We start from the raw sequence: 1,153,433 nt of genomic DNA, 5'->3' as shown, positions 1-1,153,433 counted from the left end.
ATTTAAAAGGAGGGCAGAGGGAGAGGGAGAGAGAAAAATCTAAAGTAGGCTCCACAGTGTGGAGCCTGATAAGAAGCTCAATCTCAAAACCCTGAGATTGTGACCTCAGCTGAAATCAAGAGTCAGATACTTAACGGACTGAGCCATCAGGCACCCCATTCAATTATTACTTTATGTTCTTTAAGAGAGTTTTAAGATTCACTCCTTAAATGTCTTATGATTTTAGTATGTTTCTAAGTATTCAGCATAAAGTTTCTATAAGTTTCTGGGATACATTATTCTTTATACTAAGGATGTTCTCTTTTTTCAGTTTTCTAAGTTTTAACTGATAGATTATATTTGCAAATAATTTTTCATCATCTATTGAGATAGCTATGTCATTATTTTCCTTTGTCCATTAATGTAATGAATTACACTGTTAGCTTACTGATGTTAAATTGCCCTTAACTTTGGAAATAAATACTTTCTAGTCAGAATAAATACCGTTAACATACTCATAGACTTGTTTAGCTAATAGTATTTAGAATTTATTTATGTATGTTCAAAATGTAAATGTAATTTCCATTTCTTGTACTGTTTTAAGTTTTTATTTAAATTCCAGTTAGTTGACATACAGTGTTATATTAGTTTCAGATGTGGAATATAGTGATCGAGCACCTCTATACATCACCCAGTGCTCATTATGACAAGTGCCCTCTTTAATCCCCACCACCTATTTAATGTTTTTATTTGATTCTTTGAATGTGAATAAACCAAGTTATTATATTTTTTTTCTATTTTGTAAAATACTTGTAAAATCTAAGAATTATCATCCCTTGAATTTTTATTAGGATTCATCTGCGAAATCACCTGGACCTTGGTTCATTTCTTATTTTGTTTTATTTGTTGATTTTTTTAGGGAAGAATATCTTGATCACCATGTTATTTAATTATTTACCTATTTAAGTTTTCTATTTTTTTCTTGACCTGATTTGGAAATTTTCTACTTTTCTGTTATTGTACTTTTTGTGTAGATTTGGAAATTTATTATTATGTAGTGGCCCCATAGACATTTTATTATTTTCCTCATTCTTGTGTGTCTGTTTCTCAGTTTCCATAAGTGACATTCACTCCCTTCCTCTCCCACACTCTCTTTCTCCCACCCTGATCCTCCCTTTCCCTCTCACCTGTGCCTGTCGGCTTCTCCCTTGCTCTCCCGGAGCTTTATCATTGCTAGTGTTTGTGCTCAAGTGCTCTCTCTCTCTTTCTCTGTCGCCTATTTGCGAAGTTTCTCTATTTTGTTAATTTCCTCAGAAAACCAACTTTTTGTTTTTATTATATCTCTTTTCACTTCAGTACTTTTTGATCTTATCATTATTTGTTCATTTTTATGTTTTTGGATTTACTAAATTCTTGAGTTTAAATGTTTAGCTTGTTTTTCAATTTGTTTTTGTTTTCAGATAAAAGCACTTAAAGCTACAAATTCCTTTCTATGTTACAAGTTAAGTTTAAATCATGTTTTTAACATATTCCATATCTTTCCCTTTTTTGGGGTGGGGGGTCTATCTATTCTGAGAAGTGTGTTTAAATCTCTAAATACAGAGTGCATTTATGTCATTCTCCTCTTAGTTCTGTTAGCTGTCGTTTTATGTATTTGGGGACTATGTGCTTAGATACATTTAGGTTATGTTTATGCTTGTTTTATCTCTAGTATGTTTTATATAATAATTATTTTTGTTTGTAACTATATCTTTGATAGGCTCATATGTTCATTGTCATAGAATCCTTGGATCTCCAGAGTCAGGAGCCTTCATTATCCTTTTGTCTCTTCTCAGCCCTACTGCGATCACAGCTTCAAAACCAGATATTAACTAAGCCAACCAGAAAAGCACCTTTATGAATAACTCTTCCTAAGTTTTCTTCCCCTATTGTCCAGTGTTCATGTGTTTCCTAAGTCAGGGAATAAATCACATATATGTGTATGAAGAAATGAATATTGAATTGCCCCTGCTAATAAGCATCTCACTCCTCAGTTCTGAGTGGAAAAGAGATTTTTCTCCCTCAATGGTAAATGGCAAAAGATGCTAACACCTGAAATGTCTCATTGTTTGCAGGGGAATGTAGGGCTGGGATGAAGAATATGAAGGATAACTCAGACATAAGGCACATTACCTCATTTTTTCTATACCTTTTCCAAAGGAGGTGGTCTTTTTCTCCATTTCACCAATAAAGAAAAAGGTTCCATGAGGAAACTTTATTTACCCAAAGCCACAGATCCAGTAAGTGATGGAAGTAAAAGAGGAGCATAAGTCATTTTGAGTCTGAATTTCACATTTCTTTGAACAAGGCCAAACTTCCATTTTCTCTTCTATATCAAGGGAATCTGAGGTAGGGGCATCCCTTTGATCTCTGGATTTTTGAGAGTTTGGAAGTCAGGGTGGAAAGACTGTTTTTACCCTTTGGTTTGTAAGTGGCTAGGGTAACTCTTAACAAAGAAATACAGAGGAGATAGGATTGTCTAAAAGCCAGAATTGATGACCAGCCTAGGACCGCGTTACTGAATGCCTTTCAAGGTTTTTCTTTAAAGAAATGCAACAGAGAAATTCAAATTGTTAAAGTTAATTGCAGGATTAAATTGCCATTTGTCAATAGCAATGTAATTTGTATTATAAATTATAGGACTGTAGCTTTCAGGCATATTTTATCAATATGTTTCCAATGATTTAATAACAATATTTCTCAAAAATAAGCCAAGCCACTTTTTTCCTCTTTTTAAATGAACATGTTCAGAGGGTTTTCATCAGTGTGCTAGCCAGCTCTGCAAAATTTCTAGTAAATAAATTATCACCAGGAGGCTCAAAATCCATTACCATAAAAAAAGCCATTTTTCCCTCCCTAATCGATTGCCCACTGTGCGACTGCTAATGGGACCATACACACATGTTGTGCAGAGGGAATTCATTTTCAGGTTCTCTCTCTCTTTCTTAGAATTTATTTTACAAAGAATTTCTCACTAAACTCATAAATTAGTCAATGCATAAAATGAACACTTCAGCTTCCAGCAGGAGAAACGTTAAGGTTGCGCACCTAGAGAAATTTCCAAGCTGGTTCCCAAGAAAACTGAGGTTACACTAGGTGCTTTGCAAACACTGTGGCACCTGCCTGGGAGAGCCAGCCCTTTTCCTGTTCCCAGAACTAGAGTTTACCTGCTTACATGTCCCTGCAGGCACACACATTTCTTATACGTGCTGATAATATTCTTTTTTTTTTTTTTTTTTTTTTTTCGTGCTGATAATATTCTGTCTGACAAGGGCACTGAACAATGCTGACCTTTGAACTTGGAAGTTTTAAAGTGATCTTGGGACAGATCTGTTTTATCAAGTTGTCTCTGTTGATTTCCACAATCTCATCTTTTCCCTCCAATCGCACTCTTGTCTCTTTCATACATGGTACTGTAGTTGAATAAATCCCATTTATAGTTCTCTATAAATAGAGCCTTGGCTACCAAATCTGCCTTGCCCATGCACAGAATAGCCGATCTTAGAGTGAATATATGGTGAATAGCATGGAAAGGGTCGATCTCCTAAATGTATTCCAACCAAGAGCTATTGAATCAGATATTTTATTTAGAAGTTATGTCCTTTGGCCACTCCACTTGCTTTCCCTTAACAACTTCGAATACTGAAGCTAGAAGCAGACATAAGTTCATTTACTTAATCATCTTTAGTTCATAGATGGTTTGTCTCTGCTCTGATAAAGGTGATAAAGCTGATGCTCTAATAAGAGGTAGAGTCTGGAATTTAGTCTAAATTTATGAATTCTTTATTTTTGAATGAAATTGCTCATTTTTTCTGAGGAGCATTGAAGTATTAGTAGAGTTAAGCCAGGCTAAAAAGGGGATGCCTACAAAAATGGGTGTGAGGTGAATATAAATAAGAGAAAGCAGGTCAGGGACAGGAGGACAAAAAGCATGTACAGGGATTTAGAGGATGGAAAATTATAGTGGGACACATAGTAGACTTGGGCAATTTCTTTGTGTGTGGAGACTTGGCTCTGCCCATCAATGTGTGCCTTGCTTCTCTTAAGATGTTTTAACAGTTTGCTTACAATAATCTATTTTTTTTTCTCATTTTCTCCTTAGGTAAGTTGCTGTTTCTGCTTTTAAAAACAGTATTGTCCCAGAAAAAGTCACATCTATGAACCAGGTAACTGCTATGTCATGCCTTCTCTACTCTTCATCTTTGGGTAACTGCTTTTTTGTGTCTTTTTTTTTTTTTTCCTTAGCTTGAGACTTAATTGCACAGAGTTCAGAGTTTTGTTTACTTAAGCATTGTAAAGGTCTGATGGTATAATCCTTATATGAGCCAAATGGTCATTTGTAGACTATTATACAAGGACTACAATGTTTGTTCACGTGTTTATGTTTACTATCCAGTTTCTTGTGAGTTTCTCACTGGGTATTGTCTGACAGATCTCGATGAGGTCTCAAAAACCAAAGGACGCTCCTTCCAACACTTAGCCATATAAAATGGTGGTATTCAGATTTCACAGTGGAGTAAGCAGTTTATTTATCTGTGCAAAAGTTACACAGCTAATGTCTTAGATGTATGCTGAATAATCAGGAATTCTTTGTATGGTTATGGTCTGGCATGTATATTTGAGAAATTCTTTTGCCTTTTCTTTGCAATTCTTTAGTTATGTTATCCTTTCTGATAGCTTCCTGTTTTATTTTACTGTTTTCATAGATTTAAGATTCAATGATAGATAGATAGACAGACAGACAAAGGAAGAATACCTGTGTACTTGAATGACTACTAAGGAACAAAAAGTGACTATTATTGAAATATCACAAAAAAATCATAAACAGTAAGGATAGAGATTATAAATGGTACGGATTTTTTTTTAAAGCAATGGAGATATTTAAAATGTCCTGTGATTCTGTTCTGATGTGTCATACCCCAAACAAACTAAAACATTCACTGCAACTTTTCTAAGCACAATCCCCTCCAAACACATTTTGTTACCAGTGTGTGTGGATGTGAGTGTCTGAGGGTGTGTATGTGTGTTTTGAGACTGGATCCAATCAAATCAGAATTTTAAATGGTGTTAACTGAACAGTTGCCAAAATGGTTGCCCTAAAACAGGAAATACAAATGTAAATCACTGAGTCCTGAAAATAGCCACAGATCCTTAATAGTCTGAAAATAAATAGCTGTAGTGGGATTTATGGTATTAAAACTTTGGTCTAATTATAAACATTAATTTTCTTTAGTAGCATTGCTATAGCAACTATATAGCTAGAGGGTCTCTGGCAAGACCCAAATTATATATCTTAGAAATTCTTTCCTCAGTTATTAACACCTTGCATTATTGAAACTTTAAGGTATTTTACATTCAAATGGGCTTTCATCAACTACATAATTTGTTTTCTCTTTTAAAAAGTTTTTAACCGTTTAGATAGAAAATATTTCCATGTTTAGGTTTTTCACTTTATTCCCTATTTCTCAAATACTACGTCAAGTTTCCTTTGTGTTTAGGCTTTTAACGCCACAGGAGAACAGATTTTAAAATATGTAGTTCATTGATATTTTCAGAAAAAAGAATCATGGTTGCTTTGGGAACTTTAACAGAGAGTTTTCTGACTCCTGTGTAATTATAATCTCAGTCTTAATGATACATTAGCATATTTTTGCATCTAATTCTATAAACAAATGCAAAACTCTATAATAACACAGTCTTGAGTGGCAAATCTAAAAGCATGGAAGTTAGGTAACCCCTAAACATGAGAAATAAGAGTGAAATATATTTCTTTCTATATAGAACATATATACATGCATATGAGGAAGAATATGAGGAAGAATAACTGAAATTGTAAATGACTAACATTATTTTAAGTTGTTAAATAAACAAATATAATTACTATTCCTCTTTACATAATACTGGTGAAATTGCACACTAAAAATAAACTTCACTGTAGACTATCTTTTTATCAGGGATGTCCAATTCAACAATTATTTAAAAAGCATCTCTTTATTACTAAAAGCTATGCTAAGTACTCAAGAATAGATAGATGTAAAAAATAAAGATGTTGTTCCTAAGTTAACTCTTAACAGAGTGGTAGGAAAAAGCAAGGTCTATACATAAAAATAATGTAATGTGGTTTATGCATATATTATATACTGATTACATATTGTATGTATGTAATATAGCATCTATTACATACAGTATATATTATATATATTATATAATATAGTATGTGTATGTGTGTGTGTATATATATATATACACACACACAATGAATAAGCAAAGTGGTATAGGTACAAAGAGAGAAGTAATATTTTGGATTGGAAAATTGGAGAAAACTTATGAAATGATTTCTTGTGAGCCAGGATTGGAAGATGGATAGAAATTTAAGGTAGTTTAGAATCATACTAGATCAAAAACCCCATGAGCAAAACCCAGAAGAGGAAAGGGCATTTTGGGAAAACCAGAGGAGTTCTAAAAAGAGATTGTTAGGAGATGTAATTGTCCATAAAAAAGAGAGAGAGAGAGAAAGATTAGATGATATAATTCTTAAATTCTTAAATTCCCAGTATTAATTAGGTATTTTTGATGTATATGCCTTTAAGATTATAAGAAACTTCATTTCATGACATTCTCCTCTTCTTGATTTAATACTTTAACCTTCATAGAAATCAATACACATTTGATAGTGAGTTAATTATTCCCACTAGAATTTAACTACCTCCACTGGTTTATAAATTCATTGATAAAGAGATTGTACAGTTGAGGAAAACGCCATTCATCTTCATATATCTGTTTTTAGCTAAATTCTTTTTATGTAGTTTACCTTAAGTAACATTGTTTCATTGCCTTACAAAGACTCTTCATTGTCATGACTTCCTATTCTACCAAACCACACATTATGCTTTCCTCCCTGGGTACCCAAACTATTTGACCATGTGCCCTAGACCAGAACATGGAACCTTGCAAATTCTTGCCCCACAGCAATGGTGCAAAGAACAAAAACTCTGAAATTGGCCTATCATTGAAACACTTCACCACTACCCCACAAGTATGACTCTGAACAAGTTTTGGAATATCTCTGTGCTTCTGTTTCCTTGTATATAAAAAAACAGGGATGAAAAATTTTGAAGTTTTGAAAATAGATATTATATTAATAGAAATTAATATTTTCTATTAATAATAGAAAATAGAAATTAGTAGATTGAAATACTTCTGGCTCATAATAGCTGTATAAGCTATTTTCCTTGCTATTTTCCTCTTTGAATGCTAACATATTCAAAACACAGCTTTTGTTCAAATATAGCAGAGGGTCTTTTTAAACATTAAATATAATTAAATACATATTATAATAATTCCTTGGAATTAGTTAATAAATGAAATTTATAATACATACCATATTCCTGTCTTAACAATCACTGAGCCTATGTATATATAGAAACATTTCATTTTTTTTAAGAAACATTTCATTTTAAGTAGAATTGTGTCTGAAGTTGTTTTCAAAGAATAGAGCTAAGCCAGAGAAATTTTAGATGCTATACCTTATGCAGCATGTCTTTGCCTACAGCTCAGTGTTTTTTTCTTAGCTAATGTGCTGTATATTTGTTCTTCTGACCAGAAATTTTACTAAGGAGGTCAGACTTATCTTTAATTCTCTTCTGGTGCCCCTCATTTATACTTTTATTGCCATTCCTAACAAACAATCCTGTGTCACTCAGGTTTTTTAGTATTTCATTCTGAACTGATAACTGAAAAGTATATTTGGTAATAACAGATATTGCTGTTTTCATTTGTCTCAAGTGCTATTTCTATTGTCATCTATTGCAGTTTAATGACCCAAACCTTGATAGTACTGTAGGATGAGCTGTGTGGTAGGCAACACTTGAGTGAAAAAGAGAGACTGATCAGCAGGCAGTGGCTCAGGGAGAGAACACGGAGGTGGGAGTTCCTTTAGAGCAAGCTTTTCCAGAAGACACAAGGACTCTAATGGGGATGTTTTCAAATTGTTTTCCCTGTTCCACTACAAATAGCAGGGAAATATTGAATAATACAGTTCACGAAAGGTTCACATATTTTATAAGCAATTTTATCAGAAGTGATGTTATTTTTCTAAATAGCATCCTTATTAGTCTTTGGATTGTGCCAGAAAACTGTGAATATGTCAAAAATCACACAATAGCTTACACTTATAGTGCAGGGTGCACCAAATCAAATATCGAACCAGAGGTAAAGTACACAGAGTGATTGCATTTGATGAAATTCACCAAAGTTTCCCTTTGCTTTGGAAAGTGAGAGAAGAATATTCTTCAAGCAGCATTTGCTTGAAACAGTAAAATAGCAGAATATAATTTAGAACCAGGAATAAGGGTTACTATAGAAAAGTTTTTGGTGTCAATATGGATGAGATGACCACTGGAAAAGCAGTGTAGCAAATAATAAGCATAGAATTCAGTATCTTTGCCCCCCTGCCCCCAAGTTCCTAATTGAATAAGGTGCAGAGGTAGAGTTTCATTGTGATACTTTAAACTTGGGATTGATTCCCTCAAGGAAAATAGATATAAAAATCCTTATAGGTTATAAAGAATTTTGTATACACACATAAAAATATGTTTAGAATTTGTTATTTGAATTTAATTTAATAGTGACATTCATCATTTTTTTTTTCAATTCAGGATATTACAGTCCTTTTAAGACTATACCCTGACTGTATTTCAAAGTGCATAGTGTGTATTTATGTATGTATGCATGCATTTAATTACAGTGGATAGATAGATAGATGATATATAAGTCAATTCATCCTTTTGTCTCAATGCATTCCCTACATTTACCCCTGCTCTGCTCTACTAGCAACACTTTCCACTTGGTTTCTGTTATGGTTAACCAATGGAAGGCACTGGTGGAAGGATGGCAATGAGAACAAATGAGCCAGGCTATTTCTGTCTATCTTGGTGGCTCTGCATCTCTTCCACAGTTCCAGCTTTCATAGGACAGCCTCTGCTTTGATTGTGGTTTTCATTGGGTAGCCTGACTCTCAGGCCATGGTAACAACTGCTCCTCCCTTGGATTCTGGGGATGGCAATATCTTTCCACCCTTGCTCATCTCTCATTTATTTTATCATCTTCTGTTTCATTTTTAGCCCTTCCATCATCACCGTACCTTCTTCCCTGGATTAAATTTCCTCTAGTGAACTATCTGCCATGAATTCCATTTTCTTGATTACGCTTGTATTGATTCTGTATGTTGTTCTTAGACTTCGGAGGATCAACCCATAGCCATTTCACATTTTAAATGGATATTCAGACATCATATAGGCGCCAACAAGTCCACCTCACTCTCCTTAGATTTTTCTATTATAAGGCACAACTTCACCAATGATACCTTCACATTAGCCTTGCACCTTTTCAAGAATACCCAGTAATGCTCTTGCTTTATTATGTCTCACTGCAGAAGCCAATCTGATTGGAGAATCAATTTGCTAATGTGCTTAAGCAATTAAAGAAAAAAAAATGTTCCAAAAGAATGTTACACTGAGAAACCAGTGGAAGTTTAAAGAGGAAAAAAAGATTTGGGGAAAAAAAAAAAAAGAGGATTTGGCATTATAATAATAATTATTATTCTTAGACAAGAGTAAGCTTCAGTTACACCTGAAAGGTTTATAGAGCATGGATGTGCCAATGGGAAATGGCCTTCTTGATAGAAAAAGAGCATGAGAAAATGAGTATGTAATAAACATAGGGAGCCATAAAGTACTGAGAGTGAGTAACACAGATGTGGGGGAGCTTAAGGAAATAATGGTGGCTAACCAGAAGGAAGCACTGTGAAATGTATATAAAAGAGCTCAAAGTGGCTGGTCCCCAACTTCCACTGAAAAAGTAGACCAGTCCCGATGGACTGAAATAGCTGTAATGCAGAGTGACGGGAAATTCACAGAATGAGGAGTAAGTTTCTAGTTATTGTTGAGGGGTTGGTTGATCGTTAGGTGAGGAACCACACAATTGACATCAGAAAGGTAAAGTGAAGATGGCCAGAAGTAACGTCTGTTGGGCCAGGTAGAATGCATTTTTGTCTAAAAACTCACCCTGAAGTATTGTACACTATCTTAAGCTCTTATGAACACCATAAGATCTAATATAGGTTTTGGAAAATAGACTCAATGGCATGTGTTAGTTTATTGAAAGGTGAACTAATGACATTTTTTTTTCAGATTAACATAACATATCCAATACATATTTTTAATTTTAGATGAAAGACAATTTACCAATACAAAAACATCTATTTAGATACTGTGCAGTCAGTGGTAAGGATTATGTTCTTCTTAAATAACAACCATTTGCAGTCTGATTTACCTTAAAAAATATTTGTTTCTCATTAACTCTCCAACTCCTCAAGGTTTCTGATTATAAAGTCACACTTGGTAGAAGTATCCTGAAAGCATTAAGTCAAGATCAGAAAGATTTGCATGAACCTGACACTTCTGATCACTTGTGGATAATATATGAGGTAAATTCAAATTTAAAATGAGCAATAAACCCAATGCATTTTCTTTTCAAGTTGCATTATAGTAAAACTAAAATTTAGAAAAGCTTATAAACTAATGTTAGTACTAATGTATTTTTTACTCTTTTATATTATTTTGTTTTATTTTTGTTTTCATCATGATAAGTGCACTCTTTAATCCCCGTCCCCTCTTTCCCCCATCCCCTCACTCATCTCTTCTTTTGTAAACCTCAGTTTGTTCTCTGTAGTTGAGTGTTTCTTAGTTTGTTTCTCTCTTTTTTTCCTTTGCTCATTTGTTAAGTTTCTTAAATTCCACATGTGAGTGAGATCATTTGGTATTTGTTTTTCTCTGACTGTTAGCATTATACTCTATCGCTCTATCCGTGCTGTGCAAATGGCAAGATCTCATTCCATTTTATGGCTGAAAAATATTCCATATTATTTCATATATATGCCACATCTTCTTCAACCATTCTTTTATCAAGGGACAGTTGAGCTTCTTCCATAATTTGGCTACTATAAATAATGTTGTAATAAATGTAGGGATGAATATATCCCTTTGAATTGGTATGTTTGTATTTTGGGGGTAAACACCCAGTAATGCATTTCCTATATCATAGGGTAGTTCTATTTTTAACTTTTTGAGGAATCTCCATACTCTTCCATGGTGACTATACCAGTTTGCATTCTCACCAACAGTACCAGAGAGTTCCTTTTTCTCCACTTTCTCACTAACACTTGATGTTTCTTGTGTTGTTGATTTTAGCCATTCTGATAGGTCTGAGGTGGTATCTCATTGTGGATTTGATTTGGATTTCCCCGATGCTGAGTAGTATTGAGCATTTTTTCATGTATCTTTTGGTTGTCTATATGTCTTCTTTGGAAAATATCTATACATGTCTTCTGCCCATTTTTTAATTGGATTGTTTTATTTTGGGATATTGAGTTATGTCAGTTCTTTAACTATTTTGATACTAATCCTTCATCAGATTATTCCTCTTAGAAATTCATAATGAATCTTAGAGGCCAACTAAAGGGCTATTTTCTTCACTATATAAATTATTTGATTTTAGATGCCACTTTTTTGCTGAAGTCTGTTAAGCCATTATGTTTATGAATTTGATGGTCTCCACTACTTCCTTTGGCTTCTTTAGCTTGGCCTCCAAGCTATTAGTTTTAAGACTAGAATGATTCTTTCATCCTTCTGTCTTTCTTCCTTCATACAACAGAAAATTGCTTTTGAATAGTAATAGGAAAATGTTAACCCTAACAATGTGTCTTGTTTTATCCATCCATCCAATAAAAATAAAAACTCAGATCTCAGCAATTCCATTTATTAGCTGTGTGACTCTAAGCAGATCATGACTTGAGAAACAAAGTCTCCTCAAATGTAAAATATGCAAAGTATTGTCTATTTTTAGAGTTGCAAGAGGGTTAAATGAATATTGCAGATGACAATGCTTTATGTATTTTAGAGGAATACATCAATATTAAGGTTTATTTTTTAAAAATTCATTTCTTCTATGTGAAAAGTATGGGTTAGGTTCTGTTAGGGAAGGTAGAAAATAGGACATGGCTTCTCATTTCAAAAAATTGGTTATACAGTTAAACAGTTGAGCTAGTCAATTTGCTTTATATGGTTTATAAAGCCAAATGAATCCCTGGGAAGTAATGTTTTCTGAGGCTAACACTTGTCTTAAAACTAGGGTTGCTCTTTGATTGTTCAGCTAGGAAACAGCTTGAAATCACATTTTGAAATTTGTGGAAGTCACATAATATCAGGATTAAAACAAATTCTAGCAAGCTTTAGTCCAACATCTTCCTTATACCAAATGATAAAACTATAACCTAAATAAATAAAGATATGTGTTCACAGTCACTCCTCAAAGTAGTGGATGAGTCAGGAATAGGATCCAGTTATCTTAATTTTAAGCACAGAAAAATAGGATTAATCATTTTACTTTTACTCATCCCAAATTCTATTGATCTGTACTTTTTATATGCTCTTACGTGGAAACTTTGATGATAATGTATCAAAAGAAAAATGTATAGAAGAAAAGAAGACCGGTAAGCCTAATGGTCCTTTGTTGTGGGACTTTACTGAGAAACATGTATCTTTTTCAGAATTGACGATTAGAAAAAATAGGTCAAGCATACTAAATTGAGAAGTATTCAGTTTTTAGGAAAGCTCAGTGTAAGTAAATAATTGGTATTATATGACTATTGTGTATAGACTATAGGCCTTGAGTAAATTTAAGGATAGGCAAAATATGTGACTTTGAATTATAAATAGTCATTCCATTGGCTTGAAAATCCTAGGAATTATATACTAGTGAATACCATACTAGTAGAGAAATTAGGATAATAATAAATAAAAGGATATATCCCAAGTATCTCACCCTAATTTCCAAATGACCCCTACTTCTATATCTCCAGTTATGTATCAGAGATTACCAAGTTATATAAAAATTTCCATTACAATGAATTAATAAATGTTAAATATTATCATATTTACTTCTAGTTCTTTTATAAATAAAACATTACAAATTGTGTAACGCTTTTTCTGATTCCCTTTAATAATTTATTTGTAACCCCATTTGCGTTTTTATAAACCTAAATGTTGATAGTTTCTACCATTTGCTGGACATATAAGAGATGCTTAACAAGCTTCTTGATTCTAATTCAAGAGAACATATTACTTTTCTGATGCCTTTTCAAAAAATTCTATTTCTGATTTTTGTGTGATTTTTATATTTCATCTAATTTTTAATATCCAGGATTCTAAATAATATTGAGAAAGAAAAATAAAATTAGAGAAACTGGACGACAAGGTATTTTTCCCATTTTGCACATTCTTACTAAAATAGCTTCATTTCCCTTCGTCTCATACCTTATTATAACTATTCTTTATTGAACCCTACTTGAAGATGATGGTGATGATGATGATGATGATGATGATTATAGTTGTCATGCCTAGAATACTTCTGGGATTTTGAGGAGAAACCAGAAGAGGAGAATCAGGCCTGAACTGCTTTGGTGGTATCTTATCCACATAGGCACCTCTTAAGTTTTGAGTTTTTCTGAGGCAAGGAAGATGTGTCCTTGTAATGAATTTCCTAAACTCAATTTTAGGGATAATTGAACAGAAGAATATCAGGAATCACAGTGAACTACATATGAGAGAAACCCCCTTAACATATTTTTTGGTCATTATTGAAATAGTCAGACAAGAGTTCTGATTTTTAAGGTTACAGCAGGCAGAAAGAAAATGATACAATGACTTCTTTCTACCTTGATGTTGAAAGCTGGAAAACAGTCTAGTCTCAGTTTGACATGAAATGTAGGCCAAGTTCTTGAATACAGATTGTGCCCTAGTTAAATATACTTTTTTTTTTTTTTTTTGGTCTAATGGCTACATGACTATAATGGGCTGGCCTCATGACACCTTCAAAGGCCAGTAAGAAGCTGGAGAGCCAGAGCAGGATAGTAACACCTGGACTAGTCTGGAATAAAAGGTCAAGTAGCACATGCATTTACATGTATTTCTTTACCAACTCCCAAGTTAACATACAACACAAGGTGTTGACAGGTCTGAAAAGGCATCTAAAGTGTGTGCATCAACAGAACCTGAGAAGAACACAAATCAAACAGAACATCCTGAAGTTCTATTACTTTAGTTTTCCTTAAATCTATGGTAACTAATTGCCTTGATTTTGTTCCTGCAGGTACTCTGTTCTGTTAACCTAATACAATGATATTATAAAAATTAAACTTAAAACCAGGCTATAGTGTTACTTTTGAGCTATCCGCCCACCCACTCACATAATGGAACTTCTTGATTTTGTCAGAACATGCTTTTATTAAGGAATCACAATGTTCTTTATAGATATTAACTCATTATTTTGTTTAGGTATCCGTCTGTGGCTCCTACAAAGTATTATTTTTCTCAGTTTTTAAGGGGAGAAAGAGAAACATGGGCATATTTTCCTAAGTTTACACCAAAGAGATGAAGGCAGGGAGAAGAAAAGAATAATTATACACTCTTCTGAGATCCCCCAGAGATAACTCATTATTTCTTCCTTTGAGCTTGTCACAATCTAAAAAGATTATCCCAATCCTCTCTTAGAGCTCACCAATGTGTGATCTTAGGTGAATGATTTCATTCTCTAGACCTCAGTTTCCTTATATGTAAAATAGTAGAAATGATATATTCAATTAACCCTTTTGAGAGGACTGCATTAGATCCTGTTTGTAACCTGCTTCATAGCGTCCCTTCTTGGTATATAGTAAGTATAATAAAATGAAAGTATTTCTTAATGAATTGAATTGCATTGAATGTCTTCCCAATATTCATAAGGTGTCTAATAATGAAAGTGCTATTTCATAAGGTGATGGATCACGTGTCACTGGAAGGGCCTAGAGAGACTGAGATCCATTGCTCATCCATGTTGGAGGAGAGACCACCCATTGGTGTGTATTGCTAGGTGGTTTCTGAGGTCCCTCCAACCCTACAGTCCACAAAGTAGTAGGTGATAAGTCATTGTATTGAGGGATGATGAAAATTCTGGATGCTTGCTCAGCTCTTTATAGTTTGAATGTACTATTATTACATATAATTCCATTTAATTCTCATAATAACCCTATGAGGAAGACAGGAGAGGTGGTGTCATTTTCTTCACTTTATATATGGGAAAGTTTCAACCATCAGAGAAGTTATATGACTTTCTCAAGGACATATATTTAGAAAGATGGAAAGCTAGAACTTACCCTGTTTTTCTGACTCTGTGACCTTGCACCTTGCATCATGTAGAGTCATTTATGTTTCTGTTCTTGGATGAGAACCTTTGAAATACACTTGTAAAGACTCCTCCCCTTCCTTTTCAGCATCTGTCCTTTGTGCTCTCTATATCGACTGAATTCCTCCTGCATCCACTAAGCACAATGTTGCAATGCCCACATGTACTGGTTGTTGACCAAGAGTGAGACTGAAAATTGGAAAGAACATTGCCACTCCACCCCCCAGCCTCACCTTCCTCCAAATTTTGCCCTAACATCCAAAGTAAGATGAATGCCAAGGGAAGGTAGCATCCTGTTATTCTCTGTGTAGCAATGGCATTCTGAAAGGTCATGGAGTAAGAGGAGGAGCATTTCTTGCTATGAATTATTCTTGAGATGAAAACTGCTTTTTAATAGAAATCTGTGGTTGTGTAGCCATTCTGTTGGTGACGATTTGAGGTGGCTTTGACTGGGATGGTAGCAGGAAGCCAATTCTGTGAGTCTGAAAATGGGCTCCCACCCTGTTGTAATTTACTGCCATAATGCAAGGAGGGAGGAAAAATACCACAAGTGTTTAATAGCTAAGCAAAGTGTTTTCAGATCTGGTTTTGTTTTGTTTTGTTTTTCCCCTCAAATATGAGACATACACATGCTAGGAAATAAAATATTTGCTATTCAGTTTAGATAACTTCAGCCATTTTTTTCATTTTTTGAGCTTAATTCATGCTGTATTTTTCCCATTTACCTTGACAGATACTTTATCTGCTTTCTTAAAAATAAGGTAAACACCCTTAGCTGGTGGAGGCATTGAATGTTCTTCATTACATCTCCTAAGACAGAAGACAAAACAATAACAATAACAACAACAACCAAAACCAAAACCAAAACCAAAACCAAAACAGCAACAACAAAAAAGACTTTAAGTAGATGTGAGTGCTCTTACAAGGCTGACAGATGTTCAGATTTTCTTCCCATTTGCCCCGCTGGGAAGTAAGAAGATTAAAGTCAATACATCTGAGGGGGTCCTCCTCGGTCCTCTGTTTTGGCCATTCACTGTGTCCTATTGTCTTTTTCTCACTTTATGCAGTAAGGCAGGCAGACCTGTTGTTGCAGGAACACATTAGTTCAGTGTGTATGTGTTTGGGCAGGTTGTAGATATATCCTAAATCAGAATGACTTGTGGAAAAGGCAACACCTAGTGAGTGGAATCATCAGCAAATTTCAAAAGGAGACAGTTATTCCTTGTTCCATTCCATCTTTCATTTTCTTACTCAATAAATACTGGAGACCATACAGTGAATATAAAGAAAAATTATAAAACTTTGAACCCTTCTAGTAACTCTCAGCCTTTCTTGGGGAACATATAAGAAATAAAACAATGAGCTCTGTGTGGTGTTTGATGGAAATTCACATGTTTTAAAGGCAAGAGGAAGTGACCCTGACTATGTCTGAGGAGAGCTGAAGGATTTCCTCAGAGGTAGAAACACTTGTAGAAAGTCTTAAAGAATGAACTCATGAGGTAGATTAAGAAAAAGGAGTCTTTCTAGACAGCAAGATATACAAGTTCATAGATGTGTAAGGGCCTGTGTTTCAGGCAAGTAGTTTGTGTGAGTGTGACTAAAGCAATATATACACCTGAGAGAGTGGCAAAAAGTGTAGTTTGTGAGCTATGGAGAAGTAACCTTTAAAAGTCCTCAGATGTCTTGTGAGGGAGTTTGGATTTCAGTTGAGAAGAGAGGTGATCTGGAGAAGTTTTTAGGCTGAGACAATTTCTAAAGCTGTAACATTTGCTGAATGTGAGCAGCAGCTGGTAAATATTGCTTTCTTCAACTTCTGGGTAAGCTGAGGTTGTGACACCCTGTTTCCAGAACCTGGTTGGGATGGATATAATTCATCTTCATCACTGTCCTGAAAGAATAGACTCAACCAAATGGCAAAATGTGAAAAACACAAACAAGAATTAAAAAAAAAAAAAAGCACTTTATAACATTTAAGGAAATCTTATGAGCTAGACTAAGGTTATCACAGTGGGGCTAGAGAAGGGAGAAACTGGAGGGGAATGGTTTGGGGAAAGAAGTGGTAGTACTTTAACTATGACTCAGTGGACCATGCAGAATCAATGGAGATGAGTAGATGATTCTTATGAGAACTGTAAGTTGGGATACAGAAGAGAGCATTTCCCACTCTGGAAAGACTTGCAGGAAAACTGCAGTCAGAGAGAAACAACTTAGAATCCTCCATTCAACTGAAGTTGAAGCTCACACATAGTTCAGAGTACCTAATTGTCCTTGATGTTTCTATAGCAGCCTTCATGATAAGTTTTAAATAACTTTACTTCAGTAATAATGTTAAATGGGCCTTAGGTAACCCTTTCAGTTTCTTAGAATTATGTGTAAGACAGCACTATGGGAAAAAAAGAGCATGGGGGCCTCTAAGTTTATGCTAAGAATAAACATAATTTATAAATAAGTATTAACAATATAAGTAATGTAATGAAATATAATAAGTTTGTGTTAACCATATTACATATTACATATATTGTCTCATTTAATCCTCTCAATAGTAGGAGGGAGGTAGTCTCATAATGACCATTTTATGGGAAAAAAATCTAAGAACCAGTAAAGTGGAATGATTGCCCAGGATTCAAACTATCAAGTGGAATAAACAGGATTTAGACCAAGGCTTGTTTTTAAAAAAAAAAAAAAATGAAGTGGAAGTGTGCGAGGCTAAATCGTGTATCAGTAATAACCCACAGAGCATCAGGCAGCCTATCAGCATGAAACTCCCAAGTAAAAAGGCTTTCTTTTTTCCCCAAATTGTTTCTTTAAAAAGTCTAAATGTATTAGTCCAGAGACAGAGAGAGACAGAAAAATCAAGACGGAAGCAATGCAAGGGATTTGTTTAGTCTATAAAGACTTCAAAAACTACCATCTGATTAGAGTGTATCCCATCATTTTATCACAGGTTATAAGGAGAGTATTAATCAGTAGTTTGGAAAAGAGAGCCACCCTTGAAGCAACCCATAAGAAAATAGCTCTGATGACTGTGCCAGAGCTTCTACTAATGAACTGCCTTTGCTCACTGGAGATGTCCCTAAAAGTGGCCTCCAGGCAATTCCCATAAACATTGCCACTGACATGCTGGTGCCAGACAGAAAAGCTAAAAGTAACCTGCTGCATGAACTCTCCTAACTAAGGAGAGCTGGAGGATGGTTCCTGCTGTCTCTCTGTCCATCTATCCAGACACATAATTTTTGGCATCTTGATTTCACTAATAGCAGAAAGTGAATTTTTTTATGGTAAACTTGCCAATGAGCTTTCAGGTATGATATCAAAATCTACCCTGTCTTCTTCTTCCCAGTGTTTCTTTTTCAAAGACTTATGGTGAGAAAAGATAGGTGTTCTAGTATCTTGGCTTAAATCCAAGCCAGGAAATTCTGTTAGGCTTCAAAAATTAGTTTCTCCAGCAGCTTCAATTAGGTAAGAAATTTTTCTTCCTTCCCTTCTTTAGGAAAGTGTAAGTACCTGTCCTACTATCTTCCTTTGGATTCAGAGACAAAAAAAAAAAAAAAAAGCACTTGTTAAAAAAAGAAATGCATTTGATAGAAAGGGGATTGAAAGATTCTGCAGAGATGTGAGGTTACTGCCGTAATTCTGTGAAAATCTATAGCCCAATCCCTGGCCTTTTAGGGAAAAAATAACGTGCTCTTTCTACAATCAAAATATCCAGTGGTGCCATTACTCCCAACACAAGGAAGTAAACACATAAATAAAATATTAGTGGTGATTATAACAGCATGTTCTATTTATTTTAAGTCTGTTATCACTTTCAGTAGCTTGAACAAGGCATCCTGAAATTCACCCAAGGCATTTGTGCATACCTTTTTCTGAAGGAAATTTGTAGTCATTGTCCTTAGTTAAGACTTAAAGCTGTTGAACTCTACTCAGCTATCATTATGGAATATCTGCCTTATGTTTCCTGTAAGAAATTTATTTTTCTGACTTTCCTACCCCTGTCTTCCTTTTTTCTCACACTTAAACAAGGATATTTGTGAAAAGAGATCTGTTTTGAGAGAAATTAGATGCAATAATGGAAAGAAGGGATGCCCGGTACCTGAGCAGGAAAGATATGCAGGAGGCAAGTAGTAATGAAGGAGGATTATGAGAAAATTAAACAGATAAATTTACAGAAACACCAAATAATCCTTTCCATGAATTTCTGTCTCTCTTCCCATTATTCTCTTTGAAGATCATGAGCCCTGTAATTCCTCTCTTTGTCTTTCTTGTCCTCTACTGAATCTCCACGACTTCTAAAACAAATCAAATCAAGAATTAACCTTTTAAGCATGAAATATATCTCTTTGTTATGCCAGACATGTCCTCTGTAGATCATTCTGTGGAACAAGTCTGGGAGATCTGCAAGACTCCAATCCTCATGTACTGACTCGACTCAGGAAGAGCTAGCGGTGGTTCTCCTCATTTAACGTGATGCCTTTCTCTGGCTGAAATACTGTTTTCCTATAGCCTTAGTTAGGAATGGTGCTTCATATAACTTCCTCAAGCACTGTACAGCAACACCACAATTATAAACCTAGTACAGTGGTAAGGTTATAGGCCCAGAGGAAAGACAGGTAAAACACAATTATTTGTGATTAACAAACTAATTCCATGGCCTAAAGCTGCTGAATTATGCTAAAACTAGAAATCACAAAAGAAAATATCAAGGAGGCAAGGCAATCCTGGGTTCTTACAATATTTCCCATCTAGCTTTGCCCAAGGCTGCTCACCCTACAGAACTCAGACCTGCTGGTTCCTTGCCATCTCATCACCCCTGGCCACAACAGTCATGAAAATAACAATGGCAACCATGTACTGCATGCCTAATCTATGCTAGGCAAGGGATACTGTTCCCACTAATCCTTCCCTTAACCCTGCAAGCTTCTCTGCAAAGTTACCATTGATAGCTGGTATCACTGGACAAAGGCTTTAAATAGCATCTCCAAGGTCACAGTGGGAGGGGTTGGAAGACTTAGGAATCAAACTTGGCAGCCTGACTCAACCTCTGGTCTTGCCTTAACTCAAAAGGAGAGTGCAGCCAACCCACAGGTCTTTGATATCTTCCCATTCTCTGTAAGTAGCTCTGCTCTAAATACATGTGCTTCTAGAAAAGGGGAACCTAAGGTGGGGAGGGGGGAGGGGAGGGTGCGAGTAGGATTTTCCTCTACACTGATATAGTGTGTGTATGTATGTGTATATACATAAAGTGACCCATTAGAAGACTGCAAATCATTGTACTAGCTAAGACTGTTTGTACCCTCTTGGGGTTGATAATGCCCCTTGAGAATGTAAGTGCTAATGTGACAGTGGTCGAAGCTCTCCTCTTATTCGAGCACCCAGTAGTGACCACAAAGGTCCTCTTCCTCTTGCTCACCTGGTGGGTGAAATGAATTATGAGAAAATCTCATTGCTGAGCGCCCACCGTAGATGGACTTAATAAAGAAATGTAACACTTCAGAGAATACTTGCAGAGTCCTCGGTTGGAAAAATCTAATCTCACAGAAAGCAGAGCAAGTCACAATACAGTTGTATGATCAAACTGATTGCCAGACATTAATTGTTTTTGTTTTGCGGGTTTTTTTGTAATTGTCAATTAATCTATAACTTGATAGTGGAATCCGGGATTTTATAATAAACCTTGGACTGAACGATCCAATTAAGAATATAGAGGCTCAAAGGAATGCAAACACATGACTGGATTTACTGAGAGACCAAGATGATTTTTAGCAGAGGGGCCAATTAAAATCTCCTGGAAAGTGGAAAGAGATTTAGATTTAGATTGCATTAGCCTGTATTAAGCACCCACTATACACCAGATATTGGTCTGGATATTTTTACATTCTCATATACCTAAGTTTCACAATAGCTTTGTGAGGCAGATGGACTCTCTCACCTTTTACACCTCAGGAACCTGAAACTCACCACAGATACTCAAGGACTACTTGTAGAAGATCATGCGACTGCCAAGCAGAGGATGAAAAGCCAGGGTCAAACATGCTTCAATAAAATCCAAAGTCTTACTTTGTTTTTGTTACGGTTATTCTCCACTTTATACAAATCTGATCTATGAAAATGTGCTTTTATACAAACAAGACATTGCATAAAACATCAAGTCACAAAATATTGGTATAAATGTATATTCAAGAATTCTATCACACTTATTTAGAAAATCTGACATTAACTTGTACTGTTGATATTTCTTAAATGGAGAACTTTAGAAAACCATACATTTTAAAGGTATCTGTGAACTGCTGACTGGCAAGGAGAGATGATTTTTTTTTTATTCTCTTGCCAGGCCTCTTCTATTCTCTTAATTTCTTCTTTCTTTATCTAAAACTGTCACAGATCAAAACTCAGAACAAAGGAGCAGAATATAAATTACTGTGCTTGGGTGTGGGATCTAAGCTAATAAGAATCTGTCTTAAATTGACTATAACGTGCAAAATTTGGGAAGAATAATCCTAAGCGTCTCTGCTCATTGCTCATTCCATGGAGAGCAGTGCACTATGCTTGGTTTTTCTTAACTCTTCCTAACCCGACTAAACATCACAAAGAAGAGCTGATTAGAAAAGCAGAGTTGATTCATTCGGCAAATAATTAAGAAGTAACTGAGATGCACCAGGCTTGTGGTAGACTCTGGCTAGGCATAAATATGTTTATTAAACAAGAATCACTACCCTCAAGGAGCTATAGTGTCAGTCAAATTAAACAAGAGGTCCAAATTAAACAACCAAACAAAAAAGCAAGTCCATGAATATCTACATTCATCGTGAGTTCTGTGGAGATGAGCCCTGAGTGTGGGTGGGAACTTGGCCATGAGAAAAGGAGGAAGATGCACCAAAACCTAAAGAAACAAGTAGGCTCTGGGGAAGAATGAGTTTGACATATTTGAGGAAAAGAAAGGAGGCCAAAGTGTCTGGAGTATTGTGGACAAAGGGAAAGCAGTCTGAGACGCTAGAGAATCCAGGAGGGCTGACTCAGGCTGACCACCGTGGGCGACCATAGAGATGGGATCCTATTTTAAGAACTATGGGGAAGCTTTAAAGAAATTTAAGACAGAGGATAGCAGGGCCTGCTTTATATATTTAGAAGCTCACTTCGGCTGAGTAAAACTGGAGAATAAGACAATATGGAAATCCGTAAATGGTCTATCATATTGTAGCATCCAGACACAATGGCTTGGTTGGCCATACCAGTAGCCAAGGCAAATGAAAACAACTCAAGGCCCGATTTTCACTAGTGTGAGGGGGCAATTCCCGACAGCTCTAGCTGGTGAGGGAGAAGATATCTAGGATCACTATAATCACTGTAATGCCCTCCTATAATTGAGCAGACCCCACATTTACCAGGACAAAATTAACATGTGACTGCCCATCTCTTAGTTCTTTCTGATTGCGTGTATTCTTTGTGATTTTCTTTCCCTTAAAAGTAGCCGTAAGTGTTTCTTTGTTTGTTTGTTTTTGTTTCTTTCAGGGAAAAAAAAAATCCTGTATGTAAGTATCTAGGATAGAGTTGGAGGAGAGTTGTATAGATGTCGATTTGCCCTGTGGCTATTTTTTTTTATCAACACTATTCCTAAGTTATATGACAAGATGATTTTTAAATACAAAACAAAATAATGTACTTGATTTCTCTGACCACAGAATCTTAACCTAAAGAATAAAAAATGCTGCCCTACTAAACTAGGAAAAATAATAGGAAAGTTGAATGTTACAGCTTCTCCAACTGAAATATAAACACTGGTATGCTACATGTGTTTTTGCTTATTGGTGCACATAATGTGTTTGTTAATTGTTGCGTTCTGCAGAACTTTACTACAAAAGCAAAGGGATACAGCAGATGACGACTCTTGGGACAGAGTATTTCCTGCTTCTGCTGGGATCTCAAACTGATGTACTTTCTGGGCAACAGCTGTGGGTGCACCCTTCACCCTGACCCATCTCGAACATGATAGCTTCTTCTGCGTTCCACTCTCGCTAGGCTGTGGTCAAAATGGAAAACGATCTGATATGCTCCTATTTCACAGCACCAAGGGGCATTTCTACCCTACAGTGTGACTCCTGCAGGGATTCTGCACTACGGCAGAAGACTCCTAGAGCCCAGATCCTTACCCAAGAAACAGAAACTTCTACTGTTGAAGCATGTGAGGGAGAGGCTGGTGAGAATATTTTCTGAGGGCAGCTGTCTTGTGAGATGCTGTCTTCTGATCAGATTGCAGAATCAAGTGGTTGTTCTATATGCCTGGGAGGTCAATCCTGCTGCTTAGGGTTCTAGGTGGTTTGTTTTCTGCTCTTGCTTGTGTGCTCAGAGATGACAGCATCCCTTCAGCACTGGAAACGGGCCAAAAGTCAGTCAACCAGCAAGTATTTATTAAACACTCTAGGGTGCATTGCCCTCTTGAGGCCTGGTCTGGTTGCAGCTTCTGTACTTTTCTGTGAGCCATACTTTTCCTGACAAGACTTAGCTTAGGGAATTTTTCCATTTTGAATGCAAATGTTTATGGGTTAAAAGCTTATTTAAGTGTCCCCCGGGTAGGTTGGGTGGAGACCAGCATTGCCTTCTTGTCACACATATTCTATCGAGAGCCAGTTAAAGACCGGAAAAATTGCTTGAGGAAGCATATGGAAATTTAAGAGGTAGAAAGCAATCAAGGAAACATTTTCTGAGAATAGTGTTAAAATCATGATTGGGAATAGAAATAAATATGAATCAGTCTCTTTTCCCTTATAAAATCATCAATATAATTTTGTGACTCTCTGGGATGGTTTGGGGGATGGGTGGGATAAATTACCATGTTAAGAGTCACACGTTTTATATTTTTTTCAAATGTCATGGAATTGTTCTTCTCACAGTGAGTGGAGCTAGCTGATGCCTGACATCTGAAGTATACTAGGAATGGAAAAGACTGGAAAAAACAAAACAAACAAACAAAAAAAAACCCTGCTTAAAAGTCCACAGTGATATTGGCAGGACACGCCTTCCTGAACCACTAATCTTGTGGATTTAGGGCTGATGGCTGAATGTCACAGTGCATTGCCCCTTGGAGGCAGAGAGCTCCCTGGCACTGCTGATATGAGTAGAGAGGAGATGACATTTCTTGGCAAAGATACTGATCTGAGGTGCCATAACACTAGGGTCTTCCTAGCTCAAAGGAGAGAGTGCATTCCATGATTGATTGGGTAAGCACATGTGTGTGTGCACGCGCACACATGTGTATACATGGGGGGGTGTGTTTCATGGTAGCTGAAAAGAGTCTGAGTAGACGTCTAACTAAAAATCCTGCATAGGCAAAGAAATGCTGGCAAAGATGTTCCTCCATTGACTTGATTCAGTTTTATTCAACGGTCCCCATGTTTTTCCTTAATGTTAAAGTTGCCTGCAAAATATTTATAGGATACGTACATGTCTCTCCTATTTACTTTCTCTTCCATTTATTGAGGTCCACAGACTTAAGAATTTTTACCTCAACATCTTCCAATCTGTTGTTGTCTCTCAGTGCCCGATGCTTTAGCTCAGCTCTTGTAGTTTCTTATCTAGACAATTTTAATAGCCTTCCAACCAATTTCCTTACCACCTGTGTCGCCTCTCTGCACCTTATCCTTCTACTACTGCCCAAGTGATTATTCTAAGTCCCAGATCTTGTTGAATTACTTTCTGCTTAAAATCACTAAATGGCTCCTAATAGCTTTAGCTATTATCTAATAGCTAACAATAATATCCTTTGTCAAGCCTGACCCATGTAGTAAGATGTTATGCTAGACATTTTCACAGGAATTCATGTGTTGAAACCCACCATTTCCTTGTTTTAGATGCTAGAACTAATTCGCAAACTTCAAAATAAGGAGTGAGTGGCAAGATTCAGAATACCAGGAGACAAAAAACAATCGAATGGTGGTTTTAGCACCTTTCCTTTCAATGCAAAACAATATTAAATAATATCAATATATTACCCATGTCATTTACCTATGTCATTTACCACATATCTGAGTCTATGTATGGGATGAATTCCTAAGAGGAATTTGCTCAATAAAAGGGTTTGTGTGATTTTACAGATCAAAACCATATGCCCAGATTACCTTCCCGAGAGGTGTCCAGTTTATCCTCACACCAGCCATGTGCTACCACATTTCACTCCTCTCCTGGTGTACAGAAGCTACTTGATTTTTACCTCTCTGAGAAATGAAAAATAGCATCACCTTATAGTTTTAACTTGTGTTTCTCATTACCTGAAGGAGGTTGTAGAAAGAGGGAATTGGGCCAATGATCTCCCTGCACAATTGTGAGAGAGGTGCTGCTATTTTTAAACTTTTTGTACGGAGTTAACGGAGTCAAGACACTCTGTAGCTTAATTCTTTAATCTGTTTCCTGAATTTATGAAGAACTTCTAATGCTTCTCTGTTGTATTCAGAATTGTATTCAATACTAACCCATGTGGGCTTCAGTATTCCCCACCTCTAGATCATGACACTTGCTGCCCTATCTGAAATGGCCCCCATTTCCCAATCCGTTAATTCCTTCTTATCCTTCAAATCCTTGTGTGAGCATCATTTTCCCCAGGAAGACTTCCCTGAGTTGCATCCTTCTCTTCCATGCCTTGCACAAAACCCTTTTCTGGCTTTGAGTCCACCCCTTAGTACCCTGCCTTATAGTCTTGTTTTACTGTAAGATCCTTGGAGACAAGACTCCCTACTATATGGCTCTGTTTCCCAGATACTTGGCCCAAGGTCTGGCACATAATGAATGTTAATTATGTGTTTGTGGAATCAACTAAAAGAATGGATGAGAAACTAATTGAAAGTTCAAAGAATGAAAAATAAAACATAAATTTTGAGTATTATTTTTTTCCACTCAAGATGATGCAGCACTACTTAATTGTGAGCACAATTTTATTTTCTCAGAGACTTGAGACTTTTTAGAACCTGCCACTTAAGGTAGTCTGGCTTATTCTTTATTTGAAGAGAAGACAGAGAAAAGGTCTTATATCTCAAGAGTTTTCAGTTGTCTTAGGGACTTGAGGAGCCCTCTGAAGGGATATGAAAGAGAGTGGATTTGGTGGACGCTACTTCTCCTCCACACCCCCCATCCCCTCATACTCACCTCATCTCTTTAAACGAAGTGTCATCTGTTTTTCATCTTGTATTCTTATGTAAGCTGTTTTTAATAGAAAGAGTTATGTGTTTCTAAGATGTTTAATAGTCTTTAGAAGTGAAGAAAGCCCCGGTCTTTAAAATAGATGAAATTTAGGGGTGCCTAGGTATCTCAGTGGGTTAAAACCTCCACCTTCAGCTCAGGTCATGATCTCAGGGTCCTAAGATTGAGCCCCACATCGGGCTCTCTGCTTAGCGGGGAGCCTGCTTCTCTCTCTCTCTCTCTCTCTCTGCCTGCCTTTCTGCCTACTTGTGATCTCTGTCTGTCAAATAAATAAATAAAATCTTAAAAATAAATAAATAAATAAACAAACAAACAAACAAATAAATAAAAATAGAAAATTTGCATTGCGGTTCTGCCTCAGTCTTTGGTTAGCTTTGTGTTTACACCAGCCATTCATCTGAGGCTTAGTATCCTAATCTGTGAGCTGAATCCTTTGGGCTAGATGAGGCCAAAGTCCTTTGTAGCTCTGAGCTGAATCCTTTGGGCTAGATGAGGCCAAAGTCCTTTGTAGCTCTAGAACAATGTGCCTGGTTATAACCTGTAGTATACTTAAAGATCTTAACCTTCTCTTGTTTTGAATGCTGTAGCGAAAACTTTCATTTTTTATTTACCACTTTGATTGTGAAACCCTAAAATGTCTCCGTCTTTTAAAACACCATTAGTTTCCAGTGCTTCGTATAGTAAGAACTGTTTTTTTGTGTGTGTTTCTGTTTTGTCTTTTGTCCTCACCTTCAAAACCCGTAACAGGGGAACAGAGGATCCTTATATCCGTGGTCCTCTTGTTTGCCTGTTCATCACGCTGGTATTCAGTCACTCATACTTCCTTTTTTTTTTTTCTTTTACTTGTTCACTAGACCTGGAAATTCTTTGCTTTTACTTCATTTATTTGTTTTTATTTTAAAACACACAATTATTTAGACATGGTCCATGAAATCAGCTCTATCTGACTAGTTAAAGGACAATGTGTATCACTTCATTTTTGTTTTACTCATAGGTTAAAACCCCTATGATGATAGACCTCCTTAATATATAAATATAAAAAAAATCTACTGTTAGTGTTTACTTTTTATGGAAAAGTCTCTTTATTGCTTAGGTCATGATCATAGATCAGAAGCTCCTTGAGGACTAAATTTATGTCTGTTATAACTACCTCATAAAGCACACATAAAACACTCATGTGAATGTGTGCATTTATAGATTTCTGTGTCTATAAGGGCTCAGATGTAAACTACAAGGGGTAGAAGATTCCTTGTTTGGAATCAGGGATACTTTGAAAGTAAAATTCAATTTAGAAATTATCCTCAAATATAGGTTTCTTAGTTCTTCTCTATTGTATCTCTCCCCCTGTAAAGGAAGACCATCCATAATTTTGTGCATATCAGTAATGTATTTTCAAAAGAAGTTCCCTCTACACCGTGATAATATCCTGGAAAGGAGAAGTAGTTTGTGGACTAGAAGGAAAACCCACTTCTGCCATTTCCTTTGTTCATCTGTCATTGTTTAAAAAAAAAAAAATCTGTCTCAAGGACACTTTTTGCTACTCCTTCTTCAAATTTTAATCTTTTAGCTATATTTGAAAAACACTGACCAAGTTCTGGAACAGTCCTAGATGGCCAAGTCTCTGATGTGGCATGTCCCTATTAATAAGTCAGGGTGGTCCCAAGAGACTTCCTCTCTGGGGGCTCAGGTACTTCTACAGTGGTTCAAGTAGCTCTTCATCTGTCCCCCACCTCCATCTAATGAGCTGGCTCCTCTCTTTATCTGGGACACCTCAAAGGCTTCACTTCCCCTGGGCCACTGTGGGGAATGGCTTTTTTTGCTATCCTTTTTTCCAATGAGGGTGACACCTTTACCTCCTGTGGGGCAAATAACTCTCTGAACTGCAGTGTCTGTCAGTTTCTATGGCTCCCTTTCTCCATCTCCGAGATCAGTCGCTTTTCCTTAGTCACTGGGATCCATACTGTGTGTCACCACCTCTTATAAAGCCAAGAATCCCTCCTCTTGTCTTACTACTCACCAGCAGGTCAAATTTCTATCCTGGAAAATTTCAGTAGCACATCAGCTGTGAATAGGCTAGACAACATAGTCTAGCAATGTAGTGAAAAGAAACTTTTTCAGTAGGAAAATTGCCCCCTTTAGTCATTTAGTCCTAAGAGGTTAGCCCAACACAAAATGACCTAGCAGAATAAATAAACACCCAGAGCACTGTGTACTCACCCACGGCATTCTTCTACCCTGCTGGCACTGTATCACCAATAGATGGAATGAGTCCTAAGGTCCTGGGCTCAACACACTGAGTGCTGCATGGAGCAACAGGAGGCAGAACATCAGTAACCCTGCCTCCCACTCACACCATCCTTTCACTGTTCTCATGTGAAGGAGCCCTCTGATTTTATGGCTTAATTTATTCTACAAGTTTCTTTTCATTGATAAATCAGAAAAGGCAATACTATTCTACATACATTTCCTAAGTAACAGTATTAACTGAGCCAGACTCTTAATGCCATTATGTGGGTCTGCAGAGTTCTGATTGCAAAGTTAGTGTGAAGTGTGGAGGAGAGGTGTGCAGAAAAGAGGGAGGGGGAAGAGAATGTAGAGAGACAGACAAGAGATGCATGCCCATACCATACACACATACAGACCTGTGTCACTAGAGACCTTTAGAAAGCCCAGGGAGTAGGGAGACAGAGATATCACTAGGAAATGATTTGGATTATAATACTGCCATTTGTTTGACATGTGTTTGCATAGAGACACGACATGAAACAGGAAGAAAAATAAAATTACTTATTATACTTTCTTACCTGTTATGGATGGGAGATTGACCTATCTCACAGACACAGGTTTTAATCTTAATTTGTTCTGTGTGTTTTCCTTTTCTTTATAGTGTTCAATCTACTTACTTTGGTCTGCTTCAAGAAGTCCTCATATTAGAGGTAGTTCCTCTGCTGTGGGATTGAGCCCTACTCCCTTCTTCCTGGGTGCCATGTTTTATTTTGCCCAAATTGTGATCAAGACAAAACTCGGGAAGACTTCCTCTGTTTGATGCATAATCAAACTGAATTTGTCTCTGGCTATTGCACTTACTCACATACATCTCTCCACATTTCTTATGTACCAAAAACAACCTATGAGATGTTGTTTGATACATGCAAGCCAACATTTAAAAGTGATTTTCCAATATTCACTGTGACCCTGAGGGTCCCAACCGGCTTGTGTATGGTAAATTCTTAAGATTCTGAGGTTCATATTACCTGTAGGCAGTGAAGTATCAAAGTTTTTTCCTTTTCAAATAAGAAGCTCCTCATTACTAATATTTAGTTGAGGTTTTAAGATGTTAATTACAAATAAAAGCATATTTAAATCAAAATTTGGGTCTCTATATAACTCTAATCATAATAGTACAATTTTAATTCTTAATACTCAAAGCACTTAGATGGGAGTTAGCAAGTCACTCTACAAATTATTTTCTATCCTAATCACCCCCTCACCTTCTGCAAAGAATTGTGAACCTTAACAGCAAACATATATTGAAGGCAAATAAAATTGGGGAACTTATCACTTGAGCTAATACTTAAAATTACATGCAAAAGACAGTTGGTTCTCATTATTTGCATTTCTTATATTCTATAAAATTGCCATGAACAACGAATTAGCAAATACTGAACTATCGCTCATGGGGTAAATATAAGATTAGGTTCCTACAAGCCTTACGTCACAAGAGTTACATCAAATGCTGAATACATAAATTCATTTTATGTATGTTTCTGTTTAAAGAACTTTTGTTAAATATATGCTGTTGATTCACTAACGCTAAACTTACACCAGCAGCACTGTAACTCATGCATGAATGAAGTTTATCTGACTCATATTCTGACGGCAGGTCACACTTACATGCACTTAAAAACAATAGCTGGCCCTTCAGCACTACACTTGGGGCCATTGTAAACAGCAAAATCACCAAAAAAACAAAACAAAACAAAACAAAAAAAAAACACAAAAAAAGTGAAAGATGCAGCACTAACCAGACTACAAAAAAGACTTTTGTTTATAGGATGAGTGCTGAATCAAAAAAGGCAACTCAGCTGGGAACATGCATGTGTGTTGGTCATCTCAAATTTTTCACTGTTCTGCACATGTCTACAAATGATCATAAAAGCAGTGTGTGTTGAGTTGGGGATAACAAATAAATTCCAATGAGTAGGCCAATTCACAAATAATGGACTCCCCAAATAATGAGGATCAACTGTAACCTACAATTGAGACTGGAGACAGTGCAGACTCCTAGCGAATAGACAGTACCCACCCAAAGACCTCCATGATCTGGTCAATCTCCTTCATCTTCCAGAAAACCCTTTCCGGGAACAGGGGCTTCTCCTGATAGCTCTGGGCTAATAAATAAAATTCTTCAAGTACTACTGGTAGCATCATTCTGTAGATGCTTTTGATTCAACCCAGTTCTTATAACATTCATCTTTTAGCTTTTTCAGATTCTCTTTTTTTTTTACTTAACTCTCTAAAATTTTGCTTATCATTGCATTTCAGACATTGCTTATTTCTGTCTTACACCTGCTTTTCCTTCCTATCTGAAATAATCAATAATCACCTTATCCTTTACAGCTCTCTAGAAGGGTGCCCTTCCCAGCCACCTGAGCCAAATACAGAGCTTCACTTCTTCTCAAGGTATTTTAAAATAAAAAATATATTACAGGTACACACACAGACACAAATTCACACCTTACAAGCATTTATGCACCTATCTACATATGTACATAATGAAGAAGGGAGTTATATTTATAATAAATAGCTTTGAGATTTGAATTCCCTAAAATAATTTCATTTTAAAATAAGAAAACATAGAATCTAGGCTGTGTAATGTAAGTTCTTTTTCCTCATGTTAGTAGCTGAAATTGATGTTTAAAAATCAAGAACACTAGAAAAGATGATAGACTAGAGTTCTATCCAATAGTTCTTGGATAAAGTGCAGAGTTTTTCCTGACTCTGCTGAATAGGACTCCAGAGAAGTCAGAGAGAACAGAGAGGAAAAATTAGTTAGGTATCTCGCTGATAATTCTTTAAGAAGAGTGACTTATTTTTTTTTTTTCAAAAGATGGAATTGTTTCATCAAACTTGTCTATGTTTTCCAGTAGCTGTATGGCTTAAGGGGACTTTTATAAAGATCTCAGATATCCTGACACAATTCTTTTCATACTTTTAACCTCTCCTGATATTTCTTCTGAGTGACCTGAACAAAATAAATGTCACTTTCTTGATGTCACTGGCCTTATTAAACTCTGCCTCTCATACATCTGCTGCTTGGAATTCTAGGTCTTATGCCACCTGGTCAGGGTTATTTCCTCTAACAGAGCAGTTCTCAAACCTGAGCAAGCATCAAGATCACGTGAGAAGTTTGTTAAAATGCAGAATCCCAGGCCCCAACCCCCGAATTTCTGATAAGTCTTCTGGAGTGGGACTTGGGAATTTGCATTTGTGATGATTTCTAGGTTCTGCCGATGTTGCTGGCCCAGAAACACCACACTTAAAGAACCACTGACCCTAATACACCCTGTTCCCACAGATGTTTTAGTGCCTACCAGATTGTAAATATTCAATAAATGCTTGCTGTATATTAGTTCAGGTTTCCTACTATCCAATAAATATGCTATTTTCAATCCTGTCTTTGTTTAGTTGCCCACACATTATAAATAGCCTATTTTCACCAAATATTTGACTGCTGGGTGGCATCCATCAGGATCCATCACAATCAATTTTCTTAAAAACTTTGAAGTCATCACTAACTCTTTCTTCCCTGAGTACACATTGATTCGTACTGCTTGTTCAGCCTTTTAATTATATATTGGCATAAATGTGTCCTAGTTTGTGTACTTGGTAAAATATTTGTTTTCATCTCAGTGAGGAGGTTGAGGTCCCATCTGGCACCTGTTCTATCCTGTCACAGGGTCCAAAAGAATATTGAATGGGCAGCATGGATTCTTTGCTCTTAGGGGTGGCAATATGCATTTACAACCATTTATGGTTGTAAAGAAACTGGTGAAAGTATGTATCTGTCTAATGAGAAAATAGAGGGTGAGAGTGAGAAAACAGTCAATGGCTCTTAAAGTACCCAAGGAAGACTAAAACAAACAAACCACTTCAAAAATCAAATCTCCTGTCAAATTAAAATCTGCTTCTTTACTTTTTCCTTATTGCAAAGTTTGAATGTTTTGAATCTCAAATCCTACTGCATAACTGAACCTCTTGTCTTCATTGTAAATATTAAGCATACATATATACTGCATGTGATGTAGCACTAGTGATACACATGTATATATGACTTCAGTGTTTTAGAGGCTCTGTTTGCTTCTCTTGAGTTCTATATCTAGGTCTCACTATCAAAAGCAAGCAAAGGGTGTGGAGAAAGGCAATTTCAAGGAGGCCACTATTACTGCTTCCATGACTAAGGACTGAAGTATGTACTGATAGGATTCGTGGACACCAAGCAGTATTTTATAAAGTTCTCCACATTTTTTTTTTTTCAAGAATACTGGGGGAGTTCCTAGTGAAGAGACTTCTCAAGCTTTTTCTCCTGTTTTGAACCCTCTCCTTTCAAAGGAGCCACATTGGTGTGGCTGTTAAGCATCATTCAGTCTGTTAAGCATCTGGCTTCTGCTCAGGTCATAATCCTGGAGTCTGAGTCCCGCATCAGGCTTTCCGCTGAGCAGGGAGTATGCTTCTCCTTCTGATCCTCCCCCACGCTCTCTCTCTCTCATATACACACTCTGTTTCAAATAATTAAATAAAATCTTAGAAAACAAAAACAAAAGAGCCACATAATTACCCTTTGAATTAAGCAATTGCTCTTCAGCAAAGTGCTAACTCCTATGCATTTTTTAATTTTTTATGGTGTTATGTCATTCACCATACAATATATCATTAATTTTTGATGTAGTGTTCCAAGAATCATTGTTTACATATAACACCCAGTGCTCCATGCAATATGTGCCCTCCTTAAGACCCACCACCAGTCTCACCCATTCCCCTAACCCCTACCCTCTAAAACTTTCAGATTTGTTTCTTAGAGTCCACAGTCTCTCATGGTTTGTCTCCCCTTCCGATTTCCCCGACCTTTCACTTTTCCTTTCCTTCTCCCAAAGTCCTCCATGTTATTCCTTATGTTCCACAAGTAAGTGAAACCATATGATAATTGACTACTTGACTTATTTCGCTCAGCATAATCTCCTCCAGTCCCTTCTATGTTGATGCAAAAGTTGGGTATTCATCCTTTCTAATGGCTGAGTAATATTCCGTTGTATATATGGACCACATCTTCTTTATCTATTTGTCTGTTGAAGGACATTTTGGCTCTTTCCTATGCATCTAGATGGCTCACTGGTAGTAAATTTGGCATAGAAAGGAATTACTTAAACAGCATTAAGCTTAACAGGTATCTCTCTAGAAAGTAATTTTGGTTTAGCAGAAACTGTAAATTAATTCATTTATTAACTCATTCAGTAAACATTTACTGAGTGCCTATTGGTGCTGGACGTTGTAATAAATGTTTTGGAGGATAAAAAGATAGATCATATATGGATTCTACTTTCAGTCACCTTAGAGTTGGTAGAAAATATAGGTTCATAAAGGCCTTCATTTTAAGTAGAAAGACTGAAGCATCATAAGAGGGCTAGATGTGATTCATGCTGAAAAAGAGTTCAGGGTCTCTAGAGGACTTCAGGGAAACTATATTTAGGTTCGGTCAGCAAGGAGACCCATAGATGTGTGGAGGTAGGGAGATGAACTACCTTTACTAAACCTGGTCACTCTCTATCCCAGTGGAATTCTAGAGAGATGGATCTGCCCAGGGGTCAAATGAAAGGATATGAATGTGGAAACCCCCTGATTCAGATTTCCTGGAGTTTAAGGGGCAGCAGGAAGAAGATAGGAAGAGCTGGCTGGTGCAGTTCAAGGAGGGCTGTCAACATTAGGTCAGGGACAATGGCGATATGCGATGTATGATGGGAGGGGTAAGTGAAATGTATCTATTTGTGCTTTAACGAGATTCCTCTGGCAATAGAGTATAAATGGAATTGTCTATAATATCACTTCTGGTTTCACACCCATGATTTTGATTAATCAGTCTCTTTATGGACCTTTTCCCCTTCTGGATCTTGAGATTTATAGGGATTTCTTGGAGAGTATTGCTTCCCTCAGTAAGAGAGGATCCAAGAATCCATGACCACCTTACCAAATGGATTTTTCTAGATGATTATGAAGTAGATTGAATAGACAAAACTCCTGAAAGAAATAGATGAACCTCCTGTGACTCAGTTGTATGTATACTTTATGACTCAAGGGGTATACTATGGACTTTCAAAAAGCACTGAAAGAGAAAAATCAAACACATTGTTTCCAGTAGCAGAGGTGATTTTTATCAAGCCCAAGTTGCTCCAGATTGTAGTCTGGAAGTGAACTTGAGAATCAAGGAGGAAGACAGATATACGCTAGGTAAATACTGACATCCTACAAGTGACCTTTAACTCTCCTGTAGGGATAATCCAGCAAATACATTTTTTAGGTGTTTTACATTATAAAGGTATTAGTGAGATCTAACAGTTGCTGTTTTCACTTTATATTATTGAATTATGCATGGCCAGGGTATTCATTCAAAGTGAGAAAACTTATGTCCTCCTAGAAAACACTATGATTTTCCTTTCAATGTTATTTTTGTACCTAAAGTAAGATGAGAAATTAATCACGATACTAATACAGTTGCTATCAATGTATTACTGGACTGAGGAACTCAAAATCAGCATTCTAGTTTTGCTTTTTTTTTTTTTTTTAATTGATGCAGAGTTGTGGAAGTTAGGTAGGTATTAAAAATTATGGAAAATAAGTGTGCATTAAACCTGCCCACACACATTAAGAAAATGGAAAGTTATCCTGTTTGTTCTATAAACCTAATACACTTCAGAGAACAAAAGTTCTTGAGTCTTATTCATGAAATACCATTTTTTCCCTGTTTCTCAAAACTCTTTGGGACTGCTCTGTGTTGCAGCATTTAGATGTTCTTGCCCACTCTCCCCAGCCTCCAGACCAGCTTTTTATACCTGTGCCCCCTCCCTGCAGATGGCTTAGTGGACTCCTTTTTTCTGAAGGCTTTAGGAGGGCTGTATCTGCAAAAGCAGGTCAATCGCGCCCTCAGCTGGCCAGAGAAGTGGTTACAGTTTGAGAATCCCTGAGCTTGAGCATAGCAGGCAGGGAGGCCACAAGTGAGAATCCGTTTTGAGATATGAAGACGTGCCTTCTTGTGAATTCTAAATTTTAGCAGCTTCCCAAGGCACACTCCTTATTGTAGATATTATTACCCCTTCCATGGTATTTCTGAAATTATCAAGGAAGAAATGACGAGTACACGCTGAGCTCCCCAAGGAGTACAATTTATCACGGGCATTTTCCAGACTGCCAGCTAAATGGAGTCAACAGAGGTTTAAGTTCTTAATAGGCATGTTGCAGGCCCATGATAAAAATCTCTGGGAAGGATAAGTGAGTGACTCAACTATTTCTCATTTGTCTCTCTAATTCACCTGTCTGCTTTTGGGGCGGGGGCAGCATTAACCTGATTTAGTACTTTCTAAATCTGAAGACAGAATTAAGCATTTGATGCTTGCTGCTATCCACCGGCTGGATGGAAAGAAAGGAAATAATCTCCCACTACCCAAGAGGGATGCTTAGGTGTGCTGACCATGGATAGGAAGGGTGGGGATTCTCCTTGCAGCCTAAGATACCCCAAGCAAGCAATCCCTCCCCTTCTACCGAGGAGAGCAGCCTTATTCCCGAGAGGACTAGAATGTGCAGTGACAGTGGAAGCAACCAGATCTCTGCCCGTGGCCTCAGGCTGCTTTGGAAAGGGAATCATGGACACGTTCTTGATGGGCCCACGGGGTGTAACTGGGCTGTCATTAAGAGCAGCCAGATATTCATAGTCTCAATTACTCACATCATGTAGTCTGTCATTTGCTATTTTTGTTTTCCGAAAGCCATTCACAATTTTTGCTTTCAAATGTTGCACTTTATACCTTAATTCAAACTGCTAAATTTTGATGCCTACAATGTCTTCAACTAATTTAGGCAAAAATCTAGTGACTGAAGGGGAAATGTGGTGGTAGAGAGAGACAGGTCCCCCATTAGAGATGTTTCCCTAGCAAGACAATACTTATATTGGCATTCTGTAATTGGTCCTGAGGCTTTGATAACAAGTACATTGTCAGAAATCTCTGAAGAGTTAGTACCACCAACCCTGACCTCAGCTCAGACTCACCACTGCCACCTGGTCTTTTTTTTTTTTTTTTTTCCTTTTAATTGACCCTCTGTTACCTGAAATTCAACACTTTAAAAATGAAAATAAACATTTAAAAAAGGAACAACATAGCCTTGCCCCTTATCCCTCCTCATCTTCCTAGCAAATTAACTTTGCCTGCTGACTTACCTTTTCCCTCTGTGATGGCATCATTTTCTCCCATTCATCTTTTATTACTCCCTTCTTGCGTCCTTTTCCACATACTATATCAGTATGCTACCTTGACTTTTCTCAAATTGTATTGCTGTCATCGTTCTTCCATTCATATCCCACATTCCTCCCCACCCCCTGAAATCCCATCCAGATTCAACTAGGTATGCAAAAGCAATGCAGCTCAGTTTCCAGCTCGGGTCCCTGTATCCTAACTGGATGCTCACTCCTTACTGAAAGAGCCAGTACTCTTAAGGCGGCTTCCAGTGAGTCCCAGATTTGTAACTCTGGTCTTTGCCGCGAAAGCTCCTACTCCATGATCTCACCTCTGTGTGAGCCTGTCTCTCATGTAGGTTCTGTGTTTCCTGGTTTCTAGAATTTTGCCATGCATTTCTCTCTACCACAAATGCCCCCCCAACTTCCTTTCATTTACTGAAACTGTATCCCTCTTTCAAGAATGAGCTCACATCCTACCTCTTTTCTGACATCTTCCCTGAATGCCATACCATGTCAAGAAAGAGATCTCATGCTCATCTCATCTAGCCTTCCAGACAAAGAAAAAAAAAAGAAATAAAAAAAAACACACCACACATATGGTACATGTTATCCCTTGAGCTTAACTCTCATTTATTTTCCTAGGTTTTATGCTATTTGAGGTCAGAAGAAATGACTCATTCATTTTTATATTCCATCAACATCTAAACATTGAACGTTCTGTAAATCTGAAATAACTATTTCTGTTAGTAATTTGAACATTTTTTTTAGGAGAAAAATGCACTTAGAAAGAAAATGCTAGGGGTGCCTGGGTGGCTCAGTCCGTTAAGCATCTGCCTTCGGCTCAGGTCATGATCCCGGCGTCCTGGAATTGAGCTGTGCAGCAGGCTTCCTGCTCAGCAGGGAATCTGCTTCCCCCTCACCCTGCTCTTATGCTCTCACTCTCTCTCTCTCCTACCTTCTCCCTCTTAAATAAATAAAATGTTTTTTTTAAAAATGAAAAGAAGAAAGAAAATGCTATACACTGATATTTCCTTTCTGTAAATCAAGAGTTTTAAGTAAATACTTTGCTAAAAGAAAACCATACTACCATGTTATACAGAAACATGTTTTTTTTTTTTAAGATTTTATTTATTTATTTGACAGAGAGAGATCACAAGTAGGCAGAGAGGCAGGCAGAGAGAGAGGAAGGGAAGCAGGCTCCCCAGCTGAGCAGAGAACCCGATGCGGAACTCGATCCCAGGACCCTGAGATCATGACCTGAGCCGAAGGCAACGGCTTAACCCACTGAGCCACCCAGGCGCCCCCAGAAACAGGTTTTAAAGAGTGTTTTAACACAGTTCTTTAGGGTGATTGCTTCAGTGAACAGGTTAAAATCAAATAGTTTGATTAATAAATATTGATCACTTATATGTAAACAGGTACTTTTTTAAAATAATAGTTGGAATTTTCTTTCCTTGATTGTTTTTCAACTTGCATTCTAAAACTCAGTAAGAGTAACCAGGTTAGGGGCACCTGGGTGGCTCAGTGGGTTAAGCCTCTGCCTTCCGCTCAGGTCATGATCTCAGGTTTTGGGATGGAGCCCCGCATGGGGCTCTCTGCTTTCAGTGGGGAGCCTGCTCCCCCCTCTCTCTGTGGGCCTCTCTGCCTACTCTGATCTCTCTTTCTCTGTGTCAAATAAATAAATAAATAAAAGTAACTAGGTAAGGTTAGCAATCCCTTTCTTTATAAATACTCTACCTACCCCATATCCAAACACATATTTTGAAACATTGTGTAACAAAATAATGAAATTCTACTGTATTACTTATCCCACCTAAGCTTGGGTCTCCTTGTACATCTGAATAGAATTCTGGTGAGATACTTGTCATTCACTAAATATTTACTGAGCAACCACACATGTCTGGCGCTAGTTAGCAAAATAGACAAGGTCCTTATCCTCATTTTAAGCTTTATGATAGGAATATGCTTATTTCATTTTCTGTCAGAAATATCATTTTAAGAATCTAAATAATTAGGTAAGAAAAGAATTGAGGAATATGAGCTAATTAGCAACATTTACCTCCTCTACCTACTTCCTTCTAACTTAAAAAATGACCAAGAACATATAATGAAAATTGAGTTTTATTTTTGCTTCAAAGTAAGAAAAAATAACTGGGGGGTAGAGGGATGGGAGCTTATTATCAATGTTACCAGAGGACATTGCTGGGTGTCTTCTGGTTGAGTACATGTAATTCAATTTTTCTTCTTCTTCCTTCTCTCTTCGAATCATATAACACACTAATAATGCATACCCTAGCTAGTGGAGAAACGAAGCAGAAAGCTTTATAAAAATTGAAATTTAGAGTTGAGAGGGGCCTTTGAGAGCCTTTAGTCCAACGATGTCATTTTTCCATAAAGGAAAAGAAAACTTAAAAAAAAAAAAAAAGACTTCCTGAAGAGTTTGCAGTGAATTAATAGCAGATTCCAGACCACAAAAAGTCTTCAAATAACTAGTTCCGGTCCTTTTTCTATGAACTACATTGTTCCTGACAGCTATTTTTTTTTTCATTCCACACGAGGATTTTTTTTCTACTATGTCTAGAATACCTTTGAAGTCACTGTAGATTAAGTAACAAAAACCCAATATATGCAACAGAACCTCGCAATCTGCAAAGGGAGAGTGGTGCAGTAGGGCGGTTTGATAAATGTTGTAATGGAAGATTGCATCCGTTTATTTGGGAACCAAGTAGAAGAGCATTTGACACACTGTGGGGAGCAGCTAGAGAGGGCTCAGTGAAAGAGCTGAAACCCATGCTGAGTCTTAGAAAGGTGGATAAATAATAGTTATTTACCTGAGAATGAATTCAGAGGACGATATTCCAGGCAGAGGTAACAAATATACAAAGGCTTAGAGTATGAGCTTGCATGACAAAGTGCAGAGGATATAGGGTCCAATGGGCAGAGGGAAAGAGAAAACACAAAAGGTCGATGGGGCTATATCACCAAAGGTCTTACATGCTTTGACCAAGTTTTATTTTATTTTTTTTTTAATGGTGATGAAGTTTTTAAATTTTTTTCGGTAGGGGATGGTGGGTATTAAATGATTAAATCTTTGTTTTCAAGAATCATTACTGAGGCAGTGCGGGGGACAGAGGTTGGTAGGACTGCAGAGAGCTCAGACAGGAGATTGCTTTGTTCATTCAAACAAATGATGAAAAACACTCAGTCTAAATCTCACATTTATTACTCATGTTGGCTCAAAGAAGATGTGGTCATCAGGCGTGCGATCCGCCACCGTATAAACCTACAGATCCTTTAGCTATGAATGAACTTCAGAAATATGTAAGTCCCTGAAGGTCCAGACAAATTTGGTGTATATGGATATGTACATTTCACCAAAAAGATAGAGGATATTCTTAGATTACATGAGACCCCCAATTTTTTTTTAATTATTATTTATTTATTTATTTTCAGAAAAACAGTATTCATTATTTTTTCACCACACCCAGTGCTCCATGCAAGCCATGCCCTCTATAATACCCACCACCTGGTACCCCAACCTCCCACCCCCCCGCCACTTCAAACCCCTCAGATTGTTTTTCAGAGTCCATAGTCTCTCATGGTTCACCTCCCCTTCCAATTTACCCAAATTCCCTACTCCTCTCTAACACCCCTTGTCCTCCATGCTATTTGTTATGCTCCACAAATAAGTGAAACCATATGATAATTGACTCTCTCTGCTTGACTTATTTCACTCAGCATAATCTCTTCCAGTCCCGTCCATATTGCTACAAAAGTTGGATATTCATCCTTTCTGATGGAGGCATAATACTCCATAGTGTATATGGACCACATCTTCCTTATCCATTCATCCGTTGAAGGGCATCTTGGTTCTTTCCATAGTTTGGCGACTGTGGCCATTGCTGCTATAAACATTGGGGTACAGATGGCCCTTCTTTTCACGACATCTGTGTCTTTGGGGTAAATACCCAGGAGTGCAATTGCAGGAGACCCCCAAATTTTTAACAGCTACAACACTAGGGGCCTGAAAGAGTTGAGGTAGTTTCTTTCATGCCTAACACCCCACTTAGGGAACTCTTATCATCCTGGATAATTAGGTCAGGGTGTTGCATAGAAGAGAAATGGTTTTTGGAGACACGTATCTTTTGGCTGAAATCGATGTAGTAGATTTGTAACTGCAGAAGCAATAGTAATTATCTTGACTCTCCCAGCGGAATTTGAGCATCAATGTATAAAATTTTAGAGAGAGAGAGTTTTTGGTGGTAGATGTGAGGAAGCATTGAAAAATGCACATTTGGTTAGCATCCCTTGATATAATCAGGAGTAGCTGGAATTTCTGAGACAGAAATAGTAGCAGAGTCCAGTTTGTCTTAACTCAATTTAGATTACTGGGATATATTCTACACTTCCATACACACACACACACACACACACACACACACACATATATGTATATAAATAATTGTGAGGAATCAGAATGTTTTGTGTTTTAGAAAACAGTAAGGAAAGTCAGCAGTCTCAAAACAGTATGATAGCTTAACCTGGATTATATAATATTGCTGCATAAATGCTTTGTAATATAAACTGATAGGAATATTTTATGTCAACATCTAGATTGCCTGATCCTTAATCAGGGAAAAAACACTGAAGTGAGTATTTCTTTGGTATTGTACTAAGTGTTGCATATTGGATACTCTAGACATTTATGGAAAGGTATCAACTGAATGATCCCAAACACAGATTGGGGCATAAATGCTGTCTTCCAGATGCAATGTGCTCATTGATTGATTATTGCCTATACAATAAATCCTCAGTTATTGAGAATTATGACTATGGAGCTTTAAACATACCTCATTTTCATATTTTGGAGAAATAACACATTTTAATGCTGAAATTTTTATTTTGTTTTATTTTTGTTTAAAGAATATTTTATGGTTATATACACATATATATACATATATATGTTGTGCATGTGGTATGTGTATATAAATATGTATCTATCCATAAAATATTATTTTATATACCATATAGAGATAATGACAAAGTAAAAATTAATAATGAATAATTGAACTTAAGAACTGGAATATTGTCCGAATTTGCATCTACCAATATGTTTCTTTCCTATTTCATCCCCTTTTCTCTCCCCAGAGGTAGGTAAACATTATTCCTAAATTTTGTATTTACTTTTTGATTAAATTGTTACATATATAAGATATATATATATATATATAGCAATATATACACCAATATATCATATAATGTGTGTATACATATATATGCTGAAATAATAAACTACTTTGTTCTACTTGTTCTTAAGCTTTATAAAATAATGTTAAATATACATTGTTTCAGAGGACTTTCTCTTTTCACTCAGATTATATGTTGATTCCATATCAGTGTATAATACCCTATTGAACAAAGTTTTGACAACCTGTGTATCCCCTTTTGTGGTCACTGGACATTAAAATTGCAATGTTTTTAATATAGAAAATGTTACAAAAGACATGTTACAGAAAGACATGTTACAAAAATGTCTTAATCCTATTTTTGCAGACAATTTATTATTATAATTTTCTCCATCTAAAATGGCAGTGTCTAGAGTGTGAGTCTACTCTCTCTGGTCTGGACATTGACACTGTTTAGTCTTAGGACTAATTCTAAGTTTTGTTTTGTTTAAAGATTTTATTGATTTATTTGAGAGATAGAGAGAGAGCACCAGTAGTGGGGTCAGGGTGGGTAAAGGGAGAGAGAGAAGCAGGCTCCTTGCTGAGCAAGAAGCCTAATGTGGGGCTCAATTCCAGGGCCTAGAGATCATGACCTGACCTGAAGGCACACACTAAATGGACTGAGCCCCCCAAGCATCCCCGACTCTAGGTTTTGACCTATTGTTTTCCTTCCTGGAAGTATTTCTGTTGTCAGCTGACTTTTCTGTCATTCACTTATTTCTTCTATTTGTGCGATAAAGAAAGATCAGCTATAGTACACCTTTGATGGTGCATAGGGCAGCCTTTCTATAGAACGATGTATTAAAACAAAGGCTGAAGCATCTTTCTTTCAAAAGATATTTTTGTGATCTAGAAAAAGTACCCTTTACCAATTGGGCAGCAATAGTTCTTTGTCAACTGTATGGAAATATTTTACCATCTATAAATCTATGGAGCAGAGGAAGGGATTCCCCTCCTTCTTCTGTCTCATTTGCTTGGAGATTATAGATTGGATGTGAAAAAAAAGTGCCCATCAGTACATTGGTCATTTTTATGAATGTTTGGAAAAAGTGTTTCTTCTGAGCTTTTATCATATTTGTAATCATCACTAACAATTAATCTTCAGCATCATCACTATTATTGCCCTCATCAAAATTATCTGTCAACATGAGACCTAGATAGTTTTTCTATTCCAAACTGATTTCAAATTTAAATAGAATTCTAGACATTAACACTCAAAGGTGAATCTTCAATGACATCACAACTCTTGCATTGTCAAATTGTATTTGTAAAACTATCAGATAGTTGGAACAATACCTTGATCCTTTGTTTAATTTAAGGAGATGATATTGTCAAACTTGAACAATGACCAGCTCTGCTGCCACACTGTTATAAGCAAAAGCATGACTTTGTTCTTTTTGAGTAAATTGATGACAGTCACAAGTTGAGAAAAATTGAACAAACCTGGGGAAAGAATGTCTTTGTTCATTCACAAATACACTCTATAAGCAGAAATTATTACATTATGATTACATTTTCTAGATACTGAAATTTTGTTTTCTCAACTATCAGCACATGATATATATATATATATATATATATATATATATATATATATATACCTCCCAGGCAGCTGGGAAACTGCGTAGGGGATAGACTGAACTTGGATAAACATTCTTTTTTTTTTTTTTAATTTTTATTTTTTCATTTCTTTTCAGCATAACAGTATTCATTGTTTTGGCACCACACCCAGTGCTCCATGCAATCCGTGCCTTCCCTAATACCACCACCTGGTTCCCCCAACCTCCCACCCCCCGCCCCTTCAAAACCCTCAGGTTTTTTTTCAGAGTCCATAGTCTCTCATGGTTCACCTCCCCTTCCAATTGGATAAACATTCTGAAAAGCTCAGAAAACTTTTTTTGCATCGTAGGTGCTTAATTTTTCATAACATTTATTATATATTTTTTCTTTTTAGTGTTCTTTCTTTTGTTAATATGCTAAAACCCAAGTTCTGAAATGACATGCATCCTAGACATTTAATATTTTCAGTGTGTTTATTTTGCTTATTCGCATGGCATTGAGTCTATATATTGGAGATATTGGCATGTGTTTTCATGGGAAAATACGGTGCTATTCCAAGCAGCGTTCTCCATAAGTGCAAACCCAATACAAGTGAGCTCGCTCCTTCCTGAGTTCCAGGTAGAGCTGTCAAAGAAAGGGAACTTTATTTGCGGCAAATAAGGAGACCATGGAGAATATGAGTCCATTTCTTTTATTTAGGGTTAGGATGAATATTCAGAAAGGGGAGTTCTGTCATGGCATGTAGAGATAGGTACCTATGGAATGAGTCTATGCGTGCATGGCATGATATGTTGAAGAAGCTTGTGCTCCTCTTGAGGCAGAGATTTTCACGTTCTAATGAGGTGTCCAGGGAACCGTGGGATACTTTGTGGTCCATCTGCATAGGTGCGAGTCCGTGGTAGAGCTCAAACTGGTCTAGGTCCCCAGGAGCTCTTCATATTTTTTGCTTCTAAAAGATAGGCTTAGGGATGCCTGGGTGGCTCAGATAATTAAGCATCTGCCTTTGGCTCAGGTCATGATCCCAGAATCCTGAAATCGAGATCCGCATGGGGCTCTCTGCTCAGCAAAGAGCCTGCTTCTCCTCCCTCTGCCTACCTGCCACTCCTCTTGCTTGTGCTCTGTCTGTCAAATAAATAAATAAAATCTTAAAAAAAAAAAAAAAAGATAAGCTTAATGTTCTGGTGAAGGAGAAGGAAGGGGTTAGTGGAGATCTTGCTGGTGACAGTTTTATTCTCATTAACCCTAGGAGGCAGAGTTTCAATCCTGCAAAAACAACTCAAGAATGTGTGTTAGGTCAATCTTTATTTTTGAAACAGCGCTGGGAGTTTTACCATTGATTTATTGTCTCTGATATGATTAGGCTATTTCCTGGTCTGGTAGAGACTGTTAGTTTTTACATTCCCTTTGTTCCCTTAAAGTCCTTAACTACTGAGGTTTTTGCACGCCTTTGTTCTAACTCCTGCCAGGAAGTTCTGCAAGAAGTGTGCTCTGGCAAATCAGGCACAGATTGGAGAAAATGGCTGGAGACCTAAAATGACTTCTCTTGTGTCAGGAAAGCTGTCTCACCTTTTTTCTTTCCTGGGGACTTTTCTCTCTTTCTGTCAACATAAGGAAAACACAAGCTAGGGAATGGGACAGCTCTCCTTGCCTGCCTTCCCATGATCTTATCTGCAAATGTGCCTTCACTTGCAATTAGATTATTTCTCTCCTCCCTGGTTACTACTGAGGAAGAACCTTTGTCCTACCAAAAAGGTATTTGTCCAAACTTCTGGAATGTTTATCCACTTCTCTGTCTGTGAGACAAAATTCTATCCGTTATTACACAAACATACATGCAGGTGCACACTTACATACTATCTCCTAAGTCTCTTTTTTCCTACATATTACAGTTATTCTCTTTTTACTATATTATTTCATTAGCAATTATGTAATCTCTAACAAGGTAAATAAACAGAAAGCCTTGAATGCAAAGCTATGCCCTCAGTCCTACCTCTTCATTGCTCTTCACAGACGCCCATGCTGTCCCCATCTCTCACTTCTATTCTCTATTGTCCATGTGTTTTTTATAGTATTTTAAATTTAAATAATGAATGATATTCTCTGTTCTCTCATATGTCCCTCTCCACCTTGGCTTCTACCTACCACCATCCCACTGATGTGTTTCTTGCTAAATTCACCAACGACCAGCATATGGCCAAATTCAACAATTTTCAAACCTCATTTTGTTTGACTTCCAAGCAGTTTTCAGCCCAGTTACTTCTGCCTTTCTTCTTATGACATTGTCTTCCATGGATTGTATTCCATTTGATTCCATGACACTGGGCTCTCATGATTTTATTCCCACATTTCTGTCTGCATCTCAGTTTCCTTTGCTGGCTCCTCTGTCTCCTAACTTCTACATGTTGGAGTCCCTCAGACCTCAATTTAGGATCCTCTTTCCTTTTCACACTACCTTGTGTTATCAAAGCCATCTCACATACTTGCCTGGTTTTACAGACCATGTGTAAGCCAAGATATTACATTTTCTCCTTCAACTCCCTTCTGACCTCAAAATTTGTACTCCCAGTTTTTAAGTGATATGTCTGCTTGGACACAGAGGCTCAGCTGTACTTCAGAGGTAAAATCCCTTTAATATCTACCTCTATCACAAATGACATGAGTTTCAGTGCTCAGAACTGTTGTGTGATGAAAGAATCCTACTGTAGGTAGATGGCTAGAAGCTCTGTGTAATTCTGAGAGTAAATAACAGTGACTTTGAGAGGAAATAAATAGAGAATGTTTTCTCATTGGTGCAACTCTGCCATTTTCCTCTTCTTTTATACAGTACTTAACAATGTTGATGGAATTCTCATAGTTCATGAAGAACCAATAATGGTGTCTCTCTTGTATGCTCATACCCTTTCTTTTTCAATTAACAGAGGTTGTTGTCTAAGAGTTCTGATTTTTTATTCATGGCTGTTCACACAGATTCATGAGAGAGAGACAGACAGACAGACAGCCATAAAATAAAGAAAATAATGAGAAGTTGGGAGGGCAGAACCTTGAGAAGGAAAGTAGCATAACAGTGAAAAGACCTGTAGAATATCAGTGTGAGTCAAACAAGTATGTGAGATGCCATCTTTTTTATTCTGTTCCCTGTGCCCCAGTTTATAACCAGTTTTTCCTTCCTTCCTTCCTTCCCTTCTTCCTTCCTTCCTTCCTTCTAGATTTTGTTTGTTTTAAACTTAAAACCCCAATATCAAGAGTTGCATGCTCCACTGACTGAGCCAGCCAGATACCCCAGACTCAGTCTTTTCAAATCCATTATAATGTGGTGTTCATTGCAGCCTGCCTTGTCAGTACTAACCCTGGGCCTTGGCGTGGCTCTTACACTGGCTTTAGGTTCTCAGCTTTCTATAGCAGCCCTGGCCTTCATCCTGCCCAATCTTTGAAGTATTCACAATTTCTTATGGCAGATATTCTTGTGGGATGGCTGGTCCCTTCCTCAATTCTCTGGGTCCCAAATCTTATCCTTGTTAGGATGAAAAGGAAGTGAGGAAGATACTTTGTGACTTCTGTGCAGTGATAAAATGCCAGAAAATATAATAGTTTCCAGCCAAGCAAGGTTACTAGGTAGATACATCAGAAGAGACACATAGTCAATCTACGGAAGTACAGCGAGGTGAAGACTTAGATGGATATTAATAGTGACTGTCAGATTGAATCCTTTTCCTCTTTATTGGGATCCATATATAAAGCATGTCTGTGCTGAAATTCTAAATGTGGCAGAAGATGTCTGACTCAATTGTTCTCTTTTAGTTATTACATGTGACCAAGAAAAACAAATATAAAAACTCAAGGAGCTGTAAGGAAAAAGATATTAGGGAGTGAATGGCAGAAAATCATTACAGTAGTCAATTCTTTCCCCCACCCCCACCTCCAGTGCCACCATTTTTAAACCAAACCTTCGTAACTTATATACATTCAAATTATCTTGACACCCTAGGGCCTCTGCTGGTTTGTTTCAGGATCTTGCTTTTAACACAATCATGTACTTGTACCTGGGTTAAAAAAAATATTTTATGGAAAGATGCTCTGTTGAGTTCAATTAAATTCAACAAATATAGATTGTATGCCTGCTGTATATTAGGCATTGTAATAAGTACCAGGGATGCCTTAGAGATCAAAATTAATACCATCCCTTCCTTTATGAAGCTTGTGGTCCAATCTACAAGATAGCATTTAACATGTAATATTTAGAGATTTATGTTAGCAAGCAGAAAATCCAACTCAAGTGAGATGAACTGTAAAATAAAAATGGCTCTGGGATTTATTAAATTAATAACTATTACATAATTTGACCTCTCCTGGAGAGACATAATTCATATTATCATGTTTGAAGCTCCAAAGAAAGAAACCGTCTTAGTCCATGCAGACTGCTATAGCAAAACTGTTACACACTGGATGGCTTAAACAGCAAACATTTTTTTCTCATAGTTCTGGAAACTGGAAAGTCCAGGGTCAAGGTCCTGGCCAAGTTAGTGTCTGGTGAGAACTCATTTCTGGCTCACAGGGCTATCTTCTTGCTGTATTCTTACCTATTAAAAGGGGCGAGGGAGCTCTCTGAGGTCTCTTTTCTAAGGGCACTGATTCCATCCATGAGAGCTCCACTCTCCTGACTTAATCACCTCCGAAAGACCTCACCACCTACTACCACCACACTGGGGGTTAGGAAGTCCATATATGAATCTGGGAGGACATAAACATTCAATCCATAGCAAAAACCCATTTGCTGTATTAAAGGCTCTTGTGGATAAAGAGTTATTCAGCGTCTGCATCTTGAGTTTTATTTAGTTTTCGTTATTACTTTGTTTTATTTTTGCAGTATATTGATAGGTGCATTTCTAAGGTATCATTTATGTTATTTCTTTTTTTTTTTAAGATTTTATTTATTTATTTGACAGAGAGAGATCACAGTAGACAGAGAGGCAGGCAGAGAGAGAGAGAGGAAGGGAAGCAGGCCCCCTGCTGAGCAGAGAGCCCGATGCGGGACTCGATCCCAGGACCCTGAGATCATGACCTGAGCCGAAGGCAGCGACTTAACCCACTGAGCCACCCAGGCGCCCCTATGTTATTTCTTAAAGAAAATTACTAGGAATGAAATTTGTATCATAGTTACATGCCATGCTTTTGATTACTCCAAACATTATAAACCTCCAAGCCCCAGTGACAACACACTAATCCAGAGATTTCTTGTTTCTCTCTCATGGATATAGTTGTATTTGGTGCTATTTGTTCAAGGCAGGTTAAGAGAATGAACTGTGTTCTCTAGGTTCAAGTGAGTCTTCATCTCACATACTTACTTCTCTATGTGGGTACATAATAGTCTTTGTTGTGGAATAAGATACTCCAAAAGGGAGGAACATGAACAATAAGGTATATGGATTAACAATAGAGTGTACGTTGAACTCTCAGCTTGAAAGGTAAAAAATGAAAAAGCAGCACCATTATAGAATATTAAAAGGTTGAGAGAAAGGAGTGGGGAAAAAAAAGATGTGGCATAGAAAAATAAGCATGTGTTCAATGGCAGACTTTCCTGGGTGGGAAGTACATGTATTTTATACTTCACAAAAGGGAAGGTGGAGACCAAGGTAGATGGCTAAAGATTATTTCAATAAACATCTATTGAGCGATAACAATGAGCATTACTAGGGATGCCTCCAAACAGGAGCAGAGGCAGTGGCAGGAGAAAGACCTTTTCTCCTCCGTGTGTTCCTGGCAGGAAAGAAACCCACAGCGTTACCTTATTCATTTTTACAGCCTGTGTTTCTAGCACAGTGACTTCTCAGAAAAGATACCAAACTGGTATTTGTTCATTTGGATAGACATTATCAGTATTAAGACAAATTCAACTCTGTTTTAGTTACTCTGAGTCACAGGTTTCTAGTTAAATCCATTGACGTCGCCACGAGAGGAAGTAAGAGAATGAACTTGAAATTAGCCTTTATTAACTACTTAGAGAATCATGTTCTGACATGCCAAAAAATGTATATATTGAGATATATTTCTTTGAGATCTTATTTATTTATTTGACAGAGTACAAGCAGGAGGAGCTGCAGAAGGAGAGGGAGAAGCAGGCTCCCCTCTGAGCAGGGTGCCCAATGTGGGGCTCGATCCCAGGATTCTGGGATCACGACCTGAACCGAAGGCAGATGCTTAACAACTGAGCCAACCAGGCGCCTGACATGTTTCTTTTTAATTGTCATAAGCCTAGGAAAGCCCATTATTTTCTTTATTTTGTAACATCAAGAAACCAAGGCTCTAAGAAGTTAATTAATTTACCAAAGGTAATACAGATAGTAAGTGTACAAACCATGATTTAACTCTAGTAAGTGGAAAATTATAATTTGAACCTGGGTCTGCATAACATAATAACTCAATCCTTGAACTTTACAATCTAGTTAGAGAAATAAGGAAAAACAAAAACAAAAACAAAAAAAAAACACAAAATAACCTAGACATTTACAGTGAGCAATACAGATAGAGAATAAATACTATTCATAATATATTGTTGCATTCTAGACTTTCAGAAGAGAGTTATCTGTGTGCATATTAATTAGACGTTATCCTTGGTGCTCACTTCATTAGCCAGAATCATAACACTAGTCACAAGGAATTAGCTACTCAAAGCAGGTTAGAACTCACATCTGCAACTAACCACAGGTCCAGTAGAGGGAGCCTCCATCTCACAATTCAGTGTTCAACCACAGAAGGTGCAAAATCCTCTTTTCTAAGGGAACCCAGTGAGATCCAGGAAAACAAATTATCTTTAACTGTATTTGTGGGAAGAATTGCTCCAATTTTAAAGCAGTTCTCTGACTAGATGCAAAGAGGAATACATAACAGTATTTGCTCATTACTTAAATTAAAGTTACTGAAATCCAGTGGGGAGTTAGATGTTGCCTCTGATTCATTGTATTTTTCAAAGGCTAGAAATAGCCACTGTGGTCCTGGCCATTATTGAGGATTTTTATTTCCTGAGGCAGAGCTGTGGCATCTCCTGGCCTCATTAATATAGGGACTAATGGGACCAGCTAACCTTCAATGGGTCTTCTCCTCCCATAATCTAATTTCATTGGATTCCTGAAGGAGAGAGTTAAATCAAGAGAAAGGATAGAATGAGAAATAAATATGCAGGTTTATGTGGATACATCCGTATTGCATGGAAGTTTGGAAATAAAGAAATATCTTAAGTTCAAGTAGAAAAAGCAAACCTTGGTTTATTTTTTTAATTGCATATTATCTAACAAATTCTCTTCTAAGTGAAAGGAGGGAATAGAAAAATGGGGGGGGCAACATATGTTCTTTTTATCCTGTATTTTAAGAGATTGCTATTATTACTCTTGTCATTATTATTTAGCTGTTTTCAAATAATTTATTTCTTTGTGATATGCTCCCATTTTTCCTCTGATTCTTTGTTTTCTCTCTGTTGCTTTATCCCATTTTCTCCTCTCCATCATCTTTTCTTTTCTGAGACATCTATTATTTCTTATTTTCTTTTTCTAACTGCTTCATGTTCTTGAAGGCATTCTGCCACTTCCCATGCAAATTAACTTAGCTTTTTTTAAACCAGCTGTCCGTTTTCTGGAAGTATCCCCATTGTACTGCATCAGTTCCTTATGATTTGAAATAGTGTGGGGAAGAACACGCCCAAATCCCACTTCTCATTCCCAAGGAAAAGGTGATCTCTAAGGGGGTATAGTAGCTGCTGAGCGCAGGTAGGAGACCAAATGCTGGCTGTGTCATTTGTCTTGTCTCTCTGATTAGGTAAAGTAGGGAGTAGGCACAATGGTGCTGGGATTTCATGTACATGAAACGTCACTTCCAGGATAGGAAGAAAGGCTCAACAATTAAGGGGAAGAGATGAAAAGCATATAGGTACATGGTATTTAGTGAAAAAAAAATTCTGGTAATAGGTTAAAGCTAGTATTAAAATACTAACTCTCTGACTAGCTGTGCTATTTGATTAGGTCTCTTAGATTCACTAAGCCTCAGTTTCCTTATTTAAATAATGGGAATAAACATCTTCACCCACCCCATCCCCACCCCCATCCCCACCACAAGTTTGCCATAAGGATAAAATGAGCAGTGCATATAAAAATGCTCATTAAGCAACTTGGATACAACCAAGCGTATGGTTTTGTAAAACAATGTGATTATGCGGCAAGTACACAGGCCTTGAAATCTGAGGTTCTGGTCCCTTCTGAGGCAGCGCTTTGCAGACCCATAACCTCCGGCAGAATTTCGAGGCAGATGCAGAGGTTTCAAACTCAAGTTCTGCTTCTGACCTGCTATGTGATCTTGGATAAGCCACATAAACTTTTGAGTTTCTATTTCTGCAGCTGGAAGATGAGCAGAAATAGTGCCTCTTCTAAAACTGACAAGATGGAATGTGATGATCCACGTGGAAAAGTGCTGCAGTCAGAAAGGCAGGCTCCTTGTCACCCCTTTTATTCTCCAGCACGGCAAAGCCTTTTCACCCGCCCTGTGGCGATCTCAGTCCCTTGACCTTGGCGTACAGCTTGCTCTCTGTTGTCCTAAGGGCTTTTCAGAAGCTCTTGTCTAGGCTTGCCACTGTTCAGTTGAACGTTCCTTCATTGATCTTCTGCTGTACACAGTGTACCAACGCCCAAGCTCGGAACACAATCACCTGTCACAAATGGCTCTCCTGGTTCTAAATCACAGTGCCTCCTGGAAGAAGATGCAAACACTATTATCCTCCTGGCTCACCACAGAATCATTCTGGCCCCATGGCCGCTGAGGCCCTCTTACTTCATCTCTAATAGATGTTCTAGGACACTGACTGCAAAGACTATTGCAGGACTTCCTTGTCAGGGTTCCAGTAAATAACACTTTGAACTGATTTAGCTTCCTGCCTCACTGAAATGATTGGGGTGGGGGGGTGGAGGGGGGGCAATCCGGTGCAACTATCCCTGCTTTCTAAAAATCCTCTACCTTTCTTTCACATGTGTATGCTTTTCTGTTCACAACCCAATCTTTCACCATTTCTTGTTTGTCTCCTTAATTCTGTCTCTTTTATTTTCCCATTGCTGAAATGTGAACATTCCTAAAGACTTATTCCTAAGTGCTTCTATTATTCTAGCCTTACTCAAATGTTCTATTAAGTGCATCTATTTTTATACAGTCGACAATTGCTTTTGTCTAGATGACTTAAAGTCAGGATTTCCACCTTTGTTCTGTCTTATGGGATGCAATTTTTTTTTTTTTTTTTTTTAACATCCAGCTGCCCTCTGGACATTTCAAGAGTACTCGATATCAGTAACAATGTGGTTTAGGAAAGCAAGAAATGCATTCTTCTGTTCTTAGAGAGTACATTATTTTTCCATTGCTGCTGTAACACACTTAGCAGCTTAAAATTACACAAATTTATTATCTCGCGGTTCTATAGGTAAGAGATTCAGCACAGAATGGCTGAGAGTATATTGCTCAGAGTAACATCATACTGGAATCAAGGTATCTGCTGGGCTGTGGTTCTCATCTGGGGCTCCGGGACTTCTTTCAAGTTCACTTACCGTGGAAAATTCATTTCCTTCTGTGCTTTCCATGTGGCCCTCTTCATCTTCCAAGTAGCAATGATAGGTAGAGTCCTTTCCAGCCTTCTCATCTCTGACTTCTTCTTCACGATTGAAGGTTTGTGTGAATACATTGGCCCTAACTGGATAATCCGGGACAATGTCCTTGATTTAAGGTCTATTTTCTAGTAACATTAACTACATTTTCAAAGTTCTTTTTTGCCATGCAACATAACCCCAGCGATTAGAGTATGGTTGTTTTGAGGCCATAATTTTTCCTGTAGAAAACATCACTGAAGGCACATCCCTTAACCTTTTACATAGAAGATTGGAGTTGAAAAGAATTCTGGAGATCACCAAGTTGATAAATAGACCTGCCAAGGTTGCACAGCATTCAGTGACAACACCAGTGCTGTTCCCACTCCTTTCCTAGTGCAGCCTTGCCATCCACTAACTTAATCTCTTAGAAGCCTCACCAATTTTTATCCTTTTAAAATTATATTCAAACATGAGTTTTTTTTTTTTAAAGATTTATTTTATTTATTTATTTGACAGAGATCAGAAGTTGGCGAGAGGCAGGCAGAGAGAGAGGAGGAAGCAGGCTTCCCACAGAGCAGAGAGCCCGATGCGGGGCTTGATCCCAGGACCCTGGGATCATGACCCAAGCTGAAGGCAGCGGGTTAATCCACTGAGCCACCCAGGCGCCCCTCAAACATGAGTTTTCATCTATTATGATAGCTACCCATCTCAACTTTGTGTTTTTATTGAGTGAAACGTCTAATAAGAATACTAACAAAATAGTTTTTTTGAAAGATTCACAAAGACCTGAATGAAACAGCTAGAGGGAAATGGTTATACAACCTGTAAATAACGGAATCCTTACACACACAGGGGACCCAGAGCACAGGAGTGTTAAGCTGACACATAAGGAGTCAGGAAAGTCTTCCTGCAGATGGGTTTTGAAGCCAGATAGAAACATATTGTCAGAAAGTGAAGAAGGTACTGTTATGAAGGAAGAAGGCACAGATGTGGGAGTTAACAAGTTAAGAGCATCAAGCAGATTGGATTTCATTTCCTGGAATGGAAAGACTCTTTTGAGGAATAAGACAGGGGTGATTCTGGATAGATACAAAGGAGACATTTGCTAGAAGGCTTCAGATCTAGATCCATAAGAAGGTATGCAGAGTGGTTTTTGGAAAAGCAAATTGAACAATGTGTTCTAGCTGGCCATCTGTCATCTATGGGTAGGATGGGGAGATCCCAGGGAAAGCAAGCCAGGAAATGGTTGCAGGAATCCAGACGTGAATTAAGAAATGTGGAAGTTCTGTGGAAATGAAAAGAATGGACAAATCAGGGGAGCATGCAGGAAAGCGTGGAAGGGTCTGTGTAGTGATTCAATGTAGTGCACAAAGAAAGAAAATATTTCAAGTACAGGAATTTGAATTCTGCAGGGTTCTGGAGGATGCATATACAATCATCAGAGATGGAGGAATTTGAAAGATGGCTTATCTTCCTTTAATGTATGTGTATGACCTCATCCCAAAGCTACCATAGGTGAACTTGAAAGACATTACCCAAGGTATCATTTTCATTCTCTTTTCTACTTCGTTTCCCACAATAAGAACAACAATTATATAACTTAATAAATAAATAATAAAAAGAAATTAAAATTAAAGCATGAAAGGATTATTTGGACCCTGTATAGGTAAAGAAATTTCTAACATATATGAAATTGGTATTCGAAAAAATTTTACAGAAAAATGGTAAAATAGGGATACCTGGGTAGCTCAGTTGGTTAAGTGTCTGCCTTCATCTCAAGTCATAATCTCAGGGGCCTGGGACCAAGTCCCACATCTGGCTCCTTGCTCAGCAGGGAGCCTGCTTCTCCTTCTACCTGCCATTTCCCTTCCTGTGTGCACTCTCTCCTCTCTGACAAATAAATAAATAAATAAATAAAATCTTAAAAAAAAATAAAAGAAAAATGTAAAATACTTCTCATTTTCACTTTTTAAAAGATTTATTTATTGAGGGCACCTGTATGCCTTATTCTGTTAAGCGGCTGCCTTCAGCTCAGGTCATGATCTCGGGGTCCTGGGATCGAGCCCCGCATCAGGCTCCCTGCTTGCCGGAGAACCTGCTTCTCCCTCTCCCTCTGCCTGCCGCTCTGCCTACTTGTGCTCTCTTTCTCTGTCAAATAAATAAATAAAATATTTTCTAAAGATAAATAAATATTTATTTATTAGAGAGAAAGGGTGCAAGTGAGAGTGTAAGGGGAGGAGGGGTACAGGGAGAGGGAGAGAGAATCTCAAGTAGACTCCCCACTGAATGTGGAGCCCCCACATGGAGAGCATGACCTGAACCAAAATCAAGAATCAGATGCTTGGGGCGCCTGGGTGGCTCAGTGGGTTAAAGCCTCTGCCTTCGGCTCAGGTCATGATCTCAGGGTCCTGGGATCGAGTCCCACATCGGGCTCTCTGCTCAGCAGGGGGCCTGCTTCCCTTCCTCTCTCTGCCTGCTTGTGATCTCTGTCTGTCAAATAAATAAATAAAATCTTAAAAAAAAAAAAAAAATCAGATGCTTAACGACTGAGCCACCCAGGTGCCCCAGAAGATATTTTTTAAAAGGCAGAGACTGAAGTTGGACCTTCCAGATATATCAGAGTTCTAATTTGTAGAAATTTCTTTTAATTTTTTTCCTAATTGCTGATCATCCACTTTCACATTTACACTGCAACTAATGCCTATCCCTTCCTTCCTCATCCGTATCACAATTGCATTTCAATATGATTAGCTGGTGTATCTTGGGCCAGAGTTCTCCAGAGAAATAGAAACAATATTTTTGCATTCATACTTTTTTTAATCTATTTATTTATATTTATTATGAGGCATTGGCTCATACAACTATGGAGGCTCACAATCTGCTGCCTGCAAGTTGGAGACCCAGAAAAGCCAGTCCTAAGGCCTAAGAACTAGAGGACCCAACTAGATGGGGTTGGAATCCCCATTTAAGGACAAAAGAAGAAAAAATGAGATATATCTGGCCAAAAAAAAAGGTAGGGGAGGGACAAATTCCTCCTTCCTCTACCTCTGCCTCTAATTACATTTATGCCCTCAATGAATTGGATGGTGCCATCCTAAGTTGTGTAGAATCATCTACCCTACAGACTCCATTGATTCAAATGTTAGCTTCAACTGGAATTGTTTTTATAGACACACTCAATATAATGTCTAATCTGGGCACTTCATGGCCAGTCCAGTTGATACAAAATTAACCATCACAGCCTATGAATTGGGATAAACTGACTTCCTCTATTATTTTTAATAATGTGACAAAAGCTGCAAAAGTGTGAATGACTGGAGACAAAAATACGGTAGGAAAAAGGTTAGAAAATGCCCATTTATATTTATGTTCATTGGTTTATTATAATATACTCATCTCCTCCCCTCTGGTTTCTGCCTCCTCCTTCCTTTCAAATGAATTTTCCTAAGATCTCACTTCAATAATATCACTTTGTTAAAAGTCAAACAAGCAATTTTTAAATTGCTTCTCATTATCTAAAATACCTAACTCCAATTCTTGATGTGGCCAACTTTCTGAGATATTATTTTTGGGTTTTTTTGTTTGTTTGTTTTGTTTGTTTGTTTGTTTTTCTCTCCCAGAGGGTTCTTACCATTCCATTTCTTCTTTAAAGCAAGTAGTCAGGCTCTGTCCTCTCATGTCTCCAAGGAGGTCTGTGGCAGTGAGAGCAGAAGTTGTCCTCAAAGTATGTGTTCCCCTGGCTTTTGTTTTCGGAAAGTCAGAGATATTTAAGATAAACATTGGCAGGATGGAAAGAAAAAGCTTAAGTGTCAGGCCTGAATAACACTTAGGGATTTTGACTGATGTTGAAATCCGTGGGAAGTTGGGTATAGTGTGGAATGCATCCATTCTTGGGTAGCGGGGCACCTGGGTGGCTCAGTCATTAAATCTCTGCTTTCTGCTCAGGTCATGATCCCAGGGTCCTGGGATCCAGCCCCCAATCAGGCTCCACGCTCAGCGGGAAGCCTGTTTCTCCCTCTCCCACTCCGCCTGCTTGTATTCCCTCTCACTGTGTCTCTCTGTGTCAAATAAATAAATAAAATAAAATAAAAACTCACTTCTGCCCAGATGACTATAAGTCACTATCTTCAGTTTTGCTTTCTTTTACAATCTCCTATTCTTCATATCCAGCTGCCTGCTGGACATTTTGGGGGGTGGGGGGAGAGGGCTAGATATCCTTGAACAAGTTTAGACAATTTCCCTCTCTTACTAACTAGCTCAAAATTTTTGTTATGAGACATTTAATTTTATCATAATGCTTTTTCTGTGTTTATTGAGATAATTACATATTTGTTGTCCCTTTATCTATGAATGGAGTAAATTAAATTAATAGATTTTCTTATAATGTATTACCCTTTGACACCTAAGACAAAATCAACTAGGTTATGGTCATTATCTTTATCACATATTTCTGAAAAAAATTGTTTTAATTAGTATTTGGTTTAGAGGTTAACTCTAAGTTTTTTGAGATTGGTTTATATTTGTCCCTTCTAATATGATCATTACTTCTTTTTGGTATCAATATTATTCTATGTTAATGAAATCAGACAGATTTCTTATTTTTCTATTCTCCAAAAAAAAAAAAAAATGAGGTTAGAATGACCTTCTTCTTGGAAGTTTGATAGAACCCTCTGTGAAACTATATTAGCTGTATTTTTTTTATAGGAAAATTTTTTTTAACTGCTCACTCTGTATTTTAATTATCAGATATAGGATTCTTCAGACTTTCTAGTTCTTCTTGAATCAGTTCTGCTATGTTATATTTATACCAAATGTGTCTGATTTTCTTAAATTTTCAAATTTATTGGCATAAAAGTGCTTACATAATTTTATTACTATAATTTTAATCCCTAAATGCCTATTTTCTCCCTTTTTCCTTGATTAGTTTTGACAAAGTTTTATCTAGTTTTTTAGTCTTTTTCTAGAAATATATTTTACAGGGGTTGAATGTCTTTATTTTAGCATTATTTATTTTTATTAATTTATTCTACTATATTTTGCATCTTTTTTTCTATTTGGGGGGTTATTCTGATGCTATTTTTAATACTTTAAACTGGGTATTTAGCTCACATTTTAGAAAGTACCCTTGTAGTTTATCTGGAATATAGTTCTATTATTATAGGTGGGTCTTTCAAAGTATCTTTTCTGCCATACTGCCCCAAATGGAGGTCCTGGAAATAAAATTTCTTGAGCAACTGAAGAAAGGGAAGAGACTGAAGCTTCTCTGGCCACACCTGAAGTATTACATTTATTTTTCTTTACATAAAATTAAATGAGACAGTAACAAATGTAGGGTGCACAATGACAAAAGTAAGTAAGGTGATGGGATGTCTAAAATTCATGACATGAGGAGATACTAAAATAACTCTTGATTATTTAACCTCAGTTAAAATGGAGGAGGTGATGAGGAAGTCTTCAAAATCTTGAAGTGCTGCAGCATGAAAGGGAGACTGAATGCATTTTTTTAAAAAAATAACTAAATAAATAAAAATAAATTTAAAAATTCCAAATGATGAAAATTAGTTTACCAGATAAAATTCAGAAGCTAAATTTTGGATCAAGAAATATCAATAATCTACCTGGTTGCCAAAAATCCATTATCATGGGAATTGTTCAGAGGCTAGTCTACCACATAACTGACTATCATGGTAGAATATCATGCATGATTTAGGGACTAGCATTTGATTATCTCTAAAGTTTCTTTCCAAACTTGGGATTTTATGATTTTAAGTTCAGTGATCATCAAAAAGAGATCCTATATCGCCTTTTGTTTCTACTACAGTTTCTAAAACTCCCTAAATGAGCTCTTATGGATACTGAAAATGAATGTATAAATAAATGAATTATTGAATGAGTTAATCAGTCATAAAAGCAACAAATATATTAGTGGTCTCTCGCCTTTCCCACCTTGTCTATAGTTCCTGTGGCCATACACTTAAAGAAGCTTGTGTGTCTGTGTTGTCTGTGTGTGTCTGTGTCTGTGTTAGACAAGCAGGAGAAGATCATCTCTTAAAATTGAGGCACTGGAAGTGATTTCTTATTCAGAGTGAGTAAAACCCTCCGATGCTTCAATTCAGTGACACCCTGAGAATGTTTTATGAATCAGGTTTCATCACCTGTTAGCAGAGGGACTGAAATGCTCAGCTACTTTTGATGGATGACCCTTCAGAGTCTGTCTTTAAGACAGTACCCTTGGCTCGCCCCTTCTTAACTACTCCCTTTGTGCAGTGTTCTGATAATCTCGCTTTTGCTGGCTCCTGAGTCATTGTAGGACATCTGCTTTCTCTAGTACACTTCTGTCTGCCTCCTTACCTTCACTGTAAACTAATAGGACCGCTCATTCTTCCCATTCTCAGCTTGGGGAATTTTCTCATTAGTACTTTACCCTTTCTTGTCAAATAGTCTCCTTGCTTCCAGTTCACTCCTCTCGCCTCCAATCAAATTCCCAGTCAGCATTCAAGTGATCTTTCAACAACAAAAATGATAGTGATGCAACTTGTTTTCCTTTGTGAAGTGGTCCTATGTTACCTGATAAAGTCCTATATCCTTGCCTACAAGAAGCAACAGAATCTAGAACCTCCCTACCACGCCTATGTCTTTGCTCACCAAACCCTATCTGCACCGGCTCTAAAACCTGTGCTTCTTTTGATACCAACCATTCTCTCTGCCTTTTATCTACGTCTTCACATAAGTCATTGCCTATGCCTGGAATCCTCCCTGATACTGCCAAATGAGTTTGATTTGGCAAAAAGAATTTGAAATACTGGGGAAACGTATGGCAAGGGTAAATTTTAGTCAACAAAGCATACAAAAGTTACAAAACATGATTCCTGGGCGCCTGGGTGGCTCAGTGGGTTAAGCCGCTGCCTTCGGCTCAGGTCATGATCTCAGGGTCCTGGGATCGAGTCTCGCATTGGGCTCTCTGCTCAGCAGGGAGCCTGCTTCCTCCTCTCTCTCTCTCTCTCTCTCTCTGCCTGCCTCTCTGCCTACTTGTGATCTCTCTCTGTCAAATAAATAAATAAAATCTTAAAAAAAAAAAAAAAAGCATGATTCCTTTTTTTTTTTTTTTCATTAAATGAACTTAATCTCCACTCCAGGCTGTAGTCTTACCACCTTCATCAGAATTCTTCCAGCACCTCAGTCATCCTGCTAGCTGGCTTCTCTATTCCATTATACTGTAAAATACATTCTCTGTATTTCTCCAAGAACATTTTTTTTCTGGGTTTCAAATTTAATTAAGATATTTCCATGTTTAGATCATTTGATAGCTTTCTGTAGTCAATAGGATAAAATATGCTGTAGACTGCCTATTGTGCTCTCAAGATCCATCTCTCCCTTGTTCCTGCAACACTGACTACTTAACAACAGTACTTTTCCCAGCATCCCCTGAAGCTTCAACAAGCCCTTTGATTATGCTTTAGGCAGTGGGATAATGAATGGAAGTGAAGTCTACAAGTCAAAGTCATCTCCAAGTACAGAAATTTTACTTGGGGAATCTGGCCTGCTTACCTGTCTATTCTCAAATTTTGTACTTTCTAAAACTTTATTGTGATTCCCAGTTTTGTTGTGTTATTGCATGTCTATAAACTTACTCTTCTCCCTAATATGAAATACTCTTGTCCCTTTCATCATCTTCAACATTTAGAGCTTTATCTTCTCCAAGAAGTCTTCTTTATGTTCCTCTACTATTTGTTTTCTGGTCTGGGTTAGATGCCACCCTTGTGAGCTTCCGCCATACTATGTATACTAACATTTCTTATTTCTATATGTAGGATTTTAATTGAGCTAAAAGTTCCTTGAGAAAGCTGCTGTGTTGTATCCATGCCTATAGCCTTAATGCTTAACAAGTGGAGTGATACTCAGTAAATGCGTAACTGAACTGCTTCTCTTTTTGACCTTGATATTGCAAGTATTCTGGTGACGAAAGTCACAAAATCATCATGATTGGTTGAAAGTAAGTGATGAGGAGCTGGGAAAAAGTAAGATCCTTCAAGAGACATCAATGTCTGCTCAACTTGGAGATCTGGAAGAAGTCATTTTCCATTTCAAGAGAAAATAATCTTTGATTATGTATCTCCATTTCTTTCTGCATTGGACTTCCCCAGTTGCATTCTGTCCTTCACATTCCTTGCCTCCATTTTGCTCTTTGCCCACATTATCTTCATTCAGGCTTTTTCATAGCATGCTGCCATCACACTTCAAATTTTGGCGACCCCATTTCACAAAGTGCCACAATCCCAGTGGGCCAGAGAAAGCAATATAGTTCTAATTTTTCATTCCCCTCAATTCCAGAAGAGTGACTTGTGTGGTGAGATGTTACTGAGAACAGCAGGGAAAGAAATGTTTGGAGGAAAGATTCCTTTTATGGCACATTACCATAATGTCATATGTCACAGTGGTCACATGAAAATTCATACAATTCATTTGCTCTTATATCAGATATTTCGGAATCAAAATTTCTGACTAAGTGACTCAGATTGTAATCCATCAGTCCTCCTGACCACTGAGTTAAGATGAGCACTTGGTGTTATACGTAACTAAGGAACACTACATCAAAAACTAATGACGTACTATATGGTGGCTAATTGAACATAATTTAAAAAAATAAATTCTAAAATGTGTTCTCTGTGTTGCCTTCCAGAGACAAGGGGAATTTTTAATCCTTAGTTTTTCATCTTCTCAAATATGGAGACTGATTTTAGTGATTGTTAGCATTCTTCCAATAGTTTTGGAATCTAAGGCCCTTCTGCTTCTTCACACCATAGAGATTGCAGAAATATAACATTCCTACATGCAAATTTTGGCACGAAAGCTAGTCAATCATGCAAAAACAGTTGACCCTTGAATAACAAATGATCAAACTGTAGGAGTTCACTTATATGAGGATTTCTTTTTCTAAATACAGTGCAGTACTATAAATGTATTTTCTTTTCCTTCTGATTTTCTTTTCTTTAGCTTGCTTTATTTTAAGACTATAGTAGATAATAGTTGAAATATTAATCAGCTGTCTATGTTATCAGTAAGGCTTCTGGTTAACAGTAGGCTGTTAGCAGTTAAGTTTTTGAGGAGTCAAAAGTTGTATGGAGATTTTCAGATGTGTGTGGCCAGCAAGCCACATCACCACCTTGTTCAAGTGTCAACTCTATCTGTATTGAGCACCTTCTAAATTTGTGCCTTGATCAATGTCTTAAATTCTTATTTTTTCCTCTCCCCAATTTCCCTATTGTTTTGGCAATCTTGTCTGGAAGTTTTTAGCCCTCCCCAGAGTTCCTCCTCAACTCTCTAGAGCCCTCCTTCCTTTTCCTCATCAGGCGTCTCTTGGTGTTTTACTTCCACATGCGGTTCTAACTTGCTGTGAAGATACTCCCCAGCCAGGATTCGGGGGCATACCCTTTGTCTTAGTGGAGACTAGAGAGGTTTATTCCTTCCATTCAAGATTCGATTTCACTCTCAGGGTCTGAGGTCTGCTTTTCAAAGACTCTGGGCCTAACAGGGCCTCCAATGCCGACCAAGCTCTGAGCCTATGGAGAACATTTCCTTCTTTCTGCCTGCCTTGAGATAAAACTCCCTTCTGTCCTTTTATTCCATTGCCTTCCCTCTTGTGTGGATCTGTAATAATTGCTGGAGTGCTGGGAATTCATGCTAATAATGAGTTCTCAAGAGCGACTTTCCTTTTTTTTTTTTTTTTTTTTTTCCTTCTCTCTCTTTTTTTCTCAAGTGGTTAGGTCTGAAAAGAATAATTTATCAAATCATTTTTATTCAACTTTGGAAGAAGAAGAAAGAGGAAAAGAGGTGGGGGGAGAAGCCCTTTTGCGGTTTTAATTGCTTTGCAGTGTCTGCAGGAGGCTCTGCTCAGCTTATCAAAGCCCACACAGCCGAGGCCCCACGCTTCTGGCTCAGCACTGCCTCGCTGGAGCAGCCGGGCTCCGCTGATGGACCAGATAGTGCCTTGGCTATCTGATGGCTTCAGTGCTTAGGAGGTTAATTCAAGTGATGAATTGAAAAATTTGGGAGGGTACAAGAAAGGGGATAGGGGCTGTTTTTCAGAATTTTAAAAATTAGGATTAAAAAAATGAAGTCTTATTTCTCCCTGCTTCTGAGCATTTGATGAATTTGTGTATTTAAGGGAGAAAATGACTTCTTTCGCACTAAGATCATAATATGAATTTGAGTATATTGTTTGATTTACCATCATCTTCTTCTAATATTCAGGAATATCTCTGCAACATATGCCTCATGGAGGAAGCAGGAAATCCATGGGGGCATTTAAACTTGCAGAAGAGAAGGGTGAGACACAAGGAAATAGTTCAATTAAGACATGTAATGGGTTGTTTTAATGCTATGTTGACAGGATGGTCAAAATCTCTAGGAAAGCAGAATCAAAAAACACAGAGTCACGTTCACTGTGAGAAAAATAGACAAGCTGTTAGACGGACTTATAAAAACAAGTGTTTTATGAAAATGACTTGGGAACAGCTTATGGAATCACTATCAGCAGAAATAATCAAAATTTGATATTTTAAACACTGATCTTTACAGGTAGGAATGGGAGTCAAAATTAGCTCGTGATTTTTTTTTTTTTTCCTTTCAAGATCTTATGTTATCTTGAGGTGGTACCAAAATGCTTTGTGGGGAGGCATATTGCTGATTAAGCACCAACAGAGAAGACATACACTTGTCTGCTCACTGTGCTTCACAACACTCGTCTTCTTCCCTAGTGGTTGAGAACACCCACTTTGTTTTTTTTTAAAGATTTCATTTATTTATTTGACAGAGAGAGAGAGAGAGAGAGATCCCAAGTAGGCAGAGAGGCTGGCAGAGAGAGAGGGGGAAGCAGGCTCCCTGCTGAACAGAGAGCCCGATGGGGGCTTGATCCTAAGACCTTGAGATCATGACCCAAGCTGAAGACAGAGGCTTAACCCACTGAGCCACCCACGTGCCCCAGAACACGCACTTTGAAGCCAACAGCCTGCTTCACAATCTAATTCTACCATTTCATAGCTGTGGGATCTTAACTATGTTATATAACCTCTCTGTGCTTCAGAGTTCTAATCTGTAAACTTGGGATAATTATGATCACTGCATCATAGTGTCATAGAGTGCTTAGAATGGCACCTGGCACATAGTAAGCCCACTGCGAATCAAGCTATACCCTTGCCATGACAATCCATTGTCACAGCACAAAACAGACTGCTTCCTCCTCATTTAATTCTGCTACGATATAGGTATTAGGCCCCCAATTTCTTACCTTCTTGCGTACTGATGTCACAATAGATCATTGTTACCAGTGTTAGTAAGGTTTTGTATATGATGATGATGATCAATGTCATTATTACTACCATCTGCCTTCGTGGGTATAGATTCTTGAGTCAGATCAAGTTCAGGGAGGCAGGCCAGGTGGTATAGGGTGTAATAGAAAGTGTATGGATTTTAGGATCTCTTGGACCTGACTATGTTCAATCTCAGCTTTTTTTCTCTGACTGTGAGTGATTTATTTAACCTTTGTAAGTCCCAGTTCCCTCAATGTAGGAAAACTATTTTGAGGATAAAGAGGAAGATGGAGACGATTCAAAATGCAATCACAGCCATATCAGACTCCCTTTCAGAGGAAAATCAGACGATGCTACTTATTACTGCAGAGTCTGGTATTATGGGCAGCCATTAAGGGAAAGGATTTGTATGAAAAACATTTTTAAATAATATATTTAAATATCTTTTGAATAAGATCATTTATAGGTTCTATGTCTGTCAACCCAGTTAATATATATTTCACATTTTAAAAATTAAGAACCCTTTAACTACTGTTTCGATTAAATTGTTTAATTGGAGGCAGGATGGAGGCTTATTGCTTGTCACTTACATCTGATAAAGAACCTGTGTTTTCTGGTTAATTCAATTTAAAATAAATCCCATCACTTTAAATATATTAGGAGAAAGGGGAAAAAAGCCTTTCTCTCTTGAAAGCAACAATGGAGCAATCTCTTATTAAATGTCGGAAACGATGCTAATGCAACTTGATGGCTGAGATTTTTACAACACAAAAATCAGGAAATTCAGAGTTCTGTTTCCCACAGCAACCATAACTTTTCTCCCCTTGAGTATATGTAACATTTCATATTACCAAATATGCACTTAACTCTAAATTATTATATATGCACAATGGGGCCAAATTATAGTCACCATGGGCAACAGAAATGTGAAATTCCTGGTATTTGTGTACTTATGAATTTAAGTTTCAGTGGTGCTTTTCTTTCCTTCTTCTTTTTATTTTATATTAGTTTTTTGTTTCGTTTTGTTTTTTAACAATCCTCTTTTGAAGTGTTGAAAATGTTGTCACTGCCGTGAGCCTTGAGCTCCTTGTATGATTCAATAGCTATGTCAGAAAGACTACAGTAATTAATTCTTTCTGTGCATGAATTGGGTACGTACTGTATGCAAAACCCAATTCTGTGCTCTGCAGTTGAAGATTTATGCTCATTGCTCAAGTCCTGCAGTTTGTAACTTCCTTCTTGGACCTTAAAAACCATCAATCAACATTGATTAAGTTCAATGCCACAGTCAACAGTTTTTCTGTTTTAAAGTGGTATTTGGAGGAACTCACCCTGAAGTTTCTATTATTAATATTCATTCACCATCCATGTCCTGTCCTAGTGTACTTATTTGATTAAGAAAGACACAACTAGCCTTTTTGCATTAAATTAGTTCAAGATATACATTTCAACCCCTCTAATGTCTCTTCATTCCATGTAATCAATATCCAAAACAAAACAAAAACAAAAAAAGAACCATAATAAATGGTATTAGTCACTATAAAAAACAGTTTTTTAATGGTGTTATTTCAGATGAGTTCTTTGATGCTAGGAAATAATACACAGGGACATCTGGCCATAGTCTTTTGCCACCAATGATCCAGACAGAAAGGAAGTTACTAAAATAGTCAGGCACTTAGATTCTAAAAATCTTATGGATCATTGGATTAGAAATCGTGCTTCATGGAATTTGTCCAAAGCATCTAATCAGACAAGGGCACCAAGATATATTGTGCACAAGCAAGCATCACAGCACAGACTGTAATGTAAAAAAAAAGGTGGGGGAATGAACAAAATATCTATAATAAAATAATGCAGACTGGTTAATTAAATATTGACACAGCACTGTAATAACCGGTATTTAACAATGATAATACATATATATATATGTGCATACATGTATATAACAAGGATAATAAATACTTATGTGTATATATATATATTTATATGTATATGTGTATATATATATGTATACTTATAAAATTTGTCATGAGAACAGTTCCATAATACATTGTTAAATACAAAATACAAATTTTGAAGCCTAAATGCATTATATAATCTAATTTGGAAATATGGGTATGTATATAATCATAGGTATATGCTCACATTTGTATAGAACTTGAAAAAATGTCTGGAAAAATGTCTATAAAATGTTGACAGTGATTATCTCTGGATGGTGAAATTTTGGATATTTATTTTTCTCATTATACTTTATCTGTATAAATGAAATTTTTCTAATAACCATATATTGATTTCATTATCAAAAAAATAAACAATGAGTTCTTGAATACTGAAAAGAAATTTAAAAAATAATAATTAAAAAAATAAATCTGTGTGTATATGTAATACATAAATATGTATACATAGATATGTATGCCTAATTTTATGTCTTTCACTATACTAGAGCAAAGACACAGAAACCACAGACTATGACATGGTCAGAGCTCATATAATTCAACACTTGAGCCTTTGCTTTCTGACCAGATTGTGACAGTTAATTGGCCTCAAGTAAAAATAGAATCCTACCTAAAGTCACTTGGGTAGATATCCAGGGATCACATACCGAGGGTCCACATTTTCAAGATGTTACACTTTTAGAAGAGGCTGCGTAGAAAGGGTCCTAGAAGAGCCTGAGCATATATTCAAAGCTTGAGTAAAAGGGCACTGGGAGCATGTCGGGTGGGAGGAAGTGGTAATGGGTGCTGATAACAAAGCAGGTGTAAGTGGATGAGACAGATATGAGTTAAGGGAAGCATTTTAGAGGGACTTGCATATGGTGGAAGATGAGCATAGATTTTAAAGATAGGATTCAGATTGATTAGCAGGAGGAGTGGCTGTCAAAAGCCTAGACTTATAGTTCAGTCAGAATTTATTGAATGCTTATTTACCAAAAAGCCAGCCAAGCACTGAAGCAGAAATTTAGCAATCAGGAGTGAGAAAAGGAAGACATTCTGATGAAATGAAGAGATAGAGTATAATGAATGAGCATTGAGCCCATGCCTAGAACACCAAGAGGCAAGACTGAGCTACCTCAGCAGAAAATCTTTCACTGAAATTTTGTGTGCTGCCTTTCTTTCTCTCACACTGCCATTACCCTAATCTGAGCTGTTATTTTTCTTCTTAACTCACTCATGCAAAAGTTTTGTGTATCTACCATTTATCAGACATTGTGGCAAATATTTATTTGCATTATGGAGACAAATAATACACAGCCCTGACCTTGGAAGTTTACAATCTGATGGGAGAGTTAGAGAAGTGAACAGGTGCTCTTCAAGCATTTTAGCTATAATGATGTGGAGAGATGCCGTGGTAGCAATTAATTCAAACTGGCGGATTGGAGTAGTTTTATTTTGTTTTGTTTTCCTCTGTGTTATTTCTAGATTTCTTCAGTGGCTTCCTTATTGTAGGACCGTGTCTTTATTCCATTTGAAGCATCTTAATGCTGATAATAGATTCGGATGTTCTAAAAAAAGAAATTTAAGTCTGTCACTTTCTTACTCATGAAGTTATAATATCTATATTCCCATGTATATTTTAAATTGAATTCTTCACTCATTCATTTGTTTAGCTATGGTAATTGTACCCACCCCCTGCACTATAAGCAGCACAGAGTTTGCAAAGATGACTAAGATATGGTCCCTGTTATCTAAGAACTTATAGTTATATAGTTATATATAGATATTATAGTAATATATATACTATATAGTATATAGTATATATTACAAATAGTATATTATATATAGTATATAGTATATGTAATATATATTGTATAGTAATATAATAATAAAAATACATAAAAATGAGTACAATAAATGTATGATGCTATGGTAGAGCATATATGAGACACATTATAAAGGAAGGAAATTCAAATTTCTCTGAGAATAAAACTAACAGAAAAGTTAGAGTTTAAGCTAAATCTTAAATTCAAGTTGGAGCTTACAAATTAAAGAACAGCTTTCTTTGCTAAAGGATGAACACGAGTAAGAGTTTGGATAAATGAATCAACCTGTAATTTGAAAGAGAGGTTGACATTGAGACTGAGCGTAAGATACACAGAAAACTTAGGCACTGGAGATGAGTAGAGGCTAAATTATGACAGTTTTCTTTATGATACTAAGCTGTTTGTAGTCACTGAACTCCACTAAATGTTTCTAAGAGAGTGACATGACCAGATTTGGGTATTTTGAGCAGTATGGAACAGAGATCACTGGGAGGTGAGACCAGAAATAAGAAGACCAATTAAGAGCCTACTGTATTAATTTGGACAAGGGTACCACAGCAAAGGTGCTAAGACAAGTTAGTAAAGGGAGGACATAGAAGCAAGAACAGTTAAGGATCTAGCAATAAGAATCTGTGTGGGATAATTTCGGTATTTTTCATTTGGTATCTGGATAGATGGTTGATAATCACCATAGAAGAGATTATATAAGATTGTAAGAGGCAGAGGGGATGATGAGGAGATATGGGGAGGCAAGATAATGAATTCAGTCTAAGGTATGCTGAGTCTGAGATGTTTTGGGGTGATTCAAACAGACAGTTGAATATATAAATTTTAAACTTAGGAAAGAGTACTAGGCTAAAGGAACAAATTGGAAACCATATAAAAATTGCAATTGAAATCATGGAAGTTGATCCATTTACTCAAGAAATATTTAGTGGAAGTCAATTATAGGCCATAGAGTCTTCTAGGTGCTGAGGGTTTAGAACTGACCAAAATACCAAACAATTTCAATTTCTTATAGAACTAGCATTTTTGCAGGAGAAGCCAAATGGTAATAAATAGGTAAAATGTATATCATTGAGTGACAAATTGGACATGGGTGAGGGAATAGAGAGTGCAGAGGTGGTAATCACGTACAGGTGTGCAATTTCTGAAAAGTCAGTCAAGGAGGACCTCACTAAGAAGATGGCGTTTAAGCAAAAAGAAAAAGAGAGGCAGTAGCTCCCTAGTCATGGATAGAAAGGGTACGGAAAGTTTTCAGATCTCTTTCAAACTTAAATTTTTGAGGATCTTTTTATATAGTTGCAACCTATGTCTGGTGATGTTTTAACATGGAAGTATCATCAGAAAAATATCCATGCCTTGGGCCGCTGGGTGGCTCAGTGGGTTAAAGCCTCTGCCTTCAGCTCAGGTCATGATCCCAGAGTACTGGGATCGAGCCCCGCATCCGGCTCTCTGGTCGGCAGGGAGTCTGCCTCCACCCTCTCTCTGCCTGCCTCTCTGCTTACTTGTGATTTCTGTCTGTCAAATAAATAAATAAAATCTTTAAAAAAAAAAAAGAAAAATATTTATGCCTTAAGTGGAAATAATAGATTAGTTGATGGAATAGAGGAAATTATCATAAATTTGAGATGTTCACTTAAACAGTGAGAAAGGATATTTGACAGTGAGGTGGTTTAGAAAACCATTCTTGAATGTGGTTTCTATCCATATATCTTTTTTTTTTTAAAGATTTTATTTATTTATTTGACAGAGAGAGATTACATGTAGGCAGAGAGGCAAGCAGAGAGAGAGAGGAGGAAGCAGGCTCCCGGCTGAGCAGAGAACCCAATGTGGGACTCGATCCCAGGACCCTGGGATCATGACCTGAGTTGAAGGCAGCGGCTTAACCCACTGAGCCACACATCTTTCTATCTGTATATGTCTTCAAGTAACTGGATCATGTCTTGAGTTCATACGTTTGGGCCTTAAACAATTCTGCAATGGCCCTTCACCATGGTTAGGCTGTAAATTAGGGAACCTTATATTCTACAAGGGTTGACATTGAAAGATCATAGAAGAGAAGCTCAGAAATTTCTAAAACGCACTTCCTCAATGCCTTAATGGTGTGTGTGTGTGTGTGTGTGTGTGTGTGTATGTGTGTGCATGTGTGTTTTATCACAAACCTTGATTTTAGATATTTAAATTTGCTAAAAAATTGTACAGATGTAATTTAATATTTTCTTCCCTGTAACAAGAAAAACAAAATTTGTGGTCCTTTGTGGTTAATTTCCAAAGAACTGGAGGAAAGTGTTAATCTTTTCTATTCATTTACATGATTATTTTACATTTTTCTAAAGAAAACAGTAAGATTGAGTGCCCAGCTTAGAATTATTTCAATACATCCATATACTATATCTCCTGCCCTAACTGGACAAGTTAATTTCTAGGTGTAAGAGAAGTTTTTCCAGATATTTTTGTCATTCTTGCCTGAAAACATTAATTATATGTTGTTTAATTTTGTTGACTAAATTTTTCTTTTACTAATATCTAGATTTTTACCATTTAACTTGAAAGTCACAATTTCCTTAAAATATTCAATGCATAATCTTTAAATAGGAGCACAATTATAAATCTCATACATTCTCATATATGGAAAAGATTAGCTGCTCATTATCTTTACGACTCCCAGAGAGAATGCCAAATATCCCCAAGTTGCTCCAGGCCAAGTGTGTTCCCCTGGAGCCCACCTTACCCAGCCCACTTACAGTCTTTCTGTATAGGTCATTATGATGGTAATCCAGAAATCTCAAAATTTCCATTAACATCTGATATAAATCTTTTGCTTAGCTATTTACTTCCATCTATTAACCAGATTATCTGTGTGTTGATCTGTTACCATCATTCCTTATTAAGGAAATAATTCTCAAATACTCATCTAAAGCTCTCCTTATGTTTAAATTTCCTTTTGCTTTTTCTCTCTCTTTCTCCTTTTCACATAGCATTTTTTTCTCTCTCTCTCTACTTAGTGGACAATTGGACACATTACATAGCAACCAGTTTCACAGGCATGAATACATCTATTCATTATACTTATGGGGTATAGGGAGAATTTTGATTTTTTTAAAAAAACTTTTCCATTCTTGACTGTCAGCTTTTCCCTTCAGCTCAACTCTGCATTATTATCCATGTGGGGGGGTACATATGTATTTTCCACATTTCCAGTGTACAGTGGGCATACTGTTTTGTTGTTGTTGTTGTTGTTTGTTTGTTTGTTTGTTTTTGTTGTTGTCGTCTTGTTTTATTTTTTACTACAAAGCCATATTAGATGGACACTCCTGGAGTCCACAAAATGAGTTCTATGTGGGCCATGACTTGAGTTAAGCTGCACAGAGTTTTTGAGCTACACTATTAGCCACACCAATGCTACCCTCCAATGGTGTGGAAAAATCAAATGTTAACTGTATTTGCTTTTTGAATATTGTTATCATAAATCTCTCCATGTTCCTGGACTTCTCACATAGGGTCAGGTGCTTTATCTGGCAAAGTAACTGTGGCTTTACTCTTTGTTAAAGCCTTCTTGATTTTAGGCATGAGGGAACCAAAGATAGTAGGTAGCCTGCAGGCTCAGGATAAGCTACACCAGAAATGCACAGCAAATATCTCACAAAGATACAGTAATTACCCAACAAATACCTCTTTGCTAAGCAATGAATTATAGAGCCCAATATCCTGTAATTACAAACCATTTATATATCTGTTTAAATTACTGTGGATGCCACTTAGCGTAATCACTTTGGTGATTAATCAAACATTATGTGCAGTATGGAATACTTCAGAGTTCACAGGTGTGCTTGTTTTTCAAACGCTTGCCCTAAAGTATCAAACCATAAAGCTGCTAGCATTTTCTTTTCCCCATATTTTGCAAAAATTTCTCTAATCCCACATTTTGCTTAAACCATAGCTGTATGTTGGCTTTGGAGACATTTAGGAATATACCACCTAGGTTTCAGTGGTTAAAAAGCTTTGTTTTAATAATGACAGTTTTCAGAGCCCTAACATGCACCCACTTTGGGAGGTTAAACCAGAGATAAACTCCTCTTGCCAAGTGTTTGTTTTGAAGTGAATCGTTAGTGGCATATTCAGCTTCTGTTCTCTTAAGTGAGACCTTTAACAGCATTGTCATGGTGCATTCAAGAAATTGGGCCAACTGCCTACCAAGGTGTTCTTTGGGAAGGGTACAGATCTGCCCAAGGGCCGTGAATGACAGGGATTAGTCCAGGACTACTGGTCTGAGCTCTTGCATTTTTGGCTGCCAAAGACTTTAGTTTAATCTTCCTGGCAACGGTAAGTGCGGGTCAAATCGGATTATTCTAAACCAATATGAGAATAATTTGAGAACAATAGCTGGCTAGGGAGAGAATGTCATGCAACTGAATTACAGCAAATTATACAGAGTCTTGCCTTGGAAAGAATAGTTTGATCACAAGACCTGCAATTGACAATTACTGATTGCGGCAGGCCCCTCAGCAAGTTCATATGTAAGTCTCCTTAGGCAATAGGCTATCTGATCCCCTTCGTTTGCACATGATTCAAGTACTTGGATCTGCCAATGTTTACATTATATATGAACAATAGCTAGCAATTGCTATGTGCCAGGCTTTATCATAAGTGTTTTACTTATATTAACTGCATTGATCTTCACAATAGCTTCATAACACACACTTTCATTGCCCCATTTCACAGATGTGGTAACTGAGTGTGGATCTTTTTAAATAACTGGCTCATGTCGAATGAGTGGCAGAACTGGCTTTTCAACTGAGGCAGCCTGACTTCTAACTCTGTGCTTCTAAGCACTATGCTATAGAAGTCTCTCCTTAAAGTCTAAAACGAGCCCTGCTTGAAGTTATACTATCGATCGTAACGGTATGTTGCATCTCAACTGTATTCAATCTCAGAAGTCACATTCTTCCTGCCAGAGCTTTTGCACAGCTCTCATTTGTGCAACTGTGCAGGAGTGTCTTAGAGCCCCTGTATTTTATTACCTAGTGGTTTGGACCCAACTAACACCACTGTGTGCTATGACAGAATAGATCAGGGACCCAACTAACACCACTGTGTGCTATGACTGGCAGCACAACTCATTGGTAATTTACTGTCCTGGCTATCAGATAATTTACTGGCTACATGACTGTGTGCTGAATCTATCAATTTCTCTCTGTGTTCTTCTCCTTCTTCCTCTTCCTCTTCTTCCTCCTCTTCCTCCTCTTTCACGCCTCCTCCTCCTCCGCCTCCTCCTCCTTCTTCTTCCTCTTCTTCTTCAGAAAAAAAGCACCACCCTTAGACTGTAAACACTACCAAGTTGAACTTCAGACATTAGGCGTTTCCTTCCCCAGGCTTAAATAGGCAGGAATCCAAAAGTGAACAGCAACAAATTTGATCGGGGAATGTCTAAGAAATCCTGGAACGTAAAAATAACTGGTGGTAACAAGGAAGGTAAACTGTAGGGATGGAGGCACCAGAAATAAAAGTTAAAAACAAAAATACCTTTATCAGCTCCAGGAAAAGAAAAGTATCTGTTGTTCAAATGAATTTGCTCTTACACATCTGCTTTTGGCAAGTGTAATAATAAACACATTTGACTTGAGAAATATAAACATATGTGCTGGGCCATTGTGGACTGGCTTTTCATCCAAGGCTGAGGTAACAAGTACAGAGGTGTGGTCAGGGAGCAAAAGTAGAACTAATTATTAGAAAAACAGAAAGTTAGAAAGCATGGGAAATTTGCAGAGGGACAATGGAATCATTTTATTATTTTTGAGAAAGGAAAGGAAGAAATTAACTGGTAAATTGATATGTCTTGAAAGTGGAGAGAAACCTCTTAAAGGGACTTTTTTTTTTCAGGTCAGACAGGTCCTAGAATATAGACTGAATAAATTGATTAAAGGTTTGCTAGAAACTCTTGACACCAATTTGAAGCTTGAGGTGTATGGATAAAGCAATCCAACTCATTGCTGCATTCACTGAAACATGTTTATTGAGAATTAATACCACATAAGATACTGTGTTAAGCATTGCCCCTACTCTCCACACATCAGAATTTAGTGAAACAAAAGAAATATCTTCAAATACTGGTGTTTTAAAATTGCCGTTTGAACATGCACAGACACACACACACACACTGCCAAGAGAATATTGATATTGCAAGGAAGAGATAAAAGATGGTTGGGAAAGATTTAATGACAGAGGTAACATTATACTGGCCTGGTAGGAATACTTTCACAGGGGAAAGGGAAGAGTCCAGTGAAACCTGCTGAGAACCAGGTGTGACCCTTTGGACATGTCCAGGATCAACAGTGCTTAGCACTGCTTCCCTTCTGTCAATAAACATGGAGTCATTTAAGATGTTTTTTGATAATTGCTAATGAATTAGGCCTTATGCAAGCTATGCAGGATACCAAGAAGATGTTGTCCCTGTGTTAAAGGGTTATGAGCATAGTTGGAGTAAGATAATAGACCAGTAAACAGATAAATTATGATACCACCAGAGATGAGTGATAAATGCAGTCAGAGCATTAGGGAGTAAAACTCTGCCTAAAGATGACATTTGAACAAGCCTTAAATTGATGATGGAAGTGTTTGGCAAGTCAAGGAAAATATTCTAGGAGGAGAGAATAGTATGTGGAAAGGCCTGGCATTTTGCTTTGAAAACCACATTAACATGTAGATCCCACATCCAACTGCCATTGTTTGTTTTCCTTGCATGGGCTTGATTCCAACATTGAGGGTCTCTGAGGAGAAATTATGCCTATTTGTCCTATCTTATGTTGATTCCTTTTCCTCTAAATTAGAAAGTGGTATTCCATGTAGTGTACCTGTAATCAGAATCTTCATTTTTTTGCAGAATTATATTCTACTGCACCCCTCATTAAACTATAATTTTACATCATGTAGACAATAATTTCGAAGTCATCACAGGGTGTCCTAGGTCATATACTCTATTCTCTTAGCTCTATCTTGAAATTTGTTGCCTCTTTGAGCTGTCAGCCTGCATCTTATTGCATGGTTGTGTGTGTGCATGTGCGTGTGTGTGTGTGTGTGTGAGAGAGAAAGAGGGAGAGATTCTGCATTATATATTTTTAACCTCAAATAATCATTTATTATAGAAAATTGCAAACATATTAAAAAGTATAAAAAAACTACACTGTTATCAACAAATTTCAATAATTACCTATTCATGAATAATTTTGTTTCATCTATATTCCCACCCCATTGTCCTCCTAATAATTTTGAAGTAAATCTTCATCATATCATTTCATCTGGAGATAGTACATATCTCTAAAAGGAAGTTATTTATTTATTTATTTATTTATTTATTTATATTTTCTTAGAGTGGGGAGGGGCAGAAGTCGAGGGAGAAAAAGGGAACCTTTAGCAGGCTCCATGCTCAGTGTGGAGCCCATCACAGGGCTGGATCTCACACTCCTGAGATCATGACCTGAGCTGAAATCAAGAGTTGGACACTTAACCAACTGAGCTATCCAGGTACCCCTAAAAGATAGCAATGTTTTAAAACATAACCATAATACTACTGTCAATATGTAAATTAGCAATAATTCCTTCATATTAAATATTCAGTAGTATTCACAATCTTCTAATTTATACATAAGTAGGTAGATAGATAATCAGAATTGGTTTTTCTGAATCAAGTTCCAGATCATTGCAGTTTCTCTGTGCTTAGTTAATAACATTTCTTCATCTCTTTTAATCATCATCAGGGTCAGTAAATGATAGCCTGTAAACCAAATACAGCTTACAATCTGCTTTTATAAATAAAGGTTTATTGACACACAACTATGCTCATTAGTTTACATGTTTTCCATGACTTATTTCATGATAAGATTTGCTGAGTAGTTATGACCAAGGTTGTATTGCCCACAATGTTCGAAATACTATCTGTCCCTGGACAGAAAGTTTGCTGACTCCTAATCTGTGGGTCCCCCAAATTCATTTTCATCTCACTTGAAATGAAAAATTATTCTGGATAAATATCATATATACTTTGAGTATCAAGCCTGGCTGTAGAAGTAATGTGCTCCACCCATTAAAAAACAAAAATAGCATCCTACAAACCTCATATTCTTTTGAAGGGATATAGAAGAGATGCAGAAAGAAGGAGGTGATAGCTTGGTTCAGGTCTTCACAAAGTGGAAGTAACTTGCAAAGTTTACTCTCTCAGATCCACAACATTATTTGTACTTGGCTTTATCAATCTACTCAAGGGTGATGAAGTCTTAAGGACTAATCCCCATGTCTCTAACTCAGCTTCTTATCAGTATAATAATTTATAACAACAGTGATAAGATTTAACATTTAATTTGGAATTCAAGTGTATTACTAGCACTGTTCTAAATATTTTACATGCATTAATTAATTTAATTCACTCACAAACTGTTATTAACTCCACTTTATAGAAGTGGAAATTAAAGCATAAAGAAGTTAATGGAAATGCCAAGCTGACCAAAAATTCATGTCAGCCTGTATTTCTTCTTGTGTTGGAAAATCTACATGGGAAACCGGGTATTATCATCAGAAGGTTGCTTTTTGAGCATGGATCAAGAGCAAAGTAATGTAGGTAGATTTTCTTAGTAGTAAAATACATCAAGGTATACTGATATAATCTACTCCATTCCAACAGTGGACATAAATGTGCCAATAAGAGATCCATATTCACTCATCAAGGGACTCTCAGGCCTGGATAATGCTGAAGATACACTGACATCATTTCCTTGACCTTTGGCTTCCTTTATGAACCTATGCAAACCATTCTTTTCTGTTCTTCGATTGGTTAAAGAATGTGAGTTTCACCTTTCATTTTCCAGTCCTGCTTCTATAAATTTTGCCCAAGTTGTCTTACTTAAACTTGGGCATTTCCAAATCTGCTTAGCTTCACATTTTATAAACTCTCTCTGGCACTTCTACAGATGACTAATCTCTTACACTCTGCATTGCTTCTTGCTAATTTCACTCTCAGTGGGTAAACCGATTTCCATATTCTTGGAAGCACTTTACATTACCTCTATCTCCTTACTAAACTCTTGAGAGGATCAACTCTGTCAGAGGGATATTTAAAGATAGTTTATTTAGTTTCTGAGTCCATAATAGTGTACATGAGCATAGTCAGAATTGGCCTTTTATTATCTACTCCAGGAAAAAGGGCAAGAGTTATTTTAAAAGTTTGTAGATACTCTTAAGTCTGAGTGCCACATTTCTAAGACAGGACAGATCAAGGATGCAGAAAAACAATTTGCACTTCCAGTGTTGGTATGAGGCCTTACATGGACAATTTCTGCCTCCATGCCTGTCACGTCTCCCTATCTTCACCAGATGCAGCTTAAGTGTAAACTACAGGATCATCCTGGCACCACATGGCCACCCAGACAGTATTAGCAACTTTGTAGCAACTTTGTAGTCTTTGTTACTTTCCTATTTTACTTCTCTGTGAACATGAAATGGGAATATATGAGGGAAATTTGAAAAGGTAGGTTTAGGAACTCAGCTGTATGGTAAGGTCAAATAAGTTTAGGAACTCAGCTATATGGTAAGATCAAATGAATTTAGAATGGAAACAAACCACTGAGAAATTCAATATAGTGGTTATTACCTAAGAAACATTTTAGAAAGAATTCAGTTATATTCTGTAATGTGTAGCAAAGTGACATCTTCTCCCACCTCAATTGCTACTGCTTGGTCTAGTGTCTTAATATCCTATGAAAGTGAAGTCTTGGGTGTCATTCAAAAGTGTCTGCTCTGTGGTTAAGTCCATGTGTGGTGAGAGATAAGAGTCAAAGGAAGCAAGACAGGTAAGAGACTGAGAGAGAAGGACATAGGGGTAGAGGGTTATGATCATTAGAATAGAAGATCCATGAATTCACAGGAATGCTGGAGAGCATCAGTGAAACTTTGCAGACATGATAGGATAGGTTCTGAGCCAATGTTATTTGGATTGAAAATTAAATACTGGATTATATGAACACTAAAGTATGAAAATCAGGCAGTGGGTTTATGAAAGTTGGAGGGAGGACTGTTCATGAACACATCCGAAAGAAGAGTCTATTCTGGCCCAACGTAGAATCTTTTGATACCCTCCTATATGTCCCAGATTGTCCTGTCCTTACATACTGGGATGTACTCATTCTACTTATAGAGCTACTTTTATTGATTTGAAGAAAATTCTTAACCATTATGTCTTCAGATGCTGAAAGTTCAAGTGGAATTGTTTTCTCTTGATTCTTATGGATGTTCACACCATACAATATTCTGCAAAATGCTGATTTTCTGCATTATTTAACATCTTAGGAATAACTTGTTTTTGCTTACTTCTCCCTAAAGATACCCAGCAACCTTTATCATTTCTTCTTATCCATATTTCTACTTTGCTACAAAAAACACTTACTTTCTAAATTGGAATGCAAAATAAATATAAATCCTTCCCTAATCTCCTCTAGTCCATTCCCACAGAGTAGAAATATGGATGCCATGGTACTTCCTGTGTTAAATCTTAAAATGTCATTCTTCCATCAAGGGTGAGAGATTTATAATTTCATACTCAATTTTGAGTTTTTATTTTCATTTTGACTGCTGGGTATTTGGTGCTTTTGAGAACTGCTTTGTATAGGGAAAACGATGATCACAGCTTTTACTTATTTCTAAAATGTTCTTGCCCATTTATTGTATAGCTGTCAGATACTTCAATAAGACATCTATTTTTGCAGTTGCAACAGAAATGACCACTTCCTTTTAATGAGGTTTTTTAAACCACATCAAGGGGTGGGATATGTGTCTTATTATGGGTAGGTTTGATAACACAGTTACTCTGAAGGCACAGCTACATGAGCAAAATGCATGGATTTTTTGTATATCAGGATAGGGACCAGGCTATAATGGCAGGACAGGGCAGGAAGCTCCATGGAGGTTTCTATATTGTGCTTTCTTTAAGTGAAGAGCTGGAGAAAAATAAACTGTTGCCTGTTGCCTTAACGACCAGCATTGCTTGTGACCTTCATTGAATGTCTCTGCATTTTTTAGCAACATTGCTGAGTAGGAGGAAGGCATGGATTGGAGAAGCATATTCTTGGAGACTATTGTGCACAGCCTAAATAACCATCATAATGCATAAGTGTAAAAAAACACAAAGCTGCCTAATTGTAAGACTTGAGATGAAAGAGAAATCTGGTGGTATCAACTGGGGCCTTTGGCTCTGGGGTTGTTGAAAAGGTTTTGTGTAGGAAGCACTGATTGGCATGATTATGGGTCCAGGAACCAAGCTGTCAGCTGTGGCTATGGATGTAAAAATGCTTCCGCCATCTTACCTGGGCTCTCAGAGTGGGGATCAAATCGATGGTAGGGACTGGGAAATGAATTTAGTTTTATAGACCTTGAAGCAGGATAGGAAAATATCTAGATCAAAAATTAAAACAAAACGGTGGCTGAAACACATGCCTAATTATAGCTTCCTAGAGTCCTTCTTGTTTCACCTCTCCAAGTCACATAGCACTGAAATGCTTGAGGGACAGGTGAGGTGTCTCTGTATACAAATGGACTTAGGCTGACCCTGGCCAGTGGCATGTAGCAAGATACTTATCCTTTCATTCTTTATTCTCCCTCTCTTCCATTTGGCAGTGCTTTAGCCTGTGTCTGAATGAAATAAAAGAATGATTTCTAAGTTAAACCAGAGAATCTTGTGACTAGAAATAATGGAAATGAACATACTAGGACGTATTCTCATACGGTTTTCCTCACCCAAGCAGATAACACTTGGTCTATTGCTTGGCAAATTGTGGCAAAATTATTACAAAAGATAAACCTACCTATATTACGTATGCTAAGCTCAGGGGCTTGACTGTTTTAAGATATCTTTTAAAAAAAATAATTCCAATGTGCCCAAAACTATTGCCTTACTTTCTGCTTTGAAGGAGAGCTCATACTTATAAAACATTATGGCTTGCAGACAGAAATATTCAGATATATAAGCACATAAGTGTATTCAGTTGCAAACGAAATCTGAAACTGGTAGAAGTAAGTGTGAAGTAGGAACAGGACACAGGAACCAAGCTTCACATGAGCAGACCAATTAAGTCACAAGCTTCCTTATGATCTAACTGAATCTGTATTTCCTCTGAGCCCACCATGGGCCTGGAACTCTTGGTGAGCTATAGATCTTGGAGGGCAAAAACTTTGTTAGGAAACTAATTTTACTATTTTGATTCCCTTCAATAATCACTAACTTGGTAGTCCTTGGATCCCGGTGAAGAAGCTAGGAGTCAACATTTTTTAATTTGGAATCCTTCTTGAATTCATTCATTTAACAAATAACTGTTTGTGATAGAAAATTAAAAAATGGTTTAAGAGCAGTGTGGAGATTCCTCAAGAAATTAAAAATAGAGCTACCTTATGACCTGCAATTGCACTACTGGGTATTTACCCCAAAGATACAGATGTAGTGAAAAGAAGGGCCATCTGTACCCCAATGTTTATAGCAGCAATGGCCACAGTCGCCAAACTGTGGGAAGAACCAAGATGCCCTTCAATGGACAAATGGATAAGGAAGATGTGGTCCATATACACCATGGAGTATTATGCCTCCATTAGAAAAAATGAATACCCAACTTTTGTAGCAACATGGACAGGACTGGAAGAGATTATGCTGAGTGAAATAAGTCAAGCAGAGAGAGTCAATTATCATATGGTTTCACTTATTTGTGGAGCATAACAAATAGCATGGAGGACAAGGGGTGATGGAGAGGAGAAGGGAGTTGAGGGAAATTGGAAGGGGAGGTGAACCATGAGAGACTATGGACTCTGAAAAACAATGTGAGGGTTTTGAAGGGGCGGGGGGTAGGAGGTTGGGGGAAACCAGGTGGTGGATATTAGGAGGGCACGGATTGCATGGAGCACTGGGTGTGGTGCAAAAACAAAGAATACTCTAACACTGAAAAGAAATAAAAAATTTAAAAAAAAAAAAAAAAGCAGACATGATTCCTGCCCTCTTGGAGTTTAGAGTCTAGTCAAAGGGATAGACATTAAACAAAGCAGCACATAGAATAAGTACATAATTATCAATTATATTAATTATACAAAATATACACTTGTATCAATTGCATAATAATATGGTTTTTATAAGATACCACAGGACAAATCCAACCATTTTTTTTAAAAGATTTTATTTATTTATTTGACACACAGAGAGATCACAAGTAGGCAGAGAGACAGGCAGAGAGAGTGGGGGAAGGAGGCTCCCTGTTGAGCAGAGAGCCCCATGCAGGGCTCAATCCCAGGACCCTGAGATCATGACCTGAGCTAAAGGCAGAGACTTAACCCACTGAGCCACCCAGGAGCCATCCAACCATTCTTCAAAGCAAAAAAATAGTTATGTATAGCAGTAACTTCTAGAAGTATTTTTGCTATCTAGTGTTCCCTTTTTTTACAGTAATAGGGCTTTTCACTAGGTAAGTGGCCACCCAGATATAGAATATATTTCCAAGCCTTCCTTTCAGAAAAGTATGGCCCAGTGACTTAGTTCTGGCTAGTAGAATGTGAGTAGGAATATTGTATTCAAGTTTTGGGCTGTTTCCTTAAGAAGAGGCAAACAATGCCCTTCCCTTCTCCTTTCTCCTGACTGAAATGTGTTTATAATGATGGGACATAAAAAATATCTTGGGCCATGAGATGGAAGGCACATTTTGAGAATTGCAGACTGACAAGACCCAACACCATCAATCACAATACCATACCCAAATCATCTACCTGAACTTTTATGTGAGAAAGAAACAAATGCAGTTTTATTTATCAATGTATGATCTGCATCCTAACTAATATAATAATCCTCTTCTCCTAAAACACTGATATCAGTTTTCATTTGACAAAAATCTTCATTGCAAGAAAACAAGACGGCCATTTTGGGGACATTTTTCCTCGTGAAATTGTCTAAGATATTCTTACATTTCTAAATTTATATTTCTCACCAAAACTGCAACACTCAATAATGTGAATAAAACCCATATGATTTCATTTGCATAAAATTCAAAAACAGGCAAAACAAATCTATGGTGTTAGGTTTCATAATAAAGGAAGTTAACCATTCAAAGACAGCTCCATCTTCTAAAGATCTTAGAGAGCAGGGAGTCCTATGGCTTTGGGAAAAGAGTTGAGAAATCAAGAGATGGAGTGTAAGATGCTAGAGAGTTGAGCTTACCTATCCCATAATCAGGTTGCTTGGGTTTGTGAGACGGTGAAAGAACTTTAAGTCCTGGCACCCAAGAAGAAATCTCAGAAGCCACTACATTATATAAAACATTTTATCTCTTTTATGCCATTCCAGAGAGAATTAACTCACTGGATATACTTAGAAACATTAACTTAACTTAATCTTCATAAAATTACATTATCAAACAAATTCTAAGAATTTTCAAATTTTCATTTGAAAGGTATTTCATATGTTCCAAATCAACTGCATAAATGCTTAATTGTATTTTCACATTGATTATTTAAAAGGAAATGATATGAGCATAGAATGAGAATTTCTTGATGCATTTAGCAAACCAGTTTGAATGATATTCCAGAGGACAAACAATGGATTAACTGTCACACATGCTATGTATATCTTTTCCATCTATAATTCCCAAGAGTTTGACTACTAATATCATGAGAGAGATTGTGTCCACTAAGGAAAATAAACTCAGAATACAAGCTACCACATTTATCTACCATGTATTTATTGTTAAAAATATTTTATAATGTTCAGTAAGAAAATAGTTTAATGACACAAATTTCATTGCTGAAGTCTAAGTACCTTAGTCACACAACCATTAAAAAGTCCTGTAACTAATCAGAGGAGATAGTAAACTTGAAGTACCATTTGCATACTTTAAGTGAATTTAATGTACTTTTGTCTCATAGCCTTGCCATCTTTAATCAAGGGTGGTCAAGTCCTTAGGTCATCTGCTCTCTCCCATATTTCTACTCTTGTTCTGACCATCTAATTCCTGTCTTTTCCTGTCTATTCTGAATTCATCTTTCTATTCTAAATTCATCATTCTATTCTTGTCAACATTTTTCTCTTTGTATTCTGGAATGTTTAACCAATGATAGTTTAATTTTCAAACATCCTCAACTCCTTCCCTTCACTACTTGCTCTAATTAAAGCCTGATTTACTCCCAAGGATTTTGCTTCTCCAGGAAACCCTGGGTACAGAGTGATCATTTTGCCAGTAGATTCAGATTTCCCTTGATCATTGTTGTTTATTCGCAACCATTATCGTCTGATCTCAAAACAAAACAGATCTTCCTTCAGTTCTCATGCCGTCCATCTATTGCACCATACTAGGTCTCTATCCTTCCAGCTAGTTGATTTCTCACTGCTCCTCCTAAATCCTATCATCATCCTATATATATTTTTTAAGGTTCCATGTGGCTGGTCAGGGCAACATTCTAATTTCCCAATTCTTTGGCTTTTTTTGACTCTTATAAGTTTCAGCTCAACCTCACTGCAATTCTTAGTACTCAAATAAATAATGGATTCAAATTCATCATCTCTTAAAATGTTCATTTCTAACAGATTAAATTTCAAAATTTCACTTCCTAACCAAATCCACAACCCTCCACTTTCTTATTCCCATATTTCAACTATATTATCTTTGATCTCATTTAACCCTCTGGTCCCTTAACTTATCCACTTCTCTCTATAGATTTCCTATTTTAGAGATGGAATGAAGAATTAAGAATCCCAATGTAAGCATATTAAGACTGAGGATTCCTGGTAAAAATCCAAGTATAGATATACATAGACAGTTCAGAGCTCACAGGATAAATCTGCATCGGAGTTATAATTTGGGAATATTCAGCATAGAGATGACATTTAAAGATATAAGTCTGGATGAGATCAGCAGGGAGAAGTGCTGATAGAAAAAAATGGGCTTGGAAGGAATACCTAAATACTTCATATTTTTAAGTTTGATGGAGGAGAAGCCAGCCAAGATGTCTGAGAATAAAAGAACAATGAGCTGGAAAGACACCAGGGGGGGTTTGTACCATCATGGAAGTCTGGAGAAGAGAGTGTTTGAAGAGGACAGTGTCATCTATTATGTGGAATGCTGAATATGATAGGAAAGGAACCTATTCTTGAAATATGAAACATGGAATTTATTAGAAAGAAAAAAAGTTTGTTGGAATATGAAGTTGGAAAGCAGATTAGAGTGAGCAAAAAGATGAGGGGTGCCTGGGTGGTTCAGGCAGTTAAGCGTACACCTTCAGCTAAGGTCATGATCTCAGGGTCCTGGGATTGAGTCTGCATAGCATCACACTCCCTGCTCAGCTCTCCCTCTCCTTCTGTCCCTCCTGCTCCCCCTGACTGTGCTGATCTTCCCTCTCTGTCAAATGACTAAGTAAACACTTTAAAAAATGAACAGAAGATGAGGAAGCTGGGGTATGAAAGAGAACAGAAAAATAGTAAGGGAGCCCAGGCTGATAAGTTAGAGGAACAAACTTCCTTCCTTCCATCTCTCCACCCTCCATTCCCTCTTTCATTTTCTTTTTTCTCCATTTCTCCCTTCCTTCCCTTCCCTCTTTTCTTCCTCCCTTCCTTCCTCCCTCCCTTCCTTCCTCCTTTCCTTCCCTCCTTCTTTTCTTCCTTCCTCCCTCTCTCCCTTCCCCCCTTCCTCCCTCCCTTCCTTCCTCCTTTCCTTCCCTCCTTACTTCCTTCCTCTCTCCCTCCCTCCCTTCTCCTTATATATGAGAGATACTGACAAAGTTTGAATATGAGTATGTTTGAATTTTATATGGGAATGATTTACTGAAAGGAAGAGTTTCCCAAGCAGTTAAGAAAAAATGAAGGAGAAGGTCCTTGAGAAATTATTTGAAGATAGAACTTGATCTGAAAGTGGAGAGATTTTCCCTTTTCTGGGAGAAAGAATGTTTTTTATAATGAATTCGGAAGGCTAAAGATGCAAGTTGGTTTTTCTAATTTGTTACTGAGAGTGTAAAAAAAAAAATTTCCTCCAATAGTTCATTTTATTAATGAAGTATAAGAGGGGTCATCAACTTAGAGTAAGGAGGGGAATGGGACTGGGAGGTTTGAGCAAAGTTAAGAGTTATAAAATAATATATTCAGAGAAGGGGGAAGCATATTTCTTGAAGGAAGTAATGGGATTTGGGCTGTGGTCAGGGTCCAAATGAGTTTATGGTTATGAATTAAAATGAAACCGGTCATGCTGGTTGTATATTTACCTCCCGCGGCACCATTTAGCTGCTCCTATACAGGCTAGGAAAAGGAGAGGATGGTTTCAGCAAGGTGGGGTATGGTGGGGAGGTAAATCAAGGGACATGAAGAAGAAGAGAGATGGGGAGTTAAGGCCGATCGTAATGACCATAATGACAACCAATGGAATTCAAGACAGATTACTAGCTGGGACAAACATAAAATTCCTATCCCCAATCTAAGTTTTATTTGCTTCTTTAGTCTAGCACTGTTTTTTGTTTTGTTTTGTTTTGTTACTGTTTCCAGAACTTTTTCATGATTTTCAGACTTATTTCTTTAACACAGTAGTCTTCCTTGGGGAAATAGACCACATCCTCTTTTACTTTTGTTTCATCATAAGAATAGGTATACTGCAGGTGCTCAATAAAGTATACTGAATCAGTGAACAGACCATGGGGGTCCAACTCATCAAAAGTTGTATGTTAAAGTTATTATCCCATCGCCAGAAACTTATCACAAGAAATATTTGTTTAGTGTGAGTATTTACAGATACAGTACAGTAATTTTAGTGGGATTTTAATTTAGGTTTCATGTAGTATTCCCAATCCATCTGTTAATTGCACTGATTACATCCTCTGGCTGATTACACTGAAAATTGCTATCCATGCCTCAGGTCAGGCAATGAGAAAGTTGTGGGTTGAGTTGTGAGGGAGGATAAATCCGTGTGAATTGAAGTAACAAGCAACTGAAAATAAAGGCAGGGGATGTTTGGAGAGAGTGTGCTGATTAGTAACCATGCTAAGCATTTCGCCTTCAACAAAATCTAACTCTGTGGGCTGATTGAAAGCCTAAATTGCTGACTTACTGCAATAACACGTTGTTCCTTAGAGTAAACTTACCAACTCTCTAATTTCTTTTTATTTTATTCGAGTAGAGGGAATACACCCTTAAGTCCATCCATGAGGATTTTTACTGCCATAGCTGGTGACCAATTGTTTGAATTCCCCAAAGCAGTGTCACTTTGCTCTCTAATTTGACCTCCTTGGATGTCCAGTGAACTTTTCTGCATTCTCCAAAGCAATATAGCATCGTCCAAGACCTATGAGATTAAGCACAAGTCTTAGTTAGGCTTGAGTATTATCTTACTTGAGTATTTTCTTGAGTATTAATCTTATCTTTAGGGGAGGAGGAAACTGAAAGGAAGGGTGAGAAACTAATAACCTAAGTGAAGATTCTTTCAGGTCTGGTGTGTTCTCTCAAATACAAGAGCCTCACTTAAGGCCAGTAAATGAAACAGTTAAAAGAGAGAGAGAGACGGAGAGAGAGGGAGGGAGAGAGGAATGTTTAAACTAATCTGTATTTGGCTGATGAAATATGCTGGAAGTCTCTATCAACCTGCGTTTATACCTGCTTTGGGCCTTTCCATATTTGATATTTTTAGCGGTGACTTGGATAACAAAATAGAGGGCCTGCTTATTAAATTTTCAAAAGTCTAATTTGCGAGGGATCTCTCATATTCTGAATAACAAAATAAAACTTCAAGACTGTCAGCTTCAACAGTGAGCTAAAGCTAACAAGCTGAAAATCAGCAGGAATAAATGTGAAGTCCCACACTTAGATTACAACTTCCATTGAACAAGACAGGCTGGGGGAAATGTAACTTAATATCAGTTTATATAAAAACAGACACTGACTTTTGACACAATTTATGATAAAGAGTAGAGTGATCTTACACTGAGTTCAGAGATGTAGAACATCCAGATTTGGGGAGGTAAAAATCAAAACACACTCTGCAGGACTACCTTGATGACATCTGAAGCCTTACATTTAGCCTATCAATATAGTTTAAAGGACCCACTGAAAACTGGATAGTTTGGATGGTTAGAAAATAAATAAATCCGTGTCCCGCTAGGTGAGTGGCCTAGAGTAAGAGCAGGATATTTCATGGGGGCATGAGAGCCATCCTTTTATTTCAAGAGGTCTTGAGTGGAAGTGAGATTAAACTTGTTCTCCAAAGGCCAAACCCTTCTTCATAAATTAGACTTAATTCTTGGCTGCAATTTAAGGAAGTTTCTTTGTTTGTTTGTTTTTGGTGTTTCCCCCAGTACTTAAAGTGTGTTCGAGAAGTAAAGTTTTGTGAAACAGGGATCGACTGCTAGGAAGCCTGGAAGGCTGGTGGGATGAATAGGAAGGGCACACTGGCCTTGGGGAGTGGAGGGCGGGGAAGGGTCCGAGGCTAGAACAGGGGTGATCTTTAACCTCCCTGTGATTCTGGGAGAGGATATTGGATTTAGAAAGTTCAGTCTTGATAGTGAAAGTGTGCTACTTGGAATTAGCCATCCTGACTGCTGGTGGTGTGCACAGGCGCTGTTTGCTGTTCTATTAGCTCATCCTTGTCTGACGGACAGGTGTTGTTCCCAGGGAAGCTGGCTCAGCTCTCTTTGTTTTGGTTACTTTGAAGCAGAGGGACTAATCCCCTCTGGAGATATTTGCTTGTTTTTGCTGTCAAAGCAATCACACTTTTCCCTTTGTATCTCTTGGCTTGTTTTTTTGAAGTTTAGCTTCACAGAAAAATAGGCCTCGTGTTTCCTTGGTGATTCACTGGGTCTGGAGGGCCCCTCCTCCACCCCTCAGAACTGCGGCTGATGGGTTCTTCATCTGGGTTTGCATCTTAGCCTCCAGGAAGAAGAACGAAAGACCATATTTTGGGCCAAAACTTAAAAATTCCTTACAAAAATATCTCTCAGATGTCAAGGCAGGCTGGAACCACTTTTTTTTTCCTTCCTTCCTCCCTCCCTCCCTTCCTTCCTCTTTCTTTCTTTCGTTCCCTTTTTCTTTCTTGTTTTTTCTTTTTTTTTACCTTTTTTTAAAATTTATTTTTTATTTGTTTTCAGCATAACAGTATTCATTATTTTTGCACCACACACAGTGCTCCATGCAATCCGTGCCCTCTCTAATACCCACCACCTGGTACCCCAACCTACCCCCCCTGCCCCTTCAAAACCCTCAGATTGTTTCAGAGTCCATAGTCTCTCATGGTTCACCTCCTCTACCTTTTTTAAAGGTGTCTTTTATATGAAAAAAAGGAGGAAATATTCAATGTCACTTTATATTACAGGAGTTAATGCTTTTATCAGAAAAAATATAGCAACTCCCTATTAGTCCTATTTGGTAAAAGCATCAGTTGTCTACATGTGAGGCATTTGCCATTATGGTTATGGCATACCGACTCTTCTGGCTGTTCTTCTAAAGGGCGCTTTTCCAAAATAGGATTATTATCAGGGTGTGGGCTTAGAAACTTATTAATAAAAATTGAGCTTGACTTAAAAGAAGAACAATGTCATAAAATCTTAATGTAAATAAACTACAAATAAATATGTCTACTTTTTTTTTTTTTTTTTTTTTTTTTTTTTTGAGAGAGAGAGAGCAAGAACATGTGTATGTGCAGGAAGGTGGGGTGTTTTATTACCTGAATGTATTCTGTTAATACCATATGAAATTAAGAATTTCATTTCAAATATAAATTTTCTCTGAAATGTATGTGGCTAGTCTGTAGCCATCTTTTTTTTAACTGCTATGTCATATAGCTAGAATGAAAATGCCCTATAGAATCTTGCTATTCTAAATGTACTACAAGGACTAATAGCAATGGTGTAATCTGGGAACTTATTAGAAATTCAACATCTCAGGCTGTAGTCCAGACTTATTATATCAAAACCTGCATGTTAACAAGATTCCTAAGTGATTCATATATACATTGAAGGTTGAGACATACTGCTCTAGAAAATACACACTCAAAAACTTGCAGGCATCTAATATCTAACAGGTAGAGCTGACTTTAAAGTATATGTCACTATTTTAATGATAGCATCTCAGAAGTATTGTTCATGTCAAAACCATCCCTTGCTAAACTCTTCTTTGTATTTAGGCTAATTCCTGTGGTTTTTAAAGTGAAGGCCAATGTTTCCCCACCCCCAACCTCCTTATACTCCCCTAGAGGTTTTTATATGTTCTAGATCAAGGGCGCACATTTGTGCAGACATCCACAAATTTCAGGATGAAGAGAAAACTTTCTAAGAGTTCTTAGTTCTACAAGGAAGATTCTTCTGATTTGGGGAAGATCTTTTTGTTCTCACCGGATTACTTACTTTGGGATTGATTCTTTTACTTCTTCCCCAATAGATGTTATGGTATAGGTACTTTGGGGTTTCCTAATGGGTAAGAAATGTGTCCTTCTTTCCAGCAGAACTTAGAAAAAACAATAGGAAATCATTATGTGGACCAGGGAAAGGAAGCATGACACAGAGACCATAGTTCAGACTCTTATCTATGCAGAAGTTTCTTCACGACTCATACATATTCCAGACCAGTTCATCAATGGGGATTTGGGCTCAAAGCTCTAGTTAGAAACAATAATGTTCATAACTGGATTATTCTCTTAGTAGATCTCTATTGGAAATCTCACATGCAGTAGGTGTCTGAAAGGATTCAAAACCTGGAACCAATCAATAAAACACAAACAATATCTCTTAGTACATTTGAACTGCATTTCTTTAAAAAATTTGATTCACATTATACAACTAAGATTCTTGGAAGGTGTGGAGTATCATATTAAGTGGATCTCAAGAGTTTGCATCAATGAATGCTCTGAGGGCTGCAGCTGACAGAATGAGGGAGTCAAGGCATGATGGAACCCATCACCCAAGGGAAGAAAGTAACCAAATGGGAATCATTTTCACCAGGTCATCTATACCATTAAAAGATTTTCCTCAGGTAATACTTCATAACCAATCTATTGCAGCAAAAAACAGTAAGAAAACAGGTAGGATGAGGACTGTTGTTTTCAACATATCTCTAAATGCTTTTTCTAGATTGTGAGTGTAGTCTACATTGTATTGGAAATCTGGAAGATAGAACATTGGGAGAGCAAACAGATTATCAACTCAGAGTTATGCATGTTTTGCATGCAATTTCCTGTTTGCCTTGGTACCTGTGAAGAAGGAAACTTCAGCTTTTTCTTATTTAAGATTAATTGGCAAAGGCATGAGGTCATTCTGTTAATTTAGTGAGATGATGCATGTGGAAGCACTTGGTAAACTGAACAAGATAGCACAGATATTATATGTGTACACGCAAACAGATTGCCATTTTCTCCATGTGGGTCAACCATGATTGCAACCTAAAAGTATGAGATGCAACTTGTTCTCTTTAGACCTCACTTTGTTATTTATCAGAGTCTGCAACTGATGGCAAACACCCCCTCTTAGGAAATCTCTCCCGTTTCTTCAATTCTGTTCTTTTGCTCTGCTTATTCTGTAGACCATCCTAAAAAGTTCCCTCTCCTCTCTTGGTGTTTACATTTCTTCAAACACTTGTAGACAGTTATTATACGGCACCTCAGTTGTTGCTTTGCCAAGCTATACAGATTTCGTCCTTTCATCTTTCCTCATAAGTCAGTGCCTCCATCTCTTTAATCATTTTTCTTGCTGTTCTCTGAATTCCATCCAATTTGTTGATATCTTTCGGGCATGGAGGTGCCAAGAATGGAGTGTATGGTGTGATTAAGGAGCCGTGTCCATCACTTCTCAGCCAGATGGGCGGTTGTTACTTCAGAGGACATGTTGAATGTATATTGGGGCTTGAGATAAAGGGAAAGGAAACAGTAAATCTTGAAAAAGTAATTCTACAATCCATTGTCCCTAGGGAAAATATAATAAGCATTTAATTAAAAGATGCGTTTCTAGTTTTGTGACTAGCAGATGCTGTTTGGGTGAGAAAGGGAGAAAATGGCATCATTTAATAAGATAAGGAAATACTGTAGCATAATGTCATAAATTAGACCCTTTCTCACATTTGGGGTAAACAATGGTAAACAATGAACAATATTATCTTGAGAAATGCTTTCGCTATTTTACTCAATATGAAAGCAGAAGGGAAATTTGAATTGAGTCATTTAAAATATTTAACACACTTCTAATACCATGCTAAAGCAGATAATATCAGATTCATAAGATGTGCCCCACAAAAAAGATGAATTCTATGAATTTATAAGAGTTCCCATTAAAGGTTTTAGGTATGTTTTAAGATTTAGGTTTAGGTTTACGTGGAGGATGAGTGAGAGATAAAAGTTTGAATATCTGTTCTCTGGAAGGCCCATCGTTAATACTCAACAGCCAGTATTTTCTAGTGTATTAGACTGAAGCCGAATATAGATATTTCAGCCAGATGCTTTATTGAAGCTGAGTTTCACTGCATCCCTAATTTATCTTTAGCGTTTTGCTTGATGCTTATGTTTAAAGTTTTTACTGTACTCATTGAACTGTGCTTGATCATTAATAATGGCAGCTATCTTTAATGAGATGCGTGTCACCCTATAGCAGGTGGTATGGTCTAATAATCTGAGCATTGAATTATGAGTCAGAAAGGAAATACTTCTTATATAGGACAATATTGTAGAATGAGAAAAATACAAGTGTCTTAAAAATGGAATAACATTTGAAATGGCAGCATGAAAAAAACAAGCAAGTTTTCCCAAATGATAATTATGCCCCCTTCGTTCCCGAAAAGAGAAATCATAATTCACATATTGCTGTTATGAAATCCAGTAGAAGCTTGGTCAATAAAGTGCTGACATTTTTAGTTGAGATAGCCCATCTGTTACTCTGTGCTGTAAGGAAGAGGGAAAGAGAGAGATGGTTACTTCATAGCACATGCATTGTCTAGCATGAGAGCTGCCAGAGTAAGTTTGCATGTCCTTCCTTCTTAGAACTCTGAGAATATTTCTGAGGTCGTCTTGTCCTACATACTATATACATTTCACCAATGGTGATTCTTAGATATAGGCCTTGTTAAAGTGATTATTCTTAATTATTAATTCATATTTTCCCTTTGATACCTTTATCCTAAAATAAGGGTTTAAGAGACGGGAACATAATATCAAGATTTCTGGGCAAATTAACAAAGCTCCATTATTGGATTCAAAGGAAACTCAAGGCCTGGGTTCAGTTCACCCAGCAATGGAAATTTAGAGAAATGCCTTTTTGTCTTTAGATGGAGTAATATCCATGTTTTCTTTAACTCTCAGGATAGATAGGAATATGGGAATACCAAGGGGAGTATAGTGTGGTGTGTTAGTAAGGAAACTGCTATACAGAAAAGCACTATAAGTACTATTGTTTTTCACTGTGTGCTAAAGATAATCACATCTCCTTACATTTCTTTCATCTTCAAGGTTCATTCTTAAAATATGTTACTTTAGAAAAAGGATTCAATTCTGCAAGCATGTCAGTGTTGCTAGTAAGATTCAAAGGAGATAACAGGAAAATTGCTTGTATTGAATGAAAAGTAATACTTACATTTAGAATCTTCTTTCATAATAGATATAATATTTGGCTAATGATTGTGAAAATTTATTCATGTGTCTGTTAGCTATTTGTATGTCTTCTTTGGAGAAGTGCCTGTTCATGCCTTTGCACATTTTTTAACGTGATTATCTGTTTTGTGTGTGTTGAGTTTGAGGAGTTCTTTATAGATCTTGGATATCAGCCCTTTCTGTAGTGTCATTTGTGAATATCTTCTCCCATTCTGTGAGTTGCCTCTTTGTTTTGTTGACTATTTCCTTTGCTGTGCAGAAGCTTTTGATCTTGATGAAGTCCCAAAGGTTCATTTTCACTTTTGTTTCCTTTGCCTTTGGAGACATATCTTGAAAGAAGTTGCTGTGGCTGATGTCGAAGAGGTTATTGACCAATTAGAATGGCCAAAATCAATAAGACAGTAAACAAAAAGTGTTGCAGAGGATGTGGAGAAAGGGAAACCCTCTTACACTTTTGGTGGGAATGCAAGTTGGTGCAGCCACTTTGGAAAACAGTGTGGAGATTCCTTAAGAAATCAAAAATAGAGCTACCCTATGACCCTGCAATTGCCTTGCTGGGTATTTACCCCAAAGATACAGATGTAGTGAAAAGAAGGGTCACCTGTACCCTAATGTTCATAGCAGCAATGGCCACAGTCGCCAAACTGTGGAAAGAACAAAGATGTCCTTCAATGGACAAATGAATAAAGAAGATATGGTCCATATATACAATGGAGTATTATGCCTCCATCAGAAAGGATGAATATCCAACTTTTGCATCAACGTGGATGGGCCTGGAAGAGATTATGCTGAGTGAAATAAGTCAAGCAGAGAGTCAATTATTATATGGTTTCACTTACTTGTGGAGCATAAGGAATAACACTGAAGACATTGGGAGATGGAGAAGAGAAGTGAGTTGGGGGAAATCAAAAGGGGAGACAAACCATGAGAGACTGTGGACTATGAGAAACAAAGTGAGGGTTTTGGCGGGGATGGAGAGTGAGCCTGATGGTGGGTATTATGGAGGGCATATATTGCATGGAGTACTGGGTGTGGTGCATAAACAATGAATTTTGGAACACTGAAAAAAATAGATTTAATTTTAAAAATATATAATATTTAGAATTTTTAAAATTTAATAGATAAATGAGGGACAGAAAATTAATCTAACTCCAGCTGGGTCTCTGTTATCTCATTGTATGACAATAACCTAACTATATGGTTACCATCACTTTTCTGATCACTTTTTTTTTTTCCTGATTACTTCTTAGTGTATCTGAGATAGGAGGGATTTGTGCAACCTGCTCTCCTGCTTCTTCAGTTCAACCATCTCTTCTACTTAGTATTTCCTCTCTTCTGTCATATTTTGCTGTGCCATGGCTCACTGCACCCTTGTTGCTGGTGGGTCAGAGAGGCCCTGGGTGGCAGACACTTTTGTTTAAGCTGAGGCCCAGTCTCCCACAGAGAGGGAGGAGAAGGGTAGGTTTTCTTTTGTTCTCTTGTCAGTTACTCTCCCTGACAATAGTACTTGAAGAAACTAGATGTGCATATATATCATACCACTAAAACATTGGGAAACTATTTTTAAAATTATAAACATGTAGAAAAATTTAACTTGTACACTAGAGCATTCACTGTTTAAGAGAAATGTGCTCAAGAAGTTAGCATTGGCTTGGGGATATATCTGTGTTTACAGTCTGGTTTATAACACTACTGTCTTAGTCCTTGATCTTTCTACTTTTAAGAGGGGCTTTTCTTGTTTAAACCATTGGCACACATCTCCACCACATTTCAGGACACTTCGTCCTCTATCCACAGGAACTAATCCTAGCCATCTTCCTACCCTTAGCAGATCATTTCTCTGTCTTTAATATGGAATTTATTTCTAGAGAAACATTCCCAGAATAGACTTGGGTAGCTTTTGTCTAACAGAACAATCTAATGTATCATGGGAACTCCACTTTGTTTCCCATGAGATCATAGATTATTTCATCAATATATCCTCTCCCCCATGCTCCTTTTTTTAGTGTCTAGAAGTTACTTGCTAAATCATATATGCACAAATATATACACACAGATATATATTCTGCTGCTCAAGAAGGAAACATTAATTCTCAGAAACAGATCTTTCTAAATTTGAGTACTCAAACTAGCATTTCCCTATCCAAATTCATTCCACAACTATATATTTTATTTGGCCTATACAGTTTTTGTTTACTTTTAGAAATGGAGCTAATATTAAAAACTGGCAACTTTCATAGTAAGTTCAGGATTTATGGCTTTTCTTAAAAAATCATAATAAGATTTAGATACACTAGACCAACAGGTATGCATGACAAAATTTGGCTAAACTCAGTAAGCTTTAGACAGGAAGGAATTGTGGTGTTCATTCAACCACATTCTCTATTGAGTTCCTGTTACCACTCCCAACATGGAGGGCATGCTACTTGTTCTTCTTCACTTTGTTGTTGTTGTTGTTGTTTTTCCTAAGCCACTTCACTTAATTGACATTTGTTGCCTCTCCAGTATAGGTCATGGTCAAAACCCATAATCCTGAGTCATGGAAAATTAATCAATTTTCTAATTTCTGGCTAAACCTGTTCAGTGGCAGTAACTACAGTTCAAATTTGTCATGTTTTCATCTATAATAAACCAACACCTATAGCAAACATGTTACATTTTTTTTTAACCTTACAGTGTAAATGAGTGAAACTAAAAAAATCTACCTGATCAAAATAATAACTTTAAAAGTAAAGAAGGGGTAAAGACATAGAAAAATTTATCTAGGAGGACCCGGGGGGTTCAGTTGTTCAAGGATCTGTCTTTGGCTTAGGTCCTGATCCCACCATCCTGGGATCCAGCCCTGTGTGGGGCTCCCTGTTCAGTGGTGAGTCTACTTCTCCCACTTCCTCTGCCTCTCCCCCTGTTTGTGCTCTCTCTCTCTCTCTCTCTCATTCTCTCTCTCTCTTTCAAATAAATAAATAAAATATTTTAAAAATCATCTGATGAACAGGGAATCACCATTGAAAACAATCTTAAGTGTTCATGTGACTAGGCAAGGATAAACATACTCCGTTCTTTCCCCAATTCATAATGTCCCTGAGTAGGCTCCACAGAAAAATACGTAACAATTATAAAAATGCATTAGATTCCTTGAGGAGAGAGAAAGCAAAGTAAAATTCACATTTTCTTGATTCTCAAAATGTGAACTGCCTGATTGTGGTTGAGGGAAAAGAAATCATAGAATATTAGCTCTGGAATGGCTCTTACTAATATTTATCTTCTTCCACACCTCAGAAACTACAGGTAAAGGAAGCGAGAATCAGAAATGTTGAATGACTGGTCCATGGTCACACTACTCACCTTTTGGAAGGTCTGGAGAATAAGATTTTTTTTTTTTTTTTAAAGATTTTATTTATTTATTTGCCAGAGACAGAGAGAGAGAGCGTGTGTGAGCACAGGCAGACAGAGAGGCAGGCAGAGGCAGAGGGAGAAGCAGGATCCCTGCCGAGCAAGGAGCCCGATGTGGGACTCGATCCCAGGACCCTGGGATCATGACCTGAGCTGCAGACAGCCGCTTAACCAACTGAGCCACCCAGGCATCCTTGGAGAATAAGATCTTTGGCCAAGACATGGTGCTGCCCTTGATCATTAGAAATTATCTCAGCACATGCAATTGGCTGAGATCTTTTATGATCTTTTAAATCTGCAGGCTGCAAGGTGTACTTTATTTTTTCCAATAAGACTTAAGTTGGTAAAAGGGCAGGGAAGATGGTCGTCACATCAGACTGGGGACAATCAAATCAACATATTTTTGGTTAGTATAGAATGCTTCACCTCTGAACCTGTTAAACCATGAGGCTAATGAACTGAGTATAATCCATTGCTCCTTTTACCAATGTAACATGGTAGACAGAATGGAGACTTGGTAATAGCTCAGATTTAAGTTCAAGCTCTACCTAGTATTTAACCTTAAAACCAGGATGTCCAGGAAATTTAATCTTTCTGAATTTTGGCCACTTTAACAGTACAATGAAGAGAATGGTACCCAGCTTAGTGAAATGTTCATTTTCTCATTGAACAAGTATGTATTAAACCCCTACTCTTCTTAGTGCTAACAGTGAGCCAGAAAACAAATGCTCTACCTTACCTTACCTTCCAAAAGGCAAGATAGGTGTATGAATTAAATAAATGCCAACAATGGTTCGTGGCACAAAGGGCATGCTCAATCATACATTTTTCATTGTCTGCCCTATTTTCTCCAAAACCAATGCCTAAAATCAGGAGAATCTTTGCTCCTGAGCTTCAGTATAAATTGGGAAAGAAAAGCATATACATTGCCAGGGACAGAACTTTGTGAAAGCCAGCCAGACTCTAAATAACTATTTTCCTACATGCCCAGCTAGAACAAGGTAGGTGCTATAACACAATAAGGGTTAAGTGTATCAGTACCTCTGACTACATACTTCCCCATGAGCTCTGTTTCATTTCATTCCAAAATATACTTTCTTTGGTGCTATGTAGAGCTGTTTGATATGGTGAGTAGTGTTGAGAACATTGGGTGAATGTCATCAGACATCTATTTCAGGTGTGCTGCTAACTGCTACATGGTGTGGCTTAAGCAAGCCACTTGATCTCACTGTGCCATGATTTCCCCACCTATGAAATGAGGTGAGATTAGAATAGATGACTTGTAACAGCCTTGCAACTCAACAAAGCCAGATCCTCAAGGAGGTTTTGTATGTGCGTTTAAATTAGTTTTAGTGAAGACATCCGACTGCCCCCACTCTTTCAGAATCCTGGAAATATTCTGAATTATCACAAAAGCAGGGTTCCAGTCTTTCCTCAGAGGTATATATTTATTATTAATTCTAAAGTTCTTCTTGTACGTACCTGGGCACCAGCTCCAGATAAAATGAAGGACCAGGAAATGGGTACCTATAGTTATGCATCTCCTATTTCAGAACTCCAGATCCTCAATTACAAGAATGCTGTCTATTCCCAATATCTCCCTTGTTCTCATCTCCGTTTTATCACTAACCTTACCTTCTCTCAGCTATCTGATGGCTAACCCAGGCTAAATTATTTCTGAAAAATGTGCCATTATACTTTACATTCCTATATTGTACCAGGAGAAATCAAGGACTAACTTTCAATTGCAATTTCAAACTGTAAAGAAAGTGAGGGCTGTGGTGGGGATGGGGAAGAAAAGTTCAGTGAATTTGAGCTTTCTGAGCAGCCTCTACAGATTTAATTAATCAAGAGAACACCGGACACATAGTAGGAGTTCAACAAATGGTAGCTTTTCTTATTCTTGCTCTCAAGTCAGCTCCACATATTATATAATCTAGTCAGATTCCTAGTAGGTTTGCCCTCTTTTAAAATCCCCTTGATGCCTTTGAAACCTGGGACTATGTTTTAGAATTTAATGTATCAATTCTACAAATGAACCACTTTTCTCTTGCGCTTTCTTTTATCTTCCTCTGGCTCTTGTTAATCTTTTATTTTATTCTTCGTTCCCATGTTTTCTCTCATTTCTTCTTTTGAATTTGTACCTTTTACATCTCCAGAATTGCTATCCCCTCATATTCTTATTATGAGCCCACCTTGCTTGTGGTCATGGGGCAAAGTACATTCTCTTGCTCGGGAGAAAGTCTGGTAATATACAAAAGCACCATACCTGAGGTTAGGGGAGAGTTTAATACATATTCTAATCTCTTCTATGCCCCGCCTCTGTCTTCCCTTGTATTGAAGTATTGAGAGTTAGGCTTTTTTGTTTGGTTGGTTTTGGTTTTTTTCTTTATTTTTTTTTTCTGTTTTCTTTTCTCCTGCCCTGCTTTATTTTGTTTTGCTTTCTGTCGGCTTGTGGAAGACAGAGAATCAGGGATGTCTGATGCGTGAACCTAATATGTGAGCAGGAAAACAGCCGAGGGGGCGGGCAAGTACGGAGGAGCCTGCTGCCATATGCACGCAGACCACAGGCAGTCACCCACTGAAATGAAATGTATCCACTTCTTTAAAAGGGCAGTCAGCTGCCTGGTGTTTGATTCCCCTCCTCCCTAGGTCTTTGGCTTTCTCATGCCCAATGTTGCTTCTTCCACTCTGCTTTTCCGAGGTAATTGTCCTCCCTCTAGATTGGCAGCCGTTGTAATGATGGTGGTGACATTAAGTACTTCCCTTGTTATTCACAAACTCCATCATCGTGATTCCTGCGTGAGAGCTAGGCTTGCTTTTCCTGTGAGGACCCCCATTTGACAGATGCTGATGGGCAAGCAGACAGTGGCAAACCCCTTCTGCCTGCACTGCCCTTGTCAAAGTGATGGAGACTGAGGCCCTTGGGAAGGCATGACACACTCCCTTTTGCAAGTGTGGACCCCTCGTGTGAGCCACAGCAATGTATACCTAGGAATAAATGTCAAATGTTAAGAAAAGCACTCTACAGATCTGGGTAAGCTGACTGCCATTGTGTTACACTACTCTTGCCTTCTGAGTAATATGATAGTTATTTAATTCCTTTACTGGTTTTTTTTTTTGGATTTTTTTTTTAAACCCTTTCTTTCTTTCTTTCTTTCTTTCTTTCTTTCTTTCTTTCTTTCTTTCTTTCTTCTTTTTTTTCCTGGCAGAAATGGAATAAGGGGAAGGTAAAGAGCTGGCTGGGATGTTTTCCTTCTAGTAGAAGGAGTATCTCTTAAGAGAGGAAACAGGTGGTGAAGTGCCTCTTCCCTTCCTCACCCTTACCCTTACCCTACTCCTTATTTTTCCTCCTGTCTTCCTAGTTGGCACAAGAGTCTGGCTTTTATGCATCAGATTTACAGGAAATGTTTCTTCCTCAGCTGAAGAAATATTTAGACAGCAGCAGAGACAGACTTGAATCCCCCACAAGAGGCAGACCTTCTGGTATGATCCAGTCTTTCTCATGGGAGAACTGAAGCATGAAGGATGTTTCTTAGACATTTTAAAATTGCTTTTAATCATCACAGTACTCTCCTCCGTGGAGGCTGGCAGCGTTTTGGTTTGTTTTTGTGTTTGTTTGATTCATTTTTTTGGAGGTTTTTTTCTTCCTCTTCACTGGCTTAATTTTTGCAGGATTCTGTCCTTTACTCTCCTTTTTCTCTTTTTCGAGGGTAGGTAGGAAGTCCTAGTCTAGGTTATCAGGTGACTGGCAAAAGGTGCAATACCTGCTTCATAGTCTAATTGGGAAACTGTGTTAAAGGAAGGGATGGTTTCAGGACATTGCGTTTATTTTTTGTCCAAAAACCAGGCCAGTAGACACACACATAATAAAGGACCAAAAACAAACAAACAAACAAACAAACAACCCCCCCCACACACAAACACAAACAAATGAAATGATATTACAGAGAAACAAAATTCTTTCTCACAAAAGGGAACATGAAGGAAAAATTAGAGGCTGGTATACAGTGCAGGTATACCGTGGTGGTTTGGCCGTCCTCAAATGCCAGAAAAGTGGTCCTCTTGGTACTCAGAGTGCATTCCTGGGATAAGCGGCACATCCCCATAGCTTGTTAGAATAACCTGTTCTCAGATCTTCTGAATCAGCATTTGCATTTGACAAAAAAGTCGGATAACTTTGGGTCATAGCTAAAAGCAATTGGTACTTGCTCTTCCTGTTTCTGCCTTTTTGTGCCTGGCCTTTTTTGCCTGTACCTGTCCCTTTATTTCAGCACGTCCTTACTGAGGATTTTCATCTGACTTCTTAGCTGCTGGATCAAACAATCTGTTTGAAATAAATTGCATAATACCAAGAGGGAATCAGTATTTAGCTGGCAGAACACAATTCTGATGTCAGGCTAAGTGTCTCTGGGGGTGCTGGTTGTGTATGCTGCTGGGTGCTCTGTGGTTAATGTATACTTTCATTCTGGAAAGGCAGAAATTAGATCAATGTTTCTTCATTTCCTTGGATTTAAGAGTAACACACACCAGGATTAATAGGTCTCATTTTTTTTCAAAGCATTAAAATTTGTTCTATGTTGTCAGAACAATAAATCATTTACTCTCTGAGTTCTTCATGCTCAAGGAATAGTGAAACAATTACTAACTCGGGAAATAAGATTAAATCTTGAAAACAGTATTTGCCAATATATTCTGCACCAGGAGGTATCACCATTTTCTTTGCTGGTTACTATAGGTTAATAATAAACTTCTACAACTTGACCTGTACTTTGTTATTGCTTGATGCCAAGAAAGCACAATGAAAGCATCCAGAAAATTCTCACCAGCTGTTTTCCTCAAATACCATGACACCATGTTCGTTCTGCATATTACCATATAATTAGGACTCTAACCTGCTTCGGCCCCTGAGTGTGTTGCTGTGGTGTTGAGGTCTTTCTAGCATATTATTTTCAGTATAATAACTCAGACCATAACAGTACTCAGTCCTCTGTGCTCTTTGTTGAAGGTCTTACTCCCATTTGATATTAGAATAAGAAAAATTTAGGATGCTCTCTCCTCCAAAATTGAATACAGAGCCGAAATAAACTGGTATATTAACTGATGAATGGGGAGAGTATATGATTCAAATCAGAATAAAAATCCATTTGGCTAAGTAGGTTCAACTTTGCGAGAATTAAAATTTCTTCCATTCTGTCATGTCTACCACTGTGACTGGATTAGCTGTGGCGTTTGTAGTTCAGTATTTTAAACTCGTAGTCATTAATTGTACAGCAGAGAATTTGATCAACCTAGCAGAAATTTGATTTGATTTTTAATAGAGTAAAAAAAAAAAAAAAACCTCTTTTTCTATGTCAGAGGAACTCCATGAACACAGTAGGTGCTCAAAAACCCTTGTTTTATTTCCAAGATTCACAATAAAGATACTGAAATTCCACCCTATTCAGGAGTTATGCCCAAAATCAAAGTAACAGAATACAAGAGGAATTGTTCCTTTTCCTTAATACTAAAGAAAATACATCATGCTAGAAGAAAAATCCTAACATCAATAGTTCATTAATCTATTTCTAAGAGATATGCCTTTGCCTGGAGCTATGTTGATTGACCTTCAGGGTAATTTTAAACCCCGAGCACCACATCTGAATTGGATTCAAAACACACATCTTTCTTGCTGAGCACAATATTCTTTTCAGATCAACAAGAATTTATCATGTGTCCAGCATTATGGTAAGCAAGGGAAATGCTAAAGATAGAAAATATGTTCCCTCCTCTCAAGACAGCATATATGGTATTTCATAAAGGAATTAGAGAGAATCTAGAAGAATACATAAAACTGAGAATTATAGGTAGAGATTAAGTCATTATCTGTGTCCATTGAGCTGGCTCTCCTTCTACATGTTCACTTTTGCAAAGCATTACCCAAGACACCTGAGCCACAAATTCAGATTTCACCTGAATGCCACCATTTCTCTTCTTGTTTTATCCAATCAGTCATAAGTCCAGCTGAATCTACCTTCTTACTACCTCTTTATTCAATATCGTTCTCCCCATCTCTTAATGCTGGTACCTTAGATTGGTCTGCATTAACTTTGGCTTAGACCATTACCATAGCCTTTTAACTTTGTAACTAGTCTCTCTCACTCTGGCTTACTGCCCAAGGAGTTTCCTAAAAAATAGATCGAAAGCTGATGCTATTGTTATTAATATTACCTATTACTCACAAGGTAAAACTCTGACCTTATGTTTTCAACTTAGACCTTCCATTTTGTCTCTATCAACATGGATACCAACACCCTTACATTTCCAGCAAAACATATGTACCTGTTTCAGCATCTGAAGTTTTTCTCATTCTACTCCTCCTGCCTGTAGTGATGTTTTTTCTCATCTTTTATTTCCACTTGACAACTAACAAAACACCTTTCAAATTTCCATTTGAGAAAGTATCTGCAATCATTTTCCTAAGCAGAAATGACCTTCTTTCTTTTGGGCCCTACCAATAGGCTTGGCATACTTCTATCCTCATCCCTACTATGTCTTCCCATTCAGTTTTAAGACAGGATCCAGATCCTAGAAGAAGAAGAATATAACAGCTGTCAACACAAGGCAAATGAGAAGGTGAATGACAAATGAATGCCAAGAAAATGAATGGTCAAAATATGATATTTCTGTGAAAGAATATCTGAGAAGAGTCTCACCTGAGGTATTAGTTTCCAATTGCTGCTGTAATAAATTACCACAAATTTTGTGGCTTAAATAACGTGAATATATTACCTTATGTTTCTGAAGGTGAGATGTCTTAAATGGTTCAACAGGGCTGCATCTCTCCTGGAGACTCCAGAAGAGAAGCTTTCCTTGCCTTTTGCAACTTCCAGAGGCTATGTGTTTTCACTGACCTTCAGCACCACATTATGCTGACCTCTACTTAAATGTTGTTACATCTCCTTCTCTAAATGGTATACTACCCTCTTCCACCTTTGGTGGAATTTGTGATTATATTGGGCTCACCAGTGTAATTTATGATAATCTCCTTATCTCAAGGTCTTTAATTAATCATACCTACAAAATTACCATGTAAAGTAACATATTCATATTCCTTGGATTAGTATGTTTATATTTGGGAGGTAGGTGGCATTCTGCCCACTACACCCAGGATTAAGCCATTTCTTGGAAGTTGCAAATACTTTCTAGGTCCATTACAGGGAATGGAAGATGGAAAGTAACCTTGTGGTAAGAGATGGCTGGTGTAAAAGAAATCATAAATAAAACAAAAAATAAAGATCACCTGGGGTTCACAGGACATTTATAGACTGATACACATGCCTGATACCCAGCGAGCATGGATATACACCTGCAGATACTCATATACAATTATTCCTGATCCATCTCCAAGTCAAAGGCTTTCACTATACTCCCTGGACTCCATTTTGTCCTTGCACTATTTCCCAAACGTTTTCTGAAGATGAGCCTTAGTTTTATCTCATGTGTTATGGTGTCCAGTGGAAGTGATTTTCCCCACTTGCCTTCACCTAAAAAAGTTTTCAGGCTGGTAAAATGTTCTATTTCTGCAAGCTCACTTCGGTCTTCTCAACACAGCAAGGGACACTCAGCTCCGTCCTATTCAAAAGTACCTTCAGAAATCGGTTGGAACACTTGAGGGAAGAATATGAATCTTTTTAGTTTGAGGTGGTTATGATTTTCCAAAGAGTTGCTTGCTTTGTTAATCCTTTGAAAAGCCTCAGGAAAATGGTCAAATTGAATCCAAACATCCTCATGGTCTGAAATTCAGTTTGCTCATCTCATTGATATATGTCCACCTTTAAGATTCTCCATCTCTCTTCTAAGATCACAAGTTGTTTGGCCTAACTTTAAATACAGTTTTCTTGGTGCATGGTTGAAAGCTCCTTTGTATCCCTTCCTCCTTGGCTGTATCCCTTCCTCCTTGGCTGATAGATAATTGTGAATCAGTCAGACAATTGTTTAATTTCTCTGCTTCTATTCCCTTGAGGCCTGATGGCCCTTCCTGTCCCTATTCATTAGCCCTCTCTATACAGTGACTCTGAATTCTCTAAATATGTGTTTTTGCACTTGTGTGTGTGTGTGTTAGTATGCTGAGAGCCAAATGTCTTTTCTTTATCCACTTAATAAGTGGATTCATAATATAATAAGACTATGTTCTGAAATATCAACACTAATCCTCTTGCCCTGAAGGAAATGGTGTTTAGAATCTTGAAAGTCCTTTATCAGACTAAACTCTATTTCTCTATAACTGGAAATCTCCTTATATCATAAATACTTGTCATGCACACATCTTCAACTGACAAGACAATGCTTATCAATCATAAAATTTCAAGTTATGCAGATGTCTCCTTCTATCCTGTTTGTAGTCATGTGGATAGCACACAAAAGGTTGGAAGCATAGAAGTGAGAAACCTGATGGGGTCACTCCCCCTATATGCTTGAAAAAACAAAGACATGTTTCTCACTGTTTTTAAGTAACAGACTATTACTCATGCAAAATCAGTTAACTGTAATTAGACACTCATTTTATGATGGGACATTGGGTGAGCAGAAAAGGTGGCATGAGGTAACTTCCTAGCAAACTCAAGTTCTGAAGTGTTGACTGAATTTGATTTTTGTAGAATGGCTAACAACCCCAGGGCATTATCCAGAGCTGCCAGTTACATATCAAGAAGCTCTCTGAATTTGGCTAAGCTTATTAGGGATAGCATTATCATTTATAAGAAAATTCTGTGAGGTTTTTAAAGTACATGGAGTCCTCAAGCAATATGAAAAACACACACAGCGAACTAAAAGATAGGCAGAGCTTGGTCTCTGGAGAATGACAGGTTGTCTTGACCCAGGCTGGATTTGAAGCTGAGGTTCGAGATATTGCAAAGCTGAGTTTTAGATCACTAAGTAATCCCCTCTGGCTCATCTTTTTGTTTAGTCTGTGTCAATTTTTTTTAAAGTACCTGAATTACATTTTTATGTTGCTCTATAAATAAAGTGATTGTGACATTTTTAATACATTTACAGTTCCTGTAAGTCATTGCTCCTTTCACTTAATTGAAAGGCGGGTTGGATCGTCTGAATTTGGTAATATGTATCAAATGGTGTTCAAATCCAACTCAGAAATAAACAACCTCCTTCAAATTTAAGTACAAATGAAACATTAGGGCTGTTCAAGTCATAATTCAAAAGCATCTTTATTCAAGGAACTTACATCATTATATAAACTATCAGAGAAATCCACAACCAAATATAATAAACTGTTAGCTCTTTGAAAGTAGTCAGCCCATTTTATATTTCTTTGTTATTCAGGAGCCCTGTAGATTGTCTGGCATGCATTTAATTATGCATTCAGCAAACATTAATTTATGCCTATTACATGCCAGGACTATTCCAGGGCTTGGAGATAAATGAATATCATAGTTCCCTTTTTATGATGAGCTATGTGGAAAAAGCTGTGGGACAATGTTGGATAGTCCCTTTGCCCAGCCTTTGGAATGACAAAAGATTTCCTAGAGGAGACTATTCCTGAGCTTAGCCTTGCAAGGGAAGAGAAGGCAGCCAAGCCAAGGACTGGACATTAGAAGGTGGCCATTCTGAGAAGTGGGGAATAGTAACAGGAATGGAGTTTTCAGTGTGTGGAATAGGAATGGCAAGAGATGGTTGTTAAGAGGTAGCAACAGGACTGCCCTGAAGAGCCTGGGATAGCACACTAGTAGTTTGGGTCCTAACCAGAAATTCACAGGTAGGTGTTAGAAAGATTAAAGAAGTAACAAAATGGGATGTGATTTGGGTATCAAGAAGATGACTTTGACAACATTATGGAAAATAGATTGATGTTGGAAGATAGTACAAAACTGGAAGCAGGGAGATTAGTAAAATTTGTTTCAGAATCAAGAAGGTGGCTGTCTAATCTAGAAAAGGAAAGGTAGGAATGTGTGGTGGGAAAGGAAAGGGAAAAGTCAAGGATAACTTTTATTTTTTTATTTTATATTGTTTTACTTTATTTCATTTATTTTTTGCCTGAGCAGTTGAGTGGATGGCAATGGTATTAGGCAAGAGAGGGAAGAATAGAAAAGCAGTAGCTCTTAGAGAAAGAAAAGAGGTAAGAGAAGAGGAATGCCTTGGAGGTTAGGATGATGTCACATAATAACATTGTCATCATCATCATCATCATCATCATCATAAAATATTCTCAATAATATATTGATAATAATAATGATGATGATAAATAAAATATTCTCAAACAGCAGTGCTTTGCCTTTTTCTTTCAGCAGCTCATACCTTTCAACTCCTAAATGAAATATGCTTTAGCCATACCATGTTAACATGATGAACTCCTGTACCTCTTTTGGTTATGTCCCTCTTAGCACATTTTTTCTCTTTCTTGTAATATGCACATTTTTACTTTCCTTTCTTATGTAACTGACATGCCACTTACCTCTCACATCTTAGTATCCCTGTTTATGTTACAAGGCTAAATATTAGCATAGAGATTCCCTGCAGTCTCTTTCCACCTCAATCTCTTATTCTATGATTCTTGGGTGCAGCTTATCCATACAGATCTTCCTTTTGCAAATAATTTGATAGGCTTCGGTCAGTATCAAGTTTATTACAGGAAGGGTCTATCAGGGATGGGGAGCAGCTAAGACTCAACAAGTTACCCAAAGCTAATAACTACCCCCCCCCAGTTCTACTTCTGTATTTCCTTTATAAAGTTTAAGAGAAGAAAACTTGGTGAACCTTGGCGCAAAAAGACCAGGGAATACGCAGACTCTTCAACCTATTTCTGGACCATGAGCCATGTGAGTACCTTGAATTGTGCTGAAAATCATGGTTTTCTGAAAATTATTCAACAGAAGTCTTGATCATTACACAGTGGAATCAATCCCATAACAGGTCTACCTAAATATTTTACTCATTTAAAAAAAAAAAAGAGAGAGAGAGAGAGAGAGAGAGAGAGAAATAGAGGTATGGTGAGGAAAAAATGAATTGTCCAGAAAGAAGAGGAGAGTTACAAGTTTGAGAAGAGAAGGTAAATTTCCAAAATACAACTTTTGCTCCTCACTCAAAACTCTCTTCCATAAGTAACATAGCATGCACAATGATGTGCTTTTTAAGTGCACAAATGAAATCAAAGATGAGATATGGTATCTGAGTCCCTTCTGTAAATGTCCTTGTGACTACCTCCCTTACCTCCATGCAGTCTTTACTTAGATAATATCTTTTTTTGTGAGGGTTTTCATGGCCCTTTATGCAAAATAGGTAAACTAATGCATTCAACCTCCCCATTTACTTTCCTTGCTTCATTTGGTTCCATAGCACATCTGTTTAACAAATGACATACTTAACTTTTAATTTTGTTATATGCCCACATCCCCCTGCCCAACTAGAATATAAGTGCCTTGAGCATGTATATGTGTCTCTCTTGTTCACTGCTAGATACGCAGCCTCATAGAACAACACATGACATTTAGTAGACACTCAATAAATATTTGCTTAATGAGTGGTCAATTATTTTTGAGTTATTTGTATCTCTTAATATTCTTTTGTAAGAAATTTGTGATCATTTTTTTCTTACATTTTAAAAAATGAACTAAAATTCAAATATAACCAGGGTGCCTCAGTGGCACAGTTGGTTAAGTGTAGGACTCTTGATTTCTGCTCAGGTTATGAGATCTTGGGGAAGTGAGATCAAGGCCCTGTCTGGCTCTGTGCTCAGCGAGGCGTCTGCTAGAGATTCTCTCTTTCCTTCTCCCTCTGCCCCTCCTCCCGCTCATGATCACTCATTTGCCCTCTCTTTCATAAATAAACCTTTAAAGAAGATTTTATTTATTTGAGTGAAAGAGAGAATGAGTGGTTGGGGGAGAAGAGAGGGAGAGGGAGAAGCAGACTCCACACCCAGCAGGGAGTCTGATGTGGGGGCTTGATCCCAGAACCCAGAGATCATGACCCAAGACAAAGGCAGATGCTTAACCCACTGAGCCACCCAGGTGCCCCCCCCATAAATAAATCTTTAAAAATAAAATAAAATAGGGACGCCTGGGTGGCTCGGTTGGTTGGACGACTGCCTTCGGCTCAGGGCGTGATCCTCGAGTCCCGGGATCGAGTCCTGCATCGGGCTCCCAGCTCCATGGGGAGTCTGCTTCTCTCTAACCTTCTCCTCGATCATGTTCTCTCTCACTGTGTCGCTCTCAAATAAATAAATAAAATCTTAAAAAAAAAAATTTTAAAAAATAAAAAAAATAAATAAATAAAATAAAATAAAATAAAATTTGTATATAACCATAAAATTGGGAATAAAAGGACAATTGTAATAAGAAAGATGAGAAATACCTTAAGTAATTGATCTTAGAGGATCTCCATCCATTTGTTTTGAAGGGAGAAATCTGTTTCAAATAGGTTAACTTTAACTCTCGTGATTCTTGACATTAGAAAAATGGATTTTTAAATGATTTTCAAAAAAATTCTTTAAATTTCTTATGAAGTGTGTTCTGCAAATAATGCATATAATGGTTTAGTTCAGTGGAGAGGAAGTGTGGATCTTGTGAATATTTTGCTTCTGTTTTTGGAAGCTTTTTATTCTCATTTAAGTCGTTTGGATAATAGTCTCACAGTTGTTCCCCACTGTCTGTTAGATTTAGAGCTTTTGGAGGAAGCCCAGAAAGAAATGAATGAATAGGCAGAGTACTAATTGATTATACATATAAGCAGAATATTGTTAATTTATTAATTTCTGGTTCATGCCAGCTTTTCAAGGGGTGGGAGTAAAGGCATGCTGTGACCCAGCGGGGCTGGTTAGGTAGGCAGAAGAGGCCCTATGCCTTCTCCTACTGTGTCTTGCTCAACCTGAGATTCATAAAAACTCGACCATTAACTTCAAAACCATAAGGCTGAATCAGAGAAGGAGGGCAAATAAAGATAGAAGGAGTTAGTCTTTAGATACCTCTTAGACATGTTTTCAATTTTGATATGTTCATGTGTTCATTCATTTACTCAACGAACATTTCTGGATTGCTTACTTTGTATCAGGCACTATATTCTGCCTAGGTAGTAGAGGAATTCATTCATTATTGGAAAAATTTGTTGTGAGCCCTTATTAATGCCAGGCTCTGTTCCAAGCACTAATGATAGAGAAGTGAATACATCAAAGTCTCCACTTCTGCTGAACTCACGTAATATGAACAGAGAATGACAATAAGCAGGCAAACTAAAATAAAAACACACAAATACCATCAGATGCTGGTAAGTACTATGGTGGAAAATAAAGCCAGGAAAGTAGAATTGAGTGACATTATGGAGATAAATCTGAGAGGAAACAAATGGTGATATCATTTTTAGGGGCTGTATTATACTGGAGAAAGACAGCTCTATTAAATGTGAGGGCCAGTTTGGATAGTGGTGAGTTGGGGGTTGGGGATTAGGTATCATTGTAATTGCACTAGGCTGAGATGGCAGCGACTGGGTTGGGGGTGACTGTGAGATACAGAACAGTCTAGATCAATATATAGATCTATATATGTGTGTGGATATATATGTATGTATGTATATTTACCTATATATTATATACATGTATATATATAGATAGATCAATATTGAAGATAGATGATTGATAGGTAGATAAAAGATAGCTGTAGAGAGAATAAGTATATAGAAAGGATATAAGTTTTAAAAGTAATCTAGTTAGGCCTCAGTCATTCTTTAAATCTTTATTGAGCAACTGCTTGATTTGGCCCATGTGCTAGACACCCAGATGTGAGGTACATGTATGTAAATACACAGGGTTTTATGTAGGAAGGTCTGTTGTGTGTGGAACAATGTGGACTGTGTCTGCCACAGAGAATACTTGGCAAATTCATGAATTGGGTCTGTCATGTTTTCAAAAAGATAATTGCTTTTTAGAGTGTGTTAATAAAGGAAAATGTATTTTCATTTTAGAGTCATGTTTGTATTACATAAACAAGTTTTCTTTTCCTGGCAGGACACAAAACCTGGTCAGCCCTACTTTTACTCATAAAGCCATCAGACTTTCAGTAAAGAAATTGCCTTGAGGATGAAAAGTGCTAGCTTATATATAGCTCAAAAATTTACTGATTGCTTCCCATCCACACTACCCTGTCAACAATTTAGCCACCAAATTCATAAACACACACACACACAATAATTTTTTTAAAAGGATTCTTTAGTAGTGATGAGTTTCACTTCAAAATGCTTTCTCTTCCCATTAGATTGGATTACTGAGCCGAAGAGTAGAGAGTTTGTCCCTTTCTGACCAGAACATTGATGAGCCTCATAAATTAAAATTTATGTCTTCCCTTGTTACTGATGTGCCACCTGGCTCTTTTGAGTTATCACAGCCACCGAATGAATTTTATAGTCCATTGGGGGCTGTCCATGCTTGTTAAGGTGATATTTCCATCTCTGGCGTAGCATGGAATCTCATCTCCTTCTTGGTGAATAATCACAGTGCCCCATCAGCTATCTTTCGCTTCTTGCAGTGGTCTCTAAATTTTCTGTCCTCTACTTCTTAGAGGGCCAGTCAAAAGATGGAATTACAATCTAACCCTAACAGCCCAGTTGAGTATCTCTATTGTGTATCATCTTCAGACAACATGAGCCTCTGGTTTAGTGACATATATTCCCCAGATGAGTTCTATTTCCAATTGGCTTTTCCCTATTTCTATTCTTTTTTTTTTTTAAACTAGTTTCTATTACTTCCTATTTCTCTTTCATCTCTTATTCTTTTAAAGTCACTTAGGTTCACTCTTCTGGGAGATTTACCTACATCAACACATTTAATTCTTTCAAGATAGGTAGTTCTATTCCTAGATTATAGATGTAAGAAGGTCGCTCAAGGTCGTGCAGTTAATAAGAGGAAAGACCAGAATTCAACTTGTATTATAGGATTCCCAAGGCCATGCTTTTCCATATCTGATACTGGTTCTTAGAAAAGCCCTCAGTTCCCTCTCATTCTTCTAAACCTCCCTGTAGCAGCTTAGCAGCTCACAGCAAACTCTCCTGGGAGAAGAGAACACACCACAATATTCACTTCAGTGTCTTTCCAGCAATTTCCTTCTAAGTCATGAAAGCAATATGAGAAGATAAAGAACTAAAATTTTGGCTTAGGAACTCTGGTTTTGAGCATAAAGTTTTGAGTATATTTGAGTGTAGTTCTGGCACTAACTAGGTGAGGCAAATTGCTCTCAAGAAAAATGACATAATACTTAAAGTGCCTTGGAGTTGTGAATGGACTGAAATGAGACTACTTAGAGATGTCCATGACAGTCTGACTGACTAATCCAAAGGCATAAAATGGCTAAAGATGAATAGTTTGAAATCCCCTGGAAGTTTCTGCAAATCATATCCTGGGAAATACCAGAGACCCTGTCTTTCCTAAGCCATGTTTATATAAACCACTCAATATATTGTTCTAAAGTCGGCTTTCCCCCTAATGTAGACCAAAGTCAAGTTTTACTGTCTACAACCCAGGTAATCTTACTAATACAATATCCAACTTGCAATTCCCCATAAGTCTGATTCCCATGGTATCTCAATGAGACAAGATTTAAGGTAGCTACTATTCTGAAGCCGAAATGGCTAAAGATCATAGGCAAGGTGTTGCTTGTGAAACTATATGGTGGTCTCATCTAGTTGGGTTCTGGAGATATCATATTCTGTCCTTCCTTTGTGACCTGACATTACCAGATTGGTCATAAAGCTGGCATAAAGCTCAGTAGACGGAACCCTGGGGCCAGGATTAAATCAGACCAGGAGTAGATTCTGAGGGACAGCTCTATGTGATAAGCATCCCTTGAGCTTTCCTAGCTCCGTGGGAATAAGCATCCCTTGAGCTTTCCTAGCTCCGTGGGATGCCCACACTCAAGGAACTGAGAACAACAGTAAGTTCTAAGGTCGGTTGCTAACGAAAGCCACTTTGATCCTCAGCAATGCTGCCTTTGTTAAAAAGGAGAGACAGAGGTACATGTTCTAACTACTAGGTATCAGGCAAGTCTGGGTAGGCAGAAGTAAAGCATACCTCATTTTAATGCAACAGTTACTGCAGATTTGTAACTAAAGCCTGTAAATCTCGACCCTTAAAGAGCTTCAAGCTCTAGCAACTGAGTAAAACAGGGAGGAAGAAGGTAAACATTCTCCAAGACATTTACCTTTTCTCTCCAGCACAATTTGCCTCATGAGGAATTTTTAAAAATACTTACTATAAATATTTTCTTAAGGAAAGCCTCAAATTTTGGATTGGTTTGGGTTTGTTGGTTTTCTTGTTTTGTTTTGGTAGGTTTTTTTTTTTTTTTTTTTTTTTTTTTTTTAAGGACGGGATGTGTGTGTGTGTGTGTGTGTATGTGTGTGATGGCTTTATTTCTGGTTTGTAATTAAAGTAAAATTGAAATTCTGAATTTGGTTGGGAAATGACTGAAGACTATCTGATTTCCCAGCAATTGGGTCACTATTAAACTGCTTTCTGAATGGATCTCTCTTTTATTATTTTATGCAGCATAAGCAGTATACTTGAGGCTATACCATATGTGAAGAAATGAATATTCCTTTCATTTACAGAGATATTTAGTCTTTTAAGAGTGCAATGATTTTTGGATAATACATAAAGTCAAGATCCAGATGGCTTGCCAATATTAAAGATCTATTTTAGGCATATAATTTTCAGGTCTTAACTCATGGCCCCTTCGCCAAATCCAAATGCAAGTTAATTATTGTATTTTTCTCTAAATTCCCTCAAATAATTTCACTTGGGCACAGCACTCTTTCCTGTTGCTGGGTTGTAGTTCTGTTACTGCTATTAAACATTTCTTAGGGCCTATCTGAAGGGTGAGTTAAGGGATTCCTACCATTACTCACTTACCTCATCAGTTATGTGAAGCTTGAATACTTCATACTTTGAAAAAAATAAATGGAAATTGTTTATGTCAATTAAAAGATGGCATAAAAGTCTAGCATTTCATAGTTCGCTAGAAGAAAAAAAAATACAGATAAAAGAAAGAAGTTAAATGGAGAAAGGAGAAAATGAGTATTCCATTCAGGTCCATAGACTATGTGGCTCTCATTTGTGACTGCACAGTAGAGTGTCCTTTAATACTTTTAAAAAGACCAATACCCTGGTCACCATATAGACCATTTAAATGAGAATCTCTACAGGGGGAGCCTGAGTATTGATATTTAAAACAGCTTCTTAGGTAACTCTAGTCCATGATCAGAACTAAGTACATTCACAGAATTCCCATCTCAAGTGACTCAATCATTGGTATCACATCTGCCCCCCATTTTACATCATTAGCTGTAGAGAAAATAATGCCTAAATTACACATGCAAACTGTGCAAGTAAGACTAACCTAAAAATTCATCACCATGTGATAATATTAAGTTTCCTCCAAAATATTCTTTTTTTTTTTAAAGATTTTATTTATTTATTTGACAGAGAGAAATCACAAGTAGATGGAGAGGCAGGCAGAGAGAGAGAGAGAGAAGCAGGCTCCCTGCTGAGCAGAGAGCCCGATGCGGGACTTGATCCCAGGACCCTGAGATCATGACCTGAACCGAAGGCAGCGGCTTAACCCACTGAGCCACCCAGGCGCCCTCCTCCAAAATATTCTTACCTTACCTTCTTTTTGTACATAAAATAATCAGGACTCTTAGGTTATTTCTATGCTGCATTTCCTTTCTTTCCTAAGAACGAATATAATTTCAGCTATTTTAAATCTTGTCATAACAGTTAATCCTACTTTTAGTTCTTTTGGATGACTGCACAGCCACCTGGAAAGAAAACAACATACTAATTGATGAGACAAATCAGAGTTCAAAATGTCTCTTGAGTCAGGAGCTTCTGAGGATTTTATATATATATATATATATATATAAAGATTTTATTTAGTTGCTTGATAGAGATCACAAGTAGGCAGAGAGGCAGTCAGGGGGATGGGGGTGAAACAAGCTCTCTGCCAAACAGAGAGCCTGAGGCAGGGCTCGATCCCAGGGCCTGAGCCAAAGGCAGAGGCTTTAACTCACTGAGCCACCCAGGCATACGCTTCTGAGGATTTTGAGAGAGGTCAAATGCATGTGAATTTGTCCAGTGAAATTAGAATCAGGGACACAGCCGATCAGTTCGCCTTGTCTTGGTGGCAGCAATTTTTGTTTAATACTCTGTATCTTACCAATCAAGCTCTTACTTATTATAACTCTCTGAAGTAGGACAGAAAGGGATCATTGTACCCATTTTATTGATAAGGAAACTGAACCTTAAAGGTGGTTAGTAGCTTTTCAAGTATAATTCTACTGCATTTTTATCTGCAACACAATGTTGCTATATATGGGATGCTTTCTTCATATTTATACTGGCATTTGTTTATATGTAGAAAAGCTATTGGTTTTTATACATTAACTTTTTTAAAAGATTTTATTTATTTATTTGACAGACAGAGATCACAAATAGGCGAAGAGGCAGGTGGCGGGGGAGGGGAGCAAGCTCCCTGTTAAACAGAGAGCCTGCTGTGGGGCTCCATCCCAGGACCCTGAGACCATGACCTGAGCTGAAGGCAGAGGCTTTAACCCACTGAGCCACCCAGGCTCCCCCTTATACTTTAATTTGCATAGATTCCTGTCAAACTTCTCTTACTGATTTAATGCTTTCTCAGTTTTTCTCTGGTTTATAGATACATAAATATGTTCTATCTAAATAATGACAGTGTTGCTTCTGCTTTACTATTGATACATACGTTACTTCTTTATCTTGTCTATTTATAGTGATCTCTAATTATAACAGTGTTAAATACTTGTGATACTAAATATTCTTTTCTTGGTACTAACCTTAATAGGAATGTAATGCAATGTTTTACATCTAAATATGAAACTGGCTTTTGAGAGGAAGAAATTGTATGTGTTTATTATATATGAGCTTGTAAGATATATACATGTATAAAATGCAATATTAGCAAGAATCCAACTCTTATAACTCAACAACTAAAACACAAACTACCCATTTAAAAAAATGGGTGAAGGACTTGAATAGACATTTTGCCAAAGATACACAAATGGCTAATAAGCAAATGAAAATATTCTCAATGTTATTAGGAAAATTCTTGAGGGAAATGGAAATCAAAACCACAATGACATACTGCTCCATATCTATTGGAGTAACCATTTATTTTTAATGGAAAATAAGAAGTGTTGGTGAGGATATAGAGAAATTGGAGCTCTTATATGTTGCTGGTGGAAATGTAAGGTGGTGCAGCACCGGGAAAACACTTTGGTAGCTCCTAAAAAAGTTAAATATAAAATTACTATAATCCCCAGCAAATTCTATTCTTAGGTATATACCTCAACCTGAAGTTGTTTTTAAGGACTGTACTGCCCACCTCCCTCCACTCTTATGGATTCATATATGGAAGCTCTAACTCCTAACATAACTACATTGTAACTACATTGGGAGATAGGGACTTTAAAGAGGTAATTCAAGTTAACTGAGGCCATAAGGGTATAGCCCTAATCCAAAATGACTGGTGTCCTTATAAGAAGAAAAAGATTACAAGATTGTATGCTCACAGAGAAAAGGCCATGTGAGGACACAGTGAGAAGGCAGGCATTTGCAAATCAAAGAGAAAAACCTAAGGAGAAAACAGCCCTGCTGCAACCTTGATCCTGGTCTTCCAGCTTCCAGAACCGTAAGGAAAAAAAGTCCTGTCGTTCTTGCCACCCAACCGATGGTATTTTTGTTATGGCAGTCTTAACAGATTAATACAGATATTCAAACAAAGACTTGTACATGATATTTACAGCAGCAGTACTCAGAATAGCCAAAATGTAGAAACAGTGCAAATGTCCAACAACTAATAAATGGATAAAAAAATGTTGTGTTTCCATACAATATAATATTATTCAGCCATTAAAGGGACAAAATACTACATACTACAACATGGAAAAACCATGAAAACATTACACTAAGTGAAAGAAGTCAGAGAGAAAGGGTCACTTCCTGCATGATTCCATTTATATACACAATCCACAATAGGCAAATCCATGAAAATAGCAGATAAACAAAAGCAAAAAGATCATGTATTTTATTCAGATTTATTCACCTAACGAGAAAGGTGTGTGTTTTCTGAATATATGTTTAACATTTTCAACAAATTTTTATATGTGATCTCTTTAAAAGAAAAGGATTTATGGGGCATCAGGGTGGCTCAAGTCAGTTAACTTCTGCCTTTGGCTCAGGTCATGATCCTGGGGTCCTGGGATGGAGCCCCACTTCTGGCTCCCTATTCAGTAGGGAGCCTGCTTCTCCATCTGCCCCTCCCCCTGCTTTTACTCTCTCTCAAAAATAAATAAATAAAATCTTTTTAGAAAGTTTTATTTATTTCTTTGAGAGAGAGTGCATGAGCAGGAGGAAGAGGCAGAGGGAGAGGGAGTTGCAGACTCACTGCTGAGCATGGATCATGATGTGGGGCTCAATCCCAGGACCCAGAGATCATGACCTGAGCACAAGGCAGATGCTTAACCAACAAGCTACCCAGGTGCCCCTATACTTGATCTCTTAATATAGTGAACTGTATTAATAGATTTACTCATTGGGACCTCTCTTGCAGCCCTGCTATGGACCCCAGTTCATGTTCTGCTGTATGCTGTTGATAATATTTTATTTAATATTTTGCATCTGTATCTATAAAATATATACACGATTTCTCTCTTTTGGTTTGGGACTGGTTTGACTTTTCTTAATATCAATGTTTTGCTAGCTTTGTAAACAGAACTTGAAAATGCCCACCTCATTTATGCTCAAAAGCAATTAAATAGTACCAGAAAGATTTTTCCCTAAGTGGCAAAGACTATAAGTGGGTTTTTCGTTTGTTTGTTTGTTTTTGTTTTGTTTTGTTTTGGTAGTGGTGGGGATGGTTCATGAGAAGAAGAGGGCAGTTTTTTGTTTTTTTTAACAACTTCTCCAATTTTTTTTTTTTTTTAAATTTTAGAGGGAGAGAGAGAGAGAGTACATGAGCAGAGGGAGGAACAGAGGGAGAGGGAGAAAAAGAATATCAAGCAGACTCCCTGCTGAGTAGAGAGACCCATAGGGATCACTCTTAAGACCCTGAGATCATGGCCAAAATTAAGAGTCCAGTGCTCAACCTCCTGAGCCAGCTAGGAATCTCCTTTTTTTTTCCTTAATAGTACACATCTTGCTACGTTCTCCAGCTCTTCTAGGACCCATTTAAAAAACAACAAAAAAAAACCTTAAGGGACCATTCAAAGAATTACCACTGAACATAACTTTGTAACCAGAATACAGATATTGAACAGAATTTTACCAACATCCAGAAGCCCTTTGATACCCACTGCAGTTGCTACCCCACCCCAGGGGTAACTTCTTTTCCCACTTCTGCCATCATACATTAGTTCTCCCTATTTTTGTTCTTTATATAGATGGAATTATACACTAAATACTTTTGCGTGAATTCTTTCTCTTGACATTACAGTTGCAAGATTAATTCATATTACTGCATTGTTTATTTATTCTTGTTACTGTATAGTATTCCATTATGTGAATTGTGACCATAACCACAATATACTTTCATTCTTACATTGATAAACATTTTGGATGGTTTTCAGTTAGATGCCTTATGAATATTTCTGTTCTTCACATTCTAGCATATGTCTTCCTTTAAATTATGAGTGTATAACTATAAAATATATACCTAGAAATAGACTTGCTGAGTGGTGGAAAATGTGTCCTCAGGTGTAGTGGACACGGCAAAATAGTCTTCCAAATAACTATACAAATTTATATTTCTGCCAGCAGTGTATGGGGATCCTAATTGCTCCAATTCCCTACTAACCCTTGGTAATTTCTATCTTTTTAATTTTAATCATTCTGTTATGTGGATATTGCTGTGTATTGTGGTTTTAATTTTCATTTTTGTTAAGACTAATGAAATCAAACACCCTTGATATCATTATTGGCCATTTGGATAGACTTTTCTGTCAAATTTTATTAAATCATTTGGTCAAATCTATCAGATTGTCTTTTTCTTATTGATTTTTTTGAGTTATTTGTGTATTATGATTATGATCTATGAACACTTTGTTTTAAATATACTACAAGTGCCTTCTCCCAGTCTCTATCCCCTTTTTGATAGCACTGTATATATTTTTTTCTTTATGTTACCACTTTCTGGCTCAATTTTGCTTTACACCCAAGTTTTGCAAATATCAGTATACATTTAAGAAGAAAATCTCTTATGAGGCTTCTTGTGCATTATTTCACAAATAGTTCCCTATTCTTATTTCCAATTTTGAGTTTCTGTGGGTTTTCTCTCTTATTTTATTGACTAGATTCACTAGTATTGTATTAGGCTTTTTTTTTTTTTTCCTTCTCAAACAAGTACATTTGGATATATTTACTGGTTTTGTAGTTTTTAATTTGTAGTGTGTGTCCGTATTGTGGAGGATGGGGTGATATCAGACTACATCTGAAATAAACTGAAAAGCTATTAAAAGACTCACAAAGAAGGATGGCATGTGAAATTGTGTTTTTTTTTTTTTGTTAAATTAAATAACGTATTATTTGCCCCAGGGGTACAGTTCTATGAATCATCAGGCTTACACATTTCACAGCACTCCCCATAGCATAGCTCTTACACATTTCATAGCACTCACCCTCCCCAATATCCATAACCAGCCTCCCCCCACCACTCCCCAGCAACCCTCAGTTTGTTTCCTGAGATTAAGAGTCCATTATGGTTTGTGTCCCTGCCTGGTGCCATCTTGTTTCATTTTTTCCCCTCCCTACCCCCAACAAAATCCTACCCTCCCTTTCAATTCGTCATATCAGAGAGATCATATGATTATTGTCTTTCTCTGATTCACTTATTTTGCTTAGCATAATACCCTCTAGTTCCATCCATGTCATTGGAAATAGCAAGATTTTGAGGTTTTTGATGGCTGCATAGTATTCCTATACATATAGGAATAATATATATATATCACACCTTCTTTATATTTATATATATATGTAAATCCTTCTTTATATATATACATATACATCCTTTTACATATACATATATACACATCCTTCTTTATATATATATTTATATATAAAGTCATATATATATCATATATAAAGTCATATATCTTATATATAAAGTCATATTATATACTATATACATAAACTCATATTATATATATAAAGTCAGATATATATTACATATATATATAAAGTCATATATATATATATCACATCTTCTTTATCCATTCATCTGTTGATGGATATCTAGGTTCTTTCCATAGTTTGGCTATTGTGGAATTGCTGCTATAAACATTTGGGTGCATGTGCCCCTTGGGATCACTACATTTGTATCTTTAGGGTAAATACCCAGTAGTGTGATTGCTGAGTCATAGAGTATCTCTATTTTCAACTTTTTGAGGAACCTCCATGCTGTTTTCCAGAGTGGCTGCACCAGCTTGCATTCCCACCAACAGTGTAGGAGGGTTCCCCTTTCTCTGCATCCTCACCAACATCTGTCATTTCATGACTTGTTACTTTTAGCCATTCTGACTGGCATGAGGTAGCATCTCACTGTGGTTTTGATTTGTATTTCCCTGATGTCCAGTGATGTTGAGGACATTTTCATGTGTCTTTTGGACATTTGGATGTCTTCTTTGCAGAGATGTCTGTTCATGTCTTCTGCCTATTTCTTGATTGGATTATTTGTTCTTTGGGTGTAGAGCTTGCTAAGTTCTTATAGATTTTGGATACTAGCCCTTTATCTGATATGTCATTTGCAAATATCTTTAACATTCTGTCGGTTGTCTTTTGGTTTTGCTGACTGTTTCCCTTGCTGTGCAAGAGCTTTTGATCTTGATGAGGTCCCAATAGTTCATTTTTGCCCTTGCTTCCCTTGCCTTTGGCAATGTTTCTAGGAAGAAGTTGCTATGGCTGAGGTCGAAGAGGTTGCTGCCTGTGTTCACCTCAAGGACTTTGATGGATTTCTGTCTCACACTGCGGTCTTTCATTCATTTTGAGTCTATTATTGTGTGTAGTGTAAAGAAATGGTTCAGACTCATTCTTCAGTATGTGGCTATCCAATTTTTCCAACACTATTTGTTGAAGAGACTGTCTTTTTTCCATTGAACATTCTTTCCTCCATTGTCAAGGATTTATTGACCATAGAGTTGTGGATCTATTTCTGGGCTCTCTATTCTGTCCCATTGATCTCTGTGTCTGTTTTTATGCCAGTACCATACTGTGTTGATGATTACAGCTTTGCGATAGAGCTTGAAGTCTGGAATTGTGATGCCACCAACTTTGGTTTTCTTTTTCAACATTCCTCTGGCTATTTGGGGTCTTTTCTGTTTCCATATAAATTTTAGGATTTAAAATTAACTAAATTAGGATTTAAATTTTTAATTTAAAATCCTAATTTTTAAATTAGGATTTAAAATTAACTAAAAAAGGTTGATGGTATTTTGATAGGAATTGCATTAAATGTGTCGATTTCTTTAGGTAGCATAGACATTTTCACAATATTTGTTCTTCCAATCTATGAGCATGGAACATTTTTCCATTTCTTTGTGTCTTCCTCAATTTCTTTCATGAGTTCTTTATAGTTTTCTGAGTACAAATTCTTTGCTTCATCAGTTAGGTTTATTCCTAGGTATCTTATGGTTTTGGGTGCAATTGTAAATGGGATCGACTCCCTAATTTCTCTTTCTTCTGTCTTGCTGTTGGTGTATAGAAATGCAACTGTTTTCTGTGCATTGGTTTTATATCCTGACACTTTACTGAATTCCTGTATGAGTTCTAGCAGTTTTGGAGTGGAGTCTTTTGGGTTTTTCACCAAAAGTATCATATCATCTGCAAAGAGTGAGAGTTTGACTTTTTCTTCACCAATTTCGATGCCTTTAATTTCTTTTTGTTGTCTGATTGCTGAGGCTAGGACTTCTCTTACTATGTTGATAGCAGTGGTGATAGTGGACACCTGCCATGTTCCTGACCTTAGGCGAAAAGCTCTCAGCTCTTCCATATTGAGAATGATACTTGCTGTGTTTTTTTCATAGATGGCTTTGATGATATTGAGGTATGTACCCTCTATCCCTACATTGTGAAGAGTTTTGACCAAGAAAAGATGCTGTACTTTGTCAAATGCTTTTTCAGCATTTCTTGAGAGTATCATATGGTTCTTGTTATTTCTTTTATTAATATATTGTATCACATTGATTGATTTGCGAATGTTGAACAAACCTTGCAGCCTAGGAATAAATCCCACCTGGTCATGGTGAATAGTCCTTTTTAAAGTACTGGAGCACCTGGGTGGCTTAGTGGTTTAAGCCTCTGCCTTCAGCTCAGGTCATCATCTCAGGGTCCTGGGATCAAACCCCACATTGGGCTCTCTGTTCAGCGGGGAGCATGTCCTCCCCTCCACCCTCCTGCCTCTCTGCCTACTTGTGATCTCTCTCTGTTAAATAAATAAATTAAACAAATCTTTAAAAAAATAAAGTACTGCTGGATTCTATTGGCTAGTATTTTGGTGAGAATTTTTGCATTTGTGTTCATCAAGGATATTCGTCTGTCATTCTCCTTTTTGATGGGGTCTTCATCTGGTTTTGGGATCAAGGTAATATTGACCTCATAAAATGAGTTTGGCAGTTTTTCTTCCATTTCTATCTTTTGGAACAGTTTTAGGAGAATAGCTATTAATTATTCTTTAAATGTTTGGTAAATTCCCCTGGGAAGCCATCTGGCCCTGGTCTCTTGTTTGTTGGGAGATTTTTTATTCAATTTCCTTCCTCATTATGGATCTGTTCAGCTTTTTTATTTCTCCCTGGTTCAGTTTTGGTAGTTTATTCATCTCTAGGAATGCATTCATTTCCTCCAAATTATCTAATTTGCTGGCATATAGTTGCTCATAATATGTTCTTATAATTGTTTGTATTTCTTTGGTGTTAGCTGTGATATCTCCTCTTTCATTCATGATTTTATTAATTTGATTCCTTTCTTTTTTTTCTTTTTTGATAAGCCTGGCCAGGCGTTTATCAATCTTATTAATTCTTTCAAAGAACCAGCTCCTAGTTACATTGATCTGTTCTACTGTTCATTTGGTTTCTATTTCATTGATTTCTGCTCTGATCTTTATTATTTCTCTTCTCCTGCAGGGTTTCAGCTTTCTTTGCTGTTCCTTTTCCAACTCCTTTAGGTGTAGGGTTATGTTGTGTATTTGAGAACTTTCTTGTTTCTTGAGAAAGGCTTGTATTGCTATATGCTTTTCTCTCAGGACCACCTTTTCTGTGTTCCAAAGATTTTGAACAGTTGTGTTTTCATTTTCATTTGTTTCTATGAATTTTTAAAATTCTTCTTTAATTTCCTGGTTGACCTATTCACTCTTTAGTAGGATGTTCTTTAGCCTCCATGTATTTGAGTTCTTTCCAACTTTCCTCTTGTGGTTGATTTCTAGTTTCAATTCATTGTGGTCTGAAAATATTCAGGGAATTATCTCAGTCTTTTGGTACCAGTTGAGACCTGATCTGTGGCCTGAATGTGATCGATTCTGAAGAATGTTCCAAGTGCACTAGAGATGAATGTGTATTTTGTTGCTTTGGGATGGAATGTTCTGAATATTTCTGTGATGTCTATCTGGTCCAGTGTGTCATTTAAAGCCTTTATTTCTTTGTTGATCCTTTGCTTGGATGATCTGTCCATTTCAGTGAGTGGGGTGTTAAAGTCCTATACCATTATTGTATTATTGTCGATGTATTTCTTTGATTTTGTTATTAATGGTTTATATGGTTGGCTGCTCCTATGTTAGGGGCATAGATATTTAAAATTGTTAGATCTTCTTGTTGGACAAACCCATTAAGTATGATATAGTGTCCTTCCTCATCTCTTATTATAGTCTTTGGATTAAAATCTTATTTATTTGCTATAAGGATGGCCACCCCAGTTTTTTTTTTTTTTTGCTGTTCATTAGCATGGTAAATTGTTTTCCAACCTTCTTTAAATCTGGAGTGTCTTTGGGTCTAAAATGAGTTTCTTGCAGACAGCATATCAATGGGTCTTGTTTTTTATCCATTCTGATACCCTGTGTCTTTTGATTGGGGCATGTAGGCCATTTACATTCAGGGTAACTATTGAAAAATATAAATTCGGTGCCATTGTATTGCCTGTAATGTAACTCTTATAGTCTTTGTGTCTGTTCCTTTCCAGTCTACAACTTTTAGGCTGTCTTTGCTGAGAGGACCTCTTTCAATATTTCCTGTAAGGCTGGTTTGGTGTTTGCAAATTCTTTTAGTTTTTATGTGTCTTGGAAGCTTTTTATCTATCCTTCGAATTTTCAATGGTAGCCTAGCTGGATATAGTATTCTTGGGTGCATATTTTTCTCATTTAGTGCTCTGAATATATCATGCCAGTCCTTTCTGTTCTGGCAGATCTCTGTGGATAGGTCTGCTGCCAATCTAATATTTCTACTGTATATGTAATAGACTTATTGTCCTGAGCTGCTTTCAGGGTTTTCTCTTTGTCACTGAGACTTGTAAGTTTTACTATTAGATGATGGAGTGTGGACCTATTTTTAATTGATTTTTGAGGGGGGTTCTTTGTGCCTCCTGATTTTGATGCTTATTTCTCTTCCCAAATTAAGGAAGTTCTCTACTATAATTTTCTCCAATATACCTTCTGAACCCCTCTCTCTTTCTTCTTCTGGGATCTCATTATTCTAATATTATTTTCCCTTAAGATATCACTTATCTTATGACTTCTTCCCTAATGGTCCAATAGTTTTTTATCTCTCTTTTTCTCAGCTTCTTTATTCTCCATTATTTGGTCTTCTATATCACTAATTCTCTCTTCTGCTTCATTTATCCTAGCAGTAAGAGCCTCCATTTTTATTACACCTCATTAATAGATTTTTTTTAATTTCAACTTGATTAGCTTTTATTTCTCCAGAAAGGGATTTTATTTCTGCAGAAAGGGATTCTCTAGTATCTTCCATGGTTTTTTTTTTGAGGCCAGCTAGCATCTTGATAGTCATTATTCTGAACTCTAGGTCTATTCAATGATAGCCTAGTTGGATATAGTATTCCTGTCAATATGAACATCCTACTAATGTTCCCTTTGATTATATCCATAGCCATTGGTACTCTTGTTTTTTGTCTTTTGTTTTTGAGGTGAGTTTCTCTGCCTTGCATTTTATCTAGATAAGAATAGATGAACGAGAGAATAAAATTGTAAAAGGGTGGCAAAGACCCCAGTAAAATATACAGTAACCAAATATGAAGAGACCTGAAACCAGGTAGAGAAGAAAGGAGGGAAAAAAATAAAATTATATATTTATATAGTCAAATATATATATATATATTTGACTGGTATGACTGGTGACTAGAACAGAACCCTACACTTGCTTTTGGGTGTATTTTGTTCTGTTGGAAGAAACTGCCTCCCAAAATTAAAAAAAAAAAAGTATATATGTATGTGTGTGTGTGTGCATGTATATATACACACACACACACACACACACTATATATATATATACACAAAAAAAATAAGGGTATACAATGAAGGGATGGAATATGACTGTAAAGATGAAAATTAAAAATGATTCTAAAAAAGGAATTGATAAGATAAGAAGTTGGTTGGAAAAAGAAAATGAAAGAAGAAACAATTTAATCAGGCTGGAGACTAGACCAAAGCCATGCACTAGATTTAGAATACATTTTGATCTGTTAGAAGAAACTGTGTCCCAAAATCTTAAAGAAAGAAAAACCTATATGTAAACAAAAATTAAAGTTAAATACAATGAAGTGATATAATATGACTATAACAATGAAAATTTAAAAAGACTTTTAAAAAGGTATTGATAACATAAAATAGTTTAAAAACGCTAAAATAGGAAATAGGAAAAATTTTAAAAATTTAACTCTGAAAGACTAAAGAATCATGGGGAAAAAGCCATGAATTCCATGTGCTCTATTCTCAAAATTCTGAAGTTCTGAAGTTCTCATTAATCGGTGAATTTGATCTTGGCTGGAGGTTCTTGCTGATCTTCTTGGGGAGGGGCCTGTTCCTGTGATTCTTACATGTCTTTGCCTGAGTCAGAATTGTACTGTCCTTGCCAGGGGCCAGGCTAAGCAATCTCTCAGGTTTGCTTTTGGGAGATTGTTTCCTGAATGGTTTCCATAGATCTTTGGAGGATGAAAAGCAGTAAATCCCTCCTATCTCCCTGGTCTCCGGCCATGCTCCATGCCCATCCAACCTGTGACTGAGCATTTCTGTCTCTGATGCATGACTCCTTTTGAAGTCCCCAAACCCAGCAGATTCCTGCAGCTGTGCTCCCATGCCACCCCTCCCAGAGGAGGTAGGAGTCTGTCTCCCTGGATCTGCCACTTGTGGATTCCCTGCTTGAAGAGCAATGGCCCAACTGGGCTCTGGATCACGGTTTAAGGTAACCCCAAGCTGAGAGCTCCCTCCTTGGCTCTGTCTCTGCAGCCAGCCTCCTCACTCCAATTCATGGGAGTTCTGCCGTGCTGAGAAACCTCTGCTCATTTTGTGACCCTGCAGGTCCTGAGACCACACTGTCCCCAAGAGGGCTCTACCTCCTGATTAGCTTCTGGTCAAGGTCCCTCAGTGGAGCAGACTTCTAAAAGTTGTGATTTTATGCTCTGCTGCTCTACTACTTGCCGGGAGCCGGCCCCTCCCCCACAGTCTATCTTCCTGTCACTTCAGATTCACTTCTCCACACATCCTACCTTCCAGAAAGTCTTTGCTTTTCTCTTCCTAGAATTGCTGCTCTTTTTCTCTTCAATCTCCTGTTGGGTTTTGTAGGTGTTCAGAATGGTTTAATAACTATCTAGCTGAACTCCTGGAACCTGATGATATTTAGGTCTCCTACTCCTCTGCCATCTTGCTCCTCCCCTAAAATTGTGTATTTTTTAAATAGTGCTCTGACTGCAAAGTAGAAAATGTTTTTGAGGGGAATAAAACCAGTGATAAAGAGACCAATCAGGAGAGTATATTAATGCTCTGAGAGAAATATGATATTGTCTTGAATGACAGTGGTAACAGTGGCAATGGAGAGAAATGGAGAGATTTGTGAATTAGATTCCACGGGATTCAGTTATTTATTGGATTGAGGGGGTGCCAGAGTGAATGGAGTCAAGAATAACAACTAAATATCAGACTTGAGCAACTGCTGGAATATGATAAGTAGAAGTAAATTTGTTGGTGGATAGAATTTACACTTTGACATGCTGATTTTCAGAAGTCTCTGTGTATAAGCACTTAATTATATAGTTGGATATTCATGTAGAGAGCTCAGGAGACATCTGGCATCTGTGTGTGTGTGTTTTCTGTATATATTTGGCAATTTGTGCCATGAGATTAGAAATAACTATCCTCTGAAGTTTCTAAGAGTGAGAAAAACAGAAGAACCAGAACCACACTTTGAGAAATACTAGTATTTATATGGTAAGTACAGGAAGCAGAGCATGCACAGGAGACTGACAAAGAGCATCCATAAAGGGTGATGCCATGGGAAACCAGGGCATAGGAGTACTTCAATCTAAGACATAGAACCAAATAAGAATGCAGAATGGCATTGGGTTTCGTAGAGAGACTCAAGGATGTGGAAAAATCTTCTCTTCCTGTTTTTTTAATTTTTTCCCCCCATTGATACAAAGGGCATCTACAGAGTCTTCTTGGATCTCCCTTTCATTTTATACTTTTTCATGTTTTTCTTTGTCATTTGATTTTGTCCCCAATTCTGCCAGTGGGTACTGGCCTCATCCAACAAAACATACCCCATGGTTTTTGTGGTCATAAGATTGTCCTGGAAAGGGGTATCCGGTGTTTATTTTCTATCTTCAGTAGCTATTGCTGAAAGATCTAATCCCCAGAGTGGTGATCTATGGCCAAAAGCATCTTTCTCTTGATGATATTGGTCAACTCACATAGCTTTCATGAGTTATTATGAAAGTAGTGTCTCGTTTCTATTCTTACTAAAGACACCTGTTCCTCAAGGAGTAAAGAGGAAGGACACAAGGAAATAAAGAGAAAAGAAAATTCTATATTGTCACTCTGAACATATATGGAGAGACTATAGAGGAAATGGACCTTGTGGTTAGATGTGGTTATTCATAGGGTTAGATCTGATTATTCATAGGGTGAGAGAGCTCACAGATATTAACATACTCTCATCTAGCCCCATTATATTTTCAGGCATCTGCTTCAAATTGCAATTAAAAAAAATCACCTGTTATATATTAAGCTAAAGGAAGATATTTTTATTATTGTTATTGGTGGTAGTAGTAGCCGTAATAGTGGCAGTTGTAGTGATAATAATAGTTGTTGTCACCTTGGAAGTTTTTTCTCCCAAAAGGTAGATTGAAGCCAGTTCTATGTAATTTTCTAACTTCTAGCTTAATTCTATAGACATTCAGGTTTAACTGTTCTCTCTCCTAATCTCTGTCCCACCCCACTTATTTTTTTTTTTATTCCTCTTGCCTATCATCCTTAGCTTTTCTGATACTTTGCATATATGAAGAAGGAGAAGGGGTGGATAGAATTGCTACTTTTCCTTTTCTGGGTCCTGATTATTTCTCATTTTATTTTTTCACTTTATTACCATGTTTTTCCTCCTCCTACTCCATCTCACAAAAGGGAGAAGGAGAGAGAGAGCAAGAGCTTTTTAATATGTTAAAAAAGGAAAAAAACCTTTGAAATGATACGGTCTCTGTCACTTTACTCTCATTTTTTAAATTATAAACCAAAATAAAATTTGGCATATTGATAAAAGCTTTCAAGGCTGCTGCCAGCTGTTTCCTGGTGATTAGGTATGAGAAGGTTGCCTTTCTCAGTTTAGATAAAAAATATGCAAATGATGATATTTAAACCAAAATGACAGTGTAGTTGAGGAGGGAGGGGCACATTTTCTCCCCCTTTCTTCCTCACTCTTTCTCTTTTGTATGGCTATCTAAGGAAGAGTTTGTAACTTCTTGGATGAGGGGTTGACAATTAAGGAAAGGTTCATACACAACTGCACAGCAGTTCTTCACCTTGGAAAGAAAACTGACCTTGACTCATCTGTTCTAAAATGTTCCTTTTTTATTCAGATGATGCCTTAGGCCTTTGACTTTTCTGAATGGACAGGAATCTAACATGTTTTTAGCACCTGTTATAGGTGACCATTTATGTTGAGTACTTAAATATAGCGCTTCAGTCATCCCATACAATAATCCTCTAAAATAGACATCCTTATCCTCATTTTCACACACGAAGAGACTAAAACATACTGATATGATATATCCAACATTAACATATGGAAGAATACTGACTAGTAAGTCAGAGATGAAGGATTGGGTCTGTTTGGCTTTAAGTTAAGTACTATTGTCTTTTTTTTCCCCCTTTTTAAGATTTATTTGCTTATTTATGAAAGAAAGAAAGAGAGAATACAAGCAGGGGGAGGAACAGAAAAAGAGAGGGAGGGAATCTCAAACAGACTCCCTGTTGAGCATGGAGCCTGATGCAGGATTCAGTCTCAGAACCCTGAGATCCTGACCTGAGATGAAAACAAGAGTTGGAAACTTAACTGACTGAGCCACTTAGGTGCCCCTGTAGTATTTTCATTGTACAAGAAAAGAGATATGCTCAAGGTGGAAACTGAAGAATGGTCAATGTCTCTAACTTGTGTTAAAGTTAATGGGCATTAACTTGTGTCTGAGCAAAGCTGAAGACTAAAAACAGATGTCACATCTATTTTAATGACTTCCAATCATCAACATGGATGCTATCCAGAGAAGATGCAAACATCTTGTACAGAGACTGGAGGGGATATATAGAAAACTTCTAACTAGCCTATTTGGAGACCCTGAGGCCACTCTCTAGAATCTGAATCTGAGCTTTGAATTTCTATCATGTACTCTTGACATATTTATAGTCGCAGGCAATTTAATTTCTCACCCAATAAACTGATGCAGTCCTAAGTCCTAATATGTATACAGGCCAGGGATTGGGGTTTTCTGGTGTAAACAAGAATCTAGGAACTGTGACTTCACAAATATTGTAAATGTTTTGAAACTTAGTGGGTAATGGAGTGGAGTGTGAATGTAGTTTACTACACCTTGGCTGGATGTGAATTTGCCTGCACATAACTAGAAGTGTAGTACTCTGCACAAAAAAGGCTTGAAGAAGAACTGGAAAACTGGAATGGGTAAATTTCTCAAACAATAGCTGTGCTTGATGAGTGAAGGCTCTCAGACTGCTCAAATTCTAAATTTCCATTTTTAGGATGCTTTTAGTCTTAAAGTGACACTAACTGAGATTGCAAGGATAATTCAGCCCTTTGGATACAAACAATTTTACTGAGAAATGCTGAAGTCACATGCAATCCCTGCTGGATCCAGAAGCAGGCAAGGAAACTCATTTTCTCACTGAAAAAAGCTAATACTAACCGACCAGGGATTAAATTTTCACATATTCCTGGTACCACTTAAATATATAATTTAATTAAAACTTTAGAGGAAGAGGGAGAAAGAAAGAACAAGGTATAGCCAAAGGATCTGGTGTCTGCACCTTTGGGCAAATGGCTGAATGACTATAGTACTGATACTTATGATGTTTAAAGGGACACATATCCTGTTCATATCTAATGGCCTCATTATTCAGCAGCTTCTAACAAAACTGTCTTTTCTGTTACTTCTTTTCTCACAAAAGTTCAGTCCTTCAAATGGAGGGAGGCAGCGGTCCATCTCTGTAGTTTAAAAGAAAATATTTGAGTAGAATTGGACATCTGTGTCTTTCATTTTATTATGTGGAAGAGACAAAACAAGGAGGAGACAGGAGGTATGGTTAGCTGGCACTTTGCCTGTTGTGAAGACCATGGGAACCCCAGCCGCTTCCTCTAGAGACAATGCATCACTTTATTCTTTTATCAAAGAGAATTCATCATGTTGAAAGTCTAAACTCCTTTATGACAGAGAGAGACCTGATGGTGCTTTTGGTCTCTCATTGCTCACTACTGTTTGATGTATGAGCCTTTTGAGAAGTAGGTAGCACAAGACCAGGAATCTAATACCATGACAATCCCTGTCCTCACCCGTTTCCCTGCCTCCACTCACATGCTATGGGCAAAATGAGAATAAAATCTTGTGAATTTGGAATATGAGTCAGCAGGTTTTATATGAGAGAGAAAATGGGAGTGGTCACCAGATATCAAGTATAGTTTCATGTTATAGGCATTAGATTCTCTGTGAGATACAAATGAGATTCTTTATTAGACAAAATTGACCCAGAATCTGCTCAACATATTTCTAATGCTTCTACTTACACATGTAATCATTTGGGATTTGGAGAAACCAAAGAGCAACAAGATTATAAAGGTGCCATAGTACTCTTTTCCCTTACAATTCATTTACGGTCAGAAAAACCACCAGATTCATCGGCAGTCATGTCTTTAACCCAAATTCGTGAGGATTTACCAGTCTTATGTCAATCAACATAAGTGTCCCTTCAACGTATGTGCTGAAATTTACGTGAAAAAGTGGTTCCCAGTTCCTTTTAGCATTAGTTATTTCTGCTCTCACACAAGCAAATGATTTTATTCTGACATTGACGGGTATACTGCAATTCTGGCACCAAAGAGTCAGAGTTAGTGTGAAACTCCACAGGTTTAAGGGTATGGTTTCCACCAGGACTTGCCCTTGCTTCAGATGCCAGCTGCATGTTTGGAATCTCCAGGCCACTGGCACTTCCAACTGAGTGTTTTCAAATTCAGGGGCTCTTATGACCCCCTTTAGTTCAATAATTTACTATATAATCACATAGAACTCAGGAGAGTGCTATACTTACAATTAGAATTTTGTTGTAAAGGATAAAAATGAGGACCAGCCAAATGAAGATATACATAGGGCATATCTCAGAGCTTTCATGCCTCATTCTCATGAAATTAGGGCAGGTCATCCTCCTGTTGCATCAGTGCATCACTAACCAGGAAGCTCCATCAAGCCTGTGTCCAAGGGCTCACTCTCTAGGACTTTCATTACATAGGCATAACCGATTGAATCATCAGGCACATGTTCAACTCAGTTTCTAGCTTCATTTCCCCTCTCTGGAATTCAGGGTGGCTCAAAGTCCCAACTCTGATCAAGGGGTTGGTCTGTCTGGTGACCACCAGCCAGGACCCTGACTGTAACTGTCTGGGGGCCCACCATAAGACTCATTAGTATAGTGTCATTTGTGAGCCAAGGGGTTCATGAATAACAAACACTCTAGTATGGAAATTCAAGGGTTTCAAAGGTCTGTGCTGGGAACCTGGGACAAAGACCAAACAATTTTTTTTCTTATTACACAACAATGTTAGATCTAGATAAATCTTAAATGTTGTGCAATTATTGTTGACCCTTGATTACAAAACCACTGTGGCAGAAACAGAATGGGCCCTAGAACTGGGTTCTGTGGCTTCCTGCCATGTCTTGCGCTCTCCATGTCTCTCATTCATTGGGTTATAGTAAAGTGTCCTCCTAGAACTGTCTCTATCACATGCTTATTGAAATGGCTGATTTAAAATTAAGCAAATATTCAACATGTGGTAGGGTTTTCTCCCTTCCTCTCTCCCTTCTTATGCTACAGCCAGAAGCCCCTTAATTTCATCAAAATGGAGAGATCATATCTTAAAGATAAACATTTTGAGTGGAAAAAAGTTATTGAAATATATGTAACACTTTTTTTTTTTTGAAAAGGTAGTCCAATTCTCTAAGAAAGGTAGCCAGCTTTTCCGACAAGTTTTTGAAAGACCCTTGACAGTTTCTTCATTTTCCATTTTGTGATGTTCTTACTCAAACCAGTAATCCCTACATAAAATCCTACATATGATTTGATTTTCAAGAGGATATAGAGAAAATGCCTTGTCCTTGACAACACACTATTTAGATCCATTTTATCTTACCCATCATTCTTTGAGGGAGAAAGACCAACACTTTCCATTTTCTAAAAATCCATCAATCTCATCCAAATGCCTAGATGAAAATGGTACTTGTTCTTTATGAACTTCTGTCTTCTCTTAAGTGAGAAAAAAAAAATTCTTGTTCTCTGTTTGCTGATCTAACCACAGAAGACACTTATGATCCAGCCTTGGTGTTTGTTTTCAAACACATGTGGACATATTTACACATTAGCAAGATTATGAGCTTCCTACTGATTATTTGGGCTTGAAGAAAATTGTTGTTTTATTCAAGGTCTATTTCTCTTTTGGCTTGCCTTTGATTGTTTCTATTTGCCTGCCCTCATTGAGATGCTAAGCTGCCTTTTTATTTCTTTTCATCATCCATTCATCTTTCCTTCTTCCACCTTCCATCATCCCAAGTATTTAAAGTATAGTGAGAGACAATAGCATTCAATATTACTAAAACAACAAAACCTTCACTCTTATTCTACATAAAACTACTGCTTACTTTTCTTTTATTAAAATATAATTAGCATACAACATTACATTAGTTTTAGGTATACAACTATAGTGATTGGACCTTTGTATTGGACCTTTGTATACAATACAAAATGGACACTACAGTAACTCTAGTTCTAATCCATCACCATACAAAATTAAGACAATATTATTGATTATATTCCCCATGCTGTATATTACATCTAATGCCTTACTTACTTTATAATTAGAAGTTTGTACTTCTTAATTCTCTTTGCCGATTTTGTGCCACCCCTCTGCTGTGCAACTGCCAAGATTTTTCTGTATCTATGAGTCTGGGTTTTGTTTTATATTGTTTTTTAGATTCCATTTTTTCAATTTACAGTTCCACCAACAATGCACAAGGGTTCCTTTTTCTCTGCATTTTTACCAACACTTGTAATTTCTTGTCTTTCTGATGATAGCCATTCAGTTTAGGGCAGTATCCATTGTGGTTTTGATGTGCATTTCCGTGATGATTAGTGATGTTCAGCACCTTTTAATAGTGCCTGTTGGCTATCTGTACATTGTTATTTTTTTTTAGATTTTTAAATTATTATTTATTCATTTGACAGACAGATCATAAGTAGGCAAAGAGGCAGGCAGAGAGAGAGGAGGAGGAGGAAGCAGGCTCCCTGCTGAGAAGAGAGCCCAGTGTGGGCTTGATCCCCAAACCCTGGGATCATGACCTGAGCTGAAGGCAGAGGCTTTAACCCACTGAGCCACCCAGATGCCCCTGTACATCTTAATTCTGAGCTCTTTGTTCTACCTGTATGCCAATACCATAATCTTTTGATTACTATAGCTTTGTAGATTTTTGGTCTGTGTAGTTGTTTGTTTGTTTTGTTTTTGTTTTTATAGATTTGTAGTACAGTTTAAAATCCAAGAATCTCCAACATTTTTATTCATTCTCAAGTTTGCTTTGGGTCTTTGGGGTCTTTTGTGATTCCAAACAAATTTTAGAATTATTCATTTAGTTGTTTGAAAAATGACATTGGAATTTTTATTAAAAATTACATTAAATTCGTAGATTGCTTTGGGTAGTATGAACATTTTAACAATATTAATTGTGCTAATCCATAAACACAAAATATCTTCCCATTTATTTGTATCCTCTTCAATTTCTTTCATTGATGTTTCATAGTTTTTCAGTGTAGAAGTCTTTCATTTCTTTGGTTAAATTTATTCCTAAATATTTTATTATATTTGATGTAATTGTAAATGAGATGTTATCTCAATTTCACTTTTTTATTGTTCATTACTGTATAGAAACACAACAGACAGTTTGTGTATTAATTTTGAATCATGCAACTTTCCTTAATTCATTTATTCTACAGTTTTATGGTGAGGCTTTTAGGTTTTACTTATATATAGTATTATGCCACCTGCAGATAGGAACAGTTTTACTTCATCCTTCCCAATTTGTATGCCTTTTATTTTTCTTGCCTAATTGCTATGGCTAGGACTAAAATACAGTGCTGTATAAAAATGAAGAAAGTGGACATCCTTGTCTCATTTCTGATCTTAGAGGAAAAGCTTTCAGCTTTTCGCCACTGAGCATAATATGACTGTGGATTTGTCATAGATAGTCTTTGTTATATTGAGGTGCATTCCCTCTATATCCACTTTGTTGACAGTTTTGTCCCATATTGATGTGAAATTTTGTCAAAGGCATTTTCTGAATGCATTGAGATGATCATTGATTTTTATCGTTAGTACTATTAATATGGTATATCATGTGGTTGATTTGCAGATGTTGGACCATCCTTACTATCCCTATGGATAAATGCCACTTGATCATGGTTGGTGTATGATCCCTTTAATGTATCATTGAGTTTGCTTTGCTCCTAACTTATTGAGGATTTTTGCATCTATGTTCATCAGGAATAGTGACCTATAATTTTTTTTAATTTTTATTTTTTAGTGGTGTCTCGACTCACAAAATGAATATGGAAGTGTTCCCCTTTTTTCAGTTTTTTAGAAGGATTTGAAAAGAATAAATATTAAACCTTTTTTTGAATGTTTGGTAGAATTCACCAGTAAAGCCATTTGGTCCTGGAGTTTTATTTGTTGGAAGGATTTTATTTCTGATTCACTCTTCTTAGTTGTAATTGTTCTTCAGATTTTCTATTTCTTCTTGATCCTCATGGAGAACTTATGTTTCCATAATTTATTCATTTCTTCTAGTATGTCCAATCTGTTGTCTAGTTTGTTGGTGTATATTCATAGTAGTCTCATAAAACTTTGTATTTCTGTGGTATCAGCTGCAACTTTTCTTTAATTTCTGGTTTTATTTATTTGACTCCTCTTTTTATTTTTTTTCTTGTCATCTCTAGCTAAAGGTTTGGCAATTGTGTTTATCTTTTTGAAGAACCAACTCTTACTTTCATTGATCTTTTCTATTGTTTTTGTTATTTGTCTCCATTTCATTTACTTCCACACTGATCTTTACTATTTCCTTCCTTCTGCCAATGTTGGGCTTCATTTGTTCCTTTTCTAGTAACTTAGGTGTAATGTTAAATTGCTTGTTTGAGATTTTTCTTGTTTCTTGAGGCAAGGCTATATTGCTAGGAACTTCTTTTAAGAAAAACTTTTGCTGCATCTCCTAAGTTTTGGTGTGCTATATTTCTGCTTTTATTTGTCTCTAGGTTTTTTGTTGTTGTTGTTGTTGTTGTTTATTTGTTTGTTTGTTTTAATTTATCCTTTGATTTCTTTGATGACCCAGTGGTTGTTCAGTAGCATGTTGTTTAATATTCATACATTTATGTTTTTCTAGTTGATTTTCAGTTTTCTTTTTTAGTTAATTTTTAGTTTTATACCATTGTAGTCAGAACAGATGCTTGAAAAGATTGCTTTTTAAATTTATTCAGACCTGTTTTGTGGCTTGACATATGATCTGTCTTAGGGAATGTCCTATGTGCACCTGAGAAGAATGTGTATTCTGTTGCCTTTTATTTGTTTGTTTGTTTCAGAGAGAGAGAGGGAAAGCATGTCCATACACAAGTGGGGAAGGGGCAGAGGGGGAGAGAGAGAGAGAGAGAATCTTAAGCAGGCCCCATACTCAGTACTGAACCCAATGTGGGGCTCAATCTCATGACCCTGAGATTATGATCTGAGCCAAAATCAAGAGTCAGACACTTAACCAAGTCAACCAGGTACACCTATTCTGTTGCTGTTGAATGGAATGTTCTATATATATCTATTACGTATTCCTAATTTAATATATTGTTTAAGGCCAGTGTTTTCTAATTGATTTTTCTATCTGGATGATTCATCCACAGATGCTAGTGAGGTGTTGAAGTCCTCTACTATTATTGTTATTGCTTTTGATTTCACACTTTATGTCTGTTAATATTTGCTTTATTTATTTTGGTGCTCCTATGTTGGGAGCATATATACTTAAAAGTGTGATGTTTTCTTGCTGGACTGACCCCTTTAGTATTATGTAATGCTCTTCTTTGTCTTTCATTACAATCTGTTTTAAAATCTATTTCATCTGATAGAAATATAGCTACACCGGCATTCTCTTTTTTCCATTTGGATGTAATATCTTTTTCCATCCCTTTACTTTCAGTATGTATGTGTCCTTACTTCTGAAGTGAGTGTCTTATAGACAATCTATAGATTATTTTTATTTATTTATCTGTTCTACCACTCTGTGTCTTTTAGTAGGATTATTTAATCCATTTATATTTAAAGTCATTATTGATAGGAATGTACTTACTGTCATTTTGCTAATTGTTTTCTAGCTGTTTTTGCAGTCCCTTCCCTTTTCTTTGTGTTATAATGTCCTCTTTTAGTGTTATCTTTATTTTTCTTTCTCATTTTCCTCTGTGTACTTACTATATGTTTTGGCTGTGTGGTCACCATGAAGTTGACATATACCATCCTATTTGTATATTTTAGGATGAAAGCAACTTCCAAACTCTATATATTTTTTTAATCCCCCACCCATGTTTTATGTTTTAGATGTCACATTTTACCAGTTTTTTTTTAAATTTTAAGAACCCCTTAACTATTGTCGTAGTAACTTTCATACTAGCTTTCTAAGTTATTTATCCACTACCCTTACTATATATTTGCCTTTTCCAGTGAGATTTTTATTTTCATATATTTTTTGTTGTTGTTGTTAATTAGTGCTATTTCTTTTCAGCTTAAAAAAGTCCCTTTAGGGGTGCCTGGGCGGCTCAGTGGGTTGAAAATGTCCCTTAACATTTCTTTTAGGACCATTTTAGTGGTGATAGACTCCTTTAGCTTTTGGTTATCTGAAAAACTTTTCATCTCTCCCTCAATTTTGAATGATAACCTTATCAAGAATTCTTGGTTGGAAGTTCTTATTGTTGTTTTCCTTTCAGCACTTTGAATATGTTATGTACTCTTTTCTGGCTTGCAAGGTTTCTGCTGAAAAATCTGCTTACAGCCTTATGGGGTTTCCCTGGTACATAACAAGTTGATTTTTTTCTTGCTGCTTTTAAGATACTCTTTTTAGCTTTAACTTCTGGCATTGTAATTTATTAAGTGTCTTGGTTTGGATCTCTCTCTGTGTTCATCAATTTTGGAACTCTCTAGGATTCCTGGACTTGGATGTCTGCTTCCTCCTCTTGGTTAGAGGAGTTTTCAACCATTATTTTTTCAAATAAGTTTTCTGCCCCTTTATGTCTCTCTTTTCCTTCTAGGACAATTTAAATGTTGTCATACTGGTCTCTTAAGTTATCTTCACTTTTTCAAAATTCTTTGTTTCATTTTTGCTGCTCTGTCTGGTGAGTTCCAGTGCTTTGTCTTCCAGCTCCTTGATCTGTTCTGCTGTTTCATCCAGTCTGTTGTTGGACCCCTGTAGTGCATTTTTCAGTTCAGTTATTGTATTCCTAAGCTCTTTGACTTCTATTTGATACTTTATTAAAGTTCCCAGGATTTTTTTTGGGGGGGGTTGTTTATTTGTTTTTTGAAGTCCTCACTGACTCACTGTATTTATCCTTTTTTTTTTTTCCTGAGTTCAGTGAGCATCTTTATGATGACTACATTGAATTCTTTATCAAACAGATTAGTAATCTCCATATCATTAAGTTTTTATTATTTTTCCCCCTGAGGTTTGGTTTTTTTCCTTCATTTGGATAATGTTTCTGTTTCTTCATTTTGCTCGACTCTCTCTATTTGTTTGCATTTATTAGGTGAAATAGCTACCTTTTCCAGTCTAGAAGGAGTGGTCTTGTGTAGGTGATACGTCTTCTCATTCACTTTTGTCCTAGTTCTTGTTTGTCTGTTGAACATTTATGATTCTCTAAACAGCCTGATTTATATTTGATATGTCCCCATTGTTGAGGGTGTGCCAAGACCTATCACTGTTCTGAAGGGAGGAATTTCATTTAACACATGGTTTCAAGCTGATTGGAAGCCAGACCCTCAGGCATCAGCTTTTAAAATATGCAAATATATACAGTCCTATGGGGCAACAACCAAACCGTGCTGGCCTCTGGCTTAGGAAATCTGGTAGTATCTTTTGGAGAACAGTTGCAAAGATTGGGGCTCCAGATGAATCTATGTGCTCCTTTCCAAGAGGCCTTCTTGAGTTGTAGTAAAGACAAGGGGGTGTGGAAGGATGGCGTATCCCTAATTACATTCTCTAAGAGTGCCTCCATGGTCCCTACATGTGTGAAAACCTGAAGCCTGTCCTTCAGGATGAAACTCTATGATAGGTAAGTAGGCCTTTTTCACAGGAAGACTGGGAGTATGTCTGTCTGCTGTCTGCAATACCCTAGAGGAGTCGGCCTGCAAAGAACTATCATTCTGTTTGTTATAGTTACTTGGAGCTCAGTAACACCAGCTGCTTTGGCCACCATAGGCAGGCAAATAAGGTATGTCTCCAAGTGGTTTTCATACATTCACTGTCTTTAACAGAGCCACTCTAGAGTGTAGGAGACAGGAATCACTCATTGGCTAGTGAAAGGCAGACAGAAAATGTCTTGTCTGGGTGTACCCATGATCTTCAGTGATGCTGCAGGAAGAGTGTCATGCCTGTGCATGCCCCCAAAGACTTAGGATCGGGCAGGAAGATGCCGTGACCACCTATACTTGCTAGCTCCAGGCAGGGTGCTGGGGAGTTTGAAACTGCTCTTGCTGACTTAAGCAAGGGATTGAAAATTGCCATGAACATTCACACTCTCCTGCCACAGCCAGGGAGCAGGAGATCACTACAACTGCATGCATTTTCTAGCCTCAGCAAGGCAGTGAGAGAGTGCCATGCTGAAGCCTGGCTGCCTGTACTAAGAAGGTAGGTGGAGAGCACACAAATGACATCCTCCAGCATCACACCTCCAGAGAGCCCCACCTGTCACCTGTCCCTCCAGCAAATGTCCCTAAAATAGCAAATGAATCTCTTTCACATACATTCCAGATGCTTTTCCAATTGGTGCTTTTGTGCTACATCCAGAGCAAGTGGGACATCATGCAAACCCTTTAAAAAGAGAATCTCGGGTTTTTATAGAACTTTAGCCATCAGTTCTGTTGGTTTTTTAAACCAGGAAGCTTATCTCTCTAGTCTAGACCCCAGGGGTTGGGGTGCTGATGTGGGGTACACCACCTTGCTCCTCCAGGAGAATCTCCAGAGTGGTGAGATCTCTCCCTATTGTTTGTCACTGTACCAGGGATGGGGATTTTGATGAGTCTGTGTCTCCACCTCTTCTACCCCTCTTGATGAGGTCTTTCTACCCCTCTTGAGGTCCTGTGTGATGGAGAACCTATTCATCTAGTTTTCAGTTCTATTTCAGAAGGAAATGATCCATTTGTAGCTATAGATTCAGTGTGTCCATGGAAGTTCAGAATTCTTCCTGCATTCCCATCTTGGATCCCTCTTCTTTCCACTTACTTTTATTTTCTCCCCAAAAACATCACCAATCATGTCACTGCTTGTCAAAAATCTTTTATGTTCTCTTCCATTAACTTTAAAATGAAGTACAGATTTAGCCTGGAATTCAAGGTCTTTCATAACAAGATTTGTCTCTAATCTTATAGTATCATATATATAATCTACCTCTAAACTGGTCTATAAAATGTTTCCTGGATCCCAGTCAACATTTTGCCAATTGCTTTTATTTTCACTGTCTAAAATAACATCTCCTCAACTGATAAAATTCAGCCCATTTCAAGATCCAGCATGAATATCTCTGCCAGAAAATCATTTTTTTCTGTCCATCTGAACTTCTTTTCTTCTTTTCATGGACAATAGACTTTTATTGATGACCCATCACGTGTTAGGAGAAAAATATTAGTTACTAGAATACCATTGTGAATAATTTAGCAGTAGGATTTTTTTCTTCTTTTTGCCTTCAGTATTTTTAAGCTCAAGGAGAAGCAAAAGAAAAGCATGTGGTATGCAAAGAATGCTATGATGGAAGATCCACAAGGTTCTGTGGGGATACATAACAGAGAACTTGACCCAGTCTTGAGCCATGAAAGAAGGATTCTGTGAACCAGTGACATCTATGCCAAGGTTGGAATCAGAATTTACCACATGTAGGGATGATGAATAAGGATGAGGGAAGAAGGTTCCATGCAAATGAAAAAACGTGTGTTAAGGTCCAAATATTAAAAAAAAAAAAATCACAGAATATTTGAGGAATGGAAAGAATTTTTAAGCAATCTGAGCATAAAACAAATTTAAAAAGTGATGAAAAAGCTGACTCTGGGAGGAAATAAAGGTTATAACAGTTCTTATCAAACTACAATAGGAAAGTGTATCCAGTGAGAAAGTGGTGTACAGAATAGGAAAGGAGAGAGCTATATTGAAAAAATTTAGGTCTGAGAATCTTCAGTATATTGATGGTCACTAACTCAACAGCAGAGTATGATATGACTCAAGATTAGTATGCAGGAGTGTGAACCTAAAACATGAAGTGGAAGAATACCAATATTTAAGGAATGGTCGAGGAATTTAAGCAGAAATGGCCAGAAAAGCAGGAGGAGAAACAAAGTGTGTGATGACACATCAGGAAGAAATAAGGCTAATCAATAGAGTTAAATGCTCCTAAAGACTTGTGTAAGATAAAGAATGGGAAGTGCCTGTTAAATTTACCCAAAAAGGAATTGATAGGATCTCTGGAAAAAACAACTTCAGTGGAACTATGGGGGCAGAGCAAGACTGCCCTGGGTTGAGATGTGAGTGGGAGTATGATTGTGGCATTGCAGTTGAGAGCTGTTATAGGCAGACTGGCTGGGAAGAAGTGGAAAGAAGGAGATGGACAACTAAAGGTAAATATGGCTTGAAAAGAGGTTATTTTAAGTTATGAAAAAGACAAGTTTACAAAATACAGAGAAGGTCCAGTAGAAAGTCAAAATACAGAAGAGAGGGAAAATTCTTCTAAATTTTCTGAATAAGAAGAAAATTAAGAAGAATTTCTGAGTAAGAAGAAAATTCTTACTCAGAATTTTCTTTTCTCAGAAAAGAAGGTAAAGCAAGCAAAATATTAGTCTTAAACAGGAAGCTAATTGATTATTTGTAACAACAGCAAAGACAGAAAGTTAAGTGTGAATTCCCAGTAATGTGTAGGTTTGGGGGGCAAGGAGTAGGGAAAGTCTCTTTCTGATGACTTATACTTTCTCCAGATTTCCATTATATTTCACTTATGGCCCCTTCTTGCATTTGATACCTGTCCCATAAGGTTTAGACTTATTTGTTCTATAGTCAACCAGATTATGGATCAGTGCTGCCCAAAACATACAGCCACTAATGTGAGCATATATGTAATTTTAAATTTTCTCGTAGCCAGTTTAAGAAATGCTAAAAACATTTTTTTTAAATGCAGTTTTATTTTTAAAGCAGTTTTGGATTGACAGAAAAATTGAGCAGAATGTGCAGAGATTTCCCATGCCCCCAAACATGCATAGCCTCCCCATTATCAACATCTCCTGTTGGAATAATGAAACTACATTGATATATCAGTATCACCCAAAGTCCACAGCATTTACATTAGGGTTTAAGGAGGTAATTAATTTTAATATGTTTTATTTAACCCAATGTATACAAAATATTATCATTCAACATATAATCTACATAAAAATTAATGACATATTTTACATTCTGGGGTTTTTTTTGTACCACATATTTGAAACTTGATGTGTATTTAACATTAGATTAAGTCTCAGTGTAGACCAGCCAGCTTTCAAGTGCTCAGTAGGCAGGTGTAGCTACTGACTACAGTATAGGACAGTACAGATAAAGATGGTAAATATCATGAAAGCAGATATTGTTACTTTCCTCTACATTTAATCTCTTTTGTTCACTCAATGGTTGTTGAATTGAAATTTCATAAAATGAGAACATCTATCAAAGTTGTGATAGGATATTCAAGAATTTCTTTTTTTTTTTTTTTAAGATTTTATTATTTATTTGACACAGAGAGAGAAACCATATGCAGGGGAGCAACAGGCAGATGGAGAGGGAGAAGCAGGCTCCAAGCTGAGCAGAGAGGCTGATGTGGGGCTCAATCCCAGGATCCTGGGATCATAACCTGAGCCGAAGTCAGATGCTTAACAGACTGAGCCACCCAGGTACCCCTCATTCAAGAATTTCTTAAAGAATACTTAATTGACCCGGTAAATAAAAATCAGCAATGCCTATGTAGTGTTTGTCAGCTTTGCTGCCAGAAAAGTTTGGGATTTTTTTTTTTCTTCTTCAAAGACGTTTGGAAAACTGAGTTCATCTTGATGAAGGGAAATGATGCTATGTGCCTTGTGAAGTATAGATGGGATTAGGAAGCCTTGTGACTAAGTCATGTTCAGTTGCTCTACCCCCGCTTTCCAACTTCTGCCCTTCCAGAAGCAATTCCAATCCAATAAGTATACATCAATATAGAATCTGTCTGATTTGATATTAGAGCAGTTGTTCTTTTTAGCAAACTACCATCTCCCTCGCAGGTAGTTGGTTTGGATTAGCGGAGGATGGGGGGATTGCAGGCTCTTTGCTACTGGCTAACCACACTCAGGAAGCAAATAAGCATCAGTTTCCTCTTCTCCAAATAGTCCTTGTGCAGATGGAAGAGCACTTTTTCTTAGAGATACAACCTCTGGTACTGCCAGTGTGCTACGTGAATGAATGAGTGATAGGAACACAAAATGTTGGGAGTTAGAAATGACCTTAAAGATCACCTTACTGACACTTCTACACCCTCTTCTCCCAAGTTCTTGCTTTATAAATGAGGAAGTAGACATACTACTGAATTTCTTCTGATTCTAAAAACAGAAGAGAGGACTTGCATTGAGACTTTCCCTAAAAACACATTTTGTTTTAAAGTGTGGTCAGAGCAGACTGAATGCATACTGTACCCTACAGAATAATTCTGGGACATTTGGCTTATATATTTGCATCTGATTAAAAAAAATTCACTCAGACAGATTTTCTTCCTCTAAATAGTTAAGCTTTGTGTATTTTTGAGGCATCGAATGTGTCCCTTTAAATGGATTCTCCCATTTATTTTAAATTTCCTAAAATAAAAAAAGATCCCCACTATGTATGGACTTCTTTGTCAGTTCCTGCCACTGTACTCCCAGCTGTGGCTACTGAAGAGCTCCCAACAGATTGCTCAGCTTTGCCTAATTCCTGAATCATTAAGATTCAGGCCTGGTGGTATATTAGAAACTAATTCTCTACCAGCAGGAATAAGAAAATTAGTCTGTAGCCCTATGCCAGGTGTCCCTTTTCTCCCAAGGACTGCATCAGCACCAAGCTGAGCTTTCTTTCTCTAATCACTGCCCCTCCCCTTCCCTGTGCATTTCCATTCCATTCTCCTGAGCTGCCTGCCCTTCTGTGCCTCTTGCAACAAACCCCAAGTCCAAGCCCAGTTGTGTAGGCCTCTAGCCCCCTTCTCACTCCCGCAGATGTCTCCCTTCAGGGTCTACATCCTATTCTTAGCATCCTCGGTCACTGTTGCGGTCCTGCTTAAACCCTGGTGGCAATCCCTGACAGTGGGGCTCAGTACGCTCACCAGCTGCTGGTTATCAAGCCAATCCCTTCTTGGCCTCTCTTAATTCTCTTTCTTTAAATCAGACCTTTTGGAAAACCCAGCCTAAACCCAGAGGATTCACTTTGTTATTTTGGATTTAGCAATTTGGCCTCAGACTCTCTTTCCTTGGAATTCTCACCTCTCCCCTAGGATAACTCCTCAGAGCCAAGATTTCCTTGTTACCGGATAGCTTTCTCCTCCCAACTCCTCTGCGACATGGTACAGCATGGCCCAGGCTGAAGTTATGCAGAGTCTCAAACCCTGGCCAATTCTTAGAAAAAAATAATAAACACTTGTTTGTGTCCTAGTGTCTCATTTCAGTGGTCTCTAGGAGTCTTCCTGCAGGCTTATGCTTTCAGTGTCTTTGATGGCTGTCTTACCAAGAAAAATCAACCATCTATCTAATTTTAAACATCTAGTTTAAAAGGTACTATTAAAGGTTTGGCTTTGGTATAGGGTCCCATAAAGATGAGAAAAGAGATTTTATTTTATTTTTCTTAACGTTTTATTTATTTATTTGAGAGAGAGACAGCAAGAGAGAGCATGAGTGAGGAGAAGGTCAGAGGGAGAAACAGACCCTCATGGAGCTGGGAGCCCAATGCGGGACTCGATCCCAGGACTCCAGGATCATGACCTGAGCTGGAGGCAGTTGCTTAACCAACTGAGCCACCCAAGTGCCCCGAGAAAAACGATTTTAATACTTGAGTTCTGTTTATATAGAATATTTGATAGTAGGATTGGTTGAATAAGAATGGAAACACATGTGTTCACCTTTTTTTTTTTTCTTTTGAGATGGTAAGAAGAAACCCATTGTACAAAGTCAGAATAGATTTTTTAGGTATAGAGATCTCAATTATCAGGACTATGCATACTAGAACACACCCTGCCTCCATATATTAGCCAGCAGAGACTTCATCATATATTAGGCTGCAGCAAAGAATGTGTTTATATAGCCATCTTGAAAATTGTCAGACAATATATCACTTGAAGGCTGTCATATAAAGTAAAACATTAAGAAGAATATTTATGGGGTTTTTGTGCTGTCCTAGCATTACAACTCCAATAAATCATTCGGCAGTATGTACCCCTCTTTCCTTTCTGCCTTTGTAAAAGTTGTGCAGCCGAACAGTTGGTTGGAACTTGGAAAGTCACAAGCCTCATAGAAACCTGAATTAGAGAGGGGTGATTAAAATGCCATCCTGTGGGATGTTATTCCCTAGCCCATGAGCACCAAACTGCACATTTCCCCTGTGTACACTTTGCATGCTCCTTGCATGAAATTAAAACTAGTTTGTTAAGGGGAGATGGCTGCATAATATAAAAAGCATTCCAGTTCCCAAATCGCCCTAGAAAACTGCAAATTAAAAAGATATCAAGTGGCCCCAGTCATTTTGACAATGTACTGACACTGAACAGTGAGAGACATCACTCTAGTAGTTTGGATTTAAGAAGTGCTGTTAATAAAGAGTTTATCTTAGAGCAGCTGTGAAGCACTCTTGCCCTTTGTTTGTTTTCTAGGTCTGGGTTGATTCCTGTGTCAGGCTCCATGCTGCCCTTGCTGAGTGGTAGGAGTTCCAAGCAAAAGTCAGCAGCTTTCATTCTGACAGACACCACCTTTTCCGAAAAAATAAAATAGCAATAGTATTTCTAGTGCAATTTCTGACATTCCATCCATGTGAGCAGCATAGTTGACTTGGCATTCAAAAGTAACTCTTTTATGTTTTATGTTTTACCTTAGATACATCGTGAGGTTGCTGGGGTGGGGGGTGGGGTACTCATTCAGCCAGAGATGCTAATGTATTCACAACTTAGAAGGAATAGAGGAGGAAATAGAGTTGGGTTTTGAGCACCATTAATATTCAGTCCAGAGAGTTCACAATAGAGACCCCTGGCCAACATGACAGGCAGGTGTGTGGGGCAGCCACAAAGTCCAGAGGGAGGGGTGCACTCAGGTCCCTATCTTCATCTGCATTTTGTCTCTGTACAATAAGACTTGCAAAAGAGAAGCCCATAAGTACCTCTAGGCTTTCCTTTTCTTTCTCTTCCATCTGTAATTGTTCATTTTTACAGGGATGGGAACTGATGTCCTTCTCTCATTTGAAAAATCTCTTTTCATCATTGCTAGGCTAGCAAGTACAAAATGCAAAATGCTGCCACAGGACTAAAAGAAAGAAATTAGCACCATGTGTAAAAGCTAGCTAAATATGACACAAATTTTCATATCTTGTATTTTACTCTATTGTTTAAGAAGCCATACATAAATAAATAGAATTTTTCTGGAATGTCATGAATGAACATTGTGAAATTCAAGCTACAGGCTTGCACTGAAGACCTAGTATGACTAATCCATAATTCAGTAGTGAGCGTGATCCACATTTCTATGATCCTACATGAAAATTGTGTGTGTGTGTGTGTGTAAATTGTTGTTTAATATGCTTACTTCCTTTTTTCCCCCAAGTAATTAAAACATATTTCTTAGATTTCCAAATCTTCCCTAACTAAAGGTTGTTCCCTTAAAAAAAAAAAAAAAAATTACCTTGTGTTTCAAGCCAACTTCCTTAGATCAACTTGTAAATTTAGGTAAGTGAGTCCTATTGATAACAATGGTCAACATTAACCTTGAAAACCAAATCAGTACAACACAATTTGCCTATATAATATAAAACTGTTCATAAAATTGGAGTTTACATGCTTTTAGTAATTTGTATATTACTCACAGATGGCATAGAAATGGAGAAAATGTGTATGTTACCTAGGAATAAAGATGAGGAGAAAGGTCTTATTTAGAGCCTCCCAACCCACAGGTCAAATTTGTGATCTTAGAGGAGTATTTTTCATTTTTGCTTACTGAGTTTGTGTTTGTAAAATAAATATCCGCTAACAACACAAGTATTGTTACTCCCATATTATTATAGAAATTTGTGTAAAGAAGCTGGCTAAATCACTGTGTCATCTTATCCTCAGTCTCCTACTAGCCTGTGAGATTCTTTCTCTTTCTTTCTTTTTATTTATTTTTTTTTTTTTTTGAAGATTGTATTGATTTATTTGACAGAGTGAGAGACAGGAGAGAAGGAACATAAGCAGGGGAAGTGGGAGAGGGAAAAGCAGGCTCCCCCCTGAGGAGGGAGCCCCTTGTGTGGCTCCATCCCAGGACCCTGGAATCATGACCTGAGCCACCCAGGTGTCCCTAGCCTGTAAGATTCTTGAAGACAAAGACCCTGGCTTTATATTCTCTGCTCCTAATGTAGTGATTGGCATATAGTAGACACTCGGCAAGGTTTTTTCAATTAAGAATGCAAGGTCCTTGGCTTTGGAGTGATACAGATTTAAGATCATATGATTCAGGTGACCTTAAGCAAGTCACCTGTATGTATTGGTTTTAGCATCTGAAAAAAAATAAGAGAGAGAGAAAAAAAGAGCTACTTCTTAAGGTAATTTTAAACTCTAAGTAAAAATAATTTACATTAAAAGACCTGGCACATTTTCAGGGCTCAAAACATATAACTTCTTTCTCTTCTCCCAACCCTCTGCTTTGGTATGGTAGGAATCTGAATTCAGGTCTAAAACAAGAGAAACTTGCTAATGCAATTGACCCTTGAACAACATAACTTTGAACTGTGTGGGCCCCCTTATATGTGGATATAGTTTGATAAATTATTGGAAATTTGGGGGGATTTGTAACAGTTTGAACAAACTCGTAGACAAACTGTGTACCCTGAAATATCCAACAAAAAGAAAAAAACAGGTATTGTAGGAATATAATATATAGTGCATGTATGAAATATGTGTTAATCAACTCTTTATGCTATCAGTAAGGCATCAAGTCAACAGTAGGCTATTAGTAGTTAAGATTTTGAGGAGTCAAAAGTTAAATGCAGATTTTTCACTGTGGTTGTTGGCATCCCTCATCCCTGCATTTTCAAGGGTCAACTGCACAACTCTCTAATCTTACCAGCAAAAGGTCTTTCTTTATATATATATATATGGAATAAAGAGAATGTGTCTGCAGTCAGGAAAAGTAAGTAGGCAGAGGAGAGGAAAGAAAGAAGGAAAAAATGTTGATTTGGCCTTTGGAAATTTGATGGGTTGTTGGAGATGCTTACTTTAAAATGTCATGATAAGTGATAAGTACCATGGATATCAGGCACAGCTGTCAAGCAAGTTGGTATGTGTCCCTGTACTACTCATTACTTTGCCTCTTCATAATTGAATCTTGATAGTGGTGGGTGGATGCTATTCTAGCTATTTGGGCCTTTGAGGAGCTAAAAACTCTAAAAACAGTATTCTTTCTCATTTAAAACAAAAATAGCAGAATACCTGGCTGGCTCAGTTGGAAGAGCATGTGACTCTTTATCTCAGGGTTGTGAAATAAAGACCCATATTTGGTGTAGAGATTACTAAAAAATAAAATAAACTTGAAAAAGTAAAATGTAAATGCATAATCCAGGAGGAAAGGTAGATATGTTTTTTAAAAATAAGTAAATAAATAAAATGAAAATAGCTATTTACCTTTTCTCATCATTAAGGCAATCCACACATGTATTATACAAGTATGGATTAAATACAGGGGGGGGAAAGATAAAATCATCTCTTATAAGACTCCTCTTCTGAGACAACCACTTTAACACTTTAGTTTATGTAATGTTTCAACATTTTTCTTTGCTAATATCGAAGAAAACTGAACTATATGCTCTAACACATTTACTCTCTCCTTTTTCAATAAATATATTATGGGAGATTTTTATGTCAGTAAGAATAGATCTACATAATTATTTTAAATGGCTACATAGAATTCTATTGTATATTAGAATCATTATTTGTTTAATCACTTTATTATTAATGACCATTTTGGTTATTTCAAGTTTTATATTCTTGTAAACAACACTTGTAAATCTTAAAAAATACAATTTTGATATTTATCTGACTGTATTTTGTATAATTTTGGATTATATTCTCATCTTAATTGTTGGGTATAAGCAAGTACAAATTTGGGGGCTGCCTGGGTGGCTCAGGTGTTTAAGCATCTGACTCTTGATTTCAGCTCAGGTCATGATCTTAGGGTTATGAGATTAAGCCCCATGTCCCATTCCACTCTGGGCATAGAGCCTACTTAAGATTCTCCCTCTTTCTCTGCCCTTCCCCCACTTGTTCTTGCTCTCTCTCTCAAAAAAAAAACAAAAAAAAAAAAACAAAAATGAGTATAAATTTAAATTATGATTCATTTTGCCAGACTGCCCAATGTTTGAGTCATTTTTCCTTTCCACTAGGGGAATGCTGACATATATACATGGCAATGATGAAATACTCTTTGGTGTTTGTGAAATTTTTTCATAGTCATACAATCATTTAGCCCTTGTAACTATCCTGTGAGGTAGGCAGAGCAGCTATAATATACACTTGAGTAAATGGAGGCAAGCTAGCTCATGTTCTTCCTTGATGATCTGACAAATGCTGCTTGAAGTGTGTCTTTCATTATCATCGCTTCGTAGAAGTAGAATGATAGTTTGGCATATTTATAGGTCAGATCTATTATTTAAAAATCTGTGCTCTCTGCTAAAGGAAAATAATGGGTGCCACTTGGCCTTTCATTTGCATGTGTTTTGCATCTAGTGCATTAGGTATCATTTTTACAGATACCTTCTTAGTCCTTATTAGAAAAAAAAACACAACACTTTTTTGGGTAAAAGTAACACTCAGACTTAAGGCTCATGCTGTTGAGGTACTTAATTGCTGAGAAAGAGGGTCTGAACTTTTGTGGTGAAGTTTATACCTAGCTATGTTATTCTTACTGGTGTAATTGTGAATGGGATTGCTTTCTTAATTTCTTTCTGCTACTTTGTTATTAGTGTATAGAAATGCAACAGATTTTTGTATATTAACTTTTTCTCCTGCAACTTTACTGAATTCATTTATTAGTTCTAAAATAAGTTGGAAATGAAAAGGACAGCATAGGGAATATAGTCAATAAAATTATAATAATGTTGTATGGTGGGGCACCTGGGTGGCTCAGTGGGTTAAAGCCTCTGCCTTCTGCTCAGGTCATGATCTCAGGGTCCGGGATCGAGCCCCGCATTGGGCTCTCTGCTTGGGAGGGAGCCTGCTTCCCACCCCCTCTCTCTCTGCCTACTTGTGATCTGTCTCTGCCAAAGAAGTAAATAAAATCTTTTAAAAAAAAATGTTGTATGGTGAGAAATGGCAACTATACTTATCCTGGTGAACATTGTGTATTATATAGAATTGTCAAATCACTGTGTTGTGCAACTGAAACTATTATAACATTGTCTATCAACTATACTTGAATAATAGGAAAGAAAAGAGAAGTTGGACCATGCAATGCCATTTTGCCTCCGTAGGCCACCTTCCCCATGGATTTTCTTACGAATAAATGTCACCATTTCAAAAATGCTTATAAGGTTTGATTTCCCTGTTAATTCCCTGTCCTTAGCCTGGATAAATAACCCTTCACTGGATACCCATTTCATAGCTGAGACAAGTCTGAAATATTCAAGTAACATATTAGTAAGGGAAACTCAACAGAGGATGCTTTGTCATTGTGCTATTGCAGACATTTGAGAATATAATGTAAATCACGTGTTCTCTTACTGATTACACATAAACACTCATGCAGGAAGTCTGTATATCAATTAACAAAATTAATGGATTCTTTAGTGTCCATATGTGGGCCATATATAATAATCTCTCTGTTGAGATAATCTCATTTGAAAAACCGTATCTTACTTTCTTGGATTACTGCTGATTTCTTCATAAAAATTTGTCCTTTCCTGAGTGTTTCCTAGTAGCCAGCACCAACATTATATGCCTATATATCTAGACTCTCCAAAGTACAGATCAAGAGAGGCCAACACGTATTACTAACAAAATTCAGGCCTCCTCTCCAACAGTTGACACTTTCTTCCCTGACCTCACCTATCAATCAATGTCCTGGTTCTACACAGACATCAAAAAACAAACAAACAAAAAAAACAAAACAAAACAAAACAAAAACCATGCTTCTATATAATACAGTCATCACAACACATACAACAAAAAGAGATAAATCCATACAGAGCTTGGGGGGAAAAGACCTTCCATTCCTACTCTGGTTTTCAGTTTCCCTCAACCTCTTTCTAATGTTTGATGTTTCATTTTTATTTGCTGAGAGAATTTGAAGTTCTATTTTATTGTGTTCTAAGGGATTCTAGGACTTGAAAAACCCTTCCTCTCTGAACTTAAACAGTTGCTAGGAGACAGCCGCTAAACAACCTATAAATCAATAAACCTGTGTTCTTCTGTTTCGTGGAAGTAGAGGGATAGTATGTCCCCATGCAGGAGAGAATATACTAGAGATTGCTAAGCAAACTACTCAGAGACAAGATCTCCTAGTTCTTAGCAGAGGCTGAGAGAACAGAATGACAAAGATGATTTCCTGAAAAAGGAACTTCTGAGATGAGATAGAAAACTGGGATTTGAGGCAGAACGTAAGATGAGAGTTGGTATTAAAAGAAATTGCTTTCTGCAAAGCCATGTAAAATTTCACAAGGGGATGAGAGAGGTTTGAATTTTAGAGCATCTTACCAAGCTGCTTTGCAGTCCAAATTGTGGCACCCAAGAAAGAAAGGAGTGCCTCTGTCTCATTTGGCAGTTTAGCAGAACAGCTTTCCCCATTTTTTCTGTTTAAGTTCAGTGAAAGTTTGTTCATCTTCTACCCCTCAAAAAATAAATCATGTTCACTGAGGCTTGTAGCGTGGGTTCCTTTTTTAGTGCTTCATAGTTCTAGAACAAAGCTATAGTAGGGTTTTGCTTTATTGTGTGATTTGAATAGCAATAAAAAGATTTCCCCTCACTTTTTTGTGTTCACTCATCTGTCTATGCCTCATTTTTCTCAATTATAGATTTATTTCCTTGACTATTAAAAGACTGTGGCATATTAAGCACACACTTTTTAGAAGGAAGGAAGGAAGGAAGGAAGGGTCCACTAAAAGATATTACTTCAGTTTTAAATCAAATCCCTTAGAGTAATTAGTTGCTATAGTGAACCAGAGCCTCAGCAAGATGAATGTTTGGAAGAGGGTTGAGACTCTGAGAGGGGAAATAGGTTACTGACTTCAGCAGTTTTGCCAAAGGTCAATCAGGCCACACCTCTAAGGATCATACAAATTCAGAGAGGCCAGAAAGGAAATTAAAATATCCGACTTGGGAGGCCAATTTGGGCTGTTCACTTACTCCAGCCAGAATTAGTACTCTGTAGCTCTGGTGTCCACAGGCACATTCCACCTCAGTGACCCCCTAGTTACTAACGTTCTTAAAACTCTATGCTTTTTCACTAATTTAGGATCTTGAATAGCATCTTTTCCAAAACCACACTGTTTTAAGCCCGAATGCCATTCAAACAGTGATGACCAATGCATTTTTTTTTTTCACAGTCATCTTGATGCAAAAGATGACTCATTTGTCTTTCATAAAATTTTAGTTCGGTTCATAAAAGGCTGTCTGGTCTTGCTGGTTCCCATTGACCTCAGCTCCAGGACTTCCTTAGCCCTCGGCCCCAGGAAATCTCCATATTGCTCTCCAGAGTTAGGTATCAGACAATGGTGTTAAATGTTGCAGCCTTAGGGGAGAGCTGGATTCCAGCTGTGATGATGAACTGTCTAACATTTTAGCTTTGGCAGGTAACTTCCCTGGTCTGGGACTACATTTCTCATTTGTACAAGGAGGATTCATTCATTCTTATTAAGCAGTTGCTTCCTAAGTCACTTACTAAGAACCTACTGTGTGTTGGCCAGAGTCTTGATCCCTGAATGACCATCCTTCCAGTAATCTATCCAGCCTTAACTTTCATTCTACAGACTGACTCTGCCTGGGGCATAGTTGGTGCTGGCTTTCCCTCAATAGAATGATTCTGCCACATTCTAATCCCACTTCTGACAGCATTCTGATTAAATATACCAACCAAAAAAATGGAAAATGCTTATGGCAAATCTTCAGGCAAATATAGCATACTTGGGCTGGTTTATTCTTGCTGTTTATCCAAATAGAAATGCCAAACGACAAGCACTCCCCATTCTAGCTGGTAACAAACCAAAAGGGAAGTGCCACATCTGATGTCTCATAGTCCCCTTTTCTCTGTGTGTGTTTTTGTTTTTGTTTTTGTTTTGATTCTGTGTCAAATATCTGTCTGTGCACAGTCTTTTTGCCTCCTAAATACTGACTCTCTTTGCAGCTGTGGTTTTAGAAACATGCACACATATATATGCAATTAAATGCAGGCTTTGACTTTTCGCCTGGGAAACTGGAAGGATAAGGTGAGCTAAGCTTTTAATTACAAGTACCCATTCTGGGAGGCAGGGAGTTTGAGCATCCGGCAGCTACTGCTGCTTAGCCTAATCCCATCTTTCAGGGAAGAAAAAGAAAAAGCCCACATGTATCTATCTACAAAAATGTTGATTTAATATATTCAACACTTTTTTTTTTAATGTTTGCTAAAATAAACTCTGCTTGAAAACCAGAGGAAAAAATACTACTGTTGGTGTTAAGGTGAAGGCTTAATGTACCTATGATTCTTTGATTCACCTTAGATTATTGCATTGTTCTATTTCTGTTTTGTTAAAGATTGTCTCATGATATACAGACATGCTAGTATTCTGCACTTTTATAACTGCTTTCATCCAGAATCCCAAATCTCTTTACAAATACTAATTACTGTGATCTAATGTCACTGGAAATTGTTAAATATGCTCCAAAGAGGTTAAACACTTTAAATCCCGATTTACAAATTAAAAACTAGAATGTGGAAAAGCTAAGCTGCATTTGGGGATTTAAATAGAGTTTTGGTTGAAACAACTGGAAATGACAGCTGTCAACCCAGTCCTCTAGTCCTTGAACTCATTTGATATCCTACACTTCTCGAATTATTATACATGTAGGAAGACAGGTTGCCATTGTGAATTCAGACACTGAAGATCTTTTCTTTTTTTTTTTTCTGCTCCAAATAATATATAATACCTAAAAATATCATTGTGGAGTTGTGCCATCTTTCCAGGTCAAACTTTAAGATTATTCTTTTTTATAGAAGTCATGTTTTTTAAACCATGGATTTTAATCAGTGAAATTATTCCTTACTTCTTTAGAAATTTCTAGACATCTACCAACTGAATTCAGTTTTGTAAGTTTAAAAAAGTAGAGATACATACACACACATAGAAGTATATGTGTATATATATGGGTATGTATATGCACATGCATATATCATAAATATTCATATATATCATATAAATATATACACAGAGAGAACATAAGACACACAAAATATTCCCACTGAAGATCTTGATTTAAAGGACAAGTAGATGAGAATTTCTTCTGTGTTATACAATCATGTGTCTTATTTCTAAAGACTTCTCTGTATTTAGAGTTTTGGTAAAGCAGGGAGACATGACATCCATACACACGAGCTTGTAGTCTAATTTCATCTCAGTATTATCTTATATTTTTCTCTTAGCAAGAGGTGCTTCAGAGGCCAAACTGTAAGTAGATAAACATAGACTAGAAAGTGTGCCTAAAGAATGAGACTGATCTGAGAATAGGTAAGAGGTGGCAAGAATTTTTTAAAGACTTTCTTAGGCTTAAAGTAAATAAATAGGCCATTAGGCAATGTCTGAGTAGATATTTAGAGAATGAGAGTAAGAACATGAGATATGTTTGATGGTTATGGATAGAGAAATTGAAAGACTGCCATTGGCACAAATATTGTGTGAGATTGCAAAGAAACCTTGCCAATGCAATATGCAAATGGTGCCTCATTTTCTCCTGAGCCATAGCCTAGAGCATTGGATCTTTTGTGTCTGAATCCACTGGACGTGTTTTCTTACCTGGATGTAAATCACACAGTATTTTTTGATGTAAGTGGGTGACATTATGTAGAAGACATATTGGTTGGTCATTGGTTAAGAGGCCAATAAAACAATTTATTTAGCTGCCAGAATGTTCTTTATGCTTGTCAGATAATTGGAACAATTTATTTCCTATTCATGAATATCCTTTTATTAGAATTTCTTTTATTTAATTTTTAAGTCTTCCCAAATATCCTTCCAGCATAAAGTGATGACTATAACCTAATATCTCTCTACCAACAGTTATTTCCCTCAGGATTTCCTTTGGGTTAAAAGATGATCTCAAATTTCATAATCTCAAATTCCACATGTAGAATACTATTCTGTAAACTGAGCTGATTCCTGACCTAGTCTAATCTGAGGAAAATCCTAAAAGGTAATTCTATGCTAGGTCACACAATTACAAGCATAAATACCCCCAAAACTAGAGTGTGCAGACTCCGGTGTTCAGGTTTTCTGGATTGTGTCTGATAATTGGATGATTTGGACATAGATTATATGTGAGAATTAACATGAGTTTGAATTATGGATGGCTTATATCTATAGTTATACACACACACACACACACACACATATACATACATACATACATACATACATCTCTCTGTTTTTACCTTTATTATAGGAATTAAGTAAAGTACATGAGAGTCCCTGGCCCATTGTAACTCTTTAGTAACTGTCACTGTCACTACTGTCGTTGTTACTGTTGTTTCATTTGTCATTTTGTTGTAGTCGTTATGTGACATAAAAACCTTCACAGGGAGATATGAACCGTAATTGGAGAATACTGGCATGATTAGCAACCTTTAGATTGACGTATCACACACCAACAGACATCCTAACTAACTCCTTCCTGGACAACAGGGCTTCGTCTCACTTCAGACACTGGCATCTTCCCTCTAGAAGATCCCTTCATGGTTGACAGCTCTAGTTCTCAGTCTGTCTCCTAGGAAGGAGCTAGAGGCCACTCAGAATGTAAGCCAATATGTATGACCCTCTAGTGATCTTTGAATAACCAGTCTCTGTCGTAGGTGCATTTTTCGTCTGGCCAGTTATTAGCAGGATTCTGAGAGTCCAGGCTACCAATGACTCTTACCGGGAGCTTTTCTTTGGCTTGATGAAGCCCAAAGGACTCCCACAAGCTGGCCCTGGAGATTCTGGTACTGTCTCATAGCTGCAGATCCCATGTCTCACGTTACCCACTTTCTGATTGATGCCTAGAGAAAGTGAAAGTATACCTGGTGTAGAACTAAGCTTTGTACCAGAATGAATTCTGAGTCACATTCCGTTAAGCCCAGGGTTATTGTGTAGTATCACATATGGGAGTAACATGCATCTTGTCACTGTCTATGCAGCACCTTCTCTAATTTTTCTCATGACTGCAGTTCATCTCTCCAGTATCCAAACTACCTGAAGACCTGCGACCATCATCATCTATCCTAAGAGCATCTGTTGTTAACAGTTAGAGGACATCTGCCAGATTCCCTAGCTTTCCACCAACTGATAGTGTTTCGTGGCTATTTAGACCATGGATTTTAGAATCAATCCAACTTGCTTCATATCTCTTCTCTAATTTGCTGGTTGGTTGATACTGAGCAGATTATTTAACCTCTCCTTTAGTCTTCCTTTTATTGCTTTGTAAAATGGTGATATTAAAACCCACAATTTAAAGAGTTTCCGTGAGGACCGAAAACAATGGTACATGTAAAGTGCTTGGCACTAGCTAGCAATTGTTTGATTATATGAGATGAATATGCAGAACACTTAATGCAATATTTTGTCATGGATGGGCACTCAATATCTCTGAGCTATCATTAAATATGTGCTTTTTAGGCCTTTTTCCCTTAACCCCTTCCTCAACCCTTCTCTCCCTCTTCTAGGCTCTCTGGGATAGAATAACCGAATAAGGGATCATCTCTGTCTCCCAGCTGTTGGTGGGCAGGAGAGTGTCAGGGGTAGAAAAAAGAGAAAAATAAACAAATTATCATAAGAATTCTGAGAAGGGCGAAATGGATTCTGACTAGGGAGAAAGGTGTCAAAGAAGCTTTACACTGTAGGTAACATTTGAGCTGACTCTTGAATGACTAAATGTGATTGCTTAATGATATAGAAAAAAGGAAAGAGAGGATGACAGGATATGTGATCACAGTCAAATACATTTGACGTGCTATAACTTGTCAGGTAGTAAGAGTGAGGTCAGCAAACCAGTGACTATGTGCTGAGACTGTGGATATAAGGAAAGCATTTTTTCGGAAGGATTTGGTTGAATATTCATTTGCTGTTTCTCTTTTGACTCTGGAAAAGACCTCAGTCAGCAAGCAGAAGGCTAGCAGTTAAATTCTTATTTTTGTTGTTGTTTTTAGGCACTTATAAAATCTGAAATAAAATGGATTTTTCTCTCAAGAAGTACATTTTTCTAAGCCAGAGATAAGATGGTTTGCAGTCTTATTTTCAAGGCACCCCACCCCAGTCCCTCACAACACAAACAGATCTATCCCCATTCAGTGTATTTGTATTTGTTGAATCATAAATAGAATAACAATGAAGGCATAAACATTCCTCTTTCCAAATATTAATCATGACTAACCAAAAGTTGTTTGGGTTTTTTAAAGACATAGCTAAAAAAAAAAAAAAAAATCCTTCTTTACAATACAGTTGCTTGTGATTGCACAAATACCATTTCAAACAGCATTATAAGAACCACAGCAGCTGGTGTGAGAAAGGAGAGATTAGCAGGACTCCATTCCAGGAAAATCGTTATGGTGATCACTTATCACTTGTCATTACACATAAATCCTATTGGTCTTTTTGCCTCAGTTTCAGCTTGGACTTAACTTACACTTGAGAAATCATTCTTTATCTTCCCCTCTTCTAGAATTTACTTCATTTATCTGACTGGCTGCCAATTTACCCGGACTATCCTATCACCACCTTCGGCCTCTCTCCCATTCTCTTCCCTAAAGCCAAAAGAAATAATGTTTTTGCACTTCCATGTTCAACAGCACATATACTGTTATGTTGAACAGGATACCTTACATGATGCAAGGCATAAATAAGGTACTCGGGATAGCATGCAGTAAATAAAATGTCATTGAATCCCTCCTAAAAATGTTGTATTGATAGAATATTTAGGAATTCTATAATTAATCATGGCAAAATCCATCCTCCCCAAAATTTGTACTTGGACTTTGGAATAAAACTCTAATCTGGATATTAGCTTAAGAAACAGATGTTGTCCCTTCCCTTTTTAATTATTTCCTTGCTTCCATATGGATCTTTTAAAACAAATGTATATTAATATGGACAACTATTAGAGATAGAGATATAGAGAGATACAGATATTCTTGTGATACTCTAAAAATTGATTCCTTTTTTAGCTTTCAGGTACAGGTTTTTCTCCCTGTATTTGACTGTTCCACCCTGTGCATACATCTATTTCTTAATGGAACTTTGGCCTGTAAAATAGCTCTAGGAGAAAAATCTCCATATTCAACATCAAAACAGCATTGGACATATAATGAGATCTCATTGTTGACTAAATGAATAAATGAATGAATGAAAATTAATAGCCAGGGATGCTAGGACCTATGAAAAGTGGAATTACAATAGAGTCTCTATTCTTCTTATATCCTTTATAGGTACTATATAGCAATAATCTTTTTTTAGCAGTGTCTTGAAGATGCTACTAAGTTGTTTTCATTAATGCATTAGTAAGTTTGCCATACAGATATAGGAAGAAACCCACAATTTCCGGACAAAAATGAATAAACTGCTAAAGACCATTGAATTTACTTTCAAAATGGTTAGAGAATACAGGTTTATATTTGAAACACAACTACTACTGCTTCATTAAAACATATATATGTTTATATATAACATATTTATATATATAACATGTATATATTTTAATATGTTATATGTATGTATATTTTATATAAATCATATGTATGAATATGTGTGTGTGTGTGTGTGTGTGTCTATGTATCCATTTGAGATGCACCCCTAGCTCTCTAGGTACCCTTGAAAAAGACTGTATTCTTTCATAAAGTTCTGCAACAGAAAGTTTCCTGTGCTAGTTTGCCAAGAGAGTTGTAATTCCTCCTTTCAATTAAGGAATTATCCCCTGATCAAAATATTAGGACGAGCGGCAGTAGCTCCTCTGATCAGGTCTTAACAGCTTAGCCTGGATCTATTTAGAATAACCTGGGATTTCCTTCCAACCAGGGCAGACAGGAGTCAAACTTTAGTGGGCAGATATATGAAAAGATAGGAGTTCTGTATTTACATACAAATGGACCAGAGTATCAAACTTGAAGGCAGGCCTGGATGTGGAAATGCACACTCGGAATTGGTTAGAATAGTGGATGGTGGGTTTGGTGATCCAAAGAATGAAGAAGGCATGGAATAAAGGGAGTTATGAAGATACCCATGTTGTCTAAGGCTGAACATAAACACTTCAGTCGGGTGAATTACACTTTGTACCCTACATATTAATAAGATAAATATGTTCTCACCGCAAATGATAACTTGTTGAAAATGAATAATATCTTCTTCTAGGCAGTAATTTCTACTGATTTACTATTAAGACAGCATTTCTGAGTAAGCATAATTTGTATCCTACATGACAGATAATCTTCCTTTTCTGCCTCTTCTGAGAATATACATAGGACTCTTTACAAAAATACAGTCAAATAGAGCAGGACTTCTGAAATCTTTGAGATCTCTGTTAATATTTAATGCTTCCTTATTGAAATAAACTTAGTAGTCTTTTTCAATTCTGGTGATTTTTCTTAATATTTTCTACCAACTTAAAATAAAGAAACCTTTTAAACCATGTTAGGAAGAATAATTTTACTTTATTATGAAACTTTTGTCATAACCTAGACATCAAATGACAGGTATTTATTGAGCATCTAGTATATACCTGGGCATTGGCTAAATCAAACACTCTGTAATTTACCAGCTGTAAGTAGGCAAAAAATAAAGACCAGAGAATAGTCTTTTTAATAATAAAGATAGAATAACTATAGACAAGAAGCACTCTATTAAACAATTCATAATTAGAACACCAATGATAGCCCTTTGTAGTGGGATAATGATTATTATGCATAGGTCACTTCTGCTTTTTGGTGGTCCTGCAGTCACATTTCACTTTTGCACTGAGTTTCCTTCTCTTTCTTCAGTATCCTGAATGTACACATTGCTTTCAACACAATCAGACCATTACTGCTCAGACTTTCCCTGATCCATCCTCTCTCCTTAACCCACCCTCCACCTTCCACCTTCCACTCAATATGATTTTATTTCCTGCATGCCCAAACACATACGTTTTCTCCTTGTACTCATTTAGCGTTTTCCTGGCTCATATCCCCCAGGAACCCCAGGGTTCTATCATTTCTCTCTCTTTTTTGTTTTAAGATTTTATTTATTTTTTGAGAGAGAGAGAACATGAGCAGAGGAGGGGGGAGAGCCAAAGGGAGAAGCAGACCCCCTTCTTGCTCAGCTCTGCCCCTGCAGAGCTCCTGTGGGGCTCGATTCCAGGACACTGGGATCATGACCTGAGCCTAGGGTAGATGCTTAACCAACTGAGCCACCCCGATGCTCTTATCATTTCATTAATGACATCAAAATGCAAGATTAAGAAATCCATGAGGTTAGAAGTTCCTCTTTTAAATCTTTTACCATCCCTTTGTCTTCAGATTGGGCTGTGCTTTTCTTTTTCTCCATTTATTCTAAGTTAAACTCTTTAGGCATGGATTTTATAAGAACTCCTCTGCTTCCTAAATCCCTAAATCTCTACTCTCTTTCCCAAATCTATAAGCCAAATGTTACTTGTCAGTTCATTGATTCTGGGTTGAGAGTGGAGAAAGAAAAGCCACCCACCTGGTAACTTTCTGTTCTACTTTCTCAATTCATGAAAAAAGACATATCATATGTAGATTTTTTTTTTTTTTTAAGAGTAGAACTGTTCCTAACAATAAAGACTTGGAAAGAATGCGAACTTCTTAGAAGAATTATGTCACATGAGAGGATGCCACCAAGTGCATTTTTGAGGTGCTTATAATGTATGTGCTTGAACTTTTCAACACAGTTCACAATGAAAATAATTTGGCATTAGAAATCAAATCTATGACTCTAGCTAAAGTAGATTTATTATTAAAATATAAAAAGCTGGTGTTCCTGGGTGTCTCATTCAGTTAAGTGTCTACCTTGGGCTCAGGTCATGATCCTGGGGTCCTGGGATCAAGCCCTGAGCTGGGCTCCCTGCTCAGTGGGGGGCCTGCTTCTTCTTCTCCCTCTATAGCTCCCCCTGTTTGTGTACTCACTCATGCTCTCATGCTGTTTCTGTCAAATAAATTTTAAAAAATAAAAAACACTTAATATATGTTATATATTTGATATATAGTATAATATGTGTGTGTGTGTGTGTGTGTGTGTGTGTGTGTGTGTATCCACTTAAGGAAATAAGACCATACGTATAAGAAGTTTTGTGGCCAGGATCCCAGGGGTAGAGTTAGGTTTATCATTACATTTATCAAATGAAATAATGCAAGTACAGCTCAGGTCAGTGCTGGGCACATAGAAAACACTCAGTAAATGTTAGTTTTCCTTCTCGTTTTTATATATGTGGATTTTCCACACCTTCAGTGTTATCTGTGTGTATGTGTGTATTTAAAATATACCTAAGTATTTGTTTGTGAGGTATCCTAATATTTTTTCTTGAGATTAGAGGATATTTAATAATAGCATATGGCACATGATAATGACTTTATGAATTTCTTCAAACTTAGAGTTGAAGATCAGCACATTCTGACCTAGACTGAAATATGTGATGGATAGCAATAAGGCCCATACATTCAGTTCCTGTAGTGCACAATAATTTCCAGTAGCAATTCTGACTTAGAAGCTAGTAGATACAGAACTTTCTTCTATGTGTTTTTTTGACTTTAGAATTAAGGACAGACACAGACAGAACTTTTATTAGCGTAATTCTTGGCAAATCAATCAGCCCAGCCCTCTTTTCGGTGAGCTTACTTCTAATTTTAAACTATTCAAAATTGTATGTTTCAATGACTACTTCTTGCCTCCTACTATATTTACAGAGCTTCTAATTCAATCCTTATAACTTCTAGGCTAGCATTTATTTTTGGTTGTTGAATAAACGAGAAGGCTATGAAATAATTGCTTTTGTAGATGCTCTCACAGCATTTCTATAAAATGTTTTCATAATACCCTCTACCTTCTTTCTCAAATCCCAGTTTCCTGTCTTTAGCTTTGATATCCATCATCTTCATAAGAGCCCTTTCCTTTATTTTCATCTGTATTTTTGTTTTGCCCATTTATTTTGCTCATTATGAAGTAGAACTAAGATTACAATAGCACACTTCTTGCTAAGTTCTCAAAGAAAAAAGATGGATTAGCTACACTCCAACAGTCAGAATTTAATTTAGAGAATTAAAATAATACATAATTATTTATAAAAGAAAGCTCCAAATAGACTTCAATGTACTTTCTATTAAGATCCAAAATGTTTTATTTCACTAAAATTAGCATTATTATATTGTTCTTTTACGAACATAAATACAACTTGGATGAATTAAAAAAAAAAAAAACACCTTTCCCAGTAGCTCCACATGCTTCACAACTTCCTAATTCATTAGAACACAATTAAAAGGTCTCTTACAACACTGAATACCAACACATGCCAGGCTATGATGAAACGATGTGTCTCTAACTAGAATACTTGCAACTGTGCATGAGTTTAGCTTATTCAAACTTGTAGACTTTGACTATTACCTAACTCAAACTTTTGCAAAACTCTAGATGTCCCATTATTAATTCCACACTTACATACTTATATTTTCATTTATCCATACTGTTCCTTGGCCATGCATTCTATTTTTTTCAGATTTCATGATTTATTTATGGTTTAAATTATGTTGACATAGTATTTACTGAACAAATATATTTCAAAATTTTATTACATACAGCACTGCTCTAGATATTGGGAATGAAGAAGTATAAGTAGAAATGCCCTGCTCTCACTAATAAGCACTTACTCTGCTTAGGGGAGATAACTGGGTAAAAACTAAATGGGTAAATTTTATAAGTAGGATGGTGTTAACTGCTGCAGAGAAAAATAGAGCAATTAAGAGGCATGAGGATTCCAATGGTGGTGATGATATATAGATGTATATGTGTGTAGTGTATGTGTGTGAAGTTATTTTTACTAGGGTTAGCAGGAAAGGTTTTATGATAAGAGGACATTTGGGTAGACACTAAATGAAGCAGTGGAAGAAACTGTGAAGCTCTGGAGAAGGGTTTTCTACAAGAAGAGAACAGCAGGTATGGGAGTGAGTCTGGTGGGTATGTTCAAGGAGAGTAAGGAGGCCAGAGTGTCTGAAACAGAGTGAAGGAAGGGAGTGTGGTAAGAGATGAGCTCTGAAAGTAACAAGGGTGGGTCTGAGGGAAGGAAGATTATATTCAGACCGCTAAGGCTTTTGTATAAATGCTGACTTTCTCATGGGACTATGAGAACAACTCCTTTGTTGTTTTTTGAATTATTATTATTTTCTTTATTTTCACTTAATGAAACAAATTTCCCACAATAAAGTGCTCTAGTCTTAAATTTTCAGCACTAGGAGGCTTGACAATTATATATTTGTATATATCCCTGTAACCATTGCCCCTAATAAAATAGAGAACATTCATATCATACCTGAAAGTTCCCTCATGCCCTTTCCATTCAGTTCTTCCCATTTTTTGTTCTTGAACTTACATAAATGGAACCATATAGACCATCTAATATGTACTCTTTTGTGTTTGGAATCTCTTGCTCAATGAAATGTCTATGAGAGTCATCCTTGTTGTTATAGAAATTAATAGTCCATTTTTTTATTGCTGTATAACATTACAGTGTTTATTTGTTCATATTTTTTATGTATCCCTCCTCCTGTTGATGTAATTTGGGCTGTTTCTAGTTTGTGCTCATTATGAGTAAGGTTGTTATGTCTTTTTGAGGATGTATATTTTTATTTATTAGGAGTATATACCTAGCTGGACCATAGGGTAGATCTATGTTCAACTTCATAACAAACTTCCAAACAGTCCTTCAAACTGTTTATCATTTTATACTCCCACTAGTATAAGAGTTGTGGGTGTGGGGCGCCTGGGTGGCTCAGTGGGATAAAGTCTCTGCCTTCGGCTCAGGTCATGATCCCAGGGTCCTGGAATCAAGGCCCGCATTAGGCTCTCTGCTCAGCAGGGAGTCTTCTTCCTCCTCTCTCTCTGCCTGTCTCTCTGCCTACTTATAATCTCTGCCTGTCAAATAAATAAATAAATAAATCTAAAAAAAAAAAGAAAGAAAGAGCTGTGGGTGTTCTCCACTGCTATTGCTAGTATTTTTTTTTTAAATTTTATTCATGCAAGTGGGCATGGAATAGCCTTTGTTGTTTTAATTTGCATTTCTCTTTTGGCTAATGGTGATGAACAGCATTCCTGCACTTAGGGTTATTCCTATATCTTCCTTGTATATTTTCATGTGGCATGCATTCTAGTACCTTAAGATCTCTATGATTAAAGTTAGACTTAAAAAAAAAAAAAACACAAAAGTAAAGTTAGACTTAACAACTAACCCCACCCTTGCTCTCTACAATTTTTTGGCTGGCTGGATGACGTTTGAGTCAAACAAAAACTGGGATGATTCCAGATGCTTTTCTTCCCTCTCCCACATAATTATAATTAAGTCTTATAATTTACCAAACCCTAGAAGAAATAGAAAAAATAAACACATATGAGGAAAAAATAACCTTCCTTTATATTCCTTTATAGTTCTTGTCAAAGAATTTTTGAGACCACATTTATAAAAATTCCCATTAACTTCTACCCCCTTGGTTTTGCTCACTAAGAAAGTCTGGCTCTGCTGAAGAGTAGTAAATGCAGCACATATTTGGATGGCCTGAGTTAGAATCAAGCCTTTGTTAGAATTATTGTTCTACTTCTTCCTAGCTGTAGGACCCTGAGATAAATTAGGAACTGTCTTTGTAAAATGAAAATAACATTGGCAATGACCTCAGATTAAGTTAGAAGCTGTGCTTCCCAATCTGGGGCAATATTCCTCCCAGGAGTATTAGGCAATGTTGAAGCCATATTTAATTGTACAGCTGTAGAAATGAGAAGAGGCGAGGACTACTGGCATCTAGTGGAGGTAGAGACCAGGGCTACTGCTGAATATCTTATAATATACAAAGAATTACTCAGCTCAGGATGCCGATAGTTTCAAAGTTGTCAAACCCTGGTATAGATATAGAATTATATTTGGTAAGACATATTTACTTATTTTATGTATATCTCTTCCCCTCTAGACTATATACCCACCATAAGGAAAGATTGGGTTGATTTTGTTCACCAGTATATTCCTACTGCCTCGACTAGTGCTTGTACACAGTAGATGCTCAGTAGAAAAGTTGATTGATTTCCATGTATTTTATTCATGTGTCTGTTTCTCCACTGGATTGCATTCTCACTGTGGGCAGACCAACTGCCTTCCCATCAGTGGGCAGCAGCATAAAACAGAGCCTGACATATAGCAGATGGACCATAGGTTTTTTTTTTTTTAGATAATATAAAAATATGCAGATTCTCTATAAAGAGGATGAAATGTGAAGTTAGCAAATACTCTATTTTTAATTCCAAAATCTTCTAACCCAACTTTTTTCTACATTCTTAGACCAAACAAACAGTCCATAGGAGTACTTTGTGTTTAGTATAATTAGTCCAAGTAAAAGAATTTGTTTTAGGGCAAAAAAGAAAAATAATTTTATTTCTCCATAAAATAATACCTTTCAGTCTAATTGTCACATCTAAACAGTAGAAGGAGGTGGTATTTTAAGTTTCAGAGAAGGCGCTATCTTTCTCAGTGATCTTTTGCATGCTAAGAATTCATGATTAAACAATGAAGATAAACATACAAATAATCATAATACAATGAGAAAGAAAAGAGACCATGACATTGATTTCTCAATGCCTAAAATATTGCCTGATTTAGAGTAGATACTGCTGGGTGAAGTTAAAAGGACCAGGTATAAGCCTGACAATAATAAAGTTCAATAAATGGCCACTTTCACTTTTCTCCTAATCGGTAAGAGTTCAATGTGTGTAAGCTCTTGTGTATATATCCTTAGCATTTCTACCAGATCTTTCATAAAGGGCCTGGCTATGTTTACTGGGGGATTAAGGGATCACCATGTTTTGAAGCTTTGCAGAGGCTCAGTATGAATTCTAGGGAGGAAAGACAATGAAAGGAAATACACTATCTTTCATTGGTTTTTGTCTTCATATTCTCATAGATATACACTACCCTTGTCCAAACTGGACCAACTTTAATTGCCAGACCCTGTCCCTTGGGGCTTCAGTTCATCTATTCGCTCCTCATGAAATTACTTTCCTCTCTCCTCACCTATCAAAATCCCACTTGCCTCTTAATATCCATCTCAGAAGTTACCTTTGCCATGAAGCCCAGTAGATCTCTCCCTCTTTGAACATCAATAGCACTCCATACTTCACTATTTTTGAACGAAGTCACAATGTACAGTCCACACTTAAAAAGTGGGGAGTTGTACTAAACCTCCTAGGGGTAGAGTATCTAAATATTATTTGGAATTGTTCTACATGGTAGATTTCAGGGCTCTCCCAGAGAAGTAGAACAAGTAGGAGATAGATAGATAGATGATGGTTAGATAGGTAGATAGATAGATAGATAGATAGACAGATATGACTTACATGCTTCTGGAGACTGGCAAATCTGAAATCTGTGTAGAGTAGGTTAACACAGGAGAAATTCTAGAGCTGATGCTCCAGTCCAGAGAATCCAGAGATGGAACAACTTCTTCTTCCAAGAAATGTTAGTTTTGCAATCAAGATACTTTAACTGATGGGATTATTATCATCCAATCCATTCTTGTCATTGGATCATATTATCAATAATAATCCCTTTTGCTTAAAGTCAACTGATATGGATGTTAACCATATCGATAAAATATCTGCATAGAGCACCTAGATTAGTGTTTAATTGAATAACTGGACACTATGGCTTGGCCAAGTTAACATAGAAAATTAACCATCAAAATCTTGTCTCCCTTATTTATTTATTGATTGATTTATTTATTTATATCAGCATAGATTCATGAATATTTCTTTTATATATCTGGTTATAACCCAACACTATTTTGTTTATAATGTTGCTCAAATTGTTCCACCTTTGGCCATCAGTAGATTTTTCAGTTTGCTACTGTGTGCCTTTGACATAATCTCACCAGTTTGCATTATGTATGTGTGTATGTTCATATTTGTAAGTATTTAACACCTTTTTACTTTCAGGCACTACAAGATGCTTATCTTACATATTCCCTGCCCCAGTCCTAGGATTAGGCATTTATCCAAGGAGCCCTGGTTCCTTTTATTGGAGAGTGATATTAAAAATCAGATTTAGATGTTAGACGTGCTTATTGGGATGTATTGTTTATAACCCTCCCAACTGACAGAGCAAGGAAATATATGTGTACCTACTAACCCATGTGTGTATGCACACATACTTATATGTATTTCTATATGCTTCCAACTTAATCCATTACTCTATGGATCATCCTAGCTTCTGACACTAGCTTATCTGGAGACCCCTCCCCACTACTCCCAACAGTAAGAAAGCTGGCTTCTACAATCTATCATCCACTTTCTAATTTCAGTTCCATTATATGTATATAGTGGTTTGAGAATTGTTAACCTGTACCCCCACGGGAAGCAACTTTATCAACTTCCAAAGTAAGGTCATCACCTTTTCCCCAACCCTCTTCCTGTGAGGTTGTTTCATACATTTTTAATATAGTTAGATATTTTTTCTACATTCTTTATTCCATCTGGGATCCTTAACCTTATAAATGACTTTTTAAGAATTTACATACATTAAGGTTCACTGTTTGTGCTACAAAGTTTTGTGAATTTTAGTAAATTCATAGTGCCATGTATCCGTTATTACAGTATCATACAAAATAGTTTCATCATCCTAAAAAAACAAAACAAATAAAAAACATGCTTTACATATTCTCCTCCCTGTTCGAACCTCGAATCCCTGGGAATTACTGTCCTTTTTATTGTTTCTATAGTTTTGCCTTTTCCAGAATGTTACATAACTGGAATTATACATTATGTAACCTTTCATTTAAGCTTCTTTAATTTAGCATTATGCATTTAACATTCGTAAATTTCTTTTTGTGACTTTATAATACATTCCTTTTTATTGCTAAATAATATTCCCTTGTGTGACCATAGCATAATTTTGTCTGTTTGTCTGTTTTTAACCTATTCACTTATTGAAGCAATGTATGTTGCTTCTAATTTTGGGCATAGTAGTATTTGATCAACAAAAGAATGGAGTAGGGGATTGAGTGAGCAAAGCAGTGCCTTTTAGAATTGAAGATTTAGAAAAGGGGAAGAACCTAACTCTTTTTATTTATTTCAACCTCAACTTCCTTCATGCTGATTCCTTCCTTTCCATTACCAAGCCTACTTAACTAAGAATTTATTTCTAACTTCTTCTCAGTGAGTAGTGTAGCTTTTGAAGTCAAAGGAAAATTTTGTAGAACTGTTATACATAGCCTGAAATTCAAGAACAAAGAAGAATACATTGTCATACCCTTTCCACTGAGAATGTATGGACAAAGCTCATTGACACAGAAGGGAAAAATGAGCCAAACATATAACCATCATGAATAATTGCAAGATTACAATTATTATAATTTAAGATGTTGTAATTAAAGTTCCCCATTTCTATACTCTCATGGACCAGAACTAAAATATGAAAATTGAAATAGATGGACCTAAACATGATAATTATATATAAGCTTTTATCTTTAACAGGAAATTGATGAAAATTGCATATACTGTGGGGTTTTTTGGTTTTTTTAATTTTGTACTCAAGAGCCTTAAAATCTTTTCTGGTTGGAAGGCAATACCCCTCATGTATTGGAAATAGAATTTGTATTGGGGCACCATCTCTGAAGCAGGAAAGAAAACACACCATCCTCACTGAAGCATGCCAGTTCCAAGGCTGATTCACATTCCAAATTGAGTTGTTTTGCCTTTCTTAGCTTTCCTTTGAATCTGTTTCCAAGCTATAATCTGTAGACAACTGTTCGCCCACATACCTGTGGTTAGGCATTGTGAGACAGCTTTAACTTTATTCCATATTAAATGTAAAAATTACTTTAATGCAGCAATGAAGTAAAAAATGCTGTAGGCACTCCAGAAAATAAAAGCCAGAAATTTCTAACTTAATGGTCCTACAGAACAAAAATCTCAGCTTCATTGTGTATCCTATGCATGTCAAAATGTACATTTGACACAAAGCTGAAAGATAAATAAGATAAACTACTTTCATCTTATTACTTATTATGAAGGATTTGAAAAAACATATCAAGGGCAAGCTGGGGTCTTACTCTTTTCCATGGTTTTGTTCGTGTGTATCTCTCTGGCCAGGGAGTTCTTTAATCAGATTTCCAAAATAAGCATGGGAGGAGGGCAGAGAAGAGAACTTTGCTCAAAATGTACACTCTGGTTGAATGTTGTATAAATTATCAATAAACTTTTATAGTAATGTGGTTTAATAGTTCTTTAAAAAATTGTGGAAAGTACTTTCATTGGTAAATGATTATTTATTGAAAGCCTACTTCAGTGGTGTCTGCCTGGCTCAGTAGGTAGAGCATCCAATTCCTGACCTTGGGATTCTGAGTTCAAGCCCCACAATGGGAGTAGAGATTACTTAAGAAAGGAAATCTTAAAAAAGAAAAGAAGAGAAAATGAAAAGAAAGCCTACTTTGGCCATGGGATGCTAATAAATCCTGAACAGACACCAAAATTCTAGGTAGATAGGCCAGATGTAATATCTACTTGGAGAAAATAGACTTAAAAGATGTTAACAATAAGATAAGATATGAGTAAGTGTCTGATAAGTAGTATAGACCAGTTGTTCCCATGAAAAAGACAGTGGTAACATTGCAGAAGAAAATAACAGGATCTCCTGGAACTATTGGTACAGTCAGAATATCATCAAGAACTCGGAAGAGAAAAAACAAACAAACAAATAAACAGAAAACAACCTCAGAAAAGAGAAAGAGAGAGAGCATCATGGACCAGAGTATTTAAGAAGGCATCAAAAAGAAGGCAACTAAACCAAGATATTGATTAGATTATGATTCATAACAAAGCTCACCAAAACTTAATGGTTTATTTCTTTTTAATTTTTCTCTTCTTTATTTTTTTATTGTGTTATGCTAGTCACCGTACAATACCTCATTAGTTTTTGATGTAGTATTCCATGAAAAAACTTAGTGGTTTAAAACAACTAATGTATTTAGTTCATGATTTTGTGAATGGCAGGTGATTGTTCTAGTCTAGGCTGGTTTTGCTGATTTCTAAAGGTTTTTCTTTCTTTCTTTTTTATTTTATTATGTTATGTTAGTCACCATACAGTACATCATTAGTTTTTGATGTAGTGTTCCATGGTTCATTGCTTGCATATAACACCCAGTGCTCCATGCGATACATGCCCTCCTTAATACCCACCACTGGGCTATCTCATCCCCCCACTCTCCTCTCCTCTGAAACCCCCAGTTTGTTTCCCATAGTCCGTAGTCTTTCATGGTTTGTCTCCCCATCTTGATTCCTCCCCTTCATTTTTCCCTTCCTCTTCCTAATGTCCTCCATGCTGTTCCTTATGTTCCTCATTTAAGTGAAACCATATGATAATTATCTTTCTCTGCTTGACTTATTTCACTTAGCATATTTGCTTCCAGTTCCATTCATGTCAATGCAAATGGTGGGTATTCATCCTTTCTGATGGCTGAGTAATATTCCATTGTATATATGGACCACATCTTCTTTACCCATTCATTTATTGAAGGGCATCTTGTTTCTTTCCACACTTTGGCTATTGTGGGTAGGTTCCTCCAAAAGTTAAAAATAGAGCTACCCTATGACACAGCAATTGCACTGCCGGGTATTTACCCCAAAGATACAGATATAGTGAAAAGAAGGGCCACATGCATTCCAATGTTCATAGCAGCAATGTCTACAGAGTTTTTCATGCATATGTGGGCAGCCGGTGCATAGGCTGATGGCTGGTAATTCAGGATGACCTCATTTCCATGTCCATTGATTTTATACTGTTAGCCAAAATATTCCTCCATCATGCTAGCTTAGGCTTATTAATATTGTGAGCTCAAGATTCCCAATGCAAGAAGAGGGGGCAAGCCCTAATGCAAAACCACTTTTCAAGTCTCTGCTCAAGTCATGTTTGCTATTGTCCCATTGACCAAAGCTAGTCACAAGACAAACTGGAGAAATAAATGACACATTTTGTCTGAAAGAACTACCATTTCAATTTGCAAAGTGGTATTCAGGTGAGAATGGGTAAAACCATTTTTTCAATATAACAGTATATAAAGCAATGATCAAAGATGTAGATCCAGTAGAGTACAGAGAGTAATGTTGAAAAGAAGTGAAGAAACCTAGTATTTTTGCCGTTCAATGAGCCACTGTAGGGTTTTTCTAGGGGAAAGAAGAGATAACTAAATTAACATTTTATGAATATTAATCTAAAAGTTGAACTGATTATAGTCTGTAGGAGAGAGAATTTAGAGAAACATCCAGTGCTTGTGAAAGAAGCTAGCAGTATCTGGCACCTATCAGTTGCTTACTAAATGATCCCTATATCTTAATCTGAATCCAGATGTGAAGTAATTAGGACATGCTCTCTGGTAATGGTATGAATGTGATGCAAGTGCCAGATGTGAGAAGCAATTCTGAATGAATTATTGGCATGCCTTGATTACTGATGGATCTGGAGGTTAGGGGAGAGAAGTAGAAGAAAATAAAAAAGAATAAGATAGATTCAAGGTTTCAATCCTTGATGACAGAGGAATATTTGTAATATAGTAACAGATACAGAGAAGGAAGAAAGAATTCAATGGAATACATTTTTGTTTAGACACATTGAATTTTAGTGGATGGCAACATATCCCATTGATCATGTTCAATGGGGCATTGGAAATATGAGTGCAAAGCTTGAGAAAGAGTCAGGATACATGAATAAATAAATATTATTGTCCATCTTCTACAGAAGGATGATTAGAAAATGTAATAGTTGGGTGAGTTGTCCGAGATAGAATACAGAGAGAAAAACAGAGCATGGAGACAATCATTGGAGGAAAAAAAGAGAAAAGAAATCAGAAAAGGATTATTCAAAAAAAAACCAGAGGGAGAAATGGTCAAAGGATTAGGGGTGAGTGAGGGGTGGGGAACCAGGTTATATAGTGTCAGAGAGGCCAAAATAGGAAAGAGTTCAAAACAATTTCCTGACCTTTTATCATGAGTATTAGAAAATAGAAATTAAATTGTGTTGTTTCAATAGGAACAATAGTAACGGGCAAAAGAGGTTGGCATGAAGTTGTCAGCAAAGCAAAAGAGCAGCCTAGAAGAATAACGGAGGCCAAACTCCCAACTGCAAGGTATCTCTCCTGGATCAAGGAGAAGATCTAATCACTAAACTGTGTTTCGGTTCATGAACTCTGCTTACAATGCACCATTTGAAAAACAGCAATTTGACATGATGATAAAAAAACTTTTCTGACCCAAATACATAGGCAGAGTCAATATTTTCTTCCTTCATGTTGTTCTCATTTTCTACCTTTTAAAATGATACCAAAGTTTGTTATTTCCTAATGTTACATGGAAGTCCCATATCTGCTCAGCCACTTGCTGATTATGAATTACAAATTCATTTAGTGAAAGCAGACAGACAATTAGGGCTCACTGTTTACATTGTGGTCATCGTGGATAAGGTCTCTTAGAGTTGCACAACACAAAATATGTGTGACCACTTATGACAGCTTAGAATGGAAGGAAATCATCTCTGAATGATTTACACTCTTGTGAAGGAAAGACAGGCAGAAAGAAAAACACAAATACACACAGCCATTGGAAAATCTCAAAATATTGATTTCGTAGATAGATCAGGCAAAGGAATCAGCAAAAGAGAGTTGTAAAAAGATTCTGGGGTGGTTTTGTTTGGAGGAGATGAAGTAGAGAAGATACACTGAAAGAAAGCTCATGTTAGAAAGAAGTAGATGACAAGGTCAGAAAACCGAAGATGTGGGTCTCCCAATACCAGATTCCATAGTTTGGATATTATTCTTAGGCTATATAGAAACTTGAGGGATAGGAACATTTTCAAAAGAATTCACAGTGAAGGGAAGCAATTAGGGAATGCTTTCAGGCAGAGTCATTATCTTTTTTTTTTTAATCTTAAGAGTTTTATACATATATACATTTATAGAGAGTTTATACATATATACATACAGAGAAATTTTTATACATATATACAGCATAAACTCATCTGCTTAGCCTGGGTAAGAATGCTAAGATGAAGCAGAACTTCTAAGTGATATGCCCTTCACATTTACTTTACAATTTATTTCTGGATTCTTAGGGACATCCTGTAAATTGAATATTTTTCACACGAATCCTGGCTTTTCATCTTTATAATATAAGAAAGCTTAAGTACATACATTGTAAAAAAACAAAACAAAACAAAAAAAACTCAACAGCCATTAAAAATGAATTGATAATGATCAGTGCCCAACATACTGGCCTAACATACTCTAATTCTTCTACTTCAGATTAAATGATGTAAGTTAAGACTGTCATAATCTTGTTGACTTGCTTAATTTGAAAAGCAGAATTGTCATTGAATTGATAGGAATAAAGCAATGGCTAATCAGTTTAAATAGCAATCATTACTAAACATTTATGGGAACTTAATTACTGTACAGTAGTGCCATGTCAAGTGTGAAAAAGCATTAAAATATACTAGAATGTGTCAACAGGCAATGTCAGAAAGTGCAATGGACTATGAACCCATTAAACTTTTATATTTTTATGCACTTTACTTGGACAAATTATCAGATCTCAGTGATAACTTGCAAAATATGCAAATGAGTAATATTGCACTTCAAGCAAGCCATGACACATTCTTGGCCTATCTGTACATTCACTGTATTTAACACAACTTACCATCCAGGGTTGCTGTTGTTGAGTACGGATTCCAGAGTGTTTCATTGAAAAGTCTGGTGACGATCTTGGCAGGTGGTGAAAACTATACCTATTTAAACAGTCCCATCTACATCAATCTTATTTCCTTGCAATATTTTGTACTTCATAATCTAGTTAATTTTATTGGACAAGCTTGCCTTATAAAATAGAAACAACACACATGAGACAATGGAAAGGCAAATGTTCATGCAAAGGTTGGGAACACTGTAGGGTGTTAGCATGGCTTGGGTCTGAGTTAGAAGCTGAGATGGGGGTTCTGTGAGCAATGAGAGTAAGAAGAAAGTGCCTGTAGTAAAGTTTATAATGTAAAGATAAATATCCCTACTTCAGAGTTCTAAAATAATTTTAGAATTAGAAATCACAAGCATAGTCATGGTAGAAAGGCAATACTTACAGAAAGTTGTTTGTTTTTTTTTTTTTAAGATCTTATTTATTTATTTGACAGAGAGAGAGAGATCACAAGTTGGCAGAGAGGCAGGCAGAGAGAGGGGGAAGCAGGACCCCTGCTGAGCAGAGAGCCCAATGCGGGGCTCGATCCCAGGACCCTGAGATCATGATCTGAGCCAAAGGCAGAGGCTCAACCCACTGAGCCACCCAGGCGCCCCCTGAGAGATGTTTTTACAGCTCTTGGTTTTATCCATCTTTCTCCTTTGCAAACAGACTCACATACCCCAAACAATGGGAGCACACACACACTCCCAGACACACTCACATACAGAAAAGTACACATCCTCTTTCCTTTATAATTAGAGACAAAAACCCCTTATTGCTACTCTTATCTTTTCACTACGCCTCTCCCCAGAGTCTTCTGTTGACCTTTCATTAAAAACTCCATTCCAAAAGCCAGATCCTCAGTTAGAAAGGAAAATATTCTTCTTCTATTAAATGAAAACTTTGTCTCTTATTTTGAATCAAAGGTGAAATAAAAGCAATCTGTTTCTTCAAATCATATTTTTATCTTATAGTCTTGAAAGCTTATTGACAAGAACACTATCATTTTGAGGGCTTTTATTTTGCATCCATTCTCTCCACAGTTTCTAGAAAAGGTACAATGTTTCTATATATTTCCACCCAAATTAAAGCAGTGTTTAGAAAATGGGAGGAGTATGGAAAAGGTAAGGAAAATTCAGTTTAATCAGAAAATAAAATTTTTTTAAAGATTTTATTTATTTATTTGACAGAGAGTGATCACAAGTAGGCAGAGAGGCAGGGAGAGAGAGAGGAGGAAGCAGGCTCCCCGCTGAGCAGAGAGCCCGATGCAGGACTCGATCCCAGGACCCCGAGATCATGACCTGAGCCAAAGGCAGAGGCTTAACCCACTGAGCCACCCAGGCTCCCCAGAAAATAAATTTTTAAAAGGGAAACAAATTGACTTGGCAAGAGAGGCAAAAATCAGAACACATGGTGATTGGGAAAGCCAGAAGGAAATCAAACAAGGTATGTAAGATTTGGCCAAAAGCTACAGGACAACTCTGACTGAGGCAGGTTTTCTCTGTTCATGTCTCAGCTGCTCCTATGTTCACTCAGAGATTTCATATTTTTTTTATTCCTCTTAAAAAAAGAAAAAAAATGAAGAACCTCTTGATGGATTGATTGGTGGGACAATTGCACATGTAATACAAAATGCTTCTCTCCCAAGTTTGACATCCTAGGGCCATGGAGACAAATGGTTGGAGATTTCTGGCTCATAGTCAAAGTTAAATTCCCCCAGCCTCCGGAAAAATGGAAATTTACACTGATCTGTATACTCAGTTTATGAGAAATGATATACATTTCTGTACTTTTGTGCTCACATGATCCATAACCCAAGAGTTTACCTTATCATGTATTCCCCCCTTGACTCAGAAATTTCCAGTATCCAGGCTTATAGTAATACTGTAGGGATAAGGCTGTGTTTGTCAGTTTTACTAATATACTTACACACACACACACACACACACACACACACGGGAAGGAATGGTGAAAAAGTGCAATCACACCAAGATGGCAGTGCTCAGAGTCTTGACTTGAAGAGTTACTGGACAAACACCAAAGTTTTTTTAAAGTTTTCTTCCATCAAAAATATATATAATGATATCCATATAAATATTAGTGTTGAAGGATGTGATCAGGTAAATAAGGATAAAAGAAAAGCATTCTGTTAAGTTCAAAGAAAATGTGTTCCAGAGACTGGAGGATATTATAAGTAACATTTCTTTTTAATATCTTGCCCTGACAAAGTGAAGAGAAGAGCTGAAGTATCTGGATATCGAAAGTTGTTGATGAAAAAGTTCTGAATTGTCCAAGCTAATTCTCTAATGAATCAAATTCCCTGGAAAATCGTTTTCTTTCTTCCACTTTACCCTAAAGATCTGATTCTTGTGTTTTGTCCATTTAATAAGATAAGCATCTCATTCAAAGGGAAAGAAGCTGACCTTAAAAATTTGTTGGAATCAATCTCCACTGAAAGGAGATACTGTGTCTCTGAGATCAAAAGTAGAACATGAAATCCATACAGGCTCATTAAAATCCTAGACTTCTTCAGGCCCATCTGTAATGATGACAAGTAGTAATCAATGTGATTGCAATGTGTACTTAATGTTTTCCTATATCAACACATGCATACATGTAGCATGGTTTAGAAGGTTTGGAAGTATTTCAAGACTGCTTTGCTCTCAAAATTTCAGACTGTATCATGGTTTCTATTACACGACATAATTGAAACGGGTGATGATCTAGATAGGAGAGGAGAAGCTGCTATTGTGACTTTTTCCCCACTGTGGGCTTTTTGGGTTTCAGCAGCCCAACACTCTAAGGCCCCAGTGTGATACCCCAAGATACTAAACATAAGCCAAACCACTATCTCGTGTTAACACCCAGAGATGATACACCAGCAAATGTTTCCTCTGGGAAGCCTCTGAGGATCCCAATTACTCTGAATCAAGAGAGAAGTCAGTCAGGCTTGAAGTGAGGGGCTTGCATTTAAAATCAGCAGAGAGGGAAAAGTGTGATGAACGGATGAAGTTTCTTGGCTTGTCAGAGATGCTGAAAACTATTACTGTCAAACTTACCACCTCCTTTCTACCCCTCCTTCTGTACAGTATTGATAAGAAATGCAATCAGATCTATTCTTCTTCATCTTTCTGCAGGAGCATGCGGTTGTTATTGACAGTCTCTAACTTTCAATCCAAGATGTTATTTTTCAGGACAGAATTCTGGAGAAGTCCCCTGATGTCCCTCCTTATTCAGAATTTAAACCCAGAATATATTTCCCAGGGAAAAAGGAAAAAAAAAAAAAAAGAATGTCTCCAGCCCTGTTTGCTGCCAAGGGACTTAATGAAAGATTGCAGGCACCACATCCTCTTTAATTGAATTTCAGCTTGTTTCACACATGGGAGTCCAGTTGTCACCAGGGAATTCTAAACGAACACATTGTCCTTCATGGCTATGGAGGCCAGTGTAGTGGAGGATGAGAAGAGCATTATTCATGGAAATTGTCCATGCCTCCTTAGAAGGGGTCAGATGACTGGAGTCCTTGAGCTGGGAGACACTGGAGCTGCGCTTCCAGGACACATTTGAGAGCCTAGCCAGCCAAATGTTACTCATTGTTTAAACATAGCGCTCCTAGTGGTTGTAGTAAGAAAGTGTATGCGCTAAGAAGGACACGTGATGTGAGGAGCGCCTGGTGTTATAGCAACTGATAATTCATTGAACACTACATCTGAAACTAATGATGTACTCTAAGTTGGCTAATTGAATTTAAATTTAAAAAAAGAAAGTGTATGGACATTCTAAGTAAATAATTTCTTCCCTGGCTTCTAAAACCAGCTGTACATTAGTATCTTTATCATATTTAGATATCTTTGGTCAAATAACTTTATTATAGATTATATTAGTTTTTAATAATGGGAAAAATATTAGCTATGATATAAAACATAACACAGAATTTACCATTTTTACCATTTTTAAAGGTACAGTTCAGTAGTGTTAAATGTGTTCACACTGCTTTATAACAGATCTCTAGAACTTATTTCGTTTTCCAAAATCGAAAATCTGTACCCACTGAACAACAACTTCCCACATCCCTCTACTCCAGTCTCTGCCAACTACTACTCTGTTTTGTTTCCATGAGTTTGTCCATATTCTGTGCTTTTATCCAAGTAGTTGGTGAATAGTTAACACTGTCTTAGCATTAATTCCACAAAAATTGAATTATACTATTGTAGCACCTATAGTAAATCCTAAGAAATAAGTTCTAGCCCTCATGAAACTCACACTATAGTAGAGAAAACTAATATTTGAATAGTTCCTACAGCGCAGTGCAATGTATACCATAAAGGCAATATATACATAGAGAAATAACACTTCAATTAACGATCTTAAATGTTTTTCCCAGGTTACTTTCTACATGATTTGATCACGATTCCAGATCAGAACATTTCTCTTGCATTTTCCTATTTTCACCATAGGTCTTATTCCCTGAAAACTAAGATTATATTTATATCTTTCTATTAAAAGTCTGAGACAGCTTTTAATTTCCTTTATATATTGATCGATGGTCATAAGTATTGTTTGTCACTTTTTATTGCTGGAGAATCTCAGTGAAAAACACCCCTCCCATTCCATCTTTTCTGTCAGCTCCATAGCTCTGTGTTCTAGCTGATGTTATGTAAGCATTTTTCTTCATTCTCTTAAGATTTCATGTCTTCTGCCAGGCATTCTTCCCCAGTCTTTGAGAAGTACTATATAGTTTCTAGAAATCCCTCTTTTTGGTATTAAATGTTGCTTCTTGACATTTTTTTCCCTTTGAAACAACCATAGATTAATTTTCACTTTGAATAGCTCAGTTCAAAAATCTCTTCCAGAATACTAACTTTTAAATGTAGATGGAGGTCCATTTGCACTTGTAATTACTACTCAGATTTTTTAATCATAGAGCTGAAGATCTTGAAGGGACACTCACTATCATTGGGATCAATGCTCTTATTTTGAAAATGAGGAAAATGAAGCCTAGAAATACGAAATGACTTGTCCAAGGTCAAAGTGTCTAAAGACACATTCCAGGTTTCTTTTGGCTCAACTGTTTGTTCCCACTTGAATTAACAGAGTGGGTAGCAAATGATAGGTTTGATGAATCTTGGGAGGCACAGCATCACCCCTTGTCTAAGTGCTCTGGGGAAATAATAAACCTCTCAATCAGCCTTGGCAAGGTACATAAAGATGGTTCTATAAGTGATTGTGCTCGTATCTTCCTCCTAAGGTCTGTGATAAGATGCCTTGAATTTATTAGTGCCAATAAATCCTCTTTAATATAATGTGGCTCATGGGAAGTAGCTGCTTCTTCAGTTGCTATGAGAAGAGACACATAATAGCTTTATTTTAGATAATACAGATTTTTTTTCCTATTGTCTGTGTCATGTCCTTCCTCTAAAACACTCTGAATCTCCTTTACCCATTCATTCATCATTCCACAAGAGATCATTGAGCTCCTAATGCATTTCTGCCATTTCACTTGGCATTGGGCATAAAATAGTGCATAAGATAGACTTTGTCTCTGCCTTTATGTCTCTGCTTTCAGAACTGCCTAGCAAGATTATTTGTGTTTTCTACCTGTATTGTTTCTTCTAGGAAGCCTTAGGGATTCCTTGTTGTCATCACTTTTTTTTTTAAACAAATATAAGGGTAGAGGAATATTCCCCAAGCTTTTTTTACTGTGACCATGCACAATTAGGACATCACATGTAAGAAAACCAATGTGACAGAGGCCTTCTAAGATGCTGAAATGATAACTTTCTTGTCCATTTCCTGAGACTATATATTAAATAAAAGTTCTCTGCCCTAGAAATTACCAGTGTGAATTGTAAGGGTCAATTGTTTGTTTTTTCCTCCTAGACCTGTTCACTTGTGGGATGTGCATACATCCAGTAATCCATAAGCTAGTTACGTGGGCTGTCAGTAGTAACATCTAGTTAAACACTGCTTATCCATAGTACCTAAAACGATATATAGTAAATATTATATATTTACTGGAATATATAATAATATATAATTATTATTATATATAATATAAAATATTTTATAATATTTATATTATTTATAATATTATTTTATAATATTTAATGGAATATAAAATAATATATAATTTACTGGAATATAGTAAATATTCAACAAATTTTACAGAATAAGTGAAATGAGTTTCAGAAAAGTGCTGAATGTATGCTGGCTGGTCATTTTCCTTTCTCATTCCTAGAACTGCCATTAACCTGGAAAAGGGTTAGTAATTTGTAATAATTTACATGAACCTTGCTATAGTTATAGCCTTGTTAAGGGATAATGGTTTTGGGGAGTTTTTTCCTATAATATTCAATAATGTTTCTTCCATATCCTGCTGCTTCCTTTCCTCAACCTCTCTTCCCAAAGGTGGTTGCCATCCTAGAAGCCTGGACACGAGTCCCAGTTGAGTGAGACCACCTCAGGGCATCTCAGCAAGGCTTGCTTTGGGGCAGGGGTTGGAATTAGCAAGGAGGGCTGGGACTTCCATAGTATAGCAAAGACCCACGATCTAGTACATATTCCCTTTTTGTGTTTTATTTATTTGCCTGGCTGATGGACTAGTTCAGAAAAGGTATGAGGCAGTGAATTTAAAAAAATGCATTGAATTAATTTTTTTTTTTCATTTAGTAATTACTGCACTGCAGCAAACAGAGCTGGGTCTGAGTGAACACTGACATCTAATTTTCAGGTTTTGGATTGCTTGGAGAAAAGCAGGTCTCTGTTTTCATCTACTAGCTTTTCACTGTGAGATAATTATGCGGAACAGAGTATGGTCCTGGGCAATGTTTAACACAGGCAGGTCATGGCTAGACAGAAAATGGACACTTGCTTTTAAGATAGGAATAATTAAAGGCTCATAATTTTGGAAGAGCAGTGATGATGCCATTTAATAGACACACACTTGCAAGGAATTGCATGCTTGAAAGGCATGTGTTTTTTTTACTTTAGATCACTCGTTAAACTGTCAGCCCAATTTGGAAGCAAACCTTATCTTCTCTCTTTGTCCTATTGTTGGGGGAACATGACTATCTCCAAGAAAGAGATTGTGCTTTACACAATTCTATTGATCTTGTTGATTTGTAAATGTATAGAGATATATATTCCAATAGATTATTTTCCTTAGGTTCCAAATTTGGAAAATGAAAATATAAGTGGAAAATAACATGGAATCATGGATTTGGAATTTTAGGGGTATAAAGAAGTTTAAAGATCATATTTTAATTTCTTTTTTTATATAAACTATACATTGCAAGAGTTAGGCACACTTCACAGTGTGAGGGAACAGTTTCCATGACACTACCATCACTGAAGACACCAGCCATAGTTCAAGGGTCCCCAAGGTTACTCTGATTTCAGATCATATGGCTACAAGTTTAGGGGTTCCTACGAGCAACCTTAAGTTTGTTAACTTGCTAGAATAACTCACAGAATTCAAGGAGGTGTTATACTTGTGATTTCAGTTGTATTATAATGTGAGAATGTAAGTTAGAACTACCCAAAGGAAAAAAAGCATAGGTAGTAATGTGGGAGGTTTCAAAACCTGAGTTTTCATCATCCTCAGGGACACCTTACCCTCCCAGCATCAACATGTAGCAATACATGAAGTACTTCCCACCAAGGATGTTCACCTGAGCTCTAATGTCCAGAGTTTTTATTAAGGTTTTATTGCATAGGTATGATTAATTGAATTATGGCATTCTCCATGTAGCCTCCCACCCCCACCTTCTGAGAACCAGTCATTTAATCACATGGTTGGCCTTGCTGGAGTGGCAGCCCTCATCCTGAATCATCTTCTTAGCTATAAACTACCCAGGAACCTGCTGTGAGTTGCCTCATTAGCATAAACTATCAGGTGTGGTTGAGGGGCTCACCGTTAATAGCAAACAAAACACACCTATCACTCAGAAAATTCCATATGTTTAGAGGTTGCCTTCCAGAGACTATGACAATGGCTAAAGCTCTCTTTGGGTGAAGACAAAAACTTTACCACACAAATGTACACATCCCAGCTTGCTGATTTGGTTTAAGGAAGTTCAAATACATTAGAGGAAAGAGCTAGGTATCAAGGAGAGATCTCCTGGCTCCTTGTCCAGAATTTTCTGCCCTACGCCCTCAAATGTTTACTAGAATATAAAATCTACTCTATAGCAGCTTTTACAGGATAATATCTTGAAAAATGCTAATTATATAAGGCAATGGAGGGGTGATTATTGATTTTAGATTTGAAGGTTTAATTTGCATACTATGACCTCCAAGTGAGAGTGGGAGCCTAATAAATCAAGGCAAATCTGTTAGGAAGGAGAAAGAGGTTAAAAAAAAAAAATGGAGAGAAGGTTCTATAGACTATAGCTGGCTTTCTGCTTTGGGACTCAAGAGGAACAAACCAGGATAGCACTGTTTGGGTAAAAGTTAAGAAAAGGGTGGTGGTGGAAATTAGGGAAGACCATCACTTTAATGAAACTAGAGATTTTGAGCAAGTGTAGTTAAAGATGAAACTAAAAAGTAACATACAGTCTGTTTATCTAATTACTAAGAAAAGAATCTGCAAATATACTAGAGTTGAGTAACTGGATAGACCTCAGAATTAAAGAATAGGTCCATAAGAACCCTCTTTATCTTGTGGTTGTATCCATTTAGTACAGACACTAGATACAGTGTAAAAATACTTGCATGATCTTAGGATCTCTTCTTTCTCACTCATGAGTTGGTTACTGTAAAAGCATATATATCACATGCTAATTTTGTGTAAGAAAAGGGAAATAATAAAATATGTATGTACTTGCTTACTTTTATAAGGGAAGTATAGTAGATCAAATAATTAAAGGAATTATTTATAATTATAAGGCATTGGCAGGGGAAACAAAGTAGAAGGGGTAGGGGAGAATGTGAAACTTTTCTAATTTTTTTGTACAGTTTGGACTTTTGAAAGTTTTTTTGTATTCTTTATATTTAAAATATTAGACTAGAAAAAAAGAAAAGTAGCAACTGGCTAGAGCCAGAAATAAATAATCTCAGTCATCGTTTAAATGAAGAGCATAGCCACAAATAAAGGAAAAACAAAGAACTAATCCAAATATTTTCATATAATTATATATTTATTAAGATATGACTTACGTTTCATAAAGTTCACCAGTTTTAAGTGTCCACAAGTATCTTTTGAATATAGTACCTTGACTGAATACCCTTACTCTAGAGGGAAAAACTACAAACAAATCTTAAACTCTGATTTATCCTTTTATTTTATTTTTTTTTAATTGTGATGTGCGTATAACAGTTTTGAAAGTAATTTGTGTGCATTGTAGGACTGGACAAAGGAGTTAATGTGGTGATGTTGGGGAAGTCAGAAAATATGGAATAGGGAGTGAGGGAAGGTGAAGAAGAACCTGACAGGGTTAGATTGGAATGGGAGACATCGATTTCCTGTGTTCATTAAAAGTGCAAGAAGCAATGATGCTTCAGGAATAATGAGCATACTTAAAGCCTAGATGTTGGTTTCTAAATGTAATTGTCCACTAAAAGGAACCAGGGCTATTGAGAGATATGGCTGAGTCCAGGATCGGGGCAGGGAAGGTAGAAGATGAACCCGTATCACTTGATTGTTTAGGAGGTGCTAATAAAAAATTTTTTCAAAAAGCAAACATGTTAAAAGGACAGAGGAGCCAGCTTGAAGGGACTTCTGTAGTATGTATCTGGGGTGCTTTCAATATTAGGAAGCATAATGGATCATGAATAACATAGGAATCTATGAATACATAATGATCAATAATAGTAAACAAATAATGAGGAGTAAAGGAAAGCTCTTCCTAACTGATGCCAACGGATCAATGTGGAGAAAATAGTAAATTTGGGAAAACACCATTTTCAACCATCACAGAAAAAGTTATTTTAGGCAGAAATTATCAATGGATACAAAATTTAGGGAGAAAAGTTTGGTGAGAAACATAATATTTGCATAATCCCAAACTGTTTCCCCACAGATTGCTTATTAGTTGCAAGGGGGAAAATAGTTATTGTACAGTGGAGAAATTGGACAACACTCTGACGTGGTGCTCAAAATTAACATTACCAATAAGTGGCAGATGGATAAGGTGCCTTCAGATAGGATAACCAAGAAGGACACATCCCTTATATAATACTCCAACTGGGCATATATTACTTGAAATGAAATTAAGAGGAAATATCAGTTGTGACAACTAAATGCTATAAATAAACCATGAACTGCTGGATCTTTACTGAAGGAGAAAAATGCAAAAAAAGGCATAACTGAGCCATTTAATAAAATTGGAACATAGGCTGTAGTTAGATGTTATTGTATTATTGTTAAATTTTGTGAATTTAAATGTACATATCTATTTATATACATATATATTACACATGCATATATAGTGTGTATCAACATTAAACCATTTAATGAGAAGGAGAACACAAGTGCCAAAATGGTAAAACTGGGAAAGGTTATTCAGATGTTCTCTATGTTAATTTTGCAAACTTTTGTAAGGTTGAAATTATTTTAAAATAAAATTTTATTTTTAAAGATTTTATCTGTTTATTTGAAAGAGAGAGGGAGAGCAAGCATGAGAGAGAGAGAGAGAACACCAGTGAGGAGAGAGGCAGAGGGAGAGTGAGAAACAGACTCCCCGCTGAGTAGGGAGCTCAATGCCAGACTCAATCCCAGAATCCTGGGATCATGACCAGAGCCAAAGGCGGACACTTAACTGACTGAGCCACCCAGGTGCCCCTAAAATAACACTTTAAAAAGGAATACAAGGACTAAATTTCCAGGGAATGAACCCCTAAGTTCTTGGCTATCACAAAGTTAAGAAGGAAGTTTCTTATATCACTAACTTAAGATCCCTTTTTAATAAACCCCTTTAATAATCTTTCCTTTTCAGATCAGACCAGCTACCTCTCATGAATCTCAGCCCCTAATTTCTTCTTTCCTTCTATGATGGTGTTCCCATGGTAATGCGTGCGCTTCTTCTTTTGCTTCCCTCGCATTGTTGTAATCGAGAAGAGGCTCCGTCAAGAGCACAAGTGGGCATGTGTACAAACGCCTCGAGAGACTTGGGCAGATTCCCAGGTCATTCCTTCCACCAGGAACCCTTTTCTCTTTCAGCTACAAATCCAACTTCTCACTCAATTTAAGCAACCAGATGGCTCATTGCTTCCAACCGGCCCAATGTAATAGGTACTCACTTTACATCTTGTATAGCTGTTGAGAATTAACAGTCCTGCCTGGCCAAATTACATATTGCCTCACATTTGTGATGCCACCAGCAGCTAAGAGAACTTTAGGGACATCATTTCACTTACTCTCCTATGGTCTTTGAGCAGTAGATAAAGAGCAAGTACCACGTGCCCCATTCTTCAGAAGAAAGAAACCGATGCCCAGATTTATTATGTACACAATTCATAGACCCAGCAAAGCCTTCTTTTCAGTTAAGAAATATTTTGCCTATTTGACAACAATGTTTTGCTTTGAAATATCCTTTTGAAGTTGTAAGAAGAAATAAGAATTAAAAGGAAATGAACATATTATTATAACAAATCCAATTCAGGTCACCATGGATGGAATACCCTCATAGCATATATCAGAGTCTTCCTGTGTACATATGTGTACATATGACCTCCAAGGAGTGATGCCGTGTGTGTACATTTCAGTCGTCCTGCTAGAATATGTGTATTTGATTTAGCAGTGTTTCAAATTCCTCTCAGTTCCACATTTCCTTCTAGCAGGATCCATTTTACATGAATATTATATTCTTCCCTATTATATCAGAGATCGAAAGGACAGTGGGAACGCAATGTAGAAAGGGGGCTCACCATCACGATCAGTATATTTAGTAATAAGAAATTATGTTTTCCTATATACATCACTGGAGGTCTCCAGCATTGTTAACTCAAAATTTTTTATTCTTCTTTTTGTTCATGACTTATTAATAGTGTTGATTTTCTGCCTGCCCTCTTGACTTCACTTCCTTCTTTCACACTTTATTCTGCTTGATCCAGTTGCCACACAGTTTTCTTCTAAAACCCTTTGAGCATTGTTTGAGCCTCTGTATCTTCCTGAATTTTCCTCTGTATCTGGTTTTCCTTCTTTAGACTTAAGAGCGAATCTTTGAATCTGACCCTAAGGTCTAGTCTTTCTTCTTCAGCTAACAGTTACTAGATATAACAAGGATGCTGTGATTTCAGAGTGACTTCAGGGTTATTTCCAAGTTGTTTAGAACAGTTATTTTAACAGGGCTTTAACACAGTGGTCCTTAAACAGTTTTCCCCTGTAGGGAAATATTGTGAATTCATTTCTTATTTTGTGGCCCACAATTTTTGCATTAAGATTTACTAAAGGAGTGTTTATGAGATATTTGTTAATGGTGCTCAAAAGCTAATTTTCCTTTCGTGCAGCACACAACCACGAGGTGGATGCATAAGCTTGAGCTCTGGGTTTGGGTAGGCAAAAATAACTGAATCAGGTTTTGGTACAGTTTCCCCCTTAACTTTACTCCACATAATGTAGTGTTGCATATGGCCAACCTCACACAGCAGTGATTCTGGGAAATTATTGATCTTTCGGTGCTAGACATTGGACTAATTTTGTCAACCAGTTTGTTACTCTATTTGACAAATACGTATTGAGCACTAAAATTAGGAGGCATTGTTTTAGCTAGAAACTAGATGTGGGAGATATGGTGGTAAATGAAACACTGCTCTCAAGAAGAGTGGGCCTCAAGGGAAAAGACAACACACTGAACAGACAACGAATAGGGCAGCTTTACGTAGTAATAAATTCTATGAAGAGAAACAACAAAGACAGGGTATTTTGTGTGATCAAGTGAGGGATTAGGGGACTATAAGAGAAGTATTAGATTGGATATTCAAGGAAGGTTTCTCAGAAAAGGCATCCTCTGCATTGAGACCTGGATTATAAGGGGACTGCCATCGTGACTATAGATACAAAAAAGTCCTAAGACTGGGAAGACGTTGGTGCATTTGAAGAACAGAAATTGGGCCAGGGTACCAAAGGCAGCAGTGAGAGAGAAGTGCAAGATGATGTCAGAAAGGTTGGTAGTGCCCGTATGTGTTAGACATGGTAGACTAACCTGAAGATTCCTGCCATTTCCAATTTCATGCTTATTTTGCATCTATGACAAGCAGATACATTGGAACAAAGTAATTGTACAGAGGGGATGAGGCAAGGTAAGTTAGTGATGTAAGAACATAGATGTGCCATTTAGTCTTGGGGCAACGTGAATTTTTAACGCAGGCCTTTTAGCTAAAACATCTAGAGCCACTAAAGGAGGAATTGTGGGATCATTTCAGGGAGAGTTGGGCGGTTTGAAGATATTGTGTCACCATTTCCAGCTCATGATCGTCTTTCAACAGGCTAAGTTCCAACAGGCTACCATACCCTTACCCCCAAGGAGTACCTGCTGGTAGTGGGAAGACTCCAATTTTACACAAAAACCAGAAAGTGGATCTACTCTCCATGTCTTTTTTTTTTTAAGATTTTATTTATTTACTTGACAGAGAGATCACAGGTAGGCAGAGAGGCAGGCAGAGAGAGAGTGGGAAGCAGGCTCCCTGCTGAGCAGAGAGCCCGATGCGGGACTCGATCCCAGGACCCTGAGATCATGACCTGAGCCGAAGGTAGATGCTTAACCCCTGAGCCACCCAGGTGCTCATACTCTCCATTTCTTAATTAGCACAGAATGAGTTTTCCTGAAGCTTCCTCAGAGTAGAAGCAGTTTACTTATATAAAAGTCCATTTACCATTCTTTTGGAGAGGAACAGTGATAGTATGTTAGGAAGCAAAAATTATTCCTCTACCCTTCCAGCTCCTCCAGCTAGACTTAGAATTAAATTTATATGAGACAGAGTAACAGGAGAAGAAAAACAAACAAACAAACAAAAAACCTGTTTTACTACATGCTCACAGAGTCTCAATACTGAAGTTGAGACCCAACCAAATGACCAAGGCAGGCAGTTTTTATACATTTGACACAAAGAGACAATAAATTTTTAAGGAATTGACAGAAATAGAATGATAGATGATAGATAGGTAGATAGCAAGGGTGCCTGGGTGGCTCAGTCAGTTAATAAGCTTACTAAGTATCTGACTCTTGATTTCAGCTCATGTCAGGGTATCAGGGAGCTGAGATCATTGTCCACTGATAATGGAGCCTGATTAAGATTCTCTCTCCCTCCCCCACTGCCTCTTCCCCCAATACCTTCTCTCTCTCTCTCTCAAAACAAACAAACAAAAACAAAATGAAACCCCAAACAAACAAACAAACAAAATAAGCAGATGTTTGGGAGCTTCAATTAGTAAGGAACTATAAGCAAAATTTGGGCTGAGGTAGTAAATTAGTGCAAAACTAACAAGGTTTGTTTCTACAGCATTCTTGGATTTAAAACCCCTGTCTCTGGTGATACGCATGTCTTTTTCTTTTTCTTTCTTTTTTTCACTTCTTAGTACAGGGAGGGTACTTTCTCATATAAGAGATTTGTTTCCCGGTTTCAGGGGGCCAGAGGACAGTCTGAATGTCCTTGAACCAGCTGTTTCTTTTCTTTTTTTTAAGATTTTTAAAAAAATTTATTTGACAGACAGAGATCACGAGTAGGTGGAGAGGCAGGCAGAGAGAGAGGAAGGAAAGCAGGCTCCCCGCTGAGCAGAGAGCCCAATTTGGGGCTTGATTCCAGGACCCTGGGATCATGACCTGAGCTGAAGGCAGAGGCTTTAACCCACTGAGTCACCCAGGCACCCCAAACCAGCTGTTTCTTAAGTAACTTTTATTTAAAATAATTAGTATACCAGAATAAATTAATAAAATAAAATAATCAGTATGCCAAAGTGGCACATTTTGGGATAATGACCTTTGGCCCCTACAATAGTGGTAATCCCAAAAGACAACTAATGAACAATTTTATTTATATTTGGTTCTTAACTTTATTATACTGGTTTGGCATTGAGTTTTACGTCTTCCTCATCAAGTAACTGTATCACTACTAGCCGAGTCACTTAACCTCCCCATTTTCCTCTTCTGTATAACAAGAGTGATAATCGTACTTCCCTGACAGGATTGTTGTGAGAATTACATTAAGTGAGATAATATATGAAGAGCCCTCAGCACAGTGCCTTTACCTAATGACTATGCCACACAGTTAAAGAAGCTAACAATAATAATAACCATTCACATTTACATAATGCTTAAACTTTACATCTTCATATACATGGTGATGCCATTGGATGCTCACAATAAGCTGTGAGTTTACAGTTCTTACTCAAGTTCATGCAGCTGTAAGCGGTTCAGAGCTGGTTTTATCCATCTATCTATCTATCTATCTATCTCCATAGCACATACCCTCCCCAATGCCCAATACCTAGCTACCCCATCAGTTCCATCCCCTCCCCTCCCCTCCAGCAACCCTCAGTTTGTTTCCTGAGATTAAGAGTCTCTTATGGTTTGTCTCCCTCTCTGGTTTCAAAGCTGATTTTAAAATAAATCCTTATTCCTGAAGAGTAAGCATTTAGAAAGAGGAAGGGGACAAGGGAAGGCAGAAATATGTAATGACCTAGAGCCCAGCTAAATAGTAAAAGACTTCAGCGTAGGTTTAACATTTTTTTTATAGATAATGTACACAATAATGTTTTATGTATTGGTAATAAAATGATCAATCTATTTTGTGTGTTAATTAAATGTCATTAATGCAGTACCTTTCATTCTGTTGGAAAAATCATGTTAAAGATTCATAGCCAAATTGTGTTCCAAATTAGATTCACACACCATTCATTAAGTGATGCAGATGATCTGGTATATTTCTATTTCAGACTTATTTTTCTGACACCCAGCCAGTTCTAGGAAACAACACGGCCCCCTTCAACAGATATATACAGCTACTTAAACGCTTCACATAGGAATGGAAGAAGGATCTAATGCCCACTTCAAATGGCACAGAGATTTGGAATGACATCACCAGCAGAAATGTATAATTAATGTGCTTCTGTGTAGTGCTTGGAGTACTCTTAATAAACCCTGTGAGTTGTTAAGCATTCAGACTGGGATTTGGCTAATGCTCTGGAACATTCCTCCTCCAGCACAACTGCTTTCTCTCTTAGGATGGGAATAGAGCCAAGTGGACCAGAAGTGGTGCTAACTAGATTGATAGAGAAATGTCTGTGCTGGAGATATTCTCCTGTGCTACAGTTATGTTGTCTTCATTCTCGTCACCTTACCTTCAGGCATTTTCTCTCTTCCAGACAAGGAACGGGAGAGACACCATCCTTAACTGCCTTGTTATGCCTTCAGGTCAATGCCAGGTATTCAAAGGTCACTGACTTACAAAGGGAAGAGCCCTATCTTGTGCTGCCTCAGGCAAAATACAGGACTGGAAAGGTTCAGTGAGCTACCTTTGTGTTTTTTTCTTAGCCCAAGTTAACCTTAGGCAAAACTGTACAATAGTTGAAGTTTGAAGTTGATTTTTGGTTTCTACCTTTCTATACCCCATTCCTCTTGTTTAGGGTTTCTCCTATTAGGTAGGGCCTATACTGCAAGACACTGTGGGGAAGGTTATAAAAGATAAAGAAAGTTGTAAAGCACAGTCCTGCTCCAAAGAAACTTTTGTGAATGAAATAACTAATGACACTATTGAAATAGGCTCACTGGGTCCAAGAACCCAGAGGGGGTCTTACAGGATCAGCCAAGAGGATCCTTGGGTTTATGTAGCATAGAAATCAAACAGAAGCCCAGAGAAAGTGGGAGCAGAGTTTAGGAAAGCTCTAAAGAGATTGAAGATAGGGACAGAGTGTCCAAGAGCCTCAGAAAGTAAAGGGGAATGAGTTTTGTCTTTGCTTGGATCCTGGGGTTTTTATTGAGGATGGTGGTCTAGTAATCCAGTAACAAGGACAAGTGTTTAGGAATTCTCCATAAGTCACTTATGCCCTGAAGCCATGGGTCTTGATGAGTCAGTGATCTTGGGGTTCATGACCACCCCACCCAGTCACTCCTTAGATGTTATCTATTGTTCCAGAGTAAGGGGGGAGTGGTGTAGGTCCTAGCAAGAACAGAAGCAGGAAAAGGAGAGGGGAAAAAAAACAAAACAACAACAACAAAAAACAGTTTTTCTTGGGGTCCCTTTAGTTTCCCTGTCTTACTATCATTTCTGGCTTGGAGAAGGAGGGTCTCTTTATAATAGGAGAGAATTTTCCAAATTATATGCAGCTGAGGACCACTATGCCTACCTATGAGTGAGAGAGGGAAATGACCATAAATGACATGGCCTAGGGTGATTTGTCTTTGGAAGAGGCACTGGGTTGACACATCATACTGACTGTCCTTAGACGATTACTTACTTGTCTCTGGGGTAAAGTACACATATTATAAATCAAGAATCATGACTTAAAAACCCTCTGGGCATGACAGAATTACCTAGCTTATAGCACCTGACTGCTGCTCAAAATAAATACTCTCTAATATGTGTTTATTATTTTAGTCACAAATACTAGAAAATTCTAACATAATTTGCTGTACCTCAGTTTAATTTATTTATACATTTATGTAAACTGGCTCTCTGAGCCAGAATTCAATAATGTAGTTAACCTCCCCAATAGCAAATAATGGCCAAAAAGAAAGGAAACTGAGAAATATGGAGCATATTTTTCAGCTCAAGTTATAAATGAGATGTAGAGTCAATAGAGTTTTCAGTAATGCTCCAGTGAATAGCGGGTTCACACTTGGAAGAAATCACACTGCTGAAAAGTAAGAGCATAAAACCACTAGGACTCATAGACAATGACATCCCAGAGGTCAAACTTAAGATCAACTCATACACACACACACACATACACTTATACCCCTTACCTAGATCCTAGCCCTCTTGTATCAGTCTTACATGCAGTTTGCATTACCTACAGGTTTGGAGTAGGCAAAATTTTCCACTACCAATATTGACGTCTGGACTACATTCTTATTTCCATTACTCTTTGACTCAAGTGTAGTGCCTTCTAGAGAAAAACCAGTCCTGGAATCAGAAAACTTGAGTTTCAGTCCTGACTTAGCCATTTATTAGCTGTGTGTCCTTTGAAACATTACTTGTCATCTCTGACTCTTGGTTTCTTTTACTCAGAAAAAGGTTACTTATAGCTTGCAAATATTATTAAATCAATAATCTGCAGGTATATAATGCACATCAGAAAACTCCCTGTAAACTACAAGTCCGATGTTTACGTAATTGTAATGAGTTCAAGTTGAATGGAATTCAGAGGCTGTTTTTGTAACTCTCTTGGCTGGTGGTAAACCTTTTCACCAGGTTGAATGGTACAAGAGAAAATGAAGTCCATGTGTCAGTTCAGTGTGTTCGGTTGCAAGTAACAAAACAGAACAAATTTTGCAGTGATTTTAAGAATTTTTTTTTTTATTTATTTGAGAGACAGAGATTACAAGTAGACAGAGAGGCAGGCAGAGAGAGAGAGAGGGAAGCAGGCTCCCTGCTGAGCAGAGAGCCCGACCCGGGACTCGATCCCAGGACCCTGGGATCATGACCTGAGCCGAAAGCAGCGGCTTAACCCACTGAGCCACCCAGGCGCCCAAATTTTGCAGTGATTTTAAAATAAGGATTTCTTTCTCTCATAAGAAGGCCAGATGAAGGGGGCTACAGCTTTTATTTAGTTCAATATCTTGTTGCAACAGCTTATAGTATCAGCAGTATTCTTGGGCTTTCCTTTATGAATGTAACTTGATGACCTCAGGTCCAGATGCTGGGTTCTAATTAAGGCAGAAAGAAGAGTGGAGGTATGCGAGCCACAAATATACTCCCTTTCATCAGTAAAACAAGGCTTTCCCGGGAACCTCCAACAGATAGCTACTTCTGTCTCACTGACAAGGAAGAAGGTACTAAGACTACCTCTTTGTGCAAAGGGGACTGAAAGGAGTGGGTTTTCGCCTATGCACAGTGCTGCTCAGAACCTAAGGTGGGCTTCCTTGCAAGGAAAGGATAGAAAAAACAAATGTTGACTCATGGTATCTGTCACAAACTAAAACCTCAATGAAATGTTTTAAAACCAAATTATTGTCCCCGAACAGGCACCAATATCATCTTTACCTTGAGACATCAATCACCAACATCCATGATCCAAATATGCCAGCTCTCAAACAGGATGACTCCATTTGGTGTTAAACTTGCTTTTCTAATTGCTGACTCTAATTGAGGAACATGTAGCTTCTTGGAACAGAAACCATCCAAACTATGTTGTTTTCTGATATGTCTATAACTACAGAAATCAGCAAATGGGAGGAATCAGATTAGCAAGACATTGACTTGTGCACACATCTAAGTCTACCAACAGTAGCTAATTACTAGTTGTATCTTGATAAATGATAAATGGCGAAAACATGGCAAATTAGCAACTGTGACTCCCATGCAGGCAGCTGATTTTCGTTGCATCTGTAAATATGGCAAGAACCAGTAATGTGCTTCTTACAAGTTTGGAGAGAAAAATGCATGCTAATGTGTGCATAAAAACTTTTTGGACATTTGATCCAGAAGGTCATAGAGATATGACCTTTATATCATATATGAGTTTGACAGTGCCTTCTGTATCCATAGAGATAAATGCAAGAGCATCTATAGGGTCAGTTTATAATACTTGTGCGCTAAGGATTCTGTTCTAGTTATATACCTTAAAAGGTGATTTCAAGGAGGAACTGTATTCAAAGGAGAGGGCAGTCTGGGGGAAAGAGAAAGTGTGGAACAGGAAAAATCATCTATATTATTCAAAGGTCTAGGATGCATTTCTTTAGTTCCCTTCATCAGTCTTCTACATAGGTACAGAAATATGAGTGATACTGAATGTAACTTGAGCTTTGGAACTACAAAGAAATTAGACTATGATATGCACATTTTTTAGAGTTCTTAGCGAGTATAGACATGCATGGTGCTACTTGTCTCAAAATATTTAGATAATTATTCCTATGAAAATTAAACTATCTCCTAGCAATTGATTTATAAATATGAAGCACATCAAGATTTTCTCAAAGCTGAAGACACGTAGTATTGAAAAACTTCAGCTTTTCATTTTCATCCCTAACATGAAAGCAGCATCCGTCTGGCTTAATCTAGAGCATTGTTTTAATTGAAAGCATGCACTGCATTGGCTATTGTAAGAAATCCTTGTTAGCATCCTTATAGACTCTTGTAGGATATCATCGGTCAGAAAAACATGGAATAACAGAATGGTTTTGGCTACAGTTTACTCTGTGATTTCATTCCTAAATTCTAAACACAGGAAAAAAGGACTAATCCACTTTGCCAACCAATTCACCTTAAAAACAACAACCAAAAAAAAAAAAAAAAAAAGAAAGGAAGGAAGGAAGAAAAAAAAGAAAAAAACAAAAAACAGAGACTTTTAAAAGATCTGGAAAACTGTAACTCCCCTACAATCTTAGTTGTCTCAAATAACTTGCCAAGGCTACTTGATAGGTTTTTGTGTAACCCAGACTGCCTTGACCCCCTAATTAGTAAACTGGAAAACAGACATAATAAACCCATTAGTATGCTAAGTACTTACACCACTGTACTGTGAGCCATAAGAAGCTTTGAGGACAACACCATAACACATCCCCTGTACAACTGGAAAACTTTTTCACTCAGGAAGATTAAGAAAAGCATTATAAACCTTGGAGGCATTTCCCCCCAGGGATTCTGTAGATTAAAACAAAAAACACAAAAAAAAAACAACAAAAAAAAATACAAAACTTCTTTAGTAGTGTCCATGCACTATAGCATGAAAATAAGCCAACTGCTTCAATGCTTCACTGAAAAAAATGGAGGTTGTACACCAACCTGCAAGGGAGAAAAAAAATACAAAGCAAAGTTTCCATCCAAAGCACAAAACCAACCTGAGTGCTAGACAGTGACGCATTGATTGACTGTGACCCATAAAGTAAAATATAATTAATTTTTTTGCCTGTCCACCATCCCTTTATTTGAGTAATCATCATGTCCTCTTCTCTCATAACTCTGCTTGCCTATATAGGCCCAGGAAAAGGTATCTGCCTCAGAACTGGCCAAGTAGAACCCCCTCACCCAACCCTGACAATGGAGATTGCTTCAAGGGTGGTCATGTGACCAGGACTGATGCCTTGGTGTCCTCACCAGGCCATTTATGAAAGCTACAGGGCTGAAACGCTTCTTAGAGCTGCGTGTAACAAACTTCCCCTCTATATGGAAAGAAAATACGCCTGAGAGTGAAACCAGCAGAGAGAGAACAAAGCTGAGAGATGAAGGGAAGGAGAGAGAGAGAAACAGAGACAGGAAGAGAGACTGATTATAACCCAGCTGTAGTAGAAACTAAATTTATTTTTGGACTTTTACGGCCAAGATTTTTTTGTTCCTCAAGCTAGTTTGAATTAAGTTTCTCTCACCTGAAATTTTGAGTAAATACTGTCAATACACAAAATTGAAATTACAATGAGTTCCAGAAAGCAGCTTGTAGATTTAAGAGGTTTTTAGAAAACTAAAATGTTATCACATAGCAAGCCAAACCAGAGTCTGGCTTAGCAGTGGCCTGGCTAAGTGGGATATGAACTCTGGACCTGATGATCTATCCTGCCTGGCTCTTTCAGTGGTTTCATCACTATTATTCCAAGTCAGACCTGCAGCAGTCTCTGCCCTCATTGGCACCAGGCTTTAAGATAACTGGCAGAATACTTGTTATGATGATTTGAACTCAGAGCCCACAGCAGTAGTAACATATGAATACTCAGTAGGAATGAGCAGGACTATGTCTGTAGCTAGATGGTGAAATTGCTTTCACTAAAAAAAGTGAGGATTGACGTTACTGTTATTAAAAAAATAATAATAAAAATCAGTGAGGAGTGCCTGGGGGGCTCAGTGGGTTAAGCCTCTGCCTTCAGCTGAGGTCATGATCCCAGGGTCCTGGGATTGAGCCCCACATCGGACTCTCTGCTCAGCAGGGAGCCTCCTTCCCTTCCTCTCTCTCTGCCTGCCTCTCTGCCTCCTTGCAAGCTCTCTCTCCGTGTGTCAAATAAGTAAATAAAATCCTTAAAAAAAAAATTCAGTGAACATGAGTTAATTGCTGTCAATTTATGTACTATACTAAAATTTTGCAGTATCTTTTGATCTAAGGCAGAAAATGGTCCTATGTTTATCCTGAGGACTACAGATTGTGGGGAACAGGTCTTTTGCAGTTGTGCTTAGGGCCCTAAAATTTAGGGGTCCGTTGCTTCTCTACTCACCATTTAACCATAAGCAATACTGGGTATAAGGGCTTCTATATAAATAGCATGAGATAAATGGGAATCCTGAATTGTGAATATAAAACAAAACCTAAGGAAAACCAAAACTATCTACTTAGTTGAAAAAAAAGAAAAAAAGATGACTTGCAATGCTTATCTGTCAAAGCTTTTAACTAAAAAGCCACAGGACACAAAGAAAAGGAACTCTGCAGACCAGAGGTTAAAACCCTTTCCAGATCAGTTTCCCTTTGTACCTAGCCACTTGATATGCATTAGTCCAGTGGTTTTTCTACTTAATAAGCATGTTGTGGGGCTCATCTGGAAACCAGAGTCTTGTACACATTGGCTTTTTAACAGCTCCATAAGGGAATTGATCACAGATACTCTCTGGTTTTAACCTCAGAGCATGGGGTGGGCTTAGTTAAGTGCTCTCACTGTCAATATTTCTCCCCCATACATAATGCAGAGCACACGCTCCAAGTGCTAACCGGGTAATTCGGAGTTCAATACTTAGGAGAGTGAGAGAAGGAGAATCTCACGTTATGCTTTATAACCGTTGCTGTTTAACACTTAGATCAAAACCTTTAAGGCAATCACACCTTTGGTGCATTTTCCTTTTGCAAGAGTTGCTAGGAGTGTTTTATTTTTATTGTAACTTACTCCCTATGGAAAAAATAGTAAATGTCATTGGTGGGTACATTAGGAAGTGTACTGTACATGATGGTCGCGGAGCTAGGGGTGGTGGGGACAGAGGGTGCCTGTTGGTCTGTGGCATTCTTAGTCACAGACTGCTATAGCATCTATACGTTCTGATTTGGCATCCACAAATAATTTTGTCCCTGTTCTTCTTCTTTTAACCGTAATACGTATACGCATATATTCTCCGGATACCTAGCAGACGGGACTTGGACTATTTAGCAAGCTATATCAGTAAGTGTGCTGTGTGCTGTGTTCAACACTGCACAACTACTTGAGGGGTCAATTAGGAGACTGCAAATCAAGCAGTCCATTACCTGAAGTGAATCTCATGTTTTAGGGTATCACCAGATTGTCTCCCAGAGTCAAAGCTTTACATTATTTTGGAGAAGGGGGTTCTCTCCAAAGGTAAGCAGATGGTGCTACAGGTGAAGCAATGCTATGCTTAGGATAGCCCCAGTTGTGACCCCAGGGGGGTGGTCTCTTGTCTCCAGGGCAGGAAACAGAAAAGCCAGGGATTCAGAAATCAACAAAGGGTATCTCAGCACAGATCCTAGCCCTAGAGGTAAGAGGAGGGCTTATTCTCTGCTTAGAATATATTCCCTTTGACCTCTTCAGGATCTCTGAGCACTTCACGGAGTCTAGCCATGCTCAAGGATTAGTTTGAATTTTTGCATTTGAACAATTGCAAAGTCCCACAGATCTGGGACTTATGCCAACTCTCTGAGTCAGAATTATTTGGACATATTTCAGACAATCTACTGGTCCAGTTTCACAGAGGCGTTCATCACAATAAGCTGGGTGTAAACTGTAAATGTACTTTTTAAAGCAACTGTGAAGTAAGTGAGGTCTTTGCTTCTTGATCTCCACTTCGTCCTTTTAAAGAGAGAGAGTATGGAAAAGAGAGTTGGGGTATGGGCTTAGGAGCCAGGGTCACTGCATTCAGTCCCTGTGAACTTCAATCCCTGCATGTAACACACAACCCAGTTATTAATATTTTGAGTCTTGATTTCCCCTCAAATGGAAAAAAAAAGAAAAGTTTACATTTGCTCTCTGGCTAGGTGTCAGACACTGTGACGACTAAAGCTTCAGTGAACCTCCCGAAGGTAGGCACGGTCATTGTTCCTGCCACACAGATGAGGGCACTGGCACACGGAAGTTAAATTATTGGTCTGAATTCACAAAGCTAGAAAGTGATGAAACAGGGATTTCAACCCAGGAAAGCCTGACTGTCAAGACGTTTTTTCTTTTTTCTTTTCTAATTCTTTTTTTTTTTTAATTTTATTTATTATTTGACAGGTCACAAGTAGGCAGAGAGGAAGGCAGAGAGAGGAGGAAGCAGGCTCATTGCTGAGCAGAGAGACCGATGCGGGACTCGATCCCCCGACCCTGAGATCATGACCTGAGCCAAAGGCAGAGGCTTAACCCACTGAGCCACCCAGGCGCCCCTTCTTTTCTAATTCTTATACTCTACTTTGAATACTACTAATTTCTTTATGAGGATGGTCCTAAGTATAAAATTAAAAGCATTCATGAGAATATTTTGTTAACCAGAAGGATATAGCCAACATATTATTTTTAATCAAATCTAGAAGTCTCGCCCCCTCCTCCTCTGTGATCTGCTTGTTCTCTAGCTGCTGGAGCTGCTATTACAATAGCTCGTTCCAGATGCTTCCACTGCCCATTAGTTCTTCCTCCTTTCCAGTCTCTCAGAACTCTGCTCCTGTTTGAAGTCTAACTAAGTGTTGTCTCTGCTCAGTATACTGACAGTCCCTGATGTATTCCATATATTTATTTTTCAGGTTCATTTTAATCATATTTTAATAGTGCCCCCCAATACCTCAGTTAAAATGATTTTCTATTCAATACCATGATAAACCTAAGTAAGGGGGAAGATACCTTTAAGTCAATGGGGTTCTTCCATAGACTTCCTATAGAGAAGTCAACTTTGTAAGCTAGAATTTCCCAGGATCTAGCTTATAGACCACTTATCTCTAAATCATCCAGCATATATAATCAAAATTCAGACTCCCAGGCCCACTTAGGGATTCTGATTCAGCTGCTCTGGCAATATTCTCAGTTGACTCTTAAGCGTACTGTGGTTTGATGCTCATTTCTGTATAGTTAATTATAGGTCCCATTCTATACTATCGTACAAATGGTTTTGTATACTAGTAGGTATCTCCCTTGAGGGGCATCAGGGACAGTTAGCCTAGAAGAGTGTTGACTCTCAAGGATCAACATAATCCTCTTGAAAAAGTCTGTGCACAGCTTACATGAAGGAGTAAGTGAGCTGTAAAACACAGAGTGGTTTATTCATTAAGAGGGGTCTTTCCTAGTCAAGGGGCAAACAACATTGTCTTGTCTTGGTTTGCATAACACCTCTCCTGGAATCAACCAGTAATGCAGACAAAGCCAGACGCTTTACTTAGCTTCGTTTGTGGTGGTGGTGGTGGTGTTGTTGTTGTTGGGTAGTTGATTCACTTGCAGCTTTCTTTCAAATTATTTTCATTTTCCCTGAAAAAAAAATTAAGAAATATGCAGAGATATTTATTTTATTTTTTGAAGTTTTATTTATTTCTTTGAGGCGGGGGAAGCCCAGAGGAAAAGGGAGAGAGAGTCTTAAGCAGATTCTGTGCTGAGCACGGAGCCTGACGCCAGGCTCAATCTCATGATCTGGAAATCGCAACCTGAGCTGAAACCAAGAGTCGGTTGCTTAACTGCGCCACCTACACGCCCCCCAGAGATATTTATTTTAAAAAGTAGATTTTTCCATTGTTCCTCCTGTATACCATATGAAAGACAAGAGAAATGAAAGAAAACTTCCTCTAGGTCTGAGGAGATTCCAAACAGCCAATGAGCAGGAGGGAAGGGGTCATTGAAGCAGTACGTCTCTGATGCGGCACTAATTTGTAACTCAGGAACTTTTCCTGTGACTGAAAGGGAGGAAAAAGAAAATTAACCATCCTAGGAACATTGTGGTCTACCAAACCATGTACTCTAAGCAGCTAGAAAAATCTGAAGTCTCCCACTTCAAAGGTGTTGAAAGTTTTTCAAACGCAAATGCCAGAGAGCCAGGACCCAGAGCTGAAAGAGAAGAGCATGGTTTTTGTTTTTGTTTTTGTTTTCAAAGGAGAATAGTGTCTTCTGGATCCACCGTGAATACATTATTTTAAGTGGAGGGAGTTTCTATTTAAGGATCTCTGAAGCCAAGACGAAATATATAAGGTTGATTGTGACACTCGAAAGCACTCTCGTTCCCGAGGGTCTGCCAGTCATCAGATGCCATGCCCATTCTTTCCCAGCTGTAAAAATTGGCCCCAGGGTGCAGTATTTGACACAGAAAGCTTCAGTCTCAGAATATATCTCTCAACCCAATTTTCCTTAAAATTGGTCTGGCCATTAAGGTAGAAGACAGAAAATATAACCTTAGTGAGGGAGATACATTCACAGGGACATCTGCCACTCAAATCCACAGTGTTTCCACAGGCAAGTCTGTTGTCCATAAAGCACTGAAAGGCTCATGTCCACAGAAGAACATATGAAACATCAAATTTTGGCAACTGTTAGGAGATGAGTTCATGGAATTTGCTATAGATTTCTTTGTTTGAACAAATTGGGAGCTGTTCCCTTGAGACCCCACTCAGCATTTTAAAGTTTTCACTGAGTTACAGAAACAAAGGGAATGATCTTGTGGTTCAGAGGCTACACTATTAAATCATTTATTAACAGAGGCTTACTGCAAAAAACCCTTAAGAACCCATAAAATATAAATAACAAAATATTTCACACCTTTTGGAAATCCGTACATACACTAGATTCTCTGTTAATGGATGCACTTGGGCAGCTTTGAGGTTTTTAGCAGCTCCTCCTCCCTCTTGGTAGATGTTTACACACCAGAGGAACTATTCTGTATCATAACTGGTGTTCTGAGTAAAGACAGGAAATCCTCAGGAGCATATTGAAAATGGAAATCTGTTATGAAATGAAATTGTTTTTCAAATTTCTGAATGAACGACTTTGGGAAGCGTTCTAGAAAAACAGTTTTTATGATCTGACGGAGCCCATTGTTTAGCCCAAGTTCATCAACCAACTGTGTTTTTATGACGTTTGATGCATACTTCTCCCCCATTTGAGTTGTAGAAGTGTTTAAAGATTTTATTATTATAAGGTATGTATATGATTTTTCACTGGGTAGTTATTTGTTTCCAGATTCTGTGCATATGGCTTCAACAAAAACTACATTCCTCTGTTATTATTTATAGGAATCTGGCATATTTCTCTTAGTTACCCCTTAATGCTAGGGGTATGGTGGTAATGTGGAGGGTGCCAGGGTTCATATCTGAATAAAGTATCAGAGAGAACCTTTCATTTAACAAGGATTTTATGAGTGTCTAATAGGTGCGAAGCACAGTTCTGGATGGGGGGGTACAATTGTGACCTAAAGCAGCAAAGTTCCTCCTATAAGGGGACTTACATTCTAGTTGAAGTGGGAAGACAATGAGCAGTTAAACTACTAAATATATAGTATACCACAAGGTGATATGGAGGAAAAACAAATTGGACATAAAAAGTGATGATATGAAAGAGAACAGGTAGAGTTATATTACTGCATTTTGTCAAACAAAGACATGAGCAATTGCAAATATGCACCTAAATTTATATGCCAATAAATAGGAAAGAAAGCTTCCAGTTATAATTGTAAGATGCCATGAGTTGTAAGATGCATACGGTTCTCAGAGATATTCAACTTAAAAACAGAAAAGGTTATCCAAAAGAAATAATGTGTAAAAGAAAGAAAAAGAAAGAAAGAAAGAAAGAAAGAAAGAAAGAAAGAAAGAAAGAAAGAGTATAGTGGGTTGGCCGGAAAGGCTCTACTGATAAAGTGATATTTAAGCAGAGACCCAAAGGAATGGAGGCTGAATGATGTATGGCTATTAGAGGAAGAGCATTAAACAGAGAGACCAGCAGGTGCAAAGTCTCTGAGGTGGGGATGTGCTGTGAATGCTCATGTTTAAGGTATAACAGCAGGCTGCTGTTACTGGCTGCAGGGAAGAAGGCAAGGAATGGAGCCTGTAGGGCCTTCTAGGCCCTAGTAAGAAATTTAGATCTTACTCTGAGTGAGAAGGAAAGCCAGAGGAGATTTTGAGCAGATGAAGATGCAATCTGGTTTAGGATTTCAAAGCTTTACTCTAGCTGCTCCCCACTCTCTGGAGAATGGGTAACAGGGAAGAAACAGTGAAAGCAGAACAATATGGTGGGGAGCTCATGAAATCATCCATACACAAGATGACGGTGGCTTTGACTGATGGATAGGGTGTGCCGTCAGATTCTTCATGTATTTCAGAGTTACACTCCTTAAGAGTAGGAAGCTATGCATGACCCAATTTTTAAAAGGTGATATTATTCTCTAGGGTTGCCAATCATGCTTGTTATACAGTTGAACTGAAATCTAAGGGCACTTTTGAGAACAATAAAATTGATGGAATTCTATGAAGTAGTAGAATCCAGAAATAGAAGACAATGTCTATGACATCTGGTGGAGTTCTGGGCTTAGATGCTAGTTTAGGACTAGGGATTAGGAAGCAGAGTTTCTCTGGAGGGTGAGAACAGTCTGTGTGCCTAAGTAATGAATGCACCGTGGAAAAACCGCACCAGCTGAGAGTAGATGAGGAAAAGTCCTGAGATTCTGTAAACTGGTATTTTTATCCAGCCTCATTCGTGATCCCAGTCTATATTGTTCTATGAACTCTATGCCAGGCAAATCAATCTATTATCTATTTTTATGTTTGCTTTAGAGAGTACACTGCTTAGTAAAATCCCGCCTTTTTATTACTGAAAATTAAGGGGTCATAGCAGATGAGTGAAGCAAATTGAATATTGAGGTCCACACACCTGGGCCTGAAAGTCAGTCTGCAACCTCTTGTGTACCTCGGCTTGGGAAATTTAGTTAATCTCTCTGTACCCTCAATGCCAACCTCTGAGAAGTGCTGCTAACAATAATACTTTCCTCATGAGATCGTTGTGAGGATAAGAGATTACATAGTTTTGGCACCTAGCATGGTTAATGGAACATAGTAAATTTTCAGGAAGTAGCTGTCATCATCATTTGTGCCATAAATGCATAAGAATATAAAGAACAATATAATGCCCAGGAGACCAACATGGTGGCAGTAGTCATCTTCCCAGTACAGAACCAAGAAGAAATCTGCTGGTCTCTTACAACATCTAACTGCAAAGGGGAGAGACTAGGATGAGTTCAAATTGTGGCTCTTCTCCTGCCTGGATTTTCTTAACCTCACACAACACTGATTTACATGGCAAACCTGGTTCTCAGTCTAGTGTCTCCTTGAGTTCTGTATCTCCTGGAATCTCAGTGTTGTTAGCTGCTGAGAGTTTCTGAGGTAGTTATGGAAGCAGGTGGGAAACCTAGAGAAATCATAGAAGATTGGCTATTACGGGGCCCTTAGAGGATCTCTTCAGTGGTCACCAGGGGATCATCCTTTGTTGTAACTGTGCACAGTTGGTGGCATCTCAGAGAATCCCTGCTGAACTGGCTGTCTTGAATTTGTTGAATTAAACTCTTTGAATTCCATGTGGTGTTTCTCCTGTTCTGCCTTTGACTCTTGCTTTCTTCCTTCTGTTGCCTGCCTGAAGCATCATCTGGTTCCTCTCTTCCTCTCTCCCTTTCACTTTCCATCTGTTTGTCTCTCACTTTTCCCCATATCGTTTGTCTCTACACATTCCTACGGCACCTTTCACCAAAGATCTGCAGAGCTCAGCATAGTTGTTCCTTGGTAGGTTTTGTAGAGCATTCGTCATTGTTTCCATCATAGGTCCAATTAACTCTCCACTGACCTTCACCAACCTGTAGCAAGGGGCCATGCTGTTCCTGGTTAGTTTAAGGCAGCAGGGAGCTAATTGTTCCCTTAGTCAGTGTGGTGGTAAACTCTTTTTATGATGTTCACAGGTTCACACCCTGCTCTTAAAAGAAGCTATTTTTACTAACTTCTTGGCTGATTACCACCCTGCCTATAATCCACTCTTATGGCAGGAAAGGTACTGTCAAGGCAGCTCTAGGCAAATTGGGATAATACAGTGTTTTTTGACACCTTTCAGTGTGAGCACGGGTTCCCTTAAGTAACAGAGACAGACTGCACCATTATTTTTTTTTTAATGTAAATTAATTTATTTATTTTCAGAAAAACAGTATTCATTATTTTTTCACCACACCCAGTGTTCCATGCACTCTGTGCCCTCTATAATACCCACCACCTGGTACCCCAACCTCCCACCCCCCCCCCGCCACTTCAAACCCCTCAGATTGCTTTTCAGAGTCCATAGTCTCTCGTGATTCACCTCCCCTTCATCATTATTTTTAAGGAGAAAGATGTCACTGTGTGTGAGTTTGTGTTCACTAATGTGCAGATTTGGGAGGCCATCATTTTCTATTTTCCTTGGATGCATTGTCAAGAGATGGATAGAGTAGAGTGGGCCCTGCCTCACATTTTAATGCTACAGGGCCTTGAAAAATGTAGGCATTCCACAAAGGCTAGAATTTACAAACAGTGTGTTCATACCCATCTGCGCATTTGTTAGTCTGTAGTTAACACCTGTATGCACTGTGAATGAGTATTAGAAATATTCACGAGAAATGCTAAGTATAGGCAAGGCAATATTTCCCAAAAACCTCCGCAATACCTGTGGGAAAAAATCTGCATGCTCTTGATATTATGGAAGCAAATTTGCACAGTAAAAATGTTATCTTCTCCATAAAGCCCAATTATTGATTAGCACCTGCTTGTTCTACCTGCCCAACATACACCCTAAGATACTGCCAACAATGAGAAAGACAGATTTGCCTACTAGGACCCAATATCCTGTGGATGTACAATACACATTAAGCCAGTACTGCTGCAGTAATTGAAATATAAATGAATTTGTAGTAGAATTGATTTACTGACACTATTTATGAGTTTGTTGATTGTTTTAGGTGGATTACCACACACACACAAACACACCCACACACACACACAGAGGCACAAACTCTTTGCTTTTCTACCTAACTCTCCTCTTCCACCTCCTAACCCTCTCCTGCCTCCTTCTAACCTACGTTACCTCCATTTCTAACAGTTGTATTTTCCCTTGGCCTCTTAATGATTCTTCTGCATTAAGTTATTTCAAACAGCAAATTTGAGACGGTCTTCATAACTTCCAATCAGTCCACTGCTTCAGTTCTCTCTCCATCTCTCTCAAATTCATCACCATCTCTAATCCCACAGCCTCTACCTTAGGGCTCCTTTGGCACTGAGTTGCCAACATCAGTCTCTCCTACAAACCGTTCATCCTTCATAACCTTCTCGACAATCTTTTCTTTGTCACTGCACCCCACGCCACTAGTGTGGTCCTTGAAGACCTGAGTCACATTTAGCATCAAGCTCAGGACTCAAGACCCTCTGTCACCTTCCCACAGCATTCTGTCCCAGGGACATCACTTGTTACCCTTGCTTTGGGTCTGCTTCTGTTCCAGCTATGCCCCGTTGCCTCACACCCCCATCACGCGGACATGTATCTCCTCCATGTCATCGTGAAGTCCTTGTACAGATCGTCCTGCCAGCACCCTGACAATGCATGGGCTTCATTTCCTTAGGAGGGACTTCAAGCTCTTACCTTCCTGGAAGTGTTTCTGGAGATTGTCATATATCTTTATGTATGTTCTTCTGCTTTGCATCATTGTACTTTAGGTATTAACATGGCCAGCAGCCAGCTTTCATTTGTTGTATTGTTACCTAGCAGCCTTTCTCAGGGAATTCGAAATGTGCATTTTCTTTTTTTCATACATATATGTGTGTGTGTATATATATACACACACATGTGTGTGTGTGTGTGTGTGTGTGTGTATTATTTAACAGATAGAGACACAGTGAGAGAGGGAACATAAGAAGGGGGAGTGAGAGAGGGAGAAGTGGGCTCCCACTGAGCAGGAACCCTGATGAAGGGCTCGATCCCAGGACTCTGGGATCATGACCTGAGCCGAAGGCAGATGTTTAACGACTGAACCACCCAGGCGCCCCTCTTGTGAAATTATAAATCATACTTATCACTGATCTTGTTAATGAAACGTTTTGCATTTTGCTATGACTGGTATCATATTGTATACATAATAAGAACTAATTGAATGTTTAACTAATTCTTCTCTTACTTCCTTAATGATATATTCTTTGTGCTGCTGTTTTTTTTTAATGTAGGTGTAATAAAAAAACTCCCTAGCTAGATTACAAACCCCTGAAATTGTACATTCCTAACTCTTTTATAGAGCTCTGCACTCAGTGAGTAATCAAAATTGTCTTGACATAATAATGAAATTAATGACTTCTTCCAGTAGTTATGAAAAGGTTTATCCTTTTTTTTTTCCTTTTTGCTACTACTTCTGTAATGCAAATTCCTGTTCCTTCCAAGGATTTTGGCTGCTAATATTATCTTTCAAAGAAATTTTTGGTCCTTGAGGGCAGGATTGACTTCTGTACCTGTGTCTTCCTGGTGCACAACAATGAAAAAGCTGAGCTGAAAAAGCAGTAGGTACTAAGAAATAACTTGCTGATTGGACTTTAAAAGAGGGAAAATTCTTGATCTATTCAGTAAACAGCCTAACCTAGTCAGCAGTTAGGAACATGGACTTTGGAGCCAAACTGCTTGAATCTGAATCTGAATTCTACCCCAGAAGCTGTGTCAGTTGGCCGAGTTACTAAACTTCTCCAGCATCAGTTCACGCATTTGTAAATGGAAATGACAATACATGCCACTTCACAGGGATGTTGTGAAGATTATATTGAGTTAATGCGTATAAAACACTCACTAGAAAAAAAGCTTCATGTGTAAAAATTACAAAAAGGTGTTTGCTATTCTAGCTTGCCCTCACACACCGTAGTCCAATGGATAGTTTTCAACTTAAGTTTAAGCTTTGTTGACCAGGATGATCAGACTCTGCTGTGGAGCTTTTCTTATGAATAAATATTGTAAAGAAATAATAGTACTAACAAGTGTCCCGTGATTGTTTTTCTGTACAATGGTATTATTGATTGATCCTATTACTATAAGCATCTCTAGGAATGCTAGTCTATAAAATAAAAAAATAAATAAATAAAAATTTAAAAAAAAAGAACACATCATACAAGATCTTCAGAGAACATACAGAAAATATACCTTCAAAGTGCAATTGAAACTAGAGTTTATATTGCCTCAGAATTCAGAGCTCTTGACGAGAAGGATATAAATAAGCAGGCATGGGCTAATGATGATGAACATTTTTTCATGTGTCTGATAGCCAGTATGTCTTGATTGGAGAAGTGTCTGTTCATATCTTCTGCCCATTTTTTGATATGTTTGCCTGTTTCGTGTGTGTTGAGTTTGAGGAGTTCATTATAGATCCTGGATATCAACCTTTTGTCTGTACTGTCATTTGCAAATATCTTCTCCCATTCCGTGGGTGCCTCTTTGTTTTTTTGACTGTTTCCTTTGCTGTGCAGAAGCTTTTGATTTTGATGAAGTCCCAAAAGTTTATTTTCGCTTTTGTTTCCTTTGCCTTTGGAGACATATCTTGAAAGAAGTTGCTGTGGCTGATATCAAAGAGATTACTGCCTATGTTCTCCTCTAGGATTCTGATGGATTCCTGTCTCACGTTGAGGTCTTTTATCCATTTTGAGTTTATCTTTGTGTACAGTGTAAGAGAATGGTCGAGTTTCATTCTTCTACATATAGTTGTCCAGTATTCCCAGCACCATTTTTTGAAGAAATTGTCTTTTTTCCACTGTATATTTTTTCCTGTTTTGTCGAAGATTAATTGACCATAGAGTTGAGGGTCCATATCTGGGCTCTCTACTCTTCCACTGGTCTATGTGTCTGTTTTTATGCCAGTATCATGCTTTCTTGGTGATCACAGCTTTGTAATAAAGCTTGAAATCAGGTAACGTGATGCCGCCAGCTTTATTTTTGTCTTTCAACATTTCCTTAGCGATTCGGGGTCTCTTCTGATTCCATACTAATTTTAGGATTATTTGCTCCAGCTCTTTGAAGAATGCCAGTGGAATTTTGATCGGAATGGCATTAAAAGTATAGATTGCTCTAGGCAGTATAGACATTTTAACAATGTTTATTCTTCCGATCCAAGAGCATGGAATGGTCTTCCATCTATTTGTGTCTTCTTCAATTTCTTTCATGAGTGTTCTGTAGTTCCTCGAGTACAGATCCTTTACCTCTTTGGTTAGGTCATTAGCCCTCAGGGAGAGTCAAATTAAAACCACATTGAAATATCACCTTACAACAGTTAGAATGGCCAAAATTAACAAAACAGGAAACAACATGTGTTGGAGAGGATGTGGAGAAAGGGGAACCCTCTTACACTGTTGGTGGGAATAAGTTGGTGCAGTCTTTTGGAGAACAGTGTGGAGATTCCTCAAGAAATTAAAAATAGAGCTTCCCTATGACCCTGCAATTGCACTCCTAGGTATTTACCCCAAAGATACAGATGTCGTGAAAAGAAGGGCCATCTGTACCCCAATGTTTATAGCAGCATGGCCCCGGTTGCCAAACTATGGAAAGAACCAAGATGCCCTTCAACGGATGAATGGATAAGGAAGATGTGGTCCATATACACTATGGAGTATTATGCCTCCATCAGAAAAGATGAATACCCAACTTTTGTAGCAACATGGACGGGACTGGAAGAGATTATGCTGAGTGAAATAAGTCAAGCAGAGAGAGTCAATTATCATATGGTTTCACTTATTTGTGGAGCATAACAAATAGCATGGAGGACAAGGGGTGTTAGAGAGGAGTAGGGAATTTGGGTAAATTGGAAGGGGAGGTGAACCACGAGAGACTATGGACTCTGAAAAACTATCTGAGGGGTTGGAAGTTGTGGGGGGGTGGGAGGTTGGGGTACCAGGTGGTGGGTATTATAGAGGGCACGGCTTGCATGGAGCACTGGGTGTGGTGAAAAAATAATGAATAATGTTTTTCTGAAAATAAATAAATTGAAAAAAAAATAAGCAGGCATGGGTATTTGGGGGATGGTGGATCTGGATAAAGGTGCTTTTCTAGAGTTGTCCTTGGGAAGTTGTAATTTAAACGTATGTGCCCAGTGTGGCTGGGTTACTCAAGACAATCTACCCTCAAACCAGAATTCCCTTTCTCCTCCTACAACCATGTTGGGCCTCCACCCACCAGGCAAACTCTTATTCATATTTCAGAACTTAACTTATGGATCATTTTCTGTTTGTCTCTCTACCTCCATAAAATCAGTTCTTAAAGCTGCTTCCACCACTTACTCATGTTCCTATCATGATATTTATTAGCTGTATTTTAATGTATTTGTTTACATGGGTGTCTTCTTTTAGCTTAGTTACTTTATGAATGGGGCTTTAGAAAGTCCTCTATCCCAAGTTGCCAGCCTAGTTTCTAGTACACGTTAACTGTCCAAAGTTTTTGTTTGCTTATTGGTTTTATGACATTTTAAAACACTATATAAAAATGTTGTGGCGTTGTTGAATGGGGAATTGAAACAAAGAACCAAGAGCATAAATCCAGTATTAGTAAGAAAAAAACTCTAACAGCAAATTAGAAAAGAAAAAAGCAAACATGAAGCAAAGATCCTTCAGTGAAGAACGTCCCTGAAAGAGACATACAAAACTCTCTAGGAGAGATCTATTCTCTATAAAAAGAGTCAGAATGACACAAAGCAAAAAAATCTTAAACTGTGTTTGCTCACAGAAAGCTAGAGACTTTTAAGTCTTTTAGCAGAAGTCACAAAGCATTAAATTCGAAGAGTGTCTAGGGCAGGGGGCAGTATAGGAACGAGCGTTAGCAACTCATCATGTGACTTTAGGAAACTGATTCTAAATCCTAAATTAATCCTAAACCTCTTAGTCTTTGTTTCCATCCATGGAAAATGAAACTTACCTCTGAGGGCTGCTGTGAGGCTTAAGAATCCCAATGTCAAATGCTTGACTTCTGTAACTGCCAAATAAATGTTAACTATTATCATCATTAGTATTGATAAGATCTAAGTTTATCAGTGGAAGAAATGTAACATGACTATTATCTTAGTTCAATTTAGCAAAATTCTTGAGTAATACATTCATAGAACTTTGTTAAAAAAGAATCACATAGAGGTGCTTCTACAAATGTTAGTACCTGATGTTCATATATACTTGGTGTTTATACATGTATATGTTCATTTTCAGGCCAATTTATTATTACATACATCTGTGTTTCTGTTTTTTTTTTTTAAAGTAGCATTTTAGTACAGAAAAAAATAAGTCAGTGACTTAATGATACAGTAAATGATGACCTGTCTTTTTGATGAAATTAGATATAAGAAGGTGAGAGTTTTAAGTTTTTAAAGGTATTATTTACTTATTTGAGAGAGAGAGTGAGCACAGTTGGGGGTAGGTGCAGAGGGAGAGGGACAAGCTGACTCCCCACTGAGCAGGGACCTCTAATGGGGTGTGGAGCTCCATCCCAGGACCTGGAGATCATGACCCAAGCTGAAGAGATGCTTAATCATCTGAGCCACCCAGGTGCCCCACAATGGTTTTTGTTGTTGTTGTTGTTGTTTTTTGTTTTTTTTTTTTAAAGATTTTCCTATTTGAGAGAGAGCATGGGTATGGGAGGGGTTGGAGTGCAGAGGGAGAGGGAGAAGCAGACTTCCCACTAAGCAGAAAGTCCGAATCAGGGCTCGATCCCAGAATCCTGGGATCATGAGCTGAGCCAAAGGCAGATGCTTAACTGGCTGAGCTATCCAGTTGCCCCATAACATGGTTATTTTTAAGGGAAGAAAATTTAGTTTGTAGCATGGTTTCATTAGCAATCTTATAATAAGTTAAAGGGACTGGCAACCTAGAAAAAACAGAATAAAGTGCTTCCCTCTTCATTATTATAAATGTCCACTAGACCAAGAAGGTTGGGTCAGTCCAAGCCTGATGTATTGTGGAGATCTGATTGAAACAGTCTTTATCTGTTGTGGAGATCTTCCTCCACACAATCTAAGAACAAAACGTCACAGAGTCCCCACTTTAGTATGACTGCATATTTTTTTTTTAATTTATTTGACAGAGAGAGATCACAAGTAGGCAGAGAGGCAGGCAGAGAGAGAGAGAGAGAAGGAAGCAGGTTCCCCACTGAGCAGAGAGCCCGATGCGGGACTCGATCCCAGGACCCTGAGATCATGACCTGAGCCAAAGGCAGCGGCTCAACCCACTGAGCCACCCAGGTGCCCCTGACTGCATATTATTTTTACTTTATATTATTGTTATGTGTTTCTTCAGAGCACCCCTTCGGAGATAGGTTTCACTTAACATTTTCAGAAAAATCAGAATGTAGCAAGCTTAATAACTTTCCCAAAGTCACAAGAGAGCCAAGTAGAGAAAAATTCAATGGACAAGGGTCAGAATGTAACTTGACACATTGTAAATTTTCTAGTAATTAGTTGAGAGGTAATCCTTAAAAGATAAAAGAAATGTGTGCCTACATATATAAGGATTAGGAGATATTTGGAAGCTTGAAGCCTCCTTAATAATGTATTTCTTTGTGGACACATTTATTTGTACATTATATCTCCTTCTTCGTCCTCCCCCACTCTTTATTACATACACAGGGCTCCAAACAAAGTATCCTCATAAAGACGTGGCCTGTGCCCCTCAAACTATTCTCCTGCTTATACACTCACTGCCTGAGTTTGACTGCTAAATCAATTAATCATTACCAGGCTCCTCCTGGCGCTGACACAGAGGCCCTTTCAGTTGGCAGAAGACCAAAAAAAAAAAAAAGACAAGAAAGATTGAAAAAAAAAATTATAAATCGTTTTAGTAGATTAATACTTCATTTGCATTTACTTCTCCTTTCACAACTTTTGAATAGGATAAACCCAAGTTTCCAACTAAATAAAATTTCCCAAATTTTCCACTGGCATAAAAAATAATAAGAATTTCTTAAAATGCTATAGTACAGTAATGCCTTTTATTTCTATCTAATACGTGTCTGTGTTGAAATCATCTAAAGCAGTTTAATGATTTAAAGAATAAATACTATTTCTCATCTGTCCTTTTCTATATAACCTTCATTATATAAGATAATCACTACTGGTGTTCTGAAATAGAACTAGTTCTTACGTTTCCTATTATGGTTTACTTAAGATTGATGCTCCCTCCCTTTAAATCTCACCAGAGACAATTTCCCCCTTTGGGGAGCAAAAAATAAATTCTCCCAGGAGAACTTATGAAAGACATCTGCAATGGTTCCAACTTTCTCCAGTATCTATGGGCATCTCAAAAGCCTCAGACAGTCATAGGCCCTGGATATCTTGGAGCTGGATGTAATCTGCCAGAGGTGTCCCAAACTAAAGAGAGTTAAAAAAAGACTGCCTTTATGATAGGTAGACTTGTGGACAGAGAGGTTCTTCCAGCATGGGATTCGGATGGGCCATTGGATTTAACATGAACTACACTCTCAGATCCAGAAAGAAGTAAATAGTATTATTAATAACTCCTCTAAATTCATAATGTATGCCTCTATATCCTTGGTGGACCAAAATAGATATCAGAGTTCTTATAATAGCTTGGTTCATTTTGAGGTTGTGTTCATATAGTCTTGACTTCTGAGTAGCAGAGATTTCAAGGATGAGAAGAAAACTGGGGCACTGCTCACTTCATTTTGTCATTATGCCAAATCCTCACCAGTATGGAAGTCCTTCTGAGATCCTCACTGTTCAGAATACCTAGGTATAAGAGCTTTGTATCTCTCTTCTCAGTCCTGAAGCAAAAATAGTCATATACCACACACAAAAGGTTGGCAATTGCATATTTTGTAATAGAGTGTGATTTTTTTTTTCCTGTTTAGTTTAGTGATGCCTAACAGAATGGGAAAGAAAAGTAGATAAAAATGCAATAGAAGTTGATTTAGATGGTTAACTTGACATGCACTTAAAGCACATGCTCAGTTGGATACACTAGTGTTAGTTTCTGTAGTTATAAAAGTATTCTTAAAGTGGAAAAGGTAGCAAGTAGTGCAATTACCTAAATCCCTAAACATCAAAATATAACTATCAGAAAATCAGATAAGATTACTCACTGAGGTGTGCAGATTTTACTTTATCAGTTTGAATTCAGAACAAAGAAAAAAGAAAACTTGATATTTTATAATTGCACTCACAATGTTAAATAACACTTGGATTATGAAACTAAATTCAAGGCATTCAAGTGATCACAGCTACTATACCAATGGTAGGGATTCTGCCGTAGAAACGTTTAATGTATCAATTGAAATCAGTTCTATCCTTTATGGGAACAGAAAATAGAATAGTCTCCCAGGGCACTGATAAAGAGAAACGTGCCTCCTTCCACCCCCTGTCAGATCTAGTGATGAAGCTGAGATTGTACCTGCTTAGTCTTTAATTGAACTAGAACACTGGCTAAAATTGTAATTCCCACGGTAAGGCTTTCCAAGACATCTCTTCCCTTCTTTTCCATCATCTCCTTCTCTTCCCCTGAAACACACCTACTGCCCTTTCTCTTGACTTTTCAAAGAATGAATGTACGCAAATACACAGGAAGTACCTATAAGAACAGGGAGGTAGTAAATGCCCCTCTGGGAATTTTCTCAATTAAAAAAAAAAAAAAGATACTTATTCCTTTTTAACCACAGCCCTTTCGTTAGCTTTCATTAGCTTCAAAGCTAAAGTAGATTTGAGCACCAGGATTCTCTACATCACTGAAGCTCATTGCCAATGCTGTAAAGGAAGAATGGTCTCAAACTCTCTCTGGCCATAATGAAAACCTTCCTGAGAGCAGGAATATCATAGTATTTTCTGAAGAATTCCCCAAAAGATTTGAAAGGAAAAAAAATGCATTGCCAAAGAACTGCTGGGGGATATTGACATTATTTTAAATAGATTGATACAGAAGTATTAATATTATGTAACTTGTTTTGAGAATTTCAAGACATTGAAATCATTACTTGCCTCGTGTCTCAGAGAAATGTACATGTGCTTTAAATATTCAGGATTTAAAGAGAAACCCATCCTTTCCTGCAACAAAATTCAGTCTGGGTGGTTTGTATTCTGACCTTCCTCCTTTGGGTTTTTGTGCTTATACATTTCAAACATAAACAGCAATTAATTTTTTTTTAGATTTTATTCATTTATTTAACAGAGAGACATCACAAGTAGGCAGAGAGGCAGGCAGAGAGAGGGGGGGAAGCAGGCTTCCTGCTGAGCAGAGAGCCCAATGCGGGGCTTGATCCCAGGACCCTGGGATCATGACCTAAGCCGAAGGCAGAGGCTTTAACCCACTGAGCCACCCAGGCACCCCACCAATTAATTTCTTTAAAATGAATTTTTTATGCTGTTAGTTCACAAAACACATTTTCAGTGATGTTATTTCTTTGATGATTTGTGATTAATTTCATTCTACTGTATCACAATTTCAAAATAACTATAATACTTCTCTTATTAATCATTATTCCACTTTGAATTATTTTGGCTTCTTTTTCAACCCGCGATGTCTAAATCTATCGACCAACTGCTGCCGTCTCTTGCTCCCTCAATTTTTTCTGTTCCTCTCTCTGTAGAGGACACCCTCTCCAGAGGTCTGAATTATCACAAGGGCCACCAACCCCTCTCTTTCCCTTTTCCATGTGGTTTTCAATCTGCCCTGCTCTCCACAGTTAAATGGCACTTTAAAAAGACATTTTGATGATAATTCACCATCTTTTAAAGCTTTTCAGGAGATTCTTTCTTTGGGTGGGATGTTTTAACCTGACAGTTAAAGCCAAAATTTATTGACCATAGTCGGTTTTCCCAACCTCTCATCCTGTTAATTTTCCATGAGTCCTTCTGTCTAGATAGAGCATGGTGTGAACTGTGTACAGAACACACTCACCCCGTCTTTTGGATTCTGCTCATACTGTGCTCAAAGTCTAAATTCCCTGCCTCTTCCCCTTTGCTTATAAACATTGAACATAAGCCCATCTTCCTCTTCCATGAAGCCACCCTTCCAGAACTTCTCAGGGTTAACTCCATAACTCATGCCTTTATCATTCCCTCTGTTGGTTAATTTTCTCTCATATTATTATGTAAGTATTTCCCCTGTATACCATCTAAACTAACAACTCTGAGCATTTCTCTTTCCTTTGAATTCCCAAATCACTTAGCAAAATTCTAAGGGGTAATGGAGTGAATGCACAAATGAAACATATTATTAAAAAATATTTCATAATGAAATACCCTGATTTTCATTAAAACTATACTTTAGTCCCAATAAACTATCTTCATTGTTAAGATGTTAAACACTCAAAGCAATGCATTACAATCAGCGGTAGGCATCTGGTCATTTGTAGTTTTAAGGTAACAAAAAGTGATATTTGTTCAAATCTGTGCATTTCTCTTCTTAAATGTATCATTTAACAAATTATAACACTGTGTTTAAATGCCCATTGTCATACCCCTATAATCACTGTTTTCTATCATTTTTTTCCATTTCTACTGTTTTGGGGGCATTTTAAGGCATGGTGATAGTAAATTACTTTGGGCTGATCACTCTGTATTCCCCATCCGTAACTATTCTAGTCCTATTTTCCAGTCTATTATTTCCATTCTATTATATAATCTGCAAGAGCTAGACCCTTCCTTGGTCCTAAAACATGTAACTTAACCTTTCTTGGTAAAAATAAACATTTTCCTTGTCAGGGATGACAATATAATCCATGTAAACCTCTTGATTACTACTGTCTATATTGGAAAAGTGAAAAGCCAGTTATTTTAAAACTACCTGTATTGATATGAATAAAAATGAGTATTCCAGTTTTAAAATGGAATGTATATTCTGGTTGGCATGTACGATGGTACAGCCACTGTGGAAAACAGTTTAATAATTCCTCAAAAAGTTAAACACAGAATTGTTTATGACCTAATAATTTAACTCCTAGGTATATACCCAAAAGAACTGAAAACAAGTATGCAAATAAAAGCTTGTATGTGAATGTTCATACCACAATATTTAATATACAAAAGATGGAAGCAACCCAAATATTATCAATGGATGAATAGCTAAACAGATGTCATTTATCCATACAAAGAATGTGATTGGTCCGTATGAAGGAATGAAGTACTGGTTGATATATGCTGCAATATAGATGAACTTGGTGAACATGTTAATTGAAAAAAGCCAGTCACAATATTACACATATTATGCGATTCCATTTATATGGGATATCCACAGTAGATAATACTATAAAGACAGAAAGTTGATTAGTGATGGCTTAATGCTTGGGGTAGGAAATTGGAGAGAGAGGCATGATAGCTAAAGGTTGCAGTGTTTTTCTTTGCGGTGATTAAAGTTCTAAAATTGTGGTGATGGCTATACACATCTATGCATATACTAAAACTTACTCAATTTTCTATTTTAAATGAGTGGATTGTATGGTATATATTGTATGCTATATAAAAAACAGCTTAAGATGGAGCTTGGAACAAGTGATTTTCTGCAGATAAATAGCTATTTCCATTGAGGCATTTACTCACAAATAATGGAGGAGTTAAACACAATCAAGTTTCTTTTTTTTTTTTTTCTTTTAAGATTTTATTTATTTGAGAGAGAGATAGAGAGCCCAACTAGGCAAAGAGGCAGGCAGAGAGAGGAGGAAGCAGGCTTCCCGCTGAGCAGAGAGCCTGATGTGGGACTCGATCCAGGATACTGGGATCATGACCTGAGTCGAAGGCAGCTGATCAACTGACTAAGCCACTCAGGTGCCCCCACAAGAATATTTCAGTGTTGCCTCCTGATATCCTAAGCCCAATGGAAAGAAAGTAGAAGAATCCTGCCTTAATTCACATTAATTTTACAGTTTCCTTCCAGTCTAGGGAAGCATGTGCTAATGTTAAGGAAGCTGAGGGTCCTCAGAGAGTTATATCCCTTGATCACATGTCAGAGTAAAGACAGGAAGTGTATAAGGTCCCAGGCAGACAGAGGAGCAGTAGTGTAGTCCAAGTGTGCATCTATTTACTGCAGGTTGTATTGGACAGAATCCATCAAGTCTCCCCTTTTTTATAATGTTAGCCGGGGATAGTCTGGTATTTACTGCCATAGGACAGCACTTGAATGCCAGACAACCTAGGCACTCCTAACGACCAGCTGTTAGAGATGCTGGATGCTCAGAATTCTGAAGATGATTAAGTAAAACAAAACAAAACAAACAAACAAAAAACCTCACTAGTCTTTTCAGAATACATGTTAGGGCCTGAATTCAAGTTATTGCATTCCAAAATAATTATTTCCTCCTCCATATTTTATACCCCTGGCCAGATATATTTCTAGGATTTATAGCCTTTATTTCACAGAATGACCTATGATCAACAAAGAGAGTCACAGTACACATGGCATTTACTGAAGAGGAAGAAGCCCTAGAGTGGGTCAGTTCCAGGGACCGTTGACCAAAGCACTGCCCTCCTGCCCCACTCTTCTAGATTCTGCTCCTAAATGATCTCATTTCACCAGGGGGTACGATGATTTTTTCTGCAATTCATTTCCCATGTGCAGGGAAAATGCCATAAATGATATCGTGGGCTGCAACTGTTCCTCATCCTTCTTCCCTTTGGTTCCATTCCCAAACATGAAAAATAAGGAAATTATAAATGTAAACACCACCTGTCATCAGTTGCAAATCGTTTCCTCGCACAAGAGACTTTTTTCTGAAAATACAAATTCTCTATATTACATTTTTTAGTTAAAAGAAATAGTTAAGGGTGATATTAAAGAACTCTAGCTTCTGATTTACTTTATTGACTTCCCACTATTGTTCACTAAGTAAGATTATTAATATAAAGGCCGATGAAGCTTTCTGATGACTTTCATGGTATGTAGCCCACAAGTAGCATGACTTCCCTTTCCTTGCACCCACCAAAATCAGGGTAAAATATTAGCACAACAAAGATTCTCTCAGTAAATATAAAAAGTGTCATCTACCCTTTCCGATGTTAAAAACTAAATAATTTAATAGTGTAACCGAAATATATCATGTGAGTCATATACTAGTGTTATTACTAAGTGCACTGATAGCATCCATATAGGTCTGTATGTTCTAAATGAAAAATAGGGGCAAATAAATACATGGGGCAGTTGGTGCAAAACACTGCCCTGCTCAGAAAAAAAATTTTGTCGTAAAATTTTATTTTTTTAAGATTTTATTTATTTATTTAACAGGCCGAGATCACAAGTAGGCAGAGAGCCAGGCAGAGAGAGAGAAAGAGAGAGGGAAGCAGGCTCCCCGCTGAGCAGAGAGTCCGATGCAGGACTCGATCCCAGGGCCCCGGAATCATGACCTGAGCCGAAGGCAGAGGCTTCAACCCCCTGAGCCACCCAGGCACCCCATGTAGTAAACTTTTAAAACCATATAGACATATATACACACATGCATAGTACAAATTTTCAAATCTCTCTGTCTCCCTCTCTCTCAGTCTCATCTCTAAGTTTCCACCACCCTTTCCAGTCATGGTATAATTAATGTAAAGTTGATGTTCTAGTGTAAATATAAGTGTTCTGCTGGCAAATGCTTGTGATAAGTCACAGTTGTTCGATCATACTCCTCTTGATATTACTAGGCAGTCCACTATGAAATGTGTGTGTGTGTGTGTGTGTGTGTGTGTGTGCGCGTGTTTCTTGGCAGTCATAGCATATGATTGCAGAATTGCTGGTCTGACAAATGACTCTATATTTCTCTTGGGCAAAATTTAAAAAAAAAAAAAAAAGCAGCAACACAGATACGTGCTCACATTCATGCTGCTTCCATCTTCTGTCTCCTTCTCCACACACCCTGCACTATTGAATGGTGTCTTTGGTTAGAATTCCTGACCCAGAAAAGAAGAATGGGCTCTTGCTGAAGAGAAGAAAATCTCCCTGATAACTCTTGGACTGTTTGCTCACTTACCTGGAAATGGCTCAAAATACCTCAATATTAAAAGAAATGTGGAATTTTTCTTCTGTGCTTCGCAAAGTAGGAGTTAGGGAATACCAGGTTTCTAGAATCCTGATACGTAAAACCATTCGAGTTTGCCCACACTGAAATTAATCCAAGAGTAAAAATGGGTTCCAGACCTGAGAAATACGCCAACAAGCTGAGAATTACTTGGTTTCCCCTTTATACTGAATCTTTTCTCATTTTACCTTTTTTCATTGTGGGCTTTTGGAAGTTTTTAAGTTTGCTAGTCCACTAGTTTAGTTTGTTTGTTTGTTTCCAGAAGTAAACTGTTACTATTCCCTTATAATGAAAGAAATTCATATTGTCATTTTATTTCACCAAATCTTCCAACCCCACAAAATCCCAAAGACTGAGAGAATCCACCCCTCTTTCCTGTTGAAGAAAAGACAGTCTAATTCTCCACTGTTTTTTTTTTAATTTTTTAATTTAATTTAATTTAATTTTTTATTTTCAGCATAACAGTATTCCTTGTTTTTGCACCACACCCAGTGCTCCATGCAATCCCGTGCCCTCTCTAATACCCACCACCTGGTTCCCCCAGCCTCCCAACCCCCGCCCCTTCAAAACCCTCAGATTGTTTTTCAGAGTCCATAGTCTCTCATGGTTCACCTCCCCTTCCAATTTCCCCCAACTCCCTTTCGTTCCACTGTTTTTTAGGGTTTTTTTGTTGTTGTTTTTTTTTTTTTTTAATAAAAGAACAAAATCTTTCTCTTTGGTGGAAATCATTAGAGCACTGTGCATCATTTTGTCCTACAAAGAGGGGTGTCCTAGGATCAGGAAAGGCTCAGAGAGGCATGAATGACACTATCCTATTGGGCATACAAATTGGGTCTTTATTATAGATTCAGAGGGTACCTTCCTAGCGGGGTTATATAAGCGCTTGAACATATTTTATTCAATTGACTGGACTTGGAGGATTGAGTTAAATGTAGGAAATGTTGATATAGGTCCGACTTGATACTCACCAAAAAAGCATCCCAAGCTTTCATATTGTGGAATGTTGTCCAACACTTCTCTCATCCCTATCAAGAGTAACAGCTAGAGTAGAATACTTGGATATGAGTGTGAATTCCTGGGTTGCAGACATTTATATGGTGTTATTAATTCTGGTTGGAGCTAAGTCCCTCCCTGAGTAGACCAGATCAGGGCTATGGATTCCCACTACACATAACTCCTAGAGAGCAGAGAACGATCTTTTCCTTCTCATCATGCAGAACACAAACTCATTTTTTAAATTTAAACTGATTTGCTAGAATTTAAGGGAATTTAAAAGGTTTTTCATTTCCCTTCCTTACCCTTTTCCTCCCACCTCTGGGGTGAAATTGTATTGCCGTTTTTTGTGATGGAAATGTGATTGGATGTTATGTAAACTTTAATGCGTCCCTTATCTGGGAAGACTAGGTTAGTGTCAGCCATAAACACATTAGTTCACAATAGTGTATTAGATTTCTGATAAAAAGAAAATCCCCAAAGAGTGGAGAAAAAAGATAATGATCTTGGACTACTGCAATGGTGGCTGAAGCAGCTGGCAGACAAAGGGATTGGGGAAAGAAAAGGAAAATAAGAAGGCCTTGGATGCCCATTGGGTACAAAGCCTGGCTGCAAAGGGAGCAGGGAAAACAGATGTGACCTACTTTTTAATTATACCTCAGGCAGACATCCTTGGGACTTAGTTCTGAGAAATTTGGAAACTTGAAACTTTTTTTTTAAAGATTTTATTTATTCATTTCAGAGAGACAGAGAGACAGAGAAAGAGTGGAGAGTGTAGTGGGGGTAAGGGTGAGGGAGACGGGAGAGCAGAGAGAGAGAGAGAGAGAGAGAGAGACAAGCAGTTTCTTTGCTGTGTATGGAGCCCATGAAGGATTCCATCCCATGACCTTGAGGTCATGACCTGAACCAAAAGCAAGAGTCAGATGCTTAACTGTTAGAGCCACCCAGGAACCCCCAAACTTGAAACTTTTATTATGAAGTTTTTTATAGCATGGGGCACCTGGGTAGCTCAGTCATTAAGCGTCTGACCTCAGCTCAGTTCATGATCCCAGGGCCCTGCGATCAAGGGCCACATCAGGCTCCCTGTTTGCCGGCAAGCCTGCTTTCCCTTTCCCAGTCCCCTTGCTTGTGTTCCTGCTCTGTCTCTCTCTGTCAAATAAATAAATAAAATCTTTTAAAAGGAAGTTTTTTATAGTAAATATTGGGGAGAAAACATGAGTCAAAGAAAGATTTTATAAACATATATATATGTTACATATATGTATATACACATATATGCATACATGCAAAGGTGTTGGGTGGTTCAAAACTATTTTTCTTTGTATAGGTCAGGTTTTAACTAAAAACATATAATAAAATGAAGAGAAACAATTCTTGATTAAACAAAAATTTTCTATATAGAAGCAGAGTCACAGTCAAAATCACCCATTTCAGGCCAGCTACTACATAAACATAGATAAACAAGTGAATCAATTAACCAAACAAATATCTTTCATCCTTGCAGTTTGGAGTTCTTAAAAGACCTTGTGATTTTCACAGGGGAAAAAAAGTTATTTTTGAGTTCTGATGCCAGTTACTTGGCATTCTATTCTCAGAATAAGAGTCCAAGCCTATTTTTATATTGTTCATTAGAAACTATGTATGGTGATATACTTGTTCCAAAAGCATTTATTGCGAGCCTTCTGCGGGCAAGGCAATGAATGCTACCAATGCACACATGAATTGCACAAATTTCCTGCCTCCCAAACCTTATTGTATTAGAAGGCAGATGTGTAAACATATATATAAAATAAATAATAGCTGTAAGCATCTATGCCTTGCTTGCTGTGTGCCTGATCCTGTTTTATGCACTGTATCTCTCCCTCCCCACTTCTGTATATGTATGTACTTAAATCCTCAGAGCAACTTTGTGAGGAAGGCAATATGATTATCCCATTTCACAGTTAAGAAATTTAGGCATAGAGAGATTAAGTTAACTTGTCCAAGGTCACACAGCTATTAAAAATGGTAGAGTCAGGATCTGTACCTAGGCAGTATAGCTCCTGAGTTTACATGTGTAACCACAGTGCTATGATGGAAAAAACACAAGGGATGTAAATGTGGAAAGTTGTTGATGGGAAAGAAAAGGTGTCCTAGAGAGAGAGAAACATAAACCGATTCTTCACAAAAATGCGTAAGAATGAGCGTGAGGAAGTGAGGGAAAAGTCAGGGATTTATGCTCCTGGTACAGTTGTTCTTATTAACAAGGTCTCATTTTGCTAAACAAATCTTCCTTTTTTTTTTTTTTATTGTTAAGATTTTTATTTATTTATTTGACAGATCACAAGTAGGCAGAGAGGCAGGCAGAGAGACTAAACAAATCTTCTAAACATTACTAAACAAGGCTACTTCCATTCAGTCAACTGCACTTCAATTAAGAATGAGGGGGAGGGACGCCTGGGTGGCTCAGTGGGTTAAGCCTCTGCCTTCCGCTCAGGTCATGATCTCATGACCTGGGATTGAGCCCCACACGGGGCTCTCTACTCAGCAGGGAAGCCCGCTTCCCCTCCTCTCTCTCTGTGTACTTGTGATCTCTGTCAAATAAATAAATAAAATCTTAAAAAAAAAAAGAATAAAGGGGAAAATTGGTTTTCCTGATGTCCTATGTGTTAATAATTCAGTAGTATGATGGAGGGGAAAAAAAAATAGATACCCTGGTTGATCAGTTACATGAGGTGGAGTGAGGGAGGGCATCATTTGATTTGATGTAACATAGAAGTGTTAAGAAAACATCTACCTGAGCTAAAATATTTCCTCTACTTATGCTTTGGTGGTACAGCATGCAAGGCAACAGATGCTATCTGGAAGGGATAAGCCCTTTGGTGGTCATTAACACATTAGCTAACATTATGTTTATCAGCTCCCTAGCAGAGAGCAGAAAGCTGGAATGTTAGACAAGTGAGGCAGAGGACAAATTGGATATGCTTGGGGGGATTCAAGAATTTGAAGAGGAGAAGAAAACCGAAAGAATGGTGTAGGCCTTAGGGGCTATAGCAGGCCCAGATAGACAGTGATGACCAGGGCAGGGGACCACGGGCAAGGGCAACTTACGTAGCCAGAAGTTGCATTCACATGCCGAGTAGTGTTTATCTGGGAAACATAGTTTAAGGAGGAAATGGGTAGTTTTTTTTGTTGTTGTTGTTGTTGTTGTTTTTCCTTTTCCTATGTATGGGGCGCTGCAATATTCATCTGAAGGAATGGAATATGAGAAAACAAACTGGTCTCTGGATACAATTTTCTTCCTTGACTGGATTATACGTATAGTAAAGAGGTTAAGACAATAGCGCAAAAAGAACATCCAGTTCTCTTTGAGGTTTGAAATCCAGGATTATTCTTGTCAGTTCAGTCATCTCCCAATTCATGATGTAACTGTCACACTTTTGCTGCTTTTGATGCCAGACATTATCTTGAGAACTCTGATAATTTTCCCAGGAGTACATTGCACCTTGCAGGAACATGCTGACACTAAGTGGGACAGGTACCTCAATACTCCCTCTTCAATTTCCTGAAGAACGCATTTCGCTTTCATTGCTTTGTGCCCTCTCAAAGATAGACAGATGGATCCAGAGAATATATATGACAAATGTTGTCAGGCTTAGCAAACCAAAATAGAGAACATCCAGTTAAATTTGAATGTTAGATAATAATACATTTTTGGTGTAAGTATATCCCATGCAATTCTTGGGATGTACTTAAGCTAAGAATATTTAGCATTTGAAAAATCAAGCTTGGTGGGATGACCTGTATTTTATCTGGCCACCCTATTTATAGTAGATTACATATAGCTTAGGCCTTTGGTCTCTAACAGAAAAGGAAATCAAATCCCAATGCTGCTAACTAGCAGATATATGCTTTTGGTGAATTAACCTACTCTCTCTGAACCTGTTGTTTCCTTTGAGCAATAGAAATAATACTAAATCTATCAAAGGGTTGGAGACAAAATTAAATAAGCTAATACATGAACTCTAGTAGAAGCCTACAAATTGAAGTCTTTATAAATGATGGCTCAACCTGAGGCATAACACCATTCAGAGAGTACTATAAAAACTAGTAATAGTTATTAATGATGGAGTTTTATTTTTTCACCTTCTGAAAGGGTTTTCATTATCTAGATGCATAATCAATATGCAATTTCCATGTAAATTTTAATTTTTTTAATTTCTGAGGGATTTCAGGGAACTATTTTTATGTAAAATATATCAAATTCTAACTGAAAGCAATTAGTGCTAACTTTTCTTTGCAAATTCATCACCCTCTAAAAATTTGCTTGTTGCAGGCCTGTTTGAGCCCTAAAGTTGTACAGACACTCTAACAATTACCATTCTTCATTTATATCTTATTAGTGCATGTGAATTCTGCAGTACTGCAACTTCTGCCTCATTATCTCTCTCTGTGTCTCTCTGTCTCTCTGTCAGTGTCTCTGTTTATCTCTTTCTTTCGTACACACACACACACACACACACACACATCTGCCCTTGCTTGGGGAGAAAAGATCCAATTTGTCTGTCTCAAAGAGAACAGGGTAGGTGTTCTAGAGATTTTTTTTTCTTTTAAATGCATTTTCTATTTAAAGAGGAGAGAGAAAGAAGGAAGAAGAGAGATAACCCCCAAGAAAGTCAAACTATCTATTTATTTAGTTATGTGTTTTGGGTTGCATTTTGCATTAATCGTCACCACACACAGGAGCCCTGCAATTTATTATTGGTGATAAGTGTGGACAGTAGCTATTATTTTCTCTCCCTGTTCTAAAATGTGGCATAGTGGGACACTTAGATTTATGGAACATGCATTATTCAAAACTCTAGTTCTGGGATGGCTCAGCGGGAAGACTCCCAGTTATTTCCATATCCTTTCTTCAAAATTCTTCTTTACTTGCTTTCTTTCTTTCCATATCAGGGTGTTAGAAATCACTCAAAACTCAGAAGTGGAAGAATTCATCATGGAAATCTATCACTACAGTATCTTTCACAAATGGGAATAACTATGAACCCCTATTCTACAAAATCCACAGAAAAGCCCTAGGAGGAAGGAAGTGGATTTTCATTGCAAGTAATGAGATAAGATCACCTAATTCACTAGCAAATCCCTTAAGTGTTAAAGACCCAAATAATAGAGTATCATTTTTATTTTGTACCCCCCCGACCCATGCAACTTGAGTGTTCTAGTAGCCAGGAAGTATTCATTATCAATAATTTAAGGCATTTTTTTTTTTTTACTCAATATCCTAGTTTTTCACACATATACAAGACACTTGAAAAGAAGAAAAGCAAATCAGGAATCTAAGAAGAATATAAAATATTAAAAAAATAAAGAAATGGAAAATATCTAGGAAATTAAGTATACATATATAATATGCTGTATATATTAACACTGATATATGTAATGAATGAACTTACAAATGAATTTATAAATATAAACCATTGAGAATTTTCAGAGTTCAATATTTCTAATTGCTACTAGTAGTAATTATCATTGTATTATATAATTTTACAAAGGGTTCTATATGAGTGAGAATAAAGCACAATTAAAAGATATTCAGTTTTTGCGCATAAGAAATCCATTTAAAATGACTCTGGACTAGTATGAGAGGTGGGAGCTCTCGCAAGGTTGAGTTGGAACACCCACCATTGGGAGAAGTCTGAAAATGTCATTTGGATGCCATGGTAACTTGTGAAGAATCAATAGGATAATGTAATTCTTGGCTATAAACAATCCAGAAGAGAGATAATGTAGAGGTGTGGTTAGTAACCTGAGCTCAAGATTGCTGCTGTATAGTTCTGATTCTATTTGACAATTATTTCTCTAGCTTTTAAAAGCTTACTTCTCTGCCAGACTTTATTCAGGTTTCTGAAACTTTGAATTTCTTAAGGGCAGAAGCCACACTTCTCATTCTGTGGCTCTGAAATGCTCAACTCTGTGCCATCATCCATCCTCATTTGTGTTTGTGTATGCCAAATAACCATTTACGGATAATTTATTATATGTCAGCCTCCGTGCTTTATCTATCCGTCCATCAATTGGTCTATCTGCAAGATCTTAGTGAATTCTCACGTCACCTTGAAATTTTGTTTCATTACTATTAATATCCCCATTTTTATAGATGTTGTAAAGGTGGGGAAAAGTTTGGTTGCTGAATTCTTAAGGAATTTCTCAATATTGAAATAAGGGAATGAGGCTTTGGTTCTCTGAAACCAGCAATTACCTGAAAGCGTTGCTTGCATTACTACAGTTCTCTTGACTAGAGGCTTCTGGGAATAACCCAGCAATGAAAGTACTATCTCATAGGTTCGCTGGATCCAAGTTCTGCCATGTGAGCTGGACCCGCTTCAGTAGAGCCTAAGTGGTTAAAGACTGGGACCAGACTCTTTGGGGTTAAATTCCAGTTATGCCATTTATTAAAATATAGCCTTTGGAAAGTTCCTCAGGTAGGAAGAAAAGACAGTAGCCATGTCATGGATTTGTTGAGAGGATTAAATGAGTGAATATGTGGCATTTAAAGCAGTGCCTTGCACATAGTGAATGCTATTTAAGTGTTAGTTATTTTCACTATCTATACTCTTGTTGTATCCTGAGTGAACTGAGACTTCAGGATTTTCTCCATTGGGAATAAGCAGGCACCTTTAGACAGTGCAAGGGAGGATCCTGGACTCTGTTAAATAGGAATGGAGAAGTAAGACACAATCTTGCCTCTCCATTCCTGTCTTCTCAGGGCAGTTCACAATTTTCTAGGGAAAACAGGGATGACAATTCAGACTATTTGAATATCTGTGATTCTAATTGGAGAGAATGAGAACATGCTACCAGTCAGATATAAAACAGAATCCAAGGTGACCTTTTAAGTGGCAATCTTCTAAGAGTTGCAGTTTTGTCCTTCTGTGGCTTAATCACATTATGGCATATTTTGCTCATCAAGGTAAGAAACAGCTTTAAAACAGAACCTATTCCTTTATGTCCTCCTTGATTGGTGTGTATGGATGGGTGGTTTGGGGAAAGTAAGGACTGACAGAGAAAGAAAGAAAACGGAACAATTAAAAGCATTCTGAAAAAGTTACCTCAATTGTTCCATGTTTGTGTTAGAATTCCAGGTGAGACTAAGACTTCTGAGGTCAGTATTGTGTTAAGGAAAGTGGCAAATTAGTCGCTTGAAGCAACTGTTTACAACAAAACTCAAGAAAAGTTATTGTTTGACCTGTGAGCTACTTAAGAATCAGCTTAAATTAACATTAAAGCATAAATGAGTTTTTAGTTAGTGGAAAAAAAGAATTGATGGGCTAGTTAGAAGCAGTATTTTTAAAAATACAACTTGTATTTTATCTGTTTACACTCGTAATTCATGTTCATTGAGGCATATGTAAAATATGCATCTAATCTCAAGAACCAGATATAACCAATCTTTTTTTTTTTAAATATTTTTATTTATTTATTTGACAGACAGAGATCACAAGTAGGCAGAGAGGCAGGCAGAGAGAGAGAGGAGGAAGCAGGTTCCCCGCAGAGCAGAGAGCCAGATGCAGGGCTCGATCCCTTGACCCTGGGATCATGACCTGAGCTGAAGGCACAGGCTTCAACCCACTGAGCCACCCAGGTGTCCCAGATATAACCAATCTTAACATTATGGTGCATAGTTTGTAACCTTTTTTCCTTGAATATATGCATCAATCATATTAATACTATTTAACAATCACTGTGGCAATAAAAATTAATATATAAATCAATACATAAATCCCAAATTTTAAATTCCACTCTGTTTTCTACACATTTTCAGTTGCGGGTATTACAGATGTGTTTACCAAGTGATACGAGTGGTGGTGTAATTTTTTCATTAACTCATTCTAATAATTTCCGAATCAGTTGCCTTTTAGAGATAACTAGTGCCCTCTGCTCTCCCAGGTGTGACCTTTTATTTGCTACCCCTGCCAATAAGGAAGTGGTGCTCCACTGTGCATCATGACTTGACATAGAAAACCCTATCAAACTCACCCACTGATGTTTTCCTTGAAGTGATAATCGTTGGGTGATTGGGGTTCCAATAACTGGAGAATCAATCATATTGTCAATGGCACTTAATCCACTTGCAGTCTCCGCCAACTAACAGAAATCACAATAAAAAAAAAGTCAAGCCTTTAACATATTACTTGCTAAGTCAAAAATATAGCAAATAGCTTTATCATCGACTCAATCATAAAAATCATTTATTGGAAAGTTATATTTGAATAGATGGAACCTGCTCTTTCAGGCCAGATAAGCCATGCAGTGAGGCAATAAGAACCAAGATCTATTGCTAGGTTTCTTGAGCTAAAATTCTTGCTCTACAACTTACGTTTTAAAAAATTCTCTTTCTCTCAGTTTCCTTATCTATAAATTAATATTCTATTCAACAGGGATGATAAAAAGGACGCTCCCACATGAGGTCTCCACTGGATCCCAGTGAAGTAGACTCGCACTCATCCCATCTATCCCTTACGCTTCCGTTTTGTCTTTGGAGTGTTGCCCACCAGTGCTTAAGACCCCAAGTCAGTGCCTAGAACAGCTCCATTTGTTTTTGTTCTTTGTGGGTTTTTTTTTTTTTTATGAGTTTGGTTGGGTTTTTGTGTTTGCATTTTGTTTTGTTTTACCTCCTCTTCCTTATTTCTTGGCTTTTCCAGAGCCCAAATCCTCCAGAGATGAACAGATGAACATCAAACCCTTGCCCACCAGGACCCTAGTCACCCACAGGAGTGCTATTGCTCCTATCAGCAACTGGCTGGCAGGAGGGATTAATAAGCAACATTGTGGCTAGACATAGAACTCCTGGCTGGGATATTGCATTTAAGAACCTTAGGACAGTGGTTACTTACCCTCTCTATAGAAGAATCATGATATTTTAACAACTGCTGGGACTGTATTAGTGTGCTTGTTGAATATCAGCCCTGTATACATGTATATATGCTCACATACATCTATTACTATGTAACACTATATGGTAAACCTCTTGTATAAAGCCATCTTACTTTGAAAGATAAAATGCCCTGAATAAAATTTGGGCCTCCTTTAATTTTCTCAGTCTCTTCAATCCTCTTCACAGATGTGGATTTGGTCTTTTAAATTCTGGTGTCAGAGAAATAAGTCATCAAAAAACATCTTGGGGGAAAATAAACTATTAAGTTTATCAGGCACATTTTTTTTTATTTTTTTGAGACATGAAGCCTTATGAGAAGTCAGTATGTAGTTAGAGGGAAGTATGAACAACTGACATTGCAGAAAACATCATAATGACCAAAAAAGGAGAGCAAACACAGAAGAATAGATGCTGTGAGTGTTGGGCTTTTCATAGTTCCCTTGGATTATAATTGTGTTTTAAATAGAAAGATATTGTCATTGCCCCGACTTATGGTATGCAAATGTTATACTATATCATTCATTTGGCTTCTACTTATTGGTCATGAATATGGATGCCATTTACCCTGTAATTAAAATATAGTCTAGTAATTTACACCTGAATTCAATTACAGCCTTAAAATAGATTTTCCACTGAGATCTTACAAAGCAACTTAGAGTTATATTGCTCTTTTTTTTTTCATGCTGAGTAATAATATTGGCAAAGTCTTGTCCTACCAGCCATCCAATTCTCTTGCTATTGCACGCAGGCATTCCTAGAGGCGTCTCCCTTTCCATATTTCAGCCTCATTAACCCTAGTTTCATTACACATTATGCTTGGAGAACATCTATTCTACTTCCTAAGTCATTTTTTAAAAAAAAGACAAATATATATACATACATATCTGTGTATATATTTGTTTAGTTTTTGTTTAATTATTTTTATGAACATATAATGTATCATTTGCCCTAGGGTACAGGTCTGTGAATCATTAGTCTTACGCATGTCATAGCACTCACCATAGCACATACCCTCCCCAATGTCCATCACCCAACCACCCTCTTCCTACCCCACCACCCACCAGCAACCCTCAGTTTGTTTTGTGAGATTAGGAGTTTCTTATAGTTTGTCTCCCACCCGATCCCATTTTTCATTTTTTCCTTCCCTAACCCCCTAATGCCCCGCCCTGCCGCTCAAATTCATCATAGCAGAGAGATCATATGATAATTGTCTTTCTCTGATTGACTTGTTTTGCTCAGCATAATACCTCTAGTTCCATCCATGTCATTGCAAATGGCAAGATTTCATTTCTTTTGATGGCTGCATGGTATCCATTGTGTGTGTGTGTGTGTGTGTGTGTGTGTGTGTATACCACATCTTCTTTATCCTTTCATCTGTTGATGGATATCTAGGTTTTTCCCCATAGTTTGGCTATTGTGGACATTGATGCTATAAACACTTGGGTGCACGTGCCCCTTTGGATCACTACATTTGTATCTTTAGGGTAAATACCCAGTACTGGGATTGCTGGGTCATATGGTACCTCTATTTTCAACTTTTTGAGGAACCTCTCCATGCTGTTTTCCAGAGTGGCTACACCAGCCTGCATTCTTACCAACAGTGTAAGAGGATTCCCCTTTCTCTTCATCCTCGCCAACATCTGTCATTTTGTGACTTGTTAATTTTAGCCATTTTGACTGATGTCACTGTGGTTTTGATGTATATTTCCCTGATGCCAAGTGATGTGGAGCACTTTTTCATGTGTCTGTTGGCCATCTGGATGTCTTCTTTGCAGAAATATCTGTCCGTGTCCTCTGCCCACTTCTTGATTGGATTCTTTGTTTTTTGGGGTGTTGAGTTTGAGTTATCAAACTCATATCAGCCCTTTACCTGATATGTCGTTTGCTAATATTGTCTCCCATTCTGTCAGTTGTCTTTTAGTTTTGTTGACTGTTTCCTTTGCTGTGCAAAAGCTTTTGATCTTGATGAGGTCCCAATAGTTCATTTTTTTTCCTTGCTTTCCTTGCCTTTGGCGATGTTTCTAGGAAGAAATTGCTGCAGCTGAGGTCAAAGAGATTGCTGCCTGTGTTCTCCTCAAAGATTTTGTTGGACTGCTGTCTCACATTGAGGTTGTTCATCCATTTTGAGTTTATTATAGTGTGTGATGTAAAGAAATGGTCAATTCTTCTACATGTGGCTGTCTAATTTTCCCAACACCATTTGTTGAAGAGACTGTCTTTTTTCCATTGGACGTTCTTTCCTGCTTTGTTGAAAATTAGTTGACCATAGAGTTGAGAGTCTATTTCTGGGCTCTCTATTCTGTTCTGCTGATCTATGGTTCTGTTTTTGTGCCAGTACCATACTGTCCTGATGATTACAGCTTTGTAATAGAGCTTGAACTCTGGAATTGTATGCCACCATTCCTCTGGCTATTTGAGGTCTTTTCTGGTTCCATATAAATTTTAAGATTATTTGTTCCATTTCTTTGAAAAAAAATGGTGGTATTTTGATAGGGATTGCATTAAATGTGTAGACTGCTTTAGGTAGCATAGATATTTTCACAATATTTATTCTTCCAATCCATGAGCATGGAACATTTTTCCATTTCTTTGTGTCTTAGTTTCTTTCATGAGTATTCTATAGTTTTCTGAGTACAGATTCTTTGCCTCTTTGGTTAGGCTTATTCCTAGGTATCTTATGGTTTTGGGTGCAATTACAAATGGGATCAACTCCTTAATTTCTCTTTCTTCTGTCTTGCTATTGGTGTATAGAAATGCAACTGGTTTCAGTGCATTGATTTTATATCCTGATACTTTACTGAATTCTTGTATGTGTTCTAGCAGTTTTGGAATGGAGTGTTTTGGGTTTTTCAAATATATCATATCATCTGCAAAAAGTGAGAATTTGACTTCTTCTTTGCTTATTTGGACGCCTTTAATTTCTTTTTGATGTCTGATTTCTGAGGCTAGGACTTCTAGTACTATGTTGAATAGCAGTGGTGATAGTAGACACCTGCCATGTTCCTGACCTTAGGGGAAAAGCTCTCAGTTCTTCCGTATTGAGAATGATATTTGCTGTGGGCTTTTCATAGAGGACTTTCATGATATTGAGGTATATACCTTCTATCCCTACACTGTGAAGAGTTTTGATCAAGAAAGGATGCTGTACTTTGTCAAATGCTTTTTCAGCATATCTTGAGAGCACCATATGGTTCTTGTTCTTTCTTGTATTAGTGTATTGTATCACATTGATTGATTTGCAGTTGTTGAACCATTGCAGCCCGGGACTGAATCCCACTTGGACGTAGTGAATAATCCTTTTTAAAGCACTGCTGGATCATATTGACTAGTATTTTGGTGAGAATTTTTGAATCCATGTCCATCAAGGATATTGGTCTGTCATTCTCCTTTTTGGTGGGGTCTTTGTCTGGTTTGGGGATCAAGAGAATGCTGGCCTCATAAAATGAGTTTGGCAGTTTTCCTTCCATTTCTATCTTTTAGACCAGTTTTAGGAGAATAGGTATTAATTCTTTAAATGTTTGGTAGAATTCCCCTGGGAAGCTGTCTGGCCCTGAACTCTTGTTTGTTGGGAGATTTTGATGACTGCTTCAATCTCCTTGCTGGTTATGGGTCTGTTCAGGTTTTCTATTTCTTCCTGGTTCAGTTTTGGTAGTTTATATGTCTCTAGGAGTACATCCATTTCTTCCAGATTGGTAAATTTGTTAGCGTATAGTTGCTCATAATGTGTTCTTATAATTGTTTGTATTTTCTTGGTGTTAGTTATGATCTTTCCTCTTTCATTAATGATTTTATTAAGTTGGGTCCTTTCTCTTTTCTTTTTGATAAGTCTGGCCAGGGGGTTATCAATATTATTAATTCTTTCAAAGAACCAGCTCCTAGTTTCATTGATTTGTTCTACTGTTCTTTTGGTTTCTATTTCATTCATTTCTGCTCTGATCTTTATGATTTCTCTTCTCCTGCTGGCTTTAGACTTTCTTTGCTGTTCTTTCTCAGCTCCTTTAGGTGTAGGGTTAGGTTGTGTACTTGGGACCTTTCTTGTTTCTTGAGAAAGGTTTGTATCACTATATACTTTCCCCTCAGGACTGCCTTTGCTGTGTCCCAAAGATTTTGAACGATTGTGTTTTCATTTTCATTTCTTTCCATGAATTTTTTCCATTCTTCTTTAATTTCCTGGTTGACCCATTCATTCTTTAGAAGGATGCTCTTAAGCCTCCATGTATTTGAGTTCTTTCCAACTTTCCTCTCGTGACTGAGTTCTAGCTTCAGAGCATTGTGGTCTGAAAATATGAAATGATCTCAGTCTTTTGGTACCAGTTGAGACCCGATTTGTGACACAGGATCTAATCTATTCTGGAGAATGTTCCATGTGTACTAGAGAAGAATGTGTATTCTGGTACTTTGGGATGGAATGTTCTGAATATATCTGTGATGTTTATCTGGTCCAGTGTGTCATTTAAAGCCTTTATTTCCTTGTTGATCTTTTGCTTGATGATCTGTCCGTTTCAATGAGGGGGGTGTTAAAGTTCCCTACCATTATTGTATTATTGTCAATATATTTCTTTGATTTTGTTATTAATTGGTTTATATAGTTGGCTGCTCCAATGTTAGGGACATAGATATTTAAAATTGTTAGATCTTCTTGTTGGACAGACTCTTTAGGTATGATACAGTGTCCTTCCTAATCTCTTATTATAATCTTTGTTTAAAATCTAATTTATTTGATATGAGGATTGCCACCCCAGCTATCTTTTGCTGTCCTTAGCATGATAACACCCTCCCTTTAAATCTGGAGGTGTCTTTGGGTTTAAAATGAGTTTCTTGCAGACAACATATCGATGGGTCTTGTTTTTTTATCCATTCTGATACTAATCTGTGTCTTTTGATTGGGGAATGGAGCCCATTTACATTCAGGGTAACTATTGAAATATATTAATTTGGTGCCATTGCATTGCCTATAAGGTGACTGTTACTGTCTTTGTGTCTGTTCCTTTCTGGTCTACTCCTTTTAGGTTCTCTTTGCTTAGAGGACCCCTTTCAATATTTCCTATAGGGCTGGTTTTGTGTTTGCAAATCCTTTAATTTTTGTTTGTCCTGGAAGCTTTTTTATCTCTCCTTCTATTTTCAATGACATCCTAGTTAAATATGGTATTCTTGGCTGCATATTTTTCTCATTTAGTGCCTAGATATATCATTCCGTTTTCTCTGGCCTACCAGGTCTCTGTGCATAAGTCTGCTGCCAATCTAATATTTCTACCATTTATGTTACAAACTTCTTTCCCGAGCTGCTTTCAGGATTTTCTCTTTGTCACTAAGACTTGTAAGTTTTACTATTAGATGATGGGGTGTGGACCTACTTTTATTGATTTTGAGGGGGGATTCTCTGTGCCTCCTGGATTTTGATGCTTGTTCCCTTTGCCGTATTAGGGAAATTCCCTATCTCTCTCTCTCTCTCTCTCTTTTTCTTCTTCTGGAATCCCAATTATTCTAATATTGTTTTGTCTTATGGTATCATTTATCTCTCAAATACTCCCCTCCTTGTCCAGTAGTTGTTTTTGTCTCTTTTGTTCAACTTCTTTATTCTCTGTTATTTGGTCTTCTATATTACTAATTCTCTCTTCTGCCTCATTTATCCTAGCAGTAAGAGCTTCCATTTTTTATTGCACCTCATTAATAGCTTTTTTGATTTCAGCTTCACTTGATTTTAGTTCTTCTATTTCTCCAGAAAGGGATTTTATTTATCCAGAAAGGGATTCTCTAATATCTTCCATGCCTTTTCTGAGCCCAGCTAGCACCTTGAGAATTGTCATTCTGAATTCTAGTTCTGATATATTACCAATGTCCATATTGATTAAGTCCCTAGCCATCAGTTCTGCCTCTAGTTCTGTGTGTGTGTGTGTGTGTGTGTGTGATGCTGAGTTTTTTCACCTTGTCATTTTATCCAGATAAAAACATATGAATGAGAGAATAAAATACTAAAATGGTCGCAAAGACCCCAGAAAATTATCATTAACCAATCAGAAGATACCTGAAACTGGGGAAAGTAGAAGGGGGAAAATAAAAATAAAAAAATTAAAAATTAGACTGGTGAATATAGTAGAGCCACTCACTTGATTTTATGTGTATTCTGCTCTCTTAGAAGAAAGTACCTCCCAAAATTTTAGAGAAACGAAAACTTATATATATCCAAAAATAAGGGTAAACACAATAAAGAGATGAAATATGACTGTAAAGATAAAAGTTTTAAAAAAGATTCTAAAAAAGGAATTGATAAGATAAGTTGGTTGGAAAAAGAAATTAAAAAAAAAAAAAAGAGGAGAGAATGTAATCAGGCTGGAGACTAGAACGAAGCCATGTGCTAGATTTAGGGTATATTTTGATCTACTAGAAGAAATTATATCCCAAAAATTTAAAGAAAAAAAGCTATATGTATACAAAAAATAAGGTTAAATACAGTGAAGTTTTAAAATATAACTATAACAATGAAATTTTAAAAGATTTTTTTAAAAAAGGTATTGTTAAGATAAAATAGTTTAAAAACATTAAAAGAGGAAAGAGGAAAAGTTAAAAAAATAGAAGAAGAAAAAAAATAGAATTAAAAAAAAATAACTTTGCCAGACTAAAGGATCATGAGGGAATGCCATGAATTCTCTGCATTGCTTTCCCTAGCTCTGGAGTTCTGCAGTTCTCATTGATTGGTGAACTTGGTCTTGGCTGGATGTTCTTGCTGATCTTCTGTGGGAGGGGCCTGTTGCCATGATTCTCAAATGTCTTTGCCTGAGGTGAAATTGCACTGACCTTGCTAGGGGCCAGGCTAAGTAACCTGTTCACATTCGCACTCGGGACCTTTTGTTCCCTGAACACTTGCCATAGAGCTTTGGAGAAGGAGAACGAAGATGGCGGCCTCCCAGTATCTGGCCCAGAGGAGCCGAGAGGTCAGGGCCCCACTCCTCAGTGCACCCCCAGAGAAAAGAAAAGCTGATTCCTCCCATCTCCCTGGTCTCCAGCCACACTCCTTGCTCACCCAACCTGTGACTGATTGTTTCTGTCTCTGGTGCACAGCCCCATTTGAAGTCTCCAAACCCTGTAGATTCCTGCTGCACACTCCTACACCACTCCTCCGGGAGGAGGAAGGGGGGGTCTCCGGATCTGCCACTTGTGGGGTCCCTGCTCAAAGAGCAGGGGCCCAAGTGTGCCTTGGATCATGGCTCAAGGTAACCCCAAGCCAAGAGCTCACTCCTCAGCTCCAGCTCTGTCACTGTAACTGGCTTCCCCACTCTGATGCCTGGCAACTCTGCCACCCTCAGACATCCTGGTCTTTCTATGACCCCGTGGGTCCTGAGACCACACTGTCCCTGTGAGGGCTCCCCCCCCCCCACTTAGCCTCAGGAGCGACATCCCTCAGTGGAGCAGACTTCTAAAAGTTCTGTTTTTGTGCTCTGCTGCTCCACCGCTTGCTGGGAGCCAGCACCCCCACCCCTCATGGTCTATCTTCCTGTCACTTCCGATTCATTTCTTCTTAAGTCCTACCTTCTGAAAAGTGGTCGATTTTCTGTTCCTACAATTGCTGCTCTTCTTCTCTTGTATCTCCTGTTGAGTTTGTAAGTGTTCAGAATGATTTGATAACTAGCTGAACTCCTGGGACCTAAAGCTATTTCAGTCTGCTACTCCTTTGCCATCTTGCTTCCTCACTCTCTTTATATATTTTTATATTTCTGTACTACATTTGCCATACTTCTGTTGATACTTATCAATTTTCAACTTTTTTTTACTGTGTCTCTCCTCCAGTAATACATAGGACTCTAGCGAACAGATATTTGTCCAATTCATGTTGGCCTCACTGTGGTAAGCTTGGTAGCTTATATATAGTAAGTATTTAAAAAATGGACTAATGTATGAATGGAGTGAACAAGCAAGGCATGCAATATAACAAATTCCATAGTAGATAAAATTATCGTCTCAGTGCTTATTTTGAATGGTTGTTTTAGGAAAGATAGGAGGTATGTACTGAGGAAGAAGTATATAATTATTGTCTTGTCTTTGCTTCAAAGTGTGAAAGATATATTCTAAATGCCTGTAACTCCCTCTTAGAAACACTTTATGAATCTGTCATTCATTAGTTATCCAAACTTTTTTTCTCCATCCTATATCTTGTAGGAAAATATGTTGGGATGTTTACCATTACCTTTGTAAAATAACGCTTCCTTTGATTAGTTCAAAGACAAATTACTTCCAGCCTTAAAGTGGATGTTCTGTTTTATTATTCTAGAATTTTGTGGATAAGGTCACTTTCATCTCATTAGTAACTTTCATTGGTTTAGGGCTCATATTCCTCAGCAACCTCATCATGGCAGTAGGAAGCATTTTTAGAGTATGTGTCTACCATCACAACACATGCACATCACCACTTTCTTCCATTCCCTTGCTAATTTTAATCACCGAGGTATATGTTTTATTTTTTGAAAAAAGATAACAAAAATTATGAATGCCATTTTAAGTGGGAAGAAGTATTATTATAAGTACAATTATAATTTGGATTTTATTTCTAATCCCCTTCCTAACAAAAAACAGTCTCCTACTGCTTATCTTTTTATCCTACAGGAACACTAGCCCAAATTTTTCAAGGATTAATCAAGACAGTTTCTAATATCCCTTTCCAGGTTATATCTATTAGGCCTGCACTTATTGAAAGGGCCATAATGTCCTTCTGAACAGTTTTTTTTTAAATATTTTATTTATTTGACAGAGAGAGAGAGATCACAAGTAGTCAGAGAGGCAGGCAGAGAGTGGGGGGAAGCAGGCTCCCTGCTGAGCAGACAGCCCAATGTGGGGCTTGATCCCAGGACCCTGAGATCATGACCTGAGCTGAAGGCAGAGGCTTAACTCACTGAGCCACCCAGGTGCCCCCCTGAACATTTTTTTAAAGTTATTTGAACATGGGCAAGTAGAAGTTATTTATTAACCACTGTGTGTGTGTGTGTGTGTGTGTGTGTGTGTGTATGAAATCAACAGAGCCTTTAAGGTATTTTTGCATTTTAATGTATACTGAAGAACTTAGAGTAACTAAAAATCTAAAATTTTCCCCAATTCCAGAATTTTTAAAAAAAACAGTAGTTAAAAGCAAGAAAGAGCAAAGATACCTGGGTATGTCCTCTATACTTTTTCACCCAAATGTATACTGATTGGTTTGTTTGCTATTATTTTTATCTATACTTGCCTCCTTTCATCATTATTCCATTTTTTGTTGTTGTTGGTTAACAATTTTTAATTAAATAACAGTTGTTGTAAGAGGCTTTAAGAAAATTTATAAAAATAATTGTTACCAATTTTTCTTTAATCATATAATATTTACCTTCTTTTAGAAACCCTAGCTAATTAATGAGCATGTGTCTACCCTTCACTAGATACTATATTCAGGATATGTCTTTAGTTTTCTCTGTCTCTTTTTAATTAGAACTAGAAGGAATATTTTAGAATGAAGAATAGTAATATGACCCCTAAGAAAGAGAATAATTTAAAAAGAATAACAGCTAGCATCTATTGTGAGTTTCCTATGTATTATTTTAAGTGTTTTCTAAGCACTTTAAATGTTTTAAACCATATAATCCTCTTAACAAATTTCAGTGAAGCCCAGAAATATTGAATAACTTTCCCAGGGTCTCAGAGCTAGTTAATGGTAGAGCCAAGATTCAAACCCAGAGAGTCTGGATTTAGAGCCTGAGGGGATTTGTTTGTTTGTTTGTTTGTTTGTTTGTTTTGAGAGAGATAGAGAGATAGCTGGAGGAGGTAGAGAAAGAGAATCTTAAGCTGGCTCCACACCCAGTACAGACCTGATGATGCAGGCTGACACAGGGTCCACCTGGGGCCCTACAGAGCTCAGTCTCATGACCCTGAGATCATGACCTGAGCAGAAATAAGAGTCAAGAGTTGGATGTTTAACTGACTGAGCCACCCAAGTTCCCCTAGAGCCTGGACTTTTAACCATTCGATGACGCGAGGTCTCAACTCCTTTTCTTGTGATGAAGTTGAGACTATACCCTTCATACATACATCTTTGAATGATATAAGAAGAATCCATTTTTTTTTCCAAACTAGGGAAGAAGTGAATCCCTTATCACTGTTTCTAACTTAGTTGCTAGACTGTTGAGTCCCAGAGAAATGTTTCTATGTGATAAATTTCCAAGGGTTCTATTTATAAGGTAACTATTATCAAGTAATAGTTATAATATTTGCCATAACGTGTATTTTTTCAATGAATAACACATAAAAAACCAAATTACCTTAACATGAAGAATATTTTGATTGTGCTTTCTCTTGGGTCTTCATAATTGTTACTCTTGGATTTTTTCCTGACTCTAATTCAGAGATGCCTCTCAGGGTCTTTTGTATACAGTGGTATTCAAGAGTATTGTCAGAAATGAATGAATTGCATAAGTGACAGATGAATTCTTGTATTTTCTCAGTGAAATTCAGTTTTAGAAACCTATCTCCTTTGCCCCTTCAGGTAATATAACTGTTGTTGCACTGCTGTTATAACTGTTATTAATTTTATCCAGTGTGTACATTTAGCTCAGCACAATTTTAAAAAAACAACCCTTGTAGTCAGATAAATGTAGATTCAAAGCTCCAGCTGACATAGTAGTTTCTTCAGATGGTCATAGTAGTTACTTCAAAGAGTTGAGAATTAAATGAGATAATCTACATGAGGTACTCAATACACTACCCACACATAGTAGGCATGACATTAATAGTAACTAACTACTCTTTAACAGTAGTAACATTAATAGTAAATAACTATTCTTTAACAATAGTAAAATGAACTACTTTCAGATACTGTTGCTTAATTTTCCCCCTCACAGTTAGTATGATCTTAAAATCTATTTCTATTAATTAAATTTCCATAATGTTAACTGTAAATATTTTCTTTGGTATAGCCTTTTGTTATGCATCAGCTCATTGAGCAGAAGCACCTTGCAGAGAATACAGTTCTGAGTACAATTAGGTTTATGATGTATATGTTTATATTTTTTTATGACTAAGAATAGAAAATGGAGAATACATACGCTGTGTGGGGAAAAAAAATGTTTTCCTTGGCCGTTTATTTTCCCATGAAGGATCTGTTGCCTTAGAGAATCTATCTGTCCCCATTCAGTCCCACATTGCCTTTGTAAAACCCACCAATTCTTCCTTGCTCCTCTGAGATTGAAGGGCTGTCGTCATCATTCTTATACTTGCATAATTACACATAATACACATCCAATCTGCCATTCTAAATGTGGAGAGCTGACATTCTGGCATGTTCATGCGTGTATTCCAGGCAGTGCTCTAAACCCTGTGGGCACCTCTTAGCACAGCTATTGAGGAATCCATAAAGAGCCATGAGTCAAAATTAGGTGAGCAAAAGAACTAGGGGTATGGGACAAAGGAATACTTACACTGGGGTCTTAACTCAAATGCTTAGGCTTTATGTTTCAGGAAATTACAAGAAATGCTTGGATAAAGATTATGCTTTTTCTATTCCCAAACACATTACTTATTAGGGGGTCAAAAAAAAAAAGGTTGAGGTCATATTTGCCACAAAACACTGTAAGAATGGAGTGGAAGCAAGAGTCAAGCATTTGTTAAACTCCTGTGACAATCCAGATAATTAGCAAAGAATTTCTAAACACATTATTACATTTAAATCTCACACAGTTCTACAAGGCAAAGCTCATTTAATCCATTCTGGAGATGAGAATTCTGGCCCGAGATGTTAAGGAGTTGTTCATATAGCTGAAATCTTAAAAAAAAAAAAAAAAAAAAAAAAAAAAAAAAGAATATTTCTGATTCTAAAGCCCACAAGTGCTTCTAGTATATAATACTGCTTCTACAGGAACTATATGCATAAGGACATATGCCAAGAGTTAAGGGCATAATTAAAGTCGTCAGGGAAGACACAGTGAGAAATTATAAATTTCTATTATTTAGATTGTTCTAGGATCTCAGCAGCATGAGCTTCCTCTTCCCACCGCAGTCTTCAAGAAAGAGGGTTTGATTGTGAGTCATGATGAAAGGGAAAGGAAATGGTTGAGCAGTGGATAGGAAAGAAATTTGGTCCACTTGACCTTGTATTGAAAGTTCTTACCTTGAAGTTGTCCCAAGTCTGCCTGAATAATGAGGGCTGTCATGAAGGAGACTGATAAAGACTGAATGTCTGACACTGACAACAATAACATTTCATCATTGGTAAAAATGTTCCACAAGGGGCTGATAATATACCTAGGGATCATGCATGACTTACTCACATAATGGCAGTGGATCCCATTCAGAATAGCCTCTGAAGACAATGGGACATGGGCTGACAACATTTCTGCTCCATCAACAAAGACATCTTTGTCCAGCAGAGAAGCGGATGAAATAACATCACTTGAATCCTCTTTGTGTATGTCAGAAGGTGGGAGGATAAAAGTTTAAGGCAAGATTTAATCGTCCTGTGTACTATTTATTAGTATATGAAGTAGACTTTAAGAACCAAGAAGAAGATAAAGGTCCTTTGGTATTCTAGAACTGATCATACTGAGGGAATCCATTTACATCTCGGGCCATGTGTGATATCCTTTGAAAATAAGCATAACCACCTGTGGATTTTGTAGAGTTCAAGCAATGCAATAGACATTTTTATCTGAAGATTTGGCTTTACTTTAAACTTTGTACAAAAGACAAAGGGGGGTGCCTGGGTGGCTCAGTGGGTTAAGCCGCTGCCTTCGGCTCAGGTCATGATCTCAGGGTCCTGGGATCAAGTCCCACATCAGGCTCTCTGTTCAGCAGGGAGCCTGCTTCCTCCTCTCTCTCTCTGCCTGCCTCTTTGCCTACTTGTGATCTCTCTCTGTCAAATAAATAAATAAAATCTTTAAAAAAAAAATAAAGGAATATAGTCATCTAGATTTATTTGATTGTCCAGTGTATTCCTAAACATGCAGTGAGATGGAGAAATGGGCATTTCTTTTATATGGGTAAAAATGTAAATTGATACAAACGTTTTTGAAAGCAGGTTAAATATACTTCTTAAAATTTAATTTTATTTGTGGTGCCTGGTTGGCTCAGAAGGTTAAAGCCTCTGCCTTTGGCTCAAGTCATGATCCCGGGGTCCTGGAATCAAGCCCCGCATCAGGCTCTCTCCTCAGCAGGGAACCTGCTTCCTCTTCTCTCTCTGCCTGCTTGTGATCTTTGTCTGTCAAATAAATAAATAAAATCTTTTTTAAAAATTTTAATTTTATTCATTGATTCAGTAATCCCTATCATACAACATCCACACAGAAATAGTTATATAAGTACACAAAGATACACATACACATAACCATTCCAGTGTTCCTCATGATGGCAAAAAAAAATTATAAATGATCTCAATAAGGGATTAATTAGATAAATTTTTGAAGATAGATATACTGGACTACTAAACAGTTGATAAAAAGAATAAGATTAGATTTATGTCTAGACATAAATATCCATGATATATTGTCAAGTGAAAAAAAGCAAACTAAGAATAGTATATCTTATCTCATCTTATAAAATTAAAAAAGATAAAGTGTATATACATTTCTTACAAAAGCAGAAAATAGAGGTTAAAAGAAAATATTAAGAGGTATATACCAAATAATTATTTGTAAATGGTAATTATTATGGAGATTTAAATTTGCCCCATTATACATTTCTGTATCATCTTATTTCTCATAATAAATAAGTGCATATATAGAAAACATTTCATATACAACTTTTATATTAATAAAAATAGATATGTATTTGTAAACAAACACTACAAAATAAAGGAAGAAGAGCAGAAACCCAGGCCTATGGAAGCTTTTAAAGCTACTGGCTATGGCAGAAGTACATGGGTAATACTGCTAGAGTCTCCAGTGTGTACTAAGGATAAGACCATAAAACCTCAAAAGCACAAGTCAAAAATACCTAAGATTTACAGTTCTTTGACATTTCCCAGTTCTTCCTAAATAATTTTCTGAGTATCTTCATATTTCTCTGTCCTTTATGTTTCTTGCTGACTGGTGTTCCTACCTGGCTTTTAATGGACCAGAGAATAAGCAGAAAAATCTCCTATAAGAAGAAAATAAATTCAATAGTTAGCAAAGAAGCATTTGAGGTTTTGATGTCTGAAGCCTTGAAATTGAGGAAGGTAGGGCTTGATGTCATTGTACATTGCTAGATAAATTTTATGAAGTATAGTATTCTCAGCAATGTTTGTTTTTGAGCTGATGTATGGCCAATGCTATGAGAAATTTTTAAGTATTCGTATAAAAGAGGGAAGCCTGGGTGGCTCAAGTCAGGTTAAGTGCCCAGCTCCTTGTTTTGGCTCAGGTTATGATCTCAAGGTCATGAGTCTGAGCCCCACATCAGACTCCATGCTGGCTGGGAAACCTGTTTAAGATTCTCTCCCTGCCCCTCCTCCCTGTGCTTGTGTACATGCTCTCTCTTTCTCTCTCTCTTAAAAAAAAAAAAAAAAAAAAAGAATTTGTAAAAAGAAATATACATTTGCATTATTATTCTTTTTGAAAGGCTAGTTATAAAGAATTAGTTTCTTGGAACCTTACATTTGGCTTTCATTTATTTATATTTGATTTCTACAAAAAAGAAATGATGCCACACATTTGAGTGAACTTCTATAGAAATTATTTATTGAGAACCTAGAAATACACTCTGACCATTTCTGGAGAACCTAGAACTTCATACAGTATTTGTCTTTTTCTGAATTATCTTACATAGCATTGTATTTTCAAGATCCATCCATATAGTCATAAAAGGGAAGATAGCTTCCTTTCTCATAGCAGAATAATATTTCATTGTATATACATATAACATCTTTTTTATCCATTCATCCATCAATAGGCGTTTGGGTTGTTCTGTATCTTTACTATTGCAAATAATGCTGTAATAAACACAGGAGTGCATATAATCTCAAAGAAATCTTGTTTCCATTTCCTTTGTTTATACAGCCAGAAGTGGAATTTATATTTTAAATTAAATTAGTGGGATTTAATTTTTTCAGAACATCCATTTCTATCAACAATATATAAAGTTTCCCTTTCACCAGATCCTCACCAATACCTGTTTTCTCTTGATTTCTTGGTGATAGCCATTTCAAGGGTTGTTAGATATTGTTAAACATCTGTGATTTTGATTTGCATTTCCCTGATGATTAGTGATGTTGAGCATCTTTTCATTGGCCATTTTAATGTGTTTTTTGGAGAAATCTTTAGTTTTTCTGCCATTTTTTTTCATTGGATTATTTCTTATTATTGAGTCGACTGGGTTATTTATATATTTTAGATATTAACCCCTTATCTGATATATGGTTTTGCATATTTTTTCCCATTCTGTAGTTTGTCTTTTCAGTGTGCTAATTGTTTCTTTTGCTGTGTAGGAATTTTTTTTTTAAATTTAAATTCAGTTAGCCACATACAATACATCATTAGTTTTTGATAAAATGTTCAATGATTCTCTAGTCAAGTATAACACCCAGACGCATCACATCACTTGTGTAGAAGCTTTTGAATTAGATGTGGTCCCATTTATTTTTGTTGTTTGTGGTTGCGACTCCATGCCCCCAAGATTATCACCAAGAACAATATTGATGAGCTTCTTCTTCTAGAAGTCTCATAGCATTAGGTCTTATGTTTAAATCTTTGATTCATTTTTAGTTAATTTTTGTGAATGGTGTGAGAGGTCCAATTCCATTTTACAACATGTGTTTCTACAGTTTCCCCAGAACCATTCGTTAAAAAGATTATCCTTTCATCAGTGTATACTGTTGGCTCCCTTGTCAAGTATTAGTTGACAGTACATGCTGGGGTTTAAATCTGGGATCTCTATTCTGTTCCATTGGTTGATGTATCCATTTTTTGTGCAAGTACCATACTGTTTTTATTACTGTGGCTTTTTAGTATAGTTTGAAATCTGTGTTATCTCCAGCTTTGTTCTTTTTTCTCAGGATTGCTTTGGCTTTAGGACCTTTTGTGGTTCTGCAGAATTTTTAGGATTATTTCTTCTATTTCTCTGAATAACTTAAGCATTTTGATGGGGACTGTATTGAATCTGTAGGTGGCTTTGGGAGTATGGCCACTTTAACAATATTAATTTTTCCAACTCATGGACATTTGTTGTCTTTCCATTAGTTTGTGTCATTTCCAGTTTCTTTCAGGAAAGTTTCATAGTTTTCATTGTATAAATATTTCACTTCCTTGGCTAAATGTTTATGTATTTTATTATTTTTGCTGCTATTATGAATGGGATGATTTTCTTTCTTTTTTAGATGCTTCATCGTTAGTGTCAAGGAATGCAATTGATTGCTGTCTGTTAATATTCCATATTCTATATGTTTTGTATCCTGCCACTTAACTGAAATTTCTATTAATTCCAGCAGATTTTTTTAAACTAATTCTTTGGGATTTTCTATGTATAGAATCATATCAAATAACAATTTTACTTCTTCCTTTCTGATTCGAATGCTCTTTATTTCTTTGTCTTGCTTAATTGTTCTAGCTAGACCTTCCAGTAATATGGAGTGGCGAAGATGGGTATCCTTGCCTTGTTCCTGTTCTTAGAGAAACATTTTCCTCCCCATTGAGTATAATGCTAGCTATAGATCTGTCATATATGGTCTTTATTATGTTGAGGTATGTTCCTTCTATATTCACTTTTTTAAGGGTTTTCATCATGAAAGAATGTTGCCAAATGCCTTTTCTGCATCTTTTAGGATATGATTTTTATCTTTAGCTTTATTGATGGGATGCATTGCATTTATTAATTTGCATATTTTGAGTCAGCCTTGCATCCCAGAGATAAATCCAACTTGGTCATCATGTATAATCTCATTTGTTCTTGAATTTGGTTTGATAATGCCTTGTTGAGAATTTTTGCATCTACATTCATCAGGGGTATTGGTCTATAGCTTTCTTCTGCTATCCTTTTCTGGTTTTGGTATCAAATGAATGTTCCCTCCTCCCTGATATTTTGGAAGAGTCTGAAGAGAATTGATACTACTTCTTTAAAATGTTTGGTAAAATTCTCCAGTGAAGCTGGCCCTGGAGTTTTCTGTGTTGATAGTTTTCTGTGTTATTATTGTTGTTGTTGTATTACTAATTCAAGATCTTTACTTGTTATTGATCTATTTAGATTTTTTATTTCTTCTTGACTCAGTCTTGGTAGGTTTTGTGTTTCTAGAAATGTATCTGTTTCTTCCAGGTTTTGCAATTCCTTGGCCTATAATTGTTCATTCCTTGGTCTATAATTGATTTTATGTATTTCTACAACATCCTTTATAATGTCTCCTTTTTCATTTCTAATTTTGTCTTTTTCTTAGTCTAGCTAAAGGTTTCTCAATTCTATCTTTTTCAAAATGAGTTTCATTGATCCTTTCTATTATTTTTTGGTCACTATTTCATTTATTTCTGGAAAAGATCCTTATTTGCTTCCTCTTGCTAAATTTGGGTTTATTTTTCTAGACCTTTAGGGTGTTAAATTAGGTGGTTTGAGATATAATTTCTTAATATAAGGGTTTGTTGCTATAAACTTTCCTCTCAGTATTGTTTTTGCTGCATCATACACTATTCAGTAAGTTTTGTTTTTATTTTCATTTGTTTTGAGATCACTTTTTAAAATTTCCCTTTTGATTTTTTCTTTGACTCAATGGTTGTTTAGGACTGTGCAGTTCAGTTTCAATATATTGGTAGATCATCTCACTTATTATTGATTTCTAGTTTCATACCATTTTGGTCAAAAAAGATAGTTGGTGTGATTTCAATTTTTTTTTTTTTTTTAAGCAAGAGAGAGAGAGACAGAGACAGAGACAGAGACAGAGAAAGAGAGTGCAAATGGGGGTAAGGAGAGGGGTAGAGGAAGAAGGAAAGAGAATTCCACGCAGGCTTCACACCCAGAGAGAAGCTTGGTTTGAGCCAAAATCAAGAGTCAGACACTCAACTGACTGAGCCATCCAAGAACCCCTAATATGATATCAGTTTTAAATTTGCTACAGTTTGTTTTTGCCCTATCATATTATCTATCCTGAAGAATAATCTTTATGCACTTGAGAAAAAAGTGTATTTGGCTGCTCTTGGATGGAATGTTTTGTATATATCTATTAAGTTCATTTGTTCTAAAGTGTGGTTCAGTTCTGACATTCCTTTGTTGATTTTCTCTGGATAATCTATCCATTGCTTATAATGGAATACTGATAACCCTTACAATTCTTGTATTGTTATTTCTCCCTTAAGATCTATTATTAATTGCTTAATATTCTTCAGTGCTAAGTTGGGCATATGTATATTTATAAGTTTTACATATTCTTTGTGCATTTACCTAAGGCTGGGACCCTGTGCTTTAAGTCTGTTTTGTGTGATATAAGTATGTCTGTACCCACATCCTTTTGGTTTCTTTTTGCTTTGAATAACATCTGGCATCCAGTCATTTTGAGCGTATATGTGTCTTTTAAGTGGCATATAATTGATTCTTTTTTTTTTTTTTAATCTATCCAGTCACTCTATGACTCTTGATTTGTGAGTTCAAATCATTTATATTTTGGGTGATTACCGATCTGTTAGGATTTACTACTACCATTTTATCTTTTGCCTGTCTGGTTATTTTGTCTCTTCATCGTTTCTTTGTCTTTCTGTTTCTGTCTACCTTTCTAAGCTGGTTATTTTCCATGGTGATTTGCTCAGTCTTCTGTTTTTTGTTGTTGTTGTTCTTGTGTTTTGTGTTTTTATTGTAGATTTTTGCTTTATAGTTATCTTAATGTTTACTTACATCAAACATCTCATAGATATAATTTTTTTTCTTCTGATATCAGTTTATCTTCATTTTCCTGTAAAGTTTCCATTCATTTATTCTTCCCCTTTCATATTTTTTTATGTCACAAATTACCTCTTTTTTTAAAAATATTTTTTATTTATTTGACAGACAGAGATCACAAGTAGGCAGAGAGGAAGGCAGAGAGAGATGGGAAAGCAGGCTCCCTGCTGAGCAGAGAGCCCAGTGTGGGGCTTGATCTCAGGACACCGGGATCATGACCTGAGCCGAAGGCAGAGGCTTTAACCCACTGAGCCACCCAGGCGCCCCACAAATCACCTCTTTTTATGCTGATTTTTTTTTACTAAGATTAGAAGCTATAACGTTTATGCTATAGTTTAGAGTTTAATATAGTATTCTAAAAAAAAAAAGTTACAGTCTTCTATCATCTAATCAGAGTTTTCTGTACTCTCATCTTTTTATTTCAGTTTGAAGGCTCCTTTCAGTCTTTTCATAAGGCAGGTTTAGTGATGATGAACTCCCTCAAATTTTGTTTGGGAAAGCCTTTATTTCCCCCTCATATCTGAAAGATAACTGCTGGATTGAGTATTCTTGGCTAGCAGTTTCTATCTTTCAATATTTGAATATGTCATTCTACTCTCTCCTAGCCTGTAGACTTTCTGCTAAGAAATCTGAAGAGCCTAATGGGTATAATTTTGTAGATTATTTTGTCCACCACCAGCTGCTTTTAAAATTCCTTATCATTGACTTTTGACAGCTTAGAGATAATGTCCCTTGGGGAAGGTGATTCAGCATTGAGATAGTAAGGTTTCTGCTACCTTTGTGGACCTGTGGACTTGAATATCCAGTTTGTTCCCCGGGTTTTGGAAGTTCTTAGCTTTTTTTTTAAATTTATTTATTTGACAGAGAGGTCACAAGTAGGCAGAGAGGCAGGCAGAGAGAGAGGGAGAAGCGGGCTCCCTGCTGAGCAGAGAGCTTAAGGTGAGGCTTGATACCAGGGCCCTGAGACCATGACCTGAACTTAAGGCAGAAGCTTAACCCACTGAGTCACCCAGGCGCCCCAGCTTTTATTTTTTAGAATGTGTTTTCTACTCTCTTCTCCCTCTCTTCTCCTTTTGGGACATCCATTATCCTTATGTTAGTCTTCAGTTCTTTCTCTTTTTTTCTTCTTTTTCTCTTTTTCCCCCTTAATCATTTCCATAATTCTATCCTTGAGCTGCTAATTCTCTCTTCCATGTGATTGCTCTATTCCCAGTGCATTCTAAGACATTCTTTATTTCATTTATTGAGATCTTCAGCTTCAGAATTTGCTCGGTTCTTTTTTAGAATTTTAATCTCTTTGGTAACGTACTCCTTCTGTTCATTAATTTTATTCCTCAGTTTATTGTATCACCTTAGGGGTATTTTTTGTTTTGGGTTTTGTTTTTTTTCTTTTGTTTCGTAGCTCATTGGTTTTCTTCATAATGCCTATTTTAAACTTTTTATCAGTTAGATGCCATTCTCCCACATCTTTAGATTCAGTTGCTGGAAAATTGTCAGTTCCTTTTTGTGATATTATATTACCATGATTTTTCATGGTGTTTGATGAGAAGTGCCTCTGCATTTGAAGTAGCAAAGACCTTTCTTGTTGAGGCAATGCTTTTACTTTGATTCTAGCAGTTCAACAGGTTGGTAGTAGGAACCTTCCTTTTGTCTTCCAGAAGGTGGTGCTACAGTACCAGTTTTTGGTTTCCCTTAACAAAGCTGACCTAACCCTAAGGCCTGGACCCTATGCATATATGTTTAAAAACAAAACAAGACTTGGTGGCAGTGTGTACTGAGCACTTGGGGCTCTGGGTATGCCCACAGCCTGGTGGGGGAAATCCTCAGGTGAGTGGAGGAACCCCAGAGATCCATGGTCAGTACCCAGTACTTCCCAGGGAGACAATTTCTTACAGTTTTCTTTGCCTATTTCCCTTTCCTTTCCCTTCCCCCCAGGCTCTGGGGTCCCTCTTCAGAGGGAGCAACTAGTCCCTCCAGTTATAGCACACTTGGCTGGGCATGTCTCCACTCACCACCTTCACCTCTCACCTCTGCCAGGAAGGTCATGATGGCTTGCTGATGAGCCTGCCACTGCCTTCTCTGTGGTCACCAGCTCCATTGCTACAAGCTCTACTGCCCCTTCCCTTGTGCTCTGCCACTTCTGTAGTCCAGTCCAACTCCTTTCAGGTGCACAGATGGATGGATATCTAAGGTATCCTTGTATGCTGTACTACACAGGCTTTTAAATTTTTTTTTAATTGTTTTTGGCTTTGGAAGTCCAATTAGCTATAAATCAAGGGGAGAGAAAAAGGGAACAACTGATGCTGCCAGACATCACTCTGAGCTACTTCTCCTTATTACTCCAAGTCCTCTGTTTGAAAACTAGTATTTACATATTTGTTTTGAGACCTTAAAGGGAGGTAACTATTTCCACTTCAATCCAGATAAAAACTAGGAACTATTAAATTTTATCCAGGACTCCAGAAGTAAACAAAATGTGACAAACCCAGGGCTGATGTTCTGCCCACTGTGAATATCCAATAATTAGCCAGATAATTCCTGAAAATAGGTCTAAAAACTGACCCCATATCTATTTTGAAATTAAATGGTTTTAGAATATGTATTTAACTTCTGAAACACAGAAAACCCTATTTTTGAGGGGAGGGCGTGATCCTTTCCTAGATACCCAGAAAGGACATTGGGGGAACAGCGCTTCTTTGAATCAAAATGTTGTGCTATGGTTTGAGTTCCTGGCACTATCAGTCTTGGGCCCAAGGTAGGACTCCCTAAATGAGGATTATAATGTAGTTTTGACTGAATGTGTAATAGACAGCTTTACCCAATCTTTCTACATCTACGTGCCATGTCAGAAACTTGTTAGGGAGAATGATTTGTTGTAAGGCTGCAGGGCTTGTGGTAGTTTTGAATTCATTTTTGTGCAAACAGGGTGGGACAAGTTGTTATATCTGTACTAGCCAGATAGGTGTTGAAAAGAACTTATCAATTACTATACTGACAGGACCATATCATTTTGAGCACAGCCATAGCATAGCTAGCCCAGCTCCTCTACAGTTAAGGTAGTAAATATTTCTGCTTTTTAAAATATTGCATCCCCAAATTTTGTGCTGACAGAAATAATACTTGATGCTATATAAATAACAATGTAGGTCATGCACCATTTTACTACATATCCTCACTCTGGCCCTACTCTTGTTATTCTTGTCTCTTTTCTTGTCATTCTCCCAGGTAGTCTGTAAGCTTCTTGAAGGTAGAGATCAGATAGTGTATCCTCAGAGTGTAACTTAATGCCTGGCAGAAACTAGGTTCTCATATTTTTTGAAGAATTTAAAAAACTATTAAAAGGCTACAACTAAAGACACAATTAGCCGGTACTTCCTTGAGTAAGTATGAATGGACTGTGTATAGACTATTTATTCTTCATGTTTAAAATCTCTACATAGTTTTATATGCTAACTGGTTAGAACTGCCAAGAAGGAAATGAAAGCTTAGTATTCTTTCTTAGAAGATACTGGGAAGATTATGTAGATCTTTTACAGATTGAATTTTATTGAATTATGTCACCTCTTCTAGTCTCTTTGGGGGGAAACTCCAAATAAATTATAACCTCAGTAAATGTAGGTTTCATATGTATTTTGCCAACCACTTTATCTGCAGTGACAACAGTGGTGCCTGGCATATAATAGATATTTAACATATAATTGTTGAATTATCACTGAGCATTTTTGTTGATTTACACCAAGCATCATTCTAAAAATGATAAGGGAAACCTTACATAAATAAATACAAGTAGAAAATAAATGTATAAAAATTAGAGCAAGGGGAAGTTATGTACAAGGAATAAGTTGAAGGGGTAAAACAAATATATGAAAATACGTGAAATAATAGTGTTGTACAGTTGTTAAATATAATTTTTTACTGTATGTCAAAACAAAAACAAAATACCCAAGACAGTAGCGCTGTGGCATATGCTCTCAGTGCTCTGCTCATGTTGCCTAAGACTGTCAGTGTGTTCCAACCAGCATTCAGGTGACCATTCCTGCATCTGTGCCTAGGACTCCTTACCCCCAAACTTTAGGAAGCATATGAAAGTGCTGAGAGCTTAACACCACCGAGGAGCCTCAGCTGAAGACTAGCAAGAGTTGGTATTTAAATATCCCTATTCCCCTATCACTTTGGTGTGACCCTTCTAAGGCACATATTTTTTGGTTGTTGTTGCTTTAAACCATTTCCCATAGTCTCTGTGGAATTAAGCTTCAGTAGCTGATGCTTGTAGCTTTTTCATTTTCCTTCTATCTTCTGCAATACCTAACTACTTCTTTGTAGTGTTTCCTGCTCTTTCCAAATAAACTACTTTTAATCTAATCTTTGTCTTAGTGTACATTTCTTGTTAAAACCAAAATAAGACATAAAAATAAAAATTATATCCCAAAAGTGACAAAGACAAAATAAGCTATATGGCAGGAAGGAAACTTTTCTGGAAAAAAAACAAAAAAACTACTCCATGGACACTCCTAGAGTGGGCAGTGGCTAATGTATAAAAAACAGTATCTTTGATGATATTGATCAGGCAATGTCTCTGTCTCCTATGATCATGATGATTTCTCACTGTGAGAAGAATTTGAGGAAGGTAAAACAACATTTAGTCCAGCTGTAGAAAGCAGAAATCTTTGTTGTGGATTCTGTATAAATTAGTATTAGGATTATTCTATCTTTGCTCACTTGACTACCATTCCATTTTCAGCCTATTCCTCATCTACTTTGTCACTTTGGTTTCATTTGAAGGCTGCTGTTCATTAGCTACTTGTTACAGTTTTGGCTGACATACTGCTCACTTTCTAAATCTCTCCACACATCTGGTGTCACATGTTTTCCTTGCAAATTTACCTTGCAGAGTAAAAGTTGTCATGCATGATCCCTATGGAGATGAGCAGCCTTTCCTTTGTTTTCTCCTGGGGAAAGAAAAAGGAAAAGATAATGTGCTGACACATAGAATATTTAAGCCAAACACTTCATTAATGTACCTATAAATTTTTTATTAGGAGTCTGAGGGGCAGTGGTAGTCCATTGCATGCTTGCTGGTCTTAGACACAAATAATTGTCATGTACCCTAAGTATCTGCCGTACAATTCTAGAAGTGACTCAGCTTGACTTTTTAATACCCCTGTTTCTTTTGTCACCCCCTAATTTAACAAAAGGCAGAAAACAAGGTTCCAGGAAAGCAAGAGTTAATAAAGAATTGATTGAAGTGAGAGATTCAGGCCATGCTTAGATAACTGAAAATAAGCAGATTGTGCCATAGTTGGTCTAGTTATTTAAGCTTCTTTGACAGCTTGTTCAGAGTAATGTAGTCTAGCTGTGATTAATTGTTTGGCTATCACTCGTTAATATGGCAGGGGAAAAATAAAAAGGAAAAAGAAAAAAACAACTATGTTACTGAAGATTAGGCATGTCCTACAGACATAGGGAAAAAACTTCAAAATGAATTATATTACTGAATAATTAAGTGGTAACTAATCAGTACAAACCACAAGTATGGAAAATTCAGCATTTCTCCATGCCTGCCACCCTCCCTACTCTCCCTTCCCCAGCTCTCCCTTCTCTCTTCTCCATTTCACACATCTGAATATGTGCTCTCTTTGGTAGGTACCAAAGCTGTCAGTTTGTTTATATATGGTAAACACTATAGCTAAATGTTAATGGAGAAACAACACTTGCCTCTGTCTAATTTAGGAAAGGCAATATCACTCTGGATCTTAGAAAACAGATTAAAAGAATATAGGTCCCTGGGGGTCGAGGTCAGCACAGATTTGGAGAGTAGGAGAACTATTATAGGGGATTTTATTAATAATAAACATTTACTGAAAACTCATTCAGTGCTAAACTCACAACTAAACCCTCTTTATGCTATTCCATGTTTAATCCTGACAATAATGTTGAGTTAAGAACTACAATAGTCCTTCCTTAACAAATGAGGGAATTGAGCCAGAGAAATATGTTGCCTGAGAGTAATGGGTAGAGTTAGAATTTTTACTCAGACCGATCCCAGAATCAACAGTTTCAAAGGAACCCCAATATCCAGGGAGCCAGGTAAATGTAGCTGAAGGATAGCTTATTGCAAAACTAAAGAAAAAATAAATGAGAGAAGAGCATGAAGAATCTGGAAATCTTCAGTAGCTGGGTATGAGAAGAGGAAGATGTTAGGTTCCAGCACTTCCAGAAATTCCAACAATACAAGGAAGAGATTTCCCAGGAACACGAGGACACTGAATATTGGATCAGAATTGGCTTGGGTCTATGCATCTAAGTTGAGTATTCAAGAAAACATTATTATCAACCAAGTAAAAAATAATGTCTGTACAAAAAAAAAAAAAAGTCACTTGAATACATTTCCTGCATGTCATTAGCAACTTAAGAATAGCTCTTCATTGAGACCAAGTGTGTTGCCTTCCTCAACACTTGTTTCTTAGTTGTAGACTCACTTTAGGAGGGTAAGAAAACTGAGGAGCTGGGCTAGCCATCCAAACCATGCTTATACAACATGCATATACAATTGACTATGGGGCATCATAGTCAATTGCTTTTTACCAGGTTTTATATCAAATTTACTTCAAAGATTGTTTCAGAACTCAACTTTAATCTGCCTATGTTGGTAAATAGAGAACAATAACAATAACAAAATTTTATTTTGCTACATAATCCAAGTACTGTAAAGGAAGTGAGAAAGAATAGGAATAATTTTTTTGAATGGAGTAATACTGAATAATGAGCAGAAACATTTATTATAAGTTAATGAACAAGGCTAAAATAGGTTAATTTATGTATTGTAACTTTTACAGATGCTTTATATGAAAGAGAAAGGTTCAATGTTATATGTGCTTTTCTTCTCTTAGTTATTTTCATTGCATATTTACATATAAAAGTCCTGAAAAATCCTTCTATAAAGAAATCTTACTAATTTTGTTTAACTTTGTTTCCCAAATATAATTTATCCATAGAATCTATTTTCCAGAGAATGCCTTTTAATATCTAACTGATAAATCTTAGACCCAATTTTGGAAAAAAAATTATGTGGTTAAATAAGTTCATTTTAGATAAAAAGAGATTAAGAGTTAATTCATAGAGGTATAGATATAAACATTTATTGAGTCCTCATGGCAAGAAATTATTCTAGGTTATTGATAATGACAAAAGTCCGTGCCCTTATAAAGTGTGATGTTGCCTGTGACAAGTTGTCTTTTCTAGAACAGAACAGTGTCATTGATAAGAGACTTCAGCTGGTGATTTTCAGAGCCTTCCCAAGAATCAAACTGATATTTCAAAGAGATTAAAAACTGAAGGGAACATATGATATCCATTCAAATCTGAGACTTCAGATTTAATGAAGACTGTATCAGGATGAGATATTATTCAGATATTGAGCTCATTTATGTAATCCATATAGACTTATAAATCAGTCACATTAAATAAATATTTATTTTGTTTTAATTGTCACTTTGTTTCAGGGGTCTCAATTCTAGTTTCTTTCAATATTTAATAGATATGATTTTCATTTCTAAAGTAATCTGTACATTTTTGTTTTATTTTTTATAATTCAAATTTAGTCTGGCTACTTCTGCAGGATTTAAAGATTATGTTTTGGTACCCAATTTTGAAATATTAATTCCTACATTTTCACAATTAAATCATTACAAAGTGACATAATTCTCTCCACCTACCCCCCAAGCCTAGATACCCAGATACATGTAGAAACCAGCTTAAACAATCTCCACTTAACTTGCTAAGACTGTAAACCCTGCCTCTGTATTCTCCTACAGATCTGTCCCTTCAAACCTGCTTACTCAGCAGTTCTTCCACAGTGTCTCCTGACAAATTTCATTCTACAAGCAGCCCAGAGAGTGACCTGTGCCAATTCCTGTCCTGGAGAAAGGGGAAGATAACCACATACAGCCCCAAAAGTAGGCTGAGGACAGACACTTGCTCTAATTGCTAGCCCATCCACCAACAAAAATCTCAGAGAACAGCACAAGTAGAGAGCCCTGTACCTTGTGGTCACTCCAGCCCCAACAGATGGACTAAGGGTAGACATCTGGTCTGACTGCAGGTCCTGTCCACCAAAAAAGCCTCCCAAGGGACAATGCAGGGAGCATGCCCGGCAGTTTGCTGTGACTGCAGCTCCAGCAAATTGATGGAGGGCAGGCCTGGTGTGATATAACTAAAAATACAAGGCAGCCCTAAAATGACACATTCATGGCTCAGGAACTAAGTCCTGCCCATATCAGGCAAATCCGGCCATTGCAGTTTATTGGACTAACAGCAAACGCAGCTCAGCCACAATAGGAGAGCACATACAACACACATAGGAGACACCCCCAGAAGTTCCTGGTTCTGGTGAATAGAGGGCATTGCACTACAGGGCACCATAGGACCTCTTATTCATAAGACTACTACCTTCAAGATCAGGAGACACAGCTGTCTTCCCTAATACATAGAAATAAACACAGAGGTTACAGAGAATGAGAGACAGAGGATATGTCACAAATGAAATAACAAATTGAAATCACAGCAAAAGAATTAAGTGAAATGGAGATAAGCAAAATGTCTGGTAGAGAATTCAAAGTAATGGTTATAAAGATACTTACTGGACCTGGAAAAGAGTAGAGAATCTGAGACCTTCAAGAGAGAGAGAAACTGTTTTTAAAAAATCAGAGATGAAGAACTTAATGACTAAAATTAAAAGTACACTAGAAGGAATCAGTAGTATATTAGAGGAAGTAGAAGAACAGATAGCCAAGCTGGAAGACAGAGTAATGGAAAGCAATCAAACTGAATAGAATGATTTTAAAAATGAGTATAGGTTAAGGAAACTCAGCAACACCACCAAGTGTAGTAGCATTTGCTTTATAGGGATCTCAGAGGGAGAAGAAACAGAAAAGGGGGCAGAAACTTTAGTTGAGTAATAGCTGAAAACTTCTCATATATAGTGAAAGAAACAAACATCCAGATCCAAGACATACAGCGATCCCCCAGAATAATCAACCCAAGGAGGTCCATACCAAGATACACAATAATTAATATGGCAAAAAGTAATGATAAAGAGAGGATTTTGAAAACAGTAGGAAAAAACAGTTACATACAAGGGAAACCCCATAAAGCTATCAGCTGGGTTTTTTAGCAAAAAGGGAAGGCCAGGAGGGAGTGGCATAATGTATTTAAGGTACTGAAAATAAAATAAAACAAAAACCTGTACCAAGAATACTATATCCATCAAAGTTGACTTTCATAAAGAAGGAGAGATAAAGAGTTACCCAGACAAAAACAAACAACAATAACAACAAAAAATTAAAAGTTCATCCATCACCATTAAGGCATCCTTACAAGAAACATTATAGAGAATTCTTTCAGTAGAATGTAAAAGTCATAATCAGAGTAGGAAAATTAGGAAAGGAAAAAAAATTCACAAATAAATACAACATAATAAGAGTAGATTAATGACTTAGAAAACCAGTACAATAGGTTGAAGCACAAAAACAGTAAAAAATCAATTATATCTAAAACAATCAGTACAGGGACTCACAAAATAAAAGAATGTGAAGTATGATGTCATGCACATAAAATATGGGAGGAGGGGTAAAAATCAAGCACTTTTAGAATGGGTTCAAATTTAAGCAACCATCTACTTAATATAGACTATTATATGTATAGGTGTTATTTATCAACCTAAAGGTAACCATAGATCAAAAAACCTATAACAGATATACAAAGAACAAAGAGAAAGGAATCCAAGTATATCACTAAAGAAAGACATCAAACCACAAGGAAAGACAGTAAAAGAACTACAAAAACAACTTTAAAACAAGTAACAAAATGGCAATATGTGCATACCTATCAATAATTACTTTGAATATACATGGACTAAATGCTACAATCGAAAGACATAGGGTAATGGGATGGACAAAAATGAGGCCCATGTAGAAGAAAGTTACCTGAGGCCTAAAGACACTTGCAGAATGAAAGTGAAAGTTGGAAAAACATTTATCACTCAAACAGAAGAAGAAATCTGGGATAGTATTGCTTATATTGGACAAAATAAAGTTGAAAACAAAGATTGTTACAAGAGACAAAGAAGGACACTGCATAATCAGAAAGAGAACAATCTGTTAAGGAGATATAATAATTGTAAATATTTATGCTCCCAATCATGGGAGCACTCAAATACATAAAGCAGCTGTTAAGAACTCGATAGTAATGAAATAGTATTAGGAAACTTTAACACCCCATTTGTATCAATGGATACATAATCCAGACAAAAAATCAACAAGGAAAGAGTGGCTTTGAATGACACATTGGACCATATAGATCTAACAGATATATTCAGAAATTTCCATTTAAAACAGTGGAACACATTCTTTTCTGGTGTACATGGAACATTCTCTAGACTAGAGCACATGCCAGGCCACAAAACAGGCCTCAATGAATTAAGAAAGATTAAGTCATACCATGCATCTTTTCTGACCACAATGTTATGAAACTAGAAATCACAAGAAAAAAATCTGGAAAACAAATACACAGAGACTAAATGACATGCTATGAAACAATAAGTGGGGGTACCTGGGTGGCTCAGTCCGTTGAACATCTGCCTTCACCTCAGGTCATCATTTCAGGATCCTGGAATGGAGTCCCACATAGGGCTCCCTGCCTAGCAGAGTGTCTGCTTGTCTCACTCCCTCTGCTCCTCCACTGCAACTCCTACTTTCTACTCAAATAAGTACATAAAATCTTAAAAGCAAAACAAAACAAAAATAAAAACAATGAATGGGTCAATCAAGAAATCAGAAGAAATTAAAAAAAAAATACACAGAGTCAAATGACAGTGAAAACATGATTGTCCAAAATCTTTGTGATGCAGCAAAAGCTATTCTAAGAGGAACAATTATAACAATACAGGCCTACCTTAAGAAGCAAGAAAACACTGCAAACAAACAACCTAACCCTAAAGCAGAAATAAATGAAAAGAGACTGAGAAAACAAAAGAATTGATCAATTGAATATAGGAACTGGTTCTTCAAAAAGATAAAGTTGATAAAACTTTAGCCAAACTCATCAAAAAACAAAACAAATACAGAAGACTCAAATAAAATAAGAAATGGAGAAGAAATAACAACCAACAATACAGAAACACAAAGGATTATAAGAGAATATTATGAAAAATCATGTCAATAAATTGAACACCTAGAAGAAATGGATAGATTCCTAGAAATACGCAACATTCCAAAACTGAGTTAGGAAAAAAAAGAAATAGAAAATTTGAACAGACTGCTTACCAGCAATGAAATTGAATAGGTAATCAAAAAACGTCCAACAAACAAAAGTCCAGGATCAGATGACTTCACATGTGATTTCTACCAAACATTTAAAGAAGAGTTAATACCAATTCTTCTTGAATGATTCCAAAAGATAGAAGAGGAAGGAGAGCTTCCTACAATTGATTCTATAAGGTGAGCATTACCTTGATATCAAGATCAGATAAAGACACTATGAAAGAAAGAAAGAAGAAAGAAAGAAAGAAAGAGAGAGAGAGAGAGAAAGGAAGAATGAATGAAAGAAAGAGAGAAAGAAAAGAACTATAGGCAATATTTTTGATGAACATAAATGCAAGATCTTCAACAAAATATTAGCAAACCAAATCCAATAAAACATTAAAAAAAATCATTCACCATGATAAGGTGGAATTTATTCCAGGATACAGGGGTGGCTCAATGTTCACAAATCAATCAACATGATATATCACATTAACAAAACAAAAGATAAAAACCATATGATCATCTCAATAGATACAGAAAAAGCATTCAACAAAGTACAACATCCATTCATGATAAAAACTCTCAACAAAGCAGGTTTAGAAGGAACATAATGCAATATCATAAAGGCTATGTAGGAAAAACTCACAGTTAACATCATCTCAATGGTGAAAAACAGAACTTTTCCTCTAAGATCAGGAATAAGACAAAGATGTTCACTCTCACCACTTTTATTCAACATAGTACTGTAAATCCTGGCCACAGCAATCCAGGAAGAAATAAACAGCATCCAAATTAGAAAAGAAGAAGTAAACCTATTTGCAGGAGACATGATACTATTATAGAGAACCCAAAAAACTGCTAAAACTGATAAATTAATTTGATAAAGGTACAGGATACAAAATTAATGTACAGATACAGAAACATGTCATAGTTCTGTACACTTATAATGAACTAGCAGGAAGAAAAATTAAGAAAACAATCCCATTTACTATTATAAATAATAATTTACAGTTCCAGAAATTGTAGGAATAAAATTAGCCAAGGAGGTGAAAGACTTGTTAAAATGTCCATACTACCCATTAGCAACTACAGTCTTAAAGCAATCCCTATCAAAATACCAACTACATTTTTATAGACCTAGAACAAATAACCCTAAAATTTGTATGGAACCACAAAAGACCCTAAATAGCCAAAATAATCTTGAAAAAATGTAAAGCAAAATTAGAGGTTATCAAAATCCAAGATTACAAAGCTTTATTAATTAAAACAATATGGTTTTAATTTGAATCTCCCTGAGGGCTAATGATGATGAGCATTTTTTCATGTGTCTGATAGCCATTTGTATGTCTTGATTGGAGAAGTGTCTGTTCATATCTTCTGCCCATTTTTTGATGTGTTTGTCTGTTTCGTGTGGGTTGAGTTTGAGGAGTTCATTATAGATCCTGGATACCAACCTTTTGTCTGTACTGTCATTTGCAAATATCTTCTCCCATTCTGTGGGTTGCCTCTTTGTTTTTTTGACTGTTTCCTTTGCTGTGCAGAAGCTTTTGATTTTGATGAAGTCCCAGAAGTTTATTTTCGCTTTTGTTTCCTTTGCCTTTGGAGACGTATCTTGAAAGAAGTTGCTGTGGCTGATATCAAAGAGATTACTGCCTATGTTCTCCTCTAAGATTCTGATGGATTCCTGTCTCACGTTGAGGTCTTTTATCCATTTTGAGTTGATCTTTGTGTACGGTGTAAGAGAATGGTCGAGTTTCATTCTTCTACATATAGTTGTCCAGTTTTCCCAGCACCATTTATTGAAGAGACTGTCTTTTTTCCACTGTATATTTTTTCCTGTTTTGTCAAAGATTAGTTGACCATAGAGTTGAGGGTCCATATCAGGGCTCTCTATTCTGTTCCACTGGTCTATGTGTCTGTTTTTATGCCAGTACCATGCTGTCTTGGTGATCACAGCTTTGTAATATCACCTTACACCAGTTAGAATGGCCAAAATTAACAAAACAGGAAACAACATGTGTTGGAGAGGATGCGGAGAAAGGGGAACCCTCTTACACTGTTGGTGGGAATGCAAGTTGGTGCAGCCTCTTTAGAGAACTGTGTGGAGATTCCTCAAGAAACTAAAAATAGAGCTTCCCTATGACCCTGCAATTGCACTCCTAGGTATTTACCCCAAAGATACAGATGTCGTGAAAAGAAGGGCCATCTGTACCCCAATGTTTATAGCAGCAATGGCCACAGTCGCCAAACTATGGAAAGAACCAAGATGCCCTTCAACGGATGAATGGATAAGGAAGATGTGGTCCATATACACTATGGAGTATTATGCCTCCATCAGAAAGGATGAATACCCAACTTTTGTAGCAACATGGACGGGACTGGAAGAGATGATGCTGAGTGAAATAAGTCAAGCAGAGAGAGTCAATTATCATATGGTTTCACTTATTTGTGGAGCATAACAAATAGCATGGAGGACAAGGGGCATTAGAGAGGAGTAGGGAATTTGGGTAAATTGGAAGGGGAGGTGAACCATGAGAAACTATGGACTCTGAAAAACAGTCTAAGGGGTTTGAAGTGGCAGGGGGGTGGGAGGTTGGGGTACCAGGTGGTGGGTATTATAGAGGTCACGGCTTGCATGGAGCACTGGTTGTGGTGAAAAAATAATGAATACTGTTTTTCTGAAAATAAATAAATTGGAAAAAAAAAAATATGGTACTGGAATAAAAATTGACAAAAAGATTAATGGAATGTAATAGAGTCCAGAAATAAACTCACACATTTATGGTCAGTTAATCCCCCCAAAAGGAGGCAAGAATATGCAATAGGAAAAAGACAGTCTCTTCAACAAATGGTGTTGGGAGAACTGGACAGCTACATGCACAAGAATGAAACTGGACCCCTTTCCTACACCATATACAAAAATAAGCTCAAAATTAAGTAAAGACCTAAATATGAGCTCTAAAACCATGAAAATCCTAAAAGAAAACATAGGCAGTAGTTTCTTGGACATTTGCTGTAGAAACATTTTTCTAGATATGTTTTGTCTGGCAAGGGAAACACTAAAACAAAATTAAACTGCTGGGACTACATCAAAATAAAAAGCTTTTGCACAGCAAAGGAAACAATCAACAAAACAAAAAGGCAACCTACAGAGTTGGAGAAGATATTTGCAAATGATACATCTAATAAGGGGTTAAAATCCAAAATATTATAAAGAACTTATAAAATACAACATCCCCAATAAAATAATTAATTAAAAATGGGCAGAGGTTATGAACATTTTTGCAAGGAAAATATACAGATGGCCAACAGACACATGAAAAGATACTCACTATCACTAATCATCAGGAAAATGCAAATCAAAACAATGAAATATCACCTCACATCTGTCAGAATGGCTAAAGTAGAAAAGAAAAACACAGAAATTATAAGTGTTGACAAGGATATGGATATAAAGGAACATTCAGGTACTGTTGGTGGAATGCAAACTGGTACAACCACTGTGGAAAACAGTATGGAGATTCCTCAAAAAATTAAAAATGGAACTACCCTACAATCCAGTAATTGCACAACTGGGTATTTACCCAAAGAATATGAAAACACCAGTTCTAAAAGATACATGCACCCTTGGGTTTATCACAACATTATTTACAAGAGTCATGATATGGAACCAATTCAAGTATTCATCCATTGATGAATGGATAAAGCAGATGTGGCATATACACACAAGGTTACTACTCAGCCTTAAAAAAGGATGAAATCTTGCCATCTGCAACATGAGTGTATCTATAGGGTATAATGCTAAATGAATAAGTCAGTCAAAGAAAGATAAATGTCATGTATCTCACTTATGGAATTTAAGAATCAAAACAAATTGAACAGCAACAACAATAACAAGAGACCAAAAAATAGACTCTTAAATGTAGAAAACAAACTGGTGGTTGCCTAGAGGAGGTGTATATGGGGGGATGGGTGAAATAGATAAAGGGGATTAAGAGTACATTTATCAAGTTGAGCACTGATTAATGTATAGAATTGTTAAATTGTTAAAGTGAAATAATATAACACTGAATATTAATTATACTTGAATAAAAAATTTTCAAAGGTGAAATGATCTTGCAGGAGTTATACCTTCCAATATTTAAAAAAAAGTATGTAACATAATCATAATCATTTAGAAAGAAGTGTAAATAACAGAAACATTTGCTATTATATTTTTATACAATTCTCAGGTTTTAATTAGTAAATGAAAATACTAATTTTGAAGAGGATCATCATTCTAGGAGTCTAGGTAAAAAGAGCGTTTTAAAGTTTAGATTCTGGAGTGCTTTTGAATTCCATTGTTGTTGAGAATTTTATTATTTTGTAATGAAATAGTTTGGGTTTTCATTATTTCTGGATTACTGGATATGTTATGAATATTAGAAAATGAGTAGTCACTGTGAAGTGAAACCAGATTGTTCAGAATCATAACCTTTGTGTGAGATGAATAAGCTCTCTGAGGACAAATTCTGAATCAACTTTACATTCTTCCAGAGCCAGGCAATTTGTAAGAAGGGATTTAATAAATATTTGTCAAATGAGTGAATGAATAAATGAATTATTTAACCAATGAATGCAATAGCAAATTCTGGCCACCTTGAATAATACTTCCCCAAAGTGCCAGAATTAGAAGTTTACAAAGTTCAGAATGAAGGATATGAGATTAATTCCGTACTTGAATTGCCTGGTGCAAAGAAGAGTAGCTAATGATGCGGAGGAACATTTTGTTATAACTATAGCCCAGAAAATAGCTATTTCCATTGCAAAGACAATGTCTGAGATCTTATAAATACCATTTCATTCATTCAGGCATTGTTCTAGGTATTGTGGATGCAGTAAACAAAATTCCTTCCTTAATGATTTTGTGGAGTTAAATAAAATGTCATGTAGTAAAAAATGTTATGAATTTTAAAAAAGTGGAATAAGGGAGGCAGTGAAACATATTTAAAATATGCTTTTAAGTTATTACATTTAATTGATATTTATATTTAAAATATATTCAGGGAGTTTTATAGATTATATGAATTGAGATCTGAAGAAAGTAAAGAAATAACCCATTCAAGATCATTCAAGATCCCTAGGAATCATTTTCTAGGGAGAGAAAACAGGTAGTAAGTAGAATTGCCTTGAGGCAGAAGGTAAAGACTAGCATAGAGGCAGTGAGTCTAGAAGATAGTAAATGAAAAAGCAATAATAGGAAATGAGGTCAGAGAAAGGTAGAAGGTGATGGATAATGTGGGGTTTTAATATGGGAAACCACTTTTAACAAGTGGGTAGTTTTAAACAGTGATGAGACCTGACATATTTTGAAAGGATTACTCTGGTTATTGAACGGAGAACAGTGTCTATGCTAGAGAATATTATGTGGAAGGAAAAATGCCAGTTGAAGTTACTGCAGTAATCCAGATAATAATCTGAATAAGATAAGGTCTGGGACCAGCTATGGTGGTTATAAGGTCAGTTTGGGGATATCTTTTGAGAGAATAGACAAGATCTGTGCCTGGATTCTATGTAGGTATAAAAGAAAGATATGACTCTAGAATCATTCCATGATTTTTGACATAAACAATTAAAAGAATGGGAATGTTGAAACTGTGATGGGAAAAAACTAGGTAAAAATTAGGTTGAGTGTGGAGGAGTTGATACGAAGAGTTCTGTCTGGAACGTGTTACTTTTGAAATGCCTCTGGACAAAAATCATAGAGATGCCAGTTAGGCAGCCATAGGGTTCTGAATAAAGGAAGAGGTGTGTGGATATTTATCTGGGGTCCATTAGGCAGCATTTTAAGCCTAAAGACTACATGAAATTATGTGAGGATTAAGAACAGATGAAAAAGGGTAATGTAACACAAGGTCCTAGGTCATGTCAAATGATGAAGCAATTAAAATGAACAATTAGATACGTGAAACAATTCAAACTATAACAAAACAGTTAACACTAGAGAAACAAAATTTAAAGTTTATATTTTAGAACCAAGACACAATGCACCCAGTGATACAATTTTTCCCCCAAAGGAAGGTATTGGGATTACCTTTCAAGGTCTGACCCAGCCATTTAGGCTGTAACTCTATTTCCTTGAAATTTCTACCTATAAGTGTCCTTTTAATATTTCCCTTGCATTTGAGTCCTAAGAATTATTAAAAACTAAAATACCAGCTCCTCTTGAGATATTGAAGTTATATAGAACACTGGATCCAAAATCAGATATGAGGTAGTCCCTAATGCAGCCTGTTGATTTTGTGAAGTTTGAGGATCACAGTTCTTGGTGGTTTAGCCTCCTAAGGAACTAAGAGTCTTGATTGCTGGCAGAGTCAAGGAACCCCAGGTTCTACCACATCTTCTTCATAAGGCAGTATATGCCTTCCTTCATTTACTCAAAAGTAAGAAACAAGTCTCTCTGACTTTGCTTCTCTCATCCTACAGGATGGGAGACACTGAAAATCACACCTAGCCCAAAATATTAATTCTAACCAGTTGCTGGTTTTACTAAGAAAGAACATGAAGGGCACCTGGGTGGCTCAGTGAGTTTAGGCCTCTGCCTTCGGCTCAAGTCATGATCCCAGGTTCCTGGGATAGAGCCCCAAATTGGGCTTTCTGCTCAGCGGAGAGCCTGCATACCCCTCTGTCTCTGCCTGCCTCTCTGCTTACGTGTGATCTCTGTCAAATAAATAAAATCTTAAGGAAAAAAAAAAAGAGCATGAAAAAACAAAACAAACAAACAAACAAAAACCAACCAGGCTTTCAGAATTGAGTTGAACATAAGGAAGAATGTTCAACAACAAGGGTTGTTACCTTGCTGAAATACATTATCATTTCTTAAAAATGTTAAATATTTGAAGAGGTTGTAGGCCTCCATTTTTTTTTTTCCTACAAGACTTTCAAAATCTCAAAGTATTTCTTATCTAGAAATGTTTTAGGTGTAATTTGGAATGAAGGGCAGTGGCCATTCTAAATTAATATCTTCCAAGTTCTCATCTAGTACATGATTTTATTATTTTGTTTCCTTGGGCAGTTTAACCTCATTTACCTTTGATGTGGCAGAAGCTTTTTTTTCCCCTTTCATCGTATTTTCCAGATGACTGTGCAACCATTAGAGAGATGCATGGTATAAAGAATAAGAAGGGGGGAAAAAAAAAAACCCACAGCAAAGAAAGTCCACAAGGGAATAAAGCAAGCTAAACAAATAGATTTTGTTTCATGTTATGAAAATCAAACTACTACCTCTTTACCATAATAGGTGAGGAGGCTAGGGATTTCTGTGGAAAATTACCTGTCCCCTAAACTTCTAAATCTAGATACAATTAGTTATAGTTTTTTTTGTTTTGTTTTGCTTTGTTTTGTTTTTGCTTTGTTGCAATATAAAAGGAAAATAAAATTACAAATGCTAAGGTACTTAGAGCCCAAAGTATGCAAATATTATAGATTAAAACCTTGGAAATAGACTCAGAATGTAGAATAACTCACAATACATCACTGATAAGATAACAGTGCTGCTCTATGTGATTATGAATCATAAAAGCATGTCTAGTTAAAGAAAGTTCTGTATTATGGAGAAAGTATTTCATTCCTTGAGACAAATGGAAATGGCTAAATAAGGATTGTCTTCCAGGATTTCAAATACTCTGAACCCAACTAAATTTGTGAAGTTTAGTTTTAAAGAAACATTTACTAAGTTTGAAGATTGCAACTGTTGCTCACCCTTGTTGAATGTGACCTTGTTAAAAATAAGAGCTATTGTAACCCTGTGGTTTTCTCCTTTTCTTTTAAAGATTCTTTTTTTGCCAGAGTCTCTAAAGGTTTTTTTCCTGCCTCATTACTTACTGCATCCAAGTTTCCCTAAGAACTTACAAGTAACAAATATTTACTATGTTTGATACACCTCATTCCAATTTTAGTTTTCATTCATTCCCTTTTCTTGGTGTATCATCCTGCTCGTCAGTTGTTGAGGCCAACATCTCAGAATGTGCAAAATTTGCCAAAGGATTCTGTGCTTGTCCCACAATTAATCATTGACAGTAACTGACACAAAGGAATAGGCATTGTCTTCTCTATGTACACACAGCATAGCCAGAGAGTATTCTAGGCACACAGTGGAGCTGTTTAAAGTATAAGTTGTAGAATAGCTTTCTAGATCCATCCATGGATCTGTTGCATGGATAGATGGATCCACTCTTTCCACTCTATCGATTCTTTTTAGATACAGCTATCCACTCTTGGGTAAGTCCTAAACTACTAAACTTGAAGCTGCAGAGTCTCTTGGAAACACAGAAGAGTCATCACAGAGAAGCTGCCATTTATGCAACATCATGGGTAGTAGAGATCTAATATCCCAAAATTTTTATAGTCTCTCTTACCTTCCCTATTTTCCATCTATCTCCTTCCTTTATTTCCTTTCTATGATATGTTTATATATCTAGGTATAATCTATCTATCCTGTGTAGAGTGCATTAGGTAAGTCTGGGAACCCAACACATTTGGCATTATCTTTGGTACAAGATCTATAGAGGTGAGGCAGTTGAATCCCTGGAGGTTCTCCCATAGAGCCCTGGATATTTGAGTGTGTGTGAGACAGAGACAGAGAGAGACAGAAAGCAAGAGGAGAGAGAGCAAGAGCTGAGAGATTACTTCAGCTTTTCTTCAGCATTTTTCCTTCATGTGAGGCCTCAGAGATTTCCATATGAAAGATATTTTATATAACTCTGAGGTGTAGGCCTCCCTAGAAGTCATCAAGAGGCTTCATTTTACAGACAAAGAATTCAGGGCCTGGACAGTTCAGGTGACACTACCCATTAATAGCCGAGCTTGCATCTTATACGCACACGACCTGATCTTTCAATCAATCACAATCCTTTCCCTCCACCCCAGCTTAAATCCAAAAAGTTCTTCCTCTATTAAGAGAAACATAAATCAAATATGAATGACTATAAAGTGCAGAAATATTAAAAGGGAGAAAAGATGAAGGGCAAGTACAAGTACAACTTAAAAGTTACTAAGTTTTCCTTATTTTTTCACATCTTTAACATTTCTAACTCTTTTGAATTAAGATAAAAAAGCACATTTGGTATGGTTAATGAGTTGAACCTATTTATCAACAGTTATAGAATATACTGCCTATCACAGTAGAATATTTTCAAAACATGTTGAAAGTTCTTTAAAAACTAGTTGAGAAAGTCATCTAATACACTAAGATTAATGCAGCAATATCTGTAATTTCATGACTACTGTAAGTGTATAGGCCTTAGAATAACCACAGGAGGATGTGAGGGCTTTTCCTCAGTACTGAATAAATTATGTGTACATTAACTTGTACCAAACAAAGTTTTGATCTTGAAGAAACAACTGTCACCATTTTTTCATCCACATGTGTCATATTTATAGCCAAGGTTAAAAATGCCTTCTGAGACACCCAACAGAGTGTCTGACATTTAGCCAATCTTAGGGTCATGACTGTGGAATTGCTATTTTTTTTCCCTAAAATAATGAGAAGCTTCCTCCTTAGTTCCCAAAGTATATTAGCATGGGATCCTCTAAGAGGCCATGTCCAAGTATGCCCATGATTCCTTATGGGCCTGTGGAGCAAGTTCTTTCACATAAAATCAAGCAGACACACAGTCTCAATACTCCCAGGTTACTGGGAGTTCTCGAGGCTTGAGGCACGCACGGACCTACCCTCCTGCACATGAAAGAAAATAAACTTGGATAAAGGTAGTTGTAGAAAGAAGACCTCTAGACAAGCTGCCTTAGTTTCCTATACTAAGGACACTTACAGCCTTTCCTTCCACCAAATTTGAAGTTTTAAATTTAAAACTTCCCTTTTTTTCACAAACTAGTTAACACAAAATCTGTCCTTATCTATAATCTCTCAGTCATGGCCTTGTACAATATTTGATGGATCGAAAAGTCTATTATGTCAGAAATGAATGCATTGAGTTTATAATTTTGTTGAGTCCTATAAACTAATTTTTTTAAATTTTAATTTGAGCATAGTTAACATATAATGTTAAATTAGTTTCAGGTGTATAATGTAGTGATCCAATAATTCTATACATTACTCAGTACTCATCGTGGTAAGTGTACTCTTAATCTCCTTCACCTATTTCACCCATTCCCCAGCCATCTTTCTCTATATTTAAGAGTCTGTTATGTGATCTTCCCCCGCCCCCTTTGTTCATTTATTTTCTTTCTTAAGTTCTTATGGTATTTATCTTTCTCTATATGACTTATTTCACTTAGCATCATATTCTAGACCTATCCGTGCCGCTGCAAATGGCAAGATTTCACTTTCTATGTCTCAATGATATTCCAGTGTGTGTATATGTTTGTGTGTGTGTGTGTGTGTGCGCCTGTGTGTACCATGTCTTATTTATCCATTCATCTATTGATGGACACTTGGTTGCTTCCATAATTTTGCTGTGGTAAATAATGCTGCAATAACCATAGGGGTGCCTTATAACCTTTCAAGTTAGTGTTTTCATGTTCTTTGGGAAAATACCCAGTAGTGTAATTACTGAATCACATGGTAATTTTATTTTTAATTTTCTAAGGAAACTCCATACTGTTTTCCACAGTGACTGTACCAGTTTTCATTCCCACCAACAGGGCATGAAATTTCCTTTCTCTCCACATCCTTGGCAACACTTGTTGTTTACTATAAATTAATTTTATCATTAATTCCCAAAGAGTTAAACTCAGCAAAAAGTTCCGTTATCTTTGGGAAATAGTATTCATGATGGCTTTCCTTGCCAAGTTTTTTAAAGTGAGTAAACAATTTGATGACCATAGGTCACTTAAAGTGCTTTCTTTCAGAGGAGCTGTAAAACTGAATACTATCATAACACATTTCTTTATATAAAATAGGTGTGTCTGAACTAAATTATTTATTTATTGTGCTAAAAAGTAAGGGATTCATTTTCTTCATTCATTTTTTAAGCAAAAATTAGATAATGTGTGACATTGTTATTAAAACCTCATTCACTACTATTAGCTTTAGACAGGGAAAGGAAAACCACAACCCATGGGCCAGATCCAGCCCACCACCTATTTTTGTAAATAAAGTTTAATTGGAACACAGCTCTGCTTATCCATTTACGTGTTGTACTTGGCTAATTGTGCACTGCCACAGTTGGGATGGCAATCTTGTGTCCTGCAAAGTCAAAAATATTTACTTTCTGAATTTTTATTAAAAAAAAAAAATCCTGGCATAGCCTCAAGCTGTGATTTGATGGGAAGACAGCTCCTATAAATCCCCTAGTAGTTTCTGGTAACATATCCTGGTCAAAAAATGTGATTCTTGATATTTCAAAAACTGAGGGATCTGAAGTCTTAACCAAATTTTGAAAGGCCATGATATATGTGGAGAAGTATTCTCTCTTGAATCCAACGTTATTATGCAGAGCCAGTGTGCCCATCTTTTTTTTTTTCTTTTTAAGATTCTATTTATTTATTTGACAGACAGCAGAGATCACAAGTAGGCAAAGAGGCAGGCAAAGAGAGAGGAGGAAGCAGGCTCTCTTGCTGAGCAGAGAGCTCCATGCAGGGCTCGAACCCAGGACGCTGGGATCATGACCTGAGCCAAAGGCAGAGGCTTTAACCCACTGAGCCACCCAGATGCCCCCACTGTGCCCATCTTTAAAAAAAGATTTAATGTGAATTTTATTTTCATTTCCAGGAGGATATGTCATTTATTTGTAGTTGTTTTTTCCACCACCCTTTCTGTTCCTGCCATAATACCTATACAAGTTATCTACGGTCTGTGTGAGAGATAGAATGTGTCCAGAAGCTGGAAAACATGTTTTCCTTGATTAATTTTTAATGCATTGGTTTATTTGCTTACCCTAAAAACTATCCCTACTTTTAATCCATAGAAAGACTTTCATAGGACATCATTCAAGATTTCATTGTTATTACTATGTGTTATCTTCTACTTTACTCTTCAATTCACACTTTCTTTTTCCATGTCACACATGGTCTTTCCCAATCCAATGATCTAATCCTTTGAATAGTTAATGCTATTTGAGTAGAAGAGATAAAACATAGCCGTCCTGGTCAGTGAGCAAACGGTTTTGTAGTTCTCCTGGACTTCAGGAAAAAAAAAATTATCTTAGTTGCTCTCTAGAACTTTGACTTTTATTAACTATTTTAAACAAACCTTTTCTACTGAAGAGACCAGAAACAAAGTACAATATTGGTCATTTCAATAATATTTATCATTATAAATATCAAGCCAATTCCAACTGGACCTGTCACTGGATAATCAGACACTAACGATAAACTAAGGGATGATGTAGGTAAATACGGAACAACCACTTATGTTAAAGAAATCTTGCTCAATCTGATATGTAGTAAAAGAGGTATCAAAATTTATAGAAGCCATTAGGGAGACATACTTACAAATGTCCCAAATAGAGGATTATAAGCTTCTTGAGGAAATGAAGCTAATATATCAGTCCCTTCTGATTCTCTTAGTAGTATACTAAGTTCACTTACTAAAAATATACAGTAAATGCTAAGAGTTGGCTGATGAAAATCCTGTAGGACATTAAGTCTTTCTCAGTAGCTAAACAACAAAAATTAAAAGTCTTATTTCAAGTCTTTTGGAGTATTGTTGAACATCACTCATTCCTTTTTCCAGCTCTGAGAGTACCTTGCCTGTTTAATTTTTTAAAAAGTAAATGGTCATTTATTTTCCTAATCTCTAATGATGTAAACTTAGAGAAACAATCTTAAATTCACCTTTTTATAGAAAAGCATACCATTTTAGACAAAAGTCATTATGGAGCAAGAAACATAAAAAGGATGAAAATATCAGGCACCTGGGTGGCTCAGTTGGTTGAGTGACTGCCTTCAGCTCAGGTTATGATCCCGAAGTCCTGGGACTGAGTCCCACACTGGGCTCCCAGCTCCATGGAGAGTTTGTTTCTCCCTCTGACCTTTTCCTCTCTCATGCTCTCTGTCACTCTTTCTCTCTCAAATAAATAAATAAAATATTTTTTTAAAAAAACTAATGATTTACTATATGTTGGCTAACTGAACTTAATTTTTAAGAAAGGATGGTAATATCAAGTATATTTAAAATCACAATAAATGTCTACTAAAGTGTAGAAAGATAAAGTTCCATATCCATCCAGCAGTCTAACCTATTACATTTCATTGTCACCTGAATCATATAGTATACATTTCATAGACATTCCAAGTTAGGTCATTAGAGCAACATGAGAAATAGATGGCATGTTTGTCTACAATAGTTTTAGTCACCGTATAGAAAGATTCATTTTATCCTCTGCCCACATAGTTCTTAATACAATAGAGAAGTGAACACAGATTTTCATTTTCTGGAGAAATTCAATTCCAACTTTTAATCAATTTCTTAGTAAGTATCAGGTATCAAACACCATATCTTAGGCACAATTGGAAATTACAAAAATCCATTAATTTATTCAATAAATGACTTTAAGTATCTCTCATGCGTAATTTGCCATGTTCAAACATGAGAAATGAAAGTCACAACTCTTCAGTGAAGAAATAAAACAAATTCACTAAAAATTGTGATACAAGGCAATATGTGACAAGCATTATTCAGATACTATAATCATAAAAATTAAAAAAAAAGAAAGAAGACATTTCTAGCTGTAGGGACAAGAGACAGTCCTGAGGGAGATGGCATTAAACTGTGTTTTAAACAAAGTATAAAAATTTAACAGATATAGATGTGAGTAATGGGAATTGGCGTTCCAGGCAAAGGGAGTAGCATAAGCAAGGACATGAGCTTGGGAAATATGAGTGTGTATTAATGGAATCTAGTGTATTAATGGAATCTAGTGTATTAAGAGAATGTGACAAGGGTTAAAGTGTATTAATAAATCAATCTGTATGTTGGGATAGGGTACAGGTGAGGTAAGAAACAAAAGAGAAAAGTATAAGGTAAGAACAGATTACAGAGGACCTGCAATGGCAGGCTTAGGTGTTTGGTCTTCCAGAGGCAATGGAAGGATTTTAAGTAAGAGATTTAACTTCATACATTAATTTGGCAACACTTTTTGGGAGAGAAAGTAAGGGGGAAAGAGATGCCATCCAGTGGCTGGCTGCTATGTTAACAGACTAGTGAAGAACAGAGCTTATAATATCAAGCCAACACAGTGGATAGACTGTAAGAGAAAGATACTCAGAAAAGAAGTTGGTTCAAGTAAGTGAATCTAAAAGCCCTCATTTTAAACCATTTTATATTCATTTAAATGTGTTGACAAGTGTGAGGAGAGGTAGAGAAAATGTGTTAAGAGAGCTCATGAGATAAGAAAGAATTTATCCAAGGATGACAGGGAATTTTTGTTTGGCTATAAAATGTTTTGCCAAGAAGAAATCATCATTCTTCTAAATTTTAAAGTGGGTTTTGATATAATATTTGTTGAAGTCAATATTATATATTTATATGCACATATGCATTATCATATACCCATATACATATATATATATATTTACTTATACAATACACAAATCATTTGGGACTCTAATAAGTTTGCCTGTACTACTAAAATTTTTATATTAATTAGTGTCTTTTTATAGACACTGTCTTTTTATGGTGCTATAACAAAATATGAGAGAATGATTGGCTTATAAACAACAGCAACTTATTTCTTACAGTTCTGGGTGGTGAAAATTCTAAATCAGGTTGCCAATATGGTCGGAGTCCAGTGAGAGCCCATTTTTGAGCTGCAGACTGCTGACTTCTTCATTTATCCTCACATGGAAGAAAGAGGGCCAGAGAGCTCATGACCTAATTACTTCCCAAAGCCCCCACCTCTTAATGCCATCGTACTGGGTGTTAAGATCTTCAACATATGAATTTGAGGGGGGACATGAATAGTTGGTCCATAAGAGTGTTAAAAAAAAATGAAGTACATGTTTTCTGTAACCCACTGTTTTTTGTTAATACTTATTATCTATTGCCTATTATGGTGACCTGATTATTAATTTAAATAAGAGATGATTGAATGCGTATATATCTGTGGTGGTTATAGGTGTTTAGACTTCACTGAGTAGCTTCTAAATCAGCCTTAATTGTTTGCCACACATTAGTTCTTCAATAAAATGGTATGGTTCTAACTATAGTTTGTGATTCACCAACTTTGGTCTTATTCAATCTCTCCTCCTTAGAGAATTGTCTCTCTTTACCCCATCTTCTTAAACACCATCAATTCATTTGCAGCACATTCTAATGTATTATATAAACAGAAAGTGTCAGTCTACAGTGCCCAGGTTTTAACTACAGAAAAATGAGGATTGTTTCTTTTTCCTGGGCCTTGTTCTCAGCAATGTCTTACTTCTGCCCCCATACTCTATATCCCAGTGACTTTTCACCCTTCTTTTGGGTGACTTCTATATGTCTTCAGTGAGTTTTGGAAATAATCAGAAAGACCTCCCTTCCTTGGTTCTTTGGGTACTCTCTGCCCAGATCAAATTTCCCTTCCATCCTGTAGATTCTATCATATCTGACTTTTGGGTGCACAGTGATCCCCTTACGCATCACAAATAGTGTGTGGAAAAATAAAATTTTCTCAGCATTTAAATAAATTTGATTAGGCTTTACTTGAATGGAAAAATATGTTTACATAAAAAATATAAGGGCAATGGATGGATTTGAAGAACAAATATTTCCGATCTGAATGATTACCTAAAAATAGACTTGGCTTGGCTTTAGGAAGCTGTTGATTTCCCTCATCCCAAATATCAAAGACTTTAATGTAGAAGAATACACAGTTGACCAGAACACTCAAATAGCAACTCCAAGGCTTGTTTGGTTTAACAATAAGGACTTTTGGTCTTCAGGCTCTCTCATAATCTATGTTAGGTGTTTATCTACAGGCTAAGATCCTAGCATTGTTCCTTTCATTCCAGATAGGTAGAAGTTTGTACTCTGAATGCCCTTGACCTTATTGATCTTTATCTCTAAAACCAAGCTATCTGCTCTTCTATGTTTCTCTATACTTGGAGCCCTAACTCATTGTTCTTTTTCCTATTTGATTTACCTAACCACCAGTGGGACTGGTGGCTCTTCAACAGAGTAGCCAGGGACAATTTCCTCTACTTTGCCTATAAGAGTCTTGTGGCCTGCACGATGGATCAGCTTCCTTTCTTGAGAGTAAGTCCACCTCACATCATCTTCTTATATCCCCACCCTTCCTTCTGTTACTCACTGACCAAACTCTAACGTGCTTCTATTTTAAAGTAAATGTTAGCCACCTTTACACAGGGAGAAGAAAAACATCATGATATGAAACTGAACCAATAGTAAAAAGGCATTGTTATTCCTGATCATTTTAAAATATTTTCCCCTTTCTGCAACAGTCAAAACTTTCATTTATTGCCCATTAATGTGCTCCTAAAGATATGAAGTTTAATGTCATTTCTAGCCCAGGGGTTGATTATCCTTTGTCCTATCCTTTCAAGGACTGCTTTTATTTTCTGTTTTAATCTCAATATTATATTTCCATTCCAAACATATTCTGAGAGGTCATAAGACACCAACACCATTTATGCAAATCAAATAAAAATGTACAGGATGTTTGGTTTTTATTTTCAAAAGTGGTTTGTCATGTGCTCCTTGCTACAGTCTGCACATGCAGATGCTTAAAGACTCCAGTTCTTTGGCCTTGGCATCCTAACTCCAGTGGGCATCTTTTTTTTTTTTTTTTCTTGAGAAGGCAGAGGTCACATTATCTGTCTTTACTATGTTTAACAATAGGCAACCACAGGGTGGTATTTTCTCAGAATCCAGTACTGTTCCTATATTTTGGCACCTGCATTTTGAAGATTTGGTATGTATTTGGTTATATTAAGGAAGCAATGCAAAGGTTTTTCTTCATTGTCCCTTTGGACATCTTACTGAATTTCACGGAAGTTCTTATAGAGAGATACTTAAGCACCACACTTTGTTACCAATAGGATTCATTCATAAGATTCAAGATTCTGTAGCCAAGTCCCCCATCGGCTTTACTACCTAGAATTAATGTTTCTCTATGCTCAAACTATTTGAAAGACTTATTTTTAGCCCCAACACCTAGAAAATAACTCCTAGGTAGTTCACCCATAGAATATGCAATAAAACATGGTCAAGAGCACGGTTTGGGGAGACAGATAGACTGGATTGAAAACCACTGTACTCTACAAAACATATGACTTTGGGCAAGCCACTTGACTTCTCCAGTTTCTTCCTTGATAGCACCATCTCACATGTTTATTAATTATACTAACTAAGATGATGATTATAAAAACACCTAGACAGGTCTTGGTACTTGTTAGGTGCTTGGTACGTAATAACTATACTTACTACTAATCATAGCTGGAATCATAGTCTCAAAACATGCTCCCCACAGCTCTCCTTACTATCCAAAATAGCTCCTATAAAATAACTCCTAGTATTAAGACACTGTCTTGAGAAAGGCACTGAATAGTAATATCACATCACCCAACTTATTTGGTTTAATTTATAATAGCTGATTTTATCTCACTTTCAAACATGGCCACAGAATAATGACAAAAGGCACAGAAACATTTTGATAAAAAGATGAATTTGAAGGATATAAAAATCTAAAACATGGAGTGAGGATGGAAGAGACCTGGACTTGGAGGCAATGTGCCAATTAAATTCTGGAAACCCAGAAACACCAGGGTAACCGCAATGCAGATTCACTTTTCTTCCTATTTCTACTTCATCTACTTCTCCTAAAATTCAAATAGTATTGCCTAATCCAAAATACTCTCATATGAAACACAGGAGACAGATGTATCTAAATTACTATAAAATTTAATCTGTATATGAAAGGCAACAATTGCTTTAAATTTAAAGAATAAATGTAAATATGCATACATTATTCTTAATATTAATAGATATTATTTTCATTTTTTACATAAGTAAAGCTCAATGGATTACCTACCAAGTTCCCTTACACAGTAAAATTTGGATAACATAAACCCCAAAATGAAAAATAGAGGAAAACTTAACGCTAATTCTGGAATTAGTGCTATAAAACCCTGCAATAAAACCCAAAGATGGTGAGACAGCCTCAGTAGTTTTTCATTGTAAAAAGTCAGTAACATTGTAAAAAAATCCTTTGCAGGGTTTTATGAAATCACGCATATGAAAGTACAAGATGGTATGTGGAAATATGTAACATAGTATACGACATATTGTGCTTGTTTACCAAGTGCTGGTTTTCATCTAACACTAAATTCCATACCCTTCTTGCTATCCCATGGAAGGACACACCATTACTGCATCATTTGTACTTCTAAGTTGAAATAAGGTGGGGTGCCTGAGTGGCTCAGTGGGTTAAGCGTCTGCCTTTGGCTTGAGTCATGATCTCAGCGTCCTGGGATTGAGCCCCGCGTCAGGCTCTCTGCTCAGCGGGGAGCATGCTTCCCTCTCTCTCTCTGCCTGCCTCTCTGCCTACTTGTGATCTCTCTGTCAAATAAATAAATAAAATCTTAAAAAAAAAAAAAAAAGGAAAAAGAGCTGGGCCTCTTGCTTTCTCCCCTTAATCTGGGGCTTTCTCCCTTTCTCTGTTTATCTATCTACCCATCCATCTATGCTACACATTCTTCATCCACTTATTAATTTCCTGTTTACAACCCTGTAATACATTCTTCTTTCTTCAGCTTTTTTCTTTCCAGTCAAAATACGTAGCAGTTAAAAAAAAAGTGGTTATGAAAAAATAATTTAAAAATAATTAAAAAGTGGTTAGGAGCATAAAGATTGATTTTCAGAGTCTTGGACTTCTAATTACTACCAGAATGCTTGGTTGCTACTACACACTCCCTATAGAAAGCTGGCCTTTCATGAAAATGTAAGAAGAAACAGTCAACCACCAATGGATTCTTAAATGCTTTCTATATTTAAGAAATATAATCCAGCTAAAGTAGTATGTGTAATAGGGAAGACATCTTAGACTGTAAGAGAAGATACCTAAATTTCAATACCTTAACACAATAGATATGCTTGGATAGGTATTCAGGAGAGCAGAAAAATTCTCCTAGTGATCATTAAGGGATCAAGTTCCATCTTGTTGTTCCACCATCCCACAGAGCCACGTCATAATAAATAGCCAGCCGGAGAAATAGTGGAGGAGAGCAATCATGGAGGAGACACACAGCATTTCATCACAGCCTTGGTCTATCAGTGAGCATTGTCACATTTGCTCATACTTATTGGCAAGACATTGTCATATAGACATACCTCGCTACAAGGGAGGTGCCTAGTTATAATCCTACCCCTAGAGGAGAAAGCATAACAGAACTCACTGAACAGTGAGAGATCACTGCCGCCATAGCATATCAAAGAGAAGCTATATTTCAACTGTGTTTTTGTTTACTCTAAAACAACAACTTGCTAGTCTACTGGTACTTATCCCATTTTGCTGAAGGATCCCTCAAGGAATATTAATTTATTCTGCCTTGTTCCCCAGTGGATAACTTGTTATTTGGGAGTGTGGGTGGCATTAGTTGTAGAAGGGGGGATGATCTTTCTTAATGTAATTTTAAATAACAGACCGAATTTAGTGCAGCACCAGCAAAGTATTCAATTAAAAACACATTATTAAAATAAAAATTAATGTTCTGTTGTTGAACTGCTTGGCTGAATGCACCAATTAAAAGTTTTCTTATCTTCCCGACCTCCTCTCCAATCTCTTTGAAGAAGAGAAAAGACATACACACAAACACACACAACTTTCTGACCAAATAAATTGAGGTTAATGATGAACTTTGTCCCTCAAATACTGTAATCTTAAAATTACCTACAACATTTGACACGTGTTGTATGGAAAATAACTGTTAAAAACAAACAAACAAACAACATAATGCAAATCCCCAGAAGAAATCCTCGTGCGGGTAAGCCTTATTTTGGCTCAAGTGCTCTGTGGGTTGAGGCTTGTCCTCACCTAGACCTACAGGTCATGTGAATCTTTCACAGTGCCTGCTCCCCAAAGGCCTTGTCATTCCATTTCTGGCTCTTCCTCACCTGCCCACGTGCTCAAGAGGGATGGTTAGAAGCTGATCCTTAGGCAGTCTTCTGCTGGTCCCAATGTTAAACATCCTTTCTAGGGCTGCAGACCTTAATCCACAGAAAACTATCTTAGAGCCAGCTGATTGGCTTGTCCATATACAACTTGAAGATGAGCTTCATAATCAGGTTCAGGTCCAGCTACTTGACCATCTTTTCAGTGAAGCCCAGCTAGGAGAACTCCAGGATCATTCAGTCCTCCAAGGGCTACTTGAGTGCAGAGTTCTTCATGGAGCTCAGCTGGGCTTGGCAGAGATGTCATCCTTCAACTGCATATGATAAATGCCTCTGGACTGTGCAGACATCATGGGGAAGCAGTAATTAAGGTTCTGTTGCATTTTCTCCTATTTAAGCATTTTCTTTTCCACTTTTTGTTTGCAGGGTATTTCATACCTAGGGCCCCCTGATATCACCTGCATATAAATTTGCTCTACGAATTTCCTTTCACCTCTTGGGAATCCTACTACAGAGGGTGTATTTTAGTGTTCATCTACCTTCAGACAGTTTCTTTCTCCTCAACATCCATTTGTGGATATAAGAAATGTGGGATTCTGTGCAATAACTAGTTTTCCAGACAGATCCAGCTGCTGTTTCCCTTCTTCCTTCAATCTTTTATCTTTCAGTGAGTTAGCCTTTCTATTCTAATGGAAAATTCTGTCAAGCTTATCTGTAAAGGTTTATATTCAGATGAACAGTGATTATACCCCCACTACTGCAGAGCTGTGAGAACATATAGATGATCATAGCAATTGCTGTGGAGTTGCAAACCAGCTTCCTCATTTGTGTGTATTTACATGTGCTGATTGACACATGTTTTGTGAATTCCATGAAGTCAAGGTTCCATTGTTTTAAAAGAACTCTAGGTCCTCCAAAAAACCAAATGACCAGAATGGTACCTATTTGAACTGGTTTTAAGATGTGGGAAGTGGAGTCATAACCTCAATTTCTAAATTAATCCTATTTGATGCTCTTTGTGATGGGGTAGCAGGAGGTGAGAAAATAGTTATTAACATTTTTAAAAATGACCGATACAGACAGCTATCAGGGATGGTCTCTTGTCACCTTACAGTTTAGTAAAGAAAAGCCATAGGTTCATAGGGAATTTTGCCTGGGAAGAGTCAATGATATTATGCATGAACACAGGTGCATATGCAAACACACACACCATATATACAAACTCAACATATACACACCTGGATAGAAAGACCCCTGCATTCTAAGACACAGTGCACATCTATATACTACAGTTAGAAAGAAATTGGAAAGAAAACCAGAGGAAGAGGTTTTCATGGGTAATCTTGAGGCTATGTTCTGAAGCTGTCTCATTTTTCCAGACTTTTAAAATTGGGCAGATGTCTCCTGGACAGTAATTTTCATTGAGGACAGAGCCTAGAGAACATAGTCTTTCATTCTAGGAAGCCTGTACATTTGGTGCAGAAGTAACATTCTGTTACCAGAAGCTGCTATGCCACCAGAGGCCAGGAACACTACCTGGTCATTCTTCCTGGCACCACAGGACACCTCTCAGTCACTAAACCAACATCCCCATCCCGGACCAATGGTTTCAACAGCATTCAATTTTTTATTTGGCCATTTTTAAAGAGTTAAATTATGCCTTTCTCAGGAGCTGACTCAATTATTTAACTCAATTTCAAAATTGAATTACCTTAAGTGAGTGCACTTTACTCCTAATACTTAAAATTTAAAAAAGAAAATCTCCATATAAAGGATTTATTTATGAAGATTTTATTTTTGAATATGGTTTCTATTATACTGTGGATAAATAATAAATCTTAAAAAAAGAAAAAAAAAAGCTGTATGAACAGATTGCTCTCCCAGTGGGAATGAACTCCAAATATCAGGGAGAGAGATGACCTAGAATCTTGAAAAGCTGAAACATTCCCAGGAGGAGGCAGCCTCTCAGGTATTTTTCTTCTAGTCTTTGCATAGCTTCTCATCCCTGAGAAGTGCACAGTAATGAAATAGGTCAGCATGTGGAGAGATATTAAAGAGGTGTTATCTGCCCTGTGAATCATGTCATTCACTGCTTTATGTTCCCCTAGAAATGGAGGAGAAGCAAGAACTCATTAGAGCAAATCAGGCCCAAATTTACAAGCATGTTTTGACTCTCCTGTGATGGATTCAGCTCTACTTCAGGTTGGCAGGATGATAGAGGTCAGGGCTGGGGAACGGCAAAGGGGAATCAGCATGCACCTGCTCTTTTTCTAATATTGTTTATAATTCACCCATGCTTCAGATGTCTGTCTTTTCATTATACATAATACTGGGTAAGTGTTGTCTAGGAGAAAATCAAGGCTGAGTTGCAGGTACTGCTTTCCAGGAGCTGGCAGTCAGGAAGGGACAAGGAGAAATGTTAATGTCCACATTTAATTTGAAGGCATTACGTGAGTTATAGTTGTGTATATATCTGACTCAGCCTCTGACATTTATCCAAAGGCTTACTAGATGAGGCACTGGGTATGGATTATCTCATTTCATTCTCACAAAAATCCAATGAAATGATTATATACTTGGTTCCATTTTGCAGATAAGGAAGCTGAAGTAATGAGCTCAAGGTCACATAGTTAAGTGCTGCATGTAATCTCTTCAAACTTTTATGTGTTTTGCACACAATTGCCAGAGAAATCTTCCTAATACAGCCTTCATCTGTATTTAACTCCTTATTGACCCCCGCCAGTGATCCCTACTGCCTACGTAATAAAGCTGTGGTGGATTTTAGACCTCAGTGTCAGTGTCCTACTTTGTTGCTTTAGTGGCCTCTGCTCTCTCACAGGACCAACTGTTTTTGCCTTCTTCTCTTGCTATTTCTCCACATAACTTACACTTTCTGGTGAATGAGCTTGTGCTCCCACCCTGTGAATTCCTTGATTTCTGGAAACTTGGGATCTAATCTGCCTGTCACAGGGAAGAAAGGTCCGTCAGCATGGCTGTGTCTCTGCCATGGCACTGGCTGTTTGTTTAGCTTTTATCCTGGGCTGTCCTTTTCTGACATCATACCTGCACTGGTTGTCCACAAGCCATTTTCCCAAGTTGGCTGCCTATGTTAGTTTTCGAGGGCAACATAACAAAGTACCACAAACTGAGTGGCTTCTATATGTTGTCTTACAGATTTGAAGGCTAGAAGTAGGATATCAAAGTGTCAGCAGGGTTGGTTCCTTCTAATGGCTGTGAGGGAGAAGCTGCCCTTCTTCTCCTCTAGCTTCTAGGGGTTTGCTGGAAGTCTTTGGCATTCCTTGGCTTGGAGATGCAGCACCTCAATCACTGCCTTCATCTTCACATGATGATACCTTTGTGTGTGTGAGTGTAAATAAAATTCACCCCCCCCCCCTTTTCTAAGGCGACCTATGTAGGAGTGCTGAAAACCATGACTCCATCTTTGGCCCTCCATCTTGTTCATGCCTGAGAAATGACCTATTTCGTAGGTACATGTTCCAGGCTCACAGGAGGTTAATGTATGTCCTGACCTGGATGTAGGATGGCTTGTTCTGATCCTCCCTAAAATGGCACACAGAAGGCTCCACTTTCGATAAGCAGTAGAGATGACTGGTGCACAGAAGTCCCCACTTTAGATCCTAGTAGAGATCCTCTGGCTCACAGATGATGCCAATTTAGATAACTACCCTCTGACCTCACCATCTTGCCTCTCATTCTATAAATGCTGGGGATTAAGGCCAGGATTGGGCAGAGAGTGGGGGCAGAAAGGAGTTATGCTGCTGCCATGAATAGTCCTTTGCCAAGTCTCCTTGTCAGTAAGTTACCCTGACTAAAGATCTCTAAATAGTATACAGTGGCTTGTGTCATTTTTCAATCTCAAATTGTCTTCTCAGTCTGGAGTATACTTCACTGTCCTTCCTCTACCTTCTAACAACCTGTCATGTTGGATTAGGGTTCACCCTGATGACCTATCTAATTAATTACATCTGCAAAGAACCTATTCACAAATAAGGTTACATCTAAAGTACTGGGGATTAGACCTTCAACATACAAATTTAGAGGGACACATTTCCACTCATAACACTTGCCCATTATTTATGCAGTGGTCTGTTATGGCAACCACTGAGCCCTACATTTTTATACCTTTATTACTATATGCAACATCTGGTAACCTCTGGATCACAGTAGGCACTTAGATGAAAGCAGTTAGGAAAGATCCTACTGTGAGTCAAGTCTGATAGTTCCCCTTCCAGGAACTGCTTCACAACTCAGAGCTCGGTAGAGAACAGAGAGCATTTCAAGTCATAATTATTGGGAAAGGAGAACTTTGCAAAATTATTTGTTGGTTGTTGTTGGAGGTTTTGATATTTTTTTTCCATCTTAATTTTCCATCTTAATTATGAATTTGATGCATTGGGCCCTATAACTGTCTGCAGAATTACAGCTTAATCATATACAATGAAGTATGGCTGAGCTGGAACCAAGGAAAATGTCATTAAATCCTTCCAAATGTCATCAAGACAGTTTTTTGGATCAAATTAGATGGATTAAATGTTTCCTTCCTGCATCTGGAACAAAAGTGCAAAATATAGCTTATCAGTGTCTCTTTGAATTACCATGTAATTCTACAAACACATCACTTTACCCATGTAACCCATCATAGGGCATTCACAATAACATTAGGACATCGTAGGGACTACAAATGTGGCCTGTTAAACCAATGAGATATTTTTAGCTTTTGGCGGATGTCACTGGGGCTGTGTTTAAGAATTGCTTTGTCCTTTTACATTTCAAACCATTTTTTAAAGGTTAAATAGAGAAAAACCTATTTTTGAGCCAAAGTTCAGAAAACATTTTAAAAGATTGTTTTGAGGTTTTGTAACTAAGTTGTACAAATCTGCTCTGATCCCTATTCCAAAAGGAAATTCATACAGTATTTACTAGCAATTAAAAAGAGAATATGTTTAAATCCCAAAGGAATAAAAAACAGAGAGAGAATGAGAGTTTGTCTTTAGAGTAAGTATATTAAAATTAGAAAGTAAAAGTCAAAAGTTTGTTGGTAATTGGTAGAGAATAAGGGCTAAGTAGGCTTTTAACTACTTTTTAAATTCTAACCTTTTCTATTTTATTTCCCTGATCTGTTATTTGCTATGGTACTATGGAAAATACTTGAACTTTTAGGAGAGCCTACTCAAGCCAATCCCTCATTTGTCTGTAGAAAACCACTAAATCCTTGGTCAAAATACTAAGAGGGGCTAACTTGTTTTGAACATAAAATACGAAGTGAAGCCTATATTTTTGAAATAGTCAATATCTTGGGTTTGGACCCCATTAATACCATTTTTTCCAATGAGTATCCATTGTTTTAACCAGCGCTGACCAGAACTTTCTTAAATGTAGCTGACGTTGGTCTACAGTGAAGTTTGGGAGATTTTGACATTTGTTGTCAGAGATTTAAGGTGTCACTATGACAGGGACATGAAAAGTTGGCAACACAGACAGAAATAGGCAGCGGCTTTTAAGCTTTTGTGTCAAAAGAAACCAAGCCAATAATATTGGAAAATAATGGGTATGAGAAGAGGATTAAGAGAAGGGAGCTCATAGCATAAGTACATAAGGGCCCCATGAAAAAATGACAAAGAGCACAGTGAATCTCCACAGAACAAGACAGGACAGAAATCTTAGAGAAATGCAAAATGAGATAGCACAAGGCTTTATGAAAAAATGACTGAGATTGTTATAATTTTAAAACTTTTCACACATTTAATTAATAATGAAAAGATAAGAGGACTGTTTACAATTGTAGAAAAGTAAATAAGTAGTCCTTTTTTTTTTGTATCCACATGAGTATAACATGCTATATTTCTCCCAAGAGGCAAAGGGTCTCTTTAGAATATAAAGAAATGGGCTGCTCAGTAGTCATTTAAAGCTTCCCAGTTGCAGAAAAGAAGAGAGAAAACAAGGAGAAATTCAGGATTGGTAAATACCAAGAGGAAGATGAAGACAGGAAATAAAAATTTCCCAAAGGCAGGTTTTAGTCAGGGAAAAAAGTGATGTCCTTTAAACAACTTTTCATAACTTTTTACTACAGTTCATGATTTTAAAATTATTGTTAATTGTTAAAGGTTCTTTTGGGCATGTTTTGGGTCTTTCCTATCAAATTTTATTCCCTTGAATTTTGTACTAAATATTTAACAAGTCAAGTTCTTTAACGATGATTTTGCTTAGATTTCCCTCCTATAAATGTAGATAATGTTAGTTACTTGATCTTAGTGTTGATGGAATGGTGCTAGCTTCGGCAGCACATATACTTAGTGTTGATGGAATGGCTTGTTAAACAAGCTTCAACACAATGAATACTCAGCGAGGAATAGGAATAGCTGTTACCATCCAGTAATGATGAGATCATTTTTATGTGAATTAAATAAACAAAAAATATTGCCTCCATCTTCCAAATTGAATGTGGGGTGTGTGTGTGTGTGTGTGTGTGTGTGTGTGTGTGTGTTGGCATCATTTGTATTTTGCATTGTTGGAGAATACAATGAAGACATTTTAAATCTGTCCTTTAAAAATTGCATGCACTATCTTATCTAAAAATTATTTTCTGCCATCTTTTGTCTATTTTAAAGGCTATTTTAGAATGCACTTTATATCAAAGGTAAGTTTGAAAAAGCCTCTGTAGGAATATGATACTAAGCGAAATATAAGGCAATATACACACACACGCACACACGTAGACACACACATGTGCACTCACACACCCTAGATAATATTTAGTAAAATATCCCACCATTAGAAATGTCTTTTTACCTTTAAATATTTTTTAAATGTAATTTTAAAACATCATGTTTGAACAGTGGGAAAATCCACTTTCTCGATTGGCAAAGGCTGTCATGTTTATTGTGTCAAAACAGTTTGAAATGGAATTTTTGATTCTGAGCTCCTTTAAGACAAGGATTAAGTGTTACTTATATAGTATGCTCCCTGGCTCATTGTAGGCATTAAATACATATTTATAAATAAATGAATAAACCAACCAATACATGCATGGAAGAATCAAAAGCAAAAAGTTAGAAGCAGAGAACCACAAAAGGAGCAGAACAGTGACCATATATATCCTAAGTTTCCCCAGTTGTTTTTCTGTTTACTACTTTGACTGGGAGATCCTGGGCACATATTTTTAGGATGCTGAGGAACTGTTTCTTAAGCAAGAAGCATGTCACTCTGAAGACTGTAGTAGTAGTGGGCAGCTTCAAAGCTTCATATGCTTTGATAACTTGAATCAAGGGGCACTGAAAAGCAAATCTAAGCCCACACTCACAGACCAAATCAAAAGGTTGTAAGAGGATTTAATAAAGAAAAAGAGTACACATTTAATTCTTTTTAATATTGCACTATATATTTTAAAATATAGACTACATATGTAAATCTTAGACTATAAACCCCCGGGTGGCAAAAACCTTCTTCACCCTTCTCTTCTTGGCACCAGCATAACATTGTGCATGTTTTTGTTTTTATTTCAGTAAGTTTTTGTGGAATGGATTAATGAGTTAATTAATGATACTACAAAATGTTAAAATGTTAAGGAGTCATAAATATTGGCTGATAGGAAAAAGGACTGGCATAAGTAAATTTAAGACAGTGCACAAAAAAAAAAAAAAAAAAGAAAGGCATTGGACAAACATGAAGGAAGTGTGAAAAGAAGAGGTTACAGATTCCAAGAGAAAGTGAGCAGCATGGCCTAAGGAAAGAGGTCTTGGAGTAAAGGTTTGGCCATATTGAGGCTTATTTTCTCTAACCAAAAAGTATTTAAGCAATTTGGGAGAAAGGCAAAATTTAAAAATCACAATGTAAGCAAGTTATGTATTATGTTCCTCTGTTCATAAAAGAGCAATTTAGCTTGCATGTTCTCTAAATGTTTGTAAGAGAATGTATTATGAGCATACAGATTTTAGATTCTGTCCCATCTCTGACTCTTAACTAATTCACTTAAAAAGCAAGATAGCTTTGTGTACCTGGCAAACTAAAAAGGCTTTTCTGCAACGGGGGTCTTTGATTTGGAGATTTGCGCTCTGGGTTGGTCACTCTCAAAATAACCATAACTGAAAAAGCCATTTTTAATAAAAGCAATTAGAATTCAAATAAAGGCCAGACTAGTCAGATCTCAGTTTCTTTAAACTCTCAGCTTAACTCACTAGAAAGGGCTCAGTGGCAAGTGATGACAGTTACCACTTTAGGGTCAAGAAATTGGGGCTGTCTCTTTCCATGATGCACAGATTGCCCCCTCAGGTTTACAGCTTCACAGTAAACAGATATTATCGTCATTAGTGTATGTAATAAGAATAAAAACCAATAAGATGAGGGCTTAAAAGGATATTGGATGGACACCTTTGTTTTGCAGGTAAGTATTATAAGGATAAATGTCTTACTCAAGGTCACAAAGCTAGTTGAGGATGGAAATGTGAGTAACACAACTCCTGATTTCTGTATCACACTTTCACTATATTTTGTACAAAAAAATAGTTAATTATGTCGACCACAAAGAGAAGGATGTAGTTGAGGTAAGTCCTAGAATAGCCTAAAAAATTCCGTTTATTGGATTTTTTAACTTTATGAGAACTGTCTTGTTCATTACTATATCTCCAGTGAGTTGCACAGAATATGGCACAATATATATACATATATTGTATATACATACAATATATACATGTATATATTGAGATGTAATTTACATAGAATAATTTGTACAGATCTTAAACATTCAGTTTAATGAATTTTAGTCATTTTATTTAACCATGTACAGAATATAACTACGTACAAATATAAATATTCTGTATATGAGTCCTTTGTCGGATATCTGTATTATGAAAACTTTTTCTCAGTCTGTGTCTTGCCCATTCTTTTTCTTATTAACATCATCTACACTACCCCAGAAAATTCCCTCTTGTCATTTTATGGTCAATCTCTGCTTCATTCTCTCCCCCCACAGAGGTGACCACTTTCTGATTTCTATCTCCCTCTATTAGTTTTATCTATTCTCGGAAGTAATATAAATAAAGTAATTGAGTCATGTTTTTGTGGCTGGTTTCTCACTCCTCATAATGTTTTTTTGAAATTTATATAGCTTTTGCCTGTATCAATAGTTTCTCCTTTTATGTAGTAGCATTTTATTGCATGACTATAACACTTTTTGCTTATTCATTCTGCTGGCAGATATTTGTGTAATTATGAATATGTTAGTTGCTGTGAACATTCTTTTACAGGCTTTTTTAGACTTTTTTGGACATTTTGAACACAATTGCCAACACTTCTTGGCAATTTGTATTTCTTTGTGAAGTATGTATTCAACTCATTAACCATTTTGTAATTTGGTATGTCTTTTTATAATTTGTCCTTTTCTTAATGTATTATAGGGTTTCTTTAATATTCTGGATACAAGTTCTTTGTTAAATAGATGTATTATGAAAACCTTCTCACAGTCTGTTTTTTGCCTATTAATTTTCTTAATGTTTCTTTTAATGAGATGTAAATTTTAATTTTGATGAAGTTCAATTTGTCTATTTTTTTCTTTTAGAGTTACTGATTCTGTGGCCTGTTGAAATCATCTTTGTCTGCTCCCGAGGTTATAAAGATATTATCTTTTTTCTGTGCTTCATACATTTAAGATTGATCTCAAATTAATATTTTATTTATGGAGTATAAGGGTTGAGTTGCTCTAATATCATTTGTTAAGAAGATTTTTCTTTCTTCCATTGAATGAACTTGGTGCCTTATCTGAAGATCTATTGACTTCATATGTGTGGGTCTGTTTCTGAACTTTCTTATTTTCCATTGATGTGTATTTTAATTCTTTAAGTCAATTTTTCCATTCTGTTGCTTATTATAGCTTTGTAATAAGACTTGAAGTAGATAGTGTTAAGTCCTTTAACTTTTTTTTAAAAGATTGTTTGGGCTATTCTAAATCCTTCTTATTTCTATCTGAATTTTCAGATCAGTTTGTTGATATCTTCAAAGTAGCCTGTTAGAAATTTGATGGGTATTATATTAAGTCTATAGATTAAGAGAGAAAAACACATCCTTAAAATACTAAATTTTGTCAGTAAACATAGTCATAACTCTTTATTTATCTAAATTTCTCAACAATGTTTTACAGTTTCAAAGTCTTGCATCTTTTTCAGTAGATGGTTTATATATTCAGTATTTTTAATGATATTATATATAATTTTACTTGTTTTCCTAATTTTTGTTTACTTGTATATAGAAACACTTGATTTGTTGTGAATATGAATTCTACAGTTTCACTGAATTTAGTCCTTGTTCTTTCGTAGATTCTCTGAAGGTTTTCTACATTTACAATTATTTTGCCTGCAAATAGCTCAACTTTAATTATTCTTTTAGATGGTTAGGCTTTTATTTATTTTCCCTGCCCCATTGTACAGAAGGGAAACTCCTGGAAAATATAAAATACAAATGATTAGAGAGGGCATTCATCTTCGGGAGAATAGTAGGAAAGCCTTATTTCTACATCAGTCGAAATGATTATGTGGAGCGTTTTTGATGTTGTTGTTTTCTGTTTATTCTGCTAGTATGGTGAATTATATATATTTCTGAAATGTTGAACCACTTTTGCATACCTGGGATGAAAATCCATCTGTTCATGAGGCATCACTCTGTGTGAGTCTGCTTGCTGTACTCAGGTTGTTTCTATGTTTTTCAGATTTTGCATCTGTGATCATAATAGGTATTACTCTATAATTTTTTTTCTTATATTTGCCAAGTTTTGGTATCAGACCATATTATTTGAATAGTGTTTCTTCCTCCTTCAGTTTTTGAAAGAATTTGTGTAGAATTGGCATTATACATTACTTAAATACTTGATAAAATTTTAGTGAAGCCATTTGAGCCTGAAATAACTTTGGGGGAAAGTTTTTGATTGTGAACTCGATTTATTTTATAATCAGAGGGCTATTTCTTATGTTATTACATCAGTTTAAATAAGTGTTCAAGGAATATTTCATCTAATTCATAGAATTTATTGGCATAAATTCCTTTTTTATCCTTCTATTTTTTTGCACTCTATTACTGTCACTTTTCATTCTTGATGTAATTGTATTTCTCTTTTTTTCTTGGTAAATCTTACTAGAAATATGTCAAGTTTATTAATCTTTTTAATGATTCTACTTTCAATATTTTGATTACCCGTTGTTTGCCTTATATTCTGTTGATTTATATTTTTGTCTCCATAATTTCTTCTATTTACTTTGGGCTAAATTTACTCTGTTTTGTCTAGCTTCTGAAATAGAAGTTTTAGTTATTTATTTTTGAATTATTCCTCTTTTCTACTATAAACATTCAAGCTCTAAGTGTTCTTCTAATGGAGCTTTAGCTGAATCATGCAGATATTTATATATATATGCTTTTATTATCATTCATTTTGTAGGCTTTTTTAATTTTCCTTTTGATTTCTTCTTGACCTATAGGTTGTTTAGATACTGGTTGTGAAATCCCAAATACTTTAGGATTTTTTATATAGCTTTTAAAAATTAATTTCTAATTTGATATCATTATATCCAGAGCCTATATTCTAAATGATTGTAATTTTTAAATATTTTTGAGACTTTATAGCCCAGTTTATAGTCTGTTTTGTTGGATAACCCATGTGCACATGCAAAGACTGTGTAGGGTAGTTGGGGTAGAATTATACATATACAGTTACTGGGGGATGGTTATATAAAATTTCTGACCACAAACATGGACTTGTCTACTTCTCCATTTACTCTCTCAAGTTTTGCTTAATGCATTTTGAAATCTTGTTATTGGGTACATACACTTTTAGAATTGTTATAATTTCTTGATGAATCAATCCCTTTATAATTATGAAATGTTTCTTTATTTCTCCAGTAATATTCCTTCCCTTGAAATAACCTTAGTCAGATATTAAGATGGGCAAACAATTTCTCAATCTTTGTGTTTCAATAGTATCTTTAACACAACAAATCTTTCTTATATAATTAAATTTCTTAATCTTAGTGTTTCAGTGGTACTTTTTCTTACACATTTACTTTCAATTGCTCTGCCTTTACACACAAAATCTATAGGTTATGTCTTTTTATATAATCTTATTATCTCTGACTTTTACATAGAATGTTTTGTTTATTAACACTTAATGTAATTATGGATATAGTTCTAATTTAATATCCTTTCTTCATAGTCGGTTTTTATTTATCTCATTTATTAAACATTTCTGATTTTTTTCCTGCCTTCTTTGATGTAAATCACATTTTTTATATCTTATTTCTACTTCTTTTAGTATTTAGATTTATATCTTTGAGTTGTATTTTTATGCTTTATCTACAGCAGTGATGTCTGAAATAACTGGAAATCTTCTATATCTGTTCAATCCAATATGATGGCCACTAGAGATATGTAGTTACATAGCACTTGAGATGAGGCTAGTGTAACTTAGGAACTGAATTTTTAATTTTATTTAATTTTTACTAACTTTTGCCTAAATTTAAATAGCAACACGTAGCTACTGATTACCCTATTGGACGGTATAGCTTCAAAGTTTAAAATATAAATCTTAGATTCATTATAGCCTACCTTCAAATAACATTATGCTATATTGCATTTTGTTGGGGGTGTTGCCATCTTTTTATCCTTTATGCACTTCATTTCTTTTATTTTAGTTCTATATATGCTAAAAATCCCTAAATAATTTTGACATATTATTATTTTTTTTTAAATGCTCTGCAGTCTTTTAAAAATATACATAGATATAAATACAGATATAGATTGAAAGGTCTTTTATATTTTCCCAAGTATTTACTTTATTTTATGCCTTTCACTCATTTCCTGCAGATCTGGGGTTTCATTTGGCATCCTTTCTCTTCATTTCTGAAGAACTTCATTTCTGAAGAACTACTTTCAGCATGTCTTACATGTAGGGCAGCTAGAGGCAAATTCCCTGAAGTTTTGTACTCTGAAATGACTTCATTTGCCCTCTTTTATAAAGGAGAGATAGATCTATATATAATATTCTTAGGTTGAGTTTTGTTTTTAGGACTTTATGTTATTGTTTTGTCCAATAATATATTCTCCAATTATTTTTAGTGATAAATGAACCATTATGCAAATTATACCATTGACAATAATGTCTATTTTTTGCTGACTGCTTTTAAATTATTAAATTTTGTTTTTAGCAATTTAGCTATGACGAATTTAGGCATGCTTTGTTTTGTAGTACTCTGCATGGGGTCCACGGAGTATCAGGTATGGCTTAACATCTTTCAATAATTTGGAATCAGTCTCTGCTATATTTTCTTTACATTTTTTTTTACCCTATTCTCTATCTTCTTTTTCTACACTCATGGTGGGCTTGATATTGTCCTACAGATCTCAAACACTTCTCTTTTTTCTTTTACATTTTTTTTTTTTTTTGCTTTAGTTTGGAGGCCTTCTATTGCCCTGTTTTGTTTTATTCATTTTAAACAAGAATTTTATTTAAACAAGATGCTTGACTTGAATTGAAAAAATATCTAGGAATCTCCTTTTAGATTAATTTATTCCTACTTAAGACAGATCATGCCACGTGTCACAAATGTATACAAAAAAGTTATAAAATTGTCCTTGGTTTTATAGTGATAAATGAAAAGTATTGAAATTCTCCAACCAAACAAAGTATGCAAGGATTTTTATGTTGTTCTTTTTTGTTTTGCTTTGAGAGCAAAATAACTTACTGAGATATAAAGACAGGAGTTGAATGCAACAAATGGAGACAGTGGTATTTTCATAAAATCAATATTTTTCCCTATCTCATAGCCATTTGGTGCTGATCAAAACATATCATTGGCCATTTAGTTAAAAAAAAAAAAGTGCAATATGTTTGGGGCGCCTGGGTGGCTCAGTGGGTTAAAGCCTCTGCCTTCGGCTCGGGTTGGGATCCCAGGGTCCTGGGATTGAGCCCCGCATCAGGCTCTCTGCTCAGCGGGGAGCCTACTTCCCTTCCTCTCTCTCTTCGCCTACGTGTGATCTCTGTCTGTCAAATAAATAAATAAAATCTAAAAAAAAAAAGTGCAATAAGTTTGTGTATATACACCAGTTGCTTTACGTGCAATAAAAGGAATGGGAAAAGGGAAAATGAAAGAATTGAGAGAACTCTACTGTAGTAGTCAGGATGTAGTAGAAGCAAATTGCAGTTTTCCTATTTAGGTTGTCCTTTTGGTCTGGAGAACCAGAGTTCTGGAGTAAAGTAGCAGATTCCCTTTTTAGTAAACACTTCCTGTTTGCTGCTGCAACACATCAATTGTATCTTCATCCTCCATCTCCAAGTACGCAGGAATGTCTGTTTCATTGATTGGCTGTTCATCCCATTGGCATCTGATTTGCCTCATTGACGAACCTCATTGATAAGCCTATTGTTCATAATAAGCTTTCATTAGTTCACTAAGTGCTGTGTGCCTCTTAATCTTAAATGGCACCACAGAACCATCCAGACACAACACCTTCAAATTAACATGATCCTTGCTCCCAAACTTGACTCCTTCCTTGGGCTTGTCATCTGCCGGGGTATGTGCCACATTATGCTTGGCTGCCACTTCATAAACAGGTCAGGCTCTCACCTGAACCAGCACACACAAGCAGCACCAGGAGCTCTATTGATCTGTCTTCCAAGATACTTCCTCTTTTCAGATTCCAGTCTGCTGTTAAATTCACTGAATGAGTCCTTCATTTATGACATTGTATCTTTTCTGGAATTTTCAATAGATTTGTTTAATATGTTTCTGCTAAAATCCCTCATCTCTTTACTCACATTGCCTACTTTTTCTGCTTCCTTCCTTACATTCCATGTAAAAAATTCCATACATTTTATTTAAAATATCTGATAATTCCAACATGTGGGCCATCTCTGGTTCTGCTTCTCTCCATATATTCTCTTTTGGACATGATTTACATATCTTATTTTTCAGGCAAATTTTATGGCACTAAGGGTATTTTGTGTAAGTAAACAATACAAACAATGGATGTAAATCATATTTATTTCTAGAAAAGATCTAGAACAGAGAGCTAAATAAGTCTGGTCTCTAGTTGAGATGTGTTTGGGATTTGTTGCAGCTTCAGTTTGACCACAGGCTTTAAATGTTTTGTAAGTGGAATTAAAATGAAACCCTGCAGACTCGGGGTCTGAGCCCTAGTGAGATCCATATATTTCTCTGCTTCTTTGCCCAGTGCTAGCTCTTTAAAACATGAAGATTTCTGCTTTTGTAGCACTTGCAGCTCTCCGGATTTCTAGGAAGTTTTCTTTGCTCTCTTCCAGCCCTACTAAGACTTTGTAAGCCCAGGAAGATCTTTCTCTTCCCAGAATGCCTCAAAGCGGTCCCTCTCAGAACGCTGTCTCCAGCTTTTAGAAGCTGAAATCTTGAGGTGAAATCAATCCCTCTCAATTCTCCTCCCCTGCCTTCTAGCCTGTGGAGAACTGCTCCTGAACAGTCAGTAAAGACCCAGGCAGTAGAATTGGTGAGTGAGTGCAGATTTATTCTGTGACTTCACTAGGAGTATCAGAATTCCAGTCTTTCTTGGCAGCCCACATACAGGCCTTAAAATAATGTTAAAGATTCTGCTGCCTTTTGGTCTATGGAGAAAGTTTTCCTTTCCTGCTACTCAGCCAAGGAAAGTAGCTTTGTGTGTCTTTTCTCCTATGAAGTAATCACTGGAATTTGGCATATTTAAAGAGTCTTTCAGTGTCGCTTTTCTCAGGGACTCAGGAAAATTAATTTAGTACCTCACATAATTTGTTTTGCTTGTTATGGTGAGAGTTACATTCTCTTTTAACTTCCTGCTTCATCGGAATAAAGAGATGCAGAAGAGCAGGCTGTCCTGAGTGAAGTTTTCAAATTCTAGGTCTGTTCTTTTTTTTTTTTTTTTTTAAGATTTTATTTATTTATTTGACAGACAGAGATTACAAGCAGGCAGAGAGGCAGGCAGAGAGAGAGGAAGGGAAGCAGGCTCCCCGCTGAGCAGAGAGCCCGACATGGGACTCTATCCCAGGAACCTGGGATCATGACCTGAGCCGAAGGCAGAGGCCTTAACCCACTGAGCCACCCAGGCGCCCCGTCTAGGTCTGTTCCTAATTTGTTCCTTTCTATATTCTTAAGCAAGTTGTTTTTTAATCTCATTTTTAAAATATTTTATTTATTTATTTGAGAGAGACAGAGTGAGAGAGAGAGACAGCATGAGGTAGGAGGGAGAAGGAGACTCCCCACTGAGCAGGGAGCCTGATGAGGGACTTGATGCCGGGACTCGAGGACCATGACCTGAGGCGAAGGCAGTTGCTTAATCAACTGAGCGACCCAGGGGCCAAGTTCTTTCTAACCTTCTGTTTCCTCACATGTAAAAAAAGGGTTAGTAATGATACCCAACTTGTAAATTTTTTGAGGATTACATGAGTTATATAAAGCACTTAGAGTGAAGCCTAAAACATAGTAAAAAGTTATATGAAATCTGTTTAATTTTTTAAAAATTTATAATAAAGTTTTCTTCAGAAAGTGTAGAATGTGTTCAAAAATCTCAGCAAGAGGGACGCCTGGGTGGCGCAGTTGGTTGGACGACTGCCTTTGGCTCAGGGCGTGATCCTGGAGTCCCGGGATCGAGTCCCACATCAGGCTCCCAGCTCCATGGGGAGTCTGCTTCGCTCTCTGACCTTCTCCTCGCTCATGCTCTCTCTCACTGTCTCTCTCAAATAAATAAATAAAATCTTTAAAAAAAAAAAAATCTCAGCAAGAGAGAGAATCAAAATAATTATCCCCCCACCACACATACACACACTTTGTAGATGGTGGAATTAAAAACCACTACCAATTATTAAAACAAAAGGTATTTCTATAAATAGAGTAGTGTTTAATCAACCCAAATAACACTTTCAAAGTTACTGGTGAGGTAGGTGCTTCATTGGTGGAATTAGGCACTTAGTTGAGTGGGGGAGAAAATATGCTGTTACGTAAATTAAAACAATTGAAGGGGTAATCAGCCCCTCTGGCACTGAGATATACACTCTCATTTCTGGTCTGTATACCCCCTGGAGTTGACGAAATATCCTACAGGGCAATGCACAGTTGATTCTCTTACCTTTCTTTATGTCATTCCTCAAGCAGCACTGGCCAACTGTGCCTTATTCTCAGCTCCTAAGATTGTCTAAAAATGAAAGAAGCTGCAGAAACCAGATGGAACATCTTTTTTAGTCTCCAGTTTTTCTCTCTTCTTAATCTCTCTCTTTAAAGTTTTTCCCTCTTCAGAATCTCTCTTACATTTTATTACCATTGTGGTATCTTCCAGTAATTGTCCTGTTTTCCCTTCTCCCTTCTTCTCACATACTTCAGGTCAAAATAACAATAAGTAATAATAATAATAGTAGTAGTAAGTTATATAGATTAAGAAGATGAATGAGTGCATGGTATGCTTCAATAAGTGTATTTTTTTTAAGATTTTATTTGTTTATTTGATAGAGAGAGATCACAAGTAGGCAGAGAAGCAGGCAGAGAAAGAGGAGGAAGTAGGCTCCCTGCTGAGCAGAGAGCCCTATGCAGGGCTGGATCCCAGGACCCTGGAATCATGACCTGAGCTAAAGGCAGAGGCTTTAACCCACTGAGCCACCCAGGTGCACCCAGTAAGTGTATCTTTTATATTAACAATTATTCAAAAACTCCAAAATTGTGGGAAAAAATTAGAAGTGGGAAAGGGTCTTTAAAAATTAAAAAAAAAGAACAAACAAACAAACAAAAACAAGCAAACAAACAAAAAACAGAATCATCTAAGTCAGGTCTAGCCTGTCAAAATTGCAGTCTGGAAGAACTGTGACTCTAATCCACAACTATATTTTCTTGGGTTTTCTCAGGCTATCCGGGGTCTCTCCAATTACTAAGAATGTGGTCAGCAGCAAGGTTAACGTGTTTCCTACCATTAGGAGTACTGAAATACTCCATTTCTCTCAGCTTCATTCTCCTCTAACACCCCCAAATGATATACAACTCTGTCTAGCACTCTCCATCTCTCTCTCTCTTTCTCTCTTTCTCTCTCTCTCTCACACACACACATTCGCACACCCCACTGAAAATAATACATCTATTCTGATGCACTTTCAGATTCTGTGACTGCTGGTTCAGGGAAGTATTTTTACATAAGGGGCTCTTCCAGTATAAACAACAACTTATGCAGAAGTCTGGCTCCATTCCTAATGAATTTGCTGAGAAACAACAGTTTTCAGGATATAGTAGGCACATTTTCTGAAGAAAGAACTGAAAGTGGGCAACCTGTACTCCCTCCCATCTTCTCCTGTGCACTCTGCTAGGCAAGCAACCAATATCGGTCGCAAGGTCTGCTCCACCTACCCCGCTGATGGATTGTTTTCTCTTTGCCTTGTTTTCAAGGTTGATACTCTCTGAGCCAAACAGATAGTCAGCTGCGGAGGACAGGGGCACAACTCTTAAATCCTGTAGATAATTGCCAAAGGCAGCTGAGTTCAGGAGCCCCACCTGTTAATGAGCAGCCAATTATTTCTATGCTTATAAATCACCTTTTAAACAAACACTAATAAACTTTGGCTACTGGTTACCATGGTAACTGACTATTCACAAAGGAGAAGGAGACTGCTGACATATGAACAATGGGTCATTGGTCCAGTATGTCCTGGGACTGCCATTTGTATTCCTTCACATGAAACTGTTACATCTTAGAGCAACTTAAAATCACATGATTAAGGAGGCATAGGACATGATGAAATGCCTGTTTTTCCTGTATAGCCCAGAGAGTGTAGAATGTGTCCAACTTCCCACAAGCTATGGGGACAAGCTGCCCTAACTTGTTAAGTGGCAGTTCCTATGTATAGCCATACAGCTGGTCTACTTAGGCCACCTGCTGTCAGATATTTTATTCCCCAAAGCTTCCTAGGCTGCTGGGTTCTACTAGTCTGAAGAGGTTTTCCTAATATATTCAGTTTACTGTTGCAGATGGGTAAGACTATAGGCTACTTGTGAGATGCTCAGTAATATTTAGTGAGATGCAAGGAGTGGTTTCAGATGAAAAAGAACATATTTTTGCTCCCAGCAAATGGATGGCACTTTCTCTCTTCTTTTAAAAGCACAGTGAGAAGGCAACCACCCGTGACCCAAAACTCTTTTTATAGTAGAGAAAGAAAACCACCTTCTGCCTTGAACTGGCTTTCTAAACTAGATATAGGGAAGCTCACCACAAGTGGTATGGGGTATGAAATGACAGCTCAAAGAACCTGATGGTTTCAGGGCATTAGTGAATAGTGACCTAATCAAGCAATAGAGCAACGTGATTATAATCATTTTGCCATGACTGACCCAGAAATGGCTTTTTACCCTGATTTCTGAAAGAAAACGAGTTTTCAATAAAAAATTGAATTGCTCATACTATAGAGAAGTTCCTTACCCTTCAGCAGGTGTTCAAATTGATACCTCTAACCTCCCAGCTGCCTGCTCTAGGGCAAAGAGCATGAGCTTTAGATTAGAATTTATTAGTATCACTACCATTTATGTGCCTCCCTCAGCTGGAGGATCTAGGAAATGGATGTAGCTCTCCACAAATATATTATTCCTTCTAATTTGGGTTCTCTGCATCCTATATGCTATGGAGGGTAGGGGGTTCAGAAGCTGCATGAGATTTATTTTATATATCTGTAAATTTTATATATATGTAACTAAATGTATGTATGTGTTATGTTGGAGTTATGCATTTGCCACTATTAGGAAATTCGCCTTCTCCTGCCATTGTTACTGTCTGTGAAGGATCATCTGCTTCATGTTTGGCTACTAGTTGTTCTTCCAATCTCTTATGCTTGCTGGACCGAATATTCTGATGAAAATTTAGAGTCTCTACAAAAGGGTGAAGATAAAATCAAGTCCTGGATAGTATATTACAGAGGGTTGTTCACCAAATGAAATATGCTGGTATGAGTAGGGTGACTAATTGAATAAAAATCTAGTGGAAGAAAAAATGTAGGGCTGATGAGAGGTCAAAAAAGAATCAGTTATGTTGAAAACATTGTCAAAATTTAAACAGTGCTTAGATGAGAAAGCAATCAACCATGTAGATTGTAGGGAAAAGTTTATGAAGGAACTTATGGCCATTTGGTCTTGCTCTAGCAGATTGGTGGCAAGGTTGGCAAGGTGAAGGAGTAATTTGTAAGTGTATGCATGAATGATTTAGTAAGAACCAAGTCATTTGAAATGTCAAGGAAAAGCAGGCTAATAGTCCATGCAGATAGGAATGTAACACAACCCAACGCCCCCACCCCAATCCTTCTCTTCATTTGGAATACTCAAGTGGAAAGAGTGGAAATGAAAAAAGGATTCCAACCCTACTTGTTCTTCTGAATAGCTGTGAGCCAATGGGCAAGTTGTTTTGGGGTCTTAGTTTTCATACCCTTTTCTGTATACTTTGTAAGAGTATATGAGTTCATACTAATATAATTAATGTGTAAATCTATGAAAGGTGAACATTTCTCAATAAAATATCCATTTGAAAGACAATAATATTGCTAATGATAACAATGACCCCTCCAGTCATTTGGCAATGGGCTAATATCCTCAGAATTGTTGAGAAAAGAAGATATTCTGTGAACTACATAGAGAAACTAAAATGAGATGCTCTAGATAAAACTATAAAGTGCAAAAGGAAGGAAGAGTGGGAAATTTTTAAAAAGAGATAAATAGATGTTAACAGGATAGAAAGAAGAATTAGAAGAGTCAGATGTACAGTGGCGGAATTACTTCTGGGTAGAGATTCTAGAAACCTGGTTCTAAGCCTGGTTCTGTCGTTAGCTCAGTGATCTCAATCAAGTTGCTGAATCTCTCAGACCAGAATTTCTCATCCACTAACAAAAATATCTTTTATCAAATAAAATTGAAAGTGGTACTTCAGTGTCTAAAAGCAGTGTGAAGTATTGTTTCTTTTGTTGAAAACTTTCTTGGCATTCTTTTGCCCCCATTCCTCACTGTGGCCTTGGATCATCTGTTTAAAAATCAAAAATTTTGAGGATCATACTCTGAAAACCAGGAAAGTGGATGACATCTGATGGGTTACTTTTGAGATTAAAACAATCCTAGAAATGTTTGAAATCCTGAGAAGGGAATCGATATAGATGTTAAAAGATCAACTGGAAAACGTAGCTGGTTGTTGACCAAGTTTATTGTTGACTGACGGGTGTGCCAACAAACACCTAGAAACAGTATTCACCATAAAAGAAAGATGAGTTCATGAGGAAGGAATTTTCTCCAAAGCAATATTTAAGTAAGAAACATATAAGTGTACAGTTGACTCTTGAACAATATGGGCTTGAACTGTACAGATACACTTATGCACAATTTTTTTTATAAATACAGTATAGTGCTGTAAATGTATTTTTTTCTTGTGATTTTAATAACATTTTTTCTTTAGCTTACTGTAAGAATACAGTATATAATATACATAACATAAAAATATGTCTTAATTGACTGTTTATGTTATTGGTAAGGATTTTGTTCAACAGTAGTCTATTAGTTAAGTTTTGGGGGAGTCAAAATTATAGACAGATGTTCAACTGTCTGGGGGATGCCCCTAACACCAGTGTTGTTCAAGGATCAACTATAGTAGGAAGAGGAGCCATGAAAATACTCCTGAAAATAACTTGGATCAGCAGACTGAACTCTGCATATTCATTATCAACACAGTCTGATAAAATTTGTGACTCAGAAGGGTGAAATGACCCAACGCGTCCCAACAAAATGTTGGTAGGGATACTATCTCTGCCAGTTCATGCTCACTCAAGCTTCTTTGTCCCATTCTTTCCCTCCTTTGCCTAATAATTTATTGAACTTCTCAAAGGGAAATATTGAATGCGGTGGTCCATTCCTAGCAAGAGGAAGTTGGACAGACATCTAACCAGGTCATTCAGACTTTTGCATCCATGAGTAAAGGAGGATTTGGAGGATGTGTGGGGAAGGAGCTACCTGTCTTTTCAATAAAGTCATCATTTTTTTCCAAAAGAATTTTGCAAAATGCTAATCAACAGTGCTTTATACAAAAAGTTCACCCAACTCTTGTCTGAATTTCCGAATAGGATCATTACCATTTGGGGCTTTTAAAGCTAGTGGGAAATTCTGAACATTTTCACCTTTTTTATTCAAGGCCGAGATTTCAATTTCCAATTTTGAATTCACCCAGTGGTCTATACACTTCCAGATGGGCTACAGAGTTGAGAGAAGAAATGAAGAAATAGTGCTTTGGATGGGAAAAACACATTCATATGATAGTCCTCTGACAGCTCTCATCTATATATTGTTGATGCAGTAACAAGTCCATGAAACTAGATGTTAAAATATATGTATTTTTAATCTTGAGAAGTATTTTAAACATTCTGAATTTTAAAAGTCTGCTCAAATATTTCAAGTTTCTGTAACACCCAGTTTTGTTGGTTTTCAGATCAGATGCTTTCACTAAGGATTAAAAATCAGATATTTGGCTGAAATCTCACTTGTTAGGCCTCGTGATCTTAGAAAGTCAGGTTATTTTATGGCTAACAGGGGCAAATGATGAGTAAAAGGAACTGCCATTCTCTCTCTTTATTGAGGTATAATTGACATACAATATTACACAAGTTTCAGGTATACAACATAGTGATCCTACATTTGTATACATTGTGAGATCATCACCACAGTAAGTCTAGTTACCATCTGTTACCATACAAAGTTAATACAATATTTATTGGCTATATTCCTCATGCTGTTCATAGCATTTCCATGACTTACTGATTTTATAATTGGCAGTTTGTACTTCACCCATTTCACCTTCCTCCATCCCTTCCTTCTGGCAACCACCAATCTGTTCTCTGTATTTATGAATCTGGGTTTTATTTTGTTTGTTTTGTTTTTTTGCACTCCACATACAAGTGAAATCATGCAGTCTTTTGTCTTTCTCTCTTTGAATTATTTTACTTAGTGTAGTACCCTCTAGGTCCATCTCTAGGTCATAAGTGTCAAGATTTCACTTTTTTTTTTTTATGACTGAGTAGGATAGATAGATAGACAGACAGATAGATCTCACCAGCATTTTCTCTATCCATTTATTCACTGGTAGACACTTAGGTTATTTCCTTATCTTAGCTATGGCAAATAATGTTGCAGTTAACATAGGGGCACATATACCTTTTCAAATTAGTGTTTTCATTTTCTTCACATAGATACCCAGGAGTGGAATTGTTGGATCATATAGTAGTTCTATTTTCATTTTTTTTTAGGAAATTCCATATTGTTTTCCATAGTGGCTCTACTAGTTTAGAATCCTACCAATAGTGCATAAAGTTTCCCTTTTTTCCCACATCCTCAAAAACACTTATTTCTTCTCCTTTTTTTTTTTGATAATAGCCATTCTGATAGGTTTAAAGTGATATTTAATTGTAGTTTAGATTTACTCTTTTGACTAGTGATTTGTAATGACCAGTGACGTTGAGCATCTTTTCATTTGCCTGTCATAGTATGTTTTCTTTGGAAAGAAATGTCTATTTATATCCTCTGGCCATTTTTAATTGAAAAAAATTTTTTACTGTTATTGAGTTGTATTAGTTTTCTTACATATTTTGGATATTAACTCCTTACTGGAATATGATTTGCAGATATCTTCTTTAATCCAGAAGGTTGCCATTTCATTTTGTTGATGGATTCCTTCACTGTGCCAAAGCTTTTTACTTTGATGTAGTCTCATTTTTTTTTTTTTTTTAATTTTGCTTTTGTGGCCCTAGCCTTTGGAGTCAGATGCAAAAACAAGACAAACAAACAAAAAAACAAAACTAAACAAAAAAAATCATTAACACTGATGTTAAGGAGCTTAGCATCTACTTTTTTTTTTTTTGAGGAGCTTTATGGTTTCAGATTTTACATTCAAGTCTTTGATCCATTCTGAATTAATCAATCAATTAATTAATTAATTTGGCACAGACTCACTCTTCCACATGTGGCTGTTCAGGTTTTCCAACACCATTTATTGAAGAGACTGTCCTTTCCCTATTGTATGTTCTTACTTCCTCTGTCATAAATTAATTGACCATATATGCATGAGCTTATTTCTGGGCCTCCTATTTTGTTTCTTGACGTCTGTTTTTATGCCAATACCATACTGTTTTGATTACTATAGCTTTGTAGTATAGTTTGAAATCAGGTAATACACTATCTCTGGCTTTGTTCTTCTTTCTCAGAATTGTTTTGGCTATTTGAGGTCTTTTGTGATTCCATATAAATATTACAATTACTTGTTCTAATTCTCTGAAAAATATCATTGGGATTTTGATAAAAATTTCATTGAATCTATGGATTGCTTTGGGTGCTGTGGACATTTTAACAATATTCTTTGAATCCATGAACACAGAAAATCTTTACATTTATTTGTGTGTCTTCTTCAATTTCTTTAATCAATATCATAATTTTCAGTGTACAAGTCTTTCACCCCCTTAGCTAAATTTATCCTAGGTATTCTTTCTGATGCAACTGTAAATGGGATTGGTTTATCTCTATTTCTGATAGTTTGTTATTAGTGTATAGAAATAACAACCAATTTTTATATATCAGTTTGGTATCCTGCCACTTCATGAGTTAATTTATTAGTTCTGACAGTTTTTTGGTGGAGTGTTTATGGTTTTCTTTATAGCATCATGTAATCTATAAATAGTGACAGATTTACTTCTTTCTTTCTAATTTTTATCCTTTTTTTTTCTTTTTCTTGCCTAATTGTTGTGGCTAGGACTTCCAATACTATGTAGAGTAAAAGTGACAAGAGTGGGTATCACTGTCTTCTTCCTGATCTTATAGAAAAAGATTTATCTTTCTACCATTAACTGATTACTCCATTGACCCAACTGTTGGTCAGTAATATATTCTTTAATCTCCACATATTTGTAGTTTTTCCAGTTTCCTTCTTGTAATTGTTTCCTTATTTTAAATCAGTGTGTTTGGAAAAGGTGCTTGATATTATTTCAAACTTCTTGAATTTCTTGAGATTTATTTTATGACCTAACTGGTGATCTATCTTGGAGAATGTTGTATGTGCATCTAAGACTGTGTGTTCTGCTTTTGGATGGAATGTCTAATATACATCTTATTTAATTTATTGGGTCTAATGTGTTGCTTAAAGCCAATGTTTTCTTCTTGATTTTCTGTTTGGATGATCTGTCCATTGATATAAGTGGGGTGTTTAAGTCCCCTACTGTTATATTGCTGTCAACAACTTTTTTTTTTTTTTAAAGATTTTATTTACTTATTTGACAGAGAGAGATCACAAGTAGGCAGAGAGGCAGGCAGAGAGAAAGGAAGGGAAGCAGGCTCACTGCTGAACAGAGAGCCCGATGCGGGACTCGATCCCAGGACCCTGAGATCATGACCTGAGCCGAAGGCAGCGGCCCAACCCACTATATATTTTTAAATATTTTGGTGCTCTTATATTGGGTGCATATATATTTATATATGTTATATATTCTTGCTGAATTGACTCCTTTATCACTATGTAGTGCTGCTCTTTGTCTTTTATTATGGTCTTTGTTTTAAAATCTGTTTTATTGGTTGTGAGTATAGCTCTACAAACTTTTATTTATTTATTTTTCCCATTTGTATGACTGTCTTTTTTCATCCCTTCACTTTCAGTATGTGTGTGTCCTTACTTTCAAAGTGAGTCTCTTATCGTAGACAGTATATAGATGTATTTTTTTTGTTTTGTTTTTAATCCATTTAGCCACTCTTTTGACTGTGAAACTTAGTCCATTTGTATATAAACTAATTATTGATAGGTATGTGTTTATTGCCATTTTGTTAATTGTTTGATGGCTGTTTTTATAGTTCTTATAGTTCCTCTTTGTTCCTTTGTTATTAGATAAACTTCCCATTTTCCCTTTGTGTATTTGCTCTAAGTGTTTACTTTGGGTTACCATGAGGTTTATATAGATCATCCTATTATAAAATAATCTATTTTCAGTTGATAGCAACTTAAATTGGAACACATTACAAAACTACATTTTTAGTCCCCATTTTATATTTTGATATCATATTTTGCATCTTTTTTATTTTATGTATCCCTTAACTGTTTTATTTTTAGTTAATTGTGCTACTTCTCTATTTTAATCTTTATTGTAGCTTTATAATTAATTAATCCACCACTTTTACTACATATTTACCTTTTCTAGTGAGATGTTTACTTTTGGATGTTTTTCTTCTTATTAACTAGTGACCTTTTATTTCAGTTTAAAAAAATACCTTTCTTTCTTTCTTTCTTTCTTTATTTATTTATTTATTTTAAGGCCAGTTTAGTAGGGATGAACTCCTTTGGATTTTGCTTGTCTGAAAAACTGTTTATCTCTCCTTCAATTCTGAATGATAACCTTGCTGAATAAATAGTCTTCACTGGAAATTGTTTTGTTTGCTTGTTCTGTGTTTTTCTTTCAGCATTTCAAATATGTCATGGTACTCTAGTATGGCCTGCAGAATTTCTGCTGATAAATGTGCTCATAGCCCTGTAGGGTTTTCCTCATATGTATCAATCTGTCTTTCTCTTATACTTTTTATAATTCTGTTTTTATCCTTAACTTTTGATGTCTTAATTATTGTGTCTTGATGTGGATCTCTTTGGGTGATCTTATTTGGAGCTCTCTGGGCTTCATGGACCTGGATATTTGTTTCCTTCCTTAGGTTTGGGAAGTTTTTAGTCATGATTTTATCAAATAGTTTTCTGCCCCTTTCTCTATCTCTTCTCCTTCTGAGACCCTTATGTTGAGAATGTTTTTCCACTTGATGTTGTCCCATAGATCCCTTGTGTAAACTTCTTTTAAAAAGATTCTTCTTTCTTTTTGCTGCTCTTTTTGGGGGAATTTTATTGCTTTGTCTTCCAGCCTGCTGATCTATTCTTCCACTTCACCCTGTCTGGTTTTGAATACCTCAAGTGTATTTTTTAGTTCAGTCATTTTATTCTTTGGCTCTGTACTTATATTTGGTGCTTTATAGTTTCTATCTCTTTGTTGAAGTTGTCACTGTGTATTCTTCTCCTGAGTTTGGTGAGCATCCTTATGACCATCACTCTGAATTTTTATCAGATAAGATTACCTTTCTCCAAATCATTAAGGTATTTTTCTGAGGTTTTTCCTTTTTTTTTTTTCATTTGAAACATATTTCTTCATTTTCTAATTTTGCTTGGCTCTCTGTGGTTGTTTCTATATATTACAATGGCTAGCTACATCTCTCAGTCTTGGAGAAGGGGCTTTGTGAAGGTGATGAAATATTCAATCTTGCCCTAGCTCTTTGTTTTCTCTCAAAACTGATTATCCCATTCCGTGAATTGCCTCTTTGTTTTTTTAACTGTTTCCTTTGCTGTGCAGAAGCTTTTGATTTTGATGAAGTCCCAGAAGTTTATTTTCGCTTTTGTTTCCTTTGCCTTTGGAGACGTATCTTGAAAGAAGTTGCTGTGGCTGATATCAAAGAGATTACTGCCTATGTTCTCCTCTAAGATTCTGATGGATTCCTGTCTCACGTTGAGGTCTTTTATCCATTTTGAGTTGATCTTTGTGTACGGTGTAAGAGAATGGTCGAGTTTCATTCTTCTACATATAGCTGTCCAGTTTTCCCAGCACCATTTATTGAAGAGACTGTCTTTTTTCCACTGTATATTTTTTCCTGTTTTGTCAAAGATTAATTGACCATAGAGTTGAGGGTCCATATCAGGGCTCTCTACTCTGTTCCACTGGTCCATGTGTCTGTTTTTATGCCAGTACCATGCTGTCTTGGTGATCACAGCTTTGTAATAAAGCTTGAAATCAGGTAAGGTGATGCCGCCAGCTTTATTTTTGTTTTTCAACATTTCCTTAGCGATTCGGGGTCAGTACAGACAAAAGGTTGATATCCAGGATCTATAATGAACTCCTCAAACTCAACCCACACGAAACAGACAAACACATCAAAAAATGGGCAGAAGATATGAACAGACACTTCTCCAAACAAGACATACAAATGGCTATCAGACACATGAAGAAATGCTCATCATCATTAGCCCTCAGGGAGATTCAAATTAAAACCACATTGAGATATCACCTTACACCAGTTAGAATGGCCAAAATTAACAAAACAGGAAACAACATGTGTTGGAGAGGATGTGGAGAAAGGGGAACCCTCTTACACTGTTGGTGGGAATGCAAGTTGGTGCAGCCTCTTTAGAGAACAGTGTGGAGATTCCTCAAGAAATTAAAAATAGAGCTTCCCTACGACCCTGCAATTGCACTCCTAGGTATTTACCCCAAAGATACAGATGTCGTGAAAAGAAGGGCCATCTGTACCCCAATGTTTATAGCAGCAATGGCCACAGTCGCCAAACTATGGAAAGAACCAAGATGCCCTTCAACGGATGAATGGATAAGGAAGATGTGGTCCATATACACTATGGAGTATTATGCCTCCATCAGAAAGGATGAATACCCAACTTTTGTAGCAACATGGATGGGACTGGAAGAGATTATGCTGAGTGAAATAGTCAAGCAGAGAGAGTCAATTATCATATGGTTTCACTTATTTGTGGAGCATAACCAATAGCATGGAGGAAAAGGGGCATTAGAGAGGAGTAGGGAATTTGGGTAAATTGGAAGGGGAGGTGAACCATGAGAGACTATGGACTCTGAAAAACAGTCTGAGGGGTTTGAAGTGGCGAGGGGGTGGGAGGTTGGGGTACCAGGTGGTGGGTATTATAGAGGGCACGGCTTGCATGGAACACTGGGTGTGGTGAAAAAATAATGAATACTGTTTTTCTGAAAATAAATAAATTGGAAAAAAAAAAAAAAACTGTGATTATCCAAACAGACTGCTTTATTCTTGATATATTACCATTGTTGAGAGTGTGCCAACACCTATCAGTATTCCAAAGGCGGTGGAATACTGCCTAGTTTTGGCTAGCACCTAGTTTTGGCTAATTAGAAGCTTGCCCCTGAAGCAGCAGTTTTAAAAATATGGAAATATATACCATCTTGTGGACTGCAATCATAATCCCTGCTGGTTCCCAGACCAGAAGATCTATAGGTGCTCTTTGGACAAAAGTTGCAAAAATCAAGACTCCAAATGAGTATATAAGCTACTTTCTGAGAGGTTTTCTGGAGCAATAGCAAGATCACAGTTGTGTGCAAGGATGGTGTCTCCTGCTTACATTCCCTAGAAGCTTCTCCTTAGCCTCTGGATGTGTGGGGACTCTGAAATCTGTCCCCTAGCTTGAAGCTCCAGGATAACTAAGTAGGTTTGTTTGTGTCCCCACCCCCCCACAGGAAGACTGGTTTTTGTTTCAGTCTGTTTTCTTTGTAGTCCCCTGGGGGTAGTAGCCTGCTAAGAACTATTTTCTTGATTGTTACATTTCCATGGAGCTCAGGAATCTCAGCCCCCTTGACCACTAAGGTGAAGTGATCAAAGACTGTCCCCTGTGTGAATTGCATGCGTCCATTGGCTTTGTCAGGTAGAAGCAGAATTTGTTGTGGGGGGAGAGGACTTGCTTGCTGGCTTCAGAAAGGCAATTGGGGGGAAAAATGTCTTGACTGGGGGTACCCACAGGTGTGAGGAGTACAGTACGTTTGCCATCTTTAGAACAAGAGCGGGAAAATGCCATGACTGCTCATGTTCTCCAGCCCCAACCAGGGAGTTGAGGGAATACTGCAACCACCATATACCTGTTTAAGCAAGGCTGCAGCAGAGAGCCAGAACTACTTCCTTCCTTCTGTCTTTGCTAGGGGGCAGGAGGGTACTCATCAGAGCTCTTGTGTGCTAGTTGGGTGGGTGGAGAGTTTAAACATGGTCTCCACCAGTGCCTTCATCTCTAGGGAATTTCAACTATCCCCTGCTTCTCTAGCATATGCTTTTAGATTAGCAAATGAACTTCCTTCATATATAGTCCAGGTACTCTTAAAACTGCTGCCCTCCCACCCCCCCACACACACCCAGCTGCTCTGGGCCCTGAGACAAGTGGGAGCATATACCAGCTATTGAAAAGGGGAATGACAGCTTTCTATAGTACTTTGGGTCCCTTTGGCATCAGCCCCATTGGTTTTTTAAGCCAGACATAGAGGAGTTTTTCTCCATAGTGCAGATACTACAGGTTGGGTAATTGATGTGAGATACACACCCCTTGCTCCTCCAGGAAAAGTGTCAGACTGGTAGGATATCTTCCCATTACACATCACTATGCCAGGTAAGGGGTTTTTAGCAAGACTGTGTCTCTGCCTCTCCTACCCATCTTTTATTGTTTTTGTTTGTTTGTTTGTTTGTTAATTTATTGTTGGGAAGAAGCTGTTCATTTGTTTTCAGAGGGAAATGATACATATGCAACTGTAGACTTGGTAGTCCATGGGAGGAGGTGAGTTTAGGATCTTCCTACACTCCTGTCTTGGGGGTCTCTAAAACTGTCATTCTACTATGTTTTAGCTCTTGTCTAAGCAGTTGAAGACCTCACTTCTAGTCCTTCCTCTTTTTCTCCTGTCTTCCCCTGCCCCCCTTTTTTGGTCTGTCTCTAACTTTCCTAATTCTCTCTATAAATGTGTTTATGTGAGTATGCATATGTCTCTGTGTGCATGTGAATGGTATGAAGAGGAATGGGGGAAGAAAAAAAAATATGTATTAGGTTTAGCAATTTGGGGAGAAAATAGAAGGAAATATTTAAGTAATTTTTTTCATTATTTCAAGTCCTTTTTATGGAGAGAACTGAGCCAGACTCTAAAATGAATACTTAATTTGGACAAACAAGTTATATTGTACTTCACTGATGTAGAAAGAAAATGAAGTATTTAGTATAAGTAGAGTGTGGGCAAAAAATCTATGTGAAGCGGGCACCTGGGTGGCTCAGTGGGTTAAGCCGCTGCCTTCGGCTCAGGTCATGATCTCAGGGTCCTGGGATCGAGTCCCGCATCGGGCTCTCTGCTCAGCGGGGAGCCTGCTTCCCTCTCTCTCTCTCTCTGCCTGCCTCTCCATCTACTTGTGATTTCTCTCTGTCAAATAAATAAATAAAATCTTAAAAAAAAAAATCTATGTGAAGCTACAGAGGAAGTGTGGCTCTATGATTGTATATGTTGTCCTCTAACATCTTCACTCTTCCTATTTGGTTGCTAGCAGGTGTCAGTGCAAGTCCTCTGTTACTTGACTCCTGTGACACTCTCTAGAGCTCCTACTAATCGTTTTCTTCTAGACATACTAAACAGCTTGCAGTATCAACCGAGTGGTCTAATATGTGGCTCTCTTCCCACTCTTTCCTATTCTCAATTAAAAGAAATGTATTTAACTTTGGCATCCTTTTAACCATAGAATTTTCCTTGAAATTATTGACCTTATTCCAGAATCTTGAGAACACTTTTGTGTCTGCAGTCTTCCTCCTGCAAATGTCTATCCTAATATCTTGAATTTCTGGGATGCTAATGTGCTAGTTTGCATGATATTCCCTGTTCTACTGAACCATGGAGGTACAGTATCTGTAATTCTTCCTTGTATTCCCAGTATCGGACAAATTACCTGGTACCTAGAAGTTACTTATATACATATATTATATAATATTATAGTAACATCACTTAATATATCATCTATATTGTATATAATATTATTGTAATACCTATTAATTAATATATATTATATTATAACTAGGATATAATTATATAATAATTAAAACACAATATATGTTATATAATATATATAGTAAATTATAGCAATATACCTATGTATACTACACATACATACAAAATATCATGAGAAATCTCATTCTTGCAAGAGGCTCAGAGCTTCTAGTTACTTGCCAATTATTTGCATTCTAGTTTGATATGCTGGATTTTACGATTGGTTTGCTATGAATGCTACTTCTGGAAGAACAAAGCTGGGAGTGTAGAGAACATTATAGGAGATCAGAACCTGTGGCTGGGTTACTGAGTCTAGAGGGTGAAGGAATGGCAGTAAAGACCATTGATCACATCCTGCCTTTGCTGAGTTGGTGTCAAAGAATGAAGCAAGCCTGGAGTTCTGCAAGGGGGCTGACAGCGGGTTGAAAAGCCTGGGGCTGATTAAAGCAGTGTCAAGAAAATGAAGTTGTGGTGACATTCATGGTTTGAAAACATTAACATTAACTTTACAGAACTGTTTTCCTAAGGCCTTGGGCACATTCTAATTTGAACCAGCAACAATATCTGCTTGGCTCCAAACTGTTGGGCATCTGCTAATGTTTCTAACCACTTTAATCATTTTGGGGGCTCTGCTTTAGAACCTCTCCAAATCTCCTCCTTCTCACTAAAGTCTCAAGTCTTCAAAGTCTATGCCAATTTTAATAAAGGTCTAAAAGGATTACCTTATGTTCCCAATTTAGTATTTCTGTTTAATATTCCATTCTTTGTCTCACTTAATATATCAAAATGCGGAGTTGGAATCCTTGATTTCTGTGAGCCAATGACTTACAGAACAAAAATTTGAAATTCAATCTCAGGTCACACATAAGCAGAAAGTAATTTGTGTGTCTGCCTTACCAACTACAGTATGATGTTCTTGAGGACAAGGACTTCATCTTTTCTAAAAAATTTCCCTGGTACTTTGTATAGTACCTATCTCCTTTTTTTGTTTCCTTGTCAAACATGAATATTTAGAGTGAGTTTAGTATTTTCATTTTCAAACAGTCCTAATTAAGAGTGCTTGGTAACTGAAAACCAAGTAAGAAATTAAAAAGAGAAATACAAAATGTTTTAAGCATCTATAGTGGATCATTTTTAAAGCTATGACTCCCTTTTTTATGGCCCAGTGTGAGACATGGGGTAAATGGTGAGGTTAAAAGAGAGAGAGAGAGAGTCCTAAAAAAAGATAAAGGAATGCAAAGAAGGGAAATTTGGGGAATAGGGACTAAACTGAATATGGATCAGAAGAGTAGGGAAGCTGAAAAAGTGAAAACAAAAGCAGAGGGCAAAGACAAAGATGTTACATGCTAAAACAGAACAAACACTGTGTGTGTGTGTGACCCTCTCCCCCAAATTCCCCAGTGATCAAGCTCTGTCGTATTTCAGCCTGGCAAGGTCTGCACATATAGCGGAGTTTAAATGATCTTGCAAAATCTGCCATTTCAGACATAGCTGAACTAGATGGCTGGCCCTTCTATGTCTTGTCCTCAAAGGTCTCATTCATACATTCTAAAATTGTAGCCTTCTCTAAATAATCTATTTTTAGTCTTACAGGAATAGATGTGATAGTTCAGATATTCCCCAAAAGCAAATCTTCAGGCTAGTGAACAGATCATTAACTGAAGCATCACCCACTTAAGATGAGGCCTGAAATTTTAGGTTGTCTCTGATGACTTTAACCAAATAGCTATAAATGGCTGAGAAATATCACACAGGGAGATAGCAGAAGATTTCAATAGATCTTGAGAAGTTATAGGTAATATTTCTTTAGAATAAGACTTAGCAAGAAATGTAGGTACCAGTGGATGTGGTCTATTTCATGTAGGTTATCAAATTTGTGGGCATAGACCAGCATTGCTTCTGGGAAGGAAAAAAAAAAAAAAAAACCTGGTCTCCAGCCTCTGCATCCCCAAAAGTACTCATTAAAGTTAGGTCCTTATTATACTTTCTAAGTATTTAAGAGGAATTAAAATAAAATGCAATGTGATCCCTACATAGTACAGGTATAATTCTTACACTAATTACTCTGAAGGGTAACATTTTTGCTCAGTTGGTCTAAATGAAATTAAGCTATTTCTACAAGTTTTTTGGAGCACTCACCATTACCAAGCACCATACACATCATACATTGAAAGGCATTCAAACTCCTATCCTTAAGGAGTTTATGATGCAGTGATACTAATTTATAATCTATTCCAATGAAATAGGCAGAAATGTTTGCAAAGAAATCTGATGTGTTTGACAACTGTACTACCGAGTCATTTCAAGTGCTTTCTAGGAGGTTAAAGTAGTGGACAGGAATAGATGGTATTTGAACTGGGTTTTGATTAAAGAGTAAGAATTCGTTGCTTAAAGAAAAGTTGGAGTGACAAAAGTTGGGGGAGGGGGGAGGGATAGTCTACTTAAGAAAACACATCAAGCAAAAGAACACACACTTATATATAAACAAATACACACTTGTGCACACACTTATGTGTCTTGGAAGTCAGCATATTTCAATCAGGTTCTGAACTGAGTATTATGAAGAAATGCTTTCTGGTACTAGCCTTGCTAGGATCCATTGTATGACCTTGAGCCAGACTTTTAAAGTCTCTGGATCTTAGTTATTCCATTTGTAAAATGCAAAGGCTAGATTCTATGATGGCTGGAGCTCCATCCAGTGAAAAAAACTAGGAAATAGAGTTAAAACCTGTTTGATCTGAAACTCACAATTTAGGAGACACAAGCATGGTTTATGAAAAGTGACCCAAGCCAGCTGATTTCTAAATTTCATATAAGGGAAAACATTTTTGACTCTCATTAGTAGGAAAGATAATTGCAAATTTAATATTTCTCCATTCCATATTTCTTTATTATTCGGTAGCACATATATCTTGGGATATAAATGTAACATTTTTCCTTAAAAATTAAGGACACTCCCCCCCAGTCCTCTCCCCACCACCAAACTTCAGATAAGAAAAGGCACTGCTAAGACCTAGGACACTGACATATAGTACATTATAACACTCTGTCTGGCTCTGCCTAGGCAAGTGGAGATGATAAAGAATCAGTGCTGTGCACAGCTTCGAGTTCCAGGTGACAGCGAGAATTGAATGGCTGGAAATACAGTGGGGATGTACCAAATCTTCTGCTCATATCTAAATATCTGTAGGATTTGCATTTGTCAAATATGAAAACTTGAGCTCAGAAACTACATATAATACCAAAGATAGCACTAGACATATTATCCTTCCTCTGCAAACATCTCCAAGATTTGGAGCTCAAGGTTTCATCTTCAGTTCTCTGGTACTTCATTTGCCCCATCTGGAAGCAACGTGAGCACTGCTAAGAAACAAACTTGAAATTTAAACTATGCTAATTACATTGTTAGGTTTTAGATGAATTAATAATGAGTTAATGAATAAAAATTAACTTGTTAGTAAGTCACCAACTGTCCAGTTTTTTTTTTCATATATTTGTGGTGAACGTATTTTTGCACATGTGCCTCTGTGTATGTGGAGGGGGGTGTGTATAATATTCCATATCTTTTCAAATGAGATTTAAAGTACTTCTTCGAGAAAAAAATAAGAATTTATAGTGCTGCTTACCTAAGGTAATTCTATTCATTTGTAAAATGCTTGGATACAATCAGAACCTCAAACTGTATTTACAAACTGGAATAGCTTATAAAATGGTAGTTTAGGGACTGGATTCCATTTCAGTTGTTTACTAGAAAAACACATTAAACAGGTGTTTAAGCTGCTCTCTTCTTAAAGGGCCATCATCTGCTAATGATTAAGTTATGGCCTATGATGTTAAAATTTCTCTTGGAAACATGGAAGTCCTGTTATACACATAGTAATCATCTCTCTATTCATCTGTTGATGAATCTCTCTACTCATCTGTTGAATTCGTGACAGTCCCAGTGGAACTTTAGATAAGACAGAAAAGCACGGTTGGAAAAGAGACCACCCCTCTCCTTCAATGAGTTTATCATTCTATCGCAATACATAGGAATGTCCTAAGTTTTCTCTGCCCTGGGTTCTCATTGTCCTTTGATATTGATCCAGACCACTTAGTGATGAATACAGGCAGCGCTCTCTTTCTATTTAAAGACCTTGGGTATCTATTATTGTTTCTATGTTTATTATCTAAATACCTGACATTTATGACATCTTTCTTCCAAAGAGCTCTCTGGAGTGCAATAGGTGCCAAGTAAAGACAAATGAACCCTGAAGCACTTTGTGCTCTACAGATGAAGGGGGATTCACTCTGGATCTGCTGCTTTCCAGGAATAGCTTCTCTTGCTTCTTGTTTTCTTACTCCAGCATGGCAAGCCCTACCCATGGTGCAATTCTCAGACTCTGCTCTTCTTTATCTTCATTAACTCTTTCAAACACACCCACACCCATCCACCCCTCCCCTCCCACACACTTCAACTCTCATCTTTATCCTGATGTCTCCCCAATCTGTATTTCACTACTGGATCCTTTCTTAAAACCCTGCTTCATATTTATAACTATCTTTTGTAAATTTCTTCTTTAATATTTAAACAAATCTAACACACCCAGCATAGAACTCATTATTTATTTATCATTAGAAAAACTATCCTATAACTTTATTTGATATTCCAAATGCATCTTGAAATGTACAAAATTTTAAAAAATGGCCTGACCCCAGTTAGAAATAGACCAATCTATTTGTTGTTCTTTCTGTAATAAAGAAATGTAGAAGAAGCTCAAGGGTAGAGGATTATGATGAACAAACAAGTGTAGTGAGCATACCTTGGGATATTTTGAACTCTAAGAGTTTGAATATGAGATCTAGTGAGAACTCATTAAAAAAAAACTAGGGTTACATTAGATGGAAATTTAGGATAATCAACCTTTAGTAAGGAATGTTCACTTTAGCCCAGGTGTTACCTATATTTTGGATTTTTTTTATGTGTATCACAATTTTAGAGAGTGGATATTAGAGAATAACTAATGCTATTTTATTTATGAATAATTATAATATAAGCATGAATACTGAAAGGATCATATGGGGTTTTTTTGGAATTTTTTTCTTTCTTAATTATGCACATCTGGGAAATTCATACCAATCGAGCTAATGCAGCCAAATCCATTAACAAGTATAGTCCCTCCAGTAAGTGCTACTAACTGAATGGCAGTGCTTCTGCTTAGAGGCAATTAGTTCCTCACCCTCCCCCATACCCAGTATACTACACTCTGCTTTTTTCACCTCCCTGAACTTTAGCAATGATAACCCCATTCTCCAGACACCCAGAGGGGATTCACAGGACTCATTGTGGATACCTTCCTCTTACCCATTTCATGTGCTCAGTTAGTCAGTGATTCCTTTTGACTCTTCCTTTATATCCCTGACATTTATCCTTCTCTCCTCTCACTGTAAGGTCAGTACCTTTCAAGCCTGAGTCACAGACATAGTATCCTAATTGGGTCCTCTGCTTTACACAACTATTATACTGATGGCCACTTTCAAAACCTTGCCCAAGAAAATAAGACACGCCTTGTGTGCTGATGTATTAAGTTTAGATTTCTCCCATCCTGTCTTTTAAGACTTTATAATTCATCTCCTTTCTCCTCATCCAAATGACTTTCATACTACTCTCCAGCAGGGGTCCTTTCTGGTCAGGGACAATTTCTTCCTTGCTATATTTCTTTGCTCCAGGATGCTGGCTCCTAACTCAACATTTATCCCTCTGGGTTGCCCTTGTGAACTTTATTCCGCACTCATTTCCAACTGTTAACATCCCAAACAACCTTATGGACCCAGTCCTCATGTATTACCTCCTCAGGTGAATTCTTTTTTAGGATACAACTCTGTTGCCACCTCAGAAAACCTTCCCTCCAGTGTGGATTAGGTGGCCTGCTTTATGGGAAACAGTACCATGTAAGCATTTGTCCAGTTCATACTTATTGTCATTGTCTAACTATTGGTAATCTCTTTTCAGAGCTAAGAGCCAGGGTTTTCCCCTGTGCTTCTTTGTGATCTCAGTGCCTAGTATCTTGACTGACATGTAAAAAGTTGAAGTGAACGCCATGTTTGAATTTCTTTGCATTTAAAGCAGTTTTTCTCAAAATTTCAAACTTGATTGCTTGCTGTTTTTGAATCTTTCACCAATCTATTTGTTGATCTTCTTTTCCTAACAAGGTTGAATTTTTTTTTTTTTTTATTACTGAGCAACCTTATAAAAGAGCCCATAGTGAATGGTTCCCATAGATCTTTCAGGATACCTTTCAGAAGTAAGTATTTCAGAATACTTACACAGAACTGATCATTAAATTCTTGTTATCTAATTAAGTAATCAAACTATTAATAATATCATAAACCAAAAATATCATAAGTCAAATTAGTAGGAATGGAAAGAAGTTGCAGACCATCATTTAGTATTGTTTCTTAACAACAAGGTGGTCATATTTGTCCCAAGAAAAATAATTTTACTCTTTTACTACATACATCAAAATAGGTACCAAAATTAGACTGTCTCACATTAGCTGATTAATAAAAATTATCTATTTTAAGAAATAATAGATCATATTACAAGTTTCTTTTCACTTATTATCTTCCTCTCCATCACCCCTGTTGTCTTGTACTCCCTCTTGTTCACTTAGTGCTTTCAGATCTACATCTTCACACCTGCTTATCATTTTCTCTATCTTCCTACTTCCCCAAACTGTCTAGTCCTTATATCCAAGCTAGATATTTTCTACATCAAAGCTCTAACTATAACCTATTTTTCCTGAAACAGCGAGTATTTCTCGTATCAGCTCATTCTCATTGCTTCCAAATATCACAAAAGGCTTCTAAAGCCACTTACCAACGGGATTCTAGCCTAAGATCAATACTCTGGCATGCTTTCTTACAAGAGAAAAAGAGAACACCACTAAAGAAAAGGACTCACTCTAATTTTGATTTTGCTACTGGAAAAAAAGTCTGTTTAAGAAGTTTGACTGATAAATTGTTGTTGGATATGGGTATTGGAAATATTTACCAAGTATACTGGATGTAGTCAATGTTTTCAAATTGTCTATATTTGTTTCTATTTGTGTGTGTGTGTGTGTGTGTGTAATTTTACTGGCATTTCTTTATTTCTGACCAATATCTATCATCTGTATAAGAACTTTTTTTAACAGGTACAATATATTGAGTTGATAGTCTAAGCTAAGTTTTCTTCTTGTGTGAGGGGATATTATGATTTAATGGGTTAAGATGATGTAAATTCTCTTTTTACTTTAAATTTTAGGTCTTTTAAGTTACTTTCATAGTTGTTGATTCAAAGGCTCATATCTTTGTCAGTAAAAAACAAGAATTACTAAAGGACTCTCCCATTTGAAAACAAACAAAAATCCTTCTCTATTGCTACTTATTTCTACTGAATAGAAATTTACTGGAGGTTTAGGACACCTCCTTGTATAACATTCACATCCCTTCAAAAGTTAGAATTTACCACTCACACACAAGAATAAATAATTTTAATTGGCTTTTTTATCTGCCAAGAGAAAATGAGAATATCCATTAAGAATGGAGATGGCTTTGGGGACACCTGGATGGCTGAGTCAGTTAAGCATCTGCTTTCAGCTCAGGTCACAGTAAATAAATAAGTAAGTAAGTAAGTACATAGATAAGTCTTAATAGAAATAAATAAATAAAATCTTAAAAAAAAATAAAAGCTTGGAGATGACTTTGGAGAATAGGATATTGGGTGAGTAGCCAGAGAGCTGTGATACACTATCTGAAGGAAGAAGAAAGTGCTCCAGGTGGTTGGAGGGTGAGCAATTCCTCCAGGTCTTCTGCTGACACAAGAGACACTCTGGCATCTCTGAAAATCATCTCAAACCTTGCTATGGTTCTAGACCCCCAAGGTGGAACAGACCGAAAATCTATTCAAACACGTAATTGGGGATTGGTCTTTGCCTTATTATCTATTTGTTCAATTGACCTACCTACTTCTTGTTTTTGTTTGTTTGTTTGTTTGTTTGTTTCTTACTTGCCTGTTTCTTACTTGTTTAACGTAGCTATGGACTGTTCTGTTGCTGTATAGATATAGCCTTAGAAAAATGGGCATGTCTAAACTACAGTCCAGCCAAACGTGTAAATGTTTCATCTGTGGCATAAAGGATTAATATCCTGATAGTATTAGGCAGACAGCATGGTACAATAGAAAGAGGACTGTTTTGAGAGTTGTACTCTCTGTATACTGTCGGTGATCTGAAATAACTATAAGCTCTAGGCTTCCATGTTTCAGCTGTAAAATGGAGGGACTGAACAAGAAGATCTTCGTGGTCTTTGCCAGCTTTAGTAGTATGCAATTCTTTTAACTACATATGTTTCCTGATTTTCCTCTGATTTCTTTAATTAATTAATGAGAGCTTAATGGGTTGGAATCAAAGTGTTTTTCTGACAAGTGGGGTGATAACACTTGCATTGTTTATCTCAAAGTGTTACAGTGAAGATAAAATATAAAGTTATGCGTGTCACTAAGCATTATGAACTGCAAAATCCCATACTTGTGCATAACCAATTATTATTGTATATTTCTATTTCTATTTCTATTATAAAAGACCTATGATACTTCAGTGTGCAACCAGCAGAGGGAGACAAGTTCAGATTATATTTCTTCTTCGAACATAGAAGCAGTTAATTGCTGTATGCACATGTGTTTTTAAAAATTAAAATGAGGTTCATATTATTAGCAAATATATCACTAACTCAATGCTCTATTTGTATATTAAAGTTACAGAAACAAATGAGAGAAAGAAAACATGAGAAAAAATTGGTGGTGGGGGAGAAACGTTTGATTTCTGGGCTTACTTTATTACAGGATTCAGAGATAGCTCTCCTACGAAGCATGTCGTATTCTTCTGACAACTTCCTAAGCATGTCCATCTGGAGGTACAGACTATTTGAGTTCCAATTTAGGAACCAGTTCAGAATTCTAAAAGTAGAATTTCCAAATTTCCTCTGAAACTAGTTTCTTAACTCAACTTTCTCATTTTACCAGCCTGGACTTGAAGGAGGAAAAATACACACACACACACACACACACACACACACACACACACACACACACGGGTGGGTGTGGGGGAGAGAATGAAATCTTCTGTATCCAATTAGTTGACAAGTCCTATCAGTGCCTCTCTGAAATGCCTCCAGAAGTCTTCACTCCTTTTTTCCTTACACTGTGCTTGTCCTGTGACCTGCTTTTATTATCTCTTGCCTTTTTTATTTCAGAAAGGTTATAACTGGTCTTCCCTGAGTTTGACTTGCCCGAGTCCATCTCCCACTCCATTGCCAGTTAGTTATCTTCTTAAAACACAAGTCTGATGATGTCTCTTGCTTGAAGCCTTTCTTTAATGGCTTCCTTTTGCATATAGAATAAAGACAAACTCATTAACCTGCCTGCAAAGACCCTCACTGACCCCAACTTACAAAAATCAGTCATTTTCCATTCTAACTTTTTCCATCTCTACCTCCATATCCTTTCCTACAACTTACCTTCTCCACTAACATAAAGTCGCTGAAGGAAGGTCTTCATCGTTACGAGAAAGCAATAATGTATATAATGAATGATGCTCATTCCCTTTTTCTTCTGTCTCCCAACAGCTTTATTAGCCTTCTAACTAGTTTCTCCACTTCATCTTCCTTCTAACCTCTAATTTCTCAGTGCCAGAATTATCTCCCTAAGATGCCCATATCTCATCTCACTCCTTCACAATTTAAAGTAGCCTTCCAAATAGGAGATGAAGGGTGTCGTGTGATTCTTCATTCAGGGATTCAGGATTCTCCATTACGTAGGTTTTCTCTTCAGCCTTTACTCTCTCCTTCTTGCTGCTAGGCAGACAAGTCTTCCTCCAGGTCCATTCTTTGTTTCAGGATGGTTCTCTTGGCCATCTTTTGCATCCCTTGCATAAGGTGATGCCTTCGTCCAGTCTCCTCTTATACATCTTCTAAGGGTTACCTAAAATACCATTTTCTCCAAGAAGCCTCCTTCTCGATTACCTTTTCCGAACCACCATGGTGTTTTGATTCTGCTCCCTTCTAATTTAGTACTCAATTGTTCACTGGCTATCTTAGTCTCTGTTTCAGAAGTCTTCACCTAACTTCTCCATCAGGGTTGTGGGTCCCTGAATTTTATTATTTTGCAGTACTGCTCAGTACCAGAGAGGACTAAGCTTATTGACTAATTTTGGTCCTGTTCTGTGATGGAAGAGGCTTACCTTATAACTGCACAAAGATGATGTTTGGCCCCTCTCTAGGAGGGGCCTTGGATGGCATTCCCCTTATTAAACCCCATGAGGACAGGGTGTCAGTTGTGTACATGATTGTTTCTGCAGAGTTTAGTACACTAGTTACATGGTAGGTCATCAAAAAATTGCTTATTTTAGTGAATTGTTTTTTACCTAGCAACACCACTGATGAGACCCATTTTACTCACACAGTCTGTGCTCCTACATTCATTGCTAACAGGAGAGAGGGCTGAGAATGTGATTTGCAGATAGAAAAGGAAGACACTTTTAAGCAGGCAAACTTCTGGGACCTTTTGAATAAAATAATGACCTAATGCTACACTTGCCCGGCAGCTCAATATTGTCAGTAAACTCTTGAGAAAACATATTAGTGTTATTTACATGATTTATAGCCTCAAGATATTTAACTAGGCATTCCATTTAGATTTAGCAGGATAACTATTGCTTGCTAAATAAATACAGATATATAAGAAAATATTTAGTAAAGTTTAGCAATTAAGTGGCATCTGCTCATCTTGTTAGGTACTTCTTAATCTGTAGCAAAGCACTTGCTTACACTGACATTTAGTTAATGTATAATAACCGTATTAAGGGTAAGTGAAGTTTATACCCAAAGAAAACACCAACTGAGACACAGTTTTGTTTTTGTTTTTGTTTTCTTGACTAACTGGTATAAATTACGGTCTACTTGGCATTCTGTCAGTTCTTATTTGATGAGTGGTGTCTTTCTGCAAGGAATACCAGGATTGGTGTTTGCTACACCAATACACCAGTACAGTAGAATTGAACTAGTACAGTAGTATGTGGGAAATACTGATCACTTGTGATAGAACATGGCTTTTTGGGGGAGGGTCTTCCCATCATAAGCAGGTCTAGTTAACTCAACTTTTCCTTCATTTCCGTTGCTATTCCTCAGTCCAAGCCAGTTGACAAGGACTTACTTTCATTTTCTCCTTGCTTCCACTACTGCTCTTCTACAATACATTCTCCATAAGATATTTGGAGCAATCTTCCTCTCAGTCCCTTGCTTAAAATCTTTTACTGATCCTTCAAGTCACTAAAATCTAAATTCTTGCCTTGGGATATCTTCATTATTACCCCTCCTTAATTTCTAATCTCACCTGCTTTTTCTAGCTACCTCCCACAGCATATACATAAACCAAATTCCTGGGTCACTGTTCTTGTTTTGTTTTCTTGCGTATTGTGTATTGGTCCCTGCCTCAGAACCTCTGCACACGTCATTTCCTTTACCTGGAAAAGTTTTCTTGCAGGTATTTGCATGTCTGCTTCCTTTAGATTTCAGCATATACATTCATTCCCCTCACCTTACCTCTAGGCCTTTTCACTATATCACCTATATTTTTCTCCATAGCATTCACTCTCCAACATAATCTTACTATGTATTTACTTGTTTAGTGTCTATTTCTCCATCAGGATGTAAGTTCTGTGAGAACAGAGTCTTAGACTGTCTTGTGTAACTATCATATCAATAAACACTGAACGAGCAAATGACTCATAAACCGACTGGGCATGTCAGAGTACAGAACGGCACACCTGCCTCCACTGTTTCTCATTTCTCCTTGGCCTACTTCCTGTGTATAGGTATCCAAGTCACCACGGTAACCAGAAATAGGGGATATAATTGTCTGATTACCTGCTTGTACTACCATCTTGCTATATTGAAGATGCCGTTACCCCCATCTTTCCAGCTGTTGCAGTGTTCTTCCTGTATGGGAGGGATGGATAAAAGAACAGCAGCAGTGCAGATGCAGCATTACTTGGCAATTGCCACCTCCTAGTCCAGGGTGACAGACTGGACAACTCAGAAAAACAGAAGGTCTAAGGGATAGTACGTACGTGTCTGTGAAATATAAAGACACAAAGAAGAGTAAGTTTGCTGGTGTGGGAGGACCCAAGCAGCAGCTCAAGAACCTCAAAGACTTTATGAAAACTTGGACAGATCCAAGTACTGATACTTACCAAAACAGAATGAATGAGCGAAGAAGCAGAAGACAAGTGTGGTAACAATATACCACAAAGGCATGAACGAAAAGTAAACCATGAAAGAGCACTTTTAATTGTGCAGACTACAGACTGAGTGAGAGTGCTGTAGTAAGGATTTAAACAATATTTAACTGACTTGAAGCTGATTGATTCTGTTAGGCAGGGAGGCGCTGGATGAAACCACCGTACCCAAAGGAGCCAGATTCTGAAGGAGATTCACACGCGATAGTGCCATGCTTATGAACATAAACTGAGATACTTGAATATTGCTGAATTATGATGAAATCATTGAAAATGTCATAGCAGGAATCCTAAGGAGAAGTATTAACAGTTCTGCATTTCTAGTTCGTATGGAAATGCTAATTCCACTTACGAAAGTAAAGTACAGGCATGGCGTTATTATGATTAAGACCTTACAACTGTAGAAACGTAGAGTGGTACATTAATAATATTATAGACATGTTTAGCATAAAATGCAAGCAATGTAACTAAATTAGTTGTACATTCCAGGCTGCATCTGGATTTCCTGTGAGCCTGTTCCATTACAAAGCTAAACAGAAGAATAAACCTTTCATGCTTCTTAGGGTGCTCAGACGTTAGCCAGTTTTTGTTTTTCCTGCAGCATTTGTCCCTGGAGAGTGCCAGAATCTTCTAAAGCCTCTTTTAGAAGGCAGTATGTTATTTTAAAGTAGTAGTTAAGATCATCTTACTTGGGTGATGATGGCTGTTTCACATGGCTAACAGCCATACTTGCCTCACAAATAACCCGAAAGTATGTTCATTTTTGCCAGCCCTCTTGGAAGAATGCATATAGTGGTGTACAGAAAAATAGCTTGCATAAATTTCGGTTACTTGTCTATTTGTTTCCTTCTTTACATTTCTTAGGAAAGCAAGCAGAGGAGTTCATATTGAAATACATTTGGGGAAGTGACCATTAGGATGAGATAAGTTAATATGTATATATTTTATATATATATATGTATATATGTAGTATATAGATATATATCCTATATATATCTATATGCATACAGATACAGATATATATGTATATATAGACTATTGGATTTATTATATATGTATATATGTATATATAGACTATTGGATTTATTAGAATTTATTAGATCTCACTGAGAGATCCTGGAGGCAAGAAAAGGAGTCCACAAGGGAACAAAAAGAGGAAAAACTCCAAGAGAACATAAAGTTGAAATCCAAGTCAATGGTACACTCACAAATAGATTTATTACCTTATAAATGATGGGACAAGCCACGTGAGTGGGCTTAGGCTTTCAGTCATTCCTTTATTCTCACAATCATCAATTGTAGAGTGTTGCCCTTGTGCCAAGATTTGGGTTAAGAATTTGTCTTTGAAGTGCCTCCTGGACATACATTATAAATATTAAAGAATTAACTTACATATTAAACTTCATTTAATGGAAATTCTTCAGAAATCCAGTATAAATTATCAGCCTAAATTAGAGAATTTTTAAAAAGTAATCTTCTTGAAAAAGTTAAAATAAAATGTAGTTGTCCTTTTGTGTTTTACTTCCAAGAAACATAGTAAGTCAATTTAGTTTAGCAAAAGTGACCAATAAATGGACTTTAATGAAAAAAAATTTTTTTAAACCCTTTTAATTACATTACATCATTTCTTTCTATATACATATGGCACTTTCAATGTTTCTTCTTGGGTTAGGCACATCTATTCCATTTCTGATTACAATCCTGATTAACTTAATATATTCTTTCCTCAGAACGATTATATTGACAAACTCCAGAGTTGATTGATTTGTTATGAATCCCACATTCCTGTTACTTTGGTGTGAATTATTTTCAACCCCAGTATGTTAATCTTTATGGTTAATGTTAATCCTACCGGTAATTTGAGATTACTTGTATAAACATTAGTCAGCAACCCTTATACAGCATCTCAAGCAAATCATATGCTACCATCCCACCATGCTTCCTTCCTGCCCTGGAAAAAACCTCTTCATTTCTTCATTCAAAGTGTAGCCCAATGATACAAGAGGATACTGATGTTCTAGTTCCCATGCGGAGAGAGGGGTGTCTGGCCTCATCAATAGAAATAGATTTTCTAGTGGCCCCAGTCCTTCAGGTCTTTATTTTCTTCCTCCTGACACTGGAGAAATACTGCTCACGCAAAGAAGAGGTTCTATCTAAGACTATCCTTCATCTCTAAAAGATCAGAAGAAGTCCACTGGGGATTGTTAAGCCCATTGGCAGGTATTGGTGAGGGTGGGTGGTCTTTTCTCTGCAATCTCTGCATAGAGTTATGTAATCCAAGCTTCTCCATTTGGCCCTTGAAGCTCATTCTTCCATTGGTCCTGGGAACCACAAGATTATGGGTTTTGACTTAATCATTTTTGTGACAAAAAAATCCAAATTTTAAACAGCTGAGTTACAGATTAGGGGTGGAACATCCCTGGTTTATTATCTGGGCACTGCTTATCAGCACCCACACAATGCAAAACACTTGAAAAACACAAATTTTTCCTTACTTTCCTCACATAATCTGTAAGAGTGCACCTACCTTTTACACTGAAAAAGTTCAGCGGATAAATTCTCTGAATTCTGGCAGGACAAGATAGGTGTCAAAACAGTAAATGCCTCTTTAGGGCTTGTACTCTGATGGGACTTGTTAAGAATTCCTTAAACAGGGGTGCCTGGGTGGCTCAGTGGGTTAAAGCCTCTGTCTTCAGCTCAGGTCATGATCCCAGGGAACCTGCTTCCTTCTCTCTCTCTGCCTACTTGTGATCTTCGTCTGTCAAATAAATAAATAAAATCTTAAAAAAAAAAAAAAAAGGAATTCCTAAACATACTCTCTCTCCCACCCCGTGCCCTTGGCTAATCATTTGTGTAACTAAGAGGGGTGGACATAGTATGTGTGCATGTTTACTTATATATACTTGAAGATTTAGGGGAAGTTGTATAAGACCTGGAAATACTTGTTGCCTCCAAACAGGAAAAAATGTTGCCCAAAGACAGGAGTAGGAAAGGTATCTACAATTTGCTCTGCACCATTCTGTACCACTTGATTTTTGCATCATGTCCATGCCTTAACTATGCAAATAAACAAATTTTAAAAAGAAAAAAAAAAAGTCCTTGACTGGTCTACCCCTATCTTTTATCCTCAGCATCAGTAGTGAGGGAGATGTCTAACAGTGTGGGGCTGTCACATAAGTGACTAACAGTGTTAGCTTCTTTGGTTCTTATCACTTGGCTTGACTCCTGGAGTAGAATGACAAATGATGGTAACCCGCCTGCCATCGCACGCAGGAGTGCTGTATGTAGCCTAAATGTGGTCCTATAAGTGACAAGCATTCTGATAGACCAATCTGTTCCTTACATATGAATATTTTTTGAGAAAAACGTGCCAGTGGCAACTTAGGTAGGAACAGCAACATGACATTTAGACAGTAATCCTTAGTACCATTCCTCACATGTGGGACTGAGTGAGGGGTTCCTGGAGAGTGAGGTTGATTTAGGGATTGGGGATCAGCTGCTGAGACGGGCACTTAGAAAAGACAAACCAAGCATTCACACTCCAGACCACTCAATACCAGCATTGTCTCCAATCCATCTTTCATAAGGGGGCTCCAAGAGGGGGAGGGGTTAAAGGAACGAGAGAAAAGAAACCTTTTTAATCTTGTAAAAGAAAGTGCAGGAGAGAGGAAAGAATGAACAGGAGGTGAGTGTGAAAAGCCCGTGGCCAGGACTATTTAGTTTCTAAATCAACTTTGCCTTTTAATCTGAGCCTTCCCTGTCAAGTTTCTGCTCCGTTTTACATGCCCTATCCCATCTTTGGGCACTGGTGCTCCTCCACTCCCTATGCTTTCTTATCCTTCTGTGGTTCATTCCCTTCATCTCTCCCAGTTCGCCTTCTCCATGCCTTCTCTCCTTCCCGGCTCCTTTTCCTTTTTTCTCTCCCTTTCCCCCCTTTCATCCTTTCCCACACTCTTTCTCCCGTGCTTTTACAGCCTGAGTCCTTCTCCTTCTCCCCTTTCTCTTGCACAGTACATCCAAGCTCCATTCCCTCTTCTTAAGGAAATCAGCCAGGCCTCAGATGGAGCTGTTGTCCTGACAACCTAAAGGCGCATCGGGCTTTCACTGAGGCTGGCTGCTGCTGAAGGGGGCAGTTGTGCAAAGCGAGGGGCCAGGCCGGAGGGAGGGCGGAGGGGATGACGTGGAGGGGCTGTTGAAATCCGCGGGGGGGCGGGGGAGGTGCGAGCGGAGGGGAGGGGCTGGAGGGAGAAACAGGAAAGGGGGGGGGGTAGAGACTCTGGGCTGCTGCCGCTGCTGTGTGGGTTTCTTTACACTCCCTGGCAGGCTGGGTGCCGGCTCCCTCGCCCGCCTGCCCGCCCGCCTGGGAAAGTGGGTTAGGGAGGGAAGGAGCTCAGCTCAGACACTGGCAAAGGAGCATCCAGCCACAGACCGGAGAAGAACACCTTCCTCTTGCAGCTTTCTCTTCATCTTTTCTAGAGGGTTTTCTATGTGTCCTCTCGCCTTTCAAATTGTGTTCCTTTGACTTTCCCCCCCACCTCTGCTTGGGGTTTTATGCGGGCTTTGTTAAGTCTTAGAGGGAAGAGAGACTGAGCCAGGGAAAGAGAGGCAAAGTGGAAGGGAGCACAAACTGGCCAAGCCCGTTCCGCCTTGGCTGTTGATGAAAGCCCTGGGTTTGTAAAGCCCTCTCGGCGTGAGCGGCACGCACACACCCTCCAGAGTCCACCGCGGACCCGCACCTCGGCGTGGCCACCATGGTCGGCAGAGTTCAGCCGGATCGGAAACAGTTGCCGCTAGTCCTACTGAGATTGCTCTGCCTTCTTCCCACAGGACTGCCTGTTCGCAGCGTGGATTTTAACCGAGGCACGGACAACATCACCGTGAGGCAGGGGGACACAGCCATCCTCAGGTAGGGCTTTGGGGCAACTTTTCTTCTGTGCGCCGGTGTGTGTGTGTGTGATCTTCAACTCCAGATTCTGATGCTGCAGGCGTGTATGTGTGTGTGTGTGTGTGTGTGTGTGTGTGTGTTGTGCATGCACACGCGCCTTTTACTGAGTGGCCCAGGTGTCTGCCAACACATCTGAAGGGAATTCTGTTTCCCGTCAAGGACCAGCAACGTTGGTTAAATGTTATTTGGTTTCTTAGGACCTTGTTTCTCTCACCAAGAAAGCGTAACTTCACCTATGGTGTTAGTGACATTTGGGCAGTATTCTTGCTTTGGTAATTTTCGATGCTTTGCACTCAAGAGTTTTGTTGGGGTTCTTTAATAGGGAAAGAAGAGTTGTTGAATTATGGCTCTCAGAGAGTGGTACACAGTACTGCATTCTCTATGCTGTGTGTGTGTGTGAAAGAGAGAGAGAAAGAGAGAGAGGGGGAATATATGCACATCAAGGCTCTCGCCCTGCCCCCGCAGTAGTTCGGACTAGAGACTTTCTGTAAGGATCATCTAATTGACATCGAGGGCAATAAACCAATCTTAGAACTTTGGTTGGTTACTGAGCCTTTTCTGGAATGTGGATAGACATCAACACATGAAAGTATGGAAGAAAAAGAAAAGGAACTTGCCAAATTGCTGATATTTAAGAATAGGAGTATTAAGCGCAAAGATTAGGCAAAAATTAATCTGGTGTAAAATGGGTATTTCAAATTGATTATTCACCTTAAGTCCCATCTCTGTGTGGCTCTGCCAAACTCTGAAATAAAATTTGGGATTGAAATCTGGACAGGGAGAGTCCCAGTCCTTGGGAGTTTGACCCTCTAAGGGACAGTAAACTGCAGAAACTCAGATGGAACCTAGCTGTAATTCCATTTCTAAAAAAAAGCTTCAAGCTTCTTTTCCTGTGTTTCTCTTTTCTCTTCCCCTCCTCCACCCACTGTACATAACCCTAGTCTTTTTTTTTTTCCAGTTTTCTTAAATTTCTATCAGATACAAAAAATAAAAAAGAATGAATAAAAAAATTTTCCTTGGAGATCCTTTAAAATCTCATTTTGTCCAAATAAAATGACCCAGTGTCAGTCTGTCCATACAGTTAATATTGCTTGTTGCGGCAATAAAAAACTGTAGACTACAGAAAGTAAACCTCTAATCTGTGTGTGAGGAGCTGATAGTGCATAAACCCTGGGGCATCAGGGAGCAGTTCTCTAGCAGAGCTGCCTACAGCAGCAAAGTTTTCTTTCCTTTCCTCAGAAATAAATTTGGTTGGCTGTCACAGTGTCCTGCTTTGGGATCTCGAGCCTTGTTAGAGAGGAATGTGTACGTGTTGTGTGTTGTGTTGTGTGTGTGTTGCTGCAGATTGTAAAAACTCAGAAAATCCTAATGTGTAAATGCTCTTTTCTTCGTTTCCTGAGCATTGAGTGATTATGAATCCCAAAGATCCTACTATCCAAAGCAGATTTTCCCTACCAGCTTTCCAGCCCTGTAAACCTGCATGTGTGATTTATCCACATGGAGTAATAAGATTTATAGAGTAATTTATCTGTTTGCAAAGGGATTTGGATATGATGCAGAAAATGTTTTTTGCAAACACGTAAGCATGCCATCTCAACTGCTAACATTCAGACTCCCTAACATCATTAACCCTTACTAGTGAGGCACTCTATATAAATTTATGCTATCCCCAGGAAGACTTGTTTTTGCAGATTATGAGACTGAATATAGGGAAAGCAAATACCTGGATGTGTAAGTTTTTATTTAAATGCCCATGAACTTTGTAAGTCAGTATCACCTGTATCTTAAGTTGTAGCTGTCAAAGGGTTAGATAAACATCTAAATGTTTATTCAGAGGAAAAAGAATATTCTTATACTTTCATATTGCATATGCATATAAGTCTATGTCTATGAGAGGTGTCTTACTCCATAAATATCTACATATGATATAGATGTGCTTTCAAGTGTCTCTGACTTAAAAGAAATGGAGTTTTTAAGCATTACACTTTAGTAGACATTACGGTGTGGAAATGGAGGGAGTGAGAAGTGAGAATAAATATAGAAGCAGTTATTCACTGGGAAAGAGAAGCTAGACAAACAGAGCATGCAGAGAAGTCACCTGTGAGAGTCCGTTGCTTTTCCAGACCTCACCTAATGTGCCCTCTTTTAAATTTCCTCTGCCTCGAACAAGGCTTTTATTTCTGGGTTGGTGGAGCTCTATCAGAAGTAACTATGGAGAGAGTTCCTTTTGTTTTCTTCCCTGACCTTCTTCTCAATCTCTTTAACTGAGCCCAGTAAGCTTTGTGGGTCAGTTTCCCGGTGAAGAATGGTTTTCTTGCTTTCTGTTTACAAGTCTAGCCTGGGAAATACTTGCTTCTACTTTATTTGTGACATTTTACTGAGAGCATGAGCTTCCAGGGGAGGAGAGGAAGGAGAACTTGATTCATTGGAAGTCACAGTAGATGTTTGGCACTGAGAAAGTGAAATGGCAAGGAGAGAAAAAAAAAAAAAAATCTCTCAGTGAATCTGTGGCCCTGAATAATCTGAAATGTTAAAAGGAAACAAGGAAGGTTTGTAATTCTGGTGGTCCAGTGACAGGAGTTTGGTTGACCATCCCCAAAACATTTACCTTTACTGCCTTACTCCCATGAAAAGAAAAGTATATATTTTTTTGGAACTGATGCTCAATTTTGTATAATTATGATAGGAGATGAATTCTAGTCTTGGGTCTTACTTTGTAATTTCTATCTTTTTGGGGAAAACAACAACAACAACAAAAGACTATAGAGTGAAGGTAGCAGAACTAGATGGAAAGAAAAATACTCTCATGTATCCCAACCTCACCCTGTTGTTTCCCAGACAAGAATCTAGATATCCAGAGGTTTCTTTTTTTTTTTTTTTTAGATCCTTTAAGAGCTAAAGGAAACCACACACCATATTCTATCTCAGGGCACAGAATCAAAGTACCATTCGTAGACCAGTGGGAACAGCGGCACATGGGTTTCTTCCTAGATACTGAACCAGAATATTTGCATGCAAAGTAAAGTACAAGACATACCCACAGGACTTGTCTTATGGGAGTGTCTCAGGTGTTTTTCTGAACAGAACACACCTGCCACACTGCCACCCCAACAAGTGTAGGAATTCATCAATTACTGGACACATTTCTAGCACTGATTTTTCTAACTTTCTACCCTTGCACACAGGCTCACAAAGAGGTTCACCTCCTGGTTATTCTTGGCAGGTTGAAATCATGTGGCTCCCTTGATAAGTCAAAGGAAAAATGGAAATAATGTTCTTATCTAGCCTTTAAAATTTCATTTTTAACAGTCCCACTGACTATATTTTTATTATCAGTAGCATATGTCTAGAAAGATAATTATAAAATAATTGATCCTAACGTATCTGCTCAAAAGGTAACTTTGTAAAAATGACATATTTATGCATATTTGTACATGCTGTGTAAGTGCATATATGATAAAATGCAGAGGTTTCATACTATCGTGGGTTTAAATATTTTAAATTTGAGGTGTTGGAATTTTATTTATTTCACAGTTCTGACCCTATTTCATGTTTGTAAGATACTATAATACTTTTTATGGTGGTAACGTTTTTCCCATTTAAATGTAAATGTACTTAATAGGAGTTAGGTATAAGAAATTGAGTATCTAAGTTCAACATAGCTAAGTTTTTAATTTTTCAAAATTCTGGGTCTTTATTCTCTTGTTTTAACACTAGGGGAAAAAGAGGAAGCAACACAAAAGATATGATTATTTGACAGTGCAGTCTGAGAATTTTGTGCAAATTTCAAGGGAAAAATGGTTTCTCTTCTATAAGGCATCTGGAACGCCTACATTTACAAAGAAAGTGTCAACACTCAAACATACTTCTGACACAATATGTGATTTTTCTACCACTTGTAATTCACTATTTGAAAACAAACTTTGTGGGCATCGGTCTTTGGGGGAAGTTTGTGACAATTATGAAGGTTTCTTTTTCTTGTGGCTAAATCTCTAATCAACGTTTAGTGGTTATTACTGATATTTTAAGGACACTTCATTTCACATTAAATCCTTTATCAAATATATTTGATAAATGCTAGAGTATACCACACTATTCTCTTGTCTAGGAATGTGGCATATTAATTACACTTTATAACATTGATGTACCTGTGAATTGTATCATTTGTTGTTACTTATGGACAGAGGAACACAGCAGCCAGGTCTCATGTGACAAATGTAGTTTGTGATTATTTGTGTTTTTATAAATATGAAACACATAAGTATGTATACACACACCCCACATATTAAGGTGATTTTTCTGTTCTATGTCATCTGACTTTGAATGAATTATTTGTAGAACTGTGGAGTGAACAGCCAAAGGTGACTGACTTATCCACTAAATTAGTTTTTGAGGGTTAAACATTTGTGTTTCTTGAAGTTGCTTCTATAAAATAGCACACTCAGGCAAAAAAAAAAAAAAAAAAAAAAAAAGGATTAGTGCATATTTTTCTGTGGTCCTTGAGAGCTCCAGGTACAAATGTCTGTAACTCATGTGATAGGAAGTTACCTAACTGTGTGCTGGTACCCCTTGCTGTTATCACTTAGACCTTAGAGAGTCCTTCTCTTCAGGCCATTAGTAAATGGCTTACAGCCATTTGCCCTGCTTTCAGATGTCCTGCTTGTTAGTTTGTATGACTCAGAAGACCTAGACTCTAATTTTGGATCCATCCTTGTATGCTACATGACTTTGAACAAATCCCTTAAATATTTGAGCTTCAGTTTCATTTATAAAATGCTGAAACTGCCTATTTTAGTGACTCTAGTTACTGTACAGAGTTGTTTTAAGAAGCTCAGAAGAGATAAAGGAGGGAAGTTTGTTCAGTTGTAAACTGCTACACAAGCATAAAACTATTAGTCATTTTCCAACCACATTCAACCAATTGTTTAGACTTTAAGGAGCTCTTTTGCTTAGACCAGTGTTTCTCAAACTTGAAGGTGTATCAGAAGGTGTACCAGGGAAGCCTGTTATAACACAGATCGCTTGGCTTCTACCTGCAGAGTTTTTGATTCTGTAGGTCTCTGGTAGGGTCTGAGGTTTGCATTTCTAACAAGTTCTTGACGATGCTAATACTGCAGGACTGGGCCACACTTTGAGAACCACTGACTCTTGCTGCTCCAATCGTGTTCTGCAGATGCGTATTTTAGGTATCACAGATGCGTATTTAGGTATCCCAAATCTTGGGGTCTATCCCAGACCTTACAAGTCAAAATCTGCATTTTTAACAAGATCCTCAAATAATTCACAAACATCTTAAAGTCGGAGAAGTGCTGCTTGAGGTGGTTTACAACTCTGGCTGCAATTAGGTTACAATTGGTTACAATTGTAACCAATTAGGTTACAATTAGGTGGAGACCTTTCAAGAAATACTGAAGCCGCATATTCTCTACTTTCAGAAATTCTTATTGAATTAGTTTGGGGTAGGGCCTGGCATAAGTATTAAAAAAAATGATTCTGATATGTATATAGAGTTGAGAACCACTGCTTTACCAGTTGAGGAATCTCTTTTACAAAACATCTTTGGGGCAGTGCTTAATGGATACGTAGTAAAAAATTAAAGTCATGTTGTATGGCTTGGGAAGTATGGCAGCAGCAAAGATGTACAAATTGAATTGGGAGAAAAGAATGAGACTCTCATAGATCCATTTCTTTACCACACGATTCTATAACTACAATGTCATGGAAAATGGAGTGACTTCATTTTAATATGGATCCAATTTACATAGTATCTATTGAAATAGCATTAAAACTTGGTTTTTAAAAGATTATTGCTTTGTGTTCTCACTTCCTTTTATATTAGGCAAGACATGGAAACACTTCTACTATTTTTTTTTTTTCAGGTCTATCTCTAGGAAAGAAAATAGATAATTCTTAGGCAAGGAAAAGATCTTCAGTGATAACTTATTCAACAAGCTTGTCACTTATGTTGCCATATATGTAAATATATGATTCACAGTATGATAGCTACGTGTTTGTGGACTTCATCTCAGTCTTACATGGTGATCAGTCTTTAGCTGAAACTGAGGATCCAGTTTTTGTGTCATAGGTAAATACCGTCAAGGATCTAGTAAGTTCAGAATGCTTAACAAGTACTCAGAAGACCTAGATCTAAATACCTGGAAATAATTTGATCTATTAAATAAGAATAACTGACAATTACTTGGCTTATTAGATAAGCTATTTTTATGATGATCAAATGACCTACTATGTATTACTGTTTTATAAAGTATAAAATGGCATAAAATAGAAGCTCTTATTAATAATCATAGTTATTATATTCATAGTAGGAAATAACCTTTAGAACATTAGGAAATTTGATAAAATGAGCTTTTCATTTTTATTTCTATGGTCGAGGTTGGCCATTTGTCCTATGTTTGTATCATTTCCACCCCCTTTAAAGTCATTTAAAGTTACATGTATCTTAGAATATTAGTTGAGTTTCTTATCAGGAGTACAAGGTGAATAAACAATTTTTTGGTAGTCACTTGAATCAACACATAATCTTAAGTTAATGAGTGATTAACCTTCACAAAAGAAAACACTTTCCTTCAGATTTTGTTAATTACTATAGGATAAACTTGTGGAAATCTAGAGAAGGAAAGGCCTTGGAGATTAGGCAATCCACCATCTCATTTTATTTATTTATGTATGTATGTATGTATTTATTTATTTATTTATTTATTCATTTATTCACCTACTTATTTGAGAGAGAGAGAGAAAGTGTGTAAGCTGGGGCAGGGAGGGAGACGGTGGAGGGGGCTGAAGGAAAAGGGAAATAGAAGCAGGCTCCCTGGCTGAGATCATGACCTGAGATGAGTACCACCTAAGCTCCCCCCACCATCTCATTTTAAAGTGATGTACCTGAGGGAGTACCTGGGTGGCTCAGTTGGTAAAGTGTCTGCCTTCCCCTCAAGTACTGATCCTGTCTGGGTCTTCCTGCTCGATGGTGAGCCTGCTTCTCCCTCTCCCTCTGCCCCTCTCCCCAGCTTGTTGTCTCTCTCTCTCTCTCTCTCTCTCTCTCTCACATGCAGGCTTGTGTGCTCTCAAATAAAAAAAATAATAAATTGATATAACCGAGAAGAGAAAAATTTAGTTGGTTTTCTAAAGATTTGAGTAATTCGAACTAGAATTCATGCCTCCTTGTTCTTGTTCAGTGATTTTTATTCCACAGTAGCCCTGAAGTTATCTTCCTGGTTTTCATGCTATCTCATGATGTGCTATTTAAAATTATGCCAAAAGGGTCTTTCCCCTTATTCTTTTCTCTCTCCCCTCCTCCCTCTATCTTTCCCTTCTCCTCCACTTGCTTCCTCTGCTGTCTCTTCCTTTTTCTACCCTTCTCTCCCCTTCTTTCTCTCTCATCTCTCCTCCTCTCTTCCTTTCCTCTCTTCTCTCTCTCATCCCTGAAAATCAAAGCTGAGCCTTCCTTTGAATGATCCTCCTGTTAGTGCTGGTCAAGGAGGAAGTTTTCAGTAAATACTTTACCGTTTACATGCCGAGTATCATCTGTCTTAAAAACATAGGCTTACTTTCTTCACTTGGAGCTTCCATCTTACGATATTTGCAAAGCCAGTCTTATATTTGGCAGAACCTATGTAACATTTTCTTACATTTGTTTTGTTTTGTTTTCCTTTTTGTTTCTGGTACTCTGCCTCTTACTCAGCTTTCTTATCTGAGTTCTTAACTCTTTCCCTCAGTATTTGACTTGGGTTCCTCAAACCTACTACCTCCTTATTGTTACTTACCACTTTCTACGTGGTTAAGGCTCCTATTACTTGTCCCTATTGGAGACACTGATCAGGATGATTGCATAGTGAGATCATGGTTCAGGGCTTGGGTTTCAGCCTGTAGCCCATCATTTACATAACCTCCAGGGGTGCTCTACACATTGTAGTCATTGTAGATTATACTTAAAATCCTTTGAGGAAGGTAGAACTTATTTTCTATTTGTACACAATTTATTTCTGGCTAACAATGAGCTGATTGTGGTCAGTGGGAGGAACTGGACATTGAGATAGACCAGTCTCTTGGGATGGTGGAGGCACTGGATGCTAAGTTCCACTATAAATGCCTAGGGGGTTTCTTGTGTGTCATGTAGAATGAGGTTTCATAACGCTTTCTTAACAGGTGAGCCAAGGGAGGTCCAACATGTTCCGTGAAAAGAACTCACAGTCAGCCCTATAGATAGGCAGGCAGGTATCACAGGGAAGTGTGTTAGCTTGTATAGAGATGTAGCCACAAGGCAGAGGCTCAGAACACAAGGGAGTCTATGGGATAAGGGCTGGCTTACATATGTCCGCGTAATAAGGGACTTAGACCCCAGACATCCTACCAAGATAGCTACCTTGGTCAAGGGTACAAACGAAGCTCTGTATCAAAGCTGTTGTAACCAAGGGGTAACATGAAGATAACTCTCAGAGCACCAAACTCCCATCTTTTTAAAACTTGTTTGGGGGGCACCTGGGTGGCTCAGTGGGTTAAGCCGCTGCCTTCAGCTCAGGTCATGATCTTAGAGTCCTGGGATCGAGTCCCGCATCGGGCTCTCTGCTCAGCAGTGAGCCTGCTTCCCTCTCTCTCTCTCTGCCTGCCTCTCTGTCTACTTGTGATTTCTCTCTGTCAAGTAAATAAATAAAATCTTTAAAAAAAAAAAAAAAAAACTTGTTTGGGATCATAAAACCCGATCTAGTGAGGTGGGGAAAAGATAGAGGTGTGGTGAGGTGAGGGAAAAGATAGAGCTAGAGGTCTGAAATGAGGTACGAATTAACATTACTTGTTTTTCCTTGACTTAGGAAACTTCGCTAGATTACATCTTTATTCTACTTAATCCTTTCAGACCCCAGGTAGTTGGCAGAATCATGGACCTGAACTCATCTGACTATCACGGGCCAGTTGTTTTCCAGAATCAATCTGGATATATCCCCAGAACCTTTAAAATCTTTTCATTATCTACAACATAATGTCAAAGGTCCTCAGCTTGGATAATACTCCATGCCCTACTGCCTCATTGCATCTACTAATTCAGAACCACTTTCATTCTCTGTTCATGAGCACGTGAAAGTGTGTACACACACACTTCTCTTACATATGTTCATGAAGCTCTCTCTACCCAGAACCTTCTCTTCCTCCCACCTCTCCACTCTTCCCAACCATGCCTCTTTGCTTGGTTACCTTGTTGCTCCTTCCAGGCTAAGGCTGGTTTTGGTGATATCTCATTCAGAAATCTTCTCTTATTCTCCCAGATTCAGCTAAATACTCTATTTTTATTGGTAATATCCTCTCTGTATATGTTTTTTTTTCTCTCCTAGTTTTATTGAGGTGTAATTGATAAAATTTTATGTATTTAAGCTGTACAGTGTGATAATTATGTGTATATATACACACACATTATAAATTATTACTAATATCAAGTTAATTAACACATCCATCACTTCACTTAGCTACCTTTCTTTGTGTGTGATAAGAACACCCAGGATCCACTCGCCATGCAAATTTCACATTACAACCCAGCATTATGAACTATCATCACCATGATGTACATTAGATCTCTAGAATCTATTCATCTTATAACTGAAAGTCTACCCTTGGACCAGTATCTCTCCATTTTCCCACCTTCCAATTCCAGGCAACTACCGTTCTATTCTCTGTTTTCATGACTTAGCCCTTTTTTAGATTCCATTTATAATTGAGACTGTACAGTATTTGCCTTTATCTACCTTTTTTTTTTTCCACTTAGCAAAATACGCCCCAGGTTTATCCATGCTGTTGCAAAAAGATCTTAACAATTTTTATAGCTAAGTAATACTCCATTGTGTCTCTGTGTGTGTGTGTGCATAGAGAGATAGATATAGATGATATAGTTATAGATACATCTCGTGTTTTCTTTTTCCGTTTATTCATCCGTGTATGTTTGGGTTATTTCCATATCTTGGCTGTTGTGAATAAGGCTGCAATGAACATGGGAGTACAGATACTACTTTAGGACACTGATTTCCTTCAGATATATGCCCAGAAGTGGGATTGTTGGCTCTATGCATACCTCAACTTAGCATTAACTACACTTTAAGGGCACTCTTGTCTTGCCTCAAATGTGTTATCAGTCCTTCAAAGACAAGTGTCTCATCTACCTTAATTTTCTACTCATGAATTTAGCTTAGTACCTCTAGGTGGTCAGATAAATATTTATTCACTGAATTAAACAAAGAGGGTGTAGTCATACTGTAAATCAAGCAGATCAGAAATTGGTTTATGAAAGAGGAGATAAGTTTGAAGGACACAGAGATGAAGCAAGTTATGTTAGTGAAAAAGCCAACCACTACTAGGGAAATTATAAATATGTGGTCAAAGAAGGTTAAATAGTAAAATCAGAGATGGATTATTTTCTTATCATTGGTTGAGGGTATAAGGTGTTTGTCTAGAAACACTCCCAGCATTTTCCATTGCAGCTCCTTTTTTTAAGCACAGCTTTTTAGAGCATGAGAAAGGCATACAAGGGCATTTTGGGGGAGCCTAAAAGTTTAGTCACCAGTGCCTAAAGTATGCTCCATTCACTGATGGATGAGTTTCTGACAAAACTAGGAATCACTCAGTGCTCCTGAAGTGAGTCATGTCCAGTGTCTGTAAAGAGCTCAGAATCCCAGGTAGTTTAAGAAAAGGAATATACCTCCTGGGAGCTGCTGAAGCTTTCTCCCTGTAGAGGTGCCTATAACCTTTCAGAGACTGAACTGAGCATTTGAGAGTTACTTATGGTTGGCAAGATTGTTGTGCAACAGGTATATTCACCTCATCTGTCCTGCTTTCTTGTGAAATGAGACAAAGTACAGACCACTTGCACTCATTTGACTCAAAGTAATTATTCATACTGAACAATGATGCCAAGTTGGGTTTTGCATTGTTGACCTCTTTACTCACTCCTGGTGAAATTCAAACTCGAATGTACCATGGACTTTTTAATAATCCCAAATTCTCTCTGTATGTTTTGCCGTAATGCACAAGAGCATTATTTATGTGAGGTCAGAGGAAAAGTCTATAACTCTGAGGACAATGAAACCCAGCTTCTCATACAATAATGCCTTACTGTTTATTCCATTATAATTTTTTTGGTGATGCATTTCTATATTGAGTTTCTATATTTTGAAGTTATCAAAAGTTAATAATATCTTTTCTAAAATAGTGCTTTAGTCATGCTACTATTTGCCACACTTCTCTGCTAGGAACAATGTAGACAAAAATGAAAGTCATGCAGTTCAACACTAAGTCATGCATAGCCAAATGTATACATATGAAAATATTGATTTGGAAAATTACTCAGTTTCCTAATTTCTAATTCTTGTGCTTCTTCAGTCATATTTCACTCTAGGACACTTACATCAGACCTGTTTATTTTATGGGGTTTGAGTCATATATGGTTGCCAGTTTGCGACTGATTTTTGTCTTGAGATGACTAAGATTGTTGTCATCTTATGCATGTTCATGATGTAAATACACGAGCAAATCTTAAGATCAGCATTTTATATTGCAGAATCATTAAGTTAGCAGATGAAATTTTCTTTGACTTTCTGACCTTTATTCTTCTGTCTTTTTTTTAAGCATTTTAAAAATATTTATTTATTTATTTATTTATTTATTTATTTTAGAGAGAGAGGGAGAGAGAGAATGTGTGTGAGCAGGGGAGGGGCAAAGGGAGAGGGAGAGAGAGAATCTCAAGCAGACTCCCCACTAAGCACAGAGCCCAACTTGTGGCTTAATCTAATGACCCAGAGTTCCTGACCTGAGCTGAAGCCAAGAGTTGGATGTTCAACCCACTGAGCCACCCAAGGGTCCTTTTTTTAATCTTTTGTTACTCTAATATAATGAACAAATACTATCTAATATCACCAGCACCTCAAGGAACTCTCTAATGTCTAGAGAATACCACTAGATCAGGTAAACTAGATTGAACACCAGCGGATTTAGGCTTTATTTCCATAAAACCTTAACTGTAGAAAGTTGGGAATTAGCTTTTATTGTTTTAACTCCAAAATGGGAATAATTCCTACTTACCTCTTAAGCAAAGATTTTGGTCTGGTCTGACATTAAGTTTTTCAATATAATTGAGTTCATTAGAAGAAATGTGTGATGTAGTAAGTGGGATCGTGATATACTCAAATAAAAAAAAATAAACTGCATTATCTTACAATATCATGGCATAGGAAACTTAAAGATATTTTTTCATTAATGCCTTAATATTTGTATAGAATAAGACAACTTAAAATCTAGTTCTTCTAAAAATAAAAGCATGTATTTATACAGAATGTATTATAATGTGTAAACAAATTGTCATACTTAATTACATCATGTGGATTTTTTTGAACACATGATTTTTTTTAAAAATTAGTTTCTTTTGCATATATTAATAATATATAAAACAAAAGCATATATGTATTTTTATATGTACAATAAATTTACATATTTACAGTATGAATCTGAATATTATTGTAAACTTGGGTCATAGTATTCTTTAATAGGAATCCAATTTAATTTAATATACCAATGTGGAGAAGTTTACTGTAGAAAACTAAATTTTCCAGGTTATCAAGGATATTAACAGGTACAATATATAAGAAGCACCATAGTATGTCTTTTTAATTTGTCTTGATTAATGTTTTATTTTTAATTGTTATGCAAGTGCGAAAATTCCTTTGTAAGAGAAGTCAGACTTAATGTTTTTTTTTCCCCCCCAGACTTAATGTTTCTTGTTTCTGCTATATCTTGGTTAGCATACATAGTAGTCCCTAAGGAGTAACATTTCTTCTATTTGGATTATAGGATAGACACTAATGGTGTATTAGCTAAGTGAGAAATAATTTTCAAAAATGTAAAGTCAATTCCTCAGATTTTTGATCTTCATTCTAGACTAAATTTACATTTTCTTTCATTCTAAGTCACCAAATGATGTCATGATCTGTTAATAAGCATGCTTGTTGAAAATGAGAGACTGGGGGCGCCTGGGTGGCTCAGTGGGTTAAACCTCGGCCTTCAGCTCAGGTCATGATCTCAGAGTCCTGGGATTAAGCCCCGCATTGGGCTCTCTCCTCAGCAGGGAGCCTGCTTCCCCTTCTCTCTCTCTGCCTGCCTCTGCCTGCTTGTGATCTCTGTCTGTCAAATAAATAAATAAAATCTTAAAAAAAAAAAAGAGAGACTGGCCACTGAAGGAAAAGAATAAGAATTCAAATTAAATTTCAATTTGTTTATCAAGTAAAATTACCATAATTATGCTTTTATGTCCTTTTCAATATTAAAGATTCAAGGCAAGTGAAGAAATGATTAGAATAATATAAATAAATTCAGGTGTAAGACTCAGATGCATTATATCCAGAGCAATAAAGCAGCTTGGTAGTATGACCAGTCTTTGGCAAATGTGATGGTCTTTGGCCATGTTCAATATTTGGATAAAAACACAGGAAGCGAACTTGCTAACATGTGTATAACACAAAAATAAGAGGATAGCTTTGTGTCATACTATGTGTATGGCACAAAAATAAGAAGATTGTGGTTTTTGGCAGAATTATAAGGTAAAAATGGATGCTAGCTTATAGAAGAATGTTATTCATATGTGTGTTTGTTATATCACACTTCATCTCCCCCCCATGAAAAAAAAGAAAGAAAGAAAGAAGAAAAGGAAAAGAATTTAGGATAGTTTATAATTAAAATAGAATATAATTTAAATAAGTAAATCAGGTTGAACTCTTTTATAAATGATCTTTCAAATAGTTTTATAGCATGATGGAAATAACATATCTTCTACGCCAGGAGACCTAGCTCCAAGTATTCCTCTACCAATCCCCAATTTTGTAAGCAAGGGCAAATAAGGGAAAATTATCCCTGCTGGGCCTCAAGTCCTCTATTAATAAAAATGAAAATGATAATACTTACCCTCTTATCTCAGAAAGCTAGTATAAGAATGGAATAAGAAGGACCTGTAAAATAAGGATCTGTATGTGTGTGTGTGTGTGTGTGTGTGTGTATATATATAAAATTATATATATATATATATATATATATATATATATATATCTGGGTGCAGGTATATTTATTTATATTATATATATAAATATATAATATTTATATATATTAATCAATATATTAATATAATATATTTATATATATATTAATTAATATATATATTAAAAATATATATATATATTTATTTTATAAATGTTCCTTGCTCTTCTGCCAAGTGGAATAGATTTCCTTATAAAGAAGTAAATTTTAAGTCATCTTCATATTTAAACAGAGGCCAGATAACCACAATTAAGAAATGTTATTTAAAAAGGTCTAAAACAGGGATACCGGGTGGCTCAGATGGTTAAGCGTCTGCTTTCAGCTCAGGTCATGATCCCAGTGTCCTGGGATCCAGCCCCACATCAGGCTCCCTCCTCAATGGTGTGCCTGCTCTTCCTCTTCCTGCCACTCCCCCTGCTTGTGCCTGTGCTTTCTCTCTCTCTGACAAATAAATAAATGATTGTTTAAAAAAAAAAAAGAAAAAGAAAAAGGAACCAAAACCCCAAAATCTTTATGTAGTAGAAGGTTGAAATGGATGATTTCTCATATATTACCATTAATATTCCCTCATTCTCTCACATTCTGTATTTCTACTCCTTATTTTGTATGTGTTTATTTATTTATTTATTTATTTTGCTGGCATGCATTGTAACTTTGCTTATGAAGACTTTCATTCAGAAATACATCCTCTAATTGTTTTTCAGTGGGTTTTAATATTCATACCTCTACTACTTTCTTCCCACTGGAGAATTTACAAACATGTTAAGAGAGAGGAACTGTGTTTCATTAAAATAGAAGATCTTTTAGGCCTTTCATCTTTCTATATAGATCAATATTAAGACAAATCTAGTCTTAGAAAGATACTTTCATATTCATGCCGCTTCACAGAGATAGGTAAGATTGATCGGTCAAATAGGGACCTCATTTCTTACATTGTTCAATATGGCTCGAATTGTTACTTTGTTTACTCCCCCCAATGAGTAAAGCATGATACTACCTCCCAATTCATGCTTCCTGCTGGTTCTCTTTCTACTCTGAGGACTGACGTATTCTAGGCTTTGAACCCTCCAGTCCTGGCTCCCTGTGAGCACTGACAGGACTAAGCATCCCCAGCTATTTGATACAAGAACTTTCTCGCTGCTGACTCCTTTAGTATCATCAGAGGTCATCTCCAGTAAGATGGGAGTGGAGCAGCAGTGTCCATGGGCTTTACCTGTGGGTAAATCTGCTATTCCTAAGTTGCTTTATTTGCATCACTCCCTTACTTTTGGTATTACCTACCTTTCCCAGAAATAATGAAGCAAAAGAACTTGAATGTGTGATTTGCTTTGCTTACAATTCAGATAACCTCTGCTGCCACTAAATAGGAGGTCAAATAATGGCATGCATCAATAAGTCTAGGCAAATCATATTTCCCAATCTTGCTGAACCTAGTCTCTTTCATCAACGTCAGCATTTTTGCTCAATTTTTATATGCATGTTACCTTATTTTATTTCTTTTTGTAAAATGACTTTAATTTATCTGAAAGTTCAAACTGTTAAAATCTGTAAACAGCGATTATCAGAGTATTTAACCAGTCTCCTTTCTGTTGAGTTGACAGGTTCTTAGCCAATTACCTCATCAGTGCTTTAGCTGTATTCATACAGAGAGAATCGCTGATGCACAGCTTTGTCTGTAGAACTGGGGTGGGATTTTGGGTAATAGTTTTGAAAGAGCTCAGAAAGTTCGAGCAAACCAAACTGAGGATTTGAAGGGAGAAATGAAAAGACAGAGACAGGTTAGGGCGAAGCCGATTAGGAAAGGACCAGATGTCAGGATGTCAGTAAAACATACATAGCCCCATTCCAAAGTGAGTTATCTGTGTGTAAAGCTGAAAATATTCCCATGAATGTCTGTTTCCAAATGGAAAATTGGTGGATGCTAAAATAAAAATAGAACTTGTTAAAACATAATGACAAGGAATCCTAAGAATTATCTAACAAAGTCCTAAATATGTCAGAGTTAATTCCTTGTGGATAATGTCTCAGTTTCATTCAATATTAGTCCCAACTGAAAAGGGTGAGGCAATCAGTTCCCAAGCCCTAGTCTCTTTGGCAACTACAGAATTCATGAAGAGTTTCCAATCTTCCATATGAAACTTAAGCATTATCTGTAGACATTATATATCTCACAGGTAAATAAATTATTGTTTTTCAAACCTGGAGGAGGTAAGGATAGCTTCAACTAAAATATTGGTTGGAAATGGAAATGAGAAGCCTGATAGAATGATAGAGACAGAGGGAGAGTCCTAAGTAAATAAGGTATAGTATTACTGGAAATACAGATACGGAAAGGCCAGGAATAAATATGAAAGGATATGCGGAATTAAACAGATTTTCAAATTAAGATTGATTTTGTTGGTTAAATTGAGTGTGAGGGGCTGTTAGATATTCAGGTAAAGTTGCCCATTGACAAGTGAATCTGAGAACTCTGGTGTTCAGAAAAAGAACTGCATGACTTAGGATCATGGAATATTTCCCTATTAGGGGATAGTTTTATCTATAGTTTAGATGAAATTGCTAAGGAAAGAATGTAACAGGGGTAGTTAGTGTGCACAGCCCTGTGCTGGACATTCCACGGGGATTAAATAAATGTCCAACAGAAGTAGATTTAAAATGGAGTTTAAGCTTTGGGGCTCTTCACTTGCATGGACCAGCTATTCTGAAGTTTTGTCTCTAATTTGTCATTTTGCATTTTTTAGAAGAAAGGCTCCACACTGTATAAATTTCAGGATCCACAGAAATCTGGATCCATACTTGTTCTAGTTCCTCAGGAACTTCTACAAATGAAAAATTAAGTGACAGTGAAAGCGCTATATTCCTAACGATGGTTCAGATGGTTTTTCAAAAACTGCTGTGGGCTGATGTGTTCCTGTGGACATTTTTAATGAAAGAGCTGAGTCTTAAGCATTGTGGTGAAACTTGAACGGGGAGAGGACGAGTAAAAGCCAGGCATTTCAGTAAAGAAGTGAGGATTTAATACATAGAGTGACCCAATCTCAGGTTGTGTATTACGAGAAAAATACCAGGAGCTCTTTGTCTCAAACTTCTTGGCACACCTCTTCACCTTGGGCAAATTAGTAATTATAATTATATCCCACCATATTGTAGACTACTTTGGCTCATCGTTCTTTACCGTGAAATACAACCTCACTCTGCTGTTGACAGCTCTGTGTTGCTTCAAAGTTAGGAAATATGGCGATAACGGCTCCAGGGTTCAGGACAACGAGAGAGACACAGGGCAGTCACAGAAGATATATAGTCCCATTTCAGATTTGATTTCCCAGTTGTGCCACAGTGCTATTATAATTTTTATTATTGATATTATTATTTTTAAAATTTTTCTTCATACTTGATAATTTTAATGAGCCATCATGGAGTAATAGAACTCCTTTATTCCCACTGCTACCGCTCTATTCCAAACCCTTATCAGTGCATGGCTGACCTCAGTCTTTCCATATATTGAATATTTGCTTTATGCTAGGCACTGGGCTGAGTACTGGCAACGAGCAGTGAGTGATACGGAGATTATAGTCTAAACTTCTAGATTTTCACCACTGTTTAGATTCTTCTGCAAACACAGCTTTTCATCAGTTCCTTTCCTTGCTTAATAAACTATAATTGACCTCCAGTCTGTGTCCCATCAGCCTCAATTTCTAAGATCTGGTCTTAGTATGTCTCTCTATAATATCCATCCTCCCTTTTTGTTAGGAATGTTTCCTGATACCCTCTGCCCACATGTCCTTTTTAAAAATATTAATGTTTTAAAAATATATTATATGTTTTTTAAAAAAAATTAATGTTTTAGCTTCCTTCAGAATTTTTATGTTTTATTTTTCCTCCTCCACTTACCTGCATTCTATTCACCTTAATTCCTTCCTCCTGTAAGAAACCATTGATTATTCCAACCTCAATTTATTTTTTGTAAGATTTTATTTATTTATTTGAGAGAGAGAGAGAGAGAGAGCATGAGTGGTGTGGGGGAGGGGCAGAGGGAGAAGGAGAAGCAGATTACTCCCCCCCAGCCCCCCCAGCAGGGAGCCCAATGCAATACAGGGCTCCATCCCAGGATCCTGGGATCATGGCCTGAGCTGAAGGCAGCTGCTTAACCAACTGAGCCACCTAGATGCCCCAATTATATCATTCTCAATTTATTATTTTTCCTAATTTGTTTGCTTATTTATTTATTTATTTTTTTCTTTTTGGACTTGTAAGCAATGCCAAACAATTTAGTGCCTAAATGTTTGCTAATGGTTTCATACATTTTAGGTTTGTGTCCTCAACTAGGATGCAAACTCCTGAAATTATAGAACCAAGGGAAGTTGGAGACCACAAAGTACCTTGGTCTGAGTAACCTCTCCAGCAATACTTGTATTGTTATACTACTCAAGTGTATTATATTATCTGCATTTTAAAGAGGAAGAAAAAAAACTCTAGGGAAAATAGTTATTAGCAGATCCTAGTCTTCATCACTACCGTTTCCATGAAACCTTCTTTTCTCTTCCCTATGTATTCCCTAGAACAAAGCTGTACAAATGACAGGTACTCAGTAATTTCTTTTAATGACAGACATAGAGTGATGTGTGTTGGTTGCTATATTCTATTCTATGGATCATATACAGCCAGAGGTATGGAGTGAAAATAGGATGTTTGTTTTCCCTTTGTCAGAATTAAATATGGGGTGATGAAATCTTTAGGGGTAGTGAAAATACCAAAGGTGAACAGTTCTTTTGAAATTATTTTCATGATGATTTTGTGTGATAATCAACATTCCCAGAGTGGATGACTTGGCAAAAGTTTTATGACTTAGACATCTAGTATTGCCACCATGTCTAAATGCCCAGCCCCCTCACAGAAGGCAATGCATTTGGCTTGGCAAACTCCCCTCTTTTTTTTTTTTTCATTAGTGAAGTTGGCCTCCTGTGGATGGCATTTTTAAGAGTAATGCAAATACTTCCTTTCCTATCAATAAAGCTGTGATTTACAGTATTTAATCTAGTTGAAGGGCAAAAAAAAAAAAAAGGAATTTTGCATACAGGAGAAATGAAATTATAATAAAATGGCACACTCCCCAAAGTTTTCTTAATATGTAGAGTATTAACCTGGCACCCAGCCTTATTTGCTGCATATAGAGCTCCATCAATCAGAAAAAATGGAAAGCCTGGTTTTCCAAGACTCTTAATAAAACATTTGACTTACTAGTTTCTGTAGATTTTATTGAGTAAATAACATGTTATTTAATCCACAATATCTCCTCTATCATCTTTTGTAAGACTGAGTCTTGGTGTAAAAACCTCGAGATACTCCTTATAAGTTCTGCCCTGTGTTATCTGAGTTCTACCTTTTATCCGCATATACCGCTACACTCTGTATCATCCTATGACCCTCACTTGATTATAAAACATTTAGCTTTCATTAGTAAGAGCTTTCTCTGATTTCCACACCACCTCGCCCAACAATTGCCCCTTGGAGAAGGCAAGACTGTGGAAAATTAGAAGTTTTTGTCACTAGCTTAGAAATGCTGGAAAGAAATTTAAATCTTTCCCCAATGAACTATAAACTGCTCTCTCTTGCTCAGCCTCAAAACTTGAGTGTGATTTAATGTTTATTCAGCACCAACAATATACAGGCACTTCAAAAAAGCATTCTGTTTATCTAGCACTCTAAAGTTCTAAAGACATGTCACATACTTTGCCTAATTAGTACTCACCAGGCCCTAGTGAAGAAGGAAAGGAAGATACGCACATTATCCTACCACATACACTGGAAATAAAGCTCAGATTTTTTAGCAAGATAATTGAAGTCAGTAGCCATAGGACGTGAATGGAACACAGCTCCCTGGATCATTTTGAACTAACCAATAAATTACATTACTTATTTTCTCCACTTTCCCTTTTTAAATCCCCTAGTTCCACCACCTGTTTTAGAATGAAGTTCATTCTTGTCTTAAATTGGTAAGAAAACAGATGTTTTTTTTTTTTTTTTTTTTGCTATATCCTTCTCCCCTTTGTGCAGTATTATCAGTCCATTCCCTTTTCCCTTTCTTCTTTCACTTATGATTGCATTTAGACTCATTCTTGTAAGAGACATCACCAGAGGGATAGATGGTGAAGACATTAAGATGTTCTCTCTTTCTCTCTCCCTCTCTCTCTTCTTGTTCCTGGTGCTGTGTTCAGTGCAGGCTCTCTGTTCTCATTGAGGCTGCAGTTTCTTTGCTGAATCACTGCTTTGTATTCAGCCAGGGACCATGGAGTATTCCCAGTGTATTTATTTTCTGTTCCTGAGCTGAATGCTGGGTGCTTCTTTGTCCTGATGCCTTCTGCAAAGGAGTTTAGGAGGTGGGGGATGGAGGGGAAGAAAGGAGGAGGAGGGGTAAGAATGCCAATAAAGCTTTCTCTATCCCCCAGAGGAATGTGTGCAAACGTCTTTAACATTGCTTCACTCAATGTTCTCCTCTCTGCTGCCCTTGCTCTTAATTGGATCTAGACCCTAGAGAAAATCACTTTGTTAATGGGATGGTTAAAGAAAAAGAGAGGTGGAAGTTGGCTGTGCTCAGTTCTGGCAACTTGTCCTCTCTGGGAATAAAAGTCTCAGATGCCTAATCTGGGGAAAGGGTGCTGTTTTCTTGATCATGAGGAAGTACCATTTCCCTTCTGTTGCATTTTTTTCCCCTCTCAAAATGGATTATTTTCTGTGTCTCCTAAAAATTCATAAAACTAATTTGCTTAGAAAATGTGAGTCATCCATTCCTGCAGCCATTTTGTATTTATCCATTTATTTATTTATTCATATATTTGACAAATGGCTGCTAAACATGTTTTTGTGCCAGCTGCTGTTCTGAGAATAAAATGGTAAATGAGAGAAATAAAGTACCTGCCCTCGTGGGGCTTATATTCCAATTGAGGAAGAAAATAAACAAGTATTCCAATGCATATATAATAATTATAGCTTGTGATAGTGATACACTTGGAAATCAAAATAATCTACTAATAGAAATTATGAAGGAGATAATTTATTTTTTATTTTTTAAATTTTTTTATTAACATATAATGTATTATTTGCTTCAGGGATACAGGTCAGTGAATCATCAGTCTTATTCATTTCACAGCACTCACCATATAACACATACCTTCCCCAAGTTCCATAACCCAGCCACCCTCTCTCTCCCCTCCCACCCCCAAGCAACCTTCAGTTTGTTTCCTGAGATTTAGAGTCTTTCTTTTGTTTTGTCTCCCTCCCTGGTCCCATCTTGTTTCATTTTTTTCCCCTTCTTACCCCTCGCGACCCCCTGCTCTACCTCTCAAATTCCTCATATCAGAGAGATCATATGATAATTGTCTTTAAGGGGGTACTTTTGATAGAGGTTTCAGAAATACCCCTCTGAAGAGGTGATACTGAAGCTGAGATGTAACAGCCTTTACAGAAGCTTATCAGCACCATTTATTTGTTTTTCGCAGTCTTAACGAGGTGTAACTTAACATATCGTAAACTTTACCAATGTAAAATGTTCAATTCAATGATTATTAGTAAATATATAGAGAAGAGCAACTATGACTCTAACCCAGTTTTAGAAGATTTTCACAATCCCCAAATGATTCCTTAAGGCTATTTTAGTCAACCCCATTCTCGCCTCAGACACTGGTCACTCACCAGTCTCTGTATATCTGTGTATTTGCTTCTCCTGAACATTTTGTATAAATGTAATTATACATATGCGTGGTCTTTTACATCTGTGTTCTTTCACTTAGCATAATGTTTTTGAAGGTTCACCCATACTGTAGCATGCAGCATAGTTTGTTTGTTTTTGTTTTTGTTTTCTTTTTTCTTTTTGAGAAAGAGAGATTGAGGACAGAGAGACAGAAAGGGGTGGAGGAGGGGCAGAGGAAGAGGGAATCTTAAGCAGGCTCCACATGGGGCTTAACACATAATATGGGTCTCTGTCCCGCAGCCCTGAGATCAAGACCTAAGTCAAAATCAAGGGGTGCCTGGGTGGCTCAGTGGGTTAAATCCTCTGCCTTCAGCTCAGGTCATGATCTCGGGGTCCTGGGATCAAGCCCCACATTGGGCTCTCTGCTCGGCAGGGAGCCTGTATCCCCTTCTCTGTCTCAGCCTGCCTCTCTGACTACTTGTGATCTCTGTCAAATAAATAAATAAAATTTAAAAAACAAACAAACAAACAAACAAACCTAAGTCAAAATCCAGAGTCAGATGCTTAACCAACTGAGCCACCCCGAAGCCCCAGGTTTGTTTGGTTTTTTTCTTTTTTTAATGACAGAATAGTATTCCATTATATGGATATGCCATATTATATTTATTCATTCACCAGTTGATGGACACTTTGGTGCTATTATGGACAATGTCACTATGAACACCTGTCATAGCATATATTTTCATTTCTTTTCTGTGGATACCTAAGATTGCAATTGCTAGATTGTATGGCAAATTTATATTTAACTTTTAAGAAGTCACCACATTGTTTTTCAGTGTACCTATATCATTTTACATTCTCATCAGCAATGTATGACAATTTTGCTTCTTCACATCCTTGCCAACTTTAAGTAGTATTTTTCTTTTTGTATAGCAGTTGGAGTGAATGTGCGTATTGATATTTTACTGTGTTTTTAATTTGCACTTACCTAATATGTAATGCTGAATATCTTTTCCAGTGCCTGTTAGTCACTTGCATACCTTTTTTGATCATATGTTATTCATACATTTTGCCTATTTTTAGTAGGTGTGTTCATCTTATTGAATTGCAAGATTTTTAAATTTATTCTGCATCTAATTCCTTTATCAGATATATAAATTTATAAATATTTTCTTAGAGTCAGTGGCTCATCTTTTCATTTTATTTTGAAGTACAAAAGTTTTTAATTTTGATGAAGCCAATCTATCAAGTTTTTCTCTCATGATTTGTGCTTTTTCTATCAGAACTAAGAACTTAATTGCTTAGCCCAAAGTTACAAAGATTGATCTAAATATATTTTCTAAATTTTTTATAGCTTTAACTTTTATGCTTGGGTCTCTGATTCATTTTCATTCCTTTCTGTGTATGGTGTGAGGTAGATTCTAAATTCACTTTTTTCAATCTGCATATCCAATTGGTTCAGAATCGTTTGCTGAAAAGACTATCCTATCCTTATAGATTTGATTTGGCAACTTTGCCAATATATTTATTTTTAAATTACTCTATTTCAGAAGAGAATAGTGGCCCATGAAGCGGATTTTGTTCATAGATCATTCGTTGCCATAGGATGTTTGAACAGTTATAGTATTCCCTCTCTGTTACTGCCTAGTTTTCTAAAAAATATACAAGAAGTAGTCCTTACAGTACCCCTCTTTTTTTTTCTTTCAAAAGTTTTTGATGTCTTTTAAATATTATAAAGAGCAAAATGAAGCAGTTGGAATTTTTAAGTCAAAAGAAGCTGACTATGAAAGTCGTTTTAATGAAAGACACTATGATAAATATATGACGGGTTGTTTAGTTGTGTAACCAGAATGTTGGCTATAAGTTCCTAAGTGGCCAGTACACATAGAAAAATACCAAGTATTATATCCATCGCTATGTTAAACAATAATCAAATTACCCTACCTTTCCTGGTCCACAGTGTCTATTTTTGGCTTTATGTTGTTTGTTTACACCCTGTTAATTTACACACTTTTGTTTCTACCAATCTGCCTTGCTTCTGTTGATGCCTGTTTTGCATTGTTTAAAGATAACTCTTTTTATCCTGAAATAATTGTCTTTGAAATCTTGCTTGTCCTCACACTCTAAATTTTGCCCCATCTTGCCCCACTTTACTCCTCTTCTGTTTTTTTTCTAGGGCCATTGTCTTGACTTAAACTCCAGCAAACCAATTTTCTAGAAAACAAATTGAAATTATTCTAAAACCAGTATTACTTAAAATCTTGTTAACCTCCTTGCCAAACTTTCCAGAAACAAAGGAAATGATCTAATTACTATAAATCCCAAATACAAGCACTAAATGATTTGTTGAATAAGAATTCAGGGAATTTAAAAAGAGAGAAATCACTCAAAGTGGGCATGGTCAAGGAAAGCTTTGAAGATATATGGCAAATGAAGATCCTTAAAGGATGTTAAGATTAAGTTCGAACTGATGTGGGAAGAATAGAAAAATAGGTAACTCCAGACAGTATAGTTTGATTTGTTTATTCATACATCCATCCATTCATTATCAGGTATGATCCTAGAGAAAAAGAAAGCATTGGATGCTTTTGGAGAATATGTATGAGTCATCTACACAGAGTGGGAGAGAAAGAAAAACACATCTAGAAAGATGACGTCAATATTGAATATTTAACATTCAAGTAAGAATTAATCCGTAATGGTTAGATGGAAGAAGAACACATGTTTCCAGATGAGAAAATAACATGTGCAGAAGTAGAGACACTTAAAGGTGTATGGAGAATTTAGAGACACGAGAGTGGGTTGGTATGTTTGAAGCATAGTATGCACGTGAGCATGGGCAATTGAGGTACAACTGGGGAAGCTCAAGGTTATTTTAGGAAAATAGTGAATCTTTATTGGGCAAATATGAAGATTGCAAAGAGAATCAAAGTAGATATATCTGGAAATGTAGAATGGGTCAGTTATAAGTAACCTTAAAAACCAGGTTTAGGAGAGTGAGCTTATTTTTGTTTTTTGTTTTTTTTTTAATTTATGTATTATTTTTCAGGCAAGGAGACATGATTTGGTAACTCACATTGGTATAGTCTGGCCTATGAGATAGCCTGACGGTGAGGAAAGGCTAGAAACAGGAGCATCATGTAGAAGCTTACTGCAATAGCATGTGTTTGATGTTGAAGAGATAAGCTACAGTGTTGAGAAGGAATTGAAAAAAATAATAGATATGAAGAAATATCTTGAAAAAATGACAACAAGCATTTGTGGACTTGTATGTCAAGGATGGGTGAGGAGTCAAAGATGTCACTGAAGTTCTAAGCTTGCAAATAATAAAAAATTAAGGAAAGGGAGAATTTTTGGTGAGGAAAAATGATGAATTGAGTTTTTAGATCTGCTGATTTTTGAGATGGCATTAAAATATCTGAAACTTTTCTCTAGCCAATTACGACAAATGACTAAATCTCATGAGTAACATCAGTGCTGAAGATTGGATTGTGAAGTTTTACAGAATAGTGGAAAAAAAAAAGAGTAGTAGTTTAAAATAAACATAAATGGCATAAAAATTCATCTACTGTGGTTGTCACATGGAAAACAACCATGTAAAAGTCCAGGTACCAGTGAAAAGGGATGAAAAAGAATAAATGCATATTAATGAAACAAATGCCCTAAAGCTGATACAACTTTTAAAGATTGCATCAGTGATATATCAAGGGAGTTTAGATTATTAAAGTAACTGTGATTAGACTCAACTCTGTCACTTCTGTCTTTCTAGGGGACAATTATTTCCCTCTGCAATGTACAGAAGTGCCATGGACCCTTGCTGTGACCTCTCCAATAGGAAATCCATGAGGTCCACAGGACTTGGGTCCTGGTACTTAGAGACAACAAGCAAAACTTTTTTTCCCCCTTTTTCTTTCCTTCCTTCCTTCCCCCTTTCATTTTTTTTTTCTTTTTAACTAATGGAATCTCAAAGAAATACAAAAGAGTTGTGTTGACCTCTTGTTATCATTTATCATAATCAGGACTGACGAGTGAAACAGCGTCTCATTCCCTTAAAGCAACAGGGAACTAAGCCAGTTGATTAAACAACATACACACCCCTTACAAAAAAACAAAACCAGAAAGACCAGGACATAAGCCAAACTCTCTTTCCCTTGCTTTCTCATCCCCTTGTCCTATTTCTGATTTGTTTTCCTGTCAGCATTTTCTCCACAGATCGATTCCCCTTCAGCTAGTCCCAGTGATTTTTAAGCAAAGAGAGAAGCTTACTCTTTGCAGGTGAGAGATAATCAAATTGAATATTACACAGCCCCTGAAGTGCAGGCAGCTGATAACAAGAGCCAAACTCAATATCCTGACAGATGTTGTCTTGGATTGATTAATCTCTGCTCTCACTCCAGTATAGCCATCCTCCAGCATGGACAGCACAGCCCCTTGGCCCCATCCCAAATGGGTTTTCACGTGGCTGGGGCTGGCTCAGAGAAACAGCCTTGTTAAGAGTGCAACAGAATCCCTTCCTTTTGAGGAGGAGGAAATTAAACCCTAGCATGCCTACCTATTTTGAAATCCATTGTAGTGGAAGGCCAAATTCTGGGCTTACTTAATGGTGCTCACAATAAAGGAATAAAGATCTCTCCTTTGAGTTTTCACTTGAGGGGAAAAAAAAAAAAAGAAGTTTTTGTTGCCTCTTGAACTTTAAGAATTGAGAGATGCATATTTTTGTGGTGGGAAAAAAGTAGGAGATTAGAACAAATAAGAGTAAAATAAGAGTAAAAGTGAAAATAGAAAAGAAAATAATTATGAGCCTACTTCCAAATGTGAGAGAGGAAAAAAGAGAGATTTATTTATTCTTTCATTTCTGTTCTTGCCTTATCCTTCCCTTCCTTTGCCTTTTCCCTCCCCGCCATTGCCTTTCTTTTCTGCCTGTCTCTTCTTCCTTTTTTCTAATCTCCTTCTTTGATTCTATTCAACAATATGTTATTATTACGATACTCTCTAAATGCTGAGAATACAAAGAGGACAAAGAAAAAAAGAGAGAGAGAGAGAGAAAGAGAGAATTCTGTGTCATCATGGACATGCTGTCAACTTAGCAGAGGAGCCAGGAAGCAGATAAGTCATAAAACAGCAATGTAAGAAGCCCATAATGGAGCACCATGTGCTGTAGGAACAAGAGAAAAAGTGAGGGAGTCTTCATGTAAGAGAGCAGATTTGTCCTGGGTCTTAAAAGGTGGCTAGGTATTCATCAAAAGGGTAAGGAGAAGTAAGCATGTGCAGAAAGAACATGGTGTATTTTAGGTAGTGTGTCAGCTGCATACAAGCCCCCTAAATTATAGCAGTCTTAAAGTAAGCATGTATTCCACCTTGAAAACTGCAGCAGATTTACCAGCACCTACCTTGATTCAATCACTTAACTTCATTGTTTTCTTATCCCCATTTTGCCTCATTCTTATTCCTAATGGAGGATCTCAAACTTGTAAACTAGTGTTTAGTTCCTCCAGCTCTAATTGTGGTGCTCCCTTAAAACCCCCTATTTAGCAGTTGCATGTCAATACAACTATAAGTTTAAAACGATGCCTCTTTTCCAGACCTGGTACAAAACACGTGTTGGCACCTACCAGGGAGGGGTTCTGCATGGTTTGGAGAGTGAGGAGTTAGGTGGCTTGAAAATGGAGAAAGTCATGAGACTAGCCCAGGATGGATCTTGAGAAGGAGATGAGCTAAGAATATGTTTGGGCTTGGAGTAGAAAATGCTAGAAGTAGACACAATAAATAGAACAAGTGAGAGTACGAATTCCTTGAGACTTGTCCTGTCCAGCTTTGTTGTCCCAGCACTGGCACAGTTCCTGTCTTGTAGAAGTGCTCAATTAGTGAATCATTCATTTCAATAATGCTGACTGAAGGCAAATGACCCAGAACCATTTCCCACTCTATCTTGGTTTTATAGAATAAAGTAAAGTTTTAATCTGTGGAAATAAAACCCATGTGAATGATAACTTCCACTTCTTTGAATTTATGTATGATTTCTATGCTTAGAATTATAAGAATATACAGTGAAGGCTTTGTGAATGTCATCGCTTTGAGGAAAGTGTTTGAATTGGAACAAACATTTTACTTTAAAATTTATAAAATTTACGGAATGCATTTGCCCCAGCCCTGTTCCTTTCATTCCCATCCCCCATTAGACCACCTGTCTCTCCTGTTCTGGCTGCTTCTGGCTCCATCCTTTGCCCAAAGCCCTGTTGACACATTACAGAGCTTTCATTTGCATTCTCTGCAAGGGCCTATGTTAATTTGACATCAGCGGCATTACAATGCACATGAAGGGTAAAGCATTATTATTATTTATTATGATGCTTTGAGTTTACACTTTACCTGTGGGAAGTTTCAAATGCCTGCATCATTCTAGTCTGCAGTAATCATCTATACATATAATTTGAGAGCATGTCAGCTCTCTCTCCAAGAAAAGATGAAGACAATCTGGGTAACTCATCCTGCCACAGTTCCAGAAAATAATCCCCTACCCTAATCATTCTGTTGTGCATATTGAAAAGTACCAAGGAACCTGTTTCTTGGTCTGAAGCTCATTGACCTATCTATATTTATTGTAGCAGATTTAACTTGGTCCTCTGACCTTTGTCAGGTTGGACTTTTGTACCTATAGCCCATCTTCAGCAATATTGTGAAGTAGGAAACATTTCTCTTTATTTTGTCAAGTAACAATTTTTAGACACATCTCTCTGTAAACCCTTACTCCTATAATTTATTACCTCAGTATAATATATATTATTATATATATTAATAATAACAACTGCCAAATCAATATAAATCTGGCCTTAGATAGGAGAAACTTTAATTACAAAGCAAAATGATCACAATAGGCAGAGCACCGTGATGGCAGAATTCTTCAAGTTTCTCAAAAATCAAACAGAAAAAAAAAAAAAGTGTTATTTGATAGGGTAAAGGAGAGGTAAGCAGAGATAAGCAGAATTTTTGGAGGGGAAGCTAGACAAACAACGGGAAATGACCATTGAGGTATGGTAGGGAAGTATTTCTCTGTGGTCAGTTGATTCTGAGAAGAAACTAATAAGGGGGCACAATTCACTTTCTAGTGAATTCTCTCAAGCTTGGTGGTAAGCAGAGTTCAGGGGACTGTAAAAAAGACAGAAGCTTGACTAAAGTTTGGTCAGAAAAAGACAGAGCAAAGGTTAAAAATTGTTCATTATGAACTGTGGAAACTTGATCTCTGCTAGATTTTTGTGGAAATTAAATGACAGTGTGTATGCAAAGAGTTGAGCATGATGATTGCAGCAGACCACAGAGTAGAACTCAAGGAACTCATTGAAGTTCTGTGAGCCAGTAAAGATAGGATCCAACGAAAGTAGTGTGATTTCTCCCAGACTCCTCAAGGCACACAAAGAGTCTAGTTAGGCTTTCTTATGAATTAGGTGTTTTTCCTCTGATATCTAATTCCCACTGAGATGAGAAGGACCCAAGGTTGGATGATTGCTCTGTTTGCTCTAAACTGTTGTGATGGAAGTTTGTGTAGGTCAGGCATACGTGTCGGATGAATGAATGAGTAAATGAATGAATTAACTATCTTGAAGGCACAAGGCAGTCAGCATTGTGATATGCTGAAGAAATTGTGCAGTAAACCACAGAGGATGAATGTTATTATTGAAATCCACTATATTGCAGGATAGAGCATTTTGAGTACCTGCTACTAAAGGAATGGGGGATATTTTAGGGAAAAATAAAGATTCTAGTGCCTTTTTTTCTGTAGTGAATACTTTTGTCATTTCTGCTTCCACAGTGCCCATTGAACAGTGATAATAGTCTCTACATCACCTCTAAAATTTACCCTCCCAAAATATAAATTTCCCCAAATGAAAATTAGTATGATCTGATAGCATGCAAGCCCACTTTAAAATGAAGCGGGGGAGTAATGTCACCAAGACAGGCATATAGGTTGTTAGTGACTTTACTTCTAGTCTTAAGAGGAATTAACAACTGTTTAAGGAACATAATACCTTGAGAGAATCCTAGAACAAGTGTGAGGCTGAAGAGTGAGGCTGAAGTACCCTTCTTCCCACCAGCACCACAGAGACCAAGACAATGCATTAGAAGAATAAGAGAAGAGGCTACATGTTGTCTGCATTGCCCTTTCCCCAACCAGCATAGCACCATGCAGAAAGGTCTTCTCTGAGCCTCTGGTTCTTCCATTGGGAAAAGAGAATCCAGAAGGCACAGCCAGCAACCCCCCACCCCCAGTATTGTGGATCATTTTGTAGGAGCCACTAATATGACCTCATACCATAGGGATTGCAATGGAATCTGAGGGTCTCAACCACTGGGAATCTGACTGGGATGAAGAAGGGGGAGGACTTGCAACAACTAGCACAAAGATCTTGGCAAAGCAGCTTTGTTCATCTATGGAACCAAGAACAGGTCTTATTTTGACCAGAGAATTCAATGGGGTGCAGCTCTGCCTGATTTTATGGGCCCTAGAACCTTTTTGCCCTTGCCCTAGCAAGGAACCGAATCACAACCTCACCCATAGTTGAGAGTGTCTTCTGGCCCCATTGGACCTGCAGGGCTAGGGAAAATTTCTTGAAGCAATGTGGCCCAGTGGCACTTGAACCAAGAGGTGGACATACAGAGATTATCACAAACATAGTGTTTCAGGATTTCTTTTCCTTTAGTACCCACAGTTCTTAGTCACACAGCTTCAAACAATGAAGAGTTAGAACTGAAGAAAAGTGGTGGGCAGCAAAGCCAAGTTTATTGAATAATAGTACAAAGCTCTTGCAAAGGGAGGCCCCAAGAGGGTTGCCATTAGAATTTCAAAGTCTAGGGGTTTTTATGAGAATGCTAGTGGGTTGTTATAGTCTGATTGCCCCTCCACCTGTCACCCAATCAGATTTTTGTCCATGTGCTTATCTGCCTATCAGGTAGTTGTTCATCTGGCAAAGGGTGAAGGCCTCCTTCTAGGATGGTGTAAAATAACAGCATAGGGTCTTTTTCCTTTTAAGAATAGTTTCCTCTTTGGTTGGGGGCACCTTGCCCCAGCCTGCCTTTCTTCCAGCTATCCTCCATTAATAGCAAAGCCAGTACAGGGTATGGAGATTTCCTGTGTTAAACACAGGCAGGGAGGATTAAATCATAGCCAGGATTGAGAATCCTGGCCCATCAGCCAGAGAGTCGATTCAGGGAACTGGGATTAGCCTGAAGTGGGCCCTCTCACTTCTTTCCAGGCAAGGGGGCTGAGAAAACCCTGCCTACTGTGTAGAGTATTTCCTGGCCCCACCTGGCCAGAAGGGCTAGAGAGAACTTTTAGAAGCTGTGTGGTTCACCAACTCTTAAGCTGAGAGATAGGCAGGCAGAGCCGATAGTTTATAGAACAATCCCAATGGTCCTGTTCAATCAGGGCACTTTGGTTGGGGGTCAGCTTGAGTTAGCACAACAAACAAAGAGCTTTACTGACTTTAAAGCTGCTTCTCTCACTGCATCTGAGTAGGGAATCCGATTGATAGCACCACTAATTGTTGAATATAACTTTCAGCCTGTTGGACTAGGGAACCTAACCAGAGCACATGCAAAGCTGCCTCACCTATTCAACAGCCCTGAGTACAGTGGCACTTGGACAGAGAACATAACCTGTGGCTTCTGCAATCTGGAGAACAAAACCAATGGCCTCACCTGACCAGGGAATTCAGTATACACTCTCGTCTGACTTGGGTTTCCAAACAATGAAATGTATGGGCTCTGGGTCCCATCATGATGCCCTGCCAGCCTCCTACTACTGAATATAGTACCCAGTCCCCACCATTTAGTAAGTCTGACTAGAGAATCCAGGTAATGGTGGAGCCAATACTATAGCCTCACTTGGGTAGAGAAGTAAACCAGCACCCTCTTCAACTGCTCTCAGCCAGTGGCACATCCACCCATTTCTTTCTTCAGAGCTTGAACAATTGCCTCACCCAAAATAGATCATGCCTACCCAAGGACATGGCCAGCAAACACACCCAGAAACCCAAACTAAGATGTTTGGTGTAGAATTGTCTCTGCTAAAACAAACCTGTCAAGTCTGGAAGAAGAGCCCAATTACTCAATGCAGAAGAAAGATTCAGTGACCTGGAGGATAGGACTCTAGGAATTACCTAGTCAGAGGAGCAAAAAGAAAAAAAAGAATGAAGAAAGCCTATGGGAATTATAGGACATAATGAAAAGAAACTATATTCATGGGGCGCTTGGGTGGCTCAGTGGGTTAAAGTCTCTGCTTTCGGCTCAGGTCATGGTCTCAGGGTCCTGGGATCGAGCCCCACATAGGGCTCTGCTCAGCAGGGAGCCTGCTTTCCTTCCTCTCTTTCTCTCTGCCTGCCTCTCTGCCTGCTTGTGATCTCTGTCTGTTAAATAAATAAATATAATCTTTAAAAAAAAAAACTGTATTCGCATTATGAGAATTTCAGATGGAAAAGAGAAGTAGAAAGGGACAGAGTATGTAAAGCAATAATGGAAGATAACATTCTGAACCTGGAAGAGATGAATATCCAGATCCATAAACCCAAAGAAACCCAGATAGGTTAACCCAAATAGGTTAAACCAAAATAGGGCCACAGAGAGATACATTATAATTAAATTATGAAAATTCAATATCAAAGAAAAATCAAAAGACAAAGACAAAGAATTTTAAGAGCAGCAAAAGAAAACAAAGAAGTTACACACAAGGGGACCTCCATAAACTCTGGGCAGATTTTTCAACACAGACTTTTTAGGCCAGGAGAGAATGAAGTGACATATTAAAAATATGGAAAGAAAATACATGTCAACCAGTAACATACCCAATGAAGCTCTCCTTCAGAAACAGTGAAGGTATAAAGACTTTCCTGCACAAATAAAAACTGAGGGAGTTCATTACCATCAGACCTGCCTTACAAGAAATGATAGAGGGAGTTTTTGTTTTGTTTTGTTTTGAGTAGGAGTAAAAGAATGCTAATTAAATCATAAAAAATAAAAAGATAGTATAAATGCCATTGACATTGGTAAATATATGGTCATCGTTTTGCAATGGTGGTACATAACTCATTTACAACTCTAATTTGAAAGTTAAAAAAAATGAATGTAGCAAAAATAATCATAACTGTAATGATCTATTATTAATATAAAATGTACATTGTAATGGAAATAAATGAGGAGAAGTAAAACTATAAAATTTATAAATTCTATTGAAATTACCTGATCAGCTTACAAATTTAAAATAACTTATGTTAGCTTCGTAGTAACCACAAAGGAAAATCTTATAATAATTACACAAAAGAATATGATAAAGAAGTCAAAGATACCAATACCAAAAGACATCAAATCACAGCAAAAAATAATAGGATAAGAAACTCCAGACAGAAGAGCTATAGTATAAAAAGAAAATAACAAAATGTCAATAATAAGCCCTTATCAATAATTATTTTAAAAGTAAACAGATTGAATTCTATAATTAAAAGACAAAGAATGGCTGAATGGATTAAAACAAACAAACAAACAAACAAACCTAAATCCAACAATATGCTGCCCACAATAGACTCACTTTAGCTTTAAAGACACACACAGACTGAGAGTGAGGAGATGGAAAAAGACATCTCAAGCAAGCAGTAACCAAATAAATGCAGGGGTAGTTATATCAGGCAAAATAAACTTTAAAAATGGTTAATAAAAAAAAAAAGACAGAGAAGTTCATCATATAATGATAAAGGGGTCAATAAGTCAAAACGATGGAATAATTTTAAATGTGCATTCAACATTGAAGTACCTAAATATATAAAACAAAAATTAATAGAGTTAAAAAGAGAAGCAAACAATAATACAATAATAATTAGGTTTTAAAGTACCTCAACAATAGATAGATCATCTAGACCCAGAATAAATAAGGAAATAGGCCATTTGAACTACATTGTAGACCTATGGACCAAACAGACGTAAACAGAAGATACTCTCCAACAGCAGAATATAGATTCTTCTCAAGTGCAATGGGAATTTTTTTTAGGAAAAATCATATGTTAGGTCACAGAAAAGTCTTAGTTAAGTCAAGGACATCAAAATTACATACATTGTCTTCTCTGACCACTTCAGCATGAAAGTGGAAATTAATAACTGGAGGAAAGTTGGAAAATTGATGAACACATGGAAATTAAAAACACTTTCTTGAACAATCAGTGAATCAAAGAAGAAATGAAAGGAGAAATAAAAAATGTTTCTTTAGACAAATGATAATGGAGAACAACATATCAGAACTTATGAGATGCAGCAAAAGTAGTTCTAAGTGGGAAGTTCATAGCAATAAACACCTACATTAAGAAGCAAGAAAGATTCCCAAATAAACAACTTAAACCTATGCCTTAAGAAACTAGAAAAAGAACAAACTGAGCCCAGAGTTAGCAGAAGAAAGAAAAAAATAGAGATTAGAGTGGAAGTAAATGACAAGAAGAACAGAAAAGCAATAGAAGAGATTAAACAAACTGAGAAGTGATTCTATGGAAAGGTGAACAAAATTGACAAACCCTTAGCTATACTAATCAAGGATAAAAAGAAAGTACCCAAATCAACAAAATTATAAATGGGAAAAGAAACACTCCAATGGATATCACAGAAATTCAAAAGATCATTCGAGGCTACCATGAACAACTGTATGCCAACAAACTGGACAACCTGAAAAAAACAGCAAAAGTTCTTACAAATATATGGCTTACCAAGACTGAATCAGGAAGAAATAGAAAATCTGAAAAGATCAGTTACTAGTAAGGAGATTGAGTCAGTAATAAAAAATCTGCCATGGAAGTAATGCCCAGGAACAGATGGCTACACTGGTGAATTTTACCAAACATATAAAGAATTAACACCAATCCTTAAATTCTTCCAAAAGATTTAACAAAAGGGAACACTCCCAAATTCAATTGACAGCGCCAGCAGTATTCTGATACCACAACCAGAAAAGGAAACTACTAGAAGAGAAAACTGTAGGTCAAGATCCCTGATGACTATAGATGCAAAAATTTACAATAAAGAACTAGCAGACCAAATTCAGTAATGCAATAAAAGATCATAATCCCACCATGATCAAGTGGGATTTACCCCTTGATATACCCCTTATACCATACAAGATGGTTCAACAAATATGCAAATCATTTAGTGTGATACATCACATTAAAAGAATGAAAGAAAAGAATTATATGATCATTTCAATGGGCACACAGAAAGCATTCAACAAAATTCAAAATGCATTCATGATAAAAATTTTAACAAATTATGAATGAAAGGAACATATCTCAACATAATAAAGCCCACATATTTTAAGTTAACAGCTAACATCATACTCAATGTTGAAAGACTGAAAGCCTTCGTTAATATCAGGAACAAGACAAGAAAGAGTGCCTGTTCCACTCCTATTCAAAATAGTACTAGAAGTCCCAGCTAGAGCAATCAAGTAAGGAAAAGATATAAAAGGTATCAGGAACTCTAAAGAAAGAAGTAAAATTGTTTATCTTTACAGATATCATTATTTCATATGTAGAAAACCCTAGAGACTCAAGTAAAAAACTAAGATCTAATTACTGAATTTAGTAAATTTATAGGGTACAAAATTAACATACAAATCAGTAGTGTTTCTATTTTTTGAAACAAATTTTTTTTGTTTTGTTTTGTTTTTATATAGTTTAATTTTTCTTTTTTTTCCAATTTATTTATTTTCAGAAAAACAGTATTCATTATTTTTTCACCACACCCAGTGCTCCATGCAATCCGTGCCCTCCATAATACCCACCACCTGGTACCCCGACCTCCCAACCCCCGCCACTTCAAACCCCTCAGATTGTTTTTCAGAGTCCATAGTCTGTCATGGTTCACCTCCCCTTCCAATTTACCCAAAAGCACAACCAAATTTTTTGAAAAAGAAAGAAATCTTTCCCATGCACAATAGCATGAAAACAAGCAAACAAACAAAAAAAACAAGTTACCTTAGGAATAAAGGTAACTAAGGAAGTGAAAGATTTCTACTCTGGAAACTACATGATATTAATGAAATTTATTGAAGAAGACTTAAATAAATGGAAAGATATTCTGTGTTCATGGATTAGAAGAATTAATATTGTTCAAAGGTCAGTACTAACAAAAAAAACTAGATTCAATGCAATGCCAATCAAAATCACAATGGCATTGTTTATTTATTTATTTATTTATTTTGCAGAAGTAGAAAAAACATTTCTAAGTTTTATATGGAACTACAAAAGACAAAAAAAATCCTGAGAAAGGAGAAATAGCAGGGGGGCCTCAGTTTTCTGATTTCAAGCTAGGTTATAAAGCTACAGTCATCAGGACAGTATAATGCTGACATAAAAACAAACAGATCAACAGAACAGAATCAGGAGGCCAGAAATAAACCTAAGCACATATAATCAACTAACATGTGTCAGGGGAACAAAAAATATTCAATGGAGAAAAGGCAGTCTTTTCAATAAATGATGCTAGGATAATTGAATATTTGCATGTAAAAGAATGAAACTCCACCCATATGGTACATCACCCAAAAAAAATAACTTGAGATGAATTAAAGACTTACATGTAAGATCTGCAATTATGAAACATCTAAAAGAAAACATAGGAATAAAGCTCCTTGTTACAGGCCTTGGTAATCATTTTTTGTATAAGACACCTAAAGAACAAGTAATAAAATAAAAAGTGAATAAATGGGACTATATCCAACTGAAAAGTTTCTGCACAGCAGAAAAAAACATCAATGAGGTGAAAAGACAACTTACAGAATGGGAAAACATTTGCAAACCATATATCGAATAAGGGGTTAATATCCAAAATATATAAAGAAATCATATAACTCAACAGCAAACAAACAAACAAAAACAAAACAAATAACCCAATTGAAGAATGGACAGAAGACCTGAATAGAAATTTTCCAAGGAAGATATATGAAAGACCAGCAGGCACATGAAAAGATGCTCAACTACACTAGTCATTAAGGAAATGTAAATTAAAACCACAATGAGGTAACACTTCATATCTGTTAGAAAATGGTCATCATCAAAAAGACAGATTTTGTCAACCCTGTGGAGACAGGGAACCTTGTGCACTGTGGAATTTTTAAATAATTTATTGGCACAACCACTCTGGAAAACAGTATGGAGGGCCTTCAAAAATTAATTCTATCTCTGGGAATATATCCAAAGGAAATGAAAAGATAATTCAAAAGATATGTGCAGCTCAAGAAGATATCTGTACCTCCATCTTCATATCAGCATCTATTTACAATAGTCAAGACATGGAAATGACCTAAGTGTCCATCAGTGGATGCATGGATAAAGAAATTGTGGTATATCATTCAGTCTTAAAAAAAAAAAAGAGAGAGAGAGAAAGAGGAGATCCTGCTATTTGTGACATGGATACATCTTAAAGCATTGTGTGAAGTGAAAAGAGTCAGAGAAAGATACATACTACATGATCTCAGTTACATGTAGAATCTCAAAAACAAAAAGGCAAAAATAAACTCAGAGAAAAATCAAGCTGGGGTAGTAAGAGGTGAAGTGTTAGGAGAGGGGATATTAGAGGTAGGTGGTCAACAGGTATAATCTTCCAGTTATAAGATAAATAAGTACTAGGAATGTAATATACAACATAGTGACTCTAGCTAACACTCCAGTGTGATATATAGGAAAATCGTTAAGAGAGGAAATCTTAGGAGTTTTCATCAAAAGATTTTTTTTTTCTTTTTACTGTATCTACGGATGAATGTTGGCTGAACCTATTGTAATCATTTCACAACATATGTAACTCAAACAAAGGGAATACTTTTTTTTTCAGATGATTATGTTAAAAAATAAAGAAATTTATTTTAAAAAAGAATAATGTGCATTCTTTTTTGGATCTTTTTTTTTTACCCCACCCCCCCTTCCCTAACTGCTTTCTTTTTCACCTCTTTTAGAATTGTGTAAATATTACTGACAAGCATGTTGTATAAAGGGACAAAAAGACTATTTTCCAAAATCTGTTTCTTATGTCTTTTTCATTTCTCTTTTTCATTTTTTTTCCCCTTGCAATTAAGCAAGTTACTGTTTTCATCAATCAGCCTGTGCAGACTGAAGCCACAAGTTTGCTGTGGAGGCCTTTGCCTCTTTCACTGGGCATCCTCTTGAATTTTTTAGTGCTTACTTACCAAGGATACCCTCAAACCGCAATTGATGTTGAAACTTTTTCTGAGGATCATTTGTACTGAGTCTTCATTGCAGAGTAGCCTCTCTCTTACTTGTCAAATGGATATGGGAAGCAGAGGAGGAGAAAATGCAGGATATCACTGATTATCCAGTTTAGAGTCTAGTAACCTTGTTAATGGTGACTGAATTATTTGGTTCAATGAATATCTAATCTAGGAACAATTAGATTAAACCTCTCCATCTTTCAAGCAAGTAAGAGGGCACGTAAACACATGCATTTGATGTATTTGTAGAGCATTTGAATATCTTGTATAAATATTTTAATGATTACTTGGAATATCTGTAAAGACTAGGATAGTACTCAACATAAAGTAGGTGTTCAGTAAGTAAGGAGATGTTTCTTTTTTTTTTTAATGATCTTTTATTAAACATTAAAATAATTTTTAGGACTTCTAAGTAAGTTGTTAAATTTTTTAGAAGAACTGATTGATTGTAAATAAATGTAGAAATATGATTATATTTATCTCTCATATTGCATGATGTGTTATGACATATATATGTTATAACACACACACACACACACACACACATACACATGCCACCAAAAGAATGCTTTTTCTCCAAAAAGCATGATTAATTTGAAACCATTTGTAGTTTTCTTACTAAATAGCTGTTATAATGGGATAATGTTAGGGTCACTGAAACCTACTGTAGACCAGTACTCTTAAACTTTAGCCTGCATCATAATCATCTGAGGATGTATTAAAACATAGGTTAGTGGGTCACACCACCCGTGTTTCTTTTCTTCTTCTTTTTTTTTTTTTAGATTTTATTTATTTATTTGTCAGAGAGCATAAGCAGGGAGAGTAGCAGGCAGAGGAGGAGGGAGAATCAAGCTCCCCACTGAGTAGGGAGCCAGACGCAGGTCTTGATCTCAGGACCTTAGGATTATGACCTGAGCCAAAAGCAGATATTTAACTGACTGAACCACCCAGGTGCCCCAGCATCGTGTTTCTGATTCAGTAACTCTGGGTGGAACCCAATAATTTGGTTTTCTCATAACTTCCTCAGTAAAGCTAAAGAGGCTGATCAAGCAACCACATTTTGAGAGTCATTGCTACAGTCCAGTGTTGGAACAGCTGCTGAGGAATCAGCTACTTTCACTTTTCCTACCTGGTTCATTACAAAAATATTAGTGTTAACGTTAAGAAATGGCTTTCTTCTTCTTCACCAACACTTTATTAGTGCTTGCACTTCAGATTTATTCCCAGGTTTGTGTCTTTATGTTGAGAATAATAAAAGACTCTTTCATTTCTCCCTGATTCTTAGGTTTATTTCATTTTCTGTAATGTTTAGAAAGTTACCAACTCATAACAATGTTAAATACTAATGCTGTAAATTAACAAAACAGGAAACAGCATGTGTTGGAGAGGATGTGGAGAAAGGGGAACCCTCTTACACTGTTGGTGGGAATGCAAGTTGGTGCAGCCTCTTTGGAGAACTGTGTGGAGATTCCTCAAGAAATTAAAAATAGAGCTTCCCTATGACCCTGCAATTGCACTCCTGGGTATTTACCCCAAAGATACAGATGTCGTGAAAAGAAGGGTCATCTGTACCCCAATGTTTATAGCAGCAATGGCCACGGTTGCCAAACTATGGAAAGAACCAAGATGCCCTTCAATGGACGAATGGATAAGGAAGATGTGGTCCATATACACTATAGAGTATTATGCCTCCATCAGAAAGGATGAATACCCAACTTTTGTAGCAACATGGATGGGACTGGAAGAGATTATGCTGAGTGAAATAAGTCAAGCAGAGAGAGTCAATTATCATATGGTTTCACTTATTTGTGGAGCATAACAAATAGCATGGAGGACAAGGGGTGTTAGAGAGGAGAAGGGAGTTGGGGTAAATTGGATGGGGAGGTGAACCACGAGAGACTATGGACTCTGAAAAACAATCTGAGGGGTTTGAAGTGTCGGGGGGGGGTGGGAGATTGGGGTACCAGGTAGTGGGTATTATAGAGGGCACGGGTTGCATGGAGCACTGGGTGTTGTGAAAAAATAATGAATACTGTTTTTCTAAAAATAAATAAATTTAAAAAAATTGGAAAAAAATACTAATGCTCTATGTTATATCTCAATAAAACCGGACAATAATAAAGTTAGATGATAAAATTCTCTATTTTAAAAATATGGACATTAGTTATTCCTTAGATGCTTAATGATATGACTGCCTCTTTCGGTCCAAGCCAAAATTGCGTAATTCGTGATTTTCTAAAGATGCTGCTAAACTGGGAACTGTCAGTGCTTGTTTAAGTCTTGCTTGGTAGTAGGTTAGGTTCTCATTGAAAACCTTTTTCTTGGGGCATCGGGGCGGCTCAGTTAAGTGTCCACATTTTGGTTTCAGTTCAGGTCGTGATCTGATGGGTAGTGAGATTGAGCCCATGTCAAGCTCTGTGCTGAGGGAGAAACCTGCTTCAAAATTCTTTCCCTCTGCCCCACTCTCCCCCACTGGAGTGCTCTCTCTTTCTCTTTCTCTCTCTCTCTCAAATAAATAAATAAATATTTAAAAATTTGTTAAGAATCTTGTTTCTTATTGAAACAGGTCCTTGGTTTCTCAAAACATTCCCTATAAAGGAGGATAAGTGTTCAAGTGATTTGCCAGAGATGTGGAAAAAGACATTAGTAAAGCAAGTATTTGCAATGCCCTTAATGTTGGAAACTGCAATATTAGGACCGTATATCCCAAGGGAGTTCTAGGCAGGCAGAGTCAAGGGAATCCTCTGGAACTTTTCGTAGAGAGTAGATCTTTTTAACTTATTATATCGTACCATGTTGTTTCCTTCTTCGTTTCATGATTTCATCTCCATTCTGGTTGTTGGGCAGTATAATCATACATGAACAATTGGCACTTCTCGCTGTGTCCAGCCAAGTCCCTCTGAAGGAATAGTTCCAGGGTAGCAGATTTCATGATAATAACAGTTTCAGTAAAACCTATCGCCTAGCAGGATAAAGCTGCTATAGGGGAGGGAGAACCACTGCTAGAAGGAAGGTAATAAATTGAGAAAGTCATTATAAAACATTTGCTGCTCACACTTTAGAAGTATGGGTTAGACTAGGGAAGAAAAACCTTAAGAAAACTCCATCTCCCCCAACAGGGTGACCAACCTTGGAGGACAGAATGTAAAGAGAGGGAGCACTTAGGTGGCTCAGTTGGTTAAGCGTCTGCCTTCAGCTCAGGTCATGATCCCCGGGTCCTGGGATAGAGCCCCACATCAGGCCCCCTGCTCAGCCAGGAATCTGCTGGTCTCCGTCTGGCTCTGCAACTTGTGCATCCTTGTGCTCATGCATGCAGACTCGTTCTCTCTCTCTAATAAATAAATAAATAAAATCTTAAAAAAAAAAAAAAAAGGAAAGAAAGTAAAGAGAAGAGAGCTGATGTGAACAGAGAAATGGGCACAGAATTCCACAAATGGGCCAAACGACAACTTGTGTTGTGCACTTGTCTGATCCCATTTTATTTCTCTGTAATATAAATTTTACTCTAAATTTTGGTATGAAAAACAGTTAAAGAGAATGTTTTAAAAACAGAAGCTAGAAATAGAAGAAAGCAAAGGAAGTTTGTGCCAATATCAGAGAGACTAATTTGGTAATCTTGCAAAGATTTTACACACCAGCAGTTTCAGAGGTGAATTCCAGCAGGTGATGGAAGGAGGTTCTAGGAGCTTCCTTTAACACTAATTCTCCAGCTCTGCAGTGTCCTTCAGCTTTGCCAGATTCCACTGGAATAACAAGACACTGGAAGTCTTTGTGTGAAACTCCTTCATAAAATCTCCTCTTGGTAATTCAGTATTTAAGTTAGCCTCTGTTGGTGGGGCCCAAGAAGCAAGGGTCTTATTTAGAAGAAAAGATCTGTTCTTCCTGTTCAATATCACAGTCTATGAAGAGGGCTAAGAATCCTATTACTTAGAGTTATGATTTTGGTGTTATAGGGAGATTTAGAAGAAGAAGAAGAAGAAGAAGGAGAAGGAGAAGGAGAAGAAGAAGAAGAAGAAGTTGTCTCAGTGTGATGAAAATTGTATCCTAATAATGAAAACTCAGGAAAGATTGGAAATTGAGATTCACCTGAGGTCCGCTCAGAGACTATTCTTGAAAGACACCATTTAAAAAATCCATGAGTCCTCTTCCCATGGCTCCGCCTCCATGACAAATGCCCTGGCAGAGAAGGCAGAGAGAGCTGGGGATCCGAACAGCAGATCAGGAGAGTTAGCTTTAAACACACCAATAACTCTCTCTTTTAATTCAGAATAGGTCTGTAAATAAGTGTGTTTCTTTTCCATTCAGCTCCTCCAAAGTGTTTACAGCTCCTTAATTAGACATATGTCTGCCATTTATTACCATTTAAAAGGCCAAGATGTTAATGTCCCATTGTGAAAATTCCAAGTAATTAATAATTAACTAAATAAGCTCAGCTTTTTCTCTACCTACCTCATCTTTGGTTGTCTCCTTGTATTTATATATTAATATGGAGTAATTAAATGATGGCAGGGAAAGTGTTTCAGAGCTGGCATCAGCATAACAATGGATCTACTGCTCACCCTTCCAGTCTTGATTAGTGCTGTGTCTAAAGGGTAGAATGGAGAGGGCTGATTCTACTTCTTGTTGCCTTTACTTTTCCAGGTTACCAGGGCAGTTTCCCATTGGTATAAATTGGAGCAGATGTCTTTAGCTTTTATCTTTAAAAGGGAGGACAAGGGGCGTTAGAGAGGAGTAGGGAATTTGGGTAAATTGGAAGGGGAGGTGAACCATGAGAGACTATGGACTCTGAAAAACAGTCTGAGGGGTTTGAAGTGGCGGGGGGTGGGGTGGGAGGTTGGGGTACCAGGTGGTGGGTATTATAGAGGGCACGGCTTGCATGGAGCACTGGGTGTGGTGAAAAAACAATGAATACTGTTTTTCTGAAAATAAATAAATTGGAAAAAAAATAAAAAAAAAAATAAAAGGAGGCATGATGAATGAAAGCTACAGACCTCAGCTTGCAAAGCAGCTTCCTGGTGCTGATTTAAACCAATAAACAAACAATCAAACAAACAAAAAGACTACATAATGAGTTGTTTCATTTCCCTGAGATATTGCTCATCAGTTAAGGGGAAGATGACCCAGGTCACTGTAAAGGGCCTTTACACCAAATTTGGCCTGAAAACTATGCTTTGTGCATACCTGATTTCATTTTGCCTGAAGGATCCAGAGGGAAAATGCTTAAACAAACAGCTGGTGGTTAAGCTTTTACTGTGTCTCGTAACAATGTCAATGATAACTTAAAGCTTTGTACTTAAAAGCATCTCTCATCCAAGAGACCAGAAGTGCTTTACACATGATAACTCATTAGAGCTCCCAACACATCTCCAAGGGAACTAGGAGCCACATATGATCTCTGGTGTGCAGATGGAGAAACCAATGTAGAAGAATAGCAAAATACTTTTATTTTTCCCATTTCTGCAATGGGAATTGACTCAGTTCCAGTCCAGGGACTAGAATATATGTCTCCTGACTGTGCTCTATCTGGGTAGTCACTGGGCCACACACTTAAGGAGGAATTTTCTGTGAAAAAGACTCTATTTACAACTAAAGCAAAAAAGGCTTTATGCTTCTATAGGTATTACATATCTGAGAATCAGTAAGCTAACTTATTTTCAAACTGCCCGTTGTTATACTTTTACACAGTTATGCTCCTGGTGTGATGGATGTTGACTTTGAGGTCAGATTGACTCAGCCACTTAACTAGCTGTGAGATGTTGTACAATCTAACTTCTCTGAGACAAATAAACTAGGGGGAAATAATAGATATCATGCACGATGGCTGTGAGGATTACATACCTATTTTTGCTATGCCTATTTTTTACAATGCCCATAGTCAAGATAGGAAGCTTCTCAGTATGTTGAACATTCATGTAAAGCCTGTATTAGTCATTCAAGTGTGGTTGAATTCATAGGGAGAACAACTCAATGCCACTGCTTTTTTTCAATATAAAATATTAAAAAAAAAAGATGCTAAATATCCTTCCCTATTCAGATTGCATTTTTAGAAGTTACACACTGCAGGGTTGCCTATGTTAAATAAACTTATAGTTTAGTGAATTTCTCCAAAGGAAAAAAATCATTCTGCATTTATAGAACAAACACATAGTATTGATGTCCCATTCATCCATTAATTGACTTGCATTATCGTTTAGCATTTTACAAGTGTAACTTTTTATATAAATAAAGAGTTTTCAGTGATAAACAGTATACACTCATTATGTAAAATTTAAATGACACAGATATGTGTAAAGAAGGAGAACATGAATATTACTTGGTGTTTTTCTTTATAATTTCTCCCAAGAATATGTTTCTCACAGTGCACATTTTATCTCTAATTAGTTTATGACAAGAAGTTTGTGTAATAGTTACCTCCAAGATTACTCCTTGATAAATGTATATCAGTCTCTGATATTTATCTTCTTATCTACCATGGCTCATATAACAGTATGTTTTAATACTACATAAATGTTTAAAATGTTTAAAACATTTCCTCTTAAAAAAAGACTCATTTACAGTCTAATTGTGTTCCGAGAAGTTTATGGTTTAGGAGAGTGTCACTCAAATGGGTTTCCCTGTTGAATAATAGTTGTATCTGGAGTTAAGAATGAATACCATCCGTGGCCACCAGGAAAGCTGGGCTTAGTAGGAACTGGCCTCTGGATTGCTTCTGTCATACTCAATTTATAGATCCTAGCATGCAAATTCATCAAATTACATGACAGGGCAAATCAAGCATGCAAATCATGTACCCGGTAGTAAGAGCACTACATGAACAATAAATAACAATAGCCTAAGACTGAACAACCCAGACTTGCCTTCACAAGTCACCATTTGCTTTCCTCAAATCCTTAGGCTATAGTTACACCTTTGTCATAACGTAAGCATCTGTTGCAAATGCCTGAATATAGAGAATATAAACTTGTCATATCCCTCCTGGGATAACAAAACAAAACCTGTAAGAAGCATAGGGATTCCTCAAGGCTTGCTACCATTGACAATGATTATTATTTAAGATTTACAGTATTCAATATTGAGATTCAACTAAGGGTCATCAATTGTTGTAGACTAAGGTCTTTTAAATTGACTTTAATTTTAATTACGTTCATATTTCTGCATCAAATTGCAAAGCTATTTCTGCTTCATTCAAAATAGTCTCCCCTCTGTATCTGCTTCACATAGGTGTTTGATGGATGCATGGTTGGAAAGACACATACATAAATAATGCACCGGTGTAGACAAGTTAGATGGAAGATGAATAGGGAGAGGGATACATGAATGGGTGATGAACTGATGGAAGGTACTGTGTGTTCCCTTTGCAGACAGATATGCTTGGCTATTTTTTTTATCTTTCTTTTTAAAGAACTTGAAATTTAAATAAAAAAATCAATTAGTTAAGGAAGAAAGTTATTTTTTTTTTTCGTACTCTTACAGCAGATGCTTTGAGAATCAAAGACAGGTGGCTTAAGAATTACTAAAAAGAGCCATCACTTGTCTTTTTCTTTCTGTATATCCTTGTTTTCCCAATAATTTCTTATAACTGTCTTTCCCTTTTTTAACTCTTTATTACCTTCATCTTGCTTTTCTTTACGCTTATATATTCTACTGCACTATTTGTTAATCGTTAGTCTCTATCTCCCTGTTTTACTTTTTTTTTTTCACCTAATGTCTGTCTCCCATCAAAGTAATGATCATTTATTTTAGTTTTTATTCTTTATTGTAGGGGTGCAGAGTAGAAGGAAACAAGAGGAGATAGGACTTTAGAGAAGAAAAATTAATGCTTTTTAAGTTTCCTATTTTTCATCTCTTTTGCAATAGTGGGCATTTTCTACCCAACTCCTAATCAAAGACTGGGAAGAAGATGCAGAGAAATGAAAAGATAAAGTGGAATAATTTGATTTAAATATCAATAAAAATAGGAAAGGTAGGATGTAAATGTATGCCAGCACAGTAATGGGGGGGGGTTAGTGAGGCATAATCAAGAAGGAAATAACAAAAAAGGATTCATAATGATATCATTTGTCCTGAAAGAAAGCCATGCCTCCAAGAATTTAATCCTAATAAGACTTCGATGCCCCTTATTCATTCTAGGCTGTACTTTATATGACTTACTTTAACCTGGGTGTATAGTGTGAGTTCCAAGGCACAGAAAAAGTTGAATGTTTGCATACATCTCTTTGTATGTTAATTTATCCATTATTAATATTCGTAGCCTCTATACCTTCATTCATATGGTACATCTCCAGAATCCCCTAAACTTGAAGTAAATTATTATTCTAAGAAGGAAAGAATTTTGGATACCACGTCCCTTGTTGACCTTTTATTTTTTGGTAGCTGTGTATTTCTGGATTTTAGCCAGAACTAAAAGAAATTATAAAAAGAGATAAAAATTTAACTGCTCTGGGATAATCGTATTTGGACTTACAGCAAAGTGAATGTAGGAAAAATCTAGAAGTCTCACAAAGTTTTTGCCCAAGGGTCCAGATAATTTTCTAGACTAGGACACCAATAATAAATTTTAATTTGCGTTATTTCTAGTTTATCCAACTTTATGTCGTTTTTCTGGTCTCCACACTTTGGTTCACATACATTCCTCTTGACAGACCAGAAGGATGGATTCTACCCCTTCTCAGTTATTAACTGACTTCATGATCTTATATAGGTTTCAATATCTGTGGATTTAGAATCTTCACCTGAGGGGGTTAGAAACGATTAATCAATGCTACTTCTTATGTGCCTTATATCTCTAAACATTTGAGACTCATTAAAAATTTTCCTCTTATACTTTGCACTATTGTTGATCACAAAAAAAATGCTCATTTAGTAGACTTGTTTTACATGTTCTTTACTTGTTCATTTAAAGTCAAGATGTAACACCTCCTTTCATACTGCTGATGTGTTTGTTACTATCAGTGTGTCAGTCAGATAAGACATCTCAAAGAGTGGCACTTTTGCAATCTAGACAGAGAAGTCCCGACCACTGTCTGTCTCCCAGACAGTCCCTACCTATCATCTTCCCATGTCAGGACGATAAGTAAATGGCTCATCTTCCCCATACAAATAATTTAATAGCTTGTCTGTCTAGAAGGTAATGGCATAGCATCTGCAATTCCTGCAATTTTGATAATGTAATATAATAGGATATAAGACACCCCCAAACTGCAACCCAGGCAGTCCTGTTGTTAAGAGTGGGACCTTACTCTGGCCTCCCATTCACAGAAATTTTTTCATCAGCACCACTTGCCTAGGCTTGTTCTTTGAGTCTTTTTGAGCTACCTACCTCTAGGAAGTAAATCCATTTTTTTCCTACTAACTCTCTCATTGATAGTACAATTTAAATAAAAACTCCTAGCTCTGAATAAAATTATCTGGATCTGTTTTAATTGCTATTTCACAATAATAAGTCTTTGTTATTGTGCAATGTTATATCCAAAGTCCCAAGTTGCATTATTACACCAACCTTGGATACTAAAGGATGAGACTTTTAAAGGGAGAGAAATAGATTTGCCATATGTTTGAATACTGTACACAAGTCAAGAAGAAGAAAATTTCTAGGAAAAAGAATGACCAATATTCCTCCTTTTACTTTAAGCATGGCTTTTGATATTTAATCCAACAAAGACAAGTTTGTTTCATACTTGGAATCTTGTCATCTGTCTAAGGTCAGCTGATGAGAGGGGAAAAAAGTGTATTTTATTCAATTAAATTGGAGTAGTTCTTTTATGATCTATAGAGATACAGTGTGGCTGTCATCATAGTCATTATCATCATTATCTTTATAATAATACTAATGAAAGCATGTCTTCCTTCACCTGTATAACTTATTTGTATTTACCTACCCCTTATTCATCCATCCATACATTCATCCGTCAATCAGTATCACATGTTTTCTATGCATACATTTTGTAACTCACAACACAAGTTGCCAGGAACTGTCCTCAAGGAGTTTAAAATGACCATCTATTCAAGCCAATTATGTCTACTAATAAGTGGACATATTCTTACTTTATTAGAAGCCAGAGGGCAGGAAGAAATTACTATTGTCTGAAACATTAAAAATAGAATTTCATCTTTAACTGTTACATCATAAGAAAGAGATACTTAAATTTGATTTTGTTGGAGTGGACTCTAAGACTTATCAATATGATCATCAGCTCATAGAATATTCATATCCATTCTTGCTATTAAAGATCTGTAGCAACATTTCAAATAGTGAACTCTTTACCATTTGTTTGTTTGTTTTTTGAACTGTGAATTAAAACATTGGGGGAAAACACTTTTTTCATAAATCTCTTATTTTTAACATGTAAATGATTCTAAGCCAAACTTAAATTTTGACACTTTTCATGTTGTTAACATTTATGTTTGGGAAACATTCACCATGTCAAACTTTAGAAAATATGTAAAATAATAAGCCTATATGTATTCAACTTGTGCATTTTTGAGAGCACACCGAATTATTTCAATTAGACTTTTATTAATGTGGACTTGGTTAATGCATGTTCTCCAGGTTGTAAGTCGATTTGATTAGCACCAACGAATATTTTTTAAAGATTTACTTATTTATTTGAGAGAGAGAGAGAGACCACAGGAGCAGGAGGGGTAGATTGACAGGAAGAGAAAATCTCAAGCAGACTCCACACTGAGCAAAGAGCCCCATGTGGGTTTTGATCTCACAACCCTAAGATCATGACCTGAGTCCAAACCAGGAGCCACTCACTTAACCACATGTGCCCCCCGGGCACCCTCCAAGGAATTTTTTTAAATAGCCTTTGAAAATAAACAATATTTCCCAGATGATTAATCAAGTCTTGTTGGTAGATATTTATTAAGTAAACATGTATTATGGAAGGAAATTCTAGGGTGCATAACTAGGTATCTCAATGTACTTTAAGTGATTTTTTTTTCTCCCAATTTATTTATTTTCAGAAAAACAGTATTCATTATTTTTTCACCACACCCAGTGCTCCATGCAAGCTGTGCCCTCTATAATACCCACCACCTGGTACCCCAACCTCCCACCCCCCCGCCACTTCAAACCTCTCAGACTGTTTTTCAGAGTCCATAGTCTCTCATGGTTCACCTCCCCTTCCAATTTACCCAAATTCCCTACTACTCTCTAACGCCCCTTGTCCTCCATGCTATTGGTTATGCTCCACAAATGAGTGAAGATGTGGTCCATATACACTATGGAGTATTATGCCTCCATCAGAAAGGACGAATATCCAACTTTTGTAGCAACATGGACGGGACTGGAAGAGATTATGCTGAGTGAAATCAGTCAAGCAGAGAGAGTCAATTATCATAAGTGATTTTTTTATGGAAATAAAAATCCATTATTCCTTGTTTCCAACTATTTATAATTTTTTTTATGACAATCCTTCATCTCAACGCCACTGTCCTATGTGGCTCCTAAGTGGCTGTCCTGACTGTTTTAGGTATAGACTCCCTTTTAACCCGCTGAGCCACCGAGGCGCCCTAGACTCCCTTTTAAAAAAGAATTTGCTCCCCATATGGAACCCATCTGGCTTCCCCTGCTATTGCCATTCATTCAAGGATAGTTCTCCAGTCCTTATTTCTACTTTTTCTGACAGCAGTTATTAAGCTGGAAATGGTATGTCATCATGAAGATTTCCTCCTATTAGGTGTTTTGCGTCTCTGAAACCTTCCTAAAATGCTATTCCTTAGATGAAATGTCTTTCACCTTTCAAATGAGCATTATTATCTCTAGGTGACTGGTTGTTCCTATTATAATTTTTTAAAAGATTTTATTTATTTATTTATTTATTTGAGAGAGAAAGAGAGAAGGAGGGAGAGAGCAGAGGGAGAAGCAGACTCCTCACTGAGCGGAGAGCCCAATGCAATGCTCGACCCCAAGACCCTGAGATCATGACATGAGCTGAAGGCAGAAGCTTAACCAACTGAGCCACACAGGCACCCCTGTTCTTGTTATAATTTTACAATAATTCACATATGCATATAACTAATGCTTGTACAAGTGTGTGTATTAGGGGACATTAAAATTTTGTAACAAAAATTTACCCATTGCTATACAGGTTTAGAAATTATGTGTTTCTTTTCCATTTTTAACATTACAAAGGAAATGCACTAGAGACAGGCCATGAACTGCTGAGTACATTTATTTAATCTGTTGCTAAGTTTAGAAGAATTTATTAAATTTTCATTGGATGAAGGATATAGGAAGTGTATCAAGTTTTCTTTAAAGGAAATATACATTTCTCTTAGGATGAGTATATGTACAATTTGGAAGAATAAAATAATAATTTAGAATAATTTAGAAGGGATGTTACATCTATAAAAAAGAATTGGAAGGAAAGACAATTTCCTGAGTTATATGCCAACTTGTAAATATTTTGGACCCTTGGATTTAACCTGTGTGGGCCTCAGTCTCCTCACCTATAAAATAAGGGACTTGAGCTAGATGTCCTACAATTCATCATTCATTCAGAGATATGCAGGTAAGAAAATCTAACTCTTCCTAGCTTGAGAAAAAATAATTGTCTGTACAGATACAAATGAAAATGGCCTTAGGGTGCAGTTGAATCTAATTTTCTAATTTGTGTACACTCATTTTTTTTTTCTATCCATCCCTCTTTATACCTTTTCTCATTTCGGGCTTCTTTCTTCTGTGCTGCTCATTGGCTTTTCTCACATATTAGAGGACTACAGTGTTGCTGGAAGTGCTGGGCTTACACCTATAATTATAGAGTTACAACCATAAAGGAAAGGAAATTTTCCATGCCATTACCATCTAGAAAATCTCTAGGAAGGTTATCATTAGTCTTTGTTTATTATCCAGAAAACTGTAAGCCTCTTGTCTCAGTGTAACTATTAATAACACTCTTTCACACTCAGAAGTCTAGTTTGGGCAATAAATTATTTAATCACCGTACCTTGGAGAAGACTGATTAACTTAGTTTAGGTTTTATGCCATCTCTGGAGCAATCATTGTGATCAGAGGAACGGGATACTGTGGTTGTCCATATCTGGATCATATGCTAACAGTAAGGCAAGAGACTTGGGGTAATGGAATTGGCAGCTTCCCTTCAAAACAGGTGAATGAGGGGTGCCTGGGTGGCACAGTCAATTGAGCATCTAACTCTTGGTTTTGGTTCAGATTGTGATCCCAGTGTCATGAGATTAAGCCCTGTGTCAGGCTCTGTGCTCAGTGTGAAGTCTGCTTAAGACTCACTCTCTCCCTTTGCCCCTCTGCCCGCACCTGACATTGTCTCTCTCTTTCTCTCTCTCTCTAAAATAAAATAAATAAATTTCAAAAACAAAAACAAAAAATGGAGGTAAATGATAAGGTGGTAGTCCCAGCAAGTGAGAGTGGTTTCAACCAGGTGAATAAAAAGCATGAATATGTACTTACTGCGTAGGAGAAGCACACATATGTCTACTGGGTCATGACAGAGTGAAACATATGTACAGGGAATGCTGAATAGAGGCACAGTCAGTGTTAGAGGGGGTTTTATAGTCTTACACATAGTGGATTTATTTTTTTTAAATTGGAGGTAATTATAGTGCACGGTGTATATAAATTATCTCAGTTTTATGCATGTATGTGTCTAATGATGTGTATATATGTATACATACATACATGTACAAATAAGCACACATGAATACATATCCGTATATATTCACATGTATATACATATATATTCATATTTATTTATTTATTTATTTTCAGCTTTAATTTGGTTTAATGTACATAAATAATAATTTAATTATTAGAAAACTAATTTAGTATTATGATTATTTTGATATTTCTATAAATAATTAAAATGACTTTTTGTTTAAACAAAGATCTTAGAGTATTTGTGTGTTAAATTTCTTTACTTCTGATCATTGAGATATTGAGATAAGCTGATTTTAAATTAAAGTTGTAAAGTAATGTGCAGACATTTCACTTTTCCTAGTCCATCTTAACCTCAGTCAACAGTTTCATAGGATGACAGTTTTCAGGGAAAGTCAAGCTCTTTCTTAAATGAAAAGTAATTATTCCTCATAATAGAATGGCAAGCAGTACCTTAATAAGTGGATGTGCTAATGTCTATTTGTTCTTTAGACATATTAGCCTAAATTTGTTTTTAGCCCTAACATGTGAAATCACAAATAAAATACCTAATTATCTCTTTAAAATAGCAACATATCAGCTGTTTTTACAGTATATTTAGGCTCTGAGTCACCAAATGTTTTCCACAAATAAGAGACAGAAGTGTATTATTGAAAAATGACACTGGTTGAATTTTCTATTTTGGTTTTTCTATATTGGGCAATGGAAGCATGAAATAAGATTTTTCATGGAGTAGCAAGTGGTTTAGTTCTTTTCATAGAAAATTAAATACCTACTCTACATCAGATATAGTATTAGGTAGTGAGGATGCAAAATAACAAGACTAAGCCTCTGATCTCAAGATTACAATCTATAGAGTGAACAGACTTGAACAACTTAAATAAATGTGTGTATACATACACACACACACACACATACACACATATGTATGGTTTTATATGGCTGAACATATGTAGCCTTTACTTGGTCTATTTTTCATGAATGGTGAATTAATTAGTATGAACTGCTGTGCTCTGAGCTATTCAGAGAAAGAAAAACCCAGTTCTGCATAAAGGAAGAGTCAGAGGCCTGGTTAGGTATGCTTTGCTAGAAAAGATCACAAATGAATCTTGAAGGATTAGAAGGAATGATCAAGTCAACAAGAGAGGGTGTCGGGTGATATAAAGGATTCATTCTCGATATGTTGAGCACAGCCCAACAAGCTTTTACCTATCCAGTCTTTCCTGCATGTTATATGGAAGCTCTGAGATATTCAGTATGCGGCAAAGTGCAGAGAAATAGTAAGTAACCAATAATTTCTTAGAAGTCATTACCATTTTCATGTCTCAGATGTCTTGACAGCCAGGGTTGGCCCAAGAAAATGCAAGGCTAGAGCAGAACTATAGCATTACCATCAGTGGGCCTTCTCTTGGTGGATCTGTACTTGTGTTATTCCTTCCTAAAGGTGAGGGTGTAGAGATGGGACACTATTGGCTTGTAGGTCCATGGGATGGACCTACCCATTTAGTGCATTTGTACAGGTGACTAAACAGTAGGACCAAACGATTATGGAGACCTAAGGATAAGTTAATAAAACTACTAAAGAAGGAGTCAAACTGGAGTGTGAAAAAATAAAAATGCATGCAGGGGATAAAAAAATGTCCTACCTAGAAGGAACAAGGTCAGAAGTGGCTGGGAGCGGTACTGATGTTGGCAAGCCAGGGGGGAAGAGCACTCGACTTTTGGGAAGCTTAGTGACAATGCCACCACATTGTTGATGACTCTGGATTTTTTCTTCCCCCTTCGTAATGACAGAGCCTCTCTTTCTTCACCCATCCTCAACGGGAGTTTTGCTGCATTGCCAGTTTCTAGTTCTACGACTCTCTGATTCTAACCCATTGACTTCATTTTGTTTCTTCTCTTTTCCAGAGTTTTCTGCAGTGAGTTCCTGCCGATTTAATTTCTTCAACATTTTTAACTTTATTCCTTTATTTTTCTTCCCTGTCATCACTACCCGTACTCAGGCCTATGTTATTTCTTGCTTGAGTCATTGAAAGAATCTCCCACTAGCTTCAGTGCTCAGTGTTATACTCCCAACTGTACAGTCACCAGACTGTAGGCAGAGCTTTCTAAATGTGATTCTACTTTAATTATGTCATTGCTTTGTTATAATACTTCTGTTGCTCTCTATTTTTTTAGAATAAAATTGAAATTTCTTCCAAAAGTAAACAAGCTCTTTGTAATCATGCCCTTACTTATCACCTTCCCAGTCTCATTTAAAATTATTTTCTGCTTACCTTCTCTTCCTCTTTCTGCCTTTCTCTGGCTTTCAGTCCATTTGAAATTGAACTACACTGATCTTCTTCTGCATCTTCCAATGTGCCATTTTCTCTTTCACCGTTCTTTGTAAAGCATCTAATTCCAACTCTTCCTTCAGTCTTCATCTCAATTTTCACTCCTGGGAAGTCTTCCCTGAACACCAGTGGTCATGGTTAGGTAACCCTTACATGTCTAACATTGTTGGGTTCATTTATTTCATTATGTTTCCCCACTCCAGAGATTGCCAACTCCTTGAGAACAGTGATGTTTTATTTATTTCTAGCATCTAATATACAGGTCGTTACATACAGGTACTTAAAACTTGAATTGTCCCTTTTATACTAAGATAATATTCAAGATGCTTTCCATATAAATTAAAACACTTGTCTAAGACTCTAGCAATTAACAAATATTCTTCACCCTCCTTAAATATATGTTTCTAAAATTTCTCCAAACACATTCAATATTTGGGTAATTTTCTCATGTACTCTAAGGATTACATGGTTCAAGGACTATCTCTTTCTTTATTCATTAAAACAAACAAAAAATCTTAAAACTGTATCTCTCTTGGAGTTTTGTGAGATAATGAGTCAAATTAATAAGACAATCTTCTTAATCATACATGGTCATCTTGTAACATCTTCCTTCTCCTCATTTCTTCCCTCCTCAATGAGCACTCACTCTCAACAGTAAGATATATATGTATATATATATATAAATATGTGTGTGTGTATATATATATATATATGTGTGTGTGTATATATATACACACATACTATCTTTTTGCTCAGTGAACATTTATTGAGCAAATACTAGGCAGTGTTACTATATTGGCGATATAATTGTCAAGCTCAAGATTATAATGCAGTATTATTTTATATTTTAAATTTGTGGTTCATAGTTTTGTACTTGTTTTTCCACACCAGAATGTAAACTTTGGGTTGATAAATCCTATTTCATTTACCAATTCTGTATCATAAGTCTGCTATTGTATATAGAATGCTATGTAAAAGAGATATTTAACTCTATTTTAGAAGTTAAATATTCAGAGAAGAAAGCATGAGGAAAATTTATAAAACAATATACAAAACACTCATATAAAAGGCATCATAACAAATTTGCTCTCCAAGGCAAGGAGAATAAATGTCCTTTCCTGTATGTAGGTAACCAGTGGTTGAGTTTGGCCTGGAGTCTACCACTTCTAGCCATGGGGAAAACATACAACTATCCACGGCAGAGGAGAAATGTGCTTTCTTTGTGTAGTGCCTGTCTATGAGATTTTGTTCAGAGCAATTCCCATTTATGTTATACTCTACTTATTTAGTAAGAGCTCAGGCATTTAGCAGACTATAGTGCCTATTTATTCATTCATTTATATATCATCAAAATAATTATTGAGCATCTACTTCTTGCCTAGTGATATTCTAGCACTGGGCAATAGAGCAGTGAACAAAATATACAAAAATACCTCCCCACCAGATGTTAATATTGAGTGGAGAGAGACAGATAATAATAGAAATAAATAAGTAGGCATTTTAGTATGTTTAGTATGTTTAGATAGTGATAAGTGCATGGAGAACAAAACTTAGTTGGAAAAGGGTATCCAAAGGTGTATTGCCAAAGGTGTATGTAGGTGCAGATAAAACAGAGAAAAACAATCTAAACTGAAGGAACAGCAAGTGAAAAGGCCCGTAGTCAGGAGCTTACATGGGCTAGTTGAGTAATAGGTAGGAGGCTTGTGTGCAGGTATGAAGTGAATGGTAGAAAGAGAAGACAAGGTCAAAGAAATGGTGGAATGTCACTAGGGTTTTGTAGATCACTGTTAAGATGTTAACACTGCCCTATTAAGACTTTTTTAAAAAAAGATTTATCTATTTATCTATCTATCTATCTATCTATCTATTTATTTGACTGAGAGAGAAAGAGACCAAGCACAACCAGGGGGAGCAACAGAGGGAGAGAGAGAAGCAAGCTCCCCACTGAACAGGGAGCTCAACATTGAGCTAGATCCCAGGACTCTGGAATCATGACTTGAGCCTAACACAGATGTTTAACAGACTGAGCCACCCAAGCGCCCCTACCCTATAAAGACTTTAACGCTAACTATGAAATGTGAAAGCCATTGGAGGGATTTGGGAAGATAAGTGACATGATCTGACTTGTGTTTTCAAAGGACCTCTTAGCTCCTATATTGAAAATGGATTGCAGGGTGCAGGATGGAGACTAATTAGCATATTTAATATGTAATAGTATTATAATAGGAGAGAGATGATGTTGGCTTGGCAAAAGTGATAGCAATAGAAGTAGAAGATGTGATCATGTTTTGGATTTGATCTGATGATAGAAATGAGATAATTTCAAGATAAATGAGACATTAAGTATGGCAGAAAGATGAATCTTTCAAAATTTCATGAATTTTGGCATGAACAACTAGAAGGATGGGACTTCCAAAAATTGAAATAGTGAAAACAATGTGTGTGGCAGACTGTAGAGGGAAAAGATCAAGAGTTCTGTTTTGAAGGTAGGAAGTTTAATTGCATATTAGACTTCCAAGGGGTGATGTTGAGTAGATAGATGGATAAAGAAGTCAAAAGTCCAAGGGAAATGTCCAGGATGGAGATACGTTGGATATAATGATAAATCCTACAGGAGATAGATGGTAACTCTAAAATACCATTTGTGCTTTTTAGAAATGTATAATCTGCTGGCTCGACCTGATACACCCATAAAAGTAATAACCAATGCAAAGCAGGAGATGTAGTACCAAAATGAATGCTGGAGGTCACAAGTGCAGTGATACCTCAGAGAAGGGAGATGTACACTGAGGAAAGGGCCCAAAGAGAAACCATGATTTAATAGCCTAGCAGCAAGTGTTGAATTTCAGTAGTTGCAAAAGGAAGAGGTATCCTGGGCCTAGGAGGCAGGGAATGGGAACACAAAACTCTTGAAACACTGATGAGATCTTCCCATCTATCCAGGAATATATGGATGGAAGTCCCCAGTTAGATTATAAAAGCTAGAATTGCTTAAGAAATGATGTGAACTTGATCTGGTCAAAAAGTAGACTTACAGCTTTTTGACTTTGTGAATAACATATGTAATGCATTGTTTTCCATAAAGGAATCCAATGACCACATTGGATATTACTCAGTTGGGCAAATCCAGCTTTAGTACTGCCTCCAAAATATTGTCCATCAGAGCACTGAAGTCTAGTTAATAAAGGGACAAGAACGTCTAATTCCATAGCTTTGAAATACTTTCACTATTTTAAAATATAAACAGATGTAAGAAAGTTATATAAATACTGTTCATATAAAATTATTATCGTGTTCTCAAGTTCATACTTGTAACCATTAGGCAGAAATCATATTAATATCGTAAATTTGTATATTTTAGGGCAATATATATTCTTTTGCTCTAGGCTAACTAACTTTTTTTGGCAATTTTCCAGTGACCAGTAAAAACCATCCTGCAAAAGAGGAAAATAACAGTAGGAACTAAAGAGGTTGAAATACTTTAAACATCGAAATATGTTTGCTTGCTATGAAGTGGCTTTACTTGCCCTGTTTCTAGTCACACCTTAAGTTTTCCAAGCAGACTGTATAATCTGAGTCTTTCTCTGGAGATAATACAGGGTGCAAGCCCCTTCAAAGAAGGGATTTGTGCTTGCTTGCAGCTCCCAGAGCTCTGGTCTGTCTAGTAGTTAAGATCTCCGGAGTGGCTTATGGGCTTTGTGTAATTTCTATCTGCACCCAGACAGCCAGACTTCATTTCATTTTATTTGCATTTAATAATAAGCTGCCTTTCCTTAGCTGTTAAATTGTGAATTATCAAACACTATCAAATCCTCCTTCCCATATTCTGAATACACTTACTTTGAAACAGACCCATTGGTAACATGCTGGTTCCAGGGAAAAGCTGGGCTTTGTGCCATGTATTTCTGGGTGGGAACTACTCTGATATATTTCTTTTGGGGCTTAAAAAAAAAATGCCATTTTTGATCTAATGTGAACACTGGGAACGGCAGAGCAAGCTTTGTGGTGGATTCATCTTTAATTATTAAAACAGGAGAGATCATTCATGCCTCTTTGAAGTTCTTATTTTATTTTCAGGAAAGGAAATGAATGTACTAGTCACTACATGTGAAGCAGGGTAGATAGTGATGGTAAAAAGGGGGAATAAGAAGAGAATAACAGAAGGAATAGAAAATAACGGGGAATAGTGATTACAAAGAGGAAAGGAACTGTAGAAATGAGAACAAAGGACAGAGTTGTCCTGGTTGGTAGGAAGCTAGTGCAGGGCTCTCAATAACATTTGGAAATAAGTAGATTTGAGATCATTTTGCTGAGTCTTTGTCAGTCAACGTAAATACAACTGTGTTTTGGCAGCCACTGGGCTTATAAGAGCTAGTGATGAAGGAAAGGATGTGGTTTGAGGGGGAGATATTTTACATATTAAAACTTCTTGGGGAATTATGTCCTCTTGCTATGGATTTGGGAAGAAAACCACATATTAGTTCAAAAACCTTGGGGAAGATAGAACAGAGAGAGGAACTGTAAGCAAGAAGGAGTCACAACCACAATAAAAAGTCACTCGACACTGATCACCAGAGATCTCAGTGTGTGGTTTTTCTATCTGTCTAAAATTGTCTAGTCCTACTAAATTAGAAATTGAGCATGAGGGGGCTGGTCTGAGTCATGCTTCAATGAATCAAAATTATAGCAGGCTGGCATCCATTACATGAAAGCACTTGTATGTGTGGTGGGGATTGGGAGAACAAGGTGTCATTTTTTTAGGAGAGAAGATTACTAAAACTCCACGTATGTTGAAAGAACTGGTCTTGGGCCTAGGCTGGGAGTAGCAGTGGGACATGGGATCCGAGTGCATTCATGGACTCTACAATTGTCATTCTCAATGTTGCTATAATCATGGATAATGTTGAATGCGGATATCAAAAACTAATGATCATTTGGTTGATTCTCCTGCTTGAGGAATTTGAGCCTTTTCTGGCTTACAATGAAATAACCATAAGATAAAGAATGGGTTGGGACTAGAACAATGTTGCTGATGTACACAGAACCTGGATGTTTGCCACTCTAATAAGGTCCCCCCTTATTTGATTGTCCTCTAACCTGACATATGGGGAATTGAAATGAATTTTCTCTAATCAAGAGAGGAATATGGCTTTCCTTCTCTGAAATGCCCTTAACTAGTCTCTTCCCTTTGATTGGCTGATGTACTCTGGCCCCATCCTTGATGTCCTACTCAAGCTTTACCTTCTACATGAAAATTTCTTTAACTGAGCCTGGAACAACTCACATTCATTCCCTCATAAAACTATTGCACCTTTAGTCATTAACATAGGACATAACACACTGCATTGTAATTTTTCATTTCGATGACTACTTACTTTTTCTATGTTTTTATTTATCTTTGAAAACTTAGAACCCTTGATCTATGTCTGGCATATAGTTAGTATCAGTGAATCTGTTGAATGTAATTTACTGTATGAAAAAGAATTTGAATGTAGGAGACATTGAGGTTTTTACTTGGAGGATCCTTTTGAGTTAATGAAGTCTAAGCTCCCACCCACTGTAGAAATCTCTGTCCATTTCGACCACAACCAGTGGGATATTTGGTCTGTTATTTTAAATAATTTTTTTTAAAGATTTTATTTATTTATTTGTCAGAGACAGAGGGAGAGAGAGCGAGCAAGCACAGGCAGACAGAGTCAGGCAGAGGCAGAGGGAGAAGCAGGCTCCCCGCCGAGCAAGGAGCCCGATGTGGGACTCGATCCCAGGACCCCAGGATCCCAGGATCATGACCTGAGCCGAAGGCAGCCACTTAACCAACTGAACCACCCAGGCGTCCCTTTAAATAATTTTCTGACCCAAAATGTCACCTTTTGTTTAACTACGTGTCCTATAGCAGTAACAATTGTGGGAGTGTTTGCTCCTTGGATCTCCATACTCCTCTCTTTAGTAATTAGAATTTATATTGTGCTCATAATTCCTTTTTAGTATTTTAAATAAAATTTTCACAGAAATAATAATCGTGTATTCACAGTCAACACTTTTTAAGTTGAGAAGTCAGTAGAGAATATCAACATGGATTATATATTAATATCATGCTCAAAACTGACACTGTTCCATCCCTGGATATTTCTTGGACATTCAGTTTTGTTTGTGTGTTTTCCCCTGATCATGTCAAGGGAAAGATCTTCTCTTGCTGAGTCTTTTTCTATGACCCTTTGTAATTCGTATGACCAAACTTTTGCAATGCAGTTTATGACTTTCAAGTTGTTTAATGTGAAGAGGAAATGAAATCTAAATAACAACTGAACAGTGTTTTGTCATTATCAGAGAGACAAAGAATGTAGAATTTAGACAAGACACAGGCCTGTTGGGGCACCTGGGTGGTTCAGTGAGTTAAGCATCTGTCTTCAGCTCAGGCTGTAATCCTAGAGTCCTAGGATCAAACCCCAGATTGGGCTACCCGCTCAGCGGGACATCTGCTTCTCCCTTGCCCTCTGCCTCTTCTCCCTGCTTGTGCTCTTTCTCTCTCAAATAAATAAATAAATAAATAAATAAATAAAATCTTAAAACAAAACAAAACAAAACAAAACCATACAGGCCTGTTTTAGGGGCAGAAATCATGGGTGATCCAGGAGAGTTTTGATGTATAACTGATATAAAATTGTTTTCAATGTGAATTTATCCGCATCACGGTAACCAAAGAAATCCCTCCCCGCCTGTTATTGTTCACAGTTAGAAAGTATCTTTTCTGCTCTTTAAACAACTCTCCTGTACCCACTAGGACCTTTTTCATCCCTTGCCTATCCTACCACAGCTGGAAGTTGGCTAGCTTTCGGAATCGACACTAGAGAGCCTGTGTTTGCATTTTTTCCTCCACACCATCTGTTCACAGAATGGATTACAGTTGCCTCCAGTTAAAAAGCAGATTGTCTTGGCCCAAGGTCAGGAGAGAAGTCTCCGCATCATGTTTGATTGTTGAAAACCTCTTCCCCATCCCTGCAAGACAGGAATGTAACATCTGTAGTTAGAACTTGGGTCCCTTGACTGGTTCCTCTGGCTATTGCTTAGCAACTCTCAATTGGAATTTCACAAAAGCACCTCTTCCTTCTCTGGCCTGCTCCCTTATTTCTTCATTTCAATGGGTTTTCTATTAGGCTCTTTTTTAAAATTTTAAGATGCCTGCTGTCAGCCTTGATTTACCTTCAAATGTGCTTGTGCTCAGAATTCTCAGGGCTGTGGTGCCAATATACATTAGGACTGGTGAAAGACCTGTAGTTGTCTTTTGCCAAGTCACTTTGGCATCATATTCAAAAGAAAATTTTGTATGTTTCTGTCTCTTTACTTTGTTTATTAGAGATCAGGATAAGAGGAAGAGATGATAGTGTATCTGAACATTAAAATCTTCCACAGATTGCTAGACCACCACTTTGGAAGAGAGGTAAAAAGACATGTCGTGTATATATTTATTTTCAATCTGCCTCCTTCTCCAGAGCTTTCTGTTGGCATGTAGTAAAAGAATTTTCCATATCTCAGAGCCCTTATTTTCATTTTATTTTATTTTTAAAGATTATTTATTTATTTGTTTATTTATTTATTTGAGAGAGAGAGAGAGAGGGATTGAGAGTACATGTGGTTTGGGGGAGGAGAAAAGGGGTGGGACAGAGGAAAGGGAGAGCGACAAGAAGACTCCCAAGCTGAGCATGGAGCCTGAGGTGTGGCTTGATCCCACAACCCAGAGATCATGACCCAGGCCGAAATCAAGAGTCAAAAGCCCACCTGACTAAGCCACCCAGGCACCGCAACCCCTCTCCTCCCATTTTCAAAATTAAAGGAAGTAGAAAAGTTCCTTTGTTAGATCCAGCCAATTGCAAAGTTATATGCCTTTTGGGGGATAGAAAATGCTGTTGGTATAAATTGTCCAGAGCTGTAAAATGGCAAGAGTAATTGAGAATGAAAAAATACTGAACATCTGTCCCTTCACCTTAACCTTCAGGTGTACTGACGAAAGAGAAGGTGTACTGACGAAAGAGTTATTTGAAATCCAAAAGTGTAGGGTCAGTGTATGATTCTTCCTAAGGATTTCCTAATTTCTTAGTCAAGTGTCCTGACTTGTTTCTTCAGTGCATCTGCAACATTCACTCTGCTACAGTGTCTCTTTTTCATTCCCATTCTTCTCAGATGTTAACCTCCCTTCCTCCAAAGTTCCAACTTCTACCTGTCAAAATTCAATGAATCCTAGAATATCCAGTAAAAATGATATTATTTTTTTTCCCATCAAGACTTCCCTAAATGCATTAGCTTGAGTTTCCAGGATGAAAGAGGGCTTTTTAGATAAATGGAAAAGACTATGAGTCATAGATTGTACTAGGAATAATACTATGGAGGGTTTTTAATCATTTGGAGGGGCAACGTAGATTATAACCAGGTGGCAGATCACTTGAACATCTACTCAAGATAGTTAAATATAAGAGGTAAAAGTTGTAAAATCATGAAGGTTTTTATTTATCAGAACAGAACATCAAGAAGGTTAGCTCTATGGCTGAATAGAAAATTTATTGGAGAAAACCCCTCTCAGATACTCTGTTTACTGCAAGCTCTATCTTTTTTTTTTTCTTTTTCCAAATTATTTATTTTCAGAAAAACAGTATTCATTATTTTTTCACCACACCCAGTGCTCCATGCAAGCCGTGCCCTCTATAATACCTACCACCTGGTACCCCAACCTCCCACCCCTCCGCCACTTCAAACCCCTCAGATTGTTTTTCAGAATCCATAGTCTCTCATGGTTCACCACCCCTTCCAATTTACCCAAAAGCACATACCCTCCCCAATGTCCATAACCCTACCCCCCTTCTCCCAACTCCCCTCCCCCCAGCAACCCACAGTTTGTTTCGTGAGATTAAGAGTCACTTATGGTTTGTCTCCCTCCCTATCCCATCTTGTTTCATGGATTCTTCTCCTACCCACTTAAGCCCCCATGTTGCATCACCACTTCCTCATATCAGGGAGAGCATATGATAGTTGTCTTTCTCCGCTTGACTTATTTTGCTAAGCATGATACGCTCTAGTTCCATCCATGTTGTCGCAAATGGCAAGATTTCGTTTCTTTTGATGGCTGCATAGTATTCCATTGTGTATATATACCACATATTCTTTATCCATTCATCTGTTGATGGACATCTAGGTTCTTTCCATAGTTTGGCTATTGTGGACATTGCTGCTATAAACATTCGGGTGCACGTGTCCCTTTGGATTACTACGTTTGTATCTTTAGGGTAAATTCCCAGTAGTGCAATTGCTGGGTCATAGGGCAGTTCTATTTTCAACATTTTGAGGAACCTCCATGCTGTTTTCCAGAGTGGTTGCACCAGCTTACTGCAAGCTCTTTCATTGTGCCAACTAGCCACTGTGTTATTGGTGCTTCCTATATGCTGGGGACTTTAGACTATTCAAAGAGATGTGGATTGTAAAACGGCCACTACTGCTTCACTCTCTGTGTAACCCTGGGCCAATCTAAGAGTTAATTTCCTCATCTATAAAGTGAGGAAAATAGTATTTAAAATTTCACCAAGTTCTTTTGAGTATTAAAGGAAATAATGTATATAAAGCAATTAGTATAGTTTCTAGACTATAGTAAGTATTCAATAATTGGTATATATTATAGTATTATTACTATTAATATCAATAATAATAACTACTCTTTGCTTGATTTCTTCGACTCATATTTCAATAAGATTGTTGTACACATAGCTACTAAAATCACCCATGGCTAAGGTTCGCTTCACGTATAGAAAATGCTCCTTGTTCTGGGCTAAATTGTGCCCAAATACCCCCACTCCTCCAGAACAAAAGCAAAACCAAAAAACTCTGTGAAGTCCTAACCCTCAGAATTTTAGGATGTGACTTTCTCTAGTTACAAGGTTTTTACAGAGAAAATTAAGTTAAAATGTGGTTATTAAGGTGAATCCTAATCCAGCATGAAAGGTATCCTTATAAGAAAAGGAAATTTGGGTACAGGTATGTACAGAGGGAAGGTGATATGAAGACACAAGGAGATGATGGCCATTCACAAATCAAAGAGAGAGATCTAGAACAGATCTTTTCCTCCCATAGGCTCAGAGCAACCAGCCCTGATGGCACCTTGATCTCGGACTTTGAGTCTCAAGAAATGAGAAAGAAAATTTCTGTTGTTTAAGTCAAATGGTTTGTGGTACTTTGTTACAGCAGCCTTGGCAAACTAACTTACACCCCTAAAAATTTCCCAAGGCATTCGTTATCTTTTAAATTACTTGCTTCATTCAGGGCCCCAGATGATAACTAGAGAGGGTAGATAGTTTAAAATAGACAGGCAACCATATTAAGTAAAGGCATTCCTATAAAATGTAGAGAGGCTTATGAGAGTCTCTTAACAATCATGGGAGACAGAGCCTGAGATCCTTGTGAATTCTTAATTTGTAAAGATGACTAAAGAATGGAAATGCCCCATTAATGCTCTTCTTATGGATAGGTTTATAGTTTGCCTCCAGTGCAGCCTCTTCGGACTTAAGATTCAACTTGGCCCCAGCCAAGATGCATTTTATTGTATTCCTTGCAATTTGGGGAGTACTCTCAAGTAACGGAAACTATAAAAATAAACATTTGAATGCCAAAGATCTACCTAACACTGCTGAAGTCTGCTTATGTGTACCCTACTATTTGGGACTCTAGGAAGTTGTCTCATAGAATCACAATATTTTACTGCTTGCTGAGAATTAAGAGGATTTTAGTCAACTTTCTCATATAACGGGTATAAAAACTGAATCCAGAAGATGGGAAATATCTTGGTCAGGGTTTTGCAGCTATTTTCAGTTTTCCCTAATGTCAATCTTCTTTTTTTAAACTCTTGGAGAGACAGAGTCAGATAAACACAGTATTTCCCCATCACCTTTTTCTTTTTGGCATTGTCTTTTATTTCCTCCTTCTCAAGGTTCCTATGGAAATAGAAGAAGCTAGATTCTGACCCTGTGACTGAGTGGAGCTCAATAACTTACATGCACCCCTGCTTGTCCTATAATCCAGCCAGCCTGGGGGAACTGCTTAGCTTCTAGCATCTCAATAATTCATTTCACACATTCTAGTCAATGTTGTTTTGACATACAGCATTTGAAAGTGAAGGGAAGGAGAAGTGAAGGGAATTTCGTCCTGGGTATCCATTGCTGGACTTCTTCAAATTAGGAGAACATAATCACACAAAAAATAGTGTGAGAGAATTGTACCTTCTAAAATATATTCCTTAAAATTAAATGTGTTTCCTTTGTAGGAGACAGGTAGTGATATGCAAGAAAAGGGGGAAAAAAAATCACAAAACACGCCCTCAAAATTACCTTTTCTCTAACTAGGATTTTTATATTGTTTGCATGTACCCATTACAGTGCACCCTCTGTCATCAATATTGGGAATAATCCAACTGAATTGTTAACTTTATCACTTTATATATCCCACATTACCCAATATACCACATTAATGGGCCTTAACATATATTGGAAGATGCAATAACTCCCAACCCCCACTGTACATCAGACTCACCTTATTAGTTTAACAGAAATAAATTAACATAGATGCCCATGTCCCACTTTCAGAAATTCTCAGTCATTTGGGCTGGAATGTGGATCGTATGGCAGTTATTTCTTTAAAATCTTTCCAGGTGATTCTAATGTACAGACTGTTGAGGACAAGGCAATTGATATGTGAAGTGGATGATATACAAGAATATTCCTCAGAATAAACAAAATAAAGTGAGAGGTTCCCTCTTACCTAGTTGAGATCTGAGATGGCAGAAGCCTGAGAAGTAACCAGAAAAAGTCTGGAGGATGCTTCTGTAATCTTTTGTTCTTCCCCCAAACACATGGCATGTCATTTTAATCAGAGGAAGATGGTAGATTGCCGTGCATTGCCTGGCAGAGATGAGCCAAATAATTCTCTGGCTTCATGAATGAATTTCCTCCTAAATAAGTGAAATGGATTTGTACTTATTTAATTTAACAAAGTCCTTTTATATGGCTTGGTCTGAGGTTAGTACATGGAGTTAGTGGATGAAGGAGGAAGGTGCTAGTTAGAGAGCAGCTATTAGACCCCAATATACTAATGAGCGAACTATGGCATGTCATCAATGTGTGGAAAATGCGTAATTGTCACTAATGCCCTGCTAATGTGTTCATAATGATCTGTCAAAGTACTAGAGCTAATTATTGTCATGGCAATTTGGCCCAACTTTGCTGGGATAATACTGGGCATTGGTGAACAAGAACATGCATTGCCAGTTTGTTACCCACTTTGAGTCTTTTTTCCTCCTTGTATAGAGATTCTTTCTGTCATTTTCTATATACTATAAGTATTTAAATACATCATTTTTGCTTTATTTCCTTGTTTTCCAAGCTCTGTGTTTCATCTTTTTTACCCCTATTTCTTTTTATTTTTATCACAGACTCAAGTAGCCATACAATCTCATCTTGGTTCTACTATAAGGGCAAGTCACTTCATCTCCCTGAACCTTTTTTCCTTAAGTATAGGAATAACATAACTAGATAAGCAGTAATGAATGTCTTTCTTACTTTGAAATAGTAGACTTCTAGAATGCAACACTTCTTGCATGTCTGCCCTGTGTCTGTATCCATAGAATCATTTTTATTCAGTTTATTTATCACCATGATGACTCATTTTTCGAACCATAGGTTGTACAGCAAGCCAGGTGCCTGCTGTTAGTAGTCAGTGGCATAGGAAATGAAGTTCACTTGCTATGGAAATGTAGAGGAGCGAGAAGAAAATAACCTTTAAATATGAAAACATACTTGCAAGTACATTGCAAGGTGACGACATTGCCACCTCTAAATTTTCTCCTAGAATAGTTATTTTTATGGAATAATGTTTAATTAATAATCTCTTAGAAAATAAATTATTGTAGCAATGCCGAGGGTCTGTATAGCATCTAATGAAGAGATCATACCTCTTCTCATTTCAGTTTATAACATCCCAGAGAGACAGTTGGACAGATAAAAATTATCCCTTCTTTTTTGGTAGGAAGCAAGATTTGGCCTTTGAGCCATAGTTTGCCAACTCTTGCCTTAGAGTCATGCCCATATTGTATGATTCTGAGACACTTAGACCAATAGGTACACTGCTGTTCACATTCCACTGTTCATAAGGAGGGATATTAATATATCAAGATGAATTAAATTAACATTTAAGAGATGACCTCTGTGCTGTTCAACTTGACGACCACTGAAAGCAAGACTCATTTCTTGGAATGCACAAATTTTCCAATAAGCAACATGGTCTTTAATACCAGATTTCCCAATTCGGTCCAAAGGTCATTGGGCTCCAAGTATAGGTGGTTGTCCAGGCTGTCTCTGGCTTATACAGCTACTGTGTTTCTGAAAAACAATACTAAAGTTGAAAATCTGTGAGATGATTTTTTCCCCCCATATAACTTCATCTATGACTTCTCCTGGGGAGGAATAATATTATGAAACATAATAAAGAGTGTGTCTTTTTTAATACTAATATTCCCTTCATTTTTGGTAATGAACAATTTGTATTCACTTCATTCTCCTCTACAGTCCTCATTGAGAAAATTAGTCAAGAGATAACCAATATACATGATCTTTCATACACATATAATGCACATATGCTTATGCCTACATGCCCACACAGTGCTAGATACGTCAATTAGTAATACCTGTTTCATTGGGCACTCTGAATTGACACTTAGAACTTAGTATAACTGCAATAGAGAGTCCTTAGTTGAGAAAAACAAGATAAATGCTTTCTAGGAAAGAATCCACCAATCTATTAATATGCTTCACTTGTTTGGATCTGATGCAACAAAAGGGAATAACAAACAAGGAGTAAATAGCTCTTTTTAAAAAAGCAAGCATCTTCCTATATGAGTGCCAGTGAAGACTGATAAGTGCATTTCATCAAGATTCGTTAAATATGCATAGTTTTGCTCTATACAATAAAGGATATAAGGTAAGAAGCAGACTTTGATTTAGCAATCTTAGTTGAATTAACCCTATTAATAATAAGATTATAAGTCCACACTGTTTTTGCTGTAGCAATAGTTGTAATACACAAAAACAACAACAAAAAAACAAAAACTATAATCAATCCAAATATTCATCAATAAGAATGCTTGAAGATATCATGTATATTCATATTATGAAATTGTTTGCCATCATTGATAAGAATGAGGTAGATCTGAATCTGTTGATGTGGAAGAATGTCCATGATCCATTAAATCATGGAGTCATTTATATCATGTGGCCCCCACTTTGTAAAAACAACCCCCATGATATGTGTATAGGTTTAGATGGGCATGGAGAAATATGAAAACAAATATATCCAGGTTGTTAGCAGGCAAAGATGCATGGAGATTGTGAAATTTTACTTACACAAGTTAGCAAAGAAAAATAGGGGAAAGCATGCAGATAAAGGAAATATAGGATATAATTACATAAATGTATCCTTAATCCTAAACAGATAATACCAGTTAATGAGGTGAAGTATACATCAATTATATGCCAACCAAAATATAAGAAAACATTAATTAATTTTAATAATCATAGATTATATAACTTTAATTTGACATATAATGTAATAATAATGGCTAGGGGTGCCTGGGGGCTCAGCTGGTTCAGCTTCTAACTTTTGATTTTGGCTCAGGTCATGATCTTAGGGTTGTGAGATTGTGCCCCATGTAGGGCTCTGCGCTCAGTATGGAGTCTGATTGAAATTCTCTCTCCTCTCTGCCTCTACCCCTCACCCCACTTGGGTGTGTCCTCTCTCTCAAAAATAAATAAAATTAAAATCTTTAAAAATAATAATAATAGTAGCTAAAACTGTAATTCTAAATGTATGATCCAAGTACTGTGCTTAGCACTTTATAGGAGTTTTTCCACTCACAGCTGCAACTGGTAACTCCATTCTACAAATGAGACAACCATGATTGAATCAGTTGTTCATGCTCTTATGGTCTGAAAGAGGTTGCATTGAATTTTAAATCCCAATCTGCCTAAATCTAAAGCTGTTGTTCTCAGCCACATGTTGCAGTCATACAAAAGTATGGTAGTGTCGTAGAAAGGCTCCAGGTATACAGAGTTTTACACATGGGAAAACCAGTGATTATAGAATGCTGAATCAGAAATTCTGGATACAGAAAGGAATCTGGGTGGGACCCACAGTTTATGACAATGATTGAGTTTCCATCCTTTAATTCTATATTTGTCTGCAAGTAGGTGTTTTCCTTTATGACATTATCCATGGTTATCACGTTAAACTAATTTCCTTTCTTGTCAAAATATTTCTTCTAATCCTCCTTCTTCTGTTTATCACAAATCTTTCTGACTGTGCTTGTTCATAAGGCTTCTTTCTCCAGTCAGACAATTTTTTTCCCTTCCTAAACCCTCTAATTTCTATAAATAATTCTTCAATTTCATTTCCAGTTAGACCAACTTTTACCTCCATTCTGCATGCCCACTTGATCCCAAGAGATTTTGATTTGGATAGTTTTCTAAAAATGTAACTTATATCATGTCACTTATATACTCAGGATTCTTTAACATTTTTCCAGAGCTTTACAAATAAAATCCTAATTCCTACCCCATCCTACAAAGGCCACACATTGTCTGACCTTTTTCTAATTTCCAATAACATGTACTCTACTCTCCATGACTCAGACTAGCTATACTCTCTTATTGAAATGCCCAACCCTGGATCTCTGAGTCTGGGTCCTTGTCTCTTTCACTTCAGAGAAGTTTATCTGGCTACCCCAAAACTTTCTATATCAGCAGACTGTTTTAATTCTCAGCATAACTCTGAGTTATTCTCAGCATAGCTCTGAAAACATGTAGGATACATTCTTTGTTATATCCGTGAATAATCATCTTTATTTATTTGTAATTACTATAACAATAAAATTTATAGTCAATAATACAATTAAATTCTTCACTGATACTTTTATGTCTTTAAAATCTACCTGAAGTAAAAACAACATTCAGAATGCCTACAAACATACAAATGCTTTTAATAAGAATGAACTTGTTTATAGCATGGTAGGACTCACTATTTTTTTCTCTAAGCAATTACAGATAGTAAAAGAACAAACCAAGTGTAAGTTCTAATACAAGTGTTACTTCTGCCAAATAGGACTATCTGAACTTGGCCAAGGTTAATTTGACTTTGTCAAGTTCCAGTCAATCAGTTGTAAACTTAAATTGATACTATCTGAAACACAAACTAGGTGAAATGGTTTTATAGTTGAGGGGTAAGGGGCTGGGGTTCTTATGTCAACCTTACTGCAGTATTTACAGTTGTAGCTGACATTTATTTGTATAATTAGCTTATTTGTTGTCTGCACCACTGGACTGTATATCTCATGATGTCAGGGATAGTATCTATCTTGTAAGTCTGTGAATCTTCAGCATCTAATTCAGTGCCAAAACATAGAAGACCCTCAATAAATATTTATGGAACTAATTAGTTTTTATGAGGATCAAATAAGATGATATGTGTGGTATCTTTTTATGAATTCTAAAATACACTATAAATGCATAGTAGTAAATTATTCTCTTTACTACCCTAACTTCTTATATTTCATACCGCAGAAGGAAGGCCACCCCTAGGGTGAGTGGGTTTCTGGAAAATATTTTTGTAGAGGCTTTTATCTATGTAAATTTTAAAAGTTCCCCAAATTAATTTGTCTGCATTATTTTGGTAGCCAAGTGTCATGTGATCCCTTGAAAGAAATTCACATCAGCCACCAGGAGCAATCTATTAACCCAGCCACCCACAAGGAACTGGGCCTGGCCATGGGACCTCAGGTTGACTCCACAGTCATGAGTCTTGACAATGTCTTGGGGACATTTGTTTGACTTCACACAGAGAGGAGTTTTAGAGTGCACTGTGAAGAGGAGAGACAGTTGTGCCTGGCTTTTGGCCCTAGAAGGTTACGAAAATTTTGAGAAAGTCAATCCAAGGTTTAGACCCCCTTGAGGCAGAGGGATAAGGTCATGGCTTTTCTTTCTTGGGTCTGGGGTGGAAGAGGAGTGCTGATACCTGGGGCATGGTACATTCAGAGAGATGTGCTAAACTAATCTGCTGGCTCTAATTCTGGCTCCCAGTTAACTGGTTATTTTCAAGCCATCTGCATTCTCTATTTCCTTATTGGTTAAAGGGGACCTCTGTTGTTTTTCTGTTCTTTCTCAATAGTCTGTGTGTGTATTTTTGTGTGTCATAGACACACATACTCTTGATGAAAAAAAGAAACTGTTCTAAGGAATTTAAATATTAACAGTCATGAAAATAAAAGGTGAATTTGCTCTGACTTTGAAGAAGTGTAGGATATTGGTCAATAAATTAAATAGTGAAGTTTTGTGTGATAAGGGAAACAGTATTTGAACTGCTAGGTGAAGAAAAGAGGGAATCCAAAGTAAAAGGCTTGAAATTGTCTTGGAAATACATAGATACAGATAAGACAAATTCTGTTCATAGCTATCTTAAAATATGGAGCCAAAGAGTTGGATTTTATTTATCTGTAGAGAGGTTATTGAACATGGAACTGACTGACAAAAAAAGTTTTGGAAGTATTGATTTGGCATTAAGTAATGGATTATATAAATATTTATAAGTGTTAATTGACCCCACAGGGGCATCTTTGAAATGTGTTCTCCTCTAGCTTCCTTTAAATTTTGTTTTGGCATGAGTAAAAATACCTAGTCTGTGAATATCCAATATGTAAATCAAAACAGTGCTGTTACTAGTTAGATGTAAAAACTGCTCTAAGGAAAAATGCTTAAAGACAGATTGGCAAATAGTACAGAAATGTACTTTCTTTTGCTGAATCTAAAGAACCGTTAACAACAAAAATTAAACCATGGCTTTCATGATGTGTTTGTATACTTTCAAGGGTAAAACTCCAATCTCACTGTAATTGCCTGATACAAAAGGTGTTGTTATTGTTTTGTCTTTTGTTTTGGAAACATTAGGTCAAGCTGTAGTTAGGCTTGTGAAAATAAAACATTTTGTTACTGTAATAAGAAGGAATTGTTTTTCATCACACATTTTAACCTATAATGGGAGAGACCAGGTTTTTCTATTTGAGAAATAAATGATTAGATGCAAGAATACCTCATCATCAGTATTTAAAATTAATTCACCCACTGGGTGTTTTACCTTATTATGATTGTATTTATCAGAATTCAGAGTCTTCCTTGTAAGGAACTGATAAGACATGCAACATTAATTGCTGTACCTTTCGAACTCAGATTGTTCCAAAAGTTTCTTGGCAAGCCTTATTCTAATTATTTTAAAGTTCTGAAAAGTCAATCCTGCTATATTAATAGCAATACTCACTGAATATTAATGAATTTAGTATATTGTTAGAGTCAAAAATTGTGAAAAGTAAATTATATACATGGTACAAATATGCACAATAATTATTATCCTGCAAAGAAAGTAGTCATAAATGATAAGCAGTTCATATAAATGTTTATATTTTGAAGTATTTTTATATAAAATGAAACTTCAGTATATAGTAAAGTGTGTTGGGACTTTAATCATGAAAATACTATCAGATTCAATGACAAAAATAGTAATCTAGAATGCTCTTGAAGTGAATGTGTTAATTACACCCAGTTTCTTTATAATAAATTTCAGGATGATCACGAGTCTCAACTATAAAAGTTAAGACAATCCCTTATAGATATTATAAATGAAGTCTACCATTAAGTTATTATTATAAGTAACTAAAAATTCTTTTGTTATTATTATAAATAACAAAAATACTTTTGTTGATAAATGAAGAGAAGGAAGGAAAGATGCAGCATTTTATGGATACCATGATAAGCATAATATAAAGCAAAAATCAAACTAAGACATAAAAATTCTTACAGGAAAAATATTAAGTGTTAGTAGTATTTATCATTAGATGGAAGGACTAAGGGAGTTTATTATTTTTATTTTTAGGTGTATGATGAATTTCCTAATTTGATAAATGCATTTTCTTTAAAAAACATTTTAAAATTTATTTTTAATGATGGAAGTATTTATTTATTTATTCATTCATTGATTCATTCAAATACTATCCCAGCAGCTTGGAACTATCCCAGCAGCTTGGAATTTAGCATGGAATGCAGCTTAGAGTTCTTTTCCTCACCAGTGGTTAAAATAGCCTCTCTTTCTTCTCTCAGTAATAATATAATTATGATCATAATAGTGATGATAGACAAGGAAGACAAAGCATGTATTTGAAAATCATTACATGCATTTCAAAGCAATCTTCACATAGCTTTACTCATTTGGTCCTCATGATATCAACTCTGTGGTGTACGTAAATAACTTATTTACCAAAAGAAATCAGTCCTTTTTTTGGCCGGGTCCAAGGCAGAAGGATTAAAGGAGCTATACAATTGTCAGGAAGGTATCTTGCGTCTTGGCTGAGCCATTATTTATTTACCCAGGAGTATATTCCTCACACTTCCTTGTTCTCAAAACCTCCATTGGTAGTAATTCATACTTTGGGATCCTAGAAGAACTTGTGACCTCCAGTTCCCAAGTCTAGATTCAGTTTCATAAGTTGTTAGAAAACCTTGTAGGCTGATTGTAGTTTGGGTGATACCAAAAAATACATCAGCAAAGAAGTGTTGATAGTTATAGTGGCTTCGAAAGGAAGCAGTGATTGTCAACAACAGGGATTTTTCTGTTCACCCTATGTTGCACTTTGCTGTTCTTATTGAAATTTGATGCATTTGAGGAATAATAGAGCAAACCAAAAATAGCTAAGGTGTAGATGACAAGATGTCTAGTTTTTATTGTTACAGTTGACTTGTTTAATGATATGGGGTCAGACATTTCATCCCTCATTTCATTTCTAGTAAAATATATGTAATATTGTAATAATACTTGTTAAGCTTATTGAAACTTTTAGAAGGTAGGTACTGTCAGGTGGTAGTATAGCCGTAAAATGACCAACACTTCTTAGTTTCCTCAAAGCTTTTCACAAAAATAGAACGTCTCCATGCAAAAAAAATAAGTATCTTCTTGAATACGTTACAAACCAGCTTCTTATCTTATTACAACTTTATGCAGTTTTATTGAAAATGCCAAGAGAACCATTGCTCTCCTCAGCAGAATAGAGAATTTTCCATTTTCCTGCAAAGTAGTAATGACTTTTTTTCCATACAAGATCTAATCTCTTGACTACTGATCTGTCTCATATAAGTTGAGTACTATGTAGACGACACTCTCTTTCATGTATGGTATTAATGACGGAACATTGCATTATATATTAAATGGAGGAAATTGAAGAGGTTACTATAATACAATGTAAAAATTCTCGTATGTTTTGTGTCACCAGACTAGGATTTTTAAAAAATTTTTTAGGTAATTGTCTTTGATCACATTGATCTACTCAACCTAGAATGTTCCTCTTCACCTTTGGTGTGTGCAAAATCAGTTGTTGGTTTGCAAGCTTCCCAGATATAACCTGAAACCAATCCCTGTATGTGGAGAGACTGAAGAAAGAGGCAGACCATTCCACAGTGGTAGGTGGCAGTTTTGATGAGCAAGGGAATTAACATAGAAGAGTTGCTGTGGGCAGCTGCTAGAGAAGTAGGTCTCTGCACCTTCCCACCAAATCTTACAAGTTTAGAAGAAGGCTTTAACTGAGTTCAGTCATGTATACTGACAGAGGATCTCAGCATCACATCACTGTCTCAAGGTTGTGTCTTCACCTTGGGGGTGAGGAAGGCAAGAAGAATGTCCCTTCCAAGGATGGGGAAGGAGGTAAGGAACTCTGATTGCTGGGGTTGAACTGATGGGTTAATTGGCTGTCATATCTTTTTGATGACCTCCACCAACACCAATCCAAAGTCAACTACCCCATGAGATATAGATATTGATTACAGAATCTCATTTTATAGTATGTGATAATGTAGATGCTATTTACCCAGATTATTGGAATCCCCTTTTCTTCAATATGTTAAATGGTTCAACACAAATTTCATTTAATGAAAGAAATTCAGAAGTCTTCCTCACATTTCTGAAAATATCTAAGTTGTTATTGGGGGAGTTATGGTGGGGGGAAGTTGGAGAGATTATGTGAATGTCTGAATATCTGGTAACTTATGTCACAATTTTGTATTGTGGTAAAATACACACCACATAAAATTTAATGTCTTAACCATTTTTTTTTTTTGGATAATCAAGATTCTGTTTTATTGCTGAGCACCTCTGGATTTTTCTCGGGGCTTTCTTTGAAACAATTAACCTCATTAATATAGCTACACTAAAATATTAAATAAGCATGAAAGCAAATGGTATTTTAGGAGAAGCTGTCAGCAAACAAACATTAAGATGTATAGAATCCTAGTAAGATCATTTTTTTCCTTTTTTTTAGACTTTTTTTTTTAAATTTCTTTTCAGTGTAACAGAATTCATTGTTTTTGCACCACACCCAATGCTCCATGCAATACATGCCCTTCTTAATACCCACCAGCTGGCTCCCCCAACCTCCCAACCCCCACCCCTTCAAAATCCTGAGTTGTTTTTCAGAGTCCATAGTCTCTCATGGTTCACCTCCCCTTCCAACTTCCCTCAACTCCCTTTTCCTCTCCACCTCCCTATGTTCTCCATGTTATTTGTTATGCTCCACAAATAAGTGAAACCATATGATAATTGGCTCTCTCTGCTTGACTTATTTCACTCAGCATAATCTCTTCCAGTCCTACCCGTGTTGCTACAGAAGTTGGGTATTCATCCTTTCTGATGGAGGCATAATACTCCATAGTGTATATGACCACATCTTCATTCTCCATTCATCCATTGAAGGTTCTTGGTTCTTTCCACAGTTTGGCGGCCGTCGCCATTGATGCTATAAATATTGGGGTACAGATGGCCCTTCTTTTCATGACATCTGTATCTTTGGGGTAAATACCCCGTAGTGCAATTGCAGGGTCATAGGGAAGCTCTATTTTTAATTTCTTAAGGAATCTCCACACTGTTCTCCTTCTCAAACTCAACACACACAAAATAGATAAAATCATATCAAAAAATGGGCAGAAGATATGAACAGACACTTCTCCAATGAAGACATACAAATGGCTATTAGACACATGAAAAAATGTTCATCATCACTAGCCATCAGGGAGATCCAAATTAAAACCACATTGAGATACCACCTTACATCAGTTAGAATGACCAAAATTAGCAAGACAGGAAACAAAGTGTGTTGGAGAGGATGTAGAGAAAGGGAAGCCTCTTACACTGTTGGTGGGAATGCAAGTTGGTGCAGCCACTTTGGAGAACAGTGTGGAGATTTCTCAAGAAATTAAAAATAGAGCTTCCCTATGACCCTGTAATTGCACTACTGGGTATTTACCCCAAAGATACAGATGTAGTGTCTTAACCATTTTAAAATGTACAGTTGAGTGATATTAAGTACATTCATATTGTTGTACAGCCATTACCATCATCAATCTCCAGAACTCTTATTTTGTAAAACTGAAACTCTACATTAAGCAAGAATTCCTCATTCCTTTTCTCTCAGCTCCTGACAACAACCATTCTATGTCCTGTCTCTATGATTTTGACTATTTGCAGTACCTCATGTAAGTGAAATCATACAGTATTTATCTTTTTGTGACTGGCTTATTTCACTTAGCATAATGTCTTCAAGGCTTATCTGTGTTTTAGGATATGCCAGAACTTACTTATATTTTAAGGTGGAATAATATGCAATTGTATGTGTATATTACATTTTGCTTATCCATTCTTCTGTCAAGAGACTCTTGGGTTTCTTCCACATTTTATCTATTGTGAGTAATTCTGCCAGGAACATGAGTATGCAAATATCTATTCAAGACCCTGATTCTATTGTATATATACTCAGAAGTGAAATTGTTGGATGATATAGTAATTCTATTTTTAATGTTTTGATGAACCACCATACTATTTTCCAAAGTGGCTGTACCATTTTACATTTCCACCAACAGTGTGCAAGGGGTTCAGTTTCTCCATATCCTCACCAACAGTTGGGATTTTCTGTTCTTTTGATAAAAGCCATTCTAGTGGGCATGAAGTGGTGTTTCATTGTAGTTTTGATTGTATTCCTGTAATGATTAGTGATCTTAAGCATCTTTTCCTATGCTTATTGGTCATTTGTTTATCTGTAGAAATGTCTATTTAAATCCTTTGCCTATTTTTTAATTGGGTTGTTTATTTTTTGTTCCAAAGTTTTATGAGTTTGCTACATATTCTGGATATTTATCACTTGCCAAATACATGGATTAGAAACATTTTATCCCATTCTGTGGATTACTTTTTTACTCTGTTTTTGGTATTTTTTGGTGTGTGAATCTTTAACATTTTCACGAAGTTCATTTTGTCTATTTTTTTTTTTTTAACCTATGCCTTTGTTGTTAAATCCAAGCAATCTACCAAATCCAATGTGGTAAAGCTTTTGCCCTATGTTTCCTTTGAGGAGTTTTAAAATTTTTTATCTCACATTTAGGTCATGGATCTCATTTTTTTTCTTTTATCTTTTCTTTTAAATTTTAGTTCATTACCCAACATATAGTATATACTTCATTTCAGATATAGAGTTCAGTAATTCATCAGTTGCAAATAATACCCAGTGCTCATCACATCACATGCCCTCTTTAAAGCCATCAACCAGTCACCCCATCTGTCCACCCAGCCCCGCTCCAGCAACCCTCAGTTTGTTTCCCAGTTAAGAGTTTCTCATGTTTTATCTCCTTCTCTGATTTCTTCCCATTCAGTTTTCCCTCCCTTTCCCTATGAACCTCTGCAGTGTTTCTTATATTAGATGTGAGTGAAACCATATGATAATTGTCTTTCTCTGACTGAGTTATTTCACTCAGCATACTACCTTCCAGTTCCATCCATATCAATGTAAATGGTAAGATTTCATCATTCTGATAGCTGAATAATATTCTATTAAATATATATATTTTTAAATTTTAATATATATTCTATTAAATTATATATATATTATATATGTATTTTATATATATTCCAATGATCTGGGTAAATATAGAATATCTACATTATCACATACTATAAAATGAGATTTTGTAATCAATATATATGTGTCAGGGCATAGTTGACTTTGGATTGGTGTTGATGGAGGTCATCCAAATGACATGATAGCCAGTCATGTCATTGATATATATATATATATCCATTCCTCTGTCAATGGACATCTGGGCTGTTTCCATAGTTGGCTATTGTGGACATTACTGCTATAAACACTGGGGTGCAGATGCCCCTTTGGTTTACTACATTTGTATCTATGGGGTAAATCCCTAGTAATGTAATTGCTAGGTTGTAGGGTAACTCTATTTTTGACTTCTTGAGAAACCTCCATATGTTTTCCAGAGGAGCTGTATGAACTTGCATTCCTACCAACAGTGTAAGAGGGTTCCCCTTTCTCTACAGGTCATGGATCTATTTTAGGTTAGTTTTTTAGGTGGTGTTAGGTAAAGATCCAACTTAATTTTTTTGCATGTGAATATACAGTTTTTCCAGCACCTTTCTTTTTCTTTTTTTTTTTTTTTTTGTTTTTCTTTTTTTTTTTTTAAAGAGAGAGAAAGCACACACAAATGAGTTGGGGACAGAGAGAGGGAGGGGCCCAACTTGGGGTTTGATCCCAGGACCATGACATCATGACCTGAGCCAAAGCCAAGAGTTGGCTTAACCAACTGAGTCATCCAGGTCCCTGCCCCAACCCCAGCATCCTTTTTTTTTAAAAAAAAAAAAAAAAAAAAAGATTGTCATTTCCCCCATTTAATGGTCTTGGCTCCCTTGTCAAAAATCGTTTGGTCATGTATTTAAGGATTAATATCTGGACTTTGTAGTCTGTTACGTTGTAAGTCTGATTTTACTCTGGTACCTTACTGTTTTGATTATCTTTGTAGCAAGTCTTAAAATCAGGACATTTGAATTCTCCAGCTTTATTCTTCCTTTTCAGAATTTTTTTTTCTATTCATGGTCTTTTGAGATGCTGTCTGCATTTTAGGATGGGTTTTTCTGTATCTTTAAAAACTGTATTTGGTGGATAGTAGATCATTAAAAAAAAACTGTATTTGCGATTTTGATAGGGATTGCATAAATGTGTAAATTGTTTTTGGTAGTATTGATATCTTAACAATATCAAATCTTCTAATCCCTGAACAGAAATGTCTTCCCATTTATTTTTGTTCTTTTAAATTTCTTACACTTTTTAAAAAGTGTACAAATTTGTCTTTTTAAATTTAAATTTCATTTAAATGTTTTGGGGTGCCTGAGTGGCTCATTCAGTTAAAGCAGTTGTGTTTGGCTCAGGTCATGATCCCAGTGTCCTGGGATTGAGCCCCAACATGGGGCTCCCTGCTCAATGGAGAGCCTGCTTCTCCCTCTTCCCCCACCTTCTGCTCTGCCTACTTGTGCTCTCTCTCTCTGTCAAATAAATAAATAAAATCCTTAAAAAGAAAAGAAAAAAAATGTTTTGTGGTTTTCATTACCCAAGTTTTTTACCTCCTTGGCCTATTCCTAAGCATTTTCCTTTTTTTCAGTGCAATTGCAAATGGACTTTTTTTTTTAAATTTCTTTTTTGGATTGTTCATTGTTAGTGCATAGAAATGAAACTGATTTTTGTTGACTTTGTGTCCTCCTACATTGCTGAGTTACTGTATTAGTTCTAATCTTTTTTTTTTTTTTTTGGTGGAATCTTTAGAATTTTATATATATAAGATCATCTCATCTGCAAATAGAGGTAATTACACCTCTTTTGTTTTGGATGTCATTCGCTTATTTTTTTCTTGATAATGTCTCTGGCTACAACTTCCAGTACTAAGTTGAATTGAAGGGATGAAAGAGGGTGTCTTTGCTATCTTTCTGATTTTAGAGGAAACACTTTCAGTTTTTCACTTTTGAGTATGATGTTTGCAGTAGGCTTTTTGTATATGGCTTTATTATGTTTAGGCAGTTTCCTTTTATTCCTAGTTTGTTGAGTGTTTTTTACCATTAAAGTGTTATATTTTGTCAACTTTTTCTCCTGAATCAATTGCGATTTCATGTTATTCTTTTTTCTTTTTTTTTCCTTCTTTCTGTTAAGGTAGTTTCTATGGTGATTAAGTTTTATATGTAGAACCACCCTTGGATTTCAGTGGTAAATCTTACATGTGCCATAGCGTGTAATCTTTTTAATGTGATACTGAATTTGATGATGCTTTGTTGAGGATTTTTGCTTCAGTGTTTTCTTGTAGTGTCTTTGTCTGACATTGATATCAGGGTAATACTGCCTTCATACAAAAGTGCACCTTTCTCTGTATAATTTGGGAAAAATTTAATAAAGGTCGGTGTCAGTTCTTCCTTAAATGTTTAGTAGAATTTACTGGTGAAGCTGTCAGGTCCAGGGCTTTTCTTTGCTGGGAGATTCTGGTTACTGATTCTATCTTCTTACTAGTTACAGGTCTCTTCACATTTTCTGTTTTTCATTGTTTGGTCTTGGTAGGTTTTTTGTTTCTAGGAATATGTTCATTTCATCTAGGTTATCCATTTTGTCACTGTACAATTGCTCATAAGGCTCTCTTATAATATATTTTTTTTCTATAGAATTGGTCATACTATCCCCACTTCCATTTCTAGGTTTAGTAATTTGAGTCTCCTCTCTTTTTTTCTTAGTCCATTTAGCTAAAGATGTGTCAATTTTGTTTATCTTTTTGATAACCAACTTCTTTTTTAAAAATTTCTTTATCATTTTTCTAGTCTTTGTACCACGTATCTCTATACTAATCTTTATTATTTCCTTCCTTTTGATAGCTTTGGCTTCTTCTTTTTCTATTTCCATAAGTGCTAAAATTAGATTGTTGGTTTGAGATTTCTTTTTATTTTTAATGTAACTTTTTTTTTCAATTTATTTATTTTTAGAAAAACAGTATTCATTATTTTTTCACCACACCCAGTGCTCCATGCAAGCTGTGCCCTCTATAATACCCACCACCTGGTACCCCAACCTCCCACCCCCCCGCCACTTCAAACCCCTCAGATTGTTTTTCAGAGTTCATAGTCTCTCATGGTTCACCTCCCCTTCCAATTTACCCCAACTCCCTTCTCCTCTCTAACACCCTTTGTCCTCCATGCTATTTGTTATGCTCCACAAATAAGTGAGACCATATGATAATTGGCTCTCTCTGCTTGACTTATTTCACTCAGCATAATCTCTTCCAGTCTCATCCATGTTGCTACAAAAGTTGGGTATTCATCCTTTCTGATGGAGGCATAATACTCCATAGTGTATATGGACCACATCTTAACTTTTTTTTTAGCTTTAATTTTCTCCCTTAGTATCGCTTTCATTGTAATTTATAAGTACCAATATGTTGTGTTTTCATTTTCATTCATTTCTACATATACTCTAATGTCCCTTGTGATTTCTTTGATCCATTGATTAAGAATGTGTTCTTTTTAAAAAATTTATTTATCTATCTATTTATTTATTTTTAATAAACATATAAAGTATTTTTATCCCCAGGGGTACAGGTCTGTGAATCACCATGTTTTACACACTTCACAGCACTCACCATAGCACATAGCTTCCCCAATGTGCATAACCCCACCTCCCCCTCCAGACCCCCCTCCCCCCCAGCAACCCTCAGTTTGTTTTGTAAGATTAAGAGTCACTTATCGTTTGTCTCCCTCCCTCCCAATCCCATCTTGTTTCATTTATTCTCCTACCCCCTTAACCCCCTCCCATGTTGCATCTCCACTTCCTCATATCAGGGAGATCATATGAGAGGGTATCATGTTAGTGAAATAAGTCAAACGGAGAATGTGTTCTTTTTAATTTCCACAAATTTGTGATTTTTTTTAGTTTTACTTCTGTTATTGATTTCTAACTTCATCCTGTTATCATAATTTGTAGATATCTAACCATTGAGACTTAATTTGTGACCAAATATACCATCTTTCCTGGAAAATGTCCCATGTGCACTTGAAAAACATGTTTTCTGTTGTTGGTGGGTAAAGCGTTCTCTATATGCCTGTTAGAGATCTAGTTGTTTTGTTATGTTGTTCATATCCTCTACTTCATTACTTATCTTCTATACAGTTTTCTATACATTATTAAGAGCAGGATATTGAAGTCTCCAACTTTTGTTGTAGAAATGGCTTCCCCCCTCCAGTTCTTTCAATTTTTTCTTCATATTTTGATGGTCTATTATTAGGTGCATAAGTGCTTATAATTGTTAATCTTCTTGGCATATTGAATGTTTTATTAATATGTCCTTTTTTTGCTTACAGAATTTTTTTTAAAGATTTTATTTATTTATTTGACAGACAGAGATCACAAGTAGACAGAGAGGCAGGCAGAGAGAGAGGAAGAAGTAGGCTCCTTGGTGAGCAGAGATCCCGATGCAGGACTAGATCCCAGGCCCCTGGGATCATGACCTGAGCTGAAGGTAGAGGCTTTAACCCACTGAGCCACCCAGGTGCTCCTGTCTTACAGAATTTTTTAGTTGAATTCTATTTTGTCTGATGTTAGCATAGCTTCCTCTGCTCTCCTTTGGTCACTATTTGCATAGAATATTGCTTTCCATCCCTTTAATTTATTTATGTCTTTTAATCTCAGGTGAGTCTCTTATAGACAGCTTATAGGTGGATCATGGTTTGTTTGGTTGGTTGGTTTTTTTCCCATTCTACTAATCTTTGTCTTTGATTAGACAGTTTTTATGATTACTATAGACCACCTCTGTGCCAAAGTATAATCCTGAGGAAAAATTACACAATTCTTAGGTCCTTTGTGTACATGTATCTTCCTTTGGGCTTGTTCAGTGATTCTCTCATTTCCTTGGGATATGTGGTCGCGCTTAACTATCTTAGTCTTCAATATCTGGCTCCCAAAAGAGGAATAAAAATGAGGAGAAAGAAGTTGCCAACCCTCTAATCCTCTGGAATTTACTTTAGCCAAAGGCAGGAGTTTGCAATAATGAGAGGAGAGGTGCAAGAACAATGGCCTCCTCCTCTTTCTCTTCACATCTCTGATTGCTGTCAGCAATCAAAGCGCAGATCTCCGATAGATATTTGGAGGACAAGGTCCTCTTTGCCCACCTTGGTTTGCATAGACTGTGTGAAAGCTGCTCCATGAACATGTATATCATTGTCTGCCATGTGGCTGAGGTGGAGAGTGGGGGGATGGGTAACTGCTGCTGTGTTAAACCAAAATTTATCATCCAAGCCTTCCTCTGGAAAGTTTTCAATAGACTGAAGAGTTTCAAAATAGTACATCAGCTAGATTCTCAGGGCAATTGTTGTCTAGGTCAGGAAGACAGATTTCTGATGTTTCCTACTCCACCATCTTCCCAGAATCCTCCTAGTTCTCTTATAACTTTTATGCTAAATTCCTGCTCTTGTTGAATTCTTAATTGTGTATTTATAGAGTCCCTTATTTTAGCTGATGTCTCGTCTCTGCCTTGAATTCCCTCCTACACCACTTCTCTTCTATTCTTCAAAACACTACAACCACAAAATTGTTATGTGAATAGAATTTTTTGAAGGCTTGATTATAAGAAAGGGACATAGAATATAGCACATAATAATTTAAAATTATAGTTTTTCTATTATAATATTCTTCTTTCTTCCTGACTTCATAGTGCTTTGTATTAGTTTGCTAGAGCTACCATAACAAAATGCCATAGACTTAGATATCTTAAATAATTGATAATATCTAACAATTCTAGAAGTCCAAGCCCAAGGTTCTAGCCCTTCCCTTATATAAGGACACTAGTCACATTAGTTTAGGAACCTGCTCTAAATGTCTCATTTTGAAATGTTCATCTGTTTAAAGGTTTTATCTCCAAAAATGATTACATTCTGATGTCCTAGATTAACCTATGGATTTTGGATGGACAAAATTTAACCCATAACAATCTATTTCCCCTAAGATCCCAGACTACCTTTATGTTCCTCGGGTAACCCTTCCACTTTCCTATGCCAATCCACTAAAAAATTTGTCATTCTTGAGCTGCAAGAGGGCAACCCCACTTTCCTGTACTTTATTATTTCTTGGTCTCTTTTCTTTTGACAGACCTACCAGAGTGGGGAGAGGGACCATAACCAAAGAGTACAAAAAACATGTTTTCTAGAAGATAAGAGTAATTTTCTTCTTGGAATGAATGCTCCCATCATTGTGGCTCAGATTACAGCTGGTGTTGTAAATAACATTTTTCTTCTCACTACTCTATGTGCATCACATTCAGTCTTTTATTAAAACCATTTGCTACATCAATCTGCCTCACCCTGTAAGGTGTTTGTATGCAGACGCTATGTCTTATTTATTATTGTATTGCTTACAACCTCTGTCTGAAGACCTTTATATCATAGGGTTTTCTTTTTTTCTAGCTTTCTTCTTTATGCTCATGGAAAAGCTGTGAATTCCTTTCAATGTTATGCACTTAATAAAATTGTTTCTTCTTTAGAATTTCAGGGTAAACTTTCACAAGTTCAGTCTCAAGCTTTGTTTTTGAATCTGTCCTTACAACTTAACTTACATTCTTCCATTAGTACAAGTTACCTTATCCAGCTCCAGAATGTTTACTTATTAATTTCATAGCTATCTTGATTTATTAAAAATAAGTATTCTTTTCTGATAAGGTAAAATTCTAGTTTATTGGCCATAAATTTATATTCTATCTTTTAAAATACTGCCTGTTTTTGAAATTTTATATAAGGCAGTATTATAACCACCTTTGGATTTTTCTTCAGTTCAATGTATTCACACACATATATACATATATATACCTGTGTACACATGTATGAATATATATGTGTATATGTTTGCATATATATATGCATACATATAATTATACATGCATATTATGTAGGCCTTGAAAATACAAATATTTTTCCTAGGAATAATTGCAATTCTTCTATTCTGACTTATGTCTGTGATTATAGAGGCATTTCTCATTGCTCTAAGAAATAACTCCACAATTAATAGAAGTACTGACTTCTATTATAGCCTGTCTCTCTTTTTTTTTCTTTAAGATTTTTATTTATTTATTTGACCGAGAAAGAGAGAAAGAAAACACAAGCAGGGGGAGTGCAAGAGGGAGAAACAGGCTCCCCCACTGAACAGGGAGCCTGATGCCCGTCTCCATCCCAGGACTGAGCTGAAGAAAGTGTCTAAAGCAACTGAGCTACCCAGTGCCCCTATTATAGCTTGTCTTGATGAAACATTCAGTTACTAGTTCTAACTTTACCATGTCATATTCATAGTAAATCCTAGCAAAAGTGTTCAGTGTAATTGTTGACATTACTTTTCCTTTGAGTTTGAGAGCTAAGAATTCTATTTGGCTAGAGTCAGCTTCTTCAAGCTAGCCATCTTTTAGGAGGCTTATAAAGTAGATTCAAAGCCAGGCTTCTCCAAATAATACTCACTTAACCTTGAGAATATTTTGTTGAACAAAGCTAAATTCTTTTTCTTTCAGTTGATCCCTTATTTTGTTTAGAATCTATAATCACTGTCAGTTATGGAGATTTGTTAGAACTTTTCACTTGATGTTTTTCTATATTGAGAAAGATGTATGTTTTCCAACATACAAGTGGACTACCTAGGTATTAACAAAAGTATTTTGGAGCACTGCCAGAAGAGTTAACATGACTCCTGCCCTACTCTTGGAGTTCTAAGTGCAAGGTTGTTTCAGTCCCGTTTCACTGTATATTAGCATGGTTTTAACCTGTCAGGGGATGTTCTCCACCTCCTCTATGCACAGCTGCTGAAGAACACTGTGGGCATCCTTCTGAGACTTTACCAGTGCTCTTCTCACACTGTTAATTAAAGGAGAAATATTATTACAGCATTTAAAAGAACCTATCAGGCAGCTAACATTTTCCACCCACCTGCATTTACCAGGAGCAATCTTGCTCCCACTCACTCACCTGCCACTCATGTCCTTAGGTTAACAGAATATTTGTTTGTGCTCACAGACCCACATATTCCGAGATGGCATATAGTCACAGTCATTATGCCTGGAAGAAATGTGTGGGGAAACAAAGATAAGAGAGCCAGTGAGTAATTATTCTTGCTTGTAAGCAGTGAGTTTTATATGAAATAAAAAGAAAGGTTAAAAAAAGGAATAATTGTAAGAAGAAGAAAAAAATACCTGTTCAGAGATGAAGAAACTTAGGTCAGAAAGAAGTACATTTAGTAGGAAATGAGGAAATAAAAGAGATACAAATCATAAGATATATTTGCATCCTAATATCTTTATAATGGATGGTTGCCTGATCCTTCTTTTTATGTTTTATGAAATGTTTAGCACACACAAACTCCACGCCCAGCTTAAGAAATGGATCAATGACTCTATCTTGAAGATGGCAGTTGGTTGTGATTTCTTTAGCTTAAGGCGTTGGATATACATATTCAAAAAATATAGGCTAGGGGCGCCTGGGTGGCTCAGTGGGTTAAAACCTCTGCCTTCAGCTCAGGTCATGATCCCAGCCAGGGTCCTGGGTTCAAGCCCCGCATCGGGGCTCAACATGGAGCCTGCTTCTTCCTCTCTCTCTGCCTGCCTCTCTGCCTACTTGTGATCTCTGTCTGTCAAATAAATAAATAAAATCTTAAAAAAAATATATAGGCTATATCTGTGCCTTTGTCTTCTAATGCAAGGATCCAATTAATTTACTATTAATCTAATCAATTGTTGTACAGGTTATTAATATCTAATGTGCCAATTGGAATTATTTAGCAAGGTGTGGCAGTAATTGTTTCAGGTGCAAAATATGTCAGCTGCCTTTTTCCCAAAGACTGACAAATCAAATCAATCCACACCTCCCCCACCATTCATATTTTGTGAAGAGCTAAGCAATGCAGATAGCAGGAAAGGGACTCCGAAAGATAGAAAGACTCTGTGTGTGTGTGTGTGTGTGTGTCTGTGTGTGTGTCTGTGTTTGATAAGAAAATTCAAAAAAGATTACAATAAATGGGTCTTTGGTTCTGGTACCTAGAACATTCCTTCATCCCTTTTTAAGTTAATGTAGGGAGGATAACTCTGAGGAGCACAAAACTGATCTACCATGTCTGAATTCCAGCCCTTAACACCAAATAGTTATTCAGTAAAATGATTTTCTAAAACAATAAATGAACAAATGTGCATTATTTCTCAGGCACTTCCTCAATGCCTCCTTGGGGACTATGTTACTAAACTTCTTTGATCCTTTGAAACTTTTCACCATGTTCCTTGAATCTTTATTTACTTACATAAAAATATGTGTGGAGAGCATCTTGAAAGACAGTTTTTTTTTGGAATAGTCATGTAAAGACACAAACAGTGATAAAAAGTCCGAGTAGTTAATGTCAAAAACTATTGCCGTGGGTGTAAAAACACACTGATTCTCATTGCTTATCAATCCTGGTCTTCACTTTTATGAAAAGTTGATGAGTCTTGGAAGGAGATGCTTTTGATAGAAGTAAGATATTGGCCTCAAGGAAATCGAGTCTCTCCTAGCTCATTTCACTAGAAAGAGATAAAGTTTACTTGGAGTAAACTGCAGTTTATTGTCAAGGATATTGTTTCCAGATTCATCATCCTAAGGATTAAACCTAAGGACATTCTTGTTGAGTTCCTTCCTTCAGGCTCTTTTTCCTGGTGTTTTATTTTCCCAAGGGCTGTGTTGTAAAATCCCCTCACTGTAAAATCCCCTCAAAAAAAGCTGCTGAAGGGCATAGGATATGCAAAATTTACACAATATAGATACCTAGAGCTGGGCTGACCTTTGATACCTTTTCTGTGTTACCAGGATGATAGGATTGTTTAATACAGTGTGAGACCTCAGTGCTGTGTTGAAGACAGGCCAAGTCTATTTCTTTATTATTTTGCCATTTTAAAACCTTGAGTATCTTGATCCTATTTATTTGACCAAAAACATTTTATTCTTTCTGCAACTACTAATTCAAGGGGAAATGATCTTTTTTTAAGAAAAAAATTATTTATTTATGTATTTGAGCAGGAGAAAGAGAAAAAATATGGGGGAGAGGAGGGGCAGAGGGAGAGGTAAATACAGACCCCTAACTGAGCAGGGAGCTTGACTGGGGGGTGTGGACCTGGATTCCAGGACCCCAGGATCATGACCTGAACCAAAGGTAGACATTTAACTGAGTCCCTCAGGTGCCCCAAGGGGAAATATGATCTTTACACATTGATAGATGGATTAATTAATGAATTTAAAATATGCACATAGTATAGATGTACCTCAGCTTAGAATAGAGCTGAATTCAAAGTAATATATATTACAGCCTATGTTCTCAATAAGTTTACAAGATAATCTGAAATATATTCAATAGTAATCAAAATTCAGAGGTTCAAATAAACCAAAATTTCTTTCATGAGAGCTACATTTTCCTTCCATTACTTTAGTTTGGCAAAAAACAATTTTATACAAAGTAAAGATATCAAACAGATAGGCAGATATGTAAATGCAGTCCAGAGTTTATAACAGGACTATTTACTTATTACATCCTACATAACTCCAAAAATGCTCTTTGGTGGAGAAGAATAATTACCAAATACATTATTCAAATCTGTATTTGTTCTGTTAATAATTCTTAGCTTTTTATTTGTATATATTACTATTTTTTTTAAATCATTAAAATCAGTTAGCACCTTTCATTAAAGAATAATGTTTGAACATCTCACATTGTTATTTCATAGTAGGGACTTTGATTTGGTCAACATTTTTATATAGAAACAGGTGTGCATAAAGACAGAATGTCTTTCATCTAATAGATCACTCATATCAAAGTATTAAAAATGCATTCCAACTGATGAATTTATTATTGTGTTCCAGTAATGAGCAAATATATCTAATGGCCTTTTTTTTTTTTTAATTCTTCTATCAGATGTAACTTGGCATAACAAAGCTTTTCTTCCTCCCAAATGTGAGCAGGCTATGGGCTTTTGTGACAGTCCTTCTTATGTGCCCTTGCAATGGAGGTTAATGCCTTCTTCTCAAGGAATCTATCTAGACTGTTACCATCAAGCAGCTTCCCTAAATTCATATATCCACACACATTAACTCACTACTGAAGTCTGATGAATGCCTGCGTTGAATGGAAACATTTGGCCTGCCAGATACCTTTTCCTTTATTTCTGAAAAAGCAACTACCTCTCCCTTTGGGGACCTGCCACTCTTGCATTCCACCTGGTGCTATTTGGGGTGTCAACTATGAAGCCTTCTTTACCTTATTAGGGTGACTAGACTGAAAAGCTCTTCTTGGTAGTTTAATATGGATTATGCACATGTGAAGATGGAAAGCAATTGGAACTCATCCTGAAGAGGAAACTTAAGGAGACTCTTAGTGAGTCTTGCCACCATGCTCTCTGAAGTTTCCCTGGTCTTCTATTTCCTTAGTTCCTGTCTATTCAACTCTCTTTTTAATTCAGTCTTTCCTTGTGAAACCAGTCAATTCAATTTTTTTTTTTATCCTTATATTGGTCTCAGTGGAAATTTTCTGATGCTTTCAGTGAAGAACAAGAACTGATATAAATTTTTCTTAGACACTATTTTCAGAGTTTATTTATTATTTATTATCATTAACTTTGGAACAAGATAATTGGGCCCAATGGTTGTAACCGTGTAGGATATACATAAAATTGGCCTAAAACAAACCATTCAGTTCACATGCTTGACCATTTCTTTAAGGAATGTACACTGTATATAAACATTTCTTTTTATTGTCTTATAATGTACTGGTTGAATTATGGTTTCAAATGTCCTAGACCCAGGCTTCTGGGAATGATTCAGTTACCACTGTGCATGATTTTGAATTACCTACTTTTACCTTTAACCACATAGATGTTATCTATTGTCAATATTTGATACATATCATCTATTGATACATGTTATCTATTGTCAATAATAGATACATATCATCAAGCACCATAGTATCCTAGCAGGATACTCATTGCCTTTTTTAAACTTGAAGAGACTTTGTTCCCATAAAGTCTCTAGTAATTTCACAAAAGATTCATATTTGTCAAAGAAAATTCTGATAATTTACTTCTCAGGGCAAATGTTGAAAATGATTACTTTTAAATGAATATAGCTTTTTTTGCATTTAATTACATAGAGATTAATTAAATGAGTGAAATCTGCTTTTATCTTATAAAATCATAGTTTTCAGTATTGACTTTAAAAAGTAATATTGGGGTAGTTAGACCTAGTGATCTTGTTTGACAATTTGCTGATCGTTCTGTAAGGTTAAATAAAGGCCTAACTTTGATTAGGTCTATAATTATAAGAAACTGACTTCTTATAGGAAAAAATTAAAAAAGATATTTTCATATAGTAACATTTACTTCTCAGGGCAAATGTTGAAAACGATTACTTTTAAATGAATATAGCTTTTTTGCATTTAATTACATAGAGATTAATTAAATGAGTGAAATCTGCTTTTATCTTATTATAAAATTATAGTTTTCAGTATTGACTTTAAAAGGTAATATTGGGGTAGTTAGACCTAGTGATCTTGTTTGACAATTTGCTGATCGTTCTGTAAGGTTAAATAAAGGCCTAACTTTGATTAGGTCTATAATTATAAGAAACTGACTTCTTATAGGAAAAAATTAAAAAAGATATTTTCAGATAGTAATTTCTAATCATCATGAATGCTCATCTTTAAAAAAAGAATTATTTTAAAAGAAAATTCACAGCAGACTATGTGAATTTGCTTGTTTTTTCCTTATTGCAGTTTTTACTCAAATCTTAAAATTCAGAATATGTATGTACTTATAAATGTGGAAAACAAATATATGTTCTGAACCAAAGTTACCTTTATGTAGTGGAATTCATTTTATAGAATCAATAGCTTAATAGAGTCAGCTACTTATTTGAACTAATATAAAAGCCAATTCTATATTATCACATAAGAAAAAAGCAACATCTATAGTGAAATGCTGGAGAATTAGTCATGCCATTTAGATGCAAGTTCGTATGCAAGTGTCTTAAATCTTCTCTTCCTCAAGGTAATAAAACACACACACACATACACACACACACACATACACACACATACCTTTTTCCTGCAGTCTTAGAAGTCTGATGGCTTTCTCCATCTTCCTGTATGGAACTACAAAACACTGGTGATACCCCCAGTGTCTATCCTGATCTCTGTTTCCTTTGAGAATACATAGGTAGTGGATATATGTTGATCTTTGCTGTGACAGACCTAAGGTAACTTATCATAAAACGTTGCATTTGCATGTGATGTCCAATTCAGCTTTAAATCTGAAGGATCTCTTCAGTCCCTCTGAGCCCTAAAATTTTCATGATTCTGTGATTCTGGGTTCAAGAAAATATTGGTGCTTCCTCATTGCCAAGGAAAAACCACCAAAACTGTGATTCTACAAATTCGGCAAAGACAAAGCAAGATTTTTGGTAATTATCAAAGCCATGGCTCAGACCATAATGCAAACAGTCAAGCCTAGAATGGCTGTCTTGGTGGGCAAGGTATTTCTAAGAAGGTGGTTTAAATAAGGTACAGGCAGAGAAGTAAGGAGCATCAGCAAGGTCTGTGGTTTGCATTGAAGTATCTGATCTTGAAAATGCCTGCATTGGATTTTGATTCAGGGATGGTCTTAGAAAGGATCAGGGATAAATGGCTACAAGGGATAGGATGAATTCATAGGATAGGATGTCTGAAATTCAAGCAAAACTAACTAACTAACTAATTAACTAACTAACTAACTAACTAACTATATATATATTCCCTTCTCAGGGAATAGAGTCAGCTCTAGCTTCAAGAGTTGAAAGAAAAAGATGAGAAGAGTTCTAGCAGATCCTGACAGTATCAGCCAAACTCTGTTAGTGATACTCTAGCTGTTAAGTACCAAAAACAAACAAACAAAAACAAAAACACGCATTAGAAGGCATTGAATGGATACGCAGTTATCTTAGAAACTCTTCTACAATGATTTTCATGAACTTTCTCTTTTTTTAAATTTTTTAAAAAAATTTTTAATAAACATATAATGTATTTTAGCCCCTGTGAATCTCCAGGTTTATACACTTCACAGCACTCATCATAGCACATACCCTCCTCAGTGTCCATAATCCCACCATTCTCTCCTGACCCCCCTCCATGAACTTTCTCTTGATTGACTCATTTAGATAGATTCAAGTGATTGTTTCCTGAAGTAGGTCTCATAATGTATAATCAAGTGGTGTATGAATATGCTTATACCTATATACTTTAACTGGCAGAAATAAGGCATTCCACTGTATTGAAATATGGGATGGAGAATAAATTATATGACTTTTATTACACAATTTCCCAATACTCATATCTATACACACTTTTCTCTTATCCCGTTTTTGTTTGTCACTGAGTCAGATAGGAGCAGAAAGAAATTTATACTATCCTAATTTCAGCTTAATTTGTAAAGATTCTTACCTAACGGTGCAATTCAGTACAGAATTATGGAGCATTCTCTATGTGCACTGGTTTATCTGGGGAGCTGTGGAGAAATCAAATTAGGTAGAAAGACTTGATCCCTGCCTTCAAGGCGTGTACAGTCCTGTTAAGGAAATAAAACTTGTGAACATGAAGCAATTAAATAACAATACCAAGACAGTTTATAATAAAGTGTTAAATTACATATCATCAAGCACCATAATTATATGGTTCAAACTGTAATTCTTATAGGCAGAACTCTCCAGAGTTAATTGATCATTTTGAATAATTCAGCAAGAGTAGAGAGCTATAATTTATCTTTGTCTTAATTTTTCCAGTTAGGTCACCCAACCCTTTTTATAACTTAGTCACATTCTTAAGCATGTGGCATTATTAACCGTTGTTTCCTCTTGATTTGCCCACAGCTGTATCTCTATCTCATGATCCTTATGTTTTTGTTTAAGTATGATACCCAGATTAACTAGAGATTAGACTGGAGCTAATCACTACCAGCCAGAATGTATTCTGAACATAAGAACAAGTAGAGATGACTCTGAGGTTACAAATTCCAAATGAGTGAGTTTTAGAAGAGGGTGAACTATACTTGTGTTCTTAACCAGGTTGGATATGAAATTCAAATCCTGTATAAAGAAGAAAGCATTTCTGCATACAGGCATCTCATGACAAAGAGGAAAAACTAAACAGCTATGACCTTGGACAGGATCTGAGGCATCCAGATTGGGGCAAACAACCTAAGTACATACACTATGAGATCCAAAAAAACTCTTTTACTGCCTTACACAAGGCAGTAAAATAATTGATGCTTGTTGGAATGGAATACACATGAGTTAAGTAAAATAAATGATTGATATATTTTATAATTAGTTACAAGAAGAACTTTTAAAATGAAAGCATGTTTCAAAGATTAAAGAGATAACTTTCAGTTATTTTAATGTTTTACTTTGAGGCATACCACATTTTTTGGAGAGAAGGATGTAAAGGAAGTATTACTGCATCTTTTTCAGAATATTTCCATATTAGAGCTCAAAACTTGAAAGCAGATTTATTTAATGGCCCATCATTAGTCTTAGAGCTTGTCTCCAGCTGACACTGTAAAGTAAACAAGACTGCTTTGCCTTTTCTCATTCCTATCTCCACCTGTAACTTCTCTTGCTCCTCTTCTGATTGTCTTTGTACTGCTCTCCACGTGAGGTCCCTAGCTCCCTACTAAAATGCTCCCATTCCAGTTGACCTCCAGGGCCAAGTTCCATGCTTTGGATCTATCTCCTCTTTTTCTTTGCCATCCCAGCTCTCTTCTCACATACATTTCCAAGCCCTGTCTCTCCTAGATACCTTGATAACCAATGTCCCGTTAATTAAATGGGTGTTAAGGAGTGATGTGTGGCTTTTAAAGGGTCCTTTCTGTTGACAGCTTACCTTAGTGGTGGCAATGTCAGAGAACTCAGGAAGTATTTGTAAGACAAGTGGACCTTTCTGCTTAAATACCTAGAGTAGATGTCTGCTCCCTCTGTTTTTACATATGGTGAAACCTGATTAACCTTTTAACCAAATTACAGAGCTGACAAATAATCATGTCACAACAATTGAAGGGTTAGCCAAAATGACCTCTGGCATCATTGCTGACATTTTCAGACTCTGTTACCTGAAAAATAACCTGAAAGAAGAGAATACTCACATGTTGCTGATACCGGTTTATTTAAATAAGGAGCTAGTTGGTGTTTCTCTCTGAGAAGAAATGTTACCACACCTTTGTTTGGCTTCTAGTTAATACCGTTCTTGAACATTTCAAGCCCTTCGAATGCATTTACCCAAAGCATGTGTGAGCCAGAGCAGTCAGTTTGAAGGGAATGATACTGGAGAGCAATAACATCGTTCCCATTTTCAGCAGCAACCCAGATAAACAGACAATGGCTTTTGGGCCCATGTTTTTATTTATTTAATTAGTTCATTTGTTTATTTATTTATTAGTTTAATTAATAAATTAGTTCATCATTGTCTTTTATTATGTAGTTAGAATGTCCTTCTAGTCATTAGAAAGAGGTTTTAGACCAGGCTAACAAATTCTGATTTTATTCAGTGAAGAAAGAGCATAATCACATAATGTGAGAGCTAAGGTGGATGGCTACATATGTGAATATGCTGCTGACTCTGGAAAATTCTTCAGAAACCTTTCCTAACATAGCCAAGGCCAACCCTGTCTGCAATTACCCTGTCAGGTGCTGAAGCCACCTTTCCATTATTCAGGGATTGATGCTGCTGAGGTGTTCTCATTCTGTTTCTTCTCCCTTCAGATGTTTAGCTTTTGATCTTTTGTTTTGTTTTGTTTTTGTTTTTAACAGTCCCTCCAATGAAAAGTAGGGTGTAGAGAAGAGACAAAGGCAAAATTCAAACAAATCAGTTGCATTGTGTGTGGGATACAGCAGGTGTGCTGCCTTCACTCTCAACAATGTAGTCCTTATAGTCTCCTCCCCCAGACCCCAACCCCCAAATCCCGCCTTCCTTTATGCAAACTGTTTCAACAGACTGGATGGCAGCATTCAGGGTTATAAGAGGAAACTTCTTTACAAAAGATACTGAGGTAAATCTATACATAAATCCCCTGAGATAAGTCAGTGTACTATACATAACGTCATCAATTAAAACTTTTGTGTCTTTAATCAACATTTAACCTCTGTAGATGAGCCTCAGTTGCCTTACCTACCAAATTCTGGAGAGTTCTTGAGTGATACAAAGACATATTTATATTTCAGGTCCACTGGCATTTATTGAGCACCTACCATGTGCCATGATAGGAAATTTATTAATCTGATGTTTGGTCATTTTTTTAATCTCTTATTTCTTTTTATTAAACACTTATTTGCTCCAATTTTTTTAATCAATTAGTGTCAAAAATAACATTTGCACCAATAAAAAATGTGTAAAGAGACAGTAATAGCCTTCCTCAATCTTGTTTCCTTTCAATCTCTATCTTCCCTGAAGTATTCAACTTTAGTACCTTGGTATATTCTCTTCTTTACATTACCTCATGTTCATAAAAAACATACAAATACATGCACATAATCAGAAAATATAGAACTGTACTTCACCTTTTACCTCTTTTAGGATACTGTTTTATTAGGACTAGTCTCCCCCTGCCAGCCCAATATCTGTCCTAACCATCCCAATTTAAAGTTAGGATCCCACCAACCACCACTGCCTCCTCAGATACTCTCTATGTGCAGCTACACTACTTCATTTTTTCCCCCACTATAGCACTTATCACTATTGGATATACTGTGTATTTTACTTAACTGTTTGTTTTGGGGGTGGTCCTTGCCCCCTAGAACTTAAGCTCCTTGAGGGTCAAATTTTGTGTCTGTTTTTCTTATTGCTGTAATACATTTGACAGTCAGTGCTCAACAATTATTCATAGGATGAATATAAATATAAAGAGCTCGTTTCTTTGGCAATGATAATTTTGCTTTTTAAAAAGTGGGATTATTGAGGCGCCTGGGTGGCTCAGTAGGTTAAAGCCTCTGCCTCCAGCTCAGGTCATGATCCCAGGGTCCTGGGATCCAGCCCCGCATCAGGCTCTCTGCTCAGCAGGGAGTCTGCTTCTTCCTCTCTCTCTGCCTTCCTCTGCCTACTTGTGATCTCTGTCTGTCAAATAAATAAATGAAATCTTAAATAAAATAAAAAGTGGGATTATACTGAGCAAATAGGATCTGTGGTTTGCTTTTTTGTACTGAGCAATCCAACAAAGACAATAGATACACGACTAACCCATTTAAACATTTTTAATGTATATAATATCCCATAGTATGGATTGCACATTATATGTAATCATTGTTATATTGATGGACATACAGTTTTTACATTGAGAAATAACAACGTATTTTCAATGTTATCCAGTATTATCCTTATGAAAGCTGGTGCTTTCATTTCTAATATGTAATAATAACAGCTAAGTTATCGATTGTGTTTAGGCCTGGACTTTCCTAAACATGTTACCTGCATTAACTCATTTAATTTTTCCCATAGTCCTATACAGCAGGTTTAGTTTTTATTTCCATACAGTGGGATACAGTGGAGGGAACTGAGATAGAGAGGGTTTAAAATACTCGCCCAGACCCGCACTTCTAAAAAACTGAGCTAGGATTCAGACCCTGGCAATCTGCATCCAGACCCTGTTCTCTTAACCAAGATGCTGATTTTATCAAAGATAATCATGTTTGGCTTTTTTTTTTTTAAAGATTTTATTTATTTATTTGACAGAGAGAGATCACAAGTAGGCAGAGAGGCAGGCAGAGAGAGAGAGGAGGAAGCAGGCTCCCTGTTGAGCAGAGAGTCCGATGCGGGACTCGATCCCAGGACCCTGAGATCATGACCTGAGCTGAAGGCAGCGGCTTAACCCACTGAGCCACCCAGGCGCCCCAAAGATAATCATGTTTTAAATGTAATAGTTGATTCCAAGTCTCAATTACCAAACAAGTAGTAGAATTCATACTGTCACCAGCAATAAATGAGTATCTGTTTCTCTTTATTCTTATCAATAAATTTTTGATGTTTTATGTCATTTTATTGATTTTTAAAATTTTACAGAAGTAATGGATTAAAAAAACCCTGTTTTTGCAAACAGCTTCTAGCGAGGATTAATCCTGTGGTTAGGACTGAAAACTGGCGTGGTTATGTTGTTTTACCAGTGAAAATGCCTGCAGTAAATGCCTTTAGTGAAATGGGAGTGAAGTCTAATTGCTCCTGGTTAAATAGTCATGCACCTTTAATTTACTACTATGGATACAGGGATCTGGGAATGCCCATTCCTAGCAATAGAGGTATTTCTAATCGTCAATGCCCTTTTCTTTATGTAGAATAGAATGAACCAAACCTCGGATGTCAGGTGCTTTGTTAACGAGACAGGAAGTTGAAAGCATGATAGTTGAGTCATGATGCTAAGTACGCTTGGGTTGTTGGTGTGTTGGTACTGGGCTAGGGATTCACTTGGCTCATCATTAAGAGTTTTCCAATAATGCATTTTTGCTGAGTTTATCTTAACTAGGATCAAATCCATTGTATTCAGGCATGAAGAGAATATGATCTTTTAGTGAATGAGTCTCTATTATGAACAATGGGCTGTGAATGAGAAATGAAATAAAATGTATTTACTTGTTATATTGCCAACCTATTTTGAGTAATTTCTATCTTTTGGGTAACCATATAATTTGTTTGAATTGTGAAACTTTTGAGAATGGAAAGACTGCAGCCACTAGTTACGCTAGGTAACAGGTGTACACCAAGATTTTTCCATGCAAGCCAAGACATATCCCAGACATTTATTTTTTACTTTTTCCACATATATGCTTCAAAGTCTACTTGTGAAAAAAATATGGGAAAAGTGATGGGAGTATTGTTTTCCAATTCATTTACTTCATGTCTCCCATTTTCTGTCCCTCTTTCCTTCTCTAATTTGTTATTTTTCCATCTTTCCACGTTGCCATATTCCTCAATCCTCAACATACATATTCTTCTTCTAATTGTTAAGATTATAGATAGGAGAAAAAGAACTGAAGCCTGTCATGAGTTTCTTGGGTTGTAGTATGGATGGACTATGGAGTAATATCCTGTCTTCTTGGTTTGGACTCTGCTTGCCCTTTTTATAAAGTCTGACTACTGCCGCTTGCATTTTAAAAATCTGTTGTATCAGTTATTTCTAGAATACAACGTCTTCAATCAATGAAGATAAACCTATCCAAATATTTTAAGGGCAAAGAGAAAAAGAGAAATAGGGAGAGACAGAGATAGGCAGAGAAGAGAGAGAGAGAGGAAGAAAAAGAAAGAGACTGAAATAATAGTGAAAAGGAGAAATGGTGAAACAGACTGACACTATAGTTAGTGTCAGTCTTCTACACACATGCTGTAACTGCTTGACCATGTTAAACCAGACCTAAATGAATCTACCTGTAAGTATAAAGAGAGCCAATATTTGTTTTCTGAAGTGATTATTTGGCTGACCTACCAACTGTGAAAATGTTTCTTCAAGTTAAGGGAAAGCTTAGGGAAAGAGAGTCAAGTTCTATATACAACATGTGAGGATTGACCTTCATCATCAAAGCTCATTTCATGAAGGGCAAATAGAAGGAAATACTGTTATTATGACTTTGTGCTATCTTGTATGCATAAAATTATCAGCACTTCGGTGCTCAGTGCATGGCTCTAAGCATTGTCCTGTATTCTTCTAGCAGTACTCTGGATTACCCAAGCCTTTGTGAAAAGTTGATTTTCTGTGTTATTGTTTCAACATAAAGTAAGAGCATCACTTGGCTATTTTTCAGAACCATCCCATAAATAAATCATTTTTATTTATTTATTTATCAAGTTCAGGAACAAGAGGGACTTGTTGTGTAACAGTCTACTCTGGGGAGTAGAATGAATTTACGGATTTAAAATATTGGGAAAGGGAAGGAGACACTTGAGCATATGTCAGGAGACTGCTGTTATGTGATATGTGTTCAACAAAACCAACACATATTAGGGACTTAATGAATGTTTGCTAGATGAATAAATTCCCAGACATGCCTGAAATACCTGTGTGACATGTATACACATATGACCTCTCTGGTTCTCACTATTGTCCTCTGCAAAATGAAGGTGTTAGAACATAATCTGTAAGGATCATTTCATCTCTAAAATTGTTTGATTCATGATGTTATTAGTAACAATCAAAATAATAGTGTAAACTGTCTTCACTACTGATGCTCATGGAAACTACAGACCATTATTAGAGCTCTAATAAGATATAACTAGCCCTTGGGAAATAAATAATCTGGTTTTAGTGGGGGCAGGGGAGTAACTCATTGGGCATATATGTGCACATCAAATTTAAACATCTCATTGATAGGAACATCTAACAATGCAAAGGCAAGCAGTAGAAATGTTTGTCTATGGAGATATGGTTATTTCTAATTAAAAAGTAATTTTTCTTTTTCCAAATTTTTGACCAAGGTTACAGAGTATAACCCTTCTAGGATATGTGTTATTTTTAATAATTTACTCTCAGACATTTTCATTCATAGACTACTTCTGGTTTCTCCCTTCATTTTACTTCAAAATTCATTCTTCCTTTAGATTATGTACATGCATATCATATTTATTTATTCACCAAGCATGGCATTCATAATAAAGGAACACTCCTGTAGGAAGCAATCAGTAGTTATTACTATCCCCAATTTTGTTTTTCCTTTTCTATTTTATTTCGCATTTTTTTTTCATCACATGATTATACCAGCTCCTTCAGGCTTGGTAGTGGACCAGCAACTGACAACTACTATGCCAAAGTTTAGGGAACACTTACTGGTCTTCCTGGGCTAGGTACCTGTGTATTAACAAAACATCGTTTCTTCTCCCTTAGATCAATCAAAAGAGAAAACAAAACAAAAAGAAATAAAAAGACCCCCAGAAGTTCTAAAAAATGATGACATTGGAAAGTGGGTGGATTAAAGTTCTAAAAACCAAAATTATAGAAATTAATGAAATTATAAGCACAGTTTTGTTATTCATTATAACTGAATATCTATCCCAGTTAGCCTATTCCTGGATGTCACTGGAAATATCCCATTTCAATGATTGTCATTCTCATATGGTAGTTATTTCTCTTTTCATTTACAGAAAAGAGAAGATTGGCATACCCTGAGACTTGAACCTTGGGGCACGTGTTTAGTTATTCTCATTTCTCCAGGTGACCCTGCTCTGAGGGTTGACAATGCTGCAGAATTCTAATTTCTTCAATTTTACAGTAATAAAAATTACTTCATAACTATAATAATGATGATGATGATAGTATTTTAAGGATGATCTCTCACATATGGTTGATTCCCTTAAGTAGCTACATGTTCCTCTTTATAAACCCTTCTCCACACTTCTCCACACTTCAGTGCATTGTTTTATTTTTGTTTGTTTGTTCGTTTGACTTTGACTGCTATTTGGTTTTAAATAATCTTGCCTCATCAAACAGAGAAGATAGATGGTGATCTCTGTGAGAGGAAAAACCATGCCTGTGGTACAGTACGTGGCACAGTGCCTACCACAGAATTATAGATACAGTAGATATCTGTTGAACAAATAAAATATTTAAGTGCATATGTGGGCGCATACACACTCAGATACAGGTATCACAATCTATTTCCTTATAACCTAAAAGAAAATTAAAGTAAGTTTTAAGAAACGCCTATAGTGAATGATATAGAAATCAGAGAGTGAGGCCTAAATGATTTTAAGGAAATCTATTTATCTCTTGTCATTGTTTCTCTGATGGAAACTTTAGAGTTAACTATACTTGGCTTTGAACTTTGAGTGCTAAACTGACAATATAAATATTTTTTTTTCCTTCCAGTTTCTTCCTCTTTAACATCAGAATAATAACACTTATCTCTTAGAGTTGTGTATGGATTAAATATATTTATGAAGCCCTTGACACATTTTGTATCTAGATAGATAGTTATTATTCAGTTGCATGGAATTTAGATTTGGGATCATTCGGGGTAGGTTTTCTAGAAGTTAACATTGGATAAGTTTCAGATGTGACAAGGAGGTGGATGGAAGAGGTTGGAGGTAGAGATTTCTTTAGTAAATATGGTATGGTTAATTTAGGTTTATAGGCATAATAAAATTCTCTCTGTTAAAAGGGTTCTCGAATCTCTCTACATGCCTAAATTGACTTTCACCATGTTTCCCCCTCTATTCCACTTTGTCTATCAATCAGTTAGTATACTTTACATTTGGACTTATATTGTCCCACAAGCCACAGGTGACTAGGGATATTGTGGGTTATTTACTTTTCCTTTTACAATTTACAATTATAATCGTTTCTCACTCAAATCTTTTGCATGTCTCTTGTTTGTATCTGAAATCACAGCTGACTTGGACTAAAAACAAAAGTTCAGTGCACTTAATACTTGTAGCCAATCCATGTGGCAAAAGTACTTGACATTGAATGGGGGATGAATGAGTATCATTACTCAAATGTGGTCACAGGATCCTCCTAATTTTTTGTTTTTGGTTTTTTTTTTTTTTTTTTTTTTTTTGCTTATTTTTGGTACCTACAGGATGAGCTCATCATTCTACAGTTCAAATCCTTATATTTCTTGAAATGTTGCTTTTTTACAATAACTATTACCTTAAAATTGTGGCAAAGAGATTTTCACATATTTTAGATTCTTTTTTTACTCATGAATAATAAACATATTCTCACAGTGCCTATACAGTGATTGTAATTGAAAACTACCCAGGTTTATGTGGAGAACTCAGGTGGCTGAAGAATCCCTACCTATAGATGGTTGAAACCAAAACAGACTACAGGCTGGCTAATTTTGCCTATCTGTATTTCAGAGTAACTTGCATTCTGTCTTTGCCTTCTGTGGTGTTGACCCAGGCTTTGCCTCTTGGGAGCTAAGCTAATTTATAAGACGTGGCTAAAATAGTTTTTATGTTTGACTACTAATAATCAACACAGAAAGCCATGCTATCAGTAAACCCTGAGTGAACTGCGTCCATCATAAAAACTGCCTTTGGCCAACATTACAGGCCATTTTATACACAGCACAATACATTTTACTGACCATGTTTGGCTAAACTGGCTGCCTTAGGTGACTATCTTTGTTTCCATTAAAGTACTTGTATTAGGAAATTACCTGCACCCTAAGAAGCCATTTTCTTTACTATTAGAATATAAATAACAAGTGGACCCTGGTGATTATTATGTTGCTTTCACATTCTCCATCAATCCCTTCAGGCCAGTCGGTGGCAGATCTGGAGTGGGTTTTTTCTCTGCCTGCATTGCCTACTTTCAGGGTCACAAACCTGTCCTCTCTGTAACTTAGGGGCTCTTTAGTGACCCATGTGTCACTGTGTTTGCTCTACAGCAGATGTCTGACTCTTTAAAGTTTCCCCTGAGCAAGATATCCTGTCTTTCCAAATACATCACAAGTAGGTGCAGGAATTTCACATTTTCCTTCTTTCCACTCCAGGGTTCAGTGATGAATGGTCACTGCAGTCTTTTTTTTTTTTTTTTTTTTTCTTCAATTTGCCCCCTTGTGTTTGCTCACCTATATACTTATCATTCATTTTGTTTCCAAATTGTATCTTCCTGGTATTCTAAACACTTAACATATAATGGAACAACTTTTCATCTCTTTCACCTTCTTTCTCCCATTTTCATTTTGGAAAGAATTCATTAATATTGACTCTTGAATCATGAAAATGATCCTCAGTCGTTGAATTATAGAGTCATAGAATGTTGGAACTAGAAGGGAGCTAAGTTATATTTCTCTTACATCTATGCTTCCAATAGAGCATGTCCTGGCTTGTTGTAGCTGCATGAAAATTTCCCCCACATAGCTTCATATGTCATAAAACATGTCATATGCGCTTGATGTTTGGGGTTTTAATGCAAAACCCCAAACATCTATTAAATTGAGCCCATTCAGCCTCTAAGACGGCACTGCAGCTGTTTTAGCAGCTTGAAATGGTGCAGGGGGCACTTCCAAATACAAGCATTTGCCACTTGAAAGCTTAGAGAATGTGATTTGAAGGGCACAGGGATGGTTGATATCAAAACATATTCCTCATCTATTGGACAGAGACCTTTTGTATATTGTTATGCATGTATTAGAGAAATATATTAAGCTGTTTTCTCACAGACTAGCATCTTAGTATAAATTGGTTCAGAGCCTCCTTCTTTACTGTTTGAATTAGGAGAGAGTTCCTGGAGAATGGATAAGCAAAAGCAATATTTGATGTGGGTTCTGGAAACAAGGCTGAGCAGATTAAATTTTGACTAAAGAGTAAGTAATGGAGGCTAGCATTAAAAAAAGCACAAAAACCATGTACACAAAATTTAATTGCTCCCAGTAACAACTCCGAGCAGTTCAAGGTTCTCTACCACGAGATTGAGAAGAGGGGACCTGTCCAGTGTTTTACAATAGCATGACAACTGAAAGGACTATTGTCAGTTTAGCTGATGTCAGGAAGTGATCTCAAACATTAGCCATGTACGCAGGCTATTCCATCCCCTCTTAGATGCTTTCCCAAGGCATCTTTTTTTTTTTTTTTCCAATTTATTTATTTTCAGAAAAACAGTATTCATTATTTTTTCACCACACCCAGTGCTCCATGCAAGCCGTGCCCTCTATAATACCCACCACCTGGTACCCCAACCTCCCACCCCCCCCCCCCGCCACTTCAAACCCCTCAGATTGTTTTTCAGAGTCCATAGTCTCTCATGGTTCACCTCCCCTTCCAATTTACCCAAAAGCACATACCCTCCCCAATGTCCATAACCCTACCCCCCTTCTCCCAAACCCCCCTCCCAAGGCATCTTAATACTGTTCCTATTATTTCACATTTATATAGCCCTTTCTCCTGAGGAAAACGACAACTTTCAAATGCTGACTTAGTGCCACCCTAGGCCCGTTTGTTGTCGCACATTGAGGCAATACCTATTTAGCTCCTTTAATCTTTTCCCATAAAATACATCATTCCATTGCTTTAATCATTTCAGTGCTATCCTCTGCACTCATTTCTGTTTCTCCAAACATTTCAGGTATTGGGAAGCCTGACAGTAGTTTAGCCTAAACAGAGTCAAGGAAGGTGGGAGTCAGTTCTCTCTATTTTTGCTCTGTCCCCAACATAATGGATCATTGTAGTCAGTTCAAAACAGCATCAGCCCCTTTGGCAGCCATATTACATTGCAAACTGAGATCTAGTTTGTCCTCCATTATCAGCTCCATGTCTCTGTCACAGTTACTACTCTCTAGGTTTCTCCTGCCCCCTGAATTATTTTGATGAAGATGTATTGGTTTTCATTTTTCCAAGCTGAATCTCATTTTGTTATTTTTGACTCAGATCACTACCCTCTCTGGGTCCATTTATATAACATCTTAGGAGCTTCACGGGTGCCTGCCATACATCTTCACTTATCACCTGGAAATCCCATTAATGAGCTATTTTCACTCTTTCCTTACCTAAGGGATCATTAACATAATGAAAATAACCCTTCTTCCACGTCATATTTAGAGAGATTTATTAGGTAGGACCTGAGCTAAGAATATCCCCAAAAGAAAAATATTGTGTAGCATTATTTTCATACATAACAAGAATATTATTTTGACACCTTTTCCATTTTGAATTAGGTGAATCTGTGGGAATTATTTTGTTAATAGAGATTTTGAGAGTTTTCTAATACTTACGTATTGTCATAGAGACTACATCTTACCTATGCATGATTTGGATTTGTTAAAACAAAAATCACTGTTGAAAGTGCTTAAATGTCATGATCTCAGTTACTTGGAGGCCATTTGGATCCCTAAAAGGATCGTTTAGCTTCTCTTTCCTCCATATGCCAGACAAATAATCATACCAGCTTCCTTATAGGTACACTGATGGTGATGTGTACAGAGCTTATCAGAAATATTTCCCTTCTATTAAGAGCAAAAAAGCAAAACATGTTTCTAATTGGGTGTAGTTACACAGTATCATTCTTGGAGATAAGTGGCAAAGTGTCACTTTTGGAGGTAAGTGCCAAAGAGATACTAATTTGTGATAAGAATTCCAAGGTTGTGAGGTATCCTGAGCAATGAAGACATTTGTTCTAATAGAGCTTTGGATCTGTGTTTGGAGAGTGTTGTCTGTAGGCTGTGTGACAGGTAAACACAGCTATTTTTAATATGTATATAGATGTTATGGGTTAGTAACCAAACATGTCCTTTTTTTTCTAAAGTAAATACTATCATATGAGTGTTCGGTGTTTTTGTTTGCTTTCTTAACATTAAAAAAATACTTATGTTGGAAAATGTTTCATTCACAGTTCTGAAAAAAATATTTCAACATAGTGTCTCATCTGTATAAGGGGTATATTGAGAAGAGCAAATTCTGAAATCCTCTTTTCACTGTAAAATTTATTTTCCATGACTTGGACGTGTTCTCTTTCTTTCCCTCAATCCTAAGGGGTAATGGCTTTGATCGTAACTGAGATACCTAGGGATCTTTGATAATTATTTACAACAATGTCAACAATAATAATAACAAAGATAACAGTGATAATCATTAAATTCCCACTAAATTATAGGCACTGTGTTAGGCACATTCTTACACATTGCCTCTTTTAATCTATACTATAATCCTGAGATATGCTTTTTTTCTCCAGCTTATATATTAGGAATCTGATCTTCTGAGAACATGAGTAAATTACCCAAAGTCACACAGCTTTTAATTGAGTGACAAGGATAATTGAATGACAAAGCTAGGGGTTGCTCTGCCCACAGTGCCTAGAATGATTTCTGGCCCTGATGTATGTTCTGCCCTACAACTTGTCACTATAAAACAACCATTATGCCCAACACTCTATGGATCTGGAATTTGAGAAGGGCCTTAAAAAGATAGCTTGTTTTTTTGGTTTTTTGTTAGTTTGCTTTCTTTTGTTTTTATTGTTGTTGTTTTTAAAGAAGGGAGGGGGTGGGGAGATAGGGTAACCAGGTGATGGGTATTAAGGAAGGCACATGTGATGAGCACAGGATGCTATATGCAATTAATGAGTTGTTGGACACTACATCAAACACTTATGATGTATATAATATGCTGCCTAACTGAACATAACAACAGCAATAATAATAATAATAATTTTAAAAGTTAGCTCGTTTTTGCTTCATAATATCTGGGACTTCAACTGCAAAGACCCAAACCTGTCAGTGACTTGAAGGCTTGGAGTAACTGGACATACAGAGCTAGTAATATCTGGGGGCATCTTTGCTTAGATATATAGCCATTGGTGCTAGCTGTTGGCTGGTTCCTCAGCTGGGGTAGTTAGCCAAAATACCTATAGTTAGTTATGCCTTTATGAGGAGCATGGTAACCTAAGACTTCTCACCTGGTGGAACAAGGCTCTGAAGACAAATATCTTAAGAGAATCAGGCAGAAGCTGTACCATCTTATATGACCTACACTTGGAAATCATTTAGTGTCACTTCCTCTGTACTCTGGTCAGCTGTTCCCTAAATTTAGCCCAGGTTCAAGGGGGAGGGGATATAGACCCCACTTCCTTATGGTAAAATGTCAATTTTCAGACATGTTTAAACCTCTATAATTCAAGTATTGATGTGGATGCTTGAACTGTCTTATGGTTTTGATTTATTTACTATGGTTCTCAATTATCACTGCAATTCATCACCTTGGGGAGCATGATAAACCTATCAAGTTCCAGACTCTACTCCAAATATTCTGAAAAAAATTTCTAGGAAGGGAGCTTGGGAATTTGTAGTCTTATCAAGCTCCTGATGATTCTTAGACAGCCAGTCTAACCTAAGCACCAAGTTTTACTTCTACTGCTTCCAAGGCAGAGATGTTCTTAAAAGCCTGTAGCCAGGTCCAGTCTTGGTAGGATTACCCCAATATGGTAAACTCCTTGGTGTCTGATATTAGGGCTGCTTATCAGTCATCTCTGCCTCTTCTCTCTGCCTTGGAGAGGCACTGGACGCTTTACAAAGCACCACCTTTATATCTGCAAGAGGAATCCTGGGAGCTCCCTTTCCCATCTCATCATGGATGGATGACAGGACTTTAAGCAAAATATCTGCTGAAGCTATCACAGCAGGGGGATACCAGCTTAAAGCTGTCAGGTGATAATCACTCTACTGTGAATGGTTGGGCTAGTGGCACCTAGTGATTCAATTTGCATATTTATAACTTAATGCATGCACGGAAGTGCCACTTTGGGGTGCCACTGCAGCAGCTCCACTCCAATGAAAACATCTTCAAAGAGACTTGTCAGCTTCCTTCAGCATTTTTTCTGAGGTTTAGAACCAGAGGAGGGTGGCAGTCCACACCTCAGGAGGAATGGCTGATAAAATCTATTAACTCTTTTCTCCTCTTAGACATCATCTCTCACATCTGCATCAGCAACCAGTCCCCTCAATGGGAACTGGAGCGATACTTAAACTAAACATAAAAGAGAAAGGATGCTTCTGTTTCACCTGCCTGGGATCCAGTCTTCAGATTATGAGGAGTTTCACAAGTTCTAATATCCATGCATGGAGTGGGAGAGAAGAGACTTAAAAGATCATCTGGGGAGGATGAAGAGGTTGGAGGAAAATGCTTACAGTGGGAAGAACTTTATGTAGCTTTGAGGCTGGTGACCAAGGGACAAGTAGCTAAGGAGATTGTCCTGTAGTTCAATAAGAGGGGCTATAAAAAGAACCCTACTGCACTCATCCACTGGGCAGGAAGGTCAAACTCTACTTGCTAAATTTACTGGATTATAGTCCTCCCAAATCTCAGCCACTGTTGCATCACACTATCCATCAGAGACTAAAGAGAAGAGAATCAGTAAGAATCATGTTCCCCAAATCTTCCACAGAGGTAAGAGTCTTTGCGAAAAGTAGATGAAAACAAACAGAACCCAGTGAAAACCATGCCATATTCTTTGTAGGACTTGAAGTAAGGTTGTATACATCAAGAAAGCAAGAAGGAAACATTTTCTCTTCCTTTCTCTCCTCTTTGGTGATTTCACACAGGGTCCAGCTAAGTATATCTTCAAAAGTGTATTGCTTGAACAGTCCACCTCAGAATCTCCTAGGAATTTTATGAAAAATGAAGATGTCTAGAAACCACCTTAGATCTACTTAATCAGCAACTCCAGAGATGGGGCCATAGAATCAAAATTAATGAGGAGTTGCCCAGTGACTCGGAAACACACTATAATTGAGGAAGCATTAACCTAGATCCCGTCATTGCCAGTGTTAGGGGTGCTAGGAATAGTGTTGCTAAAGGTTTCTATTAACATGCACACACTCTTCCTCTGTCCTTGTCCCTCAGGGGGAGCCATGGGCACGAAGAGGGTCTTTTGAAGTTTGATGGTGTTAAGTGGTTGACCTTTTATGAAGTAGTTAGAGTCTTCTTTGATATTAATTAGTCATTAGGTCAGCAAACATTCTAAAGGACAGGGCTACCTACAGTGAAGAATACAGTAAAAATGACTCTCTGGTTTTTGAATAAAATGTAGAGATTATTTTCTATATTTGAACCCAGCAAAATTGCTTGTCCCTATGACTTAGTACTAATTTTCCCCAGCCCTGGAAGAGCCAGTAGAAGCTGCGTAACATTCAAATCAAAGTCCCAACAGATATCAAATTAACAATATCAATATACTTTAATAAATGGACACTATACAAAGATCATGTGAGTTAATTACCCTATTTGACTATATTTCTTAGAGGAGTGATGTAGAAAAAAGAAATGGAAAGTAATCATTATTTAGTAACTTATATATGCCAGACTCTGTTATCTTTGATATCCAAAATTTCATTGAAATCAGTGCAAGGGTGCTTTGTATTTAGATTCCAAAAGGTATCATTTTAAATAAGTTAAAATTCTTTCTTTTTTAATAAAATTCTTATTGTTTATTTATTATTATTATTTGTGGCACTTATTGCCCCCCCTTGCCTCCCATGGATCATAAATCACTAAAAATAAAATGGATTGGAAATACAATAAACTGATTGGAAAAACAAAATTTAGGTGCAATGCCATCTAATATTTGAAGTGAAGTTAAATGGTACATTTGTTCCAGTCCAGTCTTTACCATTATATAATAAAGCCCTCCTCCATAAAATTCGGAAAATACATGAACACCTGGTGTTGGCAGAATTACCGTTGAATTTTGAAAATTTGGACATCCTCCCTTTGTGACTTCTTTGGTAGCTAAAGGTTTGCATATGTAGCCTCAAAGAACTTTAGATCTGGTTAAAACATTTACTCTTTAGAAGAAGAAGCCAATGTACAAAAATCATATTTATTTTTTTTTTCTCGCTAACACTTTTCAGTCTTATTCTTAATAGGGGAACCTACTTTATTTTCAAAGAATTTCATAAAATCAGAAACAAACAAATAAAATTCTCTCGGTTAAACAATTTTAATAGAAAATAATTTAATTCAATGTTAAAAGATATTGTGTGTGGATTTCTCCACTTACAACTGATGTGCTCTGGATGACTGGGCTTTAGTTTCTTTAACTCTAAAATGGGGATAAAAGATGGATCGAGTTCATTGGGCTATTGTAAGAACTAAATTAGGAAATGTACTTGCAACGCTTAGCATAGAGCTTATTAAAGTTCGATACATGTTTCCAGTTATTATTTAAAAAGGTAAATTTATAACATGTATTAAATTCTACCTATATGCAGTAGACTTATTCTTATTAGAAACTGCCCTATAATTCGTACATTGTAGTAAGCCAAAAGTGCTTTAGCCTACATGACTCTGAATTGGGTGACATTTTACCTTGTTCATAATTATGAAACATTTGTGATGGTAATGAAATTCTGAATTATAAAGATCTGGAATTTCAAATTCATTTGTTTTTATTTCTACATACATCAAGCTATAATCTTAAATTGTAGAGTCATGGAGGTTTATTTCAATGTTAAATAGTAAAAACCATTTACCCTTAATTTTCTACAAAAAGCATATAGAGAAATACACATGTTTTTAAATAACTTAATCAGATAAAAATGGGCCATCTTTGAAGAGAGATAATTACCTTATTTTCATTGGCCATGTATAACAGCACCATCCTTTTCCCATTGTGCACTGGTAAATGTCAGTGTACAGAAGGGCCTTCTTTGTTGACAAGGTAGTAACTATCACCCTTCAGCTGTTCTCATTAGCGCCTAACCACCTTCATTTATTACTACTGATTCCCTCATGTTCAGTATATTAAATGTTAACAAATGGTTCTCATTTTACATGACAATTCTAATAATTAATGATTATAGAAGCATATTAGACACATAATGCCAAAATATATTACCTGTAATGTTAATCTCGAATTTGAGTTCCTTTCATATGTTGAAAATAGAATATGCTTTTTAGAGGTCAAAGCAGGAACACAAATGTACCTCTACACCTCTTCTCAATCTTAGGCCTATTAATTTAAGTCAGTGAAGAATTCGAAATCTAATTTTCCATTAGCAGTGTCAGGCTTGCAGGAAAGATCTCTGAGACCCAGAGAAGAATAGCTGAAATTCATAATGGAAAAAGATTGAATGTGATGAAGGAAAATATTCTTGGCCTGACATCTCTTTAGTGCCCAAGTGACTACGGGAGACCATTTCCTTTGCATGATGGATTACTGCTCTTCCTCCTCTCCAGCGTTGAAAAAGGAGGATGAAAGCAAAGAAGCAAACCTAGACCCTTGGGTACTCAGCTAATGAGCACCAAGAGGGCCATAGACAAAACATTGGAAAGGAAAATACAAGAGAAAGGGAGGTGAGGGAATCAGTGCCTCAGAAGTAGGAAACAGAACAGAGTTAACTGATGGAGGGTGGTTGCACAACAATACCTCAAGTGTCTTGACCTTTGTAATGTCTCAGCACAAATTAGGATGGGTGTGAGAGAGACTCACTGATGTCCTCAAGGCACATGTCACACAGACTCCAACCTAATTCACTCTGCCTGTTATAATTTTTTAAAGATTTATTTTCTGGCTATTTTTATTTTTATTTCTTTATTTTTTAAACATCTATCACAGTCACATTCTTTGCCAAGTGTGTTATTTCATAGCAAGAAGCATAATAAGCTATTAGTAAGGACTGACATTCTACCTGACTCTGGACTGCCTGATCAGCTAGGTGTGAGTGCAGAATTCAGCATGCTCTTTATATACTACTTAGTTGAGCACATATTTACGAAGTGCTCTATTATGCCACAAAGAGTGTCAGAAGCTGGGAAAATACAAAATTAGGTGGCTTTTTTGTCCTTGATAACTTCAGGGTCTTATGAGAAGTAATAGCCACATAAATTAAAACTTGATACAAATGTGTCATAGAAAGGATAATAGTGCAACAACGAAGATTGGAGGTTTCCAGGATAAAATCCTGGAGAAAATAATCTTTTGGCAGAGTTCCAAAGAGTTGTGAAAAATAATATTCTAAACATAGAAATTAAGAAGAACTAAAGTATAGAGGGAGAAAACCACTAGAGTGTTCCTGGAAACAGCAGTTTAGTCTTACTAGAAGAGAAGATACAGGAACGCTGGTAGACTATTTGGTAGGAGAGGAAGGCAACAAATCATAGAGGGTCACGTAGAACCTTGTTACTCAAAGTGTTATCCACAGCCCTCAGCGTTGTCCTTGGCTGGAACTTATTGGAAGTGCAACTCCTTTGGCCAGATATTCTACATCAGAATTTGGATTTTAACAAGATCCCCAGGTGATTTGTTTGCACAATAAAGCAGGAATAGCACTGGCATAGTATTGTTGGATAGATCTGAGGAAGAATTAATTGGAAGCTGAGGGACAAGAAGTTTTCCTCAACCAGTCTCTATCTTTCTCTTTTCCTTCCTTACCAAGAATGGACTCCTCAGAGTAGCTTCAAGTTTAATTTGGGCCTTGAACTCCTGCTTTCTGCTGCTCGATTTCAGTGATACCCACCTCCGACCCCCAATCCATATCATTGCAAACCTGGCATGGAAAGCCTTGGGTATATGAGGATAAAAGGAAGGTAGCAGGGACACTTTGAAAAATCTTGAAGGCTAATGTTAACAACTTAATATTCTTCTACTGTATAATGGTTGTTAGTTTTTCACATATATTTTCCTCACTTCAGCCCTGTGAGATTATGATCAATCTCCTCATTGTGCTGATGAAATAATTAAGACAAGTGATATCAAGTACTAAAAGTCACATGACTGGGGGAAAAGTAAAAAAAAAAAGAGAGAGAGAGAGAGGAAAGAAAAGAAAAAAAAAATGAAATTAGATTTTCCAATATGAAATTCAGTACTGTTTCCTCTTCTCCAAATTGTCCTCCTAACTTACGGGCTCATGGATCCCTGACCTGGATAGACTCTGTTGCTATATTGTATTATAATATCATTTTTCTTAATATTTTATTTTTTAAAGTAATCTCTATACTCAATGTGGGACTCAAACCCACAAACCCAAGGTCAAGAATGACCTGCACCACTTACTGAGCCACCCAAGCCCCCCCTACCATTATTTTGGAATGGAGGATTTGAGGACAAGGTAGTTGGGAGACTTTCAGAGCAGAGGTCCACAAGGGGATGGTTGGGTTTACCCATTCAGGGAGTTAGGGTTCAGTGAAATGTTAAACCAATATAATTATTTTTACTCTTTAAGCAGTTACAAAGGGAGACAGAACAAAGCCAGGACAAAAATGTAAGTTAATTTAGATGAACTCTAAATAAGGATAGGGATCAAATCCTGATGCAAGTCACCTTGCTTTTCTTTTTCACTGCTCAAAAGTATAAAAGACCATGACTGCAGATCACAGCATCATGGCCAGTTTAAGGTTTAGAACACATCCTAATGATTAAATTAAAATGTCTGCACAGATAATCTAATTGATTAAATTGAAACTGGTCATCACTTACATAGTTAAGTTGGAAATAAAGATTCCATTGAGAAATGTCCAACTTGGAACTATGAGTAGAGTAAAACTTCCCACTCCTTAATTATAGGCTCTTTGATAATTAGTTGAAAATTGTGATAAGGGACCTGTGGAAAAATCGTGAATATCTTTAGATATGTTTGTGCTCTCTTCACTCTATTTTCTTTGAACGTTTGGGATCCTAATCCTTTCTTTGGCTGGTGGAGAGAAAGTAGAACTTTTTTCATCATCAAAATAGGAGGGCTTCTCTGCTCTGGTGGTTACCAAATAATACTTTGGTCATTGAAGGGCTCAAAATAGCTCTATATTCAGTTCTTTGGCAACTTTAGCTCAGAGACAAATAATGTTGCTTAAATCCTACACCCTGAAACTCTGCATACTGTTAAAAATTCAGAGAACAGAAATCACAGAGAGAAAGGATAATATTTAAGAGTCATGAGGTTAAGAAAGTAGAAGTATGATGCATAGATCTTCTCTCCTATTAGAAATAAAAATATTGATTTATATCATGATTTGAGGGACCTCTATGCCTTTACTGAAATCAAGGATGTTAGCTTTTAACAGCAATATGTGGCTTTCCCTTGTCATTCACTTCATAAGAATAAGAACACCAGAAAGGTAGGGGAAAGAGTATGTGAGTAGAAGGAGAAGAGAGAAGTACTGACTTCTTGTCAAATTAATTAATTAATTAAAGAATATATAAAGTTTTATAAAATATATGAAACATATATAATTTCATTTTAAAATATATTTTAATATATATTTAAAACAAGTGGATAATGAGATAACAGATCTGTGGTCAGATCTTCTACAGACAGCCAAAAACATTTAAAAAAAGTTACCATCTTGGATTATGGCATGTGAGAAGGTTATGAGAGTCTAAGGAGCCCAATCTAACCCTGAAAGGGCAAAAAATGAAATCACAGTCCATGTAGCCTGTCAAAAAGAGAGGCAGTTAAGATGGAATCTAAATGACTATAAAGTCTTAAGTATTACAGATAATGCCAAGGCACACTGAATGTTTTGGGCCAGCCTGGAGAAGATAAACAGCAGAAAAGAAAAAAATAATTTCTCTCACTCAAGTGGAAATGCTTTTCACACAGGAACTATGGGGACCAAACATGACTTGCAAAAAGATGAATTTAAGGAAATCAAGAGCAGAATATCCAGGGGGAAAAGAAAGCCTTATTTATTGTGGCTCAGGTGTCTAAGAGCTCAGAATGAATAGACTGTGACACTAGTATTATTAATGAAAAGAAAAGTTTTATTGACTACATAGTGTGTAGATGTCTATATAGGTCTGGCTAGGTAATCTAAAATAAGCAAACTTCTGGGGTCGAAGTCTAAAGTAAAAACAAAGGTGGATAATTTGTGTCATATCTCTGCCTGCTTGACTCCAAAGGCAAAACTCAAGGTTTAGAAAGAACTTTTATAGCCTGAATATCCCAGAGACAGAATTAAAAAGAAAATGCTCAGATCTATGAGTGTCTGGTGAGATGCCCCCCAACCCAGCTTTGCAGATAAATAGAATAAATCAGTTGAATCCTATACTTAGATTTGACTCGTGGATAATGATTACAGACAAAGGGAAAGCTCTGCAGTATGGACTGTGGCATCAGTTTGTTGATCACTGCCTTTATTCATTTGTTCATTCTTTGACTTATTCATTCATTTGTTCACTCACTCTTTAAATAATACCTGAATGCCTGGGAAAGGATCAGAGAATATTCTGAGTGCTCGAGCAATAGTCATTACCAAGAGACCTCCATCTTCATTCTCACAGAGCTTATAAACCAGCAGAGAAAGACAGATTAAAAAAAAAAAAAAATGCCAAACAAGATGACTTCAAATGACAACATTACTATGAAGGAAGAGAATAAGATGACATTATGGAGACCCACTGCTTAAATAAAATAAAGAGAATAGAGTATATATATACATATATCGCTCTACATACATGCATATGTAGAGTAGTCTGGGACGTCCTCTTTCACGTGTCAATTTAAATTGAGACCCATGGTGAGAAGAAGCCAGGCTACATCAGTAATATGCATATATTTAGCAGACTACAAAGGATTTCTAATTTGTTTCAGAATATGCATATCAGAGATTAAAGAATAATTTGCTAAGATGTAAAACCCTTAATTTTTTTTTTAAGGGGAAGATTCTCTCTCCCTCTTTCTCTAATTATTTCTCTTTGTGTCTTTATCTCTCTCAAAAGTGGAAACTAGCAATTCTTTATATGGCCGTGAAGTTCATGTGTCTCTGTCTTCTTAAGCACAGCAAAAGCACATCTAGACTTTTATAGTTCTTAAAGAGAAACTGGTTTCAGTCCATCAGAGTTCAACAAATTATCTTTAATACAGTATTTTGTGCATGGTTGTTGCTCAATAAAGACTAATTTAGAGAATGGAATTTTGTTTAAAGATGCTAGATGCTAAATACATACTTTTGGTTAAAGAATGAAATTAAATTTAATGGGATTGCATTCTGTTTTAATGATTCTTTTCTAAACACTCTAAAACGCTTTATTATTCATCCCACAAGTAACTGCCATTGTCTTGACTAAATCAGGTACAACTATGAACCCTGAGAATAGTAACCCTGAGTAGTGATTCTTAATGTTGGTTCAAAGATGAGATTCGATTGAAAGCAAGTTTTCTGTCCCTGTCACTAAAATGTTATTTAGATAAATGCTAATACAAGGGGAAACACGCAATGAGCTATCACCTTACATCTGTCAGAATGGATGAAATTTTTTAAAAGACAAGAAATAGGGATGCCTGGATGGCTCAGTCTGTTAAGTGTCTGTCTTTGGCTCGGGTCATGATTCTGGAGTCCTGGGAGCAAGTCTTGCATAGGGCTCCTTGTTCAGTGGTGAGCCTGCTTCTCCCTCTCCTTATTTTTCCCTCTGCTTATAAGTTCCCACACTCTCTCTCTTTCTGATAAAAAAATAAATAAAATCTCAAAAAAAAAAAAAGAGGAAATAAAAACTGTTGGTAAGGATGTGGAGAAAAAGGAACGTTCATTCAATTAATGTTGGGAATGTAAATTGCTGCAGCCACTACAGGAAACAGTATGGAGTTTCCTCCGAAGATTAAAAGTAGAAATACCATATGATCCAATAATTTCACTAGGGGGTATTTACCCAAAAACAAAAACAAAATCACTAATTTGAAAAGATGTCTGCACGCCAGTTTATTGCAGCATTATGTACAATAGCCAAGATATGGAAGTAACCTAAGTGTCCATCAATAGAAGAATGGATAAGGAAGATGTCACACACACACACACACACACACACACACACACACACACTGGCTTTTTAATGCAACCATGAAAAGGATGTGATCTTGCCATTTGTGACAACATGGATGAACCTGGAAGGCATTATGCTAAGTGAAATAAGTGAGAACGGGAAAGACAAATACCACTTGATTTCACTCAAATGTGAAATCTAAAAAACAAAACAAATGAATAAAGAAATTTTAAAAAAGCAGAATCAGATGTATAAATACAGAGAATAAGCTGACGGTTGTCAGAGGAAGGTGTTAAAGGGATAGAAAAAATGGAGGAAAGTGAATGGGAGATACAGGTCTCCAGTTATGGCATGAATAGGTCATGGGAATAAAAGGCACAGCATAGGGAATCAATGATATTATAATAAGGGTGTATTGTGAGTAGACTTGTGAATGGTAGATATGCTTGAGGTGAGCATAGCATAACATATGGAGAAGTTGAATCACTATGTTGTGCACCTAAAAACTAATGTAATATTGTGTGTCAACTATACTCAAATAAAAATAAATAAAATAAAATAAAATAAAATAAATGATGGACTTTGGAGACTTTGAGCTAAAAAAAAGAGAAAACATTTTTAATATATGTTTTTTGTTTTCTGACTAGATTATAAAATATATGATTTAGGAGACAATGATTTATGCCTCTTTGGAACTCTAATTTCTAGCATATACAAATGATGGATGTTAACTAATCTTTAAGGCTGTGTGGTGAACTGCAAAAACTGTGTTTAGAGCCAGACAAACTGTTTCAAATCCTGGTCTGCAATTTGCCAGCTCTTTGAGATTGAGCAAATTGATATATCAACTGAGCCTCATTTTTTCATCTATAGAATAGAGATCCCATTGCCTTTCAAGGTGGCTTTAAGGATTAGTGATATTTAGGCAAAATAACTATAGGATAGCTATTAATATTTAAAAACAAGAAGAGAAACAGACACACTGTTCTATTAAGTTCTGTAAGGGCAGGAATGGGAAGTGTAACTTTCTGTATCCACAACTCTTGGTTCTTAGTAGATACTCAACAGGTATTTGCTGAATGAATGAATAAAATGAATATTATGTTTGATGATTTGAGGTGGATAGGAAGGTAAGAATTACAGAGAATTGAAGAATTTAAAGACTGCATTAGATATCATGGCACCTGCAAATTTCTTATTGCCTCTAGGAGGAATACTATTACATTATCTCTAGAAAGAAAACCATCCCTTTTATTCATAAAGTACTTCAAAAGAAGCATTTAAAATTATTCTTACTTTCCTAAAGCAATTCCCTGCAAGTCAAATGAACAAAACATTTAATCAAATAAACAATACCAAACCATTTCCTCAAATGTTACTTGCAGGAGTTACCATGCAATGGTTCTTTTAACAATTGCAGTTTGGCCCAGGGAGGAAGAGTGAAGATTGCTTGGGGTCCTTTAGTTCTTAAATCTTCATGGGGAATAAGTGAAGAAGTTTGACAAAACTGAGAGATTGTTCTAAATGATGCAGTTGAGTGGTCCCTGTGCTTAGAAAGCAGGACAGTATGTTTTAAGAATTTCTGAGGGCCATGATCAAAATCTACAAATTAGTCGACATACCTGCTGGAAGTGTTAGTATGCACATAAGGAGATGGAAGATTCTGATTTTCCAAGGACCTGAGAATCTGAGATGAAGGGCTGTTTTATACTGATGGTAGAAATTAGAAGAGTTACCAAGGAGGAAGGGAATTTATCTCGGTACAGAAATATCTGGTTCTGATTATATGAAGAATAGGGTAGTGTAAAGAATACTAGGGGTGCCCAGATGGCTCAGTTGGTCAAGCCTCTACCTTTGGCTCCTGTCATGATTTCAGGTCCCTGGGATAGAGCCCTGGTCTTGCTCTCTGCTCAGCAGGAAATCTGTTTCTGCCTCTCCCTCTGCCCCTCCCCTCCACACCCACTCATGCTCTCTCTCTCAAATAAATTTCTTTTAAAAAAGAATACTGCTTATAATAACTCAAATAGACATTTTCATTATGGCACCTGCAATGAACACAGCCCTCTTGAAAGGAAATTGTCTCACACTACACCTGTAGCCTCTGGTGGGAAACTGTGTTATCATGTTTTTGCCATCCTGCCTTCTTCTGCCCAAGCTATTCTTGGGCAATTCAACCCAACCACAATTCACTAGAGTCGATCTGCTAATTGGGGATTGAATCTATAAACTGGCCAATGCAAGATAAAATGGGCTAAAGAAATTTGTTCTGGACTTTGGAGTGGAGGTATCCCTACAATATGGCTTACATAGCAATGGAAATTGAAGCTGAATCATGCAGCGAACCCATGACTTAATGATCTTAAGAAGCTTGAGTTGTGAAAAAACAAGCTGTAACTAACCAGAAGTTATGAAGTTGAAAAAAGGTATGAAAAGGGGCACCTGGGTGGCTCAATGGGTTAAAGCCTCTGCCTTCAGCTCAGGTCATGATCCCAGGGTCCTGGGATTGAGCCCCGCATCGGGCTCTCTGATCCACAGGGAGTCTGCTTCTCTCTCTTTCTGCCTGCCTCTCTGCCTACTTGTGATTTCTCTCTGTCAAATAAATAAATAAAATCTTAAAAAAAAAAAAAAAAGAAAAAGGTATGCAGAGGTAAGAGGAGGAAGGTATTCCCAGTGCAGGCGGGCACTAGGAAGAAAAGTGCATATCCAGAGATGGAGATTGGTGGAGAGCAACTGAGTGATATTTATGATCGACAGATATTAGCAATCTCTTGTTCTTCCTGCAGCCTTGCTCTTACATAATTCCTGCTCTTCCTGAGTTTTGAGTTTGCAGGTTTTTTTGTTTTTGTTTTTTTTTCTGGCTCACTTGACAGCATATGTTCACAGTTAGACCCTATTCTTTGTGGTAAACCTACTTTATAGCAAAGCTATCCAGATTAAAACTTTATGATGACCAAGCAGCCAGTTTTCCTTGGTGTATTCTCAGTTTTATATATTTTGTCCCAGCGTTCACACACAACTAGCAAAGTTGGTTCTGTTAATGGTTTGGAAAAATAGGATTGCTCTATTCTTAGTTGGCCTAATCTAGTTTGCAGAGAAGGGAGAGAGAAGAAAGGAGGAAAGAAGGTTGGGAAGCAGAGGAGGAGAGTGGAAGGGATAGAAAAAAATAATGGGAAAAAAGAAGGCTAAAAGAAATAAGGAATGAAAAGATTGAAAGATTTGGACAGGAAGAATATGATCCAATAAGTGTTAGTAAATCCCCTTAGGTGAGTTTGGAGTTTAAGGAGATTCGTTTCCCATGGTGCCTGGGTGGCTCAGTCAGTTGAGCATCTGACTCTTGGTTTCAGCTCAGGTCATGATCTCAGGGTCCTGGGATCGAGCCCTGCAACAGACTCCACGCTCAGCGGGCTTCTGTTTGAGGTTTCTCTCTCTCTGTCTAAAACAAATGATTTTTTTAAAGAGGATTTGTTCGCCTATAATAAGTCTTTTAAAGTTACCATCTGTCAAAAAGAATAAGACAGTCAGTTTTGAAAATTTTGCATGTCCAAATACATAAGTCCTAAATCTGGGTAAACAATATGCCTCCAAGTATAATGTAAAATAAGCAGACTCAAATACTGATAAGAGAGAGGTGGTGTTTGCATGTGACTTGTGTACCAAGAATCCATGTACTACTAATATTGTCTTTTAAAAAAATGTATTAAGCCTCCTTACAGAACACAAAAATATTAAAGAAGAATGTCTGGTTGTCCCTGGTTGAGTTCACATAAAGGAGGTAGGAACATTTCCATATAACAACTCAGTGGAGTAGTTATAGCCATTTCAATAATATAATACAATAAAATTTATTTTTATGTTGGGCCATAAAATTACTATACCAGAAGTGGTCAACAGTTTATCAGTTCTCAAAATGGGTAGTGTAGGATGTGACTGGGAAAGGTGTAAAATCCCTCAAATGTGTCTAATTATCCCAAACTCTACGCCCAAGGGAAATATTTTCCTAACCCTTTCTGTTGATCAGTTTATGTTATAAAACATATGGGTTGATGACCCTTACAACATAGTTTTGCTTCAGTGGATAATGTAACTACAGATCTCTTTTATTGTGCTATAAATACTCTGTCTTCCCTAGAAATAGTACTGCATTCATCGTGTGTCTTTCACAAATTGTTTTCTCGTGTCATTATTTCACATTAATATGAACATCACTGAACATCACTAAGCCCTGTATAGAATGAATGAATTTTGGAAAAGAACTATTGAAAATGACGTAGGCTTTAGAGCATGGAAGTTTGTTGAAAATAACTGGGACCAAATTTAAATTCCAAACCCTGTCTCACCAGTAGTCCCAGATATGACACAAATTAGTTGGTTTTGGAGGAAAAGGAGCGGTTTAGATGTCATTTACTCCTTTCTTTTCAGGCTCTAAGAATGAGTGAGAGAGAGAGAGAGAGAGAGTGTGTGTGTGTGTGTGTGTGTGTGTATGTTTAAGAAAGCAACTCTGAACATTGAGATGAAACAATGAAAGTCAAGGTACTTAAATTTGAACCCAGTTTCCATCACTTACCAGCTACTACATGATATTAGCTAATTAATCCTTCAACTCTCTTTTCTCAGCTATAAGTATCGATAATATAGCACCTTCCTCATAGAGTTTTCCTGAAGACCGGTGAGAAAGAGACTGAAATGCCCCTCACGTGGTTCTTAGCATCTAGTAAGCAGCTAGTAGAGGCAAACTGCATAACTATTCTTGATATAACCTGTCTCTGTGTGTAGAGAGAGGGATTTCCTTTTTCAGTGTCTCTCCTGGAAAGGTATCCTCACAAAAAAATCACCGAGAGAGGTAAGGGGCAGCTTTGGCTCAGAAAGCTTTTACGTAAAAGAAAGTTGGAAGAAAAATACATAGCCCAGTTGCCCTCACAATGATCCTAAAGTCTAGAGGAGAAAATTCTGAAGGCAGATGAAGGAACAAACGTGGAATGAGTGTATCCAAGTGTGGTATTCCATTCACTGCTTGTTCGTGATATCCCTGCTTGTGATAATTCCTGTGCTACTGCTGCCACTGTAATGAAGGCTGGGTTTGGGGTAGTAAATGGTGAGAGGGAGAGAAAAACCATGCTCCCTTCCACGCCCCCTCCCAGTGAGATGTAATTGACATATAATATTGTCTTAGTTTAAGGTATAGCACATAATGATTTGATACATGTATATGTTACAAAATGGTTACCACAATGAACTTAGATAACATTCAGTATCAAGAGGACAGTCAACAAAAGAAGCAGAAAACAGGGTGGAGAGAAGCAGGTGAGAGTGAGGATAATTGACATTTAAGCTTTGTCTCAATATTTGATTCCTGACCCATTCTGACCATGATTTCTGAGCAACACAATCAGCTGGATGCCACCGCACCCTCAGAGAATCGAGTACTTCTGGCTTGTGCCAACGGTCATGCATGCTGACACAGCTGTACAAAGGGAGAAATGGAGGAAAGTTTAACTGGTGTACAGAATGATGCCTCGCCAATGCTATTAATTGCTGCCATTGTTCCAGGACTGCCGCAATGGAAACACAATAGCAGTTTTCTCACACATTTACCTGAAAGGCTAGTGTCTGACATCATTTCAGAGGAGTAGAGGTTGGGGGTTATAAACATAACGTATTGTTTTGCTGACATATGCAAATGTTTGGAAAGTCTTCCAATTTTAAAGGAGAAAAAAAATACAACATAAATTGTAGTCACAGAAAAAACAACAACAACAAAAACCCCACATTGTTTGGTTTTCCATCTTCCCTGGGGAGCAGCTGCTGATTTCACTCTAATTTTAACTGCTATTGCTTTGAGCTAAACTTTCCATTTTTATTAAAAAAAAAAAAAAAAAAAACTTTGAGTCTAGAGGATTACAAGCTCCTGTGCTTTTGATTTTTAATAAAAAGCAAGCATTTACCTCTGAACAGTAGCAGCAAGAAAGGGAATTAAACCTGAGGCTAGTGAGCTGACCTTTAGAGGGGTGCCGATCCAGAGGGAGATGAGAAATTTAACACACATTCCTTTTCTTTCTCATGTACATACTCTCCAGCTAATATTCTTCTTTTTATATTTATTTAAATGGGAGAAACCATATGATTTTTTTAAAAAAGTCTTTGTTCACTAACGTTTGTGTTTCGTGAATTGGCTATATGGATGCAGGTCTTTCCAAGGGCTATGCCTACTGGTATGGTCGGATTTTCATATAGAATATGAAATGAATGGTGATGGTGCTGATAAAATGTAGAATAGAAAGAGAAATCACATATCCATCTCTATACAAGACTCTACTGAGTGGGGAACCTGGGGTGATGCGTGACAGAGTAAAACTAATCGCTCCAACACGGCTGACAAACTATACTTGCAACTGGGAGTATGTATACCCAAATTGCAGGAAAAGTTCATTCTTTAATCTGTTCACTTTTTTACAGAGGAAAGGAAGCACAGAAAATTTGGTCTAATTTGCATATGACTTTTCTAAAAAACAAGTGTATTCCTGTGACATTAAATGAATACCACTGTTTAAAGAAAAATGGGCTATGATCCATGAACTCGGTTTACAGGTAACTGTTTTCATTCTTCCCCAATCCTCCCCCACCACCAATTCTATGCAATAGTATTTTGTCTCTGCAAAGGAGCTCACCTATAACCGGCTTAGAATACAAAATGTTGAGCCTCAAACTCAGCCTTCTACTTCTTTTGCTTTCCTTGTTCTGCATTTCTCCTACCTCTTATGGAGAGAGTCTCAGCCCCCTAGAGTAAAGCTTGGGAGTTTGCGTTTCTATTTGAAATCATTCATAACTTTAATTCTCTTTGTCGAATGGATCACTACTCTTACAGAATTTAGTTCTCTTTATCATCCCCAAATACTTCACTTTCAGAGAAAATATTTAAAGATGTAGTTGTTAGAGTATCCAAACATAGTATATTGTGCTGAGTTTTGTTTCATGAGTTTTGCCTTCATGTGGGTATTGGCGTTAATTAGATGTGTACATTGAATGCTCTCTGCATTATGTTTAATTACTTTTGATATTTAACTTTCCTTATAATTTTAACCCAGCTGAAATATATCATGGGATAATAGAAACCTCTCATGGAGCTAATTAGACTAGGAAGGATCTTTTATAAAGGTCAGGCTGGCAGTTGTCTTGGGTGAAAAAGGAAGTTCACTGGGTACGGACTGGCAGTGAGGAGACAGTCTGCTGTACAGAGTTAGAGAAGCTCAGACTGGAAGAGCTTCAGAGACGGTCATGCTGAAACCCTTCTCCTGGGATAAAGACTAAGTGGAAACAAGGTTCTATATCTGCCTATGACTTGCTATGATTTCTTTAGATGAATAATTTAATTTTTCAATGTCTGGTTCATACAATCTATTATTAAAACCCCAGCTTTTGATTAGTGCCAGGTAGGTTGTCCAAGGGACGCAAAAAATTTGCTGCAGCTCTGCTGCCACTTTGCTGCCATAAGTGGTAAGTGTGAATGTTGTTGTCGTTTAAGATTCCTTTATTTATTTGAGAGAGAAAGAGAGTGTGAGTAAGTGCATGGGTGGAGGAAGGGCAGAGGAAGAGGGAGAGAGAGAATCCCAAGCAGAATCCCCACTGAGCACAGAGCCCAACATGGGGCTTGATCTCAGGACCCTGAGAGGATGACCCCAGCAGAAATCAAGAGCCAGACTCCAAGTCGAACGAGCCACCCAGACACTCCATGAGTGTTTTATTACTGAATTTATGGAAGACACTTGGATTCGCAGTTTAAATGAAGAGACTTCTGACTTTTAAATGGATTCTTGATTGAGTTGCTTACTTACAAACCTCTTTTCCTGCTACTAATTAAAAGCAAAAATTATGGACTGTATCTGTAGCCTTCATTTTCTCTTTTAACATCATGCAGACTAGGTTGGCTCTTTTCATCATAAGAGCAGTATTCATGAAAATCGCTTAAACAACCCTCCAGCCAAATCGAGTATTCCTCTTTACTACTTTCATTCTTCTTCACTTCATTTTGAATGAACTCAAAACTTACCACCTCATTTTGGAAGCACGCCTATTTTACTTGCCTTCCCATACTGCCCTATCCTATTTTCTCCCAGATACCTTCTCCGACATTCATTTATGACCACCTACAGTTTGCCTCGGATTTTGCTGTGCATGGAGGGTACATAATGAATAATAAATGATTCTTAAAACAACCTAAAAAATATAACAAGGAGAGAATTTTGTGGAGAATGGAGGATTGTGTGATACAGTATGAAATCCTCACAAGTAAATCCCAGTGATCAGTAGTTTCGGCCCAGCATCTTACTGCTTCACTATGACCAGTGATGATTCCATATTACTTGAATGATCATATCTCAACTTTTTAAACTATGGTCAAGGTCCTGTATCAAGTACTCTAGGGACAAATAAGGACCAAGAGGTGAAAAAAACGACACTTGATACAGGGCAGTACTTTAAACTGTGAATCCATGTGTCTTCCATAGAGATAATAATAGTTCCTACCTCCTGGAGTTCTGGACAGGATCAAAGGAGGAAATAGGTAGGCAGATAGATGACAAAAACATAGAGATATCCCTTCATCACTTAGAACAGTTATTGGAACAATAAACATTCAACAAAATGTCAGGTGCTATCATTATATTTATATTTGTAAATAACTATTCTCTGAGTATATATCTTATATCTTCAAGCATAAAATTTTAAAGGTAGTGTCCCTATATTTTATTTCTTCTGTAGCCAGTGGAGAGCTGTCTATGGTGGTTGTCATATAACAGACACTAAAATTGACTGATTGTGGTGTTTAACAGCTCTTTTTTTCCCCCCTTTGGCTCTGTCTCTGTCCCCAATATAGATTCATAGATTTCTGTCCTCTACTTTTTAAAAACATATGCTATCCGCTATGGGCCTCAGCTTAAGAGGCCATCTAAGACTAGTATAGTACAAAAAAAGAAAGCATAGATGAGACTGGGCATCAGCAGAAATTTTTGATTCCTTAAGGTGGCTTTAGGAAGGAATAAGCTTCTGAGTGAATCTTAGAGGCTTCAGTACATAGAATTTAAGACATAAATGTTAGGATATGGGTCAAATTAACCCAGATGGAGGGACTGGAATGAGCAAAGTCCGGAAGACCAGAAAGCATGGAGACAGGTTAGGAAAATTACAAATCATTCAGTTTAGTGGGTAAAGCACAATAATGGAGGGAAAAAAATGAGAAAATTGGGTTCAAGCACTGAATTTTAGGGCCAGTTTTTAAGCTTGAATGATATTTTTATCTGATTTACATTTTTTAAAAAAATATCATCATTTTGGGGCACCTAGGTGGCTCAGTGGGTTAAGCCTCTGCCTTCGGCTCAGGTCGTGATCTCAGGGTCCTGGGATCGAGGTCCGCATCGGGCTCTCTGCTCAGCGGGGAGCCTGGTTCCCCCTGCCCCCCGCCTGCCTCTCTGCCTGCTTATGATCTCTCTCTGTCAACTAAATAAATAAAATCTTAAAAAAATAAATAAAATATCATCATTTAGTAGATTAAACAAAAACGTAGAAATTGATTTTGTCTTCCGTTTTCTGAGAATTGTGAGACTTTTTTTTTTAAGGGAAAATGACTCATTCTTAGGTCTTATATATGGCATGCTTGAATAAGAGGAGTTCAGCTTTATATAAATGTTGACAGCTCTAAAAACAGCAGTACTAATGGTCAAGCTAAGCTCTCCATACAGCAACACCAGAGGGCTTCCAGAAGCAGGCAGGGGGGTTCTGAGTTAAAAATGGCCCCTGGAACTACCTTATCTATCTTTACCAGTTAAACCCATAACTATTTTCTGGCACAGCCAGTTTTCATAGATACCATTGTGAATTTTGTTTTCCTTTTATCAAAGTAGACTTATTTCACATTTTACAGGATGGAAGAGCTAGGTAGGGATTCTCCTCTGAGCTTCCACTACATTTCCTTTTTAACTTTATTTTAGTATTTGGTATGTTGTGGTATAATTTATATTTTATGTGTCTCTCTACCCCACAAGCCTGTGAGCTCTGTCAGGAATTTCTTGAAATCTTTGCCATGTTTCAGGCATTGTGCTAAGGGTTTTACATGATTAATTTATTCACCTTCCTAACAATTCTGTGAGGTGGATACTATTGTTCATCTCATTTTATACATAGAGAACTGATGTATATAGAGGGTAAGAAAATTACCCAGTTTGTATAATTAATAGATGTTAGAGCTAGGATTTGAACTCAGTGTAATTCCTGAGCCTGGTTCTTAAATATCACCCATGCAGAAATGAATATCAGTTGAATGTATGAATAAATGGAAGAAATGTAATATGCACATTTGGTAGAAAGAACACGGGTAGGGAACTAGAAAACTAGATCTCTAGTCCTAAGTCTGCTTCAAACTAGCTGCATGACCTTGGGCAATTATCTTAACTTCTTTGAGCCTCATTTCTTTACTTGATTGTTGTGAGAATTAAGTTATATGACATGTGTGACAGTGTTTAGCAAAAGGCCTAGTACATTTTAAGTTTTTATAAATATTAGCTTTTCTTTCTTTCTCACCCTTCTTTGCCCTGAGAGGCCTGTAAACCAACCTTGACTTTTCTAAAGCACATGACATCCTGTCTCAGTCAATGCCCAACCCTCATGGGCCAGAAGGTCCTTATCCTTACTTGAAGGAGGGAGAACATGGGCTGCACCGGATGACTATGGAGAGAGCAGAACTCACGGAGGTTATTGCAACTGCCAATTCAATGACCAGTGATGGCAAGGGGCTACCACATCAGTGCAGGGCCCCATGTGTCCATGCTGGGTTCACCCGCCTCTAGTCACTCTGGATCTCTCATGTGAGTTACACATGTAATTATCCAGGCAGCAGGCTAAAATATCTCCACAGATAGCAAAGTTTCATCAGCAGAAGGGCACATTTTGTTTTGTGCCAAGTGTTATAAAGCTGTGGTGATTAATTGAAGGACAAGTTAGAAAGTCATGGAATAATATGTCATCCTATGCCCAGGCCTCCAAGGGTTAAGCAAAGCAAGAGGTTAAGGAATACACCTGAGCTTGTCAGAAAAAAAGATACCCCTAAAATTATTTTTAGCTATGCTGCCTTCACTAGAATATGCTTTTCTTCCAAAAAGCTCAGAATCTGTATTTTTGTTACCAAGTCCTTAATATTAGCTAAAACTATTACCGCAAAATAAGGTGAGAGATCACATTTTATTGTTTCTTTATTTTATTTTTTTAATATTTATTTATTTATTAGAGAGAGAGAACACATGTTCATGGTGGGGAGGCAGAGGCAAAGGGAGAGATGAGCATGTAGCTCAACACTGGCCAATCCCACAACCCTGAGATCATAACCTATGCCAAAACCAGGAGTTGGATGCCCAACCAACTGTGCCAACCTAGAAATCATATTGTGGATGAAATTTTGTCAGAGAGCAATGGCATAAGTAAAATAAACATATTCTGTTAGTTGTGTGCCAACAGAGCAAAAGAAACACACACATATACATGTTTGCAAAGACACACTTGAAAAAAAAATCATGTGAACAAAAACCTTATTATTCTCTTATTGTGGTATTGTTCTTACTTCTATTATCTTTCCAGTTGACCTCAAGTTCCTGACAGGAATCCTCTGTTGTGTGTGTGTGACGCTAGAGACTATACTTCTTGTAAGGAGTAAAGATAGCTGCTAAGCCCTGTGTTATCTTGTGCACCTAAGACTTTGTGAGAACTGTGGATAGGTTAAAAGGCATAGAAAATGGAAGAAAAAAAAAAAACAAGGAAAATGGAAATAAAATAGATCATGAAAAAAATGCAAGGAAGGAAGCCTGCAAATAACTCAGAATGGAAAAGAGGGGAAGAGAAGAAAGAGGTGAGCATAGTCAGGAGGGATATATGCCACCAGGGTCATCTGTGGTGTTACATGGTAACTGACTATCAAGGATTCCTAGACTGACTCTTCGGATATTAAGGCTTCTATTATGCTTAGGATATTTATGTCATATTCTCTAGACAGGTCAAAGAAAAGTCCAAAGACCAACAGGGTTGCTGAGCCAATATTTTTTTTAAAAGATTTATTTATTGATTTATTAGAGACAGAAAAAGCAAACAAATTGGGGGAGGGGCAAAAGGAGAGGGAGAGAGAATTTCAAGCAGATTTGCTGCTTAAGCAGGGAATCTGACTTGGGGCTGGCCCCCATGACCCCAAGATCATGACCTGAACTGAAACCAAGCATTGGACGCTCAACCAATTAAGGTACTCAAGCACCCTACTGAGCCAACATTTTTATGGAGAACTTTCTGCCTGACCTACTCTCTTTACTGCTATCTGTACCAAGTACCCACATAAATACCTTGTTTATGACCTGGCATTATGTTTTGATTTTTGTTTTGATTTTTGCCTTTTTTATTAGAGCTGTTAAGGAGAGAGAAATGGGAATGTACAGGGACATTTTAGTGATGTAGCAAAAGGGTTGAGATGACCGGGTCTAGACCACCTTTTACCTGCTTATTGACAAGAATGTAACTGAATCAGTTATTATTTGTTAACAGATTGCATCTACTTTTTCCCTTTCCTGCATGGCCACTCTATCTGAGATGAAGATTAAATAAATAACTTGGTATCATGTACTCCTCATATAGGTATTAGTTGTTGCTCAGAGCTTTGTCTACAAAAACTAGATTGTTTTAGTTTGTTCCTTAGTTTAGTCAAAAGGTATTTACTGAACAAGTACTGCTATTAAACCACTGTCTTTACCACTATAGCCACAAGTTAGCATTTATTAAAAACCCATATTAATATGGTTTACCTGCTTGATACATCATCTTACTCATATTTTAGACAAACTTTTTTTTTTTTAAAGATTTTATTTATTTATTTGAGAGAGAGACAGTGAGAGAGAGCATGAGCGAAGAGAAGGTCAGAGAGCGAAGCAGACTCCCCATGGAGCCGGGAGCCCGATGTGGGACTCAATCCCGGGACTCTGGCATCATGACCCGAGCCGAAGGCAGTCGTCCAACCAACAGAGCCACCCAGGCATCCCGACAAACTTTTAATGTATATAAAATTATACAAGCAACCAGGGCTCACCTAAGTTTTTTTTTTTTTTTTTAAAGATTTTATTTATTTATTTGACAGACAGAGATCACAAGTAGGCAGAGAAGCAGGCAGAGAGGGTAGGAAGAGAAGCAGACAGAGAGAGAGGCCGAGCAGAGAGCCCGATTCAGGGCTCAATCCCAGAACCCTGGGATCATGACTCGAGCCGAAGGCAGAGGCTTTAACCCACTGAGCCACCCAGGCGCCCCTCACCTAAGTTTTGTAACTTGCTAATGTCATGGAATTAGTGATGGCAGGGGCTAGAATTCAAGCTGAGATATGTCTGGCTCTAAACTACTGTCTAGATCACTGTGCAAGAAATAGGGTTAGGTCCATACCAAATAAATAAGTAAATACATGTATAAGTACTATCCTCTAACTTAAAATTTATTGGATGAAAAGACAGATACATAAATAAATCTAATTCACTGTAAATAGCGTTGAATGTTCTGAGCAGTGATTTTCAAATGATTCATCAGAATCACTTGGGGACTGTATTAAAAATGTAGATTCTAGAATGCCACCAAAAAACTCTGGGTTGGGACCCAGGAATCCATAATTTAAAAAGAAAAATGTGTGAAAATCTCTGCTGATTCCAAAGCCAAGCTAACTTTGAGAACTTCAGTTAATCCTTAATAGTCAAGGCAATATATTATCCCTTCTAATAAGAAGGGATATAGGGTAGGGACGTTTGGGTGGCTCAGTCAGTTAAGTGTCTGCCTTCAGCTCAGGTAATGATCCTAGGGTCCTGGAATTGAGCCCTGAGTTGGGCTCCCTGCTCAGTGAGGAGCCTGCTTCTTTCTCTCTCACTTCCTCTGTTTCCTGCTCTCTCTCTCTCTCTCAATACAATAAATAAATAAAATCTTAAAAAAAAAAAAAAGAAGGGGTAAAGGGTAAAATAGATCCAACAAGAAGAAGTAGAGTGTGTGGAAGGCTGTTTGAGGATGTTTCGTTGACTTAATAATTTCCAGGGTTATCTATGTCACAGAAATCACATGATTTTTGGAAGAGTTGTTGGTAGCTTTAGACTAGTCTCTACGAATTCTGTAAATGACTATCCTTAACCCTTGCTGGTTTGAATAGATCTTATGTTTTAAAGTGCACTTAAATTGTACTTTGCTACCATAATTTGATGTTCTAACTTTCAGTTTACTTAGTCAAGTAATCTAGTTACCATACATAAAACCAGAAGTTTATCATCTTCATCATCTTCATCATCAGCAGAAGCAAGTTATGACTGTCAACATTTTTGCTTAGACATGATTTGTACATGATCAAGGTAATTCATGTCTCTGGGCCTAGACTTCCCATCTGCGTAATGAGGAAGTTGGATTAAATAAAGTTGTGACACCCCATGGAATTAAGATTGTGGGCCCTCTTCCCTCAGTACACTATTGTCTTGAGATGTTTTTCTTTCCAATTGAGAAACTTTTTCACAATTCAGTAAATATAGAATGACTATTTCAAAGGCCAGCTCCGGAATAAGTAGGAATCATTCTGGGCAGACTTGAGGCTTGTGTCTGAGAAGCTATATATACAGAAAGCCTGGAGGATCGAAATAGTCCAGAACATTTCAGGACTGGACAGCTGATGTGTGGGTAAAGGTTGCCTGTGCCTCACTCTGTCAGCTTGTCATTTTAATGAATATCAGAATCACCCACACACCAAATTGAGAAGCCCAGGACCTCATCTTAGCTGAGAATGAGCCCCTCCCAGAACCTGGTTTAGTTGTATGAAATAGTTTCAGCAGCTAAAAGTTCCATTCCTGCCAGCCACTGCAAAGACTCGGATTGCAGGAATTCTGTGACCTCGCTTGTCCTTGATTATAATATAGGCGAAAAACTGCCTTGAAAAGATAAAGATATTTTACATGATTTACAGTCTGACCTTAAGATGCTCTTGACAGTATGTCTGAAGAGAAAGAAGGAATGGCTGTTCCCAGACAGGTTGAGTTCTTTCCTTATCAGAAGGGTTAAAATAAATATTCTTTCTCTTCTGTGCCTTCCCAGTATTTCTCTGGCTGATAAAAGGGGAGATCTGTGTGTTGGACTGAGAGTTATGGGGAAGCAAATCTGAAGAGATGGGACAAACTTTTTTTTCTGTGTCTGTGCACATTAAGTGTGAGTTTGCAGAAAAAGAGAAAGAAGGACTTTGTCAATCAGAAAGGGGGTCAGCCAGCAAAAGGAGAGTCACGAAAGCAAGGGCAGTAGTACCCACCAAAGCAATAACCAAGGAAAGTCTTGGCTGGCAGACTGAGTGTTCTAGCAATAAGACCAGTTTGTTATGTTGGCCAGATTATGGTAACCAGATGCCAGGAAATGTTTGATTCATCCAGTCATTCTCCTTGTTCTGATTCTGGGCCCTTTAAACCAAGCTCAGATCATAATGTTATTCCAATGAGGAAAAGACACCATGCTGAAAGTCTAAGTGGAGATTTTCTTTCCCATTATAAAATAATAAACTGCCATTCTTTTTTGAGTGTTTAAGTGTTCATTTGGCTAATGAGCAAATGCTCATGCTGAATACAGTGACTAGTTGAAACTGTACTATTTAACACAGTAAGTAGCCACTAGCCAAATATAGCTATTTAAATTTAAATTCATTAAAATTGAATTTAAAATAAAACTCTTTAGTCATACAAACCACATTTCAAGTGCTGAAAGCCACATATGACTAGTAGCTACTACGCTGAATAGAGCAGATTATCAAACATTTCCATTATCAGAGAAAGTTCTACCAGGCAGCCCTGGATTAGCAAGGAATTCTCAGTTTCTTTGTCAGATCATTCTTGGTACTATGCAATAACACATGTAGATTTAGCTGTGCCTCAGTTTGCTTTTGAAATAGGAGAAGGATGCTATCCACCAAACAGGAATTATGTGGGCATTTTTAATGTAATTGCTAATTGATGCTTTATAAATAGAACAAAATAGAGTGTTTGTATATTTAAATATTAATGTGAGTAACACTCCTCATTTTCACTGTGTTCCATAAGAACTCTATTTAGCAGTTTTAAACGTCTCCATCTTTCCAATAGCTTCTTTGTAAAATGAGGTATAGGGAAATACGGAAAGGTTGTCCTTACTCTTGTCAAATAATTATAGGCAACTGTAAATTTGTAAAGCAGTCTAATATTTAATGGGAACTTCTGAATGAGGAAAGCTTTACCAGCAAAATAATTAAAGATGTTGCTTTATATTTGTATGCTGCCTTTCCAAAATGATACTTTAATTGATACTTAAAATAACCTTGTAAAGTAGATTGGGGAGGCAAGGTGTGTATTTTCATCCCTATTTTACATGTTCAAAGAAGTTAAGTTACTTGCTCAAGGTCATGTGGTTGGAGCATCAGCAATAGAGCTTTTGACTTCTGAGTTCATTTTTGATTCTGTTTTACCACCTTGTTCAGTTATCAGGACAAGTATTTTATTTTAGAGAAGACAACAATAGAAAGGGAATAGAAATGTTGAGAATTTGTAGTCATGGAATACGGACTGAAAATATTCCCCATTCTTCCTCCGGGCCAAAAAAGTACACCTGAGCCTTTCGAAGGCACAGAAGAAACTGCTTTTCTTCTTTCCTTTCTGCCTGCTTCACTCATAAAACCTCGCTTGCATTCATTTCATTCATTAATCCAATGGAATGACCACTTTTCCTATGCCAAGCACTCGCTAAGCTGTGGGAGATACAAAGAGGAGCAAGACATGCCACTGATATTGAGGGGCCTACATTCTGATGGGGAAAGAGATATACATTAATTACCATCCTGTAGCATAGATACTAGGATATGTTTACCACAAAATGCTTTGACAGTGCAAAGGAAAGGGTGACTAATCCTTTCATTTTAAAAGTTCTTTTTTTTCTTTATTTAAGAGAGAGCAGAGCTATCGAGAAAGAAAAAATGAATGTGGGGTTGTGGGAGAGGCAGAGGGAGAGGGAGAGAGAGAAGCAGACCCCCTGCTGAGCAGGGAGCCCATGTGAGGCTGGATCGCAAGACCCTGGGATCATGATGGGATCTGAAGACAAATGCTTAACTGACTGAACCACCCAGGCCCCCCCAGAGTGATGAATTATGTCTAGATATGGATGGTCATGAGAAAAATAAAAAATAAAAAAAAAACACAAAAAACTCCATTTTCTTTTTAGGTAACATGTGAACTTGACCTCAGAGGACAAGTAGGAGCTAATAGGTAAAATTCAAAAGAAGTGGAATAAGTACCATGAGCAATATTATTTGATTTAGAATAAATAAAAACAGTATTCTGTATTGTACTTACTCTATTCCTTGCATTTCGTAAACACATTAAACAACTCTTCATCTTTATAGCAACACTATGAGATAGATACTGCTATTACCTGCATTTTACAAATAAAGAAACTGAGGCTCAGAAAGGTGAACTTATTTAGTCTAGGTCAAATAGCTCACAACTGATATAATCAGGAATCACAAGTACTTAGCTAGATTCTAGCAATTGTGCTCTTAACCATGGAGTGGTGATAATAATGTATAGTCCATTTTATAACCTGATTTTTCTTCCCTTTTATGGTATATCATAAGCTCTTTCTCAAGACATTAGAATTCTTTATAAATGCTATTTTAATAGCATAAGAACTAATCTTACTGATATATTATAATTTAGCTAGTCCTTTATTGTTGGACATTAAGTTGTCTGCAGTTTTTTACTATTTTGAATAACAGTGCATGATTATTTTTGTGATTCAGGATTTTCTTCACAGACTCAACCTTCGTATATCCTCACAGAAAGCCCCAGAGATGTCCTTGGTATTAGCACCATAGTGAATGTGCTCTATCTTGGATTATTCTTTTAGGGAATTATCTTCAGTATATTAAACAACACTAAGTTGCTACTTCGAAAGACCTGGATATTTCCAGGTTTCTGCTATCTAGTTAGACTATCCTGAATGATTACAAATTAGTTTTAATATTAACCTAAGAAAAATATAATTAAGAAAGCAAATCAGTTGAAAATGTTATTTCAAACCCAAATAGAGGTGATTTTTGGATTATCTGCTCTTCTGAATTACTTATTACATTGCTCTGTCCATTTAACTGAGTGCTGGCAGTTTTTGATTGCTTTGCCCTAAGTCAAATTTGGCAGAGAGAAATGTGAAGGTTTAGGGTAAGATGTGAGATTTTTTTTCCCTCTAAATGAATGCAATTAAAATTACTAAACTTCGCTTGACCCATACTGATTGTATATCTCTTTTCTTGCTTGGTGATGGAATCCATTTTAAGGGAGAAACCTAAAAATGTTCTGTGAAGAACACATACTCTTCATTTCCAAAAGGTTCATTTTCCACTCCTGCTTTAGATTGACAATGAGCTGTAGTTCAAAGGCTGCCCTGCAGGGAAGCTCATATACCCTATAATTTAGAGGGCCTGAGACGCCTCATGGGAAACTTGGTAAAACATTCTATTTAGAGACATGCCTGCTGATATGACATATATTTTTATAGTTATACCTCTTTATTGCTGGGACATAAAACCTGTTTTCACTCAAAATGTGCCTGCTTTTTCAAAAAACAGAAAAAGAGACATGCAGAAAACAATGATTCTATTATCATGTACTGTAACTTTTGTTTTATAGTTCTCTTCTGCAACTCATCTCTTTGCCCTGAAGCTATGGAGTCTGGACTAAGCCCAGGGATGAATCCCAGGTTGTAGACTAGTAATACCTGCTTTGAAGGTCACTTCTGTAGCCCTCATTAACTTTTGACTAGTCAGGCCTTCTCAGTACAAATATAAAAGGGTCATTCATTCAATTTTTCATTCCTTCATTCCCTTTAAAAAGCCATCTATACAAACATCATTTCAGAAGTACAGTTATGTGCTAAGAATTGTTCCACTTGTTGCCAAGAATATGCACATGAGTAGAAGATTCTGACCCTCTCCATCTATCTCAGCAATTGATCATCCCTTGTAGATTTTTGCATATGGAACATTCTCCAGTTCCTAACTAAACCTGACTATAACTTCCTAACTAATCTGACTATAACTTCACCCATCTCTTCAGCCGCCCACCTCCTGTTACCACCTCCTGGGGTACAGTTCTATCTAAGAATAATCCCTCCATTTCACCCCCCACCATCTCCCCTCCATTTCAGGTTAGGAATGGCACCTGCATTTATGTACCACTGGGTTTTCAAGGTCAGGCACAATTCTGGGTACATGATAATCCTCAATAAATATTCATATAGGGGCACTTGGGTGGCTCAATAGGTAAAGCAGCTGACTTTGGCTCAGGTCATGATCTCAGGGTCCTGGAATAGAGCTCTACATTGGGCTTCCTGCTCAGCAAGGAGTCTGCTTCTCCCTCTCCCTCTGCCTGCTGCTCCCCCTTCTTGGGCTCTCTGTCTCTGTCAAATAAATAAATAAATAAATAAAATCTTTAAAAATTTTTGTTGAATAAATAAATAAGTGAATTTTACTTTAAAAGACTGATAGCCTAATGTGGAAAATTAGATGCATGCTGGGCACAGAATAAAACCTCAAAATATTAACTGAAGAAAAATAAATATAGGATTAGAAACACTGAAGAAATAATTTCAATATCAGAGACAGAGGAAAATATTCTTTAGAAGTTCAGAATCTCTGAAGCTTGGAGACAAGAGCATTTTTTTACATTTGTGATCGTACCTCCAGGAAAGCTGTTTTCTTCTATTATATTCACTAGGTTAGATAATTTCATTTTTCAGTATTCTATTACAAAATGAGTCTTAGGAGGATACTCAGGATACACACACAAACTTGTGTGAATATAAATAATATGATTATTTCTGTGAAATTAAGAAGGATTTTTTCACTGTTTTTTATGTATTTTTAAAAGTTTATTTATCTGAGAGAGAGAGAGAGAATGATTGTGGGGGAGGGACAAAGGGAGAGAGAGAGAGAGAGAGAACAGGCTACCTACTGAGAAGGGAGCCTGATTCGGGGCTCAGTGCCAAGAGCCTGGGATTATGCCTGAGCCAAAGGCAGATGCTTAACCGACTGAGTCACCCAGGCATCCCCACTGGGTTCTGATGTTTTTACTTTTATAACAGTGGCATATATTTCTTTACAGTTTTTAATTTTAATTTCAGTATGTTAACATACAGCGTTATATTAGTTTCAGGTGTGCAAGGCAGCGATTCGAAAATTCTGTACATTACTCAGTGCCCATCATGATTAGTGGACTCTTAAATCCCCTTCTCCTACTTCACCCATCTTCCCACCCACGGCTCCACAGTAACCATCAGTTTGTTCTCTATAGTTAGGAGTCTGTTTCTTGGTTTCTCTCTCTCACCTCCCCATTCTTCTTCTTTTTTTTTTTTTCTTTTCTCATTTGTTTCTTAAATTCCACATATGTGTGAGATTATATTGTATTTGTCTTTGACAGGCTTACTTCACTTAGTATTATACTCTCTAGATCCATCCATGCTGTTAAAAATGGCAAGCTTTTTAATGGCTGAGTAATATTACACATGCACACATATACCTATACACATACATACACCACATCTTTATCCATTCATCTGTCAATATACAGTTGGACTGCTTCCAAAGTTTGGCTATTATAAATAGTAAACATAGTGATGCATGTATCCCTTTGAATTAGTGCCTTGTTTGTTTGTTTAATTTTGAGGGTAAATAGCCAGGTAGCACAATTACTGGATTGTAGGGTAGTTCTATTTTCAGTTTTTGAGGAACCTCCATGCTGTTTTTCAGAGTGGCTGCATCAGTTTTCATTCCCACCAATAGTCCACAAGAGTTCCCTTTCCTCCACATACCTACCAATACCTGTTGTTCCTTATGTTGTTGATGTTAGGCATTCTGACAAGTGTGAAGTGATATCTTATGAAAATTTTGATTTGTATTTCCCTGATGATGAGTGATGTTGAGCATCATTTTATGTGTCTGTTGGCCATTTGCATGTCTTCTTTGGAAGACATTGTTCCACTTGTTCTGTGTTCCACTTCTGCCCATTTTTTAAGTGAATTATTTAGTTTTTGGGTGTTGAGTTGTATCAGTTCTTTATATATTTTGGACACTAACACTTTATCAGATATGTCATTTGCAATTATCTTCTCTGATTCAGTAGGTTGCTTTTATTAGTTTTATTGATTGTTTCCTTTGCTGTGCAGAAGCATTTTATTTTGATGAGGCCCCCTATAGTTTATTTTTGCTTTTATTTCCCTTGCTATGGTTGATGTCAGAAGAAGTAGTGTCATGCTCTCTTCTAGATTTCTTTTATGGTTTTAAGTCTCACATTTAGGTCTTTAACCCATTTTGAGTTTATTTTTGTGTATGGTGTAAGAAAGTGGTCCAATTTCATTCTTTTGCGTATAGCTGTCTAATTTTCCCAACACCATTTTGTTGAAGAGACTTATCCCCATTATGTGTTCTTCCTTTGTAGAAGATTAATTGACCATATAACTGTGGGTTTATTTCTGGTATTTCTATTCTTTTTTTTTTTTAAAGATTTTATTTATTTATTTGACAGAGAGAGAGATCACAAGCAGGCGGAGAGTCAGGCAGAGAGAGAAAAAGAGAAGCAGGCTCCCGCCAAGCAAAGAGCCCAACGCGGGGCTCGATCCCAGGACTTTGTAATGTAATTGAAGTCTGGAATTGTGATACCTATAATTTTGTTTTTCTTTTTGCAAGATTGCTTTGGCTATTTGGAGTTTTTTATGGATCCTTAGAAAGTTTAGGATTGTTTCCTCTAGTTCTGTGAAAAATGCTATTGGTATTTTGATAGGCATAGCCCTAAATCTATAGATTGTTTTGGGTAGTAAAGAGATTTTAACAATAGTCCTTCTTCTAATCCATGAGCATGTATCACCTTCAATTTATTTATCAGTATTTGATAGTTTTCAGAGTCCAGGTCTTTCACCTTCTTTGTTAAATCAGATTACTATAATTGGGATATATGATTTTTATATGATTTTGAGGGAACTATAATATAATTATGTATAGGCTGTATTACCACTGTAATTCATTGGCCTTTTGATTGAAATAGGGAAGGACATTGGAACTATGTGCCTAAGCAAAAGTGCTGCTGTGTCCTTGATCTTCATTTAAAAGACAAACTTGTTATACAAAATCAGGTCTAGCTATCTGGTACCATCTTGAAATCTTAACAACATCTGAAGTCAAGTACTTTTACTTCTTTCTCTAATCTTCATCTTGGATTCTGTAGCTCAGCTTGTGACTCTCTTCCTCTTCTCCATAAGGAAATCATTCTGGAGCATAAATAGAACATTCTTGCATAAATTTTTGTTCATTCTACTTCCACATGCACATTCCCTGTAGGTACCATCATCACCATTGCCTTACTGTAAGTCCTTATCAGCAATCACCAGGACTATCCATAATATATTTCATACCTGAGACTTGCACCAAAATTCATTTTTCCCCTAAGTGCTTCTAGAGAACTCTCCCTAAAATCTACATCTGACTTTCTCATTCACCTGCTGACAATACTTTGTTTTGTCTTTATTTTAGATGATTACAAGCATGTCATACAGACCCATGCCTTCCTGCTCAGTTTCTTCTCCCTCTCACTCTCTCACTCCACACTCATCCTTCATGCTTTGAACTTTAATAAATGTGTCTCATTTGTTTCCTAATGGACTCGGTGTGATTTCACTGCATTGGTCCCATAGTTTTGTTTTTTTGTTTTGTTGTCTGTAACAACTTCTTTATGTCTGAATGTCCAATTGTCTTTCACCTACTAAGGGAAGTCTCCCTGATTATGAATATTCCTTTCAATCCCAGGTCCCACGTTATCATTTACTCCTTCCTCTGTCTATTACTTTATCTTACCTGGTTTTCTATGATTATAAGCATATTGGGATGAACTGTTTGCATGTCTCCTTCCTTCCTAATAACTCTTGACTCTCTGAGACAGAGGTTGTCTCTTACTGGTTCTCAGGTCCTCAGGATGTATCACATAGCAGTGTAGCTTAATATATTTGAAGAAATGCATAGAACATTCTACCAGATATTCAGACAGAGCTGAGTTAGCACAGCCAACAAGAGAACATATTAATAACTATGCTCCATTTAGTAAGGTAAAATTTATTTATGACCTGTTCCTGATTATTCTTGAAAGGTTTTATAATGCTTTGCCCCTAATCTCACTCCTCCATGGGTATTACTCCAGCCCTGTCATTACATCCTTTTACTTACCTTTAAGTGATGGTGTCCCTTAAATTTGTTTGGCTGCTCTAATACTTTCATCAGTTCACACTTAACTTTTCACAATGATATAAGAGATAGCAACCCAAATATCACACACCATATAAAAGATTGCTCTGTGCATCCACTTGTTAAATCTGTTGTGCTCTGGGTATGCTCATGCCAGTCTGTACATACAGATTATTCGCTTGCAGGGTTAGTGACTGTAACATTTTTGATTAACCTCTCTGTACACTTCACAGGCACTTACTCTGGGCCATGTTCAGATCATGAAGATACCCTGAATCACTGAGATGTTGCTGGATATCTGTTGACATAGTTTTACCAGTGTGGAATAATTCAGGGTTCCTTTAATTTAAAGGAAAGTCAAAATAGCATAGTTTTCTGCTTTTGTTCATTTTCATCTCAGACATAATGGACAATGAATTACGAACGAAGAAGGAGAAGAAGAAGAAAAGAAAGAGAAAAAAAAATCCATTGCAGATTACTTACATCATGCCTACATACCAAAATTTGTCTATTCCTTCAATGTTTTTACCTTAAATAAGTAGAATGATGCATATCTTTCATATATTTTTAAGCTTTATTGACATATGGCAATTTTCTCAAAATCTTTATTTCTTCCAAATATCTTCTACAGGACATAAGACTTCTGTAGTTTGCTTAATTCAACTCAGAGACAACTTGACATTTCAGTTACTATTTACCCTCCTTCAAGATGAAGTTAGGCATTTGCAAGAGATTGAGAAGCCCTCCCTAGTTGTTTCATTTTCCAATGTTCATGGGCACACATTAATTTCAGAGGTCATGAAAAAAATAAAAACAAAAACAAAATCAGTGTATATCTAATTAAGAACTATGGGCCACTTATAGCCAAATGACAAAATAGTTTAGAATTCTATATTCTCTAATTTAGAAGAATTGTATATTTGTTTAGTAAAATGACAAATGTATATATAACTAACGTATAAGACTAGTTTTTGCATCCAGTGTGTCCTAATGGAAAAAGTTATCTTGGGGCTTAGAAAGATGAAGACTGAGGACTAGATAAAGGAAGAAGGAGCTAGTACAATGAGCAAACTTAAAAAGGGATAGGGAATTATGGGGGAGAAATTTACTTATATACAATTTTGCATAGGGCTATCCTAGATATGACTATCTAGAAAGGAATATTTTCTGAAAATGTGCTATGGTAAGCAAAATGAGCACACCATGTAGAATGCCACTGGGAATTACATAACCTGTGGACCCTTTCTGTTTTATTCTTGGGTCACAATTATTATTGTTTTCATTTTGAAACACATTCTTCCTTCTTGACAGAATGCCATGATCTCTAAAATGAGTATGGTTTAATATCTGGAGTCATTGAACAGTTGTATCTGTAACAAAAAAGAGACCTGAGCTGGAGAACCTGCTTTTCTTTATCAAGCAGAGTTGCTCTGGATGGTGGAAATGTGGGTGAATTTTGACTATGTTCACACAGCTGCAATTGACCATTTTTCTATAGGAGGTCTTTTCACTGGGGTGGAGGGAAGAACCACTAATTAGGATCAAATTGCCAGTTCTGTCTTGATGGTTTTGAGCCAAGGAAATATTTTGCTTGCTATCTGTCTTTATAATATCTAAAATCACAATTTTATACTTTCATTAATTTTTTTCACTTAACTTATAAAGCCTTAATTTCATGGTTTGGTAGGAATACTTTTTACTATGAATATATGTATGAAAAATGAGGTTCAGCCATATCTCCAATGACTCATCCAATGAAATGCATAAATCTCAGGCCATTATTGGAAATACCTCTCAGTCCCTTCAGGGTGGACAGCTTTCTCAAGAAACCATTTTGCGGAAGAGATATAGTCTTAGAAATCAGCAATTTATCTCTTTCTAGGACAAAAGAATATTGAAAAATGTTGTTGACGTAATCTTCTATTATCTTCCTTCACCTGCATCACTGGATTATATTTGTTATGGTCTCCCTCTTTGGTCTTATTTTATTTCTTTTTGTTTGTTTGTTTTGACCTCAGGTACAGGAGGTTGAGTTAATCTTCTCCCGAGTTCCATGTCAATTGTCATCAAAATCAATTTGGTTGTCAGAGGGTCATATTTTCAGCTGTATCCTACAAGTAATTTGATAGTCTGTCTTTGCCCTTGGTTAAATACTTTAAGTCTCAAGCATAGAAGTGTGGCTTTTTAATTGCATATTTCCATTCCTGGATTTTCATTTTAATAGACATATTTAAACTGGTATGATCCTGGTTATGGGTGATTTCAAATTTTTTTCTTTCCTTTTCCAAATATTAAAGATAATTGTTTTAATTCCCCAAATATGTGAGAAATGTACTCAGTATATTAACTTTTTATTATTTTTAAATAAATAATATTCTGAGGCATTAGGTGAGTAACCACATATTAAAAGGTTATTTATTGTTTTGGGTTTTTTGTTTTGTTTTGTTTTTGTGAAGACAGACACAAATGACCTGGAAGAGTTAAGTCATTTCTCCAAAATGAGCACCCTGTTTCCAGAAGTTAGACTGGTCTTATCTTATGAATATCACCTGCAATGTTATGTGATGAAATAGAGTTAGACAAGACAGAGCATTGCTCTAAATTTAAGTGACTCTATTTATGATACTAATCAAGTCTATGGGAGAGCAGAGAATAAATTCCAAGACTCCCAAGTACTTACCGCCATGTGATTACATGTTCTCAGGTCCTATGTACTCAGGGTTCAAACCCTTGGTAACTGAGGTCAAGCTCTTTTCATTGCTTTCTAAGGTGGCTTTGCCTGAGCAAGAGGATGGATGACTGAGTACTGCTGCGCAGCCAGCCTGCTTTCCACCTCTCTGTGAAATGGATGTGATCAAAATGGGCCTTAGACACAGAAGCCTAAATAATGGGGTTGCGTTTCCTTGTGGAGCTCAGTAATATTTACTGAGCCCAACAGCTTCATTTTCTTTGGTTTCTGCTGCGTTAATGGCTGGCTTCAGGGAGGGAGGTGAGAAGGGAGGGAGTGAAGAATTGCTGAGAGGGACTCAGGCGACTCGGTTAACAGATGGCCTTATTAGAGACACTTTCCCTAGGCCTAAGTGAAGCCTTTTTGTCTGAGTCGGCAAGAAGTGGGTCATTTTCCTGAGCTGTCAGGCTCAGTGCTTACTTGACTTGTGGCTGTAACTGCAGCCAGCTGTGGGTTTCCCCACTGGCTTTTTGTTTCCTGAGAGGTGCTATGAAGGCCCTGTCTCTCTGGGTCTTCCTAGAGCAGGGCAAGACTTCTACACAGGCCATTTGTTTGTTTTCTAGACCGTAGGCTGCCTCATAACTGTGTGCCTCCCACACAGCCAGCCACGGGCAGGGATCTCTGACTCTCTAACCCTAAGGCTGGGCCCTGTTCTGAGCTGGTGCAATGGTCCAGATACCTGGAGAGAAGGGAAATACTGTGGAGTCTCATAATCGTATACACACCAAGAAACATCTGTATGTGGGACAAAGAACAATCCGAACTCATTGCTGTTATTTCCCAATGTAAAAACATGTTATGGCGAGTAATATTCAAATTCATTTTAAATATTTCTGAATTTATTGCAACTTCCCATCACTATGCAATTTTCAATCCAATGGATATTGAAGGAATGAGCAGGGTTCCATGTGGTTCTATACCGTTCTTTTACAATGTTTTCATAATATTTGCTAAGAATCTGCTCTCCATCAATACTATTTCCAGTATGTGACATGTTGTCTCCTGTAGGCTCTACCTGTCACAGATTATACATCAGTGACCTTTTAGCAAGTCAATAGTAATCCTTCCCCACCCACAGCTGCTGTTTTGGTAGAAATTCAGTCATTGTGTTTCTACTTCTCCCACTCCATCAGTTTAGGACCTTATGGGTGGTCATTCCCTAGGGATATTGAAAGGGCAGAATACTTAGACAATCAAAACAAAAGGCAATCTACAGTCTGTTACTTAGTAAGACTCTGTACTCTGTGTCATTTGCATTAGTCTACATTCCCGTCAGTCCTGCTGCTTTTTGACTTTTGGGTTTTGGGTTTTGCAGGGTTTTAAAATTTTTGGTTTCATTGTCTCCCCACTTCTTACACACCTTTCTTCCAAAGTCCTTGGCATACATACATATATACTATATATCAGGGTAGACACTGGTTAATTTAAAAAACCTGTACAAAGGCAGGTTGTACCTGTTTGTGACTCTTGCACCAAGAAAGTGGCACAGGAAGAGAAACTATAATGTACCAGAAAATAAACCAGTCTCATTATACACTCTCTTGCATATTTAAAAGTCATTGGTGCTTGGTTAAACCTGACTTGAAAATCATTTCCATCTCCAGCATGAAGAAGAATAGAAAATAAAGTGTAACTGTGCCTTGAAATTCGTTCTCAAAACATATATAACATACTTAAATTGATAGATAAGGATATAATTTTATGGAGATATTTTTTCTCCAAAGCCACAGATTAATGACTGGATCTTGACACATTAAGAAGAGAGCACTTAGATACATTTTCTATTCAACAATACTGCCCAGGTTTATTTGTGCCTTGCTGTTCTCCCCTTACTCTCTCTTTTCTCTAGCAAACTCCAGAAATCAGAGAAAATCTTCCTAACTCCCAGTGTTTTTTTCACTTCTGAACACATACATCTTTCAAACACATTTAAACATGTTGGAGCCAGAAGATATAAAGCTGCTGGTTTTAAGTCCATGATTTATTTGCTAAAACTGGGCATGATTTTGGGCAGAAAATTAGAAAGGGGAACAGAAGGAGGGTTTCTCCCTTCTGTCCATGGCTCTGCAGGGATTTCTGCTGGAACCAGAAGAGAAGAATCAGACAGAAGTTTTCTTTAACTTCCAAGAGAGAGTAAGTCAATTGTTGCATTATATTTTAGGTGTCTGTGTCTGCAACAAAAGCACAATGGATAGCTAGATGGATTTATAGATAGATACCTAGATGGATGATAAAGAGAAATAGAACATGTGTTGAAGAATTGTGTCACAGAATGCCTTTTTGGACGATTATTTGGCTGTCAGAGTTGCCACACATAAAGAAGATAAAGGAGAGCCAATAAGCAGGAAATCTATTATGACTACAGTGTTGGTGGATTCTGGAAGAAGAGAAGGGGTGGTTGTGCGAGTATCATAGAAGAAGAATAATGAAGATAAAATTAGAAAACATGAACAAAACCAAAATACTATGCTTTTTTCCTCCTCCTGTGAGCTCCAAGGATAAATAATTACTTTCTCTAAAAAAGATAATTTTCAGTTAATTTATTTGTATCATATATGAAGAAGCCAATGTACAGATAAGTTCACTGACTTTATCAGTTTGCTTTAGTGTGTCTTAAAATAATCTTGAGATTTCTACTCTCGGGCTATCCAGAAAGACATTTATGAAGACAAAGGTATTGAAATAGAGCATGCTCTATGATCATTGTCAAACTTAACATTTAGATAGTAGGTAAATCAATAGATACTATGATATTCTATATCATTACCTATGCAAGAAACATTCTTATTTTTGTCCCCACAGAGAATAACATGAAGGTTTCATTTGTCAGATATTATATATATATATATATATTATAATTTTTACTATCAACCAGTATTTTCTTTAGCACACAGACTATTATATCATGACTGTGCTTTCAGTTAGGGGTCTCATTGCCCTTTGTTATATAGACCAAATTTCTTGGACTACAGCAGTGATGTCAGATCCTGGGGAAGTTTGGTGGTCTCCCCAAGATTTTAGTGATTCTGGTTAGAAGAGTATTAACAAGCACTGTGAACTTACAGCTTTCTTTGCCTCTATATGTTCTACCTGTGTGTCCCATCTCTCTTTCACCCATTTTTAATTTAGATACAGAATTCAGTCTCTTCACCAGGATCCTCCCCCCAAAAAAATCCAGTCACATTTCCTGACTACATTTTACTGCAGAAAATTGGAAAGAACATACTACATGGTGCTTAGAATCTTTCCTGTACTTTTTACCTCCACCAACAGAGATGATAGATACTAGAAAAAGAATTATTTGAGGGCATTCAGGATATGTGGTGTTCCGTGCAAATCTGCCCTTACTGACTATGTGATTGGGGGCTTGTCATTTAAGTTCTCTGGACCCTTGTCATTTGGGTTTCTTATCTATAAAATGAGAAACTTGAACTATTTTTCCAGGTGTTTTCATGGTTGTACATTCCAAGGACCTTCACGCATAGGGCTATGCCTTCAACTTCTTTGAATCCCCCACAATAATTGGTCCATGGGAATGGATTCTCAGTGGATATTTAGAATTTCTTAGGAAAGAAAGAAAAAGTCCTTGTTCTGGGATAAGCCTAACACCTGAAAAACTCACAGGGACATGAAACTACCTCACTTGGACAAAGCAAACAGTGCTTTAGTAAACAGTAAAATATGAAGCTATTCTCACAAAATCTCTTTTAGTGCAAGTTATTTTTAAGAGATCTCTTAAAGTACACAAAGCTGTTATTATGATTTAAATAATCCACAAATTTTATCAGTTTTGTCTTTTTCAATACTTAAGAAAAGAGTTTTAATTCGAAGTTTCCCAGGGAATTAACAAAGGGAATAGATCAGCAGCTGCGATATATGTTCATCTCATGCTCCTTAGCAGTTGATGCAGTTTGTCTGTGTATGATTTGTCTGTAGGACCATACTGATACTGACACCCGTGCTAATATTTATTGCATTATGTGGCCAAAGTGGTTCAGTGCACCCAGCACACACAAATATGGATCTTGTATACTCAGTGGAAATGGGTGATTTATTCTAAATTCTAGCTTACTGTCTCTTTCAAGTTTATGTAAGCAAGTATGTAGGTTTTCTAATGTGCTCTTCTAAAGACATGAAAAATACTTCATCCCCCTTGTGAATCTGAGGTTTGAAACTTTAGGAGTGTAATTCCTCACATAGTGTCTCATCAATGCAACTATTTTCATAGCAAAATACTCATAGAGTCTTCCTTTTAGGGGCTTAAGGGAGGAATCAATATATGAAACCCATTTGTTGCCCTTCTGAGTTCTGATCCAGTTAAGAAATAAGACACAGAGGCCAGTATCTCTTCTGATAGGAGGAGATGGTGATTTCTTTATTACTGATGATGCTAACTGGAGCTAAACCTATAGAACTGTGACTAAAATGATGGCTAACACTCTCTATCCCCTCTGTCTCCCTCCAATTTCCTTTGCCTCCTATGTCTAGACCTTGGGACTGACCACAAAGTTGGTTTAACTCTACAGAATAGGCACACTTAGCATTATAGTTTTATGTTTTTCAAGGTGGAGAAAGAATGAGCAAATTCCTGGAGCATGCAACTATTAAATGGAGGTCAGCCCCATCTAGTCAAGAAATGTGGATCCATGGACGTCACCAGATACCTAAATAACTCAATCTTAGAGAATCAGAAGGTCATTACTGAACTGAAAGTCCTTCAAGGTGGAAAATAAAAATCAGGAAAAGGATGTTTCCCCTCAGCCTCAATTTTATTCAGAATTCTAAACTTCTTTAGCATTGACCAGATGTGTATGACTCCCCAGGAACAGGACAGTTGTGTGATGTCAATTGCGGACATTTTTTCTTTTTCCCTCAACTATGAAGATGTGGTTTTCATATCATCTTTTATCAGTCTCCTCCCAGTAGTAGTCCCTCAGTCTTGGGTGTCCCATACAGGACCATTCTTATACCCCTAAGGCCAGGAGATAAAACTTGCCATATTAGTTTCCTATTTCCTACTCCCTTGACAATGAGTTTTAATTGAGCTTCAGGAAAAGATTGCAGGAAGAACTTTGCAACTTACAGCTCCTTCGATCTGGCCTGTAGTCAGCATAAATGCTGCAAGTTCTATTGGCAACAAATTGAATTTCTTCACCCTCTCTCACCCTCCCTCACTACCCCCTATGTCCACTCACCATGGGCTTAAAACTTAAGTGCAGGTTACTTTTGTTATTTGATGTTAATGGTGAAATGGCTGACCCTATAATATTCCACATCAGGTATTATCCATACAACATATAAATTAACCTTAGGTTCATAACATTTCTTAATATTTAAATTTAAATAGCAACTTAAGCTTGTAACATTGTATGTTGCTTTTAATACCGTGAAACACAATAGGAAATGCTGATTACTATAATACTGAATCTGTATGAGTAGTATTTAAAAATCACTGCCGCTATGGTAACCAAAGGAAAAAGATCCCTACTCTTTATTATAGTCTGTTAAATGTTTTCTTTTTACTTCAGATTGATTTTCACATGCTTTTATTCATTTCATGTAAAATGACTTTTCTGAAATAGAAGTGATTATTTGTTTTGATTCTTATTTCTGAATCTTAGAATATTTAAACATCTTAGTACACTATAGTAAGATTCAGCAATCAACCTTTGAAATAATTACAGTAAAATCAGGACTCAAAATCACATAGAAATATTGTTCCCAAAACATTGTTCTCCAAGCCTATTTTATGAAATTCAACCATAGTTGAATAGTTGATAATCTTCACTGAAGAAGCTGCTATATGGACTGATTATCACCAATGTCCAATGTCAAATGGTTTTTCTTCAGCTACCTACAATAGGTTTGGCTTCTTATGCTCTAGTGTTAGTAAGTACATGTGCAAGAGGTATAGATCCAAGATGATGGCAATGAAGATAGTTATTCCTTCTTTCATGTATTCAGTTATGCATTCATTCAACAGCTCAGCTTCACAACTAAACAACCAAAGAAGTAATCAGCTAGTATCTACTGAGGACATGGTGTATAGCACTATTTTTGTGTTGTAGATACCTGGAAAGATTAAAAAGTATGTTTTCTAGGGTTTGTAAAATAATACATGAGCATGACTAAAAACATTAAAGTATAGGGTGCCTGGGTGCTCAGTGGGTTAAAACCTCTGCCTTCAGCTCAGGTCATGATCTCAGGTCCTGGGATCGAGCTCTCTGCTCAAAAGGGAGCCTGCTTCCCCCCTCTCTCTGCCTGCCTCTGTGCCTACTTGTGATCTCCGTCTGTCAAATAAATAAAATCTTTAAATAAATAAATAAAAGCATTAAAGTATAGAACAGTCTCCTACCTTACCTGCCCCCAAATCCTACTTCCCAATTTATTGTTTGTTTTGTTATTTTGAGTAGCTCCATAGATTTCACTATAACACTTATAATGATTCTACTAGATTTATCAGTATTAGGTATTATCTGTTGACTTTCTGTTATGATAACAATTTGGTCCATTCAAACCATCCACTCATTTTTTCAACCCTACATGACTATAAATATAATCTTAATTTTCTTACTAGTTACTTCCATTTTTTATTCCATGAACCATAGATAATATTTCTTATCTGTATCTTTTAAGTTAAGAACATTTAAATTTCTGCCTCTTCCTCTAGCTTGTTTCTCACCTTTCAAAGGAATCTTTTAATGGAAGTAGGAAATAAAATGTTATTCTAAATTTCTGTATGCTTCCTAGTTTATAGAATTTTCAGGTTTAGGGAGTTACCTTCAGGGTTACTGATAGACTCTATTAGAATTTAAAATGAAGGGGTATCCATATGTGGATATTAGCCATATCCCTCATAAGTTTCCCTGATACAATTACAATCTAGATATGGTACTGTGTATTGAGTCCTATGAAAGAGAAATCATCTCGGTGGCAACACCAGTAACATGGGACATCCAGAAGAAGTATTGCGGCCTCACAGGATAAAGCAAAAAGATGTAAGATGAACAGTCTTTGAAGAAAATGGTGGCGGGTATAAGAAAATGAAGGTGGTACAAGTGAAGGCCTTTGAATTGGTATTCATTCACAACAAAGATAGAAAATAAATGGAGAAAGAAATGGTTTTTGCTTTCTTCTGTTAAGGTTGACACAGGAATGTTCAAGAGGTAATTCTCCATAGGATTTGGACTTAAAAAGGTTAATGTGATAGCCTTTGGGTTATTGCACACTGATATTATTCTGAGCTTTACCCTTACTTGCTCTTAGGTTCACTATCTTGTAAATGAACACTTTCAGGAAAACAGAGACACTATGTGAGCAAACCATTTAACCTTGGGAGCTTCAGTTATCTTCCCTGGAAAATGAAGGTGGGGAACAAGATCATTTATGAAGTCATTTTTTGGTGTTAAATTTTATACTATGGATCAGAAGTCAGAAGGCTAGACCAAGATAAGCTGAGGTTGAGTAAAAAAATCTATGAACAATTTCTTACATTTGTAAAGCACATACAAATTATAAACTCAAATGTTCACCTTGCCCTATTGATTTCTCTGGACAACTCTGGGATATGCATTTGCGGTATTTGCCTAAGATCTTATAGTTAAATGATGGCTAAGTTGAGATTACAAACCTGATTTCCTTCTACTTAGTAGAATTTTTTCTTATCTTGTGACATAGACAACACATAAGCACACAATATATTTTATCAATATTCATAATTTATGTCCATCACATAAACACAATTGGTCCTATATAATAACCATTTGAGAAACTGTGGTTGACCTCAACATTTTATTCTTGTATGCTGCTTTTGCATAGTAAGACCCAGGATTAAAGGTGAGTTTGACTTGATGCACTGAATATTACTATCTTGGGGGAGACAGGAGCCTTGTCAGAGTGTGATATCCTTTACTACTTGCATTTAATTATAAAATGTATATTCAATTCAAACTGCAGAAATGAAATAAACAGCAGAAGTATAAGATATTCTAAAAGATAAATTTTAAATTAACTCACTCTACATCAGGAGAGAAAATACCTTCTTCTGTACATCTTTTGTGAGGGGTGTCATTTTACATGGATGGTGTTCCCAGAAATAGTATGTTTCAAAGATCTATAAGTCTTTCTAAGATTTGTTTGTTTGTTTGTTTGTTTGTTTTTTGTTTTGTTTTTAGGTTTTTGGGGGGCCAGAATTGTTGTTATATAATTTACTTTGAAAATGATTGCTGAGTGGTGACCTTAGAGCTGGGGAAATTTGTAGGAATATGGAAGAGAGTATGACGAGAGTTAAAGAGAAAAAATTCAAGGAGTTGTTGCCTGGCAGATTGTTCCATAACAATGGGAGCTCTGCCAGGCACTTTTATGCTTGAGTCAAGGACTGTTTTTCCCAAGAAAACTGTAGATTAAATGCAACTTCTGAAGTCTGGTCTGTAAGCGGATGTGTCTATTTCATAACTGGGTTATTCTGCCAAAGTTTCAAGCACCAATTTATCTGAAGCCCTGGTGAGCACAGGAAGTTGCAGTGGAGCATAAGAAATACCTGGTCTTTGGAGGAGGAAGGGAAGAAACCACCAGAGCTTGATTTGTATATCTGAAATGAGCCTTGCATAAATCCTATACCCCAATTCTAACAAGGTCATTTCCCAACCTAATATTAGTTGTGGGAAACCACTGAAGCCAACTTCTATTAGAATGAAAACATTCATCATGGCATCTTAGAATGTGAGGAATTAAAAACACTCCAGGTATCATCTAGGTCAAAGCACTCATTTTGCAGATGAACAAACTGAAATCCAAGGAGGTTAAGTGTTTTGCCCAAGGTTAAGTAATTGTTAGTACTATATTTGAGATTAGAGCCCAGATCTCATGACTCAGGCCAGTGCTTTTGGTTAGATTCAATATAATTATCCATAAGGCCAAGTCTCCCAAGTCCCTATGACAGAGTCCTCAAAGATCTAGTTCTGCCACAGAAAATCCAAGCTGGTCATTGTTTTTTTAAAATTCTGTTTCCAATTCACCTACCCATATGTGTCAACCCTAATTAGTAAGGCACAGGCTTGTAATTTAGAGCATGTATGTGCAGACAAGTAGACAGACTAGATAAGGATAAGGAAGCAAAGATCAATGTGTCCAGCAGAGCAAATAACCTGAGAATAGACATAAATATGAGAATTTGGCTGGTATCCTTAGCAACTAGTGCAAAGACTAACAGTTTTCTGTTGGACAAAAGGAGTACATAAATTTAAAGATATATATAGTTCAGGGTCAAGATATCTAGAGTCTTCAGTGAAATTTCAGAGTTTGGATGGGATCTTGGGTACAAGGAAGGGTACTGAAGATTTTTTGAAACTGTGGCTTGTCCTAACTGTTCTCAATTAGACTAATGCAATAGCAAAAATTAGAATTGATTATATCAAGGAGATTTTAGAGGCACAAAGACCAAGTAGGAAAGTATTTTTATGTCTAGTTTATGTTTACATGTTTCCTGGGGAAGATGGGACAAAATTCTTCAGTGTACAGATTCCAGTTTTTAATGTCCACTTATTCTTCAATACGGTACAGCACAGACAGTGTAATTTACATCAGTGTAGCAGAGGTCATTGTACAGGGACACGCCATGTAAGGATACTGCCACATACGTCTCTTATGAACTGAAATGCAACTATTCCATTACCTTCTCATGGCAGTCATTATAGGCTGCTCAAACGAAAGCCTTTATGAATGTAAGAGGGAGCTGTACATCAAACACTAACATGCCATTCTAGAGTCTAAGAGATCAATTGATACAAAGAGCTCCGCACATTAGGGTAATTAATGATTTGCTAATCCAGCGGAGTAGCTGCCTCTGGTATTTGTCCTAGGAAATATGAGAGGATGGACCAGCAGGTAGTGAAAAGAGAAGACTAAAAAAGTCCAAAGAGAGGGAGAAATGAGGAAAGTCACTAGTTGATACAGTTGCCTTGTGCTATGATAGACTTATAGTTCAGGTTTAGCTTTAGACTATACGTCTTCACTATAAATCCTGTTTTCTTAAGGTGGCCTGAGTCTCTGTTTTTTGCAGCAAATTGATAAATATTTTAAGGTAATTTTGGGGGGCTAATTTTCGATACTGTCAATTGATAATTTAAAAACTTAGTAAGTGAGGTTCGTGTTAGAGACAGCAGACGAAGATTTCCATTAGATGGGTGCCACCAAGTGCCTACCAGATGGCGTATTTGACTTCAAAGGATATTGCCATTGAGCTACTTTGAATTAAAAAAAAAAGTCGAATAGAAGATTTTTTCTGAACCTACTGTTGGGATATTACATGCATAAAAGAAACAGAGTAGAAAGATAGGAGAAATTGATTACAATGTCAATGGATCTTCAGTAGCCTTTCTTGCATCATTTGGCTATTGACGTAACCAACCGCTTCCCCAAATGAGTTGTAACAAACTAGGGAATCCTGCAACTGTTAGTGGGCATTCCATTTTTCTGGGGGAAAAAAGTCTGTTCTAGTTAAATATATGCAGGGATTGCTGTTTAAACAGGTTAACCAAATTAAACAGGCTTGGGGAAATGGACTTTTCAGAGCCTTTTATATGTTTTGGTGCATTGTGAATAACTCAATAGTAGTACAATATGCAGTTGTTTTCAAATGTTTGGCCAAAAAAGTCTCTACCATCAGTTTTTGAGAACTGGTTATTCATATCACAGGAGAATACCAGTCTTGATTTGCCCCTCTCTCTTATAAATTGGTGTGTTCTCTCTTGTGTTAGGCTTTCTCTGATTGCTGTCGATGCTACTGATTGTTTCTTTCATGGAATTTTATAAAGCATATCAACAGAAACTCTAGGTTCTTTCTGTGAGTTTAGTTTCCATCTCCAAGAATGCACTGTATTTTAGAGTAAATCATCTCAAGCCAACCTAATAAACCCATGGGATTTAAGACTGAAAAAGCACGGATCTGTTTTTACTGTGTGTGAAATGGCTTAAACATTTATAGAGATTTGAACTTCACTTCACTTCATTTATTCTCAAATGAATTGGCCTACTATTTGCTTGTTTGTCTCTTCTTGGTCTTGACATATCTTAAATAGTAGGGCAGTTAATGCAGGAGCCTAGCTCTTGTTGGAGGTCTCCTTATGAAAAATATTCTATTGGGTGATTTGGGAGCAAAAGAAATTGATAGTGCTATTCATAGGAAAATGAATAGTGCTGTGTTGAAGACCCAAGAGATCAGAGTGGGTTGAAAAAAATTCAGCAAGTGCATGTTATGAGGAAGTCAGCAAATTGAAACTCTCCATACTTTTAGGGGCTTATCAGAGAAAACCTTCAGACTTCGTGAGAGAGAGCACAACAAATTGGAATGAAGTTTTCAATTGGCTTTTTAAAGTTTAAAGAGTTAGAAATTTCACAAACCTTCACTCTACATGTCCCCAGTGAGAATCAACAATGTGAGAATAATCTCATATGTACCAATGTGTGTGTGTGTATGTGTGTATACATATTATATACATGTATATGTATATACACATATATGTACGTGTATATAATTCATATATATGTGTGTATACATATTATATATATACACACGTACATATACGTATATATATATACATATATATAATATGTATACACACACACATATATATAATTCACTGCTTGTATGTGTGTGTGTGTGTGTATCTATACACACACACATACACACACACACACATATATATAATTCACTGCTTGTAATGGTGAATGGTAGGGAGGAGGGCACTGGCTAATGGCAGTTCTGCCTTGGTTTGCATTTTTTTTTCTTGCTCCTTCCCTCATTCCCTCCACCTCATTTAGACAACAGCATGAATGACACCAGGGTGGTCATCTCTGCCTTCTTCCCCCTAAAATAAAGAAATGAAACATACCCTGTCCTCTTTTACATGGTCATAGTATCCTACAAATTTTTTTTTTTTTTCTGCCTCTCTTCTGGGGAGGTAGCACTGTCTGTTCTCTTTCAAGGTCAAAGTTATTAGAAATGAGGAGGAAGTATCATGCTTCCTGAGTCTAAGCCAGCTGGTTTGGAATTACATAAAGTCTGAGGCTTGTGCAGTGTTCTTAGCCAGGGTGGCTGCTTGTGGTTGAGGGCAAACTAAGAGCTCCCTTGAATAAGAGCAGGCAGAGAAATCTGCATCGTAGGGTTAAGGATTGGAGCATGAGATGATCAGAATGGAGGTGGGGCTTTGGGACATGCTGGTGATGAGAATAGGAAAGTTAGATAAATGGTCATTACTTTTGGTTTCCATCTTTTTCATCTGATAAGAAAGAAACATTCTTTTTAAAATTTATTTCCTTTCCAACATTCTTTTTTTTTTTTCCTAGACTTATTTTTCTAGTGCCTTTTGCTTTCAGAGTCCTTAATATTTTACATCTTTACTTTTAGTCTTTGGAAAATGCTAACTCTACCAAGCTGCAGTAAGTGATGAAGCCAGATAAAATACGCACAAAGAAATAAACATTTCACAGGCAGCCTCTCTCCACCCGTGTGCACAAGCACACAGGTACTGTACCAGAGCCTGATGATTATGCCCTCAACCCACTTTGACAGAGGGATTTGTGTGGATTACAAATTAAGGCTTCGTGCTTGGGAGTGCATCTTCTCATATTACAGGGTCACGTTGTGAGAGCTCTAGGTGAGAAAATCACAGAGGAGCGCTCAACAGTTCTGACCTCACCTCCACAAAGCAAACAACACCACACCAGTATCTTATCTGCAAAGGGGAATTTATGGCTCTCTGCATGTGATACCATCTCCATTTTCCCTCTGAGGGCTTGTACACACACACATGCACAAACACACTCCCATCAATCCATAAGCAGTTGACTTTTTACAAACGAGTTACACATGAACATCTAAGAAAACGTTACAAACTTGAGCCCATTCTGGTTATATCTGCAAGTGTCTATTATGGGGCAAACACTGGAGACTGGAGGGGAATATGCTGTCTTTATCTAGATGGACATAGATAGAAGGAATAAGGTAGTCATAGCTAGTGATGACATTGTCTTTTTATACACCTATTAGGTCCTAGTTTTTTAACTCACAGACATGGTATTGAAGTAGTAAATGCATAACCAGGACCTGGGAACTGGGAACGGCCAATCTCTGGCATTAATATTTAGCATTGGTCCTTGTACTGATAAAAAACTAGCTATATGCACACTTTCTTTCACCCCTGACCCTGTTTTTGCATGATACAGATGATCTATGTTACTTTTGGTCTAAACAGTTTAAAAATCACTAGTCCTCATTGAAAAATGTGATAGCAGTTCCTCTGCTAATCAAGGTAAATGAACCATAGTCAGATAGATGGAAAGATAAACCAAAAAATGAAAGGTGGGGGGGGGAAGGGAGCTGAAAGGGGTGAATTAGAGGAAGAGAAGTGATTAAAACCACAGAAGCCTCATCTGAGGACATGAGCCTGAAAGAGAACAGCATCGCTCTGAGCCTGAGTTACTGTAAGAGCTGTGCCTTTCTGTCATTTTTAATGGAATGTTATTAAAGACAAATCTGGAGTAGTGAACCCTTCAGTGCTTTCTTTTAATTTATTTATTTCTGCAGAAGGAAACCCTGTTAACCCCAGCAGATAATGTATTCAACAGCTTGTATCCATGGCAAGGTTGTTTCCTAAAAATTTTATGGGATAAATTTAGTTCAACATTTGCACATATTTACACATGAGGTCTCCATTTCAAGGTCTTTGGCTTAAGAAAGAAAGTCATCCCAAGGCAGAATGTCTGCCAGGGCTGCAGAGTATATTCCATATGCATCATAAAGCTCCCCCATTTCCTAGGACATGAAGAGGACATTGCCTCTAGTGACCTCCTCTCCTCTTGGAATTGCAACGTGTAGGCTAGGACTGCTGCAAACCCCACAGGACACTTGCTATGGCAAAGCCCTCTGGGTCATGTCTCAGGCCTAGGCTGGCTCCCCCACAGTCTTTGGCCTCCTTTTTGTAAGCCCTACAGATGAAGCCTGCTTTCCTTTCTCTTTAAAAGAGCTCTATCCCCACTGTATGTTAACTAAACTGACATTTTACAACTTTTAAGAGCTCTTCCCTGGCTAGCTCTTTTCCCTAAAGGAACTACTCTGGAGTGGCACACCACATAACCATCCTGTCTCTCAGATTGCCATTGAGTCTACAAGAACCTTTTCTCTTTTCTCTTGCAAGGGTTTTATAGCTAATATTAGTGTAGGGAGGGGAGTGGTAGCAAGAGAGAACGCATTCATTTTTACCTCCTATTGACATCTAATGAGCACCACAGTTGACCCTAAAAGAAAAGTCACTATTTTCATGACTCCTACATTCTAGTAAGAGAAAACAATAAATACTGTGGCCTGATTTTTATATACACTCTAAGGGGAAAAAACCTGAAGCAGGGTAGGGCTTTGGGGGAATGGAGAATGGGGATGGGGAATGTTTCAGGGATGGGGAATATTTTGGAAAGTATAGTCTGCTTTTTAAAAACATACATTTCTCAGGAGCAGTTACATTAAAGCAGAGTCCTAAAAGAAGAGGAAATGAGCTGTACAAAAGTATGGAAGCAAAGCATTCCAGGGAGAAGAAATGGCAATATCACCAGTAAGTTTGGACTGCTTGAGGATTGACAGGGTTGCTAAAGTATCCAGAGGAGCAAGAGCAGAGCAGGGCTTGGTGGTAGATGAGGACCACCCCCTGTACAGTCATCAGTAAGATGTTGGGATTTTAGCCCGTGTGATGGGAAGACGCATCAGGAAACTGGCACAAGATGATTTATATTTTAGAAGGTCACGTGGTACAACTAAGGATCAGGGAATTGAAGGGAGTACCCCAAACACTCAGTCGATTTGGGGCTGAGCCAACCCTGAAGTTCAAGTTTCAATTAAGACTGACTCAGGGATTGGGGATTTTAGTCTCAGCTTTATAATCAAGACCTTTAGGTTCTTTGTTCCTTTGAGTATTTATCCTTGAAAGTAACAAGGTCATTCCACTATTTGCTAAGCAAAGATGCTTTACTACAGTGTGAGGAACTCTTGGAATATACTTGTCCCGGTTTATTTTTGTTTTCATAAGTGTATCATATTTTATGTTTCTTCAAATAGCATTGAGGAGCAGATGATTTAGAATTATGGATGAAGTTGATCATTTCAGAAATCAAGTATTTTAATTTCATATGCAATTGATCATTTAAGGAGGATTCTGAAGTTTGGAAACTGTCTTATGAGTTCTTTGGGTTGGGGCTCCGTGAGAAAGAAGTGACATTGCTGATGGGCTGTCCTACATACAGAGGGTGACAGCCATGGAGGAGTTAACCTCAGTAGTAATCCTTTCTTCAGTACAATGTACAAGTGCCCTATACTGGAGTCTAGAACGAAACGGCTCACTGGGTGGCAGGAAGGAAGATAGGCTGAATATCTCCGAAATGCTCCACAGCCTCTGTTATGTATTAGGCTTAGAGAAGATAAAATTTAATATTAAATTTGAACAGAACCATGCAAATACATCATTAGCAAATTGCATGCTTTCCACGTCATTTTGAGTGCTAAAGAACCTATATGTTTTCTCCTAGGGAAAAAAAAAAATTTAAAAAAAACTTAAAACTATATACTGATAGTTCTGTGAGATCAATACATAACAAATGATCATTTGGGGGGGCACAGAATTCTAAATTAAAAAATCCAGGTAGTGGATTACTCCACAAGAGAAAACAACACAACAATGGAGAAGCAATTTCAGGCATGAAACAAGATGATCTTTACAGTGAATTTCCATCTTTATTTTTAGAAACCACAAGTAATGAAAGTGTTTTCCGTATACTTGTCCCATTATTCTAACTGTTCCTGAACACATATAAAATCATAAACCTCTATATAAATAAATGCCTGGAGTAAGTTGGGACCATCCTAATGGGAAGTGAAATAAGAACTATAAGATGGAGAAGAGGGAACTGTGATTTTTTCCATTGGTTACACTCCTCAGACCACAATACCCTCTCTCTGGACTTTGAAAAAGCAAGTCTTAAGGGTTTCATTTTAAATCATCTTTATTTTTTATACTCAGTATCTCTTTAAAATTTGTTAGGGATATTTTTCCCCTTTCTTTGACCAGAACTTTGCTGATCACTTAGATAGTACAAAATCCTAAGCTTTAAGTGCAAAGCATAAATTTGATTTTAAAGTAAACTGTTAAGCTCTGTTAGTCAACAGTTTTGTCTTTATTCCAAGGTTCCTACCACATCTCAGGATAAGATCTACTTCAGAAAGAGAAAAGAGGATACCAGCCTCTTTTCTCTTTCCTTCCTCTTAGTAACTGTTCTTTTTTTCTTTTTCTTTCCTTTTTTTTTTTTTTTTTTTTTTTTATTTGTATAGAGGGGGGCTCTGGGGAGAGAGAAAGCCTAAGGAGAACAGGAACTAAAATTTTACATTCTCCAGTCCTGGAAGAAAGCTGACTCTTTCTCTAGTGGAAACCTCCTTCAAGGATTCTTAGGAGGGCCCATTCATCTCTGGAAAGCACTCACCTGTAGCTCTTTTGATCACACTGACTGCATCCCTCTCCCAGTGATGACTGGTTTCTTCTAAAGCCCTGTAGGAATCAAGTTATAGAACTTCAGTTGATCTTTGCTTAACCCTGTTTTTTTTCTATAGTTTGCCCTTTTGAAAAGGACCTAAGAGGACTTCATCCTGGCTCTCTGCCACATAGAGCATATCTCTCATGTACAGGAAATGCCCAAAGATTCTTGAAGATACTGGGGTGTGAAGACCATATTGTTTAATCACTTCATCATAGCTCCACTCTTAACCCATCTCTCACCCTTCTGAATGCTCAGATGGAAGTCAGATAGAAGTCCACTATAACCACTCACTGCCTATAAAGCTCTCAGAAAGTCTTGCTGAAACCTCTCTTGAGGTGACTGGGGAGCTGACAATCAATTGGGAAAAGGGCTCTAGCACAGCTTATTCCAAAGACTTTCTCTTTCTTTATATCCTTTAGCTTCCAAACCTTTTATGTTTTGTTGTTTTTTTTTTTTTTTAAATGTTGGTGTGGAGTTTAAAAGTCTTCTAACTTACCACTGTTTTTTTTTTTCTAAAATGAATCTCACAACTCCCTTTGATATTTGATATTTTTCTCCACCAAGGCTTACATTATAACATTCTCAATACCTCATTTAACTTGGGATAGGCTCTGTGTTCATTAAAATCACCTCAATAATTGTCCCTCTTATTGCTTCATTTATTGAGGAACCTTTCAAGTGTTCTAATTTAGGCTTAGGTTTTACCAAAGTGTATACTTGGAATATATTTCACCCAGGCTATTGGATGGGTAACCTGCATGTGCATGGCTTTGATAGGCAGCTTGTCTCTATGGCATAATTTAATGGTTCAGAAGACCTTTATGCCTTTTAATAACTGTCTTCCTCTATTTCCATCTCCATCAATAACTTGTAGGGTTTTTTGAAATTCCAAAGGAAGAAAGCATTTGCTTTGAGTTCAAGTCAGAAAACCTGAGTTTAAACCATTCCCACTTCCCTACTCAACACCTGTAGGATTTTTATTGATAGTAGTACAAGATATAACTCTCTGAATTTTAATATGCTCATTTGTGAAATGTGGTCAGAAATACCCTCTCACCCAGTCCTGTCATAATGATTAAACAAAATGATGATATTTGAGGACAGCACAGGATTAAAGTATTCACCAAATGTAATTTGCCATGATTACTGCTGTGCTTACTATTGTTACTACTAGCATAGCTACTACTGCACTCCACTCATGAGAGGGAGAGCAGAGAGTTGCCTAGGGTCCACTGTTACAGACCATTGGTGGTGCCAAGATGGTCAAAAGCAGGATGAGGGTAATAAACAGCTCGTTAGAAGGGATGTAGAAGAGAGTAGAGGCATTGAAAAGGAAACTGGCAAGGGGTCCAAACAAAACATTTCCATGAGTTTGCCTCAGGTTTGTCTTGGTTAGAAGAGAGACATTGGATTGGCTTCAGTTTAGATCTCCATGTCAGCTGTGAAGTGGACTGATGTCAGCTGTGAAGTGGACCATGTATAGATACTCCTCATTTTTCCTTCATAAGAATATCAGTGTAATTCCTGAGTTAGTGGAAGGTCTTCTGTTTGGCAAAAAGTTATATCGCAATGTCCTTGGCTTAGTTACATTCCAGAACATTTTTGTTGTTGTTCTGTATGGTCTGCTTAGGGGATAGTTAAAATTCATATACCAGAAGGTGTAATTTTCAGAGACCTGAGGCCTACATATGTACAGATTAAGGAGTGTGGGCACAGAGTTCACAGCGTAGCTTTGAACGTCCACCATATCCATATGATATATGTATGACATGTATAAGATGTAACTTGCATCCCTGCTACACTGAAGCCATTTAAGGAAGTTATATTGTAATTTCCTATCGCATGAAGAAGTACCCATAAGGAAAGGACATATTAAGAGAAAAAAAAAAGTGTTACAGTGACCTACAGATAACAATTAAGTTAGTTTTAAGAAGAGTTTAGCTACCACTGGCTACAGAGATTGTGTTTGTATGCCTATGTCTGTGTGCACACACACACATCCCCAAACTATAGGTTGTTTCCAGGGGTTGACTCTCCAGGAAATATTTTGTAATTACATGGTGTTCTTGCTCTTGTAAATCAGGGATGGGAGAAACCAGAGGCAACTTGCTCTGACCTTTACCTCTAACCCCTCTCCCTATATCTTATCCTCTCTTCCTACTTACATCAAACCAAACTGTCATTATTTCAGTTATGTCCTGCCCAGATGAGCCTAGTCCATGTTCTAAGCATGGAAATTTATCAAAATTATCCTCTTTTTTAGTAAAGAGTGAAGATGTTTTTAAAGAGCATCTTGATTTTCTTGTAGAAAATAAACAAAGCAGCAGCACATGCATAATCACTTAAATAACATGCCTTTCCATAAAAGGAATTACATAGCGTCCCTTTCCATATTGGCAGTGTCAGAAGGTTAATTAAGGAGGCTGTTAATGTGGAGAAGGATGTTTTCGTTTCAGATCAACACCTCTCAAGATATAAGCATAACTTACATTTATTGATTAGTACTAAAAGATGACATAGACAATGTGAGGAAACACCCAATAGCTATAGAAGACTCAAAGTCAAATCCTGGGTGGAAATATGTTCCAGACCCTTGTGGTACTCTAAATAAAATAATCTCCTTCTCCAAAGACGTAACTAATATCTTTAGATTTAAAAGTGTACCTAGCTAACATAAAGAGATAGATGCTTGGATTTGCATCCATGCTAAAAGTAATGTAGTAATAGCATTTTATTATTTGTGTAGTGTTTCATGTTTTACAAAATGGTTTCATGTTCAAATTTAGTCCTCACAAGAGTCCTATAAGGTAGTGTTATTGGGCCTGTTTTTCAGATGGCAGTTTAATGTAGGCTCTAACTGTCATGTATGAATCTGGCCACTGTAGAGATAAACCATGGCTCTTCTGTTTGCATTTATCAGTTATGATAGCTGTCATGCTTTCTCCTTTAATTACAAAATAAGTAATTGTCATGAACACTAAAGGAAAGGGATTCTCTCACCAACTTTCCTAATAAGTACTTCTCTTTGCAAACTCCAAGATGTCAGCTATCGTGGAGCTTGAAAAATAGACTGTAAGAGTTCCAGAAGAAGTATAAGATGTCCTTCCCTGGCTCTCCACTACTGTACTTCCATGCATCTTTAATGTCTTTCTTTTTATCCCCCTCTTCAAACCTCCTCAGAATTCTCCACAAAACTCTTCAGCCTAACTTCCTGTACTTTTTGTCTTCCCTTGTTTCAGGAATCCCACACCTCTCAGTCCTATAAGGTTTCAAAGCTGTGACTGCTGGTTTTCTTTCATATTTTTTCTACCACCTGCATTTCCTTTACCCTTTCATTTTCATTTGTGAGCTCAATGTCTTCCAGTTTTGTTTCTTTTTTTTTTTTTTTTTAAGATTTTATTTATTTATTTTGACAGAGAGAGAGATCACAATTAGTCAGAGACTCAGGCAGAGTGAGAAGGAGAAGCAGGCTCCCCGCTGAGCAGAGAGCCCCATACAGGGCTCGATCCCAGGACACCGAGATCATGACCTGAGCCGAAGGCAGCGGCTCAATCCACTGAGCCACCCAGGCACCCCTGTCTTCCAGTTTCTTGAGGATGGGATAATTTAATTTACTTTTCAGATGGGTGTATGTATGGGTGTATTTCTTGGGTTTTCACAAGAGGCAGCATGTCATTCTCATTCTACTCTTTAAATTTGTACTGAGTAATCACTTCCCGTGGCTAGAGGGAAGGAACAGAATCATGAAGGAGGGAAGCGAGACACTGGAAAGAAAGAGGAGCCGTAGGACAGAAACCTAGGGAACGCTCTTAGTTACCCCCTCCTGTGAATGAACCACACTCTCAGAAGATACTTATTTTCAGATCTGTACAAGTTTGTGTAGAAGCCCCAGCTGCTAAACACATCCAATAACACAGCATTTTTAAAACTTCCTGGCCAGCGTTATGGAAATGGATGCCAGGATTAGGTCTCTTTCCTCAGTCAATTGAATCCTGACCTGCAGCCAAGCTACTTTAAGAAAAGAACAATGTAGCCCATATAAATTGTAAGTTCCAGTCACCAAGTCCCTGAAATTCCTCTTCTTTCCTGTTTAGTATGGGAAATAAAGCAGAGAGGACTGGGGCTCAGGAACCTAGGTCCCGTTCCCTTCAGGCCCACTCACTGCTCATGGGACCCTGAGATGCTTCAACTCTCAGAGCGTCTCTGTGATGAGTATCTTCATTTCTGAAGTGAAAAATATCTGCCATGCTTGCATCATTCAGTGTCATGGCGGGGAGCCGAAATGATTTAGGTGAAATATGTCAAGGTTAAAAAGTTGTTATTTATTGATTTAATTCTACTATCACCTTTTATTGTTTTGTCTTCTGTGGTGTAAGTATTTCCAGTCTGATTTTGTTTTGCCTTAAGTTACACCAAAACAGAAAGTTCAAAAAAATCATCAGTAATTAGAACCACTAGTAATTGGAACCACTAGTATTTTGTTTTGTTTTTTCAAATATTATTTATCTATTTATTTATTTGACAGAGAGAGAAGAGAGAACAAGCAGGGGGAGCAGCAGACGGAGAGAGAGAAGCAGGCTCCCCCCTGAGCAGGGAGTCAGACATGGGGCTCAATCCCAGGATACTGGAATCATGACCTGTGCCAAAGGCAGAGTCTTAACTGACTAGGCCACCCAGGCGCCCCTGGTTTGTTCTTTAAATATAAAAGATTCCTTGTGAATACATATATTACAGAGTTCATATTTAGCCCAAACTCAGATTTCTGAGTTATTTTTTTTCCTAACCAGGACTGGCCATAAATAATGATAAATGTTGGGAATGTATCCCTAAAATTTCTGGCATGTACCAAAACAGACAATATTAGGAAAAGGGGTAAATTCAGCTAACCTATCATAGCATATACAAAACTCATTTACAACTGGGCACAATAATCATTAACTTATAGAATTTGAGGAAAATGTGTCTTCAGAGATACTTAGCATTTTAGATGAAATTTTCATGTCCTGTAAAACAGATTTCCAAAATTCAATACAGATAATATATGCTCAGCAGTCAGCAATATACAAGTAACAGTGTTATTGAACATAATTTTATTTCTTCAATAATTACAAGCAATAAAATACAATAACCAAGAATATCTTTTCTTTAGGCAAGCACATAATTCTTTTTAAAAATGTGAAAAATTTATACAACTTTCCAAGATTTGAGACTAACACAAGCAAAAATCAACACAGAGAATCCTCCACATGACAGCCACAATGACTAGTGGGCTTCCTGTTTCTTCTAAAGATGGTTTTAAGCAGAGACTATAGTTAAACTAAAGAAGAGATAGTCATCTGGGAGAGAAGTATACTTTCTGGGCAGCCAAGACATCTCATATCAGGGATGCCATCATTGTGGAAAGACACTGTTGGAAATCACGCCTTTTGTGAGAAGGTGCTTTAGGCAGTGCTCATGTGTGATTCTTTTTCCTCTGGAAGACAGACTTCTTGTGACTATTAATTTACTAAGGGATGATGTGTATATTTGAGAGCAGGACAGAAGGCTCTTCTGCTCTCTCCTAGTTTCCTCTGTACCTTTTTTTTTTTTTTCAATAAGGACACATAGAATTCAATATGATTTTAAAATATAGGACAGGAATGCCTGAGTGGCTCAGTAAGTTAAAGTGTCTAACTCTTGATTTGGGCTCAGGTCATGATCTCAAGAGTTGTGAGATTAAGCCCCATGTTGGGCTCCCCGCTGGGTGTGGGGCCTGCTTGGGATTCTCTTTCTATTTTTCCCTGTCTCTTTCTCTTTCTCTAAAAAAATTTTAAAAACATTTAAAAAAAATAAAATATAGGACAAAAAATGGTGAATGCATTTCTGTGACTCATATCCAAATTTTATTCAAGTGGCAAGTACTAGCAGAAAAGATTCTTTATGGAACCTCCCCTATGATGAAAGCAAACACCAGATACAAAGACTTGCTGACAGTGTTGTAGAATGAAGCATCACATACACTCTCCCAGGGCTCTGGCAGAATAAGGGTTTTCTCCTTTGTCCCTCGAGGCTAACCATAGGCCAGAAGAGCCACCTATCTTCTGTGAGGCAGATGAGTTAATACAAAGGATTACTAAAGCATTCAGTTTGGGAGATACATATTCTAATTCAATCATACATATTTTTCAAATATCCATTCAACAAAAATACATTGAGCAACAACCAGAAGCCATGTTGGTGTTGGATATTGATTTATAACCTGATTAGCATCAAGCATGGACAACTTTCTCATCCTAGGAGCTAATTTTGGTAAATATGTGTCCAACAGAAAAGGGGTTTCTTACTTTATCCATGGCCACAATTATGTCATAGTAGAGGTAACTTTCAGTTACTTGAAACATAGGTCGTTAAATCATCAATTTAGAGGTGAAAAGAGCCATATGAATACCCATGTCTCCCCAGAGACTCCTCTCTTCCTGGCTTTTATGTTTCACAAATCCTTCCATTCCTCTTGTTTACTTCCCCCCACTGAATTCATGTTCCTGTTTGGTTGCTTTGCAGATGAGTATGATATGAATTAAGTAGAATAACTTCAGGTGGAGAATAAGCAGTAAAAAAAAAAAAAAAAAAAAAAATCCGCTAATAGTTTCATTTAAATGTTCTCAGTAGTAAAGAGCAGGAAGAGGAAACCTAGACAATATATAATCTAGGAGCTGAATTATTTTCAAATGGAATAATTTTCAGAGTTCCACAGAGTGACAATAGCTCTTAAATCACATGAAGGGAAAAGCTTATTTCAGCTTCTGGGTATGTGTGTGACTTTTTTTTGCTCCCCAAAGCTAGAATTGCTCTGATAATCAGCACACAGAAGGGTTGTCCTGCTGGGACTAAATTATAAATAAGAGAAACGTTCAGCACCCTCCAAGGATTTTACCTGTGGTAATAGTGCTTTCCATCTTTAATACACTTCACTTTTATTATAGGATTATTACTTCAACCCCTCTCCTAAATGTGTAATTTTGCCAGCACAATATCTCATAGAGATAAATAGCATTAAATAGGGTTGCAGTAATTATGAAACATTACAGTGACATCTTGAACATCACAGTACTGATATCAAGTAAACATCCAAAAGATAAGATGACTTCTTAAAATAAGCGAGAAATACGACTTTTTTCTTTTGTATGATGGAGGTAAGAATGAGCTAACTCCATCGTGTCTTTCTAAATATTTGGTGTGTGTATTCTGGGACATTTACAGCCTTATAGCTGGTGACCATTAAAACTCTAAACATATGTAAATGTGGGTAAAGAGATTGTGATCTACACTGTTTTGCAGATGTAGAAAAACTGGCACAGGAGGAACAAATGAATTGTTATGTTAAATGCTAATGTTGAAAAGTAAGAGGAAAAAATAGCCCTGGAACTTCTTGTATCTGGAGTGATGCTACATACTTGCGAAATTCAGTATGTTACCTGACGTAACAAGTATTGACTGTTAATATTATTAGCTCCATGAATATTAGCCACATGCTGGTGACATGGAACTTCCTTCCAGAGTATTATGATTCACTTCTGTTAATAGACCTACTATTGCTTGATCGTTCTCGTCAGGGACCATGTTCTTTTGCCTGTTTGGTGAGCATTCAAGGGTTCCGAGAGCCCTACTGCTACCACTGCCTTTCCTTTCAATTCCTTTGTCTCCTGCTCCATGTGTGCGAACCTGTGGGTGTCAGCATCTGCCACAACCATGACTGTGAACGAATGTGAAGAACATGAGTGCCCTGGAGTCCTTTTCATTCCGGAGTTCGTCCTTGGTGACCGTTAGTGGTCAGCTCATTCAATAATGGACGCGGCTTGGCTGCCTCTCTCAGCAGGTTATGTAGAATGTTCCCAGGAAGAGCTGCTCCATCAGGCCAGTGCAGCTCAGTGTTAGTTCTGATATTCGGTTTCTCGCAGGATTTGTTTACACACTTGAGGCTTTCAGCTTAGTATCTATCACCAAAATCCCCTTCCCTTAATAATACCTTGTGTATCTAGTACCCGTGAAACTTCTTAATTCTTTTTTGAACTGCGTTTATTTTCAGCCTAAACTAACTCTTAAAATAATCCTTACATCTTGCATTGACTAATCATGCATAATCTAATGTTTTTTTATTTCAAATATATCTTTTTGGGAGCTTTAAAGGTGCATCCAACCCGAACATGAAGGAAGCAGGTGGGTACATTTATTTTCTTTCTAATCCAAATATTTTCTAGTTATAACCACCTAGTTTTTACTACCTTCTTTCCTAAGATTAAAAAAAAAAAAAAAAGTCCTAAACTATAGTGTACTCAGTATATTTAAAGAAATATTTTCCTGGGGGATATCCATCACATATTTACAAGGAAAATCCTTTTGAACCCATCAAATCAATTAGCTCTAATATTAAAACACAGCCCCTTCTAAGTCTGATTGCCCTTAAAATCTGTAGTTGGGAGGGGTTTTTTTGTTTGTTTCTTTTTCTCTTACCTCCTTGTGTGAGTGCGTATATATAGTTCAAGAAGTTAATGATCACATGTTTTCACCTTTGTGCTTTTCTCTAATTTGGTCTTCTTCAGTTAAGTGTAGAATGATCCTACCATATTATACCTTTCTCCTGTTTGCCCATTATGGGAATAAAATTAATTGTTATATAGGTCTTAACTTTGGAAGAATGCAGGGAATAGAAGATGTATATGTAGGGGAATTGAGGGGGAATGAGGTGGTTACCTCATATACCTTATTATTATTAGTGATGTTTAATCCTCTTAAGCAGCAGAATTTGAACTTTTACCCACAATGCCTCTTCCAAAAATCAGGGAAGACTATTAATTTTCTTTGATGATATTTCTACATTAGTCTGAAAGTCTAAAAATGGGGTTACAAAAAAGAAAATGCAGTTATCTCCTATATGATTTTTTTCTCTTGTTGTCAAGCTTGGGTTAAAGAACATTTAAGTTGTAGATCCCCATCCCCATCACCACCACTTAGAGACACACATTGGCTTTTCCCACAAAAATGACAGAGATGGTTACACGTAGATGTATTTTAGATCTCATTTTATGAAGAAGAGATGGAACAGAAATTTGTGACCCTGTTTATAAGATCACCAACAAATGTTTTAAGCGGTTCAAAAATAAAAGCCTGTGTTGTGGGTAACAGTTTTTTGGATGTTACTACTTGATGCTATTCTTATCAATTATGGAAATATTTTATGAACATTGTTTTCTTTATATTCCCTGTTTTTAACAACCCCTGGCATTTATTTATTCTGCTATTACATAAATCTTAGTAATAGGAACAGCAAGATAATGTGAAAAAACACAAGTACAAAATATGGAATACAATAACAACTTATTTTAAATCATATTCCAATACAAACTGCATGTCTTCCAAATTGTATGACACGAACTCTGATACATGGAAACTCTGAGAGTGAAGTTCAAAGGCTGATTAGAAAGGGAAATGCAAATTTTGAAAATAATTTACCAAGTGTGAGACTGACCAGGAAGGAAAACTCTACTGAGGATATACACAATGAAGAGGTGATTTTAGTGAGAAAACAGAAAGGATGTGGATAGAAAATAACAGACTGGAGCCAGAGTAGAAACTTAAACTTATGAGGGATCTTAGTGGTCACTCTGGCTAGTGTTCTGGCCTGTGGTAAAACACATTTACAAAATAATAGGTGGTCATCTAAGTTCTTCTGGACACACACACACACACACACACAGAAAAAGCACATTACACATATATGTAATGCATAGTAATTGTAATTCTGAAATGGATTCCTCTAAGATAGCAGTAATTCATTTTTCTCTGAGACTGAAACTACAATCCCAAAATTTTTTGGAGTTAATGTTTTCTGTATTATAGATCAGAGTGCCTGTTATCACTCCTGGGATACATTTTATAAGAATATTCCACTTCTGTCAGTTGCCTCTGTGTATTAATATGGGCTAAGTTTCCATCGGTGACTGGAGGTCAGAGGTTACAGAGCGAATCAATTTAGAAGCCAGTATGAGAATGGAAAATCAAGGAGTCCTTATCCAGTGCTGTGTTAGTCAAGGATAGGGTGAGGTAGAGATAGGATTGATAGGGACAGAAGTTTGGCTGGTGTAGCAGGTCACACATGAACTCACATTTGATATACAGATAAGGTCCTCTGTCCTGCTTATCTCTTTCTGAAATTATTAAGTGCTTTGATGACCTTTGGGGGAACAGTGAGAAATTCTAAGTAGTGTTCAAACAATGAATGACAGCACTTAATAACATCAGAAGGACTCAGGGAATCCAAGGGAACACATTAGCATGTCATAAAGTCCTAGAAATAATTTACCTGATTCTGAGAGGTTATTTATACTCAAAGTGCTGCTTCCATGAAAGAGTAGAAAATTAAACAACAAGAAAGTTAGTTTGTTATAGCTAAGACATTTAAATCAAATAGCAAACCAAAATTTCTGGATTTTTTTTTCATGTTAATAGACTTTTCTACTACGTAGATTCCTACACATAATGGATGACCGATTTCTATGTGCCCTGAATCTGTGGAAGCCAAAATCATGCAAAAATAATGGATTCACCAGGAGATGAATAGTTATTCCTATAGTTTTTGAATCAAAACAAAGCTAAAAACAAGAAAATACTATGATCGGCAGAAACAGAACATCAATGTAGATCAAACTTTTTGCTTTAAAATGCAGAACCAAGACAAATTAGGTTAATCTTTATTTAAAAAAATGTATTTCCTCATTGGCCAGTGGGCCAGCATATGACAAATTTGATGATGTGTACTGAACTTCTACCTCTAGCCATTATCAAATAGTTAGCTTGAGAATAATCACTTAATGTATTTAAAAAGATCATTCTAAATGGTCTTTGTATCAAACACTCAGGACATATCTTGCCAAGTGAAAGAATCCTAATCAAAGTCTTGGTGTTGTATGTTTTTGTATTTTGTTTTCTAGCGTTATTTTTGCTTTTCTCCAAATACTTAATTAGTGGCTTCAATTCCGTGATATAACACGACTCATGAGAAGTTCTGTCCATGCACCAATGCATCATTAGGCAGAAGTTTTATTAAGATATATATGGTCCCTTTGTTTGTTACATCCACATTTAGTTCTTTATGGTTCTGGGACTCAAAAGACATATGCATAGAAAGATGGTCAGTGCTGTCACAGACGAAGAAAAAGGGCTTCACTAATTCCTCTCAATTTTATATTAATCTTCTCTTTCACTCTGCTTGCTTTTCTAAAATCCCATTTTCATTTCATCACTCTTTTTATTTTTTTTTCTTTTCACAATTTCATCTTGCCCATCTTTTTTCCCCCATACTCAATTCAGATAGACTGTGTAAGAATGTATTCATTGTACTTTCTTACTTGTCTCCTTAGTGTTTCTAGCTATCCTTCCCTGTAGCAAAAAAGAGCCTAAGAATGAGTTTGTTTATAATTATTGGATTATTGCTCTACAAGGTGGTCATAAAAGTCCAGCTTCCCTTTTAAACTAACTACAACTTGACTCACTATCCCTCAGCAAATTGTATTTTATGCTCTATCCACAGAGTAGATTATACATCTATGATACAAGATAGGAAACTTGAAAGAAAAATATTTCCATTCTTTTCATACTGTTAATAAAGTAGGATGTTCTTGTTCAGTAATCCTAGGACACCTAGCCCCATGTGTTTACTAGCACAAACAGTTTTGTTATTATTTCCACCTGAGGAAATTTAAAATATGAAATTAGTTAACTGGGAGTAAGTAAATCTGGACTATTTCAAGTTAGGCAAACTCAGGGAAGATATTTAACTTCTCTAGGTCTCTTTCTTCTTCAATTAAGTTATGCATTAGAGATGAATTTTCACATATTATGTGAAAAACATGTTATAGCAGCAATAACAGGATACCTTATATATGGATACTGAAAACAATTGTATCATATCAGAAAGGCTGAATTCTGTTTTTATTGGCTTAACTCTTGAGTTAATTCTCTTCCTGAACATCAGCTCTTTACAGTGGAACCATGGAACATCATTCTATCACCCTATAACATCCCAGGTTTCTATCTATTTAGGGCTTCAAAGCATCACTTCTAAAATGTTAGTTATGAAGGGAACCTAGAATATATATAGGCCAATCCTCTACTTTTACATATGAAATAATTGAAGTTGGGAGAATTAAACAGGCTTTTTTAAGATCTCAGAGCTAATGACTAATACAACCTGCACTTTAAATTTTCCTGGCTTTAAGTTATGGTATTGTTACTGCTTATCATATATAGCTATTCAAGTGGGATGTTTGGTTGGGTAGGGAAGGGTTAAGAAACATGTACTGATGTTACTTAACATCTTCTGTAAAGTGACATTCTGTGTTCACAGCTCAAACAAGATAAACAGGGAGCCCTCACAAAAGTCACAGCTGAAAGTTTTTCCGAAACCTGCCAACATATGTTAAACATTAAAACTCCCTCAGCACTCAAAGTCTTCCAGAGTTTAGCAATGACAGTGCCCGAGTGGTTTCAGGAATACATTTTCCTGGACCTAGCTGAGAACAACTTAACCAGTGTTTTATTTCATGATTAGACACTGATGCACCAAGGCTGTGGATGGCATTCTGACAAAATCAACTGCTAAGATAATCACAATCAAGATCCCAAATACAACAAAGAACCTTTATGGTTTATCTTACCCCACAACCTCAAGTGCAGACCACTTGGGTTTGATCGGGTAGAAGGATGTTAATTCTTCGGCCACCCATGGAAATGGGGAGCTAACTTGAAAGGAAATTGCCCTTTCACATTGTTTAATGACATTCCTCTACCAGTTTTGTCTATTAACCCAGTAAGGTGACAACATTCATCACAGTGAAGGTCTTGTATGCCTGAAAGAGTCCTAGATGACTTATTGATCATTCACATGTTATTAGGACATGTTTCATACAACACTCTTGTGTAAAGGTATATCATGCTTCGGAAATCTCAATATAAAACTAAACAAAACGTTATTTAATTTATAAGCAAGTAAATTGGACATCAGTTCATGGTCAGTAGGTTGGTTATTCAAACTTTAGAATTTATCCCTCTAACAGTGTTTCAATACAAAGATTCTTTATAGAGTGCCCTCATGGAAATGTGTATGTACTTTCATTTATTAAAACCCAGTAAACACAGTTGTTAAGGAAAGCAATATGTTGCACAGAGGAAGGCACACTTGTACAATGTTTAGGCAGCTCTCTTGGCTTAAACATTGAGAGCATTGAACATATGCATGTTTTTATAATTACGAATTCATCTGCAATCCTGACCCAAGGGATCAAGCAAAGAATCATGTGCTTCTTTTCTTTTTTTTTTTAAGATTTTATTTATTTATTTGACAGACAGAGATCACAAGTAGAAGGAGAGGCAGGCAGAGAGAGAGAGAGGGAAGCAGGCTCCCCGCTGAGCAGAGAGCCCGATGCGGGACTCGATCCCAGGACCCTGAGATCATGACCTGAGCCGAAGGCAGCGGCTTAACCCACTGAGCCACCCAGGCGCCCCGAATCATGTGCTTCTTAAGAAGGTGATTATATGTATGTCCCTGTTTTCCCAGGACAGTCCCAGTTTATACCAGTTGTCCTGCAGTAATTATTAATAATGCTCCCTCTTTGTTCTTGGAAGTATCCTGGTTTGAAATATGTGGTCTACTTATTGATAGAGTTGTTGCACAATGGAATAAGCTCAATATTAGCTTGGATATAAAATAGTATTACACAAGTAAAATTTAACAAGGACTCAGAACACTGCCATTAGGACATTCCTTCATTAGTTCATGATATATTATTCAAACTTTAGTGAATATTTATTGAGCATTGTGGGTCAATAAATATTTTAGAGCAATTTATTGAGCATGGTGTGAGGGATGCTAGAGATTCAAACATAAGCTACAAATCGACAAAGTATATAACATGTGTTTGTGTATCTCATTTAATATTTAAGAAGAGGTTGCAATTCACATTGTATAAGTGAGGAAATAGGGTTATGAAGGTTTCATTTCTTATTATCAGACAGCTCATACATAGAAAAGTTGAAATTTATAGCTACTCATTATTAAAATTTTGTACTTGTCCCTCCATTATTTTATCTTTAGGCTTAGTTGAGAGATGGATTAAAGAACCTTGTGCTTAGTATATGGGAGGAAATGGACTGAGATAATGATGAAAAAGGAATGGGTAGAACTCTACTCAACACAGCAGTTTTTTGAGGTATAGGGACCATTCAATGGGAGGATTTTTCTAGGCCTTACCAAGGCAACTCATGACCCATGTGGACACACTAACAGGGACAGCATGGCTATCCAGCCCACTGAATGATCTGATATTACATAGATTTTCCCATCTGATTGGACTTCCATTTCATTTGTTATTTAAATACCAAGAAGGTCCTCCTCTCTCTCTGCCCGACCTCTGCCTCCTTGTGATCTGTCAAATAAATAAATAAAATCTTCTAAAAAAAAATAAATCCCAAGAAGTTACTTCCTTTTTTTTTAATTCCACGAAATTATCTGCCCTCTTACTAGCCATTGTCTCCAACCTTCAGAAGAAGACTATTTCTTTCAACGTAGTTTCTAAAACTAAGAGTAAAGTCCAAAAGAAATACAAGTTAAATAAAACAGAAGAGAGAGTGTTTGAGAGAGAAGAAATGAAAAAAAAAAAAAAAAAACAAAACTTTAGAAATCCTGAAACACACACAAAATATTGAGGTTGAATAAAAATGGAAGGATTCTATGCTTAAGCTTTTCTATGGAGTGTAAGTTTTTTCTGTTGCCCTCACAGATTGAGTGCTGTAAGGATGTTAGAGAGGTGCCATGAGTCTTTATGCTCCCATCCTGCAGGAGCACATAAAGAAGCTCATCCTCTCCTTCCAAATCTGCTTAACCCACATGAATTCCTCAGATACAGCTAAGAAAGAAAGAAGAGAGGGGAAAAAAGGCATGCCTTATGTGAAGGGTAGAGTATGGAGTGACAACTGATCTTTGAATTATAGCAAGGGAAAGGAGTTTTGGTCAGCCAGGCAAGGGAAGCAATCATAGCTGACATGACTACTATATTTACCAAAGGAGTACCCCTTAATATAAACAAGAAGTGGTGTTTGTGTTTTATCTACAACAAGGGAAAAAATGGCCGTTTGTATTAGTCTAGGAATAGTAACAAGAAATTGGGAAAAGGATGTATTAGTTGAAGTTAGATTTAGTTGCATATTCCAGAAAGCCCAAATAAAGTGGTTTTCAACAAATGAGGCCTTTTAATTTTCTTTAATGTAAGATTGTCCAGAAGAGATTTCTGGAAATGAAATGATGTCACAACTATCCTGAGCCTAGAGTTTGACTCTGTCAATTCAATGTGTTGCTTCCCTCTTCAAGGTTCAAGGAAGTATTTGGAGGTCCAGCCTTTACATTTACATCTCCCCTTCAGAGAACATCTCTGGAGCCTCTGTCCAGTGACATTCATATATTTCATGGGCCACTCCATTTACAAGAGTGGCTGCAAAATGAAGGGTTTTAGCTGGGCTCATTGCCAATAATACAGATACTCTCTTATGGTTGGAAAAGGGAAGAATAAATATTGGGGCAAACACAGATGGAGATTACATTTTATATTGAAATGTACATGCTATACACGTGATGGCAGGAAAACAGACGTTCCTAACCTAATAAGCAATCCACTAAGGGAGTTGCTGTTCTAGTGACAGATTCTCTGCCAACTTAACTCTGGGATTCCCAAAGGGGCAGAGATAGGCAGTGATTTCTCCCCTTTAAAAGAAAATAAGTTTCCTATAAATTCTGACTGCTGCTTTTCTTCTTTCAGTTGATAATAAGACTTAAGGAGAAAGGTGTTTAAGGAAAACACCAGCAGAAGCACATCAAGAAGCTTAGTACAAAGCTGGGGGGAGATGGCAAAATTAAATTATTTGCTATGCTAATTTTTTTATTTCAAACTGTGTTCCTTAACAGAGTTTGAGTATTAGATCCCAAATACATGGGGTGGCAAGGTCAACTCAGGAAAGGGATGGATCTTTTCAAAGTTCATCTACATTGCTTACATTCCATTGTTAATTTCCACTGAAATGAGTACCCGTTATAGTATGGATGAAGGGAGTATGGACACTCAAAACAGCAGCATTCACCTTGCTTCCCAGTTCATTAGGTACTGTGGGAATTCATTCTTCCTGGTGTATTGCAAAAGTTCTTAGTTTTGAATCCTTATTTTGAGATAATGGTCAAGAGACACAGCTTTAGAACCCTACATTGACCTTATCATAGTCTTCTCTAGGATGAGAGATCTGTAAGACAATGCATGTAAAGTGCTTAGCAGATGCTTGTCTCGCAGGAAAGGAATCCCCAGTAAGTGCTGGTTATCACTGTCATTAGTGTTAGTGTTACTATCTTCTGGCTCCTTGCTAACATCCCTCCATATTCTGTTTCTAATACTTTCCTCACAGACAAAAGTGGTGATAAAAGGAAAAGACTTATTTCTTCCCTTTTCCTTTTCTCATCATATCCCCTTTTTTCCATCTCTCCGCTTCTCTGCATGTCCAAGATTTCACTCCACATGAAATGCCAATTTTTGAAGACTGTCTTGGGGGGCTTTTAAACAACTATGCTCAACTCTGTGGATAGATGGCATTCATACAAGTAGCTAGTCAATGGTTCACTTTCAGTATGCTCGTCTTCCATCCCTGGGCCCACCAGAAATAATAATGAGACCTCCCCATTTATTGAACACTCTCTGTCATGTGCTCTACACATCCCATGGTTTCCTATAAACCTGATCATCAGATTTGTCTCTTGGTTTCAGCTCAGGTGTTGCTCTCTCTGAGCGATTTTGTTGCTTAACCTTTCTGCCCTCTCCCAAAGTTCTTGGCTTGTAAGCGGCATAATAAATTCCCACCTCATCATCATTAACTGTCAACTGGAAATCCACAGCCAGGTGAACGGTAGAATAGGAATCCATGTCTTGTCACTAAAGCATGCTGGATCTCTAATAGCTCATTAGCATACCATACACAAGCATCCTGCTTTTAATTAGTTACGTGGTGTGATAATTAAGCAGTATTTCTCTGCAATTTCCCTTCATGTGGGGAAAAACGGGGGAGGAAAGAGTTTGGCTAGCAATGGAAAGGGGTGTTCAAGCTAAGTATAAAGTTTTAAATAATTGTGACCCTGGAGACAAAACAGCTAGCAAACTCTCAAGGGGAGAAAATAAAATACATCTCTTATGTTAAAAAAATAAATAAATAAAGAGATAAAAACCTTCCTGTTTCCATAAGCTTTTTAAAAATGTAAATCAAAGACAAAAGCATATATCATGTTTGATTTGATATGAGAGCACGACTTGTGTTATATTGCTAGCCCAAGTCAGAAGAGGACAAAGGGAAGACATCTGCCCAAATCATCAGCTGACTAAGGAACCCAAATGAGGCCTTGATTATTCAGCACCAGAAACATTCTAGAAAACCTGTAAGTGAGCTCCAAAGAATGGCCAAGATAATTATACCGTATGTAACTTCTTCTCACCTGTAAGAAAAATGATGCACCATTTCTCTAGACAGTTGTAATGGCATTGGCCTGAGGCAAGACATTAGGGGGGAAATTTCTCCTCTTAAAAATTCCATCACTTTGGGGGTGTCTGAGTGACTTAGTTGGTTAAGCATCTGACTGCAGCTCAGGTCGTGATCTCCAGGTCCTAGGATCAAGTCCCATGTCAGACTCTGTGCTCAGCAGAGAGTCTGGATCTCCCTCTGTCCCTCCCCCAACTCATGCTCTCCTTCCCTCTTTCTCTTTCTCTTTTCCTCATAAATAAATAAATAAATAAATCTTTAAAAAAATACAAGATAACTCCTTCATTTTGGAGCAATTATTTAGATTACTATGGCCAGAGCAGCAGGACATATAAACTAAAGTCGTATTCTGGCAGAGCATAAACTATCAGGTTTACTCTAATGAGGAAACAGATGGCAGGGCTACGAACCTCTATATGTGGATTTGAAAAGTTACCATATCATCAAAAGGACAGTTGTAAACCTGTTAGGATATAAAGTACCAAATGCAGTTCCACATTGAACCTTAATAGTAATACAGTCCTATAATCTCTTGGAAATTATGTCCACCTCAAACAAGTGCCAAATTTCCAATTAAAAAAAAAAAAAATTCCAGCATGAACTTTAGCTTCTCTCCAGGTGACCCTCAGGAAGAGAGGAATCAACAACTCTGGTGCTCTTGAGAACATAATTTATCATGCCAAAGGTGATTTTCAGTAAAATGTATGCAGCATTATAAATCTGTTTCAAATTAGAGACTAATCTCTAACCAACCTCCCTCATCTAAAAGTTAATATTAAGAGAATAATACAGAGTAGCTCATCGACATTAGAAAGCAGTTGCCAAATCACTAGGGACATTGTCAAAGAAAAAGACAACCCTAATACAGAGACTTGGAAAATAAATGGCTTAAAAATAGAATAAGGCTGATGAGTTCAGTGTTTACCCATCCCTGCCACCATCTTGTCTATCTCTTCTTTATCCCTTCCCTCTCTTATTCTGTTGGTATTCACTGCAAAGCAGAAACAGTAGTCTCCCTTAGTGAGTCTCCCAGAGTCTGACCTTAGAAACTAAGCCATGCCAGCAGTCACCTGGCCTGCACAAGAGCCATGAGTTGGTGTCTTGAAAATGAGTCTTTTCCAGTACATGGGAAATATCACAAGACCAATTCATTTCCCAAGGTTGGCCAACCCTCAACTCCAGATAATTCCACCTTGGTCCAAAGTGAAGTCTAGGTTAAGAATAATCTGAAAGGAGAACAGAGGGAAAACTTTCTTATCTCTTCATCCCAGAAGAGTGAATTTTTAGGGTTCTATGAGCTACAAAGGGAGAGACCAAGGAGGTGGCAAAAAGTGTTCTGCAGGATTACTAGATGAATTAGTATTAAAAGGTGATGTTTCCCTTCAATGAGACAGATATGTAATAACAGCAAAGTGCAAGCTGACATGTAGACATGTTCCATTGTTATCCTTCCTGGGAGAAGCACACTGTCATTTTCAGAAGGAGCTTCTCAAAACTGATCTGTACTTTCCTCTTTACTCACCTCTCATTCTCCCAGGAGGCTGAATATGTCCCATTACCATCAGAGTGAAGAAGTCACAAGTGACTTTCTTCCACTCCGAGTAAAAATCTTGGTCTCAAAACCATGCTGCCATATTTCCCTTAGAAGTCAAAGGATGCAACAAAGTGAATAAGTTTTTTATGTAGATGAATATTCATGATATTAGTAGACCTAATTATTAACTGTTAGAATGGAGTCTTGTAAATACAAGGTCTTATTTCTAGAATTCTCTGTACTTCAAGACATAAAACTGTTGATGTAATAAGAAAAAATATAAAAACTATAATCTTGGTATATGCTTATGAAAGCATGTCTCACATTATAGAAGCAAAGCTGAAAATATTATTTAAACATGGCTCTTAATATATAGTTCCTTACCAAATATGTGACTATTAAAATATCTATCCTTTTATATAGTAGATTAATTCCTACAATTGAAAGTATACATAGTTAATTTTGATCACCTATCTCTGTCCTGATCACATTCTTTGTCATCTTTACCATTCATAAATTAAACAAATGGCCTTTTACTATGTTTTTTTCTTCCTCTCCTACAGAGCATCATCTTTTCTATGTCTAATGGAGAGCAGACAGGTTTCCCCAGTGAGGTTGGGTGGAATGACAGAGCCCAACCCATAGAGTATCTCCGTAAACAAACCATTGCTTTAAGAGCCAACAAAACAAATCACTGTATTTTCTACTCACAGGGCACCTAGCAAACCAGTTTCTGTGAGTGCATCCGAACCTCTTAGTCCCTGCATCTACTTCATGAGGGACCTAGAAGAGGGTTCCAAGCACAGAAAGCCACATGCTATATGGCTTGCTTTGACTTTGATGATTTCATGCTTCCCCAGTAAATGTCTTATTCCTTCTTCTTAAGAACATTGTATCCTTTTGAGCATTTTCCCTGCTCCCTTAGCAAGATATGCTAAGTGACTTATGACTAGAAATTTGCTGCACTCTTTTCTGTGCAGTGGTGGCTTTACAGAGAGAGAATTCTATAGTCTAAGGAAGTTTTGGTAGTCCTGTTTTGCATGCACCAAAAAGTACCTGCCGTCTATCTGGTACTCACAGAGAACATCAGAATGAATAGTAAGTCACATGCCCATAGCCTAAAAACTCAGAATCTGAGAGGATGTTGAACATTTTGATGAGTCAAAAATGTTCAAAACATCAACACCAAAAAAATGCACCTATGGATGTATTCAAGACATCAATACGGAGTCAGAGAGGAAATTTATCACTTATCCCCTAAGCATATATATATATATATATATATATATATATATATATATATATCACTTATCCCCTAAGATCTAAGCCCAAGAAAACTAAAATCTCACAGCATGACTAGGATCTATGGTTTATGATTTCTACTTCCCAGATAGTTAAAATTAAATTTTAGGTTTAATGTTAACAACACAAACACTCAACAAAATTTCCTATTAATTCTCTTCGTATAGCCCATGACATAAATGCTTCTCTCTCTCTCTTTTTTAAGATTACTTTATTTATTTTAGACCAACGGAGGGAGGGAAGGGGCGAGAGAGCGCGTGCGCACACGCACACACACGTGAGGAAGAGGGGTGGAGGGAGAGGGAGGAAAAAGTCCCAAGCAGACTGCATTCTGAGGGCGGGGCCTGACTTGGATTTAGTTCTTACTTCCTTAGATCTCAACCTGAGCTGAAACCAAGAGTTGTGTGCTTAATGGACTGTGCCACCCAGGTACCCAAGATGCTTCTCTTTTAATACAACAGTCACTACACTCAGGTGAAAAACATATAAAATGGCAAATATAAGATGAGTAGTGTATTTCTACTCAATCTGGGTCAGAAAAATAATAAGAAAATGGTAAGGAAGAGGATCTATTAGGCTCATTAAGGAAGTGATTTAGTATTTATTATATTCTCAAATTGTTCTTCTATTATATACATCAACTACATAGAGTATTAAAATATTTGCTCAATCCTGTCTTACTTTACTTTAGGAAAAAGATGGGAATGTAGATATGCATACCCAAAAGGAGAGACACAACACATTCTAGTGGCAAAAAAAACTGATGAAAATTGGAGAGCATTTAGGAAAGGAGATTTCCAAGACCAGTGCATTCTGCAAACCTGCCCACAGTTCGCAAAGAATTTTCTGAGAAACTTAGTCTTCAGAAAGTTTGGTTGCTAATTGACTGTGCTAATTTCCTAGAAAGGCCATTGTTTCCTAAACAGGACATGGTGCAAACCCACAGATCACTTCAAACAAAGCAAAACTGGAGCGGGTGTGTGTGTGTGTGTGTGTGTGTGTGTGTGTAATTCAAAGCTATGAGAAAGACTGAGAAGCTAAAGTGGAAGGATGCCATGAAGAAGAGAGAATCAGATGACAGTTTTCTAAATAGCAAGGTGACATGCTGATAATTCAATGTGATGCTAAGATAATAAAAATGCATGAGAACATTGGCTTCATGAACAGACTCATGTTATCGCAGGACAAGAAAGCTGTAGCCCATAGCTCCTGTTTGTTCGGTAAGGAGAGACTCTATCTGGCATTCCCCTCCTAAATCTGAGTGCCCCAGGATCAGAAAGATACTGATAACTGGAAATGAAAGAAGAAACCAACAACAAAAATGATTAAAGAACTTTAGGACGAATGAGGAAAGATTACAAGAATAAAATAGCTCTAGTTTCACTGTGATAACTAGGAAGGAATATGCATGATCACTATCTACAAGTGCTATATCAGAAAGTTGTAAACACTAAGGAGGCGAAGAAATAATTTATAATATTGTGATACCAAGGTGTATGTGGCTAAGGGTAATAGGATAGAATTACACTATGCAAAACATAATTTGAAAGCTCTGGAATAGAATTCTGGAAAGTTAATTGTGCACAAACTCTTTCCCATGCTCAGAATGTTAATCAACTGCACCCTCCCTTAGGGGATGCTCTATCTTTGCTTACACCTCTACCCCCATCAACAAACACTCAAGAAGCACTTCACTGAAGGCCAGGTCTCCTAGCAGAAATGCTGCCTTGGACTATGGGCCTTGGGCCCATGTTCTCTCTCCCCAAGGCACAGATGCTTACTAATTGGCTTCTGTTTCTCTGAGCCTCACAAATATTGATCTGGCTCAGGCCAGAGAAAATGCAACTGGAGATAGGAAGCTAAAAGTTATGCTACTGAAGCAATATAAATGTTCCGCCCAGCCCAGTCTGGGAGCCTCCCCAAATGAGCAACAGCCCCCCCCTAAGTGTCCAAGTTCAGTTGCTAATGACCTGGTAGGTCAAGCAGTAGTCAAAGACTGTCCCACGAGTATGCACTGAGGTCTTGAAGAAATGATTCAAAACACTATATTTGTATCTCATAATAATAAATTGCATTTTTATTTTTTAATTTTATTTTTTAAAAATAGTATATTTATTTATTTGACAGAGATCACAAGTAGGCAGAGAGGAAGGCAGAGAGAGAGGAGGAAGCAGGCTCCCCACTGAGCAGAGAGTCCGATGTGGGGCTCAATTCCAGGACCCTGGGATCATGACCCGAACCGAAGGCAGAGGCTTTAACCCACAGAGCCAACCGTTCACCCCTATAAATTGCATTTTCAATATATTAGTATGACATAATGTTTTAGTAAAACAGTTCATGCATATTATTTAAAAATGAGCACCTATACATAGATTGAAGTCATGTGCTTTAATACATTTATTTTTTAATTTTTTAATCTACGTATTACTGGATAGGACAGAGACTCCTAGAAGTTAGAGTCGTACCCACCACTAGGGGCCTCAGTAATACCAAATGAAATAAAATGTGTTTAAGACCTTTGAAAATTTAAATGTGCTTATACAAATGTAAAAAGGGATCTTTATTAAAAGATTAAAATAAATGATTCTAGCATTCCTTTCCTTAAAGAAAGAGAGCACCTTCCTGAATTCAAACCAGAGATTTGACCCTATTTGTGAGACAAATACTTAAACGAGGAAATGTACCCTTTCAAGGGACAACCCATAGGGAAATGCACATAGAACGTTGTGGAGAAAAACCTATCGTTTTTCTTTCTATAGGGTATTTTGAGATGAAATAAAATGAGAACAAAGAAGAAAGAGTGCATAGCGATGTTATTGCAGAGGTAGGAAAGGCTGGTCATTTTGATGGCAGGGAGTGAAGAATTTGGAGAATCACCTTCTTATATCTGAGGGTATTTGCTACCAAAAGAATCCTCAGTCATCTTCACACTCAACCAATAGGAGATTGCAAGCAATGCTGCCACATCCCCACACATCAACACCACCAGCTCCACTACTGCACATATTTCTGTGCTGCTTTCTAAAGAATCACTAGTTCTATTCACTTCACATCCTCATGGCTTCTAGTTGCAATAGAGAAGTAATCTATCAAAGTGTGTATAAGCTTTAAAATAGGATAACACAGGGGTGCCCGGGTGGCTCAGTATGTTGAGAATCTAACTCTTCATTTTGGCTGGGCTCGTGATATTGGGGTCCTGGGATCCAGCCCTGCATCTGGCTCCCTGCTGAGCAGGGAACCTTCCTCTCTCCCTCTCATTCTGCACACTCCCATGCATACTCATTCTCTCCCTCTTAAATAAATAAATCTTTTTTAAAAACAGGGAAACACACATAAGTTATAAAGAGCAATGAACATAAGAAAAGACTTTGGCAAAATTTCCCAGTTTCCATTTATGTACTGTACGGTGTCAGGACTGAAAATGAACCAGTCCAAGTTCTTCACCATTTGTGAGCAAACTATAACAATTGAATACTGTTTTATACCTGTAACACAATATTGGACCATGCAAACCACATTTTGTTTGGGTGCTTCTAACTAAATAAGCTAAATAAGCTAAATAAACTAAATAAATAAACTAAATAAGCTAAGATAAATGTTTTGAATACATACAATTAATTGATTGAGGTCTGTGCATTGTTGGCAGAGATCATTGGCATTTTCATAAAAAAAATGAAATCTTGCTATTTACTACAATGTGGAAGAAACTGGAGGGTATTATGCTAAGCGAAATAAATCAAACAGAAAAACAGTTATATGATCTCACTCATATGTAGAATTAAAAAAACAAAACAGAGGACCATAGGGGAAGGAAGGGAAAAATAAAACAAGATAAAATCAGAAAGGGAGACAAGACTCTTCATTATAAGAAAAACCCAAGGGTTGCTGGAGGGGAGGGGGTTGGGGAATGGGGCAACAGGGTGATGGACATTAGGAGGGCATGTGATGTAATGAGCACTGGGTAGTCTATGAGACTAATGAATCACTGAACTCTACCACTGAAACTAATAATACACTATATGTCAATTAATTGAATTTAAATTTTTAAAAAAAGAGAAAAAAAGATAAAGGCTAACGAACCTGAAAAAAGAAAAAAGAGATCATTGGCATTTTAAGGCTGACGTGTTATTGAATAGCTAAATGTATATTGTGAAAATTCATCAGCTAAAAACATAGCAACTGCACGATTCTGCAGAATTTTGAATTTTTGTTGTTCTAATTACCAAACACATTGAAGAGTGTTAGAGCCCCAGTGAACTAATATGTTTTGATGAAGAAAGGAAGAAAGAAAGAAAGGGAGGGAGGGAGGAAGGAAGGAAGGATGGAAGGAAGGAAGAAAAGAAAATCCTTGAATAGGGCCAAGCCAAATTCAAAAGTCTATAGATCCACTGAAGTCTATAGATCCATTTTTTAATGGAATTTTTATGGGTCTCTCTGCTGGGAGCAGCTCTCCTGCCACACACCTTCCTCTCCTGAAAACACACACCTGCTCAGAGTTTGCCTCCAGCCTCTTCTTGGTCAGGAGCACCTCTCAGCGGTTGCACCAGTCAATGTCTCCAGTACTGCTGAAACAACCAGACACTGACAGATGAGAGTGTCGGCAGCTTGGTAGCCCCAGCCCCTGACCTCACTTACTCCTAGCTGGAGCCTCCCTCTCAGGGGACATTTCAAGGGACGTCAGTACAGCAGCCAAGTTCCCGAGGGCTGGGGCTGCCACAAGTAGAGGGGCCTAGCACTGGGACTGGAATTGGGATTGTGTTTGGCAGCCTCATCACTGCTTCTGCCTGGAACCCTTTCATGAAGCAACAGCTCTTCGCCGCCGCCGTTCCGGATTTTGCCCTCTCAGAGGTCAGGGAACGCTTTAGCCCAATGGTGGCCTTTCTCATCCTCTGCCGTTTCTCGGCCTCCCATACATAGGTCTTTCTCCCGTATCTCATCTGCCCTGTTACGTTCCATACTTCCTCAGGCAGCCCGGGGGAAAGTTGTTGACTCAGGGCTTGACAGAAGGAAGACAAATAAATGCTATATTAATAAGATATTTTAAAAATGAAATTTTTATTGATGGAAAATATCAGTCCAGTAATTTTCAAGAGTGTTACACATAAACCATTTGCCAAGAAATGCAAATTTTTGCATAAATGTGTTTCTGTCGTTCTCTTTCATGTTCCTACTGAGTACTCACTTTACATAATTATACATAAAAAAGGCGATCCCTCTAGAAGCATATGCTCACCTGAAAGTAACAACTCAGTTTTACTGTTAGGCAGTGGTGTTCCCTTCAGGAGGCAGAGTTAATACGTGGTATTATTTTCCTGTTGGTGATTGTTGCTTCCTTAATTCAAACTGTGGACCTGGGTGCTACTTAATAAACTTCTGCAGAAGAGATCCCCATCACCTAATTATAGTTCAAGATTTCTTTAAATGATGCTTTTTTCTAGAATTCCTTTAAATTTTAGTAAAAAGGAAAACCTTGAAAAAAGTTGTCCCTAACAATCTGTTCAGTATATTTTAAAGACTAAAGTTTTCAAATATACCAGTCTTTCAAATGGAGAGGATTCTTAATGGGAAAAAAAAAAAAATGAAGTAAAGCTTCCCTACTTAACTAAGTTATTATTAATGCTCAAGCAATAAAGGATATTTTAAAAGCTACTGAAAATTCAAAAAAGATCTATACAAATGATAAGAAAGATTATAATGAGGGTTGGAAAACAATTTGGGAGAAGATAGATTCATCCTTGGATTACTCATTAATTTTGTAGAAAGGCAACTGTATTAAATTTAGTTCAGGAGGCTGTACAATTGTACATTCTTTATTCTTTGATAAGAATGAGATTAAGACAAGAAGACAAGCTGGAATCAAAGAATTGGTCAAAAACAAAGTGGGGTGACAATTAGGGTCGATAAGGATCAGCTTTAATTCCTCCCATTTTATCTGATAATTGTCAAGTTATTAATTTTATAGTCTTAATTAATATTACTTACTTAATGAGGCACTGCAAAATTCTGAGTCATTAAGGAAAGTCCAAATATGTTCCTGTGTTTGCTGAGGAAGCAAAGAAATACTTTTTAAAAAATCAATAAAAGAGTTGGAACAAGAAAAAAACACAACAAATAACATTTACTTAACTATTTATTGATTTAACTAATATTTATGAAGTGCCTACTATGTATCAGAAATTCTACGTAATGAGGTTACAGTGATAATAAGCAAGACTAAAAATGTCCCTAGTGCTCATTGACTTAAATTCAAACAATCAGAAAAATTATATTGTTCAGTATAATTCTTAACCAGATATCCAAACTGATTCCATGTTCTGTTATTGCTTTTGTTCATTTTACAATTAGCAGCAAATATTTAGGGAGAAAAACACCTATAATATTATATAGGATCTACAATAACACCTTTTATATAATCCAAATTTGTTACATACAGTAGTCATACTGTACTACACTTTGAATACTTACAAATTGAATCTTGTGTGACTACTCAACAAATTATCCAAAAATGTTGGAAAGCAGAAAAGATAGCAGAGGGGAAAAAAAAAAAAAAAAAGCAGACTAAGAAAATAGAGAATGAAAATCTGTTCCAGACTGAATATTTGTGTCCTCTTCAAATTTATGTTGTAATCCTAACCTTCAATGCAATGGTATTGGGAGGTGAGACCTTTATGAAGTGATTAGGTTGTGAGGGTTGGGCCTTTCTGGATGGGACTGGTGTCCTTATAAAAGAAGCCTTGGAGAGTTCTCTTGCTTCTTCTGCCATATTGAGGACACAGTGAGAAAATGATAATCTATGGATCAGGAAGCAGGCTCTCTAAGATACCATAACTGCTGGTGCCTTGGTCTTAACCTTCCCTGCCTCTAGGACTATAAGAAATAAATGTTCATTATTTAAGGAACCAATCTGTGGTATATATATATATATGTATATATGTATGTGTATGTATATATATATGTACATATACATATGTATGTACGTACATATATATATACATACACATACATATATATACACAGCAGTTCAGTCTAAGACAGCACCTGTGATAAAAGAACGCTTTACATATTGTGTGTTTAGAGCCTACCACTCCTTCCCCTGTCCCCACCCCACGTTTCTGACGGATAGAATATATATGCATATATTGGAACTACTCTGATTGTAAATGAGTACCAATTTCATTCATCTGTGCTACAAGTTCCCTGTAACTCCAATTCTTGGTCCTCCTCTGTGGGGGACATTAGGGGCCATGACTCTGAAGCTGAAGGGCAACCCCTAGCCTCCATGCTAAGTTCAGAATTCAGGACTTCCACACTGGGTGTGCCTTTTTTGAAGAGCACAAGTTTGCTATGGAAACCATGCCCTGGGCTTTGCCCAGAGGGACCTCAGCAGTGGGATTTGGAAATAGATGACCCAAAGCATGGCAGCCCCAGGAGGATAGAAAAGAACTGCTCACTGCACCTGAGTATATGCAGTTGAAGAAAGGTAAAATGGGGCTCGTTTCCTGCTACTGAAGAACAGCCATTAGTGCCACTCATAAAAAGTGACCTAATGGATGTCAGCATTTGATCCATGAGATTCATTTTTTCTATTCTTCCTCCTCATTTGGACTGGAGAAAGGGAGGGTATGAAATAGGTCGAAATACTCAATAAGAAAATGAGATGATGAGGACACAGAAGAGAAAAGAAAGTACCAGGCACAGAAGAAGTGGATAAATTGTATTAGAGATTAGACAAGATCAGGTATTTTGCACAGCTTTTACATACTAACCTGTGTAGGTAAGTTATATATAATTACAGCTGGAGGCATGTTATATGTTAATTATGTCATCAGTGTACTCTTCTGTCATTCCCTCCAAGCAATTCTTCCCCTTCACTCAAGCTGCAAATCACACTATCAAAGATGAAAAGATGGAAAACACCTGTGAGGTCATAGGTTGTCCTTTCTCTTGAGCAGCAAGAAAAACCAATGTTTTCCTCAGTATTTTGTAAGAGTGATTTTCTATCTTCCCACGCTGGCATGCACAAAGGTCTGCCTTGCTGGTTGGTTTTGCACAGAGACAGGTTTTAAACACACTGGGGGAAAGCAGCTCTTGCTAAATGTTTTATAACGTGTCAGGAAACCTTTATCGAACATTTAATCCAAAACCTGGCTTTGAACCAGGGAGGCATACAATTCCGTAATTAATTTTTTTTACCTTCTTTTGCTAATCGCTGATAAAAAGCTTAATTCTATTAACAACTCGACTTGACAAATTGCACCGCTCAACGGAAGCGTTTAGAAATTAATTATGCATTTTATTGCATTAGATTGGATAAACAGGGAAGCACCAGCAAGAAGAAGGAAAACTGGGACAGAAGGAAAATGGTCACAAATATAAACAGTCCACTGGTGTCTGACCCTTTCCATTGCGACTCAGTGTGCCACTTAAAAAAATAAAATAAACACACGACCTTCTCGAACGACACCTTCTGTTTAAGTATGGTTTCTCTTCTAGGCCATATAAGTAATACACATTTCTTATTCTTTTTCCTGAAAGCATACATTTCCCCCCCAAAAGCCCAAGCTGATTTGGATTCCTAAAGGGACTCCTCATCTAATTGTCATGGAAGCTCAATCCTTCCCCTTCTTAGATCCTTCAGCTTCTAGTTTTAGGAATCTCAGAGCATGGCCTTCAGGGATTTAACTAAGAGTAGCAAATTGTAACAGTAGGTGTAATATTGTAGCTCCGAAGTATTAAAACACTAGGAGAAAGATTAAGTTGGCTTCCACTTCACTTCTCTAGTTAAAGTTAAGTGCTCAAGCAGTCAAAAGACCATATGCAATTTTTATGGCTCTCTTTGTCTATAAATATACATGTTTCAAAGTGGCTGTTGAAAGAGACTTCTGGCATGTAATCAAATTGTGCTAGCATGTGGACTTCTACACTGTGCCTGCACTAACTGAAGAATTTTACCCAGTAGCAAACTTGTCAGTAAATTCATGTTTAAACCATCATACTCTTTCTCTCTGGTACTCCTTTGGATCTCTCTGGCCAATCTTCCTTTTCTTTCTTTTTCTTTCTCCCCCTGCCCTTTTATTTATTTATTTGGTGTTTGTTTTTTGTTTTTTGTTTTTTGTTTTTCAGTGTTCGAAGATTCATTGTTTATGCACCACACACAGTGCTCCATGCAATACATGCCCTCCTTAATACCCACCACCAGGCTCACCCAACCCCCCATCTCTCTCCCCTCCAAAACCCTCAGTTTGTTTCTCAGTGTTCACAGTCTCTCAATCTTCCTTTTTTTAACTGATGTGTTAAAATAAGATTATGCTTTAAGATTTTCTTCTAAAATCTAATGCACTCAATTATTCTTTTTTTTTTTTTCATTTACAGTTTCATAATTGTTATGTCAGGACATAAGCATGTTATTGAAATGAATATCACCATCAGTGATGGTGGGCAGGTCAGGAGAAGAGGGTCTTGCCTATAAAAATCTAGAACCGTTCTTTGAAATGAGACAGAAATGTAGATAAAATGTCATGTCACACAGAGAACAGGAGGAAGGTGCTTTTCTGATGCCCAACTTTAGTAATTGGTAAAGAGGCCCTCCCCACCTCCAATCTGAAGAAGGTTGAGGGTAAATTTCTTTTCAGAAATCCTCTCCAGGGAAACAGAAGAGAGATTCAGAAATTGACCAATACCCAATGCAAAAGTGAATATTCTTGGCAAATTTGTAAGTTTTTAACCAGGGAGGTTTGTGCAAAAAATGTGTTATAAAATGATTTTTGAGTTCTGGGAAATTTCTTGTGAAATAGTTCCAATCATCAGAGTTTTTTCTAAAGAGATTAAATTAATGAGTTCAACCACTACACAGATTGTAGTCAGAGTTTCTTATGAAGCCACATGCTAGCTTTTTTCTGGTCCTGGTGAAGTCAGTGGCACTTGCTTCAAGTTTGAGTCTCAACAATATCTGTCTGTGACATTGTTGAGAAGAGAAGATACTGTTGAGAAGAGAAGATAGGGAAACTGGTTTTATTTATTCACAAGAGGCAGAAATGGAGTAAACCAGATAACAGTCATTTCTACCATGGCATGTTGGGCCCCCTCTTCTAATCTCTGTCTATTTTAAATTGTCTCTTCTCTTCTCTTATTCTTGGTTTGGCCACATGATGCCATTGTCCTTTTCTTGAAATGTAAGTAGGAAGTAATGAGTGAAATCTGTGTAAATCTGTTTGTTGCATGAATGAATATGAGAACTGTCAAATCCAGATCTAATTTTTAGACAGACTGCTGGTTATAAAATGGATGCAGAGGTTTTATCATCAACTGATAATTTTTTACCACCTTCTCTGTGTGGGATGACAAAGGGGTTTGGATACTATTAGATATATCATGGTCTCAGTCCTTAGAGAATATTGCATGCATATATAGGGTATGTTAACAGAGAAACTACTGTATAGGTTATCATATTAAATATCCCCCATGGAGGATGTATACAGTCAGTGCTGCTGGACTAGGATTTGGGCCCATTCTGGAACTCTAGGGAAAGACAATAATGGGAAGAAGCCCAAGTATTTAAATTGGGAAGAAGTTGATGATTTGAAAATGATGTATGAGCTTGCAAAATGCTATGACGATCGGAGAATGAGAATGATCTTGCTGAGTTCTTTTGAGAATGGCCTTTATAGCCATTTGAATGCTACCTTTCCACTCTGGTTTCTTGACATTGCCCTTCACTCTTAAATTTCAAACTCTGTTTTATCTATTTTTTTTTTCTTTTTCTGCTTTAAAACTTTGAGTTCGCTGAAGCACAGCAGCTGCTAATGTCCGATGTACAACAACAAATGAGAAATTTCCGTATTTCTAAAAGGAATACACAAAGGTCTTCCTGCAGACTAGCTTCCGCTGTATGAACAACAAAGAGAAATCTTCAGGTTTATTACACTTAATGTTATCTAGTGCTCTCTTTTTCCCTTGCCTCTGCAGTCTTATTTTGGGCTGCTGTGAATTGTCGTCTGCAAAGATATGTGAAAGATAAAAGACAAATAATAGTAATAAAAACATGCTATATGTATTACATATATACAATGTTCTAGAAAAATGTGTTTCTCTAGGGAGTTTAGCTGATGTTTACAACCACCACAGAAATTCTTTGTTCAGAGATTGGATCTTGCTAATGGAAAATACCACCTCCCGTTTTCTGTCTTTCCATGGATGGCATCTGATTACTGAAAATCACATTATATGGCTGGCCGGTATGTGCAGATGGTGAAGGGTGTTTTATCTCTGTATTTGTTCAATTTGCAAAATGTATGCATTTTTTAGATTCCTTTGCAATAGTAATGTATCAAGAAGATCCCTAGCTCTCTCTTTAGGAAGAAAGAGGAGGGGAAGGTTGAGGCCATGTGCTGTGCTCCATAGCTCTGATAATTCTCCAAATCTGGAATAGTTCTGGGACAACAAGTTTAGCTGAAAATCACATTCACCAAAAACTCTAGAAAGGGATAGACTTACTAAAACTTTAGTGGGTTCCCCCCATGCTACCCCATTGGGCAGGACATTGTAGACCAAAGGGGCTCTGTCTTTGATCAGGACTTACATCGCCAGCTCACTGGAGTCATCCCCTAATTCTTAATTATGGATGTTATGGAATTTGCCTTCTTGGAGGCTAGTTACAAATCAGAAAGAAATCCTTTAAGGTTAACTTTATGGTGACATTTGTGAAGTCAAGTAGACATTTATTGCAGTAAAGTTTTCCTTGAATTATTCACATTCATAATACTAAAATATTTTCTTCACAGAGAAAAAATTCAACACATGTATTTAAAATGTTTAGCTACTTAGAGTCACAGGGACTCATGATTACAAGTGCCTCTAAAGATTTTTCAAATGAACCAACCACCTACTGTCCCTAGAGTGCGCCCTCTGATTTCCCCCCACAAATTATTGAGGGAAGCGGCATGGAAAAACAACAGTGATGAAATTCTTTAATTATTCCAAAGGCTGAATAAGAATCTTCATCTTGCAGGTCAGAGGTTACCTAAAACTCCTTCCCTTATAGCTAACTTTTAAATGGATGACTTGAAAATCTTGTTTTGTCTGTATTGATCTCATGAGGGTTTCTTCTTTTGTGTGAGACTACTGGGTTCTTTCTCTAGCATATCCAAATTGTCTCCAGTGGAGGCAGAATGCTCTACGAACTGCCCCAACCTTCTAAGTGTGTACTATTGGGGTGGCCGTCACATTTGTCTCTTTGGGTTTAGAGACAGCATGTATCTTTGTAGATACTTGGCTCAGGATTGGCTGTGTATACAGAGGCTCCCCAAACCCCCATGTGTTTAAGAACAACGAATGTTAATGTTGATCATAGCCAGCAGTGAGAGGAGCAGAGACACTCCTAACAAGAGCTGACACGAGGAGAAATACTAGCTTTTTGTCTCTCTTGTATGTTAAACAATTCATGAGGTTTGGGGTTGAGTGAAACGTTTAATAAACATTGGCTGCTTGGGCTGCCTACAGCTGGTGATTTGTCACTACTGGTCAAATGTATGAGAAGCAGAATGAGTTTTTCAGCTTTGAGGACTTAAGGCTTAACAAATAGTGCTCCTTACTATCCATTTAAATTTGAAGGCACAACATGATTCAAGTGATAAGCCCTGAATTTTGGTCTATCTAAAAGAGTGAGGCTTCCATAAGATGAAATTAAGGTGTTTACAAGTAAAAATCTTTCACAGGCTCTTAGCACAGGAATTGTTTTTAGATGTCATTCAACCTTAGCACCTATCACATTATAGCAATCCCTCCTGAGGAATGGGTCAGCTATCTATTCTTGCTGAAATACTTTGCCTGACCTAGTTCAGTTTCTTTAAAGGAGCTGCCCTCTACAGTCTTGATATGAAAGAAGTGACCCGCTGGATTTGAACGATCTTACCTCGCCTGCCTGTATATGTGTTTGTGACCTCTCTTTTGCTAATGACTTCACCTTCTTTCAGTGTGATTAACCTTTTGGGTAAAGCACCTGCTGAGTGGCTGTGGCCCCCATGACCGACTTCTGTTAGAAAGGTTTTCTTGGTATTAAGGTGCTTGCTGCTTCTTTCCCATCTCTACGTTTTATACTAACCATGCCACCTGCAAAATATTAACATAAGTTTTGTGGCTGAATTAGTAATGTTAGATAAGAGAGTTTATGAAATTCTAATGAGGATTTCATCAGAAAAATCATAAGTTAAATACAGGCTCAAGTCAGATGTTTCTACCTTAAATTAATAATAATTTGCTCCCACAGAATATTCTTACAACTGATCTGTGTAAATGGCAGGGATGTGTTTTATAAAAAGGCAAACAGTTGCTTGGAGCAGCATGTCTTTGCATGGGGGCAGTGTGTCTTAGCAAGCAGGGGTCTGAACACAAGGCAACAAGATGAAGGTGGACACATGGACAGCTAACCTTTTATCTCTGGAAGAAACCCTGCCTAAAGAATGATACAATCATCCATTCTCTGCTTGCATATTTTGTTCCACCTCTAAGAAGGAGGTGGGCACACGAACAGCAGTGATTCCTTTTCCTTTTTTTTTTTTTCTTTTTATAGCTTTTTTTATTTTTTTCATCACAGTTTTGAACATCTGAAGGAAGAGGTATGAAGTATCTGCTCCACTGTGGCTAATAATTTATGTTTAATTTCTATACAGATAGGGTACTTTCTTGGATTTTTTTTTTTTTTGGATGAATTGAAAAATGAATGGATAGACAGCGTAGGTGGCTCAGTTGGTTAAGCATCTACCTTTGGACCAGTTATGATCTCAGGATCCTAGGATCGAATCCCACATCAGACTCTTTGCTCAGTAGGGCGTCTGCTTTTCCCTCTCCCTTTGTCCCTCTTCCTGACTCATGCAATCTCTTTTCCTCTGTGTCTGTCTCAAATAAATAAGATCTTTTAAAAAAAGAAAAATGAATGACAGTCATGGTAAAGGAAACAGCCCTTTAACAAGGGAAGTGTAGGGACTTCTGGGTGGCTCAGTCAGTTAAGCCTCTAACTCTTGATTTTGGCTCAGGTCCTGATCTCAGGGTAATGAAATGGAGCTCCATACTGGGTTCTGCACTGGGTGTAGATTCTGCTTAAAATCCCTTCTCTCCCTCTTTCTCTCCCCCCAACCTCACTCACACACTCTCTCTTTAAAAATAAGTTAATTAAAAAAAATAAAATTATAAAAAAGGAAGTGTTACCAAATGCATTGTCAATAGTAGTGTAAATTTTTTTCTTTTAGATTAGATAGAAAGTTCCAGAAACTTCTGATACTATGGATTTTACATCATGTCTTGGGCCGCAAAGAAGATGTCTTCTCACTTGAACCAAGTATTCATGGAGGAACTAGCAATACCATCCTTAAACTAAAATGGGGGAGGAACTACAGTATGAGTATTACTGCCAAGCACTATGTTACTCATTTTAGTGAATCTGAGTCTGTTAGGCACAGATCATCATTCTGGGAGATCTGGGTTTTTCTCTGGCACTGCCGTCAAATAGCTGAGTGATCCAGAGCAAGTCAGTTATTTCTCTGGATCTCAGGCTCCTTATTTATAAAATGGGGAACATTATAATATTTATTTTAGGGTTCATGGGGAAGTTTAAATGAATGCACTTGGAAGCACTTTGTAAAGTGCTTATTTTATTTTAAATAATCATTTTAGTAGCCCGGTTATTGATAATATGATATTGTCATTGGTGAAACTATAACAGTAATAGTAAATTTATGCTACAAAGCTGTACTGGCTTGTAGCTTTAGCTAAGTGTTATCGAAAGGGGCTTCCTGGAGTGGTATTTTCTGGGACTTTCCTAGGCATGCTGTTCCAAAAGACTAGATATTAAAGGAGCTTCTCTAGTTTCCAGAAGCATCTGAGAACCATTAGCTCCCTAGATTAGGTAGACAACTTTGCCAAGCACCAAGGCAAAAGGAGTATCAAACAAAGTAACTAGATAACTTACTGATCCTGAAATCAGAGCATATTATTTTGGATACACCTTAGATCAATAAATACCCTGACTCTCAGAATCTCAAAGGGGTTATTAAATTTTAGTGCATTTTAAAGACTCTTTTTATAGACATTTTATCAGCCTGAAGAACAGATGCTATTTTTTCACATATAAGGCTATATAGACCTATGGCTGTACTCATGTCTACATATACGCACAGGCATCTTTGGCCTGGTGTCTTGCTAAGGAACCTCAATGAAGCATGAGCAGGGTAGGGTAGAGAGTTCAAGGCAAAAGGGTCCAAGAGGAGCTGACCTGAAAATTGAGCAGCTTGGCTATGACATAGAAGAGAGCCTTGTTTCCTTTGCCTGACTTCTTACCAACTCAAGGTAACGTTTGCAGAACAGAAGGTTTGGACTAAGTGGTTTATTCTGTCCCATAGGTTTTGTGCAGACATCACAGACGCTTGGAATAGCCCTTTCTCCTTTTCTAGCTTTCAAAATCCACTCATTTTTTAAGGCTCTGGAACCTAAAATCCCATTGCCTTTCCAGAGACATTTCTAACTTACCCCAGGAGTCAGACCTTCCTCCTAGCTCCTAAGTAAATTAGTTATGTATGTATCAATCTTTCCTTCTAGTATTTGAACTCCTAAAGGTAAGATATCTGTCTGCTTCATCTTTGTATCTCTAGAACCAAGCACATTACCTGGCACAGAATTTGATAACTAGCACTACCCAGGTGACTAATAGTATCACTTTTAAAGAATATGTCCTCAGGGTCACCACCCTTTTTGTTACTCTCCTTTGATTTTTCTACTATAGCGTATGGATGCAAACCCACCATGCTGTATAGCTCTCTAGATGCAAATATGTTGATTCGTTATCTTTTAAGTGAAGTAGTAAGTAATTGCATGAGCTTTCTTAGATGGGTAAGTTTGGCCTGGCACAGATCCCTGTTGGTTAGTTTTCATGATCATTTTAGGTTTAATTACATTATTTCACCTGCACTTTAAGAAGTCAAAGACCAGAGATAGACCTCAGTTGCTAAAGTCTCTTATTTTGGATTCCATACTTGATTCCAGGCCACAGTTCAGCTTGATAGGAGTGTACCCATAAGCTTACCCTAGTCCTAAAACTTCTTCCTACCCAGAATGTTATTATATACTTTGCTCCCACAATTTCCCCAAAAATGTCTCTAAATATCTCCATAATTTTATTTTTCTATGTCATATTAGTGGAACTTTTATTTCTCAAATTGGCAAAATATATCTTGACACGTTAACTTTCTTAAATACTTATCCAACGGCCATATTAGGGTCTTAGAGGATAACACTGATGCCATATAATGATTTATTTTATTTAGAAACTAAGAAACTGTGTGGTAGATACATCCCCAAAATGTCTACAAATCCTGTTCTGTATATAGAAACGTCTTTGTGTGATAGAACAAGGGAATGAGTTTGCTCTCACTGATTGTGGACAAACAGAAGCCTGCTAAATACAGAGGCAGGGAAATTAGAAGAGCAATTTAAATATTAGATAATGGTCACTCCCAGACTTAAGATTCTCTCAACTTTCACACCACTTCATTGAGATTAGAGTTCCATGACCTCACTTTTATGTCTTACTAACAATGGGATATGAGGTCAACATAAATATTGTTAATACCACACGATGTTCTGAAATTAACATCACCCCCCATCCCTACTCCACCTCTGTCCTGTCATCACCACTACCAGGACATTTGCAAAGTAGGAAACAATCTGTCCTATTGCTGTTTGGGTGTTTCTAGGACTGTCCTCCCATTCTTTACTCCGAGTGTGCAGTTCCTGCCTCTCCCTTCCCCCGCCCTGCTATATGCATCGCTTTGGATGTGACACAGGGGGACCACATCCCCTCCCCTCTCCTGCCCTGAGGTGCTTGTGGAGCTCAGAGAATAATGTGCAATTGGGTTGTTTATCACCATGCTGAAAAATGGAAGGATGGCATCGCTACAGGAGCAGATGGCACTGCACGCTTGGCATAATTTTCTCAGACAAACTAGGACTAGGGCTGCGAATATTGGCATTTGCCTGCTATCGTCGTTCATATCAAAACATAACAATGAAAATAAGGTACTTTTGCAGAAAAGGTATAGAGATTTATTTTTTCAGAGACTTAACATTACATGTGTTTAAGTGGCATAGGCTCCTATTGTATGTATACAAGATGTTTGCACCCCTAACCTTTTATTTCAAGTGAAAAATAATATATGATGTTTTGGGTTTGTTTGTTTGTTTGTTTGTTTTAATTTATCTTTCTATGTATTCCCCTAAATGTACTTAGGCAATGATATATCCGAAAATTGCATTTAAGCTTGTAGAATGTGTTTGGAACGTAGAAATAAAAATGGTAGTAGAAAGAATAAGGTTGTGTTTTAATTCTGGAAACTAGCAAATGTCTAAAAGAAAAATTCGATGTGTGAAGGGATCATTAATCTTTGTTTTAGAAAACTCAAAGTTCTACTACTTATTAAATGAATGATTTTAGGCAAATCAAACCTATTGTACAATTTTTCTCTTTGGCATAGTAAGAGTTTGGACTGGATGATTACTAACATTTCTTCTACTGTTCTTTGATTTGAAATTTCTATGAGAACTAATGAAACAGTAATGCAGACCACCTACCTTTTGATCTGTGTGTGTGTGTGTGTGTGTGTGTTCATTTTCCTTTTTCTCTCTCCCTCCTTCTCCTTTTTCTCTTTAAGAACTATGGAGTGAAAGTCTGCATTTCATTTCTGAAGTATATTCCCCTTTTCTCCCCCCTTTCTTCCTTCTCTTTTCCCTTAGAATCATCCTTCTCTGTTTCAATTTTGATTTTCTCTGAGAAAATAAAAAACTCCCAAGAAAACGGCTATAGTCTTCTATTGTTTGAATTAACAAATGTATGTATTCATCTATTCAGATTCCATTGCAGGCAGGTGTTGGGCTACAGGGATACAGTGATGGTTAAGATATGTTTCCTGCCTTACAAGGATTGGCAGTCCATCAGGAGGCACACTGCCTACATATATACGTAGTGTGATGAAGTAAGTGCTAAAGTAAAACACAGGGGACAGAACTGATTTTGTTAAGATATGGGGGAAATGTCACAAAAGAGGTTACCTGGGGTTTTAGAGGAATTGTTATGATGAAGAAAGAAAAAAACTTTATGCAGAGGGAACAGTATATGCTAGAACTAAGGGTCTAATATATTTGGACAAAAGCGAGAAATTTTATACACCTTGAATATAGGGTGTAGTTGAAAAAGGTAGAATAAAGGCTAAGAAGAAAATATGGGTCAGATTTTGAAGGGCTTTGTTTTCCTAAGACATTATTAAAATTTTACCCTTTAAAGAAAGAAGAAAACAGCAGAGTTAGGTTTTATTGTTGTTGTTGTTAAGATTTTTTTTTTTTTTTTTTTATTTGAGAGAGAGAGAGGAGAGGAGCATGGGGAGGGGTAGAGGGAAATGAAAAGCAGACTCCCACTGAATTGGGGAACCCTATGTGGGGCTGGATCCCAGCACTCTGAGATCATGACCAGAGCCAAAGGCAGATACTTAACTGACTGAGCTACCCAAGTGCCCCAAGAGGTTTTTTGTTTCTTTTTTTAATTGAAGGAAAAATGACACACAATTTTTTTATTAGTTTCAGGTATACAACGAAGTGATTCAATATATACATTACAAAATGGTCACCATAATAATTCTGGTTACCATCTGTCACCATACAAAGTTGTTAGAATATTGTTGACTGTATCCCCTATGCTGTACATTGCATCCCATGTCTCTTTTGTTTTAATAACTAGAAGATTATACCCCTTAATCTCCTTCATTTATTTTGTCTATCTGCTACCCACCTCCCCTCTGGCAGCCATCATTTGTTCTCGGTATCTGTAAATCTGTTCTCATTTTGTTTTGTTTTGTTTTGCTTTTTGAGATTGCATGTGTGAGTGAAATCATATGGTATTTTCTTTGTCTGACTTATTTCACATAGTGTAATATTCTCTAAGTCTATCCTTGTTGTCACAAATAGCAACATCTTACTCTTTTTATGGCTGAGTAATATTCCATTGTAGATACATACTATATCTTCTTTATTCATTCATCTGTCAGTGGATATTTAGGTTGCTGCCATACCTTGGCTGTTGTAAGTAACGCCACAATGAACACAGGGTCTTTTCAAATTAGTATTTTAATTTTCTTTGGATAAATACCTAGAAAAGGAACCGACGTATTATATTACAGTTGTTTTTTTTTTTTTTACAGTTCTATTTTTTAATTTTTTGAGGCACCTCCATACTGTTTTCCATAATGGCTGCATTAATTTACATTCTCATCATTAGTACACATCAGTAGTGCACAATTTATATTCTCATCCCTTTCTCTTTGCAAACATCTCTCCTTGCAAACATTTGTTATTTTTTATTATATTTTATTTTATCCATTCTGTTATGTATGAGGTGATAGCTCATTTTGGTTTTGATTTGCATTTCCCTGATAATTAGTGATGTTTAAAATCTTTTAATGTGTCTGTTGGCCATTTGTATGTCTTCTTTGAAAAAAGTGCCTATTAATGTGTTCTACCCATTTTTAATTGGGTTATTTGTGACTTTTTGGTGTTGAGTTGTATGAACTCTATATATTTTGGATATTAACCCCTTATCAGATATATCATTTGCAAATCTTTTCCTATTTGGTGGGTTGTCTTTTTGTTTTGTTGATTGTTTCTTCATTGTGCAAATGCCCTTGTATTTTGGTGTAGCCCCTTGGCTTAATTTTGCTTTTGTTTCTCTTGCTAGAGGGCAGCTGTTTTAAGCTGTTTTAAGTTGGTGTGGTTAGGTAAGTCTCACTGGCAAAGAAGAAAATGATAACAAAAATCCAAACACTCAAAGATTAGTAAGAGGGAGGATATTCTAGACACACAGATGGATTCTTGTTTTGGAATTTAAATAGATTAAAATGAAGGAAACAGATAATGTTTGGAAGAGAAGATAAGGACATGTTAGGTATCAAAACATAGATTTCCCTGGTAGGGAACTGGAAACATATCTGGCTACATAAAAGGAGATTAGATCATTGGAAATGAATTTGGGAATAAATAAGGTTAGAGGAAATTTGAAGTTAAATTACTGAGGTTGAGAAAGAGATAAACTAGCAAATTCCAAGGAAGAACCTAACTGATAAAATGAGAGAAGTGGAGAGGATAGTTGCTAAGACCCAAGACAGCACAGGATTCCAGTGTGAAGAAACAGAGTATTTCCTCTGTGATAGGTATTAAGTAAAGGTCAATAAACCCAGAAGTGTTAAAGTAGTAGGAGAGAAAATTGAGAGAGATCTTACCTAGAGGACTTTATTTTGAATGTTTTTGAGATGTGGACTTCAAAGCAAAGTGGTAAGAGTTTTGGGCACCCACTATAGGAAATTCATAAGAGAATTATGAGGACAAATAAAAGATTTGCCAAGCAACAAAGGACGTTCTGCTGAAATGACTACCCTTTTCTGCTCCTTCTGCCACTCACTATATTTATAATACAGAAATACAAATTTCATAATTGTAAGTCTTCAGATCATTTATAATAGATTAAGTATGGTTTTCTTTATTTTTTTTTAATTTTTTTTAAGATTTTATTTATTTATTTGACAGAGAGAAATCACAAGTAGGCAGAGAGGCAGGCAGAGAGAGAGAGAGAGGGAAGCAGGCTCCCTGCTGAGCAGAGAGCCCGATGCGGGACTCGATCCCAGGACCCTGAGATCATGACCTGAGCCGAAGGCAGCGGCTTAACCCACTGAGCCACCCAGGCACCCGATTAAGTATGGTTTTCAAGTAAAAGAGTACTTGTCATAAATTCCACTTCAGTTTGCTCCTTCATATCTTCTTACTATATCACTGTACACATTTGGCTTGGTAGTGGTTTATGAATAGTTAATGAAATAAGTAAAAGTCATCTCTGCACAGACACACTATCTTTTTCTAGTCCCAATTCTCCCCAAATTGTGTGGATACAAAGGGGAAATTTTGTCTGGAAGCATAGGAGTTTTTGAAACTTCACTCTTTCATGGTAGTTACTTCGAAGTTAAAACATTGCATTGAGTAGTCAAGGTTTTGAGAACTTAGAAATTTCAAAACAGTTCAGATGTTAGGTCTCTTACAGATCATTGAATTCTGTTTGACCCAGGCATTGATAATTTGCTAATGTATGGGAGATGAAAATGAAAAAATAGAATAATCCATTTCCTTGCTATGCTAAAGAGTTTTGAGTGTGCTGGCCCCCAGTTGCTTCTTAAAACCAGTCCTTACACTGTTCTGTTCCTCTTCTTGTAGCAGGAGTTTGACCTTCATAGGTTTTTTGGTTCCAAGACTCCCCTGTTAAGCTGACCTTACTGGGCTCAAGCAATGGAAGACATGGTGGGGAAACAGGAGAGCAGGAGAGAGGGAATAGCTAGACTATTTCTCTCCCTCTTTTCTAATTGGTATCTTGGACAGCCTACTGAGTTTCTCTTGTGACTCCAGATTCCCAGGACAAATCCACATAGATCCAGTTTTTGCTCCTGGGTTTAAGCAATACTGTATATTGTTTAATTGTTTAAGCAACTCTGTATAGTCAAAGGAAGGAGTAGCTTTCTTCTGCTGCTAATCACTTCTTGGCCTTAGTGTCCCCTGGATGACTTCTCATCCTCTTCTAGTATCTGTTTATCAAGTTCCTTTATTAATTTCCTTTAAAGACTTGTGAAAGATTGTGTTTTTTCCCTATACCTTGACTAACACAATAAAACTAGGAACTTATTTCAAAGTAAGAGATTCTGGTATTTTAACTCACAATGGAATAAAATTCAATGACTATTTGAAGGTTTTTTCCCTAACTACGATGCAGAATATAGCAAAATGCTGGAAATATTCCTTAGAAGCCAACTTTTAATAGTTTTTTTTTTTTTTTCATGTTAAAATTCAAGTTAGATAGGCTGAACATGTTTGGGCTGCAAAGATCAGTACACAAGGAAAGCATATTTATAAGTAGAACCAAAGCAAGAAGAGAAAAAGTATTTGGGGAAACATGTTAGAAATAATAATGGGGCAGCAGAGGGAAAAAAAAAAAATGTCCGAAACACAAGGGAAAGTGGGAAACCAGAGGATCTAGAGAAGAAAAAAATACAGTCTTAAAAGCAAAGAGATGAAGCTGACACAGAACATGTCCACACTGATGCTCTCCCACTTCTTCTGGATCACTGGACCTGCCTGGAGTATCCAAGAAGCTTTTTAATTTCGGTTCATAACCAGGTCTTTCCTTCCCTTACCATCAACCTGCTAATGCTTTTCTAATAATTACCATTTTTGAAACTATTTTGGCTGTTAAAAATGTTTCTTTTTAATAAGCTGATTAAAAGAGGCTGCTTATTAGCATAAGCTCTTTGCTGTTCAGCCCTCTTCCTAATTAAAAGCACTCATCTGTGGAGACCTCGATTTTTCCTCCTCTCTGCAATGAGTTTTTGGATATTTTTCCTTGGTAATTTGTTTTATTTTACTTTTCTTTCTTTTCATAGTTTTCTGCTCCTGTATTCCACAGAGATAGAAGCTAGTGTGCAAAATAACACATGGGAGGTGACGTGCAGTCTGAGTGTCTGAGAGAGGACTGGAAGATGCAGCCAATGAGGTTAAGTTGGATCTAAAGAGGAAGTGCTAGTTTTATGGTGGTTGTGTAGTGTGTCTAATTTCCAGGATCGTGAGTTGCCAAAAATCATATGGAGAGGTGAAAGACGATGCATCTAAATCTATTGTTCTTTGCAAAGGATTATAACCACAGTATCAATAGATATGCCTTGAAAACATTGAGAGCATGTATTTGAGAGCACATATTTGAAAGTTTCCTCATGATGAACCTAGAACATGAGGATAGCCAGTGGGTGATATTCATTGACTGTAGATACACCCAACCCCTCAGAAACTGTCCTTAAATATGTGATCAGGGAACTTGTGAAGCGATGAGACCCCAAATGGTGTGATTGGTATGATAATTTTATATACATTTTATGAGCAAAAGTTTTTAATACAAAGAAAATATATATTTAGAAATGTCTGCCTAAAAGAGTAACAGAAAGGGTGGTCTGCAAGCAACCTGGAACAAAGGAAGGGAAAGAGAAAAATGTGTGTGTCTCAAGTTGTTGAAGGCAGAGAAATTTCTGTATGGATGACATGAGATTTCTTGTTCACTTGGCATGGCACATTATGTAAAGCTTAACATTGTTTGTTTTATGGACCCTCTTGAGAATCTGATGAAACTGTTGCTTTCTCAGTCCTGAAAAGCAAACATTTGCATATAAATACACTGCTATTTTTTTTTCAATATCTTGAGTTTCACAGATGCTTTAAAGCCTAAGAGTCCATAGACATGAGTTAAAAATATTTGATAGAATTTCTGCAATTGGTGCTTCTAGCTATATAGCTCATTTTTCATTTAGGCTTTACTCTAATCTCATTCTCATCAAGTGAACTTCTAATATCAATTTTCCTTCTTCTGTAGTGTTTCCTGTAGGGGAGAGATTGTGCCAACTAGATCTAGTAAAAATGTTGTGCTTCATTTGGCAGACATATTCATCAATGAAAATTAATAATATTGCATTCTTGCTTAATATGCATTCTTTTTGAATATTGCTACGGTGGATTGCTCCTTTGAGTTATGTGGCAAGGTTTTCCTTTGATACTCAAAAAGCAACAGATCCAGGTCTGGTGATGTGGTTTTCCTCAATAAAGTCTTATGGAAGAACTTATGGAATTTTATGGGTTTTATGGAAGCTCCAAGAATCATATCATGAATATCTTCTTTATAAAGGGAAGATTAAAGAATATTAGTTTTTGTAAAGCTTCTTGCCTTATTCTCAGAACCACACTTCCTTATAATAGCTATTAACTATGCAATTTGGGGATATTTTCTATATTATGAAGATTTTATAAAAACATGAAGAAATAATCCAATCACATTATTTTATGGATATTAACAAACTGATTCTAAAGTTTATATGAAGAAGAAAAGAGAACAAATTGCTGAAGGAGAACAACAGTTTTGGAAGACTGACACAGTTCAACTTTAAGACTTACTATAAAGCTACAGTAATCAAGACAAAGTCCTATTAGCAAAAGAATAGACAAATAGATCAATGGAACAGAATAGTAATATACATACATAAATAAAGTCAACTGATTTTTATATGAGGAGCAAATACAATGGAGCAAAAGTAGTTCTTTCAACAAAAGGTCCTGGAACAACTGGATATCCATATGCAAAAAAATGAATCAATATATAGACCTTCCATGCCTCACGAAATTACTTCAAAATGGACTGTGGATCTAAGTGTAAAATGCAAACTATAAAACTCCTAGAAGGTAACATAAAAGAAAAACCTAGATAGACTTGGGTATAGTGGTGCCTTTTAACACCAAAGACATAATCCATGAAAGAAATAATTGATAATTAAAGTAAAAAACTTAGGGGTGCCTGGGTGGCTCATTCAGTTAAGGATCCAACTTTTGGTTTGGGCTCAAGTCATGATCTCAGTTTGCTGAGACAGAGCCCTGTGTCAGGCTCCACACTCAGCAAGGAGTCCTCTTATCCCTCTCCTGCTGTCCCTCCCCCTGTTCTCTCTCTCTTTCTCTCAAATAAATAAATATAATCTTTTTTAAAAAAATTAAAAACTTAGGGGCACCTGGGTAGCACAGTTGGTTGAGCTTCTGACTCTTGGTTTTGACTCAGGTCATGATCTTGGGGCTATGAGATCAACTCCACATTAGGCTCCACACTCAACCCCAAGTCTGTTTAAAAAAACAAACAAACAATACCTCTCCCTCTCCCTTTGCCCCTTACCTCTCTCTCTAATAAATAAATAAATCTTTAAAAAGTAATTAAAATAAAATTTAAAACTTTAAAAAATTAAATACTTATACTCTGCTAAACATAATGCAAGATACTTAAAGGATAAGTCACAGACTGGGAGAAAATATTTGCAAAAATACTTCCAATAAGTGACTTCTATCCCCATATACAAACAACTCTAAGAACTCAATAATAATAAAACAAACAACCTAATTAAATATGGGCCAAAGATCATAACATATACTTCACCAAAGAAGATATACAGATGGCAAATAAGCATATAAAATATGCTCCACATCATCAGCCATCAGAGAAATGCAAATTAAAACAATGAGAAACAATCATACCCCTGTTAGAACAGCCAAAGTGCAGAAAACGGACAACACAAAATGCTGCCAAGGATGTGGAGGAACTTTTTTATATGTTGCTGGTGGCAGTGTAAAATAATACAGCCATTTTGGAAGACAGTTTCACACTTTCTTATAAAACTAAATATAAAATCCAGCTATTGCACTCCTTGATGTTTGCCCAAAGGAGATGAAAACTCATGCCCACACAAAAAACTGCCCATAGATGTTTATAACACCATTCTTTGTAATTGTCAAAACTTGGAAACACCCAAGATATCCTTCAGTAGCTTAATGGTTAAATAAACGGTGGTACATCCAGACAATGGAATATTATTCAGTGCTAAAAAGAAAATGAGCTATCAAGCCATGAAAGACATGAAGGAACCTTAAATGCCTATTCTAAGGGAAAGAAGCCAATCTGAGAAGGCTACATACTATATGATTCCAGCTATATGATCGTCTAGAAAAGACAAAACTATGGGAATGATTAAAAAAAAAAATCAGTGGTTGTCAGAGGGGCTGAGAAGATAAATAGACAGAGCACATAGGGCTGCAAAAATACTCTTCATCATAATATAATGATAGATATATATACTTATGTATGTGCCCCAGCCCATAGAAAACATAATACCAAGAGTGAACCCTAAGGTAAACTGTGAACTTTGATTATGATGTGTCAGTGTAAGTTCATCCTTGGTTTAAGAAAAAAAGAAAGAAGGGCATCTTGGTTCTTTCCATAGTTTGGCGACCGTGGCCATTGCTGCTATAAACATTGGGGTACAGATGGCCCTTCTTTTCACGACATCTGTATCTTTGGGGTAAATACCCAGGAGTGCAATTGCAGGGTCATAGGGAAGTTCTATTTTTAATTTCTTGAGGAATCTCCACACTGATTTCCAAAGAGGCTGCACCAACCTGCATTCCCACTAACAGTGTAAGAGGGTTCCCCTTTCTCCACATCCCCTCTAACACATGTTGTTTCCTGTCTTGTTAATTTTGGCCATTCTAACTGGTGTAAGGTGATATCTCAATGTGGTTTTAATTTGAATCTCCCTGAGGGCTAGTGATGATGAACATTTTTTCATGTGTCTGATAGCCATTTGTATGTCTTCATTGGAGAAGTCTCTGTTCATATCTTCTGCCCATTTTTTTATATGATTGCCTGTCTTGTGTGTGTTGAGTTTGAGGAGTTCAATATAGATCCTGGATATCAACCAAGATGCCCTTCAATGGACAAATGGATAGGAAAATGTGGTCCATATACACTATGGAGTATTATGCCTCCATCAGAAAGGATGAATACCCAACTTTTGTAGCAACATGGACAGGACTGGAAGAGATTATGCTGAGTGAAATAAGTCAAGCAGAGAGAGTCAATTATCATATGGTTTCACTTATTTGTGGAGCATAACAAATAGCATGGAGGACATGGGGAGTTAGAGAGGAGAAGGGAGTTGGGGGAAATTGGAAGGGGAGGTGAATCATGAGAGACTATGGACTCTGAAAAACAATCTGAGGGGTTTGAAGTGGCGGGGGGTGGGAGGTTGGGGTACCAGGTGGTGGGTATTATAGAGGGCACGGCTTGCATGGAGCACTGGGTGTGGTGAAAAAATAATGAATACTGTTATGCTGAAAATAAATAAATTTAATTACAAAAAATTAAAAAGAAAGAACGAACCATTGTGGTGAGTGATGTTGATAATGGAGGATGCCATGCATAATTGGGGGTGGGTGGACATTTCTGCTTCCCTCTCAATTTTGTTGTAAACCAAAACTATTCTAAAAAATGTCTTTTAAAAATGAACAAATATTTATATAATACTAGATGGCTTATAAATGACTAAATATATTTATATACACATATATATGTATATATCACACAAATATATATGTATATCACAGAAGTGACCAAAAAAAGAAAGAGCAATAGCAATTAGAATGGGGACGCCTGGGTGGCTCAGTTGGTTGGACGACTGCCTTCGGCTCAGGGCGTGATCCTGGAGTCCCGGGATCGAGTCCCGCATCAGGCTCCCAGCTCCATGGGGAGTCTGCTTCGCTCTCTGACCTTCTCCTCGCTCGTGCTCTCTCTCACTGTCTCTCTCTCTCAAATAAATAAAATCTTTAAAAAAAAAAAATAGCAATTAGAATGCATTCAATTGAGGGGACTTCAAGTGGTAGAATTTATAGATCATACACTTCTTAATATGAGGAATCATGGAATTCAACCTAACTGGTTAAATCTAACTAGAGAAGAGGAAGCAGATATGACTGTCTCCAAATTCATGAAAGACTGATATAGGAAGGAGTACAATTATTCTAAATTGATCCAAGCATCAGAACTAGGCTAGTGAGTATGAGATACTCACTACAGAGGTACAGATACAGAGGGGGTGAGGTAGAAAGAAACAGATTAATATCAGGATGACTTAAAGCAAATAGATCCATCCAACAGAATAATATTGGATTTTTTAAATAGTAAGCTCTCTATCCCTGAAGAGTTCAAGCAGAGGCTAGATAACTATGCATCAAGAGGCCTGTTGGGGTGCCTGGGTGGCTCAGTGGGTTAAGCCGCTGCCTTCGGCTCGGGTCATGATCTCGGGGTCCTGGGATCGAGTCCCGCATCGGGCTCTCTGCTCAGCAGGGAGCCTGCTTCCCTCTCTCTCTCTGCCTGCCTCTCCGTCTACTTGTGATTTCTCTCTGTCAAATAAATAAAATCTTTTAAAAAAATTATTTTAAGGATTATATTTTAAAAATTATTCTAAATCTAAAATCTATGAACTCATATATAATTGTTATATACTTGTTTTCCATCACTAGTTGGAAGGTCTATTTACTTTTTATACTTAGGTGCTTCTTACTGTTTTGAAAGTCAATTTATCTTCTTTGCTTCAATCATTTAACAATTTAAATCATTTTTATTTAGGTACTATTAATTTATTCAATAAATCAAATAACATTTCTTAATATAGTATTTTGTCTTAAATTTAATTAGGATTTTAAGAATAGGATTCCTGGCCTTCAATAGATCTTGATTTCTCCAATCTTTTTTTTTTTTCTTTTTCTTTAAACATATGTTCTGGATCCTGTATTCTGGGATTTGTGGGACTCGAGTTATAATTCCAAAGCTTAGTGAGCCAGGAAGTCACTTCAGTTTTCTATAGTTTAGCAAGTGAACTTTATCAAGACAGAGACATATGGCTGTGTGTGCATGTGTGTTTCCACTTGAACATTCACTCAGCAGTATATCATGATTGGGACCCCAAGTCCTCCACTTTATTCTCCCAATGGCGAACTATATATCTATTTCATAGTCCTGTGGTGAGGTCAGCAACCCTCACAGAAGAAGAGCTGGAATAGACTCTCTTTATTCTAGACTTAGACTATCACAGGTGATATGACACAAATGCAAGTCTACTACTCATAGTTTCTAAAATCATAGCTATCCTCAGCAGCCACATAGGGAGAACTAAGCTGAATTCCCTCTCACCTGGTGAATCATCAAAACCTTGTCAGTCGGGTTATGGTTATAGGATGTCATGTTGATGATGCATGGGGTGAGGGGGAAAATAAAAGCACAAGACTCCATCTGCTTTTAAGATTGCAGGCAGACTGGCTGAGCATTGCTACTCTCCAAAACAAAACAAAAGATAACCATGTCATCATTTCATTTTTATTTTGAGCACATTTTTCTGCTGAAGTCTGCAAATGCCAATACATATGACTGCCTTGGTATCAAGTTTATGTTTTCTTAGCTAACTTTAGAGGAGGGGCAGGTGGACTGAAATCTCACAAGCGGATTTTACAGGGCACAAAGAGGAGAGATGACTGCCATGACGTGAAACTGACGGTGACACTGACATGACAGCATAGGGGAGGGTCTCTAGTACCACTCATTAAATAGGTCTTGTAGAAAGACATTAGACACAGTTATCTTCTTCCCCATCTTCATTCCTTACCTTCCTGGCTATCTTGCATCTGAACTGTGAGACCTAGGGAACTCACAGACTTAGAAAATGTTGTCTTAGTCTTGGTCCCAAATAGGAGTAACCTCCTGCAGCAGATTTTCCTCAACTTATGTTGGGGTTGTGAATTCAATTTCACAAATTGAAAATATTGTAGGCCAAAAATCCATGTAATACACCTAAGCTACTGAATGTCATAACTTAGCCTCGCCTACCTTAAATGGACTCAGAACATTTCCATTAGCCAAATGTTTGGCACAATCATCTAAATGAAGCCTATTTTATGATACGGTATTGAGTATCTGGTGTAATTTATTGAACACTGTACTGAAAGTGGGAAACAGAATGGTGGTGTGGGTCCAGAGTAGTTCTCAGTGTATTGGTGGTTCACCCTCACAATCACCTGACTTACTGGGAGCTGCAGCTCACTGCTGTTGCCCGGCATCATGAGAGTTTCCTACCAGATACCACTAGCCCATGGAGAGATTAACATTCAGACTTCCAGTTATGAGTTTTACTGAACGTCTGCTGCTTTTGCACCATTGTAAAGTCAAAAAATCATCTTAAGTCAGGCCCATCTGTGTTGAAGCAGATCACAATTATGCAGGGATAGTAAAAAATTCAGAAAAATGTTCTCAAAATTGCATCTATTTTATGCTTCTGTTCTAGAATCTTAACCATTTTTTTAAAAAATGTCTGGCGGAATCAAAATAGTGCTGCCATGATCAAAAGAGCTTGATTTGCTTAGCTTCTGAAGGCCAGAAACATTATGTTGTTTAGTGAAACTTTGAGGGACTAATTCCTTGGTAGGAGAGAACTAGAAGATCTAGGCCCCAGAAGGCCAGTTATAAGCATCAGACCCCTTTGGGGAGCACTTACTCAGGTGGTCATGGTAAAGGTATCATTCCTCTAGAACCTGGGGCTTTTTTCCCCCCAGAAAATAGCTGGCAATGTCTAGAACCAATTTTGGTTGTTACATCTTGGTGCAGGAACCACTGAATGCTAAGACATCTAGTGAGGCAAAGCTGGAGATGCTGTTAATTATCCTACAATGTACACAGCGGTCCTTCACAAGGAAGTACTATTCATCCTAAAATGTCAAAAGTGCCAAGGCTGAGAAACCTTGCTTGAGGAGGTTATTTGGACTGGCCTTTAAATGTGAGCCACCTGATACCCTGTCCCTTCACCAGTTCTAAGACACACATGAGAACTTGGTTTAGTATGTTGTCGAATTACACAGTGATAAAAGCGTGGGCTTCACAGTTAAATAACCTGGGTTTGAGTCCTGGTCAGTGAGTTTTGTGACCGCTGATCTCAGCTTCTTCATATATAAAATAGGGCTAACAACGTTTCTAGGGTTTCTTGTGAGGACTAAATGCTGATGTATTTCGTAAATGATGGTGAATATAAATGAAGGAAATGAACTAGATGCCCTGTGATTACAATACTGTATATTCATTGGGTCAGGAGACATGTATGAAGCTCATATACTTGGCACTGTGGTAAGTGTTCCATTGCACACTTCATTATGTTGTGTAAATGGCAAAGCTTCTGGCGCTCCTTTTATTTTTTCTGCTTTGCTCAATGATTATCAACAATTATTAGCATTGCCACCATAGAGGCTAAACAAAAGAAGAGAGAAAACAAAGAGTAAAAATTACAGAACCACTATGGATTTGGATGTTTCAATGTACTTTTCAGTACATTGAACAAAGAGTTACACATATTAAGATAAAAGGAACATCCTAGTTATAGGATCTGTATATCGTTACTGATACTGCTGTTAGGCTCACCTTTGCTTGAGTCTTTGCAAGGAAGAGTGGAGAGTCCATTTTTTTTTTTTTTAAGATTTTATTTATTTAAGAGACAAAGAGCAGGAGCAGGGTAAGGGGCAGAGGGAAAAGCAGACTCCTCACCGAGCAGTGAATGGGATGCAGGACTTGATCCTGGGACTCCAGGATCATGACCTGAGCAGAAGACAGACACTTGGAGAGTGGATTTAACAATATGTTAAGACAGGACTAGGCCTTGTATTCCTACTAAGTTTTATTTATGCAGGAGTGTTTTTGACGTTACCATCAGAAAGTAGATTTAGTGTCTTCAGTTTTTACATTCCAGATTTTGAAATGGCAAATATTATGTCTGAAAAAAATGTGTATATTATTTAAATTGTAGAGGCATAACATTTTTGAAGTAGGAAATAACCTTATAAATCATCTAGTATAGCTCTTTTGCTTTACAAATAAAGGATCTAAGGCTGATGTAGGTAAAGTAACACATCAAAGTGTAGCTCAAAGGAAAATTTTTCTGAATATTTCTTGAATTCATATATTGTTTCTCATTCAAATCTATAAAGATTAAAAAAAAAAAAACTTTAAACAATGGACCTTTTCCAAATACTATAACATTAAAGACCATGTATGAGCCCAAAAGGTGTTAACTAAGCATTTAAATAGTATTCAGTAGCTTGTTCAATTACAATCATGCATTTGCTATCATCTTATGATCTTGGGGGATGCTTTTTATCTTACCCATTTAATAACTGGGGGCAACAAAAAGCCATTACTTCATGTTATAACATGGTTTAGCATTTCATAAATGAAATCAAGGTGGGCCCAGCATGAAATGAGGGTCAAAATGAAGGTCAGCATTGGGAATACAGGGCACAGAGAATCTTTTTCTTTTTCCATTTTTTTCTCTTAGTATATAGTATTCTTTTCTTTTAGATTTGATGTGAATTTCAAAACACAGGTATACAAAACAAGAAAGATTAGGCTTTATACTATACATTAATGGGCCAGGAATGAATCCTTTTCCCAACCTTCTGACTAGGACAACCTGGGTCATTTGTGTGTGTGTGTTTCAAAGAAAATGCACAGCAGATTTAAAATCATAAATTAATAACATTAAAAAAATCTATAAACCAAATATAGAAAAATAAAAATATTTTTAAAGGGAAATAAAATGGAAAAAAAAAGTAATATTTCACTAAAAAGCAAGTCCTTCTTTATTCTAGTTACTAGTGAATTGGGCTCCACTTGTCCTTAGTTCTTTGGTGATGATCAGTACAGAGTGGAGAAACACAAGTGGTGTGCAGATACACTAATAATTTTAATAATAATGAACACCACAGACATTTACTTAACATCTATTGTGTCCCCCTTGGAGTTTTTACGTATGTCGACTCATGTGTAAAAGAGTGGTGTTTGGAGGTAAGATCTAAAAGCTGGAAAGGAAGACACATTTTAGTCTAAATCCCAGCACAGTAACTGGATTAAAATAATTATACAGGATTTATTCTTCAGTCTTTTATTTAATTTAAATGTAAAAACAGAATATCAACATCACAGGAAATACAGGGGTCTACTACTCTCTACATAGAAAGGACACATCTTGGATTTATTCTGATCTCTTCAGAGAAAAAGATGATTTTGTAATAAATATTCTAGTAAAGTCATGAAAAAACATATGTAATGTACACTTGAAAGGTGAGTGATGCATGGATCTTCAAATGTCATTTCCATGTATAAAACGACAAAGATTTGGAGACTAAGTTATTTAAGTCTTAGGGCAAAATCAATCTGCATCTCTCTCTTCTTTCTGTCTCTGTCTCTGAGTCTCTTTCTCTCTCTCTTTTCATCACTCCCTGACTCCCCCTCCCTTTCTCCTTCTACCTTTTCCTCTCGATGCATTCATGCATGTGCATGTATGATTTTAAAAGTTAATAAGGACATCCTATAGCAAGAAAACAAACACTTGGACGGTTGACCTCCTTGAGTAGTCAGTCTGTGTTCTTTGCACAGTAATGACATGGCATGTCCTGAGTCATGTCTCTTAGAATATTTGTTCTGGGGCGCCTGGGTGGCTCAGTGGGTTAAGCCGCTGCCTTCGGCTCAGGTCATGATCTCAGGGTCCTGGGATCGAGTCCCGCATCGGGCTCTCTGCTCAGCAGGGAGCCTGCTTCCTCCTCTCTCTCTCTGCCTGCCTCTCTGCCTACTTGTAATCTCTCTCTGTCAAATAAATAAATAAATAAAATCTTTAAAAAAAAAAAAAAAGAATATTTGTTCTGCAGAACATAACTGTGTTCCGTTAAATATATGCGTGTGTGTGTGCGTGTGCACGTGTGTGTGTGTATGTGTATGTGTGTATACATATTCAAGGTCCAAAAGTTTGTTAGAGGTCTGGATGGCTCGATCTGTTAGGCGTCTGCCTTTGGCCCAGGTCATGATCCTGGAGTCCTGGGATCAAGTCCCTCATCTGGCTGCCTGTTCTGTGGGCAGTCTCCTTCTCCCTCTGACCCTCCCCCCTCTCATGATCTCTCTTTCTCACTCTTTTTTCTCAAATAAATAAATAAAATCTTTAAATAAAGAAAAGTGTGGTCAATACCAACCAAAAGCGTTTTTTCTATAGGAAAACTCAGAGCCTTTAGTGTGTTTGCATGGACTGTGAATTTCCAAAGAGCATATTATTATCTAAAATATCCCAAACATACCCCAAAGAACCCACATGTCTCATGAAACATAATTTTGGGATGTGCATTACACTTCAGAGTTGAAAGCGATAGGAAAAAAGTTCTGCAAAAAATAGCTGTTTCCATTTTCAATATCAAGAAATCCAAGTACTTGTGTCCTCAATTCAAGAGCAGAGAATTAAAAATTGGGATGTGGAAGAAAAGATAAATTTCATTTTACAGAAGAGGCCTTGTTTTTGTTATCTTTCAGTTAACACTGTTAGAATAAAATTTCTCTCTTTTCTAATAGCCTATTCCATGAGGACTAATGCAGTCAGCTCTGGTGGTAATTCTGTGGCTGAATTTTAAACAAGAAACATTTTTCCTTTGATGGGATGGGATTTCTTATTTAAATGAATGAACGAATGAATGAAATGCCCTTTACCATGTTTGTTTGTTTTTTTTTTTTTGAGAAGTCCCTCCTTTTTATCCTATCAGGCAACATTTGGGCATTTCACGTATTATTCTCTGTGTATGCCCTTTCGTTCTTTCTCTCATAATATTCATGCCCCAAGAGAAATTCATGAGTGACAAATGAATGAGCCTATATTGTCTAATCCATGGGATCTGTGATCAGACCTGTAAACACCTAAGAAAAGCCCCTGTTCAACATTCACAACAGAAGAAGACTGAGCTACCACAGGGAGAGTGTGCTTGGAGAGGGTTTGTGTCCGGTGCATCCAGCTCCCAGATCTCTGACCTCACTGTATCTGTTTCGAAGAGCTAAGCCTTAAAGTATCCCAGCCAGTAGCTGTGCAGGTGCCAGCTGCCAGTTCAGCAGTTCTTTGCTCAAACCAGATTGTAAGTCCAGAACTTCAGGTGGAGAATCTACAAACAGTCAGCAGGAGAATGCTCTGCGGCTCACAGAGCATGTTGCTTGCCTTCTGGAACTAGGAGGGGAGAATCAGGTAAACCACGTGACCATTACAATTTGAGCTGCAACATGGAATTTGTAGAGGTCACAGGATATCAGTAATCCACCTTAAGCTAGGAATGTATTATAATTTCTATCCTGACCCGTTTTCCCCCACAGTGCTTCATGACTCCAAGGTCCAGCTTTTCTTGTCATCACAAACATAATCTAGTTCACAATTTCTTTTTTTGTTGTTTAAAGATTTTATTTATTTATTTGACAGACAGAGATCACAAGTAGGCAGAGAGGCAGGCCCCCTGCCGAGCAGAGAGCCTGATGTGGGGCTCCATCCCAGGACCCTGAGATCATGACCTGAGCCAAAGGCAGAGACTTTAACCCACTGAACCACTCAGGCGCCCCTAGTCCACAATTTTTTAATTAAAATGTGGCTGCACACTTTTTTCTTGCAAGCTCTCAGATATTCTAAATGGTGGTTTTCCTTTCTACGAGGTTCTAAGGAATGTTTAAAGAAGGCTAGAAAAAGAATCCACTGTATCTCACCTCTGTCGATGCCACCCAAGTCGACAGTAACCCATACATCAGAAAGGCAGGTGGGGTAAACAAATGTCCTTTGCTTTTTAATTTTTTGCTGATGTAGCAAAAGGATGCTTCTAGTTGGTGCAGGCCTCTCCCGGATTTGAGCCAGTGCCCTGAGACCACCTGACATCCATCAAAAGCCTATGCTAGTTTCATTGAACCAAACAACTCTACTTTTTTGGTGTTTAAGACCTATGCTCATCTGACACTCAGGACCTTCCTTGCCTTAGGTAGCACATCTACCCTGCTGCTTAAGAAAGCAAGAGAAAAGGAAAAAAGACGGGGGTAGGTCTTCAGACCATCTCTTTCTCGACCTAAGCTAGCTGGACCTATAATTGATTTTTCTCGCTTGGAAATTAGATGCTCCACCAAGCCAAGACCTTTATAAAGCATCTGGGCAGCTTCTGGAGGACTCAATAGATTGTCAGCAAGCTTTGCATCTAGATATTGAATGGACCAAGTGAACATTTTTTCTCTAAACATCTTTGGTTGAAGGGACTTTTACAAATTCCCTTTGCACAAATACAGATGGCTGCACTAAGAGAATGTCAGCTTCGTTCTTAAGTCTAAGGAATCTAATTTTACAATCTGTAGCAGACGTTGAAGAAGTAAGTCATATGGTCACGCTTACTACCAATTTCTTGGAAAGCTGTTACCTGGCAATGCTAGTGAAATGGGCCCAAACATGGGATGACTGTGGAATTGGAGGACTATATGTAGTACTTACGGGAGATGATCTGAAGGCTCTCCAGCAGTAATTCTTGTACTCATTTCAAAACTCATGCAGAAAGCGGTTGGTTCAATGTGTATTTCTCTAAATGTGCTTAGTTCATGCATGAAGACTAGGGCCCTAACCTTGAAAGATGAACCATATGATGATTTCCATCTACAAACTGTCTCTGGCTGAAAATGTAAGGAAGGCATATCAGAGACTGAAGGCTTAAAAGGGTAGAATATTCAAAGTGTGACAATCTGTAGAACACCAAACAGAACCAAAGGAGTCTTTTACATATTATTAGACTACGAAAGCCTCCCAGAGTGCTTGAGAAATACCGGCATCATTTACCTGCTGACATGTTTTTTTCCCCCTCCTGACTGATGACTGAGATATATGGAAATTGTGTGTACTCCACTGTGGTGAAAGTTTTTCTTCCTTACCTGTGTCCTTTTTCCTGCCGTTTTTCCCCCTTAGGTTCCTTCTCTCCACAAAGTCACTACTGACTTCTCCAGATCAATGTGCTTTGTTCTCTTCAGATAGACTTTCATTTCACTCAGAGTGTCAGAGACGTTAGCGCTCCTAAGTAGTTTATGCAACTTAGTTTTTGGTTTTCTAGTGAGTGTATCAGGTCTGGGAAGACACAGGCAATGTTTTTCACTCTCTCTACATGCCCTGAATCAGGAGAGCGGAAGATACAGAACTTGTCTCTCACCAGGCCTATGGTTCAGGATGGGAAGGAGTCCGCTTTCTCCCTCCAGCCCTGATATAATCAGTGACCGAGTGTGTCAGGGCTTTGTTCTGTAAAAAGAACCAGACCTTTTCACTGCATCAGGTGTTAAAAAAAAAAAATCAGGCATCAGATCTAATTAATAATAATATAAAAGCCAATTTCACAGCCCATTACCTCAAACAGACCAATCCGGGAAAACTGAAGGGGGACTTGAACAAACATGGGCGTTCATATCTGTGGTCTTCAGAGTGACCCACAGTCAAGTCGAGGAAAAGTAGAACTTCCTTGTATTCCCTCCCAGCTGATGGTTTTGGGCTCCATTAACCCAGATGTAATGCAAATGAAAAAGAATCAGGAGAAAATTTCAAGCCCAGCCTCCTCAGTTTGCTTCATTAATAAGGCTACAAACTCTTTGTCAGGTTCCTCCTCCCTTTACCCCTCCCTTTCTCTTTCCGTTTCGTTTAACTGAAGGCAATTCATCTCATTTTAATTAATTTTTACTTGAAGCATTATCACCCTGAGTATAAAGGCAGAAAGTTTTTTTTTTTAATTACAAAGCTAACGGCATTAATTACTAGTACAGTGAATGCATCGGCGCACGCAAGCCGAGTGGGTTCCAAGGAGCTGAGGCAGCAATTGGTGAACATCTCAACAGCTGGAAAAGGCTTAGTCACAAAGGAGAAACCTTTCTATGGCAACAATACGAAGGCTGTCTTCACACTGATTGAGCCACTGTTTAATTGAAGGTGACATAGCCTACAGACTAGGGACAGCACTATTGCATTACCGGGAAAAGGTTATTCATGGAGTCTCTCTGGACTTCCCACTAGCCCTACTGTCTGATAGGAAACTCAGAAATCAAACCAATTGTAAAATAAAGGAAAAGAGCTGCAGTAGCATAATATAATATCAAGTGTCCTTCCCCTCCCCCCATTTTGTTTTTGTCCTGTAAATTAAGGAGCAGTCTCATCATGTGCTGAAAAGCTAAAACCCAGTATTGAATTCATGGCTGGAGAGAAGTGGCTAAAGTTGGGTGTTTGTTAAGATCAGAAGGTGTGTGTATCAACCTGGTAAAGATAAGCCAAAATGTTCAACCAGGAAGCTTGAAAGGCTCAATAAGGATACCAGAACAGAGCCTTATAAGTGTTTTTCTTCAGGCGATGTGTGTGTATTCTCCATCTGTCAACCAACGCGTCCTGCGGAAACATCCCTGCCACTTTATAGACAGCTCATAAAATAAGTAGGCCCCTATTTCTGCCCCCAAACTTCCCTAATTTGCTGCCAAAAGATTATACATTATTCTGCATCTCTATCATTCTCTGCATGCAGCTCAAAAATTTCCTCCCAGGCAATCTCCTCTGATTCCAGACATTTCTACATGCTTATTTGAAAATCTCCTCCCACACCACACCCCCATTTCCTTGTAAATCAGGTACCCTCTCTTTTTCTCTCTCCGTTACATTTTTTAGTCAATACCTGATAACACTTAAATATGGTTCTGAAAACCTACCTGTAGCATCTGGAAGATACAAAATTATTTAGGGAAAGAGAGAATCTTACCTAATAACCTCTGAAGTCCTTGAAGATGCCCTCATTTGTGCCTTCTTCGGAAACTCTACCAAAGATAACTCAGCTCTCTTCCCTTTTAAGTTTTACCGTAGTTTCTCTAATACATACAATTTTAAAGAAATAAAAGATAATACTTTTATTCCAATTTAGACTTTTCTTTTTATTTTATTATTGAAAAATTTCATTAGTTTCTTTCTGTAGATACAAAATATACCAATTTTATATAAAAGTAGTGTCTGTATCCTTACTTATGAGCTTAACCACAAATTATGAAAGTATTTCTATGGCAGTTCTATACGACTGAATTATAAATGAAATTTTGGAATACGTGCCTTGTATATTGGCAGTTGCTAGTACTTATTGTTAATCAGGAATGTAACTTAGTGATATCCATATTAAAATTTATCCCTAGCCTAACAAAATCTAAAATAAGCAGGATTTTCCAACTAATTTTACCTCTGTGGTATTAACATTGATCCAAATTTAGATTTTATTTGTAACTACTCTAAGAATATAACTTTTAGATTTCCTTTTGTTTTCCTTAAATAAGTAAATGAGTCTGTATTCTTCCTTGAAGATGTGAGAGAAAGGCAAATGTTTCTGCTGATTTTTCTCTGAATATCTTAATTTTCCAGAAAAAGACTGTAATTCCCCCCAAGAAAATACTTTCAAAAGAAAGTTTAATATCCTTTGTATGTGAAATTTCCATGAGAAAGCTTACAAAACATGATACAAAATTTAGAGAAAATTAATTCTTAATTTTTTCCAAATTTTTATGAAACATGATGTCCATTTTGGATTTGAGTTTGTCAAACATTTTTATTACTTTCTTAATCCAGATGGTTTCACTGATCCCTGAGGCATCATGATGGAGCTGATACTTCCCAAGGGGTTCTTCAGTTTTTCATTTGAAAGAGCCTGTAGGAGTTCCTGGATGGGTTACTAAATAGCTGCTCACCTAAATGCCCCCAGCTTCCTTCATGAGTAAAGAGGGAATTAATGTTAATCTCTTTTTGAGAGTCCAGACTAGTTTTCTTATGGTACCCATATTTGCTTTCCTTGATACGTTTTCTGTATGAGAGCACTTAGAATTGACCTCCCTTATTTTGCCACTTTGTTTTCACACTTTATAAGAACAAAGTGGTCACCACTGTTCTCACAGCAACAAAGTGATACATATGAAAATCACAGTGACAGTAGTAGCTATCATTTAATTGAATGCTCCCTCTTTATACTTATCCTCTATTGGACTAAGCAATCTTGGGGCCCATTCAATGACCCTATCAGGTAAGATAGCATCATTACCCTCGTTTTAAATGTAAGGAAAGTGAGGCTGGGGGAGGTCAGGGCTTTGCCCCAAGTGACATAATTGGTAGGGAGAAAACTTCACTCAACCCAGATCCATCGGATTCTGGTGCCTGAGTTGTAACTATTCTAATGATACTAATGATTAATGCATTATTAGCCTTGGCCCACATGATTCATCATCAGATACCATCACAAGTGCTTTTCTGAAGGGATATCTTCTCTCGTATTTTTGCAACCTCTTCAAGAAGAGTTTTGTTAAGTAGGAAAAACTATGGCCCACATGCAGTAAAGAGGATTTAAATAACAACCACAACCAAATTTAGAGAAACTAACAAAAATTATGCTCTCTCCCTTTTGAAGGCAGGCTCTACTGAACTTGTGCATCCCATATTTTGTATTTAGGACCAGTTTACACTACTTGTTCCAAAAATAAACAAGCAAACAAAAATTAACTTGTACTTACTATGTACAAACAGAGCTACACCTTTGTATATAATTAATATGAATTAATAGAATACAGAATGCTTTTTCTACAGTCTCCTTTGGAACAGTACCAGCATGACTGAATTTTGGTAAGACTTGCAAAATTACAGCTATTGGTATGATAGGCAAAATTTTGTGGTTGAAAATTATGACCCTTTAAAATGTGAATCAACTCTCAGTTCCATTGTTCAATACTTAATAGATGCTGCATGGGGCATGTCTCCATAGGTGAGCTGTCACCCAAAAAATTGATAAATAGGGTGGCAGAGAAAAAAGAAGAAGAAAAGAAGGGAGGGACAAGATGATAAAACAAGAGAAATAAGAGGAGAGATAAGAGAAAAGAAAGAAAAATAGAGAAGGGGAAGAGGGCCAAAATCCTGTTAAGAAAGGAAAAGAGCTTGGGCCTAAAATAGATATATATCAGACATCAGTTAAGCAGGGTAAAGCTGGGCTCTGAATGAATGCTGTGCTCATTCATTTAACACATACTTATTGACCATATGTATGTGGTGTATGTAGTGCTGTGCTAGGTTTATGGTAATGAAGAAAATAGACATGGAGCTTTGAGCCAAGTAAGGAAAGTAAATTTCAACCCACAAATTATGTATGAGTACATAATCTGGTTAGCATTAGGATAAAAAATATGCCTGAGGGATGTGCCTTAGATTGTGTGGTCAGGTAAGACCACTCCGAGGAGTGGTTAATTGAGACCAGAAAGATGAGGACTCTCCCCGTGTGAAGAGCCGCGCAGGAGACGCTACATAAGTGTAATTGACAATGACAAGCCAATGTGTAGGTTATACTGAAGACATTCATAATGCAAAGTAACTTCGTGAATCCTAAACACATGACCTGGTAATGATTTAGATACCTCACTAGGAAGGGAGATTGATTTTAGATGAACTTGAAACAAAATGGCAGACCTAAGTTTCCTTTTCAAGGAGGGCCTTTTTAATTCCTTTATAATTGTGATTGAAGTTATCAGGGTAAAACATTGGCTGCATGCTTCTGGAAAAAAAAAAAATCCATGACTTAAATTTGTTACAGAATGGAAGGAGAAGGAAGGAATGGCTGCAAAAGACAAAGTTGTGGTCGTGTAGAATTATGGGATGGTGGGGGGAGGAGGAATTTGTGGAGCTTGATTCCTCAGCATCTACTGCAGGACAGGTACAAAGAAGTAGTTTCTCTGTTACAGTAATACCAGCCATGCAGTTCATGAGTCCCATCTGTGATATGTCTATAGTACACACACAAAAAATAGAGAATGACCCTTAATGGGATTAAGCCATCTAATATATAATTTTGCAAGGATATGGGCCATAAAAGGATGAAGAACAGTTGATAATAGATGTCACTCTCTCTAGACAAGGAATACCCATGGTGGTACTGGGGCCTTAAGTGATCAAAAAATGTATTCTGTTGGCTAGAGGATGGTGTCACTGAAAGACAATTATGAGAACAGTTTCTGGTGATAAAATAAAGCAAATGGACTGCTCTGTCCCTCTAGCAAAGATCAGCAATGGGATGAGAGAGAACCAAGGAACACCAGAAAGAAAATTTCATTTGCTCAGATCACCTTCTAGTAGAAGTGAAGTAAATGGCAATTTGTCAAACTTTGATCTCATCCCTCTGAGTTAGACAATCAGCTCTGTTCAGAAGCTGAGAAGACGGGCTATTACCGGAGGAGGGGACTTGACCATGAAGCATGAAAACAATCACCAGCTTAGCATCTAATGTTTAGGGGAAGGGTTAGGAGTGTGGAGATTTGTAGTGGCTGTTCTGCATAGCAGTTTGTGAAGTTTGGGGGAAGAATTAGAATAGAAGATTGTTCACTGGTTAAATCAATGATTTTAACCTGAGAAAAAGAAAACTATGAGGAGGTATCATGAAGAGCGTTCAATTTGATTTTGAAAGCTGGACAGTTAGATGCATAGGGCAGACTTGTGAAAAGATTAAATGAGCCAGTCACACACATCATAGAAGGAAAAAATTATGGAGATTAGAGCTTTCTTTTAGACATTGGAAGATGATTTGTAAAATTGAGTGTCTGTTTTGGAGAACTGATTGTTCTTTTAAAGAACTAAACATCACGATGTAAGACAGCTTGAGGAAGTGTTTACTTTCAGCATTTTATTTATTATCTTCATATACACAGGAAAAATAGAATAATATAGTAAATACTCATATTCAACTCCTAGATTCTAAAATTATTATCATTTTGTCACATCATCTATATTTGGATGATGTATTTTAAAGTCAATTAAAGATGGCATATATTCCATCTCTAAAAACTTTTTACCTTCAAAATTTGTTCCTAAATAGCCTCAGTACCATTATGACACCTAACACAAATAGCAACAATTCCTATATTTCTTAATACCCTCTGTTATAAAGCCTATGTTAGTTTTCTAGAGCTACCACAACAAGGTACCATGAACTAGGTGGCTTAAGACAGTAAATATTTATTCTCTCAAAGTTCTGGAGACCAGAAGTCCAAAATCAAGGTGTGTTAGGGATGCTTCCACTGAAGGCTGTAAAGGAGAATCTTCCTTTGCGTCTTCTACCTTCTGTTAGCTTGAGGAGTCTCCTGGCTGTGGAGACGTAGCTCTAATCTCTGTCCCTGTCTGCAGATGGCCTTCTTAACTGTGTGGTTTATTTTCTTCTCTGTGTCTTCTCTTTTAAGAACACAAGTCCCTGGCCACTTAAAGGATAATCTCATCTTGAGATTCTTAATTATATCTGCAAAGAACCTATTTTCTTATAAGGTCATGTCCACAAGTACTGGGAATGAGAACTTGGGCTTATCTTTTTGGGGGCCATTCGTATACTCACTACATGCACATATTTGAGTTTACCCCAAATGTTTTCTTTAAAATACTCTTTATAGCCAACTTGTTCAAATTACTATCAAAGGCTATTCATTGGGCAAAGTATTTAAATTACAAGCTGAGAAACATTAGTTTATGATCCATAAATCAAAAGCACTGTAGATTCATTCATTCAATAAATACAGGTTAAAACTGAGGTCTTACTATAGGCAAGACATACTATCACAGGTGCTGGGTGTACGGTCGTAAACAAGATAGAAAGACAGCGAGTTACTAAGAATCAGTCATTCTAGGGCTGGCAGCACTATCACTGAGCAACATGACCTCACAAGTGTCCCTTCAAGCCAAACAGGCTGAAAGGAGGATGGGTCACATAGGGATGTAAGGTTGCCTTTTCCTTTGTGCCTTTTGACTTCTATAAGGTTAAGAGGGCTTTAGCTTAGGTCTCAGAATTTCCATCACATGTTGCTTCATTGATGACATGTTTGTAGGTACTTTATAGGTCAGGATGATTGTGAACAGGATCGTGAACAGGAAAGTGTATAGGCTCTGAAGATTTTCAGAAGAAAAGGAATATTTCTGGATCCTTTTTATCTGTTTGCCTCCCCTCCCCCCCAACAAATCAAATGTTTATTGCATTACCTAGTTCTGGATTCTGTATCCTTTTGTCAGATTCCATTGGAATCATCAAAGAAGTTGAAAAGTTATAAGAAGAAATGGAAGGAACTGAGGATGAGCCTATACTATTTTTTTTTAAAAGCTCATAGAAGTATGATTTTTAATATTGCTCTCCTGTTTCTAGGATGTGTTATGCAAATGACTGATAAAGAAATCTTGTAGAATGCTTGGATATCCTTGGGTGAAGGGTCTAATTAAGTGAGCATTACTATTTTTATTATTTTCTGGTTTAACATAATTATGATGGGATCATACCAATAGTTGTTCCTTGAAATAGCTAACTCGGCAGCCTAGTAGGGAGGTTATGATCTTGGACTTGTAAGCCTAGGTGAATCATTAAGTAACAGAGAGAACAATCTAATTAAATTTGACATCCTCACATGGGGAATCATACCCACAGGTAGTACTACAGCATGAAACTTGAGGAAGGATTTTTTTTTTTTTTTTGAGAAAGTTCATTAGAAAGAGACTGAGGGGAAAAGTTTGAAAATGAAAATTTATGAAATCAGCAAAGGAGCTACTTTCAAATATCCCCCTGGAGAAAGAATTAGAGCTGAAAGTATCAGCAGTTTCCAAAGGGTTATACAATCTTCTGTGCAGTTGGTACGCATATAGTGTCAGACCTCAGGCAGCCACATTGTGGGACTGGAATCACCGTGAACCTTAAGGAGCCTCTTATGTAGTTAAATGCCATCACACTCACACCAAGTGTAATTAGGGAATGAGGCCCCTTTTTATTGTTGAACAAAAGTACTATACTATTGATATTAAACACCATCTTCAAAAGGATGATGCAAGGACATCACTATTGTAATAAAAATTATGTTACTTTCTAAAATATTTCTTCAAATCAATGTCATGTGAGCATATATATTACATGGTTGAGATGCTAGTGGGCAAGTTTGCTTTTTTTTTTTTTTTAGTAATCTGTACATCCATGGTGGAGCTCAGACTCACAACCCTGAGATCAAGAGTCAGATGCTCTACTGATTGAGCCTTCCAGGCACCCCTATGGTTTGCTTTTTTATTTATCATGATTGCCTAAACATTTTCAGTAGTTTTCATATGTTTTAATGTAAAGTGCCTTCATACTATTTGAATAAATCGATGTGCCACAATAGCTCAATCTTTCGTTTTTTGACATTTAGATAGGTTCTAATTTTTTATTATTATAGATAAATTTCAATCAACTTTTGACTGATTTAAACAGTTCCTGAAAAAAAAAAAAAACAGTTCCTGATATAATGGAAGTGCTTGATAAATATTTGGTGAAGAGATTAATACAATTATTTTGTCCTTTCTTGGCTAATATTACTAGGGGTGTCATTCTGATTTTGAAATTTCTTTCACTTGTCCAAAGGGTTGTATATTATACAGTGTCACCAAATTGTATGTATACTTTTTATTATCAATCTTTCCAGTATTTGTTGCCTATTACACATTTAAAGACAAATCTAGGGCGCTTGGGTGGCTCAGCAGGTTAAGCCTCTGCCTTTGGCTCGGGTCATGATCTCAAGGTCCTGGGATCGAGTCCCACATTGGGCTGTCTGTTCAGCAGGGAGTCTGCTTCCTCCTCTCTTTCTCTCTCTGCCTGCCTCTCTGTCTACTTGTGATCTCTCTCTGTCAAATAAATAAGTAAAATCTTAAAAAAATAAAATAAAGACAAATCTAGGGGCACCTGGTTGGCTCGTCATTTAAGTATCCGACTCTTGACTTTGGCTCAGGTCATGATCTCAGGATCCTGATATTGGTGTCTGTGCTGTGCGTAGAGCCTGCTTAAGAGTCTGGGTGGCTCAGTTGGTTGGACGACTGCCTTCGGCTCAGGGCGTGATCCTGGAGTCCCGGGATCGAGTCCCACATCGGGCTCCCAGCTCCATGGGGAGTCTGCTTCGCTCTCTGACCTTCTCCTCGCTCATGCTCTCTCTCACTGTCTCTCTCTCTCAAATAAATAAATAAAATTAAAAAAAAATCTGAAAAAAAAAAAAAAAAGAGTCTCTCTCTCTCCCCCAGTCCCTCTGTCTCTTACCAGCACCCCATGCCCATGCACTCTCCCTCCCATTCTCTCTCTCTCTCTCTCTAAATAAAATAAATAAAAATAAAAACAAATCTAGCTTAATAGTTCCTTTAGTTTGTGGGCATTGCATTAGGTCTATTACACTAAAGAAAACTATTCTACCCTTAATGTAATTTATGTATTTTGAAAAGAGGATTATTATCTACAAAAGTCTATTCAAATATGGGTGAGAAGATGAAAGGTGAGAAAAAAGAGCAACAGAGGTAATGAAGATGTTAAATTCCAGAGTCTACCCCTCACTTCCATAAAATGATGTACATTGGCCTTTCTTCTCCTTGACTCATGCCCCAGTACACAGTATTCATAGCACGAAATTCAAATATATCTCTTACTGCAGAGGCTTCACACCCAGACCTGAAGTGCAACCAATAAAATTAGAATGGAAAATTACAAGCTTAAGCCTCTTCCTAACTCATTGAAAGAACTAGATACAGGGATGCCTGGGTGGCTCAGTCGGTAAAGTGTCTGCTTTTCTCTCCAGTTATGATCCCAGGGTCTTGGGATCGAGTCCTGCATCAGGCTCCTTGCTCAGCAGGGAGCCTGCTTCTCCCCGTGTCTATCGCATCCCCTGCTTGTGGTCTCTCCTTCTTTATCTCTGACAAATAAATAAATAAAATCTTTAAAAAATCAAAATAAATAAATAGCTAGTTATAGAAATGAGTTTATTCTTCAAAGGAGATACTTTAAAAATTTAAGACAAACACCAAGCAAGCAGTTATTAAAGAGTAATTTCATCCATGGCAGGCAACTGTCAGTCCATAGAATGCAGCACTATGGAAATAGAAAAGTATCTAATTGGGTTTTTTTTTTTTTTTAACTTGTAAAATAGGCATAACATCGTAGAACGTCAGAGCTGGAAGGGGTCTTATGGATCACCTTTATTTCGTAAATGACAAGAGAGTGACAAGGATTCTAAAATCCTTGTGTTAGTCTTAGAGCTGGGGCTAGAAGCCAGATCAGTGAGCTTGTACAACCCGGTCTTTATGGATCTTTCTTCCAGAAAGAGAAGCAGTCTCCAATTCCAAGTGATGGAAGTGAGCCCAATGAGGTGAGACTGACTCCTCAGATACCCCTCATAACAGATGCTTTCTAGTCATCTATTTTTCTTAAGATTTTATTTATTTATTTGACAGAGAGAGATCACAAGTTGGCAGAGAGGCAGGCAGAGAGAGAGGAAGGGAAGCAGTCTCCCTGCTGAGCAGAGAGCCTGATGCGGGTCTCCATCCTAGGATGCTGGGATCATGACCTGAGCCGAAGGCAAAGACTTTAACCCACTGAGCCACCCAGGCGCCCAGATTTGTGCTATTTTGTGACGATGACGGCTCTTCCTCCACTCACAGGTACACACACACACTTTTGGAAAGTACGGGTCTAGATGAGCTGTCTCATTTTACCTGCAAACCGGTGGAGACTCAAGCAGGTGGAATGGCTGAGTGACCTCCCCAACTGGTTGGAGATGAGGTGGGAAAGGGCTGTTAATTTGGAATTGTTACCTGCGGCAGAGTCTGCTTTGTGTAAATGAGAGTTCTAGGTTCTTGGATTCCCCATGAGAGACTGATGTGAGAATCCGCGCTCCAGTAAAGACAGTGGGAAGGAAAGTAGCAAGCACAGAGTGGTTTATGGAGGACAGTGCACTCTCAAGGTCTTGAAGAGAGTGGGCAGGCCCAGCCGAGGCAACTGCTCCGCGCTTAGGGGTATCTTGCTTTTTAGGTTTAAAGAGGTTATGAGTCATTGTGAAAGTGGTTTCCTGCCAGCTGAGGTTGTTTCCAATCTTCTAAGAGACTCTTCCTATGGGTTGGGAGGGTGAGGTTTTGGCCCTGAAAGGTTCTGGTGGGAACTGTCCCACCATCTCTGCGGGAGATGTCAAAATCCTGGCATAAATATATGATAATGAAGCTCTAGGTTACCCTGGGGCAGAGATAACAGAGACTGCTTGTTCTGCACCTGTGGCTCCTGGTCTGTCCTCCCATGGGTGTTGGGAGCTTTAAAGCCAGGCCATTAAGAGCCACAAAGTCAGGATGTTGTGCCCTCAGGCTTCTAGGGTGTGGGCTGTGCATCACCGCCTTGGCCTCCAGCTCTTGTCCAAGGAACTGCCTACTCTGTCAGAATCCTGAGGTTCCGGGTCCCAAACCCGCCGCTGAGTTTATCAGATTTGTGAACCTAGCCAAATTAACTTGCTGAGCCTTGGTTTTCTTGTTTATAAAACAGGGTAATTACATTTTTATATAGGCCAGTTTTAAGGAAAATGAAGCAGTTTGTGTAAAGGAGCAGTTTTCAGTATTTTAAATAAATGTTCTTTTTTTTTTTTTTTTTTTCTTGCTCATTTCACTTTTTCTTCATCTCAGGGTCAGGACTGGGACCAGGCTTCCTGAATCCCATTTAATACACTTTTGAATACAGAAAGGCTGCTTATTTTGCCCGTGTCAGAATTGTTTCCCCATCCATTGTGCTTGATTACGGCAGTAGATAAGTGGCCCCCAAATCCCTTATCTCATTCTTCAGTTCCAGTTTGATAAATACAAATCCTGAAACTCCTGAAGATAGGATGCCTGAGAATCCATAACGGTTGCTCCATGACACAACAAATCCTGAAACCTGATATGAATAAGGAAATGGTGTTTTGAACTGTCCACCTTCTCTAACGCTTGGCAGCACAAAATGTCCCAAAGTCCCCATACTCTCTTTTCCAATCACTGATAAATTATGCTTTATTATAATTTTCCCACATTTAGCTTCTGTTCCAATATCAGCTCCATCTCTTGTCATTGACCCTCTTTCTCTGGTTCTTCATTCCTTTTAGAACGATCTTCTGTGTATATGTGTATGTATATGCGCCATACACATAGTGCATATATATATTATACATATACCCATGCACATGCATGTACACATACACATGCATATATGCAAATGGCAGAGCAAAGGGCAAGACACTTTTTTATAAAATGTAGGTAGTCCTTTTGGTACTAGGGCTCAAGGGCAGAAGCATAAATTATTACCAATAAAAAATGGTGAGCCAACGCAGAATAAAGTTAAAAAGCAGAGGACTGATTACTCAGTATTGAAAATGAAAGCAGAAGTAGGGCAGGGGGTATCTACAGCCGTTTGGGAAGCTATCCATGAACTCCACGCAAGTACTGCTGGTCACAGAGAAGACCTCGGTGCTGTTAACATTGGTTGGCAAACTCTTGGCGGATAGGGGATGGTGGTGGGATAAAGGAGGTATGTTGCAGCAAGTTAAACAATAAAATAGTGACTAATAACCAGGAGAAACTGTTTCTGTACCTTCTAAAGCAGAATTAATCAGATACAGGAGTGCCTGGGTGGCTCAGTGTGTTAAAGCCTCTGCCTTCGGCTCAGGTCATGATCTCAGGGTCCTAGGATCAGGCCCTGCATCAGGCTCTCCGCTCAGCAGGGAACTTGCTTCCTCCTCTCTCTCTGCCTGCCTCTCTGCCTACTTGTGATCTCTGTCTGTCAAATAAATAAATAAATAGAATCTTAAAAAAAAGTAAAGAATTCATCAGATACAGCCTGTTATGATCTACTACACTCTGTAGGTACTATGTTGACATTTGATCCCTGCTGTTTTCTTCTGGGATCAATTACATCATTAATCTGTATCTTCTGGATCGATTACATCATTAATCTAGAACTTCTTTCTCCTAAATCCGGTGTGTTAGTCTGCTCTTTCTGACATCTAATGGGCCCTACTTCTCTTGCAAGGTGACTACAGAAAAGGAAGGATTTCCACTTATGTTCCTAGTTTCCTTCCCAATCTCCAACCATTGCCTCCTACTCCTGAGTACCAGGACCACACAATCCCTCTTCCCTATTCTTTGTCGTGTTGTTGGATTGCTCAGAAGCATCTTCCCGTGCTCAAAGAGTTCAAGACTAGATATGCTATGCACCCAGTTTTAAAATGTGCTTTCCTGGGACACCTGGATGGCTCAGTCCGTTAAGCATCTGCCTTCGGCGCAGGTCTTGATCCTAGGATCCTCCCTGATCCATGGGGAGCCTGCTTCTCCCTCTCCCTCTGCAGCTCGCCCGGCTTGTGCTGTGCTGTTGTGCGTGCTCACTTGCTCTCTCTCTGCCAAATAAAGAAATAAAATCTTCAAAAAAAAAAAAAAATTTTTTTTTAAAGTGTGCTCTTCTTTCACCTGAACCACTATGGAAATGAAAGCCTCTCCTAAACTTTGTGGACTAAATATTATTATACCCTGGGTCATGACCTAGTGTGGAAGCTCCTGAGGGGTTCCTCCAGTCCCCTCTTATTCCCCACCTGGCACTTAGGTGGATATAAGTAGTGCGGTACTGAGTCTGGGAACAGAAGAACCAGGCTTAGAAATACCGGATTTCAAATATTAATCTGGACATACGACTTACACTTCCTAGTCCTCAGTTTTCTCATTTGTAAATGAAGATACTAATATCTTCATAGCGCTTTTGTGCAAAATAAATAAGCAAATACTGTATAAAATGTTTAGCACAGTCCTTGGCACCTGGAAGCCCTTTAAGACAAGTAAGGAGAACACTGTAATTTAATATGCTTCTTCCCACTAGACTAAATTGTCTGGAGCAGAGACGTGTCTCAATAGCTGTGCCGAATGTAGTAGGCACTTAATTAATTTGGAAGTAACGAGTGCAAGAATGCATGCATTTACGAACAAATTCTAAAATGAGAGCTCGGAAGATTAAATAACTCGCCCAAAGTCATCCATTGTTCGAATAGCTGGAATTTGAAGCCAGATATATTTTATTATATGTTGCCAGTCAGTCTTCTATAACATAAACGCTTTTGTTAGTTTCTTCACTTGGTGGAGGGTTGCTCTTGCTTTTTCAAGCACAGTTCCTTGAACTGTACAGGCTTGGTGATGAAAACAGCCATAAATCCTTGAGACTCAATATTAAAATGTTTTGGCCCAATTACCTGCATGAATTTATCTGGTTGGTAAAGGTGTGGGTTCATACCATAACAGCCACCAGCAGTGAGAATTAATCTCCTGAGTCTTAATTAAAACAGTCTTTGGAGAATACAACTGCCTCAGGAAGTGCCAGAAATCTCATTTGAAAGCTTCCTGATTGTGATATTTCCAATGTCATATCACAGATTCAAGAAACTTGGGTGTTTGGAATAAGCTTCGGATAAGAACAGCCTCACTTTAAGTGTTTATCTGAACCACCATACCATCTGTTCCTCTCCCATCACGGTTCTGAACAGTACCGAGAAACAAACGTTCCTCTCTCTGTCCCACTTTGCATCTGAACATGATCTCCTTCCAAAGTAGTTTATTTCTCTCCTTTCCCCATTAAGTAAAGCAGAAACTAGCTGGGAACATTGCAACAGCACTGAAAAAATCTCTATCTTTTCCTAATACCTCCTCCCCAGCACTCCTTCCCAAATTTCCCATTTTAAACTCATAGTTATTTCAGTGAAGCTTTCTATTATTTTCAAATTTATTTATTTTTTACATTTCACATCCAATTCAGTACTATACCTACTATTTTTTTTCCTCAATGGTTTCTTGTATCTCCCTCTTCCTTGTCACTCATGCATTAGATTATTACTAAATTCTTTTTTTTTCCTTTTTTTTCTCTGCCTCTAGAATCTTCCATGCTCCTACCATCTCAGACAAGATCTAAGGGTAATTGGTTTTAGATAATAGTGAAGGGCTGCCAGATAAAAGAAACAAAAAAATCTTTAAAAAAAAATAATTTGACCTTATTCTCTAAGACGTACTGTGCCCAGAACAAGAACAGTGGATATCACTTTTTTTCTCTATCCTCATCAGGACATACCTACAGTAGCACATTCAATTCTGGGTACATTTGAAGAGTGATCTAGACAGCAGTGGGCTTGGAAGTCCTGGAGGGAAGGGGCAAGTTAAAAACTTCTGAGGAAGTTTATTTGAAAATAAAGAGGCTAACGGGGTGTTATATAATAAGAAGATTGAAGATATATATATATATATATATATATATATATATATTTTTTTTTTTTTTGGCCACTTTTAAAGGTAAAACTTGAACTTAGTCTCCTGAGAGACTAAGGAGAAGTGGCTTTCAGATCTCTCTAAAGAAGAATTTTCTAATCATTGCTCTTAAAAAAAAAAGAGAGAAGCATCTTTGTGAGGTAGTGTCTTTCCTATACAAGAAGCTGTTGCCTGGCTACTTATTCCTAATTTTGTAGGAAATACACATGTACAGAGAAGGGAAATACACCACATGACCTTGTTAGCTGTCAGCTGTGCTGAGTGACTGGGACTCTACAGTCATGTGAGCCTTGCTCCTCACCATTTTCTTTTTCTTCCATTTGTTTCTGTTTGTTTTAAACAGCCTTATTGAGACGTAACTTACATATAGAAATCACGCAATTTAATGAACATTTTGAGCTTTTTGAGAATTTATTTTTTTTAGAGGAGTTTTGGTCACACCAAAATTGAGAGGAAGGTACAGAGATTTCCCATATAGCCACTGCCCCTGCACGTGCACAGCCTCCCCCATTATCAGCATCCCTCACCAGAGAGTTGCATTTGTTACAGTTGATGAATCTACACGGACACATCATTATCACCCAAAATCCATAGTTTATCTTAGGGTTCATTCTTAGTGGCTACTTTCTGTGCTTTTAGACACAAGTCTAATGACTTGTATCCATCACTGTAGTATCATAGAGACCATTTTCAGTGCTTTAAAAATCCTCTGTGCTCTGCCTACCCATTCTCACCTGGCAACAACTGATCTTTCTACCATCTCCACAGTTTTGCCTTTTCCAGGATGTCATATAATTAGACTCACAGTAGCAGCCTATTGTTATTGCCTTCTTTCACTTAATAATATTCATTTAAGGTTCTTCTATGTCTTTTCATGGCTTGACAGTCATTTCTTTCTCATTTCTTTTCTAATGCTGAATAATATTCCATTGACTGCATAGACCCTAGTTTATTTGCTTATTTATCCATTCACCTACTAGAGAAAATCTTGGTTGCTATTTTTCACTTCTTGGTGAGCCCCTCTTTCTTTAATCAACTTAATTATCCCATCTATTATGGATTATCCTGATCATGATACCACTAGATAGATAGATATAGATAGATACAGATATCTTCAACTTCTAGACATTTCATGCCCACCGTCTTCCTCAAAATCCACTCAAGGAGTCTTCTCTAATTAAACACACCTCTCTGAGTGCTTGGCAGGTGAATTAGTTAGGGTTCAGGCTAAGGGTCTGTCACAGATAAACCAGGGGGAAAAAGACAGTGGCAGAAGTACAATGTACCATTTCTCTGTCAGCTTACAGCTTAGAAGTAAACAGTCTTTATGTGGGTGGTTTTGCATCCTCTACAAGTGGCATCCATCTCTCTGACCCAGGCTTTTTTTTTTTTTCCCCTTCTCACCTTTTTGCAGCAGCAAGCTCCTGGAAAGGTGCCAAGGCAGTGCATGTTCAATCATTTAAAGTACAAATGTGGAAGTGGCACACATCACCTTCCCTCACATTGCATTAACCAGAATTTGGTCTCATGGTTGCATCCAACTGTAAGAAGACTGGGGAATAAAGTCTTCCTTGAGTGACCAGAGTCAAAAACTTGATTATAGGTGAAAGGGACAATGGATGTTGGAGAACATCTCACAGTTGACCAGGAGCTTCCCCTCAGCAGTTATTTACAGGGGCAGGGGAGGGGGGAATGTTGTGTTTTTTGTTTTTTTTTTTTCCTTTTTATGACAGTAAGTTTTGCTTTTCAGAAAGCAAACAATTTTATTTTGAACTATAATCTGCCATTAAATTCCACTGAAATTTTAAGGTTGAATTCATATGTTTAAAACTTATAACCTTTGATCTATCAATAATTTTAACATTGTCTTTTTTTCAGTATAAAGTCTCTGTGCTTTAGTTTGTCAGAGAGAGAGAGGCCAAGCAGGGGGAGTGACAGGCAGAGGGAGAAACAAGCTTCCTGCTGAGCAGGGAACCCGACTGGGGCTCCATCCCAGGACCCCAGGATCATGACCTGAGCTGAAGGCATACGCTTAACTGACTGAGGCACCCAGGCATCCAAGTCTCTATGCTTTAAAATAAATGTCCCACTGTTCTTCCAAAATGAGAATTGGTAATAGTGAAGTTTCAGAATCTTTGCATATGGTTTTATTTATTTTTTAAAGATTTTATTTATTTACTGACAGAGAGAGATCACAAGTAGGCAGAGAGGCAGGCAGAGAGAGATGGGGAAGCAGGCTCCCTGCTGAGCAGAGAGCCCCATGCGGGGCTCGATCCCAGGACCCCGGGATCATGACCCGAGCCCAAGGCAGAGGCCCAACCCACTGAGCCACCCAGGTGCCCCTGCATATGGTTTTAAAACACACAAATTACATGATACTGTGAAAATTTCTCCTATTACTGGGCCTTTTCACTTGCTAATGAGACCTAAAGTCTTTATATTTTCACACAGGTTATACTAGCGTAACACAACTTGGTGCTTAAAGAGACAAACAAGTCAGTTTCCCTGCAACCTCTGCTCCCCAGTATATAGGTGGGATGGTGGGTGGGTAACACAGGTTATCATCTCCCACATCATGACAAGGAAAGAAGGCTAAAAGGAACTAGCACCTGCATAAACTGACAACTCTGAAATCTATTTCCCTGATTTTTGTAAGCTTTAAACATTAGTTAGATGGTCATTAAATGCTTAAATAACATTTGTTATATCAAGTCAACTCAGAAGGGTGTCTTTGAAGTTAATTTTACTTCTGCAGTTTCTTTGAAGTTTTATTTTGTCTCTAAACAAAATTCTCTACATTGAATCTCTGCCTTAATAGGATAAATGCTGAAAGTATGATTGCATAGTAAATATGGTCAGAAGAATGCCAGTCAGTATGGATTTGTTCCTCAGTTACGTCCATCTCTGTACTGTTTAAAACTGGCTTTTCCTGGGCACCTGGGTGGCTCAGTGGGTTAAAGTCTCTGCCTTCGGCTCAGGTCATGATCCCAGGGTCCTGGGATCCAGCCCCGCATCGGACTCTCTGCTCAGCAGGGAGCCTGCTTCCTTCCCTCTCTCTGCCTGCCTCTGTGCCTGCTTGTGATCTCTGTCTGTCAAAACAAACAAACAAACAAACAAAAAACTGGGCTTTTCCTTTGATTCTGATGGTTATCAGGAAATATTATGGTATTGCCATAAATGGAAAAACCCTCCCCTTTTAGCATCGTCAAAATTTGCCTGAAAGTGAAGTTTTTCACCACTATTGGGTCATATTGCACCTAGAACTAAACTTTGTGCATTTTTTCAATTGTCTGATCATAAGTAGTCTCTCAATTCCAACTTCCATTTATTTGCTATCACAGTATACATGGTTCATTATTTTTTAGAAGTACCCGACTATGAATTGCCTCGTGGCTGCTCAACAAAGTGTGACAAGCAATAAAACCCCGTGTCACTGGACTGGGCAAAAGCCTTCTTCCTTCAGCCTTCTTTTCATGGCCTTTATCACAATCAGAATCCAACTGTAACCTGACTTCTCTCTTCTATTACATATGAGGAAGCACCATTAGAATACTGACATAAGCTCTAACCCGTAATGCCAGAGTCTCCTGCTATGATCTCTCTCCTGGCCATCCCTCTCTGTTGGTGGGAATCTGAAAATAAAGGCTGGTAGATGGCAGAGTCCTCATTAAACAAGAGGTATTTCAGCCTCTTCCTTTAACATACATTATGATCCAAAGCTATTTGTCATTGTTTTGTTAGATTGACTATTTCTTTTAAATCCAAGACCTAAATCTGGGACATCTAGTACGAACTCAGTCATCTACACATAAAGTCAGCACATTGCTGCCTGCCACCATATTTAAGGGTCAGTCTACTTTAAACTTTCTTTTGATTCTCAGTATTTATTTTAAGTACCCTAAAAGCCTTTGGCTTCCCCCATCTTTCTGGCTTGGCAAAGTGTAAAGTCAGCCTCACTTAATACAATCTTGGTTACTGTCTTTTGATCAAATGTCTCTTTTTATTTAGTCATTTGGTGTTAGAAGTTTTTTCTACTCCTGCCTATACTATGTATTTATATTTCCAAATCATCATCATCATCATCAAAGAATATCATCATCATCACAAATAAAACCTGGGACACTAAAGCCAGATAGGTATATATTATTTCTTTCTTTCTTTTTTTTTTTTTTTTAATGTATTTATTTGACAGAGAGAGAGATCACAAGTAGGCAGAGAGGCAGGCAGAGAGAGAGAGAAGGAAGCAAGCTCCCCTCTGAGCAGAGAGCCCGATGTAGGGCTCGATCCCAGGATCCCGAGATCATGACCTGAGCTGAAGGCAGAGGCTTAAACCACTGAGCCACCCAGGCGCCCCTATATTATTTATTTCTAATCAGTTTCCTCTTAAATGAACACTGAAAAAAATCCAAAATCTGTTTGTTCAGTTTGAAACTCTAAGGACTAAATTCCAGCTCATTGATCACTGTTCACATTTCTCTGGGCTCCACCTTAACTCTTCTTAGTTCTCCAAAACCAAAGTACCCTCCTCACCAAACACACAGGAACATATCCACTGAAATCAAAGTACATGCAGTATTTCAGTTTGAGCCTTTTGGGCTTGTTGTCATGCACATATGAAAAATTTGGAGACCTGTATGCATTGGGGGGAAAAACAAAATATACATAGTTCTAAAAACAGATTGGAATTTGGAATTTGGGGAGGGTACTTATGTAAAAAGCAATTGAGAAAAAAAATTTGATAAAATCTTATATACATTCATAATAAACACATTTAGTAAATTAGGATTAAATGGGAACCTTTTTTCTTAACCTTATAGTGGAAATCTAAAAAAAAAATAACAAAATACTTACTGGTGAAATTAAGTATCACCTTGAAAATTAGTAATGAGACAAAGATATTCCATATCATAACATCACACTGACAGTCTCATAGCTAGTGCAGCAAGACAAGAAAGGAAATAAAAGACACGAAGATCAGAAAGCAAGAAATAAACTCTTACTATTTGTAGAAAATATGATTGCCTACATGAAATAAGATTTATACACTATTAGAACTATAAAATAGTTTGGCAAAGTGGTTGGATACAAAATCAATATACAAAAATCAATTGTGGTTTGTATACTTTAGCAACAAGGAACACATTTCCATATTTCTCCTTCTCAGGAAACTTTAGTGGTAGGTACATACAGTGATTGGGGCCTGGATGCATAACTTGCAAAGGGATGGGAACTTCCAGGGAGAAAGACAGAAGTAAGAGCATTCGAGGGGAGTTCATTTAGGAGGAAAGTCTCTCTGGAGCAGGAGTTACTGGAACTAGTAATGAATGTCAGTAGGAATGAGGAACGGATGTGGATGTGTGGGACCAGGGTATCCGGGCTCAAGTGAAACACAGTATAGAGATAGAGGCTAGAGCAAACACAGAATTGCAAGTGTCAGAGAATAAATCAAAGACCTCAGGGGAGAAGATCAGTTGCTCATCTTTCCAGGCAATACCAGGGAAGAAATTCATTGAGTGGTTTACAGAAGGGGAAATGCTAGGGGTTTCTAAGTAATGGAAGGTGGGGAATTCTTGGTGTTTATGCCAATTAAGGATGAAAAACTAGTACCCCGAATAGGATAGAAGGAGTCAGTTGGTCTCAACACAGTTAGTTAAAGAAAGTCCCACTTTTTATTGGTCAGAAGAGTCTTCCGTAAAAGTCTGCAGATGAAGGGGGAAGGAGACCCCCAAAACTCAGGGTACTTGAACAGCTTCCACTGGTGAGAGTAGTTGCCTTTTGTTTCTGTATCTCCTGGGCAAACGCCTTAGTAAATGAAATATTTTCCTTTTACAAAAGTAATGTGGGGTGACTGGATATAGATTAGAGGCCATTTTTAAGGGTTCTTTTAACCTGTAGGCAACCGGATGCCACAGAGTACTCCCAAGAAGAGAATGGCACAGACAGATTTCTGCCCTGGGGGTTGGGAACACTGGCAGCCATGCAGAGGACTGTCCTGTTGGGAATCACAGAGACAGTTGACCACCCACGGCTCTTCCACAGAGAAATCAGTTTAGTTTTATGAAAAGACACTACAGCACAAAGATGAGGAAGGCACAGCCCCTGCCTTCCTGAGAAGTGTTAACATTTTTGAATGTTTGGATGAGCTTGGTGTAAAGAGGCAAGGCTGTTTTAAAATCTGTACTGGCTGGTGCCGCCTGCGCTTTCCTCGGGCCTGAAGGAGGCTCTGCTGGGAATGGCCATTAACAGTCTAGGCACATGCTAGCCGCCAATGCATGCAAATGAGAAACAAACAAACCCGAAGGTGGGATGGAGAGAAGGAGGCGCAGGGGGGAGGGACAGAGAGCACATGAAACAGCGAACCCACCCATCCAGTGAATTCTTCTCTGCTCTCGTTTCCAAACTGCACAGGCTTGGCTGAGCGCGCACCTCACTTGTTAATCTCCTTTTTGCATCCCTGTTTTTGTGGCTGTCAGAACTCCATATTATGCAAATTGGGTTTAAGCAATTAAGGCAATAATGTTTCCCTTGAAGAGTTTGACAAGGTGGTGGGAGCTAGGACTGAATTTTGCAGACGGGAGCTTGGATGCTTATTTACCTACAAATAGAAGAGGAACAAGAAAAGGGAAAACACTGCAGCACCAGGCTTACCTGAGCTGTGCTGCTGATTTTCTTGCCTTTCCTTGGTGCTTCATAGGAGAACAAAGGGTCACTCCAGAGAATAGGTGGGGGGTAAATTTAAAACAAATGGATACTTTTCACAAGACGCAGCTTTAACCTGTTGAATTACCCATTGCAGAAGGACACCGAATGGAAAGGAGTGTCCTAGCAAGATTTGAACGACTAGGCAATTCTATGATAAATAACATTTTGAATCCCCTGGGGTTGGGTCTCCTGTGTTTGGGGCCAGAAGCTGATTGTCTTGCATCTGGAGAAAAGCAAGTCCAGAAAGCTGGACTTTGTTTTCAAATTGCACAGCAGATGAGAATGTCACATTTACCTTCTTTTGAAAAATCCACTGTCGTTAGGAAACCAGATATGATATATCAGACTATTAATTGGGAATGACACATTCCACATTGCTATACTTAAGGGAACAGTACCCAAATGACGCTGTCCTCAACTTGAGCATGTGGCCCAAAAAAACAAACAAACAACAACAACAACAACAAAAAAACTCTTATAGTTTGCCAGAAATAGTTTTTAAAATATTTACTAAACTTCCAATATATGATTGTGAATGTTTCTCTTCCTCCAATAGTGTGTTTGAAGCTTCCCGAAATGTCCGAGTATCAGAAGAAAATGGTGCCTTCCCTCCTGACTTGGCATTTAGCTGTTCAACCTCTCATTAGTCTATCAACAGATAGTTAGAAAATGCCTGCTATGCCTTTAGCTGTGTGTGTGTGTGTGTATGTGTGTGTGTGTGTGAGAGAGAGAGAGAGAGACAGACAGACAGACAGACACAGAGATAGGGAAACATATGAAAAGGGAGACTATAAACAACAAATTTATAACAACAAAATTAAAAAGTGTCTTTCTCTTCATTCTTTAGTATTCTGTTACTATAGTTCTCATTCCTGGTTTCTAATGCACACCCTTTCAGTTTACATCATATGCAAATCACTTGCCTAGCTTCCCTTTCAATACCAACATCTATACTCTCCCTTTCTCTTAACTCTTTTTCTGTTATAGTCAATGGTTGGTGGAACTACCTCCTCTCTTTCATAAGTTCATCAAAAAACTGAATTCCGATCTCTGTTCCCTGAGATAAACTTCTTTTTAGGAAAATCCAATTAAATATCATTTCCTTAATCTAATCAAGCCCTTCTCCTGACCTCACTCTACTTGACTGCTCTGCAGCTTTCACAGCTAGCCATCTTGAAATTTTGACTTGCTTTCAACCCATCCTTTTGCTAAATGTCTGTCACTGTTCTTCATTCTCTTTATTGGTTCATTCATTCATTCCTTCATTCATTTTATTCTAGTCATGCAATAGACTTTTCTGTACTAAGAACCGTGATATGTTGAAGTTCTCATCTTTCTCCGTTAACCTATGGGATACATTGGTCACCAACTTCTGCAGATTCCACCTCCCTAAAGAGCATCAGATCTACTTTGTCCTTTTCAGTTCTGTAGCCGTGATCTTCATCATAGTCTCATTATGAATAGTGATCTCTTTGATCACTCCTGATCTCCCTGAATTTAGTCTCATAGAAATCCTTACAGAAGAAAGTCCATGCATTTCTTTAAGATTTTATTCCTTACCTTTACCTTTTCAATACCAGCTTTCCTTATTATTTTATTCATGCCGTGTACTTCTCCCAAACCAGACTGTTCCTGCTTACCTGAGCAAGTCATTTTTGTCTATATCTGTGTGCTATTTCTCACAGTGTTCCTTATTGTGCAGTAACCTCTCCCCTTGCTCTGGTGAAGTTTAATTTATTCTTTACATCTCAGTTTAAATGCCACCTTCCTGTAATTCTCTGGGAAGAATTAGCTACTTTCCAAACAGACAGATACATAGGTAGGTAAATGTATCTATTTTATATGTATATTAAACAATAGCATATATCATGTTACAATAAAGTCAGCTATATATGTGTCTGCCCACCAGACTATATCTACTCGGGATCAAGGACTGGATCTTATGCTAGTGTTCAGTAGATGCCCAGAAAACATCTACAGAAGTCAAGTTTGGTTCCCTGGGCTCAGTTTCCCACTATTCCGAAGAAACAGGGGTTCTTATTTTTAAGAATAAGATGATTTAATATTGGAAGAGAGGAATTAAGATAGAATTGAGAGGAAAAGAGAACAATCCAAATGATTGGGTTAAAAATCTGCTGTCCTGCCTAGAAAGTTAAATAGAGAAGGCTTTGAAGAGTTAGCACAAAGCTTTAAGCAATCTTTAACTTAATACGCTGAGTCTGTAGAGTTGTAACTTATCCAATCTAGCTGAGTAAGGTGAGTTTGTATACTTCATACTAGTTTGTAAACCATGATTGCCTGGCACTGTAGTTTAAAAAAAAAATGATGTTGTCTGCATCTTGAAGCAGCTGGCTCTATGTGAATATTGAAGGTGAGCCGTTTGGAAGGAGGAGTGACAAGGACACAGTTATAAATTCCATACCTACAGTCTGCATTCATGCAGTCCTTGCGCATCTCTCCCAAACCCATTCTGGTCTTTCCAAGATAAAAAGGGAAAACAGAGACAAGTGGTGTGTGTGTGTGTGTGTGTGTGTGTGTGTGTGTGTGTGTGTGTATGTGTGCGCACGTGAGGGGTAGTTACTTTAGTTTCAGGGCTGCCCAGAGGACCTATTTGATCAGAGACTGCTGCTTAAAAGCTCTTGTTATTTGGAAGAGATTTCAAATGGCCTCTAACCCCCCCCCCCTATTTAATTTAGTGGACCTTTTGGGAGATGCAGAACACTTGGCCCGTAGGTGAAGAGAGTAACATACCTAGAGACAATGGCAATAAAAAGCCCAGAAAGCCCAGGCCCTGAGAGGCAATGGGAGGCTTTGGTGTGTTGATTACCATTAGCAGGGATGTGGTCACAAAGGCTGTGATAGTACAACAAGGAGGCGATTTCTTGGCTAAAAGAGTGCTTGAAAAGAAGGTGATGCAGAGAAGTCAGTGGGAAAAAAGGAAGGAACAGGAAGGTAAGACTATAAAAGAAAGATCCACTTCACCCAGTTTCCGGTTTTACCCAAGGTAGGCACTGGTTTTGTATTTTGACTAGGCATGATAAAGCAGATTTCTAAGAGGGAAAAATTCCTGCTATTTTTCTCCCCCTAAATTCTTCTCTTTTTGCAATACAATTTTCACAGAAATCGAAATTTTATCTTGGCAACAATAGCTGAAATAAGGGGTGCCTGGGTAGCTCAGTGGGTTAAAGCCTCTGCCTTTGGCTCAAGTCATGATCCCAGGGTCCTGGGATGGGGCTCTCTGCTCAGCGGGGAGCCTGCTTCCTCCTCTCTCTCTCTCTGCCTGCCTCTCTGCCTACTTGTGAACTCTGTCTTAAATAAATAAATAAAATCTTTTTAAAAATAGCTAAAATATGAATCCTTGAAAATGAACATGATAGCTTAGGTAGTATACTGAGGAGAAGTAAAATCAATACTATTATTAATTATGATCTACTTGAGACGGGACTCAAATGTTTTCACTTGCCCACTGGTAAATTGACATGAAATGAAAGGGTTTAGTGAAGTTATTGTTATTTCAACTCATTTCAACAAATACTTACTGATAGACACTGTATCGCGTTCTGTGAATAAGGAGATGATAAGACAGTATCATAACGAAATATTTACTTACTAGAGCTTAAAACTGTTCTAGTTGTTGTCATAAGATGGAACCTAATATCACTTTAACTATAGATCAAACTTTGTCCTCTTGACTACTTAATTATCATCTTAGTCAAATACTAATAGAATTCACCTAAAGGTCCCTGTCAAAATTCAGCTGAAGATCGCCAGCAGTTCTCAGAAGATCAGTAAGAAGATGGGGTGAAAGGACTGACAATTATCTCTTTTGTTATAGAAAAAAGAAGTTTTTACATTTCTGAAATATGTGTGTTGTTCCAACTATCAATTTATTACTGCCTCAGTCATTTCAAATCACCAAGAGGATCCTGTTTTTTTTTTTTTTTTTAGGACAATGGCCCTCAAAATGTAATGCATATTAAAAAAATCACTAAATGGGCTTTTTAATTTTATTTTGTTTATTTTATTAAATGTATTTTTTAAGTAGATTTCTGGATTCCATCTACCAAAGATTCTAATTAATAGATCTAGGAACAATTTATTGTTAACAAGCAGCTTGAATGATTTTCATATAGTTGGTCTAGGAATAATACTTTGAAAAACATTGCTTTATAGAGAAAACTTTCTTTGGAAAAATTGTCCCCATTTTTTCTCCTGAAAGACCTTTCTCCTGGAACCATTTTGTTGTTGTTGTTTTAAATCCATTCATTTATTTTTGGACTTCCTTCTATGCCAAAAAATCCTATATATTATTTCGGCTTTCTTTCTGCTAATTTATTTTGCTCCTTGTTCATGCTCCAGATGCTAGTGATTGTGGTAGATTACATACTGATGTCGATTCATTGTCTTACCAATTTAGGAGAAAATTTAGCAAAACTGTTTGGAGATACAGTTAGATTGTATATATTGGCTACCTAATTTAATTATATTTGTGTCATATTCATAATATGACACGATGATTTAATCAGATATTAAAATAGATTTTAATACTAGAAAGTCTGAAAAGAAATAATTGTTGAGTCAGTGAAGGTACAACCAGGAAAATAAAAATTACAGAGTATTTAAATAAAATAAATTTAAAACAATTTTTTTACACAGGAAATGGAATTGTGAGAAGCCAATCAGAAGGCATGACAACACCAAGATTAGCCTCAACTACAGAGATAGTGGGAAGGATTAGGATTACCAGAACCAAGAGACTGATCTCCAGGGGAGATATAGCTATAGGCAAAGATGGTGACCAGTGACAATGGGAGAGAAATACCCTGGGTTTTCTCATGACCCTGTCCTCTAATTTTCTACCAGTTCTTCCTACTAGATGAACTCAGTTGACAGGGGAGCTTGTGAAATGCAATGTGCACTTGTTAGCTCCACGGTGATTCAAGAGAAGGTGGGGGTGAGGAATGGCTGCTAGGGTTGTTAAAAGATAAACTGAGGCATATTAAAAATTTACGAATTTATCTGAGCAAAAATCAGTTGGAATTGGGCAGTGACAAACCAGTGGTTAGAAGCCTTCTGTCTAATGCAGCTGGGAAAAACTTAGGAGAGAAAGGGGAAGCAAAACAAGGAAATTATTGAGTGGCTCTGGCTTAAAACCTAGTTGGCTGTTTGTGATTGGTTGTTCTTAGTTTTCAGTTTTGTAGCCTTGAAGTATTTGCAAGCTAAGATTTTGGTTTGCCAGCAAAACCAAACTCTAATGTCGGCATTAGAGCCACAACAAGGTCCTCCTTGTTTAATTAATAAAACAAAGTCATAGACCCCAGGACCAGCAAAGAGGTGAATATATCCCCAAAAAGACCTTAATGATTCTCCCTGATCTACTTTAGTGCCAAGAACTTTGATACTCTTTATCAGTTCCTTTTTATCTTGTATCCAATCTGAACCTTAAACCATGATTTACCTGAGCATAGGCAAGGTAGAGGGGTGGATGGGAGGGTCATTTAAGAATGCTCTGTCTCACCACTATAGTTTGCTTCCTTGCGAGGGTAGAGCTTGAGATCCACAGAAGTTGAAAAAGAAAACAGCTTTTCTCTGCAGGTCTCTTCCACTGCTGACATTGTTCCTAGATTGCTCTCTGCATTTCTCTCTAGGGTCTCACGTGGTGGCCGTGTGCATTTGGCAATCTTTTGCTTGATATATTCTGATTTATGCAGAAAGATCTTGTATCCATTTCCTAACAGCCATCATCACTTCTCATGCCTGACCTCTCTTGCTTCCTCCAGTTCTTCCCAGTGTGATTTTATTTATTTATTTATTTATTTATTTATTTATTATTTTTTTTATGTTGACTTCTTTCTTTCCTGGGGTTCTTTAGCTGGTAAGTCTTAGGAATGGCCAGTTCCATTTGTGACATGAATGCAGCTACAAAAGGTTGTCAGCTCTCTGTCTGAAACTCAGCATGACTTAGCTATAAAAGGAAACGCTGCACACACTAAAACAGCAGCTGGAGGATTGAACTGGGGTCAGCAAAGAGAGGACTGGAGCTGGGGATAGTGTGACATTTGATCCAGTTCCTAAAGAGTATTACAGTTAATATTTTGTTGTTTAGCCAGGGTTTTATGTTTTGTTTTCATGTTTTTGTATTCTTCATTTCACTTTAATGTTTAGCTGGACAGTGTAGGTCAAAGGGTGGGAAAGTTTAGGTGTATTTTCCTACATTCTGGTGGCTAAGCTCTCGGCTGCCATTCTTAACATGACTTTGAGGTGGTTCCAACCCTAAAATGAAGTATGTTATTGCAAAATGGGATTAGACTTTGTCTAGCACAGTACCTGGCTTGCAGTAGCATTATTTTATTTTGTTTTTGTAAATATATCTTTTTTTTTTTTTTACAAGGTTCAATTCTTTTAGATGAGGGGCATTTCATTTAAACCTGAGCAGTTGTATTGCAAGACAAATGATACCTTGCTTTTCCAAAAACAAATGCCTTAATGAACTCTTCCTCTACCATCAGTTAATGATTTCTAGGGCTGTAGGTCACATGCATTGTGAAATAACTCTATGGATAGAAACTTTGAGGAGAAGACTGCCTGAGTTCAAATCCTCCAGTTATCTGAACAAGAGAGGAAAAATGGAGACAATCCAAATTTACCTTTTTTTATGGGAGATGGGAGATAGCCGTATATAGTTCCTGGTCAATCTTGAACAAATCAAAGGATTTCCAGATCAGCACTCTCATTTGTAAAAGATGGTAACTACATATAACTCATGATTTTAGTGAGGATGTAGTGAGTTCATGAGTGTGAAATTGCTTCTTAAACACTAAAGCATTATACAAGTAAAGGATGTTGATTAACCTCCCCCTCATCCTCATTTCTAATTGTACAAGAAACTAATCATCTACCATGGGGCTGTTCTGTCACAGTGCAGTGGTTAGCATATCATTACCAAAGTTATCTAATTAAATGGTAGTGAAAGCACCTCTGGTAACCAGTGTAATCCAATTACATTTACCAGGTAAAAGAAATTAGACTGAGAATTTAATCTCTGGCTTGGACAGCTCCCTGTTTGTCAGTCAGCCTTTCAGAGCTGGAAAGCTGCTTTAGTGATCATCTATTCCAATAGCTTAATTGGTTCATGAGGAAAGCAACTGAAAACCAGAGGAGAAAACCCACTAACCATTACCAAAGTTGTAGCAGTCATGGTGGGGGAGGGGATGTCAGAAACTCTATCCCTTTGCCTGTATTTGCAGACTCATCCACCTAATTCTTTAATTTTCCATTTTTCCAGATGCCACTTACTGTTAATATTTTGATATGACTTAACGTTCTCCCACTTGCTCACTCTAATTCCACTCCTCTAGCACATTGAGAAATAAAGGAGAAAAGAGAGTGGGAAAGGAAGAGATACATGCAGAGAGGAGGGGAAAAAAAAAAGGAAAGGTTGGGCGCCTGGGTGGCTCAGTGGGTTAAGCCGCTGCCTTCGGCTCAGGTCATGATCCCGGGGTCCTGGGATCGAGCCCCGCATCGGGCTCTCTGCTGAGCGGAGAGCCTGCTTTCCTCTCAATCTCTCTCTTTCTGCCTGCCTCTCTGCCTACTTGTGAACTCTCTCTGTCAAATAAATAAATAAAATCTTAAAAAAAAAAAAAAGAAATGTCCCTATATTAAAAATATGTGGCCCATTTAAAAAAAAAAAAAAAAAGGAAAGGTTTACTGGAGAAATTGGAGGAATATGGGGAACAATGAAATGCAAAACAGGTGATAAGGATGGCTGGGCCTACAGGCAAGCCATTAGAAAGAGGCAGATGGCATGCTAGGGTTTAGAAGGAATGTCTGCTATTTCCTGCTCTTGTCAGATTTCCTTCCAGATCACATTTACTCCTGTGTCACCACCCCAGTATATGGTGGTTCTCAAGCCACTTCTCACTGACAGGAACAATCAGAAAGTCTCTATTAAAGCCTTTATTAGGCTTATGAATTATTATATTAATACCTCGTGCAATGGTCATCTGTTCTCAAGGATTTAACTGTCATCTGACCACACAAGCCACACTAACTTGTGTTGCAAAAATAATACCTTGCTGTAATAGGATATTTTAAACCATTTTTAAAAGTTAGTTTATGTCTGTTATCTCATTTTTCCTCGTGGTAATTCAGAAATTTAGACTAGTTTATGTCTGTTACCTCATTTTTCGTCGTGGTAATTCAGAAATTTAGACAGATATTTTAAACTGTTTTACAGATGAGAAAGCTGAGACCTATGGATATTAAGTAACCTACTGGATTTCATCATCGAGTTAATATTGTATATCTAAGTGATAAAGGAGTTAAATCTGATTCCTGAATGAAATAATCAGGATATGGTTGAATAGGAACTAGAGATGTTATTTGGACGTTTTTAAAATGTACCATTCTTTCTAAAAACTTTTATAGTTTAGAAAACCTGGTTTTAGAGTCCTTTAAAAGCCCTAAAATTTGCCATTGGCTAATTGAGGGAATTTGGGGTCAATAAGACAGTACACAAAACCAGAATCAGACAAGAGTAGCTAAAGCAAGAAATCAGACTAGCAGAGGAAATGAGTTCCATTTCTCCAGACAATCTTCCAGGTTGACTATGGACCTTAATGAGGCTGGTTGGGATCCAGAAGTTGAGTGGAATCCCCAGCTGTTCAAAATCATCTTGTCTCCACTACGGTTCTTATCCTTCTTTAAATTGCAGACCCATTTGGAATCCTGAAAAAAATGCACAGTTGTAAGAACTCACTAGTGACGATTTCATTCACTATGACAAGCACAGATTACCCAAAACCTGTCTATAGACTGTGTTTCTCCTTGTACACACGCCCCTGGGACCACTTCAACAGAATCTCCTCAAATGCTACTTCTTAAAATGCAAATTCCTGATTCCCATCCCAAACCATTAAAACAGTCTCTGTGTATGGTGAAGGCTAGGAATTTGTGTTTTTAACAAATCCTGTAGCTCATTTTTATCCAATGTAATATCTGAGAACCTATGTTACAAGTATCCATTGGCCCCCAAAACCCATCTGTCTTAGAAAAATAAATTTGAGACTGCCCCACAAATTCTGCCTTCCCTGTTCTGACATTAAACAATGTTTCCATGTAGCCCATATTAATGCTAAGATGAACACTGCCTCCGGGAAGTCCAGTGGTCCTCGATTCTTGTGTTTTTCTCCACTGAAGGTGCCCAAGATAGGAGGTCCATCTAACTTAGTGTATGAGACTCAGAGGGCATCTAAGAGAGTGCTTTCACGTTTCTTAATGCCATCTGAAACCGTATTCTAAGCTGCTAAATTCTGTTTACAAAAATGTTGTGATCCCATTTATGCTAAAACTCCACCCATACTAATAGCAAATATTACTTCCTTGTAGTTTTCCACTGCCCATGACACATGTACTTTTTACTGTATCCCTCTGGTTTGGAAATATGAAGCCAGTGTAGTAAAAAAGTGAATGAGCCGGTTGGTTTATTTCCATTAAAATGCAGGTACACACTGTTTGTTTATCTCCCTCTGGGAACAAGCTGGGAAACTGTTAGTGTTGGGGAAAATAATAATAAAAAAGAAGTCTTAAGTGTTGACTCTACATTTTCAGGGCTTGATAAGTCCTTCTGAGTGTGGCACTCCATCACTTTTCTCAGCAGGGTATAATTACTCATAACTTGAAGGTTTTATCTCTGGGCTGCTTCTAATAAAAAAGTGGGGAAGAAGGCATATCTGTCACTCACTGGAAGTATAGATGTTTAATTAAGTATCACATATAATTGTTTCAGTCTCTTGTGTGACAATTGCACAGTCCAGGAGTTTAGGGTGGGGGTAGGGAGATCATCTAGCAAATTTATGAGGATTTATAAAATAAGGATTTTTTTTTTAATGCATCCTCTGTGTGTGTGTGTGTGTGTGTGTGTGTGTGTGTGTGTATGTGTGAGTGCATGGGTGTATGCATGTGTATGCTTCTACTGTGTCTGGGTCTCATCCTGCTGTTTGGTCTTTGAGGATTATGTGGCTTGATACTCATTTGCATTGTGTCTGGGTACCCTTCTCAGTATTTTTACACTGTGAAGTAATTATTTCCTCCTCTTTTCCACTTTATGTTCCCTCTCTTGTCCTGACCAGGGTCTCCTATATTTAGCGTTTACATGTGGCGTATCTGACGTAACCGCACAGGACAAAAACAGAGAGCTGGCAAACTGGGGTTCTGCATTGAGAAAAAGGTGGAGAGGTGGGGATCATCGCTCCTTACAAGTTAGTACAGGCCATTTAAAGCCTCAGGAGACCTTCTCTGTTGGTTCTTTCCACCCTGAACCTAAACAGCTTTCGGAGTTTCTAGGCACTGTGGTTACAGGGTTGAAGCCCTGGGACTGTCCATCTCTTTTGGAGATCTTCTTTGGAACAAAGATGGTTTTGGAGGTTTGAGAAGTACTCTTTTTCTCTGGATCTCTGCAAATGCCCAACAGTGTATTTTCTGACCCTGATTTGTAGTGTTTGCTAATTTTCATGATGTAAAGACTCCCATCATGGCCAGCTGAGGGGTTCTGCTGTATCTGTTCAGGGTTTCTTCATGATCCTCAGACTGTCCACATCATTCTCACCTCAGAACTTTTGCTATAGTTACTCCTTATGCCAGGAAAATTCTTCCCTTAGAACCATCAACTAGCTTTCTCTACCTTACTTCATTTAAGCCCCCACTATTAGGTCATCTCCTCAGAAAGGCCTTCACTGACCACACATTATTTTTTATCCACCTTTTCTTCATAGCACTCATCATGACCTGAAACTCTATGTCTGTTATCCATTTCTTCAGTTGGTTTTCTTCACTATTGTGTCTCCAGCACCTAGAATAGAGCTGGCATGTAGTAGATACTTAGAAATAATTGACTGAAGATATAAAATATATGGTTAATCAATAGCCATGAGATGAAGACTGCAAAGACTGTACAATTTCAGACTTTTTCAACTTTCAGTATAACAAGATCTGTCCATTCTACTGTGCCTTCCATGGCCCCCACTCATCTTCTTATCATAGAATCTATTGAGTATATGGTGATCTTCTTTTTTTTTTTTTTTTTTTTTTCCCTGTTAGGCTAGGAACTTCTTGGAGGAAAGCATCATTTTTCATTTACTCTTAAGTTTCTCATATCTGGAATATAGTAGAAGCTCAATAAATACAGAGAGACTGAGGATGAACAGGCCACATGTTCTGTTTTCTTATTTCCTATCTTTCAGGGATGGTTAGTAATAAATCTTATCTTTCAGGGATGGTTAGTAATAAATCCATAGGTTAGAATAAAAGGGGCCTGTGTGCAGCATCTATCTATCTCTCAGCAAGAACCTGAGAGCCAATAAAGAAACTGTAATTTTGTACCACAAACAGGCTGGAGGGAGGAGAGAACGTCTGGGGATGAAGTGAGTTTTGGCAGCTACCAGTGGGAAGCATCTAAAATCCCCAGGGTCTCAGGGCAAGAAGAAGAAATCCTGAGGCTAAACAAATTAATGGCTTCCATGGGAGCCCCAGGACATGTGCAGATGCCAAACATTGCTAAATGTGGTATAAGATGTTGTATTAGACTTCTAATCAACTGAACATTCTATGATAGTCTCAAAGTTAACTGTTCCTGGGGAGTCTGCCAGAAAAAAGCATGACAGGAGGATCTACAGAGGCAATGTATTTTCCACATCTGCTTCTTCTTGTACCTAGCTGGATCACTAAATGAGACAAAGAACTCCCCTTAACAAGTGTTCAGGATAGGGAGAGCATTTAAGGAAAGTAGGTATGGTCTTCGACATCAGGAAGGAAATCAACAAACTTATAATGAGCCTAATGTTTTTATGTATTTGGATGATCTGTATAGATAGATGTGTATAAAGGTAAGAAATGTCTTCTGTAACTATGTATTAAAAAAAAAATCAGGTGTGTTCTACCTTTGGTGTGGACACATATTGAGGGGAAGCTATGTCCTGGGAAAAGAATGACGTTGAATGAGTCAGAGGGGAGTTTTAGAACCCAGTAAATTACTGTATAATAACCATTGGAGAAGAATCTCCTCTCAAGAGGGAAAGGAACAGAAAGAATACGAAACTCTCATGTTGTGCTGACTACTTGATCCATCAAAGAATATATAGCTGACGTTCTGAGGCAATAGAAAGATCACAGCAATTGAGAAAGAAGGAAAGAAAGGCGGTTCCCGCCTGACAGGGATTGACCCCAGGGAGTCTTCAGATTCCCCTTAAGACAGTCCACTTTTGCACTGTACTTCACTAGGATTTCCAATTAAACTGAGGCCCTACTACTTACATACCAAGTATATATGGAAAAAAAATGTAAAATAAGTTGATGTGGTTCTGGAACGTAAGAGAGTTGAAATCACTGAGAGGAACTATGAAAGCCAGAGAGGTCAGGGCAAAGGACATGATGCACTCTGTGATGCGCGTTTGCGCGCGAGCGCGCGCGTGTGTGTTTGTTGTTTGTTTGTTTTAGTCCCAGAGAATGTGGTCATTATTACCCATAAACCTGACCACCAGAGTGTCCCCCAACCCCCCAGAGGTAGTCTTGGGCAGGTTCTTTCTCTGATACTAACCCAGCTCTGTTCAAAGCCATTGGCTTCAGTATACTCAGGCATATCCAGCTGAAGCAAATCCTGCTGGTGGAATAGCTTTCCCAGGCAGAGGGATGGAGTCAAATAGCAATAAAGAGAAGGCAGGGGTAGAGATGGTAATTGAGGTCTTCTGAGAGTGAAGAGAGAGATTATATGGTATACAAAACAAGAGTGTGGAAAAATGGATTGTAGTCCTGTAATTTCATTGGACTAATTGTGAGTCCTTGAAGCTCCATTTCCTCTTTATAAGATGAGGGGATTTGTCATGATGTTCTAATGGTGCCAATGTGATGTAATTCAAGAAATAAGCCTTATCTTGATTAGGTAAATAGGACTTGATTAATTCCACTCTGATTAACCACTGCTTCTCAAAATGTCCTAGAGGCTTCTACCCATCCTACCCAGCAACTCACCGTATTCTCCTGGCAGAAATGAAAAATGCTCCAGTATCCTTCATGATAAAGATCAAGCCAAAATCCAAATGCTTCAAAACATAAAACACTTCCACAGATGGTTGTGGTTTGCCTCGCAAGTGGGATGGCTTTGGTGGAGATAAGATGATGAGGGGAAAATGCGAGGGGGAGGTATAAAGGAGAGGTCCTTTAAAATATCAAAAAGACTTTATACATATTTTCTGCCCTTTCATAAAGACTTCATCTGGCAGCCAGATTGCCTTAATGGTCTCCCTAAAAAGGCCCACCCTGGCCTGACAGAGCTAGGCACACACTCTCCTCTTTGCTTTGCTTCTTTGATGCTGTCACATGTCCTTCATTTTCTACATTTCATTCATTCTTTGCCTTTAAGCTGTGAGGATAAAAGTGCCTACCATTAAAAAAATCAGCTTACATTTTTTAAAGGGGTAGACATTTCATGCAGCCTTTGATTTTTTTCTAGGAAAAAATGTTACTTTAAGGAAAAACGGGAGAGATTTTTCTACTTTCTTTTCCCCCTTTGCACCCTTCACCTCGAATCTCCCATTTTCAGCAGGAAGACACAGCAGTGGGTATAGTACAGGAAAGGGTAGGGGAATAATTGTCTCTTAGAAAGCATTTAAACCACTACAGTGAATAAAAAAAGCCTGAACATTCATTTACTGCTAAACAATGACAAAAGATAATTAGAATGTTTGAAAGCACTGCGCTGTTTTCAACATCTGTTGAACACTGGTTGAGATAGCTGTTTTTAAAATTAGGTGGTGTTGAGGAGGAAAGGTAACCAGTAGAGTATAATGCTTATAGCTTTCACAATCTATATGAAGGGTACATAGAGATGTCTGAAGCATTGTTTATGAAGGAGGGTGTAAATAGTAAAAACCTTATAGCAGAAGGAAACACTATATGATAGAATTTCTGTGTGTGGAAATACTTAAGTAATAAAATGTGGCCAGAGGGATACTCTGTAGATTATCTCTCCAAAATAATGAGCATAATCTTAAAATATGGAGGGACACAAAGAATCTGTAAGAACAAGGAGCAATACTAAGGGATGAGAGTTGGCTAGAAATGGAGTATGAATACACACATGGGGGAAAAAAAAATAGGAAATGGCAAGATTTCCAGATAGGATAAATGACATAAGAGGTGTTTAGAACCCAAAGGAAAAGGAAATGTTAAGGTGATCCTTGGATTTGAATAAGAACTGATGCTAGAGATATGCATAAATGTGTAACAAACCAAACCAAGCCTCACAATTCTAGAGGGAGAGGAAACAGTGAAGAAATCCATCACCCAGTTATCAAACTCCAGGAGAGAAAACTGTGCCAAAATGTGGGAACTGAAAAAAATAAATGAATAAAAATAAAAATAAATAAATAAATAAATAAATAAATAAGACCTGCAAAGTTAAGTAAGCCACAAGGAACCTGGAAATTCAGGGTAAATGTGTTTTGAAATCAAACAGACCGAGGGCTGCTGAAAGAAAACAAAACTGAATAACCAGCAAAGTCAAAGAAGCTCTCACTGGAAGAAACAATAACAACAACAACAACAAAAGAAAGGCATCTTTGGGAGATGGCAAAACAATTAAAAACTGGAAAATCAACCAACCTGAGCAAGCACCAAGCCCACAAGAAATCCACATAAGACAATCCTGTGAGAGGTACTCAAAATACAATACTAGGGCACCTGCGTGGCTCAGTGGGTTAAACCCTCTGCCTTCAGCTCAAGGTCATGATCCCAGGGTCCTGGGATGGAGCCCTGCATCAGGGCTCTCTCTGCCTGCTTCTCTGCCTACTTGTGATCTCTGTCTACCAAATAAATAAATAAGCTTTTAAAAATATATATATATATGTATATATATATACATACACATATATATATATGTGTATATGTGTATGTATATATATATACAAAATACTAATAGTGGCTTTTGGTCAGGTAGCCAAGTCCTCTTTAGGAGCCTGATGAAGCTCACTTAGGCCCACACTTCAAGGGATAGAATTCTTTGGGGCATTTGCCCCACCATTCCATGATCAATGTATGAAGAGTGTGCTTAGATGAGAAAAAAGGAAAGTCAGAGAAGCTTATTTCAATATTGACTTCCTTTTTTATAAAATAGGTCAATAAGTTCTTGTTAGCCGATACTCCGTTCAGAGCAATTAGGTAAAATAATGACAAAAAATAATCGACTATCCTACTTCCATACTGGTTTTACCAGTGGCATGCATGATGAAAAGAAGGCTCAATCAATGCTTATAAATCCTCCTTTGTTGAAAGAAAGAAAACACATCTCCTCTAAGTAGAAGTAACATAATAAAATTATTAAGACTCTAAGTTTACCACATTTAAAAATTATTACTAAAAAAGCCATATGGGGAAGGGGTACCTGGATAGCTCAGTCAGTTACCCATCTGACTTTTGATTTTTGCCTCTGGTTATGATCTCTGGGTCCTGAGAGAGAATCAGCAAGTTAAGCTCTACATTGAGCATTGAGCCTGCTTAAGATTCTCTCCCTCTCTTCCCCCCCACCCAAAAAAATCCATATTGGGAAATATTTTGCTCTTTTAATATGGGCCAAGATCTTAACTTTAAAATAGGAACTCAAACATAAAGATAACACACAAAATATTGGCCCAATACAAATGTTTACACATCATACTTTTTGTGAGAAAGCCAAAAAGGGAATAATTAGTAATGTCTTCCAAATGGTGCCAGCTTTTTGGGGGTTCTGAAATGCCAGCTCAATGGGAATAGCTGAAATAAACTCTTAAAAGAGACTGTAAATGATCAGAAAAGGGGTAGGTTAGACCCAATACAGGCAAGTTTAAGAGGTCAACAAAAGTATAATAAAGGATCTAGAAGCTGTTATATGTCATTTTCTACTGATACCATCTGGATTTGATATCAGTAAATTCATCCAAATTTACACATCATCATATGGGAATTTATAACTAAACACAACAGGGGGGCCTGGGTGGTACAGTCCAACTGAGTTAAATTATCCAACTTTTTTTTTTTTTTTAAAGATGTTATTTATTTATTTGACAGAGAGAGATCACAAGTAGGCAGAGAGGCAGGTGGGGTGGGGGGTCAGGAGGCGGTTGGTGGAGGAGCACACTCCCTGCTGAGCAGAGAGCCTGAGGCAGGGCTTGACTCCAGGACTCTGAGATCATGACCTGAGCCAAAGGCAGAGGTTTAATCCATTGAGCCGCCCAGGCGCCCCAAACTGTCCAACTCTTGTTTTCGGTTCAGGTGATGATCTCAGTGTTGTGGGATCAAGCCCCATGCCTGGCTACACATTCAGCGTTGAGTCTGCTTTTCCCCTCTCTGTTTCTCCACCCCACTCACTGTCTCTCAAATAAAATCTTAAAAAAAAAAAAAAAAGCTAGACACAATATAACCTTGCTCTTATTCATCTGAACTGCACGTGGCAAAATAGAGCTATACAGAAAGTGGAGAGTGAGTTAAAGGATGAAAGGAATGGGAGCCCCAGCTGTGTGGAGACCAACCATATGGAGAGAATGAGACTCATTAGTTAGAATACAGGAAAGCTGAGCTGAGATCGAACCATGACAGAAATGTTTAGTGAGAACATCACTTTTAATAGAGCATGAGATGCCAGCATTACAAAGCACCCCTGAAAATATTAAAAAGGTATTTTAGGACAAGTAAAAGGAAGCTACATTGTGCGTGATAAATTTGTAGAACGTCAAAATCTTTAAGTGGTAAATGCTAAATATATGAACAATGTAGTAAAAGATGTATATGATTTGAAGGATGCTAGTTCCAAAATAGGGTTTTAGTGGTAGTAAGAGGGAAAATGTGAAAGTTCAAACTTTAAGGTTGAAAACTATGCCCTTTCACATTTGATTCTTTGGCACCTCTGTCCACTAAAGAATATTCTCTACTGGGTTAGGATTTCACTCTTAGTTTGTTGTTTCAGGGCTTGAATTCCCAAAGGACTATCGGGAAACTATCAAGAGGTCAGATGACTAACACTATGAAGCTTCAAATACACTATTTGGTGAAGGTGATGAGGGACTCCATTAACAAATGTGAATATTTTATGTACGTCCTCCTGTCTTATGGCAGCCCCTTCTCTAGTCTCTAGCCTTTAAATTATGCTATAGGAGTGGCTGAAGTAGTAACTCATGGCACTGGTTATTCGGCTGCATCATTGGTCTCAGAGGTTTCGTGAAGGTTCTTGGAGTTGACCGGTATCTACCAGGTTATTTCCATGGGAAAATGATTTCCAGCTCCTTTAATTTAAAAGAACTTTCAAACGTGACACATTCAGGGCCCACCTGTATAGAGCAGGCAGGCAATTCTCACTGAAGCTGAAATATAACATGTTCTTCTCATTTTTAATAAAGTTAGTATCTCATCATCTCTGAATTTCCTTTCACAGGTGTTCTGTAACAAAGGCTCCTAAACACAATCATTACATAGACTGAAATGCAGTTGCCTGGAAAAACCTTACGCAAATACAGATTTCCTTTGGAAAATCTGTGGTAGGATTTGTAAATATGAATTTTTTAGACCTCCTCCTAAGGAGGGTCGATGCAGGAACAGGCAATCACAGTCTTGGGTCATAGTGGCTATGAGGTTGGGAGTCTGATGCTTGAAAAACATGGCTTTCTACCTCAGGATATTGTGATGAATGATTAAAAACAATTGAAAGTGCTTTTGGAAAGTAAGGGAGCATACAAATGCCATGGATTTAGGAGTACGGTAATATTTTTACTTTGTATCTCTTATACGGGTGTCATTATGCAATATTTGCAAGGGCTTTTGATGCTGTGAGTGATGGGCATGCTTAGGGAACTGAGGTGCATTTGGGATGTCCTAAGTCACTACAGACATAAACTTTCTCAGTAGATATGATATCAGGTATTTCTGCAACAATTATACCAGTTCAAAACTCATTTCAATGTCCTTTACATCAACTGTAATATTTGAGCCTGAAAACTGGTGAACTATATATTGAATAGCACCTTTCACTGTGGTTGGAAATCTGTCCCTTTGTTACTGTATTAGTACAACTTGAGTGAAGAGAAAAATCAGAAAGTTTCAGAAAGTTAAATAATGACCCAGATAAGACTACTTGAATTATTATAAACTGTTTTAATTTTTACAGATAAATTATAACTGGATACAATAAGCTAAGTAAGAAACTTCTACATAAATGACAGTCTCATAACTTAAATAATTACTTGAAATACAAAACAGTATGAAAATCATGTTGGACTAATCTTGGCTCATTTTCACCAGCACCCATTTGCTGTCTTTTTTTTTTTTTTTTTTTTTAAGATTTATTTATTAGAGAGATTGAGTGTGTGTGCAAGTGAGTGGGAGGAGTGTCAGAAGGAAAAAAATCTGAAGTAGACTTCCCCCTGAGCACAGAACCTATACAGGGCTTAGTGTCATGACCCCAAGATCATGACTTGAGCCAAAACCAAGAGTAAGTTGCTCAACTGACTGAGCCACCCATATGCCCCATCTGTTTTTGTGTTTTTTGTTTTTTTTTTAAGATTTTATTTAGAGAGAGAGTTCAAGATGCGTGGAAGGGCAGAGGGAAGGGGATAGAGAGAATCTTAAGCAGACTCTGCCTTGAGCACAAAGGCCAGGGCAGACTGAGTCTAATGGCACTGAGATCATGACTTAGGCCAAAAATCAAGAGTCAGTTGTTCAACTCACTGAACCGCCCAGGCCCCCCTACTGTCTTTTTCTTGAGCAGATCTCTCAGTGTTCTATGAATCACATTCATGGATCACTTCACCTACCTTCAGATGCATCCACGTTCAGGGTCAAGAGTAATAGCTTCCTCATAGCACTGGCCCACCAAAGACCATATTAAGATATTATTCTCTTCTCACATGGTTAAAGGGATTTGTAATAATGACAAAAATGATAGCTGTGCATTTTAGTATGCTGTTGCTTTGCCCTACTTATAGACCAGAGGTGTGATTTAGTAACAAAAACATAACTTTCTTAAGTTTCAAAAGAACTAGCTCATAGAACTATTGATCATCAAATCCAGTCATATCTCATATTTACTCCTTCTTAACTTCCTCAACCATGAAGATGAGTAATTTATTACATCCTTAGGGGATTTTGTGATCATTTTCTTTCTATAACAGCCCAAAGCAGTCTCTAGTGACTCTGTCCATGTTCTTCATATTCCCAGAGGTCTTCTCATTGGAACAGCTCTTCTCAGCCATGACAGACACTTAACTAATTTAGCACCATCTCTAATGCTTTGGGTTTTAAGAAAAAATCTAATACAAAACATCTAGAGCAAGAAACCTAAATCTTTAAACCTTCATATCTTCAGGTTCTGGTAAAGCACTCCCATAGCATCATGCATTTTGCCTCTCTTTTCTTTATCCCAATTGTCATGTGTTCATTGGAGCAGTTAACTTGCTTGATATTATCAGCCACCCCAAGTGAGCTCTAAGTTCCTTGAGGGCAAGGACAATGGTGATCTAATCCAGGGATACATCCCCAACTCAAAGGATGGTACCTGACATTTTTTCATTGTACATAACCCCTCTGATGTCCTAGGGTATGTATTTATAATCTTTAAAGCTCTTGTCATATGAAAAAGTTATTGACTGAAAATGAATAAACATCCCCAGACCTGAGCCCAAGCTGTTTGCTATAACACTATTAAAAATATGCTAGATGTGGGGTGCCTGGGTGGCTCAGTGTGTTAAGCCTCTGCCTTTGGCTCAGGTCATGATCCCAGGGGCCTGGAATCCAGTCCCACATTGGGCTCTCTGCTGAGCAGGGAGCCTGCTTCTTCCTCTCTCTCTGCCTGCCTCTCTGCCTACTTGTGATCTCTGTCAAATAAATAAATAAAATCTTAAAAAATATATGCTAGATGTACCTAGAACAAGTACAAGCATGCTTAAAAAAAAAAATCAATAAAGAGACTGAGAAGTCAAAGTATTTCTTTCTAGCAGCAATTGATTATGTATAATTTTATTACATTTTTCTGACATTAGTATCATTGGGGACTGTCAAGCATGCTCATTAATCATTTGTCCCCTTTCTAACCACCTCCATCTTTTGAAATTGATCTTCCAGTGCTCAGGTATAAAGCATGGAAAGGGTTTTTCATGGAAGGTGCTTGAGTACAGAAGTTATGCACCCCAGTGATGTTACTAATGTATCTTTTTGTGGAGCTGAGGAACTGGATATGAGGAAGTGACTGTAGATGAAACTGTTTCCAAGAAATGTCTGCAAAGGTTTTTGTGGTTGCACCCTAGAGCAACAGGAGCAGGCAGAAAGTAGCCTTGGTCTGTTAGTCCTTATTTTCAACCCGTTAGTCCTTATTTTCAACCTGTTAGTCCTTATTTTCAACCTATTGGACTATACTCTTGGAGAAATGTAAACTATGATGCAATCATAGGGGTCATTCTTCAGGAAATAGGAGGTGGCCACTGCTTTCAAGAGGCTTTTTTTTTTTTTTTTAAGCCTTAAAAGTTGGGTAGCTGAGATCCTTGCATAGGCGCCAGAATATAATACCTTTTCATGAAATAGGAAGTAATTAAAACTTGATTTGATAGACTCTCAAGGATTCAGACTGCTTCAAGAGAAGAGAAGTGGGAAAAAAAAGACTTGGAGACCAGATAATACTTAGATAACAAGAGGCTTTGGGTAGGAAGTTTTTACCAAGCAAGAACTGATCGTTTTGTCAAAATTGCTCCCTTAGTATCTCCTTTATCTGTTTAATTTTAAAATTTAACTGTTTTGTTAATATGTATTTTACAGGCTAAAATAGTCAGGTGAGAAATGGATTTGGTTTATTTTGGACTCCCAAGCGCCAAGAATGTGTTCTTTTTTCAGTGGTAGCCTTTTTTAGGGGAGCGAAATATCTGTTACCCACATGTCTTATTTCTTCCTGCTTCTTCTTAGCATTTATAGCACGCACCCCCTCATCCATCCAGCCCTTCCCACTCTCTCTACCATCTCCCTGGTTTATGTAATAAGGCTAAAATTATAATCACTGCTTATCTGATCCATCTGCTCTAAGTCTCTTCCTTTTTGTATGCATGTGTGTGCGTGTGCAAGCATGTACAAGTATGCATGTGCGCACACACATGCACATATATGCAGGACGGTCAGTGTGACTCCCCTTAAAGACAGATATTATGTACAAACTCTGCTTGTGGTGTTTTCTCATTTTCTCATTTGAAAAACTAAACTTCTCTCCTCCTTTTAAAACTCTCCATTGATTTTACTTCCAGTATAGAGTAAACTCTGATAGAATTTAACATGACCTGCCATATATCCCAGCAGCTTGTTACGGAAGCATTATCTCCTTCATCTAGACTGTGAACTCCCACAAGTCAGAGACAATGTTTTATTGATTTCTGCATCTCTATAATAACTAGAATGTGATTTTCACATAGTAGGTGCTCAATGGCTCGGTGACAGTTTTCCGTGATTTTGATGGTGATCTCATCTAGGTCATTAAAAGAATCTAATAAAATTATCCCCCCTTTCTTCCCAGTGAGATGAATTTTTACAAAAACCTTCAATAAGATTTATTACAGTTCTTTTATCTGGACCATTCTTAAGGAACTATTTTTATTTATTACAATTTTTTTTATGCTCTCCCCTGATCTTGCTCACATGGTGACATTTCTCACTGTAAAATGCACACAAAACCCGTTTTGCTACATTATAAAAACTTCCAAGCCCATTTTATAATTACTGAATCTCAAGAGGCTTATATCATGCTTGCCTTGTGGGAGATGTCTTATATATTCATATACTCTGTAGTACATAGATTCTTATTTACTTTGATCAGAGTGAAGTGTTTCTTCCTTTGATTCTGGTCTAGTTTCTCTTGTCACTTATAAAATGTGGGATCCAAACATTCCTTATTCTAAGTCTCTGAGACATACTACAATTCAGAAATGGTAGCCTTGGGAATTACTGTTCCTATCTGCAGTCTCTGTTGCATACAAAGCTGAAATCCAAATACACAAACACTGCACCTTAGAACTGCAATGCACTTCTCGAGTCTTTCAGAGTAGTGGTTCTAAACCATATCCCCATGACTGTTAGCATTCTTAAAAGACTTCTCAAGATGTTACCTCTGAGAAGAGCTGCAACTGTCGCCAACTTTGCTTCTAATCTATCTTGTATAACTTGGGTCCAAGCATCCACAACAACATTTCCCATGCTTAGGAAAAAAAAAAAAAAAAAAGGCAAAATCAACTATATTATAGGATAAAAACAAAGGGATGGAAACTGGTACTAACAATAAACAGTCCTTCAAAGACTAGAAGCTTTTAACATCCATTTCTAATTTTTCTTAACACCCATCCCACCTGAAAGTCACTTATGGAGGCAGAATGTTATTGCTTTCTTTCGTACCCACTTTCCCTTATAAAATGTGTTCAAGATTCTATGAATATTTTCTGAGTACCTCTATGTGCCAGACATTAGATATATTGCTATTTTTTTAATTTTTAATTAACATATAATGTATTGTTATCCCCAGGGGTACAGTTCTGTGAATCACCAGGTTTACACACTTCACAGCACTCACCACAGCACATACCCTCCCCAATGTTCACACCCCAACCACCCTCTCCACAACCCCCCTCTTCCCGGCAACCCTCAGTTTGTTTTGTGAGATCAAGAGTCTTTTATGGTTTGTCAGATATATTGCTATTTATAACTAGTTCAAACAAATAAACAAAAATTAGGTCTCTGCTATAGCCTGAATATTTGCATTTGCCCAAAATTCATATGTTAAATCTGAATTCACAAAGGAGATGGTATTAGTAGACAGGGTTTTGGGAGGTGATTAGATCACCCAGACAGAACCCTCATGAATGGGATTAATGCCCTTATAAGAGGCCTCAGGACAGATCCCTTTTACCTTCCACACTGTGGGGATATAAGAAGTCTGCAGCCTGGAAGAGGGCCCTCACCTGACCATTTCTGACACCCTGACCTTGGACTTTCAACCTCAAGAATCATGAGAAATAAATTTCTGTGGTTTTATGCCACCCAGTTTCTAGTATTTTGTTATAGCAGCACGAAACTGATTGGACTAAGACAGTTCCTCCAACACATGTACCTTTTTATTTAGTGAATATTACTTTTTGATATCCTTTATTTTATTTATTTATTTATTTATTTATTTATATTTTAAAATAAACATATAATGTATTATTAGTCCTAGGGATACAGGTCTGTGAATCACCAGGTTTACACACTTCACAGCACTCACCATAGCACATACCCTCCCCAATGTCCATCACCCACCCCCCTAACCCCCCTCCCCCCGGCAAACCTTAGTTTGTTTTGTGAGATTAAGAGTCTCTTATGGTTTGTCTCCCTCCCAATCCCATCTTGTTTCATTTATTCTTTTCCTACCCCCCAAACCCCCCACGTTGCATCTCCACTTCCTCATATCAGGGAGATCATACGATAGTTGTCTTTCTCCGATTGACTCACTTTGCTAAGCATAATACCCTCTAGTTCCCTCCATGTTGTCGCAAATGGCAAGATTTCATTTCTTTTGATGGCTTGATATCCATTATTTCTGATACTAAGGAAGAGCCTTTGGTCCCTTGGTTGATTGGTTAGTTGTTTGCTTTTTTGGTTGGTTGATGCACCATTTATTAATTTAACAAATAAGATTGTGTCAGTGGTTACATTGAGACTGGGGAAGATAATGAAATGCTGTTAATTGTTCTTAGATATTTAATACTCTGTTAATAATTTACTCTGCTCCAGTTTTAACATGGAGTGTTTACTTCCACATTAGCCCTGCACTTAGGATTTCCTTTTCATTTTTCTTTTGTGTCTTTTTCTGAAGACTTGTGCCTTCCTGCCTCTTTTGAAGGGCCAAAGTTATTTCTCATCCGTCTGTGAATTGCTCTATTCCCTACTGTTTCTAGTGCAATTATTTGCACGTATAGGGTACTCAATGATATGTCTGAAAATGCCAGTTATTATATGTCTGCATTTCTGACTCTCCCAGTGAGGAAAATGATTGAAATATTGCAGGTTTTTTTGTGCCTCATGCCGAGCTCTGTCAAGGTGGAGAATTATTTTTAGCAAGAATATTATATCATGAATTCCTGCATCAAACAAGGGGTTAAAACTGAGTGACCTCCAAAGCTTCTTCTACCTCTTAATTTTTATGATTCTGTGTTATTGCACAAGGGTGCAATTTTAGAAACAGAAAAATAAGTTTGCCTTTGGGTATTAGGCTTTCACATCCTTCAATCTGAGTTTTCATTGGATTTACTATAACCATTAGCACAATGTTCTTTGCATTGTCCTGAAAGTCAGGAAACTTGGCTCTGCTGCTTAGCACAGTAATGCCTTCATCATGAGCCATGCTGCAAACATGTCTGCTTGCACCTCTAAGACATCCACTTTGACCCAGTCTTTTGTTTGTTTGTGTTTGCTTTTTTCAGGAAAAAAGGGAATAATTTGAAGATGTGTGTATATGCGATTTTATTTGTGTATCACATGTTCTGTCACAGGTCTGTTTCCTCTTCATATTCCTTGGGCGTATACCTTTTATATAGTCATTTAATCCATTTTTTTTTTTAGTACTTCCTGGATTCCTATATTGTTCTAGATGCTTTGGTAAAGTCAAAGAAATAAAAGGACATGCTATAGGCTTTGCAGAGCTTAGTCTAATTAGGGAGAACTAAAAGTACTAGAGAATGATAACCTCAGATGTCTTGAGACAAGTTGGATATACCATGAGAAAGGATCACCACATAGGCTAAAGAAAGGTTCCAGTGGTGAGTTAGTTATTAAAGAGGAACTCTTGGAGTCTAGATTTGTCATGTTGATGGAAAGGCCATTTATGAAGGTGGGTAGTAGAGGAATGGCAAGAGCCAACACAAAAAGGTGAGATACCAAAAGAATAAAGCCAGGTGATGGGAAATGGGTTGAAACAAAGGATAACCCACATATTCAAGTTCTAAGACAAGAACGGAAAAGAGAGTGAAGGTGGACAAGATAAAGGCTATTTTGAAAGGAAATTAGTAGAGCTTGTATACAGTGTGATAGATAACGGAAAGCTATTTGACATGATATGGGTTAAGTAAATATTGTATTTGAGATAGTCTTAGCTATATGTAGGGGAGGAACAGAAAGATAAGAAAGCCATCTGGAATGTGAACACAAAAATCTCCCTGTGATATAGTAAGTTGCTCATTATTATGGTTGTGGAAGGGAAGGAGACAGGATAAATATGAGATATGACTGGATTTGATGCCCAATAATTTTATAAGCTAATTTGTCTAGTGTTTCTTAGTGAAGTTATGTTTTCTTACTGAATACTGCCTCTCTTCTATGAGTAGGGCAAAAGAATGAGTATAATAAAATCCGTAGTTATTATGATTGCTATTATTATAAAATCTTCTTGAAGATTTGAAGAGAGAATAATGTCTTAATGTGGTGTTTTGTGGACCAGTGCTATGTGAAACAGCTATTACTTTTTACTCTAAGGTGGCTGCATACTGAAGATAGGTGAAGTGATACCCAAGAATATGGCTTGCAGAATGCATAGGGATCAGGTCAAATTAAAGACACCATATAAATGCAAGGTGTCATTACCAATAGTCATAACCATGCTGGTTGGTTATTGTTGTCTTGGGAAGTTTATAAGAACTAATTGTAATGGTTGCTCATACTGTAGCCATTAGCTATAAGAAATAATCTTTTGAGTCATAATCTTAAATATGTCCAAAGGCAGCTAAACAGCCTTTGGAAATAAATGAGACTGCTTTGATTTTTACCTGTGACAATGCACAAATCTGGCATTTTCTGATTTGGAAAAGTTCTGAGTCTGGAAATTAAACTGTCAGAGTTGAAAAGTATGGGAATGTGAGGACCAAAAACTGTTTAATCAAAGTGCTAGATACTTTTTCAAAAGGGGTAGGAAATGGATTGTCCAATAACAATGTAACTGTGTGAAATGCATCTTCCGAACAAGGAAAGATGGAAGAAGTGAGAGAAGGGTAGAGAAACAGGAGATTGCTTTTCCAATGGTTAAGAAAGGAAAATGTTTCTTTATCCTTTTCATCCATTATGCCAGACATAATAGCAACTGTTAAATAAACTCTATCTTTACTTTCAATTAAAACACCTGCCTTTAAAATTCTTTTTTAATCTAATATGCACGTTTCTGGGTTTTAAAAATATTTGATGGGAGATCAGAAACATATACATCATAAAAAGATAGAAACAGACAGATTTGATCTTTCAGTTTAAATAGTTCTATTTCTACTAAAGAAAGAAATGACAGATTTACATATCTTTTAAGTCCTGAATTATTAGTGGACATATGGCACTCTATTGGGAGCTCCTGAGTTACTATTAAAGTTTTTCTAATAGATCTTTGTTATCCACAACTTGATTGGTGTGTAACCACTTAACTGACAGACTGAAAAGGTCACAGTATATATCATGCTCTATTATTTCAAGGTTTGGGAGGAGCGAGCAAGAGAAGTGCAGTAGGATTTACTGTGAATAAGGGCTTCCTCTACCTAACCAGTGTTTAGGGCAGCTAACCTGACTCTTTCAACTAACAAAATTCATGTATGTTGAAATAAGTAGATATTAAGCTTCTCAAGAATTTAGTAGATCACATTATTGACAATTTACTTGACTCTTTAGGCCTTACTTAAGAAGATAGAAACGTCTTCTCTCCTTTCAGTCATTCATCTTCCTGGCATTTTCTGATGTGTTTTCCAGTAGTCACTGTAAGTGTGGAGACTTCATCCTGTTTCCTGGATAAGGGCTGGGGAAAACACTTCACTCAGCAATGCCAATGTAAGCAAACTGATCCTCGCTTTTAGGTTACAGAGCAAAGCTTTAAGCATGACACACCACCTCGATAACACTTGATGATTCTGAAGCAAGCCTTCTTCAGAGAATATTTGAGAGCAGCTACGTGCTTACATTTCTATCCCATATCCTCTTTACAGTACTGCCAGCAAGTACCTTGGGAGTTTTCAAATGCTCTTAAAGCTAGGTTTGTAGTTGTCTTTATCTTCACTACATTTTCTCTTCTCTCGCACAAGTTTAAACAAAAAATATCAGTTGTTCGGTAAGCCCCAATAACAGATTCCAGATATTTGTATCTGGTTCCTGTGGATATTCTGATCTCTATGGGAGGGAGAGATGCTGGTAATTAAGGTAGAAGAACTTGAAGGCTTTTGACAAAATTTGGAAGAAAAAACCTTTAGACAATGAAATTGCTGAATACCCACTTTTACTTCTTCCTATTCTGCCTCATGAAATTTTAATCCTCTTGGCCACCAAGTTATGGAGGATTGTGAATACACCACCAGGCAGCTACAATCACTATATCCTCAGAGGTTCTATGTTTATTCATCAACCTGTAACTAAATGCCCAGTATCTGACAGGATATGGATTAATTAATACTTGTAGAATAAATCTGGAGGGAAAATTGATAGAACCATATACCAAATTAATTAATTTTATTTTACATAAATGTGTTTAAATGAGTACATGCTCACCTCTTAAAGGATCCATGTTTGTTCATTCACTGTCTCCTTTATTCATCAGACATCTTTTTGAGGAACCAAGTGCACTGGGCACTGTGGTCATTTCTAAGGAGATACAGATAAATATCTCTTGCCCTCCTCCTGAGGAGTTTGTCCCCTTTCCCACATAGTTTTTATATTCCTGCCTCTCACAGTTCCATTTTGTTGTTGAACTTACCTCACTAGAGTCCATGGATCTTCGTTCCCTAGAGGACAAGAAGGCTCAAATGTTCTCCATCCTTGGGCTCAGATCCTACAACAGATTTCAGATGACTCAAGACTAGAATATAGTCCTATTTCAGTGATATCATGAGTGACAAGTAGTTTTGCATATATATTTAAAACAATAGTTGTTGAAAAAGGTATGTTTCATGTTCAAAATAACAGATAAAAAATAAAATCATCAGGTATGGTTCCCTGTAGTTCAGTCAATAGATCTTCATTTTGGGAGAAAGATAATGCAGTGATGTTATTAAGTAAAATAGGAATACTAAGAGTATTAGTGCTTGAAGTGTGGTGATCAGGCATGGTTGTCTACCTGATGTAAATCAGTTTTGTTAAAATTTCCATTCACCCACATGCTTCAGTGAAAAGTGACCTTTCCTCCAGCTCATAAACTGTGATTAATTTAACCAATTCCTCTTCTCAGTGATTGGCTTAGAATTTAAAATAGCAAATAGTTCTTAAACATTTGTTATGTGCCAGGCACTGTTCTAATTGTTTGCTTTGTAGTAACCCACGTAATGATCACAGCAATCCAATGAGGAAGGTAATAGTGACATCTTGATTTTATAAATGAGGAATCCAAGGCACAGAGAAATGAAGCAATTGTTCAGAGATAAACAGCTCTGAATTGCAACACTGAATTCAAACTTAAGCCGCCTTATTCCCATTTTCATTTTCTTGAACCACTGTTTTATTCTGCACGTGACCCAATTCTGGACAATGAGATGTGAGAAAAAAAATTGCTGGGAATTTTTTTAGAGAGTATTCTTACACTTAAGAAAGGAGGAAATTGCTGGGAACCACAGAGAAGCAAAGCCAGCAATCTGACATGCCCCTCTGGAGCCTGTCCCCACTCTGTGTGTCTCATTACATGAAATAATATACGTCTTTTTTAGGGGCACCCGGGTAGCTCAGTCAAACATCTGTCTGCCTTGGGCTCAGGTCATGATCCCAGGGTCTGGAATTGAGCCCCACATCAGGCTCCCTGCTCAGTGGGGAGCCTGCTTCTCCCTCTTCCACTGCCTGCCACTCCCCCTGCTTCTGCTCTCTCTGTCAAATAAATAAGTCAAGTCTATAAAAAAATTAAAAAAAAAATAAAGATCCATTTTATCTAAATCCTATGTCAGGATTTTCTCTTGTTTTACAGTCAAAAGCATCCAACCTCTTATTAATATATTGAATGCTATTCCCAGTCCTTAACACATAGCAAGTATATGACAAATACTATTTTATGTGATCCTTGCAACTTAAAATAGGTTTTACTATACCCTTGTCCAGACTGAAGGTTAACGAGATTAACTAATTTACCACAAATTGGATAGCACCGAAGAGGCAGAGGCCAGTCTACGGACTCTGGAGCCCAAGTTCTTAAACACCAAGCATGACTATCTTTTCCAATCACAGAATTATTACATAATAATAACCTGTTTATCCAATGTCTATAACACAAGGTTTACTTTTTATAATAGGAAAACCACACATAGAGATAGATCATTCTCTCTCTATCTCTATCAAGCCCAAGTCAAAGAGCAGCCCTGTGCCACCAAGCAATTAGATTGACTCAAAAATACTGGTCTCGTCTGATTGATTTCCACAAGTTAAGGCAGTTGATAGTAAAAATGTTGGCATTTTTCATACTTTTTCTTGCTTTTAATGCAGGTTGAAAACTATTTCCTAATTGAGTTTTATTCAGTTATGTTTCCTATATGGCTAGTCTTAAATATATATATATATATGTTTTTTATGGCATTGCCTTATTGTAGAGGAACATGAAAAATTTTGGTGTCTGAGAAATGTAAATATTATGGTGAAAGCACACATGAAAACACAAGAAATGTAAGAAATGGATTAAAGTCAAACAGGCGAGCTGCCTGTATGATCGTGATTTCTCATAGATGAGGTATAAAGTCCATCAGTTATCAATAGCTGTGGGCTTTGGCTAAGTACATTGACAGTGCCCACCATTGGTGTTTATAGCCTATAACAATAGGCACAAGCTTTACTCAAACTCACACCCATTTATTCTAAAAATGTACTGATCAGGCGGCAGGCATTAAAAATAGATGAGTCTAGTTTCACGAGACCCGTTGACAGTAATCAACAGCATAGGGAGAAAACAGTGTAGGGAGAAAAGCAAATTAGATTTTTAAAACCTTTCAGCTGAAATCGTCAATGATTCTTCTGATCCTACAAATAATGCAATGAGTTTAAAGAAACAGTTATCATTTAAAAATGAAGAAGGCCATAAAAATAACTTTTCATTTCTGGAAGGCCTTGCTTCTAAGCAGTGATGGCTTTCTCTGCAGGGAGTGGAGAGCATTGCTGAGCTCCAGACTTCCTGGAAACGGGCTGAAGGACTGTGTTCGTCACTGCTACACCTCTTGTGGTGGGAAGCAGAGAAAGAGAAGGTGCACAGCATTTCCTGCGAAGCAGGCTCTGGGAGGTTAATGCATGGCAAATGCCTCAGGCCCTGTGCTTAGCTCTTGCCTGAGCTGTCTTTCTCATTCTGTTTTCTGGTTGGAATGTAAACTGGAAAATAGAAAAGGGTCTTCAAGAACAATTGTTCCACTACTTTGATTCACTACTGGCAGTTTATGGGAAAAAGCAATTCAAGTTTGGGTGCTTCTTGCCTTTTTCATTTTTCTCTTATGCCTTTTTCTGACTGGTAAGTGTAGGGAGTAAAACTATTTGGTCAGCAACTCAGTTTTGAAGTCTTCTATATCTGTTTCCTTTAAGAATTAATTCCCATTGTAGAAAAAGATACCAGTAAGATAGCAGAATTAGATGTAGGGTTTGTAAGTACATAATGAATCATACTGTGCTTTTTGGTAATTAAATTAAGAAACTGAATGTGCAAATATTGTGGCTAATCGGTAATGGCTCCTTGATTTCCCCTAAGTATTAATCACTAATGCTGGAATTTTAGGCATCAATGGGGGAGATGTTCAGGTCATGGAGGCTGTCTTCTGCCCTGTCAACTCTCACCACAGGGGTGAAAACGTATTGCATAGCCAGGGTATTCCAATCAGTCTCGTCAGGATTCAGTAAGTTAATGCTCAGAGAGCAGGTGTACGCAGAAAAAAATGCCTCCATCCACATGACTTTTGGGGGACCTTCTTAGAGACGGTAAACATCAAAATCATCTCATTAAGATTTTACATCCTGGCTCTGGGATGGATTTCTATCAAAGGTTTACTTGGCAGTCATGATGAGGGCCAGACTGATTGGAACAAAACTGACAATAAAATGATGGATTTTTTTTCCTTTCATTTCAAATGTAAATAAATGTCCTTTGGTTCTTGAAAAATACAGCCACAGTTCTGTCACTCCCCATGGTTCAGAGAGAGCTGCCCTCTGGGGCTATCATCTTCTCTACCCTAAAAGGCCCGTTGGTCAATAAAGAAAGAAAAGCTCTTGGGGAATCTTCCCCAGAGAAAGCACAGGGATGTTTTCCTCAAGGATTTTGATGGACTCCTATCTCACATTGAGGTCTTTCATCCACTTTTTTAAAAGATTTTATTTATTAGACAGAGAGATGGATGGAGTCTTGAAATTCTTTAGAAAAAGAAAAGCTTTGAAAAACTTCTTTACTTCCACTGATAGATCTTTTTTAAAAACACTTAAAAAAATACTTTCAGATGAATAGTCCTACTTCTCCTGGCTCCATTGGATCAATCTGCTGAGTTCGTTGGGACAAATTTATCATTCCTTCATTTTTAATTATTTTTATTTTTAGTTGTTTATTTATTATTTTTTATTAGCATATAATGTATTATTTGCCCCAGGGGTACAGGTCTGTGAATCGTCAGGCTTACACACTTCACAGCACTCACCATAGCACATACATTCCCCAATGTCCATAACCCAACCACCCTGTCCATAACCCCCACCCCAGCAACCCTCAGTTTGTTTTGTGAGATTGAGTCTCTTATGGTTTGTCTTCCTCCCAATGCCATCTTGTTTCATTTTTTCCTTCCCTACCCCCTAAACCCCCCACTCTACCTCTCAAATTCCTCACATCAGGGAAATCATATGGTAATTGTCTTTCTCTGATTGACATATTTCACTCAGCATAATACCCTCTAGTTCCATCCATGTCGTTGCAAATAGCAAAATTTTGTTTCCTTTGATGGCTGCATAGTATTCCAATGTGTGTGTGTGTGTGTGTGTGTGTGTGTGTGTGTGTGTGTGTGTATCTCACGTCTTCTTTATCCATTCATTTGTTGATGGACATCTAGGTTCTTTCCATAGTTTGGCTGTTGTAGACATTGCTGCTACAAACATTTGGGTGCACGTGCCCCCTTTGGATCACTATATTTGTATCTTTAGGGTAAATACCCAGTAGTGTGATTGCTGGGCCATAGGGTAGCTCTATTTTCAACTTTTTGAGGAACTTCCCTGCTGTTTTCCAGAGAGGCTGCACCAGCTTGCATTCCCACCAACAGTGTAGGAGGGTTCCCCTCTCTCCGCATCCTCACCAGCATCTGTCATTTACTGACTTGTTAATTTTAGCCATTCTGACTGGTGTGAGGTGGTATCTCATTGTGGTTTTGATTTGTATTTCCCTGATGCCGAGTGATGTTGAGCATTTTTTCATGTGTTTGTTGTCCATCTGGATGTCTTCTTTGCAGAAATGTCTGTTTATCTATTCATGTCCTTTGCCCATTTCTTGATTGGATTGTTTGTTCTTTGGGTGTTGAGTTTGGTAACTTCTTCATAGACCTTGGATACTAGCCCTTTATCTGATATGTCACATGCAAATATCTTCTCCCATTCTCTTGGTTGTCTTTTGGTTTTGTTGACTATTTCCTTTGCTATGCGAAAGCTTTTGATCTTGATGAAGTCCCAATAGTTCATTTTTGGCCTTGCTTCCCCTGCCATTGGTGATGTTTCTAGGAAGAATTTGCTGTGGCTGAGGTCAAAGAGGTTGCTGCCAGTGTTTTCCTCAAGGATTTTGATGGACTCCTATCTCACATTGAGGTCTTCATCCACTTTTTTTAAAGATTTTATTTATTTATTAGACAGAGAGAGATTACAAGTAGGCAGAAAGAGAGAGAGACAGAGAGAGGAAAGCAGGCTCCCTGCTGAGCAGTGAGCCTGACGGGTTACTCAATCCCAGAACCCTGAGATCATGACCTGAGTGGAAGGTAGCAGCTTAACCCTTTGAGCCACCCAGGCACCCTGTTTTTCATCCATTTTGAGTCTATTTTTGTGTGTGGTATAAGGAAATAGTCCAGTTTCATTCTTCTGCATGTGGCTGTCCAATTTTCCCAACACCATTTGTTGAAGAGACTGTCTTTTTTCTTTTTTTTTTTTTTAAAGGTTTTATTTATTTATTTGACAGAGAGAGATCACAAGCAGGCAGAGAGGCAGGCAGAGAGAGAGGAGGAAGCAGGCTCCCTGCTGAGCAGAGAGCCCGATGCGGGCCTCGATCCCAGGACCCTGAGATCATGACCTGAGCCGAAGGCAGCGGCTTAACCCACTGAGCCACCCAGGCACCCGAGACTGTCTTTTTTCCATTGGACAGTCTTTCCTGCTTTCTCGAAGATTACTTGACCATAGAATTAAGGGTCTGTTTCTGGGCTCTCTATTCTGTCCCATTGATTTCAGTGTCTGTTTTTGTTGCCAGCACCATACTGTCTTGATGATGACAGCTTAAATAAATAAATAGAGCTTAAAGTCCACAATTGTGATGCTGCCAGCTTTGGTTTTCTTTTTCAACAGGCTCTTTTCTGGTTCCATATAAATTTTAGGACTATTTGTTCCATTTCTTTGAAAAAAAAATGATGGTATTTTGATAGGGGTTGTATTAAATGTGTAAATTTCTTTAGATAGCATAGACATTTTCACAATATTTTTTCTTCCAGCCATGAGCATGGAACATTTTTCCATTTCTTCGTGTCTTCCTCTATTTCTTTCATGAGTACTTTATAGTTTTCTGAGTACAGATTCTCTGCCCTTTGGTTAGGTTTTTTCCTAGGTATCTTACGGTTTGGGGTGCAATTGTAAATGGGATTGACTCCTTAATTTCTCTTTCTCTGTCTTGTTGTTGATAGATAGAAATGCTACTGATTTCTATGCATGGATTTTATATCCTGACACTTTACTGAATTCCTGTATAAGTTTTAGCATTTTGGAGTGGAGACTTTCGGGTTTTCCACACAAAGTATCATATCATCTGCAAAGAGTGAGAGTTTGATTTCTTCTTTGCCGATTTGGGTGCCTTTAATTTCTTTTTGTGGTCTGATTGCTGAGGCTAGGATTTCTAGTACTATGTTGAATATCAGTGGTGATAGTAGACATTCCTGCTGTGTTCCCGATCTTAGTTGGAGAGCTCTCAGTTTTTCCCAGTTGAGAATGATATTTGCTGTGGGTTTTTCATAGGGCTTTGATGATATTGAGGAATGTACCCTCTATCCCTACATTTTGAAGTGTTTTGATCAAGAAAGCGTGCTGTACTTTGTCAAATGCTTTTTCAGCATCTATTGAGAGTATCATATGGTTCTTGTTCTTTCCTTTATTAATGTATTGTATCACATTGACTGATTTGCAGCCCAGGAATAAATCCCAATTGGTTGTGGTGAATAAACCTTTTAATGTACTGTTGGATCCTATTGGCTAGTATTTTGGTGAGAATTTTCACAACTGTGTTCATCAAGGATATTGATCTGTAATTCTCTTTTTTCATGGGGTTTTTGTCTGGTTTTGGGATCAAGGGAATGCTGGCCTCATAAAATTAGATTGGAAATTTTCCTTCTATTTCTATTTTTTTGGAACAGTTTCAGGAGAATAGGTATTAATTCTTCTTTAAATGTTTAGTAGAATTCCCCTGGGAAGCTGTCTGGCCCTGGGCTCTTGTTGGTTGGGAGATTTTTGATGACTGCTTTAATCTCCTTCCTGGTTATGGGTCTGTTCAGGTTTTCTATTTCTTCCTGGTTCAGTTTTGTTAGTTTATATGTCTCTAGGAATGCATCCATTTCTTCCAGATTGTCTTATTTGCTGGCATATAGTTGTTCATAATATATTCTTATAATTGTTTGTATTTCTTTGGTGTGGGTTGTGATCCTTCCTCTTTCATTCATGATTTGCTTAATGTGCGTCCTTTTTCTTTTCTTTTTGATAAGTCTGGCCAGGGGTTTCTCAATCTTATTAATTCTTTCAAAGAACCAGCTCCTTGTTGATTTGTTCTATTGTCGCTTAGATGAAACTACCTCCCAAATTTTTTTAAGAAAGAAAAACTTATATATATATATATATACAAAAATAAGGGTAAACACAATGAAGGGATGGAATATGACTGTTAAGATGAAAAAAATTTTTTTTAAATTCTACAAAAGGAATTGATAAGACAAGTTGGTTGGAAAAAGAAAGAAGAAAAAAAAAGAAAAGGGCCGGAGGAGAGAATGTGCTCAGGCTGGAGACTAGAACAAAGCCCTGTGCTAGATTTAGGGTATATTTTGATCTATTAGAAGAAATTGTATTCCAAATATTTTTAGGAAAAAAAAAAAACAACATGTATACAAAAAATAAGGTTAAATACAATGAAGGATAGATTCTGACTATAATAATGAAGGTTTAAAAAGATTTTTTTTTAGAAAGGTAAACTAGTTAAAAACACTAAAAGAGGAAAGAGGAAACGTTAAAAAAATCTAGAATAAGAAAAAAATAAAATTAAAGAAATTTAACATTGCAAGACTAAAGGATCATGGGGAGAAAGCCACAAATTCCATGCACTGTTTTCACCTATCTCTGGAGTACCGCTGTTCTCCTTGATCAGTGAGCTTGGTCTTGGCTGGATCTTCTTGCTGATCTTCTAAGGGAGGCGCCTGTTGTAGTGATTCTCAAATGTCTTTGCCTGAGGCAGAATTGCATGACACTTGCCAGGGCCAGGCTAAGAAATCTGCTCCAGTTTGCTCTTGGGGGTTTTTGTTCCCCAAATGCTTCCTGTAGAGCTCTGGAGGACAGGAATGAAAATGGCATCATGCAGTCAGTCTCCAGCCTGGAGGAGCTGAGAGCTCAGGGCCCTACCCTTCAGTGGGCTCTCAGAGAAAAAGGGACAATCACTCCTGTCTCCCTGGTCTCTGGCCACGCTCTGGGCTCACCTGGCCTGTGATTGAGCATTTCTGTCCCTGACACACAGCTCCATTTCAAGTCTCCAAACCCAGCAAATTCCTGCCTCCAGAGGATGAAGGTGAGTCTCCCTGGATCTGCCACTTGTGCAGTCCCTGCTCAAAGGGCAGTGGCCCGACTGAGCCACCGATCATGGTTTAAGGTAATCCTGAGCTGAGAGCTCACTCCTCAGCTCTGTCTCTGTAGTCGGCTTCCCTGCTTTGATATCTGGGAGCTCTGCCACACTCAGACACCCCCAATCTTTCAGTGACCCTGTGGGTCCTGAGACCACACTGTCCGTGTAAGGGCTCCATGCCCACTTAGCCTCTAGAGTAATATCCCTCAGTGGAGCAGACTTGTAAAAGTTCTGATTTTGTGTTCGCACCACTGTTGTGCCACTTGCTGGGAGCTGGCCCCTCCTCTGCGGTGTATCTTCCCATCACCTTGGATTCACTTCTCTGCACATCCTACCTTTCAGAAAGTGATCGATTTTCTGTTCCTAGAATTGCTGCTCCTCCTCTCCTGTTGAATTTGTAGGTGTTTGGAGTGGTTTGATAACTATCCAGCTGAACTCCTGCGAGCTGATGTCATTTCAGTCCACTGCTCCTCCGCCATCTTGCTTCTCTCTGTCATTTCCTTGATTCTGTCTTTTCCCCAACTTCTCCTACTTTTGCTCTGGGTTTCATACCCCCACTCTCCCTTCACTGCTCCTTTGGCCATTAACCAGTGCTTCTCTTCTGGATAGCTCTGCCTCTGTTTCTGCTCTCCCTTTGGTCTTCACCCTCAAACACAGATTTTTCTCCGTCTTCTTTACAAATTGGTGCTGCATAAAAACTCCATATTGGATGAGGGCCAGGGAGTGTTGAGAACAATACATGCCAGTATGTACCTCCATGGGAGCAGGGGCAGTATCTGCCTTGGTCACTGCTTACATCACTGACACAGCAATGGGTTTAGAGTGGACATTTGACAAATAGGTGGGTGGATGGATAGAGAGACATATGGACCCGGTACAAAAGCTATACATGCTTCATAAGATCCTGAGGCCGTTGTCATTTCAGTTTACTTTCATAATTTTACACACACAGAGACGCACATAGACACACACATCATTCTCTCCACCTTTTTGAAGAGTTGATTTGTGTAATAATCTCTCAGGCCAAATGATACTGTGAAGAAATATGTCTTCACTTATATACAGTACAAGTGCATGGATTACTCAAGATCTAAGTGGAATATGTTTGATATGACTTCAGGTCACAGGACTCTGCAGGTGGTCTCCTGAGTATCTACATTCGGTTTTTCTTCTGGCAGCAAAGACTGTGTGTTCTAGTATGCTGTGGGTCCAGTGCGATTACAACACACACACACACACACACACACACACACACATATACATATACACGTGTGCATGCGCACACACACACACACACACACACTGGACCTTTTTTCTTCAATTAATTATTTTTATTAACATATAATGTATTATTTGCCCCAGCACTACAGGTCTGTGAATTGTCGGGTTTACATACCTCATAGCACTCACCATATCACATACCCTCCTCATTGTCCATTACCGAACCACCCTCTCCATTTGGCCCCCCCAGCAACCCTCAGTTTGTTTTGTGAGATTGAGTCTCTTATGGTTTGTCTCCCTCCTGATCCCATCTTGTTTCATTTTTTCCTTCCCTACCCCCAAACTCCCTACGCTGCCTCTCAAATTTACACTGGGCCCTTTGTTGTTGTTACTGACTTACTTGTGCAGTTTCTTATGATAATGATGTAAGTTGAGAGTTGATATAACACAGTCGTGAGGAGCGTAGACTCTGGAACCATTCGTGTATAAGTCTGAATGCTCCTTCTGCTTTTTAGTAACTCAGCGAACATGGCAAAGTTTCTAAGGTGCTCTGTGTTCCCTCTGCTTGAGTTTCCTCATCTTAAAAAACAGGGATAATAATAGTGCTTGCCCCCTCAAGTTTTTGTAAGGATTAAATACATTAGTGTGTCAAAAACTTAGTACAGGACTTGGCAGCTTCTATGTAAAGGGCGGTTCTGATGGGATCCATTGGGAGATTATTACAATAGCAAAAACTGCTGAAAAAAAAATTGTTTTTCCCTGAGTAACTATTACCTTAGTATAATATTCATTCATTGATTTGGCATGTCATTGAGGATGGCATGTGATGAGTATTATCGTAGTCACTGGGACTGCATAGGGAATAGAATAGAAAAATTCTCTGTCTCCACTGAACTTACCCTACAGTGGGAGAAGCAAGTTTTTAACAAAAGGAAGTGCATGATATCTATATCTGATAGATAGGTAGATATCTACAAGCTGACTTCAGATCATTAAGTCTCTAGAGATTATACAACAGGGCTAAAGGGCTCCAGAGAGCCTGGGTGGGATTGGAAAGCTACTGAGAACTGGTGGTGGGAAGCTAATCATGCATAGAGTGGGGGAGGACATTCAAGGGATCAGCAGTGCAGGGCCCCTAGTGATCAGGACCTTGACACTTCTGCTGCATCAAAGTTAGGCAGGGGGAATGGGGTCACACCAGATGAGGCCTATGGAGTCAAGTCGAGCTAGCCTGTTGTGCTCACATTTCCCTCATAACTAAAAATAAATTATCTAAACCACTCTTAAATTTCCAAGGCACAGATAGAGCCCCCATTTTCCTTAATTATCATTTCCTGTCTAGTAGATTTCCAGGGAGGGGGAGGGTAGACACACACACACACACACACACACACACACACGCACGCACATGCAGAAAGACAAAAGGCATATGCCTATCTTTATTTGGGCTTCTGGTTAATCCAGTTTTAATCCATCCTCCTAATTGTGCTTTGCTGTTTTCTCTTTCTTTATCCTCCAATTGCTCCGCTGGGTGGGGGGTCTGGAGGGCAAACACATTCATTATGTTGCCAGCAAACAAGATAGGAATCGCACTGCAGGGGACAAAATTAAATTTACAGCTTTCCCTTGTACATGTCATAAACTATTGATTTAACACAAGAGGAGAGAGCTGCAGTGATGGGGCACAATGGTAGTATGGAGCCAGGTTCTGGCCAAGGAGATGTTAGTGGTGACTGCAGATAAGTCTCTGGCTTCTGAGACCAGCCCCCATCCCCAGCCGAAGGGCAAAAGGTAGATAGACCTGGTTTATGTGCTGAATGTAGAAGATTTCAACCTGGGACAATTCCCTGCTCAGAAATACCAACTTTATGCCTGGACAAAATATTAGTGACCAGTATGGGTAAATCAGATTCAGCAAATATTTCCATCTACCATCCCTGGTACATTAGAGCTGCATGGGATATTTTTTAAGAGTTATAAGTGAAGAGTCAGGCTCAGAGAGGCAGTAGTTGATAAAGACCACCCACTTTTAAGTGATAGAATTAGTTCTTTTGGTATAGGAAACCTTCACTGAGACCTTCACTGAGACCCTGTCCCTAGGTCAGGGACAGTTCTGCATGTCCCTTAACACTGTATACACATGGCAATTGTATTGCTCCCTATTCCTGTCTTCACTAAGCTGGGAGCTCCAGTGTGGGGAAGGCATTGTGTGCATGCTTATATCTGAAGTGATGAGAAGAGATCTGAAACATAAAGGTACTCTGTATTTGAATTAATAACCCCATGTTGATTTCATGTGAGACAAGTTTAATTACAATGAAACATCCTCTCCACATGGAGATCTTCACCTCAAAACCTCTTCCTTGTCCTCATTTTCTTTACTATTTGGCACAACTCTTAGGAGATGGAATCAGGAATGAAAGGGAAGGAGAATGGGCTAGAATTTCAAAGGATTTAACTACACCGTCTCTGTTGCTCTATCCGTCCTAATAGGGCATTGTTGGGTATTAAATGTGACAATGGAAACCAGATGCTTGTTGTTAACTGCATTTTGTGTAAGCAAAGAGAACAGGAATTTAAGAAGCAAGATGAGTGGTTGTGTTTAAAAACGCTATAATCCAACATTTGTACAAATATTCAGCATATTCACGATTCAAAGGACCCAACTCAAGCTGAGAATTTAGTGGGAACAGTGTTAAAATGCAAAACAAAAGTCAGTAATATTTAACAACCTTTTCTGGCAAACTTTAGCCTCAGCTATGAATCTGTCTAGACAATTCAGACTCCCTGGGATGCATGTGTGATTCTTATTTCCAAATGGAAAGCATTTGAAAACTATAAACTACATGTGTATGGCCTTCTTCCTTTTTCTTTTCTTTTTGTGTTGGTTTTCCTCTTCTCCAAGCTCCTTCCCTTTTTCCACAGCCCCAGGAACTTCCAGTTACCTGTTGACACCAGTGGGGTCAGTGTGCAGGAAGTCCAGGGCACAAGGATACAAGTAGGTTAATGGGCAAGTCATGGCAGCCCTAAAATCCATGCAGGAAACATCATAAGAGAGAGAACAAAATTGCTAGAATTGCTGCCAGAAGAGTAGGTCAGAGATTTATCGAGGCTATGACATCTTGCAAATTAAAGCTTTAGAATGCAAAGTATATATACACGCATATATACCTACACACCTATGTAGATAAAAAGACAAAATTGTCAGTGCAAGAGTAACATCCACAGCTGAGTAACGCCAATCTTTTTATTTCTTTTAAATGAAATCTGTAAATGTTTTTGTTACATTATTTAGAAACATAGTGTTAGGATAGGTGATAGTGCAGTGTCATAAAATGCACCTGAGATGAAACACCAGAAAACCAGAATTTAAATTCCAAATGAACTCCTGGCTTATCATATGACCTTATTATATGAGCTTCCACTTTCACGTCTGTAACATTGGGACAGAGGAGTTCAGCCCACAAAGTGTTACTCACAAAGGGAGACTAAGGTGTGTCATGTAAAGGATAGCTTTTAAAGCATTATACCAGGGAACCTTTCCCGAGTGTGATTACAAAGAGCACCTTAAAGAAAGGATTTACTAACTAGCTGAGCCCTCACTATATCCTGACTTTGGTGGAAACATTCAGAGACATTGGCTGCAGAATCCATCCCTCCCTGTTTTCTGGCTGGTACCAGTTTTACAGGAGAGGTTCTCTCAGGAACCAGCCACTTCACGACATTGCACAGGTCGTGAAATATTGCCAACACCAACTCATACATAAAATACATGTACCATCGATCACCAGATTTCTGAAAACAATTCTCTAAGACCACTTATTTCCAGCCACATGAAGTTGTCTAAGATTTTAGTTAGCAAAGTAGTAATTTGCTATAGACTAGCATCAGAATTCATTTTCATTTGCCAAAATGCTAATGTGAATGGTGCAGAGAGAACCTTTGTCTTTGGGGGCAAAAGAGGTGGCTCCATTAATGTTCTTTTTTTTCTGCCCTACTTCCGTTTTGTTTTATTCTCTGCTTGGGGGTGAGTTATTTTGACATGATTATGCACTCTCATTCCAGCATCCAAATACACTATTCCCCACCCTTGCCTGCCAAACAAACTCCATCTATTTAGCCGGGATGTGTGTGTGTGTGTGTGTGTGTGTGTGTATGCACACATGCACACACATTTTTTAGCTTTTCTATCTAAATGCTATTTTCAGAACAGGTCCAGTAATGATAAAGCTTCACATCCCTGCTAAGTCTGGCATAGGAGTTCAACCAATATTTGAAGGAGAATCTGCTAAATTGTTTCTTTTTGTTTCATGAATACTAGACCTTGATGCTCTTTGATTTAGAATATTTTTTTGGCACTAAACCCATACGTGAGATAGCTTGGAATCTCCATCTGTCCATTGTGACCTTCTTGGCAGTCAGCATTGCTGGTGTTTGTTTAGGAAGGAGAGGTCCATGAATATGGGGAGCTTCTCAAGGCCATAGTATAGCCCATTCAACCACCTTATCAAGGCTTAGGTGCCTGACCTCATTAGCCACAGGCAGAATAGTCATGAAGCTTACTGATGGGATTGTCACAAGGTCCAACAACATACCCATTGCACAGTGCTCATTCATTTTAACCACAAATAAATGGAGATAACCACAGATTATTCATTTAGTTCACCCTATGAATATGACATAACTTGCTATGTACAGACTAGGATAGGAATAAAAATGTTTATTCTGATAATATAAAATCACACTTCTATACGCACTGGTGGATTGAAAGGACGCATCCTGCAGAAAATGTTATTTCATGCTATTCCTACTGAGATCTAGTATCTCTTGCTTCCTCACTGTGGTGGGTATAATGCAAAAGGAAATGTGATGCTCCTTGTCCCCGAACTGTATTCTAAAGCTCAACTCTCCAGTATGGCAGTCACTAGCCACATGTGGCTATTTAAATTTAGAATAATCAAAATTAAGTAAAATTGAAAATTCAGTTCCATACCTGCACTAGCTGCATTTTAAGTACTCAACAACCACATGTGGCTAGGAACTATCTCATTGAAAAGCACATACATAGAGCATTTCCCTCACCCCAGAAAGTTCTATTGGAGAGCACTGTAATTTCTCCAAATGCAGTCTGTACAGTTGTTCTTTCTGCTTATTAAAAACACAAATTTCTGGCACCGTTCAAGACCTACTAAATCAGAATCTCTGGGGTGCAGTCTTCAAATCTGCATATTAACAAACTTCTCAAATATTCTGTTTCTGCAGTGAAGTTTGAGAACGCTTTGTGTGTATGTTCCAACAACCATTACACATTCAGCTACCAGTCACCAAAATGTTGCCAAGTATATTTTATTTAAAATAGTTCTCCCTTGCTCATTTTCTTCTTTCTCCTTCCCTCTCTCTCTCTCTTTCACTCAAGTATGTTTTCCCCATATATTTTGGGTCATAAGATAATTCCTATTGGAAGAGTAATTACTAAATTGTTTTTATTGAATTGATGAGCAAGAATCTTTGTATCTTCTCTTTGCCAGGGACGGCATAGGCAAACATCAGCAGAGAATAAAGTATAGAACATAGGAGCACCTAAAGAAACTAAAAATTCTCACTGAAAACCTCATAAATCATAAAGTTTTTCAAATCCTTCGTGATGCTTTTCTCCTTCTGCCAGTTCTTTGATTACTACTATCTCTAGCAGTTCTGCAGGAAGGTAGAATGAGGATCTTGGGGATGACTCTAACCACCAGTGTTATATATTTATATACCGGATGAGATAAAACAAAGGTACAGATAACCAGCATTCCTTCCTCCAACCCCAACCCAAATTAGAAGGGTGTTATGGGACCTCAGGCATTCTTTTACTCAACTTTCAGGTTTTCAAGGAGGGAAATCTGTTGCCTTCTGTGACAGGTACTACAAACGGATCTGATCAGTTCTCTTACGAGTCAGTCTTAGAGGTCTCTTTCCCCTTCTTTCATTTTCTTTCCTGCAGTGTGGGATTATAGGTTTGCCACCCCCTGCCTAGGAACTCTGAATGAGACCTAAAGAGAGCTGGAATTTTCACCAGTGTCCTAAATCACCATTATTAAGTCCGAAGAGCACATCCTGAACAGGAAAATTGCAGCAGCATATGGGCAGCCCTCTGCACTTCATATGTTATCCATCACATTACAGAGCCCCTGCCACATGTTCCTGAAGCGGCCAGGGAAGAACTTGGCTCAGTGCTTGCTGAGTAGGGCCTCTTAATCTGTTTTACAGCAAACAATTTTGCAATTACTGTGGGCATCATGGACTCAGCTGATATTTGAGCTTTGTCCTGACAAGTCTATAGCAAATAAACATATGACACAAAAATAATCCACTGGAATTGATGGGAAAAGGAACTAGAGAAATGGAGAAAAGGTCTATTGGTTCCAAAGAGAGAAGGAAAAAAAGCTCACCCTTCAAAGGGCTTTTATTTTGAGCTAATTTATATATGTATACACAAGTACATGTTCATTTCAAATATATGTATATATGTAGATGTTGCAAATGTGTATGCTATATATTTCAAATATGTATACATTTATATGTTCCATACACACACACTCACACTTGCCCCTCCATGTTCATTAAATATTTATCAAGCCCTTACTATAGGTCAGACAACATGCAAGGCATTGTAGAAAAAAAAAGTGATAAAAAATGGACTTCGGTGCCTGCCTTCATTACAGAGTCTAGTGAATGAAAACAGACCTTAATTAAATAGTCTCAGAGATAAATGTAAAATTATAACTACCACTATGCTTCACAGAAGTGTCTCCTGCTATGACTCTACAGGGAGTTTTTGTCTTAGTCTGACTGATAAAGAAAGGCATTCGTAATGAACTAAACAGTTGAGCCATTGGAATATTTGTGATGAGGTCACAGGAAGAGATAACAGTTGAGACACTGGCCTGCAAACAATTATTTTATATCATATGCTCCAAATATGCATTTATTATGTATAAATTACCTATATAGGTTCCTGCCTGTGGATATTTCAATATTTGAAAGAGTAATTTACATTTAAGTTTAGGTAAAAATAAATAAAAATAAAAGCTTCCCCCTCAACCCCCCCCACTTTCCAGGCCCGAGAGGACTGACTGTCTTGCATTCCCCCAGTGTGCATACATTCTACTTTGGAGACCTCTTTGAGGATGTCATGAAGTGGACTAAACAAAATGAGCAGGGATAGTGAAGAATATGTGTCAGGGCCTTGAGGAAGGAGGAAGCAATGTATGCCCAGTATGGATGGGAGGGAGAAGGGACAGTTAGGTAAACCTCAAGAAGATCTTAGCTTCCAGACCAAGCATGACCTTGTCAAACACAGTGATGTCTTAGGTTATCAACCTAAGACCAATGGGAAGCTGCGAACTGTTTCATCACTGGGTGAGAAGATTCTATTCGGATTTTGGAACAATCGTTCTCAGTAATTGTGGAGAATGAGTTTTACCAGAGCATATTAAACCTTGAGCTACTGATTTTGTCAGTGAATGGTCGCTTAAGACAAATTAAAGTTTATGAGAATACTCTTTGTGTTCCAAGCGTTGTTATTAAAATGTCTTTCTAAATTAGTCAAGGTACATAATGTACCAAGTGGCATAACAAAAATAATTGAATCTTTGGTCTTGTAGTTCCTCAAGGAAGGCCAGTATATATTGTGATTGATAATTATCATGACAAGGCCATCATCGCCATCATTCTGAATCACATTTTCCTTTGGCATATTGCTTTATTGTGTGAAAATACATAACAGAACAGGAAGTAAGGACCAGACTTGCATTTACTTTGTTAATCCTCACAAACACACTATGAGTTAGGTAGGCCCAGGAAAACCACGGGGCTGCTTATGTTATAAGCTATCATTGCAGGTTATTCCATGATAGTAGCTGTTTTGGTAGATTTGTCCAAATTTTTGAATAAGTAAACACAGATTTAGAATGTTTACTTTGCTAGAGTTCTAGTTGGTCAGTCGGTTGGTTTTGATGCTCTGGAAATAAGGATTGGACAACAATTTTGTATAAGATTTATCTTGGGTTTCCTTTCTCTTATTTACAGAGTAAATCTACCAGATCTTGTTAGCCACTGTAATGAATGAGTAGTCATTAGCAACTGTAAATGTTACAATTTAGACAAGATTTTAGTTAAAGACAAATTGTTAAAACTATTCCTAAAGAGATCTTATGAAATTGAACAAAGAGGTTTCTAGGCCAAGTGCCCCTTGGAACTTGTTCTCGACCTTAAGCAAAGGCTGGGAGATAGAAGATCTAATTGACCCAATGCCAATTCTCCTCTAAATTGTATGACAACTCACCCATACTTTTCTATGAGCTTGTCACATTATCATCTTATAAAACCCTTATTGTTTGGAATTAAATTTATTCTTGGTTTTATATATTACCATAAGTCTATACAAAAATAAAAAATAATTTTATACACACTGCTTCATTAAAGTTGGAATAATGATCTGTAGTCCATTTAATAGAACAGGACAATTTGAGAGTTCCAGTTTGATCTTGTATATTTTTCCTTAATTACTGGAATCATTATTGGAAATTTGTGGCCTTTCTAGTACCAAAGCTGTTTTCATTTTTATTGAGTTCTTTTGCTTAGTCAGTTTAGTAAAGAGATAGCACAGTTTGATAAGTCATCTCTTCTTAAGAGAAAGCAAGCCCTCCATAGCATGTGGTATAATTTACAGCCATTATTCAGGGGTAACCCTGCAGAGCTTAGTTCCTAAATATGGAATTGCTCTCATTTTCCTGTAGTTGAGTTGAGTCATTAGCTAAGTCATGTAGGTACAGTCTGAGAAATCCCTTTGTGTTCTCAGATGATCTGGAGTGGCCGAAAGATAACAGAGGGGCTTCAGCTTTACAGGAACTTGAAAAGAGCATGAAATCAAACTCCAAGGAATTTTGGAACAGAGCATGTAGTGGTTTGAAACATTCAAAAAAATTTTTTTCAAGAGGATTCTTTTTTCAGTTTAAACATTTTTTTTTCTATTTGTATATCTTTAACTTAGGTCATTTTTTAAGTAAAAAAAAAAAACAGTTTAAAAAACATTATCCACAATATCATGGAAAAGTAAATACTGATAATATTTTGGTAAATTTACTTCTAATCGTTTTTCAAGAATTTATTTGTAGAACTGAGACTATGCTCAGAGGCCCTTCTTTGAAATAGGATATGTTTATGTGCCTTGTAGTGTATGATTTACAAAGCCAGTAGAATGGAATATAGATAGGTACTAGATTCTAGTCCACACTTTTCTAATGATATGTTTATAACTTTAGGTAAGGGGTGTGTGTGTGTGTGTGTGTGTGTGTGTGTGTGTACTTAACAATGAATTTTATTTGGGGTCGTTTAATTTGTTTGTTTTGCTAAATAAGTAAATTGGACTTGATCTCTGGATCTACAGGTTCTTCTTCACATGATCTTCTGTAATTACCATTACACCATTAGCATTCAATGTACATAAGAATATCAACCACATGATTGCTTGCCTGTGTAGCTAGATGCCCAAAATAGTGAGCTTGATACACAGATGTTGCTTATTCAATATTTATTGATCACTTTTACAATAAAGGACCCAAGTGGAGATGCAATTAATAGCTTTTCTAAGTGAGTCAAGCTCAGTTTAGTACAAGTGAGGCACAGTACAGCAAAGCAGTTGAGAAGCACAGGGTCATGGCTGAAAAGGCAAACTCTGAAGGGAGGTTGCCTGGATGTACATACCAGCTCCTCCACTTACTAGGTATGACCTTCTACACATTCCAAAGCTTTAAAGTTATTGATTGAATCACAGAATGTGGCTCACAATGGCAGATAAATTATAGTGTGATTATTAGGAGTAAATTAGTTTATGCATGGAAAGCAGTTAGTAGAAGGGTATCTGCCACATAGTAAAGCCCTCAATAGAGTCTTGCTATTAATCATAGGGTGTATTGCAAGTCTACGGAATGAGAATAAGACAAAGAATGTCTTGGCTTTTAAAATTTTTAAAACATCATTATATTAAACAACTTAACAATATTAAAACAACTTTTGTACCTAGAGGTTATATCAGACTTGCTCTGAGGCAGGAACTAAACAAGCTTGGTGAGGAAGAACAGTCCAAGAATTTTGTTTACATGAGAGGTAAGAGATCGTTAGGTAGGCCTGAGGTCAGATCCAGAATAGTCAGATAACCGAAAAAGAAGAAAACAAAGAGCAGAAATACAAGAAATTCTTAATCCTTTGCTCCCCCAACGAATTGCTGGTCTTCCGGCTAGAGTCTTGTGTCAGTTCTGGGTGCCTCCTTTAAAAAGAAACATGCACCTATTCAGCCCTCTTCACGTATCTAGAAGCAAGTGGCCAGCAGAGCTTGTGGTGTGAGGAGGCAAAGGGGGTTCATGGGTCTGTGTTTTCAAGAATAGGTGAAGTTGAGTGACCTGCTCCGTCTCAACAGAGTTCATCAAGTTCCTGGAGTTTGGTCTCTATGGGCGGGCCCTGGCACATGGCAGGCACTGTGTCCAATCTGTGGTTCAATAGCAAAGTCAGATTTTCCTGTCCCTCCCCTCCACCTTAACTGAACAACTTGAGGGAAGAAACTGAACTGATACACAGAAGGATAACAGATATTTTTATATTTTAAAAAAAGTATATGTAAAAATGGAGTGGACCCTGGCTTCTTGTATTTGGAGTTACAGTGAATTTTATGTGGTCCCTAATCAAACCAATGTCCCTCTGGTCTCCAGACCCCTGAAGATATCATTGTCTTTCCCTGGAATGCTCATTCCTGCTACTTATACTTAGTTAATGCCCACACATTCTTAAAAACTCAACGGACATGTGACTTTCCTTAGGAAACCCACTCTCACCATGTCCCTTCCACCTCAGTTCAGGCTGAGATGAATAAATGGCCTCCTTTGAAACCCAATCACACCCTAGAGATATGCATGTTTCTCTCATAATCTAATACACCATTCATAAATTCTACTATTACTTTTCTGTCTCCCCCATTAAATTAGAAGTTTCTTGATGCCAGTGACTTTGAATTTCAGCTCAGTATCCTCAGGGCCTACCTTTGCTCATATAAGGAGGGATTTCTGAAATAATAGGGTTTAAAATGGGCTCTGTCAAGAAGCTCTATACTACTTAAGGATGGAATAGAGCCTATGGCTATATGCCTTGCCTCAAAGGAGATTCTATTGAATGACTTTCCCTGTCCTTACAGGGGATCCACTAGGATACTACCTGGAAAGATAGTTTAAATATGCTAAAGTAATGAAATTCCTTTCCTTTAATATATTTAGATTTTTACTGCAGGTTTCTCTTCTCCAAATTAGTAGTTTTTATTATACCAATATATCTTCATATTTTTCTTTATATTTTGAAACTTGCTTCTCACATTTTCAGGTCAAACTAGAAACTGCTTGTTCCCTCTCTTATGACATCTTCTAAGTCTTGAAGTACATAGCTATGTGCCTCTTTTCATTGCCTCCTTAACCATTATGGCCTGTGTAAGCATGTATCATTCAGCATCAGATTCCTTCCCTTGGCCCTCATCCCCATGCAGTCTTCCACACTTTGTTTCCATCTCCATCTCTAGCTTTTCTTTGACCAGTTTTTTTTTTTGTTTGTTTGTTTTGTTTTTAAGAGAGAAAGAGACAGAGCGCAGGGATGGGGTAGACAGAGAGGGAGAGAGAGAATATTAAACTGGTTCCACATTCAGTGGAGAGCTTGACACTGGGCTCAATCTCACAACACTGAGATCATGATCTGAGCCGAAACCAAGAGTTGAATGCTTTGTAGACTGAGCCACCGAGGCACCCCTGGCCAGTCTTTTTTATTGGTAATAGAAATGCCATCTTCCACTTTTTTTTTCTGCTACCATATAGCTGGTATTTGAATTATTTCAACTAAAGCATCCATTTGCAATTAAAAAAAAAAAGTCATAATAATCCTCCTTAAAAATACCTCCTTATTCTTGAGGCTTTCAAAAGGTTCTTTAAACTAAATGTTTAAAAGGATATTTAAGTTGACAGGTGCAGACATTAGACTCAATTATCAAACAATAGCTAGAGTCCACAATAAGGGAGAATAATTAGCTATTTTATGAATTAGAGATCCATTTATACATTGGAAATTAAAAAAAAATAACTTGTTTACTTAAATAACCTCCGGACCTTGATTTCTTGTGTTAGTTTAATTGAAAGTGATGACTAAGCTCAGGCCTCTGCTGTGAAAAGCAAGTGTGTGAAATTCTAACACACTCGTAAGGTCAGGAGAGTATAATTTACTAATTAAAGCACGCTAAATGGTTTTAATAAAGTCCATCTACTTTTGAATCAGCTTTATGCATTTGGTTCAACATTGTGTAAGTCATCTAATAATTGAACATGTTAATTGCAATCAGATTAATGAAGGTCATTATTTCTTTTTCATATATACCATGAGCAATATCCAGTGCTATAGTAGAAAGATATTTGCTGTTTCAACTATATATGTATTTTGTGGTAGAGTTATAGATATACAAGGCATTTTCATGTACCTCTCAGCTGCTGAAGTCAGTATGTGTATAAGAAATGCTTCCAGTCTCTCAGAGCCCCCCTTTAAAAAAAATGATATTTATTCAAGAGCTCCATCAAAAAAGAAGTGCATCACCATCACAACAGTCTCCTTCCCTGAGATCTTGCAGAGTAACGGTACATATTCAGATAAATGAACCATTGAATGCTGTCTGTAATAGCAACAGCTGGCACCTCTCAGATAACACTGAGCTGCCCAGCCCCCAGAGATGAGAAAATAGGCAACGACTAAGTTGAATTTTTATAGATCTGAAGTCTGCTGAATACCCATTGAAAGACAGAAAAATGTGCATTAGACCTCACTGACAAATGCCCAAGGTTCAATCTCTCCCAACAGTCTTGCAGACCAACAAAAAACAGGAGTGAAAGGGATTATCTCCATCCTCAAATTTTCAACATGGTCAAAGGAACTGTAAAATCCTTCTGGTGAGCAAGCCAGGTTTAATGGTCGGGAACAAATGCTTCTTTAGTCACAGGCCAAGCCTTTTGGATTTGTTGTAATTTCCTGTTAGGGGCAGCAAAGGCAGTGCACAACCTCCTCTCCTACCCACCCCCATCCCTCACCCTCCGGTCCCCTTCGCCATACTGTTTTCTCTTCCTCTTTCCTTTCTTTTCTTCCAGCACAATCCAAGTTATACTGCAGGTTCTCCTGGAGGCTGCCCTTGGAGGGCGTAAGGGCCATGTTGTGATCCATTCACCACAACTCTGCACATAAACCCACTCTCCAGAGAAGTAAATATGTACCCAAACTGCTGACTGTAAACATAATCGGTGCCTAGTGGTAGGTTGAACAGAGTACTAACAACAGATCATTAGGGGCTGAATAGATGATCTTATACAATCAGTTGCTCTGTGACTGTGCCTTAGCATAGCAGTGGGCCCCTATTATAATTAGTCTTTTCAGAGCCTGTGCCATTTTCTCTATTGATGTCTGTGATTGCGGATAGTGGAAAGTAGGTACTGTTGTCCAAAATCAGTAGTTTGCTATATGCATACACTACTGCAAACTGCTGCCATTCTTTTGAAACATACTGGGGACTATTGTTCAATATCAGTTACTCATTTTTTTCTGAGTCTGGAATAGACGTCTTTCTGTTTACCAGTTACATGTTAAATTACTCTGACACATGCATTTTTAAAGGCAAGTAAATTCAGTCCCTGAGATTAAATGGAACAAAGATGTTGGATGGCTTGTCATTATCTTCTGGTGTCATTAACTCACTAGGACTTTCATATCCATGAATTTCCTACATGGCTAGAAACAGCCTTGATTTATTAGTGGTTCCATAGTCACTTCTCAAACACTGGTTTGTGCTCCAAATAACTTCTTTTATTTGGAATTGGGTATAACTGCAAAGATAAAATGTCTCCCTGATGTGAGGAATTTGAGAGGCAGAGTGGGGGTTTTGGGGGGTAGGGAAGGAAAAAATGAAACAAGATGGGATCAGGAGGGAGACAAACCATAAGAGACTCTTAATCTCACAAAACTGAGGGTTGCTGGGGGAGGGCGGTATGGAGAGAGTTGTTGGGGTATGGACATTGGAGAGGGTATGTGATATGGTGAGTGCTGTGAAATATGTAAGCCTGACAATTCACAGACCTGTACTCCTGGGGCAAATAATACATTATATGTTAGTAAAAATAATTTTAAAAAGAGTGAGGAGTCGATGTCTTCAACCGTATAATGTAGGACCTTCACTAATTCTTGAAAAATATTACAAACACATTACTAACTTAATTGTGAGAAAAGAAAATGGTGGTTTCTCTGAGCTGGGACAGAGTCACTGAAAATCAGGTGATATCAGACTGATTTCATGTGCTTTTCTGACTATCTTACAACACTCTTTGTTAGAAGACTGGTGAATATGTAATATAGATGAATGTTAGCCAAACATGAGAGAATATATGCCCTGATATCATTGGTGACAAAATGGAGAAAAGTAAGCAGAAATTTTAAAAACCAAGTTCATGTAGAGGGAATTTCTTAAGGTAGGGATCAACATTTCTTTTAGTGGATTCTATGAGGAGATAAAGCACAGAGATTGGGCATGTAACAGAAATGTGGATGAACATATAACATACTGATGAAAAGACCTGGAATTTTAAAAGTTTTCAGGAATTTGGAATAATGATACAAATCTCAGAAAATAAGACTGCAAGAATATATGCCAAATTGAACATTTAGATATACGGAAAACAAACAAACAAAAACAACTTCTGCTGTCAAGTTGACTGCACTTTCAATTCAAATCAATAGTCTGACAGTTATACCAAAAATGAAGAGAAGCTTAGGTACAATAGAATTAAGGGGAATAATGACCCATCTTACCTCTAACCATGAGATTGTAATTCCACAGTTTTCATTTTGCTCAATTTTTTTAATGATTCATTTTAATTCCTTCAACAATACTTTTAGTAAGTTGTGTTGTGTTTCAACCTCCTCATACCACAAAACAGGGCATTCTATTTTTATATAGTTAAATTGTCATAAATGTCTTCTTTTAGGTCCAAATTGATTTGCCTATGACTTTTGTCAAATAGATATAATTCTGTTCACTTGAATCACACAGAAAAGTCTTAATCCATCTTCTATCTGACAACTCTTTAGGTATCTAAGAATTTCTTTCATTACCCTTGTCAGATTGTATTTCCCTTTTGAAATATATACTATCATGTCAACATCTCCTCTTTTGTTAGTGTTGCCATTCATTCATACAGCACATAGTTACTATTTCAATTGATGTGCTAGTACTGGTGATGGAAAGAAAAATAAGATTTTTTCTCTGCACTAAAGGGGGCATTTTGTCTAAAAGGGAACAGCCTTCTATTGACTTATAGTGGGCTCGTTGTCAGCTAAGATCTATAATCTGATCTTCTTTTGTTTCTACAAATAATAGCAGCTATTAAACCACGTCTCACCTATTTTACCCATGCACATAATTCAGTGTGAAGCCCACTGAAAAAGAGATGCTTCGTGGTCTGATAATATTAAATTGTCTTCAATTTGTAAATTCAAAACAACCAGCTTATATTAGCGATCAGTTATATTCCAAGTACAACTCCCACTCTTAAGACCACCAGTCTAGAGGTAGATGGAGAAATATAAACCAAGAATCACATTATAATGTTATATGTTTTAGAGCAGAGATATGTAATGAATGGTACTGGAATACAGAATAAAAAGCAGAAACTATTTTGCTGTTTGCTATTTCCGTGAAAAGGATTCATTCACAACTGCCCATATGGCACTCTTTTTAAAGACAGTTGGCATATGAGATTTTATTTTTTAAGAACTGGAGCTATTTACCTGGGGAAGACTAGAGGAAGATCTGAATGCTATCATCCAAATAATTGAAAGGCTAATATACAGAGATAGGTATAGATATTTGGCTCTGATTCTCTGAAGAACCCTGACTCATACAGAATGAGAATGCCAAAGTAGACCTAATAAGAGTTTCAGAAAAAGAGAATACAGGTATACTTCAGAGATATCGCAGGTTTCAGACCACTACAATAAAGAAAATATCACAATAAAGCAAGTCAGAGGCTTTTTGTTTTGTTTCCCATTGTATATAGGTTATGTTTATACTTACTGTAATTTATTAAGTATGCAATACTGTTATGTCTGCAAATATACATATACCTTAGTCACAAATATTTTATTACTAAAGATGCTAACTGTCATCTGAGCTCTCAGTGAGTTATCTTTTTGTTGGTAGAGGGTCTTACCTCTGTTTTGATGGCTACTGACTGATCAGGGTAGTGGCTCCTGAAGATTGGGGTGACTATGGCAATTTCTTCAAATAAGACAACAATGATGTTTGCTCCATCAATTGATTCTTCCTCTCATGGAAGATTTCTTTGTAGCATGAGATTCTGTTTGGTAGCATTTTGTATGCAGTGGAACTTCTTTCAAAATCAGAGTCAATCCTCTCAAGCCCTACCACTCCTTTATTAGCCAAGTTTATGTCAAAGTCTAAATTCTTTACTACCATTTCAACAGTCTTCATGGCATCTTCACTAGGAGTAGATTCCATCTCAAGAAACCACTTTCTTGGCTGACCCATTAAGACACAACTGCTCATCCATTAACATTTTGTCATGAGATGACAGCCATTCAGTCACAACTTTGGGCTGTAATTCTAGTTCTCTTGCTATTTCCATTACATCTGCAGTTACTTTCTGCACTTAAATCTTGAAGCCTCAAAGTCATCAGCGACGGTTGGAATCAACTTCTTTCAAACTCCTGTTAATGTTGATCATTTGACCTCTTCCCATGAGTCATGAAAGTTCTTAATGGCATCTAGAATGGTAAATCCTTTCCAGAAGGTTTTCAATTTCCTTTACCTCAATCTACCAGAGGCATCACTATCCACGGCAGCCTTACAAAATGTATTTCTTAAATAATGAGACTTAAAAGTTGAAATTACTCCTCACTCTATGGGCTGCAGAATGGATATTGTGCTAGCAGGGATGAAAACACCATTGATCTCACTGTGTATCTCTATCAGAGCTCCTGGATGACCAATTGCATTATCAATGAGCAGTAATATTTTAAAAATCTTTTCTTTTTTCTGAATACTGGGTCTCAATAATGGGTGGGCTTAAAATATTCAGTAAACCACGTTGTAAACAGATGTGCTGTCATCCAGGCTTTGTTCTTGCATTTATAGAGCACAGGCAAAGTAGATTCAACATAATTCTTAACCCCCCTGTGATTTTCGGAATGGTACACAGATATTGGCTTCAGCCTTATGTTAGCAGCAGCCTTAGTCTGTAATAAGAGAGTCAGCCTGTTCTCGGAAGCTTTGAAGCCAGGTGTTGACTTATCCTCTATCAAAGTCCTAGATGGCATCTTCTTCCAATAGGAGGCTGTTTCATCTACACTGGAAATCACCTGTTTGGTGTGGCCATGTTTATAAATGATGGGAGCTAGATTTTCTGGAGAACTTGCTGTAGCTTCTCCATCGGCACCTGCTGTTTCCTCTTGCACTTTCATGTTATGGAGATGGCTTCTTTCCTTAAACTTCATGAACCAACCTCTGCCAGCTTCCAACTTTCCTTCTGCAGTTCCCTTACCTCTTACCTTCACAGAACTGAAGAGAGTTAGGACATTGTTCTAGATGAGGCTTTGTCTTAAGAGAATGTTGTGGTTGATTTGATCTCTGTCCAGAACACTGAAACTTTCTTCTCATCAGCAATATGCCTATTTCAATTTTTTATCATCTGTGTGTTTACTGGAGTAGCACTTTTAATTTCCTTCAAGCACTTTTTCTCTGGCATTCACAGCTTGGCTAACTGTTTGGTGCAAGAGGCCTAGCTTTTGAGCTATCTCAGCTTTTGAAGCATCTTTCTCCCCAAATTTAATCATTTCTAGCTTTTGACTTAAAGTAGAGATGTGTGACTCTTCCTTTCACTTGAACATTTAGAGATTATTTTAGGGTTATTAATTGGCTGAATTTCAATATTGTTCTGTCTCAGGGAATAGGGCACCACTGGGGGTGGGGAGAGAAATGGGGAACACCTGGTTGCAGGAGCAGTCAGAAAACACACATTTATGGATTACATTTATCATCTTATACAGCCTGGCTATGGCATACAAAACAGGATAGTAACATCAAAGATCAGAAATCACCAACCATATGTCTCAATAACAAATATAATAATAATGAGAAGTTTGAAATACTGTTAGAATTACCAAGATGTGACACAGAGGCACAAAGTGAGCAAATGTTGTTAGAAGTGAGCAAGCACACCAGTAGACTTGCTCACTGCAGGGTTACCACAAATACTCAGTTTTTACAAAATGCAGTCTGTTAGGTGCCAATAAAGCAAAGTAGGATAAAATAAGGGATGCCTATTTATAAGATGGGGAAACAGAAATATTCAAAGGGGATAATAGAAAAGGTGAATAAATTCAAAAGCTCATTATTTTGAAAAGGCTAATAAAATAAAAAAGTCTATGCAATGCTTGATCAAGTAAGAAAAGAGAAGGCAAAAAAATCATTGATATGTATAAAAGGTGACATCATTAAGATATAGTAGAAATTTTTGTATCATAAGAGCAATAAATAAACATCTTTAAGCCAACACGAGAAAACTTAGATAAAATGCATTATTTTTGGAAAAAATAAATGATAAAACTTATGTAAGAAGAAATGAAAAAATGTTTTTTTTTACCTTTTTTTTCCCCATTATTCGCTTTGGTGAGGAGAAGTAATATATGTTCTAAAGAGAATGACTAAGTTGATAAGCAACGTTTAGTAGTCACTCCTTTCCCTGTCTTGTTCTGTAATTTAACTTGGGATTTGGGGAAGTTATTAGTGAGAATAGGAAGGTTTGGAAGTAGTAATGAGATGGGGGGGGGGATGGAAACAGAGGAAGAGAAGAGGAGAAGGTGAAATAGAAGGCTGAGAGTGAGCTACTTCTTTTTCCAGCGAGAATTATTTTTTGTCCTTCTTTACTAATGTACAACACCCTGAAGCATCCCTCCCTCCATTTCTACTCACCCTTCTTCGAATCCCTTCTATTCACTTATCTTCTCCCTTCTCAGAAGTAGAAACTGTAGGCAATGGTTGACTGGTATGTAACAGGGAGAATTCTGTTTATAATGAGGGAGTCTAGATACTTATTGTAAATAAATTTTAATATAAAATATATATGATTTCAAATAAACTATAAATAGAATTTCAGTCGTCTTGGCAGTGAGTGTATTTGAGACATTTTAGTAGCAATGAATGGAACTTAAGCCACCAATTCTAACCTCTTGGGCAATGGCGTGCTCCTAATTACGAAAGTAGCTTTCTGACTGCTCTGGCTCCACTGGATTTTATTTTTGTAACTATTTCATTCACACCAAGGTAAATCCCTTTTAGTTATCAAACTCAAGCCTACAGAGAAAACTACTGATCATTTTTCCCTTCTCCCTCTTCTTCCTATGCTGTCCAGTAACCTGAATTTCCCATTTTATTTGGATTAGCTGAAATATTCCCCTTCTGTAGTTTCACTTCCTTAAAACTGTGAACATTTCAGCAAATGAATCCCAAATACTCATTTTATCTACATTACTTAATATAAGCACATAAGATCTACCTTTTGGACAAAATTACATGAGTGTTATTTTGCTATAAATCTGTTGCCGTCTATTGCCTTAAAGTCTCAGTGCTTTTGTGTCTTGTTGCCATCGCGTAAAAAAATATGAATTACATCTCATACCTTCTTTAGTTCAATTTAGCTGATCTGATTTTCAGAGGAATTGCTGAAAATTAGCTTTTCAAACTGCTTACCAGTTTTCTGAGATGATCCTGTCATTCTGGCCTATTCAGCACTAGGGTAACCTTCCATCACTGTCTCTTGGTGTGTGATCTCATCACATTTAAATAATTGTAATTAGGAAAATAAATTCAGTTGGTGATTTCACTTACTGTTTAAAAACAATCATGTGATTTTTTCATTCACCTTTCTGTTAAAATGTGGTCCCCGTCTACAAAAACAGGTCCTGCTGCTTTTGAATCAGATTAATTTTAGAAACACTGTCACCTGGTGGTATATTCAAGTGATTGCACTTGGCTTTTCCTCAAGTTTTTTCAGTGTCCACGTCTACAGGAGAAATGAATCAACCTCCAAAAACCTAAAGAAAACATCTTAATTTACCAAGTGTGGTTTGGAGTGAGAACTACACAGACCTTTTCCATCATACTTTTCAAAGACTTTAATTCAAAGATCATTCCTCATCCTGAAAAGTCCAACCTAGTATTTGGAGATCCTTTGTGTCTATCCTCACTATGTCTTTAATCCCATGTATTTGTAACTTGTAGAAACTTGAAGAAATCTTGGGAACGTTTTGGGCCGATAAAACCATCTCTCTTTTATTGTGCCTCTTTGCTTATTTGTGAAAAGTGAAACATATATTCCATAAGAACACAGGCAAGATACTGTACCCCAAAGAAAACTCTGTCTGCAGGCACAATGCTCTTCTCTCTATACTCTATACAATGCACACCTGGTGAGAGAACAGGAAACAGTGTTGTCTCTTGCTACATCTTCCCTGTTCTTCTAAATATAGGAACCGTGAGAAGCATTATAGGTCTAAAAATATGTCTCATACGTTCTGTAATAAATTGGTCTGGATTGACCTTTAGGGAGAATTATAAAGGTGCATAAGTTGACAGTGAATGACTTCTGCAATACAGCTGTACTTCAAATCCTGCAGCATACATTTGGCAATTAGCTAGCTTATCTGATCAATGAAAATGGCAAAGCCATATATTTCATCCTTCATGTCTACTCTGAGGGTGAAGAGAGAGTTAAGCTTTTTGAAGATAAACTCTATCTTTACCTTATGCTACGAGATTTGCTTAGGGCATTTAAAAGAGCCATTTGCCATCTTCTTTGATACATGATGAAGGACTCCAGGTTGGCCTCCAAATTCTCAGTCCACCGATTGGAGAAGAATCGTGTTTAATATCAGAACTAAGTATTTTTGTAGTCTTGAATGCTTCTGATCAAAATAAGTTTAAATGTGAACAGTTATCCTTTGAAAATTGGGCCCTGATATGAGGCCATGTTTGTGATGGTGGCAGCGGGAGAGTCGCACTTTTTGTGAGATTTACTGGGTGAAACTCAAGATTCTACAACTTCCTTTGAGTCTTCAGCCCACAAGAATATTGGCAAGTCACTACTGCCTTCCACAGCAGGAGTATGAGCAGATTCCTCAGCTCAAGTTTCCCAGGACCTTGAAGACCCTCCTGAAAATGTATATTATACACACACATACACACACACGTAATGATCATGATGATATATTTTCAGTTAACAGTGCAAACATCTAAATGACTGTTAAGATCAGAATAGTCTTTAGTGGATTCTCATTCAAACGACTCAACAAATTGCCTTGGCTGCTACCTGCCTATGAAATCCCCAATTTTAACCCAAACCAACATGAAAAAAGATGCAATTGCATAAGTTTAGTCTTCAGTGGCCAGGGACATTACTCTCTAGCATATCTCTTTAGCAAGGCATAGAATTAAATTAAATAAAAAGCAAGAACCCATTGATTTCTCTATAAGTGAAATACTTTCTTCTGTGGATGTTTTATTCTCTCTTTGTGAGTCATTCCTGCTCATTGCTGCATCTGCTTCCTGCCTGAAACCCATGGCACAGTTCTGATTTTTGTTTCTCCCAAAATCTGAGCAAGAGTTCTTACACTATCTCCCTGAAAATCATCTTTAGCAATCTCACTGGTGTGGGGCTGTATCTTTTAGAATAAAGACCAATTGTATCAATTTTTATGAAATTAGTAAATGTAGGTTAACTTTTTTTGCCTATTTATAAAATACTTTATTTCTGTTATTTCCCTTGTATTGTTTGAAAATGAAGGTAGATGCCAAATATTATATTTGAAAAAAATCCACAACTGGCTGAAAGAGAAACTCTTGAGGATATGGATTATATTGCATTTATCTTTGTATTTACTAAAAACAATTGCTATAGAATAGGAGCCCAGTGAATGTCCACTGAATGACTTAAGGCCTTACAATCTTTAGCCTATGTGAAATAATAATTTGCCAGCTCTGTTGGAATAACTCCTCTATAATCTTGGGACTCAAAGTGTGGTCCTTGCTCATTATCAGAACTTGTTAGAAATACAGACCCTCAGGTCCTACCACTGATTGGAATCCACATTCTGACAAGAGCCCCCAGGTTTTTCATATGTGAAAACACTGCTTCTCTATATGTCTATTCCTTTATTAGGATGGTCAGGCTTTATTTTCCTAAGCTGTTGTCCTATGAATGTATTTCTCAGTTCTATGTTGATTCCTGTGGGGTATTTCACTGAAAAGGACAGAGAGGATCTGTTTATATCTATTGCCCAGGGACACAAATGTGCCCTCCCCACTCTTGTGGGTATTCTTTATACTTTATAAGGGCATCATTATCTACATTAATATGAGAGAGATCGTCTCTACATAAATCCCAACGGTCTCCTTTGTAAAATAGAGAATATTTTATAAGTATTCAAGATTTTTCTGTCCTTTATCACATTCTTCTGAAGATTAATCAGTAATTCCAAAATTAATTGATTAGCTGGGGCAGCTATAAAAATTTCAGTTTAAAACTTGCCATATATAGGGTACCTGGGTGGCTTAGTTGGTTAAGCATCTGCCTTCAATTCTGGTCATGATCCTGGAGTCCTGAGATCCAGCCCCACACTGGGATCTCTGCTCAGCCAAGAGTCTGTTTCTCCTCTGTCTCTCACCCTGCTTGTGCTCTCTCTCTCTCAATAAATAAATAAAATCTTAAAAAAAAAACAAAACTCGTCATATATATATCTTTAGTATAGAGGACTGACCATTTATTCTTTTTTAAAAAGATTTATTTACTTATTTGAGAGAAAGAGAGAGAGAGCAGGGTAGGGGAGGAACCAAGGGAGAGTCTTAAGCTAAGTTCAGAGTCCAAGGGAGGGGCTCAGTCTCATGATCCTGAGGTCATGACCCTGAGATCACAACCTGAACCAAAACCGAGACCTGGATGCCTTTAAATGACTGTGCCACCCAGGCACCCCAAGAACCAACTATTCCCTTTTTTTAAAATTAACAATAATGTATTACTTGTTTCAGGGCTACAGGTCTGTGATTCATTAGCCTTACACAATTCACAGCACTCACCATAGCACATACCGTCCCCAGTGTCTATCACCCAGCTGCCCCATCTGTCTCACCCTGCTCCCTCCCCTCCAGCCACCCTCAGTTTGTTTCCTGAGATTAAGAGTCTCTTATGGTTTGTCTCCCTCTCTGGTTTCATCTTGTTTCATTTTTCCCTCCCTTCCTCTATGATCCTCTGTCTTGTTTATCAAATTCTTTATATCAGTGAAATCAATGGGTAATTGTCTTTCTCTCATTGACTTATTTCACTTAGCATAATACCTGCTAGTTCCATCCACATTTTTGCAAGATTTCAATTTTTTGATGGCTGCATAAAGTTCCATCATATACATATGTATACCGCATCTTCTTTATCCATTCATCTGTTGATGGATGCCTGTGCTCTTTCCATAGTTTGGCTATTGTGGACATTGCTGCTATAAACATTCAGGTGCACATGCCCCTTCGGATCACTACATTTATATCTTTGGGGTAAATACACAGTAGTGTGATTGCTAGGTCATAGGGTAGATCTATTTTCAACTTTTTGAGGAGCTTCCATACTGTTTTCCAGAGTGGCTGAACCAGCTTGCATTCCCACCAACAGTATAGGAAGGTTTCCCTTTCTCTATATCCTTGCCAACACCTGTCGTTTCCTGACTTGTTAATTTTAGCCATTCTGACTGATGTGAGGTGGTATCTCATTGAGGTTTTGATTTGTATTTCCCTGATGCCAAGTGATGTTGAGCACTTTTTCATGTGTCTGTTGGCTATTTGGATGTCTTCTTTGCAGAAATGTCTGTTCATGTACTCTGCCCATTTCTTTGATTGGATGCTTTGTTCTTTGGGTGTTGAGTTTGGTAAGTTCTTTATAGACCTTGGATACTAGCCCTTTATCTGATATGTCACGTGCAATTATCTTCTCCCATTCTGTCAGTTTTCTTTTGGTTTTGTTGACTGTTTCTTTTGCTGTGCAAAAGCTTTTGATCTTGATGAAGTCCCAATAATTCATTTTTGGCCTTGCTTCCCCTGCCTTTGGCGATGTTTCTAGGAAGAAGTTGCTGTGGCTGAGGTTGAAGAGGTTGTTGCCTATGTTCTCCTCAAGGATTTTGATGCACTTCTATCTCACATTGAGGTCTTTCATCCATTTTGAGTCTATTTTTGTGTATGGTATAAGGAAATGGTCCAGTTTCATTCTTCTGCATGTGGCTGTCCAATTTTCCCAATACCATTTGTTGAAGAGACTGTCTTTCTTCCATTGGATGTTCTTTCCTGCTTTGTTGAAGATTACTTGACCATAGAACTGAGGGTCTATTTCTGGGCTCTCTATTCTGTCCCATTGATTTTTGTGTCTGTTTTTGTTGCCAGCACCATACTGTCTTGATGATGACAGCTTTGTAATAGAGCTTAAAGTCCATAATTGTGATGCCACCAGCTTTGGTTTTCTTTTTCAACATTCCTCTGGCTATTCAGGGTCCTTTCTAGTTGATACAAATTTTAGGATTATTTGTTCCAATTCTTTGAAAAAAGTTGATGGTATTTTGAGAGAGATTGCATTAAATGTGTAGATTGCTTTAGGTAGCATAGACATTTTCACAATATTTGTTCTTCCAATCCATGAGCATGGAACATTTTTCCATTTCTTTGTGTCTTCCTCAATTTCTTTCATGAGTATTCTATAGTTTTCTGAGTACAGGTTCTTTGGCTCTTTGATCAGATTTATTTCTAGGTTTCTTATGGTTTCGGGTGCAATTGTAAATGGGATCAACTCCTTAATTTCTCTTTCTTCTTTCTTGTTGTTGATGTATAGAAATGAAACTAATTTCTTTGCATTGATTTTATATCCTGACATGTTACTGAATTTCTGTATGAGTTCTAGCAGTTTTAGAATGGAGTCTTTGGGGTTTCCCACATAAAGTATCATATCATCTGCAATGAGTGAGAGTTTGACTCCTTCTTTGTTGATTCGGATGCCTTTTATTTCTTTTTGTTGTCTGATTGTTGAGACTAGGACTTCTAGTACTATGTTGAAGAGTAATGGTAATAATGGACATCCCTACCATGCTCCTGACCTTAGGGGAAAAGCTCTCAGTTTTTCTCCATTGAGAATGATACTCGCTGTGGGTTTTTCATAGATGACTTTTATGATATTAAGGTATATACTCTCTATCCCTACATTGTGAAGAGTTTTGATCAAGAAAGGATCCTATACTTTGTCAACTGTTTTTTTTTTTTTTTTTTTCCCTGCATCTCTTGAGAGTATCATCTGGTTCTTGTTCTTTCATTATTAATGTATTGTATCACACTGATTGATTTGCAGATGTTGAACCAAACTTGCAGCCTAGGAATAAATCCCACTTGGTCATAGTGAATAATCCTTTTAATGTACTGTTGGATCCTATTGGCTAGTATTTTGGTGAGAATTTTTGCATCCATCTTCATCAGGGATATTGGCCTATCATTCTCCTTTTTGACAGGGTCTTTGATTCTGGGATCGAGGTAATGCTGGCCTCGTAAAATGAGTTTGGAAGTTTTCCTTCCATTTCTATTTTTTGGAACAGTTTCAGGAGAATAGGTATTAATTCTTCTTTAAATGTTTGGTAGAATTCCCCTGGGAAGCTCTCTGGCCCTGGGCTCTTGCTGGTTGGGAGATTTTTGATGACTGCTTCAATCTCCTTCCTGGTTATGTGTCTGTTCAGGTTTTCTATTTCTTCCTGGTTCAGTTTTGGTAGTTTATATGTCTCTGAGAATGCATTCATTTCTTCCAGATTGTCTTATTTGCTGGCATATAGTTGTTCATAATATGTTCTTATAATTGTTTGTATTTCTTTGGTGTGGGTTGTGATCCTACCTCTTTCATTCATGATTTGCTTAATGTGCGTCCTTTTTCTTTTCTTTTTGATAAGTCTGGCCAGGGGTTTATCAATCTTACTAATTCTTTCAAAGAACTGGCTCCTACTCTTGTTGATCTATTCTACTGTTCTTTTAGTTTCTGGTTCATTGATTTCTGCTCTAATCTTTATTATTTCTCTTCTCCTGCTGAGTGTAGGCTTTATTTGTTCATCTTTCTCTAGTTCCTTTAAGTGTAGGGTTAAGTTGTGAATTTGAGACCTCTCTTGTTTCTTGAAAAAAGGACTATTTCTTAGAGGATGTATATTTATGTCATTGGAAGGAAGAGAAAAGTAATTAGTGCCCATAGTTTCTTGATTCCCGTGTTATTAGCTAAATTTGTATACTTGTGGTTAGTCTTAGAAATATATATTATTTTCAAATAAAATGTGTATTATTTGTTTAAAAAAAAGAAATACCTTTAGTATACTTTAATTAATTAAATTGAATATCTATAAACAACTGTACTGAGTTCAGTAGCCTGTTCAAAGATAATGTCTAAAATCCTCAAAATGTAACCTTATTTAGAATAAGGAACTTTGTAGATATAAGTAAGACAAGGATCTCCAAATGAGGTTATTTTAGATTAAGAAAGAGGCTGAGTCTAATGAGGAATGTGTCTGTAAAAGACTGAAGAGAAGACAGCAAGAGAAAAAGGGATGGAGGCTATGCAAAAATGAGAGCAGAGATTAGAGTAAAACCTAATTCTCTGTAAAACCAAAGAATACCAACAATTGCCAGCAATCACCAGAAGTTGGAAGAAGCTGGAAAGGATTCTCCTGGGGCCTTTGCAGCTTTGCTGACACCTGGATTTTGGACATTTGGCCTTCAGAACTGTAAGAAAAAAATAATCGTTGTTTTAAGCTACTGAATTTGTGATAACTTATTACAGGAACCATGGGAAATTGATATAATAGGCTAAATAAGTTAATTGCTTGGTGATACTGACCAAGTGGCTTTGACATTATAACACCCCTGCCCAACGTCATAACACCCCTACTTCGATATCATCTTCTGATTCTGTTTCTGCATGTGTAGAGGCATAGACATATACAGGAGGCAAGACACATCCAAAGATGGGTAAAGATTGATAAAACAATAATCGTGGACAAGAAGAAATGATACTGCCAGGAATGGGAAAATTGGCAGGGAAAGAGAAAGGCAAAGAGAGATTTTTAAAGTAAGTTTTGAAACTGTAAGGCAGAGATTTAAAAGAAACAAAGCTCTAGAACAACTGTGTTTATAAAGGGCCATAACCTTTGGATGATGATACTCCCATTACATAAAGAAATTCTTAAATTGCCTTTACCCTGTAATTCAACAATCACAGTTTAATGGGGGCCAGGGAGAAGAGAGGAGGCTTTGGAGTTATTACAGTTATAACATTACATTCTCTTATTATCTCCAGACTGACTTCTGTGTATGTGTAATTGCATTGCATGTGTGTGTGTGACTAATAGAGAGGGTTTGGAAACACACTCTTACCTTCTAGGATGTGTGCCCTGCGCTCTTTCACAACTAGTGTGGACAGAGCAATAGTCATTCATCTGGCTGAATGAATACTTGTGCAATATATTCTACGCATGCTCTGATCCCTTGCCAAAGCTGCATGATCCAATAGGGTGTTAAAACTATTGATGTATTAGATGTGTGAAAGAAATGGGTGGTTTTTAAATAGTTTGTTCCATCTGTGTCACTAATGTGGGTCTTGCCACCTTGTAGCCTCACAAATCAATATCCAAATTCAATGACAAACTCTTTCAAAAACATAACTCATTAAGCTTTAGTGCTACTTAAGACAAGGACCTTGCCTGTGTGAGGCCATCAAACACCGATATTGACTCTCTAGGACATTTTTAAGGCTATTTATATCACAATAAAGGCGCTTTATTAGCCTCATCAATCAGAACAGTGCAAATTCCACCCTGGAATCCATTCTGCCAGAGCCTGTGGAACGGGGAAGGGTGAGAAATTATGGGATGCATTATCTTCAATCTCATTTGAAACATCCTAATTGAAACAATGGACGAGCACAGTTTATTGCTTATAAAATAAATGAAGGAGGTACCACTACTGTAATAATGAAAGTTTGGGCTTGTGGTTGTTTTTCCTCTACTTGACAGAGAGTTGGTAGTCAGCCAGCAGAGTGATTCCTGGTTTCCACAGTCAGAGACACGGTGCATCTGTCATTTGTCCGAGATGAATTCACCAGCCATGCAATAGGGCTGCGCGGCTTGTAACACAGGCCTAGGCTGATGGTTCCTGTCACCTGTGACTTGGCAAGTTATACCACCTTTCACTGGGTCAAGGAAATGCTATCCCAGCATAGTTAATGGTCCATTCTGAGGAGTTAGACAAGATCGGGTTCAAATTCTATCTGACTTATCTGAGCTGAATTTTTCTCATGAAAAACAAGGGACCTGCATCATAGGATTGGTGTGAAAATTAACAGAGATAATACCCTGTGCATAGTAAGCACTTGAGAAATGCTTTCTAGTAACAGTATTTGTTGAGACAGGCTCTCACTTCTGTTTGGGTCTCTAGGACAGGCATGAAAGGATGTGACTGGTGGTGATGTTTGTGAGACGAAGAGCACCACTTTTAACATCAGACAGAATCGGATTTGATTCCTAGCTCTGTCATACAAGAACTGTGAGTTCTTGGCTAATAAACATATTTTCTCTGGGTCTTATTTCCCTAAGTTGTGAAATGGTTACGAACATAATAATGCCACCCTGTCAAAGCTGTTGTGAAGACCAAATGAAAAATACATGCTGGTAATGTATGTTGAGTGCTTTCTCTATGCCTTTAGTGCCTCATACACCATAAACGTTCCATAAATAACTTTTTATAGGATTATCGAGAGCCCGGCAAAATTTTAGAAAGAAATGTCTATGTGCACACCCAGAGAATTATTTAATTTCATAGATTTTATACATTTACTTCACAAATATTTATTGTCTCTTACAGCTAGACAGTGGGGATACAGAAGAGAACAAGACTGTAAACTCTCTGCTTATAGATCTTATGATCTGCCTGGGGAAGATGGATTTGTACCCTATAAAATAACTAATAGGGGGTAATATGAAGGAGAGTGATGGGGAATGGGAAAAGGTGATTGTTCAGCACTGGCCACTGTCCAGCAGTGCATTTTGGACTAGGAAAGAATAAGCAATGCAAATATAGAAAGGAAAGATGAACACATTTTAGTCCAAAGTTAAAGTTAACATTACAGGATGACTCAAGAAAGTATATTTAGAGAGGCACACATCCTATGGCCAAAATAAACTATGAAATGATTCATTGAATCATACCCACTCATTAATTATTACTCAATTGAAATTTTGATTGTTGTTATTCCAGTTGAACAGAAATAAAAGTGCTAAACTGCTATAAGAGATGTAAGGGAGAGAACTAAGGGAAGAAAGGAGAGAGAAGAAAAGGGGACCATTGTAGAAAAACCAAAATGATACAAAATATTGCCTGAGGCTCTATTTCTCTTAAAAATTTGGGGACTTTTGCAGTCATGAGAAGTTCATGAGAAGCAAGTTATGTACTGGAAGATTGTATTCTCCTTTTTTTATTATTTGTTTTAAGATTTTATTTATTTATTTGACAGACAGAGATCACAAGTAGGCAGAGAGAGAGGCGGGGTGGGGGGTGGTAAGCAGGCACCCCGCTGAGTAGAAAACCCGATGCGGGGCTCCATCCCAGGACCCTGGGATCATGACCCGAGCCGAAGGCAGAGGCTTTAACCCACTGAGTCACCCAGGGGCCCCTGTATTCCCCTTTTTCGTTCAAGTTCTTATAGTTCCTGTTTCACAAAGGAAATATGAACAAGTGTGTCTTTTTACAAATAATCCATCAGGAGGCGCCTGGGTGGTTCAGTCGTTAGGTGTCTGTCTTCTGCTCAGGTCATGATGCTAGGACCCTTGGATCAGACTCCCTGCTCAGTGGGGGTCTGCTTCTCCCTCTCCCACCCTACCCCCCGGCTTGTGTACCCTCTCTCACTCTGTCAAATAAGTAAAAAATCTTTAAAAAACAAAGAAACAAACCCCAAATAATCCATCAAGTGTGCAGCAGGGAGGTGAAGACATTGTGACCTCTTGCATTCTCTTCAATCTGATCCTTGTTGCCAAGTGGTGCTGGTTAGGGCTTATCACAGCTACTGGGTGTCCTGTGGGGAATGATATATGTTAGCAAGTTAAAGATGCTTGCCAGTCAAGGCCCCAAAGACATTAATACTAAGGCATTTGAATTATTTTCTTTATTATATCTTTATTATATAGCTCTATTGGTAACTTGCTATTGAGCTACAAAGGATTAGAGCAGGAGTTCTCGATACATGAGCAATAGTTGTTCAAAGCGATTCTTGTACTTGAAAATGTGGGAACTACTTGTATAGGACTCAGTCTCTGATGACCTGTTTGGCTTTGTTTATAGGGTGGGTTCATCATTAAGGAATTTTTGGTTACAAGACACAGAATACTTAAACTGACTTCAGCAGAGAGGGAGTTCATTGATTCACAAAAGTGAGAAACACAGTGGAAGATTTAGCCACAATGATCAGTTGACTACGTTTTCTGTGCCCTGCTTTACTTACTTTCTTGTTAACTGTACTCCTGAATAGGTTCTTTTCTCATACAGAGATAAGGTTCTTTTCTCATATAGCTAACTAATGATAGCTGTAGAGCACCAGACCTTGTATCGCCTACGTGATGAATCCTTTGGGGGAAGAGCAAGCCTGACTTTCCCAGCAGTCAGTTAAAATCCTAAACCACCTCATTCCATCTTACTGGTTCTGACTGGATCACATTCCTGTATCTGAACCAATAACTGATCCAGTGCTTGACCTAGCCCTCCATACCATCCCTGCTGTTAGTCATGGGTCTCAACCAGCCTACCAAGGTGAAGAGATAAATGTGTGTATCCTTAAAAGGATCCTTAAGTAAAGCTAAATGAAGCCTGAGTCACTTAAGAACAATATGTATTCTTTACAGCAAGACTGACTAAAAGAAGTAGAAGGACTTGAAGAGGAAAGAGAAGGATACTGGAGAAGAGGAAAGGAGGAGGAGTATCTACACAGACATGATTTGTACTTAGAAATATGTTTAGGGGCACCTGGGTGGCTCAGTGGGTTAAAGCCTCTGCCTTCGGCTCAGGTTATGGTCTCAGGGTCCTGGGATAGAGCCCTGAGTTGGGCTCCCTGCTCAGTGGGGAGCCTGCTTCCTCCTCTCTCTCTCTCTGCCTGCCTCTCTGCCTACTTGTGATCTCTCTGTCAAATAAATAAATAAAATCTTTAAAAAAAAAAAAAAGAATATGGGGCTGCTGTTTGGGGGTTGGTGTCCCGAATACAGTGAATATTGAAAATGAGATTAATAACCCAATAGCTCTAATTACCCTTCAGATATACACCTAGAATCTAGAGTCCAGTACATCCCTCAAGGCTTTAGTTTCTACTGGGCTGTCCCCAGAAAGATAGACCATATCCATGCTGGAATACATGCATCCCTAGGGCGGGTCAGGCAGAAAAAATATTATTTCCATGGAAACCTTGTATATACTTACGTGAGCACATCCCCACCTGGCTTTTGTCCTTCTAGTGACTAATGAGCCAAATGAGGCAATTTCTGCTGTGGCCACTGGAAACATGGCTTGCTTCATTAACACCATATCGTGATAGTAGGATTATAGGGAAAAGGGTTTGAGCTTTCTTTAGGAAAGGCAATTTTCTACTGGGCCCTTGCCAAAGGTCGTACTGACTATGTTTGGAGACAAGCTGGGCCATACCCTTCACATAACTGCTGTGTGCTTTGTGGCCAGAGTTCCTTTTTGTAAATAAAATCCAATATATCAGAGACCTACTTACCTTGGGAAAGGGGAATGCTATTTACCCAAGGTAGGAAATTGGCACTATATTATCAGAGGGTATTTTCTGAACAAATATTTAATCAGAACCTCTCCTGTTTGTCTTTTTTGGCCTGAGGATGTTCTGTGAAGTGCAATGCATTTCCATTCTATGTTCATGATTTACTCAGAGCTTTGCCATAAGCTGTTGTAGATGCAAAAGGAAAGTTCAGTATTTTTAATTACATTGTGTAACTAGTCTGTTATCTGACCCTTCTGTGTTGCAAAGTAAATTTTTATCAGTATTCCTTATTGCCACCTATCAAGGTCTTGTGAATCCATATTTTGTTAAGTTTTTCAAGGGATATCATGGATGTAATATAATCACGTAGACTTGCACACTCTTGCCATACCGTGGATATCTATGAACTTATTGAACCCATTCTCTTTGTGATTTTATATTTTTCAGTAGCCTGAACATTTGTTTTTGACAAATACCCAGGAATGTTGTCACATGGCTGAAAGGTTTTTAGTTAACTCAGGTGACATATGATTGGCATTGAGAAAAAATATTAGTGACTTGTTTTAATGTTCTTTTTCTTTGTGGAGGTCACATGTAAATGAGAATTAAAAATTTCCCCTTTTCTGCATTGTGTTCTTATTCTACTTATTAATCTGAGTTAATGAAGTATGTTGTCTGGATCTTTTCTCTAAGTCTCCTTACCAAAGAGTGTGAGGAATGTCTTATTCAGTTATAATGATGGCACAGACCTCACATAGACTGATCATGATCACTTCAACGATATTATTCTTCAGACTATTGAAACATGTCCCATGGTGTAATCCAAATAGGTGGCTGCACAGCTGTTTCCTAAATTTTGTCCATTATATTGTGTGATGCAGACCACAGAACAATTATGGGAGCTATGGCTCTGAGAATGTGCTCATAACATGAACAAATCCAGTTAACCTCTCCCCCATAGACATGGTGGGAATGTGTACATTCACTAAAGACTAGTGGGGAGAAACTGCTCCATCGGTTTCCAGAAACATCATTTAGTGGGAAAGAAGTATGATTTTGGAACCAGAATCTCAGGTGTATGATGAATTCCACTACTTCTTCCATCTAGCTACATGAAACTAGCCAAGTTCTCTGAGCATCTTCATTTTTTTTTTAAGTTTATTTATTTATTTATTTGATAGACAGAGATCACAAGTAGGCAGAGAGGCAGGCCGAGAGAGAGGGGGAAGCAGGCTCCCTGCTGAGCAGACAGCCCGATGTGGGGCTCGATCCCAGGACCCTGAGATCATGACCTGAGCTGAAGGCAGAGGCTTAAACCACTGAGCCACCCAAGCGCCCCAGCATCTTCATTGTTTTTATAGGAGAATCAAATGAAGGGATATATGGAAAAGGGCTCTGATTGGCCATAATTATTCAATCAGTATGACTCTTCTTCCACTATGCTATGATCTTGTTAGGGTAACTATTATATCTTTATTCCTGATATCCACCGAACTTAGGGCATTCCCTGAGAAAACATTCCATAAGTGTTTATTAAATGACTGAGTGAATGTTAACCTTCGATAGATGCAGACGATCACACCAGAGATTCTAATTAAAAACTGAAATGAGCCAATAGAAGTACCCTAAGGTCTTGGATCACCCCCATGCCTTTTGATGAGAGCACTGGCCTATTGTGATAATGAAAATAAAACTGAGACCTGAGGAACCTGTTGTACAATTGACAGTAAACCTTTGAAAATGTCTATTAGAGATGCTAAAGCAATATGATATATGAAGTTGACACTTAGCAACAGTAGTTTTAGAGGAAATACATGTTGCTTAAAATCAATTCTCCTAATAAATTAAAAAACAGCAATAAATAAGTGCTTCATTTTTTGGTTTGTCTCCATCAAAATGTCAAAGGTTTTCACTATTTGTCTCATGAGCTGATGTCTATACAAGAAACTTCCACAAACACTGAAAAGAAAATATTTGCTCACTCAGCTTTTAGACTGTCTAGAGACACTAATTCTCACTTCATGAGAAGGTATAGTCAAGGAATTTTTTTCCCTCAAGTTTTATTTTTAAATATGGTATTTTTGTACTTGTGAATTTGCACATCTCCTAAAAACGAGGCAAGACTTGCAAATGTATTCTGATAGTATTAATTTGAACATGTGTTTCTCTTCTTTTACTGCCTTTTATCCACCTGTTGGAAAAAAGAACATTAACTGAATTTGACTAAGGGGGGGTTCATAGATGCAAAGGGATGAGAAGAATAAATCTATATCTTTTGACCAGTATACATGTCAGTTGGATGTGATTATCAATAGCCACAGATAATTGTTCAAACAATCATATCAGCCACCATATAATTCAACATGTAAACCAAACTTGTTTGGTATGTAAGTTAATTGAACTTTCATGTGATAAATAAAACAAGCATATGAATTTTTCATTTTATTAGTAGTCAGTTCTAGCAAATCTTGGAGGTACCTGCTATATTATTTTAGTTATTCCTTGTAAATGAATCAACATACATGAATCCAGACATCTAAGAAGTTTACAGAAATGACTAGTTAGGACCTAATCCAGCAATTCTCATTTTACCTAGATTTTTATTTCACAGAATATCTTGAATTTCTCCGGAACAAGAAAGAGTTAGGATCCAGACAAATCTCATGTGCAAGTAGTAGGATTTATTGGCAGATTTTTATCATCTCTCCAGCTAAATTCTTAACTCTTTCAGGGATAGATCAAAATTCTATTCATATCGGCAAGCACCCAACATAGTGCTCTGACTCTTGACTTGGATGCTTAAAAAATACAAATAAAGGACATAATCCATGATACTATTTTCTATTATTCATTAGACCTTGACTCAACCCTGCCTAACCTCCAACAAAAATTTGGCAGAGGGATTGATATCATGTCCCATTGTTAATGTTCTTGAGAGGGACTTGTCTTCTCACATTCTGCCTCCATAGATCCTCAGATTTCATGAGTTACATTGAGGCATTTACATGAGTCATCACTCATAATGATTGGCTGAGATTTAAGTTGAGTTTTCACATTACCAAATAGAAAATTCAGATGTGTTAGTTGTATGTTTCAGTTTTCTTGTTCTTATTATGATTTTTCATTTCATAGAGAAGCCTTATATCAATATATTCAAAGTTCAAAGCCATGATTATTTCAATTTCTCAATCTTCCAACCCCCAATCCAAAAAATAAATTAACAAAAACAAAAACAAAAACAAAACAAAACAACAACAACAACAACACTAAAAAGCTTTTTCCCTTCATTTGTGGCATCTACAGAAGAAATCTGCCTGCAAATGGATATAAAATGGAGTTAGAGAGTCAGAGTTCAGATTCTATTATCCACATTTTCCCCACAGTTATAGATCTCTTAGGGTGTGAAAAAATATCATTTACTTTGAAAAAGCAGTGAGCTCAGGTACAACCATAGATCCTAATTCCCTAACACTGTCTTTTTTGGTTACTAATTATAAATCGTTTCCAGTTTTCATTGTTGCTAGGAAAAATACCATCAAGTATACTTTTCCACGTTTGTGTGTGGGTGTGTGTGTAAGACTTCCCTAGCTTATAAAGCCCATTATGAGTAGTGGATTGAAAGTGAGTTCAGAGCACAACACCTAGGAAGTAATGTGCAAGTGTCCTTCATTTCATAGTTTTTCCAAATGAAATAGAAGAGCAAATAAATACACTCAGTCTGTGGAAAACAATTATGTTGCATATAGGACAGTCTAGGAGAGTTAAAGAAAAGGGTTATGTTGCGTATAGGACAGTCCAGGGGAGTTAAAGAAAAGGGTTGGGGAAGGTGTTGGAAAAGCAAAAAGGAAGTCAAGGCAGTGAAGGAGGATACAAGCAGGGGAGAATGCCCCTGGTTGAAAATTCAACCAAGAAAGAAGGATCACAAGAAAGGAACATATAAACACCAGGAAAAGATAAAGGAACCTGCTGGGAAAAAAAAAAAAAGAGAAGAAAAGTGGAAGGAGAGAAAAAAAAACTGCGGTAAGTAATTAACAACTATGAAAGGAAGAAAAATAGAGAAAGGAAAAGCAAACAGAATATCCCAAAAGATGGTATCTCTTGATTACTGTTAGAGAAAACTACATATGAAACAAATGAAGTCTCATTTTGTTCTCATAAAAGCTTCATTATAAGATGATATTTCAGAACTGGCTTTAGATATGGAAATGACTTTGTCACTGTCTTGGTCCCTGTAACAGAAGCCATTCTCTGCTTTCAAGGAGTGAAGAGAAAACAGGAGCTAGGACATCGCACACAATGGGAACACATCTGGCTCAGCCAGAGGTTCCTGGGAAATAAATGACCCTGAAAAAGCTACAGGGACAAATTTCTTTTTCTAACTCTTTCCTTTTGAAACCCCAAATATCAGCATCCTTCCAAACACTGCTATGTGATTTGTGGTCCCCAAATTAGCACAAGCCAGTCAGTTTTCTGTTGTATAAAATTCAGAATGGAGTTTTCAAATGAGAAGAATAATTGTTCACATGTATAAAATGAATATTTTTGTAGAACTTTCTAATATTTATGACCCCAGTTGTGTCTGCTTCTTTGAGTGTGTGCATGACAAGGTCCATGTTTACAAACAGTCTCTAACCGCTATAAACAACTTCATTTCTTTACTTAGCATCTAACTCTATGCATTCTGTAGTTTTAAAGTGGAATGGAGAATATTTACTATCTTTTCTATTTTCCTCACATTTTTACATTTTCATTTTGTGTTTTCAGATCTCTCTTGGCCAGAAACTTGTACACAACTGTAATATGCTTTTACAAATATAGTTAGTGGTAAATAGACTCTAAAATGTTTTCAAAGTTGTTTACATTTTAATTAACTTAAAATGCTTAAATGTTAAGGATATATATTTAGATTTGTTTTTTTTTTTTTTTCAAATGACTTAATCTGAATAAGCTTTTCAAGGCTTGAGACAAAGACTGCACCTGAACGGGTTCCTGAAAACTAGATTAGTTTGAGAATGTAGTACTCTGGTATACTCCGGAGCAACTCAAAAGGCTTGAGAGCCCACAAATAATGATCATGAGTGAGACAAAAGGATGTCTTTGATTATCTGAGGGTATGGGAGTGATAGGTGGGTCTTCTAATCAAACTGTAAAACTTTCAGTGATAATGAAGCTTTTAGGTCTTGCTCCATTCAAGTTGCTCAGTTACTTCCCATTTTTGAACATCAGTGGACGGTGCTGAGTGTTATCATTGTTCTTTCTGGAGGAGAAGTTAGTCTTCCACCAGACATATGAAAACAATTCATATTTGTTGATTTTATACCTGGTGGCCCCAACCATGTTAGGTAGTAAGGAATCTTTGCCTCATAGTTATGATATTCCTTTTTATTAAGTTTTTAAAAAAATTTTAATTCCATTATATTTAAAATACAGTGTTGTATTAGTTTCAGATATACAGTATAGTGATTCAACATTTCTATACATTACTCAGTGGTCATCCTGGTAAGTGGACTCCTTAATCCCCATTACCTATTTAACCTATCCTCCTACCCACCACTCCTCCGGTAACCAAACCCATAGTTCTATTCTTAGAGTTTCTGAGTGTATAGGTCTTGTTCTCTAAATCATATCTTGCTGGGAAAGAAGGCATGTGACCTCTCGTTCCAGAGGTGTATTCCTGTCATTCATTAAAGAAGAGACCTTTTCTCTAAATCATACCTTAGATTATCTGACTTAAGTCGTCTCAATTTATGGGACTCTTTTATGGTGTCACATGCAAGGCATTTAGGACATACTCCAAGGATGGACTGGGTAAACCTGACTAATATCTGCTGTACTAACAAAGTTTCAGGCCAAATGGAAACTTTTTTCCTTTTTTCCATTAATTAGACCTACTATCCTGGATATACTTATTCATTTAAAATAGAAACATAATCCAATAAAACACTTTTGATTCACAATGGTTTTAATAAGAGGTAAAGAAGAGAGTGTAGCAGTTAAAACAGAATGGCTTTTGTTCTTCTAGTTCCATGGTAAATTAATAATTGTTATCACTCTTTCAATTTTCTTCCACATCATAATATTTCCCCATGTGTTACAGTTTTGCTATTATTGGAATGTCATTGAAGTTGAAAAAACATAGACTTTCCTTGCTATTTCTTTCCATATGCCTTGTCAGAGTTACAAGTTAAATTTAGAATATATGCAGAGGGTAAACTGTATCTCTGAGAAAAATGTTTCAGCTGCGGCCCATGTCTGAAGGAGGTGTCACGGGCCACTTTCTCAAAGCTCCTTTTAGGACACAGTCACTCTTATCCAAATGAGAAGGCAGCTCACTCTACTTTGGTTATAGCGATCTATAAATGAGCAGAGAAGACCTGATCAAACACTAATAATTTACTGCTGTTTTTCTATTATTGATTTCACTAGGAATTGCTTTTTTAATTTTTTGATAAATTAAAAAAAAAAAAAAGTGAGCTGCTTTGGCTTCTCCTGTTTGGAAAGTAACTCAAGAAAAGGTAGTCTTTCTTCTGAGTGCCTATAGCTGATATTTGCTCTCATGTTCTCATGTATCCCTTATTATGATAGAATTATTTGTTTAAAACTCTTTCAAACCCACTGGATGTAACTGTCTGGTGCACGCACGTGTGTGTGTGTGTGCACATCCAGTGCTCCATGTAATACGTGCCCTCCTTAATACCCACCACCAGGCTCACCCAACCACCCGCCTCCCTCCACTCCAAAACCCTCAGTTTGTTTCTCAGAGTCCACAGTTCTTCATGGTTGGTCTCCTCTCCAGTTTCCCCAACTCACTTCTCTCCATCTCCCAATGTCCCCCGTGTTATTCCTTAAGTAAGTGAAACCATATGATAATTGACTCTCTGCTTGACTTATTTCACTCAGCATAATCTCCTCCAGTCCTGTCCATGATGCTACAAAAGTTGGGTATTCATCCCTTCTGATGGAGGCATAATACTCCACTCTATATATGGACCATATCTTCTTTATCCATTCATCCATTTTTTTAAAGATTTTATTTATTTATTTGACAGAGAGAGATCACAAGTAGGCATAGAGGCAGGCAGAGAGAGAGGAAGGAAGCAGGCTCCCCGCCGAGCAGAGAGCTCGACGTGGGACTCGATCCCAGGACCCCGAGATCATGACCCGAGCCAAAGGCAGCAGCTTAACCCACTGAGCCACCCAGGTGCCCTATCCATTCATCCATTGAAGGGCATCTTGGCTCTTTCCACAGTTTGGCAACAGTGACCATTGCTGTTATGAACATTGGGGTACAGATGGCCCTTCTTTTCACTACATCTGTATCTTTAGGGTAAATACCCAACAGTGCAATTGAAGGGTCATAGGATAGCTCTATTTTTAATTTCTTAAGGAATCTCCATACTGTTTTCCAAAGTGGCTGCACCAACTTGCATTCCCACCAACAGTATAAGAGAGTTCCCCTTTCTCCACATCCTCTCTAATACTTGTTGTTTACTGTCTTATTGATTTTGGCAATTCTAACTGGTGTAAAAAGAAAAACAAAACTGGGGACATCACATTGCCTGATTTCAAGCTTTACTATAAAGCTGTGATCATCAAGACAGCATGGTACTGACACAAAAACAGACACATAGACCAGTGGAACAAAGTAGGGAGCCCAGAAATAGACCTGCAACTCTATGGTCAAATTATCTTTGACAAAACAGGAAAAAATATACATTAGAAAAAAGAGAGTGTCTTCAATAAATGGTGCTGGGAAAAATGACAGCTATGTATAGAAGAATGAAACTCGGCCATTCTCTTACACCATACACAAAGATTAACCAAAATGGATAAAAGACCTCAACGTGAGGTAGAAAACTATCAAAATCCTAGAGGAGAACATAAGCAGTAACCTCTTCGACATTGGCCATGGCAACTTCTTTCAAGGCATTTATCCAAAGGCAAAGGAAAAAAAAGTGAAAATGAACTTTTGGGACTTCATCAAGATCAAAATCTTCTGCACAGCAAAGGAAACAGTCAACAAAACAAAGAGGCAACCCATGGAATGGGAGAAGGTGTTCACAAATGACACTACAGACAAAGGATTGATATCCAAGCTCAATAAAGAATTCCGCAAACTCCTCGGCATCAGGGAAATACAAATCAAAACCACAATGAGATATCACCTCACACCAGTCAGAATGGCTAAAATCAACAGGTCAGGAAATGACAGATGCTGGCGAGGATGCAGAGAAAGGGGAACCCTCCTACACTGTTGGTGGGAATGCAAGCTGGTGCAACCACTCTGGAAAACAGCATGGAGGTTCCTCAAAATGTTGAAAATAGAACTGCCCTATGACCCAGCAATTGCACTACTGGGTATTTACCCTAAAGATACAAACGTAGTGATCTAAAGGGGCACGTGCACCCGAATGTTTATAGCAGCAATGTCCACAATAGCCAAACTATGGAAAGAACCTAGATGTCCATCAACAGATGAATGGATAAAGAAGATGTGGTATATATACACAATGGAATACTGTGCAGCCATCAAAAGAAATGAAATCTTGCCATTTGCGACGACGTGGATGGAACTAGAGCGTATCATGCTCAGGGAAATAAGTCAAGCGGAGAAAGACAACTATCATATGATCTCCCTGATGTGAGGAAGTGATGATGCAACATGGGGGCTTAAGTGGGTAGGAGAAGTATAAATGAAACAAGATGGGATTGGGAGGCAGACAAACCATAAGTGACTCTTTTTTTTTTTTTTTTAAAGATTTTATTTATTTATTTGACAGAGAGAGATTACAAGTAGGCAGAGAGGCAGGCAGAGAGAGAGCGGAGGAAGCAGGCTCCCTGCTGAGCAGAGAGCCCGATGCGGGACTCGATCCCAGGACCCTGAGATCATGACCTGAGCCGAAGGCAGCGGCTTAACCCACTGAGCCACCCAGGCGCCCCATAAGTGACTCTTAATCTCACAAAACAAACTGAGGGTTGCTGGGGGGAGGGGGGTTGTGAGAAGGGGTGTGGGGTTATGGACATTGGGGAGGGTATGTGCTTTGGTGAGTGCTGTGAAGTGTGTAAACCTGGCGATTCACAGACCTGTACCCCTGGGGATAAAAATATATGTTTATAAAAAATTTTTTAAAAAATTAAAAAAAAAAAAAAAAGAATTCCGCAAACTCAACACACACAAAACAGATAATCTCGTCAAAAAATGGGCAGAAGACATGAACAGACACTTTTTTTTTTTTTTAAGATTTTATTTATTTATTTGACAGACAGAGATCACAAATAGGCAGAGAAGCAGGCAGAGAGAGGAGGGGGATCAGGCTCCCTGCTGAGCAGATAGCCCAATGCAGGGCTCGATCCCAGGACCCTGAGATCATGACCTGAGCCAAAGGCAGAGGCTTAACCCACTGAGCCACCCAAGCACCCCTATGAACAGACACTTCTCCAAAGAAGACATACAAATGGCTAACAGACACATGAAAAAATGTTCATCATCATTAGCCATCAGGGATATTTAAATCCCCAAACCACATTGGTTGTAACTTTCTAAAGGCAGGGAACATCTCCACCATGTCTCCCATGGCTACGATAGGTGAGCAAGAACCAGTTACACATGGAGATAAGTGGAAGGAAAGAATCAGTGAGCTTCCGTTGGTTAAATTTGAGGTTGAGGTTTGCTATGGTAAAATGACATGTTTTAAGAGTATGTTAAGTAGTAGATATATCATATATTCACTAATTATTTGTTCACTCATTATTCATTAACTATTTACAGAGCACTCACACAACTTTCTAAATCACGAGAATATGAAGTGAACAAGAGGGATGTGGTATTCATACTTGGAGATTACTTATAGCAGAAATGATAGACAATAAAAACATGTAAGAATTGCTAGTAAAATATGATACTGAAGTGTGATGATATAATTCTTATCATATAGAGATATAAAGGAGTACATAAGCATCTCCTTCACACTAGGGCATTAGGCAAGGCCTCTCTGAAAAGGTGGTATTTGAACTAAGTTCTAAAAAACGAAAAGGAGCCAGCTGTGCAAAGATCAGCAGAGTGTTCATGAGAAAATAAATGAAAACTACCTATTTACCTACTACTTGGTAATCATCCTAATTAACATTTTGATATACATCCTTTTATGTGTGAGTGTCTGTGCAGGTATATATGAGTGTATGTATAAATGGGTTTTACTATAGAGTATATTTGCTTTATTCATTCAAGAATATATTGTGAATATTTTTTGCAGCCTACTAAATTTATTTCTACAATCTATATCTGAATGACAGCATAGAGTTCAGCCAAATTCAAGTAATAATATTTCATCAACTCTCTCTGTTATTTCTACTTTTATCTGATTTCCAATGTTTTGATATTTTAATTTTTATATTTGCACAGTTGAGAAGGGGATAAATCAAAATAATAAAAAGTACAGGCTTTGAAAGCAGCCTGCCTGAATTTTGACCTGGCTCTGCCACTTAAAGTCATACAGCTTAGGCAAATTGCTTAACCTACCAGTTTTCAAAGTGGTCATAATTATAACACCTACCTCATAGCATTGCTGGTAGAATGTTTCATTAATATGATACTCACATTGTATACAGAGGAATGCTTGGCACCACCTGAGAATCTCACTAAATGTGAGCTACCAGGGGCACCTGGGTGGCTCAGTGGGTTAAGCCTCTGCCTTCAGCTCAGGTCATGATGTCAGGGTTTTGGGATTGAGCCCCACATCGGGCTGTCCGTTCAGTGGGGAGCCTGCTTCTCCCTCTCCCTCTGCCTACCTCTCTGCCAACTTGTTATCTCTGTCTGTCAAATAAAAATAAAATCTTTAAAAAAATAAATAAAAATAAAAATAAATGTGAGCTACCATTCAGAACCATTCAGATTCCAGAGAACTTGGCAGAGAATGAAGTATACTGTACCAACCAAACTTTGTCTGTTATTATCCTAATTGTGAGGGAAGTTTGTGATTCATTTTTAAAAATCTGTAAGAAAGTTGAGGTAAAGTAAAAATTGTGTGGATTAGAAAATAGTGCATGATATCCTCCAGGAACTGACTCAAGAATAAATAAATTTTCATGACCTATGAAGTTTGTGGTTGTTTTTCCGGGGAAGGTCAGAACAGTGGCAAACTTGTTGCTGGGCTCAATGTTTGTACATTGACAAAGTACTTGTCTTTTACTCACTGAGGTCTCAATGCTAAACAAAAATGCAGTATTTCAGTTTTTAGCTGTAGGTCTTACAGTAAGCAACTATTATTGGGTGAAAAGGTCTCCAGAAATGCCAGCGAGTTCAAGTAATGAGAAAAGTGCACACAAATGAAACGTGATTGGGATGAAAAATTTGAAGATGTTGTCACCTTCATGACTCTAGGTCATCACACTGCCCCTAGCTTAAGTGTTCTTAGCCTGAAGTTCCCATAATGGGCTTCATGGAATCTGTCATCCACCTGAAATTGTTGATATTCTGTAATCAGAAGGTCACTTGATGAGCATACAATTAAAGTAAAGGGAGTTAGCAAGAATATCTAAATGGCTCCCAACCTCAAGTTATGATGATAGCCTGATGCACCCATTAGATTTAGTGTGTGTGTGTGTGTGTGTGTGTGTGTGTGTGTGTTTCATTTTCCGTTTTATAAACTCAAGAGTCCAGTGAAAGCTTAAAAAGTTCTGTGATATTCTTAAAACCCCTGAGCCCAAACCAAAACTTTGCACATGTGTGTATATTTGCAGATTTTCTAAGTAGAAGTTAAGTACTCTTGGTCAAATTTCCAAAAGTATCTGGGAATCAAAACTGGTTAAGGGCCAGTTTTGGATTTCTCCAGAAGCTAACCTCAGCCTCCTGTGAACATTGCTTTGGTGATTGTCCTGTCATTGGCTTCCCAGAAGCTTGTATCCATGACTTCTGCTGCAAGTAAAGAGTTACTGGGCTCCTGTCATTGTCTCGGAGTCTCACTCCTGAACATCTGTCTCCCAGAGACTGGTTTCCATTCATTTGCTGCCAGAATTCTCTAACTAGAAAAAGTTTCTTGTCCTTCTTTCTTTTCTTTGCTTTTCTCTTTTTTTTTCTGTTGTGCTTGTTTTCATATCTACTGACCCCAGTGCTGAACCTACTTAGAATGAGATTGTATATTCTTAGAGATCTTGCCAATATGTAATATCATTTGTTCAGGGGATGTTTTATTTCTTACTCCATAAACCAGTTCACACCTCCCACTATTCCTCTTGCTGAGCTAATTTCTTCCTCATTTGGGCTACCAGCCTACCTTGTACTTCTGTTAGAACACATCTTAGTTGAAATTTCTTTTTTTTTTTTTTTAAGGGAGGTTTTTGGTTTTTTTCAAAGATTTTTTATTTATTTATTTGACAAAGAGAGAGAGACACGGTGAGAGAAGGAACACAAGCAGGGGGGGTGGCAGAGGGAGAAGTAGGGCTTCTGCAGAGCAGGAAGCCTGATGTGGGGCTCAATCCCAGGATCCTGGGACCACAACCCAAGCCAAAGGCAGATGCTTAATGACTGAACCACCCAGGTGCCCCTTAGTTGAAATTTCTTTATCTATCCCTAGGACTATGAGCTCCTTTAAAAACTGTGCCTTATTGTCTCTCCATCTCTAGATCCCAAAGTTATGCCTGAAAAACTTATTATCTGGGTTGCTTTCTAAGATGGATATTATAAGGGTGTCCTTGACAGTGTTATATGAAACATTACATAGTCCTCTCTTTATAAAGGTATACTAAATAAATTATCATTTTAGCCAAAATGACTTATGTAAATGATTGTATATCTATTCATTTTTTTGCTAATTACCAAGAGCTGTATTTATGATACCCCATCATTAATGTGCTGAAGTCACAGCACATATTGTGTTCTGATCTCAACATTTTTTATTTTATCTTATTTTATTTATTTATTTAATTTATTATTTATCTTATTTTATTTTATCTCAACTTTTTTTTTTAAAGATTTAATTTATTTATCAGAGAGAGAGAGAGCGAGCACAGGCAGACAGAATGGCAGGCAGAGGCAGAGGGAGAAGCAGGCTCCCCGCCAAGCAAGGAGCCCGATGTAGGACCTGATCCCAGGACGCTGGGATCATGACCTGAGCCAAAGGCAGCTGCTTAACCAACTGAGCCACCCAGGCGTCCCTATCTCAACATTTTTATTTTATCTTTCTTATTGTCATCTTCCTTTTGCTTTGATTCTCTTGCTTCTTTTAGTAAATACTACTTTCATGCATAGTTAAGCTATTTTAAATGAGTTTGGTGTAATTTATAAGGTATGATACACACACACACACACCTGCACAAGTCGTCATGTAATAATTTCCAGTCCCAGCCATTTATCTTCTGGATGGAATCTAGTTCCACACATATGCAATGCTTTATTTGTTTTGTTTTCTTAAAAGATGAGTATACTCTCACATTGTATCCTATGTCTTTATTCAACCAGCAGGTTGTTCTGAGCTCCTACATTTTTCTTTATCCAGGACAACTCAACTTATTGCTACCAAGTCCTGATATTGACAAAATTGTTATGCAGATGGTAGCTCTGCAATAGAAATAAGATGTGAAATGGCATTTTACAATGTCGGAATATAGGGGCACTTGAGTGGCTCAGTCAGTCAAGTACCTGCCTTTGTCTCAGGTCATGATCTTGGGGTCCTGGGATTGAGCCCTGCATTCCATAGGGCTCCCTGCTCAGTGAGAAGCCTGCTTCTCCCTTTCCCACTCCCCCTGCTTGTGTTCCCTCTCTCCCTATCAAATAAATAAATAAAATCTTAAAAAAAAAAAAAAGCCAGAATACATAGTGCCATTACTAAACATCCTTGCTATATATGTTTGTGGTCCTTGGACCAGCAGAAACTCAGCCCTGCCCAGACTTACTGAATCAGAATCCACATTTTAAGATCCCCAGGGCATTTATATGCACATAAAAATCTGAAAAACACTGATCAGCATGATCTAATGGATGAAAAATTCCATTTTAAATGTTGAAAGTACAAACTTTATAAGTGATGTGGGGTGGGAGTTTAGTGTAAAGTAAAAAATAAAAATTAACTTGATTTTAGATTTATATTTGAGTCCTGGCTCTGCTTCCTATTTTCATTTATAGAAACTAGAATTAACTCCTACTCTATCAGGCATGTGTGTGGGTGATGGGGATACAAAGATAAGTAAAACAGAGCCTCTGGTTCCACAGAGCTAACTCTGTAATCCTTAAACAAATCTGTGAAAAGATGGTGGATTGAACACACACCCACTTCTACTCTCCCTAAGTGGTACAATACCTACTATAAAGGAGCTCTTTTTCCCTAAAGACATACATACAAGGGGAGGTGGGGAGAACAAGATGAGAGAGCACAGCAAAAGCAATTTTGGAAGCTGTAAAGCACAGGGATAAGTGAAACTGATTTAGCAGACAGGAAAATTCTGAAGTCTAAGCTAGTAACAAGGAGAGCTGAAAACCAAACTAGTTCTTCCTATGAACTGTTCAGATATTGGCAGTACCATATACCATTGGGAGCTGGAGAAACCTCAGATTAGGGTGGGGGGAGCAACTAAAATAAGAGAAGTTTTTGATGCTTAAAACTGAATTAAATCCCTAAATCTCTTCTCTCTGATTCTTCTTAGCTAAACCAAGCAACAAAATTTAAGTTCATTCTTGTGAAGGAAGTAAAGCAGTGTCTCTGTACTGGGGATACCAGATACAGTTAAGAGTAGGGTACATGATATTTGTATAGTAAATATGAGGTCTTCCACCCCGATACTAATTCTCCACTGAGATCCCCAAATACTGGCAGCCAGATTTTACCTCCTCTGCGGGTTATGACTCTTTCCTGGGGAATATAATTAATTAAAAAGAATAAATGTAGGGAAAATGGGGAAGGCATCATAAAATAAATATCTTTAGGTCCATACTAATATAAACAAGTGTTTAAGCAAATAGATTTAGAAAGAAACAAATCTCCCACACAGAATTCCAAATAATCTATGTAGCTATTCTTCCTTCCAAGAAATGGAGCATAACTTCCCACTCTTTAAACATAGGCTGTTTGTAGTGGTTTCCTTTCAAAGAGGACAGGTTGAAAGGAGAAGAGAAAATGAGTAATTGTAGAGGAGAGAAACCTAACAACTACTTCTTCAGGTGGATGATTGAGGTCAGTGGCAACAGTGACAATTCATATTGATAGAATGTACTCTTTGTAATATGAGATGATGAAAATAGCCTTTACCCTTGTGGTTTCCTTCCCAAGACCCATAACTCCCATCTAATTATAAGAAAAACAGACACATTTTATTAGAAGACAAATTTTATTAGAAGATCCTACAAAATACCAGACCACTATTCCTCAAGACTATCAAAGTCATCAAAAACAGGGGAAGTCTGAGAAAATGTCACAGCCAAGAGGAGCCTCAGGAGACATGACAACTCATGTGGAATCCTGGATGTGATCCTGGAAGAGAAAAGGACACTAGGCAAAAAGTAAGGAAATATGAATAATGTATGAATTTTAGCTAATAATAATAAGGTTTCAAGGTTAGCCCATAAATTGTGACAAATGTACTATACTAATATAAGTTGTTAATAAGAGGGGGAAGTTGTTTAGGATTTATGGGAACTATGTACTGTCTTTGCAATTTTCCTATAAATCCAAAACTGTTCTAAACGTTTATTTTGAAAATAAATAAATAACAGGGGAGAAAAGACTGTGCTGTTCCTCTAAGAAACAGCACAGCCAGATTGCTCTTGGAGTCAAGTTCCTAGTCAAGGAGTCCCACCCATACATTAGAGTTTTGAGTCACCATTTCTTTGACCGTTATAGCAAGATGCATTTATTTTAATTTACCAGTATTTTGCACATCACTTTTCCATGTTAGTCATATAAATCTAGTGTTTTGATTATCCCTTGCTGCACTAAAAATTACCGAGATCTTCGTGGCTTAAACAACCGTCATTTTATTTTTTTCTCAAGATTCCAGAATTTAGATAGGGCTTGATTAGCTGATGTGGTGTTGACAGAAGTTGCTCCATGGTATTCAGCCCACGGCTGGGCTAGTGTGGAAGGTTCAGATGGGCTTCACTCAATTGTCTGTCACCTTGACAGGATGGCTAGACAGGTGGGCTCACCTAGAATTCTTGGCTGGAGTACTTAATACACATGGACTTTCCAGCATGGCAGCCTCATGGTGGTCAAATATATGACATGGCTCCTAGAGACAGTCTTCCAAAAGCTCACATTTTATTCCCCATTTTAAATATGAATAGCATATAAAGACTACCAGATACCTAAGGAATGGCTGAAAGAATGTGAAAGAAAGAAACCAAAATAAACACATAATAGCAACTTGAAGAAAAAAGACAGGGTTTGAACAGAAAAATTTTAAGTATCATTGATATTCTTGGGAAGAAAAGCTAATTGATGATTGAAAAGAGGTCTTGGAAATGTAAAACATGAGGGTAAAAAGGAAAACTCAGTAGGTATGTTGACATTAAAAGCTGAGAAAATCTCTTTGGAAGTGGAGGCAGAAGACAAAAAAAAATTGTCGAACAGAAGGAAAAAGAAAAAAAAGATTGCATTACAGAACAAGTATAGAAGATCTGTCCAAATAATGGTAATTACAAAAATAGAAAGTTGAGGTAAAGGAAGGGAGGAAATCACTGATGAAATCATTCAATAAAGACTTTCTAAACTGAAAAATGTGAATTTCCAGATTGAAATTATTGAAAGCACATGGAAAGTAGACCCACCTCAATGCATTTCACCTTGAAATTTCAGAACACTGGGACAAATACAAGAACCAGTGAACAGCCAAGTGGGGGGAAAAAAAGATGAAAAAGCAAGTCACATTCAAAGGATCAGATATTAAGTGATTTGGGATTTTTCAATAGCAAAACTGGGTTTTAGAATTCAAAGGAGAATAAAATTTGGGAGGAAAATGATTTCCAATCTAGCATTCTCTACTCAACAATGTTGTTATTGTTTTTGTTGTTGTTTTTACCCTCACTCTTGGTTGATAGACATCAAATTTATCACATAATTTACATGTCACACATTTTAATCAAGAAGCTCTTAAAGAATGTGTTCTACCAAATGACTAAATAAATAGAAAAAGAGAAAATATGAACTAGAGGAAAATAAGAGATTGAACCCTGGAAAGAGGCAAAGAGAAATAATAGGATTATAGATCTGCAAGAAATGGAGGAAGCAAACAGTTGAGAGTAGACCCAATTCTATTCCCAACTCCACCATTTATTAATTGAGATTCCTGGAATAATGTAATTGACCTATTCATGACTCACATTCTTTCTTTAAAATGGGAATAGAAGTACCCAAAATATGTAGGGCGCCTGGGTGGCTCAGTGAGTTAAGCCTCTGCCTTTGACTCAGGTCATGATCTCAGGTCCTGGGATCAAGCCCCACATCGGGCTCTCTGCTCAGCAAGAAGCCTGCTTCCCTCTCTCTGCCTGCCTCTCTTTCTAATTGTGATCTCTCTCTCTCTCTCTCTCTCTGTCAAATAAATAAATAAAATCTTAAAAAAAAAAAAAGAAGTACCCCAAATATGTAAAAATTATAAATATATTTGAGCAATGCCTGGCACAGAATAGATGCTCAACAAATATTGACCTTTACCATTTATTACTAAAACCCCTCTTTGCTTTGCCCCCATTCAGTCCCTATTAAAAGTAGCATAAATGTATTGTTTTATTAAAAAAAAAAAAAGTCCCCCAAATGCATGCCACATTGTTTCCATTTTATCAGGCCATAAAATCTGAGCTAGACTAAAGAATCCATTTAAAGTGTTTCCAAAATCTTTAAAACCTGCAAACAATTATAAAGAGATGAATAATAAGCAAAACAATTCCTTCCACTTCATAAAATACTATTGAAAAGCATCTATAATTCCAAGTTGTCCTGGATACTAAAAGTGGTAATATTTGGCTGTTAACCCAGTGGCACAGAATGAAAGGAAAACATAATAAAATGTAGGGACTCTGCACCCTGCTGACATAATAACTAAACTGAAGAGACAAAGAACACCAAATTCCTAACTTTATGACCCATATAGAGAGATGTTCCAAAGCATATGTAGATCATCGGAGTTTAAAATCTACCTGAGGGGTTCACTTTCAGTATTTTCATTATGTGACTTATTTGGTGGGTATTGCAAGATTATAAATGCTGAGAGTATTATGTTAATGTTTTATAAAAGTAAAGTTGCTATTTCTCTAAAATATGTGAGTGTAAAAAGTGGTACTACTGCTTGCGTAAGTGTCTGATTTTATTACATTTCAGGATTTCATTATATTCAGGGGTCTCGGATTTTCTAATAGCAGACCCTAAGGCACCAGAAAAAAAAATGCATTTCTGGAATGCATATATTTTGTGAAATAAGGGATAATATAATGAATGGGTTCACCCTCAAATAGGAATAATAACTTCCCTTTCTACCCTCATCCTACCATCCCATGCACTGTCCAGGATTGCTCTGGGCACTACTTCTGTCCTATGTTTTCCAAAGGGCAACCCAGCACAGGGAAACATTGTGATGCATGCAAAAAACAAAAGGCACCAGACTGTTTACTGATATGTTATTCAGGCTGTTGCAGTAAGAAGTAGGAAGCCTGAGATTTGATAGGGCCCGGTGGAATTCATGAGGAAGAATGAGGCTGAGTCTTGCCTCATATTATGTGAAGGCGCTGAGGTCCTTTGCAGTCAGCCGTTTCCTGGAACACAGAGCAGGGAGATTTTCTAACCATTCCTGCTTTAAGGGAACACTGGGTTTAAATAAAGTTCATTGTTTTTCCATGTGGTCTTCTACTATTTCCTTTCTTCCCATTCAGAAGTTCTGCTCACTAAATTATATCTCAATCAGAGTTTTCTTCAGAGTGGACATTTTGGGGACCCTCCTTAAAATTATTGACCCACTTGATTCATTCAAAAAAATGTCTCCCATCTCATCTTTCCTCATTCCATTTTTGTAGCTAGTAAATAATAACAATGGTAATGATAAAACATCAATGACAATATCAGCAGTTCTATATAAAAGTTGCTGATCATTTTCATATGCCAGGTGCTACTCTAAGGTCTTTACATGAAGTGATTTATTAAATCCAAAAACAACCCAGTGAAGAAACAGAGACTTAGGTGAAATAATTTGCCTAAATTATTGTAGCTGATATGTTGAGAAGCTGAGATTGGAACTTCCTCAGTCTGCACTACTCTATTTTCGGAGTACCACACCACACAGCAGCAACAGTACCCGGGGACACAGCCCAGTGTTAGTTAGAGACAGGGTAGGAATCACTTAGAAATCCTGGGAGTGTTAGTGAGGGAAAGCTTTTGCAGCTTAGAGACTAACAATTTCTCCAACTGAGGTTTAATTAATGAGCACAGAGAGTTAACATTAAAGTCTCCTGTCGTGCCTGACATGCTACACAGGTGTTAATGTTGGTTGTCCCAGAACTTCTAGTCTATGGGAATACCTTCTAGAACTACTGGGAAGTAGGGAAGAGTAAAGTATATTACACAATGATTAACACAAACTACTTGTCTAACAGAATCATTTTTAAAAGCAGAGTTCAAAGTTATGTACATTTACAAGGGTATAATTTATAAATTATAAGCTCAGTATGATTCCAAATAAACACTAAGTGTGTCTGTACAACTTTAAATATAAACCACTGGAGATGAGCATTATTAATAATCTGATGGGCTTTTTTGTTTGTTTTTTAAAGATTTTATTTATTTATTTAACAGACAGAGATCACAAGTAGGCAGAGAGGCAGGCAGAGGGAGAGAGAGGAGGAAGCAGGCTCCCTGCTGAGCAGAGAGCCCAACACGGGGCTCGATCCCAGGACCCTGGGATCATGACCTGAGCCGAAGGCAGAAGCTCCAACCCACTGAGCCACCCAGGCGCCCCTGATGGTTTTTGTTTTATCTGTATTTTTCCATCTTTTCTGGATTTTTGATGCAGAGCAGGTACTTTTCATAATCATAAAACATACGGTGAAAACATTTCTAAATTTCTAGACTTCTCTACCCTACATCATTTACTGATCTTTCAGGTTTGCTGTTTTACAGCAGAGTGGGAGAAAGGATGTGGGACTTGAGATGCAGAGAGAGAGAGCGTGACCTAACATTTTTTAATGCAATTATTGTTATTTCTCTTTTCTGTACCTTCTACTGAAAGAAAAGTCATTCTGAACATCTATTCTAGAATTTCCCATGGATTTTCACATCAACTTTTTTATCTGATTCTCCAGTAGTTGGTTTGCAGCATCTCTCTCTTTCTGTCTCTCTTCACCTTCTCACTGTTTCTCACATTGTCTCTCATATACATGTTTGTATACGAATCTCTCTCTCTCTCTCTGCCTCACACTCTCTCATGCTGCCCTTATTTATTATTTTTTTGTAGATACTTTTCTGGTTTTCTTCATCTGCCTGAATATACTAAAACAAAACAAAATAAAACAAAAAATATCTGAACACTGGAATTCCAGAAGTTTGAACTCACTAGTACTTAAAAAGATATTTCAGAATCTCCTCTCAGAGCCACATAATTTTCAAAAATATATATGTGAAACTCAGATTTAAAATCTCAAAGCCTAGGGGCGCCTGGGTGGCTCAGTGGGTTAAGCCGCTGCCTTCGGCTCAGGTCATGATCTCAGGGTCCTGGGATCGAGTCCCGCATCGGGCTCTCTGCTCAGCAGGGGGCCTGCTTCCCTCTCTCTCTCTCTCTCTCTCTCTGCCTGCCTCGCCTGCCTCTCCATCTACTTGTGATTTCTCTCTGTCAAATAAATAAATAAAATCTTAAAATAAATAAATAAATAAAAATAAAATAAAATAAAATCTCAAAGCCTAAAAGTCATGGCAGTTTTTAGATAATGATTGATTAAAATGTAAAAAGAATTCTTTAATTGTCAACTATTGGTAAATCCAATAGATTGCAGATGCTGGTTATTGAAATAGCCTAGTGTGGGGTAAAAGAGAAATAAAAATATAGATTTTGATGTAGGAATATAGGAATGAGTTAGCTCAGGAAGTTGAAAGAAGATTCCCTGGAGAGACAGCATAATTAACTGCCCTGATAGATCTCCTTTCAAAGCAAACTCTATCCTGACTTCCTTCTCAAAGTACTAACAATTACCAGGAGTTCCCAAACCTGCCTTGTAGATTCTGCCAAATCCATTCCTTCCAACTGCAGACTTCCTGGGCTGGTTCCTATGTTTCAAAAAATTGTTATATATTATAAGCTATGGATCAAAAGATCCATCTATTAAGACACTAAACAATTGAGTAGAGATTATAAGATTTCACATTAAACAAATTGTGAGCCATTCTAATTCCTGGTGTTTTTATTAGCTTTTTTGACATAGTCATTTGGAAGTTCACGTCCATCCCTACACCTCTTCTGTGAATTATAAGTAAAAAATGCACTGCCTGTTGTAGACTGTGTAGACAGGCTGAATTCTGTTCTCTCCCATTCCACCCTCCATCATACTTTGAGCCTTTCATTAAAGTGTACCTTATCTGCATACTCTCCATCACTGAAGGAGTCATTGGTTTGGATCAATTATGATCCCAGGATCCACATTTTTAAAGGGTATACTTGTGCTGATCTTGAACTCTCTTATTAAGAACATTTGCAGAGCTCCAATTTCTCTGCGAGAGCTATTCAGCCTTCCAGGTTAGAATGCAACTTTCCGTTTTGTAGTTCAGCTAGTAAGTCTTGTCCTTGCAAGAAAGCAGGCCTCACTGAGAGCGCATGGCTTCTGTCCAGGTAAATCCCACTGAGTAATTATCTTTCACCTACTGAAGGAGAAGCTGTCTTATGCTATCCAAACCCTTCCTTTCATCTCCCTATCTCTGCCTTGAAATTTCAGGGCTAGTTAGCAGAAGCACAGTGGCTTTCACATGCTGCCAACTTGTTGCTAGAGTCCCCTTGATTTTGCACCAACAGCCATTATAGAGACCACCGCGACCTCACTGAAAGTGCATTTTAAAACAGACAGCCAACATTGAAAGACTCCTATCAGGAGAGTAGTAAAAAGGGAGTGATTTACCCAAATTAATTGATAAATTAGCCATGAATTAATGAAACAGAATTTTAAACAACAATAGCCTTAAAACCTGTGCAAATAACACAGTTAAAAATTTTTTCATAAAGTTTTTTATAAAATTTTATGGCAAAAAAAGGTATGTGTTAGAGGGAGAGAAGGAAGGAAAAGAGAAAGAACCACATTACTTTGTGAAGATCTGCTTTTACATAGGGTGGTATAGATCCAAGCTTCAAAGAAGGGACATTTTGAAATCAGCATTTATTAAGTGATTCTAAGTAAGCTCTTCAGACACTCTAATGCCACTGATGAACATGAAGAATTAACTCCTGTCTCAGTGCAAATTTATGAACCCACACATGTTAAGAATTGCTTTCTCCTACGCACCAGTCAGAAGGAATAAACTCCTTATTGGTTAAAAGAAGACACAACTACTTATGCAGCCATTTCTCAATGGCAGTGCCTGATTGGCTGCACATAGTTCACAGCCAACTGACTATCTATTGAGCGATGTGCCTGGCAGTCCATAGATCGCATGAGAAGCTGGGAGGTCTTTGTAGCAGTTAGTCCTTTCACATTGTGCTTCTACTCTGGCTGGAATGGAGTCTTGTAGGATTGGCTGGCAGTGCTTATTTCCTTATTCTGTACTGTGTATCACCAGTGCAGTGGAAAAAAAAAATATTCTAGGCTAACTGAAAAATATCTCTTTGTGAGCCAAAAGCCTGTAAATGCCTTCTCCTTGCTAACTATCCCACACCCCAAACTTTCAAAGGCTTTTAAAAAGTAGATGACTCTTCTATTTTGTGCATGTATGCTCAAGCCCATATCCTGCACTTTTTGTTAATACTGGACTCTGCCATGATATCATCTGGAACATTCAAAGAACAGCTCTAATTCTAAGTTATAGAATAACTGTAATAATATAATATAATATAATATAATATAATATAATATAATATAGCTGTTGAACATTTCAGGAGGTCAGCAAGTAAAAGTGTGTTAAGTCAAGTATGAGTCTGGCCTATAGTATATTCTTACTAGCTTTTCCTCTGACATTGAGAAGGATTGGTATAGCTATAAGATCTTTTGGGAAAATTTTGTCATGATCTCACACCTAGCATCACCAACTGGAGAGGTAAGGTGAACAGGTTTAGTATTTTAAAGTAAGATGAAAGAGTTAATTGTGTTTTCTAATTTTAGATAAATTTGCCCTAGTTCATTTGCGGGTGGTCTGCAAAGGGTCACTTTTTAAAAGCATATTATTTCCTACAATATCTTCATCTTGTGCAGTATCTGATCTTCTATGCTATTTAAAAATGAAGAATTTAGGCAAAAATAATATAATAGAAATGGTTAACAGCTGTTGTAAGATTGTTAATCTGTTCCGATCTTACTTGTAAAATAATACTTGACATCCAACATGATGGACAAAGACTGGGTACACTATATGGAAGAACAGAAAATATAAGTCTGGTTTACTTCTGTTGTTGGCTTGTTGATTTTTTTTTTTTTTTAACATTGCCTCTGGCAGATTTGCATCTAGCTTTAGCCTTGCAGAAACATACTTTACTACACTGTGGAGAATGTTCTCCACTTATTTGTTGCTTCTGGCTAACAGGCTGAGCTGTTTTGCATTGAATATGTATCTTTTGATCTTGCTTTATTTCCCTCTTGCTATTTTGTTGCGGCTAAGAGCTGATGATTAGGAGAAATCTGTAAGTGAAAACTGCCAAAGGGTTTTGAAATAATGAGATCGGACTCACTGGCCAGTGCTCACACTGAGTTCTATGGGGACCACAGAGGGCAGGTGTAGAACTCAGTGACTGGGAAAGGAAATCAGCTTAGACTCACTTAGAGGAAGCATCTACTTAATGAACAGTATATTCTTTGCTCTTTTGTGCTCTGATTCTGCCCCTAAATAGAGATTTTCTAAAGTTACTATTTTGTTACCTTTAATCACAGTATTCTGTGATTAGATGTTATACAGAGGTAGAGTAATTCATAGGAAATTGTATATTTGAAATTTCCTTCATTGTTAGAGAATTTTTTTTTATTGAATACCCACAGATTTTCATGCACTCAAATCATTTCTGGACTGATATACTTAGAGAAATTAGGGACTCTGACTTCCTTAATTTTATAGTTTAGCAGAGCTATAATTTTAATGTGAAGCATCATGTGACATAGTAATAAGTCTTATCTAGACAAAAGGAATGTTTATAAGGATTAAGGGACTCATATTATATAAAAGCAAAATGTAAAGGCATATAAATTAATTTTCTTTAATTCATGGTCTCAGTTGTAAAGAGTATGGCAGAAAAGAGATGGAATGAGAAGAAAGTGACATAAAATATGAGCAAAAATATATTTATACCATAACTATAGATCACCACATTCTAGATTCAAGATAGAATAAACATAGTGATTAATGTTTAATAATTAGTAAATAAACTAATAGTCCACTTCTGAATAAGGCCATCCATACCACCTTTCCTGAAGTTTGAAGATGAAGACATATCTTGAGCTATAATAGTTCCTTTAATAGAGTTCTTTGGGAGAATACTGTGATTCAGGATAGCAGAATAAATACTCTAGGAAATTTTCTCTTAGAGGACAAAAAAGGAGCAAGATATAAATAAAAAATATTTGCTAATGCTTATTCTTCTCTCATTCTGTATTCTGGGGAAGTTTTGCATGATTCTAGTGTTTGATTTGGAGGCTGACATCCAAAATGAAAAGATTATATCTTGTAATAATCAGAGTAAAGAATGTACCAAATTTACTAATATTAAAGAATGGGTGGGGTGCCTGCGTGCCTCAAAGGGTTAAAGCCTCTGCCTTAGGCTCAGGTCATGATCCCAGGGTCCTGGGATCCAATCCCAAATCCTGGCTTTCTGCTCAGCAGGGAGCCTGCTTCCCCCAGCACTGCCTCTTTGTCTACTTGTGATCTCTGTCAAATAAATAAATAAAAATCTTAAAAAAAATAAAGAATGGGCATAGTTTTTTCTGAATAATAATAGTATCCCATATTGACTGGAAAACTCTAGAATGTCTAAAATCAGTAGCTTCTCAGACAAGAAAGTATCAGTAAAGAAAATCTCACTTTATCTACCTCTTTATCACCTTCCCTGGTTGTCTTCTTGGTCATATTATTATCTTGAAGGAAAAAAATAAGTGCTAATTTTACAATTAAATTTAGTGAGGAAAGAAAAATTTGTAGTTTTTTGAGATCAAATTAACCTATTTCAGTAGAGATGAACAGTGAAATTATTGGGTATGACTTAGCCAGAGACCCACTATAAACTCACAGAGATTAGGTTACATAACTGGAGGTGATTAGTCCTCAGTGTGACATCTCAATACTTATAAAAATTATTAATTTCTATCCTTAAATACTCCTCTAGGGGAGGAGACACCAGTAAAATAATGTCAAGTGTAGTATTCAAGCCCACCAGACAAGAAGAGGGATGCTGGTGAATTTGAAAATATCTTATGTTTTCACCATACAGCATAGTTTGAGAAAATTTTTGAGTTAAGTTTCTACCACAATTGTATTTCTTAAAAAAAAAAACTGTTTTTATGTATATATTATAGTGTATCATAGATATATCATTAAAAAAATTGTAACAGTTGGGGAGGGTATGTGCTTTGGTGAGTGCTGCGAAGTGTGTAAACCTGGCAATTCACAGACCTGTACCCCTGGGGATAAAAATATATGTTTATAAAAAATTTAAAAATTTTTAAATAAAATAAAATCTTTTAAAAAAAATTTAACAACAACCAAAAAAAAAAAATTGTAACAGGGCACCACGATGGCCCAGTTTGTTGAGCATCCAATTCTTGATTTCAGATCTATTCATGATCTCAAGGTCATGAGATCAAGGCCCCAGCCAGGCTTCATACTCAGTGCAGAGTCTGCTTGAGATTTTCTCTCTTCCTCTACCCCTCCACACTCACTCATGCTCTCTCTCTCTCTCTCTCTCAATTATGTTAATTATTTAACATAATTAAATAATAAGAATTTTTAATAAATAAATAAAAAGATAGTATCATCTCTTCCAGGCAAAGAAGGACAGAGAAAATGGTAGCATCAAGTGAAAGGAAATAAAATGGCTAGATTCTTAGAGAAGACAAAAGGGCTTTATCCTGTCATACTTTTCTTTCAAAACCATTGGGAATAGTAAGATTCTTCAAGATTGTATTAGGAAGCAGAAATCTCTAAGAATGTGAAATGAGAGGAGAAAGGTTTTTGGTATATTCATTCATCCGTTAAATAATTATTAAGGGATTTTGTGTCAGGCATTTTGTGAGACAACAGAAATCCAAAGATTGAGAAGACATGGGTCATGCTTCTCTCACTCTTAAAATAGTGATGGGAGGCAGAGAAAGAATTAGAATGCTAGCAGGAGCAGGGAAGCAACTATGGAATTAGGGAATACATCACAAGGGAAGGCACACCTGAGATGAGTTGTATAGTAAATAGGAACTTACCAAATGAAAGAATAAGGTTCATAGCAGAGAGGGAGTGAAATATCTATAGATCAGTCTGGAAAGGTAGATTGAGCTGACATATGTTATCTGATATATGTTAATCTCTATGAACTCTTAAAAGTAAAAAGACCAAGTGTATTTAAATAAAAGGTTTATATGATCAGCTTCATGTATGTTCTGTATGAAAAACTATAGGTAAGGGATGCAATGTCAGAGGTGATAACACCAGTTGGAAGTGATGTTGACAACAGAAGAGAAAGTTCTGAACAATGGTAGTGACAGTATAGGTGGAAATAAGGGGTCAATCTTAGGGGAAAAGATGGAAAAATATATTTGATTACATAAATGACTTGAAGGAGAAGGAAACAAAGACAGGTCTGGGGCTACTAGTTTGGTTTAATAGATGGATTATGGTCCTATTACCCAAAACTGGGAATTTAGAAAGGAGACAAGCATAAGATGAAAAAAAATGAGTTTAGGTTCAAAACATGCTGAATTTGAGGTGTCTTTAGATATCTATGTGGAACAGCTGAGTATGCTGTTTTAGATTTCAATATGATAGAGTATAATTGAAGCCAAAAAACCTGATGAAATGTATGAGGACTATTCCATGAAGCCAGGAGGTGAGTGGAGAAAGCAGGGCTGATTATAGAAATTGAGAAGTAGTAGGAGTCAGGAAGAGAGACAAGAAAATGAAGAATGAGTGGCAATTGTGTTGAAAGCTATATAGAGATTAAGTAGGACAAATACTTAAAATAAATCCATTGGATTTAGCTATTAGTGGATTACCAACATCCTTCTAAAAGTGTTCTTGATAGACCAGGTGAAAGTGACTTGACCTTAAGAGAAAGTGGACATTAATTAGTCAACTTAATATTGATTACTACTATCAACATTATGATTAATAACACAATGTCAACATTATGAGGACTGTTAATTAGTTGACATAATTTTTGTTATTACTCAGATCATGTTAGTGACCACATTCAGAGAATTCAACAGAGTTTCTGGAGCCATCTCAAAAAATCACAACCACAAATGGTGTAAGTAATCCAGAAGAAATAGAGGAATGATTTAAAAACAATGTCTTACTGATCTCTACTTACATTTAGCTCCTTCCCTCTCTCCCTGCCTGTCTTTTCATATAATAGCCAGATTTTGAGAGTTGCTATAAGAGAAGATACCTCTTCTGTAGTACAATCTCTAAGACAAAGTGCCCTAGGGACAAATAAGTGGGAAAATGAAATACAAATGCTCTCAGAGTAAATAAATGGTACTTTTGAATCATGTGACTCTTCCTAGAACTCAGAGTGTGACTTTCACCTTGAAGTATCTGCAGCTCTCTCTTTAACTGAGGTTGGCTATGAAATTTTAGAATTAAGTATGTGGTGTAATAATACAAAGTTTGACTGGCCTTTAACTTCCTCTCTCTCCCAAGTCCAGACACCACTTACTTTCTTTCACCTCCATCACCTTCCCAGGGTCAGGGTTGTGTGTAAGTTGGGGATTACAGTGGCAGATCTCATCCTCCAGTTTGAGTAAACTAAATTCAGCAGAGTAGCTCACAGATGGGTTTTCATCTCAAACTCATCAGATCTTACCTTCATGCCCATTCTCTTGATAATTTCTGAAGCTCTTTTTGATTACTTAATCACAAGTCCCATTCATGTTCTGATTGTTGATACAGTCAAGACAGAAAGGCCTGCAAGGAAGGGTTTAGGTGAGAGGAAAAAAACGATGGAGAGAGAAAGAAGAAAAACCACAATAGTTGACTATCACACAAGGATGAAGGCATTTTTCAAAGAGCTGAAACAAACAATCCTAAAATTTGTATGGAACCAGAAGATGCCCCAAATTGCTAAGGAAATGTTGAAAAAGAAAAACAAAATTGGGGGCATCATGTTTTCAAGCTTTCCTACAAAATTGTGATCACCAAGACAACATGGTTCTGACACAAAAACAGACACATAGATTGGTGAAGCAGAGTAGGGAGCCCAGATATGGACCCTCAACTCTATGGTCAAATAATCTTCGACAAAGCAGGGAAAAATATACAGTGAAAAAAAGATAGTGTCTTCAATAAATGGTGCTGGGAAAATTGTACAGCGATGTATAGAGGAATGAAACTCGACCATTCCCTTACACCATACACAAAGATAAACTCGAAATGGATAAAAAACCTCAATATGAGGCAGGAATCTATCAAAATCCTAGAGGAGAACATAGGCAGTAACCTCTTTTCATCGGCCACAGCAACTTCTTTCAAGACATGTCTCCAAAGGCAAAAGAAACAAAAGTGAAAATGAACTTTTGGAACGTCATCAAGACCAAAATCTTCTGCACAGCAAAGGAAACAGTCAATCAAACAAAGAGGCAACCACGGAATGGGAGAAGATATTTGCAAATGACACTACAGACAAAGGGCTGATATCCCAGATCAATAAAGATCTCCTTAGGGGTGCCTGGGTGGCTCAGTGGATTAAAGCCTCTGCCTTTGGCTCAGATCATGGTCCCAGGGTCCTGGGATTGAGCCCCACATTGGGCTCTCTGCTCAGCAGGGAGTCTGCTTCCTCCTCTGTCTCTGCCTGCTTCTCTGCCTACTTGTGATCTCTGTCTGTCTAATAAATAAATAAAATCTTTTTTAAAAAAAAAGATCTCCTTAAACTTAACACACACAAAACAGATAATCGTGTCAAAAAATGGGCAGAAGCCACGAACAGACACTTCTTCGAAGAAGACATACAAATGGCTAATAGGCACATGAAAAAGTGTTCATCATCATTAGCCATCATGGAGATCCAAATCAAAACCACACTGAGATACCACATTAAACCAGTTAGAATGGCCAAAATTAACAAAACAGTAAACAACATGTGTTGGAGATGTGGAGAAAGGGGAACCCTCTTATACTGTTGGTGGGAATGCAAGTTGGTGCAGCCACTTTGGAAAACAGTGTGGCGATTCCTCAAAAATTAAAAATAGAGCTACCCTATGACCCTGCAATTGCACTAGTGGGTATTTACCCCAAAGATACAGATGTAGTGAAAAGAAGGGCCATCTATACCCCAATGTTCATAGCAACAGTGGTCACAGTCTGCCAAACTGTGGAAAGAACCAAGATGCCCTTCAACAGATGAATGGATAAAGAAGATATGGTCCATATATACAATGGAGTATTGTGCCTCCATCAGAAAGAATGAATACCCAACTTTTGTATCAACATGGACAGGACTGGAGGAGATTATGCTGAGTGAAATAAGTCAAGCAGCGAGAGTCAAGTATCATATGGTTTCACTTACTCGTGGAGCATAAGGAATAACATGAAGGACGTTGGGAGAAGGACAGGAGAAATATGTATCGGAAGGGGATACATAACATGAGAGACTGTGGACTCTGAGAAACAAATGGAGGGTTTTAGAAGGGGAAGGTAGGGGGTTGGGTGAGCCTGGTGATGGGTATTATGGAGGGCACCTATCGCATGGAGCAGTGGGTATGGTGCATAAACAATGAACTTTGGAACACTGAGAAGAAATAAAACAAAATAAAATGGAAAAAAATTAGAAAAAGAAAAAGAAAAAAAGAAGGAAGTGCTGAGGGGAAAAATACTTCTGGAGATAGGAAACAAAGGAAGCAAGGTGGGCTAGAATGTAAGTGATGGAGAAGCAAACGTGGAAGTCAAAAAAATCTCTATGATTGTAATTCTCCATGTGAGAACCGTCCTTGTGATTTATAAACATTCATCAGTGATCTATTGGCTTCTTGTCAGCAGGGGGAGGGGACCACTACATTTCCTTCAGCTAAGATAGATTTGTTTGACAATATACGCTCCTTCAATTTGTAGCTCCCAGAGTCCCCTATTTCACATCTGTATCCACAAAGTACATTTAAAAAATAGACTTATTTTGCTCTTTATATTTATCTGTCTTTATTTCTGCTACCTCGACCAGGGAAGGCAAACTAGACAGCAGAGCCCTTTTGTAATGGTAGCTCTGATAGACAGTCTCATTACTTATTTATTTACTTATATACTTACTGTATGTTAACTCTGTTATATCATACATGCTGTATTTATTAATTGCCATGTCTTACAGGGCATAATTTAATCCAAATTGTATCTAAATGCATGTAATGAGAAGTTATATTATAACATGGTTCTGCTCCAATGATAACATTTACATAATGCTGTATATGATAAGACTATAAAGTAAGGGGCTGGGTTTTCAAGTGAGACTTATGGAAAATAGTCTCCTGACTTTATGGCCGTGTCTCATACAACAGAATGCTCATCCTAAGTGCATTGTAATTTATTGTGAGCACTTTTATTTCTTCCTACTGCTGGAATGAGATAAAGAGTAAACTCTGCATAGTATAGAGCACTTTTTTTTTTCCTTCTAGAACTTAGCATACTTTTGATATTTACTTTGTAATGACTCAGAAGGTAACAGAATTTTCTTTAAATAGCTGTGGATTTGTTTTTAATTGCGTGGTGAGAAATCCAAGCCAGGATTCTAAGACTTGCTTTATTTTTTTAAAGGTACAACTAAAAGCAGCCCCCGCCCCGAAATGAGAGAGATTTTTCACAGAGAACAGAGACTCATAGCAAGAATCGAAACAAAAGCAAGATTTAAAATTGCTTCTCATCCTCATTCAACCAAGTGGTGAGGAAAGAGGAGAATCTGTAATCCAAAGGAGAGGAAAGAGTTATAGATACTTGCTGTTTTGGTGAAAGGATAATTGCCACTCACACACAGAGAAGAAGAAAAGATAAGCCTTGTTCTTGCAACCTGAGGGTACATAAAGCAGAGACCATGATTCATCCAGTCCAGGAGGAACCCCAATTCTGCCAAGCAGATTTCAGCAGATCACAACATACAACAGTGACCAGCTGCCTGATCGGGCTGCCCTGGATGGGGAGCCATGTGTGGGCTCTGTCTGAATCTGATTGAAAGTGGTAAGGCATTTAAGACCTAAGCTGCCTATGCGCAGATAAGAAAAATAAATAAGTAAATAAATAAAACCAACAACAACAACAAAAAAGACCTTAAAAATGTTCAGAGATGGCATTAGAACCTCAATTTACACTGTTGTACCATAACCATACTGTATCACCTTGCTTTCAATTTAACACATGTGGGCTTTAGGGGACCAGTTACTGATTAGAGGGGCCAGAAAGGTATCAGATGCAAACAAGCAAACAAACAAACAAACAAAAAACTAGTTCTGTAGAAGGAGATTTCCTGGAAATGGCTGTTAATAAGTAAGGAATTGGGTTAATTACTTTCTGGGGGTTGCTGGATTTAGCCAGACAATGGGATTTATGTAGAATGAAATGCCCAAGATTCAAATTATGAAAAGTGATGGGACAAGATTTTATTAGGCTCTTGCAAGGCTTACTGGGTATTCTAAATATTTTAGCCCACTTAATAATCACAATCATATGAGAAGAAAGTCATTATCTGTGCTTTGCTGAAGAAAATGACTGAAGCTCTTTGGTAAGAATGAACCCTTTTTGGGCCAGGCAGTGCTCTGTATGTTTAAAATTAACCCATTTAAACATTACAACTACCCATTGAAGTAGAATGTATTAGTTTTCATTTTACAAATGAAGAAACCTAGGCACAGAGAAGTTTAGCAAGTATCACGAGAGCACAGAGCAAGTATGTGATGGTGATAGAATGCAGAGCAGGAAACTGGCTCTTGCTCCTCAACTTGAGCACAGTTGTCTTTCTCTGCCAAGTTACTTGCCAAAAGCTACTAAACTATGGAACCCACGACTTTTCCACGTCACTTCTCCAAAAAAAAAAAAAAAAAAAAGGAAGAATCTTGAGTTACGGTGTGGCTAAGAATATAATGATTTGTTTTTTAAACTGATCGAGACTCTTGGAAAGAACCTAGAAGAGCTATTTCCAGCCACTTATAAACATTCCTGGGATGGATGTTAGCTGAGACTGCCATAGAACTCTGTTCTCTCCTGGCCTCAGCCTCAATTCTGATCTCTTTTTAGAATTTCTCTGTTCCTGTTTTCCATTCATTTCTTCTGTGTGAATGTAGAGATGGCACAATTGATGAGAAAAGCAGAGGAGCACAGATTGTCCTAGAATTGAGAGATTGTGGTGACGTACTTAGTTCCTAATTTGGAGGATAATTTCTGCTCCTTCTCTACTTGCTTTCTTCACCTGTGCTACCTGCATGAATATGTGCTAATGCTTCTTCTTAAAGACAGTGAACCTGGAAATAAAGCAATGCATGTGTCATATCATGCTTATATAAGGATGCATGTGTGGCTGGACTAGCGCTCCCTCCTGACAGTGAGAGATAAAAAGCATATCTAGGGAGGGCTTTTCATTGCTTCAGAAATGACACAAACCCTTCGCTCTACCAGTTGCCATTGTGGATTCTCTTTTGCTCTTATAGGTAGTGAATCATCCTATTAGATAGTAGTCCAATCCCAGAAAGTGTGCTTTGTCAGCTTAACACATGCAAATGACTAGTTCAAATTGAATATTTAAAGAACTACATGATTGATCAGAGAGTCTGGGAAATAATACATATTTAGTGGGTGTCATCACACTCTGTGAAGAGATAAACTTTTTGAATGGCCTAGGGAAATCAGTGTTTTTCCTTTATAGCAACCCCTATATATAACTATTTTATTCTTATCTGCCATGAGAGACTATGAATATGAGCACAGACATTGTTTTATATCTTATAAAATATTTCCGTGTTCATCACCTCATTTTATTCATGGAGTAATTCTAGGAAGTTGGGTAAAGTATCATAAGCTTCATTTTACTTATGAAAAACCAAGATACAGAGAAGCTAAGTGACTCATCTGTGTTCTGAAGGCCCGAACTAAAATCAGTTATCATGCAGGAGGTAAACAGTATGTCTTTTACCCTAACATTCTATCAGAAGTGTACAGATTCCTAAATTGTTATGCCCAGTAATAGAATCACATGAATCTGGTTCCTGTGGTTTGCTACTTCTCCATTCTCACCCTCATCTGTCACTACTTCTATGTGTGTTTATATGTATGTGTGCATGGGGCACTTGTACATGAGTGTGTGCCAACCAGCTGGGGTGAGGGGAAATCATTATACCATGTAGATACTGTATTGGTGTTAATTGGACTAAAATTCAGTAGGAATCTCGAAAAATAAATTATCATCAAACCAAGATCAGTTCAAGAGGTTCAAGAGAATCAAGAGTAAGAGAGCACACATGCATAAGAACAATAGAATGAGGCCAATAGAGTAGGCAGGGTTCAAATCTGTAAGTCAAATTTGGAAGGCAATAGAAATGGGAGCAAGACAGCTAGAGAGCTAAAGCTTCTTGCTGTAGACAAGGCTAGCAGGAGCACCTAAGGGTCACCAGTGACCCACAATTCTTATACTTCTGAGTTTAATCTTATAGCATGGTAATGAAACAGAGATGACCTGAAATGATTAATACTTCCAAAATATTTAAATTAGTTTTTAACTAATTTAGCATGTATTGTTTTTAATGTGTTTGCAAAGTGCTGTTGGAATTTATTATGCTTAAAATAATATGATAAAATTAAACTAAGGACCTCTGACTCAAGAGAGCCTACATTGTTCCATCCATCTACTTTTCCTGATTTCATGCACTCATGCTGGGAATGTACAGACTTACCTCTCAGACAGAGAATCTTTCCTTCTACACTCTATGATAATTTTGATGATTCACTAAGGATTTTGTTTGTAGGTTTAAAGTTACAATGCAAACAGCATTAAAATCAAGGGCAAACATATTTTTGAAGACTTCTTTTTCATTCATATCTTAAATCATTACGCATCTTACAAAAGAGGGAGAGTCACAAAAATAATAAAAGTTAATTTAAAAATAGCTTTCCATTTATTTTAATTTAATTTTTAGTTTTTTTTACTTTTTTATATTAAAGTCTAATAATTTCCTTAGAATTCAAATCCTCTAATTGAGTTGATTTTCCCTATCTGTTCTGGATTTAATGGACCCATTTATATAAAGAGGAAAAAAACAAAAGACTAAATTTAAATGATTTCTTCAATATTAAATTAGGAAGTAACCAAGTTATAGCTTTCTTGTTCACCATCAGTAATATACAGATCTTCCTTACTCATGATGGGGTTACATCCCAATAAACCCATTGTAAGTGAAAACATGGTAAATCAAAAATGCCTAATATCGAACATCATAGTTTTAGTCTAGCCTACCTTAAATGTTCTGAGAACACTTACATTAGCTTACATTTGGGCAAAACCATCTAACACAAAACTTATTTTATAATAAAGAACTGAATATTTCATGTAATTTATTGGATACTGAAAGTGAAACACAGAATGGTTGTGTAAGTACAGAATGGTTGTTAAGTGTATCAGTTGTTCACTCTTGTGATGGCCAAGCTGACTGGGAGCTGTGGGTCACTGCCACTGGCCAACATCACGAGAGAGTGTCTTAACTAGATATCAGTACCTTGGAAAAGGTTAATGTTCAGAATTCAGAGTATGGTTTCTACTAAAAGTATATTGCTTTCACACTGTTGTAAGGTTGAAAAATTATGAGTCAAATCATTGTAAGCTGGGAACTGTCTGTATAAGACTATATTGATGTATAATTATGATACTAAAATGAAACAGCAAAGGGGTAATGTTTCATTTCTTACTAACTTATAACCAGAGCATGACTAGACTTCATTGTAGTGACTCTGTCATGAACATGACTTACAATTCAGGAACTTTGCTGGTGGCCATTAAGTGTCTGTAAATTAAGAAGCATATGGTTATGGAAAAAACTCCATTGCACTGTAGACATTTACCCTATGCTTCCAGATATTTAAACCAAGAGACTGAGGTCTGACTCAGCATTTTTTAGCTCAGCCCTGTAGACACATGGGATGTCTTTATTGTGGCAGTTGTCCTTTATGTTGTAGGATGTTTAGCATCATCCTTGGTCTCTACCCACTAGATGCCAGCAACAACCTCCCCACTTCATACTGGACAACCAAAGAAATGTCTCCAGATATTGCCAAATATCATCTGCACACACGAATTGCCCCACTTGAGAACTACTAATCTCATGTTCATTCTTAATTTTATAAACAAATCTTGTACTGATCCAGTTCCACAGCCTTGGTCCTTATAGTTGAAAAGTATGAAGATAGATAACTGGTGAGAAATCAAGTAAAATGTACTTACTTGTGATAAATGAATAAATGCCAGATTATATTCCTGTGAATGAAAGGAAAGTTTGGATAAATTCTAATGCTAAGTCAAAACATTTTCAGCAGCAAGTTGTTTGTTAAATATGAAGAGATATGTCTGTGGCAATTGAACAGGCTTAATATCTGGTAGATCTATATCACTTATATCATGGATACAGTCAGTAAATATGCTATGAAACAATCTATTGCTACAGATTGAATTTAGCATGTCTTTTCTGCGTCCAATTATACTCATCCTTTTAGAAGCAGACTTGGACAGTATGAGTAGAATTGTCGATGTATCTCTTTGTATAAATGTGCATAATATGCTTGGTGTGAAGTGTTTGCAGAGATCCAATGCTTGAGATTTTTATGAGTGCATTGATTTTTTGTGACAGTTTTATGGCTGCAGATATACTGAACAGGGAAGATAAAAATTTGTTTGCTTGCCTTTCTTGTAATTTTTTTAAAAGTTGATTTAAAAAAAAAATCATAGGTCCATGGTTAAAGTGTGTAACCCACCTGATATTTGCAAGGTCATGGTTAAAGTGGACAACCCACTAAACATATTTCTAGTGCTTTATGTTTCTTTCACTTTTTCACATATGACATAGATTATGTAATTCCCAAGGATGATGTTTCTTTATAATGAAAGCCCACTGAGCATATACTTTTCTCTCCTTTACTTTCATGTTACTACCACATTCAGTAATTCTCTTTTAAAATCTCCCTTTGTATCTGATACTTTTAATTATTTCAAAATGTTAAAATAGTTACCCTTCTATTTTGCACCTCTTAGATAATTACCAAATATTTGATATTTGACCTAATAGCAATGTATTAAATTAAATTCAGTTTATTTATTCTACATCTCAGTGAGTAATGAGATGGTGGGTATGTACATGGTGGGTATGTGTAGCTAGGCCCTGTGAGGGCTCCTTAGGTAAATTCCAGGAGGGTCATTGTCATTAATAAGCTTATGAAGAAAAGTGAGTATAGATAAAACTAATGCTATGTGGCATATGATGAGGTCATAAAAAATATCCATGAGGGGCAGCTGGGTGGCTCAGTGGGTTAAAGCCTCTGCCTTAGGCTCAGGTCATGATCCCAGAGTCCTGGAATCGAGCCCCGCATTGGGCTCTCTGCTCAGCAGGGAGCCTGCTTCCTCCTCTCTCTCTGTCTGCTTCTCTGCTTACTTGTGATCTCTGTCTGTCAAATAAATAAATAAAATCTTTTAAAAAAAGAAAAAAAGAAAAGAAAAGAAATATCCATGAAAAAAGATGGAATACTAATAATAGAAGTCTTCCTAGAGAAGTAGTACTCTGTATTAAAACCCCATGTTCTTAGCTGCCTGCCAAAAAATCCCACCTGAAGTAAAGGGACATTCTCTCCCTCTCCTCTTGGCACTAACACCCACTCTCTTTAAGGAACAGTCCTTTCTAAATCTGGGAATAATTTGCAACATCGTGAGCTCCTGGAGAAAACATTCTATTAAATCTAAATAATACACAGCACTTATGGATTTTTAAAATACATCTCACCACCTCATACCGGTCAGAATGGCTAAAATTAATGACTCAGAAAACAACAAATGTTGGTGAGGATATGGAAAAAGGGCTAAACTTCTTACACTGTTGGTAAGAATACAAACTGGTACAGCCACTGTGAAAAATGGCATGGAGGTTCCTCAAAAAGTTAAAGATAGAACTGCCCTATGACCCAGAAATTGCACTACTAGGTATTTATCCAAAGGCTACAAACATAGTGATTTGAAGGGACACATGCACCCTGATGTTTATAACAGCAATATGTGCAATAGCTAAAATATGGAAAGAACTCAGATGTCCATCAACAGATGAATGGATAAAGAAGATGTGCCATATATATATACATATATATATATGGCACACATTTGTATATAACACATGTATATACAGTGGAGATATATATATCACACACACACACACACAATGGGATATTACTCGGCCATCAAAAAGAATGAAATCTTGCCATTTGCAACAATGTGGTTGGAACTAAGAGGGTATTATGTTAAGTGGAATAAGTCAGGGAAAGACAAATAGCATATCATTTCACTCATATGTGGAATTAAAGAAACAAAACAGATAAACATAAGGGAAGGGAATGAAAATAAAATAAAAACAGAGAGGGAGGCAAACCAGAAGAGACTCTTAACTCTAGGAAACAAACTGAGGGTTGCTGGAGGGGAGGTGGTAGGGGAGTGGGATAACTGGGTGATGGGCATTAAAGAAGGCACTTGATGTAATGACCACAGGGTGTTATATGCAACTGATGAATCACTGAATTCTGCCCCTGAATCTAATAATACTATATGTTAACTAAATTGAACTTAAGTAGAAAAATATTTTATTAATAAAATACATCTCTTCATACTTTTCCAGCTTTAGCCACAGCTGATATTAAAGATAGAATCATTAGGTATCCAATTCTAAACTAGATTGTCTGGTATTGAAGCAACATTCTGAGTAGGGAGTAATTCCTTATTATATTATGATGGTATGCATGAGAATTCTCGTTTACTCTACAGGAATGCCTACTGCACAGTTAAACCAGCTTATCTCCTAGATGGAAGCTCACGATGCTTGCTGGTCAGTCAGTGCATGCTAGGAACCTGGGTCTGCATTAAATCAGCATTTCTGCATTTTTTAATAACTAGGTGTTCCGTGACTACCCTGTGTGACTGGTTATTTTCTGAACAATCATGAGCTCTACAAATTGAGATTATTTTGACTCTTACCATCTTTTACTTATATACACTACTTACGGTTTGAAATAGTTGCCACCTTAAATCAAGATATCAAAATTTTAAAAAATTAAATTAGTTCTGAAAATGCATTATTTTTGCCATTTTTCAGTATGAAAGTTTTAGTCATGCTGCGGAAAGATTATTTTCTGGTTTATAGAATCAATATGTTTCCTTTGGAACTACTGACTACATAAAAAAGAACCCTTAAATATCTGGAGGAGTGGTTTTCCTTTTAAAAATACTACACTGTTGGGGCACGTGGCTGGCTCAATCAGTAGAGCATGTGACTCTTGATCTCAGAGCTGTGAGTTCAAGCTCCATATGGGGTGTAGAGGTTACTTAAAGTAAAAATTTAAAAAATGAAAATACCACATTGTGGTCTGCTTAGCTTCTTGGCTAACTATACTGTTAGTAAAAAGCGTGAGTGTATATGTATGTGTATATACCCTAATATATCTTTCACTTATTTGTAAGTAAAAGATAAATTTTAAAAGTAAATATAAGTGAAACACAATGTAAGAATAAGCTGTTATGTAGATTGTCATAGCAAAATTTCCACATAATGTATTGTTTTGGTAGACACATTTTTGTGGGTCTGGTAATTTTGCTGAAATAGTCAATTACATCTTTAGGTAAGATAAATCTGAACACTCTCAGAGAATAATTTGGGATAATGATCTGTGTGATAAGTTTAACTTATCCATGGACAAAAATTGCTAAAATGTCCAAAAGACCCTAAACACCTAAGTTAGTAACTCTACCTTGTGCTGGTTAGGAAATTTGTTCATTTGTCGATGTTGTAGGATTTGGGATGGGGACGTGGAAAATAGGTAACCATATGTCCTCTTCTCTGTGAGGGTGACACTGTCAGTTTAATAGCAGGCATTCCCCAAGTACCTGTATTCTATGAGATTAATTTTTGGAGGTACCTAAATGAATAGAGCAAAATATCTGCCTTTAATTGATTTGTAAGCCATAGTTACATAAAATTGGCTATATAGTATTTTTTTTTCCAAAATGAACATATTAGAGACATATTTTTGGCTAGACATTATTCAGAATATATTTCCATGACATAGTGTATCTGTTTGCTGCTATGTTGAGCTACATAGATGAGAAAAGTGCAAGGAGATACATGATAGAAAAATTAAAATGCATATACAGAGGTAAATTTCCATTCTCTGTAGAAAAGAAAAACACAGTAAACCTACATCAACAACTGCATAAAAGTTCTAGAAAGTGGCTAACAGCCTATTAACTCATAAATGATTCTCAGTTGAGAAGAGCCACATATACCATGAAGGACAGAGAAAAATGCCACAAAATAATAGAACAGGAAAAGTCAAGTATGGAAAGAAACAGCAAGCATCCACGAAGTTAGCTTTGTATTCCCTCATGGAGAAGTTCTCAATTATCAAACATTTAATTAATCACAACAATATCTCCATGGTAGAGAGATACATATTGGCTAATAGAGACACTAAATGATGACTTCATCTACTTATGTTCTGGATAATAATTAGGTAGAGGAGAAAAAAGACCTATGGATCATGGAACTCAAGTAATTAAAGTTCTCATGTTCAATAAAATATTCAGTTCACTTAAAAATAATGGGAGTAGGGGGTCTTTTGAACCATAGATGAGGTATTTTAAAAGGGTGCATCTTTTCTCCTTCTAAGGCTGAATTGGCCTCTGTATATCTACTGTAGACAGCCTGTAGATAATGCATCAATTTCCTGTCTATGCGTGGGTACAGAATCTCTATGACTGACTTTTTTGACCTGAGAGAAAACCTGGATTTGACTTAGTTTGAGAATACAGAACATGGTATTTTAATTGTTCTGCTGTCATGCTCCTGGCTTCTCTCACCATCCCTCATGCCCCAGAGTGCTGAGCAGATGGCTCTACAGTTGTGAACAGGGTCTGGGACAATCTCCCTGTGGGGCAGACATAAATCTTGCCAAAAGGATACAGAGAGAAGTTCGTTTATTTGTTTGTTTTTTTACTTGATTTTTCCATTTCCAGATTCTCACTGGAATTGAAGGAGAAAACTGCATTCACCATGAAGCCTCTACCCTTTCCCCATCCATCTGTATTCTTTGCCTCTTTCTTGCAAGTTTCAGAAAGAGATCCTTGTAGGTTTTTAAAATAAGTAGTCATTCAGATAAACATTTTTCCTTCATCTTTTTTGGAATAGGAACTGTGAAATTGGTTCCTTCATCTCTCATAAAATATTGAATTCACTCTGATGCACCAGAAATGCTGGTTGTAAGCCGTCCTGCCAGCAGACAACTTGCTGCCTAGAGCAACTGGAACTAGACTTAGGCAAGATGACGCTAGCTTTGATTTCCTTGACACAACTATCTGCTTACCTTCAGATCTATTCACACACTTCTCACTCCTGGGAGAGGGCATTCCAGACTTACAAGAATCTGAAGCAAATTCTGAAATCTTGTCTAATTCCTACAGTAGTAGGGCATAAATTATAGCTACCATCACACAGGAATTTAGGAAATACTTATTAGAGAATTAATACAATTCAAAACTCAGTAAATGTGTCACATTATCACTTTCAAATTCTCAGGTACTTAAACAGATGGAGTTCTATGTGGTGACCTTTTCCTAGTCAAGAAGAAGATAATCCAGTGGGAAGTCAATACCTATTTAATTTTATTTGCTTGCATTTTTCATATTGATTGTTTATTGCCAAATTGAATCTAATAATAGTGACATCCATCCATTGGATGGTAATTAGTCTTAGGACAACACTTAGGACTCTAAAAAGTGGCTTGGCGATGATTCATCCTGCATGTAATTATTGTTCTTGGTCTTGTTGAGGCCAGTCATAAGGAGAATGAATGCAGGTGCAGGTAGGGCTGAGGTTCTAATGTTGTTATTCTGCTCTGGCAGGTGCGTTGTAGAAGACAAGAACTCGAAGGTGGCCTGGTTGAACCGTTCTGGGATCATTTTTGCTGGTCATGACAAGTGGTCTCTGGACCCTCGGGTTGAGCTGGAGAAACGCCATTCTCTGGAATACAGCCTCCGAATCCAGAAGGTGGATGTCTATGATGAGGGTTCCTATACTTGCTCGGTTCAGACACAGCATGAGCCCAAGACCTCCCAAGTTTACTTGATCGTGCAAGGTAAGAAAAAGTTGGGATAAGTGGTTGGTAAGGGAGAGGTGAGAAACAGACATTAAACATGATGTACAAAATATTTGCAAAATGCTTTCTGAAAAATAAAAAGCTTTCAATGGCATTATTGCATTTTAGTGTCTATATTCTCTCAGGATAGAGTTAAAATAAGAGGACTTAGGAGAATATAAAGAGTGCCTCTGTGAACCAGGACCCTTGATAAGCATATTCTCTCCTAGCCCTTAATATAAAAGCATGTAACAAAGGCCATATCTATAAGAAGAGCACACAGAATACTTAGAACCATGTGAGGTGCTCTTTATCAGCTGTTAGGTACTAGATGCTTTCCTGAAGACTTGATTTTTATCTTCAGCATAAAGAATGTTGCTAATTATCTGTTTTCATGATAGTAAATGCTATTTGGAAAAACAAAAATTTCCAGGGGCCTTGATATCCTCTCAGCTGGCCAGATTCTCTGTAAATTGTATCTTCTTTTAATGCTAAGTTATTTGTGAGTAAATCCAATGACCAGGCTTTACAAAGTCACTGGAGACAATCTGCTTCTAGATTGGGGTTTCCAAGGGCACATCTGAGTCATGGTTTATAGGATGAAAACCCTAAGTGGCATACACATGCCCCCAAACTATAGCTCTCATGGGTCCCTTTCCCCATGATTGCAGAATGAGAACAAAGCTGATCAGCTGCACAATTTTATTGCAAGCGAAGTCAAACCACCAGCAGCTTCAATCCATCTATCAGGAAAGATCTAAGCACTAACAAATATTAGGGCTGTGTTCATGTATTCTTGATTTACAATTTTATGTAAATTTAATGCAAATCAGGCATGGCCCTAGGGCTCCTGTCAGGATTCCAATGCAGTCAGTGGTGTGGGAAAGTTTGACTGTAGCTTCTATTAATGTGTTATGGAATTGATTATTGGAGCGTTTAAATTATTGCTCTCCCAACTCCTCTGATTAATAGATGGAAACTGGAGTGAAATACATCGGAGACTGTCTGGTCCAGAGGTGGTTTAATCATGTGACCTCTATCTTGGTCCATTTGGAATGGCTGATAGCTTCATTTTATTGCTTGTTAAAGGCATGTCTACTGACTTGCAAAGTTCCTATAACAGTCCAGGCATAGAATGTTTTCCTTGTAGTTGAGTACAGAGTGCTAGAGCTTATACCATGATACTTCAAGGCTTAGATCTCAGGCAGTCCATTTAAATGTGTAAACATAACCAGAGATGTGTAAATATGTAAATGGGTTAATTTGCCAGCTCCCTCAAAAACACTAGTATGACATATATTTTCCCTCTCTCTCTCTTACATACACACATACACACACAAACACATTTTCCTCAAAACAAAAGAAGTTCTACCTCGTGCAATGGCAGATGAAGGGGAGGCAACTAGTTTTCTTAAAGACCCTCAGAAAAGATTTCATCCAATAACCAGCTCCATATTTTATTATGAGATTCGTACACAACTTTAATTCCTTTACAGCCTTTAGTGACACTGGAAAGCCACTAGAGACCACAACTAGAAAATGTGTATTGTACTATACTAAATAAAATTGAACAATTTAAGTATATTTCTTGGTTTCTAGATGAGGAAGCAGAAGTTCTTTAAATTTAAGTTACATGCTCAAGGTCACATGGAGAGTTTAAGGAGTGAGTAGTTTGGAGCCAAGGAGACCAAGAATCAAATCTGAAACATTTTCAACTGGAAGGGAAATTTATTGTGATGACTTTAGAAACTATCATATCTGTATTTAAGTCAGCTCTTAGCACCAAATGTCCCAAGCCCTTCCCCCTTTTTTTTCTTATTTAGCTATGTTTATTTTAGTTATGAACTAAATGTACTAATCCTGAGGGGCTTAGAGCTAGAAGTAAGTTGGATCATATTTGCATATACCTTCATACTGTGTTGGCACAAATGAAATTAACCTAAATTTAACTAACATGAAGTCAAATTTAATAACTTCGTATTAAATTAAATTTAACAAATCAATATTAAGTGATGGAAAAGAACCTACTAAGTGCCAGGTACTGTTTATTCTGTTGGGAAGACTTCAAGTTTCTTCTACCTGGTCTAAGAATTAAATTGACATGAAATAGATTAGTAGGAAAAAATCAAATTTAATTTCATATGTATGGGTATCCACATAGACATGAGATTCCAAAGACAGGCAAAATGAGGTATATATATCATCCTGAACTAAAGAGAAGGGGCCACGGGTCTGGGACTTTAAAGGAAAAAGAAATCAATTCACAGGAAAATGAAGAAGAGTAAATGTTTGGTAAGCAAATGTTGCTGAGCCATCCAGAAACAAGGGGACATAGGGAGGACTTTGATCAAAGAGTGCCTGCAAGGATTCTCCTTATCTACCACTCCAAGTTCATATTATATAAGATAGTTATTTATGGTGATAGCTCTTTTGCTGGAGCAGGTCTTCTGTCTAAATTCTTTTAAGCAGTTAAGGGGAAGGTCAATTTTTCTTCCTGAGTCATTGGACACTGATTATTTTTAGGTCTAAATAATCTGCATGCCAAAGGTGCAAATCTTGGGGCAACTCTTTCTGAACCCCTATAGTTCACTTACCCATTTGATTCTAATAATATTATTATTAAGTGTGTATTAATGACTTTATTAAAAATTACATAAAAGCTTCAAGTTCAGATATAATAAGGAGCCTGCCTAAGGCTGCCTGTTGGCTTAGGACAGGTTTTCAAACCCATATCTGTATGATTCAATATACTATTAAATATAATTTTTAATCATGTTGCTGTGGAAGAAAAAATGAGCCATAAAGCCTATACTTGAAAGAGAGATGAGGAAAAGATCTTCTCCTCATTGAGTCCAAGTCATGAAGGGTTTTGTTTTTTTTTACCATTATATGGATGTTGGCATTTCATATTGAGCTCCAGATGGCTGATACACTTCTCTTTAGGACATTAAACCTTATGATCGTATCAGTAATTCTATCCCATCATCTTGTTTTCTTCATACTCTTTCGTACTTGTGCTTCAACCCTGTGTTTTCACCATATCAGCGATGCTGTTTCTAGGAATGGCTGCCAGTCTTCCTTCCAGCCCCACCATCCTTCAAAATATGAGTCTTTTGAGTTTTTCAAATTCTGCCTTCCTCACCCTCCATGGTTTCTCTTTATCCAATTTAACTAGTCATTAAATAAATACTGGGTTCTTTTTTTCCTTGCCTAATGGTGAGGACACCTTTAGCTCCAAGATGCTATGAGATATCAAGAAAGAAGAGCAGTTGAGAACGTGGGCTTTGAAGTCACACTGCCTGCTTCAAATTTCAGTTTTCTTTCTTGCTACTTAAATAAATTTGGTGGTAAACTGCTTTATTTCTCTAAGGCTCCGTTTTGTCATATATTAAACAGACAAAATTTAAATACCCACAAATTTATTGTAAGGGTTAAGTTAGAATTCTACATAAGCCCCTAGTCCAGTGTCTGGATCTCATGAGTTCTCACCCACTAAGATGATGATAATGGTGATGATGATGGTGGCGATGATGATGATGATGGTGATATGATGATGACGGCAACCACAATGCTGCTGCGGCTCCCATATCTGTCACAAGGCTGACTTTGGCCCTACATCTATTGTCCAGAGGCTAACAACTGCTTCCACTTATGCTCGTTACCCTTGTGGTGGGCTTCTTCAGCTTTTATTTTAGATCCTTCCTGTCCATTTTCTTCAGTTGTCCTTTCCTCAGCGTTCAGTCTTTCACTTTACTTCCTTAGGATTCTGACGGGCTTCTTAGACCAGTATCACTTTAAAGTTCTTAGTTACCTTTATTGAGAATATTAAGGAGAAAATTCAGTATGCTTCACAGTAACACTTAGAGAGTTTGTTAAGTTTTTTAATTTTTAAATTAAATTTGTTTATTTTCAGCATAACAGTATTCATTATTTTTTCACCACACCCAGTGCTCCATGCAATCCGTTTAGACTGGTGGGAGCTTCCCAGAATTTCTGATGAAGTAGTTCTGGAGATAGGGGCTGAGACTATGCATTTCTAACACATTCAGAAGTGATAATGATGCTACCAGTGCGAGGACGACACTTTGAGAACCACTGCTCTAAAAATTTGTATACCTTAAAAACATCAGAAGAAATATTCCTGCATAATTTCATTAATTTGAGATAGTTCTATACCCGCAAATACTCCTAAAACTAATCTCATTGAACATGAGACAGGGAATAGGTAGATTGACAAATACCTTAAATTTCATGGTAACATCTTGGGCCCTCTGAGATTACTTACCTAGCCTAGTTCCGTGGAAAGAAAATCTCTCTTCCCAAACTGTCCATTTGCAGATAGCAAAGCTAAAAAAAAGAAGGAAAAAAAGAAAAAAAGAAAAAAAAAAAAAAAGGTTGAGACACAAAACTGCTCCAGGCTTCAAAAATCTCATCTGTATAAATTTTAAAATTTGTATCCCCTCATGTTTTTCATGTTTCATTTTCCCTGGAAGCCTCTTTTTCTTTTATATGTATTCCCAGCACATTAGTGACTGTTTAACATCTCCAACATTTTCTGTCTAGGTTTTTTATCAGTTCATGAGGGTCATTACACATAAAATACCCTGTGTTAAAATAAATATGCTACATGGTTCACTAAACTCAATCTTTAGCGAAATGACATCTCTACACACCTTCCTCATGAGATACACAAGTGAAAGTTTTGCATCAGCAAATATACAAATCAATAATGATCTCTGGGTTGACTCGTGATTAGTAGTATTAAATGATACATCTGTGGAAGTCAAAGTTATTCAAAAGAAACATGCATTTGAGATACTTAATGAATGGTGGGACTCATTTCTCAAGCCAGGTATTTTGTTTCCCACACCACCTTCTTTATAGATTCTGAGACAAAAGATTAAGAGAACATCATCCTTAACTTTAATAAACAAAGTACTTTAACATCCTTCCTATTAATAATGCTCATTTCTTCTCCGGAGGTTATCCTCCTATGATATATATTTTTTTTTCTGACCACGCCACAAATGGAAGCACTTGCATTACAACTGTATTTCTCTTTATGTGATCCTAGCATAATCTGCAACAAAGTCAACAATTTGGTTTATTATACTTGTCAAAATGTAGACTCCTGAGAACTACTCCCAGAACAATTAAACCAAAATCCCTGGAAATATAGTCAAAATTTGCAAATACATTGTGCTCTGCAGGCAATTCAGATATATGTGAAAAACCTAAAACTACTGTTCTAGGGATCTAAACAATTAGTGAGAAGAATTTGCAGCTACCTGCTTGTTCATTTTCCTGTAGGACATAGCATCAAATTGGATATAAAGCTCTGTGGAGCAGATGCTAGAACCTTATAATAGAAAAATAAAAATAAAATAAAATAAACCTATGTCCTTATTGAAAACAGATGTTCTTGAGTGCTGGGAATAGTGGCCTCAAAAATGCGATTTTTTTTAACTATAATATTCAGAATCTCCATGTGTATACGAATACAAAGGAAACCCTAACATGACAGGATTTTTAGAAAGTGAACCTTATTTTTAAATATCTTATGCAGGAGCACCTGGGTGGGTCAGTCAGTTAAGGAATGGATTCTTGGTTTCAGCTTAAGTCATGATCTCAGGGTCATGAGCTCTATCCCTGCATCGGGCTCAGCACTGAGTGTGAACTCTGCTGTAGATTCTCTCCTACCCCCTCGACCTCCCACCCCTGCTCACACGCTCTCTCTCAAATAAATAAATAAATAGATAAAGTCTTTATACGTAAATAAATATCTTATTCACCATCCCTTGCAATGTTTATCATATTTTCAAATTTTTATTACATTGTACTTGTGCTCAAGTACCATACTAAAATGATCATTTCCATGTTGAGTCTTTTGCTCTCTTTTTATGCTATTCTAATTTGGTTAGCATTTAATTGTAGAAATGCCCTAATCTGCATATAATAACATTGGAGATTTTTTAGAAAACATATTTTGGTTTTTTAAATGTATTTCTAAATTAATAAATGTTTAAATTTCACTATAATAGTAAAGAGAATACCAGATATTTTTCTCACCACTGTGATACAGATCATATGCATGGATTCTGAGACTATTACATGTAAGGAGATTTATTGCATGATTACCTTAATTAAGCCAATAACATTATGGAAAAAAATGAAAGTGGCACTCCTTGTAAGATCATATTTGGCCTTTTCTTTCAAATCCACATACCTAAAAAACCAAATTTTCTGTACCTCGTTAATTTTAGAATATTCATATTGACTTAAAATTATAATTCTATAGATTCCCTTTTAATTTAATAATTGAAAACTCAACTCTTAAGAAACACAAATGTAATTTTTTTCATGAATACTAGTCTAAAACTTATTGTTTCTAGGATTCTTAGAAGTATTTTAAATCCTATCAAACATTCCTAATTTTGATATGAATGTAGTACCCAGAACTCCAAGCAGGTTTCTCTTTTATCTCTCTTAATCTGTCTTTTCTTTATTTCTTTCATTACTGTATTCCCCTTTTATTCCATTTTGTTTTCCACAGTTTTAGTTACCCACAATCAACTGTGGTTTGAAAACAAATGATCCTCTTTCTGACAAATAGTCAGAAGGTCAATAGTAGCCTAACATTATAATGACTATGTCATTCACCTCACTTCCTCTCATCACACAGGCATTTTGTCATATTATCACAAGAAAAAGTGTGAATACAATACAATAGGATACTTTGAGAAAGACCACATTTACATAGCTTTTATTATAATATATTACAGTATACAATATATTGTTCTTTTTATTATTAGTTATTATTTTTAATCTCTTATTGTACTTAATTTATATGTTAAACTTTATCAAAGGTATGTATGACTGTATAGGAAAAACCACAACATCTCTAAGGTTTAGCACTATCCATGGTTTCAGGCATCTACTGGGGGGAAGGGGGGTCTCAAAACATATCTCCTGCAGATAAAGAAGGGGCCTACTCTACTTCCCTTATTCGCCTTTCCCTTCCATCTTTATTCTTTACCTTCTTTAAACAGCATCATGTTACACTGATTGTTTTTTCAGTAACTTAACATTGTCTACAAAATTTTGTATAAAATAATTTGCCAGTGCATTCTAATTGAACTTAGCCTGGAGCTCTTCATATTTTTAGCACAAATCTAATAAAATAAGGAATTTTAAATCTTCTTTACTTGGATTTGATCTATGGTTAATTTTATTGATTATTGAGAATCATAATAATTAACTGGAATTCTCATTTGGAGTTTATATGCTGAAATCTACTAATTTTTCTATTCTATTATTCTATTCTAATTATTCTATTCTATTCTTCAGCTTAATTTTTCAAACAGTAGCCTCTTGATTGCCTATTAAAACCAGATTCTGTCTTTAAGGACATCACTATCCACATCAGCAATCACACAGCTAATATAATGGGAATAAGTGAGTTTTGGGGACTAAAATATTTGAGATTATTTTGTTGGGGAGGAAAAATTTTTATGTATCCTTCAAAGTTCTTCTTGAGAGTCATCTAAGAATCATATTGACATGAGACAAATTAGCAGGAGAAAAACAAAACTTTAATAATATTTATACGTTCTGTATACATGTGAGAGACCCAGGAATACTAAGGAATTCCCCAAAATGACTAAAGCCATCATTTTAAATGCCATCTTCAGCTAAAGTCAAAAGGTGTTGGTGGTGGGGAGTCAGTTGTGGGGACTTACCAGGAGAAGCACAGTAACAGTAGTTAAGATTGTTGTGCAGAGCTAAAATCATTCCCTTCTCCATGGATAGGAGTTTCCAGAGACTTAGAGTCAACTTCCTCTTCCTGGTACAGCAAGGGAGACACTCTCACAAAGGGAGATTTCCTTTACAAATGTAAATGTCTCTTACAAATGGAAAACTTCTACTCAGTTTTCAGAGCTTCTGTTATGTTTGCAGTTTTAAGTTGATATTCCACCTGTGAGAAGGACTTCAAATTTTATCTAAATCAAGCTCATCTCCCCCAAATTAATTACTATCTCCAAGTTTTCTATATGTATTTGCAGTCCACCTTTTAGCAATCAAAAGAAATCAAGTATCTATATCCATGTATTTTCTATTCTAGCTTGCATTTGTCCTTCTTGAAGAGGACAGAAAATAAGGGACCAGAGACAAAGTTATTTTAAAACCCAGGGTTCGCTCTGTGTAAAAATTGACTCAATGAAAAGAAGGAAAGCTACCTGAAGACAGAGAACAATTAAAATCAGCTATATTGAAATCTTGAATCTTTATACCATTACACCAACTTTAACATATTATAGTCAGAATTTTGATGGTGATCAGGAAGAATTTGTGAGTAGGCATTTATTCCATTTGGAACTGCATATACTAAATTGTTTAGCTGTATCCAGTTTTCCTTACATTTATTGTTTTCCTTACATTTATATATCATGTGACAACTGACAGATGGGCTAGTTTTTATATAGATATTTTACCTATCAAGGATAGCTACATCTGTATTTTTTTTTACCCTCGTAATATTTTTAAATAATACTGTAAGCTACTTTAAATTGTGATCATCAGTAACATTTATGTTTTCTACAAATTACCAAAAACAAATACCCCCCAAAAAACCTGTGTACTTTTAACAATATTAAAGGCAATTTTTGAAGTCATATATTTAATACTTAAGAAAGATGGCATATATATTTATTTGTATTTTTCATATACAAGTACTTTTATTCTTTTATTGTTTTCAATTTGCTCTAAATAGGTAACATTTATTTTTGGACAATGAGATGATTTAGGTTATATTTAAAATTTGTCAAGTCTTAGATGTACTTCAGTGACAAAGTATAGAAAACATAATAAAGCCCCTTTCCTTATTCTCAGTCAAAAAGCTAATGGGCAAGGTCAAGTGTAGTGGGAAGGCAACCCAACCTGTGCCAGGGCCTACTCAAATGGAATACAAACACTACAGGGCCCAGGGCTCACAAAAGGACAACATCTAAATGAGGAGGTAGTCACAGAGGATTAGGACCTTAGCTACAGTCAAGAAAATTGAGAAAGTTAGTAAATATATTGAGGTTAATGATAACAAATTTTTCGTTATTGGGGAAGAGAAGTATAAATATGGAAAGGGGAGAGCTAAAATGAACCAGATGGTGTTAGATCAAAATTGGAGTTATTAGTGTTTATTCATGAGTTTTAACAGAAGATAGAGAAAATGATGTCTACTTATTTGTATATTTTCTACTCTTGCCCAATGAGAGGGCCTTAGAGCACTTACATCTCAGTAGCAGTGAGCTTAGCTGGCATCCAGATGTTGATTTTAGAATATCACTGTTAACATAGGCAGTAATTTCTTTGACATCAACCATAGCAACATTTTTCTATATATGTCTCCTAAGGCAAGGAAAACAAAATAAAAAATAAACTATTAGGACTACACTGAAACAAAGAATCTTTTGCACATCAAAGGAAACCATCAACAGATCAAAAAATTAGCCTACTGAATGAAAGAAGATATTTGCAAATGATATCCAAAATATATGAACAATATATAAAACACAACACCCAAAAACAAATAATCTGATTTAAAATGGGCAGGGAAACTGAACAGACATTCTTCTAAAGATGGCCAACAGACACATGAAAAGATGTTCAACATCACCCATTCATAAGGGAAATGCAAATCAAAACCACAATGAGATACGACTTTACATCTGCCAGAATGGCTGTTATCAAAAAGTAACAAGTGTTGCTTCTTGTTATGGAAAAGATATGGAGAAAAGGGGCCCCCTCATGTACTATTAGTACAGTACACTGTAAATTGGTATAGCCATTGTGGAAAACATTATAGAGGTTCCTCCAAATATTTAAAATATAAATATCATATGATCCAATAATTCTACTTCTGGGTATATACCCAAAGAAAATGAAAACACAAATTTGAAAAGATACATGCAGACTTATGTTCATTACAGCACTATTTACAATAGCTAAAATATGGAAGCAGTCTAAGCATCCATCAGTAAGCAAAGGGATAAGATATATATATATATAAAAGGACATAAAAAAGGATGAGATCTTGCCATTTTGACAACATGGATGGACCTAGAGGGTATTATACTAAGTGAAATAAGCCAGACTGAGAAAGACAAATACCTTATGATTTCACTCATATGTGGAAGCTAAACAACAAAACAAATGAATAAACAAACAAAAAACAGAATCAAACCTATAAATACAGAGAACAAACTCATGGTTGCCAGAGGGATGGAGGTTTGCAAAATAGGTAAGCTGGAGTGGGAGATAAGGTTTCCAGTCATGGAATCACTAAGTCAAGAATACTCAATATTATTGAGTATTGGGGAATACTCAATATTAGGGAATTAGGGAATACTCGATAATATTGCAAAAGTATTGTATGGTGGCAGGTGGTAGCTACCCCTGTGATGAGCATATGATAAAGTATAGAGATCTTGATTCACTATGTTGTACCCCTGAAATTAATGAAACATTGTATATCAATTATACACAAATAATTTTTTTTTTTTTTTTTTTTTGAAAATAGAGTATCCCTCTCCAGCAATAGGAACAAAGGTTACTTAGAGAAATAGGTGATTGCAGGACTGGGACAAGGAAGGAACAATATGAGCTTGGAACATCTTCTGTGTCATTAAGCAAGGAAAACTTCAAAGAAAAACTTGGCATATCAAAAGTATACAGAAGCCAGCTTAAAATGGATTTCCACTTGCCAATTCTGAGACAATTTGGTTATTAAAATAAATGATAGCAACCTATTACAATGCTGATATAAACTAGATAGTTGTGCAATAAAGAGAATATAAAGCTCTTTCTTATAATGGAATATCAACTAATAAATGTAGAAGGAATGATGGAATTGAATATTATTATTTGCCATCATTGTAGAAATAATCAGTTCAGTCAAGAAACATCAGTGGATTCTAAAAATAGCAGATAAAAATGAAATAAGGACTTAGTTTTTTACATAATCTCAAAGTAGCTCCCCACAAACTATTAAGTAATATTTATTAAGGGGAAAAAAGAATAAAAAAGAAAAAAGTATAAAAATCTAGTTGACAACATTCACCATTAATATTATCAGTAATAGGACAAATTGGCATCATGTGCCAAATGATAAAATGCAATAAGCAGAATATAGCATCACTTCTGTGATATGTCTATCAAAATCTGATTCTAATCAGAAGAAAATGTTGGGCACACCCAAATGAAGGATATTTCTATGGAAGAACTGACCTGTAATCTCGTAAGTGTCAAGGTTATATAAGTTAGGAGAGACAGTGGAACTTCCCCAGATTGAAGGAGGCTAGAGATGTGGTATATCTGGGTGTAATATGTGAACTTACTTTAGAACATTTTGCTAGAACGACATTACTAGAACAAATGACAAAATTTGAATAGAGTCTCTGTGTGAAGAATATACGGGGGTTCTTTGTTTCATTTGTGCAATTTTCTATAAAATTGAAATTATTTCAAAATAAAAGTAAAACAGTCTCCATAACACTTAAGGTAGGTATCAGGGTTAAATACTAGTGAATAAAATCCAAAATTGTATTATATACTAAATGTAGCATAATCAAGTAGGATTTTTTTTCAAGCACAATCTATTATAAAGAAATATTAATACTCATAATTTAGTAAACCTAGTCTGTAGTAGATATCTTTTTTAACATGAAAAAGATAGATAGCCTTAACAGTAATTGGTTCAGGAATAAGGTAGGGATACCAAAATCATTACTTTTTTTAAAGATTCATTTATTTGTTTTAAAGAGAGAGAGACACACAGGAGCGAGGGGAAGGCAGAAGGAAAGGGAGATATAGACTCCCCGCTGAGTGCCCCCTCCCCCCCAGTGCAGAGCTCAGTCTCAGGAAACTGAGATGATGATATGAGCTGAAATCAAGAGACCAATGCTCAACCAACTGTGGCACCCAGGAGGCACCCCATCAACAATCATTACTTAACATTATTCTGGAGATTGTAGTCAATGCAATGGGAGAAGCAAACAAATTTTAAAAATTTAATTGTAAGAAAGGAGGAGAGAAACAATATTTTTAGGTAAAATAATTACTAACTTTTAAAAAAACCTAATAAATTAATGACAAAAAACCATTAGCACCAATAGCCATTTGATAAGTTGTTCTATTTTCTAAAGAACTATAAAAAATTAATAGTTTTTACATTTGGTTATTAGAAACACATAAAATATTCTATAAAATGACCATTCATGAAGTTTCAATAATATAAAAACATTTAAGAATAAATTAAATAGCTCCCTGATGCCAAGTTATGTTGAGCACTTTTTCATATGTCTGTTAGCCATCTGGATGTCTTCCTTGCAGAAATGCCTGTTCATGTATCCTGCCCATTTCTTGATTGGGTTCTTTGTTCTTTGGGTGTTGAGTTTGATAAGTTCTTTATAGATTTTGGATACTAGTCCTTTATTTGATATGCCATTTGCGAATATCTTCTCCCATTCTGTCAGTTTTCTTTTGGTTTTGTTGACTGTTTCCTTTGTTGTGCAAAAGCTTTTGATCTTGGGAAATACAAATCAAAACCACAATGAGATACCATCTCACACCAGTCAGAATGGTTAAAATTACTAAGTCAGGAAATGACAAATGTTGGTGAGGATGTGGAGAAAGGGGAACCTTCCTACACTGTTGGTGGAATGCAAGCTGGTGCAGCCACTCTGGAAAATAGTATGGAGGTTCCTCAAAAAGTTGAAAATAGAGCTACCCTATGACCCAGCAATGGCACCACTGGGTATTCACCCTAAAGATATAAATGTAGTGATCCAAAGGGGCATGTGCACCTGAATGTTTATAGCAGCAATGTCCATAATAGCTAAACTATGGAAAGAACTTAGATGTCCATCAACAGATGAATAGATAAAGAAGAGGTGGTATATATGTACACACACACACACACACACAAGAATACTATGCAGCCATCAAAAGAATCAAAAATCTTTCCTTTTGCATTGATGTGGATGGAACTAGAAGGTGTTATGCTGAGCAAAATAAGTCAGTCAGAAAAAGACAATTATCATATGATCTCCCTGATAATGAGGAAGTTGAGAGGCAGGGCCAGGGGTTGTGGGGGTTAGGGAAGAAAAAAATGAAACAAGATGGGATCAGGAGGGAGACAAACCATAAGAGACTCTTAATCTCATGAAAAGAACTGAGGATTGCTGGGTATGGACAATGAGGAAGGTATGTGCTATGGTGAGTGCTATGAAAAGTGTAAGCCTAATGATTCACAGACCCAATCCACAGACCTAATTATTTGCCTATAATTAGGCAAATAATACATTATATTATTTGCCTAATGTATTATTTGCCTATAATTAGGTATGCCTAATTATATATGCCTATAATTAGACAAATAATACATTATATATTAATAAAAACAACAACAACAAAAAAAACAAAATAAAAAGAATAAATTCATTAAATAGTGTAGAGAACTTAAATGCAGAAATCAATAGCTCTACCTAGGAAGATAAAATGATGTTTTGTATGTCTGTTTTTTGTTTGTTTTTTAATGGAGGGGAAATACTTCATTTTTGAATGAACACACAAATAATGTAAGGCAGCGGTTCTTCCCAAAGTAAATATAGAACTTTTTTTGTAATTACTTTGAGGGATTTTTTTTTTTAAATTTTATTTATTTATTTGAGAAAGAGTGAGAGTGAGAGAGAGAGAGAAAGATCACAAGCAGGGGAAGTGGGAGAGCTCAGCCCCACTGAGCAGGGAGCCTGTCCTGGGGCTCAATCCAAGGACCCAGGCCTGAGCCAAAAACTGAGCCAATCAGGCGCCCCTGCTTTGAGGGATTTTTTTTATTGAATTTGTACTAAATTTATCAAAATAATTACCAATAGGTGGGCAGAAAGAAATAATTTTTTAAATTGTTTTATTGGAGCAGGAAAATTCTTGTACTGCTAGATGCTAACATATGTTGTTAAGATAAAATTATCAAAACACCATATTTTTGGTTTAAGAGTGACCATATCTATGGATATAAATGAAATGTGTAAAATACTACCACATGTAATTAGAACACACGTGATCTAGATTTATTTAAAATCATGGAGAAGGTATGATTATTCAACAGATGGTTTCAAATAACTAAAGAAAAAATAGAATTGTATTTTTACTGAAAAAACACTCATGAAAATTAATACCATATTTTTTTAAAGACTTAAAAGTAGAAAATCAAGGAAAAAGCTGATCCAACGATCAATAAATATGTACCTTAACAGAGTTAAGAAGGCTTTCTTAATATAAAAGCAAGTGCAATGAGCACAAAGAAAAAAAATGAGTAAATTTTACTATGTATATATAAATGTATAAAATTAAGGGAAGTGATAAAGTGATTTAAAAATAAATTGTTAAAAAATAAAGTTTTAATGTTGGTATATGAATACAGTTCAACAGGTCAATAAAGAGAAAAAATAGCAGTATAGAAAATATGACTAAAATTTGTCTAAGGGCATAAAATCACCAGTTTACAAAAGGACCTGTGGATATAGCACACATATGAAAAACTGAAAACCTCACTAATAATTAAGGAAATGCAAAATAAAGCAGCAATAAATTATCTTTTAGACCAATAATACTGGGAAAGGGTTAACAAAATGTGGCTAGCCTGAATTGGCAAGTCAGTATGAAAACTGACACTTTCATATCTCCCTGTTGAGAGTGTAAATTAGTAGGAACTTGGCTAGGGTATTGTGAGAATGTCTATCAAAGTTTTAAAACGTATTTGTATCATTTGACCCAGTAATTCCACTTCCATGAAAATCCTTTGAAATACAAACAGATTATTGTACAAAGTGGTCATCACCAAATTATTTTTAAAGAAAAGTATGAAAACACCCTAAGTATGCAGAATAAGGAATGAGGAGGTTAAATTAAGGTCATTTCCTAGGCAGAAATGCCACTACAGTGAATATGAGAGTAACGTGAGCACTCAGACCTCTCCCCTATGTTTACAACTTTTGTCCTTTCGGTATTGGGATGTTTTCTCTTTCTTCCAACTAAAAACTCTGAGCCACACAACTAAGCAGCCATTGACTATCATGCTTTATAAAACATGTTATTACATGATAAATGTTTGCTATATATGGTTAAGTGAAATGGTAGGTTACAAAAAAGTATAATCTGTACCCTGAATTTTGTAAACTATAATAAATGTACACACCATATGCACTCATACATCCATTGGAAAAAAAGAAAGAATGAAATATACCAAAATTGTTTTTACAGTAATTTCTTAAGTATTGTCTTTATAGGTAAATTTTTACATTATTTTGTTTCCAAATGTGTGTGTGTGTGTGTGTACGTGTGTGTGTGCATATCATCTTTGGAGAATAGCCTAAAAATTGTTAAAATAATAATCATGATTATTGAAAGGACAGACTTTTAGAAAAAGTTTCAGAGCACAATTTCTCTTTGGTGCCTTCAACCTCCATTTTTTTATTGTTGTTTTTTTTTCCTCCATCCTTTCATCATTCCCTTGCCTGAGTGTTTTTCTATTTTTTTTTTCCAGAGTAGAAGTAAACTCATAAAATCATGTATTCTAAAAATAATAATGACTTAATTTCTTATATCTTACAAAGATGTATTCTTTCTAAAGCAGATATTATAAAGATAATGCTACACACACACACACACACACACACACACACTACAATGTCTTGGAGAAGAGGAACAAACACAGAGATTTTATGTGAAAAGACCTTCTCAGCCTCCTCAAATTGAGTACAACTATGGAATAAACAAGTTTTTGTATAAACTTCTAAGTCATATCCTGATTTCAAAACAAACAAACAAACAAACAATAAACAAAAAACACAAAATAAAAACCTTCTCTCTAAATTTTTTTTGGATGCTGCTTTAATATTGAATTCATTTGTCTGTCTACCCAAGCTGGAGCCCACAGTCTGACATTTTAGTAGTCTCCTTCCTGGAACCCTAAATTCGAGTCTATTTGATTTTATCTTGTTTTGACCCCTTCAGTCCCTAGCCAAGGGGTAACTCCATATTATTATTCTCTACCTTATCTAAAGGTTGCTAGGAAATGAGATATCATAATATTTTATTTAATACACTACAAAGTCATGCTAATCTCAGCTGAGTCCTCATGTTTTCTAGAAATCTCCATTCATCACTAGCTGATTTTCAATTCAATTGCCTAAAATGTTTCTTCCTAGTCTTCCTTATTCTAGGTTTACAAACTTCCACTGTTCCTCTCTTTTTAAAGTACCAATCTTTTTAGAATTTTTTCCATTTATGCTCTTTTGAAAAAATTCTATTAGATATACTGCTAATAATTCTTTTTCTTTTTTTGCAATTCCTTTTCTTCTTATGTCCTGAAATAATGCCCTTAGTATTTTGTCTCTCAGACTATACCAACTTGAAATTTTTTAGTTATATGATCTTATTTCTGTATGTTTCATCATATCTGTCCACGCTTCTCTCTTTTTCGAATTCTGTCCATTGATGACCTCATCTTTAATGTAACATCTGTATGTAGAGTTTTATTCTAACTCTTTGTTGCCAGTCTTTCCACTGCAGGGGTGGGGGGTGGAGTAAAGAAACCTAGTCCAAAAATACTTCATGAGCATTTTTTTCTATCTACCAGACACTCCATGTTTATTGTACACAAGTCAAAATTAACCACTCCTCCAAAGTAGCTCCTCCTCTTCCTTCTGATTTCCCTTTTTTCTTTTTTTAAAAATATTTTGTTTATTTGAGAGAGAGAGTGAGAGAAAGAGAGAGAGAGAGAGATTGAGAGAATGAGGTAGAGGAGGGGCAGAGGGAGAAACATGCACCCCACTGAGCAAGAAGCCCAATGTAGGACTCAATCCCAGGACCCCAGGATCATGACCTGAGCCAAAGGCAGACACCTAACCAACTGAGCCACCCCGACACCCCTCCTTTTTTTCAACAACAGCACACTTGATCTCTCTGGATGGAGGGGTATTTCTAACTTTTCATCCCCATCTATCCCAATCTAACTTTTCTATTTAATCAGTCACATATTTTTTGTGAATCATGTTTTCTACATTCTCTATTTTAGTTCCTCATTACCACTTTCTCATTTTTTTTTTCAAGAAAAGTGGTATCTCTTCCTCTCATCTTTCTGTATTCTAAACTGGCCTTAATATCACTTTAAGATATTTGTCAAATACAGCTCTGACATTAACATTCCTTGTCTCAAAACTTTCAACTTCTCATAACTGTGCACAGAATAATCTAGTTTATGAATGATTTTTCCTCAATGTATTGTTCAAAACTAACTTCTTATGTGCATACTCTATACCCTAGATAATTAAACTCTCCCCCAAATTTGTGAAAGTAGAGTTAGCCAGGCATGGAGTGTGCTAAAGAGGATTCCAGGTAGAATTAGGGCATGTGGCCAGTAAGCTGGAATATGGTTAGCAAGGAGGAATGGGAGACAAGAGGAGGCTGCAAAGATACACAGATCCTTGCAAGGAATTTAAGGATTTTATTTTGCTTTGGTTTTTGGAGGGTGTATTTGTGTATACCAAGTGTGATGGAAATCAATTGGAAATTTTATGCAGAGGAGTAACCTATTCCCATTGAAGTTTTTAAAAAATGACTCTAAACACTCTGTAGAATAGTTTTTCTATCATGACTTATTTAACTGTACCATCCACAAGCAAACTCTCTCTTCTATAACACTAGAAGCACTTTATCCCTCTCTGAACACATATCATTTTCTACTTTATAACATGACTATTTGAATACACATCTTATCTCTTCTATTAGTATGAGCTCCCAGCATGTATGGACTATGTCTTGTTTCTCTTTGAAACCACACAGAACTTCAGAAAATAATAAGTTCAGAAAATACTTGATAAAGGATCAATAGTCTTACTTTCTAACAATAACATCCAGGTTCTTAGTGGAGGGTGAAATCATATAAGGAATGTTCATAGTGGATGAAAATCTTAGTCTTTACTCATTGTGATTCATCATCACCCTGCCTTTGTATGGAAGGAGCAAATCTTTCTAATTATCTGTACCCTATTCCTTCTATCTTTTAAACACCAATAAATCTCATCAACTTCTTTACAGTGGTCTAATAAACATCACCCAACTAATAACTATTTAATATTTTAAGTTTTCCAAAGAAAAAATAGCAGTTTTCTCTTTTAGTATTTGCTATAATGAGGAAATATTAAATCTGAAAGATAAATTACTCTTTTCTATTAAATATCCAGTCACAAGGGCTGTACCAGGACTATAAGTTAACAAAAATTAGAGTGTTTCAGAAGGCTCCAAAGCAGAAGAGGGGTAGCTATCTCTTTTCTGAATGCTGATTGGTTGCTGAACAGATAAAGATTTGTAGCACATTTTAAATTACTCTTCTGGATGGAATGGTTCATGAATGGGGGAAATGGGGTTATTCTTTAACATCCTGAAGAATCTAAACCCTATGCAACTTCCATTGATTTACTCTCTGCTGGATAATCTTGCTATTTAAAATCGATGACATATTAACTTCTCTCAGAATGCCTTTATGGTGTAAACCATCCTTCATCTTTTGTTGAGAAATAAATTCTTTATTCACCCCCCGCATTAAATGAGTTTCCATAGACTTTGTGGTTACCACAAGTTTGTATCACTTATATTTTTTCATCCTTCTCCCCATTTCACTTCCATTTCATAATCATGTTTGATAACTTGAGAGTATAGAGGTTTTTTTTAGACAGAGTAATCTTCAAGAGTCTCTGAAAAAAAGATGAATAAACTACCAATCTCTGCACATGGTTCATTACCCGTATCCCAGCAGAATCTTTCCTAAAAGTTCTTTAATAAAGAGAAAAAAAACATTAGCTTGATGTTTCTGTTTGTTTTGTTTGACAGGGGATGAAGGGGAGAGTTTAGATTTTTTTAAATGGCAAGATACAGGAAAGGATATGTCCAGAGAACAATAAACTCCCCGTATCTCTGACTCAGAACAAATTTTATAGCAGTTTATTTCATCAATGTAAAAGAAAAGTTGTTTGAGTTACACTGTGTTAAAAGGGGGAGAAAAACCTGTTCAAGAATGCAGCCTGGCCAAATGGCCCTTGATTGATGGAGCAGCAACAACCAGGGGGTATTTGCCAACTCACCATTGCCAAGTCCTTAGAGTGATTTTGCTGCCTATGACAGCTGGTGTTCTCTATTGGAAGGCTGTGTCTGTATACATCTATGATTTGCATATTTATATACCTCGGCTGCTGTATGAGGTCTGCATTTCACAGCAGTGTGTGTAAGTTGTGCAGCTTTGCTGCTTGAGTGCCTCTGGGCATGGGATGGTAGAATTTGTTTGGGTAAAATTAGAATTTTAAGGTTTTGCAGGTTAGCCAGTAATATCACATTTTCGTTCATCTCCCTCTTCATCATCTTACGGTAATATTTTTGAAGCATCTCTGCATGGGCTACCATTTGAGGCAGACACATTATATGCTCTCTCTAGGAGGCTACAGGCTCAGATATTAAGACATCATACACAGAATGAAAGGATGACATCAAAGGAATATATTTAGTCAAGTTGAAGCCTAAAGAGGAAATTGTGGGACTTATACACTGAAGGGAGTTACTGATGCTTTTTTCTAAGTTGATTTAAGAAGGTAAGAATTTCTCGTGAACTCAGCTAAGGCTTCTCTTTCTAAATAGTAATACCACAGATTTCCTGGAATAGATGGGATTTCCCCAGTTATTTGGAAGATCAGTTATGGAATGCAGAAAAAAAATGGGGGAGGGCTCTGGAGGAAAAGAATAAAAAAGCTTAAAGAAAACAGGAGTTGGATAAAACACAATGACTATGTGGAAATGAAGTGATTTTAAGAACAAAGAGGTGGTAGGTGATTAGGAAGAAATATATTAGGGTAGAAAGTGTCACATAAAGAATTTTGAAGGTAATTGATATGAATATTAGTCTTTGTTCCCTGTGAGACTGACAGTCTCTTAAGGTCAAAAAGCGTTATTTGGGTAAAAATGATGGGTGGGATCTTCAGTGATGGAAAGATAATCTGAAGTAAGATATTTTTGAAGTCAGTTTCTGGAAAATAGTATCAGGAAGAGGACATCCAGATTAATGGTTGAAGAGAATGGGGCAATTTTTAGACAGGTAAACACTGTAATATCGGGCAAAAATATCCAAAATGTGTCAGAAAACAATACAGAATTTAAAAGTTAACTAAAGCTTTCTTCTAAGCATGTTTCCACTTGAGCGGCATGGAGTGCCATGGTAAGGCAATAGTTCCCATTTGGGAGAACCTACCATATGTGTCAGACATTCATATACCTACAAACTTCACACAAACCCTCTAGAATGAGTATTATGAGCCCGGTTAAAGATGAGATAATGGAGGCAGAAAAAATTAAATAACTCACTTAGTTTCACACAATGAATATGTGGTAGTCCTATGATTCAGACTTGGGTTTTTCTGATTGCAGAAGTCATCTTGCTTATTTGTTCGCTTGTTTTCCTAACATGCTGCTTCCTTGGACAGAGGAGTGATACAAAGAAAAAAGAGTGAACAGTTCTCTTGGGAATATTTAATTGGAGTTAGCAGGGAAATGGCCATCTGGAGTTGTTGCTTATACGAAGTACTTGCCGGTTTGTTCTGTGCATACCTGTGAAATGTGCGACATTAAGTACTATGGTCCCTATTTGAGGAATAGAATGGATTAATGACTTGATTATGTTCATGTCAGTGGTGTTGCTGAAAGTGAGTGTGATCCACATGCCATATCTGCATTTATTCCAAATTACCACCTGCTAATACAATACTGGTCACTGGAACAGCATTTTGATTGCCTTACACAGTGACAGCAAACAACAAACAACAATTACCACAACTATCAACCAAATATAGAAAAAAAATTAAATATATAGTTTTTAAAAACACTAAAGGTACAACTGCTCTTGAGGAATTACTATGTCATGAAATAATAAATATCATATTTTTTAAAGTTTTAATTTAAATTCCAGTTAGCTAACATACAGTGTAATATTAGTTTCAGGTGTATGAATCTGTTTTTTTAATCATCATTATTTCTTTTCTTATTTGGCTTGGCATAGTTACAGTTTGGACCCACTTTCAGCCTATTGGTCATATAGTCCAAATGAACAGCTGTTCACAGAATCCTTTGCTGGCTCAGTCACAAGCTGCAAGGTGAATGCTATCCACCCATCTACAGAAGAGGTGTTTTGTTTTTGTTGTTGTTGTTGTTGTTGTTATTGTTGTTTTCTGGTTGTGTTGTCTTTTAAGAAATATCTATCAAAGTACTGCTCCTGAAACTTGTTCTTATGCATCAGGTAAAAGTCTATCTGAAAACCAGTTCATACTTGATAACTTTTTAAAAAATATTTTATTTTAAAAATTATTTTATATTATCTTAAAACCAACATTTAGAATATTAGACTAAGGACCTGCTAAAATGCCATATATAGAATGCCAAAAAGATTTATTATGTAGTAGCTTAACAGCATAGATTCTAAGGTTAGAACATATGGATGATGATATAGACTGATTCATTTGCTAGCTATGTGATTTGGTGCAAATTATGTTCTCTTTTGTGATTGTATTCCCTTTCCAGTAAAAAGTGAATGTAACAGTAATGTTATAGTTGTGTTAATGTGTGTGTGCATATGAAGACATTGAGAGAAAGAGTAATCTAAAGTCTTTTTCACATTACCTGACATATAAGTAGATGCTCAATTAATATTAGTGTTGGTTTTTTTTTTTTAATTTTATTTACTTCACAAACAAGTTAGCTACATCTGGGCTATTCTGTACCAATTTTTTATATTAATAAAAATATTTTAAATAACTCACCAACCTGGATATCTATACAGGAAAAGGATACACATTTATATTCTATGTTTCTGAAATTTTTCATATTTATCTTATGTAGGAAATGCCAAATGCTTTGACATTGAAGAGGAAGAAAGTGTGATTATGAATGAAGTCTGATTCATCAAATTATTGATTTTTATTAGAACATTCTTCTTCTGAGACCAAACCCTAAAAAAGAAGAAAATATGACCATAGTCCACTGGATTACTCCTTTTTTTTTTTTTTTTTAATATTATTTATTTATTTGACAGAGAGAGATCACAAATAGTCAGAGAGGCAGGCAGGGAGAGAGAGGAGGAAGCAGGCTCCCTGCTGAGCAGGGAGCCCAATGCGGGACTCGATCCCAGGACCCTGAGATCATGACCTGAGCCGAAGGCAGCGGCTTAACCCACTGAGCCACCCAGGCGCCCTGGATTACTCCTTTACATCAGCATTCATTTATTACATTTGCCTAGAATTTGGCCAAGGAAACAGTAAAAAGCAAAATAAATACGATTAAGTTAAAGAATCCTTCAAAGTATGAGGGAAAAATAGGCTTGGAGGGAAGAGGGAGTTAGGAGAAATATAAGTGTTTTAATAAGATGCCATGCCTTCTGAAGAAAAGAGTATTCCTTTTTTTTTTCAATAGATAATTCTAAAAGGTATTAAAATTAACCTTTATTTGATATTTTTCATATGTTTACATTATTCAAAACATTTTCATTTTTTAATTGGTCTTTATTTTGCATTCATATCTTCAGTGCAATGTTGGGCTTTTATAGAGCAGGATACACAGCTATTCTGTTTATTTTCCTGTAGGATCAATGAGTCAATCCTTTTGAAACATTATATAAATTAAGTTGCTTTTGACAATGGATAAGAATAACCTTTTTCCCCCATTTAAAAGAAAAGTGGTTTAGGCTGCATTTTTTGTGTTTTGCCACTTCAGGGTGTTCTAGCAGCTTAATTGATTAAAAAAAAATCTACTGCTTAGTTCAGAAGGAGTAGTAGAAACTGTGTAGCAGTTTCAGTTGTAAAATGCTTAATGAGGTTTGTCAAATCCAAAGATCAGGATGCTATAAACAGAGGTCCAGATTTAGTGTTTAGATTAAATTAGATAAATTTATTCTAATTTCTAGGTGGTTATTTGTACACACACACACAGCAAACAAAAACAAACATGTACAGACACAAGGAGTATTATAAAAATAACAAGATTAATTTACAAACAATGTGAGTTGTTTATAAATTCAAATTATTTTTATCCTTCAAAATAGTCCTGTCTATTTGAGTGGTATACTCTTCTTTGAAAGTTGTAATCCATTCACCTTTTTGAAGAATTTATTTACTGATAAATTTATGAACAATAAGAATTGTTGTTGAGGTGCCTGGTTGTCTCAGTCAGTAAGTAGATCATGGGATTCTTCATCCTAAGGTCATGAGTTTAAAGCCCCATAATGGGTGTAGAGATTACTTTTAAAAATTTAAGTAAAAAGAGGAATTTTTGATACTTTATGAATATTATTTTTTATATTTCTTTACTGAGCACAGTATTACCCAGCTCAATCACACATTTTAATTATTAACATTAGGATTTAGTCTTGGTAAATAAATATTTGTTGCCTTAGTACCAGGGTACCAAGATCTTAGGAATCACTTCTAAAAATAATTTCTAGAAATAATTTGAACAATAATTACATTATTGAAGTAAGGATATATTTCTCTAAAATAAAATTCCTGAAAAGCTCATAGATAGTAGCTAAAAGACAATAGTTCTGTGGGCATAATGTAAACATACTAGATATGTCTGTGTCGACTCATAATCACACATACACACAGATTACATCAATGTACCATAATAGAACAAATCCCACTTTATGATCTCTGTATTTAAAAAAAGATAAAATTTTTGATGATACTCTACCATTTCAATTCAGTTAGATAAGAGAAGTGATAATAGTGGCTGTTAATAAAGCTATAAACCATTATTAATGTTATACACCTTGTCTCTCCCTTTTGGCTGACAAAGGTAGTTCTCCACACATGGCACAATGCTGAACACATATATCCAAGATGGAGTTTTTCAAGGTAATCCAAGACATTCATCAGGATAAGATATGTTTAAGAGTCCTAACTAACAGGGTCATTTCCAGATGCCAAAAATTAAGGGAAAACACACTTAGGTGAACAGAGTTTAAAAGTAGAAGTCCACAGTGGTAGCAGAACTGGTAAAGTGCGAAGACATTCAACAAGAGTAGAGTTGATAGGACTGGTCTTCACACTTAAAGCTAGGAGCTAAGAAGATCAGCCACTAAGAAAACTAGCTGTGGAGTAATTCCACCCCACTGTTCAAAGACCTAGAATACAAATAGTTCTGAATAACATCTGGATCTGAAACTAGAAATTTATCCACACCTGTATTGGTCTTTCTTACTTTCAAACACGGAAATAATTTAAAAATAAATAAATACTGGGCTCAGGGTTACCACACTTTGTTACTGTTTATTCAAGTGTACATAACAAATGTATATTCAAAACTAATGATTATCACATATATCCAGCAAAAACAATCATGAGACAGGGCACCCAGGTGGCTCAGTGGTTAAGTGTCTGCTTTTGGCTCAGGTCATGCTCCTGGGGTCCTGGAATTGAGCCCTGCATCAGGCCCCAGGGAACCTTTTCTCCCTTTCTTCCCTCTGCCTCTTCCCCTGGCTTGTGCTCTTGTTGTCTCTCAAAAAAAAATAAATAAAATCTTAAAAAAGAGAATCCTAAGATGATCCCATAAGGGATATCTTTGACCTAGCACTTCTTTCAGGTAAAAATTTCCATTCAAGATGAGTTTATAGATTGAAAATCTATAAAGCTCAGGGTGCCTGAGTGGCTTAGTTGGTTAAGCGACTCCCTTTGGCTCAGGTCATGATCCTGGAGTCCAGGGATCGAGTCCTGCATCAGGCTCCCTGGCTCCCTGCTCAGCAGGGAGTCTGCTTCTCCCTCTGACCCTCCTCCTTCTCACACTCACGCTCTCTCACTCTCTCTCATGCTCTCTGTCTTCCTCAAATAAATAAATTTTTTTTAAAAAAAAGAAAGAAAATGTACAAAGCTCATAAGGAAATTTGATGCCATTAAGTATACTGTCAAAGACCAGTATATTGGAGTATTCTACTTGCTGATTGTAGGATGATTTTTAAAAGACTTTAAAATGACTATACTTACATTTTTAAACATTTTATCCATTAAGCATGAACAGTATATCATGAGAAAAGAACAGGTATATTAAAAAACAGAATCAAAACCTTCCCTGGAAGAATTAAGTTCTAGGTTATACATGGCAGGAGTGTTAAGAAACTGGAAGCTAGATCATATGAGTCACCCAAGATCAACCCATGTTGATAAACTTATGGAACATCTGAAAAAGAAAATGTTATGAAGTCTGAAAAATTGAATAAATTGTTAAATATGTCTAATAGTGGTTTTGGAGAGACTAGAAAGAACTGAGGAGAGATATTACTTGAATTGGGCTTGAAAAAATTTTCCAGAACTTAAAACATAAATCATAGTTTAAAGAATCATATTCAGGCAATACAAAGAATAATATTTACAAATTGAGACATTTTATGATGCAACTGAAACACACGGAAGACTGGGAGAAAAATCTCAAAACATTCATAATAAAAACATATTGCCTATAAAGGAAGAATAAGCTGTTTGAAAACCATCCTTTGGTAACAGTACATTCTGGGAAATAATGGAATAATTTGTTTTAAAGAGTTGAGGGAAAATAACTGTAAACTACCTAAAAATCAACCCAAGTAAAAATATATATATATTATTCAAGATTGAGGGCAAAACAAAAATATTCTCAAAACCAATAAAGACTGCAAGGCTATAACACTCACAGACCTCAATGATCAATCTCCTTGGGGGTAAAAATGTTTTTATAAGAGAAAAGGTAAATGTAGAAAGAAGAAGTAAAATCCAGGAAGAAATAGTAAACAAAGATACCAACAAACATTTTGGTAATTATATATAGGTACTGAATTTTAAATAGTGCCTAATTTGTAGTTAGATCACCAGAGACATTCAAACTACAAAACAGAATAATCTGTGAGATTGTCACTCTATCTGAAAATGCTTTGTGCTTGACATCTAGAAATCTTCTTGACTGGCTGCCCTCAGATCTCAGAAACTGGGATTATAATCTGTTCCAATCATTAACTGTTATATTTCTGTTGTTTCTATAAATAGGCTTTAATTAAATACTCACTTGCTTATATAATATATGTATAGCTGGGGCCCGTGTGCATCACCCACCTCCTGAAATGAGACACAACTCTTTAAGGGCACTGACCTATTCTAAGACTGAGGATGGCCCACTGAGATATGGAACAATCTATCAATTTAGCTGCTGGTTTGTGTAACTTCTTATTTGAAGTTTCAAAAGTGGAACTGAAGGGGAGCAGATTTTGCCACCACAAAATATGTTTCTTTGCAAAAGAATTATTTTGAGCTAAAGGCAATCAAAACCCAGCAGATTTAAGAAAAGCTCTTTACCTCCCCCTCAACTGCCTAAATTTACATTGGAGAGGGGACCTGTACCCGGAAGAGAGCTATTAGCAGAGATAAGTTTTTACCTAAGAAACTTATCTGAATAACAGAGTAACCTTTATTTTCCAAACCTCTCCTCCATATTCCTGTAAATGGCTTTCCTCCTCTTTTCCTCCCTAGATCTCAACCCCTTTCCTTAGCTCAGGACATTATATAAGCTTCAGTTACCTGGCTACCTTTTGAGTCTTCATATCTTTATTGGGCTCCATTATATACATAATTTTGTTGCTTTTCTCTGCTAATCTGTCTTATATCAATTTGATTATTAGATCAGCAAAAAATCTAGATGGGTAGAAGGAAACTTTTTCTGCCCCTATAGCATAATTTTTCTTTTTCCACACTTAATGTACATTGGAAGAGGGGTGAAAAAGAGCATCAGTGTCACCTTGCTAGTGTTGACTTAGCTTTGCCTTGTGAATGAATATAAAGCTGTAATTCTTGGCAGAAAATGACCCCAAAGAGAAAATGAAGTGCTGTGAGGGTTATGGCAAGGAGGAAGATATGAAAGAGTCTAAGAAAGAAAATAAAACTTCATGAGAAAATCCTGTGCAGCATTTGTGTCATCAAACCTTTAGATTTCATTCCCAAAGAAGTAAGAGCAGAGACTCATATGTTAATAAACCCATATTTGTAGCAGCATTATTCACAATAGCCAAAGGTGCAAACAACCCAAGTGTCCATTAACAGATGAATAGATAAACAAAATGCAGTATATTCATACAATGGAATATTATCCAGCTTTTAAAAGGAAGGAAATGTTGATGCTACAAATAAGAATGTGTCTTGAAGATGCTATAGTTATGCTAAACAAACTAAGCCAGTCATGAAAGGACTGGTATTGTATGAGTCCACTTATATGTAGTACTTGGATCATCAAAGTCCTAGAGACAATGTAGAGCACTGGTTACTAGGGGCTGGGGGCAGGGAGAAATGGGGAGTTATTTTTTGATGGGTACAGAGTTTCAGTGTGGAATGAGGGAAAAGCTCTGGAAATGGATAGCAGTGATGGTTGCACAACACTGTGAATGTACATAAGGTCACTAAATTGTACACCTTAAAATAGTTCAAGTGGCAAAATATTATGTATATTTTACCACAGTTTTTTTTAAAAAATGAAAAAAATATAAGGATAAGTATATACATAAAAATAAAAATGATGGCTAACTTGAGAATTAAAAATAAGAGGGAACTATAATACAATATAGTGTTGAGGGAGATAAAAGGATGAGGTGCTGTTAGTTAAAGCTATCCAAGGTCCTTGAGTTGTTTGGGAAGAGTAATTTCAGGCTTTATACTAGACGACTATAGTCTGCCCCTGAGGAAGGAGCAACAGCTATAATAGAATTAGGCACTTGCACAGGGCCAATCTGTGTCTGAGGAGGAAGCCAAACAAACAAACAAAACTTCCTACACTTCACAGATTGTAAATTATTGTCCATCTGCAATTAAGGAAAGGAGAGGAATGCCAAAATACATCCCCCTACTCCAAGAATAAAGAATACAATTCCTACCTAAGTATGGGCAGGGCAGAAGAACTGAGAAAAATCCCTCTTGCACTTCAGATCTTAAATTAAAACCAAGACATGTCAATCTATCACTAGGAGAGTTTTTTTTTTTTTTTTTAAGATTTTATTTATTTATTTGACAGAGAGAGATCACAAGTAGATGGAGAGGCAGGCAGAAAGAGAGAGAGAGAGAGAGAGAGGGAAAGAGAAGCAGGCTCCCTGCTGAGCAGAGAGCCTGATGTGGGACTCGATCCCAGGACCCTGAGACCATGACCTGAGCCGAAGGCAGCGGCTTTAACCCACTGAGCCACCCAGGCGCCCGGGAGAGTTTATTCTTGGTGATGTACTATAGGTAACTGAAACTACATAGCCAAAATTCAGATCAAGTCTACTTTGACACCATCCTCAATTAACAGTCCAGAAATAGGAAAGATGGGCCTTTGTCTAAGTGAAAATACAGTATTTATCTCAGTCTCTATTCTATTATGTAGTTTGGGGGATGTGATAAAATATTATGGAGTTCTATAAGCAAGAAAATAGAATCCATCATTAAGAGGTAATATAGTCAATAGAAACAAATTCAGACATGACCCTAATATTAGAAATATTTTTTTAAAAGACATCAATGCAAGGATAAATATGTTAAAGAATTTAATGAGAAAGATCAGCAACATGCATGAAGAGATGAAGAATTTCAGCAGAGAGATGGAACCTATAAAAAAATACCCAAGAGAAATATTAGAAGTGGAAAACACATCAGGATAAAGAATTAATCTGATGACCTTACCAGCAGACCAGACACAAGAGAGAAAAGAATCAGTGAATATTAAGACTGATCATGGGAATTATCCAAAATGAATGTATGCAAAATAAAAGGTTGAGAAAGCAGCCTAGTTCTGTGTGAGACCATGAAATGGTAAAATCCCAGAAAGAAAAGAAACCAAAAGCAGACAAAAAATATTTGAAATGATAATAGTCAAAAATCTTCCAAAATGAGTGAAATACACAAATCTCCGATCCAAGAAATCTAGACTTATTTGAGATCAAATTAGAGAAATAAATGATAGATATAGATACACATACATACATATATATTCTTCATATAGTGTATGTGCTTAATAAGAATTAGCGATCAGTAAATTTGGTTGACCCTGGAACGACACAGGTTTGAATTGTGCAGATCCACTTATATGCAGACTGTTTTTTTTTTTTTTTATAAATAAAGTACTATCTTCCTTATGATTTTCTTAATAACATTTCCTTTTCTCTAGCTTATCTTAGTATAAGATATAATATAATATAATACATAGCTCATACCAAAAAACTTAACAAAATAGGTGTTAATCGACTATTTGTTGTAAGTAAGGCTTCCGGTCAACAGTAAACTGTTAGTAATTAAATGTTTGGGGAGTCAGAAGTTATAGGCAGATTTTCAACTTGGTGTGTGTTGCGTGATAGGAGGGTTAGTGCCCTTACCCCTCCATGTTGTTCAAGGGCTAGTTGTACTTATTGCTAAACCTGACCTGCCTCTTACACAGATTGGGCCATGTCACATGCAGACCTTAGCTATGCATGGAGGAAAATTAAGACCAGCCCATGGTAGGCTGCCCCCTCCACCCCCTGAGGAAAAGGGACCTCGGCAGTTTATCATAGTTAATTACATAATTTTCATTTTATAACATATCCATTAAGTGATTTATGCATGGTTCTCTTTTCTTTGATACATGCTAGAAAGAGCATGGGCTTTGGAACCAAGAAACCAAGATTCAAATCCTCAGTGCTAATTACTAGCTATACACTTAATATAGAACAGCTTCTGTTTACTGATTTGCCAAGTAGAAATATTAATATTAAAAGTTCTTATGAGAATATAATAAGCATTATTGCTACAGTGGAGTATGTTAAGGGCCCGTGCCCTCTCTCAGTCTCTGGCTCTACTCTATTCTCTTTCATTTTCCTTAGAACTTGTGACTGAGTAGTCTCATGCCCTCTATATATTTGTCTACTAGAAAGTAAACTTCTAATTTATTATTTTTTAAAATTTTTCATTGTGGTATTTTACTTTTATTTTGGTATGTTTCATAGTCTTGTGCCTTGGATATTAAATGGCGTTAAGATTTGGTGAAATGAATGGTTTTTTTGTTTTGTTTTTGTGTTTTTAAGAAAGAATGGAGCTGAGGGCAGAGGAGTGGCACAGGTAGAGTTAGGGAGAGAATCCCAAACAAGCCCCACACCCAGCCCAGTGTGGTCTACATTGGTCGGCCAGTCTCACAACCCCGAGATCATTCATGACCTGAGCCAAAAGCAAGAGGCAGACGGTTAACCCGCTTAACCAACTGAGCCATCCAGGTGCCTCTGAAGGTTTTTTTTTTTTTTTTTTCCAATTTATTTATTTTCAGAAAAACAGTATTCATTATTTTTTCACCACACCCAGTGCTCCATGCAAGCCATGCCCTCTATAATACCCACCACCTGGTACCCCAACCTCCCACCCCTCCCCCGCCACTTCAAACCCCTCAGATTGTTTTTCAGAGTCCATAGTCTCTCATGGTTCACCTCCCCTTCCAATTTACCCAAAAGCACATACCCTCCCCAATGTCCATAACCCTACCCCACTTCTCCCAACCCCTCTCCCCCCAGCAACCCCTAGAGCGTATCATGCTTAGCGAAATAAGTCAAGCAGAGAAAGACAACTATCATATGATCTCCCTGTTATGAGGAAGTGGTGATGCAACATGGGGGCTTAAGTGGGTAGGAGAAGAATCCATGAAACAAGATGGGATAGGGAGGGAGACAAACCATAAGTGACTCTTAATCTCATGAAGGTTTTTTTTTTTAACTACTTTTGAAAGTTCCCATCTCTCAGATTTTGAAACAACCAATTCATTAACACGAGTTTTTTTTAGCTATGAAAACTTATTTGCATTACCTCTTTAAAGCTGATTTGATGTATTTGTGTGTATTTCCACCTTTGTGCTTGGATTTGAAAGGAAGGAAAAGAGAAGAATTCACAATCAACTTCTATTTTGCTACCTTCATAGTTCTGCTAGTACAGAAGTGTATTGCTGGAAAGAGTTAGGCAAGAGAGAAGTGGACAGGGGAGAGGAGAGGGAAGGAAAAAGAGGCAAAGGAATAACCCAAAGAAAGCTTGCATTTCCTGTGCCCCATCTCAGTATTTATTGGCCGCTTTTTCTGCCTGGAGGCATTGCTTTGTCACGTAAATCACAGAAAGGCTTTGCTCAGCTAGGAATGGAAGACCCAGGAAGGACTCCAAGTGGTGTGGCAAGCCAGCCCATCCTCCAGCAAGAGGGCAGCATGCAGGGCTGAATCAGTGAGGACTCTGTATAACCCTTCCTCAGGATTCACACCAGCCCCCATATGCCAGGGCAAGGGATTTCATCAGAGAGGTTTCAGGTGATTTTTTACCCTCTAAAACTGAACTGCAGCCAAGTCAACCAGTGGAAATCCAGACACCTAATTAAAAGACCTCATTTACGTCTGTTTGGCTACTTGTGTGTACAAGACCTTTAGGTTATCACAGCTGAGATTTAAATGGAAATTCCTATGTTGGAAGACACCAGCTCAGTCCATTGACTCTTCTGGAACTCTACTGTGCCTTTCCCTAGGTGAACTATGATGTTTGATAAGAAATGCTGGAGGAGAAGAAAAATAGCTCAGAAAAGTAGAACAAAGATGCTAATTGTCAGAATTCTCAGGAGCTAGATGTCTCACCCACAACTCTTTCACATTGATAAGCAAAATACCAAGAGGGATCCAAAGTAGGCAGAAGCGAAGAAACAGTATTTTCCAAATTGCATTACTTTTAGTCCCTTTAAAAATGTGAGTGGCTGAAGAGAGTTGGGAAGGCAGAAGGCTAATCCTTCTTCAGATGCCTTATTTCTGCAGGATACTAAATATCCTCTAATAAAAATAATTTACCTCTTTAATCCAGGGGGAAAAAAGTAAAATAAGATTTTAGGGGGAAGCCTAATCATTTAAAATTTCAGCTAACCAGGGGCGCCTGGGTGGCTCAGTGGGTTAAGCCGCTGCCTTCGGCTCAGGTCATGATCTCAGGGTCCTGGGATCAAGTCCCGCATCGGGCTCTCTGCTCAGCAGGGAGCCTGCTTCCCTCTCTCTCTCTGCCTGCCTCTCCATCTACTTGTGATTTCTCTCTGTCAAATAAATAAATAAAATCTTAAAAAAAAAAAAAAAAAAAAAATTTCAGCTAACCAGGTGCTAAATGAGCTGCACTCTTGTTCAGACATAGCAAATTTAATCACTGAAACTTAGCATTTGCTGCTGTATCTATCTTTAAGCTCATGTCTGTTCTTAACTGGATAGGAAACATGCGTTGGTAATGGTAAAAATAAAACAAACAAAAACATTTTTACTAGTTTATGAACACCATTCATCTGTGTTTGGTTTCTTTCTTAGTGGCTAAGAGGCTGAAGACTTGTATGTGTCTTAGAAACACATAAATCATTGATCTTTAGCCATCTTTTTCAGGCTTCTTAGTTTATCTTTTATGTCATAGTGCTATAAATTGGGTTTCTACTTTCTCTGTTCCTTAAGGGTCCTGAATCTGAGTATCTAAAACACTAATTTGAACTCGCAAACTAAGTTTTCTTTTTTAACTCTTATAACCGTACTTCACAAAGGTAAAGATTGAGTATTCAAATGTGACCAACAGCTTGGATTAAATAAAAGCAATTACAGAAGATGGTTATTTTCTGCGAGTAGCAATCCTGTATTTCTGGTAGAAAATTTAATTTGGAGATTAGCTTCAAAGAGTGTTAAAAGCATAAGGGACTTGGGGATCATAGAGCCCAGTGGTTTTATACCCCCCCCCACATTTTAAATGACAGAAATGCTTTAGTTAAAAGCTAACATTCAAGCTTAGTAGATGAAAGTGACTATGTTTAGAGCTCTTCTGGTTTAGCAAGCAGGGTGGAAGAGTATGGGAGCCCCATTTTTTGTCCCCATCTCACATTCCACACTTCAATATACTCTGTAAAACCCTAAGGGATCTAGAGAGTCTAGTGTTAAAGCCACTCTACCAACCCCCTCCTTTTAAAAAGGAGGAAACTATAATCTAAGCATTAGCCTGTGGCAGAATTGAAACTAGAACCCAGGCCTTCCATGACTCACTTCAGAAATAGAGCTGTCTCATTAGTTTTCTGATTTTAAAAGTAAAACATATTCATGGTAGATAATTCAGCACACTTGTCCCTTCTAAATCCCCGTAGAACATTCTTCCTTCTGTATCATGCCACCCTAAGACAGTTTCACTAGAATAAATGTCATTCATTTTCAAATACCTATGTTAACACATGACACAGAAGGCACAGGCACATTACATTCACACAATATTCCTTTTTCACCAAAACAGATTCATTTTGCCAAATCAGTTCTCTTTTATTTAATTCATCTCATATGTATATGTGTATATGTATATGTGCATGGATGTGTGTGTGTGTGTGTGTGCACGTGCATGTTCAAACTATAGCTATAGTTTTAATTTTTTAGGATGAATAAATTAACAGCAATAGGTAAGGTGGAAAGGAGAAGGGATGGCTCATATAACTAGAGAATACAAGGATGTTTTAATTTCAGGCATGGTGGGATCCAGTAGTTTAAATGACGTCATAAGGATTCCATTTTTCTCTGTACCTTTTGGCTACAATTTCTTCTTCTATGTTAACCTTATTCTCAGCCAGGATTTCTCATACAATGGGAAAGGTGACCTTGGGGGAGAAAAAAAATCAATCTCTCTCTAAATCAACCTCTCCTCTTCCCTTTTTTCTACCCTCTCTCCATCCCTCTCTTTCTCCAGCCATTATAGTCCATAAACAGAAAGACTCTGATTGGCCCAGCTTCAGTAACATGCTGGTCCATTAACCAACTACTCCTTCCAAGCAGAACAGTCTTCTAAATGGCTAGCATGAGTCAGATGACCAGCACTGTATCAGTGCAGCAGGTCAGATGATCAACCCTGTATCAGTTGTATTATAGCCCCACCAGGTGGATAAAAAGTAACAAATCTACATGAAGATAAATCACCTGTGCATGTAGAGTGAAAAAAGCCAGAAGAGACTTTTACACACTGAAGGTCTCTCCCCTATAATCTAGTTACCTGGGTGACCGATTTGTGTTTCTTACTTGTTTCATTTTCGCTTTATTGGTAAAGGCACCAATAACCAAAGCCAAGTTCAAAGTGAGGGTTTCTGGGAACCAGTGAGTCTACAGCATCTGCAAATAAAATAGTATGTCAATGGATCTTGATTTTCAGTGGGAAATCTGTTCAGAAGAGATCTCAGCAGGGATAAGCTTTAGTGTGAATGATATGTGCTAACTGTATAGAGGCTGCACCCAGAATTCTTCATAGCTCATTTTTACTATGCATCCCTTTATATTGTACATCAGACTATGTCTCTGCCATTCACTTTATGAATGCATACCTGGCATAATACTCAGTAAATAGTGAGTTCACAGATTTATTTAGTGAGTACACAAATCAGTGAATAAAAACTAATCAATAAATGGTGTATCTAGAGTCATAATGCCTTGGTGAGAATTTGTTTGTTGGTTACCTTCCTTGTAATAACAGAAAAGAAAGGTCTGTTGTAAATACTTGACAACAAAGAAAATATGGAAAGTGGAGGCAAGGTCACTGAAATCACATTTTTTGAGTTGCTTCTCTGAACTTGAAGATAAATTTGCTTTTCAAAAATAATAATTATGCTCAGAGAGTTAATTAGAACTATTCTTCCAAGAATTCTTATTTCTGACTAATATCATTGTATAATATGTTGTACTCTTTGCTTTCTGTTAATAAAAAAGACAATTATATCTGGGTTAGTTAGGTTAGGTCAGTTTTTCTATTGGAATCATATTTTTAGTTCTGGGTTATATTCCTACATGAACTAGTTATAAATTTCACTATTGCTTCCACTAGTTCAATATGTATATTTGGTCATGGAATAGAATGGACAGACATGTGGATGATCAATCTGATCAATACCCAATCAGAAAAAGACAGCCCAATGACTCATGCATTCAAGTAGATGATCTGTGTTAATATGTGAAACATTATACTAATACTACATGATAATTCTACTCCCTAATTTGTCCTCTTTCTTGTAGCAGGTATATATCCCAGGGATACAAATAAATAAATAAAATCAGCAACAGAGTAAGAATTGAGAAGTAGTATAATCATGGATCAAGAAATATTTTTTTTATAAAAGGCAGTTCCCCAAACTTAACGTAGCTGCTGTCTCATTGTCCTGTGAAACACAGACACACACATAAAACAGGGGCCTTTTACATCTTTTAGTCCAACTGCAAACTCTTTGAAAATAGTGATGATGTAAGAAGAGGCAGAATTTCAGAATCTATATGGAATTTGCAACCTTAGCTTGAAAAATCCTCTCTTGACATGTAGACTAAGGGGATTTGCTATATAAGTGATTTTAAAAAGAAGCATATAGAATTCACTGTCACTTTTCTCCAGTTACTCATTATTTCTTGCACATAATTTTGAAGCAAGACATATTTGACTGATCCTGGATTAGGTCCCAGGGTGAGCCAGGACTATGAAATGCGCTCCAAAGAACCCTGTCCATTTCCTTTAGGTTACTTATGAGCTGAAGACATTGCCAATTACAGTCGTGTTCATTTACGTATGAAGTAGATCAGTATCTTTTGAGGGTTGGAGAAGGAGACCTCACCCCTGAACTTTCACTTCCAATGAATGCTTACCTACCTCATTCTAAATAGACTCCTAAATTATCATTCAAATACCAAATAAAGTAAATGAACACGCAATGTCTATACCTCTTACAGCAATGACCTAAGTAATTCTCGCCCACTCTTGGCTTCAGGACATATGTTATTTTCACTGTATCCCCAGTACAGCACCATGCATGACAAATAGAACATGGTCAATGAATGGATAGTAACCTCCATTATTTTTGAACTTTCTAATACACTCTCTTCATCCCACATCTCTATAATACACCTAAAGCCAATATTCTTTTTTAACACTTCAGTAACACACTGGAAAATTAAGGGATTATAGTGTTACTAATCTGGTACTAATCATAAAACAAATTAGGGACAATCGTGAATTTCTCTGAATTCAAGGCTAAGAATCTTTGTACTACATTCTTATATCAGCTATGCTTTACTTCAGAATATATTTTCATGCACCTAGAGCATGAAAAATATAATAGAAAATAAGAAAAAATAAGTAAACCTTCCAGAGCCTTAAGCCCTTGTAAGGAATACCCTAAACATAGGCACTGTTATTCTGAGATCTTGCATTGCGACATTACCACAAGGTAGTAAATGTGACTATAAATGTCAGGGTCTTTGTTGCTAATTTTTCAGGCAAAAGCAAAAGAATGATCTCAGTTTTCCAAATGTTTAATTCGGTTTTTTTTTTTTTTTTTTTGCAAAAAATATTTTTCTTCTTTTTCCTTGATATTAAGTGGATATAATCTTTTATACTCTTGTTAAATCTTTATCCAGTGTTGATCAGCAGTGTTCATGCAAACAGTTTGAATATGTTGGTGGGGCAGAAAAATCCTAACTGAAGCCCTTTCCTCCTGGACTATGTTGATTTGCCTATGAGAAACTACAAATAGGGCCAGTTTCAGTGGTGGAAATCCAGGACAGGTCTTTAGGAGTCTGTGCTTGGAGCATCACACTCCGCCCTCTTTTTAAACTTTATACTCTGACCTAAGTATGTCTGTGGTAGACAGAATAAGGCCTGCACTCCCATGATGTTCATGTCGTGATCCTGGGATACGTTATCTTACATGGCAAAAAGGACTTTTCCGATATGATTAAGTTAAGAACTTTGAGATAAGACTATTCTGGATTAACCAAGTCAGCCCACGTAATCATAAAGGGCCCTTAAATGAGCCCAAGAAAGAGATATATTATTGAAAGCAGAGTGGCAAAAAAGAGAGATTTGATGACACTATGCTTTGACATTGAAGATGGAGGAGAACCAGGAGCCCAGGAATGCAGGCAGCCTCTAGAAACTAGAAAAGGCAAGGGATGGATTCTCCTCCAGAGCCTCCAGAAGGACCACAGCCTTGCCAACACTTTCATTTTAGTCCAGTGAGAACCATTTTGGACTTCTGACCTTTAAAACTGTAAGATAATATGTTTGTGCTACTACCACCAAGTCTGCGGTAATTTGTCATAACAATAGGAAACCAACACAATGTAAAATGAAGCATTAAGTGTATAATGAAAAGAAAAGCAGATTTAGCAGTTGTCTCCAATCTAAAGCCCTCCATTATTTGATTTGTCTTTCAAAAACACACCAGTGTCTTTGTTCCAAGCAGAATCACTTGAATGACTGCACATTGTGTACTAATACATACTAATGAAGTATCATAGTTTAGCCTGACCTTCATTGTTCCCAAACATATTTTATAACCTTCTATTCAAACCATGTATCTTTTTACATTGACTTATATTTCCCATGTTTCAGTCATATCAAATTACTCATCAATTCCTGAGAAACTCAAGAATTTTACCATTTTTGAACCTTTACACCTAACATTCTCAGCCTAGAATTTCCTCTTTATTCCTTCAATATTTTGAAACATTCCTGTTCATCTTAAATGCTATCCCCTCAAAGAGACTTTTCCAGGATTCATATATGATCTCTTTTTCCTCAAATCTCTTTTGTTGTTTTTATTCCACACTGTCACCTCTATCACTGTGTTTGCCCATATGCCTATCTCTCCATCTGGATTGTAAGAACACAGAGGGTAGGAAAAAATTATAAGTAAATTTCCTATTGTTCTCTGCAAAATGCCTTGAGCTCAGAGTTCAATAACCTGATCTTATTGAATTGAACACCTGATATTTACAGTTGGGCCTATAGATCTAGAACTGGGATTTATAGTTCTTAAATAAAAATAGAGATCACTATTTGGAGTTATAAACTAAGAATTTTTACTTTTGGTAACAGTGACCAGCAGATGATGGACAGTGCCACTGGGCTCCAGGATCTTCCCTTCCTTTCCTCGAACTCAGAGCCAGGCTGACTTGTAAATAGAGATATTTTACCCTGATCTCATTTCCAGTGTTTTCACTCTGCATTCCACTCTCCTTTAATGAAACTGAGTTTTGCTTCAGAACTGGTTGATTCTCTCTACAAGGGTAGAAAGGCCAAAGAGTATGTATAAGCTCATCCCATCCAGCTAAGCAATGAGATGTGAAATAGGTTTGGGAGCACATGAACACCTTGAACAACACCACACTGACTTGTTTGCTACCAGAACACATGAGGGCGGGAAGTATCCTGCGTGATGGAGCCCAAATGTCTGGGAAGTAGTAGCAGGTGAATACTTTCTTCTTAATGGGAGTTTAAACACTGAACTCTTTTGCAGAAGGTCTTGCCTTATTGCCCCTCATCCTATAACACTGAAATTGTTGGCCTCACTGACACAGTGTCCACTTACCCAGGGACCTAGAAGCATGCAAGGAGTTTTTCTGTACAATATCGTGGAAGGAAGCAATTCTTATAATAAATTTATACAGAAAGTATAAATTCTGTATGATTGTTTTCTTAATTTAAAATAAGTACTTATTGGGGCACCTGGGTGGCTCAGTGGGTTAAGCCGCTGCCTTCGGCTTAGGTCATGATCTCAGGGTCCTGGGATCGAGTACCGCATTGGGATCTCTGCTCAGCGGGGAGCCTGCTTCCCTCTCTCTCTGCCTACTTGTGATCTTTCTCTGTCAAATAAATAAATAAAATCTTAAAAAAAAAAAAGTACTTATTTGTGAAAGTTAACTCCCCCCAAAAGAAAACATTACAACCCAAGTTGTTCAATGGATTAGGAGGGAAAGACAAGCCACATATATCCCTTCGTCTGTTTTCCTTTCAGTTTTCTCTATCCCACCCCCCCCACCCTGTCTCCCTCTGCCTCTTGCTCTCCTCCTTGTCTTCTCCTTCTTCTTTCATCATCCTTCTTCTTCCTCTCCTTTCTCTTCATCGCAAGCTCTATACACAGAGGCTTTTCTCCACATCATCAACTGTCAGTCAGGGTACGCTTGTGAAGCATCCATGGTTGACCTGCTAGCCACAGGCCTGAAGAACTTGGATCACTCACCAGCATGCCATGGCAATTCTTCATGCCGTGGATCCTTTCCCTACCACTCTGTTTTCTTCTTTTAAATCCAGCCTTCCTCTCTTTATCTTACATCTTAGCACTTCTTGGTTTTCTGTGCTTTGCTCAACATTTAAAGATTAAATGGGTGCAAAGAAGCTCAGCAGCAGTTGGTGGTAGGATGACAGCTGCTCCACTGGTGTTCCCCCAGGGAGTAATTTTACTCCATCAGGAGAGGAAAATTGAATTGCCCCCTTCCCCAGCCCCCTGCACCATTCTAGTGATCAGCACCTGGCAGTGCCTCTCGGCTGGCAGCCCTAATATGAATGGGGCCTTCATTGAGTTCCATGCAAACACGCAAACTAGAAGCAATATCCCTGTGACTCTGCTGGCAGCCAGAGAGATCAAGAAGCCACTGTTTACAACTCTCTATGAAAAAGAGGCTGGGTTCTTTGCTAAAGGCCAGTTGGAAAGAAGACCAGGTTAGTGGCTTTAGTGAGAAATTATGCTTTGAATTTTCCTTTCTTCCTCAAGTAAAGACTATTGAAACTAGAAGGTGATCTTCATTAAAAAAAAAAAAAAAAAAAAGGATTCCCAAGCAAATTTCAGTCATTGGAAGGGGAGAATGCTGCTGCCTTTCCCAGCAAGTTCCGCCTTTTCAAAGGGAGATTTGTGCTGCAAGAAGCAGCTTTTGGAAGTCATCTCAGGAGAAGATCCTCTTTTTTTGCCTCACTAATCAGCCCTTTTGTGCTGTCTGGGTCCAGTGACGAGTCACATGGAACCTGCAGGAAAGCTATTTTAAACCCTCGTTTTTCGTGCCAAATGTATAGGAGGCTAAAACCTGACAAGGGAGGTCACTGTCATTCACCTTGCTGCTCCAGGGCTGGCCTTGATGATTCACGGGCCTTAGCTGTGCCAGGTGCCAAAGCTCTTTCATTTTCTTTTCAATTGCACATTCCATACCTCTGGAGGGGAAAATGAGGTTCCCAAATATGTCCCTCACTGCTCGTGCCACCAGCTTTCTGCTGGAGGCTGTCCTAGAAGAAGATTTCATTATATCACCATTTCAAATATTTTGTGCTTTTATTATTATTATTATTATTATTTGACACTTTCCTGGAATTTCTGATACTGTTGCAAGGAGCCATGCTGGACTTTCGGACTCTACTGTGCCCTGCACTGTGTCCCTCTAAGGCATAATTTATCTTTCACAAAATGTCATTGATCACACTGCTGATACAAATGAATTTTATGGCTGTTAGAAAAATGACTGCATTTCATGGCAACTTATATTTTGGATCTTTTAAAAGAGAAGTCATTTAGAAGTAACTGGGAAATATGCCTTTGGCCTGCGGAGAGCATAGCTGACTCCAAACCTTTTATTTTGCTATTAAAACCTTGGCTGGGGAGCATGTTTCAGTGGGTGAATGTGAGCCACAATCTAATGGGCAGTATCTGGCATGGGAAATTCATCCGGTTTCCTGGTGCTTTTCTAGGCTAAACCACCCATTTTTGACCCTGTGACTTAGTGGATGCAACTTTTTTTTTTTTTCTAATTTCCCCAAAAACCACATTGAGGCTTCAGAATAAAGGTAAATCTGAGTTACAGGGCTTTGTCAGTCAAGGTCCCTGCGGGAAACAGATGGCACACTCAAATTGGATAATTTCAAAGGAGTTTAGTAGAAGATACTTTTTTAAATATTTGGGCAAGAGGCAGGGGGTAAGGAAATCATAGGGGATAGCACATTGCCTTGGGGCTGGTAACTCCAGGAAGCTGTTATCACCTCTAGGTCTGAAGAGGGTAATGGGAGGGAACAGTGACTAGAAGTCAGAAAAGGAGTGAGCTGTGTGTGGAGAGCATCTGACAAGAGCTGGGTCTTGTAGTGGGAGGCTGCCGCCAGCCCATGCAAACCCTGGTGTGGAGGCCAGGGCAATAACTGCCTAGGACACACTCTGCCCTGTCCTTCAAATCTCTCAGTAATGATCCTTGCCGATGGAAGCCAGTTCCTTAACTAGAAGCCAGGGGCAAGGATGCCATCGACATAACTCACATGGTCAGCCTTCCAGGGCACAGAGCGGGGAGTGGGGGTGGGGGGATCTGGAAGAGATGTAGTGTACAGATGGAAGCTATCCAGAAAAAGAATAATCCCTGGGCTGCGTGCAACCCTTTTCCTTTTCTTTAAAACAGACTGATTTTCTGTTAAGTAAGATAAATAAGCAAGACCTTGACTTTTCCTCAAAAAACAAACAAACAAAATCATGTCTAGAACCTAACTCTACGTTGCTGTCTGTTTTGGTTCAGTGATTAATGTTGATTAAAATATACATGGAATAGAAATATAAAGCAAAAACACTGGTGTTTTTTATCTAATCTCTGAAGGCTGAATAGTGATGCTGAAAATGTATTGTTATGCATTCAGAATTACTCTTCTCCAGAAAGAAAAATGGTTAACTGACTCATGAAAATAGAAGTTAGGCAATGCATGAAGCACCCAGAGGCTCAAATCCAATCCAAAAAATGGGGGGAAAGGCAGCTTATGAGAAGTTGGCAAAGGTGATTATATCAGAAACCATCCTATCATAACTTCAAATACAACTGTTGTACAGTCATAGATCTTAAGACAGAGTTTAAAAGGCAAATACCTTTTTATGGGAGCAGGTGGAGGAGAGGTGGCAGATGCCACCAACACCTTGCTATAAATTACTGGAATGTTTCAAATACTTTATTTCCTGGCTAATGGTCACTGGGAAGAACAGAACACTTAGGAACCTAGAGAAGATGAACTGCCCACTCCGGGGTCCTGCTGCAGGCTGGCCCTGAATCGAGCTTTATTGTCCATCAATTCTACTAACAGCCACTTAGGTAGCCAAAAACTGCTCCCAAATTGCTAACACTGATGCCTTCTGATTCTGTTTGGCAGAAAGCAGAGATAGCAAAGCCTGAACAATCCTATTAAAGCTAGGACAGATGGACACCCCTGGCTTCAAGCTCTAGGAGGGCACCACAAGCCTTCATCAGACAAACACTGTATCTATCGCCTATTAATCACCATCTGAGAGTGAACCAAGGAGAGGGTCTGTGCTCAGCAACCTCCCAGAGCATCAGCGCTCGTCCAGGTTAAGCAGTGAACCCCAACATGCTCATTCCTGCACTGCCTTTCCCCTCTTTGATTTCAGCATGCCCTGGTCTTCTTTATTTTCTGTTCCTGGTCCTTCTCTGTGTCCTAGTTTATTTTGTCTCCTATCGAATGGAGAAAGGAAGCAGGAAGTTATTACACAGGAAAGGAGAATGGAGTGAAAGGAGAAGCTCTGTTTGATTTTGGTACTACAGCTTCAGCTCTTTGACTTGGATGAGTTGTGTAATTTCATTAAACTGCAGTTCCTAACCTTTGAAATAGGATGATAATACCTTGTCTAAAATCATATAAAAGGACTCGATAAAGTGTGTGATATATATAATAATATATAAATGTTAAGTAATACTTCAGTTTGAAGTATTGTTAGTATCATTAAGGTAGTATAGAAGAAAAAGAAGCTCATGGGAAAGACTACTGTTACATTTCTATTCCTTTACCTGTTCACATTGAGGTTCTCTGACTCTGTTTATTTTATATTTCTTCTGGTGGACCTAATTCATGGTTCATAGATAAATCACACTAATTTGAGTTATGCCTTTGCAGGTACCTTATGTATTATCATTTGTTACCCCACTTTATGTCATCATTTTTCAGGGTCTTGGATAAAACTCACCATAACTTAGTTCTCAGAACTGTACTGTACAAAATATTCCTTCTTTGGTAGACTGGTGACATTGCTGGACGTTATGTTTGGTGATTCTTTCGTTGACATTTTATGTGAAGAATGTGCAGGTGGGACCGAGTTTTCCAAGATGGGTACATTTGTCTACTCTACCAAGGGAAGGAGACCTGGTCATTCAGAAGTCCTATCATTGATACTGTCCTCTAACAATCACTCCATCACCTGCTACCAAGATAGTATATACAGTGGTGAAGTTTATTTATAAATTCATCCATTTGACAAACATTTATTAATGACTTACCGTATGCCGAGAACTGTGCCAGATCTTGGAAATTCAAATATGACTAAAAATAATAACATAGCCCTGCCATCAAGATCTAAATATGTTTGGATGCCAAAGAGGTAAGTTCAGAAGGAAGAACAGAAATGCAAGCAAACAAACAAAAAATATGTGTTTCACAAAATCTGTGGAAATATGAACAAAATCTAAGTTGCACACAGAGAGGGAATGACTCTCTGGAATATGAGAAAATTTTCACTGAGGTGGGCAAGGATGGAAGGATAAGTCACAGCTGTTCAGGTCGTCAACGGGAGAGAGGAATCAAAAGAAAGACATGGATGACATGGATTGGCAGTTCAGGAAGTAACAAGGAGCCAGTTTTAAATGGAGTAAGAAGAATCTGAGGAGAGGAAGCGGCAATATCACTGGACACCAGAATATGATGGGCTTTGAACACCTTGCAAAGGATATTTGACTTTATCTTGTAGGGATGGGTAAGCAAGGATTTTGGGAGGGGAGTGAAATGATGAGAAGCATATTTTATAAAGGATGCCAGGCACAGTGAGACAAGATTGAGTCTATATCACTGACAGAAATATTTGCCTTTATGTAAAAGTTTTCTGTTTTGGACTGAGATGCAGTCTTTTCTTTCGCCAGTTTATTTGTAATGTGTAACACTGTACTGCTTCTGAAATGGGATCATAATCTTTTAAATGTATTCACTGGGAGAGTAGTCATCAGTATAGACCAGCTCATAGAGGATTTCCTTGAGGAGATCAGATGGTTTTTTTGACTTGCTCAACTGCAAAACATTTCCCGAAGGATAGGAACTGCATTTTGGCATGAGTTAAGTATTTGAGAATGGCTGCATAAGAAAGAAAAATAATAAATTGGGACTTTCTTCTCAGCCCTTTGCAGTGGGGGATGATTTGGACATGTCTGACTTGACCAGCATTCTGTCACCTGCCTGACTGGTGTATGAGCGAGCCCCGGAATCCTCACTGCCTGCTAATGTCTGAAATACAAGAAGGGATGAGACTTGGGGAGAGAGAGAGAGAAGAAGCATCTATAGTGCTTGTCTTTATTTCATGTGTATTTTGGCTCTCTTCATGTCTGGAGAACCTTTGTTTTGCCCTTGGAAGTTCAGACAACCCTGATAATTTGGGCAAATGCTTGAAAGGATCTGAATATTATGCACAACTTTCACGGCTTCCCAGCCATTACCAATTCTTTTCAGGGTTGCTGCAGCAGAAGTATCTGACATTGCTGGGGTGCTGGCAGACTTTCTCTGTTGTCGTTCCTCTGTCTGCTCCAGGCTCCCAAACCAGGGCCTTTGAGCTCTGCTCCCCATCTAATCTGCTCCTCCCTACCTAACGACATCCACTAATGTGCACTAACAGATGTCTGAGGGAAAATTAGCCGTGGTGTCCAAATCAATTAGACCAGAGTTGCTGTGCAGGAACAATTGCTCTGTAGGCTGTGTGGGCTGGTTGGGTTTTTTTTTTTTTTTTTGCCTGTTTCTTTTTTCCAAAGGTGAAGTCATGTGGCCCAAGCTGAGCTTCCCTGCTCCATATTTTCCACTTCCAGGCAGTCTACCTCAGTGCTTAATGGGTTCTGATTGGACCACCAGATGGAGTTGACTCGACCAGGTGCAGGCTCCCAGCAACCAAGTTAAGAACAGGAGGGCTGTATTCTCCCCAAAGGCAATGCAGCCCAGAATAAGAGCCATGTGAGCTTCAAAAATACAGCTTTGGTGTATGTTTTAAATTCTAAGATAAGTTATGTTAATGGAGTTGCCTTATGCAACTCTTTAGAGAAAGTCTGACAATTATAGGGATAAAGAATGGCTTGAGTAGCAAACACAACTATTTGAGCCCATTAAAAGGGATCTCTCTTTCCTGTCTCCTAATGCAAGGGCCAGATCCATGAAGAGCATGAGTAAGTGGAGAAAAAGAGCTCCGATTCTGAAGTTAGGCAGGGCTGGACTCTGACTCTGTAGGCTGTGAGCCTTTGGGAAGCCCTAAACTTGAACCTTGGCTTTTTACTTCTGGCAGTGATGCTGTTTCCTTTGCAGCATGGTTAATCTCTGAACCTCAGTTTAATTCTGTGTAAAGTGGGTATAATAATAATCTACATTGCAAGAATGATCTGATAATTAAATAAGATATTCTTAGAACAAGGTTTACTATTATATATATGCTTGATAAATGATAGCTATGTCAGCATCCATCTTTCCATTCCAGTTCTCAGAAAAACTTATGGAATATTCCATTTGTGAAGAATTTCAACTTCTTGTACTTTTTAAAGAACCTCCTCCCCAAGAACAAGCATTCCAAACTGTCTGTGGCTTTTTACTTTCTTCTTTTGTTTTATTCTATTATCATCTTCTCCCAAGTGTGCCATCTCTTCCCAACTATGGTCACCAAACCACTCCCCCTGCTACCTTATTTCCCACCAGTGTCCTCCTCAGAGACACTCATTGTGATTGTCTCTGTACTTTCGTGTTGTGAAAATAGACACTGGTTCCCAAAATAGAATCAAATCTCATAGTAAAAACTAATAAGGAAGTACTAAAGAGAATGAAAGGAACTGTTTAGAGGCAGTTGTAGAAAGAAGTTCAATTTTCTCTTTTTTATACTATGGGCTCATATTTGGAGTTTTACCTTGCCTAGGCTAGAAAATTCCTTAGTATAATTAATAACTGCCTTTATGTGTTCATAATCTTTCTATATTGCATCATTTACTTAGGTAGTCCATTTCCAAACTAGCAAATTTTGTAAACTCTCTTCAGACTATGTATATGGAATGATCCTATATCCAAGAATCTCTGACATTTACTAGAAAGATTTTTCAGAATTTGGCAGCCTGTCTCTTCCCCTTAACCCCGCCTCTGCTATCTGAGAATGTAATCACTACAAGGCATTTAGTCTTTCAGGGGCAATTTCAACTGTTACGGGGAGACAGAGAGAAATACAGTATGAGCCCTCCAGGCTCACCTCCTCTCCTATATACACAGGTTTTCTTATCACCTTCCCATGCATCTTTCTGGATCTGACCAACCCGGGCTATGAGAACTGAGAATTCTGATAAGTGAATAACCTCTTGCATCAGAAAGTAGTGGGGTTTGTTTTAGCTTTATAAAAATTGCTTGTTTTGTTTTAGTTTGGATTAAGATTTGTTGGTTTTGTTTTTGTTTTTTTTAAGTACAATTACATTTCTACTTTAGGTTACTAGCTATGGCTCAGAAATAGAGACCTGCCAGGCTCCCCATCTCAGTCTGTCCCCATTTTGTGCATGAAGCAGTTCCCCATGAACACACAAATATCACACTCAGCTCTGTCAGATCAGCTTCATGGCCACATTTATCAAAATTATCCCAGAGTCCCTTGCAGAGGCGAATATTAATAGGGTTCATTTAAAACCAAGAGTGTTACTAATGCTTTTTTCTATGTGCTAAATGGGAGGAAACAAGAATTACACAAACAACAAAAAAAAAAAGGCAGGGTTGTTAGAATAGTTAATAAGGCGAGGTGAAATCTTTGGGCAAGGGGAAATAATGCTGAGCTTTCAGAAATCTTGATACATCAATTTACATATTATTATTCCCATTGCTTTCCATCCAGAAAGCAGAGCAGCATTTCTGTCAGTACACAACACACTGCCAGGTAATCAGCCCTGAGCATGTCCCCTGAGAACATTCTGTCTGTCCATGTATCTAAAGAACTCTTACTTTGTAATACTGAATTATAAGGAGAATAATGTTGCCTTTGCCTTAAGCTAGTAAAGAAGGATCAGGGAAGAAGAGCAGAGGAGCCTATGAAAGGGTAAGAGGAGAGACATGAAGAATGGGTTATTTCCATTTTCTCTCCAATCAGACAGTGTCATTTGCACCCAGGCCAGGTGTTGTTGGCAGGCCTGCTTCACATAGCAGCAAGCTAACATAGTGGTGTTCCTGGTAAGTTTTGTTGGATGGTATTTCACACTGCGCTGCTGCTTCAGTGCCCAGGAAATGCCATTTTGTTGTCTTGTGCTGAGGTGACATCTGCTCTAAGATAGGTAGATAGTGGCATCACTCCTCCCTCAAGCAGAGGAGAGAATCAGAAGCAACCTTTTCATGTCTGTTGGCATTAAACTGACTCTAATAATTATGTATATTAGCCTGCCAGAACCATCATGGCTCACATTCTACGTGGAAGAAAGTAAATAGGGTGCTACAAACACTTAAATTAGAAGGTATTTAATTAATTAATTAATTAATTAGTTTTTTAAAAAGATACAGTATCTAGAGATGAATGTTTAAAAGTAATAGTAATGGACTAAACCATTCTTTATCACTTTTTAATTACCTGAAGCAACGTTCCAAGGAATGAAATTAATATGCTTTTTGGAGCTGCTTAAGAACCTGATTCCATAGTTAATTTTACTCTCTCAGACTAGAGACAGAAGAGTAATTTATTTTAGGTCCAAATTCTCTATTGTGGAAACTGCTATTGTGAGAAAAATGGGTCATGCCATCTATATTTACCAGTAACCTGGTAGATCTTTGTCCTTCCTTAGTCTATCCAATACACCCTCTAGAGCAGCAATTCCCAATCAGGGGTGGTATTTGCCCCCCCAGGGATATTTAGTAATATCTGAAGATATTTTTGGTTGTTGCAACTTGCCAAAGGATGGGGGAGGGAAGAGCTACTAGTATCTGCTGGAGAGTGACCAAAGCTGTTGCTTAGTGTTCTCTCTCTCTCTCTCCATATATATATATATAACAATTTCTCTTTATATATAAAGAGAGAGAGAGGGGGAGGACAGTTCCCACAAAAGGTTTATCCAGCCCATAATGTGAGTAGTGCCAAGGTTGAGAAGCCCTGCACTAGAAAGATGTAGAGAAAGGTACAAAATTTCCAAACAGATCAGGGATAGACTGACAAAAAAGACATTGAATCATTACTGTTCTGTTGCTTCTAGCAGGAGAACATAGTTATTTCTACAACTCTAACCGAAGGTTTCTCTTTCTTCTATAAGATTATGCTTTGGTATGAAACATGCATCTCTGATTCACACACAGACAGACAGGGTGGATGAGAAAGAAAGAGAACATATTTTCAGGTTAATTGACTCAGAGTTATTAATTGACTGACAGATATAGACAGATATAGAGAATATGGAGTAGGGGTTAAGAGTACACAGTCTTAAAATAAATAGAAATTAGCAGACCTAGGAGTCTAAGCCAGACTAACTATGTAACACATTTTCCTCATCTATAATATGGAACTACTAATGGTGCTTTCGTCCTAGAAGGGGAAAGATGATTTATTGAATTAATGTGTGTAAAATACTTAGCAAGTGATTGATAAATGTTACATAATCTTACCATATCCCTTAACATTCTCTCATAGTGAGAACATAAGTATAGGTAATCCTAGTGAGACCTGAAACCACAAAAATCCTAGAAGAAAATAGGCAGTAATTTCTCTGAGATCACCCATAACAACGTTTTTCCAGCTGTTTCCTGAGGCAAGAGAAACAAAAGCAAAACCAAACTATTGGGACTACATCAAAATTAAAAGCTTTGCACAGCAAAGGAAATCATCAAGAAAACAAAAAAGACAACCTACTTACTGGGGAGAAGATACTTGCAAATGATATATTCGATAAGTGATTAATATTCAAAATAACTACATAATTTGTACAACACCACCAAAAAAAAAATCGATTTAAAAAATAGGCAGAGGACTTAAATAGACATTTTTCTAAAGAAGAGATACAGATGGTCAATGGACACATGAAAAGGTGTTCAGCATCACTAGTCTTCAGGGAAATGCAAATCAATCCATAGTGAGATATCATCTTAAACCTGTTAGAATGACTAAAATCAAGAAGACAAGAAACAACCAGTATTGGCAAGGATGTAAAGAAAAAAGACCCTTGTGCACTGTTGGTGGGTATGTAAATTAGCACAGCAACTATGGAAAATAGTATGGAAGTTCCACAAAAACTTAAAAAACAGAAATACCATATGATCCAATAATTCCACTAGTGGGTATTTATCTAGGGAAAACATTAACTCAAAAAGATATATGCACCTCCATGCTTATTGCAGCTTTAATCAAGATAGCTGAGACATGAAATTAACGTGTCTATCAATGGACAAATGGATGAGGAAAGCATACACACACACACACACACACACACACAGGAATATTACACAGCCATAAAAAGGATGAGATTGTGCCATTTGAGACAATGTGGATGAATCTAGAGGGTATTGTACCTGGGAAAATAAGTCAGATGAGAAAAAACAAATAACACATGATTCAGCTCATAAATGGATTCTTTAAAAATGAATAAACAAACAAAAAGCAGATTCAGAACTATAAATACATAGAACAAACTGATGGTTGCCAGAGGGGAGGAAAGTAGGATTTGGGCAAATGAGTGAAGGAGAGAGGGATCAAAAAAGTAGGTGATCCTAAACTTGAGTCACACATGCTTCAGAATGGTAGACAAACTTTTCAGGCAGTGAAGATCCTGTTCATCCTCAAACATTGTTCATAAACTTAATATACAATTAACTTCAATCAATCTAAGTAAATTGTGTATATATGCATATATGTTGCTTTATTGCAGCAGCCTGTTAGAGGTCTATGGCAAGGAAAAGCAAATCATATAGCTCAAGTATAAATTGATGCTCCAAGTATATTCAAGTAAAATAACCATAGAGAAAATGTTCCCATATTCAAGAAGTTTTCAAAACAGGTTGTATATAGGGATGCCTGGGTGGCTCAGTCAGTTAAACATCTGCCTTTGGCTCAGGTCATGATCCCAGCATCCTGGGATCGAGTCCCACATCAGGCTCCCTGCTCAGTGGAGAGCCTGCTTCTCTCTCTCCCTCCGCCATTCCCCATCCCCCACTCAGACTCATGCTTTCTCTCACCCTTGTTTTCTATCTCAAATGAATAAATTAAATCTTTTAAAAAAACAGGTTGTATACAGGATGTTGCATTCTATTTGGAAGTCAGGGTGTACTTTTGTGGTAGTCAAAGCATATGCATGACTTTGTTTCCTTCTTGCTGAATTAAAATGAAATGATATCTCGGGAGCTGTATCTATTGAGAATAGGAGAGGTTTTTTGTTGATCTCAGGCATTAACTTCCACTGCCATTTCTACTGCTTCATTCTTTGTGGTACACACCACAGCCTGATGAATGCCATTTGAAAAGTGAAAATATCTTAAGTTTTATCCCATCTTCTTCCACTGCACAAATAAGCAGAAGAGGACCCATTCTAAGGGACACTCAAAAGGGGGACGCTCATTTGCAAACCAACTGAAATTTGAATAGGAATTATACTCACTTGCCTAAACTCAGAGGCTTCAGTTTCACAAAAGGGAGAGATAATTTCACAAAAAGGAGAAAGAGGTGTTCCATTGATTTTTAGCCAAACTTAGGGCAAACATTTTTACACATTGATGTTTATTACTAAACAACAGTACAATTAGAAAAATCACTGTTATACACTCTGCTTTTGACTGTGTTTTTTAGGGCCAGTTTACCACTTTGTTGACTAGAAAAGGCCTTAAAAACCATGTGACCCTCAGGGCACCTGAGTAGCTCTGTAAGTTGAGCATCTGACTGGAATTCTGCTTAGAAGGTGATCTCAGGTTCGTGAGATCAAGCCTCACCTCCAGCTCTATGCCCAACACTGAGTATGCTTGAGATTCTATCTTCTGTCCCTACCCCTCCCCCTGCTCTTGCATGTGCGCTCTCTCTCTCTCTCTTTAAAATACTTACATACATACCTAAAATATTTTTTAAAAAACACACACAAATATGTGACCATCAAAAAGATAAGAAATTAGTGCTGGCCCTGTGGGGAACGTAAAGTCAGGTGCACTGTTGGTGAAATAATAAACGGTAGAGTCCTGCTACAGAAAACAGTATAGAAGTTCCTCAAATAATTAAAAATAGAACTTTAATCTCTTTTGCTATGAACTGAATAGGACTGTGCTAGAAACTGAATAAATTCTTTGAAATGGTAAAAACAAAAAGCAAAATACCATGTAACCTATTTCACTCCAGACGCTTCAGAGTCCCTAAAATGAAGTCTCTTGGAAGATCCCACTATGATCTTTTCCATCTGCACCAAAGGTGTTCAAACAAATATTATGGTTATGATTATTAGCTGATTTGAGCACCCCCATGGCCTTTTGAGGAATGGCTCAAATAGTTAATAATGATAGAAACACAGGTGAAAACCAATCAAACGATGAGAATGGTGGGTACAAAAATAAACAAGTGTTGGCACGTATGTCATGTACATTTCAAGGTTATGTGTGCATTTCTGTAAGGGGGAAATGAATAGATGGTTTTTTGTCCAGATGAGCTGTACCCAGAAAGCAGTCATTTCTCCTTGCTTATCTGAAGCAGGGAGTTGGAAGACAGATTGCTCTCATCAGCCTCTCTTCTGAATTCTTTTCCTCTGATCTGCATCTCTTAAGTCCCATCCTGGCAGTGGGGAAAAGGCTTTGAATTCTCTGCTATCTGTAGAAATGCTAGAGTGAGGTCAGAATCACAGTGCTCTGCCAGAGATCCCCTCCCCTCAGTTTGGGTTTCCAAAGGTAAGATAAAACCATCCGCACCCGACACACATTTGCTTTCTCTTCGGGCATGGTGTTCTCTGTGTGAGCTTCAGCGTTTTCCATTGCCTCTTTTTTAATTCCACTCCCACTAAGCAGAGAAGGGGACCAGGACATCCTCCCCACCCCCACCCCCAAAAAGAAACCGGGTAAAGAGTTGCTGTTATCTGGAACAGAGGAATTCAAGATGAGGCAGAGCTTTGGTGATGTACATTGAGGGCAAAAGGGAGAACTTTGAAAGGTGAACCTTACAGAGACAAGCTGGTCATTGAAAACTAAGTTGCCAACTTGCCTCCAGTGAACAAATGCACCTGCCATTCGTACTGCAGCCAATTTGCTGTTTCTACTTTTATCTCTCTCATGCAGCAGGCTCCAAACTCTCAAAGGTTTTCTTGTGCCTCTTTTTGTGAGGCCCAAACCAGCAGGACTGTTAGATAGAGGCTTCTGTGTATGCATTTTATTCCCACCTTCTCTCCTACTATTGGCATTAAAATAAATTGAGACAGTAATATTCATAAAAGAAGAAAAGTTCTAAGGAACAACAGCTCTTCCTCCAAACCCTAATGCTACTGGAAACTCTCCAGCTCTTCAGGATGGTGCATGGCATCTACATAAAATGCAAGCCCTGGAACCTAGCCACCAAGGGAGAGATGCTCTGTGCTGTGAACACATTGTGGAGACGTGAAGTAATGCTTTTAATCCCATTCTCCAATAGTGAATAACAGCTTCTAGAGAAAGACCTCCTTTGAAGGATGAAATTCCACAAGCAAGGTCTCAGCCTCAAAGCATTTTTTTTCCATGTCACAAAATGTTTGATAATGAATGATCGTCAGGTGACTATTTTAAATTACCTAAGCAGGAGGGAGAAACACCATCTTCCCATAAAAAGCATTCAGAATGACAAATGTAGATTTGCTTATTTGAAAACATCCAGTTCAATCATTTCCAAAAGGATTTAATTATTTCAACATGTATTGTCGAGCTTCCACAATAGCTTACATTGCTCAGCCCCAAAAGATGCTTCTAGTTACAGACTTCTAATTCTCCATGACAGCTTCTCTGAAGATACCTCTATACATTTAAATATAGGCCATTTCAAACCCTGGCAGGAAAGGACAGACATTGGAAATGCGTCAAATTAATGTTTTTTTCTCCCGTTCTCTCACCTATGTGAAATATTCTAATGTTGCCTTAAGGTTGGGCATTTAAATAGCATAAAAGAAAAAATTATTCAGTTATGGTTTTCCAATCTGTAACTCTAACCCAACGTAAGGGAAGATCTCAGTGATTAGTCTTAGGATATAGAAACAATGATAAACATGTGGGTAAAATTTCTGTTCTGGGGCCCTGCCCTCCCTTGCCTTTCTGACTTGCGCTTCCATATCTTACTTTAGATCAACGGAATGAATTGCCTTCCATTAAAAGTAACAATGCTGCTGAGCAACTGTGGTATACATTTCAGAAGGAGAACTGGGCTTCAACACATCTGAGAGCAAAGACATTAGAAATAGAAAGCATTAAAAAAATAATAAAAAAAAAAGAAATAGAAAGCATTTAGTGTTACCACACTATTGAAGAAACAAATATTATATGGCTCTTTTAGTCTATTCAGAAAAATCACAGGTTAAAGTAGATAGAAGTTGCTGGTCATTGTTACCTCCCAAAAGTGTATTTCCAGAGAGTAGTCTTCTGTTTTCCATTGATTCATTCATTGATTCATTTGTTCATTCTTTAATTCATTCATTCATTCATTCCCTCTTGTGTTCCAAAAAGTATCTTTTTTTTTTTTAATTTTTTTGACAGACAGAGATCACAAGTAGGCAGAGAGACAGGCAGAGAGAGAGGAAGAAAAGCAGGCTCCCTGCTGAGCAGAGAGCCCAATGCGGGACTTGATCCCAGGAACCTGGGATCATGACCTGAGCCGAAAGCAGAGGCTTTAACCCACTGAGCCACCCAGGCGCCCCCCAAAAAGTATCTTAAAACCACTGTCCTCAGTATCGCTGTCAGGTGCCACTAACATGTTCCAAGATTAACAAGAGTTATTATAAGCACATACTACCTATTACAGACAAACAGTTAAATATTTTGTATGCATTTACTTACCTTGTTTAATATCTTGTTTAGTACTTTAATTATCTTGTTTATACATTAATTATCTTATCGAATACTTGACAATCCTATGAGATAGGTTAAGTCTCTCCTTCTGTAGATGAGAAAACTGAGTCAAAGTTTTCACCAAGATTTAACAGCTAGTACTCTGAGGAACTGGGGTTGGAGCCTTGCCTGAGTTCAGAACCCAATGCCCAGCCATAAAGTTATACTCTGTAAATATATATTTAAAAAGAGAGGGCTCCTACCCTTATATACCTTCAGACATTTCTGAGTTATTCCTTTCACCTGAGCATTTATCACACTACACTTTTGACTTTTGATCCTTGACCTTTATATTCACGGGTACAGCAAAACATCAGCTATAGGGCTGTGTTGCCCAACTCAAGGGGGAGCCCTCCAGATTGACTTCCAGAGCTGACTTCTCAAGAGAATAAGCTTAAACCACTGAGGTTGGTCAAATCTTTTTATGTAAGATATTGTTGACCTTTATCCAAACTATAAAGATGAATCCCTGAGTCCCTAGTTAGTATTATAACATGTGCTGGACCAAGTATAATCATGAGGTCATTGCATGTAATATAGAGCTCCACATGAAAATCAGTCATGTTACCATACACTCCTGAGTCACTTTTATCTTCCTTTTTTGCTTTCTGGAAAAAATAAATAAATAAAGGAAAATATCCTAAGCATATATACCCACTACACTTCCCTAAATGATTTAGTTAGTCCTTACATTTATCCTGGAATCTAGAAAATTGGCATCTGTTATTTTTAGGGATGAATACACTGAAGTATAGAGAGATTTTTGTGGCCTGAAGGAGCCCTACTGGGAGTGAGAGGAAGTATGGGTCTCAAAATCTAGGTCCCCTTGAAGCCTTCTATTTAGTGAATGGGGCTGCTTTTAGATAACTCTGTTTACTTATGTGGGTCAGATCTTATTTTCAATTTAGAGTCACACATTTTTTGGTATGTTCTTCTCACTATTATCCTGAAATTCTCCCTGGTTGGCCTTAAAAATAACTCGTGTACTAGAAATATATTCAGTAAAATTCCTTTATGTTTTTCTTATGAAGGAATGCTTGTGTAATAATGAGGCCTGCAGAATACCAAATATAGAACCCTTTCACTATGGGAAAGCTAAGGACAGACTCCGCCCTTGTTAGAAACCTTATTTGTTCTGATAAAGTATGATTTTGTATTTAAGTAAGGGAATAACACAGAGGTCTCTGAGGCCTTGCACTGATTATGTAACACAGTTTCCTTAAATATATACTGAGGCATTGTCCTCCTCCTCTAGCTAGGGGGAGGGGGAGAAAAATCTGCAGGTATAAAAAATACCAAAACAGAGAGAAAGCCAAAAATATAACCTAAGACTCATGTATTTCCAGGCAGCTGTGCTATTTACTAGCAAGTATATGCAAATGGAGGGGAATTTGGTTATAGTACCTGGAGTACAAAATAAGCATTTTTCGTACAATATTTCCTCAGGCAATTTCTAGAAATATCTTATACTGTTTCATTATCTCTGTAGTTGTGAATAGAGGTTGTGACTCCCTTGATGGGAAATGCCATTTTGCTAATTCAAATAATATTCCTTTGCACTGTATTTGCTTAAATTTTATAGATCATTTGCTTTTCACACTGTGAATCTTATATAAGATTATAAAATTCAAACTTGAGAATGCCGAATTCCTAGGATATATGACTTACAGGTCAGGGGTCTGGAAGCAGGTGTGTGCCGCTTGTTAACACCAAAGGCTTATAAGCAGAAGTAGGTGTGCAGGTAGGAAAGATCTGATAGGTGGCAAAGACAAAGCAAGGTCCAGAATTGGGCAGACCTCCCTCTCTGACTGCACTCTGGCTTCCATACCACAAAGCAAAGGAGAGATTCCTACATGGTCTTAAAGAGGGCCAGTATGCATCAGGAGGCTACAGTTGGCCAAAAAATAAGAGAGAAATGGATGAGTAGGGCCGAAAGACATGAAGATTCATCATTTAGTCATTAACCATGACTCATCTAGGTCTCACTGGATGGAGGGAAGAGGATTTTCATTCAACAGTCATGATTCACAAAATATGAAAAGACCTTGAGAGAGCATCAGATCATTTCCAACTTTAGGCCAGTTTGCTTCTAAATAAAGGTTGTATAGTTTACTCTTCTTTATTTACTTATTTGACAGAGAGAGAGAGATCACAAGTAGGCAGAAAGGCAGGCAGAGAGAGAGAGGCGGAAGCAGGCTCCCTGCTGAGCAGAGAGCCCGATGTGGGGCTCGATCCCAGGACCCTGAGATCATGACCTGAGCCGAAGGCAGAGTCTTTAACCCACTGAGCCACCCAGGTGCCCCTAGTTTGCTCTTCTTAATGATGTTCTGATCAGAGTACTCCATGCCCCAGGAGGTATTACTGAACTCTTTTGCTTATTTCTTACTGAAGAAGCCCAGTTAGGTCAGACAGCCCTGTGCTACAGAGCAGCTGTGTTATCCGGACACATGGCCCCATAGTTACCATCACAAGATGGGAAAGGGCTGGAGCAACCTGCTGACAGTTTTTAGGGCCAGGCCTAGTGTCGCTTACCTCACTTTCCTCAACATTTTATTGGCCCACGCCCAGCTTTATGGTTTCAAATTAACCACAGCAGGTTGGAAATGTAGAGAAGCCCTGATACTTGGTGAGCCTTAATAGGCCCCTCCACCACCTCCAAGGTATTACCAGACAATGATTGGGGAGTACCATTCGGGAGAGCTTTGAACACTACGCAGTCAGGAGCACCCGCATCCATCCCTCCAGGAGGCAGGTACACTGAAGGTTGGACTTCCATGATGCCCTGACGGTGTGTAACCACCACCAGTGTCAGACATGTCTGGGCAGGCAGCTCGTACAGAAGCCAAGGATTAAATGGTAATGTGTTTCTTTTAGTCTTGCATTAGGATATGGAGAATGTGTGGCATTTCAAATATTTTCATAAGGAATGTTAAATAGGAAAGGAAAATCTGCACAGGGACATAGACATGTCCCTGTAAAGTAGGTCTTCATTTCGCCACTGGCTTTTCCTTCCTTTGACTTAATTCATACCATTTTAATGAAGCAGTTTGAAGTTCCCTTCATTCCAGTAGAAGTGATATGTTCCTGTTACCCTCATTAGGATCTATAAACTAAGGTGTAGTTTGAGTTGAACCGTTTAGCGTCTGATTGAATGAGAAAGAAAGGTTATAAAGTTTTTAATGTGTGAATGCCAGATTCAGGTGTCAGAAATAGAGTATATAACTGTTACACCCGTGAATGTCCTAGTCTCTAACGATGCTATCAACTACCAGCATAGCAGATTTCTGTTTGGTTGATAATTTTTCTTTTTTACAGTGTTTTAAGACACTTCTAAAAACATTTGTAATAATTTACTCTACTTTGTAATTAGATTTAGTGATTAGAATCTTGCTCACTTACATAGCTGTTTTCCTTTAAATGAATGGCACCAGCTGGCTTATAGCTGAAACCTGATCTGACTCTCAAAACTAGCAGAGGGGCCGGCATAAGGCAGAGCCTGACGTGTTCTGGAGTTTCACAGAAAGTTAACAGAGGGAGATGTTTTAAGTTCTTTTATATATCCCTTATTTTTTTTATATTTCTAACAACATGTATATATATACATACATACATACATATATATGTATATGATATGCATATGTGAAATATATTGGAGGTTTTCTTTTAAACGTAAACTTTAGCTACTCTGGGCATACATTCAACTTACCAGGACAGGGAAAGCGGCCGACATTACCTTCTCTCACACAGCCTCTAATCACTAGAGGAAAGAAGCTAAAAATTTGCAGTTTGGACTTAAGCTGCCTGGGCTATTTAACCATCAAGAGAAATGTGATGGCTGTATAATTAATGGAAGAAAGTATTATCAAAAGGCTAAGAGAGAAGAGAAATCACACGTGGCTCTGAGTATTGTTTCCATGTAATTTTACACACGACATTGAAGATTCAGTTAAGTTATTCATTCCCTCCTTTTACTGTTAGTGAGAAGCCACGTCACCAGACATTGTGTTTTCAGGCCTGTGTGACAGGTCTGAGTGAGTCTGACTCACAGAGTCAGAGCTCCTCCATGGACAGTCTCCCAGGTTCAAATCATTTGCCAAGTGAAGCTAAGTGAGTTGCCCAAGCCAGAGGGAAGACAGAGTAATAGAGAGTGCACTTGCCCTTTCCCCTTGGATTAAAAAAAAGGAGCACTGTGGACTGAGAATGAAGAATACTTCTGGTGACCAGCAGGCCTGGGTCTCAGTCCATCTGGAGCTGTTTGGAACCAATAGAAACCCAAGAATCCCACTCATGGCTACAGCAGGAGTCTCTCCCCTGGGTGCCCTCTGGCTTCAGCTGCCTTCAGGCAGTTGACTGGTAGTGGACAACAGGACTGAGGAGACCAGTGGGCATCCAATCACGCGACCACTGGGACCACCCCATACTAATTTCTGCTTCACAACCTGCCTCTTGTGCTTGCGAAGGACATGGGTGAAGGACAGGCTATGAGGGCTGCTGACTTTCCCCTCCAGTGCTCACATTTTCCACAGAGTCTATATGAAACTCGAATGCATTTCCAATGTTTTCTGGCCTAGGCCCTATGGATAAGCAGCTAGCCCTGCTGGCCCCCTGGGGCGCTACAAAATTCCCAGTTGATGCTGAGCCAAACCCCTCGCTGACATGCGGCTGATTCGCACACATTCTCAGTCATGTGTACATTATTTTGTCCTCCAGACTTGCCCTTTTTCCCCAGCATTTCTTCTTGATATGAACCCAGAGTTGAACTTGTAGTTAAACCACGCCAGGTTGGCAGACGGGGAGAGCGGACAGAGGGAGACAGACACAGTCCCAGAGGGCCCCACGGCCTCCGGAGTCCCTGGCCTTTGTGCTCTGGCCTCACAGCATGTTCCCTGGAGACTGCTCGTGGCCAGAACTGATCTGCTCTCCTAAACACAGGTGTTGTGCGTGTTTATGTGTGAGACTGGGAGCCAGGTGAAGGATTTTCATAGCCAGTGTTTATTTCCTTAGGACATGGAAGTTTGAATAAAACATGGCAGGGTGCAGAAGCAAGAGAAGAGAAATCTTTGACATTTTCCTCCGTAACATGCCCAGGGCTCTGAACAAACAGTGGGGACCTGAGGCACCTCCATGTCTAACTTCACATTTAGCTCAAGATTAATGAGACTAGCCCCCTTCGGGATTCATTTGTGGAAGCAGGGACAGAACATTTCTTCTTTTCACCACCACCTGCCCCCTCTTGAGTTTTAAGAGGAGGGAGAGTAAAGACAAACCCCAGTTTACGTTGGCCAAACCGAGGGAGAGGAAATGTGATAAAGGCAGTAAGTAAGGCCTATGAGGATGTCTCTAGTTTCCACTGTAAAATTGTTAAAGCTTCTCAAATGACAGATAAGAATGTTATCAGCATTATTTTTAAGAATGCCTCAAATCCAGAAAGCCAAATTCTCAGCCATGTCATATTAATTGAACCAAAAAATTGAACTGAATAATGTACAGAAAACAGATTTAAGGAAACCAAACTTCCTGGGCCTCTACACAACCAGTAGCGTTTTCATTACTGTACTAAACACAAGTACCCACCTACCCAGATTTTCCTATCTCTAGCTGTGTCTTGGTTATCTTTGCAGCTCTTTAATTCAATCAACGTGGTACCATCTCACATCTTAACAGTAGATATTTAGTCTTGAAATAGCAAGTTCTTCCTAGATCTTCTCAACGCAATCAGACGAACTGGTTATGAACTTTGTACTTTTACTTTCCAGCTTCATGACCTTGGCCACAGGAATGAACCTCACTGAGCTTCAGTTATTCAGCCAATGTATAGGTGAGATATGGCAGTAATAAAACTTGCCCAAGCCGTCACACTGTGATAGGGTATAGATCAAATAAGGCAAGATACTTACCAGCATTTCACAAATTATATAATGTTACACTATCTCCAGGTATTGCTATTATTAATTGTCTTTATTCTTTTTATTTTTTCTCCTTTCTGCTTCCTTAAGTCTTTTTTTTATTGTTTAATGTTCCTTTGTCCCTCTAACAGGGGCGAGGAAAGATAAAATGGGGATCTAACTCATATTCATCAACTCCAGGATTTGTTTCTTATATTTCCTTCCTCCCACAAATGCTGCATACCTACTTACCTCTATGGAATTTTCTAAGCCTACTTAGAATGACAAAAAGTATGCTGTTTCTCCTTAGTTATATTTAACATTTGCAATAATTACTGTATTTTCTACCATTACATATAATTTTTGAAAAATTATAATTGGCATGAATGTATTAATTAATTCACGGTGGTGACTCCGTTTAGAAGGAAATAATGTGAGTACTCCACATTCAATTCATAATGGTTCATAGTAAGCTTAGCACAAGGACAATGTAAAAAAAGAAATTCTAAAAACCTCCTGTCAATCCTATTCTTTGTCTAGATTTTCTATCTTCTGGGCCCTTGAGCAGAGGCAGGAAACAACTTTTATTATTTTCATTGTATTCAAGGCATGCTTTAGTTCACCCTGGTTGGTTTCTATTAGAATCTACCTCCTTCCCTACACACAAAGAACACTATATGCCTTAAGCAACTAAAAAAATAGAATTCAGGCTAGTAATGTGGGCATGAAATGTTTAAGTTTAAGGGATTCTTATAAGCACCATACTGATTTCTACATATATCTGATTCCCAAAATGGAATGAAGAAACAAGATGAACAGAAAATCATTTAAAAAAATGTTAGAGTAAGTGTTCTTTTTATTTTTGTGGTAACCTTTTATTGGCACTGTTGTTAAAACCATAAAAAGTGGCTGATCTAAATCATAATTTTCATTGTTTTATCTTCTCCTCACCTCTGGCTATGCCTAGCACAGTGTCTATGCATGTTACACGTTCTCAGTAAATTTGTATTATTTCTAAACGTAATAGATGTAAGATTAGTGTCTGAACCCTTTAAACTTCTGTTCTATTAACTTATTGTTTATTTCTCTCTGATTAAGAATTCTGTCCTTTTTGGGGGCACCTGGCTCAGTCGGATGAGCATGTAACTCTTGATCTCAGGGTTGTGAGTTTGAAGCCCACATTGGGGGCAGAAATTACTAAAAAATTTTTAAAATAAAAACCTTAAAATTCTGTTTTCTCTCTTTCTTTTTTTAAAAATATTTTTATTTATTCATTTATTTGACAGAGAGAGAGATCACAGGTAGGCAGAGAGGCAGGCAGAGAGAAAGAGGGGGAAACAGGCTCCCTGCTGAGCAAAGAGCCCCATGCGGGGCTCAATCCCAGGACCCTAAGATCATGACCTGAGCTGAAGACAGAGGCTTAACCCACTGAGCCACCCAGGCGCCCTTCTGTCCTCTCTTACTATAAGGACTTGTCTATAATATTCTCTTAATAACTAAAGAATTCATCCATGGGGTCTAGGTAACTTTTTCTAACTTTTTTTTTTTAAGAAAACTAATGGAACACTGAAAAAATAAATTGTTTGGGCTACCCATAATGTATTTTGTAGCTTTTAGGATATGTCCTGTTTTAAGGCTAAATCTTTACAGGCTCTTCATGGAATAAGGAGTAGGTTTTTAGTAGATGCCAGGAATATAGCCTGAATTTTCATATACTCTTAAGAATTATACTGAACAACCCCCTTAAACATTAAAAAAAAATTCAGTTTTGAGTGCAAAGACAGAAAAGATGCACTTCCCTTTTCTCTGCTAAAGTCTGTAGGTACCATTTCTGGGCCCTTGGAATTCACCCAGTTGCTATTTGCTACCTACCCTAGGTAGCCTGGTATTTTTGAGTTTCCCTCTGCTCAGTACCCCCACTTCTGCCAGATAGCAAAACCATCTGCTGCTTTAGATGGTATCTAAAGACTATTCCATAAGTACCAGAAATGATACAGCTATTTTGTCCAGGTAAAGGGAAGATAGCAGATACATTCCTCCCATCTATTGATCAAATCAGCTTCTGGATGTTTTCCCAGATTGGCAAAAACCAATATCCAAACAGCTGCAATAAAGGTCTGGGAATAGGAGACTTTGGAGAATCTGCTGACTTGTTGAGTAACTGCAGCCTCAGTGAACAGTCAGGATAGTTCCATTTGCTCTTATTTAGCAAGGCAATGACCCATACATGAGAACAGCCATTTGACATCCCACAGAGTATACATATTGCTGAAGCAGCAATAACGGATGCCCTTAGCTGGTCATGAATGCAAATGCTGGTGCCTGAATAATCTGTCCCCTTTCTAAACCAGCCCACACGTTTAGATGCCAGGGTAATTCTGAACGTTTAGTAAGTACAGAAAAATTCCAATTGAATGTACTTTCTTTGTAGGTAGACGGGGGGGCCTCAGTCAGATGCAGATATCCATGCCACACATGTCACCCGAAGTACACATCCGCCATGGTGTGGAGTAGAAGGGAGCTCATAGCATTTCTTTGTACCATGGCTACTGTGTTTGAGTCATTGAGAACAGTCTGACCCAAATTAACCCTCCTTTGTGATGTTGGCTACTGTCTGAAAAAGTCTGTAGGGAGTGTTCTTATGTTAAGTCTGACTATCTGAGATGGTGCCAGGAACCCATAGGGCCACTTGAGAATGTGATAATGTAAGGTTCAAAGGTCAAAGAGGATGTCTTACCCAGCTTGCACCTTTGGCCAGCACAGTAAAATGCCAGCTGCAGCTCAGAGGACTATGTTAAGTGAGGCTTCAAGCACTAACCCAGTTACATGTATAATTCAGAAATTGCTCCTTTCTGATTACAAAAGGATGGCTTTTTCTTGACTGTACGTTGCTTCAATATGTCATTTTCATGAGCTCCCTCGCTCCTGTTTCTCTGACTACCACATTACCGCTCATATGGCACTTGGCTTTGTTTTATATACACGTTTTATCTTTTCCCCTAAATTGTTAGCAGATTATCTCTAGTTTCCTTAAGTTACTTTGTTCATCATCTAATGCATGCATAAGTGCAGCATTTGTAATCACTCCTTGCAAAGAAATTTGAGTAACTGATATGTATAATGAGTTTCTTCTACTTTCAGATTCATCTGACACTCAAAGAATCTATAGTTTCCATATTTTCCCTACCCACCCATGAAATTTGTGTTTAGAAGGAATCCTGTTCCTGGAGGGTGCTCCTTTTCACATACCTACTTCAGAGGCAGATGTTTCTGGCTTTATAAATGGATTCTTTTAAGAGTGAGAACTAATACTAGCAGAAAAGAAATGATCATTGGTGGTTTTTTTTTATTCAAGTTTATCCAGAGTTAAGGCTGCAGAGACAAATTATAGTCACAAAGCACCTGGAACACTCTTTTGCCTATGAGAACAACAAATGAAGGACCTCCCTTTACTGAGTCTTACATTACAAATTATGTAATGGTGATCACATTTTGTTTGAAGAGCTTTTCCTTGGGAGCCCAACAGTTAAACTTCTAAAACTTATTTCATTTATGATTGTACATTCCTGCATCTTTGTGTCACTTTTTAATATTGGTATAAGACGTCTAGACGTTGACTAAAGGGATGAACATATTGGCATAGCTCTGTCCATTAGTAGAACTGGATACATATCTCTCGGGTGATTTTTTTGTTAATGCCAATATTAACGATTAATTAGAATTATAGTAATTACCTAACCTTCTGACAATAATGGCATCTACAAAAATATCACCGTAATGCCATTAGCCATAGAAATGCATGAACTATTTTATGTTTTTTTTAGGAAAAGTTAAGCCAACAGTGCTTTATTAGCTGGTTTTAACATGTAATAAATAATAGCTACACTTAGAGAACCACTTCCAGTTTACATGAATTATTTTATTTGGCTCTAAGAGAAATCCTATAATATTATTATTAACTTTGCATATATTTTCAATTACTAGATGAAGAAACTAAGTCTCAGGGAGATTTAAACAATTTGTCTCTAATTTGTCCATCTATTCATTCAAAATTTGTTAAACACCTACAGTGTAACTTGATGAGGACAGTTCAAAAGCAAATATCAGAGAATATGTAGTTGCCTTGTGAGCCAGTGTCAAGGTAGGATCAATATTCCCAGCTCTCAAACTAGTATACTGTGCTATATTCTCCAGTCCTATCATCCAGTCCTATCATCCATTCCAGAAACTATTACACCATGCAGCAAAGCATGCTTCATTGGTGTTCTCAGAAGCAAAATGCTATATTAGATGGATGTTTGATGTTTCATAAGATGGCAGTATGTGTTATATTGTATATTTTTGTTCTTCATGTTGAATTCTTGGATCATGCTTATTTAACCCAAGGGCTGCCTGAAAACATCCTGTAGATTTCTAAACCCAACTCTTATACAGACATGAATCTATCATTTTCTAGTCTGTTACACGTGCAAAAGCTAGGGTTTAAGTTTGTCTAGCCACACCAAAGAGAGGTGAGAAACAGGAGGTGACAGTGTTGTGTTTGTTTTTTTTTTTAAAGATTTTATTTATTTGAAAGACAGAGATCACGAGTAGGTAGAGAGGGAGGCAGAGAGAGGGGGAAGCAGGCTCCCCGCCGAGCAGAGAGCCCGATGCAATGCGGGGCTCCATCCCAGGACTCTTAGATCATGACCTGAGCTGAAGGCAGAGGCCGAACCCACTGAGCCACTCAGGCACCCCCAGTGTTGTGGTTTTAAGGGCCCCTCACTACCACACACCTAGTAATACCAGCATCTTGCCCAAACTTTGAATAAATGATAACTAGTGAGACCAATTTATTAATAATTTGTGTGATTAGAAATAACATTTTGAGTTGAGTACAAGCTATAGCTGCTAATTATTTGAGGTTAGAGAAGTGAGCCAACTAACCACTTTTCTCCCTTACCCTGGAACTGATTTATTGTCCTTCTGCTGGCCGGTCAGTTGAGGACTACAGATAAAGGTATTTAAACATTCTCAGCTTTTTTTTTTTTAAATTATTTTTAAAGCAATGTGTGCTGACAGATAAGAACCAATGCTAGACATGCAGCTAAGTTGGTTTTGTGGAAACCCAAAAGAATACCTAAGCATAGAAGACAATTTACCTTAATGAAAAAGTTCCTCTTCAATTTTTTCCCTTATTATGCCTACTTTCCAATTTGTACCAATTAGGATTCTTTGGTTTAAGCAACAGAAATTGACTGGCTAATTTGATGTAAAAAGAAGGCATTTCTTTGGAAGAATATGGAATAGCTCAAAGAACCAAAGGAAAAGCAGAAAATACTGCCTTCAAAGTACAGAGACCATGCATCCTTAGGGAGGCAAGTTGCAGACATTAGTGAAAAATAATAGTCCTTTCAGGTGGCTGTCCTTTCATGAAAGTGTTAGCTAACTCTTGTGGTTGAACAAACCACCCCAAAATTCAGGGGCATAAAACAATAGTTATTTTTTATTTCTCACAAGTGTGCAAGTCAGCAGATCCAGGCTTGGGCTTCATTACAGGTGGCTCTGTTCTCTGCATTGTCAGATTTACTTATATCTGTCAGATTTATTTAAAAATACAGGATGCCCAGTTAAATTTATAGTTTTCATAACAAATAATTTTTTAGTATAGGTATGTCTCATGCGTTGTTTATCTAAAATTCATTTTTGACATGTTTGGCAATCCTATTTGCCATCTTCCTTCCTCTTTCTCTTGGGACCAACAGACTCAGCTGGTCATACTCTTCTCATGCAAATGGAAGAGGCACAAGACCAGGTGGGTCCAATTGTGCCAACACTTCTCAAGACTCTGCTTGTATTCCCTATGCTTATATTCTTAGCCAAAACAAGTAACATGGTCCAGGGATGGAAAAGCATGAACCACCCACTGAAGGAGGGCATGGGCATGGCAAAAGTTGTGGCTACTGGAAAGAGTAGAGAATTGGGGCCATTAACACAGACTCCCACTGGTTGAATCAGTTTTGACCTCTCTTGAGTCATTCCCTATAAAAAACAGGTTCCGGGGCGCCTGGGTGGCTCAGTGGGTTAAGCTGCTGCCTTCGGCTCAGGTCATGATCTCAGGGTCCTGGGATCGAGCCCCACATCGGGCTCTCTGCTCTGCGGGGAGCCTGCTTCCTCCTCTCTGCCTGCCTCTCTGCCTACTTGTGATCTCTGTCTGTCAAATAAATAAATAAAATCTTTAAAAAAAAAAAAACAGGTTCCAGGGAGGGAAGGCCCAAGTAGCCCATCTTAGGTCACTCTCCTAATCCTTGGCCAAGGGAGAATAGGTCACTTGATAGATGAACCCAACAAACCAGTGGCAGTGGGTGAGAGGCATCGTCCCCAAAGGAAAACCAGAGTTGTCTTTCCAGACAGAAGATAGCATAAATTTGGGCAGGTAAAATAATATATGCCCACTCCATTTTTGTCCCTGACATTGCCTGCATTTCCATTTTTGGTCAAACATAAGAGATGTTAGCCTTATATAAAAGAGAAGGAAGGCGTAGGAACCTAGAGAACTGTAAAAATATGTGCAGGCAGGTCTAGGCTCCCACAGGCCAGGGCAGCCTCTACAGGTCTGGTGGAGAGAGTGGGTATAGGAATTAAAAGAGGGGCACCTGGGTGGCTCAGTGGGTTAAAGCCTCTGCCTTCTGCTCAGGTCATGATCCCAGGGTCCTGGGATGGAGCCCTGCATTGGGCTCTCTGCTCAGCAGGGAGCCTGCTTCCCTTTCTCTCTCTCTGCCTGCCTCTCTGCCTACTTGTGATCTCTATCTGTCAAATAAATAAATAAATAAAATCTTAAAAAAAAATAAAAAAGAGAATTAAAAGAAGGACGAGGAGGGGCAATAAAAGCATCAATGGCAGAGGCAGATTGACTGTGTCATAATCCTACTTACTGCTACTTCATTGCACAGCTGAAGGAAGCCATGTATACACGTATACCCGGATGTTAGCATTATTTTAGAAGCTGTCATTGAATTTGCATTGCATGGACAAAATGTACATTCTTTAACACAGAATTTATGTGGGTTTCAATGAAAGAATATCACCTAGTTAGTAGTACAGATTTAAAAATCACAACTACTAGGTGTGGCATATTCATTTTGGTTTGTTTCCCCCATCCCCCAGTGGGAACCTTAAGAATTCTGTTGAATAATGAATTTTACTAGTGTTCTGAAAAAGGGGTATCTACATTATGTTTTTCACTCAACATTTTTAGGAAGTGTTCATCTAATAAGCAATTGATTTGGGGACTAGCAACACATAGTAATAGTGTGGTGTCCAAAAGATTAATGACATATTTTAAAGTATTTTGATACAATTACTTGGAAAGGGAAGTAAGGTTTCTATTTATATATTTCCCAGAAATACTGCTCTGACCAGGTTGGTAGAGCTATGTACCGTAATTCTGAACACCAAAATAATGTATGCATTTTATATAATTTAAGCAGTCCTACTGGGGAAATTGACTAAAACATCATGAGGGGGGAAAAAAACTATTTGTTGCCATAAATAAATTTCAGATGATTTAAAGAGTGCAACTTAAAAAAAAAAAAAGCTTTGAAAGGAAAAGAAGAAATAGTCATAAGTATTTAAATGATTTTATGTTAGGAAAGTATCTTCTCTGCACGAAAGCAATGGAAGAAATTATTTAAAAAGTCAACAAAAAAATTGAAAACTTGGGGGCGCCTGGGTGGCTCAGTGGGTTGGGCCGCTGCCTTCGGCTCGGGTCATGATCTCGGGGTCCTGGGATCAAGTCCCGCATCGGGCTGTCTGCTCGGCGGGGAGCCTGCTTCCTCCTCCTTCTCTCTCTGCCTGCCTCTCTGCCTACTTGTAATCTCTCTCTGTCAAATAATAATATAAAATAAAATCTTTAAAAAAAAAAAAGAAAAAAAAAAAAAGAAAACTTGGGGCGCCTGGGTGGCTCAGTGGGTTAAAGCCTCTGCTTTTGACTCAGGTCATGGTCCCGGGGTCCTGGGATCTAGCCCCACATCGGGCTCTCTGCTTCAGCGGGGAGCCTGCTTCCTCCTCTCTCTCTCTGCCTGCATTGCTCCTGCTTGTGATCTCTATCTGTCAAATAAATAAAAATATTTTTTAAAAAAATTGAAAACTTTGGGGCATCTGGGTAGCTTGGTGGTTAAATTGTCTGCCTTCAACTCAGGTCATGATCCCTGCATCCTGGGATCCAGCCCCACATGGGCTCTCTGCTCAGCGGGAAGCCTGCTTCTCCCTTTCCTGCTTCCCCTGCTTGTATTCCCTCTCTCATTGTCTCTCTCTCTCTCTCTCTCTCTCTGTCAAATAAATCAATAAAACCTTTAAAAAGAATTTAAAAATTCTACATAATAAAAATGGTCATAAAATTAAGAAGTTAGGAACAAATTGGGGAAATTGTAAATCATGTGACAACAAAAGGTCAAATCCCTAAGGTTTAAGAAGCTCTCATTAATCAGTAAGAAAAACAAAATAATCCAGACAAATTGGAGAGATCGCTAAAACTGAATAGGTTGTAAACATCAAATAAATGGCATTATATTTAGGAAAATAGAATAAGGCACACTAATATCCCCTGAATGAAAATTACTAGGCAATACTCCAGAAGAAAAGAAAATATCCAGAATATGTGATGATCCATGAACATAAATCAGGATTACAGTGGTTTTGATAAGTAAACAACTTATGTTTACTAATGCAAATGAGATTATCTTATTAAAAGTGTTTCCTATAGTCATCCTTACTGAGAATTAAAATAGAGCAAAAACCCTATTTGGAATCACTATTGCAAAAGTGAATATGATCTAGAGGAGGAATTAAGTTTGGGAGATCTATAAACCTTAAGTTTTGATACTAGCTTTATAATTACTTAGCTGTGTGATTTCTACCCATATTGGCCCTATGTCCACATCTGTAAAATGGCAATAATGAGAATACTTTTTTACTTCCCAGAATCTTTATAAAGATTTTACGAGGTAATAGAATAAAACCTTTGCGTTGCCCCTTTCATGTTATATTACCAGTGACAGTGTAAATGTAGACTGTGTGAATTGCTGTAGGAAACTAGGAACCATTAAACCATTAAACTGAAAATAATACAAAAACTGTATGGATGTATTATGTACATACATACAAGTATGCACGAATGACTCCTTGTAAAAAAAAAAAAAAAAGAAAGTCAAACTCTGAAAGTGTCTATAATTCAGGAAGTTGAACACGAAGTTTATCTTTCTTCCTATGTTCCTAATCTACACAAATATCTCTCAGCCCATGGTTAGTTTTTTTAATAATTATTAAGAGCTAAAAAAAAATTGGGAGTGAACAAGATGGTTAGAGGGGTAGCTAAAGAAATATTGACAAAAGCTGTATTTTACAGGTTCAAAATAAAAGTTTGCTCCTTTCTGACAAAAACTCAATGGGACGACTTCCTTGAACTCAGAAGATTTGAGGCAGGGGACTAGGGGTGGTGGCTGATTTTCATTGAGTTCTTCTTTCAAGCATTCTGTGAGCAACCCGCCTGTTCCAAGTGCTATGGGCTGTAAGATTCATTGGTCAAGGATACAAACCATAAGACACTCAATCTCAGGAAATAAACTGAGGGTTGCTGGGGAAGGGGAAGGATAGGGTACCTGGGTTATGGACATTGGGGAGGGTATGTGCTGGTAAGTGCTGTGAATTGTGTAAGACTGATGATTCACAGACCTGTACCCCTGAAGCAAATAATACATTATATGTTAATTTTTAAAAAAAGGTAACAAAGGCCCTCTCATCTGCCTTCTTCCATTTAGTGACAAGCACAAGTAAATAATCTAGCAATGACCACTCAAGGCTGTGGTGAAGAAATAGAGGGCTAATTGTGGGAACACAGGAGGGATGCTTCACCCAATCTGAAGTCAGGAATGGGGTCAGGGTGGGGTTAGGGATGAGGGTGGTAAATGACAGGGTAGTCTTCCTGGAAAAAGTGAGAAAACAGCCCGACAAGCTGAAACCTGAAGGGAGAAAAGGGCTGACCACTTGAAGGGTTGGAAAAAGAATATTCCATGTAGAAAAAATTGTGTGTTAAATACCTGGGAGTAAACAAGCATAGTATCTTCCAGGAACCAAATGTTGTTTGATCTGACTAGATGATACAATAAAAAGGGATAGGACATATGACTAAAAATGTAACCAGGGGCCAATCATGAATGGTGTATTAATTCATATTAAGAAGTTTGAATTTTTTCTTGAGGGCAGTGAAATTAATCAGGGAATATTATACTCACGTTTGCAATTTAGGGGGAAAAAAACTTCTTATTGTAGTGTGATGAATGAATGACAGTGAGCCTGAGGAAAGGAAGGCTAGAGGCAAAGAAATTCATTGTAATGCACTTGCAGAATTCAGGCCAAAAAAAGAAATGCTTATGGTGGATGGGAGTAGGATTTGGGAATAATGAATGAATCTGAGAGAGATTTAAAAGGTATAAACCACAGAATTTGGGAACCTTTTAACATGGGAGAAGTAAAGGAGAGAGAGCAGTCAAGGGAGATAACTTTCCTCTTTTACCTGGGCAACTGTTTGTATGATGATGCCATTCCCTGAGATAGTGAACAAGACTACAAGTGTTCTGTGGGAAGGAAGATGATGATTTCTGTTCTGAGTATGTCGAATCTTGAGTATCTGTGAGGAATCTGACAAAAATGTAGAAGAGTCGATTGGAAAATAGGTGGTAAAAGTCATGAAAAAAATTTGGGCTGCAGATACTGATTTGGGAGTTATCAATTATATAACCTTAACTTCTAATGCTAGAGAGTAGATGAGGTCATTCACAGTGAATGATATGAAGGAAGAGCACAGTGATCAACATTTCAGAAATATAGATATTTAAGGAATAGGTCAAAGTAAGTCTAAAAGTTAAACTGGGAAGGCTGGCCAGAGGGGTAAGACAAAATAAACAGTCAAATTTGACATCTTAGAAACCAAGAAAAGAAAGGACTGGAAGAAGGAAGACATAATCAACAGAGTCAAATACTTCAGAGGAAAATTAGATAATAACAAAATTGCTCACAGGACCTAGAAACAATATGGTTCAAATTGATGAGCTTCCTGAAAGCAGTTTCTTGGGGGGTTAAGGAGAAATCCAGATTGCACCAAAGGCTGAAGTGTGAATGGAAGATGTGACGTAGAACAATTCCTTCAAGAAATTTGGAAACGAAGAGTTTGAAAGTAAGAGGATAACATGGAAGTTAGGGAAGGATTTATTTCTAGAACAAATGATGGCATCAGATATAAATGTTGTAGGAAGAAACTGGTACAAAGTATAAGGATGTAGAAGATAGACAATGCAATGAAAATATTGACCCAGAGGAGGGTGAAGTATAATATCTCTATGAGTAAATTTCTGACTGTTGAACACAAACACTGAATCTCTAGTATCTGAGATCCAGGACCTAGGTATATTGTTCTTAATTAAAAGAAACAATATGGTTTCATATGGAGTGCATAGGCTTACATTCAGTTATTCTATTTTATTCTTTTTTTTTTTAAAGATTTTATTTATTTATTTAAGAGAGACACAGTGAGAGAGAACATGAGTGAGGAGAAGGTCAGAGAGAAGCAGACTCCCCGTGGAGCTGGAAGCCCGATGCGGGACTCGATCCCAGGACTCTGGGATCATGACCTGAGCCGAAGGCAGTCGTCCATCCAACTGAGCCACCCAGGCGTCCCTATTCTATTTTATTCTTAACTTTATCATCACCTGTGTATGTAACACTGAACAAGTGGTTCAACTTGCATGACACACAAAAGGCAAGCCCTTATATATATATTCCTCTTATAAAAAGAGGTAATTATGAGTAAATTTTATCATACATAATAATTCACTGGGAACTTGAACACCAGAGATCCTTTCTGTTTTGAAAATTTGCATATTTTCATATTAGAAATACAAAGTCTCCCCCTGTACCCATTTTTTAAAGTCCAAACACATCTGTATTTCTCCTTTGTATTCTGTGGCCTGTCTTGCAATTCAGAATTAACCACAAACTGAGTAATATGAGCTCTTATAATTATTACATAGTTTCCTGTTGCAGATTTTAGATTATTGAGAAAGATGCCTAAGATGTCTAAATCTTATTCTTGAACACGACCATAGATTTCTAATTTATTGTAGTTTTTTGGAAATGTTCAGAACACTGGCTTATTTAGCTAAGAATTAAAAATGATGAATATTAAACAACAAAACAATTGGACATTCAGAGCCCTGAATTCTAAGCCCAGCCATATTTCATGATGGGATTGCCCTTGACAAGCCATTATATCTCTCTGTGCCTCATCTTCTTCCTTAAAAAATGGGTATAACTTTTTAGGTCCTCAATGTAAAAGCCTGGGATTCAGTGTGCGAAAATGAGAAAAAGACCCATAATCCCAGTAGATAAAAAAGAACTAGAAACCCTATAGATAGATACCACTAAATAACAGGAATCAACCACATTCCATTTCTGCCACTGGGTTTGATTTAGAATTACTGGTTTCTACCCACAAGCTCTGTAAGATGTCATTGTAAGAGAAATGCTACTGTCAAGAGTCTCTCCCTTCCTCCTTCCTCTACTCAGACCTGGTCAGTTGCCCAAGTACCATCCGTGTCTCCTAACAGAGATCTTCAGGGATCACATGGTTGTCAGACAGCTGTCTCTACAGGCAAAAAAAATGTTCCCATGTTACTCATCACTACAGGGCAGAAAGAATGAGAAAAAAAATAAGTCTTTTATTATTGAACTCCTTTATGCTGTCTTGTTCACCTCTCTCCCCCTGATACATACTTGCTCAGGAATAGCTTAAGCAACTAAGATCTAAAACCAAAAAAAAAGGAAAATCACAGTCAAACCATAAACTCTGCTATTTGTAATCAGTGCATAACCTCTGTGATGAAATTTGTGAGTAATTCACTTTCCACTTAAGCCTACCAATATGAGATCTAATGTTGCTGCCCCGAACACTAATGAAGGAAGTCAGGCGGCAGTACAGCTAGCCCTCAGGGACTCATTTCTCACACCACCAAAAAGTAATTTCCATCATTTTCAGCCATCTGGTATCCTGGATTGTGAAGATGAAGTTTCACTGAAGTATTGCCGAAGAGTGTGGGCCCTGGAGTCTCCTTGGATTTGAATCTCTTTTCTGCCTCTCACATAGTTCCATCTATACCTCGGATTCCCACCTGTAAATAAATCCTCGTAGGATATCATTTCTTTGTAATAAGGAGTTACTGATATAGTACTTATAAAGTTCTCTACATAGGACCTTACATATAGTAAGTGTCTAAATTTAGTCATTATTAAATTGTTAATAATAGTGGCAGTAAGGGGCACCTGGGTGGCTCAGTAGGTTAAGCGACCAACTCTTGGTTTTGCCTCAGGTCATGATCTCAGGGTCACAAGATTGAGCCCCACAGGGGGCTTCCTCTTCAGTGGAAAGTCTGCTTGAGATTCTCTCTGCTCCTCCCTCTCCCCCTCTTTCTGTCCCTCCTCCTGCTCATGCACTCACTCCCTCTCTCTCAAATAAATAAGTAAATAAATATTTTTAAAAATAATAATGGTGATTAAAGCATTAGGAGTAATATTACTTTTGTAATGTCTGTATAGGCCTTATTAATTCAGTTTTTAGGCTCTAAATTGTGTCATCCAGTCTGTCACATAGCAAGGTGATATTTAGAGACTTTCTATTAGGATTCCCTGATGGCTGCCTTATGTGCCTAGATTATTAGTAAACAAGTATTACCACATCTTAAGAACACAACTACGCAACTCATACTAAATAACATTTTTTTCCTGACATTTGGAGAAAAGATTGGACAATATTCATTTTATATACATAGGAAAATAAATATAAATGTAAATGCCATGTAGTGATAAGAAAAATTTATTAATATGTATAAATGTGCATGCTCTCTAATATCCAGATAAGGTCTATTCTAATGAGAAAAGAGCTAAGACACTTTTATTATACTCCTCTGTGAACTTCCTACACTAGCTGGTCTTATTGGAGTAATTCTCCTTATAGTAAGACCCATGCTTTTCATCTGCCAAGTCTCTAAGGGGGTGTAAAGCAGCCTGGCTTCTTAACAAAAAACTTCAAATGGTTTAAGTCATAAAAGCATTTAGCTCAGATTTACTGTATCCAATGGCATGGACCAGTGCTGCAAAGCTGGTTTTACAGGCATGGCTACATGTTCCATTTGCTTTTGTCTTTACAGTTCCACCAAAGATCTCCAACATCTCTTCGGATGTCACTGTGAATGAGGGAAGCAATGTAACCCTGGTCTGCATGGCCAATGGCCGTCCTGAACCTGTGATCACCTGGAGACACCTTACGCCAACTGGTAAGCAACCATCTACTCTTCAAAATACTACATATCATTTAAGATATCCTCATGCTTCTAAGATCCCATTGGATCAGAAAGACAAGCATGTATCTGGTTATTAAAACACTAATACAACTGCAACATAAGACTTACTTTGGTCCTCCCTGGTCTTTGCCAATGTTTTCATCTTATAAAATGCACAACCATTTCTTACTTCATTTTCAATAGAACATCACCTCCAAACAACAAATATAGAAGAGTTAAATGCATTAAATGACCTAGTAATGTCTAAAATGTATGACAGTTCTGTGCTTGAGCAAGTCTTGGGGCAATATGTTAAATGAATTAAATTTACCTAGCTCTTTGTATTTGTTTGTTTGTTTGTTTTGCTTTGCTTTTTAATTATAGTTTCCTAATATGTCACACCTTGTGAAGAAACTTTCAGGATTAATGCAAAATTATTAGTGACTTCTAATGTCTTGTCTTTGGCATCTGGCTCTGGAAAGGGGGTGCATCAGGCATGGACTAAGCTGCATGAGCTCATGATGGGTCCTTAACTATTGATGCAAATTCAGTAAAAGTCAGAAAAACTTTTTCCAGAAAGGTCTTCTGCATCCTCCCCTCCCCCTTCCCAGCACTGTCACCATAACTGAATTCTCAGGCCCTGATGCTTTTTGAACTTCACTTAAATATTCTATCAAATTACTTGGGGCAACTTCCTACATACTCTCCTGCTCTACAGATTAGATTTTCTTATAAGCAACACCATGCTTTTACAAATGACACAGTCTTTGTAGAAAAGGGCCTGCTATTTGATTTCTCAGAAAGAGGGGCTATGAATCAATTACTCTTATAAAATGTAATTTATTTTGGTAGATAGCCCTCAATTTTTAATTGATTTGTATCTAATATTATCTTAAAATTACCTTATAAAAGGATTTAGAGATTTGATTAACACCATATAGCCAATCTGGAATGAACACCATACAAAATTGTTGTGCAAAGTGAGACATACATGGAAGCTATCCTGGGGTATTTCTAAAAAGCCAGGGTAGTGTTTTCTTGAAGCATCTTTAAAAATCTGTATTTTGTTGTTGAGAATAGGGGCCTTCAGGTCATGCTAGCTCTCAAATTAATTTTTCAGGTAATTTTGGACCAACTTATGGAATGGTCTCTCATTTACTCTTACTAAAGCATTCTATTTTCTTAAGAGAGTGTCACTCAGAACCCATCCTAATTGTTAATGCATGCAACTTGTCATTTATTGACAGTATATAAAAGCAATAAATGAGGCACTTATTTAGAAGATCAACCTCAAATTCATTTCCTCTCAGAGCCATTTTATATTTCACATGGAAAAAAATGCATATGGAAGGCTGTCTGAAGTGTGAATCTCTGGGTATCACACACCTTTCCCATGGGTTAAATTAAACATCCAGCACACATTCTGCCTGGATGGAATTATATTATCCCCCAATCCCATACCACCTATTCCTTTCCAGTGTAGGATCGTTTTTACTGAATGACTATTTGGTATAAAAGCTATTGGCCCATATTTAAAGATGTTATAAAAATATCTTTTAAAATCATTGCATTTACTATAATGTTGTTTTGAGAGATTATTACTTTTATTCCAGTTTCCTTTTGAAAATGCCCTTTGAGGAAATTTCCCTTCGTTTTCAGTATTTCTAGTGCCTTTTTTTACTCAGTGGTTTGTTTTTTTATGCATAAACTCAGTGAATTTTTACAAATGATTATAAGTGCATGGAATTGACTATTACTTACCTTAGAGCCAAATTTATTGCCCATTTATAAAAGAATATAGGAAATCATTTATAAAGCACACATTAATAAAATGGATTTTAAACAAAACCTGGGATTTTATGGCATCAAATTCATAAAGAGACTATGCTCTTGCTTTCCTCTTGTTTTCTTACCATTATTTTTTATATTGTCTCAACTTTTCCAATTAATTTAAACATCTATATAAATATATTATAACCTCATTTCTTTTTGTGGAACAAGTAGTAGAGAGAAGAAGGAAAGAAGGGAGAAAGACAGATTATATTCAACTTACAAACAAGGAATGAATTAAATTAATAAAAAGACTTTCTCTTGGTATACTCACCAATACTATTAACTATTAAGTAGTTGAGCTTTTAAGAATTTTTATTATTATTTTTTTTATTTTCAGGGGGAAATGTTATTCATGACCTGAACCCAAAGATACATGCTTCTTATCCTTTGGGTTCAGAAAAATAATGAGATAGAATCAGAGTTTTAAGAATTTTCCAGGCTGGGCTCTGGAAGAGTACATCTTCACAGCTAACTCTAGTAAACTCTTTAATAATAGTGAATATCTGATTTGAATCCTGACTAACCTGGCATCCATGGTGTTTTAAAGTCAGCAATAGACCATATCTTCCAGAATAAAGGTAACATTTACATACATTCAGAGAATGCTGGACACTTCAAAATCAACTTGAAAAATCAGTGTACTCAGAGGGATTTCTAATAGCAAGGCCAGGGTTCTGCAAACTACAGTGTGTGGGCCAAATCCTGCTTGTCCCACTTTTGTACTGCATATAAGCTAAAAGTGATTTCTAAATGACTGTGTGGTTGGAAAATATCAAAAGAAGAATTTCATTTTTTGACATGCAAAAAATTTAACATTCATATTTGAGGGTCCATAAATAAAGTTTTATTGAAACATAAATATACTTATTTATTTTCGTGTTGTCTATGGGTGCTTTTGTTCTAAAACAGGAGAGTTTAGTAGTTACAACAAAGATGTTTTGGCTCACAAGGCCTAAAATATTTTGTATCCGGCCCCTTAAAAAAGTTTGCAGACCGTTGCTCAAGACTATGGCTTGGGGCACAGGCAAGGATTTTCTGCACTCCCCTATGACCCCATGAGGCTCTGAGGATAGTGTCCCTTAAGTTCCTAAATACATCTCAAGGGAAAGAACTTTATTCTTCTATATTCCTTTATCTAGGCCCTCAGTGTAGGTCAAATTCTATTCTGTCACGTGCAAAACTAGCTCCATGCTGCATTCACAAACTCAAGGGCAAACTCCAATTTCCCCTCCAAATGTTATTAATTCCCAGGCCCACTCTTTCATCTCTTTCACATCTGACCTAAATAACCACCTGATCATAATCACATTCCTGGTAACAGGAGAGAAAATTTGCCTTTACTGTTCTATAAGGGAAACTAGGTTTATCGTGGGGGTTTTGAGGGTTTTTTTTTTTTTTTTTGGGTTTTACGTGGGTTTTTTCCCTTCTTTTCCAAAGTTGGAAACAGGCAGTGATCCTTTTCAGTCTATAACATGAAACCTTTCTTGGAGGCACTCAAGGAAGAGACTCTGCTCCCTGAGTGACAGCAGAACTGCCTGCAAACCTTGGCCATGTGAGCAAAAATATCCAGCGAGCTTTGTTCAATTATTAATTGTACCTTCAACAGTATAGAGTGTGACTGCCTTGCTGAGGAAATGTACCTGTAATTAGCTCGACCCCACAGGGGCATTGAGCCATGAAAGGGGAAGATTCTATGCAGGGTTCACACATACCTGATTACCTGTCATTTGATAACACAAGGGGGAGAAAAGAAAGAGGGTGCAAGGTGTATTTTTATGAGAAGAAGAATATTTATTATCTCTTGATTTAGTTTTTTTTTTTTTTAATTTGGTTGTTTCTCTTTATTTCAACAATTGAGATTTATTTTTCAAATATACTCCAAGAGTTTTTAAGGAGGAAAGTTTTAAGAACGGTAAATCTTTTCGTATGTACATACACCTGATTTAGAAGGAGGAAAAGAGGTTGATGAATTCCGTGGTTTCTTTTCTTATATTTCTGATTTCTTAATTTTTTCTCTTCTCTCCAGTTATTCTGCATAATCAAAATGATATGTCACGTATGTCGTTGTTAAATGTGACCTATTTTCTCCCTTAATTAAGTTAGACTTTCATAATCCTGTAACTCCCAGAGGGCAATTGCACCGTAACATGTATTTTCTACGGAGTGTTTGATCTCCCTTCTGTGAGCAATGCTGTGCCCATCTTCATTTAACTTTGTTTCTCCATCTTTCTTTTCACATTCCAGAGGAAGTCCCTTTCTCTAGTGTGCCTCACGTGGTATCAGGATTGCCCAGGGTTAAAGAAGGAGTTTCTATGCATTTCATTTCTACAAAGGTTTTTTGCATTGTCAGTAGCTTTCTATACCCGAAAAACTCGGGCACAGTGAGGACTTAGCCCTGTAGGCTGAGAACAACTTAGGACGTACTGTAAAATTCTCTTGTCCAGAGAAAAAGCTAGATTTGACATCAATATGGAATATAAAAATATCGCTTAAGAAATATTTTGTGTTTTAATAGGGTAGGTGGGAAAACATTGTTCTGGAAGGAGTTAAGAGGACTGCAGGGTGTCTGGAATCCCATTTCTCATTGGATGTTGGGTTTTAATCATTTGGTCGGAGTTTCCCTTTCAGTTCTTTTCCAAATTTGAATCCTTGCCTGATGATACTCTTGAATTTCATGAATGCTCTAGCCCTATCTGTCTTTCTTCTAATATTATAGACTAACCAATCATTAATATATATAGCCTAGACTCTATCCTCATCAGTTCAGGAAAAATATATAATGTTAAATGAAACTCATTTCTTTAAGTTGTTTTCCAGAGGTATGTGTTGCAAGTAACTAATATCAGCTCTTTTTAGTTAGCATGTTAGAATTAGTATGACTTCGTATTTCACAGAGAGAACATATGATCTGCAGTTCAAGCTTGAGGATATTCTTTCTCTGGGGTTTTCTTGTATGGATATTCCAGAAGGTTCTTTGAGTTAATCTTTGTCATATATAGATGTGGAAGAATCAAACTGGTGACTTCACAGATAAAGGCTCTTGACCATATAGTAATAATTTAAGTGAGAATAATGATTCAACCTTTTATGTTGATTGCTTTCATTTGTGTCTTGCATCTGAGAAAAATTCCATTTTCCCCTTACAAAAATCAGAAAAATAAATAAAAAATCTTGCTCTATCAATATCTTACTTCTATATTATTTTAAAATATGTTATTCACCAATACAAAATAATATTCAGATTAATCTTTATCTCCATGTCACAGTTTGTTCTTTTGGCCAAAAAAAAATATATATATATATTCATAAAAGCTCCCTTTGTTAAAGAACAAAATGAAAAGAAAGATAGACATGGTCCCTGCATGAATGGAGTTTATAGTTCAACAAGAAAGCAGAGCATTGAATTAATAATCACATGAATAACCACTTAATTAGATTTATACAGCATAAAGAAAAATTATAGCATTCAATAAGACCATAAAACAGGACCATATAGCAAAATCTGCAAGGCCAGCAAATCTCTCCTGAGGGGAGCATATGCTGAGACCTTAAGGATGAATATGACCAGGCCAAGAAAAGAAGAGAGTGAAAAGTATCCTAGGCAGAGAAGAGAGTGTATATAATGATACATTTAAGAATACAGGCAAGCATCTTTGTGTGAAACCATGATGTTCGTGGGTTTTCTTTTTATATATACTTGATTCTTTAAACACATATTATTATTTCTTTTTACCCTTTTATTTTAAAAAGATTTTATTTATTTATTTGACAGAGATCACAAGTAGGCAGAGAGGCAGGCAGAGAGAGAGAGGAGGAAGCAGGCTCCCTGCTGAGCAGAGAGCCCGATGTGGGGCTTGATCCCAGGACTCTGAGATCATGACCTGAGCCAAAGACAGAGGCTTAACCCACTGAGCCACCCAGGTGCCCCTCTTTTTACTTTTTAAAATATTCTGGTTTTCCCTTTCAAAGAGTGGAAAAATAAAGAGAAATCTTGCTATATTTTCTTTTCAGTGCCTTACTTGTGGATTGGTTTTAAATATCAAAATAGCATATACTAGTGTATATGCCATAATACATACCGGGATATGTACATGTTCCCAGTGTGGCAGGCATATAGGCAGTTCTTTATGTGTATGAATATCTTAAATTTAGGTCAGAAACGTATTCTTTTCCCAAACAGGTCATTCCATAATAGCTTAATCAAGTAAATACAAATTCCCTTCCGGTAGCCTTATTATTAAAACAATTGGGTAATTTAGAAAATGAACACGATAAAATTTAACCACATGATCATCGGTCTCCAAACCTTAAAATCCTGGATAGACTCCCAATAAGTGACACCAGCAACCTTTGAGCCATGGAAAGGGCTCCACAACCAGATGTGCTGGCCATTCACATAATGTTGGACAAATGCTTTCCTGCCACCTCAGCACCCCACTCTTACCCTATCCAGATTTGTCATCAGATGGCCAGAGTACTCAGCCCGAGGAGAAATGAATCACCTTAGATGTGTCCTTGGGGGGACTAGCTAGGACTTGGGTGCTCTAGGACATTTTGGAAGCTTAGGTCAAGAAGGGACAATATGGCTTAATTATAAACTTTGCACATGAATTACAGAGTTCACATCTCCCAGAATCTCACCACTTCAAATATTTGTTGCCATTATTCCAAATAGTCTGTATTTTACAATTTAATAGAGATAAAAATAGAATTTGTCAAAAGTAATCGTGAGAATTAAGGTAAAGTTCTTAATACATATTGTGTCAGATAGTATTGATACTATTTTTATTTATTTTAATTATTAGTTATCCATATATCACCTTTATACAGTGATAACTTGGAGGGAGACTGATAATTTAATTGAAAATAACCTAATGTCGTCTTTATCCATCCCAACACAACAACCAGGGAGATTTTTAAAAATGCCCTCTCATCAAAGCGAGTCTTAATATTTTAGGTCTCATATCGTGTTACATTATATTTGCATCAACATACCCATTTAAGGCATTCCTTTCTTCGAAAGGGCATGACAACATCTTATTAGGGCAAGATTTTCTAGCATGCTTTATCAATGTGTTCATTCCTCTATGGGAAAGTTTCTCGGAATCTGGCTGTATAACAGCAATTACCTTATTTACTGTAACTATGTAGAATCTATAGGTTGTAAATTACAATGCTTACTATTTTTTGAAAAAATTGGTCTTCTAGGTGATGATTATGCCAAAACAACAACAACAACAAAAAGTTCGGCAGTATTTGGGAGAAATTCATTGAACAGGAACAGAAAGGCTGCATCATAAAAACAAAACAAAAAGAAAATGGTAAATTATAGAGCTTTTTCAGAGAAGCATATTAAAAAGATCAAAGTAATCATAGAATTTTTGAAAAGGGCAGATATTAGTAGAGTGAAATTCATCAAGACAAGTGCAGGTGGATTTACCTGGAGCCAAACAAACTGCTATGGAAGAGGAGACAATAGGACTCACATTGCATTTGATAAAGTTTACTTACAGAAGAGAAAGTCAGAGTAGGGTGTATAATTCTGTGGACCACCCACAATTAACTTTGGAATCTCGACTGTGGATGTCAGCTAGGGGCTATCTTATGATCCCTCAGGAGATGTCAGAGTAAGACTGATTTAGATCCTTGCTAAGAGGGGCAATCCTGGGTCCCTGAATCAAGGCATTTACCCAAGGTGGTCAGAAGCAAAGCGGTTAGAAGACAAGTTCCAAGAGATTGTGAACAGAGCAGATACAAATTGTCTAAGCCAGAAACTTGAGAGTGATCCTAGCCTCTTTTGCTTTCTTTTCCCCAGCAATAATTCATTAGACACATTGTCTTGATTCTGCATCCTCACGGGCCATCAATCTATTCCTCTTCCCACTGTCAGAGTATAGCTACACCAACATTTTCTCACCTGTACTTCAGTTCTCCAGTTGAACCCTTTGCTACTAGGTATTTCCCCCCTCCTACAAAAACACTATCTCTTAGTATAAAATTGGTCAAACCCTGACTGATTTCCTTATTTTCCAATGCTTTGGGATCAAGTTCAAATTACTTAACATGGCCTTAAAGCCCTTCATTCAACTTCTTCTCCTGTGTATAAAGTCCTAACACTCTGCTTAATGCATTAAGTAAATTATACTACTTTTTCAAGAATATGCCTTGTTCCTTGCTTTTGGGCTTTCACACATCCTGGTCTTTTGTCCTAAAACATGATTTTCATGTCATCTATATCATCATTTTGCCAGCACAACTTCTTACAAGATCTTCAAAATGACACTTTCTCCAAGAAGCCACATAATAGAACTAACAAAATTACATTTTAATTATGTATAATCTCTAGATTGTAATATCTGTAAAAATGCAGAAACTATGTCCTACTCATATGGATATTCTCAGAACATTGTATTCAGCCTATTAGTCAATCAATTAATTGAGTTATTTAGGTAAGGGCTTTTTAAAAATAGTGTTATTGAGAACTCACAGCATGAAGTGTGAACTAAATACACTTAATAAGTGATTAAAGCATGAATGAATGGAAAACAAACTTCAAAGAATACAACAGAATAGAACTAAATAGAACTAAAGCTATCTAATAGTTTTATTAGTTTCTTGAAGAGAAGGTTTTAGAAATTTCAAGAAAGTTCTCTGTCTAAGCCCTATTCACATCCTTTCTCCTCATGTTGCCTTGATGTTCGGATCTGGTTCTAAATCTTGTTATTCACTAGGCTCCACAGAATGCTCTGAAATCTTCACATTTTTATATCAGATCTTCAGATAGTCTTTATATCACCCAATTATTATTAGCAATTGTTCATTTCCTTCTAAACAGTTATCACAGAGCAATTGTCTTAAACATTTGTTTACTTTCTTACTATTTTCCTCATGAAATCAGACCCCTGCATATCCTTAGTCCTCATTATAGTGCCTGGCACAGGAAATACTCAATAAATACTTATTGAATGAATTAGCGAATTATTTATTCCAGACAAAAATCAGACTCTGTGTTAGACACTGCGCACAGTTTAGACTTTAAGAACAGAATGTATGTACATATATATATTATATACATTCTATGTATATATGTACATGTATACATATATACATTATATATACATAATGAACTAGTCCTTATTATATATTATAGATACAGATACAGATATAGATAACTAGTGCTATAATGGGGGCTGGGAGTTTGGTGACAGAAGATCAGGTCTACCCTGGTTTTTACAGTATGGAATAGTAGAGAATAGGTCGAGTCAACCTGAAAAAGGATCCTCCACAGGAGGGCTGTAAGTTTTATAAAACCCCCTATGATTCACTGTTCTAAACTATTACAGGAGCAGCCACCTGTGGCATAATTTTCATCTCCACTACTAGAAAATCAACAGGATTTCCAAATTTGACTGATCATCAGAATTAACTGGAGAAAGAAAGTTTTTAAACATACAGATTCCCTGGCTCAGCCCACACATAAAATGTCTCTTCCAGTGAAATTCCGGGATTCGGTGGGAGTAAAGCCTCCCAGTGAGTCCGGTGAGCAGCCAGACTAGCAGAATGATGACTGTCTAAGCACAGGAGGGCAAGATCTAAAGGAGTGTTTCTTCAACTTTATTGTGCTGGAAAGCCATCTGGAGGATCCTGTTAAAATGCAGATTCTGATTCACTGGGCTGGGGATGGGGCCTGAAATTCTGCCTTTCTAACAAACAACTGGTGGTAATATGGGTGCCGCAAGTGCGTGGACCACATTTTAAGCATCATCTTGGATCCTGAGATCAGAATAGGTTGGAAGACAGCAGGATATATAGTCCCACGACGTACACAGTATTCACCAAATAATATTACAGTGTTTTATATAGTAATTTCTCTGTTCCACCCCAGAAACTCAGAGCTGATTCAGAGAATAATAAAAATCACTGTAGTTTGGAGAAATGGGATCGATCCTTGCCTGTCAAGCTCGGACGATGAGCAACAGAATCGACATCAGCTTGGAGCTTCATAGAAATGCAGACTATTGGACCCCATTCCAGACCCACTGAATCAGAATCTACATTCATTCTATCAAGATCCCCTGGTGAATTGTATGCACATTCAACTTTGAAAAGCCCTGGTCTAGGGATGAAGTGTCTTTCTATGTATGCAGAAAAAGCTGCTTTCCTAAGAACTTAAAGTGTAGAAATGAAAGTGCTTTCCCCACTTTCCTACTAACTAGTAACCCTGAACTTTACCCCTTTCTCCCTTCCCTCTAAATGTATTTCTACTAAGAAACCAGGAAAAAAAAAAATGGTATAGGGGCGAGGATAGGGTTACAATACTGAACCATTGAATATTTATCACTTGGAAAGGAGAGCATCCCATGATTTCCCTACTTTATCAGATGCTGCTAAATATTGCAGGAAAATTTAGCCTAGCATATGAAGAAATACTGCCTGAATGACAGGAGCCACTTTTCTCATCATCTTTCATAATGGCTTTATCTGCAAAATGTAGACAATATTACATGCCCTACCCACCTCATGCTCTTGCTCTGAAGCACCAAACGAGATAATGAATATGTAAATAGTGTGAAAAGTGTTAAGACTCTCCACAACTGTAAGCAGTTAAGAGAAAGAGTAAGTTGGTAGAAAGAACACAGAGGGAGAAAACCCAAGTTCAAGACTCTGCTCTCAACAGTTTACCTTTTTGGGGGATTTGTGGGTAAGTCCTCTAAGCTCTCTGCTTTTTTTTTTTTATTTTTAAAGATTTTATTTATTTATTTGACAGAGAGAGATCACAAGTAGGCAGAGAGGCAGGCAGAGAGAGAGAGAGGAGGAAGCAGGCTCCCTGCTGAGCAGAGAGCCCGATGCGGGACTCGATCCCAGGACCCTGAGATCATGACCTGAGCTGAAGGCAGCGGCTTTACCCACTGAGCCACCCAGGCGCCCAGCTCTCTGCTTTTTAATCCAGAAAATATGAATATAATGTCTGCTCACTACCAGGGTTCCTGTGTTGTCTTCCATGATACAATGTATATGAAAATGATTTATGAGTAATAAGGCATTATTTAAGTGTTGTTATTACTATTATCTTAGATTCTGTAAAGGAAAAGACGGACTTTAATTAGAGTAGTCTTTTTTGTTACCATTTGAATAGTGGAAAGGTCTACCAGATAATAAAGTCCTCCATTTGACCAAAATAAGTAGTAAAACCAAAGTCTCTAAAGAGTATAAAGCAGTGATTCTTGGAGTGTGTTCCCTAAACCAGCAGCATCAGCATCACTTAAAAACTTGTTAGACCTGCAAAGTATCCAACCCCAATGACAGATCTGTAAGAATCAGAAACTCTAAGCCCCATGATCTGTAGTGTAACAAGTCCACCAAGTGATTCTGATACACAATAAATTTGGAGACCCCCTACACTAAAAATACTTCTTTTTGAAATAGGCAGGATGGTGTGCTGCTTTTTACCAAGCATGAGTATAGAAACACTTGAGATTCTTTCTGTGTAATAATAAATCAATAGAAAATGTTTTGATGACCTGGTGGGTGTGGGTGTGGGATATGTGGTGTGTACGTTTAAAACTATTTGATATATAGGGCCCCAGTGGCCTAATGGATAAGGCACTGGCCTCCTAAAACTATTTGATATATAAAAGCACTATCCCATCTCTGTGGTTAGAATTTTTATCACTTCAGATGAAGAGGCTTAGAAGTAACAACTGCACAGAAATCCCCACTTTGTTTTTCTCCATCTACAGTCTAATGATGTTTGATCCTTTCAAATATGCATGCATTTCTGAAGCCCTCATCCTTCCCTAAGAATATTCATTTTCAAGTCTCCCCGTACACTGAGGTTGCAATTAATTCTGAGAAAACAAAGAAACCTCATTTGGTAACTCAAATGGTATGGCTCTGCCTGCAGAAGACATGCCCGTAAAATGACCCCATGTCACGTAAGAAACATTAGTGAGAAGCAGACTCCTTTATAAAAAGCACCTGGCCATTTCCTTCCTTTGCCTTCATTCACCTACCTTTATTTTATGGATCAAATCAGGTGTTTTTCTCAAGTTGTTTGACAATTCAAAAGCCCAGAACACTCTGTGAAATCATGAGTGTTAAATTGTGACTTAGTCTGCAGTTGACTAAAGTGTTAAAATCTAATGAAGGGAAGAGAAAAGGAAAAAAAAAAAAACTTTAATAATTCAGTTGGCAAATATCAATGCAAATCAGATCTAATTCTTCAAGGTATTCTAGTAATAAAAACAGAAATGTCAATCTTTGAATGACATCAGTCCTTTTTTTTTTTTTTTTTTTAATTTTTGGGGGACCTGGTCACTGAGGCTTTGTGCTGTTTTGACTGTGGAAAGACAGATCCAGATCAGGAAATGAGGGATTTGAAAAGCAGACAGGAAAATAGTTACTGAAAGTTAGTCTTCATAAAGCAATCCAAGAGATAGTTTGCATTTTTAAAAATTCCTCCCACCTGATAGATCAGATAGATAGATAGATAGATAGGCAGGTAGATGATAGATTTATAGATATATAGATGGATGGATAGGTATACAGATGGATGGATGGATGGATAGAGTGAGTGAGTGACCCAGCCATGGGAAAATTGCTTTGAATTGCAACAAGTTATAAATTCCAGAATTTCACCTTAGAATAAAAATCATTCCAAATATAACATATGGTACTAAGGACCTGGTTGCCCATAGCTTAGGGTCACTTGGGATGGATACAGAGATGGACAGTTTTGGGGGTAACTCTGATAGCATGCTTTGTAGCCATCTGGGAGAAGATAGGTGAAATCATCTCATTCCTCAAAGAGAAAAAAGGAGGATATCTTTTTATTTTCCAGTGAGTAATTAATTTTGATGACAATGCTTGCCATACTTATAATGACTCCTATAAGCCCACTTACTTAAAATAGTTTAATAAGCCCACTTATTTTTTTTGAACTGTCACTATAGTGTATTAGTCATCTTAGGCTGCCCTAATAAAATATCATAAACCAGGAGTGCTTAAACAACAGAGATTTAGTTTCTCACAATTCTGGATGTTAGAAGTCCATGACTAGGTGGCAACATGGTCAGTTTCTGGTGGGAGCTCTCTTCCTAACTAGTAGGAGGCCAGCATCTCCCTATGTGCTCACCAGACTTCTTCCCACAGAATGGGAGAGTAAGCAGACTCTTTGGTATCTCTTATTATAAAGGCCCTAGTCCCACCATGAAGGTCTCACCCTCATGACCCATCAAAACCTAATTACTTCCCAAAGGGCCCATTTCTAAATATCATCACATTGGAAGTTAGGGCTTCAGATAAGAATTTGAGGGAAACACTAGTGAGTCCAGACCATTTAGTATCTGATCTCACAAGGCTGACCACCTGGACTCCTGGCTTACCTGTCTTTCTCTGAGCTTCTGAGCACCTGAGACTTGCCATGGCTCTGTTGTCACATTTCTTTAAGACTGGAAAGATCCCGGAGTAAAATCCTCTCTTAACTCAGGATATGCAGCCATCATCCAAGACCAAGTGGGAATGGCCTTACCACTCTATTGCTTGCTCCCCTCCCTGAATCTAAATGTTCTGTCAATAGAGGAAAGGCGTCTTCTTCATAATGCCAGAGAACCAGTAGGAGACCAAAGCACGCCCCGTTCAGTTATCCCTATAACACCCCCAGGCCAGGCTGACGAGAAAAATTTTTTTAATGGTGTGAGCAGTTGTAACTCTACCAATGGCAGTTAGATCGCTGGAAGAAGTGATTCCCCCATAACATGTAAGCACTCTAAGGTCCCCAACAACTCAACGACTAGGTGTCAGAGTGGATCAGGGGCTGTGCTCAGGAGGCAGACTCAACAACTGGGTGTCAGAGTGGATCAGGGGCTGTGCTGAGGCTAATGTGCTAAACCTTTATGAATGTATGGGATCAGGAGGGAGACAAACCATAAGAGACTCTTAATCTCACAAAACAAACTGAGGGTTGCTGCGGGGAGGAGAGTAGGGAGAGGGTGGTTGGGTTATGGATACTGGGGAGGGTATGTGTTATAGTGAGTGCTGTGAAATGTGTAAGCCTGACAATTCACAGACCTGTACCCCTGGGGCAAATAATACATTATATGTTAATAAAAATAATTAATTTAAAGAAAAGAAAAAATAGATTAAAAAAAAGAATGTATGGGATTCCTTACTCAGTTCTGTTTCTTCTCCATGGTGTGGTTCTGCCAAGAAAGTGTCTAATAGCAGCAGTAACCCATAATCTTATTAAACCAGTCTGTCTGGGGTGGGTGCTTGGCTGACTACAGGAGGCGTGAAGGGCTGCTTTACCATGGCGGTCTGTGACCATCACATCTTGCTTCTGACCTAATTCTAATAGAATCTTCTTAGAGAGATGGGCAAAGAGTTGTTTTAGCAGACCCAGAAATCCATTTGTGATCTCAGCTGCTTAAGGTGGTACCTTTCTGAGTTCAAACAGATTCTCATTATCTACCAAAACTCCAAGCTAAAGAGCTTGTTCCTTATCTTTCTTTAGAGCTCCTATAAGTGAGTTCCATGAGATTTGTATAAATAAAAATGATTATTCAGTTCTTTTCTCACCACATGTTTGTTTGTTTTACTGTTATTGTTACTATTATTACTGCTACTTGTAAGTACTTGCCGCCTTGTAAGTTTGAACTACCATTGTCAATGGTGGAATGCCTACCTACCAGTCATGTTTACATTCTGCATTTGTAAATGCCAATTTTTATCAGATCTACTGGCCAATCATCCATGAATAATTCCGTGAATCTTCAGAACCCATTCCCAACCCAAGCCCAGAGGCAATCATTTACAAGTTAAGAACTGGGCCTGAGACCATTGCCAAGGCACATTCTTGGCTTTGATGAGGGACAAAGCAAAATCTACCAGATATTAATAGGTTATTTGTAAGAATTTATCCTCCTGTTAGCCTTTCATAGGAAACCAATGAACATAATGAAACATGCAACAAGTGATAAAAGATTACTTACACATTTATTCACACAGTTATACATTTATATACATATGTTTGCTTATATTACTTGTGTGACTTTGATATTATTGTACCTTTTAGGTTTTTAAAAATAAACATTCCAATACCTTGGGATTTCTCAGTTTGCACCAGTAAGAAACTAAGGTATAAAGCTGCATTCGTACGACCCAGTTGTAGTCACAAATCACGCAGTTTTCTTTAGTAATGTTCATCAAACTATTCTATTCTATTTTATTCTGATATCTGCACCATCAAATACATCTGTGTATTAGTTTTCTAGAGCTGCCACAGCAAATTATTACCAGCATAGTGGCTTAAAACAAAGCAGTGTATCTCTAACATTGTTCTGGAGGCCAGAAGTGTAGTCAGGGTGTCAACAGGGCAACACCCCCTCTGAAGGCTCAAGGAGAAGGTCCTTCCTTGCCTCTTCCAGCTTCTAATGGCTTCCGGTCTTTCTTGGCTTGTAGCACCTTACCCCCAGTCTCAGCTTGTGCCCTCACATGGTCTTTTCCTGCATGTCCTTGTGTCCATGTGTCTCAGCTCTCCCTTTCCATTCTCTTATAAGGGCACCGGTCATTGGATTTAAGTTTCACCCTAAATCCAGGATGATCTCATTTCAAGATCCTTAAATTAAATACCTCCGCAAAGATTCTTTTTTCCAAATATACTCACTCTCATTGGCTCTCGGGGGTTAGGATTTGGACAAATTTTGTCGGGGGCTACCATTCAACCTACTACAATCTGCTCTGCAAAGGAAAAAAAAAAAAAAAAAACTTAGAGAATAATGATATTCGAGTGGAACAAACCCAAATGACTTTTGAAAGGCGAAGTGTGGGAAGCTCCAGGTACTGCCATATTCAAATTAACTGTAATTAGATCTTGCCTTTATTATCAAGTGAGCTGAGGAGAACAGATTTTATATACTGAACAGTTCTCTGAGTTTGCCTATAAAGACCAAGATCTTTATAGAAAAACATAAAAGAAGTACACGTTGTTGCTAAGAGGATAAAATTAGGAAGTAGGCCAGCCTGGTTTGGAGTTTTAGATAGGATTTGCTAACTGTGTGACTATGGCAAAATGTCTTCCTTCAGACACATAATGACCCACAGATGAGGGGGAAGGGAAATAGAACTTTCTCATTCTTGTTGTGGAAATTAAAGAGATGGTGTTCATGAAGCACTTCCCACAGTACCTGACCTGTTAAGCTCTTAATAAAAATAGTCACTGTTATTGTTGTTCCATTGAAATTTCTAATGGGAAAAGTGTGGTCTCTGTGCAAAGGCACCAATCTGCAAGTGACCCTGCAGTACAAAGGACCCCTCCCCCCCAAAAAAACAAGTCAGCCAACAGTGACACATTTTCATCTTTCCGTCAGTGTTTTAGCTGTAGAGGAATTTTTGCGTATCTTAACTGGGCTTGAACACAGTGAAATGATGGATCTTGTTCCTTCGAACATTGCTTATAATAGATCTGTCAGGTGTCCTATTTAAACCCTAATGGTTTTGCAAATAGCAGGGATTACGAAACACCCAAATTCGAGGTAAAAAAAAAAAAAATCAAACATAAATTAGAGGCAAGCAGTCATTGTGAATTTAGGGTAAAAGGTTAGCCAAGAGGACATTTGTCTATAGCTGAGAAACAGAAGCCCCATCTGGGTTGACCTGCATGAACTTTCTTCCTACCTGAACATCTTGTCCACACAGGGGTAACCTCCTATAGCCCTTGGCTAGTGTCCCTTACCTAACCTTAGTCATACTTTCTGTTATCCTCTGGGTGCACTGGGATGTTTTTTCTAAGGGAGGCTTTCCTGTTTCTGTAGCAAAGCACAGAGGGAAATAGGGTGCATGGTATAGCTGGGCAAGCAGCCAAACCTACACATTCAAAAGGCCTGTCAGATGGCAGCCAAAGTTTCTTTCAGCCTGGCTTTCTGCCACCTCATTTCTCCTTCCTAATCTCCTTTTGTGTTCTCCACTGTCTGGCACCAGGAAAATATTCTCCATCATTTTCTTTCTTCCTCTTATGCTTTAACTTCAAGTTGTTCTAATACCCTAAGTCAAGGCTTTAAGAAACAGAAGTTTAAGTAACTTCCATCACTGGTGCCTAAGTATACGTGGTACAGCTCTTCTCTTGAGCTTGGACCCCTTGGCTCAATATTAGTAGAGGCTCTGTGTGAAATTACTTCCTTCAATCTCATGAACTTCAGTAGTTTTCATTTCAGGATCGCCCAACCCCTCATATATGAAAAGAGACTGTTGCTTCCAGAAATTGGAAGCCAATAAGCAAAGTCAGAGGAGGAGAACAATATGGTGAGTGAGTTCTTGTTAAGGGTGTGTGGTAGACAGAATAATGTTCCCATGAGATGTTCACATTCTGATCTCCAGAACCTGTGACTATATTAACCTACATGGCAAAAAGGACTTTGCAGGTGTGATTAAATTGAGATTTTTGGAGGTGGGGAGAATATTCTGGATTACCTGGGTGAGCCCATTATAATCACAAAGGTCCTGATGGGTGGAAGGAAAGAAGATCAGGGTGAGGAAGAAGATATGATCACAAAAACAAGGGTTATAATCCCAGAAAGATTTGGAGAGGCCACACTGCTGGCAGGAAGACAGAGGAGGAACCACAGGCCAGAGACTGCGGGCAGTTTCTAGAAGCTGGAAAAAGGCAAGCAAACAGTGTCTCACCTAATGCCTCCAGAATGAGTGTAACTCTGTTGACAGTTCAATTTTAAGTCTCATGAGACCCATTTTGGGTTTTCTACCTTCAGAACCGTAAATGGCTTTATGTTTTAAGCCACTAAATTTATAGCAGTAATGGGAAACTAATACAAGGAGTCACCCCTTGCCATTATTCATAAGCAGACACACAATTATGTAAAATTAGTTTGAACTGTTTTAGGGGAAAATAAGATACTGAAATGTCTTTACAGAATTACTTGTTTTGGCATAATGGGCAATTGAAATGCTCTGATCAATGGTATCATCACATATTTTATTACTGGTGGCTAATATTCAAAGAGTTGTATTTTGATAAAATATAATACAAAAAATATACTAAAGGAAACTCCTTCCCCCTCCCCCTTTTTTTTATTCTGGTAAGTGATCCACAAAGCACTGCCTCAAGGTAGTCTTTGTGATCATCAATTACCATTGTAACATTGAATCACCTACTAGTGATACCATTTCCAGTTGATGAACACCAGGCAAACTATCATTTATTATGATCCAGTAACTCAACCATGTCTGTTAACTACAACGTTGGGAGTATTGCCTGCTTCAGAATTAAAATTTACTCATTTTCAGTATTTCCCTTGAAATTTCCTGGAGAGTGATAGGATGAGAGATAAAAGGAAGTCTCATGGTTGCAATTAAGTGCAACTTTTGAAATACTGAAACTCGAACTTACCATCAGCTAGAACAGGGGTTAGGTAAGCCGTTGTTTTCAGTCTTCTTTGATGAGCATGTGAGATGTCCTTGATTCCTGGGATTATGAACCTGCTATACAAACGCATTATTTTTCGTCCTAACACTTGATAAAATGTGAGTTACTTGAGGGAAGAGCCAATATCTCCTTTTTCACTCCCCTTCTCCATATGTTATACCTAATGACACTTTATTGAATAGAACCAGGTTCTCAGCAAATACTCCATGAACAAATAAGTTAATGTTGAATTCCTTAAATAACAATAGCTACCATTGGTGCAGCACTCCACATTCAACGTGCTTCCCCACCCGGATACAGCGCAAGGTATGCATCCTCATTTGAGGAGACACAATGCTAATGAATGAGGTCCCTAGAGTTGAACAGCCTGGGTGAAAACTAGACTCCGTCACCCTCATCTGGGGCTGTGGAGGAAATTCACCTCAGATTCTCATACCTCAGTTTCCTTGTCTCCAAAAAAAAAAAAAAAGGTAAGGCTTTTGCCTATCTTACTGGGTTATTGTGAAGATTAAGCAAGTTAATACTGACACGTGCTCTAGTCTGGGGCCCAGCACATACTAAAGATTCTAGAAATTATAGACTGTTTCTATTCTCAGTTGGTGGAGAAGGAAAAGGAAGACCAAAAGCACAAGATGACTTCCTCAAATTCTCTGATATCAAAATGGAAGATCTGGCTCAAATCCTACTTTCTTCCTTCTATAATGTATCAATATCTGGGTGTTCAGAATCTGGTTTTTAACCTCTCCTTTTTCTTTGTTTTCTCTTCCCAGCACAAATACATTCTTTCTCTCTCTCTCCACACCGCCCCCCACCGACATACACTCACATGTGCGTGCGCGCGCGCGCGCGCACACACACACACACACACACCTGCATCACTGCCCAGCTTCGATTGCCTTGGAGAATCACTGGGGAACTCCACATGTCCCTGTCAGGAACCTGCTAATGGCAGATGACAGCTGTGCAATGACAGAAGCTGTGTGCTTCAGGGGCCAGTCCCCTGCAGAGAGGAACGGTTTCACATCCAGCCCTAAAAAGGCACGCAGCTTTATCCTCCTTCCCGTGTAAGCCTATAGTCATCTCCCTGCTCACCAACCACTGTGCTCATACAGCCATTGGTTTACCTGCCCTTGATAAACTCCGCTAACTCTAGGAAATCCAAAAACCCAAGTGGCTCCCCAAATTACTCCCGGGCTACAGCTACGAAGGAGGCAAGGCTGCCCTCACACTTCCAAGCCTTAGAGACAGAGATCGGTATCTTGTCAAATGAAAGGCAGCCTTGAGGATTTAAATCACTTTTCTTCTCCCTCTCTCCCCTCAAGCTCATCCTCCAAAGCAGGCTCTCTAATTTATGATATGATGGGGACCACATATTGGGATAAGCACAGCATATTAGCTCTGCAGGAGCTGCCAAATAGGACAGTAGCTATTTCGCGACTTAGGTTTTGAGGGGAAGAGAATTTGACAAATGGTCCATCTCTCTGGAGAATCAGAGAGTGGCAAGTCAGCTAGCCAGAGAAGAGGATGATAGAGACAAGGGGAGCACAGACTGAGAGTCTTTTTTCAAAATCTCTCTTTGCATGGAGGGGAAAAGAAACATGGTTCAAGTTGCAAATCCTGCTGCCTCTGATCTGGAAGATTCCTGTTCCTGAATGTGCAGCCAAACAGTGCTCTATGCAGGGGCTGATCTCAAAGCCTCCTCATCGTTGCCCACACCCCAATCCTGGCATCGCTTTGCAAGGGATTTGTTTTGTATTTGCAATGTTAACACTCTGAGCAGGGGAAAGATGCCAGCCCTGTGAGCAACAACAACACAGCTTGGTAATTGGTTTTTAAACGCTTTTTTGCTTTAAATTGATACCATGGATCTTTCATTCTTCCTCCCTGGAGGAATTTCAATCTTTTATTTTCTGAAGAGTGACTTTTCCTTGTCCTACGAGAATTAAGGGACAAACTTGCCATTTCTGATTGAGAAAGGACTCTAACAGGAGATACATATTATCCTACTGAGCCTGCTGCGGGGGAGGATCTGGAACTAGGGAATGGAAGGCTGAGTTCCAATTCTGACTGCCCTGGACTCCCTGTGACCTCCAACAGACCCTCTTCCTCTCAGAAGATCTCAGCTTTTTGCATACATAGCAATCACCTGGGGGATTATAAAAAGAGACTCTGATTCAGCATGTCTGGGGTGGGGCCTGGGGCGTTGCATCTAAGCTCCCTGGTGATGCCCATGCTGCTGGTCCACGGGCTCCATTTTGAGCAGCAAACGTGGAGAATGTTGTTTCTGCAAGTGTGGTCTGTTGACAACCAGAAGTCCTGCCGAAGTGCCTTCCAGTATATGTTCTGACTCCAGCGTCAACTTACTAAATATTTTCAAGCCCATTATGTCTCTACTGGACTACTACAGTTGTACCAACTTCCATTTTCCACCCTCTCTGTTCCCTTACCCAGCCGTCAGAGCATTCTTTTAAAAACATGAATCAGATTGTATCACTCCCTCAGCCCCACTTAAAACCCTCCAGTGATTTTCAGAATCTCTTGGAATAAAATCCAAGGATTATTATGGCCTTATGTGATTTAGCCATGTTCTGTTACCCCATCTCCTACCTTCTCCCACGAGCCCTATCCTAGTGATTCTCAACTAGGGTCAATTTTGCTCCCAGTGCATATTTGGCATGGCTGGAGATATTTTTGATTGTTACAACCAGGTGGGTATAACTAGCATCTAGTGGGTAGAGGCCAGGGAAGTTACTGGAATCCTACAATGTTCAGGAAAGCCCCACATAACAAAGAATTATTTAGACAAAAAGTCAGTAATTCTACTGTGGAGAAATCCTGCTCTGACTACCCTGCCTTGCTTTCTATTACTCAAGATTATCAAGTTTCTTCTTACCTCAATGTCTTTGCACTTGCTGTACATCTTATGCTTCAGACTATATGTATATATACATGCATATATACAAATATACATCTATATACACATATGCATACACACATACACACACATAGACACACACGCACACAATCATTTTGATCATTAAAGCCTCAGTTTGAATACAACATCCTAAGGAAAGCCATCCCGATACCCTTAACTAAAATAGCATACACTCCCTGCTACTTTTCTGTCGCTGTGCTATTTTATTTCCTTGTAGCACTGTCACTATTTGAAAATTTATTATTTACTTATTTATGAGATTTTTTGATCTGTAGCCCCATAGTAGAATATAAGTCCCATGACAGTATGCACTTTGTTCATCTTATTCACTGCCATATCCTTGGTGACACTGCTGTACCCTACAAGGGTGCCTAGGGCATATTTTCTTCTCAAAAATATATGTAGAATTAACATTAATAAATCAGTAAACATACAACTAAATCTACTTGGGTGTATATTTTTAAAAATGTAGAATTCTAAGCCCTTCTGTAGACTTACTGAAACACAATCTCTTAGGTGTGTATAATCCAGGAATCTACATTTTAACAAACTTTCCTTACAATTTCTATACACACTGGAGTGTGAGTTCCACTGGGCTAGATAACAAAAAATAACTAACCTTTATTACTCACAGAGAGGTGCTCACTTGCCAGCCTGCACATGGATCTTGCCAGCAGACCTACTTCTTTTCTGTCCTGCTGGGAAAAAGCCAAGAATCCTGTCTTTGGTTTTATCTCTGTGGGTGGACGTTAGAAAGGAAACTCCAGAGAATGACCCAGATCCCCATCCATCCTGACCTTGAGATTGACAAACCTGGTTTATTTTCCTTGAAGATTGGAATAACAATGAGGGAAGGGAAGGAAATAATACTTCCTGAGAAAATAATAATAAAGTGAGAAGTGAATAAAAGATTAAAAAAATGAAAAAATATGAAATTATCCTTGATATAATGAGTATCGTGTAGATTTTCAAAAATTGGTGGGAAGGTTTTTGCCCACACCCCTACCAGTGGCTGTGAGATCACAGTCAATCAGAAAGCTTGTGAGTAATCTCACACATGAGGCTAATGAGCCATCTATTTCCCACCTCGAGTTTACATCATCTTTTTTTTTTTAAAGATTTTATTTATTCATTTGACAGAGAGAGATCACAAGTAAGCAGAGAGGCAGGCAGAGAGAGAGGAAGGGAAGCAGGCTCCCTGCCTAGCAGAGAGCCCGATGCGGGACTTGATCCCAGGATCCTGAGATCATGACCTGAGCCGAAGGCAGCGGCTTAACCCACTCAGCCACCCAGGCGCCCCACATCATCTTTTTTTTAATGGAAGGAAAAGACCACATTTATCCCTGTTACATGCAATCTTAGTAGATTTGCTTTTTTGTTGAAAAAAAGTTATAATAAGTTATAAAAGTTATAATAAGTTATAAAAGTTATAATAAGGTGGTAATCTTGAAGTTCTTGTTAATAATAGTCTAAACAAAACTTCAACTCCCTGAAGACTTCTCTTGAACGTCTTAAAAGGGGATGGGGGATTAGCTGTATATGTCAATTCTGAAGTAGAGATTACCCTCCAGATACTATTCTACCATCTGACTATTCTAACATGTAGTAAAATTCAATGTGTGATCTTTATTATTGTGGTTATTCTGTAGTTTAGCTATTTTAATCTGTTTAGTTACAATCAGTCAAGTTGACTATCGTGTTCTCTCCTAGATCCTTCAAAGTGACATCAATCCTTTAATTCTTTGGGGAATTTTTTCAATCAGTTATGAATCCTCTTTACCATAATCCAGTCTACACATTCCACATTGCTTACAAAAATAGGTTCTAACAAATGTTTTGCTTACATTTTAATATTTCTCACAGTATTCCTTTAACCAGGTGTTTAGTAATTATAACATAGGTATTTATTGAATCTAGAGTTTTGATTGTTAATATATTATATCTCAAGTTGAGCTTTCTGTGATGACCGCTTATATGTCCCCAGAGACAAATCACCAATGTTTCCTGGAAAATTTAAAAATATACAGGTTTCCCCAGCAGATCCTTATAAATACTCATTAATTTTATGGGAAAATTTGATCTTAGCCTAAGTCATTGTTGATCGACTATAACAATTATTGCTTTTCTCAATTTTCCATTGAATGACTCTTCTGCCCTAGGAATAACATGTAAAGTCAAGTGAGCTAATATGCCTTCCTATTTTATTACTTTCTCCTCACCTCCATCCACCTAATACAACATTGGTCATTAAATAGGTAATTGGAAAAAAAAAATGCCTGAATCTGTTTCTAAAACTATCTATATTCTGAACACCCTTATAATATACATAATTCCTTTAATTCACTAACAACAAAAATATAAAACCAATGATTAAGAATTTTGATGTCTTTTAATCATAGAAGGCCTTAATGGTCAGTGATATGAATGGTAATAGTCACCATTGTCATTAATAAATATTCGGTGAGTAGGCTGTATCATGTGCCAAGCAGTCAGCTAGGTCCTGAATACTGTGTGGAAGAGGGCACTAAATTAAACAAAAGGACCAAAGTCCCCTTTACCTGGAATCAGCATTGACTTCTGCCATGAATAGGCACTTTTGGGTGAAGTGAAAAACAAAGCTCAGGAAGAAGCAAGCTATCAATCATGTGTACCATTAATTACCTGGGTATTGACAGGAATAATGGCAGCACCACACAGGCTTCTTCCCTTAATTTTTTTTAAAAAATAATTTATGGAAATGTCCTTTAATGAATTCTATGTGGGGGAAGTTAAACCATCAAGACCAACAATGGTTAACTATACAAAGGATGTTTCTAGAAATACTTTACATAAACTTTTATTTGTACCTGTCTCTGGAAATATGGGCATTATTCCATGCCCAGGCATCCAGTCTCATTTACACCTGTATCATACTTGATTCTTCTGTTTCGAGGAGGAATAAGGGGAAAGATTTCCTTCAGTAGATGATGACCTCAGCCTCTCCATGAAAATGCCTACTATTAACCAAATTCCAATTGGTGTAGAATGCAAAGACTTAATAGCTAAAGTTGACTGCAGTTCCCTTTGGGACCTCAGATTGAAGCTAAAGGAAGTGTGGGGTCACCCGTGGCCAAATTTCTTTTAGATTCTAGTATGCAGCAAGACTTTCAAAAGGAGGATTCAATCTTCATCACTAAGTTGATGTTGTTTCTCTTCTCCATAGGAATTCCCAAAACATTTCAGGACCAGTAGGTAGGGATCACTTATTCTAAGCTGAAATGAAGGTGCCTTTCAGCAGTTAAAGCCGGCCACTGTGATTATTATTCAGCAGCACAACACATCAGTTACAGAGAAGGACTAAAAAATATTAAGAGAAAGTAAGTCCTATGAAAGGGTCACAGGAGCTTGACATTTCTATAATTCAATAATTTCATTGATATGATTCACTCTTAAATTGGGCTACCAAATAAAGTTGCATTTTAGGTGGTGGCAATTAGTCATTTTTATTATAATGACTAGCACTCCCTTGCCTGCAGTGAATATCCTTTATCCTCTTTAGAGTCACTTCTCATGAATCCTCAGGTGGTAAATTCATGAAATTCTACCTGGTTCCTCCCTCCTGCCCCAAAACTGATTGTTTGTTTTCCTGAATATGCCACCATTAAGAGCAGGAGATCTGATGTTCCAGACTTTTTCCAGTTTGCTGTTGCCTTTGCTGCAATGCTGAGTTGCCCCTGGTCATTTCCAAAGGCCAGGTTCCAATTACAGGGGTGGGGAAAAAGTAAAACTTTTTTTGTCCCAACTTCCACTCTATGGACGCTCCAGAACCTGTACTGTTAATTTTTAGACTCTCAAAACAGAACTCAAACCTGGAAAAATCTTTGCTTTTTTTTTTCCTCTAATAGTATGCATTCATAAGGATCCATTGTCACAGTTCTTTTCCTGTATATCATACCTATGCTGAGATAAATCAGCATTTGCATCTTGAGTCTTTCATTTGTCAGGAGTAAAAAATTACATACCAATGAGAAAGGGAAAATGATGGGAAAAACATGGTCATTTTACATTTTACAGAGGTACTTTATTTTTTACATTAAAAATTTTTAAAATACTACCATTGCAGAAGTGTCACAATTTTCAGGGAAAAATTATAAGAATGTAAGTTCATATCAAGAGTGAAAAATAAAATCTGTCCCTTTAAGAACATGGGGAAACAAGCATGAAAATAAAAAATCAAGTTAACATCAAGTGTCATGACTTAGAAAACTTTTAAGAGACAAGTTATTAACAAATTTCAAAAGAGAATAGGTGAATTTAGTTTACATAATCATTAAATGTTAATAAGATTATCCTGAACCTGTGTAATATAGTCAGAAGTTTAGAGGAATTGATTCGTTTATGGAATGCTAAATTTCTTAGATCTCCTAGATACACTGCAGGTCAGTGGAAACCATGACCATAGGTAACACAGCGGTTGGAATAAAAACAAAAAGATGACTTTTTCCTAACATCTTCAAGGCTGTTAAAAGGTAGTGTTGGATTTTACACTGGAGCTGAGCTCAGGTTTATGTCATATTCAAACTGCTGCTGGAAAACTTTAAGGGGTTGTTGTTTGTTACTTTTTTCTAAGCATTTATTTATCACCCTGTCTCCAGAACCTTTGTGTTTTACAGATATTGACTTATAAATAATAAAAATAACCCTATACAATATGTAAGGGAAATTTAAAATTATTCCCTGCTTACAGGGTAAAATGCTGAAGCATATATAGCTCTGAGGCCAGATATTTGCATACTCTGTCAAGCTTTAGAAACCTGAAAACAAATGCTGGAGAAATTGCCACCATCCATGCACCAATATTAGCCAGGTAGAGAAGAAGAAGAAGCAGAGAAAAGAGCACTACCAACTTCTCGAAGTCCTTTGACTGAGGAGGCAGAGAGCCCTGAGGGAGGTCAGTGGTATCCCGACACATAGCATTAATCTGAGCAGCAGATAAATTTATGAGTAGTCACGTCATGGCAACTTCCTAATTATCTGTCTCAAGATAGCTTTGATTTGTCATAAATTTCCTTTTTCTTCCATGTATTCCGGTGGTACTCTTTAGTCTTTTTTATGAACTATGTCAACATCACATCATAGACCTCTACACGGGAAGACTATCCATTCCAAAAACTGAAGGGATTTTTGAAAAGTTTTTATAAAGAGAACAATTTACAAAACAAATCATTCTTTTATATTTATTTGCATTCTGTGAGAAGACTCATGGCAGAGGTTTCAAATGATCAGAGTCAGTGGGATCATCTGATTTGCATGCTGACTGCACTCCTGAGAATAGAGGAAGGAGGGGGGCTCTGACAGGCTCACTTACCTGTAGGAGACTAAACATGCATTTTTTAACTATAGAAGGAAAAGACCAGCAGCTACAGCAGCTGACCCTGGGGAGAGTTGCAATTCTGTGAATTATCACTACATCGCCCTCACCCACCCTGTGGCCCTCATTAACTAGGGCTGTCATTGCAAATGAGGGCTTGGGTAGCCATTTTGATTGGGTCCCCATCTGTGTGTGTCACATAGGCTGATGCTGGTGCAAAGTTAGAGATAAGGGCTGAGGACGTCTAATTTGGGAAAACCAGCTTGAAATGTTACTCTTCAGCTAACATGCATACTTTGTAAGGTATGTCATAACAAAATTGTGTGTGTTGCACATTTTCTTCTCAAACTATACTGATGGCAAAGAATATAACTGAGTTCCTGCAGCCATGCTATCCACCTGTCCCCTTTCGGAACAAGACAATGGGCTATTTCAGGGGGAAAAAAATCATAGCATATGCACGAGCAAACATGAGTGGGAAAAAGGAGACAGTTCCAGATGATCTGCTTTACCCCAGAGCATGGCACTGCCTTATTCCTACCATCTGAGCTTGGAAAGGTATTGCTGGGCATGGGCCAACCTCAGCACATTTAGCCACCTTTAGTGCAGCCCCGGGGCATTTCTTCCAGTGCTTCAGCCTGTCTGTCTTTAAATGGCATTCTTTATTTCTCAGGTTCAATTCCACTTTTACTCTACCTATACAGAAGACTAGACTAGAGAGAGTGACTAGAAGCCATTTTCCTTTTCCCAGACGAAGATATTTGAGGATGTTAAAATTTCTCTGTAGTCCCTTGATGATTATGCAAAGATATAAGATCACTCTGGGTCAAGTACTCTGTATATACATACATATATGCATGTAAATAATTATATTAAATTGTAAGATATATCTTACTATCCCTATTTTACAGAGGAGGATACTGAGCATCAGAGGGTTAAATCACTAAAATTTTATAACTGTTATAGATGGTACTTGAATCCACATCACATGATCAAACCACTATACTGTGACTTATGAGCTTGGCAAAGCTTTCCAAAGTTTAATCTCTCTTCATTTTTAAAATCATACTATGAAACACAAAACTTTAAATTTTTTTTTTAAAGATTTTATTTATTTATTTGACAGAGAGAGATCACAAGTAGGCAGAGAGGCAGGCAGAGAGAGAGAGGAGGAAGCAGGCTCCCTGCAGAGCAGAGAGCCCGATGCGGGACTCGATCCCAGGACCCTGAGATCATGACCCGAGCCGAAGTCAGCGGCTTAACCCACTGAGCCACCCAGGCGCCCAAAACTTTAAATTTTTTACCTTCTTTTTTTTTTTTTCCCTTAAGGAAATAAATGCACTTGAACATTCATTTACAAAATACTTTAGAAAAGCAATTGTTTAGTTTAGCAGAAATACAAGCATAGGTGCAAAAGAAGAAGAAGAAGAAAGAAAGAAAAGAAAACCATTTTATCAATGCTTTTAGATAAAATGATACTTTAGATAAATATACTTTACCTATAGTAGCCAATCTACCAGCAACTGGCTTTATAATATGAGTCAGGGCTACTTACATCAAAATCACTGGGATTCTTATTAAATGGAGTTTCCCAGAACCACTAAGACATAATAAGAGCCTCTGTGGATAAGCCCCAAGAATCTACATTTAAAGCATAAGTTCCTAGTGGTGCTGATGTCCACCACAGATTGAGAGAACAAATGCCCTAAGATCATTTTGTTGCTTCTCACCATGTTAGTGTGACAAGTTACTGCAGAATGCTGTTGATGACAAACAAATGGTAAGTTTTAGTTGCACTAGCTCGTGACTTTCCTAGTGTCACTTCTTGCAGTGGTAGAGCTTGTTTTGGAAGTTTTAGTGCATTATCACCAGCCAATTAGAACTAACCCACATTTGGAATTAGTGAGGAACTGGAAGCCTATGGTGTGTTTAGGCTGTTAAAATGGATGACTAGGAAGAGAATAAGCATTTTGGAGAAAACTTCTCTCCCATGGTGACCTTGTTTTCAAGCCAACATGCCTACTAGTAGGTCACAGAGTTTACTTAAAAGAAATGAGCATTTTACCAAAGGTTTTGCAACGTGTGCTAATCAGAAGCTGCCTGTCAAGTTGAAGTAGCATCAAGAGGCTCAGAATAAGGGCTCTTGGGCGTTAAATGGTTCCTACCAAATACCAAACCTATTATCATGATTGGCTGTTATAGCCCTCTAAACGGCAAAGTGATTAAATTGGTCATTATGAAACCCTGAAGATGCATAATTATGACAAATAAGACTCAAGTGCAAGGAGATTTTTATCTCACTGACTGGATTACATTTCAAGGATGAATCAATGAAAGATTTTTTTTTTTTTTTTTTTTAAATTTTTGTCCGCTGCATGGAAGCTTCTTCAGTTAGGAACTGGATTCTCTTGATCTTTGAGGAAACCTCTTTGTGAGTCATCTTAACACACTCAGTTTAGAAACCTTTCCACATCTAAACTGATGCTAGATGCCTATTCTTTACAACAACTGGTCTCCATTTACATTATAGCCCTAAATTATACATGGAATGCTCTTTTTGATAATTTTGCTGAGTATCAGATGCCTCTGATAGGATCCTGGACTTATTCTGAGTCACTCTAACTTGTTCTAAGTCAAGTCCTCAGCCTAGATTTGATCCACTTATCATTACCAGTAGTAATGGCAAAAAACCAGGACTACAAAATAAGCTGGTTCTGTGCAGTCTATTTAATGTCTAAGAATCAAAGAAGAAAAAAAAGAAAAAAAAACTGTGATAAAATACCTCACCAAAAAATGATTCTGTCCTGGAAACAGACATACTACAAACCCTTATAACATATCTCTGGGTCAGTGACAATAAGGATATACCAGGTTGTACCCAGAAATTCTACCACACAAAGTTTTGTGGGTTTTTTTGTCTTTAGGATTATAGAGAAAATTGATCATATGAACCCAGTGTCTTGATAGAATACTTTCAATTATTGACAGAAAGAGAGAACATGGAAAAAGAACTTAAACTAGATTTACATGAACTTCTGTATTTGGCAGCCAGATATAATACCAATATAGTGTCCTGTATCAAACTGCATTTGCATTAAGATCTGTCATCAGTACAAACTAAAAATAGTATTTACTGAATAGTGATACTTGTCAAATTACTAGTGACTTCTTGGGAATAAGTCCCTTCTAAATACCAATCTGAGGTATCATGCAAACTATAATTGTGGTGGTTGATATTTTCTTGAAACAGGAAATCACCAGGAAGGTAACCAAAAGTTATTCTCTGTTCATTTATATAATAGATAAAATAAACTATTCACTACCCCCCTTTTTTCTTTTCTTCCCTATCTATGAATTTCTTTCACTTTCTTCAGTTCTATTTACCATATACCTTGAACTGTAGTCTCATCCTCAGAACAACTCATTTAGTGTGAAAATTGAATGCCCTTTAAGAAATGAATTGTCAGTATTTGATATCACTGTGCTTCTCTTATTTAAAGAAATGCTGTAGTTTTATTGGTGAGAAGGGAATATGGCAAGAGAAGGGGAACCAAAACATCCTGAAGGGTGAAAGAGTTTTAATTGTTTTCAAATATGTTTTTAGACAGTCAGAACAACACAGGCAACAGAACAAAATAGATGATGTTGATGAAAATAAGCAAGGGCATCTGGATGACTTTTTGTAACTCAACTGCAAGAACCTTTACCAACTCAGAGCTTACAAAATATCAGCCATGTTGATAATTGAAAGTATTGTTTTCCCAGAAAGAAGGAAGGAAATCAGAAAAGCATATAAAGAAGTCAATATGTGTTTTAAATTTGTATTCTCTAATGTTCAAATGAGATCTCAGATTTTACTTGTCACAATTTTTCATTATCAAGGATGCCTCACCCTGTGGCCATTCTGTTCTCTGCTTTGATGGCCAATTTTAACTTGTCCCAGAAGCAAGTTTGGGAAAGCACTCATGCCTTCTACTACTCTTTTAGGTGAAAATGGACCCAAATTAAATGCAATCTAAAGAGAATTAACTATGTCATTTTAAGTGAAATAGAATGAATCATAATGAAAATAAGATAGGCTTATAGTATTTCGTACATTTGAAGTAAAAATTTTTATGTGATTTTATTGTTGCTAAATTAAGGAATAAAGAAATCACCCATTTATAGTGGTTTACATTTATCTGGTTTCCATGTTATTAGAAAGCTTTTAGATGAACTGGATATGCTCATATTTGTAGAGGAGAAAGGACAATTCAGACATTATCAGAATAGAAAGTCATCTGGATAAAGTGTGAATACAGAGGAAATGTATATTTATCCATAGAAAAATCACAGACATATAATTTCCAATTGCCCTTAGGTGTGGATAAGCTTAGAAGGAAAGTAGAAGTTTTGGAATGCTGGAAGAATTTCTTCAAGAGTTTGAATATTTTCATGTATACAGTGATAAGCCATTCCATGCAATGGTTTAAATAGGAAGAATCTGTGTATTTAAGTATTTTCTCCTGGTTGCAAAATATATCTGTATTAAAGGTCCCATATCAGAAGTATTAGTTGTAGGTATGATGCCCAATTCAGTATAAACATAAAATCAGTCCTCATAGATAATCATTATCATAGCATAAACATGAATTCACAAATCATTTAAGAAACCTCTATAAATGAAGCATTGCAAAACTATTCTATCTGTTAAATGTTTCCCAAACTTTGAGGATATTAATCCTAATATTATTTGTTTAATAGATATATTTTTTTTACCATTCTTATGTGAGGTGCAGAAGATAAGGGAAGGGAATCAAGTGAGTCAGGAGAATTAACCCCACCACCACTTTAGACCCTGGAGTCTCAGTGGCTTAACACAATAAAAATGTCCTCCTCCTTCACATTACAGACTTAGATGTATCGTTCTCTGCTTTGTAGCTCTACTTATCCTAAAAAATGGCCTTCAAGCTCACCATGAAGTGGGAAGATAGAGAGGACAGGGAAAGCTGCCTTTTACCTCAGCCCAGAAGAAGCACACTTCCCTTACACTCACAATTCATGGGCCAGAACTCAATCTGCAAGAAAGGCTGAAGAAGAAATGAAATGAAAGCATTTTCTTTGCTTTGTTATATACTTCTCTTATCACACATAGTACCATCACCCCCTCCCTAGGGGAGGCAACCCAGACACTACATGCACCTCAAATTCCACAGTCTTCACCATGAAGCCCAAATATTGTTCCTCCCCATCCAACAAATGAGGAAATAAAAAGATAACTTTTAGATTCCTTCACCTCTCCCATCCTGTACACACTGAATACACAATGATGGAACAGAGAAGGTATAATCTCAATAAACTCTTTCTCTGGAGAAAGGAATGAACGGGAGATACATATTAGCCACAGGTCCAAACCAATTCCAAAACTGCACTGTGTGTTATACTGTAAAAGCTCCCCTGCCCCAACCTGGTTGTTGAGTTTCTGATGTTGTGCTCTTGCCCACTTTTTTCTCAGTGGCTCCTAGATCTGCCCTCTGTAGGGGGAAAGGAGGCCATCACTCACTGACTATTTCTCGAGGTCATCTGGGGTGGGCATTTGAAAATATGCTCTCACCTTGGAAACTGTGCAACTTTAGCAGCTCAGCATCCTCTCACGGTAGCCCAAAGTATTTAAAAATATCTAACTTAAATTCTTCATCTGATTTCTCAATTACATATGAATTCAAGAATTACTTTCTGACTTTTTTGGTCTGGGCCCATAATTTATTTGGTGGATACAGGATCTTTAACATCCTAATGGGCTTCTAATCTATATGCCTCTAGTCAGCAACATGTGCTAACAACTACGCTCAATGTTCTTTTGAGACACAGTGCTTGAATGTGTTTTGCTTCTTTTCCTTTCTGAGCTCTACATCCTTCTCCCAACAACTTGATGGCCCCACCCTTAGTTAGATTTTTTCCCCCTGAGCCTCTTTAATCAACTAAAAGGTTTTATTGGCATTTTGTTACTTTTAGAATCTCATCTCCTATTATTGGGAATCAAAAATCAGTTGGATTTTCTAACCCTTCAAAGCTCCTAATTTCTGAACACTGTTTTCTTTTGTTTCTGTTTGCAAACTTGCTGATTCTCTCTTTCACTCAACTCTTCCAAAGACAACTGTGTGAGCTACATACATATTGCTGAATAAAAAAACTGACCCAAAATCAATTTTTCTTTTTTAGTAGTCAAAAATAGCAAACATTTATCATCTCATAGTTTCTGTGGATTTGGAATCCAGAAGCAGCTTGAGGGAGTGCTGCTTTCTCAGGGCCTCTCATGAGATTGCAGCCAACCTGTCCACCAGAGGCTGGAGTGTCTGAAGAATTGACTGGGCCTGGAGAGTTGACTCCCAAGTTCATCCACAGGCTATTTGTCAGGAAGATTCAGTTTTTCACTACTTGAGGCTTTCTGTTGGCCTACTCATGACATAGCTTCCTCATGCATGTATGTTTCAAAGAAAGTAAGAGTGAGTGAGCAAGAGAACACCCAAGACTGAAGGCAAAGTCTTTTATAACCTAATCTTAGAAGTGACACGCAGTCACTTCTGCTATATGCTTTTGGTCATATGTACTAGCATGTGAGTATGTTATGGTACAAAGTATGAATACCAGGAGATAGACTTCATTGAGGACCATGTTAGAGGTTGGTTACTGCAGGCAACCAATTGTAGCAAATACAAAGATTTTCAACCTCTTTTCAATCTGCACATTCCATAAGCATGCAGCCTACCTCACAAGTTAACACAAGTGAGTCTTACTATTTTGATCACATCTCTTTTCAGAGATCACAATCTAATCCTTAACTGGCTACCAAACTTTCAGTTTGTTCACCTATTAATGGTTAAGCCAAATTACATTTTGTATTTTTTGTTACAGCAGCGCTTTACTCTTGGTAATGAGTATCGAATTTTTTATAAAGCCAAGATGGTTAAATAATAGCTAGCAAAACAGAACAAAACACCACCAACCCCCCCACCCCCCCCACATGCGCACACACACACACACGCACACACACACCCCACTAAATTATCTTAAATATTTCTTATCTCCAGGTTCCGTTATAATCAATCTGTTCTCCCTAAAGTGACCAGAATTTCTTCTGTGAAATACATATTTGAACATATCAGTCTGTTATGGAAAACTCCATGGCTCCAGAGGCTTCAGGATGAAGTTCATTTCCTTAACTGTTGCTTACAAGACTCTTCGTATTCCAATCTTAGTCTACATTTCCACCTTAGTTTCCAACTAATCCCCACAGATATTCTATACTTTAATCCCACAAAACTGTTCACTATGGAATATCATAAGAAGTTTTATTCCTCTGTGTTATGTATATACCAAGTCCTTTACCTGAGATTATATGCCTTCCCCCCAAAACCGCATAAACCCCTCAGATCACTCTACATTTATGCTACTGTTACAGTATATACATACCTTACTGGAGCATTCTTAACATTTTTATTTCATTGTCTCCTGAACTACCATATTTACTCCTCAAAGGAACTACACTAGACGTTACTTTTCATGAACATAGAGGCTTTATCAACCATACTTCCTAACTTACTAGATTCTGAGTAATGATCATATAGTAAATATTTATTAAATTTAAATAAGCAAATATATGAATTAATTGGTAAGGGATCATTCCTTCTTTTTTCTATTCTTACTGTAAAGCTAAGCTCCTAGTCTCATAAAACCTATAGTAGACACTCAGTAAAGGTTTAACAATTATAAAATGGATGAAAATGGCTCATCCTTCTAATTGTACCTGTTCTTCCTGAATGAAAAATTTATTTACATCTCTATTTATATTCTACACCTTCTCAAAATTTAATGCCAGTCCAGATCCTTACCCTGAGTGTTGGGCCCATATAGCTAAATCTTTAATAAAAATTTCCATTTGAAATTCCCAAAGTAACTTGAATTCAGTTTGTACAAAATTAAATTCATCATGTTTTCCATTCATATCAATTTTCACTCTTGGATTGTCTTTCTTTGTGAGTGGCAGCACCAATCACTCAAGCCAGAAGCTTGAGTGTTGTCTCAAACTCTTAGTAAACAGGAAGTGTTCCTCATACCCAATTTGTCACTAAGTTTGTGCCTTAAATATCTCTTTTCTTATTTCTCTGATTTTTTAACTTCTTATCATGTTTTTTGCAGAATGCCATAGAGCCTCCTAACTGGTATACCTACTACCTGTCTGACATTCCTCCCGTTTATTTTCAACATTGATATAAAAATGATTATTTTACAAGATAAATTAGGCCTATGCCATTTTTGTTTAAACACCATTCTCATTACCCTTATGTTAATATTATTACTTTTTTTTCAGTGTTCAAAATATACATACTTTAAAAAAACTTTTATTTAAATCCTATTTAATTAACATACAGTGTGTTACTAGTTTCAGAGGTAGGATTTAGTGATTCCTCAGTTGTATATAATACCAAGTGCTTATTACAGCAAATGCCTCCTTAATGTCCATCACCCAGTTACACCATGACCCCACGCACCTCCCCTCCAGTAACTCTCACTCTGTTTCCTATAGTTAAGAGTCTCTTGTGTTTTTCTCTCCCTCTCTGTTTTCATCTTATTTTATTTTTTCTTCCCTTCACCTTTGCTCTTATGTTTTATTTATTAAATTCCATATACAAGTGAAATCATGTAGCATTTGTCTTTCTCTAACTGACCTATTTCACTTAGCATAATATCCTCTAGTTCCAACTACATTGTTGCAAATGGCAAGATTTCACACTTTTTGATGGCTGAATAATACTCTACTGTATTTATATACCATATCTTTATCCATTCATCTGTCTATGGACATCTGGGCTCTTCCCATAGTTTGGCTATTGTGGACATTGTTGCTATAAACATTGGGGTCCATGTGCCACTTCAGATCACTACATTTGTATCTCATGGATAAATACCTAGTAGTACAATTTCTGGGTCTTAAGGTAGCTTTATTTTTAACTTTTTGAAGAACCTGCATACTGTTTTTCAGAATGTCTGCACTGTTTACATTCTCACCAAGTGTAAGAGGGTTCCCATTTTTCCTCATCCTTGCCAACATCTGTTGTTTCCTGAGTTGTTAATTTTAGCCATTCTGACTGTTAATATTATTACTTTTTGCTGACATAGAGAACACTCTGTGGCTCTACCCTTGACCATCTGGAGATACATGTCTTGCCTCTTCTTTTTCTCTCTACAGGGCACAAATATGGGAAGCATATCTAACTAATCTAATAATTTATTGTCCTTAGAAGATACCATTCTCTCATGAAGAATGCTGTTCCCACTACATCACTCTTTCTCTGACACAGTGTTAAGTACTTATTCCGGACAACCCTCCCTATAGGCAGCCCTCTCTAGAAATATGTGTTGGCAACACATAAACATGTGTTGAATGCATAGTTATCAAAAATCCTGACACCAAAAAGCACAAAACCTAAAATCTGAATCTATTTTGTAATTTACCTATTCATTAATTTACTTATCCTGCTAAATGTTACCTTAGATGTTGGGATTGTCCTATAATGACTGAGGTGATCCAACTCTGGTTTTTGTGTGTGTGTGTCTTAGAAAGCCAGGTTTTAGTTTGATTTTAGCAAGAGCAGCAAAAAATTATATAAAAAGTTTGGTTTTCCATAGCTTCATTTTTAAATAGAATCTCAAATGACCTTCCTGGATACTATTCATACACTGTCTTAGACTAGATTAAAAAAATGCCTCCATGAGCAATGATTGGTTAAGACAGAGAAAAGAGATAACAGTTCGCCCACGGGAGGAGGCTGAGGCAAGCAAAGACAGTGACAAGCAGATAAACAGAAAAAGGAAGAAGCTGTTGGAAAAAAAAAAAAAATTCTTGAGTACTTGAAAAGCCTTGGCTGAGACAGTGGGGGAGATAAAAAGAGAGAAAGGAAAAACACAATCAGCCCTGCTAGTAATTGGAGAGGCTGGAAGAATGGAGGCTGGAGGCTCAGAGGGAGAAAGAAAAGCAATGAAAGAAAATGAACAATAACGGTGGGTGGGTGAAACATAGGAAGAGATTGAAAAAATGAGAAACCAGTCAAAGAGAATAGAAAATGGGAACCTCTGGGGTCCCACTTCTCAGTTGTTTCATTAACTTCTTACCACAAGAAGCATGTGTAATTTGGAGAATTTACCCCTTTCATTTAAAATAAATAAATATTTAAATAAGAAACATGTGCCTTATGAGACAGAGTTCAAAATCAGGGTGAACTAACAATATATGTTCAGATAATTTTGAAGCTCAGCTCCTATTATAGGAAGTTAGAGAACCTGGCGAGTGTACTTCTGAACACAAATCATACTGTCTACATTTCCTGCATTTGCCTCCCATCCCTGACATTCTGTCTATAAATGTTTTCTTCCTTATAGCGTTCATCCTTGCCCATCTACCGGTTGCATAAGATGTTATTGCCTCTCCTTCACCAGTAACAATTGATGAAAGCCCGAGAATGTTCCAAGCCTCTCCCTTCTCTATCTGCAGAATGGATAGAGTAAGGATTCAATAGAATTCTATGGCTCCTCCTTCCTTCAAAGATGGAAACAATGTGGGCACCTGTGTGGCTCAGTGGGTTAAGCCGCTGCCTTCGGCTCAGGTCATGATCTCAGGGTCCTGGGATCGAGTCCTGCATTGGGCTCTCTGCTCAGCGGGGAGCCTGCTTCCTCCTCTCTCTCTCTCTCTGCCTGCTTCTCTGCCTACTTGTGATCTCTCTCTGTCAAATAAATAAAATCTTAAAAAAAAAAAAGATGGAAACAATGTAAAGGCATTGATGTTTCCAAATTACCTTTCTTTACTAGAGAAAAAAACAAAACCAACAAACAAAAAAAAACTTTACCAAGAGTCCCCAAGTGGTTGAGATGGGTACACTTTATATTTCCAGTTCACACTTTCCCACTGTCAGTGGCATCCTCACTGTTAGACACCTGGCCACACAAAGGTGGATTTCCTTAGTGATCTATGCAAAGGTTTTCTTGTATGACTATTTAAAGGAAGGTGCCATAAAAAGAATAATGTTATTTTCATAGTTGGGAGTTCTGCTCAAATCTGTGTGGATTGGAGGGGTTTTTGTTGTTGCTAAATAATGCTCTCAAAAATCAGGTCTGCAAGAGAACAAGGGACAATATTGACTAGAGTCAATTCAGCAAGTGACCTTCATGCTTCTAAGCAACTAGCCAATCAGAATTCATAGCAAGCAAATACCATCCAATCAGTATTCATTTCACATGATTAGTAACCAGCTGATGTGAGAAAATGGATGAAAGGCAGCATTCAGGTATGTAATGATTATAAAATAATGGATCAGAAAGTAATTCTACAAAGCTACAGGGTTAACAGGCTTGGAAAATGTATTTTGCAGCTTTGGGAGAGATGCCATTTTTTGTAAGATCTTATTTATCAATCGTAGAAAAGAATAGAAACCCTCAAAAACAAAAATAAATTTATAACATAATACCTGTTGCTTTCTATTTGTTGCAAAAACAAAACAAAACAAAACAAGCCCCCAAACTCTAAAAAGTAAAGTCTAATGACTTGTCTAAGAAAAAAATATATAGATTTCTATCAAGCAGTGCTGGGTGTTAATTTTTCATTATTTTTCCAAGAACTCCACTTTGGAAGGCACAATCTATTAAACCTGTCTTAATTTCCATTTTGTTTGATCGGTAAGCTCACTTCTTTTCTTCCCTCTAAATATTTTCTGTGATGAAAAAATTTCATATGAAACAACTTTCATTTCTCCCCAGGAATACCATGCCTTTGTTGGGTTATAGTTTATGGAGTTAAAATGGGAAGAGAACTCAGTCTGGGACAATGGCATTTTGACCCAGGGCTGAAAACAACTCTCAGAGGTACTCCCTAAAGCTCTGGTTATCACCAGTGAAATAACAATTCACCTCTCTGTTTTCTTTACTGAAACTGACACTGTAAGTAACAAAATGTAGTGAGGTTTCAAAGAAAGGAAAATGACCTTTAAATTTTCTGAAGCATAAAGGCCACTTCATGCAACAGAGAACAGCAAGAGATACGTGGCCTTAGGAGGTGAGTGAGATGACTCAGATTAGGGAATAAAAAGGAAACGCAGCTGGGACCTTTGGGCTTGTCCTTTCTGAAGGCACAAGGACCAAGGTCTTCTTTAAATGGAAAATAGGGGTGGATGAGCCTCAAAAGACTTGGTACAGATAAGAACGAAAGATCTCAATAATTATTCAAGGTATCTAAGAGTTCCAAAATTAGCTAACTTGCTATATTCCCATATTTTCCATTATGCTTTTATAAAACCAACATTGAAGGGAATACATATGAAAATTAATATGAAAATGTTTCCTACTGTCAATAGTCTCAAAGTAAAAATTAACACTTTTTTTTTTCTTTTACACTAAGTGAAAGACAAACTCCAAACTGAGGGATATCTACAGGATTTGTTTTTCTTTGATATAGAAAAAAGTTGAAGAATTGCAAACATGATCTCTTCAGAAGGTCAGAGAACTATGGTAACTTTCCAAATTATAAAGAGATGATTTTAGCAGCTAAATTCAATAAGAGAAAAATAGTTACAGTCTACATTTTTTTAGTATCATTATGAAACTCCAAATAATAATAAATGTACAGTTTAAATGAAATGATTATTTCTTAAAAGGGAAGTGAACTGGCAAAGGATGAATAATCTGAAAACTTAAAAGAATGTTTTTCTACATATCAAAATCTCTCCCAATTCTAGGATAAAGTCTAAGTCCTGGAATCTAACATGGAGTCATATGTTTTATATAACAAGCTTAACTTTAAATAAGGTGCAGTGAATTGCAGGTACTAAATCTTACTGAAATTGAAATACAGATTGGTTTTACAGCCAAAGACTATGTGAATTTAACTTAGAATATGTAAAGACTAGTGAAACAAATATGCTAATGATGAAAGGAGAGCCTTAAGCAGAAAGATCATAAACCTCATCAAAATTCCTTCAATCTTTCCAAATACTATTTGCACTTGGAATTATTTAACAAACATTTATTAAACATCTATTGTATGCAGAGATTAATATTTAAACTAATGGAAAATATACCACGATTAAAAGGAATAATCTACTTAGAGGAGAATAATCTGATAAATGGTGATCAAATTACTCATGGAATCACAGTACTCAAAAAAACTTCATTGTTCCTTCTGTCCTTGGAGATTTTAGAAAATGGAGATTTGTTAATCTTTCTTGGAAGCTTATTCCAAGGTTATGTCAAAAAATTATGTACTAAACTTCTAATGAGGATAATGGCCACCGTCTAATTCCTGTTAATATTCCCAGGCCCCAAGGTACTTGCAAAGAAATCATAGAACCATCAAAGCCATGCTTTCCAGTATCAATTCAATCTTTGCTGCTGCCTGGAAATAGTTGTATCTAATTCTTTCTCTACATTTCATAATAGCCATAACAAGAGTTTTCCATTCTTTTCAAGTTTTTAAATCTCACAGTATTTTTAGCTTCTCACTTTCTTCTGTCAGATAAGCTAGAATCTGGGGCATCAGCATTTTCATCTTCCTGTTTCTCTTCTTCAAACTACCCTCCTAATACAAATACTAATACTGAAAGATCCCCCGGGGCTCCAAGCACCCCGGAATGGACCCCTTCTCAGGAGGAGACCCCCGGACCCAAAAACCAAGCCGAGTCCACTGATCAGATGCAAACAGCACGAGGTTTATTGAGTTGACACAGGTACCTGCGGGCGGTCAAGTCTTAGGAAGACTCGCGCGCCAGCCCTTTGTTCAGGGCCTTTTTATGGGGTTTGGGGAAGCAAAAGCATACGTACAGAAGCAGAAACATAGTTACAAGGTTCTTATTGGCTGGTTTGAATGTAAGGCATACTCGGTGTTTGTGGATTGGCTTTGAAGGACCCCGGCGTGCGAAGAGAAAGGTGGGGAGGGGGAGTGAGGAGGGGGAGTTGGACCTTATTACTCAGCAGAGAAACATCCTGCCTACGTGACTAGGCCCACGTACCTAGGCGACCCCCCTTGCCTACATGACTATGCACATAAAGTATCCTGTTGAAACAGGAGACCAGTATCACCCCCTAAAAGCCAAGTGGTTACAGAAAGGCAAGGGAGTGGTTAAACAATTAACTGGGGGAGGGGTCTAACAGGGGAAGGGCGAGTGATTACAGAAAAGCCAAGAAGCAGTTAGTTAATCAAAGGCTGGGGGGGGGTGTCTATATGCGGAGTCTTTCATTCCCCCCTTTTTCTTTATCATGGATAGAATCTTATATCCATTCGCTCTGGTCCTGTACCAGGTCAGTTTGGGATCCGGTCTGTCGAATTAGCTGATATTGCTGTGTCACCAGTGGTTTTGCAGCCCCAATAGCGACAAGAAAAGTGGGATGTCCCACTACAGTAGGTCCACTCTCTGGGTCTGTGAAACCCGGGGCATACATAGAAGGTAAGTGTTCTTAACATACTTTGTTGACTTCAGTCCCCATAGCTTCCCCAAGGATTTAACCCGAGTTGCCCCCGGGGGGGAATGGTTGTGAAGGCGGTCAAAGTAATTTTCTACGTCCTAATTGGCTGGAGTTCCCATGCTAGCTTGCAGATGTTAGGGTGTACTAGCTGCAGGGCTTGCAGATGGGCTTGAGGAACTGAGTTATGTGTCTTTGGAAATTGGGCTATTGATAAGGTAACTTCTTTGTTGTAAATCTCAAGGACATTTGCAAACAAAGGGAGACTCCTGCCTTACAAGACTGTGATCTCTGCAATATAAACATTTGTTCTTTTTTCAGGGCAGTCAGGGGTGCCTGTGAAATGTCATACATATTACCAAGGGGAGGGGTGGAGAGGGGGTGCAAGGCGCCAGCCCCTGCTCCCTCTTCAGCCAGCCTCCTGAACAATTTTGACCCTTAAATCTTTAAGGTGGTTGAAGGTGGAAGGTCTTATCTTCTGTAACTTCTTCCTGCTGAATAGGGGCGTAGAGCTGTCCCTACCTACTCAGGTCAACATTGATCAGTGGAGGAATGTATAGGGGAGTTACGAAAGGCAGAGGCAGCTGAATCCAGTGCTGACAGTGAAAAATTATCTTTGCGCATGGTAAGGATCATCTGTCGTGGTGAAGTCATTGCAGCGATGGAGTCTCGGCATCAAGTAGAGAAATAGCGAACAAAGCAACATATTAAGGCTAATAAGGCAATAAGAGTGAGAAGCCCAAAAAGGAGATTTGGCTACAGTCCTCCTCCAAACCAGTAAGCTAACCAATTGCTGAGAGAGAGAGAAGGATCTTGTAGAGCTTTAATCTGGGCATTCATATCCTTTATTAATCCTGTGACACTTTTGTGATAGTCTGGGATGTACACACAACATTCTGTCTTGATAATTGCACATATGCCACATGACATCCTCTAGTCCCAAAGATGGAACAAAAATGGATGCTAAGTGATTATACCATTTAAAAAATAGATCGCATCCATCTTTGTTTTAAGTTGGGGAGATTAGCTGGAGTTGTAATGGTTTTAGTAATGCGCCCATGAATCCAGGCAAATCCTAAGGTACAGCGACCTATCCACCCTGGAGGAAGCCAGGGCCACAGGTTTGTTTCACATATCCAGTGGGTTCTGTTTGGAGCTGGCCATCTAATGCCAGGTCGCCTTGCCCAGTCAGTAGCAAACCAGTCAGTAGCCTGGAGTACTGTTACTTGGGAACACATTTCTAGTGATAGCCATCCTAGATATCGTGTGTTATTTGCCCAAATATCACTCGTATGATTTCTTTGTTCCCAGCATAAAACTGCCTTCTGACTGAGCCGTTCAATCGTGGGTGTAAGCCACAGATATGCATCCCAGATTTGATATACACCATCCTTAGTAAGTTAAGGAGGGTTTTGTAACTTAGGCCCATATTTGATTGGGGAGTTATGGCTTGATAGCAATCTCCTTTCCTTCCAAATAGCTCCATGGGCATGTAGTACCAGGAAAGCATATTTGGAGTCAGTATAAATATTAATTCTTAGGCTTTGGCAATTGGAAAGTGCTAGTGAGCACTACGGTATACCTAGCTTTTCTTATTCTTTTTATGAAAACTACTGTTATCAGAAAACCAAGTGTCATTCCTATTTTTAACAGGGGCATCTTAAATCTGGCCAAATAGAGTAAGCAAGATCAATAACCTCTGAACAGTTTTGCTCTATAGAGAAAGAAGAACAGTGGTCAGGTTCAGGCATACAGGTAACTAGGTTTAAACTTTGACAAGTTTTAAGTATTATTTCTGGCATATCTGTAAGTATAGCCCAGTATTTAATAAGTCGGCCTCCATCATCTATTAGTGGCCTTTGGCTTCTAAGACAAATCTGGGCCTGATGTAAAGTCATCACTGTCAGGGACTGTCCCATCGTGAGCTTTGAGGCTCTTTTATGAGGGCTGTTCTAGGTTTCACTAAAGCATCTATTTGCAATTGCACCTCAACAGAGGTGGCCTCTAGGATAAATATGACTAAGGGATGAAACCAATAAGAAGACCTTTGAGTGGTCCAGCCTTAACAATATCCTGATTACGGAGGATCACTGGCAAGTGAGAAAACTTGTCAAGAGATAAGGGGAGGCCCCCATGCATCATCCGATCTAATCATAAAGAAAGTGGGGTCATCCATTATCTCTATAAGTCCATAGTTAATCCTATGGAGTGCAATAGGCTGGCCTTTAGGCAATTTCATTATCCCAGCCACAAACAAGGTGTTAGTTAAGTTATACAATTATAGGGGAATCAATCCCATTTTCCAGTTGTTTAATCATGTGCCGTGGGGTCTTGTTAATATACCCACAAGATAATAAGATTGATTAAAGAAGCTATTGTGTAACTTCTCTGAAGTTTACCTCAAATTGTTTAGCTTAGGTAAACAAACATTTAAAGACAATCGAATCTAGAATTTAATATCCATAAAGGTGTGTTATTAAAATATAATTTTTCTCTCTAAGATAACCCTCATTTACAGAGATAGCCAAATCAGGACTAAGTCACTTGTGAAACAAGTCCAGTTTTAACAAACTTGGCCCATTATTTACATAAGCTCAGCAAGAACAGTTGAGTGTGATCATATAGATCTTTTAGAATCTGCTTTGCTGGAACTTCTTATAAGGAATCTCTAGGTTGAACTTCTAGTAGCCTCTCCAGGCCAGAAGCCAAGCCACATACTTGCCATCAGGCATGCCTGCAATACCTGTCGATTTGGGCATATGCCTCTTCATGAGATTCTGCACCTACCAAGGAGTGACATTCTTTACTCACCTGGTGAGGCTGCTGGGAACTCTGTAAACAAGGTATCAGGCCAATAGTCCCAAGGGGCTTTATGGCTCCAGGTTTCATAAAGTCAACCTTAGTTCCTTAAAGCTGTCTGGTCATATCTGAGTCTATGCATGTCTTTTTCAATTATGACATTCCAGTCAAAGCCTTGGTAAAATAACCAGTTTCCAATGCTGTCCTGTTACAAAGAGAACAGATTCTTATTGAACTTATGCAAATGACTGATTGCCATGGAAGAAAGAATACTTATTGAGACCTTTTGGTTTCAGAGGGTTTAGATAGAGAGAAAAGTTGAATGCCTTGAGCACTTTTACATCTCTGTGAGTTACAGATAACTTAAGAAAAAGTATCCTTAGTCTGGAAGAGCAAACATTAGAGAGAACCAGCAATGTCTAAAATAAGAGACACAACATTATAATCTTTTAGTTCATTTAGTTCCATGTTGCTAATTCTGGTGAATGCACCTTTAGTTAGTTTTGGAAATTCTTACCCATTTCAGTTTTAGGATTTTCAAGTATATCAAATATCTGTATTTGTCCTGGAAGTCCTTTATATGAATCTCCTTTAAGATAAAACACATTTTACAATAGAATTAAAACAATTACAAATGACAAAACTCGGAATGGGTATGGTTAGAGCTGATGAGACAAGAGTTTACAATTTAGCTGACAAGGAAATCAGGTTACTTCTGTGACACATAACATTTCTGTAATTATAATATCAAGCGATGATCTTTTAAAACATTTAAAACTTTAGGAAATGTATAGAATCTCTAGAATAATTATAGCATTTTCCCAAATGTAACCCAAGGTTTATCATTGGTTTAAATCTTGTCAACAATTGCTAAAATCTTAGAAAGTTTTAAAGCACATGCCTAAATATAATTAGGGATGTTAAACACGTGATAAAACAAAACATAGAGACTGGGTTTTCTGGGCTGGCAAAGAGGAAACCATTTACATTCTCTTATCTGATCAATTAATCTAAGAAAACTTTGTCCTTTTAAACAAAGAAAATCAGCTTTTTTTTTTTTATACCAGTGTCTTTTCCCTTTTTAATTTTATTTTTAAGTGTGCAGTCTTAAGATAGGAGTTTTCTGGGTTTTTCTCCCATCATGAATGATGTCGCAGACAAGGGAGGGGGATCTTTCCCCTGCTGTCCTGCTCGCATTCCCCACAGGAACTTAGGAGCGTTTTAGCTAAGGCCTGTCCGAATAAACCCTAGACCAGGCTACTCCGTGGAGTAGATGACCGTTCTGCCATATGACGCCCTGCGAGACTCAGGGTGCAGCCCACTCAGACTCCGTAGCCGAAGCAGTGAAGCCGTACAGACAGATTTACACAGTCAGGCACTCTTTAGATTTAAACAGGTTGGATACCCTCCCTTTTGGGTATCTCTGGCTAATGGGAGGTGATCAATCTCCCTTTTTACTCTTTACAGATTAGAGTGAATTTCTATGGTTACAGGCAATGGAGGATGGCAACCGGGTGTTTTCGCAGTCTCTCAAGGTTGGGCTGCTTTCTTAATCTCTCAAGGCCAAATGGCCCTTATACTTTACTTGGAAGTATAATCTATGTGGAGGCAGGTCAGGAGAGTATTAAATCACCTTGGAGGTTGTTTTTCTTTTTTTAGTCTGTCCTGACCATATCTAAAATTCCTTTTCTGAAGATTTCCCTTCATAAACCTTCTACAACTTTCCTTTGCATTTAGGTTTTGTCCCAAGCCATTTTCTTTCAAACAACCATTTTATTGAGGACAAAATTACCTTCCCTAACCTTTAACAAAATGTATTCCCATTTCTTAAATCTTTTTTATATATTATTTACTTTTTTATAGAGTTTTTCTTATTTTTATCAGTTTTAGTTACACTAAGCAGAATTTTGTATTGTTAGAAACACCTTTAGTTATTAGCCATTTGTGAACTGTTACAACAGAATTCTTCAGGTGGCAAATTTATGAATCAGTTAAGTGGAAAACAAGTTTACCAGCAGATTTAAATACTTTTCTACATCCAGTAATTAACGACTTAGCCTTTTATCCTGTTTGGTTAAGATATAGATGTCCACAATTCAATTCCGTTTGTCATCCAAGCAAAACTTTAAAACTTTTAGGTTACCAAAGACTTTGAAAGCTACTTCAGCAATTACCCATTAGAACTTTGAGACAGACAATTAACCATCAGTTTAGTCATTTCTTTGCCCCAATAGAGGAGCAGATGCCATGCTTTTCCACCAGCAAGGGGGGAGGGGTTAAGCAGTCCAAGTCGGGCCAGAGAACACAGGGAAACTTCCCCGAAACAAAGAGAGTTTCGGCAGCTGCTCGGGAATATTCCTTATGGTCTCTGTCTCGAGTTAGACCAACCCGTTGGTTCCAGTTATAGCCATTAACATGGGAAGTGAGTGAGGGAGAAACCCCCACATCTATTAGGAGAAACTCAGAATCTCTCCAGTGACCTAAAGTGAGACTTAAGGGGGTGGTAAGTGTTTGCCCCATTTTAGAGTCAAAGAAAACACCAAGGACAATAAGTAAGACACACAAAACAGTTAACAAGAAGGACGCTGCGCGATTTCGGTACAAAACCGAAAGCAAAAACTCAAGCAGAGATCCTGGGGGTCCGGATTCCCCCTCTCCAACCAAGGCCACGTATCTCTCTGATACAGGCTGAGCTCCAAATGCCCCGCTGCACCAGGGCCCAAATGTCCCGAAGGACTCAAATGTCCCGCCCGGGAGGACTACAAACGCCTCTGGAACGTCTTCCAGGGCTGCGAGGGAGAAGTCCGAGCCCGTCAGCTCCTTCTGGCCCCCGCCAAATACAAATGGATCCGATCGAACCCCAAACCAAACGCATGCGCAAATACTCAAATGTCCCGTCCGGCGGGACTACAAACGCCTCTGGAACGTCTTCCAGGGCTGCGAGGGAGAAGTCCGAGCCCGTCAGCTCCTTCTGGCCCTCGCCAAATACAAATGGATCCGATCGAACCCCAAACCAAACGCATGCGCAAATTCACAAGTAACAGGTTCAGACGCAGCCACAGACGCAACGAACAGACACAACGAATAGAGTGCTGGCCAGCTTACCTCCTGACAGTGGGTCGGTGGTCCTTGGGTGGGGGGTCTCGTATCCCGGACGAGCCCCCAAATGAAAGATCCCCCGGGGCTCCAAGCACCCCGGAATGGACCCCTTCTCAGGAGGAGACCCCCGGACCCAAAAACCAAGCCGAGTCCACTGATCAGATGCAAACAGCACGAGGTTTATTGAGTTGACACAGGTACCTGCGGGCGGTCAAGTCTTAGGAAGACTCGCGCGCCAGCCCTTTGTTCAGGGCCTTTTTATGGGGTTTGGGGAAGCAAAAGCATACGTACAGAAGCAGAAACATAGTTACAAGGTTCTTATTGGCTGGTTTGAATGTAAGGCATACTCGGTGTTTGTGGATTGGCTTTGAAGGACCCCGGCGTGCGAAGAGAAAGGTGGGGAGGGGGAGTGAGGAGGGGGAGTTGGACCTTATTACTCAGCAGAGAAACATCCTGCCTACGTGACTAGGCCCACGTACCTAGGCGACCCCCCTTGCCTACATGACTATGCACATAAAGTATCCTGTTGAAACAGGAGACCAGTATCACCCCCTAAAAGCCAAGTGGTTACAGAAAGGCAAGGGAGTGGTTAAACAATTAACTGGGGGAGGGGTCTAACAGGGGAAGGGCGAGTGATTACAGAAAAGCCAAGAAGCAGTTAGTTAATCAAAGGCTGGGGGGGGTGTCTATATGCGGAGTCTTTCAATACAAGCTAAACATTCTAAGATGGGTGGAGAAGCTTCAATAAGACCAACTACCCTAGTCTTTTCTTTCTTCTCTCTCCATGTGCTTTGTCCTATCTTCCTGTAAACCTCATATATATTGATCTTATTTTGCCATCATTTCTCTCTGTTCATTTTTAGTTCTCTGACTTAAATGCATAAGACTTCATTTTATTGTTTTTTTCCCTATTTTACAATGTCATCCCTCTTTACCAATAAATGAATTTCTTCTTCATTTCAATCAAATTTCTGAAAGCAATAGAACTCATTTTTGTAGTCAGTCACCTCCTTCATTTTCAATTAAATTTGGCCATAACCAGTTTCTTCCTAATTGCAAAATCAAATGGTCTTGCCATTATCTTAATGCTCCTTGTTCACAGTAGTGCTCAGTCCCTCAACAATTACTTCCTCTTAAAACCTAAACTTCCATCAGTAAGGCCACTTACTAGGCCCTATTTCTTTTTTCCTTTCCTTTCCTTTCTTTTCCTTTTCTTTTTATCTTTTTTTTTTCTTTATCCTTTCCGGCCTCTCCTCCTTTTTCATTGCAAATTTATTTTCATTTACTATCTGTGAAATGGGATGATATTTGTTTGTTTGTTCCCGTGGATGAGATCATCAATAGAATAGAATAGAATAGAATAGAATTTTTTACTTAATAGTAATACAATTAATAATACTATATTTCTATGCTTATTTCCCCCTTATAATTTGTCACTATCATAAAAGGAAAAAAATATGGTTGGTGCTTTGTTTTTCAAAAATTCAGAGTAAATTACTGATGAATCATTTCTGATATGGTAGAAAGAATACTGGATTAGAATATTAAGGATTATAGTAATTGACCTCACTGACTGAGTTTTCTTACCTTCAAATGAGGATTATAATATCTGTCTATATCATTGTTGTGATAATCACATGACACATTGTACATAAAAGCATCTTGTAAATTTCAAAGCACTATTTTGATCCATCATATATTTTTACTGGGAATATTTGAATAAATATTTATTTATTTGATTGTTTAAAATAAATATTATATTTATTTTTTCAAATATTATATTCAATTATTTGTTCCAATATTTATTCAATTATTATAAAATAAATATTTTCATAAATATTTATTTATTTATTTAAATAATCTCTAGACCCAGTGTGAGCTCCAACTCATGACCCGAAGATCAAGAGTCACATGTTCTAACTGAGCCAGTTAGGTGTCACCCTGATGTAAAATAGATCCATATATTACCACAGTTGTCCTCTAGTTTTCCTTTTTATAGGGGACATTGCTTTTGCTTCTGCCATATGAAGGAAATGACTGTATTCCTTGCCTGAAGATATGACTATACCCCTTCAAATTCCTTCCAATTCTTAGAGCCATGGCCCTGGGGATTTTACTTTCCATGACCAAAAATAATAGCTACTAAGTCTGTCATAATATAACAGAGATACCCATTCCTTAAATAATGTAGGGTGAATTTAATTCTTGAATTTAACTGAATTTAACTTCAGTGAATTTAACTTTTCAAGGCTGTGAAACAATATCTTCTTTCTATTTTAGTTTAGTCCTCTTTTCTTCCTTCATAACCAAAACTGCTGGAACGTACCTCAGTCAGCTATTCATATTTCAACTTGAAAGGGAGTAGTGGCAGGGATAGAGAGAGAGAGGAAGAGAGGGAATGAGAGAAAGCGGGGGACAGGGGAAGGAAGGACAGAGGAAAGGAAGAAAAATGGTGGAAGAGAAAAAAGAGAAAGAAAAGAAAGGGCAAAAGGGAGTGAGGAAGAAAAGTTATAAGACAAAGACTTTCAATGTTCTGATATGTTCACTGGTGCTCTGTTATTTAAAAACATACCTAAGGGCACCTCCATGGCTCAGTCAGTTAAGCTTGGGACTTTTGATTTTGTTTCCCGTCATGATCTCAGGGTAGTGAGATTGAGCCCCAGGGTGTGGCAGGGTCCAAGCTCAGCAGGGAGTCTTCTAGAGATTCTCTCTCCCTCTGCCCCTACCCCCTGTACGAGTGTGTGTGTGTGTGTGTGTGTGTGTACGTGTGAGTGTGTGTGTGCATGTGCGCTCTCTCTCAAAACATCATACCTAGTTTAGAAAATAAGGAGAAGATATTTAAATTGGGAGACAGTAAGGAGGAATAATCAAGTCAGACCTTCTTAAGTAGGTACAATTCCACCTGGTGGAGAATGTCAGTCAAAAAGCGTTTTAGGAAAAGGATAAAACCAGGGAAAAATGAGTTGGTAAGGTGTAAAAATAAGAGATTCTGAGTAATCATGTCTGGTAGGAACTTAGGGTAACTTTAGAGGGATTGGGCTGAATCTGCTTTAGAAAGATAGAATCCTGAATACCATGGTTTGGAAAACACTCTAGATAACATGTGACTCAACACTCTTCTTGATGTTTGAATTAATGTTATAATATTCTTTCTAAGTGGCTACTTATTCAGAATAAACCAAAAATTACAATGACAGAAAAACCACTCTTTTCTGAAGCAACCTAATCCAACTGTGAGAAGATTCTTTCATCAGTGAACATATATCTATCTTCTTTTCACCTATAGATCCTAATGTGCTTGTCGGGGCCATACTGTACAAGATAAATTACATGTCTTCTTAATCATCCCTTGTGTATTTAAAGACAGCTGAGCTTCTGCTAAATATTTTGATTTCCAAGCAAAACATTAACAGTTCCTTCATTAAAATCTCAGATGATGTGAAATAATATTTTGTATACCAATGAAATATAACATAGACTTTAATAGGATGAAATCCATATCCTTTATTCAATATTATGCTCACTCTAGCATGTTCTCTAATTTTTCCAATACTCATGCTATAGGGTCCTACCTAGTACTGAAATTTTCACTATGAATCCAATCAAATAGGAGAAAATAATACTGTATTATCCATCTCCTAGGGATCATCTTTTTCTAGTATCTTCTGAAATCTTTTTCTTCAAAGATAAGTCTCCTCCTCTGTAATGATCTTTCTTGTTTGTTGATTTTGCTAACCCACTTTTGATCAGATCAATCGGATTGAGTCTTTTTTCTTGTATATATTATGTCTTCAATAAAATTATTTGACTTAGTTTTATAGCTGCTAAATCAGTTTCTTCCTTTACTCCCTTCCCCTTACCATTTCCCCTTATCTTGTCCCCATATACTTGTTTTGAAACAAAATAAGAGTTTTTATTCTCTCTGACAAATGAGCTATTTTATGAAGAATATTTATTGAAAGACTGATAAATTTGCATTTAATTAAATAGACAGTGAGAAGCCACTGAAGTTTTTGATCAAAAAAAAAAAAATTAAGTAGACTAATATGGCAGCCATAAGTAGAACTGGTTGAAATGGGGAAAAGCAGGAGAATTGTTTGGAGAAAGCTGCATTATTGCTCCCTAGAGTGGTGTCAAGGAAAATAGAATGGAATATTAGGCATGGTGACAGAAGCTGTAGAACTTACTAATGATTAATATGAATAAAGGGAAAATCAAAGTTCCTTATAAGATTTCAAACAGTGGTGGGGTGCCTAGTGGGTTAGGCCGCTGCCTTCAGCTCAGGTCATGGTCTCGGGGTCCTGGGATCGAGTCCCGCATCGGGCTCCCTGCTTGGCGGGGAGCCTGCTTCCTCCTCTCTCTCTCTGCCTGCCTCTCTGCCTACTTGTGGTCTCTGTCTGTCAGATAAATGAATAAAATCTAAAAAAAAAAAAAAAAAAGGTTTTCAAACAGTGGTGACAGTATATTAGTTAGCATTCTCCAGCAAAAGAGAACCAAAGAATTGCGTTTATATAAAGAATTGACTTATACAGTTATGGAGGCTAAGTCACAAAATCTACAGTCAGCAAGACTGGAGATCCAGGAAAACCAGTGATGTAGCTCTAGTTTGAGTCTGAAAGCCTGATATACCAAGTAAGCTGAGGTTATAAATCTCAGTTGGAGGATTTCAGGCAGAACAAATTCCCTCTTCTCTTTTTGTTCTATTGAGGTCTTCAGCTGAGGTCCATCTTCATTAGGGAGGATGAACTGCTTCATGCAATATACCAATGTAAATGTAGTTAATCTCATCCAGAAACACCCTTACAGAGACAGCAAGAATAACTTTTGATCAAAAGTCTGGCACCATATTGCCCAGTCAAATTGAAACTTAAAATTAACATTGAGAGAATAGTTAAATGATAAAGCCAAAAGAAAATTTCCTTCAGCAAGAAGGTTATTATTGGTACATGCTGAATTTGAGGTTGTGAAGACATGTGAAGATGACCATATAGTTGGTTATAAATGATAGGCTAGGACTCAGGAAAGAGATAAGACTTTAGAATGCAGATTTGTGCTTTATTTACATAAAAGTTACTAGTGAAAGACTTTTAAGAAGTTAATAGCATAGGATACTGTTAAGAGGTTACTCAGGATGATGACCAAGAAAAAGTCAGCACTTTGGTGGTTTTAGAAATCTCTATGGTCAGAAAAGTAGGAGGATAACTGGGCACAGAAGTACAGAAGCCAAGAGAATAGCTATTCTTCAGGAAGTCATCTTTCTTCACTGTCTCTACACTATCATGTCCCTTCTCTCTTACTCTTTTGAACTTTCATTAATCAGGCTCTGGACTTTACAGATTTACAGAAGTTGATTTTCAGGTACATTACATTCTGTGTCCTATTGGTTTCCTCATTTTGCCTCATAAATGCAAGAATCCTCCAAAGCTCTATCTTCTACATTGGTCATCCTGTAAATCAGAAAAATGCAAACCTATATCCCAATTGCTTTCATTAGTTTCAGACCTATATTTACAATTAACAGGACAAAAAACCATCAGGATATCCATGTTTGTATCTCAAACACGAAGTATCCTAAATAGAACCAATAAAATCCAATAAAATCTCTGTGATGGCTGAGGAACACTCCAAGATGCTGAAGTTCAAACCCTCAAGAACAACTTTGATTTCTTTCTCTATCTTGTCCCTTGCTGTCCTCCATCTCCAAGTCCAAATCCTATTAGTTTTACCTAGAAAACATCCTCCATATTCATACCTTTTGCATTACTGCTGAGATCGCCACCACCATTCAAATTTAAGAACTCATTGTCACTTACGTGTGGTATTAATCTCTTACACGAACTTCCATATCTAGCTATTCTCACCTCTACTCTGCCCTTTTCCGTGGCTGCCAAATTAATCTTCCTAAAGTACCACTTAAATCATGTCATGCTACTAATCCAAAATGTTTAAGTGTTTTTTACTACTCATTGAATAAAATCCAAACTCTTTAAAATAATATTTAACGCCATCTACCATCTGGTAATATCCCACATTTCTAGATGTATCTTCCTTTTCTCCCTTTCAGAGATTCAGTACTGCACTCAAACCACATGTCCTTTTCCTATCTGTCCTAGTCACTTTGTTCATTCTATTTTCCTTGCCAGTTAATGTCCTTTCTATTCATTCTCATCTGTGAAGCCTTTCTGATTGCCCCAGTAGAAGGTAATGTATGATTCAAATGATTGGGGCTGTATCTTAAGTGTGTTATAAACATCATAATTATAAATTCTCATAATAACCCTCTCATATATTTACTCTTTTCTAAATTTTACCATTGAATAAGCTGGTATTTATATGGGTTTTTTAAATTGGCCCAAAATAACATAAAATACTCAATTTTCCATATTTATCTGATATCCAAAATCAGTATTCTTTTTTTTTAAAAAAAGATTTTATTTATTTACTTCACAGACAGAGATAGGCAGAGAGGCAGGCAGAGAGAGAGGGAAGCAGGCTCCCTGCTGAGCAGAGAGCCCAACACGGGGCTCGATCCCAGGATCCTGGGATCATGACCTGAGCCGAAGGCAGAGGCTTTAACCCACTGAGCCACCCAGGCACCCCCAAAATCAGTATTCTTGACCTTAATCGAGATATTTTTAATTTTAGCCTTCCCCCCTCTGGTACAGTTATTAGTCCCATGGCTTCACTGAAGCCTCAGAAATGGGAGAAAAATTTTAATAGTGAAATATTATTTACTTATAAAACTGCCTTTTTCTTAGTCTGGTTTATAGAAGCATGATTTACATATAGTACAATTCACCTTTTTTAGTGTACAGTTCTGTTATTTTGGCATTCTACCTTTATTTTTCCAAGGTTCTCCCTTTAGAATCAGGTGATTTAGTTTTACGGTTTACCTTAGTAGTTGGATTTAGTTTTAACAATTTTTGGCTTCCCTTTTGCCCTACATTTCTTCAGAAATGCTGTATGTTGTCAATGTTTTTTCCTAGTAACTTGTCAAACACTTCTTTATAAACTGGTAGAACTTGTTCATAAAATGAGAAGCTAAGTAGTATATAATCACAGGCAGAATTCATGGAGAGTCTACCAGTATATCTTTCCTATTACTGTTCTACACCTAATGAAATTTACACTCTTCAAAATTATTTTCTTCATCTTTACCTAATGGATGTATAGAATTTGTTGAATGTATATGGTTATATAGTCACAAAGTATCTAGACAACTTACATTCTCAAATGGTAGTTCAAAGCACTAGAAAGAAATCATAGGGGAAAATGTGGGCATGGAATTCATTTTTTCAAAAGCTACATTTCCACTAAACCTATACAAATGATTTGTCTATATATTCTTTTATCCAATAAACATTTTTTGAGCACCTTCTTTTATGTGAAAACTATGAAATTTTCCCTTATACAGCCTACCATCTAATAGGTATTCTAGCAGACTGATTTCATATATAATATGTAAAGGAAATCCCCAGGGTGATAATGACTGACAAGAATTAATGGCTAAGTTAATTAAGTGTTGTAGTCACCAAAGGACTAGAGAAACTTCATATTTTTTATTAACTTTTAAGAAGAGCTAAGAAGATAATATCTAGCATAATATTCATGCTCAGCAGCAGTGAAATAATAATAATTAGGAAAAGAAGACTTGATGCAAGAATGGTTTTAAAGCTTCATGGTATTAGGTCAACCAGTGCATCAGAAATAACAGAACTAGTTTTCGTATAAAAACAGGAGTCCTTTTAGTAATGTGAAAGCAAATTAGAAAGTATTCCCCTGTAGAGTTTGTGAAGATAAGATAAAGCCCTTTTAAAGAGCTTTATCATGAAGTTCTAACAAGTTTTCCAGCCATTATAGTCCAAACAGATCATTGCCCTAATTTAGAAAATAATCTTGGGTTTTGACCTCTCTGTTTATTATTAAATTTTGGGAAAAAAAAAAAAACAAACAAAAACATGTACAAGCATAATTCATCATAATATACCTCTCATTGACATTGATTGCACAGGCATAATTTTGAACTTTTCTTTTTCTCTTGAGAGAGAGCACAGGTGCATAAGTGGGGGCACTGGGTAGGGAATTGGGGAAGAGACAAAAGGAGAGGGAGAGAGAATATCCTAAGCAGGCTCCATGCCCAGCAGGGAGGCCAAGCCTGGCCTGATCTCAAGACCCTGATACGATGACCAGTGCCAAAATCAAGAGTTAGCCACTTCACTGACTGAGCCACCATGATGCTGCAAATTTTGAACTTTTAAAATGAGGAGTTAAGAAACCTGTCTTGCAACTATTTTCTGACTCCAGGCCCACTACTCCACAGCTTCCCTTCCAGTAATACTCACTGCGTATCCATCGTGGAATTAATTCTCCTGTCTCAGAATTATCTGAACACACCCTTTGATTTCCTAGCCCCGGCATGCCTTAGAAAGGTTGAATTAACTATTTCCACTACTCTGTCTGCCTCCTTTCTATCTCTTATTCACAACTCCCATAACATCATTAAAATAAAAAAAAGGGATTCAATGAATTTTGTATAGTCATTGCTACAAAAACCACATAATACGTATATACAATAGAGCTCATGACAACACATATATCATAGAATTTAGAAGAGAAAAATTTATCTCACATACCCCACCTGCTAACCAGCAGCACCAAAATTATCTCTTTTTTAATAAGTAGGTAAATATCCTATTTTTAAAGAATTTTTGCGAGTACAAGGTGTTGTATTCCCACACTAACAATCTGAGTTTTCACACCCCATAGACATTTCTACATAGATTCGTGATATATACATTCAAATGCACAGCTAAAATATTCAAATATACAAAATAAGTCAAAGCAAGAACTTTTTTGTTCTGACCTAAAAGTACCTCATTAGCGCAGCTGTCCAAGATAGACAGCCCCAAATACACTGAGGTCCAAGGGCATGAAAGCGCCCTTACTTCTGTAGACTAACAAATGGATTCATGCAAATTAGTGTGTGAACTTAAAGACATTATTGTGACAAACTGATTGGTATACACATGCTGCCAAGGGGAAAACACCACCTAGGCAGCATTATTATTGCCACTGCCATAATTATTGCCAAAACTATAAGACCTTAAAGCTTTCTGGATAAAAGGCTTTTGAGGGAAAAACAATCTATCCTAGGGTTTGCTCTGTGGACATGAAATTACTTTTCAACCTTTTCTTCTTATTTATCCAACTCATTTCAGAAGATGAAACACCTATTCCAAGGTGAGGAAAGAGGCTTCTGGGGAAAAGAAAAAATAAATTCTTTAGGATGGTCTTATTATTTTCTGTTCATTCTCCTGATCCTTTTTTTCCCTGCCTATTTCCCTGATTTTAATTTGTCTTCTCCTTTTCTATCATTTTGCCCTCAATTTTTCAGCATGTCCTGCATCTTTTCCTCTCATCTTCCAAACTCTCAGAAGTATCATCAGTAATCAGTCCATATCTTCACTACATTCTTTCTTTTTTGTTCCTTCTTTAAAGCATCTCTATGAATATGGCTTCAGAGAAACCAAGGTACCAATTACTGTGCCTGAAGCAGTGACAGTAAAAGTAGACATATTTGAAATGAGGGCTATGGAGAAGCAGTATGATGGTTACAGTGTGTACTTGTGCACATTCTGGAAACAGGTGGGTTTACATTTGAACCCACACACTGCTATTTACTAGCTATGACAAAGCCAGTTTATTCATTCACTGCTCTGAGCTGAAGTTCAAGCAGATCTTATAAAGAGTCAGTAATATCTAGCTCATGGGATTGTTGAGGATTGTTGAGATAATAATAGTAAGCATTTAGCAAACTGTCAGGAACCTAAGAGGTGATACAAAGTAACAACATTGAGGTTAAGGTGATAGCTATGGTGGAGACAGTTGTGGTGATTATAGACTGAGTTTTCAGAGTCTGTTTGTCAATAGGGGCAGTTACCTTTGTCCATTTGAATTGTAAGTCCTTGGTAATCATTTGCATATTTAAAATGGAAAGAAGTGCTCTGCCATAGCAGTTGTGCTTAAAAAGCATTGTGGTCAGGCTTAAATCTCTTCATATTTCCAGAGAAAGATTTACTTCACACATGCCTCAAAAATCCAAGCAGTACTTTGTCCTCCCTACTGTTTTTCCCACTCTTTTTTTTTTTTTAAAGATTTTATTTATTTATTAGAGAAAGAGGATGAGAGAGAGAGAGCATGGGATGGGGGAGGGTTAGAGGGAGAAGCAGACTCCCTGCTGGACAGAAAGCCCAAAGACTGGATCCTGGGGCTCCAAGATCCTGACCTGAGCCACAGGCAGTCGCTTAACCAACTGAGCCACCCAGGTGCCCTGTTTTTCCCACTCTTATTATAAAATTTTTTACACAGTCAAAATAATATCTATGGACATGTAAGTTTAAAATAAAAATAATATAATTAATATCCTTGTACTTAGCACCAAGCATTAAAAGAAATGGAAGTTTATGACTATTTTAAAGCTCCCCCTATAGCTCTCTCTGCAGCCTCTCTCCTTCGTATACCCGAGGTAACGACTATCCTCAATTTGATTTTGTCATTCCATTGCATAACTTACAAATTGTATAGATGGATGTATCCTAAATAATATATTAAGCTTCCTTATGGTTGAAATTTTATAAACTCTATCATGCTTGTAGTTTCTTTAGAGATTTAGGTTATTCCTAGCCATTCTCTTATCTGTGAGCTTTTGGGTTATCTCCAATATTTAGTCTCAGAAACTTGTTACTATGAATACCTTTATACAGGCTTCCTGGTGCACATAAGAATGTGGTAGTTCAAAGCATATACTTAGGAAAATATAAGATAGGCACATCTTTAAGTTTAAGGAACAATGTCAAATTTTTTCCTTATGAGGTTGTGGTGGTTAGAATTAGGTTAGGATGTTGTGAATAGTTAAAAAAAATTAAGAGTCATACCAGTTTAAAGTCATGCATGTCTATCTCAGGTTCAAGAAGTTCGGAGGCAGCCAGTCCGGAGATGATATGATACATCACAGCATCAAAGGCACAGGGTCCTGTATAGTTTTCATCCACAGATTCACCTAATGTCCAGAATGGTTTCTGAAGCTTCAGCCAATATATACAATTTTGGCTGGCAAGAAAGAGAAAAAAACAAGAAGTATATAGCCCTTTCCCCAAAGATGAACACAGCTGAAAAACAATCTGAGGGATTTGAAGTGGCGGGGGGGTGGGAGGTTGGGGTACCAGGTGGTGGGTATTATAGAGGGCACAGCTTGCATGGAGCACTGGGTGTGGTGAAAAAATAATGAATACTGTTTTTCTGAAAATAAATAAATTGGGAGGAAAAAAAAAAAAAAGATGAACACAGCACATTTTTTTTTTCCATATCCCTTTGGCTGGAACTTACATGGCCACATCTGGCTGCAAAGGAAACCAGGAAATCAAGTCTTTACTCTAACTGGCCATGGATCCAGTTAAAATAAAATTACTGATGAAAAAGAAAAGAAAGACAAATATTGGGAGATAACTAGCAGTCTCTACCCATATTAAGTTGTACATTCACTGGAAGACTAACCATTTTTGTTGCCCCGAATATTTGTCACACTTAAAATTACCAGACTTTAATTTTTCAAGATCATATTAAATATTATACCATTTAGAAAATTGTACCTGATTAATACTAAAGTTTCATTATTCATATGCTTATTAGTCATTTATATTTCCTTGTCTATGAACTGCCTGTTCATATCTTTCCTGTATTTATGTGGTTTACCTTATTTTTACTGATTTTATGAATTTTGAATTTATTCTGAATAATAACCCATTTTTAGTTATATAAATTGCAATTGCAAGAAAAAACATCTTGTTAGTGCCTTAGCTTTTTATTTCTTCAAAATATTTGATTAAAAGTTTTTTTAAAAAAAGCTTAATATACTTGAATTTATCAATCTTTTCCATTATCATTTAAACTTTTTATATCTTACTTGAGAAATCTCTCCTCACTTCATGGTCATCAGACATTCCTACAATTTTTTCTAGAAGTTTTTATCTTTGCATATATGCATTTCAATGGATTAAAATTGATATTTTTTATGTATTGCTGGGTAGAACTATAATTTCATTTATTTCCCTCTGGATAAATATTACAGTCTTAAAATTATTATAAGAGTTTAATTTTTTCTCACTAATTGAAAATGACAACTTGATCGTATGAAAGGTCTCTTACAAATCTGAGCCAGCCAGGTGCCTTGGTTTAGGTATTTCTTAGTTGTTCTAGGCTCTTTGTCTTTGTGCATAAATTTTAGAACTAATTTGTCCGGTTGAACAATAACAGCCAGAAAAAGCAGTTCACACTTGATAGTCTTATGTTAAATCTCACTTGTCAATTTGAGAACTGACATCTTTATAACATGGGTATTCTTATTCATGAATATGGCATACTTTCCATTTGTTTATATATCTTTTCGGAAATATATTTCCTCAGGGTACTTGTGTGGCTCCAACTCTTGGTTTTGGCTAAGGTCATGATCTCCATCAGGGTTGTGAGATCGAGCCCCACAAGGACTCAGTGCTCAGCACAAAGTCTGCTTGGGATTCTTTCCTCTCCCTTTCCTCTCCCTTTCCTTTCCCTCCCCTTCCCCAGATCACTCACTTACCCACTCACTATCTGTCTCTCCCAAATAAAATAAATAAATGAAATCTTAAAAAAAAAAAAAAAGAAATATCCTTTTTCAAGTTGATTTTTTAATGGGATCTAGAAATGCAGTTGACTTTTGTTTTATTGTTTTATAGCCATCCAATTTTCTAAATCCTAACTCCAAAACTGTGTAAGTTTTATTGGGTATTTATGTCAACATTTTTTTCACTTTTATTGTGAAATAATTGATATATAACACTGTATTAAGTTTCAGGTGTATGAAAGATGATTTGCATATTTTATGAAATGTTCATCAGAGTAGGTTCAGCTAATATCTGTCTTCTCATGTAGGTACAATAAAAAGAAAAGAGAAAAAAAAGGAAAAAATGTTCTTGTGATAAAAATTCTCAGATTTCTGTCTTAAAAACTTTCTTATATTTCATAAAGCAATATTAGTGATAGTCATTCTGTTTGACATTATATCCTTAGTACTTAATTTTTTTGCAATAACAAGAAGTTTGCTTGTAACTTTTGATCACCTTCCTCCAATTCACCTTCCCCCTCACCTTTGATTCTGGTAACCACAGGTTATCTCTTTTTCTATGAGTTTTTTATATTTGTTTCGGGGGGGTTGTTATTGTTAGAGATTCCACATATTAGTGAAATCATATAGAATTTGTCTTTCTCTGTCTGACATCATATTTCATTTAACATACTGCATTCAAGTTTCATCCATATTGTCACAAATGCTAAGATTTCCTCATTTCTTATGGCTGAATAATATTACATTATGTGGGTATATATGTGTGTGTGTATATTTTGTGTGTTTATCACAAATTCTTTTTGCATTCATCCATTGATGGATACTTTAATTGTTTCCATGTCTTGGCTATTATAAGTAATGCTGCTATGAACATGAGGGCAAAGATATCTTTTCAACTTAAGATTTTTGTTTCCTTTGGATATATTCCCAGAAGTGAAATTTCTGAATCATATGATAGGTCTGTTTTAAAATTTATGATGACCCTTCATACTGTTTTCCATAATGACTGTATAAATTTATAATCCCACCAGTGGAGCACAAGGGTCCCCTTTTCTTCACATCCATATGAGCATTTGTTGTCTCTTGGCTTTTTAGTGATGGTCATTGTAACAACCATGATGTGATACCTCATTGTAGTTTTAATCTGAAAAATGTCTATTTAGGTACTTCTATTTTTAAATTGGGCCATTTAGGCTTTTTGTGTGAGTGCTTTTTATTGTTGTTTAGTGGCAGCTTTTTTGTTTTGGGGGGGAGGTTTGCTCTTCAGGTTTCTTTATAGTTTGGATATTAACTGCTTATCAAATAAATGATTTGCAAATATTATTTTCCCATTTTGCAGGTTGTAGGTTTTGTTCTCACCTTGTTGGTTTCCTTTGCTGTGTAAAAACATTTTTTTTGTTTGTTTGATGTAGCCCCACTTAAGTATTTTTTATCTTGTTGCTTGTGCTATAGATGTCATATCCAAAAGATCCTTACAGAGACCCATGTCAAGGAGTTTCACTCCAATGTTTTTTCCTGGGAGTTTCATGGTTTCAAGTCTTACATTTAAGTCTTTAATCTATTTCTGTTCTTTTTTGTGAGTGATGTAAGATATGGGTTCAGTTTTATTTTTTCTATATGAATTTTCATTTATCCCAGCACCATTTATTGAATAGACTTGTCTTTTCTCCATTGAGTATTTTTAGGTCCCTTGTCAACTATTAATTGACTGTATATGTTTGAGTTTACTTCTGGGCTCTTGATTATATTCTTTTGGTCTATTTGTTTTTATGCCGGTACCATACAGTTTTGATGACTCCAGCTTTACAGTATAGCTTGAAATCAGGAGTGTGAAACCTATTGCCTTGTTCTTGTTTCTCAGAATTTCTTTGACTAGTTGAGGTCTTTTATGGTTCCATACAAATTTTAAAGGAGTGTTTTCTCTACTTCTTTAAAAAATGCATTGGAATCTTGAAAGGGATTGTGCTGAATCTATGAAAGTTTTTTGTTGTTGTTTTTGTTATTTTTGTTTTTGTCTTGTGAAAGAGAGAGCACAAGTAGGCAGAGCAGCAGGCAGAGGGAGAGGGAGAAAAGGCTCCTCACTCAGCAGAGAGCCAGATGTAGGACTCGATCCCAGAAACCTGGGATCATGACCTAAGCCAAAGGCAAATGCTTAACCAACTGAGCCACCCAGGCACCCTATATGGAAGGTTTTTAATAGTATTGACATTTTAGCAATATTAATTCTTCCAATCCACAAACACAGTATACCTTTCCATTTATTTGTGTCTTCTTTGATTTCCTTCATCAGTATCTTATAGTTTTAAGAACAGATATTTTTTACCTTCTTAGTTAGATTTATTCCTAAATATTTTATTGTTTTGATGCTATTACATGAGATAGTTTTCTTTATTTATTTTTTTTAAGAAAAGTTATTATTACTGTAGAGTAATGTTTCTGGGTTTTGTATGTTAATTTTGTATTCTGCAACTTTACTGAATTCCTTGACCAAATCTGACAGGTTTTTGGTTGAGTCTAGGATTTTCTGTGTATAAAATCATATCATCTGCAAATAGAGACAATTTTACTTCTAAATTTCCAATTCTGATACTTTATTATTTCTTTTTCTTACTTGATTGGCCTATCAAGAATGTCCATATCTATGCTCAATAGAAGTGGGGAGAGTAGGCACCCTTGTCTTGCTCCTCATCTTAGAGAAAGCTTTCAATCTTTTACCATTAAGTATGATATTAGCTGTGGGCTTAAAGTATGTGGCATTTATTATGTTGAGATACATTCCTTCTATGCCTAATTTGTTTTTTATTGTGAATGGATGTTGAATTTTGTTAAATGCTTTTTCTACATCTATTAAAATGACCATGTAATTCTTTTCTTTCATTTCATTAATGTAATGCATCATGTTGATTTTCCTATGTTGGACCATCTTTGTATTCCACTTGATCATGTGTAAATGATCTTTCTAATATGTTGCTGAATTCAGTTTGCTAACATTTATTTAAAAACTTTTACATCTATATTCATCAGCAATATTCTTTTTCTAGTAGTGTCCCTTTCTGGGTTTTATGTCATAATTATTCTGGCTTCATAAAATGAGTTTGGGAGTATTCCATCGTCTTTGATTTTTTGGAAGAGTTTGAGAAGGATTGGTGTTATTTTTTTAAATGTTTGGTAAAATTCATTAGTGAAACCATCTGGTCATTAGTGAAACCATCTGGTCCTGGTCAAAGACTATTCCATCCTCTTTGATTTTTTGGATGAGTTTGAAAAGGATTGGTGTTATTTCTTTAAATGTTTGGTAAAATTCATTAGTGAAACCATTTGGTCCTGGGTTTTTCTTCACTGGGAGATTTTTGATTACTGATTCAGTCTCCTCACCTGTAATTGCTCTTCAGATTTTCTATTTCTTATGATTCTGTCTTGGTAAGTTGTATATTTCTAAGATTTTTTTTTCATGTCTTCTAGGGTACCCAGTTTGTTGGCATATAGTTGTTCATTGTAACCTCTTATGATCCTGTGAATTTCAATTCATCCATTGTAATTCTTTCCTTTCTTATGCTAACTTTGGGCTCAGTTCATTTATTTTCTAATTCCTTAAAGAGTAAAGTTTGACTATGTATTTGGGATCTTTCTTGATTATAAATGTAGACATTCATTGCAATGAACTTCCCTTAACTGATTTTGTTCCACCCCATAAGTTTTGGTATGTTACATTTCCATTTTCATTTGTCTCAAGAAACTTTTTCACTTCCCCTTCAATTAATATTTTGTTCCAGTAGTTGTTGGGAGAATATTGTTTAATTTCCATGTGTTCATGAATTTCCAACTTTCCTCTTGTTGTTGATTCCTAGTTTCATAACATTGTGGTCAAAGAAGATATTTGGAGTTATTCTTCTTGAATTTTCTAAGACTTGTTTTGTGGTCTGACATATGACCTATCCCAGCAAATGTTCCATGTGTGTTTTAGAAAAATGTGTATTCTGTTATTGTTAGATAGAATGTTCTTTATGTATTTGTTGGGTTCATTTGATCTATAATAATAAAATCTGCTATTTCCTTATTGATTCTCTGTGTGGATGATCTATTTATTGTTAAGAGTTATATAAAAGTCTCCAACTATTCTTATATTACTACTTATTTCTCCTTTTAGCTCTCTTATTATTTGTTTTATATACTAAGGTGTTTCAAAGCTAGGTGCATAAATGCTTACAATTATTATAACTTACTGACATAGTAACCCCTTTATCATTATATAATAACCTTCTTTGTCTCTTTTTATGACTCCTAGTTTAAAAACTGTTTTGTCTAATAGAAATATAGGTATTCCTAAATTTTTTTTCTTTTTTGGTTACCATTTCCTTGAAATAAATGTCTTTTTGTATCCCTTCACTCTCAGTCTATGTGTATTTTTAAGGCTAAAGGGAGTCTCTTATAGGTAGCATATTGTTGGATCTTGTGTGTGTGTGCTTTTAACCCATTCAGTATTGTTTTAATTAGGGAATTTAATCCATTCATGTTTAAAGTAATCATTGATAGGTAAAGTCTTAATATTGCCATTTCAATTGTTTTCTAGTTGTTTCGTAGATCTATTTTTCCTTGTTTCTTATCTGCTGTCTTTTGTTATGTTTTGAAGTATACTGATACTCTGACTCTTTGTTGTGTTCTTCTGCATAATTACTACAAGATTCTCCCTTGTGGTTACCACAAGACTTACACAAAGTATCTTAAACTCCTAACACCCTATTTTAAATTGGTTATAATTTAACATCAATAGAATTTGTAAACTGTATACTTACTTCTTCCCCTACCCCAGCCTCACATTTGAGGTTATTGCTGATACAATTTATGTGTTTCTGATACTGTGTAATAACAAGTTATTGTAGTTATGGTTAGTTTTGCTACATTCATTTTTTGTCAACTTTTAAATTAGAGTTGTAAATGAGTGCTCGCTTCGGCAGCACATATACTAAAAATAGAGTTGTAAATGAATTACGTACCACTGTTACCATGCTGCGGAATCTAACTATGACTCTATATTTACTATTACTAGTGAGATTTATGCTTTTTATGTTTTTATAATATTAATTAGCTTTCTTTTACTTTCAGTCAAAGAACTCCCTTTAACATTTTTCATAAAGCACTTCTAATGATCATGAACTCACTCAGCTTTTGTTTGTGTGGGAGAGTTTTTCATCTCTCCTTCACTTTTGAAGGACAGCTTCACCAGGTATAGAATTCTTAGATGACAGCTGTTTTCTTTCAATGTTTTGAATATGACATCCCATTGTCTCCTGGCCCGAAATGTTTCTGTTGAGAAATCCACTGTTGATCCCTTGTATGTAACCTCTCTTTTCTCTTTCTGCTCTTAAAATTCTGTCTTCATCTTTGACTTTTGATAATTTAATTATAATGTGTCTTGGTGAGGCCTAGTTGGAGGTTCAACCTTCTTTGAATTCTCTGGACCTCCTGGATATGGATGTCCCAGGTTTGGGAAGTCATTATTAGTCATTATTGCTTAGTCATTATTGCTTTAAAGATATTTTATGTCCTATTCTCTACCTCTTCTGGAATTCCCATAGTACAATTTTTTTTTTTACATTCTCATAATTCCCATAAACTTATTCACTTTTTTTCATTCTGTTTTCTTTTTGCTGCTATGTAATTTCTAATATCCTATCCTCTAGTTTACTGATTCTTTCTTCTACATAGTTGGCTTTACTGTTGAAACTCTACATCAAATTCTTTAGTCCAGTTATATTTTAAATTTTAGGATTTTTTTTTTTTGGATGGTTGCCATTTTCTTGTTAAACTTCTCATTTTGTTCATGCATTGTTTTAGTAATTTTGTTTAGTTGTCTGTCTGGGTTTTCTTGTCCACTATACTTCATTAGGAGGGCTGTTCTGAATTATTTGTCTAACATTTCATAGATCTTCGGTTTTTTAGGGTCAGTTATTGAAGATTTATTTGTTTCTTTTGGTGGTGTCATATTTACCTGAATTTTTTGTCAGCCTTGATTCCTTACATTGATATCTGTACCTTTGAGCAATTGGGCTCCTTTTCCAGAGTTTATTGATTTGCTTAGACAAAGACAGCTCTGCACCAGTTGGCTCAGTTTGGGTTTATGGGTGTGTTTCCTGGTAATATCTTTGGGCAGGTGGGGCCTGCTATTATGCTCTATTTAGAGATGAGGTAACTGATTTCTGAGGATAGGGAAGAAGGGGTGTTCCTTTGGCTAAGAATAGTTGGATAGGACTGCTGGCTTAGTTCCTTACCAAAGTGAGGTTGTAGGATATGTTCTATGGTTGTCTGAATTCTTGGGTGAGGCTGATGAGACGGTTGGAACTGGGTACCATATTCAGTAACAGTTTGGGCTATGAATTAGCTTCCCTGCCCTAGTAAGACATCAGGATGGGGCCCAGGGCTTATGCAGCTTGTTTGAGGACCCAATTCAGATTAGACTATGCACTGAATTCCCTGGTCAGGGGAGGCCACCTGGTTTGCCCTGCAGACAGAAGAAACCACGGTTGTACTCACTGTTCAAGTGCTATTGTATGTAGGGATGTTGAATGGGTTATAAAGCTTCTGTGTGTTCTCATTAGGGTCTCCAGTTGAACACTTTATTCAGAGATTAGTGGGACTGCAAATTAGACTCCCTGCCTGGGTATAGTGGAAAAAACAGCTCTAAAGCCAACAAAGCTCTTTGCTTCTTGTCTTAATTCAAACCAAACCACTCCCCAAGTTTCCTACCCAAACAGAGCCACTAGCTTTGCTTGGCAAACTATCAGCTCTGCCTGCCCTTCTCTCAGCTCATGCACCACTGAACTGCACAGCTTCCAGCTTCACAGCTTTCAGATTAATACAGACACGCGCACACACACACACACACACACACACACACATACACACCCTTCTGGTCAGATAGAGCTAGAAGACTCTTCACAATAGGGGGTGGCTATGTCTCAGCTCCTTTGCCTGGGAAGGTAGTCTAGAGGGGCCACTCTACACTACCCTCAAATTTTCAATCAGGCTTTTCATTTGGGAGGTTCCCAGCACTACCCTCAGCCTTAGCTGTGTATTTAACCCCCAGCCTCTGGGTAGCAGTGGACCCTCCATGCCTGATACTGCCTTTGCTCTGAGGGCAATCAGCACTGCCCACCCTTCTCTGGTCTCTAGTGCCACTGGGCCATTCAGCTTCCTGGAGTTGTTACCAGCCCTTCTGGTCATATGTGGGGCTATGACTCTTCCTTTCCTGGGCATGGGAAGACTAGGCTCTAGAGCTGGCAAAATTTCATTTGAGGATCCAAATCAGGCAGATCTGCACCTCACCAAGTTCCCTGGTCAGATTGCACCCCCGAACTTACCTTCTTTTGATAAGAAAAGCTGTTAATTGGAATTACTACTTGGACACTATAGGTATGAACTCAGTCTGCCAAGATCTGTGTGCCAGTCAGATTCCCCATAGTTGATCCCTGCAGATTCCTGTGCAATCTTTGTGGTATGAGATCAAAATGAGGCTCTAGCAAAGAAACCCCCATTACAGGTTCTCTTTTCCTACTGGAGGAACTGGGGACTCAGGGAGACCTTTCCACATAGTGGTGCACTAGCCTGGGAGAAGGGTAACATGGTAATTGTATAGCCACTTTTCTTACCCTTCTAATGCCATCTGTCTTGGTCTCTGTAGAATAGAGGGTTGCTTCAGACTCACTCCTGTGCTCTAAGATTCTCAGTGGTGTCTTGTTCTTGAATAAGAAGTGAAGTCAAAACCATTCTCATTATCTGGATGCGTCGGATATATACAATTTTGTCATCTGTGCATAACAGATACTTTTGTTTCTTTCCTTCTGGTCTTTATACTTTTTGTCCTGTGGTACTGGCTGGGATTTCCATCATAATGGTGAAGAGAAGGTATGATAGAAGTCATTTTTGTATCATTCTAATTTTAAAGGCAATACTTTTTAATCTTTTTTTCTTTACTAAGTTTTTATTTTAATTTCAGTAGTGTTAACATACAGTGTTATATTAGTTTCAGGTACACAAGGTATTCAAGGTATACCTTATATTAGTGTCAGGTATACAAGGTAGTGATTCAGTAATTCCATGTATCTCCTGGTGCCCATGTGACAGTGCTCTCCTTAATCACCATTTCCTATTTCAACCACCCCCTAATCCAGCTCTCCTCTGGTAATCATCTGCTTGTTCACTATAGTTAACGGTCGGTTTTTTGGTTTGTCTCACTCTCTTTTTTCCTTTGAAAAAATTAAACTTTCTTTTCCAATGAAAGGAAAAAACTCCTTTTTTCCTTTGAAAAAAGTGAAATTCTATGGCATTTTTCTTTCTCTGACTGACTTATTTCAGTTAGTATTATACTGTCTAGTCATCCATGTCTTTGCAAATGGCAATATTTCATTTATTCTTACAGCTAATATTCCATTGTGTGTATATGTATGATATATATATATATATCACATATATCACATTTTCTTTATTAAAGGAAATAATTTTTAACATTTTACCATTAAGAGTGATATTTTATATATGTAAATTTGGTACTTACTTGGATGTCTTTCTGTATGTATAGTTATTACATATGTGTATGTATGTGTATGTGTATCTTGCTTATATTGTATATATATAGAGACTGCTTTATAACTCATTTAGTAAGCTACTATTAGCTGAGGAAATTTAATGAACAAAGTTTAATTTAGTTGCATGAGACTCAAAGAGATACAAATTTTACCCCCCAAAATTTACTACATATAAGAAGTGATAGGAAGTATATAAAGCCAAACACAATAAAACACAGAAAGCAGTAGCTTCCATAAGAAAGGTGCAAGTCAGGTACAATGAAAGCTCAAAGAGCACAATAAAAACTACCAGTTGGAGACTTATCAGGAAAATCTTTGTAATTGAGATGGTGTATAAGGTGAACATTAAAGAGGGATAGGGTTTGAATTGGAAAAAAAAATCCTAGATAAATAAACAGCATGAGAAAAGGCCTCTACCTCTTTCACCTATACTTTGAGGGAACTTAAAAACCAAATGCCTCGTTAACAGGTTCAAACTAGATGTGTCCAGTATACCCGCAAGCCAACCCAATCTTATACTGGAACTCAAATCTAATACCCAGAGTTTTGTTCTAGAGCTATCAGTCTTCTCATACAAGCATATAGGGCATGAGACAGGTCCTTCGAGTGACGACAAATGGGATTATTCTACTTGATCACCTACCTTCATAACCAGAATAGATCCAAACATCTTATAATTGCCTCCAAATTCAAATATGCCCTCAGATGATAGTTTGTTACCCCTGGGAAGGTTTAAATGAATAAATGAGTAGGTGAGAACAATTCTCAGAGGATCACCTCATTTTTAACAATTTTAGTATTATTAAACAAGTGCATAAATCCATATAGTGGCTGTTTTAAAGCAAGCAATCATTTGGATGAATTATACATTGTTAAAATTCCAATCACATAATTTGATAGTTGCCCTTATGTGTTATTTCTGGGCCCCTTCTTACATTGAACCATAGGAATCTATGGCCCTTCACAACTAAGTGTCCAGAATCCTTTTAGGATGGAAAAACAATAATAAAATTAAGAAAACCTTTAAATACATAGATAACCTGAGTCCTCCTCTTATCATACAGCTCAGTAGCAATTTAGTCCCTGGCTAACGTATTACTCGTAATTTATTGCAAATTTATTAAACCTCGGTAGCTCAGAAACCTAGTGGCTTATGGATGATTCTCTAATTAGTGGAATTAGAGATGATACTGTTTCTTTTGATTAATTGGCACATGTGGAGACTGGGTGCCCTCTGAGGCCTTTCATTTGCATATTAAGTTACCACATATCCATTACTGAAATCCGAAGGGGTGGGGGCTCCATCTACCCATGTGAAGGCAATGTCCTGCGGATCTAATTAAATCACTATGTGTTTGCCCTTTTCCCTTTTCTACCCACTTTAGCATAATTTTCCAAGGAGCAACCTGAAAATTTAAAAAAAAGAATAAACAATTTATGTGAATGTAACAATTTACCATTTACAAATTCCTTTCATATATATCATCCCATCAAACCCGCTTAGCAACCCTCTTGAGGGCATACAGCTTTACTCCCATTTTATAAACAGTGAGATTGATAGGCCTCCCAATTTATAGAGTGGTAATTGAGCAAGCTGGGACTCATACCTGTATCTTCTTGCTCCAAGGTCAGAGCTATTTTCATTAAGCCAAGTTGCATCATTAGAGAATTATCCCAAATTGTATAATAAAAGACATGAAGAAAATGTCACTCTTCAAACACTGGTCATGTTCAGTACAAACTACCATTATACTCGTGGTCTTTGGGGAAAGGGATAGGCTAAATGGAATTAATAAAAGAGAATTTAAGCATCCTAAGGGGGATAATGGTGGTCCATGAGAACCACTGTGCCGAGGGTAGTGCCTTCTATATTCTTCATGCCAGGAATTCAAGCCAAGACTGTATGGCTACTTGGTTGCAATTCTAATTCAAATATCAGCTGTGGGGTTGAGCAAGTGGACCATTAAGGTTACTTTGTTGAGTTTCTGTGGTTTAAAAAAAAAAAAAAATACACCATATTACTGGGTCAAAGAAATTTGCAGGCCGGTATGTTTGCTAGGTATTTGTCAGAGCCTGGACACAAATAGGGGAGTTATTTTAGACAGTGGATCGTTCTAGGAGCCAAAAGCTATGCAACCATCTTCTGGGCACATGTCACAAAGCATATTTTCTTTGCTGGAGAGAAGCAAGGGAGTATATTTGGAAAGATTTAATAAAGGTTCTGAAGGGCCCTATTGGTATAAATGCCTATTATTGTTGTCAGTGTTATTTAAGAACAGCAGGAGGGAGGCATTTCAAATAGAAGTTCAGCTTCTATTCCAAGAAGGCCCTCCAGATTCAGCACTGCTGCAGTCTGTAAGCAGTCTGTGAAACTGGCCCCAGGAAGGGCGTGAAGGAGAAGGCTGGGCTGCTCCACATGGTATTCTCCTTGCTAGCACAAAGAATTGGTCAGGGGGCTGTTTCTGTGTGTAATTACTGAGTCGCTTCTCATTTTGGTCCTACTGCCAGAGGTGAGGCCCTCTTTAATGGCACCTTGGAGGAACAAGCTAGATCAGCTCCCCTAGTGGTGATATAATGTGATGAATGTGCTTCTAACAAGAAGAGAACAAGAAGAAAATGTGTACTCTTCTGAGTGTTTCTTGTTGTGAATTTTAAAGGAAGCCCCGGACCTGAATCCATAGTCCATCTTGGGAGGAGACAGATCTCACGACTCTGAGAGGTGCATGAAGAGAAACTGGCATAGGGTCCCCCAGTCTCTCCCTAAGATAAGATTATGTGAGGGTGGCCAGCTTGCTGTGATTTGGTGCTTCCGAACTCATTTTCCACTGCCTATTCTGACATTAGGAGACTCGAGAACCACATATCTGCATAGAAATGACAATATGAGAAGATCTTGGGAGAAAAACTCTGTTGCTTAATGGCCTATATCCAGCTTTTCTCCACAGCAGCTCCTCCTTCAGCTCCTCTTGGTCCTCCTGAAACAGCATTTGCCTCTTGGTGATGCCAGTTCCCTCACCTCGTTAAGCTGCTGCTACAGAGGAGACTGGGGATTGATGGCAGACAAGTCTAATGTGGCTCACACAGAGCAGTCAAGTTTGGCATGTGGGAGGCTGCTGGGGAGATATTACCGCAGGCTCAGGCACACCAACTGATTGAAGTTGCTGTGAACTGACAGCTAATGGGGGGGGGTGTTGAAAGCTGCTTTCTATTTCTTCTAGATAGCTGTTTCATTTTGGGTGCAGCTGGGTTTAAAAAAAAATTATTTTTAATGGGGAAAAAAATTAACGATTTTTGTTTGTTTGCCTTTTGTTCATAGTTGATTTCAGGATGTTCCAGAGGCATTATCTTGGCAGACATTATATTGTCTGATTGAAAACCTCGACGGATAAACTCTTTAAGCCCTAACTCTAGGTGGTGACTATACGGGGCCCCAGGGTGTGGCTGAGGAGCCAGTCACGTGCTGGAGATGCCATTATAAGGAGTCTGGAAGGATAGAAGTGGCAGAGAATACCAGATAAAAAGTTGGCTGAACTATGTTGGCTGAAAAAATTAAATGCTGATGGGGGGGGGGGTGCTTTAAAGATCCCAGTGTGTACCAGTTAACATTTTTCTTAGGAAAAAGGAAGACTAGAACTGGAATTCCAGGCACTACTAGTCCCCCATGTGTTTTCCCTACATTTGGGTTAGTAAAAGAAAGCTACCTTTCCAAATTAAACCCAACTATGAAATCTCGAAGATTTGCTAGCGCTGCCCTAGTGGCTTAAGCAACAGGAGTCAATTCCTTCAGAGTTCTGGAGGTTAGACATAGAAGATCAAGGTGTCAGGAGTGATCTTCTGAGGGCTGTTCCAGAACTCTCTCCTTGGCTTTAGAATGACCTCCTCTCTGTGTCTTCACATTGTCCTCTACTGTACACTCAGTGTCCAGATTTTCTCTTCTTATAAGGACACTAGTCATATTACATTAGGGCCCACCCTAATCTCATTTTAACTGAATTAGATCTTTAAAGACTGTATTTCCAAACACAGTCACATTCTGAGGTATTAGGGATTAAAGTTTCCACATATGAATTTGGTGGTGATGACAGAGACACAACATAACAGCCCATAACAAGGGACCTAAGTAAGAGAGTCAAATCTTCAGCTTGTCATGGGGCATGTTCATCCATTCAGCACGGCCCAGACCCTGAATACCATCTCCCCTTGGACTCTCTTTCTCATTGTGTTGCCACCAGAACATTCATGCTCTCTTTTCATGAGTGGGGGACCTATCAGTCACAGTTAGATCATTCAAGTCCCACCACTTTCTCCCTAATTCCAGCTAGAATAAGTCAGTGAACCCAATTTGCTTGAATAGATCTACTAATAACCACAAAAGTAATGGTAAAATCAATGATAAAGTTAAAACAGCCGTTATCTCTTAGTGAGTGTTTTTAATCGTGCGCCAGTCTCAGTGCTAAGTGCTTCCATATATTATCTCCTTTGGCCTCATTACAATCTGTGAGGTAGACACAATTATTACCCCATTATTAAAGATAAGGAATCTAAGGCACAGGGGTCCAAGTTCAAAGGATTAGTTAGATGAAGAGCTATATTTGACTAAAGCCGATGTCTATACTCTATACTACTATAATTTATTGTATAGAACCAACCATTTCCTAAATCAGGCTTTTAAAACTATTTTTTAGTTACAAAACCTCTATTTTTCCAATGAAACTCTTACATTAAATTCTATTATACAGCACAGACATAAAGCATATAAACTGAAAAGAAGAGTATGGAACCCTGTCTCTGCAGTCTCCCCAATTCCCCTCTTTGGTCTATCCACCAATTTGAAAACCACAGCCCTAAATTATGCCTAAAGTCCTTGCACTTTTGGACTCTGTCTTGGAAGTCTTGGGTGCTGAGTCCTCTGCTCTCATTTCCTTCTCCTCCTTCATTTGGCCTCATTACAAAGCTGTGAGGTAGACACAATTATTACCCCATTATAACCCCTATATTCTGTCTCCTGTTCAAGAAAGAATCTGCAGTTAAAATCTACAATTACTTGTCCAATGTTTTGTATGAAACCTTTGAATTAGATTATTAATGGCATCTACTAATTTATATTGATAAAGAAATAGGTAAGTTATATTAAGAATATAAAATATAGGGGCACCTGGGTGGCTCAGTGGATTAGGCCTCTGCCTTAGGCTCAGGTCATGATCCCAGGGTCCTGGGATCGAGCCCCACATCAGGCTCTCTGCTCAGCAGGGAGCCTGCTTCCCTTCCTCTCTCTCTGCCTGCCTCTCTGTCTACTTGTGATCTCTATCTGTCAAATACATAAATAAAATATTTTTTAAAAAAGAATATAAGATACAGATTATTGCTAAGGAGAACAGGAGTATCTAGACCAGAAGACATTTCTAGAACCTGTGTCCTAAATACAGGTTGTGGTTTGCTGAGGAAGGAGAGGGAACAGCAATTATAGGCACCCCTCCAGGTATAATGCTGAGTGCTCTGCATGGGACTTATCATTATTCCCCGTCACAGCCTGTGGGGAGATCTGCACACCTCCTGACCTCACTTCCACTAGCTTCCCCTGACAATAGGAACAACCAGAAATTGATCTCATTCAAGGGGAAAAGTTGTATCATTTGGAGACAAAAATAAGAAAAGTGCTTAACGCTTCACTTACTGAATCCTCTGCAAAAAAAAAAAAACAGCCTTTGCAGCCACCCGTCTGCAGGAATGAATCCTGCCATGGAATATTATCTTCTCATCCTCTCTGCCATATGTTCAGGCAATCTGTGTTTCACACTCTATATTAATGCACTGAGTCAGAGACAGTGGGGTTCAGTGGGCTAAGCAACAGCCTGGAAAATGGAGGGGTGTGAGTTCTAATTCTGTCCTTCCCCAAGCTTGCTGGCTGACCTTCAGGGAAGTTATATCAACCTTGCATTGCCCTCCGTTTTCTCCTCACATATCACACGTGGTTTTATGTCTTAGCAAATTGAAAAGGAATATTAACAATGTCGGCATAGAATTTCACAAACCTGTTCAAAGCTTTGAAATGCCTACCATATTAAAAAAAAAAAAAAAAAAAATACTGTTCTGGGGCACCAGGCTGGCTCAGTTGGTTAAGGAGCTGATTCTTGATTTCAGATCAGGTCATGAATTTATGGTCTTGGGACTGAGCCCTTCATCAGGCTCCCCACTCAGTGGGGATTCTACTTCTTTCCCTTTCCCTTTCGCCCCCTCCCTGCTCTCTCTCTCATTCTCTTTCAGAAATAAATATTAAAATAATACTGTTCTGAGATTACCAAAGATCCTTAAAGAAATGATTTCCTATCCTTTGGTCATTTGTAATCTAGTTAGAAAATAAAGCACATATTTATAAGATATGTTAAAATCAACATCTCAATACCTACAGATACTCATTTTCCCTCTCAAAAATTAAAGTTCTATTAAGACTTTGAATAACAATGTATTTACACAACACCTCAAATTCTTCATAAAAATGAGCCAAGGTATATGTGTGTACACATATGTATGAATAAGTAAACCAAAAGTAATTATTTTTATCTCAATAAATATAAGAGGCTCAGAAATGATTACTGCTACAATCCTGAAAGTCAGAATTTTTCCTACCCCTTCATGGACAAAGGAGCTTCCTTCCTCTCTCAGTCCGCTCTTGGGAAATGTGAGCTATACGCAACTGAAAATGCTAGAGAAAAGATGGAGGAGACATAGGAGTTGTAGACAAGGACCTTCCATAACAAAATGATTATTCAGTTACAATTGGAAATCATATGGTTTAGGAGAGTATGTTTTTGAAAGCTGTTCTGCATAAAAGGGTCACCATGTCTTCCAGGAAAAGGTACAAAATGATCTTTGAAATAGAAGCAAATGAATCATTAAGTTCATTAAATTTACACCACACAGGCATTTGAGGCCAACATGGAAAATGCAAATTTCCCAGCTCTTTGTCCTGGCACAGAACTCATAGCAATGATGAACTTGTCATGTAATATCGAGAAACCTGGCTAGTTAGTCATTGTCCCCAGTGTCTCTCTGAGGGTTAGGTGGTACTGTCCAGTTGCCACAGACGTATTGGGTTTTAGGTCTTCCCAAAGAAGAGGTTAAAAATGAAAAGTAAATATACTGGTGATGAGGACTCCAGATGCTCGAGATGAAGTTTGGGGTCAGGATGAAATTGACAAAGGAACCACGGAATATTAGATGGGTCCACAGTCAAAAGTGTTTGTGCTAGTTTCTTAATCAAATAGGCACTGTTTTCTAACATAAATAAGTGTAGTGTTTGTGGCCCTTGGCAATAGATGTAGTATGGAATAGACTTGAATATATCATCAGTGGAGCTTTCTGGTTGTCTGCTATGAATTTTGACCTCTAGGGGTACTAGACTTTTTCAAATAAAAATGTCAGACTTCAAGGCACCTGGGTGGCTCAGTGGGTTAAGCCTCTGCCTTCAGCTCAGGTCATGATCTCAGGGTCCTGGGATCAAGCCCCACATCAGGCTCCCTGCTCAGCAGGGAGCCTGCTATTCCCCCTCTCTCTGCCTGCCTCTCTGCCTACTTGTGATCTCTCTGTCAAATAAATAAATTAATTTTTTAAAATGTCAGACTTCTCATGGGTATCTTTACCCCACATAAATTACTCAGCTAATTTAAGATATTTACAGTGGGGAACAGAAATAGCACCAGGATACTCTCAAAACAAAATCAGGCAAATGTAAATGTTTGAGGTATTAATTTTGACCATAAATGGTTGAGAGAATACATTTAGATTGGGCTTCTGAAAAAGCTGAATAAAAGTAGGCTTTCAAGCTCTAGAAGGCTTATGGCATTTGAAGAATAGTGGACTGACCTTCAAGAAGTCTGTAAGAGGAGATTAGGGCTAAAGGGATGAGTATGTTAAATCCAAGAAACTCTGAATATTCTGAATGTGCTAGTATTGAATCTAGATGGATATCTTTTATAGGAAAGTAGTTATAAAAAATTATAAGGCTTTTAACTATAAGTCCCCCAATTTTTCTTTCCCTTCTTGCCTTTTGGATTTATTCCACCATAGAAGCAAGCTGATATGGACCTAAATCCAAATCTTCACTGAGTTATTTTCTACATGATAAGTATACCTGTCTCCACCTTCATGGAGGATATCTTTAGAACATGAATATCTTCTACCAAAAAATAGGTCCTATCTAAGAATAGAGGTGGGCAACTAGCTGAATGTAAAGAGTCAATTAAAGTCCATGGTTCAGAAATAATGGATTTAATGGAATTTAATGTAGATACTCAGTCATGTCAATCTGGCAGTCTAGCGTATTTCTCTTCTATGTATTAAGATCATTTGGAAGTGACTAGTAGAACTATAGTATTTGGACTTCAACTTTTTAGGCTGATTTTCCAGAATGATGCAGATTGACTTAATATGAGGCCTGCTTGATTAGGTCTGTCCTGCAGAACTCTATGTGCAGGTTCAGGCCCCTGTCCCCTGATCAGATACCCACCACAGTGCTTTGCCAAGTCTTCCCCTCCTGTCAGATTGTAACTTTTCCAGTATAAATATATGGAGATAATAATCATGGAGGAAGTCCCAAGGTCTTCGGTCTTCCTAAAATTTATCACAGACGGTAGTGTGTCTCCAGGAGAAGTTCTGGGCAAGAAGGTGTATCATGGCAGCCTACATTTGAGCTGGGCTATCCCCCTGGTAACTCTGTCATGTGGCTCAGTTTAAGTTTTTCTCTTTGACAGTAGCTTGAATTTTTAAATAAAACTCTTGGAAAAAAGGATTTGATACTGGCCTAATGGCCTAATGAGAGCTTTAAGGTTATTTATGTACTGGACCTCACTCCTTTCATCTGCCCACATTAGTTGAGTGAAGGAAACTTCTGACTTTCCCATGATCAACAGCATTCTTATTGGGAATTTTTGTTAGTGACAACTCCAGAGATGCATGAGCTCTGTAGGTAGCCAAATAGGCAGGATGTGGATGTCATAAGAGCAGCAAGTGGAGAGAGGTTTTTTTGGTTGGTGTTCTTTCAGAGTGCCTGGCTAATTCTATTTCTCAGATCTCAACTTGGATTATATTTCATCCAGAAAGTTTTTATCCTGTAACACACACCTACACACAGAGCTACCTGCTGGATAACATCTTTTCTTTTCCTGTTGGTAGTTATTACAATGACTTGTTTAAATGCCTATCTCCCATAATTGTAAGTTCCTTGAGAGCAAGTACCCTGCTGCTTTTATTTACTGTTGTATCCTTAGCACTTAAGAAAGTATCTAGCATACAGTAGATGCTTGACAAATATTTGTAAATGAATGGTTTAAAAGAATGAATAAAGTCTGATAACACTTCTGCTTTCATGGGATGTGGGGCATGGTTGACTGAGGTATTTTAGTAAAGAAGTTATCAAGAATAAACCAGGAACGCGGGGGAGAACAATTGTAATTTTAGAGAAGCAACAAGAAAACACAGGAATCCTACTCAGGATTCAGGGTCTAAAGCACGTGGTACCAAGTTATAAGATAAATTACCAGACACATTTGGAAGCAAACAGGTAGAAGAGTGATGCCAAATTACATAAGGCATAACATAAATTATCCTGGGTTAAATGGACTTACAGAATGAGGAACCAGCAGAAACCCGTCTAGTAACAGGATATGGTACATTTAAGAGAAAATAATTATAGAGCTACTCTAAGAGACTGGCCCAGCATCTTATTCTTTGATCAGAGCCTATCCTAAAGGTAGAGCTACTAAACACTGGACTCTGGAAAGAGAATGCTTTTTTCTTTGCCAGCCAACTAAAATCGTTTGGTTAAAAACTCCTTTATTCTGGTCTGTATTTGGCCCTGACATGGAGAGAGCTCAGCCATAGAGCAACTCAGTGTTCTGTCAGTGTTGAAGCTGATGCGTCCAAGAGAAATATGTTAGACCTTTGCATTTTTCCAGCCCTCTTTCTCTCTGCATTTGTCATGTTCATGTCAACTTCTCTGGCCCCTTACTGAAATAGTAGCTTGGTTACTTTTGCACACTCAAAACTTGGTTTTTCTTGCTCCTCATGGTGGTTTCCCTGTACCTGGATATCCAGCAGAACAGGCAGGTCAATTTCATCCCATTAGTATAAGCTTACAGAGCTAAGTACATGAATGCCCAAAGGTGGGGTAATGGAGGCAGGACACTGTTTTTCAAGACCCAGTGTGAATTATCTGCAAGAAAAAGTGTGCTCCTGTCTTGCAGTTCCGATGCCAGAGATGGATGTGTGAAATTTGCAGATGCTGTAAACAACCAGGTTCAGAAAATAAACAAGCATGCAAGCAAACAAACCTTCAAAAAAATATTCATCACGTATCTTATGAACATAACATGCCAGCTGGAACTAAGGAAGAAGTATTAGAGGATAAGGCAGAAAATGAGCAATTGAAAAGCAAATGAAAGATATTCTTGATTATTATATGTCATTCGAAAGAAGTAAAATAGGCGATATCAAGGGCGCAAGGGCATTTGTTTTAGTAAAGGAACTTGGGAATGTCCTATCACAGAAGGAGCCATTTCACCTGAGATCTAAAAGGTAAGAAGGAAGCAACCATGGGAAGAAATGGGCAAAGGGAATTCCAGACAGAGGAATCAAGAGGACCAAGGGCCCTAATGCAGGCAAGGAGTAAAGGAATAGAAAGCTGGACAGTGTAGATAGAGCACAAAAGGAGCAAGGCACATTTTCACAAGACATTGGAGAGGGGGTTAGACGCTAGATTCTGCAGAGGTTTGATGGCCATGGTAAGGAAATTTGTATATTTCCAGGCCTTTTTATTTAATTAGGATTCCTTAAAACCTTACTCTTAATTTCTAATTTTTCTTCAGGTTGTGTTTATAGTATCTAGATCGATGAACTTTATTATCCTGATAAGGAAAAAACTGGGGAACAGGAAAACATGTATTGGATATTGTATTGCAGAAAACTCAAAAATTGCTGATCCAAAAGAAATTTATATTTGGCTAATCATAGATTCATGTGTGATATGTAAAAATAGACTATGTTATTTTTTCACTCCATTAAGTTTCTATCACTGATCAGTTTTGCTAATTAATATTGGTCTGATCCCACTACATATATACATATGAGGCTAGAATAGTTAGAAAATGGCTCAGGATGAAAATCTGCCATGGAAAATCAACACAATAATCAAAATTTGATTGCACTGCTTTATCCAAAAATAAAATAAAACAAAACTCATGTGTACAAGGAAAAAAGTCAAGAATTAGATAACAGGATTTGAGATGAAATCACAAAGGACATGCCCCTAGGACCATCTCTACTCAAGGATGGGTGAGATGTAATGGCTGAGAAGCGGCTCTGAATCAGACCTAAAGGAGATTGAATCTCAGCTCTACCAATTGCCACCCACTTCTACAACTTTGGGTAACCTCTAAACCTCACTTTCCTCATCTGTAACTTGGGGCTAACAATGTCTTTTGTGTGGTGTTTTTGTCAAGAATAAATTAAATAATAACGCACACAAAGACAGTATATGATAAGCAATCAGTAGTAGCTTCCACTACAACAATAATTTTCTTTATATCTCAAATTTATTTTACCTGTTGTTCTTTGGTTCTATATATCTTGTTGTCACCTTAACTTCTTCCTAAATCTGGTCCACAAGAGATCAAGCCTTAAACAAGATTACTGAACCTGAGAGAACACCAGGACTTCTTGAATAAGCAAGGAAGAAGGGAAGCAGAAATGAACTGGAAACCAAATGAATGAAACCTACATTCAGTAAAATTTTGTCTTAATAGCATATTATTTCATTCGTGTGGAATTTAAGAAACAAATCTGATGAACATAGGGGAAGGAAGAAAGGAAAAAAGAAAAAAGGAGAGAGAAATAGGCAAACCTAAGAGACTCTTAACAATAGAGAACAAACTGAGGGTTGCTGGGGGGAGGTGGTTGGGGAATGGGCTGAATGGGTGATGGGTATCACTTGTGATGAGCACTGGGTGTTGTATATAAATGATAACACACTAAATTCTACTCTTTAAACCAATATTACATTATGTGTTAAGTAGAATCTAAATAAAAACTTGAAATAAAACCAAAATCTTATCTTTATAACTTATTACTTATGAGGATAAGTGTTTGGAAATTCACAACTTTTCAGCTACAGCATTTTTACTGTCAAGACCTAATACGGAAGAGACTGAAATTCTCTTGGACTTGACTATCTGTCCCCAAGATCTTCTCTATTTCATACTCAAATGCTACAGTAAAATGGATATCATTCTTCCTGCGTAGCTCAGTCAGGATTCCACATATACATAGATGTGCTTTCCATCTGAGCTTTCTATCCTTAACGCTCCCCTAAATGTGCAGTTCTGGAACAGGTTGGTGAAGGTGGCCCTCCTGTCAGCCAGTAAGATGACTAAGTAAGGAGTTACATGATAAGAATGCACAGAAACATAGCTGGTAATATGTCACCTGTAAAATTGGTTCATTTCAAGTTTATTACTTTCTCAGTTTATTCTATTCTCCCACCAGTTCATTCACAAACTTGTATTGCACTTAACTGCCAGCTTATTGATTTGAATCTAAGAATCTAAGCATATTAAATGCATGGGTTATCAGGCAATTATTTTTTAAATTATTTTTATAAACTTTTAAATTAAATTATAATGTGCATACAGAAGAGATTAAAAATTTGATACATTTTGATGACTTTCCACAAAGTGAACACACTAATATTACCATAATCCCTTTTTTAAGAAATGAAATGTAACCAGAAACCTAGATGACTCCTTTGTGCTTTTCCCAAAAGTAACCACTGTCATGACTATGTCTTTCTCAAAAATAACCACTTTCCTGAAAGTAGCCATGATCATGACTACTTCTTTTACTGCAGATAGGTTTTCCTTTTTTGTTGTTTTGCTTTCATTTTTAATATAAATGGGGTCCCATTATATGTACCCTTTCATGTTTGACATCTCTTACTATTTATATGTATATTCCATCTATACCATCATGTCATTTGCAATTAATGACAACCTCATTCTTACTTTATAGTTCTGATAACTTTAGTTATTTTTCTTGCCTTATTGCATTACTTTAAATGTTTATACCAATTTATCAGTGAAGCACCTGCGGTTTACTCTGTGGGAAGATTTTAATTGGAATTGAATTCCTTCATAGTTATTAAGCTACTTAGATTTTCAATACATCTTGTACCAATTTTGGTAAATTGCTTTTTCAAGAGAGATATTATTTTCATTCAAGTTTTCAAATTTATTGTTACTAACTTGTTTACATCTAATTTTTATATCTTTAATGTCTGTAACTTCTATAATATTGTATACCTTTCATTCCTGATATATTCAAAAGTTTGGGTGGGTTTCTTTTTGCTAATAATCTCACATAGGTTTTATCAATTTTTATTGCTTTCTTCAAAAAACTAATATTTAGCTTTAATTTTTAATAATATATTTGCCTTGTTTTACTAATTTCTATCTTTATAATATAATTATAATATTATATTATATATAATATTTTAGTTTAGTTTAGTTTAGTATATTATATATTATATATTATATATAATAATATTATTATATTATATTATATATAATATTTTAGTTATATAGTTTATATTTAGTTTTATATAATTAATAATTATAATATTATAATATAATTATAATATTATATTATATATAATATTTTAATAATATATTTTTAATATTTTAAATAATATATTTGCCTTGTTTTACTAATTTCTATTTTTTATTATTTATTTTCTTTACTTTATAGGCATTTAATTTGTCATTGATTTTATAGTTTCTTGAAATAAATTCTTATACCATTATTTCTAGCCTTTTTTATTTTCTACTATATTTAAAGGTATAAATTTATTTCAAATACTAATATAACTATCCTTACGTTTTGATATGTCTTGTTTCATTGTTATACTGTTTAAAATATTTCTAATTTCCACTGTAATTTCTTTTCTTCACCTGTGCCTTATTTATAAAAGTGTTAATTTGACATATCCGGACTTTTCTAGTTGTTTTCCATTATTGACTCTTAACCTAATTTCACAGTTGTCAGAAAACATACTCTCTGAAAGATTTCAATCCTTTGAAAGTTATTGAGTCTTACTATATGGCACAGGATATGGTAAATTTTGGTAAATGTCCAGGTGCACTTGGAAAATAAACAAATAAGCATAATGCTATGGTTGTGTGGAGTGTTTTATGTAGATCAATTACATCACTATGTTTTTCAAATTTTCCATATGCTTATTGCTTTTTTGTCTGATCATTTATTCAACTACCAAAAAACATATGTTGAAATATTGTACTTGTGGATTTTTCTATTTCTCCTTTTGGGTCTGATGATTTTTGCTTTATGTATTTTGAGACTTTGCAATTAGTTATATCCAAAATGTAGGATTATATATATTTCTATTACTTTATTATTATGAATTTTTCTTCCTTATCTCTAGTAATAATCCCTGCCTTGCATTTTTTTCTTCAATTCTGATATAGCTAGATGAAATTTATAGTTCTATTTAGCATTTGCATGGCAGAAATTTTTTTTTAACTTTCAGCCTTTTAGAGTTTTTATACTTAAGGCATATCTCTTTGAATCAGTATATAATTTGGTATTTGGTATGACAATTTATATTTCTAACTGCAATATCCCATGTACTTTTACTTAATATAATTAGTGACATTTGTATACCATGATATTATTTTCTCTTGGTCCCATCTATTTTTGTACCTTTTTTTCATCCTTACCTTCACTTGGATTAGTCACATCTTTAAAAAAAATTATTCCATATTTGCTAGTTTGTTCATTATACACTTTTAAATATTATTCTTTGAATGAAGACTGAAACTTGCATCCTTGACTTACTAAAGTATAAACCAGTACTTTTACCACTTCCAAGATGAAGCAACCTATCAAATCCATTTACCTACCTCTCACCTTTATTCTATAGTATATTTTAATGAAACATTTGTCTTAAACACTGCAAGATGTTCTTATTGTTTTAAACTGTAGATATTCAATTAGATTGGCTACACATTTGTCCTCTAGGGTGCTCACTTCTTCTGCGGTACTGTGCAGAAGAATCATTAGGGAATCATTTGTTTTGTGCCTGAAGAACTCCTCGTTGTGATTCTTTCAAAGTTTAGTGTAGTTCCCTGCTAATAAATTTTCTGTTTAATTTGAAAAAATATATATATGGTACTTTGCCTTCATTTTTCAATAGATTTCTTTACTGGTATAGAATTCCAGACTGATAGATATTTTTCTTTGATGTTTTAAAGGTGCCATTCCATTGTCTTTTGCTTCCACATTTTCTGTTTAAAATTCATCTATCTGTCTTATTGTTGCTCCTTTGAAGGTAATATGTCTTTCCACAACTACACTTGTTACAAATTTTGTTACATTCTGTATATCTGATATATCCACTGCTATATTTCCTTTTATTGAAAAAAAAAACTCTATGTTTAAATATGGGTAGATCAAACTGTCTTCTATGACTCTACTTACTGTTAAATTTATCTTTTGAGTATTATTTCAAATTCTGAGATTTCTAATGTATTGTTTTAGAGATTTCATTTATTCTTAAACTTGTCCAATTTGTCCTCTATTTTTAGACATATTAATTATGAGATGTCAAAATCTGCATCTGATAGCATCAATATTTGTATTACCTATAGGTCTGGGGGTTGTGCATGTGTATTTTCTTTTAGTCTCTTGTTATTTTAATCTTATTTCTGGGCAGGTTGGATAATGTTTTAGTGAATAGCAGAAATTGTATTAAAAAATATTAGTTAGATACCTAGTGATGCTGTCTTTTTCCAAGAAGATTTTTTCCCCATTCTCAGGCAGCTAGAGTATGTGCCAATAAACTTGACTCAGTCGAAGCTGGTCTACTTCAGGTGTATTAAACTTGGGGCATAGTCTTTCAAAGGTCTCAGCTGAAAGGCTACGATATTTTACCAGGCCCCCAAGCAAATTAAACTTTAGTTTTTATTGCTCAGTACTATGAGAATGACAACATTTCTGTTTAGATTTTCTAGCCTCTTAGCAACTCTTTTCCTCCTGGTTTCTTGGGATCTTGCCCCCATGCATTTACATCTTGGAATTTGATGTACACCTTTAGGGGAAATTTCTTGTAGATTCCAGAATCATGCCCCGTCTTGTCCTCACTGCATTGGTCGCACTATGTATGTATATACGTATGTATGTCTCCCCAGTTCAAGGACTGCTGCTTTCTTTTGATCCCTGTGCCCCATACTTTGAATCAACAAATGTTCCAAAGGAAAACAAACCAAAATATGAGACTTACCTCAGTGGTTACCCTCCCTTTTGGGATCTTGGCCACCTAAATCCAGCTGTCTTAGTTGTTTTCTAATGAATCTGAAGAGTTTGGTGGGGTTTTTAAAATCCAACTTTTATAATTTTTCTCAACAGAAGAATTAATACAATACCAATTATTTTGTCATATTTAGAAATGGGAAGTCTCATGACATTAATTTTTATATTGACTGTGATAATTTGTTCAATCACACTGTATTAACTATGTAAGTAGAGTTTTCAGAGAAGGTTCTATTTAAGAGTTTGACTTTAAAACAGTCTTTCCTTCAAACTTTTTTGGTATTTAAAAACTTTAAGAAGAAGAATATACTAAAGCTGCCTTAACAAAGGATTTAACTGATTTGAGTAGGTGATAATGTCAATAATAACCCAAAAGCAAAATTTTTCTTGATGATCCATCTGTGAATAATTGAGAGGTGTCTACTTGAGCAAAGAATTTCCAAGACAGTAAAGACTCTATTAAGTTGAAACTGTTTTTAAAAAGCTATTATATAATTTTATTTCTTAAAGCTTAGGTCTAATTTCTTCTAACATTTCTAGTTACATTGTAAGGGAAAAGTTTTTGGACTCTAAGACCAGAAAAATTGATGGCAAGGTATCTGAAATGTCACTTGTGGTTCTGTTTGTGTCAGTTATGATGCAGTAAAAAGAATGTTGCAGTAGTATGAAGGTAATATGAGTCATAGTTCAGTGGCTCTGAAGTTACAAATTTGTGTGACCTTTGGTAAGTACTTCCCTCTTCTTTCCATCCCTCACGCTTTTACAATTTCTGAATCCCAGCGCAGCCTACAGACTTATATCACAATCCTTAGTCTTTCATTTGGGAGACAGAAACCCATGATCCTAGACCCCCATATGTGAATACCTAATAGGTCAGGTTCTTAGTTTGATTCAGATTAATCCTAGAAATACTTCTAGCAAATAACATTTCATATGTTTTCTTGAGTATCTGCCATATGGAAAATGTTTGATTAAGACTTTTAAGTATGTACATGAGCCCTAATTTGAGAGTTTATAGTTAAGTAACCAAGTAGACGAGACAAAATAAGAGCCATAACAATTGTAAAGAAGTTGCTGAGAATACTCAAAAAATGGAGCCCATGTCTGGTTAGAGGGTTGTAGCAAAGAGAAAAAAAAGAAAATTGGATAGGCTTCATAGAGAAGATAATATTTGGATCAGCATTGAAGAAATGCATAGACTTTTGATAGATATAGGGAAGAAAGGGAATACAGATAGGGGAAACTATTCAGGTGGCAGAAATCATCTGAGCAAATGCATAGCGGAAGGAAATGTGGATGGCCCCAGTAGACTGGAGAGAGGCCCTATACTATGGAGATTAAAAGGCTCTGGCTATGAAGTCAGATAGTCCTGGATTCAAATTCTGACACTTGAAAAATATGGGACATTGAGCAATATCTGAACTCTGGGTTCAGTTTCCTTAATTGCAAGATATGGATATTGATAGTAACATACAGAGCTATTGTAATTATTAAGTATTTTATAAAGTATTTGTACAATTGTACAAATCATTTGTAAAGTATTTTCCACAGTGTCAAGCACTCCATAAGTGGAAGCTAAGATTACTTCAGTATTCGCAGAACAAGGCACACTGGGGTTTCAGAGCCTTTGGAACCTATCATTTTTATTTGTTTCCACCAGGAACAATTAAACTATATGGGGGTGGAGTTGCAGGTTGCTGAAACTTAGCTGATGAAGTCTTCTTTAAAGTTTTGAATTGACAATCACCCAAGGGTTCAGTGTGAAGCACAGGGCTGAATTTCAAAGAGACAAAACTGTCATGTTATTGATAACAATGCACGTATCCAAAGAGATTGTCTTTAATAGCCTAGGGTCAATACATTCTTGCTCCCAATGAGAGCTAATACCTCACCTCCAGTTCTTTGTCTCCCCAGCATCACTAGCAAGGACATTTCTATGAAAAGGGTTCAGCACAAATTCTAAATGCCTTATCCAGCAGCGGCTTCCTTCCTGAAAAGGTCCCTGGCAAGAGTATACAAGCAGAAATTTGTCATTACTACCAACCATCATACTCATTAAGTACTGTGGGAAAACTACATTAATGATTGTTTCTAATGCTAGACTGGAAATCTGTGGATTTGGTTATGTATCATTTTCTTCTTAAGGAATCCTAGGTTTTGAGCAACCAGAAAGATAGCTTCAGGGAACTTGTTCCTAAATAAGCCTGTTACAAGGAGATGCATTCTCCCTTAGGGAGAGAGAGAAGCAGTTACAGGCAGTTGGGAATTTCCCCAAAGGCTTATTTAAGGATTGGTTCAGATATTCTTGGCCAAGTTGGATCCTCTAAAGATTCTGTTAAAGGCCTTCTGAGGGCAGCAGTGAGGGCAGATGAAGAAACTCTAATCTTCCTTATGTGTAGTTTAGTTCCTGTTTCAGATTAGACCTGAGAAGGTAAAGTAGCATCTCCCTAGCAAATGCCTATTTAAGTGAGAACAGCTTTATCAAGATATGCAGCTATTACTTAAGGAAAATCTCCTCAGTGGAAGCTTAAGAAGGTAAAATCCCAGGGACTTAAGAGCAGACAGCTTGTCTGCTGATTTTAGGGGATAATAATCAGTCTAACAATAGCACCAGAAAAGGAAGAAACCAGCATTCAACACACTGTTTCACTGAGGGTGAAGACCCCAATTGCGGGAAATGCAGCTCATTTTGGCTTCCAGTGGAAAAGGGAGAAACTGCCAGCTTCCAAACTTTATAGACAGGTGGGTACAGCTGGTCCAAGAAGTCCAAAAAGAACCTGTCTGGATGAAGTATTCTGAAGAGAAGTCAGAAGCAAATCAAGGAAGAATGAGATTGAACCCATAATCTAAGTCTTAGCCCAGTGGACATCCCTGAACTTTCTTCCCAGTACACTCTGACATGACAGTCTGGTATTCCCGCCTCACTGGCTCACTTGCTGAACCACAGGTGGAAACTTCCAAGTGTTTTTTCTTGACTTGTTCCATTACTGAAATATTTTTCTCCCTTATAGAAGTGCTCACCTTTCAAATCTCTTTTTAAATGAATTCATCTCTTGAACCTTATAACTGAAAATGATATTTTCTTCCTCTGAGCTCTTCTTATGTTGTTCACCCATGCAATTCACTGAGTACTTTTTTATTGCATTGTATTATGCTTATTTGAGTTTATGCTCATCTCCTTTTACTAGACTGTGAAATCAATCTGTGAAATCACTAATGTTGACAACTATATATAGGAAGACCGTTAAAGCCATGGATGCTAGTTTGGTTCTATTTTCACCTTAAACATAAACCCACAAGTTCAAGTTAGGTCTTTATCCTGTGTTTCCAGAATGTGGCTGCAGAACACTTGCATGAAAATTTACTGGAGTGCCTTAAAAATACTCATTCCTAGGCTTCACCACAGACCTACTGAATCAGAATCTTTGGTGGGGGGATCTGGAAATATGCATTTTAACAAGCACATCAAGAGTTTTTAGTATATACTAAAACTTGAGACGAGGGAATCATCATTTTTATGGTTATTAGACGAAACAAAACAAATCATGCAAGTGAAACTAGAAACATTGCAGTGCAAATTTTGTATACAAAAGATTGGAAAACTTTTCTGCATGTCGCAGTCTTTTAAAGTACATATTCTCCAGTGCCCAATTGTTTTGTAATAGTGTGAGATAATTATCAGCTTATAGAGGAGAAATGGACTCAATCATCATGGTTTAGCTTTATCCGAGTTTTTACAAGCAGACCATTTTGCTCCTTCATATGCCAATAGAATTATTACTCTCAGTGATGGGAATTACTTGCAGTTTTATAAAGGAGTCAGATTTTCATATAAAGAAGAAAGTAATAACACATGCTTGATGCTAGACAACATTTATGATGGAATTCAAAGAGACACTACATTTGTTTGCAACCCTATTTCCTTATTTGTTCTCTTTCCTTAGCCTAGCCTTTCTTTTCTGTTTTTGTATAGCATGACTTTACTATTTCTTCCTTTGTCATCTAGCCAGAGTACTGGTTCTCTTTTATATTGTATCCATTTTAGTAGAACTTATTACATAATATCAAGTTATTATAGGGAAAATGTAATGAAAAATAACAGTAAGTTTTAAAAAAGAAATAAAACATTATCCTTTAGGAAGCAATCTGACATAGTGAAAAATTCCAAGATGAGGTCAATGTCTACTTGTTTTGTTCTATTTTAGGTGATATATTTCCGAATTTAGCTAACTTCGCTTTTTTTATTAAGAAGACCTATCTTCTTAAGATGGAGGATCTTAAGACCTTGATGCTAAATTTATTTTATTATTTGTGAGAACCCAGATTTTCAGTAATGGAACATCTCTATTCACATACAAAACTAATTCTGTGACCGGCATTAAGTCATTTTGTGACCCCAGTACTTGCTTTTAAGGTCAAAGAGCATTCCCTTTGTTATTTTTGTTTCTATATATAACAAAAGTCATGGATTCAGAATCTGAAAGTCAATGAAACAGATAGAACAAAAACTATCAAGTTCTGCATTCTTAAATTAGTATTTACCAAATACCAGAGTTCAAAAATATTTAGACAAAGTATTAAAATAGATGAATTTGGTGTTTTATAAGGAAGGTAGTCACAGAAACAAAAAGTATACTTCAGTTTAGAGGTTGGTGCAGATGTTTGTTTTGGTAGCCTTATACAACAGCAGTTGTTCACGTACTAAAAATCACAATCAATCCTTCATATTGACACGTCACCATTTAATAAGATGTATCTAGACAATTAGTTTTTGTGTTTTGTGAGTCTTCTTTTGAATACACATTTTATGTAAATATTTCTTAAAACCTTCTATAATTCCAAACTCAAATTATTCAGGACTAATTCTACCAAACACCGTGTGGATTGATGTTTTGCTTGGCTACAGTGGTACTCCATTTTGCAAGAGCATAAATGTAATTTACAGTTTACTCAACATGTCATCTTTGATAAAACTTATCAACTTTCTGTTAAATATTTTGGGAGATACTTATTACAGAAAGAAACTGATATAATCGGAAATTTAATGCCTAGGTATTGGAGAAGTCCGTTCAAACATGAAAATCATTATATATATATAATATTTATATATTTTATATATATATCCCATAAGCATATCAATATTTCAGTGTACACAAATGAGTTTACATTCGTATCATCATCACTTGACTTAGGATTATAGTAATTTTTGTGAGTCTGCTCATTAGAGTTCAGTGTCATTTTCCTCTCCTAAGCTATGCCCATAATAATTATCTTCAATTTCACGTTTTAGATTCTTCTAAGTGCATGAAAACCTAAAGACCTTTGTAAAAATAACTAGAGTACCATATTTTGCAGTTGCTTTCATTCTTTTACAGTTGTCTTACATGCATCCAATACAATAGTACTGTTTAAGCAAATTTTCTTTAATGACTATTTCGAATGTATTGAATATAGTTCAAATAAAAACCTTTCTTTCACACATGTATTACAATAATGTACACAACATTTAATTAATTTACTTGTTACAATTAATAGTATAACTGTGAGAAATATATTTGATAATAAACAGCCATATCATAGTAAGCAACTTAACTGTAGAAGAAGTATACAGCCATACAGAATTAGCCAATACCATTCAGCATGCCATGGACATCCATTTTAACAGAGGAACACGAGTGTTAAGTAAAGCAGATCTGGTAAAGTGAAGGCTGATTAAGAGATTAACAACTGTATTTTAAAACTTGTATATAACACAAGACATTACATTTTTATGCCACCGTATGTCATTTTTAAAAAAAAACAATTCAGGTTGGGGCACCTGGGTGGCTCAGTGGTTAAAGCCTCTACCTTCAGCTCGGGTCATGATCCCAGAGTCCTGGGATCGAGCCCCGCATTGGGCTCTCCGCTCAGTAGGAAGCCTGCTTCCTCCTCTCTCTCTTTCTGCCTCTCTGCCTACTTGTGATCTCTGTCTGTCAAATAAATAAATAAAATCTTAAAAAAAAAAAAAATTCACGTAAAGCACTATTGCATTGAGCTATATTCTGTGTACATTGTTACCTACAATTCCAGAAACTGACATCAGGTGCTGCTACCAATGATTTGGCAGATAATGTGGTAGGTTCTCCTCAAAGAAAAATTTTATATAAAAGGACACTAAAAGTAAGTAGACCAATAGATAGGACGCATGTTTTCAGGTTAAATTATGCTTTGTGATAAAAAAATTCTTAAAGATGAATATTATTTTAATGGCATACTTAGTATAATTCATGAGTATATGAAAGAGCTACAATGTGAAGAAAAATTAAAATTAATTAAAATATTTGAGTATAGTTTATGTACTTAACTAAATGACAACAACTATTCATTGCAGCTTATCTAAGACAAGTTTCTCAGGTTTAATTTGCACATTTCCCAAAACTTTTTTTCCTGGGGTCAGAATTTTTGGAATTTAGCTAACTTCAGCATGGGAACTCTACTATATGCTCTGTTAAATGTATATCTTGCATCTAGAAGTGCACCAGAATATTACAAGATCTTAATCTAATAATCTTAAATGAATGGATTAAATAAATGAGCTTTGGATATGACTTTTCCCCCTGACTTAAAGACCCCAAAAGCTAGTTTTTTAGATTGTTCCTTTCCATTATCACCTAGAAGTCTCACTTTTCCTCCTTAACGCTAGCTGATAGTGATAGGTCTTTGTCTACTCCCTGAAAGGCCAGAGTAAAAATGACCTATCATCACTTGCAATTCTCTGTCAAGACTAAAGTCAAAAAGAGACTGTCAGACTTATCACTTGTCATTTTTCTAATCCCTTGGCCTCCATCAGGAAAACATTATTATTTTAGCAATAAATTATTGTGGTCATAATGTTGTCACTGTCTCAAGCATACTAAACATTTAAAACACACTTGAGTAGAAAGAACAAAACAGTTGTACATTTAGTGATGTTCTCTTAGTAGGACATAATATAATTATAAGAAGGAGAATTGATCACGTAACATGTCAGGTATTATGTGCAGGTGATAAAGATGTACTGAAATAAGAAACCCAGGTAGAATCAAGTAATTTTTCCAGAGTCCCATGACCAATATATGGCTGATCCAGGATTCTCTTTCTATGACAACTCGTTCTTTCTGTTTCCAAAATTGATTAACAAATATTAAAGGCGGAGGGGGAAAAAAACCATCCAATTAATAAAAGCATGAAGGGCTCAGACTGAAGGATTCATTCTGTTCTGAATTCCAAAGTGCTAGTAGCAGCAAGTCTAATCTATGCCATGCTGATCCTTACTTGCAATTTAAATCAGACCAACACAGTCTTTGGCAGGGCCCACTTTTCTGATTCAAGTAAAGATCCGCATGAAATCTAGTCTTTTAGCTATCCCAGCTACCAAGTGACATTGCTCTATAAAGCAAACCTGAGATATTTTAAGTAGCAAAGCACTGAAAGATACTGGAAGTGTTATAAGAAAGTATGGCTTTTTCAGACTTCCAGTTCAATTTGCTTGTTTAGAAAGGTTTGGATGTGACTTACAGAGAGGGTTGAAGACCTTGCCTGGTGGGTGTTCAATAAATGTTAATTGAACTGAATTGAATTGAGACCCAAGTTCAAATCCAATTTAATACCAAAATAGTGAACGTTTGGTCAGATCACAAAGTCACAACTGATGGGATTGCCTGGGACAGATATTACAGCATGTGTGGTGGGAAGAAAGGAGACGAGACTGCCAGGACACCTCGAATTACGTTTTGGGTTCTGAAAGAGTGCTATTTACAGCCAAGAGGTGTCATGACACCTTGCTAGCTTTTACAGATACTAAAACATTTTGCTATTTCTTGAAATTGTCATGATGTGAAAAATCCTTGTCTTTTCTTCCCCTCCTCCCCCAAGACAATGCCCATCCTGCCACTCTGAGATAGGAGTCCTCTCAAAATACAGCATGTGCAGAGCTCTATCTCAAAATCAGAAAGAAATAAAGTGGCAACGACCCCACCAGCTCTGTGTAATGGGGATCTTTTGAAATCCTGTCCCAAAGCAGCAGAGAAGGGGATGATGAGATAACTCGGTAGAAAACAGCAGAGCCACCTGTCTTAGTCCTTTCAGGCTGCTGAAACAAAATGACATAGTCCAGGTCGCTTATGAACAACAGACATTTATTATTATTTATCAAGGAGGGCACTTGCGATGAGCACTGGGTAATGTATGGAATTGTCAAATCACTATATTGTATACCTGAAACTAATGTAACACTGTATGTTAACTCCCTGGAATTAAAATAAAAACTTAAAAAAATAAACAAAATAAAATGAAACAGAGTAAAACAAACATTTATTTCTCACACTTCTAGAGGCTGGGAAATCTAAGACCAAGGCTCTGGTAGGTTCGGTATCTGAGGAGAATTCACTTCCTACGTGGCTGTCTTCACTACAACCTCACATGGCAGAGGAGCAAGGGAATTCTATGGGACCTCTTTTCTAAGGGTACTAATCATATTAAGTAGGGCAGACCTATGGCCTAACCACCTCCCCAAGATCCCACCTCCAAAAACTATTATCTTCAGGGATTAGGATTTTAACATAATTGGATTTGGGGAGCTATGCCAGCATTCAGACCATAATAGCACCACCTATGTCTAAGGGACCTCCACTCTGCTGGCTCCAGCATCATACGAAGCCCAGTTCACATTGCATCTGCCTGCCTCCCTGAAGACAATGAAGGCAAGATTGTGGTTTGCGGCAGTATGCAATTCTTTCCACTTGACTTTCTCAAGAGGCTCTTTATCCCACATCACTTTCTCAGAAAGCAGAGAAGTCACATCTCTCAGGGCCTCTTACATCTGCAGTTGATTCACCATCTTGAAATCAAGACTTCTATCTGAAACTGAGCATGGTACAAAATTGCCTGCATTAAGTGAGCTTTACTTCCTCTGTTCCCTTCCTTCTTCTCTCCTCTCCTTTGTCATTTTGCAAATAGGATGCAGCCAAAGAGACTGTCAGGTGTCTGGCACCCTGAGTGCCCCTAGCACAAACCTCTAGCACAGGGTTTCTTATTCATTAAACCAAAAGAAAACCTGTGTCTAGGAGTATAATATGACCACATTAAAAAATGTGCTTCCATATTTTATTTATCAAGCTAAACTTTCCTTTTATCTTCTTTCTCAAGATTATACTTAACATTCCAGAAACTATAATTCTCCTTTTTTTTCCCCCTTCATTGGTGAATTTTGTGCATTTGGTCTCATTTGTGTCTTGCCCTTTTTTCAGATAAAATAATCAGTGCTCACTTCTTGATTTTTTTTTTTCTTAAAGCTTGACCAGTTTTCTAATTCTGCTCATCACGTGTTTGTGATATTTTCAAAAACCTCCCAAAAAAATAGCTGGAGTAAGGAAGGGAATACATATAACATTTTCTAGCTGGAATCTGTCTAAAAGACCATCAAGTCTGGAATACTTATTTTTTAGAAAATGGTGTGGAGACTTAAACAAGCCAATTAATTTGTCCTAGGCTGCAGAGCTGGTCAGTGACACGCCCACAACCATTTTGTACACAAGTCTTCTACATATGGAAGCAGAGCCAGATATAAGTAATATGTGGAGAAAAGAAAATTGTCTGACTTAACGTAAAAAAGACACTTTGTTTGAACTGTTAGTTCATCAAGTATTGCTATCTACATAATACAGTATCTAATTTCTCATGGTTCAGACATTCAAATGAAACATAGTATATTTGTATTTTATGTAGGACTTTTATTCAATTCAATAATACTTTTAAAACACAGTATAAACTATACATTTAAGGAAACCATTTGAGGGGATTATTTTAGGGTAAATAAATTTAAGTCTTGAGTTTAAAGGACATATCTAAAATAGAATTATGTTTTCCATTGTAAAAATCTTCCTTAGTTCCTAAAACTGCTCCTCTTTCTTTCTCTTTTCCTCTCAGTGCCAACAATGTGAGGGGAAAAAATGGATTCTAGTTATTGCCTCTGCTACGTTGGCATATATTAATTCTGTTTGCTGACTTCTATCCCAAACACTGTACTGTTTTCTCGCCAGAAGTTAACAACACCAAATGGTACATCCCCATTTATAGTACTGCCACTTTTGACACAGTTGACTCTCCTCTCCTTGTCTCTTAACCCTTTACCAAGGTTCCAACTCTTTAGAGAGCTGCTCATCTCCTTGTCACCTGAATATGGAAATATCCCTCATTTTTCTCCTGCTGGGGTTCTGTCTGTATACACATGTTCAGGGTTGCTCTTCTGTCTATGTAGACCAGAGCTGGAAAGCTGGCTGTAATGAACTCTTAGCCTGAATTTCCATGCCTACTGATCATTTTATTTGGATGTCTTAGATACTTCAATTTCAACATGGCCAATAGATCTTTTTTAACAACTAATTTCTCTTAATGTTAGTAATTCTTTCCCTGTTTATCCAGCACTGTCTTCTTTTTTCTCTTCCGTTAGGGAACAAATTTTAGTGATTCACAAAGCCTGTTGATCTTCCAACCCACCCCATCCTTTTCATTAGTACCTGTGTAAGCAAGAAATAGAAAGTTCCCACCGATATTTTTCATGCGCAGTCTCTCCAACTCAAAACGAATCAAAATTACCTCTGCAAAATCAAATTTTCTAATACTCTGATGTTCTGCTGCTGTTACTACACAATGACTCCCTTCAGTGGTTTCCCAGCTGAGTCCAAACTCAGTTTGGCATGCCATGACAGAGCATGCCCAGACCCATGCATGCTTAGAATAATCTCTTTTGTGACTTCTGTGTCTAGCCCTCCTTGGCTACTAGCTCTCAATGTGTTCACTCCAGTTCCCCACCCCCTTCATTTTCTCTTTCTTCCCCTGAATCATTATCAGTTGAAAGAATGCTCAAGGACTAATTCTGTTCCACCTCCTTCCTCTAAGACCATCTGACATGTCACCTCCTATCTCTATCACATGCCTGCTATTCAACATGGAGAGTTATTTGTGCCAATGCTGTGTGTCTCCATTTGAATTGAATTCTTTCTCTTCAATTTGATATCCATTCCTTGGCCATGACTCTTATTTATACAGTGACTTGCATAAGAACAGTAATCAGAAGACATTTTAATAGGATTAATATTTCCCTAGTAATGAGTGAGTCCCTAGTTATGAGATAGATAGGAATTTTAAATGATTACCAAGTTAGAAAAGACTAAAAATTGATAAAATAGCATACCTAATGATGATCTATAGAATCATTCCATGTTTTGTAATTTTTCCTTCAAATTGACCATTCTATGACTTTCCTAATGTGTAAGTTGTACAAGATGTACAAAAAAATTAATCATTTTTTAGGCGTTAGCTTTAGCAGGGACCTGTCTCTCCTCTCTATCCATAACTGACTCTTCAGTAGTTCTGGAATCTGTCCTGCTATCTTATTGCTCATCTGAGTTTTTGTGCACATTTTCCCCACTACCTGGAGTAACGTGAACCTCCTCCCCCCACCAAAAAAAAACCCTTTTCTTATTAAAAAAAAAAAAAAGTATCCATTTAGACCCAGCTAAAATTACAATTTCTCTATAAAATTCTTCCCTTTCAATTAGAATTACATAGAAGATGAGAGTGTGGTAACTGTGGTCAGAAGACCCAGGCCCAAATTTTGTTTCTTTTATTTCCTCAGTGATTTAAGGTAAAACAAAATTTCATTATCTAGGTTATGGGAATAATCATAGTATCTTCTTCATAAGTTGTTGTCATGTTTTAAATAAATGATAGCTATATTCTTATCACCTTATTCCTGCCTTAGTGTTACCAAAGCATTTTCTTCATACCCCTGTCATGGCACAATTTTCACAGCCTTCCTTATATAGTCTTGATATTTTTTTAATGTTATTTATTTACTTGAGAAAGAGAGAGAGAGAGCACAAGGCGGGGGGGGGGGAGCAACAGGCAAAGGGAGAAGCAGGTTCCCCACTGAGCAGGGATCCTAATCCGGGGCTGGATCCCAGAACCCTGGGATCATTACCTAAGATGAAGCCAGAGGCTTAACCTACTGAGCCACCCAGGTGCCCCTTGTCTTCCTATAATTTAAGTTCATCTTTGTTTCATCTTTGCATCCCGTTCAGTGCTACATGTATATTGCTTGCTAGTCTTAGAGTTTGAGCTAATAAATTTTGGAGACAGACAACCCTGGGTTAAAATCTCCACTCTGCTACTTATTAGCACTCTCTTTTGCGGCAAATTACTCAACACTTCTGAGACTCAGTTTATCCTTTAATAAATTTGGACTGGTAATAGTTTCAACCTCATGGGATTATTATTAAATAAGGTAATGATGACTGATATAAGAATTTGTGTGGGATGAGCTTGGTGCTCAAAATAATGAATGTATAGTGGATATTCCACAAATCTTTCTTGAAATCAGTGCAGATATTTTCATGGGAGATCTCTGCCACAATTTTAAAGGTGGGTCATGACGAGAAAGGAGAGACATGGTGTGGGGAAGGTGCTCTCAACAGGACCCTCTCTGGTCCAAGAGCTCATTTGTACCTATAGTCTGACCCTATGCCTCAGAGCGTAAGAATCACTTTGATCCAAACCCCTGACACTTGATTTCATTCTTCTCTTTGTGAAACAATCTCATTAGAGAAATCGTGCTGCTGAGAAAGCAGGTCACTCAGCTGGGGGCAGGCAAAGAAAGTTTGCTCGGCTTAGTCATGACCTCCATGAAAAGTGAAGTGTTAGTGAGGAGCCCTGGGATTTACAGTGTGCCATGGCCAAGGATTTCACCAGAGGCCACTGGGAGTTTGGGCAGAAGGAAAAGTAATGAAGGGGTTGACTGAACTGCTGCTGCGTGTGTTAGCATCAGTTCTCCCCTCCTGGTTAGTAATGAGCTCTTTCCCCATCTGGTGGGAAATCCCGGATGGAAGGAGGAAGCAGGGTGCTGCCAAGGGTGATATTGGCAGTGATATATTTAGAATAAACACCCAACTGGGTTGCTCATCATCTGTAGTCAACATTGACCTTATCATATTTTTTGCAGGAACAGAAATGTTCATTAAAGAACCTAGGGCTAGCTTCAGTTTAAGACTATTTCTTTTTAACTAATGTATAAAATTCTTTATCTTTTTATCCTTATAAGCTGCAATAGCAAATAATAATTTTAAAAATGCAACAACAAAATATTCCATTGAGATTTTCAGGCTCATATCCTCATCTTCTGTAACCAGACTTGGAGGACCAGATAACCTCCCCAAAATAACCCAGGAAAAGCCTCCATGATATCAGGGTGTTTAGAGCCAGAAACTTCCAAAGACAGATATCACTGTTAATTTCCTCTCACCTTTCAAAGTGGAAAAGCCAAAAATTTGCACCTAAGCTGCCAATGAAATATTTTGCTACACTTTACAGCCTTGCAAACCGACTGATTCACAAAAGTTCATTGGATCATGGGATGTAAAGAGACAGAAAGTTAAGAAGTAAAGAGAAAAAATGTAAGTCCCATTCAGTTAGAGTGGGTTTCTGTCTTCCTTATCTCTCTCCTTTTACTTACTATAGACTGAGTTTCCCAACTGGATCTCCCTTGGGATGTACTGACTAGGAGACAGGTCTACCTAAGAAAATTCTACTTTTCATTGATAGGAAATTAGCCACAGAAAAGCCGTATTGTTACTCTTGAATCTCTCTGTATCCCTCCTAGAGGAGGTGCTCAAAAAATAAAATTGAAAACAAAACACCCAATACTGCCAGACCCATAATAGATGCTTAATAGGTGTTTATTCTTTTCTTTCATCTGTAGTGCCAAAACGTATGAAGGCAACATTCTCACTCTCAAAAAAATAAATCTGTTACTTTAACTGAATGAGGCTTTTTCCTAATTCAACATGCATCAGGCTCAATGAAGGCCAGAAAAATGGAGGGAGCTGGTGTTGGAGTCCTTCTCCCAGCCACTAGTTATGTAGTTAACTATCTAACCGAGACTTTTCTCCATTCTGAATTCTGTACCCATAGGTCCCAATACTTCACAATACTTATTTTACATGTCACTCAAAAAAGGATCTGGTAAATTTATAGCTCTAGTGTATAAATGTTCATTGTGTGGACCTATTATGTGTCAGGCACTATTTCTTTCAGGAATGCTGGTATTTTCAAGATGACGGCTGCAATACAACTACATGTAATCACTAAACACTGAAGCCAAGGGTAGAATTTCAAGAATCTGCAGCATGCACGATTGGGAGGGAACCACTTAGCCCTTTCAAATTATCCTGAAGCTTGCTACTTTTACTACCAAGTCATAGACATAGTCCTGTATATCTTAGGAGGAACTCTTTTTTGCTATTATGGCATTATTTTCCTTTATACAACAAATTCAGAATTTCATAGCACTTTTGAGTAGGAAAGGAATTTATAATCCACCTATTCAACATGTAAAATTTACTAATCTAAGATTACAGAATTGGTTAATGGTTGAGTGTCTGCAGCACACCAAATTCTTGACTCCCTGCCGAGGTATTTCATAAGTTCCTCCATGCTTGCTGTTCTGTGTGCATTTTCACCTACCTGCTCAGTAGATCCAGAGTATTTCCTCTTCAGAGCCACCGCCAATAAACTGAAGGAGAGGATTTCTTCATATTCTCAGCCACTCCACTACTATATAGAATACATAGTTTGTTCAAAATATCCCCATTTTAGAATTGAGGACTGAGGTTTGAGATAATGTCACAGGTAGAGTCCGACATGGATTCTTTAGCTTTGCCCAGGTTTGTAACTCTCACCAATCCTTATAGACCCTTCCTGCCTCTTAAAAACACTGTGCGCCCTCTTCCTGGCTCTTTGGGTTAAGGAGTTTTTGTGTTTGCTTTACTACTCTGCCCTACATTCTACTCTTCATTCCTGATTTAATCAATCGTTCACCTTAATTTCTCCCTTTAGGGTATTTCTTTCCATCTAGGGGCTAGGATACCTCTTTAGTTACATTCATGGTCTACAATAATCAGCTAAGATTCCCATGAATATTATTATAGCTAAGGGGTAACTAACCAGCCATGTTCAACTTCTTGTAGTGCACACACAATAAATCATAAGTGAAATAGGGAACAGAAAGCACATGAATATCCCATTATTTGTGACATTAGTCTTCCATGTAAATCCTTGCCTCTGTATTCCTCTTCCTGCCCTTCACATCTCAAATGAAAATAGCGTAACATTTTCCTAGGATTCTCATTTTCTTGCCATTTCCTTTCATTGGGCTGTGACCTGAGATGCATGATTACAGAGTATAATTTCCATATGTTGGATCAAGTATCCTGAACGTTCTGGGCCCATGATCTTCTTTCTCTCATTCTTCTCCTGTGTGTCTCCTCCTCACAAATACCTCCTCCAACCTCACCCTGCCCCCAACAATCACTCTGCTGCACTCTGCCTTTCCTGACAGGGGTCATCTCACCCGGATAATTTCAACAAATAAAAAATAAATCCAATTCACAATAAGCACTTAATATTTTAAAGGCAGCTCCCTATTTTCCCTCCAAATCCCTGATTTTCATTTAGTAATCAAAGCAAGTACATTTTCACATTTACATGCTAGCAAAGGAAATGTGGTGTAAGCACTTTTTATAATCATCCACAGTCTTTGGGCAGAGGACATTTTTATCAATGTGTTGTCCTCATATCTGTATTGTGAGGTACTTGGGACTGTCTTCTCTTGCTTTTGCCTCCTTCCAGAGCCTCCTGAGGTGTTCTATACACAGTGATGTTAAATGCTTTTCAAGTAAAGTTATCATTGAAGAAGAGAAACAGGTGTGAACGTGAGGTGGAATCTGAAGTCAAAGGACCACTGGTTCCCAAGTTCTTTCATTGGAATAAGAATTGTTTAGTAAACACTTTCCTAGATTTTTAAAAATTTTAATGTATCATTCATTTATTTTGTCATTTTGTAAATATTATTGAACAGATACTATGTGCAAGGTACTTTTCAGCTCATGGGGAATACACTTTCAAACAAGAGTTCTTCACTGCCATCATGAACACTCTGATGCAAAGATATGTTGTGGGAAGATAGATAATTAAGTGTAATAAATAAAATTTAAAAGCACATCATGTAATAAATATATAGACCAATGAAAATCATGGAGCAGGGTATTGGTCTCAGGAGTATGTGGAAAGGACAAGGTTGCTGTTTTAAATAAGGTTATCAAAGCAAGACTCACTAAGAAGGTGAGATTTGAACAAAGACTTGAAGCAAGGGAGGAAAGGGATTAAGGAATTAAGTGGCCTTCTGGAGGAGGACCTTTCCAGGCAGAGAGTATGGCCAGTGCAAAGCCTGGGGCCTTGGGGCATGCCTGGTGTATTTAAAAAAGAGCAGGAAGGTCAGTATGGCTTAAGTAGAGTGAGCAAGGGCAGAAGTAGCAGGGGACAAAAGAGAGGAGGTCAGAGAGTTAAGAAAAGGAAGATTCTTTTCTTTAGGAATGAAATAAAATATGACCATGGTTTGATGGGGGTGGGTCTGGTTCTCTCTGAGGGAAAGAAGAAGGACATTCTGGGAGTGGATGGCCAGGCAGCAAGCTGCTGTGTGTAGGAAGCAGGTAGGAGGAGAAAGTCATAGAAAGCAGCAGATTACAAATGCTCATACAGATCCCTCAATGCACATCTGTTATTTCAGAATGTGGTGAATATTTCAACAAGTCAGCTACCATAGCCAACTTCTCAGCAAGCTGTTTCACTCCAGTGCTCTCTAGTTCCTTCTTAATTATGCTGTCTTTTATGCCAACTCTCCCTTCATCCTCTTCACCATCCCCTATCTATTTTCTATGGCTGGGAAGAAACATTTGAGATCAGTCTTCCATACGATGCATGATATTCCCCTAAAGCATCCTCCAGTAATGTGGTCAGCTAGCCTCTGCTTGAACATCTTCCCCCTAAAGGGTGGAGGGCATTCAATTTGTCAATTAAACCATCAATAAATCAATAAGCACTCATTCATTAATTTATCTGCACATTAATTTAACAAATATTTCTTGAGCATTTATGATTTCCCAGGATTTATTCTAAACAATGAATATGCTGCAGAGAATAAGACAAAGTCACTGTCCTCATGGAACTTATATTGTAGTGGCAAAGAGACCAATAAACAGATAAACAGAATTTCAGATTAGGGGTAAGTACAAAGAAAGGAAAGAAGGCAAAGCAAAGCAAAGTGAGGTGAAATGGACTTATTTTAAATTGGAGTTAAGTGAGTGAGCTATACTTTCAGAAGTCTGGAGAATAATGGTCTAGGCAGAGGACAGCAAATGTGAAGGTCCAGAGTCAAGAAATTAATAAGCTTTTAGCATTTGTCAGGCCTTATATTGCATAGTAGGGCCATGGTTCTTAACTCTTGATGTACATCAGCATCCCTATAAAATAGTTAGGACTCCAAAAGACCATGCCCCGGTAAGACCTCCTAAATCCAAACCTCTGATGATGGTAGCAAAGTATGCCTATTTTTTTTTTTTTTTCCTCAAAGGACTCCACCAGATGTTCAGCCAAGTTTGAGAACCACTACACTAATGAGACAACCATGAACCTAGCAAATATTTGTTCTGTCCTCATGGAACTGTGTAGGTGATCTCACAATACTAGAAGCTTGTTTATGGATATGTTCATTTAAAACCCATTTCCCTGTGACTTCCTCTCCTTTGTTTATCTTCTGGGATGACAAAGAATTTCAGCTGACTTTGAATGTAGCAGTCCTTCCGGTATATGAAGACAGCACTTTTTCTAATGATGCTCCCTTGATCCTTCTGTATGAGTGATGTCAGACCCTTTACCATCCCAGTCACTCTCATGTAGACATGCTCCAAGTGCCCACAGTTCTTTTTTAGTTCAATGCCCAGAATTAACACAGTATTGCCCATGATCATGCACAGCATCTGCTCTTCTCCAGGCACCTGTTTTCCACATTTCCTCATACATCTCACACAAGAGTTCAACATACTCCCTTGCATGTACTGTGATGGTTCTCTGTTATTTTCTTTTGTATCTTATGTCTTTAACATTTATGTTGTTCAGTTCTCTTTCACAATTTGCTCTTTGGACCCAAAGTATTCCTCGAATAACATGGCCAAATGCATCTTATTTGCTTTATAAAACCCCTCCCTTAAAAAGAAAAACAAACCAACTTCCTTTGGTGAAGCTTCTTTTTCCTGTTTTCCTGCACTATGCAAAGCAACATCTTATATCCATTCATAAATAATATTATTCAGAGAATGTTGATTGATCCAATTAACTAGAACACTCAATCAGTGGCATTCCATTTTTAGAATAAAAAGGGAAATTTTAAATAAATGAGCCAATAACTGAAAGTTTAATTAAGAAGAAATTTCAAAGTATGTTTTAGGGTCAGTTTATATTGGCTAGCTACATTCCAAAAATGTTTGTAATGTTTTTGATCCAAACTGTACAGGTTACAACTGTCAAAAGAAATCTAGTTTTTTTCATGATATGTAATATTTACCAAGTAACCATGCCTCTCCTAATGTTTGTGGGTCCCAGAATGAAAGTGCAATTGGAAGGTGATAACCTAATAGATAAATATTTTAAAGCTATAGGGGAAAGGAAGGAAAATTGAATGGGAGGAAATCAGAGAGGGAGACAAACCATGAGAGACTCTGGACTCCAGGAAACAAACTGAGGTTTACAGAAGGGAGGGGATGGAGGGATGGGGTAACTGAGTGATGGGTATTAAGGAGGGGACATGTTGTGATGAGCAATGGGTATTATACACAACTAATGAATCTTTGAACACTGCATCAGAAACTTATGCTGTACTTCGTGCTGGCTAACTAAACATAATAAAAAAAATAAAGCTACAAATCAAGCTTTAAAAAACTATATCCTGTAATTTACAAAATTATTTTTAAAATGGCATGGAAACCAAGTTTGAATGAAAATTCTTGAGTACCTCAGCATTCTGTGCCAGAATCTGCTAGTGTTAAGAGCTGAATCCTGTTTCCTGGCTTGTAGCCCATCCCTCTCCTCTTTCCACATTTGGTTTTGTCTCATAGCACAAGCAACTTGACGAACATGTGTGTGGCACTCTGGCCCATGTATTTAAGATCCATACACACTCTTTGTAAACAGGTGTCCCTTATCTATCCCCTGGGCCTAGGAATTCACAGTCCCAGGGTATGGCTTACATCCAAAGAATGGACTGGGAAGGAATCCCAGGCAGAGCCTTGGAGCAGACCAACTGCCATTTAGGCAAGGTATTTGGGGGTTCCGTGTACCTAGAGCATGGTCTAGAAGATCACGGGATAGATACTGGCCATGGGAAGGCATGTGCTATTGGTCCCATAGATTCTTTGTCTCATGAGAAGAATAAAGACAGGAGAAAGGGCAGAATAAGGCCCACTGTGTAGCATCCACATCAAGGGATTCCTTAGCCTGAGTCTAAGCACAGTATAGTACTAAGAGAAGAAGTAAGCTTCTATGTTTTAGAAGGATCTTAGTTGCAAAGACTAAAGTAAAATGAGTTTATAGTTAACATTAATTTCACCCGACATCTATTTATGCATAATTTTTAATGTGTTTTTTAAAAGGTATATTATATTCCCCTATAGTACCTTCCTAAGAGACTTAATAAAGAATTCTGCCAGCCAACAACAAAAACAAAAAATTTTCCCCCTTTGTCAGCCTAGGTTATGTTCAATGAACTCATCATTCATAATCATCATTCAAAATTGCCTTTTACCCAAACCCACAATGGGGCAATGTCTTCACTGTTTCTAAAAGGCCAAGAGACTTTAGATAAGTTGCTTTACCATTCTAGTAAATGAGAGGGTAATGTTTGAGTGATCTGTAAGATTTCTTTCCATTTTAACATTGTCTCTGCTGTGCATACACATTCACTGTTCTAGAACCATACAAACAAGCCCACTGATTTCATTTTCACTGATAATTTTAGTCAAGGCCAAAAACTCAAATTAGGAAAAAGCAAACTTATCTTATGCTAATGTGAAACTGAATTAGGTTCCTAGGGATTCAGAGAAAGTAGTATGGCTACCCTATACAATTCAATTGGTATGCATTTAATAACCACCTCATGCCAGTTATCTTGCTAAGTACTAGAGAGAAAACAGAAAACAGGTGTCAGGAATAGAAACACATCAATTTAGGTTGTGCCCCTCACCTGAAGAAGTTTAGAGACAGATAATGCTAAACCTATTATAATACAATACGATATGGGTTCTAATGTAAAAATGAAAAAAAAATGCTATGAGTATTATAGAAAGGGGAATTTTTCTCTGGTGACTCACAATGAACTTGACACTTCTTCTAGAAACTCCTAAGTAGGAGTTCACTGAGTGGAAAAGGAAGGAAAGGCCATTCAAGACAGAAGAGGCAATATGGAAGACATGGAAGCATGCTATGTTCAAGAAGTAATAAAAATTTTCAGTAAAGGAGAGCATTGGTAATAATAGTAATAGCTAATGGGATATATTGAGCATATACTATATACTAGGAAATGTACCCCTGCACTTTATACATATTATCCCAATGAAGACTTCCAGAAGAATGTTATCAGCAAGGCCTTGTTGCCCCATAGAAACACCCCATTTAACAATGATATATGGACCAAAACACCTTTATGAGAATTCCAGAATCTAGCTAAGAAGTTTCAGCAGCCCAGGTAAGCATAAAGCCAAGAACAGTTGTGTTGAAACAGGTAGAAGAGCAATTTCACATTTTGGTTCTTTCCCCAATCTGATGCAGCTCAGAACTGAGAGAAATGCACCACCTCACAACCTTTCCCTCAGGGGAATAAGAAGAGAGGAGTACGTGTTCATTGTCCCAGCTCTTTGGAGGGCTGCCTGAGAGACTGGGTTTTGTCTTGCTTCACCTGGAGTGCTGATAGAACAGACATGGTTTGGGTGTCTGCAGGCTGCTACAAACAAAGAAAATTCAGGGGGATGGCTTCCTGTGGCTGGTACAATTCATCATTATTAGGAGAAAGTATATATAACTTGAGGCTTCTATGGGAGAGAAGGAGAGGAGTGGGGGTGGGTGTCCAGCATTTTAACTCTTCAGAGGACTCTTCATGGAACTGATATCTATCTCTCCTGACTCTGGGTGCTGATGGGGAACCAGCTGGCTTTAGATGCCTGGTGGCTGCTGAAAGGAAGAACAGAACAACATGCCTCGGTACAACCAGGGAATTTACAGTGCCACAGGTAGACACCAAAGGGAACAAGAGATTAAGAGGTCCTGAAAAAGAAACTAGCATGCCTCTGTAATTGAGAAATTAAAGGCACAAACTCAGAAAAATATTATCACCCAAAAAAGTTTTCAGAAACCCCAGAATTTGTAGCTGGGCTTGTTGGTGAGGGACTTTCTTTATATGAAGCCAGTTCATAAAGACTGGAAGAGGTGGGTTTTTTTGTTTGTTTGTTTGTTTTTTCAATTGTGCAGACCCCAACACAAACTTACGAGGCACATAAAGAAGCAGGCAAACATGCCCCAAAGAAAAGAACATAAATTTCTAGAAAATGGTCCTAAAGAAATGGAATATATTAATTACCTTGTAAAGAATTCAAAATTACCATCATAGAGATGCTCTACAGGCTCAAGAAAACAATGCACGAACAATATGAGAATACCATCAAAGAGATAGAAACATAAAAAAGAAATAAACATAAATTTCAGAGCTGAAGAATGATTGAAGTGAATAATTCACTAGAGGAATTCAATAACAAATTTGATCAAGAAGAAGAAAGCATCAGTGAGCTCAAAGTTCATTGGAAATTATCCAATAAGAGGGGAAAGGCGGGGATTGTGGAGGAATGAAAGAAAAAGAATGAAGAAAGCCTAACGGACTTATGGGACACTATCAAGCTGACCAATATGTGCATTATGAGAATCCCAGAAGCAGAAGAGAGAAAAGATCAGAAAGCTTATTTAAACAAATAATGGCTGGAAACTTCCCAAATCCAAGGAAGAAAGTAGACATTCAGATTTAAAAGAAATATTAACAGACTTTACCTAGGAGGACTTAAAAATTCTATATCAAGGTCCATTATGATCAAATCATCAAAAGTCAGAAAGAAAATTTTGAAAGCAGTAATATAAAAGCAATTGGTCATGTATAGGGAATTCCGCCCCCCATAAGAATATAAGTGGATTTCTCAACATAAACTTTGCACACCAAAAGGGAATAGAATGATATATTTGAAGTACTAAATGCAAAAAACTGCCAATCAAAATATTATGTCTGGCAAAACTACTGTTCAAAGATGAAGGAGAAATAAAGACTTTCCCAGAAAAACAAAACATAAAGTTGTTCATCACCACTAGACTTATAGGAAATGTTAAAGGGAATCATGGACAGTGAATGGCAACACAAATGTATATGAAAGTAAAGAGTTTGCTGGTAAAGGTAAATATATACATAAATGCAGAATATTTTAATACTGTTAGTGATGCCTAAATCACTTTTACTTCTAGTATAGGAGTTAAAAGACAAAAGTAGAAAAAATAATTATAACTATTAAAAATTGACGAATACACAATATTAAAAGATACTATTTGTGACATCAATTATGTAATATGTATGTGGAGGTGGAGAAGGAAAAATATAGAAGATTTATGTGCAAGTGAAGTTAAATTGTTATCAACTAAAATAGATTGTTATAACTGTAAGATATTTTATGTAAACTTCTTGGTAACCACAAAGAAAATACCCAGGGAAGATGTGAAATAGTAATCAAAGTATATTACTGCAAAAATAAATAATAAATGAAACACAAAAGAAGACAACAAGAGAGTAAAAGAGGGACAAAAAAAGCTACAAGACAGAAAACAATTAACAAAATATCAATAATAGTTCTTCCCTATTAATAATTACTTAAAGTGTGAATAAATTAAGTTCACCAATTAAAAGATATAGATTAGCTCAATGGATAAAAAAAATCAAGATTAAACTATATGCTGTCTCAGAGACTCTCACGTTAGAGTTAAGCATACACATAGGCTGAAAGTGAAAATATGGGAAAGATATTTCATGCAAATGGTAACCAGAAAGCAAAAGTACCATACTTACATCAGACAAAACAGACATTAAGTAAAAAACTATCAAAGAGACAAAGAATATTACATAATGATTAAAAGGGTCAATTCTCCAGGAAGATATGATTAATGTAAAAACATAACTATCCAACATCAGAACACCCAAATATATGAGGCAAACATTCATAAAACTGAACAGAGAAATAACAACACAATAATGGTAGAGAATTTCAATAGCCTATTTTTAATTTTAGACAAAATATCCAAACAAAAGATCAGTAGGGAAATAGAAGATTGGAACAATATTATAGCCCAGGTGATCTAACAGATGTGTACAGAACATTTCACCCAACGAATACACATGCACACAAGGAACATTATCCAGAATAGTTTATGTGTTAGATTATAAAACAAGTCTTAACAAGTTTAAGAAGACTGCAGTAAACAGCAATAAATAAATAACCCAATTAAAAATGAGCATGTCTCCAAAGAAAACATACAAATGGACTGCAGGTATATGAAAACATGTTCAGCGTCATTAATCATCAGGGAAATGCAAATCAAAACCACAATGAGGTATTACTTCACATCCATAGGATGGCTACTGTACACAAAACAAGAAAAAACAGAAAATAGCAAGTGTTGGGGTGAGGGAAAACTGGAAGCTAAACTTTCTGCACTGTTGGTAGGAATGTAAAATGGTGTAGGCACTGTGGAAGTTTGGAAGTTCTTCAAAAAAGTAAATATTGAACTGCCATATGATCCAGCAATCCTATTTCTGCGTATTTATCCAAAAGAATTGAAATCAGGATCTCCAAGAGATATTTATACTCCTGTATTCATTGCAGCAATATTCATAATAGACAAGAAAAGGAAACAACCTAAATGTCCATTGATGGTTCGATAAATTTTTTACATGTGATACTTGCAATGGAATATTATTTAGCCTTAAAAAAAGAAGAAAATCCGGTCATATACTGAAACATGATAGTACATTGAGGACATTATGCTAAGTGAAATAAGTCAGTCACAGAAGGACAAATACTGTATGACTCCACTTAAGGAGGTATCTAAAGTAGTCAAATCCTTAGAAACGGAAATCAGAATGATCACTGCTAGGGGCTAGGGAAAGGGAAAAATGTGGAACATGGAGTTTCAGTCATGCAAAATGAAAATGTTCTAGAGAGCTGCTGTACAACAGTATGTTTATAGTTAATACTTACTGTACACTTAAAAATTTATTAAAAGGATAGCTCATTTTATGTGTTTTTTAATCAGAAAATTTAAAAATAAAAATTTAATATTTACAAATAACAGTATGCAATTTTAGAGATGGGAATTCTGAGGTTTAAACCAACTTTATAAGAGGTCTCACAGCTAACAAGTGATAAAGTTGAGATCTAATCCCAGTTAGTCTCCAGATGCTCTAGACTACTGTGCTATTTCCTTCTTTTTCCCTTACGTGAGTTTAAATAAGTATGCATAAAACATCTTCTATGCCTTGCTAAGGAGCTTAGATTTTTCAAGAATCATTGAATCTTCAGGTTGAAGCAAACTTAACCAAAACACATACTGTATCCTTTCTCTCTCTCTCTCGTATATATACATTCCAATATAGATTGAAATACAGTATGTTATGCATAATATATATGAGAAACATTTTTCTTTCTCAGGGATAAATGATTACAGTACACTCAGCTTTTTAATCCCAGATTTGGCCACTCCAGATAATCCACTAAATTTAATCTATAACAGAGCCTATCTCTTGCAACCTGGGGTTTCTTTAGAAACTGAGAAATTGGGGGGGGGGATAGCAAAACATGTTTTGTAACATTTTCAGATATGAGAAAAGAAGAAGCAAATAATGGAGATGTTAAGTCTTCACATCTCAAACAGCCCAGTCACACTCATTCATGGATATACACCAACACATACACACACATACACACCCCTTTGGAATTCATATTCACATTCTCTATCACACACTTCACATCCAGACCGAACCCAAAATGGCTCTGTAGATTTGTGGTGGAAAAGGAAGTGTTATCCTGCAGAACTCTGGCCTGTTTTGAGGCAGTTATAGCTTTTCTTAGCTGGTCTGGTCAAGCTACTTTAACTATATGTATTTTTAACTCTGGTAAGGACAAGAAAGAAAGGTCACCTGCAACTTTTTCCCTCAGGGCTAAACAAACCGAGTTGTATAGAAACAGGTCTCTGAACGGATCATGTTGGCATTTAATTTCTAGATTCACAAAGCTAAATTTAGCATGTCCTATTGACAACCCAGCATCCAGCAGGACAGTCAGGGGGAAGAAAAGCAGAATTTCTAGGTTTGTGTGGAATGTCCTGTAGGAAGTAGACAAGCATCCACTCCTTTACCAGCACATAATTCATCTGTCTTCACCTATCCCAGAGACAATGAGGATGATGTTCAGATGGTGGATTAAATGAGAGTGTGCATGTAAGAAATTTAACACAATTGTTGACACATAGAAAACACTTAATAATTGGTATTTATTATCTAATCTGGTCAAAATCAACTTGTTCCAAACTACTTTTGAGGCAGTTAAGAGTATCCCCCATTCCTTTGCGCCATATGCATGGTGGAAGTAGAAACAAAGTACTATCTGTCTGGATCTTGTCCCTAATCTAAAAATAAAGCCATCTGGGGATTTACTCCGAGCAAAGAAACCACTGTGAGCAGCAGTTCATCATCACTAGTCAAAGCCACAATCAGGGTCAGAATAACTGAGCTGACTGTGGGCTCTTCTGTACCTTTCATAAAACTGTGCCAGTAGGAGACTCACATAGGAATGAGTCTTGGGCACAGACAAAATAAAATGCTCCCCCACTCTCCCCTCAAAACTTAGCAAGTTATCCTAAGAGGTTATCATGATCTCAAAGGTGTTGCTCAAATGAGTGAATCTGAATTTGTTTTATTGAAGAAATACAATGTTGTGCCAGACAACATCATTCATTTCTCAGCTTTGGGAGAAATCTTTGAGCATTTGATTTCACTTGGTGAGTTTTGCCATGGCCAGGAAGAATAATCCTTAACCTTTGTATTGTTTGGAATAATATGATCTTATCTTAGACTTATGCTAATAATCTTCCTGTGTAAGAATCCACCAATAGACCTGGGGTCTTAATGGCACTCAAAGAATAAAACCACTTCTTTTGCCCTTTGCTAAGAGTCCATGACCGCTGACATGAATGATTGGAGAGCCAGAGAGATCAGTAGATAGAAATATATAGTTGATCTAAGAGAAACAAGTCTATCAAAGAAAAACAATTATCATATGATTTCACTCCTATGTAGAATTTAAGCAACAAAATAGGATCATAGGGGAAGGGATGGAAAAATAAAATAAGATGAAATCAGAGGGGCGCCTGGGTGGCTCAGTGGGTTGAGCCGCTGCCTTCGGCTCAGGTCATGATCTCAGGGTCCTGGGATCGAGTCCCGCATCGGGCTCTCTGCTCAGCAGGGAGCCTGCTTCCTCCTCTCTCTCTCTCTCTCTCTCTCTGCCTGCCTCTCTGCCTACTTGTGACCTCTCTCTGTCAAATAAATAAAATCTTAAAAAAAAAAAAAGATGAAATCAGAGAGGAATACAAATCATAAGAGACTCAACTACAGGAAACAAACTGAGAGTTGCTGGAGAGATTGTGGGTGGAGGAATAGGAAAACAAGGTGACGGGCATTAAGGAGGACATGGGATGTCATGAGTACTGGGTGTTATATGCAACTGATGAATCCCTGAACTCTACCTCTGAAACTAATAATACACTATACATTAATTAGGGAGCCTGGGTGGCTCAGTGGGTTAAGCCGCTGCCTTCGGCTCAGGTCATGATCTCAGGGTCCTGGGATCGAGGCCCCCATCGGGCTCTCTGCTCGGCAGGGAGCCTGCTTCCCTCTCTCTCTCTGCCTGCCTCTCCATCTACTTGTGATTTCTCTCTGTCAAATAAATAAATAAAATCTTTAAAAAAAAAAAAAAATAAAATAAAAAATAAAAAAAGGAAACATACTGTTGAATCTGACCACTGGCTGTAACCACAGCATTGGCCCTGGGTTCTACTCTGCTTCTCTTTTACGAAAAGTACTTGCATTTTGAAAACTGTGTCAACTTAGAACAGGAAGTGCACTTAAGAAATAACAAAATATAATTAAAATCTCTCTGATGAACAGAGATTTTTTTTTTTTTTAATATTCGGGGAAGTTGCTGAGACAGCAGATTTTTAGCCATTGGCATATTTGCAAGCTTAACTTTCTATACTTAATAAAGCATATATTTTATAATTTTTTAGGCAAATAGTAAAAATGGGAAAAGTGAAGAATATTTTATTCCATTTTGAATATCCAATAGACACCAAAATAACCCTTCTTCCTACTGGTGATACTATTCTTACCCAAAGAAAGTTTTCAGATATCTAGAAATTATGATGAACTTGAAAAAAGTACTCAGGAGTGCCTGGGTGGCTCAGTGGGTTAAGCCTCTGCCTCCGGCTCAGGTCATGATCTCAGGGTCCTGGGATGGAGCCCTGCATCGGGCTCTCTGCTCAGTGGGGAGCCTGCTTCTCCCTCTCTCTCTGCCTGCCTCTCTGCCTACTTGTGATCTCTCTCTGTCCAATAAATAAATAAAATATTCAAAGAAAAATGATCTTTTAAAAAAAGTGTTCATTAACTTAAAAGAGTATAGAATGAGGAGGAATGGAATAAATGGATAAGAGAATATGAAAAATATATAATGACCTTTAAGAATGGTACAAAACAGGGGCACCTGGGTGGCTCAGTGGGTTAAGCCGCTGCCTTCGGCTCAGGTCATGATCTCAGGGTCCTGGGATCGAGTCCCGCATCGGGCTCTCTGCTCAACAGGGAGCCTGCTTCCTCCTCTCTCTCTCTCTCTCTCTGCCTGCCTCTCTGCCTACTTGTGATCTCTCTGTGTCAAATAAATAATAAAATCTTTAAAAAAAAAAAAGAATGGTACAAAACAGAGAAATGGGTTATACAGTTCTTGAGGAAGAGAAAAAAAATAAAAGGAAATGTATTTTAGAAATATCAGCAAAGAAGAGAGGGTGGTAATAGCAGTATTTTGAGAGCTACCGATGGAGAAGTGATAAGAAGCAATTACCAAGAGACTAGTCCTGTTTCTATAGAGGTTCTATGATCCTTGGATTGGAACGTTTTATTTCAGAAGACAGCAACAATATATGAGCAAAGGCAAGTAATGAACAAACAATTAAAATGGTGGGACCAAAGGGTTGGTTGCAAGTTAGAAGTATGGAAGCAAGTGTCCAGGGATTGCCCAAGGCTACTGAGCACTTTTTAATACCCTATTTCAACACTCACCTTAATATTTTATTTTTCCCTTAAGTTTCCCAACCTAGGAAATATCTGAAACCATTCACATAAGTTACTGTGTGCCTTGGGATGCAATCATTTTCTTCTTCCCAGCTGCAAGCCCGAGGCAAGTTTCAAGAAATCATTAGCAAAGGCCCTGTTTCCTTTACCCAGTATTTTGCAGAACTGTGAGTCTCTTACTTAGACTTTTTAATAATCTACACATTGGGGATCTCATTCATAGGAAAGTGAAGCTATCCTTTATAAGGAGAATGTTACCACTTCTTTTCTATCCCATTATTTTCTATCCTCCCCCCATCTCCAGAAATATAAAGACATTTATGTAATGTGTATAATTCTTTGATGACAGACAGACAGATATGGATGTAGTTTCTGACCTTGGGCATGTGATGTATAATCTTAGAGCTTTAGTTTTCACATCTACAATATGAGAATAGTATCTATTTCATCAGTTTGTTGTCATGAAAAATAAAATGAATTACATTCGTCTGTATCCTCATCCTAGAAATACTTTCAAGCTCCTACAATCAACTAAAATGCCTACAAAGCTGGATTTGAAAGGAATGAATGAATGAGAGAAATTAGTATGAATGAATGTTGCTAAGAGACTAGATCTTAAATGTTCTTACCATAACAGCATCAGCAAAATGATAATTATGTGAGCTGAAATATGTGTTAACTCACCTTACTGTGGTAATCATTTCAATATATATGTATCCGATTATCACAAGTGTACGTTAAACTTACGAAATGGTATACATCGACTATATCTCGGTATGTAATGGGGGGAGGGAAGGAAGATATGTAAAATAACAACAACAACAAAAAACCTAGTGCAAGAGAAAATAAAGATTACCACTAATCACAGTAGGAATTTTCCTTAGTTTAATACATCTTATACTCCAATATTCTACATGCCTGAATGGCTTTTATGCTCTTAATCTGAGCTACATAGAACAATTAAGATCTGTTATGTGATGGGAATTTACACTTGAGAGGGAGAGTTAACATTTGACAGATATGTTATAGGAAGTTAAATTTCTGCTTGCTTATTGAATAATTCAGGTATTTTGACTTCGATATCCCATAGTGTAAACAGATGTTTGCTTTGTATCTTGACTGCTGAGCCCCTCGAAGCTCCCCCTTTTTTTCCCATTCTGAATCCTTCACAGTTCACACCCCAGCTGGTTAAGCAGTGGACTTTGAAGAGAAGAGGCAAGTGGGAGGCATCTCCTTAAGGAAGGCTAAGTTTCCTCTGTGGCCTCCTGTGTCTGCTTATATCTGCTTCTCTCTTGAATAATTGGTGTTGGACCTTAAACTTTAATATTCTGCATTTCAGATGTGCTTCATTCCTCCATAAAGTGAACAAATGAGCAAACAAACAATCTTATTCATGCTCTGCCACATGAGAATGACTGGAAACAGGGGGATCTACCCAAGGCATTTCTGGTGACCTATAGATGACTTGTGTGTTGACTGCCCTTGTTAGAAGGTGGATGGGGGACTAGAAAGTATCCTCCAAACTGAGAAAGCACTTTGAGACCAAAAAAAGAAGCAGGCAACTCCACACAGTTTACATAGTTTTATTCAGGGTGACTTACAGACAGGGGGCATTGAGTAGGCAAGGAGCTGGGTGCTGCACAGTGATTCTCTGCCACATCTGGACCTTAGTGTACAGATTGTGTAGAGTGAGGAGATGTGTGAAGGATATGGTGATGAGGAGGTCAGATGGTCTGCATACACTTACTTGATAGCTAACACTTAACAGACCTCATGGTGCCATCTGTGTGTCAGAAGATGGAGGGGAAACTATGTTATCTGTACTAGTTATCTAAACAAATTTAGGGAAGACCAGAAAAAGTCTCCTCACATTCCAGTCAGGTCATACATTAACCCCAAGGGGTCTGGAACACACAACCCTGAGGGAAGTCATTGCACGGACATGAATAAGATGGCGGGCCAAAGATGAGTCAGAATTGTCACCACACCTACACTCCATCCCCAGTATTTTCATGGCCTGTACATTCTTTATATGTCATTCTTCCACAATGACTCTAGAGCCAGATACTGGCAGGTAACTTGCATTCCTATGCCACAGCAGCAATATAAGCAGCAACACGAGATTAATATACATAGAAGATAAAAGAAAATACTTAGAACTATAGATTCCAAACAACCCAGTAAAGAGATGAGCCATCTAGTGACAGCATTAGCAAGACATACACTTTCTGTGTGTGGGACCTTAAATCAGTAACGTTACTGTCATAGGAGGGTGTATATGAACAACATTCGTATCCTGTGAGGGCACAGGTCCCTATTGGAGCAACAGTTAAAATATCTAGAGCCTTGTCATTTTATAATGACATCTCTCACTTGAGAATGTCTTGATTGAGTAGAGAAGTGCTTTGGTAAGAATTATTTAACACAGAGACTGTAAATTTAGCCAAGGCCTGAATTTCTAATTTTGTGCTCAAAATGGCATATTGAGATAGGAAAAGAGATGCTGGCCATGCCCACCAGACTAGACTTTGGCTCCATCAGGACCTTAGGACTTGCCCCCTGGTAAGTTATGGGGCATCCCAGAAAGAGTGTCATATTTGTGCCCCGGTAAGTGTGAGAAACCTAGGGTGCATTGCTCTGTCCATCCATAAGGTAGATAAGACCATAAGTTACTTCCACATATCCAAATTCTGTTTGAGGGGTAGAGAAAGCCCCCACCTTTACAGGTTTATTTTCTCATCCTATTCAGTCTGTAACTAATATTTTATGTATCTTTTGATAGGGAGAGTAGAGCAACCATCCCATATGTCAAGGGATGGCAGAGGTATAATTAATCCTCTCAAACATAGAGGAGCTGTTAGTCTTAATATGCCATGCTCTGCTCATAGCCATTCCAAGCCATCCCAAATGTGGTAGTTAGTAATAATCTTGGAGTCATTAGTTCCCTGCCAAATTATATTATAAATGTATGCCTTAGTGGACTGTAAGTCAAAAGTAGGAGATGTCTGACTTTTTCTCTGCAGGGTGCCCAGCACATCAAGGTTTAGGGGTGTGCTTACTAGACTTAACCACCATTCTAATTCCATGATATTGAAAGGTATCACTGGCCATGGTATCCTTCCTGAGCTGGGTAGTAACAGCATTCCACAAATCCCATAGTCACAGGAAATGTGAACCCCAGCATAAGTGATGGCCCATGATCGATGTCTCCCACAACAACAGGGAAGGACAGCAACAGCAGCAGTGTGAGTCTAGAGGCAATCAGACAAATGTTTTATAGGCAATAAATATGGCAAATCTTCATTAAGCAACAACACAGTAGCTGTTTAATCCCCATGAGCCAATACCCGCCTGGCTTAAGTATTTTTCCTGGAGGAATGATTTCATATTGTTTTTCCTTAATATCATCAAATAGTGTGTCTAGATTGTACCTAGGTGTTTAGGTTGTCACCCTTAATAAAAATGCATTTCAGTACCAAACATCAGAGGTCCAGAAAGTTCTGTGTGTGTGTGTGTGTGTGTGTGTGTTGGGCCCTGACTAATACAGAACAAGACGTTAATAACAATACTAGCCCTTGGCCCCAAAGAGTTAGGATGCCATGCCACCTTGGGGTGGGGATACTCCAAGCCAGTTGCCAATGAACTAGAGTCTTGCCAGGTGGGAGGACTTGTGGAAAAACAAAATGAGTCCCTGACAATATCTGCACTTGCAGCACTTAAGCCGAGCAAGCTGTTTGTTAGGCATTCATGTGCTGATGTCTGTCTATCTCACTGGGCTTACATCAAAGAGCTGAATCTCTTCTGTTAGTTGTGGAGGCCATCCTTCTAGGAAGCTGGCTGGTGATAATGTCTTTAACATATTTTTTTATTAGTCCATTCATCCTTTCAGTTAAGCCTTCAGCAGTGGGACTCTATGGCAGGTGCAAAGTCCATAATATATCCCAAGCCTCTGCCCATTCTTGACCTTTATGACAAGGAAAATGTGTCTCTTGATCACTATCTATCTGAGTTGGTGTTTGTACATGCCCTCCAGTTTTGTTAATCCTTTTATAGTTGTGGTCTGATTGGTTCTCTTCTGAGCAAAGGCTTGAGGTAGTTTTGGGACCTCAGTGTCACGATTTAAAATGGACCCATTCTGCCACATCAGACAGATCAGCATTTCCTTCACCAGAAGGGCTCCCACCAGGACAAGAGCATTTGCCTCCATGATTACCTGGCAATGTGGATGGGGAGTGAGAGGGCACATGTCATGTGTGGAGGGCTACATTAGGTTTATTGCATACTTCCCAAACATCTTTACATAGTTCCACTCCCCACAGGGGTCTATAATACAGTATCCATATTGTTCACCCTTTCCACACTGCTCAGCTTCCAGTGGGAAAATTGATGGGCATGGGTTCATACAACAACACCATCCATACCACTTTCATCTGCCCAATGACTACTTTGTTTAGGTCTGTCTTTGAACCAAAATATATCAGAATCCAGCTGGATGGCAGAGAAAGGCCATGAAGGTGGGTCTCCCTGGCAACTGCCATAAGTGTCTGCTGGAGGCAGGCATATCTCTTTCTTTACTTGGGGGAGAGGAGACATAGGTGACCAGCCCCAGTAACAAGTGCAGTTCATGAGACAGCAGGCTGGTATTACAAGTGCTCCTTTGCTACAGCATGGGAAGCATGCCATTTCTGTAAGGTGCTTCCATGGGTACAGGCAATCTAAGGTTTGCTGAACATGGCTTTAATCCACCTTCCTACTGATAGATAGGTTCATATCATCATAGGCAAGTCAGCAGTTAATCCTTCCATCTGTCCCAGTGGAAGATATACAGCTAATAGTTGTTTTTCAATGGGACTGTACCTGGTTTCTATTCCCTTCCATCACTGGGACCAGAATCTTAACAGGATTTGTTTCCCATTATGTCATAGCTATAAGTCCCAAGCAAATCCTTCTGGATATAAACTTATATCTGATTCACAGTTCACATCTGGCACTAATGCCCCCAGGTCTCGTACTTGATTTACTGCTGTTTTTGCCTTTAAGAACACCTCTTGTTGGTTAGCATTCCAATCCCATTGACTCTCCTGATTAACCAAGGTGTATAAATGTCTTAATATCTGTGCTAGATGGAGAATACAAGGTCTCTAGTTACCCAATAAACCAACAAAAGCCTGTAGTTCCTTTGCCACTTTAGTGATTGGGAAGGTTTATATTTTATCAATGACCACCTCTGGAATCACTGTTGTTTTACTGACCATATGATGCTCAACCACTTTACTCATTGACCAGGTTCTTGGGTCTTGTAGGTATTTACCTCCTAACCTCATGATTTTAAGTACTCTTGTAGTGATGTAGCAGCTTGAGACAGAGGATAAATCATCCCAAGTTAACATAATGTCATGTATATAATGTTAAAGCACAATTTTTTTTCTGGAAGTACCCATTTTTCCAAATCTCTGGCTACCATCCTGTGATGAACTGTGGACTATGGAGATACCCTTGGGGCAATCCCTGGAAGGTCCACTGTCTCCCATTCCATGTAAAAGCGAATTACATCTTAATTGAATTGAATTGAATTGAATTGAATCTTATGATTCAAGCCCTCATGGAATACTGAAAAAGGCATCAGACAGGTCCAGTACACAATGATAAGTCTTAACAGATGCCATTAAACAATAGTATCAAATTGTTATCAAACAACAAGGCTATATTAGGCACCATGGCATGAATGGGTAGAATAACTTTTTGGGGTTCCCTATAATTCATTATCATTCACCAGGCCCCATTAGATTTCTTTACAAGTCTAACCAGGCTATTGAATGGGATTTGAGCAGGCCTGATTACACCTAGTTTTTCTAATTCTTTAATGGTGGTGGTAATTCGCATTCCCATTCTCCCCGCCCCCCCTCGCCCAGGTAGCTTACTTTGTTTTATGTTTATCACTCTCCAGGGAACCAACAGCTGTATAGGTTCTCATTTTGCATAACCCACAACAACAGGTTTTACTACTTGGATGCACAATCTGATTTCAACTGTCTTTGTAGTTAAGTCCATATCCTATAAAACATCTGTGCCCAAAATATACTCAGGAATGGAGGAAATATGTACTAGAAAACAGTAGGGAGGGAACCTGTCCATCTGTAGGTAGAGACTACTTTTTCTGACCTTGATCATTTGCTACCATCAATAGTCTTTATTGCCCCCCAATTATTGAGGGCTTATATAAGTGTGCATTCAGTTCTAGTGCCTATTAGAGCTGGTACAGTCTGCTTGTTAGTGCAAAACCAATAAATGACTATTTCAACCTGGGGCTTCTGGTCAGCCCCTATTACATAGGCACTAGTGAGCAACATTGGCCTGACCCATAATCTCTGGAGGTAGCAAGTATCCACCCTTGAAATTCCTCTGTTAGCAGAGGAACATGATGACATATCTGGCTTTTTTGACCCTTCTTTCAAGGGAGTAAACTGTTTTTCTTTAGGTCATACTTTCCATAGGCTCAGCAAGACCAAATTGCATTGTTTGTCTATACTTTCTTTTGGAGTCCCAAATAATATTAAATGTTGCCATAATTGTTTATGAAAGATCTTGATGGTCACCCATTCTGCAATCTTGTTGTTGCCAGAATCCTTTGTCTTTGCTTTTCAACCCTTTTATTTCCTTTATGACCAGATTCTTTCAGTCTCACTTAATGTCAGCCACCATAACAGCTATTGTAGCAATGGGTCAATTAACCATAGATACAAAGACAGATACCAAAGTCTCCTACCATGCCCAGAGTGCTGTCTGTAAGGTACGGTCTTTCATACCAGCAATAAATAATTTTTCATCTGGGCCTCTAAAATGCTGGGTGTAAATGGCATGTTTTATTCTCAGTTCATGTATAATTTTTGTAATTTCTCCATAAAGGTTCAGCATAATGGAGGGGAGGTAACATTTCCTTCATTAGGCTGGGTCATTTTAATGCCAGCATTTATCCAATCAATCAGTTTAGCTAAGTGCCCACCATTCCCATCCATGCCTGCAGCATATAATCTTTGTCAAAAGACAGGTTAAGCAGTGTGACTAAGGCCATTTTTGACATCTCAGACTCATTTAATATAATACCATCTCCCCCAGTATTCCACCACCATAACAACCAAGCTGACACACTTTTGCAGCCGTTTTGCTTAAAGTGGTTTATTAGTTCTACCAATTCACTGGCAGAATATTCCCTCACAGTTGTTTTCTGACTTGTGGGAATTTCTTCTCAGTCATTCTCAGGCTCGTTGAGTGGTCTGGGTATTTTGTATGAATCAAAGGTCATGCCCATAAGTCATTTTCCTCCTCTATGATAATATCCTCCTCAACAAGGGAGTTATTATCTCAGGGATCCCACATTTTAGGGTCCCAGTTTTCTTCAGATACAGTAGTTCTGATTTTACTATGCAGTTGCATCTTTGGCCTCCTATGTGCCATAATCTCTAAGCATCTCTCCTGCTGTTGGATTCTTTTGGACATAATGTCCTCACGAGAGGAACATGCAGCTTACAAGTCAATGCTTCTCTAGTCTATTCTAATTCTTTCCTTATGTGTAATTCCCTTTCCTTGGTGCCTTGTAATGCACAGAGCAATGGCTAAGCTACTGCAGCAATAGCTTTTTCCAGATCCTCTTCCATCTCCTCCACCTGGATAGGATATCTAACAATCCATTGGACATTTTCAGGGTGTCCCCATACTTACCCACTGGTTTGAAATGCTCAGACAACCTGGCCAAGCCTCTCTGTGGCAGGCCAGCTTGGAATTTCCCCCCCAACCAATGGCTTTTCCCCCATGGACAATAGGCTTTCTTCCAGCATGGCCCCTGTACCTACGCTTGTTTCCTTTTCAGTCTCATCCTGGCTGGCTCACCAATTGTTAGATGGTGAGAGGGCAACTATTAAGTATCCTCCAAACTGAGAAGGCACTTTGAGACAAAAAAATGAAGCAGGAAGCTCCACAGAGTTTACATAGAGTTTTATTCAGGGTGACTTACTGACAGGGGGAATTGGGCAGGCAAGGAGCTGGATGCTGCACAGCGATTCTCTGCCAAGTCTGGACCTTAGTGTACAGATTGTATAGAGTGAGGAGATGTGTGAAGGACATTGTAGTGAGGAGGTCAGATGGTCTGCATACACTTACTTGATAGCTAACATTTAACAGACCTCATGGAGCCATCTCTGTGTCAGAAGATGGAGGGGGAAACTGTGTTATCTGTACTAGTTATCTAAACAAATTTAGAGAAGACCAAAACAAGCCTCCTCACATTCCAATCAGGTCATACATTAACCCCAAGGGGCCTGGAACACACAGCCCTAAGGGAAGTCATTGCACTGACATGAGTAAGATGAAGGACTAAAGATGGAGTCAGTATTGTCAGCACTCCTATGGCCCTCATTTCTGGGCTAAAGTTAGCATAATATTTGGGATTGAATGTAGTATAGGGTATTATCATCCCCAGATCACTGCCCCAAGCTTACATTTAAAGGGTTCAACAAGGTGAGCTCAGGGATTCTATATACAGTGATGTAGGGGCAGGAAGCTAAAAATGAGAAAATAAAGATTCAGAATCCATCCCAGCAATTAATAAGCTGGGTGATTTAAGTCATATCATTTCACTTCTCTAAAGTTATTTTTCCTCATCCATAAAATAGGAGGAGTTGACCTAGTTGATCTCAAAGGTCTTTTCCAGCAACACAATTCTATAGTCAGCAAAACCTCTTACAATGGGGCAAGCAGACCCTAGAAAAACCCCATCTTATTTCTCTACTTCTAAATTTATCACTTCAGTCATCAACAAGACATTCTCAATATAAGGGAGCTGAGTTAAGCATAATTAATAGCACGGGAGTTGTCTCAGTCAAGTTAGCAATGTCAGACTTTCACTCAGGAATTTGGTCACAGCTGAAAAAAACAGAAAATGGAGGGGTGCAGCAAATCCTGAGTGTCCCAATTTCAGCTTAACTTGCATAACAGCATGGAAAGGGTAAGAGGGCATCCTTTTTCAGACAATTTCTATATCACAGCAAGGCTCCAGCTTCTCACTGCCATCAGGCTTCCCAGTAAATAAAAGAAGTAAACAGCCCCCATCTTCTACACCCCACCCCCTTTTAAGGTGATTGTTCTCTCACCCCCTTTGGAGTCCAATCCAGGATATAGTCCTTTCAAGTATAAAAATGTACTTCCAAGTTTCAACTTCCCAGCAGTGCAAAAGAATCCTAAGAGGTGAAGAAGAATGAAGAAGCTTCTAAAATCTGTGTGCCTGAGAGTACTTAGTGCCCCATTCTTCCTGACACAATAGGTCTGGTTTTATGTGGTATATAGCTATAAAGGACACATCTAGAAGTAGCAGTGAGCATTTCTATCTGCCTATCAGTGAGATGCTTATCTATCTAGTTTTTCTAACTCTTAGAGGTAATAGAAGGAAATATAATAAGAGAGAGGAGGAGAAAAGAACTTGTCCGTCAAGTCCTCCTCGAGATTTAGATTCTGTTAAAGAAAAAAATTTTCTGACACTTGTTAAAATGGTAAGGAAAACTTTATTCAGAACTGTTAGGATGCATGTTGAAACCATCCCACTAAGGCAGAGAGATAGAGCTCAACTGTGAATACAGGAACAATTGGAGATTTATAGCCAAGAACCAGACTGGTTCAGGAGAATGTGTTGTGGGGAAGGGTGTTGGCAAATAGGTAAAGGGGGATTTCTTGCTGATCTGACCTAATAGGATTCTTGGTAAAGGCGGGTCAAGATGATTAGATATCAAGGGTGGGATAGTAGGGCATAGAAAAATTTGATAGCTATTGAGGGTGATCAAAGTAGGAGGATTCTCTCTAAACTGACTTAGTAAGATTTGGGCGGGAACCAGGCTCTGCAGTTCCAACAACAGAGGCCAAGACTGAAATCTATTTAAGACTAAAGTCTATTCAGAAAGATAGTCCAGAGGACCCTGACTAAAGTTTGGTCAAGGAGAGAGCAACGAAGACTCTCTCCTTGATCAAACTTTGGTCAGACTCTTCTGAGCTCTCTTTTTGACAAGGTCTTGACTTTGGGGATTCTCTGTATTGTTCAAATTTGGCAAGAATTCTGCTAAGTCAATTTAGTCAGAATCCCTCACCCTTAAGATCTGGTCACCCTCAATAGATGGACATCCTCCACCATCTCTCAGGTGATATCCAATCAGCCGAGCCTGCCTTCAGCAAGAATCCTATAAAGTTGGTAGTCAGAATCCCTCACCCTTTACTCCTGATGTTTCCTTTTAGTAATTTTCCATCTACTGACCCTCGCCCTACTCCTTCCTTGACTATGAATTCCCTCTTTTCTTTGTTGTATTTAGAGTTGCACCCAATCTCTTTTACCTCTGTAAAATCCCATTGCAGCGATCTTTATACCTACCTTGATGGTCTTGACAAAAATTGACCTTACTGTTTCACAAGTGTCATAAACAATTTTTTCATTAATGGTTCTGCCAATTCTCTGAATCTTCCATTTCTTCTTTTTAATCACCCTAACTCTTATATTTGCAGAGCTTCCGTAGTCACACAAAGATCTTAATGAAACTTACTGGTTTAATGGTCTTCTGTTTCAGTATCTTTTTCCCTTTCTTCCTTTCTTTATGTCTTTTATTCATTCTTTCTTTTCTCAAATGTTTATGCTTTGGATTTGTGGAGTTCAGTTCTCTGAGTATTCTCTTCTCAAGGTCCACTTGGGGCTTTCAGATGATTGTAACTTAATGTGATATAGAAGAATCTTAACCTTTATTCTGTGCTGGGCACCATGCTAGAAGACATAAGAGAAAAAGATGCAGGTCCTGTCCTTATGAAAAAATCTATTTTCCCTATGGAAAAACTGATGTTTTGTGGCAGAGTCCACATAAATGCATTACTCGGTTTTAGCTTCCATTTCCATGTCAGAGAAATTCTTCATCAGTGGAAAAGGAATTTACTGTTAGGGGTTTTTTGTTTTTGTTTTTGTTTTCCCTTTTCTCAAGATAATACTCAAAAGAAAGGCATTTTCAGGACATTTTTTTTTTTTTTTAAACCTGAAACACCTGTGTACCCTTCAGCTATCTGACAGTCCTTGCCCTGGGGAAGCTGAAGGCCAAAGGACACTGGCTGCTGCTAGCCTGCCTGCTAAGCACCCAGCACAAGCCTCTGTCCCTAGGGCATTCAATAAATATTTGTAGACTGACAGAAGCCTGCTGGTCAGTAAGGATGTGGCTTTTTCAAATGCATCCAGGTGAGCTGGAGATATTAAATCAACAATTGAATGGAATGGAGAGGAATCACTGGAAAAAGAGTCAGTACATGTCTAGAGGAATAGGAAATAAGAGAAAAAAATGGTATCAATTATATTTTCTCCCTTCCCTTAAAGGTCACTTAGTGGGCAGATTACACAACTGATGAAGATGAGTTTTTTCCTCTTTTTTTTTTTTTTAAATGATCAACATGAAAATGCTATAATTTATTGAAACATCTGTCCTCCTTATAACCTTGTGCTATGGACATTGAAGAGCAGATTAAAATAACACAGCTTGCCTGCCAGAATAAACATGACATTTCCTAGACCATCAGGTTTTACTTAAAAATCAAATTGGGGAACATCCATTTCTGGAAAGACAGGGTAGACAACCTTATCCCCATTTTTCCAGAAAAGTAAAATTATAAAACCCAATGTATTACATAGAAAACAAAATTAGAAGACTCTGAAAGATGGAGAGAAGAGACATTCTAGGTGGGGACGTCAGGATATGAGGAAAAACATGGTCATAAGTTTCTTGGTTTGGTTTTAGTTTTGGTTTGGGGGTTATTTTTGGTTTTTGGTTTTTGTTTGTATGTGTGTTTTTGCTTTTCTGCTTGTTTTATATATCCCAGATTTGGAGTTGCAGAAACTGATAGCCTGAAAATGCCTATAAACACAGGCAAAAGAAGCCCTAACAAAAGCTTGCCTTCTCTAACCAAAAGAGTAAGAAAGAGGCAAAATATCAAGGCAGAACACTTTTAAACAATAACCAGCTAAATACCACAAGAAATACTGGCTCCTATCCACTCATGCCAGCACATGTCAAGTAGAGAGCCTAGACTTCAATAATCATGTGGCTTTAATGAGATGCCACAATACCACTGATGACATGTTGTTGGAGAAGGCCAGGTAGGGAGCTGAGATTTTCACCCCACTGGCCAGTAATATGCCTCCTCCCACTCTTTGGGTGCAAATGGAGTCCATGTAGAGAGCCTGAACTTCCACATCCACCCAGTAGTAGTGAGATCCCCCTCATCTTCACAGCTAGGTTGGTGTCAGACAAATGGAATAGGTGATATAACTGGGGTAAAAAAGAGGGTTAAAATAAAGGTAAAAAAGAACTGAGCATTAACCTAAGTCTAACATATTATACAAAAATTAATTCAAAAGGGATCACAGACCTAAATGTAAAATTTAAAACTGTTAAACTTTTAGAAAAAAAATCTTCATGATCTAGGTCTAGGCAAAATGTTCTTAGACTTGACACCAAAAGCCTGATCTGTAAAAAGAAACAAATGATAAGTTTGACCTCATCAAATTTACTAACTCATATTTTGGGAAGAATCTTATGAAAATGATTAAAAGACATATTAGAAAATGAGAAGAACCACTTATTTAACAAAGAACTGATATCTAGGATATATAAAGGATTCTCAATTCTCAACAGTAAAAAAAAAACCAAAAACCTCAATTAAAAATGGACAAAAGAAATAGAGTGAATGTGATTTATAGTGAATAGGATTTATAGATGGCAAATAAACATGAAAAGATGTTCTATCTCATCAGTCATTAGGGAAATGCAAGCTAAAGCCACAATAGGGTATCACTACACATGTATCAAAACAGCTAAAATAAAAAAATATTGCAACACCAATTGATGTCATGGATGTGAACAAACTATTTACTCATACATTGCTGGTGGGAATGTAAAATGGTATAGCCACTGTAGGAAAAAGTTCAGTATTTTCTTAAAAAAAAAAAAAATTAAACATATAACTACCATATGCCCTAGTGATTGTACTCCTGGACATTTATGCCAGAGAAGTGAAAAGTTATGTTCTTTTTTTTTTTTTTTTAATTTTATTTATTTATTTGACAGAGAGAAATCACAAGTAGATGGAGAGGCAGGCAGAGAGAGAGAGAGGGAAGCAGGCTCCCTGCTGAGCAGAGAGCCCGATGCGGGACTCGATCCCAGGACCCTGAGATCATGACCTGAGCCGAAGGCAGCAGCTTAACCCACTGAGCCACCCAGGCGCCCCAAAAGTTATGTTCATACAAAAACCTATTCACTAGTGTTTATAGTAGCTTCATTCATAGTAGCCAAAAACCAGAAACAACTATTCAATGGGTGCATAAACTGTGGTATATCCATTCCAGGACTATTACTCAGCAAAGAGAAGAATAAACTACTGATATACACAGTAAACTAGGTGATTCTCCAGTGACTTATACTGAGTGGGGAAAAAAAATCAAATTTATGTATGCTGTAATTCTGTTTATATAACACTCCTTAGAGGACAAAATTATAGAAATGAAGAACATATCAGTGGTTCCCAGAGATAAAGAAGGGGTGGAGATGGGAGGACAGTATTGTGGCCATAAAAGAGCAACATGAGGGATCATTGTGGTGATGGGAATGTCCCATATTTTAACTATATCAATGTTGACATCCTGACTGTGCTATTATGCTATAGTTTTACCACTGGGCGAAACTGTGTGGAAAGTTCACAAGGATTTCTGTGTTATTTCTTATAGCTACTTGTGAATTTATAATGAACTAAAAAAAAAAGAATAATTTTAAAAATCAAGTGGGAGGGTAGAAAAGTTAGAGAAGACATTACTTACATTAAAATACACTCAAATAGAATAGTAGAATGCAAATTTTCCCTGAATTTTTAATAAAACATGGAACATCAAAGACATTTTACATTTGAAATAGAATTTTGAGACTGTATTACAGAACTCTAGGAACAAGCATTTGCCCGTTTCTCCGTGTACCTGGGTGAAAAGCCTTGAGGAGATTTGGTGCAAAGAATGGAGGATTTATAGAAATACCTGGATTCTACTTTTTATTAGCCATGGGACTTTCAATATTTTACTTAATTTCTCTGGGCTTCTGTCCCCTCCTCTGTAAACTAGGAATACTAAAAATGTGTTCTTTCTTCCTTCCCAGGGTTATTATAAGGATCAAATGAGAGAAAATGTGTCTGTACCTTGAGAAAGTGTTGTTATTATTAAGGTAAACTGATAGGAGCACCTTATCAAGGATTTAGATATGTCTTAACAAGCAAAATATAACTAACCTAAACATATTTGGGCAAAGAAGAGGACAAATATATTTGTGTTGGCTTTTTAAAAGAGGGAAACACAGGTATTATCAATTTATGTAGAATGAGCGAGGCTAAAGTAAAATTACCCTCTCTAATAAAGCAAACATCCTGTTTAAGTCTATTTATCTTTACTAGTCTCACTACTTTTCACCCAAAACCGATGGGATGCACATGATCACTTTATTGATTTAGAACATTTTAAGTTTTAACTTTTTGGCATCATTTCCTAAAAATCAAATAAAAGAGGCCTGCATCCTATTGAACTGATACTATTCATTCTAATAAGTGATGTACTTCTTGATTTAAAAAAAAAAAAAGAAGTTAGGAAATAGAAACCTGCAGATTGAGCCAACACCTAGGAATAGGAGTGTCTGAGGTATGGGAGATGTGAGAGTGGTGGGAATCTTCTATTGCTCCTAAAGAAAAGACAAGTAGTAATGTATGCTAGGTGAATAACTGTACCAAGGCAGCAAGAATAAACACCAGGCCATTGGACACTTGAGCCATTCATTTAATGAAAGCTTTCAACTGCTTCTTTATACTCAGACGTCATGACAGAATCAAGCAAGAAAGAATTATTTGCATGATTATGCAGATTAAGAGACTCCAAGTTGGGGAATTAGCAGAAATGTGGGATCTGGCAGGTAGGCAGAGAATCTGAAATCTAGAACCAAAACTTGGAATTCCAGAAGGCATTTGCATCAGAAATCTGTGTCATTAAAATGATAAAAAGGAGATGTAGACTAAGTATGAGAGGAGAAGAATGTCTAGAAAAAGATCACTCCCCTGTCCTAGAAAGTAACATATTGAACCTCAATAGGCCATTTGGACAGGAAGAGCATGTATAGGAAGAACACAGGAATCTAGTCTTTATCAGAATTAGGGTCTAAGCTGAGACTTTAAGAAAAAAGGCAAAAGTAACACAATTTTAATTTAAGTACAAAGTCACGGGAGACAAAACAGCAAGGATGACTTAGTTTGCAATCCTGAAGAATGAATGAATACCTTATGTCACTTGACTTAAGGTGGAAGGAAGGAAGTCAGTGCCTGGGGCAAGGCTGATCACCTAGGTAGGTTGGACATGAAGACAGGCAAGCCTAAGTGGAGGGGACTTCAGAAAAGATTCTGATGTAGATTTATTTCCTGCAAATTCTACATCTAAGATGACTCAAAAAATATTACTTTTTGTACTCCTAAAGGTGATACAATATTAACAATAATCAGAGTAAAATCACTACTTCTGGTCCTTTTATTTTTACATTTCTTTTTTGTGCTATGATCATAGTAGAAATAAGTTCTATATAAATATCAGGGGCTGCGTATCTGAACAATCATAGGAAAAATGCCATGCTATGAGCAGTTTCAAAATCAGGGCTATGGAGGATCCAAACAGGAGTCTACCCCATCTTTCAGCTTGTTAAATACCAAGGTAGGCTCATGCATTTGGATTTTTGCCAATCTGGTCATTTGCACCACTTTATTCTGAGCCATACGGACAGGCAGATATTAGTAATTTCATATTAGCAAAGTAATAGTAATATAAATGATGATAAGTCTACACATGAATAAGCTTGGCGTAACATGATCTTGTAAGGTACGGAGTAAACTAAAATCATTCAATCAGATGTTGGGAAATAGGTTTATAGTGCTATTTAGGTGGTCTTTTCCCTAAGAAAATATAAGGCATATTTTCTTATCTTCCCCTTATGGTTACATATACTATCTCATGGATTAAGTGCAGGTTGGTAACACTTTTAACATTAAAGATCTGTGGATAGACAGTTGAATTCAGGAGTGACATGAGACGAGGCTACATTGTTTGATCCAAAACTGCTCAGCAAGTGTCATGGTGATCTTCAGGATAAGAAGGCTTTGAGTGGTCCCCAAATGGTGTCATGTCTTATTCAGCAGTAGCTGGAATATACACCTTTCTTTTTCTTGGGCAAAATGTTTCAGATACAAATCTGTGATTTTGCTTTGATTATAAGCTAAGTCACTTCACTGAAGAACTTTTCACTATTGAGTTTATACTGTACTCACAAACCAGTTCCCAAGTCCGGGAACTACCTTTTGCTGTTTTATGGTTTCTAGGTGAATTCTCTTTCATGTGGCCAGGCAGATCTGACTGGGGAAGTAGACTACAGTGAGCTTGAGGACGACTGGAAAGTCTGAAGGTGGATAAGGGAGATTAGGAATGGAAACTGGAGCCGATGTCAGAAACTAAAAAGGAACTATATTCAACTGGGAACAAGACTTGAGGGTGACTGTAACAAATAACATTGGGTGTTGGAGTTGTTTAATGGTATAGGACTGAAATAGGAAACCAACCCCTGGTGCAGTTTTTGTAGGAAAAGGAATTTGTTTTTAATATTCAAATTATTCTGATATTGTGCTAACATGAAATTATTAAGATTATTGTTTACTTCTTTACCTGTTTTTTTTTAAATGTAGAACCTAGCTAAGAATTTAAATAAGCCTCCAAAGTTATTTTGCTCACTCTTTGAAATCAAACTAACAAAGCCATAATTAGCCTCCTCTAATGCAGTTTAATATGTAATACCTGATTATTGGACCACATCTTATGTCTGAGCTCTCTTGGAAAAGCATGTCTAAAATAAGGAATAGAACTTAACATTCAATGAGCACCTGCTGTGTGCCAAAAACTGTGCCAAACTCTTTATACATAGTAATTTATTTAAAGCCTTCAGCAAGCAAAACTATTAGCTTTACTTTACAGATGAATAAATTAAGGCTTTGATGGTTGCAGTCACTTGCTCCTGGATACACAGCTAGTAGGGGAGAGAAATGGGATTCCAAAGTTAATGCTCGTTCTGCTCTTCCGTGCTGTTCCCTCTTTGGATTGCAGAGCTGTGAACTGCCTGCTCTTTGAAGTTTACTCTTCAGCTAGCTACATGTTGCAATAACTATTGATAACAACTAATAATAAAGTTGGTCTCATAGCAATACCTCCACCCAGACAACATCTGATTCATTTAAGTCATTTGCTCTCAAGAGCAATATTATTTTCCTCAAGACTTACATGCAAAAACAATAAAAGAAAACTGAGGGGAAATCAAGTGTAATCTCAGCACCATGCTTAATAAATGCTGGTCTCCGATAGATGAAATGGAATAAATAAAAGTAACCTCACTTAGTTACCTCTCTTCTCCCAGAGACAAAGTGACACATGTTGTAAATGGCAGAGCTCCATCACTGAATGCATTTCTGGCATAATACTGCAGGAGAGAGCTGCCGAGCAAAATTCCCTGAGCTGGTAACCTCATCAGGTCTTTCTTCCTTTTGGCATTAGCAAAAACCTGTAATCTGGATGGGAGCTCTAATTGCTTGCCATAAGGTTCCAGCACCTGTTTCCAGGGTCCAGTGGTCAGATGAACAGACGGAATGCCGAAAGTCGTGTTTGCTATTTCTGGTTCTGCCATAGCCTCATGACCTGGGCATTATGGCTCTCCCTAACTTTATCCCACCTCCCCCAGCCTTCCATGTATCAAGAATGCCTAGTATTTTCCCACTCCCAGAGCTTTCTCCAAAACATCCTTCAGGCTTTTGACCCCTTGACACCCTGGAATGGAAGATGCTCCTGAGATGAGGGGCCACCAGAATGAGACCTCTCTCCTTGGAAACTGCAAGTGCCAGTTCAAGTGGAGGCAATGAGCCTTGGCATCTTTTGCTGGGTTCTCCATGCTGAGCCTCCAATGTATTGTAAATATGTGTCTTCTCCACAGAAGGCTGTATTTTCTATAGCACATGTTCCCAAGTATGCTCTATACAGATGCACAGCCTGTGACTTTAATAACTCTCAAAGCCTTTTCCTAGTTTTGGGTTACTGACTCAATAGCAAAGGATCAATTTATATTAAAGACCAAATATTAAAAATTCTAGGGAGGACTCTGGGGTATCTATTTTGGAATTTAATTGAAATCAGTGTAATGTTGTTCACAGATGAAAAACCGAACAGGTATACGATAGCTCTGTATTGTGAAATGAAACCCAGCAGGGAGGAAAGTAAAACATTGATTTTTTTCTAGGATGCCATGTGTCTGTGCACTAAAGGATGCTTCCCAATATCATCACTATCTCATATTAGAGCAACTGTGAGCTTCCTGTCTTTTGAAGTACCTAGGAGAGAAAGATGATGCTTTTATTGTCTCCCCATATCCCAAACTTTAGAGAAACTTTTTAAAGGTAATAGAGATAGATCCCAACCTAGAAATGGGTTGTATTCCAAAAGCGCGTTTCTGGTTGTTCTTTGTACCCCAGAATGTATTTCCTCACAAAAGTAAGATTCTACTTGATGATTAAGTTACCAGAAAAGCTATACAGAAAGGCCCTTCTTTCATGATATGCCTGAACCAGGGTATGAATCCATCATGTACCAGACCTGTTCTGGGCCCTGAAGACCCACAAATAAACTTCTTCAAGGAATTCACATTAATGTGAGAAAGACATAGTGTGATCGTAAGCAGAATTCAGCATGGCGAAATAGGTGCTGGGAAGATTTGCAAAAGTGCTCTGGGAGTCCAAAGGAGGGACCCACTAAATCAAGTTTCAAAAGACAAGAATAGGAAGTCAGAGCATATGTGAGTGAAGAAGAGAGAAGTGCAGTAACATGGCGTCTTTGGAAAACTGCAGTAACACTTGGGGAGTGGTGAATGACGAGGGCGGCAAAATAGGCAGGGCACAGATGAGATTGTTGAGGAAAGCTTTATCCTCCTGGTAATGAGGGACCCCTGAAATAGTGTTCCCCATGGACTGGAAGGATCAGATTTGCATTTTAGAAAGAACACACTGCTAATGAAGTGAGAGAGGAGAGGAGGACACAGATTACGGAGTGTTTCCAAGTTTTGCTAGTCTAATAAAATGAATTGTAAAGTATTTCCTCTGCAGGAGATAATATAAATACATATAATAAGAATATAAATGCAGGAGTAAGGTGGTAATTTGAATAGTTTTTATTATTTTACTTCTTAAACGTTGAGTGGAACGCTCCTACAATTTTATCTGAGCCTGGTGTTTTCTTTATGGAAAGATTGAAATCTACCAGATACGTTTCTAAAACGGTTACAAATTATATTTTCTTTTTCTTCTTGAATCACTTTTGCAAATTTACTTTGTTTTAAGAATTTGAAATCTCTATCTAAAATTTTTAAGTATTTGATGTGTTTTCTAATTATCCATACATAATTCCTAAAATAAGTATAATAGTGGCTCATTTTTTAATCTATAATGACATCCAATTTTTTACTAGCATCTGTAGAAACAGCCACTTTTTTATTCCTAGTATTTATTTGTTTCTCTTTTTTTTCTTTTTTGATCACTCCTGACTATTTTTATTTATTTACTTATTTACTTATTTACTTACTTATTTGACAGAGAGTTAGAGAGAGAGGAAACACAAGTAGGGGGAGTGGGTGAGGGTGAAGCAGGCTCCCTGCTGAGCAGAAGCCAGATGTGGGGCTTGATCCTAGGATGCTGAGATCATGACCTGAGCTGAAGGCAGCCACTTGAGGACTGAGCCACCCAAACATCCCAATTTTTAATCTTTTTAAATAACATTTAGTTCTGTTGATATTTCCTATTATTTGTTTCCTATTTTTTCCTCTCCCAATAATTTGGGCTCTTATTTCCTTCCTACTTTCCAAGTTTATTATGGGTTGTTTTTTATTTGTTTGTTTGTTTTATTTTGGAACTCCTAAAAATACATGCTGGGAGTCCATCTTCATAGTTTATTTCTTTATAACATAAACCATGTTATAGGTTACCCTTTAAGAATTGCTTTAAATGACATGATGATTCACAGACCTGTACCCCTGGGGCAAATAATACATTATAGGTTAATAAAAATAATTTTTTTAAAAAAAGAATTGCTTTAAATGAAACTCACTGGAAATGCTTTGTGGTATTATTTCTTATTGTTCATTCTTATTTTATTATGATTTCTACCATTGTGCTTGATTTATTTAGAATTTCTAAATGGAAAGGGGTTTTTTTGGGAATCTAAGTGGCTCAGTCAGTTAAGCTTCTGCCTTCAGCTCAGGTCATGATCCCAGGGTTCTGGTATCAAGTCGCACATCATGCTCCTTACTCAGCAGAGAGCCTGCTTCTTCCTCTGCCTCTAACTGCAGCTCCCCTGCTTATGTTCTCTCTCTCTCTGACAAATAAATGAATTAAAAAAAAACTTTTATAAAAAAGGAAAGAGATTTTTTGCCTAGTTAAATTTTGTTCCTAATTTCTAATTTAATTGCCTTTTGACCAGAGATTGTGGTCGATCTGTAAATACCAGTTCCATTTACTGAGATCTGCTTTTTCATTCTTCAAAGTGTTCAATTTTTATAATAATTTTATGCTTTTAAAAGAATTTGTATTCTCTCCTTGTTAAATAGGATATTCTGTATATGCAGGGAAATTAATTTTTGTTGCCTCTTTGAGATAAGACAATGTGTTGAACTAAGGCCATGATAATGGAGAAGGGGGAGGATGTGTTGAGGATGTATTTAATAAATTTTGTTTGATTTCTATAATTAATAGAATGTTGATATAAAAATTGCAAATCTAAGATAATTTCACAATATTTGGACTTATACTATTGAGTGAATTTAGATGATGGACATACAGATAGGAAATACAGGGGGTTAAGCTGGTTTTCTGGGAATGGAACAAAAGTTGGGTTTTGATGTGTTGCTTTTGAAATACTGGCATGACGTCCAGTAAGTTTGTGTAGGAGTTAGCTGGAAATAGGAATCCATGGGAGGAGTCAAGATGGTGAAGAAGTAGGGAGACCCTAGGCTTTTCTCGTCCTTTGAATACAGCTGTATTGAGGTCAGATCACTTAGAACATCCAAGACATTGATCTGAGTACTAGAAGAAGGAACTCCACCAGAGTTGGAAGGAGGCAATGTGACAGGTGCAATGTGCATGGAAGTAAATTAGGGGAGAAAAAAACACCCTGTGCCACTGAGGGGAGTGAATCCTTCCAGCAGAGAGAGAAAAGTGAAAAAAGAGAGAGGGGTTGAGAGAGTATGGGGTTGGGTCCACACAAGAAAACCTCTCCACACCATGGACTGGTGAAGGACTAGATCTGAGTGCCGAATACTTTTTTGCAAACGGTGTATGGAGCTCAAATCTGAGGTTTTGGAAATATGTTCTCAGAGCTCGGCAGAGAGACCTGGACTTAAAACACTATTTTGGGAGGCATCCATATCAAGGGGATAATTGTAGCCCAAGTAAAGTAAGTAGAATGAAAAGAGAAGGCAGCCAAGGATACACTTTGAAACACATAAAAATGTATTATTATACATATGCCTTCCTATCTAGTATTTTGCAGCTAAATTGGCTAAAGGCAGCAATTATGTAAGTTGCTGTTGGCTGCCATTACTGACAGTTCAAACCCAGACCTGGAATGTTTCTAGTGGCAGAGTCTCCAAAGTTTTGTCCGGAGTAGCTAAAACCAGTGTATGTATCAGATAAATGCACTCCTGCTGCTTTAGCTTCTTTTACTAAGCTTATATAGATGAACCTGCTATTCACAACTAAAGTGAAGTTGAACACAGAGTGGTGAAGGAAATATGGATGGGTTAAGAAATAGAATTTTTTTTTTATCTTGTCAAAATTGAGAGGGGAGAAAGTAAACATCTCAGCAAGGAAGAATTCCAAATAAATAAGAAAACAGTTAATACCACAAAAGACATTTTAGACTCAGGGATCTATAGCCATAAGCCAAAATCAGCTATTTTCATCTTGATGCAAAATCCACTGTATTAGTGTCATGGACCCAGGAAGGCACCCAACAAGAGAATAGCATTTTCCTCCAATTTACCATTGTTATTTCACTTGCAGCTTTTCCCTTGGTGCCAAACACACAAAAAGGGAATCAGATCAATGGAGGCAGCAAACTTCTTCTTTTGGTTTTGTACCTGCTCATTCACCCTTCCATCCTATCATGATACAAAAAAGCAGCAAATGTAGATGATCCTCAAATCCCTGGTCTTTGAGCCTTACGGTCTGAACTTGTGGGAAAACCTGGCTGTGACAGGAAATGGCAACATAAGCTTAGGTGAAGCTCTTATTTTTGTCCTGCCTCAGTTTTCTCATCTGTAGAATTTAGGCTTAGAAGGAGGCATTTCCAAAGTTACCCACACGGAAACTCTAATCCATTGAATTTACGGAAGACTGTAATGAAACAGATATCCTAGGAAAAGATAAGTATAATTCTACCTCCAAGTTATTTATCATGCTTAGAGCACCACTGTGAGGAAACAGAGAACTGTAATCTATAGAGGTCCTTTAACTTTTTTCTATATTTTGCGTCTTTAGAAAGTAGGACATTCCTGGTGGCCATCAGGAAGACCATATTTCAGTATGGAAGCTCGGTCTCTCTGGCTGAAGTCAATTAGATGTGAGCAAATATAGTCTGTGATGCCATTTTTAGAGAATTCTGTTGTCGACAGTAAGCATAATTTAAAGTGGAACCAGATGACATGTCCCCTTTTCAGGATGTTTTAAGAATCTAGATTGTTGCTGACTGTACAAAGTTGATGTTTGGACTATGTATAGAGATAGACACCAAATCATTCTAATCAACAGAGTAAAACAGTATAACATTTAGATTTCATGGTAATTTGACAAATAAGATTTAGTGGCTGTGCAGGAACGAGTTATTGAAATCGCTCAGTCTACACCTTTTATTGAATACTCATTGTGTTCCAAGGACATGGTTTAAAAATAGACATCAGACTGTTAGGCATGCAAGGGTAATCACAGCTCTCCTAATAATAATCTTTAAAAATTACCTCTCTCTTATTCACCAAAGAAAGTAGACTCAGTGATTTATAGGAACTGTAAATGCTCTGCCTGTTCTTTCCAAAGTGAGGCATCTTTCCTTTATGTAATTCATTTTCTGGAGTGCTTCCTAGGAAAGCAGTGCCCTCTGAAACAAACAGGTGTTGAAGTAAATCTGATGCAAATAAGGACTCCTGCTGTCACAGAGACACATGCTTTGTACCTATATAAATGCATTTCTCAGAAAGTTCTCACTGTTAAGAAAAACCATTTGAAAGGAAGCCGAGCTAGCTAAAAATGTTATTCTTTGTACCCTGAATACATCTGCTTCTGCTTCAGATTGGCTGCCTTAGTTGTGTGTGTGTGTGTGTGTGTGTGTGTGTGTGCATGTGTTTAATATATTAAAATGAGGCTTCTTTTATCTTTTATGCTTTTCTATGATTTCAACACAATTCCTCCTTTTGGGTTCTAGATACTGAACTAACTTGTCTGTACTTCTACTGTGGTGCTATCTGAGATGCCCATGGCTATCTGCATTGATGCGAGGCTTCCCATGACCTTTACCTGACAGCCCCATTGGCGTCTGCAGCCCATGCTGAGAGTGATTAAAGAGAACTTCACACACACTAGTTCCTCTCTTGCCTTGCTCCAGCTTCTTTTGTGCCTATTATCAGGGTGAGCACCACTACAGATTTCCCACAAGCTTCAAACAAGGAAAAGCCCTGGCATGTCTTAGAGTTTTCTACTAACTGAGGACCTCCTGATTCAGGCATAACAGGGAAGTATGGATCATTGTCTGGTCACTAGGTGGGTCTCAATCTCAACGTATCTTGGTGAGCTCAAAGAAGTCTCCTTTGGATGCCTGAATGTATTCATCAACCTGCAAACTCCAGGACACGCTTGAAGATCATACATCTCAGTGGTCTGAGACACAATCTAAATAACTTATCCAGACTTCAACAGAATCTTCAACTCCATTTTTTTGGCTTATCTGAGAATTCAACTCCCTCTAGAAAATCCTTAAGAAGCCCAAGTTAAAAAACAAAACTCTGTAGGTGGCCCCAGCACAGTATTTCCCAAAGTAAGCCTCAAGGTTTGTCCTGCTGAGTACTCTGGAGAATAGTTCCATAGACCAATAAATTTGGGGAACACAGTGCCTTTTATGTTTTGGAAATTTACAGCATATGTTGACATTAACTGTTATAGGAACTCCTACAATTAAAAATAATCCATTAGTTTTTTAATCCGATGTTTACCAAACTTATTTTGGGAAACTTTCTTATTTAGAAACTTTTTTTTTTTTTTTTCTGCAAAGCATTTATCATCTTCCAAAATCTGGGGCAATCCTACCTCTGAACAATACTCACAGAAAGAGTCAAGAGCTCCCCCTTGTCCCAACTTCTTGAATGTCAGTCCTTAAACTGGTGGTCGTCCTTAAACTTATCCAAACCCCTAAAATACCCTCAGGAGGAATGTGATAGAACAGAGATTTATATCTGGAGTGAGATTCGATCTAAGGTGGGAAAGTCAAGCTGCCCAGAGTTGGACACTCACAAACTGCTCCCACGTGAAGTGGCATTTTGCCTACCGGCATCACTTCCTGACATTATTCTTCTCATAAACCAAATTTGTCCTCCCAATTTAATTAACATAAGAAATTGGAGGTGGAAAAGCCAGTGATTTTTGCCAGAGGCACTTCGGAATCTATTCTAGCAGGCAGTGAATCAGTGCTCATCTTTTCATTTTAAAGAAAGTCCAGACACTCTTAAAATGTGTTCTATTTTTAACAAAACACTATTAAACTGTCACATACCCTTCTTTCTGTTTTCTTCTCCACTGCTGCTGATGGTGACCAAGATATTTGTATGGGAATAAAAGCTGTCTCCTTTATATTCAACTGACATCTTTACTTCCCTGATATTATTATTTTGCATTTCTATAGACTTTATCTTTCCAAAAGACTTTACAATCATTCATTAGTTATTCCTCACAGCCTCCCTATTAGGTAGAACACTATGATTTGCCACTTTTACATTTCGTTTTCCTCTACTTAGTCCCTCCCCTCTTCTCTACATGGAGAAAAGGGAAAGGTAAATAACTCAGGGCCTACTATGTGTCAAGCCTTTTTTTATCATGTAATTACATTAATCCTCCAAGAGTAATAAGATTTCTGGATGGGATTTAGTTAGATTCATGCTGTTCTACCTCCTCCCTCCAAGTTTTCTCTAAAGAAAATAATATGTAATAACAATGGCCAAATGAGGGGACAGATGATTGGCTTTAATAGTAGCTGGACAAGCACTTGAGGAGTACCTCTCTACCACCCCTTGTCCCTGCCACACATGCCACACTCTTGGGTTTCTTGCTAAGAGGCACCAGTGGGAAACTTAGGCTTAGAATCATATGGGGAGAAGGTGGTTGGGTTATGGACACTGGGGAGGGTATGTACTATGGTGAGTGCTGTGAAGTGTGTAAGCCTGGCCATTCACAGATCCGTACCTCTGGTGATAATAATACATTATATGTTAATTTAAAGAATCATAAATGATTCTTTTTATTTATTCCTCCCCCACCCTACCCTCGACATCTAAAAGTCTAATTCTGCATTTACCCAACCAGCAGCAGAAGCAAGGAGTGGGAATAGAAACAGACATGGAGATCCAACCCCAAGGACAGGCCTTGCTCAGAATGGGCTTCCAGGGAATGCAAAACACATTCCCCTCCCCCCACACCCATGCATGAGCAGAGAAGTGCTTATAGAACTTAGAAACCTACCTTCAAGGCACGGAGACTTTGCATTTATAAATCATGACCGTAAAGAATTGAGGTTCTATTCTCTCCCGTTAGGAAGGTCTCCCATTGAGGTTAACGAGGTATGGCTTACATGGGAAAATAGTGGATGCTGCATCCGCATATGACCAGTTTAGGAAAACCAAGAGGACAGCAGAAATAATCCTCACTTCCCCAAAGTGGTATTCATTATCAACATCATTTCACAAATGAGAAAGCCAAAGGCATAAGGTGATTAAATGAATAGTACAAAGTTGCATAAGCCAGTGAGTGGCCAACCAGATGATCTCTTTATACTGCTTCTGACAAGGCAGTATGGTCAGTGTGCAGTAACTCTTGGACTGAACACCACTGGTTGTGCAGCTACTGTTCCCATTTTTTTCTACCTTCATGTAATTTTTATCTCAGGCACCACTGTATGTATCCAGAGGGAGTATATTACATCTCACTTATCTGCCTGGAAGAGATTAAGCGCCTACCTTATTACCACGCCTACTGGAACTAGCTACAGGTCAATTTGAGTGTAATATCTATGTGGCAACTATTTTGATAGCTTACAGTCATTTTTCTCTAAAGCTATAATGCACTTTCTTTGTAGGAGACCTCATTAGGACCTTAATATGAGGCTCTTTTTAAATTTCACAGTCCTAACAACTGAATTTAATGCTTTACTCTCTTATTTTTAAACCTTAGGAGATAAGGAGAAAAAGTTTCTAGGGAGAAAGAATTTTGGAAAAATTAGAAAAGAGCAAGAAAAACAGTTAATAGCCTGACCATCAGACACAGAGAAACAACAAGGGCAGATGCAAAAACTTAAAACTCAGGGCAGAATAGAGATACTTAGTGAAAGGGTATATGGTCCAACAGATCCCTCAGTGAATTTCAAAGACATCAAAAGCTATTACAATAATAGATGGCCATACTTATAACCTTGGCTCCTTAAGGGGAAAAGTTGAATTAATAGCAGTGTTTTCTGTTTAAAATGGCAAGAATATACGTGTGACACATTTAAGAGAGATTTCCATTCAGAGAAGTTAAAATGTAAAATGTTTTACTACTTAGAGATGGAACCCCTCAGCTATTAAGAAACAAACAAACAAAAAACTTGGCTCTCCAGAATGAATCATTTCCAAAGACTCTTGGATAAAAATGGTCTTGCAGATATATTTTTATTCTCTGCTAGGGAAAAATACACTGAAAGGGAATTACAAATTTGTCATATGTCCTTTTATGCATTAAACACATGCATCCTTCCTCAAACTACTTCCATTCACTTGCTCCTCTGCTCCTCTCACATTTCAGGAATCCACTTAAAAAAAAAAAAAAAAAAAAAGTGCATTCCCTTTTGATGTACTCCCAGAAAAGGGATTTTTATTTTTAAAATAATCTGTTGTTTATCTGTAATTCAAATTTAGCTGGGCATCCTGTATTTTTATTTGCTAAATCTGGAAGCTGCACTCAGGAAGTTGTAATCATCACCAATGAAGGTTCTACTACCTCTGCAGACACAACCTACACCCAGTACTAGAACTTGCTGGCAGTCATCTGACACCATCTGCCTGATCCCTTGATGAGCATTTGGTCTCTCAGCTGTTTGTAGAAGAGATTTGACTGACAACATGAAAATAATGCCTGCCTAATGTTCTTAGGGATGGTCTACCCTGCCCTTAGGACCTTGTAATTCACAGTCAAGAGACTGAATTGTTCTGGTGTCAAGAGCTGTAGTTTGTGAAGTAGAAAAAAGACAAAACAAAACAAAACAAAAAAAAAAAACAAGTACAATATGATAGTTAAAGAACAAAAGCCTGTATTTATACCTGATGATTTTGGTAATTGTCTTTGGGAAGGAAGCAAAGCACAGATTTTTTTTTTTTTAAATGCCATGAATAAACACAATTCTCCATTTTTTTTTTACATTTGTCTGAATTTAGCAAGGTGTATTAACCCTTAATTTGCCCTTCTTTTCTTTCTCTTTTTTATTCATCTGCATTTAGTTCTCTTGAGAATAATGAAAGGAAATCAAAGCGCCTTTGTGAATTTTGACAGCCAAGTGCAAATAGATTGATTAAAAACATGGTGTTTCTTTTTAAAATTTAAATAGAGGAAAGATTTGTGGGTAATATGCATAATGTGTGTTCACTGGCAACAAGCTAGCAGTGGGAAGAGAGAAAATATGGAGGCACCATCAATGTTCTGCTTTTAAGCTTGAGATTGATTTTAAATTTTTCCTGCATGTCAGCTTCATTACAGGCAAATTAATCCTTCTTTCAGTGGCCTGAGACTTTTATCTGAACTCCTTGTAGGAAAAAATTGTGTCACTGGTTTTCATTTTTCGTGAACATTGACTTAAAAATTTGAATGCTGAGTTAGGGGTCCTAACTCAGAATATGGTAGTTTTAAATAAGACGGTCTATCAAAGAAGTCTTTTATTTTTGCCTTATTGTGTTCTCTATCTCCCCAATTTCCAGCATAAATGCATAAAGCTCAGAATTAGCTCATTCTCTTTCCTTACTCAGACAAAATTTCAATGTGAGGATATTCCTTCATCCAGGGAACAGTGAGGGTCTTGGACAAGCTCATGTATGGTTAGCACACACTTCATTTCTTCACTTCTCACCTCTGTCCTTAGGTGCTGCATGAAAATAGGGACAAAGTAAGAGTATGGAGGAGGTAGTGAAGTACAATGTCCAGAGGTAAGAAATTGTAGACAGTAAGGAAAATGTTAGGACTCTGCTGGATGAATCAGAGATCTGGGCAAGATTGTCCTAGATGAAGTAGGTGCATCTTAGACCTTTGTCCAACTACACCAAAAGAGAGATGCCTAAATTCTTGGGCAAGGGCTGTTACAATGAAGAGGTATCCACTCATACTTCCTTAATTCAGATTATAGTGTAGAATAGGACTGTCAAAATTAAGAGTAAGATAGAATAAAAAGGACCAAGTGGAAGTAAGAAAGGAGAAAAGAAATCCTGATGTATAGCATAGGAAGAATCAGAAGGTGGGAGGGCCTTTGAATGGAGATACAGGAGATAGCTAAGCAACTAGGACACATTCCAGCTGTGAAATATATGCATGGTGATTCCCAGCATCAGCAAATGGGTCCTTCAGGGCCTGAAACGTCTATAATTTGGGAGTCCTCCTGAAAAAGATAATTTGGGTATAATTTGGGTATAAAAGTCAATTTTTATTTAAGGTAAAAAAAGAAGCACAATAAATTATAAGCTGTAAAAACTGATATGTGCCATAAACAACAAAATTAAGAGAATATCACTATTTATGAATCAACTTCTGATACACATCTAATACATTTATCCCTACTTTTTTTTTTGTTCTATATTTTTTTGCTAGATTCTTTATAAGAGTAGACTTTTGTAATATTTTCCATAGAATAAATAGAGTTCAGGGCACCTGGGTGGCTCAGTTGATTGAGCGAATGCCTTCAGCTCAGGTCATGATCCTGGAGTCCCAGAATCCAATCCCAGGCATCGGTCTCCCTGTACAGCAGGGGGTCAGCTTCTCCCTCTGAACATCCCCCTCTCATGCCCTCTCTCTCATTCTCTCTCTCTCTCAAATAAATAAAATATTTTAAAAAATGAGTTCAATTTTTCCCTTCTGCAGATGATTACTTTGTATTATATTATTAACAGGTTAAAAAGTTGTGGTTTTTTTTGAGATTCATAACTATTATTGGCAATATCATGCAAATGTTTAGGAATATTGTCAGTCTGGGGAAAAAAACATCTCTATTGGGATTCTTTCATCTTTGAAGTATAAGATACAAGGACATTCCACATTTTCTCATACAGTGACACTGTTTGTGTTGACAACATTCTTTAAACAGTGTATTGCCCATGTTTTCATTCTAGTGGCAAACTAAAAGCTTTATATATTATTCTTGTTGGTTTTAGTATTTCATGTAATGCTGACAACAAATTTAAGTATTTATTGATTCAGTGATATGGCAGGATTTTACATACAAATTCCTATACTGCCATACCCAATATTTGTAGTAATGTGACAGACTATTTCCCCAAAAAGAATGCCAATAAATGTTATTTCATGAAATTTACATAAATATATAAATAGTATATAACTTTTATATATAATTTTGTAATTATATACACTGTGTCATCAAATATATTCATGAAAGAAAAGGTTTTTCCATTTTGATAATAGCTGAATCTTGTTTATAATTTTTCAAATATTTTATTGAAAGATATACATATTGAAAAATGCACATTTCATATTCACATGGTTCAGTGAGCTTTCAAAAATATGCTTCCATGAAATAGGTATTCAGATCAAGAAATAAAGCACTGTTAGCCACCTGTGGCCTCCCTCTGGCCTTCTTCCAGCGCTACCTCCCATAAGAGTAGCCCCTATTTGCCTGCTTTAACACTTTACATAAATGGAATTTAGTAAATCTACCTCTGGTTCCCAGCCTTCCCTACACCTACAACTAGGAGTATCTTTAGGAGTAAGCTAAATTTGGTTGAGTAAAGTCTACAGAGGGCACACCTGTGGTATAGTTTGCACCACAATGGAAACACCTCTTCCCCATCCAAAAAAGTCTACCTTCCTCCTGAGTTTTGCACAAACTCTTTTCACATCAGAGGATGTATGGAAAAATGATGACATCTTTACAACATAATGGACTGGGATGCTCATGATGAGGGGAAAATTACTGAATCCTCTACGAGCTGAGCGGCTCAGTATTTTCATACATGTACAACCAATTCCTGTCACTTCTGTGTGACCCAGCATGCTAGTTTGGAAGGTCTTCATTGGATGACTAAGGCTGCTCTGGCTTTCACCACTAGGTACCCATCCCTTTGTTGTAAGAAACTGTTTCCATATGGAAGCACCTCTGAGAGGATATAATACAATAGGCCTCATCAGTCATTTACACATGAGCACACAAAAGCTTAATCATTTTAACTTTTCCTGAGATTTCATTTTCAATTGTTTTGTTTTCTGGAAAAGAGAAAAACTGTACATGTGAAGGCTTTACACAGGAAAGAACAGGAGGTAGGCTTTGTAAATGTAGAAAAGAAAGCATAGAAAGTAAATGGGAAAGCAAACTTCCCTCAAAATCCAGGTTCAACTCCTACCACCTCTAAAAATATCTTATCCTTGACTGGAAAAGTGGAGTATCCTTATGCCTAATGTGTCCTGGAAAATATGCCTAACCTGAACTACTAGTACCATACTGTTTCATAGAAGGTGTAGATATAGTAGGGAAGTACATTGTTCTTGTTGTTGGATTACCAAGTAGAATTATATGATGATTAGTCTGTAAAGTCATTAAAAATTTTAGCTGGTTGTTGCTCTAGTACCCAGTCTACAAATTCAGGGACTTGTTTGTCAACTGTCCCAGAAACAACACATTAACGTTTTCTGTATTGAACTTGTCTATAGAGCTGTGGATGCTTTTGAGATTTCAGAATTCAGGTAGAATCTTATTCTAACCAACTTGAAGGGAAACCAAAATTGCTGTATTAGTTCCAGATCTCATTAAAATGAAAGTTTACTGCTACAGAGTAAGAAGGGATACACTGTTTATTGAGTTCTTTATTTGTTTACATAAAACAAATGTTAGGTATGCACTGTGTCTGCAAACAATAACAAATGGGAGAGATGAAAAAGAGGATGTTCTTGACAGTTCTGAGGGAGTACCTAAAATTATCTCTTCCACTGTAACTATATTTAAATGCAATATAACATGCTTTTAATATGATTTGTATGTTTTTCACTTTGTTTTAGAAGTGATGGAAACACAGACAAGATTTCTTTTATATTATTCAAATTTTAGGGCTCCATGTCATAGGCAATAGCCTGGTAGAGATGCCTAAATTGAATTACTAGGGTGATATTGTGTGCCAGCAGTTCAGATATAATAAGGAAGTAAATTATTTTTGTAGGAATATCATATAGAGTTATAGAATATTAATCTGTAAAGCCATTGTCAGTTTTCATTCTTGTTTCACTCTTTAAGGCCTTTTTAATTTATTTTTTAATTTTTAAGGATCCACACTGGGCTTGACCTCACCAACTCAGATCAAGACCTGAGCTGAGATCAAGAGTTGGGCACTTAACCCACTGAGCCACCCAGATGCCCTTAAGGCCAATTCGTTGAAGCATGAATGCCACCTTCTGTATTTATGAGTTACACCTAACTGGAGGCCAAATCAGGTTGAAAACTAGGCCTTCTGAGACTTAATTCAATGATGTCTTCATGTTAGAAATATCAGTTTTGTTTGGGGTTGGATCTATCCCAGACTTTATAGGTTGCTTTCCTCCAAAATTGCTAGACCTCATCTAAATATAATCTCAGTTTGAGTACCAAATTCCAAGTTTTCATTCCTTCGTGATTCCCCCCACCCCCTGCCACAAACACCACGAGAGGTGCATGGGATTCTGAAAGTTCACCAACACACCATCTGGCATTAAGAATAATTATATTATGCAGATATTTAAGCTCAGATTTTGCACTCAATTCTAAGAAACCAGTATTACCATTACGTAGAATGACAGCTAACTACATTCAGTTTTCAACACAGGGAACCTTGCTCATTCACAGGTTCAGCTTTTCAATGCCAGCTTGCTGTAGCCAGAACAGAATGTAGGACCCTGACAAAACCCAACTGGAGCATTTGTGCTGTGAAAAGTGCTTTAGGGGGAGTGAGAATATTCAGAGGCTAATCAGAGGTTGTAAATAGGCCTGGTCTTACTTTGTTACCATCCTTTCCCCACCGTTTTTTCTTCCTGTGTGCTAGAGGGTAGAGCCTTGCCCTGAGAGAAGAAACCCAGACTGTTAGTGCTCAGAAGGCTGGTATGCGGAGCTGTCTCATTCTAACAAATTTACTTCCTCCAGTCACAGACTTGGTTTCCATTCTAAATATTCTCAACAATCCCATTTTGCCACATAGTTGATGTCCATCTTTTCTAAATGTAACATACTTCCAAACAGTCTGAGATAAGTGTGATGGAGGGGAAAGAACTGTAGAAAAATAGAAATCTGTTCAACCTATGCATTCTTCGTCTGAATTTTTTCAAACACTAAAAAGAAAGGTTGTGAGCTTCAAGACACCTGGCAGTAAGCATGGAATTCTGGTTCTCAAGAAGGGTAGGGTTTCAGTGAAACAATGAACCATGGATTGGATGGGACTAGGAACAGTTTGGGTATATCCCCCTCTTCTCTTTAAATGTATTAGGAAGACACTGATTTGAGAGAGAAAATGGAGAGACTTGGAACTCTGACCAACAGAAGGGTTTGATTTATACTATAAGACAGTGTGATGTGGGGTCAGATGCACTATAGAGTAGCAGAGAGGTGTTAAAGAGGTAATTAACAACTGTATTCTAAATAAAAGCTAGGTATGGGAACAGATGGGACTAGAAGCTGCAGGAAAGGCCTGGGATGGTAATAGGAAGATAAACACAAATGTATTCGAAGTAGCTTTTAGTACAGCTAAGTCAAAGACAGGATAATTAACTGGCACTTAAGAGCTTTTTCTTCTTTTAAATCTTGCTGTGGTTTTTTATGGTTTATAAGGGGAAAAAATGAAATAGCAACTTTTATGCTGCTTTCTAAATCAACCAAATTGTGTGTATAAATAGCCATACACAGATCCTACATACATATGTATTTTAAATGAGAATATGAACGAATAAATTTTTCCTTTCTTATTCATCATTGTCTGATCTAAATCCAATCAAATGACAGAATGAATGTCACTGTATTTTCCTAAAAGAATGTCTATTTAGCTAATGATTCCTTCAGGCTATTCAAGTTTAATACTTGTATCAGTCAGTTCTTGTCACAATCATGCTGTGTAACAAATTACCTTCAAACTGTACTCCAAAAATAAGCATTCTCCCTTCTATTTATAGATTGTTCAAGTTAACTGTGTCTCAACTGCTCTAGGCTAGCCTCAGCTGTGTGACTATGCCTCAGGCTACAAGTCAGTTGGGCTTGACTTCAGGCTTCATTTTGTGTACAAGCTGACGTTACAGGTGTTCATGCTAGAGCCCAGGCTTCAAGAGCAATACATTTTATTCTCACACCAAGATGAATGAGCCCAGGAGAGTCATCTGAAATATGTAAAGACCACATGAATAAAGGTGCTTAGAATTCTGCACAGCATAGGTTAAGCAGAGCAAGGACTCTTAATAAGTATAGTATTTTGTACTTACTTTAATCCTCAATAGGACCGACTATATGTTTTTCATATTAACACTTCCCATCTGACCATAAGGGTATAGAATTTCTTTGATCCATCAAGCTAACTACTACTCACCATACTGATTTTCAATCTGCTGTAATTATTTTCTCTGAGTTTGGTAGAGTCAGCTAATGAATCATGAGGACTCATGGCCCTAATTGCAGATAAAACTTTCAGCAATAATGAAGAATGGTCAATATCTTTTACCTCATCACAGCCACTTTGGCATCAGATGGCCTCAGCTGTAAGTCAAAGGGACACTAGAAGAATTCTGATTCATGGGACCTTGAGGCCTTAGGAGTTTCCCCCTCATAAAGTGAGGGCCCTTGAGACATAGGAGATGAAACCTTTCTTACCGGCCATGATATAGTTCAAGATTTTAGATTCAGTGGCAAAAGCATATCTTGAGATACTTATTATAATTTGAAAGATCCCTGATACTTCACTCTGTGGCTTCTGAGCATGAGTATGCTTACTGTAGCAGGTGAAGCAGATCCTAGTTTACCTATGATTCACAAAGACCGTATGTAATTCACTGATCTCCCTGAGGTCACCTACTCTAAATTCATACCTATTTCCTACCCACTTTCTCTTTTGTCACTTAAAATATCATGGATATGTGTAGGTATCAAATGCCTGCTGAACTGATAAATCATTAAATGACAAAAATGATCCCAGCTTCTTCATGTGGCTCAAAAACCCAACCCATTCTATCCTTGTCCCCCCAAAATTAACTGAAATTTGGAGAAATGGGCTAAACATATTTAAAATATTCATCTTCCAACATGCATTCATTTAATATAATTGTTCTTCCTAATGAAAAATCAAAACAGGAACATCTGAATTAAATGAAATTATTAAATGGCAGAAACTTGTTAAAAATTCATTTTATCAATAGCTGTGAAGTGATCTTAATATATGCAGAACTTTGTTTTTTGCTATTTATTAAAAATGAAGTCCATCTTTACCTTGTAACCATTTGTATTACTTTGATTTATATTCTAAGACAAAAATCAGCAAGCTGCTCTTAGGTTCTGATACTTGTGTAAATATATGGACATAATAAAGTTATACAAATATATACACAAAGCTAAGGAGAAAGGCAGTTCTCATATAGTCACCCCTCTAGTCATAATCAGCTCCACCTTAGAGTATTTTTTTTAATATTAGAAAGTATTACCAACCATTTAAAAACTAATTGAATTTGTTGAAAGTTTTATAAAAAATTATTTGGGTTCCTGCGAAAACCATTCCTGTTTATGGAGGCTATTACTTTGCACCATGTTTTAAGGTCAAATGGTTCAAAGAAAATCTGTTGTTCTAATATCAAGAACATATAAAATTCCTTGTATGTTAATTATGGTTGATGCTGGCTTGGCATTTGTATTAGGCCTCTGTCACAGGAGAATGGTTTTTTAAAAATGATTAAAGTTGAGCATATTTATCCGAGGGAACATTATTGCTGAACTCTGTTTACATAGGGAGCAATGAAACATTCAGCAGTTTGAGCAGAAAAGTTGACTTACTATCGAAAGGTGGTTTCCAATTTCCAAAATACATAAGAAAGGACAACACATTGTTAACCTGTAAATGACATCCCATCCTCAGAGACAACTGCTCTGTTTCATCTTGGGTCACAAGTGAGGTGAGTTTGTGGAGATGAAGCTCTAGCCTATTCAGCCAGCCCCACTTGCCCACTTTGTTTCTGACAGCCACTCAAGAAGGGATTAGGAATAGATTAACTAGAGACATGAAAAGTCAGAACCGAAAGCAGCATTAATAAATTTGTTTAGGGAATATCCAGACACAAAATGCCACTAGTATTTCAAGTCAGAGAGGGAAAAAATGCAGAATTTAGAGTTGAATTTTTGGCTTTTATTCCTTGGGCATAGCATTTTTTTCATTCTATAATTATCTCTGGCTGTTCAAATTTAAAATGGTGTATGTTGTCCTTTATATTACTACTATTCAAAGTGTGGTCTACAGACTGGTGCTAGTTGGTAAAATGGCAACTGTTTATGAATATGTATTATTTATATTTATGTATGTAACATACATAAATATAGAAACTGATAATTAATGTTTGGATAAGCATACTTATCTAATGAACCAGTAAAAAAGTTCACAGACCATATTTTAAATAGTAGTGATGATTAGCATATAATGTAAGAAAAGACTGCAGAGCAATAGGTATCAGAAGACTTAAATTTTAATTGGAGCCACTGTCAACTACTAACTTCACCTTTCTGGTCTCAGTTACCTCAAATGTAAAATGAGGAATTAAATTAAATCTCTAAGGTTCCTTCCATAATTAACATTCTATGATTCTATTAAATATGCTTTTGACTTTTGAATATACTTTTGTAATATTTCACCTTAACTTGTCCTCATTCATTTATCCTTACTAACCTTTAAAATTAATGCCTGCAAGAAGAAATTGCAAAATATCGTATCAGAGACAGCAAACATCTGAGTCATCAACATATTCCCTAGAATTTGTTAAGGCTCCCCCTTAACTTATATTTTGTTCTATAAGGTAGAAATTACCAAATTACTTTATAATTTTCATTTTAATATTTTTATATATGGGCATAGTGGAATTATAAAATATGCAATAAAAATAAGGAAGAAATGAACAGATCTTATGTATTTACCCTGCTATTCATGTTCAACAGTAACTCCATAGTCTTCTTAAATAGTTCCTCTACCACAAAGGACTGAGTCAAAGAAGAAGATTTAGAGAGAATCTGTGCTCTCAAAGAATAAATCTCCACCAAAGACTAGCAGACTTAAAGAATAAATCTCTGACAAAAATTTAAAGAAACCAATCCTCCATTAAAAGCCATGTTTGGGTAGGAAAAGCCCTGTTACTGATAAAAACTCCAAAGTTACTCTTTATTGAGTGCTTTAAGAATTCAAGTGCTTACTTTATACTTGATAGGGAACTATATGGGGATGACAGGGCAACCTCATTTTCCCACCCTCTGGTACACTAGGAGCTCTCCATGGTACTGCTTCAGATCCTAATGGCATCAGCCTGCATGATTCTTGGTTCCAACTTCAGTCTTACTTTTCTAAGTTTCTTCCAATAGGAAGTATCTAAGTGAGATGCATTAAGTGCCAGATAGTTGCCCCTTCCCCCAAAATGTTCCAGATTTGACTTGTGCTGCTCACAGCATGATGCCTTTATGAGTCCAGCCTTAATTTTGACAAGGGGCTCCTGTCTATAGCTGATATTAAACCCATCTCCTTCAATTCGCCCTTATTCTTTTCTTGGTGGATATAGCCTCACTTTCCCTCTAATCTTCTAGTCTTTTCTTCAGAACTGAAAATCATAGAATTATAACATACAGAAGGCAATTGAGAACATTTCCCCAGGGGTACCTGGTTGGCTCAGTGGGTTAAAGCCTCTGCCTTCGGCTCAGGTCATGATCCCAGGGTCATGGGATCGAGCCCCACATCAGGCTCTCTGCTTGGCAGGGAGCCTGCTTCCTCCTCTCTCTCTGCCTGCTTGTGATCTCTGTCAAATAAATAAATAAAATCTTTAGAAAGAAAGAAAGAAAGAAAGAAAGAAAGAAAGAAAACATTTCCCTGACCCACTTAATCTCATAATCATAATTGATCTTGAATCTTTGCTCACTCCACTTTCCTGTTCACTATACCACACTCACAACTGTCAAAATTCTTTTTTTTTTATTTTTTTTCACTGATTTATTTGACAGAGTAAAAGCACAAGCAGGGAGAGCAACAGGTAGAGGAAGAAATAGGCTCCCCACAGAACAGGGAGCCCGATGTAGGGCTGAATCCCAGGACTCTGGGATCATGACCTGAGCCAACGGCAGACACTTAACTGACTGAGCTACCCAGGCACTCCACAACTCTCAAAATTCCTAAATGCAGGTCTGGTTCTGTTGTATATAAGTATCTCTCCCAAAGGATAAAACCCTGTAGGGCAGGAACAGACCAATGCAAATCCTGCCCTTTTTGCCTTTTCCCAGAATACCAAGCACATTGCATCACACATAGTAGATGTTAAATTTGAGTACTTCTTGAATTCTTATAGCTTCTCTATCTCATTAGTTTTTGCCCTTGTTTTCTGTAAGCTTCCTCAATTTTTATATTTATGTCATAAAGATAATCAATTTTTCATGTTTGATATACCTTCTTCTGTGAGAGTCTGGCTTAGTATTTTGCACTTACTAGGTGTTAAATAACATTTCTTTTTTATTTAATTTGTATGCATTGTATCCACAGGCATCTCTCTGACCTTTGAAGAGTGCTTTACACTCAGCATCTAAAGGAACAGTTCTTTTGTTTATATTTGCTGTACTCAGAATATACTTGTGTTTCTTATAATCATTCATGCTTGTTCTTTTTTCAATGCTGCTGATTTCCAGGTTCATCTTCTTATTGAATATGTGTATCTGTTAGATTGTTTTCTCCTCTGCTACAGCATTTATTTTTTTCAAGCTCAATCTTATTTTAGATGCTTTTTCATTTTTGTAAATGTGTTGGCATTCCTTCATTATTTTCTGTTCTCTGACATTTGCAATATCTTTAAGCCAAGTGCTGAAACTTCTTCATAGTCATTCTGGTAAACAATGATGACCCTTATAATACTCCCAACTAAAGAGGTCACCAGAACTAGCTCTCTAGTCATTCCTGATAAATCCTCACTAATTAACAACCTAATAGGATTAATTTCAGATTGAATTTGAATCTAACTAGAATATTTATTATCCATTTCATATTTATTGAAACTCAACTATATGAGTTATTCTGTGTTGGCTTTTATTACTAGTTTGTAATTATGTCCACCATAAAGCTATCAGAAATGATGTCCACCATTTGTTCTTTTTAAGATAATATTGCTTACCTGTCACCTTGGTATTTAAGATTGTTCTGTATGAATCCCTGTTCCTTTTTAAAACTGCTTTAGTCAGCCTCCAAAATCATTTGCTTTACCTAATATGAAGATTATTTCCATTCACCCATTATTACTACATTTTTTAGATATACATAGCACTCTCTCTCCTTTGTTCATAACTTTGCAAAAATCAAATTCAATCACTGTGACAGCCAACTATCAAGTCAATTGTAGGCATCACATACTCAGAGTCACTGATTTGTTAATGTCCAAATTTTCCAATTACTCCATTCTCTGCTTTTAGGAGTCGTTTTTGCAGAAACTTAATTATATCCTAATCATATGCAGTAATTGTTTTCTTATTAAAACAAGATTTAAGAAATTAGTTGAGTCTTTCAGCCATTTGGACTTATCATTAATGTCATGTCCCTCATTTATTTTTGACTCCATTCGTTCAGTTATTTTTCCTCATATCCCCTCATGAGGTTTTAAAAAAATACTTCTTTTCCAGTTTTAACCATTTGTGCCAACCCTAATTCATTCTCCATTTGTAGCCTTTTTTTTTTTTTTTTCACTTCTAAGTTAAAATACTCTACCATTTCTTTATGGAAACTGTGACTTAATAGTGAATAAATAGAAAATAGCCAGGATTACTACCCCACACTTGATTCAGATCCAAGAGCCCCAAATAATGACTCAATCCTTGCTCAAGAACCCCATCAGCTACACTTGAGGTCAATTTCTGTGCCCTCACTGTCTGCGTACACTGCCTCTGTGATGCACACTGCAGGCCCACACCCTCCAGCCTGTGGAATACCCACACAGTCTTTTTTTTTTTTTTTTTTTAAGGTTTATTTTAAAGAGATAGAGAGAGCATAGTGGGGAAGGGAGACACAGTGGGAGATGGAGAGAGAAACTCACACAGGGTCCACACTTAGTACAGAACCTGATTCAGAACTTGATCCCATGACCCTGAGATCATGACCAGAGCTAAAACCAAGAGTGGGATGCTTAACCAACTGAGCCACCCAGGCAGCTGGGCCACACTCTTGTTATTGAGCATTTCCTAGCTCTCATTCCACCAAAGTACAAGCATACTAGGAATCTCTTCTCACAACCACTTTTTCTTCTATATACCTTTCTACTTACCTTCTTCTCTCCTAACCTTCATATTTCTCATCCTTTTAAGTCACTTCTCTTTTCTCTTGCCCAAATATCTTCTAATACACTACAGTGTAACAAAATCTTCTGTTTATTGAAGATATTCCCAAACTGTAGTCAGTGGTCTACTTCTTCCAGAAGCAATTAATGAAAGAGGACTTTAGGAAATGAAGAAAAAAAAAAGTAAATAATTCTTTGGAATGTAGCATAATAGGTGTTTGCCTCTATTTCTCCTTCCCATTCAGTCTTATCTACCTATTCTCCCTACATCATGTACAAATTCTTGCATATAGCCATCCACCCCATGCCCAGCATGAGGAAGGAAGGAAACAGAGCTGGATTTATTCAGTATATGGTAAACTCAGCAGGATGAGAGCACTGGGGTCAGAATATCACAACCATAAAAATGGAAATGAGATTCCAAAAGTAAGAATGACAAGTGAGGGAGGACGGGGCGAGGGGAGAAACCGCCAGCAAATTCCTTTGGTATTAATACTACCCAGCAAAGCAGTACTTACTTTATATTAATGTGATGTATAGAAATTAAAATTTCAAAGTAGAGTAACTTCATGATTATACAATTTATGGAAGGATTAACAGTAATATTTTTTAAAAGATTTGATTTATTTATTTGACAGAGAGAGATCTCAAGTAGGCAGAAAGAAACGAGGTCAGGGGAAGCAGGCTCCCTGATGAGCAGAGACACCGCCCCCCACCCCCCCACCCCCGCCGCCATGCGGGACTCCATCCCAGGACCCTGAGATCATGACCTGAGCTGAAGGTAGAGGCTTAACCCACTGAGCCACCAACAGTAATATTTTTAATAGCATACTCCTCTATGCTATTTCAAATATGACTCTATTTACAGAAATTTTATTACATAACATTTTAGGAACATGGTTCTTGAATAAAGTGGGGTGTATCAAGAATTTATGGACTTGGGGGGGAAAACAGGAAATTATGAATCAAGAAAATCATTTATTGGGCCAGCAATTATCAGACATGAATCTGTCTGGGGAAATCCAGAAAAGAAAAAAAATAAATAAATAAACACCAAGAACTTGGGGGGAAGAGCTAATATCTTACTCAAATTTTTACTCCTAGTACTGGCACAAAGTAGATGATTGTCTTAGGGAAGTTTCCTTGGACACAGGGCCTGAGACAAGGATATAGGGGTTTGTGATTTATTGAAAACTGTTCCTCAGAAAAACTCATAAGTGAGAGAGAAGTGGAATAGGTAAGGGGAAAGGGCTAAAAGAAAGAGTACCTCAAGAAAATTCTCACCTTGTCCTGGTCCATGATAAGGCTCTCGTTTATATGTAACACAGCAGCATTATCCCACCATGAGGCAGAAGAGCTGTGGGTTTTTTGAGTCCTAAATTATTCATTTGGGAACAGGTAAGTTGTAACCTAGGAATTTGTGGACATCTTTGCCCCCATTCATCAAAAATTCTCCAGAGAAGGCCACAGATATGAACTACTTACTGTAGTTTTCATGTAAGCTAGGAAATAGGTTACATGAAAGGGAATCCGAACTGACTACCTAAAGCATCAACTGCAGTTATCCATAAATATTTATCAGATGAGTGAAGAGAGCAGTATGGCTCAATCTGACTCTAAAGCAACTTCACATTTTATAGAACTTGGGTATTTTCTGATTTTTAAAAAAATATTTATGTATTTATTTTAGAAAGAAAAATGCACGGGGTGGAGGAGGGGGAAGGGCAGAGAGATAGGGAGAATCCTTGAGCAGACTTCCTACAAATTGGGGATCCCATGGTAGGGCCCAATCCCAGGACCCTGAGATCATGACCTGAGCTGAAATCAAGGGTTTGCTACTTAACCGACTGAGCCATCCAGGTGATCTTATTTTCTGATTTTTTTGTTATGATCATGAATTTTATTCAGCATACTACACATGTCCTGTATGGCTTAATCAGTGTCGTTTTGAAGCTCACGTTTTTTTGTTTTGTTTTGTTTTGTTTTAATGCTATTGGCTTTTTTTTTTTTTTAACATATAATGTATTATTTGTTTCAGAGGTACAGGTCTGTGACTCATCAGTCTTACACAATTCACAGCACTCACCATAGCACATACCCTCCCCAATGTCCATTACCTGGCCCCCCCATCCCTCTCACACCTCCCTCCTCTCCAGCAACCCTCAGTTTGTTTCTCTTGTGGTTTGTCTCTCTCTCTGGTTTCACCTTGTTTCATTTTTCCCTCCCTTCCTCTATGATCCTCTGTCTTGTTTCTCAAATTCTTCATATCAGTGAGATCATACAATAATTGTCTTTCTTGGATTGACATATTTTGCTTAGCATAATAGCCTCTAGTCCCATCCACATCATTGCAAATGACAAGATTTCAGTTTTTCATGGCTGCATAGTATTCCATTATCTCTATATACCACATCTTTATCCATTCATCTGTTGATGGATATCTAGTTTCTTTCCATAGTTTGGCTATTGTGGACATCGCTGCTATAAACATTTGGATGCATGTGCCCCTTCCGGGTCACTACATTCGCATCTTTAGGGTAAATACCCAGTAGTGTAATTGCTGGGTGATAGGGTAGTTCTATTTTCAACTTTTTGAGGAACCTCCATACTGTCAAATAGCAAATGAAAATACACAACAACCAGCTCCAGAAACACAACCAGTCAAGAAGAAATAAAGGAATGTTTGCTCTTACTATAGCTTTCATTGACAGGGTAAAATCAATAAGGTTCATAAGCAATGGGATGCGTGAGATCATAAGTAAGGTAAGCAGAATACACACTAGCAGAACACATTAAAGCAAGGATCCAAGCAATGCAGAATGGCTCTCTAATCCTGGGTAAAAAGCATAACTGGAAACACAGGGAAGGAAAGTGACATCCAAACATGAATTGCTCTTTCTAAATGGACCTAACATAGGTCCTCAAATGGTAGGAGGCACAGCAATAGCTTATTTTACTGATCCTGGGGAAGTTTTCCAGGATGCACAGGCTGACAAAGGGCGATGTTATGTGTTAACTCTTTGCCTGAATACAGGGACATAGCCGCTTTTAGCAGCAACATCTGTGAATGCAAAGGGTGAGACTATTAAAATGTTAAGGGTTCATTTAGGACATTAATAACTTTAAGTGTAAAGATTATATAATCTCCCTGGAAATGTCACTTAAAATACTGTTGTACATTATTTTGATACAGCAGATTTTGAATGTTTAGGCTTTAATCTAACCACAATCTTTTAGTCTGATTTTCTAACTAAGTGATTTGCTACTAAGTGATTACATAAATTTTATTCATAGTCATGAATTTAGGTTTTTTGAATGAGTTGGGAGTCTTGGTAAGTATACAGACTTTTCAGTGTGGCCTTTTTTTTTTTTTTTTAAGATTTTATTTATTTATTTGACAGAGATCACAAGTAGGCAGAGAGACAGGCAGAGAGAGAGGGAGGGATGCGGGGCTTGATCCCAGAACCCTGGGATCATGACCTGAGCCAAAGGCTCACGTTTAACCCACTGAACCACCCAGGCGCCCCATCAGTATGGCCCTTTATTTTGTGGAGACTTTGAGTATCTGGAGAGGAAAAAGTTGGTTGCCTAGTATTTATCTCTGTTAATAATATCCTTTGGTGGTAAGCAACAGAAATTAACTTACCTACCATAGTGAAAAGCAGAGAATTTATTAGAAATTTGCAAGAGTAAATCATCGACTTGAAGGAAAAGGTGAAAAATATGTCTTTGTTAAGGCAAAAATAAGACCACTCTTAAGCAAGAGATGTTTGGGGTGTTTCTCAGTAGCATGATGCTATTAATGAAACTTACCTAAATGAGAGACTTTTCCATTCAAGTTTCACATTTCCAGGAGAGAGTTTTATCAGTAAAGCTTAAGTTGTTTTCCCCCTGGAATCAGCTAGCCTGTCCAGAGGCTAGTAACACAGAAATGGTCACCAGAGAAATTACTGATGTCCAAGCATCCATCCATTTTATATTGGCTTAAGTATTAGAGTTTGTTCCTTGATGTCTGTGATCATCAGTGTGTTCAAATCTGTGAGAGTTTTTAAATTTATTTTTATTTATGTTTCTTTAATGGATCTTAATGTTTATACATAATTAGAACACTTTTAATGTATTTGGATTCATAGGTACCAAGACTATATTTAATGTTAGCATTTTAAAATCAAATAAACATTTGATCTGTGATACAAGGGTCACTGTAAATACTTCTTTTAAGTGAAGGATTAGGGGAAAAGGCTATATCTGTTGTACCCAGTGCTCATACGTATGGCTCTTAGTTTTACCTGGGCTTCCTTTTTGAAAATCTTAATGAGGTGCCATTATTTCTCATCTATCCATTGGCTTACCCAATCAGCCAATTCTCAAATGTCCCTGGCTTGCTGTCTAATTTTAAAATTGTCACTCAAATGTGAGCCCTTGAAGAGCCTTCCATCTATATAGTCCCATGCTTAGGGGAGTGTTTTACAGGCACTACTGACATGTTTGTTGAATGTGTGAGAAAACAAATGACATCTCCTCTTCCCACCTTCTAAGATCAGCTTTTTATTTATTATTAACAATATAACCTAGTGTATACAAACTCTAAAGAGATACACAAAACCCAGATTGGTCAGAGTTTATACCCAAGAGTAACTAGTAAATTCTTCAGGAATGAGGTGGAATTTGAAATTCTTCAGCAATATAAAGTTTGAGCATTATCTTTGGCTTCCATTTACTTATTTATGAGTAAGTGTGCAATGGCTTTGGTCATTTAAAATTGATGATTTCCATTAATTTTATTAAACTCATACACTTATGGACTGAGTCATGGGTAGAATAGTGCAGCTTCACAATAAATCTGAACCCATTTACTTGCTCGGCTGGACTTGTACTTCTTGGATCATAAAGTTTGCCCTCTATAAGCCCAAGGAATGGTAATAATGATGCAAACTTGACTGAACTTGCAGCCCTAAAGGCACAGAAATGTTTCTTTAGGACCTGTCATAAATTCACTGTCATGTAGATTTTGTCAAAATTTTGAGATGTGGATACTACAGATATGGAGTAATGTATTCAGTTTGCAGATGGTGCAAAAAACGGGGCTTCAGAAACATCAGGATCTACTACTCAACTTGACCTTATAATTCACCAAAACTAATTAGATTCACCAAATCCGTTTCAGCTGCCACATATGGAGATCCGTTCCCAAGTAATTCTCACTTATTTCTGGAGTTGTTTACATATGGTATCAGTGTTATTGTTATTACACTGCTATTATAGAATAGCAACTCCTCAAAATACCAAGTAAATTTTTCATTGGTTAATTTCTAAAGCAGATCATTCTTTTACTTTGTCACTCTTTATAACTGGAACAAGAATGTTTCATCCTTTTTTTCTTTTTTTTTTTTTTTTAAATACAGAGTCATAGTTTATGACCAGTGTTAGTGGGCTTAGTGCAAAGTACTTCCATCACCTTTTCCTTCCTCCTCTTCCACCTAGATTGTCTCATGCTGAAATACACTCCTTGTTTGGAGAGGACACTGATGAAAGGTCTCACTTCCCTATGATAGTCTCCCTTCTAAGTCATGATTAACTCTTCATGACTCTGCAGATGCTTAGAACTTGTCATTTCAGTCACTGACAGCCACACCCATCATATGTACGATAGAGCAATTGTGCCTCTGGGTATGGTTTGGGGAGATGGGGCTCATTTGCCTGATGGCATGCATCCTATACCGTTGTGTTTAAAGATTCTTTTTATTTATTTATTTGTCAGAGAAAGAGAGAATATACAACCAGGGGGAGCAGCAGGCAGAGGGAGAAGCAGGCTCCCTGCTGAACAAAGAGCCCCATGTGGGACTCAATCCCAGGGCCCTGGGGTTATGACCTGAGCCAACTGAACCACCCAGGCATTCCCCTACACCAATGTGTTTAAATATCTGAATTTTAACAAAAGATAAAAACATCTCTTTCAGTACTCACTACTGCATGTCATCATCACTTGTTGGCTTAGCTATCTTTCCAGTAACTTCTGATCTGCCTAAGAGTGGGAACCACATTTTATTTATGTTTGCAGTTCCCTCCCCAAAATAGCACAGTGTTAGTAATAGTGATGATTCAACTGACCGAAGGATTCCGTTGCTAAAGTATGCACAGAGACAACCATATGATGGGGTGCCTTAACCACAAAGTCACGCATTTGTGGCAGCAAAGTGAAAATAAAACAAAACTTTGAAATGAGAGAAAGGAAAAGGATGTGTTGAAAATCTAAGGCTTTCTTCTGCTGCCAGTCAGGAATTGATGCCTTTTATGGAACGAAATACTACACTCTGGGCTTGTGTTCTTGATGGGATCGGCACATAATACTGATAAGATCTAAGCTACATTGTCATTCATTTCTTATTTTTTATAGACCTTGCATTCATGTATAAATGTTGGAAAAAAAACTACTCATTTTGAAATGTTATGTCTGTGAATAAAATATGTACATGTATTTGAGACTCAGTTTGACACTACAACAGTATATTTAAGATAAACTATTTATCTTCCACAAACACATTTCAGTGTTTTAACACATCCATTTGTTTCTGGAATGAAGGCAGAGGCATGAGGATGGGAGGAAGGGAGGGTGAGAGGGAGGCAGGAAAGAGAAGCAAACAGTCAGGGAGCTTTGTGTTTTGATATTTCAGCTTTCCTCTTGATGGCAAAATCCTAACTGGAATATGGTTTTGTTATCCCGGATGTCAGTTCACAAATCATGAATTAAGCAGCTCAAGCCAAGTGGCACCTAGCAGTAAAACTGGCATTTTTCAAAATATTGGCAGATCGAGCAAGCAACTGTTGATTTTAAATGTTTAATGAGCAATATGTTACTTATTCCGGTAATATTGTTGTGTTTGCCTAACCTTTCTCAGACTGCCTCCTTCTGCTTTATTGCTGGCAGGCTTCCAAAAAGAAAGGGTTGAGTTAGAGAGGGGAGAGAGCACGGACAGAATGAGGAAAACCGTAAGAAGAAAAAGCTAATTAAAACTGCTCCCCTGATAATGGGGAATTAGCCATATCTTGTAGGAATCATAACTCAAGGACTTATATGGCGTTATGGAATCCTAACATGTTGTTCTTCACATGTTTATGATCACAGTGGGAGAAAAAAGAATAGAGGAAGAGAAAAAATGGACTGGAAAGAGGATGAAACTGCTAGCTGGTGATTGAAATGAGTAGCACAGGGTAACTGGGAAGTCCTGAGTGAGATCTTCACGGTGAGACCATGATGGCAGGAATCTGGCCGGAGTTACTCTGCGCAGGATTGGTCCGAAGAATGAACTTGTGGTGGGACTGCAATGGAAATAAATCAACAGAGTAAATAGTAAGGGGAAATCAATAGCAACTTCATACTCTGTGGCAGAAAACTTTTGGCTTCTTGGTTCCCCTTATTGATAAACGCTACAGAGACATGCTCTCAATTCCTTTGCAGTCCTGATTGGTGAGTCTGAAAATATTACTGGTCGGTCTGTGTAAATTAGCTGACAGAAATTAAAATTTCATCGGGGTTAGGTTAATGAGTGCTATACAAACTATTTGTTGCTCAAAAAAAACAAGTCATTTTCTTGATCAGAACCATTTCTTTTTAGCAAGTGTGAATGCAGAACTTGAGGAATTACTGAGTAAGTTTGAAATCCTCTACAGGTCTACTGCAGATAATTCATGCAGAAGATCTGGATCAGTAGGGGCATTAAAGTGGAGATAACCATATGACTGATTAGCATAAAAAATTAGCTACAGAGACAAATCTCCTGAACAGAGCCCTCATTATAGTTTGGAACAGAAATGAATTCCTCAGTGCTCTAAGAATTAAAAAAGGAGAAAAAAAAATCAATTCCCTGTTTGTGGAAGTTAGGAGAGGATTTTACCTTTATGGAAATACACCATCAACCTGCTGTTATGCTGCTTACGGAATTAGAAGTGTTGTTCCTACACTTCAGAAGGAAAACATCATGTCGAATCTCATCCATGGTTGCATTTTGTAAAGTTACTTCAAAATATATGTCTATTTGCCCTCTTCCATGATTATGCTCTTGTAGAGAGAAATTGTGATTTTCCTTAATGCAGTCATAAGGTCTGTTTTTGGTATTGAGTTCAACAACCCTGGGAGTGATGCTAATGAGGTCAGAAAAACAAGGACAGTCTCCATAATCTAGTGAGCTTTGCTTTGTCCTTTGACCACAGTCTTTAACCCTGGCAGTGACCCCTCAAATGAATATTCAGTAACAATAGCCATGGCTTGTCAAAAAAATCATTTCAGATTCATCATTAAGAAGTCATCATTTATTGAGTATCTACTATGTGACAGGCACAGTGCATAGTGGTATTTGGGATAATATAATTATTCTGTACCCTCTAGTAATAGGTTTCTATTTATAGAGATATGGCTACAGTGCAGCAAATTTGATAACCCATCACATTTGTTAAAATGAAATACAGTAACCACTTATAAAACCCCTACTCTAATCTCTCACTCAATTAAATATTTCAGAGGAGAAATGAGTGAGGGTATTAAAAAAATCTTATTTGAGAAATGAAGATAAAGAATACAATTGAAAGAAATAAATTCAAATGATAGATTAAGGTTACTTGGTTTACTTCCTCTGATAGAAAAAAAAGATGATATCTCTTCTGAGAAAAATATTTGGACGAGGATCTCTGGAATAATTTGGATTTCAACTGAAAGTAAACAGTTTGTATTACATTTCACTCACTAACTTCTAATGTATTTTTTGAAGTTGTTATAAAAAATAAGACAATGTTCTCTCATATGGTTGTGAGAATTACCTGAAATAATATAGATGTGTATAGAAAGCCCCATATAAATAATAGCTATTTCTGTTGAGATTTTTTTCTCTTTTATTTGAAGAAACCCTTCATTTATTTTGTTTTGTTTAAGCACCTACTGTGTACTCCTTCTTTGTTAATAGAATACTCATCCTTGAGATCTCCATCTACATGGCTTTTTCTTGATCTTGCCTTCTTAGCATCAAACAGGGTTGTAACTTAACCCACTGAGCCACCCATGTGCCCCCCCCTTTTTAAAGATTTTATTTATTTATTTGAGAGACAGAGATCACAAGCAGGCAGAGAGAAACAGGGTTGTAACTTAACTAAATTATCTCTCTCTCTCTCTCTCACACACACACACACACAAACACACACACCACAACCTCCCCCCTCCTCACACACATACACGTTTGAGATGGCAAGCTTCATAAAAATGAAAATGGGTTGATTTTGTTTACCACTGTGTCTTCAGCACCTAGCACAGTGTCTGGCATATTGTGGACAATCAGTCATATATTTAGATGAATGTAATTATAAATAAATACACAATTCCATAAATGAACAAGGGAATATAAAGATAAATAGGGCTGGAGACGTAAATTCATGAATTTCATAGTCTGGTTGGGGAGACGGGAATGTATACAAATGATGTCAGTGCAACCTGAGCTGGGTCACCATAATTGTATGAACAAAATTAATGGAGCATAGGGAGAATTAAGGAAAAAAAACCTGGAGGCTAACAATAGGGGTAGTTTCAAGCAGAGTTTAGGAGGAGGAGCAGAAGGGAACATGCTGAGAAAGACTTCATAAAAGAGATGTCACTTGGACTCATTTTTGAAGGTTGACTAGAAAAAGCTCAGAAAGGAGAAGAATGTTTTTCTGGAAGAAAATGGACAGCAAGTATTGTTGGCATTAATCTGTACACTGAAATCTAAAAGCTCCAAATCCATTATGTCAAACAAAACAAATTGATGTTTTGCAATAGTCACAGACAATATTCAAGGCTTGATTAGATTTAAATATGCAATAAAAATTCTACAAAGTCTCCAAGAGGGAAGAAATAAACCTATGACATAGTAGAAACTCAGCATGTAAAATACTCTTAAGTGCTTGGGAATTCTGTCATCCCGCAAATGGGTAGTGGTCAGTTCCTTTGGGCATGCACTTTCATCGACTGACTCCTAGGGAGAGATCAGACCCTGGGGTGGTCTGCAGAGGGGACCAAAGGAGAAGCAGGCCAGAGGCTCTCTAGCAGCTTAAGACCAGAGAGCTATGAAGTTTAACTGCGTGCATTTACTTACATACATGTAGTGCTTGCTGATTGGTACACATTATCTATTTTGAAATTCTTAACCCTCTTATAAGGCCATCAGGAAAGGTATTGGCCTCTCCTCAGAAGAGGAAAGTGAATTTTGGAGATTTTTAATGACTTGCCTGAAGCCTGAAGTTAATGACAAAACTCTAAACTCAGGTTCTCTAAATCCAGTATCAAGGCTGCTATACTATTCAAGCTTCCTTATTTTGTAAAATAAAAGGAAACAGTATAAAATAAGATAGAATGATCAGAAAAATTAAATGGAAATGCTAGAGCAAATTCTCTGAATCTTTTGCTATATCAAAAGTTTTCAAATCTAATCTAATTAGACTTTCATCACCAAATATCTCATATTTTAGGATATATGCCTCTCTTTTTTTTTTTCTAGATTTCTTCCATCTTGAGCTACATATCTCCTTTCATTCTAGTCACCTTTCTGTTTTTCTGAAATAGAATTTCTCTAGTTTAAAAAGCATGGACTTTAGAGCTAGACCCATCTTGATTCTGTCACTTACTAGCTTTATTTTTTAAAAGATTTTATTGTTTATTTATTTGAGAGAGAGAAAGATTGTATTCATTTATTTGAGAGAGAGAGCACATGGGCACATGAGGTAAAGAGCTAAAAAGAGAGAGATGGGACACTGGAGCCTGTGAGTGGGGGGGAGGGGCGAAGGGAGGGGCAGGGGCGGGGAGAAGCAGATTCCCCGCTAAGCAGGGAGCCCAACCTAGGGCTCCATCCCAGGACCCTGAGATCATGAGCTGAGCCGAAGGCAAACGCTTCACCCACTGAGCCACCCAGGCGCCCCACCACTTACTAGCTTTATGATCTTGAAAAATGAATTCAGATCTTTGGTCCTCACCAGGACTATAACTGTATTGTGACGTTATATTTCCTGAATTAACAAGTTTGTATGGAACTGCTTAGCACATGCCTGATCTCAGTAAATAATTTGTTGAAGCAGTGGTCAGTTCTCTTCTCTTTCCTGTGAGGATTTTAGGCCCGATACTTAATAATTCCGAGCTTCAGTTTCCTCATCTTTTGAGATAATAATGCTTCATTCAGAACTTTCAGAATGTTAAGAAATATAAATGATGTGACATTCTTAGCACGTAGTGTTCACTCAATGAAAGCTTATGGTTTTTTTCTCTTCTTTTTCTTATTTTCATTCTGCATGCCATTTAACCTTCTCTCCATTTTCCAGCTTCAAGAATTTCAGGTCTGTTTCCTTCCCCACCTCCTATTGCTGTCCTCCTGGCAATCAGACACCTTCGCTTTTCCAGATCCTGTTTCCGATTTTCTCCTGTCTGCCCCTCACTAGTACCCCCTTCTTCATCCCTAAAGCCTTTCCTCTTGTCTTTGCCAACTTTCAAGAGCTAAAGTAGACACCTGGTGATGTTTAAAGGTGACAGATGGAGAAATCTTACCTGCCCAGAGGATATTTCAAGCTGATCCAAACACTGAAAGATAAATGATTTAGATGTCTTTGATTTGGGAGCATAGAGACAACAAAATATCCTGAACAATAGAGATCCTCTTGACTCCTGCCTTCCCTATTTGCATGAACACACACACACACACACACACACACACACCCCACACACATATAAGTTTGCCCCCAAATTATGCATGTAATCACTTTCTCACTCATTCTCGTGAGGCCTTTTATCTTGGTATTTATATTTACTTTTCTTCAGTCATTTTCAGAATTTCAGAAATAACAGAGTATGTAAATCAATAAAACTCTAAGAAGAAAGAAAAAAAGGACGTAAAAAGGGAGATGCTGAGAGATGAATGACAACTTGGGCATGAGAGTTTTGAGTTTTTAGAACCAGCAGCATCCTCTCAACACTACTAGACAAGCTGTACACGGGTTCTAAGCAGCTTGTAACTTTCTTCTTTCTCACAAGGCACTCTGCCATGTGGTATAGGGATGTTTCTGAGTCCAGCTGGCAATCACTTTATGTCCTGAGGCAAAAGGATTGATGTATGAACCATACTTTTCCTAGCTTTTATAAAGCAGATGCTATTCCTGCTTTGCTCAATCACATAGATGTTTAAATTTTCCTAGACTCTTACAAAACTTCATCAGTACCCCTGGAAAGTCAGGCAATAGGACACCTTCAGGTGAGGTACAGAAAGAAAAAGCTAAGGGAGTAGGAACTTGGAGATGCTTTCTCTCTCCGTCTTTCTCTCCTTCAGCCTCTCTCATTCTCTTTCTCTCTCTCTCTCTCACGCACACACACATTACCTTCATGTTGGTTTTCTTTGGGTGGAGCAGCTCTTTGTACACCAGAATCATTTAAGCAGGAATCTCCTATATTTGGTATTTCTTATTCCAGCACTGCACAGCTAATATTGTTTTCCTTTAAGTCCCTGCCTTTCCCAAGACCTTCTAGGGCTTTGGAATCTTCAACAGTGAGGTTGATTTCCCAGGGCTACACGTTTCTAAGGATGATTGTCTTCCAATTCCCTGTAGCCACTTTTTCTCTGCCCCTGGTGAACAGACTTACTCTTAGTCTTGAGCATTGACCCAGGGTAAAGAGGGAAGTTTAAAATAAGTTGTGGGGGGCGGGGAATCTCTATATTTCAGGGTACAGACTGTATGGCCTTTCCAAGCTGTTAGTCCCTATGAGAATGTCATTTTTCCTATGGTGCTTCAATTTTAAGAACTCCCAGGAAGCACACGATAAGAAAGAGTTTTAATGTGAATTTGGGATACTACCACTCTCAAAGGGGAACGTTTTCAGCTCTCGGAAATATGAGTTTTAGTTTCACAGTTTGAAAGCTCCATGACTGATTCTTGCGCATTTCTCTCTCATCTTGTTGTTGAGTGTTTGCATGTGATTTCATATAATGGATTTTCTCTGTTGTGGGATCCAAGTGCTGTGCACCTTACAGGTTTGTGACCACCATCTCTCCAGCAGGCCAAAGAAATGCCTGGGGCCTTTTCAGCTTTTTTAGAAAGAAACGGCTACGAAGCTATTAGTCTGATTCTAACTTTTACTGCATTTCTCTTGGGAACAACTCCACAGCAAGAGCAGCCATCTCTTCCCCAGAAAATAGAGCATTTCCTACCCAGAGCCAGAGCTCTGAAAGCTTTCTTTACATGGTGGCTAGCTTATCCAGGCCAGGACAGAGGAACTGGTAAATCAGGGTGCTTCTGTGAAGCTTTCAGACTCAAAATGTTCCTCCGCATCACCCCCACTGTGTTGAAATGCACATCCCTAGGGCTCACCATAAACCTACTAGACCAGAACTTCTGGAGCTGAGCCTAGGACTCTTCCTTTTTAAGACGTTCCCTAGATGATTTTTCCCGGCTTGGGAGCCACTGCTTTAGAACGATATTTAGGATGACCTAAAATGAAAGTTTACTCTTAGGTGTTGACCCTATAATTATTTGAAAATAATTTCTTAGATCCTAGATCATAGAATGATATCTCTGAAATGTGATTTGGTGGTTATTTACTGTATTACCTGATTTAAACACAACAGCCCAATGAAAAATGCAATTCTTCAATTTGCATGTTTGGGTCTATTTCTTTATATCACAGGTTGTCAGATTTTTTTTTTTTTTCATAAAGGGCCAAGTGGTAAACATTTTAAGCTTTACAGGCTGTACAGTCTATGTTGCATGTAAACACTGAAGGCAGCGTTAGGCAATAAGTAAATATGCTTGCATGGCTGTATCCCAGTGACACTTTATTTATGAATACTGGACTTTGAATTTCATATAATTTTCATGTGCCACAAGATATTCTTGTTTTGGATTTTTAAATCATTTGTAAGTGCAAAAAACATTCTTAGCTATGGGCTGTACAAAAACAGGCAACAATTTGCGATGACATTGGATGGAACTAGAGTGTATTATGTTTAGCGAAATAAGTCAATTGGAGAAAGACAACTATCATATGATCTCCCTGATATGAGAAAGTGGAGATGCAACGTTGGGGGTTTGGGGGGTAGGAAGGGAGGGAGACAAACCATAAGAGACTCTTAATCTCACAAAACAAACTGATGGTTGTGGTGGGGAGGGGGATAGAGAGAGGGTGGTGGGATTATGGACATTGGAGAGGGTATTGGCTATGGTGAGTGCTGTGAAGTGTGTAAACCTGGTAATTCATAGACCTGTACCCCTGGGGCTAATAATACATTTTATGTTTATAAAAAAATTTAAAAATTTAAAAAAAAAAAAAAAAAACAGGCAACAAGTCAAACTTGGCCCATGGGCCATAGTTTGCTAACCCTTCTCTGCACTTCTGTTGGCTCCAACTTAAGACAAATATGGAAGAGAATAAATCACAATCTTAGGAAACATTTTTTTTCCAAAACATTTTTGGTTATCAGTAAAATAATAAGATATCTATAACTGTATCTGTATGTTCAGCAATAAAATGTTTCTGGTTTAGAAAAGACAACTATGGGGGCACCTGGGTGGCTCAGTGGGTTAAGCCTCTGCCTTCAGCTCAGGTCATGATCTCAGGGTCCTGGGATCAAGCCCCATATCATCTCTCTGCTCAGCAGGGAGCTTGCTTCCTCCTCTCTCTCTGCCTGACTCTCTGCCTACTTGTGATCTCTGTCTGTCAAATAAATAAATTAAAAAAAAAAAAAAAAAAAAAAGACAACTAAGGGGGCGCCTGGGTGGCTCAGTCAGTTAAGCATCTGCCTCCGGCTTGGGTCTGGGATGGAGCCCAGGATCAGGTTCCTTGTTCAGTGGGGAGCCTGCTTCTCTCTCTGTTCTCTCTCTTGCTATCTCTCATGTGCTCTGTCAACTAAATAAATAAAATATTGAGAAAAAAAAAAAAAGAAAAGACATCTATGTTAAATTTCCAGTCTTATATTTTATAAGTGGTTCACCAGATATAGAGCAGTTATTCAGAATCTAAGAGGTAAAAATTCTTAGAGACAGTTGCAGCAGAAAGAGAAAGAGGTTGAAAATAACTAATGTTGTATGCGTGTCTATTGTCTGGGCACTGTTCATCATATTCAAAAGTAGAGAATTAAAACATTCAAATTAGTGAACATTGATAGGAAAAGCAAGTTCACTTATTGATGACATGTTGTCAGTAAAATGGTTCCCTAGTTAGGTCTCTTCTCCATTTTTGTCTTATTAGGATTTGTTGTATCTTCCCAGCACAGTAGTTCAGGGTGTGTAATAGTTGTCAAATTAAACTCTCTAATATGCTTTCTGTTCTGTTCTGGCTATCAAAGTTTGGACAATCAGGAGTTGATCTACCATCCCTTTTCATTGCTTGATTTTAGTTTATTCCTTGAGCATAATTGTATTTATGTGTCCCTTGGAAACTATTCTAATGGTTTTCAAACTATTGGCTAAGGAAAACCGGTGTTCCAGAAACCAAATTTAGTGGTTCTGCTGCTAAAATGGAATATTGACATTCTTTTAGTGATTCATAGAATTCTGCTGAACAGAACTTTTTTGACTGAAGATTGTCCCAAGAAACATCCTTAAACATTTTGATGTCTACAACATTTTTTTCTGAATTAAAATCTAACAGTCCAATTTGGATAAATCACATAATCAAGTATTTAGCTTTCTGTATTTGGATTTGTTGTTAGATAAAGAGTTCTATGATTTTGGAATGCTGTGCTACCTGAAAAATTTTGAGAACCTGTAACCTGAATTATAATGTGGAAAAGTTACCAAAAAAATATCTTCTCCAGCAAATGGAGATTAAACCTATACAATTAAATTTTGTGAAATTACTTTTAAACTTTCCTTCTACCAAACTTCATTTTAAATGTGCCTCAAGTTTCATATTTTTGACCGTTTAGTAAAGACTATATTCTTGCTAATTTAGGGAATAATTCCACATTCCTGCTAGCCCAGATTCAGTCACTGACCTTTCTCCTGCTTTCCTTGAATGTATTTTACTCTCTCTTTCTGTCCTATTTTCTTCTAAATATTTCTCATCCTTAAGTTGTTTTTTGATATTGCAACTTTGACTTCTTGATGGAGAGAACAGATTTCTCAGTGGCCAGTGCTTGGATTGGGGAAGGAGGAGATCAAGCAAGCATCTGACTGTTTTGGAATTGCATCTTCATTTGATTAACATGAACCCAACCTAGACATGCTCTACCTAAGGTTTAACTAGCCTCACTAGAAACCTTGTAGTTCACAGGTAACCAGCATCCTCATTTCCCATGGCCCTGTCTAATAGCTCTCATCCATAACAGCCCTTGACAGCTCTCTAGGAAAACATTCCATTAGATAAAAATAGAATATAGGAACAAAATTCTCATTATCTCTGATGTGCAGAGAAAGCCTTGGTAACCTACCGAAGCCTAAACCTAAAGCCCTTGGACCACCTGGAATGATATCAGGACCAGGGATATTGGTTTTAAAAAATTATTTAGACCTCCAGTCCTATAAAGAGGACTAAAGTTATCACTATGTTGTCAGGAATGACCACGCCAAATTTTTATGACTTTTAAGCTTTCCTAACCCAGCCACCTTCGCAGTCATGTGCTCTTGTATTCACTTACTCCCAGATGTGTAGAATGACAGGTAATCACTTCTTAGCATGGTTATTTTTATGGCATATGCAAATGAAGTCTTTTTGTGAACAGGCCTAGGCTCAACCAACCTCTGTTGATAAACCTGTGTCCGCCTTGACTGCCAACAGCCTGGCCTTGTCCCTGTCTGTAACTCTACTCCAGGCTGTTACAGTCTGGTTGTCTTTTCTCCCTGCTTTTATGCTTCCCCATGGTCTGTTTTGCTTGATTTCTTTCTAGGACCTCCCTCTGCATTCCTTTTTGCTGCAGGACCTTCCCCTCCCACTTTTCTTCCTTTGCATCTTCCCTGTGGTCTCCTCGGCAGCTGACCACAGCACCTCAATGATTGGCCCGAAAGCCACGGCTAAGTTTGCCTTCAGGTAAAACCATTTGTCCAAAGAGGGTGACTTGAGCTTCTTAACATTTTTCACCTTGAAATTGCAAGGTTTTTTAGACCAGGAACCTAAAATTTCATCAGTAAATGTTGCATTGAGATACTGATATAATTGGGTTTAGCCTTCAGAAAACCAAGAGCATTTCATAATATTATACAAGGAAGGGAATATGGAGGAAATTTGAAAGCCTAGGACTTACTGAAAATGTTCCAAGACCTTCTACTGAGAATTTACCCAACTATCTTCTGAAGAACTGGCTATTAATTGTTCTCATTAAGATATGAAATCGGCAAGTTTAAAAAACCTCTTAATATGACTTCAAACAGTCCTAAAGACTTTTAGTGTGTTTTATACCTATTCCAGGACTGACTTATTTGAGGGTATATACGACATGTATAGACATGTCCTCTTTATCCATATCCGCACCTAATTTCATATCAAGACTTAGATATTAATAAGAATGATTTTCTGTCTCAGTTTTTACTACTTCCTGTTCAGTTACCTCAAACACTCAGATATGCTAAGCCAGAGTTGTATAAAATGTGATATCTGAACTGTGACCCCCCCCATTCCTAGGAGTATCCTCTTCTTCCATTCTAGTCCTTGTAGTTCCCCAGAACCTATTCCCACAAGTACCTATCCTGATTGCCTGCAGGCTGTCAAGTCCCTTAGGTGTTAATTGAGAATTAAGACGTTAACTGATAAAAGGTATAACCACTTGCATTAATATTTGCATTGCAAAAAGAGTCTTAATAGGAAAATAATTAAGCTTTAAAGTTTGATTTCTTTGAGGCAATTTATCCTGCCTGGCAACCTGTCAAATCTCTACAGGCAGGCAGCCCCCACTTTGCATCACCTAATCTGCCCGCGCCTCATGCTGGCCACATGAAATTTCAGTGTAACTCTGCAACCAGACTATTAAGAGTGTGGTGGGGGATAGCTCAGAATCCTATGCAACATGATCCAAAGACATTAAATTTCTCCTCTGTTTATAAGTTAATTTACTTCTCAAGGATCTTCCAGGGCTTGAGAAGGTCAGTAGCCATCCATCGGTCATTCTGCAAGTTCACAGTTAGTTTATCCACAGATCAAAGAAGATCTTGTAACAAAATTCATGCATAACAGAGGCAGTAAAGGCAATTTGCAATTTCTTGCCCAACTTTGCATATAATTGACCTGTTCTTGGTTACTTTTATGCTTTGAAAATCTAGGGATTTCGCCCAGCAAAACATGGTGAATTGCAGAACAGAAAGGAAAGGACATCAGACAATTGGGAATTGGGACCCAGGCTTTGTTTAGAGTTCTAGGTAGGCCAGAAGGTGGTCAGCATTGGCTTTTGTCAGGAAGCTGGTGTCTAGCATTGGTGGGCAAGATGGAGACTAATACCAGGAAGAGAGTTAAAACTTTTAAAATATGGTATAATGGTTAAAACACTAGAGTCACACAGACATCATGGCTTCACCCTTTACTATCTATGTGATGTTGGGAAAGTTCTTCAACTTTGCTAACTTTAAACAACATCAGTTGTAAGGAAAGAGAAAAAAAATATGCCTATATAGATAAATGAGCTAGTATATGTACGCAGCTCTGTGTGACCTGAAGCGGCACCAACAAGTGGAGTTTGAGTTGTTAGCTCAGGACAGGGAATTGAGTGTCACATTCAATGCAGAATGTTGATTTTTCTGATGAGTATTTAACTCCTCTCCTCCAGTCTCCCTCAATCTAAGAATTGGATTAATCCCTGATCATGGGCAAAGTTTAAACTTTTCAGCTAAAATTAATTGAAGTCTCTTAAGAGAAGAAAAGGACAGTAACCCTGAATGACAGACTACTAAAATCAGGTAGCTGGCTCCCAAATGTAGGAATGTCCAGGAATCACCTAGGGAGCTTTATAAACACATGGATTCCTAGGCCTCTTCTGCTGGTTCTGATTCAGTAAGTCTTTGAAAGAACCCAGTGATCCACATATATCAAAAGCTCCCAGTGGGATTCCTATATAGGTAGTCCATGGGTCACACTTTGAGAAACAATGGAGTAGATGCTGACAAGAACCTGAGATAAGCTATTACTATGGCTAGACATGATATTTGCATAATTTTTCTAATGTGAAAGCAAAAGAAAAAAATACATTGATTCACGTAACTACATTTTTCTTTTAAAAACTGTGGCAAGAGTTTAAAAATCCATCTGAGGAAATATTTTCTGCAAATATCTGATGCACGGAGGGCATTTAAAAAGAGTATTGAGTAATGTATTAGACAACATATTTGACTGAAGTTTATGAAATACATAGAAAATGTGTTCGAAAGGGTAATTTTTTATAGTCTTTATAGAAAGCCTGTGGTCTCACTTCACTGAAGCCATTTCTAGGAAGTGCATAAATAATCATGGTCCAATTGGTTTGCTTTCTAAATACATGATCCTTGGATAGTCTCCAGAGGCTCTTAAATAAATGGATGGTAGCGTGCTGAGTAGGTATGCTGTCTCAGTCAGTTCGGGCTGCTATAACCAAGTACCATAGACTGGTGGCTTACACAACAAACACTCATTTCTTACAGCTCTGGAGGCTGAGAAGTCTGAGATCAAAGCGCCAGCAGGTTCAGTATCTGGTGAGAGCTCACTTCTTGGTTCATTATGTCCTCACAGAGAAGAAGAGGCAAGAGAGCTTTCTGAAGTCCTTTCTCAAAGGGCGTGACTCCAATTCATGAAGACTCCAGCCTCATGACTTAGTCACTTCCCAAAGCCACACATCTTAATACTATCACTTTGGGAGTGGGATTTCAGTACACTTTATGGTTACTGAGGGTCTTAAATAAGCCTTTGACAGATCCTAGGTTAGAATCCTTTAAAGCAATTGAATCTCTGAATAGTTATTCTGTGTGGTTGCAGTGAGAGCCTTATAAGGTAGATGTGAGAAATAAGGGTGGCAGACCTTTAAAAGAGTGAAGACAAAATGACTTCAACACAAGGCTGGGAAGTTGTCGGTGACGCTTGAGTACACTTCAGCACTTGGTTGAGATAGAAAGTCTGTGCTGTGTGGAAAAAAGAACCGAGCGTGATATTTTTGTATGACAGGTATTTGTTATCACGTGTTTTCTACATCCAGAAAGGTCTCCATGTGGATTCTATAAATGTTATATTTTTAAGGAAAGAATTGTGTAATTTTTGCCTGTTAGCTGTTGCAGGATCTAAACTACTAGCAAACCTAAAAGTTCCCAATGAGAAAGAGAGATAGCTGAGTTTTGCTTGCTGAAGGAGTATTAAAGAAGAAACAAACTAGGACAAAGGATGGGTTCTTTCCATCCACATCTCAGACCTCTTTTTCCTTTCCTGGAAGACTTACATTCATATCATTAAGGAAACCCAGCTTGGGATCATTCTCAGAATGTTCAAGTCCAAGGTCTAGAACCATAGCAGGGCACAGAGATTTGTGGGTAATGGTGCTATGTCTAGGCTAGCAGGCTATTAGTCAGTGACAGAAATACAGTAAGAAGCGTCCAGTTTTGGAGGAAAGGAGACATCAACAACTAGATTATGATGGGCCAAGTTCACGGTTTGGCCCCACATTAGCCCCAGCTGGGTCTGGAGTGCGATCTGAGCACCCGTGACAAGGATGGAAGACTCAAAGAAACTGGTGTGCAGAGTGGAGAATGGTAGGTAGGGAAAAAGTATCTGAGAGTGCATATAGGTACCCACCACCTCAGTGTCAACGCTGAGGTCCAAACCTCTCTCAATAGTGAAGAAAGAGCTTCTAAGGAAAGCTGGGCTTGCATCTCCGTACTTCAGGACAGAGGAGGCTGGCCCTGCAGGTCACGATTTCTTATTAGCAACAGTCAGACAGTTCAGAGGATGGGGAGAACCAACAGTGGGTGCATGTGGTCATTAAAACTCTTTATTGTCCAGCTAATTAGAGAATTGTTTTATTTTTCTATAAATCAACTTCCTTGCTGGTATTCCTCCTGTCATTTAGTTTTGGCATTCCTTCTGTCATTTGGTAATTTTCATATTAATTTTTCTCTCCTTATGCCAGAAATAGAAAAATCTCAGAGATTTTCTTTTTCATTATGAGAAACCTACCCTGAGGAGACAGCCAAAAGGGTGAATATGTCTTTCTCCTATACTGGGATTATTAAATCCAATTCCATTTTTAAAAAAACTTTTAATATAAAAGTAACGTATGATTTATGTCAAAAATGCAAGCAATATAGGAGGGCATAAAATGAAGGGAGATTCCCTGACTACACATTTCTGACCCTCCCCACTCCATAATCCAGAAGATGGCCACCAATATTATGTAGACATTGTATACAAGCCAATGTGTTTAAAAGCGTATATATGAATGTATATATTTATGTGTGACTACAACTTTTCTAACACAAACAAGATAAACTATAACTAATATCCTATAAATATATCTTAGATAGCATTGCATAAACTAAATTTTCTTAATTAAGTGAATACATGTATACAAAAAGCATGACACATGGTAAGCATTTAATAAATACTAGCTATAATAATGCAAATATTTTGTAATAATCCTTTCCTCGCTTAGTTTTATAACTTTACAACTATACAGCATTTCAGAAAAACATGGACTAGTTTTGCTTGTCTGCCATTTTCATACAAGGAGCTTTCTGCTGTATTTATTCATCTCACCTAACATTACATTTGGGAGATTATCCATATTGCCACTTACAGCTGTCATTTAGTCATTGTCTTTGTTGTATGGTATTTTATTTTATGAATATGCAACAGTTTTTTTACTTTTTACATGGTATGGGTGTTTCCAGTGCTGCTGGGAACATCGCTGAACATGGTAGTGGAATTACTGATGCTGTGTGTGTGCTCAGCTTTCAGAGATATTGCCACACTGTCTCCCCAACTAGTCAGACCAGCCTCCTGACTTCAAACCTTCAGTGTTGGAAGAAATGTGGCCCTTTTATATCCCTTTTATTATAAGTACACTTTTCATCTTTTCCTTTATGTATTTATTTTCTTGATGAAGGTTTTGTACTACAGAAAAATGTTTACTTTTTATGTGGTTAAACTAAATCTAGTTTTTAGGGCTCCGTGTTTCATGACTTACTTAGAAGGTACTCCCCCCTTCAATATTATCAAATTATTGTCTATTCTTTTCATATTCATACAGTTTAATTTTTAATTTTTAATTATTTGGCATGTTTGAATTTGTTTTGGTGAATAATATGGGGAAACTTTTTTTTTTTCCCTCAACAAGGGATAGCCTATAGTTGTAGTTTCAACACCACTTAGCAACAATCAAAGAGAAAGATCATTTATTAGGTAGGTAGTTTTAACATATTAATATATAAAACTATTTTTTTAATATGGCTAATACTGGTTAGATAATAGTAAAAAAGGACCTTATTTACTAGAAATAAGAAAACATAAAATAGAATAAGCATAATGTAGAATTCTCATGACTTGGGAAAAAAAATTGATGGATGAATAAAAAAGACTTAAGTGTGATATTTTATTCTTGGATAGACAGAATCATGATTATAAACCTATATTTCCATAAATAAACCTATAAATCTGATAACAAACCAAATTGAAAAGCTGAATATTTATTTTTTGCTTTATTTAGAAGATAATTCTAAATTCATCTGAAAAAGATATATGGAACCAATCATGAAAACTCTGAGAAATGACTATTTGTATCTTTAATTAAAATGTATGAAAAGCCATGGTAGAGGAGTTCCCAGGGTTCAGTTGGAAGAGGGTACAATTCTTGATCTGAGAGTTGTGAGTTTGAGCCCAGGTTGGACATAGAGTTTACTTTAAGAAAAAGAAAGAAAAGAAAAAAGAAAACCTATGGTAATTCAACAGGTATAATCCAACAAGTATAAAAATTCATTTTATTATCCACTCTCCCCTAACATAGATTAAAAATTTTAAAAATAAAAATAGTGGGTGACAATCCCAAGAATGGACAAAAAGAGTCAAGAAAATCAAGAAATAAGCCAAAGTGTATATAGGAGTAGTACTTAAAATCGTTGATGAAAATATGAATTTTTTTTAGAGATTTTTCTTTATTTATTCAACAGACAGAGATCACAAGTAGGAAGAGGCAGGCAGAGAGAAGGGGGAAGCAGGCTCCCCACTGTGCAAAGAGCCCGATGCAATGTGGGGCTCAATCCCAGGACCCTGAGATCATGACCTGAGCCGAAGGCAGAGGCTTAACCCACTGAGCCACCCAGGTGCCACTACATGAAATTTTTTTGGTCAGAAACTGGTTCACATATAATTTCCAAAGCCTTTAATCCATTTCACACTCATGTGAAATAAAGTCAGGGCCTTCCAGAATTGTTTCATTGTATTTATCCCTGATGAGAATGTAAGTTCCATATGAGTTATGGAATGATATCTTTCTTCTACTTCTTATTTCTTTTTTTTTAAATTATTTTTATTAACATATACTGTATTATTAGCCCCAGGAGTACAGGTCTGTGAATCATCGGTCTTACACATTTCAAAGCACTCACCATAGCACATACCTTCCCCAATGTCCATAACCCAACCACCCTCTCCATACTCCCCTTCCGGCAGGCAACCCTCAGTCTGTCTTGTGAGATTAAGAGTCTCTCTCTTATGGTTTGTCTCCCTCCTGATCCCATCTTGTTTCATTTTTTCCCTCCCTACTCCCCACAACACCCCCCCCACCCTGTCTCTCAAATTCCTCATATCAGAGAGATCATGTGATAAATTCTACTTCCTAGTTTTTATAATTACGGCTTTTAATTGTACTTCAGAAGCCCACACTGCTATTCAGACCACACCCCACTTGCATATATGTTTTTAAGTATTTAGGTCTTTAAGACTAAAAATTTATACTTTGAATTATTAATCTTATTTAACATTTGGAGGCACCCATCTCTCTCCTATACCCCCTAGATCGTTAGCTTCTTATTTTTGTCGACAGTTATCTTCCTTGGTTTATAAAGACCTCAGAAAACAAATGAATAAAGAAATGAAGTGCAAAAATATAAGGGGTTTTATTCTCCATTTATATCCAGTTGTTTTGAAAGGATTCAAACTCAACAGGTATAAAAACTATATTTTATTACCTATTTCCCCCCAACTTAAAATGTCATCCAGTCCACAAATCAGTCCAACCAAGAAATTCCGGGTCATCCCTTTTCTTTAATTAAGGGGACTTTGTGAAAGTAGCGCCTTTCCATCCGGCTTGGCCAGTATGCTGGGCTTTCTGCATTTCATCTCTCTAAACCTCTGTGGTGGCCTTTCTCTCTGCCTTTGTTTTTATTTAAAAAGAAGTGGAGGAAACATCCTCATGCAGTGCTTTTTAAATGAAGTGACTTGTCAAGTCGGAGACTGTGGCAGTAATCTGAAAGGCAGTAAATTCAGCGACCCTCACTTGCACTGACAGCCTGTCACGCGCTTGAAACATAAATAGCAGTGGAGACAAATCGCTGCTGTTTTCCTATTAAGCTTTGGCCCACTAGCCTCGTAGCGGTCCAGGAGCGCGTGGGCCCAGCCTGCGAGAGCCACCACTGCTTTCCGGAGCAGGCGCGCCTCACCCCTGCTCTCCCCGCTCCCCCTCCACGCCGCGAGGGCTGGGCCCCTCACTCCTGCTGCAATCCATCTGCTTCGCAGAAAGGCCAAAAAACCCGGGGCCAGGATTGAGGGGTGCTGGTTACACACAGGGCTGCCACCCAAGCCGACTGTTGATGGGGGTAATTCCTAGTTCCTACGCTTTGGGCTGAAAGCAAGAAGCGAATTGCCAGACTCCTCAGGGTTATTTGTGTGGGGCCCAGAGCTGCCGCCCTGTGTTAAATGGGAACATTCTAAGAACATCAATTCAGTTCATGCTTAAACCATTTCCTTTTCTGACCTACCCCCAGTCCCTTACACCACTTTTCTCTTCATTACTTATTTATTGACTTTAAGCAAGCACAATTCTCGAAATTGGATCGAACTGCTCATTCAGCAGCGAGGCTAGCCGAAGTGAGGCGAGGATTTGGGGGTGAGCCCAAATGAGGTCACTGCAACGTGGGGGCCTAGAAGGAAAGGGCAGAGGGCCAGATGGGGTTATTGCCTGCCTTGTTTTAATTACCTTTCAAAGGCTTCTGTGGCGGCCACAAAAACTACACCTAGCCACCTCTCTGCAGTGCAATTGTCCTGCTGAGTTTAGGGCATTCACTTACAAAAGGCCAGTTCATTTATGTGACTCCTGAAAACAGCAACCGCTGTTCCCCATCTCTCTGGATAGCTCGTCCTCAGCTGGGGCAGACGTGCTAATGTCAGGTCACATGACACCCGGCTGGTTCTGATTGGCGGTGGTGAGAGATCTTGGTTGTTGCTGCCTCTGACCACCGATTCTAATCTCTACGTCACCCCCTTGGGATGAAATCTTCCAGAAAACAGAAACCTGCTGGCGTTTTTATTTTTATTTTATTCCAAGGGACTAATGTTGTTTTGTTTTGTTTCTTTCCAGTTTTACCTCCTTGCCTCTCTTTCCCCAGACCCTTAGGAAAATAAAAATGAAGACAGTGAGTCCCGGTTTTTTATGACATCATGCTATGTCATACAAATGTGCAGTCAGTCTCTCCTACAGTGGTCTGAATTCCCACTGATGTATAAGTACACATTTAATCTACGTGTAGCCCCAGTCTCTTAGGAACTCTGTGTTTCTGGGTGCCTGAAAAATGTATTCTCCAGGATGTTCCAAGAAAACCTGGTACCAACCATGTGAAGAATGGAACTCATTATCTCCACTGGAGATTAAGCTCTCCTTCCTAATTTCCCCAAGTGGTGCCAATTGCATTCAAACCCAGGAAGTCCTTAGCGTTCAACATACATGCCGCATTAGAATACAGTTCATACTGAAGAAAATCCAAATGGGCTCCAGGAGGCCCCGGACAAATGAAAGTCCAAATGTGGCACACATTCCCTTCTTCTGCGCTCACACACATTGTCACTCTTTCCCACTGAGCCCAGACGCTGCCTCGGATTGCTTCTCAATGTCATCCTCCCAGCAGCCACTGCCAATTAGTCAGGATTGATGATGACTATCTGACATCCTTGGGGAACCAGCCCCACTTTCAACAGCAGTTCACAGGGCAGCTTAGCACAATACAATGTAGGATTTAGCACCAAGTAGCTGGTACTGAGTGTAAGTGGTATTGATATTAAAAAGACTTCATTTTTTTAAAAAGAGTATTTATTTATTTATTCAGAGAGAGAGAGAGAGCTGGACCAGGGGGAGGGGCTGAGGGAGAAAAAGAAACCGATGTAGAACTCGATCTCATTACCCTGAGATAGTGACTTGAGCCAAATCAAAAGTCAGATGCTTAACCCACCCAGGTGCCCAAAAGGACTTTAGACAAATAGAATGTCCATGGGGTTCCATGCTTATACACTGAAATGAAATGTAAGAAAGAAGAAATGAAATCTATCATTCCTCCAGAAATGAAAGAAAGAAGGCGTGGGAGGTAGAGAAGCAAGGAAAGAAGGGAGGAAGGAAGAAAGAGGGAAGGAGAGAGAGAAGAAGGAAGGAAGGAAGGAAAAAAGGCAGGGAGGGAAGGAGGAGAAAAGGAAGGGGGAAGGAAGGAAAAAAAGAGTTCTAAAAAATGCCATTTTACTCAGTATCTTGTGGATTCTGGAAGGCTCCATTGTACCTTGAGATGCGGTGATACCAAACACCGTTAATCCAGAATCTTCACACCACCTTTCACATCATGCTGCTCATTTCTCCTGCATGGAAAACTCTGTTTCAAGCAGGCTCACCAGATTGCCACACCCTTTCACAATTTGCCAGCTCTGATTTTCTGCACTTGTGTTTTTCAACTTCCGGAAAACTCACTCCTCCCAGTAAGTCTTTCCTAATATGGAAGTCCCTTCCGTACTGTCCCTGTAGCTCCTTTGCGGCCTGTTGCCATATGTGTGCACCCGTGGCTTCGGTGGGACCCTGTATGTAAGCAGGTGGTGCTAAACTTCTAAATTATCAGGGGTTTTTTCCTCATATATTGCTTCATTAGATTCTTTCAATAAGGAAGTTAAGTGGACAAACCTTATACAAACTGAAGGCTGTCTTTTTTTTTTAAGATTTTATTTATTTATTTGACAGACAGAGATCACAGGTAGGCAAAGAGGCAGGCAGAGAGGCAAGCAGAGAGAGAGGAGGAAGCAGGCTCCCCTCTGCGCAGAGAGCCTGATATGGGGCTCGATCCCAGGACCCTGAGATCATGACCTGAGCCGAAGGCAGAGGCTTCACCCACTGAGCCACCCAGGCGCCCCTGAAGGCTGTCTTTTACTTTCTTCATCTAGAACTGAGCTGTATGGCTTTGGAAATTCCCTGTTACCCATTCTCAAACTCCCATTTTCTACTCAGTAGACAGAAACAGAGCAGATTCTGAGAGCGGAGAGACCAGCTAATGACAGCATCTCACGGCTCTGTAATGATAAAAGCAGACATGACTCATTGGGAACCTGAGCTCCAGAAGCCCACAGACTGGTTCAAACCTCAGCTCTCTTTAATAACATTGTATACTGGGGCAAGTTCTTTAGAGCCTTCTCTAAACCTGGATTCCCTTGTTTCCTCATCGGTAAGCACTGGAACACAGTATTGTGAATTAAATGAGATGATATCTGAGCCACCTAGCCCTGTGCCTCGTAAATGTTTATTAAGTGCTAGCTCTGTCGACAGTCACTCTGCAATATTTCTGGAGCACCCCAGCATCCAACGTTGTGCTGCATACCCTGCTGGGAGGGGTACAATGATGAGCAAAACCAGATGTGGACCCTACAATGGAAGATTTGCTATTATCAATACAATTCCCCTCATTAAAAAAAAAAAAAAAAAAAAAAATGGAACATAGGGAATCCTGATTTCAAGCCTAGCATTTAGAAGGGCAGAACAGTTTCTAAAAACTGACACCAAATAGGAGGTAATGGTTAAGTAGGAGTACAATTACAGAATGTCATGCCCCAGGAATAAAAAGGATGTGTAGATGGTGGCTTCCGGTTGGATGCTGAGCTCAAACTGTCAACTAGCTGGGTTTTTTGTATGTGAAAGCAAAAAATGCAATCCATAATGAATTGGGTCTCTCTGGATGCCAAGAAACAATAATGCCAGGGCGTTCTTCTTCATTTGGCTCACACTCATTCATAGAGCCAACGCCAGTTGTGAATCTTTCCTGGCATTGTGCTTGCCTCTGGTTTCTGGGTACTAACTACACCCTTTGGGGCTGCCGAAGGCATGGGGCCAATCTGCATAATCCACACCCTGTTGTGTCTTCCTATTCAAAGGGGGAACATTTCTACAGCAGGGCAACCAACCCCTTCCCTTCCATGTAGCTCAAATATCTCAATAGTCAAATACCTCCTTCTCTAGAGAGCTGTCTCTTTCATTGCCATCCTCCAACTCTTCCTTAAAATCATCCCTTTTGGGGGTGCGTGGGTGGCTCAGTGGGTTAAAGCCTCGGCCTTGGGCTCAGGTCGTGATCCCAGGGTCCCGGGATCTGCTCCGCAGGGAGCCTGCTTCCCCCTCTCTCTCTGCCTGCCTCTCTGCCTACTTGTGATCTCTGTCTGACTTGTGATCTCTGTCTGTGAAATAAATAAATAAAATATTTTTTAAAAATCATCTCTATTCTATCATCATTGTATGTCTTCAATGCAGTGCTCCTCCCGGTGTCCCCTGATTCTCTTATGATCGCTGCTTCTGACGAGTGTGTCTGCCCCCACCCCTGTCTTCTTTCAGTCATGGATCATTTACCAGCCCCCTCAATCCTCCCATGATGGGTGGTGAGAGGTGGGGATGAGAAGCTGTTTCAACCTTTGGTCAGAAACACTGTCAAATGCTAAAGGATCTCTCAGCCGGGATGTGAAGCTGAGAAACAAAACTTCAAAGGGTCTAGAGGGAGACATGGCTGGAAATACAAACAGAACCCCATCGCAGGCATATTTCTTTTTAGATTTCTTGTGGGTTTTTTTTTTCCTCCCTTCCATTTTTTTAGCATGTTTGTATAGAACGTGATGTGCAAAAAAAAAAAAAGGGAAGGAAGCAAAGACAGGAACATGTGAGTATGTCCTTAGGAAAAAAAAAAAAAAAGAAGAAGACATGAAACGTATTGTAAGAACAGAAACTTGTTACAGCATTTGAAGTTAGCACAGAAAACTTCAAATGGCATCACTGATTTGCAATCCTTTTTTCTTTTATTTTTAGTGTTAGAAGTTCATAGCTTGCTTTTGCTCACCCTGTTCACTCTTCTTTCCAATCACAGGCCCACACAAACACACACATTCGAGCACATATGTACCTTACAATACAAGCTCCATTCCTTTGCTTTTCATTAATCTGTATGTGTGTTTGTGTTAAAGCTAATCTGTTCACATCCACTTGTAAATACTCAAATTTAGGAGAGTAAAGAGAATGTCAATCCCATTTCTTTCTGTGAAAGAATGATCTGCAGAGATGTTGTACTAAGACTCTTCTCAGAAGAGGGAGGAAAAATGATTTCTCCCTTTCCTAGCGTGTTTGAATCTTTGAAATTCAAAGATTCATTTATGACTTTTTGAAAGTCATAAAATGCTCAAATTTAACAGGTTTTCTAAATGCCATTTCCCATACCTCAAATAAAGATAAAGAAAGATGTCATGATGACTATTAGGATAGTAGTCTTTTTTGTTTTGTTTTGTTTTTATCTCAAATAGGGCACTTGTTGTCCTCTCAGGGGAATTTTCAAGAATAGGCCTCTTCTGTTTAGTAAGCAAATATTTGGGTATTAGTGAATTGGCATGCTATTTCCTAAAAGTTCAAGTGAATGGTTAAATGTGAATAAATTGTTATTTGTCCGTATGCACATGTGTATGTGGGAAGGGGAAGGTGGGGTGGGGAGAGAGGGAGGGAGGAGAGAAAGGGAGAAGGAGAGAAAGCAGTGCCAGGGAAATGTATTTAATTTCAAGTGGCCACTTGCTTCCAAATGCCTGGTTGACCTTGGAAATCTGCATCAATCAATGTTTTGGATGTGAACTCCCCAAGTTTCACCAAAGCACAATATTCCGAAGCTGCTAAGACGCTGGCACCTGGCGTATTTTAATTGGCGTGATTCCTGGCTGATTTGCTTCTACATTAGGGAACACAGAAGAGAATACTTTCCTCTCGCCGTTAGCTCTAGGCCCTTCTTTCTGACTTATGAAGAAATATTAAAAGAACTAATATGTACAATTTAAGTAAACAGTGACTACGAGGGGATATGCTAATTATGTGCAAGAGTTTGAAAGGCGCACCCACCGAGGAGGACGAGATGTTATTTAGCCCGGTAGCTGAAAATTGCCAGGAGACACAAAAGCACATTAAGCGGAGGGAGATTTAAACTAAACGCCAGATCCCAGAATAAATACAACACTCGGCGACGTGAGCAGGCTTGTGGAAATAGGTTGAGATGTTTAAAATACCAAAATATTGAAATTTGCATTTCAAGTAAACATTTATGCCAGGGCAGAAAATAACAGGAACAAGAGAAGAGCCCACGTTGTAGCCAGAGGGCTGTGTTCAGCTGGAGAACTTTGCAAGAGGTCAAGTGTCACACTCTGGCCCGAAAGCCTTCTTGAGGTTGAGAGTAGAGGGAAATGGCAGCAGGACCCTTGGGTTGAGAGCAGCTAGTCAGAGCGAGCTGAAAGAAAGGAGGGGGAAAGTGCCCTGAGGGGGACAGTTATGGTTGGGGGAGGGGGGTAAAGGGAAAGGAGCAAGAGGATCTGAGCCCATTTTAGAATTCTGACTCAAGGGGCGCCTGGATGGCTCAGTGGGTTAAGCCTCTGCCTTTGGCTCAGGTCATGACCTCAGGGTCCTGGGAGGTCATGGTCTCAGGGTCCTGGGAGGTCGTGGTCCCAAGGTCCTGGGATAGAGCCCTGCATTGGGCTCTCTGCTCAGCAGGGAGCCTGCTTCCCCCTCTCTCTCTGCCTGCCTCTCTGCCTATTTGTGACCTTTCTTTCTGTCAAATAAATAAATAAAGTCGTTAAAACAAAACAACAACAACAAAAAAGAGTTCTGACTCAAGGTGAACAACATGTACTCCATCCTTTGAACAAAAAATTGCACTTGATAAAAGGTGTGTCATGGTGACTGTTTCCACTCAGGGGCTCTGTTGGTATTGCCACACTTTTTTTTTTTAAGATTTTATTTATTTATTTGAGAGAGAGCACAAGCAGGGAGGAGGGGTAAAGGGAGAAGCAGGCTCCACTGAGCAGGGAGCCCAATGCTGGACTCAATCCCAGGACCCCGATCATGACCTGAGCTGAAGGTAGATGCATAAGTGACTGAGACACCCAGGTTCCCTCGCCACACCCTTTTGTGAAATAACTACACACAGCAAATACACCCTCAGGGCACAGCCAGAGATGCCCTGTCCAGCTTTTCAACAGCAGAGGACTCGGCACACTCTTTCTCCCCCAGTGAAAACGTGCTCTGTGAGGATCATCAAAAGGAGTGGGATTGATACACCAGATTCTTAGAGAATTACCGAGCCACCTTTCAATACTTCATTCTCTTGAGTTATATGATGTCTTGAATCTGACTCTAGTTTCTATTTGTGTCTCTTAATTTAGTTCAGCTAACTGAACAAACTAATCTGTGCCAAATCCTGTGCAACAGAAAAGCTCCCATTTCCTCTCAGATCACTGTGGCTTACTAAGAAAGGCTCAAGGGAAGTAGGACAGATAATGTGTTGTGGGCAGAGTCCCTGCGGGGGTAAGAAAAATAGACCATCAAGAAGTGCAATGGGACTCTGGATGGCTCAGTCGGTTAAGCGTGGAACTTTTGATTTCAACTTAGGTCCTGATCTCAGGGTTCTGGGATGGAGCCCAAAGTCGGGATCTGTGCTGGGTGTAGAGCCTGCTTAAGAGTCTCTCTCGCCCTTTCCCTCTGCCCCTCCCCATGCTCCTGCTCTCTCTCAAGAGTAGGAATAGTAATAACAACAACATTAAAAAGAAGTGCCAGGAAGTATAAGAGTTTCAACTGAAGGATCCAAAAGACAAAGGAAGAATGACAAGAAAGGCCCAGAGGTGTTGTTTAATACTTTAAATTCTTATCAATGGATGGAGGAAGACCCTCTATCTTCTCTTACCTGTATTTTGTTTGTACACTGAGACTCCCCAGTCTACTGAAACAGCTCTGAACATGTGTGCTGGGGAACAAGGGAGCAAGGGAGAAGCAAAATGATCTTCCTGCCTTATGGATGGGGCACGTAAGAGAATCTCCCCTTTGTCTTTCAGTGGTATTGGGGGAGATTTTTCCTGGACATGTGGAATTAAAAACTCATCCCATGACGCTCTGTTTTATTATCAGCTTACCAGAAAAAGCAGGATTATTAATACCTATATTAGCGTGTAAGAATCCCAGGTCCAAAAACCCAAAAAACACCACTTTATTTTCTCTAGTTCATCTGAGTGTCTACCCTCATCGGTTTATCATCTTCCCAAACTGCCTTAATTTGTACTGCCAAGAGTCATTCTCCCTCTCCTGGAACAGGTTCATATTCTTTAGAAATTCTAAATGCAAGGTAGGGATTCACTACCCACCATTTCTAGGTATGTTGAGTCAAAAAGAATTCAGCATTGTTGACCATCTCTAAGAAGACTGCATTGGTTCTCTCTTTCACTGACTTCTCAGGACCTACCCAGGAATGAGGTTGATGGGTGTGGGGCCCCAGCAAGGCAGAAATCCTACACCATTCAGCTATCATTCTGAACCCTTCTTCTTCTTCTTCTTCTTCTTTTTTTTTTTAAGATTTAATTTTTTTTTATTAAGAGGGAAAGTACACAAACAGGGGGAGGGTTGACAGAGGGGCAGAGGGGTGCTCAGCATGGAAACTGCTGTGGCCTCCATCTCACGTCCCTGAGATCAAGACTGTGCAGAAACCAAGAGTCAGGCACTTAGCTAACTGAGCCACTTAACTAACTGAACTGAACTAACTAACTAGCTAATTAACAGAACGGGACTAACCAACTAATAGACACTTTACTAACTGAACCAAACTCTTATTTTATTACAATCCACCATTATTATCAAAATCAGTAATGTTGTCTTACTATCAATTCTACCTCTGCTATCCAGACTTTTTAAAAAGATTTTATTTATTTATTTTTGCAAGAGAGAGAGGGCACACAATGTGGGGAGGCAAGAGAGAGAAGCAGGTTCCCCACTGAACAGGGAACCTGATTTGATTCAGGATTCGATCCCAGGACCCTGAGATCATGACCTGAGCCAAAGGCAGACACTTAACCCAGTGAGCCACCCAGGCGCCCATGCACTCCAGATTTTTTAATGAGTTTACACCTATTTTGGCCTGCAGTTGTCAACATTGCCATTTGTCTTCAAGGTATTTGCATTTAGCTATAAGATTCTAGCATCAGTTAGTTGACACAGCTCTCCGTCCACAGCTACAAGTATGCAGGAAAGAATTTTTTTTTTCCTTTAAGCCCAAATTCTTCCCAGCTCATCCAATACAGTGGACTAGTACACTTCCTAAGATTTCTGTTTTCTTTCCTATTACATTCTACTTCTGTGATATGTGAAGTTAGGTCTGGCTGCTTCCCTGAATGTGGAGGTGAAAACATAGACAGAGGAAAAAAATTAATCTTTTATAGATAATAGGCAGCTATTTCCTTAATAGACTTATTCTTAAGCATTTTCAGTAGAAACATGTGCTAGATAATGTGCAGGACTCGAGTATCAGATAATTCTATATAACTACTGCCTTTTTATTGTTAGGATCGTATAGTTTCCTCAACACTAGTGATAATGACAATTGACAGGATACTTGAAGCTTAGAACAGTCCTGACAGTTGTGTTATAGGATGTTATCAAAGAGGCCTTGTGTTCTATTGGGATCCTAGTTAACAGGCTTGGCTGACATATTTAGACAGTGAATATGTCTCTGTGCTAGCTGTCTGCTATGTTGATTTGGCCATTGGGGAATTTCCAGAAAAGGAAAACAGCTTGTGGCATTTGAGTCAAGCTATTAATTGGTACCATTTAGTGTGGGATGACCAAGAGCAAGATTTCTTCACGGGACAGGACTGTGTCCTTTTACACCCTTCCCAGCTGCTTTAGTCTAACCCAACAACAATGGGGTTTTGTAATTTGGTGTAAACAGGGTTCAATTTAGCTGGAGTTAAAGTCAGGAGGCCTTTCTGGCCAAGCTCTTCCCCTGATCAGTTCCCCTCCCCTTCACCTTCTTTTCCCTTGGTTCCTTTTCCTCTCTTCCTGCTTCCTATTCCTTCTCTTCCTACCCCCACCCCTCTCCAAGAAGAAAGCTTTTTAGTCAATTATACTCCACAGGAGGGGAATTAAACAAGCCTGCCTGTCTTGAAATTCCATGACTAAATTCATTACTAAATGGACACATCCAACTTCATGGAACTTTCCAAAAAGGACCTCCAGAACCCTAATACCAACTGATGAAGCCAGGGATACTGAGCTCCCTACCACAGTCGGTCATAAAGCACACAGCATCAGCAGCACCTCCTCATGGATCTGGATCCTGGCCTGAATGAAAGTCTCAGTGACGAAGTAGTTTGACACCGAGCACGGAAACCATAGCTGCAAGACGGGGTCTTGAACATGACCTTTGTAAACAGAATTCCACATAATCTGAGGGAGAAGACTGAGTTTCTCAAAAGGAAACCACTTTTCCTAACAACAACTTTGGTCAGAAGTGTGCTTTGCCACATGGTATATTTAATAGCAACAGAGCTTTGACAGTAGCCCCTCTGAACCATTACAACTCTGTGCCCAATTCCCACATGTTCTGAGCCCTTAGCCAGTGACTAATGGGTGTAGATGCATAAACACTTCAGCTTCTTGAACACTCAGTCAGGACAAGTTTGAGTGGGACGTGTGCACTCCCCAGACCTCCCTGATGGATTAAACCAAGTTACTCTCTGAGGGATGTGACCTGCACCCTCTCTTGGCTTCTTCCTCTTCCAGGTCCCATTTTCCCACTCCCCTCATGGGTTTTCCCGAGAATGTTCCTTCTGTGATCACATTCACGTGACTTTTTGTCTTGGGGTCTGCTTCTGTGGGACCTGACCTCAGACAAGCTCATTGTCAAATTATTAAAAAGTCGTAGACATTTACTGCTTCTGTAAAGAAAACATAGGTGTCCTACTGCATATTTGAAACTTAAAAAACAACCATGCAAATCTCTGTTTTTCAGGGAGAGAGTTTGAAGGAGAAGAAGAATATCTGGAAATTCTTGGCATCACCAGGGAGCAGTCAGGCAAATATGAGTGCAAAGCTGCCAATGAAGTCTCCTCGGCGGATGTCAGACAAGTGAAGGTCACCGTGAACTGTGAGTATGGCAAAAGCCAGCAGGTGCTGTGTGCCCAGGGCCCACCTCCACCACAGGCAAGCTCTAAAGATCCCATTAGCAAAGGAACATTGCATTTCAAGCAGATGCTCCTCGGGTCAGGGATGCACATTTATACATTGGACGCATCCAAGGACAGGACTTGGCCCTTGAATGAGAGAAATCAACTCTACCAACTCTAAATATAAACCATAATGCATTTAACAATACAGTCTGTCTTTTACTGGGATGACGGAATTAAGAAAACATGATCAGACAGCGCTAGCATTTCTGGCAATCACTATTTTGGTCTTTGTGGAGAACAAGGTCACACCACTTTGGAAAAAGAAACAATTCAATTCTGCTTCAACTGGAATTTCTCTTATTGCATTGTTTATCAGAATGCAATAACCCTTCCTCTGCTATTTAACTAATCGGCCTTGAGAACAAATTTAAGTCACTGTGGTCAGGTATCCGATGTCCCTGACGGCTACAAGGGATACCTGATAAATTAGTTTGGTTATCTATTTGTCCCAAAGTATGGGCATTAGAGACGAAGATTTCACTAAGATGCATAGGTAATGGGCATACTTTGAACTTCCCAGATGAAAGGATCCTTAGATGTAGTTCAAAAAGACAGGGGGCGGGGGTGGATCCATATGATGTATGTCACCCAGCAAAGGAATAAAGAGAATTCGTTTACCCTGTTCAGTTCGGAGTGACTTTTCACATCATTCAAATTCAAGTTCCCTCATCACACAATCGTGGTTAGTGACAGGGACAAAGGAACATCCTTATAGTTCCTATGCATTGGGTGCACACACACAGACATACACACACATACCCTACACACCCATACATACATCTGCACATATAACACACGTACATGCATGTATATAGGCACACAAAGACACATGCACAAACACATTAACCCATGTTTGAAAATATAGTTTAGACCATGATGAGTTACTTTCCATTATTTTAAGCCCTCCGTGAAGTCACCTATATACCAGCGATTCTATATAAATTCACTGTCATGGTAGATAGAATTGACTCCATTTTAGGGTTTAAGACTCTGAAGCCCAAGGAAGTAAAATTGACTTTCCAATGTGGAAGCAAGTGTAAGAAAGTGGATTCCGATTCTGGCCCATTTGATTCTAAAGCCAGTATTCTCAGGAGGAAGAGGAAGAGAAGACATTTTCAATTCTTACTGCCTACAATGTGCAGCACTGGACTAATGGAATTGCATTTAATTCTTACAGTAAACGCACGAGATAAACATCATCAGTTCAACTTTATGAATTTGGAAACTGAGGCATAGAGAGCTGAGGAAACCTGCCTAAAGTGACCTGGTCTATGCCAGGCTGCTCTATTCTCGTTGCCCTGCTTTAACCTTGCAGCCTTCTGAGACAGTGAAATCTTCTTCACCCCACACCTAGAAGAATCTAGTACATAGGACTCTGCCATAGACACTTATGGCAATCATTTCCAAGAAGCAAGGGATACATTTGATGAGCTCTGAAGTGCTTTTATCCTGTAGTTGCCTGCGATTTTTTTTTAGGAATAGAGTTTTGAAATGCCAGTATTACTATTCTTTTTCAGTGCTGGGTGTGTTTCAAAGACACATTAATGATCTCAGTGTTATAAAATGCTTTAGGATCTTTTTTTTTCACATGAAAGGCAATTTCTGTGGGTGTTTATATAAGTTTATAATGAGGTTAGTTAGGTTCTTTTATGTACACACAGCCATGCCGTCCTCCTCCACCTCTTCTCTGACTTTTAGAGTTAAGATTTCATTTTCTCTTAATTGACCTTCATCTTAATTAGATTTCGGAAAGTCCAATCATGGAGCACATAGAAAATATTTATGCTTCCATTGTGTGAAACATCAAAGTGGTCTGCATTGCAGATGGTTCCCAAGATCAAAGCCAGACGCCCGGGCCCTATTATTATTAGCGCAATTAGTCTGACATTGCTCCTTCTTGACTGTCCCCACAGTGTAACTTAGAGCAGAAGAAAATACTGATAATTTTTAAGAAAAAGCTTTTATGAAGATGTGAGCTTTTCCTAGTGATGAGTGAACCATGGAAGAATATAGACAGAACCTCAAGATTCTGAGATGTCTAACAATTAATTACACGGAGTTTTATAATGAGCTTAGTTAAACATACAGAATGGATGCCCTAACCAGCAGCACCTAGCACATACCTGACCTTATAAAAATTGCTCAGTGAATGTTGACTGAGTGAGTAGGTAAAAATCTCACAGGTAAGGTCAGCCCTCTTCATATTTCTCCAAACTCAAGTCACCTTTTTTTAACCAGCACTTCGTCAGCTGAGTTTGTATCACATTAGAACAACTAGCCATGTACTTGTTGTACTGTTTGTGCAATTTGTCCTATTTAAATGTAGTTGTATTAAGTAGATAAAGTCTCCAGGATTGAATTACAGAACCAGGTCTGGCTAGCAAAACTTGTTCCTACCAAGAAATACCCGGTATTACCTGCATCACTCATCTAAGCCTATGTACTGTGCAAGTGTCACATTATTTAAAGTGATTCCTCTTCCTTTTCAAAACTCAGGGTCTGGGATTAGTTCAGGGACCAGGATGGCTAAGATAAATAATGACTAAATAGCTTATTGTAATGAAACAGACCCTGAGTACCACTGGAAAAAAAAAAGTTCCAATGCTGGTAATTTTCTCCTACGAGCATTTCATTGATTCATTTACTCACTTGCCAACAGATATTTGTTGCTGGACAATGAGAAGTTAGAGCAGTAAGTAAAAGATGTAGACATAACAGTTTCCCCTGTTTACCTTACAAGCTGGATTCTACGGCCTCTCCTTTTTACTTCTCTTGGATAATCCTTCTTCCCAGTTGGTTTATAGCATTGCATATAGCCATTTGACATGCAACATCTATTTTCTAAGTCGTGAGAGGTCCTGGAGTTTACAGAAGCTAAATTATTGACTTGAAATCTCTTCAACTAAATAAGCTTTTTCCTAGCACAATAGACAGGACTTCTGGTTTCTTGTGTCTTACTTATAGCACAGCTGCTTATTTCTTCCAGCTACCATCCCTAGAGACAACTGTCCTTTCTGACAGATTGCCTCAATTTTAGTTCTCACAGTGGATTAAAAGTGGCTGTTTATGGGTTTACCTCATCTTAGTGGCCCAGTATCCTGAGGATCATATCTAGTGCATAGTCAATGTTCAATAAATGCAGACTGTTAAGTTTATTTGGATTCTCCTTACACTGAACTCTTCCTATTTCTGCAGAAATACTTCTCCAAAGCTGTCCCCAATTCTCAAGGCTTCCCTCCAAACCATTAACCAGCTAAGATTCCTGCTTTCCACATTCCCACAATGATGTCTCCAACTAGGTTCACACTACCAAGCTATAACTTCTTTCCCCCTCTACTTGTCTCCATGTGAACTCAGCTCTGCCTCCACACTGATGTCCAGAACTAATGAACTCAACACAGATGGGGAGTGGGGCATGGATGCTGGCATTTCTAAGGCTCACCCTTAACCTTTGATAGCCATTTACGAGAGGAGGCAGAGGTTAGTTACCATAGAATTTACCATTGAGACTGGAGACATCCTTTGTTTCCAGATAATATATATATGCATTTTAACTACATTTTAACTCAGTGCTTTGATTCAAAAATCACCTAATGATGAGATTTCAGGAAAATGACTGCTCATTATGGAACCAGACTGGCTACTTTCTCTGGATATTCGTAACTACAGCTATGCATTCTCCATGCCAACCTCTAGTTTATTCTTATATTTGGCATGGTGTCAGTAAAGACATGTCCTCATGCTTATGACTCCATTATGGGACCCCCAGAGAAAATAGTATGCATCCAAAGTTATTACAATCTTACCATAACTTTGCAACATGAACAAGAACCATGATTTTCTGAATTCCTTCAGAGTACCAAGACTGTGCTAGAGGTTTTGTATGAGTCACTGTATTCATGAAATTGACAGTGGCTAACCAAGGAGGGAGGTGTCTAGGGCCTGAACTACCCCAGCAAGGAGGTATTTACTTTATCACTGACATTATTTACTATGTTAAGTTTACTATTTCTGGGACATAGTGATTTTAAAAAAAAGATTACTTTGAGTTCATTTTATTATTATTTCTAAATTCTCTAAAGATAGTACCTTTCCTATTGCCTCTATTCTCTGCCCCTGCTCTGTTGGTGCATCACTGCACACTAATCCCAAAAGATAATCAAATCATCCCTCTTACAGAGAGGACACAGAGCTCAGAGAATATAAGCATTCTTAGCCATAAAATCAAAGAACTTGTGAGTGGTAAGAAGAGTTGGGATTCTAACTCAGGTCTAATTCTACAGCCCTCTTTCCTTCCAAAACACCATGTGAATAATAGAAATACAAGTAATAAATATCAAATGATAGCAATAATAATAATAAAAGTAATCACTTCAGGTGTTAAACATGCTCTCATATACATGATTTCTTTTGATCTTTACATCAAACCTGTGAGACAGATCACAAGGGTCATCAACACCATTTATAGGTGGGGGACCCCAGGAGATCAACATGTCACCCCTGGGTGATGACAACCTAAGTGGCACAGGCAGAAACTGAGCCCACAACTCCTGATTTCTAATGCGGGTTTATACCCCTTAAGTCACTGCATGCTGTGCCATTTTTGGTACCTTTTAGTAATAGAAGGAGAACATTTACCTTTGAAGCTACCAACATGTTCCCCTAACTGGCTATTTGTCCCCATTAGGAATTCATTTCTTTTTAAAGGAGCTCATTGAAATGGAAGCCCGGAGAGGTTCAGAGCATAGGCTTCAAAACATGGGTTCAGATCTAGACTCCATCAAATGCTGGCTATGTGAACTTGGACAAGTTATTAACCCTGTGTAGGTCTGTCTTCTCATTCGTAAACTAGGGTTAATAAGCCTTATGTCCAAAAGCTATTATTTGGATGAAAAGAATACCGAAAGCCTAGTAGAGTGCTGACACATGGTAAATGCCCACAAGTTGAGACCTTTATTAAGAATTTTGTTCTTTTATATTATTATTCCAAAAATTAGGATGATTGAAAGAATGATGTTTTGTTTGCTAGGCTACTGTCACGGTTATCCTCTTCATTCCAATTGAAAAACTCTTGTTGTTGGTGATTTAAGAGGAAGAAAGTCCTTATTAATATTTTCAGAACCCAGCATTTTGAAGTAATAAAGACTGGAAGAGTCTTTTGAAAATTGTAGGCTATTCCAAAGTCACATAAAGAATAACAATGAACTCTGCAGAATTTTTATTAAGCTACATTTTTATTATAACAATATTTTGAGTAGGGACATCTATTATTTCAACTATACTAGGCATGCTGCAATGTGATTTGTAATAATTTTTCTTAGCCTCACCTATACAAAATTCATTACAAATGAATTTTGAAATGTTCATTCCAATAAGCCATGAGTGAACAGAACTGCACCGTTGTGTCATCTGAGGAATATTAGAAACAATGACTTCTTTGTACATTTATCATTATCTGTGAATTTACCTTGGTAGGAGAAACATCCTAGATTTTCAAGGAGAGAAGCAAGTGTTTGGCCTTTGTAATTGACCAGTGTCATCCTATCCTCAAATTAATACACCTGAAAGTGCTCAACCCTAATTCGCTATCACCTTTACAATCCTGGTGTCTCTGAGGAGCTAGTAAGTAACTTACTACATAGGTACTCAGGTTTACACTAATGGAGAAATAAGTAAAGGAGATGTATGAGAGGCCCAATTGCCCCCATTATTAGAGATCAAGATGGTTAGCAGTGGTACTTAGAGATAAGTGGACTTATCTCTCCAATCATGGCAGCCTTGAAATGGGGCAGGAAGGAGAGAGAGCCTACTCACCTGAGAGCAGGAAGGAGAGAGCCCGAATAAGAGTTTAGTGTGGAGAAGCAGAGGAGAACCTCTGTTCCCTGCCAGAAGGTTGGCCCCAAAGGGAAGCAAGGAAAGAGATGGGCCAAAGAAATCTCATTTATTCTTTCCAGACTTTTCAGTCAAAATCATTCCTTCCTTGTGAGTCTCAGAACAAGGAGGTATACTAAATAAGCTCCCACCACATAGAAGGAAACACCCAGAGTGAGGAATCCACAAGATGGATTCCTCATCCCATGGTGGAGGGGCTGGGGACCATGTACCATGGCCTTATCATGTTGAGTTGCCATAGACATGAGTGTCAGAGGTGGAAGTGTTGGACCAGGTTAGGGCTGGTTTAGCAAAAAGGTAGTCATCATTAAGGGTTTGTCATTCATAACCATGTGGCTTCAGAAACTCACAAACACTGGTTAAAACTCCTTTTACACATTGAGAAATTAAACAAATCAGTAGAATCACAAACAGGATTATCTCTTTGGCCAGCATGCTACATATTGTGGAGTCATTGGCAGCTTTAGAACCTACTACAGTGAAGAGGTAAGGATGGGAAACTAGTATTTGTTCATGGTCATTCATTTCTCTGCTTACAGATCTTTTCACAATGGATGGCATCATTAAATCCCCAACCCAGAAACTTGGGTGTTACCTTTGACATTGCTCCTTCTTTCCCTCATCCTTCATATCTATTCTTGTCAACTCTGAGGCTTCATATCTCTCAATTTCAATTCTGTCCTTTCCCTTCCATCCCCTTTATCACAAACCTAGTGCGGGCTATCTTGGGTTCCTTCAGTACTCTCCAAGTGGACCTCCCTGCCTCTGGTTCCAGCATCCTCATTTGAGGAAGGGGAGGCAAAGTGACTCTGGACAAAGCATGATCTTCTGTAATGAGGAAGGACAGTGAGGTATAGAGCCTGGATTTGAGCTCATATCTATCAAACACTAAATCCAAGCTCTTAACCTCTGTTCAGTGCCCCATCTCTATACAAATACCTCCCCCACCAGCACCACTACCACCAAATATTCCATGATCTTTTGAACTAATGTGTTCTAATGATCTGAACAGCAAATCACCAAATTAAAGAATTTTAAATGGAACCTTGGAGATCATTTAAAGCTAACTCATTCTTTTAAAAGAAGAGAAAAAAAAAGTTCAAACTGGTGTATACACTTGGGCAGGCCATAGTTCTGTTTAAGAGAAGAGTCAAAATCTGACCTCGGGTTTCCTGTTTCTGACTGTTAATCCTGACTCTTAACTCATGGAACAGATAAATAAACTGGAATTTTAAAAGTTAATAATTTAAGGGTTAAATGAGTTATGGGTATGAACATACACTTGGGTCATAATGGTACCAACGGCCCATTTGTGAAGAATGGGCGGTTTTGACTAGAATTGTTTTTTGGATTTTTTGTTGTTGTTTTTTGTTTTTAAAGCTGGAAGGGTTAGTAGAGGTCCTTAAAGTGTGGTTCCCTCACTTTATAGGTAATAAAACCAAGGCTCAGTAAGATAAACTGTGTGATGGGAGGTCCACGCAACCAAACTGAAATTGAATTCCAGGACTCCTAGCTTCCAATCCAGGGTTCTTTCCACTCATCTGGCTACTTCTTTGTGTCTTTACAAAAATGAGTAGATGGGTCTAAAATAAAACAGCCATTTCCACCACCCACTTTGGCACATCTGTCTACATATGGCTAGTGATGCTTATCCAAATGTGCTTCAACTCCTCCTCTCTCTGGCAGTAATTTCAAGATGTCCAAGCTGATATGAAAATGAAATGGAAGAGAAAACTGCAAACCTCATGGTTTTGTGCATCCTTTTAGACTAAGATCAGAGGGCGCCTGTGTGGCTCCGTGGGTTAAGCCTCTGCCTTCGGCTCAGGTCAAGATCCCAGGGGCCTGGAATCGAGTCCCACAGCGGGCTCTCTGCTCAGCAGGGAGACTGCTTCTCCTCATCTCTCTCTGTCTGTCTCTCAGCCTACTAGTGATCTCTCTCTCTGTCAAATAAATAAAATCTTAAAAAAAAAAAAAAAAAACTAAGATCAGAGTCTTCTATAGGCAAGGAACTTGGAAAACAGTTTTGTGTATGAAAATAAAAATCAAAACTGAGTGAGCCAGACCAAGTGCTGAAGAGCAGAGATTTAAATGAATTTTGTGTACTAGAGTTTATTTTGCTAATTTCCCTAAATAAGCTTTCTCCTCTACAAAATCTAAATAGACTGTTTGGGTCTATTTTTGACTTGTGCCAAGAGCCAACTTGCCATTTCCTGCCAAATGACCTTTGGACGGAAATGTCCTTTTCTCCTTGAAGGTCCATAACCTGTACAAATACAGCATCATCAAGGCAAGAGCTTGTGTCTACCACCCAGCTCAGCTGTCCAGACCTGTAAACACTTGTTCCATCCTCTGTAGGATTTTTTTAAAGAATCATGGCAAATTAGAATATAAGATGTGTTTCTGAGCTCATTTCAAGGCTGCTACAGCTTTGCAGACCCACCTCTAAGCAGAACATCTCAAGTGTACAACCGCCAACCAACACAGAAAACTGACACACCAGGCAGGCTTCTCTGCACCAGGGTACGCTTCAATTGCACACTCACACACAAAAGCACAATTTACTTGGGTCCTAGCAATAAGGAAACACTTACAAAAAAAAAAGGTCAGCATCTAACACTAGTTTGTTTGTTTTTCTGAATCTCTGCAATGATTATCAGGCTGAACTTATGTTGGGAGAACTTGAATCCTCTATCGCTTTCACCAGACTTCTTACTACCATCTCAAACTATAACAATAATGGTGATAATAATAATGATGAGAAAGAAAAATTGTTCAAATTAGACATTTAAAATCCCAAGTCCTTTGGTATCACCTCTGAATTTATGAAAAGAAAAAAAACCTCAGTCTTATAATCTATGCTTGAAATAATTGATAGTCTATGGGAGTAGGGAAAGAAATCCTAAATTCCATCGCCATAAAACCCTATTAAGTATCCCATTTAAGTAAAGCAAGTCTATGGTTTCATTAATCATCCCTTATTTTTATTTCATTTTCTAGTGATCAGTGCCATTCAACTGATCACAAAATTCATGTAAATGAGGCTTGAAGACGATTCCTTTCGTGTAGTTCTCAGATCAGACCATCTTCTCTGAGTCCGTCTCGCAGGGAAATTCGGCAGCACCCTCTGACTCTAGTGTCAACAGTGTGCCTGTCTTTTCTACAGATCCTCCCACTATCACAGAATCCAAGAGCAACGAAGCCACCACAGGGAGGAAAGCTTCACTCAAATGTGAGGCCTCAGCAGTGCCTGCTCCTGACTTTGAGTGGTACCGGGATGACACCAGGTATGTGCCAAATGAGCAGAGCCCCCATCGCTCCAACAGGTGATCTTGGGGACAGAACCAAGTTCCTCTGTCATGATGTGGGTTAACACTATTAAACTCTTCTTTTTCTCATCTCTGTATCAAGTGCTTTGGGGCCTATTTAGTTCTTAACCCAAAGCCCCAAGGGCATTCAGGTTACATGCAAAGAGGGAGGTAGGTGCTTAATGGGTCGTTTCCTAGAAAGTTTTCCTAACTTTCCTAGAAAGACCTGCATGTCTTTCTTACCTGTAGCAGAAACCAAAGCCCGATGAAACTCATCCATTCCCGAGTTTTCTCTGTCAGAGGACATTGATTCTGATGATATGGGGTTGCATGATTAAAATAAGGAATTGAAAAATAAAATAAAATAAGGAATTGAGCAGGAAACCACAAGCTCTAACTATTACATTTCTTTCTATGTCCTCCAGTATCATGATGAGAAAGGGGTTACTGCACCAAGTCTTCATCAGTGTTTCTTTTTACTCTTCTGTGTTTGAACTCAGGATAAACAGCGCTAATGGCCTTGAGATTAAGAGCACGGAGGGCCAGTCCTCCCTGACGGTGACCAACGTCACTGAGGAGCACTATGGCAACTATACCTGTGTGGCTGCCAACAATCTGGGGGTCACCAATGCCAGCCTAGTCCTTTTCAGTAAGTATGCCAAAGTAGGGCCTGACTCACCAGAACAAGTCAACTAGTTCTCCAGTGGAAAACTCGAATAACATTGACTTACCTTATCATCTATGTTACCTATTAAAGGTAAACTTGCACAAAAACAAGAATGTAGTCACTGAAATAAAAACACAGGCCCTTCATCCCTATGCATAAGGCAGGATTTACAAATGAAATAATTTCTCTCTCCATCTCCTGGCTTACTTTTGATAACTACTTTGTGGTTTTTTGTTGTCGCTGTTGTTGTTTTTCAACTTTTTTAAAAAATTCTGTTTTGTTTTGTTTTGTTTGATTTTCCCCCTGGTTGATTAACTATAAGAATATTCAAAGAACAGAAATCTCTTAAGGAACAGAGGTGATGTAAGATCCTGGAACATGGATGGCAGTTAAAAAATGGCCCTAGTAAGAGTGATTGAGTAAGAAAAATTCCAGGAGTCTGGGTAAGGTACCGGGAGAAGGGAGAGGATAGGAAAAGAAAGTGTATTTCTAACAACACAGGAGAAATGATGGAGTGAATGATTAAAACATGATACAAAATCTAAAGGAAGAAAAATGGCTGCAGAAAGATTTCTATATGACAGCAGGAAACACTACTTACCTGACATATTTTTAGAAGAGATAAAATGGTAGGAGAGAGGAGCATTTCCAAAGACCAGAGAAGATCCTAAGGCCAACTGAAGAGGACTCAGTTGTTTTAACTTCCTGGTATCCGTAGGAGAGCCCACGTCAGAGCCTGACTCTGTAGTAGCTGTTACGTCAGCTATCTGACCCCCTCCCTTGCTGGCCCTGAAGCTATAAGCATAGACACAAATGCCCCCTGAGAAACAGAAGGATGACGGGTGAGATTAGGAGAAGATGACACATTTGGAATAGGAAAGCAAGTCTACAGTTCCATTAGTAATCTCTTATTTTTACATAGTTCTCTAGCGATCAGTCCCATTCAGCTGATCACAAAACTCGGGAGTAAGAAAATGGAATTTGGAATAGGAAAATGTTTATCAGAGAGAGTAAAACAAACAAATGGGCCAGAAAGTTCATTTGACTAAAAGAGATAGTCCAAAAGCTTTACTATTATTATTTTGGATACTCTGGTTTCTCTTCAGATCGCATAAATCTTTCACCTTTTACTATTATGATTTTGGAATAACAAACCACAAGGAATTTTTTTTTTCCTGCACATGTTCAGTTGGAAAAGCTAGAAATACTACGACCAGGAAAGACGTCTCCATCTTGCTTTATCTGATTTAGATGAGCCTACAAGAAAAAAAAAGAAAAAAAATATATATATATATATTTAGGAGAAAAATCAATTTAAGTGAAAGTTCTCTTGAGATGAAGTATTAAAGCCATTTTATAACTGTTCAAGATCCAACTCTGCTTATAAAAAACAACCACCACAAACTATTCTAAATCTGGGCTTCAGTTTCTCACCTAAAACTCGTGTTGACTTCAGCCTATCACTGTTTGATGGCATACAGTCATACAAATGCTTGAAGTTTAAAATCATAGGAATTTTAATACAAAGTTTAAAATTCATATCCCTGTTTACTTGTCTCCAAAGACCAAACATCAGTAATGTTCTTTACTTCGGCTAGAGACACCAATACCTCAAGACAATTGAGAAGGTATTTATTAAGAAATGTAGTTACTTGTTTCATTCTTGGCATCAGGGATTCCATAAACAGGGGGGAAACAGCCTCCACTCTGCATCTGAGATTCTGACGTATCTAATGTAACCTGCTTAAGTAGAACGACATACACTTACTAAGAGGTTCTGTAGGGACACTAAGAGGTTTCATACAGAAAGTAGAATCGTTAGGTTAGAGAAAGTGAACAACTATAATTTGCATTAAAGCATTTTTCCTTGTATCCCACCCAGAAGAAGCATGCTAGTATATTTCAAATAGTAAAATGACACCTATAGACAGAGAGAGGGCGGTGGAGGAGGATGGAAGGGTGGGCTAGGTCAGAGATAATGGAGATACCTACCGCTAGTGTGCTGGTGGTGATGAAGGGTAATCTCCAGCCCTCTAATACCATTGCCCTAGTCATAAAAGTCCATTTAAAGGACCCACCAGTAAAATTAAGAAATGCCAAGAATCTTACAGAATCTCTGTTTGTAAGCTGAGAATCACAAACTTGGGCAAGTGTATCAAAATCACATTGTGACTTCACAGAGATCACCTGAAATTATACGATAGAGACGTGCACAGCACCATAATTAAAGGGACACTGTTTCCCCTTGGGCCCACACTGCCCTCTGCAGAGCATCCTTCTTAGGCATCAACTCTGCATTGGGCAGCACATGCATCAGCATTGGGTTTGTAACTGGTTTCCCACCGTATGGGAAAGTTTCAGAGGCATTATGATGAGTGGAACTCCTGCCCTCTTTCTTAGACCCAAGACCCAAATATGGACATGTTAAGGGGGAAGCTGCACTTCTTAACCAACCGAAAGGGCACTTCCACCATGCCTAGCCCACTGTGACCACAAGGAGGCCCCTTGTGACAGCCATCATAGCTGAATCCTTGGGAATACAGCTCTATGGAACTCTAGTCACACAGGCAAGAGAGAAAGAGAGAGGGAGAGGGTGGAAGGAGGTGGGAAAGGAGGGAAGGAGGGGGGAGGAAGTACCTAGGTGAACAGATTGCCCATTACTTGGACTCAAAGTAGATGGGTTGAATGGGAAGAAGGAAGACACTGCTGGTGGCGGTACTTTTCCACAGAACAGAGTCAGAAGGGGAGAGATGCTTGGGAGGGGCGGCTACCACAGCCCTGACAGAGAGTATTGAGTGGGTAGCGGGGAGCTGTGCTGACCCAGCTGGTCCAGAGCAGATGAGGCAGCTGGTGAGCTGCTGCCAGCCAGAAGGAGGAAGCCAGGAAAACTGGAGGGCCAGAGCCCCGAAAGAGTTCATGATTATCCATCTTCACAGGGGTGTCAGCACATTTCCAGTGTCCACCTCAGTGACATGTGCTGACTTTTTACGCAGGGTCAGTTTGTGGTCACGGATTCTTCTTGTCCTCCACTGTCTATTCAAATATTGCTCTCCAGAAGGGTCAAAGTAATTAAATGAAAGTGCAAGAATACATTGTATTCACAGTAATTTTTTCCTAAGCCAATGGAAGCACTCCTTTTTCCTTTGTTTCCTTCTCCACACATTCCAGCATTGTTTTATCGAGAACTGTACTACCTCAAGCTGTATCATATCCAACTTTATATATTTTTCTCCATCCTGGGAAAAGCATTACATTGTGTAATTTTTCTGAATACATTAGTCCAACAGTACAGTGTGTACCAGCAAAGATTCAGCTCCTTAGTCCTCCTCAGCTGTGGGGATATGCACCACATGGAGGAGGTTTTCTGTTGATGCCAAGAGAAGGTCCATCCCCAGCACATGGAACATCGCAGATTCTGTTTCCACACTGATAACTACCATGCACCCACAAAGGAAACCTATCTTGTTTCCATGCTTATGTTGAGTTACTTTTAACACAATGGATAGGGAGGAAGGATAGGATGATGATATTAATGTGGTCACTCCTGATCAAGTCAGTTCTTACAAGGTGCTCTGCACCTATGCCAAACACTTAACATACATGATCTCATTTCATTGTAGATCCTAGTAGGGACTCCTACTTCTCCACTACACAAAGAGGTTAAGCAACTAGAGCAGCTAAGTAAAGCTGCTCGGATTTAAACGAGTAATCTGTTTCCAAAATCCAGACTCCAGATCCATATGTTACCTAAGTTTGTGTATGTGGAGAAAATGTTAGGAAATGTATCTTTTGTAGTTTAGAAGTGAGGAGATAGATAATTTCTTTCTCCCTTTTTTCACTTATCAAGATCTTTCCAGTACTAAATATTGTCACATCCCTTCCCACCTCAGACTCTGTGGATCACCTCCCATTTCATTTCCATTAACCCCCACCAACACGGGTTCCCTAGATTAGTTAGACTGTTGATTTATCTTTGGCACACTGAGATTCCTAACTAATATTCCAGGCTAGTGATCAGTGCTTGACCTCAGGACGGGAATATTCCCACATGTTAACGGGCACTCCTACTAATCAATTACCCTCTGCTTTAGAGAAATGAGTGATTGGGAAGGCATTTTGAAGCTATAAGTACAAAAAAATAAAAATGCAGAGAAATCTACACTAAGCCATACCACATCAGTGTGTAGGAGGTTTTCAAATTTTCTTTTGAATTTTAGAAGATCATTAACTTGTAAGCCTATACTTGATTAAATTTCCAGTATTACCTAAGCAACCCAGCACTGGAGGAAGCCCTTAAAATGAGGGCTTCCCCTACTTGTTTAGAAACCATTTTAAGTTATCACCTCGGGGGTTCAGGGTTTAAATATATACCACTTGATGATGCTAGTTAAGACTTGGCAAAGCCTCTTAACCAGCTATGTCTGGATGCCACATGCACATAATAAAACAATGTGAGCCGCTACTGGAACATTACCACATGTGGTTTGAAAGGACTGGCGGCAAACTTTTTACAAGGGCTCTCTGTGGCTACAATAAGAAATAGATGGGCATTTGGGACATAATTTAGTTTCAGGAATAGGTGTGGAATGTGCTGACTTCCAAAAAGTTTACAAAACATCCGCAATACCCATTGAAAAAGAAAAGAAAATCATATCTCAGTTAATAAATTACCTCCATATATACACCTGATCATCAACTCCAGCCTTTGTCATTCAAGTGCTTTTAATTCAGAGGTTCTTCTTAAGTGTTAATGCCCCATTTATCTCATGGTGTCCCAGCAGAATCAACCAATCACACATACACACACACACACACACACACACACACTTAACAGATAAGAAACCGATGATCAGAGTTCAGGGTCTTACTAAGAGCCACGGCATATGTTTCTGAGGTCAATCTTAGGGCTCTGTTCCTAAGAACCTTCCAATCACCTGCTAAGCTCGGCGGACTTCCCCAAATGTTAGTAGCTGAAAGACAAAGCACATAGCAGCTAAGTTCCTACCCTCCCCTACTTCTGAGTTTCAAACGTTGAAGAATTTCTTTTTCATTTTAAGTAATATCACTTCCCATTACACTCTTCCAAGAGTCCACAAACCCTGGGCATGAATTCTAAAATGCAGCAGAGTGATGACAGAAGAATAAGGAGGAAGGGCTGGGGTGGGGAAGCATCTAAAGGAGTAAGTAAGATGGAGTTAGAGGGTGAGAGTAACCAGTGGGGCGTGGTAGGGCTGAGATGAGGAGGATTAGGGTGGAGCTAAGATGATGGTAACAAGCTGAGAAACAATTGAGAGGGCAATGAGGGGAGGGTGAATGAGACAATTTCAGTGATATAAATGGTCTTGTGGAAATGAGGGCAGAGTGCATTTACCCAGCTGTGAACACTGTGATGAGAAAATATTAAGCTGAATCATTTAAACGGTCTGAATAATAATAGTAATAATAAAAATAAAATACAGTAGATAGAGTATCGTATGGGACAGTAGTCTCCAGCTGCTCCATAAATGCTGAAGGCAGTTTAGCTATTTATTTTCAAAGCTGGAAACTTAATACCAAGTAACCAGTGGAGGCTTAAACCATTTTTCTATTTGACACTTGTGTAACTAAGACACAATTGTTCACTGTGCAATTATTGACCTGTTCCATCTTAATGCACTTAGGAAACTTTGGCGTTTAAGCTACAACTTTCAGCCAAGCTAGAGAAAAGCTCCTTCCGCAAGGAGGCCGGGTTTTCTTGGCATCCCGATGTACTGAGTGTCCAAATTCCAGGCAAAATCTACTCTTCCTAAACTGACGGAACGAGAGGGCAGGCAGATCAAATTTGAATATTATCTTGATTTTTGTTGGTTTCAATTTATCATTAGTCCTTATTTAACCAAACAGCTAAGAGGGATATAAAGTGCAGGCTAATTATGTTGCACTATAGGGTTTCTAGGCAGCGAGGAATGCATGCGACCCCTGATACACCATTCTCGCTCTCTGAAAGAGCCTCAGAGGAGGATTTCGAGTTAAACCTAGGGTTTTGATAAGATAAATAGGGGATATCTTCAAGTCTGAGCTCTGCTTGCAACATCAATTTACGATCAGTAGCTTGCGGATGGGTCTGTGAGTGACACATAAGCTCAAGTTCAAGTGTTCAAAAGAGTGCTTTTTCCTAAATAAATAAATAAATAAATTTTTAAAAAAGAATGCTTTTTCTTACTCAACAGGGTGTATCATCAAGTAAATTTGGTTGGTTGATCAAATCTCAGGTGAGATTGTATTATCACAAGAGGTTGTATTATCACAAGAGACAAAATAAAATTATATCATGTCAATTTACTTATTTCCTTGGCATTACCCTTGCACTGGTGTTAGAATGGAAGAAAAACCTGAGGAAAAAGTTGAATTAGTATTACCCAAAATAAATTTTCTACATACGTAGCTAAAGCTGATAGGAGCTGTAGGGCTCAGGGAGAGGAAAAGTGTCCTTAGCAATCATGGGTCCATCTCTCATGAGTTAAAGAGATCAGAACCAGGACGAAGTTGCATGACTGAATGTGATCACGACTAATTTATATACCATCAACCCAGCCCTCCAAAAAACTTGTAATTTCGGTAGTTGAGTTTTTTCACTGTAGGGTAGGATCCCGTGTATAGGATTGCCACAATAAGATGTTGTTTCCTACTCTAGCTAATTTTTTTTAAAGGCTTTAGATTTAAAATTTTACTAATAACTCTTTAATACTTTGGTGTTGGCAAGAAGAACAGACAAATGCTTCACGGGAGGTATAATCCTATAAGCTTGGAAATTCTTCTGTTTTGTAATTATCTGAGTAGCTAAACATGAGTAAGATATATATAGAAAGAGATACAAATATAGATCTATATAAACTCTCCATGACGCTTACTATTTTTCCCCTATAGAGCGTGTTTCACCCACAATCCCCCATCCCATTCAAGGTCAGTATGATTTTTATGACTGTAGTTCTGTTGCTGGGTCATTCTCCATCATCTATAATGTGCACAACACAAACCGGGGGACACAGATTGACAAAATTCACATACAATAGAAATCTTTTTTTTTTTTTCTTTAAACCTTCAAAAGAGAGTCCATCCATTGTCCCCACACCAGCTGATAGGCCTGTAACAGACCTGTCATCTGACTTAAGTTGGTCAGTTGCTGGTGAGATGATGCCAAACTCAAAAAGCAATTTTCTCTTCAATTAGTATGTATGACAAGTGACTGTGGACTCACATATTTGGAACACAGCTAGTTACGTTCTGCAGCTCATAAAAATACGAATCCTCCAACTAGCCACCCTCACATTTGGAGGCTTATGCAATCTGAATCTGAAGTCCTTGGAATTGTAGAAATGAATTTATCTACTGCTGTCGAAGTTTGAACTCAGCCATGTTACAAGGACGTTCATTTTTCTGAAAATCTTGGCCTATCTGAGGGCCTTTCCTTTTAACCATGACTATTTTAGAAAACGCAAATGAAAAAATAAGGTAGTCAATTCTGTATTCCTTTTCATAAAACTTTCCACACACTCAAATTAAATTTTGCCTCCTACATCACATTTAGATGCAAGTTACAGCCCCAGCCTTCTAGCTTAAGGCTATTTAAGGGCAAATTGGCAAATAAAATTAAAACAATACAAAAAACTCTGAAATGAAACCAACCTACCATTGAAATTAAATTCCAGAAAAGTGATTTGCAAATAACACTCAAAGACCTGAGAAAAAATGGAGAGTAGGCCATGCGGGGCCTAGTGTGGAAAAAATAAATCCAATTAAACAAGATTATTGTATACACTATAAAGGAAGTGTGCTGAGAATTAAAGGTAGAAAGCTGCTGTTTTATAAGTTTGAACACGGATCATGTATCATTAACACTCGCCCAAACTAAAAATTAGGCCAGAATTCGGTGAGGATGTTCAGTGTCAATAACGTGATGTTTTGCATATGTATGTATTCACATATATGCAAACTTATTTTAATTATATTTGCAATGAGGATTGCAAGGTTTCAAGGATCAACTAGACAGCTTAATAAAAAAGTTATTCTTAAATTTTAAGAAGGGTCCAAACTATTTTTAGAACTCTCTTGAATAAAATTGTTCCCTGAAACATTAATGAAATCTGTTTCTTATCCCAGATACTAAAAATAAGACTTAAAATGTGCCTGTTTTTTAGACTTGACATGAAACTTCGTGTTCGTGGAAAATATCCCATTTTGAATTCCTGACATGCCACAATTATTTTAAGACATTTATCTTCTAGTTTTGCTGCAAAGATTGACACCATTTTATCATGTTGCCATCTTGCAGCTATCTTGACGTGACAAACACACACATACACATGTGTCCCAATGGATAACATTTTCAAAGAGGTCATGCTCCATCCAAGATGAGCTTGGAACATTGTCACTGTGCATTTGTGAGAGCAGTTCTGCAGCCACAAACTCACATATTTATCTGATCATGCTTTATGATGTATATAACATGGAACAAAATGAAGTCAGTCACGATTCACAAAGGACAGCTGTTGGATATTGAAAAACAGTCTGGACCTGGAATGGAGCACGTTGGATTTTATTGAACTTGATCTTTTCCCACACACTGAATTGTTGATTGGAGAATGACCCGGGTTTGATTTGACGTTGTAGATAGACTGTAGATAGCTTCTTTAGATCCAATATAGAGACTGTAGTTTATCTCACTACTAATACTTCGGGCTTCTGCTGGTAGAAATTGAAAAGCTGTTCATGGAGACTTGGGATAGCTGATGTGTGAGGCTGAGAGAGAAAGATAATGCCCTCTTAAATCCCCTGTTTCTTACAAGAACTTTAACTTTGTAGAAATTAAATCCTTTTTTTCTTTTTTTCTCTTCTCTCCAATCAAGATGGCAATCCATGTGAAATGCAGTTTTCCATGGGAACAAATATTAACATATAGGATCCTTAACTCTTTTTATAGTGCCACTGGAATACCAAAATGTCTATGAAAAGCATGCCTACCTCACTTTGGTTGTATCTATAGGACAAAACACCTTCATTTAACTAAATACCGTATATTGTCATCATCTAGGTAGAAAACAACATGTCTACCATGAAGTGCCTGAGGTGTCTATAAACAGTTGGTTGATGCAAAGGTCCTTTTCCATTTACCCATCATAAAAAGAGAGAACTTTTCCTCCTCTGTTCCAGTAACAGAAATGCATGTTTAATTTCAGCTGCTTCACTGTTAATATCTTTCGTTGGAGGGTCTCCCCACCCCCAATCCCACTCTACATGGCTCATCAAGCTGACTGGGGATAAACATCAGAGTCACAGCAGGAATGCAGTCCTAAACCCCTTCAAGCTGTGATTAAACAAAAACAAGGCTCAATAAATCAAATGTATTTCTCCTGGGCTTCCTTCATCATATTGCTTGATTTTCTGCAGTGATAATAATAATACTGGAATTACACCAAAGGATAATTTGTATGGCCTGTGACCAATCAGAAATTTTCAAATGTCCTTTCCTATTCAGCCAAAAACAAGACCAAAAAAAAAAAAAAAAATCCGTGTACTTCCCTGCTTCTTAATTTAAAAGATATACATAAATAAATAAAATACTGTTCCATCCTTGATCTGTTTCTGATAGGTGTTTTTCCCCATTAATTTTAATTTAGGTTTATTTATTCTGAAATGAGTCCTGAATTGCATATATTTGCATAACTACCTCTGACTATATCACTGCAGAAAATCCACTGAATTGTAAAATGAGGAAAGAGTCAGCTCTAAGTGACTGAGGGAACTTTTCTCATTTTGTTAGGCTCAGATCCTTTCCTGAGGCCTCTGAATCCTGGGAAGTGATGCTACTGCTCTTGTCTCCTCCCCAAAAGCTCACTTGTGCATAGCCTTTCATGATGGAAGGGCATCTAGAGAGGCCTTCACATTGAGAAGGACCACAGGTTCAAAAGGAGGTGACAAAACCAGCTGCAGAAAGTTAAAATGAAGTAGAAGAAGAGAAAGGACAAAGACAAATTACCATTGTGTTGTTTTTATCACCCTTAGGTGAGGAATCCCCTTGAGTGTGGGATTCTCTGGACTCAATCAGCCCATCCTTCTCCCACCACTGCAACTTAAAAAAAAGAAAAAGAAAAAATAATAATAATAACCCTGGGTTGAGTCTCACTTGCTTGCCTCCCATCTGATTATTTATCCCAAGTGAACAGCCTTTCCATTCACTAACCCTGTGTGGCGAGTGGGTTTGGGAAATGTTGAGATTATCTTCCAGGCTCAGGCTTTGCACTGGGTTTGTTCACAGCTGCTTGCCATTCAGTTCCTGTTTTTCCATTGATAAAACACATTGCACATGGCTGGGTTTGCATGATTAATACAGCTGTCTAAAGCTTTCTCAGGAAACAAAACAAAACCCCCAAAATTAAAGTGTAAAAAAAAAAAATTAAAATCCAACCCACAAACAAACCAGGCGTGCCGAAATCTGAGGTCCACCTGGCATGTTTCCTCCCAAAGGGAGCCGGGCATCGTTACGGGCGGGCCTGGCATCAGAACAGCCAGTAGGAGGAGGCCACATACCCGCTCTCACCTGGCACTCTGAGACCAGACTCCACTGGGATGGAAGGAAAGTGGGAGAAAAATCCTAAAATCAGTGCATGCCGTAAACATAACTAGACAATCCCTACAACTTCATATATTTTCTATAGGATGTTATCCCAGGTATCAATGAGAAAATGCCTCTTTTCAGCTCCTTATTATAACAGCAGTGCCATCTCTTATAATAATAACAATAATAATAACAATAATAGCTAACATAGAGAGGGGGCATCTCATGTACCAATAAAGTTCTGAGGGTTTTTGCATGTATTAACTCAATTAATCCCCACAATCCTAAGAAACTAATATGCACCTTCTCCCACACTCCTTAATGATCAAAGTATACCCAAACTACACTCTACACCTTGCGGCATCCAGGCACATATGTAATGCACCTATAGTGCATTATAAATAACCATTAGGTATGCTTCGTCATTAGATATGTATCTAATGAATTGTAAACACTCATCTAATTTATTTTGAGTATGCTTATAATACACAATACTTTTACCTTAATACCCATACACTCTTACAAAGTCTATTTCCAGACATACTCAACACAGACACGTATGCCCGACTCACACAGAGATTTATATGAAAGCAGTCATCTTTAAAAAACATGAGCCGAGGTATCTGGCATCAGCTCATCTAATTTCACACACTTATTCAGGCTGATTTACATACACACCTCTATTAATCATGGATAATTACTAGCATTGTTCTCTTTAATTCAGTTTTTCCAACTGTGAAATGGGAAAGAAATTATATTTTTCATGCCTACAAGCTCAGAGTGTTTTTTAAACAATATACAAAAGAGAGCTTCAAGTTCCTAGAAGGAAAGCACACTGAATTTAAAATAATCATGCTCATATACACATACTTCTTACATTTTTTAAAAGTGCTGATATTTAAAGACACACTTGCATCCGATTGCCTGGATATTAGCTATTTACAAGTTTGGTGTGGCTTCATCGTACTTTGATTTTTGACTGATTCTGGGAATGTCTGAAATGCCCCCTGCTAGCGGGTTTAAATACAGAAGTGTCCCACGGCCAGATAAAAAACGTTGTTTATTGTTTTTCACCAACATCATAATATTACACTTAAAGAAGCTTCACATCGCATCCTTCTCTATTGTGTGGCGTGCATGTGCACACACACACGCATACACACGCACACATGCTGATACTTTCAGCGAGACCTTATCATGCACATTACCACCTGGCAGATCAATCCAGCATCCTCACTCTACAGAAAGTGCCCTTTTTCCTGGTCCAAGGTATAAAGCACATCCCAGGGAAGGTTTTAGTTTAGTTTTCGCACTAGCTGGTGAAGGAAAAAGGGAGCCTTGCTTTTTTACTGATAGTACTTGGAAAGTAGTGTTAATGCAAATTTACAGCAAAATCATGGACCCAGACTAACATACATGAAGATCGTTAAGAGCTGACATTGGTACCTGAGGACCCTCTCTGATTCCCTTCCTGGGAACAACAGGCTGACTTCCTCCTGATTTTCTTCAATGGCTGGGAACCAAGTGGGATAGTTGTGCCAGTAACTCACTGAGAATCAATACTTCACCTGCCAACACGGTGATTCAACCACGGTGATTCAACCAGTAACCCAACTGTTGAATCCACTTCTGTGCCTTACTCGTCTCAGCTCTGCATTCTTCCTTCGGCTGTGTTCCCTAAACACCTCTGGGCCTCTCCCTGTTCAAATCTGCCAGCAAGACTAAACCTGAAATGTATTCACACTATTATTTAAATGTCCAACAGCAGCTTGGAAGTGTTACCTCTCAGAATTTACATTTAGCTTCAAGCTAAATGGCTAAAAATCCTACAGCGTCCGTGTAAAGGTAGGAGAATTTTTTGTACAGGGACTCTTCTCTAATGCCTTTTCCTATTTTCCCAGTCTGTTTCTGCCTATGCCAGTCAGATTCTCCCGGTGAGCCTCCTGTACTTAGGCTTTGCTGTGCTATGCAGATTTCGAGAGTCAGCGGGGATTTGAAGATGAATATATTTTTTTTAAATCCCAGCTCCCACTAAATTTTAATTTGATGGAAATATTTCTCTTCTATGAGCTTTATGGGAAAAAAAAATCTTTCAAAGTAACAATTACATTTGGGGATTAAGTTTAAGTAATTGACAGTCTTGTCTTTTTAATTAAAAGGAATAAAGCTGCCTAAGAAGAGCTCAGTGAGATTTGCAGCAGAAAATGTTGGCATGACGCCCCAAAGGGTGAGAAGACCAGGATCTGGAATGGACAGAAAATGCTGATGCAGGTCTCTCTGGTCTTTCCAGGGCACCCCCAGCTGAGGTGGCCCTGGTGTTTGCATCAGTGTGCCATTTAACGGGAGGGCAACGTGGTGCTGTGAGGAGCTGGATATAGCCAGGAAGGAGACCCTTCTTCGGGAGCTTGGCTCTATGTTCAGAGACATTGTATGGAACAAGTCCTTCAAGTCCTTGAAGGAAGTGGCACTATTTAGAGTCAAAAAGAAAGAATGCATACCCTCCAGGAACTCAAACATCGACAGTCTCAGGTCCTGAGGAATGTCCTCATGTAACCCCCAAAGTGTAAACTTGAATTTTAATCTGCCCTTGAGCTCTCTCTATTTTACCTGAAATTCATATTCCTGCTCTCTGTGCTTCTCGATTTTCTTTTACTCTGTATTTTTCACCATATTCACCTCACCCGACATATGTACTTTTTCTTTGACATCCTTCAAATGAAACCAAAGAAAAAGTTTTGATAGTAATAACATTCACTTCGAAACCCTGGTTAGCAGCCATGCGAGCAAAGCCATTATCCCATCTATCTGGAGGACACATCTACTTCTGAAGAGGCAAGATACAAATTAACCTTAGTAACAACTTCCCTTACACAGTCACTCTGTCCTCACAGTGGTCTTTCATCATCACAAGTCATTTGTAGGTATTAAATTAAACAAGCACCTCCGTCGGGGGGGAGGCGGGGATCGGCTTACGTGGCCCCACCTTACATCTCCCCTTGTGTACTGCTGTGAAGAAACACACCTGCCAAGGAGGAACACAGCGTGACATAATGAGTTTGGAATTCCAATTTAAGGTGTTCATATGTACCCAGATGTATGATGGGAGTAGGCAGACCACTCACTAAGACTCCACTGAGAATTGTCAGCTTATATCCACCACAAGTCAGTGGGGGGAGAGACTTTACAAGTCATTCATCTTGCTTCCTAATTGGACCCTGGGGAGCCAAGCATCACCATAGTTGACTATACTGTTCTGCTTATTACTATGCTGATTGTAGAAGAAAACACTTGCCACATCTCTGTCACACATATGTGTGTTTTAACCCCTAGACAACACCACTAACAAAGTATCTTTACTATAAATCATAGCTGTCAGTCGGTTCTACTCTAACTGTCCCATGCTTGTAACAATGGCTCTAAATGAACCACTCACCTTGCAATTGCAGTTCCAGTAGGACTTTTTTAACTGCCCAAGAGACATTGTTTGGGGCAACAGTAGCATCTCGTGAATTTAAAAAAAAAAAAAAGAGTAAAAGGAAAGAGTTATGTCTTGGCTCATTGCCCATTCTGTGTACCATCCCATCCTCCTTAGCCCACAAAGCACAAGCATTCCCAGCCATGTTCTATGTTGGAAAGTTGCTTGACCATTCTAAAATGTTTTCTCGATTATACATGTAGAGTTTGTATGACTTGGGAGCAGGGAAAGTTCGGAAAACAGAAACACCTATAGAAAGAAAGAAAAAGAAAGGGGGGGGGAATGGAGGAAGGAAGGGAGGGAGGGAGAAAGGGAAAGGGGGAGGAAGGAAGGAAGGGGGGAGAGAGAGGAAAGAAAAAAGAAGGAAGGCAGGAAGAAAGAAAAAAAAAGGAGGGAAGGAAGGAAAAAAGAAATCAAATGGTATCTTTGTATGTTGAATTGCAAGTTAGAGAGGAGTAACGTGGGAGGTTTGTTCTATTTTCCTCCCTGGAGTTCCAGAACACAGGTAAGTTCGTCATTGAAAGCTGCTCATTGTTGCAATGCTGAAAAAGAGCGGTCTCATTCACTGGAGGTCAGTCTTCCCTTCGAGAATCAACCCTGCTAAGTCAGTTCAGTTAATAGTGTGACTTCTTGTTCTGTATTTACATGTACTCTCCACTTGCTTTTGCTTTGTAGAGTTTCTTTTAGAGTCCATGTTTTCTTTTTCTCGAGATTTCTAACCATTAGGAACACAAGAAAGAGACTTCATTCTCAACGGGCAGTGCAGGTTCATTTCTGGCCCAGCTTACCTGACAATGCACAGTATGTCAGTCACACCATTCACCCACTCAAAAACACAACTACCCTAGTACTTTCTATGTGCCAACTCTGAGCATCATCTTGGGAATACCAAGACTGTATTGTTTCTGTGGAAAACAAGCTAGACACAGTCTCTGCACTCATAGAGCTTACAGACAAGATGGGGTAACAGATGATGTGTTAAGCAGGCATGAAAAAGGTTTGCCAAGTTTAGGGTACCTGTGTAGTATTCAGGGAGCACAGGACAGAGACAGCTTAGCTAGCCCAGAGCAATCAGGGAAGGCTTCCAGGTGAAAGGGACGTTTAAAAGGCAGAACGGAAAAAAGAGAGGAGCAAACATTCCAGTCTATACCAAAGTCTAGAATTCAGAGAGAGTTGAATTAAGTTAATTAAGTCTAATTAACTTTCACAATCTGAAAAAACACACTCTTTCTCAAATAGTTTCTTACTTATCCTATTTTGCATTTGGCCTGTTTTAAAAAGAAAAGAAATGTGATAAAACAGTGGGGGTTAAAAGTAAGGGAATCTGGGGTGCGTGGGTGGCTCAGTCAGTTAAGTGGCTGCCTTTGGCTCAGGTCATGATCCCAGGGTCCTGGGATCGAGGCCCGTGTCCGGCTCCCTACTTAGTGGAAAACCTGCTTCTCCCTTTTCCTCTGCCTGCCCCTCTGCATACTTGTGCTCTCTCTGTATACATCTCTCTGTCAAATAAATTAATAAAATCTTTAAAAAAAAAAAAAAAGTAAGGGAATTTACATTCCCACCTCTGTTACCCTCTTAGGACAAGAAAGCATCTGCTGGCTTCATTGTACAGACATGTAGTGATACTGCATACTGGGTGTAGGTAGCACTATCTTGGGTGAATTTTCTGGAAAAAAATGCCGAGAGCCTATTTTCTGGACGAACATCCAGAGAAAACTTTCAGTCGCTCATCAGGGAGGTTGGATGGTAAATTTTAATTTTAATTGTGGGAATGGTTAGGTTGCAAGGACCCGTCAGTATTTTCAAGGAGCTTCTCCAGAAGCTGGTGGCAATGCTGTAGTTGGAGTCAGTGACACGGCGGGAGTATGAATCCCTGAGGCTTCCTGGCATGCTGAGTAACAAAGTCACTTGGGAAAGGTCCAAAGCAGAACCGCCTTTACCAAGTTCTGGGCTGTGGGGGTTAGTGCCAGAGACATAGATGCAAGGATAACACAGAGCATACCACCATTTGTAATCCCGTATCTTCTAGTTTCCAAGAGCCTTAAAAGCTGTAGGAAATCTCACAAATTCGTTATCTCTGCATTCAAATTCTGGAGGCCTGTCATCTTGTTTTATGGTAGCTGAACTTTTTTTTTTTTTTTTTTAAATTTTGAAACATACAAAAGGAAAACACACCTTACATGGATTAAAGACAGTCTTGAATCCCTTAGAATTTAAATCTAAAATGTATTCTAAAACAGATCTGCAATTCAGAATTCAGGGCTGGGAAATGAAAAGAGAGGAAGAAAACCAGAAAGAAGGAAAATCTCTAGAGACCTACCCAAACCTGTGCTTTTAATCCTTTTTTAGCAAGTCAAATAAAGGGAGGCACAAAAGGCTTTAAAATATACATAAAATGTATGTTTTTAAACACGGAAAATATAATCTACTTTGTACCAACAACTAAGTAGATTTGGGACTGGGAAGTAGTTCTTTATGAAATGAGAAGAGTGGTCTTTAATTCCACAAGGGCAAAAGGCCAGAATTGTACCTACAGGTGCAACGGTCACATTCTAGATACAAGGGCAGAAACACATCTTTCTCTCAAAAGACAGAAACTGCATGTCTGACCCTAATATCTTACTGACTGGGATGTCTGTGTGGCTCCATGGGCATTTGCCTTTAGCTCAGGTCATGATCCCAGTGTCCTGGGACAGAGCAGGGCTTCCTGCTCGGCGGGGAGCCTTGCTTCTCTCCCTGCCACTCGCCCTGCTTGTACTCTCTCTGTGTCAAATAAATAAATAAATCCTTAAACAAAAAAAAAACAAAAAGCAAAAAACACAACTTACTGACAGCTGATTCAAATAAATTGACTTCTGGAGTTTTTCTAATCTTTTTTTTTTTTTTTTTTTTTTAAGTTTTTCTAATCTTGTATGTATTTTAAGGTGGAGTGGCCCAGGGAAACCCCTTTATTAAAGTTAGACCCTTGGGCATTCTCTAACATTTTAATTCATTAATTATTAAAAATTAAATTTCTCAGGCTAAATAAGAAACCCGTAGGATTTGAGAAAGCTGACTTTCTGTAAGAGACTTACTGCAGCCCTCTCTTTATGGTGGGAGTGCTCGGCAAATCTACACTTTCTGGAACAACTCACATCACCACTGAGCAGAGCCCACAGCCCTTAAAGACACATCACACACCCCCTCTTACTCGACAGTGCAATTATATCAAGCCTGTAGTCAGAGGGTCTCATAAGCCCATATAATACATTTTTTATTGCGTTGTCATTTCCTGTTGTTAAGACTATGTTCCCTGGCCTTACCTATCTTAGCTTCTGTTTGGTTTTGCTCTATGACACCAGCCAACTGAAAAAGCGAGGAAAAAAAGTTTCAGTCTCCTTGTAAGGATGTCAGCCCAAAGCCAAATATTATTTTCTTTTCCCCAGAGTTAGAGTGTTTTTAAAATGCACTGTTTTGTTTTTATAAATACTTTTCTATTCTGATAATAAATGGTACACATTCTCATTATGGAAGAATTTGAAAATATGTGAAACTCTAGAGAAGAAAATAAAGATCGTATATAATCTCTCTCCTCAGAGATAACATAAACAAATGTTTCACCTGGAGGTTTGAGCTTAAAATACTTGAGTTAAAACATCTAAGCCTTTATGTTTTTCTGCCCTTTCTGAGGATGGGTGTGTTTCTGTGACTTGCCCAAGCGTACAGCCCAGGCAGGCCCAGGAGCAGCCCTCCGGCCCCAGATCAGGGCTGTCTCCCCAGTGACAGAAACACTCGCGGCTCTCCCCAATCCCAGTCAAACCAGACTCATCCTATCAGAGGTTTCCCTTCCAGGATTTCCAGTGAGAGGTCCCCCTTTCAGATGTGGGAGTGCCTACATCCTCTCTCTAAATTGGTGTGTTAATATTTCCCCCTTCATAAGTTGGTCTCTTTTGAATGAAATGAGCATTAAAAACATTTTTTTTCCTGATGCTTTTTACTGTAGAAGACTTGATTTCTAGGGGATTGGTCCATAAATTCATGAGAATAAACAGTGAGTCTCAAATCTTTTTTAAAAGACTTTATTTATTTATTGGAGAGAGAGCACAAGCAGGAGAAGGGGCAGAGGGCAAAGCAGACTTCCCGCTGAGCAGGGAGCCCAATGTGGAACTTGATCCCTGGACGGGTCATTCCTGGGATCAGGAGCTGAAGGGAAAGCAGACGCATAACCGACTGAGCCACCCAAGTGTCCCTGTGAGTTTCAAATATTTTATTCACATTACACAATAAGAAATTATGTCAGCATTAATTTTGGTTTGGGCTTATTCTCTCATTCAACAAGAAGTTAACACCACATTCCCAGAGTGAGAAATATTTGACTAAATCTTTCATGGCTCCAGCTCATTCCTAAAAAGCATCAGACATGTGAAGTTCATTTTAGGTCAACTGTTAAGGGGGGAAAAAAGCCCCTAGAAGTATTTGGAAGTGTAAGATTCCTTTCATGACCTAAAGTTAGCTAAAGGAAGCCAACACCCTTTCACAAATATTGAAGACACACTAAGACTTCTTGGTTTCCCCCAGCCAGTTTGAAATAATTCTCTGAGTAGTTAGGATAATAGTTCACCTATGAACTAACTAAGAAAATAAAAATCAGGGCACCTGACTGGCTCTGTCCACAAAGTATGTGACTCTTGATCTCAGGGTCCTGAGCTCAAGACCCATGCAGGGCATAGAGCTTACTTTTAAAAAACAAATGAACAGCAATAATAGAAAAAATAAATACTAAAACTAAAACTAAACAAAGCAGGAATAGCCTTAAGGTTAAGGTTTAGACCTATTTCTCTATTTTGGCTTTTCCTCTGTGAACTACACCCAGAATGGTTACTGATTCTCAGAGAACATTTTTCCAGAGGTATTAGGAATTAGGGTTCATACAACATGAATATAGTAAGTGGAGAAAATAAAAAACTCTAACAACCTAAACAGAAATCACAGCCATATCTTTTTCTATGTCAAAAAAACAATAATAATAATACTTGTAAGTAGACGTTGCTGTTGCCTAAAGCCTCTGAGTGGAGAAACCTGCGAGAAAGAAATTAATAACTTTCTAAGCTTGAAAGTGGCTTTGAAAATTGAATTAATAAATGACTTGCTTTTAAGCCACTATAATAATAAGGGTTTTGTTTTTTAAAACTGTGACAAAAATAAATAAATAAAAGTCAGAGCACATAAAACATAAATTCCCATCAAAGAACCTTATAAATGTTATGTTTCAGGTCTTCATCATCAGCGAAGGAGGAAGAGGCAACACGTTGAATCTTCCTCTTTTCCTTTATTAAGTTTCTTAAGGATTTTTACCCCGTACCTCTCTCACTTGTTCCAGGAAACCGGAGGGTAAAAACTCCCATTGAATTTGGACCTTCCCTCTCTTCTGTACATACAGTCCTACTAGATCTCCCAGAAGCGGGGGGGGTGGGGAGGAAACAGTGCAATTAATCATCTTAAGTCCTCAAACTAACATGTCATTTTCAAAACCTAAGGCACATCCGATGACCAGACTTATACAAAGAGTTGTGCCATATGCAATGGAAGACAGAGTATTCCCTTGTTCCGATGGCAGTGGCAGATTAGAACGTGGTTCACTCATGTTCACGTAAACATGGAACAAGAAAAACCACACAAATGATATAGACCCCAAAGTTCTGTACGTCCTCCCCAGGGCTGGGAGTAAATACTTAGAAGCAGGGACTTTGAGATAAGACATGAAAAGTCAAGAGTCAGAGTACTGAAAATCAGTGCCTCTTTTTACGGGTTTGTTGGACCCTCATTTCCTCTACCACATAGAACTCAAACAAGGCAAAATGACAAAATTGTTCAGAAATATAGACTTGAACATTCCCTTGGACAATAAAAGATTTTCCAAACTGTAAACCCTATAGAGTTTCCAGGGACACATCTCTCTCACTTTCATATCACTCACTTCAGTTTTTGAGCAGAGAGAGAAAGAGAGAGAGAGAGAGGGAGGGAATGAATCACACCACATCATGGAAGATGAGAGGTAAGAAGTCTTCTGGTCTCTGAACAATAAAACAAACTTGTGTTTCTATTTCTAAGGTTTTAGTTTTCATTAGTTGAGAGGATATTCTCTTTTTTATTTCTTTTTTTTTTTTAGTGTTTTCTTTTTTTTAGAGAGGGAGAGATGGGGTAAAGGGCAGAGGGAGAAGGAGAGTCTCTTAAGCATGTCCTACACCCAGTGCAGAACCCAATTTAGGATTCAATCTCACAACACTGAGATCATGACCTGAGCTGAAATCAACAGTCAAACACTTAACCAACTGAGACACCCAGGCAACCCCTCTCCAGAGCATATTCTTAAGTGAAGCTCAACCACCCAGAAAATTTTCTACCTGACCAAACTTGGGGACTGATGGAAGGACCTCTTCAACCCATTTGGCTCTCCAAATGTCTGATTTCCCAGCAAAAATTTTGCCTTTCCACTAGGGCATGAGCTTCCTAAAGAAGAATAGAATCTTCCCCTACCTAGAATCCTAGCTAGGATAGATGTTGAGGTACTAAATGATTCCATCAGTCTTTTTGTTCATTCCTTCATCCACTCATCTGTTCATGGGCATTCATTTCACAAATCTGTGGGACACCTACTCTGTGCTAGAGAAATAGTGAGCTGAGACTACACTAGTGAAGGTGGAAGACATGCTCTGTGCTAACTGAGAGGCTGAATCAGCTCTCTCCAATGCTGCAGGTTTGTCTGACATGGCTGGATATATAGAATCTGAAAGTTAAAAGTCAAAGACAGATTAGCATAAATGTGTCATAACACTTGCCTTTTCTGGTATTAAATTCTCTCCCCCATTGCCTCTTTGTACCCCGTCAGGAGAAACTAAAGTCTAAGCATATGGCAATAATGCTTCTAGAGAATTCGAGAACTTTCTCTGTACTAAACTCCCCCCAAGTTTTGTTCACTGCTATGGTAGATTTATTTTTATTCTTTGGACCCGTACTGCCATGCTTACTTGTTAAATGTATTTGCTTAAGCATATGTTTTTTATACTTTTATACCTAAGAAGTATAAAAATAATAGGTTTCAAGTGTATTCTAATGAGTGTTTCCAGGAAATCCCTATAGAAATCATATCCTTGGCAAGTCAGTTTTACTCCAGAATTTGGTATCACCTTAGCACTACAAAAGGAAGAATAATTCTCAGTTTTTTAAGGACAACAATTTTTTTTTTTTTTCTTTTCTGTAAGAATAGGAAAGACTCCTTTTGGAAATGTAACATTTCTTGCTGGCTGGGACTGGAAAAAAAAAGTTTTTATTTCCTCCGCTATTGCCACCTGGTGGACAAAGGCAATTCCTTTAAGACAGCACATAGAAACATGTCTTTGTATTACCACAAGATGGCAGCACACAACCAAGTTTTCAAAATGCCAGCCAGGCTCAAAACATTCAGGGTTTTGCTTCTCCAAACAGAATGGTCTATTCCAACAGAAGAGGAGGAATAGGAAATAATGGTACAAAATATGCACTCTGTTTTGTTTCCCTAAAGATAAATGGAATTCCAAGTCTTAAGATCACTAATAAGTGTTTCAATCAAAGAGAATGAAATCTTGCCATTTTCAACGACATGGATGGAACTAGAGAGTATTATGCTAAGTGTAGTCAGTCAGAGAAAGACAACGATCATGATTTCACTCATATGTGGTCTTTAAGAAACAAAATTGATGAACATAGGAGAAGGGAAGGAAAAATAAAATAAGGTAAAAACAGGAAGGGAGGCAAACCGTAAGAGAATCTTAATTGTAGAGAACAAACTGAGAGTTGTTAGAGGAGAGGGGAGTGGGGGATGGGCTAGATAGGTGATGGGCATTAAAGCACACACCAGTTGGGATGAGCACTGGGTGTGGTACGTTGGTGATGAATCCCTGGTTCTGCTCCTGAAACCCCAGGACTGCACTGTATGTTAACTAACCTGAATTTAAAAAAAAAAAGTATTTCACAAACCGGTTTATTTATTGCAGTAGGGAGGGCTCCTAAAATCTAACTCGTAACCTCGTTTGCTTTTAAAGGTATGCATCTTTTTTTATCTGCTTCTTGTGCTATTTTTTTCATAGAATATAATATTTGGGCAATGTTTTAAAATCCTTCTTTTAATGAACTCTTTTTAATTCATTAGTAGGGGAGTTTTCTATTCTCTAAGAGAAATATTTAGACATGTAGACTCTTAATCCAGGCCTGCATCACTGACTGGTTAACCCAGGCTTATTGCTGGTTTTCCCCTTTACCTGATCAGTCTGCTTCCCTATCACTTGGGTGTGCTAGCATCTCTTAATGTTTCATTCATCCTTACTGCTGCAGTAGATTTTTTTTCATTATTATTATTCTTTGGATCCGCACTTCCATATCTTATGTGTTAAGATATATTTTTCTCTTTTCCACCAAACTTTCACTGAAAGTCCTCTGTAGAGGGGATTTTAACCCAGATCTGATGATAATGACTCATGCATTGAGCACTTACTGTGTATCTAGCAGCATTCTAAGTACAGCATGATAATTAGTTTATCTAACCAGTTCCACAAATTTATCAGGAGTGTGTTGATTACATGTATTTCACAGATAATGAAGCTGAGGCAAAGAGAAGTTAAGTGGTATTTTCTAGCTTAAGCAGGTCTTCCTGCCTACACAGGTTCCTGAACACTTGCTTGGAATTATTCCCATGAGACTTGGGGATCAGGGATGGAGCAAGGCAAACCAAGTATTCTTGACATGAAGATGGTCCCGTTAGGAAGGCAGCTATGCTCACCACTATACCACCAACGCAAGATGGTCCCGTTAGGGATCTAAGCCTTTTTGGGTGAAAAAGCAATCATTCCATGACCTTGTAGGCTCCTTACAAATTCCAAAGAATGATAAATTGAAAGGCTTGACCAAAGAAAGAAGGTCAGTTGCCTTTTGCACAAGAGTAGAGCCGAACTGTCCCCAGCTGATACTGAATCATTGAAATATCCCAGTGAGAACCCTAGAGTTATACAGGCTATAGTTACCTAGCCTTGCTTTAATAAAAACACCAGAGGGGCTTTGTAGGATAGTGGACAGGGTTCTAGTTGGAGAAGGGAGAGCCCTAAATTTCAGTCTCAGCTTTACTCTGTGTGACCCTGGGTAACTGATCATACTAAGTACATTCTCTACAGTGCCTTTTCAACAATTTTTAAGGCAACATATTTATTTCAAAGAAAAGTAGTCAGAGTCGGTTTCATGAAAGTGGCTGTGTGTTTAATATACAATTGAAACATCAGTAGTCACATGATCAGCATAGTCAATAGGTAGAGTTGTTTGATAAACAAAACAGTGTTTTATATCCTGATGGAATCTGGCTTCACTTCTGGGATAAGAGTGACATTGGTTTCTGGCTTCTGCTAGGAGAGAAGCAGAATTATCACTGCATCCTTCTGTATGGGCTTCCACACAGAAGTCTTCAGTACTCATGCAAAGAACAGACTAACTCTTCAAAGACAGACGGACAGGTGCCGGTGGCTTTGAGCATCTTCAGAAGTGCCTCTAGAGGACCACCAGCAAGCATCGTACAAAAGAGCATTCACACTGGGATCCCCCCATCCCACACTGGACTAGTTTAGGCAGACTGTCCTGACTTGTACCTACAGCTCGCTGTTAGGAGCAGCCTGGCTGCTGAATTGTCGCCAAACATTTTCAAAACGTCAGACTCTAGGAGAATAGTGCCCTCTTATAGCCATCATAAGAATAGCAGAAAACGACACGCTGTTGGAGGTCTTCTTCTTGTGACCTCCTTTGGAGAGACAAATGGAAAATCTGTGAAGGAAATAGACTGCACTGAACCTCAGAAATTTTGCAGACCTGATTCTGAAGGTCTGAGCCCTTTGTGCTACATCAGATTATAAGTAAGCTACTCAGGCTCTCTGTTGTTTTAACCGTCTCAGGCTCTGTTTGGGAGGATGCGTGGCCTGTATTTATTTTTCTCATATTTCAGCGATTCTAAATCTTCTCTGGCCCATTGTGCATTCAGAGTGCCTTCGTGCATTGGCTGTACTACAAGGCGGAACAGGAGTAAAGACAGCCGTTGCTTCCTTGGAACTCGTAGTCCAGTAGTGAAGACAAACATTAATCAAAACCTCAGACAAAGGAACTTAAAATTAAAACTGAGATGAGTGTCATGAAAGCGAGCAGAGCTTATAATAAAGGGACTTCATTTTACTAAGGAGACTGAGAAAGTCTTCCCTGACTTTCTGAAGGAGGAGTGGGGTTACTAGTAGTGATAACATGGGGTCATCGGCCCTACAACAACCACAAAAAACATGATCCCAAGGAGAATGAAGGAAATTTTGTGGGCTGGGTTGCAGAGATGATACATACTGATGAGGCTGGAGAGATGAGGGAATAGGATCTGGGTCCTTATCCTGGAAGACACAAGAAAGCATTGAACAAGTTTCAGTCTGGAAAATGAGGTAGCCAGATATCCAATTCAAAAAGCTCTCTTTAGCTTCAGAGTTCAGTACTCTGAAAATTTTACTTTACTTCCTGAGTGAAAGTGTGTTACTAGGGGGTGTGAAGTCATGTCCTGATCACGGAGAAGGCAATCCATATCCCACAGCCATGGTTTGGGTTCCTATATCTAACTAACCATCCACTTGGTCCTGAAAGTCAAAGTGGTATCCTATGGAAAATTTCCACATTTACTTCTAAAGATCTAACAGTATTGTTGTTTAGTTGATAAAGTTACTCAAAAAGGAATTCAGGTATTTGACCAGTATGAGTTCTTCCAACCCTGAGATTTATACATTTAACAAGTATTTACTGAACACATACTGCATGTCAGACTCTAATCCAGGCACAAGAATACAATGGTTGAGCAGACAGACACCTTTGCTGCCCTCATGGAACATATATTTTAATGGAGGAGATACACTTTAACCAAGCAAATAAGTACATTCATAAAATGATACATGTAGTGATAAATGCTAAGGCTATTAATAAATCAGGGTAAAGGAATAGAAAGTGACCTGGGGGGGGGGTGTACCTGGGGTGGCTCAGTGGGTTAAGCCTCTGCCTTCAGCTCAGGTCATGATCTCAGGGTCCTGGGACCGAGCCCCACATCGGGCTCTCTGCTCAGCGGGGAGCCTGCTTCATCCTCTCTCTCTTTGCCTGCTTCTCTGCCTACTTGTGATCTCTGCCTGTCAAATAAATAAATAAAATCTTTAAAAAAAAGAAAGAAAGAAAGAAAAAGTGATGCTACCACTTTGATAAGGTGATGGGAGAAGTCCTTCCTGAGTTGGTACCCTTGCAGTAGAAAATCTAAATGAAGGGACTGTACGGGCCATGCAGAGATCTGGGGGAGAAACATTGCAAGCACATAAAGCAACAGGTGCACCACTTATAAAGCTAGAAAGGATTTAGTGTATTAGGAGAAAAGCAAGGTCACCTGGCTTGAGTGGAGTAAACCAGGAGCAAAAATGGCAGGAGAGGGTTGGAGGCCAGGCACATTCCATCATTTCATTAAATTGCAGTCAAGTGTACTTCTACATGCCATTCTCAGTGTCCTTGTACTTGTCTATACACATAACATATAACATCAAGTGTTTGTAGTTGGAAATTATTTTTGCCACCTCCAACTGCACAACATTTGTTCCAACAAAACAATCTCTTTCCGTGTGCCTTTCTTTCATTCTCTACCAGTACTTGTTCCTATTAGAATGTTCTTTCCACCTTTTGTCCCATTCTCCTTTCAGTGGAGAGTACCAGATTACTTTTGTGCATATTCTCAATTGATAAAAAAATTTTTATGTTTTTTTTTTCTTTTTTTGCTAAATGTTTCTTTTTTAGAAATTGGTACCACCGTGCACTTCAAGCAAAAAGGTATGGTTCTTATTTCTGATTACCTACTGTATGTTAAAATTAATATTTCTTAGCCATATATTAGAGTCTTATACACTTGAGTTTATTTCATCTCAATAATTTGTGGTAATAACTTCCACAACATATGTGCCACTGTGTTTCCCAGGCTGTGAACTTTCTCAGTCACAGAAAGCCCTGATCCAACCCATGACCCCTATATCATTTTTGACAGCTATTCATTTTTAAATCTCTGGAACTGAACAAGTTATCCCCCCCTCCCACCTTCCATATCCCAAGCGGCCATGGTTAATTCTTACGGAGCTGCACTTTTGACAGTGTTCGCTGCCCAGTGACCAGGCTCTCATCAGAGACAGAGAGCCTACTTGCTGTTCTTAGTTGGCTATTAAAGTAGATATATAGCTAAAAGGAGTAAGAGTAGCATCTCCTAAAATGAAGCACTTGAACAGTTAATATTCTCCCTGTCTCAGTGTTCTCCCAGGTCTTCCTATAACCTCCCCTTTTGGTGGTACACCCAGCTGCTGGGGTCCCCCAGAAATAGCACTACATGCCTCCATCAGCCTTGTGACCCAGTAATCACCCACATCTCCCAAAGACAATGCAATCAGGTGAACTGGAACCTTCGATGCAAACAATTACCAATTCTGAAGTGCCCTCTTTACAAGTCCAGCAGAAATCCTTAACAGTGTCTGTCCCCAGTCTAAAGCTACAGAGGAACCTTCATGGCCAGACAGCAGCTTCCTTAAGTCCTCATGGCCACTCACTTGGATTGGTCTCATATGAAGATGTTTTCTTCTGTTGGCCTCAAAGGGGATGAGACAACCAAGGTCATTCTCAATTGTGAAAACTTTTCTTGTGGGACTTACACCCTACCAGTGACCAGCAGCCACAGAAATTTGGACACTTTGTTGCTTACTCCCTGGAAAGGGTCAGCACCTTGTTTATGGCCCACTCTAGGAAGTCTTCACAGAAGGGGACAGAGATGAAGCCATCAGAAATACATACATTGAACCAAGATCATTTGGGGCAAGAAGGTATAAACTCATGTCTCTTTCAGCCCTTCTTTCTGCAATGCCATGAGTATCAATTACATGTGAATTTTAAGTGGCTAGTATTAGTGGAACATATGATACCTTAGGGTTTTGGAGAAATAGGGCATAGGGTTTTATTTCAAAGACCACCAAGATAAATTCCTAGTGTCACCCAAAGGAATTCTATGTATTGGCCTAAAATTTCAAAATTTTGTATGCCAGAATATTTAATGTTGCTTTGATGGGGAAGATGTGATGGACTTTACCGTGAGAATAATTAGGCTTATCCAAGACTCACTTTATACGGAGGAAAGATAATACATAAAGAATTATGTAGGAGTTGGTTTGTGAACATTGGGGAGGGTATGTGTTAGGGTGAGTGCTATGAAGTATGTAAGCCTGACGATTCACAGGCCTGTACCCCTGGGGCACATAATACATTATATGTTAATTTTAAAATAAATAAATAAATAATGGGGGGTGCAATTCAGCCTTGCCAATTAAAAAAAAAAAAAGCATTATGTAGGAGGAGCCCAAATTTAATTCTAGACACATTGCTTAAATTAAATATCAATATATTCCCTCCTCTGTGCTCCAGCCTAGAGAATATAGGCTTTAATCCCCAATTCCTTCTCGCCTGAGGAAGCTGTACTAGCTGAACACAGAAAGCAGGTGGCGCCAAAGTCAACCTTATCAGACTTCCCTTTAAACATGGCTTCCCAGGACAGGGAAGCACTTCAGCTGGCACATCTAGGTATTCTAAGAGAGATTTTAGGAGATTGTTTTTCTTCTTTGCTTAGCAATTATTTTGTATTTGAGTTTTTGTTTTATTCTCACTCACTCGGTCAGCCCTTAATAATTGTAAGAAGAATTCAAACTTAAACTCATCGGTCTTTCTTCTTCTCCTGTGTGGCTCAACTAACTACAAGAATAAAATTATTATTGGCCTTGATCCTTACTGGCTGAAAGGAATGCCTGACGATCGCTGAAGCCGTGACAAATGTTGTGTTGTTGTTGTTTAAGAAAGATTATTATGAATAAATCTAGTCAAAAATCCAGGTAAAAAGCCCTAAGTACTCAGGAGAAGCAACAGAAGTGCATTGGCTAGATTTGAATGAGTCACAAAGTGTCTCCAAGTGCATGCTCTCTAAAGCAGGTGTTGGAAAATCACCTTATACTTTCTTTGAGATTTTACTGAAAGACAACCAATTGATTGAGCATCCTGCATCGAATTTGTGTAGAGACTTGCCGAAAATTCTCATATCCCGCAATTTCAGGATGCTTTATCAACCTTGTCCTTAATCACAGATTCCCTTGTAAAAGCGTTGTGGTAGCAAAGTGCAGTCCAGCATTCCCCTTGATACAGAGCCTCACTTATCATCCTGTCCTGAGGTTGAGAACCTTGTCCTGGTGTGTTGACTCAAGATTCTCAATCTTGCTACAGCTGAATTTTGTCCCTTCGGGTCAAACTTTAAATGCCTTGACCCAATTCACAAAGGCATCGCCTCTGATTCAGAAGTATTTCATGTCTTTCTATAATCCAGCCTTCTGTAGTTGATAGCAATGATGATGATGCTACCATTTACTGAATGTTTACTAGATACCACACATGTAAGTGTGCACACACACACATAAACACATATAGAATATGGCTAAATGCCAAGATATGATTTTTGTCTGTTGTATGAAAAACGTAGCAATTCTTGAATTGTGGTTCTATTTGCCTATCTATTCTTAAGGCTAATTTATGTTTACAGACTCTTGCTTTCATTATATCTGTCAGTATATAAAAGCACTTGCTGAGCCTGGCCATCTGGTGTGGGAAATAAGATTTATCATTTGCATTTCCACAAATAAGCAGAAATTTCATAACTATGAGCTAAAACGTAATTAATGATTTTGCTGATTATTCTTCCCTGAAATAGCCATTAACTGAAGTAGTCTCCTATGCAGTCATATATATCTATAATTGCATACACACTTGTGATGATTCTCCAACTATCATTCATTTACCCTTGCATTTTTTCAAGCTATTTATTTACTCTCAAAACCAATTATGAAAAGAGCAAGTCATATAAGCCCATCAAATAGCTATATGAGAGCACTTAATAAATAATAATTGATAGAAGTGAAGATACTCTTAACAGATCTATGAGATGCATTTCAAATATATAATAATAGTTCTACTAAGGATAAATTTAAGATTATTAGCACAGTACTGGGATTCCCTGTACATATCATAGACCGGCATGTGAAAGTAACAGTTAATTCTCAATTATGTCTATTAAAAGACCAATAATATGTGTGTATGGTATGTCAATGCATATATCATATATATGAGTATGCATACATATAACATATCTACTTCTCTTTGTATCTGCAAATATATGTGTGCACATACATTAGCAAAAATGTTAAATGTGAACATGTATATATATATATGCACATATATATATATGGTATTTTTCAACGACGGAATTTCTGCTTTCTCAAATATTTATTGCCCTTCACATAAAAGACTAGGTTTTTTATACTTTTAGACTTCCCCAGGTACCACTCAACTCCAAGATGTCTGAGAGATAATCTAGCCTATCCCAGCACTAAAAAATGAGATTAAGGATATAGGCAAAATTAGACTCTTTGTAAAAACCTTCTATTTCACACTATCCCTAGGACAAAACAAAAATCATTTTTGCTTGGTCCTGTGTGTGTTTAGTCTTTTTTCCGTTTTGGAAGCTGTCCTGACCCACTAATCCAAATGAATGCCATTTAAAGTATTTAGAGGAATTAAAATGATAGGGAAATGTATTACCATCTGGCCAGAAGCCCTGGGGAGTTGCCACTGATTGAACTTAAAAGCCCCAAAGGCCAAAAAGGACGGTGGTGAAGGGTGTGGAGGGTTGGCTACGAAAGGCATGGAGCTGAGACTTTGAACACCTGTATACTATTGCTTGGTCTCCAGTTCCCATTAGGTGCTTTATGCAGGATACATTATCTTCTTGAACCTAAATTCTTCACAAAAGGCATGAACCCGAAGGTAGCAGAAGTTTCCTTTATTAATACAATCCCGTAGCCATTCAGAAACTTAAAGAATTGGCCGATTGGATATTCGAATTGTTTACTCTATATCTCCGTAGCTTTCCAGATAATAAAGCTCATTTTTTACCATAACTATACTGTTCAAAGTTTATATATATTCATATTTTTAGAGCAAGTAATATTTTTAATATTCTCAAGGAGACATTCTAGTAAAACATATTCTATTGAAAATTGTTTTCAAAGGTAATGGATGCCTCCACGTTGTGTTTTGCTTGTTATGGCTATTGTTTTAAAAACACCCAAAATTCATTTGCTGAACATTTCCCTCCTTCACTGTGTAACTTCACTGTGTAGTGGTGACAGGCAAAGACTGGAACCAGCTCCTCTGTGCACTAGCTGTGTAAGTGTGTGCAATGCCCCCTACTAGCTCAGTGTAAAAAAGGGTTCATTATAATACCTGCCTCATAGCATGTCTTATATGCTTACATGCGTAAATTATCTGTAACAGTACTTTATAGTAAGTGCTGTGTAAGTATTGGTTTTATTTAGTTATTGTTGCCATTATTTACATAAAACACAGATTAGGAGGACATTCTTGAATTCAGCATTTTCCCTGTTATTTGACCTCTGATCTGATACGTTTGTAGACACTTTTGGAAACATTCGCCTGTCAGAGGACCATCGTAGGTTTAATCACACATGCACGTACACACACACACACACACACACACACAAACTAGCAGATTAATTTACACATTGATCTGAATATATGTGCAAAACTGCGAAGTGACCCTTAATTAGTCACATTTATTTCTTTTTTGAACATCATTGTCTAAGCGTTCAGTTTTAAATCTAAAAATCTTTGTTGTGAAAAACACGAACATTTTCTTCTTGTAATAGATCTATATGAACAGAAGTTTACAGAAGGAGAAAATAGAGCAAACAAAGCATAGGAGACAAGCTCTTGGGGCCTACATTTTCTGCCCCAATTATCTCCTTTCTGTCAACACACAAATGCCTTCTCCGCTTTCCTCCCCATTCGAGTCTCCCCCTTAGATCCATACCCACACACCCCAAATCGTGTCTGCTTGGGAAAACTGAGGTGGCGGTGGGAAACACAGAGGCTGCCACTCCAGGATGAATTCTGCAGGTTCAAGTCTCAGTTCTGCTTCTGGTTTGGACCTGCCCCTTAAACTCTCTAGGTTTGGTTGTCTTTGTTGTTGTTGTTGGTCCTGCTGCCTTGGCTTCTGATCCTTAAAGGGTCACAGGAAGAGTTTGGATCAGATGATCCCCTGCTGTCTCTTAAGACTCTACAAGGAGTGGGCTTATTTTCCTACTTCACGGCTATGGTGCATTCAGCCATAGTGTACCTTGGAAACAATTCCCCTTCCCATTAACAAATAAGTAATTACCACTTCCCCCTGAGGAATGAGAGGTTCAGATTGGTCCCATGTTTTATTGATGGAGACACTGGAATGAATCAGCTGGAAGAACCCATGTCTTGGGGCTGAAGGACCCTCACCGATGTTTGGCACCTTAACGGGGGCTGGCGTCACAGTGCCATTTAGAGCAGAGAGTGCAAGAGGAGGTTGGGTGAAGAGGACCCCGCTGCACCAGCAGGTGACACCTCAGTGATAGCTTTCCCCAGCAAGAGCATTTCCTATTCAGAAGTGTTCAACCACTGATACCCCCTGAGATATTTACCACTCAAGGAGAAGGATTTCGGAAAGATGGGGAGCCCTTCTTGGGCTGTACATAGCACACTGACTTCAAGGTGCTGGTACGTGGCACATTCTCACCTCCAATCCTGTGAGCTGTCACCTGGGACGTAGAGGGAGTCCGGATGTAATTATTCTCTTTTCTGTCTCTTTTGCCTTGCAGGGCCTGGGTCGGTGAGAGGAATAAATGGATCCATCAGTCTGGCCGTACCACTGTGGCTGCTGGCAGCATCTCTGCTCTGCCTTCTCAGCAAATGTTAATAGAATAAAAATTTAAAAATAATTTAAAAAAACACACAAAAATGCGTCACACAGGATACAGAGAGAGAGAGAGAGCAAGATGGGGGGAGACTGTTTATTTTACAACTTTGTGTGTTTATAAATGAAGGGGGAAATAAGAAAACAAAGAAGAAAATACACTTAAAACCATTTTAAAGTCCATCAATAAAAACTAAACTATAAGTCAGGGTGGGAAAAGTTCTACAAGGATACGTGTATAGTGAAGCAAATGTATACTATATAAAGACTACATCATGCTAAGAACAGCCGGATGTTGTAAAAATAAGACCCGTGAAGAAGTATCAGATGGATATTAACCCCCCACACACACTTTATCCTTCCTTCATTCTTTTTCATCTGTGGGGAAAGAAAAAAAATAAGGTCTTGCCTTTGGTGTTTATATTTCCATCATCTTTTTATTTTGTTCATTTCATTTGAGCTGACTCATAGCCATGTCAGACTATCAGTGGAATTCACGCTGGAATCCCGTGTTGAGTCTTTTACCTGGCTTTCCTGCCTCCACTATCTTTCCAACTTTTAAGACCATCTCTTGCCCCTCCAGTGTGTTATATCTCCCCCACATCCAACCCAGAGACTCCCTTTCACCCCTCTTCCCCCCTGGCTGCTGCTTCTCTTCACCCCCTACTACACCCTCCAGCACTAGTCATGCCGCAAATGCTAGGAAGTGCCATTTTAATTTTCTCCACTGTGCGCGCGTGCTCAAGTCTCTCGCTCTCACGTGGGTGTACATGTGTGTGAGCGTGTGTGTGTCTCTCTCTAAAGCATGCCAAGGGAATGGTCCATGTGTACATAGACTCATTGTGCTGTAGATACTGTCCCACATTGTAACCGTGAGATGCGGCTGTGACAAGTTGCTGGGGGACATGGTGGGGAAGGAGGCATGGAGCAGGGCTCCTCACCCTCCCCCATGGCTGTCACATGACATTAGTGTGTATCAACACCAAGCTGTGCCCCTTCTAAGGGCAGAACCTCATATTCCTCCTAGTCCAATCATCAGAACCCAGTCAAGAGTCACTCAGAATATCACTGTAAATGAAAGTGCCTACTATTGATGGGGTGAGCAAACAGTAGAAAGAATCAGTGACGTCAATGAGGTGACCTAGGAGAGATTTCTGATTTCACTCTTGTTTCCTGAGTCTGAGGAATTCGTGTATTTCCTGGCTTTTTGCAGGCTCGCTGCAGGAGTGAGTAGCATGTGTTGAGTAAATCCCAAGAACCAGGAAGGTCTCCAAGTGTTAACTCCTCGTGAAAGGATGATGAGCCACATGGAGATCCAAAGCAGCCCTGTAATGCCCCTTTCCTGATCTTCAAATAACACTGCATTTGGCCCATGGATTCCCTTGAGCAGAGATTGTTTCCTATTTCAGATAAAACCTAGGGAGAGTGAGCAAGGCAGGAAAAATAGACAGATGCACAGGTCCCTACTCATCTTGTAGAGATGTTGGCAGAGCTCTAGACAAAGCATTGACCATAACAAGAAGGAATTCATTCCTTGTGCTCCTTTGCAGATATTTGTCCTGGTGTTATAAGCTAATACTTTATTTGGTGGCCTGCACGATCTCTTTTTTGCTCCACTGGTAATGTTTGCAGCACCATTGTTGTAGTGGTCCGTCATTTTCCTAGGCCAGGCTGCTGGAATATATTCCACCTTCCCTGCTCACTTTTGGCTTCTGATTCCTGAAAAAGATACTGTGGGGGATACGATGTCTAAGTTTACATTGACAAGAGTCATCTGAAATGGGAGCTAGTTTCTTCCTCAAAAGAACTGGGAAACTTGTGATAATTTAGGTAGAAGTTGTATGCATACCACAAAGCTTGGTATCGCTGCAACACCAGGATTTTCTTAGGAAAGGTCTTGCAGAGAGAGCTGGCTCTCTGTCTGTAGATATCTTTGTCAGGAAAATAACCATTGCTTTCACTTAAACTATAGGAGGTATTGGAAGTGGTTTGGTTTATGAAAAGACAGAGGATTATTATTGAGGTCATAATTAAATGTATTTCAGAAGAGCCAAATATGGTACCTCCTCTAGTTTCGGAACCTGAAAAATAGTTGTCACCGAATATAAAACAGGAAACTTCCTAACTGCAAATAGAAAAAGGAAGGAAGAGAGAAAGGAAGAGAGGAAACGAGGGAAAAAGAGGAAAAGAGGGAAGGAAGGAAGGATGGAAGGACCTGAAATTTCTGATAGGATTTATTAATTGAAGGCTCTTTGCAATGAACCTTGTTTTTGAAGGTAATGATCTCTTTGATAAGCAACATTTTAAATCTGTTCTAGGGGATTCTATTGTTCATTTTGGAAAGCTTATCACCAGCCTTCTTTTATGATTTTGCAGTTTAAACATGAAACAGAAGGGCAAATTGGGCTTGGGGATGGATAAGAGTATTTGTGGCAGATCCTCGCATAGTACAGAAATTCTTATCCCAGAAAATAGCTTCTAACATATAGGGAAGGTGAGCCATATTCCTATCCAGCATCAATGTATTGACAATCGGGGTTTCTCTAACATTTTGGTCTTAGTACAGGAATAAAAGTTTATCATCATGGGTGATAAGTGTTCCCCACATATTGAAGAGCCAGTCACATCCTTAGGTGGCAGCTTTAGAGGAATGCATGCGAAATTAAAGATATATAAGAAAAGAAAAGTAGCAGGAGTTAATTTGGTTTAGTATCAGTTTCAGGAACAGATCCTTGTGGCATGTGACATATCTTAATCATACACCTACATTTCGTATTGTCTCCACCCTATCATAACGACAAGGTCTTGATTTTATGGAAGGAGATTCTCCACTGAAAGGAATGTCTGCCTTGTCAGCACCATTTGTTCCCTGAGTTTTAATATACTGGACCATATATTAAACATAATTAAACATACATTGAATATTGTGGTGTTTGCATATATCTCTGACAGGATCTGGGGATTTTTTAAAAAACTGTCCTGGCTCCTGTTTCAGAGCAAACATTGGCCCCAGAAATCTCCTAGGTTTGAGAACATCTCTAAGCAATGTGAAGAATGGAGGAGAACATAATTTGGAGGAAGGTCAGGAAAAAGGTAGCAGCCAGAGGACTGACACCAAGAAATTGAGTCTGAACATGGGACTTCTTGGAATTTAGTTCATCGTATTGCTCTAAATCCCTTCAAGAATCTTTTCCATTGGTAATCAAAACTTGAAACCCTGCATTGAAAAGAACCAACTGGTTGGAAATAATACCCTGAGAGGAGTGAAATTCATCAGTTAATCTGAATGGCTAACATATTTAATGTCCTCTGTATGTAAAAGCGAAACTCCACCATTCATAAAACAAAATCCTTAGAACCGACCTTCAGTTAATGAAAACAGAAATGACTTGACCAAGGGCACTTCCTGAAGAATGAGAACTATCCTAGGTTTTACAACTGCAGAATTACATCTTCTGTGCAATTGTTCATCAGAAGGTGTTGCCGTGTTGGAGGAACAGCCTTACTTGTTTTGAGACATAAAATCCCTCTGCCCTAAAACAACTAAGGCTTAGGGGGAAATTGTGTTTTCTGTTGGGGAAGAATTGTCCTATTGACCTTTGCCTTCTCTTCCAAGTCAGACAGACTTCTCCCTTGCCATGGGCATTTTTTTTACGACATATTCAGTCAACTGGGGCTATTCATAGAGACCTTGTAAAAGTACTCGTGATTTTCATGTTCTTGGAGAGAGAAACACAAATCTGTTTCTCCTCCAAAAATGGACTTACCTCCTTTGCACACAAAAACTAAACTCCTCAGCATGAAATTATTTCTGAGTTATTACCTACCAAGTTGTTAGCTTCTTAATTACTCCAGAGTCACAGTTTCCATCCCCAGGTTGGTTGTGGTTTGTTTCTATTGGCTTGTCTCCCGGAATCTCTCCTTTTGTTTTTTGCAGGCCTTGAATTATTTGTGGAAAAATAATATATATGTGTATGTATTTTTTTTAATCTTATCTTTACAGATGCTATATTTACAATATTGTATGTATTATAAGACAAATCTAGAATAATGGTTTAAACTTAAAAGGAAGAAAAGTACTGGATTTGGTTTTAAAAAAAGAGCTATGCTTCATTTGGAAAGATACGGAGCCCCATTTTTTCTATTTCGTAATTACTTGTTTAAGAGGAATTTTTTGTGGACCAAGTTCCATGGGATTAACCATGGCCTTATTTTTCTCTCCATCTTCATAAGTTTTTAGCCTGAATTTATTCTTGGTTACCAGTAACTATCATTTTTTTTAAAAGAATATAAGTGCAGTGCTATATCTAACCTATAAAAACTATTAACATTTTGGAGACAAATGTTAAAAGTACCACAAAAATGATGAGATAGGACCCTAAATTAAGAAACTCAAATTCAGTTCAGGAAGCCTTCTTCTTTTTTACGTACTTAAAATATTTCTCTTCCAAAGACTACATTTGCCCCAGTGATGTAAATTTTCCATCATGGTTGGCATAATATCTGTAAACATCTCACTAAATGCAAAATGGAGTTTACATTTATGTGCATACTCGTGGAAGAGAAGTAAACTATTCTCATTTGCATGTAGCTGTGTTGTCAAAGGCGGCCAACTGAAATTCAAGAGAGAATTTGTTTTCACCCAGCAATGTACATCACTTTCCTCTTGGCAAGGAAGCTGGTGTTAACGTTAGGTTTAGGTTTAACATTTACACCAGCGCAAATGTTTATGGATATTATGGAAAACTTATTTTAAAATCTTGATTTCCTTTCAGTGCATTTACATACTGTGTGCTGATTAATAAATTAGGCACCAATCATGTGTAAATCAATGTAAATCACTAGTTTATGTACATAATATAAACTATGTAAACTTCATTTTTCATGCAGTGCCCCGGTTCAGCTAAATCTATGAATCTTAAAGAAAAAAGTCAAATACAAATAAATAAAAACTAAAACATTTTACAGGTAAGAATGGGAAGGAGTATGACTAAAGCCCCGAACAAGAAGGTTGCCTCAGCAAGAGGAAGCAGACCCACAGGAACTATTAAAGCTTGACATCCTGCTCAAGTCACAGGGACCTGGGTCCTTAGTTCCTGAGAGACCTAAGTGGATTTTCTCCCAACTGTTGTCACAGTTGTTTCATCTGACCCCAAAGCAAGGGAAATGAGGAAGGCATTTCAAGGGCTCATGTGTCTGTTGCATCAACTCCCAGTGTCTTCTTGTTACTTCTTACCCACCATCTAGGATGGCTTATTTAAATAGATCCAAGGAAGTCACCTATAGCCTGGTGAGCAAAATATTACTCAGTTTTTATTTTCCATCAGACAAAGACATTGGGAAAGCTTCTTTGTCATCTTGATTCGAAGAAATTATAGGATGTAAGAAATACGTTATATCCTTGAGAAATATCTTGCCAAGTTACCCTAGGAAATGGTTACTTTTACTTAAGCTGATAGACCTATATTTCTACATATCTATCCTGAATATTGCAAATGAGGACAAAATTACTTTAATTGGGAGTATCTCTCTCAGGCACGTACTCTTGGAGTCTTTTTGAAGGGTCTGATGTGTTTAAGAGAGTGATATATATGTATTTTCTATAATCTGAACAGCCACAAAGAGCTATCAAAGAGATGACTTTGGAAATCATAGGAACTTCCTGTATGGACATTACAGAATAAATTTAGGTCAGATTAACACTTCACTTAAAGTCCACCCGTCCACCCAAGATAAATGGCAACTTTAAGGTAAAGCAGAAAGTCAAGAGAATTGGATTCTGGCTAGGGTCTGGCCACAAATCAACTAAGTTACCTAAAGCAAACCATCCTGAGACCTGATTTTCTCATCCTGAAAGTAAGGAATTTGGATCCCTTCTCTAGAACCTCTGTCATCTCTAAACTCTGATTCTGAATAAGAATTTCATGCTCATGTAGCTTGTGGCCAGCTGCTTTGTCACCCTCCAGTTGGCCTCTATACCACACCTTCGTTTCTTGGAACCATCATCGCATCATCTCCATTTCAAAAGCCAAAACTTTTACAATACAGCGTCCCTGGACTGGTTCTAAAATTCTCTTCTGACCAAAACTTCTTAGCACTGTAGAGAAGGGACACATTCAGACGACACGGAAGGCTTTGAAATAGTTGTCGTTGTTTCCTTACAATAAAAAATCTAACTTGTTGAACTGTATTTTAATAACCTTTCATAGGAAGGAAAGTAGCCAGATTGAGTGTAATGCATGTGGTGCCTATGAAAGGAAACATCAGGGGTGTTTTTTGGTTTTGTTTTTGTTTTCCTCCTCCTGGGCCAAGTGCCTCATTTTAGTAAACCTGTGTCCTTGAAAACTCTGCCTGTGATGATGGCAATGGACACGTGGGACCAGGCAATTTCAAAAGACTGTTCTGTGAGAAATAGGCAAAACGATACATTTTATTTTGTAAGGAATGTCTCATGGCATGAGTTTCCCTAAACTTCACTGACTGTTGTGAAGGCTGAGAAGGCAAAAAAGTGAACAGAGAGAACAATTCCCATTTTCAAAAAGTACAGGTCAATATTATTTAAAGAAGACAGGTTAAAAAGAGGACAAAAACACATTTCAGGAGGTGACAGAGTCAAATACAGTAAGAGTTGTTGTGAAGGCCAAGATCGAACATCAAGTTCAGTTCTCTGGGAAGAAGGTACGCAGAAATGATGCTTCTCAGGCAGTTAATGAAGAATTATTCTCTTGTGCTTTGTTCTGAATGGACAGAGCACAGGCCCACTTTTCTGAACCCATCAAAGCGTAGCCCCACACTATTCCTGGAGCTTTTCATTCACTGCCTCAGAGAACAGAATCTGAGTTTCGTCGTGTATGGAAGATCAGGGATTATCCGTAACTTCCCAGCATTAATATCACTTGATGTAGATAAGGATGTGGGATCCACTTAGAGCGCTTACAGAGCTCTCTTTAAGTGGGAGAATGACCTGCCCATAGGACAACTCCCCATTTTCATGGATAGTTCAGAGGTCTCTGAGTGGTGCTTCTGGATCTACTCCTATAGCTACATTACATTGTCCTCTGCACAAGCCTTCTCTATCTAAAGCCAGGCACAGAGTAAAAATCTGCTTCTTGCAAATGGAGAAAATACATGGAACTACTAGCTTCATGGCATGTGGCCGTAATTCTAAGCTATCTGTGGCCTTTTTCGGACCCATTTCCCTAAGTCTTCGCTCTTCACCAGAGAATGTAAATGGTTCATTCTGGTGATTATGGCCACGTCCTGCTCCCTAAGTATTCGCTGGGATTGGGGGAAGGTTAAAGGGGAAAAGATGCAGGGGGGAGAAAAGTATGGGACAAAACCTCTGTCTTCTTTCCCCCCACCCTGCCTCACCCCTGCCTTCTCACTGCTCTACTGAAGGGTGTATAAATCCTGCTCTTGGTTAGAATTCTCCTTATTAACAGTGTTATATACATATAAATATATATATATATAAATATATTCCTTTTTTTTTTTCAGCCCTGTAGACATAAACAGAACTTTTCCTTGATGATACAAACACATGGCCATTTTTTATTTGGGTTTTTTGTTGTTCAAAGTTTATTTTTGTTTATTGGGTGGATTTTTTTTTCCCTGGATACTAGCTCTGTGAAGGAAAATAAAAAGCGCAATGTGTGTTAAAAAAAAAATTAAAATTAAAAGAAGCTTTTTTTCTTTTCTTTTAAAATGTATTTAAATTCTGTTTCTCTCTTCTGTTACTTTACGCGTATGAATGCTCTGCTCTTCTGTGAACTTAAAACAAAATGAAATAAACGTGAAAAGGAGATGTGTCTTCATTGACCTGAGTCAGTGATCTTGTGGTTGACTGTACTGCCTCTTAGAGGTTTTCATGAAGAAGACAGGAAACGAAGCCAGTGATGACAATAATGGGAGGAAGGGATGGACAAAGTACCAAAGCATCACTGGAAGGTTCTATCCGTGTCTCTCCTATCACAGAAATAATGTGGTATTTACAATAATTGTCTTCATCTAAGCAAAGAGGTTCTCTGCAAGTTTTTCTTTTTCTCCCTTCAGGAATCAAAAAGAAAGAGCATTAATTACTATTGGGAAGCTACAGATAAAGCATTAAGAAGTTCTGGATTGTTAGACTTGAGTGAAACCTTAGGACATGATCCCAAAAAAAAAAACATGAGGGGGTATACTCTTTCTTTAAAGTCTCCATAGTAGGAGTATCTTTAACAATTAGCATTTTTGTTTGTTTTGTTTTTTTTTAAAGAGAGAGTGAGCATGATGGGGGGATGGTCGGAGGGAGAAGCAGACTCCCCGCTGAGTAGAGAGCTGACTTGGGACTCAGTCCTGGGATTCCAGGATTATGACCTGAACTAAAGGCAGTGGCCCAACAAACTGAGCCACCCAGGTGCCCTTTAAGGATTAGTTTTAATGAGATCCTACCTGATAGCAATAGAAGGAATGAAATTACTTTCTAAAGCCACCTATTTTTTTTTTTTTTTCTGCTTAAAAGTGTAGTTAATCCATTATACATCAGAGTGATTGGAAGGGTCTGAAGCTTGACTCTTTAGTAGCCAAATTAGATCAGGAAAAAAACAAGAGAACTTATCCCAAATCAGAGTGGGTGACTGGGGTAGAGGCTGAGGAAGTAAGCATTTGTGATCAGCTTCAATAACTGGCAAAAGGTCTCAGACAGAAGCAAAACCCCATGGTCCCCTCTGGTTTAAAGAGACTGTTTAAGGGCCCAATCTCCCCAAATTTGAATTTTACATAAAATTCTGAAAAGTGCCTTTTTAAAATAAGTTTTCCAAACTCAAAGTTAAAGACACAGTTCTCAAACAAAATATCCCTCACATCAGAAATCAGGGTGCCCGGGCGCCTGGGTGGCTCAGTGGTTAAGCCGCTGCCTTCGGCTCAGGTCATGATCTCAGGGTCCTGGGATCGAGTTCCGCATCAGGCTCTCTGCTCAGCAGGGAGCCTGCTTCCTCCTCTCTCTCTGCCTGCCTCTCTGCCTGCTTGTGCTCTCTCTGTCAAATAAATAAATAAAATCTTAAAAAAAAAAAAAAAGAAAAAAGAAATCAGGGTGCCCAAGGTTCCTGAACTTGTGGCTTGTGTCTCAGTCACCTTGAGGTTTTGCCTTCTGAGTGCCTCAGAAGAAATTCCTTGTTGTATACCCCACTTTCTACTCCCTTTATATCCATTTATTTAAAAGCATGTTCAAAGCAGCAGCTGAGAGCTGGGAAGAAGGTGAGTCTGTGAATCTAACCTCTTAAGGAAAGACCCAAGTCTTTTCACCTTTGTGATCCTTTCAGACCTAGCATGGTGAATGGCTAATAATTTAGCAAACATTTGTCAGAATAGAACAGAGTTGTGTTCAAAGCAACTAACAAATGTACTTCATGTGGAACTCTTTTCTACCAATAACTGTAACCTTACCATAGTAGAACACTTCTAAATTCAAGTCTACGGAACAAAAGGCAGATTCCTCCCTCACACTCACACAAAACTGTTACACAAACATGCAACACTCTGCTGCCTGGGAGCCCAAGACTGGAGACTTAATGGTCTTTGGTTTGAAGATGAAAAGGCCCTTTCTCCTCTCTCCCTGCCAGGTTCATTCTCTTCTACTCCCTAGACTGACCCATTGGGGTGATAGGGAAAAACTGTATTCTAAGATGGCTGACCAAACCAGCAAGGGAATTCCAGTCCCTGTCTCAAAGCCCTTCCGGGTTCTTCTTTCCTACCCAGTCTCCCTTGCGTGCCAAAAGTACCAAGTATGCGGAAGTAGAAGGGTATAAATTCCCCTTCCTGCTTGTTTGTACTCGGGGTTTAGACCTTTGGAGAACAACCTCCTCTGAGCCCACCGGTGTTAAATAAACCTCCCATCCTCCAAAGTCTCCGAGTGCCGCTTGGTTCTTTCGCCAGGATCCAGTCCAGGTTCCATAATAGGGGTAGTCTTTCATCAGTTGACTCTCCCTCCCAGCCCCCAAATCTCAAACTGTTGATGATCTTCAGAAAACCCAGGGAATTTTGTTTGAGAACAGGGGTGGGGTGGGGGTGGGGGTGGGGTGTCTTCTAACTTAATCACATCTTAAAGACCCAACCATTCTCAATGAGAAGGTGCTGGCTGACTTGTCATGTGCTTTTAAAACAAGATAGTTTTTACTACATAAAGTCTGTGAAATTGGGACTAGCCGTGTTATCTCTACTTTGTGTCATTCTACCTGATCACCCTGCCGCTGTCTGGCCTCCCAGATCAAATTCGAGATCCATTGGTCTAAGGATCTTCTACCTTGGGTCTGTCTGCATAGAGAGATGCTCCTATCAGTAGACGCAGGCACCGTAGGTGGACTTGGAAACAAAAAGAGTTAGGGGTCCCTGGAAAAAGAAAGACAAGACAACTTTCAGGACACAAGAGAAGTCATCTTAGTCCCCCAGCTATTTTTGTGATGTATGCCCTACCAGCTCTTGTTGTCCAAGTACACTTCTAGCAGAATTTCCTAGGAAGTGTTAGAATTACAAACAAATGCAAAAACCTCAGTAGTTAAGGATTTAAGGGAACAAATGGAAGGCAAGAAGTCTCTATCAAGCCAGGAAATAGCCTAACCATGTCAGAGACAATAAATCAATGGTAAAACTCCCAGTGCTGCTCCAAAAGTAAAGATTGATCCAACGTACAACTCTCAAATTATTTTTGCAGGATCGAAACCGTGCCCCATAGGGTTGATGAAGTTAAAGCTAGCAGAAAACTTAAACCTGATTTTTTTTTCAGAGAACTCTTTCTTCCGTAATCAGCTATTGTGTCTTTCCAGACCCTACTCACAAATCCATTAGCTGTTTTTACAGAAGCCTGGACTCAAGGTCAACTGAAATAATTCCAGCCTCAGGACAAGCAACACCCTGCTTTCCTTACCCTGAGATAATAAGCCCAAGACTCCATCCAGTTTATACCCGGTACTCCCGCTCTCCAAGCCTGGCAAGGCTGTAGCTCTGATTTATCTGGTGGTAACCTCTGCTTCATTATAATGTCAAAGTCTCCACCCTAGGAGGGGCACAAGCGTCAGTAACATAACAGGATGCCCGTAAGAGAATGCCTTCTAAATACGCCTGCGCAACTTTATGCCTGCCTTTATGGGTGAGGACAAAGCTCCCATTTGTGACTATCCGTCCTAAACCCTAAGTAAAGAGTCCACTTATCCCTACTCAAGGAGCCACCGTCTGGAGTGATCTCCGTATTTGTTGCAAATAAAGATTACTTTGTGTGACAATCCCCTCTGGGGTAGTCTCTACCTGTAACTCTAGGAGGAGGGAACTTTGGTGACAGATCCTGATTGAAAGCTCAGGAATGGGGAAGGACACTGCCCAGGTCAGGAGAAGTGGTGTGGTTGTGATCCCAAGCAGCTCCAGAGGAAGAGTTGAGAAGCTCCCAGGCAGCTGTCAATGAAAAAGGTCCTGCATTACGGTCTCTACCCCAGCAGCCACAGGCTCTATCCACAGGCCTCTACTGCATTCACATTTTGAGCCCAAATCCCTGGACTTTGAACATAACCTCTCTGTCCCTTTATTCTTTCCTGGCTCCTAGATAATTAGTGTCACCTGTACTGCTAAATTTTTGCCTTATTCTTAATATGTTTTCCCAGGCTCTATACCAGAAGTCATGAGATGAAATTCACCCAGATACATTAATATTTCAGCAAAGTCTAGAAGAAAAAACAAAACAAAACAAAACCCTCCCAGAACCAAGAGGATTCACCAAGGAAAGAACTGAGAGCCCCTCTGGAATGGAGATGCTTCCTACTTCCGAGACAGTTAGGTTGTGTTCTTTAAAATGCTCCTCATAAACACGGCCCCCAGTTCTGGCTGCCCCTTCCCCACCTCGCCTCTCAGCAGCCTGGACCAGCTACAATAATACTGTCCTGAACCGATTTCAGCAGGACTAGAGTTATGCAGCCTGGCCAAGAAAGGAATGAGCCAAGAGGAGGCCTGGGTCATGGCCATTAAATACACATGGGCTTTCCTAAGACACACACATTCCTCTGCCCCCTACACTCGTCATGCAGCTGCATTCTAGGACCTGGGCAATCTGTCTCAGGGCACGCACGACCAGTGTTAAATGAGAAAAGATACACACAGTTCTCCCTCTGCATCTGTTAGTCCTTGTTTTACTAACTCCATCTTTCAGTGAAAAAAGCCTGGCTCAGGCTTTCTCTTGTTTTTCTAGAAGGATCATATCCTTCTCCCTAAGTAACAACATTCTGGTATTTTTTTCTCTTTAATCCTAATTTGTGATAAAATAATGGTACTTTAAGGATGACAAGATATTTGGATATTAAGTAATTGGACTAATAAGAACTCCAATTACCTAATTCTGCCTCACATTCTAATTTTTTCTCTTTTTTTATGAATTCTTTGAAGTTAATATTTATGAAATGTAGTAATACATAGCTGGATTTTTTTTCATGAAAATAACACTCATATAGTCTTGGTATTATGTATCTCCACTTTTTGGATAATATAGTTATGCAGTATTTATGTATAATATATTTATAGTCACTGTTCGGACTACTGTTTTGCATTGATTCACACTGTAAATTAATATGGAGAAGAAACAAGAGATGAAAACACAGGAGAGTTAGTTTTCCAGTGTTAGCGACATAGACCTAGAGCCCAGGGCCACCGTGAACTGTCATGCCAGATCTTTTCAGGAAGGCAGCTATGCTCACCACTATACCACCAACGCCCGCTGCCAGATCTTTTCAGGAATGAAATGAGCCTGTCTTCCTTCCTTCCTTCCTTCCTTCCTTTCTTTCTTTCTTTCTCTCTTTCTTTCTTTCTTTCTTTCTCTATCTCTCTCTCTCTCTTCTGTTTAAAGTAACCTAAATAGCCACTAAGATTTTCATTTTCCCAAAGTCCCTTTGAAAATAAAGAAGTATTAAAGCAGAGGTTAAAACAAGAATTCCTGGTGACTAGTGTCACTGTTTTCATTAACATTTTAAATGGTTATTTTTAATGGTACATTTAACTAAAGCTAACTTATCCATGGGAAGAGAATATGGCCATTAAGATCGGCATCTGTTGAACAAACTGAGGCCCATGTTCGGTGATGCATGATTATAACACCAAGAATATGACACGCTAACAGCAGCCTCATTAGCATTAATTGCTGCCTTTTGTCTCACTTAAAATCTCCTGTATATATAACATTTGTTAAATACGTTACTGTTTTTGAAATAAATGCACCCTAAAATATTATCCCATTGCTAACAAAGGAACTAATTCAAGCTTGGCATGGGTGACGTGATGATGAGAAGAAAAGAGACCTGATAGTGATGACACGGCCTGACAGTGTCCTCCTGACAAGGGTTCACATCGGCATGCGTGGCGCCTCAAATGCAAGGTCACTTCTTACTATTGAACAAGTTGTCCAATGGGAGTACCAGGAAATACCTCTGGAGAGGCGTGAATACACAGATGCCAGTTACCGTGCTTGCCTTCATTCACTTGTTTGTTCACACACAAGTCTCCATGAGGAGACTAGTGTGGACCAGGCACCACGTTTAATTATTTACCTACTCCCCAAGCACAAGCTCTTGTCCTCTGGACCTCCTGTCTGGGGAGACAGACTTTGTTTTTGTTTTAAAGATTTATTTATTTATTTTAGAGAGAGGGAGCAAGAGAGGGCGGTGGGGAGAGGTGCGGAGGGAAAGGGAGACAGAGAATCTTCAAGCAGACTCCCCACTAATTGCGGAGCCCACCTTGAAGCTCAGTGCAGGGCTTCATCCCAGGACACGGAGATCATGACCAAGCCGAAAATCAAGAGCCGGCTGCTTAACCAACTGAATCACCCAGGCACCCTGTTCTTTTTTTTTTTTTTTTTTTTTTTAAGATCTTATTTTTAAGTAGTCTCTACATCCAATATGGGGCTCTAACACATAAACCCAAAATCAAGAGTTACACACGCTACCAACTGAGCTAGCCAGGCACCTCAGGAAGACAGATGTTTAACAAAGATTTATAAGTCAATCCTTTCATAATGCAAATAAGGTATTTTAACATCCCATTTATAGTTCTGCCATTTGATCAAACAGACTATGTATGCCTAGAGCTGTGTGTAGGTGAAACTGGGATTCACTAAAAATGGGGCCATGAACACTCTATGAACGGAGAGGGCAACTTTTCAGAACTCTTTACCCATGCAGTGTCCTAACCTTTTTCCTTTTCCTAATGTCCTTTTCGTTTTAAATTATTTGATTATGAAAGGTACTTCTGCTGTTTTCTCAGAATATGTCACACACACACACACACACACACAGAGCAATGTTTCCTCAACTTTAAATTTCACAGCTGGCCTGCATCATTATCCCCGCTGTAATTTCCCCCATTTATGATCTGTCACTGAAAACAGGTTTAGTGTTTTGGCTACACCCTTGTCAACACACCACTCATTTATTCATTCATTACCCATTTATTTGTGGGTCCTTACTCTTTGCCAGTCTCTGTGCCAGGGCCTGGGACGCCCTTGCAAGTAAAGGTGAGTGCTGTTTTTCGATCCTTATCTCTACCCGTTTACTCAAGCTACTGGTTGAGAAGAACATTTTGAGAGAGCATTAACTGAGGTGACATTGTGGCAGCAAATCAGCATTGCACATTCAAAGAAATGGATGTGACGCTCATGGGTGATGGTCGAGGGCTTGCTGTCTGAAGAGGAGGTGATGAACATATGTGAGGGCTGTGTGGAGGTGCACAGCCTTGAAAGCTGGCTTGGGGAAAGGAGGAAGAGGAGAGAGAATCTCCTGAAGAATGGTCAAGAACACAAAAGAATATCACATTCTTTCATTTACATCTCCCCACTTCTGGGCATGGAGAGGGGCTAGAGGTTGAATTGATCCCCCATGCCCAATGACTTAATCAATTGTGCCTATGTAATGGGGCCTCCACAAAAACCCTAAAGGACTGTGTTCAGAGAGCTTTGGGGTTGGTGAGCATATGGAGGTCTGTGTTCTCTGAAAGCGTGTGGAAGCTCTATGCCCTTTCCCCACACCTTGCTCTGTGCACCTCTACCATCGGGTTGTTCCTGAGTTACGTTCTTTTATAATAAGCTGCTGATCTAGTAAGTAAAATGTTTCTCTGAGTTCTGTGAGCTGCTCTAGGAAATTCATTGAACCCAAGGAGGGGGGTTGCCCATAAGAGCTTCCCATTTGTAGCTTTTTTGCGCAGAAGCAGTGCAGGTTACCTGGGTGTGTGATTGGCCTCTGAAAGGGAGGGGTGATTGTGTGGACCTGTGCCTTTAACCTATGGGGTCTGACACTATCTCCAGATAGATGGTGCTGGAATTGAATTGAATTGAATTGTAGGACACCCAGCCAGTGTGTGAGAATTACATGTTGGTGGGGGACCCCTTCCCTCTCTCTCTCTCTCTCTCTCTCTCTCTCTCTCACACACACACACACACACACACACACAGAGGAAATTCAGCTCAGAATCCCATTTAGTGGTCATTTGCAAGACAAAGAGAGAGCTCAGGAGAAACCAACCCTGCCAGCCTCTTGATCTTGCACCTCCAGCCTCTAGAAATGGGAGAAAATAAATTTCTATTAACGGATCCACCAGAGTGTGCTGTTTTATGCAGAAGTCTCATACAGAGAGCAAATTCATTGGTCCATGTGAAGTTTTGCTGAATGTTTTTACTTTTCAGCCTTAGGGTGAAGGTAACAGGAGCATGTATTTTTACTCTCACTCCAAATATGAAGGCAAATCATGGAGTCCCATAAAGTAGTGAATTGTGTAGGTAAGGGTAAAAAACAAAAATTAGATGTGTGTATGTGTGTGGGGGGGAGGGTAATGCGTATAAAATACTAGATTATATGTATGTATAAATATACATATATAGAGACATGCACATGTATATGTAGAGAGAGAGAGAGATGAATTTCAGTTGATTTGTATCAATAGAAAATACATTTAGAGGGGTTCCCACCCCGCTCTGTAATGTAGATTCACACAAATTCATCTGAATTCTTTGCCATGAGCTCTCTTTGTGGCACAGAAGCCGAGCACGGAACTGAGCAGCTCACTGACCACTGTGGGAAGCTAACCTTGCCACAGCTTCGATAAAACCCAGAGTATTGGCTCTTTGACTGAACCCTGATGGAAGATCATAAGAAAATAAACTAAACAGATTCAAGCAGAAAGAGATAATCAAGGAAGAGTGAAAAGGAAACAAGAAAAAAAAAATGTAAATGTTTAAATGTTGGGGAATTAATTGAACAATTATTTAATGATTTGGAGATCTACAGTTAATTGGTTTTGGAAAAAATGGTGGCAACCGTGCTTTTCCCCCAAGCATTGTTTCGCCCTGGCTCTGGGGACCATCTTCTGACTTTCCAAAGCACGTCCACATCCATTATCTTTTTAACCTCCCAACAACTTACTGAGACAAGAATAACATAACTCTCCATAATTGGTAATAACCATGGCATAGAAAGGCTTTGCATTTTGAGGGACCAATGCATTTTTCTCTTCCTATGACTCATCTGTGTCACAGTCTGTTGACCACAGCAAGCAATGGTTTCTCTCCAGAGTGCATTCCTTGAATGTCCCTGGCAGGTCCCAGAATAAGGGTGGAACACCAAGGATGTCCATTCTCTGGAGAGCTCCCTCTGACTGACCCATCGTATGGAGGATGGAGGCCCATCCCCTCCATTCAATCATACGGATAGGCAACCACTTCTCACATGGTGAAATAAACTGTATTGGCCAAAACATTTTCATAAAACCATTTGTTGTGGTAAGTGATTTGGGGCATTACTGCCCACGCCCATATGCATTGATTCATCTCCTGCCAAAACAGTTTTTATCATCTTGTCCAGGCTTTCTAAATGTGACCCCCTCCTTCAAATTTGGAACAAGATTCAGTAATGTTGGCACAATAGTAACTGAAACTGAGATACAGAAAATCCCTTTCAACCTTCTCACTGCTTGTACCCAGCTGTAGCTAGCACAGACCTTGAAAAAACCTCCCTCTGTCTATTGTTCTTCCAGAGATGAAAGCGATTAGGTCAGGAGCTACAAATGTGATTCAAAAAGAACCCATTTTTGAGGATGTATGTTGCTGCAGGGCTTTGCTTTGTTTGTTGATAGGTAGGTAGCAGAAGCCTTTGTGAGTGTTTGTCACACACATTTGGATTCTGAGCAGCTCCTGGTCTGTTTCCCAAAGGACAAGCTAGCCCATAGAGGTCAGCAGAGAGAGAGACCGTTTAAAACCTGGGATCAGATAAGGAAAGCAGATGCTGCTGATGGCGACCCACGAGGGGGAGGTAATAAGCCCGGGCACACCCAGGGTTCTGTCAGACACACGGAATGTATGGCATAATTGTTTCTGCCTCTAATGATCTAGTGATGTGGGAGACACGAGAATATGAAAACAAGACAGAAGAATGGAAACTCATTTCCAGCAGCTGCCAAACAACGTGGAATGTAAAATAGGAGAGAGGTATATTGAAATGTTCACAAGGTTCACTTCACCAAAATGAAACTTTACCTCTCACGGATGTCAAACCCTCCCCTCTCTTTCATGCACAAGTCCCCTCCCATTTCCCATCAAACTGTTGCTCCCTGCCTTCTTTCTGCATCCTTTGCTGTCACTCTAGTCACTGTCATTTTGCCTCGCTGGCTTCTTAATTTCCTTCATTTTTCCTATTCCTTTCTCTCCCCTCTCCATTATCTTGTCACAAACAAGCTCTTATAGCTGTTCTCCCCCTTTCTCTCTCTCCCTCTCCTACACACACACACAGACACACAGACAGACAGACAGACAGACACACACACACACACACCCCACCATCCCCCTCATTCATTAGTAATTAACCTGAGAACCACATCTACCCCTAGAAGTTGAATGGAGCTCCTCTGGGTGTTTGAAAAACACCCAGAGGAGACGCCTTGGAGGCTGCGGGAGGGCGCTGGCTTGGCCGCCGCTGCGATGCCCGCACCTGCCGCGAGGGGGCAGAGGTGAGCGCAGGTGGGCAAGTGGCCCCTACGAAGCGCACCCCGGAGCGCCCGGAAGGCGGGCTCGCCAGGTTGCTGGTTGGGTGTCACCCATCCCAGCGGCTGACAGCCCGCGTAGGGATTCTGCCCGCGTCCCGAGAGGGCGCGGAGGGGCGCAGCGAATAGGCAAGCGATCCCTGGTCAGTGCGGGAGCGTGAATTCCGCCTCGGGCTGGTACAGATCTATCTTTTCCAGAAACAAAGGAGTGAGTCGTGCTGCCTCTGATCAGGAAAGGAAAAGAGGCAAAGCTGGGCGAGCCCGCTGGGTCCCTCTCAGCCGTGCGTCTTTCCGACGCTCTGGCTCGGTCCCCAGTCGTCGCCCCCGTGGTCCACACAGCCCGGTGCGGCACCGGCCGCCGCGCCCGCTCGAGCTCATCGTCGGCCCCTCCCCTAGGAGCTGGCCCGGTCACCGCGGTCACCGGGTCAGGAGGAATCGCAAAGGCCACGCTGATTGGACACTTGGGGGGCCGGCAGTTGTGGAACCGGCCCGCAGTGTGTGCGCGTTGGGGGAGAAGGTTGATTTGCAGCCCAGAAGGGGGAGCCCGGCGAGCGGACCTCCCCAGCGGGTGCGACGCTGAGCGGTGCCGGTTCGGCCGACTGGGCTGCAGGTGGCGGTAGCGCGACGGGTCAAGCCGCAACCTCTCCGTAGCCGGAGTCGGAGCTCCGCCAAAGGGTCTGTCATAGGTCAGCCCCCTGAAGCCAACACACATCTACATACCGTGCGGTGCGCGTGCACACGCGGGGTCTTCGTGTCCCTCTAGGGTTCCACTCTTTCTAACATATTCCAAAATATGTTCCAAATATTTGGAATGTTCCATATTCCAAATTCTTTCGACTGAGGTCTTGGTCCCAGGGTCCTGGAATCGAGCCCCACATTTGGCTCCCTGCTCAGCAGGGAGCCTGCTTCCTCCTCTCTCTCTGCCTGCCTCTCTGCCTACTTGTAATATCTGTCAAATAAATAAATAGAATCTTAAAAAAAAAAAAAAAGTAGCTAGCTCTGAGGGTCCCTCTACCTTCCCATGGGCAAGAAGCCTCATTCATTTCTTTATTTTTAGAAAAGGTAGGATTATTTGGCTACCTTTAGACAGGATTCAGTCTCCAAATTGTTTTCCCCAACAAAGTCTTTTTAATGGAAATTTTCTTGTAACTACCCAGACTTAGAACCTCCCTTGAACAAGTAGAACATTGGAGACACTGGACCTAAAAGGCAACCATGCCTTAGGAGCTGAGGAGCTGTTAAGACCATTAGAAAGGAGGAGTTACCCACAGTACCCACTTTACCTTATTGTCTTACTCTCAGCTCTTTTTACTGTATTCCCTTGTGAGGCATGTGAGCAAGGGATTCCTAGGTACTAGGGGCTTCAGGAGATGGAGGAGTGACTATGAGAGAAGAAGGATTCTCCATGGACTGAAGAGGAGGGGACTGGTTGGTTTGAGGAAAGAGTTGAATTCAGGAGCATGGCAAGAATAGCCTGATCAGAGTGTCGCCAATAGACCTGGTCTCTGCTTACACACAGTGCCGTGGGGCCGGGGGCTGGCCAAACCTTGAGAGAGAAAGGTGTTGTGATATCTGGAGCCCCAGGCATGGAAGTCTGCCAGGACTCTGGGATCATGACTTGAGCCTATGGCCTCTCTTGATATCACTGGAAGGGGGAATGCCGGCAAAGCTTCCTGCTTTGGGATAAGCTACATGGGCTTGATCAAGGAGACAAACAGGGATCACATATCAGAACTACCTTAGGGGGACGCCTGGGTGGCTCAGTGGGTTAAAGCCTCTGCCTTCGGCTCAGGTCATGATCCCAGGGTCCTGGGATCGGGAGCCTGCTTCCTCCTCTCTCTCTGCCTGCCTCTCTGCCTGTTTGTGATCTCTGTCTGTTAAATAAATAAATAAAATCTTAAAAAAAAAAAAAAAAACCCACCCAAAGAACTTCTTTAGGGGTGCTCCTGAGTCCCTGGGATTCTTGCATGATCCCAAGGGAGGTGGAGGCAGACCCCCAACACACACACACACCCAGTCCCTTGCCAGGACTGAGGTAAGTTTACCTGCCAATCCTAATACATGGAAACTGAACCATCATTCACTTTGCCTTAGAAAAATAAAGAAATGAAAAATTTTTGTAATATCCAAATATTTGTAACACTAACATTTGTAAGGAGTTTCTCAAGCTAAAAAGGACACCATTGTTATCTGCACTCTATATCTGAAGACAATAAGACTTAGATAAAATGCTCATAGTCATACAACTAGCAAATGGTGGAGCCAGGTCTCAAATGCAAGTATGTACATGACTCCAGTACAGGGATTAGCCAACTTTCTCTGGAAAGGGCCAAACAGTAAATCTGTTTTCAGCTTTGTTGGCCATATAGTCTCTGTTGCACCCACTCAACTCTGTGTTATGGTATATAAAACGATACATAAATAAATGACCATAACGGTGTCCAAATAAAACTTTATTTATGAACACCAGAAGGTAAATTTTTTTGTAATTTCTACTTGTCACAAAGTATTATTCCTTAAATTTTTTCAACAATTAAAAAATGTAAATACCATTTTTTAAAAGATTTTTTTTTATTTATCTGAGAGAGCGAGAGTGAGAGAGAACATGAGAAGGGAGAAAGTCAGAAGGAGAAGCAGGCTCCCCACAGAGCTGGGAGCCCGACGCTGGACTCAGGCCCAGGACTCTGGGATCATGACTTGAGCCAAAGGCAGCCGCTTAACCAACTGAGCCATCCAGGTGCCCTATACTGGCTTGCAGACTACACAAAAACAGGCAGGATAACAAACAAACACACAAAACTGCATGTGGAGGACCAGATTTGACTTATGGGCTATAGTTTGTCAACTCCTGCTCTAGCGTCTATATAATCTGTATAGTTTGTGGGTACGTTCCGCCTCTGGACCTAAACAAGCCAGCCCTAGCCGAGAAAAATCAAAGACATTTTGCCTACTCACATTTCAAGACCTTTAAACTTCCTAAAGAAGTAGCTATTCAACATCAATCCATGATTACAAACCACGATTATATCAAGGTTATATTCCATAAGGGAGTATTCCCTTATTCCCATAAGGGAATATGACATTAGAAAGGGCAGTAGGTTTGACATTAGAAAAAGTAGCTTTGAATTCCAAACTGTGTAACTTTGAGCAAATGACCCAGTTGTCAGAAGTTCCGTGTCTTCACTTATCAATCACAATGCTTACTTTAAAGGTTAACTATGGCATGAGATCAGACAGAGCATATAAACTATATAGTAGAGACAGACAAATTCAGAATTTGAGATGCTTAAACTTTATCCAACTTAGGGGAATTTACCTAAGAAAAAGAATACAATTTTTATAAAAGAAATAACTGCTAAAAGTAAATATTTATTCAAAATGAGAAAAAAATCCCAACATATTTTGGAGCCTTAGAGATGCAGGTAGTTTTCTTGTGATATTTCTCTAGGAGATTTATCAAAAATGCTTAACATGCAGAATTGTCCTCGTTATGACTGACTTTTCCTCACCATTAAGGACATGCTAGAACCCCTGGCAAAGCATGGCATTCATGGGGATTTGTGCAAGGCAGGGCCCTGAAGGTTAGTGTAACACTATGGTAGCGGCAGTGGGAAGGTGGTAACACAGAGGGGAATTGATCAAATAATTACCCACATTAAAGAAAATAGGAGCTAAGTTTCTCATTTTCAGAAAAAGGAGATAGAAATACTAAAAACAGAGTGAACTCTATAGTGTTGGAATAAAATCAGAGGTATTGGTGTGAACTCACAATTTTCTTTTTTTTTAAAGATTTTATTTATTTATTTGACAGACAGAAATCACAAGTAGGCAGAGAGGCAGGCAGAGAGAGAGAGGGGGAGGCAGGCTCCCTGCTGAGCAGAGAGCCCAATGCGGGGCTCGATCCCAGGACCCTGAGATCACGACCCAAGCCAAAGGCAGAGGCTTTAACCCACTGAGTCACCCAGGTGCCCTGGAACTCATTATTTTCAATAAAGCTGCAAATAGAGATGATAGATATATGATAGTGGGTATCTGTAGGTGTCAACGTGCGCACATACGTGTGTGTGCACATGCATCACCCAGCACTATCCACTAAGAGCAGCAACAAACTACAAGTAATGAGCTCACTTAGTTCCCAGACCTTATTTTCTAAATACCTAACTTATTTTATTTCCTCTTAAAAAAGGAAGCAACGTCCTTGGACAAATGGCTGATTCCAGGGCTGGAAAAAAGAAAGTATAAATAAACCTGGAACATTTTATTGTGGTAAAAAAAAGAAAAAGAAAAAAGAAGGAGCTCGGCGAATGAGAGAGACACATGAAACGGACACAGAAGTCAGCTTAAAAGGGATTTCACTGGCCAAATCTGGGATCACTTGAACATGAAGATAAATCATAATAATAGTATACCAATTGTTCAATAAAATAGGTAGTCCATACTGATATGAATGAATGAATGGATGGATGGTTAATGAAGAAAGCAGTATTTACGTAGTTTCAGAATAACCCTCACCCCAGCCCTACCACGCACACACACACACACACACACACACACACACTGAATACTCATTTAATATAGAGGGAAAAGAGGAATATGCAATGGAGAAGTCTGGGAGACAATATTTTTAATCAAGGGATCGAAGTGAACATTGTAAGAAATGGCACAAATTAAAATCATAGGCACCTGATGGATGCAGAGAGGGAAGGCCAACATTACTTCTGTAATGAACTATTCCAAATTGAAGGAAATTTGAAGGGACATGATCATTAAATGCAACTCATGTTCTGAACTAAATCTTTCTGCTATAAAAACCATTATTGGGATAATTGGTGAAATGATGGAAGTCGGGAAACAGAATAGGAGTAAATTATCAATGTGAATTCCTGATTTTGATGATTGTTTTGACTTTTTTTTTTTGAACTATAATATACAATAAAGCACTCAGAGATGATGAAGCATTGTGTTGCTAACTTGTTCTCAAATGGTTCAGGGAAGAAATAACTCTATATTAAACTCTGAAATTTTCTGGAACCTTAAAATTATTTAAAAATTGAACATGTATAAGAAGAAAAGCAGTAGATTATAAATTTCATAAGAACAGGAATCATACCTTATATTTCTTTTGACTCCCTCAGGGAAGTTTATAGATCCAGACATATATAGGTATTTGATAAGTACTGTTGAATGGAAACTTATTGAGTGAAATGAGCAATGGGATAATACTTCAAGTGTTGGACTACCACAAAGATCGTCTATTATTTTTTAAGGTCTAGAAAAACATTTATACAATGCCTACCATTTCAACCGTGCATGCATGTATTAACAGAATCTGATGTTGAAAGCAAATAAAACATGCAACAAGATTAATATATGTGTGCTTAACTATAAAATAAACATTTTGTTTCTTGGTAATCAGACATAGTAATAATCTATAAAATTCTAAAAAGTAAGTGAAATACCCTTTTTATAATTATTTTGATCCATAGAAAATTTTAGGCTTAACCATAGAACTAAAAGAGATGTGATCTGATACAGAAATCAAAATGGTAGTGAAAAAATTAATATTCTTTTACACTGTATAGAAACCCTAGCTAGGCCATACTGCATTGCATATTTATAAATTTATAAATTATGGTTTATAAGTTATGGTTTTATCAGAGAAGCAGAGCCACTGTGAACAATACAGAATCAGGAAGTTATTTTAGGAGTGATTGTTATTTCTCCCATATATGCAGTTATGGGAATGGGTTAAGCAGTCTACATAAGTCCACTGCCTCTGCTTATGCTCTTGGGCCTGATCCAGCAGGGCCAGTAGTCAAGAAGGGATGATGAAATGGGTAGAGGCTGTGAAATGGGTAGAGCAAGCACAAATTGGGACCTTGCCTGTTTCTTACTACCTTCATGGGAGTGACTTACAGGATAAGCTGATCTGTTCATCCCAGATCTGCCCACACAATTGCTTCAGAGAAGCTGACAGGAGCTGGTAGAGCCCTGGGCCAGCAAGGTGAGCCCTGCAGCCGTGTTCGGTTCCACATCCAACTTCAAAGCATAAAGATGGCTGGTGTTTCTCTTCTGCTTTCGAAATCTCATACACTTTTCTCTTGTGACCAGCCCTAGCCTAGAAACAAAGGGAATTCCTGGAATATGGTTCCAGGTCAGCCAAGTAGACATAGCACAAAGCCACTATATGTACACAGGAATCTTTACAAATGTAGCGTAAAGGTCACTGTATTATATAAGAGAAAGCAGTAAATTTTGAATATTAAAAAAATAAATTACAGTTCTATAGGTCTCAATAATATCCTTTTAGATATTCAGCAAATAACTTTCCCAGTTGGGGGCCATGGGAATCCAAAGGGATCAGGATCAGGAAGGAGGGAAGTACTGTGAGTGATTCTATAGCGTGGACTCCAGGAGAGAGGACAGGCCACTTTGGATAGAGCCACCCAGTCCAAGCCTTTTTGCCAGAAATTAAGACAAGGGAAATTCAGCAAGGTCCTACAAAATAAATAAAAAGAAGCTTCAGGAGTTACAAAGAAAACTAAGATGCAAAGAAAAATTGCCCATTCCCATCTGTCTGGCATAAGTACCAAATACAGAAAAGGCGAGATACCAACAGTGATGCTGGATGATGCTTAACATGTTTGAAGACTGTACTTTCAGTTCTGACCCTCGCAGCCCACCCCTCCTCAGGACTTCTCTACTTCTAGGACTGACCCACCATCTACGCAACTTGTTAAGGCAAAAATCTAGGAGTCAACCCTGACTCTTTTCTTTCCCTTAACCCATCAACTAGCTTTGTCAACTCTATAACCAAAATCCATTGTGAATATTTTCAACTCTACTGCCACCACCAGAACACAACTCTGATCTAGTGCTATAACTTTCTAATTGGTTTCCTGCTTACATTTTTCCTTTTCTAATTCGTTCTCCATACAATATGCAAAATGCTAATAAAAAAAGATGAATCAGGGGTGCCTGGGTGGCTTAGTTAAGCATCTGACTCTTGATTTTGGCTTAGGTCATGATCGCAGGGTCATGGGATCAAGCCCTGTGTCAGCTCCACCCTGGGCATGGAGTCTGCTTAGGATTCTCTCTCTGCCTCTCTCTCTGTCCCTCTGTTCATGTTCTTTCTCTCCTTCCACCAAAAAAGATGAATCATACTACATATTAAATGCATACTATCTATATTTATTGTATTTCTTATCCTGGATATCAACATGAGGTTTCTGGGACAGAGCTAAATTATCAGAGAGGAAATGTGCTATAGTGGAAAGTGCATGGGCTTTGCAGTAAGAGTGATGGGTTCAAATCTTAACTCTACCACTTACCTGAAAAGTGACCTTATAGAGACAAGAAATCTGCAGCTCTTAAAGAAGGGTGACGTCTAATTTGGGCAATAACACCAATCTTACAGGATCTTTGTAAGAATAAAATGCAAAGTGCTCACTTAAATATCAGTGCCCTTCCCTTCCTATACCCATTGTTCTCTACTTTTCATCACCTCACTAACAACAGGAAGAGTCATCCTTGAGTCCTCTTTGATCTCCAGCCCCATCCAGTTCAACAATCATTGTCATTAATATGACAACAATACATATTAGGAATTGCAATACACATGGAGGACCTATATGTTCTAGGGCATGTCATATATATTATCTAATAGAACAGTCCCAAGGAACAGATGCCTGCATTTCTGGTTCCCTGGTCAAAACCACATTGTTTTGACAAGGATCCCAGAGAACTTTAAGCTGATAGAAGCTGATGCTCACCCTGTGGTGATCACGGACTTTTTGTTTCAGACTTGCTGATTCAAAATTAAACACATAAATAAAATACCATAATCCAATCTGCCTCCTAGGTTTCATACCAAATAAATAATTAAATAACGAGTGAGTGGTTTGAAAGCATAACATGCTGAATAATGTAATGTGTTAAGGGACCAGGTCCTCATGAGGAAGTTAGAGCCAGAATTGGCCACAGGCCCAAAATGAGAACTGCTAATCTTTATATAGATAAAAAACCCACAAAGCCCATTCATTGAGACTTCCATACCAATGGGCTCCAAACTTTAGATCATGTACCCAATCTCGAAAAAATCATTTGAGCATGTACCCTCAAACATATATATTTATTTATAAAGTAGGTACTTGCATTTCTGTATGAATGTATGGCATGTAATTAAAACCATACACAAATAATACATATTTTTAGAGGGTGAAATAAAAATATATAAATAGAAATCTAATATTTTCTTTTTGTACTCTATTGGGTCAGCTCACACATTGGCCTACTTTAGAAACCACTGGTTAAATGAACAGACCTATTTATTTTTCAAATATGCCAAATGTTACAAAATATGCAATTAAACAAGTAAATTATCTTGGATTTTTGTATGACCAAGGAGGAAGGATGAGAAAGGAACAGTGGGTGTGTGACCCTTCACCCCATCCCCGCCCCTATTAGCCACCCCAGTTAACCAGCATGGGGGTGAAGTCCTGTGAAAGGGTAAGATAAACAGAGACTGCACACAAATGCCTTTTGGATATAAGGCTCTTACTCTTTACATAATTAGACAACGAAAAGGGATTCCAAGTTGGTGAAAATGGGCTAACGACTTGTATTTGATACAAGTCTGTATCAGTTAGGACTGTGGCTACTCCCACTGCTTTGGGACTTCAGGTGAAGCTAGAGTACAGGGTCTGATTTCTAGCAGCTACTAAGCACCTGGGTAGCATGCACTGGAAGTGGGGGGTAATTAATACTCTATGGGGCTAATTTTGACCAAGGACAGACAGAAGTTGGAAGGTGCCAGCAGATAAAACTCTCTTCTTCCCCCCAACAGACTGTTCTGAAAGAGTTTGGACCAAGCTGCCCGGTCTAGAAGACATCCCACATGAACAAGCCTTAAGCTGTTTTCTTAAGAAGAGTGGCTAGCTCAGTAATGTGCCAGTTTGGAGTGACAATCTGGTCATACTTGGAACTTCCCTTCACTTAACAGCTCTTATGCTGAAGTATCCCACCTAAGATCTGTATCAAGTGTCCCCACAACTCTAGCCATACTCTTTGGACCAAAGGACACTGTTTTGTTTGTTTGTTTGTTTTAAAGGTTTCACTTATGTATTTATTTGAGAAAGCAAGAGACAGAGAACACTTGTGGTGCAAGGGCGGGGGGTGAGGACGAGGGATGAGAGGGGGGCAGCCAAAGGGGAAGGGGACGGAGGGAGAGACTCTCTCAAGCATTCTCCCCTCTGAGGACAGAGCCGACACAGGCAGGCCTGAGTTCACAACCCTGACACTGGGACCCCTGCCGAAACCAAGGGTTGGACCTTTAACCAACTGAGCCACTCAGGTACCCCCAGCCCGCCCCCGCCCCAATAGGACATTTTTAATTCTTTTTCCAATGCTGGACAGGTAGCTGCCTGTGGTAGATTAAAAAGAAAAGCTAGGTCAGGTTCCTTTCCTGGGAATTCAGGTTCGGGAAATTCAAGTGAATGATGTTTATTATCTGTGGGTGCTGAGTTATCAGTTCTGAGGGCTAAAGTGGGTGTCATGGTGGCAAAGCCTCCCTCGGGGGAAGAAAATAGTAGACACAAAGTGACAGAGGTGTAGAGATGCCAGAGTGAGCCCAGAGAGAGACAGATAAATCAGCTGCCTTTGCCTCTTTGCAGTTCCCAGACACATTTCCCCCAAACTCCTGCTATTCTTCATTTCTTGTATTTCAATTATGGGAGTCCTCTCTGTACACTTTTTTCCTTGCACCAATATATGTGGTTCTCTGTTCCCTCCAATGAACAATGTCCCTGACTAAAGCATGACTGCAGCACAGTATCTGTCATAAGCTTAGCTCAGGGAACAAGTGAAGCCTGATGGGTCTGCAATACATTCATTTCTCCAGACACTATAAAAAAATCTGCCTCTGGATTCAGTCAAGCCAGCAGACAGCTGCTAACTAGATGAATTTTGTATTGCCAAACCCTCTCCAAGCCTTATAGGATAGTGTTTTCTGAATTGTGTCTAGTGTGTGATACTACCTGTCTTTTTTTGAGGGGCTCTTCATGAAGCAGCCTTATGAAATGCTTTACTGCAAACTTGAGAATGTTGTTGAGGAATTTGTTCAGGGTTGCGTGTCTTTTTCTATAAAAAACCCTCAGGAAAGATATCTTCATAGTCTAAGAAATAAACATATTCTTTGCTTAGAAAAATTTGTTTGCTAAGACCTTACAGTCTAAGAATTTATATAAATGGATGCTGGATAACTTGGAATAGGAATCTATTTTTGCATTAGTTTCATTTTTGATTCTAATTTATGTCTTGACCCACTGACTAATTTTTTTTCTTTCTCATTTGCTTCTAATATATGTTATTTTGATGTATCACATATAGCCATGAAGCCACCTTAAATCTTTTTAGGAGTAATGCAGATATAAAATACAGTATCCCCAATACTAGTAACCCAGAAAGCAAAACCTGTGATATTATTTATGATAACACACTTGAAAAAATTAGAACGATTAAGATCACACAAATTGTTAAATAATTCTTAATATGAGATGAGCATTTTAAGGTAACAAGTCCCATGAGTTGGCTGGGTTTCAAAATTTTGTATTTCTACATTAGGGAGCTATCAAAGGCAGCATTCAATACACAGAGCATCATTACGGAATAAGCTCATGGAAAACATCAAGAAACCAGTTACAATCCATCATAGTCGGTGTCACATTGATCTGCAATGTTAACATTGGTCTGGGACTCCCATAAAAAGCGTGGTGACATTCAGTAATAAAAAGAAGACAATGTAAAATTATCTTTATCAATATGGTCTGCTACAAAGCCATGTTTGCTAATGCAATTGAGTGACTTTAGGAAACCTTGTTAACTGTTAATGTGAGCACCCTTTTTTTCTTTCCAATGCCTAAGGGATTGCCAAGGTGACCTTTCTGAAGGCTCTGTAAATTCATGGCAGAACCATGCTTTTTATATTTCCTATCAATTTGTTAAAATCCTTCTGTGCTTTGCCAATTTTCCTCTCTGGATTTTTCTTCTTTTTTCTGTCTACAACTATCTTCAAGTTATTTCAGTTCATGATACAAGGAAAGGAAGCTGCTCCACCTACCCATGGCAGACTTTACAATAAGGTGATGGAGCCTAATCCTGTATCTTGAATCTGATTAAAGAACAAATCCTGTTATCCTTTCAATGTAGCTATGTCCAAATTTGAGCCCATAATCTGGGCTCTTCTGTCCCTTCCCCTATTTTTGATCTGAGACATTGGAAACTCAGGTTATGAGTATGATTTCATAAGAGGAAGAGAGAAAGTGGTCTCACGGGGATAGATTTTGGACTAACGTGTGAATACTGAAGTCTTCTAGGTACAGGGCATAGAGAGAATCAATATACTACCAATTCACAGAATTTTAAAGCTTCCTGAGGAAGAAGGACATTAGAGACTACCTAATGTCCTTTTAGGTTTAGAGATACAGACTCTAAGAAGTATGACAATCCCTCCCTCCATGGCAGTTTGCTGCAAACTGAGAAATATGGGCCACGTGGGCAAAGGTCCAAACACTTGAGCAGAGAAGTCAAGGCATGGATGACTATGCCCCTATATCTTCTTCTTCTTCTTCTTCTTTTTTTTTTTTTTAGAGATTTTATTTATTTATTTGACAGAGAGAGAGAGAGAGAGAGATCCCAAGCAGGCAGAGAAGCAGGCAGAGAGAGAGAGAGAGGCAGAAGCAGGCTCCCAGCTGAGCAGAGAGCCCAATGCGGGGCTCGATTCCAGGACCCCGAGATCATGACCTGGGCTGAAGGCAGAGGCTTAACCCACTGAGCCACCCAGGTGCCCCACCCCTATATCTTTTAAGACTCATTTCTCACTTTCTCCACACACAGTCTCTCAGAATGCAGTCTGCATATCCAGACTTCTGAGGCTTTGCTGATTCTATTACTTCAGCTGGAAACATTCTTTCACCTCATTTCTGTCTATTAAAATCTAGCTTTTTAAAAAAATATTTTACTTATTTATTTGACACAGAGAGAGAGAGCATGTGAGGGATCACAAGCAGAGAGAGTGGGAGAAGGAGAAGCAAACTTCCCACTGAGCAGGCAGGGAGCCTGATGCAGGGCTGGATCCCAGGATCCTAGGATCACAACTGGAGCCGAAGGCAGACGCCCAACTGACTGAGCCATCCAGGTGCCCTAAAAATCTAGCTTTTGATTCAGATGAAATGCCTTTTTATCTGTGAACATGTTCCTGATTCCCCAATAAGATTATTCTGCTTGAAGAAAATATAGAATGATGATTAAGACCAGATCCTTTGTTGAGAGGAAACAAGATATTTGTACAGTCTCAAAGTAAATGTCCCAGAATATTAATTAACTAATTGCAAAGGAAATTTTTATGATAGAGAAACTTAGCAGACACCACCTTAACCAAGTGTTCAAAATGCAAGTGTTCACCGGTAATAAGATATATTGGCATCATGCCCTCCCTGAAATGAGGCTCTGAGAAGGACACACCATCACTTACATGATATTCACGTCCAAAATGCATAACTTCCATCTACTTGTGAGAAAACATCAAGAGGCGTTTTACAAAATGACTGACCAGTGCTCTTTGGAAGCACCAAGTTGATGAAAGGAAAGAATGAGGATCTGTCACAAACTGGGGGAGACTAAGGAGACACAAAAACTAAATGCAATACATGATCCTAGACTCAGTCCTGGACCAGAAAAAAGACACTAGGTTAAAATTGGAGAAATTCCAATAACATCTGTAGGTCAGTTAAAAATATTCACCAACATTCATGTCCTGGTTTCTCCAAAGGGCACTGTAGTTATGCAAGATGTTAACATCAGAGTAAGCTGAGTGAAGTGAATATGGGGATTCTTTGTACTATTTTTGCATCTATTCTGTGAGTCTAACATTATTTATAAGTGAAAAGGTTTTCAAAAATATTTTAAGAAAAAAAGGGAAAAAAGCACATTCCCTGAAGCCAGTCGGCCTGATCTAAATCCTGGTTTACCACATATTAGCTGTATGACTTTGGGCAAGTTATCATTGGGGTATTGATATCCCCACCCTTAAAACAGAGGTAATAATAGAATTTACCTTACAGAATGACTGTGAGGACTAAATGAGTTAAAACATATTAGTGCCTTAAGACAGTGCCTGGCACTTAATAAACGCAATCAGCGTTGGTTATTTTTATCATTTCCCCTGTATTATATTTGCTTTCCTCCATGCTTCCATAATATTTCCTGTCATTATCGGATCATTTAACACACAGGTGGCCTTACATTGCAGACTATCCCTAGAAACAAGCTTACCTGAGTTCTGATTTATGCTTGACCATAAATTTAGGAAAATTATATATAAAAATGGATATGAATATAATGTCCATAGGGTTTGTGACATTGTGATAAAATGTACGTGAAGTGTCTAGCAAAGCCCACTGATTCGTAGAAGACATTTAATACATGTTAGCTGTTTCCACTTTCTTTTCCTCTAACAAACTATAAATATATCTTACCCATCTTGAGAGGCTTCATTCATCCTAAAACCTTCACTTCCAATACACACAGAAATACACAAACATACCATACACACATCACATAAATAATACACACACAAACACCCCCACACACCGACTAGCACAACAGTACGCACATAGTAAATGCTAAATTCGTGCTTTTTAAGTGAGTAAGTTTACCAGTATTTGGAATTGCTCCTTAACCCTACACTCTTTTTTTTTTTTTCTCCCTAGGAATGTGGCCCACGTTTAGTCCCAGAGGCTTCAGCCCTACTGACAATATGATTTCCACCTCCCTCCAAACTGTGGTTCTACATTAATAGAGAGGAAGGGAATGCCAGGGCGAAGATGGGGCCATCAGACAAGCTCCTGCAATAAATTACAATATGGAAACAGAGAGATTGGGTCCGTTAACTCTAGAAGCTGGATCGGGAGTATTCTGTTACTCAGACTGAGAGCCCCTTTTTAGAACAGTGATTATAAACTACAAGTGGAACAGAGAAGAGCCAGTCTGCAGGGAAGAGAAGAGAGCAGTAGAAGTGAGATATTGAGTCCCTCGAAGGAAAGAGAAAGAGAGAGAGAGGGAGGAGAGAGAATGAAAAAGAGAGAGAGAGAGAAAAAACAGCTTTCTTGGCTCCTGAGAGTTTGTAGTTCTTGCTACATATCCAGGGGAAAGCCTGGTTGCACATTCCGCCCTTGTTAGGATATGGGGATGTAGAAGGAAATGCAATACACTCTCTCCTATGCTTATGCTAGTTTGAGTGAGCATCAATTCTTTCTAACATAATATCCTAGACCAAGATAAAAGCAAAAGTAATAGCTTTCCTAAATATCCAGCTTTCAGTTTGGTAGAAAAATGCATTTACTTATTTCTAGACCTGTCTCACCTTTATTCCAGTGCGGGAAGATAATAAACTATGTCTATAAAAATCATATAAAGATTGACAAATTCCAATTTTAAAATGTCACAGTAAATGCTTGTATAATCCACATATGAATCAGGGCCCCAAACAGTCCAGCCTCATGTGGAGTGGTATTCAAAGGAACCATAAATCTAACTCTACAAATCTTGGAAAATGGTGTAGATTTTTATTGTGGGTTTTCATATAGGGCCCAGTAAAGGGGCTTTATGTAAACTACTCTCCAAACTGGGATGTTTTTGAAAGAGAGAGATTTCTCCTAAAAATCATGCTGAGTCAAACAAGCATAAACCAAGACTAACTCAAGCAAACCAGATAGATGGGCATCCTAGCATAATGCCATCTAACACAGATACCTCTTCTCAAATATTCCATTGAGTTATGTTTTTCTTTCCCCACATGTGCAGGATCACAGCAGGCTCCACATCACTCCTTCTTACTTCCGTCCAGCTGCCTTTCCCTATGCTGCTCCTTTTACCCTCTTTCTTTGTCCTCTGCTGTCCCAGCTCCCTGTGGGAAGGCCCTGCACCCCATAACCACCCTGGGCCTTCTACCCTGACCTGTACCAAGCCAGCCTAGAGAGCCTGGAGGACAAAGTCACTGCACATACCAATTCCCCCCTTGCTTCCTGACAAGAAAGGCTACTAGTACCCTTGATACATTTAGTTTCTGTGGGTGATATTTTACAAGAAATATTTAATGAATAAAATTCTCAACTTTGTTATGTTTTTCTTGTACTTCACATTTACACTTCTCTGCAAGAGAAAGATCAAATATTAGATCTTCAAAGAGACTTTTCTTGACTATCCTTTGACCAGCAAATCAACCTATTTTATTTACTTCGTTGTTTTTAAAAGTATGTGAAAATGTTAAGATTTAGTATGCTTATTTATTTCTGATTTCCCTCCACTAAAATGTAAGCCTTCTGAGGGCAAATGTCTTGCCTGCCATATTCTCCTCTGGGGCCTTGGAACAGAAGTTGTGCACAAGGTCCAAGACAAAGCCTTCCCTGGACTTTTTCCCACATCATTAAAGGGGGAGGAGAGTCTCATGCTTTTGATATCACACCCAGCTTCCACAGCATTCCTCCAGTCTGTCAACAGGGTTCATGACTGGCCATGTACACTCACAGAAAAATAATCTCTCCACCAAAAGGGATCAAAAGTGAATTTATACATTAGGCCTACAGTCAAAACTTTCCTCAGCCTTCCATCCGAGCATCTGGAGTCAAGAGAAATGTGAATTGAGACCAAACTCATGATACTCATTAGGTCTTCTAATCCATCATTATGGGGGGGGGGGGAGTAGACCCTAGAAACATATTCTTCCCTTCTCCATACACACAGAGACTTGTCACCCCTGGGATTAATTTTAGCAGGTCTTTCATGTCTCTTTATGTCTGTAAAAGAAAAAGAAATTTCCAGAATCCAGGTCATTTCTCATCTCCTGAACACTAATTCATATTAGACTGTGTACATACCCTAGTCAGTCCTCTTTCCCCCTGACTTCCTAACCGTATTAGTCAGCTTTCTTTAGAGAAACAGAACTACTAGGAGATACACATATATAAAGAAATTTATTTTAAGGAAGTGGCTCATGCAGTTATGGAGGCTGGCAAATCCATAATCTGCAGTGTAGGCCCCCAGATGAGAGATCCAAAAGTGCCAAGAAGGCAAATGAAGACTGAAGGCAGTCTGTCAGATAACTCCCTTTTGCTGGAGAAAGTCAACTTTTTTGTTCTATTCAGGCCATCAGCTGACTGGATGAGGCCCACCCATATCATGGAGGGCATTCTACTCAAAGTTCACTAACATAAAAGTAGATCTCGTCCAAAACACCCTCCAGATTGACACAAAATTAATCATTGCACCACTTCTCCAACTTCTGAAATCCTTTCACAGGTCTTCTGGAATTTGTGGTTATTATTAACAGAAGTTCCAGAAGTTCCTTACCATAAACGTGTTCTATGAATATCCCTCTCTCTTTTTCCTCTGATGTAAACCTTACTCATTCTTGAGGATTCTGCTTCATCTGCTGCACTCTCGAGTTCTCCCCCAGAGCTGGTATCACTGAGACAAGTCTGAGTAACTGTTCCCCATTGCCACTTGTAGACCATTCTCCATTTCTTTTCCCCAACCTCCCCACACCCCGACTTTGAATTACATGACACTAGGTTACAACCCCCTTACCAACACCAAACCATTTCCCCTCATTTCTCAATGATTTGCACTCTTGACTCATTGTAATTCTAATAATATGAATGTCTTTATTCCTTTATGATTTCAATACACACTAGATGATCCTTCCAATACTCTCACCTCTCAGTTTTTTTTTTTAACTTCTTTTAAGAACATCTTGTTCTTCCCCAAACTCATTCACTCCTACATTATCTTTCATTACCAATAACTGTAGACCCTCTATAATAATTTCCTTGCCTCTTAGGCTCTATAATTTTCTTAATTTCTGCCTCATTCTCTCTAGTATTCCAATCTGCACTACATAGACTACTAGGTGGTCTCCAAACTTTGATCCTACCACCACACTATCGTTTCTTGCTCCCTTGATATCCTTACTCTTCTCCTTACCCAGCAAAATTCTGCAGTCAGTCACAAAAATCACTCCCTTAATCTTACTTTTTTGCTTCCGGGTACATGCTTACCTAAATTCCATGCTGGACTCTAACTCTTTGCCTACCCCAACTGCACCTGTGCCATTGAACATAACTGGAGAAAAATACACAACCTCACTAACTTGAAATTTATGATCTTGAATTCCAAGTGGATCCCTATTACTAGTAGGCAGTCATACTGTATAATTCACTTCCCTCTCCCAATGCATGTACAACTATTCAGACTTTTTCTTCTCTAACTTTCAACATCTCCTTACTCATTCTTACCTCAGATGATTACTTCACTCCCAATTTTCCTGAAAACATTGAATCAATCAACAGAGAAATACCCAAACATTCCCATCACACTATCACATACACCCATCTACCAGCACCTGTACCTACATACACTACTTCCCTTCCTATTATAATGGATGGCAGGTCCATACCCTTATACGAAGCTAATTTCTCCTGTTTAGGGTCTAGATCCTATTCATTCTTGTCTACTCAAGGACATTGATCTAGAAAGTCCTCTTTTCTCTCCTAATTCATCAAATTATTTGCTCTCTGCTGAATTGTTCCCATAGCCAAATAAATATGATGCTCCTACTCTTGTATCCCTCAGTTCAGATTCCCAAAAGAACAAAGATAAATGGTCAAGCTTAGATTGATTTTCCAGCTATGGCAAAGGAAATAAGGTCACAGAATTGAAATCTGGCTTTTAGAAGACTAGGAAAAAAGTGTCTGCTTAAATGCCATTAATATACATATCATGTGACTATTTTTCAGCAAGAATTCAGCATAACAAATTATGGGAAGTTCAGGAACAGGATGATGAGGAAACAGAAAAGGGATAAAGAGAAGGTACCACAGGAATAAATAGATTCCCAAGTCCAGGGAACCAAAGCGAAGTATTTAAGAAAGACATATCAACTCTAGACCAACTGGCAAGGGTCAGGATCTATGAAGGTCAGAAACAGCCCCTAAGTAGAATAAGAGGTAGAATCATATCAGAAATCCTGGAAGAGAAAGATAAAAATAAAACTGGAATTAACAAATACATAAGTAATTTTTATTTTTTTAATTTTTAAAAAGGGTTTATTTATATAACAGAGATAGAGCACAAGCAGGGGTAGCAGGAGGCAGAAGCAAACTCTGTTGAGCTAGAAGCCCAACACAGGGTTCAATCCCATGACCCTGGGATCATGACCTGAGCCAAAGACAGATGCTTGACTGACTGAACCACCCAGGCACACCTATAAGTGATTTTTTAAAAGTAAGTTCTAAACATAGTATATGTTGGAATAATGTTTGCTATCAAATAAGATTTCTTCAATGGAATCACCCAATAAAGAATTACTACCACAATCAGTTTCAAAACTGGTTCAGATTATTACTGCAAAGCTGTCAGGGCAAAGGTAGGGCCAAAACCTTTAAGCACACAACTCAGTAGGCTTCTCGAACACACAAACTAAAAGATACAAAGAAATTGTCCTACAGTACCAAACAGGATCTGTGAAAATAGGAGGAAAATGAGTTTCTGTTTGAATCAACGCTAACTAGATCATGTGCTGAAAATACTAGAAGTACCATATAGTGAATGATCAGGCACACATATAACAATGATAATGAAAGAAACCTTGAGGTGTCCGTGGCAGTCAGAATTGGCCAGTTTGAGCTACATAACCTCAGAGGAGAGGAAACTCTGTGCTTACCAGGCAATCGAGGGAGGTTGGGTTTCAGAAAGTGCACTCTCTCCAGAGCTTTAGCACTGCTGAAGTGAGATGGAATTACATCATCAAAATAAGTTGAGGGACTCCTGGGTAGTTCACTTCATTAAGCATCTGCCTTTGGCTCAGGTCATGATTCCGGAGTCCTGGGTTCGAGAACCTTGAGAGCCCCGTGGGGCTCCTTGCTCAACAAAGTCTGCTTCCCCTTCTGCCTGTGGCTCCCCCTGCATGATGCTTTTGCAGTCTCTTTCTCTGGCAAATAAATAATGTCTTTAAAAAAAAAGTAATAATATCGTGTTTTGGTTGAGAGGCAGTAGGTAGAGGCAAGGCATCAGCAATTCAGGACTAAAGACAGAAGCTTTGGTTCAATACCCCCAAACTCTTTTCATTTGTTAAATTCATGTGTCCCTCAGTATGAATCTGAAATTTTTTTTCTTCTTCTGAAACAAGATGGAGGAATATCCTCGTTTTTTTCTCCTTAACTGTTTACGTAAAGATCCAATAGGTCAGAAGTCAATTCCTGATATTCTGTTACCACTTTCAGATTGTGGAATTTCTGAAAGCTGTTTTATCTTCGAGAGGAGGCTGGTTATGGAAGTGTGGATAAAAGAAATGGCATTGAAGCGAATGCTGAAGAATATTAGGAAATGAAGTTGAGGGAGGGCGTTTCTGACAGATGTGAGAATGGGCGAGATGTATTTCAGGCCTGACAAGAAGGCTGATATGGCTGGCCCTAAAGCATATTTATTAGTCAGGGGCTTCTTAGTTGCAAGAAATATAAATTCACTCCAACTAGCTTAAGTTAATATGGGTTTCTTCAAAGAGCTAGAGCACTTCATGAAACCCGAGGTCAGGAAGACCCCTAAGCTTCCTGTTTGTGTAGAACTGAGACAGACAAGAGCTGTGGATGAAGAACCAAGGCATATACTTTTGTTGTCGGTGTTGTTAAGAGACAGACAGAAAGAGGGTGTGCGTGGGCAGGAGCAGGGAGTGGGGAGGCAGAGGGAAAGGAAGAGAGAGAGAGTCTTAAGCAGACTCCACGCCAGTGGGAACAGGTGGCAGGTCCCAATCTTAACGACCCTAAGTTTAAGAACCGAGCCACAATCGAGAGTCAGAAGTTCCACCTGCGGAGCCACCCAGGAGCCCCAAGTCATCTAATTTTCATCTCTCTCTCTCTTTCTAGGTGGGCCTCTGTCATACTTTCCTGCATTTTGGTTCCATTTGCCTGCTTCTGTCTGCAGAGCATCCTTTCATCCAGCGCTCAGCATCCAGGGGCCCTGAAAAGCTGAGGTGAACTGACAGCCACTCACCCCTCTATCAACATTACCATCTAGCCGGTAATACTAGATAATCAACAGCGTAGTTGCGACCAAATCCAGATCCCTTGGACTGAGGATGTGATTGGTCCAGTCCAGTCAGTTGTCTGCCCCTTGTCCAATCATCTGTGGTCAGGTGGGTGGGGCCACGGGGCTAATCCGGAAGACCCAGCACAGAGTTTTACAGAAGGAGGTATAGAGGCAGGTATAGGAAATGGTGAACAAAATGAAAGTTTAAAAAAAAAAAAAAGTAATTTGAGCCTTTTTCAATGAAGGCCTTGAATGCTAGACTGAAGGGCTTTCATTTTTGTATGACAAATAATTTAATCCACTTATTTAAACCCATAATTTAAGCCGTTTAAGCAAAGAGAATTAAACAAAGGATTGCTATTATACAATTACTCCAGCAGCAGGAGAAACTGAAGAAGGGGATGACTGAAGCCACAAAGACCAGAATAAAGATGGCAATAACCTTAGCTTGGCATAATAAGATTTTAAGCTGACTGATGGCAGTAAGAATAGAAACAGAAAGAAGGATTTGAGAGGATCCTGATAGAATTTGTTGCAGCCTCGTTGTGGGAACCAAGATAATATATATGAATACATGTTAAGAACAGAAAGGAACAGCATAAATGTAGCAATAAACGTGTCCGAAAATAATGAGAAGCATGCAGACAATATTTTGATAACAGACAAGCATTTGAAGAAAATCCATGTGGTAAACTCTGACAAACTATTGGAAAAGCAGGTCTGGGGCTGAGGGGAAACTACAGGTAGATGACAGGGAAGAATCCTCCTGGACTTGATCATTAAAAAAAGGGACTGAGTTTCCTTTAAAAACATTGGTAGGAAACACAGGAGTGTCTAAGGCAAGTAAAATCATTTTCATCTATTTATTTAAAAATTGTAAGACTCCTTTCTCTTACTTTCTGTTCCAAAAGAGCATAGGGTACCTTTCCTGGCCTTATCATGAGAATTCGGCTAGAGCTGGGAAAAAGAACTCTGTCTTGCTGGCCTTAAAGTGATTCCTCTTCTCTGCACAAAAGAGGAAGAAATGGGCATGACCTCATATAGCTGCCTTTCATGGTCCCTCACTAAATTTTTGATTGTGTAATTTCCCTATTGCAGGATGATTATGCATGGCAGGCTGATTCAGGGGCCATTGTCTGTTTTGAAATGAACCCCTAGAGTGCACTAATGGGATTTTATGCCATTAATGCTGAATAGAGTGGGATGAGAAATCACTTTTCTGATATGTCTGCTTCTTGCTCTCTGGGCTCAATGAGAACACAAGTAGCTACCGTGAGAAAGAGAATTCATGGAGACCTTGGCCCCTTCTGTCCTCTCCCTAAGCTCCTGCAGTGAATTAACATGGCCTCACCTTTCCAATCTTTTTACCTTTTCTGGCTTACTTCAGGATATCAAATCATCAGTTCCAGTTTATCAGGGCTGGGCAAGTCATCCATCACCTTCTCTAGAGCCCACTTTATCCAAAATAAAAAGCCTTGTGCCATGAGGATATTTTAAACCAGAGAGAATCAGCTTTGTACATCCAGCCCTATACCAACTCTTTTTTGAAGACTTTCCTTTGCAGATTTTCTTTCTCTGGTCCTTCTAACTCTGAAGAATCTGTTTTTGTGCCCTGTGGTCAAGGAGGAGAGATGAGCTAAGCCATAAACTGAATTCTTTCTACTTCCTTTGTCTTGCTCCCAGGTAAATCACCCTCCAACTTTACCTGACAAGAGCAAAACCTGAGAATGTGACTATCTTTCCCTCTTTTCTTGTAGTCTAAGACCGTGTTTGTTTTCAGTGGGTCCACATTAACAGAATTCTTTTGCAACAAAACAATCCCATTGCTTTGAAGAGTTTCCTCCGAATTGGTTTTGTCTGTATCATCACACCCAGTTGGTGTGGGGGGTGGGGAAAAGGCAAAGGAGTGATTCTGCACTACCATCCAGAGCCATTTGTAAAAATTAGTCCTCTACTGAGAGGAAGGAGGAGTTGAGAATTGCAAGGCCAGAAGGTCAGCTCATGTGAGAGCTTCAGAGATTAGCAAAGGAGAGATCCTGGGCCTAGCTAGGACCTGAAGAATCAAGGATGAAGCATATGGCTATTACTGTTATTGGCAGAGCTCCTGCTGTATGGACACAAAGGCCATCTCTGTCCCACAGCTGTCAGTTCCTGCTTCCTAACATCTATTCCCACCACGCTTAACAGGGTGAAGATTCTCTTCATTCTTTCTTCCATGTCCCAGGGAAGGTGAGGGGCTCCCAGCTAACTTCTAGACGGTATTTAATGTAATCCTAGAAACAACTTGAGATGTAGGCATTGTTATTACCAATTTAGAGACAGGAAAATAAAGCTAAAAGGTGGAAAGTAACTCAGCCAAGGTCACACAGCTCCTGAATGGGAAAGAAGTTTAAAATCCAAGCATTGTGTGACTCATGCCCTTTTTTACTACTCTACACTGATTTCAAGCTTTTAAAGTTAATGTAAAATTTTATGGGTAAAAATGGAAAACCTGATAGGGATACATTTTAATTATATACATATAACAAATGCTAATTCATGGAGATCTTTAATTATAGAATTTATACATGTAGTTTTCTGAATTTTATAAAATAATAGTGCTAATTAAGCACTCAATTGTATAGGCAATGATCCATGTTCAGGGGAATTTGAAATAATACTAATATTAAGACAATTCTATTTTAGGGTGGGATGGTTGGTTGATAAATTGAGGTGGGAAGTAGAAATAAAACTTGTCTCCCTTCTCTGTATGTTTTTCCATATCCAGAATATGGTGAAACAAAGGTAATATATTTCGTGCCTATAGGAAATTGAACTGAGGAATATGCATCACCACAGAAAATCTAAGTCAGGAATAATATCCTTATAAGATATGTATCAAATGCCACCTGGAAGTGGTCGTTTCCATCCCTGTGACAGAGGCATTGCAGCAGTGGTGGGAATTTACACTGGTGTTCCCCAGGAAAGTTGCAACCTTCTGCCCAATTTTCACTTCCCCTGGATAATGGCTGAAATGATTAGGCTTCTGGTTGGCTCTGTGAATGTGGAAGGCAAGAGGGCAGAAACAAGACGCCTCCTCAATGACGTGCCCCTGTAGAAGAATCTGTGGGAAGCAAATGAATACCTGGTAATTGGGATGATTCTGGGCACATTAGGACGATCTCATGGTAGCATGGCACCATCTGTGAACACTCTGATAAACATTTCACTCCTGGAGAGTGTGCAGGCCGTTGGATGAATATTTTCATGCTCTGAATAAATGTGTGACTGCTATGGCCTCTGTTCTCACCCGGCCCCACTACCTTTTAACCATGCTGGGAGAAAGGGAGGGGGAAACATATATATGTTCGTATGTATGTGTGTATGTATGCTTATATATGCTTATATATAAATGTATATGTTATACATTTATATGTATATAATACATATACATATACATATATATACAATGTATATGTTTTACATACCTAAATATAGGTATGTATGTGAATATGCACACACTTCCACATATATGTAAATATATTGTTGTGCCTAAAAAAAAAGGAAGAAAAGAAAAAGACTTTTATGCCCTAAAATAGAAAAAGGCTCTGAAATAGATCTCTGAACTTGTGAGTTCTGGACTCTACCTGCAAGTAGGGCAGGCTAAGCCACTGGACAGCTCTGCAGATATGAATTAATCTGCTTTTGCTGATAAATGTCATGGAGGTCATGTTTCAGACAATCAGGTGGGAACTTTAGTTGTCCCAAACAAGTATCTGCCAACACCAGCATCCCCTCAAATGTTCTACGTTGAGTCTTGTTGTCCCTAAATGTCAGAGGACGACTTCTAGGTATAGTAAGCAATTTAAGCTACAGGATTGTAGCTCAGGAGAGATATCTAACTTCAAGACACCGTTTTTGAACTCATTGGCACACAGGAAGTGGATGAAACAAAAGAAGAGGAGACTGCCAAGGGAGGATGTACAGACCGGGAAGGAATGAGAATTGCAGACAAAAATCTGGAAACACTAGTGCTGAGGAACAGGTAAAGGAAAAGAATAATGAAGAATACTGGGGCACCTGGGTGGCTCAGTGGGTTAAGCCTCTGCCTTCGGCTCAGGTCATGATCTCAGGGTCCTGGGATTGAGCCCCGGTTTGGGCTCTCTGCTCAGCAAGAAGTCTGATTCTCTCTCTCTGCCTGCCTCTCTGCCTACTTGTGCTCTCTTTCTCTGTCAAATAAATAAATAAAATATTTAAAATAAAAAAGAATAATTGAAGAATACTGAAATGATCTTCTCAGAGGTAAAATGTAATTAGAAGAAGCCAAAAAGAAAGAAGGTTTTAGGAGGGTATATGGTAGTGATCAAATATATTTTTTATTCTTTTAAATAATTAATAAAGAGAGAAAACATCTCAGTAAAAATGCCAAGGGAGATACTAATACTCTTTGGGTTCCTCCTGTGCATTGAGATAATCATTTTGCATATGTGTTGGAACATGAAAACATTTCCTGAACTTGGGTTTTATGGATAATAATTATAAAAATTCAAGATTTAAAACTTTTTTAAAAATGTGGAGCCATATGTATATTTCCCGAGGTATCGCGGATCCTAATTTTTTGACTGTCAGAAACTTGCACTATGACCTGGAACAAATCACTTCACCTTTCTGGGATTGTGTTTTGTCATCCTTAAAATAAAACAGAGGGTTTGGAAATATCTCTAAGTCTCTACCCAACTCTACATACATTGATTCTGGTAACTGCCATTATAGAACATTGCATGCTACAGACAGAAATATAGTCTAGTAGTTAATGAGTTCATGAGCTAAAGATCTAATCCAGATGCCAGTGCATTTATTTACTTATCTGTTGAAGGACCTTGTGGAGATTATTAAACTTTTCTGTGCTTTAGCTTCTTCATGCATAAAATGTGGATAATAATAATAGCTCCTGCCTTCCAAGGCAATTGGAAGAATTAAATTAAATAAGCTAATGCTTATAAGGGCCTTAACATTGTTCTTAGAACACAGTAAGTGCTCAATAATCGTTTTGTATTTGCTGGCAGTGATATTATCATAATCATCACAGATAAGGCAATTAGGGGCATTGGTATCTTTAAATTCTATTTCACAATCAGGACTCAGCAGGAAAGAACCAGGCCAGTAGAAGAAGAGCTGCTTCAGACTATGCTTGATTGAGTAATTAAAATCATAGTTTTAAAAGCACTTAGTTAACAGCCAATGAGTAGGCAAAATTTTAAGCATTAACGTTTGTGCCATATTCTTTCTTTCCCTATGCTTGCATATGTTGAGAAATCAATCTGGATTTCAAGTAACAAGGAAAGAAGATAGTAAAGGCCTGTGCATTACATCAACACGCTGTATTAGTGATACAATTGACAATTTAATCAAGGTTTCTACTCATGATGGTGTATGTAAACTTGGGCCACAACCCAGGCTAAAACCACTCAAGGCTATGGCAAGGTTTCTCTTTGTTCTATCAAAGATTTGTCATCAAATATGTGCTCCAGTCAGTTCCTGACAGTAAGCTTAATGGTGAGTACCTGTACTGTGAAAAATGTTTCCCAGATAAATGCATATTTTAAAAAAATATGTGTATAATGTCCAACTTCCAAATCATCAACCCTGCGGGAGAATTTAATGTTTTTGCAATTTAAGAAGGATCTGCCCAGATTTCTATGTCCCATGATTCCTTCCATTCTAAATCTATATTAGGATAAGGACAGGCTGCTGATAAATGATGTCAACAAACCTACCAAGGCCTCCTGAAGAGGAGGTAATTTGGACCATCAGAGGGAATCTTCATTACACCATATACACCAGTTTTATTTGATTTATCTTTATTTATTCTTTTTACCCATTTAGCTGGGAATGATACTGCACAGCAAAATTTAGAGTTGTGGTTCTCAAAGTTGATTGTATATTAGGATCACCTGGGGATGTTTTTAAAATATGATGTCTCCAGGCTATGCTATATACCAATTAAGCAGGAGTTTCTGGAGCTTGAACTCAAGCCCAATAGTTTTTAAGGTTACCCAAGTAATATAATGTGCAGCCAAGCTTGAGAACTAGGATCTTTGAACATTGTCACTCAACCTGACCAAAATCTGATTCATTACTTTGTGTATACAATGACATATGTTTGCAGGGATACCTGGGTGTCTCAGCTGGTTAAGCATGGAACTCTTGATTTCAGCTCAGGTCATGATCTCAGTGCTGTGAGATTGAGGCCTGTGTTGGGCTCCTTGCTGTACACGGAGCCTGCTTAAGATTTTTCCTGACCCTCTGCTTCTGCCCCCACTTAAAAAAAAAAAAAGAATAATTTGAGGAGCTTGTTATATCGGCCAATCCCAGGTTCCTCTACCCCTAATTATTGGTTCTTGCTGGGATAGATCCTAGAAGTATAAATTTTTTTAAAAAGATTTATTTATGTATTTTAGGCAGGGGTGGGGCAGAGAGAAAGAGAAGGAGAGAGAACATCTTGAAGCAGACTCCCCACTGAGCGTGGAGCCCAACATAGGGCTCAATCTCAGGACCCTGAGATCATGACCTGAGCTGAAACCAAGAGGTGGTCACTCCACCAACTGCACTACCCATGTGCCCCTAGAGATGTGCATTTTTTAACCAAAGTCATAGGCTTGGGGTTGGTCTATTTTAAAGTTACAAAAGCCTGGGCTTCACCCCTGGGTTTTCTGATCCAGAGAATCAAGGTAAGTCTTAATATACATTAGTAAGCTCTTGCTTCATAATGAATCACCTCAAAATGTAATGACTTGAAACAGCAACTATTTATTCCTGCTTAGAAGTATATGGGTGCTGTTTCTGGTCACAACTGGTTTCACCCATGCATCCACAGTAATTGGGTTTTGGCTTTGCTGAAGTTGGCTGGAGTCTCTTACATGTTGGGGGCTAGCTATCTATTGGCTGTCTGTTGTTTGGTTTGGGATAGTTTTGGTTCTTCTCCATGTTTTCCCTACATCCCTCTGCAAGGCTGGCCCAGCTCTTTCACGGCAGAAAAAGGGCAGAGCAGTAGAGAAAGCAGAAGCTTGCGAGACTATGCATTACAGTACACATACATGAGAAGCATCTCTTCTACCATATTCTATGCTTGCTGTCAAAGCAAGGACAAGGCCAGTCCAGATGTCCAGATTGAAAAACAGATTCTACCTCTTAAGAAGAGCACCTCTAAAGTCATATTACAAAGATCATGGACACAAGGAGAGAGATCGAGAGCAGCAGCCATTTTTGCAGTAGATAGACCAAATACAGGCATCTATTTCTTTAACACTATTCCATGTTATTTCATGAAATTGTCACAATAATCTGATGAAGTAGGTAGTATTAGCCTTGCTTTACTGGAAACAAGGGACTGCAGGCATCCCAGAGAACAGTGAAACCATTGTGAATGATGTGTTGGGACACTTTCAGGTACAACTTGCAGATAAATATTTTAACTTAAATGGAAAGCAGAAGAATGAGGTCATTACCAGTTTGGCAGGGAGACAGGATTAAAGTGTAAATGTGCTGATTTTGTGAGATGGAGCTATTTTATGGAAGAAGTGGTTGCATTCCAGATTCTGTTTCATTTAGTCTCACAGCCCTCTTTTGAGCCCTAATCCTGATTTACTTTATCAGATTTGGACGCAGTGGGACATATGCCCTTGATGTAGCCATGATCAGCTCATACGTTCAGCTCTGTCTCAGGCCTCAGCAATGGGAACCTGGAGGATTAGACTCATTTGACCTTTGGCGAGAAATTGCCCTGTGGTCTAGTTAATTGAGTTTGCAAGGAAAACTATCAAGCCTCTATCCCAGCTAGGATGATGATATAATATCGTTCTGTGTTTCAAAGCCTCTGTAAGAAAAGTTAACTTTTAGAAAGGGGAAAAAAAAAATACATAGCAATGAGGGACAAGAACTATGCTTCTGGCTCTGCACCAGCCCCATTTAACCTGCTGTGCCATTTCCCGTCTCTGCCTCTCTTATCTCAGTAGTTAAAGCAGGAACCTACCCCCTCCTTATAGAATTGAGGGTGGGAAAGCTCTATTTTTATATGGCCAAGCAGAACTGCCTTTTCAGCATATCAGGGCAAGCAAGCCAAATGGTTTCTCAGATAAAATCATGGCTCATTTTGAGACGTAATGTCAATTTTTACTTTTCTACCTTAGAAGTTGTGTTATAGAAGAATGGTGTAAAATAATTTAATGCTCTTTTGTACTTATCTGACAAAAGTATTTTATTTATTTATTTGACAGAGAGCGATCAGAAGTAGGCAGCGCGGTAGGCAGGGGGATGAGCAAGGAGCCTGAGGTGGGACTTGATTCCAGGACTCTGGGATCATGACCTAAGCTGAAGGCAGACGCTTAACGACTGAGCCACCCAGGCACCCCCTTATTTGACATTTTTTACACAATTAATTTGGTGGCAACTCCACATTGGCCTCTTGTGAGAGAATGAACTTAATTTTTCTGGTTTCTGGGCCTGTTTTCACTGAGATAGCAACATAGCACTGGATATTTGGGGGGCTTGGGTCAGAGGTCATAGGTGAGAGGCCTGTCCAGGCTTCATTTCCTGTGAAACTGTGAGATCCTTAGAAAAGTGTCTGTGTCCCTTCATCGTCTCATGGCCTAGTTCAGTGCCTGATACTTAGGCGAGGAGTGTAGGACACTGGATCAGAGATTGCGATCTGTAAACGGACTTCTCAAGTTTGGTTTCTGTGTCTTTCACATGTTGAAAACTTCAGGCAAGTTACATAACCTTTCTGTGCCTTTCTGTGTTCATCTCTAAATGGCAATAAAAGTAATGTTTACTTCATATTATTATGAAGATTAAATTTGGCCATATATAAAAAATACTTAAATGAATGCCTAGAGCACAAGTACTCAATAAATACTAGTTATCATTGCTCAGTAAATATATGTTCAGTAAATAGAAAGAAATGTTATAATAGTATCATATCATCTAACTATACATTAAATTAAATGGAAGAATTCCTTGGGGAAGGGAGGACAATTTTTAGAAGCTAAAGAAACAGTATTAATAAATAGTTCAGGGCTTTTTTTTTTTTCCCCCTGGATGCTGTTTTGCTATCTTGCTTGCTACTCTATCTTCAAGTTTTATGTAGTTTTTCCTTTGTGCACATAAATGCAATTTCCTTGTTTCTTCCTGCAGGAATTCTTCCATATCACATGATTTATAGTCTGATTTCATGATATTTATATAAGCTTACAATGAGCAATTAGTATGGTTTTTACTTAATTTATGCTCTTAATTTATTTTTAACTTATTTATTTAATTGGGGGCTATCATGGGTTCTCCAAGCTTGACATTAGAATATGTATATTCTGCTTGCAAAACACTTTTTTTGGTTCAGTTTTTAAAAAATGATATTAAGGGGTGGAACTCTCAAACTTCCTTTAGCAGGAGAGGAAGAAAAATAAAAAGAGCTTGCGCTTTGGAATCAGAGTGGGCTTCAAATCTCAGCCCTTCCAAGAGAGGCTTAAAATTATTTCATTTCTCTGAGCCTCCATTCCTCCATCCCATTCTCTCTCAGAAAGGATTATATTTACTTGAAAATCTCAAGATCGTTAGGGTCCCTGGCACATGATGGGTACTCTGTAAAGGACAGCTACTAAAAGGGGCTGGCCTTTATTCTAAAAAGAAATTCATTGTTTGGTAGATAGGCAGTAGCTTTTAAGTGAAAACACTATATATAAATTGATCAGAGTATTGATTGATTGGTTGATTGATTGATTATCTGCTTCCACCTCGGTAAGCCAAGATTAAAATCCCTGGGGGACCCTTCTATGCTCCTATGTGATGGCTTTGTCACTCCTACGACTGAGAGGGGCACACAGTTTGTAGTAGGAAGAGCTGGGCAAGTGGGTGTGAAGGTAGAGCAGGGGTCCAGAGGCTACCCATGAAGGTGCTATTTTGAGAAATGTGAGGTCAATTCCTTTTTTATTCTTGTTTGCTGACCCTTCACCAAGCCCCTTCCATGGAGACAATTGCTTAATCTTCTTTTGAGCCTTGGAAAACTCTTATCTAGTGGGGAGAGTAGACATAGGCCGAGAAATGACAATCACATCCCTTGTCCCAGAATGGACCATTTCCACACTCCTTTTCTTTCAGATCTGGGGAGAGCAGGCATGGTTCCTGGGGAGACAGAGTACCTTCCCTCCCCTCCTGGAGCTGAGACTAAGCACCCGCCACACCCACCAACCCACACATCTTCTGCACCTGCTTCCTCTCCTTTCTCTTCGAGGTCTCTTTCCTAATGGAGGAAAAGGTGAGCATGGAAGAAACTGCTAAAGGCCCATGAATATTTCAAAGGGAAAAGCCAAGGGACTCCATTAAACCTTGTACACTCTTCTGTAAATGGGGAAAGAGACTGAATAATGAAATGCTCAGAGCTGCTAAGGCGATTTCAGAGCAAGACAGGCAGATATGAAATAAAATGCTTCTCACCATGACAAATCCTGCATTTCCTCTCCAGCCTTCCCTCACAGCCAGTTCTTCTCAGACTTCCCACGTTCGTGTGCCCAACCACACAAAGCAGTGTGGGAGGTCATATAGGACAGTGGTTAAGGTCTGAGAGTCTCAGTTGGAATCTGGTTTCTCACATTGACTGGCTGCATTACCCAGTACGGTACTTCACTTGCGTATGAATATGAAAAAAATGAGAATCAGGGGGACAGTGATAATGATGCCCACTTTAGAATAGAGTGACGAGAATCACGTATGACAAAGCACATACACCTCAGAACACAGATTATTCGCCTAGGAAATGATGTTCCTTTGTGTCATGTATTCCTCTTCTACATTCTTTTCCTAAGTGCATAGAAACTGTCTTCTCCCAGCTTCTTAACCAAACTCCAGCTGTGCAAAACCTCTGCCCATCGGTCAGGTCAGGGGCCAGCCCTGGCATTTCCTGGAACCAGCAGCCTGTCTGCCTGACAGATGCATCTGTCGCAGCAGACCCAGTCCTCTGTCTAATGGCCCTAGGGGAACCAGGCTTTTAAGCCTACATATGCATGCAACAGGCTGGACAGCCTTCATTAATAGCGTCTGCGCTGTCAGAAACAGTTAAATCAGCAGGTGCAGAAAAGGCAATACCTTCTGCTTTCTGGTCTGGTGGGAAAATAAGCCTCTCTTCTTCCCCTTTCTTGAGCTACGTCCACACAATGTAAAAATCACTTCTGAATTGTCCAACCATCCACATTTGTCATTATCAACTCAGAGTCCAAGTGGGTATCTCTTTTAAAGGCTGGCATTGCTAGAGTAGAAGAAATGGGAACTATCTTCCCAGTGATGAGCACAGATACTGACTGAGCTGTTTTGGAATCAGTTAATCAGTAAAGCAGCCTTCAGATTCCAGATTTTCTCTGAATCATTGAAAAATACTGCGGTTCCTACTCACAAACTGCCCTCATTCCATTCACGCTGCCAGAATACCACAGACTGGGTGGCTAATGAACAACAGAAGTTTATTTCTCACAGGTCTGGAGGCTGGAAGTCCAAGTTTAAGGTGCCAGCATGGTCAGGTTCTGGAGAAGATGCTCTTCTGGATTGCAAAGTGTTGACTTCTCACTGTGTCCCCATGTGGCAGAAGGGAGCTCTTTTGTAATAGCACTGATCCCATTCCTAAGGGTTCTCCCTTCATGACCCAAGCAACTCCCAAAGGCCCCACCTCCTAATTCCAAAATAAAAGATTTTCAACATAAGAACTTTTTTTAGGTGGGGAGTGTGGCACAAGCATTTAGTCCACAACACAAACATTATTACATGACTATTTATAGTCTTGGTACTGGAAGCTGGCAATGCAAAGAACATTTTAGTTGTCCCTGCCCTTAATGTCTTGGAGTCTAACAGACAACTGAATTTAGTATCTAATGGGCAACTAACCAGCAGACAACAAAGCAGGTGATTATAATGTGGTGGAGGGCTAAACAGAAGTTATGGCAAGACATATGTGGGAGGCCTCCTAAAAGTGAATGGGAGAGTCAGGAAAGACCTCTCAGAAGTAGCAGTGGTTGAACTGGGTCCTGAAATGTGAGTATGAATTAATCAATTGTTTGGTACATGGCACAAGTTTCCACTTTCTTCAAAGAAAGTTCTTTCAAATAAAAGACTACATACTTGATCTCCTATCTCATCTTTTTACGAAAATTCCCCCCAGCTCTTCTATTGAAAATTAATCTCCCCTGTTTTTGATCTTCTGTAGCTGATTCATGTATATCTATAGTTTAAAGCTAAAACTGGTATGCAACTATTTCAGTTCTTTTCACTCCCATTGGAATTGTAGTCTTCTTAAGAGTAGAGGTTTTAGCAAGGTGAATTTTGCATTTCTAATACTTCCTGTAAGATTTTGTCAAAGGTTGCCCATCTAGAAGACAAAAACCATGGATTCTACTTCTGGTTCTGAAAGTGTTGGCATGACTTACTGAAAATGTCCTGAATAACAATTGCCAATTTCAGGTGCCCCATCCATAAAATGGGGATAATATCCCTCTTTTACCCACCATATAGGATTTTGTAATGTTAAGGGTAGAATACTTATAAAATGCTTCTTAAATAGTAAACTACTATAAGATTGGTTTACTGAGCATGCCTCTTGATAATTTCCTTTTATTTAATATAATGCTAGGCATTCTGTGCATTGCTGTCTGCATTACTCAGGATAGGTGAGATTAGGCTGTAGTAATGAACTTCCCCAAAAATCTCAGTGACTGAAACCAACTAAGGAATACCCTTAGTTATTTAACTTGTTCCTCTAGGCATGTGTGGGAAATGAAGCTCTGCTCTATAGTTACTCAGGGACACAAAGAAATACCTTGAATGCTACCAGTTGCAGAGACATGAAAGAAAGAATTTGAGAGTCTCCCATGGGCACACACTTGCTTCTGTCAGGAAGTCACTACTACTTACAACTCAATGGCTAGAGCTAGTCATATGATCCATACACAGCCACAAGAAGTACAATCCTAACCTGTAGCCAGAAGGCAGAGAGCCATGGGGAGCTGGTGAACAGCAGGAGTGTTCCGGTGGTGCTGGGTATTAATGGTCCACTGCCTTTTAGTAGCTCAGAGTGTCTTGAAGAAGATGGACAAATACTGTACCATGACTATAAAAGAAGAGGTGACTTCATGGAGCCAAAGGGCACAGAGAGTGGACTGATTCATTTCTCTCCATTTCTCTCTCTTTTTCACCCTTTCCATCCCATTGGCAATCTATCCCCAACTTTGGATAAATTCTTCCTTGTGTTATTTCTCAAGAGTGCACTAAAAAACCCAATCTCCAAGAAGGTGGTTGTCTGGAAGACAGGAGCATTGGCTGGTGTAATCATGAACCTCCTCTCTGCTTACCTTGCTGAAATAGACATGTTTCCCCATCATCTTCAGAGATGAAGTCAATGTCATGGAAGCAGGGCAAAGCAATTTTTCTTATGCAGCTTCAGCCACTGCCAATTTAGCCCTGCCTGGCGCCAGCACAGGGAGAAGGAAGAATGAAGTGTGATGGTTTTTCTGAAGGTATAAGATAAAGCTGGAATAACAGTAAAGAGAATCCTACTCATAATAACAATGCTTCAGCATTTCCCCACACAGGTTTCCCTTTTTCAGCTCCTCATAAAAATGTAAGGAAAGATTTTGTTTTAAATTCCTTTTTCTTTTGCTAAATTAACCAACTTAATGCAGAAGAGATGGAGAAGAATAAGTACAAGTATGAATATATATTTTGAGGACTCTGGATTTATGCTCTACTCAATCTCTTAACTTTCCACCTGGTTATACCAATCAGAATATGCTCTTTTCTTTTTTCCCAGTGGTCAGCATTATAAATTTTATCAGTAACAGAAAATCCAGCTATTCTTTCTTTTACTTATGAAGAAATATGAAATAGAGACCAAGCGGTGAGAAATGATCTGGAAATTTCATCAATTATATATGATTTAGTTTGGTAGTACTTTGTGTGACTTGAGAATCTCTTGGGTTAGGGCTTAACCTGGTTAAGAAAGATTTAGCCAGCAGGAGACCAAGGATGTGGAGGGAGGTGCCATTCTGCAGGTAGCATTATATTTCCTCAATTTTTTAAAAAAGATTTTATTCATTTATTTGACAGAAAGAGAGAGAGAGAGAGACAGTGAGAAAGAGAACAAAAGCAGGGGTATTGGAAGAGGGAGAAGCAGGCTTCCTGCTGAACAGGGAGCCTGATGCAGGGCTTGATCCCAGAACCCTGGGATTATGACCTGAGCCGAAGGCAGACACCCAATGACTGAGCCACCCAGGTGTCCCCCCTGTTTTTATTTTTATTTATCTTAGTTAAAGAAGCAGTTATTTAGGACTATTTTATTGGTCTTTTGTGTGAAATGTCTGGTTCAAGTATTCTGGCCAGTATTTAATTGAATCATATATGTATTAAATTTAGATGATACAATATTATATACACACATATATATGTATTCTAACTACTGATTGTAAGAATTTTTTGTCTATTCTGGATACAGTCATTTTTCAGGTTTTTTTTAATGTATCTGAGTATACCAAAGAATTTTTATAACTCAATAGTGAGAATACACACGAAATACATAAAAATATATATGATATATAAAAATTTTCTCTCAATCTTCAGCTTTTCTATTCATTTTCTTTATACCATCTTTCAAAGATCAAATGTTTTGATAGAATTCATTTATCAATTTTTTCTCTTATAAATCATACTTTTTGTGTCCTATATAAGAAATCTTTGCCTATTCTAGAATTACAGAAATTTTCTCCTACATTTTTAGGTATTTTATAGTTTTAGTTTTTACCTTGCATCCTAAAATGCAGTTTGGATTAAGTTAAATTTTGTATATGATTTGATGTTAGAGCTGAGGTTTATTTTATTCTATACAGATATCTATCAGTCTAGTGCCCTTTTTTGAAACAACTATCCTTTCCCCATTGAATTACCTTGGTTTTTTATAAAAAATCAATTGAATATATAAGTGTGGGTCTATTTCTGAACTCTATTCTCTTCCTTTGAGATATGGCAACACCATACTGTCTTAATTACTGTAGCTTTATAGTGAATTTTAAAATCAGGTAGTACAAGCTAGTTCTTTTTCAAAATTACACTGCCTACATTAGGCCCCTTGCCTTTCCAAAAAAATTTTAAAATCAGTTTGCCAATCTTTCCTTAAAAAATAAAATTTGCTGGGATTTTTATTTTTAATCATCCATGAAAGGCAAATTAAAAGTATAGTATACTTCTACACACCCAATACAATGGCTTAAATTATAAAGACATAACATCCAGCGTTGGCGAGAGAGCGTTGCTGACGCTGATGATCAGAATGAAAATAGTGTAACCACTTCGGAAAACAGGTCATCAGCTTCTTACGAAATGAAACTTCACTTCCAATATGGTCCAACAATATCAGTCTTAGTTATTTACTCAAGAGAAATGGAAACACATGTTAACAAAAAAAACCTGTACATAAATGCTAATAACAATTTAATTCATAATAGTCTCAAACAAGAAATAACTCAAATGTCCAACAACAGGTAAGTGGATAAACAAATTATACTGTATCCATACAGTAGAATAATGTTCAGCAACAGAAAAGTCTGAACTACTGGTACATCTACTGGTACACTAAGCGACATGGATGAGTTTCAAAAATATGCTGCTTGAAAGAAAGAAACCAGACACCATGCAATTCAGTTTACGAGAGAATCTAGAAAAGATAATTCAAATATATAGTGATAGAAGAAGGATCCATTGGTGTTGGGGAGTTGGGATAGGATTGGAAATGGACCAGGAAAAAGTTAAAAAGGAATTTTCGGGGGATAATGGAAATGTTCTATGTCTTGTCATAAGGATTACAGATTACACAGGTGTACACATTTTTCAAAGCCGATTGAACAGTAAAGAGTTAAAATATGTGCATTTAATTACATGTATATTATACATCAATGAAATTGCTTTTATAGTTAATACTTTTGATTTTTTTTCCTTCTCGAAACACTCTTCTTTCTCAAGAATTTTACACCTTCATGGTTTTTCTCCTGCCTTTCTGGCTGTTGCTTCTTGGTTTCCCTTACTCGTTCTTACATGTGAATGCTCCAGAGCTTGGTCTGGGGCATTTTCTCTCTTTCTCCAGGTCAACTGAAATATTTTCTATAATACTTAACTTTTAAAGCTCCTGCTTAGCTCTTTCTTCTATGTTAGAGATTCCTAAAACTATTTAGCATCTCCAATTAAATGTATCATAGGCATCTCAAAATTAACATATGCAAACTAAACTCATTTAATCTTTCAAACCTGTCTCTCCCTCCCTCTTTTCTTTCCCTGAAAATGGCACCATTGTATGCAGTCGCTAATGACAAGAGTTTGAGAAATATCTTTTATACTTCCCTTTTCCTTACTCTCCAGATAGTCTGTCAGCAAGCTTTGTTGAATCAGCCCTTAACTATATCATATGTACTGATCACCATTCTCCAGAGAAATAGAGCCAATACGGCACATGTACAGAGAGAAAGAGATCGATGATAAAGAATTGGTTCACATGGTTGTGGAGGCTGACAAGTCCAAAATCTGCAGGGTGGCCTGGCAGACTGTAGATGCTGAAGGGCCAATATTCCACTTTGAGTTTGAGAGCCATCATGCTGGAGGACCAGGAATAGCCAACTTTCCAATTTGAGTCCAGTCTGTTCAGACCTTCAACTGATTGGACAGTAGGTTGGAGGTCTGAATAGATTAAAAAGCTTGACCCTTCCCTAAGTAAGAGAGAATTCTCCAGCAGACAGACTGATATTTCCAGTTTTCTTCTTAAAACACAAATCCAGTCTCTAAAATTTCTGTAGGATAAGGTTCGTAAACATTTTTGTTCCCTAGATCCTTTGGCAGATGACTAAGCATATGCATCTGTTATTCTCTTGTACACTGAGGTCTGTAAAGGTGGCTACTCTAGGAAGGACTTCTTTCTTCTATTTCTTCACCAACAAACTTCCACATCACTAAAGACTAAATGTCTCTAATTTCTCCCCCTCCTCCAGGAAGCCTTCGTTATTGTCTACACAGTTTGGGTGCTCCTCTGCCTGGTTTTCACAGCACTGTTCCTCCACAGTAGGCATCACAACCTTGCACTGCCCTTGTTTTACCTTGACTCCCTTCGATTTTCTGGACCACATCTTATTTCTTGCAGTATCTTCTTTGTTTGGGCAGTACAAGTGTTTAACACATTTCTGTGGAATCAACCCATGAAGACTTGAACCTGGACTAGCTTCTAGACTGAGCGTGGAGAAATAGAAGAAGTGATCCCATATGAGTTGCCCTGGTAATAGCGTTAAAGTAACAGATGGGGTCTTGCTTAATACTACACAACATGATGTGGTAGGTCCGACTTGGGCCTCAGAAAGACTATTTGGAGAAAGTCAAGCTACAGATTGAGCTAAAAGGGGGAAAAAATAAAAGCTAAAAGCTAAAAGGGGGGGGGAACCTGACTCTGTCTTTTCAAATATACAAGAAAGCCCCCTTCCAGGCAGGCTTTTGTTGCTGGCTAATCAATCCTATTTTAAGGACAAAATGAGCTCTTCCTCTTTCCTAATTCCTTTGGAAGAGATCCAGGATAGACACTAGTGACAACTGATTCTGTATTATAGCTGTTAAAGTGAGCCTTCTGTGTTTTTGTTTAATTTTTGTTTTCAATTTTTAGTTTCTTATCTCATTTTCTGCATCTTATCAAATTATCATATACATGTATATATATATGCACACACATGCATATTATATTTATGTGTTGTATGCATACATACATACATATATTCTACTCTGGGCAAGAAAAATATACTAATTTATATTTCATTCAACACCCACTCTATTTCAGCATAACAGTAATATACCCAGAGTAAATGTTTTAAAATATTTGTTCAACTTAGTTTGCTAATAGCAAAGGATTCATGTTCATTAAGATAAATAATTACTTTTATACCATATGTTGTTTTGATATAAATTAAGGTTTGATATTTGAGAGAGACACCTATGATTTCAAGGGTAGATCACATTTGAGATCCTGTTCTTCTAAGCATATAGCATGTTTTATGACTCTAAGTCAGAGTTTGGGGCTGGAAAAAGTATCATTGGTATCCTGAACCTCCCTTCCCATCTCAACACTACATTATCATGTGTTCCTCCTCTGTAGACATAATGGTGTTATCTCTCAGCATTTTCAGTTTATGCATTAAATCTTGAAAATATGTGATCAACATGTGGTGGGGGGAGTGATATATTATATACTTGGATAACAAATCACCAAGTTTATGCCACAGATGCGAAAATTTCCAGGGGCCAACAGAAACCAGGAGCATCGCCCAGGGGTTACTTACATGGAGGAGGTGACTGGAACTGGGGCAAACATAGAGGGCTTGGTATATCAGGAATCTTCTAAGTTGCACATGGCAGAAATAGAATTCAAACTCACTTAAGCACAAAAGGGTATTAAAACAGATAACTGAAAAGTCCAAGAATAGTACTTGCTTCAGGCATTGTTAAAACTAGGTGACCAGATAATGTTACCAGGACTCTGTCTCTTGCCATTTCTTGGGCAAGCTTTCTCCACATGGTGAACAAACAGCCATTTATAAGAGAAAAATCCCAGAGGAGGACTCTGGTCATTCTGGTGCCTAAGCTAATTTCCAAAAACAGGAGATGTGATGGACTGACTGGCCAGGCCTGGTTCTAATATCTATTCTCCATTGAGGAGAAGAATGAAAAGATCCAGCATCAGCTGCATTCAAATTAAGTAGCATAGATTCAATATAAGGAAGAGATAATCTATTACAGGAAGAGTGTGAAAGGTGTGGTGAACCAATGTCCACTACTAAATGATGTGAGAAAGTGGTCCATGGATGAATGCTATAGTTAGGAGAAACCAGTTTTAAAAGTGAGAAGGTCAAAAAATATGTGCTAAATTCAGGAAGCAAATAAAAGACTTAAGTAAATTTTGTGGTTGCCATGTTGAGAGAGATTACTCATTTGCTGTTTACTGAGTTTCTGTGCAATGCCTTCTTGTCTTAAGAGCTGAAGACAGAAACAAAACAGTGGAAGTTCTTAACTTCATGAAGCTTACATTGTAATTATGGGAAACAGGTGAATAATACAATCGAGTAAAGGATATCGTATTTATTATTATTGATTGATTGGTTGATTGATTTTAGAGAAAGAAAGCAGGAACCTGCGTGGTGGAGGGCTGAGGAGGAGCAGAGGTAAAGGGCAGAGAGAGAGAATCTTAAGCAGGCTCCACATCCAGCATGGAGCCCGACATGGCGCTCGATCTTACAACCCTGAGATCATGACCTGAGCTGAAATCAAGAGTCCCGTGCTTAATAGACTGAGTCATCCAGGCACCCCAAGGAAATAGTATTTTAAATGGAGACAACACTTGTCCCCACCCAAAATACTTTCACAGGAAAGGGTAATAGAAAATATTGAGTAAGCTGGGCATGCAAGGCTTTGGTGAGAAGATGCTGTTTGAGAAAAGACCTGAAAGTGGGATCTAGGGAAAGCACATTCCCAGCAGAAAGGGACAGCAAGTGCAAAGACAATGATGCAGTAATGGAGGGCCAAGATGCAAAGTCAGGTATGGAACAAGCAGGGACGGGAGAGACTGTAGCCGGAACCTCTCAGCCATCCATTATTTAGTGACTGAATTGCAACTTGTAAGATTGACAGGGCCATTGCTGCTCCACATTCATTGCTGGGTGTGATATGTGAGCGTGCTGAATTCTCAGAGTAGTACTTCTTCCTCTTCTTAGACAAGAGCTTTACTTGTAACTTGGAACTCCTATGGGAAGTTTACAAAACTAAAAGAGAAAGGGAGGTAGAGACTGACAGGCAAGAATCAAAGTCCACTTCTTCATTTATTTGTTCACCCATTTGCGTGTTCTTGAAGCATTTACTTGATAAGCACTTGCTATTTTCAGACACACTGGTAACCAGAGTATAAAACTGAGTAGAACAAAATTCCCACACCTAAGCGGTCTATAGTCTGGCAGGAGTCGTCTACACAGACAGGGTTGGCTACCTTGGCAGGGGGTGGGGGAGGAAAGCAGGATTCATTGGCCCAGGCTGATAGGAGGTCAGAAAGTCAGCAAGGGCAGCTCTGCAGAGCACTGTTGGTGATCTCCCGTGGGAAGGCGGGAGCTGCCTACCCTCCCGGGCTGGAGGTGTGGTTTTCTTTGGCTGCCTGCTAGGCATTCCCCCTCACTCACTGAACCCCCCAGCATCTCCAACCTTTTCCCTGCCTCCACTTACTCAAGGTAGAGGGGAAGGGCTCCAGAGGGTGGGAAAACAAGGACAGAGAGACACAAAATCACAAAATTTCTCCTTTTGTTTCTATCCTGCATCTTCTTTTTCCAACATGGTGGAAAAGAATTTTATTTTTTTTTAAGATTTTTTTTTTAAATTTATTTTTTGACAGAGAGAGAGAGAGAGGTCACAAGTAGGCAGAGCGAGAGGAGGAAGCAAGCTCCCTGCTGAGCAGAGAGCCCGATGCGGGGCTCGATTCCAGGACCCTGAGATCATGACCTGAGCCCAAGTCAGAGGCTCAACCCACTTAGCTACCCAGGTGCCCCAAAAAGAAATTTTTAAAAAGCAGTGGTCTCCTTCCCATGCTTAAAAAAAATCCAAACAAGAGAGATACCTTCTTTTTTTTAATCCCTCAGTATAACATGAAATATTCCTCTTTTTATCTACAGTTTAAACATACATTTGCACTCATGGTGAGTTAATAAATGATCATTTAGTTCTCACAACACTTAGTTACCATTAGCTCCAGGTTCTAAGAGGCCCTATTGGATCAGCTTCTCTGCCAACACCAGATTTGAACCGACCAAGTCTAGTTTCAAGGCCCAGCGCTTCCAAGGCAGTAAGGGATGGTGAATGCTCAACAAGCATCGCAAACCGGTGGTTTAGTTTGGCAGGCCAGTATTCTTCTCCTTTACTTTTTTTAAGTTTTTTTCCAGAGTATTTAAGTAGGGCATGAATTCTTCATTTTGCCACAGCCCCGACCAACTTTAGACCACTTTATATTGCCTATGTCCCCGTGTTTCACCCTCTCTACTTTCTCTTGAGAGTGAGGAAACATCGTAAAGTAATTCTATTCTATTAACTTCTTAGGAATATTAGAACTTTAATTCTGAAGTCTTCATGGGCTCACCCGCTCTCAAGCCTTACAGTCCCTGTGTGTCCCTAACAGCTCACATAGTCACAGCTGCCAGTCAGCAGGAAGTGTCTGTTTAGAAAATGACAATTCCAGCATTCCCTTTGGGAGCCTCAAGCCCAGGATCAGGGTGAGGCAAGTGAGGTGCTTCCCCCAAGTGTGAACTCTGAGGTCACAACCAAAAAAAAAAAAAACCCTCCATAATTAAGATAAATCATATTTTAATGCAATATTTGAAAACTCAAAATGAATGCAATGATAAATGCATCAGGGATAAACAAAATATCAAAATTTCAAATAAAGATGGGTTTCTGTTTGTATGCTCGCAGCCCTGCATCATTGCAGGAGGACATCAGTTCTTTTCAATTAGCCCTGGTTCCTTAGCCTGACAAGGGAAAGCAGCCCAGGGTCACGCGCAGGCAGGTTAATGAAGGGCGACAATGGTGTGCCAACAGATTGTGCAACCAACGTGAGACTTTGTATAAAGTCATGTCCTTGATCGTAGAGATTTATTAGCCTTCGCCCTTGGTTCAAAAATATAGGGGGTGCCTGGGGTGGCTCAGTCATAAGTGTCTGCCTTCGGCTCTGGTCATGATCCCAGGATTCTGGGATCGAGCCTCACATAGGCTTCCTGCTCAGTGGGAAGCCTGTTTCTCCCTCTCCTACTGCTTGTGTTCCCTCTCTCACCGTCTCTCTCTGTCAAATAAATAAACAAAATCTTAAAAAATATATAGGATAATGTTCTAATAAGTGTATATGTATAGAGCTGCACATTTCCCCCTTTACCTCAGGCATCCATAAAGCACTGGGAAGCAGCAGTGGGAACCAGGGATTTTAAAGTCCTCTGTCAGTCATTTAGCAATCTGTCTGAAAATGTCTGTCTCATGTGAAGTACGAATTTACAAAATATGTGCAGCATGAGCCCATTTTAAATATATACATACATATATGTATATATATATAGAGAGAGATAAATTGATACGTGGATAGAAAGGGAAGAAGGAAGATAAGCAGGCAGACAGATTATATAAAGCTGTATCTCTAAAAGTTAAAATGCTCAGTTGTGGGTGTGGAAAACTGGTGAGTATTTTTATCTTCCTTTTCTTTTTAATATTTTTTTACCTCTCTACAATGAAACAGTATTATTTGGGTAATTAAACAATAAAATTATTTTAAGATTCTTTCGACAACCCCATGTACTTTCACAGTCTGATCACATGTGATACAATGTTAACCTGAAATGTTTTTCTTGGTATGGAAGCATCTCACCTCAACAAAAAGGTATTTATGAAGGTGCCATCTGCAATACTAACTATGCTGTAATTACCAACAGTGACCCATACCTGTAAAATAACAAGTCAAGTAATCAATCCGCTGGAAAATGTACACTCAAAATTCGTTTGCCGCCTTGGTAGAATTCTCCAAGAGCATTTAGTAGCTCATCATTCTCATAGCTATACTCTTGCCTTCATTGCTGATGACGGTGAATATTTTTGCAGGAAAACAGGACAGAATTGCAATTATGTCAGAGTAAATATGTGACTGAAAGAGGTGGTGGGTGCGGATGCAGGCCTTACCAACATGATAGGCAGGCATGAGTTTTAATCCCCTAGGAAAAAATTTAGGTGAAAGTTTTTTGGGAGAGGGGGTTGTTTTGTTTCATGTTTTTGAAATAAAGAAAGCCCACATTTCTAATGCTTATTAGCTAACATTTAGCTGGAAGGGTCACCAATCATTAAATTATTTTTATAGGCAGCTTAGCAGAAGCTGTGTTTCCATGACAACAGACAATGTATGGAAAGGTTAAAAAAAAGTTAATGGGATTTGTGGTGATCTCAATAATACTCTATGGAAATCATTCATTAATCTGATTTTCCTATTTCTCAGGCTTCCATGCCAACCACAGAACTGGATTTTCTGGGGCTGGCTGATGTTGGAAATGACACATTTTTGAGAACTCCAAAGTGTCTTTTTTTTCCTTAGAAGTTGAGACAGAGAGTTTAAGAATCCCTCCCTGATCTCTCTATGAGCTGAATATGGGCTGGGACCACTGTAAAAGACCCCCAGAACACCTAATACCTACCAAGGAAAGTGAGGGTCTGGTTGGAGCAGCAGGCACAAGTTTATCACATAATTTGCTCATAATTAAATACTATATGAGAAAAAAGAGATACCAGCCTGCTTTCCAAATTCCTGAACAAAGTCATGGATGGATGATAGAGGAGAAAGAGTGAATGTTGGGCAAAGTGTGAGTAGAATCATAGGAATTGTATTACATCATGACTGAACATTTTAGACCCAAATAATACAGCTCAATCAAAAGATTACTTTATGTAGACACAGCCATAGTTTTGCTCTCAGTAGAATATTGGGAATAGTGCCCACAATATGGTTTTATTACTATCTGAAAGATTCACGTGTTGATGTTGAGGCTTTTCTACTTGTCTTCAACCTAGTTTTAATTTTTTAAAAATATTTATTTATTTTAGAGATAGAGAGAGCACACAAGCTGGGGGAGGGGCAGAGGGAGAGAGAGTCTCCAGTAGACTCCCAGCTGAGTATGGAGCTCAACTCAAAGTTCAATCTCAAGACCCTGAGATCATGACCTGAGCCAAAATCAAGAGCCAGATGCTTAAATGACCAAGCCACCCAGGTGTCCCTAACTTTCTTTAAACAAAAGTATGAGAACAAATCTATACCTTTATTAATTTACTTTTCAGAAAGTTTAAATCCTTGAGAGGTACAACATCACACAGATTCTGTGGCCAGTGGCTTTAGCAGGAAGGTTGTTTTGGAATTCGGCGTGAACCATGCCATTCTTTCCATGAACACAAGTTACTTTTCCCCAGATTACTCTGTTTTTGTTTATTTTGCCACCAGGAGTCACTGTGCTGTTCTTTGCTTTGCATACATAAGCACATCTCTTGCCTAGATAGAATTTGGATCCATCGAGTATAATCACCTTCAATTTTAAGACAAGCTGTGTGCTCCCTCTGGTTCCAGAGATCCCACTTATAGCCAACAAAAAATGTCCTTGAACTGGACTTCCAGACATATTTGTTTTTTTTAGGAATCCTGTTCCACGCAGGCCTCCACAGGTTGCAAGATAGGGGAAAGAGAAAGGCCAACCTAGTTTTAATTTTTATTTAAGTACTCCTTTAAGTACTCCAGATGTAGATGCTTTAGAATCAACAAATTATGTTGCTTTCTGACCAGAATTTAGCACCTATTTATGTCTGTATCTTGGTCTGTACTAGTCAGTATCATCCTGACTTTGTATGCATTATGTATAAGTTTGAGTCACATTGTTTTTGTGTCAGTGTGAGGACTGCAATTATCCCTGGTATATCCTTTAGGATTATTACAAGCTTCTCTGATGTATCCTCCCCCACCTTGAAAATTCTACTAAGTAACGAAGAGTTTATAAAGCAAAAAATAGATATTCACATGTGAAAAAACAAAATCCCAACTCTGACACAACCAGTAAGATCACCAAACAGTGTATATTAGTATAGACTTAAAATGCAGGGTGACCATGGATTCAGGGGAAGAATTTTAGAATTATACTTTGAAAAGGAAGTTGAACCATGCTAAGTCACAAGGATGTTACTTTTAAGTATAGATTTGAGGAAGAACTGAAAGCATTTATCCTACCAAAACAACTTGAAGGTAAAAGAGAATGCCTCAATAATATACTGCCAATATGACTCCAACCCATGGATGGCCTTCTCCAACACTTTATAATCTCACACCTGTTGAGACCTTAATGAGATTATGATTGAGTCCCAGGTCCTTGCTCCAAAGTCTTGTGTGGAAATCACACCAACTAAGAATGAAGTAAAAAAAAAAAAAAAAAAAAAAAAGCTCTTAAGTTGTTAGGATATGCTACTGATGCTTTTTGACCTTTTTCTGTGTGGCTGCTTCTCCCAGTGAAAATTTCACTCATTATCAGTGACAAGGAAAGACCCCTTGATCCAGTGAGGACTCAACCCTTATGTGACATCAGCTTTTTTCAAATTAAATAGGTTCCAGCTCCACACAGAGCTGAGTAAAGTTACCAGGGTGTAGGTTGTTCCTCCTAAAATCACTTATTTCCATGCTCTCCATTATCGTGAAGGCTTTCACACAATTTTCTTTTCCTTGTCAGGGATTTCTATGTGTAAATAAGTATAGGAAACTGAAGGGAGTCCACTGGCCATGACTGTCTATGAGAAGACTCAGGGTCAAGGCCAGGTAGGACTTGTTAGGAGTTTGCTCTGAGATTGATTTAGGAAATTTAGAGGGAAAAAGAATAGCAACAGACACTTCAAGATTTAGGAACATTGCTGTTTCTCATGGGAACTGTTTACCTTCTGATAGAGAGTGCTTAGAAAATGGAAACTAGAAGGAGATTTGGAAAGGATGGATATGCTAAATGTAAACCTTTTCTTTATATAATATAATCACCGCAGGAACAATGATTATAAATGATCGAGAATATGGCAGCTGCCTTGGGAGGGGATAAGTCCAACAGAAGTATTAACTTATTAAAGCTGAAAAAGATACAATGTGCTATGTCAATACTTGTATTAAAATAACTCATCTAAACAAAAGTCAGGAGATTTCAAAGAGTTATATCTGTCTCTATAATCTTCAATTTAGCAAAACCTAGAATAACCTTCTACTGGATACTTCTCCAGGGTCATGAAAACACTCTAGGGTGATTTGAGTAGAAGCAAACCTTAGTGCCTGTTATGGGTTGAATTGTGCCCCTCCTCCCCCAATGCACATGTGACCTTATTTGGAGATAGGGTCTTGACAGGGATTAATAAAGTTAAAATGAGGTCATTAGGGTGGGCCCTAATCCAATAAGGTTGGTGTCCTTAAAAAAGGGTAATGTGCCCATAGAGATACTCACTAGTGATGCGAAGAGACACTGGAAGAAGATCGCCATGTATATGTTGAGGAGAGAGGCCTGAAACATCCTTCCCTCCTCACCCTTAGAAGGAACCCACCCTTCCAAGACCTTGATTTTGGACTTCCAGTCTCCAAACTGTGAGAAAATAAATTTATGCTGATTAGGCTACCCAGACTGGGATACTTAGTTATAGTGCCCTAGCAAACTAACACAGCCCCCAACAATCCCATCAAGGACCAAAGCAATTGATCCTGACCAGAGTCTAAGGCTTCGTCCTTCTTTTCGTTATCAGGGTCATTGATGTCAGACTGGGAGGACAGAAAGAAGATGAAATGTGAGGCACCAATATGTCAAACCAACTAATGAGAAGGTGGAACAGAAACACAGAGCCACTGGAGTTTGCTTACTCTCATGATTTATTAATATTCAGATTGAAAAAGGAGCCTTAGAGCCGCAAGTTACGCTAATTGGCACATTTGCTTTATTTATTTATTTGTTTATTTATTTATTTTCAAAACAAACTGGGTTTTTGATTTTTTTTCCTTTTTGTTCATTCCATCACATTTAAAGGAGGAAAAGAAAAATGGTTTTGAATTCACTCGATATTTTGGACTCCTCAGATGAACGGAACATTGCACACACACTTGGAACAGAGAGAGATAGAGAGGAAAGTGGACTCCCACAGGGCCACACGCACCAGATCAAAAAACTTGGATACAGTGCAAGAATTTCCCAAAATGATTGGATCATCATTACCAAAAACTCGCCATAACAACACCAAGAAACAAAAAATGTTTAAGCCACACTGTTTGACTTGGGATCTTTCCTGCTTTTTTTTTTTTTTTTTAAATGTTTGCCACACAGAGAGAAAGAGGGCTAGTGGGTAGGAGAGGACAGACTCACGGATGTGAGCAGGACAGGAAGGGAAACTTCAGAGTGGAGTTGAGAAGAGGGTGGGGAGAGACAGGGCTCAGGAGAGGGGAGGGTGGGGACGTGGAAAGCCATTTCTTAAAGTTCAGGCATGTTCTTGGTCCGCCTCACGTTCTTCTCCTTTACCCTCATCCTGCCGGGCACTTTCCTTAGGTTTGGTTTCATCTACAGCTTCTGAGGAAGAAAACAAGGTGGGGAGGGGGAAGAGGGGGTTAGTATTTTGTGTCATCTGTTCATATGATAATGCAATGCATTTCTCCTTTTCATACCATTTCATAAGAGATTAAAGATAAAAAGAGATTTTGCTACCCCAGTAATATAATGTCCTAGTCCAGAAGATGGTACCTTCAGGAGGCTATTCAGTGACTAGTATGGATGAGCTCAGGAACAAAGTTATGTATTGGGGGAAGGAGCCACTGAACAGAAATTCCCATGGTCTTTAATCTCTCAGCCTTGCAATCAAGATATCCATATGTAGGCTCTTCAAATAAGGAATCGACAACAATCTTGTATCTCTTCTCCATCAATGTCAGGCTAACTGTGACAGAGTTTTTGTGGACCACTGACAGCCATCCCAACTCTCTCGCCTCTTATTTGTGGTGTTATAAAGGATAGGAGGTAAAATAGTTGAATTTCCAGATCCCCCTGAAGCTAGGGTGTCCATGTAACACAGTGATGGCCAATTATATAGAGACAGAATTCCTTAGGGAGGATCCCAGAGGATGTGGTTACCCTTTATTTTCTGCTCTTCCTGATGACACAAATACCGATCAGCACCAGGTAGTGTGGCAGCTCTCTCATAATCATGAAGACAAAAACTATACACTAAGGATGATGGGGCAGAAAGATGGGGGAAAAAACTGTCACTGAGTGACCTATCACTCCTACACATCTTTTCCTCAGACTTCTTCTTCTTCTTCTTCTTATTATTATTATTATGAGAAAAATAGCCAACCTCTAAACTAAACCATAGTAGTTTCTAGTTTCTTGCAATAAAGAACATTCCAACTGAATATACTTATCCATAAGGCAAGGTGCTTGCTTTGCTTAGCAAGGAAGCCTGCATCTTTTTGAAGGATAATTTTTCCTCAGGAAATAAGCAAATTTTGGGGGCGCCTGGGTGGCTCAGTGGGTTAAGCCTCTGCATTCAACTCAGGTCATGATCTCAGAGTCCTGGGATTGAGCCCCGTATCGGGTTCTCTGCTCAGCCACGATCCTGCTTCCACCTCTCTCTTTGCCTGCCTCTCTGCCTTCTTGTGATCTCTGTCTGTCAAATAAATAGTCTTTAAAAAAAAAAAAAAGAAAGAAGCAAATTTTCTAACTCTTCTGCCTGGTTTCCTGATAGAGTCAGTCAACTCATTTCATATTACAGTCACTTTACTAATACGCCAGCTAGTAGGAAGAGAATTCCTTTGCTTCATAATCACCTGTGTTAGCAACCTAAACTCCCCGTTGTTGGGTGTCCTTCAGACTACCCCCAGGCTCAATAATTTGATAGAAGGACTGACAAGATTCGGTATATAGTCCTATTCATGTTATAACTTACTACAGTAAAGGATATAAAACAAAATCAGCAAAGGGAAAAGTTGCATGGGGTGAAGTTTGGAGAAAACTATGCATATGCTTCCAAGAGTCCTTTCCCTATGGAATAATCCAAGATGTGCTTAACTCCTCCAGCAATGAACTGTGACATGTATAAAATGTCATCCACTAGGGAAGCTCTCCTGAGCTTAAAATACTGAGTTCTTACAGGAGGCTGGTCATGTGGGTACCCTCTACCTAGCATGTACCAAATCCAGACTCCCATAAGGAAAACAAATGTCCAGCATAAACCGCACTGTTTGCAAAAAGAGTTAGGCACAGTAAAGACTCTTAGGGAATGGTGAGAACTCTCTCAAAATCCAAGTTGCTAGATGCTGGCCAAGGATCAACTTCATAAGCAACCTTACTAAAAACTGAGAAATGTTGAGATTAGAGAAATTGGAGCCTTATAGGAGACCATTAGAAGAGTTTATATAAATGTATGTCTCTTTCAAATCATTCAGCTATATATTTATATTTAGATAAAGCTCAACATCCACATTCAAATAAGACCGCCACTGGAAATACGTTTTTGGAACTCATTCTTTGCAACAAGCATCTAACGATATTCTTTTAAATCCTTCAGTAGCAGAAAATATTTCCCTCCTTGAAAATAGATTTGATTTTTAGAATCAAATGAGGCTGGACTGTTAAATAAGGTATCAGCTATGATGGATTATTTTAATGTTACAATGACTCTCTTTTTTTAAAGATTTATTTATTTATTTGAGAGAGAGAAAATGCAATTGAGGGGTAGGGGCAGAGGGAGACAAGCAGACTCCCCACTGAGTGGGGAGTCCAGTGTGGGGCTCAATCCCAGGACTCTAAAATCATGACCTGAGTCGCAATCAAGAGAATGATGCTTAACCGGCTGAGTCACTCAGGCGCCCCTATAATGACTCATTTTTTAACCAAAGTTTTTAAGTCTGATTTATTTTGGGGATTTGTCATTGACCATAAATTATTTACAAAATGTAATTATTACAGTTTTAAGTCTACCTACCATTACTCATAAAGATATTTTAAGGCTATAACCTTCTAAGTTGAACATTATCGGCATACCAATCATATTTTCCAGGAAAATTTTTGTATGAAGACTAACTCAGTTCTGATCTTAGTAATACTCTATGTACCAGCATTGTTTCCCATGGATTACAGAACTTCGGTGCACTAATGAATCAGCTGATTTTCTGCTGGAAGAAAGTTTTCAGGTTTATTTCAATGAGGTTCATTTATAGCAATTTGGAATTCTTTCAGAGAATTTACTTTGTTCCCCAGTGCTGCCCAAAGCTTTGGATACCACAGGTATGCCCAAAGTGGGTTCATTATCCTTACCACCCAGAGAACAATGTTTTTAATGCCCTCTTCCAAACTCAGAAGGCACAGAATATTGATTTAAAGTGGCTAGAAGCATATAGAAGGTTCGGTTGTATGAAGAAGACACGACTTTGAGCCTTTCTTTCTAAAATAAAAACTTGGAGCTATGAGGTCATTTTGAGTGAGATTAAAAAACTTGAGAGGAAAGGTAGAACCAGGAGAGGGAAGGTGACAAGTACTGTTTGTAGAATAAGGAAACATTCCAAAAGGGAAAGCAAAAAAACAAAGATTCAAGGAATCCTGAGAAGCAGCCACACTTTCTGTCCTCTGTTGGAGTGGAATCAGGTTAAATCCTCCTCAATTCCCATACTTTCTCCTGTCACCCTTTGTCCTGGCCTGGGAGAGAAGGTAAAAGTGGCATCCAACTGTTTATGGTGACAGCAAGGGCTGTTGTCCACCCGCTACTAAAAGAGCTTCGATATCTACATGTTCTTTCTTCCCAAATCTTCAAAGTATTTGAAATATAATTATTTATTCATTTACTTATTCAGTTGTTTTTGAACACCTGCAATGTGTCATACATTCTTCTAGATGTTGAGAAGAAGAGGTGAAAAAAACAGCAAATACTCTTGCTCTCACTTAAACCTTTCAACAATACACCTTTAACAGACAATAAAATCCATAATCATAGAGCTGGCAGGGAGAGGGGTCTCAAAGAACATCTAGTCACTATACATAACTCTTCAAGGCTAACAACAATATCATTTTGCTCAACTTTGGACTCCCCTGTGTCTAGCACAGAACCTAGTGCAGAAAGGGCTCTCAGTAAACATTTTTTGAATGACAGAATGAATGAACATCCTCATTTTATAGGTGAGGAAACAGAAGTCCAGGTATTTCCCTAGCCTACCCAGGACTAAAGCCTAGAAGTTCTACTAATCTTGGTGTCCCCATTTTATCGGGTGGCCAAACTTGACAGAGGAGGTCAAGATCAAATCAGTTTTATCAGTTCAGCATTAGAAACGAGTAACTAGGGTCCACAGGCTTTTAGTGACCTATGAAATTTCTGAGACTAAAAACAAATTATTGGCTCCAAAATTTGAAATAAAAACCATAAAATTAAAACTGATGAAGTTCAATTATTTGACTGCAAAAGGGAACATGTGAGTCAGTTAGCTGGAACCCAATTTAACTGAATACATATAATCATATATACATTATATTTTATATTAGATGAGAGGGTTTTAAAATTTTTATTTACTTGATATTACTGAATAATGAAAAAAGAGGTCATCTTTGTGTTAGACGGGATGACTGACTGGTAGAAATAAAATGTGTCAAGTCAGTGGATTCAGAGAAATTTATATAGGCCAGAAGGAAATTATGAGGAGAAAAATATGGAGGAAGGAAACAATTTAAACTAAGAATCTTCTACAACCACAAAAGTAAGGCAAGCTAAGAACCCATAATAATATTTTTTAGGACCCACACAAAAACAGAAACAAACAAACCAAAATAAACCTATACCCAAATAAAGGAAATGGTAATCAGATGTGGAGAACAGGCCTGTTCTAGCTAGATTCACTTTATGGGAGACTGTGTATGAGTTTGGGCAAGATTTTAACTTTGGACAAAAGGGAAGTTATTGGAAACAGAATCCGAGCTATGCATAAATGGGTCTATTTGAGCCTGAATACCAGGAGAACAGGATATTGTGAGCTTGTTCCTTCTCCTTCTGATACCAACTCTAAACAAGTCACTGTAGTTAATAAATCATGTTGACCATACACTTGTATATCTATAGTTTCTTACCTGTTCTATTCAATAGCCTCATGGCCTGGAAAGAAATGCAAATTAGGACTTTGCTGACCCATTGTATCAAGTGTTTAGCTGTAGCTAACATAGTTGAGCTCTTACTATATGCTCACTCAAAGCAGTTCTGTAGGTAGTTGTGACATGTCATTGAATCACTGCAGCTCTTTAATCATCCCATTTTACAGCTGGGGAAGCTGAGGTACCGGGAAATGAAGCAGCTTACCTAAGGGTGGACAGTTTGTCAATGGCAGGCAGTAAATTTCAAACTAGGACAGAGATATCTAGGCAGTTTCTATTTTAGATTGCCTCCACCACCCTTATCTTTACCCAAAAGGATGGGTGGGCTCAGAGTGGAAACTAGAGTGGGGGGGTCCACGGGTACCTACGCCTGCAGCCTACAAAGTCCAAAAATTGGCCTTAATAAAAGCAGCTCAGAATGCAGGGAAGAATCTTGATTAGTCTTGAACAATATGAAATCTGGTCTTGGCATTCTCTGGCACTAATTACATAATTGTAAATGCTAGAGATGAGTTAATACGTAATCTTTAGTATTTTGTGCAAAAACTTTGATCACCATGGTGAGTGTCAGAGACAGATGAATGGCTGAGGCCAGCTGGTCACTCCAATTATCATGATCCAATTAGGGTAAATAATCACATTCCCCATCTAGAGGATCAACCTCCCTCTGAGACAGTTACTGTTTAAGAAGAGGCTGCGGAAGCAAACATTGTGACACAGAACAAGCAAGTGGAAGTAAATGGGCCCGGGGCTAGCAAATAAGGAAAGCTCGGAGTTGTTCACATGATTGTTGAAATCCAGAGAGTTAAAGGATAGAAAATGGTTTCTCTCTTTTGGGTTGGCTCTGAAGAGCATTTTTGCTCATATTAAAGATGGAAACCCAATACTATGGTTAAGACATTATAGGAAAAACAAGATTAAAGGAATTACAGGTCATTCACAGGAATCACAGGCATTTCAGGTGACCAGTAACTTATTCTCATTAACAGACATAACTATTTTCTACCTAACAATGGCTTCTTCCCCCAAATCAGTCTTCACTGAGGGAAATCAACGCTATAAATTCAGTTTTATAATAAGGCAGAATGTATCCCCCCCAAAACAAACAAACAAAAAACCCCAAGCCAAAAATTGATGATGCATTTTAGCAGTCTGGTCTAAAGGGGGTAAAACTGGTTTTTTTAAAAAAATGAAATTGGAAAATTTTTTATAATTATTGATATTAAATATATTAACTATTTAAATTCTCAAAAATTACATGTAGTCAATTTGAACAGATGACATTCGCATCTGGTAAAGAACTGTAACCTTCTCTGGCATTGCCATTTTAGCCTTGACAAAACCATTACTCTCTTTTTTTTTTTAAAGATTTTATTTATTTATTTGACAGAGAGATCACAAGTAGGCAGAGAGGCAGGCAGAGAGAGAGGGAGAAGCAGGTTCCCTGTTGAGCAGAGAGCCCAATGCGGGGCCTGGTCACAGGACTCTGAGATCATGACCTGAGTTGAAGGCAGAGGCTTAACCCACTGAGCCACCCAGGTGCCCCCAAACCATTACTTTTCAGACCCAAAGACCTCTTAGAAATGATATGTTCATTAGGGAGCTCCATAAATTTTACCATGTCTGTGTTAAGAGGAAAATTACATCACGGACAGTAGAGTCATGTATTCTTAATATTCTAGAGTTGGAGACACTAAAAAAAGGAAGAAAAAAATGTTTTTATTCATTCATATATTCGGTGAAAGGTCCCGAGCCTCACTATGTGTCACACACCATTCCACGCGTTGCAAATACAGCAGTGGTGCTACAGCAATGAAAACACCAAGTAAGAATTTCTACCTTCCTAAGATTCATATGCTAGTAATCACTAGCATATTTCCACGACAGTAACTACTCTCATGTGTATCTCTTGTTGCAGAAGGAGTGGTAAAGGAGAAAGTTGTAACTGGACAAGAGGGGCATCATTTCTCTTGGATTTGAAAAGTGGAGTCTCTTTAATAAGTCACCTAAGTTTCAAAATATGAAAAACCCTGACAGTTTTCACATTCTTGATCTGTAACCACCATTCCTGGGAAAGACCAAGACCACATTAAAACAGCAAGAAAGAGGGAAGTCATTTGTATATGCACTTGAAACAGTGTGGTGGTGGCCTTCAAAGACTAAGGGGGACCCACGTGGATGAAGTCACAGTAGTCCTTGAAAGACACATGCCAAACTGGTTTTCTGATCTTTATCAAAATCCAGTCTAGAAGACACTCTTGACTTCCGCAGCCCATTCATTCCTCGAAAGGGTGAGGGCAGCGCGTCTGCGCTCTGTTGGTGAGCAAACAGCAGGAGCCGATGCAGCAGCCTCTGCCCTCGTGCTCAGCCTGGCGGGACGGCGGTGTTCCCAGCTGCCATCGCCTGCCCTCCGCTCTAATGGCCCTGTTTACTGGCTCGGATCCAGGCCCCTCCACAGCCCTACATTACTGAAATTAGGTTGAGTGGATTTCCGAGTAAAACATTATCTCTTGGGACCTGCCCAGCTCTCCCCAGCCTTGTCAACATTGATTAAATAGAAGCTGCTATCATCCTGGGGCCATGCCCACAATTACTCTACCAATCACACTGGGCTGCCGTGTTTGCTTTCCCTTTTTATTTTCACTTTTCTTGAATATTAAACATTACCACCTCGAAGGCTCAAAAGAAAGTAATTAAAAAAAACATTCTGTAGCTAACTTGCATACATCCCTTTGTCGCTCACATGGTCTTGCTAAGAGCAAGAGCTATGGACCAGATGTCAATCTGGAGCCTAGGATCGTGGCTTTGGATGGTCACCGGCATCCACATTTTGAACAACTTTTTTAAAACGATATTTTACAGTTTAAATTCCTTTCAAAGCACAGAGCCAGTATACACCATTGTCAGCAGAATGGTGTAAATATTACCTATGCTCCCATCTCTTGTTTTTTGACACTTTATGAAAAAGAGGATAGTTCTTTTTTTTTTTTTAAAAGATTTTATTTATTTATTTGACAGAGCGAGATCACAAGTAGGCAGAGAGGCAGGCAGAGAGAGAGAGAGGAGGAAGCAGGCTCCCTGCTGAGCAGAGAGCCCGATGCGGGACCCAATCCCAGGACCCTGAGATCACGACCTGAGCCGAAGGCCGCGGCTTAACCCACTGAGCCACCCAGGTGCCCTGAAAAAGAGGATAGTTCTATTTCTTATAACACTATTCACTTGAGGGTTTCAAAAAATAACAAACAAAAATTTAACCAAGGAGAAAACTCAAAGGCAGCATGACGGTGGGGTCCTAGTAAACATACATACACATGTTTACGTGTCTCAAAAGTTTAGGCCTAGGACGAAGCTGATTTGTATTCCAACCTTGATTTTGCACCAAAAAGCCATAGGATCTCAGAGAAGTTACTTTTCCTCTCTTTGCCTCAGTTCCCTAATCTATAAAAAATACAAATAATATTGGCTCCCCCACCTTATTGCAGGTTGTTTAGAAGTTGAAAGAAAGCATTTGAGAAGGCTTTATAAAATTTAAAGGGTAGAATGCAGTATATTGAGACTTTAATCCAAGCTGTGAGATTCGGGTGAAAAACACTCATCAAGTTTAACATTCTCATCTCAGGAGGAGGGAAACATTTCCCAAAAGGATAAAAAAAACTTCTTTCCCAGAAAAAAAGATTAAGAAAATTCTCCCCTAGAATGTTCCTGTAGTCTATGACTCTGATCAGAAAATAAGGATACAAGTGACTGATTATTTAAATAGCTATTTAGTTATAGAGGTTGGGAAAGAATCTAAGACATTTAACATTTGGAGCAAAAGTTATTTTTTTAGTCTGCCTTCCTTTCCTTTTCCTTCCTTTCTTCCTTCCTTCCTTCTCTCCCTCCCTCCCTTCCTTCTTTCCTGAAAGAAAAATGACTCCAGAAACTTTTTTGAAAAAATTTAAAACAAAAGTCAAAGAACATACAAGTTGACTGGCTTTGAAAACTTCATAAACATTTTCTCTATAAAATGTCTGCCAAACAATCAAAATGAGTGCTCTATCTTCTTCCCCCATTAGGAACATGCAGAAAGTTTGTTTGTTTGTTTTTTAACTGTAATTTATGTGGCTCACATAGTTACTCTTAGTCTTTTCTGGGACAAGATGGAATAAATATATAAAATTAAACAGTGTTAACATTATTTCCTACTGTTTTCACAATGAAAACAAAAATTGAGGGGATTTTCACTCTAGCAAAACCATCAGGTAGATTCACCCCTTCTTTCTTCCCCTTAGCTAAACTATGTGATGAGCTGGCAGTTGAATCTGGAGATCCAGCGAGACACTCTTTTCTGTTAGACCATTAGTCTGAGGGAGGAGTAGAAGATGGGGAGTCAGCACAAACAATGATGGCTCCTATGACACTGAGAAATTTGGAGAAGGGCCATGTTAGGGATGAAAAGGTGGATGTTGTGCTATTGAGTGTTCCTAATAGTGATGATCAGAAACAGGTTAGCCTAGAAACGGAGTTTGTTTTCTCTCTTCTGTAAAACTGAATATTTTTTAGGAGTTCAAAATTCCATCTGATAAGAGTTCAACTCTCTACTGCCCCTTTTCACTTTACAGTATCCCAAGTGAGGAGCATCCTAGCTGGGAAAAGGCTTAGTTATGTGTCTCTAGCCTTTACAAATTCAATGGTCTTAGAGGCCAGGCAGATAACATTAATGTGAAAAATCTGGCCACTGGTAAAACTAGTGGTGGTCAAAAGGCATACAAAATTTTTAAGACACTCTCACTGGAAAAATAAAAGGAGGCAGGGTATCTAGAGTAAGACTTTTTAATTGTACTAAGAAGATATATTTGTGGACTCTGATTTCAAAATGAAAGAGGTTCCCTTTAATCAGAATAAAAGTCGTATTTGTCTTCAAGAACCAACTTTAAATCAGGAGTATTGAAGAATAATGCCTCTTCCATTTTGCTAATCTTACATTGCCGTTTTTGACTTACAATGGGGTTGTGTCCCCAGAACACCGCTGTAATTTGAGAGTACCATAAGTCAGGTGTGCGTGGGTGGCTCAGTCAGTTAGGCAGCCAGCTCTTGATTTTGGCTCAGGGCATGATCTCAGGGTCCCAGGGATCAAGCCCTAAGCAGGGTTCCACGCTCAGTGGAGGGAGTGTCTCCCTCTGCCCCTCCTTCTGCTTACTCCTGTAGGTACTCTCTCTCTCTCTCTCTAAAATAAATAAATTTTAAAAAAGAAAGTATCATAAGTAAAAAATGTATTTAAATACACCTAACCACCTGGGTGGCTCAGTGGGTTAAAGCCTCTGTCTTCTGCTCAGTGTCCTGGTATCAAGCCCGGCATCAGGCTCTCTGCTCAGCAGGGAGCCTGCTTCCCTTCCTCTCTCTCTGCCTGCCTCTCTGCCTGTCAAATAAATAAATAAAAATAAAATCTTTAAATACACCTAACCTATTGAGCATCCTTAATTATCCTTGCCTATCAAAAAAAGACTTAGAACATTTACACTAGACTACAGTTGGGGGCAAAATCATCTCACAAAAAGCCTACTTTATAATAAAGTGTTGGATATCTCATGTAATTTACTGAATGCTGTGCTGAAAGTGAAAAACAGAACGGCTGTGTGGGTCCAGAGTAGTGGGAAGTGTATCTGTTGTTAACCCTTGCATCTCCTGGCTGGCTGGAGCTTCAGATCGCTGCTACCGCCCAGCGTCACGAGAGAGGATTGTACCACATACTGATAGCCTGAGGAAAGATCAAACTTCAAAGTATGGTTTCTACTGAATGTGTATCACTTTCACACCATTATAAAGTAAGAAATTGTAAGCCAAATCATCGTAAGTCGGGGACCATCTGTATTCATATTTCAAGATTTTTTTTTAGTGAATGAAGTAAAAAATAAGCCATGCCTATTTCAGATTTTATAAATGGCCTACCAAGGCAAAAAGTGGTAGCAAAAAATTAATTCACAGCGTTATCTCTCCCTTTGCTTGCCATTCAAGTTTTTGCTACATCTCTACACCCCTACTTAGGCCTTCCAGATGTCCTACGTTCCTTGTCACAGATGCTGTTGGTACCCTCTCAGATCCCCTTTGCCACCTCCCAGCTGCTGGGGGTGTTGGCTGCCAATGGCCCACTCTTCTTCCTTGAGTAGGGGTATGAAGTGCCTGAAAGGTGATGCCCCGTTTGCTCCCTATGACTTTGTGCCCTTGTTTTTGAACAAAACAGTCTGGCTGTGGTACGGTTTGTACTTCAGAGCTCTCTGTAGGATCAGGTAGAGACTTCACTTTTCATGAACCCACATCTTTGACTATCTTCTTCCTTTGGTATCTCCTCTTTCTCACTCCCTTCCAGATTTCCACCAACAAAGTATTCATACAACAGTCGCATCTCAGGTTCAGATTTTACAGAATGGGACCAAAGTTACTCCTTCAGCTAAAAGATAAGGACTGGAGTTGGGAGGCAGGCCAATTATCCCAGTCAGTGTGCACAGCCAAGTCCTCAAGATTTGAACCAAAGCTTGCTGTTTAATTTTCCCTCAGGACATAGCTTAAATGTTGTTTCCCCACCTCCAAAACAATCCTAGGCATAATTAGTCAGTTCCTTCTCTTTATTTATACAGAAATCATATTGCTTGCATTATATATCAGTTTGTGGTATCCTTTAAGTCTTCTTGACTGCGAACTAACTTTTCAAAGGAAAAGGATACATTTGCTAGAATTTAAACTTCACAAAGGCAGAGATTTTTTTTTAAGGTGGTCTACCTTTTATTAAAACCATGTTCTGACAATTATAAACAAAGTAAATAATAAAGGACTTCCCTTCATCAGAGAAGACCACTCCCACCAACCCACACCACTCTTGGTTTTTTTAGGTTTTAGCATCCAGGTTAACTTCTCAAGAAAGTCATCCATGATCCTGTAGACCAGTTCCTCTGTAATGCTCCTCAGGCAGAGATTTTTTTTTAATTTATTTTATTCACTAATAAGTCCTACATGCCTAGAAAAGTACCTGGCACATATATACGTTTTAGTGAATCAATTCTTTTACATTAACCCCAACTTTTAGTATCATACTTATCACAAGATACACACTTAATACTTATGGGGAAAGAAAATATGGAAAAAGGGAAAATCCTAAGAATGCTTTGTGACATGTAGATAAAACCTGTCTTGCCTCAAGCAGAAAACTCTGGACCTGTAATGTTTGAATTGCAGGGGCCTGTCTGAATTTCAAAAACATTGGATTATGAAAAAGAACCTCAACATTATCCTGGCTCAGAGCCAAGGAAAGCATTATCCCATCGTCCTCCTCCTTTTTTTTTTTTTTGTTAGCTTTAATTTTATGTTTATCTTCTAATTTTATAACAAATGACTCATGTTAAAAAAAAAAACCCAAATGTAAAAAATAGATATGTACTAAAAGCATAACTATTTTTAGATGATGGCGTAGAGTAGTGAATAAGAAATCTGGTTCTAGAGTCAGATATTTGCATTTAAATTCTCTGACACTTACCCTGACTTTAAGTGAGTTATTCACCTCCTCTAGCCTCATTTTCCTTATCTGTAATTGGTGGTAGTATGGTTATCCATCTTACAGGGTTGTTATAAGATTTAAGTATGTTAATTATTTAAGGTATTTAACAATGAATGTCATATTTCAGTAAGTGCTCATTAAGTGTTGACTATTATTACTAGTGACTGAACAGGAACTAACATTGGTTTAAGGTTTACTATGTGTCAAGCAGTATATTAAGGGGTTTCACATATAGGTATTCAATATACATCTTCCTTGGCTTTTCTATTTTCTCATCAGTGGAAATAATAGTAATACCTCTCTCATAGACTTGTGATGTGCATTAAATGAGAGCAAACGAGACTGCCACTACCTTGCTTACCTACATGCCTAAGAAATGAAAGTTACCGTCTCTCTCTCTTCACTAATTCATGCTTATCTGATCTTAGTACACAGATCCATTTTTTTTTTTTTCCAAATAACCCAAGAAAGGGAAGGAAAAGTCTGGGACTTATAAAGTTTTTTGCTGGTAGAGTGGAAAAAAAAAAAAATTCTTTGAAAAAAGGCTTTGAAGTCAAGGGCCAAAGTCCCGAAATGATTACAACAGCAAAGATAACAACTGATCAAACTTGAAGGCCATGATTCTATGAAGAATGATGAAGGAATCAAGGCTGCTAGATAGTAATGTTTCGAAAGTCAGGAACTTCTCTGCTATTGCCTCTGCTTAAAAACAGAGCAATCTCCTAATTTCATACCCAAGAATAGCAGCTAATTGATTTCAAAAGGAAATAACCTTATCTTTGGTTTTAGCTCATTTGATTCCATAAATTTTGTAGCAAAAGTTTACTGCATTGAACAAGAACTAAGTCATCTCCATCCCCCAATATGTAGAAAATCTTGCCTCCAGTAGGCAACTTACAGAGGGGATGGCAATTCTCCTGGCACAAGATATCATACCCAATTTTCAGAAAAATTTCCTCATTTGGTAATAATCACCAAATCCAAGACTTGAAAGAAGCCTAAAATTTCTTGTCCTTTAACCTTAAGGATATAATTAGATATAGTGAGATTTTTCAATTTCATTATGAGAAAGATCTTTTCATTTCCTGGAAGGCTTGTAGTCATCTGGGGACAGGGCCTATGTTGGGGGATAAGTCCTTGGTGGGGAGGCTGTGTAGAGACTGTTCTGATGGGTTTTTCTTCTTACCTATGTACACATTCTCTCATTTCTGGACCTTCTAAAGCAAGGAATTATAGCAGACTTCAAAGGATAGAGTAAAGATGGAGTAGGAAGGGCTGTTCTCTTTTAAAAATTCTAGGCAAGGAAATACTGTACTTTATGGAATCTTGTTAAAATATGGTTAACCTAGTATTCCCCCACCGAAGTTTATCTATAATTTCTCCTGCTGCATTCTGGAGAAAGTTAATAAGTTTAAAAAAATCAGACGCTTAGGTATTTGATATTAATTATTTAGATCCCTACTTAGGAGATGGGAAAAATTAAACCGGCTTATCATTTGTTGGTCATTTTTCATTGAGTCTACTTCTCAGCTTTTCATTTTCATTCAAACAGGTTGCTTAGACATTGTACCAGTCTTTTCAAGTTTGTTTTTCCTTAGGCATTTCTCTTATAGTCACCATAGATCTCATCTAGTGATCAGTTATGCAAGTAGAGTCATTTGTGTCTGTCAAACCTTAAGAAATGTAATGAACACTCTTTTGGGCTATACCAGTTTTCATTTAAAAATTCAGCTAATTCAGCTAGTTAGAAGAGCATGCAACTCTTGATCTCAGGATCATGAGATTGAGCCCCATGTTGGCTGTAGAGATTATTTTTAAAAAATAAAAATTCAACTAATCATTTGTAATATTTTAACACAGGCTGAGGTAATATGCCTATTACAAAGATTATATTTTCAACATTTGACTTTAAAAACAAAAACGGAAAAAAAAACGGAAAGAAAAAAAAAAAACGGATCCTAGGTTGTCAAATTCCAAGATCTAATATTTGATTAAATGATCTGATTATTTGACTCCAGGGTTAAAATACAGAAACCAAAACTAGACATAATTGTAGTTCTGTCAGAATCACTCCAACAATGACTATAGCTGCCTAAAATTTTTCCTACTTGTGAATATCTATTGCTTAGGTGACATTTAGATTTTTAAACAAAAGCACTACTTTTATGAGTCATATTAAGCTTGTGCCTTGCTGTGACTCGCTATGATGTGTTTGGGTGGTACTTGAGATTAGCTAAACCATTATTTAACTTTGTTGCTTAATTTTCCCTTATGGCTGTAACTATACTTTAGAACTTTAGAAAATTAAAGGCATGGCAGTTGCTAATTTTATCAATGCAAGTGGATAAACCACATAATTCAGGACAAAAATACAAAATCTATATATATATATATATATATAGTCATAGAGTTAGCTTGTAACTGTTCATAAAATTACAGCATAGTGGAAGGTGAAGGAGGTCTCAGAGGTTATCTGATCTCAGTCCCACATTCCCTCTGACAAAAACTGACCATGGAGAGAGTCTCTGTGACTTGCCCAAAGTCACACAGCTAATTAGAATTCAGACCCTGCCATAATACCATAGTACCTCTCACAGCCTTTGGGGATGAGTGGATTCAGCTGCTTAATTTTAACTTGCATCTCTCCCCAGTGGTCCTAAATGCACTCCATAAATCCATTTCTCCGCCCCCTCCCAAATCTGCTTTTACCCCCTTCTCCCTTTCTCCCTCACCTCCCTTCACCACTCCCTAACTCCATTCCTTTTCTCTTTTGTGAAAGGAAAGGCAACTCAATATAATTGCTTTAAAGGTTACCAGAAGTACTTTTAGATACTCTGGACATTTTCAGAACCAGGACTATGGATTACGTTTGTATCAAACTTCAATAAATTGTGTACCAATTGTGAGGGGCGAAGCAGATACTCTATGCAGAGAGGAGTAACATGGGGACCTCTAAAATTAGTAATATGGGCTGAAAAGTTATCATCAACTATGGTAGGTTTCATAAACTAAATCACTAAAGAGTTACCAGACAGTAAAATCTAGAATTGCTAAAATTACTACAAATGCTGTCATATCGAAGAACCTGTAAAAGACCATTACTATGTCCTGAAGAGGAAAAGAAAATCCATGTCATCCCCTCACCTATTACCCCCTTCACTTCCCAATAAAAGCAGTGTTAAAAAACCAACTGAGAGAGTTTAACTCAATTTTGAAATTAATTTTTAAAATATTATTACAACAAGAAAGCCCAATAAAAGGTGTTTGTGTTATATGCTTGCATGTGGGTAAATAAATGCAATCCCCATCCCTTACTGGGACAATTTGTTTTGCGCTCATTGTGTGTGTTGGCTTCCTAGGGCCTGTCAAATTACGGCACTGCCTTTGAGTGAAAAATTGCTTTAAAAATCAATAGCACTCACTGGAACACAACCAGAACTATATCGAAAAAGTAATACTTGTATGTGTACTGATTTTTCTCTCTTTAGTCAAAGAGCTGAAAGTTCTTTACTTAGTGGCAAAGAGTGTAATAGCTTTGTCTATTTGAGGACATTGGGACAAGAAGCAGTTAAAGAATAAAGGTTTGCAGTGAGCCTGCAGTTTGCCTGGGATAGATATACAATCATGTGTCCTGTCATCATATAATTCTCCCATTTGAAAACTCATCCCACCAAAGGCCTTCTCTCTCTTCTCCACCCAGTGTTTTTCTCTAAGAAAGCCATTTTCCAAGGCACATCTTATGTCTAAAATCTACCTTCTTCTCTCTTCCTTCTTCCAAAACCCTATTTATCTGAAGGTAATCAGACTCTACATACATACAGAAAATGTTGAGTAGAAAGGGGATTTGGAGACCCTCCAGCAATGTCTCACCTTAAATATAAGAATCCCCTAAAACACTCCTAGCAGATGGATAGCCTCTGCTTCAGCAGGCCATTCCAATTTTAACAGTAACTTATTCCTGATATCCAGCTAAAATCTACCTCCCTTAAGCCTTCATGGAGCTTTCTATTCTAGAGTAACATGGAACAAAAAATACATATATATGTAAATATATATACATATGCACATTATATATATATATATATATATATATATGTACAAGACATTCCAAAAACAAAAAGATCACAGCCTCCTTGTTCAAGAAGTTTACCAACCTGTTCTTTTCCTCCTTGATCAAACTGTATGAAAAACCAAGTTTTAGTTATGCTATCATTTCTTCATATCATCTTTTATTTTTCTATAAGCTGTCTTTAACTTTATCATTTTTCTGATAGTACTCTCCTCAAGTTCACTAAAAAAAAAATATTCTAAGTCATAAGGTCTTTTTTCATTTACCATTGCTCTAGAGCTTTTTTTGACAACTACTTCTTTTGACAGTGTTGACCTTTGAGATTCATGCTCCAGAATACAGTGACAGTTAAGGAATTCCCCCAACCTTTTGTTTTCTGAAGCCTCCCCACCCTTTTGTGATCCAGAAAATGGCCCACTGCAAAACATCCTTCTCCCCATGACATGCTGTACACACCTTCTCATGATTCCCAGAAGATGCATGGGTGACTCCCTTGTTTACCTGTAATAAGGCCATAGTTCTTCCCCACCCTCTTTGCCTGCACCTGGTAACAAAGGCAGACACAGATCCTCCAACTGCCCCTTTTTTGTCTCATGAGTAGCTGAGATTAGAACTGTCTGTCTCTTTGAAACAAGCTACACACAGAGATAAACAAATCCTATTCGGCTAACCGACTATACTTCCACAGACTGCACAACAACTCACGTTGTAAATCACCCCACCTGTAACTTGACTAGACTACTCCTCCCTATAAGTCTAAGGGAAAACTATTCTCCACCAAGCCACTAGGATCTTGGGAGTTAGAATATCTACTGCAACAGCTTAAATATACTAATCTCTTTAATTGTTGGTGCACTTTTGTTTCTTAAAACATTCATTTTTTCTTAACTTTAGTGAACACTGTGTTCTAGATTTATTTCCGCTGTTTCCTAGGTTTTCTCTTGCCATGATGGGTCTAGTTTTTATTCCCTGTCCCCTAACATGACTGCAATTCAAGAATCAATTCTACATTTTTCTGTAGACTCTGCAACAGAAAACATTCTAATGACTTCAACCCTAACCTCATAACCAGGTAAATGCCGAATTTATAACATAACCATCATATTACTAATCTTTATATATCATTGAAAACATATAACAACAAAATTTTAATAACAATGGCCTCATATACATTAAATTCCAATTTCTGCTGCCAAATATTTCTCTATGTCCTTGGATCTACTCCTGGTTCCAAACCTATATCTCATTCCATATTGGACATCACACAATCACTATTACTACGAATATAACCAGTTTGGCCTTATCATTCCTTAAAATCTTCTCTTTATATGGACCTATTTATATCTGTTGATTGTTCTTTTTTGCAACATTTCTCTCTACTTGACACTGTGAAATGGAAAGAAAAAATAAGACCAAAAACTGCATTTATACTTTTTTTGGGAAAAATGTGCCAAACTCAAAGGCAATAGAAACTAGTCATGTAACTACTGCTTGGACATGGAGCCAGTAGTAAGGAATGGAAGGGAGTACATGTGGGTAAGAACAACACAATATCTGAAGTATACAGATAAAAGCAATAGTCAAATAGGAGGTCAAAAATAAAAGTACTCAACAAGTGTTGGAGGCCAGTATAGATAGACCATGAACATTTGGGGAAGTCAACTAGCCAGCAATGGGTCCCTCTGATCATGGATCCAAGAACAAGTTTCCCATTTCTAAGAGGATAGATGAGAATACGGCAGAGACTTAGTCTCAAAGGAACCAGAATACAAATGAGATGAATGAGACAGGGACTTAGGTAAAGCAAATCAAGCAGAAGTCTAGTTAGTGGAACTGTTCCTAAGTAGGAGACCAGTTATTGGTGTTTGGGCAAACTTGACTTGATGCTAAGCTAATTAGGTATAGTGCTCTTTAAAATTACCTAGTCTAGGAATGAGAATGACATCAATTCCAGAACCAGGCATAGAACTCAACCTGAAAGACAGATGATGTAAGTGATGTCATTAGTGAGGCCCTGGAAGGGTATATGGCAGTGTACCAGGCTGGCATTTCAGGGGGCAGAAAGTATCTTCCCTACCACTGATAGTGGTAGCTAAAATCGTTACTTAAAGCCAGCAAATGATAATGTGAAAGGGAGAAGATATGGTTCCTGCCCCAACAAACTATCTGACATCATGGAGTCTGAAATAGGGGACATGTATTTCCTCCTGTTTTATTTTATTTTTTTACTTTGTATTTTTTTTAAATTTATTTGACAGACAGATCACAAGTAGGCAGAGAGGCAGGCAGAGAGAGAGAGGAGGAGAAGGCAGGCTCTCTGCCGAGCAGAGAGCCCGATATGAGGCTCGATCCCAGGACCCTGGGATTGTGACCTGAGCCAAAGGCAGAGGCTTTAACCACTGAGCCACCCAGGCGCCCCTTTCCTCCTGTTTTAAATAAGAATGTACTAAATCAAAAATTTTTTTGGTCATAGTCTCACTATAATTTTGTTTAAACATGTTCGATATTTGCGCTCTATCTGACCCATGTCCTTGCCATCACTCTGCTTCTGGTGACAAAATTTTCAAAGAGTAGTACAGAGGCTTTTTAAAAAATATTTTATTTAAATTCAATTTAGTTAACAGAGAGTGTATTATTAGTTTCAGGTGTAGAATTTAGTGATTCATCAGTTACATATAACATCCAGTGCCAAATGCCCTCCTTAATGTCTATCACCCAGTTACCCCATCCCCTGAATTTGTTTCCTATAGTTAAAATCTCTTACGGTTTGTCTCCCTCTCTGTTTTTATCTTATTTTATTTTTCTTTTCCTTCTCCTAAGTTCATCTGTTTTGTTTCTTAAATTCCACATATGAGTGAAATCATACGGTATTTGTCTTTCTCTGGCTGACTTATTTCACTTAGCATAATACCCTTTAGTTCCATCTATGTTATTGCAAATGGCAGGATTTCCTTTTTTTTTTTTTTTTTTTTGATGGCTGAGTAATATCTCCTTATAGATATCACATCTTTATCCATTCATCTTTTGATGGCCATCTGGGTTCTTTCCATAGTCTGGCTGTTATAGACATTGCTGCTGTTAACATTGGGAGGGGGCGTGCCCCTTCAAATCATTATTTTTGTATCTTTTGGATAAATACCTAGTAGTGCAATTGCTGGGTTGTAGGATAGCTCTATTTTCAACTTTTTGAGGAAACTCTATACTGTTTTCCACAGTGGCTACACGAGCTTGCATTCCCAGCAACAGTGTAGGAGGGTTCCCCTTTCTCTGCATCCTCGTCAACATCTGTTGTTTCCTGAGTTGTGTATTTTCGCCATTCTGACTGGTGTGCGGTGGTATTCATCATGGTTTTGATTTGTATTTCCCTGATGCTGAGTGACACTGAACATTTTTTCACGTGGGTAGAGAGGTTTTAAACTCATCCAGGGGCCTGAGTCATCTTGTCTCATGTTGAAACGAAAAGCAAGAAAATACTAGGGATAGGAAAGATAAATTAGGAGTTAATTTTGTTTTCTAAGTTAGATTATTATGAGATCTTAGAAGGGGAACTGGTAAATTCAGGGAGCTGTAGTAATAAATTTGGGGATAAAGATAGCACGGAAAATAGTCAGAGGATGTGGGAGAAAATGAGAAAAAGATTTTTGACTGAAGTAATTAAACTATACGTTATAATATAGAAACAAATTCTATGGATTATCAGTACTGTCCAGCCAAGGACTACCAAGAACACCTGTAGTTGAATGAAGTTGGATTTATTGACATGTTGTTCCAAGGGAGAACAAAGACAGTGGGAAGCCATGAGACATCACAGTAGGACAGGGTTAGAAGGGATTTATCTGGACTTGTGCTAGGGGGTTTGGAGCTGGATTCAAGGAAGCAGAGCTTTGGTCTGAATTGGACCCCATGAAACAGGGGTCATTTTATGATTGGGCATCTGGACAGATGTTTCCCCATCTTCTAGAAGGAAGGAAGGAATAAGGTGGGTATCAGCCCTCCCATGAGCCAGCTAGGGAAATATTTGGCCATTTTATGGTTTAGACAATGCCCCTAATTAGACTGTGTTCAGACGTGATTATTGTGGTCTTGTTTTTGTCTTGAGCCATCACACAAACTCTGATATTGGCATTCTATAAAATGGGTTACTTCAACAGGAGAATACCAAGGTCTGTCTGTGAGTGCCAGGCCAGCTCCTAGTTACCAGGAGCAGCTTTCCCCATTCTCAGAAGAAATAGGGAAGATCAAACTTGACTCTTCCAGATCTGATGTGTCACTGTTAAAGCCCTTCCTTGTATGTGCCTCTTTCCCGCTCCAGAGTTTTCCATCTGGTAATACCCAGGGATGTATGATTCCCCTGAGCATCAGAGAAAGAGAAATTACATTGATTGTCCAGAGACGGTGAAAGGTTCTACCTCAATTCAGGGCCATCAGCTGAAGACTACCCTGAAATGCTTTTACGGGCTCTTAAAGATGCTCATGGCTCCCAATGGACTAGTGGCTCTGTTTTCTAATTTAAAATATTTTGATTAAATAAAATCCTTTGTGAAGAAGAAAGAGAAGTCAGATCAGGGTCTGCCACCTCAGTTGTTTTTGCACTTCACTGATAGGACAAGACAGCTAGTTTGGCTTTTCTACCCTCTCTCTCTTCCCCTCCTTCCTTTAATGGCCTGTCAAAAGGAACTTCCATCCTGTGTTAGCATTAATGCCTGCTGTAAATAAAGAGGAAATGGGAGGAAAGAGGAGGAGGGAAGATAGGGGTGTGTAAGATGGAAGCTAGATTTGCAGCTCAATTGCAAGGCATCTTTCCGTGTCTAGACACCAGCTGCCTGGTAACCATGGAAACCCACTAACTTTGGCTGATGGGCTGAGGAGTAACGACTCTCAGGAGATCCGGTGGGAACATCGTGGTGGGGGTGGAGGAAGGAAGGTGGGAGTATCGGCAAAGAGCATTAGAGTAGTATCAGAGAAAGCGAGAGCAAACAAAACTCTCTCTGTGAAAGGGTGGCATTAACCTTGTTACTGGTTTTCTCATGCACATTACACACATGGTGACAAGGCACAAATCTGCCATACCCAGCAGGTGTCAGGACACAGGTTGTTAAAGATGAAAAGCTGAGCTGGAATGATTATATTCCCATCAGCCTCCTGCCAGTGCCGAAGCATTTCTTCAGTAAACGAAAGCTTTCCACAGTACACAGACACAATCAACAATTGTCTGTGGAAGTCTCGGGCGTAGGGAATTCCAATCCCCAGGACCGGCTGCCACTTTCACGAGCCCTCGGCAATGAAGATTAATCACAGCCCTTTATACCTGAAGTGTCCTCCCTGTCCACTGCTCCCGTTTCCCCCCATTATGTGCAAGGTTTGGGCTGCTGTTCAAATCAAGGGTGGTGGTGAGTAAGAAATGAGGAGTTACCAATCTTGAACCAAATCATCAATCATACTAATATATTTTGTTCTTTATTCATAAACAGATTCCTATCCTCAGAGGTTTCCAGTCCATAGATTTTAAAGCTTTCCAGTTGCGTGCTGTTATCCTGGTTCCTTCCACCACCCGTTCCTTCTGCAGTGGGCTTTTCAGAAAGCACTACCCACACCTTCTCGTCACCTCATTTTGTTCCCAGCTCTCCCCTCTACCCACATCTCCATTCTACCTCACCACAGACAGACAGACCCCCAGGGACCTCCGGGTTCTTTGCTCCTGCAGAACAGTCCTTTCTCACCGAAGCTTATCACAGCAAAAGAGACTCCATTTTCTTGTCTCCTGGTGTTTAGCCTTTACTCAGGCAACCTTGCCCACCTAAGAGACTAACAGAAGACCTGAGGGTTTTATTAGAGGTATCTGGGACACAAAACTGCTTTCCAGTTGTGTGAAGCTTATAGATGGTGTGAGAGTTAATCCTTGCCACTCTGACTAATCAAAAACAACAGAGATGCCTGGGGGGGGTGGGGGGTACACACACACACACACACACACACACATATATATATATATATATATAGTCTGCAGATCTGTATGCAGTGGTTTCTTCCTAAAATGCTCCTGAGTGAAAAAAAAAAAAAAAAAAAAAAAGAAAGGCCCAATCATGACTACATCGAGCTATAATCAACATTAGGCAAATTCAACATACTTGAAAAAGGGCTACTAAGGGGTAAATGCTGACTTAACTGTAATTTATGATAAATAGAACATTTCAATCCACTAGGGACTCTTTATTAGACATAAAAGCGTCCATGACTTTGATTGGATGATTTCACATGAGAGAAAGGCAGCTCACTCCCCAGCAAAGGTGTGTTTTTGTCAGCTATTTCCAGTCAGGGCAGAAATTCCAGTGGTTCTGAATTGCCAAAATGATTCTCTGCTTTTAGAGATGTGTTTCTGCATGGGGAGATGAAACCGATTTCAGCCTCTGACCTGTGCTCCCTGTAGGGAATGACTGTGAAGCAGGACATGGGGGCTGGTCCCCTGGTACCACTGACATGGGCCAGGTCTAGTCACTGCCCAGCTGCCACCATCTCTGGTCAACGGGAGGGACGGCATCCCAAGTGAGATCGGAGCCAGCAAGGAACTCGCAGGGCCAAAGGGAGATGGGGAAACACCCATCCAGGGGGCGGAGGAGAAGTTTCTTTAGTGGCAATGAGGAGTGAACCAGCTGAATGTGAGAGTGATTTAGGGTCATCTTTGCCACCCGAGCATTGACCATCGGGATGACTCAGCTACTTTGTTTGACTAAGTAGGTATCCTCTCCCTCACCCGATGAATCGCGCATGCCTATTGAGCACTGGCTACCTGTTCTAGTTGCTGCGGATACAGCAGTGTACAAAACAGTAATGGAACAAACATTCCCCTCTCCTTGTGGAGCTTATACTGTAAATAGGTAAGTGGAACATATAGCACGTCAGGTGCCATGACAGAGAGAGAGTCGTGGAGGGAAGGAGCATAGAGAATACCGGGATGAGGGTGGGGTGACAATATGAAAGAAGGAAATTCTCCCTGAGGAGGTGACATGTGAAGAGAAGCTGAGGAGAGCTCGGGACTGGATGATACGAGCCTCTAGAGGTGGAAGATTTCCAGGCAGAGGGCACAGGAAGTGCACACTCCCTAGCTGGGTGCACACATGGTTGCTGGACATGTAGCAAGGGCATTAGTATTGCTAGAACAGAGCAAGAAAGGGAGAGTGAAAGAAGATAAAATCAGCAGGGACCTAGGGGGATGTTAATTGAGGAGGGCTTGGAGGCCATTGTCAGACTATGGCTTTTGTTGAAGCCGGGTGGGTGTTAGAAAATTGAAATGGGCTCAGGTTCCAGATGTATTTTGAAGGCAGAGCCAACAAGATTTGCTGACAGAATTAATGTCATTAAAAAAAAAAAATCTGGGATAATTCCAAGATACATGGCCTAAGCCTCAGGAAGAAATGAGCCTGCTACTTCCTGAGATGGAAAAACTCAAGAAGGCACAGGTTCAGGGAGAAAAGGCAGGAGTTTGGTTTTCAAAATATTTAGTTTTGGGTATTTATTATATATATACAAGTTGAGTTGCAGAGTAAGCAGTAGTCTGGAGCAGGGACAGAGGTCCTGGCTGCAGACGGAACATTGGGATTTATCAGATTGTAGACAATAATTATAGCCGTGAACTGGGAGACATCACCAAAGGCCTAGATGTGAATGGAGAAGAAGAGGTCCAAGACTGAGCGGTGGGGTACCCCAACATTTAGAAGCCGGGAGATGAAGAAGGAAGGGCAAAGGAAACTGGAAGGGAATAGACAACATGTGGGAAAAATCAGGAAGAGGTAATAGGCAGGAAGAGGGGTAACGAAAGCATTTCAAGGAGTAGAAAGTGATCAACTATCAAATGCTGTCGGCAGCCCAAAGAAGATGAGGTCTTAGAATGGGCCGACTAGATTTTAGCAAAGTAGAGGTCATTTGTGACTTCGGCAAAAGTTGTCTCCATGCAGGGTGGGAGGGGAGATGTGATTGTTGTGCGTTCAAGAGAGATTAAGAAGAAAATTGCAGACAATGATTATAGACAACTCTGGTTAAGCACACAGACTCATGGGCTAGACAGCCTGAGTTTAAATCTGGAAACTACTACTTCCCAAGAAGTTTGTTTTTTGTTTACTGGTTGTTTTTGTTTTGTTTTGTTTTGAGGGGGGAGGGCAGAGGGAGACGGAGAGAATCCCAAGCAGTGTTCATGCTCAGCAGCACGGAGCCTGATGCAGGGCTGGATCCCATGACTCTGAGATCATAACCTGAGCTGAAATCAAGAGTCCCATGCTAAAACCAATTGAGCCACCCAGATGTCCCTCCCAACTAGTTGTATAACCTTTCAGTACCTTGATTTCTCTATGTAGACAATGGGGATACAGTGCCTACCCCATAGGGTTGTTGTATCAGACATAAAATGTACGGATGATATGCTAAGTATTAACTAAAACAGTCCTTATCACTGATTTTCTCAATCCTCAATAAGATAGGGACCTATTGCTGGTTCTGGAGACTAAAATCGTAAAAATTGTTTGAGCAACTATGATGAAAATTCTGCTAACCCTGATCTATGCCTAGTGCTCTATGACAGATTTGGATTGAACTCCCTCAAGGGAATGTCATATTTCATTTTCCACATAGTGTAACATTCTGGTTTAGCAAAAACAGTTTAACAAAATACACAGTGATCCAGAATATTTAATGAGTTTGAGCTTTTCCATGCACTAATATTCTTTAACTCTGAAAGATCCCCAAAGATTTTTTTTTTCTGATCCCATTAAGCTTCAGTGGTGGTTCACGTAAAGTACTTAGAAATATACAACACTCAAAAGTCTTATGGCATTGATGAGTCTATGCTACCAGAACAGTTCATCTGGCATTCTGTCAGACAGACATCTTTATCAACTAACACTTCTGCATTACAATAAAAATTGACATTTGTATAATGATCCCGAAGCATTTTATGACTATGATTACTACACTTCTAATGTTGTGTATATTTTATGACGTCCCAAACCTTTCCCAAATGGAAATCCAATTATAACCCAGATGGCAATTATTAATCAAAACATTTGATTAATCAGAATGTCCCATTCCCCAATCACATTGGAGAACACAGAATTTACTGTAAATGTGGTGTTCCTTTTCTATCTTGAGGACACCCGAGTTAAACAAAATGGGAAGAATAAAAGTAATTATATAGAGGGAGTAGGAATGAGACCCTCGTGTACTGAAGCTCGCTAGCCATGTGGCCTAAATTATTTAAGTTCTCTTACTTCCGTATAAGGGACAATGATGCCGCCCAATCGAGGGTCACAGCAGACAGCCTGGAACAAGAGAAGTCAGTGTTCTCTGTATTGTTACTGACAGTACTTTTATTATTGCTGCTGCAGTTGTTCTAGGGTAAGGACCTAATAAGCGAGCGCCAGACCAAAGACCGAGCAATTCAGAGCTATCAAATATGCATTAGATGCAAATATGCATTGGCTTCACATGTTAATTAAGGCTTGAGTTAATATTAGAAATATAGAGTCGCCATTGTCTTTGTGAGGAAGCCTCAATTAATTATAGGAGCTCAATAAACATACAGGGTATGTGATATATTCATATGGATTTACTCCAGAAGGATGGCTTTCAGGGTGGGGCTGGGATAAACAGTCTCTACTCTGATTTCTGGGCTGCCTGTAAGGACAGCCACAGCCACTCAAGGCTTCAGGGATGCTCACACAGCCTCCTGAATGACTGCACTCCCCTGACAGGGGGACAAATGGCTACTGTCTCACCACACATCTCCCCTTCCCATCTCCTCCACCCTCCCCGCCAGCCAGCCCACTAGGCACGTGCCAGCAATGAGCTGCCTGCCTCGCTGGGATCCTCAGCTCCATTAATAAGCCCTGTAAGGCTGATAATTGGGGATTTGTGGAGCCTGCAGTCTTTCAATAAGCCAGGTTGTTATGGAAACCAGAGGCAGACCTCCATGTCCATGCTATTGATCCTAAAAAACATAAAATAAAATAAAAGGGGAGTGTTGGAAACGATCATTACATCCACTCTTCCCATCGTTTTATTTCAGAAGTTCGCCTCCAATGTACACACAGGAGAACTCACAACTCCTCTCTTGTGCTTTCCTGCTCAGCACTCCCCCACCCCTTTCTTAATTACAACTGGACCTGTTTTCACCTCTAGCAAAAAATCAGCTGAGCAGGGTACTACAGACACATCAGAGTAGACACTCTGAATTTGGTTTAACACCATGGCATTAATTCTGATTATTTGAGCCAAGAAATCAGTGATGAATATCAATGTGCTCTACCCACCGGTAAAAAAACAATAATTGAACGGGCCAAAAAAAAAAAAAAAAAATCATGGCCTCAGAGGTTCTCACTGGCCTCTCAAGAGTTATTGTTCTGTAGCAAGATGGCCACCACCCACAATGAGTCATGGTATTATGTTCAATGAAAGGAGAGTCCAGCTCTCTAACTGCTCAGTAGAAGGGAATAGTTTTCTTGGGCCTGGGTGGCTCAGGTCCTGATCCCAGGGTCCTGGGATCGAGCCCCGCGTCGGGCTCTCTGCTCCGCGGGGAGCCTGCTTCCTCTCCTCTCTCTCTCTGCCTGCCTCTCTGCCTACTTGTGATCTCTCTGTCAAATAAATAAAATCTTTAAAACAAAAATAAATAAATAATAATAAAAATAAAAATTAACTGACAACCTCCTTACAACAAAAATTCGATGACTGCTTTCGGCTCCTGAATTCAGCATGATGCCAGAGCATACCTGACTGGGATAGCTGTGAAGAGCACTAAATGGATCCAGCCTGGAGGCTGCTGTGTGGGCTCAGGATCCCAGACACCGCCCCCACACTGCAGAGACCCAGACACCATTGTTTCCTGCTGAACTTCCCATCTCTTCCCAGCAGAGGGCGCCAGCGTAATTCCGTTCCCAGAATTGGGTGGAATGCTAAAATCAAGAATTACTCTCCAGGAAGAAATGACTCCAGGAGAGCCACAGAGCAGATGCAATCTGGTACAACTTATTGTGACTGGGTCCTACTTTTACGCCGTCCTGAAACTAATTTTTATTTTTCAGTCCTTCGGAAATGATTAAACAGTCCAAGTGCTGTTCATTTAAACTGCTTTAAGAGGTAAACTAAAATTACTTATGAGGCTTTGCAGTGAATTAGTAAGTGTAGATTGTGCTTTGTATAGCTCTTGTAGAAATAGGAGTCCTTCGTGGAGAAAAATAATATAATAAGGCACCCTCTATTTATTGGCACCATCAAGTCCTTTGGCCACTTTAAGGCTTTTTAATAAGCAGGCCCAGCAGATCCACTGTCCCCACATGGACACAAACTACTAGGGAAAGTATCCTTACCAGTACTCTGCAGTGATGTTCACTTCTTTCCTTTGGACGCTACTGTCCATCCTGACCTCTGAATTCCTTCTCTGCAATTACAGCCCTCAGCTTGCAAGTAGATACATTGTTTTTTACTGGTCCTGTTTTTGTTTTTAAGATTTTTATTTATTTATTTGACAGATAGAGATCACAAGTAGAGAGACAGGCAGAGAGAGAGAGAGAGAGAAGGAAGCAGGCTCCCTGCTGAGCAGAGAGCCCAATGTGGGGCTCAATCCCAAGACCCTGGGACCACGGCGACCGGAGCCTAAGGCAGAGGCACAACCCAGTGAGCCACCCAGGCACCCCAGTTTCTTTTTTCTTTTAAGGCTCCCCATTTTTTCCCCCTCTCAACAGGACTGCAACTTTGGTAACAGCAGATATTCGGTTTTATACATCTATATCCCCCATTGCCTAGTGCAGTATGGAAATGATACATACTAAAAATAAAAATCAGTTGAATTATGGGAAAACTCAGTTGTTGGGCCATCTGGGTTTCCTGTCTCTACTCTCATACTCATTGTGTGACCATGGGCAGACCATGCAACCTGAATCCCTGAGCATGTTTCATCTTTCATTAAAACATGTATCTCCTAAAGATAGTTTTGAGTACAATGGATCTTAATCTTTTTGTGTCATGGTCCCAGCTGAATGCCTGATGAAAGACAAGGACATACGAATGTCATCCATATACATACACGATATAACACGTTGCAAATGATTTCAGGGGATTAAAGGACCCTCTCAAAGCCTCTCCCCTCCCTTCTCCCCCCACACCACCATTTCACAGGTCTATGTGATATTTAAGTTTCCTTGTAGGTCCAAGAATGTAAGACTGAAATCCAAGATGTTACAGTTTATAAGCTGGTATCTACCTAGAAAGAGTGTATTAGCAATTTCCCTTAAGGGACCCCAACAGTTTCTGTTGAATCCCTAGATCACAGTTTCCGAGGGACCAATTACATGGAGCCTAAATTAATCCTAACATCACTACCTGTGGCTTTGGCTGAATTCCAGGCTCAATCATTGTTAATAATGTAAGGACTCAGTAATCTTGCTGAGCTACATGGTAGGCCAAATAGAATAGTCTCTGACTCCCAAAAGAGGCTGCAAATCATTATGTGCCTCTCTCGCTGGCCATAAAACATGTCCTATTGGCCCATTAATTTCCTTTATAAAATCAGAAGTGTAATGCCACGGGGAAAAAATTTTCCTGATAGCTTTAGCCGAAAGGAACCAGAAGCAACGGTCACTTTCTATTAGGCACTTACTATGTGTTCAATAAAATACCATCGTGGGCACTTCACACGTGATCTATGTAATGCTGAGAACCACCAAGTTCAGCAACAAGGATATTACATTATTTCAGAGACGACAAAACTGATGTTGACCTAGAGACATAAAGCTGGTTAGAGGCCAGGTCTTTCATTCAAACACAGATGGGTCTAATTCTAATACCTGTGATCTTCCCCTTGCACTGCAAATCTCTAAGGAAGAGAGTTGGCTAAATCCAGGGCTGTTGCAATTCTCCGCCTACTGTTGCAGTATCCAGTAAGCATACTTTTTCCTTTTGTAGTACTTATATACTCTTTGAGATGCTTTATTTTGGATTAAAAAAAAAAAAGATTCTCTTTATTTATTGGATGAAAAGAATCTTTTCCACTGTTCTACCTATGGACAGATGACAGACAATCCTTGTTTCTATCACCTCCAGTTATCTGCCTAAGGGATCTCCATATGGGAAGAGGGGAGCATTGAGAACCATTTATTTCCAATTATCAGAAGAGAGGGAAGGCAAAATGATGTTCATTGAGGAGCTATACTATGCCAGTTTCTCTAAATATGTTACATTACTAAACCCTCACAACAACTGTTTGAACATCATGTTATTACCTCCATTTTAGGAATGAAGAGACGGGGGCGGGGTGGTTAAAAGAATTATGAGAGCCACACAGTAAGAAACCTGGGGATAAACCCAGGACCCAGTACTGTCTGCCTATGGCATGTATTACATTAAAAAAAAATTTCTGAAATATGCCTTGGAATCTATAATGGATTTGTATGAAAAAAGCCATCCATTGAAACTTGTGGGGTAATGAAGCTCAACTCTTTTTTCCTTCTGCTGCCTGGAAGCAAGAAACACCTTGGTTTCTTGGTGGCAAAGGCTACACTGGATGGGGTGGGGAGACTGATGCTGTAGAGGACCCTAACAACAGTGAGCCCAGGCTGGGGGTTAGGAGGGGCAGGCTCCTCCTTGGGGACCAGCCCCATCTGCCACTTAGATCTGCTCAGAGACAGAAAATCCATTTGCTAGGGAGCTCTTCAGGCCTGCTCTTTGTGAAGTCGAGAACAGAGAGTGCTAGAGATGGAAGATACTTCCAAAACCATATCCTTTTATCAGAGGGGAAGGTAAATGTGTCCTACCCATTCCAGAGCACATGTTGATCTAAAGCTGCAGGGCCCCCGTCTCCTGGTGCCTAGCTCCGTGCCTCTCCTCTGCTGATCCCTGTCTCTCCCAGTCCTGCCCCACCCATGCGTCATGCTTTCCTCTCTTCCTTTTCTCTACCTATTCTTCTTTCTCTATTCCCTTTCTTATTCTTTTTGGTCCCCTGATACTTTCATTTCCGGTCCTCATCTACTTTTCGACTCCTTTTTTCCTCTCCTAGTTTCCAGCCTCTGTTCTTTTTCCCTTCCACTTCCTCTCTCCTCTTTGTTCACTGAAGGGTCCCCACCCATACCCTACACCTGGTTTTTCTGGGATCCCGACTTCTTCTCCTACTTCGACCAATTTCCCTTCTGAGCCAAACCTCCAGTTGCAAACTGTCTGGGTGCCTGGCTGATATTCAGAAAGTCATCCAAAGGAGGTGCCTGATTTATAAAGCTAAACAAGTTGGGTTGGAAGCAATACAATTGGATTCTTGGCTTAAAAACCCATAACTTTTATTGTGGGTCTTCGAACTTGAAAACTAAAATAATTCTGTCCTTTTCTCAAGCTGCTTATGAAGTGCAAAGTCACTGACACAGGAACACGCGGGGAGCGTTCTAGAGACATTACAAATATTGTGTGGCTAAAGAAGAGTGATGAGGGGCAGAGTGGAAAAACCTTAGATCAGAGAGGTAAGCAGAAGTCAGATCACACAGGGCCTTAGAGGCCGTGGTAATCCTTTAGAGTTCACTCTAAAGGTATACATTTGTAGCTTTGTATGAGCGGTCTTCAGAATAACCCATTGTACTGGGAACCCTGGGTGGCTCGGCTGGTTAAGCATCAGGCTCTTGGTTTCAGCTCACATCATGATCTTATGGGTCATGGGATGGAGCCTCACGTCTGCTCCACACTCAGTGTGGAGTGAGATTCTCTCCCTCTCCCTCTGCCCCTCTCCCTTAAAATAAATAAGTAAATCTTAAAAAAAAAAAAAAAGTTTAATTAGAAATTATGAGAAGAAATCAAAGCCCCTCAAACCCTAAGCCTAGATTATCATGGCATGATTGAATCTACTCCTTTCACCCAGCTGGGCTGTTTCACACTGTGATCATTCAAGTGATTTGTAATCATTCAAGTGACATTTAGGATGTTAATCTCTGGAGTAAAAGAACTGGCCCCATCGCCCATGGGTGTTTCCCTTTTAGGCATCCTTTTAGACAGAGGTATAAACAGTTATTATCCACCATGGCTGAGGAGTAGAAGGAAGAAAGTGGCAGATTATTTTGGAATTTTTGAGACAGATTTTGGGCTTAGCTTTCTAGAAATATTTTTTTTGGTAGATATTTCAAAACTGCATGGATGGAATTCCTTAAGTGGTATCGCATCACAGAGGATGTTTTGTTTATATAATTATGCTGAAAATTGGAGTAGAACTAAAAAATATTATTGCATTATTAATCTGTTTCTTTTTCTCAAAGACCAAGAAGCTACAGATGCAGAAGTTTCATTCAGCCTTGGTTAGTAACCCCAGGTGAGTCTCCTAACTTCCATTTGTTTACAGTTTGCAATATGAGCAAATGCTTATAGATTTCAACCATTCGAACAACTCCTATTTGAATTTGAACAACTAGACTTTAACAATTCCTATAATATATCTGGGAAGAGCATCTGTTGATAAAATAAACAATTCAGGCTACACATAGAGTGGACACCTGAGTGAAAAGATGAATTCTGAATTATGTTCAGTGGTGTCTGAATCATGCCAACATTCAAGGACTTTTGAAATTGGCTTTAAGTGTAGAACAATAATTTTCAGTTATTATTAGTTAGAATGTCAAAATTTTACCAAGAGCCAGAAAAAAGTTAGTGGAGGAAAAGGGGATTATGGGATAGTGGTAGACCCAGATCCTTGCTCACCTGATTCAGCAAGACAACACAATTTCCAGAAACCACTTCTGAGGGGCTACCCCATGGGATTTCAGGGCTCTAAGGAACACAGTCAAAATTCACTGATTTAAGGTTTCAAGGCAAGTTTTTTAGAAAATAAATTTTCCTTGGATGTCTGATTTACAAAATAAATTTGGCATCCCTTCAATACTGTTTAGAATTTAAAAAATAAAAAATTAAAAAAAAAATCATGCTGAGAGGCTACTCAGACCAATTCTATCTGTGTCTAAACAGTTAGACTATAATCAGGGGCATGCTATGTTGACCTTCTAAATAATACACATAAGCTACTACTAAATCAAGATGGCTGCAGGGTCCGTACTCATCGTGAAAACCAGCTGCAGGACTGAGAAGGTCAGGTCTGCGCCTGACATTGGCCATTTTACTGGCCATGTGTAAAAAGACAGTAAGAGAGAGATTTCTTAATGTATTTCCCATTTACAGGGGAAGGATAGAAGCAGAGTAAAAGGAGCCCTGGGCCTCATTTCCCCCTGCCATTCTCAACCAGATAAGCTAGGTTTGGGGGTTTCGTGTACATACATTTGAAACTCATTTGAACAAACGGTACCCTGGCTAAAAATTTTTTAAAACTTCTGTCCTCAATAATTCCACACGAGTTTGATCTTATCTTCTGTGGCTTCATGGTGTCACAAAGCTCTGCCTAGGAATAAAAGCTTCATGCTCCCTAAAAATTAGTATGAGGAAAGGAAAGAGGCAGTGTTTCCTCTGCATTAAAGGTCAGAAAAGCCAGCATGGTCATGATTCAATCTGAACCCTGAATTCACCACTGGAAAGATTAAAAAGTCTTTCAACTAATTAAAAAGATGCCGCTGAGATCACACTTTGAGAGAAATAAATATATCAATTCCTTCTGTAGCAACTATTTTCCTAGTTGTATAGCAGGTATGATTCTGAACTTCACCCTTTTCCTTAACTTTTGGTAAGTGTACAGTGCATAACAGAAATCAATGCAAATGTTAAAACTAGTTTTCAAGGCATATGTTACACACACACACACACACACACACAAGTTTGTGAGTGCTATAGATAGTTATTTATGTGCTTCTATACCAACACACTGGAAGCTGATGACTACTGCTCCAGTATTTTAGTCACGAAAAGTAAAGTGTATTAACTTCTAAAATATATTCATTTGGGATATGATGAAACTGGCTCCCACTGGCTACTGAAAGTAAGTTGTTAGCATCACTTCCCATCTGTGTGTTCAGTGACAACACATTGGTAGCCTGAAATCAGCTACGATGGGAGTATTTATACCACTGAAATTGGCAAATACTACAAATCAGGGCTTTTTCAATTTGGGTTTTTGTTTTGTTTTGTTTTGTTTTGGAGAGCCAGTTTACTAGTACATCACTGCAGATATCTGATAAAGCCATCAATCATGAACGATTTATGGTTTGGTTTGTTTGCTTGTTTGTTTGTTACACTGTAACCATATCCATGTGCAATCATCAGGAAACCCAGGGCAAATGGCCAGACAATGACTACAATGAAGATAGGGAGAGAGTGGGAAAGAGAAACATTATTCTATAATACCTGAAAATGTGATAAATGTTCCTTCTAACTCATCTTTCAAACTAATCCTCTGGTGGAGACTTCTGATGTGAGGCAGCTGGAGTTCTCAGATTAATAGGAACATGAAAAACTATTCATTTGTTGTGTGATACTCTTGCAAAAGCCTGCTCTATCAGAATGTTAGGAAAGGAGAGAAGGGTTTCAGCTCATAGAAGTTCAAGAGCAATATGCAATTTAACAACAGCACCCACCTTGTATCCAGACCACATTCAATGTAGCACAAAAACGGTGTTACATCTTAAAGATCTACCTTTCTGCTGGGCTGAGAAACATCCATAAATAGCTAATCAGAGAGTGGCAAGATTTTGCTTCATTTTTACCCTCTGCTTTTCCTTAAAAACTGGCAAGAAAGAGGAAACTGACCTGTGTTTTTCAAGGGAAGACAGGTTCTTTCCACCTAGCCTAGTTAAACTTTCCACGTGAAAGGAGAAAGGAGGGAAACAAACATCTTCCCCCTGCTGCTTTTCTTTCTAGAATGATCTGATTACACTGGTGGGAAAATGCTGCAAATACGTGGCTGAACTCCGTGCTTGCTCAGCCCTTTTGACTGGACGAGAGACAGTTTCATAGAATAGTGCCCTGTCTTTCTTTTTTACTGAATCCGTGAGAGTTTTTATGTGGGAAGAAATCTGTTCAACCTTCCACTCCAACGTTCCTTATGGTCTGTAGCCTGAACGGCTCCTAAGCCGTACACAAATTATGTTTATACTGCTGTGGGAAAGAGGACTAGGCAACAGGAGTGGGAAAGCCTGTTTTCTGGTCTCTGTCCCAACACTGTGGGCTTGGGAACCTATTAACAATTCATCCTATAGTGGGGCACAGCAGGTTCAGGAGACTTTAACACCCTGTGAAGATTACTTAAACATGTCAGATGAGGAAAAGGAGCCAAGGAACCTGGCAGATCATTCCTTCTCCGGGTGTACCTGTCACACACTGGCACGAGCCTCACACAGGTCACTCACGGGGCTGGAACGAAATTAATCACCTGCTTTCAGGAGGAAGCCGCTTTGGTTTCCTCTAGTTTTCAATATGTTTCTGAACATGAGGCAAAATGCTCACTCTGGTCTCCGAATGGCTTGAAATCTAGCTACCTCAGGGATGACGTATGCCTCTGAGTAACAGCAAAATTTCCAGCAAGCTCTATATTCAGCCTCCAAAACAGGGGAAAGGTTGACAGCAGCACAGCTTCCTGGTTAAGCACTTAGAATCTACCTAAAGGTTGGCAAGTGTCACAAACAGGAATTGTCGAGCTGTTTTAGAAATAGTGGTGATCCTGAGAGCCTCTGTCTGACATTTTGGTAAGGGTAAGCTCACTCCCAGAGAATGCAAGGAATTTGCCTGCCCCAAGCATTCAGGTTAGAACCCAGTCTCTTAGGTCAGTTTAGGCTTTTTTCTATTATAATACCATTTTTCACTTATTCTTAATTCATTCATCAAATACTTACTGGCTGCCTCCTATTTCCCGTTGTTATAGGTGCCAGGGACTCGACAATAAACAGAACGTATCATGGAACTCTTTTTTCCACTATGGATTCATCTTCAATAGCTGCTGCTGAATTAGGACTTGAGTTATTTGTATTTTTGTGTTAGTTCAAATGAAAGGTAGTTTCTCAAGTTTTGGGGTTTTTTTGGTTTTTTTTTTAGTAGATACATTTTGTCCTTCAAGACTCAGCAGAGGTGACCTCTGCCCCAGGAAGTCTGCCTGGGCTCTTTTCCCCTATTTAGCCTACACAGAAGTCTCATTTTCACACACTATAAATTTCATCATAGATAGCCTCTGTCCTGACTCCTGGCTCCCCCAACTCACTGTACACTCACAGACACATTCCAGGGACACACCCACCAGCAGAAGCAGGGCAGGGGTGCTCTCCACACAGATCCTCTGAGAGACTCACAGGCTTTTCCAGAGCCATCTGCCCCCTCCCCCTACTCTTGGCTTCTTGATGGCCTTAAGAGTGGAAAAACATGTAGTTCATTGTTCTTCCGGATTTTCTCTGACAGCCTGAACTCATGGGCAGTGCTTCCCTATATGTCAGATCTGTGTATGTGTGTGTGTGTGTTTGTGTGTGTGTGTGTGTGTACATACGTACTAGTGAGTTGGCAGAAGAGTAGGCTACAAGCATAGATACATGCCTGTATATAGATATGCTTAAACATGTCTAAATTACATTTTCACCTCTTCGCATCCCAAAGAGAAGATTCTTGCAAAGCTATATAAATGTTCATCTCTACTCTACCTGAGAAATACACACATTCACCATGCATCAGCAAGAAGGGACTATTTTAGGGGAATGCCTTCTGGTTTCTATTACAAAATCCAGAAGTTTCTACTAACTAATACTGGAAAAAAGGTAAAAACAAAACAAAACAAAACAAAAAACCTAGCCTCAAAACTTACTTGACTATATATATATGCCTCCAGGAAAGAACATGATTTATAAGAAAAAGCAACTAGCCTTCCCAGGGTACTTTTTTCCCCTTGAAGATACCTTAAAGATGGTATTCTATTCCAAACAGAATAGTATGAGATGATCAAACTGAAATCTTTTATCTTTTACATTCCCTTAATTTGTGATTTTGAAGATTGAAAATATGCGTAAGAATTACTAAGTACTCACAACTAGCCTGTTCCTCACCTGCACCAGCTCTCTTGGAATGTTTGAGAGCCCAAATCCAGCCACTCAGGTCTGTTAGCTAATTTCACTCATGGTCTAAGATTCAATTTCTGTGGCCATAGAATGAATAAAAGAATTGAAGGGACACTGTATTGGGCCTATGTATGTAATTCTTATGCTTTAGTGACACTCTCCTGACAAAATTTTTTAAAATGCGTATCAACCACAATTGTCTGTCAGATATGCAGCCATTGCTCTACACAGGAATCCAAGGCTCTGTGCACTCTTGGAGCTGCTTTAATTATTTTAATAAATAAGATGGGTATAAAAATAAAAAGTGAATTAAGTCTAAGATGACAGTGAAACTATTAACAGCAAATTATGGCCACTGTAGCTATAGCTTTCCATCTCAGAGACAGGGTCAGGAGAGATAAAAACGAGAATCTAACGATATCAGAAAACATCATTGTCATCTCCTCATTTTCAATCTCAAGTATAAGGTGGATTAGAAAATTTCATTGAGTTGGTTATTTTATTTATTTATTTACTGCAGTCTCCTGGGCTTCCACTGTAACCATAAACTTTCTTAAAGCTGACTCTTCCTGGATTCTTTGCCCCTCTACTCTATTTAGACTTATTATCTGCCCTGTCCCCTAAACCCACTTTCTAATAGTTTAGAAAATAAGAGACTGCAGGAAAGCAAGGAGGGTTGAATAAGAGGCCATGTGGCCACACTTGAAAGATACTTCTTCAGTCTATCCCTGCATACCTGCCTTTTGGAACTAGAAGGCGGAGTGGACCTAGTTGAACACACTTACTTTGCAGGTGTGGACCCAAGCCCAGAGGTGGAAGGGCTGGCCTGGAATCACAGCAGAACCTGAACGAGGACCCAGCTCTCTTGACTGTAGGTAGCGTTCAGTCTATTTATGCTGAAAATACAGAGCCCTTGCACCAAATACTGCCCGTAAGATATTGGATCTATTAAAAACATGGATTTTATTCATCATCTTCATGAAAACAATTTATGGGCAATTCTTTTAAATAAGCCCGGAAATAAATTATTTGCTTAGAGAGCCACGCTTTATTACTGTGAGATCAATAACTGGCAAAAGCTGTTTTGAAAAGGCAGAGATTCAGATTTTCTTGCTTATAGGAATTGGTCTGAGGTTCAGCACCTGATTCAGTCGTTGCCTTATGACACAAAGTTCACACGTGACCAAGAAGGTTGGCAAAATGGACACACCCTCTCACACCCCTCCCTCCTCTTTCTGCATGCTGGAAACAATATCATCTTGGGAGACCTTCAAGGGCTTGGGTTTTGTAGCTTGAAGCAGCACCCTTGGTTTCCTTCTTCCCCTCCTTTTATGTCTGGTTATAGAAAGCTTTCCATTCTTTATTTAATGAAGCTATGACTGGGAGAAGAAAATAAGAGTAATGACCACTCAATGCTTTCTAGTCCATTAAACTGAGTGCTCTTCTCTCTCTCCATGCTTAGCCAAATGGACTGTGTACCCTTGCTGCTCCCAGTTCTGTCTCCTCCTCCTCCTCTTTTTAATCCTTCTGGGATCCTGTGTGCATGTGTATGTGTGTAGAGAAAATGAGAAAATGTGTTTTATGAACATATACTAGCATCTGAAAGTAATCTGTATTTTAAGAAATACTCTTTCGTTTTCAATTCCAAATATAACTCTACAGTTTAAAATTAGCAGAGCTACTTACATGCCTCTCTGATTATTAGCTTCCTTTATGAGGCGATAGTAATTATTTAATATGAGCTATGAAAGAATAGATGAAAGTTTTCAAAATGTGAGTTTCTGGACTCTAAAACATCTCTTCTTATCTTTTGTCAGCTTACATTTTTTAAAATTAAAAGCAAGAGTGATTGCTCTCCAACCTGCTCTCTCTACTAAGTTCTTCATATTATTTTAGTCACAAGTAGAAAGGTACTGGGGTCCTTTAGAAATGTACCTGCCAGGGCACCTGGGTGTCTCAGTGGGTTAAAGCCTTTGCCTATGGCTCAGGTCATGATCCTAGGGTCCTGCACTGGGCTCGAGCAGGGAGCCTTCTCCCCGCACCCCCCGCCACCTCTCTGCCTACCTGTGATCTCTGTCATAAACAAATAAAATCTTTAAAAAAAAATGTACTTGCCAAAAAGGAAATAAAAGATGTAAACAGAATTTTAACATACTAATTTTGACAAGACAAATTCAGGGTAGAGATAACCTAGAACACATGAAATTACTTTCATCTGAGATCTGAAAATTTCACTTTCTAATGTTCAGCTCTCCCAACATATTCAACAGAGTCAGTAGTACTTCTGTTAAGAACAACCAATTTCAACTGATTTTATAGCTCTCTTAGGCTTAATAAGACAGTAGCACTTAATAATTTTCAAACTAGGAACCCCAAACTCAGAACTAGTTCAATATTCTGAATAATTTTGGGGTGATGGAGCTATGAGGAAATTATGGCCAGGAGTATGTGTAATTACTAGTTACTCATCTGTAAAAGTGATCACTCATGATTCCTGGACAAGAGCCTAGAGGATCCAATTATACAAATGAAAGGGACGTTCTTAGATTAAGACACAATGTTGGGGTTCTTAGATCTCCTCCTTGTCTTTGTTTGTTTTTTTGTTTTTTGGAATAGTACTTGTAGCGGTATCGGGGTTCAATGTAAGGCTGAGCACCTGGTTCAGCTACTTGCTAGCTGTTGAAAGTGATTAGGTGCTACAATCTCTCTGAACCTCAGACTCCTCTTTTGTCAAAGTACTTAGACCACAGCGTGCTCTTGATGACTAAATAGGGGTAACCCCCATGTCGCAGTCAGCACAGGGTCAGACACTAGACAAATGCTCCTTAAGTGCTAGCTGTTATAAAAACCATGCATTTTAAATCTTGAAAAAACCTTAAAAGCCAACTCTCCCAGCCCCTCCTCTTAAAACTGGAACCTAGAGAGAAGCAATGACTTGCTTAAAATTCACAGCTGGTTAGCAGAAATATTGAGGTAGAACCCTAGTCTCCTTATTCTAGCCCAGTGTTCTTTCCTCTGCATCATCTTACTGGGCACACAGGACCCAGAACAGCCCAGGAAAGTTCACAACAATAATAAAAAAATGTCACAACTGCTAAGAAAAAGAGAAAATGCAGGAATTGATAAAACTGCACCTTAAAAGAGATGTAAAGAACTGCAAGGCTAGGGCGCCTGATTGGCTCAGTAGGTTAGGCCTCTGCCTTTGGCTCAGGTCATGATCTCTGGGTCCTGGGATCGAGGCCCGCACTGGGCTCTCTGCTCAGCAGGGACCCCGCTTCCCCCTCTCTCTCTGTCTGCCTCTCTGCCTACTTGTGATCTCTCTCTCTCTCTGTCAAATAAATAAATAAAATATAAAGAAAGGGAAAAAAAAAAAAAGAACTGCAAGGCTAAAATTAAGGTGACGATATAGAGTCCTATCAGTCTGACCCCTGGTTCATCACTGGCTGTCTTTGGGCAGAATAGGCATTACTTTGCCCCTATTCTCAGAATATAAAAGCAGAAAAGAAAATATTTTCAAGTGCCACTGGGTCATTGTCAAGAAAATGCAATAAAAATGATTACTCGGGTAATATAAAAATGCTCCATAAAAACTTAATAATCAACAGTTCTAAGCAGCATGCCACTGGGTATCTGACAGGGTGCCCATGTTTTATAGACAACATTTATGGACTTGTACAACCCAAATTTTCACTCTTTATGAGTTGTGTATAAATTTGGAAAATGGTTGAAATCACATTTCAAATCAAAACTGCTTATGATCATGAGAAACTATGGACTCTGAAAAACAATCTGAGGGTTTTGAAGGGGCGGGGGGGGTGGGAGGTTGGGGGAACTAGGTGGTGGGTATTAGAGAGGGCACAGATTGCATGGAACACTGGGTGTGGTGCAAAAACAATGAATACTGTTACGCTGAAAATAAATTAAAAAATTAAAAAAAAAAACCTTTTTATGAGGCACCCTGACATATAAGTGTAAATATCCTTGGGAAATCTCACATCTAACAGTGCTTGGTGGAAGAGGACCTGTCCTTTGGAGAGCTAAACATGTTACGGATGGTTACCCTGGGCTGTAGGGAAACTTAGTTTGGAGGAACAGAAAGAATTGCCCCAAATCCAGAAACATGGGCTGGACACAAGTATGATTCCAGAATCTATAAGTTTTGCATCCATTCTTTTGGCTAACAATTTGGCAATAAAGACACATAATATAGAAACGTTTTTTAGCATGCTTCAAATTGCATAAAGCACTGTCTCACTCACATTTCGTCCCATGGTGCCTTGGCATACAGAAGTAGTCCTTACCTTCTTTTTTTTTTTTTTAATTTATTTGTTTTATTGAGAGAGAGAGAGAATGGGAGAGAACGAGAGCATGAGAGGGAAGTGGTCAGAGGGAGAAGTAGACTCCCCGCCGAGCAGGGAGCCCGATGCAGGACTCGATCCCAGGACTCCAGGATCATGACCTGAGCCAAAGGCAGAGGCCTAACCTACTGAGCCACTCAGGCGCCCCAGTCCTTACCTTCTTGAAGAATTTAATTTAGTTGAGATTATTACTATGATTGTTTTCAACACCATTCCCTAAATTTCACCCCACACCCACTACTAGATCAAGACTCCTTAAGATCAGTGGCCATACCTTACTCATCCCTGTGATCTTAATGCCTAGCACAGTAGAAAGTTAATATAAATGGAAGGAAAAAAACAAAAGAGGAAGGAAGGGGGAGAGGGAAGGAGGTAGGAAGCAGAAAATGGAAAAGGAAAAGAGGTGTGACAATGACAAAACTCCCCTGTTTCAGCACAGGAAAAGATGCTCAGCATCACTCGTCATCAGGGAAATACAAATCAAAACCTTGATGAGATACCTTACACCTGTCAGAATGGCTAAAATTAACACAGAAAGCAACAGATGTTGATAAGGATGCAGAGAAAGGGGAACTCTCTTACTCTGTTAGTGGGAATGCAAACGGGTGCCACCACTCTGGAAAACAGCATGGACGATCCTCGAAAAGTTAAAAATAGAACTATCCTGCCATCCAGCAATTGTACTACTAGGTATTTACCCAATGGATACAAAAATAAATATTTGAAGGAGTACATGCACCCTGAGGTTTATAGCACCATTATCAACAACAGCCAAACTATGGAAAGAGGCCAGATGTCCATCGACTGAAGAATAGATTAAGAGGAGGTGGTATGTATATATAACAGAATATTACTCAGCCATCAAGAAGAATGAAATGTTTCCATTTGCAATGACATGGATAGAATTAGATGGTATTATGCTAAGTGAAATAAATCAGTCAGAGAAAGACAAATACCATATGATTTCCCTCAGATGTGGAATTTAAGAAACAAAACAGATGGCCATATGGGAAGGGAGAGAGAGAGAGAGAGAGAAATAAGCCATAAGAGACTCTTAACCATAGAGAACAAACTGAGGTAGGTGGGGGATGGGCTAAATGGGTGATGGAGGTTAAGGAGGGCACTTACTGCGATGAGCACTGGGTGTTATATGTAAGTAATGAATTGTTAAATTCTACTCCTGAAACCAATATTATACTGTATGTTAACTAACTAGAATTTAAATAAAATTTTGAAGGGAAAAATAACTCTCATGTTTTGAAGGTCATTACTGGTGACTCCAGTTAGAAAGAAGTAATGAGACCATGGAAATAAAATGCAGCCAAGTTCAACATACAGAAAACCTAGGGTAATGCAGAGTTACACCTCCCACGAGTATTAGTCAAGTATCCTGTGGCAACCACCTCTTCAACCTCTCTGATTTCTAGCCACCTGGCTGTATTACTTTGGTAGTACTTTATCACTGAATATGGCTACAGCCGAAATTTTGGAGTCCTCTACTGGGGGAAGTCAATATAACATCATGGAGAAGAGACACAGAATTCCTTCACTGAGAGTCCAATGAGGAGAGCGACACTATCCAGCAAGAGACACCAAGGACATTATCACTGAAGCTGGTTTGAAAGTTCTCTTCTCATGGGTAAAGGGGAGCACTGTCCTAGATATGCCTAAACACTCCGCCTCCTATATAGGAATTGTCATCAGAAATACACTGAAATCTTTTGGTCATAGGCATCCTGAAAGAGAGGCAGGTAGAGTGGCTAACCAGAGAGAGAGGGAGATATAGCTGGGGCTTTTAAAAAACAAAAGGAAAAAAAAAAAAAAAAACAAAAGGAAAGAAAAAACAAATCAGCTCCAAAGGTTCATGTAAACGGCATCTACGTGTAATAAAGCCATAAATAGTAAAGGAAGTAAAATAACATATTTATAATTTACAAAGCATTGCCATTTGTATTAAAGCAGTGATCAGATTTGGTCCAAATTTTTTTACCCTCCTGCTGACAGAAATTATTGTCCTGAATTCTCTCTAGTGACTTGTTTTGCCCCAAACCTTGTTTCACATTTTCTGCTTGTCTCTCTATACCCATCCAGGCGCCCACAGAATCCTACAGCAACCCAGGTTAGACATCCACTTCCAGACAGTGTAGCTCAATTGGAAATACTGTTATTTTAACTTGGATTAGAATGAGATCCAATGGTAGCTAGAAGAAAATGTGGCACAGGGCTCCTGGGAATTTGGGCCTGCTATGCTGTGATAGATCTCCCTGTCACTTCCAGCTTCTGTGATTCCTGAGACTCACCACATCTGGGTAATTTGTGCTTGTCACATACAGCAGGCAAGACTAATAGACACATCAGTCCAGAAAGAAGCTACAGGCAGCATTTCAGAATCTAACCAAGAAGACAATACCTAGCCCAAACTCAGAAACAATGTAAAACAAATCCTCCTTCATAATTACCTTTAAGCTGAACTTCACCTACACTTTCAATTACTTTTCAATGAACATATTAAAAATTAGACTAATTGAGACATTTTTTCAGTTGGTATCTGTAAAACTTAGCACAGAGCACAATCTCTGTTTGCCTTCCAAAACCAAATGCTTTGTTTGATCAAATAAATGAATGAGTAAGCAAGGTTGCAGGAAGAATGAGAGTGAGTAAACAAATCATTACCTATAAGTGAAATCTAGCCAATTTCATTCATTCATTCATCATGTGACATTTAATGAGCATGTACTACATAAAATAATTCATTAATTCATTCGGAATTACCATATTTTGCAAAATAGCAAAACTGAATTTCCTTAAAAATATATTTTAGACTTCTCATTGATTCAAGTTCTCCTTCTTTCTATTAATCCAAATCATGAGCACATACCTAAAATCACATTGTGTCTTTGTTTATTCTCATAACTATAGAAATTCCAATTAAAAAATATAACTCCAACCATTCAAATATTTTGTTTTTAAAATCATGATTAATTTCTAAATGTATGAGAACGTAATTTCCAGCCATCATATCTGAGATTATAACCTTAAGCCTAAAGAGAAGCAGTTAACTCTCTTAATTACAGGGAACAAACTGATGGATACCAGAGGAGAGGTGGATGGAGGAATGTGTGAGATGGGTGATGGGGATTAAGGAGCACATTTGTTGTGTTGAGCACCAGGTGAGGTATGGAAGTATTGAAATCACTTATATTGTATACCTGAAACTAATATGACACTGAATGTTAATTAACTAGAATTAAAAACAAACAAACAAACAAAAACTTAAAAAACCAAATCAAAACAAGAACAAAAAAGTAGTTAACAGGGTTGGTTTTGCTCAGAAAATTAAAACCAACACCCCATTCTTTATCACCTGCCTTACCTTGTCTAGGGAAACACTCCTATCTTCTTAAGCACAAATTCCAGCCCCTGGGGCAGGTATGTAGTTAGAATAATGATTTAGAATGAGTCACTAGTAGAAAGAGGTGTGTGATTTGCTTGGAGCTAGAGAATGCTAATAACAACAACAAAGAATATAGTCTGGCTTCTTACTCACAGAATTTTGAGGGTAAGATGAAAAAAGTAGACTTGAAGTATACCTAAAATAATCACTTGTCAATTGTGATATCTAAGTTAGTATCTGACATGCATATCACGGCCAATGTCCAATGATTACTTTTTCAGTATAATGGTCAGATGCCAAACATTTCCCCATGTAGTAGGTCCTTTCTCAAGGGCACAATGTGGTCCAGTCCAAACATAGGTCCTTGGACAGGTCATGGGTTAAATTCACAAAGTTCGAAAGGAGTGAACCCAAACTTTCAAACAGGCACAGAAGCAACTTTATCTTTAAAGTCTTTGAGGCCAAAAGGTTATTCATGGGTCATTTTAGACTAGAGAACAGTTTTGGAGACAGTTGGCCTCCTTCACTACAGTTGGATGGTTAGGGTGAGGGATCGGTCTAGTCTCCGGAGGTGACATTCTATTAAATCGACCTCACTCGGGGGATGCTCTATTCTAATTTGGCACAGGCTCTTTGGGCCATGATAGTGAAATCACTCCAGCTTTCAAGTTAAAGCTCCAAACCGAAGAGAATCCAGTTCATTTTTGTAATCATAGTCAACCCTCAATTATTTATGCATTTGGTATAAAGTAGTATCTTCAGTAGTAAAATGATAATTTATGTTTGACTTCACAGCATGTTCTATATTTGGGGTTTTTCTTTTGTTTTTGGCAACATCAACAGACTTATTTTCCTAATTAGTTTGACCCTGATTCAATGTTACAATTAACATTCTCTGAGCGTACCCACACATACCCACACTACTCACCAATTGATGGTGGGGAGAATGCCCAGAAACATACTGAGGGATAGGCAAAGGTGGTCTGAGATTATGTTTTTGCTGCCAGCAATTCACAAATAGATCATCTGGATCAATAGGGACTTGGCTGTACTTTTAACCAGGCACTTCCAAGAGCCAAATAATCATATTAGCTAATTCCCATCTATAAAAATATATGTAGCCTCTGTAATTACTTATTTAACTAACTGCATCCAGCACACTGAATATTTTTTTTTTTTTCCTCCAACAGGACTACCTAGTTTTACTGTTTATGCTGATTCAGCTAACAAGATAATTGCCAGATCTCTCTAGTAGCCGCTCCGCAGATCTGCCCAAGCTCTCTCTCAGGCTTGGAGGTACTGGGGAATGTAAGTGGCCAGAGTCAGCCCTCTGCCTTGTCACTCTGGGGAATCAAGTGCAGCTTCCCTGGATTTCCTGAAAAGCCTTCTAGACTTTTTCCCTCCCCGCCCCCCATGTCCCCGTGGCCCACCCACCCATGGCGCAGGCGCTGGTGGCGGCTCACCTATCTTCTCCTCGGCTTGGCTGCTCTCCACAGAATCCGTAGGAGGCTGGGCTGTTGCCTTGGCAGCAGCATCCTCTGCAGCAGGGGTGGTGGCAGCAGCAGCAGCAGTGACAGCAGCAGGCACATCGGCTTGTTTAGGCTCCTCCTTGGCTGGGGCGTCTTCGGCCTTGGAGGACGGCGAGTTGTCAGTGGAAGCTTTAGTGGCACTTTCTGTCTCAGCAGAGCCGGCCTTCTCCTCTGAGGGGGCAGGCGCCTGGGGGGCTGCCTGCTCTGTGGCAGCATCAGGGGCGCCCTCCCCCTTCTTCTCCTCCGAAGGAGTTTCGCCTGCCTTGCCGGATTCCTCAGGCTTGGGGCCCGAGGCAGGGACCGCGTCAGTGGGAGTGGGACCTTCTCCCTCCTTCTTCTCCACGCCATCGGCCACGGGGGCTTCCTCCTTCTCATTCGCTTCCGCCTCAGCAGCTTGGGCATCCCCCTTCTTCTCTCCTTTGAGCTTTTTCCTTGTTATGTGTCCACGGAAGCTAGCCTGAATTTTAGTCGCGGCCTTATGGGCTTTATCTTCAGGTTTGATGCCATCTTGTTCGATCTTTTGGTCCTCATCGTTTTTTTCAACCTTTGTGGAGAAGGGGGAGGGGTTTAAAAAAAAAAAAAAAAAAAAAACAGAAGAAGAGGTGAAGTGATGTTCTGTTCCTTCAGATCACAGCACTCAACAAATATTCATTAAGTGATTTCTTTTGTGTCAGGCTCCATATTTGAAGTTAAGGGATCAACAGTACCCTAGATGCGAATCAAGTCTTTCCTCTCTCCTTGATGGGGAAATTGAGTAGAGCACAGATTATCTTATGGGAAAACTAATGTCATTTTGGCCTTTCAGAATCACGGGCGTTATTTTGTACAGATTTCTTGCCCCAGCTTGATGTTGCTCCATTACCAAACTTAAGCCAGCCTTTTATTTTGGGGATGTAACTTGATCACTCAAATTACATTCATCCTAGGTTTTAATCCAAGAGCTCCAAAAGATATTGGGTTTCAGAGTTCCTGAAAGAGAACTTGTGAAAAACCACATGATGGTTTAGAAATTATCATGGGAAAGTCTATTGGTTTCCCCAAGATTTCAAATCTGGTCAGGAAATCAACAGAAGGAGGCACAGAGTATGATAAATAAAGGTTTAGACAACAGATCCATCAGGGTTTAGTGCAAGATGCAAATGAGTTTCAGGGCTTGGAGAGATTTGTTCAGAATGTGACCACTCAGAATGCTGGTCACAAAATGATGCCTAGTTTCACCTGTGTGTGTTCTAACATCAGTAATCAACATAGAGATCTTCAAAATTTGAATGCATAACATGGCCATTATTTCTGAGTTACAAAAACAACAGAATAGAAAACACTGTTTCCACATTTGAAAGAATAGCATATATTCACTGAATCACAATTTCTTATTCCCAAAGCAATTTAAACCTAAAATTAGTTTTATATTACCATTAAGGGAGTCATCCTGATACTGAAGGCAAGAGACTAGAATACAGGTTTTTTTGTTTGTTTGTTTGTTTTTTGTTTGTTTTTTAACATTTGTTGTAACATTTATAGAATAATATGTGCTGTAAATAATTTTTTTCCATAAGGAAATTAAATGAGAAGATAGGGAGAAAAGGTATAGTCATGGAAAGAAATGCATAAGGAAGTACACAAAATTCTATATAACTACATTGCTCACCATGGTACCCTAATATGGTTACTTATAGTCTCCATTCACTTCGTCCTTTAACTTTGGAAATTTTAACCTTTGTACACTTGTGTGAGCACTGTTCTAGACAATGAGGAAATACAGTAGTGAACAATGCAGCAAATTTTCTTCAAAAGACTAATAATAGAAGAGTGCTTATCATGTAACAAGTCCTGTGTTTGGCCCCAGTCTTGGCTTTGGCCTGATCCTGGCCTTTACTCTAGTTTAGGAGGTAAACCACAGCAGGCCAATGCAAGGGTATATTTTCTATCTGTCATACCCACTCTGCCCCAGTGACCAAGATCCTGTGAATCATGACGTGCGTCTGTCTGACATCCTTTGCACAGGCATGTGGGCCTGTTGCTATGTAGGTTCATCAACATGCTAGTGGATACACAAAGGTATTGAAAATTGGCCACACATGAGAGTAAAAGCAGGACTGACAATTTTCCAGTAAAATTTAAGACAAGTTTCTCTTCGTCCTCCGTTAACAGTGCTTGTACCTGTACATAGTATGAAGGAGTTCATGAAAAGCATTTTGGAGAGGCCCATTCCTCTCCCTTCTCGTGGGGCCATGCTGCGACACTGTTAGGTTCTCTGATGCGCTACTACCTTCCCTCCATCCTGCTGCTTTTGATAACTCCTACTGGGAGGCACACAGCATAATCTGGGGCACAGGAGCAGCTGTCCCTGCCAGGAACTCTCAGCTCAGAGATGGAAGCATAACCCTGTTAAATTAACAGTTGTGAATAGAGCACAGAGCCAAGATGTTGTTAATTTATTTTACTCTATCTTGAGTTTTCTGAATGAGGCACAGTCTTATATGATAGGACATCTGCACTTGGGCATTGATGCCAAGTGGCTCTTTAATACAAATACTGCTCCTTGGAGAGTAGACAAACCAAATATTTCAGAGTGGGCAGGTGTGCATAAAAAAAGCTACAATTTTACAGTCCCTTTTTTTCTTTAAGAAACACAAAGCAAAGGGGATGAAACTTTTAAAAAGCTGGAAACATAAAAAGAAGGAAGCTGAGACTCTGCATGCTATAATGAAGGAAACTTCACATGGATAAAGCATGAGCTCCTCTTGATTTTCGCCCGACTGGACCACTCTCCTTCTCTCTCTCTTTTTCTCTTTTAATTTTTCAGATTATCTCCCACTTTAACTTTCCAAGTGATCAGGGCTGGAGGTTTGTACATAGCATTTATGTTAAAATATCTATTTAGAAGGACTCAGACTATGGTTGGGTGCCAAGATCGTGGGATGACCTTCACTGGAACAATTCAAGAGCATAAGGAGGGGCACCTGGGTGGCTCAGTGGGTTAAGCCGCTGCCTTCGGCTCAGGTCATGATCTCAGGGTCCTGGGATCGAGCCCCGCATCGGGCTCTCTGCTCAGCAGGGAGCCTGCTTCCTCCTCTCTGCCTGCCTCTCTGTCTACTTGTGATCTCTCTCTCTGTCAAAAAAATAAATAAAATCTTAAAAAAAAAAAAAAGAGCATAAGGAACACAAGAGAAGAAGGGGTAGGTAGGAAGGGAGAGAATCAGGGAAGAACAAAGTTAGGGGTGATGTGAAGGCAAATCTTGTAAGAGCTAGGCGACCAAATAGGCAGGTAGAACCAAAGAGGTGCTGAAGGTATTCCGTAGGCTTGTAGCTCATTCTGGAGAAACTGCTGGACCACTTAACATCATTAGACATTTAGAGAAAATGGATTTTACAGATTGGTCAGAAAAAAAAAAAAACCTTACAAATGTTTTGGATAGAGGGAAAGAGGCAATGGAAGGAGAGGGGAAGAGAGAAGAGGAGAGGAGAGGGGATGGAGGAAAGGGAAGAAACCAATCTAAGATAAGGTCAGACTTAAGTGATTGAATAAAAATATCCAAAGAAAAAATACTTTAAGTAAAAACTGGGTCTTAAGCTAGAAAGTACTAGATTGTGAGTGTGCATATCTTTCTTTTGTACTTGAAATTGATTCTATTAATATGACTTAAAATACAGGTAATACAGGTTATTTTCTGATAAAATTCCTTTCAGAATATTAGAGGTAACTGGACTAAGAGTATATTTTCTTGAGAGAGAAGCAAGAAAGAAGAGGATGTTTCCCAAGAGTGGCTTCAGGATAATCCCAAGGTGTCAGGCCACATAGATTTTTTCCAACTGGAAATAGAAGACCTAACCCAAGACAAAGGTCATTTGAGCCCAGAGAAACCAGAGGCCACTCAGCAAATTCAGCACAACTCTTTCAGTTTCTAAAAATGGCTCCGTGAAGTTAAGTGACTTGCCTAAATTTATAGCATAAGTGAGTCAGTGGCCCACCTTGTATTTGAACTCCAGTCATCTTCCCTCCCACCCAAACCCAAGTCTGATTTTATTGCATTAGTAACCTGGAATAGCTTAGGCTTTCTTGTGACAGATAATCCACAAAGCATCATGTCAACACCACCATTCACTTATTCATTTAACAATACTGAGTACCTATGCTAGGCAATATGGACACACTAGTGAACAGATGGTACTGTATCCACCCACATAAGATTCTTTTTTAAATATGCTTTTTTTGGGGCCAGGGGTGGTGGGGGTGGTGGAATAACCTCATGCTGCCTTTACAATCAGTAGTTTCCCAGGGATTCACATTAGACATCTGACCTTATGCCCATTTTATAAAGTAAGGCCAATAGTCTACACAGTGAGTTATAGATGAAGTCTGGAGAAAAGAGGATCCTGGTATTCAGTTCACAAGTCTCCTCAAGAAGATTTACTTTGGGGATGACTCCTGGTTCCGTTGAAGAGCATGCAACTCTTGATCTTGGGGTTGCGAGTTTGAGCCCCACATTGGTTATAGAAATTATTTAAAAATTAAAAAAAAAATAAACATTTACTTTTTCAACTCAGTCCCATGACAAACTTTATGCTGAGCTCTGAGGTTTTCTGAGGGAACTTCAAAATTCTTTCATTTTTTACATGGGATTGTTGCTATCTGTGAATTAACTGAGAGGACATTCCAATGCAGTGCATTATATGTAGGAAGAGTCTCACTATAAGTAGCAACAACTTTTTCAGGAATCTTCACTTCTATAGCTTATTGCTTTTATTGACCAGTTTGTTTGGGAGCCTTGTAACTTATAAAGTCCTAAAGATTTCAAAATATGTGAAATCTCTGCTTTTCATCCAATGCTGAAATCTTGAATGAATATTGGTCTGAGGATGGATCCCATCATACTAACTCATTGGAATCCAATCAAATTTCTCAACCCATTTGGTGAAAGGGCAGTAATTTTCAACCATATTTATGAATCACAGGTAACAAAGCCAAACATAGATGCAGTTATTTAATATCCAAAATTGTTGCTCTGGTTAATAGTTTACTTTCCCTCTGGGGAAGGTTGGGGGTACAACTCAGGATTCATTCTAAGATGTCCAAACATTTGCACTTATTAAATTGCAAAAGAACTTCAGGCAAAAATCTATGAATGCCTGACTTTCATGACTAAAATAAGATCATCTGTTCAACTGGGACATCTCAATTCATTCAATGTTTTCCAGTTATCATACGTCTACCTCAACCTTCCAAGGCACAGAAAAACTGGGCCTGGTATCTACTTCTGCCAGCCATAAATACTACTATTAAAATACTTCAAAATTGCTCTTAAATGTGATTGAATTATAAATGCTTTTTAAAATCATTTTTGTATACTAATTCTTCTAAGAACATCTTTAATAAATTGAAATATTTTCTGAGCAAAAAAATATTTCTAAGAAGCAAAATCGAAGGGCCAGAGAGATCTTAAGCAACAATTTCTTTATCATACTATAGTTTCCATGCCTATCAGGATCTTATACAATCCTTAAAGGAACCAGAATAAAGTATTGATGATATATATAAAATTTGACAGACATCTAAAATGGCTCACTTTATCTTTATTTATTTTTTATTTTTTTAAAGATTTTATTTTATTTATTTGACAGAGATCACAAGTAGGCAGAGAGGCAGGCAGAGAGAGAGAGGAAGGGAAACAGGCTTCCTGCTGAGCAGGGACCTGAGATCATGACCTGAGCCGAAGGCAGAGGCTTAACCCACTGAGCCACCCAGGCACCCCTCACTTTAGTTTTATTAATAATTTATTGAGATAAAATTCATGTAGAAAATCTCACTTTATTTTTAAGCATAGTTTATTTTAAATATAGATGGCATTTACTTTAGAAAAAAATGTCCAAGCATTAAAGTTCATGCTAAAGTTTCTGTATTCCTTCAAACCTAGTCAAAGATCAGGAATCCAGTGAAATGGCCCTCATAGAGGAGGAAAAGGAAAATAAACCAACTTCCCCCAGTTGTGAAGATAAAATGCATTCAGGTTTCTGAGCAGCTGTAATGAAGAAAGGGTCATTTAAAAGATGAATTAAGGGGCGTCTGGGTGGCTCAGTGGAGTAAGCCTCTGCTTTCAGCTCAGGTCATGATCTCAGGGTCCTGGGATGAGCCCTGCATCGGTTCCCCCTCTCCCTCTGCCTGCCTCTCTGCCTACTTATGATCTGTCTCTATCAAATAAATAAATAAAAACCTTAAAAAAAATGAATTGATGCAGCTGGGTTACACAAGGTTTCCTCAAGGCTCAGTCTGGTTTGAAGATTTAACTAGGGGTGTGAGGCAATGGGTGGGAGGAGCAGAATACAGGTGAGCACCATGAAATTGTGGGTATTTTTGCCAACAACTGCCATCACATTTTTTAAACTCTGATTTTCAGGGGCACCTGAGTGGCTCAGTGGTTTAAACATCTACTCTTGGTTTCAGCTCAGGTCATGACCTCCCAGCAGGGTTCCAGAGCCACATCAGGCTCCTGACTCCTCAGGGAGTCTGGTTCCCCTGGCCCTCTGCCCCTCTCCACCAAAATAAATAAATAATTCTTAAAAACAAACAAACAAAAAACTCCGATTTTTCAGTCCAGAGCAAAGTCCTTTTTCTAAAGTTTCTGGTCAGGTAGGAAATATATAATGACTAAGAGCATGTAAGGCATCAAGAGTGATTTTTGCAAATCCTGGCAGACTGGTAGTGAGTTTTTCCCTTCAGGTTAAGGGTAGTGCATATTACTATAGCTCCAGAGTTATAATACATGAGCAAGAAATGCTTATTGTTTGATGACTAAATAAGAGAACTAAACATCCCTTTTTGAAAACTGGAATAGTATTGTTAACTTTTCAGATAATAGTGATCAAGACATGGGTCTTCAGCTCACTTTCACGTATTAGTTATTGGACACATACTGCTATGGAATACGAGGTGGCAAATGCAACACAGTGGAAGGTGCTACTGGAAGAGAACTCAGTTTCTTTTCAAAAGAGTTATCTTTTATTTTATATTATGTATTTGTAACGCTGTCCCACAAAGACAGAAAGAAGAGGTAAAGGGCATAGGATAATTGGTGGTTTCTAACGGACAAAATTCGGCATGTGAAAGACCTTGCCCATTTTGCTCACAGCAGGATTTCCAGTTTCTAGAATAGTGTTTGGCATATGGTTGGTGTTTGATTAATATTTATTGAATGAATCCAAAATTTGAACGTGTTAGTGTCATTTCAGAAAGATGATGACAGGCAAGGAAGTCTGGGGTTCCATTTTGTCAGCTTTCCTTAAAATCCTTCATTTCCCAGGGATGGAATTCAAGAGCATCTGACTAAAACAGGCATGTGTCCCCCAATACCCGAGTGTGTGACCTCATATGGTGAGGTCGAACACAAAGACAATTACAGAAATGAATGAGTAGAAATCAGACATGAAGAGAGATTACAAACCTATAGAAAATGGCATTGATAATAATTTCAAAAAAGGGGCACCTGGGTGGCTCAGTTAGTTAAGCGACTGCCTTCAGCTCAGTTCATGATCCCAGGGTCCTGGGATCCAGTCCAGCATCAGGCTCCCTGCTCCATGGGGAGTCTGCTTCTCCCTCTGACCTTCTCCCCTCTTATGTTCTCTCTCACTGTCTCTCTCTCAAATAAATAAATAAAATCTTTTTTAAAAATTTCAAGAAGGCACTTGAAAAAGGCAATAAATCTAAGATAAAGACAACTGATTCATAGTTATCTATGAATTGGCTAGAGTCATACCAATCAAATTATTTTTCTCATATATATCTGATTCTCCATTAGTAAAATAGGTGAAAATACACTGAGGATTGTAGGAGACTACTCCCCTTCCCCTCTGTTTATACTTAATCTGTATAATGAGCTCCAGGGCCTATGATTGTGAGCTGGGGATGACTATTAATCCCTTAGTTATTCAAAGAAGAAAGCTCTCCCTCTACAAGCTGCGGAGAGCCCCAAATTGAGATGAGGCACATACTTAATGCTGGTCCATCTATCAGGGCATGTGATAGACAGAATTCAACAAAACTCTTTCAGAAATCCTTTGAGTACAGCAAACATGGTGCCCAAGCAAATACTTGCTTAGAGTCAGGTCTGTGAGGAAGGCACTCCATTCTTGAGCAGTAGGACGAGCCCCTCTGACAAGTTTGTCCACTGTAGTTCACTACCTGTGTAAGTATTCACTACCTCTACAAGGGGCACACCAAAAGGAAGGAAAGGCAGGCAAGGTGAGGGAGACACTAAATTCTGCTCTTGGAGAGGTCTCCATACCTATGGGGACCACTGAGCAGGAAACAAGAGAAACACTCTGCAACAAATGCTGAAAAGACGGCTCACACAGGGGACTGAGGGACTGGGAGGCTTCTCTACTAACACCTGGACAAAGAGGGAGAACAGCAGGCAGCCAATACATTTGGGAAAATACAGAAAAGCAGCCAATCAACAGACAGTCCCTCATACCACCATCACAGGTGAATTGCTCCCAGGTGTGAGTTCCCAAGAGCAAACCATGCCCCAAGCTGCCAGAGAAGCTGCTCAGAGCCCAGCAGGAGGAAGAGAAGCCCTAGGGCCCAGGGAACCTGAAAGAAAACTATCCTCTTTCCATATAGATACACCAAATGCCTCTTGTTGGACACTCAGGAATACAAGACACAATAAGTATTTAAATAAATTACTATATTCTTCCTTTTATACTCATTAGTGATTATTGGTCTTTTACTTCTTTTTATTTATTTATTTATTTGACAGACAGAGATCACAAGTAGGAAGAGAGGCAGGCAGAGAGAGAGAGAGAGAGAGAGAGAGATGGGGGGAAGCAGGCTCACTTCTGAGCAGATAGCCCGATGCGGGGCTCGATCCCATGATCCTGGGATCATGACCTTAGCTGAAGGCAGAGGCTTTAACCCACTGAGCCACCCAGGCGTCCATGGTCTTCTACTTCTTAATAAGCCTCTTTCATAAATTATATTCTTTTTTTTTTTTTTTAAGATTATTTATTTATTTATTTGACAGAGAGAGATCACAAGCAGGCAGAGAGGCAGGCAGAGAGAGAGAGAGAGAGGAGGAAGCAGGCTCCCCGCTGAGCAGAGAGCCCGATGCGGGACTCGATCCCAGGATCCCGAGACCATGACCTGAGCCAAAGGCAGCGGCCTAACCCACTGAGCCACCCAGGCGCCCCATAAATTATATTCTAAGTCAGTCGTACTTGACGTATTTCATTCAATGAGTACATGAATGAGAGAGACCTCTCTCAACCACTCTAATACACAGCCTTCCTCTTGGTCTACTTCTTTGTGTTTATGATTACCCGATGTATTTTTATTTCATTACTAACTGACTCTTTCCTTGGACTATAAATTTTTGGAAAGAAGGACCTTGTCAGTTTTCTACAACACTCAAAACCACAGTAGCTAAAACAGTGCCAGCTCGTGGTTGATGCTCCAAAAACATTTATTTGTACTTGTTGTGATGTGACTCTATGCCACACTGTGCCAGTGACCAGAGGACATGTCCAGGAGCAGCAGCCAGCTGACTGGCCAGGTGTCCTTTCTCCACTCTGGGACACTGACGCTTGGCATCTCTCTCTCTCTCTCTTCTTACACTTAGAGCGAGTATACAACATTTTCAGGTAGTATGTCAATCTAGTCCTCATCATAATCATGTGAGGAACACATCGTTGTGCCTCTTTTATAGTCATGGTAACTGAGGACACAGAAAGGGACCTGTGTTATCCAGCCTCGAAGCGACAGGACCCTCCCTCAATCCTACTCCTCATCCAATGCATTTTAAAGAACGTAGCAAGCCAGGATTTCCTGGTATTTAAGAGCACAGGCTGTAGAGTTCAATGTGTGTCAGGTTGGATCTCAGCTCTGTCACTGAATCCCGAGCTCCTGAGTTTGGCTGGTCAGCTTCAGTGTTCTTACCTATAGGACAGAGCGGGAGAACAAGTCTCTCACACTGGATTGCTGTGAGGATCACATGAGTGAGGGTCACATGAGCGAGGATGACAGATAATGTTCTTAGCACAGTCCCTGTTATGTTCAAAAAGGGCTAGCTGCAACTTTTTCTCATCTTGATCATTATCATTTTCACTATCATCGCACAGTAATTTTTTTTTTTAAGATTTTATTTATTTATCAAAGAGGATGAGCGCGAGAGAGAGATCATGAGCAGGGGGAAGGGATAGAGGGAGAAGGAGACTCCCTGCAGAGCCCAATGTGGAACTCGTTACCAGGACCCCAGGATTATGACCCAAGCCGAAGGCAGATGCTTAACTGAGCCACCCAGGCATACACACTTAATTTCTACATTATTGTTAAACTAAGTTAAGACATATTAATAAGCTAAGTACTATAGAGGCCCAAGACAGGCTGCCCCCAAATGTACCACACTGGCATATTAGTTATTTTGAACTGAAACTACTTGGGAAACAACAAGTTCAAGGACATTCAAGTCCTTCTCTGTCCCCCCTAAAAGCAGGAAACAAATCTCCTATATGAGAAATACCTTCCCTGTACTAAGAAGTAATATGCTATCTTTATCACCAGAGATGGGGACTTTAAAAGTGAGAAAGCTGTTGTTATTATTTTTTTTTTCCCTAACCTATTACCTCAGCCTAAATTCTGCTTAGGATTCCTTTTTAAAGTTCCCAAACACCTGTTGTCTTTCTCCTAACAATTTCTCACAAATTTATCATCTCTTTGTCTAAAATGTATGAAAACTGCCCACCTTGGTCATTTCTTTGGATCTCAGTTTCATTATTGGGCCTCTATGCACATGTAATAAAGCTTTGGGTTTTTCTCTTGTCTCATGTTAATTTAATTCTTAGTCAAGCTGAAGGACCTTGAAATGTATAGGAAAAAAATTTCCCTCCCTACCATACTGATGAGGTTTGGCCCGAGGACCTTATTCATTTCTATGATTACTGGTATCCTTACCCAGGGAGGAGAGAATCCATTTCCTTAACTATCCTCAAAGAGATAAGCAGAAATCTGTCTAAAATGTGCCACAATACTCAATCCACTTCTTTTTATCCTAGAGAAGGGGGGAGGAACTGTTCCCAGTGTCAAGCATAAACCATAATCCCTCTCCTCTGCCACCGAACACAAACCAATCCTCCCTAACTATATCCATCCCTTAAACCTCCACATAGTCCAGCATGTGGTGATGAAAATTCATTCAAAATTCAAGTCTATTCCTTTTCAAAATATATGCCCTTCACTTGACAACCACCCTTACACACACACACACACACACACACAAAGAAAGAGAAGAAAAGAAAAATCTCATTCAGCTGCTATTTCATATATCTATCCTGTGGAGCAAGCTCCAGGCCTTACACATCAGTGAAACAATTGCTTGCATAGGTTCTGAGGGCTATGCTCTTTACTCATGTCCGGTCATACTCCTACCTGATAAAAGTTGTGGATGGAGCTGCCTGACATTTTGTGGGGCTTAGCTTAGGAGCATCTGGTCCTGAGGAGAGAGGGGCTTCATGATTTGGGATTTCCAGCTCTATCCAACACAGCCCCACTGGATAGTTGGTAGAACACCTCTGAAAGTCATTGTACTTCATGTCTAGTAAGGGTACATACGTGTCATCAGAGTGCATGTCATTATAAAACCTAGCTGATGAGAGATGGACGAGAACTAGGACTCCATCTGCTAAGGAAAAAAAAAAAAGACAATAACTTGAATTTTTGTGTTACTGGTTATGAAGTACTTTCAACTTCATAAAACTGTCCGTCTAAGCTGAGCAAGTGTGTTATCCCTTTTGCAAAATGAAGAATCTGAAACAGAACGGAAAGGCCCACAAGTGGTAGAATGGGTCTTAACCATAGGCCTCCAATCTCCTACATTTTAAGGAATGTAAAAGAGAATTCAAGAATTCAACACTAAACACTCAGAAGGAATCATCAAAGAAGTAGCAACCCTCACATCAGCATGTAGACTACCCACAGCTCTTCTCACTTATCAGAATTGGTCTGTATGTCAGATCTCGGAACAGAGGCAGCTCCAGAATCTCTATGTACAAGCGGATATGAGCAGAGACCTGTTTGGAAGGGGGGTTAGGTGATTTTGCCCGAAACTGCACTCGTATGGTAAGCTTCTTACTATAGGTTTATTTATATGAGGTGATTGCTGGGATGATTTTATAGGGCCACTGGTACTGATCAGCAATAGTTTGCTCAGGCCTTAATGAACTAGCTCAGTCACCAGGTAAATGTCTTCCCTTTTACAGCAGGACTTGAGAAATCTTTCAAAAAGCGCAAGTATGGGGATGTCTGGGTGGCTCAGTCGGTTAAGTGTCTGCCTTCGGCTCAGGTCATGATCCCAGGCTCCTAAGATCAAGCCCCTCATAAGGCCCCCTGCTTGCTGCTTCCCCTGCTTGTGCTCTCACTCTCTCTCTCTCTGACAAATAAATAAATGAAATCTTAAAAAAAAAGAAAAGTACAAGTATGTTTTCGCTCTGATTCTAGAAGATATGTTGTGGTATTCTTCCATGTGTGGAAAAAACAATGGAGTGTTTTCTTGGGGGGGTGCAGCAGGAATGTCAGGTAAAGGGCACAGAGTTGGAGGACAAACAGACTTCCATTTAATGGGGTTTCTACTCCCAAGCTACTAGATGGTAAACCATAACTGAGTCTAAATTTGCTCATGATGTGTTTGTCTTTGTCATTCTTTCTTTCTTATCCCTCCCTTTGTTTTTGGCATCTAGTTCTCTCATGATCATTAGTCACTGACACCCACTGATTACAAGTTCCCTGGCATGGTTGTGGTGTCAAATGATTTGAGTTCAAATCCTGACTTGGCCACTACTCAACTGTATGACCCAGAGTAAACTGATTTCTTTAGACTGCACTGTCTTCATCTTCAGATTGGGATACTATACCTACTGGGCAAATTTTCTTTTTTTTTTTTTTTTAAATGATCCTTTTTTTTTTAAATATCTTTATTTATTTATTTATTTATTTATTTGACAGAGATTATGAGAGAGGCAGGCAGAGAGAGAGAGGAGGAAGCAGGTCCCTGCTGAGCAGAATGCCTGATGTGGGGCTCAATCCCAGGACCCTGAGATCATGACCTGAGTCGAAGGCAGAGGCTTAACCCACTAAGCCACCTAAGTGCCCCCAAAATTTTCTTTCAGATGAAAGAAAATAGTATTTGTAGTGCCTGATACTTGAGAACTCCATAAATAATTGTTTGGAAGAAGATATTATGAGTTAAGTGAAAACTACTACTTTCTGGAGACTAGGGACTGAGTGCATTATTTGATAAATATTTTATGATTTTCTTTCTTTGATAGCTCATAAAGGAATTTTTTTTTCAGGGCTATGCGCATTTCATAAAAATAATAAATGCCTTCCTCCGAAACAACAACAACAACAACAACAACAACAACAAAACCTTTTATAGGCAAAGACTATAAAATACCATCAGATCCTTGAAGGAAATAATACTAATAATAAACTGAAAAAATTATACAGTACTATGTACCCAGTACCAGAAATATTTTATATACACATGCAAATATATTTATTAAGTGTATCATATATGTTGACCAGCTTAATTCTGACAAGGTTATACAGTGGGAACTATTATTTTACCCGTAAAGGAACTGAGGCATAGGGACATTAAGTAACTGGTCAAAATCATACAACTGGTAAGTGGCAGAGTCAGGATTTGAACTCAATAGACGTGTATAGGTTGCATGTGAAATAAAATCATCCCAGAAAGACAGGGCTGATCTGCCAGGTTTTTCCTGCAGGCTCCCAGCAAGGTGAAATGTGGAGAAGAAGATGGGGAAATTCAGAGCAGGACTTTCTCAAGGCCACTACCTGTTAGGGCCAGGCTAGTTCTGAGTCTTTAAAGGACCAGGCTTCAGAGCTGTCACCACAATTGCATCTTCCCCTTTCAAAAATCTCTTTACAATAGAAAAGTACAAATACATTTTCAAAGCTGGGGCTGTGAGAGTGTGACCTCATCACCCAGGTGATGCCATGACTCATTTTCCTTGTGAAGATGTTGACAGGGAAGAGTCACACTTGAGATGTTGAGAATGGCCCAGAGACCAGGTTCCTTATTAATTCTGGTATTGGGAAAATTACCCAATTCTGGGTATTGGGAGCAGGAGAGAGAAAATATCAGAGATCAGAGAAAGCAATACTGGGGAAAGTGGTAGGGAGAGGACTCCAAGTCAGGAATTACGGCTACTTAATTACATGAGAAAAAAAGAAGGGGTTGAGCAGGTGGTACAGAGCAGGTTCTGTGACTTATTCCCAAATCTGAGGATTTAATTCAGCCAGAGTTCCTGAATTAGACATTGCCTTTTCCATGAACCAACTACTCTGTGTTTTCTCTCACAATTGTAGTGAAGCAAACAGGGAAATCCATCTAGAACATTCTAGATGTTCTAGAACATACTAGCTGCTCTGATGATATTCTCAAAAACTGTCATATACTATTGATGCCACATAGTTCATTGGAGGAATTTAGTAACAGGGCTCATCATGGCACAAAGAACCAGCATACCTTCCACTTTGTGGTTCTGTAGGGAGAAACACTGCAACATTTAGGGCCACCAAAGAAAGAAAGTTCCTTCCACACTGTTTTTGAAATGAGACAAGACAAATTCTACAACTTCTGAATTAGTCTGTATGAGCCATACAGGGATTTATTATAATCTGATCTTTGAGCCAGAATAATTAGGCTGAATTCATAAAAATAAGGAAATATTAGGTTTGATTCTTGAAGTGAGTGAAAATTACTTTCCTTTCTTGTTGAGGCATAGACAGCTATGAGGTGTGCCATAACCCTCTCATAAGTGGTATCATACAACCCAGAGAACCACACAGAGCACCAAGTCTGCCCAGCACTGTGAAACCGCAAAAAATGACGGGCTTCACAGATGTGTCACAACACAGAGAGGTTTTGGAAACTGTCCTGAGCTTCAAAGTCCCATGAAGGTAGTGTGATGCTTCCTTCATTTCCAATTTACTCATTGGAAGTCACTGATTCCCCATATGCCTGTGTCTGCTCAGGACTAGACCCAAGACTACGAATAAAAGATTCAAGGGCAATCCAATAAGCATTTTCCCTTGTGGTTGGGGCAACTCAAGTTGCGGCAACTTGACAGCTCCAAGCTAGAATAATTCCCTACTTCCTACCCAGGCTGAACTCACAGTTTAAAGTCACATATAAAAGCCCAGTGAGCCTTGGACCCCTGACTGCTCTGCCAGTTGAATGTGTGACTTGATCTTAGAGCTGTAAATTCGAGCCCCAGGCTGGGTATAGAGACTACTTAAAAATAAAATCTTAAGGGAAAAAAACACAACAACCAGTGAGCTTAAAAAAGTAAAACTGCTTTGTACCTCTGTGGCCTTGGTGTGTATACAGTCTGGCTGCCCATGGTGTACAAGCAAGCCAGGAATAAGCAACAGAAGGCTAAAATCACTGTGGAGAGTTAAGGGAATAATGGGGGTGGCTGGCAACGGGAGCAGAGGGGGTGTGCAGGGAAAACGCAAACAAAGGTTCTCGTTTGCCAAGAGTCTGAAATTCCACCATAGAGCAAGATTTTCTCATTCCCTTATTATTCTTATTCCCTGAAAGCTGAAACTACAGACACTTTCCACTACACATTTTATCAGATTAAGGGAAAACAGAATTACACTTTTACAATTTGTTCACTTCTGCCACCCCAAAACACCCTCTCTGCCCCTCCCAAAACACTTACTATATTCCTGTTGCTTATCCTACTAGACAGAAATGCATTGTTTTAGCATTCGAGAAATTCATGGGATGGACCCAGTCTGCCCTTCCAACTTCTTGCGTGAGCATACCCTTTACTTTAGCCAAGTAACTGATATGCTGCTGACTGAACACGCGCCTCACTCCCCAACTTCTCTGACTTCACTTATAATATGCCAAACATTTCTCTGTCCTTTGTCTGCTGAAACTCCACCTGCCAACCCTTACCTCCTTGGCAGGAGGAGAGTTTTCTTGTATCACAGTAAATGAACAGTCAGTAAATTTTTTCTGCAAAGGGCCAGAAAGTAGTTCTTTTTTCTTTCTTTTTTTTCTTTTTTTGGTTTCTTGAGCCATATGGTGTCTGTCACAACTCCTCAATTCTGTCATTGTAGTGTAAAAAAACTCTAGATGCTGTGTAAATGAATATGAATATGGCTGTGTTCCAATAAAACTTTATTTGTGAACACTGAAATTTGTATTGCATGTAATTTTAAAGGGTCACAAAATATCATTACTCTTTTGATCTCCTGTCAACCACTTAAAAATGTAGGGGAAAAAAACGACACATTTTTAGCCCATAGACTATCACTTAACCAATCTTGGGGTAGGATATACTTTTACGTTAAGCTCCCACAGCATCCTTGGTTGTATTTTCATTAACTATCTTTGTATTGCAGTTATTGGTGGACTTATTCCCCAAACTCCTTTATTTTATAAGATCTTTGAGGGAAGGAGTATCGTCTTATTAATGGAGGCTGTGATATTGTGACTTTTATTAAGAAATATATATATTAGGTCTTTCTCCCCATTTCTGGCACAAAATTCCTAAAACCCTTGAGTTGCCCAAGTTGTTTGCAGTAAAGCCAGCTTTTGTTATGTTAATGAGGTGACTTTAGGAAACCACCTAGAGACCGGATGGGTGGCTTGAAGAAACCACCAAGTGATTGGAGGGTTGGAACTTTCTGACCCCCCCAGGGAGAATGGGAACCTGGAGATTGAATCTATCACCAGTGGGCAGTGATTTAATCAATTCGTCTTAATTAATGAAACCTCCATGAAAACACAACATCAGAGTTTCAAGAATATCCTGGTTGCTATATAAATGGAGGTTTGGGAAGAGAGGTGTCCTGGGAGGGGGCATGGAAGCCCTGAACCCTTTCCCCAAACCTTGCCTTGTGCATCTTTTCTGCCCGGCTGTTCCTGGGTTATATCATTTTATAATAAACTGGGGATCTAGTGAATAAATGGTTTTCCCCAGTTCTGCAAGCCACTCTAGCAAATTAATTGAACCCAAAGAGGAGGTTCTGGGAACCTCTGACTTACAGGCAGCTGTTCAGAAGTACAGGTTAATAGCCCAAACTTGCCATTAATGTCTGGAGAGGAAGGCAATATTTTGGGACTGAGCCTTTTTAACTGTGAAACTGATGCTATCTCCAAATAAACAGTGTCAGAATTGAGCTGAATTTTACTCAGCTGGTGTCTGGGGCATTGCTAGTACAGGGCAGCACCCCCCCCACACACACACACACTGGGTTCAGAACCCTTTCAGAGGCCAACATTTATAGATCGCTTTGTGTCAGGCACTGAGCTAAGTGTGTTACGTGGAAAGTACCATAGCAACTGTGTGAGGGAGGTACTCTTATTTTTAGTGAGGAAACGATATTATTATTTTTACGGGTGAGGAAATAATAAGGCAGATTGAAAGTGAGCTCATAGAGCAACTTAGAGAGCAAAGGCGGAGGCCCTTCCAGAGCAGGCCAGCTTCAGGGAACTGAAAACTGAGTGACACTGAAGCTTGCCTCCCTTAGAGGTGTTTCTGTCCTGTCATTCCTTCACTGCCTGCTCAACTCAGAAGGTGCACAGGTATCACACACAGCCCAAGAAGAAATGCAAGGCAGAAGCGAGTGTTGGGAAAAACACACGGAGAGTAGAAGAGCCCCAGGGGCAGGGCCGTGCCTGTGAGCCACTCACAGAAGAGCTGCACTCCCAGAAGGACCGAAATGAGCTACAGCTGGGCGGACGCTTGTGGGAGAGAAAAAAAAGACTTTTTTTTACCGTGAGAGTTGAGGAAGTTGCTTATGTGCGAAAGCTTTTGTGGAACCAAGTTAGATGGTGCTAAGTCACTAGACAAAAGATCACACCCTCCAGCTCCAGCTACCTGTCTCCAGGGACTGTTTCGAACCGTCTCGGGGCTGAGTGAGGACAAGGGAGTGAAAAGCATTTAGATGAGCAGAAGGAACACAGTGACCTGGTATCAGGAGGAAAAGGGGCTCCTTAAATTCCCAGGGCTGTTCTATCCGTGAGAAAGAAGAGTGAGGACGAAATGCTGTTTTCTGCCGCTTAGCACTCGGACCTACTTGGACCCACAGTGTCTGCAGGGCCAGAAGCTGAGAGGCCGTGCACTCGAGCCACGCCCCGCATCTACTAATCAGGATCCGCATTTTCACAGATCTTCCACACATCACAACGTGAAAAGTACTGGCCTACAACCTCCAGACCAAACAGACCCGTCCTAGGAAATCTACAGTTTCTTTTGAATATTTCTTTCGACAAAAGTATTAATTTCAGAGGGACTTCTCTTCTCTTACAAAGCACAGAGAAAGCTGCAGGTAGAGTAGCAGAAGCTGTGGCCCGGCCAGGGGAGCCGCCCTCAGGAGAGCAGGGCTAGAAACATCATCCAGCCCCAACTTGCAACCTCACGGAAGTCCCTTCACTTCCTTGGGCCTCAGCTTTTGCGTCTGTATATGAATGGGGTTGACTAGGAGATCTAAGACTCAAACATTCTAAGTATCAGAGTCCTAGTTCGGTACAAATGGATATATGCTCCATTTTCCTATTTCCCTAGAAAAGAGGGTCACAGAGTAGTTGACTGTCATTCAATCCTACTACCTGGTACAGACAGGGTCTCCCCCATGCAGTCACTTACCTTCTAAAATTAGCCATATACACTGAACATTAATGAGACTAAGACCATTCTCAAGATATGCCAATCTCCAGAGGGAATCACCAAACTGAGAGCGCCCAGGGTCTGTCCACTGACCAGCCTCCCATGAGTCTGCGCAGTTCAGGATGACTTTGTTCACATGCTTCTGGGAACTAGTGATGACCTGCCTCATCAGGAAAGCAGACATCAAAATTCCTCTGGTGCCTAATTTCAACCCTTTCAGAATGCGGGAGCACATCATTGCTCAATCAGCCAAAACTTGACTCTTCCCCACCTTCCCAAAAGCCTTGATATGAGAGAGTGAAGCTATTCTCAAGGACATCTTACTCTACAATTTTTAAGGCCTCACTATCAGTTTGTGTGGAAAATCTGAATGAAAGTTACTGTCCTAGTTGGGGGGAAAAACCAAGACTGCTAAAAATAAACAAATACAAATGCAAGTCACTCACTCTCTGCCACAGTTGGTTTTAACCTATTTAAAGAAGAGAAAGAGGTCAGAAAAAGAAAACTCTAAGTCCCATCAGCTTCCTACCCTCATCACTTAGGTCTTCCTCTCCAGGTTGCTTTACAGTTTCTGACCCTGAGGCAGGGGCCCATTCAGGCCCTAGAGGAGCTAACGCTACACCCTGGTTCTCCCCTCCTCTTCCTTGGAGCTTTCCTCTCAAGTGGACCTGAAGTCACAACCAGAGACAAAGCCCATTACAGACTAACTGTTCAATATTCGATACATATTTTTGAAGTAACCTTCTAAGCCCAAGATGGAGGCACTCCTGCCTGGGCGCCATGTCAATAACCTGAAAGTTTGTTTTCATGTCCCTGTAAGTGCTCCACTTGACCAGAAACATGGTATATCCCGTCAGACCATCCCCAGGCTCTGTATTTATTTCCGTATTCCTCATTCTTTATCCTATAAAAGCTTCCTTTCATCCCATTTTGCAGTTCCCTGGGACCCTTGAGATCAGAGACTGCAGGCTTCATGAAGTGTTAAATAAAATCCGTTTGTAACACCTAAATTGACTTCCTTATTTGTAAACAATATATTAGAGGAATGAACAAATACATGGTGGTACCATGTGTGTGCAGGTTAAGAGAAAATCTCACATCAAGTCTAAATTCCGCCACATCTCCAGAAGTCATCTAACTTCTTTGGGCCTGCTTCAAGTCACCATCCTTCCCCAATTGTCTATGGAGGTCCATTTCGTCGTTGGAAATGGTAAGCTCAAATGGAGCAGTCTAGGAAAAAAAAAAATTTTTTTTTTTTTCTTAATCTTTAAGGATTATTGTCTCTGGCTCTGACCTAGCTGGTTTTCTCACTTCCGTTATATTCTAATGACAAGGCATTGCTGCTCAGCTTCCAAAGCTCTTTTGCGGTCAAACAGAAACCTCTCCTCCCTTCCGGGTACTGGAGAAACAGGCCCGCACCGCCCGAGGAATGCTAATGTGCTTTTTGCAGCCTGCAGGCAAGGAAAACTGGGAGGGACACGACTGCGACTTCCAGTTGACCCACCTTTCACTCTTTTCCTTCCCCACCCGCAGAGTAACCTTGACACGACTAAGAGCCCAGTCCCTGCAAGCCGGCTGCTGAGGCTCCTGCAAGCGAGGGGTGAACACCAAAGACTAATGAAGGGCGAGGGAGGGAGCCCACGCACCCCCCCCCGCCACGCCGTACTCCTCCACCGTGGCCAGGCCCGGGGCTTTTGTTCTCTGGGCCACCAAGAGCAACAATTACCGCCCAAACAGGAGTTTGCGGAGGTTGGATAAACTAGCATTCCCTGGTGCATTGGAAAACAGGAAACCGACCCACGAAGCCTGGCTTTAAAAGAGGGGCGGTGCGGTCCAAGCGGCGCTCCACGATCAGGTCCCGCCCACCGCGTCCGAAGCTCCGCCCAGAGTCGGGGCGGGGGCGCGGGGCGGGGCCGAGGAACCGGGCGGGGCCGGCGGTACAGCCGGGGAGAAACAAAGGGATGAGGTCACCCGAAGAGCGGCAGGAGGAAACGCCTGAAGGGGACGGAGGAGACGCGAAGCCGGGCAGTGGGAAGGAAACCTGAGTCCAAGTGCGGGGGGAGGGGGTCCGCGGGACAAAGGCTGAGCAAGGACACCCGTCCCTCGAGAAACGGAGTGCGGGGAGACCAGGCAGAACCAGGTTTCCTGAGGAAGAATAAAAAAAAGTTTGCTTAAACCCTCGCTGCTGCTCCCCCGCATGCTGTTCCACAAACTCCCACGATTTGTCAGTTCTTAAAAAAAAAAAAAAAAAAAGTCTGGGGTGCTCTAAGGATGGGTTCCTGAATCTGGAGGAGTGTGGGATGTAGTTTGTTTATATAATAGTGTTGATATGATTATTTTTCTGTTGAATGTCCATACCTTTACTAAGAATGTAAGAGGTGTCCACCCCCCCTCCAAGAGATTAAATGCCACTAAACAGAGGCATTGTAGGGAAGAATAGGAGAAAGAGAACAAACACACCTAACATGCGAAGGATAACCCGGGTGGCAGAGTTCTGGAACACCTCCTCGTTTTGGATAATCAGGTTAATACCCGTCACCCTGACCAGGATATATATATATATATATATATATATATATTCAAATAAATACATAAAATCTTTAAAATATATATATATTTATATATATATATATATTTTAAAGATTTTATGTATTTATTTGAATATATATTCAAATATATATATTTCTCTCTGTCAAATATATATATATATTTTTTTTAAATATATATATATATATATTTTTTTTAAAGATTTTATGTATTTATTTGACAGAGAGAAATCACAAGTAGATGGAGAGGCAGGCAGAGAGAGAGAGAGAGAGGGAAGCAGGCTCCCCGCTGAGCAGAGAGCCCTATGCGGGACTCGATCCCAGGACCCTGAGATCATGACCTGAGCCGAAGGCAGCGGCTTAACCCACTGAGCCACCCAGGCGCCCCTGACCAGGATATTTTGAAGGAAAAAGGCCAAAGGCTAGTAAGGTTTGTTTGAAGGAAGACTGAAGACTTGGTTCTGAAAGACCAAGAAATGCGGTTGGAGTAGAAGTTCAGGAGGCACCGCCACCCACCCGTGGGCGCGGAAGTGAGTGGAGAAAAAGAATTCCTGGCCTATCTTTGGTTTTGTCTGGGCTAACACTGAGGCAAGTCACCGAAGGAGCAAGCCCCTGTATCTCTGTACAAGAATATTAACTAATAGTCTAGGCCCACTCTTGTGCTTGGTTGACCCCGCACCCAACTGTAAGTTCATTGAGGAAAAGGACTTCGGTTAGCCATTTCTACACCAGTTCCTAGCATAGTTGGTAGGACAAAGTGAGAACTCAATAACTATTTGTGGAGTACATAACTGAATTACCAAAATAATACTGCATAATCTTACCCCTTCTCTATAAACTGACCAGTACCCAAGAGGCCTTGGATCAATTTTGCCATCTGGTGGTAAATATAGGTAATTGACAAAATCTCTTACCCATTGTTCTTTTCTTCTGTCTGGGGTTGGTAAACAGGCACCAGAAGTTTTTCTCCTTAGACCTAAGCAACTCACTCACCTTTCACTTCAGGTCATCACACGCTCGCATAAACCACTCAATTCCTCTTTTTCTCGCTGCCCTGACCTTACTCCACTCCCAAGGTATTTCTCCTAACTTTTACCCAGTCAGCATTGGAAATTTCCTTTTAACCACCCCTCTTTTCATTCCTCAAGAGAATCCCATTATGGGGGTGCTGGGTGGCTCAGTCAGTTAAGTGTCTGACTCAGCTGAGGTCATGATCTCAGGGTTAAGAGATCAAGCCCCACGTGTAGCTCTGTACTGAGCCTGGGGCCTGCTTACGATTCTCTCTCTCCCTCTCCCTGGCCCCCTTCCCTCTCTCCTTCTCTAAAAAAAAAAGAGCGAGAGAGAGAAAGAGAGAGAGAGAGAATGAATCCCATTGTGACCCAAAGTTGCCTAATAAACAAGAATTTTGCTATAGTTTTCATTCCCACTGTTCATTGGGGTAGCAAAACACCTTACCAGAAAAGGGAAGTTTGGGTATTCCTTTTTTCCAGTGAAATTAGATATAAAAAACTGGTTCTATTACCTTCCAAAACCCAGTAACATTATTGTTTTCTCCTGTGCTTCCATTACAAATGTACTGAATTTTAGCTACATTTGGCTTAACCTGAATTTTATAGACAGGTCTAGAAATCTTAAGACTATTTTACGTTATTTCTCTGGAGAAAGCATTGTATATTTCAGGTTTAACATTGTATTTTTGAAATACAATCCATTTGTAACTAGGAAATTGCTTGCTTTTCTAAGAAGCTGTTTTCTAAAAGGCTGTTCTACTAAGACACTAACCCTTTTACTTTCTGGGAAATTGGGAAAGGCTTATGTTTCCTTTTTTTTTTTTTTAAGATTTTATTTATATATTTGAGAGAAAGAGAGAGCGATTGAGCGTGCCTGCACATGTGAGCCATGAGCCTGGAGGGGAGGGGCAGAGGAGGAGGGAGAGGGAGAAAGAATTTGAAGCAGACTCTCTGCTGAGCAGGGAGCCCAGATTCCAATACAGGGCTCTGTCCTTCGAGCATGAGATCATGACCTAAGTGGAAACCAAGAGTCAGATACTCAACCAACTGAGCCACCAGGATGTCCTAATACTTGAAATGAAATGAAATATAAAATATATAAAATATATTTTATAAAATATATATAAATATATATATTTTATAAAATATATAAAATATATATTTATATAAAATATAAAATGAAATATAATTCCATTATATTTCCATGATTACAAAATTGAGGTTTAGGGCAAATTAAATGATTTTGCTCCCAAGAAAACTTCAAATTAGCAGAAAAAGTGCTCTCTTATCAATACTAGGGGTTTTCAAACTTCCGCATTCATATTTACCACCCCGAGTGCTTAAGTAAATCAGGTTCAATGGCCCCGCCTCCCATGATGCTCGCTGAAGGAGTTTGGTATAGACCTAGCTGCAGAGCACCTGAAATGCATTTTAATCAGTACACCAACCGATTTAGACCAAAATAAGGGCTCCAATCTGACCCACACTCCAGTTTGGAAATAACTTCCTTGATATTATTGAAAATGTCTGTATTAAGCAACAGTGAGAATTTTCTATTCCTACTCCATTGCCTCCTGATTTTAGAGACAGTTGGCACTAACCCACGCATAGGACCAAGAATTCCTATTCTAAATTCCAGTACGTGCAGACACAGTGAACACAGACATGAAGTCTGAAGAGGTCATCAAACCATGTCATTTCACAGCCACGGGAACTGAAGCCTAGAGGTGAGGCATCAGAGGACTAGAGGTGATGCAGAGCTGGGGCTAGCCTGATCACCTTCTGTGTTTTTGTTTGAGTCCCCAAGGCCACAAAGAACCGAGAAGGCTGAATTTAGAACAAAGTAGGTAACGGAATTAGATCATTAGTGTCAAAAGGCATGCTTTGGCCTAAGGCAGTTGGTAGGTATCTTTATAATCCTTTCATTCTGGTCCTGAATGACCCAGATTAGCAGAATAGATCATTCCTCTGTTACATTTCAATCACAGAACCATGTTTTGGTGCTGCTGGGTAGTTTGTGTGGAATCATGAATGCAGAAAAGCATAGCCTGAAAAAAGAAGATTATGCTTCTGCCCCAGAAGCAAAATTCCCAAGTCAGCATAATGTCATTGCTTATTATAGTTTGTAATGTAAATGCAAATTAACTAACAATGTTTTAGCACATTTACTAAGTTGTACGATACATACTGATCTTCTGCAAAGTTTTGGAATATGTGAAGGTACAGATTGCCTGGGTCCAGGAGAAATCACATCCTTTAGGCACACACTGAATCACTGTATAACATTCTACACATGAAATTTGACACATTTTAAGAGGAAGATAATTTATACAGAAAAACAGTAGTGAGGCTTATAGTGATATCCGTATCTGTGATAACAGACCTGTTCAATAAGCTATTCCAAAACAATAAGCTTACCTTGTTCAGTGTGTGTTTTGTTTAATTTTTAGGGGTCTAAATACTGATATCCATATAGTCATATAAATATACATTCTCAGGGACAGCAAGTATTTTTAGTATAAGAAATCCAATAGTAGAAATAATTTCATCTATTTCTTCTTCTATCCAAGGTAACATAGGCTTTTAAAATAAGGAACTCTTGAATTCTACTTGTCAGGGGAGGATCTAGGGACCCCCAATCATTGACAGCTCCTGCAGTGGTGAGTTTAGGAATATTCTGGTGTTCATAGGTCAGAAGTATGATCACCTTGATGAAATCTGGTTTCACTGAAGTCTGGTTTTTATATCTTAAATTCATAGGTTTCTAATTACACTTTCTCCTCAATACATATTTCTTGCCTAAAAACTTTAGAATCAAATATTTGTTATTACCGTCTCTGGGTATGAAAACTTGTCTAATAGCACTAGGAATTTTTTTTTTTTTTTCACTAGGAATTTTTAAACCCACTAAACAACCTGAATTATTTTCTGGGTGCCCCTGGACATCCCTGCTAGATGCCCCAAGGAACCATTGTACTCTTTAAATGTAAGCACATTTAGTTACAGACACTAAAGAGACCTCCATACTGAGTGTTCCAGCTGCACTGCACTGTGTACATTTCTGGAAAGTGGACTTGGTATTATTTTCCCCCAAGAAACCACCAATTTACACATCTGTTCTTTGCAGCAGTGGATATAATTACTACGATGCTGTTCATAGGCACATGACCCTCTGAAGGGGCACTGGTTAAACATCTGTAAACAGGGATAAACATCATATTGTGTCTTTTTCTCAAGCAATTTGAGTAATTTTTGCTGGAGGGAAAAAAAAAACACAACACAACACAATATCTTTTGTCCAGTCAATGTTCAGCGGTATCTGCCTTTCTGAGAGTGTGACTGTATGAGATTGCTTTGCCCCCAGGAAGGCAGATTGTGCTGAAGTACTCTTTTGACTCAGGAACACAGTGTTCAAATAAAATAGGGCTTTAAAAAAAAGACTGTGAGAGAGGTGTGCTGAAGTAGTATTGGGTTTGCTCACCATTTCCTCAGATCTTCCTGGGCAGAGTTGAGCTCTTCAACAAAGAGAGAGTTTGTATTTCCTAAGTCTCTTTCTCCAGAGAAGAACTTTTCAGATAAACTTGTGTGATTTGCTATTTCATCCACTGCAGGTGGCTAAGGGGACAAGTATGTGATTTGCTTAAAGTCATACTAAAAATGAATATAATAGTCAATATTTGAATCACTTGGTACTTTCCTTTGAGCACCAATTCTGTTTTATATAGTTAGTGGTCAACTGAAAAATTAAAGTGAAAACAATGGAAAACTATTTTACAACGGAGCAGAAAACTTAAAACCGGTAAGAGTCAACTGAACTGAGTTTTCCAGCCTTAAGAATGGCAGAATTACCTTATCACAGAAGCAATGCATAAATGCTTATATACAGTGGATTTGGGGTAGAGGGAAAAGTGGACAGGACAAAGGGAGTGGTATTTCCTTTTTGCTATTGCTCTGAACATTTATTTTGGGAAATATTCTTTAGAAGTAATTTTTAAATTTCAAATGTGAAGTGTCTGAAAAGTGAGAAGTGAACCTACTTTTTTCAACTTAACCTACAAGCAAAGCATTTAAAATTTAAAGTGTTTTTAATATAACAGCAATATTTTCATTTGGATGGAATTACCCAAACTCTAGGACTAGTACTAAATTGAGGCTTAAGAGATAAGGCCCAGAGGTTGCATATCTGTAAACAAGGGATTTCAACTAGATGGTCAAGTATTTTCCAGCCCATTAATTCTAAGAATCTATAAACCTACTCCTAAGAGAGGAGTTAAAGTAGAGTTTACTCTTGGTAAACTAATAGCACAAAACACAAAGCAAGAGGAGAAACCATTTCTCGGACCTTCCTTAGCTTCCTTTAACACTAGAAAAACTATCCCATAATTTGGTCAAGAAAAAAATAAGGAAATGCAGGTCCCCTGATGTCAGTATTTTTCTAAATGTGGTGTAGAACTCCAGTGTCCAATTCTTAGTTCAGCCTTACCTCTCATTTGGTTGTCTGTTTAATCTAACCTAACTCTGGACCCTTCAGCTTGCCTCATAAATTTTTTGACTTGTAGCTTCTCTCTACCACAGTTATGAATAACAGGACACATTCAGTGTAAACATGTATAATGTACAGAATCTACTGTTTGGGGTCCCTGGGTGGCTTAGCTGGTTAAGCAACTAACTTTTTTTCCAGCTCAGATAGTGATCTCAGAGTCTTGAGATGAGGCCCCATGTGGGACTCCTCACTCAGCTGCAGAGTCTGCTTGAGATTCTTTCTTCCTCTCCCTCTGCCCCTCCCTACACTCCCCACATGCGCATGTGCTCTAAAATAAATATATAACATCTTAAAAAAAAAAAAAGAATCCACTGTTAATAATGTTACAGAAATTCTCCTATGGGTATATTTACTAGCTACCATTTTGTCTCAAGATGGTGATCTGAACACAATTAAATCTTCGTATCTACTAATTTTTATTAAAATATGTCAACTTCTCAAAAGTAACAACGAGAGACATATACAAAATATCAGCAACTTCGTTGAAACATCTTAATAATTTACTGAACACTAGATCAGAATCAGGAATATAGAGATGGAAAAAATGCAATTCTTGCCCTCAAATGACTTAGTGTTTAAGTAAACAAGCAATAAAATGGTAACAAGAAATAAAATGAAAGAATTAAATAATACAAAGTAACAGAATTAAATAGGTGATACAGTTAGTATGTGCTTTAGAAATTCAGATGAGAAAATCATCACTGAGACAGGAGAAAATACCAGAAAGAGGGGATTCCAAAAGGGAAGATGGGTTTTGGAGAAAGATGATGGATTCAGTTTTGATCACAAAGGTCTGGAAGGAGAATTCAACTAGAGATACTCAGTAAGAAGCATTTTTTTTAAGATTTTTTATGTATTTATTTGACAGACAGAGATCACAAGTAGGCAGAGACGCAGACAGAGGTGGGGACTGCTCCCCGCTGAGCAGAGAGCTGAATGCGGGACTCGATCCCAGGACCCTGACATCATGACCTGAGCTGAAGGCAGAAGCTTAACCCCCTGAGCCACCCAGGCACCCCAAGCAGCATTTTAATACAGGAAGCATAAACTCGAGAGTCCTTTAGGTAAAGGTGATCACTGAAGGTAGGAAGGTGAATGAGATATCTGACAAAGAAATTAGAGGTAAAAGGTCAGAAAGATGAAGATCTTGTTCTGGAGGTTATCTGTATGCAGAAGACAGGAGGAGATAGTTGATCCAGTGAAAACCAGGCTGAATAAGCATTGAGAAGAACCAGAATGGGAGCCAAGAGAAGAGCGAATCCTAAGAAGGTGTGTCCAGCAGAGTCTAACACAGTGAAAATGTTAAGAGAAAACTGAGAAAAGGTCTTCAGAAATGGAAATGCAGAGGTCACCAAGGACATCAGACAGCAATTTCAGAAAAGGGAAGGAGGGTGGGGAGGACCAGTTACCTGTGCTTAAGAGAAGCATGAGACTGATAAAAATGGAGGAAATTACTATATTCTCTGGTATATCTGTTGACGGAAATAGAGAAACTAAAACCTCCCATTTCTGCATTGGTCAATGAAATGGAATGCAGTGTAAAGAAGGAAAAATATAGAATTTTCGTATGAAATGAGTTTAAGATGTGTTTACTTTTGATGATAGGGTCCAATTCGGTGTTCCAGGATTCAGTGTTGATGCTCCCTCACCCTAGATGTAGTAAAATTTTTTTCTACCAAACAAACAAAAAACCCAATCAACAAACCAAACAAACAAACTAAAAACCAATGAGATTATCTTCAAACACTAAACCTAACTTTTCAAACAAAATAAAATATGTATGTCTGAGAGGAAGAGAGAGGGAGGGAGAGACTAAGACTCCACTTTGTAGGAAACTAATAACGCTACAACTCCCAGAACTCCGCTACAAATCCCATGTTCCTCTTATTGTGGGCCTCCTGGTATATGAGTTTCAGATAATGAAAGGTATCCCCATGTGGCAGAATTGAATTTTACTTTCTTCTACGCACTTTTTCTTTCCCTTTACTCTTTATGAGGAATAAGACAAGATTAAGAAACACTGACTTCTTAAATATAAAATAATCTATCAAAGCTATGCTACAGAGAGTGAGGCAAGGTTACCAAGCAAATGTCAGTTGATCTAGATGCACAGCTTTGAAAACTGTAGAGACCAAATGTTTGAAGCTTCTAACACTGACCCTCAAGAATAGAGGAGGTACAAAACTATAGAGATCTAATATCCCATCTCAAGTCTGGGAAGAGGTGGAACAAAGGGCTAGAAAATGGGGATGAGTGAAAGAGAAAAATAAGGAAGCCCAGAGAGAGATGGGCACTCCCAGATGCCTGCCCGAAGGAAACTCCTAATGAACTAAAAGGAAATTCAGTGGAAAAAATAAGTGGTTTACCTCATCCTCTAAACTTCAGGCGTGTACCTAATTAGTATTGAGATTTTGTTCTTGGTTGTTGGTACACCTTAGCGCTTTCCCAGATGTTATGGACCTAGCCAAGAGCTCTTGCCAGTGGAGGCTGGAATGAGTTTCCCTCTCTTTCTCAGGCAAATACACCTAGTAAAGGAAGCACTCCAAGTACTGTGAGGATGAAAATGGCCACAGGGTGAAGACAGTGTAGCTTCTTGTTAGCTTCCTAAATTCAGTGTTTTCAAGATGGCTCCACCTCTCAGTAAGGCACTGGCTCCTGACCTCACATGCTTCAGAATCATCTGAGGAGCTTCTAAATGCAGTCTGTCCTCCAGAAAATTGCATTTTAAAAATCTCTAGGTGATGCAAATTCATAAACCACTGGGAAACATGCTGCTTAATTCACTCTTGTTGCTTAGTAAGCTCTCCCGACCGTGTTTAATTGTCATTTTCACTCTGAGCGACATACCGAAGTTCTTCACAGAGAAAAAAGGAAGTGGTGTTAGAATTTTGACAGGATCCCCTGAATATGCACCATCCCAATCCAACAAATATTTTATCATCTTTTATTTCCCTTTCATTCCAAAAGATATTTCTCCATGAGGAACCCTCTTGAAATTTAGTAATTTGAAACTGTCTGGTCATTGATGTCACTTTAGCATTTCAGACTTCCCTTCTCTATTCCTCTTTCTTTTTTAACATAGATTTCTCCCCAGCTCAAAAAAGAACACTCTTTTACTACAATCTCATCTCTCTCCCTCTGTTCAGTGCCAGATTCCTTGTGTGTGGTCTCTGCCAATTGCCTGTATTTCTTCCACCTCAATCCCCTCCTACGTCCCTACAATCTGGCTCTCATCATCACCATTCTACTGAATTGCCCACTTGGAGGCTATCAATGGTCCTCCCACATGCAGTGGTCTATTCTCCATTCTCATCCCTCTTGATCACTCTGATTTAATCATGCTGACCATTCTATTTTGGAGCTTTCTCCTTACTGGCTTCTTTGATTCTGTATGCTAGTTTTTTACTAACTCATTTCTTTTCCTTCCTTCCGTCCTTCCTTCCTTCCTTCTCTAAGATTTTATTTCTTTGAGAGAGAGAGTGCAAGAGTGTGGGGGAGAGGCAGAGAGAGGGAGAGAGAAGTAGACTCCCTGCTCAGCGTGGAGTCCAACACAGGGCTCTATCCCAGGACTCCAGGATCATGACCTGAGCCAAAGGCAAATGTCTAACCAACTGAGCCACCCAGGTACCCCTATTTATTTTCTTTTAATGAAGTATCTTCTGGCATTGAGGTGACAGTAAGCCTTTCTCTCAGCTTTTCTTTTTTTTTTTTTTCTAACTCTCCTTAACTGAAGCCCATGGAACTGAATAAGATTCCAATCATCCTTTGAGTCACTTGCCCCTGTCTCCTCTCTTGCCACTTCTGAATCTTCAATCAAGCATTTTTTTCTGGATACCTTACTCATACAACCCATACTAGAAACCAAAACCATGGTCTTTCTTAACAAACCAGCTTTTAACTTTCCAGTTTCATTTCCCTACACATATATGAAAAAATACTGGGCTCTGAACTCACCTTCCCACTTCCAGTCTCCCCAGGTAATATCAAGTGCACTTGTGCCCTAAGTACCTCTTCTATAATGTCACTCCTTTAGCCAAAAGCTGCTGATGACACAACTTTTTTACCAGAAGAGGCCATTTTTTGGGGGGTGGGGGTGGGGTTAGGCCTCATCTACATGCCTATTTCCCTTTCTAATTCTTACCATCAAACACTTTTCACTTTTCACTTTTCTCAGGATAGTGTCCCCTCAAAGCTCCACAATTTGCCCTGTGTCATACCATGTAACTGGAATACCATTTCTCCTCTCTCATCTTGGCCACTCTCTACTTTTCCCATCCTTAAGTCTTCATGTTCTGCTGTCTCTTCCAATAAGGATCTGTCATAACACCTGTGTCCCTTAATTACAGACTGCTTTATTTCATTATTTTCATGAGTGCCATTCCTCAGTTTGTATATATTTCTTAAATATCAATCTTCTTTCCTCTCCTAAATGTTGGGGTTTACATTCTCTTGGCTATCACAATATGTCCTCTTAGAGTTAGGCCCACAGCAGGGGCTCAGGAAACACAAGTTGGTTATTACTTTCCTGGAAAAAGATACTTAATATATAAAACAATGTGAGAGAATATTTCTAACATATCATCTGATATCAAATTGCAAGTGAGTCTCAGTGGAGAGGTCTCTTGCGTTTAGGGTTTTTCCTGATTATATTGTCAATATAAGAAATGGCAATCTATTTAGGTCACCACAAATACTTCTGAGGGCTTATGTTTAATCCAAGATACCTGTTGAGCTTTCCCTCTTTTGTCTTGAAGTATTTCTACTGTTTTCCATTTCTTCAGAATGATCTGAAGCATGTGCTCAGTCTCTCCCTCCCTATCTCTCCTTATACCCTTTCTGAATCTCCACCTACAGCAATCATTCCTAAGTCCTTGCTACATGACCAAGGCATAGTATGCAAAGCTTGAACACTATAATCTTTAGGTCTTCTTCTTTGACTTCTATCTTTGACCAAAAGCCATGTAAGCCTTTCTTGGCTCCAATATGTAGCAAAAAAAAAAAAAAAAAAAAAAAAAAAAAAAAAAAGAAAAAAAGAAAGAATAAGAAAAAGAAAGAAAGAGAAGAAAAGGAAAGGAAAGGAAAAAAAGATAAAGAAAGATAGAAAGAATGACCCAGGGCAGTAGTAATTAGTTGTATAAGGAAAGCAAACCTGGGAATGACAGTGTTGGAAGTTTCCACTGTGCATATAAACAGTTGGCATAAGCAGAGTTGCTTGCAGGAGAAATCTTTATAGGTCACAAATGTTGGACAGATTGGTGGCCTAGGCCAGACAATCTGTTTATCTAAGGCTGACTTACCCTTGGCCCTGAGTTTCTGGACCCTGACAGTGAGGAAATATTAAGAGAATCTGAAATCATGGTCTAATCTTATCAAGAGGCATAATCTAATAGCTTTGATTTTAGTATCATATTTTAAATTTAAAAGTTAGTCCAATGTTTAGTTTTTCTAAGTTATTATTGAACCAATGTTCTGATAAGTGACAACTGACCATTACCTTAGACCCAATCTAGAAACCTCAATAATCCCGAAAATTCCACACTTGGAGTTTGTGTGTATATGTATGTGTTTGCATACCATTTTACTTTTCATTTTTTGGGAACTCTTAATGCCTTAATTCTTGCCAAGGCCAATGCTGAAAAGTCTTAAGAAATGTTTTTCTTGAGATGTTTCTAAGCATTTTACAAATGCAGCAATTTCATTTTAATACTATAGATTTATTCCAAAGCTTAATTTTTCTATGCAAATAAAACTAATGTGAGTTAATGAGGTTTCATTCAATAAGAAGGGAAAGTGTTCTGAAATACATTAAGAGGGTTAGGGAAATTCTCTGTGGCAAAAGGAGATTAATACTCATTGGGTTACAAATATAAAAATTTAGCATTTATCTCCGATCTCTGGGTGAATATAGAGTATGGTCAAGTACAGTGAAGTTTGACAGGACCTAGACAAGAATACAAAGGAGAAGAGGTCACTAAATTAACTGTTCAGAGCATTAAGGAGTCTCCTTTGATTTTTGCATCTGACTTTTTAAATGATGAGGGGTAAGCATATTTTTAGTTGGGCCTCTCTACTCTTGTAAGTGAGGTTAACCTAATTTCTCTCATTTGAAGAGTGTTGTAAATGAACAGCAACACAAGAAATGTTGGAGATAACTCTAGCAAAGGTTGAACTCCAACCTAACAAGAATATCATGAGGAGGAATTAATGAATCCCATAGAGGGGACAACCATCTGTAATTCATATGTTCAGTCTACATCTTTTAGTTTGTAATAGGCACTCAATAAATATTTCCTGATGAATAAATGAAGGATTCATGGATGAGTTGACTTCTAAAGTCTCTTCTAGCATTAAGACACTAATAAAGAGGTAAGTGATCTATTGATAAACCAAAATAATATAAGGAACTGTCACACATGTGCCTTAAAGATATCTTTCTCTGGGGAAGGTGAAAGATTAAATAATAGATTCTTTAGGTTTCCTGCTTTCACAAGACTGTCAGAATGATCCAGCTAGGCTGAAGACACCCTACATTAGCAGAGTTATCATCATACTTCTGTCTGGAATAAAGCCTCTGATGAAAACCGGACTCTGAGAATGCCAGTGAGGAACTAGATTTTGATTCAAGATCAGCTTATAACCACGGAACTCGGTGCCTGACATGGTGCTGTTTTCCATTATACATTTTAATCTTCAATTCCTACAAAATTGAATTTCTTCTTAGAATATCTTGGGATGTCTTTAAAAGGTTCATTTAAAAAAAAAATTTTCCATTTATAAGTCACCGATGCTGTTAAAAGTTATACACAGAATTCATCAGTAAACATAAAGGATTTTTCTTTTTTCATTGCAACTTGAATCTTTTCTAGGAGATCTTGCTATTTTTATCTTGGAATGTTTTTGCCATGTTGGCTCTTTGAAGATTAACCTGGAATGCAAATAGGACATGCAATGGATGTTCTATCTTATTCAGTGTTTAGAATGCCTCCTGGTGTCTTACTGCTACAGGTTTGTTATCCTTTCTCAACCAGTGTTTGAACCCCTCCCACTCTCACCCATTCATCACCCTGATAGTCCTGTCCAAAGACTATCAGGTAAAATACAATAATCAGTCAAAGCCAGATGGTGCCAGTGGCAAAAGCAAGCATTTCCCCTTACAGCGCCCACAATACATAAATAACTAATACCGTCACATCTGACAATTTAATGAGTATAAATTTACCACAGCAGGAAAATCCTCCCCAAATATTTAAACAATTAAAATGTAAGAGAAGAAATAAATAAGCATTCTGTAGTGGTAGGCAGGGCCAAATTTTTCTTTCATTATTCTTAGCAAATCTACTGTATCACGTGTCTGAAACTGACAGATAGGCAGACATATACAGGATGCTACCGGGCAAGATTCAAGGACAGAAATCAAGAAAGATATGGAGGAAGGTGGAATGGAGGTATTAGCTATAGCACATTTTTAGCTTACTGTTATTATTGCATCTGAGCAAAATACAAATTCATTCATTCATTCAAGAAATATTTATTGAGCATCTAATAAGTGCCAGGCACTCTACTAGGTGTCAGAAAATATCAGCAACTAAGAGTCAGGGTGTTTACATGGCCCTGGGATGAGCTGATAATAATAAATGAATACCTTGGGTGGATACAAGGGCTAGAGGGTAAAATGAAGAGTATAAAAGGGTCCAGAACGAGTGTGTTGGGGTGGGTGCTGCTTTATATGGAGTGAGGAAAGAAAGTGTCCTTGATGAGATCTACACAGGTGAGATTCTAGCAGAGCCATAAGGAAGTCAGGAAGTGAGTCAAGAGAATAGGTGTGAACAAAGTATATCAGGCAGAAGGAACAGCAAGTGCAAAGTCCCAAGGCTCTTGCAGTAATCCAGGTGGAAAAATAGTAGCTTGGGCCTGATTTCTTGAGTATTGGGTTGTATCAGTCAAACTCTGGAGTGCAAGCAATAGAAACTAGACTACATTGGTATAATATTAGAGCTAACATTATTAATGGGAAAGGCAGAGAACGCCACTTGAAAAACAGGCAAGAAGCAAGCTAAATCCAGGAAACACAGACAAGCCAAGACCACCGACTGGTTAGGACATCAGACTATGGGCACCAGAGCCACCAGATCCTGGATGCCCACACCACTGAGGATAATTTAGAATTGTCACTGCATGTTTCCATTTTTCCTTAAAGATTCGAAGTGTCTGAGTGATCTTGAAATGCTCTCTTTCCAGTTGCCGAAGTCTGGGGCAGGCTCAAATTTCTATTCCTATCTTATTGGCCATGTCTGTAAGATAGGCTAATTTTATCCCTGAGTTCTAGACTCTAAGAACCAATATATATTAATTAGCCTTAAAGAGCACTGAGAGTGCAGAGTGTACAAAATCTAAATCAGTGACATTAATAACTCATTTTTCAGTTAACCAATGGATGTTCATTAAACCTCAGACATGCATACATGTACACACACACACACACACACACACACACACACACACACCAAAGTCCAGAAACTGGCCCTTGATGAATTCCTACCAAAAGATTCTGAGACATAGGATTTATCTGATCCAGATACAACACCATCATCAACAAAATCAAATATAATGAGCAGTAGCTGACATTAAGTGCTTATATATGCCAGGTGTAGTTCTCAGGATTTATATGAATTAACACAGGTAATCCTTAAAAACACTTTAGAGTTCTGTAACTTACGCATTAATACTTGTGAATGTTCTCTTACTCATAAAACTCACCTTCCAGGCCTCCAATGCAAGTTGGGTACTCATATCTAATGAGAAGAAGCACTAGTTTATTCCTATAATGGGAAGCTTCCCTGAGCAATGGGAAAATACAACTGAAATTTTTAAAATTATTTAGGAGCACTTTCTAGAACACAGACTTTAAAAGAGACACACATAGGTCTATCAAATGCACTTGAGGGTAAAGAGTGTTCCTTTTTAAAAAATTACTTCTTTCTTTCCAGCATCTCACATAGTTTCTGGCTTAGTACATGATTCATAAATGTCTGCTGAATGAATGAATGACATCCATATAATATTTGAGGAAAATACTATCCCCCCAAATTCATCCTGATAAAGAAGACTAATTGAAAAATAAGATGAAGGAGTCAAAAAGTGGACAAAAGAAAAATAACTTCGTCTTCATTTATAGAAGAATCCTGTCTACTGATGAGCCACATAAATGTTCACATCACAAATTTGGAACATTTAGGAATTTGTACATGTAGAAATTGAGAGCATGATTTTCTTTCATCCTCTGAAAGAAGTAGTACTGATATAGGAAGGAATTTCTGTTCAGCCCTTCCTGTGATGAATGACCTCGATCACACAGCTTCCAACATCTGCACCCTGAAGGACTGGACGTAAATCAGAGTTTTTTTTTTTTTTTTAATTTTTTGTTTATTTGACAGAGGGAGATCATAAGTAGGCAGAGAAGCAGGCAGAGAGAGAGGAGGAAGCAGGCTCCCTGCTGAGCAGAGAGCCCGATGCGGGGCTCGATGCGGGGCTCGATCCCAAGACCCTGAGATCATGACCTGAGCCGAAGGCAGAGGCTTTAGCCCACTGCGCCACCCAAGCGCCCCAAATCAGTGTTTCCAAAACTCTGCTCCTTAGGCTTTCTCAGAGAGGTCTCAGAGGAAGGAGAGGGGTGCTGACCAGACAGATCTCTGAGCCACCAAACTCTGTTTAGCCACCATCAGCATCTTTATCTGTTTTATGTATTTGAGATTCTTATAAATATCTGGGACAAAAAGTTTCTGTGGCTAAAGAGAAATTAAATAAACAACTACATAAACTGTAAAAATCCCTTTTTTTCTACTAGTCAATGATAACCATCACCATCAGATATATAATGAAACTTCCCTGGGAGATAAATAAAAAGAGAGTAGGGTAAACTGCAGACCCAGAATGTGCAAATATTGTACAGTGCCTCGTGAAATCTAAAAGAGAACTCAGAAACGACACTGAAGTGGTGTCTAGGGAAACAGCAAAGGACAACACACAAATAAATAAAGTGTATATAATGCTCTCTCTCTTTCTCTGACTATGTATATGTGTGCATTTTATTTATGCAACATATACTCATATACACAAACAATATGGGGGAGGAGGAATTACTAGGGAGGTTACTATAGTGATTGCAGTATGGAAGCAGATGGGGAATGAGGAAATGTCTGAAATGATTTTATAAAGGTGATATTGCAACAGAATATTTGGAGACAGAACATGGTTTGGCAGAATGGAGGAGAAGAAAATACTTTAGATGGAGAAAATAGCACCACTTAATTGTAGGTGGTAATAAAACTTGTATATACAGAGTGCCTTGAAGGGTTCGCCATTATATCCTCTAGTCTTCTTATACCAACAGAGGTACAAAGTCTATAGGTCAAATTGTAGACCCTCCACTGGAATCCAGAAACTCTCTTATCTCCAGTGTGGCTGAAATTTGGTTTAATCAGAACAACCCAGATTCACTGGCTATTCCTGGAGTATAATAAAATTATTGGCAACAGGGGCGCCTGGATGTCTCAGTCGTTAAGCATCTGCTTTCAGCTCAGGTCATGATCCCAGAGTCCTGGGTTCGAGTCCCACATCAGGCTCCCTGCTCAGTGGGAAGCCTGCTTCTCCTACACCCTCTGCTTGTGTTCCCTCTCTTGTTGTGTCTCTGTCTTTTAAAAAAAAAATTGTTGGCAACTTAAAATCTATAGCGGCCTGACAATGCAGTGTCTCTGGGTATACATCAACTGAGAAGCCCAGAGCCTTGATGGGAAAATGGTTTTCCACCCTATTAAGGGCTCTGTTGAGAGAAAAGTCTATGCAAAATTCTGTGGAAAGCAGAAACAAAAAATATATGGCTAGATTAGTGGGATGGAAAATGAATCCCTTTCTAGAAATGGTTCAAAGTGGCTCTACCTACGTGTGATAGGTCTCTCAAAGATCCACCATATCCCACCAAACCAAACTCTCCGAAGTTGAATACTTGCTTCTCTCATCTACTCACTCAGCAACCCAAACTACTCAAGCATCTTCTCCTCCCACATAATCACGAAAATAATAAAATGTACAACTGAGAAAAGTGACTCATTTTTTTTTTCAGCTGAAGTCTGTTTCATCTTGCCTTCCTTATGTTCACCCATTCCCTAAGCAGGCAAATTATATTCTTTTGGTCCTTCCCAAATATGATTTTAGAGTGAACATTACCCCAACTTATAAATGAGATGTGTTTCCAAAGTTTGTTTTGCAAGTTAGCAGCTTGAAACCTAGAATATCATTTCCTGAAGAAATAAATTTGAAAAACTGTTGAGGTTTTCCAGACCAAAGAAGTTTATTTAATCTCTATGTTTTTTAGCTTTGGTTTAAAGGGACCCTCTTGCCCCCTTTAAAGTGACCTTTGGTTTAAAAGGACCCCCCCCTTCCCTAGTAACCGTGGATCCCTGCATGGATCATTCTTCTCCCTTCTTGATTCTCATAAGTATTCTTAAAAAGGAGACAGACTAAACTGAAGAACATTTCTCACTCTCCAGAATCCCAAGGGAGAGCCCATTTCTTTTCAGCTCCATTCCCCAGAAGAATATTTTTGTGTGTGAGAGACAGAAGTTAGATGTTGATAACTCAATGATTACCTGGCCATTTGTTTCTTCCTTCCTCTGTAGGAAAATGGACTAGTATATTTCCATTTGTTTACCAGTTTGGGGGATAAATACAACAACATCAGACAGATGAATGCTTCCATAGTGCATATATAGGGAACAGAAAAAAAAAATTAAACATGCATTTTTTTTTTCTAACTAGGAATTTAAAAGAGTGAAAAGAGAGGGACAGTGTGTACATGTATATATAGATATTTAGGTCAGATGATTAACAAAGATGAAGATATGAAAACTCACCAAGATTCCTGTGGGAGCAATACCAGAAGACACCAGTTTTAGTTATCAGGAAAGGGCTGATATTTAGCACTAGGCTTAGGAGGCAGATTAATGGTTGAAAAAGACTATACCAATATATTTTAAATGGCTATCTCAACCTTAGCCCAGATCATAAGAAGTTCATAGCGTCAAGTATGGCTATCTTTCTGTCAATGTTAAAGTATCTCTCTACAAAATGGTGCCTGTTATTTGCTGAAGTAACCAGCTGGCACTACTTGGGTGAAATCCAAGTCTGTGTGGTATTAGTTCTGTGAGATATCTATTGGGTGCCCAATTATAAACCATGCCAGAGTGAGCAGGTTCCATGATTGATCAGTGGGAACTGGGAGACTTTTGCTTTAGATCTAACCAAATTTTGCCATCACATACTACTCACTAGACACTGATATTTGTCCCTTTGCATAGGCTCCATTTACTCAACTTTTATTCAGTGGGAGCCTAATATGTGCAAAGCATTGAACTAGGGCTATCTAAACATAGGCAATAAATAAAACATGATTACTACCTTAAAGGAGTTCCTGGTATAGTAAAAGGGATACACATTCATGTAAATGAATATTTATAATAAAGTCTGTTGAAAGTTGTAGCAGAAATGTATACTAACACAATATGGCAGAAAGGTGAGGATCATCATACCTGCCCAGAGGATGAGAGAGTCTCCACAAAGAAGAAAACCACTCCAGCCACGTTACGGAAATAAATTAGAAGTGCGTTATATAAAAAGAGAAAGGAAGACATTACAGGCAAAAGGAACAGTGTTTAGAAAGAAGGAAAAGATGAAACAATATGGGCTTAATCCATGAAATTATACAATTGAAATAGAGTGTAGATGTGAAGAGTGGTAGATTTTGAAGTTCAAAGAGATATGCAGGGACCAGAGATTTAACTTTTTTTGTTTTTGTTTTTGTTTGTTTGTTTGTTTGTTTGTTTTACATCAGATTGAGGGCAATCCTAAGAAAATAAAAGAAGTGAGGTAATGTGTTAGAAAGTTGACTTCCTGGATACCACTCAGATGTATTTGTCACAGAAGACCTCTCAAGGAAAGGCCAGAGAAGGAACATTCCTGGTAGAGGGAGTAATCCATGCAAAAGCCTTGAAAAATTAATGTTGAGTTTTAAAAACTAAAAGTCTAGTAGACCAAGAATATATGTTATAAGCCTTGTGATAGTGAGTTTGGTTTTGATTCTAAGTGGAATGGGAAGCTATCAAAAATGGTTGTTTTGGGGTACCTGGGTGGCTCAGGGGTTAAGCCTCTGCCTTTAGCTCAGGTCATGATCTTAGGGTCCTGGGATCGAGCCCCGCATCAGGCTCTCTACTTGGTGGGGAGCCTGCTTCCTTCTCTCTCTCTGCCTGCCTCTCTGTCTGCATGTGATCTCTCTCTCTGTCAAATAAATAAATAAAATCTTTTAAAAAAATTAATTAAAAAAAATAAAATAAAATAATTTAAAAAAATGTTTTTTTGGTTGGTTTGTTTGTTTTTTTGGTTTTCATTGTTTTTGGAGAGAGAGAGTCTATGTGGGGGCAGGGCAGAGGGAGAGGAAATCTTTTTTTTTTTTATTATTTTATTTACTTATTCAACACAGAAAGAAAGGAAAGGGAGAGAACAAGCATAAGTAGGGGGAGCAGCAGGCAGGGGAAGAAGCAGGCTCCCCACTGAGCAAAGAGTCTGATGTGGGGCTCCATCTCAGGACCTTGGGATCAGGACCTAAGTGGAAGGCAGCCACTTAACTGACTGAGCCACCCAGGTGCCCTAAAGAGAGGATATCTTAGAGCCTGCTCCACCCAGCATGGAGCCAATGAGGGCTTGATCTCAAAACCTTGAGATCATGACCTGAGCAAAAATCAAGAGTCAGACACTTAACCGACTGAGCCACCCAGGCAGTCTAAAAGCTATCAAAAGTTTTTAAGTGAGAGAGTCACATGATCTGATAGACTCTTTATAAAGGACCACTCTAGCTACTGAAGAGAGAACAATTGTAAGGGACTGAGGTTAAAAGGAAAGAGATTAGAAGGGAACGCTATTGCATTTAAGTTTTTTGTTTGTTTGTTTTAAAGATTTTATTTACTTATTTTTGCAAGAGAGAAAGAGAGAACCTGAGTTGGGGGGAGGGGCAGAGGGAGAAGCAGACTCCTGCTGAGCAGGGATCCAGATACAGAACTCAATCCCAGGATCCCAGGATCATGACCCAAGCTGAAGGCAGATGCCCAACCAACTAAGCTACCAGGATCCCAAAGCTATTGCATTTGTCTCCATGAGAGATGAATGGATTAGCAATGACAGAGGAGATGGAGAAAAGTGGACAGAGCCAAGACATATTTTTGAGGTAGAGAGTGACGGAAAGTAAGAATGAAAGGGGCTTTTTCCTTATAAAAAACTGGAAAAAATAATGGCATCTAATGATAAAAGAGAGATGGGAGAAATGAATTAGGATTCTGTTTCCATTTAAATGACTGGATAAGAAAGAAGAGATTTGGGGACAAGAAATGATGACTGATCTTTAAGGTTTGTTGAAATTGGGGATCCTGTTGACTGTAAGAAAAAGATTTCTATGGGCCAATTAGATATAAAGCTCTAGACCCCATTAGGTAGGTTTGATTGAAAAGCCTAGAGAATTTGAGACCCACTAGTCCATGCAGTTGTTGTGGGTATGAATTAGATTACTCATGGAGCTTCTGCTGAGAAAGAACATGCAGGAATAAGGACAAAAGCCTGGGTAACATCAACTTTTCAGTTAGTAGAGAAAGAGGAGTCAAGGGGGACGGGGAGATAAAGAATATGCAACCAAAGGTGCAAGAGAGGAAAAATCAGCTAAAACAGGCATTATGGAAGCCAAGAAAGTAAAAGAGAGAGAAGACATGTTTCATGGTTTCAGATGTCCCAGCAAGATCAGATAGTTCCACTTGTCTTTCCCAGAGTTTACTGAGACTTCTGTTTGTATTTTATACTACCTCAGAGTCTAATGCAGAGCTATGGAAGAGGAGATATCAAGATGTCAATCGATATGTGTTTCTTGAACTAGACACTGAATTTGATAACTTACCTTCAAAGAGTTTGTAACTAGTTGGGAGAAATCAGGTACATATAAATGCACATGGCCGGGACGCCTGGGTGGCACAGTTGGTTGGACGACTGCCTCCGGCTCAGGGCGTGATCCTGGAGTCCCGGGATCGAGTCCCACATCAGGCTCCCAGCTCCATGGGGAGTCTGCTTCACTCTCTGACCTTCTCCTCGCTCATGCTCTCTCTCACTGTCTCTCTCTCAAATAAATAAAATAAAATAAAAATCTTTAAATGCACATGGCCAATTCAGTGAAGCTCTGTTTAATGTGGAAGACAGGTGGTATATGCTACTGAAGATCTATGAGGGGAAGAAGTCACAGAGAACTGTGGTAGTCAGAAAGGCCATCAAAATGAGATAACTCTTGGTTCAGGACTCAGATTCAGTGGGACTGAAGTAGGCAGAAAGGGGACTTAGCAAGTAGTGGGAATGACAGTGAACAAAAGTATAGGTGAATGAATAAAGTCATATTAAGTCAGGCTGGAACAGGATGCCAAAGCAGGGGATCAGCTTAGCTACAGAACATGTTATTTTGTAAGTTGGAAGGCCTTAGACACAACTTAATCTTATATTCTTGTTTTGTATTAAAAGAGATGACAATCGAGAAAGACTAAATTTGTTTAAATCCACAAGACTAATCAATGGCAGAAGGAGTAGAAGGTAAGGCAAGAATAGGAGATTGGTTCCGGATTCTGAGTAGCCCTTAAAAACGATCATAAGTAAATAAATTGGAATTGACTCTGTAAACAAAGAAATACACCATTGACATTTTGGAGAAAAAGGAGAGTGAAATATAAGATTAACTAACAGGTAGTGTGCAAAGTCAATGCCAAAAGCAAGGAATTTTGGTGACTCTCCAGCCTTTCTCACCTGAGGCTTCTCATGTGAACCACAAAACATAAATAAATGCCCTGAGTCATGATCTTCTCCATTCTCACAAGGATGTTGTATTTCTAGTACCCATCTAGATGCACAGGAAAGAGGTTAATTCTTTATGTATAATCATGGGCCTTAGATCTTGGTTGTCTTTTAGATTGTTGGCTGAAAAAAGCTGGCAGAAGAAGGATAGGACAGATGTGAAAGATACCACAAGTAGAATTTGGTAGCTGATATTTTGGCTTTTGTGAAGGAGGAAAGATTAATCAGTTATTCCCAGGTTATGAGCTGGGAAACTGGGAATGTGCTGTTATCTCTCAAAGACATTATCAAGAGTAGGAGTCAGAGCTCTAATCTAGGGAGAAGATAATTAATTTAACATGAGACTTTCTGAGGCACTAAAAAAGAATAAAAAGAAAAAAAAATTTCTAGTATCTGAAAATCTTGATTAAGAGAAAATTAAAATTTCTATTGGTTTTCCTATGGTTCTTATACTTTGGTTCTTTAAGGATGGATTTTTACAATATACCCAAGGTCCGTCGAACAATATTGATAAAATATATTTAATAAGTTTCAGTTTGTTCATGAGCCAGTTTCCAATGTTACTAATGATAACATAGAATTGGAGAGGCTTGCAGAAAAACCCGTAAGTATTGAAAGATATAGTCTTGCATAAAATAGGACAATACCTCTGATGACAAAATTGGCATTTGTAAGTCAAGAATCAATAGTTTTGGGTGCCTGGGTGGCTCAGTTGTTAAGCATCTGCCTTGGGCTCAGGTCATGATCCCAGGGTCTGGGGATCAAGCCCAGTGTCCGGCTCACTGCTTAGCAGAGACCCTGCTTCTCCCTCTCCTTCTGCTCCTCCCCCTGCACATGCTCTGGCTCTCTCTTGCTCGCTTTCTCTCAAATAAATTAAAACTTAAAAAAAAAAAAGTAGGAGAAAAGAATCAGTAGTTTCTTCCCACATAAGTGAGGATAAACCTGAATTTGGTCCTTACTGTGCTCGAACATACTTAAGTATACTAATGCCCAAACTTCCTAGATTCTTTCCTGAAGACACATGTTCTTGGTCTTACTGTGGGCTTATTGCATCTTCCAACTGAAGTTCAGAAGCCATCTGAAGTCGGAGCCATCTGTGGTCATTAAAGTTCGCATGACAGTTTTTATTAAAGGGTTATGGCCCAATTCCAAACTGAGTAATTCTGTTTTATAGCTCCTCCTCCCTTTTCAATTATAGTAATCTTCATTTCCTCCTCTATCCTGGTTTCACCCCAGAGGTGTAAGGCATGAACTTCAAGATGGAAGAAAGAATATGCAAGAAACTAAGTCTTCATGTTTTCTATACAGCTCTCAGTATGGAGCACAAATCTGGCTGAGTTATCAAAAGCTATCACCCCAGTATCTTTCAATCAAAGGCAATCAAAGCCATGAGGAACACTGAATTTATATTAGCATGAAAGACTTATTCAAATGAATACTAAATACCAACCTGATTTCTCCAGAGTAGCTTTCCCAAGTGATCTGAGTAAACAAGTCCTTCAAAGGCAAGGTGAAGGGAAGATCGCAAAAGGTACTCTTCAGAACAAAATACCTTTGAACAAACCAAACCCCCATGTCTGATCTGACTAAAGAAAAAGCGACTTTTTTTTTTTAATGAGGTGATATCATGCTCCCCTTCCTTTTGAAAATCTCAGAAGTTTTTAGAAATAATCCAATAAAACTTTGGAAGAAAAAATTCTCCAAATGCCTGGGTAAAGACGAAATGGGGAAGTTGATGATGGGTCACTTATAAAGTCTCACAATTACTTTACATTTCTCAAATAAAATTACACCTTGTTAAAAGTGATTTTATTAAAGAGAAAGGACCTTCCATGCAATGTCCACCAAATCATACCCAATGCCTATTATCCTTCCTCCACTAGAACCCTACATGTGAGTGTCTGGATAGCCAAATCGTGCAGCCCTCAATAGGACATGTACCTAGAAATTTAACTGCAAGTTGATTATTAGAAATTGAGAATTTTCTTTTTAAAGAAATCCTGTTTTGATTGGCAGGGTGGGGAGGTAAATAATGGAGACAATTGCCTCTACTGGAGTTTAGATGAAACTGTGGAAGGCATCTTTGGAATAGCTGTTAGGAACCTGGTCTGGTAATTAGATTTTACTTCTCATCTTATACCTCAAGCAGGTAAGTTGGTTTCTGAACCAAAACAAAGACTGAGAAGAGAATTTGCATTCTAACAGCTCCTACTCTAGGCCAGTTCCTAGACCAGTTGTGCTACTGGATTCTGAATCCATTTAGATTTAGATTCTGAAGCAGCCAATTTTTGCTTAACCTTTGGAGATCATTTAATTAATTTATTTTTTATTTTCCTCATCTAGTTCTTTTATATGGTCATTAATGGAACGATCTTAGGGTCTTTCAAATTCTCATTTAAAAATAACATTTTCTGAATAGTTATTGGAACTGAGATTATAAATAATGGATGTAAGGCTAATTACCAAAATTCTACATTTAGAGCAAACTGGTGCATATGGAGACAACAGCTCAATATTTTAGAAAGTGCCAATTTGCTAAAAATAGATAAATATGATGATTATTGCTGGAATTAATTCAAGGACATTCAAAATGAGATGACTAATATCAAGGGGTAGCATTTCTCTGATATAAATCCAAGGGAGATGTTTTACACCCATTATTGCCAATCCTTTTGCAGAAATGGATACCAAAAACTAAAAAATAAAAACTAGAGCAAAGCTACCCTATGAAATTAGCAAGATTACATTGTAACTAGTATTCCTCTTAGACAGATAGTACCTGCCAGAGTTCAGTTCCAAGACCTTGAAAACCCAGCGCTTATCAATTCCAGGTGTGAAGATTTGCCCTAACCTTTCTTTTTTATGGGATCAGTTGTCTGTGTGATTACTGCTTCCTTTTTGAATCATCAGGGTGATAACCCTACCAATAATAGGAATACGCAATACAGGAAAAATTAAAAGCAACCAATGGGAAAAATTAGTGTCCACCACATCTGAGGTAAGTGCCTCCTGATCTGGTTAGCTACCCTATTATATATATTATATATATACTATATATATACACAGGAGACTCCTTCTCAGTCAATTTACTCTCTTACTAAATTCACAAGTGTGGGCCTCCAGAAATTGTGTCTGGAGTATGACTTGGCCCTTCTGCCCATCAGAGACCATTGGTCTATTGGTAACTAGCTGATCCAAGAAGGACCAATCAGATTCATTCATTCTAGTTCTTTCTCTGTATCCTCTCTCTCTTTGAATATGAACAGATCATACACACACACACACTCACTCACACACATATATTTATCTCTCACTTAGAATTTTGAATTGTGAGATACAAAAGCTAAGATTATTAGTAACTGAATCTTTTAAATTCAGGTCTCTAGAAATAGAGTCTATGAATTTCTCTCTTGAGGTTCCCACTTTGACTCTGGTTTCTATAAGCTTGGCTATTCAACTTCTTAATTTTGTGTGATATCTAGTTTCCCTTTGAGAGGTTCCTTTTATAGATTTAAAGTTGGTTTCCATTACTTATACCCCATCAAAATACACATAAATAATAGAAGTGTGTGTGTGTGTGTGTGTGTAGAGAGAGAGAGAAAGAGAAACAGAGAGGCAGGCTGAGAGACAGAGACAGAGAGAGAGAAGTGGTGAGAGTGAGGGATTAAGGAGTGATACCGACCCTTATTAAACTCTAAACATAATCAAATATATGATTGTTGGGACACCTGGGTGGCTCAGTTGGTTGGACTGCCTTTGGCTCAGGTCATGATCCCGGAGACCCGGGATGGAGTTCGGCATCAGGCTCCCAGCTCCATGGGGAGTCTGCTTCTTCCTCTGACCTTCTCCTTGCTCATGCTCTCTCTCATTGTCTCTCTCTCTCAAATAAATAAACAAAATCTTTCAAAAAAATATATGATTGTTTTCTCTGGACACCAGCTTATTTTGAAATTTCTAGTTAATATGCCTTTCTATTAAATTCTATATAAGCCTGACATATGAAAGATTTTCCAAAAGAAACATGATATTAATTTTCCTATGTTAGACTTTTACTTCTAGGATAAACAGAATCTCCTGGACAAGCTTGATCCAGTTACTACACTTTAAAATATTTTCAAATATTATCCATATATTAAAAATCAAATTATTTAGGTTGCAAAATTCTACTGTCTATATGAGACTTTGATAAATTTGTTTTTATTAAATTGGTAGTTTATGTCTATCAATCAGGGACACAGGAGAACTGAAATGTCCTTTGTAGAGATCCTGAGAGTTTAGAAGATTATGTATGGCATTAGAGTTGGGTTGGAAAAGGTTCAGGATAGCGTATCACTTCTTCTGATCAAGGTTAACTCCTGATGCACTTCTTCTGATCAAGGATAACTCCTGATGCATCGAGGAACCTTTAAATTGTATCAAAATGATGCTCAGGTAATAATCTTTGAATGCTGCTTTCCACCAATCAGGGTTCATCCCCATTGTCAGTCGCTCCCACCGGCCCCACATTCCTATTCTTCTGCCTGACTGGGCCCTCATGTGATGAATGTGAGCACAGCATGCCTGGTAATCTGAGTGCTGAGAACCTGGTTTAGAAGTGAAGTGGGGGTGGGGATGGGGATGGGGGAGAAGCAGCCAGTTCAGCAAATGCAGAAGAGAAGAAATCTAAATGGAAGGAAAGACTTAAACAGAAAAAGATAAAAAGAAAAATAGTGGAGATTTCTAAATGCATTTGAGCTGACCCTTGGAGTTGAATGACAGTTTGAACATTGGCTTATTTAAATTCTGCCACTAAAGTGTTTCAAGGAAATGATAAAGCTATACTATGCTCCCATCCATTAGCTTGGTTACTATTTATTCTGTAGAGAATAAGGAGAGGTGGGAATGTGAATATATGTATAAAATACACATATCTATGTGTATTTTATATAGAAAGCGAGGGTACTTCTTTACATAGAACCATGAACACTTTGGGTTTCAGTATGTGGAATTCCTCAGTTAATAATATCTTACACTTGAGAAACACATTGTTTGCAAAACACTTTTATTTTTTTTCACTTTATTTGAAACTTACACCAACCTAGTAAAAGGCAAGTCAAAATATGGAGTGTTCTTTTTATGGATGGATAAACTGAGGCTCAGAAAGATTAAGTTACTTACCCAAGGTCACACGACAAGCAATTGGCAGAGCCAGGTCTAGAACTCTGGGGAAGGGTTTATCTCACTACAAAGACATGAAACAGGACATTAAACAAAGAACATCTAAAAGAATAAGATCTGTAAATAATTAAGGATAGGAAATCTGGAGGGTCATACTCCCGTACTATAACCAGAACTCTCTGCAAGTGTGGCACTCTGATCTCAGCAGACAGGAAAAGGAATTCTAATTTTGACCACAACCATCTTGTGAGGAGGTCCAATCGAATTGAGTATGCATTTACACAAAGCCAGCTTTGAATAAGCTCACAGAATAGTTTGCTCCAAAATATCTTCCCTAATGGCCCATTATCCATTATGATGATCTCTCCCTTCCTACTTTTTTTTTTTTTAAGATTTTATTTAATTTTTTATTTTAGAGAGAGAGAAAAAGAGAGAGCACAAATGAGCAGGGGCAAGGGCAGAGGGAGAAAGAAAGAAGCAAACTCCCTGATGAGTGGGAAGCCCTAACCTGGGCTCAGTCTCAGGACCCTGTGATCATGACCTGAGCTGAAACCAAGAGTCGGAAGTTCAATCAGCTGAGCCACCCAGGTGCCCCTTCTCCTTTCCTACTTTTATTCCTTCAGTGAACATTTTTTATTGAGAAGCTACTATGTGCTAAACATAGCTTAAAGTATCAATTTTGTCTAAAACACCTCTTTGGAAAGTTGGAAGGAGCCCTTTTTTTTTTTTTTTTTTTTTAGTTCTCTTTTCATAGCCTCATGCCTCAAACACTAGCATGGGCTGGTATTACATAATCAGAAAACTCTCCCTGGACCTGAGAAGGGAAAAAAAGAAAGAGATTGAAAGAGATTGAGAACGATGAGCAAGATATGGAATAAAGGTGTGGAGATGAGAAAATATTACCCAACTTTAGTGGTTGAAGACAAACTTAACCTATAAACCATTTTGTCTTACTGCTCTTCTCCAGGCCATACCAACTCAGTCAGAGAAAATAGACCACGTAGAGTCTGGCAAAGAACATTTTCATGGAGAGCTGTGGTTGCAATTTGCCCTATATTAACCACAATAGGCCTATTTCAGAATCCAAATCCCTTCAGTCCATTCAAATGTAAGAAAGACAAAGTTGATCTGATTCTCTTTCATGTAACAGACATTTGAGGGGCTACTTACCATTCAACCTCCTTTTACCTCTATGAGAAATTTCCCTTTGTGGAATAGTAATTGGATGCTTCAGTGGGAAGGAAAGAAACCCAAGTGCAGGTGAAATTGATTCTTGAGCACAGACCCTGAGGCACAAGCCAACACTTCATGTATTTTTGGAAGTTTGTGTATCAATAAGGTAAGTCAACTAAGTATCGAGAGATTAAGTTAAATTCTATTTGGAAGGGTTGTGGAGCAAAGTACCACGTGTAAGCACTGTGGGGGTCTTAAAGGAAGGGCAGCAGAAGTCCAAGACTTGTAACCATGTGTCTAACCTGGAACTCTGCTAACCTCAGAGGGTGAACTAGTTTGCTGGGTTGCTGGGGGAGGAGGACACTGAAGGGAGGTTTCCAGGTAGCACCAGTTACAGTAGTTTGGAGAACCACAATATAAATGGGCTCATTTTGTGAATGAATGGGCTTTCATTAAAAACTGATGATTGTCATATTTATATGTTAATAATAAGAATCAGTGACGATTAGCTTCATCTCAAAATTTGATGCCAATAGTTTGAACAAAAATCTACTCGTGGTTGCCTGCATTTAGATACTCCATAATTTATGGGAAGTTTGTCAACCTGGCTGTGTATTTATTTAGGAAACATATTATTCACGGATAAAGCCAGTTACCATATGTGCCGAACACTGTGATAGGCCTGAAAGGAGAGAAAAAATTAAGATTCCACCCAAGCAGCTCACAGTAGAGATACTAGTTTACCAAAAAAAGTGCTATATAAATATATAATATAACAACTAATTTAATAGTGATGCCACAAAATAGAGCATGGTCGCAAAGAAAGTGGTACTTAACTTAGGGAGGTAAAGAACAGCTTCAAAGAGCTAATGCTGACAGAAGAAATGGGAATTTTCCCGCCAGAGAGGGAAGTGTCATGTGGGCAGAGTATACAGTATGAGCAAAAGCAACAAGGCCTGAAATACAAATGTGGTATCATCAGGTTGGAGGAGCAGGTATTTGAAGATGGGACTGGAAAAGTAGGCAAGACTAGATCATGTCATCGATGGCGAAAACTTTGTATTTTCGCTTATAGTTAACAGGGGACTACTGTGGATTTTAACAAGGAAAATAATATGACCAGATTTGCATTAGATCAAGATAAATGTAGTGTTCTATGCAAGGAGAATTGGAGAGCGAGGTGGAGATAGGAAGTCCAAGCAAGAAGCTACTGCCTTGGTCCAGATGAGAGGTAACAAAAGTCGGAACCAGGTTATTTGTGATGGAGTTGAAAGCAGAGGATGGATTCAAAAGCTTTTTTTTTTTTTTTTTTTTTTTAACCTAGAATGAAAAAGTTTAGTATCTAGGTGTGAGGAAGGAAAGCAAGGACTTCCTTTAGATTACTCCCAGGTCCCTAGAGCTTGGAAGCTGGATAGGTGGAGTTATAGTATAAGGGTTGGAATTGGAGGAAGACTAAACGGTACCACACAAAAGACACTGAGTCTGGTTTTGTACCTAAGGAGTTCAGTGTCTCTGAAATACCTAGACCTAGTGATATCCATGGATCAGCCACCAAGGAAAGATACCTAGTCTACAGGTTGGGGAATCACCCTGGTGGTTAAAACTTTCAACATGGAGGAGACCACCTAGAATTACTGTGTCAAATGAGAAAAGAAGAGGCTCAAGATCATTAACGAGAGAAAATTGATATTTGAGAGGAAGAGAGAGAAAAAGTCAGCAAGGGAGACTGAGAAAAGCTTATCTGAGAGGGAGGAGACCCAAGGCAGCTCTCATGGGAGCCAAGGGAAGAATTTCAGGAAGAGGAACGGACCACAACACAAAATGCCAAACAGATATCAAGTAAGATGGAAACCAGTCACTGGAGGTGGTGTCTTTCTTAGAATATGAGAACAGAAGCGTCATTAAAGTAAATGCAAAAGTGAAGAAGGAGAAGTGCTAAGAAGAAGGAAACACCCCTGAGCAGAAGGAACTGCTCACTGACAGGAGGCGCACACCCGTCCTGACAAACAGGTAATCCCAAGCCGAGACTCCCATCGCACAACTCGGAGAGAAAATTTTCTTACATTTGTATTGATTTTTATCTTCATATGAATTTTGTTTGATCCCTACCAAAGCCCTTTAGGGTCAGCAAGGTGGGGTTTTTGGTTGGTTGGTTGTTTTGTTTGTTTGTTTTGTTTTTCAGTCTTCATCTTACAGGAGGAAACTGAAGCCCAGTATTATGGGATTCATTCAAGATCACAGAATGAATAAGTGGCATGAGGACTCTCAGCACAGTGCTCTTCCCAGCACCTCAGAGAATGTTAAGCAGACTTCAATACAGTGGTGCAGAGGCAATCCAAATGCACTTCAGAAATTCTGAAGGCAGAGCTGCCCACAGTCACTTTCTTGATTGATAACAGACATGCTCGGGTGCCGGAATGCCTCTGTGATAGCTAACAGATTAATTAATTAACTAATTAGATGCTGTATCTTCTCTGGAGATGACCTGCATATGCACATCCTCTGCAATGTTCCTTTCATATCAGAGGATGATTTTAGACTTGTCTGACTCTATCAATGAGAAATAGGGGGCCATTTGGTTAATCTATATGCACGCCTGTTGACTGGAAGACACCCCCGCCTTCTTTATGGGGTCGGGTAAAACTCAAGTATGTGGACTACTCAACCCCAGGCAATCACTGACAATTTCACCATGGTGGAGGCAAAGAAGACCCAGGCTACTCTCCCTCTCAGTGAACTGGAGCTCAGCCCTTTGGTCTAAAACATGAAAGGAGGTTTCTGTAGTTTTGCCAACTCAGCAAGAAAGAAAATTAACCCTACATTTTCTTATCCGCTTTGCCTCAGCCTGGGTGTTGGGGGTGGGGGGTGGGGTTGCACACTGACAGCAGGAGGGAGCTGGGCTCATTGTGTATGCACCCTGGCATGGATTAGAAGGAATTACAGTCACCAGATATGAACTCATTTCTAGATTTACCATGAATTTTCTAAGGTTCTCTGCAAGTCCAGATAATTTGGCAGGGGGAAAAAAAAAAAAGCCCTTAAGTGATTTTTTCTTCTGTTTAAATTTGGAAATGTGTCATAGAAATCACCATTTAAAAAAAAATACAGTTTCAATTATATTAAGTAGAATGCCTCCATTTAATTAATTCACTTAGTCCCTGGGTGACACTGGGTGTGGCTCAGGGAGATTTAGGAGGAATCCAATTTATCACTAGGAGGAATCATCTGCACCGGGCAGCAAGGCGGCATCCTTCCACACCTTTCCAGCACCGCAAGGGAAACAGCGCAGTGAGGCTGGAATTCCAAACCCCAGATCACACTCTCTCAGATGAGAATTATTTGTTTTATGAGGAAAAAAGCAGATGTTGGTGGGGTTGAGAAGTGGGGGATGAAGGGGCTCCTCGCTTGCACTGCTATTCTTTACACTTCGATTACAATTTAAAATCCTTATCTTTAAACAAAGGAAACACCTCAGTGTCCTGGCTTTGTGGCCACAGATCACATCTTGCAAGTTTTTCATCATCTGCAATACGCATGGTAATTAAGCTATTTAAAGTTAGCCCCAAGATATTTGAAAATCAGAAACCAGTACAATCTCAGGGATTCTTTTATTTTATTTCCCCTTTGCCCACTCTTTTACCATGTTCTCATCGCCACCCCACCTGCATTCTCTTCTTCCTGCTATAATAATCCATAGTGGTAATTAATGGCTAATAAAGATCATTAACGCTTTCTTCTCACCCACTGGCCATGTATTACCACTCAGAAATCCAAGCAAGACTGCTTCTTTATGCCGCTCAAGTGGAAGAGGAAGGAAGTGCAGTCCCTCCAGCCCCCTCCCACGTCTCTGCTGGATTTCATGGGTGTGGCAGAGTTTAGACCTTTGCAGGTTTTTGCCCTTGTTTTATTCCCCGAGAAGGACTAGGATGATGAATAGATGGCAGAAGGATAAACACAACCGGGTTCTGCCCTGAACGATAGAGGATCATTTCACCCACAAGCAGGAAACCTGTGTGAGACTTAAATACTCACACTATATAAATGCCAGTCGGTGTAGTGTGGAGCCCACGCCCTGAACACACCATTTCCTTCTGTCTGATTTAATGCTGTCCTAAACCCTGACTTATGTGAATGAGACACAGGAGTACTCAATAGGGCACATGGCCATTTCACACAGAAGTACGCATGTATCAAATGCATGGGCAAATATGACCATTTCCATACCTTTCATTTAGTTCTCTTGACTATGATTTATGCTAAACCACATGCGGGCATGTGGGATCTGTGCAGAGTACATGCATGACTGTTGTACATGAAGTATGCGAATGCCATGCACATTCACATGTGAATTGCTACAACTCCCTAAGCACACAATTTCAGCTGTATCACTTTGCACATCACCGTGAACGCTTGGGGCTGTTAGTGAGATAGAACCCAAGCGAAGGCAGCTGTCCCCCTTTTGGGGAAGGGAATTATTTTAGCTTCAATTACCTTTCTAAAATTATGCTTGGTTTCTTTTGTTGGAGGGGGTGTGTATATACTTATATGTGTCTACATGGGGTGGCAAAAAGTTGTAAACCCGCATAGTTTTCTATCCCAATTTAAACCTTTTTTAATGAATAGCATTGGCTTCCTTAGGGCTCCGCCTTCCTAAATTTTATTTCCTCGGCTCACCAGTGGGGTAACCTCAGAACGTTTCCTTGACAGTGTGCTTAACCCAGCCACCTGTATCCATTGCATTTATGGATTAGAATGGAGGAAGACAAGGAAAGAAAATGTCCTGGTTTGAGAAATAAGCCCGTGGAAGCATCAGCTGTAGGAACCCTACAGCAGTTTAGGGAAGTGGTACACGGAAAACCCACATGCTTTTTTTCAAACACCCCCTACACACACCACACACAAAACCCTGGGGTGTCTGCTGCTTTGAAAATTTTATTTATTTGTTTGTTTGTTTGTTTGTTTAAACTTATTTTTTTTTTCTCAAGCCTCTCCATCCCTTACACCCACTGCTCTGGTACTCTGCTTCTGCTTCCCTTCCCCTTCCTCTCCTTTTTCATCTCATCACCACCCACCCCTCCTTCCAGGGCGATGGCTAAATGTGCAAAGCTGGCAGGCTGTTTCTTCTGCGCTCCCCTCCACCCCCTTCGGATTCAGCGAATGTATTACAAATTGCCCAATATCCAATACCTGCACAGGAATAATGCCCAAATCCTATCTCTTGCACCCCACCCCTAAGGCAATCAATCTGCAAAGGGCTTTTTTCGACCAAGACCTGCCTCCCCTCCCACGAGTATGCACACACACGCGCACACACACTCACCCACATCTCACACCCATTTTTCTCTTTAACCTTCGCCAAAATCACTCAAACATGTTCCAATAAATGTTTGAAAGCTTCCTTTGGAGAATGCCAGGGCACTGTCGGTTGCTGCAGAATACTGAACTCGTCATTCCTCCCCACCCTCAGCCCAATCAAGTTTCTAAAATGTCTTTCAAGAAATAAGTGAGCAATTTGAAATAGAAGAGAAACCTGGGTAGTGGGGGAGGGAGAGAGGGACGCGGATTCTCGGCAAGCTTGTATGTGTCCCTCTTCTGATGAAAATGAGTCACCATGCTTATTATCCAAAATGTTAGCCCATCTCCGATCACTGACAATCCCCGGAAAGGTGCAAGGGTAGGGAGAAGGGAAAAAACCTGATTTCCAACAGGTAATACTCGGCTCGTTTTTCCCGTCCCATCGGAACCCAAAGCTCCTAGGGGCGTGGTCCACCCTCTCCTCCGACCAGCTGGTGCACAATCGGCTACGATCTTGGGAAGGGGATTTTCCCCCTCCACACGGCCAGTTTCTCCCCCAGCCCCAGTTGTCTTTAGAATCTCCTTTAAAAAAAAAAAAATCTTCCAAATCACAGTTTCATTCATTCATTGAAAAATAAATAAATAAATCCTCACATGTTTTTCCATTAATAACTGCGCCCATTTAAAGCTCATGCATGTACGAAATAAGGCTTCTTCCGCAGCACATGTGAGAAAATTGTACGACAGAACAAGCAACACTCATTACTGAATATGATTCCTTCGACCCCCCTTTTTGCAAGAATTTAAAGGATTGCCTCCCCATCTTGTAGGTAGAGTCCACATCTTTTCCCCACACCCCTTTCTGTACCCACACCCGCAAAACCAGACAGCTAAAACGTTAAGCATTCACTAAGAACCCCCCAAATCTTATTTCTAGCCAAACAGGCATATATTTTTTTCCTAACCTCATCCTAGTTAGTAGCAGCGTTCCCCAACCAGAGCATGAAAGACAGAATGGAATAAAAGCTGGGATGCAACCATCAGTTACCATATGCTAAGGAAACGCGAGCACCATGGGCAGAGCAGAAGCAGTTAAAATATTTTTTTTTTCTGCCTTTACAGGGAAATATTATAGTCTGGTAATTTCACAACAGCAAGAAGTAAAAATCTTTAGCTCTACCTGTTTGGTTCTTCTCATACAGCACAGCATGGTTGTATCGTCCCTTGCCTTCTTCCTGCCTTCTCTCCTTCCTCCTCTCTCTTTCTTATTCCCCCCCTCTCCACCTCTTTTCTGCTCGCTTGCTCACTCGCTCTCTCGCGCTAGCGCGCTCTCCCTCTCCCTCCCTCCCTCTCTCTCTCTCCCTCACACACACCAGGGCAGTTAGCAGCAACTGTAAGGTCCACAGCTACTGCTCATCGCACATGCTCGCTCGCTCTCGCTCCCTCTCCCTCTCTCGGGCTCTCTCCTCTTCCCTCTCTACCCCTCTTTTCTCCCCCTTTGCCCCCCGTCTCTTTTTCTTCCCTTTCTCTTTCTCAGAATTGTTCACTAGCTTTCAATGACTAATCATTTCCCCAGCCCCCACCCCTATTCTAAACAGTCACCCCCTCCCAGTCCCCTGCCAGCCTCATGAATATTTAAACATCTCCAATCTGGACCCAATTACCCACCGACTTTCCCACTGCATTGAGAGGATGGTGGGGTGGGGGTAGAGACGGATATTCCAGCCAGTTCAGGAGATTGGATGGAATGTGTTTTAGGGAAGAGGGGCTTGAGGAAAGCTTGTATTTCTTTACTAACTCTTCTCTTTTCCGATAATATAAGAGCAAAGGACACCGTAGTCAGACTTGTACCAATATAAGTGATATTTGCTATTTAGATTTTATGTGCATTTAATAATTGTGAGGGTTACGTTGTCTCAAAAAAATGAATATGTAAATAGACACTTATGTATACTGTTCTCAGTCTTCATATAATCTAAAATACACACACATATATAAGCTTAAATATGCACAAAAAACATATCTCATATATGCTCAAATATCCTTGAGAAATCCACATGAATATGTAGCATTTTAAACATTTGAAGCACGTAAGGTAAGAAAATGATAACTAATGTTTAGGAATCAGCATTCATATCTAAAATCACACAGTGGTTTTTAATGCACTCACACCTGTTGGAAAACTGGGGTTTCTTCTAATTTTACTTAAAAAGTAGAACACATTTGAAAAATAAGTCTGTGATACTAATGGCACCCAAAATGATATTTTATAGTTTGGTCAAGAAGAATAAAAGTAGGGGCGCCTAAGTGGCTCAGTTGGTTAAGCCTCTGCCTTCAGCTCAGGTCATGAGTCCAGGGTCCTGGGATAGCCCCATGTCTCCAGGCTCCCTGTTCACTGGGAAGTCTGCTTCTTCCTCTCCCTCCGCTGCTCCCCCTTGGCTTGTGCTCTGTCTCTCCCTTTCTTTCTCTCTCTCAAATAGATAAATAAAATCCTTAAAACGTTTAAAAACTTAATTGTTATAAGAAGAAACCATATAACGTGATGTCTATGTCTTCAATTCCTTCTATGCTCCTTCATAATTTGAGTAAAGGAAAATATTTTAAGAAAAAATACATGTAAAATGATTTTTAGATGTATGGTACTGTGTGATCTTGAGAATGTTAATGACCCTCTCTGACCTAATTTTCTAATCTGTCAAATAGGGATTATAATGCCAACAAGTTGTGAGGACCAAGTAATATAATGTATGTAAAGCATATATTAGATATTACTACATTACTACATACTAGCTTTACCTCAGAGACTGTACTTTTCTGAAATTTTGATGGCATTTTAAAGTAAATATCTCAAAGAACTTACCAAACTATTTCTTGTTGTCCTTTAGTGACAGGAAGCATCCCCAATTAAACACCTCACATTCTTTCTAGTCTCTCCTAGACACAAGCCTAGTTAATAGGTGTCAACCAGACAGCTTATTATCACACATATTATCAGGATCACTGAGCTTAATAGGTGCTTAATACATTTTAACAAAATTTAAGGTACATCCTTCTCAGAATGGACTATCTCAGAGAGACACTCAAGGGGTGATGGTTATACATTACCCCCAGAGGTTTTTCTGAGCATGACCTGCTTCAAATCCTTCCTTACTTGTTCTTTTACTCCCATTTACTTCTTGATTTTCATATTTTATGCTAGGAAACGGAGTTAAACTCTGAGTTTAATATTTTTTTTTTGATGTTATAATGAGTCTTGTCAGAGTCTGCTTTCAAAAACAACCTTCTCTGCTTGGAAGTGGTAGAGGAGGACAAAGAATGGGTAAGAACCAGCTCCATCAGAGACAGTCCAGGTATGGATGATGATGGTCCCACCTGCCTGCCTGGGGCTGAAGAGTGGAAAAGAAAGGAAACTGAGGAGATGAGGACTGGGGGAAAAGGAGAAGAAATGGAATGGCCTCTTTTGGTGTTTAAACAGATACATCACTTCACTGATAAGACCATTTTGTCAACTATGGCAACCAAATTGGCCGTAGAAAGGGGCCAAGTCCTTTCCTTTTCCATTCACTACCCTCCGCCCTCTCAATTATATCTTGTTTTCCCTTTTATTTTTTGGAAGGAACCTTGGAAACATCATGACATAATGAAGTCAGGCAGAGACTAGAGCTCAAAACCAGGCATAGGCGTGGATGAACTCTGTGACTAAATACATTAAACCTCCCTCTTGGCACCAGTTTCTCCAGTGGTTGACGTGCACTATTTCATCTAATACCCAAATGAGGGAGGTGTGATTGTTAATCCCATTTTGGTAGGGATACTAAAGCTAAGTGAATTAAGTACCTAGCCTAGGTCACATGGCTAATAAGAGGTAAAACTAGGACTCCAAAACCCTCTTATCCACTAAGCTACATGGCATCGAATGGACCTCTACCACCTCATTACCTCTGGTCCTTAGGGGATTAGACGATGCAGTGGAAGTCTTTGTGTTGAAAGGACACCAGCATTCTGCAAGGTCCACCTAGCAGATGAAGCCCTCACCTCAAGAGCCATGGAGAACAAGCTGATACCCTTATCCAACAGCGAGCCCTCTGTATACTTCTGACCGAACATTATATACTTCAAACACCCCCAGGTGCCTCTGTATTTGGGGTCTTTGCCATTCTGAATGCCCTCCGGACATACTACCTTCTGTCAATTAACTCTAAAATTACTTTACAGATGTGAGCTCAGAATTCCAAGTTCAGTTTAAATATTATGGAATCAATTCCAATACATTTTTATCCTGAGCAATGGAAGTTATAGGATGGTAAAAGAATGAGAAGGAGAAAAGCACACACTGATCTGATCTGGGCAAATAAAACAAAACAAAATAAAATAAAATAAAACAACAAGAATAAAATAAAATATCAGTATTGTCCTGATGCCCACCTGCCAACTGTTCCATGGAACCACTAATCCTCATCCTCTGACAGCCAATCCCAGAAAATGCCTGGGCTTAAGCCCCAAGGTTGAACTTTATATAATTTTAATTGGCACGCCATCCCATGAGACTGTCAGGTAACTTCTTACCTGTAGATTAGGCAGTAACTTCATTCTAGAAGAGGGTGAAGAGTGGTTGAGGTCAGGTACCAGTTCCACTCTCAGATCTCTTTGAACTTCATACTAAAGTGATATTGTTTTCGTAATAAACCTGGAAGACTCTGGGCTTTATGAAGGGCTCCATCAGAGAGTACGTCATTTTAGGAATGAGACTGGCACTTGAGAGAAGAGTGTCAGCAGTGCACGTAGAAAATATGTTCATCTTTTTACTCCCCCTTTTAGGAGTTTATTTTCTTGATTTTCAGTCTTAGCTTTTTACCTGCTGGTGCTAATAACAAAATGCCATAACAAAATAACAATATGCCACAACAAAATATGCCATAACAAAATGCCACAAACTGTGTGGCTTAAACAATGGACATTTATTTTCTCACTGTTCTGGAAACTGGAAGTCCAATGGTAGGATTGGTTTCCTCTGAGGGCTCTCCAGGAAGTATCTATTCCAGGCCTCTCTCCGTGGCTTTGTAGATGGCCACCCTTTTACTGCCTTCTCACATGGTTGTCCTATGCACTTGAATTCCCGGTGTCTCTGTGTGTCCAAATATCTTCTTCTTAAAATATATCAGTCATATGGGGTTAAAGCCCACTCATATGACCTCATTTAACCTCAATTGCCTCTTCAAAAAACTGTCTCCAAATACAGTCCCATTCTGAGGTACTGGTTAGGGCTTCAACATGTGTCTTTTGAAGGACCCGATTCTGCCCATAACTCCTGCATGCTCCATCAGTACTTTTGGACATCACTTACTTATTCAACATTTTCTGTGTTACAAAAACATCCCACCCTCAAAGAGATACAGACACATGTGAAAAACGAAACAAATGCTGTTTGGACAAAACATGACTCAATGTCACACATGTGTTATAAGAATTTAGAGCATAAGAAAAGTCACCATGGACTAGGGTTGACCTTCCATTTCATGATTAGGATTTGGACAAGTACAGAAGACATGTTGAGTTTTAGAGAAAGGAAAGCGGTCATATTGGAAAAGGTAAAATGTACCACCTCTCACTGCATGATTAAGGGATTGTCAATATGGAGAAGAGGGGCAGTTGTACAGGGCGGTCATAAGAAAGAAATTTAGCAGGGCAGGCCACATCCGGATGGGCAAATGGGATTCCTAGGACTGCTATACAAATTTCCACAAACCTGGGGGCTTAACAACATAAAACTATTGTTTCAGGGGCACCTGGGTGACTCATTCAGTGAAGCATCTGCCTTCAGCTCAGGTCATGATCTCAGGGTCCTGGGTTGGAGACCCACATTGGGCTCCCTGTTCAGTGAGGAGCCTGCTGCTTCATCTCCTTCTGTCTCTCCCCCCACTTGTGCTCTTTCTGTTTCTCTCTGAGGTAAATAAATCTTCAAAAACATTTTCTTCTTTCACATTTCTGGGAGTTGAAATTTAATGTTGACAGGATTAATTCTTTCTGGAGCCTCTGGGGGAGAATCCATTCCATACCCTTCACCTAGTCTCTGGTGGTTGTGGGCAGTCCTTGGCATTCCTTGGTCTGAAGATGCATCACTCCAATCTCTGCCTCTATCTCCACATGGGCCTTCCCTTCCTTTATCTTTTCCTCTTTTATAAGGACAACTGTCATTGAATCTAGGATCCATTCTAAATCCAGGATAATCTCATTTCAGGATCCTGAAATTAATTATCTGCAAAGATCCTTCATTCAAGTAAGGTCACATTCATAGAAAGGAGTGGTTAGGATTTAGATAGTCAACCTCCTACAGAGGATTAGACATAAGGTTTGTTATAGGATAGTTTAGACAACACCTGTGTTAATATTGTATAGTATGGAATAGAGAGAAGGACACACTAGGACCTAGGTGAGGGAATCGTGGAATTGTTCTAATGCCTAGTTCTGGGAGGAAAGGTGGAGAAAAAGTGAAATGTTACTTGCTGAGTGCCTAGTATGTTCCAGGTACCATGTATATCATACTCTCCCTGTTTTGTCTCACTCACCTCACAGAAGAATCTCCTAGGGGAAGAAGAAAATGGGAGAACTGAAAGTGGTTTGGAGATTGGGCCTGGGCAGCCCGGAGACTGAAAATACCAAACCCAGGCATGAGGAGGTCCAGAAAATGGGCTGGTACAGTGAGGGAGGTGATGAGTCAGTTCTGAAAGCATTCATTTTCAGGAAGCATTTCAAGTTTCAAGTGTATCGCAGGATCAGATTTTAAGAAAGAAGATTCAGAAGTTGTCTGAGCCTGCCAAAGGTTTCCAGGCAGACGTGGCTACGTTGGGATCCAGGGAGAGGCAAGCCTCTGTGAAATGATGTCACCACATTAATTAGGCTGATAGCATTTCGGTATGGCCTCACCGCCAGAATTCATCCTGCTTCCTGCTGACAGACAAGGACCTGGATGGTTTTTAGGACCCCCTCAATCTCAATCCATCATTCCGAACTTGCCTCAAATCCCCTCCTAGTTTCTCCTTCCAGCGCACTGGAGGCCATCTGAGTCTGTGAGTAGTCAATATCCCAGAACACAGGAATCTCAGTGATGAGACCTGTGCTGTGCTGGTGGCACCGGAGAAGATGGAAGACCTGTGACCCACAAGCCAAGACTCAGTCGCCACGCAGCTCCTGAGGAAGCTTGTGATTGCCTGAGCGAAGAGATCTAACTCTGGGGCTTTGGGAGTGTATTAAGAGCAGGTGATGTGAAAAATTCCATCAGATTACACAAACCTCCAC

At 37.9% G+C, this 1,153,433-nt stretch overlaps 2 protein-coding genes and 1 pseudogene across 3 annotated transcripts; 1 reads left to right on the top strand and 2 right to left on the bottom strand.

The window, feature by feature from the left end:
- Nucleotides 1-293,317: 293,317 nt before the first annotated feature.
- LOC122910064 lies at nt 293,318-320,278 on the bottom strand (annotated as a pseudogene).
- A 7,074-nt stretch (nt 320,279-327,352) lies between these two features.
- On the top strand, nt 327,353-983,916 carry LOC122908525 (limbic system associated membrane protein). 2 transcript variants are annotated; one of them, XM_044251433.1, is made up of 9 exons: nt 327,353-327,921; nt 676,105-676,337; nt 750,438-750,563; nt 938,932-939,066; nt 948,204-948,324; nt 948,846-948,994; nt 955,919-955,954; nt 974,926-974,958; nt 980,907-983,916. In XM_044251433.1, the coding sequence occupies exons 1-9, from the start codon at nt 327,767-327,769 to the stop codon at nt 981,002-981,004; spliced, it is 1,086 nt and encodes a 361-aa protein (XP_044107368.1). In that variant the 5' UTR covers nt 327,353-327,766; the 3' UTR covers nt 981,005-983,916. The 2 variants fall into 2 exon arrangements, with proteins under 2 accessions (XP_044107368.1, XP_044107369.1); XM_044251434.1 differs by lacking the exons at nt 955,919-955,954; nt 974,926-974,958 and having other exon boundaries at nt 327,360-327,921.
- Nucleotides 983,917-1,045,664: 61,748 nt separating this feature from the next.
- GAP43 (growth associated protein 43) lies at nt 1,045,665-1,147,599 on the bottom strand. The gene is made up of 3 exons (XM_044251431.1): nt 1,147,318-1,147,599; nt 1,091,722-1,092,331; nt 1,045,665-1,046,370 (listed from the first exon to the last, which is right to left on the bottom strand). The coding sequence occupies exons 1-3, from the start codon at nt 1,147,345-1,147,347 to the stop codon at nt 1,046,282-1,046,284; spliced, it is 729 nt and encodes a 242-aa protein (XP_044107366.1). The 5' UTR covers nt 1,147,348-1,147,599; the 3' UTR covers nt 1,045,665-1,046,281.
- Between the last annotated feature and the right edge of the window lie 5,834 nt (nt 1,147,600-1,153,433).

This window comes from Neovison vison, chromosome 6 (genome assembly GCF_020171115.1).
Source record: "Neovison vison isolate M4711 chromosome 6, ASM_NN_V1, whole genome shotgun sequence".
NCBI lineage: Eukaryota > Metazoa > Chordata > Mammalia > Carnivora > Mustelidae > Neogale > Neogale vison.
The sequence above is the reverse complement of the archived record's forward strand: the minus strand, read 5'-3'. Positions and strand labels throughout refer to the sequence as shown.

Coding starts and splice junctions, on each gene's coding strand:
- GAP43 (XM_044251431.1), bottom strand. CDS start 1,147,347: ATGCTGTGCTGTATGAGAAGAACCAAACAG. Junction 1,092,332..1,147,317: donor GTATGAGAAGAACCAAACAG/GTAGAGCTAAAG, acceptor TTCTCCACAAAG/GTTGAAAAAAACGATGAGGA. Junction 1,046,371..1,091,721: donor CCAAGCCGAGGAGAAGATAG/GTGAGCCGCCAC, acceptor TTTCTTCCTCAG/AAGCTGTAGATGAAACCAAA.
- LOC122908525 (XM_044251433.1), top strand. CDS start 327,767: ATGGTCGGCAGAGTTCAGCCGGATCGGAAACAGTTGCCGCTAGTCCTA. Junction 939,067..948,203: donor AGTGAAGGTCACCGTGAACT/GTGAGTATGGCA, acceptor TCTTTTCTACAG/ATCCTCCCACTATCACAGAA. Junction 955,955..974,925: donor AATCCCCCATCCCATTCAAG/GTCAGTATGATT, acceptor TTTCTTTTTTAG/AAATTGGTACCACCGTGCAC.